At 40.3% G+C, this 924352-nt stretch overlaps 4 protein-coding genes, 1 long non-coding RNA gene and 1 pseudogene across 40 annotated transcripts in view; 3 read left to right on the top strand and 3 right to left on the bottom strand.

Annotated features, from left to right (window-relative positions):
- Positions 1–50739: 50739 nt before the first annotated feature.
- On the bottom strand, positions 50740–50975 carry LOC146397366 (DNA-directed RNA polymerases I, II, and III subunit RPABC4 pseudogene; annotated as a pseudogene).
- Positions 50976–178994: 128019 nt separating this feature from the next.
- CADPS (calcium dependent secretion activator) lies at positions 178995–681615 on the top strand. 26 transcript variants are annotated; one of them, XM_084988845.1, is made up of 32 exons: positions 179078–179828; positions 300630–300743; positions 311119–311451; positions 408361–408441; positions 419561–419794; positions 423810–423931; positions 475061–475172; positions 482842–482981; positions 504241–504307; positions 516132–516240; positions 523117–523329; positions 536450–536586; positions 540001–540188; positions 542545–542703; positions 556833–556934; positions 558459–558522; positions 558937–559060; positions 561416–561484; positions 572580–572672; positions 575778–575884; positions 581096–581116; positions 582328–582484; positions 583602–583743; positions 591676–591822; positions 595192–595347; positions 599183–599330; positions 607311–607385; positions 608290–608373; positions 634255–634287; positions 641208–641315; positions 677041–677145; positions 680388–681608. In XM_084988845.1, exons 1-32 carry the CDS (start codon positions 179385–179387, stop codon positions 680565–680567), a joined length of 4368 nt encoding a protein of 1455 aa, XP_084844971.1. In that variant the 5' UTR covers positions 179078–179384; the 3' UTR covers positions 680568–681608. The 26 variants fall into 26 exon arrangements, 22 of the variants coding, with proteins under 22 accessions (XP_084844959.1, XP_084844956.1, XP_020924809.1 ...); XM_084988833.1 differs by lacking the exons at positions 561416–561484; positions 572580–572672 and adding an exon at positions 562357–562374 and having other exon boundaries at positions 178995–179828; positions 680388–681615; XM_084988830.1 differs by lacking the exon at positions 572580–572672 and having other exon boundaries at positions 178995–179828; positions 680388–681615.
- Positions 681616–703832: 22217 nt separating this feature from the next.
- FEZF2 (FEZ family zinc finger 2) lies at positions 703833–707393 on the top strand. Its single transcript, XM_021069124.2, has 5 exons — positions 703833–704104; positions 704466–705372; positions 705733–705867; positions 706056–706188; positions 707067–707393. Exons 2-5 carry the CDS (start codon positions 704524–704526, stop codon positions 707324–707326), a joined length of 1377 nt encoding a protein of 458 aa, XP_020924783.1. The 5' UTR covers positions 703833–704104; positions 704466–704523; the 3' UTR covers positions 707327–707393.
- A 39489-nt stretch (positions 707394–746882) lies between these two features.
- Positions 746883–763122, bottom strand: CEP15 (centrosomal protein 15). Of its 5 annotated transcripts, none has more exons than XM_001929294.6 (5): positions 763009–763122; positions 760995–761079; positions 759052–759175; positions 749210–749284; positions 746883–747292 (listed from the first exon to the last, which is right to left on the bottom strand). In XM_001929294.6, the coding sequence occupies exons 2-5, from the start codon at positions 761045–761047 to the stop codon at positions 747110–747112; spliced, it is 435 nt and encodes a 144-aa protein (XP_001929329.1). In that variant the 5' UTR covers positions 761048–761079; positions 763009–763122; the 3' UTR covers positions 746883–747109. The 5 variants fall into 5 exon arrangements, with proteins under 5 accessions (XP_001929329.1, XP_005657130.1, XP_005657132.1 ...); XM_005657073.4 differs by having other exon boundaries at positions 760995–761076; XM_005657075.4 differs by having other exon boundaries at positions 760995–761076; positions 763046–763122.
- A 32012-nt stretch (positions 763123–795134) lies between these two features.
- Positions 795135–924352, bottom strand: part of PTPRG (protein tyrosine phosphatase receptor type G) — a 720153-nt gene continuing 590935 nt past the window's right edge. For 2 of the 7 annotated variants that reach the window (XM_021070773.2, XM_084988825.1), the window contains exons 9-29: positions 908103–908287; positions 904934–905042; positions 899506–899555; positions 896480–897242; positions 882716–882848; positions 855775–855866; positions 843668–843759; positions 834451–834547; positions 827021–827103; positions 826695–826829; positions 825144–825278; positions 822948–823120; positions 820723–820858; positions 819827–819973; positions 818159–818252; positions 817203–817279; positions 816582–816710; positions 812802–812948; positions 811806–811948; positions 797152–797287; positions 795135–796011 (exon numbers count right to left, since the gene is read on the bottom strand). In XM_021070773.2, coding sequence (XP_020926432.1) covers positions 795865–796011; positions 797152–797287; positions 811806–811948; positions 812802–812948; positions 816582–816710; positions 817203–817279; positions 818159–818252; positions 819827–819973; positions 820723–820858; positions 822948–823120; positions 825144–825278; positions 826695–826829; positions 827021–827103; positions 834451–834547; positions 843668–843759; positions 855775–855866; positions 882716–882848; positions 896480–897242; positions 899506–899555; positions 904934–905042; positions 908103–908287 — 3203 coding nt within the window. In that variant the 3' untranslated portion in view covers positions 795135–795864. Of the gene's footprint in view, positions 796012–797151; positions 797288–811805; positions 811949–812801; positions 812949–816581; positions 816711–817202; positions 817280–818158; positions 818253–819826; positions 819974–820722; positions 820859–822947; positions 823121–825143; positions 825279–826694; positions 826830–827020; positions 827104–834450; positions 834548–843667; positions 843760–855774; positions 855867–871032; positions 871120–882715; positions 882849–883768; positions 883852–896479; positions 897243–899505; positions 899556–904933; positions 905043–908102; positions 908288–924352 lie in introns of those variants that run through there. The other 5 variants (XM_021070771.2, XM_084988823.1, XM_084988824.1 and 2 more) reach the window with 5 other exon arrangements.
- Positions 798867–810590, top strand: LOC146397365 (uncharacterized). The gene is made up of 3 exons (XR_014823439.1): positions 798867–798956; positions 807458–807663; positions 810491–810590. It is a non-coding gene; the product is annotated as an uncharacterized LOC146397365 (long non-coding RNA).

Below are 924352 nucleotides of genomic sequence, written 5' to 3'. Positions count from 1 at the left end.
TCCTAAAGAGGACCATAGTAAGATGGAGGGTAAAAATCCATGGCCATGCTTGTGGACTGCCTGACACAAGGCATTCCTGACCCCTGTCTCTTGCTATAGGAAACCTGACTCTGTTCAGGTCAGAGTGTTCTCAACTCCAGGTGACAAATCAGAAGGGATGTAAAACAATAACAACACCCCATTATCCTTTGCTAGCGGCTGGGGGTAGACGTGTGACCCAGCTCTGGCAAATGAGATGCAGAGAAAGACTGGAAGGGGGCTTCTCACAAATCTTTGCCTTCCTTAAATAGAGATAAATGGGAAGAAGTGCTCCCTTGAATGACCCCTCTCCTTTCTTACTGAGATGATGAGGACGAAGAAACAATCCAATACACTGAGAATGACAGCAAAAGATAGAGAGATACCATTGTTAAGGCTTTTGAATGAAGCCCCAAAAATCTACCTCCAGATTTCTGAAGCAAACAACCCATGTCCACATGGTTTAAACCTCCATTACTTGTGGCAGGATGTATCCCTAATTGCTCTATGTCCCAACTAAAGAGGCAGCTGCTGTTCAGCTCCCACAGAGTGCTGATCATGGGACTGTGGGCCCACTTCCCTGCCACATCTTCCATTAAGCTAGCAATTAGATTTTTTTTTAAATGTGAAATAATTCACTTTTAAAATACACACAACTAAACAAATTAATCGAACATTGTGGACACCAAATAAACTAAACACCTTCTGGCAATTCTGAGAGCTATAATTCTACAATTCTCAAGAGCTGCATGTACCAAGTTTGTAAACTGTCTTAAATTAACTACCCTTTTTGCTGGCTGGTCTTATAGGAAACCCACAAAAGGACCATCAAAAAGCAATTGTTATGTGAGCACTATATCCTACAGATAGAATAAGCCAGATTTGCCTTCCTAGACTCAAGAAGAAAAGGAACAGCTTCTCCATAGAACTGATCCTGGATTTAAAAAGAAGTTAAATTATTGGGTCATAGAGAGGATTGAATCTGTTGAGACATTTCAATGGATTTTCTTTTTTCCAAATTGATTTGTCATCGTTTCGATAACATCTCAGAAACTGATTGCAGAGTTGCTTGCAGCTCAGGCCTCATGTAACTCTCATCAAAATAGGACAAAATAAAAATCCTTTCTGTGTCAATAATCAAACCAGGGACCTACTGCTAATCTCAGATTTATTGTCTGGCTTCAGATACTGCCCTGGCTGGAATAAAAATAGCAGCAGTGCTAGTAATGGCAACAATAACAGCAATAGCCTCCATCCAGTCTAAGTACTGAACTAGATCTTTGTTGTTTTCATGTTGGGAACTTTCCTCCCCTATCCCATACAACACCAATGGAACTGTAAACCCCAGGGGCTTGCCTGCCTTATACATACAAGGGAAAGTCATGACCCAGACGTGGCCAGTCATCTTCTATTTCCTGACAATAAGATTTAATTCCCAAATCCAACCGGGCCTGACAAATGTTCACCTCTTGGACATTCCAATTAAATAAGCCAATGAACTGCTGGAGAAATTCGCTCCAGAGTCAGAACAAAAAGTAGCAATGTGCTGAGATGATGGAGTAATTAAATAGGAATTACAATTGACTGCCTAAGAAAAGTGGAAGGACAGTTTTAATCCAGAACATTCTCAATGGAAGGACAAGGGGTGTTTATAGGAACCAAAAACCAAACAAATAAGTTATGTACCATATAGAAATGACATATAATAATAATTTTAAAAATTCTGCTCCCAATCCTTAACAAGTGACACCATCTTGATTTTTTTTTTTTTGTCTTCTTTTTACTTCTTTTTTTCCCCATTGCCTCTGAATGAAGTGTGTACTGTGCAAACACAAAGGGTCTGACATCCAGTGCCTGATGAGCTGTGGACAAGCATCTTGCAGGCTAGAGAAAACCTATGTCTGTCTTCAGTCTTGTTCCTTACTGGTTGTCAACAAATTATCTCACTGATAAGGAGGAATGAGTATTTCATTCACTGTGAACCCAGGTGTTAGGGTCAGGTAGTTTCTGTTGGAAATCTCGACTCTGCTCATAACTAGGTGTGATTCTTTGATTAGTTACCTAAATTCTGTGAGTCTTGGTCTTCTCAGCAGTAATAGTGGTTTTCGATGAGCATTACACAAGCATCCAGTGCAATGCCTCGTACACTGTATGAGCTTACATGGAGAAGTGATGGATGCTCGGTACTTTTTTCTCCATTATCTCTTTTTGCCCTTTCAGACCCTCAGTCCCCTGGCTTTCTTTTCCTGTTATTTCTCTCATTATCAAAGTTGCTGTGACCATATTTCTAATGGTTCCCTCCCAGAACAGTTTCATAAGTTCCCTGCCCCAACACATGCCTCGAGCGCCTATGTTCTGTCTTCAACTGCTTCTTCCTTGATGTCTGCACTTAGGTCTCTAATAGGCAACTCAAATTTAATCCAGCTGAATAGATCTCTTGATTTCCTTCATAGCCCCAAGACTGGTCTCCCCTCAGTCTTTCCCATCTGAGGAAATGGCACCATCTACCCAGTACCCAACTGAGTTTGTCCTTCTTCTTCTTCTTTTTTTTTTTTTTTTTTTTTTTTTTGTTGTTGTTGTCTTTTTAGGACCGAACTCAGGTATATGGAGGTTCCCAGGCTAGGGGTCAAATCAGAGCTGTAGCCACCAGCCTACACCAAAGCCACAGCAACTCGGGATCTGAGCCATGTCTGCAACCTACACTGCAGCTCACGGCCACGCCGGATCCTTAACCTACTGAGTGAGGCCAGGGATCGAACATCTGTCCTCATGGATACTTGTTGAGTTTGTTAACCACTGAGCCACAATAGAACTCCTGAGTTTGCCCTTCTATTCATGGTCCATAGCCAAATCAGCAGTGAGTCTTACTGGCCCTACTTCCTAAATACATTATGATCCCCAATTTCCCCATCACTGCAGTCTTTCACCCTTGTTCCTATCACCATCACCTCTTGTCTGATCTAGCATCACACCTAGTCTATTGTTGAGCTCCAAGGTGGCCTAAATCAATTACCATGGGACAATTCTAACAAAGACGGAAGTGATTTCCAACATCTCTTTTTCCCTTGGATACCTTTAAGACCATATGCAACCAAGGAGAATTCACTGCAAGTTAGAAAAGTCAAAACACTGTGTAATGAACTTTCTCAATGCAGGACAAAGGCCAGGAATTGTTGAGAATCAGGAATCATTGCCATGCTGGAAGAACTTGAGCTGACATAACCTGGCACCAAGTCACATATATTCTTTGAAGCTTAGTCATTCTTTCTAGGGTTATTTTCCCACCCTCATCAACACTAAAAAGGAAACATGGCTTCTTAAGCTCTTGAGCAGTTCACAGGAACCTGGTGAATTAATTAGACTCTTATGAAGTTCAGTCACTCACTGCCCAAAGCACTGAATAGAAAAGTAGCAGTTAATGTCAGGCTTCTACCATTCAAACAAAACAAGAGCATCTAGGCTACTGGGTTACTTAGACACAGAATCTTAACCATTATATCTACCTTTAGGAACAATAATATTCAGGTGGGCCATGTGAAATTGCCATCATTGTAGGTCAAAAGATTTGAATAATTATAATTTCTGTTATTTAACAGAATAGTAACTAATATTTATTCATTGTTTATGATGTAGGAAATATAGCAAATGCTTTATATGCATTTTATGAAAGGGCTTAACATAATTAAAGGGATTTATAATTACTGGCATCATTACAGTAGTTAATAATGCATCACTCAATCCCACAATTGTCCTACAGAGTATTAGTACCTCATTTCGTAAATCAGGAAACTGAGAATGAGAGAAGGCTAGGTAACTTGCCTACTGATATGACCTACTGATGTAAATGGCTAAGTCAGAAATAATGACAGGTCTCTCAGAAGTGAAATGCCACACATTAGTGCTATATTGAATACCCACTATGTACTGGGCATGTAAAATACCCTATTTCTGATTTTCCCAAAAGTGCATGAAAGGTAAAAATCATCCCCATTTTCAAAGGAAGGCAACTGAGTCTCCAGGAGGTCAGGTGGTCTAAAACCAGACTCTACATGGCAGAGCTGTGATTTAAACTCCAGGCTGTCCCATTCCAAAGTACTTACCTTTTTCAGTCTGTCACACTCCCTTTCATAGACAGAAGAAACACATGCATACATACACACACACACAGATGAGTATACATAAATACGTGTGCATGTGTGTATGGTATGTTAAGATGAATCAGCTGGATTTATCACAAAATAAACCCATTTCCTTTCACTTCTGGAGACTATATGGTATGTATCATGGTCCCAAGAGGACAGTGACAAGGCTAACCAGTATGACACTCAGGAATAAGAGCAAGGACACTGAGCTCCAAATTTGTTCTGGATAAAAGTGTGCCTGCTAGCTTCCTGTTCCCCAGTGAACTTCCAAGCCCTTCACTCTCACCTGGAAACCTTTCTGCCTCCTCCTGCCTCCCCTCAGGGAACCAACACTAGCAACCTAGCAACGTGTGTGGAATGACTCACTGAAACGTTGTAAAACTGAACCGATCTTTCCGAGGCTGTCAGCCAACACTGAGAAATTTGGTTCAGCCCGTTAACCAAGTGGAACTCAACTCATTTAATATTAGGATGATGGGAATGAGTCAGCTCCCTGGAGCCTCAAACCTTTCATTTCAATTAGTCCCAATAATGTAAAGCCAATGCCTTTAAACCACTAGAATTTAACAGGCTGCCCACATCTTCCCATAAATCCTCCACCTCCACTCTCCTCTGCTTCCCTTTTCACAGACACAAGAGAAGGCTAAAGTCCAAGGACAGCTTTGGACTAGAATCATTTTCTCCCTACTCACGTGTTGCATGGAGTCTAGAGTTGACAGCATTCTCCTCCTGTGAGCCATAAGCTTTTCTACAAGACCACCCCAGGTGAAGAACTCGGAGGATTAGAATTAGGGACCACCCTTGGAAAATAAAAGGATGTTCTTTGGTGTCATAGTTTACATCCTGAATAAACACATGGAATGCCAATGGTTCATTGGCCTCTTTTACAAATGATAATGTTGAAGTGGAGAGCATGACTCTCAGATCAGATAGACTTGGATTCAAATTCTGCCTCTAGCACCTAACCAGCTACATAGACACAGATGGTTTTCTGAAGAGCACCTCATCTCAAGTCTCTCACCTGTCAAGTGGGACCTAATCTTAGTTCCTAGCTCATAGGATATTTATAAAGGTTAAATGAAATATAAATCTTCTTAAGTGATATATGAAGTTTGTTAAGTGTCAAAAATGTTACATAATATCTTTATTAGCACCCAGATATTAGCGATAATCTTCTTGTCATAAGAGAGAGAAATTCAACTTAAGTAGGTGAGAGCAAAAAAAATAATGTAAAATAAAAATAAAAATTACAGACTCACATATTTTACAAGCCTACGAATTAATGGGCTTAAACATAGTTGGATCCAGAAGCTCAAGTTATATCATTAAGGACCTGAGTACTCACTCACAACTTATTTTTACCCTTAGAAATTGAATCCTTTCCCAGTAGGTCCAAAGAAAAACATAGACCTGGCACACGGTGGGCTAAAATTCTTATCTAACCAACTCTAACGTAATTGTTGTGGCTCTTACTGACCATGCCTGAGTCTGGCGTCCAAGCCAGAGGCAGTGGGAGAAAGCAAACCCCACTTGAACTCCACAGTCTGAGAGTTGTGGCGGGGGGGATCAGTCTCCCAAATAAAACTGAGATGCCATTACCAGATGAAGATAGAAAGAGGCCAGAAAAGCAAAGACAGCAGATGACAACTTAAGTCCTCAGGAGTTATCACAGGCTTGAAATGAGAACTTACTGTATAGCATAGGGAATTAGATCCAATCTCCTAGGACAGACTATGATGGAAAAAAATATAAAAATATATATGCTGTACAGCAGAAATTAACACAACATTGTAAATGAACTATACTTCAATAAAAATAAATGAAAAGATGAGGTCTTTGTCATCAGCTTTGGTATCTGGGACAATTTTCTAAAAAGAACTTGTTGGGTGAGTTACAAAACTTGGGGAAATGATGAATGGGGTTAGTAGATTCAAACTATTACATTTAAAATGGATAAGCAATGAGATCCTACTATATAGCACAGGGAGCTATATCCAGTCTCTTGGGAAAGACCATAATGGAAGATAATAAAAGAAAGACAATGTGTGTGTGTGTGTGTGTGTGTGTGTGTATACACATACACATACATATACATATATATGACTGGGTCACTTTGCTGTACAGCAGAAATTGACACAATTATACTTTAATTTTAAAAAGTAAAAGAAAAGAAAACAAGTTTGAGAGGTAAAATCAAGTCAGGCAAATTTATTGTGATTTGTCATATAGAAATCAGAACTTTGAAGATAGCAGGAGCCTCTCTCTCTCTCTTTTTTAATTATAAAAGCCATTCTCCATTTTGAATCCTTTCTTCACATGCTAGGTCAAGTAAATTGTCCTTAGACTATATATTAAAATTTTTTCAAGGCTACTGTAACATGACTAGCCACATGAATGGCATTTCCCAGGCAGTTAAAATCACTTTTAAGTGTATAAAAATTTGGAGATGGCTTCCCTTGTGAAAAGAAAGATTATATCCTGCCTCTCCAGGTAGGTATTATTATCACCGTTTTATAGATGAAGAAACTGGCATTTGGCAACTTTGAGTTGCCAAAGCCATGCAGATATGTTTCTAGTCCAAATTTGTCAGACTCTCAAGTTTACAATTTCCCTGCAATAACTGGCCATCCTGGTTCTCAGCAACAGCCATGAGTACTTCCTTCCCCTTTTGCTTTGTAAAAGAGGTAGCATAATCCTGTATGAATCTGAGCCCCTCACACTTGAGCTGTCTTTTTGTCATCACACCAGATACAGGTTGAAAAGCCATTTCACAATGGCTGAGGATCTGCCACTTCTAAAAATGTCAACCTCCTCAAACTGGAATGTCTCACTCTCCATCTCCTCTCAAGGACAGGTGCTCTTAAAACATCGGAGGAAAATCCTTTCGGCCATTTTGAGTCAGCTAAGTGTGAGAAAGCAGACATTCTTCATGCCACAAGGAGCCCATCCTACGTTTCTTGTATTCCTGTCATTGTGCAAGTTCCATCTCTCACAACAACTAGTTCAACACGGGCAAAGATTATGCTGAAGGGAGATACATTTTGCTGCAAGAATTATTTTGTAGGATTGTTTTTGAAGGAATTTTATATTTGTCTATTTTCTTTTGAGTTGACAAGCAAGGGGGTCATGGGTCGATCACCAGAATTGATGAACAGATGAGGGATAATGCTGGGAAATTTTACGAGTGGGAGGAATTCCCTTTTCAGGAGATGGTTCTTCAGAGATGATAGTTTATCCGAGATGGTAGCTTCCTATGAGATGTACTCAGATTGTTTCATGTTACTTGAGAGGATTCCTGCCACATAATTCCTCACTGACATTTCCCATTAAGATGGAGAAAGCTGGATTTCCTGCCTCCAGAAGAACTAAGAATGTTCTAGGATGTGTCGCTTATCCTGTTAGGCTGAGGCCAGGGACCACCCATCCATCTGTTTATTCACTTTCTTCCTAGAGCTCCTGGCTTCTTGACTGCCCATGACCACTTCTTCGTATGGTGACAGGCTTGGCAAAAAGGCTTCTGGGCATGGTGATCCCAGTGTTTATCTTGATTGCTTCTTTGTCAACATCTTTTCAAAAGTGGAATGGATTGAACCCTGGGGAGTAGGCACGTGGAAGCTGAGATGAGCAAATAACTGTTAGAAATGTTCCATGTATTACCTTCAAAATGTGTGTTAGGTGGTGCAAAGATAAACATGCTCACATACACATCAGATACATAGATTATACACAAAGTTAGAATTAAGAGTAAAGAGGAAAATAGTATCAGCCTATAGATTTATCCCTCAAGCCTACAACTAACATGAGAACTAAGAAGAAATTAAAATTTCCATTCTTTTCATCATTTCAAAGTAACCTGTGAGGTACAGAAATTGACTTTTTAAAATTTGAGGTGCTCAGTGCATAGCTGTATGTATGTGTGCAGCAGTTGCTCAATAAGTAATTGTTAAGTGAGAGAAAGTACAACATACATAGCTGTACAATTCCTTGGCATTTGGTGATTTCTTCCAGTATTTCTTTAATGGGTAAGAAATGTTTAATGTTTAAGATTTTCTTAGTTCCCTTAGCAGCAGTCCACGGGGCAAGGGTTATATAAAATAACTTGGGAGGTGACTCTAAGAAGTACCAGTAAGGAGAAATGAAGTGAAATACAGCCAGATTGGGGTGGGGGGGTGAAGAGAGAGGGAATAGGGGAGACAAGTAAAATGTGCTTTCACAAACAGGTTACCACCCTGAGGAGCTAGAGCTCAGTGCCCCCAGGGGCATTGGGGAAGCAGTGTAGCCAATCAGAAGTGCTTATCCTCCCATCCTTTACTGATTGACTTTTGTTCCTGGAGGCATAAATTACCCAGTGCTCTGGTCTGTACCATCTGTGAGCCAGGATTTCCCTGTGTGGCCACAGAAAGACCTCAGACAGGTGCAGGTTCTTAGGTGGGATGTTGTTGCAGGCACTAGCATGGGGCATGCCATGTGTACCTGCTAATGGCCCCCAAGCTGACTCCCCTGCTGGTGCCCCTCCTGGCATGCACATGCTTCCCTTGGGAATAGTCGGAACCTTATGACTCAACTCTAAGGAATAGAACATGGCAAAAGTGATGGCATACAACTTCTAGGATGGGGTTACCAAAGAACTGTCCTGCTCATCCTAGCTCTCTCTGTCATGGAAAAGTGAGCATCCTTGCCATGAGCCCCTGTGGGGAGGCCCAGGTGACATAGTGAGGGCCTTCAGACCCATAGCCCACAAGGGAGGAAGCCTGGGGACTGAGTTTGGAAGTGGACCCAGTCTTGACATGACTGACAGCTGGTCTACAATCTTGAAGGGAAGGATCCTGGACCAGAGGTCCCCAGCTCAGTCATTCCCAGATTACTAACTACAGAAAACTGTGAGATAATAAATATTTGTTGACTTAAACAGCTAAATCCTGGGGTGATTTGTTGCACAGCAATGTATAACTAATACAGCTGCACTATAAAGTCCAAACCTTTTTTACCACTAATGACAGAGAGCTTCAGAAAAGGTATTAACTTTTTTTTTTAACTACTAAGGCACACTGCCTATAGCTTTCAATCTTTCAAAAGACTTTCAGCGGAAGAGTTTAAACAGTTTAGTTGAGTAGTTGCCCAGCTTTTTTTTTTTATTATTTAATTTGGCCTAACTTACCATTTAGAACAATGATTTACTTATTGGACACAGTAACTGAAGTTATAATCCGAACAGATATATTTGAACTAAAATGCATTACAGCCAAAGGAGAATCAATTAACTTTACACAATTGATTCCTGACTCTTCCATTTATTATGTGTTTGTCACAGCTATTGAGTGAAACCCTGAGCCCTGCTACTCTTATTCTTGAAATAACTAAACCTAGGAAAACAGCCTTGAATTGACATAAAATCTGGTGTGTATAATACCAAAATACAGTTTGGGAAGTTGTTAATTTGAGAACATAGGAATTTGTTTCTTGAGATGGAGCTATTATGTAATACTTCACCTTTGTTTAAAATTTTAACACTCTACCTTGCCTTATTTTTTTATGAATTGTACCTGTTTTAAGTAGCTTCTACTGAGTCCGTTGATGGAGGAATCCCCACCCTAGGGTTATGGGGGTCACCAAAGACGTGACACCCAATACTGGACAGATGAGATTTTCAGTGGTTTACTATTCACCTATGTTTGCAATTTGGGGGAGCAGAACACCGCATGCCACACAGGGCCACATGGGGGCTGTGCTTAGGGACAGAGTGAAGAGTCATGGACCACAGAAGGCAGGCTTTGTGGTATCAAGAAGGTGGGGTGTATAGAAATAACATATGATCCAGCAATCCCACTCCTGGGCACATATCCGGACAAAACCATAATTCAGAAAGATACATGCACCCCTATGTTCATAGCAGCACTATTCACAATAGCCAAAACAGGGAAACAACCTAAATGTCCATCAACAGAAGAATGGATAAAGAAGATGTGGTACAAAGGAATTCTACTCAGCCATAAAAAGTGAAATAATGGCATTTGCAGTAATATGGATGCAACTAGAGATTATCCTACTAAGTGAAGTAAGTCAGAAAGAGAAGAACAAATGCTAAATGGTATCACTTATAAGTGGAATCTAAAATATGGCACAGATAAACCTATCTACAAAACGGAAAAAGATTCATGCAGAGAACAGACTTGTGGTTGCCAAGGGGGAGGAGGAAGGTGTGGGATGAACAGGGAGTTTGAGGTTAGTAGATGCAGACTATTACACACAGAATGGATAAGCAGAGGAGTTCCTGTCATGGTGCAGCGGAAATGAATCCGACTAGGAACCATGAGGTCGCATGTTCTATCCCTGACCTTAATCAGTGGGTTAAGGACCCAGCTTTGCCATGAGCTGTGGAGTAGGTTGCAGATGTGGCTCGGATCTGGCATGGCTGTGGCTGTGGTATAGGCCAGCAGCTTCAGCTCCAATTCGACCCCTAGCCTGGGGACTTCCATATGCCACGGGTGCAGCCCTAAAAGGACAAAAGACAAATAAAAGAGTGGATAAGCAATGGGGTCCTGCTGTATAACACAAAGAACCTTATCCAAAGAACCCTATCCAATCTCCTAGGATAGACCATGGTGGAAAATAATACACAAAAAAGAAGGTAGGCATTTCCATCGTGGCTCAGCAGTTAGCGAACCTGACTGGCATCCATGAGGGCTTGGGTTCTATCCCTGGCCTCACTCAGTGGGTTAAGGATCCAGTGTTGACATGAGCTGTGGTGTAGGTCATAGATGCAGCTCAGATCCCGTGTTGCTGGGGCTGTGGTGTAGGCCGGTGTCTACAGATCTGACTGGACCCATAGATTGGGAACCTCCATATACTGCGGGTACAGCTCTAAAAAGATTTAAAAAAAAGGTATATATATATATGTGTATGTGTGTGTGTGTGTGTGTGTGTGTGTGTATGTATGACTGAGTCACTTTAATGTACAGCAGAAATTGGCACAACATTATAAATCAGGTATAGTAAAAAAAATTTTTTTTAATTACAAAAGAGGATGAAGTGACCCGGTTCCTGTGGGAGGATAAATTTAGCTTATTTGAGTAATTCCATGGGCTGGAAACCTGAAAAAAAAAAAAAAAAGTGAAACCTACTAGTCAAGGAGAATTAGGAACTGCATTTTGTCTATTTGATAAGCTAGGGTGACCTTTCCATGGAGCGAAGTGAAGCCATTAGAGACCCTCCTGATTTCACCAGGTATCTAGGAAGCACATTGTGTTAATTTTAAGTCTCATGTTACAATATTCTTTGGACATGTCCCAGCAAAGGACCCCAGAGTCTCTGTTCATAGTTGCTCATGAGATGTCGATAACAATATAAACTGTTAGATTTGAGCAGGATATAGTAAGATTTATACATGCTTTACTTAAAGATTGGCCAAATATCCAAGGACGTGTATATTCCTTTTACAAATACCCTGTTCACATCTGATTTAGATTTAGACATTTTGCTTGCTTGATTTTATGATTTCCCAAAAGAAGTTCAAAGTCACAAAGTCATACCTCAAGGTTGCAGATAACATTAAAGATTGTCATTTAGTGAAGCCTAGGCCCACAATTTCAGCCCTGTAGGGAACAGGACAGGAGGCTGCATTTGTCTCATGACATTTATAGTCACACCTGCAGAGTTGTAAGCAACCCCTCTGTCATTTGCCCCCAGCAGTGAGACAGCTTGGCTCATCCTGGTGTCCAAGACCAACTGGGAAAATGAAGAAATCAGAAAGAACAGTTCTAGGTATTTTCTGGCTATTGCTAAGGAGTATATTGGTTAAAGAATAAAAGTACAGTAAATTCCTTTGGCAAGTTTCTGTCCCTTCTTAGTCCTGATAAGAAATAGCAGTTACAACCTTGCTCTAAGAAAGGAGGTATTCTCCTTTGGGGTAAAACATCCCTTGATTATATTGTCAAGGAAACAGACCTAGAAGAGTAAGAGTTTCCTGAAGATCCCATGGCTGGTTAATGGCTTGTAAAAGGTCTCTTCTCCAGGACACCCATCAACATGTGAAGAGGAATTGGGCATGAGTGTTGAGTAAATTTCATCTGAGTTTGAATCCCAGCTGTCCTGTCCACCCATAATGCTTCACTGAGCACACGATTTTAAGTCTCTGAGCCTCACTTTCCCCTTGGACATACTGTGCATATAGTCACAGATATACTTGTATTTTTTTTTTTTGTCATTGAGGTAAAATTACAGGCAGAAAAATGCCTGTGGTCAACACAGTTGAGGCAGAATTTGCTGCCTGGTATATGTGACTCTCAATTCCTGAGCTCTTTTCTCTGTGCACACAGTTTCTCATTGAATAACAACTATGCCACAAATCAAACCCCTTAGAATGGTTTGGTGTCTATGAAGTCACGAAGAGACAGCATCACTAGAAAAACATACTAGCTTCACCAGTATGTGAAGGCTTCTTAGGTGAATTCATACCCAGAAAAACTTACCTGGAAAATTATACTTTTTTAACCAGTAATACTGATATTCTCTTTACATCTCATTGAGGAACTCTCCCAAGATGATAACATGAATATTTATTTTGATTGTAAATGCATCTAGAGCTAGAAAGCAAAGATAGGTGGTAGATTATTGGGTAGATTCGTTGAAATAGACTGAAATCATCTGAGTTCAAACATGTTTTGCACCTATAATAGTAGCACTTTATAGTTTGCAATGCCTTTTAATAGAATTTTAAAAATGTATTCCATGAAGAATTATTGCATTTCCACTATGAATATTACATGCCAGTCACTGTTTGAGGTGCCAAGAAATAGCAAAACACAAAATAGGACAAAAGCCCTGCCCTCATTCAGCTTAAATCCCAGTGGACAGGTAAGGAAACTCTAAACAAACAAGGAAATAAATTGCTATCTAACAGATGACAAGTGCTATGTTGGAAACTGAAGGAGGGAAAGAAAAGGGGCCTGAGGGTGGGGGCTGCAACTTAAAATATGGTGATCTAGGAGTTCTCGTTGTGGCTCAGCAGTTAATGAGCCCAACTAGCATCCATGAGGACATGGGTTCGATCCCTGGCCTTACTCGGTGGGTTAAGGATGGGTGTTGCCATGAGCTGTGGTGTAGGTCGCAGATGCGGCTCAGATCCTACATTGCTGTGGCTGTGGCATAGACTGGGGACTACAGCTCCGATTTGACCCGTAGCCTGGGAACCTCCATATGCTGCGGGTACAGCCGTAAAAAGATAAATAAATAAATTAATTAAATAAAATATGGTGATCTAAAAAGGTTGGTCTGAGAAAAAGACATTTGAGCAAAGACTGGAAAGGGTTGAGATCAAGGGTGTTTCTGTTATAGGCAACAGCAAGTGCAAATATCCTGGAGTAGAAGCAAAGCTCTAATTTGGAAGCAGAGCTGTGTTCCAGAAGGAGTGAGGATATCAATGTGGCTGAGGGCAGTGAGCAAAGGAGAGTAGTGGAGGAAGAGATGGAAATCCAGACTTAAAGGCCATGGTGAAGAATTTAACTCCTACCCCATGTGAGATGGGGGGGGGGGCGCTAGGACATGTAAGTAGCATGGTCCAATGTGTGTCTTAAAGGGCCATTCTGGTTGCTAGGTTGGGGATAGCTTGAGGGGTACAGAATAGAAGGAGAGAGAATCAGATAAGGAACCTGTGCAGAATCCAAGTGAGAGATTGTGTTGACTTAGGTCATGAGGAGAAAAGTAGAGCTGGTGAGAATATGTGATTCTAAAAATAACTTAAAGGTAGAACCAACAGAACATGCTGAGATGAGACTAATTAAAGAAGGAGAAGATTTGGGGGTGGCTGGACATTTTGGCTAGAGTAAGGAGAAGGAGCAGGTAACATCTCTCAGCATGACAAGGAAGAGGTGTCCGCCAGGAAGGGCTGGGGAGTTAGGAGTTGGTGAATGTGTTAAGTGTGAAAAGCCTGTTAGATGATGCAGTGGAGGATTTAAGGGGACAGCTAGTATGAGTTTGGATTTGAGAATAGAGGGCCAGACGCAAGATTTCCATTTGAGGACCAGGGCCTGAGCTCTGGAGCTTCCAGTGTTTCTAGGGGTGTGACGGGGAACCAGCACTCACAGCCTCACCCATGTTGTTGAAACTCAGAGACCTCTGTCCACCGGTGCAGAGTAAAAGCACAGAGACTAAGTTCGGGGTGAGCTAGAAATGAGTAGCTTTTATTGCTTTGCCAGGCAAAGGAGGCCATAGCAGGCTAGTACCCTAGAGACTATGCCCTCCCTTGAGAGAGAATAGGAAACAGGTCTAGAGTTTGGGAGTGGAAAATAGGACCACAGATAAGGATCAGGCTAGATGCAAGCTTGCAATCTTTAAAGCTGATGTCAGGCAGTCTGGGATGTGTTCAGATGGTCCTTGAGGCTTGGTACTCTGGCCTTCTTTCTGGAATAAAGAATGCTTCATCGAGTAATTCATATCTTCCAGTTTGGGCGGGGGTGGGGTTGGGGGGGAGGTTAGTTCTACAGAACTCAGAGATACTGTTATGCGTATCTTTTGAGAGACCAGGATCCTGCCCTGAGGCTGCAATATTGTTTCTTGACAGTTCCTCCCTAGTATCTGCATCCCCTCCCATTCTTCCACCCTGGCACTCAGGAGTTGCCTTCTGATGCCTCCCCTCCCGGGTCTTGATAGCAGGAATTCAAAGTTATTCTCAACCGTGTTAGACATGTTAGTAACAGTTTGAACCTACCCTTTGGTTCTCAGGGAAGCTCTAACAGGCTGACTGAAGCCTATTTCCTACAGATAAGAAATGGGGGACACTGAAACTCTTGTGTGCCCAGGAGTCTCCCAGAGCCTAGCTCAATTTCACCTGCATCTTTATGATGCATGGAACTTGTATGCTCACCAAAACGTGTGCTTTCTGAAGCTCCAATTATCTGCAGGAGTCAGAAAAGTCCTGGATGAGAAGCTGGCCTGTGAAGAAGGCTTCTTAGGTGAGACAGAATCAAATTAGCAGGCACTTATGTTAGTGTCCTGCAGCCTATATCCAAGCCACCAAGTACTTAGCTCTGCTTAACTTAGTAGAGCAGAAGGAAAAGCTTTGTTTATTTGGGCTCGGGGACAAGAAGGAAGCAAGCCCCCATGCTCCCACCCCTGCACTCAGGACCGCTGTGGGAAGTGCTGGGTATTTTTCCACAGGAGAAAAGCTTAGAGTGGATGTGGTGATAAAAACTCCTTGAAGATGACTCAGCTGCTCTGGTCTTCTGCCAAAGTCATATTCAGGAGAGTTGAAGGAGGCTCCAGATTGGGAGGGTGGGCCGCCTGCAACAGGAGTGTTTGATGGTGAGAAAGGTCTACATTTTACTCCCTGCCCCCCACCCCAGGGCATCTGTGTAAGCAGTTTCTCCAGTGCATTTTGGGTGGCAGATATTCAAAATGCCATCTTAGAGGTGAGAAAAGATGGCATGGGGAAGTTAGCTAACACAACCTAAGGCCCTTCTGAGCCTGTGCTCTTGAGGACTATGCTTTTGGCCTTGCTGAGCGAAACTGGTGCCTCCTGGTGCCTCCCCTCAGGGGTCTTGATAATAGGAACTCAAAGCTCTTTTCAACCCTGTTAGAGAATAAGAGAGGCTTTTTACTAATGGCTCAGCTGCTAACTCTTTGGTAAGGAAATAAGGTCTCAGGGGTGCAGGTGGGGTGGGGGCAGACAAAACAGACTTCTGAAAAAGTCATTTCGCCTTTGCAAAGCCACCTGTGATGGAGAATAGACTTGGAGCCCCAAACCTGCCTGAGTTTGGAACTCAGAACATTGTTAACATGACATGGCTTATTTTTCTAGAAGAGGAAAACCAAAGTGTTATCTGGAAAATCCCTCTGTTTGGCTTGATACTTGCTTCAGCACTTAATCTCAAAGCCCCAGTGTATATATCTACAACCGGAAATACACAGGTCCTCCCAGGCAAGAGCATCTGTCATCAGAAGCTGCAGGGAATGAAGAGGTCTCTTGGCTGTGTCTCCCCACCTTCTCTGTCCCCACCTGGGCCCTGAGCTGCACTGTTCTACATGCAGAGTAAAGAATGATTTTTTTTTTTGTACCCCAAATGGGAACAATGTTTCTGTATTTATAAATCCAAGAGACTCAGACACATCTGCTCATATTTATACTGATTCTGCGGTGGCTGTAAAATTGCATATGCTATTTTGATGAAACTTTATCTTAATTTCATTACCAGCATAAGTAATCATGTGATGATTGCCTTATTTCCAAGTAACTGGGCAAAAATGATATTTAGGTTTTTTTTTTAAGTTTCTCTTTTTAGACTCATGACTTTAATAAAATGTTATGCTATTTTGCCTTCCTAAATGGAAGTCAAAGTAATATGTTTTCAAGCTGCTGATGTATCTATCTATACTTTGAGGGGAAAATGGTGGACTTTACCTTTAAGAGGGGGGTCACTAATGGTCTTGGTGATGGTCCCATCAAAGTCCACCTGAAGTGAGGAAAGATGCTGTACAAGAAAGAGCTCAAGATTTTGCATCAGATAGATCTGGGGTGGCAGTCAAGCGCCTTCACTAACTATTTAGTCATGTTATCTTAGGCAAATAAATCTTATAACTTCTCTGAGCCTTACTTTACTCACATAGGAAATGGGCTTTAAATAAAAATTCCCACCTTTGGTGAATATTAGAGATTACATATATCAGGTGCTGGGGATAATATCTAGCACATTGTAGGTACTTGATAAATGATAGTTCTTAATATTTTTATTATCACCTTCCAAACAAGTGCATATTCTGTTTTATCCCAACTTCTTGATGTGTTGATGTGAGAGATTTTACTCAGTTCATCTAACTGAGATAAAGCATGGTTTTGCTGAAAGCCCTACACTTCCCTGTTGAAATAGCAAACCAGGACCACCATATTGCCCAACACCACACCAGAGGGTGCCATTCACCTATTAGTCCATATGAGTGGCCTCCCTTCGAGTTAAGCATTGCAAAACCTGGAGGAACTTACACTGGAACTCAGCAAACAACACAGATCTCAATAGAACCCTCTTGCCTTCCAGGCTGATCCTGTCCTGCTGGCAGGTTTTGGGATCCCCAGGGAATCATGATGCTGCTACTCTATGAATTTTAAGTAGCCACTGCCCAGAAACTTCTTGTTGCCACACCTCCCTTGCCATGCTGGGTTCCTTGGAAATGACCTTGGTTAAAATCAGTCTGAGTCTGTTAGAACCCATTGGACATCTTCCTCAAAGCCATCTTTGGTGGAGACAAGTCCCACATCCTACAGACTGATTGACTATCTCTAGCTCCTGTTCTGCCAAGAGTGTTCTACTTTTCAAGTCCAAATATACATTAGAGGCTAAATTGTTGGAACACTTCCTTTGTTTTTATTGTAGGCAAAACTGGGAAATAAGCACCAGGAGTTCTGGTCCTAACTCTCCTACAAATCACTTGTGATTTTAGACAAGGGTTGCAGATTGCAAAATAATCACAAAGTTCTTTGCCTGTGTGCACACTCATTTGTTATTTTGCATCCCATCCCATCTTGTGTTGTGAAGAAGTATCATCTCTTTCTCTAACTGTTGAGGCCAGGCTTGGCTCAGTAATGTGTTTCAGTCAATGAAACATTCACAAATAAATGCAAGCAGAGCTTTGAAAAGTGCTTGGATGCTAGGCCTTGCTCTCTGGTTACCAAGTGTGAAAAAATTCAGGCTTGCCTGCTGGATGATGCTTGAATTTAAGCCTATATCCAGACTGTGAATGAATGACGCCCACTAGACTAATCAGCTTCCAACTGCAGAAATGTGAATGAAATTATACTAGATCATTTAGCCCTAGTCAGTCAACCCAGACCAGAAAACCCATCCAGGCTACTCATAAAATCATGACCAAATACATGATTTTTTTTTGGTGTGTGTGTCTTTTGTCCTTTTTTTAGGGCTGTACTCACGGCATATGGAGGTTCCCAGGCTGGGGGTCTAATCGGAGCTGTAGCTGCTGGCCTACACCAGAGCCACAACAATGCCAGATCCCAGCTGTGTCTGCAACCTACACCACAGCTCACAGAAATGCGGGATCCTTAACCCACTGATCAAGGCCAGGGATCGAACCTGCAACCAAATGGTTCCTAGTCAGGTTTGTTTCTGCTGCGCCACAACGGGAATTCCTGATTGTTTTTTAAGCTGATGATGTTGGGGAAAGGTTGGAAATAAGCTATAGCCAACAGATAGAGTAAGTCAGTTTCCTTCTCATGTCACATCTTGAAAATGAGAATACTGAAATAGATCAATTCTGGTGAATACAAGGCACAGGAACCACCATTCTCCTAAACTAAGACCAGATGAAACATTAAGTGAATAGTACACTTTCTTAATGGACCCAGAAACAGTGACAGACTGCTTCTCATTTCATCCCTCAATTAGTTATACTTGATCCACTGTGTTGGCAGTGAGATGACACCCTTTTGTCACCTGTTGTTCCAAATCAGAATTCTCCACCCTGACCAATCATCATAATCACCCAGGGAGAAGTCTAAAACATCAGACTGCCTGGTTCTCCTTTGTTGAAATCATATTCAGTAGTTTGGGGTCTTCCTGGGACTGTGCGTTGGTTGAAAAGTTTCCAGGTGATTCTAATATGGAGACAGGTTTGGGACCAGTAGACTGAATAACTTATTAGGTGTTCTCCAACTCTATTCTTTTATTTATTTATTTATTTATTTATTTATTTATTTATTTATTTATTTATTTATTGTCTTTTTGCTATTTCTTTGGGCCGCTCCCACGGCATATGGAGGTTCCCAGGCTAGGGGTTGAATCGGAGCTGTAGCCACCAGCCTACGCCAGAGCCACAGCAACGCGGGATCCGAGCCGCGTCTGCAACCTACACCACAGCTCACGGCAATGCCGGATCGTTAACCCACTGAGCAAGGGCAGGGACCGAACCCGCAACCTCATGGTTCCTAGTCGGATTCATTAACCACTGCGCCACGACGGGAACTCCTCTATTCTTTGATTATTCTGAGCAAAGCATTTTCCTTAGTCTTAGATTTGACTATTTAGTAACAATAGCTTCTATCCCTTAGTATTCCCATGAAAATATAGATATGAATCTTCAAATGAATTACCCATATCACTTAGAATAGCATAGGATTCTCCTTTAATATTCTTCTTTCAGTATGCAATAAGCCAGAATGAGAAGACCCTCTGAGGCATTCAGAGGTAGGTGTGAGAGAAAGCTAGAGTCTCAGATTCAGGGAAAGATAATCAACTGGTTTATTCTCTGGAGACATAAACAATGGAACCCTGTCTGGAAGAGTTGACACTTTTGTCAAGAAGGCAATGAATCCATACATGATCTTCCTAACAGTGACCTAGCATTTGAGATAAATGCAGTTACCTGAAAATGAGGATTCAGATTAGAATTTTGAAAGACAACCAAGAACTGCCAGCGATAATAATGACAGCTAATGTTTATTAAGCTTCTCCTGTATGCCAAGCAGTGTCAAGACTTTGTTGCATCATCTCACTGGCTTGTCTCAAGTGCATGAGATGGGTGCTTTTATTATCCCCATTTAATGGATGAAGGAAGTAGATTCCAGAGGAAGAAGTAATTTATTAGGGGTCATGGCGCCAGTGAGTGGCAGAGCCAACCAGACTCCTACACTCCACAATCGCATTCATACATGCTCTTGATGATGTCATGGTTAAAGCAAAAGAAACACAAGCAAATTCCTGAAAGACGTTCTTTTAAAACACAGCCAACAATGACAGAATGCTAAATCAAATTAAAAACGGTGCAAAGAAAATGAAGCTCTGATTCTTTTCCCTTACATTTCCTCATCAGAATTCACAATCCCATTATGTTTATTGCTTCCTTTGTTCCAGTTTCTTTTTTAAAAAATTTTGATGGACAGCTTCTTGGAAGTCACTATAATTTAATCTACTTACCTTCTCTTTAATTATTTTACTTTGTTTCCTCCCTCAACTGTTTCTATACAAAGGGAGAAAAATATCACTTTTCTTTTGCTTTTTCTGCCTTGTTCTATTTAGAAAATCTTGGATGGCTTTGTGTGTTTTCCATATTCCATCATTTCCAGGAAGAAAGTTACATATTTAAGAGGATGAAAAGCAGGGGAGCTTGGCTTCTATTATTTGCTTTTCAAATGAGAATGGAGAACCCACTAAAGGCAACAAATATTCCCACTCACTCGTGGGTTCAACACATACTTATGGATCACGAAGGTCTTGGCCCTCAGATGGGTTTATTGGAACATTTGGTCTGTTGGAGGAGAGAGACTTGAGTTAGATAATCAAGTCGATAAATGTACAGTTGTATTGAGAGTGTGAAGGAGAGCCACTGGATCCAATAAAAATTTCTAATAGGGGGATTTGACCTCATCAGGCAGGCCAGGGAGTTTTCTGAGGTAGAGATATTTGAGCTGAGTCACCTAGAGAAGGAAAAGGCAATGGGCTAGAAAGTACTAGGCAGAGAGAGAGCTCATGCAAGGGCCCTTTGGGGAGAAGGGCTTTCAAGAAGACCAGAGTGTAAAGCTAGGAGGAGAGGGGCGTGCTATGGCTAAAAAAGGAGACAGGGAGACAGACAGCCATGCTGGATATGGAGACTGGGATGTGGATTGTGTATGTTATCTCCAGAACAATAAACACATTGAAGGATGTTAATCCAGGGGATGGTTCCCCTCAGACTAGGATTGTGCAGAGATCACCCTAGCTGTAGTGATGTATAAAACAGTTTCCCATAGAAAAGACCTTGCTCATCATCTTGACTTTTGGTTCACCAAAGCAAGTGTCCAGATCATATTTTTTTTCCCCCAGTAGACAGAGATCTTGGCTTAAGTGGAAGGATCTCAGTAACCTTAGTTCGTAAGATCCTTGCTACTAGGTTGAGCAGTGAAGGAATACCCCCCAAATACTATATCATTAACAAAGAAGACAGCATCCTAAGTTCCCAAGAGCTAAGATGACCTTAGCCTGAATTTGTTTCTCTATTTCCTGCAGTGATCAAGGCCCTTTGAAAATCAGCAGCAGCAGCATCTCCATTTAAACAGCTCTTCCAGCATTTATAACATTACCTAAAATTAATAAAAAATAACTTACACTTGTGAGAACTAATCAGGTATTCCAATTCCCTAATGTAATCCTCACCATATCTTGTGGATAGAGAGGTAACACTTCAGCTTATCTTAGAGATGAGGAATCTGAAGTAAAGAGATGCAGTGAATAACTGGAGGTAACTCAGCTTACAACTGATCAGCCTGGGGCTTGATCCCAAGTCTGCTGACCTCTAGTCTAAACCTTAATGACTGTATGTATAAGCAATTTCTGGACTTATTAAGTCTCACCTTGACCATTTACTAATCATGTGAACTTGGGTAAGTTTTAAATTTTTGAGGTTCAGTTTCCTGAACTATAAATGTGGATAAGAGAACAACTGAACAGTGGGGTAAAAATTAAGCTAATATAACATAGTTCATTTAGAAAAGCTTAATACATAGCAAATATTTGATGAATGCTGTTATTAATTATTATTGGCATTATTATTATTATTATATGTTCCACCCTACTGTGCTATATGGGTGGAACAGGGAAATACTAAAAATTGATTAAAAATTATCCTCAAAATAGCTAGCAGATATTCTTAGTGTGAAGTGTTTATGGTGAGGTAGGCATCATTATTATTCTTTTTTTACTGATGGAGAAAATGAAGCACAGAGGCTAAAAATAGCTTATTCAGAGTCCCTAAGCTAAACTGTGGCTAGCGCCAATACTTGGGGCCAGATTTATCTGACCTCCAAGGCAGCAGTTGTAAAAACCTTACTAGTGTGCCTGAAAACCCCTGGTTCTATTGACAGGACCACTGAAGTGAGAAGGTCCAGGGGGCAAAGGCAGAAAAAGGGAACCAGGAACTGAGATTGGGCAAGGAGGTGAGGGGGAGGGGAGAAACTTGTTGGACAGGGATTTTCCTTCTGGCTAGTTTAGTAACCTGAGAAAGTTTTTAAAGGCTGAGAATTCAGTGAATACAAACATGTTAAGAGAAGAAGAGGATGATTATGATAACCTAAAATGTCTTTGTCAAAAGACAGCTTGCAAAATTCCCAGGCCAAGGATCAAACCTGTGCCATAGCAGTGACCTGAGCCATAGCAATGATCCTCGATCCTAACCCCACTGAGCTACCAGGGAATTCCTAGACCTTTTTAGATGAAATGTACGACAAACTAAAGCTTAGACACCAAGGTTTCCCAGCTAAGAAAACAACAAAATGTTATGATTGAAGGGATTATCCAGTGATTTAATAGGGAATTGATTTTTTTTGCTATAAGGCATAATTTTTATGTTTTCCCTTATAAAACTCTTTCTGGCTATTCATCCTGGTTCACTCCATGCCTCGGGTTAGAAGGTTTAATTATCACTACTTGTTCAATAAGATTGCCTAATTCCCAAGTCTTTATCCAACAAAGCTAGTCCCAGTTTTTTAAATGGATATGTCATATAAAATCTCTCTGAAGAGCAAACAGCATATTCATTTGACTGATGAATGAAATTGTGGTCTCTCAGACTGAGGCCTGGCTGTTCTCTTGGTTTTCTGAAGCTGAGTGGTGGTCTTGTGGCTTCCTTGTCATGCTCCCTCAACTATAGGATTATTTCCATTTTGCTCTCCATGATGCTACCAAATTGAATATTTTGACACAGACATGTGAGTTTCTCTTTCTGGTGGGAAATACCCACTCAGTCAAAACTGAGTAAAAGACTTAAGTGAGAAGCAAGAGAACCACTGGCTCTGATAGGGGAAAAAAGTCTGTATGAGTTTTTAATGCAGTTTGTCCATGTGCTCAAGATTGATTTATTTAAAAAAAATATTTGGGATTGAATGAATACTATATATTATCCCATTTAGAGCTTGCATAAAGACCATATTATATGCTAGCAATATTATATCCCATTCTCTTTATTTGATGACCATAATCATATTTGGCCTTTAAATGTTAGCTTACCTTACTGTGAAGTATAAATAGGAGTACAATAAATAGGCAGGCATTTCATAAAACACCCTAAATAATTCCAAATTATGCTGTTAATATAGCAGAAAATATTGGCTCTTTCAAAAAGATCTTACTGTACCTGTCCATGTTTGAGTATATTTACTATTTTTTTATCAAGTAGAATGTAAGACCATCTTGGTTTTACTTAAAATACATGATCTTTCTTAGATAAAATTAATGACCCATTAGTGAAACTAAGACATGTATGTTGAATTTCCTTCCACCAGTAGTTATAGGTCACAAAAATATTTTTACTTTGTATTAAGGTATACTTTGTATTAAGGTACTTTAATCCATCTAAAAAGTATTTGAACTGCCATGACAAATAGCATAGATTTCAAGATGGTTAAGGGGGCAGAAAATGGTGATAAAGGCTTAATTATCTTCCATGTGAACCCTATCAACAATTCAAAGTGTCAAAATCAAGTTCTGACCTCATTAGAACTCACTAGCTGAGAATAATAATTCTATAGACCAGGACATTTTTGCAATCTAAGAAAAAACCTGGATGTCTCTTCTCCTACCCAGTAATTACGAGTTGCTAAGTTGGGTTGTATGCATGTAAAAATAAGGAATGAATTTGAGTGAGGCTAAATATAGAAGCCAAGATCCAGATTCTATTGTATTAGAATTCCACATGACTCAAACAATTCCCATAGGTTGACAACCAGTCTAATTTTAAAACTAGAGATTTTATAGCTGTAAAAAGTATTTCCTAATTAGGTAATGAACTTCCCTGTCATTCTCTACTCTTGATAGTTATTGTGAGAAGTCATTTACATTTTGAACTGAACATTCAAATAAAAACTCCAAGAGTTTCCAGTTTTGCTCCAAGCCCCATCTGACTTCCAAGAAATGTACCTAATTGTTTTAAATGTGGTGCAATCATTAAGCCATGGTGGGAACTGAGATGGAATTTTCAGTAAGCAGAGATTTAGCTACAATGACAAGACTTAACTGTCACTCATGCTGACCAAATCTCAAGGGCATGATAAATGATAGAACCTCATTTAATTACCATTTGTTCTTTCATAAGAGTAAAAATCATTACAAATTATGCAGATAAGTAATTCATCATAGAGAATGTGCCCCAAAAAAGTCTGTGATATTAAATAATGGTGACTCAAGACTGTGAAAATTGAAATTGTAGAGGAAGAGGATAAAGTTTGCCCTAATACTTAGTACAAATGAAGTTGCTCCTCTTGTTTGAATATTTCTAGTCTTACCTACTCTTCAATCATGGTTCAATTATGCAATGCAAAGAGATACTAAAAATTTCACAAAAATTTACTTTAAACTAATTGATGAGCATTTCTTCAGTGTCTACCATCCACAAATCCTTTCATTAAGCTCTAGTTCATAGGTCCATTTTGGTTTCATTGTAATTCAAGGTTGTGCTGCTAGTCCATTTCTTAGAATGGTAAATAATAACTCTTCCCTTATCCCAACAAAATTTCTCCTAATTTCTTGATATCTCAGCTTTCCAAATTCAGAAGGGTTTATTAACAATTTTAGTTTATCAAAATCTGCAGTTCCGTCTTATGTATGAGTGAATGAGATGTTTGACTTCAAGTTCAGCGAGTTTTCCTTTCTATAAGATGTTTTTTTCTGAAGTTGTACAAATGGAACTGATAATGAAGGCCAACACCTTGACAGATCTTGGAGCCAGGGAACAAGCAAGCTTTGATAAAGAGTAACAAGGCATTCTGTGGGGAGAAAAGCCTAGGTGTGACACTGTTAGGGAGTTAGGTAAGCCAGAGGGAAGCCTAAACAACTGAGATACTCCTTCAAGGAATGAATGCCGAAAAAGTAATGGTGACACCAGTGACTAGTACTGCAAGTATTTTTGAATGCATAATGTCTCAGGAATTGTACTAAGCCTTTTATATGCGATATCTTTCAATATAAGAGCCATTCTCTACTGCTCACTTCTCAGTTGAGAAAACTGAGCCATTGAGAAGTTGATAAACTTGCTGAACCTAAATTGACCTCTAGAGTTCAAATTCTTAACTGCTGCATTCTAGTCCTTCACAAATACAGATTCCAGATTCCACAAATCCAGGGTTGGCAGTGCTTAGATCATGACAGTACAAGGGTGTGGATTTAGTCTCCACTCAGTAAATGGCACTTCAACAGGCCCACGTCAAAACATAGGAGTAATCCCTGGATAACCTTGTTCTATCTTTGACACCCAACTTCCAATCCATCTTGTCAATTGTGTCTCAAATCTGGCCACCATCCTCCTGCTCCACTGTGCTGTCCTCAACACCAGAAGCCACCATCTCTTACCTAGGTTACTATGATGGTCTCTAAATGCTCTCCCTGTTTCACTCTCAACTCTCTACTCATTTTGCACTTAGCAGCCATAGCAATGATTTTTTTTAAGAAAATCTGATTATGACGGTACCCTGTTTAGAATTATCAGTGGCTTCTCATTTCTAATAGAATAAAATCCCAAACTCTTCCCATAGTTTACCAGGTCCTTCAGAATGTGCTCTTTTTCATATTCATCTTCAATAACTCTTTTTTATATGAATATATTCTCTCCAAAGTCACCTCACTTTTTATTTTTTTAAAGTACAGTTGATTTACAATATTGTGTCAATTTCCGCTGTACAGCAAAGTGACCAAGTCTCTCACACATACACACACACACACACACATGCACACACACACATGCACATGCACACACTCCGTTTCTTATTGTCTTCCATCATGATCTAGCCCAGATTGGATATATTCCCCTGTGCTATATAGCAGGACCTCATTGCTTATCCATTCTATCTATAATAGTTTGTATCTATCAACCCCAAACTCCCAAACCATCCCACTCCCTCTCTCCTCCCTCTTGGCAACCACAAGTTTGTTCTCTATGTCTGTGAGTCTTTCTCTGTTGTGTAGATAGGTTCATTTGTGCTATATTTTAAATTTTACTTATAAGTGACATCATATGGTATGTGTATTTCTTTTTTTTTTTTCTTTTTTTTTTTTTTTTTGTCTTTTGTTGTTGTTGTTGTTGCTATTTCTTGGGCCGCTCCCACGGCATATGGAGGTTCCCAGGCTAGGGGTCGAATCGGAGCTGTAGCCACCAGCCTACACCAGAGCCACAGCAACGCGGGATCCGAGCCGCGTCTGCGACCTACACCACAGCTCACGGCAACGCCGGATCGTTAACCCACTGAGCAAGGGCAGGGACCGAACCCACAACCTCATGGTTCCTAGTCGGATTCGTTAACCACTGTGCCACGACGGGAACTCCTGTATTTCTGACTTACTTCACTTAGTGTGAGAATCTAGTTGCATCCATGTTGCTGCAAATGGCATTATTTCATTCTTTTTTATGGCCATCTTCAGTAACTCTTATCCCATCACACTTTAATTCAGTTATATTAGACTTGCTGTTCTTGAAGGCACCAAGATGGATTCCACGCTGGGGCCATTGCTCCTCTCTCTGCTGAGTGCACTTTGTCTCCACATCTTCTCCAGGTTGGCTCTTCTTTGTCACTCAGGTGCCTACTAAAGCATCACTTCCTTCATGAATTCTTCACTGAACCCCTAGTCTTATTACCTGCATCCTCCTAAACACTCTGTTTTTATTTCATCATAGCACTTATCACTGCTGATAGTTTGTCATTTATTGGATATTTATTATCTGCCCCTCCTGAATTCAAATACAATTTCTATGAGAGTAGTGTCCTAGTCAGTCTTCTCCCACCTCAATTTCCAACACTAAGAACATTACCTGGAACATATCAGTTGCTCACAATGTATCAAAGTTTGCATGACTGAATGAATAAATGAATGGAGAAAGTAAGGCTCAGAGAAATTAAATGGTACTTAATCCATAGTTCCTTGGCCAGTACAAGGTGAAACCAGGACCAGCAAGCTAAGGTCCAGAAGATGCTAAGATATTTAAGTGCTAGGGAGCACAAATCTCAAGGGGTCAGGGGAGAGTTGGTATTTGAGTTAGGTCTTAAAGAAAGTAAGATTTTTAATGAAGTCATGAGTGTGGGGCAATCTAAGCAGAGGGTACAGCGTGGGCAAAGGCAGAGAGGTGGAGAAGTTCAGGGCTAGCAAGAAAAAAAATCTTGAGTTGGCTGAGATATGCAAAGAAGGGAAAGAGGTTGGCACACCAGCCTCCCACTCAGCAGCCTCCAAGCTTGTGGGAGAGTTTCTGCAACTGACACTAGAGTTAAGAGGTTCTTAATTGTACCTTTTTTATTTTTTAGCTCATCTGTTGCGATGCCTAGCCTACTTCTGTTCTGCCTCCATAACGAAGCTCTCACACAGCTCAGATTTAATTACCCCCAGGTTGCCTTAGACTCTGACAACACTGTTCCAGTACAACTTGGTGGTGGGTGGGAAGGTGGGGGTGTCAAGAGATGTGGGTCCTTAATTTACCTTGGGACCTTGAGTAAATGTTTTCACCTCTTTATATCCCAGTTTATGCACCTGGTGAGTTCTAGCTGCATATTCAATTTCTACAAGTCCGTTGCTTGGTGTAGAAAATTGCTTAACACTCACTGAGTCCTCAAGTTATTCACTTACCTGTTCATTTATGCAGTGTTTATTGGTTGTTGTCTTTTATGGGGAGTGTATTCCTTTCTTTGGACCGCCATAACACTGTACCCCAAATTGGGTGGCTAAAAACAATAGGAATTTACTTTCTTACAATTCTGGAGACCAGAAGTCTTTAAGTTGTTGATGAGGCCACACATCCTCTAGTGCTGTGAAGGAGAATCCTTTCTTCCCCTTTTCAGCTTTTGATGGCTCCAGGCATTCTGTGGCTTGTTGGAGCAGAACTAAAATCTCTGCCTCCCTCTCCATGTGGCCTTCTTCTCTGTGTCCTTTGAATCTTTGTGGCTCAAAACCTGCTTCTATCACTTCCTCGGTGAACATGGCACTTAAATGTAATCATCTAGGATTGTCCAGAGTATTAAATGAGATATATATATATATATGTATATATATATATTTTATATTTACATATAATATATTAATTTATATATAATGAGATTTGTATACAATATTATATATATATAAACATATATATATAAAATATAGCCCTTTGGTATATGACTAGCAACTACAAAGCAAAGTGAAAGTTATTAACTGGGAAATTAAGACCCAAAAAACTTACCATAGAGAAAATGGGCTAGAAGTACCCAGACTTTACTCTCTGTGTTGATTGCATTTTCCAGATAAATGTTCAGTTGCTGACTTAACATCCAAATAGACAAAGGCAGGATTTAGGGTTCATTCAATACCCTTTTACTTTCTAATGGGCAGTTTCAGGTTCACCCAGTACTCTTGGAATGTAGTTAATACAGTAGATTTCCTGGTGTAAGCATCCTATTATGCTTAAAACAACCATTTTTTATTCCTTGAAATCTTGACAATAGAAACAAGAATCCAATTTGTAGAGATTTTTGCCTTTAAGCCTGCATGGTTTATATACAGAATCTCAAAGAACGCATACCCTGGTTGTGATGGCCTGAGGCTTTCTGTAGCTGAAGCAGCTACAGTTTCCTTCTAAGAGACAGGACTTGGTCTCTGCTTGCTTCTCCAGCCTCCTTATTCATACATGCATTTAATATGTATTCTGGAGCCACAAGGCTGATCTCCTTTATGCCACGCAATCTTTTAGACCCTGAGCCCACTTCCAATAACTCATCAGGTTAATTAGAGATTTTTCTAGAATTTTTGAGTTCTGTCACAGAACCCCAAGGAAACTGACCAGGGCCTCAATAGGATGTTATAGGACAGGCTAGGATCTTTCAAGACACAGGTTAAATGTGACAAAAATGTCTGTCTCTCCTGGAAAATTACACATTCACAATATTGCATCAAGAGGAGGGAGCGTAGGGTGGGGTTGCTGAGAGCAGACTGGAGAAAGCTGGTGTTCTGGAGCTTATCAATTTTCTCCCCAGATGTCTCAGCTTTGTCTGTCATGGTCCATGTTGTAGCCCATCAGATCCTGCCGTTGGAGCAAATGCCTTAATTTATATTACCCCACATCCCTGGTGACCAAGGCTAGAGCACAGCCCTGGTACTTTTCCATCACCTTCATTTGACTTAAAGCTCCGTAATGATGGCAGCCACTGTGTCTGCCTTGTTTATCATCCTGTCTGCCTCCTGGGATACAGTAAGCATTCAGTAAGTGTTCTTTGGGAAAGAAGAAAGTAAAAAAGGAAGGGAGAAAGGGAGAAAAATAAAGAAAGAATGAAGGGATTATATCCAATACTTGTGACTGAGCAATAATCCTTCCTCAAATGTGACTTTCTAGCTCTCTGCCTTGTTGGTTTATCTTTGCCATATAGCTGGCCCTTTCTTATGGTTTTAGATTCCTTCCAGCTATAGCTTACCAAGGTCTACTGCTGTTAGGGCCTTTCTATTTAACCTTACAGCCTTAACTATCACTAATTGCCTCCTTCTTTCTCTGTCTCCCAGTTCAAACTCCCAAAAGATAATCATGCTGGCTCACTTTCTCTTTTCTGTTTTTTAACCCTGTCACCTCACAGGTCACTAGTCATCCACAGCTTGACTCAAGTTATGTCAGATGCTCACCCTTAGGCCAGTCAGCTATGCTTAGAGTTATTAGGCAATTTATAAGATATTTACATTATAAACATTTTTCACAAAGAAATGCAAAGCTTCCAAGAGGAGTCCATTCAATGGCATACCAATTCTTAGCAGCAGTAGCTCATTACCATGTTGACCAATATATTCAAATAAGACAGATACATCTGAGATCAAAATCATCTTATTAGGATAACAATGAAGCCAATAAAACACATCATGAATACAGCTTCAGAGACTAAACCTAACTCCTTCCAAGAAAACTTGCCACTTGGGAGCATCTATTACACCCTTCTGTGTTCTTCTACTCTCCACTCTGCATTATGCCCACATCAGTGAGTTATTTTCACACAGGGAAAGAACCCACATAGGAAATATTTCCAAATGTAAACATGCTTACTTCACTGGCTTCTTTATTTCACAGGGTGCAGTACACCCTTTCTCCTGTTGCTCCAGCCATTGGCACTAGGGGAGAGAAGCCCTCTTGAAACCAACTGTTGCTTTCAAAAGCAGCATTGTCCTTTGCTTGAGTAATAAAAAGGCCTAGTGTTGGGGGAAAGTTGGTGGTGGGGGAGATTTTTTCTACTTTTTAGATGTTGAGATACATATTTAGGTAGAGAATTTGTGACCTTAAGAGATCACCAAAGCTGAAAAGATGCCATGACCATGGTCCTTTTGTAACGATACCAGAATCTGTGCTCAGCACACACAGCACTGCATCCAATGCTCCAAGCTTCCCTGAAGCTTGCAAATGAGATTCATTTATTTTAAATCAATCAAGTGTCCCTAGAGGATTTCACCAGAAACCCAAATATAATTACATAAACACATAGGCTTCTTAACTATGCATGCATGTGTTATGCCAACAGAGAAATACATCTTAAGTGCAATGCAGACAAGGTAAAGGTTTATAAAATGCATTTTTTTTTGGGGGGGGAGCCACATGCATGGCATATGGAAGTTCCCAGGCTAGGGGTCAAATCAGAGCTGTAGCTGCTGGCCTATGTCACAGTCAGAGCAATGCTGGATGCTTAACCCACTGAGCAATGCCAGGGATTGAACCTGCACCCTCATGGTTACTAGTCAGATTCGTTTCCACTGAGCCACAGCAGGAATCCCTATAAAATGCACTTTAATGTATTATGAATAACAGTTTTAGAATTAGAGCCTTCTTGGGGTTGGAATGACCCGAGAGTTGCCTCTCCTCATTTGAATGAAGTTTTACTCTGTTTCATTTAGTCTTCATTTCAGTAACATACTTATTTAAATTCTAGAAAATGGATAACTTCATCAGTGCCAGGCAATGCAAAGGCCCAAGGATATAGCTAGTCTTTTATTTATTCATTAGATTTATATAACATCTCTTTTCCAAAGAGCTCCAGGCACTGGAGAGAATGTTTAACGGATGTTAGACCAAGGTTTCATGAAAATGAGAAGTAAAACTGCCTCTCAGAAGAAGTGGCAAAAGAGAAGAAAAAACATGACAGAAGAGGGCAGGGAAATGGAGAAGCTTGTGATGGGGGGAGGACATAGCCATCTTGAAAATGTGAAAGTAAAAATGTGAAGTCCCAATGCCAACCGATGCTCTGTAGTTAGTTGAGAAAAAAATACAATGATGGAAGTTCTCCATCTGTGAGGCACACATTTGAATCTCTTTCTTAGATTGACAGAAGTAGAGTAAGCTTCCAGGAATCTCTAATTTAATTGTTAAATTCATAAGCTATATACTGATAAAATTCAATGTTCAAATCCAGTAGTATTTATGTTAACATATTTTAATATGTCCTTATCTAATAAATTCCATCCCACTTCTCCTGGGCCTGCTGTGACCAAGTTTTTATCACACCGTTTAGAAGGTCCATGCCATTCAGAAAGTACTGAAAGTCAGAAAGGAGAATGATTGGACAGTGGCAGAGTTAATTTATTAGACTGCAATAGTATGTGGTTAACTGGAAACTCTACTGTGGCATGCTCCTCTCATGTGGCATGTACTTTTCCTGGCCAGGGGGAGGTAGGGGGGACTTGGGGTGAGATTCTTCACATGGAAGAGTTATGGGCACTCTTTCTATCACGTTTAATCTGCAAAACTTAGTGAATTGGACATCTAGCCTGGCTCACACCAATTTCAACACTAACAGTAAAGAGAAAGTAAAGGAGAGGGTTATGATGAAATGATGGGAAATAGAAAGCATTTAAAAAGTGTTACTTGTGAGGAAAACAAGAGATTGAATAGTTTACACATTTTACACCCTTTTTGTTATTAAACGTTACTTATCAAAACACTTATAATCCCTTACTTTAAAAAGTGAACACTGTCATTTCAACAAATTACACATAAATAATTAGGTCTAGTGCTAATGAAGAATCAGAAAGGAGAGAGCCTGCACATTTTTTTTTTTCTTTTTAGGGATGCACCTGTGGAATATGGAGGTTCCCAGGGTAGAGGTCCAGTGGGAGCTACAGATACCAGCCTACATCACAGCCATAGCAATGCAGGATCCGATCCACATCTGCGACCTACAGCAGCTCATGGAAATGCCAGATCCCCAACCCACTGAGTGACGCCAGGAATCAAACCCAAGTCCTCATGGATACTAGTCAAGTTCGTTTTAGCTGAGCCACAGTGGGAACTCTGAGCCTGAGCTTTTTTACCTTAACTTGGAGAGTCTGGCTGGTGGAAGATTAAAAAATATGAGAATAAAGGAAGTACCCACTGTGGCTCAGTGGTAAAGAGCCACATATCCATATATATGGATACGGATTTTCCTGATGGCTTAGCGGTTAAAGCCAGCATTGTCACCACTGTGACACCACTTCAGTCCCTGGCTCAGGAACTTCCACATGCCACGGGCTTGCCCCCACTCAAAAAATATGAGGATGTACTTACACCCAGACACATCTTTCTTTCACTGCATTGGGGAGTCGTGGAGAAATTGGTGCTTTTCTCTTGGACTAACATTTTGAGTCAATTTAATTTAACACAATTCACTATTTGTTGGATGGCTATGTTGTGCCTGGAGCTAAGGCATTTCCCTAGCTCTTATTGCTTAAAATATGAGTGGTACCAGAGAATAGCTTGAAATGCCAAAATATTTAGTTTTTTTTTCTTTTTTGTATTTTCAAACCACATTTGTTAGCAGAACATGTTAAGCAACCAGTAAAATAACAATCTTTGTTATCCATAAGCATTTTTTGAATGGTTGAAAAAATTGTCCAACAAATTTTGATTCCGATTCTTCTAGAAAAGAAATTTCAACTTTAATGGCTCTCTGGAGAAAACTCGTGTTTTACTTCACAGATCAATCCATGAATTCCAAATCAGAAGAATTAAGTAGTAATCATTTATTTATCATCATTTAATAAACACTTTTCCAGTCATTTCCCGCCAACTTATTGACTCAATGAGATAAATGTTTGAAAACATCAAAGGTGAATGAATGCAGGTAACTGAAAATAAGAAACTTTCACTCTTGCCTATTCCTTAAAAACCAAGTCTTTATAACCAAAAGACTTAGAAAGCTAGATTAGGCTAAAGTTGCATCATATTACCTAAACTCAGCTATTTGAGTTCTCTGTTCGAGGTGTTTGAATCTTGAGTTAGTAGCAGAAAAGCAGAAGGAATGACTTATCCCACCAAGTGGCCTGTGACAGCATCTCTCTGCCCCAGCCAGGATGTTGCCCTCCAGGTTTTCTGTGCCCCAAGTCAAGCCCCTGCATCCTTCATATGTTCCACAAACTTCTGATAACCCTCTAGCGCATTTCCTTTTGTTTGGATTAGGATGCCCAGCGTTGGTTTCTGTTGCTTAAACCAGGAGAGTTGGTCAAATATGTGTGAAGTGGTCACCTGACTTTTTGTTGATTTCCGGGTAGTGAGATGTCTAGAAGTAGGGATGCTTTAATTTTGTCAGCTTCCCTCTCCTGCTTCCTGAGGGCATTATCTACCTGGGGTTGTGTAAGTCAGAGGAAAAGAGGAGCTTGTTGATTTCCTGGCGAGTGTTACTCTGGAGAGTAGTTAGTGAAGGGCATGACCCAAGCAGCCATCCTTCCTCTTGGTGATTTCTTATTGGCTTGCTTCTTTCAGTCCAAACTGCACCCAGAAACCAAAGCCAATGATCAAGGCTTAAAGAGACCAGAACTGACTTTGCACAAGCATTTACTTAGCAAAGTTCAAATCCAGGTTATTGTGGATAGAGGATAGATTGAAAACTAAGGAATGGTACATCTTGATTTTGCCCATTAAATTTGAAAAAAAAAAAAGACAGAAGTGACACAATGACAGGACTTAAATATAAACGTGGTGCTTCTGTAATTTTTGACAGTTGAAATGGTATAACTTTACCTTCCTGTGATGTGTGTGGTGGTGGTGGGGTGGGGAAAACAGAATGTCAAATTATATAAGAAATATCTAATTCTAGTAAAATGGTTGGTGTGTGTCTGGGGAACCTGACATTTTACACACTTTTAAAAAAAGCAATTCTGAGACTATTTTCAGGTCATGTGGTGATACAAGTGTTTCAATATTAATGGATTCTATTTTAACTTTTAACTGCTCTTATTCTTCCATTTTTTTTTCTCTTTTTAATTTGTTGTTAGATCCTTTCCCCCCCCCCCTTAACCTAGAGTTCCTCTTGGACTTCTTTTTGAGTAGAGGCAAATTCAAGGGGGAACACTCTTTGCATATTCCTAGGTTGTTCTGTGTTGCCTCTTACCTGCAATTGATCTCAACAGAGGCTTAATTAGCCATTTACAAGCCAAGATGCTAAGATTTCTAATTAATGGTGGCTTGCCTATCAAGTTAATGTCCTTGCAAATTATCTCCTTCTAGAGATTATTACAATTTGCTGATGCAAATCCGTTATTTATTACATAGGGGGCTTAACAGACACTGATTTTAAACATAATGCAGAGGTGTCTCTAACCATGAGAGGGTAAGCTCCAAAGGCAGAATATAAGACAAAAAATGCATATAGTTGAATTTACCCCTTGACAAGCCCTCCAATGGAACTGCATTGGACATCAACATTCTGGCTTCCACCAGGGCCACACACCCACACAGACCGCCCTTTTCTTTTGGACACCAATGCACTGGCATTTAGCAGACATGTTGAATAAAAAATGATTGCTTTTAAACACCAGCATCCAAATAAGCATGGCAAGGTGCCCATCCTGTTAAATAAACATAGCAACAGTGGATTCCCATCACATCTCAAGCTCCGTGCAGTGTAGGCATGCTGACGGAATAGCATATTATTTAAATTGCTCACTTCTGCTATCACCTCCTTCCCACCCACCACTTTTCTCTTTTTTTGCCAAGCCTATACAGATGAATTCAAGTAAGTTAAATTCGTATGGGGTATGACACCACTGGGATATATATTTTTTTAAGCAACAATAGGACTGATAGTTCCATGGCTTAATTTTGGTTCTCAGATGTTTCCCTATTTTTGTATTTGTGTTTCTTTCATTAAAATTTTTTTAATTTAAAAAGAAGTTAATTTATAAATGTTTGTGTCTGCAGATTAAAAAGTTGGCCAGTAAGTAGTTGTGTTGTTGAGAGAGGCAGCATGACAGAAGAAAAGGGGGCAGGGGAAGACAAACAAGTCTCAGGAGATGGTACCACAGGCAGCAGGCAATGTTCTATAATACCTGACTCAGAGTACATCCCTCATCCTGGCCCTATGGTCAGCCAGCACCCTCAAAACCAATAAGGGGAAGCCCCTTGTCTTGAACATGTGCTTACCAAAGCTTAGTGTATCCTCAGACAACCACATTCTCATTTTAAAATCATTTTAATAAAATCAGTATTTCAGTTTTGGCCCCTCCATGGGTTTTTCCCAAGGAGTCCTGGGAGCCATGACCAAATAAAGAAGGTCCAGGACTGCCATGTCTGGGAGGGACTAAATGGCCCAAAAAGGAGGGGCAATCGCCAGAGACCCCAAAATGACACCAGTGAAAGTGACCCTAACCCTATATCCCAAGGCCCCCAGCTTTACCTGAAGAGCCTGCTTACATTTTCTCACAAGTGTACTCTCCTTAATAAACTTTGGCTTATTGCTTTGTTTAAGCGGTACTTGGCTTTGAATTCTTTCTTTGCCAAGTGCAAGAACCAGGCCTCACAAGAACAGTGCCATGAACAGTCTGCCCACAAAGACCATCACGTAGCAGGCAACATCTTCTGAAAGACCAGGCAAAGAGCACACAGGCAGAAAAGAGTGATAAAACAAAAACCCTGTTAAATCATTACTAATAGTGCTGCCTCTGGTTCTTATGTGCCACACATAGAGTGGTCATCCTCACAGCACTCAGTGAGGGAAATGTAACTCTTCCCATTTCTCAGACAGGGAAATGGAATTCAGAGTAGTTGAGTAACTCCCCCCAGGTCATACAGGTGATAAGTGCTGTGGTGGGGCGCACATTCAATCTCATTTTCCCTGACAGCACCACACCCAGGCTATTTCTACCATACTGCCCTCACACTCCTCATAAGCCCACAGATAAATGCTACAGAAAGTATTCAGTCATGAGAAGCAGACTGTTTATTGGAGACGTAGCACTAGGGAAAGAGATTGAGTGTAGTTGTTGGTGTTGAAAGAAAGAGCTAAACATAATACAAGTGCACTCATTCCCTGTGTCCTTGGAGGACTTTTCTGTTTTCACAATATAAAGCACTGGTGAGTGAGAGTGAAGGACCATGAACACATGGGTCCTTGGATATGTATTATGTGCCAGGCCCTGTTCTACACACTCTTATAGGCAGTAACTCATTTCCTCCTTATAGTTAACTCTTTGGAACAGGTACTGAAGCCCAGAATGTTAATATAAACTGTAAGTAAGAGTTGGTATTGGAATAAAAGTAATCTGTCTCCAGGAACTTTGCTCTCAATAGCAGTATGGGTTGGTCTGATGTTTGTTTTTCCCATGCCAAGTCTGCCTTAAAGGGCTGGTGGGGAGATGGGAGAGCACAACATAGGCATTACTGCTTAGAAATGAGCCAAGACTTCCTGAGGATGCTGAGGTGGGAATCAGAAAACCTGGTTCTTGCCATCCTCCATTCTCTAAGCCTCCGTTATTTCATTGGTAAAGGATGGCTGATCACGCCAAACTATACTGCTTCAGTGAGGATGGTCATGCAGGCAAAAACTTAAACACACACACACACACACACACACACACACACACACACACACACACACAAATTTCAGTTGTTCAAACATAGTTGCCCAAATCAGATTGCCTGGATTTGAATCCTGGTTCTATAACATAGTACCTGTGTGACCTTGCATAAGTCACTTAACCTCTCTGTGCCTTGGTTTCCTTATCTTCAAATAGTATCTACCTCATATGGTTGTTTAGAATATTATACATTCAGCGGCTAGGGAGTAGAGAGCAAACAGAAATATAGGTATCGTTATCATTCACTGTTAAGGATTTATACATTTAGAAGTGGAACATCATCATTATTTCATACATCAGTCAAATGTAGATCAACAAGGAGTTCCTGTTGTGGTTCCGCAGGTTAAGGACCCAACTAGTATCCACAGGATTCAGATTCGATCTCTAGACTCTCTTAGTGGGTTAAAGGATCCAGTGTTGCCACAAGCTGTGGTATAGGTTGCATTGCTGTGGCTGTGGCCTAGGCCAGCAGCTGCAGCTCTGATTCAACCCCAAGCTTGGGAACTTCCATATGCCACAGGTACAGCCCTTAAAAAAAAAAATTAAATCAACAATGTAGGCAGTTCGTGTTATTACACAAAGCCCTGTTTTGTTTTGTTTTCCCCAAAAACACTTGAAGCTGAGATAATTCAGAAAAATAGGAGGAGAAGGAATGCAGTATGTGAAGGTCTTGCAGAGGTGGGGGTAGGGAGTGGGGTCTTTCATCTCCTCTCTGCTTTGCTGCCTGAAAGAAAACCGCTTCACACATGTCCTCTACTAGCTGATATCCACTGTTTTGAAAGCCAAGTTTTCATTTCATCTGGCTTATATCAACACATTTTCAGTGTCCCTCCTGGCACAATAAAGAGATGGCAGCCTCGGGGTTCCCCAAATGCACTGAGCTGTTAGAAAACCATTTGGAATATAAGAGCAGTAAGATATTATGAGAAAAGGCAGGAAGGCCAAGAGAGAAGAAAGCTATACAATCATTTCCCCTTTATTTAGAAACAACACCCCAAATTTCTTCAATAAATAATCCCTTCCCTGCTCACAAGTCAGTATGATTTGGGTGAAGTTAACATTACTCACCACTTCTTCTTTGAGGGGAAGGAATTGACCCAGGGCTGGCCAGTCCATATAATTCATCCCCCTGCTGACCAGGATTGAGCCAGAGATAGGCACTTGGGCCAGGTTAGGCCAATGAGAATCAGCTCTGGAGCATTTTTTGATAGAATTAGCAAAGAGAGGTTCTTCTTTCGGCTGAGGTTACTAGCTGGATGAAATAAAAAGCTGGAGAGACTGGTAGCCATCATGCCAGTGGTGGTTGTTTAGGGAAAACCTCATTGAAAATGGCACCAAGAAAGGACAATATGAAACTTGGATTAAGTTAGATTGCCTCATTTGAACCTCTGAATCAACTTCACCTGACCAGCACTACCTCTGGACTTAGTTACAGTATTGGAACATTCTCTTCGGTGCTCTTTCTCTAGCTCTCTCTCTTTCTCTCTCTCTACCTTCCTTCATTTCTCTCCCTCTCTTGGTTGTGGTTGGGATTCTTGTCATAGTGATGTGTGTTCTCAATTTCACCTCATGTCTGGTTCCAGCCTTCCCCAAATTATAGAAAGGCTGCATGTCTCTGTGGGCTCTGAAGCTCTGTTCAATAAATTCAAGCACAAGACATCAGAACGATTGAAAGACTAGCCAACAACTCAAGCATAATCTCATTTTCCTGAGGGAATCAGTTCTCCAAATTAATAAAAATATCCATGTCTACATTGTGGAACACAAACTCATTTTCCCAGGTTTATAAATCTCCAGATAGATACCTGACTCCATTAAAATGCTGATGGCTTTTATGAAGTTAGGCTAAAAAGGGAAAAAACCAATGTCTCTCAATGTGATAAGCTCAGGGGGCCCTTGAGTCCTATTCATCATTTTGGAGGCAACATAAAGAACATTGAGGGTTTTAGAAAGTGAGGGGGACAACATTTTCAAATCAATTCATTGTTCAAACTGAAATAGGAAAACAATAAGCCAAGTCTTTCTTCTGTCTCTCTTTTCACATGGAGAATACAAACCAAATTATATTTGAAAAGTAACTGAGGAGAGAAGAAAATTCCTAGGAGTCAGTGTCCTGTTAAGTGTTCCTCATGAAATAACCATAGCTGTCATACGGAATGCATCATTATTGGATAATATGCATCATTGTGACTTTTGCAGAAGTCCAGTATGATTACTTGTCTTTATAGAATATTTTTTAAGTTCTAGGGTAATTGGCACACCATTGAAAATTTAACAAACGAAAAGAGAAAGGTTCTACTGGAAAATTACTGAACTTGGATTTTCTTCTTTGGCTCAATATCATACATTAATTTCATTTGTTCACTTAATATATATTTATTTCTTGGGCATTTACTGCAGACAAGCATAATTCCAGTAGAGGCCAATACAGTCAAGGCCACTAAATTCACTTTCTAGGGGGTGACATGTCTGAAACAGGAAAGCCTACAAACAATCACAAATGAAAGTAGAAAGTAACTTCAGAGAGTGTAAGGGCTTTGATAAATGGAGTGAGTGTAAAGACAGAGTGACTGGTGGGGGGGGGGTTGGACAGGGGGCATCTTTCCATAGGTAATGAGTTGACGGCTTGCTAGGGAAGAGAGAGGAGGGGGCCGGGCTGAGGAACAGCAAGTAGAAGTGTACAGATTTAGCCAACAAAAATAGAGGATGCCCAGTTAAAATGTGAACTTCAGATAAATAATAAATTTTTTTATGCTTCTGGTAACAAAAGAGATTTTTAAATCTAGCAGCTCTAAAAGAACAAATGCATAGAAGCAGGACTAAGCTTGCTATAATCAAGGATTGGCAGGGCTAGGACGGCTGTGTTTGGGGGGAGGAGGGTTGTGATCTGATGTGAGGTTGAAACACGGAAGTGATCAAGGTGAGAGGCTGGGGTATTAGTGTTAATGGGATGGAAAGCCATTGAAGGGTTTTGTCAGGGCGGATGGCCTAATCTGATTTGCAGTTTTAAGTGATAGCCATGCCCGCCTACCCGGGCAATGGGAGGCTAGCTGCTGATGCTGACGGGTGGTAACATAGAGGCAGAGATCCAGTCAGAAGCTATTGCACTCATTCAGTTGTGAGATGGTGAGTCCTTGGTCCAGGGAAATAGCAGTGGAGCAGTGACCTGTGTCTGTCAGGGGGGTTAGTTGTAAGCACCAGAAACTGACTCCAGCATATTTTGGACCAAAGGGAATTTTGGTGAAATTTTAATTCTTTATGACTGAGTAATGTTCCATTGTATATATCACATTTCTTTATCCATGTGTCTGTTGATGGGACACACTTAGACTGCATCCATCTTGGCTGTTGTAAATAGTGATGCTTTGAACATTGAGGTGAATTAGCATTTTATTCAGCTAAATACCCAGGAATGGAATGACTGCATTGTATCCAATTTAAAAATGGGCAGAAGATCTGAAGAGGTATTTTTCCAAAGAAGATATACAGACGCCAACAGCCACATGAAAAGATGCTTAACCTCATGAATCATCAGGGAATACAAATCAAAACCACAGTCTGATATCTCACACTTTTCATGATGGCGATTTAAACAAAAGCAAACAAAAAAGATATAACAACAGCTGGCAAGGATGTGGAGGAAGGGGAACTCTAGTACACTGTTGGTGGGAATGTAAATTAGTATAGCCACTATGGAACATGGAATGGAAGTTCCTCAAAAAATTAAACATACAGCTATCCAAGTCTTATGTTAAAGGAAGATGATAATAGGCCCAAACTTACAGAGTTATTGTTAGACCTAAGTGAGATAATACATGGAAATTAAGGTCTGCTGCCTAGCATGAGATAAGTGTTCAATAAATGTTGGTTACTGCTTTCACAAAGAATATTTTGCAGCTTCTAATAGTTGTGTCTCAGAATTGGACCCACATAGGCCAAATAATACATATTTATTCAGTTGAAATATCTGCTTATACTTGCTTAGGGAAAGAAAAGGACATTGAAAACAAACACACGCACAAAGAAATCACCCAAATGGTCCAATGTTAATGCATTTCTCATCTCAGTAGAAGGGTCTCTTTGTATTGAAAAGCTACCACTCAAAATTTATTTATTTATCAAAAACATTGTTTCTGTGATGCTACCATAGTTGGTAGAAATTCTACAAACATCCAAACTGGATGTAGCCACAGTCAATGTCAATACTGTACAGCAGCACTGATCTGACTCTGGGTCATACCCCATCTAGTTCTACCTGACCTTTTCAGCTAGATTTCAGCCAGAAATCTAGAACTAAAATAATCATAAGATTCACCATCTACCATTACATGCTCTGCTTGCACCCAGTTTTTTGAGAATTTTAGAGGACAAGATAGAAATTAAGTTGTTAAATTTTCTGCACCAAGGAATATTTTATAGAGAAGAAATGCACCCTCTTACATCAAAATGAGAATATTGACAACAAAATTCATCTTATTCATTCACTGTCATGTATATTCTGCTTCATACTTTATAAAAATATTTCAAATAAACCCTTAACTTTATAAGATTTGGACAATACTTGTCTTATTCATCTTATATATCAATTTTTCATAAAAGAGAAAAATTAATCAGTAAACCAACTGGGGAGGAAGACAGTGGACAACTTTTTCAGCATGGGAGCATCAGGCATTCATGGGAAAAACATGCATTAAATTCTAGTACAAAGCTCCATAAAGTATATACATTTTCCTGAAAAAAAATGTTTTTTAACAAGCCACAAGCAAGGGCATACTTGACTTGGTTCTGTTTTCGGTGGACTATCATCTAAACCATCTTTAATATCAGGTTTCTTTTTATCTCCTCCATTCAGCCAGGGCTTATACTCTTCTCTGCAGGGCACTTTGATGGAGTCAGTAAATTGAATTTCCAGCATCGGTAAGGAATAATCAGAAATCAGATCTAGCAAAGACTATATTCCTCTTGAGCTCAAAGTCAGTGTTACAGTAGGAAGAAGCTTTTTGTTTTGTTTCATTTGTTTTAATGGTTCCAGTGAAAAATATGGCAGTTTACCTGAGTTCAGTTTATCTCTGAACTCTACCTTTTCTGAGTTATTTTGGTCATTGGCTTCTTAATGGTGACTTGTTTTGGCTCTAAATGTAATTAGTTGTCTTTATTCTTTGCTTATTCACTCATTCATTCATATTTAAGGACAAGATGGTGATAGGGAGTATGCTGTATTCTGGGCAGGTATAGAATACACTCTCCCTTCTAGCAGCACTTAAAAAGTAATGTTTTAAAATTAAGCACTCTCCCCATGATTTTATCCCCATATCTGAATATTCTCATTACTTTTGCCACTGAGTGGTTCTGAGTTCTGGGAGTCTGAAGCCAGGTTTTTAGCATTAGATCTGTCATCACTTCCCCCTCGGACCTTGGATAAATCTATGAGCTTATCTAGATGTCAGCAAATTCATCTGTAAAGCAAGTAGGTGGGATGAGAGGTTCTATAAATTCTCTTATACTCTAAAATTTTCAAATCAGTTTGTGTTTCCAGTACAAATCTTTTATAAGACTTGACCTAGCCTTCTCAGCTAGGGGGCAGAAAGGAGAGACTGAAAACTAAGCCTCTGAGATCCATCCATGTTGCAAAAAATGCTGGTATTTCGTTCTTTTTAATGGCTGAGTAATATTCCATTGTGTATATGTACCACATCTTCTGGATCCACTCCTCTGTCGATGGACATTTAGGTTGTTTCCATGTCTTGGCTGTTGTAAATAGTGCTCCAATGAACATTGGAGTACATGTGTCTTTGCAAGTCATGGTTTTCTCTGGATAGATGCCCAGGAGTGAGATTCCTGGATCAAAGGGTAGTTCTATGTTTAGTTTTCTGAGGAATCTCCATACTGCTTTCCACAGTGGTTGCACCAATTTACAATCCCACCAACAGTGTACTAGTGTTTCTTTTTCTCCACACCCTCTCCAGCACTTCTTGTTTATAGACTTTTGGATGATGGCCATTCTGGCTGGTGTAAGGTGGTACCTCATAGTGGTTTTGATTTGCATTTCTCTAATAATGGGTGATGTTGAACATCTTTTCATGTGTTTCTTGGCCATCTGTATGTCTTCTTTGGAGAACTGTCTGTTTAGATCTTCTGCCCATTTTTTGATGGTGTTGTTTGTTTTTTAGGTATGGAGCTGCAGAAGTTGTTTATAAATTTTGGAGATGAATCCCTTGTCAGTCAATTCACTTGCAAAGATTTTCTCCCATTCTGTGGGTTGTCTTTTTGTTTTGTTTAGGGTTTCCTTTGCTGTGCAGAAAATTTGAAGTTTGATGAGATCCCATTTGTTTATTTTTATTTTATTGACAATACTCTAAGAGGTGGATGTTGCTGTCATTTATGTCAGAGAGTGTTTGGCCTATGTTTTCCTCTAGGAGTTTGATAGTGTCTGGTCTTATATCTAGGTCTTTAATCCATTTGGAGTTTATTTTTGTGTATGGTGTTAGGGATACATTCTTTTCCATGTGGCTGTCCAGTTTTCCCAGCACCACTTATTGAACAAGCTGTCCTTTCTCCATTGTATATTCTTGGCTCCTTTGTCATAGATTAGTTGGCTGTAGGTGTGTGGGTTTAATTCTGGGCTTTCTATCCTGTTCCACTGATCTGTATTTCTGTCTTTGTGCCAGTACCATGCAGTTTTGATGACTGTTGCTTTGTAGTTTTTAGTATTTTTTGCAACATGGATGGACCTAGAAACTATCATGCTAGGTGAAGTCAGCCATACAATGAGACACCAACATCAAATGCTTTCACTGACATGTGGAATCTGAAAAAAGGACAGACTCAACTTCTTTGCAGAACAGATGCTGACTAACAGACATTGAAAAACTTGTGGTCTCCAGAGGAGACAGTTTGGGGCATGGGGGGATGTGCCTGTGCTGGGGATGGAAATCCTGTGAAATCAGATTGTTATGATCATTATACAACTACAGATGTGATAAATTCATTTGAGTAATAAAAAATGGAAAAAAAAAAAAGAAAACTAAGCCTCCTGATATTACATACCAGGCCAGAAGCAATATCTTGGTAGAAAACTAGTTAAGTACAGCAACCTGAGTTTTTGTTTTAAAAGATATTCTATTTGCTTGTTTCCTTTTCTTAGTTTTTTGTTTAGCTGAATTAATTGAAAGTATGTAAACACTGTGAATTGGATACAAATATGAATTGTAATATGGCTTCTCTTACGAAAAAAGAATCTAGAAATATTGAGTTACATTCTCATTGTTAATAATTGACAGAAGATGATTAGCAGTGACCCCTTCAAGTCATCTTTCAGTCAAGTTTGCTGTACTCCTCACTACTCCCTACAGTCTTACACAGAGCTTTTTCTCCTTCTTTATGGCACTTGTCTTTAGGTCCATGGATTTTTGAACCCTATACTAAATCATAAGCAGATATATGGGTTTGTGTGTGTGCATGAGTGTGTGGGAGTGAAGAGAAAGGGAATATATTTTCACATAGGATTTACAACTATATTGGAAATAAGAAAAGAACTATGAGGAAAAAAAATACAGGTTTTATCTCCAGCTAAAAAGTAATTAAAGTTTTGGACTTAACATTGTCGAATCAACAGAACAGAAATGGAAATGCCATTCAGAACTTAGTTATCATTTAAATTACTCACCGACATTAGCTTTATAGATATTTCTGCTTTGTTTAATCCAATCCACTAACCACAATACATTTAGAGATACTTTCAGATAAAACCCCTGCTACAAAGATAGAAAGCTTGATCCTGAGAAATGATAGACTTATTGTTTGAGATTGTTTTCTTTCATGTCTGCCTTTGTACAGAGGATCACACAGCTATAGTGATCATTTTCAATCTCCTTAATACTTTAAACTAAGATTTTTCTTGCTATAGGCTCAGGTTGGCTAATTAAAAAAGGAAATAATGAAAGTGTTCTCATCTCATTTTAGTCCTATAATTCTTTTTTTGAAAGTGCAAGGCATTTTCTTTATGGTTTTATTTAGTATTTCATTCCTGGTTGATGTCGGCGTGACTTTGTATTTATTATCTTTCAGTCTTTTATTTTTCTTCTTATCAGTGGAAGAAAAAGTAGTTAATTAAATATTTGTATAAAAAATATGTATTAACAATATAGTAGTGTGTTCAAGAGAAGAAAATAGTTCTCTTCACATTTGAATTTGCTCCCAACTGGACAATTTTCTTCATTGTTGGAATTAAATAGTCATTATTAATTCATCTCATTCTTCTTATATTTTTTGGCCTCTTCCAATAAAAAAATATTTCTAACCTTATTCTTCAGCACCACTACCATGTCCCAGTGATGTTTAGACTTCTTATTTTTGAATACACTAAAGTAATTAAGATTAAATATTATCCATTAGCTTACGTTTTTTGTGTTGAAACAATTTTTATGATGCAAAGAACCAAGGAAAGGCACAAATTGTGGGATGTTCTTTTCTATGTAAGGGAAAAAATTAAGACAAAAATACCCCCCTCTCCATGAGAAGATCAGTCATTTGAATTCAGGGCAGTCTTTCTCAAGATTATGATTTCTACTCTGATGCTGAGAATTTCTACAAATGCTATGCAAGGTCTTAAAATATCCTTGGTCTTTCCTCTGACAGCTTGTTGTTCTGCATCATTTACTGCTTTCAAACAATGTTTTTTAAAGAGATGGCAGTTTTTTAAAGGAAAAGTGACAGTGCATGTAAGACATTTTCCCTTACCCAAAGATAAGAAAGGTATAATTCTGAGATTGAGTTTCTTTCCTCTTGCATCTGAAAGATGAGTTGCCCACACTATGCCATTATGTGGCTCAAGACAAATAGTTTCACATATAGAGCAGATTCAAGCTGACTGGAAAAAAAGATGTTGGTGACATTTCATGAAAAGGTGCGTGATACATAATTTAAGCAATATGAGGACATTGAAAAGAATTCTAGAAAGGATAACTATTTCTATTTAACCTTTGATGAACAATCCTGCCTTCCTTCTATCAATTTGTTCTTCCCTTCACCATAATAAAGAAGAATTTCTGAAGTAGATCAATATCCACTGGCAATGGAAAAAAATGTGTCCTCAGGCTTTTGGGTAGCTTCCATTTCTGTCCATTCTGGTATTTAAATTCAAGAGATGCTTCTTTTCAAAGTAGAATTAAAAAGAAAAGGAAGCAAATTACTAAAACCAAAAGAAAAAAAAATGATCAAGATAGTTGATACAAATACAAAGCATAAGAAAAATAAACAGGACTCCCCATTGCGGCCCACTGGAAACAAATGCTGCTAATGTCCATGAAGATGCAAGTTCAATCCCTGGCCTCACTCAGTGGGTTGGGGATCTGGCATTGTGTGTGCTGTGGTGTAGGTTGCAGATGCAGCTCAGATCCCCAGTTTATGTGGCTGGTGGTGTAGGCCAGCAGCTGCAGCTCCAATTCAACCCCTAGCCTGGGAACTTCCATATGTCACGTGTGTAGCCCTAAAATAAACAAACAAACAAACAGATACACAAAATCAATGTGATTTCCAGCATATTAAGTATCTAGAGGTTTGTTTTTGGGGGGTTTTGTTTTGTTTTGTTGTTGATGCAAAGGCTCTGTGTTTCAGCCTAATTTTTACATGGCATTGCTCCCAATCACTTAATGGTATTAGCTTTTTCACTGTATTATTCAACAAGTTAGATTGCATAAGTGAATATTTATTAAAAGCATGTTTTTTAGTTAAATTCTGACTATCCTTATTGATTCTTTTTCCAAAGTTATCAAATGTTTATAATTTTTTTTGGAAGTGACAATGCGATATTTATGGCAAAGTCTGTATGACTACAAAATGTATTCTTTTAACTATTTAATTTTATGACAAGCTATTTCATCAAGTTGTTTCTTTTTCTAAAGTTCAGGTTTACTGAGGTAAAGTTGATGTAAAAATGGTAAGCTATTTAAAGTGTACATTGTGGTGACAATATTTGTATATATTGTGAAATCTAGTTAATTAACATATCCATCACCTTCCTACCTTATTTATTTATTTATTACTTTGGTTAGTTGAGACCACTTAATTCCATTCTCTTAACTAATTTCAATTGTGCAATACAGTGTTATCAAAACTCTAGTCACTATAGATCCTTAGACCTTATTCATCTTAGAGTGAAAGTTGGCACCCTTTTAACAAACTCTATCTTCCCTACACCAAGGCCCTGGCAACCACTTTTTACCTCTGATTTTCTGTGAGTTTGACTTAAAAAGGAAAAACATTTCCATATATGAGGGATACCAGGCAGTCTTTGTCTTTCTCTCTCTGGCTTATTTAATTCAGCATAATGCTGTGAAGATTCAACCATATTGTCACAAATGGCAAATTTCCTTCTTTCTCATGGCTGAATTTTTATATATATATCTTCTGTATCCATTCCACTGCAAAAGTTTTTTATTTTGGTGGGTATATATTTTACAAATATTTTATTGTCCACAAATAAATATTTGGAAACAGTCAACCCATGTAACTGAGAACCTCCTCTATTCTGGTTGCTTATGTGAATCAGGTACACAAACTACAGGCCAGCCTCCAGCTCCACCCCTGGTACCAGATTTTCTGATGCCTGTGAGTTGTATTCTGTCCACCTGTATTTCTTCCTACCAATATTTATTGAGAACCTATTATAAGCCAGGATGTGAACAAAACAAAATTCTTGCAGTCATGGAACTTATAGTCCAATGGAGAGAGACACGCAAAATAAATAAATATTTGTATGATGGCAAGTAAAATGTGATGTTTTTTTTAAAAAAAAACAGGAGCTCAGTGATAAAGAGTGATAGGAGCTGCTGGTCTAAAAATTTATGGAAGACTTCATCTTTTCTGTGGAAAAAAAAAAGGAAAATAGAGAAAAAAGATGATGGGGAAAAAACTTTTCTCATCTGCATAAAAGTATCAAGATGAGGAGTATATTATATTGTAGATGGTATAAAAGACCACCTCCAAAGCATCTTTTTCATAAACATGGATCCAAGCAAAATTATAAGGGCATATATTCAACATTCATTTAACAAACATAATTAAGAACCTATTTTGTAACAGACACTGTCCAAGGCCTTCGAAACACAGCCATGAACAAAACCAAGCCCTTTGCTTTAGTGCAGAGTTACTGTGTACAGTTGCTCAGGCTGTGTACTGCACAATTTTCAGGGGGCCACTCATATAGACCATGATAGACATTCCCTGGGGTTGTGCACTGCAGCAGCTCTGATCTAATTGTCATGTACATTCTAATAGGGCTTATCCTATTAAATGTTGATATTAAAACAGAGAATTTCTAGTTTAGGGGAAGATGGAATAGCCCCACTCGATCTGGGCTCTCCTTCTTAAAACTAAAAATCCCTGGACATAGTGTAATAAATAGCATAAGAAGACTCTAAAGAGTGGAAAGAAGGAGGCAGACTGCTTAGGAACCTTGAAAATTGGGGAATGACACAGCAGTTAGTTCCCTATACTTCCTTATTGCCTCTTATCTATGCAGAAGGATTCAGCTCTGTACTACCAAAGAGTTCAGACAAAGAAGCTTCAAGAAAAGCCTCTTCTCCCTATACGAGAAGAGGGGGAAAAGAATAGACTAACAACAGCAAACCTTTTTGCTAATGTTCATCCAATGCCAACCAAAAATCAATAAATGCACCCTCCCCAAGCCCACCCTGTCCCAGGACAAGCAAGAGACATTCTGATTCCCCCACTCAAGTGGTGGAGGTGAGGCCAAGTGGGAAGCTATTTTGCCATCCTTCCAATGCCCTGGTGCAAGGAGGCAACTCTCAAATTCTCCTGCCAGGTGGTATCTACAACCCAAGCAGGGAGCCTGGTTCTGATTACTATCACCATGGACTATCTTGGCTGTTCTTGAGCTTCATATACATGGAACCATAAAGTATATATTGTGTCTGGATTATTTTGTGTAGCAAAACATTTTTGAGGTTTGTCTAAGCAGTTGTATTTATTTGTAGTTAACTCTTTGTTATTAGTAAATATTATTTTATTGTATGGATATGCACAGTTTTTTATTCATTCCTCTGTTTATGGACATTTGTTTATAGTTTGGGCTATTATTAGAAGGTATTATGAACATTCTTGCACATTCTTTATATGGAGGTAACTGAGTTTGATTTGATCATATAGATAATAGTCCAGCTATATATCATCTCCTGGATGTTTTCATTTACTTTAACTGTCTCTTTTAACTACAATAATCAGATAATTCTTAAATTTTATATCATTTCATACTATTTAACATCAACCCCAATAGGGAGAAAAACATGGGAGAACTGGTGGTATGAAGCCACAGTGGTTAAAAAATAATTCTAATTATGTAAAATAGAGGTTTATATTTCATTTATCCAACTCACTCACTGAATCTAATTAAGTAGCAACATGTCACAATGAGTGGAGTTCCATTCTTTCTTCTGATATGCTCAAGTTACTTGTTAGTATGAAAGTTAAACTATTTAATTTGAGGGAGTTTGGGAGTTGGGGGACATCTTACTGAATTCTCAGTGTTTGAATATTATTCTTGTATGAAACTTTTCTGAAGTTGGAAGTGATGAAAATTCATGCTGAGCAAGAAAATTGATAAGCTTTTAAGATCAACAAACCAAAGGGAATTATAAAAATTTAAATGGTCTCCATTCTTGGAAAAGCATAAGTTGATGTTATATGATGGGTAGAATATCAATTCATCTTCCTTTATGGGCAATTTCTAAGCTATTCTATTCTCTCCTCTATGAAAGAAAGAAGGAGGGTGGTAAGTAAGTCATTTTTAAAATAGACCCAATGACATAGAGAATCCATTCCTCCTAACAATTTAAAACCTACCATACTTTGCCATAATTTAAAAGCTAATCCTTACAAAAATGTATTTTGTTGTAGAAATTAGAATGCCTAGAAACTGTGATTCAAGGAGAAAAAAAAAACAGTCTTATTAGGGATACAAATCTCATTAATAGCATTATCCCAATTTCTATCTTCATTCACAATTTTTAGTTGTATCCCTGCACCCCACCCCTTCCCTAAGGGCCCATTAAGCTTTCATTATGGCTAATGTACTAGATTCAGATTTTACTTGGCATTTCCCGGAAAGTTTTGGTAGGCATTCCCATCTATGATGCTCTGAAGGCCCTGCAAGAGACAAGGGACCTCCTGCTGAATGCTGCTAAGTGCTAATCACTTTTATTAAGGAAGACATGGTTCAGCCCTAAGAGTCCTGCAGAAAGGAGTGTAAGCACAATGGGTAGCATTTCTAAAGCCTTTAGACTGATTAGGCTGATTCTCAAGGGATCCCTGAAGGAAGAACTTGAATTATCTTGTTTCTGAGAAACTCAGTGGACTAAAGTCCTCATTTGCTTTATCCTGACCTTCACAATAGGCTTTCTATTGATATTATGGAATCTCTGTGTGGTAAATTCACTAGACCTATGATAAAGTCTTGATCACTTAAATTGAAAACAGAGTTTGCTTTCTTTTGCATTCTGCAGATCACCTTTTGTCCATTAGCAAGTAATCGTTGCCCTTTCATTTTTGCATGGCTTTGGAGTTTGGGGGATCTCTCTGGGTGCTCTTTGTACTCTGCTTCTATGTTCTGCTTTTGGACCATCCTCTCCCGATTATTTTTTGTTTCTTGTTTTGGTTAGCTGAACTTATCTTTTAGTTGAACCAAAAAATCTTTATGTAAACTATTAATAGATCACTAAATATAATGTTTTTAAAAAATTAAATCATGATATATAGCTGTATTCATAAAGCACACAACTCAAAATCTATACAATATTAACAGCAAATCCAAATCCAAATGAAGATATTCCTCTGAATTTCATGTTTCTTTGAGCATCAAAACTCACCAATCTTTTAGTCCTTTTCTTATACATTATTCTGTATCCACATTCTCTGCATGAGATGGCATCCCTTTATTTTATTTCATTTTCTATATGACATTCTCCACAGAAACATATCATTGGCTGCTATTTTGGGGTTGAATGTCCTTCTGTGTGTTCATTGTTGTGCCAAAACAGCACAGAGAAACTTCCTTATGCTTCCAAACAGATTCTGTCTTGCCACTGTGTCCATTTTAGCTTAAATTATTATTTAAAACTGAACATGGATGTAGCACTAAACACACACCTACAAGTACAAGATAATTGAAGAAACTCTGAATAAGTTCAATGGATTGTATCAATATCAACATCTTGGTTGGGATAAAATCTTGCAGTATTGCAAAATATTACCACCAGGACGATTGCGTAATATATGTCTGTATTATTTCTTACACATAGCGAGTGACTCTACAGTAGTTGCAATAACAATTTGAGTTTAAAAATAATTCAAGCAGGGATGGGGGGTGACATTGAAGGGGTTTCCTAAGATTGATAAAGTCATTAAAAATGAAGCAACAGGAGTTCCCTTCATGGCTGGTTAACGAATCCAACTAGGAACCATGAGGTTGCAGGCTTGATCCCTGGCCTTGCTCAGTGGGTTAAGGATCTGGTGTTGCCGTGAGTTGTGGTGTGGGTCACAGATGTGGCTCGGATCTGGCATTGCTGTGGCTCTGGCGTAGGCCAGCAGCTACAGCTCCGATTGGACCCCTGGCCTGGGAACCTCCATATGCCTCGGGTGCAGCCCTAGAAAAGGCAAAAAGACAAAAAAAAAAAAAACCCAAAAAAACAAAAATGGAGCAACAGCCATGTGGGATCCTTGATACTTCTTTGGTAGGAGAGAAAATTCTCCTGTTGTCACAGTGGAAAAGATCCCACATCAGACCAGAATATGGATGCCATTTCTTCATGTATAAAACCTTTGAGTACCACCTGGTCACAACATCTTAGAAGCATGACAATCATTTTAAACCATTTAATCAATCATTTTTCATCTACCCATTAAAGAATGGTAGTAAGTTCTCTGAGCACCCAAGCTGGTCACAGATGCTGTAACCAATTCTCCCTTTGAAATCCCACAGACCTATCTCATTTACTGTTTCTAGAGTTAGAACATCCCTTAAACCTTTTTTCTAAGCCAAATGTAGTTTAAAGGCTACTAGCCTGACTTTCAATTTCAGGTGCCAAAGCTAGATACAGCATTTCTAGCATGGAGGAATCTCCTACTGCCTTTTCACCTGTAATATCTAACAACAGATAGGGTGATGCAGACTTAAAACTGCACCTAGAATTCAGAGGGCCCCACAATATTTTGTTGTATTCTGCCTGCTGAGCTTGAGAGCAGGAACTGCATGGCTCCTAAGCACTGAGTCATGACCATGTGCTTGACTCCTGGCTGCAAACTGGGTTCTGTTACAGGCTGCCTCCCCAGATAAATATTCTTTTTACTTTGTTTTGTTTTGTTTGCTTTTTGGTCACACATGTGACATGTGGAAGTTCCCAGGCCAGGGTTCAAACCTGCATCACAGCAGCAACCCAAGCTGCTGCAGTGACAGCCCTGGATCCTTAATCTGCTCTGTCACAGAAGTAACTCCCCATTCTTTTATTTTATGCATACCATGGATCAATTACTACAGAGCCATTTACAAGACTATACTATACCTCTCTTCATCAAGCTTACATTCTGGTAGAAGAGGAAGACTGCAAAAAGATGAATAGCAATTAATCAATATACTTCTGGGTTACAATAGGTGCTATGAGAAAAACAAACAGGAGGATATGATAGAAGAGAGTGTCAGGGCCTCGACTATAGGAAAAGCAATCAGAGAAGATCATGGGTTATTTTGAGGAGAAAATATAAAGACCCACACTGTACAAATAAGTGTTTTATTGTACTACTATATTGAGATAGTCCAATATTTGGGCATTCATCAAACAGTAGGAAACAGATGACACAGTGAAGTGTGGGCATTGGGGAGAGTTTAATGAGAGATTACAGAATTCTGGATGGGATAAAGCTTAATGATGGTCCCCCTACCACATCTAGGTATGAAGGCATAAGGAAAGGGAAGAGTTGGTTGCTATATTTGAAAGAAAGATGTTCAACAGAAACTGTGGCATAAAAAACAACCACACCTGGATCAAGAGCTGGCAGAAATAGAGATCCCAATCACTCTTCTCCTCCTTTTCAACTTTCCCAGTGCCCCATAATTAATGACATCCAGCCAGAAGCCAAAGAGCAGGAGATCCTAGATGGTCCGGTCCATGGAGATCAGCCTCTTGGGGCACAAAGCCAAGTGGAGAAGGATGGAAATGTATATGAAGGGCCAATGGAGAATTAGCATCATGAGGTAGAATGAGCCAGGTTGACGTGGCTAGAGTGTGATCTTACATTGTTGAAATATCAGTTAAAAGAAATAGATAGCAGAAGGATGAAGGAAATCAAGCACAACTAAGTCACCATAAGACTGTTCTAGGAAGTCAGGATGTTCATGGTGTAGGACCACCAAGACTGTCTGCCTTACAAGAAGATACATTAATCTTTGTAACTCAGTAACTAGTGTCTTTTGTGAAGTGTCATTCTACAGCAAATCCTGTTATAATGAGATTGCGCTGTGAAATATTTTGGAAAAATCAAGGCATCTGTCAATTACTATAACAGCAAGCATTCTAAATAAGAGGACACCAACCATTTGAATGACTGTTTGAGATATTCAAGATGACAAGCTTTGGTAGCTTAAGCTCTGGTTTATCCTGGATAAAATGAAAATTGCCTCCTGGCTGGTCTTGCATAAATTTGGATTGCAGGTAATAAGTGACAAGATGAATTTTCCTTTCCAATCAAATCATTTGTCACCCTTCAGTCCACCTTCAATTACTTGTGCTATCTTTAGCATTCAAGAAATATTTCTATTTTTGTACCAAATTATGGGAAACAATTTTGGGGCTAGATAGAGATTTTCTTTTCCTGATCTGTTGAATTTCAAAGTCATACATTTATGATTTATTTCAATTCAAATCAACTCCACGATTTAGTAAATGTCTATTGAATGCCTCGTCTGTTTGGACAAAAAAGATGCTCCAGATTCACTCAATGCATGTCATACTTTTGTGACTTTTGTGTTTATAGCCCTGTATCAGCTTACCTAAATCCTCTTTATTCAGTATTACTCCAATTAATAATTAATACTTAAATTTCTTTCCTTGCGTATGTTAATATAGAAACACCACCTATTTGCCTGACACTTAGATTAGTGTGTTTCACCTCTTGTCACTAGTAGAAACACCTTAGAGTTATCCATACATTTTTTTCCATAGGTTTAGGCCAACACACATTGACTGTGGCTGCCTTACTTTCAAACATATTTAAAATAATGAGTGTAATGGTAGCATTGCAAACAAGCACGGTTGAGATCCTACAAGCTGGACCTGCTTGTGTTATGACTCCACTGTGTTGTGCCAGATATGGTGGAAACACACAGATGAGCCTGTGCAATTCCCAAATTCAAAGAGATCCCACCCTTATGTGGGAGGCATACAGTAGAGAAGAAAGCACTAGAAGTAAGGTAGTGAATCTTAAGCAGAGCAGAGGAAGGAGTTAAATCCAAGGACAATACTAGGGGCTAAAGAGAACAGATGGCATTTGAGCAGGGCCCGAAAAGATAGGTTGGATTTCAAGGTGAATGAGTGGAAGGAAAGGTGAGTCCAGACAGCAAACATAAGCCAACTCTCAGAGCTGGGACAGGGCAGAAGTGTTCAGGGAACATGATGATGCTGGACATCACTACAGCTAGGGTCAAGAGATGGAATGGGTTGCAGAGGAGCAAGAATAAGACCAATAGGATAAAGCCAATCTGGATGTGAAGCCCAGCTCTGCCTCTTATGTGACCTTAGATATTTTACTCACCCTTGTAAGGGCTCCCTGATATCATTTTTTGAATAGGGAAAAGAACTCTCCCTCATAGGATGATTGTGAGGATTAAATGAGCTGAGGTGTTCATTACGTGTTAATACCCTTCCCTCGTATCTCATTTTTCTTCTGAATTCACTGTACCTCCAAAGAAAGCAAAAGGAGAATTTAATCACTGATTTTTAAACTATGTATGATGACAGTCAATGTCTATTGAGTGTTCAATGTATGCCAGACACTGGGCTAATTATTCTGTATGCATCTCCTCTGTGAGTCATGTTCTATTATCATATCCATTTTGCAGATGAGGAAACTGGGGCTTATAGAGGTGAAGTGAATGTCCCAAGATTATTAAGTAGTAGAGCAGGAATTTTGAGCTGGGCAATCTGGTCCAAGTTGTTAAACACCTAATTGACTTCTGTGCTGTTAAATTCCAGCCATTTATTCAACTGAAATCCATTGAAAATATAGTGTATCAGTAAAGCCGAGAGACAAAGATTATGGCTTCACAAACCTCTGGTCTTTATAGAAAGAAGGACAATAAACAAATAAACAATTTGCATAATATTTTGGAAGATGATATGTGCTATGGAGCAAGAAGAAAGCAGGAACAGACAGTAGGGAGTGTAGGAAGGGGTACCATGTTCAAATGTGGCAGTCTTAGGGAAGGTTATAGAGCCACAGTGACACTGAGCAAAGACTTAAAGGAAATAAAGGAGGGCCCTTGAGGATGTCTATGAGACTACAGAAAAGAATCCTGAGGGGTAGGCAGGCTGGGCATGTTGTAGGAAGGGCCAGGAGGTCAGTATGGCTGCAATGGTGTGTCAGAGGAAGACAGTGGTCAGCCAAACTTTGCAAGCTCTTGGAGGCCCTGTAAAGGCTGTTGGCTTTTCTAAGAATGAGCTGGGACCCACGGGTGAGTTGCCAGCAGAGGAATGCTATGATCTCATATTGTAACATCCATCTGCCTGTGCTTTTGAAGCCTGGAGAGCCATTTGCAGGTACTGCAGCCCTCCCCACCCCAGGCAAAATGAAGAAGTAATAGCTGGCAGTAGCAGTGGAACATGCGACAAGGGGGGTCACATGATGGATCATGAAGGTGGAGCCAGTAGGGTTTGCTGATGGGTTAAATGTGGAGTATGAGAGAAAAATGGAGTCTGCCAAAGAAGCCAAGTGCTTTTATTTATTTTTTATCCTCTACGTCCATAGTGACTGCATAGTAGGGAACTGTCACTGCTGTATTGCCCTGAAATAGAACAGACTGTGTCTTCAGCCTCCCTGGTGCACGTAAAGCTATTCAGCCTAAGAGGGAAGTGGGAGCCGCTGATGGACCATAGAAAATCTATCTGGGGAGTTTTGCTACCAGTTTTGAATTAATTATTCTACATTTTTTTTAAAGCTGCAAAAACTATCAAGGCTTACCTACTCAGACCAACTTTTCCTTTGTGTCTGGGAAAAAGCCATCTCCTCACACCTAATCTTTCCTTCCCTACCCACACGCATGCATATTATCCTTGGAGAGAATCCTGGGTTCTGTACACATGAGCATGTGTTCACATAGCCTTAGTACCTACTCAAATTAAATGAGGAATTATGCCATCTTTGGACCAGGTGCTTTCACAAAGATCATTAAATGAGACTGCATATACCACTGACCCTGGGTATCCACAGGGGTGTTTCTTCCAGAAACCCTGCTCCATACCAAAATCCCCAGATGCTCAAGTCTCTTATATGAAAAGGCTAGTACAGTCAGCCCTCCATACCTGCGGTTCCATATCTACTGACATGAAGGGCAACTATATAGTCACTGGCTTTCCTAGTTATCGGATGTTTGCTCTCAGCCTAATTACTTAGCCTAAAAGAATTCGTTTCCTCACTTACATCATGGGGCCATTGAGAATACCAACCTCTTAGGGTTTTCATGAAGAGTGAAATAAAACATGTAAATCTCAACTCAGGACTGGGTACCAAAATACCCTCAATTGTCTTTGCCATTTTATTCTGATTCTGGTTATGTTTATGGTGAACCTTATTAATACACTTATTTAGATGCCTGAAATTAAGTAAATGCTAAATAAAAATCCCCTTTTTCCCCCTCTCTTGACAATATTAGAATCAGAATCTTCTAAAACACGCAGGCCTCTTGAGGCCTAGACTTGGACCTGGCCCACTATTTCTTCTACCACCTTCAATTTGCCAGAGCCAGTCAATGGCAACTACTGGCCATGCAATGGGTATGGATGTGGGGGAGAGAAGGTATGAAGAATTGAGGCCATTTTGCAACTGATTGCAGTTGATTACACATCAACTTATACAAGTCAATGCTTGCATGGAAAGGAGAAGATGTTAGCTCCTGACCCCAGTCTCCTCTTGTGCTCAGCTGGGTTGCTCTGCTACAAAGCTATGATAGATTGAGAGCCAATCATGAGAGTTATTTGTATCCTTTCTAATCAATGAAAGGTGGAGTTTTCAGCTACTTTCAGGTAGGATCCCTCTTCAGCCTTTCCCACAGAGAGCTTCAGTTTGCAGAGGCAATCTTGAAATTTTGCATGCAGATCACACTATTGTAAGTTGATACTGTTTCTCTAGAGCCCTATTATTTTTTTCTCATCATTTCTGATTGATCTTGGCATGATCTGTATCTGTTATCCACTAATCCCCAGATTTCTCTGATCCCAGCCTCTCTGAAAAGCTGATTTATAAGTGATTTGTAGACAACACTTCCATTTGTTGGAGGTGTTGATTTGTAAAGGTGACAAATCCTTGCTTAAGTTATTTGTCTGTTTTGGAAGATAGGATTTGTTTAATTATTTTATTCTATTTTCATTTTTTAAAGTTGTATTGAAGTAGAGTTGATTTACAATGTTGTGATAATTTCTGCTGTACAACAAAGTGATTCAGTTATAAATATACACAGAGCCATTCTTTTTCAGATTCTTTTGGCATATAAACCATCCCAGAATATTGGGTGGAGTCCCTTGGGCTTTACACTAGGATTTTTTAAAAATGGAGGCAGCCCTGGACATATTCATTGGTAAATGTGGAAATCAGAATAACAGCCTGAGTAGTGTTTCCACTGTGGTTTCATCTAGAATCAAAATGTCATCCTTAATCCAACGAACTACTGCTCAGTGAAAGTGACTGATTGAACGGTCCCTTAAGTGGGAAAACAGAAACCACCTTCCAAATAGACTAACTAGGCAGTCTCCTTACAAACTGTAATTTTAGGGCTATGGAAAATTCATCCATCCATCTGCTCAGTGATAGCTGAAACTGACAGCCCGGGGCCTTATTACATAATTAAATAAAGGCTTAAATTGCAAATATCCTTGTTGGCGCTAACCCAGAGACTTGCATTCATATTAATGATATAATAGGATTAAATGGGAAGATACACCAATAGACTGATAGTCTATCCTCTGTTTATTTATTTGTTTATTCACCAAATATATTCTGAACACCTACTGTGTGCTCAGCCCCTTTGTTTCCTCTACATTTTTTCTTGAAAAATATTTTTCTTTCTTGCTCCCTTTCTTCCTTTCTTCTTTCCTTTCATTTGCTTTTCTTGTCAATCTGCAGTGTCATTATGATGTTAGTTCCAAACCTCAGTGCAGAAGTGTCATCATTTAGAAAGGACCAAGTAAGGATGTCATATGGTGAGCTAGTTAGACCTAATGGAGAAAGCATGTCTTTTTATTCTGATGCTTTGACATTTTGAGGCCTTGCTGATCCTGGAAAGAACTGCCCCTCCCAGTTTTTTAATTCCTAGAAAAAGCAAACAACTCCCCCTCCCCCCGCCAACCTGCCGAGTGTACCTTTTATATAGAAAGCAACCATCCTATGCCCATACTTCCCAACTACCTCCTTTATCCAGCCCTTACACTCTAGGCCAATGCCCATCTGTCCTAAATCACCCCAGGCCAAGTAATAGACAGCTAATGTCAGCCCCTATCCCACACGCTCTGCTAAAATTATTCACAGTAGACAGTCCTGAGCCTATTTACCATGACTCACACAGAAACCACAGTAAAGGCTCTTAGCACATTTCCCCCTTGCTCCTCCATTCTGACTAACCTGGTGCTTCCTTGTGTGGCCCTTTGTAGCAGTGATGTGCTTCCTACTTCTATGTATCAGTGAGATTTAAAAACTTCTCCTTCACGACTGTCATTTCTGTGTTTGCCTGTCTCACCAAACCAAATCTCAGCTGTGTTTTTAAAAACCTTAACATTTGTAGTCAAGCAGAAGGTGAGAAATGTCCATTTTTCCAGCTCCTAGATCCTCTTGTCAGGTCCCTGACACATGAGTCAGATCTGACAATGAGAAAAAAAAAAATGAGCCCAAAGGATACCTAGAAGAGACACAAAAAATAGCCAAAGCAAGAGATGCATTGAGAGATGCTTGGTACCCGGCTCCTGAATTGCCTAAGCTTTCCACCCTGGGGAGAGGAAGGTAGCCTGCATTTCATGCCAGGCATAAAGCAGCGATGTGCCAAATGTCAGTTCATATTCTCTCTTCAGTGAAGGGTTTGGCGATAGAGAATTGAACAAGACATGTCCCTGCCTTGAAGGGAATCACCTGCTAGACAGGGAGAAGGGCGGGTACATGAGATAACTCATGTAAGCATATTATAGCTCCACATGGCTCTCAGGGAGGCTGCCAGTACAGGTGGAATTTGCGCTGGATCTTGAAGGATGAGCAGAAGATTACTTGTAGAAGGTCAGGTTGGAGATCTGAGACAGGAGCATTATTTCTTCGCAGGAATAAAAAGTGTGGGAAGGGTAGGTAGAGTTTGTTTTTAGAAATCTAATCGTGTTTCCCTGGTTTTGCATTTTTCCTTAGCTTGTGTTTTCTCCACCAACCACTCTGCCTTGTCAGCACATTGCAAAAGTAGAGCAGAATTGCGGCATTGCAGTGTGTCAGTCTCAGGAGATAAATCATCCCCTGGGATTGTGAGTTGGCAGGTATGGGGGAAGGTCCTCCAGAGCTCAGACCCCGCCCTGTCTCAAGTGTCTGGGGGAGGAGTTAGCCAAGAGGAGAAATCAAGGTGGTTTACATGTGCCTGGCCCTTTAAGAGCCACTTACAATAATACCAAGAAGAGAGAAATGAGCTGGTGGGTTTTTTAGTAGCAGATTTAAACTCCACCATCACCACACTTTATGCTTCAGCAAACTGTTATGTAGCCAACCCAAAATATTAGAGAATGAAGGTGAGAGGGCAGGGGTAGCATTCACAAGATGCCAGCCATTAAGCACAGAAATCCTATTTTTGCAGTGGCCCAGATCTTTGACACTCTCTGATGTTCACCAGTTCCCAAACACCAGAGGTTTGCAAAATGCAGCCCTCTTAACAGATTTAAGGCACTCCATTACTTTCAAATTGCTCTACTCTGTCCAGACCCAAACTGTACTCATTTCCAAAGGAAATGACTCTTGAGAATCTGAAGAGCCTCAATTATTCTAAATCACTCTATAAGGCAAGCACAAAATTAATCGAGGCTTCTGTGTTTGGCGTCAGTCAGGCATGCAGCAAAGAATGCCATAAATAAAAACACTGAGTCTGACTGTTAGCCAGACCTCAGGAAAGTGTTTTCAGCTAGGAAAAAAGAAAGCCAGGCTGACCTTTCCATGCATTCTTCTGTGAGTGCCAAAACTAGAAAGTATCTCAAATAAATATAGGAATCCCTGATTAGTGAAGGAGTTGCCCCTTCACTATTAACAGTAACAGAGATATTTGCTTGTTTTCTTAAAATGTTAAAATAATGATGCTTACTTCCTGCTCTTGGGTCAGCAGTGTTTCCAGATAAACAGTAGTCAAGGTTTAGAGTCTTGTCATGCACATGTCCATTACAGGAGCTAAAAGGCCTTCCATCCTTTGCTGGCACTTGTTTACTTGTTGATGTTTTAGAATCCAAGGATGCTGTAAGTGGAAGAGACCTTAGAGATCTCCTTTGTAGAGGAAAGAAACACACACTTGAAAAAAAAAAACCATTTAGAAGATAAATCATCATTCTATGTATTTACCAAGAATTCATTACATGTGAAACACTCTGATAAAAGCTTTATGTGGCACCTCTTGGATTCTCACAACAACCCTATGAGAGAAAGACTTTTATTAGCCCCAGCTTATATATGGGAAACCAAGAGAGGCTACATAGTCCATCTAGGGTGACACTGCTCAGCAGGGGAGGAGTGGGATTCAAGCCAAGTTCTACTGGCCCAAAGACCTCTGCCCTGTGGTTGTACAGGGCTGGACCACAGTGGGTGATGGGATAGGCGAGGTGATAGAACCAGGAAGAGTGGTAGGCAAGAATGAGGACCCAGTCCTTCCAAACCCCTTTAGTTCTCCTCATACAAGCCTGTCTAGCAGAGTCATAAGACAGTAATATACATCCTTTACTTTCAGCCCAGCCAAGATTCTGAGCTTCTTGGGGGAAGAGACCATGTTCCTTCCAACTGGACACGCAACACCTTTTATATTCAGGCCTTTAGTTATTGAATTCCTTTCATTGAATAAGGAAATGAAGAAACTTAACCAAAAGTCATGTTCTCTTTGAAATGTTTCAAGTTTCAGCAAGCAATACAACAAAGCTCTAGAGACAAATATGCCAGGTAAAACTCAGCTTGAAAAAATATCCATCCATCCACTTAAAAAAAAGTCGTTCTAAACTATCATTAATGTTCCATCCACTCTAACGTGTACATTAGGCAGCCAGTGGGCCGAAGGAGCTCAGAGTATAGTGTTGTCCTGGATGAGATACTTGGATTTAAATAAAACTCAACCCCACTAGGGACAGACTCACCCCCACTAGGGACAGATTCCTGAATTCAGATGTAATTCAGCTGAGTGATAGACGGGCAAGTTGTAACTAAACATACTAAAATAGGAGTTTCCTTCGTGGCTCAGTGGTTAACGAATCTGACTAGCATCCATGAGGATGCAGGTTCGATCCCTGGCCTCACTCAGTGAGTTAAGGATCCAGCGTTGCCGTGAGCTATGGTGTAGGTTGCAGACAGGTCTTGGATCCTGTGTTGCTGTGGCTGTGGCACAGGCCAACTCCCATTTGACCCCTAGCCTGGGAATCTCCATATGCCATGGGTGCAGCCCTAAAGAGCAAAACAACAAAAAACATACTAAAATAACAAAAGAATGTATTTGAAGAAGTTTCTTACTTCTCAAGTAAAACTACATATGAAAATACTGGAGTTCCCGTTGTGGCTCAGTGGAAACCAATCTGACTAGTATCCATGAGGACACAGGTTTGATTCCTGGCCTCGATCAGTGGGTTAAGGATCTGGCATTGTTGTGAGCTGTGATGTAGTTGGCAGATCTGGCATTGCTGTGGCTGTAGCTTAGGCCAGTGGCTATAGTGCCAATTTGACCCCTAACTTCCATATGCCAAGGGTGCGGCCCTAAGAAAAGACAAAAACAACTTAAAATGTAAGTTGATTATTCACTATCTAGCTTTCAAAAATAGTTGAATGATAAGTAGGAGTTCTTATTAATTTTATATACTCAGTCCATTTTGTTTTTTTTCAAAACCATAGCCACTCAATCTCTGAACACACATTATAACAAACCAATTAAGTGTCATTTTCCTTACTCAGTCTTGTAGATTTACTTAGGGCTATTTTTCTGGAAGAAAATGATGGTCGTGGAACAATTAAGAACAGGGTGACTAAAATCAGTCCCCTAAATTCAAATGTTTGCCCTACAACTTACCAACTATGGGACTTGGGCTAGTTGTTTTTTATCTTTTTGCTATTTTCCTTGATTGTAAATGGAGACAATAATAAGAGTACCAAAGTACCCAGTCCCACAGGGATGCTCTAAGGAGTGAACAAAATGATATATGCAGGGCCTACATATCAATCTCTGACCCATGGTAAATTCTTCAGAAAAGTTAAATATCACTATTGATTTCCTGTTATTATTAATTTACTTTATTTCTTTAGATCTCATTTAGAATAATATGAGTTAAGAGAGGCCTACCATTCAAAAGTTAGCTTTGGAGTTCTGTTGTGGCAAAGCGGAAACGAATCCGACTAGGAACCATGAGGTTGCAGGTTTGATCCCTAGCTTTGCTCAGTGGGTTAAGGATCCGGCGTTGCCGTGAGCTGTGGTGTAGGTCACAGATGCGGCTCAGATCTGGTGTTGCTATGGCTCTGGTGTAGGCCAGCAGTTACAGCTCTGATTAGACTGCTAGCCTGGGAACCTCCATATGCCACAGATGTGGCCCTAAAAGGACAAAAGACAAAAAAAAAAAAAAAAAAAACTAGCTTTGATAATAAAGGCATCACCTTATTTACCAGTTTAATCTCATAGAGATGCAAGTACCCTTTTCAAGCCCAGATAAGATGTGATCACCATATGCTCGATATAAATGGACCTGAGTTGTTTGGGACTAAACAAAAGAAAACAAACAAAAATTATCTTACCTAAATAAAGAAAGAATGAAAGAGATCAATTGTAATGACCTACTCTGTATTGGAACTTTAAATAATTTATAATCCGTACCACCTTAAAAGGTAGACATTAGTATCCTCTTTTATAAATGTAAACTCTGAGGGTGGGACAGGATAAGTAATCCGTACCAGGTCATATAGCTGGAAAGTGACAGAGATGGGTTTGGAGTCCTGCTTCTTTTGACGAAAGTCCAAATTATATTACATACACACTCCTCTTTGGCAGTGATTCTCTGTCCTGTCAGTCCTGGGGAGACTTTGAAATTATCAATACTTAGGACCTGCCCCCCAAAACAGAATTATTACCTCAAGGAGTGGAAGGAAAACCCAGGCACCTGTGATATGAAAAGCTTTCTAGGTGGTTCTGCTATGCTGTCAGGACTGAGAAAAACACTTAACTAGACTCTGCTCTCTCCTGAAATGTGTACAGTAAAGATTAACTTAGAGCAGCATCTTTCTCATTATCTATTCCATTAATTAAAGTAGCTTAAATGAAGTCTCCTTTGCATCATTTACTCAATGAACTAATTTTCCCTGCTTAGAAAGTCATCCATCCAAATTTGGATAAATAATTTCACATCACTTTGTTTCTAAATTATGAGCCATACTATAGTTGCTGGTGACTTTGTCATTCAAAAAGTATTTTTAAGAGCCCTCTTTGTGTCCTTATTGTTAATTATGAGAGACATAGAGAAAAATGACCAGTGTTCTTCTCAAGGAGCTGGTGATCATTATTGCAACAAATACCTACAGAGCATTTTATTGATCCTGAGCCATCTGGAATATAGTGACAAACAATGAATGTCCTCTTGGAACTTACAGTCTAGCAGAGAGGTAGGAGATCAACATGTAAACTGGTAAATAAATGTATGATTACACATTATGGTAAATGCTATGAAAGAAATAAAGAGAGTCTTCTTTAGGTTGGGTAGGTAAGCATAGTGTCTATGCAACAGCTTCAAAATTGAGTCTGTCTGAAGGTTGTCTGGTGTATTCATAATAGTTGATTTTATAACAATATCCTATCTTATGTCTGACTTCTTTCCCTCAGCATGTCTTTGAGATGCATCATATTCTTGAGGATATCAACTGTTCATTTCTTTTTATTGTTAGGCAGAATTCGATTGTATGAATATACTCTTAGTGATTTTTATGCACATGAAAGTTTAAGAATCACTGATTGGTGGCTCTTTAAGGGCAGGAACAATGCCTAATATGTTTATTTTACTTTCCAAAAAAAATTTGGCTCATGATATTGCACTTAGTAAGCATTCAATACACATTAGTTGATTGGAAGAATTTTGATGCTCACAGTTAATACCTATTGTTGTTTCCATTGTCCCTATCCACAATATTCATGTGAATCCTTTTTAAAAAATTTAAAGGAGAGCAGAGTTCATGTTGTGGCTCAGAGGGTTAAGAACTGAACATTAGTATCTGTGAGTGTGGGGTTCGATCCCTGGCCTTTCTCAGTGGTTTAAGGATCTGGCATTGCCATGAGCTGTGGTGTAGGTTGTAGATGTGGCCTTGGATCCTTTGTTGCTGTGGCTGTTGTGTAGGCTGGCAGCTGTAGCTCTGATTCGACCCTGGGAACTTCCATATGCTCCAGGTATGGCCCTAAAAAGAAAAAAAAAAAATTAAAGGAGATGTTAATTTGAACCAATGAAAGACAGGAACAACTGAGCATTTTCACATAAGGCAAATGATTCCTTTTGAGGGGAGGGCAAGAAATCACATCAACAGCATTGAATCTGTTTATTCTCAGGATTCTTTAAAATCAAATGTATCTAACACAGGCAGACATTACCTCATTCATAAACATGTCCATGGTTGCTTCTCATTCTTTAGCTGTGATATTCATTAATTACACAAAATTCAAATGCATTGAGAGTGACGACCTTTCTATAAGTACTGTAAGGAAAACGTGCATTACTTTATTCATCTCTGACTCCCCACTACTGCCTCAGTCACAGCCTTTAAGATCTGGTAGTAGGTGCTCGATGAAAGGTTTACTGGAACTGAACTGAATGTAGACAAATGGCTTTAATAGCAAACACAAATGTTTACAATGTGCTTATCCATAATAATTAGTTTGGGACTGCTCAAAGAAACCCTTAGCCAGCCTGCATTTGAATGCAGGGCACATTTCTGAGCTGAGACTGATGTTCTCCATAATGTCTCCCCTGGAACCAGACTAACATTTAAAACAGTTAGTACGCCAGAAACAGTCTGCAAAATGTCAGTACGGTTTTTGATTACGAGCTGGTATAAATGAGGAAAACAAGCTCCCTCTAATAAACTGAGTTTTATACAGGCTGCAGAAACCTATTCGAATGAAGGAAAAGGGCTTGACTAAACTAAAATGCTTGGATATATTATTGCCTATTAAAAATTTATTCATTAATTACAGGCTAAATCCATCAAGAGTGATTCCATTTTGATAGGAGGCAGTTAGAAGATAATTGTAGAGTGTTTGAGCTCTGGAGTCAGAATTAGGTCTGCTGTGTCCTACCTGAGGCCTAGGGCAACCCACATAACCTGTCTGACACCTGACCTATAAAGAAGTGATAATATTAACAATCTCACTGGGTTGTGCTCTGATTGAATCATATAATGCACTGTATAGTGCCTTTTAATAAGATGTGGATGGAAATTCAGCACATCCACCTCATCTAAGAGCTTATTAGAAATCCAGAATCTTAAGTCCAACCCCAGACCTACTGAATCAGAGACTCTCTTGTAACAAAATCTCCAGCTGGCTCAATATGGACATTATAGCATGAAAAATGTGTATCTTAAGTATTTACATATGCTGGGCACACAGTAAATTCTCCATGAATATGAACTATTATTATTGTCTGGAAAATTTTAGAAATATGAGTAAAATATAGTTTCATTGTTCCCCAAAAGACAGTGAGAAGTGTTTCTTTACCATATTGTACATGTCTTCTCATCTTCTGAGAATGGTTTCACCATTGCAAAGATCAATATGCAGCATTTTAATACAGAGCATTCAATGTAAACACTGACTCTCTTAAATGTGATGATCATTCGTAAAACCAGGGTTGAAATAGTAACACCTAAAAAGCAGACTAGATTTCTCTGTGGACTACAAACATACAGCTTTATCAGAATTGGTAGGCTGATGGTAAAATGAAATTGTTAATTGACCTTTCTTCTTCCTCACAGCCAGGCACAGATATATTGGTTTTAAATGGATTCTTCACCCTCTGGCAGCTTGGTTACTGCACTCCACACCCATAGTTGACAGAAAAAGATAAAACATAAGGCGAAAATGGTAAAAACCTAAGTGATCATTTCTAGTTTCTTTGATCCTATTTTAACAAATATTGGAGACAATGTTTTGGGTGGGGGAAAACAATGTTTTCCTCAAGAATTTTTTCCTCTCTGCGTCACTACACTGGGTGTGCTGTCTGCAAACATTTAAGAGAGAGAAGTAGTTCAGCATTTGTCTTTAAGAATCCTTCATCTTGCCTGAGTAGAAGCTGGGCGTAAAGCAAAGACAATGCATTTCTTATGAGCTTCAAATGAAAAGTACAAACCACTGAAAATGTTCAGAGTAGGATGTGGGCCCCACAGCAAACAGACTGAAGATAGTGTGAGGCTGGAAAAAGTTCATCAACTGGAGTCTCTTCTAAAAACAGTCGAGTCACTTTAAATTCTAGTGCAACTTTTCTGCTTTCCTTCCTCAACTCTTAGCTGAACTGTAAACAGAAGAGATGGAAGCATTTACAATGAGAGCTTTACAAAAGGCAAATGAGAATTTTGCCCTCCTAGTTGGAGGCTGACCCGAGCTGTTAGCCCTCTCTGAAGTCACTGAGAATGCTTTCTAATCTCTTAAGAGTTGTACAACCCTCTGCGTGGAGATGAGATCTACTGCACATTGTTTACAAACTGTTATCTTTTTTTTCATTTTTAAAGTTTTATTGAAGTAAAGTTGATTTACAATATTGTGATCATTTATGCTGTTCAACAAAGTGATTCAGTTGTACATATACATACATCCATTCCTTTCAGATTCTTTTCCCATATAATTATCACAGAATGTTGGGTAGCATTCCCTGTGCTATAGAGCAGGTCCCTGTTGGCCAGGCATTGTGGACAGTTATTTGATCATTGAGAAAGTACAATTTGTCTTCAGTGACCACTCCCTGTGCATGTGCACACACACACACACACACACACACACACACACACACGCATGTGTGCACACACTCTCCTTTCTTACTTTCTTAGGTCCTTTCATCCCATGTGTAACTAATTTATTGGGGCCCTCAGCTTGTCCCGAGGAATTCTTTTTAAACATTTTTTTAATTAAAGTATAATGGTGTGGCCCTGAGCTCCTATTATTATAGAGATGATGGATCAAATAATATAATTCAGATAAAAATATCTGTATCTGATTATATTTGGTTTTTTTTTTTTTTTTGGTCTTTTTGCTGTTTCTTGGGCTGCACCATCGGCATATGGAGGTTCCCAGGCTAGGGGTCAAATCGGAGCTGTAGCCTCCGGCCTATGCCAGAGCCACAGCAAAGTGGGATCTGAGCCGTGTCTGCAACCTACACCACAGCTCACGGCAACGCGGGATGGTTAACCCATTGAGCAAGGGCAGGGACCGAACCCGCAACCTCATGGTTCCTAGTCTGATTCGTTAACCATTGCGCCAAGACAGGAACTCCTGATTATATGTGCTTTTAAAAACTTTTTGAAATGTTGAAGACATTTACAAAAGGCACAAAGAACAGAGCTTTTCTACAAAATGACTTCTTCTTTTTTTTTTTTTTATTTTATTTTCCCACTGTACAGCAAGGGGATCAAGTTATCCTTACATGTATACATTACAATTACACTTTTTCCCCCACCCTTTGTTCTGTTGCAACATGAGTATCTAGACATAGTTCTCAATGCTATTCAGCAGGATCTCCTTGTAAATCTATTCTAAGTTGTGTCTGATAAGCCCAAGCTCCCGATCCCTCCCACTCCCTCCCCCTCCCATCAGGCAACCACAAGTCTCTTCTCCAAGTCCATGATTTTCTCTTCTGAGGAGATGTTCATTTGTGCTGGATATTAGATTCCAGTTATAAGTGATATCATATGGTATTTGTCTTTGTCTTTCTGGCTCATTTCACTCAGTGTGAGATTCTCTAGCTCCATCCATGTTGCTGCAAATGGCATGATGTCATCCTTTTTTATGGCTGAGTAGTATTCCATTGTGTATATATACCACCTCTTCCGAATTCAATCATCTGTCGATGGACATTTGGGTTGTTTCCATGTCCTGGCTATTGTGAATAGTGCTGCAATGAACATGCGGGTGCATGTGTCTCTTTTAAGTAGAGTTTTGTCCGGATAGATGCCCAAGAGTGGGATTGCAGGGTCATATGGAAGTTCTATGTATAGATTTCTAAGGTATCTCCAAACTGTTCTCCATAGTGGCTGTACCAGTTTACATTCCCACCAGCAGTGCAGGAGGGTTCCCTTTTTTCCACAGCCCCTCCAGCACTTGTTATTTGTGGATTTATTAATGATGGCCATTCTGACTGGTGTGAGGTGGTATCTCATGGGAGTTTTGATTTGCATTTCTCTTATAATCAGCGATGTTGAGCATTTTTTCATGTGTTTGCTGGCCATCTGTGTATCTTCTTTGGAGAAATGTCTATTCAGGTCTTTTGCCCATTTTTCCATTGGGTTGTTGGTTTTTTTGCTGTTGAGTTGTATAAGTTGCTTATATATTCTAGAGATTAAGCCCTTGTCAGTTGCATCATTTGAAACTATTTTCTCCCATTCTGAAAGTTGTCTTTTTGTTTTCTTTTTGGTTTCCTTTGCTGTGCAAAAGCTTTTCAGTTTGATGATGTCCCATGGGTTTATTTTTGCTCTAATTTCTATTGCTTTGGGAGACTGAACTGAGAAAATATTCATGATGTTGATGTCACAGAGTGTATAAATGAAAAAGGAGAAATCACAACGGATACAGCAGAAATACAAAAAACCATAAGAGAATACTATGAACAACTATATGGCAACAAGTTTGACAATCTGGAAGAAATGGACAATTTTCTAGAATCTTACAGCCTACCAAAACTGAATCAAGCAGAAACAGACCAACTGAACAGACCGATCACTAGAAATGAAATTGAAGAGGTCATAAAATCACTCCCTACAAATAAAAGCCCAGGACCAGATGGCTTCACAGGTGAATTTTATCAAACATATAAAGAGGAATTGGTGCCCATCCTCCTTAAACTCTTTCAAAAGGTTCAAGAAGAAGGAATACTCCCAAAGACATTCTATGATGCCACCATCACCCTCATTCCAAAACCAGGCAGAGATACCACCAAAAAAGAAAACTATCGGCCAATATCATTGATGAATATAGATGCAAAAATTCTCAACAAAATCTTAGCCAACCGAATCCAACAACATACCAAAAAAATTATACACCATGACCAGGTTGGGTTCATCCCAGGTTCACAAGGATGGTTCAACATACGCAAATCAATCAGCATCATACACCACATTAACAGAAGAAAAGTCAAAAATCATATGATCATCTCAATAGACGCAGAAAAAGCATTTGACAAAGTTCAACATCCATTCATGATCAAGACCCTCGCCAAAGTGGGTATAGAGGGAACATTCCTGAATATAATCAAAGCCATTTATGATAAACCCACAGCAAATATAATCCTCAATGGGGAAAAACTGAAAGCCTTCTCACTCAAATCTGGAACAAGACAGGGATGCCCACTCTCACCACTGCTCTTCAACATCGTTTTGGAAGTCTTAGCCACAGCAATTCGACAAACAAAAGAAATCAAAGGCATCCATATAGGAAGAGAAGAGATCAAACTGTCACTGTATGCAGATGACATGATTCTATACCTAGAAAACCCTAAGGACTCAACCCCAAAACTCCTTGAACTGATTAATAAATTCAGCAAAGTGGCAGGATATAAGATTAACATTCAGAAGTCAGTGGCATTTCTGTATACCAGCAATGAAACATTAGAAAAGGAATACAAAAATACAAAATGACTTCTTATCTCACAAAAAATAAATCTGAATTCCCAACATGGTCTTCCCAACCTACAGGAGACTCTTTCTCTGCTCTCAGCTGTCCTGGTCTTCCCCTCTCCACCCAGCCATGCAGCTTCCCTAGGTTAGGACATGGAATAGGAGTACCCAATTCATTCTTTGTTGTCAATGCTCTCCTCCTAAAAATTCATTTGATTCCTTTCCCTGATTTCTTTAGGTCTCTCTGAAATGTCTTCTTATCAGAAAGGCCTTTCCTGACTACCCTGAAAGATGAGCTAAGCTATCTCTCCTTCACCCCAGGGTCAGCATCAAATATATCTTTTTTTATTTTTAATTTTTTTATCACTCAAATGAATTTATCACATCTGTAGTTTTATAAGGATCATAACAATCTGACGTCACAGGATTTCCATCCCACAACCCAAGCACATCCCCCAGGCCCAAAACTGTCTCAGACAGAGACCATAAGTTTTTCAATGTCTGTGAGTTTACATCTATTCTGCAGAGAAGTTCAGTCTGTCCTTTTTTCAGATTCCACATGTCAGTGAGAGCATTTGATGGTGGTATCTCATTGTAAGGCTTACTTCACTTAGCATGATAATTTCTAGGTCTATCCATGTTGCTAAAAATACTGGTATTTCATCTTTTTAATGGCTGAGTAGTATTCCATTGTGTATATGTACCACTTCTTCTGGATCGACTCTTCCGTCAATGGACATTTTGGTTGTTTCCATGTCTTGGATGTTGCAAATAGTGCTCCAATGAACATTGGAGTACATGTGTCTTTGCGAGTCATGGTTTTGTCTGGATAGATGCCCAGGAGTGGGATTCCTGGATCAAAGGGTAGTTCTATGTTTAGTTTTCTGAGGAATCTCCATCCTGTTTTCTACAGTGGTTGCACCAATTTACAATCCCACCAACAGTGTAAGAGGGTTCCTTTTTCTCCACATGCTCTCCAGCACTTTCTGTTTGTCGACTTTTTGAAGATGGCATTCTGGCTGGTGTAAGGTGGTACCTCAGAGTGGTTTTATTTATTTATTTATTTATTTTTGTCTTTTTGTTGTTGTTGTTGTTGCTATTTCTTGGGCTGCTCCCGCAGCATATGGAGATTCCCAGGCTAGGGGTTGAATTGGAGCTGTAGCCACCGGCCTACGCCAGAGCCACAGCAACGCGGGATCCAAGCCGCGTCTGCAACCTACACCACAGCTCACGGCAACGCCGGATCGTTAACCCACTGAGCAAGGGCAGGGACCGAACCCGCAACCTCATGGTTCCTAGTCGGATTCGTTAACCACTGCGCCACGACGGGAACTCCTCAGAGTGGTTTTGATTGGCATTTCTCTAATAATGGGTGATGTTGAACATCTTTGCATGTGATTTTGGCCATCTGTATGTCTTCTTTGGAGAATTGCCTGTTTAGACATTCTGCCCATTTTTTGATGGGGTTGTTTGTTTTTTTGGTATGGAGCTGTAGAAGGTGTTTATAGATTTTGGAGATGAATCCCTTGTCAGTCAATTCACTTGCAATGATTTTCTCCCATTCTGTGGGTTGTCTTTTTCGTTGTTTAGGGTTTCCTTTGCTGTGCAGAAAATTTGAAGTTTGATTAGGTCCCATTTGTTTATTTTTCTTTTTATTGCCAATACTCTGATGGGTGGATCTGAGAAGATGTTGCTGTCATTTATATCAGAGAGTGTTTGGCCTATGTTTTCCTCTAGGAGTTTGATAGTGTCTGGTCTTATATCTAGGTCTTTAATCCATTTGGAGTTTATTTTTGTGTATGGTGTTAGGGATACATTCTTTTCCATGTGGCTGTCCAGTTTTCCCAGCACCACTTATTGAACAAGCTGTCCTTTCTCCATTGTATATTCTTGGCTCCTTTGTCATAGATGAGTTAGCTGTAGGTGTGTGGGTTTCATTCTGGACTTCCTATCCTGTTCCACTGATCTTTATTTCTGTCTTTGTGCCAGCACCATATGGTTTTTTTGTTTTGTTTTGTTTTGTTTTTTGTCTTTTTGCCTATTTCTTGGGCCGCTCCTGCGGCATATGGAGGTTCCCAGGCTAGGGGTCGAATTGGAGCTGTAGAAACCCGCCTACGCCAGAGCCACAGCAATGCGGGATCCGAGCTGCGTCTGCAACCTACACCACAGCTCACGGCCACGCCAGATCGTTAACCCACTGAGCAAGGGCAGGGACCGAACCCGCAACCTCATGGTTCCTAGTTGGATTCGTTAACCACTGCACCACGACGGGAACTCCCCCATATGGTTTTGATGATTGTTGCTTTGAAGTATAGTCTGAAGTCCAGGAGCCTGATTCCTCCAGCTGTCTTTGGCTATTCTGGGTCTTTTGTGCTTCCAAACAAACTTTAAAATATTTTCTTTGAGTTCTGTGAAAAATGTCCTTGACAATTTGATAGGGATTGCATTGAATCTATATATTGCCTTAGGTAGTATAGTCATTTTGATAATATTGACTCTTCCAATCCACAAACATGGTATATCTTTCCATCTATTTATGTCATCTTTGATTTCTTTCATCAGTGTCTTATAGTTTTCAGAGTACAGGTCTTTTGTCTCTTTAGGTAGGTTTACTCCGAGGTATTTTACTCTTTGTGATGTGATGGTGAACGGGATTGCTTCCCTAATTTCTCGTTCTGATCTTTCATTGTTAGTGTATAGAAATGCCGTCAATTTCTGTGTATTCATTTTGTATCCTGCAACTGCCAAATTCCTGGATGAGCTCTAAATGTTTTCTGGTAGAGTCTTTAGGGTTCTCTAGGTATAGTATCATGTCATCTGCAAATAGTGATAGTTTTACCTCTTCCTTTGCAACTTGGATTCCTTTTATTTCTTTTACTTCTCTGATTGCCACGGCTAGGACTTCCAAAACTATGTTGAAAAGTAGTGGAGAGAATGGACATCCTTGTCTTGTTCCTGATCTCAGCAGGAATTCTTTCAGCTTTTCACCATTGAGAATGATTGTTTGCTGTGGGTTTGTCATATATGGCCTTTATTATGTTGAGGTAGGGTCCCTCTATGCCCACTTTCTGAGGGTTTTTATCAGAAATGGGTGTTGGATTTTGCCAAAGGCTTTTTCAACGTCTATTGAGAGGATCATATGGTTTTTATTCTTCAGTTTGTTAATGTGGTGTATCACACTGATGGATTTGTGGATATTGAAGAACCCTTGCATCCCTGGGATAAATCCCACTTGATCATCATGTACAATCCTTTTGATGTATTGTTGGATGCGGTTTGCTAGTATTTGGTTGAGGATTTTTGCATCGATGTTCATCCATGAAATTGGCCTGTAGTTTTCTTTTTGTGTGGTATCTTTGTCTGGCTTTGGTATCAGGGTGATGGTGGCCTCATAGAATGAGTTTGGGAGTATCCCTTCCTCTGCAGTTTTTTGAAATAGTTTCAGAAGCAGAGGTGTTAGCTCTTCCCTAAGTGTTTGATAGAATTTGCCTGTGAAGCCATCTGGTCCTTGACTTTTGTTTGTTGGAAGGTTTTTAATCACAGTTTCAATTTCAGTTCTTGTGATGGGTCCATTCATCTTTTCTATTTCATCTTGCTTTAGTCTTGGAAGATTGTACCTTTCTAAGTATTTGTCCATTTCGTCTAGGTTTTCTGTTTTATTGGCGTATAGTTGCATATAGTAGTCTCTTATGATCCTTTGTATTTCTGTGATGTCCGTTGTTACTTCTTCATTTTCATGTCTAATTTTATTGACTTGAGTCCTCTCTCTTTTTTTCTTGGTAAGTCTGGCTAGGGGTTTATCGATTTTGTTGATCTTTTCAAAGAACCAGCTTTTCATTTCATTGATCTTTTCTATGGTTTTCTTTGTTTATATTTCATTGATTTCTGCCCTGATCTTTATGATTTCTTTCCTTCTACTAACTTTAGTCTTGTCTGTTCTTCTCTCTGGAGCTGCTTTAGAGGTAAAGTTGGCTTGTCTATTTGAGCTTTTTCTTGTTTCCTGAGGTGGGTTTGTATTGCCATAAACTTTCCTCTTAGAACAGCTTTTGCTGCATCCCATAGGTCTTGGAGTGTCGTATCTTTGTTGTCATTTGCTTCTAGATATTTGTTAACTTTCTCTTTGATTTCTTCAGTGATCCATTGGTTGTTTAGTAGCATGTTGTTTAGTCTCCACATGTTTGTGTTTTTTGCAGTTTTTTCCTTGTTGTTGATTTCCAGTTGTATAGCGTTGTGGTCAGAAAAAATATTTGATATTATTTCAATTTTCTTAAAGTTACTGAGGTTGGTTTTGCAGCCCAGAATGTGGTCAATCTCAGAGAATATTCCATGTGCACTTGTGAAGAATGTGTATTCTGATGCTTTTGGATGGAATGTCCTTTAAATATCTATTAAGTCCATCTGGTCTAATGCTTCATTCACGGCCTTTGTTTCCTTTTTGATTTTCTGTCTGAATGATCTGTCCATTGCTGTAAGTGGAGTGTTGAAGTCCCCCATATAATCATATTACTGTCAATTTGTCCTTTTAAGGTTGTTAGCAGTTGCCTTATATATTGCAGTGAACCTAGGTTGGGTGCATAGATATTTAAAGTTGTTGTATCTTCTTCTTGAATTGATCCTTTGATCATTATGTAGTGACCTTCTTTGTCCCTTAAAATATTCTTCACTTTAAAATCTATTTTGTCTGACATGAGTATTGCTACTCCAGCTTTCTTTTGAGTCCCTTTCCCATGGAATATTTTCCTCCATCATCTCACTTTCAATTTATATGTGTCTCTAGAAGTGAAGTGGGTCTCTTGAAGACAGCATATATGTCGATCTTGTTTTTGTACCCATTTAGCTAGTCTATGTCTTTTAGTTGGGGCGTTTATTCCATTAACATTTAAGGTAATTATTGATATGTATGTTCTTATTGCCATTTTATTAATTGCTTAGATTTGTTTTTGTTGCTCTTTTTCTTTCGCTTCTTCTCTTGTTCTCTTCTCTTCTGGTTTGATGACTATTCTTAGTGTTGTATTTGAGTTGATTTTTCTTATTTGTTTGTGTATCAATTGTAGATTTTTGGTTTGCAGTTATTCTGAAGTTTTGATACAAGAGTCTATATCTATATGAGATTGTTTTAAGCTGTTGGTCTCTTAATTGCAAGTGCATCTCCAGTGTCCTGCATTTGTACCCACCTCTTCTCATGATTTCTGATTTGGTGGTATAATTGTGCATGGATGATTTCTTATCTTTACTGTATATATACCTTTACTGGTGAGCCTTGTCATTTGTGGTATTTTTGTTTCCTGTTGCTGTGTTTTCTTTTCTGCCTAAAGAAGTCCCTTTAGTATTTGTTGTAAAGCTGGTTTAGTGTTGCTGAATTCTCTTAGCTTTTGTTTATATGTGAAGCTTTTGATTTCTCCTTCAAATCTGAATGAGAGCCTTTCTGGGTAAAGTAATCTTGGTTGGAGGTTTTTTCCTTTCATCACATTAAGTATATCATTCCACCCCCTTCTGGCCTGAAGAGTTTCTGCTGAATAATCTGCCAATAACCTTATCGGGGCTCCCTTGTAAGTTATTTGTTTCTTTTCCCTAGCTGCTTTCAATATTTTCTCTTCATCTTTAACTTTGGTCAGTTTGATTAGTATGTGTCTCAGGGTGTTCCTCCTTGGGTTTATTTTATATGGTACTCGTTGCCCTTCCTGGCTTTGAGTGAGTGTTTCCCTTCCCATGTTCAGGAAGTTTTCAGCTATTATCTCTTTGAATATTTTTTCTGTCCCCTTCTCTCACTCTTCTCCTTCTGGCACCCCTATAATACAGATATTGGTGCATTTAATGTTGTCTCGGAGTTCTCTGAGAATCTATTCATTTCTTTTCAACCTTTTTTCTCTTTTCTCTTCCACATCCATAATTTCCACTAATCTGTCCTCCATCTTGCTTCTTTTTTCTGCCTCCTGTATTCTGCTGTTAGCTGCTTCTAGTGAATTTTTTATTTCAGTTATTGTATTTTGCATCTCTTCTTGTTTAAATTTTATATCTTGTATCTCTTTGATCGGTGTTTTCTGTAAATTATCCATCTTTGCCTCCAGTTTATTTCCAATGTCTTACATCATCTTCAGCATCAACAGTCTAGAGTCTTGTTCCTGGAGGCTGAGAATCTCCTCATAACTTAGCCAATTTTCTGGGTATTTTCCTTTCTCCCTCATCTGAGTTATAGTCTTCTGTCTTTTCATTTTTATAGGTTTTTGGCATGGTGACCATTTTACAGATAATAGAGTTGTAGCCTCTCTTACTTCTGGTGTCTGTCCCCCTTGTGGCTGAAGTTGGTACAGGGCTTACTGTAGGCTTTCTGATGGGAGGGGCTGATGCCTGCCCACTGGTAGGTGGAGCTGACTCCTATCCCTCTGGTGGGTGGGGCTTTGTCTCTGGATGAGATTAGAGGTGGCTGTGTGACTGAGGGGTCTTTAGGCAGCCTGTTTACTGATGGGCAGGCCTGTGATCCCACCTGGATTGTTGTTTGCCCTGGGGCTTCTCAGCCCTGACTGACAGGTGGGGCCAGATTTTCAGATTTTCCCAAAATGGCCACCTCCAGAGAAAGGCACACTGCTGCATATTCCCAAGAGCTTTGCTTCCAATGACCTTCCCTCACAACAAGCCACATTCACCCCTGTTTTCCCAGGAGGTCCTCCAACAACTGCAGTCAGGTTTGACCCAGATTCCTTTGGAGACTTTGCTTTGCCCTGGGACCCAGTAAACGTGAAAGTCTGTGTGTGCCTTTTAAGAATGGGGTCTCCATTTCCCCCAGTCCCGTGGAGCTCCTGCACACAAGCCCCACTGGCCTTCAATGCCAGATGCTCCAGGGGCTCTTTCTCCCAGTGCCAGATTCTCCACACATGGGAGTTTGATGTGGGACTCAGAACTCTCACTCCTGTAGGTGAGTCTCTGTGAACCAGTTAGTTTCCAGTATGTGGGGCTTCTCACCCGGGAGGTATGGGGTTGTTTATATCATGTAATTGCCCCTCCTACCTCTTGATGTGGGCTCCTCTTTGTCTTCTGGAGTAGGATATCTTTATTTTTTATTTTTTATTTTTTTTTATTTTCCCACTGTACAGCAAGGGGATCAAATTATCCTTACATGTATACATTACAATTACATTTTTCCCCCACCCTTTGTTCTGTTGCAATATGAGTATCTAGACATAGTTCTCAATGCTATTCAGCAGGATCTCCTTGTAAATCTATTCTAAGTTGTGTCTGATAAGCCCAAGCTCCCGATCCCTCCCACTCCCTCCCCCTCCCATCAGGCAACCACAAGTCTCTTCTCCAAGTCCATGATTTTCTCTTCTGAGGAGATGTTCATTTGTGCTGGATATTAGATTCCAGTTATAAGTGATATCATATGGTATTTGTCTTTGTCTTTCTGGCTCATTTCACTCAGTGTGAGATTCTCTAGCTCCATCCATGTTGCTGCAAATGGCATGATGTCATCCTTTTTTATGGCTGAGTAGTATTCCATTGTGTATATATACCACATCTTCCGAATCCAATCATCTGTCGATGGACATTTGGGTTGTTTCCATGTCTTGGCTATTGTGAATAGTGCTGCAATGAACATGCGGGTGCACGTGTCTCTTTTAAGTAGAGTTTTGGAGTAGGATATCTTTTTGAAAGTTTCCAGTCCATTTGGTTGAAGATTGCTCGGCACTTAGTTGTAAATTTTGTTGTTTTTAGGAGAGAAGTTGAGCTCCATCTTAATCCCATCTCCCCTGAAACATCATTTTTTTTTATTTTTTACTTTTTACATTATTATTTTTATTATTTATTATTATTTTTTATTATTTTATTTTTTATTTATTTTTATTTTTAAACATCATTTTTTATGTTATTATACTTAGCTGGTTAGTATTTACTGAAGTTCTTGTGACTATATTCATAAGAGATATTTGTCAGTAATTTTTTTTTTGTGATTGATGTCTTTGTCAGGATTTTGTACCAAGGTTGTACTGGCCTTATATCATAGGTGATATAGTTAGAATGTATTCCTTCCTTTCCATTTTTTCTGAAGAGTTTATGAAGAATTGTATTAATTCTTATTTAAATATTTAGAAGAATCCACTAGTAAATCTATCTTCACCTGGGCTTCTTTTTGAAGGAAGTTTTAAAATACTAACTAAATAGCTTTACTATGTTTCTGTTCAAATTTCCTTTTTTTTTGGTGAGTCTGTTTCAGTAGATTTTACCTTTTGAGGAATTTGTCCATTTCACCAAGTTTATCTGATTTGTTCGCAGACAGTTTTTTAAAAAACTATTTCTTTATAATTTTTTTATTTCTATAAAGATGTTTCCTCTTTCATCTCTGACTTTCACAATTTGAATTATTTCTCTTGGTTAGTTCCCAGTAATTTGATTAGAAAGAGTAGGATCTTTGGTGCTAAACTGATTTAGGTCCAAATTCTATTTTTTTTTAACTATGTGATCCTCCACTCCTTCCCATCAAATCTCAGTTTTTAATCTGTAAAATGGAGATAATTCAATCTGTTCATTCTTTTAAAAAATACATATGAAACACCTATAATGTGCCAGACATTGTTTATGACTGTGAGGTGTAGCAGTGAAAGAAACAAAATCCTTTCCCACCTGGAGCTCACATTTCACTTTTTTTTGTGAAGTTTAAATTGATAATATTATAGAGTTACTGGCATACAGTAAATACTTAGTTAATGATGGCTATTGTAACTGTATCTTTTCCTCTTGGAATCCTGTTGGATGCCAAGTCAGGCTCTCTAGGGACAGGCATTGGATGGCTTATGATACTATCTTGCAGCCTTTTCTTCTCACACCTCATCGTAATCAATTCTGCTCAAAACCAAATATTGCAGCAGCAATTTCCTTTTATGTCTAACTTCTAATTATCTATAAACACATGCTATTATGATATAGTTCTCATCCTTTATGATATCAAACATTTATCTAGTCAAAACTCTACTTGACTACCCTGCTTGCTGCATTGAAATTCAAATAGCATAGAGCTCTAGTAGAATCATCTTCAGACATGTTCATTTGCATAGTTTTTCCATACATTTTTCTTTTCCCTTCCATCAGTCAAGGAGGTAGCCAGGCTTGCTCTCTTGCCTTCGGGAAGTTTAACAGCAAATAAGAAAGAAGAAACAGTTCCCTTTAGATATTTTGATCTCAAAACTCTAAGTCTATTGAATAGATGATGCTAGATTTCTCTCTTGCTAGATTAGCAGGGAGAGAAGGGAGGGGAGGGGGCCTCTAGGATAAACCAGAGTAGAAAGGAAGAACATTTTTTCACTTTGGATTAAAAAGGGGATTTTTGAAGACAGAAGTAAGTGAGTGTGAGTGTGTGTGTGTGTGTGTGTGTTTGTGTACCCTTAAGCAGTAGAAATTTGAGCTGTCCCTGGAAGCAGCCTTGGAAGATGCCCAGCCTACTAAGAGGAATGAATCTGGGAATCACCATAAGCCCCAAGCCTTCCCAAAGGTCCCAGGCTCCAAGCATGACCCTGGGGAAGGAGTATCATCAGAATTTGTGGGGCAGTGTGGGCTGGAGGCAGTGTGGATTCTTGGGAGTAACTAGGACAGATTAATGTTCACGATCAGAGAGGCTTCCCTGAGGTTGTGATGCTACATAGCCTCTAGGATGTCCATCATCTCAAGGAAGGAGTCTCTCTAATAGCTCACCCTCCACTAGATAGCCAAGAGGGGCGGACTGAATTAACCCAGTGGATTTAAGGAAGATCAAGAAACATAGGGATATTTTTTATTTTATTTTGTTTTGCTATGTTGCTTCCTCCCTTTCCTCCTCCTCCTCCTCCCCCCCTCCCCTCCTCCTCATCTTCTTCCTCCTCTTTGCACAGCCAAGCAAATGATCTGAAAGGCATACTTCCTTCCTAGTTTAGCCACAGAGCAGGAACTAGTTAAAACTCATAGTTTCTGGCTCCATCCATTTAGCCCACACTCCTCTTCTGAGAGTCCACAGCTGGGAAGTGCGGAAAATTCTCCAGGTGTTTGATTCTGTGCCCCAGTTCTTTCCTGAGTCAGTTGGCTTTGATAAATACAGACTGATCCAAAATGAGAAAACATGATTCACACACAACCCTGAACAAAAGAGTGGCTGAGTGATTTTCCTGGAACTTATAGGAAGCTGATGAGGCAATGGGGGGGAACATTTACGGTAACACATGACCAGGGGACATTCAGAACTCAAGTATTTCAAATCTACCTTCTAATTTATAAACAAGCTCCCCACCTCCTCCCCCATCCCAGGCTGTGCACTCACTGAGGGCAGGCATTGTCTTTTACTAGTTCCCCCTGTGGCTTGCACAGCGACTTGCCTGGAGGAGGCCTTAATATATGTTAATTAATGAATAAAACATCTCATTGTTGAGAGCCTACTACGTTCTTGAAATTGCTGTGCTAGACACTGGGGAAAAGGTTATCTCATTTAACACCCCACATATTCCTGTGAGGTGAGTTGCTCAGAATCTCAATGTTAGTAAGTGGCAAGATTCCAGTTCTGGCCTGGAATCTTTTTTAAAAAACATATTTGAGTCTTTTGGTATAATTATAGTTATTGTCATAAGTCAATCATTTGGGTTTTAATAGCAGTATTAGGGAATCAATAAGGAAGCATTTCCATTTTCTCCTTAAACATCTTTCAATCATTCATCCACTCAAATATATATATATATATATATAGAGAGAGAGAGAGAGAGAGAGAGAGGGAGAGAGAGAGAGAGAGAGGGAGAGAGAGTTTTACATGCCATATCTTTGCCTTTCAAAATCATTTTGCAACTCAGTAGGAAATTTTAGAGAACTCAGTAGAGTAAGAAAAATAACATTCAAGTTCTAAAAAAAATCTGGTTTTCTCTTGAACTGTTTTCGGAGGCTGTCTGGGCTGGTAGAAAAGTTTTGAGATTTGGAACCTAAGACTGAATTAAAATATTGGGTTAACCATATTCTAGATTACTAGCCAGTTTTGCTTTGGGCAAGTTCATTATTGTCTCTGAGCCTCAATATTTTCATCCATACAATGGGAATAATATCCACATGTGATAAACTTGTGAGGTAATTTATGGTATAGAAATTTATAAACAAAACCTAAACACATGTAATCTCTACTGTAATCATTGTCATCTATACAAAGAGGCTTAAATATATACATTCACACATGATAGATTTACCATGGGAAAAACTGGATTTCAAGGGGGTGGGGGATACAGTCACTTTTGAATTTGATACATGTTGATCAAGGTTGATAAGCCTTAGAAATGTTTTTGCTACTTTTGAGGAGATAGAGAAAGAGATGATGTTAGGAGGACCATGATGTGCACTTTGGGGCTGCACAAAATCACCTGGATTGGAAGACTCAGCAGATGGGCTATAATACAAGACCACCTTTAGTGGGGGTGGGGGGAGGTCTATGTCAGCCCAAAGGAAAAGGTACCCTTTTCTTCCCCTTCTTGTCATTTTTTCACCAGAGAGTTCTCCTGTTTGCACTCACACACATCTGTGGGGACTGTTTTTGCAACTTGCTCAGCATTTTCGCTGAAATTGAATCCTATGACAAGGATGTGGAAATAAGTAGTTTATTTGGGGGGATATCCAGAAAGCACAGTGAAAAAGAGAGTGATACCAGGAGGGGAAAAGCCAATAAAACTTACATTATTAAGCTGCTTTACACTGTTGGCAACTAGAGCTCAATCCCACTGAAGACCTTCCGAGGAAAATTTGCACAAGTTGTCAACCAGAGAATGGGAGACTGGGGCACTCTGACTTTTCACTTCTATTCTCCATGGGTTAAGGATTGCCCCTCAGAAGGAAATTACCCCACATTTGGGAGGCCTTTTGCCTTTTTGAGTGGATAGACTCCGCCAGACGCAGCCTTGAGGTGGGACACTGCCATTATACATGGAACTGTCCATCACAGTGGTTCTGAAATTGGGCGGGCTCAGGGGATGTGTTGCAGGGCACAGTTGTAGGCTGGAAGTTTTTCCAAAGGTGCTCTTTGCAGATGTGAGTTCAAGTAAGTAGCATGATAAAGAGAGGGTCTTAGAGTTTACACAGAACTGGCCAAGAGCTGATCTTCTTCAGCACTTATTTTCATTCCATTTTCCTTCCCCTCAAGTCTCCTTGTGCCCATGAATCACACAGAGCCAGAAATCAACTTCTTCCCCTTTTCCCTTAAATAGCTGTTTGGGCAGCCATGCATATGACTGGATACAGAGGACATTTCAAATGATAACTTGGCTATTCACAGATGAATGTAGACCAGCTGAGTCATCAAACAGCTTAAGTGCCACAGCAAAACAAATTTCCCAGCAATCACGGTCTCCAAGGACTCTAAAGCATTTCTCTTTCTCTCTATTCCTGTCCATCCCAGTTTTATTTCATTAACATGTATTAATGGAGGTGAGATTATAAATCACAATCATAATAAAAATAATCATAATCATTCCTAATTAATAGAGGTATTTATTCATTCAAAAATATTAAATGTGTACTGAGTGCCCACCCCATGCGAAGCTCTAGGCAAGGTACTGAAAACATGGGAGTGAATAAGTTAAAAGGTTTCTGCCTATATTGAGTTTACATTCTAGTGGGGAGTAAATAGAGAATGAGAAGAATATACTGAAGGAAAAAAATAGGGTGATGGGAAACAGAATTCCTGGGATAAAGTGGTCAGGGGAGGCCACTTCAGAGGTGTTAACTGACTTGAGACATGAATGGCAGTAACAATCTGCTTAATTAAGCAGGAATAAATACAAATTAAAAAGCTCTAAGTAGGAGGGAGGGTCTGAATGGAGGCAATGTGTTTTTAAGGCTGCTAGAACAGTGGTTAATTGGATGGGCTCTGGAACAAGGGTTTACCACTTAATAGTTCTATGATCTTGGGCACATCATTTAACTTTTGTGGAGCTTCAGTTTCCTTATCTGTAAAATAGGATGTTGTAAAGATTAAATAAAGTATTGTGTGTTAAGTGCTTATTACCATATCTGCACATAGTAAGAGCTCTAACTCATAACTCCTTTTCCCTCCAAAATTCAACCCAGACAGTAAAGTGAAATGTGTTGTTTCACAAGGCAGACCATTCTAAGGTTAAGCCAAACTTTTAGTGTGATTTGATCTAGAGATTTACAATGGATTCTGGTTCTTCTTCCCTTAATTCTCTTAGTTATACTCTCCAGGTGAATATGAATTTTCATTTGACTTGTTTCCAACATGATAATGACAAAAATGACTGCATCAGCCATAGGCCTTTTTCTGCATATCTTTGAAGGAGTTCTAGGACTCACACAGACACTCCATTCTATCTAGAGAAAGAAAGCTTATGCAAGAACCTTTCTTGTTGAAGTTCTGAGAGTCAATCTAATTGGATTGGCTTAGGTCATAAGGCTACTCTGAAGCAATCACTGCAACTAGAAGGTGGAATGTACTGACTAACTTAACTTTGGTCATGTGCTGGTGGAGCAGAGAATGGAGTTAGACTTTTAAAGATCCTATGGATCTCCAGTGAAAATTGGGAACTACTGGGAAGGGCAAAGGGGAAATGATGCTGGGGATACAGCAATACTTTTAGGGATATTATCTTTTATCATCATCAACTGATAATAGAATACTGGATTATGGTAAATTGAGAACTGTGTCATAATTTTGACCCTTTAAGACTTGCTTTAAGACGTGCATATTCCAATGGCCCACAGAACATCAGTTTCTTCATCTTAAATTTATTTGCTCAAAAAATGTCTAAAACTTCTATTATGGTACAAGACGTTCAGACAGTGGAATTAAGCTGAACCATCACTGTCCTCATCAGGCTAATGTTCTAATCTAGTGGGATTTAAATATGAATTTTATAGTCTCATCAAACAGATGTTCTTAACATCAAGGTGCAATAAAATGTGGTCCAATCTATTTATTTTGCCCTTGTGTCTCAGTTCCTCTATTTTACTTGCATGAGGGCAGAAACTAAAAAGTAGTATCAGAACTGTGAAAAACTTCATTTTAAGCTTCACTGTTTTCTTTTAAGCTTCTCGATCCAAGAGAATTTGGATCCTAGTAGAAATTGTTCTGTCAAGATTTCATTTTAGTGTTTCATTAACTACCAGTTTCTATAAGTATCTATTATGAAAAATGCTAGGGCTTAAAAGTAGAAATAATACCAAAAGGAAATATAATTTATTTGCTGAGAAAGATAAAAAGTACAGTAAAGATTTATGGAATCCCTTGGGAGAAATGTTTGATTTAATAAGAAATTTTTCTAATTAACCAGCAAAAATCAGACATAGAAAAAACATGTAATTCACAGCCTGAAACTCAAATTTTAATTTTTCTAGTTTTCTTTCAGAGCTAACTTCTCTAGTTAGCTCTGGTTTTGTTTACAGAAATGTACTTTTTTTTTTTCCTGCCAAAATTTATTGCTCCTTGTGAGAGCTGAGAATGGTAGTTCATTTTGCTATGAGTTCCCAAGACAGAGATTGTTATTGTCAATAGAAAAGGGCCAACCAATTATGGTGATGAAAATGTCCAAATGTCTCCTTTGGTCACAGACAGTTTTGGGGGAAGATTGATGAATCTTTTCTCATGACTAGTACAAACAACAAACCACATCCAACTTATTTTCCATTTGCTTTGTACCACTTCCTCCCTCTGCCCTTTATGGACCATTGGCTATGGTTGCCAATTCTCCTTTAAAAAAATTCAGTAGGTATATAAGTCTAATTGATCTATAAAAATTTAAGATATTTTAAGTGTATGTTGTGATGATTTGATATATGTATACATAGTGAAAAAACTCTTCCTAGTGAAAAAACTCTTCCCATTTAATTAACACATCTATCCCCTCACAAAATTTACTTTTTTAGAATAAAAATATTCTTGCATCATGAAACTATTTTATCCCATTCTATAAGTTGCCTTTTTGGTTTCTTTTTGGTTTCCTTTACTGTGCAAAAGCTTGTCAGTTTGATGAGATCCCATTGGTTTATTTTTGCTCTTATTTCTGTTGCTTTGGGAGACTGACCTGAGAAAATATTCATATGGTTGATGTCAGAGCATGTTTTGCCTATGTTCTCTTCCAGCAGTTTGATGGTGTCTTGTCTTATATTTAAGGCTTTCAGCCATTTTGAGTTTATTTTCATGCATGGTGTGAAGGTGTGTTCTAGTTTCATTGATTTGCATCCCCCTGTCCAGGTAACCTAGCAATATTTGCTGAAAAGACTGTCTTTTTCCCACTTTATGTTCTTGCCTCCTTTGTCCAAGGTTAATTGACCATAGGTGTCTGGGTTTATTTCTGGGGTCTCTATTCTGTTCCATTGGCCTGTATGTCTGTTTTGGTATCAGTACCACACTGTCTTGATGACTGTGGCTTTGTAATATTGCCTGAGGTCTGGGAGAGTGATGCCTCCTGCTTGGTTTTTGTTCCTCAGGAGTGCTTTGGCAATTCTGGGTCTGTTGTGGTTCCATATAAATTTTTGGATAGTTTGTTCTAGTTCTGTGAAAAATGTCCTGGGTAATTTGATAGGGATTGCATTGAATCTGTAGATTGCTTTGGGTAGTGTGGCCATTTTTATATTATTAATTTTTCCAACTCAGGAGCATGGAATATCTTTCCATTTCTTTACATCTTCTTTTATTTCCTTGATTAATGTTTTATAGTTCTCAGTATATAAGTCCTTAACCTCTTTGGCCAGGTGTATACCCACGTATTTGATTTTTTGGGGTGCAAAAGTTATTGTATTTTTTATTCCTTTTCTAATATTTCACTGTTAGTATACAGAAATGCATCTGATTTATGAATGTTAATCTTATATCCTGCTCCTTTGCTGAATTTATTGACCAATTCAAGTAGTTTTTGGGTTGAGTCCTTAGGGTTTTCTATATATAGTATCATGTCATCTGCATACAGTGACAGTTTTACCTCTTCTCTTCCTATTTGGATGCCTTTTATTTCTTTTGTTTGTCTGATTGCTGTGGCTAGGACTTACAGTATTATGTTGAATAACAGTAGTGAGAGTGGGCATCCTTTACTTGTTCTAGATTTTAGCGGAAAGGCTTTCAGCTTTTCTCCTTTGAGTATTATATATTTGCTGTGGGTTTGTCATAAATGGCTTTTATTATGTTAAGGTATGTTCCCTCTGTACCCACTTTGAACTCTAAAATATACAAGCAACTTATACAACTCAACAGCAAAAAAGCCAATAACCCAATTGAAAAATGGGAAAAAGACCTCAATAGACATTTCTCCAAGGAAGACATATAGATGGCCAACAAGAACATGAAAAAACACTCAACATCCCTGATTATTAGAGAAATGCAAATCAAAACTACCATGAGATTCCACCTCCCACCAGTCAGAACGGCCATTATCAATAAATCCACAAATAAAAAATGCTAAAGAGGGTGTGGAGAAAAGGGAACCCTCCAGCACTGTTGGTGGGAATGTAAGCTGGTACAACCACTATGGAGAACAGTATGGAGGCACCTTAGAAAACTATACATAGAACTACCATATGACCCAGCAATCCCACTCTTGGACATATATCTGGACAAAACTTTCCTTAAAAAAGACACCTGCACCCACATGTTCATTGCACCACTCTTCACAATAGCCAAGACATGGAAACAATCCAAACGTCCATTGACAGATGATTGGACTAGGAAGATGTGGTGTATATATACATAATGGAATACTACTCAGCCACAAAAAAGAATGACATAATGGCATTTGCATCAACATGGAAGGAACTAGAGACTCTCATCCTGAGTGAAGTAAGTCAGAAAGAGAAAGACAAATACCATATGATATCACTTATATCTGGAATCTAATAGATGGCCCAAAGGAACATTTCCACAGAAAAGAAACTCATGGACTTGGAGAATAGATTTGTGGTTGCCAAGAAGGAGAGGGAGGGAGCAGGATGGATTGGGAGCTTGGAGATTAACAGATACAAACTATTGCCTTTGGAATGGATTAGCAATGAGATCCTTCTGTGTAGCATGGGGAACTCTGTCTAGTCCCTTATGATGGATCATGATAATGTGAGAAAAAAATGTATACTTGTTTGTGTAACTGGTTCACCATGCTGTACAGTAAAGAAAAAATTGTCTTGGGGAAATAACAAAAAATATAAAAAATAAATTAAAAAAGAATAAAAATGTTCTTACTGTAAGATAAAAATAAATAAAATTCTCCTTTTAAGTCATATCAAAACTTGAAGCTTTGACCATGGCATCAGCCAGCTAGAGGCAAAACCCATATCCGTTGCCTGATGTTGTCAAAGGACACAGAGAAGCCAACCTGTTTAGATTTTCTTAATAGCAAAAATGGCACTAAGCCAGGGCTCTGAACTTTTCTGGCACTGCTCCAATCTTAGTTGAGTGTATCTGGGTGAAGTTGACTTCACCTCTGGTTCCAGGTATATAACTTTTGACCCCGGCCTATGGCAATTAAGGGCTTGTTCTCCTTGCCTGTGTAAGAAATGGGTACAGCACCAAAGAAGGGCAGAGGTTTAACTAAAGGCATTTCTGGTTAATTCCTGGAGCAGCAGTCACTCTCTCTCCCACTGGACAGAGATAAGGAATCATGTAGTTCTGAAAAGTGTTTACATTTATGTTGAGAACACATGGAGTGAGACTGCTCAAAACAAATTCATATCAAGCAATGAGGAATCAGAGTTAAGAAATGATAAGAGAGAAACTGAGTTCTGGTAATATATTTTTGAGCACCTGGATCAAAGCTTACCTGAAGCCTGTTGAGCTTTTCAATGACATGAACTGGTAAGTATTTTTTAATGTTTCCAGTTTAGATTAGATTTTCTACTGCTTTCAACAAAACGATTTTTAGCTGATATGATACTCTATAAAACAACAACATCCTATCTGTCTTCTGTCTTAAAAAAAGCTTCTCATTTTCTTCAAGATGAATTTAAACTGCTTAGCCTACCACAAGATCTGACCTTTATATTTCTTTCTTTCTTTCTTTCTTCCTGTCTTTCTTTCTTTCTTTCTTTCTTTCTTTCTTTCTTTCTTTCTTTCTTTCTTTCTTTCTTTCTTTCTTTCTTTCTTTCTTTCTTCCTTTCTTTCTGTCTTTCTTTCTTTTTTTTTATCTTTTTGTCTTTTTGCCTTTTCTAGGGTCGCTCCCACGGCACATGGAGGTTCCCAGGCTAGGGGTCTACTTGGAGCTGTAGCTGCCAGCCTATGCGAGGGCCACAGCAACGCGGGATCCAAGCCGCATCTGCCACCCACACCACAGCCCATGGCAATGCCAGATTCCCAACCCACTGAGCGAGGCCAGGGATTGAACCTGCAACCTCATGGCTCTCAGTTGGATTCGTTAACCACTGAGCCACAACGGGAACTCCAGCTTTATATTTCTTATTCTGAGCTTCTTCCCTCTAGGATAACCAATTTCATTGAATTCTTTCAATGCTTCATGCTTTTTCTTACCTAAGTGCTTTGTATACATCACCATAGCATAGATCCAGATCTAGAAAAAAACAATCTCAATTCTATTATCTATAAACTGGGAATAATGACATCAAGCTCCTGGTGGGGTTCTTGCAATGATTCCCATGAGACAGTACGTGCAAACTATTTTTCATATAGTCTCTTCTCAATAAGTACTCATTAAATGAAAAAAATATAAATACAGATTAAAGAAGCAATTCTCTGAGGTCCTGAGTGATTCATATATAAGTGCTTTTTGAGGAATATTTATATTTCCAGACCTCTTCGTCATGCTGGAATTTTTACTAGGAACTCGTCAGAATACACAATTTCTAACTAATTAAACATGCTCTCAGGTTGAAAGAGAAGAGGTGATCCATTGGGTCCCTTAACCCCAGAGGGAATTGCGCCATCTCTTTTTTCTAAGTTGTCCTCTTTGTTCAGAAGGCCCAGGTATTATATCTTTGTAGAATGATTTGTTTCAATAGTACATCTCTTTTGCTTTCACTCAGACTCTACTCAGTGAGTTCATTGAGTTCTTAGTTTAGGCCCTTTCCAAGTGAGCCCTGATCAGTTCATGGGTCTACACAAAGCCCCCGTTAACTCAGCCGAGGAGGGCCCAGAATGCGTGAAACCGCCATGGGTGAGCAACGTATAGAATCCAGTTCTTACTTTTCTAGATTCTATAGACATGGATTTACCGCAGGGTGATATTGCCAGTGTCGTGAGAAAGGAAGCAGAGTGAGTAGTGGTTAGGATGCTTGGGGGGCTGTGTTGTCCAACACTTCAGCTCCAGTTCCCAGGTAATTGACATGTGGCTACAGGAATTGGAGAACTGAATACTTAATTTTATTTACTATCAAATTAAATTTAAGTTATAAAATGGATAACCAGTTATTGGAAACTTTAAGTATGCTTAGAACAATTGGGGCATGTTTAACTTAATGCTTATGTGTAAGTTTTATGAAATATAAATACAGATTAAGTATTTCCACTGGAAATTTAGCATCCAAATGGTGATATGCTCTAAGCACAAAATACACACTGGATTTCAAAACTTGTTAAGTTTAAAAGAAATGTTAAATATCTCAGGAATTCCTGCTGTGGCACAGTGGGTTAAGGATCTGACATTGCCGCAGCTATAGATTACAGCTGTGGATCAGATTTGATCCCTGGCCCAAGAATTTTCATATGCTATAGGTGTGGCCAAAAAAGAAGAAATGATGATGATGATTATTATTATTAAAATGATAATACTTTGGATATACTGGGCTAAGTGGAAAATAGTAAAATTAATTTCACCTGTCTTTTTACTTTTAAATATACTTAGCAGAAATTTTAAAATTGTATTATATGGCTTGCACGATATTTATCTTGCACAACCCTGCTTTGGAGTAGAATCGTCTAGTTCAAATCTTATTCTCTTACAAACTGTGTAACCTTGGACAGGTGGTTTAACCTCTCTAGTGGAGTGAAACTTATAATAGTAATGTTCATCTTCTGTTCTTTATTCTTTTTTAAGGAGACCATAAATTAATACATACCTTCTGCTTCACTCAATGACACATCAGAATATGCAATAAATATTAGCTCTTAATATGTTCAATGTGTATACATTATTACTGCTTTGCATATTAATTATCTATGCTACAATCTTCACTTGGGAAAATACAAAGAAGCTATGAAGCTACTACCATATCCTTGATTCCACTGTGGCCAGGGTTCTCTGGTTTGTTCTAAAGCTGAAGACCAAACATTAAACAAAGCAAGAGGACATTGTGTGGTGTGTTAGAAAGAAGAGCTAGTAGAGTCAACAGTGTCCCTTTTCATTCCTGATCGGCTGTGGCATCTTGTTCCACCCACTTTGTGTCTCTAATCATTGATGTTGGAGTAGATGATACCTCAGCTCCTTTTCAGATATAAAATCCTGGAATTCATTAGAAATGGAAAAGCATGAAGCCATGTGTAAGTTAGAAAGGAACCCCGATGTTCAAATGAAATAGTGAAAGAGGAGTAAAATCTTTCAAAGTATAATTTCCTTTTGTAAGGCTCTCCATTAATTGTTTTTTCTAAATGAGTCCTCCTGAGGTTCAAGGGTCAAACTCCATGGCTGAGTTAACTCAGCTGAGGAGGGCCCAGGATGCTTGAAGTAGTCCTGAGTGAAAGTGTTGTTGGCTTTGATTTTCATTTTCTTGGATTCTGGTAGCATGTTAGTGTAGTATTAAAAGAGGCAGAGTGGAATTGTAGTAGTTATTGAATCCCTAAGGATAATACTAGGTAATGTATAAATCCCTTACTGTGAGCCAGGCACTGTGCCTTCCACTTTATAAACATGAACTCAACTGACACTCACAATCCAGTTTTTATCAAGGAATCTAGTTTCTGATGAGATATGCAGGCAAGAGTATTTTAAAAAGCTGCCCAAAGTCAGACTTCTGCACTGAATTCAAACCCAGAATGTCTGACCCCAGTGCCTTTACATTTAATACTGTGCTGTGTTGTCTTCCGAGTGCCTAGCACCATGCCAAGTGCAAGGGTTACTGAAGAAAAAAGGACATGTGGTTCCTGCCCTCATACAGCTTAGAGCATTTTTGCAGAGATTATATATTTTAAATGCACTAAAAGCTATTGTTTGCTGCATATTCATTTTGTACAAAGTACTGTGTGAAATGCATGTACTCTCAACTTATGTCTTACCACCCCGCTAAAAATGGAGGAAAATCTATAGCATAATATCATAAATCTGGTCACCTTGACCTATTTTAGATACGTGAAGAACATCCAGGAACTTCTTCCTTAAGGAAGAGAAACTGCAGCTGACCCCTTAGGTTGCATAAGAGCTAGACAGCAAAGAGTGTATATGTGTATATGTTTGGTAGATACTAGTGAGAATAATGGGATATATTTATTTGCATGGTTATTTGATTAATATCTGTTTCTCATAAGCCTGTACCATCCATTAGGGCAGGGACCAAGTTTGTATTTGGTCAATGTTATATTTGTAGTGCTCAAAATGTGTTGAATAAATGAATCAAGAGGTATCTCAAAAAGAAAATCATGGACTTGGAGAAGAGACTTGTGGTTGCCTGATGGGAGAGGGAGGGAGTGGGAGGGATCGGGAGCTTGGGCTTATCAGACACAACCTAGAATAGATTTACAAGGAGATCCTGCTGAATAGCATTGAGAACTTTGTCTAGATACTCATGTTGCAACAGAAGAAAGGGTGGGGGAAAAACTGTAATTGCAATGTATACATGTAAGGATAACCTGACCCCCTTGCTGTACAGTGGGAAAATAAAAAAAATAAATAAAAAAAGAGATATCTCAGACTAGTATTTCTACTAGCTTAAAATGATCATGATGAGTTCACATTTATTCCTGAAAGCATACACCACAGATAAAATAAAAATGAATTTTAGAGTAGGGACTATTGTACTCTATGAACAGAGCACACAAAGTTGGCCTCACCTGCCTTTCTAGCAAAGCCTTTACAAATAATCTATATTCACACTCTTTTCTAAGTAATATATATTATGCAAAAGCATACTGACAGGTCCATGAATGAGCTGGTAAAATTGGCAATCTAAAAGTTTCTCTATTCTTTGAAGAAAAATGGGTAACTGTCTTTTAAGAAATAAATTAATGTAGAACTTCTTACATTGTTTCTCCAATTTTTCCAGGTCGTGAATCAATAATTAGTTATAATTAGTGCCTTTTGCTTTCTTTTATGCATGGTTTTCATTTTTATAGTTCTTTTTTTTTAACCTAAAGGGTATTAAGAAGTAATACATTTTGTATTATGCCAAATGAAAAACTAGACAAAGAGTATGTATTTTATTTTGTTTTTGGTGAAGTTCAAAAATAGTCAAAATTAATTATTTGACAGCAAGTGAGTAGTTACTCTTGGGAAGGTAGAGCATGGAGAAGATCTGAGAGGGGTCTTCAGGGCTGAGGAAGTTCTGTTTCTTAATATAGATGCTTGTTCAGCATCTTGGTGGATGTGTCCAATTTGTGAAAATTCATCAGTCCATACAACCATGACTTGTACACTCTTCCTTATACAGGTCGTACTTCAGTGAAGTTTTACAAATTTAGAAATACTAATGAGTGTTTTGAAGCAAGGAATTGACCCTTTAGGGGGGAGATTGCCAATGACTTAGATGGAAGGCCATAGAGTTGAATATTTCAGAAAAATGCTAGCTAGAATCTGAAGCTAGCCCTTCAACTAAGTTAGTTGGATTCTGGTCAGTGTTTCTGAGAAAGAATTCCATGCTGCTCCCCACTGGGGTAGTAGAGTGTGTTGTATGGCCAACTTTAGAAATTCAGGAGAGATTTGGAGGAAGGATGGTAACCCTGGCCGGTTGGCTCCTAAGTCTGACTCCTGACCACTACATTCTGTTGTGGACAATGCCCTGGATCCTCCAACCTGGCTGCCACAGAAGCAGCTGGGAGATTTAAAGAAACTACTGGGGTCCCACCCTTAGGAATTTTCAGATAAAACCCATAAAGGGACAGGGCACTGGGCTTTTTTAAAAACTCCCCTAGTAATTCTGATAGCAAAGTTTGAGAACTGTTCTTTTTGATATGATTATACTAGATTCTATTATACACAGCTATAATACTCTATTCTTTCCTGTTGTGATATGCTATGCTATAGTGTAGTGTATAATGACCTAATGTTATATACTGCTTAGCAGTACATATGTATGTAAGATAAAGAAATGCTTGGAAATGATAATCGACAAACTCAATGTGGTAATTACTTCTGGGAGAGAGGAAGGTGCCTAAAACCAGGAAGGATATATGGATGACTTCAGCACACACATGCATAATTTTTATTTTATTTATATTATATGTATTTATTATTTTTTGAGCTTCATGGTGGACACAGATAAGTAGAAATCATTCATTCGTTAGTTATTCATTGAGTACCTATCATGTCTTTTCTAGATATTGAGAATAGAGCAAGGAAAAAACAGACAAAATCCCTGATTTTCTGGAACTAACATTTTAGTTGGGATAGGCACACAATATATAAGTACACACTAAATATATACTATATGTGGAGTTCCCGTCATGGCACAGAGAAAAGGAATGCAAATAGGAACCATGAGGTTGTGGGTTTGGTTCCTGGCCTTGCTCAGTGGGTTAAGCATCCGGTGTTGCAGTGAGCTGTGGTGTAGGTCGCAGATGTGGCTCAGATCTAGCATGTGGCTGTGGCATAGGCTGGCAGGCTGGCAGCTGCAGCTCCAATTTGACCCCTAGCCTGGGAACCTCCATATGCCATGGGTGTGGCCCTAAAAAAAAATGCTGTATGTGATTGGTGCCAGGAGAAAGACAAAGCAGGATCAAGAGATATGTGATGCTCATCCTGGGCTACAAAACCAACCTCAGTAACTTTAAGAAAATTGAAATAATATCAAATATTTTTTCTGACCACAACGCTATACAACTGGAAATCAACAACAAGGAAAAAACTGCAAAAAACACAAACGTGGAGACTAAACAACATGCTACTAAACAACCAATGGATCACTGAAGAAATCAAAGAGAAAGTTAACAAATATCTAGAAGCAAATGACAACAAAGATACGACACTCCAAGACCTATGGGATGCAGCAAAAGCTGTTCTAAGAGGAAAGTTTATGGCAATACAAACCCACCTCAGGAAACAAGAAAAAGCTCAAATAGACAAGCCAACTTTACCTCTAAAGCAGCTCCAGAGAGAAGAACAGACAAGACTAAAGTTAGTAGAAGGAAAGAAATCATAAAGATCAGGGCAGAAATCAATGAAATATAAACAAAGAAAACCATAGAAAAGATCAATGAAATGAAAAGCTGGTTCTTTGAAAAGATCAACAAAATCGATAAACCCCTAGCCAGACTTACCAAGAAAAAAAGAGAGAGGACTCAAGTCAATAAAATTAGACATGAAAATGAAGAAGTAACAACGGACATCACAGAAATACAAAGGATCATAAGAGACTACTATATGCAACTATACGCCAATAAAACAGAAAACCTAGACGAAATGGACAAATACTTAGAAAGGTACAATCTTCCAAGACTAAAGCAAGATGAAATAGAAAAGATGAATGGACCCATCACAAGAACTGAAATTGAAACTGTGATTAAAAACCTTCCAACAAACAAAAGTCAAGGACCAGATGGCTTCACAGGCAAATTCTATCAAACACTTAGGGAAGAGCTAACACCTCTGCTTCTGAAACTATTTCAAAAAACTGCAGAGGAAGGGATACTCCCAAACTCATTCTATGAGGCCACCATCACCCTGATACCAAAGCCAGACAAAGATACCACACAAAAAGAAAACTACAGGCCAATTTCATGGATGAACATCGATGCAAAAATCCTCAACCAAATACTAGCAAACCGCATCCAACAATACATCAAAAGGATTGTACATGATGATCAAGTGGGATTTATCCCAGGGATGCAAGGGTTCTTCAATATCCACAAATCCATCAGTGTGATACACCACGTTAACAAACTGAAGAATAAAAACCATATGATCCTCTCAATAGACGTTGAAAAAGCCTTTGGCAAAATCCAACACCCATTTCTGATAAAAACCCTCAGAAAGTGGGCATAGAGGGACCCTACCTCAACATAATAAAGGCCATATATGACAAACCCACAGCAAACAATCATTCTCAATGGTGAAAAGCTGAAAGAATTCCTGCTGAGATCAGGAACAAGACAAGGATGTCCATTCTCTCCACTACTTTTCAACATAGTTTTGGAAGTCCTAGCCGTGGCAATCAGAGAAGTAAAAGAAATAAAAGGAATCCAAGTTGCAAAGGAAGAGGTAAAACTATCACTATTTGCAGATGACATGATACTATACCTAGAGAACCCTAAAGACTCTACCAGAAAACATTTAGAGCTCATCCAGGAATTTGGCAGTTGCAGGATACAAAATGAATACACAGAAATTGACGGCATTTCTATACACTAACAATGAAAGATCAGAACGAGAAATTAGGGAAGCAATCCCGTTCACCATCACATCACAAAGAGTAAAATACCTCGGAGTAAACCTACCTAAAGAGACAAAAGACCTGTACTCTGAAAACTATAAGACACTGATGAAAGAAATCAAAGATGACATAAATAGATGGAAAGATATACCATGTTTGTGGATTGGAAGAGTCAATATTATCAAAATGACTATACTACCTAAGGCAATATATAGATTCAATGCAATCCCTATCAAATTATCAAGGACATTTTTCACAGAACTCAAAGAAAATATTTTAAAGTTTGTTTGGAAGCACAAAAGACCCAGAATAGCCAAAGACAGCTGGAGGAATCAGGCTCCTGGACTTCAGACTATACTTCAAAGCAACAATCATCAAAACCATATGGGGGAGTTCCCGTCGTGGTGCAGTGGTTAACGAATCCAACTAGGAACCATGAGGTTGCGGGTTCGGTCCCTGCCCTTGCTCAGTGGGTTAACGATCTGGCGTGGCCGTGAGCTGTGGTGTAGGTTGCAGACGCAGCTCGGATCCCGCATTGCTGTGGCTCTGGCGTAGGCGGGTGGCTACAGCTCCAATTCGACCCCTAGCCTGGGAACCTCCATATGCCGCAGGAGCGGCCCAAGAAATAGGCAAAAAGACAAAAAACAAAACAAAACAAAACAAAAAAACCATATGGTGCTGGCACAAAGACAGAAATAAAGATCAGTGGAACAGGATAGGAAGTCCAGAATGAAACCCACACACCTACAGCTAACTCATCTATGACAAAGGAGCCAAGAATATACAATGGAGAAAGGACAGCTTGTTCAATAAGTGGTGCTGGGAAAACTGGACAGCCACATGGAAAAGAATGTATCCCTAACACCATACACAAAAATAAACTCCAAATGGATTAAAGACCTAGATATAAGACCAGACACTATCAAACTCCTAGAGGAAAACATAGGCCAAACACTCTCTGATATAAATGACAGCAACATCTTCTCAGATCCACCCATCAGAGTATTGGCAATAAAAAGAAAAATAAACAAATGGGACCTAATCAAACTTCAAATTTTCTGCACAGCAAAGGAAACCCTAAACAACGAAAAAGACAACCCACAGAATGGGAGAAAATCATTGCAAGTGAATTGACTGACAAGGGATTCATCTCCAAAATCTATAAACACCTTCTACAGCTCCATACCAAAAAAACAAACAACCCCATCAAAAAATGGGCAGAATGTCTAAACAGGCAATTCTCCAAAGAAGACATACAGATGGCCAAAATCACATGCAAAGATGTTCAACATCACCCATTATTAGAGAAATGCCAATCAAAACCACTCTGAGGTACCACCTTACACCAGCCAGAATGCCATCTTCAAAAAGCCAACAAACAGAAAGTGCTGGAGAGCATGTGGAGAAAAAGGAACCCTCTTACACTGTTGGTGGGATTGTAAATTGGTGCAACCACTGTAGAAAACAGGATGGAGATTCCTCAGAAAACTAAACATAGAACTACCCTTTGATCCAGGAATCCCACTCCTGGGCATCTATCCAGACAAAACCATGACTCGCAAAGACACATGTACTCCAGTGTTCATTGGAGCACTATTTGCAACATCCAAGACATGGAAACAACCAAAATGTCCATTGACAGAAGAGTGGATCCAGAAGAAGTGGTACATATACACAATGGAATATTACTCAGCCATTAAAAGGAACAAATTACCAGCGTTTTTAGCAATATGGATAGACCTAGAAATTATCATGCTAAATGAAGTCAGTCAGACAATGACATACCACCATCAAATGCTCTCACTGACATGTGGAATCTGAAAAAAGGACAGATTGAACCTCCTTGCAGAACAGATACTGACTCATGGACTTTGAAAAACTTATGGCTTCCAAAGGATACAGTGTGGGGGTTGGGGGGGACACGCTGGGGGTGTAGGATGGAAATCCTATAAAATTTGATTGTGATGATGATTGTACATCTATAAATGTAATAAATTCATTGAGTAATAAAAAAAAAAGATGTTTCAAATGAACTTAATCCCAGGAATGAAAGTTTGGTTTAACTGAAAAATCAATATGAAACATTCTATCAATAAAATTAAAATAAAAACAAAAACCACATGATTATCTCATCAAACACTGAAAAGAATTTTTAAAACTCAGCAACTTTTCATAATAAAAATGCACAAAAAATTGAAATGGAAACTTCATCGATGAAAGAAAATCTATAGCTAACATTGTACTTATTGGTGAAAGATTCAATGTTTCCCTCTAAAATGAGGAATGATGCAAAGATAGCCATTCTCATCATTTCTGTTCATTGTTGTAATGAAGAGTCTAGCCAGATCAGTTGGATAAGGAGATGAAATTCAAGGCATTTAGATTGGAAAGGAGTAATTAAAGCTATGTCTCTTGGCAATTGGTACATACAGATAATATCACAAAACCCACTAAAAATTGATTAGAGAAAATAAACTCATCAAGGTCGTAGTATACAAGATCAATTTGCAAAAATCAGCTGTATTTCTATACACTCGTGTTATGGACCAAAAGTTTGTGTTTTCCCAAATTTTATATATTGAAGCATTCACCCTCAATGTGATGCTATTTAGAAGTGGGGCCTTTGGTAAATAATTTAGTTTAGGTAAGGTCATGAAAGTGAGGTTCTCATGATGTGATTAATACCCTGTAAGAAGACGCTAGAGAGTTCCTCTTCTTCCCTCTCTCTCTCTCTCCTCACACACCTCCCTCCCTTCCATATGAAGATATAATGAGAAGGCAGCCAACTACAAGCCACAAAGGATCTTCATCAGAAACTGACCATGCTAGCACTCCGATCTCCAACTTCCCAGCCTCTAGATCTATGGGTTCAGTAAGTCACTCAGTCTATGGTATTTCGTTAAAGCAGTCCAAGCTAAGACAAATAGCAATGAATAATCAAAAGTAAAGTTAAAAAACAATTACTTTAACATTAATTTAAAATTAATTTATGTAATTAATTTAATTATTTAAAATATAACATCTAAAAATCAATGAGTTCCTGCTATGGCTCAAGTGGATCAACCATGTCTCTACAGTGGAAGGGATACAGCTTCCAGCCCCCACCTGGAGCAATGGGTTAAGGACCCGGTGTTGCCACAAATGTGGCATAGGTAGCTACTCCAGCTTGAATTTGATCCCTGGCTCTGGAATTCCATATGCTGCAGGATGGCCAAAAAAGAAAAAATATAATAACATCTAAATGAATAAATCATAAAGTAGGGCAAAATATATTCTCTGGAAACTACAAAACACTGTGAAAGAAATTAGAGAAGACCCAAATTAATGGAAGGACATTTTGTGTTCATGAATCAGGAAACAATACTGTTAAGATGGATGACAATAATCCCCAAATTGATCTACAAATTCCACACAATCCCTATCAAAATCTCAGCTGTCTTCTTTGTAGAAATTGACAAGTTGATGCTAAAAATTTATGCAGAAGTTTAAGAAATCTATAATAGGCAAAACAGTCTTTAAAAAGAAAGAAGACTCACACTTCTCAATTTCAAAGCTTAGTACAAAGTATAGTAATAAGACAGTGTGGTATTCTTGTAGGATAAACATACAGATGGAAGTCCAGAGATAAACTCTCACATTTATACTGAGTTGATTTTTGACAAGAATACTGAGACAATTCAATGGCAGGAGTGAATTGTCTTTTCAACAAATGATGCTGGGAGAACTGGAAATCCACACTCAAAAGAATCAAGTTGGACCCCTTTCTCACACCATCCACAATACTTAACTCAAGCTGGATCACCGACCTAAATGTAGGCAATAAAACTGTAAGACTCTTAAAAGAAAATATAGGAGTAAATTGTTGTGACCATGTTTTAGGCAAAGCCTTCTGAGATATAACAGTAAATATTGAGGATTCTTTGTGGTTGCAAGTGGTGAAGTAAGACTGTGCAACCATTTCCTCCCTGCAAGCATGGCCCATCTTGATGTTTATCAGCTGCCATATACTTGGTGCTGCCCAAAGCTTAGTCTCAGCTTTTCCTGGGACATGTGTACACATGCACACACACACATGTGCGCACACACACACACACACCATTGCGGGATACTGTGTACCTAACTTCATTGAACACAAAATGGTCATTAACAAAATCTCCTAGCTACTTCAAGCACCAGGAAAATGAAAACTGAAGTGAGTTTTAGATCTGGTTATGTACACCCAAGAGGGTGTAACTAAGATGGTGGAAATCTGAATATTGGACTTGGATGGCAAGCAGGGCAACTTTTAGGTACCTCTCTGCCCTATATCACAGGTGGTCTACCGTGATGTGTAATAAAGTGATCCTTGAATTATATTATGGTACATATGGTACATAATTCTACAACACCAAATAATGTGCAGGAAGAGTAGGTTCCAAAAGAACTAAAGAGCTGTGAAGCATGAGAATCATATCAGAATTTAAATCACACACCATTGGTGGTTGAAGGTAGAGAATCTTACAAGCCTGTGGTGGGGATTGAGTCTTGGAGAAGGAGAAAAGCTGAGTTCAATGTAGGGGCCACTGCTGCACACACACATCCTCCACCCAGCTCTCCCTTCAGTGAAGGACCCTTTGCCCTAGCAGCCAGGAGTGATGTCAGCATCCAGCCTTCAGCTGTCTGTCCCTTCAAGGAAGGCCTTGGCTACAGGCATCACCTCCACTTTCTGGGGTGGCCCATATCCAAAGGCCAATATATAAGATTTGGCCAGGAGTATAACAACATGGCTGCCTTAGCCCTACTTGGGACAATTCACTAGGCCTTTCTAGGCATGGAGCTCCTTGAACAGTTGGCAGGAGCTGTTTGAGGGCCTGTGTTCCAGCTCAGTTTCTCTATTCACTTAATCCTGATTTATCCCACCCCCTTCCACAAGTATCCAGCCCAAGAATCTTTAAAGAAAGCTCCTGCATGATGAATTCTATCTCAACAACTACTTCCTGAGAACCCACTGTTTGGCACTGATTTAAATTCTTGTCCCTCAGCCTCATGTAAACCAATGAAACTGGAACATACCCTCACACCATGCATGAAAATAAACTCAAAATGGCTTAAAGACTTAAACATATGACACCATTAAACTCCTAGAAGAGAACATAGGCAAAACATTCTCTGACATCAACCATACAAATGTTTTTTTAGGTCAGACTCTCAAGGCAACAGAAATGAAAGCAAAAATAAACCAATGGGAACTAATCAAACTGACAAGCTTTGGCACAGCAAAGCAAACCATAAAAAGAAAAAATAAATGAAAAGACAACCTATGGAATGGGATGCAAACTGACAAATGATGCAACTGAAAAGGGCTTAATCTCTAAAATATACAAACAACTTAAACAACTCAACAGCAAAAAAAAACCCAACGACCCAGTTGAAAAATGGTCAAAAGACCTGTATAGACATTTCTCTAAAGAAGATATACAGATGGCCAACAGGCACAACATCACTAAGTATTAGAGAAATGCCAATCAAAACTATTATGAGGTACCACCTCACACCTGTCAGGATGGCCATCATTAACAAGTCAACAAATAACAAATGTTGGAGAGGGTGTGGAGAAAAGGGTATCCTCCTACACTGTTGGTGGGAATGTAAATTGGTATTACCACTATGGAAAACAGTATGGAGGTAACTTAGAAAACTAAATATAGAACTACCAGCAGTCCCACTCTTGGGCATATATCTGGACAAAACTTTCCTTAAAAAAGACACCTGCACTCACATGTTTATTGCAGCACTATTCACAATAACCAAGAGATGGAAACAACCTAAGTGTCCATTGACAGATGATTGGATTAGGAAGATGTGGTATATATACACCAAGGAATACTACTCAGCCATAAAAAGAACAAAATAATGCCATTTGGATGAAACTAGAGACTCTCATATTAAGTGAAGTAAGTCAGAAAGAGAAAGACAAATACCATATGATATCACATATCTAGAATCAAATACATGGCACAAATGAACTTTTCCACAGAAAAGAAACTCACGAACTTTGAGAACAGACTTGTGGGTGCCAAGGGGGAAGGGGAGGGAGTGTGATGGACTGGAATTCTGGGGTTAATAGATGCAAACTATGGCCTTTGGAATGGATAAGCAGTGAGATCCTACTGTATAGCACTAGGAACTATATCTAGTCACTTGTGATGGGACATGATGGAGGATAATGTGAGAAAAAGAATGTATATATATATGTGTGAATGGGTCACTTTGCTGTACAGTAGAAACTTGATAGAATATTGTAAACCAACCAGAATGGAAAAAATAAAAATCATTAAAATAACTAACTAAATAATTTTTGTAAAAAAGAAAATAAAATTCTTGTCCCTGACACAACCTCTGATCGCTTTTGTATCTATCTTTGGTATCATCTGTTCACTGACATCTCTAACGTCTAACAAAACTCCAGGTATGGCATTTTACTTGGGATGGGGGAGCAGAAATATATGCTTGACTTAGAGAAGTGTGAGGAATTAGAACTTCAGTTTATTTGTTTCATTAGCTTGTCAGTTCCTCTCTTATACCTAGAGCCTTGTAGGTGAGGAAATGTTTTCCATAACCCTCTAAGTGTTCCTGGGTGGGTCAGAAAGTAAACTGAGAAAGGGAGAAGAGCATACAAATTTATTTTCCATAAGTTTTGCATGGACATGGGAGCCTTCAAAATGAAACAAAGACCGGAGGAAACAGTTAAACATTAGAGTTTTTATGCTAAGTTTGAGGAAGCGTGGATATTTGTGGAGAAATATGATAGGTCAGAGTATGAAGCAAGTGGAGTAAGTAAATTGAGGGAAACTTACCGAGGCATGTTTGTTCTCATTCTTCTTAGTATTCCTCTGTCTCTGCAGATGAGGATGCTCATTTCCTTTGGGTGTAGGGAAGGCACCCCTCAGGTAAGTGTTTTATGACCTACTTCAGCAGGGAGAAAGTCAGAGTGACCTTCCTGCTGCTGCCATCTTCTCAAACCCCTTCAGCTTAGACTTTTCCATAGGCATAGGTACCATATTTTGGAGTAGCATGTGCAGAACCCTATCAACATTAAGGTTCCTTTTTCTTCAAAATCTTTCCAGAATGAAACATTCTGTCATTCACTTTTCCACAAGTGATTACATTCACTGAAGCAGTTTCAGCCCTGTTCCTCCCTCACTGTCCGCGTTTTGCTTATTAGATCTAGATTCATCCAAAATAGGATAGTTATCTTGGAGTTCCCATTGTGGCTCAGCAATAATGAACCGGACTAATATCCATGAGGTTGTGGGTTCAATCCCTGGCCTCGCTCAGTGGGTTAAAGTTCTGATGTTGCTGTGAGCTGTGGTGTAGGTTGTGGAGGCAGCTCAAATCCTGCATTGCTGTGGCTGTGGTGAAGGCTGGCAGCTTTCAGCTCTTATTTGACTCCTAGCCTGGGAACTTCCATATACTGCAGGTGCAGCCCTAAAAAAAGCAAAACAAAACAAAACAAAACAAAAAACCAATAGGATATTTATCTTAATAAGTACACACTTCAGGTATGGGAAAGAGAAACAGCTAAGCTACTAGAGGCTACCAGTGCCTGTGTGGACCCCTTTGGCTTTACCACCTCAGTCTCTCCGACTGGTTCTAGTGGACAGCAGTGGCATCTTTGAGTCAGAAAATAAACAGACATCCCACAGGAGCCCTTAACCAGTTATAAAGTGACAGTCTTTGGTGTATAAAATCACCAGCACCTGCAGCTCTCAGTGGGTTAACTCTGAGGTACATTTCCTACAGCATCTTCCAGAGTTCCCCAGCAGGTTAAACCCCAGGAGCACTCTAGGGGTTATCAGATGCTGCTATCTAGCAATAACGCAAGATGTCACTACCTCTCTTCCCTCTCTTGTTTCCTCACTGCCCTACTGGTTTTCTCACCTCCAGTTAAGCTCCTGACACTCAAATCTTTGCTTCTTAGCAAACAAAATTAAGGCGTACATCCTTCCCAACCATGAAGAATTTATAATCTATAGAAGTTCCCATTGTGGTTCAGCAGTAACGAACCCAACTAGCATCCATGAGGATTCAAGTTTGATCCCTAGCCTCGTTCAGTAGGGTTAAGGATCCAGCATTTCCACGAGCTGTGGTATATGTCACAGATGTGGCTCAGATCCTGCATTGCTGTGGCTGTGACTACAGCTAAGAGCTGCAGCTCTGATTTGACCCATATGCCGCAGGTTCGGCCCTAAAAAGCAAAAAGAATTAAAAAAATGAAAAAGAACTTATAATCTATTAAAGACCCCAAATAAACATAAAGTAACATAAATATGCCTGCAGGTTTCCAGTGACCCAAAGAGAATTTTGAGTTTCTTCTAGCCTTTCTTTGAAATTGAGTAAATAATGAATTAAAGATCCACCTTAGCTCTTGAGCATAATGGCTGGCTGTGGCTACCATAGGGGGTTGTTAACTAATCCCATTAAAGGTTGGCCCTCTTGCTGAGAGAGTACAGCCCCCCTCCTGTCCCTCCACCCTTTCCCACGAGGGACCATGTCATGATTAGCACCTCACTGAAGGCAGATTCAGCAACCAGAGAAACGGAAAGGACTCCTCTGGGAGCCAAGAACCCTGTTCCTGCTTTGGTCTCAGAATCAAAGTGAAGTTTCAATGTCAGAAGCTCTGATTGAATTGATAAACCTTTCTTTTAAAGTTTAAGGAAAAGTGAGTTTTAGCTCTGGTTCTTTCTGAATAGCCAGGAAGGAAACACACAGACACAGACACACACACAGACACACACACACACACAGACACACACACAGACACACACACACACACAAGTTCAAGGAAGTGGTTCATTGTTCAGAAATCTGGAGAATAATAAAAATAATACAAATAATATAATAATAGTTAACCTTTTTTGAGTGTTGTAACTACCACACTGCCTACACCTAACCTAAGCATTAGGCATTTTAATCCCCATTTTATAGAAGAGAAAGCTGAGCCTTAGCGAATATAATAACTTGCTCACATATTGAGGGAGAAAAACAAATACAAGCTCCATGAGAAAAAGGACTGTATCTTGTTCATGACTGTATCCTTTTATCCCATTGTTTAGTGCATAATTAGTGTTAGATCAGTGTTTATTAGATGTTGGATGAATGTTGAAACTGTGTCCTGAGGACCAAGTATTCAGTATCAAGGGAATCATATAGGGTAGAGGCAGTAAACTTTCTCTGTAAAGGGCCAGACAACAAATGTTTTAGGCTTTGTAGGCCATAAACTCTCTGCCATAACTACGTGGCTCTGCCATTGAAGTGGGAAAGCTGCCATAGACAGTACAAAAGCAAATGTGTGTGGCTGTGTACCAGTAAAACTTTATTTATAAAACTGATAGAGGGCCAGACTTGGCCCCCTGGCTGTAATTTGCAGACTGCTCATCTAGGACCTTGCTCCTCAAATGTAGGGTCTGTGGACCAGCAGCATAGACATCACCTGGGCCAGAAATGCAGCTTGTGAGCCCGTCCCAGATCTACTAAATTAGAATCTAAATTCTAAAATTAGTGAGAGCCCCAGGGATTCATATACTCAGTAACATTTGTGAAGCACTGCTTTAAGAGATTTGTGTAGTATTGACTATCAACCAGAATAATTATATGGGTTTTCACATAAACTTTTATTTCCATTCAGTACTGCCTGAGTGTAATTACAGCAGAAATTTGCTTAGCTTGATGCAACCAGGTCCATACTCGTTGTTCTTCCTGATGAGTGGAGAGAGGAATATGAAAACCTTAAGGCTTACAAAACTGGAACAGACCACCACATCTGACAGTTTCGCTCAGGACAGCTCACCAGAAATCACCCACTCCACAGCACCAAGAAGCCCCCGCACACTTTCTTTTCCTTTCCTCTCACAAAATAGAAATAGCTTCTACTGAACTAGAACATCAGCCCTGAATCTGTTTGCTCAGATGTGTGTACAAATAATTTAGGTGTCTTTGCCACCACAGGTCATTAAATGTCCACAAAGTGCACGGCTGTTCTCATAAGTGTCATGTTCAGAGCCTTGAAAAAAAATGAATGCTTCTCTCCAAGGACTGAAATGCCTGCTCGTTAAACTTACTAATCATTTTCTGTTCTGTTGAAGATTTGTCCAAGGTAGAAAAGACAAAGGAGGAAGAGTGTGGGCTTAAGAATACTGTCCTAGTCCAAAATCAACTGGCAAACTGCTCAGCCTCTTACTAACCACAGGAGCTTGAGGAGGCACTTGAGTCCCCAGAACCACAGTATTCTCAATTGGAAAATGGGCATTAAAAGTCTCAGGTCCTATTTTCTCAGTACCTGTAAATATTTTACTGGCTTGTAAGCTCTGACCCAGCAGTTACACTGCTAGGAATACGGTCTATAAAATTTTCATATAAGTATGCAAAGGTTTATACAAATATGTATTCATCCAGTGTTATTTTAATAGTAAATTTGGAAGCAGTTCAACACTAAGTGGGAAATATTCATTCAGTGTTCAGTAAATTGTGGGACAGCTAACTTAAAATATGCAATGGTTTAAAAAGAAGTGGATCCACTTGTGCTGAAGTGAAAATATAACTGTACTGTACTGTTAATTTGAAAAAATAAAATGCAAAACAATGCCATTTTTCATTGATTTAAAAAACGTGTGTTTTTTGCATTGTCACATTATTATAAGATGTCTTATAATTGATGGTGTTTGAGTGTTATAATTGGCCAGGGGAAAGTCTTGATGGTGTTACATAAAATAATGACAGATTGTATAATCAGTGGCATCTTAGATTTAATGCAGTATGCAAAAAAACCCCACATACATATGTGAGTGAATGCGTTCATATATGTTTCTTTTATACTATATATGTATATATGTATAAAAGCATTGAAAAATGTGTAAATATATGAATGCCAAATTAATAGTAATCAGTTTTAAAGAGAACTAAGCAAGTAGGGCTGGGGAATGAGATGAGAATGGTAGTTTTGCTTTTCGGATTTTATACTTTTTATACTTTTTGTACTGTATTGACAGCAAACATGCTTTACTTGTAAAGTTATCCCAAAAGAATGATAATCATAAAATCTTCATTCTTGCCTCAGAAGACTGGAGTGACAAAGGTTATCAAACCAAAGTAACTGCTGCAGAGCTTTGTGGCAGTTCTGCTTTCCTGTCTCATCTAGAGACTAGGCATAAGAGATAGAAATTGGAGACATTTAGTGCTGCCTTTTTCATTTTGCCTCTAGTGCAACATTTTTTCTATGAGAAAATGAGATCGGATGGCCCATGGCAACAGGAAAAGCCAATCTTCGGCTCTTTGGGCTATCACTTCCAATCACAAATGTCTCATGAGGCATTCATTCAAGAGGCAAATCAGCAAGGAAATGTCAAAACATGGGGAAATTGTGAGTAAACAGACTCAGACACTTTGGTGCAAACTTGCTGAGAACAAAGGCTGTGGTTTCCATATGCCCCTACACACTCCACTGGTAGAAGCCCTCATGAATATTAACCACTTATACCTTTTAGGGCGAAGGATGTTGGCACAGCCAAGCATGCTGGGGCAGCTCATGAGGAAGGGCCTAGTCTTTTGGGGGGAGTGAAGGGAGATCAGTCCATTCTGGCAATTAGAACACTTTCCCTGGGAGCTACAGAAACAATGCCCTAAGCTGAGAAATTTTCTCAGAGGGATTTTTCTATCACTTATGATGGAGCTCATGACTGTGCTTTGTAGTTTGTGTGGTACCCTGTTCCTTCTTATAGTGCCGGTAGGTTGTACATCTCAAGATAGTGTCTGTATGTTCAGCTCCCAGGGACCATGTGCTTCACTGTAACCAGGGCTGGGCCCACTATAACAGGCACCAGGCACATTTTCTTTTTTAGACCAGATTAACAGAACAAACTTGCCTCTTTAAAAGTATGGGAGTATTTCAGGTTTGCCCTTGAGGACCTGCAGGGTGAGTTAAACTTAAGAGATCTCCAGAGAAGTCCACATGGAAAACTGGAACCAAAGGACATGAGGAAAAAGTGGATGTAGTTAATGAAACAAGACTGGCATGTATTGATAATGGTCAAAGCTGGATGGTGGGTGTATAGAGCCTTTTCACTATACTTGTGTGTATGTTTGGCTTTTCCTTAATAAAAATTTAAATAAAGGAAAATTAACTAGGGGACTTCTGAAGAGGGTGCTGAATTTCTACATCAGCAGGGAGGGGTACTATGCTAGCAATATTCCTATCATTATATTCTCAGTTTCCTTACCTAAAAAATGGAGATAATATCATCTCATGGTTTTGTGGCAATTGAAGAAATGAATGTAAAATTCCAAGCACTGTGCCTGAAACTATGCCGCTATTACTAAAATAAAATAAAAATATATTTAAAATACCAACTACTGACAATGATTATATTTTAGTGAAGGAAACATTTTTACTTTCTTTTAACTTTATTTTCCATGTTTTCAATATTGAGAATGCCTATCATTATGATTAGGAACAAATGAAATAATCTTTATTTGAAATTGATGTTGGCTCATCTCTGTCCATATACAAGGGAGTTGGACTACAAAACATTCAAAAATGTTCCTAATATTGTAACTTCAATTCCTCCCTTTTGGATGTTTAAAGGCTTTTTGAACAATAACTTTGGTTTAAAGTTCCTTAAAGAACAATGAAAAGAAAAACTGGATTATATAACATACCCATTTTTTCTACCTGTTGGTTCCAAAACAGTATCAAAATTAGCTATTGGCTATTCCTGTGTAAAATTGGTTACTGGCTATTCCTGTGTAAAATTAGCTGCTGGCTATTCCTGTGATGGGATACAGTATCTCACCCTGCAGTTCTCCTGGGATAAACATGAAATATTCTACTACTGTCGAAGAAGCTGAATTGCTGTTGGGGTTTTTGCCTTTAAAAAAGTATATACTGTGTGCCTGTTGCTTCCACATTTATTTGGAGCATAAAATAAATAGAAGACTCTGACTTCTGGGAGTTTTCAATGTTGATGGTGTGATAAAATGGTCTTACATATGATATCAGTTATCTGTTGTCACAGTGATGCTACGTAACTTGGTGAAACTGACACAGCAACATCACTTCCTTGAGAATGATAGAATATTTCATGTTTTCCCCTGGGGTAACTGCAAGGTCAATTACTGTAACCCCCAAACTGTCTATAGATAGAGGAAATTCAGATGGAAAACTCAGTAACCTACAATAATAAGCATTGACTAAGCTCCTGAGTCTGAAGGGTGCCATTGACCAGGCTGGGCTTGGCTGATCTGAGTTGCACTTACTCTCTTTCACATGACTAGGGTTGGCTGGCTGTGGATTGTTTTGGAGTATCCTTGGCAGAAGCAAAAGGGCCAAAGGCTCTGCTTTGTTCCAAATGGTTTTTGTCCTTCTCCAGGCTATCCTAGACATAGTCTCAAGTTGGGAGGAGAGAAAGCACAAGCAAAAAAAATGCCCAAGTGATTTTTTTCCCCTTATAATTTTATTCAAAATAGGTATTATATTTTACCCTAATTTTTTTCCAAGTGCTTTTTAAAGCATCTGTTGTGTCATGTCTGCTAACATCTCCAGGATTAAAGCATGCAACTAAGACAGCCCAGAATCGAAAGTGAGGAAGTAGATTCTGCCTCTTTAGAGAAAGGAATTGGAAAATCATGTGGGAAAACTTGAGGCTACATGAGAGGGTAAAGAATTGAGGCCTTAATGCAATCAATACACCATGTAAAATTACATAATGAGAACTAGCATTTCTCTGAGATGTTGGAAAGCATTGTGATTTATCTTCAAACATCTAAATATATCCCTAAGGACTTGAAGAGGGCTAATTCATTACAGGAAGGAAGCTATAAGTAGTATCAATGTTGGGGAGTTCCCTTTCTGGTATGGCGAAATGAATCTGACTAGAATCCATGAGGATGAGGGTTCAATCCCTGGCCTCACTCAGTGAGTCAGGAATCTGGTGTTGCCGTGAACTGTGGTGTAGGTTGCAGGTATGGCTCAGATCCCACAGTTGCTGTAGCTGTGGTGTAGGCCTGCATCTGTAGCTCCAATTCAACCCTTAGCCTGGGAACTTCCATATGTCGAGGGTGCGGCCCTAAAAAGCAGAAAAAAATAGCAATTTCAAAGTGAAATTTATTTTCACTTTTAGCATCTTATCCCCTAATTTGTACATATATGCTATGATGGTGTGAAGCGAAATTTTTGAGGTCAGTGAATAAAACTGCTTCTTTGCTTTTTGAACACACAGTTTGTAGTTGCCTGATAGATACCTATTCACCTTTCAAAATCTATCTATTACATACTATCCTCGAGGAAGCCTCTCTGGTCTCTCCATATTCAATCAATCCTGATATGTCTTTGTGCCTGTACTTGAGCCTGCTTTCACCCTGATCTATTGGGATGGGATTAAGATGGCAGAATAGAAGGACTGGAGCTCAACTTCTCTCCTAAAAACAACAAAATTTACAACTAAGTGCTGAGCAATCTTCAACCAAATGGACTGGAAACTTTCAAAAAGACATCCTACTCCAGAAAACAAAGAGGAGCCCACATCAAGAGGTAGGAGGGGCAATTACATGATATAAACAACCCCATACCTCCCGGGTGAGAAGCCCCACATACTGGAAACTAACTGGTTCACAGAGACTCACCTACAGGAGTGAGAGTTCTGAGTCCCACATCAAACTCCCATGTGTGGAGAATCTGGCACTGGGAGAAAGAGCCCCTGGAGCATCTGGCATTGAAGGCCAGTGGGGCTTGTGTGCAGGAGCTCCACGGGACTGGGGGAAATGGAGACCCCATTCTTAAAAGGCACACACAGACTTTCACGTTTACTGGGTCCCAGGGCAAAGCAAAGTCTCCAAAGGAATCTGGGTCAAACCTGACTGCAGTTGTTGGAGGACCTCCTGGGAAAACAGGGGTGAATGTGGCTTGTTGTGAGGGAAGGTCATTGGAAGCAAAGCTCTTGGGAATATGCAGCAGTGTGCCTTTCTCTGGAGGTGGCCATTTTGGGAAAATCTGAAAATCTGGCCCCACCTGTCAGTCAGGGCTGAGAAGCCCCAGGGCAAACAACAATCCAGGTGGGATCACAGGCCTGCCCATCAGTAAAGAGGCTGCCTAAAGACCCCCCCAGGCACATAGCTGCCTCTAATCTCAGCTCCACCTACCAGTGGGCAGGCATCAGTCCCTCCCATTGGAAAGCCTACATCAAGCCCTGTACCAACTTCAGCCACAAGGGGGACAGACACCAGAAGTAAGAGAGGCTACAACTCTATTTTCTGTAAAAAGTTCACCACACTAAAAACCTATAAAAATGAAAAGACAGAAGGCTATAACTCAGATGAGGGAGAAAGAAACACCCTGATCTATTGGTTTATGCTGTGATCTGCCTTGCTAGAGCCTGAGCACACTGAGGGTCACAAGTTCTGGAATCAGGCTACCAGAGTTCAAATCCCAGGTCTAACATTTCTTCTATGTGGGACCTTGGAAAACTTGGATGATTTATTCAACTTGGACTAACATGCCTCCTTTTTCTCATCTGTATAATGGGAATAATAATAGTACTTGGGAATTCCTCTTGTAGTTCAGTGGGTTAAGAACTGAGCTAGTGTCCATGAGGGTGCAGGTTTGATCCCTGGCCTTGCTCAGTGGGTTAAAGATCCAGTGTTGCTCAGATCCAGTGGTACTGTGGCTGTGGTGTAGGCCGGCAGCTGCAGCTCTGATTCAACCCCTTGACCAGGAACTTCCATATACTGCAAGTGCAACCCTAAAAAGAAAATAATAATAAAGATATTGAGAGAATCAAATGAGTATTAAACATGTGGTAAAATACCTTACATGAGCTACGAAATAAAGTAAGCTAGTGTTAATTATAGTCATATTATCCTGAATGCTATTTAGTTGACTTTAAACCAACTTGGAGTAAATTTATAACAGTCTATCTAGACTGGCAAAGTACCCTTAAATTCTTGAGTCTTAACAGGGTCTTTTTAGTTTCATTGTTCAGATTAAAATTACAAATAATATTGTAATCCAGAAAAGGGAGCAGAAAATTAAAAGCTGACCAGTGGAACCAGCCTCCCAAGACACTTGGTTCTGATGATTATACTTAATTCCATGAAGATAAGGAAAATATAGGAGGATCAAAATGTACCCAACTAATATTCATCTTTGTAGCTCTCATTTCTAGGTATTGTTTTTCTGTCTCTCTGAGCAGAGGGTTCACTTAAGTCATTTCAATAAGCTCTTTTCACCAAAAACCAAATAATAGGATGATGTAGGGACAATGGGAAATAAAATGAAATGGCATAACCCATCCCTGAGGCTAGAAGAGGCAATGAAACAGAATTACATAAGCCACCCCTAAGTCCTCAATTTGAATGATGCATTTACTTTGAAATGTCTCATCTTCAAAATGGGAGAGCTGAGGATTAGAGGAATTGAACAGATGGCATCTTGATAAATTAATACTCTGCAAATGAGGGAGGAGACACATTATCTACAAAATTCAGAAAGTACTTCTAGATGAATAAAGCATATGCTCTATTTTGATGCATCTGATGATTAATTTAAATGTTTGTGTCATCGTCATTGTTTTCGCATATTTGAGGGGAAAAATGAAATTTTAACAAATGGAAAAATACACTTTAGCATCTATTCACTGTGTCATAGTGCTACCAAGTAGTAAATCGAAAACATGTATTTGGTATGTAAATAATAAATATGCTAGTGCTTATCAAAGAAGTTGACTTTGGAGAATCATATAATTGGGAATTTCAGTAGGTAAAATGTGTACATATAAAAGTAACCTAAATAGTACAAAAGGGTAAAAGTGAAAACTGAATTTCCCTCCTAACCCCCAGTTCTCCATTCTTTAAGGGAAATACTATTACCAGTTTCTTACATATCTTTTCTTTCTTATATATATATTCTAATAACTATTACATCTTGAGAGAACTAAAGGTTTTTTTTTTCAAATATAAACCTTCATTTTGCCAGTATTAAAAAAAAAAAGTAAAACTAAAGTCATTAGCTTAGAGAATTTACATGTCCAATTTACATCTGGACCAGTTGTTTAAGGAATGCGGTAATATCAGTTTAGTTGCATGTGCCCAAAAGAAATCTAGTTTAAGCAAAATAATAATAATAATAATAAAATTATCAGCTCATGGTAATAGATCCAGGGGGTAGATCTAACAGCTTCAAACACAGCTTGAGGTCTTGGCTCTTCATTCCCTCTCTCAGTCTCTCTCTCTCAATTTTTTTGGCTCTGTTCTCCACAGGTTACCTCCAATTTTAGATTCCGTGAAGTGAGAAAATAGTGGTCTGGCAGCCCTAGCCCCACATTCCACATAGCTTCAAATATAGTAAAATGAAAAAGAGCTCTCTTCTCCAGCTATTCACGGAAGTCTGAAGCTTAATCTTTACTCATCCAAATTGTCTCACACCCCTTCCTGAACCAATCATTGTGCCAAGAGGAATGCCCTTTCACCCCGGAAGCACGCAGTCCCTCTTCTTCACCCTTGTACTCACAGAGTACATGTTCTAAGAGTGAGGAAAGCTGCATTCCCAGAGGAAAACTAGGCTGCCACTATTAGAGGAGGAATGAATTGATGGCAGGCAGAGGGAAATCAGAGATTCAAAGCACTTAACCAGTTAGGAGAGAGACAAGAGTAGATAACTCTCACTTTGCAGGGGAAACTAGTTGTCTCAAAGATTGGGTGACTATATCCTCCTCTTATAATACCACATAGTTGTTTATTTTCAAATCTTATTTCTTATTACAGGATAAACTTCAATTGAACAAGGAATATAAGATATCTGTCTAAAAGCCAGTGCAATGTTCTTGTTTTCTACAATACTGACTTGAATTCAATAGTACAATCATTCAGATTTTGGTCACTTTCCGATTGCTTTTAGAATCATGCCCAGCAAACACAGGGTAATAGCTTTATATTTTTTTTCCCTTTCAGAAAATCCATTATTGGAAAGCTTCTTAGCTGCTAAAATGAGCAGTTAAAATTTTCTGTCACCCAGAGAACATAACCATATATACTAGAGGCCATCAGAAATAAAAGTGATGAAAGGAAACAGATGTCTTCTATCAAATTAGGGAAATAACAGGTAGGACTCAAATAGAAGTAATCTAGCTGGTAATACAAGGCAAAATACCTCTTCCTTAAATGTACATTGCAAGTGACATCTAAAACTGCTGTTTACAATCAAAAACTATTCATTAACATTGAAAATGTATTTCAGGAGTTCCCGTCGTGGCTCAGTGGTTAATGAACCCGACTAGCATCCAGGAGGATGTGAGTTCGATCCCTGGCCTCACTCAGTGGGTTAAAGACCTGGCATTGCTGTGAGCTGTGTGTAGAACATTGGCTACAGCTCCAATTGAGCCCCTAGCCTGGGAACCTCCAAATGTTGCTGGTGTGGCTCTAAAAGACAAAAAGACCAAAAAAAAAAAAAAAAAAAAAAAAGCAGCGGGGAGGGAAGAAACTATATTTCATTTAACGCAAGAGTGCCACAGATTCAGGTATGAATAGAGATCACCTAGTCTGGCGATGTGGATGTATGACAGATCAGACCATTGAGAGGGGAATTAACTCAGGTCCCAGCTTAAAATGCAAATTGTTGGGCATGACCAAGATCTAATGAGCTAATGATCTGCATGTGGAAATCTGAGAGGTTGTATATTAAGTAGCTCAATTGGTGATGCTTCTGAAGGCTATGCGTGAAAAAATATTGATGATCTAATCCCTCCATTTTATAAACAGACCCCTTGAGGTGCAAAAAGGAGAAATGACTTGCTGATAAATGGCAGAGCCGGGGCTGAACCTGTGTGTCTTGTACACCACACTCTTATCTTTCTCTTGCTTTCCACCCTTCTGTACATCCATTTCTATAACATCATTGAGAATGAATCTGGCTGACCATATTGTCCAAGCTGGTGTGAAATTGTATTAGAAAAATATCTGCTGGAGAAATTACCATATCAATGGGCTTTAACTCTTCCTTAGAGTATTCAGTTTCCTGACTGTACAAAGCCTCTATATGGTTTAATTTAGTTGGTTCTTAAAGTGTTCCAAATAAGGAACAGTGTTTCCCTTGATCGAAAAGCCATATATTCCAAAGATGCAAGATTGGACTTATTCAAGTTCAGGGTACACTGTACCTGAAATGGGTCCACTTCACAGTACAGTTGATTTGTTTGGTGTTTCTACAATAAAAGTGAAGAGAGACTGAAGAAATTATTATATTAAATCCTTATTATATTTTTTCTGCCTTCCTTAGGTCTTATTTCTCCATGCATAACCTTATACCTGGATAATTTATTTGAACTGATGTCTCAAACCAGAATTAAGCAGCCTCCACGACTTTTCAATTTCCAGTAGATGAGGTTTTCTCTTGCTTTCTTCTACTGTTACTGACTCAACTTTGTATCCTCTGTATCCAGCATAATGCCTAGTACCTAATATCATGACATTATGTAGAGGTTATATGCCACAGCAGTTTAGACAAAGGGACACTGGTATACTGGTGCTTAACAACTGGCTCCCTAGGAGAAAAAAGTGCCTCCCCACCATATGCAGCTTTTGTTTATTTCCATGGTGTAAATAACCAACCATGGCCAAGTTCAACATACCAATGTGATGTCATTGGATGCAGAGCTGCAAAAAGAAATCCCATAACACACCATTATACAGTATTTCCAACATAGAGATTCAATAGAAAAGACTTCAAGAGCAAGGATAGAGTAGAATGTAGTAAATTAATTAGGAAGGGATGATTTTGACTATTTATTACTTTTTATTGCAATTTATTTAATCAAAATTTGTGTGGGACTTCCCTTGTGGCACAGCAGATTAAAGATCTGGCATTGTCACTGCAAGAGCTTGGGTTTCTGCTGTAGTGTGGGTTCGATTCCTGACTCAGGAACTCTCACATTCTGTGAGCATGGCCAAAAAAAGAAAAAAAAAAAAGTTTGTTAAATTTAATTTTTAGTCATGGCTGCATAGAACAACTGGTGCTCAAAATTACTGAACATTTAACCAGTATGATTTGACTTCAGTTGCCTCTGGAAAGGGCTGTTGGGTCAAAATGGTTAAGGTTTTGAGTCATGACTCCTTCAACGATTAGCTCCAAGACTCTGAAAAAATCTCTTTTACCTCCTTGTGCCTCACTTTCCTTACCTATATAGTGGGATAATAATAGTTAAATATCTCATAGGTGTTGTGGAGAATGGATGAGAAAGTACATGTAAAAGTAATGAAATTTGGGGAGTTCCCGTCGTGGCGCAGTGGTTAACGAATCCAACTAGGAACCATGAGGTTGCGGGTTCGGTCCCTGCCCTTGCTCAGTGGGTTAACGATCCGGCGTTGCTGTGAGCTGTGGTGTAGGTCACAGACGCAGCTCGGATCCCGCGTTGCTGTGGCTCTGGCGTAGGCCGGTGGCTACAGCTCCGATTCAACCCCTAGCCTGGGAACCTCCATATGCCGCAGGAGCGGCCCAAGAAATAGCAACAACAACAACAAAAAGACAAAAGACAAAAAAAAAAAAAAAAAAAAAAAAAAAAAAAAAAAAAAGAAATAAAAGTGATGAAAGGAAACAGATGTCTTCTATCAAATTAGGGAAATAACAGGTAGGACTCAAATAGAAGTAATCTAGCTGGTAATACAAGGCAAAATACCTCTTCCTTAAATGTACATTGCAAGTGACATCTAAAACTGCTGTTTACAATCAAAAACTATTCATTAACATTGAAAATGTATTTCAGGAGTTCCCGTCGTGGCTCAGTGGTTAATGAACCCGACTAGCATCCAGGAGGATGTGAGTTCGATCCCTGGCCTCACTCAGTGGGTTAAAGACCTGGCATTGCTGTGAGCTGTGTGTAGAACATTGGCTACAGCTCCAATTGAGCCCCTAGCCTGGGAACCTCCAAATGTTGCTGGTGTGGCTCTAAAAGACAAAAAGACCAAAAAAAAAAAAAAAAAAAAAAAAAAGCAGCGGGGAGGGAAGAAACTATATTTCATTTAACGCAAGAGTGCCACAGATTCAGGTATGAATAGAGATCACCTAGTCTGGCGATGTGGATGTATGACAGATCAGACCATTGAGAGGGGAATTAACTCAGGTCCCAGCTTAAAATGCAAATTGTTGGGCATGACCAAGATCTAATGAGCTAATGATCTGCATGTGGAAATCTGAGAGGTTGTATATTAAGTAGCTCAATTGGTGATGCTTCTGAAGGCTATGCGTGAAAAAATATTGATGATCTAATCCCTCCATTTTATAAACAGACCCCTTGAGGTGCAAAAAGGAGAAATGACTTGCTGATAAATGGCAGAGCCGGGGCTGAACCTGTGTGTCTTGTACACCACACTCTTATCTTTCTCTTGCTTTCCACCCTTCTGTACATCCATTTCTATAACATCATTGAGAATGAATCTGGCTGACCATATTGTCCAAGCTGGTGTGAAATTGTATTAGAAAAATATCTGCTGGAGAAATTACCATATCAATGGGCTTTAACTCTTCCTTAGAGTATTCAGTTTCCTGACTGTACAAAGCCTCTATATGGTTTAATTTAGTTGGTTCTTAAAGTGTTCCAAATAAGGAACAGTGTTTCCCTTGATCGAAAAGCCATATATTCCAAAGATGCAAGATTGGACTTATTCAAGTTCAGGGTACACTGTACCTGAAATGGGTCCACTTCACAGTACAGTTGATTTGTTTGGTGTTTCTACAATAAAAGTGAAGAGAGACTGAAGAAATTATTATATTAAATCCTTATTATATTTTTTCTGCCTTCCTTAGGTCTTATTTCTCCATGCATAACCTTATACCTGGATAATTTATTTGAACTGATGTCTCAAACCAGAATTAAGCAGCCTCCACGACTTTTCAATTTCCAGTAGATGAGGTTTTCTCTTGCTTTCTTCTACTGTTACTGACTCAACTTTGTATCCTCTGTATCCAGCATAATGCCTAGTACCTAATATCATGACATTATGTAGAGGTTATATGCCACAGCAGTTTAGACAAAGGGACACTGGTATACTGGTGCTTAACAACTGGCTCCCTAGGAGAAAAAAGTGCCTCCCCACCATATGCAGCTTTTGTTTATTTCCATGGTGTAAATAACCAACCATGGCCAAGTTCAACATACCAATGTGATGTCATTGGATGCAGAGCTGCAAAAAGAAATCCCATAACACACCATTATACAGTATTTCCAACATAGAGATTCAATAGAAAAGACTTCAAGAGCAAGGATAGAGTAGAATGTAGTAAATTAATTAGGAAGGGATGATTTTGACTATTTATTACTTTTTATTGCAATTTATTTAATCAAAATTTGTGTGGGACTTCCCTTGTGGCACAGCAGATTAAAGATCTGGCATTGTCACTGCAAGAGCTTGGGTTTCTGCTGTAGTGTGGGTTCGATTCCTGACTCAGGAACTCTCACATTCTGTGAGCATGGCCAAAAAAAGAAAAAAAAAAAAGTTTGTTAAATTTAATTTTTAGTCATGGCTGCATAGAACAACTGGTGCTCAAAATTACTGAACATTTAACCAGTATGATTTGACTTCAGTTGCCTCTGGAAAGGGCTGTTGGGTCAAAATGGTTAAGGTTTTGAGTCATGACTCCTTCAACGATTAGCTCCAAGACTCTGAAAAAATCTCTTTTACCTCCTTGTGCCTCACTTTCCTTACCTATATAGTGGGATAATAATAGTTAAATATCTCATAGGTGTTGTGGAGAATGGATGAGAAAGTACATGTAAAAGTAATGAAATTTGGGGAGTTCCCGTCGTGGCGCAGTGGTTAACGAATCCAACTAGGAACCATGAGGTTGCGGGTTCGGTCCCTGCCCTTGCTCAGTGGGTTAACGATCCGGCGTTGCTGTGAGCTGTGGTGTAGGTCACAGACGCAGCTCGGATCCCGCGTTGCTGTGGCTCTGGCGTAGGCCGGTGGCTACAGCTCCGATTCGACCCCTAGCCTGGGAACCTCCATATGCCGCGGGAGCGGCCCAAGAAATGGCAAAAAAAAAAAAAAAAAAGACAAAAACAAACAAACAAACAAAAAAGTAATGAAATTTGGTAAGAATTCAATAAATAATAGTTTTTAGTAATAATAATTATTATTGCAATACTCAGTAAATGCTGACTCAGTGGTGAATGGATGGATGTGTGGATGTATGGATGGACAGATACTTTTCAAGTGGGAGTTAAAAAAGGCTTTTTGAATGCAAAAATATATACGTAAGTAAAACTGAGCTCTGTTCACCCACAAGATGTCTCTGAGGAGGCAATGAAATCCTCCACTCTGAAATGCTGGGTGGATTTAACCAACTCCTCTGACTTCTGTGGAGCTACAGGCCTACAATTACACACGAAGAGACACAACATGACTTGCTATTAGTAGTGTCAGCAGCCACAGAAAAAGTAGAAAAAGAAGCTCCTATTAGTCACTCCTAAATTCCCCTAGGAGCACAAGTGTTAAATCTGCTCCTGCAGACCTCATTTCTGTGTGTCCAGAGAGCCCCTTCTCTTCGGAAAAGGGGCTGAGTCTGTCTTTTTCAACATCACACCTCAGCTAACAGCCAGTGGCACTGTTTCCCCTCCAGCTGCTGGCTCCTCTCCTCAGACCACCTAAGGAAACATCTCTCTCCAGCTCACAGGGGATTGATCCCAGCTCACTTAACAGCTCAACATCAGTTGTCTCTCACTCAGAAGGAAAGTCTGACATACTGAGAACTGTGTTTCCTCTCAGGTTGAGTAAAGCTCTTTTCCTTCAGAACAACCTCTTTCTCCTTGCGCCAGTTAAAGCTTTAGTTTACCTTCACTTGCCTGGAAGGAAAAGAGGGGCCTGACCGCAGTGGTTCCTGAATCTTCCATGCCCTACTGTCTCAGAAAAATCAGAAGTGGAAGCCCAGTTAGTAGAAACTCGATTTTCTAAACATCCAAACACATTCCCACATGGTGGAGCAACAGCAGTGAAAATAAGTGACCTGTAAAGAGCCTCAGTTAGGTTGAGAGCATTGACCTCCTTGCTCTAAGTCTAGAGCTTTTTTTTTTTTCTTTTTTCATTGAAACATGCTGCCTTGTTGAGGGGGTGGATTTCTTCACATAAAAATAATGCTCTTAATTTTTACATCTCTCAAAAGTTAAACACTGAGGTTATCTATGTGTTGGACTGAGGACACAAATCTAGGCCTGCTGTTCAAAATACTTTAAAATGAAGAATGTTTATTTTAGAGTATCTATAACAGGACTGATAAACAAAGAAAAATTTCCATCAAAGGACAATAATAGAATATGGGGATTTGAAATAGAAGGAACATCTTTAATCCAAAAAAGTTTGCCTATTAAAAGCCTAGAGCAAGCCCCACACTTAATGGTGATACATGCCTCTTAAAATCAAGGAAAACCTCACCGTATCCAATATAACTTCTTCTATTATCCTGGCGATTGCATTAATTTGGAGTAAGACAAGAAAAATACATCCCAAGTATAAGGTTTAGAAAGGAGGAAATAATACTGTCATTCACAAATAAACTCAAAATAATCTTCAAATTATTAGAATTAATGAGAGGGTGTAAGAAAGGTAATTGGATATAAAATCAGTACACAAAAATAACTCTATACACCTGCATCAGAGATTTAGAAAATTGATTTAAAAATTCTCCATTTATGACATGTTTGTGATATGGGAAATAAAGCTAAAATATGGCTACCATGTTAACAGATAGGAATATTCTACGTGGTAAATTAGTTGATTCTCTCCACAAGTACCTGTAAAGTAAACTGTATTTATAGTATCTGGATTCTTAGTTTTTTTAACACTGGGAGGAAATGTTTGTCAGATTATCAATTTTTGTGATAATTTTTCCCTTTTGTTTAATATTTTATTAAAATAATATGCTAATTAAAAGCAAAAGTCTGTATCAGGAAGCAGGACTAGAAGCTATGACAGCAGACAGGTGATGAGAAGAATGAGCTTTGGAGTCAGAGCAAACCTGCTATGTGTTCTGGGGCTAGTTACTTTAGCACTCTGAGTCTCTGTTTTCTTGTTCATAAATTGGAGAAAATAGTAACTACTTGTAGATTTCAGGGTTGGGAGAGTAACATGAAATCAAAAGTGTGAAGTGCTACTCTGTGCTTTGTTTATAATGAGCGCTTAATAGCTCTTTGTGTATAATGAGCACTTAATAACAGTCTTAATTACTAATAATACATTATTTTCATGATGAATTGACCCCTATGTTGGACCAATCATTCAATGTGCATAGTTTCACTTAACACTCCCAAGAACCATATAAGTGCTTGCTAAGCCCTTCTCATGGTATGTGTGCTGGGAAACAATGTAGCATGCATACAGGAATGAGAGGGTACATTAAAGTTTGAAGAGACAGGAGTTCCTGTCATGGCGCAGTGGTTAACGAATCCAACTAGGAACCATGAGGTTGCAGGTTCGGTCCCTGCCCTTGCTCAGTGGGTTAACAATCCGGCGTTGCCGTGAGCTGTGGTGTAGGTCGCAGACGCGGCTCGGATCCTGCGTTGCTGTGGCTCTGGCGTAGGCCAGTGGCTACAGCTCCGATTCGACCCCTAGCCTGGGAACCTCCATATGCCGCTGGAGCGGCCCAAAGAAATAGCAAAAAGACAAAATAAATAAATAAATAAAAGTTTGAAGAGACATTAATAAAAGATATTGTTTACAAAGATGAAGGTAAGCCTGAAGCAGCCAGGGGAAGGAAGGAATGGGTCACCAGAAGCTGGAGAGAACTCTAGGAAGAGAGTCCACTCAGAGGAAAGGTGGCCTTTCTGGAGGGCAGCACAGGAGAGAGGGAGCTGGGGAAACCAATGTCCCAACCTCACACTCCTCTTGCCCTCTGGTGTCGTGCTGTTGCTCCCTCCTGTTGAGTAGAATCCTCAGGGGAAGGATGTCCATTGACGTAGTCCATACCAGCCAGTGTTTCAGACACAGAACAGGTAGAAAGGGGGGAGGAAAAGACTTGAGAGGAAGAGATTCTCTCTTGCACACATGGCTGATTATATAATCTTTGCAACATCCCCAAGGGATGTGGACACTATTATCCCACTTCATATGAAGACACTGGAGCCTGGAGAGATTAACTCACCTGCTGAGAGCTGGCATGTGATGGGAGATGGGATCTGTGTTGAGACGGTCCCAGTCATGGGTCATGAAGCTCATGCTAGAGGGAAGTTGATGTCTCCCTCAGATAGACTGTCTTAGGTCAGGTGAAAAGCTGGGCCAATGTCAAAAGAAAGGGCTAGAATTTCCCAGTTCTGCCTGGCTCCAAAGGCCACATTCCACCATGACACTTGATGAGCACCCATGACATAGTGACCTCTGAGAAGTGAACACTTGAGACTTTTCCTTATAACAAAGTGTAGGAGGGAAGACACCAGTAGTACCAAATGAAGTGCTCAACTTGTTATCACCTGAAGCAAGGGAGCAACCAACCATCCTTCGAAGAAGGAACGTGATGGGAAAAGAGCCATGAGTGGACTAGTGTTTGCCAACCTGCATTTTGCAAATCCCCAAGTGTCACTAGAGATATTCTGAGCATTTATATTGTTAAAGATGTTGGGGGTATCTGCATTCATTTTGATTTTTTAAGGCCATACTGTCAAATAATTAGGTAAATTTTTTTCTGTTAAAGAAACAAAACAAAACAGCTGAAGTTTTGGCACTCTTACCAGGGCCACTTTTAAGGTTTGTGGTCACTTTTCACTCAGCTAAATGCTGTTGACCAAAATAGGGGCTTTACATTTACACAGCTTTGTTTGGTTTTTATAAGCATTGTTTAACATATTGCTAAATTTATGCACTTACTGCACAGAATAAAGATAAGCAGGAGAGAAGCAAGAAATTAATGATCATGCGAATGGTAATAAATCTATTATTTCCTCTCAAATTGGTAACTGGTAGATTCATATGTTGATTTATCTGTTCAGAATTTTTAAGCCACACATGTCAGGATGTCTCTATTGCCTTAACATGCCTTGCTCAATAAAGGTATTTCAGTGGTGATTAGAGTTAATTTGGCTTTTGATTTATTGGAGATAATAATAACTACCCATCTGATGGTTTATTTGCAGAGAAGCATTGCAAATAGAAGTCCTGAAATTTTTCATTAACTTTCCATTTGGAAAAAAAAAAAACAAAACAGAAAAACATTAAAAATAAACCCATTAACTTTCAAGTGAAAAATCCAAGCCTTCCAAACAATCGAGTCATGAAGCCATTTTAAAACATCTATTTTTAATGCTATAACACCTGTTAAATCCCAATCTCTATTTTAATAACCATTCAATCCTCAAACTAAATGATATGATATTCTTTTTAAAAGTGTATTTTTGTTCCAGAGTTAGTTCAAAGTAGATTAACTAGTGTCTATCCTTTTTTGTCTCTTTTTTAACGTAAAAAATGATGGCTAATAATGATCACTTACATTTTTATTATACAATACAGATCTAAATTAAAAAAGATAAAGTCATTTCTTTGTGATATTCCATGAAAAAAATAATGAAGTTATTTATTAGTCTGACAAGGAGATTCATGAAGCATCACTGACATTCGTTGATTTTTTTCCATTCAGCATCATTTCCTCTTCTCTGGCAATGTTGCCTGGATTTGCCTTTGGGAATTACTACCTCCCAGTCACATCCACATATGGTTTACGTGACACTGACTTGACTCCCTGCCTTACTGATGGTCACCAAGTAAATCAGGATGTAGAATGTCCCTGGCCAGTGGTTAGTTCAGAATTAGGCCACGACCCCAACTGAACTTGTGTTTCAGTAGAGGAAAGAAGCACTCTTTGGCCAGAGCCACTGAAATGAAAGAACCTAAGACTGGAAATGTCTTATCATTGCGCAAGAAGAAAGCAACATAGAGAAAAAGCAGAGCCAAGTAATAGATGGAGACCCCTAGATCTAGTTGTTACTGAACTCAGTTGGATTTTACTCCTAGACTTCTCAGTTATATCAAGCAATAATTTGGTAGATGAACTTGAGCAAAGCACTTTATTCTCTGGACTCCAATGTCCTCATCAATAAAATAAAGGCATTGGACTAGACAAATGTCTAAGATCTCTTTCAAAGCCTACATCTTTTGATATTGTGATTAACTATGCATTAATGATTCCATTGTATCATTCTTTTTTATTTTAATTTAAAAATTTTTTTCTTATAGGTGATTCACAATTCTGTGCCAATTTCTGCTGTACAGCAAAGTGAGCTGGTCATACAAATATATACATTCCCTTCCTTTTATCTTCAATCATTGCCTACCCCAAGAGATTGGCTATAGTTTCCTGTGCTACACAGTGGGAACTCATTGCTTATATCCATTCTAAATGTAATAGTTTGCACATTGATATAATTCTTAGCTAAACCCGTTTCAATTGACAACATAAATTGTACTGAGTATCTCTGCCCTCTTCGTAAATAAAAAAAGGTAACTTGTACAGTAGTCATCATTGTAGGGGCCTTGAGAAGTCATCTGGTACTTTGCTGAGTCTTCAATCTAAATTGAAAATATACAAAAATTGTTTTATACATGGTCGCTTCATTTTGATGGGGCTCAAAGGCAAATGTCTGAGTTAATCAAAGATGTCATTTACCACCTGTGTCATGATCCTGAGTATATTTGCCCCCATTTTGATGAATAAACCTGGCAGTTATCCATATTACTTTCACAAGTATTTGATAAAATTGTTCTTGTACAATTTAGCAAATGCAATGAAAAAGCCTTTTTATGTAATCCCACATAGTTTAATAATTCTTTGATAGACAGCAGCTGTATCCCCTGCTAATTATTTTCCCTGTAAGGGAGGGTGTTATACTTCCCAGAAGATGTTTTACAGGTAGGAAAGCTTTTGAAAAATATATAATATTTTGACCTTTTGAGATAAGAGCTTTGTTGTGAAACTAGTCGTTTTTATTACCAGGGTGTCATTCAAAATAAAATAATACGTTTAGACATGTTTCAGCAATTTACTTGCTGTTACTCAAATCTTACCCTCTAATTAGAAGGAGAAATATGAAGCCTCATCAGCACATAATTTAACAGACTCGATGCCACGAAATTTTCATATTTTATTCTTGCCTAGCACCAAAATTTGTGGGCATGGAGGGGAAATGTTCACTTCTAAAATGCAAGGTATGACATAACAAAAGAGTACTTGAAAGGTGAGAGTACAGGTTCAGTCTAATCAAAGGCTTTGGATGCTTTCCAAAAGGCAGCTTTTAAAACATTATTCAATCTCCACACCCCATCTGCTTTGGGATGCAGGAGGAAAGGAAATGAAGTCATTGAGAGAGAGAGAAAAAAAAACTCTGAAAAAAAGCAACACTTTTTAAAGCACTGATGGAAATTATAATGCAGCAATGGGAATTCCAGGAAGACATCTCCAGGGAATTAGAATTTCTCTGACAGGTAGAAAAAACACAAACTCATAAAAGTGGCAGAGATCTCCCTGCATTGGAATCCAAGTTTACTTTGCTCTACCATCTCTGTAGCCACTATCTGCTTATACACCCATGTTAGGGTGGGTTAGAGGCTCTACCTGACATCCCTAAAATTCTGTAAGAGAATCAAAGTTGTTTCTCATTCCCATCACAGTCACTTTTGTGGGTTCCTGCTCAGGAAGCTTTCCACTTGGACCATTCCATCTTGTGGCTCCACTCTCCTCTAGGCTCTCAGGGTCCTCTTCAATCTGCCAGCAGTTGAGAAAAGAAGACTTAGAGAAAACACATCCACACCTTAACTACTTTGACTTAGAAAGGACACACATCCTATCTCTACATATCCCATTGGCCAGAACCCAGTCATATGTCTGCATCCAAGTGAAAAGGAGGCAGGGATGTATACCTAACTGTGTGCCAGGAGGAAAAGGAAAAGATGTTGGTGAACATGTCACAGCCCATGCCTCACTCCCTCTCTTCTTCTCTTTCTTGCTTTTTCTCTCCCTCCATCCCTTTGTCATCTTTGCAGAAACAGTATTGCAAAACAGTTAAGAAGGCAGAGTTAAATATGCCCTCCAGTCAGACTACCAGGACTCAAATGGAAGTTCTACTCTTAGTAGCTATGTGATCCTAAGAAATTATGTAGGCTTTCAGTGTTTACTCTTCTGTAAAACAGGAATCAATGAAAGTACTTAATCATAGCACCCTTTTGAATATCAAATAAATTAATGCCCACAAAGAATTTAGAATTGCTAGGAACTAAGTTACTTCTCAGTATCTGTTATTAGTCAGACTTCCAGGTTGCAACAGAGAAAAAAATCTTGCTGATGTAAGCTAAAGAGAATTTATGAAGACCGCAGAAACAGGCTTAGAAAACAAGTCCAAATCAAGCAACTTCTAGAGGGCTGGGCATCTGGAACCAGAGTGGTTGTACCAGTAGGAACAGGTCCATTCAGAGATCCACAGGGCACCTCTGTTGCTGAGGTGATAATTTCCTCCACCCCATCCCCCCCAACCTACAGCACTTGTTCAAATTCCAGGTGCTTTAAAGGACTGTCAGATTGGCCAAGAAAGTCAAATCCCTATTCCTGAACTTGACAAAATGGAAATAAAGGGAACTTGGCCCACTTGCTTTCAGTTCCCAAGAATGCACACAATGATTCATTTCTAAGAGGAGAAAAAGTTGTAATAGTAACAGTATCTTGCCATGATTGGATGCTGGAAAATCAAATAAATAAATAAATAAATAAACAAACATTCATTAGCTAACTATCCAGCCTTCCACCCATCCAGCCAACCACCAGCCCACACATCCACCCACCTATCCAGCCATTCATTCACCCATATCTACCCATCTAGTCATCCATCCATCAACCCAGCCAGCCAGCCAGCCAGCCATCTATCCATCTATTCACACATAGATACATATCTATTTGACAAACACACATCATCAGATTTCAGTCACGTTCTTTATTTCCAAGTGCCCATAAAATATGAGTCTTTCAGAGGAAGCTTTTATGGACCTAATACTCCCCAAGGCTTATGTCTCCCTGAGCAGTAGATGAAAAATATTGTAGACTGAAAAGAATTGACTTGAAAGAATTAGGGCCCCTGCTTAAACGCCTAACATAGTATAAAAGAGTGACTCCAGCCTCAGGGTGAAGGGGATCTTATGTTTCATAAGGAAAGATGTTTGCTACGATGACAGGACAAAATGGCTTCACTCAAATCTTAAATCCAGGCTGTATCTAAAACAAGAATGTCACTTTCAAATTCAGAGCCAAAATTCACATTAAAGGCAGAGTGTTTATGAGTTCTACTTAAAATTCTCTTTACACAACAGGATTAAAGTTGCCATTGATAACAAGCTTCTATTCTATCTGAGCTGTATTTAATGCTGTGAGTAGAGTTTAAGGTTTTCTTCTGGAACTAATAACCTCATTTAATTTGCAATTTCTCTGTTAGAATTGGTGTATTCAAAATAAAGAAAAAATGCATTACTTTCTTCAATGAAATTCTAAATTAGCCCTTGGGATCTCCAACTATGACAGCCTCCACAAAAGATTCTGTGTTTTAAGGGAGTTAATAGTCTTGGCATTTTAATGCCATGTTTTTGAGGAGTTAAACATTTTTTGACTGCATTCTCTCATTTATTTGTTTATTTTTTATTACTCAATGAATTTATTACATTTATAGTTGTACAACGATCATCACAATCCAATATTATAGGATTTCCACCCCACACCCCCAGTGCATCCCCCCACCCCCCAAACTGTCTCCTTTGAAACCATAAATTTTGCAAAGTCTATGAGTAAGTATCTGCTCTTCAAAGAAATTCATTCTGTCCTATTTTCAGATTCCACATGTCAGGGATAGCATTTGATGGTGGTGTTTCATTGTCTGACTGACCTCATTTAGCATGATAATTTCTAGGTCCATCTATGTTGCTAAAAATGCTGATATTTTTTCCTTTTAATGGCTGAGTAATATTCCATTGTGTATAAGTACCACATCTTCTTCATCCACTCCTCTGTCAATGGACATTTTAGTTGTTTCCATGTCTTGGCTGTTGCAAATAGTGCTCCAATGAACATTGGAGTACATGTGTCTTTGCGAGTCATGGTTTTGTCTGGATAGATGCCCAGGAGTGAGATTGCTGGATCAAATGGTAGTTCTATTTTTAGTTTTCTGAGGAATCTCCATCCTGTTTTCTACAGTGGTTGCGCCAATTTACAATCCCACCAACAGTGTAAGAGGGTTCCTTTTTCTCCAAACCCCCTCCAGCACTTATTGTTTGTTGACTTTTTGATGATGGCCATTGTGGCTGGTGTAAGGTGGTACCTCAGAGTGGTTTTGATTGGCATTTCTCTAATAATGGGTGATGTTGAACATCTTTTCATGTGTTTTTTGGCCATCTGTATGTCTTCTTTGGAGAATTGCCTGTTTAGACATTCTGCCCATTTTTTGATGGGGTTGTTTGTTTTTTAGGTATTCAGCTGCAAAAGGTGTTTATAAATTTTGGAGATGAATCCTTTGTCAGTTAATTCACTTGCAAAGATTTTCTCCCATTCTGTGTGTTGTCTTTTTGTTTTGTTTAGGGTTTCCTTTGCTGTGCAGAAACTTTTAAGTTTGATTAGGTCCCATTTGTTTATTTTTGTTTTTACTCTCATTACTCTAAGAGGTGGATCTGGATGTTGCTGTGGTTTCTGTTGGAGAGTGTTTGGCCTGTGTTTTCCTCTAAGAGTTTGATAGTGTCTGGTCTTATATCTAGGTCTTTAATCCATGTTGAGTTTCTTTTTGTGTATGGTATTAGGGAGTGTTCTCATTTCATTCTTTTACATGTGGCTGTTCAGTTTTCCCAGCACCACTGATTGAAGAGGCTGTCTTTTCTCCATTGTATATTCTTGGCTCCTTTGTCATAGATTAGTTGACTGTGAGGAGTTAAAATCCACTCACCAAAATGTGCTGCAATGCCATTGTAATGGAACCCATCTTGTGTCTGCCTCCCACACCATAATGGTTGGGGGCAGGGCAGCATCCTAACATATTTCATAGATCCCTTCATTTAGCTGTCTCAACAACCTATGATATAGCTTTATTGTTTCCATTTTATATATGATGAAATTGAGACTTGCAACATTAAGGAGCTTTTCCAAACTTCACATAGGTATAAATGATGATGCTAGAAACCAAAACCAGTTGTCTGATTCTAGAACCCATGCTCAACCATCCCACTGCCTTGCAGATCCATGTACCTTTCTCTCCCCTTTGCACTGGCTCTTTGGCCACCATGCTTGGCACATGTTGCACCCCCATCTTGATAAATATTTTAGGGTTAGATACCTCATTCAAGAAGGACCAACTGGGGTAATTCTGGAAATATGGATTTGAGGTCAAGACACTGCTGTTTAGTCTGTGTTAGCATCAACAAATGGAAGACATAGAATCTGGGAAGTGTTGGGTGGACAAATCCTCCATATGATGTGGGACTTATTAGCAGGAAAACTTGGATGGCATAGGGCAGAAGAATTAGGAAGATATGCCAAGAGAAGTTTTGATATTTCTTCAACCATTTTTGAATTTGTTTAAGTAGTGAAATGGTGAATCAAAGATTTAATATCAGCTTCAATAATTACAGCAATATTGGAGACATTCCTTTCCAGATTTTTTATAAATAAAATTATTTCAGTACATAAGAAAATCTGTAGAATTTGAAAAATTAGACAGTACTATTGGAGCCTGTACCTTTTATTTGCTTCACTATTATGCTAGTAATTAGCATTTTTCAGCACTTCTCTTAACTCATGTGTGCTGTCCCAAAGGAATCTTTTTGTATGTTATTATTTTGAATAAAGCACTGGTACTTAACTCTTTATTTTCTCTTAGGGTTCTTCCCTTTTCTTGATTGTAGAACTTTTAAATGGCTTCCTAATTTTTATAAATTATGTTTAAATAGTATATGTTTAAATATTACCAACATCATATCAACCAAATACTTACTCATGTTCTTTTTGGCTTTTCAGTAGTTCAAATCCCTCTTACGCCCAGCTGTACCTCTTCCTTGGATTTCTGGAATTTGCCCTCTTATCTGTTAAATGAATTTCCCAGTGTGCTAAGCTAAGATAGCTGGAATTGTTTTCTTTTCCTTTTTTTTTTTTTTTGATCTTTTTAGGTTCTGAATTCTCAGCATATGGATATTCCCAGGTTAGGGGTTGAATTGGAGCTGTAGCCGCCAGCCTATACCACAGCCACAGCAACACGGGATATGGGCCACATCTGCAACCTACACCACAGCTTCCTGCAATGCCAAATCCTTAACCCACTGAGTGAGGCCAGGGATTTAATCCGCATCCTCATGGATGCCAGTCAGGTTTGTTAACCACTGAGCCACAATGGGAACTCCTGGAATTGCTTTCTATTGTTTGCAGCCCCACATGTCCTGATCCACTAAGAATTGGGGAAGGAGTCCTATGTTTATCAAATTCTTACTACTTGCTAGGATATTTCCATTAGTTTACTAATTTAATTTTTATAACAACCCTGGGAGTGTCAAATTCAAAACATTTAACTTATTTCAATAGTCAAGATTTCAGCTGTGGTCTCCAGAATCCAGAGCCCAAGCATTTTCTACATCATGCTGTGACTCACCTCAGAAATAAGAGGGGGAAAAAAATAAAAAGGAAAAACTCAGAAACTCCAAAATTTTACTCAAAATCTAAAATTCAACATCTGTGAATTATGAGGACACAAATAAAATGTGATGACATTTGCTTACTTCTAAAACATACCACTGCCCCCTCTAAAGCAATGAATAGTAAGTGCCTATTTCTTTAAGCGCCTGTGTACCCAGAGATTATAAAAGCCTACACAGTTACTGTCATAAGTTGCACAAAGCAAGAACAAAGAACAAGGCCCAACCTTTTGAGAAATGTAGGCAATGAAGTGGAACGGAACAAAGAATGAAGAAGACAAAACCACAGGAAAACTATCAGGTATATGAAGTTGTACAGTTATATTGCTGTTTACTTTAGCTCTTTGCTCACGAGGAAGAGACTCAATCCAAGTTATAGACAGAAAGTTAATAGCCAATCAGGGAAAGAATGACCTCAAGCAGAAACCTAGGTATGAACTGGCCCTAGAAAAATAAGAAGAAAGACAAAACATCTCAAAGATCTTAGCAGTGAACTTGGGTAGATCTTCCCATCAGGACTCTGTCCGGAAGGTGACGTAACACACTACTCTTTGTTTATCTCTGTGTATTTTGCTTCTCCTCTCACCGCTAGCTAGCTTCCTTGTGCACTGCCATTCTATATTTCTACCTCCTTGCTTTTGTTACTCATGGCTTCCGTTTTCTTGGGACTTCTTCGCACTTTCAGCTTCTTCTGCACATTTAGTTTCATCACAGCCCTGGCGTCTCTACATAGTACCTCTCAACTTTACAGCCTGGTGGGCTCCATGCTTCCCTGTTCAAAGTCCTGGGGCTAGAATCTGAGTGCCCTGAGATCATTTTTTTTTTTTTTTTTTTTTTGCCTGTCCTGAGGCATATGGAAGTTCCTGGGCCAGGGATCAGATTCAAACTGCAGTTGCGATGGATCCTTAACACACTATGCCAGGCTGGGGATTGAAACTGCATCCTAGCACTCCAGAGACACCCCTGATCCTGAGGTGCCATGACAGGAACTCCTACCCGAGCTCATCTTTACTTGGACAGAAAATAAAGGGCTCTCTTGCCAGGCCCTCTCATACAGAGCTATCCCAGGTCATAGATTGGCTGCTATGGTCATCCCTCATCCATGCAACTGTGGTGTGTGTGTGTGTGTGTGTGCACGCGCGTGTGTATAGGTGTATGTAGGTGTGTATCAGGGAGGGTACAAGGAGTGGTAGAGCCAGGACACAGTATAAAAATCATCACGGCATAAGGCCATGCCCTCCTCGGTGGCAGTGTTGGGAAAAGCTGTGACAGCCACCAGGACAGAGGTCCTCAGTCTGGGTTTTGCCTGAAATCTCTGAGTATTACGAAAATAACAGGTAATATGTGTCAGCCCCTTCTGTGTGCTTGGCACTATTCAAAATGCCTTCTGCATACAATCCTGTAAACTGCTAATCATAACTTTACAAAGATGGCCCGCATTTTGAGGTGTCATCCCATTTTAGAGATGAGGAAAGTCAGCCACAGACAGATTATTCTCTTAATCCCTGCCTAGATAAGGAGTCATTAGTGGAGGTACCATTCAGAAAGTGGATCAGGGCAAAGTGATTGCCCACTTGGGTTATTTTTAATTCCTGAGAAGTCATGAATATTTTTCAAGCCCCTAAACAAACAAATGCTCAAAAAGCCAAGAACGGAGGAGGTTCCACAGTTGGTGTGGCAGTGCCCGCAGGACACTCAAGATTAAATAAAGTATCTGACTCTAGGGATAGCCTGGAGACCAGTCTTCTTTCCTAAAGGGGGCTGGGAAAATGGACTCAGAAAAGTCCTTGATTATAAAAGGGGAGCAACAAGAAAAGTCAGTAAAGATTCCACCTGCCCTTAGGATGTGCTCCCCTCTTCCAAGAAGACCTTCTGGATTATTGCCAGAATGTTCATGGCTCTTATTCCATAGCTATGACCATAATATTCTTTACAAAATAAAAAAGGAAGAAATAATTGTGGGTCCAGTGTCTGAGCTATTTTGTGGCAGCTTCAGCTGTGGCAGCAGCAGAGGCCACAGCAGCTGTTGACGTCTTAGCATTAACAATTGGGCAGATGCCCAAAGCCAAATCAGACATGTGTCTGGGGCTTTTTTTAGTCCCTGATGCAGTGGCTGCTGTGTTCTCTGCCTCCTGGTGCTCCCATCGCTCTTTTCTCTTTGGAGGGCCTCGTGCTGGCTTCTGAGGAGGCTGGCAGATCTCTGTGGCCTGGTCAGAGACCATTACTTCTGGGTGAGTCCACTGAGCAATCAGAGGGAAGACAAACCTAGCCATGAAGCAAGCTGCCAAATGAATGGAAACCAAACAGAAGGGCATCACGAGACCGCTGCAGTCACAGTCACCGTGCATGTGGCAATCTACCTATTGAAAAGTGAAGGGTTAAAGGAGATGGCCTCCTGCTCACGCCTCAGCAGATGCCTCCTGCAGGGAAATGGGCTGCCTCCCATCCTCTTGAACACAGTCTGGTGATGGCTTTCAGGCTGCACCAAAGCCTTGATGAAGAGAAATATGCAATTATGTTCACAACCCATCCTCTCTCTCCGCCAGCAAATTGTTACTACTCTATTTCTATCAACTGCAATTCTTCTATCAGGGAAATGCCTAGGAGGCTTTTTTCTCCCTTTTTCTTAAGTTTCGGAGTATTTTTTAATGTATTTGTGTGCCTGTATTTTCAAGGAACAGATTCCCTGCAGAAGCAGTCACACAACTTATCACGTCTGTGCTGAATACCTGTCTATCAGTTATAGAATTGAAAAATGTGAAGTCTTCAACATTGAGTCACTGTGCCTTGTATGTGTGTGTTTTTTATTAAGACAGAATTCTTTTTCTGAGGCAAACTATTTCTGTATTTTAGAGAAGAAACACTGAGATCCAGCAAGTTTTGTTTTGTTTTGTTTTAATTCTCTTTGAAGGAAAAATATTCTTCAGGGTTTTTAAAAATCAGACACCTACATATCTCTTCTTTGCTTAGTTCAGGGCTTCTCGGCCACTGCATGTTGCTGCTTTGGGCCAGATAACTCTGCTGGAGGTATGGTCCTGTGCGTTGTAGGGCATTTAACAGCATCCCAGACAATACTCACTAGATCTCAGTTACTCACTCCTCCCCAACCCCCCAACAACTTGGAACACTGAAACAATATTTCCAGATATTACCAAATGTTCCCAAGGTGACAAAAATCACCTTTGCTTGAGGGCCACTGACTTAGTGTAAAGGCACAGAGATTTTAAATAAGAGGCACCCAATATGGGAATTTCATCCTGAGGAGACAAATGTGTCTCCTTCTGCTCTTGAGGAAAAGGCAGAGCATCTAAACTTGGCCTTTCTGGCTAACCTGCTCCAGCCACAGCTTACCTATGAATTCAGATTAAACCACATATTCCCTGCTTTCTTTGCTCCAACCATAGTCCCCTCTGCCATGGGGCTTAGCACAGAGAAGGACCTTTCCTGGCCTAATTTGCACACCAATTTCCATTTATCCTGCAGAGCTCATGCAAGTAACACTTCCTCAGGGAAATGACCGTAAGGTCCTTCCTCCTCTATTGGATTCTACCTTTTATTACAGCCACTCTTTATACCTCATGTCTCTCCTTCTTAGTTCTTATCTTGAAAGTTTCTATTTTCTGTGGATTTCTGATGTTTTTCTGCCCTGTGAGTCTGTAAGCTCCTGAGGGCAGGGACCAGGACCTGATGTGCTTTGCTCTTTGATTTTCATTTTTTCACCTCTGTCGTCCAGCATCCAGCACATTTCCTGGTTCACCTTGACGTATAAAGTTTTTGAATAAATGAATATATGTTTTGGATTTTTTTGTTTGTTTGTTTTGCTTTTTAGGGCTGCACCCACAGCATATGGAATTTCCCAGACTAGGGGTGGAATCTGAGCTACAGCTGCTGACCTAAACCACAGTCACAGCAATGCAGGATCCGAGCCGCGTCTGTGACCTACACCACAGCTCACGGCAATGCCAGATCCTTAACCTACCGAGTGAGGCCAGAGATCAAACCCGAGTCCTCATGGATACTAGTCTATGATACTAGTCCAAGAGTGGTTCATTACCACCGAGCCACGACAGGAACACCATAAATGAATATATGATTAAATGACTCAAGTCTGTTTCCTAACAGACTATTTCAAATATCTGACTTCCTTGCTCCGGTCGCTAAAGAGATTTGAATTCAAATAGATGCTGATATCAAAAAAAAAAGATGCCCTTTTCATACAGATAGTCAAAAAACACTTGAAAAGATGCTCAACATCACTAATTACTAGGGAAATGCAAATTACAACTACAATGAGTTATTACTTCACATTAGTCAGAATGGCCACCATCAAAATTTCTACAAACAATAAATGGTGGAGAAGGTGTAGAGAAAAAGGAACCCTCCTATGCTATTTATGGGAATGCAAACTGATGTAACTGCTAGGGAAAACAGTAAGGAGGTTCCTTAAAAAACTAAATATAGAACAACCATATGATCCAGCAATCCCACTCCTGGAAATGTATCTGTAGAAAACCTAACTTGAAAAAATACGTGCACCCCAGTGTTCATGGCAGCACTATTTACAATATCCAACACATGGAAGCAACCTAGATGTCCATCATCAACAGAGGACTGGATAAAGAAGATGTAGTGCATATATACAAGCAATCTTACTCAGTCCCAAACAAGAATGAAATAATGTCATTTGCAGCAACATGGATGAACCTAGAGATTATCATACTAAGTGAAGCAAGAAAGAGAAAGACAAATATCACAGGAGATCACTAATATGTGAAATCTAACAAAAAAAAATGATACAAAAGAACTTGTAAAGCAGAAACAAACTAAAAGATTTTGATACCAAATTTGTGGTTACCAAGGGGAAATGTGGGGCAGTAGGGATAAATTAGGGCATTGGTACAGACATATACACACTACTATAAATCAAGTAGATAACATGGACCTACTGTATAGCACAGAGCAATCTACTCAAAACTATGTAATAAACTATATTAAAAGAACATGAAAAAGAATGGATATATGTATATGTGTAACTGATTTACTTTGCTGTACACTTGAGATAACACAACTCTCTATGTCAGCTATACTCCAGTAAAATTTACTTGTTAAAAAAAAAGTCCTTTCATTTTAAAATCTTGAATTAGGTTAGTATATCTAATTGATCCCTCAAAGATGTGGAAAATAGCAAGAATTTGCACATGATAATTTGAATTAGAATTAGTTAAATCAGAAACCCCCAGAGCAGTAGTTCTCAAACTTTAGTACATCAGAATCACCGGGAGGGCTCATGGAACCACATAAAATTGCTGAGCCCCACCTTCAGAGGTTCTTTCAGTAGGTCTGGGGCAGGGCCTAAGAATTTTCATTTCCAACTAGTTACTAGGTGCTACTGAGAATCCTAGTTGGAGTTCCACGTTTTGAGCACTGTCCTAGAATAAGCAGATCTATGTTGGGAATCTGGACTTCTCTTAGCAGTAGCTTTTTTTCTTTCTTTTTTTTTCTTTTGGTCTTTTTAGGGCCACAGAGGCAGCATCTGGAATTTCCCAGGCTAGGGGTCCAATTGGAGCTGTACCTTCCGGCTTATGCCACAGCAGCAGCAACACCAGATCCAAGCCACCTCTGCAACTCACACCACAGCTCACGGCAACGCCAGATCCTTAACCCACTGAGCTAGGCCAGGGATCAAACCCTCAACCTTCAGGATGCTAGTCAGATTCATTACCACTGAGCCACAATGGGAACTCCAGCGGCAGCTTTTCTGATTTTTTTAAAAAATTGTAATAACTATTTCACTGGAAGTTGAGGTTTAGAATGGTGAAATTACTGGCCATGACCACATAGCTAGCTAGTAAGCTTCAGAGTTAAAACACCAATCCATCTTTTGGATCTCAAAGCCAGTGCTGTTTACGCTTGTGCCCATGCGTCTTCAAGTTGCCTAATGGTAAGAACAGCTGAAGGCACTTGCTAAATACATAGGTAAACTCCCGATGAATCAGGTTTGGGAAACACTGCACTGGCTTTCCTTCCTGCCTCCCACTCAGAAACATGCTCTGTGGCTTGGACTTCCCCCAGCACCATCTTCCTCCAGAGCCGCCCCCAGCCTGTCCCATCATTCAGCTCTGACACAAACCAACCTACTTGGTACTTCTTCAGCTGGGATCTCTCCAGAGATAAGCAAAAATGTGTGGGAGTTATGCAAAACTACAAAGTAAAAGAGGCTGTTTTATTTTTTCTAAGCATCAATTTTATTCCTTGGTGAACAATTTAAGACATTAAAAACAGAGCTGTTATAGACCATAAGAGTAAGAGTGTGTGTGTGTGTGTGTGTGTGTGTGTGTGTGTGTGTGTGCGTGCGCGCGTGCACATGCTTATGGTGAATTCATTTGCCATCATGAGACCCTTGTTTTCTGATATTAAGGTCACTTCTTTTCTGCTGTTGGGATAATTTAGTGACAAGTTTGAATGTTTTCTGTCTAAACACATCAGAGGATTTTAGCAGCATCCAGGAAAACGGAGAGGGCACCCAAGGATAATTTAGTCAGGGTTTGTAGGTTACTTTTATTCCTGAAAAGCAGATAAAAAGTAAATCACACATACTACCTAGTACGTTGTAATTTCAAGAAGTTACAGTCCAGTGGGCCTTGGGTTGCTGCATAAAATACAGAAATCCCGGTTAATTTTTAGTGTCAGATAAGTACATCCCATGCAATACTTTGATGTACTAAAAGATTATCAATTTTTTGTTCAAAATTCAAATTTAAGTAGATAAACTGCCACTCTCTACCCACCTCTAGGAATCCTAAGTGGGGCAAGAAAACAAACTCCTATGCAAGTATAATGCAATTCTGATATTGATTAGACAATCAAAATTCCATCAGTAGAACTACAAAGGAAATGGTTTCAAAGGAAGCAGAAGCCACATCTGATTGAGAAACCAAAGGAAAATGATGCAGGGCATGGAACAGGAGCTGAACCTTAAAGAATAAGCAAGATTTGGAAGAAGCAAGATATGGGAGGGTACTCCAAGCAGGAAGAAAAAAGTAGGAGACAGGAAAACATAGAGCAAATTTAGTTCACCAGATTATAGACTTTGTGTCAAACACATAAAGTTGAAAAGGGGTGATGAAGCCAGAGTGCAGAGGTGAAGGCATTTGGGATCAATCAGTTCCATAGGTAAGAGGAGAAATATTAAGGTTTCATAGGATCTGGGCTTCAAAGAAGAAAATTGACAGAACACTGTAAACCAGCTATAATGGAAAAACTGAAAATCATTATAAATGAAAAAAAAAGAAGGTTAATCTTACAAGGGTCTATAGAACGGACTAGAAAGAGAAGATTGATTAAAAGGCAATTTCAATGATCTGTGTCAGCCTTTTTTCTGTGAGTCACAGCTTTTTAGTGGGTTGTGAAATTTAATTGCTCATGACCAGCACTTTTAAAAAAATGAAATAAACAAGCAAACAAACAGAAAAACAGATTAAGAAATATCAGGCAAAAAAGAAATAAATCAGTATTTATCAGTTACTATCACACAAGTGTCACTTTAATAAATGTTTGGGGTGTATGTGTGTGTGTGTGATGGCTCATGATAGAAAAGTGCTTCTTACCGAGTCACAGTCCAAAATTTTTAAAAGCCATTGTTCTATGCAGAGGATGGGTCAGTTGGTTTCTTTATGCTATGTGCACCATCTGCTACAGAACCTGTTCTCTCCCACTGACATTGGCAATGGCCATTTAATGTGCTATATGAGCCCTTACTCAGACTAAGGTGAATATCTGACCCAAGAAGAAACAGTATATATAGACTGAAGCTGAACCAGGCATCCCATCCCAAGGAGCGGTCTTAGGAAACACAACCCTCATTTACATGGAATGTGGGCAGCAGCCATAAGTGCCTGTGACCTGCTAGCTGGTAGCCAGTTTAGACCTTTGACGAACTGAAGCAACAAGTCAAGAGACAGATGAGAAAGTATGAGAGGAACAACCCAGTACTCAAGAGATGAGAAGAGGTGAAACCCAGCAAAGCCACTGGTGGACAGAGAGTAATTTTGTGTTTCAAATTTCCACTTCTGGTCCTATGTGACCAGACAATTATTTAGGACCCTTAGATGTCTATAAGGTTGCCTGATTTTTTTCTGTGTTTTTTAAAATAAATTTTATAGGAGTATAATTGCCTTACAATGTTGAGTTAGTGTACAGCAAAGTAAATCAATTATACACACACACACACACATATATATATGATTGATTTTGCATATAGTAGTGTGTATAGGCCAATTCCCAACCTCCTAATTTATACCTCTCTCCACAGTTTCCCCTTTGGTAATCAAAAGTTTGGTTTGGACAAGCCAAATGCCCATCAAAAGACAATTGGATTAGGAAGATGTGGTATATATACACAGTGGAATACTATTCAGCCATAAAAAAGAACAAAATAATGCCATTTGCAGCAATATGGATGGAACTAGAGACTCTCATCCTGAGTGAAGGAAGTCAGAAAGAGAAAGACAAATATCGTATGATATCTGGAATCTAATATACAGCACAAATGAACCTTTCTACTGAAAAGAAAATCATGGACTTGGAGAATAGACTTGTGGTTGCCAAGGGGGAGGGGGGGGGGAGTGGGGTGGTTGGGGAGCTTGGAGTTAATAGATAACAAACTATTGCCTTTGGAATGGATTAGCAATGGGATCCTGCTGTGTAGCACTGGGAACTCTGTCCAGTCACTTATGATGGAGCATGATAATGTGAGAAAATAGAATGTGTCCATGTATGTGTAACTGGGTCACCATGCTGTACAGTAGAAAAAAAATTGTATAGGGGAAATAACTATTAAAAAGTAATAATTACAAAAAAAAAGTTTGGTTTTGAAATCTTTGAGTGTGTTTTTGTTTGTGAATAAGTTCTTTTGTATCATTTTATTAGATTCCACGTATTAGTGATCCATATAATATTTGCATTTCTCTGTTTCACATACACACTTAGTATGATAATCTCTATGTCCATCCATGTTACTGAAAATGGCATTATTTTGTTCTTTTTTATGGCTGGGTAATATTCCATTGTATACATATACTACATCTTCTTTATCCAGTCCTCTATCAAGGAACATTTAGGTTTCTTACATGTCTTGGCTATTGTAAATAGTATTGCAGTGAACATAGGGGTACATGAGTTTTTTTCAAATTATGGCTTTCTCTAGGTACATGCCCAGGAGTGGGATTGCTAGATCATATTGTAGTTCTATACTTAGTTTTTAAGGAAACTTCATACTGTTTTTCCTAGCAGTTGTACCAATGTACATTCCCACCAACAGTGTAGGAGTGTTCCCTTTTCTTCACACCTTCTCCAGCATTGTTTGTTGATTTTTTTGATGATGGCCATTCTGACTAGTGTGAAGTAACACCTCATTGTAGTTTTGATTTGCATTTCTCTAATAATTAGTGATGTTGAGCATCTTTTGATATGTATTTGAACTTCTATATGTCTTCTTTGGAGAAATGTCTATTTAGATCTTTTGACCATTTTTTAACTGGATTGTTTGGATTTTTTAATATAAAACTGAATTAGATGCTCATGTATTTTAGAGATTAATCCCTTGTCAGTTGCTTCATTGCAAAGATTTTCACCTATTCTGTGGGTTGTCTTTTTTTATGATTTCCTTTGCTGTGAAAAAGCTTTTAATTTTAATTAGGTCCCATTTGTTTGTTTCCCATAACTCTGGGAGATAGATCCAAAAATATGTTGCTGCAATTTATGTCAAAGAATATTCTACCTATATTTTCCTTCAAGAATTTTATAATATCTGGTCTAACATTTAGGATCCATTTTGAGTGTTTTTGTGCCTGGTATAAGAGAATGTTCTGATTTCATTCTTTTACATGTAGCTGTTCAGTTTTCCCAGCACCGCTTATTGAGCAGGTTGTTTTTTCTCCATTGTATATTCTTGCTTCCATTGTCATAGGTTAATTGACCATAGTGTACATGTGTTTATTTCTGGGCTTTCTATCCTGTTCCACTGATCTATATTTCTTTGAGGCAATACCATACTTTTCTGATGACTGTAGCCTTGTGGTGTATTCTGAAGTCAGGAAGCCTGATTCCTTCAGCTCCATTTTTCTCTCTGAAAATTGCTTTGGCTATTCAAAGTCTTTCGTATTTCCATACAAATTTAATTTTTTTTTAATTCTAGTTCTGTGAAAAATACCATTTGTAGTTTGATAGGGATTGCCTTGGGTAAAATAGTCGTTTTGATGATGTTGGTTCTTCCAATCCAAGAACATGGTGGGTTTTTTTTTTTTTTTTGGTTTTTTGGTTTTTTGTTTTTTCATCTGTTTGTGTCATCTTGGATTTCCTTCATTAGTGTCTTAAAATTTTCAGAGTACAGGTCTTTTATTTCTTTAGCTAGGTTTATTCCTAGGTGTTTGATTCTCTTTAACATGTTGGTAAATGAGATATCTATATGTTTTTATTCACAATAATCTCTTTCTTTCTTTCTTTCTTACTTTCTTTTTTTTGAGCAAGCTCAAATAAGTCCAGTTCTTTGTTACTTACTTGTCTGTCACTAAACCTGACTATCTGGACAATGATGATAATGATAGTAAACATTTATTGTGGAAGTAGAGGAAAGGAGATGTGCAAAATTACTAAAGGACCTGACTACTCAATAATAAATAAATAAATAAATAAATAAATAAATAAATAAATAAATAAATAAATACCTATTGGGTGCCTCTGTATGCCCAGAAATAGCAGGATAGATAATCCACCACACATGTATGTGACAATCATAAATGTGAATCTTCAGCACCACACTGCAAGTTCTATACTTTTAGAAATGTAGACATTGAGTCTCCAAGAAGTTATGGAAATATTCCTGGTCATCTCACTAGGAAGTGACAACAAGGAATTGCCTGAGATAATCATCCTCTATTCTTAGTGCTTGACATGATTTGATGTGGCCAGGGAAGGGCAAAGAGAGAATCAGGAGGATAAGATCCACAATCCAGGGGCCATGAAATTAGCCCAAACTCTAGCTGTGTCATTCTTACCCTTTTTGTTTCTTAATCACATTATATGCCAACAGCAGTCAATCAACCTTGCAGCATGAGATTGTTTCGATACAACCCCAAATGAAGTAGAAATGACTGTTGTATGGTTGATTTGATCAACAGTCAAGCAACACAGTTCAGATTTACAAAAAAAAAAAAAAAAAAAAAGCCTTCTTTAGAAGTGATTTGTTTTCTCTGATGGCTAGTTTCAGTTCTGCACTAGCTCCACATGAAAGATTAACACAGCTTCGTTGAGACCACCAGCAGGTTCATAATGATCAAACCCTTCAGCCCTCTCATTGTCTCTTGGTCTGATGAGAAGTATGTCCACCCCCATGCCTTCTGATGAAAATTACAGTAGGACTTAGGGCTGCTATGTACTACCTTCCTGCTCCAAATTTTAATGGCCCTTTTTCCTCCAGGATACAATCCACTTCCTGAGTATGATATTCAGATATCCCCCAGAACCTAAAACTGACCTGAAATGTAAGAACTCTCAACTTACATATAGCCATGCGTGTTATGTATTTATGCATTTGCATTTATTTATTTATTGTGTTCCTATCACATGCCATCCCTATTCTAGCCATTGGGTATTTCAAAACTAATAATAATAATAGTGATCATGATAACTAATGTTTATCAATTGCCTGACACAGGCCAGGTACTAAACAATCTATTTGTACTAACCATTTTTGTGTTTATAAATGTAGGAGGTGGGTGCTATTGAGCTAAGATGCAAACTGAGGTCTTTCTAACTCCAGAATCTAAATGTGGAGCTATTGTTTTTCACTGTATCTCCAAAATGAGATAGAAGTAGAAATAGGTGTGTAAATGTAATTAAATGTAATTAAATGTATTTATCATGATGGGCGCATGGAAAAAGGGGTCAGTCTCATCAAATTGGTTTACTGGTCCCCCCCCCACCAGGGACAAGCAGCAAACTTTTACTCTCTGCCTTTGTTCACTAACTTTCTCCTGCCCATCATCCCCACCCAACTTCTCTCAATTTGTCTAATCATTCTGTTATTTTAGGGCAGGTTACACCTTTCCTTACCTGTAGTAGACATATATAATCAAACACAGAACTCCCTATTTCTCTCAATTTGTCTAATCACTCTTCTATTTTAAAGTAGGTTATATCTTTTCTCATATCTTTTCTCACCCATGGCAGACATAGCTAATCAAACACAGAGCTCTTTTCTGCCTAACTTAGATTTACCTCAGAATTCTCAACACAGTCTTCAGGGAAGCTGTTATTAATTAGCACAGTTGTATAAATGTATTTTGTCTCTCAGCACCGATATACCTTGATTCATATTATAAATGAGGAAGCTGAAGTTTGGAGATCTGGAATAACCAGCCTGGCATCACCCGGTGAGGCAGAGACAGACCTAGGTCTAGAAGCCTGGTATCTCCCCTCCCAATCTCGGACCTGCCTCCTGTCCCATAGCCTCCTTATTCTTAGTCTGCCCATGTCACCTCCTGCCCATCATGAGAAATGATGGTAAGTGAAGTTCAACTAAGCAGAGAGGGAGAAAGAAGTAAATGCCAATTACTCAGTCCTGATAGACGGGGTGCCTGCTTGCAAGTTGCAGAGGAATATACCTACAGAAAACATCTTTTAATTAGAGCCAGATTCTGATGAAAGGTTGGCAGTGTCACTTAAATCCTTGTTTGCATTGAGATGCATGCAGTGCTATGCATTTATATCATTTCCATGCCATATTTGAGCTGAGGAATATTAAATATTTATTCTTTGTCAGTTCCTGAGTAACATGCTGCTCAACTTTCCTATTTACTAACACTCTCTTACTTAGTCCATGGCTGCATTTCCAGTGGGATATTTGAAATATCACTTTCAGCATATTCTTTGGTATTTAAAGAAAATGTAAGCTTTATAAATGAAGGCAAATAAATCCTATACCTGTAAGATAAAGTACAGGCCTACCATGATGTGGTAGTAAGGACCCTCTGCATCAAGAAAAAGGGGCTTATACCAAAAATCTCTTCTTGTCCCTTGAATGACCTTGGACAGGCTAAATAATCTCTCTGATTCTTGTTCCTCATCTATCTCAGAGATGCAAGTTTGGGGCAAGATGAGAAGGATGATATTATATCTGATATTTTAGTTTTTAGTTTTCTTGCTAAAATACTATTTTTTCCTACTTTATGTTAAGTTAATACTAGCCAATTATTACTAAGTACTTACTACATTCCAGGCCGTGGGGATCCCTTCATCATGTGGTCGTTATAAATGCATTTGTTTGGGCTTACTCACTATGGAAGTATCTGGATTCCCAGGGTGAGCATCTTGAAAAAGAGGTGGATAGTGGGGGGCAGGGGGACGGAGCCAGTACTAGGCAAAGTGTCCTGGCCCGGAAGTCACATAGCATCACTTCTACCACAGTTTATTGGTTGGAGCAGTTATGAGCCTACCCAGGTACAAAAGGAGAGAAATAGGCTCCATCATGGAGAGAAGAGTGGCAAAGTTCTATTTATGCAAGAAAATATGGGACCAGAAATAGCACCAAGCCACTTCAGGGAAATCTCATCTTGCTACAGAATGTCAATGTCATGAGGGCAATAAATGCTGGATTTTTTTTGCCTTATGTGGTTCCATTGTTTTGAAGAGAACTGACTCCTAGAAACACAAGGCATTTTTGCCGCATAAATGAGAGAATGCCAGTTTGTAAGACCTGTGACTTGTCAAAAGCCTTATTTTATGGAAAGGTGAAACTGAGACTCACCGAAAAGAATGAATTTGTACAAAGGCAAAGCTCAGTCTAAATCTTAGAGTCCTGCTTCCAGTCTCATGTTCTTTCCACATCCAGAATCCTGCCTCTCTTGGATGAAGTTGCTGGGAAAATCTAAGAGTAAAAAGCATGTTGTGATTCAATGTCTGGCGATAATGACCAATTTTGGAGCTCCTGGAGAGCTTCTGGAAGTAACAACCCTTCTCCCAACAAAATATCAGCACTATAAATTGCTACTTGTTAAGAAACTTGTGGGAGTACACCATATTCATAGAAATAGCTGGAAACTGAGAGAATAATTATTACAGAATTGATCGCCCATGGCTCAACCCAATGAGATTTAAATTGCCCTATATTGTAAGGTGCCAATGGACCAAATGGGATGGTTTAGAAGCACCGTTGATTGCTCTCTGAATAAAATTTGAAGCAATTTGAGCCAAAAAGCAAACCTGCATGGGATTCCTGGTGGAATTTTTTGTAGCTCTGATGCAATATATATTTAGAAAGTAACTGCTAGGCTCATTGAGATGTTCTAGGGTTTGGAATTCAGAAGGCCGCATGGTATTTATGTCAGCCAATTAAACTAGTTTATTAGCAGCTAAGTATTAGGTGATGCTGTTGAATATCATCCAGAGCTCAAAGATCATAAATCAAAGGTCAGAGCAATGCCCACAACATTTCCCTGTTAGAGTATTAATAAGATGAAAGATAAGACAAAAACTTGTGAGAACAGGAGAACAGTGGTTAAACACATCCAGTTTGCTACCAAGTTCCCTAGACTTAAATAGCCATTCCATTACTTATACTAGCTGCTTGAATTTTGCAAGTTGCTTAAGATTCCTATCCCACAGTTTCTGTAATGGAGATAATCATAGCATATGCTGGTATTTGAAGATTATTGAAAATTAGCAAGTATATAACACTTAGGACAGTGTTTGCAATATAACAATTGCTCTATGAATGTTACCTGTTATTTTTATTATGCAAAGAATCCATCCATCTCAACATTTGATCTCTTCCCAACAAAGACTGGAGATGAGGCACAAACTCAAAGCCCTGCACCCAACCTCTATGCCTTAACATCCTCTGTTAAGAAAGCTCTTTTTTTTTTTCCTTTCTAGGGAGCTACATTTTTCAGTTATCATTCGTTGAAAAAGTTATCCTAGTACAATAGACCCTTTTCCATTAGACAGTGGCAGATGAGGAAGAACAGAAGTTGAACTTCCAAGAACCAACATCCAAGGTTTATTGAGCTGACAGTTTACCCTTAAATGAGGCTATGGGGAATAGGATGAGAGCAAGCAGTCCCAGGGACCCCCAGACTGGAAAGAATTAAAGCTTGGCAGGAGGTATGGACCGTTTGCCTTTCTTTAATAAAGAAAAACACTTATGACTCCTGCTTCCATCCCTTGTGTTGGCTGGATTAATGATCTCTTCTGTATCTGCCCCATAATCTCCCAGTACATGAACTGTGAGGGACTGCCTGCCCTGAGTTCTTTGCTAAACCCTCCTTTATGTAGGGAAGCTATTAAGAGTCCAAATATAATTTCCTACCTCTTCCCATAGAATCACTTCTAGAGTAGGGGGAAGGGACATTTAAGCCTTGATACTGACCAGAAATCTGAGTTGTCAGACCCATTTAACTTTACATAAAAATTTACACATAAGAATACCACTCAGCCATAAAAAAAGAATGAATTAATGCCCTTAGCATCAATACGGGTAGACCTAGAGTATACTCTGCCTAGTGAATGAGGTCAGAAAAAGACAAATATTTTATATCACTTAAAAGTAATACAAATGAATGTATATACAAAACAGAAGCAGTTTTACAGATATGGAAAATAAACTTATGGTTACCAAAAGGGAGAGGAAATGGGTGGGGGGGGACAAATTGGGGGTATGGGATTAACAGATACAAACTTCCATATGTAAAATAGATAAGCAACAAAGACTTACTGTATAACACATGAAGTTATACTCAGTATCTCGTAATACCCTATAATGGAAAATAATCTGCCAAAATAGTGACTCACTATGCTATAGACCTAAAACTAACAGAGTATTGTAAATCAACCATACTTCAATTCTAAAAACAGTTTAACATTTTTTAAAAATTGAGCTTTCTCACAGTGCTCTATTATATTCTCTTCACAACCTCATGAAGTTGGTACTATGACTAAACCCATTTCATAGACGAGGAAACAGTGGCTCAAGGAAGTTAAGTAACTTGCCTAAAGTAACACAAGATGATGTTCTGAGTGAGGTCTGCCCAACTCCAAAGCCCATGCTATCAAGATCTAGGTGATACTGTGCCCATAAATCAGAATTCCGATCATAGTCTGCAATGCTCTGCATGCTCTGGGCCCCACTTTCCTCTCTAACCTCCTTCTTCTCCCTTCCTCAGGACATTCAGCCCTACTGGCCACCTGTTTATTCCTTGAAGATGCCAAGCCCAGCCCTGCCTTTGTCCAGGCCTCTAGCTATTCTCTAGCTCAAATGTCCCCCATGTATCTGCTTCCCTCACTCTCTCAAACTAGGTCTTTATTTACATCTCCTCTTTCCTGAGAGTTATTTTGAACTGTTCAAAACTATGAACTGCCTCTTCATCCTCCATAGACCATGACCTCCTTAGCTAGCTCATTTTTTTTTCTCTTTTCCAAACACATACCTTTCTTAAATCCTGTATGATTTACTTATTTTTAGGTTTATTGTTTGATTATTTCTCCCACTAAAATGTAAGTTCAATGAGTGTAATGATCCTGATGGTCCTGTCAACTAAACAATATATACAACATGAAAGTTGAGAGTTATTATTTTATTTGGTGGACAATACTGGGGGCTCTTGAGCCTCAGAGGCAGCATCTCAAGCAATCCTGAGAAAACTGCTTTCAGGATGTGAGTGGGATTCTAGGATATATAGGAGTATTGCAACAAAGGACAGGTAGTAGGACCTAAAGATTACTGTTAATAAAAGAAAACCAGATTTATCAAGTTAAGGAACTTAGTGCTTTTCTATATATGGGAATATGCAAAGGTCTGAGCTGACTGAAATCATTCCTTTGATAAGCACCTCAGCTCTCTGGGGTCAGTATCCTGTGTCTTTACATCCTGAGTTTCCTTAGGGCTCACTTTTGGGAGTGGCTACATTCTGATGGCTGCTACATGGCAGGTGTTGTTTGTTCCTTCCTGAGTTCCTTTAGGGCTCATAGCTTACCCTTTGAGGTGGATGCAGTCTCTGATGACTGTGACACCCTTTGTTTACTGATAATGTCAGGCAATGTTCTATTTCTCAGTCCCAAGCACCTGCCTCAGGACCTGGCACATAGCAGGTGCTCAATGCATAGTTGTTAAATGGAATGAATAGCCCTTCTCTACATGCCTTTCTTCAACCTTTCTCTCTTATTAGAAGTTAGTGCTTCCTTAGACATTTTCACAGGCCTGAATTATGCCCCACACAAATCTTGTTAGTATCTCTGTGTGTTTATCTGGAACTTAAGCACTTTCTATTTACATTTACATGCAGCATTTTCCTTCACAATCTTTGAGGTCTTCTCTCCTCCCTCCTTCCCTCTCTCCTTCCTTCCCTCCATCCCTCCTCCCTCCTTCCTTCTTTCTCCCCTCTTTCCTCCTTCCCTACCTCCTTTCTTCCCTCCTTCCCTCCCTCCTTCCTTCCCTCCTTCATTCCTTCCCTCCTTCCTTCCTTCTTTGATTTGATAAGCTGCCTACTCCATCACTCTATCACTTTCTGGGAATGAGATGATGAAAGCCTCATAATCTTTGACGTCTAGAATGTTGTGGTCCATGCGTGGGTGGGAAAAAGAATTTCCAGACACATAGTGAGGTGAAGAGAAAGAAGAGTTTATTTAGATAAGAAACACTGCTAGCACAGCAGGAAACATTTCTGATAATTGGGAAGAGCCAACCCTGAGCTCAGTGGTCATGTCTGTTTTTATAGTCCAGAGACAAAGGAGAGAAGAGAGGTCTTAGGATTACACTTACTGGTGGGTTGGGTGTGTATATAGCCCCTATAGGAGCAGGGTGAGGATTGGCCCAAATACCTTTCCTAGTAGGGGGCAGGAAGGGGTAGGCCAGGATGTGTAGAAAGGGCTTGAGAACTCAGTAACAGTTGCAATGGGGTAGAATGGCAATAAGGCTCTGGTAATTTTTATCCCAGCCATAGGCTCTTTGAGTTTATCTCTTTGAAGAGGCCTTTAAGACCCACATGGAGGACCACTGACCATCTTAGGTCAGACTCTACAGAAGGGGACCCCAAGACCAGGATTCATGCCAAAATGTCTTTAGTGCTCTTAGGAGAATCCAGTGAAGGGGTAAGGACCTCAGGATAGGGGATGTAGAGGAGGCCAATCACAGGTGCCATTTCAGATGAAATCTCAGCCTCAGTCTGGTCTTGCCAGAAAAGTCTTCACTCTAAATTATTTCTCAGAGTTTGTCCCAACTGGAGGCAGAAGAGCTGGGCTTTAATACCTCACACCAGTTAGTCCTGGGGGTGAAATAAACCATCAGGTACTTCCTCCTCTCTACCTGGTAGCTTCTGGCCAAAGAGAGAAGGTACTGGCTCTCACAGCAGACACAGGAGGAGGTCCAGCCAATGGGGACTCTAGGGGACCTGGGTGAGCACAGCATCCACACCCCTTCATCGTCATTAACATTCAGTTTGGGACCTTGACTGCTTTCACTTTGGTTCTTTATACTGTCTCCCCAAAGATAAATATCCCTCACAAATAATATATTTACCCTTCCTCTCTCTTTTTATTGCAAGCTGTTTAAACAATTAGGAGGATCTCAGTAGTAAATAGCATCCCCCACCATGCTGAGATCCCCCCTATGGCATGTGGCAGAAAAACAGAGGTGCAGCTATTTTGAAAATAGAAACTTAGACTGATAACTGATGCTCATAGAAAGCTAACAGTTTTGTGTCACCTACAGATTTGTTCAATAACAAGTCACTGAGGAAAATGTTGATGGAATCATATTTAAATGACACAGAGACTTCAGGGTTGGCATGTATGTAATTAAAAAGTTCTTATGGATGCAAGTGCCTCATCCACTGCACCTACCTGTACTATTGTCTAGGTTCACTTGTTTCTCTTTTTTGAACTTCATGACAGCATTTGTCACATTGATTTGACACAATCCAGAAGTATTATGTCTGTATTATTCCCCTGACTTTCCAGACTTATGGCCATCATAGAATTTCATGGAAGAAATGCCAACCTTGGATTCAGAAAAACCTTGTTTCAGATCTTGAATCTGTCCCACCTCCCATTATCTGAGCAAAACTCTTTGAATCTCAGTTTTCTTCCAAATAAAACAGGAAGAAGAAATAAAAAATCCACTGGCCAACCTTAGAAGATTTCAGAGAAGGATGGACACATAGGGAAGCAGTATATAATACTTTGGCAAAGTTCCAACAGTCAGACCAAGCTGGGCTGAATCCCTGTTCATCCCACTTACAAGTTGTGTGACTTTGGACAAGTAACCCAAACTCTCTGAACTTAGAATGTATCATCTGTTAAACAAAATACTATAGCATAGTTTCCTTGGGGATTAAACAAAATCATGTACATAAAACGAGTGCTCAGCACAGTGCCTGACATATAGTGTTCAGTTAATGTTAGCTATAGCTGTAACTTCCACCACTCATTCTCTTATTTTAGTAATTAATTCACCTTTACCCTGATACCTTTGTCTGAAGGGAGAAAGTCAAATTCATCAATCCATTCATTGCCTCTTTATTTTGACTACTCTAGTGAGTTATACTAGAGAGAACCTTTGCTTATTTGATTAAAGAGTTATTCAAAATGTCAAGATTTACTAGTTGGGAATGAGAGAAATCAAGTGAGCCTGTATGGTATTATATTTAGTCATCTTGGCTGGTTTAGTCATATTTAATTGGGCTCTAAACACCACTCTAACCATAGCTATTTGGCAAGATTAGTCATGATGATTGATCACCTCCTGAGATTTGAGTCTTTCATGTCACTCCTAATATGAGCAGCCTCTTCCTGAGATAATCTGTTTTTCCTCCCAAAGATTGTCACTTTCAGATGATTAGGGGCACATCAGTGTTCTGAACCCAAGAAGTTTATTAAAAACTTTATAATATACAACACATTTTGTTTAAATCCAGGAAAGAACAAAATGATACAGACTTTCTCATCAGCTAGAATTGGATTGTGTGCTCCACAGGGCCAAGGGACACAAGCATATTATCAAGTAATATATATGCAACAACAGCACAGTGTCTGGGGAGTTCTCATGTGGCTCAGCGGGTTAAGGATCCAGCTTTGTCAGTGCAGCTTGGGTTGCTGGGTTGCTGCTGTGGTGCAGGTTTTGTTCCTGGCCCAGGAAATTCCACATGCTGTGGGTGCAGTCAGAAAACAAAACAACACAAAAACACAGTGTCTGGCATGCAGCAGACCATCAGTTGACATGTGTGGGATGAATGGATGGATGGATGAATGAATGAACCAGATTGCAATAAAACCCAAAGTTTCTAATGAGAGCAATATCAGAAGTCTTAAGCCACTCTGAATCCTTTAAGGATCAAGGCAGGATATTAATTAATTTACTAAAATCCCTAGTTTACGAGGCTAGTGGCTCTCTCAAGAAAAGGAAATCAGATTATATTACAAATACTGTAATTACCTTAATAATCTTCCTCTAGGGATTTCTCCCCCTTTCTAATCTATACTACAAATCGCCTCCAAATTAATCTTCTTGGAATTTAATCCTTTATTAATTTATTCCTAACGCCCCCTATCATTTCTTTCTCTCTCATAGTTCTTCAACACATTCATCAAATACTTCAATTAGTCAGTAATAACATTCTATTTAAGGCTGATATTTCCACTTCAATGGGAGTAGGTAATACCCAAAGTAGAAATGTCTTGGAAATGTACTGTCTCACCAGAAAGATAAATATCCCTCACAAATAATATATTTACCCTTCCTCTCTCTTTTTATTGCAAGCTGTTTAAACAATTAGGAGGATCTCAGTAGTAAATAGCATCCCCCACCACGCTGAGATCCCCCCCTATGGCATGTGGCAGAAAAACAGAGGTGCAGCTATTTTGAAAATAGAAACTTAGACTGATAACTGATGCTCATAGAAAGCTAAACTTTTGCATAAGACTCTTATAGAAGCTTGCTCTACTTTTCAGACCTTATGAAATAATTAGTATCCATTTCCTAGAATATAATTTTATAACAATGATAATCATAACACCTACTGTTTATCAAATACTTATTGCATGTCAGCCACTATGCTAAAGTTCCTATATCTATCTGTTTGTTGAATCCTCGCCTCTCTGTGGAGTTTGTTACTGTTGTTAGCCCAGTTTCATAGATGAAAAAGCTGAAGTTCAGAAATGTTGAGTAATTTGCCCAAGGTCACCCACATAACAATGAGCAGAATAGCATTAAAAAAAAAAAGTTGTCTGGCACTACTCCCTGCTCTCTTAATCCCTGGTGGTATTGACTTCATATATTTTCTCTAAAGGGCAGGAGGTTGTTAGGAGAAATGGCATGAATATTTCAACATTTCTTCTTTGATTCCTTCTATAAATATGGAAAGCCACTGCACTGGGCACTGTTAACCACTCTGATCAATAGATCAATGAGTGTGCACAATGGAGGAGAGACATGAATGCAACCATTTTAGTATCAAACACATATCAGGTCCTGTACTAAGTGCTTTTCAATTTTTTCTTTTAGTCAACACATCAGCACTGCCTTAACACAGTACCTGCCACAGATTAGGTACCCATGAAGTATATATTGAATCCGACAGCCAAACTAATAATTCAAAGTAGAGAGCATCAGGTGACAGATCTGGGGCTACCTAAAAACCTCATTCTTTGTTCTTTTTGATAATACTTGTGGTGACAGAACCTCCCCACCAGAAGAGTGATGAAAATATTCTACAGGTATGTAGACTGTTAGGTGGAAAAACAATAATATAAACGTGTGAATCTATTTTCAGGCTGTAGGTATTGCCTAGGTTTATCTCTGTAAACCACCAGAAACAATGGTCCAAAGTGCGTTCGTTAAAAAATGAAGTATGAGTGGGATCTGCAACAAGGTCCAGAGTCAGATTTAATGGGCTTTTTGTCGAGGCAGGGATACCAGAGTACATAATAGATGGTGGAGTGATCCCCTGGGCACAGAGTGATGAAACAAGCCCCACTCTAGGGAGAAAATTCAAATATGGACACCAGACCTAGCACCTCTCCTCTAACCCAAGGGTAGCAAACATGCAGCAAGCTTCTAGACAGAGATAGAGCAGATCTGCCGACCAGTTCCATCCCATCCTATCCCACCACATCCAACATTAACTGTACAGTGCTCCTCCCACCCACCTGCCAAAGCAGAAGCCCCACCCCTTTCCAGATGCCCATGGGAAGCAAACTTTTGCAAACTCTTGGCTCACATTCCTGCATGCCTCTTACCCTTAACTCTTTCTCTTTATTCTCCAGATACTTGAGAGTGATAGAAGGAGCAAGAGAACCAGAAGCAGCCATCTCTATTTTCAGATTAGTTAATTTCTGGCTAACCCTGGGGGTTATAGAAATAATGACAAAGAGAACAGCTCAGCAAAGAGGAAGGATTTTGAAAGTCAAATCCAGGAGAGAAGCTCTGTCCCCATTTTACAGATGAGAGAATGAAGGCACAGAGGATGGAAGCAACCTGCTTGAGGTCACAGAGTGGGTGGCACATCTGGAATTTGAGATCAGTCAGATCTCTCTCCTCCAAAGTGTATATTCTCATTTAATGTAAAGAGGGTAAATCAGAAAGATTTCTAAAATATACGTTCAGTTTGGAGTTCAAAACAAATCTTATATAGAGGTGGTAAGAAAAATCAAGCAGCAAGATTGATAATAGACATTCTGCTGTGGCAAGGACTCCAGCGTTGAAATAGCTGGAGCTAAAATAACAGGTTGGGTTGTGGATTTTGTGGGGTGGCATTAAACAGATTGTTTAAAGAACCTTGTTAAAGGAAAGTGCTTCCTATTTGTAAACCACTGAAGGTGGAAAGGAAAAAAAAATACCTCTTTCACATAATCTGCCATGATGGTTTAAAACTATTTGAATATTTTGGAAGTGGAGGTTTAAAGTATTTATAAGTTAAACCAGAACTAAGTTCTTGTTTTTTTGATTTATTTATTTTAGTCTAGCAGAAGGAAAATGTCACCAGTCAGAAACATCTTCTTCTTGGTGGTCATGACCTCCTCCAGTCACAAGATTACTATGAAGGGGACAAAACTAGAAACATTATTTGCCTAGTCTTTTGAGTCCTAAGAAACATTTGTCCTTATAAGAGCCACAAAAAATACCACAGGAGAAGGCAGTAATGCAACACCTCAAGTCCAGTTCAAAGGAGTAAACTTTGATAAAATTCTGAGTAGAATGAAATCCTTTCTAAAATAAAGGAAGACAAGAAATTGTCACAGGATGCAGGAAATTTGGGAGCATGACTAGAGATTTGGGAGGTATAATAACAAAAAACAATGGAAATTCCTACATTAGATCCAAGAACAGAAAGAGGACCTTCATGGAAAAACTGGTGAAATCCAAATAAAGTATGGATCTTGGTTAAAAATGAACCAATGTCACACAGTTTCTCAGTTTTGATAACTGTACCACAAAAAAAAAAAAATAGAAAAAAAAAATAGGTGAGGACAGAAGTAAAACTTTGTTACAATACCCTTTAGAACCCACTGCAATAGTTTCACAATGGTCTCCCAATTCATTGTTCTTCTCCCCTATCACCATAGCAACCTGCATCCTATGACTAGTGGTGGGGTTACAAGAGAGGAGGAAGAAGCATGCAAGTAAATGATAGAATGATGTTGGTTCCCAATCAAGGAACTTTGCCAATAGAGGACTCCTCCAGGAAGTTTCTTTTTATTTTTGGTACTTGGTATCTTGGGATATTTAACACCTGCCCACGAACATGGGTAATATTCCAGTTAGTGCTCCTGAGTATCTTGGCATTTAAAGTTATAGCTTAGTTTGTAAGTGTTGTGCCTGGTTTCAAAAATCAACAACCATAAAAATGTTTATAGAACATGAATGTACAGATCCCGCAGAGACAAAGGCTGAACTTTCTAAGAAGTTAGATATGGCAGTCTCAAAAGTTAGAAAACTATTATGGTGTCCAAGTTAGACATCAAAGAGGAAAAAGAAATTACTGGCTAAATTCTAATTCTTGAGGGAAAGGGGGAAAGATGCAAGAAGCTCTCACAATTGGGAAAAACCCCGAAGGCATTCAGGACATCAGATGCTGTTTTCTGATAATTCTATTATTTAATATCAACTAGATACTAAATCTCTTCTATGTGCTCATTTGACTCATGGATATACATGATTCTTTTCACTTAAAGACTGATTAACAGTTTTTAGAAGTGTCTATAATAAACTGCCCAACAGAGACATCTTATTTGCTGAAATGTATGAGATTCCTCCAAATGAGAAATAAAACCAAAAACTAGGATGCAAGCTGAATCAGCATAAACTGAGAAAAGTATGTAAACTTTAGCCTATGATAGACATGTTCCTTTTCATTATAAATGTAATGTGATAGAGAATTTTCTGTGACTTTTCTGGTAATATACCTCAAATAGAAAGGATGCATTCCATCATAATAATACAGTCGTTCTTGTAGACTGGTTCCAGGAGCCCCTTGGCATCCATGGATGCTGAAGTCTCTTATGTAAAATGATGTAATACAGTCAGCCCTCTCTAACAACAGTGTTAAACCCCAGGGCATGAAGGGCAGAATATATGTATTATATATGTATTTTTGCATGTATTTATACACACACATATATATACATACGCATATATACATACACAATTATATGTATACAGATCTACCTCAAGTTATGATGGGGTTATATCCCGATAAACCCATCATAAATTGAAAATACCATACACTGAAAATGTATTTAATACCCTTAACCTACCAAATACCATCTCTTAGCCTAGCTATCTTAATGTGCTTAGAACACTTAAATTAACCTATGGTTGGGCAAAATCATCTAACACAAAGCCTATTTTATTTTATTCTTTTAATTATTTTATTTTATTTTATTTTTAATAAGTTTTATTGGTGTATAGGTGACTTGCAATGTTGTGTGAGTTCCTGGTATACAGCTAAATGAATCAGCCATATCTATGCATATATATACACATTCTTTTTTAGATTCTTTCCTATGTAGGCTATAACAGAGTATTGAATGGATTTCCCTGAGCTATATAGTGGTTCCTTTTTACTGATTGATTTTGTACATGGTAGTGTGTATATGCCAATCTTGACCTCCAGTCCATCCCTCCCCCAGTATTTCTTCTTTGATAACCATAAGTTTGGTTTTGAAATCTTTGAGTGTGTTTCTGTTTTGTGAATAAGTTGTCTTGTATCATTTTTATGAGATTCCACATATTAGTGCTCTCATATGGTATTTGTCCTTCTCTGTCTGACTTACTTCACTTAGTATGATAATCTCTATGTCCATCCATGTTGCTGCAAATGGCATTATGTAGTTCTTTTTATGGCCAAATAATATTCCATTGTATATGTACCACATCTTCTTTATGCAGTCCTCTGTTGATGTACATTTAGGTTGCCTCCATGTCTTGATTATTGTAAATAGTGCTACAGTGAACACTGAGGTGCATGTATCTTTTTGAATTGGTTTTCTCCAGATATGTGCTCAGGAGTGGGATTGGTAGATCACATGGTAGTTCTATATTTAGTTTTTTGAGGAACTTCCTCACTGTTCTCCACAGTGGTTTACCAATGCATAACGCCACCCACAGTGTAGGAAGGTTCTTTTTTTTTTTCCACACCCTCTCTAGCATTTATTGTTTGTAGATTTTTTTGATGATGGCCATTCTGACTGGTGTGAAGTGATACCTCATTGTAATTTTGACTTGCATTTCTCTAATAATTAATGATGTTGAGCATGTTTTCATGTGTGTTCTGCCCATCTCTTTGCCTTCTTTGGAGAAATGCCTATCTGGATCTTCTGACCATTTTTTGATTGGCTTGTGTGTTTGTTTTGATATAAAGCTGTATGAGATGTTTGTACATTTTGGAGATTAATCCCTTGTCAGTTGCTTCAGTTGCAAAGATTTTCTCCCGTTCTGTGGGTTGTCTTTGGGGTTTTTTAATGGTTGCCTTCACTGTGCAAAATCTTTTAAGTTTAATTAGGTCCCATGTGTTTACTTTAAAAAATTTTCAATTACACTTGGAGGTAGATCCAAAAAGATATTGCTGCAATTTATGTTAAAGAATTTTCAGCCTATACTTTCCTTTAAGAGTTTTATAGTTTCTGGCCTTACATTTAGGTCTTGAAGCCATTTTGAGTTTATTTTTGTACACGATGTAAGAGAATGTTCTAATTTTATTCTTTTATACATAGCTGTCCAGTTTTCCCAGCACCACTTACTGAAGAGACTGTCTTTTCTCCATTGTATTTTCTTGCCTCCTTTGTTGTAGATTAATTGACCATAAGTGCATATGTTTATCTGTGGGCTTTCTATTCTCTTCCACTGATACGTATTTCTGGGCTTTTGTTTGTTTGTGTGTGTGTGTGTGTGTGTGTGTGTGTGTCTGTGTGTGTGTGTGAGTGTGTGTACCAGTATCATACGCTTTTGGTGACTGTAGCTTTGTAGTAAAGTCTGAAGTCTGGTAGCCTAATTATTCTGGGAGCTCTGTTTTTCCTGCTCACGATTGCAAATTCAATTTATAATAAAGTGGTGAATATCTAATTGAATACTGCATTGAAAGTGGAAAACACAATGTTTGGGTTGCAGGAGTATCTATTGTTTAACCTGGTGATTGTGAGGCTGCAGTGGCATCTGACATCCAGTATGGCCAGGGAGCATGTAGCTCCCATTGCCAGCCCAGGAAAAGATCAAAATTCAAAGTACAGTTTCTCCAGAAGGCATATTGTGTTGTTAAGCTTGTAAATTTGAAACATTGTAAGCTGAGCCATCATAAGTCAAGACCATCTGTATGTGTGTGGGGTAAGGGGAGGTGGGGGAATGTATCTTACTGTAACTTTTACTGTAAATCAGTGAAAAAATATAATTTAAAGACTAAATAGTCCACTTCTTTACTATAAGCCAAAGAATTGTAAATTAATTTAATATTAACTCAGTTTGAGATATTAAATATTTTTTAAAAGAGAAAGAAAGGGGAGTTCCGGTCATGGCTCAGTGGTTAATGAATCCGATGAAGAACCATGAGGTTGCAGGTTTGATCCCTGGCCTTGCTCAGTGGGTTAACGATCCGGTGTTGCCGTGAGCTGTGGTGTAGGTCACAGACAAGGCTTGGATCCCACATTGCTGTGGCTGTGGTGTACGCCAGCAGCTACAGCTCTGATTAGACCCCTAGCCTGGGAACCTCCATATGCCACGGGTGCGGCCCTAAAAAGACAAAAATAAAAATAAAAGAGAAAGAAGGAAAGAAAACAAGAAAGAGAAAGAGGAGAAGAAGAAGGAAAGAGGCAAGGGAGGGATGTAGGTGTGGAAGAACAGATTTGTTAAAAGCAGATACTGCTAGGGGCTTAATTTAATACACCAGCATTTCTTCTCCCACTCAGAATGCTTAAAAGAGTGTTCCTCTTTCAGAAATACTGAGTTTGAGAAATACTCCCACAGTTATATGATGCTTTCTAAGAAAGCAGAAAAATAATAGATTTTTCTATCTGGTTCTTGTCAGACAGTAACCATTCCACTAGTCTCATTGGAATTACCATCAGCAAGGAGAATTTTAGAAGATGACAGCCCAGCCCCTCCCTTTTCTTGAGGTTTGTTATTATTTTTAGTCATAAGATGCTTGATCTTATGATCAGAAGATTATCAGTAGGACCTGTGCAATCCCCTGAGATAATTCTGGCCAGGAGTGACATGCATGGACAGCTGTTGTCTTAAAGCAACTTCTTCCCCCTTTATTACTGGCTTTATCTTACTGGATTTTTGAAAAAGGATAATATGTACTGATCATAACAAATCACACAAAAGGTAATAATACGCCCTTCCCTCCAAGCATCCCTCCCTATGCCTTTTGGGTAACCACGCCAATTAGGTAGTATTCCACATGGCACCTGTGCTCATTCAATCACGTAAAAATGTATATGCTCACAGATGGGTTTTGGATACAGTATTTTACAAAAGTGAGATCATATCCCTCACTCTACTCTGAAACTTGTTTTTGCATTCAACAATTATATCACAAACATCCGTCTAGGCCAATATGTGCAGATCTTATTTTTTTTTAATTTATATCTATATACTACATCATGATATAAATGTGTCATATTTTAATCAACCAGTCCTCTATTGATGGACCTGGTTTCTTGTTTTGTTTTCTACTATAGCATTGTTACAATAAATATCTGTATTCATCCATATATATATTTATATATTATATATCCATATTTTTATAGAAATAGATATACATAGATGCTTTATATTTGTAAGAAATATAACCCAAAGTGAGATTATTGGCTCAAGAAAGCAACCTACTTTGCCATCCAGGTGTACAGTTATAACTAAAAATAATGATTATTATCTCTCTTTTAATATTTGGGACCCATTGAGGATCATTTATTAACATAAAAAGATAATGATCAACAGAATTCAAAGTGAATTTATTGGCACAAATACCCTTCACATCACAGGACTAAGCAAAAGTACCCCACTGAACTTGATGGAAAGAGCTTTTCACAGAGAATTCACAAAACAGAACAGAGTGTGATGGTGACTTCACTAGGTCCTTCGTCATGGCCCAATGGCCCATTCTCATCACCATGACAACTTTTTTTTTTTTTTTTTTTTTTTTTGCTTTTTAGGGCCAAACCCATGGCATATGGAGGTTCCCAGGCTAGGGGTTGAATCAGAGTTAAAGCTGCCAGCCTAAACCACAGCCACAGCAATGCAGGATGCAAGCTTCCTCTGTGACCTACACCACAGCTCATGGCAACGCCGGATCCTTAGCCCACTGAACGAGGCCAGGGATCAAACCTGCAACCTCATGTTTCCTAGTCGGATTTGTTTCTACCGTGCCATGATGGGAACTCCACCATGACAACTTCATAATAAAGGGAACAGATAAGTCCCTTTCTAATGCTACCTTAGCTAGGGTGCTTGTCTCCTCCTTAAAATACTAAATTTATCCATTGCTAGTTAATTCCTATTTGTGAAGAATAAAAGGACCTTAAATTTTTTGTTTGTTTGTTTGTTTTTGTTTTTGTTTTTAAGGCTGCACCCACGGAATATGGAAGTTCCCAAGCTAGGGGTTGAATCAAAGCGACAGCTGCCATCCTGCACCACAACCACAGCAACATGGGATCCAAACCATGTCTGTGACCTATACCACAGCTTATAGCAACACCAGATCCCTGACCCACTGAGCGAGACCAGGGATTGAACACTCATCCTCATGGATACTGGTCAGATTAGATTCCACTGCACCACAAGGGGAACTCCCTGTTTTTTTGTTTTGTTTTGTTTTAAATGAGACAGTACCCTTTTGAGGGGGCAGGGACTTGGCCAGCCTTTGGAAATAGCAGCAGTTTGTAAACAGTTGGGGCAATACAAACAACAAAGAGAAAGCCATTTTTGTATGTGCAGTGATACAGCACTCTTGGACCTCAAGAAGGCTTACTAAGCAAAGGGGAGAGGTCACTCTCTTAAATTGGAGCCCAGTTGAGAGATGAGATTTCTTATAATGAATAACAATTCCTTAATGATTATTGATATTATACCTCACCAGAAGCCTTGGCACAGAAATAGCTATGAAAATGGATCTTGAGGGCTTTAAAAACCCAGCAGGGAAGATTTTGTACTGTGAAAGCCCTGCCATTTCTGCTCAGTGTCATGGAAACTCTCAGGACTAGAACTAAGGAGATCTAGGTCACACAGAGGAAGTTATGTAAATTCTCTCAGTTTCCATTTCCTTTTGCAAAATGGGTCTAACTAATGCCCTGTCCCCCTGGGCTAATATGTCACTGGGGTCAATGAAATTACATACCTGGAAGAACACTGAAGACAAAGATAGATGTTGTGAATACAGATTCTGTGGTTTCCCCAGTTACTCCTGGATATTCTTGATCGCATTACTTGCCCTCTGAGCTTCAGCTTCCAAAAAGTGGATAATATACCTACTTTTATGACTGATTTATGAATGAAATGGGATCATGCCTTCAAAAGTGCAAGCACCATGCCTGGCACACAATGAAATCGCAATAAATACGAGCTATTGTTTGTCAAGTGCTACTCAAAGGTGATCATTCTTTGAGGAAGATCTAAATTTCCTTTCTGAGGTTACTTAAGCATTTCCTTCCATTCTATAGCTGCTTTTCTTCCTCTTCTGAGCCCTCTGTTCTTGCCAAGACCCAGGGGCCCTCTCTCTGTGAAATAAATAGAGGCCTCCATGCTAGAGTCAAGGCTGTAGAAAAGGGTTGAGAATATGAGATCTAGCTTGTGCTTTGATTAGAAGCCAATGGACAGGAGCCCCTGGGCCCCTCCACAGGCCCTGGTGTGCACGCCACATTAGTACCTGACTGCTCTGCATCCCAGAACAAATCAAGAGATCACGGCCACAGACAGGGCCTGATATAAGTAGAGAAATTTCCTTCCATCCACTTTGAGATGACGTTAAGGAATCAGCAAATGTATTTCCTTGACTTGGCCTTTCACTAGCTGCCATGTCATCTTGCTTGCTACTTGTTTTACCCTCAAGGTCAGGAAGCAGATGTTATTTATCTGAATCAGTCATCTCCAGACAACAATAGAGGCCAACTTGTGTTTGGCTGGGCTGGGAGAGGATCATTTAACACTAGCTCTAGGGTAGGAGATAGCTCTGGCCTTCTGTCATAGGTAAGAAGTTCCTGTTCAAAACCATTCTCATGGAGGTGGTTGGATGGTCCTTGTAGCATAGTGAGAAGTCAGAGGACATGGAGACCTCTCTGGAGGTGCACAATCTACAAACACTCCAAACAATAGTGGTTATTATCCAACATTACCCTTTCCTCTTCTGTTTTATAACTTACTTCCTTAAGTCTGTTAAATGCCACAGCTTGGTCATCCTTATGTTTTGAAGGGCTGAGTGAATAGAACAAAGAGAGAAACACATCACATGATGATAAAATTGACCCATGTTGCCCTAAAAATATAGTCCAAAGCAAAGAAGGAATTAGGGCGTGCCATGAAGCCCTCAAGACAGATTTCAGGATGTCCCCGAAATTACTTGGGGAAGGAATCGTGGTCTACTGGCAGTTGGCTCAGGATATCGTCTTGTTGGTTTTCAACAGAAGGGTGACCCCTGAATACTGGAGACTATGGGTCATCTGGGTTGTGTAATCAACATAATAGTGACCCCAGGTGCCGCCAGTTCTTGGCCACCAGCAGATGCTACATCAAGGATATTAGTGCTGATAGGAGGCAAGTTATTATTAATTCCACTTTACAGGTGAGGATCTGAGGCTCAAGCCGCTTCTCTGTGGTCCTTTTCTAGGTATGTGGTGATCTGGGTTTCAGATCAAGGTCTTTGTGTCTCCAAAGATCAGGCTTTTTAACCCACAGGCAGTATCTTGTAGGATAACAAACCACAGGGGTTTTTTTGTTGTTGTTTTGGTTGGTTTGTTTGTTTCACTTTCTAATGTCATTTAATTTCAATCTCTAATTCCTTTTTTTAATTTTTTAATTGAAGAATACTTGATTTACAGTGTTTTGCCAATTGCTCCTGAACAGCAAAGTGACCCAGTCATGCATATTTACATTCTTTTCCTCATACTATCTTCCATCACCATCTATCCTAAAAGATTATGTATATATATATATGTGTGTGTATGTGTGTGTGTGTATATATATATATATATATATATATATATATATATATATATATATATCTCCAATTTGATATACATATAGCCTATGCTATACAGTAGGGTATCATTGCCCACCCACTGTAAATGCAATAGTTTGCATCTACTAACCCCAAAATCCCAGTCTATCCCACTCCCTCCCTGCTCCCCCTAGGCAACCACAAATCTGTTCTCTATGTCTGTGAATCTATCAAACCAGAGTTTTAAATCCTTCCCCACCTCTGCCAGAGTTCCTTGCCAACAGTGCAGCCAGATTCCCTGCCTTAAATGTCCGAGCAAAACTTGACTTCTGCCTGGTGCGACTGTAGAGATGCCCAGAGCAGACTGTGTGTAATGGAAGAGGGCATGGAGAGGCAGCCAGCACAGTGGGCAGGGGTGCACTGTGGAAAACAGTCAGTTCCAATCTTCATAACAAGATTTGGTGGGAGTTCCCATCGTGGCTCAATGGTAACGAACCCAACTAGTATCCCTTGTGGATGCAGATTTGATCTCTGGCCTCGCTCCTGGGTTAAGGATCCAGCATTGCTATGAGCTATGGTGTAGGTCACAGATGTAGTTGAGATCCCACATTGCTGTTGCTGTGGCACAGACCAGCAGCTGTAGCTCTGTAGCTCTGATTCAGCCCCTGGCCTGGGAACTTCCACATGCCTCAGGTGCAGCCCTAAAAAGCAAAAAAAAAAAGATTAGGAATGACATTTGGAGTTAATCTACTACTTCCACCCAATAAAATTTTCTTGCAAGAATGGAATTGTATAGCAGTAACCTTGTGTGGCTATTGAACACATGAAATCTGACTAGTGAACTGAGGAAAAAAATGTTCATTTCATTTCAATTAATTTTAATATAAATGGCCACATGTGGCCAGTAACACATCAGACAGTACATGTATAGACTGTCTCTCTGATACCCAGCATGGTTCTTTCAGAATTGTGCATCCGGGAGCTGGACCCCCTATTCTGTGTTTACATTCATGAAAATGAATAAAATTTCTAGAAGGGCCTCTGAGGTCAGGTTGTGTGAGACGATCCCAGCTCTTCCACTTACTGCCTATGTAGCCTTTCTGGGCCTCAGTTTCCTCATCTCTAAAGTGAAGATTAAAAATCTCTAATTGCTTTATAGGGTTATTATGAGAATTAAATGATTTAGCGTTGTAAAAGTACTTTACATAGTACCCAGAATAGACTAAAATGGTAAAGATACAGAAATGAACAAGATATATTCCCCACCCTCAAGAAGCTTTTGTGCCACTGCTGTGCCTTTAGAAAATTTTATTTATTCCCCCGCCCCCAATGCAATGAGTCTAAATAGTATGCATAGACCAGCATTATGAATCTAAATAGTTTGATACTAAATAGATCAGCATATTTGCTGTGTGTGTGTGTGTGTGTGTGTGTGTGTGTGTGTAGCACCTGGCACGTGGTAGGCACACGCTAAATAGTAGCACTTTTTCTCCTGCTGAATGAGACGTTGTGATATGCAGAGTTAGAATCTGCCAAACTTTTGCACAATCTCAGCCTCCTGAACATAAACTCTCCAACAGTACAAGCTAGAATAGGACCATGAGAGGGTTTGCTTTTTTGCTTCTCTTCCCTTGGCCATATTTCAGACGCTTCATGAAATTTGGGGTCATAAGGGTACTGGGGGTAGTGGATACCCCCAAATCCAAAAGTCTCTCAGGAGACTCACCAGCATCCTTTGTTTCACCTACTTGAATAATAAGTACTAAGGTGGTTTTTCTTTTTTTCCCTCTGAGATCCAATGATTTTCTTCTGAGGATCAAATGCTTCTTTTCCTTCCCATCATAGTTCACCTCCTTTGGTGGGTGATTCTGACTCTAAGAGGAGGCTTGTGATTTTGGATCATCCAGTCAGAGACTCAGGCCCTTCCTTAGCCGTGGGGATTCAGCATAGGTGGCATTTGGCTCAAAGCAATCCAATGAGGTTCAAGGCAGAACTCTGGGGGGAACTCTTGGGAAGAAAGAACATTTCTTCCCAAAGGACTTTCAAGTGAAAGGACATTGTCCAGAGTTTCTGGAGGACATGACATGGAGAAGGCCTGACCTGGAGGAAAAGCAACACAAAACAAAGCAGAAGTAAAGACACAGGGACTGAATCTGGAAGATGTCTCTTAAACTCTGGGCTAACATTGCTTGAAACTCTATTGCTGGATTTAGGTATATGAGCCAATACACCCCCATTCCTTGTTCCAACCAATGTGAGTTGAGTTTCTGTCCCTTGTAACCAAAGCAGGATATTCCCTTTTCATGTCCTCAGTGAAAGAGGGTTGCTCTTGCAACCCTAGGAATAGAGGTCAGAAGACCCCACCCTCCCTTCCCCGTAGCAGCCTTGTGGCTCTTATAAAAGACAGAATGGCAAAAGCCACTCACATGCTTATGGCAGCAATTTTAAGGTTGTCCTGTGTGAGACTGACCCTAAGAAGGGATTCTAAAAAGGGCCTCACTTATGTAATTTAAATTCTTAAAATAACTGCAAATTGAGTCTGAGAATCCCGCTGGGGCTCCTGACTGCCTAACCTGGGATGGAGGGGTCAGAGATTCTCTGTGAATGAAAAATAGGCTGACAGCAAAATAGGCTAAGAACAAAATCATTGCTTACCCTCGGCAGTGCAGAAGAGTGGGTCAGGGCGGCAAGTGACAAATGCGTGACTTTGCATTTATTTAACGACTTCTCAAAAATACCTCTAGCAGCATAGGAGAGCTGACCCATTTTGATCATTTTGGTCGGGAATCAATAGACCAATACAGTAATCCTTAAAAATAGCTTTCCCTTCTTAAAAAATGTTTCCCATTGAGCAGGACCCACAAGAAAATTTTTTATTTGGACCCTGATTCTTTTTATCCTATGGATTGAAACAAAGTGTGACAGAAGCATTGGTGTATGAGGTGGTTATCTGCCTGGATGCTGTGCACCAGGGTTCCGTTCCTAACTAAAGATTCCAGCCTGGGTTTCCCAGCTTCCCCAGGGTTAGATGCTGCTCCTCCCTCAGGTGGGGAAGGGGGCAGGCCTTAAAGGCTCCCAGTCTTCATTTGCCTAGACGGAGGCATCTGTTTCCATCCAAGTGAAACCTGAGACTCAAGAGTAAGAAGAGTAAGAAGAAGGGCCTGGGGTGCCGAGTATGACATGTTGGAAGAGGGCAGAGAAGTCCTCTGGAGGAGTGGCTGCTTAGGTGATCTCAGAGCTGATTGGAGAGAAGAGAGGGAAGAAACCCATCTTCAGAACCAACTAAACCCTTCAGGAAAAGGGGTGACTTGTGGGCAGTAAGTGTCATTTTCCTGGATTTAGATATTACCTCATTCTGATTCCCTCAGAATAACACTGTAATTAAGACCCCATTCTGAATTCCCCCCCCCAAAAAAAAACACAAGGATTCTCTTTCTTGAATAAGTAGAAGATAATACCTTTCTTTCTTCCATTTCTGTCCAGCACTTCCTATGTAAGTAAAATCTGGGATCTTTCCCATCTCCTCCATCCATGTGTCATAGGAATGGAAATTCCCTAAAAGGAGCATTTCTCAAAGGGCGGACTTGGACCATTTGCACCTATTACTTCCAGGGATCCTGACAAAAACACATACTCCAGAAGCCCACTACAGACCTAATACATCAAAAACTTGGGGGATGTCCATCTTTAAGACTGTTTCCAGCTCACTTTATGCACAAACTTTGAAACCACAGCCCCAGTGGTAAGTTTTGAGTTGCCACAGGCAATACAAAGTAGGGTCTTCTATCACCATACACACTCCAATCTTCAGGGGAAAGTCCCTCTTGAAGGTGTGTTCAAACTTGAAGAGGGGGGAGGTAAAAAAGAAAGAACAAAAGCAGTGTAATCCTGCATTTTCCTTCACACCTCATTGTCAAAGCAATAGGTCCTGTTTCTCCCTCGTTCATGGGGAGACTTACCTCAAAAACTCCAGAAACTCCAAGCTCCTTCATAAATTCAACTCAAAGTCACTTTCTATGAGATCTGTGGTTAAAGCTATTTTATGGGTTTGGATGTTTGGCTGTCCCTCATGCCATCAGAGATGGAAGAGTGCTGTAAAATTATTTTATTACAGACCATAACCTGCACTTTTGGTTATGGGGACAGTGGATATTTTACAGCCATTCCTTCTGAGCTCTGAGGCTGAATAATGGCCATGGCAGGAACAAAGAAAAAATGAAAAACTTGTTTCAAGATTTCTTAATTGGAATTTGGAAAGGACCAGCAGTAGGGACTAGAAGTTGTCAATGGGAAATGAAGTACAAAATTATTAACAGTTGAATCTTGAATCAAAGGGGTTTTCTGGGGAGCAGAAAAAAGAAGGTGAAAGTTGTCTGCAATGGTATTTGAATGGTGTCTCACAGAAGCAAAAAACAAAGGTGCTAAAATGAGGACCTTACAAGATCAAATGTCTTTACTGAGGCGCCTCCATGAAAGTGAGATTAAAGAAGAAGAAGAAGAAGGAGTTGAGCTCTGCTCTTGTTATTAGGAGCTGTGTACATCAGGAGCAGGGAGAAAAAAACTAGGTGATGATTATGATGAAATCTGACAGTTAAACTTCTTGAGCCTTACTTCTTAATCCTTAGAATGATTCTATGAAACACATATCAGAGCCAAGAAAATGTGGGCATCTGTAACATTAAGTAACTTACCCAAGATACATGTTACTTGTCAGGTTACTGTGGTAAAGTATTTAACTCTTAAATCTTTTATTGATGCTCTTTATAATGACTGGAATCCAAACTACAACCAAGAAGCAGTCTTAGAATTTCAAAATTGTTTGCCCTACAGTAGAATACTGAATAGCACAAGTTCAAATCAAGATCATGCGGCACTAGTTTGGGAAAAAAATGAGAGAAAACATATGAAACCCATGGTGTCTGCATATATGAACCCTATACAAGAACATTGTATTCATCATCATTATTATCATCATTAATTACTATGATTATTATCATCATTCCTCAAATAGGACAAATTTTAAAGGTTATATAATCTAAGACTTCTCTAAAGCTAGCAATAAAACCCAATTAAAAATAGAATAACAAAGCAGGTTGTGAGTAGGTTCAACTGCTCTAGGCAATTTTTGCATGGTTCAGTATGAGCTAGAAAGTCACAACAGTCCCTATTTGAACCCAGGCTCTTCTGATTTCAGGATCTGTATAGATCTTTCTGTTTACCATTCTGCTCTTTGCCCTTGAACCTCTGCTCACATAGTTCTCCCTACCCAGAAAACCCCTTTTGTCCACTTCTTTTTAGAAAGTATCACTTTAAAACCTTTCTAACACTATCATAGAGACGTATTTCAAAAAAGAGATTATCCCCAGATCACTGGTCTTTGGTACAATTTCCATCTTTCATACATATTGGACTATAATCTATTGTGAACTTTCTTTTTCTAGTTTCTCATACCATTTCATATGCCAACTTTAGGTGTTCCTCCTAGCTGTTTCCATAATACCTTATATACCTATAGCGCTATCTTTAAAACTTCCAGAGAACATTATCATTTTTCTTTATTGCCTATATTCCCAACTAGACTGTGAGCTCTTTGCAAGCGAAAAGCTAGCCTCATTCAACTTTGTCTTCTCAAGATCTAGCCCAGAATCTGGTATATAATAGGGGGTCAATAAGGGTTATAAATAGGTATGTTCATTAAACCAATGAAAAAAGAATTGAACTCTAAAAGTCAAGGGTTACTTAACAAGCATTACCAGAAGTCCCCATATACCAGCCCTAAATAAATGATAAGGATTAACAAATCCTCTCTTCAGCAAATCTTACTCAAATGACAAGTGATACTGGTCCCAATGATTAAATATACATCTACATTTAAATTAGCAGAATCAAAATGCCTTTGAGGTCCCGGTAATGCATCCAGAACTCTTGGCTCACTGCAAAGTTTCACATGTAATTCTGGTCACTCGGCATCCCCAGTCCTGAAAAATTGGCATGTGCTGAAAGGAATCTCTGGAATAAGAGAAAATCCTGATCCCTTGATATGTTCCAACAGGGACAGAAGGATTGCAGTTTATTTCCTGCCAATTTCTAAATTATGAATATTTTGCTATGATTATAAGAGAAGCCTACCCAGGGAATCAAATAATCTGGGAACACAAAAACATAGATTATCATTTTCCTTTCCTTTTCCTCTCAAGTTGATTTGTTTTGCTGTGGTAAGGAAAATAAGGTCAGGTGGCAGGAAAATTACTTTGGGAAATTTAAATCTACAAAATCATAGTGAGAGGAAATTTGTTCTCTTACTTAGTCACCCCATCCATATGCATAATTCTGCTCTGAGTTGCTTGGAATTGTGGACACATTATTTAATTAGATTAAGCCCACTTTTATCTTTAAAAAAAATCACCTTGCTTAACCCTCCCAATACCTCTCCAGATTGGGTAAACTCTTCAGGAACCACCTCTATGAAATATTCATAGTAAAATATAGACTGTTTTAGAAGAACTCCTACTTCAGAAATAATAGAGGTGAGAACAAACTGCCTTTTAAGTTTCTAGAGTGAAATATAAAAGCTTAGATTTTATGGCATCTTTTTGTAGTAATCTGAAATACGGTTTTGTTATGTTAATGAAACACATTGCTATTTGAGGACTCTAAATTTTCCTTTCATACAAAAGCACTCTCAGAATTCAGACAGATTAGGTCAGGGTAAGGCTACCTTTCCCATCACCATGTTATAAGCAAATCTTCCAACATCTAGCATATGTTAGTTGAATTAATGAGAGCCATAAACAAAGAAACCAAGATTAGCGATGAACACACTCAATGGAAAACTTCATCTTATTCTAAAATCTCCTTTTTGTCATCTGAATGTTATTGCTAAATATAAGATGAGAATGCTTTCTTGTACACTTCCCTTTATGTTTCAGTCTCGTTCACAGACTTTCTGACTCACCCCTATTCATGATCAAACACAAATTTCACAAAAGGTTTAATTGCATCTAGACTTTAATAAATATTCTAGTTGGGAATCTGCAAATAAGACTATAGGAAGGTGGGGGAATCTTTTTGTTATGCAAATACAAACTAATGGAGGCTCTTTCTAAAAGCTATTTAGTTGGGCCCTCAAAGCAATGTTTGAATGGCCTTTTCTTTCTTTTTTTCCTTCCAGGAATGTCCACCTCATTACAAGTCTAGTTATAACATCCTTATTTCGTGATCATTTGGCAAATAAGTTCTTCCTCAGATGAATTTTGATAAAACATGTAATGATAACTTCATATATTTTTATAAGCTATCTCAAATGAAGTTCTTTATTCAGGGATGGAGGGTTAAGATCTTGCTAATAATAATAAAAAAAAAAGTTGTAGAAACTTCTCCAACAGGGCCTGTTCTCTCTTCATCGGTCTCTTTGAGTTTTTCCATTCAATAGGATACAAATTCATGCACAATGTTGACAATATCTTCCATTTCTTGGCCATGTGCCATCCATTGTGCTAAGCATTTAGATGCATGAATTTGATTTGATTTCATAAAATATCTACACACATTGGTACTTTTATTTCCAATTTTAAGGTTGAAGAGCTGAAGATCAAAGAATTATCTTTTTCAGGTCACTGATCTAGTGGAACCAAGATTGGAACCCAAGTCTGTCTGATTTCAAATGTGCAACTCATACCACTCATGCAAAATTTAATGTTTTAGTTTTTGGGTTTTTTTTTTTTTTTTTTTTTTTTTTTGTCTTTTTAGGGCTACACCCATGGCATGTGGAAGTTCCCAGGCTAGGGGTCAATTTGGAGCTTCAGCTGCCAGCCTACACCACAGCCACAGCAATGCCAGATCCAGGCTGTGTCTGTGACCTACACCACAGCTCTCAACAATACAGGATCCTTATCCCACTGAGCAAGGCCAGGAGTTGAATCCACATCCTCATCGATACTAGTCCGGTTCCTTACTGCTGAGCCACAACTGGAACTTGATGTTTTAGATTCTCATTTGAGTTTCTTTTTTCTTTCTAGAAACAACTCAATTAGTAAAACAGTGAATCATGTCTATAACAATATTAAAAATATACAAACCATTGCAACAGCCAAGGTAATTATGAGGACAAAAGAACAAATATTTGACTGTGGAACCATATCAATCGTTGTGGAATGTAAGGTTGATGTGGAGATGTTAGAGGTTTTCTTTTATCACCAAAATGCCAATTGATCAAAGTGAACTTGGGTATAAAAACAAAGTTTTAACAGGCTACAGTTTCCCTTGTTTTTTTTTTTTTTTAAACTAGTTTCTTCTATGAGAGATTAACTTTAAAGTCACATATTGTATGTCATGAATGTGGGCACAATTTGAACATTCATCACTTTCATCACCCAACTAGGAAATTGGCAGAAGGGACTGAAGACCCAGGCACCCTCAGTAACCTTGAATAGGTAATTGAGTGCCAGGATGAAGTTACCTCATGATGAAGCCATCCCCCCTGCCTGTGAAGTTGCCAGAGAGCATACACATGCATGAGTGGGGAAAAAAAATGACAACTTAGTTTAAGGTGATTACTCAACCTATCACCTGAAAGCACCATCACACACATAAGGTTTTCCCTTTTCTACTCATTTTCAGAAGGAATCAAATAGGTTTTGGCCGTTGCATGGTAAATGTGCTGTTTTAATGGCTGACAGTACAGATGACTTGGTGACTCATAGGAGTCACATTTTGTTGTGCTGTATAAATAATAATGGGAGGAGAGATAAGGCCTTATGATTTAGGTCTAAATTTCTGCAATCTCTTCACTGTGAGTTGACTTTGAGTGCAGAATATTCTTTAAACAATTATCACATTTCCTGTGATGACTTCTTTGAAATGGAGATTGATTTTTCACCAGTCCCAGGAAAGTCTGTATACTGGTCTTTTTATAGCAGGAAGTAATGCCCTGCAAGGAAAAAGTAGAAAAGTATTTCTGACAGTTGATGTGCCTGTTCCCATATACTGAGAGTTCCCCTTTGAGTTCGAGCCAGTTCTTCCAGCTTTATGACTTTGCCCTTACCTTTCACTTAGCTCTCTTCCTTAAGCTGGTATTCCGTCTAAAAATGTAAAAGTAGACTAAGATATGAACATGGATGAAGAAGGGGAAGGTATTAAATCTACACTGGAAAAACACAATGCCCACTTCCTTCAAAACCCATGTGGAAGCTCTGATGCTGACCCACAGTTGGCCACAGGTTTCCAATGCTAAGTTGCCTTTCTCTTCAAGGGTAAGAGGTTTCTCACTGGCCTTAGTAAACTGTACCCCTCTTTCCACTTCTAAAAAAATAGGGCCTAGGCTTGCTATTTAGTTTTTGCTCTTTTTTTTTTTTCTTGCAGCATATGGAGGTTCCCAGGTTAAGGGGTCAAATTGGAACTCTAGCTGCTGGTGTACACCACAGTCATAGCAACACAGGGAGTGAGCTGTGTCTGCAACCTCCACCACAGCTCATAGCAAGGCCAGATTCCAAACCCACTGAGTGAGGCCAGGGATCAAACCAGCATCCTCATGGATACTAGTTGGGTTCATTACCGCTGAGCCATGATGGAAACTCCTAGCCTTATTATTTGGAGTGAAAGTTTCACAGTAGTTATCAACAGTATCACCATCTCCATTGGCAGTTATCAGAGGCTTACAATGGGCTATACTTTGTTCTAAGCATAAACATGCATTAGTTCGCTATCTCCTTCAAAGATATTGCCAAGAAAAGTGCCAGAATATCAAATAAATACAACTGATGAAGAGAGACCCACTCTTAACAAACAAGTACAAAGTTCAGCGGGCTTCTTAATTTTGTAGGACAACGAGGAATCTAAGAGTCTGAGCCACTTGGCGAAAGGTAGGAGCTTGAGTTATGATCTTGTAGAGAGAAAGGCAAGCTTCTGAATCTACCTTCTCCTCAAGAAGAGGGCATATTAATCAAATTTATCAGATAATATATTCCATTTGAAGCATGTTTATGAGTGGGCATGTCACTGTGCTTCGAAGAACTGTGGCAGCCACATATAGCTCTTCTATTTTCTTTTTTGATGCTACTGGGATAACTAGATTCAAGGCCTGCAAGAAGGGTTGTCTCTCTCTTTCTCTCATTTTCTCTTCTTATGTAGGCATGCCTAATTGTACCTAATTGTTATTTAATTTTCCAGTATCTTGCGACCACCCAGAAAATGAAAACAGAAAAATATGAATTCTGGATGGTCAAGGTGAAGGCAGAGATTATGCCTAGAAACAAAGTCTAAAATATATGTTTTACTTGAGTATTATAGAGTTCTGTGGGAGGGAGAGGATTACTGAGCCCTGTCCCAGTTTTCATCATAATGGCATTGTGATTTTTATCTGCATTTGTGACTTGTGTATCACTCCCAAGAGCCATACAGGATAAAGGACAATGAAAGAACAGGATTTTTACACTGTTTGTCATATACTAAGCCCTGTCATAATGCAACTCTAGATTCTTATAGAAGTCCATTCCTCTTCATGGCAAATTGTAAATTGTTAGGTACATCTTGCCAGTGAAAAATAACAGCAGGTCCGCATCTTTCTAAATGTTCCTTTGGAACCAGACTGGGCAGAAAGTTCTTACTGATGAAAGAAACAAGAGAAGAGTAATAGCATTCTAATGGACAATGGGGCTGGAATAGTAGACTCTCCTATGGAGGAGTCAGTGTCACTCTGAGAGAGGAGCCTAGGTCTTAATCTATGAATTTCCCTTTTGCTAATGTCATGTAGGTGACTAGACCTGGTTTAAAGCATTTCTTCCAATAGATTAACCTCCTTTGACTTGTGGCCCAAATGATAGTATCTATCCCTTGATCAAGACCTACCCTTAAATTTTCGCTAACTTTCTCTTCATTCATCAAGCCTCTCTTAACCTTGTTTTCTTACTCATTAGCTTCTTCCAAAAGATTAGCCTTCAAAAGACCCATGTAGCATAAATTGAAGGAATTTACCATTTTCAATTTTTTTTAATGAAAAACTTGTTAATATGAAAATACTGTAATGTCAATTAGTCATTATGGTTTACAATCTGTAGAAAGCCTCCCAGACTAAAGCCAGTGCAGATTATGAAACCAATTAAATACAATGAGGCAATCAACTCAGAAAATTACTTTGAGAAGATAAAAATATAATGGTAGCAGCATATACCAGTGTAAGCCAAATTGCAGAATTAGGCTAAAGAGAAATTGTCTACCTACTATCTCATATGGAAAGAGCTATGACAATGTTTTTTCCCCATTCATTTATTGCCTTGTCACCATATCCTAGAGTCAATACAGAAGACTCAGTCCTTCACTTTGTCCATGGAAATACCAGTAAAAATTGCATTTCAGTCTATACCACATCTAGCTCCCACTTCTATTGAAATAATTTGAATACATAAGAAATGTGATTACTTTTGAGAATGGTTGGTTTTCAGAATTCAAGTTAAATATTATAACTTATATTGTTCCATTTTTCTTTATCATTTTCTTAACTAATAAGGTGGTTTTCTAAGACCAATTCCTGTAAATACTGTTATTTATCACTCCAAAACGTTTTGTTTTGTTGCCTGGAGTAAAAGAAAATGGTTTTTTGTGTGGCTTGATTCCATTATTTTTGTCTTAAGATTACCTCTTATTCCATACTAACCTACTCCATTTCACTTGAGCAAGAATTGTTATAGCATAAAGAGTAATGATGAAGAGTAGGTTTTGCAAACAAAATAGACCATTCTCTAAGGATGTGAAAATACTATCTAAACAAGCCAACCAAAAAAATAAATAAGCAAATAATTCTGTTATTTAAGGATCTATTTCTGAATTACGTGATTTTTTTCCTTTTTTCTTCCAGGTTTATTGATATAAGTGACAAGCAGCACTGTCTAAGTATAAGGTGTATAGGAAAATGATTTGCCTTACATCATAAAATGTTTACCACAATAATTTAAGTGAATATCCATCATATCATATAGATAAAAAGTAAAAGAAAAAATGATTTTCCTTATAATAGAACCCTTAGGATTTACTCTAACAACTTTCATATATAACATGCAACAATGTTAATTTTATTTATTGTGTTCTATATTACATCACTAGTACTTATAACTAGAAGTTTGTACCTTTTGACTACTTTTATCTAATTTACCTTCCTCTCATCCCCTTAACCACAAATCTAATCTTTCTTAAAATGAGTTTGTTTTTGAAATATAATTGACCTTCAACACTGTGTTAGTTTCTGGTGCACAAAGTAGTGACTGAATTTTTCTAGACATTACAACCACCTATGACTTTGACTCTGTTTCTGTTTTGTTACATTTGCTCATTTGTTTGGTTTTGTAGATTTTTACGTACGAATGAATTCAAATAGTATTTGTCTTTCTCTGACTTAATTTCACTTAGTGCAATCCCCTCTAGGTCCATTCATGTTGTAGCAAATGGCAAGATTTCTTTCTTTGGTATGGCTGAGTAATATTCCACTGTACATATACACCACATCTTCTCTATCTGTTCATCTGTCAGTGGGGACTTACGTTGCTTCCATATCTTAGCTATTGTAAATAATGCTACAATGAACATAAGGGTACGTACATCTTTTCAAATTAGTGTTTTTGTTTTCTTCAGATAGGAATCCAGGTGTGGAACTGCTGGATGGTATGATAGCTTCATTTTTAATTTTTTTGAAGAACTTCTATAATGTTTCCATAGTGGTTGCACCAATTTACATTTCTACTAACAGTGCACAAGTATTCCCTTTTCTTCTTATCCCATACTTGTTAACTTTTTTTTTGATAATAGACAATAGACAATTCTGAATTATTTGAGATGAAATCTCATGTGATTTTGATTTTGATTCTCTGGTAATTAGTGATGTTCAGTATCTTTTCATGTGCTTGTTTGCCGTCTCTAAGGCTTCTTTGAAAAACTGTCCATGCAGATCTTCTGCCCATTTTTGAATTGGGTGGTTTTTTTTTTTTTTTTGATGTTGAGTTGTATGATATTGTTGTGTAATATTTTGTATATTAACCTCTGACTACACTTATCATTTGCAAATATCTTCTTCCATCCAGTAGGTGGCCTTTTGTGATTTTGCTAGTTTCCTTCTCTGTGCAAATGCTTTTAGTTTCAGAGAGTGTCATCTGTTTATTTTTGCTTTTGTTTCCCTTGCCTGAGGAGACATAACCCCCCAAACATTGCTAAGGTTGATGTCAAAGAGCATACTTCCATGTTTCCTTCTAGGAGTTTTATGGTTTCAGGTCTTATGTTTAATCCATTTTTAGTTTATTTCTGTAGGTAAGGTAAGAAACTTGTGTTATTTGATTTTTTAATGTTGTTTTCCTTCTACTTATGTGTATCCACTTTCTAGCCCCCTTATTTATTACAAATCCTTCTCTACCAGTTGGAAAAAAAATTTTAAACCTAAAATCTGTTGAAAAAATACTTTTTGTTTAGCATCCAATTTAATTTTCTTATCATTCCAAAAGAAGTGAGGACCACTCCCCCTCATTTTATAGAAGAGGAAACTGAGGCTGAGTCCTTGAATATTTTTCTCAGAATAGCTGCTGTTAAATGGCAAAGACAAAACTGCCCAAACAGAGAACCCACACATTTAACTTGACCTTAGGCATCCTACGAGTTTCAAGTTTATCCTTTCTGGTGCTTGTGAGCTATTCTTAAATTAAAAAAAAATAAAAAGCAATATTGATTGGATGAGATGAGTACATCTAGATCATATGAAATTTATTGTGAGATTTAAAAATACATATTTAATCTGGCCAAACACATGGAAAAAACAGTAAAATTGGCATTCAACTCAGTTGTATTTGATTGAAACATGTTATATGAGTGACATAAGGACGTTATTGCTTTTCATCAAGTGTCTATTGATTGCCAACAGGTCAGATATTCCCTCATCCTGTGGCTTTTCACACAATCACAGCAAGTACTTCAGAGGAGAATGAGTATAGAAATAATCTAAGGTCTATCTTATAAAACCTCAGTTTAGCATCTCAGTCATTTCCATTTCCTCTAGACTTTGCTTTAGTGGATAGGATTAAAAAATTCAATGTTGTATCTTCTACCTTCATGATATTGTATCCAGATGGCTGCCTAAAATTTATTCTGTCACCTTAAGATTATTGAAGTTTCCTACAAAGCAGAACTGGAGTTTGGGGGCAAGTATTCAAGCACCTAAAATAGTTTGTTTAAGGGTATAAATACTTACATTTATCAGAATCTATGGTAGAATTGTATTTTTTAAAAAGAAGAACGTGGATGTTAACAAAAGTTTGACAAGTGTTAGCCTCTTGTTAACATCCATGTGTTAACCTTTGGATGTGTTCTAGGGTTACTTTCTTCCTTGTTCATAAAAAGTTGCATCTAAGAAAGAAAGTCACACCTCCTGGTTTAGATGCGTAAGGAGTTCTGATGGCACATCTTATCATCAGCAGTAGTAAAGTGTTATAATATCTCCAAGGACATTGAATTGACTTTCAGCTAAGGTAAAAAATATCTTTGAAAGGATGTACATTTAAAAAGTCACCAATGTACATCTTTTGAAAAAATTACAAAGTATTTCCAGTAAATTTTTTTTTTAAGTCTCTTTGATTAAGGAGTCATGGCTGTATTCTCCTGAGCAGAGGGTTAGAATTATCTAAGTAATGTCATATATAATACCCAAGTCATAGATTTATATGATTAATGAGAGGTAGATACCAAGTTTATGTTTTAATGAATATAACTGCAAAACTCCCACAAAACTCCAGAAAAATTGTAAAAATACTAACCGAAACAAAACTTTCTTACACTGATTGAAAAATTCCAGTTGGTTCTAAAGACAGAACTGGTGCCTACTATGATGATACTTAAATGCCTTATCTTTCTTAAAGAAGCATTATCTAGTTAGTAAATGGCTTTGTCTGGTCTTCAGGAGCAAATCGCCATTCTCCATAGCTAATGATTTGTGATTTGTTTCTTTGTGTCCTAAAAATGACCCTCCCATATGACCAAATGGATTATTTCAACTTTTTTTCCTCCTCACTTTTCCCTTTCCTGCTCCCATACCACACCCCCCATAGCACTCTGTACTTTTGTTGGCCCTTGTCCTGTCACTATGGCTTTGCAAATCACTTTTTCCATTTGTAATATCTTCCCTTTTTACCATTTATTCTTATGTTTCCTATCTTTAAAATTTAACTCTCTTTTTTTGATTCTCTTCTATTCCCAGTTGCTTCATTTGAGCAAGCTTTTAGCAGTTTACTAACTTAAATTTATTGATATATTGCCTTGAAATAAGTGCTGTCAATCTTTTTTATGAGTTTATGTTATATTTCCAAAGGGAGATTATAGACTCTTTAAGAGAATGTCTTCTAAAATTCCCACTTATCCCTAGGACAATAGTCATTTCATAAAAAGATGCTGACTAAAGGTTGATTGATTGAGTGATTGGCCTACTATATTTCCTCTTCTGGGGAAACCAGTACAACATAATTTGAACATCTTTTACTTCTTTAGAAAAATTTAAAAGTGAGAACTGCCAAAGTGTAAAAATTTCCACATTGCTGGGTTACTTATTTTAAATAATACAGAATGTATAATGACCACAGAAGTTTTGCCCTTGAGGTGAGTATGGTGGTGAAGTCAAGTATGAGCCCATGCATATATTACATAATTTTAAAAATTAAACAGATTGTTGGAATTAATGTGGAACTAGATGCTGTTTTAAATTCATTTTTAAGTCTCAGACTAGCTAGAAAGCTTTTCTTGAATATCAAAGCCTACAGTAAAACTCATGGTAAAATTTAAAATACATAAAAACAGATGTGATATAAACTTTAAATTCACACTACACTTTAACAATAACTCCCACGAGTATCTACGAATAATTAGAGCCTTGAAAATACATAAATGTGGGAGATAGGGTGAGGGGAAATGAAGAGAGGTCTCAAGATAGCTTAAGACCCAAGGGTGGATGGTCCTGGTTTATTTTCAATCCATCTGAGGGTCGCTGATTAGATTCAGCACGCTGGCTAGCTCCCCCCGACCGCTGGGTTTATTGGCTTAAGTGAAAGCAGCACGGGGAAGGAAGGCACCATCTGCTGCTTTGAATTAATAGATAACCCAGAGGCAGGAAGGAAAACGGTGCGACAGTCAGCGCATTAGTTGTTGATGCCTGAATTCTTAGGGTGTCTTTATCTGATCCACTCCTCCACCCAGATCTTCCAGCGAGCCAGAATGGAGGAAGGACTAAGCAATCAGAAACCCTTCTATTTCTGTGGTAGGCTCACCTCAGCATAAAGTATTACTAGTTCTCGGAATTGAAAATTGTTCATCATAGCTTTTGCGGGGTAGACAAGGGGAGGGCTGCTACTTAAATAGTTAAGTTGCATGCTCAAATTTGATTCACTTTTATTTTAATGAGAATGTGCGTATGTAAATTGCTGGCATCAGAGTTTACACAGGTGGGACAAACAAGCTGCGCAGCCTCACTGCCCCAGGTATGAATAAAGCTGTGGATTTAAAAAAAAAAAAAAAAAAAAACCAGTTTTTTTTTCCCCTAAGATCTCGCCGACTTCCTCTTAGACCTCTGAATTTAGTGTCTCAAGTAGCCCACTCTTCGCTGACAAGAAGTAATCACAGGATTTGTTTATTTCCTCCTACCCCCCAAAACTTTTTGTCCGCGAAGGGGGGAGAGAGGTCGAAGCCTGGAGAGCTGGGCGTCAAGGAGGAAATTATCCAAGAGGGGATGGGGGTGAGGAGGGCGGGAAAGCATTAGGGTCAGTACGGAAGCTCTGAGACTTTGGGGACGCTCCGCGCTCTCCCCGCTCCAGCCCTCTGCAGCCACCCTTTACGCCGCGGACACGGGAGAGTTAAGCCAATAAACACGTAAGCGCCGCTCCCTCCCCAATCGGCAAGATGCCTCTTCGGCTCTAGGCTGCATCGACAGCTTGCAACACTCGGCATCTTTTCTGGAGGCGCCTCCTTCAGCGGCTGCAGATGGCATCCGGCTGAGGGCTCGGAGCTCGCAACTGACTCTTTCCCTTGCCCACCTCGGGTCCACGGACGCAACTCTCGCTTCCCCTCCTCCCCTCGTGCTCCTGGGTCTGAGCCCAGCTGGCGATCATCAGGCGGAGGAAGCAGTCGAGCGGCGGCCGAGGCTGAGCATCAGCGCGCTCGCTCCCTGATTTGGGGAGAAGCGCCCATCCCGGAGAGCCGACCCCCAGCCGCCTCCAGCGCCCCCCACCTTTTGCACCCCAAGCCAGGGGTTCCAAGGACCCCTCTCCCCAGGCGCCACCATGCTAGACCCTTCTTCCAGCGAAGAGGAATCGGATGAGATCGTGGAAGAGGAAAGCGGCAAGGAGGTGCTTGGCTCGGCCGCGTCCGGGGCTCGCCTGTCTCCCAGTCGCACCAGCGAGGGCTCGGGCGGCGGCGCCGGGCTGGGGAGCGGCGGCGGTGCCGGCGCCGGGGCCGGGGTGGGCGCCGGCGGCGGCGGGGGCAGCGGCGCGAGCAGCGGCGGCGGGGCCGGGGGGCTGCAACCTAGTAGCCGTGCAGGTGTCGGCCGGCCCTCCAGCCCCAGCCCGTCGGTGGTAAGCGAGAAGGAGAAGGAGGAGTTGGAGCGGCTGCAGAAGGAGGAGGAGGAAAGGAAGAAGAGGCTGCAGCTCTATGTGTTCGTGATGCGCTGCATCGCCTACCCCTTCAACGCCAAGCAGCCCACCGACATGGCTCGGAGGCAGCAGAAGGTAGGTGCGCCGGGGAGGCCGAGGGAGCAGCTCCGGGACGTCGCCAGGCGGGCGGGGCGAACAATGGGAGCTGGCGGCGCAGCTGGCGAGTAAGAGACCGCGCCCTGGGGAAGGAGCTAAGAGGGTACCTCCCCGAGGCCGAGCCCCGAGCCTGGAGCAAGCCAGGAGCTGCCCCGGACCAGCAAGGGGCCGGGAGCGCATAGCCTGGGCCCTGCCAGTGAGCGAGGCGAGCAAGTCCGGCTTTGTGACCCCCTAGGCTCGGGGAGTGACTAGCAGCCCCGGCTCCGTGAGAGGCCTGGCTCGCTTGCCCGGCTCCCAGCACTCTTCAGCGGCGGGCGGCTGCGCTCAGCTCCGGGCCCGCCCTCCTGGGCGTGCGCTGGGCAAGCGGGCGGGGGCGCCTGGCAGGTGGGGGCTCCGGTGAGGAGCGAGGAGAGCGCCTCCGAGCCGCGCTCCTGCAAACCCGGGCGGAGAGCAACCGCAGGGGCAGGCGGGAGAAAACGAGCCCGGAAGGCGAAGCTTCCCTTGACTCTGCGAAGGGCACCCTCCTACCTCCGCCCGGGTCAGCTGATTGCCAACTAGGGTTGCCTCGGGGTCCCTGGACCCCGCTTCCCCCTGGCCAGGCTTCGCGCCACTCCCTTGCTCCTGCTCCCGAACCCCAGAGCTGGGGCGCACCCTCTGGTCCTTCAGCCGGGGTCAGCTCCCACTGCCTTCCTCCCTTTGACCCTTTTCTCTTCATCCCAAGGTGACTTCGCCGCCACCTTCTGGCTCTCCGATGCTCTCCAAGCCCTGCCGCTGCTAGCTTGAAAAAGTGCAGCAGCAAAAAGCCTCGCAATTACAAGCATCAAAAGCTTTTTGTGTCTGAAGCTAGGGCAAGGCCGAGGCGGTTTCGGGCTACCTTTCATGGGAACAAAAGTGCATATTTCTATCAGTTGTTCTCCAGCCAGAGAAAGGAGTTGTTAGTTACTGCAGGTTGAGGGCCAGTGGCGGCGAACCGACTAGAAGCGGTCAGTTACCCAGCTGCAGTAAGTTAGTGAAGAAACTGTTCTGTCTCTTTTAGATGAATCCGAAGCAGCTGAAGTATCAGAAACGCTAGTTAAACCCCTAGAGGGGCGGTTAAAGCCAGCGGTAGCCCCATCAAGGTTGGAAGACCAGTTTTTTAAACTAGTGAATTTCTCCGTTGTTGTCATTTAAGGCTGAATTATATGTTGTGTGTAGTAGAGTGTTAGGTTTTCCTATATTTATCCACTCTTATCTTGAGTTAGCACAGATTTCTCTGTTTGTTTTGCTTGTATATATACACACACCGCCCAGAGCTGATGACTCGTTTCAGCTCTCATAAGCTTGCCTATTAGAAATAAAACTCATTTCCTGGTTGAGAAAGCACAGGTGGGCTACACACTTGACTCTTTACCCCCCCCCCCATCAGTGGTCATTTGTTTTTTCAACCTGTATTTTGAGTTTTTTCAACTACAATAGAGCAAAAATATTCTCAGAACAGTAAAAGTTTTTGGATATTGTTTTAAGGATGGGTCTTGGGTCCTGATTCATGTTTCAGATTGGAATTATGCTGTTAATTGTGTCCTTATAGCAGAAGAAACTCATTTCCAAAATCTATTAATAACCACACCCACTAATAATGTTCTGTTATTTTGGCATTGAAAACTATTGCCACTTAAAGAAAAATTTTAAAGCTTTCTTTAATCCATCAAAAGCCTCTACAGCTCTGTCCTTCTAAATATGGCATCGGAATGGGGAAAGAAAGCCATTCTCATGAAGATCCAGTTTTTCTAAACAGAACCTTCAGCCACCTGAGAAAGTTCATCATGAGGCTTGTTTATCTCATCTGGTATGTTTTACCTGGATCCAAAGTTGTGGTTTTGAGGGGCAGTGAGTTCTGTTTTTACACATGACCTTAACATTCAGAGGGACTCTGGGAAAGATTGATAACACTGGCATTTGGTCAAACTATTTTAGTTATTGCAGCAGACTACTGCTAAATACATATCCTAGCAAAGCTGCCTCAGGGATGTTGGCTATATTGGGAAGCTGAATATCTCTTTATTACAAAGAAAACAAGCTCTTCCATAACTATATCTCTAAGTTTAGTGCCTTTCTGTAAAAGGCTATTCTGCTGTTTTTCTCCAAACAGAAAGCTTAGGACTGGATTCTTTTTTTAAAGGAGCAGTTATTGAAAGTATCTAAAAGTTTGCTTAATCATTGTGGTGAAATTTAAAGCCAACAAATAAGATTGATAAACTGAAATTAGTCTTGGAGAAATATCAACTAGTTGTAAAGTAAACATGAATAGAAATGGATGAACTAGAAAAAGACAAAAAATGATGTTGAGAAAGAGAATAGAGTGACGGGGGCAGAGAACAATCTGCCTATGAAAAATGAATTGCTGAACTGGGGGAAAGAAAAAATCATATTGTCAAATCATGCTGAATACTTTATAAAGTTACACAATGCTATACGTCAAGTACATCTCAATAAAGTTGAAAGGAAAGATTATATTGTACAGAGTTTAATAGACTTTATAAAACCAAATAGACCATGTCATAACACTGGCTACCATTTTTCAAGTACCTACTTTGTACAAAGCACTTACCCTAGACCATTTTAAAGAAGAGTTTTAGACTTACTGAAAAATTGAGAAAATAGTACAGAGTTCCCATACACCCTAGACACAGTTTTCCCTATTATCTGAGAGTAGTATAGTACATGTATTACAATTAAAGGACCAATAGTGATACATTATTGTTAAATAACATGTACAGCTTTTTAAAATTTCTTTAGTTTTTAACCTAAATTCCTGTTTCTGATCTTAGAACATTTTAAGTTCTCCTTATAACCTTAGCAATATAGGAATTATCATCCTCATTTTTAGAAGAGAAAACCGAGGCCCAGAGAGTTTTTGTAATTTGCCTAAAGTACTAGGTAGACAGGTGAAAGAATGGGAGTTTAGGCATGGAGCTCTCTGATTTCAAATCCTATCTTATTAATAGGCAACACTCACCAGGAACATTCTAAAATGAAAAACAGCTAGCATCCTGACATGTCTAGTGTACTTATTTACCCAGGGTTATTTCTATTTGAGTTGAGAGAAGCCTGTCTGTCCCCCTTTAGGCACCTATCAAATAGTCAACATGGGCAAAATTAGCATCTGATACTAACTTCATAAAGAATATGAAAGAGAGAGATGGGCTGTCAAGCTGGTAAATCTGAACAGCAGACTGTTGTCAGTCTTTCTATGTAGAGCTGGAAAAAAAAAAGAGTATCTTATCTCAGAGGAACGATTGGGAAGGAGCAGAGAGAAAAGCTACCTTTGCTGGATCACTCTGATAGTTAATTACTTTGCTTTCACTTTTACTGAGAAAGAGAACTCCAAAGATTTCCAACATCTTCCCAGTTAAAAGAAGGGACGTTAAACAGACTTGGTGGAAACATGTTTTGTCAGTTGTAGGTATGTTTTCCTTGCACTACTGTGAATCTAAATATAACCTGCTAGTAATGATAACTTATGATCAAAACTAAAACCTGGTCAACAGGCTGTCACTATGTTTTAGCAGCTGATAAATGACAATTTGAAAAACAGTTCTGAGGTTTCTTCTTAATTTTTGTCAGACTTATAGAGTGAATACCTTGAAGTTGGTGTGGCAGAGCTCTACCATATATTTCTAGATTATGTCTAGATTATGTAGCAGTGGTGATGGGTAGCTACCTCATGTGAACTGGCTACTTACAGATGTTATTGAGGGAATGTTAAAGTAGGCACTGAAAACAATTCTGTGTAATGTTTAGATTAACATGACCAGTTTTTTTTTTAATTCACTGGAAATTATTCATAGTGGCTGGATTGCAAATGTCCAAAATGAACATTATGTGTGCATTTCTAAGTGTGTGTACATGTGCATCTTTATGTATATGAGGAAAGAAAGGGGGCAGTCCTAAAACTGTCTCTTCTATGTGAACTCCTTTTTCATTCAAGAGAACTTTATGACTAGACCAAATGTGTTCTAAGTTCAGGTTACTCATTTCCATGTGATTCAGCTTATATACTGCCCTGAAATGATGGCTATGTTGAGTCATTGTTAGCCACAGAAATTCCATCTTTATTCATTTACTTCTCGGACTTGGTTGTTCCATTATGACTCAAAAGCCCATAACTTTCATAAAATTTAAAATCTAGTGCTAGGTGACTATATTTTTGTGTGTGTGTGTGTGTACTTTAAATCAATAATGGTGATGCATCTTCAGATACGCTTTGAGGCATTGGGGTTAGCTCCACTATTCAAAAATTCATAAGAATTGCTTTGTCAGTGTACCATGATTTGCATTTTAAAAATAAAATAGTCTCACCTTTTGAGAAAACTAAATGACTGTTAAACTAGGATTCCTTCAAAAAGAATAATACATTTTCCTCTTCTTCAGGGAAAGTATTGAATTTCTTAAGTATGCTTTTTGGCATCTCCCACCTCCAATCTTCTTGGTGTGCTGGGCAGGAACTGTTATGCACTGGTACTGGCTGAGACAGTCTGAAGATGCATAATACCAAAAAAGTAATAAGAGAAGTTCTTGCCTCATTACACACTTGAAATAGATTTTGCTCACCTAAAACTGGACTAAAGAACAAAGGAAATTAAATCTTTCATTCCTGAAAAATTATACTGTGTAAAAAGTGTAAAAGTCAGATGATTCCAAGGTCATTCTCCTGCAAAAACAAATTTAAGACATACCATAGGCTATCACCTTGAAATAAAACCAGTGGGGCCAAATTTAAGTTGGAGTGATTAGGAGAGTTCTACTAACTTAGACCTAAGTTCTAAAAAAAAAAAAAAGTTCTCTCCCAGGCTTGGTGGCAGAACCAGAAGACAGTTTTGAGTTACACTTCTGAATTGGTGAGCTTCTGTTCTAATTTGGAAGATAACATACATACATGTCAAATGAGTTGAGAATAAGATAGTGTTTGATTTTAAGATGCTGATTACAAATAGTAAAGTAGGAGAAGGGGAGACAGTGTGTATGCATGCACACATACACACATACTGGATGTAGCAGTAGGGAAAATCTTCATGAATTTGTATGATTTGTGTAAGCCTAAGGAAAGACAGGTATTCTAGTCTGGAGAAGAGCATGAGGTAGCAGGTATGTGGAAAGGAGTCATTGCTTATGGGACTGTTAGTCCATTTCATTGATTCCGAGTGACAGAAACCCAACTGAAGTGGCTACATAAATAGGAAAATAAAGGGAAGGGGAAAGGTTTATTGGCGCACGTAATTGAAAAATCCAGTGTAGGGTCATTGACTGCAGGTATGGTTGGATCTAGGAGTTCAAATGATTTCCTTGTCAGAATAAAGAAAGCTTACTGATGAAGAGAAATACATATTGAGAACTGTGTTTGAATTCAAACTCTACCATTAATAAATTACCCATGGCAGGCAAGTCATCTTCTGTCTCTGGGGTAGTTTTTTCATCTGCCTTATGCAAACGGGATGGGGCAGCCTCAGATTATCTGTACTTTCATCTCTGCATGTAATGGTTAATATTTCTTTCAGGACAATTCGGTTACTTATTATTAAGACATAATTCCATTCAAAATTGCATTTGGTATGTTTTCACATTACAAAATAAGGAATTGTCTTCAAAGAATCTGAGATGGTTAGAGATAAAGTTAGAGTTCGATTTGTCCGACTACCTAAAATTTTAGATGAGTAGGATGAGATCTTAAAAGTTTACAAGGCTGGCGGCTATACAAGAAATTCAGCTTGAGGGATGAAACTGACTCACACGTGTATTTCGTCTACAATGTATTTTTCCAATTTTTGAGTTATTTCCCAACATTTAAAACCTTCAACATATTTCAAGTAAACAAATTTATATTTCTGTCTTCTCTTGTAATTGGAAGATGTAGCAGAGCTCAACCTGAGTTTTTATGAGTCTGCAAAAAGAAATAGAAATGAGACTACTAGCTGTAACTTAAATAATGGAATGCTAATCACTTTTAACTAAAATTATGCCATATATATATATATATATATATATATATATATATGTATATATAGTTGGTAGGACACCAGCTATCTGGTTCTTGTCAACACCTGTCTCTTCTTGCCATTGTTGCACAGATATTGATGGTCTGATCCTGGCCTCTGTAATGTATCCAAGAAAAATAACTGAAATAAGGAACTCTCTGTTCCCTGTCTCTGGCAACAGTGTCTCTCTCAGGATCAGATTTATAGTCTCCACAGAATTGGAGGGCTGACAATTAAAATCACCTTATTATTTTTCTATTTGTCAGTCCAAGCATGTGGCAGAATTACTTTTCTGTTGTTAGCAGGTAAAAAAGGGGATAAACTCAATCAGTGGTTTAAAGTCTGGTCATTGCTGTTGGCATATGATGGCTAGTGAAGGACAGTGGTTAAGAGCATAGACTCTGAAACTTGAATGCCTAGGTTTGCTTTCCTGGACATACCTCAGACTGGCTCTGATTTGGGGCAACTTACTTAAACTCTCTGCTACTCAGTTTACTCATCAATAAAGTGGTGATACTAACGGTACCTCCATCATTGAGTTCTTGTGAAAATTAAGTGAGATAATATAGTGAAGCTATTAGAACAGTGCCTGGCATGTGCTAAGTGGTATGCAAGTGTTCTTATTATTGATAAGTTGATATGTGCGGTTTTGCGTTGTTTTTATCCATGAAACTGTGTGTGAAGTATTGAGCATAGTTAACCTTATATTCATTATGGCTGTCATCATCATGATCATCATTATTATTGACATGATAAATAGACCCAGAAGGTGATGGTTGCCATTATAGCATCATCTACAGGATAAATGGGGTTGAGGGTACAACATATCCCCATTCCTTTTGTGTTGAGACACTTCCTTACTTTTGCAGGCCATCAGTCTCTGGTTCAAATTCCTGGTCAGTTTGGTGACCTAGCAGCTGTGTGCTCTTGGGTGCATTATCCAATCTCTTTAAATCTTAGTTTCCTCATCTGTAAAGTAATCATGAGTCTTACAAGAAAGAAATTATGTTAACTTCTTAACAAATCCTTAATATATGATGAATATTCAACAAATATTACCAGTAATTATAATAACAGTATTCTTGCTTTTTTATCCACCAAATGCCCCCATGCTATTTTAAACTACAATACTTTTGCTCATTCTGTTCCTTATGTTAGAACATCTTTCTGACTTAATTTGCTCTTGTTTATCCCTTCATTAACTCACGTTAGCTCCTTCACGATACCTTACCCAAACCATTGTATCAGGCTGAATGCTCCTGAAATTCCCTAGTCCATTTCTACTTTTCCTCCTATACATTATATTTAAATTGCCTTTTCTATGAGTGCCTGTTTCCCAGTAGGCTGTAGGAATCCCAAAGACTGGGACCATATTTTATTACTCTTTGATTCTCGACCTCCTCAAACAGTGCCTGGAACACAGTAGGTTCTTGTAAAGATTGACTGTTGAAATTCTGCACTGATGCTTTATTTCCTAGGAAGTTTCTAAGGAGAGGTGGTGAAGGAGTTTTTAAATATAGTTTGCCTCTATCATAGAGACAAACTTACATACTTTTATAAAAGATTATCAGTGAAAAACATGGGTAAGCCAATTACCACATGGTTTCAAAATAATTTATGTTGCAGAAACGCACCATAAATCACCTCCCAGTCTGGTTTATTTATACCAAATTTCTAGATCTGTTATAGAGAAAAGTCATCTTTCAAAGACCATAAGCATTTAAGAATTTCTTGCTGTGACTGAATCTCACTTGAACTTGAATCGTGTATGTTTAAGTGACCAAACCTTAAGCTAAGGTGAAAAGTGTATCTCCATATTGGGCATATGTTTTATTTGATTTAGTTCTTTCTGAAGGAAAGAAAACAATAATCAGTCATTGGCACTATAGTAATATTTAGTCTGTTGAAAATATTATCAAATTTCAATGTTGCCAAAGTCATATAATAGAATTAAAGTTCGGCATATTTAGACATAAATAAATATGCTTCTTTTCTCTACTTTTATTCTCAGGAGATTTTGGCACTGTTTTCTCTCTCATTATAAGCTATCTAAAGTCCTTTTAGAATGTAGTTAGGCTATAAATAAATAATGACTATAGTGCTATTGTATATTGGTTGTGATAATAAGAATATAAGATGAGTGTGAAATACCTATAAAATAAAACTGCTTAAGTATGGATTTTTCTGATACCTTTCACTAGTCAAAAGGGAAAATTATCTTAGCTAAGCCATTCTTTTCATTTTAACAAGCCGGGGAAACATTTGAGAGGTTTGAAAAATAAATTGAATTATCAAGCCCTTAAATGTGCAAGCTTCTGGCTACTCTTTCAAAATTTAGAGCTATGGAGCAAACTGATAATGTCTTGATGTCCTCTAGCAGCCTACAGGAGAAAAATCCCAACCTGTCATTTGATGCTGCTTCTCAGGAGCATTTCATGCAGTAGGAAAGTGCTGAGATACTTTTCAGTTAACTTCTTCTTTTAAACCCTAAATTTTCCAGGAGTACCTGCTAGGTTTCAAACCCTCCAGGGGCCATAGCACTTTGAAAAAAAACCAATAGGCTTTTGGCAGATAGGCACAGTGGTATGGAGAATCTACTGTGCTACTTAAGAAAGCAAAGGGAAAACATTGAAAATTCTTGCAAATAATTATGCCTTCTGTTGCCCATACAGAAGAACAGCCTTTTGGTGTGGATGGTAGGCATTGAGTTGTTTAAGCAAATGAGTTAAAATATATCTTGAACATTTCCTTTGGCGATTTTTCTGACAAGTACAGCAACTGTTGTCTATAAGGCAGTGTGTCACAACATACTGTGTTCAAAACATTTCTTGGGGGCTCTTCCATATTCAATTTTTGTTTGTTATACATCATCAGAAAACATTGTTTTGAACCACTTCTACACACAAGAAACTCACTAAAATTCTGTAGGCAAAATATGGAAAGACATTTTAGACAGCTTTCCTGATCTCTAGGAAGCTATCAATCTGGTTGAGAAGTTGAGGTACATGAGCATTGAACAGAGCTCATAGGTCTGGCAGATATAGTGAGCATCTGAATCTTAAATATTGGTTTTTTTCAGGTCTCCATCCTTGACTATCTTCATAGGTTGATCCCCCCCCCATGTACCCCCCCAAATCCATATGTTGAAGTCCTAACCCCCCAATACTCAGAATATGACCTAATTTGGAAATAAAGTCTTCTCAGATGTAATTAGTTAAGATGAGGTCACTAGGGTGGACCCCAATCCTTTATGACTGGTGTCTTTATTAAAGGAGAAATTTAGACACAGAATCAAGTACACAGGGAGAACAGCATGTAAAGAAGGCAGATATTGAAGTGATACTTCTACAGTCAAGGAACACCAAAGATGGCCTGAAGCTAGGGGCAGGCACGGAATGTATTCTGGCTCACATCCCTCAGAAGGAACCAACCCTGCCACCAGATGTAAGACAATCAATTTCTATTGTTTAAGCCACCTAGTTTGTGGTACTTTGTCCCAGGGGTCCTAGCAAACTAATAAATCCCTCTTCTCATCTCTGTCCCACCTCTCAGAAACCTCACCACTGATGATATCTTTAGCTACCAACAGCTCTACATGTCTGCTCTCAAATCCGGAGCTCCAGCGTAAGCCTCTCACCAGACCCCAAATCACACCTCTAGTCATCTACATCAGTGCTGCAGAAGGCATGCTCTAAGACTGGTGAAATCAGTTAATGCTTTGTCATGGGTCTACAACAAGATAAGGATCTTGCACTAAAATGTAAATCTGGTCACTTCCTTCAAAAAAATCTTGCTACAAAAAACGGTCAGTAGAATTGAACAGATTAGTGATGAATTTGATGTAATTTCTAGTGCTAGCACTTTATCTTGGTGCAGACCAGTAACAAGCAGTTCTCAGATGGCACTGGCCTACAAATTACACTTGGAAGAGCTCTGGCCTTCAACCTATCTTCCCTGGGATGTCCTTAGACCACTCAACAGTAGAATGTCTTACCAAGACTCTTTCTACCTCTATATTCTACTCAGTGAAGATAAATGCATTATTTTACAGTTCTGGTAAGTACAATTCTGATGCTACTGTGTAGCCAAGGATTTAGAGGCTGAAGTGCACAACTCACCTTCACATCTTCACTGTTAATCATCCCATCCTTGCCGCCAAGTGATACACACATCCTGTTGATATTCCTCCTGATAAAGTTTTTATCTTTTTCTCCCCCTCTTCATCTGCATCACTGCTGCCTGCTTTGGGCTCTCATGATCACTTGCATGGACTTGTGCAACAACCTTTTAACTATTCTCTCTGATTGCTTTATTGCCCACATTCCATCCAGCTACCAAAGTGATCATTCTGAAGCACAAAACCAATCCTGACCTTTCCCTGATCAGAATGCTTCTGTGAGTTTCTATTGCCAACATAAGACAAACTCTAAACTCTTTTTCATGGCATAACTAGATCATCCCTCCCCATCCAGGCTCAACTCCTGCATTTCTGCACTCAGCTTTGGCTGTAGCCTATAGTAAGCATTTTTTCTCCTTGCATTGCTGCATGCTCTTTCATGCTACAGTGTCTGCCATGCTGTGCCTCCATCTTGAAAAGCCTTTCCCAGCTTGCCCACTGCTCTCGTAGGTAGGCAATGACACCTCATCATTATAAAGAATAGGAGTAAGTCAGTGACAATTTATTGGATGTTTAATCTATTCATTGTTCAAGAAATTTATAAGCTTTTATCTCATCTATTCATTGTAAGACAGGTACTAATCATCTTAACTCTACAGATGATGAAACCAAGTGGCAAAACAGTTAAGAAACTTGTCTTAGGTCATACATTTAGTAAGAGTAGAACTGGGTTGGGGCCCACATAGTCTAACTCTAGCCAGTACTCTTAACCTTGTGCTTTACCAATATCCATTCATGATAAAAACTCTTACCAAAGTGGGTAGAGAGGGAACATTCCTTAATATAATAAAAGCCATTTATGACAAACCCACAGAAAATATATAATACTCAAAGGAGAAAAGCTGAAAGCCTTCCCACTAAAATCTAGAACAAGTAAAGGATGCCCACTCTCACCACTGCTCTTCAACATAGTACTGGAAGTCCTAGCCACAGCAATCAGACAAACAAAAGAAATAAAAGGCATCCAAATAGGAAGAGAAGAGGTAAAACTGTCACTGTATGCAGATGACATGATACTATATATAGAAAACCCTAAGGACTCAACCCAAAAACTACTTGAACTGGTCAATAAATTCAGCAAAGGAGCAGGATATAAGATTCAAAAATCAGTCACATTTCTGTATACTAACAATGAAATATTAGAAAAGGAATACAAAAATACAATACCTTTTAAAATTGCACCCCAAAAAATCAAATACCGGGGAATACACCTGACCAAGGAGGTAAAAGACTTATATGCTGAGAACTATAAAACATTAAGGAAATAAAAGAAGATGTAAAGAAATGGAAAGATATTCCATGCTCCTGAGTTGGAAAAATTAATAATATAAAAATGGCCACACTACCCAAAGCAATTTGCAGATTCAATGCAATCCCTATCAAATTACCCAGGACATTTTTCACAGAACTAGAACAAACTATCCAAAAATTTATATGGAACCACAACAGACCCAGAATTGCCAAAGCACTCCTGAGGAACAAAAACCAAGCAGGAGGCATCACTCTCCCAGACCTCAGGCAATATTACAAAGCCACAGTCATCAAGACAGTGTGGTACTGATACCAAAACAGACATACAGGCCAATGGAACAGAATAGAGACCCCAGAAATAAACCCTGACACCTATGGTCAATTAATCTTGGACAAAGGAGGCAAGAACATAAAATGGGAAAAAGACAGTCTTTTCAGCAAGCATTGCTGGGAAACCTGGACAGAGGCATGCAAATCAATGAAACTAGAACACACCCTCACACCATGCAGGAAAATAAACTCAAAATGGCTGAAAGCCTTAAATATAAGACAAGACACCATCAAACTGCTGGAAGAGAACATAGGCAAAACATTCTCTGACATCAACGTTACGAATGTTTTCTCAGGTCAGTCTCCCAAAGCAACAGAAATAACAGCAGAAATAAACCAGTGGGACCTAATCAAACTGACAAGCTTTTGCATGGCAAAGGAAACAAAAAAGAAACCAAAAAGGCAACTTACAGAATGGGAGAAAATAGTTTCAAATGATGCAACTGACAAGGGCTTAATCTCTAGAATATACAAGCAACCTATACAAAAAAAAAGCCAACGACCCAATTGAAAAATGGGCAAAAGACTTCAATAGACATTTCTCCAAGGAAGATATACAGATGGCCAACAAGGACACGAAGAAATGCTCAACATATTTGATTATAAGAGAAATGCAAATCAAAACTACCATGAGATACCACCTCACACCAGTCAGAATGGCCATCATTAATAAATCCACAAATAACAAGTGCTGGAGGGGCTGTGGAGAAAAGGGAACCCTCCAGCACTGTTGGTGGGAATGTAAGCTGGTACAACCACTATGGAGAACAGTTTGGAGATACCTTAGAAATCTATACATAGAACTACCATATGACCCAGCAATCCTACTCTTGGGCATATATTTGGACAAAAGTTTCCTTAAAAAAGACATACACCCACATGTTCATTGCAGCACTATTCACAATAGCTAAGAAATGGAATCAACCCAAGTGTCCATAGACAGATGATTGGATCAGGAAGATGTGGTATATATACGTAATGGAATACTACTCAGCCATAAAAGAGAACAAAATAATGCCATTTGCAGCAACATGGATGGAACTAGAGATTCTCATACTAGGTGAAATAAGTCAGTACGAGAAAGACAAATACCATATGATATCACTTATATCTGGAATCTAATATACGGCACAAATGAACCTTTCCACAGAAAAGAAAATCAGGGACTTGGAGAATATACTTGTGGTTGCCAAGGGGGGAAGGGAAGGGAATGGGGTAGACTGGGAGCTTGGGGTTAATAGATGCAGACTATTGCCTTTGGAATTGATTAGCAATGAGATCCTGTTGTGTAGCACTGGGAACTCTGTCTAGTCACTTATGATGGAACATGTAATGTGAGAAAAAAGAATGTGTACATGTATGTGTAAATGGGTCACCATGCTGTACAGTAGAAAAAAAAATAAAAGGTTAAAAAAAAAAACCCTTGTGCTTTATTAATTACATTATAGCGTTGAGCACCTATTACTTCAGTGTATACCTATTTCTCTCTCCTAACTCTTCAGAGATGATTTTACTGAGCATCTTATGTGTAGATAGTGCCTGTATCAGTAAATTGTGGATGCATGAGTTTATGATTGCTGAATATTTGATTGTTTAGAGTCATAAATATTCCCTACCATTTATAGTAAGTCCACTGAGATAAACTCATATTTTTCTCCAAAACAACTTTTTTGGGAGTTCCTGTTGTGGCTCAATGGGTTAAAAACTTGACATAGTGTCCATGAAGATACAGGTTTGATCCCTGACCTCACTCAGTGGGTTAAGGATCCGGCATTGCCACAAGTTCCCATGTAGTTTGCAGATGGAGGTTGGGTTTGGTGTTGCCATGGCTATGGTGTCGACTGCAACTGCAGCTCAGATTTGACCCCTCACCCAGGAACTTCCATATGCTGCAGGTGCAGCCCTGAAAAGGTAAAACATTTTTGAGTAGTTATTTTCTTCTTTTCCTCCTCCTCCTCCTTCCTTCTCTTCCTTCTTTCACATCTTTTTTTTTTGGGGGGGGGCACACCTGTGGCATATGGAAGTTCCTAGGCGAGGGGTCAAACCAGAGCTGTAGCTGCCAGCCTACATCACACCCACAGCAGCATGGGATCCAAGCCGCATCTGTAGCCTGCACCACACATCATGGCAATGCCGGATCCTTAACCCTCTGTATGAGGCCAGGTATCGGTTTCGAACCCACATCCTCATGGATACTAGTCAGGTTCATTACCACTGATCCATAACAGGAACTCCCTATAATCTAAATCCTGTTTTGGAGTGGAAATGGGGTCTAGAGAGATGTCTTCCTGGCAGGATGAAACCGTGTGACACCAGCCTGGGTGCCCTAAATGTATCTAGGTCCCTGACATTGCAGAGTTCACTGTAGATTCACAATAAGTATCCAGGACCATTGAAGACTTTGGAAAGTTATGCTAACTCTCATTATTATAAAGCCTCACAGCAAATATATTGTAATGTACCTCACATCCAACACTCACTTATCTTTTTTATCATGGAAAAACTGGAAAGGATGTTTTCAGCATTGCTTTTGAAACTCTTGGTCTATATGATTTGATTAATACATGATTGTGACTTCTCAGGAATCGTGTATATTCATAGGATCCCTTGCAAACTGAAAAAAAAGAATAGTCTCACCTGTTGTTTTTAACTGTAGTGATATTTTATGAGCTCTAAACTTAAAAATTAATGAAGTTAACCTACATTTGGAAGTCGTTTAACCAAACCTTTATTAATTGCGATTTTCCATTTTTATTCTTACATTTTGGAGACAATACATTTCATTTGAGATCCTAGATTTTTTTTAAGACCCCTGGAAAGTTTCAAGACTCTGGTCACCATGCCCTATTGCTTAACAGATAAGAGAGCCTCTGACGAGGCTTGATGGAAGAAGTGGCCTCAAGCTGACTGAGTAGATCAAGGGATGAGGGTGTGATGGATTTGGGAAGAATGAAAGATACTTTAATGTATTCATGATGAAATAATGCAAAGCAAGTCTGAGCACCTCTGAACAAATACTATTGTATAAGATTCCATTATTAGAGGAAAAAATGAATTAGAACAAAGGTTTGTTCATGATTGTGGATGCCTTTCAACCCCAGTGTGATGGGGTTGGGTGGGGCCCGGGGGAACTTATCTTGAAGGCCATGGAGAACCACTGTGAATTCTGAGCCAAGCAATGCCATGACCACGACAGCTCTTTAAGAAGATTAAGCACAGTGTGTGGAGAATATGGAATAGGGGCAGAAGGGAAGAGTCTAAATGTTTTCACAGTGTGAGAAAAGGTCACAGATTAGGCTTGAATGTTTTATCCAGCACAGATGATCTTTATATTTTTGTGGGGAAATTTGTGGAAAATCTCAGAAATGCCTTGAAGTCAAAGTGTCTTAAATCATTAGTTCAAAGGCGTTCTACTAGAACAACTGTCAACCCTTTTCTTCAGGTTATTAGAGTAATTTTTATGTATGTCATCATAGTGTGTGGGGTATGAGTGTTCATTTCTCTTCTTACAAATCTTAAAAATCTGAAGTGAGGTGCTTGTCTTTTAAATTATATTGAATTTTGGTGACCAGTATACTCATACCTTCCCGTGAAGGTGCAGAAACCCTCCTGCATAACACTGGGGAGACTATAATGACACAAATAGAGATAATAGAGCTGGACCTGGCATCATTTCAGGAAACATACATGCAATTCCACTTTAGATTCCAGTTGACCCAAGGGATTAAAATGGAGCTTAATCTGGCCCCATAACAAGCCCAGGTTTATATTAAGCCTACAGGAGGGCAGTGGAGGAGGCTTGGCTTGGGGTATAGCTATAGAATCTGGAGAGAAAATTTCTAAGAGTGCCCCACCAGACTAGGAGAGATGCTTGGATTTGTTCCTATCAGCATGTGATTCTATCCCCAAAACTGACCTAGGTTTGCACAAACATCTTGAGGGTTTAGAGTACAAACTCTCTAACCTTCCTCATTCCTCCTTAAGTGAAAAGATTCTGATCTCAGTGGCAAGATTTCAGAAAAGTTATTGGACTACGTTTGTTAGTGATTTGAGTCACCTACATAAAAAGGGAAGCACAAGTTCCCAAGAGTCTCTCTCTTCCTGCACAGTAGTGGGTACCATCATCTTTTCTACCTTTCATCTGTTGATAGAGATGGTAAAAATCTTGACTGCATAGGAGTAAAGAATGCTTCAGCCAAGTCATCTGAGTTCTAGTAATGAAGAGGGGTTTTATTTCCCATCTGTCATTGTTATCTCTGTTATCTCTGCTGGGAATAAAGGTGACTTCAGTCTAAGATATCCCTAGATCACCAGGTTATGACATAGATCAGATATCCCTAGATCACCAGGTTATGACATCATCTGAAGGGCTTCAGACCACTGCTTTAATTACTGGAGAGTCCTGGAGGGTCCCAGTTGGCTACCTGGAGGAGGTTGCACTGCAGCTGAGGAATAGATAGTATTTGAATATGGGGAGGCAGGAGAATTGCCATTCTATGGACAGCATGAGCAATGACCAGAAGCCTCTCAAAAGTAGACCCAAGAACAAGGTGTAAGATTGGAAAGGTAGGTTGGGACCAGGTTGTGGTAAACAATGAGTATTAGTAAACTTTGCATGTTGTTCTTTATTTGACAGGCAGTCAGGAGTCTTTGAAAATGAGCTATACCCCTGAGTAGCTCCAATGGTGGTACCACTGTACTGAGGCCTAGGGCCCATCACAGATAAGGTAGACATCTGAGTGATTGCCAGATAGGGGGTGATTAGCCTTGACAATGTCTTGACGTGATATGTTTTCCCCTAAGGCAGTTGAAGCTTGAGATTTTCCAAAGAATATTGTCAACACAAGCAGAATGTCTTATTTGCAAAGGACATGATTTGCTCCAGCATTTTCCCCTGGCCAGGTTAGAAACAACTTCCTATGAGCTTTGACAGTGGCCCCACTTTTTAAATTTTTTTATTTTTATTTATTTATTTATTTGGCCAGCTCTCCTGTTTGCCTGGCAATGAAGAAAAGGATTTCTTTCTACTATCTACTTGCCACAGGCAGCCTGTGTACTTCTGTGTGTTATAATTCAGCATTATAGACTTTCAGAGTAAACAGATACTGGTTTGTCCTTGTTTTAATTAGTCAGAAGCACAGTTCCCCACCTCGATCCCATTGAAGCAGCAGTTCTAAACAATCATGAGTCTGCTGTTTGATCCAAAGAGCTTTTCATATTTCCCCCTCCATTTTATGTGCTGAAAGCTCAAAGCTGTCTTAGTCAATATTCAATTAGGATTTGAGTCAGAAGGCTGCCTTGAGCTCTTTACAGAGGGGCAAAGCATAGGCCTTTACTCTCACCTTTTTTTGCCTGAGTGCAGAAAACCATCAGTATTCACAGAAGAGATGTAGGTCTGCTTCAGCATTAAGTTAAATATTATGCCAAATTGAGTGTCTGTTTATTTCTTAAGACCTGGCAATAAGCGACCATGTTAGAAAAGATTTAATGGAAAAGAAAACCAAAGTTTACATTCTACATATTTTATACACCAAAATTTAGGGGGATTTATGATCAAGAACATTTTTATCTTCTCTACTCACAGTGAGAACTCTGTGTATTTCTGTTTTGTGGACTCATCCAAATGCTTTTATTTAAGGATTTCTTTAATCACTATCTTTTGGCATATTCTTTGTTTCTGGAAAAATCTATAACTCAGTATCTCAATATTATCTTGTCAGTGAACTCTGGTTTCAGAACAAAAACAATTCACTAGTAGGCTTTAAAGTCAAAATCTTAACCAAGATTTTTTTTCCACATATGATAGCAACAAAGATATTGAGAGAATGCAGTAATTTATTTTGCTTTTATTTACAACAAATGTACCTCTCTACTTAAAATGCCAGATCTTTGGGGAAAATAGCAATATGAAACATTTGCATTAATTTGGCTGAAAATTTACACTTGTTCCATGATCCCAAATTCATTGAAGCAAAACATATTATTAAAGTGATGTGGATAATCCAAATTATTCAGTAAATTTAATCAGTGTGACCAGTCAGTTGAGGTGATTCAAATGAAACTTTTAATTGTACCTTGAAAATAGGAAAAAAATGTTATTTTTAGTGGACAGTATTGGTTACCTGCCGGTTATCTTGCCTCAATGCTAAACAGAATTAGAATTTTTTGGGGTATTTTTCCTCATCCCCAGCATCAGGAATAGACACAGATTTGTCCAAGCCAATCAACACATGGCAGTGTACCAGAAATGCAATTGGTTTGTGGGTGACCATGTGACCTAAGTTGAGCCAATCAGACTAAAGGGAAAGACTATATTGTATTCCATGCTGGGAGAAAAGTTTTACTCCTCCTCTCTTGGTGGACATATTAAGGAAGCATGCACCCTTGTTGCTACTGGCAGCCATAATAGAACCATGAGGAGACCCAATTTAAACTGAAACCCAGGGTGAAAACAGTAAAGTACTTTAGATATGGAAATAACTTGAGTTTTTGGTGATAGTAATAGGCCACAATATTAAGTCTGATGTGAAGCCTACCTTTCATCTGGGCTTCCAATAGTAATGTACATGCTCTTTTCTGTAGGTAGTTTTGAGTTACAGCCAAAACTAGCCTACCCATGCTGTATTTCTCTTCAAAATAGGAGATCTGGGACTTGAATTTTCAGGCCTTAACCGTCAAATTTATTTTGCATATTTAGATTAATGCATATGCAGAAATACCCTATCAGTTATGTGAGAAGCAAAATAATGATTATTTCCCTCTAATTCCATGTGTATTTTGGCCAAAAATGCAGTTTGTTGATTAAGTATAAATCATGTCTTACCGCAGTGCTAGCTTTTATTATAACTGAAATGATAAAGTGAATTCAATGAAAGTCTTCCTAAGCCCTGCTTAAGTTGACTAGTTTACATATTTTACTGTAAACAAAAGTAAAGCATATTTATTGTAGAAAAATCAAATAATATGGAAATACATAAAGTAGAACTAAAAGTAATCCCACCACCCAAAGATGTCCCCTCTACACATAAGATATATTCATATTATTTACATGAAGACATAGAGAAGGAGATTAATATATATATATTATGTATACAAATAATAGTTCTATATCTAACGTTTTGCAACCTGATTTTTGCAGGATAGTCTGTAAAGAAAATCTTGCCATGTCAGTAAACATAAAAATATGTCTTCTCTTAAATGGTTTGTAGTAATATAGTTTATGGATACACCATAATTTATTCAACAAGTTGTCTATTGATTTCTTTCTTACTACTCTATGTGTTCTACAATGAATATCTTTGTGTACATGTCTTTCTACACTTCTCCAAATGTGTATGCGCTAAATATAAAGGTTGTATTTGTTTCAAATTTGTTACCAGTTTCCAAAACATCTGTAAATATTCACATCCCCATGAATGAGGCACAAGTAGGTCTGACTCCCCACGTTATGGCCAGACATTAGTTCTTTTTCAGCTTTGTCAAACTGATAGGTGATTTTTAAAATTTTATATTTGTATTTCTTTTTTACATGTTGTTGTTTCTTGATATTTCTCCTTTTATAAATTCTCTGTGACGTAACATTCACTTTTCTACTTCTTGACTTGTTTTTAAAGGTTCTTTCCATTTTAATGGTATTAACACTTTGTCATATGTGTGCAATTTATGTTTGGTCATTTGTTGTTAGACCTTATGTTTGTTATGTTAGCCTATTGATGTTTAGGTGAACATAATTGTCTTGTTTTCTTTCTTTCTTTCTTTCTTTGGCCACCCGATTACATATGGAGGTTCCTGGGCCAGAGATCAGATCCAAGCCACAGTTATGACCTGTGCCATAGCTGCAGCAACATTAGATCCTTAACCCACTGTGCTGGACTATGTCAAATCTGCTTCCCAATGCTCCAGAGACAGTGCTCTTGTTGCGCCACAGTGTGAACTCCTAAAAAGAATTTTTTAAAGTACTGAAATCTGTCCACTTTCCCCCTTTATAGTTTCTGGGTTTTATGCACAAAGTACCTTTTATACCCAAAGATTATAAAACTGTTTATGCATATTTTCTTCTACTCCTTTTTGGTTTCACTTTTCTTGCCTTTCTATTTTTAACTCATTTGAAATACATCATGGTGTAATGAAGGAAATGTGAAACCCACTTTTCTAGTCAAACAACTAGCTGATTGCCTCCACATCGTAGATTAAATCATATATTTGCTCACCAGTAGTGTTAAATGCCTCCTTATAAATACACTAAATTCATATTAACATTTGGTTTTATTTTTGAGTTCTAGGTAGAAAAGCATTCCTGTGACTTTCCCTTCCTGCGCTGTAAACACTGTGTTTTCATGACTGTAGCTTCATGATAAGTTTTAGGATATATTAATAGAGAGGTTCCTTTTATTACATTTCTTTAGAATATCCTTGACTCTTCTTGCATTTTTTATCCTTTGGGAAAATATTTTTTAGTGATTCAGAAATAAAAGATCATTTGGATTTTGATTAAAATTCCATTGTATCTTTAATTTAATGTAGGAAAAGCATACATCTTCATGGTAATCCTGTCTAAGAACAAAGAAAATCTTTGCATGAATTCAAGTAACTTGATCTCAGTTTATATTTTTTTACTATTGGTTATTTTTTTTCTTTTCTGGCCACATGCATGGCATATGGACTTTCCCAGGCCAGGGATTAAATCTGAGCCAGAGCTGCGACCTGAACCATAGGCTGCAGCAATGCCAGATTCTTAATCCACTACACCAAGCTGCGGATTGAACCGTCACCTCAGCAGCAACCTGAACAACTGCAGAGACAATGCCTGATCCTTAACACATTGCACCACAGTGGGAACTCCCTGTCTGTTTATTTTTGTAGTTTTCAATGTACATGTTCTAAATATTTACTATAAAATTTATTTCTTTTTCACTTTTGCTTTTTAGGGACATATTTGCAGCATATGGAAGTTCCCAGTCTAGGGGTCAAATCCAAGCTATGGCTTCTGGCCTGTGCCACAGCCACAGCAACATGGGATTCAAGCTGCATCTCTGACCTACACCACAGCTCACAGCAATGCTGGATCCTTAACCCACCAGGTGAGGTCAGTGATGAAACGTGTATCCTCATGGATCCTAGTCGGGTTTGTTACCACTAGCCATGACATGAACTCCTGTACAATTTAGTTCTAATTAAACTATAACATTGGAGTTCCCCAGTGGCTCAGAGGGTTAAGGATCCTGTGTTGTCACTGCTGTGGCTTGGGTCACTGCTGTGGTATTGGTGTGATTCCTGGCCTGGGATGCCATAGGCATGGCCAAAATAAATTAGTAAGTAAACTACAACATTTTTTAGCTGAGTGCTCTTATCAGACTCTGCATTAAGCAAAACTCTCTATTCCCTGTGTAATACAAAGGTGCTCAGGGCTAAGAGGCTCCTCTTAAATATACTTCTGTCCCTATCAACTGAGATATTTGCTCATCAAGACTAATTGTGTTTTCCAAACTTGTTTAGGCTAGTTTCAGTAGTTATTGTAATTCCATAATTTAATTAAATGTCATATATCTTAATGAGATATGAGTACAAAGACAAAAGATAGTCTTTATTTATTTTAACCAAGTTGATTGCTTTGGGAAATTTCAATTACATCTGAAAATGTCATTAAATTGTAGTTGGGAAAAGCTACAGTACCATTTTGGTGGAAAAGTTATGAATATCTAAATGATTTTTTGATCAAATTGCTTTGCAATTTCTTTAACTTTTACTCCTATTTTTTTATTTTTTTTTTATTTTTTGGTCTTTTTAGGCCCTCACTTGTGGCAAATGGAGGTTCCCAGGCTAGGGTTAGAATCGGAGCTATAGCCACTGGCCTATACACAGCCACAGCAGTGCCAGATCTGAGCTGCTTCTGCGACCTACACTGCGGCTCACCACAACGCCAGATCCTTAACCCACTGAGCAATGCCAGGGATCAAACCTGCATCCTCATAGATGCTAGTCAGATTCGTTTCTGCTGACTCATGACAGGAACTCCAATTTTCAGTCCTCTTTAAGAAAATAAGAACTGGAAATCAAAGTCTATATGTTATGCATATTAATGAAAATGTGAAACCCATAAATAAAGGCAAGATTGTAACCCTAGGCCAAAATATCAGCGAATGAACAATGATACATTTTAAGTAAAATTAGATATTACATTAAGTGTTATGATTCTCTACTTTGACTAATTTATTTTTAAATTCACCCACCAAATACTGTCTTGCTTACACTGTACAAGAGAAATTCTACAGCATTTTATGTTTTTGTTGACATGTGCAAAACTTACAAGTTTTTAAAATATTTATTACTTGTGATTCTAAATAGTTATAAGCTAATTTTTGTGTTCCTTGATAATGAATTGTTTAAAATTAAAATAATAATTTTATTTCTTTTCCAATATGTTTATCTTTTCCTGTAATTTATTGGCAACCTTGACTTCTCTGTTACTGCCATACATGGCATGAAAATACTTCCAGGGATATACATTTTGAAAGTCTTAAAATCAAGACAGTTGTTTTTATTAATAGTTATGGTTTTCTTTGAAAATAGTTGGAACTTGAGTCTACTGAAAATTAAGTATGCACCAAGAGAGTCCAGTTAAGATTCTGAGATCTATGTTTTGAATAGGGTTCATTCTAAATACCTAATCCTAGACTAAACATATCAAATGAATATTTTGGATCTTTGAAATAAAAATGTATAAAATATAAGGGACAGCTGAATTTAAAAGGGTTAAAAAACCAGCACTCCATCTCTATTTGAACTTCACTACTATTTTTCTTTTTAATGAATTTATTCACAATAGTAAAGTATTTTCATGCTCAGGGTAGAAGCTTCCTATTCAGAAGTAGTTAAGGAAAACAGAACAACATTTTCTTAAGACTACACAGTCCCATCTAACCAAAAGCAACATATAGTCTTTTATAAACTAGATTTTTCTCCACCTGGTCGTATTCTCATCCATATCCATGAAGGAAAGCAACATATAAAACTCGTTAGATAGCTCTTAATAAGATAGCTTACTGATCCCATATTCTTTGACAGTAGAGCACACACAATCTGAACGGCATTGCCCAGAATCCCCTTTGTCATTAATAAGTGTCCTCTCTCAGAAAGGTGTGATTTGAAGCTTCAAATTATACTCTTCATATATAGAGACTCTGGGATAAAATTCCCCACACCAAAAAAGATGAATGTTCCTGCTACCAGATGCATTGATTGCTTGCCATGACCTTCCCAGGGCAAAACAATGAGAAGACCATGCAGAGAAACGTACTGTTTTAACAGGAAGATTAGTAATTTTATTCTGTCTCTTCCAACCACACAGATTCTATCTCTCAATTCACATAATTAAAGAAGTGTTGAATTCCTGGGTTGGAGTTGTTGACAAGTGAGTCACTTTTAAAGCTTTCTGAGCTGAGAGTTGAGATTTCTGTATTTTTATCATTCCGAATAAATCCTTTTCTTTTTTCTTTTCTTTTTTCCTTTCTTTCTTTCCTTCTTTCTTTCTTTCTTCTTTTTTGTTATGTTTACAAATAGCCTTGAAAATGCTGAAATTCATGCTGTGCAGCAGTAGTAAGGCCGAGCTTAAAATGACACTAAGTAGAGAGGATTTAGTCTCTTCCTTTTACTTATTTTGTCATATATATTTTAGACGCCCTCTCGCAAAATATCACTGTATTCTTGACCCTTGGCTATAAATACTGAACAGCAGTGTGATTGAGTATGATGGAATCCATTCTGACTTGACCTGGTGGAATTGTATTTTATTTTCTGGAGGTTCTTTCTTTTTTTTGAGTCTGCCTATGGAGAGAGGTGATAAAAGTAACACTGATCACAGTGAAGTTTTCCCGTTTGTTCTGCTGTTCATTTCAGAATTCAGTTCATTCCCTTTGTGCAAAGTTACTATGTCAAGTTGGAGATAAAGCATTTGAATCACTGCTTAGGTAGGCTTCCTAGGGCTTGCAGCTCATTTACATATCACTAGGGAATTGGGGAAAAACGATGCCAGAAGATTTTATCAGTCCCATATCTTTTAATAATTTTTTAAAGTAAAAGAATAATTGAATATTGAAAATATCAGTAACATAGCTCTGATTTGAGTTAAGTTTGTGGTTATTTATGTGTTCATTCTGTGTTACATAGATGAGTGGATAAGTAGCTGACATCTGAAATGTTGAGTGAGAAATGCCAGAAGAAAAACAAAGATGGTTCATGGCTTGTGAAAGGAGGAAGTGGCTTCTAATCAGAGTCCTGAAATATTACTGTGATTTCAAAAAGTAGAAATCAGGAATCAGATTAAGCCAAGTTACAAAGGTGGAGAAGTTCAGGACATTTCTAAAGAATTTGAGGTGACTTCATTTGGTTGGAGCATAGAATATCCTTAAGGAAATTCAAAGTAAAATGGAGGCTAACTGGAGCCAGATCATGATGAAACTTAAAAATCAGGTCAGTACATTTGGACTTATTTTGTCTAGAAGGATGGATGAGTTATCAAAGATTTTTAAATAAGGGAAAACTATGCTTCCACGAGTTTTTTGGGATAAGTCATTGGGGTGTTGGTGAGGAGAGATTAGAGAAAAGGGATCAAGTTAAATAGGAAGTGTTAATAATCTCTTCATGTGGCTGTTTAGAATTGAGGAAAAGGAAAGAGCGTGGATATAAAAGTCATCTCAAAGGCAGTGCTGACGGGGTTTTGTCACTGGATGTGGTGAGGCAAGAGTATTTTGTTGTATCAAAAAGCAAAATAGTATTGACAAAGTTAGTGTAGACTACAGGGTCATGTCACAAGGACTCAGGAGCCTAGCAGAGTAGGAGTAGGCTCTGATGGTCCAAAGGGGGCTATTTGACAATTCATAGTGATAATATCTGATATGATTGAGAACACATCAAGTTTATTCAAATCCATAAGTTTATTGTAATACTAAGAAGATATTCACATCTTATTGGGCATTTCTGAAGGATGATAGAAAAGCAATATATTTTTAAAAACTGGGCAAGAGAAAGCATTGGGCATTTTTTTTTTTTTTTTTGCCTTTTTATGTCTGTACCTGCAGCATTTGGAAGTTCCCAGGCTAGGGGTCAAATCGGAGCTGCAGCTGCAGACATACACCACAATCATAGCAGCACCAGATCCAAGCTGCATCTGCAACCTAAGCCACAGCTTATGGCAACACCAGATCCTTAACCCACCGAGTGAGGCCAGGGATCGAACTAGAATCCTCATGGACATTATGTCAGGTTCTTAACCTGCTGAGCCCCAACGGGAACTACAGCATCAAGCATGTATCCTGCTTTTCCTTATGTCTGTACTTTAGACCAATATGATAAAAGAAGATTTTACTTTATAGGGCATATCAAGCAACATAGGAAGAAAGAATGATAGAATTGCAGCCCACAGTGAATTGATGCATCTAGGTAATAATCATAAGTGCTGACAAAATAAAAAAAAAAAGAAATAACTAGATATTATGTGTCTCCTGACGGGAGCACAACACATTGCCTGTGAAATACTCTTGCCAGAAAATTAAACCTGAATCTGATCAGTCATCTAGATTTGACTCACACAGTATGAGAGAGACAGAGAGGAACATGCCCCATGACAAATGGGGATGAAATCAGAAAAGTCTGGGCTATCAGAAACTGCAGAATAAAACACGAGGTCGCTTCAGCAACGACAACAAAATCACAGGAAAAGATGATAGAGCAAGGGTGGAGAAGGTGAGGAAGAGGAAACATTAATAGATTAAAAGAAGTTTAAGAGCCTTATCAACTAGTTACCTCAACTACTTCGGGGCAACAGGGGTTAAATGGAGTTTGGAAATCTAACTTCTCAAAGCCTACTCTTAATAATTACCATGATAGTAACAGCCTTGAAAATCATTATCCCATTAATGTTGATGGAATCAAGCATTTTCCCTTTCTTTCCTGTCAACTGCACGTAAGGCCAATATATTGAATGCTTCTTCTGGGCTTTCTAGTCTAGAGTTGCATGTATAATTTCATGTGATCTTCAAAATGACCCTCTAAAGTATGCATTAACTATCTCCTTTTTGAGGTAAATAGACCTGAGACTCAGAGTTAAAGTAACTTGCTCAGAATCACACATCTGTTAAGTTGTAGATTCCTTGTGAAGGACTACCTTTTTGACTGCCATCATCTGAACATTTCTGTTTGAGGGAACTTGGTACATGGAGCACAATCTTCTACAGCAGAAACTTCAGAGGCTGTCTGACAGGGCCTGAAAATCTGACCAAGGATTGAGCAGTATAATGGGCAAAGGAACAGGAACCATTTAGACTTGACTTCACCCACAGTGATAGCATCCTGTGTCCAGTGGGATACAGGCAGCAGAATTAAAAGCCCCACCCTGTGATGTTGAGGGTCCACAGGTGTTTCCAAGCTGATCTCCTGCTTTTCTCAGTAGCTTATCTTTGGTTCTTGTCTGTTATCCAAACTCCTGCCTTCCTGCAGACCCTGAAGACTACCCATGTTTTCCCAGTAAGTTCCTTTTCCTCTTAAGTTAACTAGAATTAGTTTATCTTGTTTGCATTCAGGGCCCTTGATTAGCTTGGCTAAGAGTTTGACCATAAGTTTGTCTAAAACTGACCCTCTTACTTTGCCATGTAATTACATGAGACTAACAATCAGAGAGTGGTCATCTCTTTGTCTAGTTTATATACTAAAAATTAATTTTCTCATTTGCATCCCTGTTAAATAATCTGCCCTTTGAGATCTGTAAGTCTCTAGTCTTCAGCTACTTCAGAGGCCATGATAACTGTAGATGGTTAGGACTTCCTTAAGTTTCTATTCACACTTAGATTATTTACTCTTCACCTCCAAGCTTGCATGCTGTGTGTGTCCTTGACTTTGACAGGCATGCACTTGGGTACAGGGTGCTCCTCAGTATAGGATAGTGAAAAAGGAAAGTCTGGAAGAATAGGGGAGGGAATCTTTTCATGAATTAAACATTTTTGAAAAAATCTAAAATGGTTCCTAGAAATAGGCAGTTAATGTCAAAAAAGGGTATTATCAATTCGAATCACATTATCCTTTCCTCACACATTCCAGCCTGAATTCTTGCTCTAAACAAGATGGTTTTACTGTTTTATATTTTCCCTCCTGTTAAAGTTTAACCAATTCTAAGACTTTTCTTAGATTTGAGAAGAGACTTGTCAGCCAGTGTTTTAAACTTGATGAACTAAATTTGGTGCTAATAGATGATATACATGCTTGCTAACTTTATCAGAAGTCTGATAAAGATTATTATTATTTTTTAATGAAACGCTTTATGCATTATTAGTATTCTGGGGAGCACAGTTTGGAAAACACCAACATCCATTTTGTAATCCCTATTTGGTCTTTATACTCTTCTTGGCAGGCTTCCTAAGATTCTTTAAAATGGCTTTTTAGAATCAATGATACTTAAAGCTGGAAGGTGTCCTAGAGACCATCAACTCCAACTTTTATTTTATAGACGAGGAAACCAAGGCCCAAGTTGAGGAGGCTAGTTGCTGGCAAAACCAGAACCTGTCTTCAAGTTTCCTGATCTTAAGTCAATGTTACTTTTTCCACATTGAAGAAGTCTAAACTTAAGAGGATGGTTTGGCACTGTTTTTTTTGCCCTATTTTTCTAGACCATGGTGGTAGAGGCTCAATGAAAGACTTTTTTATAAGAGCATAACAATAACATTTGCTCTTATATACAAAATGTCTACATAGCTCTGGGTTATGCAATTTAAATTAGGTTTTAGATGTTATATAGTTGCCAAGGGCCTAGATTTAGAGAAGAGAATATCTACGAAATCCAAGGGTGATGTCTTATTTTAGGAAAAGAGTATTGATCTGTGTACATTTTTAAGCTCTAGTAGAAATTTTTAATTGTCTGTTAACATCCATTCTTCTCTTTTTCCTAATAATGGGGCCTTATTTTTTATCTGGAATATTAAATAAAGATACTTGCCAGCCTTCATATGGTAGTTAGATATTGCATTGGGACTAATTCTGTTAAATGAGATGAAAGCACAGCAGTCTGAGTGATTTTCAGTAAGTGTCATTTTAAAAAGTGTCTCCTCCCTTCTTCCTTTTTCACTCTTCGTAGTGGATAGAAAACAGACCTGATGGCTGGTGCTTGAACAGTCATCTTGTACCATAAGGCAGAAGTTTTGTTTTGAAAATGGTGGAGCAACAAAATGGAAGTTACTGGGGCCCAGATGAGGTTGAGTTCAACTCCGTAAAGCCTTCCTCCAGCTTTAGTTTGCGTGTGTTTGTGTCCCAGCACACACCCCAGCTGCTATTTTGTTTACATCACTATTATTTAGGGATATTTTATAATTCAGTTGTGTTTCTTTTCAAAATACAAACCTGAGATACCATCTGTCTTTAGCATAGAAAGCTCAGATATTTCTGTTTCTTAGCTGTAAGTGTTCATTACTTATTAACATCACTAGTACTGTAAAATACATGTGGTTTTAGCCATAAACAGAGTGAGGAAAGAATGTGGAATTAACTGTTTTCACTTTAATCATGATTATTAGCAATCCCCAAAATGATTATTTGCGTTTAATACCTAGAAGAATAATGCACTTTAACTTTAAACTGCATCATTTGTCTCCTGGGAAAAATCATTCTTGATAGTCACCTGTTAATGTTTTTGCAGTTCAGGGAAAAAAATAGGAAATTAATTATCCATTAGAACATAGATGAAAGAAAATTTCATTATAACAGAGCCTAATGGTTATGTTAAACTTTATAATTAACTATATTTTTTTATTTTAAACATATTTGCCATATGCTTTACAAATACCATGCCTTCTAGTAGCTAGGAAAACCATAAACTTTCAGCCAGGCTCATCAGGTTTTGGTGTAAGAGTACTCAAAGAACCTTGGTTAAGCAGCACAGATGTTTGCACTATACATGTATATATATGGCTAATCTTGTGTATCATGAGGGTGAGTATAAAATGTTCAAATTGCCATAATTCTAAGAAAAGGCTGTGTCTGTTGAGTGAGATGGAGGCTGTGTATCATTATCAGAAGCCATGAAGTCTAGATTCCTGGCTTTCCACCTTTTCGTTTTTGACCTTGTGAAAGACATTTAACTTCTCTGAACATCAATTTCCTTACCTATAAAATGAGGCTAATTTCTGCCTTGGCAGAATTTTTATAAGAAATCAATTAAATGAGATAATCTAGGCAGCATACCTATTATAAAGTTGGGCACATTCTTGACATGAAATAAAAAGTACTTATGGTTATTGTTATTGTTATATTATGATGAAGATGATTAAATGATAACTGAGGCAACCATGCAGAAAATTAAAGATGCAGTCTTGCTGTGGAATTAAAAACAGTATTATCTTGGTCTGTATTTTGGACAGATTTACTGAAGAAAATCCTCACTCCATAGTGAGCATAAGAATACAGACACTGGAACCAGGCTACCCGGGTTCCCATCTCATCTTTACCATTTACCAGCTCTTTGACTTTGGGCAAATTACTTGACTGTCCTGTGCCTCAGTTTCCTCATTATGAAAAATAAGTATGATATTACCTTACCTTGTAGGGTGCTTATGATAATTAGTTGAGGCAGTGTTTGTAAAGCTCTTAGAACAATGGCTTGGCACTGGTAAGTGCTACATGATTGGCATCTCTTGTAATTGCCAAATAGATACATGAGCAACATACTTTCTTGACTGATGATGAACAAGGTTCATATAGATTTAACTTCTCTGTAACCATCCCGGGTGTCTTGGTTTGTTTCACTGAGGATTACTTGCTTCTTGGATGTGGTTTAAATAATTTTATGTTTGGTTTTAATCTGAGGCTATAAGTTGTTTAACTCTACCCTTGTGGCTAAAGTCCATGAATAAGAGAAGAATGGTGGAGACATTTTTAGTAAGTTAACAGTGGCCTTCACTTACAGACCTCCACTTAATCATTTTTCTCCATCTTATTTGTAAGGGGAGAGAACCATAAACCAGAGGGAAATAATTTATTGACTTACTTCTGAGACTTTATAGTCGGCAGACATATTTTCGGAGTACCTTCTGAGGGAAATTCTGGTATTACTATAGAGTTTTTTTATCTTATTCCATTTTTAAAAAAGATTTTTTATTAAAGTATAGTTGATTTATAATGTGTCAATTTCTTCCATATAGCAACGTGGCCCAGTCGTACATATGTATACATTCCTTTTCTCATATTATCTTCTATCAAGTTCTATCACAAGTGATTGGATATAGTTCCCTGTGCTATACAGTAGGACCTCATTGCTTATCATTCTAAATGCAATGGTTTGCGTCTAAAAAAATAGGCAGAAATCACTTAATAAGAAGAGAGACAGCCCAAAATGTCACTTTTATAGGCATTGAGGATTATTCAGAGTAAATTATAGAAAAAGAAAACACTCTTGATTACATGAGCAGAAACTCAGCCATAGCTTTGGAGTCTGTACTCACACTATACATACAATGAGGACAGTATGCTGCTCAAACAGCTGATTTGCTTGTGCGTGTTACTCTGAGGAATGCCCATGAGAATCTGGGCTAGTGGCCTCCCTATGTTTGTTTTGGGATAAATGGTTTTCTTGCTTCTTTTGCTTTGATGATCAGTTTTCCTCTCCCCATTTCAAGTGCTGGTTGGTGCCTAACAGTGGATGTAGATGAGACTCAGAGGAGATATTCAGGGCTTTAAAGAATAGAATGTATTGCAGGGAGGAATTTAGGCATCGTATTTACTGCCTGGAGATGGAGGCTGGTGTAGATCAGGTCCATCTGGCTCAAAAGTGAATGGACTTTTAGATGAATGAACCAGCCTCACTGGTTCTTGCAGTCACCAGTGTCAGTACGACACAACAGGGCTTCAACTGACTGAATCTATGGTGATTTCCTGATTTGGTCCATGTGTCATAAAGGATTGGCAGTAACCCAGAAAATTAGATATACAAACAAGAATCTGCATCATTTGGGACCAAAGGTTCACCAAGTACCTTGGATAATTGCCCATCCTTAATTTCTTTTTTTTTTTTTTGGTCTTTTGGGGCCACATATGGAGGTTCTTAGGTCAGGGATCGAATTGGAGCTGTAGCCACCAGGCTACACCACAGCCACAGCAATGCCAGAACCGAGCCGTGTCTGTGACCTACACCACAGCTCATGGCAACACCGGATCCTTAACCCACTGAGCGAGGCCAGGGATCGAACCTGCAACCTCATGATTCCCAGTCGGATTTGTTTCCACTGTGCCACAATGGAAACTCCCAGTCCTTAATTTTTTTAAGGCTTTTTTTCTTTCATTTTTTAAAAAATTAAAGTGTAGGAGTTCCCGTCATGGCGCAGTGGTTAACGAATCCGACTAGGAACCATGAGGTTGCAGGTTCGGTCCCTGCCCTTGCTCAGTGGGTTAACAATCCGGCGTTGCCATGAGCTGTGGTGTAGGTTGCAGATGCGGCTTGGATCCCGCGTTGCTGTGGCTCTGGTGTAGGCCGGTGGCTACAGCTCCGATTCGACCCCTAGCCTGGGAACCTCCATATGCCGCAGGAACGGCCCAAGAAATAGCAACAACAACAACAACAAAAAGACAAAAGACAAAAAAAAAAAATAAATAAATAAAAATTAAAGTGTAGTTGATTTACAAGTCATGCCAGTTTCTTCTGTGTTGCAATGTGCATTCTTTTTAAAATATTCTTTTTCAACATGGTCTGTCCTAGGATATTGGATATATTTCCCTGTGCTGTACAGTAGGACCTTGTTATTCATTATGCTAAATGTAATAGGTTGCATCTAGTCACCCCAAACTCCCAGTCTATCCCATTCCCTCCTCCCTCCCCCTTGGCAACCACAAGTCTGTTCTCTATGTCTGTGAGTCTTTTTCTTTTTTGTAGATAGGTTCATTTTCCAGTCCTTAATTTTTACTATTGATTCTTTCTAATAGCTAATTCTGTTGGTTAACTATTTATTGTAAAATATTAAAACTTTGTATAAAAATATTACTTCCTCACCTTTAATTTACCAACACCTCCAGGGACTCAGGCTGTTTATGAATTATTTCCCATCTGTTCATGTGAGGGGGTACACACGTTTAGTCACACACACACACATACACATACACACAAAACATAGGTATACAAAAACACACAATATTTTATCTTCTAGGAAAGAATTCTCAACAATAGACCCATGACTGATAGGAAAACTAAGTTCTCACTTATATGATTAAAATTATCATGGTAATCTGGCTGTCATGTTAAACCATGCATTTCAGAGCTATAATTGTCTTCTCATTATTAAATATTGTGGAAATCACGTTGTACACTGTCTCTTCTCTTTGAATTCAATGCCATTTAATAATATTATGTTAGATTTATGTGCCTTTCCCACAAAGGACTTGATGTTTCATAGACAATTTCATTTTGTACCCAAATATCTTATGAGTTAGAAATAATGGGTGGTTATTATCCCCATTGAAGTGATGGAAAATTTAAGGCTGAGAGAGGTTACATAAGAACTTGGGAGGCTCATGCTGTGAGCTAAGGGCAGTGATCATGAGGATAATTAGTTTTTGTAGTTCATGGAGCAATCCATGGGCATTATCTAATTTAATCCTGATTACAGACCTAGTCTGGATTCACTCAATGTGTCTTCCTCAATTTGCTCCAATTTGGTATGTCCCATACTGAGGTCGCCACCCCTGCGCATCACCTCTACACACATGCTTAGCCCCCCTCACTCTCCTAATTTCAGACATTGCAATCACCATGCACCTAGTCATCCAAGCTGGAAACCTCAGTGGCCAGATTTGAATTTGTCTCCCTTGCATCTCATGTGAAATCAGTCACCATGTCACTCCATGTTTATCTCCTCAGTGTTTCCTGTATCTTTCTTGTCTTATCCCATCAGCCACAAACCCAGTTCAGGCTGTAGCCCTGGTTCTTGTCATCCTCCTTTCTGTGTGTGTGTATGTGTGTGCACACACATGCGTGTGTTCAAAACCTCTTATAATGAGTCTTCTTCCCTCCAGGCCTGGCCCTCTCCAACGCATCCTTCACCCCCACTGCCAGATTCACCCCTCTATGTACATTCTATCATGTTCCCCACAGGGCAAGTTTCAGCTCCTCTTCAAGGCATCCAGGCCCTTCATGGCCTCGCTCTACTCTATGGCTCCCTTCTCACCACTTCTTGTTCCATATTTCAGACTCCAAATCCATGAATCAATGGAGGCCCTTCAAACATGCTACAGTATTTCTCAACTCTTGGCCTTTACTAATATCTCTGCTTAAAAGACCCTGACCGTTTCCTCCTTCTCCCCGAAATAACATCTTTGTCGGCAAAGCTTTTTCAGACAGGTGTTGAAGGCCATTCATCCCCACAACTGAATTAGCATCTCCCATCTGTGTCCCCAGCATCCTCTGAGTCTATCTCTGTTATTGAGTTTGCTGGTTTATTTCAATTAGCTATGTTTATTTTGTATCTATTTGCTCATCCCAGACCATGAGTTAGTTCCTGCAGGGAAGGGACACTATCTTACCTTTAGGCTTAGAGGGTCTACCCAGTGCCTGGGGCAAATCATCCCATTTTATATATTGGACACTTGATGTTCAGATTTCTCAAGTGACTTGTTCCTTAATTTTAGGGCAGGGTTTGTCCAGGACCCAGGGACCAGCTGTTCCTTCTATGGCCCAGGGGATGATGATGATTGTTAACGTCCCTTGCCCACATTGGAAAGGGACCTCTCTGCTCCACGTACTTCTCTGAGTGTTTTCTAAACATTAACTCAGTTAATCATCATAACAGGATGGGATAAGTTTTATTGTTATCCCTAGAGAGGTTAAGTTACGTTTTTTTTTTTTTTGGCCTTGTCTGTGGCATGGGGACATTCTGGGGCCAGGGATTGAACCTCCACCACATCAGGAACCTGAACTGCTGCAGTGATAATGGTGGATCCTTAACCTCTATGCCACAAAGAACTCCTAAATGACTTTTATAACAATCAAAAAGTTATAAATCAGGAGAACCAGGATTTGAACACAGAACCTGTGCTCTTAACCCTTTTGAAAGTCCAAAGAACATGAACTTTCTTTCCCCAAAACACACACCCCCACACACTGTTTTGCACACAGTTTTAGGGGCTTCATATGCTCCCTAAGGACCAGATAAGAATCTCTTGTTTGAGAACCTCAGCTAAATGACTTGAACACTGGGTTTTCCTACTGATATATTATCTTAAATCTCTTCGACTGTCTTCAAAGTATGACATAGTTTATACTTACTCCCTCCTGCTTCTTATCATTGACTTTTTATTTTACCTTCTGTAAACCATTCGCTTCCTCTTTATAACACTTTAAATTGTGTTGCCCACCTCTGTCAAATGAGAAGACCAACAGGTTTCTCAGTCCTCTCCAAGATTCCTCATTCCATTACCCACTGGTTAGTGAGGACAGTAATATGTCCAGCAATAAAATGGCCCCTGGGCTGGTCTCGGGGTGTTCCACAATCACTGAGGTTTGCAAGTCTGCGTGGGTGCTGGGCACTCAGAACTCACTCCACAGTAACACACTTAAGGAGCATGTGAATTTCTCACCCACATGGGAGAGGAATATCTGTTTTCCTAAAAGCCAGACCATGCATGTAAACCAGCCCCCCCCCATCTGCCTTAGCAGGTCCCCTTTGGAGGCCATTTCACCAATGCTTAATTAATTTATCTTTAGTCACATCAGAGGAAGGACATCGTACATTTGTTGAAGGCTGACTCTGTGGCAGAAGGTTGACTTTCATGCATTATGTCAAGTCGTCACAATTGTCTGTCTTTTGTAGTTGATGACCCTGAGACCCAAAGAGGATTAAGCCTTTTGCCCAGGTTAGCTCAGTTCCTAAGTCGTGGGACAGAGATTTGTACTTGACGTAGTCTGTTTTCTCTGCTCTGTGATAGCTTGCTCAGTGGTCTTCCCATGATAATAAATAGCTATTACTTGGCTCTACTCTCAGAGTCTGGCACTGAACCAATAGATAATTTATTGTGAAATATGATGTAAGGTAACTCACAAGATCAAAAGGAAACAACTCTCTAAAAAGGTTGCAACAACCAGTAGCCCAAGACACGAATCAGGGGGAGTTCTACATTGCTTCTGAAAGATACTTGCAGCACAAAAAGCTACCTCAGACAAAAATCCTCATTGGCCCACTTGCCTGGATGCTAGTTAGCATTCATTCTGTGTGTAACTGGAAGGAACTGGCCATGCCTTGCTTGTCTTTCTTTATGGATTGATTGTCATGGGGTCCTTGTAAGTGCCCGCAGATTGTTGATGCTGTAGTTCTCTGCACTTACACTTTGCTATGAGTTGGGGAACTAAAAAGCATAAGATGAAAGGGCCCTAACTGTATAGTCAGATGTGAGTTTTTTTAATCCCAGCTCACTTACATGCAAGCTGTGTCATCTTGGGCAAGTAACTTAACATCACTGAGCCTCAGCTTCATCATGTGTAAAATGAGATTAATAATACCACCTTAACAGAGGTTATGATAAAAATGTATGTAATATGTATGTATGTAAATTCCCTGGCATGTTGAATTTGATAGAAATTATTATCATTATTATTGTTATCCTACCTGAAAGAGGAGCTTTGGTCCCTCTAAGATACTGAGAAATGGCATAAAGCATCCCCCTACATCCTGAAAATTTACCTACAACATATTTAATAAATTCTGGCTAACCAGCAAGGTGTCCTCTATGGCCTAAAAATGGATGGGAAATTGTTTACTTTAGACATTCTGGGATGAACAAACATGTCTTTCATCAAAAGATTTCAGGATTCCTTCCTAGTTGAAAGTTCCTCAGAAGTTTCTCCACAGCCTTCAGAATGAAGCTGCAACTCCTGAGCCTGGCAAACAATGATCCTGCTTAATCTGAGTCTAGAATCTCTGGCCTTCCTCCAAATGTTCTTTTTCTTCAGCCCCACTGGGAGACTCAGAGCTTCAAAGATGCACAGCTCTTTCTCATCTTTAACCTTTGCATATGCTGTTCCTTCTGACTAGAATGTCTTGCTGTTTTATATACATATATATACATGTATATGTACACACACATATATATTATATATCTAGGATTTCCCATTGTGGCTCAGAAGAAATGAACCTGACTAGTATCCATTAGGAGGCAGGTTCAATCCCTGACCTCGCTCATTGGGTTAAGGATCCAGAATTGCCATAAATTGTGTTGTATGTCACAGACGTGACTCGGATCTGGCGTTGCTGTGGCTGTGGTATAGGCCAGTGACTATAGCCCTGATTCAACCCCTAGCCTGGGAACTTCCAAATGCCATGGGTACAGCCCTAAAAAGACTATATATATGCGGATATATATATATATATATATATATATAAATAATATATCCAAACATCTACACATATGTATATATACACATGTGCATTGCACACAAATATATTTTATATTCATATATACACATATGCATACACATACATGCTTATGTATGTACATATATATGTGTATGCATATATTACATATTATGTACACACACGCATACATACCTGGGCCAATTGCTACTCAGCCTTAAAAATTCAGGTTGCATTTATCTCTTTAACATGATGTTTCCTTAACGCTGCATCCTGGCTGGTCAAGGGGGCTTTGTTTGGGGAATCCTTTGAATCCAGTGTTTACCTTCATTTTTATGTATTTATTTATTTATTTATTTTTTATTGGCCATGCCCATAGTATATGGAAGTTCTGGGGCCAGGGATTAAACCTTCATCACAGCTGCAACCTGATCCACAGAAGTGACAATGCCGGATGCATAACCCACTGTGGTACCAAGAGAACTCCCCTTCCTTTTTATTTTTGTTGCCCATATCTCCCACCAGACTGTACACTCTTGAGGACGGGACACTGTCTCTGTTGTCTCAGTTTCTTGTATATAATAGATACTCAGTAAATATTTGAAGAAGAAATGAAGGAATAAAGAAAGAAGTGGTGCTAGGAGTAATTAAACTTAATTTTTTATTTATTTGCATCTGAATTTGCCAGATAATTTAGTAAATTCCTGGAGAGCAGGGGAAATGCCTGTCTTATCTTTCAACCCCACGTGCTTATTAGGCCAGTTATTCTTAAGCTTGGATGCATAGTAGATTTACCCAGGGCCTTTGAAAGATCCAAAAGTCCAGGCATCAGTACATTGTAGAGGCTCCCCAGGTGATTCAGTGTGCATCCAAGTGTGATTAACAAGAAGGTGCTCAACAAATGTACAGTGATTGAATCATTCCTTCAAAGGTCTCACCTGGGCACTGTGTCTAAATGGATAAAGGAAGGCAAATGAAGAGGGGAGAGGAAGCCAACAGAGAGCAGAGAATAGGAGTTTTGTCCAATACATATCTGCCTCATTGCTTAGGAACTGAGTTGACTTGGGGTGAAAGACTTCCCCTCTTTGGGTCTCCATGTCTTCAACTGCAAAAATGAAGAGAATTGTGATCACTAGATCTAATGCACTCAATCCCTCATTAGGTGATGTGGTCACTGAATGAGTCTGACACCTTCCCCCGCTTCCAGGAATACAAGCTGGCTTTCAAAAATAATTTAATGTAAACTCTGTTTCCTCTTTCTCTTTCATTTCTAATTCTCTTGGTCCTTGTCAATTGTAGGTTCCAAGTAGGGAAGCTGAATTTCCCCCAAATGTTTTGAGTGTATCTTGATAAACATCAAAGTAAACAGAAGGATGCCTGGCAGTTCTTTTGTCAAGACTACACAGCTCAATTCTGCCTCTTCTATGACTTTTCATGTCCCCGAGGTGAGGTTCACACAGCAGTGCTCTTTCATAATATGACAGCCAGTACTGGCTTGCATAATTCAGGATTATAAGGAATATAAGCATGAAGATAAATGAAAATGATATTTAATTTACATGGCCTGTAGATTCTCATAAAGATTGGAGCACAAACAAAACAGAGACTCAAATGTGAAAAGTAGCAAGGAAGATGTTTGGCTGTCATTTTAAAGACATGATACAAGAAACATGAATTCGGAGACTCTATGACTTGAATCAAAGTAGGTTTTTGGAAAATTCAACCATTGCAGCTCTATTCGCAATAGCCAAGACATGGAAAAAACCCAAATGTCCTCAACAGACAATTGGATTAGGAAGATGTGGTATATAAAAACAATGGAAAACTACTCAGCCATAAAAAAGAACAAAATAATGCCATTTGTAGCCACATGGATGGAACTAAAGATTCTCATACTAAGTGAAGTAAGTCAGAAAGAGAAAGACAAATACCATATGATATCACTTATATCTGGAATCTAACATACAGCACAAAGGAACCTTTCCACAGAAAAGAAACTCATGGACTTGGGGAATAGTCTTATGGTTGCTGAGGGGGATGGGGAGGGAGTGGGATGGATTGGTAGCTTGGGGTTAACGGATGCAAACTATTGCTTTTGGAATGGATTAACAATGAGATCCTGCTGTGTAGCACTTAAAATAAAAGTATTCAGAATATTTATATAAAATATAATGGAAAGAAATACATCAAATATTAATAGTAGAAAAAAAAAGAAAATTCAACTGCAGTGTATGGCATTTAATGTGGCATTTTCTGAATTTGACACAGCAATCTCCTTAACCATTTCTTGATTATTTTAATTTGCTGCAGGGCAACCTGCAAAATCATTTCTTTCTGTTTATATTTCAAGATAGTACATAATGGGGAAAAGTAAATCGACTATCTTGTATATCTTCATTTATTTCCATGAAACTAAAAAAATATGTGCTTTGACTTCCTTTTTCCAATTCAAAAGCTACCACTAGGCTATTGTTTCTTGTCAATCAATATCTATTATTCTCAAAATGGATTGATATTTTGCAAAGAGTTAGAAACATTTCAAGTTAAATTATAAAGGTCTCTGCTTTATCATACTTTACAGTTTATATTTCCAAATGATAAATGTTGCTCCTATCTTCCATATTATCTCCTCTTCCAAACAAATGGAAAATGGAAGTCAAATTCTGTATTTGAACTCTGATGACGGGCAGGATTATGATATGTCTCACTGCTACCCACCTGTATTTGTGTAAGAGAGTTTTCACTGGGAGAACATTGTAGCCTTTGTTTTCTCAAATGCCACAGGAACCCCTTACCTGCCCCATTAGCTCAGCCTCTGCAACTTGGCTGGGCTTACAATCAAATTGAATTTTGATGCTTCCAAAAAGCAGATAGAAGGGAGGAACAAAGGAAATATGATAATAATACTTCTCTACTGGTAAATATTTTGCGAAACCAGGCCAGGTCTGGCCATGTGTTAGCTGACATGCCTGAGATTATTGGATTTGAGCCTCACAGTAACCCTGAACAGTAAGTCATGGTGTTTCAGATGAAGGAGCAGAAGTGTGGAGGAGATGGGTGCCTGTGGCTGCAGCTGGTGGGTAGTCTGACCTCTTAAGTTGATACCCTTAACTACTATGCTTCTGCCTCAGTGGGTCTCTGAAGCAGGGCTAACTATATACGCAGCTGATTTAGAGGAACTCAGAATCTGATTTTCCATCACTACTCGATGGTGGCCTCAGCAGTCACTTCTCTTGCTTTCTCATCTATAAAATGAGGGCATCTGCTCAAATGGGTTAGACTGTTCCCAAGTGTGAATTGCCTGCTGTTGGATATCCCCTCTCCATCCAGTTGGAAATGGCAATTGTCTTAGGGAGGATGGGCAGGACCAGTTTAAAGCTGAGGAATTCCCCCGAGCTGTTGGCCCAAAGTGAATGCTTCCACGTGGGAAACAGGATGTAATCCTCAGCCATGTCTAGGAGAGCATCTCTTCATGTTGTATCAGACTTCACACTGCCAAGGAGTCCTCAAAGGTCCAAATCCATTGAACATGTGAAGACTCCTTTTACATACACATGTGAGTTTTTCTTCTTAACAAAAACCCATGGCAGAGAACTTAGAAACTTAGAAAATACAAATAAGCAAAACAGCAAAGTTATCAATTATCACTAATCACTAGTACCTTTATTCTGTGCATTAGACATGCACATATGCATATTTTTGAAAAATGAGGTTGTACTATATACATGGTTAATGATATGCTTTTTCCCCCAATTATTTTTTTTAGCAATTAAAATAGTTTCCTCAAAAACAATCTTATACGGAACCCTAACAGACACATGAAAATGTAGGAGGGAGTGTGGAAGGAAGTGGGTAAATAAGTTTAGCCCTGCTCCAGCTTCTGTCTCCCTTATGCCCCCTATGAGGGAACCTGAGGCACCACAGAACTTAGATAATGAATATCTTTTCCAGGATAAAAATAGTATTAAAAGGTACTGGAGTTCTCTTGTGGCACAGCGGGTTAAGGATCTAGTGCCGTCACTGCAGTGCCTTGGGTTGTTGCTGTGATGCAGGTTCAGTCTTTGGTCCAGGAACTTCCACATGCCACAGGCGCAGCTAAAAGAGAAAAAAAAAAAATAAGGTACTAGTAGCCAGAATTATTGTTAACTATCATTTGTCAAAAATCTCAGGATAATAGAAAAATCTGTCCTCTCTTCTCCCAGGCTAGAAAAGTACCAGACACTGAAAGCAAACTGGGAACAAAAAGGAGGTACCTTCTGGCTTTCCCACTCTTTCCTAACTTTAGACATTCAAATGTATTTAAAACACTCCCTACCTAAAAGAAGCAATTCCTCCAAAAATGAACAAGAAGAAATGGTTAGTTATTGTTGTTGTTTTAAAGAAGCGGAGGGCCTCTTCCTTCCTTCCAAGCAGGGTTGGGTCCGCAGCCAGAAAAAGCAGATGGCCCCTTCTTCTCTGCCCTTTAGTTGTACGACTGTGAGACTGGGAGCTTTTTTAGCAGTTGTAATAGTTGGTTTCATCCGTCACGCTGGGCGATGCCACCTCAGGGACAGGAGCTTGTCTTTTTTACATTTAGGTTCTATAGATACAGACCAAGCAAAGCTTTGTGTTTTCACATCAGAAACTGATGATGAGCTATGTGGGGAGAGACAGAGTTAAGCAGATTCTTTCCTGACTCTCCATTTCTTAGTCCTGCTGGTAGCACATGTGCTTCTAGCTGGAATTTATGGTTCTGGGTGAAAAGTCTGCTCTGAAATTTATCCTCTACAGTGTCCTCTGGGGAAAGAAACCACCTTCCTGGTGCTATTCGATATGGTCTAAAGTAGCAGGAGCATCTTCATCTCAAAATATTCCCTGAGGTCAAGGCATTGGGTTTCTGGATTCAGTTTTAGCATTTTATGCTGCTGCCTTCGACAAGTAATTTAAGCTCTCTATTTCTCTAAGATAATGCCACATCACTTATCCCTTAAAGCTTAACATAAAGCACTTTAAGAGATTTGCAGAGTTCCCACTGTGGCGCAGTGGATTAAGAATCTGACTGCAGCAGTTCAGGTCTCTGCGGAAGTGCAGGTTTGATCCACACCTCCCCTAAGACACACAAAGTGGGTTAAAGGATCTGGCATTGCCGAAGCTCAAACCTGAAGCTCACCTTCAAACCTTAGCCTGGGAGTTTCTATATGCCACAGGAGCAGATATAAAAATTTTTTTTTTTAAAAAAAGAGATTTGCATGGATTGGTGGCTCTCAACCCTACTTGCACATTAGCTACTTGGGGTATTTTTGAATACCAGTACCAATGATTCTAAAGTGTAGCTAGAATTTAGAAACACTAGTTTTTGACTAATTCATTCAGAATTATACCCAACTTCTTGTGTTTATTCTGTTTTTCTTTTTCTGACTCTTAAGCAACTGGTCTCAATTTTACTGTTCCATGCATGGCTTACCTTCTGGCAATGAACTGTAACTTGCTTGAGGAAAGAGACATGTGCATAATTCATCTTTGTATTCCCATCTTATCTTGACTAGAGGGAATGTGGTTTCAAGAATTAGCTCTAAGACTTGACTGTGCAATCTTAGGCAAGACTTGTAGCTCTTCTGCATCTATTCCCTTACTTGTTTCATGTGGATGAGAGTACAAATACCTCCACTGCACAGTGCTCTTGAGTCTTAGTGAAATTATTCATGTTAGGCTATTGGCACCTAATATGTGGTCAGCTCAGATCAGCTATACAATATATGCTTCCTGAATGTAATGCATTTTATGTAGTGATTTTTCATTTGTCGCATCATTCATTCATTCACTCAACCAAAAAAAAATTTTTTTTTAAGGCTGAAGTCTGCTGCCAGAGATTTATTGTCATTGTTTTAGGTGCAAAATATTTTTTTTTTAATTTTCCCACTGTACAGCAAGGGGGTCAGGTTATCCTTACATGTATACATTACAATTACATTTTTCCCCCAGCCTTTCTTCTGTTGCAATATGAGTATCTAGACAAAGTTCTCAATGCTATTCAGCAGGATCTCCTTGTAAATCTATTCTAAGTTGTGTCTGATAAGCCCAAGCTCCCGATCCCTCCCACTCCCTCCCCCTCCCATCAGGCAGCCACAAGTCTCTTCTCCAAGTCCATGATTTTCTTTTCTAAGGAGATGTTCATTTGTGCTAGATATTAGATTCCAGTTATAAGTGATATCATATGGTATTTGTCTTTGTCTTTCTGGCTCATTTCGCTCAGTATGAGATTCTCTAGCTCCATCCATGTTGCTGCAAATGGCATGATGTCATTCTTTTTTATGGCTGAGTAGTATTCCATTGTGTATATATACCACCTCTTCCGAATCCAATCATCTGTCGATGGACATTTGGGTTGTTTCCATGTCCTGGCTATTGTGAATAGTGCTGCAGTGAACATGCGGGTGCACGTGTCTCTTTTAAGTAGAGTTTTGTCCGGATAGATGCCCAAGAGTGGGATTGCGGGGTCATATGGAAGTTCTATGTATAGATTTCTAAGGTACCTCCAAACTGTTCTCCATAGTGGCTGTACCAGTTGACATTCCCACCAACAGTGCAGCAGGGTTCCCTTTTTTCCACAGCCCCTCCAGCACTTGCTATTTGTGGATTTATTAATGATGGCCATTCTGACTGGTGTGAGGTGGTATCTCATGGTAGTTTTGATTTGCATTTCTCTTATAATCAGCGATGTTGAGCATTTTTTCATGTGTTTGCTGGCCATCTGTATATCTTCTTTGGAGAAATATCTATTCAAGTCTTTTGCTCATTTTTCCATTGATTGATTGGCTTTTTTGCTGTTGAGTTGTATAAGTTGTTTATATATTCTAGAGATCAAGCCCTTGTCGGTTGCATCATTTGAAACTATTTTTTCCCATTCTGTAAGTTGTCTTTTTGTTTTCTTTTGGGTTTCCTTTGCTGTGCAAAAGCTTTTCAGTTTGATTAGATCCCATGGGTTTATTTTTGCTCTAATTTCTATTGCTTTGGGAGACTGACCTGAGGAAATATTCATGATGTTGATGTCAGAGAGTGTTTTGCCTATGTTTTCTTCTAGGATTTTGATGGTGTCCTGTCGTATATTTAAGTCTTTCAGCCATTTGGAGTTTATTTTTGTGCATGGCGTGATCAACCAAAATTTTTTGATCACCTCCTATTATAGTCCTAGGTGTTTGGAAGATGTTCATGGAATTTACATTCTAGAAGATCATATCTGTGACCTTATTTAATTTTTACAAAGGTCTGTATTTTCTTATGCCTGAATCATATGAGTCCCTAAAGATTAAGAGAAATTAGGTGATTGATTTAAGGCGTCACAGTAATTTGGTGATGGAACTAGGCCTGTAATCCAGATTTAAAGACTTGTGCCCAATGCTCATTCCAAATAATGAAACCATCATCCTTATTCCATATTCAGTGACTTTGACCATAGGATTGTTGTCATAGAAGAACCTCATGTAGGTGATAAGATGGTAGCCTGCCTAGGTGTAACTAGTGACTTTGTCACTTATGAGTTGTGTGACTTTGCAAAAGTTATTTTTACCTCTTTGAGTTTCCTCATCTGGAAAGTGAAGATAATGATATTCACGGCAATGAGTTTTTGCAAGGATTAAGTATTTGAAAAGGTCTGCCCACTATATCTCATATAGCACACAATAGATGTTAGCTGTTTTGATGCTTATTATTATGTCTATGGTTAAACGTGAATAGTCTCTATTAAAAAGCTGCCCAGGGAGTTCCTGCTGTGGCACAGTGGGTTAATGATTTGCTGCTGCTATGTAGATTGTAGCTATGGCTCAGATTCAGTCCCTGGCCCTGGAACTTCCATGTGCTGTGCGTGTGGCCGAAAAAATAAAATAAAAAATAAAAAGCTGCCCAGGACTTCAGGAAGCCTTCATGCCCTGCTGCCCTTAAAATGGTGGGATTCTGTTATCAAGCAAACATTTTGGTTATAATCTTTGAAATATATGTACTTGTCTATAGTAGTATGTCTAGGAAATGTAAGGATTCTGACATTTTGCATATGAAGGAATAAATCCTCCCCAGCAAGTTGGAATTGTTCCATGGACAGCAGTTGGTAAAGTCCACCATTTGCATGAGGATACATGAGGATTTATATATCTATTTATAAAAAAAACTGACTGGATAATAGAAATATCCTATGTCATCTCTCCCCTGGACTTGGACAAGATCATCTCTTGTGTTTGTGTTTTTGTAATTTAAGAATAATCTACTTGAATCTCCCACAGAAAATGTGGAGTCTTATCTTGGGAGAGAAATGTCTAGGTCCAGCATACCCTATCAGTCAGTGTAATAGCTTTAACATTCCTGAAAATGCCATGTATTGAAAGATTTCTTAAATCATGTCTGTGTAACTATAGAACCAATTTTCTGTAGGGAGACTTTGTTTATGACCAACTGGGGTTTTGGGGCTTCTAATTAATTTAGCTTCCAGCACTCAGCATAGATATTCTCTTTTTACCTTGTTGTTCCTGTATGTACTCTTCCAGGGAAGAATGAGGAGAAGACAACAGCACAAACATTTCCAGCATTTCTGTCCTTGGTGTATCAATTTGGCTGATAAGCATATTGGAACAGGGTGGTGGGGGGAATGGCTGGCAGATGATAGTGACTAAAGTGGGGTAGGTGAAAGCTTTTAACTCAGGTGGGGGTAAATGTTCTCTTTTATGTTGAAGATGATCCTCATGTGTAAAAATATAACCTAGAGAGGCAACTTTGGTACTTGGTGTGGGCTAGAGAAGAGACAGAATGATTTTCAAAGATAAGCTTGGGTTGGATCTTTCAACAGGACCTACTAGGTGCCAACCTCCACCTGGTACAGGGTCATGTGAAGATGCTTATGGTTTTCTGTAATGGAAAGATTTCATTGTAATGTGATAGGCACCTTAACAGAGCTCAGCACAGGCAGTTAGAGGTGCAAAGAGAGGGTGACCCACCCACCTGGAGGTGGTGGGCAGAAGAAAGGGATAACATTTAAGCAGAGGAGATACCATTGTTTATTGAGAACACGTTGGCCATTGGGCAAGGATAGCTCCCAAATCAAGTGGAGAGTTGAAACAGCACCTCTCGCAACTTTTCTAGTTTTCAACTTGCATGCTTCTCAATTTGAACTACTTTTGGGTCCTCTAGCAAAGAAATTGGCTATCATCATAAGTGAGTACTCATTAATATTGAGTATAAAGCCTAGAGAGCTAATACTAGTTCCAGGAAGTCTCACATTTTTTAACTTGGCCCAGGACCCAAGAACCAAGTGTCTGGTAAATTCTAGGCCCTTGGTAATTAGTCTGTGGATGGGTTGATGCTGTACTTTGGGCTTTATTGAAGTGTTTTCACATTATCCATTCATGTAGTCTTCACAATAACATAGGACATGAGGGAACTTACTACACTAGTCTCGTTTTTTTCCCCTGAGAAACCAAGGTTTCAGAAGGTAAAAAGGTCCATATGTCTTGGTGTGCCATCATTTTCATGAATCCTCAAACATTTTTTCTTGTGTAATTAGCCCTAGACTATGCACATTTACATGGCCGTAAAATTCAGTTGCTACAGGAACTATACAAAGAAGGTAAAAGATTAAAATACACTAGATGAAATACAGTTGGGAGTGGTGAGGATTGTGATGAAATGGAGCTTGTGTATATCAACTAAAGGAAACCAAAACCATGTTCATAATATGAAACACAGGGAGGTCAAAGCAAACGTTCCCATTTAATTGTAGGGTTGGGTTCATAAGCAGCCAATTTGCAACCTCAACAGAGAAATTGAAATATAAAATATGTCTTAAGTGGAATAATAAGTAAAAATCTGTTGGTATGTATGTATATGTTATTAAAGCATAGCTAGGGACTTCCCTGGTGACTCAGCTAGTTAAGGATCTGGCTTTGTCACTGCTGTGGTGTGGGTTTGATCCCCAGCCCGGGAACTCCCACATGCCACAGACATGGACAAAAAAATAAAATTAAGAAATAAAAGAAAAATTAAAGCATACTTAAATGAAGATCTAATTTGGCTTTCCAACTGTAAACATATCATTAAATTAAAATATTAAAAGTTTACCAATATGAGAGGAGTTCCTGTCAAGGTGCAGTGGAAACAAATCCAACTAGGAACCATGAAGTTGCTGGTTTGAATCCTGGCCTTGCTCAGTGGGTTAAGGATCTGGTGTTGCCATGTAGGTCGCAGAGGAGGCTCGAATCTGGTATGGCTATGGCTATGGTGCAGGCCATCAGCTGTAATTCCGATTAGATCCCTATATGCCCTTGGTGCAGCCCTAAAAAGCAAAAACAAACAAAAAAAAAGGTACTGATATGAGAGATAAACCTAGATCTAATCCTTGTCTTAGAAGGCTCTTCTGCATCTATTTGCCCCTTTGGTACAGATTCTGGTATTTATGTTAAAAAAAACCGAAAATCTTTTATGGCAAATGTAGGATTATCTCATTGTCCAACTAGTCATTTGCTTCATTCCTTGGTGATAAGCCTATCTTTCTGCCCAGGAGCTTTAAAATACTCTCCTTGACATGAAGGGAACTGCATTATGGAGACTCCTAACCCTGGCTAGGCTGCTACACACTTGATGACTAGAAATAGGGTAGAAAGAGCCCTGTAATTACCTTCTGGAGACCAGATATGAGCCGCTGCTCCATGGCTTACCAAAGGATGACCCCACACTGATGCCTGCCATATAGCAATGCCTCTCCATAGGGCATGGGGCATTCAACTCCCTTAGGACCCATTTAAAATTGTGGTTGGATGAGGGGGCGGTTGGTTGTGACAATGACTAGTCAGAGTTCTTGGCATTCGGTAGATGAGAGCCCAGGATGTCTACACAGCCTGCAGTATACCAGACGGTTTCACGCAATGAAGCAGTGTCCTGGCCAAAACTTGGAAGTTCCCCCTTTGAGAAACAGTGCCCTGACAATTTGTTTACCCTCTGTTAACTTAATTTTCCTCATTTGTGAAATGTCCTACTGAGCTTATAGGATTATTATGAAGATCAAATGAGATAATATATGTGAAAGTGCTTTGTAAGCCCTAAAGCATTGTATGCATAAGAGGTATTATAATGATTACACTAAGCGGCAAAGAGTGGCAAAGCTCTTTACAACAAATTGTGAGCTGTACACATCTGTAATCCCCCTCTATTTTTTTTTTCACACAGCTTAATCTGAACCATCTGGACCAAAATGATTGTTTCGATCCATTAAATTTCTCTGGTTCACTCTACTCTTGGAAAAACAAACAAACAAAAACACCCCAAACCCTCAGTTACAAGATGTATTTATTTTTGAAAATATCAACCCTGATGGTCATTTACCAATATCTAATTTAATATCAAAGCTACTCAAAAGAATCACCTCCTGATTACAGTCTTAGAAGAATCTATAATTGGAAAAGTCTACCTAGCACACACAGCATAAATGCTATAAGTATGAATTTAGGGTCCAAAGGCATCCAGTTTGAGCGATAACCTGTACAACATCTGCACTGGCTCTGGGATCTCGGCAAGTTAATTTACTTTTGTAATCCTCAACTGTCTGTAAAATAGGGATTAAAATACTTACCTCATAGGTATTGTGAGTGTTAAATGATATGACTTTCGTGTAATTGTTTCTAATAAGAATAAACTTTCATCTTGTCCAGCCCCCAACATTTGCTTGAAAAGTGGCCATCCTGCTTCTGTTTCCACACCTCACCACCAGTGTAAGCATTCATCCTATTTTCAGACTTCCTGGAAAGATATGTTTAGGGAGTATCATGTATTTCCACTTAACAAGGTAGAGAGATTCCTTTGTAGAACCGAAGGGAAAATCAAGGAATAGCCCCCACTTTGCTCTGCAGTATATTGTCTTAAATATTGTCTGCAATCCCCATCTACTGGAAAGCCAGAATGTCATACCAAGCCTCCCATCAAAACCATTAACAGGCAGTCAGTTGATGTGACATTCTTGGTGCCCAGAACAGCTTAGGTGTATTTTAAAATATTCCGTCTGGCAGCTCAGGGGGAAAAAAAAATAAAAGAAGAAGAAAACTGAATAGGCTGCAACCAACAGATTTCTTTCCAACAAAGATTCCCTCCCCACAACATGTCTACCCCTTTCGAGGAAGGACTAGGTTGAGAGATGCTGGACCAAAATAGCAGAGTGGCCATGTTACCTAGCAACCATGCCTAAGGATAGGTGCTAGACAGGCCCACTAATTACCAGATCAAGGAGACCCTCCCTTAGTGTGTGGCTTCAACAGTGAGCGTAAGCATCTGGGTTTCACTGACTCCTATGAAAGAAGAAGATGATATGAGAGCCTCCGTTTCAGCTGCTTGGAAACTACAAGGATTCTAAGGCCCATGAAGGGATGGCATCTAAGGATCTGAAATAGCATAGCCCCAGGCTACTGTGCTCAGATCACTTCCTACCCATCATACATGACACCAATCTCCCCCCCACCCCCCACCAGGTTTATTGAGTTTTGACTGACAAATAGAAATTGGATGTATTTAGGTTGTACAACATAGTTTTTTTTTTTAAGGTATACAATGTGATGATTTGATATGTGCATATGTCATGATATGACAATATGATATGGCAATATAATTTGCCAATACTAATTAACTATAGTCAAGTTAATACCCATAGCCTTATGGTCAATTACCTTGTGTGTGTGTGTGTGTTGAAAACCCCTAAGATCTAATCTCTTAGCAAACTTCAAGTATGAAATACAGTATTATTAAATTATAGTCACCATTAGATCTCTAGAATTTATCCATCTAATATCTGAAAGTTTTTACCCTTTGACCAACATCTTCCCATTTCCCCCACAGCCCCATGACACCATTAAAAAATTTTTTTTTCCTTTTGAGATACTTGTAGAATTGTATATAGTTGTAATAAATTCTCCAGAGAGGTCCTAGATGCCTTTTACCTGGTTCCTTCCAGTGGTAACATCTTGCACAGCAATGGTATGATACCATAACCGTGAAATGAGTAAAACTCATCAACCTTATTCAAATCTCACCAGCTTTACCTGCACTATGACACCAATTTTAAGGAAAATATGAACCTAGTGCAACAACCTCCCCCTTTTAAAAAATCTTTATTGATAACTCTGATCAGTTGAAAGCACAGCTGGAACAAAGTGGTCTTGGAAATGTCTCAGTAGCTTTACCAGAATCTGTCTGACTCTTTCCTCATTCCTCTGTCTCTTCTGTTGCCTAACTTGGAATTCTTGTGGTGGAGTGAAGAACTGTATCTCAAGGTCATCTTAGGATTTAGGATCAGGCACAGCAGGCCATGTTTCAGTTACTTATAAGCCCACAGCCTTATAAGTGTGTAGTTAGAAGGCTAATGTCTGAGTTCTTTGAGCTCAGTAGTACAAAGATCTGGTTATCCCTCTGTGCTGCGCTACTGATGCCCTAAGTCCTGCTCATACCTCTCAGCTCAGGTGTATGATTCCATGTCTGGGGGATTGAGGTCTGAGGATCAAAGAAGGCTTGTGACCATAGGTGTATACAAAGGAAGAACCATTGCTTCACCATCTCTGGAAAGCTGCTTCCTTTCTGGGCAGGGCCAGGAAGAGCTGTTTGCAAAGTCTGAAGCTATTTTCTCTAGCCAACAGGAAATAGATTGAAGGTCACATGAAAAAATTTAAGCTTAGAGATCTAAATTACTGGAGTTTGAATCTTAGCCCCATTGTTGACCAGCTGTGTGACACATGGCCTTATCTCCCTTAGCCTTATTCTCCTTATCTGTAAGAAACTGGAGCTGCACATAATAATCCATCCTTTGTAAGGCAGTCATGAGGTTTAAATGATAGAAAGCAGGGCTTCCCAAACTTGAGCACTCCTTGGAATCACCTGGAGGGCTTGTCCCAAAGGATTGCTGGACCCCACCCCAGGGTTTTGTATTCCAGAGCCTTGGGTATGAGGCCTGCTGAGTACCTTTCCAACAAGTTCCCAGGTGTCACTGCTTCCCCCATGGGGGCACATGTTGGGAAACCCTATGGTCCCCGCGTGATCACACTTTGTGAAGCCCTAATGTGAGACAATGTACCTGATAATATACTTGGCCCTTGGTATTCACCCAATGGTAGCAATTTCTCCTCCAAGCTACTAAGGAATGAAGTGCCCCCCTTCAACATCCCGCAAAAAAAACTTGAGTTCTCTGACTTTCCTGAAACTGACTCCCTGCTAACATCTAAACAGCAGTGTTAAATAAAAAGCTATGAAATTATTAAGCGTCTTAGACAAGCATGCCCCACCAATTGTGATCTTTTCCAGTTGAAAAGTACTTTTCCCACTAAAAGCAAATTGAAGGTTAGAGGTTTTATGCTGGAGGTATTTGCCCATGTATGTGTTTGCAAGCACATACGTACACACACTTCTTGGCTCTGTATGTGCCAGCTTCACCCCCAACACATATTTTCCCCAGGCTGGCCCACCTTACCTGCTATTTTTTGGCATTTATATGTGGGAGAATGAAGACGGAGAAAACAAGTGTTTTTAGAAGAACTGCAAAGAACCTCTCATTAGAAGAATTAAAATATTTCACTCCCTAGGCTGTTGTCTTTACCCCAAATTATATCAGTTCTTGGTAGAGTAAACCGCATGCTATAGAATTATCTTTTTTTTTTTTTAAAGAAAAAGAGAGTACTAATATATTTGCTTGTGCTGTGAGCACTATAAAGAAAATCACTCTCAACGTTATTTTCTTTTGCCACCATGGATTTTTTTTTTTTTTTTTGGAAGAGAGGGAACCCCAGGTGTGAACCTGAGGGTTATTTTAATAATCTCCACTGCCCTAGAATTCCTGCCATTGCATGCAACCCTTCATTTCTTTTTATTAGCTCACCCTCCATACTCCTTACATGTTCCGACTTCCCACACTGTACATGCTCTGACATCCAACATTTGAGAGATTACTTTCACAGCCTGTGAGAGAACTCAGATATATTGCTGTAGCCTCAAACTTGACTTCCAGATTCAAGGTGCTGTTAAACCCAGTGATACCACTTATGGTATAAATAACTCCATTTTTAGCAGATGATAACTGTTGAATATCCATACATTATACAACTTATCAGTCACTTTAGCTTTCTATCACATGTCTGGCTGGGTTTTCAAATATATCACATTGAAAGATACATCAGGTTTTTTGAGGTTTTAGCAACAGGAATCAAAACGCTAGCTGCAAAATGTTTCAGAAGCAGGAGGGTTAGATGGTCATGGCAATCCTAGCCTTGGATGTCAGTTTAGATTTTGTTCTTTGTCCAAGTCCTCCTAATCTGAGATTATTTCAGGTCATTTCCCCCTTGTGTATTATGTAATGTCTGCAGAGAGAGTCAGATAGAGACTACCAGCAGGAGCTATGGCCGAAAAACAGGAGCAGAGTTCCCTTAGGCTTTCTTGAGACTCATAAACCTGCAACCTCCTATGGTCCAGGGAAGATGGAATTGACAGGACTCCTGATCCCCATGACTTCATTCCTAGGAAAGGCAGTCAGCAGGAATTGAAATAGTAATTGCTTTCCTTTAGTCAAAGAAATCATGGATGAAACGATTAAACAGATTAAGGCTTACTTACCTCCTACAGTGCACCAGAATAAATGTCATCAGGCTTTCTGATAGGACTGTAACTGCCAGTCAAAGGATTAGGCCTTTAGGGGGTGGAGAGAGGAGGTGGCCTTAAAATGTATGCAAATTTGCAAACTACAACTGTTTATTTTAATCCTGGAGATTCACATTGATCTTGCCCTTTTTTGATGTCTGCTGTTCTGTTAGCTATAGGCTCTCTGCCCCTGACCACTTTTCTTACATTAAAAGAAAAGGATATTTTAAAAATTCACTTAAAAATCGTATCTCACTGAATCACCTAAAGGGAAAATATAATTAAACATAACCATTTGCATTATCCTTGGTGAGGACAAACTTCAAAAGTATGATCGACTTGGAATATATGTGAGTCTGGTGATTTCATCAGATATACATATCTTAAAATTTTTACCCAACCCATTCTGAATTTTTTTTTTATAAGAGGCTGTTATCCATTCAGCAATTCAGTTGAGGGCTGAGTGTAGGTTTTTCATTTTAGCAACACAAATATGCCTGTTGGTTTATTTTTTATATTTTTATTTTTTTATTACTCAATGAATTTATTACATTTATAGTTGTACAATGATCATCACAATCCAGTTTTAAGGTATTTCCATGTTGGTTTAAATCACATCAGCTGAGTTTGCATGGCTATAAAAGGCACATTCTGTTTTCTCATTAGCTGCCATGATTGTCTGCACCTATTAATTTTTTGAAAAGGTGATAGATATCCCTGGAGAAACCAACAGAAAGTCACAGAATAAATGACAGGCCATTTCTCATGTGGTAACAGAAATTAAGCATTTTCAGGTTTCTGAGTATCTTAAGGTTCTGGGTTCATTACCTCAACCTTGACATCTAGGTTTTTCTTCTGAAAATCCAATTTCTTTCCACCATTTGCCTACCTGAAAACAAAAGTCCTATCAGTCGAGACTGTGTTCCCTGCTGTTGCTGTATCTAGTCAACAGACTGATGCATCAACTGCTATATTGAACTAGAAGAAATTCATCGTCTTCCCATTGTCCTCACCAGCCAGCCAGCCAACCAACCATTCGTTGATAGGTTTATTCAACCAGGGCCCTCTCAGCCTCGTGCTTGGTGCTTAAGACACCAGCTGTGAAAAATAAACATTCATTTCCTACCCTCTCCAATCTTACAGTCCAATATGGAAGACAAATTTTGAATAAGGAATCAGACATTTGAGGAAAGCTGCAAAAGAGACTAACCAGGAGATGTGGGCAGAATTATGAGAGTGACCCCTAGCGACACTCACCCTTGTGTAGTTTCCTCTGCTTTGCATGTGGGTGGAAACTGTGAAGATAACGTCATTATTTTATTTTGATTATATTATATGGCAGAAGGGAAATTATTCTGGTGTTGGTTCTGGGTGGCACAGGTTTGATCCCCAGCCTGGCACTGTGAGTTAAGGACCTAGTGTTGCTGCCCTGTGGTTTAGTTCACAGCTGTGGCTTGGATTTGACCTCCTGGCCCTGGAACTTCCTATGCTGGGGGTGTGGCTGAAAAAAGCATTTTCTCCATCTGGTGGGCAGAAGAGAAAGTCAGAGATTACAATCTGAGAAGGATCAAATGCACCACTCCTGGCTTGAAGAGGAAGGTGGCTGCGTGATAAAGAATACTGATGGACTCTAGAAACTGAGAGCAGCTCCTGGCTGATAGCTAGCAAGGAAAAAGAGCCCTCATTCCTACAACTGCAGGGAACTGTATTCTTCCTGCAATATGAATGAATTTGGAAACGAATTCTTCCTCACAGCTTCCTGATACAAGTCCAGTCCTGTGGACACCTTGAATTCTGCCTTGGGAATGTTGCCCCACATCCTCTCCTATATTTTTCACCTTTTATTTAAAAAAAAAAAAAAATTTTTTTTTGGCTTTTTAGGGCTGCACCCGTGGCATATGCCCAGGCAAGGGGCCAAATCAGAGGTACAGCTGCTGGCCTACACCACAGCCACAGCGATGCCAGATCCGAGCCATGTCTGCGACCTACACCACAGCTCATAGACTGGATCCTTAACCATCTGAGTGAGACCAGCAATGGAACTCCCATCCTCATGGAGAGTAGTCAGGTTTCTTAACTGCTGAGCCACAATGGGAACTCCAGTCACCTGTCTTTTTAATTTTAGCTATTCAGATAGGTGTGTTTGACCTACTTGAAATACTCACATTTCTGACTCACCTATTTGAAATGCTTATTGTAATTTTTTTTTTTTTTTTGTATTTTTATCCTTTAGGGCCACAACTGTGGCATATGGATGTTTCCAGACTAGGCGTCCAATAGGAACTGTAGCTGCCAGCCTAGGCCAGAGCCACAGCAACTCGGGATCCAAGCCTCTTCTGCGACCTACACCACAGCTCATGGCAATGCCAGATCCTTAACCCACTGAGCACCACCAGGGATTGCACTGGTGTCCTCATGGGTCCTAGTCGGGTTCGTTACCACTGAGCCACAAGGAAACTCCTCTTATTGTAATGTAATGTGCATTTTCCTGATGGCCAAGAATGTTGGGCATTTTTCTTCACAAGTTTATAGCGCCACTCTTGCATCCGCATTTGTGAAGTGCCTGCCAGGTCTTGCCTATTTGAAAAGTAGAGTTGTTGACTCTTGATTAGTGAGTGTGGGCGTGCTTCCCTGGCTAAGCATTTCTTGAGATTTTGATGCAGTAGATGGAACCTAGGCTCCAGTATGAGTCTGAAATCCAGACAAATTTGAGGAAGATAGAAATTTGCTAAGATTTTTAACAGTTTTCAGCAACCATAATTTGAGATTTTCCCATCCAGGGGCTGGCTTGGTGATTATTTTAAATTGTCAAGAAAAACATTTGAAAAATGATTCCAAGCATGTTGTTTTCTTCTCACTCTGGACTTGGCACTGAATTTTAATTTCAGCTAGAAAATTCCTAGCTGGGACACAGTCATTTAAACCAAATATGGGTTGTATATAAGTTATTACTTATATATGAACTCTTGAGTCCATTTGTAGTAGATTCTAAATCACATCCTGTTTTTCCTCCCTTGGTGGGAAATGTGGTTCTGTAGACATTTGAACATGGAAACCTATATGCAGCTTGTGTTCATTTATAAGTGAAATTGGTTTGGAAGCCCCTTGAACTTTTTGTTGATATTCCTATCATACCATTCTGTCTAGTAGACAACCTTCTTGACCCAAAATGTGATGCTCCTACTTAATAATTCCTTGAAAATTCATACTGATTGACCAAGTATATTGAAGAATCTACATACTTAAGGACCTCTGTTTACCCTCAGGAGAAAAATATTAACCAATGACTTCCGCCTAATTACTTAATAAACCCTAGGCATTTATTTCTTTAAATGAAACTCCAGATTTGCAAGATGTTTTGACCCTCAGTTCACGGTTCTAGGGAGCTAAAGCGCTGAAGAATCATAGTCAAGGAATCAATAAGGTTCTACAAGCTTAGGCATCTGAAAATGTGCCAGCAGACTATGCCCCTTTTTCAGGAAGGCCTACTGCCTTGATAAGCTCATACAGAGATGACAGATAGATTGCATCTCACATGAAAATGCTGAGAGATGTGGTTTCTTGGAGGGTCATGCTAAGGCCCTTCCTTATACCTTGGGAAAGTGGGTTGCAGTTGATTTGAGCAAGAATGTACCCTTTTCAATACTGTGTACTTAACCTTTCATGATATGAAGTTCTGAAGTTATCCAGAGAGCAAAAGCAAACAAATTATGCAGTGTCTGTCACATATTCTGCCATCCCGAGGTTTAGAAAGGCTCCTCAGTCAACTTTTGATTCTCCATGTAAGTGAGAAGAGGATTTTTAAATCCTAGGGAAGAAGGATGTTCAGATCTTCTGAGACTCCTGATAGTCTTGGCTCCAGGGGCATCACCTGTCTTTGTTTTCATTTCCTGGCCTTGGACACTTTCATGATATCCCATTAGATCATGATTGCGAAAAGGCCAAGAAAAGTCCAGCCCATCCCTCACTTCATTTGCCACTCCAGTTGGAACATTTGGTTAAGGAGAAGGTGGAGGAAATCTATGCTTGGACACCACTTCTCGGTCATTCATAGATTTCCTTGTCACTGCAAACTGGAGATTTGAAAGCTGGAGGGATTAGCACAAGATACGGAATTGGGGAAGGAGTGATGTCTGTGGGTCAGCTCTGTTTGAATTACTCCAAGAGAAACTACATTTTTAAACATCTTCTGTGAAAAAAAATGTGAGGATTTCTAAATGCATAGCTTCATACTAATTCTGTGCTAAAGCAAGTTTTTGCAAAGATAGCAGGGTCATGTTACCCAGTAGTACCGGAAAATTTTCTTTTAGCCATGCCTGATTTTTAGTTTATTTTATTTATTTTAAACTTTCTATCAAGAGGAAATTTCTTCCTTTTTTCTTACCCTGAAGGATTTCATTTGCTCCAAGTGACCATCCTAAGCTATGAATAGATTTTTTTAAAATTATAGTTGATTTACAATATCATGTTAGTTTCAGGTATACAGCAAAGTGATTCAGATAAATGAATAGATATAGATATAAAACATATATATATATATAACATATACAACATTATGTATAAAACATACCTATCTATCTAAGTTTTAGTGTACAAAACACGTCTTTCATCCTTTTGGCCTTATCTAGTCTAAATATACTAAGTATTCATAGCAAGGCAGGGTCAGAGCATCTTTCATGCTGTTAGTAATTTAAAGATTTATAAAAATACATCCATCTCCTGTGATCTTGCTCTGTGAGAGTTAGATGGGTGGAGAAAAATTGATCTCTCTTCCAGCTCAAATTGGAAAATGAAATGAGAAACTGACAAAAAATACTTTGCTCTTCAAGATCCCCACATAATCATGAAAAGATTAATTTGAAGATTTCAGAGACAGTCCATAAATGCAAAATTTTCCTTATTACTAAACTCTTCTTTTTTCAGTGAATTTGCACATCCAAGGGAGACAGAAGGCCCTAGAGAAAGAAAGAGAGGCAAAGAGGTAGAGACAGAGAGAAGACAAAGACAAAGACACACACAGACAAGGGGAAAAAAAGGCCTTTTCTTAAAAGCCATTTCAGTTGTTTTATCTTAGCCTATTTAGAAATTCTAAAAGGCAAATCAAGAGGCAGCATAAAGTTGATTTCAGAGAGACAGTAGTGAGTGATCTTAATTCTTTATTAAGATCTTACTTCTCTGTTCAGGAATTAAATCTGGGCAGCCTGGGTGAAAACCAGGAATCCTAGCCATTAGACTAGATAGAAGCTAAAAGCAGAATTGCCCTGATTCTTGCCCCCTGTAGTAAGCAAGAATGTTTCAAGGAGGCAAAGACTGTAAAAACAAGTACAGACTTTATTGTTAGAAACACAGTACAACATGTGGGAGAGCTTCAGAGAATTAGTCTATTTATCTAAGGCAGAAGCAAAGCAGTAATATACACCCAAAGGAGGAGTGCAGGTGCAGGCATCTCCCTGAATGAGGATCTCACCAGAGAGGTGATTTAAATCACTTATATAGGGCAGTTCTTGCAGGTCTTTGTTTTCCTTTGGCCAATTGTTTTATTTCTTACACCTGATCAGACCCAGATCCCTTCCTGATATACATGCACATCTTTTGGTCAAGATGGATTTCAAAGCAAGGCCTTGTGGGAATGTTAACTAGACTTATTATGATCTGGCATCCTCCCTCTTTCTGACCCAGAGGGATCTTTCTGTACATGTGGAGTTGGGGGTCCCTCTGACCCAGAGGTTAGGAAGTATGTGTCCTCTTGATCTTTCTTCCAAGCAGGGCTTAGCTCCTCTCTGCTTCTGCCATTGCCATTGTTTAGTGTCCACAGAAGACAAATTTCAGTTATTTACCTTGTTCCTGTTGTTATTTCTAGCCTGAAGTATAAACAGGTGGCTGGTTGTAAATGTCTATCCTAGAACCCATCGATTTCCTGCTTCAAATTGATCAATGTTTAATAGAAACACATGTGATAGGAGTGTATGATACCAAGTTTCTAATTTTCTTATGTTCCCAGTGATCTTTATGTAAGTAGTATTTAAGTATAAAGGACATAGAGAAAATCATAAGATCTTACAGGTACACATATGTAACCTACACCCAGATCAAGGTAAATGACGTTACCCGCCCCCTGGCAACTTCGTCCAGTTCCCTCTCAATCACTGCTCCCATGGAGGGTCACCACTATTCTGATTTCTAACACTGTAAGTTAGCTTTGCCTGTTTTTGAACTTCACATAAATGGTATCATAGAGTGTGATTACTCCGGCATCTGGCTTCTTTCGCTCAAATTTTTTGGTGAGTTTCGTCATGTTGTTGCATACTGCGGTAGTTGATTCATTTTCATTCTGTGTCTAATTCATTGACTGTCCCATTGATTTTTCACCCATTCTGCTAACTGTGCCAATTTTGGCTATTTGCAGTTTGAAATTGTTACAGTTTGTGTTACCATGATCAAGTTTGTACATAGCTTTTGGTGAATGTATGCATACGTATTTTGTCTCTATCTTAAGAACTGTAGTCTCCTAGAAATCTAAGAAACAGGAATTTAAGTTTTTTAAAAAACTGTACACATATTCAAGAGAAGGGCAGAACAATTGCAAAGGGATTGATGAGTTCTGCTAAGGGAGGAACCAAAAAGAATTCAAGCAAAATCTGTTTTGTGACATTTGTGTCTCTGCGGAGCCCTCAGAATTGAGTTTGCTTTTAACGTGTGAAAATTTGTTTAGTGATTCATATCATTGACTAATTGCTTTGATCTTTAAAGTAACGCAAACAGTTGGAGGCAGAAGAGAGGGATACTCCCTCTGCTCAGCAGTTTCATAGAGATAATCCCTAACGATTGCAAAGCCCACGCAACACACTTCCAGCCTCATTTGAAACCTGTTCTCTAGGTCACAAATTCACATCTGCATTTTCAGAACATGCCTTGCCAGTTTTTAAGGAATTGTAAATTTGAGGACAACCATAGTTAGGTTTCCCCACGATGTAACTTCTTCCTGAGATTTGATTAGAGAATTTGGAAAGTTAGAAATTTCTGCCATCCATGTAAAATACACATGGGTTTAGAAGAATTGTGAAAGTAAAATAAAAATGTGGCCCTAAAAAGAAAAAACAAAACAAAACAACCCCCCCAAACCCCACAAAAACCGTAACTTTCTATATTGATTACATTTTAAATGATATTATTATAGATAAACTGAATTCAATTTAGTAGTAAAATTATAAAGTACGACCTTCTGTGCGATAAGAGAAAATATATTTTGGTCCTTTCCTCCCCCGATTCTCAGCTTAGAGCTCCAAAATCTTAGTATTGATCTAAATGACAAGAGTGTCATTTGTTCCAATGAGAAGACTTTGAATGGGCTTCTGGATGAGAGTAGGTCATCAGAAAGACTAAACCATGATTGGAAACTTAGAATTTTCAACCCTGCCTCCCATTTTCTTTAGAAGGGAAAAGGGTTGAAAGTGGGGTTAATGATTGGTCATACTTACGTGATGAAGTCTCCATAAAAATCCCCAAAGTATGTGGTTAGGGGAGCCTTAAGGTGGTGCTGGGAGAGTGGGGTGACCCAAAAAGGGTGGAGGCTCCACATCCCTTCCCACACACTTTACCCTAAACATCTCTTCTAGGTGGATGCTCACCTGTATCTTTTATTATATCCTTTTATGATAAAACAGTAAACCATGAGTGTTTCCCTGAATTCTGTGAGCTGCTCTAGCAAATTTATGGAAATCAAGAAAGAGATGATGGGAACCTCTAATTTATAGCCAGTTATTCAGAAGCATGAGTAACAACCTGAACCAGAGATTGGCATGTGAAGGAGCAGGGATGTCTGGTGAGACCAAGCCCTTAACCTGTGGAATCTGACACTGTCTCCAGGTAGTTTCAGAATTAACTCATGGAGAATTGCCTGGTGTGGGATAATCCCCCCAACACACACATACATGTTGGAATTGGGTGTTAACATCAAAATACTCTCTTGAGACACTTTTGACCCGTGCTTTTCTATTCCCATGCCTTCCCCTCCCCAAACACAAGCCTGTTTAATGTCCACCAGGGAGTCAGAGAATCAGAAGGTCACCAGCCAAGAGTGTTTTGGAAGGGGGCGTCTTATGCACAGATGGATTAGTTGCTGGCAAAACCATGCCTTTGGCTAATGCTTTGGGGTGCTGACTCAAGTTGACTGTCTCCACTCAATGTGTTATAATTCAGAAAGGAGTCTAACATCAGTTTCCTAAAAGAACATGTGTGGCTTCTTTCTGATGATGGAGAGTGCCTATTTGGAACCACTCACTTGCTCCTTAATGCCTGGGAACCATCTAGACAACATGTGTGGCCCAAGGCAGCAAATGCCAATTGTTTTCTCTGCTGCCTTTAAAATGAGGTCATGTGCATGTCTGAAGCTGAGAATTCTTATGATTGCATCTTGACATGGATTGTGAAAGACGGCTCTTTGTTACTCATTTCCTTGTGGGAAGGAGTCTTTTCTGAAGAGTGACAGTCTCCAGGTCCAAACTTGGGGTCTAATACTAACTAGCTTATTAAACTTGGGCATATTAGCTAGCCTGTCTGGGCATCACCACCTCACAGTGGAAGGCCAACCTACAGAGAAGGTAAAATGGCTTTTAAAAAGACTTTTCTGATTATACCAGTAAAATGATGCTCATTGTACAAATTCGACTTATGCAGAAGTATATAAAACTATGTTAAAAATCATCTATATTATCACCACCAAAGAAAATTATTTTAACATTTGTGTGCATTTCCTTCCAATTGTTTTTGGATAATATTTTTTTTTCGTCACTGATGTCATATTGTATTTACGTTAAGTATGAATCCTGCCTTTTTCATTTGAAATTATTGTGTAAATATTGTTAGAATGAAATTAAGTAAATTACTGTGTAAAAATGTTTTTAGAATGAAAAAATTTAACATAGCTTTGATTACATATGTAATTTTTCATAGGGTGAACATAGGGAATACATTTGAGGACTTTTAGCTAGTTCAGAGATATTTAAAACCTTGGAAGACATTTAGGTAAATAAAAGACCATTATAAAACTTTAAAGCAAAATTCATATAGTATTTTAAAATTTTAATTCAAACGCCAACATAATGTATCTTTTGATTTCCCCCCCTTGGTTCTCATCACAGTTTTTTTTTATTTTTCAAGTTTTATTGCATTATAGTTGACTTACAATGTTGTGATAATATCTGTTACATAACAAAGTGATTCAGTTGTACATATCAATATACACATAGCCATTTTTTTCAGATTCTTTTCCCATATAGGTTATTACAGAATATTGGATAGTTCCCTGTGCTATACAGTAGGTCCCCAGTGGCCATCCATTCCATGTACAATAGTATGCATATGCCTATCTCAAACCCTGAGTCCACCCCTCTCTCTACCTGTCCCCATTGGTAACCATAAATTTGTTTTTGAAGTCCATGAGTCTGTTTCTATTATGTAAGTTCATTTTTATCATTTTTTTTAGATTCCACATAAAAAGGTGATATAACATGTTTGTCTTTCTCTGATTTATTTCACTTAGTATGATATTCTCTAGGTCCATTCATGTTGCTTCAAATGGCACTATTCTATTCTTTTTATGACTGAGTAATATTTCATTGTATATATGTACCACATCTTTATCCATTTATCTATTGATGGACATATAGTTTGCTTCCATATCTTGGCTATTGTAAATAGTGCTACCATGAACATTGGGGTACATTGAACTCTTTGATATATGTTTTTCTCAAGATATATGCCCAGGAGTGGGATTCCTGGATCATATGGCAGTGCTATTTTCAATTTTTTGAGGAACTTCCACACTGTGTTCCATAGTGGTTGTACCAATGTAAATTCCCACCAAGAGTGTAGGAGAGTTCCCTTTCCTCCACACTTTTGTTATTTGTGGACTTATTAATAATGGCCATTCTGACTGGTGTAAGGTGATACCTCTTTTTGGTTTAGATTTGCTTTTATTTGTGGACTTATTAATAATGGCCATTCTGACTGGTGTAAGGTGATACCTCTTTTTGGTTTAGATTTGCATTTCTCAAATTCTTAGCAATTCTGAGCATCTTTTCATGTGTTTTTGGCTGTCTTTTATTTTATTTTATTTTTTTTTTGTCTTTTTGCTATTTCTTTGGGCCACTCCCGCAGCATATGGAGGTTCCCAGGCTAGGGGTCGAGCTGTAGACACTGGCCTATGCCAGAGCCATAGCGACGCGGGATCCCAGCCGCGTCTGCAACCTACACCACAGCTAACGGCAACGCCGGATTGTTAACCCACTGAGCAAGGGCAGGGACCGAACCCACAACCTCATGGTTCCTAGTCGGATTCGTTAACCACTGCGCCACAACAGGAACTCCCTTGGCTGTCTTCTTTGGAGAAATGTCTATTTAGATCTTCTGCCCATTTTTTAATTGAGTTGTTTGTATTTTTTATACTGAGCTGCATGAGTTGTTTGTATATTTTGGAGCTTAATCCCTTATCCGTTGCTTCATTTGCAAATTTTTCTCCCTTTCTATGAGTCTTTTTGTTTTGTTTATGCTTTCCTTTGCTGTGCAAAAGCTTTTAAGTTTAATTAGATCCAATTTGTTTATTTTTATTTTTGCTGCTCTAGGGGATGGATCCAAAAAGGTATTGCTGTGATTTATGTCAGAGTGTTCTGCCTGTTTTCCTCTAAGTGTTTATAGTATCCAGTCTTACATTTAGGTGTCTAATCCATTTAGAGTTTATTTTTGTTTATGGTGTTAGAGGTGTTCTAATTTCATTCTTTTACATGTAGCTATATAGTTTTCATAGTACCACTTATTGAAGAGATTGTGTTTTATCCATTGTATATTCTTGCCTTTTTTTGTCATAGTTTAGTTGACCATAGATGTGTGGGTTTATTTATGGGCTTTCTATTCTAGTCCATTGATCTATATTTCTGTTTCTGTGCCAGTACCATACTGTTTTCATGACTAGCTTTGTAGTATAATCTGAAATCAGGGAGCCTGATTCCTCCAGCTCCATTTTCCTTTTTCAGGATTGCTTTGGCTATTTAGAGCCTTTTGTGTTTCCATAAAAATTTTAAGTTTTTTTTTTTGTTGTTGTTCTGGTTCTGTGAAAAATGCCATTGATAGGGATTTCATTGAATCTGTGGACTGCCTGGGGTAGTATAGTCATTTTGACATTGTTGATTCTTCCAACTCAAGAACATGGTATATCTTTCCATCTGCTTGTGTCATCTCCCTTCGATTTCTTTCAACATCATCCTAGAGTTTTAAGAGTACAATTATTTTTCCTCCTTAGGTAGATTATTCCTATGTATTTTATTCCTTTTGATCTGATAGCAAATGGGATAGCTTCCTTAATTTCTCTTTCTGATCTTTTGTTGTTAGTGTATGGAAATGCAAGAGATTTCTGTGTATTAATTTCGTATCCTTCAATTTTACCAAATTCATTGATGAGCTCTAGTAGTTTTGATTTTTTTTAAGGTTATAAATTAAATTGCTGAAACTGTGACAGAGAGATAATGAATGCCTTCATTTGGGGGAGAAAGATACTTTCTAACAAAAATTAAGTTAATTACAACTATTTAATAGTCATTAGTCCTTGCCCTGTAGGAAAGAATAGTGAATGATCTGTTACAGTGCTTGAACAAAATCATTAGGTAGCTTTCATGTGAGATAGGGTTTCAGGAAGAGTTGGAGTGCCATAAACTGGACTTTGAAGGATGGAATAGGATTGAAATAAGTCTGAATAGTGCAGAGCTTTTAACAGTCACATGGCATATCCCTTCTACAAATACTGGTTCTTATGATTATTTTAATATAATAAATGTAAATCCTTACTGCCAAATGCATGCATTTTCTCAAAGCTTGAAGTATAGACAGTGCAGACTTCGAAGAGTGGTAAATTCCAAGCAGCTAAGTCTAGTGGTAACTGTGCAATGCACAGCACTAAAGGAAGGGGTGTTTCAAAGGTGTCTCCTAAGATTGGCTGGTGGGAGGAGTAAGCAGGATATGCAGCAGCTAGAGGTGAGAGCAATTAGATGAGAATATTAAACCACTCTCTCAGCTAAATATCAAAGCTATTGTGAAGTGTTTGACTTGATTCACTTCTGCGTGCTTTACATCCAGCTCTTTAATGGAATTTACATTTCTGACTCTTAGCTTTTGTTGAGGTATCAGCCTCCTTGAAAGCTTGAGGAAGGTTAAGGACCAACTCCTCACCCCAGCACACACACACGAACAATTATGTGCATTCACCTCTCAGTGTTCACCTTTTAAATTAGATGTTATGGGTTCTGGGTGAGGAAGTTCTGATTTAGAAACAGAGTATGGTTACATAAACTACTATTCCCCTGCTATGGGTTTGGGGTGGGGGGATTTCCCCTTTCTCATTCCTTGGGTTTTTGAATTGGGCTCATTAGAAATGCAGGGAGACATAATCCCACTCTTGGGCATATATCCAGACAAAACTCTACTTAAAAGAGACAGATGCACCCACATGTTCATTGCAGCACTGTTCACAATAGCCAGGACATGGAAATAACCCAAATGTCCATCAACAGATGATTGGATTAGGAAGAGGTGGTATATATACACAATGGAATACTACTCAGCCATAAAAAAGGATGACATAATGCCATTTGCAGCAACATGGATGGAACTAGAGACTCTCATACTGAGCGAAATGAGCCAGAAAGACAAAGACAAATACCATATGATATCACTTATAACTGGAATCTAATATCCAGCACAAATGAACATCTCCACAGGAAAGAAAATCATGGACTTGGAAAACAGACTTGTGGCTGCCTGATGGGAGAGGGAGGGAGTGGGAGGGATCAGGAGCTTGGGGTTATCAGACACAACTTAGAACAGATTTACAAGGAGATCCTGCTGAATAGCATTGAGAACTTTGTCTAGATACTCATATTGCAACAGAACAAAGGGTGGGGGAAAAATGTATACATGCAAGGATAACTTGATCCCCTTGCTGTACAGTGGGAAAAAAAAAAAAGAAATGCAGGGAGAAAATAAAGCTGGGTTTGACTGTGGACTGCCCTCCCCACCAACCCCAGCTCTGTGCTTAGCATCTAACACATACTGGAGTCCTGAGTCCTCACAATAGACCCAACAGGGTGACATAAGAACTGGGAGTGGAAAGTGGTTATTATTAGATTTAGAAATATTCAGATGGGGTTAAATTAAGGATTCCTAAAACCAGACATGATAAAATTTAATATTTCTAGAAATTGATGAGAAATAACTTCTTCTTGACAAAATTTAGATTTTGTGAAAGTTGACCCAGGAAAATGAGCATTTTTGGTAGCAATAATAGCCAGTGAGGAAACTCACTGTGCCCCCCAAAAAACTTTGAAATCACAGTGAAAAAGATCTGATAAAAGAAGCAAATGTTTATGAAGTTTTTAAAAAAATCATCTCACCCCTGTGAATATCATTTTGATAAAATAAAATGAAAATGGAAAAATTGGAGTTGTGCTAGATAGAAATTTGATTAAGGAATTAAATTGGCTTAATGTCATTTACCCAAGAAACTATTGCCTTGATGAAGATTCTCCAGTTTTGATTTAAATCTGATTAATGTTGGTAATAAAAATATTTGTAGCATTGAAATGGCAGGGTCAAACTTTGGGGTCAAAATGTCTTATTCCCTGATAGGCCCATTTTATGCAATAATGCGCCATGAACACAACAGTCCTGAAAGTGCAAGAATTTCTCTTCCAGAAGTCAAAGGCCCTCTGAAGTAATTTTTTTTTTTTTTTGGTCTTTTTTTTTTTTTTTTTGCCTTTTCTAGGGCCGCTCCTGCGGCATATGGAAATTCCCAGGCTAGGGATCTAATTGGAGCTGCACCAGCTGGCCTACGCCAGAGCCACAGCAACAAGGGATCCAAGCCACGTCTGAGACCTACACCACAGCTCACGGCAATGCCAGATCCTTAACCCACTGAGCAAGGCCAGGGATTGAACCCGCAACCTCATAGTTCCTAGTAGCATTCATTAACCACTGAGCCACGACGGGAACTCCTATTGAAGTAATTCTTAACTTCAAAGCCCTTGATTTGAAAAACTGGTCACTTTGGGGCTGTAGCTTTTGCTATCTCAAGCCTGGAAATGTTAGAGAGGAAATAATGATTCCAGCATCTTATTCAGGAAGAGTTGCAAATTCATTCGCTGAGCAAGGACGATTTCTGCATTAGTGTCATCTGAATTAGTGCCTTTTCGCCTAGAAACAGTTGTAAAATATGTGTTTGTTCTTACACTTTTTAAAAAATATATATATTGGGTTGAAATTGAGGTTAATGTTAGTCCAATTTGATTCTACTTTGATCACTAAATTCAGTAATAGGCTCTGTCACTTCCTGTCTGTATGGCCTTAAACAAGTTACTTAATCTCTCTAATCTTGTTTCCCCAACCATAAATGGGAGCAGTAGCACTGACACCATACAATTATTGTGAAGATTAAGTGAGAGGAAGACTTTAATACTTTGGTTTAAAGGGGATGCTCAGATAGTAGTCTTTAACCATCAGCACTATTATTAGTATATTGCATTTTCTATACTCACAGTGCAATTATCTAGCTGTTGGGTTTGAATGATTTGTCCCCCAATTAGGAAGAACATTTTCCAAGACAAGAGTTAGGCTCTCTTCCTGTATTAGTTCTTTTTATTTCTGCTTACTGGTCATCAGAATCCTGCCGCTGCCCCCCCGCCCCCCGAAAAGATCACCAAAAACAGCTGGATCATCAGACAGGGAGATGGGGTGTGCTAAATGAAGGGGTTATTTAAAGAAAAGTGGACAGAGTAAGGGAAATACATAAGGAAAAAGGCACAGAGATGTCATAGTGCCCATAGCAAAAAAAGGCAGGGAAGGAGGGCCCTCTAATAAGAGCTGTAGGTAAAGTACCAGGCTACGCTTTGACAAAACATAAGCCACTGGAATAAATATCCCAACCTCTCTTTCATCCAACCCTCTGATCTCTTCTTGGTGCCTCTCATTGGCTGAGGCCAACAGAAAGCCAGAAGACAAGGAAGCTGAAGAAGACCATGTGTAGAATTCAATATCCTGGAGTTCCCATCGTGGCTCAGTGGAAATGAATCTGACTCGCATCCATGAGGATGCAGGTTCGATCCCTGGCCTTGCTCATTGGGTGAAGGATCTGGTATTGCAATGAGCTGTGGTGTAGGTTGCAGATTCGGCGTGGATCCTGCATTGCTGTGGTATATGTTGCCATCTGCAGCTCCCATTCAACCCCTAGCCTGGGAACCTCTGCATGCCACGGGTGCAGCCTCCCCCTCCCCCCAAAAAAAATAGAAAAAAGAAATCGACATCCCTAACACAAAGCGGGAGAAGAAAGGTGATGGATGGGACTGGGAAGTACACTGAGAGTAAGCAGCAGAGCCCTCCAGGCTGAAAAGGAAAAGTGATGGAAGGTGGTTCATAAAATTCTGACATTTCATCTTTAATGTAGATGGAGAAAGACTCTTCCCCATAGCATAGTAGTTTGGAAGTAAGGTTTGGTATCCCACCAACCCCAGTGTGAATCATGCCTTTACCCCTTCCTAACTGTAGGATTGAGGGTAGTTACTCTCTGACTTGGCCTTGGGTTTTTCCTTTGAGAGAGAAAGATGAGGTTAAACATCTACATTATAGGTTGCTTTTGAGCAGAAATGAGATGATGTATATAGTACTCCTGGCCCAGAAAAAAAAATGCTGTAAACACCTTAGCAACTGAATTATGAGTACCATGGTTCTCACCTGGGGGCAGTTTTGTCCCTTAGGCGTCACTCCGCAGTATCAAGAGATTCTTTTGGTTGTAACAACTGAGGTGACGCTATTGGAATCTAGTGGTAGAAGCCAAAGATCCTACTACCCCTTTTTCTTTTCCCAAGACGGGCATCCACAACAAAGAATTATCTGACCCAATATGTCAATAGTTCCAAGTCTGAGAAACCCTGGCTTAAAAGGATTTCATCTCTGTATGTCCATCGTTGGGGCTCTCTATTATTTGATACTGTTTTTAAGATCCATGATTCCTAGTCCTTTGTTTATTTTTAGTAAATTTGAGATTTCTGTACTCCTCCTTCCATTAAATGATGAAGTAATATTACACATATAGCCCTTCAACACTCAGTGACTTTGTCCTTCCCTATGTTAAATAGGTAGGTAGGTAGGTAGGTAGATAGATGATGGATAGCTAGATGGATAAATGATGTATTAATTAATTAATTAATGAAAAATAGAAATCAATGTGATATGTTATAAGCCAAACTACAATAACCCAATATTAACTTATGTCAAATTCATGTTATGGACTTGTAAGGCAACAACACCACAGAGCTATTTCTAGGGGCATTTCAAATCACCAGGGAGCCATCTGTTGGAACACGTTGTTATTCCTGAGCTGTAATTTCTGGTGAGGCTCTTTCCTATAGGAAACAAAAAAGTCACAAACTTGTAAACTAATAAATGGGAAATAGGTCAGTGGAATTCAGCATTGACTTAAACAAGGAGCATGTTTACACAGAGTTTGATTGTGTTATTTCTCTCCCCCTTTTCTCTTTCCTTCGGCTCAGTATTATTTTATCCAGAGTTGTTGCCCTGGCAACAGTAGACATTCCCTTTGAGAAAGTTGAGGGTATAAAGGCAGAATACTCCTTAACCTCCAGATGGCTCTGAGGTTTCACTCTGTGTTTCATTTCCTCCAAACTCAAAGGGAGAGTGGTCCTCCCAGAGCTCCTGTTCATTCATTCATAAGTTTTCACTCCAGTCCTTAGTAAAGACAGATCAAGCATATGACCTACTGTGGGACAGAGGCATTAATAAAGTAAGCAAAAAACCCGATAAGTACCAGTTGTGACCAGGACTGTCAGAGAAGCAGGGGCAATGACAGAAAACAAAACCAGTGCCCTCCTTAGACTATCTGATCAATGAAGGGCTCTTGGAGGAGATGACCTGTAAGGGATGGCAAGAAGGAAGAGAAGAAGTTTCTTGCCTGGGAAGGACTGGTCAATGCAGAGGCCTCCAGTCAGGAAAGAGCTAGGTCAGTTTAGAGAATAAACATTGGTGAGAGGATAAGGGACAAGATCAGCTGGCAGTGGGGAGGGGTCTATGCAGAGCTTGAAGTTACTCAGAAAGCAGTGGGGAAATGGAAGTATTTTAAGCTGGGCGGAGACTTAATATTTGTTAACTTTTTGAGTGTGTTATCTATGGAATGAGAGCAAAGTGAGACTGAGGAGTGATGCCTGCAGGATTGTGTCCAACAAAATAAATAACTCTAAAGAGGGGAAAAATCAGGATCCAGGAGAATCTAGAGAGGATAGATGATCAAAACTATCATCTAGTTTTGAAGTAGTAAGACAGTATGGAAAGAACAGAATTCAGAATCACCTGGATTCAAAACTCAGCTTCATGTCCCATGCAACCCTGAAAAAATTGTTTCACGTGTCTAAGCCTGTTTTCTTATCTGTAAAATAGGGTGATGACAGCTGCTTCATTGGATCACTGTGAGGAGTAAAGATGACCTGTAGCAAACACTTGGCACATTGTTGGTGATAAATAAATGGTAGCTTGTATTGTTAGGATCAATATGATAAAGTCGGAATGGCTGGGTTTTAAATACTGAACCACAGACTTTAGAGCTTCCTTGTGTCCATAGAAAAACAGGAAAGTTATATGATGGACAGTGTCAGTGCATAGCATAGAAGTTCCTTGAGCAAGACAAGAATATCTGGGAAGTTAGTCATGAAAGATGTGTTTCACTGAGGCCTTCATTGAGACTTCACTGAGGGGTATAGAAGACAATATCTTTAACATCATTCCTGTGGCAAATAAACATAAAATCTATGCACTTATTTCTTCTTGATTATTTTAGAGTAAGCCAGAGTCATAAAGCCAAAGAGCATTTGTTGACAGGAATTATTTTTAATTCAGCCTTACCTCTGCCAAAATGATTGCACTGGGGGCATTTACTCTGTATATCATCTATTCTTTCCTTGTTTTATAGGTACCCATTTAAGTAGCATTCATGAGCATTATCCCTTGGTTATACCTCCAGGTAAATCTTAGTGGTTATGTGTTGTTATAATGTCCATGCTACCAATAGGGAAGTTAGGACTCACAATCCAAGATTAGTCACAGAGGTGGATCTGAAGCTGATAGCATTTATGGCTTGAACCTAGCCAGAAACCAGATTGGGACTTGAACCCATGTGCCAGGACTTGAACCAAGCCTAAACCCAGATTGGGACTTGAACCAAATTAGAATCATTCACCTGGTATCTGGACTTACTGAGGTTCAGGTTCCTTGTGCCGCCATGCAGAAAGAATTCAGCGAAAGACAAAGTGATAGGCAAGAAATAGATTTATTAAGATAGGACACTTGTGAGAGATGAAAGTGAGCAGGCAAAGAGGCTCTGCCCTGTGAATCAGGTGGGTTATAGTCTTATAATCCAAGGGGAATGAGGGTGGGAAAAGCCTGCCTCTTCCTCTCTCTTCGAGTAGTAGCTCCTCCTTGGTATTCAGTAAGAGAGTATTTGACCCTATACGGTCAAACTAGGACTGTCATGGGGCCTATTCAAACCAGAAGAAGGGTGGTCCTTAAACTCCTGCACCTGGCCTGAACATGAATGCAGGCCTCACTCCATCTTCTACCCAAGGACCTGAGGCATATCTCGCACCTTCACTAGTCAAGCAAGCCTGCCACGTTCTGATGGCCCTCTTGAGCAATTATTAACTTACAGTTATCTCCCAAATTTCCCTAGGTTTTCCTTTCTATGGTCCCTTATTGGGACTTCTACAACCACCTGTGTAACTATTCCATTCCATCCCTATCAGATCTAGGACTCAAACCAATGTCCATTTAACTCATTCAATTCCATCCTAATCCTCTACCTTAGTTTAATACATTAACAAAGATAGCTAGGCTATGTGTTTCCCCTGATAGAGGAAAAACAAACAAACAAAAGAAGGGCTTTGTATAAAAATAGAAGGAAAATTAAACTGGGGGATCTAGGTGTAAAACTGTTTTACTACTAAGACATCAAAGAAGGATGTTTTATAAATGAGCTTTCTGGGGGCAACGTTTTAATCTTTGTTGTTTTTGTTCTGGTTTATTCCAAGATGTTTAACTAATATGACACAGATTAAAAACGATATTCGGAAACACATTCAGCAAGATCACGGCAGTGTAATATATATGCCAGATTGCATGGATGTCTCTGTTGTGAGCTCTTTGTATTCAAAACAAGCAGAATTAAATGAACCTATTTATTTTAACAAGGAAAATGCAAATCCGCAATGTGTAACTTAAAAGTAATTCTATATTTAATCAGTCAGTTTAACTCATGTCCAGGAAAAACACTCAAAGTTAACTGGTATTTAAAATAATTACCCAGTTAATTTAATTTCCATTTACCTACATGATTCTGAGTGAAAATACAATAAATTTTTTATAGTCATATATTAAAAATCAAAGGATTTGTGCTTTCAAAGGGAGTGTTACCCCTGAATCACACAAGGCGTTTCACTTGGGATAAAGACCTTCCTACTTGCTTTGACCATTTTCTTCTCTCAGAAGAATGATGATGAGGAGGATGATTCCCGAGAACTGTAAAGGGTCTGAGATTTTACTCTCCTTGTGAGCTAACCAGTTAACCTGCCAGAGAATCATAGATGCTACCAGATGACACTACCTGTGGCAGTGACGAAGGGCTTTCCTGCTCATGGCACAGCATGGGGCATGCGCTGCCTGCCTATTTACACTGGTTCCCCAGCTTCCCCGTGTCCCATGGGGACCACATGGAAGAGCCCAGGTGGATACTGCATATTCAGTGAGTCTGTGTCATAGCGGAACAAAGTGGAGCTCAGGGAACTTCAGTCTTATATGGTGCTGCCAGTAAACCTGCCTAGTTTTTGTTCTGAAGGGAGATGATCTCTTTAATCCTCATCTGGAAACAAATCTTCTCTCTGCCCTGTAGAGAAATTGTATCTCTATATTACAAAAGTGTTCAACATATAAACAAACTTGAAGGGATAGTGAAGAAAAATTGCCACAAGAATTTTAGCAGTGCCATGGAGAATTATTGCCCAACCATGATGATGATGGTGGTAATTATTGAGCTCACATTTCCCAGACATTGAGTCAAGCCCCATGTCTCATTCAGCACTTAATCTCATTCAATCCTCATTACAGCCCTGGAAGTAAACATTATTATCTAAACTTGTACATAAGCATCATGGAGACTCCAAGAGGTTTAACAAATTTCCCAGGTTCACATACATAGAAAGTGGCAAAGCAAACTCTTGAATGCAGTCTCTTAACGCCATAATCTGTGGAATTAAGGAATCTTGATGTTTTCTTGCTGCTTTACAAAACAGGCTTATATATAAATACGTGCCATAGAGGAAACAAGTTACTATTTAAAACAGAAGGAATTTAGATGGGGTCTGTAAAGATATCTTTTTTCTTATCAGGATGTTAAGAGAGTTTCACAAGTGAACTTATTGGGAGAGTTAAGTAACCGAACCCAGATTTCAGTTTAGGAAGTCTGTCTTCATAGTTGGAGCCCTTTACCATGAGGCTGGATGGTCAACACCAGATGGATACAAAAGCCAAAGTTAACTCTCGGCAACCACCCCCCTTGCTGATGCTTTAACCTTCCCTTTAAGAAAAAGCACAGTCCCTCAGAGCATGAGGGTAAAGTGTTGTCAGTAATTGTCAACTATCTGTGAAGTGCTGCTCTTTTTCTGGAGCAGACGGGCAATTTAGAAACACATGTCCCCCACGGGCTGTCCAGAGATGGACCATTGCAATAGGATGGCAGAAAATGACAAGTAGTTCTCTAGGGTATCACCATCAGTTGGTGAGGTTAATGCCAACATATCTTAGGATGCCTAGGGAGATTCATGGATTCTTCATTAGCACCTGAGTGATTCCGATACTCTAAGAATGAGGACAGATTCATCCATTCATTTATTCAACAAATTCTTAAAGATCTATTATGTGTGAGTTTTGTTTCTAATCTGATATAAATACTGACAAGCAAGACTGATATTAGAATGTACAGTGATATGTCCTATAATGGAGTTATGTAGAATGTCTAATGGGAGGAGACAGGAAAAAGTAACTAACACATCCCAGGTACACTGTGGGGAACACTTGGACTGAGCTTTAAAAAATGAGTAGAAATTTAATATTTCTTTTGATGTTATTTACTTCACTTATCTCAATTTGGAATATTTGATGTATTCAACCCTTACCTGTAGATGGTTTATCTCCTATGTCTGCCTTATGCACAGTCCAAAGAATAGTGTCAGAAACAGGGTGCTCAGTGTTTCTTGATGTGAATGAATGAAGGTTAAACATTTAAGTTTTGCTTGGATTCTTCAAGGTGATGTTCAGAATTACACCTGTGCATTTTGTAGTTTCACAAGATTTTTTGCTAGAAGTAACTTTTAGGAGCCCTTTAAATCTGCCTTCATGGCAATGTCTATCTTCCATACAAAGCAGGAGGCAGTAGAATGAGAGTTGATTGACTGATTCATTCATGAGTCATTAAATGTTTTTTGAGCCTCCACCACATGCAAGGTACTGGATGTTAATCATTCATTTAGAAACTAACAACTCCATCATTAGCTCTGAGGAAATCAAACATAGCCATGGGACATAGTTTGTGGGCACACTGTATAAGAAAGAGAAAAATAAATGGGCATAACTGAAAAAAAAGCAAAAAGAGTACGGAGGTAAAAGCCTTAGATTTTGCCTGCAGTATCTCAAATTTTGATCTTCCGGGAGGAAAACTTTTGGGTTGAATGATATAGATCAACTCTGTACATTATTCATTTCCCCACACTCATCTCCATATTCCTTTTACTTTCTTCTTAGAATAAAGGAAAAATATGCAATTGGTAGAATTATGAATATAAGCATACTTCCAGTTTTAAGAAAAATCATGAGTTATACTATGAAGTATCCTAGGATATATTTAATTAGTAAGTGATTACTAAGTACTAAAGTACTGAGAACTAATGGTTTCATAGCAGTGGGTTCTTTATCCCAAAAATGTCTGTCACAGGTCTTTTTGATTCCAGTATTCCCTACATTTATTCAAATTTTATTGTTTCTCTACAACACTGAAGCAGACTAGTTTATTAAGTAGTCTAGCTTATTTTCAAGTATGCTGATCTTGAGTGGTTATAAATTATTTATGCACATCACTTAAATTGAATCAGAAATGGTTTCCAATCAGAATGAAATCATCTTTTAGTTTAAGCAAATGATGCCAGTATTTAAAAAAAAAAAAAAGATTTGCAATTATGCCCACGCCTAGACTCTCTCTGCTATAGGACTTCTATAGAAAAAAAGAATTTAATGTCTTTTTAACACAGCATTTGTATTCTTATGTAACTCCTTCCTTCCTTATTCTTTCTCTTAAGTTGGCCAAGTGTGAATTTCTGCCCTTTGGAAACTCAAGGAAATTTTGAGATTGCTTTTTAAAAATTCAAATAATTTAATAGCTTCGCTGGAGATTTTACTCTCCTGAATAAAACTCTGAATAACTCCCTTTTGCCTGTAGAATCAAGTTCAAGCTTTTTAGCATAAAATTCATGACCATCCATGACCTATCCCATGCCATCCTTTTCTCACTCCTCACCATCTAATATTTAACTACTTAGAGTTTCACCACCATCATGATTTCTGTACCATTATTCATGCCGTTCCCTCTACCTGGAATGCCTGCTCAGATTTTCATTACTCTACTATCTCCCACTTGTCTTTCTCAAATCAGCTCCTCTTTCATGACCTGCAGAAGGTTTTCCCTTGACTGCACTTGTGTGGCTAAGAGTCCCTCTCTACTCCTTCATACAGAGGTAGCAGATAAAAGCTTCTGTTGAAGTCATGTATACACATTGCCTCACCCAAATAGATGTAAACATTCCACAAAGGCCAGAATGTGTTTTATTCATCTTTGTGTACCAATGTCTGGCACTTTATGGATATTCAATAAACTTTTGTTGAATGAATACATGAAGGAAGGAATGAGAGCTCATAAGGAAGAACCTGAGATGGAAAGTCAATGAGGAAGAAAAGACCTTGAAAATACAATTCTAGAGAGGCAAGAAGACAAGTATAAGAGATACAGCTAATGCAGAGAGGAAGAAATGTATGTGTTTGTTGAATTGATGTTTACTGAGCATCCACGTGCTAATATAGGTGGTGTAGTGATGGACACGATAAATAAGCTACTTTACGGAGCTTACTTCTAGGCATAGGCCTAGATTATTGCCTCCCCCCCCCCAAAAAAAAAACTGCTTCAAGGAAATAAATAAGGGTTAGGTGATAAAAGGGTGGTGGGGAGAGATTTAGATTGGATGGATAGAGCAAGCCTCTTTGAGAAGAAGACTTGGGAAATGACACATAAAAATGGTGAGATGGCAAGCCAGCCCTGCTAAGAGCTGCTCAGAGAGTCTTCTAGTGTGTGCAAAGCCCCTGAGGTGGGACACATTCAAGATTTTGAAGAAGTCCATCATTATGTTGAAGTTGGTTGAAGAATTGGAGGGCCTGAATTCCTAAGGAAGATGGTCAGTAAAAATAAGGGTGGCCTGTGGATGACTTGGAGACAAGGCACTCAGAAGCCTGCAGAAAAAGGACCCCTCAGGGTTCATGAGACGCTGGCAGGGAGACAAGGCTCTGAAGGAGAGCTTCCCACAGGATAGGTACAGGCTCCCACATTCTGTGAGCTGATGTGAATAAAGAGAATGGAGAAATGGGAGTTTGGAAAAGTCTTCACCTAAACTATTGAGACCACAGCACTCATTGGAAAGGACTCTTGGATTCTTTACCACTTGTCCCTACCTTGTAAAAAAACCCCACAGATCATCTAGCCCACAAACATATATCAGAAGGCCCTAGACAGACAGATAATGGCTTCACGAACATTACCAATGATTTCTGCTATATATATATATTTTTTAGGCTGCACCAGTGGCATATGGAAGTTCCCACACCAGGGGCCAAATCAGAGCTACAGCTGCCAGCCTACACCACAGCCACCAGCAATACCAGATCTGAGCCACAGCTTGAGGCAATGCCAGAACCTTAACCTACTGAACAAGACCAGGCATCGAACCCACATTCTCACAGAGTCTATGTCAGTTCCTTAACCCGCTGAGCCATAATGACAACTCATTCTCTATCTTTTATTATTGTCCAGCATAAATACCATAGCAATAACAGTTAATATCAAATTATTTATGCCAGGCAACTCACAGCATGAGGGTTAACGTATGGGCTCTGGAGTCGGACTCTTTGAGTTTAAATACTACGTCTGGCACTTACCAATTCTGTGGCTTTTGGCAAATTACCAAGTGTATGTGCCTTCATTTCCTCATCTGTAAAATGGGTGGAAGAGGAGATGACAAGACATGTCCTGTGGCCCGTGTGAGATGTAATGAGGTAATAGAGGAGAAGTGCTTAGAACAGCACTTCATATGTACTGAGGTAAATGCAAGCTGCCTTCACTAACTTGTTTAATGGAAATCTTATAAAATTGGATTGTGATGATTATTGTATAACTATAAATGTAATAAATTCATTGAGTATTAAAAAAATTTAAAAAAATTGAAAAATTATCACAACCACCTTATCAGGTGGGTAATGTTGCCACCCAGTCTGCATATGGGAAAACTTGAGAGGTTTGGTAATTTGCCAGGGTGTCAGCTACTCAGTGGCAAAACTGGGATTTGAACCCAGGCTGATTTCAGAGTCCAAGTTCTTAATCATTGCTCTATCATGCTTTTTATTTAGAATGATAACCACTCAGCTGGTTTGGAAACTTGCCCATTAATTCCTGATGTCATTTTGGCAGGTTTGTTTGTTTGTTTGTTTTATGTTTTTAGGGTCATACCTGCAGCATTTGGAAGTTCTAGGGCCAGGGGTAGAATTATAGCTGCAGCTGCAAGCCACAGCCACAGCCATAGTCACAGAAACACCGAATCCAAGCCTCATCTGCGACCTACACTGCAGCTTGTGGCAATGCCAGATCCTTAACCCACTGAGTGAAACCAGGGATTGAGCCCACATCCTCATGGACACTATGTCAGATTCTTAACCTGCTGATCCATGATTGGAACTCTCTATTTTGGCAATTTTTAAGTGTAGGTTTAGTTTGTTTGTGGAGTGTTAAGAGAAGAGGTACATGGTGAGCTGAATAGCCAAGAGTCTTGGGTCTTGCTCACACTCCTAGTTTCTAGGGCACCCCAGAGAGTTCCATGGGTCCATATAGCTTCATCTGTGATGTACACCACGGCTCACAGCAACACCAGATCCTTATAGCCCTGAGGGAGGCCAGGGATGGAACCTACATCTTCTTCATGGATACTAGTTGGGTTTTTTGTTTGTTTGTTTGTTTGTAGGGCTTCACCTGTGGCATATGGAAGTTTCCAGGCTAGGGCTTGAATTGGAGCTTCAGCTGTCTGCCTATAGCACAGCCACAGCAACCCCAGATCTGAACCACATATGCAACCTATACCACAGCTTATGGCAATGCTAGATCCTAACCCACTGAGTGAAGCCAGGGATCAAACCCACATCCTCATGGATGCTAGTCAGGTTTGTTCCCACTGTACCATGAAAGGAACTCCTAGTAGTTGGGTTCTTAACCTGCTGAGCCATAACAGGAACTACCCCGATCCATGCGAGACAACCAAGTTCTCTGTAGGGAGAGTCAGGATGATTTGGGGAAAGGGCCCTGGTTATTTAGTGTAGTCATTTTTGAGCAGTGGTTTGAGTCAAAAGGTCTGTGTTCTGGTTTAATAGTCATGCTGGCAAATGAGAAAGGATGCTTAATGGAATGGTCTGCTGCATATATTAGCTCCAACCTCTTTCATAATTTTTAATTCAGTTCATGAATAAATCTGATCAGTAGCACCACTGAAACTGATTCTGTGTAATTCAGGTCTGTGTTGGATTCTTTCCAAGAAAACTCACAGGAAATACCAAAAAGACCATGCTTCCTATAAATGTTTCAACTTCACCTTTAACAATATCGACTCCAAAGAGAACATGAAGAAAATTTTCCAATTAATATACCCTTTCTAAGAAGTCAAATAAACAGTGATGCCGTATTCTATACCATATTAATTGTGTGTATTATGTTTCTCCAACTTTGTAAATGCTTGTTATCACTTGGCATTCATAAGTTCTTCCATCACTGGTTTGAAAACTGAGCAAAGTAGAGATAGAACTACTGTGTGAGGAAGAGTACTTCTAAACACTTCTTAAGTAGCAAACCTTTTTTTTTAAATTTATTTTTATTATTTATTAAAATTTTTTATTGTTATTTCCCCAATACATTTTTTTTCTACTGTACAGCATGGTGACCCAGTTACACATACGTGTATACATTCTTTTTTCTCCCATTATCGTGCTCCATCACAAACCTTTAGGCTTTTTTTTTTTTTTTTTAAGTAACTTGGCTGCTGAGTTGTTTTTTAAGGTGTAGGTATGTTTTTGCTTTTTCTTCCTCTAGTGTCTTACTAGCTTATATTTACTGAGAGTGCACTACTGAGTACTTTATTTTTGAACATTTTTCTAATTGAAGTGCAATTGATTTGCAATGTTGTGTTTCAGGTGTACAGCAGAGTGATTCAGTTATACAAACATATATGTATTAATTTTTTCAATTCATTTCCCTTATAGGTTATTACTAAATATTGAGTATAGTTCTTTGTGCTATACGGTTCTTGTCCTTGCTGGTTATCTGTTTTATATATAGTGGTATGTATCTCTTAATCCCAAACTCCTAATTTATTCCTCATCTTTCCTCTTTGGTAACCATAAGTTTGTTTTCTATGTCTGGTGGGTCTATTTCTACTTTGTGTATAAGTTCATTTGCATCAATTTTTTTTAGATTCCATATATAAGTGATATCATATGATTTTGTCTTCGTCATACTTCACTTAGTATGATTATCTCTAACTCCATCCATGTTGCCACAAATGGCATTATTTCATTTTTATGGCTGAGTAATATTTCCTTGTATATAGCTACCACATCTTCTTCACCCATTCATCTGTCAATAGTCAAGACATGGACACAATCTACTAAGTACCTAAATGTATCATCTCATTTAATCTTTATACTGTCCTGTGAGGTTGTTATTACTGTTATTCCCTTTTGACAGATGAAGAGACTAAGGCACAGGAAAAATTTCCTAATATGATGCAGACCTAGGCTTCCAGTTTAGGTGCTTGTACTCTAGAATCCATGCTCTAAATCTCTATGCTATACTGCCTTCCAAAATAGGTTATCAAAAATAATTACTAAATAAATGAATTATCATATGAGCTTTAGTTGGGAGAAATTACCAAGGTCCTGTGGCAAAGGACATAGCATTTAAAAATTAAAAGTACCGTTCTTTCTTTTCTGCCCAGATGCATCAGTTTATTTTCCTATGGTATTTTACTTAATGAAAAAATGTATCTCTGTACAGAAGATCTATCTGTTCTACCTGCTGAATTTAGGATGAGTAACATTCCCTAAGAAGGCTGTGAGTCAGCATCTTTTCCGCATGGACTAGTTTACATTCTCATCTGCTGCAAAGGTCCATCTAAAGAACTGGTTTGACAATGTGCTTTATCTGCAGCTTTATCTCAAGAGGCTTGATAATTAAAGCAACAGCAACAAGGACCATTTATTGAGCGCTTGCCCTATGCCAGACATGTGCTAAGCACTTAATGTGCATTAACTTGATTAATCTTTACAAATTGTTTCCATTTAAAGATGGGAAACAAAGAAGTAAAATAACTTGCTCAAGATAACACATTTAGGAAGGTGAATTGGGGAAACACTTCGATCCCAAACTCATGCCCTTATCCACCATGCTCTGCTGCCTCATGCCCATTCAGATATGTTCATATTTTCCCTGCTGTGACTAGTTCAATGCCTGGAACCATGGACAGATACTAACATCTACTGAGGATAGATCAGTTTAATTGATTGATGAAATGGAAAGTTGAACAGTTGTCTCTAGAGTGGTGCTTCTCAAATGTTAGTTTGCATATGAATCACTGAGGGATCTTGTTAAAATGCAGTATCTGATTCTATAGGTTTCAAGTAAGGAATGAAATTCTGCATTTCTAATAGACTTCCAGGTAACCCTGTTGCTGCTGGTCCAGAGACCACACTTCATATCGCAAGGCTGGAAACCTGAGCTGTCCAGTGTGGTCGCCACTAGCTATGGTGTAACTCTATAAATGTAAAACAATTACAATTAAATAAAAATTCAGTTTCTCATCCACTAGTCACACTTTTCAAGTGCCACATGGGACTATATCCTCCATATTGGACAAGCAGGTACAGAGATCTTCCATCCTCATGAAAAGTCCTATGGGACTGCACAGCTAGAGAGTGTCCAGTTAGTATAGAAAAAATAATCTTCTTTAAGAATCCCAGGTACATTCATATCTCATTTTATTCCTATGAAAAATTGTCTATTTTCTTGTCGTCTCTTATGTTACCATACCCATGTATTAGATACCCAAATCTTTGATGGGAAATGTATACATTGTACAAAGAATACTGGTAAATATATTTTCACTTTTTGCCTAAGATCCAAAACATGTTCTTCAGGAAAAACACAAAACAAAACAAACAAACAAACAAACAAAAAAACCATTGTTTTTAAAATAACAAACCACAAAATTATCATGGCTCCGAAAGCAACAGAACTTTTATTGAAAATGTTCTAATTAGACTTGGAAAACACATGAAGACGCATCTGCAACATCAGCACTCTTGAGCCCTTTTTAGTCAGTTTTCTCCACAGCTATCTTGTCAAAGACTCATCTTCTATGTCTTAGGGTTTAGAGGTAATTGTCAGCAGAGTAAGGAAAGTCGTTTTTGTTCATTGACAATATCCCATAAAAACTCGTTTTTGTTCAACGCTTTTATTTTACAAATGGGCAAAAAAGAAGATATAATTTTCAGTTTAGTGCTAGATAGAGCTGGTCTTAGAGGCATGGCAATTTGGACAAAGTGATGTGAATCTAGTCTCCATCTCCAACCTTGCTGGGTAATCTGACTTTAACACAATGATCACTAAAGAGCACTTTTTACTTCCCCTTTCTTTTCACTATGTCAAAGATATAAGTGGAGACATTAGATTTGGAAACAATTATCTGGATGGAAATGTCTCTTTGTATTAGTGGTACCTACTCATGATAGGAATTTAAAAACTACAAATATGAAAAAAGAATACAATTTAAATCATCTGAGCAGTTATTTAGAGATATTACTATGAACTAGGTGATTATGTAACCTTATATTTTTCTGTGTGAGGTTTATAAAAATACATATCATACTCTTGCAATATCATGAATATTTTCTGAAATCATTTCATAAGATTATGAATCTTTGCTCATGACCAAAGTAATATTTCATTGTATGGTAATATCAAAATGTATCCATCTGAATCACAATTGTTCAACATTTATATGGTTACTTCCTTTTATTTATTTTAAACCACCCTGTGGTTTATAGGAGTAATTGACATAATTTTCTTTATGAAAAGTTCATAAAAATGGAACTACTAGATCAAATGTTTTTAAAGATTTTAAGCCCTCTGTTGCAGATTTTCAAAGTCCCCTGCAAAAACTTGTATTCATGAATCTAAGAGAAAACATATAAATGTAAACTCCCTGAGGATATGGACTCTGGCTATTTTATTTCAGCCTATCTGCAAAACCTAGATTACTACCTAACAGATAATAGGCCCTCAATAAATATTTATTATCCCAGAGCCCAGCACATAATGATGTTTGATAAATGCTAATTACAGTATTACTTTCTTTCAAGTTATTATTATTTCCATTGCATAGACATTCTCACTGCATGACTATATTTTTATCAGTTTATTTAGAATAATGTCTAAAAATAAACATAAAACTCTTGAAAACTCCAAACTAATCTTTTTTTGTATTCACCTGTGGACTGTTTCCTTTGCTGAATATTTTTGGAACATGTGCAGTGTAGAACTGGTTTCTGCCTCCTTTTTGCCAGCTTATCTATAAAACATCTTCGTGCTGCCACTTGATGTCTACACAATTTCAAAGAATACAACTCACTGGAACACATTAGCCTGAGCAAAATGCTATTGAATACATGAAAAACAAAGGAAATGATCACATGCCATCTCCCATGTAAGTGCTTTGTTGTGTGTGTTTGCCGGTTGGACTCACATAGTCCACCCTTTTTGCGGGGATGGTAGCAGGGTTATCAAAAACATTGGCTTTAGGTTAGAACTTGGGTTTACCATCCTGGTTCTGTGGCTTTGTACAAATTACCTGGTCTCCCTTAGTCTTGCTTTCCTCACTTGTAATAGAGGTGCCTATGTCTCAGAGTTGTCAAGAAGAACCCCCAAGATGGTTCACATAAAGCTCTTAGAACTGAGTGTACGCTGAATGAATACCCAGTAAACAGTGGCCACTGATACTAGAACTTGATTGCCACCAGAGATTGAGCACTGAATATGTGTATAGTTTTATGTTCCCCCAGTTTTACTTTATGCACTTGACACTGGCTTTCAAATTCTGAGATGAGTACATTATATTAGATAGATTAGTACATTAGAATCTTGCAGAAGATTTTTATTGAGCCCATTTTCACCTAAAATAAGACCAAAGTTGCATAGCAAATGCTGCTAGCATGTGAGAGATCTAGAACAATGTTGGAACTGAAACTCTAACCAAAGCATCTCCTTTCTCACTTCCAAGCGTCAGGCAACTTCATGATAATCATGCAAATGGTGCTGGTGATAATAATGGTCATTACAGTGGTGATGAAAGCATGCATAAAATGAGTGCTTTTTTAGCTATGCATGTGTGCATAGATAGTATCATATGTACATAGTATCTCATTTAATCCTCACAAAAACCACACGTACATGCTAGTCTTCCCAGAAGCTGAATTTTTTAATTTGTCTAGAATCAGATAGCTGAGAACTGTAGAGCCGTGACCTGAAATTAGTTCTATCTAGAGTGAAAAATCTGTGTTCTTAGCTACCGCAATCTGCCTTATAAAACCATCCATTTGGAAGCTAGTCCCTGCTCTCAGCAGAAACCAGTGAGGTCATTTTTTCCTGATCCTTGAAAAGAGCGCCAAATCACCAGGATTGAATGTGTAGGCAGATCAATATTAGAACCTAAACTGTTTGCTATTTTCAGTCCTATTTAAGGTCAGTGGAAAATACCCTAAGTCACTAGCCTTTCAAATCCGAAGTTCACTGGAATTTAGTTTTTCAGTCTTCTTGGAAAAATATCTGAGTGAAATCTACTTCCCTTTGTGAGAAGAGAGATTGATTTTGGCTGAATTCATTAGCTCTCTGGTTGAGCACACAGAGAGGAGCAAGGGAGCAGATTATTCAAATAAACAAGTCATCTGATTGAAAACACAGTAATAGCCTCATCATTGAGGGGAAGCCCTGTCTGCTGGAAAGACTCTTAACAACAAGTCGTGTCATTGCATCAGAAGCTAGAACAAGGGCTAAAGGACACATGCAATAGCATTGCAGGATATAAAAATGCAGCTGTGTGGTGGGTCTCCCAGATAATTCTGGTAGATTTTTAAAACACACAGCTTGAAGGCATGGATCTTATTATTTTTTAAGTATAATTGTCCTACAGTATTATATTAGTTCCAGATGCACAACATAGTGATTTGGTGTTTCTATCCATTACAAAGTGATTTCCACGATAGTTTTAGTTACCATCTCTCACCATACAAATTTATTATAACATTATTGGCTATATTCCCCATGCTTATGTTTTATCCCTGTGACATAATTATTTTGTAAGTGGGAACCACCTAGTTGTTCCTAAATCTCTGAGTCTGTTTCTGTTTTGTTACATATGGTATGTTCATTTGCCTTATCTCTCAATTCTGCAAATAAGTGAAATCATATGGTATTTGTCTTTCTCTGTCTTATTTCACTTAGCATAATATCTTCTGAATCATTCCATGTTGTTACGAATGACAAGATTTCATTCTTTTTATGGCTGGATAATATTCCATTTTATATCTTGATGGACACTTAACATTTCTTCTGTATCCTGACTATTGTAAATAATGCTACATGAACATAGGAGTGCATATATATTTTTAAATCAATGTTTTTGTTTTTTGTTTGAAAAAATAGCCAGATATGGAATTGCTGGATCACATGGTAGGTCTACTTTTAATTTTTTTTTTGTCTTTTTGCTATTTCTTTGGGCCGCTCTTGCGGCATATAGAGGTTCCCAGGCTAGGGGTCGAATCAGAGCTGTAGCCACTGGCCTACGCCAGAGCCACAGCAACGCTGGATCTGAGCCGCATCTGCAACCTACACCACAGCTCATGGCAACGCCGGATTGTTAACCCACTGAGCAAGGGCAGGGACCGAACCCACAACCTCATGGTTCCTAGTCGGATTCGTTAACCACTGCACCACAACGGGAACTCCACTTTTAATTTTTTGAGGAAACTTCATAATTATTTTCCATGGTGGCTGCACCAGTTTTCATTCCCACTAACCACATACAAGGGATCTCTTTCCTCCATATCCTCGCCAATACTCATTTTTGTTTGTTTGTTTGTTTGTTTTAATAGCAGCCATTTTGAAGGTATAAGATAAGATCTCATTGTGGTTTTAATTTGAATTTTCTTGCTGATCAGTGATATTAGGCATCTTTTGATGTGGCTGTTGGTATTCTTTATGACTTACTTGAAAAAGTGTCTACTTAGGTCCTCTGCTCATTTTTTAAATTAAATTGAATTTTTTATTTTTATTTTTATTAAATAAATAAATTAAAATTTTTATTTTAATTTTATTGAAGTATAGTTGAATTATAGTGTTCTTTTAGTTTGATTATTTTGCATGTAGCTGTCCAGATTTTCTAGCTTTATTTATTTATGTATTTATGTATGTATGTATTTATTGGTTTTTAGGGCTACACCCATGGCACATGGAGATTCCCAGGCTAGGGGTTGAATCAGAGCTGTAGCCTCTGGCTTACACTACAGCCACAACAATGCAGAATCTGAGCTGCATCTGAAACCTACACCACAGCTCACAGCTATGACAGATTCTTAACCCACTCATGAGGCCAAGGATCAAACCTGCATCCTCGTGGATACCAGTCAGATTCATTTCCACTGAGCCAGGGCAGGAACTGCCCTGTACTGTTTAGTGAAGAAGCTGTCTCTTCCTCTTTGTATATTCTTACCTCCTTTGTCACATATGTTAATTACCATGGAAGAATGTGTTTATTTGGGGGCTCTCAATTCTGTTTGATTGATTTATGGGTTTTCTGGCAATACCATACTTTTTTTGATTATAGTGGCTTTGTAGTATACTTTGAAGTAAGGGAGTTTTTTCTTTCTCGAAATTCTTATGGCTCTTTAGGGTTGTTTGTGTTTCCATACAACTTTTTGAGTTATTTGTCCTACCTCTGTATAAAATGCCATAGGATTTTAATAGGGATCACACTGAAGATTGCCTTGGGGAGTATGGTCATCTTAACAATATTAACAATAGTAACAATATTTAAAAATATTAACTCTTCCAATCCATGAACATGGTATCTTTACATTTTTTGTATTGTCTGCAATTCCTTTTATCAGTGCCTTAGAGTTTTCAGCATTCAGGTCTTTTACCTCCTTTGTTATAATTATTCCTAAACATTTTATTATTTTTAATGCATTTATAAATGGAATTGTTTTCATAATTTCTCTTTCTAATAATTCATTGTTAGTGTATAGAAACATATCTTATTTCTGTATTTAAATCTTGTATTCTTCAGTTGTACTTAATTCATTTATTAGTTCATGTAGCTTTTTGGTAGCAGATTTGGGATTTTCTATTTTTTTATTTTTTTATTTATTTTATTTTATTTTCCCACTGTACAGCAAGGGGATCAAGTTATCCTTGCATGTATACATTTTTCCCCCACCCTTTGTTCTGTTGCAATATGAGTATCTAGACATATTTCTCAATGCTATTCAGCAGGATCTCCTTGTAAATCTATTCTAAGTTGTGTCTGATAACCCCAAGCTCCTGATCCCTTCCACTCCCTCCCTCTCCCATCAGGCAACCACAAGTCTCTTCTCCAAGTCCATGATTTTCTTTTCTAAGGAGATGTTCATTTGTGCTGGATATTAGATTCCAGTTATGAGTGATATCATATGGTATTTGTCTTTGTCTTTCTGGTTCATTTCACTCAGTATGAGATTCTCTAGTTCCATCCATGTTGCTGCAAATGGCATGATGTCATTCTTTTTTATGGCTGAGTAGTATTCCAGTGTGTATATATACCACCTCTTCCGAATCCAATCATCTGTCGATGGACATTTGGGTTGTTTCCATGTCCTGGCTATTGTGAATAGTGCTGCAATGAACATGCGGGTGCACGTGTCTCTTTTAAGTAGAGTTTTGTCCGGATAGATGCCCAAGAGTGGGATTGCGGGGTCATATGGAAGTTCTATGTATAGATTTCTAAGGTATCTCCAAACTGTTCTCCATAGTGGCTGTACCAGTTGACATTCCCACCAACAGTGCAGTGCAGGAGGGTTCCCTTTTCTCCACAGCCCCTCCAGCACTTGTTATTTGTGGACTTATTAATGATGGCCATTCTGACTGGTGTGAGGTGGTATCTCATGGTAGTTTTGATTTGCATTTCTCTTATAATCAGGGATGTTGAGCATTTTTTCATGTGTTTGCTGGCCATCTGTATATCTTCCTTGGAGAACAGTCTATTCAGGTCTTTTGCCCATTTTTCCATTGATTGATTGGCTTTTTTGCTGTTGGGTTGTATAAGTTGTTTATATATTCTAGTGATCAAGCCCTTGTCGGTTGCATCATTTGAAACTATTTTCTCCCATTCTGTAAGTTGTCTTTTTGTTTTCTTTTTGGTTTCCTTTGCTGTGCAAAAGCCTTTCAGTTTGATGAGGTCCCATGGGTTTATTTTTGCTCTAATTTCTATTGCTTTGGGAGACTGACCTGAGGAAATATTCATGATGTTGATGTCAGAGAGTGTTTTGCTTATGTTTTCTTCTAGGAGTTTGATGGTGTCCTGTTGTATATTTAAGTCTTTCAGCCATTTTGAGTTTATTTTTGTGCATGGGGTGAGGGTGTGTTCTAGTTTCATTGCTTTGCATGCCTCTGTCCAGGTTTCCCAGCAATGCTTGCTGAATAGACTTTCTTTTTTCCCATTTTATGTTCTTGCCTCCCTTGTCAAAGATTAATTGACCATAGGTGTCAGGGTTAATTTCTGGATTCTCTATTCTGTTCCATTGGTCTGTCTGTCTGTTTTGATACCAGTACCACACTGTTTTGATGACTGTGGCTTTGTAGTATTTCTTGAAGTCTGGGAGAGTGATGCCTCCTGCTTGGTTTTTGTTCCTCAGGATTGCTTTGGCGATTCTGGGTCTTTTGTGGTTCCATATAAATGTTTGGATTGTTTGTTGCAGTTCTGTGAACAATGTCCTGGGTAATTTGATAGGGATTGCATTGAATCTGTAGATTGCTTTGGGTAGTATGGCCATTTTTACAATATTGATTTTTCCAATCCAGGAACATGGAATATCTTTCCATTTCTTTACATCTTTGATTTCTTTGATTAAAGTTTTATAGTTCTCGGCATATAGGTCCTTTACCTCTTTGGTCAGGTGTATTCTGAGGTATTTGATTTTGTGAGGTGCAATTTTAAAAGGTATCATATTTTTGTATTCCTTTTCTAATATTTCATTGCTGGTATACAGAAATGCAACTGACTTCTGAATGTTAATCTTATATCCTGCTACTTTGCTGAATTTATTAATCAGTTCAAGGAGTTTTGGGGTTGAGTCCTTCGGGTTTTCTATGTATAGGATCATGTCATCTGCATATCGTGACAGTTTTATCTCTTCTCTTCCTATATGGATGCCTTTTATTTCTTTGGTTTGTCTAACTGCTGTGGCTAGGACCTCCAAAACTATGTTGAAGAGCAGTGGTGAGAGTGGGCATCCCTGTCTTGTTCCAGATTTGAGTGAGAAGGCTTTCAGTTTTTCCCCATTGAGTATTATATTTTCTGTGGGTTTCTCATAAATGGCTTTGATTATGTTCAGGAATGTTCCCTCTATACCCACTTTGGCGAGGGTCTTGATCATGAGTGTATGTTGGACTTTGTCAAATGCTTTTTCTGCGTCTATTGAGATGATCATATGATTTTTGACTTTTCTTTTGTTAATGTGGTGTATGATGTTGATTGATTTGCATATGTTGAACCATCCTTGTGAACCTGGGATGAACCCAACCTGGTCATGGTGTATAATTTTTTTGATATGTTGTTGGATTCGGTTGGCTAAGATTTTGTTGAGAATTTTTGCATCTATATTCATCAATGATATTGGGTGATAGTTTTTTTTTTGGTGGTATCTCTGTCTGGTTTTGGAATGAGGGTGATGGTGGTCTCATAGAATGTCTTTGGGAGTATTCCTTCTTCTTCAACCTTTTGAAAGAGTTTAAGGAGGATGGGCACCAATTCCTCTTTATATGTTTGATAGAATTTGCCTGAGAAGTCATCTGGTCCTGGACCTTTATTTGTAGGGAGTGATTTTATGACCTCTTCAATTTCATTTCTAGTGATCGGTCTGTTCAGTTGGTCTGTTTCTGCTTGATTCAGTTTTGGCAGGCTGTAAGATTCTAGAAAATTGTCCATTTCTTCCAGATTGTCAAACTTGTTGCCGTATAGTTGTTCATAGTTTTCTCTTATGGTTTTTTGTATTTCTGCAGTATCCATTGTGATTTCTCCTTTTTCATTTCTAATTTTGTTTATTTGGGTTCTTTCTCTCCTCTTTTTAGTGAGTCTGGCCAGGGGTTTGTCAATTTTGTTTACCTTTTCAAAGAACCAGCTCTTGGTTTTATTAATTTTCTCTATTGTTTTTTGAGTCTCTATTTTATTGATTTCCTCTTTGATCTTTATAATTTCCTTCCTTCTGCTGACTTTAGGTCTTTTTTGTTCTTCTTTTTCTAATTAGTTTAGGTGGAGGGTTAAGTTGTCAATTTGGGATCTTTCTTCTTTTTTGAGAAAGGCGTGTATTGCTATAAATTTCCCTCTGAGTACTGCTTTCACAGCATCCCATAGATTTTGAGAGGTTGTGTCTTCATTATCATTTGTTTCAAGGTAGTTTTTAATTTCCTTCTTGATTTCCTCATTGACCCATTGGTTTTTTAGTAGCATGTTGTTTAGTCTCCATGTAGTAGGTTTTTTCTCTTTGCTTTTCCCATGGTTGATTTCTAATTTCATGGCATTGTGGTCAGAGAAGATACTTGAGATAATTTCTATGCTCCTAAATTTACTGAGGTTAGCTTTGTGTCCCAATATGTGGTCGATTCTTGAGAATGTTCCATGAGCATTTGAGAAGAATGTTTATTCTGATTTTTTTGGATGTAGTGTCCTGAAGATATCAATTAAGTTTAACTTTTCTATTGTTTCCTTTAGGATCTGTTGTTTATTGGTTTTCTGTCTAGAGGATCTGTCCATTGATGTGAGGGGGGTATTAAGGTCTCCTACTATGATTGTATTCTCATCAATATCTCCCTTTATGTCTGTTAATATTTGTTGTGTGTATCTGGGTGCTCCTGTATTTGGGGCATATATGTTGACGATAGTAACATCCTCTCTTTGGATGGATCCCTAAATCATTAAATAGTGTCCTTCTTTGTCTTTCTTTATTTCTTTTATTTTAAAGTCTATTTTGTCTGATATGAGCGTTGTGACTCCTGCTTTTCTGTCATGTCTATAGGCATGAAATATTTTTCCCCACCCTTTCACTTTCAGTATGTATCCTTTGTCCTAAGGTGAGTTTCTTGTAGGCAGCATATTGAAGGTTTTTGCCTTTTTATCCACTCAGCCACTCTGTGTCTTTTGATTGGGGCGTTCAGTCCATTGACATTTAAGGTGATAATTGATAGATGATTATTTATTGCTATTTTGAACCTCATGTTCCAGTTGATTCTATGGTTCTCCATTCTTCCTTTCCTTTTTTTTTTTTTTTTTTTTTGGTTGGATGGTCTCCTGTTATTATCTGCTTGAGTGTTTTTTTTTTTTTTTCATTTTTTGCGAATGCAATATTTGGTTTTGGCTTGTGGTTGCCCTGCTTTTTAAGTATGCTAACCCCTTCCTATAATTGTGTGTTTTAGCCTGATGGTCCTGTAGGTTCAAACACTTCATTACTATATTAAAATTAAGAAGAGAAACATACAAACAAACAAACAAAAAGGGTTATTTATTTCCTAACATTCCTTGCCCACATTTTATGGTTTTGATGACTCTTTTATTTTTTTCTTTTTAATTTTATTTTGTTTGAAGCATGTTCATGATTAAATCTGTATGCTGGCTTATTTGAATGACTGCTCTCTGATTGCGGTTTTCTCAGTCCTAGTTCTTCCTCTTCTTCTTTTTTTTTTTTTCTTTTTTCTTCCCTTTCCTTCCTTTCTTTTTGGTTTAGAGATGCCCTTTCAGTATTTCTTTTAACCTGGGTTTTGTGTTGCTGTATTCTTTTAGTTTTTGTTTGTTGGAAAAAATTTTTATTTCCCCTTCTATTTTAAATGATATTCTTGCTGGATAGAGTATTCTAGGTTGCATATTTTTTCCTTTTAGCATTTTAAATATCTCTTCCCTCCTGGCCTGCAGTGTTTCTGTAGAGAAATAGCTGATAATCTTATGGGGGTTCCCTTGTAGGTAACATTCTGCTTTTCTCTTGCTGCTTTTAGGATCCTCTCTTTATCACTAACTTTTGCCATTTTTATTATGATGTGTCTTGGTGTGGGTCTATTTGGGTTCAATTTGTTTGGGGCCCTCTGTGCTTCCTGTATCTTGAAATCAGTGTCCTTTAGATTTGGGAAGTTTTCAGCGATAATTTCTTCAAATATATTTTCCATTCCCTTATCTTTTTCTATTCCTTCTGGAATTCCTATTATGCATAGATTGGCCCACTTTATATTATCCCATAGGTCTCTTATATTGCTTTCCTGTTTTTTGATTCGGTTTTCTATCTGCTGACTGATTGGGTGATTTCCATTATTCTATCTTCCATATCACTGACTCGTTCTTCTGCATTATTCATTCTGGTTTTTACTGCCCTTAGTTCAGTTTGCATCTCTGCAAATGAATGTTCTAGTTTTTCCTGGCTCTTCCTTATATTTTTTAGTTCCTTTCTTAGGGTATCTGCATTACTGTTCATATCTTCTCTTAATTCCTTCAGTATTTTCACTATTTCTCTTTTGAACTCCAGGTCTGTCAGACTGTAGAGATCTGTTTCATTGTTGACTGTTTTGGGTGAGTTCTCCTGTTGGCTTGACTGGGGGTGGTTTCTCAGCTTCTTCATCTTGCTTGTTGTTTTCTTTTTCCTGAGGGAGTTGTACTCTCCATGAGCAGGCAGTGTTTGCCTTGTCACTGCTGTGGAATGTTTCCTGAGGGCTGGCGTTGTTGGTCCATCTTTTTTGAGGTATTGTGGCTTTTCTGGAGTGTTAATGGGGCTAACAGGGTCTCTTTGAAACAAAGTAGGACTTCCTGAGAGCAAACAGGACTGGGGGGTCCACACCACGATGGTAGCAGATTTCACTTGGTCAGGCAGAGCTTGCTCTGGTGTTTTTAGGCTGTGGGGTTCTTGCAGGGGGTTGGCGGTGTTGGGCAGCTGTTCCTCAGGAGTGTAGCACCCCCCTGAGGACTGGAGAAGCTATCCGGGTCACTGAGAACCCAGGATACTCTTCCCTAGGGCAGCCCAACTAAGAAGGATGGCCTGAGAATGTAGGCAGATCTTTTCCCAGTCTGGCCAAGCTTGTTGTAGCTTTAACAGGCTGCAGGGGGTCCTGCAGAGAGCTAGCAGTCCTTTGGAGCTGTTTCACAAGAGTGTGGCTCCCCCCGAGGGCTGGAGCAGCTAGCTGGGCCACTGAAAACCCAAGAGGCTCCTCCCCAGGGCAGCCCGACTCAGAAAGACCTTCCAAGAATTAGGCAGATCTTTTCACGGCCCGGCCAGGCTTGTTGTAGCTTTTCTGGGCTGCAAGGGGTCCTGCCTCGAGCTGGCAGTCCTATGCAGCTGATCTGCTAGAGCTTGGCACCCCCTCAGGGCTTGGGCGGCTAGCAGGGCCGCTGAAAACCCAAGAGGCTCCTCCCCAGGGCAGCCTGACTCAGAAAGACTGTCCGAGAATTAGGCAGATCTTTTCACACCCTGGCTAGGCTTGTTCTAGGTTTTCTGGGCTGCAGGCCTTTTCTCGGGGGCTGGTGGTGTTTGGTGCTGCTCTGCGGGGGTGTAGCCCCTCCAAAGGGCAAGCAGGCCTGTCAGGGACAGCCCCTGCAGTGGTAGGCTTCAGGGAATTGCTGAGGCCAGCCCTCCTGGATGGCAGGCAGCCCCAGGTCCCTCCAGTGTAGGGGGTGGCAGGGGTGGGAGGAGAGGATGCACTGGGAAGCACAGCCTTCTGCTAGCTAGCGGGCTGGTAAGCTTGCTGTGGCATGGGGAGTATTCTATGGGGACCCACCCTTTCTTCTCTCCCCTCCCCAGCATGGGCGCAGACCAGGCTCTTCTCCCAGGTTCCCTCTGATGCGGCTTTCCACTTCCCCGCCCCTAGAGTATTGCTCCCTTCCTCTGCGACAGCTTTGTTTTCTAGTCTCCCAGGCAGTCTCTGCCCCGTCAAATTTGACAGACCGGTTTCTAGACCTCCCAAGCAGTCTCTGCTCCGCTGTGCCCCCCCAGCCCGTTCTCGGGGACTAACCTCTGGAGCCGAGGTCTCGGTGCCCAGCCCCCACCCAGGCATCTCAATTTTTGGTGACTGTGCCTGTAGTTCAGATGGTCCGTTCAGTTCTCGATCTGCTTTTCAGAACTCCACCTTACTGCTACACTCTTCTCTGCATCTGGAGATTCCTCCGGTTCGTTTGATCTTTCCCCCGAGGAGGTGAGTTTCCAGGGTGCAGGATCCCTTTCTCCTCCTCCGTTCCCTTTTGGGAGCGCCCATCCAGCTCGGATTCACCTTCTCTCACTCTCCTGTTTTTTCTTGTTTTACCTAGTAATGTCACGAACTTCTTGCCATTATTGTAATTTAGGTTCTTCTGCCAGTGATTGGTTGCTGTTCTGTGCAAGTCATTTATCCTGTAGATGTGCTTTTTTTGTTGTGTTTGTGGGAGAGGCCGAGCGTGTCCCCCTACTCTTCTGCCATCTTTTCTTCTCTGGCCAGGATTTTCTATATATAGTATCATCTCTGCAAATAGTGTCAGTTTTATTTTTTCCTTTCTAATTTAAATCCTATTTATTTATTTATTTATTTATTTATTTTTGTCAGATTGCTCTGGGCAGGAATTCCAATACTATGTTGAATAAATATGGCAAGAATTGACATCCTTGTCTTCCTGAATTAGAATGATTTCAGCTTTTCATCACTGATTATGATGTTAACTGTGGGCTTATTATATCTGGCCTTTATGTGTTGAGTTATGCTTCTTCTGTACACATTGTTGAGTTTTTATCATAGATGGATGTTGAATATTGTTAAAAGCTTTTTCTGCTTCTACTGAGGTGATCATATGATTTTTAATCCTCAGTTAGTGTAATGTATCATACTGATTTGCAGATATTGAACCATTCTTACATCCCTAGAAGCAATCTTATTTGATCATGGTATATGATATTTTTAATGTATTGTTGAATTTGGTTTACTAGTATTTTGTTGAGGATTTTTACATCTATGTTTATCAGTGATACTTGTCTGTAATTTTATTTTTTTGTGTGATGTCTTAGTCTAGTCTTGATGCTGCCCTTGTAGAGTGAGTTTGGAAGCATTCCTTCCTCTTCAGGTTTTTGGAAAAGTTTGAGAAGGCTGGGTATTAGCTCCTATTTAAATGCTGGGTAACATTCTCATGTAAAGATACCTGGTCCTGGATTTTTTTTGTTGGGAGGTTTTTTTTTTTTTTTTTATTCAATTTTATTACTGGTAAATAGTCTGTTAATTTTTTTTCATTTATCCCTGATTCAATCTTGGAAGATTCTTTATTTCTAGGAATTTAGTCATTTCTTCTAAGTCATCCATTTTTTTTGGTGTATAGCTGTTCATATTACAGATCAGCCTTCTGATTTTTATATTTCTGCTGTGATGGTTGTAGCTTCTCTTTCATTTCTGGTTTTATTTCTTGGGCACTCTCTTGTTTTTTCTTGATGATTCTGGCTAAAGTTTATCACTTTTGTTTATCTTTTCAAAGAATCTACTCTTAGTTTCATTGATCTTTTCTATAGGTTCTTTTGTATTAATTTTCTATTTCACTTATTTTTGATTTGATCTTTATGTTTTATTTCTTTTTACTAACTTTGATTTTTGTTCTTTTTTTTCCAATTCTGTTACATAAAGATTAGGTTTTTGTCTTTTTTTTTTGAGATTTTTCTTGTTTCTGGCATGAATCATCTAAGTGAACATTGAGAAATGAGTGAATTGCTATGAGTCACCAACTTCCTAGGTATTCCCCCTAGTAAAGTGCATACTTTTTTCAAATTCCTCTTAACTAAGGAAACCCATGGATTCATAAACAATATATAAGGCAGTCACACAAGCAAAACCTGAGGGGAAGTTAGAGAAAGGATATGTATGGCAAAAAGTGCTGAATTGTGCCCTGTCTGCTTTTTTTCCAGGAGTCTCTTATTTTTCATTCATGTACTTTGTAAACAAATTAAGGGGGTAACTAGTGAGGAAAGGTATTGCATTCTCTGCCCTTCAGTTATTTCAGAGTTGACCGTGTGTGTTACATATCATGTCATTCAAAGGAGCCTTGAGGGACACCTGACCTAGTTGAGCAGCCGTGCCTTTAATAAAACTGCCAAAATAAGTTATGGAATTTCTTACACAACTGTGAGGTTCTCTCAAAGACACACTGAAGGTTACTTTAATTTTAATCTTTAGAGCCTAACATGGATAGTAGTGATGAGAGAGCTGGGCTGCATGATGATGATATGATGGCCATGATGATGATGATGATGATGCTAGAACCTAACATTTTGGCATGCTTATCATGTGCCAAAGACAGAGTTACAATTTTGTATATTATTAGCTTATTAAGTCTTTACAAGAGGCATAAAGAAGATACTAAAAATATACCTACTTTATCAATAATCTAAGGCTTAGAAAAGCCAAGCTATTTTCCCAAGACCACATAGCTACTGGGCAGTGGACCTAGAATTCAAACTCAGTCTGCTTCCAAAATGAGTATCTTTAATTACTATATCTGTGACCTCCAAACCCTTTTGGACACACACTCCATCACCAAAACATTTTGATGATATATCCCATTTATATTTATTTAATAACCACTGTACTACTATACTATACACATAATAAAAGTATATATAAAATGTAAACAAAGAATGAGTGAAAGATAAAATATTTGATTTTTCTATGTTTGTTAATGGTATGGAAGTATGTTTGATATCATAAAAATCCAAATATAATAAATGTTTTGATAGAAGTAATAAGCTTGAGTATACTTCAGTATTTTTGAAATTTTTGTTTAATGCTTCCCAAATTAGTAACTCAAAAGGCTCAGTTCTGAATTTTTTTACTACTTGGTCATAACTGAAAATGATGCTTTAGATCCAAATGGAAGTTGAGTCACTGGCTGCACTTTTGAAATCAGGATATCCATATCTCGGTTCCACCCACCAATTATGCAAAGATTTTTGTTGAAGTCCACCTAGTGAATGGTTGTCTTTTCCAATGTCAATCTATTGCTGTTCTATAAATGTTGCATATATATATATATATATATATATATATAATATGTATTTATCTTATGGCCACATAAAATAGCCACAGCCACCACAGATAGAAGTTCCTGGGCCAGAGACTGAACCTGAGCCACAGTTGCAACCTGTACCACAGCTGCAGCAACATGGAATTCTTAACCCACCTCACCACAGGGAAGCTTCCTATGTATATTTAATTTTTTTGTGTGTCATTTTACGGCTGGACCTGTGGCATATGGAGGTTCCCAGGCTAGGGACCTGGCAACTCAGGACCCAAGCTGCGTCTGTGACCTGTACCACAGCTCACAGCAACACTGGATTCTTAACCCACTGAACAAGGTCAGGGATTGAACCTGCATCCTCGTAGATACTAGTTAGATTCTTTTCCACTGAGCCACAATGGGAATTTTTTTTTTTTTATTTACTAAAACTCTGAGTTCAAAACCTCTGAACACTGACTCGTCAGGTTTATATATTTTTTGAGATATTTTAAAGAGATTTTTAGAGATACAACAACTATATGGCTATGCTCTGACATCATGCAATAAATGAATCATTTCCAAAAACAGTATTTGCTTTCAAATTGCTTTCTCCATAATACCAATTTTTTAAGAGTTTTTCTTTTTGTCCTAGATGCTTGGTTTTTATACATCTTGCTAATTGTGATGGATTCAAGCGGTCATTAGCTAATGTCTCAAAGTAGGATGCATGAGGCATAGTTCACTGTTGATGATAATTACCCTTTTGGAAAATATTTTTTTCATAATTTGCGCTGGGGAGGGCTGGCCTCTTGACAACACTCCTAGTAGCATCAAATATCCAGCCAGTTTTCAAGTTCCCTGAGATCTCACAAATATTTTTTAGTTTTGTTCATCCAAATCAGATTCCAGATAAGGTCCCTATGTTAAAATTGATTGGTATGATAGTTGTGTATCCTTCAATCTATGGATTTTCCCTTCTCCTTTTTAAAAAATTATTACTATTAATTTTGCTTGCATTTTTTTTTGTTGTTGTTGATGATACCTGGTCATTTGTCCTAAATCCACTTTTATTATTTAACATGATCATCTACAATCCCCATAAATTGGTAATAGGACCAGTGGATTATCACATTAAGATTTTATCTTTTATAAGACTACTTCAAAAGCAGTATTTGTATTTCCATCAGTAGTCACATAATGACTAATTCTCTCCCTTTGAGATTCTTTTTTTTCCTTCTCATTTATTTCTTTTTTAATTGTTATTTCCCCAATACATTTTTTCTACTGTATAGCATAGTGACCCAATTACACATACATGTACACATTCTATTTTCTCACATTATCATGCTCCATCATAATTGACTTGATATAGTTCCCAGCACTACACAGCAGGATCTCATTACTAATCCATTCTAAAGGCAATATTTTGCATCTATTAACCCCAAGCTCCCCATCCACCCCACTCACTCCCCATCCTCCTTGGCAACCATAAGTCTATTCTCCAAGTCCATGATTTTCTTTTCTGTGGAAAGGTAAGTCAGAAAGAGAAAGATAAATACCATATGATATAACTTATATCTGGAATCTAATAGATGGCACAAATGCACCTCTGGGATTCTTAATAGCCCTCGATGACAACACCTAAGTCTATTATTTTATTGGGGGTTGTGACAGGGTGATAGACTTTCTTTTTTCAGGTATTAGCTGGAACAGGTCTATAAAGAGAAAGTTTCTTTCATCAGTTTTTTGTTTACTCTGAGCCAGATTCACACAAGAAAGGCAAAAAAAAAAAAAAAGCTTGATACTTACTCTTTATTTATATTATCAAAATAACAGGTGGTTCCTTAGCATTCTTGGAAGATAATTATGGTTTTTGTTCTGTGTTGTTTTCTTTGAGTACTCTTATGATTTAAACACAACTTGACATGATGTTCTGGGTAGTCATAATTTTTATTCTCAAATCACATACAGCCAGTGGTAACCTCCTACAATTGGTTCCTGAATCCCTTTAACAAGATCCCAGAAGCCTTTGATAGATTCCTTAATTTCTGCTAAGATAAGGGTCATCATATACATTACATGCTTCAGACAGGGAATCAGCCAAGGAACCCTGGCCAATTTTCGAGGGAAATGGTATTCAGAGATCACAGTCTAGCAATAATTTTCATTTTAAGCTTTGGTTTATCTTCCATGCTTTAAGTATAAGAGTGTGTGTGTAGTGTGTATTTCTCTCCCATTCTCTTAGATAAATGGCACCATACTATACCACACACTTCTCTGCCTATTATTTTTTTCTGTTAATAATGTGTGCCGGAGGTCACTCCATATCAGTATCTGAAACTATTCTTTCCTATAATGATACAATACTCCACTGCATGGTGGTATAATAGTTTATTCAACTAGTCCCCAATAATGGGCATTTGTAATTATACATAATACTTGAGTGAATAGCCTTGCATATATATTTTCTTAAACTTGTCTCACCTAACTTTATAATTATACCTAATAGGCTAAGTACGTTACCTGAAGTCACACAACTGCTAAGTAGTGAGCTAGGATTAAAACCCACCTTGTTGTCTAGCTCCCAAAGCCAGATTTTTATCTGCTGTCTCTCTATTATCCCAGGATACCTCAAACATTGGATCTGGAATTGTATCAATTAAGTGTGGAGGTTAACTGCTGATCAGAAGTTCACAATTTACTTGCTCTTTGATTAATAAAAACAAGTAGAGAAAATACTATTAGGTGATAAATGCAGAGTTTTAGGAGGGAGACAATTTTCAAAACTTGAATTCTTGGAGGAAAACATTGAAATTCTTGATGGTGGGAAAACTTAGGGTGCACCATTCCCAACTGTGCCCAAATCTAAATCAGCCTTTTCCTGGGGTACAAATTAGAAGCACACGCATCCATGAAACTCACTCAAATCTGACTGGTCACACAAGCCATCTTTGTTCAAGGAAAGCCACACCCTGTGTTGTTTATTTTCTTTTTTGGAACCACAGGAATATTCTGGAAGGATGGAAGATGATGCTGTTGGGAAGATAATTGTCTTGATTATATTCAAAACTCCTGGAATGCTGTGCTTAAATACCAAAGACAATTTCTTTGACTATTTTTCCTCCTGTCCAGGGTTACATAATATAACTCTCTATGTCCTTCTAGAGAAAGAAATTTGGCTGTCCTTCGTAGCCACACTTGACCCATTAAGATAATTTTTCCCTGTGGACACCATAAGTCAGAATTTACCTCCTCTTTTATTACACACTAAGTAAAATGCTGGGCATGAACCCATACCATCTATTGGGTATCATGAGGATCAACCAGACTGGTAGTTCCAAAAGGGCAAGGATTTTTGCTTTTTAAAATTACCATTGAATACTCAGTGCTGAGAACAGTGCTTAGCATATAATGATACTCAATAAGTAACTGACTGAATATATGAATAAATGAATGGATAGATGAATGAATTTGAGCTCCAGAAGTTTGGTCAGTGTTGATGTTAAACTTTAAGGATCCCCCCCTTAGTCTGTTTGCCTTGTGTAAAAATTACCAAGGGGTGGGGGAAGCTTTTTTTCCTCTCACTCTTCATTTCTCTCTTTCTCCTGCTTTTGGACACCCTTTCCTTTTTCCAGAGTTTTTCAACTTGTTCCAGAAGGATGCTTCTTTTCACCACTACCCTTACCAAGTATAGATTTCTAAGTAGAGCAGATGTCAACTTAGTATTGATGGGGGTTTGGGGGGACTATAGAAAGGCGAGGAATATTAGCATGCAAATGATTAGAAATTGATATTCAAAAGTTCCCATTGTGGCTCAGTGAGTTAAGGACCATTGTTGTCTCTGTGAAGATTCAAGTTTGATCCCTGGCCTTGCTCAGTGGGGTTAAGGATCCGGCATTGCCATGAACTGTGGTGTAGGTTGCAGATGAGTCTTGGATCCCACTGTTGCTGTGGCATCAGTTGGCAGCTGTAGCTCTGATGTGACCCCTATACTGGGAACTTCCAAATGTGTCAGGTGTGGTAAAAATAAAGCAAATTTTAAAAAGAAATGGAAGAAAAAGAAATTGATACTCAACTTTTCCTTTAAAAAGCCTCTTAGTGGAGTTCCCTTTGTGGCTCAGCAGTAATGAACATGACTAGTATCCACAAGGATGCAGTTTCAGTCCCTGGCCTCACTCAGGGGGTTAAAGATCCAGCATTGCTGTGAGCTGTAGTGTAGGTGACAGATGTGGCTTGGATTCCACATTGCTGTGGCTGTGGTATAGGCCTGCAGCTGTAGCTCCGATTTGACCCCTATCCTGGGAAATTCTATATGCTGCAGGTACAGCCCTAAAAAGCAAAATAAATAGATAAATAAATAAGTAAACAAGCAAGCAAGCAAGCCTCTTGGAACTAGAAGAAACTCAATCTATCAAATATGGGGACCAAAAGGAATTAAGGAATTTCAGTGAAGTAGAGGATGTAGAGCCGGTTTGGTCTCTTTTCAATTTCTAAAATCCAAGAGGCTGACTTCCAGAAGGTGGTCTCTATGTTGCAAAGCTTTTTGCAACTGGTTTCCATGGGACACCTCAGATGGCTCCCACTGCCATCTGCCCCCTATACAAACAAAGCATGTCCTGGCTCCCAGGAGTTTTCTCTGCACTCCAGTCCTTTGTGCCCTCCCAGCAGAATTCACCTTGCTATTTCCAGAAGTGATTTCTTTCCATTTCTGCTTGAGAATTCTTAGCTACCTGTGCTGGGTGTCCAGTGTGTCATTTTCTATTCATCCCTGTGTGTCAGAGGCCTGGGAGGCTGACGCAGCATATCTGCTCATCTCTGAGTTTCCACGCCCAACTTCAAAGCTGTTTGTTGTTTGAAAGGAGGGAGTTTATACAAGAATGACTTCTGTATTTCTAAATGGAAGTGTGTCAATGGAGTGCATGTCCTGACATATCCTCAAGTTTTTCCTACCCTCAGATTCACCACTCTTGTGTTTGGCAGCAGCCAACTCAGCTGCCATGAGGCTGGTGCCTTTGTCTGCTCTGAGCTCAAAGGGCAGTGAATACTAACTACTGAGAGAGATTGTGCAGTTTACCACAGGACAAGCCTCCTGGCTATGGGTTTTGTGACTAAGGAAGTGTGTGTCCTCTCCCCACACAGGAAAGCACATCTCTGGTAACCTAAGGTTGCCTATATCCAGTTGATCTCATTGACATTAGCAGCCAGAATCATACATCAAAGCAAATAGGACCCTAATAAACATCAGCCTAACTTTTTATTCTTATACACTAGAAACTGAATCCTGGAGAAAGATCAGGATTAATACTTATTCCACTGTTATGGTAGTAGCACTTAACAGCCAAGTTCCATGATAAATCTTTATATCTTTTTTATTTTTTTATTTAATTTTTTGTCTTTTTCTAGGGCTGCACCCACAGCATATGGAGGTTCCCAGACTAGGGGTCTAATCAGAGCTAGAGCCGCTAGCCTATGCCAGAGCCACAGCAATGCGGGATCCAAGCCGCGTCTGTGACCTACACCACAGCTCATGGCAATGCCGGATTCTTAACCCAATGACCAAGGCCAGAGATCGAACCCACAACCTCACGGTTCCTAGTCAGATTTATTAACCACTGAGACACGATGGGAACTCCTATATCTTGTCAAAGCACATTTTTCAACATATTGTCAAATTGTATTTTTCAAAAAGTTAAAAACATAACTCACCTGTAAATACGTAGTATATTTATCAAAGGTTTATTTAACTCATTATTAAAAGAACCAGCAGGATGGGAAGCTGGTTCAAAGAGCATTAAAAGACAAGAGATTGATGTAGTCAGCCAGCAAAGGGATGCTTAAATAAGTTTGCTAAGTTATATTCAAAATTGGTTATTGTCCTATAGGTAAATAAATCTGTAACTTTAGAGATGATCTCTTTATATCAGACAGAAATCCATTGCAATTTATCAGTATTCTATTAGTTAATCTCTAGCTTCATAGTGTCTGAGCTCTAATCAGTAGCAATGAGTAAGTCCAACAAAATTGTGATTCTTCTGAGAATGCAGTGACCTCTGGGTAGGCTTGTTAGACACTAGCCTGCAACCGAAAAAGGTGACACAGTCAGCTTGTAGCTTTATTTCCAAGCTTTAGATAGCTTATCTTAATAAATTATTTAATTTAATCACCAACAACCCTGAATGTAAATACCAGTACCTCCATTTTAAGACAAGTTAGGTAAAATGCCCTAAGTCACATAGCTCAAAGAGAGTAGAGCAGGGAAGAATACACAGTCATCTTCATTCTCCACCTAGAGCTTTTAAAAAATCTGTATCCATGGTGTTTAAAACTGATTATTTAAAAATACCAAATATATGATTATCTAACAAATACCAAATCAGTGACGTCTATGTATCAAACACTCTGTTAATGCAGGAAACTGAGTGGAACAGATTCATTCCAAGTCCTATGGCCATATTAGCGTAGGGAAGATGCGCATTCAACAAATAAACACAAAGGTGGTGAGAACTGCAATTTTAAGGAGCCTTAGGAGTATATAGCTGGATGTTCAGAGACAGCTTCCTAGAGGAAGGGACATTTTACTGGAGTTTAGTATTAAAACTGGTGTGAGAAATGGAGAGAATCAGCATGGCAGGCATGAGTAAAGCTCTGCCTGGAGACAATTTGAACCAGAATGAGTATTTCCCAGTGCTTGACTCATATGAGAATTCTAGATTGTAAAGAAGTGAGATGAATTGTTTTAGAGTTTCGGCTTACTTAAATTCTTTCCAGTCAAAAATCATGTAATGATAAAAGATGAGGGATGAAGAGGGAGGGAGAAATGGGGGAAAGGGGGAGAGGAGGATGAAAAGAGGAGGCAGCTTGGCAGAAGTGTGCTGCAACTAGTCTCAAGACCGAATGTTAAATTTTTAGGAATTTTGCCAGCCAGATAAGGTCAGGTTGGTAGCTTGACATCCATTATGGTGGGCATGTTTACATCATGGAAACCAGAAAATGCTAAAAAACAAAACCCCTTCTTCCCCTAAAGATCTGGTTGTAAGACCTTTACCAGCACATCACTGCAGCTCTCCCAGATGGAAATTCATAGCCATGGGTTTATTTATCTTTTTCAGAGAAGATAAGTAATTGCTCCTTGTCCCTGATGATTATACATTTCAAAGATTGGAAAATACCTCTGTAGAATAAAGCACCATGAAGTCAGTGGGCCAGGGGCTATGGGAGCCACATACTTCAACTCTCAGTTCAATGAGAAATCCCCTCTGAACAACCAAATACTTTTGATCGCAAGAAACTGCATCAAAGAGCAACCTAATCCATTTTTTAAAGTCCCATATAAAAGTCTGTCCTCATATTACCCCTAAATCAGTTGCCCTGTACCTGCTACTTAGCCTTAGTTTACTTTTCTGGAACTGTATAGAAAAAAAACGAGTGCCTTTTTCACATGAATTTGCAGAATATTCAACTCACTTCTAAAGAGGGAATAGGAAAATACCTTTAATCCTTTTTTAAAATGCATCAGCATTCAGTTCATTCAGCATTCAATTCATTCTTGCACTGGCTGTGCATGAGAAATGCTCCTTATGTTTCTAAACTTGTGGCATACCTGGCTCTCCACCTCCAGACATTCTGATCAAGTGGGTCTGTGAGGGAGGAGGGGCATAAGCATTGTTATTTTCTACAAACTTCAGGAGCAGTGCTGATACAAATTAGGAGCTCCCAAATGTATTGATCTTTTGGCTGCTACTAAGAACTGGGGTTCAGTGATTTTAAAAAAAGAAGAAAATTCCTTTTCTTAGCAGTCTAGTGGGAAGGATAGACATGAGTTCATGCCTTTATTTTAATATAATAAATGCCATGAGACGGGATGAGGGGATCGAGCTTAGGGACTGGGGGAGCCATTAGAGAGAGGTGACTTTACACATATGTCAATAGACAAGTAAGTTTTAGCCAAGTGAAGATAGTGAAGAGAGAAGACAGTAGCAGAGGCTCTTAAATGGCATTAATACCCCCCAAAAGAACAATGCATCTATGAAGCTGTGAGGACTTATTAAAAAATGAAATTCAAAATTTTTTTTTGCCCAGGGAGGCAATGTTCTAGACACAGCATAGAAGCATGTTGTTCCCCAATTGGAGACAAATTTTATAGTGGGTAAAAAGGGAACTTTCCTTAAAGACATTTTAGTAATATTCCATGCGGTCTACCAATGTGCTTACCAGTGCATGAAATCAACACTGCTTGTCTGTTTTATAGGACAAGTGGCATCACTCAAATTGAAGGAGGTTTACCCTCTCAGCTGCTTCTAAAACGAACCCACATTATTTCTCTGTTGGGTAGAACAATGGTAATTACATCACTGATGCCTTTAAATTATCAGTAACATGAAATCTCAGGGGAGAGAATTGAGCCAATGATAAATAATATTTTAATAAGCCAGAACTCATTTTTGAATGCAGAAGTATCTTCTAAAATCTCTGTCCAGTTCAGCTGGTTCATATTGCCACAAGGCATTTGAACTAGGGAGCTCAAGAGCACTGCTGCTGTTTGACTCTTTCCTGTTCTGAATCTCAGGACAAGCTTGAGTGGGAGGATTTTCTATTCTCCCCCATCAAGGTTCAGGTCTGCATCATCCATGCTGCTATATTTGGGTCCATTTATAGAAAACCTGTACGTGTGTGTGTGGTGTTTAATTAACACAGTTTATTTTTTAGAGCAGCTTTAGGTTTATAGAATAATCGAGTGGAAAGTATAGAGTTCTCACATACTCAGCATCTCCCCTTCCCTCAACACAATCTCCACTATTAGCATCTTGCACTAGTGTGTGACATTCAGTACAACCCGTGAGCCAATATCGATGCAAAAAGATTAAGTCCAATCCTTATATTAGGGTTTGCTAATGTTTTTAAACTAGTGTTTTTAGTATTTCACAATTTCAGAACAGCTTCTAACTTGTTCCCATTTCTTTCCTCTGCCACTTTGGATCAGGAATGGAGAAAAAAAAAAAATCTTCCTCTCCCTCCAGATACCCTAGCAGCTGCCAGTCAAGTGTTCTAGTTATGGACATTCTCTCACTGTCCATAACCAACAGGACAAGGTTCTTACCTACATCAGTGTTGGTGAAGTCCTAGTCCAGGTTTATGAGGTGTCGGAGCTGATACCCTGGCACCAATTAAGTCTTTGAGACAGAGTTTTGGGTGAAGCAGAAAGAACGGCTTTATTGCTTTGCCAGGCAAAGGAGGCCAAAAGAAGCTAAGGCCCTCAAAACAGTGTCCTGCCTTGAGAGGGGGCAGCAAGAGGTCTTATATTAGCTTGGAAAAAAAGCAAACAAACAAACAAACAAAACCAAGGGCTGTTGATAGGGATCACAGTGCCTGCTTTCTTCTCCCTCCATAGATCATTTTGAAGTCACCAGGGCTAGCATCAAGTGTCCAGTGACTTTCTGGTGGTCATCTTGACCTTGTCTCTGTAGTAAGGCTTGCTCACAAAAAGAAGTGTTGGGGAGGTGGTTTCAAAGGAAAACACTAGGCCCTTAGTAAAGATTTACTGAAGTAATCTTTAGTAAAAAGGAAGCAATTAATCAAGGAAGAAGTCATTTGTGAAACGCCATTTAGAGTGAGGGAGTGGGCGAAAACAGGATACAACATAATCGAGACTGCTTTAACTAATTTTTCACTGTAATAATAAGTCCTAATAATTAACTCTTTTTTTTTTTTTTTTTTTTTTTGTCTTTTGTCTTTTCTTAGGTTCGCACCCTCAGCATATGGAGGTTACCAGGCGAAGGGTCTAATCAGAGCTGTAGCCTCTGGCCTAAGCCAGAGTCACAGCAATGCCAGATCCGAGCCGTGTCTGTGACCTACACCACAGCTCACGGCAACACCGGATCGTTAACCCACTGAGCAAGGCCAGGGATCGAACCTGCAACCTCATGATTCCTAGTCAGATTAGTTTCCGCTGTGCCACAACGGGAACTCCCCTAATCATTAACTCTTGAATCTGTCTTTTGAGACTGAGGGGAAGCCTGGGAGGCTAAAGGAAAAGCCTTCATTTCAAAACACAAGGACACAGGGTCTTGTGTAGGATTTCAGTGTTATACTAAAGAAACTTCTATAACCTATACATAAGCTGCAAGCAGTTTTTTTTTCCAACTTTTCTCTGTAAATAATTGCTACTGAGAAGTTCACTATTAAACCTCAAATGACTCAGGATAGTGTTTAGCAATTTCCTGATTTCATATGTTGCTGTGCTGGTGTTTGTAATCTGGGCTCCAGCCAAGTGGAACTATCTGCTGTTCCATTTCCAGTAGGTGGTTGTGACTTTATTTTTGGACTATCCTGTGTACATGCTGGATGCTTACGCTAAGAGCACCTCTTTTTTTTTTTTTTTAAGTCAACACAGTTTAAATTACAAACTGACCTAAGAATTTCTCACTGTGTTCTTCCAAATAGGGCCCACATTTTCTCATCACTCTTTGTTCACTTCTTTTGTACCCCATCTTGGAATGCCCCTTTCACTCATTTTCACACTTTCCATCCCTCTCTCCTCTTCTCCCTGCTGTTCTTATCTCTGCCAGCTGAGATTCTGGACACTCTTCAAGACCCTCTCTCCTTAGATGGCCTAGAGCTTGCATGAGACATTTTCCTGGTTCTTCACTGAACCTGAGAATTCATGACTATTTTCTGATCCTGCATGCTCTCAAATCATGTCGGGTTTGACAGGACATGAAGGAGACACTCCAGTGGTTGTTGCCCATCCTACTTTGAATGAAATCCCAACTCCTCCCTTGGGCACACAAGGCCTTGCCCTATATTCTGTGCCTAGCTTCCCTCTCCAAGATCAGACCCTACCTGACTCCACCTGGTTGCCTTCCTTGCAGCCTTAATAGCTGGTCAAGTTTGGTAATTCACTAGATCACTCTGATCTTTTCTCAAAGTATGGTCCACATATCCTTGGGAGGCTACAAGATTCTCCTAACAATACTAAGACCTATTTGCTTTTTTGCACCAATGTGTTGGCATTTGCACTAATGGTCAAATTTCATTAAAATCTGACCCTGAGGGAGGTCCTGTCATGGCTGAGTGGAAAAGAATCTCACTAGTATCCATGAGGACACAGGTTCGATCCCTGGTCTTTCTCAGTGGGTTAAGGATCTGGCACTTCGGTGGCTGTGGTATTGGCCAGCAGCTACAGCTCCGATTCAACCCCTAGCCTGGAAACTTCCATATACCACCAGTACGGCTGTAAAAAGAAAAAAAAAATCTGACCCTGAGTATACTCTTTCAATATTCTATATAATGAAATAAAATATTTAGGCTACATAACAAAAGGCAATGTTTGTCTTCTGGAAGGGCTTGAATAATTGAGTTGCCAATGATGTAGCCTTTTTTTTTTTTTTTTTTTTTTTTTTTTTTTTTTGCTTTAAATGGAGCATCAATTTTACTTGAAAGAACTGCCAGAAAAACTGAAGTTATTCAAATTTAAGTGTTTAGCCAATGTTTTCTGGAAAATGAATGGCAATAGCCTGTTACTTCCAGAAAAGTGACAGTGTTTTTTTGCCAGTGATAAAATCTGAGATTTCCTCCACCACTGTAGCTTGACAGTTTCCCAACACCTAAATACTATTTTAGTGATGCCAGTGTGATAGTAACATGATTTTTTAATACTGTGTAATGAAATATATCAATATTTAAAATATTTTCAGAAGTAAATGAAGTAATACTTCTCTATAACCAATGTGAGCTATTTTTTAAAAACTGCGTATGGATAAATGATTCATTCAAAGAGAAAGATGGTTTTACCTCTTCTCTTCCTATTTGGATGCCTTTTCTTTCTTTTGTTTGTCTGATTGCTGTGGCTAGAATTCCACTACTATGTTGAATAACAGTGGTGAGAGTGGACATCCTTGTCTTGTTCCAGATTTTAGTGGGAAGGTGTTCAGCTTTTGTCCATTGAGTATTATATTTGCTGTGGGTTTGTCATAAATGGCTTTGATTATGTTAAGGTATGTTCCCTCTATATACCCACTTTGGTAAGAGTTTTGATCATTAATGGATGTTGGACTTTGTCAAATGCTTTCCCTGCATCTATTGAGATCATCATATGGTTTTTGATTTTTCTTTTGTTAATGTGGTGTACGACGTTGATTGATATGTGTATGTTTAACCATCCTTGTGAACCTGGGATGAATCCCACCTGGTCATGGTGTATGATCTTTTTGATATGTTCTTGGATTCAGTTGGCTAAAATTTTGTTGAGAATTTTTGCGTCTATATTCATCAAAAATATTGGCCTCTGGTTTTCTTTTTTGGTGGTATCGTTGTCTGGTTTTGGAACTAGGGTAATGGTGGTGTCATAGGATCTTTGAGAGTGTTCTTTCTTCTTCAACCTTTTGAAAAAGTTTCAGGAGGATGGGTATAAGTTCCTCTTCATATGTCTGGTAGAATTCATCTGTGAAGCCATCTGGTCCTGGACTTTTATTTGTAGAGATTGTTTTTATGATGTATTCAATTTCATTTCTGGTGATCAGTCTGTTCAGTTGATATATTTCTTCTTAATTCAGTTTTAGCAGGCTGTAAGTCTCTAGAAAGTTGTCCATTTCTTCTAGGTTGTCAAATTTGTTAGCATACAATTGTTCATAAAATCCTCTCATGGTTTTTTTTTATTTCTGTAGCATCCATTGTGACTTCTCCCTCTTTATTTCTTATTTTGTTTATTTGGGTTTCTTCTCTCCTCTTCTTGGTGAGTCCAGCCAGAGCTTTGCCAATTTTGTTTACCTTTTCAAAGAACATATTCAGAAAGGAAGAGAGGAGGTAAAACTGTCATGGTATGCAGATGACATGATATTATATATAGAAAACCCTAAGGACTCAACCCAAAAACTACATGAACTGATCAACAAATTCATCAAAGTAGCAGGACATAAGATTAATATTCAGAAATCAGTCACATTTCTGTATACTAACAATGAAAATTAGAAAAGGAATAAAAAATACCTTTTAAAATTGCACCCTGGAGTTCCCGTTGTGGCTCAGTGGTTAGTGAATCTGACTAGGGGGTTCGGTCCCTGGCCTTGCTCAGTGGGTTAAGGATCCAGCATTGCCATGAGCTGTGGTGTAGATTGCAGACACAGCTCGGATCCCACATTGTTGTGGCTCTGGTGTAGGCCGGCAGCTACAGCTCTGATTTGACCCCTAGCCTGGAAACCTCCATATGCCCTAGGAGTGGCCTAAGAAATGGCAAAAAAAAAAAAAAGACAAAAAAATAATAATAACAAAATAAAATAAAATAGCACCCCCCAAAAAATCAAATATGTGGGAATACACCTGACCAAGGAGGTAAAAAACTTATATGCTGAGAACTATAAAACATTAATCAAGGAAATAAAAGAAGATGTAAATGTAAAGATATCCCATGCTCCTGAGTTGGAAAAATTAATAATATAAAAATGGCCATACTACCAAAAGCAATCTACAGATTCAATGCAATCCCTATCAAATTACCCAGGACATTTTTCACAGAACTAGAAAAAACTATCCAAAAATTTATGTGGAACCACAACAGACGCAGAATTGCCAAAGCACTCCTGAGGAACAAAAACCAAGCAGGAGGCATCACTCTCCCAGACTTCAGGCAATGTTACGAACCCACAGTCATTAAGATAGTGTGGTACTGATACCAAAACAGACATACAGGCCAATGGAACAGAATAGAGACCCCAGAAATAAACCCAGACACCTATGGTCAATTAACCTTGGACAAAGGAGGCAAGAACATAAAATGGGAAAAAGACAGTCTTTTCAGCAAGCATTGCTGGGAAACCTGGACAGAGGCATGCAAATCAATGAAACTAGAACACACCCTCACACCATGCACAAAAATAAACTCAAAATGGCTGAAAGCCTTAAGTATAAGGCAAGACACCATCAAACTCCTGGAAGAGAACATAGGCAAAACATTCTCTGACATCAACGTTACGAATGTTTTCTCAGGTCAGTCTCCCAAAGCAACAGAAATAACAGCAGAAATAAACCAGTGGGACCTAATCAAACTGACAAGCTTTTGCATGGCAAAGAAAACAAAAAAGAAACCAAAAAGGCAACTTACAGAATGGGAGAAAATAGTTTCAAATGATGCAACTGATAAGAGCCTAATCTCTAAAATATACAAGCAACCTATACAACTCAACAGCCAAAAAGCCAACGACCCAATTGAAAAATGGGCAAAAGACCTGAATAGACTGTTCTCCAAGGAAGATATACAGATGGCCAGCAAACACATGAAAAAATGCTCAACATCATTGATTATAAGAGAAATGCAAATCAAAACTGCTATGAGATACCATCTCACACCAGTCAGAATGGCCATCATTAATAAGTCCACAAAGAAGAAATGATGGAGGGGGTGTGGAGAAAAGGGAACCCTCCAGCACTGCTGGTGGGAATGTAAGCTGGTACAACCATTATGGATAACAGTATGGTGGTACCTTAGAAAATTATACATGGAGTCTTCAATAAATTTTCAAAGGATAAAGAGACTTGAATCCATAATATTTGAGAACTGCAGCAACCAAAACAACTATGAGGCCTTCAGGTCTAAAGCACCATATTTGACCACTTGTCAGAAGACTCTAGGTGAATACTGCCTGAGTTTTTCCAATTTGGAAAAATATAAAATTATTTTTTTAGAAAATATATTAGTATTGCATTCAAGGGTAGGATATTTGCTCCAACTTTTAAGAGCTTTTCAGTGTGTGTACAGTCTTCCTTCTCTTCCTCCTGTTCTTTTCCTTCACCTGTATCCTTTACTTCCTATTATTTCCTCTTATTACCATGTTTAATCCAGCTATTAGACTCATTCTTTAGATTCACTTTTCCTAATTATTATCTGAGAGAATTTCATCTTAACCAGTGTTGAAATTCTGTTTCCAAGGTCACTTTTCTATGGTCAAGGAATGCTTTCTTCTTTCTCACCTGCCCAAATAGGTCTTTAGGAATAACACAGTTGCTTGGTCCTTCCATTATTTAATAATTTAAAATTTCAGAGTCATTTTATTAAAGGTAGTAATTAACTTAAAAATATTCAGCTGCTGCCCTAATTTTTTTTAAAATAAGAGCAAGAACTTTTATAGATAGATTTGGGTTTTTTTGTTGTTTTTTTTTTGTTTGTTTGTTTGTTTGTTTGTTTTTCCTAAAGAAGCTCTTTTTAAAATGTGGTCAGAGTTCCCTTTGTGGCTCAGCACCCAGCTATGATCATTGAGGATGCGAATTTGATCCCTGGCCTCACTCAGTGTGTTAAGGATCCAGTGTTGCTGTGGTGTAGGTCACAGATGCGGCTCATATCCTGTGTGACTGTGGTATAGGCAGTCAGCTGTAGCTCCAATTCGACCCCTAGCCTGGGAACTTCCATATGCCGCAGATTCGGCCCTAAAAAGCAAAAATATAAAATAAAAAATAAAAAAATAAAATGTGGTAGATGCAAATAAGATAATATTATGTATATATTTTAGCTATTGCTCTAGTACATAAAGCCTGTTGTTTCACAGATAGTACTGCTTAGAATAAGCTTCAGTTAAAAATGAAGTTATTTGAAATATATTCAGGACAAAATTTTAAGTAAATAGTAGTACAGCTGGTATATAGAGAAGGCATACTCATAAAAGCATTACTTGAACAGTTGAATTTTGGGAAATCATGATCCAAAGAAAAATCCAGGGTTACAGCACCATCTTAATATCTTCCATCTTCAATACTTTTGCCCTTTTAACTTCCATTTCAGAATTATTGTCCTATTTTTCCATGATGAAGTCTTTCAAATTTATTTTTTTCCTCAAGTAAAATGAATAACACCTTTGCACAGCATGTGTTATATAAATATAAATAATATAGAAGATAAAAATTTTATGTAAATAAGTAAATATTTGGTTAGGATGTTATGAATTTTATTTTTCCCAAAAGCAAGACTTCATTCAGAGTAGAAAACATTTTAGTCTGGTTGTAAGAAAAGGACTTTTATTGTTATTATTATAGATGATTGACAATGTTCTGTCAATTTCTGCTCTTCAGCAAAGTGATCCAGTCATGCACATATATAGATTCTTTTTCTTGCATTATCCTCCATCATGTTCTATCACCAGTGACTAGATATAGTTCCCTGTGCTACACAGCAAGATCTCATTGCTTATCCACTTCAAATGCAACAAGTTTGCATCTACTAACCCCAAACTCCCAGTCCATCCCACTCCCTCCCGCTGCCCTATGGCAACCACAAGTGTGTTCTCCATGTCCATGAGTTTGTTTCTTTTCTGTAGATAAGTTCAATTGTGCCATATATTAGATTCCAGATATAAGTGATATCATATGGCATTTGTCTTTCTCCTTCTGACTTACCTCACTTAGTATGAGAATCTCTAGTGTCATCCATGTTGCTACAAATGGCATTATTTTGTTTTTATTATGGCTGAGTAGTATTCCATTGTGTATATATACCACATCTTCTTAATCCATCATCTGTTGATGGACATTTATTTAGCTTGTTTCCATGTCTTGGCTATTGTGAATATTGCTACAATGAGCATAGGGGTGCATGTATTTTTTTCAATGAATATTTTGTCTGGACATATGCCCAGGAATGGGATTGCTGGGTCTTATGGTAGTTCTGTATTTATTTTTCTGAGGTACCTCCATACTGTTTTCACAGTGGTGGTACCAATTTACATTCCCACCAACAGTGAAGGGGAGTACCCTTTTCTCTGCACCCTCTTCGGCATTTGTTATTTGTTGACTTTTTAATCATGGCCATTCTTATTGGTGTTTGGTGGTATCTCATTGTAGTTTTGATTTGTATTTCTCTAATAATTAGTGATGTTGAGCATTTTTTCATGTGCCTGCTGCCCATCTGTATATCTTCTTTGGAGAAATGTCTATTCAGGTCATAAGAGAACATTTTTTATGAATAAAATTAATGGACTAATATAAATCTTGATAACCTTCAAGGAAAGATAAGTAAATATTGACTTCATCTCTCTAGACTTACAGCTTTTAAAGCACTTGACATTTTTGCCAGTTTTCTCTAATGAAATAATTTTTTTATAAAAGGAGAAGCATAGCTCATAATAATAGATTGTAATATACAGTGCTGACCTTATACTTTAGAGAAGGGCTTGCTCCACTTGCACGTATAATTGGAACATCTATTAACACCCCCAAACATTTTCTACTACCTTTTCCCTATGTTTAGGATGCTGCCATTTTAGAATCATTCTTTTAGGGTGAGCATTGCTTCTTCCCTCTTTTATAATATAGTTGCTGCTGTCATGTCAGGCATATTAACCAATAAGTGCCTTAGAAGTATGCTTTCTTTCACACCTAGAGAAAGTTACACGTATCCATTAGGAAAGCTTTTGGCTGCAAGTAAGGAAAAACACACAATGACTTGAAAAAATAATGATTCATTTTTTCCCCCTACATAATGAAAAGACCAAAGATGGGTGCAGCTCCTCAAAAATGTAAGTACTAACATGAACCTTCCTTCATGATCACAGTATAAATACCACAGCTCTAAACAGTATGTTTGTATTCTCAGTAGAAGAGGGAGGCAGCAAGAAAGGAAAGAGTTATATTACCAGGTAGGTTCCTTTTATGAGCATTATATTCAAAAGCTTTTCCAGAAGACCCTGATAGCTTTCTGCCAATGTCACATGGCAACTTACAGCTACAAGGATAATGGGAAAAGAGTACTTTCAGCCTATAAAATGGGGAGAATATGAGAGGGTAAATGTAATTTCAAATAACTGAATAAATAGGAAAAATGAGCATTGAAAGAAGATAAACAAGTAATGAAAGGGGGAAAAGAAAAAAATTGTATTGGGAAAATAACAATAAAAAAACCTAAATCCTAAAAATAATACTCCTTTTTTTTTTTTGTTTATTCATTGGGTCCTTTTTCTTTTTACCCTATGCTATATACTATGCTATATGTACCTTACATGCATTATTTCATCAAGTTCTCATAAAAACCCTGTAAGGTAGATAATATTATCTCCTATTTACAGAGGGGGAAAAAATCAAAATTAACTACATGCGTAACAACTTGTATTCAAGCCCTGATTTGACCTGAGCTTGCTTTGACTCTGACATGGTCTCTCCTGAGACCAGCACTTAGAACGTGTGGTTTTCTCTTCACTCTAGATTCCATTTCGCACTTCTCCAGAAGGCTGCAGTCAATTCCAAACTGCCTGAAATGCAGCGGGAATTTTCAGGCCTTGCTTAATGAGGTGGATTGAACCAAGAAAGCTTGAATCATTCTAGCAAATGCTGCTGTAGCACTTTCTTCTGTAATAATTACCTTTCATCATTTCAGGGTTTTCTGCTCTTGAAACTCATTACTTCAATTCTGAATTCTAATCTGATGCACAAGTAGTTTCCATACATATTGAATACTTTTAGATGGACTTCTATTTTAGGAGGATTCTGTCTGTAAGCAGCTAATAGATGCCTGTTTGTCTATTTAGAGTTGTACAGTCAGCTACTCTGGGCCAATTGTCTTGACGTGTTTGTGTAAGGTCACTTTGGGGCTCTTATCCTATCTAGGTCAGTTGCTTTTACCTAGAGATAAATTCTGTCCTGTAGATTGTCTTTTAGCTTATTTATGTGAGCTCCTAAGAGAGATTTTCATTCACTCATGCAATCAGCAAAAGGATGCTAAGGAATCAAAGATGCATAAGATCTCTGACAACACTGTAAGAAAACTGAGATCTAAGATTGTGCCTTGGTCATTCTCTGAATCTCTAAGAGCCTAACACTGTGCCTGGTGTATATTGAACAATCAGTAAGATTATGTATTCATTCAACAGTTATTTGGTTAGTGCTCATTATGTGCCAAGCACTAGAAGCACAGCAATAAACAGGACAGATGTGGTTCTTGTACCAGTGAAGATGCTCTTAGGGGGAGATAGACAATGAAATGTAAGCAGAATTGTAAAATAAATAAACAGGCACAAATGTCCATCAATAGGAGAATGTATAAATAGTGGTTAGGGTCACACCCTGTTATACTAGTGGGCAATGAGGATAAATAAGCTATTGTTGCCCCCAACCATGTGCCTAAAGCCAGAATTTCATAAGGCTTGATTGCACTGGCATCAAGTTCAATAATAGACAAAATCAATGTGTGATGGTAGAAGTCAGGTCTTTTCTGGAGAGGGGCAATGCCTTTGGGGACATGCAAGAGCTTCCAGGGTCCAGGTAATGTTGTATGTCTTGATAAGAGTGTTGGTCCGATGGGAAAGTTCACTTTGTAAAGATTTTTTTTTTTGTGCTTATGGTATATATTTTTCTGCATGCATGTTACAATTCAATAAAATACATTTATCTTAGAAAAAGGTGAATTCTGACTATGATAATGGCTGTGGAGGAAATGCACGGGGTCTAGGGCATCTGGATAATGATTAGTTTGGGGATGACTAAACTTCACAGGATGATCTGTGAAGACCTTCCTGGGAGATGCTGGGTAGGCTGAGTCCTAAGGGTGAGAGGGTGGCAATTACAGAGAGAGGCAGGAAAAGAGCATGGAATATGGCAAGTGCAAAACTCCCATGCAAGAAAAAGTCAGGGTGCATTTGAGGAGAAAAGAGCCCAGCGTGGCCAGAGCAGAGTCAGTGGAGTGCAGAGTGGAAGAAAGAAAGCCAGGAGTGGACAGAGGCCACATCATGCAGTGTCTGGGATTCATTCTTTTGTCTGTGCCATATCATTGGACTCCTTTTTTGTCCCAGACAGTACAATATGATCCTTGGTACATCATCACATTTCCTGTTCATCTTTCCACCAATGCTGGAAATACTTTTTATAATCTCCATCTTATACACAAAGAACCAAGGCTTAGGGAAACTACATTTCCCAAGATCACCCAGCATGGAAATGAGTAGTATCATCAGAATTTGAAACACAGCCCTTTGACCTCAAACCTGCATTCTTAACTCCTCACTCCTGACCCTGCCCTGAGCACTGGTTTTTAAGAACTACTTCACAGTGTGATGCAGATACCCTTAGGGCTGTGAACAAAGTCCTAAGCAAGTGGAAATCTTGGAAGGAACAAATGGACTGGATTTTGAAGATACATGTGGAATTTTTCCAGTGATGCTTCCTCAAGGAAAGAGAAAGGACAGAGGCTCAAAGATAAGATTAACCATCATAGCAGCTGTTTATTGAGCATTCATGCTGTGCCAAGTTCTACAGTGAATAGTTTACTTATCTCAGTTAATCCTGACAACAATCCCATGAGGTCACTACTGGCCCCATTTTGCAATTGAAAAAACTAAGGTGTGGAGAGGTTAGCCATTTGTCCAGTGAGACACAACTCATGAATTGACTAAATAGACACTAGTTTAATTAGCAGTGAGAAAAATAGTGAACATGGACTGGCATATGTCAAGCCCAGATGTAAACTCTGCTACTAGAGTTCATGTTCCTTACTCTCCTGCTTAGAGCCTGGAGTCTCCAGGGAAGTGGGGGATGTTTTGTGGGGCTTCATGGTATGTGTTTTCTGAACTCCACTGAAATGAATGTTCCAACATGTTCTCTCTTTTTGAGTTTTGTATTCTGTAATCTTTCTCCTCCAAAACCCTAAATCATACTTTTGTGCATTTTGGGTATCCTTTTCCCTCCGTCTAGACCCAAGGGTCTTTGAGGACAGTCTCTTATTTCTTTTGATTCCCCAGTGCCTAGCCCTGGCCAGTGAGATGAGAGGTTGAGTGTGTTTTGTGGGCCTCAGGGCCAGAAAGGCAGGAGGTACTCTATAAATCTTTCTTGAATAAATGAGCACTAGGCTTATTTAACAAAAGGATAGAGTGATAATGGATTTGGCCTGGGTAAACAATCTTCATCCTTTGGATGGGGTGCACCTCATTTTATTTCAATTACTTAAGTATTAAGGCAAAAGCATGGTTTGCTGGTCTTCCTCTCTTCCCCTGCCCCATCATATCCCTCCATCCTACCCCCCAGATCATGCAGAGTTGGTATGAATCCAGACTTGGAAGGAATTCTGGCAAGCAATCCTGTGGCCATGTCTCAGGTGGTTCTATCCTGCAGAGATGTGTGACTTAAACCAGTTAAGGCGGGCCTGCTTTAAAGACATTCATGTGATGATGATGTTTTTATGAGCAAATCAATTGCAGCCCAATATTTCAGTGTAAATGATTCCAAGCATATATGAAATAACCATGATTTTCTATACAATTCACCATGGATAACCAATATCTTTGGGCAGAACAGAAAAGGTGAAGCAGCTTAGAAGTGAGTTCATCCCATAGTCAGAACTCTGCTGTCCAGTGTGGCAGCCACTAGCTACATGAGGCTATTGAACACTTGCAGTGGGGTTATTATGTACTTTAGGTGTAAAGTATACAAGATTCAATAAAAAAAGTGTAAAAAAATGCAAAAACATTTCATTAATAATTTCTATATATGTCACTGAAGTGGCTGGGGTGGCTACTCTGGTAGGGGTTCTATTCCTGGCCCGGGAACTTCCACATGTCTTAGACGAACCCCTTGCCCCTGAAAATTTTCTATATATTTACATGTCAAAGTGATAATATTCTTTACATGTTCAGTCCAATTAAAATTCATTTCACCTGCTTTTTACTTTTTTAAATGTGACTAGAAAATGTAAGGTTACTAGAAAATTACACAAGCGGCTGACATTGGACTTTGTATCTAGAACAAAACAACTGTGAATCTGATTTAAAAAACCTAACTCCTCCATATTTGCTTCCCAAGTTCACTATTCCCTGCTTCTCCCAAAGTAGACAAATTAGCAAAAGCACCCTGACTTTTATCTATGTCTGTTCTCAAAGATCTCTTTTGTTTTGATCCATTTCCTGATGGAGTCAAACTGAAGCCAGCCTTCGGTCTCCAATAGCTTTAAACTTTATTTTCTACTAGAAAAATTTGCATTGACTCTAATGATGGAAACACTCTAAATGTATAGAGAGACTCACAATTTTGTAAAGGATCTCATATTATGCTATTGAATAACTATAACTACCCCAAGGTGGCAAGTAATTAGAATTATCACTATTTCCCAAGTGGGAAAACTGAGAATAAGATATCATTTATTTATTTAAACCCGGCCCTATTCCAAAAAGGCTTTTAACTCTGTGGCCATTTCAGAGAATATAAGTGGCTTATCCAAGATGACACAACGGTCAATAGGACTGCAATGATCTTCTCCCTTTTTCTAGCAGAGCAGCAGTGCTCAGACCCAATTATGAAGTGTAACTTTGTATAAATAATGGCTGAAAGAGTAAAGGTTTTAGCTGGCTTTCTTTTTATATAAATGAGAACTGATTAAAGGATTTTTGAAAATAATTTATCTTCCCTACCCTTCATTTATTCATTGAACATGAATGCCTGCCATGTGTTAAAGCACTAAGCTGGCCCTGGGGAAACATCAGTGAATGAAATAGCAAGAAAAGGCAGATCATCTAACAAATTTAACCATAACTAACAAGTTGTAAGAATAAATGAGATGCCCTGGAATTATGTAGCAGGAAGGTGTAGGCTACAGGTTAGCAAGGGCTTCATAAGTTAGTACTGTTTGTGCTGAGACTGAGGGACATTGGGACCCAGCCAGATGAGGGGTAGAAGAAGGAGAATAAATAGGACTCTTTCGGGAATTATTTTCTGGAATGTGGAAGAAAGCTGAGATTGATAAAACACGGGGATTACACATAACCTACTGCCTAAATAATCTATGTCACATCCTGGAAGTGTATCTTGGATATAAATATCACCTTTCATGTGATCATGAATGTAAAAACTATGAAGTTTGAAAACCTCTGTATATTGCCATGTTGCACTTTAGCAGAATATCCCCCCAAGCTTTATTGAGATACTATTGAAGTACTACATACATATGTGTAAGATATACAATGTGACAATGTGATACTTGTATATATTGCAAAATCTTACCACCATAAGGTTAGTTAACACTTATATCCTTTCACAAAACTACCATTTTGCCCCTAAGGTGACAGCATTTAAGATTACTCTTGGCATTCCCGTCATGGCTCAGTGGTTAACGAATCTGACTAGGAACCCTGAGGTTGCAGGTTCGATCCCTGGCCTCACTCAGTGGGTTAAGTTTCCGGTGTTGCCGTGAGCTGTGGTGTAGGTCGCAGATGTAGCTTGGATCCCACGTTGCTGTGGCTCTGGTGTAGGCCAGTGGCCACAGCTCTGATTAGACCCCTAGCCTGGGAACCTTCATATGCCACCGGAGCAGCCCTAGAAAAGGCAAAAAGACAAAAAAAAAAAAATTACTCTCTTCACAACTTTTAAGCATTTAGTAGAGTATTGTTAATGATAGTGACTATGCCATTCATATTAGATCCCAGAACTTTTTCGTCCTAGAGCTAAAAATTTGTACCCTTTGATCCCATTACCCCTCAAGCCCCAATAATCACTATTCTACTCTCTATTCTACTTTTATGAGTTCATATTTTTTAGATTCCACACATAAGTGAGAACATACAGTATTTCTGACTTATCTCACTTAGCATAATGCCCTGAAGGTCCATCCACATTGTTGCAAAAGGCAGGTTTTCCTTTTATATGACAATAATATTCCACTGCATGTCTGTGTGTATGTGTGTGTATGATAATACTCCAGTGTGTGTTTATTATATATGTATAAATATGTATATGTATGTGTATCACATTTTATCCAACTATCCATTGGTGGACAAATAAGTTAGGTTGTTTCCATGTCTGGGCTGTTGTAAATAATATCGCAGTGAATGTGGAGGTGTAGTTACCTCCTTAAGATAGTGATTTTCTTTCCTTGGTATACCGAGAAGTGGGATTGCTAGATCATGTAGTAATTCTCTTTTTAATTTTTTGAGAAACCATAGTGGCTGCACCAATGTACATTCCTACCAACAGCTCGCAGGTTTCCCACACCCTTACCAATACTTCTATCTTGTCTTTTTGATGATAGGTACTCTAGCAGGTGTGAGGTGATAGCTCATTTTTGGTTTGATTGATATTTTCCTCATGATTAGTAAGATTTAGCACATATTCATGTACTTGTTGACCATTTACATGTCTTTGGAAAAATGTCTATTCAAGGCCTCTGCCTATTTTTTAATCTTTTTTTATGTTGTATAAGTTCCTTATGTTTTTGGGGATTTAACTCCTTATCAGATAGATGATTTGCAGGTGTTTTCACCCATTCCATATATTGCATCTTCATTTTGCTGATTTTTTCTTTTGTTTTGCAGAAGACTTTGATGTCATCCTACCTATTCATTTTCACTTTTATTCCTTGTACTTTTGGTGTCATATCCAAAAAAATCATTGCCAAGACCAATATCAAGAAGATTTTAACCTATGTTTTCTTCTAGAAGTTTTACATTTTCAGGTCCTAGGTTTGGGTCTTAAAATCCATTTTGAATAAATTTTTGTGAGTGGTACAAGCTAGAAATTCAGTTTCATTCTCACGATGTAAATATCTAATTTTCCAACATCATTTATTAAAGAGGCTATCCTTTACGCATTGAGTATTCTTAGTTCCTTTGTCAAATATTGGTTGCCCATGTATGTGTGGGTTAATTTCTGGATTCACAATTCTGTTCCATCAATCTATGCGTCTGTTTTTATGCCAGTACTGTACTATTTTGATTATTATATCTTTATCAAGGAATTCATTTCATACCATCTGAACGGCCTGAGCAATGGTGTGTTGAAAAACAACATCTCAGTAAAACAAACAAAAACAAAACAAAACCTCCAACCATGATTTGTGGCATTTGCCAATTTCCATGGTGTAAATAAATATTCCCATCTTGGCTGATATCTAGCTTCCAATAAAACATCATTGAATGCAAAATTAGGAAGAAATGCATGGTATCACCCCATTATGCATCACTTTCATCCTACAAATACAATAGATGTATAAATAACCTCAAAAAAGCAGATAATATGAAATGTGATAAAAATAATCAGGAATCATGAATTTTGAATGTGTACTATCCTTGTCTTTTTTAGTATAATTCAACTGTAATTTATGCTATGTTTTAGCAATGCCTGTGTTCAACATCTGGCTCACAGAATTCATGCAAATATAATATCCAGCTCTCACAGGCCTGCACAAGCCAGTTCCAGGACGCCAATGGGCCTGGCATTTTCAGTGTAATGTTGATCCTTGACTAGAGCAAGTCCTCACAGTCCCCCTCCTTCTCTGTTTCTTGCAGATCAGCAAGCAGCAGCTGCAGACTGTCAAGGACCGGTTTCAGGCTTTCCTCAATGGGGAAACCCAAATCGTGGCTGACGAAGCCTTCATGAATGCTGTCCAGAGTTACTATGAGGTAAGATTCACCAGGCAGAAGAATGGCAACACTACTTAAGCCAGAAGCCCAGAGTTTCTGAGCTACTGATCAGTGAGAATGGTAGCCTTGGCTTGCCACAGGGGCATCCCCCCTGAGGCTAAGGAGTTGGTGATCAGTTACAGTATTAAGCAATAACAGCATTTTCTTTGGGGGAAAACTGTAAAATAGAAGCCACTCTTTACCAACAGACTGTTACACAAGGCAGTGTGCCAAGTGCTTGATACCATTTTTTGTTTAATCTCGACAACAGTCTTTGAGGGAGGTCCTGATACTATTCTCATTTTACTGATGCAGAGACTGAAGCTCAAAGAAGTTAGGTCAGTTACTCAAAGTCAAACAGCTGTTAAAATGCCACAAACTAAGACTTGAACTGAGTCTGAAGCATTCTCCCGCCACTTACACGCTTTCTAAAGGATGATAACACCTCTGAAGGATACTGTCTTTATTAGCTTCCTTGTCCTTTCTATTAAAATAGTGCTGTGAATTCCTTCCTGTAAGTTAGAACATCATCCAAAATGCAGCACTGTTCTCAGGTGAAAACCTATAAATGAGAGAATATATCTTGAGTGTGCATCATGCATAAGTTTTCACCTCTAGACCTCAAAGGTTTATTTACCAGCAAAGTGAATTTGGAATTCCACTAGTATTTTTTGATTTTGTAATTATTCTTCCAAAATACACACATTGGCTATCGATTGTACATCATTCATGAAACGGACATGCCATAACTTCCCTTTGGTAATGTTCACCATATGTACCTATTTTCAAAAATGATTATTTGGTCTTTGAAAGATACCAAACTTGATATTAATCTATTTTCATGTAAACCAGATATTCTCTGTATTTTGAATCCTATGCCTCAAACATCTTCCCTATTGTTAAGGATGGATTAAAACCATTAGCAACCAAACCCTAAGCCTTAAAAAACTGATGGTATCTTGTTAGGTGCAATTCAACATAATAACAATATATTGTAAAGTAAGTGTTAGGAAATCAAAAAAACTTTTGATTTTTTTCACATGAGCTTCCTTTGCTGGTTTTCTTCCTTCCTTTATTTTTTTTTTTCAGTTATTAGGTAGAACATTATTTTAAAACAAAAACATAGGTGCTCCTGTTTCACTGATGCTCTAAGCACATGCTTCTCCTTCCTTTTGGATGTTCCATTTCTCAGTAGATGCTTTAAAAATGTTAGTTGATTGGGTAAAAACTATCCTTCCTATTGCTAAAGTACCTGACTCCTTCTTTTAAGGAGAGAGTGGAGAGAGATTGCAGTAAGAGCTTGTGAAAATATTATTGATTGGTTTGCTAATTAGCATTTAATAGTAAACAGCATTTAACCTCTCTGATGATGTTCGCTGGGTCCACCCACAGACTCAATTCGCACACCATTTCCTCAATGAAATTTTTATTGGGATCTGTTTTAGGTATCAGGTCTAAAATTTGTCTACATTTGTCACATTTAAACTTTTATTTCTCTTCACAAGTAGTATTATCGCCAATAAGGGTCGAGCTTAGTGCTTTATCTGATGAAACACATTTTTCAGTTGGATTTAATGAAGAATGGGAATGAAGTTTGCAATCAGTAGTGTTGCAGTGAATAACCTAAATATATTTAAGAAAGGTTCTGTTTAGAGACTGCCAGGGAATGAAACTATTTTACCCTCTTTTTCACATTCTGAAAGCCAGTCCAGACCAGGCAGATCCTTATCAGTAGTTCCCCGTATTTAGTGTCATTCACCAGTTTGTAAATTTGTAGATTACAAATCTTAATTAGAAAGCTCATTTGACTAATGACACAAATTACAAGAAAGTACCATTTTTATCTATTAATTAAATTTGAAAATTAATAGTCATCAGCTTGTTAATGAGTCTCTGGAAATTACCATTATGTCTATAGTGGTCCTGATATTTTCTTCTATAGTGGCTAGTTTATTTGAAAGAGCTTCTTTTTTCATCTGGTGAGAATACAGACATTAAGAAGTGACTGAATACTTAATATTAAGAGCCAAGTAACAGGGAATAATGTGGGTATTAATTATTTACCTATTCATTAATAAAGCTTTAGAGTCTTGAGATTTACATTTCCTGGGAAGCCTAATCCTCTGAAGCAAAGGTCCCTCACCCAGGGATCAGGATTCATGCTTCATTTGGGAGCTCTCCAAGCTGCTTCCCTGTCTCTTTTTCTCTCTCCCTTCAATATTGGGTAGTGGATGAGCTGAGTTTCTTCCTCTTCCCTCCTCTGGGATCCAGGTGGCTTCTCTGTCAGTCTCTGTTTCAGTCAGGACTCTTTGGCATACAAGTGATAGGCACCTGGGTCAAAGCCAAAAATGAGATTGGTTTGCTGAAGCAACTTAAAAGCAACTTATCTTAAATAGATATGGCTTCATCTGCAGCTGGATCCAGACACCCCAAAGATGCCAGTCAGATGGTGTCATGCTCCACACACCCCAGCTATGTTCTTTCCAGAGTTGGCTGCATTCTTGGATGGGTTCTTCCTATGTGGAAGACCCTGGAAACTCATATCCCACCAACTTAGCAACTCCAGGGGCAAAGAAAGTTCTTCTTTGCTGAAAGTCCCAGCAAAAGGCCCCAGAGTGACTTGGTTGAACCAGCATGGACCATGGGTCCATTCTCAAGCTGATCTAAATAGGGGGGAAGGCTTGAGACAGACTGGTGATTAGGCCTAGGACAGATACCAACTCTGGAGCCAGAATACAGGCTCAGTCCTACCAGAACCATTTATGTTGAAAAATGGTTTATTTCTCATTAAGAAATTGGGCTGCTTTAAAAAAAATTTTTTTTTTTTTTTGTCTTTTTAGGGTCACACACACGGCATATGGAAATTCCCAGGCTAGTTGTTGAATCAGAGCTGTAGTTGCTGGCCTACACCACAGCCACAGCACGGAATCCCAGCCACTTCTGTGACCTACACCACAGCTCACAGTAATGCTGGATCCTTAACCCAATGAGCAGGGCCAGGGATTGAACTGACATCCTAAAGGATACTAGTCAGATTCCTTATGCTGAGCTACAGTGGGAACTCCCTGGGCTGCTTTTTAACAGAAGAAGGGGGAATGTGGGCTCAGCAAGCAAAACCAACAGATATTCTCCTTCTAATTCTCAACAACACCCTCCCTCTCTGTCATGTGCACGTGCACACACACACACACACACACACACACACACACACACTGCACCCTACTATACCAACACATATACATCTCGGTTTACCAGTGATAAAGACGTTTAAAAAAAACCTTTTTCTCCACAGTTCTGAGATTACTATATTTGGAAAAGTCAATTTCAGGCAATGGCATTCTTTTGTTAAGACAATAGTGGTTTGTCAACATGCTAGAGTAGTAAAGAGTAATTTTTTTCATTTTTTTTTAATTTTTATTTTTTTTAAAGAGCAGTCTTTTTTAAATGAAAGGTGTGGGCAGCCACTGTTTTGTTTGTTTGTTTTTCATCTGTTCGCAACCAGCCCAGTCTGAGGCCATTGGACCAGCATTCACTGCCTGCTAGTCAGGCCTAGAACCTGAGCTGGGCCAGGACAAAGGGAGACCAAGGTCCCCTATGGATCTCAAGAGCATGCAGGTTTATTCTGTCCTTCCCCAGTGGCCCTGATTGGCAGAGAGGATGTAGCAGGGCAAGAGATTAATCCTTTAATCTCTTTCATAATGGCTTTGAGGGCTGGGTACTGTAGTGGATGCTCTGAGTTCCAGCCCAGCAACTTCATCCTTAGTCTTTCCTATGACATCAGAGAGCCTACCCCACAGCACCTGCATCTTTTCTAACTCTCAACTTTTTGAAGAAGTGTAAAATGTAAGTTATCTCACCCTCCATCCTCAACCCCATCTCCCATCTCTCTGCGTCATTCTGGTTCCTTCACATTACTGGTCCCGATATCCAAGAGAAGCAGTGAATGAAAAGGTTTTACAGAACCTTCCTCATTGAGACCCTGTCGGGAAGGAAACATGGGGGCTGGAGGGGGGTGGGGATTAGTGGGACATGGGATTGTAGGATGAGTTGGAAGACATATCGACACATTTTAGAATACAGCACCTGATATCTGGCCTTTGACCAGCAACACTGCTATGACTGAGTTTTGCTTGGTGCCATTTTTTGTTTGTTGAGCTACTCTTCTCTAAGAAAGCCCTGGTTGGTTTTTGTCTTATTGCCTTTTCTAGGGCTGCTTCCTGCGGCATAAGGAGATTCCCAGGCTAGGGGTCTAGTCAGAGCTGTAGCCACCGGCCTACGCCAGAGCTATAGCCACTGGCCTACGCCAGAGCCGTAGCAACACGGGATCCGAGCCACATCTGCAACCTACACCACAGCTCATGGCAACGCCAGATCCTTAACCCACTAAGCAAGGCCAGGGATCAAACCCGCAACCTCATGGTTCCTACTTGGATTCATTAACCACTGCACCACAATGGAAACTCCAGATTCACTTTGCATGGTGTCTTAGACCCAATTCTTCAGCTGCTAGCAACAGAAAGTGTAGCTAAATCAAGTCCTCATGATAACAACAACTACAACAATAATAACAGTGACTGTTGTTGTTTTGCTATTAAAGGAAATAACCAAGCTGATGAAAAGAGGGAGGCCAGGGCAGCTTAACCTTGGGAAGGCAGGTAGCAGGATCTAATGCATAGCCCATGACATACTCTCATCTAACCATATTCCGTTCTTAGGCCACCCACTCTGAATCTGAGCCCCAGATGGGGGGTCTGATGGCCAAGCTCAGGTCCCAGCCAACCACTTAGAAAAGGAAGGATAAGGTTCTGCAATTGACCATTCCACTGAAACTATGTGCAGTGACAAAGGCGTTTTCAGAACAAGGTATCCTTTTCAGAAGGGGACAGACAGTTGGCAGGCAAAAACTGAGGGTGTCTTCTGCACAGGGTAACACACGTTGTTTTGTCTTTATGACTGAATTTTAAAATTTTTTTGGCCATACCCAAGTCAAATGGAAGTTTCCAGACTTGGGACTGAATCCGAGCCATAGCTGTGACCTATACCACAGCTGCGGCAATGCCAGATCAAACCTGCACCTCCACAGCAAATGGAGCCACTGTAGTCACATTCTTAACCCACTTCACCACCACAGTATCTAGACATAGTTCTCAATGCTATTCAGCAGGATCTCCTTGTAAATCTATTCTAAGTTGTGTCTGATAAGCCCAAGCTCCTGATCCCTCCCACTCCCTCCCCCTCCCATCAGGCAACCACAAGTCTCTTCTCCAAGTCCATGATTTTCTTTTCTGAGGAGATGTTCATTTGTGCTGGATATTTTTTTTAATCTAAAAGAAGTAGATGTCGGATCTCACCTCGATATTTTTCTGAAATTAAATATTTTCCACTAAGCGAAACTGCTATAGTTCCTCAGTGGCCTTAAAACAGAATTACCCCTAGGGAAAGAGTAATTAGCCATTCTAAAGGCTCTCATTCTTGTAGGAAAAGCCAGGCAAGGAAGGCAGAGGCCATGGCCAAATGGTCAAGCGGGTGAGTTGAGTGTCTGAAAATGGGTTGAATTCTAATTCTGTTGTGCCCTGGCCTTGGGGCCTCAGCCATGTCTGAGCCTCAGCTTCTTCATTTGTAGTAAGACCCTTGCATAATTGTTGTCCAGATTAAATTACACACACACGCACACACACACACACACAAATTTACCATGATCTAAGGACTGGAAAGTGTCATTATGAATATATTAAGGTTATAGAGGAAGAATAGTGATGCAGTATCCACCTACTTCATAGAAATAAATGATCGAAGAGAGTTGAAAGTTATAGAGTTTCCTCCCTAGTTTGCGGCCTGGACATGGGATACAGGAGGTACAAGGTCAAGGCAGGGGAAAAGGGCACAGAAATGGGAGAGGGAACTGTTTTTGTTCTTCACCTACCCTCCACCTACCCAGGTCATTGCTCTAAATGTACTTCTTGAGTTTGCCCAGGAGCCCTTACTTTTTCACAAAGACTATATTTAAGACCCAAAGATGCTTTTTATTTTAAAAATTAACATGTACTTTGTTTCAGTAAAGATAAAATTTGTAATTTTCCGTGCTGAAAGAGACATTTTAAGTGACTATGAAAGTAAAAGATGCCAATTATAAAAATAGACCAAGGAGGGAAAAATATAAATGAAATGGTTAGAAAAATACCTGTAACCAACCCTATCATCTCAGACAACCATGATTAAATTTTGGTATGTGTCTTTCCAAGTATTTTTTGATGTATCTATACAGACAATGATAGTTTTTGAATTTTCACATTAAGATAAAAATAACTAAAAATATTATCAATCCACATGTTTCATTTCACAGTAGTTTTCAATCTTCTTTCTGTATCTGCAAAAGTCATAGATATGATATACCTTCATCAGTGAAAAGTTTTCTTACCTATGATGTTCTTCATCAAGGGTCATGGTCCTATGCCCAACTCAACTTCACCTCTACCATTGGAAGTCTCTGGTTTAGCAACATATCAAGCACATCTTTTGAAGTTAATGAAATATATATTATGTTTAATATTTAAAAATAGTAGCTCACTTTTATTATATTCTTATAGTAGTCACCACACTTACCAGTTGACATATATTGAAGCCTCACTCCAATCCTAGGATTGTTGTGAGTTTCATTTGAAAGATAAGGAGGAGTTCCCACTATGGTTCAGCAATATAAGCAACTAGTATCCATGAGGATGCAGATTTGATCCCTGGCCTCACTCAGTGGGTCAAGATCTGGTGTTGCCACAAGCTGAGGCATAGGTTGCAGATGTGGCTCGGATCTCCTGTTGCCGTGTCTGTGGTGTTGGCTGGTAACTGCAGCTCTCATTTGACCACTAGCCTGGACACTTTCATATACTGCAGGTTTGGCCCTAAAAAAAAAAGAAAAAGAAAAAGAGAAAAAAAGATGAAGAAACTAGAGCCCAGAAAGACTTAACAACTTGCTCAGCTGATAATGCTAGTATCTGGGAGAACCAGGATTTGATCCCAGATCATCTGATGCTCAAGCCTGCTCCTCCCGTTTTCTGATCCCCATTCATTAGTAACAACCACATTGCTGTGGAGGTTTATTATCTTATTTCCTCTCATATCTAGGTATTTTTCTCATATATGTTGAAACTATGTGCTTTTGTAGAGCCAGAAAGGATGCACCTTGTATTGTCAGCCTGTCTATAAAAAGCAGGGGCTGCACCAGCTTCTCCCTGTACCATGTACAGTCATTAACTACCCGTGTGCCTGCATGTCTCTAGAACAACCTTGAGGTTGTTTGGCTCTGGTGATGGAGGGAAGGACTGATGAACTGACTGCCCTTCACCATTCCATGTTTATTTGTTTATCTTCCCTCTCCCATTATGACCTGTCTGGAAGTTGGCAGAGGGATGAGGAGGAATTATGGATATGCTATGCAGAGCTGTGCCTGGGGTAGAAGTCCCTCACAACAGTCATTGAAAAATAAAACAGAAAACAAAACTAAAACTACCAGATAGAGCCCCTAGTAAAGATGAGTTTCAGGGGTTGTTTCAGAGACATGCAAGCCTGTTTCTGGCCCCACTTCCCTTCTGATAGCCTGAGAAGCCAAGGCAGAACCTGTGCCTGGAAAATTCATTTTCTGCTGCTGCCTTCTCTTCCCAGGGCTGTCTTGCCTCCTTCTGGCACTTTGTTGTCTCCCTGCTCTTCCACCTCCTTCCTTGCCATTGTCCACATTCCACTCATCTCCTTTCATTCTGGGGCCTGGCAGTCACAGTCTATCTGTGGACAGAGGGAGACTTCCACTTTCCAGAGCCCTTTCCGTTTGATCTCGTCAAAGAAGACTGGCTGGCTGAACCCTATGTGACAGAGAAGGAGAAGGAGGTTGGTAGAATTAAGTGACTTGTCTGAAGTCATCCACTAGTAGTTCAACAATATTTATCAAGTGGCTACTATGTACAAAGTAAGGGACTGTGTGGAGCAAATGATTTGGGCAGGATCCAGGGGTCCCCAATTACAGATGCCAGCTGGGCCCAATGTACCACTAGCCACATTTCTTACACCTGCTGTTAGGTCCCATGGAAAATGTAGCCTCAGTCAGTTGTGTTAAGAGACCAATATACTGTGTTTGCTGGTTTCTCCTTTCCCTTCTCGCCCCTATCCAGATATAATCTCCATAGGGTCTCTGCTTTGAGATGCCCACTCTATTCCTGTGTTCACTCATGATTCTTTCATTCAATGTAGCTCCATGTCTCAGGTCCTGTCTTAGGCACTCAGAAGAAGTGATAGGAAAAACAGTTTCCTGGGACTTAGAGTCTAGTTGGAGCCAGGTACAAACCAGACACAGACAGATGACAAGTGGCAGCTGTAGAAGGGCTTCAGGAGAAAGGAATATGGCACTGAGAGCTTATAACATGCCTGCTCCAGGTTTGTGGGCCACTGATATGGACAGATAAAGAGTGTGGCTTCCTTGCTGACTGAATGTTTTTGGGTCACCTCTGATGTTCATTAGAGCTGACAAAGCAGAATAAACCCCTTTGCACCCCCACCACCATCATCATTCACCTGTGCTCCTAAGGTGCTGCCTACCTGGCCTTTTGTCTATTCTCTTGGTCCTTTGAGGTCTGTTTTCCATAGTGAAGCCAGAGAATGTGGGTTTGATTATAACACGTCCTAGCTTAAAGCTTTCTAGGGCTTCCCAGTGGCCTTTGAATGAAGACCAATATTCTTAATGTGACTTTTCATGCCCTTGGCCATCTGACCCCTTCTGTCCGTCTTGCAGCCACTCTGGCATCTCCTTGTTTCCTCAGACCCTCAGGGTTTTTACCCTTATTGTTCCTTCTTTCCTTCTCTATTTTCCTAGCCACCTTTCACATATTTCACTCAAAGGAGTATTTGCCTCTAGAAAGGCATACTGGCCCCCATGAATCTGTGCACTTGCCCTTGGTCAGCACTTGTCCTCAATTGTAATGATGTCTGTATGGAGTTATTAGGTCAGTGTCATGGAGGCCTTAGAGCTGGATGTGCATCTCTTCTGCTTGCCTCTGTGTCCCTGGCATGTGGCTTGGGCCTTCCACCATGTAAACGCCCACAGAAAGGGTGAACAGGTTCATGAAGAAGAGTATAAATACAACAGATGAAAAGATAGCCTCAACATCTTATAGTTCACCTCCCTCAGTGTGCAGATAAGAAACCAGAGGATCAGAGAGGAGGTGACATACCCAAGGTCACACAGCAAGGTAGTGGCAGAGCTGACCCGGGACCACAGTTTACAGCTCCTGTCACACAGTTATACTGCTCCTCCACAAACTTCATTTTTTGCTTCCAAACTTTGATTTTCTTTGAGATCTAGACCTATAACTAAGATACAGTGTGTTAGATGAAGAAATTACCTGTGTTAAGCATTGAAGATTTTTAGGTGAATTCCTTTGCTTATTAAGACTTGTAAGGCCTGAGGTTTCATTTGAAACTTTTTTCTTTGTAATTGATTTTTAAACGAACTCTAAGGTCTCAACTGAATACCATTTCCCAGGCACAGTGGAGTAGGCCATGGCCTCTAGCCTGTGAAGCGTACCCTCAGCCTCCTTCCTTCTAAATGAGTTCATTAAATTGACAATAAATGGAGCCCACCTTTCTAAGATCTTTCCTCCCCAAGGAAGGCTTTGTGATGAAGTGGGAGGGAGTGAGATGTCCCCCAAGCAATCGCCTAACAAAGGCATTCTCTGAAATCTGACAGGGGAGCGAACATTTGTTCTGCCTCTGAAAGGATATTTATGCACCTTCTGAAGTGTCACCAGGACACAGCTCTGAAGTGTCAGATGTTTCCTCTCTGTGCATAGCGGGCAGCAGCTTCGCCACCTTGTATGACACCCCAGCATCATGTAGCTTGTGTAAACTCCCAATTGGTGGGCACTGGGGTGAAAGCAAACTGTTCTGAATGATGATCATATATTAACTCATTTAAGCCTCATTGAAAAGTACTTGTGATCTAGAGACTACTATTACCCCCATTTTACAGATGGGAAAGCTGTTACAAAGAGGTTCATTTGCCAAATGAAATACAGCCACTCAATGGCAGAGAAAGACCCCAGGCAGTCTGAGGAGCAGATTCTCTATACCACATGCTACCTCTCGAGATATGACTGTCTTCTTTCATCCTTGCAGCAACCTAGTGAGTACCATTTGGACACAAATGCCAAACATGGAAGTGACTTCTCTGAGTTCACACAGCTAGGAGGTAGTGGGGCAGGATGTGACCTTCCTTGGTACCTCTTGTGACTCTTGTGACTGCCATGGAAGGGTCAGCCCATCACCCAGCCACAGCAAAAGGGCTCCTTCAGGGCCACCTTGCTGATATCTGTCCTGGCCCTGTTCTTGCATTCAGGTCTTCCTGAAGAGTGACCGCGTGGCCCGCATGGTACAGAGTGGGGGCTGCTCTGCCAACGACTCTCGAGAAGTCTTCAAGAAGCACATCGAGAAACGGGTACGCAGCCTGCCTGAGATCGATGGCCTCAGCAAGGAGACAGTGTTGAGCTCCTGGATGGCCAAGTTTGATGCAATCTACCGTGGGGAAGAGGACCCCAGGAAGCAGCAGGCCCGGATGACTGCCAGTGCAGCTTCCGAATTGATTCTGAGCAAAGAGCAGCTCTACGAGATGTTCCAGAACATTCTTGGGATCAAGAAGTTTGAACATCAGCTCCTATACAATGCGTGCCAGGTAAGGTGTCTGTCACCTGGGCCCCAAACTGTGAGTGAACAGGGCCACATGATGACTTCTGTGTGTCCTTGGGATTGTTGCCTTCATGTGCCATTTCTTGATTTAAAACAAAATTTTTAAGTTATGTTTTACAACTGCATTGGTCAAAGTTGAATATAATCCAGGCTAGACTACATTTAGGTTTTTCTTTTGACTTTTAAAAGAAATTAAAACATTCTGTGAGCCCCTAAAAATCTTGTAGGCCCTCAGTGCTGTGTAATGTGTCCAGTGGGTGGGCTGGCCCATGTGTTGAAAGTGCTAAAAAATCAAAATGATGATTTTTTAAAAAAAAAAATATCTTTACCTTTAGACTAGATAGTATTTGCCAGTTGAAGAGCTTGTACTTCATCAGTCGGGGAGACAGTTGGACTTAGCACCTGATCAACAAGAATAATTATTTGAAACAAAAAGCTTCCAGAAGACCTGAGTTTGTCATACCCATATATTAGTCACATCATAAATTTCCAATTGGTTCTGAGGTGTCCAGCTGAGACTCTACTTGGGCTAACTCCAAAATGGGTTTATATTTTCTCCGATTCAAAGTTTGGATGAGTGAAGTATCCTAGATCTTTCCTCATTATATTTCTTTATTCAGCAAATATGTACTGTGTTCCTACTTTGCAGTCTTCACAACCACTCACATTGAGTGTCACTTGGTAGTGTTTTTAAAAGGCACATTTATAGTTCTCAACCCTAGGGACTCTGGTTCTGCATTCTCAGGCTAGGGCCCAGAAATCTGCATTTTAAATTAAACCCTCACTTCTAGTTCATTTTGCTGCCCCTTACTTTTAAGAACTATTACAGAAATTTAGCTGTGCTTTGATTTCCCTACACCAACTCTGCCCCTAAAGAAACTGTAAATGCAGACACTGTAAACTATATTGGCTAAGAGTTGTTCCTTGCTTAGAATGCGACAGACCTAGATAAATCTTAATATGACTCCTCACTAACTTTGAGGTCTTGGGAATTAGTTAATCTCCCTACTTGTGAGGGAGGCAATTTTTGTAAGTATTTATGTGTATACCAGAATTCCTGGTGGTATAGTGGTTAAGGATCCAGGGTTATCACTGCTGTGGCATGGGTTTGATCTCTGATGGAAGAACTTCCACATGCCAGGAGTATAGCCAAAAAAAAAAAAAAAAAAAAAAAAAATCATGTCTATAAAGCTCAGAGCAACATGGGGCACTTTATAAATGGTAACAGTTAAAGTCTACTGCAAGAGGCAAAAAGTCAACAGACAGCCACAGAACAATGCCATTAAATATTTAACATAAGAACTACAGGATTCTAAGGCTTTTTCTTCCTGTCCTCATGACTACCCCCTAATTCAGGATACCAACATCTTTTACCTGGATGACCACATTGTCTCCCTAGCTGGTAACCCTGCCTCTCTTCTTGCCTCATGGTAATAATACACCTAACACACATCAACTAAAGTGATCTCTTTTTTCTGATGTCTTTTTGCCATCTTTAAACAAAATTATTTTATTGAAGGAGTTCCCATCATGGCTCAGTGGTTAACAGATCCAACTAGGAATTATGAGGTTGTTTGAATCCCTGACCTCAATCAGTGGGTTAAGCATCTGGTGTTGCTGTGAGCTGTGGTGTAGGTTGCAGATGCGGCTAGGATTCCGCTACAGCGGGTGCAGCCCTAGAAAATACAAAAAAAAATATTTTATTGAAGTACAGTTGATTTACAATGTTGTGTTAATTTCTATTCTATGGCAAATTTATTCAGTTATACACACACGTGTATACATTCTTATATACATGTATATACATTCTTTTTTATATTCTTTTCTGTTGTGGTTTGTCATAGGATATTGAATATAGCTCCCTTTGCTAAACAGTAGGATATTTTTGTTTGTCCATTCTATCATATAATGGTTTGCATCTGCTAATCCCAAACTCCCAATCCATCCCTCCTTCTTGGCAACAAGTATGTTCTCTCTATGATCTGTTCATGTTTTGTAGTTAAGTTCATTTGTGTCATATTTTAGATTCCACATATAAGGGATGCCACTTGGTATTTGTCTTTCTTTTTCTGACTGACTTCACTCAATACGATAATTTCTAGGTCGGCCCATGTTGCTACAAGTGGCATTATTTCATTCTTTTTATGGCTGAGTGCTATTCCATTTTATATATGTACCACATATTCTTTATCTATTCCCCTGTCAGTGGACATTTAAGTTGTTTCCATGTCTAGGCTATTGTAAATAGTGCTGCCATGAACATTGGAGTGCATGAATGTTTTCGAATTAGGGTTTTCTCCAGATATATGCCCAAGTATGAGATTGCAGGATCATATGATAGTGCTGTTTTCATTTTTTGAGGAACCTCCATATTGTTTTCAGTAGTGACTGTACCAATTTACATTCCCACCAACAGTGTAAGAGGGTTTCTTTTTCTCCACACCCATTCTAGCATTTGCTATTTATAGACTTTTTTGTCTGACTGTTGTGAGGTGGTATATCATTATAGTTTTGATTTGCATTTGTTTATTAATTGGCAATGTTGAACATCTTTTCATGTGCCTATTGGCCATCTGTCTGCCTTCTCTGGAGAAATGTTTAAATCTTCTGCCTGTTTTTTGATTGGGTTGTTTGCTTTTTGTTACTGAGCAGTATGAGTAAAGTGACCTTTTTAAATTGGAAATTGGATCATGCCACTTCTGTGCCAAATACCTTCCAGTGGCATCTCATCATACTTAGAATGACCTCCCAAGTCATCATTAAGGCTGGAGGCAGTACAAGCATCAGCACTGATCATACTGTTCTCCTTGTATGCTTACGCACTGGCCTTTTTTCTGGTTCCCCCACACGTCAAATTGGTTCTGGATCTTTGCATTTGCTCTTCCCTCTTTTAGAATGCTCTTTGCCAAGGCCTTTGCATGCCTGGCACAGCTTAAATGTCAGCTTCTCCAAGAGGTTTTCTAAGACCACTCCATCTAAAGTTCTCTTTTGCCTCACACCTCACTAAGTCACTCTCTTTCCCATTCTTCTGTCCTATTTTTATCAAAGCCTGTACTGCTACTTTCCATTTCTTATTTACCTTTTTTTAAATCTATTTATTATCTGTCTCACCTGCTCTGCCTGCCCTTCACCAAAATGTTGGCTGCACCAGTGTGGCAATTCATCTCTCTGCCTTATTTGGTTATATTTCCAATGTGTGAAATAATTCTTGGCACATAGTGGGTATTCAATAAATGCCTATTGAATTACTAAATGGATGGTGTCAGATTGTTTTAACTGGTAGGTAGCCTGTTGTTATCATCCATTATAGCTTACCTGCAAATTTCTGGATGTTTTAGTTAATAGGAGTCTATTCATAATATCATATATACATTACATTCAAACACGTTCCTGACACCATGTTTTCTTCTCAGCCCACTTCAGTTCAGAGCTCTGATTGCCTCCCTGAAGGTAGGGAGTTTCTCTGATGGGTCAGGTATTTTGAAATTCTCAAATAAATCTCAATATGAAATTAAATGTAATTACTCTTTTTAATTAAAATACTACTGCATCTCATGTGACATTTGTAGAATGGTATAAGCAGGTGACATTACCATCTACCACCACCAGCTTTTTGACCATAAGAAGATGGGTTGTCTTAGCTTCAAAAACATTGATAATCAACCACCTTTATTGGATTATAAATAAGATTCAAAATTATAGAACTAGTCATGGAATTTCCATCATAGCTCAGCAGTAACAAACCTGACTAGGATGCATGAGGACGCAGGTTCGATCCCTGGCCTCACTCAGTGGGTTAAGGATCCGGCTTTGCTGTGAGCTGTGGTGTAGGTCACAGATGTGGCTGGGATCCCGCATTGCTGCTGGCTGTGGTGTAGGCCAGCAGCTGCAGCTCCAATTTGACCCCTAGTCTGGGAACCTCCTTATGCTGTACCCCCTAAAAAGACTATATATAGACAGAGAGACGAGGAGAGGGGGAGGGAGCACTTTTCAAGTGTTGCTAAACCTGCAAGGCATAAAGTAACTACAGGGATGAATTTTTCCTCTTATTGTGACAGCTTACAGTTTTTCTGTTCTTACTCAAACCTCAGCATCATTGGAATGAATCTCCTGCTGTGCCATTTCTTAGCTCAGTGACTTTGAACTTTTTGAAGACGGATGTGTCAAGACCATATTTTACTGTTTCCTCCTAAAAGTGAATTAATTCAACTCATATTTTCAGGATCTTTTCTATGAGTTAATAAAAAATACAATAACATAAAAGGATAATGTCCTTTCTCCCCCAAATGATGATTGTCTCCTTAACTAAAAGAGAATTATAAAAAGTGTAAAGAAAACTTCTTGGGACAGAAATACTTAAGGCATTTAGTATTACATTTTATGCTCACACCTACATCTGATTATTGCTTCAGTGGTTCACCTCAAGAGAAATTAGGACTACTGAGAAATTAGAATATGCAGGTAATTCAGAAAAGAAAAAAATAATTCTAACTATATGATTATTTTTAAGTTCCATGTCTTTAGTAATCTGATTTATACAATTGTAGTGACAAAGTATTTTAAAAGAGATATAACATTGGTAGTAATAGTATATTACAAATGTTATAAAAATGGATGTTCTCATAATTTACTGGTGAACTAATTTAATATTGTAAACTTTCTGTAGAATAATCTGGTAACTTGCAACAAAACACCTTTATAAAGGGCACATCTTTTTACCTAGTGCCTCTCTCTTTAGGAGTTTGTTATAAGTAAATACTCAGAGATTGTATAAGAATATTAAGTCCAAATATATTTATTGAAGCATTTTATATTACAATGAGGAAATGGAAGCAACTTTAATTCTCAGCAGTAAGATTAATTAACTAGATTTTTGATTTAGCCACATGAGATAATACTCTTCAGCTACTCACATAGTTTTTAAAGATGAAAGCTTATCACATTGGAAAGTGTTCATTAGATATTTCTAAGTGAAAAAATCAGGCTATGAACCAGAGATTAAAGACATAATCCCATTTTATGGAAAAAGGATGGATAAGAAATAAAATCTTAAGTATGCTTATCTTTAGGGATAGCATTATGGTTGATATTTATGGTTTCATTTGAGGTTTTCTGTGTTTCCACATTTTCTGCCTTAGTCATGGAAGTATTTTGTAAATAGAAAGAAATAGCATAAATCTCAACAAAGAAACTATCAAAACAATAGGATGAAAAGGAAATTATCTTCAGTATTGTATTCTAGACTTCAGCTATTGATAAACCACTTTTATGATTTGTGCCATTTCCAAGTACTACCTGTATGATTATTTATTTAATATTCCTAATGAAACCAACTTGTAACTCACTTTTTAATCCTCTCTTTATCCTTAGAAGTGATATATGTGAAATCACAGCTTTGAGGACTAGATTTTTTTTTAAATGAAAGTGCGTTAAAGTGAAACGTTAACCATTAAAATAGAAGCTCTTTGGAGTTCCCACTGTAGCACAGCAGGTTAAGAATCTAGAGTGGTCTCTGTAGCAGCTTAGGTTTCTGTTGAGAACTCCCATAGGCTGTGGATATGGCCAAAAATAGAAAGAAAGAAAGAAAGAAAGAAAGAAAGAAAGAAAGAAAGAAAGAAAGAAAGAAAGAAGGGAGGGAGGGAGGGAGGGAGGGAGGGAAGGAAGGAAGGAAGGAAGGAAGGAAGGAAGGAAGGAAGGAAGGAAGGAAGGAAGGAAGAAAGAAAGATAGATGCTCTTCATCCTGCCTCTTACATCATATCATACCACCAGTGATGAGGAGGCCTGGCTGTGGTGACCAGTGCCTTGAGATACTGACATTGATGGGGTAGATCCGTCTGACACCACCCCTGGAAATAGCCCCAGACTGACCAAAACAGATTTCACCTGAAGACTGTACTTCTCATGCCCTACAATCGGGTTTCAGAATTTATAGATTTACTCACTCACTTTATCATAGAATACACTCAGCTCTGCAGAACTCTGTCAGCTCAGAGAAACAAAGATACAGAACTGAAAATCACATGACTTTCATTCTCACCCTGCTTATATTGTCTTCTGTTTTGTTTGCTATTTTTGTGAACTTCCCCTTACAGACAGAGCAGTTCATAGGTACTTCCTAACCCAGAAATGTTTCCTTGAATACTTGTCACATTTTAGGGTAAGCTGTAATCTGATTTCTGGTGCTGCTTCTGATGGTTTCTGTGATCTCTCAATGAGGTGCTGGCAGTAACTGCACTTTGCCTTTCAAATGAGAAATGATATTTACCAAAGAGTGACTGTATTAGTTACATATCAGTTGTCTGCTGTACAATGAACCATGTCTATCAAAACATTTTTTAAAAAGCAGGGAGGCTTAATGAATGTCTCCATATTTAAGCATAGAATTTTTTAAAGTTGATTTTGTTTGAGATTGCATGGTACTATCTCATGGAAGATCTTGTTCATTCTCAGCGTCATCATCCATGTAAAATAATTGGAAATCCTTATTGTGAAATCAGTGTTGTTTTTATTTTCCTAAACTCTTGAGAGGAAGCAGTCAATTATGTAGCTATTTGAGCATTTGAGTTGAATTCTAAACCTAACTCAAAAAAAGTGGATAACCTCTTCGAGAAGGGATGGTATCATCTGAGAAATGAGATTAATGCAGACCCACTTTCTGTTTTCATAAAATGCAGAGATGATGATGATGTGTTTTAAAAATATGAAGCACCATTTTTGCTTTTTCCCTATTGGCCTCCACGTCTGCAGGTGATTTAATCCCAATTGGGTATACCAGATATCTGCAACTTCTAACCCCCCCCCCCTTAACTTGATGAGTTATCCTTAATTGCTTTGTTTCAAAATTAGTGGGCATTTCCCCTTGAAAAACACCGCCGAGGTGTGTTTTAGAAGGCAGCAAATCTACACTTTTATCTATTTTAAAATGAAGATAAATCCTTTTTAAGGAAGCAACCGAGCTAATGTCCAAGGGGATATGGATGAATACAAATTAAGAAACTTAGTTGTTTCTTCCTGTTTCAGTTCTACTCTTTGAGAACAGCATTTCTGGCTATGCCCTTATTTATCCCACCTGAAGCTCCTGGAAACATCAATAGCATGACCCTAAATCTTCTTCTCAGCTGTCATTTCCTGGACAGCAAGAATCACATACAAACTCCAGCTAATGGAAGATGACACTCTTCTCTTCATTTTTCTTCTCTGAATTTCTAGAGATTTTTCACATAATCCAGAAGATTTGACTAGAGACACACGGAATATAATTTTCCAATCTATAAACATCTTTAAATTCCCCAAGATACTGAACTACTAACATACTTAAAATTTCCTTTCCTTTCCTCCAATTCATCATAGATGTGGCCTTTGGTGGTGTGGTTATCTTATTACTAGGCTCTCTTCCTTGGACTTGATTAACACTTGGCAGGTTTTCAAATGGTTTATTAGACTTTGAGGAGAGACTTCAAATTATCAGCTTTCAGCTGTGACCTGGATTATTGGGTTGTATCTGTACCTCATTATAGAGTCTTTCATTGCTATATAAGTACATATCTTTTTTCCTAATCTAGGCATTTCTAGTAATCTGCTGTCAGAATTTACTTCTTGGCCAGACTCTATTTCTTAATCACTTTTCTTGGCCCTCCCCTCTGACAGCAATAAGTTCTTCATATGCAATGGCCTTTCAATAAATACATATTGAAGAAATGTTTTAAAATCTGAGAGGGTGGAAATGGAAGCCTAGTATTAAGTACTTTTATTTAAGCAGTGTACCTTCATTATTCATAAATTCATTCATTCAACAGATATTTTAAGTACCTGCTGTACTAAGCACCACATGGCAGATACTGGGGTAATGCATAGCCTTTCCTATTTTATTATAAATGAACCCATGGTCTACCTCCTGGCCATTTTCCTCCTTCCTCACCAAAATGAAACTCCCCATAACTTTATAGTCTTTTCCTGCTTGGAGTACTGTGTTAGTTTTCATTGTATCGCTTTGTAAAAATTACCACAAATTTAGCGGCTTAATGGAATACGCATGTATCATCTCCTAGTTATTTTAGATCAGAAGTCCAGGAGTCAACTGAGTTCTCTGATCAGGGCCTCATGAGACTGGAATTCAGGACCTGACTGGGCTATGTTCTCATCTATAGGCTCAACAGGGAAGGATCCATTTCTAAGATTCTTCATCTTGCTGATGAATCTCATATCCTTGTAGCTGTAGAGGTCATCAAAGCTAGCAACACAGAGAGAGAAGATCTCGGGTACTTCAAGTCTGTGATTTCTAGATCCTTATTTATTTATTTATTTATTTATTTTTTAGGGCTGCACTGGAGGCACATGGAGGTTCCCAGGCTAGGGGTCTAATCAGAGCTGTAGCTGCCAGCCTACGTCACAGCCATAGCAATGCCAGATCTGAGCCACATCTGCAGCCTGTACCACAGCTCACAGCAATGCTGGATCCTAAACCACTGAGCAAGGCCAGGGATCGAACCCACAATCTCATGGTTCCTTGTTGGATTCATTTCTGCTGTGCCACGATGGGACCTCCTCTAGATCCTCTTTTAAAAGATTGCTTGGTTAAGTTAGCTCCACTCAGAATAATCATCCTTTTCTATTAAAGTCAACTGATTAAGGACTTAAATTATATCTGCAAAATATCTTCACTCTTGTCATATGCTAACTATTAGAAACATGTCACAGAGTCCTTCACCCTTGAGGTAAAGTGACTATAGTAGGGTATGACTCACTGGGGATCATCCTAGGGTTTCTGCCACAAGTGTTCTTCCCCTATACCAGTGTTCTTCTTAGAGGTTCTTTAAGTATCAATTTAAATGTAACCTTTTAAGGTTACATCAATTTAAAAGTAATCTCCTGTATCATTCTGCCTAGAATAAGCTTCTCCTTGTTATGTTTTTTTTCTTTAATAGTACCTTGTTTATTGCCATCATAGAACTTCACACAGTCTGAAATTATTGCATACTGTTCATTCACTTATCTATCTCCCTGTCTTATTATCTCTTTAAGAGCAAGGACCATGTCTACTGCCTTCACCATTATATGGCCAACTTAGCACAATGGTGGGCATAAAATAAATGTTCAAATAAATATTGACTAAATCAGTAAGTGCATATTCCAAGGCAGTTATGGTCTCCTGAGGCTTAAGTGCTCATATTCCACAAAGGTGTGTGTTTGGTTGTTTATTTCTGGTTAGTCAAAGGATAGAAATGGAGCAAGCCTGTCAATCTGAGACCTGAATCTACCTGCCAGTTCTCTGATTTTAGAGTGGGTTTCATCTGAGGTTCATGGTATGTCTCTAGGCATAAACTTTGTCTCTGGTCACACTCAGCCTGTCTCTTCCATCACAGGGTTGCAGAAAGAGTTCAGAAGTTAAATGTTGTCTTTCTGCAGTCACATGCCAACTCTAAGAGCCATTAGATATTTGATGGACAGCTGGTTTTCAGTGGCTTTGCTTGCCAGATAGATTTTAATTTCACCATTTTGGGGATATGGAAAGAAACCAAGATGTGAACACCACATGAGAATGTTCAAGACTGTTAGCAGGAACAAAATTAGAGGGCATGAAAGATACAGAGGGCACAGGGCCAGATAGCAATAACTAATCTCCCTGAGCATCAATTTTCTGATGATCCCCTCATGAGTTTTCATAATGGGCTCACTAGAAAGTTCTGACTTCTCTATCAGTTCTTCCTGGAACACATGGCCAGGTACTTCTACCTGATTGTACCTGCTGTTGTGGAGAGAAAGACTGCAAGGGAAAGTTGAAATTGAGAGGCAGTGGGTATTCTGCATCTGAGGAACAGGGAATTGGGTATTTTCTATGTGGGCCTCAAAAGTGCTGTAGACATTTGAGAAAGCTCTTCCCTTTGTTGCCAAAATGGAATCATAGATATTCTCTTTTATTCCAAGTGCTTTCATAAGCATTGAACCAGAGAATTGTAATCAAAAGTGTTAAAGAGGTATTCAGAAAAGGACATGAAGAAATCACATTTTTTTCTTTTGCCACCTTTCAGCCCATTATGGAAGTTGTTATAAATCTGCTAATACAGCTATGCACATGGAGGTATCTTACAAGCCTGACATATTTCACAAGCCTAGATTCTCCATGGTAATTATTTGAATTTACCTTCTCTTCGTCACTGTTTCAAACCTGCAGTTATCAGAAACTTGGGTAATAGAAACTAGTGCACTGATTAAATTTTGTCATAAACCTTTTTTGTTTTAACCTTTTTTTGAAAACATTCATGAAATATCATAGTTCCCTTTTCTGCTCAGCTTGTGAGTGATTCTGAGTGTCTTTCATGGTGGACTTTGATTCAGGGGAGACCTCTCATCTGTGTTCTGACCTCCAGTTTAAACAGTAATAATGGCACCCAACATGAAGCCTTGACCACGTGCTATGCACTAAGCCTAGTACTTTACATATATTATCATATTTAATCCTCATAATAAGCCTGTAAGCTAGATATTTTTACCTACATTTTAATAAGCAACTTAAAAGAGAGAAAAGTTAAACAGTTTTTCCAAGGTCAAACAGCTAGTCAGTAGCAAAATCAGGATTTGAATTCAAGGTTTTATGACTTTAAAAAATCAGCTCTTTGGGAGTTCTCTGATGGCCTAGTGGGTTGAGGCTCCTGCTTTCTTACCGCTGTGGCTCTGGTTGCTGCTTTGTAGCATAGGTTCGATCTCTGGCTCAGGAATTCCCACATACTGCCTGTGTGGAAAAAAAAAAAAATATGCACAAAAAAAATCCCCAAGAGAGAACCTGAAATATACATTGCAATTCTCATTTTTAAAAAATCAGCTCTTTAACATAATTGCTGAAAATAGTGGTGATTTTCCTTTGTTACAGAAGGTTCTGGAGAGTAGAAATTTCATTGATCCTGCGTATTTCTTGGAAGATGGGTCTATGAGTGTTTTACTTAGCCTTTTAAGAGTCTTTGTGTAGCCTGCTCTTTATTTCCCTAAAATTTGTTGGAGGAAAAAGAAAGGTCAATTGAAGCTCAACTCAGTTCTCTATATTTTCTTATTATGATTCTAATGGGTGTGTCTTTATTCAGTGGTGACTGATTGGGTTTATATTTGTTTTCACTTATTTAGCCTCTACTATGTCAGTACAAATATATCCTGATTTCATTTTCAAAAACATACTTCAAGCCTCGTAGTGATGGCGAATGGTTAAGAACAGAAAACGCTTGCCTTGTCTTGTCTTGTCTTTGCTGGTGTGTGACTGAGCCAATTGGATGACTTGAAAAGGTGACTACTTCATGTCCCCATCATGAGCATCTTCTTCCAGGGCCCAGGAACCCCAGAATTAGAACAAAGTTGTTCTTTGGAGAAAGAACACCACAAAAGTGTGCATAACATTCTTTGTAGAAAGAACACCCACAAAAGTATGCATAAACATTCACAGTACATGGGTTTTAAATGAAGAATTAAACCAGGGGTTGGTAAATATTTTAGGCTTCGTGGGCTCTGCAGCCTGTGTAGCAATGCCTTGATTCTGTCACTGTAGCAACAGCAGCCATAGACAATATGCAAGGAATCATCATGGCTGTCTGTGTTAGTAGTACATCCTTACTTAGAGAATCAGGATGCTGGTGGATCTGACTCAGGGGCTGCAGTGTGTTAACCCCTGAGTTAAATAATGTATCACATCAGAAAGAATTTTTTACTTTCTAAAAAGTTGTCCTATGAATCCAAGATGTTACCTTTTAAACCCAAAAGGATTATTATTTTTTTTTCTTTTTTTTGTCTTTTTGCCTTTCCTTGAGCCATTCCCACGGCATATGGAGTTTCCCAGGCTAGGGGCTGAATTGGAGCTGTAGCCACTGGCCTACACCAAAGCCACAGCAACGTGGGATCTGAGCCGTGACTGCAACACCGGATCCCCAACCTACAGAGCAAGGCCAGGGATCGAACCCACAACCTCATGGTTCCTAGTCAGATTCGTTAACCACTGCACCACGACGGGAACTCCTAAACCCAAAAGGTTTTAGTATAAACCTTAGCTCATCCATTCTACAAACAGTGAGAAATGATGGTGTGTGTTGTTAGATTCTTAACATACCAGACTCATTGCAATCTTTTTTTCTTTTTGATTTTATAAAAGTACATTTTAGTAAACAAAGAAATCAACAGTGACTTTCTGTCACCACTGTACATCTTGACAAGTCACTTAACTTCCTTAAGCCTCAATGTACTCATCTATATAATGGGATTAACACAAAATGTGTTTTACTGCCTTTATTGTGATGCCATGATAACATAATGAAAAAATCACTTAGCACCATGCTTCGTATACATACCTTTTTAAAAGAAAATTTAAACTGTCATTATTTACTATTATCATGAATTATTTATTATTACTGTTGCTCAAGCCAAGGTTTTGTCCATGATTAGGGTTTACCTTTATATAATTTCACAGCTAAAAACCTTCAGTATAGTTATAATTTAATATTGTACAGAAATTAAACATTGAATGCCATCAGTTGTAAAAAATAAAAAAGAGGACTCTAAAGTTACAGAGATTTAGGTTTGCTTTTTTTAATTTTTATTTATTTATTTATTTATTTATTTTATCTTTTTGCCTTTTCTAGGGTCGCTTCCCGTGGCATATGGAGGTTCCCAGGCTAGGGGTCAAATTGGAGCTGTAGTCACCGGCCTACACCAGAGCCAGAGCAACTCGGAGATCCAAGCTGTGTCTGCAACCTACACCACAGCTCACAACAATGCTGGATCCTTAACCCACTGAGCAAGGCCAGGGATCGAACCCTCAACCTCATGGTTCCTAGTCAGATTCGTTAACCACTGCACCACGACGGGAACTCCTAGATTTGCTTTTTGGCTCTGCTCCATACTATGTTGTTCATGAGCCAGTGAATTAACATCTCTCAGCCTCAGCTTTTGCATGAATGAAATGAGAATAATGATAGTATCCAACTAGTAAGATAGTTGATGCTACTTATTATTAGCCACCATTACTGACTCTAATTCCTGCATCTTAGGAAATTTCCATTCTGTTGAATTATGTTTAGTATTGGGCTGGTTCACTGAAATCAGTTCCTGAAATCAAACAACTAATCAAAACATGCTAAGGAAAAATGTGAAGCAGCATAAAAACACAAAGTCCTTGCCTTCAAGCATACATTGTAATTGAAGGAACAAAACTAACATGCAAGCAAAATCTCTTCATAATACAAAGTCAATATTGACAGAGTAGTCAGTTGTAATGTATAGGGGTAGCATGATCTGGTAGAGACACCACATTTATAGACACATCTGGGTATCAATCCAGGTGGAGTTACTACTATCTATTAACCCTTTAGCAAGTTCATTACCATCTCTATAAAGCAGTGATATTGATAGCCACCAGGTAGATGTAAGAGCCTGCCTTGTACTAAAGATTCAGTGAGCACTAGCCTGATTTGATCATGGTAGTTAATGACAATGAGGAACAGTGATGTAAACCTCAACAGCTAGAGGACTTTGGAGATCTCAGATAACAATGGAATTTTGATTGATCAGGAACCACTCTGTAGAGGAGGTACTAGTTGAGTTGAATTTGAATGCTACAGTTTAGACTTGAATGAAGAGAGATTATCTGAGATGTCTACTATCCTTTTTTGTCCAGTGACAGACCAGAGATGTGAAGAAATTGTATCATAAAGGTAACATGTATCTTTTACAAGGAAAGTTTTGTCTGGATATATGCCAAAAAGTGGGATTGCTAGGTCATATGGTAGTTCTGTATTTAGTTTTCTGAGGTACCTCCATGCTGTTTTCCATAGTGGTTGTACCAATTTACACTCCTACCAACAGTTATAGGAGGGTACCCTTTACTCCACACCCTCTCCAGCATTTGTTATTTGTTGACTCCTTAATGATGGCCATTCTCACGGGTGTGAGGTGGTAACTCATAGTAGTTTTGATTTGCATTTCCATAATAATTTGTAGTATTGATCATTTTTTTCATGTGTCTGTTGGCCATCTGTATATCTTCTTTGGAGAAATGTCTATTCAGGTCTTTTTCCCATTTTTCAGTTGGGTTGTTGGTTTTTTTTGCTGTTGAGTTGTGTAGATTGTTTGTATATTTTAGGGATTAAGCCCTTGTCAGTTGCAGCATTTGAAATTACTTTCTCCCATTCTGTAAGTTGTCTTTTTAATTTTTTTATGGTTTCCTTTGTTGTGCAAAAGCTTGCAGTTTGATTAGGTCCCATTGATTTATTTTTGCTTTTCTTTCCATTGCCTTGGGAGAATGACCTAGGAAAACATTTATAAGGTTGATGTCAGAGAATGTTTTGCCTATGTTCTCTTCTAGTAGTTCAGTGGTGTCTTGTCTTATGTTTAAGTCTTTAAGACATTTTGAGTTCATTTTTGTGTATGGTGTGAGGGTGTGTTCCAATTTCATTGATTGACATGTGGCTGTCCAGTTTTCCCAGCACCACTTATTGAAAAGACTGTTTTTTCCCCATTTTATATTCTTTCCTCCTTTGTTGAAGATTAATTGATTGTAGGTGTCTGGATTTATTTCTGGATTCTCTATTCTGTTCCATTGGTCCGTATGTCTGTTTTGGTTCCAGTACCACACTATCTTGATTACGAGGCTTTGTAATGTTGCCTGAAGTCTGGGAGAGTTATGCCTCCTGCTTGGTTTTTGTTCCTCAGGATGGCTTTGGCAATTCTGGGTCTTTTCTGGTTCCATATAAATTTTTGGATTGTTTTTTCTAGTTCTGTGAAAAATGTCATGGGTAATTTGATAGGGGTTGCATTGAAGCTGCAGATTGCTTTGGGTAGTATGGCCATTTTTTTTTTTTTTGTCTTTCTTTTTGTCTTTTTAGGGCAGCACCCGTGGCATATGGAGGTTCTAGGGGTCCAATTGGAGCTGTAGCCTCTGGCCTATGCCAAAGCCACAGAAACACAGGATCTGAGCAATGTCTGTATCCTACACCACAGCTCACAGTAATACCAGATCCTTAACCCACTGAGTGAGGCCGGGAATCGAACCTGCATCCTCATGGATGCTAGTCGGTTTTGTTAACTGCTAAGCCATGATGGGAACTCCAGTATGGCCATTTTTATGATGTTAATTCTTCCATATGACCCAGCAATCCCATTCTCTGGACAAAACTTTCCTTGTCCAGAGCAATACTCATGATAGCCAAGACATGGAAATATCCTAAATGTTCATCAACAGATGAATGGATTAGGAAGATGTGTGTGTGTGTGTGTGTGTGTGTGTGTGTGTATAAAATGGAATACTACTCAGCCATAAAAGAGAACAAAATAATGCCATTTGCAGCAACATGGAGCTAGAGACATACTGAGTGAAGAAAGTCAGAAAGAGAAAGACAAATACCATATGATATCACTTATATCTGGAACCTAATATATGGCACAAATGAACTTTTTCTCAGAAAAGAAACTCATGGACTTAGAGAACAAACTTGTGGTTGTCAAGGGAGAGGGAGAGGGAGTGGCATTGTCTGTGAGTCTGGGGTTATAGATGCAAACTATTGCATTTGGAGTGGATAAGCAATGAGCTCCTGCTGTATAACACAGGGAACTGTATCTAGTCACTTATGATGGACAATGATGGAGATAATGTGAGAAAAAGAATGTGTGTATGTGTGTGTGTGACTGGGTCACTTTGCTGTACAGTAGAAATTGATAGAACACTGTAAATAACTTTAATGGAAAAAATTAAAATCATTAAAAAATATAACATGGATGATTAAATAAATTGTTCTAATTCTTTACTCATCTATATTTAGAATTAAACATCCTGCCATTTTTCATGGGTTTGAGTAAGCATATCCATCTCTTAACTTTAGACCCCACTGTCACATTGAACTTTGTCAACAGGCTGTTAGCAGGGTTGAAGAGCAGAGAACCTGAAATGTCCTTATATATGTGGTTTTGTTGTCATTGCATTTTGGTGATCTTCCAAGAGAAGTACATATTTCAGGTTCACTCCTGAACACTAGTCCAGCCTGGGCCTCACATGGAACCAAACTTAACTAAACTCAGAGTAGAACCCAACCCTGCTAACTCTCAGTCTAATGCAACCCACAATGTAAACTTTATAGCTAAGGCTGGTCTAGATCAGAACCCCTCACAGACCCATGAACATGATAACAAACATTTATTTGTATTAGTTACTGAGTTTGGGAGTGATTTGTCATGCAGCCTTATCAGGGCAATAGCTGACTAATACAAGTGACCTTGAAAAACAAGTGTACTTTATAAGTAGCAGATCTTTAGTAAGATATATACTGTGTAACTGTGTCTTGTAGAATGTCAAGTATAGTGAGGTTCGATATTAACTTCTAAACTTTCCTTATTATTTCAACTCCTTACAGAATCTCCTCTTTTGCCCCTCTCATTTTCTGTTTTCAATCTGAGTTGAACTTTTCAAGACTTTACTGATGTTCTGGCTTTCTGGCATCAATGCTAATGTGTTAACTTTAAGGGACTCCTCCTATGAAAATGGGAAGAAGAAGATTGGTTGGCTGGGGTTTATATTTGAGAAATAAAGCTGCATAGCTTTTCTCATTATCCAAGAGTGAGAGTAGAGTTTGAATAACTTGGGGGAACTGAACAAGTAAACAGAAGTCTGAAATCCCCATTTGTTAAAAAGCCAAACTTAGTTAAGGATGTTACCTTTCAAAGATTGAAACCTGCAAAGCTCTTGTCTTTAAGAGGTGCATTTATTTTACTGTTGCCATGATGCCTGTATCCACTGGCACTTCTGCATAACAACCCTCATACTCAGTGGCTTAAAACAGTGAGCATTTATTACTGCTCACAAGCTTACAAATGAGCTGGGAACCTTCTCCAATTTGGGGTTCACTTATGTGTTTATTGTCAGCTCTACAGCTGGTGGGGAGTTTTGTTCTCTTTAGGGATGAGTTGATAATAGTTGATTAGGATGACTTGGGCTGAGATGACACAGTTATCCTCCATGGACTCCGTGGACTTTTTCCCGAGGCTGCTGGACAGAGTACTGAGCAAGAGGATGGCAGAGTACAAAGCCTCTGGAAGTCTTGGTTCAGAACTGTCACACTGTCACTTCTCTTAGCTAAAGTAAGTCACAAGTTCAGCCAAGGTTCAAGAGAAGGAGAAATAGACTCCATCTCTTGGTGGGAGGATCTTCACAGTCACTTTCCAAATGGTGTGGCCATAATCCAAGTGAAGGGTTGTGGCCACCGTTAAATATACCACAGATATTGTTGACATCATTATTTTTAATCCATGCTAGTGTTGAACCTCTTAAACCAATATATGCCTGACATCCTTTACCTGCTTCTTTTAATGAATAGGCAATAATAATTTTTATTGCTGTAGTAAAAATAATATTTGTATTGCTGTAGTAAAAATAAAAATAAAAACCATGTAACAGGGCATTGAACCTAAAGGTCACTGACCTCTACACATGAAACATGAAGCACAATTTTTAAATGTGGAAGTACTTTGTTCTCAGGAAACCATTGGCAAATATAGGAAGATAAGTTTGAAAATGTTCTCAGTTAGCAGTTGGGAGAGTCATCAGCTTTTTCCCATTATTTCAAATGCCTTTCAGAGAAAAGGACATTTTCTCTTCTGATCCTTTTGTCATTGAGAAGCTCTACCTGCTTCACTATATAGCTCTGAGACAAATAGGCATTGCTTTTCCATCTTAAAATGCTGTCTTAGGACACCATCAAACTCCTAGAAGAAAACATAGGCAAAACACTCTCTGACATCAACATCATGAATATTTTCTCAGGTCAGTCTCCCAAAGCAATAGAAACTAGAGCAAAAATAAACCCATGGGACCTCATCAAACTGAAAAGCTTTTGCACAGCAAAGGAAACCCAAAAGAAAACAAAAAGACAACTTACAGAATGGGAGAAAATAGTTTCAAATGATGCAACTGACAAGGGCTTAATCTCTAGAATATACAAGCAACTTATACAACTCAACAGCAAAAAAACCAATCAATCAATGGAAAAATGGGCAAAAGACCTGAATAGACATTTCTCCAAGGAAGATATACAGATGGCCAACAAACACATGAAAAAATGCTCAACATCGCTGATTATAAGAGAAATGCAAATCAAAACTACCATGAGATACCACCTCACACCAGTCAGAATGGCCATCATTAATAAATCCACAAATAACAAGTGCTGGAGGGGCTGTGGAGAAAAGGGAACCCTCCTGCACTGTTGGTGGGAATGTAAACTGGTACAGCCACTATGGAGAACAGTTTGGAGATACCTTAGAAATCTATACATAGAACTTCCATATGACCCTGCAATCCCACTCTTGGGCATCTATCCGGACAAAGCTCTACTTAAAAGAGACACATGCACCCGCATGTTCATTGCAGCACTATTCACAATAGCCAGGACATGGAAACAATCCAAATGTCCATCGACAGAGGATTGGATTCGGAAGATGTGGTATATATACACGATGGAATACTACTCAGCCATAAAAAAGGATGACATCATGCCATTTGCAGCAACATGGACGGAACTAGAGAATCTCATACTGAGTGAAATGAGCCAGAAAGACAAAGACAAATACCATATGACATCACTTATAACTGGAATCTAATATCCAGCACAAATGAACATCTCCTCAGAAAAGAAAATCAATCATGGACTTGGAGAAGAGACTTGTGGTTGCCTGATGGGAGGGGGAGGGAGTGGGAGGGATCGGGAGCTTGGGCTTATCAGTCACAACGTAGAATAGATTTACAAGGAGATCCCGCTGAATAGCATTGAGAACTATGTCTAGATACTCATGTTGCAACAGAAGAAATGGTGGGGGAAAAACTGTAATTGTAATGTATACATGTAAGGATAACCTGACCCCCTTGCTGTACAGTGGGAAAATAAAATTTAATAAAAAAAAAAAAATGCTGTCTTGATTATAATAAAATCAGCAAAACCTCATAAAATAGTGAGGTGAAAGTGAAGTTAGGTATGTAGGTGTGTATGAAGAAGGAGAAATAGACTCCATCTCTTTGGTGGGAGGATCTGCACACCATTAGTGATGAAACAGTGTTCAATCATGCATTTATTCAACATGAATTGAACCTGTCACATGCAAGATAATGTTCCAGGGACTATGGATACAGATGTGAAAGTGACGGGCCAGATCCCTTGCTTCATGAAGCTGACATTTAATGGGCAAAACAGGGCGGTGTCTATATGCACGTGGTTTAAGCTGTCTCACCAACAACACATTCATTTTAAACCAAATGAGAAGAGGAAGTGTGGTAGGCAAGTTGCTTCTTTTTCTGATGTAACCTGGAAATTGTATTCAGCTTCATTCACATGCCATTGTAAGAGCCTAGTTATATGACCACATGTCTTTACAAAGAAGCCTGACAAGTGTAGTTTTAGCTGGGCATGCATGTGCTCAGCTAAAACTTTGTGGGGAATAAGAGCTTCAAGATCTGGTAAGAAGAAAGTGGCATGGGTACTAAGGCATGCCTAGCAGTCTCCACCACTTTGACAAGTTCTTTCCTTATTATTAGGTAGTATTTAAGACATGTGAAAGGTATGAAATATAATGACATTTATACCTGCATACCTATTACCCAGCTAAAGGTAAATGTCATTAGTAAAATTGAAATCTCAATCTTTCATCCTGCCCCAACCATAGAGTAACCATTCTGTTTCTGTTTATCCTTATGATGCATTTCTTAATACATTCATATATATCCTTCCTTAGTAGGTCTTTAGTAATTTTTTTGGCACTGTTTTTTTGGGCTCATCCTTATATTGAAAGATTCAGTCATAGTGATACATGTAGCTCTATTTGTTCATTTTTCTGGATGACATTCCTTTGTGGATATATTTTTTGTTTACTCAATAAATACATTCCATTTATGGAGTTCCCTAATGGCTCAGTGGGTAAAGGATCCAGCATTGTTGCTGCTGTGGTACAAGTATGATCCCTGGCCCAGGACCTTCTGCATGCCATGGGTGTGGCCAAAAAATAAAAGAATTCCTTTTTTTTTTTTTTTTTTTTGCTGTTATGTTATTCTTACACGTTTCCTTGTACACATGTATAAGAATTTCTCCAAGGAACATACCTAAAGGCATAATTACTGGGATATAAGGTAATTGCTCTTAAAATTATTAGATATTGCAAAATAGTGCTTGAATCAGGTGTACATTCCCTTGGCCAGCACAAAAGTATTACTGTACTCTTTAAAAATATCTGTAATCCAAAAGTAAAATTTTATTTTAATGACAGTACTAGATTTCTTATATGTGCTTTTGGGAGGATAAGATTCAGCATTTCCATCCTTTGGTACATACCCAGAAGAAATTAGTATATTTGCACATTAAAAGATCTTGCCAAGAATATTTATAGAAACTTCATTGCCAGTAGCCAAAAAAGCGGAAACAATCCAAATATCCATCAACAGTAGAATTGATACACAAAACTATAGTATATTTATACAATGTAATACTCAAGCAATTTAAAAAGAAGACTGGTGGTATATTCAACAAAAAGGATAGGTTTCACAGGTATTATTGAGAGAATATATCCAAACCCAAAGAGTATATATTCCACTATTTTCAGTTAGATAAAATTCAAGATCAGGAAATATTCATCTACGTTGATAGAAAGCAGAATAGTAATTGCGTCAGCAGAGTGGGGAGGGGTAACTGAGTAGGTATTGATTCGAAGGTACTGAAATGCTTGAAATGCCCTTTACTATAATATCCAAAATGGCAGCCATCAGCCTCATTAAACAAAATTTTAAATTCAATTCTTCATTCACACTGGCCACATTTCAAGTGCTCAGTAGCCACATATGGCTTGTAATTGTCAAAATGGACAATGCAGACAGAACATTTCCATCATCACACCAAGTTCTTTTGGATAGTACAGTTCCATATATTGAGTTGGGTCATGATTACATGATGCATGTCTATGAATATTAACCAAGCTCTGCACTTTACACTTTACAATATGTATGCCTCATGAATAAAATATGCATCAAAATAAATATTATGCCTCATAAAATAAGAGGGAAAGAGAGCAATAAAGGAAAGAGAAGAAACAAAATTATTAATAAGGGCTTTTTCATTTGAATTTTGAATTGATATATGACATGAACTTGGGAAAAAAAGCACAAGAGCTCTGCCCAAAAACATGGATTTAAGACTTTTTAAATGGAGATTATTTCTCATTGACTTTAATTAGGTTCCTTCAAAGTTTGCAGGTTAACAAATAATCAGACCAAAAATTAAAACCTTAGGTTCAGCTCTCAGGCAAGTTTCGTCAATTTCTGAAGCATCCATGAATGTCTTCTGGCATCATTCCCTTTGTTACATTTCTATGTAACTAATCTATGTTGCTAATTAGATTCAATCATGAAGCATGGTTTCAGTCATTTTCTGTCCAACACCAGCGTCTTTGTTTGTGTAGAGATGGCTGACCCCCAGCCGTGCACACATGCATGCAAAGTAGTGAGTTAGATTAGAGTGGTCTGATATCTGTTTTATGAAAGTTAATTGGAAGTGTAACTTTAATCTTTGTTATGGAAACCTGATTATCTATTGGCTATCTTACATTTGCAACTTTAAAAAAATTGTTTTAACACACTTTAGGATTTAGATTATCAAAAAACATAAAAGAGAAACAGTCTGAGGACTATAAGTCAGAATAGACCTCAAACCATTCTTTAAACTCAGCACCCTGTTTTTTTTTGTTTGTTTTTTTTCCTTTCTGGCGCAAATTGCCATCCATAATTATTTTACTTATCATTACCCCCCCCTCAAGAAGTAAGCTCTCTGAGGGCAGGAACCCAACCTGTCTGATGTCTCCTCTCTAACCAGTGCCTCACACATATTAGGCTTCAATAAATATATGTTGGGAAAAAACCTGTATTATTATTTCCTATTATGATTATTTGCTTTGTAAAATTAGTGCCACTTGGAATCACCATCCTTTGAATAGTTTTCAGGGACTTAGAGCTGTCCCAGGGGAGGGGACTCTGCTGTGCTGAGATTTGAGATTATGCACTCAACAAAGCAAACCATCTTTGGGGTGTCAGTTATTAATACATTGTAGTGACAAGTATAGAGTACCTAATTTGGGAGTTAAGAAAATATTGAGTTGCAATCACACAAATGATAGTGACCTTTATGTTTGGTTTTTGTCACTTCCCTTCCCTTTCTTCCATGCTTCATACCTGGAAAGTGGCTGATACACGCCCTTTGTGCACAGGGCCACCAGACTTTCAAGGACAAGCTAGTTCCATCACCATCATTCACTCAAGAAGCCTTTCCCCCTTCTGATGCGTATTAGAAAAAACTGAATATTTGGGAGTCAGCAGAAGGTCTGGGTTCTGGTCCTGGTACCTACCTTGCCTGTCATTTTTACACCTCTGTCAAATATGATTGCCTCTTTGAAGGAGGTTAATTAATATGCCACCTGAGGCTTTGACCACAGGTATCAGACTGTTAGAAGCTTGGGCCCAAATGAACATCTCATACCTACATCAAATTTCCATTCCTTTCCACTTTTACACTGAAATGTTTAATGAGCCAGACTAGGGATTTTTCTGTAATTTTTCCAGAAGAAGTGAGGCCAGTGTATAACTCATTGGCAACCGTGGCAGCTTTGATAGAGGAACAGAACGAGGTTTCCTCAGAAAAAAGATGGCTGTTTTCTCCTGCAGTGTCTGGACTTCCAGCCTGGCTCAGCCCCAGGGGTACCCTTTGCAAGAATGATTGGCAGAATCCTTGAGGCAGAATGCTTTGGTCCTAGTGTGGCTCAGTGTCGCAGGTAATCGCATATGGTAAGAATGAACATGGTCCCTGTGACATGCATAGGCTGTATGGGTGCATTCTCTGATGATGGGGCTGTATGTGGGGATCGGGTTTAAGAGCATGGGGAGTATGAGGGTCTCGGGGAGGTTCAGTACTAGACTCGAGTACTATTGGTGTTTTTGGCAAGACATTTCATTCTTTTGGGGGATTGTTCTGTGCACTGCAGGATGTTTCCCTCATCCCTGGCCCTAGATGCCTGTAGTACACACACTCTAACATTTATGACAGCTGAAATGTCCCCAGATGCCTCCAAATGTCCCATAGGGGAGGGCAGAAATTACAACCCACTGAAAACCCCTGGACCATCAGTTAGAGATATGGTATGGTCAGAGTTGGCTACATAGGTTGTAATAGCAAATCACCCCAGCATCTCAGGGGCTAAAAAAAGCAAGAATCTGTTTCTTGCTCATGCTATGTGACCATTGTGGAGTGACAGAAGGACTCTGGACTTCAAAGGTACTCAGAGGCTCAGGCTGATGGAACAGCCAACATTTATAATGTCATGGGTGCCATGATAGAATAGAGTACTCTGGTGTGTCTGAAGCAGCAATTCAGTGCTTTATATCACAAGTTTCACAACATTTGCTCCACAACAAACCACCAGTCTCACCAAACCACAAAGAAACAAGAAAGTGTAGCCTTACCATGATCCCAACAGAGAGGAGAACTAGAAATATTTAGCAAGCAGCATTTATAACAACCATGGATGCAAAGGAGGTCTTCTTCCCTATCGACATAGAATGAGAAAGTGTTAAAGGCACATTGTACAAGGTTCCCCAGTATTTCCAGAAAACAACAAGAATAACAGTGATGTAATAATAACAATTTGGATTGTGCTTATGGCATGTCAGATAATCTCATTTTCATGCAACAAGCCAATGAGAGGAGTCCTTCTTTTCATTTTATGTATTGTGAAACTAAGGCACAGAATGCCTAAGTAACCTGCCTAGAATCACACACTAAGTGGCAGGACTGAGATTTGATCCCAGGACTCTCTGACATTAAAGATTGAAAATTTAAACCCCATTTTACACATCAATTTGGTTGTTGTTCAAACCACCTCCTCTCATTATTGGGTTGAATGAATACGTTGTCTCTCCAGTAACCTACTCCGCACCTTTGTGGTTTAAGTTGGAGGCAGGATTGAGGTATGTTTGCAAACTCATTCCACCCATCCATTCCCTGGCAATTTTTCCAAAAGAATCTCACCATTACAGACTATTTAAAAGAGAGGCTTGAGTCACTCCATCATAGGGTGATTATGTTCAGAGAAACAAATAGAAAGATTCCAGACCCTCAAAGACAGCACTGAGCTCCATGTCAATTTAGATACTAAGAAAACAGACTTCTACACTAAGTCATATAGTGGACTCAGTGATGTAAATATTTCGGGATGTTGTAACCACCTGACTCAAAAACACGTGGTGTTTCTATATCCCAGATGCTAAGGCCAGAAGGTTAATTACAAAAGCTAGTAATAATAGCAGTGACTAACATTTATGCTAGGGATGGTTATCAGTATGCATTATCTCTGCAGATAAATACTGTTAATATCATTTTGGAGATAAGAAAACTGAAGTTGAAATAAACTAGCAGGTTGCTGGAGGGACTGCAGATTTGACTCCAAATTTCAAATATTTATCCAATACTAGTGCATGCATGAAGTTGCTTAACATTTTAAACATACACACATATCTTTCTGGTAACTTCCGTGCCCCTAAAGCCAAGCTTACAAAATTTATTTCTAAGAGAAAGGAGAATGAAAAAATATTTATTTCATTTGCTTTTCCCCTTTATCCAAGGGGTTGCCTGAAAGCTGTTACATTCATCATATCTAAATACAAACATTGAGACTTTGCCAAGGAGCCTTCTGAATAAGTTAACTTAGCCATTTACTCACGTTGTTATCATTGAGAGAACTTTAGTTTGAGATCTGAAATTTCACTGGATCCAGAGGTTCGCTCAGTTCAAATTCCAGTTTCCAATGCCACATTTGAGGGGCTGCTGAAGTTCTTTGGTAGTAATTGTTGTTAAGAGAGAAAGTTAAAGGGATGAGGATAGAGGAAGTAAAAGAAAAGCTGAGATGTGATTCTCAATGTCTTCCAAAGAATTAAAATGAATTTATTTAAGGAAAAAGTGAGATGACTGTTAGATTTAAGAAAGACTTTCATAATTAAGTTGGAGACATATTTTTAAAGGTAATAAGGAGTATATAACATCTCCCTTCCTGCAAAAGTCTAAGAGACCAATCCATGCTAGACAGCCAATACAGTAAAGAGAAAGTGACTTTGCAGACAGACACTTCTGGACTTGAATTCCCACCCTGACACTTACTAGCTATGTGACCTTGAGCAGGGCCTTCACCTGACTAATGGCCACTGAAATATTATGTTTTTCAATTACGTAGATAATCCTGCAAGGCCAGAAGAGCACATTTTACTTTATTATTTTTTTTTTTGCAGGTGAGGTAATTGAAAAACATAATATTTCAGTGGCCATTAATAAATCGATAAGAGCTATGCAGGCACAAGTTGGACCAAAATTGAGTTTATGCCATTTCTTAAAACCAACCCCTTCTCCTGAGCTTCTAGAAAAAGAACAAGACCAAAATGTCAGAATGTTCTCACTTTAGTTAAACTCTAGGAACAAGCAAACTCAGTATTGGGGGGAAACCTCATGAGGATTTCCATTTTCTGTATCCACTGTCCACTGCATGAATCACAGGCTCCCAGGACTGAGATAACAACATTCACTGCTAAATGAATGTTAGTCTTGTCCCTCAAGACAATAGCTATAAAGGCCTCCATGGTGTTCTCATTCAAAGTTGTATTAGTATTATTGTTCACAAAACCTTTCCCTAGTGGGAAAACGTGTGGGCAGCGCACGTCTCTAGAGACGCCACTTAAACAGGGTATTGGCCACTTTCCCAGGTAGCTATTGAGAAGGACAATGTCTCTTTTGTTGAAGAAGCTACCCATTTTAGAGTCTGATGATTGCTATGGAGACAACTGTGAAATCAGAGAAAAACTAGGTATTGGGCTTTTTCACATCAACATTTCTCCCGAGATTGCCTGCCAACTGAAATGATTCTTGAGGCTTGATTTTGCCTGTTCTAAACTTCCTATAAATGCAATTATAAAATCTAAATCTATCTATCTGTATATATCTCTCCTCTTGTGGCTCCTTTTTTTTCCTCTCAACTTTACATTTGTAAGATGCATTTTTATTGCCACAGGTGACTAATGATAGAGTTACCAGTGTGTGAATACAGCGTAATTTATCCATTCTACTGTTGGTGAACATTTGGCTTATGTCCACTTTGGAGCTACTATGGATAAAGCTGTTCTAATTACTCTTAGACATGCTATTGGATAGACGTCCGAGTTCATTTTGGCGGGAGGTAGAGGTAAAGGAAGAGGATTTTTGTTTGAGGGTGCCTTGATTGGAAGCAGAAGAGTTAATTACTTTAAGCCAAATATTGTTTTTACTTCCTTTGTCCAGAATCCTGTACTACTTATCAGTCGTCTTTGATCAATACATTTAATGGGTCACTTGAAGATATTGCATAGATATTGCACATCCCCAGAATAACTGGAACCTGAGCAATCTTGGCTCCCTGTAATTAAGGATAAAGCAAATTAGCCTTCCTAGCAGAGTATGTCTTATGTCATAAGATAATTGTGTGTCTCCTCCTGTGAAGGCCAGGTGGATGGTTCCTGCCAGGAGTAGGCAATTCTCCGTCCCCCTGATATTTGTGGCCAAGGCCTGGTCTACTGGGAACCCTAGAATTGTTTTTGTTGAGTCCAAGGAGTATGGCTCTTTCATTTCATCTAGAGCTAGAGTTTTATTTCAAATTTGAATGTGGGAAAGTTAAGAGTTTCTTTTTGGGAAAAGAGGTATAAATGCACTGCTTACACCATGAAGTGCTATGAAGGAAACTGGTGTGACTACTGTGGCAACCAAATGAATTCAAGAGCCCCTCTCTGGACCCAAAGTGGTCATGTCTTCCACTGGCCCCCTACCAGGGTGGATCTATGCCAGGCCACAGTCACTAACCATAGCTGTAGACAGCCACTGTCCAGCAGAAACTTGCTTCTTCTTCAATTATCTTAGGATGGAGCTTAAAAAGTATCCACACATGGCTCCTCCTTCAGCTTGTTTCTCTCCCCTGTCCATTCCCTTCTCTGTGAGTATAATGTGAGGTCCTACCATTTGGCTTGTCTTTGGGAAGGCAATACCTCCAGAGCATTAACTTGGGAGTGAGAACTAGTGTCTTCAGCAGCTAATTCAAACTTAATCATGGAGCCTTGCAGTATGAACTATGTAATAGTAATTGCAAACACTCTAGTGCTTCCTATATGCCAGACGGTGTCTAAGGCTTTTATACCCATTAACTCAACTAATCATCAGCCACCTCTATGAAGTGGGTGCTGTTATGATCCCTGTTTTACAGTTGAGGAAATGGAGGCACAGTGTGTGTTTTTAAAGCTTGTCCAAGGAGATATAGCTAATTAGTGCTAGGTTAGGGTTCAAACCCAGAGGATATGGCCCTGCCACACTCTACTTTCGTTTTGAACATTTGTGGAAGAATCTCTCTAGACTCCAGGCTATTGTTACCTCTGTTCTCACAGGGAACGTTCTATGCCTCCTTGTCCAGAGCACCAGCCATAGCCACATGTCTCTATCTATTTTAACATTAAATTAATTAAAATTTACTAAAAATAAAAATTTGGTTCCTTGGTCACACTAGCCGCACTTCAAGTGCTCACTGGCCATGATAGGGGTTGGGGGTGCTCTTGGCTACCCCTTAGCACAGATAGGGAACATTTCCATCATCCAGGACTGTTCTGTTAGAATAGAGATTAGAATAAAGGAAGCAAGATAGAGAAGTCTACACCAGAGCCACAGCAACACCAAATCCTTAACCCACTGAGCAAGGCCAGGGATCAAACCCGTAACCTCATGGTTCCTAGTCCGGTTTGTTTCTGCTGCGCTATGATGGGACCTCCGGGATTTTTTTTTTTTTTTAACGTCTTTACCTGACAAGACAAAATGTATGTCTGTGCCTCAATTTGTTTTTAAATTACTATTTCCTAGTCCATCAAGTCCCCAGATCTGTGGACTGCAAAGCTAGATGGTTTGGCAGTGATGCTCAGGTGAGAGCCCATGAGTTCTTAAGGGAAGTTTCTGAGCAGATGAGAAAAGCCAGAGTTAAGTGGATGGGAACAAGTGGAGGAGGAGGAATAAAGGGGAGAGAGTGGGCTCCAAAGAGTCTGTGGTTTCTCCCTGAGAGTGACTGGAGCTGGGAAAGCAAGGATGGACCTGATGCCCTGCAGAGGTACCCTCACTTCCACATCACCCCTGTTCCACACGAGCGCTTGGCTGCACACACATCAAGGTGAACTGCATGCAGGGAAACAGTTGGCTCGCATCCCATGGTCCTATGGCATCAGAAAACCATACAACAGAACCTGAGTGAGGCCACCTGATCTTAGATGCCCTCTACCCAGTGCCCTTCCTCTGCCCTAGCCTAGATATGCGGCTCTCAGTGAAACCTGCTCTTCTCTGAGACAGTGGCTACCACAGTGCCTCTCAGACAGAACCTGCAGAGGCAGGAGAGGGTGCTGCCAAGCCCCCAGCATCTAGGCAGCTAGCATTTTAAGCTGCATATGCAAATTAAATTAGCCAGTGTTCCACTTCATCTCCAGAGCAGCTCAGCTGCACTCCCCAATAATTCCCAAGCCAAACTGACCCAGTTTGAAATGAAAATCAGGTTTATTTTTAGAGGAATATATTTTCCACTTGCCTCAGTCTCAGTGGATGCTTTTTCTGTTTGGCCTGATAAACATCTGAGTACATTATCCCCAGACCCGCTGAGCCCTCTGACAGCCACTTGACAGTAAAAAGCCCTGGTGGAGTCTAGCTCATGTATATTCAGATGACAGAGGCAAGCCCTTCACCCCATGCCACTAAAGGGGGGGACTCTGTACACAGTGTCCCTTTTTCTCCACCTGTCTGCCAATTTTAAGGCTGGGTAGCAAGGTCCCTTGAGCTGGGAGGGTTTAAGGTGATTTAGAGCCTGGTCACTGTTGGGCAGAAGCTACTGGCATTCCATGGAGACCTATAACATCTTTTCTTGATAAAAATCTAGTCACTATGAGTTGCTTCTCTGCAGCCAGGTCCAGGAATGTTTTTCGTCCCAACTGAAGGCTCTGTACTTTCCCTTGTAGCATTTTCTACAAGGAAATGTTCACAGAATTATGTGGTCAACATCTGGCTCTTTTCTCAAAACTGGAAGCTCTCTGAAAACCCCAGCCATGTCTGACTTGCCCAGCACCACCGCCAGAGCCTAGTACTGGTACTCATTCTCAGCAGATGAGTGGAATCAGCTGCTGGACCAGTGGTTCTCAGCTGGGGACAATTTTAACACTTTTTCCCTCCCTCCTCTCCCATATATTTTCAATGTTTGGGGACATTTGGGGTTCAGCTGGGGGGAAGTGTGGTATCAGATTCAGGTAGAAGCTGAAGGCTGTGATGCTGCCAAACAGCCACTGGCACAGGACAGCCCCCCACAAAGAATTACCCAGCCCCGAATGTCATTTGTTGAGGGTGAGAAACTTGTGCTGGGTAAATCCACCCACATGTGGTTCTCCCTCAACTGGGCAGACCTGCTTTCTTTGTGGGTAACAGCATGTGGTTTTTGGAACAAGGCAGAGTCAGGCTTCACCTCTCACAAGCAGGCTGACTTTGACCAATTTAAATGACCTCCGTGAATCTAATTTCTGCATCAGTAAACTAAGAATAAAAGCATTACTTCCAGAGTTCCTGTTGTGGCGCAGCAGAAACGAATCCGACTAGTATCCATGAGGTTGCGGGTTTGATCCCTGGCCTCGCTCAGTGGGTTAAGGATCCAGCATTGCCGTTAGTTGTGGTGAAGCTCGCAGATGTGGCTCCGATTCTGTGTTTCTGGGGCTGTGTTGAAGGCCTGCGGCTACAGCTCCAATTCAACCCTAGCCTGGGAACCTCCATATGCCACGAATGTGGCACCAAAAAAAAAAAAAAAAAAAAAAAAAAAAAAAAAAAAAAATTTGCTTCCCTTATACTCTTTTTGTGTGTGAGAGAGAGAGAGAAAGAGAGAAACTGCCATAATATGATTGCTCTAAAGCTCTTAAAACCATACCCTATACATGGTAACTTTTCAATAAATATTTATTATTATCATTAGTATTATTCTGTTCTTGTTACTTTTTAAGCAAAGAAGTCTGGATCCAGCTCTTACATCAGTCAGGATAAGTTCCATTGGGCTGTAGTAAAAAATAGTCCCTAAATCTCAGTGGCTTAGAAGACAAGCGCATGATTTTCTTTTATATTAATATATCCAACAGAGGTGGACAAAGGAGCTCTGCCCATAATAATTACTTATTGATCTAGGTTGATGGTTCGCCCTTGGTTCAAATGATGTTTCCACTGTGCCATAGCAAAAGGAAGTTCTGGTGAGGATGCACCAGCACAAAAAGGTGCTCACCCAAGAAAGGACACACAGCACCTTTGCTCATGACTTCTTGGCAGAACTAGTTCCTCAATCCCACCCAGTCCCAAAGTCATAGGCAGTTGACTCTGACCATGTTAGCTTAGATAAAGAGCTGGGTAAGTTTTGCTACAAGTTCAAATGATCAGCACAGACCTGTAGCGTAATGGTAGGATGAACTCTTTCGCTTGGCGATAGCTGCATTTTTCAGGATGTGTATATATTTTCCAGGGAAGTATCACGCTTATTTACAGATGAGTCAATTATGTTGAACACAGACTTGCTGCAGGTGGGCACTGGGCTAGGCACTGGGGATATAGTGGTAAGCAAAAACAAAATGCTTGCACTCATGTACCTTACAGACTTGGGGGGGAACCAAGATTGAAGATCTCACCAATGAGCTTGTAGTATTAAATTGAGATAAAAACTCTAAAGGAAAAAAACCAGTCTCTTTGGGGAATCTGGTATAGATTAGGAGGTCAGGGATGGCTAGCCTTAACTGATTTTTTAGTTCGATATGTGGAGGAGGAATAGCCTTCACTAAGCAAAGTGGAGGGTGAATGAGAAAGTTGTAGGGCAGGATGAACAGTACATGCAAAGCCCCTGTGCCAGGACAGAGACTAAAAATATGAGGGGTTGAAAACAGCTCTGTTGGCAAGAGTAGGACAGAGGAGAGGCAGGCAGGGGCCAAGCCATGCAGATCCCAGGAGGGGTCTGGTTAGGATCTTTATCTCCACTGTGAATGGAAGCCTTTGAAGGACTTAATGCAAGGGTTGGCATAGGAACCCAGATAATGTGCCTAAGAACTCGGAACTTAGAAAGGAATCCTTGTGTTTGGAAGACCCTTGATTCCTTTCCCTCACCAGCAATGTTCTGAAATATCAGGCCCTTTTACCTACAGCCTTTTAATCAAAGACTCTGAGCCTCTCTCCAAACCTGACTCCCAGAGCCACCTTCTATACAGCTAATGTGTCCTCATTCTATTTGAACTTCTCACACTCCGGGTGGCCTCCCACAGACTGAGAAGGAAAGGCAGTTTCCTCTTCGGAACGTGGGTTGCGCTCAGACTGTCAGACGAGCAGGGTTGGATGTGTCACCTCCTCAGCCTTGGAAGATTAGCGTTCCCAGATCTCCTGCCAAAACTGCTGTTATTCACGGAGCCCACCCAGTCTCACGTCTGTGTCTTTACATGGATGTGAAGAATAGAGCAATGGTTACTCAACCTTGGAAGCATCCAGAATTCTCAAACTAGCTTTCTAGGAATTTCACCTGGCCGTGCTTACCATAGAGGAGGACGAGTGCCTGGCTGTTGCCCTTCAGAGTTGGGCAGAAAAACAGCAAGTGCTCTGGTCATTTTCCTTTTGGGTCGAAAGACACAGTATGGAAACTCTGTAAGAGAGGAAATTGTTTAGCATTTGCACCCTCAGAAAAAATTTATGGTTTTTAGAGTGGGCCCTCAAACATTTGAATGGATGGGCTCTTTATCTTTAAAAAAATTTTTTAACTAAGTTTCTTTTGGTAGTTTAGGTTTTATTCTACATAGTTTTAAAATTGTAATTGATTTACAATGTTATGCCAATTTCTACAATACAGCAAAGTGACCCAGTCATTCATACACACACACACACACACACACACACACACACACACACACACACACACTCCCTTTCTTATATTATCTTCCATCATGGTCTATCCCAGAAGACTGGATCCAGTTCCCTACACCATACAGTAGGACCTCATTGTTTATCTACTCCAAATGCAAAGTTTGCATCTACTCCCAGTAGATGCCACTCCTTCCCCCCTCCCCCTTGGCAACCACAAGTCTCTTCTCCGTGTCTGTGAGTCTGTTCTGTAGACAGATTCATTTGTGCCATATTTTAGATTCCATATACAAGTGACATCATCTGGTATTTGTCTTTCTCTTTGGATGGGCTTTTTAATATGCACTAATTTGTTCATTCAAACAGCCATCATTTATTGAGAACCTTCAATGAGCTCAATACTGTGCTGGGTGGTGGGAATGTGACAGATGTGAACAGAGCAGATGTGTTCTCAGTTCAGTGGAGCTTTCATGCTGATGAAAGAAGATGGACAATAAGCATGTAAATAATTAAGGTAATTGCAGATAGTAAGTGTTATGAATAAAATAAAAGACTATGGGATACAGTGTCAGGGAGGGGAGGACCGTTTTCTTTGGCTGGAGTGGACAGGAGAAAAGTCACTCTAACAAGTGACGTGTGGTCCAAGAACTATATAATCAGAAGGAGGCAACTATGAACTGGGTAGAAGCATGTTTCCAGGTGGAGGGAACAGCAAGGAGAAAATGAATGTGGGGTGTTGTAGGAGCATGGAAAACAGAGAGGAATGTGGGAAATGAGAGAGGCGGACAAGATCCAGCTCTTGTGGTGTCTAGTAGTCCATGATCAGGAACTTGAATTGTTTTATCTGCAACAGGATATGGTTGGTGAATTGTTAAGCAGAGTGGTGATAAGATTTCATGTATGCCTTGAGAATACTCTGGCAGGTTTATGGAAACTAAGCAAAAGGGTGAACAAGAATGTATGCCTTGAGAATACTCTGGCAGGTTTATGGAAACTAAGCAAAAGGCTGGACTTAGGGAAACTGGGGGGTGGGGAAAGGAACTGAGAAGTGGTCAAGGGAGAGATAATGATAGTTTGGAGATGCTGAGAAGCTGTCCGATTCAGCAGAAGGTGCAGATATAGGATGAGTAAGAATTAATGCTAGACTGAATATGGGATGTGAGGAAAAAAAGGATGAGCCCCAGGTTTTTAAATATGAGCAATGTAAGATGTAGGTGTTATTGTCCAAGATGAGAAAAGAGCAGGTTTGGGGGAAGGTGGAGCCAAGTTTTCTCTTTTGTGCAAATTAATGTCGATACTTCTTATAGATAGCTAAGTGGACATGTTTAGGAAGCATACACATAGGTATGGAGTGCCAGGTTTGAGATACAGCGGAGGTATTCAGTTGTGTAATAAATACCAAATACCACAAAACTAATTTGTATCATCACCAGAATATTTGACATTTCTCTGTTCTTTCATTCAACAAATAATGTGTTTACTATGACAGTATGTAAGGTTTTGTAATGAACTCTTGCAAATCCAATCTCATCTTTGTGATGGACAAGTACTATAACTCTTCATTGATTGTTTTATCTGTCTAGTTTTCAGTATAATGGGTCTATTGAAAGAAGAGTGAATAAATGGAAATATTGGCATATAGAAGAAGAAAAGCACAAAATTGATTAGTCTCAATGTATAGACTTCCCATGCCTACTTCTGCAAGAGTACATTGCAGGGCCACTGAGAAGTTCTGAAACAACCTAAGATTAAAGAGCTGTCTTGGATGCCTACACTTTAGACTTCTCCAGTCTTTTTATTGTCTCTTCCTGCCTGGAGTTGATATTATGAGCCATTGATATTTCTAGAATCTGAATTACACCACCAGGAGACTAGAAACATAGAATCATTTGGGACGTGAACATTAGATTTTCTTGTGATGTTTTGACTCCAAAACATCCACTAATTCAGCCAAAAAGTTAATCAAGCTACATGATACAAGTCAGAGAGTCAAAGCAAGTAGATGAGGGACCACTACACTCTTCAACTAATTATTCTGATAACCTGTAAGTCTTATATAAAAAATAAAGATCATGTTATCTCTCTCTGCCCCAATTCTGTCATTTCTAAAGGTTTGATTTTGATAAAATGGTAGAAAATAGCAGTGAAGTCTTCTTGTTTGGGTGACAGTATCTAATGTAATGCCACCTTCAGAAAATGGCAAAGAGCTTTGATCTGTCAGACTATGTAGCATGCAAATGATACAGAATGTTCCAAGTTGGTGTAAAGATCTGGCTCACATTTTAAAAACTATTATTCAAGGACCTGGACCTTAAGCTGTCTGGATTTTTCCAGACGTTCTTCTACCATTCTCTTATTGGATCTAGATTTACAGTGGTATAAATTGAAATGTTGTCCCATGCATCGCAATGTATTGTCTTCTCATCTATGAACAAGAGATACACATGAATTTACATAGTCTGATAGTATTATAAATGCTACACTGAATTTTAAATTACTAAGCAGAATGTCTTAAATCTCATTTTAAAAGACCTTATGTATCTTCAAATAGCATTTAAATTTAATGTGCAAAAAAATAAATGAATAAATAAATTTAATGTGCATGTGTTAATGTGTGGTTCCTAAAATTCAGGAAAACTATTTTGCTGGAATACAGCATGGTTATGGTGTCTCTTGTGACTTAAATGGATGCAGTTTAGTGCTTAATTCTCATATTTATCGAATTCCTTCTTCTTATGGTATTCTGAGGAAAAACAAGCTCCTCAAAACGTATCAAAAACACAATAGGCATTCAGTGAATTTTGAATGGATAAATAGCTCAATTTTTAAAAATATACTATTAATAATTATAATAGTAGTAATTACCACTTGCTCAGTTTTTAGGATATCTCAGGCTCCAAGCTAAGTACCTCATAGAGATTGTCAATTTAATAGTCCTAAAAATGCTATAAGGTGCACTTTATCTTGATTTTAAAGGTGGGAAAATTGAGATATAGAAAGAGTTAAAGTAACTTGTCCAAGGCCCAGGAGCTGAGTAGAAATGAAACTCATGCAAAGGATATTCAGAAACTAGTAAATACTGCAGACATAGGCTAAATCAAAGAAATTAATGTCATCTCACAGATCTATCGTGTATACAGAGTACATGTAATGTTTAGAGAATAGTAATAGGATTTCCCATTGTGGCTCAATGGAAACAAATCTGACTAGTATCTATGAGGACGCAGGTTCAATCCCTGGCCTCGCTCAGTGGGTTAAGGATCCGGCGTTGCTGTGAGCTGTGGAGTAGGTTGCAGATGTGGCTCGGATCTTGCATTGATGGGGCTGTGGCATAGGCCTGTGGCTACTGCTGCAATTCCACCCCTAGCCTGGGAACCTCTATATGCTCTGGGTGCAGCCCTAACAAAAAAGGGAGAGAGAGAGAGAGACAAAAAAAAAAAAAAAAATTAATAAAATGTACCCCTACACCTAACTTAAGAGATACATTTCACCTTTTTTATTTGACTTTTTTTACTATAAAAAAATCTTTCACACGTGTTAAGTAGGCATAGCATAAGGAAACCCTATGAAGATACCATCCACCTTTTATCACCTGCCACACAGTGAGTTATGGTCATTCTTGTTTCATCTTTGTCCCATCTCATCCTCTACCCTTAGATTATTTTGAAACAAGTTTCACACATCTTGTCATCTGTATCTATTTTAGGATGTATCTTTATTTTTTTATTTTTAAAAGTTTTCTTGAAATATAGTTGATTTACAAGGTTGTGATAATTTCTGTGACAATCTGTTTGGGAAAAGAATCAATATATATCTTTAAAAGATAGGGACTCTTTAAAAAATAATTATCGGAGTTCCCGTCGTGGCGCAGTGGTTAACAAATCCGACTAGGAACCATGAGCTTGAGGGTTCTGTCCCTGCCCTTGCTCAGTGGGTTAAGGATCTGGCATTGCTGTGAGCTGTGGTGTAGATTGCAGACGCGGCTCGGATCCTGCGTTGCTCTGGCTCTGGCGTAGGCCAGTGGCTGCAGCTCCGATTCGACCCCTAGCCTGGGAACCTCTATATGCTGCAGGAGCGGCCCAAAGAAATAGCAAAAAAAAAAAAAAAAAAAAAAAAAAAAAGACAAAAAAAATTATCATTACTACAAAACCAATATCACACCTTAAACAAGTTTATAAATATTCCATATCATATCATATTGAATGTAATCACATTTTCCTGTTTTCTTGTGTGTGTACCTAAATTTTTTTTTTTTAACATATTGTTTGAATTGGTCTGTAAATGAGGTTCATATGTTGTGACTGGGCATTTTATCTCTCAAGTCTTTTTTTTTTTTTTGATCAGAAGTAGAAACATTACTTTTTTAAATGAAAGCTTTGCTGACCCCAGGAAAAATCAGTAAGAAGATTTTGCATCAGCAAAAACTTGAAATGACAAAAACATTGTGTTCTTGGGTATCTTCTTTTTAGGGCCCTCACCTAACCATGTCTTATTTATATCTGGGAACTTTGTCAAGTACTGATTTTTTTTCAATTGTTTTCTCTATCCATTTAATTGGTTTCTTTGAACCACTTGATACTTTGCAGGCAGGCTTCTCTTTTTTATCTTAGGAGGCACTTGCTTGGCACAGAACAATCTCCTCCCCTCCCCAATTCTTCCCCTTGCCTTTGGGATCACAGCCCTGCGGGGTTGGACTTCCCAGGATTTCTTCTGGTTTCCAGTCACCACAGCTAAACAGCAGTTCCAAAGCAGGAGGTGGGAAGGCAAAGTTTCCTTTGTGGGAATCCTGAAATTGGCCTAATGGGGAGTCCACTTCCCGAAACAATCTCTCCAAAATTAGGAATTTGTGTAGTACTGGGGATGAAAAAGTAAGCAAAATGGGCAATTAATTAAACATGATATAAAGCTATTTAATACTGTATATTCAATATGTTCATTATGAGGAAGATTTTTAAACTTATCTACCATACTTTGGAACAGAAAAGTTAAACAGAGTTTTTTGGCTTGCTTGCTTTTCCTTTGTACCAACTAACTGTGACCTTGGTTACATGTCAGTATCAAGGAACTTTTTAGGATAGAACAGGTTTTTGATATTTGCTAGCTTCTTAACTTATTAGTTGTGTGAAGCTCAATTACCTCATGTGCACATATGGGACTAGTAAAAGTACACACTTGCTCTGTTGGTTTAAACGAAGGTGGATGTATTAGAAGGAAATGCAGAATTCAGAGAATCAAAGAGATAGGCATAAACTAGGTTCAGAAAAGGCAGGTGGCTATTGGGATCTAAGTAACAGGACCTAATGAAAAGTCTCCACAGGTCATAACCCTTGAGAAGAATCAACTCTAAGAGAAAGTTTTCAAGTCCCTGGAGCGTAGTACTGGTCAGGATTGGGTCACAATGACAAGGATTCTTAATTGACAGGTCCCACCAGGATTGAACAGTGAGGAAGAGGTCACGCCCTCCCCCCAGAGGAAATTGTTGTCTTTTACCAGGAGAAAGAGGGTTAGTGTGGATAGGGCAAAAATTATCAACAATAGCAAAACAAATTCCCATCACATTATCTCACAGAGTTTTAAATGAGGACTAAAGAGGATAACATAAAATTCAGTGTCTGACACTGGTAAAAAAGCTCAATCAACAGTAGCCAGTACTATTATTGTAACATAAAGGAGAAAATGAGCAACGATTCAGTCATGAAGCAAAACTATACAATCATTAGCAATTCCTTCACTGCTAAAAGGTCCTGATGCTTTAACTCTAGAATTCTCGGAATTGGCTTGGTTTGATGTTGGCTCATTTACATCCATTAACTTTATGACCTTGAGTCTTAACCTTTCTGGCCAGTTCTTCCTTGTATGAAATGGTGGTGATAATACTGAGTTCTGTCAGAGGATTTCTGTAGAGCACAATTTCTGAGCAATTTTCAAGGACTCAGGGAAATAGAGAGGGCTAAACAACTCCAGTGAAGTCAAAGAAGAGAACTGAGGCAAATTGCATACAACCATAGCTTTCGTATTTTTAAATATCTTTTTTTTTTTGTCTCTTTCATCTTTTCTAGGGCCGCACTCTCAGCATATGGAGGTTCCCAGGCTAGGGGTCTAATTGGAGCTGTAGCCTCTGGCCTAAGCCATAGCCACAGCAACGCCAGATCCCAGCCGCGTCTGCAACCTATACCACAGCTCACAGCAACACCGGATCCTTAACCCACTGAGCGAGGCCAGGGACCGAACCCGCAACCTCATGGTTCCTAGTCATATTTGTTAACCACCGAGTCATGACAGGAACTCCTTTAAGTATCTTTTATTTAGAGCCCTACCTTCATTCCAAAAAAATGCTTGACTGTTCATATTTTGTATAAATAGAAATGATTCATTTCTTAACTGATCAAGTTAAGGATGCTAATTGGTAAAATGAAATTCAGAGGCAGGCGACAAGACTTCTGTTTTAATTCATCATCTAAGAAACATGTATATAACCCAAACAGGAAAATGAGTAAAGGGCACAATCACTGAATAAATGCAACATACAATTAAGCGTATGAAAAAATGTTTCAGTGTTGCTCTTAAGCATAGAAATGCATTTTTAGCAGCAGTGTCGGAATTTTCACCTATCATATTAGCAGTCATGAAAAATAGAGACTTCCAATACCTAGTGTTGGCAAGGGTGCAGGGGGTTGGCATCCTTGCATATTGCTGTTGGAAATATAAATTGGCACCACCATTCTACAGGACAAATAAGATGATACCTGCCAAATTTTATTCATAAATACCATTTGATCCAATAATTCTACTTCTAGTAATCTGCTTTAGAGAGTATCTGTATAAGGGATCAAATAACTATATACATGAATATGCATTGTTTTGAATAGCTAAAAATTAGAGATAACCCAAATGCTAATATTTGAGGAATGTTTTGCTGTAACCATACAATCGAAAGTGTTTGCAGTTGTTAAAGAATGAAGCCTATCTATCTTCTGAAATAGATTTTTAAAGTTGCAAAAAATTGACAACATCATCCCATTTCATAAATATCTTTTGGGATGTTTTAGAAGGACCGAAAAGCTACATCTCAGGAATATGTTGGGTTTTTTCATTCGCTATCGAGCATCCACTATGGCGCTACTTAGGTCGCAAAAGAAAATAAGACTGAATTCCTTGGTCTTAGACTTTAAGTTGTAATAGGGAAGAAATAATAGGTATTCATGTAGCTATTAGAATATAAAGCAACACTGTGATACATAATATAATAAGTAAATAAATAGCAAACACTATGCAAATCTGGTACAAGTGAAGAGAACAATGGGGTTATTCCAAGCTGCTAGGAGTGTAGACTTGTGGAAAGACTTGGAATCCAGTCTCACTGATCAGCTTTGTAACCCTGAACTGTCACTTCAGTCCCCTGTATCTCAGCTTCCTTGTAGGTAATACGACCAAGCTGGCCCAGCTTATTACCCTTAGGAGCTTTTCTGATCCAGAAAGTCATAATAAGATAAGAATTTGAAACTGTCTCATTCAGGGGATTTAAGAAGACTTCAGGCAGTCTGTGAACTCAAAAGGAAAAAAAAAAACCTACATCTTTATTTTATTTTTACTAGCATTTAGTTGAAACTTAGCATGTAATTCAGGTATAAATGTAGGCAACAAACTATAATGATATCAACAAATGTTGTGTATTATCTTTGTTGTTGCTGCAGGTACCCTGAAATGCTGTTTATACTCATCACTCCATCAAAATTACCACAGATATTAGATTTGTTGCTAGAGCTTGTTAGTTGATGAGTTATTAAACAAGCACATTTATTTTTAATGATGTTTAAAATAATTTTGATGTCTGTTTATCAAGATTATTGCATATCTTATTGTATAAATTTAAAAATATATGATGAGAAGGGGTCCACAGAATTCACCAGTCTGTGCCAAGGTGTTTGTGGTGCAAGAAAGATTAAGAACCTTCACTTTTTTTCTTCTTGTTTGCTTTCCTGCTGCAACTAAAACCAGAGGCTGGCTTGCTGGTATGGGGCACAAACCTCATAAAGGTGGCAATCACAGGGGGATCCCAAGAGCATGAAGGAATAGGCACAGAGGAAATCATAAGTCAGGAATTGCATGGGTAGGCAGCGATGATAAGCTTGGGTTAGATGGAAAGTATTTTCATTTCTTCTTTGCCCTGATAAACTTAAGATTAAAAATTACCCAAAGACAAGTTCGCAAATGTGGTGGGATGAGGCCTAGATGGAAAGTCCACTGGTCTAGAATTCAAATTAGTGATTCTCAAACCTAGCTGTACATGTATGATATCACTTAAGCATGGAATATGGGGGAAGAAAAAAAGGATGCAAATGAACTTATCTCCAGAATAGAAGCAGAATCAGACTTTGACAACAAACTTACAGTTACCAAAAGGGACAGGTGGGGAGGGAGGAATGGACTCAGGGTTTGGGATTGGCATATGCACAGTGTGGTATATGGACTGACTGGCAAATGGGCACCTGTTGTATAGCACAGGGAATGCTACCCAATGTTCTGTGATAACCTATATGGGAAAAGAATCTGAAAAGGAATGGATTTGTAAGTATGTATGGCTGAGTCAGTTTGTTGTACAGCAGAAATTGTCACAACATTGTTAAAAAGGTTTATTGAAGTGTAGTTGATCCACAATGTTGTGACAACTTGTGGATCAACTACACTTCAATAAACCTTTTTAAAAATGGAAAATATAATAAAATAAAATATATTAATGGGAGGGAGTAAAGGTAAGGTGAGGAGAGATGTGAGAAAGCTTCCTAGATGGCTGACAATAATTCATGTCTTGATCTGGTGGTGGTTAAATGGTTGTATCTAATATATGAAAATTCATTGAGCTATCCATTTAAGATTTGTGCACTTGTACCCCAATTTTAAAAAAATGTTAGCGTTCTCAGGCCCCACCAGTGAAAAGTCTTATTTAGCTGATCTGCAGTAGAGGCCAAGGATCAATATTTCTTAAAAAAAACTTCTCCTGTCCTAACCCAGCTGATTCTAACATGTAACCAAGATTGGGAACCACCTAGAAGCTTCGTGGGATAGAATCATTCACTCAGTCATAGGTCCAGAAGGATTCGCCTGCTAATAAGAAGTGAGACTAGGGAGAGAGAGAATCTCTGTTCTCAAGCCTTTTTATGAAGTGAAATCAAGTAATGATTAGTGCTACCGATGTCAGCATGCAACCTACAGGTTCTCCAGCTTCACTGGTATCCTTCAAGTCATCTGGGGAGCATTTTTTTTTTTTTTTGGTCTTTTTGCCTTTTCTTGAGCCACTCCTGCGGCATATGGAGGTTCCCAGGCTAGGGGTCAAATCGGAGCTGTAGCCACTGGCCTACGCCAGAGCCAGAGCAACGCGGGATCCGAGCCACATCTGCAGCCTACACCACAGCTCCTTAACCCACTGAGCAAGGCCAGGGATCAAACCTTCAACCTCATGGTTCCTAGTCAGATTCGTTAACCACTGCGCCACAACGGGAACTCCTGGGGAGCATTTTGAAAATAAGGTTCCAAGGGAGATTCCCACCATGGCTCAGTGGTAATTAACCTGACTAGTATCCATGAGGACGAGGGTGGTTCAATCCCTGGCCCTGCTCAGTGGGTTAAGGATCCAGATGCTGCTAGGATCTGGCGTTGCTGTGGCTGTGATATAGGCCAGTAGCTGCCACTCCAATTCGACCCCTAGCCTGGGAACTTCTGTATGCCTTGTGTGTGGCCCTAGAAAAAAAGAAAAGAAGGTTCCCAGATGGCACCTCAGAGATTCTGATTCAGTAGGTCTGGACTTGGACCTCAGGAATGTGTTTTTAGGAATAATAAGTAATACGTGATTTGGTGCATAGTAGGAGAAAAACAAGTAATTATTGAATATATGGGTTACTGGGCCAAGAACTTCATATACAATTTAATAATAAGCAACAACACTCTGATGATATGCATGAAATAAGACTCAGTTCTACGTGGAAGGAAACTGCAATTTGGAGACAATCTGTTTAAAGTCCAGTAGCTAATAAATTGGGGAATGAGAATTCAAGCACATATCTCTCATAATGACCTCAGTCTGAACGTTTATGAAAAAAATGTCCTGTTGCTTTGTCTCCCTTCCTGGAGGGACTAGTGCTACAAAATGAGGAGGGGCGACCCGATTGATCCCTACTGCTTGGACAGAGCCCCCTGTTTGAGTGGGAGCTGGAGATACCCCCATTAAAGCCATATTAACTGGTGGATGCTGGACACAGGATCTGGAAGCTCTGACTTTGCTCTAGCAAGTACTTTCAAATGCCTTTGCAGTGAAACGGAAGGTGTCCTGATACTGGAGCTCATTTCCTCACATCCCACAGAGCTTTCTTCTGGAGTGGAGCCCTGGCAGAGAGAGGCTGGTAGCTAATTGTTCTGTCTGCACTTGGTTTCTGTTCCACTTCCAGTCCCTTGGGCTTCCCAGAAAGTCGAAAAGCGCTCACTGCGCCCCTGCCCCTTTCTTCGTCCTGTGCGGCTACTGCAGAGGCCACAGCTGCTCAGCTTTCTGCTTTCTCATTGATCCATCAGTGAAGGCAATTATAGCAGGTCACCAGTGACTCAACTGGATTTCGTCTTCATTAGGCCTGATTAGGCTCTGTCCTAATGAAGACGGGGAAGGTGGTTGAATTTTTCTACAGGTTCTACACACCCCAACTCAGCCTTTGGTTCTTTTTAATGCTTTTGCCTTCTTCAAATAGATGGCTCCTTTGTGAAAAGGAAACAGTGTGTGCTTGAGGGAGTGGGCTCTGGGGCCAGGAGGAATGAGTTTAAATCACTGCTCATAGTATCCCTGGCCAAGTGACCTGACCTCCAGTACTTCACTCTTCTCATCTGTGAGATGGAGATTACCATAATAACAATAATACTCACCACATTAAATCGTAAAGATTAAAATAGATTTTACATATAGAATACTTAGCACATTGGTGGATACATAATATATGTACATTCACATGCTCTCTCTCTCTCTCTCTCTCTATATATATATATATATATATATATAATACACACACATACAATATATATACAGACCAATACACACAAATATTATTTTTTCCCAACTTTTTCTCCCTCTATCCACATCAATGCTTTCTCTGTGTTCCAAATTCTCCCTATATCAGTCAAGTCTAATACTAATAAAATGCAAGATATAGATATTATTTTAAAATTTTAGTAGTCACATTAAAATAAAATAAGCAGGTAAAATTAATTTGAATAATATTTTTATTTTATTCAATATAAGCAAAACATTATTTTTTCAATAACATAACAAATATTAAAATTATTCAGAAGTTGTTTTACTCTTTTTTTATGATGTCTTTGAAATCTGGATTGCATTTTGCACTTATAGCACAACTCAGTTTGGACTAGCCATATTTCAGGTGCTCAGTAGCCACGTGGGGCTAGAGACTAAAGTAACTGACAATGAAGCCCTATCCCATCACCCTTCTTTATAGAAAATTACCAATTCAGTGTTTCTGCCTCAGGGCCCATTATCAGCTTTTGATTCTTCCATTCTAGAAGTGTTTATGGAGTGTCTCCCACATGTCAGGCACTGTATTGAGTGTCATGGATGCAAATTATCGTAGTTTCTTGTTACAGAGGGAATTGTATCCCCCCCCCCATACTCATGTTGGAATTCCTAACCTTCAGTGCATGTAACCTTATTTGGAGATGGGGGCTTTACAGAAGTCATCCAGTTACAATGAGGTGGCTGGGGTGGTCCCTGTTGCGGTATGACTGGTGTCCTTATCATCAGAGGAAATCTGAGCAGATGTATAGTGTGAACACCATGTGCAGACAGACATTCCAGTGAAAGCAGAATGGGGTGGAGGCGAGTCGGGGAGGCTCCCTTCTAGGCCTCCCTGATGGGAAATCAGGAACAGCTAAGAGTGAGCTGGGGGAGATGGGTGTTTTTGGAAAAAGGAAGAGAATTCTTCAGTGTGCCCAGATGCCTACAAGGATAAGGATGCTGCCAGAGCAGCTGCGGGGGGAGCCCCACACAACTTCACTCTAGTTCTTACCTTTCCGGAATTAGAGCATGGGAGACCAGTGGTAAAGGGATCCTGCAAAAGCTATCATCCAATTAAGGAGGAAAACACAAAAAAGGAAGATGATTTTATTAATTTTCCCCCAGAGCACCTTTTTTGTCTTAGAGGAATGTTACTTTATTTTTTAAGGGTGGATTTTTTTTAATTAGAATGTAGTTAATTTACAATGATGTGCCATTTTCAAAGTGACCCAGTCATATATATATATATTTCCTTTGTTATGTTATCTCAGGATTATTATTTTTGTCATAGATTATTTTTTACATTTTAAAAATTTTATTATTAAAGTATAGCAGATTTACAATGTTGTACCAATTTATGCTGTTAAAATGGTAATATATACATATTTATCAATAATTACCTTAAATGTCAGTGGACACAATGCTTCAATCAGATATCACAGATTTTTTTTTTTAGTACCAATCTGGAATCGTAAACACCATCAAAGCGCAGATATGCTCAGCTTGGTTAATTTATATGCGGGTTTTCTGTGCTCTGATCCTTCTACTTTGTTGACTCTACTAGCAGTTATTTCCCTATATGGGCTTTCCAGAAATGGTAGAGGGAAAAGAGAAAATGAATCTTTCCAAGCTGTGGTTTGCATATTTATTGAAATGTTGTCAATCTATGAAATACCCACAAGTTCTATTAAAAAAAAAAAAAGACTGGAGTTCCCATTATGTCTCAGTGGTAATGTACCTGACTAGTATCCATGAGGAAGCATGTTTAATCTCTAGCCCCACTCAGTGGGTTAAGGATCTGGCGTTGCTGTGAGCTGTGGTGTAGGTCGCAGACACGACTGGGATCCCACGTTGCTGTGGCTGTGACGTAGGCTGGCAGCTGTAGCTCCAATTCACCCCCGGCCTGGTAACTTACATATGCCTTGGGTGCAGCTCTAAAAAGACACACACAAAAAAGACAGTATCTAGTACTATTTGATACCAGATCCTCCTGTGCCTGCTAAAATTTGAGGCACCCTTTTAGAAGTTCAAGAGTGCCATCTCTGACTGGTATTAGCTTCGTACTAGAGGAGAAAACCATCCTCAGTGATCCCCAGCTCTCGTCAATAATAACTTGAATTTCCATGTAATAAATCCATCATCTTTAGCACTAAGTCCAAGAGCAGGCACATGAAAGAAAGCCTGCCAGATGAAAGAAAGACCAAATTAGAAATTTTAGTTGGAGGCAAAAATATGAAAAACGAAAACAGCAGTTGAAATAAATAGAACCCCAATGGATACCAGCCAATTTCCTTTGGTATCATTAAAGCATATGTGAGTCAAATGGAAAATAGAATGAGTCAAGTCAAAGTGAAATGTACACTCACATAAGTATAGCACAGACAACTATCTCATAGCTACAATTTACCAGGAGTGATTGGTAGAACAAATTCAGAGAGTACAGAAGGAATATTCCCTGAGTGTAAAGACTGGAGTTACTCTTTATCACTTGGGCCAAAAGAAGTCTCTCTATTCAATGACACTCTGGTACCATAACAGCTTATTTTCTGTAGCACAAGCGTAAGGATCTGAAATTGTCTTCTTTGTTTAATTTTCCTGTTTATTGCCTTCTTTCCCCACCAGAATTTTAATTCCAAGTAAGTGGAGAACTCACTTGATTCATTCAGTGCCATGTCCCCAGTACCTAAAATCTTGCCTGATATGTTGTAGGTATTGAATAAATGGGTGAAGTGAATGAATGGAATCAGAGTTCAGATCTACAGCATGGTGACCTACCATCTTTTAGCTAAACATTCTCCATGTTGCCAGAAATTCACCTGAGGACACCCAATTCCAGATAAGGGGACTTGCAAGGGGACGTGCTTTGCTGTAGCAATGGGTCAGTTGGTTGGACATTGTGTTATATGCACCATGGGCTCCTTGGGGGGTCTTAACTCATCTCAAAATTTCACCTATTGTAGCAAAGGGAAAACACAACCTGGTATTTCTTCTCAGTATGATCTGCCTGATTTGTGTCTTGGAGTCACACATTATAAGACCTTGGCAGTCTCCTGTCATTAAGCCACATTACCCTAGGAGCCACTGGTTCAAATCTAGCCTAGAGCCCCTTAATTCATTCTGACTTTTTCCCTGTGGTCTGTCATTTCTAAGATGGCTCTCTTCAAATTGCCATGAATCCCACCGAAGAAAAAACTGTCGTCACAATTCACTTGTGGCTTCCTGGTGGGAGAGGCCAAATGTCAGTAGCCTTAGAGTACTGTAGAAGGATGTTCCCAGGAGCTTTCTCCAATCCATACAACAATCTCCAGCTATGAGTGCTGACCTTCATTCCCTAATGCTGGAAGTCGAAAAATGCCCACTCATTTCCCTTAAATTAACTACAGAACCATCCTCCATCGCCACTGAGAGGGCCCTTCCTAGATTAAGGGACTTCTGGTAGAGAAGTGTTTGGAGTCCTTTGAGCAGTTTACTCCATTTTCAGAATTCATTAAGTAGAGTCACTCAGTTGGAGGTGTGAACTTTCTCAGCAAAGTTCTATAGATTCACCAAAAAGTTGAATCAGGATGTTCACAAATGTATTCATTTAAAAAGTAAGCTGCCTTAATACCTTGTACGTAATTCTACTGTCAAAAATCTCACAAGATTTTAACATGTTTGTTATATATGAGGGGCTTATCTCTACAAAAAGATTTGTCTGAGCAAAATGCCAACATAATTGTAGTGTGAGTTAGAGCATGGGCTCTGGGGCAAGGATGTCTCAGCTCAAATTCCACTTACTGGCTGGGTCATTCTGGTCAAGTGACTTCATTTCTCTGTGCCTCAGTTTCTCTATCCATGGTGAAATGGAGCTAAGGGTGCTACCTCTTCCATAGACTCATTGTGAAAATTAAATGGGACAATTCATTGGAAGTGCTATAAATTTACATTAAGGACATCTAAAATTTTAACTCTTCAGTTGTACTAGCTACATTTCAAGAGTTCTGTAGTTGTATATGACTAGCAGCTACCATATTGAATAATGCAGACAAAATGTTTCCAGCATCATAGAAAATTCTTTGGGACAGAGATTGCTAGAAACAGACTTAAACTCATGCCAGTAACTCCTGTATTTCTTTTGCTTTCATCCAGTCAGTCACCAACTATTCCCAAGTCCATATTTTTCATGTGTGGTCCCTTCTCTATGGTCTCATTGCCACTAGTCCATTTATTTCTTGATGATACAGCGCAACTGGTCTCCACATGTCTGTCCCCCTCTGAATCATCCTCAGGAGCTTTCCCAAGTTGAGCTCCATGGCACTTCATTCCTCCTCTGTCCCGCTCAACCCTTAGCATTATAACAGGCCACATGGGCCTTGCTCTTCATGATCCTTGAAGGCAGAGACCATGTTTTCTTTATTTATGTGTGTCTCACAGTCCCTGGCATGTAGCAGGCATTCACATGTTTGCATGAATGGATGATTTGATGAATAAATAAACAGACCTCCCTCTGCTGGGGGACACAAGGCTATATTCGGTTCTTGGTCATTCTGCAACATACTCTTCTCTGAACCACTTCCATGCCCCAAGGCAGGGCCTGCAGATGGGAGCCTGTAGGTATATTCTGTGAGATCAGATGACAAGCAGGGCATCTCTTCCAAGCATCACTTCACCCTCAGGCTTTTCAGAGAGATGCCACAGTAGTTTCATGGTCTTCTGGAAGAGGCCAGGAGATACACTTCCATCCATATTTTATTCATCCCAGTGCTTTTAAATGGGATAGTTTGGGGCCCCTAGACTGGAATTTTTTAGTCTTGGACCTCCACTCCTTACAACTACCATCGCTAATAATAGTAACTTTTCCCCAAATTAGCTGCCATTTCTTATCCTAGAAGGATAATATGAATGAGACTGCAGTTTCTGGGATCCAACTAAGGATTCCCATGCTGCCTCTACCACTTACCAGCTATGTAGCCTTGGAGACATTACTTAAAAATTCTTTCCCAAGTATAAACTGACAGTCCTTATAGTGTTCCTGTGAGAATAAAGAGAGACAAAGCATATGAAGCACAAGTACAATGCTGGAGGAATGGTAAAAACTGAATAGAGATTATGGTGATAGTCCTAGAATTCCCACTTTAATGACACCAATGAGTCATAAGACTAGCCCCCCAATTCCTTCCTTCAGAATTCAAAAATCATCCCTAATAAGGAGTGAGACATGCTCAGGGATTGAGTTATGATAATTATAATGAGAACTGAGACTTCCAAAGGAACACTTACTATGTAGCAGACACTGTACCAAATGCCTAACCTATATTACCTCATTTAATCCCTGGAAGAATCCAAGAGAGAGAGAGCAACCAAGCTGAAAACCATGATGCCTTTCTATGCCCTCATCTCCAAAGTCACAAACCATCGTTTTGCTGAATTCTCTTCCTTAGAAGTGGGTCATTGAATCCAGCCCACACTCAAGAAAAATTAGGCTCCACCACTAGAAAGGAAGATGACCAAAGAGTTTGTAGACACAATTTTTTCAAACCACCACAGATATACATTCTATTTTACTCTAGAGAGTGGTCTAGAAAGTTTGAAAGTCACTTCTCTAGATTGACCATATTATCTAATTTATCACATAGTAATCATGAACCCATAGAGATCATACAAACCTTTAGAATAAGAGGTTGGCAAACTTATTCTGTAAATATTAGTTAGTAAATATTTTAGGTTTTGGGAGCCATATGATCCCTGTTGCAGCTACTCAACTCTGCTTCAATAGCACCAAAGCAGCCATAGATGATAGGTAAACACAAACAAGGTATCTGGGTTCCAATAAAAGTGTATTTAATAAAAACATTCCATTGGCCAGGTTTGGCCCATGGGCTATAGTTTGTCAACCACTGACCCACACAATATTGGTCAGTCCTGGCCTCACAGTAGACTCAACAGGATTTTTTTTCTTAATGACCAGTGTCTAAACCACAGCTCAGTTCAGTTACATCTGAATCTCTGGGAGTGAGAACCCAGATAGCAGTATTTTTTCCAAAAGCTCTCCAGGTGTTGCCAGAGTATAGGCAGAGTTAAAAAGAACCACTGGCACAGGAGGTGATCTTCCTTCATCCTGTTTCCTTTCCACCTGAGAAAACAGAAGTCCAGGAGGATGAACAGAGGAGCCTTGACTTACAGCCACTGTGGATGGCAGTGCCGGGACTCGCTCATCTGCACCAGGGAAAGGGGCCAAGGAGCTGCATTTGAGCAAGTCTTCACACATCAGAACCTATGTGTGAGACGGTGCCTCTGCAGGACACACCTGGGTAGGCCAGTGGCCTGGCCCCTTGCAGAGGGGCTTCCAGAAGAGCAGTGCTTCCATTGAAAAAGTGTGAAGGGACCCGAGGGTAAAGACAAATGTGAGGCCTGCATTCATCACTTAGTGACTTTGAGCAAGTAAATTCACCTCCCTGCTTCCCTCTGTTTTCATTAATGATGTAAGAGAAAGCATTATTGAACATTTGATTGTATTAGGCAAGGTGCTAAGTGCTTTATGTACTTTCTCCCAATCATTAGCCCCATGAGATGGACAGTGGACTTTCCCATAATGTACACTTGGGAAAAAGAGAAAACTAAGGATCAAGTATTTAAGTAACTTGCCCAGAATTCCATAGCTAGAAAGTGATTGAGCCAAGATCAATCTTGAGCTTTGTGTCTTCAAAGCTCATGTACTTGACTGCCTTGCTGTAGTTCTCAAAGTTCTTACAAAGATTGAATCAGATAATCTATAAATATGTGTTATAAACTGCAAAGCCCTGTCCATAGGTCAGTTTCCACATTCAAGGGTATCTGTGGGAGGTGCTCTGGAAATGCCATCCATCAGAATGTCCTCCTGTGCAGAGAACCCTGTTCTGATTAATCGGCCTCCTGATTGATGTGGATGCCTCTCTGGACCACTACAGAGATAGAGGCAGAGGTGCAGCCCCCTCTCCCTAGTGTGGTACTACTGAGCATAGGTCTTCCTGCCTCTAGCTGGGTCTCTCTTCCCTCTCTTCCTTCTTCGTAGGCAGAACACCTTCACTGTCTGAGAGGGTTTTCACCTCCATCTCTCTGTTGTTTTGGTGGTTTGTTAAATAAGAGAATTTTCTCCCTTTGCCAATAGGCCTTCCTCTTACTCTTCTCAAACTTCCTCCCTAAGCAAGGTTGAGACTTGCTCTATTAGGCTGTGGCAGCACCCACTGCTATCACTCTGTCTGCATGTATTGGCCAGGGCCAGTCAGGAGACAGAAACCAGTTCAGTTATTTGAACAGAGAGGATTTAATATAAAGTATGGTTAACTATTTAAAAAGTTATTAAGCGAGTAACTGCAAAGTTAAAAAGAAAACTGTCAGATGTCGCAGGGGCAGCAATTGCAGGAAGCTGCCACTGTACCTAGAGGTGAGGGGGGAGAAAAGAATGGGCTGGAATTATTCAAATTTAGAAGTTTAAGGAAGAGAGGACCACAGAGCTGAAACCCAGACCTCTGAGGAGGGTGCTGGGCACAGTGCTGGTGCTCTAAGCTCAAAGGCAGGGCCTTGTGAGGCTGGTACCCTCTGAGGTTGGTTCTGCAAGTGATGGAAAGGTTGCATGTGAGATTGAGCTGCTGCTGAGGGAAAACACTGCTGCTTCCAGGAGGTATACATTTGCTTAGGTGCAGCTCACACCAAAAGAAGCAAAAACAGGAAGAGGCAAGTACCTTCTCCATCTTCCACCTTGCAGCCTTCCTTTAGCATCCTCTATTGTCAGAGCCTAACACAGAGCGGCTGGCAAAGCAGGAAAGAAAAAGGTTTGCAGACTCCTAGCCCCAGCATCATACAAATATGTACTAAGAACCTGCTCTGCGCCCATCATGATATTGGGTGCAGGGGATGAAGTTGATAATAATGACAAGTGCTAGTCCTTCTCTGTAATGTGGCTTACTACTCCAAGTGAAAAACAGGCAGTTAAAAAAAAAATGACCACATGAGTGCACAAAGTAATTATGTCTTGTCAGAATGACCAGGAAGGAAATGAATGGATCAATGTGATAAAGAGTAATGGGTGGAAGAAAATGAGCACTGCTTTACACAAAGTGATCAGGAGGACCTCTCTGAGAAATTGAATTTAAGCTGAGACCTGAAGGATGGAGAAGAACCAGCATGGAAGTAGAAAGGGACTTGAATATTCCTGAGAGGGAAGAGAAAGTGTAGGGGTTCTTGACTGGGGAAAAACTTGATGTTCAAGAAATTGGAAAAAACAAAAAGGGTCAATGTTCATCATAACTCATCAGGGAAATGCAAATGAAAACCTCAATGAGCTATTCCCTCACACCCATCAGAACGGCTATCATTAAAGACAACAAATAACAAGTGTTAGTGAGGATATGGAGAAAAGGGAGCCCTCATACACTGTTGGTGGGAATGTGCATTGGTGCAGCTGCTATGGAAAACAATACGGAGGTTCCTCAAAAAAATTAAAAATAGAACTACTATATGATTCAGCAATTTCGCTCCCGGTTATTTATCTGAAGAAAATGAAAACACCAATTAAAAAAGATGTATGTATCCCATTGTTCGTAGCAGCATTTTTTTTTACAATAGCCAGAGTGTGAAACAACCTAAGTATTTATCAACAGAAAAATGGATAAAGAAGATGTGGTGTATATACACACACAATGGGATTTTACTCAGACATAAAAAAAAGATAAAATCTTACTATTTTTGACAACAGAGATAGATTTGGAGGGTCTCAATGAAGTCAGTCAAAAATAAATACTGTATGATTTTACTTAAATGTGGAATCTAAAAACAAAACAAATGAACACATGAAAACAGAAACATACTCACAGATAAGAACAAACTAGTGATTACCAGAGGGAAGAGCAGTAACGGGAAGGGCGAAAGGGGTGAAGGGGATTAAGAGGTACAAACTACCAGTTATAAAGTAAGATGCAAGGATGTAATGTATAGCACAGGAAATGTAAGCAATATTTTATAATAACTTTGCATGGCATGTAATCTATACAAATATTGAGTTACTAGATTGCACGTCTGAAACTAATGTTGTAAGTCAACTATGCTTCAGTAAAAAAAGATAAAAATATCTATATATTTTTTAAAAACCAAAAAGGTCAATGGGGGGAACATCTCAAGATGATATTAGAGAAGTGTGTAGAGGTCAGACAGATCATCTGCTGAGAGGCCATGATTACTCTATAAACAAATGAGAGACACTGATAGTTCTAAGCTTGACCTTGACATAACTTTCTTTATACAGATGTTAACTCTCCCTAAATTAATTTATAAATTCAATACACTTTGGAGTTCCCATCATGGTTCAGTGGGTTAAGAACCTGACTAGTATCCATGAGGACGCAAGTTAGATCCCTGGCCTCACTCAGTGGGTTGAGGATCTGGCATTGCCGTGAGCTGTGGTATAGGTCACAGACACGGCTCAGATTCTGAGTTGCTATGATTATGGTGTAGGCCGACAGCTATAGCTCTGATTTGACTCCTAGCCTGGGAACTTCCATATGCTATGGGCGCAGCCTTAAAAGACAAACAAACAAACAAACAAAAAAGCACCACTCACATTAAAAACACGACCAGATTTTGATATTTAAAACCTCACTTCAGCTCTCTATGGAAACTGTAGTACAAGAGACAGGAATCAAAACTAGGAGACCAGGTAGAATGCTAGTGAACCATCCTGGTGAGCAGTGATGGTGGCTTGGAATAAGATGATGACATGTGACCTTATTCATCTTATAACTGAAAGTTGGTACCCTTTTCCAGCCTCTTCTATTTCCCCACCTCCCTGCCCCTAGCGAGGATATAATGTGTAACATGATGACTGTAATTGATAGTAATGTGTTATATAAATGATATTTACTTAGCTGATCTCAAGTGTTATCAGGAAAAAAAAAGGTATATGTGGTATATATGTGAGGTGATGGGTATGTTAACTAACTTGATGGTGGGAGTTTGTTCACAATGTATACATATATCAGATAATCACATTGTATACTTTACTTTTTTAACAATTTTTTATGTCAATAATACCTCCGTTTAAAAAAAGAGTGGTATCCTATATGGTTATAGGAGTAAGTTAATGTCTGTAATTGGACGACAGGATGTGGGCTTATTAGATCCAACCCACTTCCAGAAGGCTGGAACAATATATAGGGTTTATCTTCCAGACCAGCACATAGATTTTTCTTCTGATCCTACTCTGACTAAATGGCCATTGTGGGGTGATCAAAATTGTGGCTTAGTGGGAAAGAGTGCAGAGATGAGTTAGTGATATTTGCTATGATGCAGGAGAAAAATGTTGCACTAAGTGTGCCAGGTATTTGTCTTCTCTAGATCGGACAGTTCCTTTATACTGAGCAGTACTTATACTTCGTTGAGCATAAGAATTTCCTAGGAAGTAGAACAAAAATGCAAGGACTGGAGCTCCATCCCCTCAAAATCCTGATCCAAAAATTTGGGGTGAGTTCTGAGCATATGTAAATATATTTTTTAACTCTGAGATAATTCTGATGCACACCAGAGTTTGAGGACCTAGTTGAAAATACTAGCATTGACAGGTTTCATAATGACAGTGGGGTTGAGAATTTTAGATGATAGATGTGACCTGACAGTGTTTATAAAAGAAAATCCATGGGTATCTGGACTTTTATGTACATTTCACAAGAGAAGACCACGTTGTCAAAAGGGGTGTACCATCTATTCATTCACTGTCTTAACCCATGGCTTCCAGGAGAGGAAATATCATTACTGGCTACTATTGGAAGAATTATTTTTGAGGTGTGTTTTATACTCTGTGTGCAAGTGAATGTGCATTTAAGAAATTTTGTGACAAGTCCCAAATATCCAAAGGTGGGATATTTTCTCTCTCTCTCTCTCTCTCTCTCTCTCTCTCTCTCTCTCTCTCTCTCTCTCTCTGTCTCTCTCTCTGTCTCTCGTGTGTTTCTGTCTCTTTTGAACTCATGTAGTAATCCAGCCTACTCATGAATTGAGGTTTCCAACCTGAAGACCAAACGTCTGGGGCTCAGCAAGATTGATAGGGATGAGCAGTATTTGGTGGGTGGAGGTTGGCTTACCACAATGCTGCCATGAAAAAAGAGATAGCCCATGTGCTTCCTTTTATTTATCCAGAGAAGATAATGGTACCTGGAGCCACTGTACTTTATTGCCAAGTCGGGCATTGACTTCCCCTGTGGCTCAGTTTCACTCATCTGGTTCATAAAGAGAGGAGCCCACTATTCACCTTGGAGGATCTTTATGAGGGTGATGTAAAGCTCTGTATGGCTGCCATGATGGCAAAGAGGGTCTCCTCCTGTATATAGTCACTCACCTGTTTAACGAGCATTTGCCATGTGCCCCAAGAATGAGCTCTATAGCAATGAAGAGCAGACACTGGTCCTGCTCCCACAGGGCAATAGGAGAATATCCCAAGGAGGATCTGTGGTGGCAGCTAATGTTCATGGTATGTTTACAAATAATGTTCATGGTTAATCATGGAAATCTCCAGGTCCCAGAATCATATCATCAGTAAGATTCACCAACGTCTTCTTAAACAGATACATAGCAGTGAAACTGTTTGGGTAGCAAGCAAATTAAACTGATGCCAGCCAGGTTAAACAACAGTGACAGTAAAGGACCACAGTCAGATGTGGGGACTGATGGGAACAGCACCATTCTGATGGTAACAACTGCAAATGCTACTGAGCATCATCTTCACAGCCATCATTTTATTGACTTAATTCCAAGTTATTTATTCTGTCCTAAAGATTAAGATACTCAGGAGAAGTTTGGATTGGCATTACTAGGTCTTCTGCCCATATGTTAGACTGGGTAGGAGAATGAGGACAGTAGGGAGGGTGGCTCTACCTTGCTTGAGACTTCCATTCCACCATAACAAGATGGAATTAGGGCATAGTAGCTCACTGAAAGAACAGCAGTGCACCATTGCCAGGAGAAAAGAGCAAAGACCAGAATATTTCTACCATAGATGCTCTATTCTGTATCACACAGAGGTGTGACAATGGTTTGAGAAATTCAAGTCGTTGATGTCATAATGACAGATAGGTTTATAAAACAAAAGCCACGCATTCATGCTCAACCCCAAACACGTTTTCTCATTTCAAAAAATACCTATGCATGATTTCAGAATGTCACTGTGACAGTGGGAAGCCTGACTACTCTCTGTGACCACATTCTAGTAAATGGCTGGAATTATTTAAAATACTTCTTGGTGATGCTTTAGTTTCTTTACTTACTCTTCACTTTCTGACTTCTGAGCTTCAGAAACCATGGTGATAAAGCCTTTATGTCATTTAGTTGATAGATTCATTAATATACATCATTCCTCAACTCTCTCCTTTACCTCTCTGAATCTGGCGTCACCTCCCTGGTTTCCTCTAAACTCAGTGGCTCTGCCTCAAGCCACAGACTTGACATCACAGGTCCTTCTTTCTCAAACTTTCCTCCTCCCCACCTCTCATCCTGCTTTGCTCCCTTGGTTTTCCTCCTTTTCTCTGGTTGCTCCTTCTCTGACTCCTTCATGGTCTCCTCATGGCTCCTTGCCATAGATTCAATGTGTCCCCCCCAAAATTCATAAGTTAAAACCCAGTCCCCTGTGTGATGGTATTTGGATGCAGGGACCATAGGAGATAATTAGGTCATGAGTCCTCAGGACTGCGATCAGTACCCCTATAAAAAAGACCCCAGAGAGCTTCCTTGTCCCTCTGCCATGAGGGGACGTGGGGAGATGGTGGCCATCCGTAAGCCAGGGCATGGATCCTCACTAGACAGGGATCTGCCTTGATCTTGGGCTTTCCACAGCCTCCAAGACTATGAGAAATTTCTGTTGTTTATAAGGCATTCAATATATGGTATTTTTTTCATTTTTTACGTTTTATTGAAATGTAGTGGAATTACAATGTTGCAATAATTTCTGCTGTACAGAAAAGTAATTCAGTTATACATGTACAATTTATGGTATTTTTTATAGCATTCTGAGCAGTCTAAGAGATACTAAATGTGGTTCTTCCCATGGTTCTTACATGGACTTCTATTCTCTCTACATACAGTCTCTCAGCCTTCGTGATCTTCCTTCCCATTATATCAATTGCCTTTTCCATTCAAGTGATTCACAATTTCCTGTCCTTTGCTTCAGTCTCTCTGTTATGCCCTCATCTCCTATTTCCAGCTAATCTGCCCAGTATCCTTAAAAACACATATTCAAAATGAGCTCATCGCTCACTTCAACTTACCAGTTCCTTCTCCAAGTTTGCGAATTTCCAATGTCATATGCTCAGGAAGCTAAAGTAAAAACTTCAAAATGTTATCTCCTTCACCCATGCATCTGTTACTGCCCAATCTGTTGCTACTTCTGCTAGTCTCCTTCAGACCCTTTGAACTTGGATTTGTAGTACTATAGCCACGTGCTAATTCTGCTCTGTGTTAGAGCCCTCTTCATTCTTTTCCATCTGGTGTGGTTTCTCATGCCCAAACTGAGGTATGCTTTGGTCATGTTACCCCACCCCCACCCCCACCCTGAAAATCTTTTTAAGTCTTCCTCTGTTTAAACTGCAGGGATCAGAATCTCAGGTGCTGGCAGAGTTAATAGAAATGACAGAAGTGAGTCTGGTGAAAGGACATTCAACTTCTTTTTCATGACCCTCAGTATAAGAACAAAAGACAATACAACTATGCATCTTCTTGGAGATTGTGATTCTTTGGCATTAGAAAAAATTGGCAGTAAGTCACAACTTCCTTTTTTCCTTGGTGTGTTGTGTGTTGGTGGGGACTGTAGCCACCTGGGGAAAAAGAACCTCACCAGAGGCAGCTGATAATTTGCTCCAGCTCTAGCAGCATCATAGGGCCATTATGGCCAGATCTTCCAGATTTTTAAGAGAAGCTAAAAATCCTGATTAAGAAAATAGGAGCTCCCATTGTGACTCAGTGGTTAACGTGACTAGTATCCAGGAGGACACGGGTTCGATCCCTGGCCTCGCTCAGTGGGTTAAGGATCCAGTGTTGCCGTGAGCTGTGGTGTAGGTCTCAGACATGACTTGGATCCCACGTTGCTGTAGCTGTGGTGTAGGCTGGCAGCTATAGCTCAGATTTGACCCCTAACCTGGGAACCTCCATATCCCACAGGTGCAGCCCTAAAAAGGCAAAAAGACTATATATATATATTGCACAGGAAAATCAAAGCACATCTTCACTCCAAATTTGACAGACAAGGTACCTGTTTGGGATTCTTGTCTAGACAAGAATTATACTCTTCCCAGCTAAAGTGCTTGTTATCCTCTTTGACCATTTTTGCCCTGTTGTCAAACCAGACTACTTGTCATGCTTCTAAACTTGCTTTGAGTTTTCCTACCACCATACTTGGCTTATGCTGCTTCCTCCATCTGGAATACACTCTCAGCTCATCTCCCAGTGCTACCTTTTGAAATCCTGCCCTTCCTGCCCATTTTAGGAGATGCTTCTTTCTGGAAGCTCTTCCATTTATTAAAAGGGAAGTGTACCTGCTGGGAAAGATAACCCAAAAAGCTATTAGCACATTTGCATGAATTAATTTACCAACCAGAAGCAGAACCTGAGGCTTTGAAAGACTTGAACAGGGGTCTGATAAATTTTGGCAACTTAGCAGAAAGAAATTCTTTCATGAAAAGTACACTTGTGTCCAAGGGGTTATACAAATACATCACCCAGATTAAAATTAATATGTTGTCTTTTGTTTTATGCCCTATAACCTCCCTCCTGCGAATGATGGAGAATTGACTACATTTTGTAAAGCAGGGATTCTGTTATCACTCAGGCAGCCCTCGAGCACTGACATTCAAGTGAAGGTCTTGGCTAATGTCCAACCTGCATTTCTGGGCATTGGCTTTCTTCTCCTTCTACACTTTTAGAGCAGTTGGAGGTCGTTATCTCAAGATGACATTCTGTCTTCTTGGCATTATCTCTTAATTATGTTTACATTATGATTTTAAAGTTCATTGTGTGCAGTCTCTTTAGAGTCACAATTCCTATTATAGGAAAAGTCTTTATAAGCCATCTGAGGTAATAACAGAAAAAAAGGGAATGGAGGAGTGCATTTTCCTCTAGCTCAGGTGCAGCAGGGAAAAATTAATTGCACTGTTTTGTCTATAGAAAACACTTCACTGCTTGGATGAAATCTAACATTCGCCCTTCCTTATTTGAGATGTAGTCATTGTTAGAACTAGGAAGTTTTTCTACCAAAAAATATCACTAAAACTCTTAAAAGCTGTCAAATCACAGCTTAGTAACAAAGGAAGTCAAAAGATAAATCATTTGTCACACATTTATTCACAGTCTGGAAAATTTCCCCTCCCTTCCCCCCACCCCCGGAACTTAGAGCAAATAGCTGATAACGGTAACCTCTTTTCCCTCTTCTTCTCTTCCCATGTCACCTCTCACTGCTACCATGGACCCCTTAGGGACAGTGGGTTCCAGGATCCCTCATTCCTTCTAATGCTAGCCATTCAGAGGGCTTTGTGAACTGTCGTGTGGGTTGTTCACAAGAAGGGACAGTAGCATGACGCGGAGCCTCTGAGCATGGCAAGTTCTAAAATGTCAACCTGAGAAAAGCCTTTTCAAACCTGTAAGCTTCCTGACAACTTAGGTGAAAGATGATAACAGACTAGGACAGGAAAATGTTTACGGATGGCAGGAGCAAGGACAGGGCAGGTTGGGAGGCTTAGAGGAGTGGCCAGTGGTGAGGCTCAGGGGACACTATAGATAAAAGGAAAGGTCTGGATGTTAAGGTCTGGATCTTCTCCACCTTCTTGTTGGCATGGCACATAGAAGGAACTCTGCAAACATTGGATGACCTGAGAATCAGAACTTCCCATTAATGGTCACTTCCAGTCAATTCATTAGCCACAGTAAGACAGTTATGTAGGGACTATTATACTCATTTTTATTTTTTAAATATTTTTATTTTTTTAAAAATTATTATAACTGATTTACAGTGTTCTGACATTTTCTGCTATACAGCAAAGTGACCCAGTTAATTCTGTTTCTCATATTATCCTTCATCATGTTCCATCAAAAGTGATTAGGTATAGTTCCCTGGGCTATACTGCAGGACCTCATTGCTCATCCACTCCAAATGCAGTAGTTGCATATACTAACCCCAAAGTCCCAGTCCTTCCCCCTCCGTCTTGGCAACCACAGATCTGTTCTCCAAGTCCATGAGTTTGTTTCTTTTCTGTAGATAGGTTCAATTGTGACATATATTAGATTCCACACAAAAGTGATATCACGTGGTATTTGTCTTTCTCTTTCTGACTTCATTTAGTATGAGAATCTCTAGTTGCATCCATGTTGCTGCAAATGGCTTTATTTGTTCTTTTTTATGACTGAATAGTATTCTGTTGTATATATAAGGCACATATTCTTAATCCATCCTTCAAATTCAATTATTTCAGTGCTTCTCAATTGAAGTAACCTCTCCCCCAACCCTCCACACCCAGGGACACTAGCCAATGACACTAGAGACACTTGGTTATCTCAAGTAGGGGAGTAGTGTGCCTGTTTTCTATTGAGTAGAGGCCATAGATGCTGCTAAACATCCTACAATGCACGGCACAGTCTGCCCACAAAAAAAGAACTATTGATTCCAAAATGTTAGTAAGACTGAGAGTGAGAAATCTTGATGATGTGATGGAAATTTTTTATTGAATCCTGAGCCAAGCTCCCAAACACATCTTCCTAACCCTGGTACTTTTCTACCTCACCTCTGTGATGTGGTTGCCCATAGTATAGTGTCTGCTTGCCAAATAGTTGTCAAATAAATGCAGAATGGGATTAGATGAATGGTTTACTTTGGAAATTTTTTTTGACCTTGCTGGGCCTCAATTTCCTCAACTGTGAAATGGGTATGACTTATTTCAGTCCCACCCAACTCACAGCACTGCTACTGCCACCTACTGGACATTTGTTATGAAGAGGAGATGATCTCTTTGTAAATCCTTTTTAAAAGGGATTTTTACCATAGTCATATTAAGGTAGAAGCAAAAAATATGAACCGTAAACAGGAAGGAGCATTAAAAATTCTTAATGTACAACATTGAAATTTAAGGCAAGATTTCAAAATATACAAAAGATAATATTAACCAAAAGGTGAAGTAGTCATGATACTAACCCCTGAAAATTGAAAATGTTCAAGCCAATCCATCCTGGCTCTAAATGCCTGGCACCCTGGGATCTCAGAGGCCTCCTTCTCTGAGAGTGTACCTTCTTGTCATTTAGTTAAAAACAAGAAGAAGTTCCTTTTCTTGACAGCATGTAAGTGCTTTTTTTTTTTCTTAGAACTTATTAACAGTCTCCCAATAAAATGTCCCTGGCTGTTGATTGAAATCATTTCTACTTCAATCAGATGGCACTTTGCAGTATTTCCTGCCCCATTTGGGACTTTTTCACAAATTCCTGGAGGAGGTCAGTGTGAACTTATAAACCTATAAACTGATATTGAGGGCAATGAGCAGAGAATTTTAGCCATTTAAAATTTTTCACTCACATCAGCCTTTTAGAAAAACAAGAACAGATGGAAGAGATTTGCCACCCCCCTCTGGGTCCCCCCTCAACCCTAATCTACACAAACAAGACTGTTGATCCCTCTTTGCCATAAACAAAGCTCCTCGTGCTGTTTTAAGCTGCAAGCCTTTGCCCATAAAGGAAGCAACTCATTCCTGATGGCTGCTCCCAGGCTACAGTGACAGCTGCTGCAGCTGTGCTGCTTGGTGGCAACCCACAGCCATCACCATTATCTCAATTATGTTACTAAGAATTAGCATGAGGCCAGCGCCTTCTGGGTATTGCTGTATGGGGAGAAACCTGAGACCAAAGGGTATCTGTAATGATAACTAATGTCCTAGTCCCTGATGGCTTAAAATACATTCCTGCCTGATTACCCAGTGCATTCTGGGATATTCCCTAAGTGAGAGATGTTATCAAAATGCGTAATGTTAAATAAATGATCATGAGGAGATACACACTAAAACACAAATGAATTGAACTTCATTGAAACAAGGTAGGTGCAACACCATCATGAAATATATTCCATAAACAGTGTTTTCTGAGGCAAACTTGGAAAGAATGGAAATGATAAATCTTCATCAAACCAGGGGATTTTATCTGCCTCTGCTTGTCCACAGACTAATCACTTTTTTTTTCTTACATCACAACTCACAATGTTCATTAACTCCAATGGCAAAAAACAAAAAAAAAACAAAAACCTCAGTAAATCAGGGGAATGCTCTCTTATTTGGGACCAAAGACCTCTTCCTGCCCACCGCCCTCTGATGTCAGCTGATCCATTGATTCCCTCTCACACCTGACTTTCCCAAGTAACTTTGAATAAATATTTTCTTTATTGTTGTTTTCCCTCCATAGGAAGGCACCAGTATTTTATGCTTCTGAAGAGTTACATCAAGAGAAGTAAAATTCCCTTCTGTTTGTCAAGAAAAATGTAGTTTTCTTTTTTTAATTTCATTCACTGGCATGAGTTAACTTATTCTCCTAGCATGGTGCTTCCTTTGTAGTCTTCTTCACTGCCACTTTCTAGAGATGTGAACAAGTCACTTCATGTTCCTGACTTCACTTTACTAAGCTCTAAAACTGAAATGCTAGGATTAGATTGTTTTTAAGTTCCCCTGCTTCTCTTCCAAACACTAAAATCGTTATCACTACTTCTTTGATTTGTGTAGTATATTTTTTAGGATGAAAAACAACTTTATTAGAAATTTTATTAAAAATTTACATAATAGCAAATAGCAATTTTTTTATTCCATGTTTTCCTGGTTTAGAAGGTACATATATCAAAAATGGGTATCTTACTTTGAAAGCCATTAACTGGTCACCAACTGTCATGTGTGATTCTGGGGCATAGCCATCTTTAAATCTGATTCCAGATTTCAAATATATCTCTAAAAGTTATAGCTTATCATTACTTCTGATTTTATCTTCTTGCAGTTAATATCATCAAAATACACTTTTGAAAATTTTTGATGGCTCATAATTTTGAGAGGACAGCCATCCTTGTTCCATAATTGCAAAGCATTTCAGATTTATTAACATAAATTAGAGTGATCAATAGAATTTTTGATATTTATATTATCTATTTTCTTTTATCCACCCTTTGATATATACCTGCCTTATCCACTTAGGACCCATATCAAGCAACATTTTAGTGTATAGTCATCATAAATATAAAAGAATATGGACATTCACCTTTTTAGCAAAACAGAATGGTCTACGTTTTGTGGACAAAACATTGCATAATAAAATTCCTTTATATATATATATATATATCCCTGTGGTGATTTCTTTTTTTTTCTTTTTTTTTCCCCGCTGTACAGCAAGGGGATCAAGTTATCCTTACATGTATACATTTTTTCCCACCCTTTGTTCTGTTGCAATATGAGTGTCTAGACATATTTCTCAATGCTGCTCAACAGGATCTCCTTGTAAATCTATTCTAAGTTGTGTCTGATAAGCCCAAGCTCTCGATCCCTTCCACTCCCTCCCTCTCCCATAGGGCAGCCACAAGTCTCTTCTCCAAGTCCATGATTTTCTTTTCTGAGGAGATGTTCATTTGTGCTGGATATTAGATTCCAGTTATAAGTGATATCATATGGTATTTGTCTTTGTCTTTCTGGCTCATTTCACTCAGTATGAGATTCTCTAGTTCCATCCATGTTGCTGCAAATGGCATGATGTCATTCTTTTTTATGGCTGAGTAGTATTCCATTGTGTATATATACCACATCTTCCTAATCCAATCATCTGTTGAAAGACATTTGGGTTGTTTCCATGCCTTAGCTATTGTGAATAGTGCTGCAATGAACATGCAGGTGCATGTGTCTTTTTGAAGTAGAGTTTTGTCCGGATAGATGCCCAAGAGAGGGATTACGGGGTCATATGGAAGTTCTATGTATAGATTTCTAAGGTATCTCCAAACTGTTCTCCATAGTGGCTGTACCAGTTGACATTCCCACCAACAGTGCAGGAGGGTTCCCTTTTCTCCACAGCCCCTCCAACACTTGTTATTTGTGGACTTATTAATGATGGCCATTCTGACTGGTGTGAGGTGGTATCTCATGGTAGTTTTGATTTGCATTTCTCTTATAATCAGCGATGTTGAGCATTTTTTCATGTGTTTGCTGGCCATCTGTATATCTTCCTTGGAGAACAGTCTATTCAGGTCTTTTGCCCATTTTTCCATTGATTGATTGGCTTTTTTGCTGTTGAGTTGTATAAGTTGCTTATATATTCTGGAGATTGAGCCCCTGTCCGTTGCATCATTTGAAACTATTTTCTCCCATTCTGTAAGTTGTCTTTTTGTTTTCTTTTTGGTTTCCTTTGCTGTGCAAAAGCTTTTCAGTTTGATGAGGTCCCATGGGTTTATTTTTGCTCTAATTTCTATTGCTTTGGGAGATTGACCTGAGAAAATATTCATGATGTTGATGTCAGAGAGTGTTTTGCCTATGTTTTCTTCTAGGAGTTTGATGGTGTCTTGTCTCATATTTAAGTCTTTTAGCCATTTTGAGTTTATTTTTGTGCATGGTGCATAATAAAAATTCTTATTGAGTGACTAACCGATTGAGAACACTGCATTGCCTTTTTGTCCTTGGAAATACAGTGTCCTCACAATGATTCTAGAGTTTGAGAGCATTTGCCTAGGATATTGTCATCTGAAGATTCATAGTCTGAATTAGTCTTTGCATTAATGTTCTCATTTATCGAATAATTATGAAACATCTTCCTCTCTAAGTTTCCTTATTTTTTGCCATTATAGGTAGAAAATAAAAATTACAAATTCTCATCTGTGTTGACTAAAAGATTTTTTTAAACTACAAGGATGGTATCCTCTCTCTTCTCTTAATCCTTGAGAGATGCTATAATACTTGGGGTAAGATAACAGGAAAACAGATGTAATAGGGATGGTTTATTTCATTATTGCATCAAACTTTTAGGCATTTCCATTATTTTTATATTTCACATTCGTGTTCTTTTTTCATTTTTAAAGTTTTATTGAAGTATAGTTGATTTACAACATTGTGATAATTTCTGCTGTACAGTAAAGTGATTCAGTTATACATGTACACACATCCATTCTCTTTCAGATTCTTTTCCCACATAGATTATCATAGATTATTTGGTAGTTATACAGCAGACATTCATGTTTTTTAAAGTTTCACATTAGTGGTTTTTTTAGCATCATTGAGAGTAATTGGTAAGTAATATCAAATAATGCCTAAGGTGATGAATAGCAAACTGTTTTAGGGTCTAGGAAAAATAAAATTGCTAAGATCCCATAATGCATCTTAAATTATGACTATTCAAGATACAATAAGTTTCATTCTGTTTTTTAAAGAGTCTTCTTTCTTTGAAAGACTTCTAAGAAAGGATAAGAGTAATGAAATATTAATTTCTACAATTAAAGCTGCTAAAAAATGAAATTCAAAAGCTAAAATGAAGCCCCATGATCCCTGATTGTTATACAACAGTTAACAGGTATTAGGTACCATGCTAAAAAATGGATGAGGAGTTCCCGTCATGGCTCAGTGGTTAACGAATCTGACTAGGAACCATGAGGTTGCAGGTTTGATCCCTGGCCTCGCTCAGTGGGTTAAGGATCCAGTGTTGCCGTGAGCTGTGGTGTAGGTCACAGACACGGCTTGGATCCCACATTTCTGTGGCTCTGGCGTAGGCTGGTGGCTACAGCTCCGATTCAACCCCTAGCCTGGGAACCTCCACATGCCGTGGGTGCAGCCCTAGAAAAGACAGAAAAACAAAATAAATAAATAAATAAATAAATAAAATAAAAAACGGATGAATGTGACCAGAATCAGTTGATGGATTAAAAAAAAATAGTTTTAGTTTGGGGATGATGCAAAGATTCTAGAGATGGATGGTGGTGATGGTTGCACAAAAATGTGAATGTACTTAATGCTCCTGAATTAAAAATAATTTACTATTAATATATAGTATACTATTAAAAATTATATTTAAAGGTATTTAGATAGTATACACAGTTAGAATTCTCTTGCCAATACCTAACTTGCAAAAATAATCCTTTAGTCAGTTAACACAATCATATGAATTAAAACTGTTCCTTGTTCAAGTGGACAGGAAAGGATTCAGAGGCTAAGTAATTCACTCAACATCCCAACTTGTAAGAGGAAGAGTGGGAGTAAAACCCTGACAGGGGAGTTCCCATAGTGGTGCAGTGGAAATAAATCTGACTAGTATCCATGAGGATGTGGGTTTGATCCCTCGTGATTTATATAGTATTTTTATATTCCACCCAGTTTTTCCATAGAAAGTCTATTTACTGTTTGTTTCTTTGATTATTCATTCCTTCAGACGTGATCACTTGTGTCAGATGTGTGTATGTGTGTGTGCACATGCGCAAGTATATGTTAGCAGGTCAAGTTGGATACCTATAAGTTTGTTAGCTTTATTCTGCTCATAACCACATCATGTCTTGGTGGCCATTTTGCATGCTATTAATTACAAAAACTTAATCATGATGACAAAAAAGTTGCTTCTCCGTTTACATTTTTATAACGTGTTTTTAAAGAAGGGAGATTAAATAGCATGTATATTGCAAAGTAATATTTTTTAAAATCAGAAAAATACAGAGAAGGAAACAAAGGGCCCCTGGAATGTTCTGTTTTAGTTATCTGTCCCTATATAGCAGGCTACTCCAAAATTTTAGTTTAAAAGAGCAATTGTTTTATTATCTCTCAGGATTCTATTTATTGGCTGAGTTCAGAAGGATGGTTCTTCTACTCTCAGTGCTATCAGCTGGGATTGCAGTCACCCACAGCATTCACTGAGCTGGAACATTAATGATGGCTTCCTCAGGTGGCGTGCAATTAATACTGCTGGTCTTTACAGAGTCCTTTAATTCTCTCCTGTGTATTGGGCTTTGCACAGCATGACAACTGGGCACCAAAAGACTGAAACTAGATGCTTCCAGTTCACTTAAGGCTTGAGCTCAGAACTTCCAGAATGTAATGAGCTAAATCCTGCCGATCATAGCCAATGACAAAGCCAGCCAAATTCACAGGGAGAGGAAATAGATTCCACCTCCTGACACCAGGAGCGACACAGCTTAGTAGGAGAAGGAACTTGTTAAAGGCCATATTTGGAGGCTGCTAGTGTTAACATGTTAATATCTGTATGCCCCCCTCTTCTCTATCCTTAGGCATGCATGTGGGTAGCTTTCAGGGCCAAATATAGATTTTTGTAAGTGCCATGCAATTGTTTTTAGCAGCAGAATCCTTTTTTTTTTTTTCAAATGATATGTGACATGGTTTAAAGTCTAGAGATGCTGTTCATGGAATAAGGGTGGAAAGTCTGGAGCCCTACCCTTGACCTTTATACAGTTCTCTTCCGTGGTCCCCAAAGGACCTAGAGGGAACCCCATGACTCAGTAGATCACAATTTATAGGTCACTGACTAAAAGATGGTGTATAAAATACATATAAGGTCATCATTCCCTTCTATAGTCTCTCCAAACTAATAATTAAAAGGGGTGAGGAGAAGAGATAATGACAAAATAATGCAAGTTGGATAATAAATAGGCAAGAAGTAAATGATTTCATAACTCCAAAGAAACATAATTTTTATACCAGCAATAAAGAAATCTGAGTACCCTATGATATATATCCTTAAATGGCTCAGGAATTTGTGCCAATATTTATCTCTGAAAGTGAAGTTTAAGAGGAAGCTAAAAATAAAGATTGGTTAAAAGTCTAAAAAGCATTGCTGTCTTCAGAACTCCAATCATACTCTTCCTAGAAGAGAAGTGACGAGAATAAAACACAGGGTCAGAGTTCCCATTGTGGTGCAGCAGAAGCAAATCTGACTAGTAACCATGAGGTTGCGGGTTTGATCCCTGGCCTCACTCAGTGGGTTAAGGACCTAGCATTGTGGTGAGCCATGGTGTAGTTTGCAGACGCACTCAGATCAAGCATTGCTGTGGTTATGGTGTAGGCCGACAGCTGTAGCTCTGATTCAATCCGTACCCCAGGAACCTCCATATGCCGCGGGTGCAGCCCTAAAAAAACAAAAACAAAAACAAACCGTAACTATTGACAGGGTGCAACTAGCATGGTTGAGAGTATAGATGATATTGTGCAAGGGGATTAAGTGAACAGATGCAAAATGAATGTTGAGATCCTCAGCTTCCCTCTGCTATCCAGCAACCAGATACTGATAGTTAGGCCTTCATCCTCCAAGCAGGATTCTCTGGGGAACCTGACACACTCAATAGGGCACAGCAGGAGATAATGACATTGGGGATTTCCCTCAAATAAAGCACCCAGATCATGTTAAATGAACTCTAAGTCAAAAGCCCCGTTAAGTTCTCAAAGCATCCAAATAGTGTTTGTTCCTCACTCCCTTCTTAAAAATGACCAGAAACCAAAGATTGCCAGACAACTGAAGAACCTCTAATATGGAAGATAGAGTCCAAACAGGAAAATTAGAGACAACTTGGAGAAAACATGGATCATGAGGAAGGAGAAAATGTCAACAGATGTTAACATCCTTGGTAGGATCCAAGAAAATATTGCCACCATGGTATTGCAAGAACAGTGTATTATTTACAAAAAAAAAATAGAGAACAGACAAGTGCTCTTGGAAGCAAAAACTTTGATAGCAGCAATTACAAATTCAATAGGAAGGTTGGAAGATAAATTGAGAAAATGTTTTAGAATATGAAGCGAAGACAAAGATTTTTTTTTTAATGGGAAACATAAGAGAAGGTCCAACATCGGAATGACAGTTTCAGAAATAGAGCCCAGAGAAAATGAAGGTGCGGAAACCCTAACAATCATCACATAGCAATAAAATTTCATGCAACTAAAGGAAACGTGGTCCAGATTGAAGGATCTCCCTAAGTGCCCAGCACAGTGGATGAAAACAGACCCACAGAGAACACTTAGACTCAAACTTTAGGACATCAGGGACAAAGAAGAATTCTCAAGCTTATAGAGAGTGGGACAAGAATAGGTTCAAATAACAAAGAGTAATTTAAGAGATTTTGAGGTTTTTTTCCATTTTTAAAATTTATTAAATTTAGTTGATTAACAATGTTGTAATAATTTATACTTTATACATTATCATTCTTTTTCAGATTCTTTTCCCACATAGATTATCAGAGAATAATGGGTAGAGTTCCCTGTGCTACACAGCAGGTCCCCATATGACCATCCATCCCATATACAATAGTGTGCACATGCCAATCCCAAACCCCCAATCCATCTCTCCCCCCGACCTGTCCCCTTTGATAACCATAAGTTTGTTTTCAAAGTCAAGGAATCTGTTTTTGTTTTGCAAATAAGTTCATTTGTATCATTTTTTAGATTCCACATGTAAGTGATATCACATGATCTTTGTCTTTTTCTGACTTACTTCACTTAGTATGAGAATCTCTATATCCATCCATGTTGCTGCAAATGGCATTATTTCATTCTTTTTATGGCTGAGTAATATTCCATTGTATATGTAGACCTCATCTTCTTTATCCATTCCTCTGTTGATGGACATTTAGGTTGCTTCTGTGTCTTGGCTATTTTAAATACTGCTGCATTGAACATTGGGGTGTATGTCTCTTTTCAAATTATGGTTTTCTTCTGATAGATGCCCAGAAGTGGGATTTCTGGATGATATGGTAGTTCTATTTTTAGTTTTTTGAGAAACTTCCATACTGTTTTCCATAGTGGTTGTGCCAATTTACACTCCCACACACAGTATAGGAAGGTTCCCTTCTCCACACCCTCTCAATAATTTATTGTTTGTAGACTTTTTTGATGATGGCCATTGTGACTGGTGTGAGGTAATACTTCACTGTGGTTTTGATTTGTGTTTCTCTAGTAATTAGAAATGTTGGGCGTCTTTTCATGTGCCTTTTGGCAATCTATGTATCTTCTTTGGAGAAATGTCTGTTTAGGTCCTCTGTCCATTTTTTGATTTGGTTATTTTTATTTTGTTTTGGTTTTATTTTTTTTATATTGAGCTATATGAGTTGTTTGTATACTTTAGAGATTAATCCCTTATTGTTTGCTTCATTTGCAATGATTTTCTCCCATTCCATAGGTTGTCCTTTCATTTTTGTTTGTGGTTTCCTTTGCTGTGCAAAAGTTTTTAGGTATAATTAGGTCCCATTTGTTTATTTTTGTTTATATTTTCATTACTTTAAGAGGAGGGTCCAAAAAGATATTGCTGTGGTTAATGTCAAAGAGAGTTCTGACTAAGTTTTCATCTAAGAGTTTTATAGTATCTAATCATACATTTAGGTCTTTAATGCATTTTTTAGTTCATTTTTATGTATGATTTTAGAGAGTGTTTTAATTTCATTCTTTTTATGTGTAGCTCTCCTGTGTTCCCAGCACCACTTATTGAAGAGATTGTCTTTTCATTGTTGTATGTATCCTTACCTCCTTTGTTGTAGATTAGTTGACTGTGGGTGTGTGGGCTTATTTCTGGGATTTCTATCCTGCTCCACTGATCTTTATGTCTCTTTTTTCACCAGTACCATACTATTGTATGTAGGCTTGTAGTATAGACCAAAGTCAGGTAGCCTATTCCTCTAGTTTCATTTTTCTTTCTCAGGATTGCTTTGGCTATTCAGGGTATTTGGTGTTTCTAAATGAATTTAAATTTTTTTGTTCTAGTTTTGTGAAAAACACCATTGGTAATTTAATAGGAATTGCACTGAATCTATAAATCGCCTTGGGTAATATAATCATTTTGACAGTATTGATTCTTCCAATCCAAGAACATGATATATATCCTTCCATCTTTTTGTGTCATTTTCTGTTTCTTTCAACAATGTCTTATAGTTTTCACAGTACAGGGCTTTTTCCTCCTTAGGCAGGTTTCTTCCTAGGTTTTTTTTTTTTTTTTTTTTTTTTTTTTTTGTGAGATGGTGAATGGGATTGTTTCCTTAATTTCTCTTTCTGATATTTCATTGTTAGTGTATAGAAATGCAAGAGATTTTTGCATATTAATTTTGAATCCTGTAAGTACTGGATTCATTGATGAGCTCTGGTAGTTTTCTGATAGCATCTTTAGGATTTTCTGTGTATAGTATCTTGTTTGCAAATAGTGACAGTTTTACTTTTTCTTTTCCAATTTTGATTCCTTTTATTTCTTTTTCTTCTCTGATTGCCATAGCCAGACTTCCAAAATTATGTTAAATAAAAGTGGTGAGAGGAGTTCCCATTGTGGCTCAGTGGGTTAGAAACCCACCATAGTATCTGTGAGGTTTGATCCCTGGCCTATTTCAGTGGATTAAGGATTTGGTGTTGTCACAAGCTTCAGCATAACTCCCAGATGTGGCTCAGATCCAATGTTGCTCTGGCTGTGGTATAGGCCTGCAGCTGCAGTTCCAGTTCAACCCCTAGCCTGGGAACTTCCACATGCTGCAGGAGGTACAACCACAAAAAGAAAAAAGAAGTTTTGAGAGTGGACATCTTGTCTCTTTCCTGATCTTAATGGAAATTCTTTCAGCTTTTCACCATTGAGAGTGATGTCAACTCTGGGTTTGCCATAATGGCCTCTATTATATTGAGGGAGGTTCCCTCTATGCCCACTTTCTAGAGAGTTTTATTGTAAACTGGTATTGAATTTTGTCAAAAGCTTTTTCTGCATCTACTGAGATGATCATATGATTTTTATTCTTCGATTTGTTAATGTGATGTATTACAATGATTGATTTGCAGAAATCGAAGATTCTTTACATCCCTGGAATAAATCCCACTTGATCATAGGATATGATTCTTTTAATGTATTGTTGTATTTTTCCTTGCTAGTATTTTCAGTTTTTCGGCAGCCACACTGGAGGCTAGAAGACAAGGAAGTGAAGCCATCAAATTTCTAGAAACTTTTATTTCCAGACTAGAAAGTTGTTTACCCAAGCTATCATTCAAGTTTGAGGAAATAAAATGGTATTTTTGGACATGAAATTCCCCTCCCCAAAAAAATATGTTCCCTGTATTGTTTCTCAGAAAGCTACCAAAGGGAGTATTCCACCAAAATATGAAAGTAACCCAAGAAAGAGGAATACTTAAGACAAGGAAAAGGCAATCCAACACAGGTCAGGAGAAAAGTAAAGAGAATCCCCCCTCCTCACATGACTGGGAAAATTCCAGGGTAAAAATCTATGGGCCAGTTGCAGAAAACAACTAGTCCTAATTGGAGGTCAGAAAGTTCAAAGAAAGATGTCCTTAGGAAGGTGAAATTGATGGAATGAGTGATAAATATGAACATTTTGAGAGGAAAGTTAAGATCAGAGAAGAATTTGGGGATTGAATTAGTAAAAATGTCAAGGGGTCCATTAACTTTTTTTTTTAATTATTATTCCTGAGCTTCTTTGGAATGTTCTCCTCTAGCAAGTTCATTAGGAGGCCACATACCTGGGGAGTCTTTGTAAAGCATCCCAGAACTACCCTTTATACCCTTGGCTTTGATTGAAAATGGATGTAAGAAATGGCCTTCATAGGAATGTTCCTGCATTGTTTGTGAAACTACTCTGACTATTACCAACAGTTAGGAAGTTCAGTGTGTGTTTTGCAGATTGTCTGGTGGTAGGTTCCTCCCAAGAGTTCAAAACTAGTACTTTTGAAATTGATTATGAAAACAGAGTAATTCGCCATGTTCCTCATTTTTCCTTTGATGATAAAGAATCAAGAGTGTTGTTTTTGCTCACTTTCAGTAAGTTTTTTGAACTTAGCTTTTGAGTGAAGTGAACATTCTCAGTTTTTTAACTGATTTCTTATCCTATAGAGGTTTATTGCAACCCTGCCTTGTTAGGAAACTACCTAATTCTTTTGTGGAAGCAAAGTAGATGTGTTATAAGTTTAAGTAAATGAATAGGTGAATTAACATCTTTAATTGATAGCATAATTTTCAGCTCTATATCATTTTATGCCCTACTTTGATCATAAACTATTTAGTTCAGGAACAGAGTCTTTGCCCCCTTTGTTTCCTTCACAATGCACAGACGTATCTTGCAATAGTCTCTTCTTACATTTCCATTCACATCCAGCAGGAAGAGAGAGCTTTCCCCCAGCATCTGTCTCAAAAGAGTGAGGAAGTCTCTTGCCCAAAAACCCTCTAGAAAATATTATCTTGTGTCTGATTGGTGCATATATTTTATCCCACATTATCCTGTCCATGAGCCAATCACTGTGGCTGGGTACGTGGGATCTGCTGAACAGCTTAAGACAGAGGGGACCCTCACCTGGAGCTGAGAATAGGCTCAGCTTCCCCCAGAGTACATAGGCCAACCAGGGAAATAGTGGGTTGAAATGAAACTTTCATTTTGAAACGAATATTCTTTTTGAATGAATGAGTATTCTTACAAAGGAGATTGGAGGAAAGGATGTTTGTTTGAATTTTGGCTATGTCTCTACTTTGGCAAGTCATTTATACTGTCTAATCATCAGTGTTATCATATGAATTAAAGAACAAAACCTTTTCTCCCAGCAGCAATGAGCATATCCAATGCTCATAAAAGGAACCGGGGATTCTTGGAAAAATGAATAATTCTAGGGCTGCAGTAGGCAATATGCAAAATGAACCTGGAACATCAAGTAGTGTCAAAAAGTAAAGAGGTGCTTAGAAAAAAACCCACAATAGTGGGTGTATAAATAGGGATATGGGAATAATAGAAAGAACTCCCAGTACCCAGATGTATAACAGAGCAACAGATTAAATGATGCCCTGGATTATTATAATATAAAGCATAAATATTGTTAAGTTCATACAATAATAAATAAATGACTAAATAAATAGATGGAAGAGACAGATCTCCTACACAGAAGATTTCTAAGTGATTTGTTTAGATAATAGTCAAGGATGTGGAGTAAAACTTGCCCACTCAATTTAGATATACCTAGTGACTTGCTTCAAAGAGAGCAAAACCAGGAGAGGGAGAGGAGCTAACTTCACAGTGGGGAAAACATTACCTTAGCCAGGTGATCAGGGTTAATATCAATGATAAGGCCAATATCATGTATGCATATAGCATATGCTATGGTGGAAATGGCTCTTCCCTTCCACGGTTTCATTCTCAAAATCCATAGACTCAGTCTGTCTATGAGAAAAATTTGAATGAAGGACATTCTTTTTTAATCCCTTTATTTAATTTATTTTATTTTTTTTAATTATTTCCCCAATACAATTTTTTTTTTCTACTGTACAGCATAGTGGCCCAGTTACACATACAGGGACATTCTACAAAGTATATAACCACTGCTGAAAATTGTCAAGTTCATCAAAAGCAAGGTACAGGAGTTCCCGTCGTGGCGCAGTGGTTGACGAATCCGACTAGGAACCATGAGGTTGCGGGTTCGGTCCCTGCCCTTGCTCAGTGGGTTAAGGATCCGGCGTTGCCGTGAGCTGTGGTGTAGGTCGCAGACTCGGCTCAGATCCCACGTTGCTGTGGCTCTGGCGTAGGCCGGTGGCTACAGCTCCAATTTGACCCCTAGCCTGGGAACCTCCATATGCCGCGGGAGCGGCCCAAAGAAATAGCAACAACAACAACAACACCAAAAAAAAAAAAAAAAAAAAAAGCAAGGTACATCTAAGAAACTCTCAGTTTAAAGGAGTCTGGTACATAATGGCAAAATGTAATGGAGTAGCCTTGATGGAATATTGGAAAGAGAAATACATTAGGGGACAACTAAGGAATTGCGCATAATTATGGAGTTTAGCTAGTAACAGTGTATTGATACTAGTGTGTATCTTGGTAATGTAAGATATTAATAATAGGTGGTCATGGGTGTAAGGTATATGAGAACTCTCCACTATATTTGCAACTTTCCTATAAATCTAAAATTATTTTAGAATGAAAAGTTTGTTTAAATATTTTTTAAAAATCTTCTCTATGGGATTATAGTCACAAATAAGTTTACATACAGGACAAATCACCTAGCCCCATGTAGGCACTTGGTATTTTCAGTTGACTTGGCCACATCATCAGGGTCTATCCTTAACCATTCCAACCCATTCTCCACATTAACTATATGAAATGCCAGTCTGAGCTGCTCATCCCCCTTCCCCATGTTTCCCATCCTACCTTCCAGCTTTAAACCTTCTAGTGATTTCCTGCTGATTCTAGGATACAGATGAATAACCCTCCCATGACCTACAAGACCCCATGCACAGTCTTTCCTTGACCCCATGACTTAACTCTTGACTATCTCTCTACCCTTATTTGCACAACTCTCTCCCTCACCCTGTCCTTCAGCCACACTGACCTGCTTCCACATTCCCTCCTGCTACTGGCCCTTTACACGTATTTCATCCTTCACTATCCTTCACTGTGCCACAGGAGATTGGTTCTCAGAGCACATGCATATGCCAGAGTCCTCAGATGCTAAGTACCTTTTATAAAATGGCATTCTAGCCTGTTCCACTAATCTATATTTCTATCTTTGTGCTAGTACCATACAATTTTGATGACTGTAGCTTTGTAGTATAGTCTGAAGTCTGGGAGCCTGATTCTCCATCTCCATTTCTCTTTCTCAGGATGGCATAATACAAAGAGTACAGGCAATCCTTTGTATCCACAGATTTCACATCTGCAGATTCAGTCAGTGATGATTGGATACGTGGTTGCCTGGATTCAGTTTGAGAAACCCATGAGTATGAAGGGTTGACTGTACCATGCCTGTCCCAAGTGTGCTTCTTAGTTCTTTGCCAAGTTAATCTCTGTATGTCTTTAGTTCTCAGTTCAGGAGCTTCTAGGTCAGTCTTCTTTCACTGAATCTTGTTCTCATCACTTGAAACAGTTATCTATTTGTCAGTATACATTAATGTGCATGCTTATTTGATTAATGTTGGCATCCTTCCATAAATTATAAATTCCACAAGGGAAGGGCCAGTTAGTTCATTTATGTTCATCACTGTAGACCTAATGGCTAGCACATTGCCTGACACAATCTATGTTTAATAAATATTTGTAGGGAGAAGGAAAGGATGAACTGCCTCTGTCATAATCCTATTTAGAAACTTATTTTCCAGTGGGCCAGATCTCTTAAATAAGAATTTTGAAATATTAAACTAGTTTCCTGACCTCTTGGCTTCCAACTCAGTTGAATAGCAAAGTAAGGGTGATAATGAAAATGGACTAATTTAGAAATCCTATGACTTGGACAGTAGCAGTTTTCAGAGATGATTTTTGAAGCACAATATTTTGAGTGGAAAAAAACACACACACAAAAACAAAGCAGTGCTTGCATAGGAAGTACACCGAGCACTCATGAAGAGCCAACATCTCCAGTACTTGGGATTTCCTTGCAAGGGTTCTCAATTAAGCTCCTTTATGATTTAAGTATCTCACATAACAGACCAAGTGTGTCCATCCTGGCCTTTTCAGGTCTTTTAGTGATTCACTGGCTTCCTAGGGGTACAGTTTCCCTATGCTAAGGCAGAATAAACAGTGAGAAAAATAGCTGCTACACTTATCTTTAATGTAAAAAAAAAAAAAACTGAGTTCTTTCCTTGATTCCAGAAATACTTTTATTGTGGTATCAAGGCACAGTCACAAAATCTATGGACTGTGAAATAGGATTTCAATTATTAAAGAAGGAAGCCTTCCTCTTTCCGAATTGACTTCATCCCTCATGCTGCCAAAAATAGCTCACTGTTGTAACTTCTGATTGTTTTGTTATTGCCTTCAAATTCATTAGTTAATAAGGCAGCCCTGCAATAAATACCTTTTAATCTTCTACAGGTGCGAAGGTGATATGTCTTGATAGGAATTTTTTTCCCAACTAAAGTCCTCTGGAAAAAAAAAAAAAAGCCTAAAGTGTCATCTAAAGTGTCATTCTTGCCTCTGTTTCCTCCACATCCAACATTCCTTGTCCCTCCCTACCTATTGCATAAGTCAGTCTGGAACAGGATTGTTTTAAGAATCACAATTATTTATTTTTATCTTAAAGTATAGTTTATTTACAAGGTTGTACCAATTTCTGCTGTACATCAAAGTGACCTATTCACTTTATATACATTGTTTTTTTAGATTATCTTCCATCACGGGCTATCTCAAAAGGTAGGATAGTGTTCCCTGCGCTGTGCAGGAGGACCTCCTTGCTTCCATTTTAAATATAATAGTTTACATCTATTGACCCCAAACTCCCCATCCATGGCACTCCCTCCCTCTTCCCCCTTTGGAACCACAAGTGTGTTCTCTATGTCTGTGACTCTGTTTCTCTTTTGTAGATAAGTTCATTTGTGCCAAGTTTTAGATTCCACATATAAGTGATATCATATGGTATTTATTTTTTTTAATTTTTCATCTTATTTTATTTATTTTATTTTTTTTTCTTTTTAGAGTCACACTCACAGCATATGGAGGTTCCCAGGCTAGGGGTCAAATTGCAGCTACAGCTGTCAGCCTACACCACAGCCACAACAACACAGGATCCAAGCTGCGTCTATGACCTACACCACAGCTCAGAGCAATGCCAAATCCTTAACCCACTGAGTGAGGCCAGGGATCAAACCTGAAACCTCATGGCTCCTAGTCAGATTCCTTTCCCCTGCACCACTATGGGAAGTCCTCATATGGTATTTAGAGTAAAGCAGAGGAATCTTGGGGATCATGTAAATACATTCAAGCCATTGAGTCGGTGAATGAAGAACCATAGTTCTTCAAAACAAGATTATCTGGGGGTCAGCTTTGAATGAGAAAAATCTAGTGTAGGATTTTGTTCATGTGGGTTCATCAAACAACAATAATCTTGCCCACTTACATAGAAAACCCTAAAGATGCTACCAGAAAACTGCTAGAGCTCATCAATGAATTTGGTAAAGTTGCAGGATACAAAATTAATACAGAGAAATATCTTGCATTCCTATAAACTGACAACAGAACATCAGAGAGAGAAATTAAGGAAACAATCCTATTTACTGCTGCATCAAAAAGAATAAAATACCTAAGAATAAACCTACCTAATGAGGCAAAAGACCTGTACTCTGAAAACTGTAAGACACTGATGAAAGAAATCACAAACAGATGGAAAGATACACCAATATTGTCAAAATGATTATACCATGCAAGACAATGTGTAGATTCAATGCAATCCCTATCAAATTAACAATAGCATTTTTCATAAAACTAGAACAAAGAATTTTAAAATGTGTATGGAAACACAAAAGACCCCAAATAACCAAAGCAATTCTGAGAAAGAAAAATGGAGCTGGAGGAATCAGGCTCCCTGACTTAAGACTATACTATAAAGCTACAGGTATCAAAACAGTATGGTACTGGTACAAAAACTGAAATGTAGATCAATGGAATATGATAGAAAGCTCAGAAATAAACCCACACACCTATGGTCAATTAATCTACAACAAAGGAGGCAAGAATATACAATAGAAAGAATACAGTCTCTTCAATTAGTAGTGCTGAGAAAACTGGACAGCTACATGGAAATCAATGAAACTAGAATATTCTCTAACACCACATGCAAATATCATATGATATCACTTATATGTGGACTCTAATTAAAAATAATACAAATGAACATATTTACAAAAAAAAATAATAATCTTGCCCACTATTTCTTTCTTTCTTCATTGTTCTATTAGAGATCAGGAGAGAAACCAAATATGGTTCCTACCCTCAGAAGTGTCTTGTCTCATAGGAGCATTAGATATGAGCACAAAGGATAATACCAAGTTTTATAGCGGTAAATGCTATGAAGAGGTCACTGGTAGGGCTCCATACAGAGGGTTCATTTCCTTCTTTCTGTCCTCAAGAATTTGATAATCCAGGCTCTGTGCCAATCTCTAAGATTATCTTGTTGAGCAAAAACCATGGGACTTAAAAGCAGACATTAATCAGCAATTATACTAACAGATGCAGTTGTAAACTAACCTGGTTGCTATGATGATAGGTGCATGATTTCATGAGAGCCTTTGGGAAAGGAATCCAAAAGACAGGACATGGTGGGAAACCTGCCCTAGAGAGGAAAAATGGCAGGGATTGGCTTGGCATAGATGACAGTAGAAACATTCTAGACAGGGCAACAGCACATCTGAGGTGGGCTGTGCAGCCTGGGAGAGCTTGGTCATACAGAGATGTGTTTTCATGAGGGAGACCTTCTTCAAAAACTTCCTGTCACCTGACCACACCTCACTTCCTACCCCTGGGGCTCCATTCCAGAGCCACCTGTTGCTGGGGTTCCCTGGTCCAACATCCATCCTCTAGAACAAGATTACATTAAAGTGGCTCTAGCTCAACTTTCTTCTTCTCTATGTACTTGATTCATAAGAAACCCATGCATCTTTGCCCCACCAAATAGTCATAGTAAAAATAGGACATAGGTGCACCCCGCCATCACTCTGCTGTCTTCCTATGGTTCTCTTCATGTTTTAGATCTGCTCAACTAGACCTAGGCCAGCCAATAGGTTGCATGGCAGACATCCAGCAGGAAAATGAGATGCTCTTCTTGCAGGTACCCCAATCTCTCCAAGTTATTTTCTTAAAGGAGAAGCAGCAGGTAGTGCCCCAGAGGGCAGAAAGAAAACCCATCACAGGAGTTCCTGCTGTGGTGCAGTGGGCTAAGAATCTACCTACAGCAGCTTGGGTGGCTGTGGAGGTGAGGGTTTAATCCCCAGCCCAGCACAGTGGGTTAAAGAACCTGTGGTGTTCGTCATAGCTGTGGCTCTGATTCAGTCTCTGACCTGGGAACTTCCATAGGCTTCTGGTGCAACCATTTAAAAAATTAATTAAAAAGTGGGGGGATGAAGGAAAGAAGGAAAGAAAAAGAAAATAAAAGAAATAAAAAGAAGAAAAGCCATCACAGTTGCCCCTAAGACAATATCCCAAGAACCCCAATAGTTCTCTTTCTTTCTGATCTGATCATTCCCTCTCCTCTCGTCTCCTTTCCCAGTCTTCTGCTTCCATAAACACAGGGACAAGGTGGGCGGGGAGGGTGTCGGGAAGATGATCAGGGTAGCCATGTCGGGCTGGACAGCTCTTAATAAGCCCTGGAGGATGTGAATGTTTCCCTGAAGTTTGCGTCTCCATTTCCTGAAAAACAGGAAGAATCCCATTCGATACCTCATGGCAGACATTTCCTTTGGTCAGCATGTTTCTTATGTGCAGCTCTGTTCATGTAGAAATTATATGTTTAAAAAAAAACATGCATTTACACTTAAAGAAAACTTTAACAAGGGAAGGGTGATTATAAGCCTGGGTCCCAGAATCTCAACTTCCCACTCACTGCGAAGCTAATCAGAGAAAGCAAACTGGCTTAAGATGTTCTTGGGTAAAATGAACTCATCGCAAGCCTGTTCTTCTACACATGATTAGTGTGGTTTCTCATTTCAGTGGGAGAATCCCTAGAAACACAGATGTTAGAATCAAGCATTAATTTTTTTTCTTCCTTATGAAATAGTGACATTGGAAAACCTAAATTGAGTGAGGAAGGAGGGCAAAAATCTTTGGCTTGATTAGAAAAGAAGCACGGGGAGTTCCTGTCATGGCTTAGTGATAATGAACCTGACTAGTATCCATGAGGATGCAGGTGCGATCCTTGGCTTCAATCAGTGGGTTAGGGATCTGGTGTTGCCATGAGCTGTGGTGTAGGTGGCAGATACAGCTTGGACCTGGTGTTGATGAGGCTGTGGTGTAGACCAGCAGCTGTAACTCCAATTCAACCCCTAGGCTGGGAACTTCAATATGCTAGGGGTGTGGCCGTAAAAAAAGCCAAAAAAAAAAAAAAGGCAGGGTTTTTCCGCTTTTATTTTAAAATAAGTTAGATTAAAGGGACTGAAGATCACCTACCTAGATCTTATCCTCCTTACCTGTGCTTCCATCCCACCCCAGGTTTTCTACTTTTGGGTTCTCATTCAATTCTAAGATGCATCTCAGGCTTTTCAATCAAGGAGAGGTGGTTATATGTTTGGGTCACCCTTCGCCTCTGAGCAACAGTTCAGGATCCTGGTTTGTGAATATGTAACAATCACCGCACACCCAACAGAATATTAGAGAACGTCATGTGCTTCCAGGGACCCTGCAGAGCCTTCTTCTGGAACAAGGAAGCCTGTGGCAGGGGCGTGCACAGAACCCAGTGGTGCTGATACACTGGGAACACTCTTGTTCACGGTTCCAGTGGTGAATCCCACCTATGTTAAACACACTGAAATGCAATAGCCTCTCAAGCAGGGCTCCTCAAATACCTACCTAGATTATTTTTGCAAGCCTGTCACTGTCTCAGATTTTTTTAGCCACAGTATGAACTGCCCACATTCCCATTCTTATCTTTCTTGCCTCAAATTATTTCAGATTTCAGCCGAGCTATAATACTGGGAAGAGTTTAACAGCTAGAAGATTAACATGATGAAGTTAAGCCTCCCCGTCAGCTGAGCCATATTCTCTTTGCCCCTGTAATCAAATGCTGTCAGGCAAAGAGCTTGCCTGCCTGAGGTCACTGTATATAGCAGGGTTTCTTGACCTCAGCACTGTTGATATTTGGGGCTGGATGGTTCTTCATTGTCGGGGTCATCCTGTACATTGTAGGATGTTTAGCAGCATCCCTGGCTTCTTACACACTAGATACCAGTAGCACACTCTTCTTCAGTTGTGACAACTAAAAATGTCTGTGGGATTTTACCAGATATTCCCTTTGGGAGCAAAATCAGCCCCCCACCACCTCCACCAGGTTAAGAAGCAAATCTAAACCATTTTTAGGGAGAGTGTGGCTAAGGAGAGCTAATTCTTTCATCTTCTAAGTTATGATGAAGCTAACGTCACGGTTTATGTTGAGGATTGTCTCCTGAATTTCTGCAGCCCTGCTTTTCTGATAAGAAACTGAAGATTGTCATGAAATTAATCGCTTCAGAAAGGTTTGCAAAGGGAGGTAGAGCTCTGGTCCTGGCTGTTTCCCAGTGCTGGCCAGTATAAATTGCCAGTGCTTGTTGACTCGGAGATTAATTATTAATGATAGGGAAGCTTATGAATTTTTCACAATTTTTTCCTTGCTGGGTACTGCAGTCTGACTTCCTATCAGCAGCATAGGATCCCCTCCAACTGTCCTACATCAAAGCCACAGGCTGTCACCCAGGGCGTTATCTTGTTCTGTGCAGGCTGGCTGCATATGTTGACTCTAAATTTTTTAATCAGCCATTTTCCAAGTCAACTGCACATGTCAAACTGTAGAGACAGAATCCATTAAGCCCTGTCTGAAACCAGCAGGGGCCTGTGGCACTGTGATTTGATATCACGAAGGCAGAATTTCACAGTAAGAAACTAGAGGAGTACACATTTTGTTAAAAGGTCAGCAGAAAGCCTCTAGGAGTTAAAAGCAGGTAAACCATATAAACAACCACAGTAATAATAATCTCTATACAGTCCCTCCAACTTTTTGATGGATTTTTGTACCTAAGGATCTCATTTTCTCCAAACTCTATACTTTTAGATTTCTCCCTTTCTCTCTCTCTCTCTTTTTTTTTTTTTGTTAACTTTTAAAAAGGTGTTATTTTAGAGAAAACAAAGGAATGGGCTTGTAAAAACATTTTTTATTCCGAGTCATGAAAATGAAATGTTTAAACCATTTTTAATTTAAAAAACTTTACTGAAGTATAGTTGATTTGCAATATTGTGTAAGTTTTAAGTGTTCAACACAGTGATTCATAATTTTTAAAGGTTATACTCCATGTATAGTTATTTTAAAATATTAACTATATTCCCTATGCTGTACAATCTGCCCATTTTTTTATTCAAATAAAATGGCCAGCAGCTGATCCATCCATCTCATAGAGAATATTTTTTTTAATTTAAAAACACATAGATCAGCTTAGAAATGCTGAGGGTTCCCTGTTGCAAGAAGGATAAGGTATTTATAGGCTATCACTTAATAAATATATATTGAACACACATTTTGTGTCAGACACTAGCAGAGTTATTCACCTGGAAATCATTTGGTTTTCCCTTCATGTTAAAACCATTTTTCAGAAATGTATTTTTCCACTCTGCTGCCTTAGAATACAACAAACATCTTCCTGAAAGGCATCGTTTTGCTAATCAATCCTGTCTCCAGGAATGCTAGCACAAAAAGGGCAGGTCATTGACCTGGTACATATATATGCTATTTCTTTTTAAAAACACAGTTCCCATTGTGAATTTTCTCTGCTTGCTCTTTTTAAAAAGGTGATTGAGATCCCTGACTAAATTTGTTTCCTTTGAGATTTTATAGAAATTTGTGAGGTGGGAATGGGGTGGATTTGCTACAATCGCTGGGAAGTTTTCTCTCTGAAGGCCCTAAAAAGCATCCCCTTTGCTAAGAAAGTTCAACTTCGGTGCTTTTGCAAATGTGAAAGGGTAACATCAGCAAATGGATTATCTAATCTTAATAACTGTTTCACAGAGGATTAGTCTTGAAATACAAATAAAATTTCAGGAGACAAGAATTCATCTGTTTTGATGGTGGTCTGCCACTCAAAGTATTCCATAGCCTGGATGATTGTAAGTACATTAGAAATAAATTAGGTTTTGAGCCCCTAAGGCCATCTTGATTTGAACCTCTTCTGTGCCAGAATTGCATATTTCAGTGAAAATTGTTTCAATTTATACTGGTTAAAATACTGTTTATTTGCAAGTTTCTCTCTCAGAGGAGAGTATCTCTTTAATTTCCTTCCACTAAGCCACAGCCATATTTGCCTTTCACAATGCAAATTTAATTGTGTTATACCACGTTCACTTGCATTAATTTGAAATGATGTAGGATTATCCACACAGGTCAGGTCAGAAAATCAAACAATTTCCAGATATTCAAGATAGATTTTATATTATGAGCACTTTAACCAGAATCCATGGTAGCTTTTTCTGGCAGAGACAGTAATGTTCACAAAATATTTTATGTCTTCTTTTATATTTTCTAGATTCCCTTATAGTTAGGTTAGGGCCATGTGACTGGTTCTAGCAAACAGGCTATGACTTGTCCATGCTCTGTGTTCCCCTGTCAGAGTGAGCATATAAGCCACATGTTGAGATGGGGGTCATGAAATGGTTGTGCTTCTATCTGCCTGGGTCCCTGAGTGACTTTGTGGAACAGAGTCCCCTGAAATCCACACTGGCCAAATGGAATAAGCAAGAAATAAACCGTTGATGTCTTAAGCCACTGAGGCTTCAGATTAATTCACTACTGGAATAAATTAGCCTCTCCTGATGAATTTGTTCCCTCTTCAAATTTACTTTTTCAGTATTTACTTATATTTTCATTATGGCAATGTGCCACCTGTGTTAGTAGATGATATCCTGATGCCTTCACTCATCTATAGCCCATAATACAGATTATTCCAAACAGGAAGCTTAAATTTGGGTGGGTTGTTTTTTTTTTTTCATTTCAACAGATGGGAGCATCTGCTGAAAACTTAGAACCGTCCTCTTTTTTAATAGTACCTCTTTCTCTTATGCACAGGTGTTTTTAAAATAACTAATAAAATATATCTCCTTGGTTATGGATTTGATAGCAGGAGCTAACTGTTTCTCTGACAGGTCTTAATCAAGGTGAAACACACCCTTTGTAAATATTTTTGGCTTTGAACAATGGTTTCAACAAGGTAGGCACACTCTTCAGGGCAGGCAAAATGAAATAATGATACATGTGGGTAGACTTATGAATAGACCCACTTCCTCCTGGGGACTTGTATAATGATCAGCCTGGGACTAGAAATTAAGTACGTCTTATATTTGTGACATGCTGCTCAAAGGAAACAGAGGTGCATGTGACAGTTCTCACATATCCTGGAAATTATACTACTTCCCCTCAATTTCAATTGACAGACAGCTCTATGTTTTTTACTACTTGAGGTCTCTGTTGTACATGTGTACACATCTACACACAGACACACACCTTCATGCACATACATATTCATTAAAGACATAAAGGTGGAAAACTTGACTTCATTTTGTCCTTGAGAATAACTTTTATACTGCATTATCAATATTTGAAAATGAAATTCACTTCCTTCTAACATAGTGGGCACTTTTAGCATAAGCATTTGATGTTATTAGTATATAGAGGTATTTTAGATATCAGTGGATCCTTTTTGAATTTCCTGTTGAATGCATTATTTTTGTCAGTTATCACTTGCTTTTCACTGTGATTCAAGGCTGCTGAGATATCAAAATTATGTAACAGCATAAAAAAGCATTTTATGTCCTATCACGTTCATATCACAATCTCCTGTGCTTCTTTTTGGAGAAATGATCATTTTCTATTGCATCAACTGCCTTCATAGAATTTCAGAAATTAGTAAAAACTAATTTAAAACTAATGACAATAAAATAATTTACATTTGTGTAATTGTTTACTAATTGGTTGATAATCCTTCTTTTTTTCTTTTCTTTTTTTTTTTTTTTTTGGTCTTTTTGCTTTTTCTAGGGCTGCTTCCCTCGGCATATGGAGGTTCCCAGGCTAGGGGTCTAATCAGAGATGTAGCTGCCAGCCTACACCACAGCTCACAGCAACGCCGGATTCTTAGCTCATTGAGCAAGGCCAGGGATAGAACCCACAACCTCATGGTTCCTAGTCAGACTCATTAACCACTGCGCCATGACGGGAACTCCATCCTTCTTTTTTACTTTTGAAAGAATTCTAGAAGTTATCTCCAGTGTTGTGACAGCAAGCTGCTTAAAAACATGTGCTCTGGATTCAGACAGATCTGAATTCATATCCTAGCTCTCCCACTTCTTGCAGATGTTACTTTGATTCGTCTGAGTCCCCTTATCTGTAAAGTGGTGTTGATTGAAATAATTATGATCTCAAAGATTAAACAAGACAAAGAATGAAATATTCTGTACAATGCCAGGCCATAGTGTATATTCGGTATTTAAGGTATGTTGACTCTTATGTAGATCAGAAGCTCATAGAAGGCAAGTTCTTTGTTCTGCTTTCACACCTCGTAGAGTGCTTGATATAAAGCAAGTGTTTAATGAATAGTTTTTAAATGATGAGTTAAGTATTAATATTCCCAGTTTCCAGATGAGGAAATTGGCTTCCCAGCACTAAACTGGTTCATACTTCTGACACCACCTTGATCAGTTCATCTGTCCCTTTTCAATTTCAGTTTTATATTCAACAAGGATTTAATAAGTTTAAACCATATGCATTCAGATTTTTATTTAGGTCATGATTTGAGTACCTATTAAGTGTCAGACTCCACACTAAGTGAGCTTACAAACTTGTTTCATTAATTTAGGAAAACATCCCTGCCAGTTCCTGTTATGGCACAGTGGGATTGGTGGTGTCTCTGGAGTCCTGGGATGCAGTTTCGATCCCTGGCCCAGCACAGTGTGTTAGGGATCTGGTGTTGCCACACCTGTGGTGTAGGTCACAACTGCAGCTTGGATCTGATCCCTGGACTGGGAACTCCATACGCTGTGGGGCGGCCAACAAAGAAAAGAAATAAATTTTTAAAAGAAGAGTGTTAAAAAAAAGGAATTGCCAAGTGGACATTATTATCTCCATCTCAAGTTAATTCTAGAAATACTTCTTGCACACCTATCAGGCATCAGTCTATGGAGACTTTTTTTTTTTCTTTTATGGCCATGCCTGCTGAATATCTAAATTCGTGGACCAGGGGTTGAATTTGAGCCTCAGCTGTGAAACCACCAGATCCTTCAGCCCACTGCACCTGGCTGGGGTTTGAACCTATGCCTCAGTAGTAACCCAAGCTGCTGTAGTAGTATTCCGAACCCACAGAACCACAGTGGGAACTCCTGGGGAATTTTTAAAATTTGTTAATTAATTTTTAAAGTTTATTTTATTGAAATATAGTTGATTTACAATGTTGTGTTAATTTCTGTTGTACAGCAAAATGATTCACTTATACACACACACACATATATATATTTATGTTTTTTTCGTATTCTTTTCCATTATGGTTTATTACAGGATATTGAATGGATTCCCCTATCCTATAGAGTAGGACTTTTTGCTTATTCATTCTATATATAATAGTGTGCATCTGCTAATCCCAAGCTCCTGGCCCATCCCTCTCACCTCCCTCCCCACCTGGCAACCAGAAGTCTCTTTTATATTTCTGTGAGTCTCTGTTTTGTAGACAAGTTCATTTGTATCATATTTTAGATTCCACATGTAACTGATATCGTATGATGTTTTTGTTTCTCTGACTTACTTCACTTAGTATGATAATCTCTCTGTCTATCCTGTTGCTGCAAATGGCATTATTGCATTCATTTTTATGGCTAGGTAATATTCCATTGTATATATGTACCACATTTCTTTTTTTTTTTTTTTTGTCTTTTTTTTTTTTTTTTTTTGTCTTTTTGCTATTTCTTTGGGCCGCTCCCACGGCATATGGAGGTTCCCAGGCTAGGGGTTGAATCAGAGCTGTAGCCACTGGCCTATGCCAGAGCCACAGCATTGCGGGATCCGAGCCCCGTCTGCAACCTACGCCACAGCTCGCGGCAACACCAGATCCTTAACCCACTGAGCAAGGCCAGAGACCGAACCCGCAACCTCATGGTTCCTAGTTGGATTCATTAACCACTGCGCCATGATGGGAACTCCTGTACCACATTTCCTTATCCATTCATCTGTTGATGGACATTTAAGTTGTTTCATATCTTGGCTATTGTAAATATAGTGCTTCTATGACCATACAGGTGTATTATCTGTTTTGTCCAGATATATGCCCAGTCTCAGGAGATTTTATAGAGAACTGGACATACAGTGTTCCCATCCTCAGGGCATTTGTAGTCTTGCAGAGAACATGACCTGGAGCAAAAAACTCAAATGTGATGAGAGTTATAAAAGAGGAGGTTCAAGATGTTGTGGGGACCTTGAAGAAATGACCTTAGCTGAGGCTAGGATGGATCTTAAGGAAGAAACATAGAGGCCAGAAGTTGGGTTAATAAGTGCTAGCCAGATGAAGATGGCATAGGAAGGCAGAGTAGTGTGCCTTGGCCTGGGGTATGATGAGTATGTCATGTTTGAGAACCTTGAAGCAGCACAGAATGGCCTGAGCTTGGAGGCAGGACAGAGCAGTGGAAAAAAGGCTGGAAAACTTTGCAGGAGCCAGATGGCAGTGCTTCCTCCACTTTAACAAGGATCTCAGGCTTCTGTTGCCAAGGATAATGGAATATTTTTGCAGGGTCTTAAGCAGGAGAGTAATGTGAGCAAGTGCCTGTGCCCAAAAAATGAGCAGAGAGCACTGCTGAGCATGGATTCCATCCTTGATCTCAGAGTGTGCTTCCCAGCATCACCAAGGAAGGGCAAATTCTTGGTTCTCACCCCAGACCTCCAGAATCAAAACTCTCCAGGGATGAGGCCCATGGCTCAGTGTTTTAGCAAGTTCTCTAGTCAATTCTTAAATACACCATAGTTTGAGAACCACTGACTTTTGGTAAAGGTTCTCAATCTTTTTGCACATTGGAATCATCAGAACAGTTTAAAAAACTGATGCCTGTACCCAACGGTAATGTCTGATTTAGTTGGTCTGGGTGCAGCCTGGATATCATGATTATCTTTCATGTCCCCCAGGTGATTCTAATGTATGGCCAGGTTGAACAACTATGTCTGAGGGGAAGCAGGTAAACAGGTAAGGGATCCACAATGGAGACGGTGACAGCTTGTCCTAGGGAAGTGGATAAACAGAATCGACGGATTCAAGAGATACTGAAGGTGTGACTTCATAGTTAAGAAGGAATAAGCTAACGTAGTCTTATGCATCCTCTCTTCACAAAACCGCCTGTTTTTTCCACACCCTGGGCTTCAGCTGCCATACTCCCACCCTGACAGATGATGCCTGCTTCCTTCTCTGAATAGCTGCAATTTCTTGTGTCTCTGGGTGTGTGCAGGTGAATTGGACCATCTCCCAGTCCCAGCTGTGAAGATCATTAAGATGATCCATAAAAATCACAGCTACATCCTTCATGCTGGATAAAAATTGTGGTCTCTGGCCTCAACGGTACTAAAGAACAGCCTTGACTCTCTGGCCCTGTATCCTATTTGAGGCATCACAATAAGTCCTTAATGGGTATTGTCTTGTTTCCTTCTCATGACAAACCTCTACTGTTGGCATTATTACTATTAGGACTCCCACTTTACAGATGAAGTGGAAGACATAGAGAGTTCAGCATATTGTCCAGTGTCACAGAGCTGATAAGTGTCAGAGCAAAAATTTGAGCTCAGGTCTGACTATTTCCAGTTCCCTGGGTTCCAGACCATTGTGCCCCACAGCTAGTCTGGCAGGAAAGGGAAATCGGAAACATGTGATCTGTAAGAGGTTGAGATACTAGACTGGTTAGAGCTACCTATAGAAGCAGGTTGATACATGACTAAAGTAATCAAGGAGGACTTTCCTAAAGAAGGCAGGTCTCAAATCAGACCCTGGATAAGATGTCAGATTTGAAATGGAAAAAAGTAGAGAGGAGGTCACAGGATGAGAGTAGGACTAGAGAAAGACCAGTTGAGCACTGCAGGATCATAAAGGAATGAATTGGCTTTATGTTTGGGGTATTTTTATGTATTTGTTTGCTGCTCACTCAGAGAATTACTACATTTGGAGCTCTTGGGTTATATTTACTGCATTGCCAGAAGTCAGAGAAGACATAAAACGGGTGACTCAAATGCAGAGGATGTTCTTATTGGCTCACAAACTCTGGGAGCTAAACCTTGCATTTTGCAATCAAGGAGAAGCACATCCTTCAGAATGGAAACTTTGACCTACTCAAGGTCTTCTCTTAGAAAGGAAATAAGGCATCATAGAGATAGACACTAATGATCTGGTTTTAACTCTTCTTCAAGTGCGGCGTTTTCTCTTTGGGTGATTTTTACAAAAACAAAATATAATTGAGTGTGTCCAGGACACCAAACTCCACATTTTCTCTTCAAATAACCTTGGAACTGAGCCCTGGTAAAGATTCACGTCAGAGGCCCAGCTGCAGTTTTCACCAGACTCACTCCCAGTGATAATAATAGAAGTAATAATAAACCTACAATGTGTTAAACCTCTACAGTGTGGAGATGTCTATGATGTCACCATTACAATAGTCCTCTGAGGGTATTATTTAGAGCTCCAGGTACAGATGCTCAAAGAGGTTAAGTACCCTGGCCATGGTCACACCATGAGTATATGACAAAGGCAAGATTTGATCTTAAGTTTTTCTGATTCTAAAATCCATGCCCTGTTTTCTCAGGATTACCCTCTCTGTGCAGGGTTGGCTGTCTCGGAAACTGTCGGCAAACTACCTCATCTTTTGAAGCTTGGTTTCCTACCTGAAAGCAGGGGAAACCTGATCCTCCACTTTAAGTGTTAATAGAATCAGAATTTGTGTAAGGAAGAGGTATACAGCCACGGAATACCAAGTACCAGTAGTGGTTAAGACTTCCTGAAAATGACTGCCTGCCGGTACTCCGCTAAGTGTCAGACACACACAGTGCATCATTTAACCTCTCCTCAGTCCTACCAGGGAGGTATTATTATTCCAGCTGTAGAGCTAAGAGGGTTGAAAAAATAAAAGTTAAGGCTTAGAGAGATCTCATAGCTTGTTCAGTGTTGCTTGGGCTTCAAAGTGGAAAGGCAACAGTGAATCCTGGACAAGAGAGGTCTGACCCTGTTGTGCAGCCTCCACATTAGAGATGGACAGACGGAAGGCAGGCTGGAAGGAAGAGATGGGAAGAAAGGTGTTGGGAGTGGCAGCAGCCAGACATTGAGTGCAAACCTCCATGCATTCTGGAGGCAGGAGCTCAATACCCACATCCCCTCATTGGGAACTGACACTGTCCTGGCTGTAACTTTCCAGACCGCAGTGCACCAGGCAGGCAGCATTCACTGGAGCAGTTTGTCTCTGAAGGCGGATAAAAAATGCAGGGCTGTGGAGGATAGGAGGGCCGTGCCAGTGCTTTATGGGAGGCGCCTCTGCCCTCTCTGCAGTAGCTCTTGGCAGCCTCCTTCTCAGACTGAGTCCCTGGGCGCCCAGGGGCAAGGCTGGAAAATGGAGAGAAAACAAGGGGAACAGATTGAGCTGAACCCAGGTCAGCAGGTGGCTTGCACCACAGCTGCTGACAGGCACACCTGCCTCCATGCCCCATAGTCAAGAATTAAGGATGCTTTATCTGCAGTGAGACTGGTGATAGGCCAGCTAAGTTCAGTCTTGACCTATTTCTGCAGAAAGGGGCGCTTCCCAGGACACAGCCGCCAAGCAGCAAGACATAGAGAACTGAAGGTTAGCAGGTTGGGAACCTGGTCTCAGCTCTCTCGCTGATGATTGTGTGCCTGTGGGTGGGTCCTTTTCCCTCTTTAGGTTGAAGTTAACTCAGTCCTTTGGTTGGCCAGGCATTCATCAGAGCACACTCTCTATTTGGAACCAGGCTAGGAGCCAGGGATGCAGAGCTGACCAAATTTACAGGCACCTTCCCTCACAGAGCTTGCAGTCTGGGAGGTAGAGATCAAATAATCACATGAGTGGTGTGGAATTATAATTGTGATAAATGCTAATAAACAAGAGGTGCACTGTGCCCAAAGAATATATGACAGAAGGGAATCTGGAGGAGTCAGAGAAGAGTTTACTGCACAGATGAAGAATGAAGGAAGTGGTGATCAGTCAAGGAAGGGAGCAAAGGAGAGTGTTCCAGGTGTGGGAGACAGTGCATGCAAAGATCTGGAAGCAGGAGAAAGCAAACCCTTCCAAAGGCCTTGCAGGGGACCCAGTAGAGCAGACTGAGGCAGAGGAGGTGGCACCCAAAAGGCCACAGAGCCCCGCCCCAGCCTGAGGTCACTACCTCCTAAGTGTCCTCCCAGCCACAGTTCTGGATCATGTTGAGTATAGTTCTGAGGACAAACTTTGTCCATTGGCTCTGAGGCTGAGGACCAGAGATGTGTCCAGAAAGCAGAACAGTTAGTCAAACAGTGCACCAAGTAATCTGCTTGCTTCTGTTTAAATTCTCTGCATATTTGAATCACATCCTCTCTTTGCTTGATTGCGGATTGCCTTTAGCAGTAACAGTGAGGACTGTAGAAGAATCCAGAGTTGGACTCTCCTCCACATCATCATGATGCATGAGACCCAGAAGATTCAGGCATCCATAGGAAAAGTGGTACCCAAGGATGTCTTCCGGGCACACCGTCAAGGCCGACCCTCCAGGGCTTCAGGGCTAATGAGGATGCCCAGCAATCTGGTGCAATCTGTATCAGCCAAAAAGGTCAGATGGAGTGTTTTCCTTTCACTGAGATATAGACCTTTTTGCAGAGTGGGGTTGCTTCCTCTCTGCATCCTTCTCTCTCCTCCCAAATTCTGTCCTTGGACATGAGAAAAGTGAAGCTAACAGGAGAATTGCCTAGGTGAGCATGGCCTGAAGTGTGTTGGAGTATTCAAACATATTACCCATGTTGTCAGATAAGTTTGGACCCACGTGAGCTTGCCTTCATGTAGCATTTCTCACTAACATGTCTGGTGGCTTCTCTGGGAAGGGGAGAGAGGAAGCAGACTTTATTTGGCTGCAGAAGTCTTTTTCATAGAGGGTATGCAGGAATGATGTTCTGCGGAATGCAACTTTGAGAAATGTTCATCCTGGCTTTTCAGAGACTCCTGGAACATAATCACCTAGGGTTCATCACTTTTCAGATGAAAGAGTTTTGGACAAAGAGGTTATGACTTTGGCCCCAGATCCCCTGGCTAAGGGCCAGTTGGGGCCAGAATACAGGCACCTACTGTCCATTCCAGGGTTCCCCTGTCTACCCGCCTGGTTTCTTTCATAAATCACAAAGGGCAGGGAGGGGGAGTTAACATCTGATGAGCCTCCACTCTAAAAATTGAAATTGATAATTCAAGAAACTAGTTGCTAAGCTATTGGACCTACTCTATGTCAGCACCATACTAGATGCTATGCATTCATAGTCATCTCTCTCCATCCTTCTATCTACACACTGAAGTAGGTATCTTATCTCATCCCTGGTTTTGCAGACAGTAAAACTGAGGCTTAGAGAGGTTTAGCCACTTGTTCCATGGCTTTGAGTAAGGGAATTGCAGAAATTTGGACCCCAGTTGGCCTGACTTCCCTTGAAGCATGTAGTCTCATTCAATAGCTATACAAAATAAAGATGGTCCCCACCCTGCAGAAACTGAGACTCGAAGAGGTTAATAGATTTGACAGGGTCTTGAAACATGGGAGAGGGATAACTGGGCGCTGTGAGGTCCTCCACCATGTAGTGCTCCTGCCGGTGCAAACCAACCCCAGAGAGCTGCTGGTCTGAGTTCTCCTGTCTGCATTGACTGTAGGGGCAGAGGTGTAAATGGAGAGACTCCCTGACCTTGGGATGGGTTTGAACCAGCATCCTAGATGATACCTGTGTGCACTTACCCAGCACTGAGCTTTGTTCTCCATCACTTTAAAGAAAAGCCCAGAGAAGTAGTTCCCTTTGCTGGGCTGGCAAATCAAAACAACCCACTGCCTCTCTTTGACCTCTGCTAGTAGGAAGATTATTTGGCTAATTAGGTAAAAAGCTTTCATACCCATGTACATATTTTAACCCTAATGAGCTGTCAAAGGGAAAGGTTTGCCCTTGGCCTGGTTTGCCAGTGGATCTATCCTTTGCTCAGTGGAAAAGACCAGCTAGGTAAACAGAACCTCGTTTCCATGGAAGCTCACTCTCTGGCTTTTTCTTTCCAGCACTTGAAAGGTAATTACTTGATTTTTCTTTATTTTGAGGGGTTTCATACAGCAGGGCTGTCAAGCTTTTCCACAGAGGATGGCTTCTCTCTCATGCCAGGCTATTTTAGGGAGCTTTGGTTACATTTCTGTTTTCATCTTCCCTTTGGATCATTAGCTCTCCAGCAGCAATGTTCACCTGCCAGTCACTTCTGCCAATTAAAGTCCAGTGGAGCAAAGGACTTGACCCTGGAGAATGGGGGGATACACTGAGAAGCCAAGGAAGTTCATCCAGAGATGGAAACTCCCATCACCTTCCTTTCCGGGCACAGACTATCAGACCAAGACCCCCATCCACCCAGGGGTGGGACATTAGCCCATCCAACACCTTCTCATCTGAAACTTTGACTCCCCATGTGGCCCATGTCAGAAATATAGCCAGCATGGACTGTTCTGATAACAAAGAGCAGCCATCATTTCCTGAGGGTTTGCTGCATGCCAAGCCCTGGGTTAAATACTTTATGTCTGTGGTCTCAGTGAATCCTCATGACAGCCTTTGGGTAGACTTATTATCTTGATTATTCAGATGAGAAGACCTGAGCACAGAGAGGTTAAGTAACTTGGCCAGCATCACATAACTACTAAATGGCAAAGCCAGGATAAGGATCTGCCCACAGATATCATTTTTTTTTTTTTGTCTTTTTTTAGGGCTGCACCTATAGCATGTGGAGGTTCCCAGGCTAGGGGTTTAATTGGAACTGTAGCCGATGGCCTACACCACAGCCACAGCAACACCAGATCCAAGCCTCCTCTGTGACCTAACCACAGCTCACAGCAAAGCCAAATCCTTAACCCACTGAGCAAGGCCAGGGATCGAACCTCTGTCCTCATGGATGCTAGTTAGATTTCTTTCTGCTGAGCCACAACAGGAACTCCACAGGTATCATTTCTTAGGGAGAGCTCTGGCACTGCTACAGTTTCCCCAAAAGAAATCAGCCGTGACAGGAGATGGAGTGTTAACATTTCTCAGCCCCTCAGTGATGGCCCTATGTGTTCAGTTGAACAAAATAGCTGAGTTAATTGTCAGGGCCAGTGAGAAAACCAAAACAACACAGTAAAGAAGAAAGTCAACAAAAAGCAGAACAAGACAGGTCCAGATTGAAGCAGGGCAGACTCTGTTTCAGATGGCTTATACAACTTTACCACAGTCTTGAAGCTTACAGAGACTCAATTTCCTCACCTGTAAAACGGAGATGATAATGGTGCCGACTTCATAAAGTTATTCCACTTGAGGAATTTGCCAAACTTCTCTGTGGAATACTGGTTTTCAGTGAAATAATTGTGTCAAAGACAAAGTTAAATGCAGTTAAATAGGCTTATTTACTCTAGAATTTTTTATCTTAATTATGCTAATATGTCATAAATTTTCAGGAGGGAGCGGTGTTTCCTGACCCCAGAATCCTTTTCCTGGGAGAATGCCCTTTAACATCTATTTCTTGGGACCCCTTAGAAAAGGCTTCAATATAGATCATATAGTACCTGGTCTTGAAATAGGATGTTCACTACGTGCTAACTCCCTCCCTTGTGTGCCCAAATTGTTCAAACAATGATACTTCTTCTTGTTAGACTCAAGCTCCATGGTAGCAAGAGCTGGGGCTGTCTTGTTCCTTTCTGTATTCCAGTATCTTGCATAGCAAGACATTTCATAAAAAGTTGATGTATGAATGAGTAAGTGAACCAATGAATGAGTGAACCAAGCTTTGTGTAGACCTAACCTGCTCATCTTCATTGCTGGCATTCTCTGCTGTTTCTAGTTGTATTCAATGAAGCCAGTGGGAAAACTCATACACCACTGTGAAGCTTCATAATGGCCATGTTTGTCTTGGGCTGTATTTTTGGTTTTAACCTCTGTGAACACCATATCTTTTGACAGAATTCCCAACTTGAGCCCCAACCAAATCATTTTCCTTCTTCTCTGGGAAGTAGTATGAAGTTTTCTTTACATATGTGTTTTGAATAAGACACTTCTGAGTGTTCCCTATGGGTTTGCATGTGGATATGAAGTCTTGGGCTTCCAAGGGAACAGAATAAAAACAGTTCACTGATATTAAAACCAGCACTAAGAAAACCATGCTTCCCACATGTGGTCATGGATGGACCACTAATCAGTGGTATGACTGCTCTCTGGTGATTCTCTTTATTTATCTAGAATGGGATTTCCAACTCATGTTCACCAGATATGATGCAAAAAATTAAAAAATATATGTTAAATAATAGTTGGGTCAGTCAAAGTCTGACAGATTTCCTTACTGCAGACTTCTCAGAAACTGTTCATGTCAACATAGCATTGCTCACACTTAGATAACCACTCTTTTGGAGCCTTTCTGAACACTTTCTTTTGGAGTATCTAATAAGATTGTTGTTCAGCAGAATATCCTTTAGAAAATGCTACCTTAGAATACATGGCAATGAGTTGCAATCCAAGCTTTATGGAAAAGAGAAGATAAAGCAACTCCTGAACTGGACAGGGTGGTAAATGCACAGAATAAAATCAGATGGATTCTTAGGTGTTTTGTAAAACAAGCCAAAGAGAACTATTCATGATGCTTCAAAAATATGACCATAATTTATCCAGTGTTCTCATTTACATCATCTTAGTAATAACATTTTTATACCATTTCATAGAATAAATAAGATTTTTTAATCATGGAGCTCAGTTTTCATTTTCAAATTCCTGAATAAAAATTTCATACTTTTCAATTTTATAAACAAAAATGGCTTTTAAAAGAAAGGGACTTAGGGAACACATATTTCTTTATCTACTTTTTGTTTTCACTTACTAGTTTCTGAAAAGAAAAATAGAGCACATCTGATTTGAATGTCACTCTTCCCTTCTTAGGAAACTTTTCCGTGAATGAAATAAATTATAAATTATTGAACAAAGCAGACTCTATTACAGTTGGAAAGATAACACAAGGCTTGCTTGGAATTAGAGAACTTCAGTCCACAGGGCAGGGATCAATAACTATGGCCCGTTGCCATCTGTCGTACATAAAATTTTACTGGAACACAGCAGTGCTCATTCCTTTACTTATTGTCTGTGTGTTTTCACACTTCATTGGAAGAGCTGAGTCACTGCAACAGAGATCTTAGGCCTCTCCTAGCCCAGAGTGTTAATAATATGGTCCTTTATAGAAATATTTACCAATATTTTTCATAGATTTATAGAAAGATGTAAAAGGGATGGTGGAGATTGTATAACCAACCCCTTCATTACATAGATGGGGAAACTGACACCAGAGAAGTTAAGTTGTCTACCCATCGGAGGTGATGAAAAGAGACTTCAATTAGGTATCAACACCAACTGAGCAGTAGCAGCCATCTGGAGTATTGAGAAGGTCTCAGGACTCAGAGAGAAGGAATGCTGTAGTTGACTTATGGTTCAGGGGTGGGAGAGCAGCAGGATATATGGCATGTAGACACTATAGATGCTCTATATGTTATTAATAGTTATAGTACCCTCTCCTACCTTGTATGTCTGCCCAATAAACACTTTCTTCATTGGACTCCAAAATAGGAGTGCCACCTCATTAGTGGCACTGCTACCTAGAAGTTTAGATGTGATTCTTATCCAAGTTCATTCAAATGACTTTCTTAGCAATGTCCTGCCTACCACATCACACTCTGCCTGAAAATATTTTTTATGACATTTATTTCTTTTTCCATTGTAGCTGGTTTACAGTATTCTGTCAATTTTCTACTGCACAGCAGAGTGACCCAGTCCACATACATATATACACTGAAAAGATTTAACTTGGGATTTCCTTCAAATTGGATTTTGTCTGTCACATGATTCTTAACTTTTCTTTTTTCTTTTTGGTCACACCCATGGCATAGGGAAGTTCCTGCCACAGCTATAGCATTACTGGACCCTTAGCCCACTGCACCGGGCTGGGAATCAAACCCATGCCTCAGTAGTGACCTGAGCCACTGTAGAGACAATGCCAGAACTTTAACCCACTATGCCACAGCAGGAATGCTACACAGTTCTGACATTTAGTTTAGAACTAACTGTGTTCATGGGAGCACAGATTAGGGGTGTAAAATGGAAAGTCATGAGCATCTTGGTTTTTGTCACCCAGACTGAATGTCTCCATGTTTGTGCTTTTGTGCAGCTGGACAATCCAGATGAGCAAGCAGCCCAGATCAGACGAGAGCTGGATGGACGCCTCCAAATGGCAGACCAAATAGCCAGGGTAAGGAAACTCTGGGGACATTTGCTGGGGGACCAGGCCAGAGTCTCACTCAGGAAGAAAACTGATTATTAAGGACCATGAAAAGATAAAACTGAGAATGAGAGCAGGAGGGAAGGGGGCAGTCACTCTGATTGGGTCCTGAGGCCTCCTTTCTCAGGGCACCTCTCCTGGAGACAGCACACGTATTTTCTATGCCCCAGCCAGTACTCAAGCTCCAGCCTCACTTTTTTTTTTTGGAGTCCCAGACTTAGACTTCCATCTGTCTGTTGAGCATGTCCACTTGGATAGTCCCTGCATTTCAAGTTAGATGTGGTCAGAATCTTACTTCGTATCCTCTTCTTCCCACCAAGTACACATCCCCACATGAACTCCTTTTCCATTGGCCTCTGTCTATTTCCTGTGGGTGAAACCTCCTAGTCAGTGTCGTTTTCTCCTTCCTCCCTACAACAGTTCACACACAGTCTGCCACGGCTCATTGATTCTGCCTCCAAAATGTGGGTCAGATCCCTTTACTCCTTTCCAGTGCCACTGCTAAGGCTCCGATTCAGGCCCTCGTCTTCCACGCCTGGACCTTACATTAGCCTCCTCATGAGTATTCCTGGACCCACTCCCTCCCCACTCCTGGCCGTCCTTTACATAACTGCCTTCTAAACGTCCTCTGTGAACATCTCAAAACAGAGCCTTAGAATCCTTCAACACAATCCTCCCTTGGCCCCAGAACAAAGTCCAACTCCTTTAGCATGATCTTCAAGGCTTTTCGTCCACAGACCATTATGCTTCCTTACCAGCCTCCCCTCCCACAAGGTTCTCACCAGAACTCCCCATTCTAGCTACACAGAATGTCACCCTCTGAATATCCCGGGTCCTTTCCAGCCTTGGTCCCTTTGTACCCACTGCTGGTTCCACTGAGAAGGACATTTCTTCTCTCCTCCCCTTAGCAAGCTGTCTGACTCAGCCTTCAGTCCTCAGCCCAGAACCCCTTCCCCAAGAACTGAGTGAGTGCTCCCCATTTTGTGATTTCTTCACACCACATGTAAACCTTTATTATGACAGTTCATCGAAGAGTGACTATCCATTTACATGTCTGAGTCTCCCGGTAGATAGGATTGCTCTAGGGTTGGGTTTATGTCCTCCTATGATGACTGTGAGCCTACGTATTATCTCCTATTCTTACAGCAGTGCCATGTGTGTTACTGTTAATAGTCTTCCTACTAATGGTATCTGTTGAGTACTAACTCTGTGTCAAGCATGTTAAGTGTTTTATGTGCACCACCTCATCCAATCCTCCAAACAATCCTAGAAGGACATTGCTGTTAGCATTCTTGTTATAGAGATGGGAAAATCTAGGCTGAACAGGATAGGTACTACTTAGGAGGCAACACTGGACCCTTTACACAAGTCTGTCTCAACATCAGGACTGGGTCAGGTACTAAGCTAAGCTAAGGTACAAAATTTCAAAATGGGTGAGGGATGCAGTCATCAACATAAATAATATTTAATTAAATACTTTGAGATCCTGCTGCATAGCACAGGGAACTATATCCAATCACTTGTGATGGAACATGATGGAGAATAATGTGAGAAAAAGAATGTGTGTATCTATATATATACACACATACACATACACACAGAGATATATATGTATAACTGGCTCACTTTGCTGTATAGCAGAAATTGACAGAATATTGTAAATCAACTATAACAGAAACAATAAACATCTTAAAAAATGAAAACTATAATGAATGCAAAAATATCCATGAAGAACAAAATATCAATATTTTACATAATAGGATCCTACTGGTTCCCACGGTGGCCACAAGGTATGTGTTCATGTGAGGGTGGGCCGTGGGAATTGGAAGGGGGGAGAGACACCAAGTAGAGCTTGGCATTCAACCTTCCTCTTTATGGAAAGAAGTGTCTCAGGATGTGTACCCGTGGGAAGGAATTCTCCTGGAAGAGAAACCAAAGAGAGATCCCAAGAAGCAGGAAGATCCCCATCCATGCTCAAGCAGTCTTATTGAAATGTTTTGCATCTTGTTTTTGGACACCTTCAGCGTTTCTAGTAGAGTCAGTCTGGTGGCTAAAAATAGTCTGAAGTTATTTGGCTAAAGGCAGTGTCAAAGGTTCTTATGTTTGAAAATCCTGCTTGATGTGGGAGTAAACATCAATAAGGCTTTAGAATTTACTTCTGTAAACTCCCGGTGTCTCCTTAGCAGATTATCCAGCAAATAGAGGTCCTTTGGTCTATGCCCTGCCCTGAGGCATCTATTCCTTTTCCACCTAATAAGTATTCATGCCACCTAGAGAAAAATTTTACACACACACACACACAAACACACACTTCAAAAACAAGCTCATGGCACCTTTAGTTTTTTGTTTGTTTGTTTGTTTTTACTTTGAGGCATACCATGATATTTTAGGAAACTTGTGTAGTCTGTGGTGAACAGCTGTTGCATAGTGAGCCAAGTTGCTCATTTTTAGACAATAAGTCAGAAAAAACTGTCCCCAGGTCCATGCTGCTAGATAGTCTGATACCAAATAGGATGTTAAAGACAAAACTTAGAACTAGACTTTCTTGGACCATGAAATAGGCAATTAAAGCGAAACTTGGTCATTATTCACAGAGGATGGAGAATAATTTCAAAGTATATAGAGGATATATTTAACATTCAGATTACTGAGGATTTCTATGAGAGTCTGCCCACTGCTCTCTCCCGATCTCCCCAGGAGACAGAAATTGAATGTCTTCTTTTGCAGTATTCATTCATGCCAATGGCTCATTTGCCACAATTACTTGGTCTTGGAAGTGACTTTTACACCTAAGTAGAATTAATCCTGGTTCCAAACCTGTCCTGGCCACAAGTGATTGGTCCAGAAATGGATGCAACTAAACCCATGAATTCCTTCACTGGGACCTGTGGACTGTGGTCCAACAGAACTGTATCTTCTAGTGGTAGAAAGATGTGTGCAGCCATGTTCAATTCTTCCATGTAGGGAAAATTAAAGAATGAAGTCAACATAGATAGCTTCAAGAGAGATAAGAGAGATGGAATATACCGAGATTCTCAGGATGTTCAAACCCCTGGATCTACTTATTCTTGACCCTCAGCTGTATAACTGCTTTCACTCAGTTCAGTTGAAGTCCAAGAAAAGTAAATTCTCTGTTTGCTTAAACCAACTGGGCTACTACTGAAGAAAAGTAAGAAACATCTTACCTACTAAAAATGAAATAAAATATCAGGATCTCATATATGGGCTAGTTCATGAAGAGATATTAACACAAAGCTTATCTTCTTTTAGCATGCCCTGATTTTTCTATTTCTGGCATCACAGTGAATTTTATTGAGGGTGTGCAATTCAACCCATATGGCGGAACATCAGCTCCTATAAATATCATAACCAGAAATTCCTGGAGATAGATGTCATCCATCATACATAATTCACTCTGTTCTCTGAATTAAAAGATGGGCAGAGCATCTTGAATGCAAATTAGAAGCACCAACTGAAGGAAGCTTATGTAAAAGAAAGGACTGATTCTTGGGGTCAGGAGTGTCTCCCAGAGCCCACAGGCAAGGTACAGCCCAAACCAAGGAAGGAAGTAGAACCAGGGGCACCACAGGGACAGAACTTTTCCCCATCTCTTGATTCTGTGTGGCCTATTCATTATTCCTTCCTTTTTTGTAAAGCAGCTTTCTTTTCTTCTCAGGTGGGAGACATGACTGTTGCACAGTTCTCTATGTTTCCAGGATGGCCAGTTAGGAATTCATTCATCCAGTCAACCTCTGTCTCAAATCATTCTCCCTACTTTCTCTTTCCTCTTTTCTCACTACCCCCTTCATATTCACAATTTCAAGAATCAAGCCTCTGATTGGCCCAATTTGGTTCAAGGGCCAACTCCTGCAGCACTCACCCAACCCACCATGGAAAGGGGATGAGAACATGTAGATTCTGGAAATGTATCATAGAGGGTGATTGTGGTACTCACAAGGTAGGGCTGTGGGTTGGGTGGTTGTTATGAATTAGGAGACACTCCAAGATGTGTAAAAAAAAAAAATAACTCTTGCTTATATGGTGTTTACTTTGTGTCTGACTCTCTCCTAAGGATTTTACACTTGATAACCTATCTAACCCTCCAACAACTTTATGAGAAAGGTGCTATCAATATCCCCATCTCATAGACAAGGCTGAAGCAGAGACAGAGGCCTTGTCCAAGGTCACTCAGTGACCAGAATCTGCTCTCTTACCCAGTGTGAACACTACCATTACAAAGTACCTTCCCAAACACAGCCCTCATTTCCCCATCAACCCAATCCAAGCATCCCATATGCCTTTCACCCAGGCCTTCATCTTACCACATCCTAACCTCTCTCTTCTCTCATCACTTCTTCATTAAATGTGTCCAACAGTGGCTGTGAAAGTGATCATAAACTCTCATTTAGACCTCTGACAAACAATCCTGGGAGTTCCCATATTTCTCCCCAGTTTAGCACATGGAAGAGTTTGTGATGTACCAAAATGCACTCAGCTAGTAAGTAGAAAGCTGAGTGCTCTGATTCCAACTTTCACATTCTTTCTTTTGAGTAGTCAGATGACAGGTGGGGAGTTACACCAGGACAAGCCTGCCCCCAGTTCCTTTCTCCCTGATGTTGCCTCTCTAGGAAACTTGCTTTCTCTCTTCCATGGAAATTGGTTGTGCATTCCCTTCAGTGTATGCAGAAGCCCAAACGAAGCAATAGCAGCAGGCAGAATAGGCTCTGGGAGTTCTGAATCCCTTCTAATTTTATTTCCTTGGAATCTGGGACAGAGGTGATAGGGACCTTGGTGGTTCTGCCAAAAGCATGTCCATCACCACATACTTGTGAAAGGCATATGTTTGCCCTTTCTTCTTAGGAGAGAAGTGGGGAAACTGCAAGGTGGTTTTCCTCTACCCACAACCCTAGGCTCTAATCTCTCAGTTCAATCACACCAACATCCAAGGAACCATGAGATAGAGATGGCTGTGTGAGCCCTCACTGTGAACATCAGACACGCTGCCTTAAAAATTCCACAAAGAGATCTGAATGCATTTTTTAAAAATCTGGTAGAAAAGACTTCTTAATCCCTGTTCAAACATACTCCCAAATCCTCTCATGTTGACATTAAAGTGTCCCCAAATTTTACCCAGGAATTAAGTTTCAGTTATTTAAATTGTCTGATCAGAAACTGACATTGAAGCTTAAATGAGAAGATTGTGGCATTAGGGCTGCTGTGATATTTGCCAGTTCTTTTGGCCACATTTTGGGGTAAATTTTGAAATTATTGAGTGAATTATATGACAAATAGTACACCTTTTGTAATATTAGTGACAGAGGTCAAGTGTGCTTCAGCACCCTTGGTTTTTCAAGCTATCATTTAAACATGGGGTTGCCATTTAAACCCCTATTCTTGGAAGTTCCCTTGTGGCACAGCAGGTTAAGGATCCAGCATTGCCACAGCTGTGGCGCAGGGTCAATCCTTGGCTGGAAACTTCCACGGCCAAAAAGATAAATAAATAAATAAACCCCTATTCTCGGCAGAGCACAATTACCATCATACCATGGTCCCATTGCAAACACGGATGATATGCCTAAGTGAGAAATAATATCCAGATATTTCCCTGAAGGAAAAGTGCTGTCCATGCCTTGCCAGAAATCAGATAAAAGTGGAACCCTCTCCTACCAAAAAGTGACAGCACCCCCAGCTTATAAAAGTATCTTGTACCTGGCATCTCCCCTGTGTCATGAAGTAGCAGAGTGTTAGACACATGCTAGAAGCTTTGTTCAGCTTTGCCTGAAAGAATGTGTGTAGGGAGACTCTCCATGACTCTGGCCTTTGTCAGGTAGCAGAACTCAGGGGAATCTGAGTTTAAAGAAAAATCTAAACACCAAGGAGGTTCATTCAGGGGCAGGAAGTCCACCTCATTCATAAAAGCTGAGGAAGTCAGACTACTCCTCTCAAGGACAGCTTTGAGTGAAAGGGCCAGTCCAGGGAATGGAAATACCTGGACCTTCAGTAGCTGTGATGCTGATTTTCACAAATGACTGCCAAGACCTTTCTCTTTTAGCATGGCCACCCGTCCCCGCATCACTCCCTGTACTTCACCCTCCACACTGGTAATGGTGGAGTGGCCACTATTTATGGAGAAGCCATCTGACCCCTGTGAGCCATGCAGAGGTGGTGTTGGGGAACCCCTCTGAGAGGCCCCTCAGGGTTCACCTTGGCCCTGTGGCCACTTGGGGCCAGATAACTCAGCCCTATCACATGGTAGCTAGCAACATGGGCTCCGGGTTTCAAACTCAGTTCTACTGACTCTGGACTTAACCTCTATGCCTCATTTTTGTTAGGAAAATGGGAATAAATAATAGCACCAGCCTCAGCAGGTTGTTGGATTAAATGAAGTAAAGCTCGTAAAGGGCTTTGCTTAGTGCACAGGACAATGAACTTGTAATTGCCAGCTGGCATCATGGTCTTTACTCTCATCACCATCATAATTGTTGGGTCTGTCATTAGAGTGGTGGGAGTAAGTAGCAAGCCACTCAATGTAAATATGTATATGTGTCTATGTATATATGTATGTGTATATATGTATATGGGCATGAGTATATGTGTACATATATGTATGTACTTATTATTCACACTTCACATATAGAAACTACAATTTGGACAGGTAAAGAAAGCTGTTAGTAAATGGCAGGCTCAGGATTCAAAGACGAGTCTACTTCAGCCCTGTGAACCAGTCAGGTACCTTGGTGTTCCTTTGTACCCTGCAAATGCCTCTGTTACTTCATGTGTCACAGGGAGTCTGGTAGTCACTTTCTGGCATTTCCCCCCAACCTTGGACACCTAACTCTTGGCTGACTTTCATCCCCAGTGACAACTGTACCATCTGACACATGATAGGAACCCAGAGAAATGTCTGAGAGATTGTACTGACTATGAGTGACATTGTCCACAAGCACCCCATCTACAGAGTGTCTTTCAGCCACAGCCTCCCTTCTGATCATCCACAACATGTCATTTGAGCCTTTGGGGTTTAAGGAGGCTTTATCTGAGTGGGCGGTAGCCTGGCCAGCTTTTACATGTACCCACCTCACTCTCTTATGGGTAAAAATGCAGACAGAAAAGCAAAGCAAATGACTGACAAAGCTGTTACCACTTTAAAATGCTGTTTTTCAATATATTCCCCAAATCCCTCAGTGTGGCCGAGCATTAGTAACTCTGGTAGGAATTATCCTTGAGGGGCCATCCCCACTATGGAATGTTATCAGCCCAAAACAAAATTCTGGCAGAGAATTTCTTTTGAAGACCTCCTCTGTGCATATGCTAGATCTTTCATAAAGCAATATGAATAAACAGTCTTTTTGTCAAGGCCAATTTCCTTTTATGCTTGGAAAAGTAGCAGTCGAGATGGACGACTCCATTTTCCTTATTTGGCACAACTTCAGCTTTGAAATGTGTTTATAATGGGTTTGCTGCTGAAGACTCCCGTTTAGAACCTCGGCATGGATTGACAGAATGCTATTCCTTCTCAAGGCTTAAGTTCTCAGAACAGAAAAATGGCCTTGTTTTCCCTTGCAGACTTCAGTTTTATGAGCCTCTTTTTATGATGTCGTTAGGAAATATCCAAGGTCTGAGAGGAGTGATTATTCTTTGGATTTTTCCAATACCCTGCTGCAAAACGTTTGTTGGAGGCCAGCTCTGGGCCAGAGTGGTGGTGTCAGTAAGCACTGGGTCTTCTTTCAAAACTTTAAGACTGTGGAGTTAAAAGGCCTTAAGTGAGTCCCAGAGGTGGATATAATGAAGGGAAAACACTTAATAGTAAGTCTCTCCCAGCTGATTGGCAGGAAAGAACCCACTTCACAGACATAATGGTTTTTCTCCACAGCTGCCAGTAAAAATCAAAATCTCATTTACCTGGCACCCCCAGTCTCCCATATAGTTATGAGATTTGGGCCTCAATACAAGGAGGAATGAAATAGGTCAGTATAATGGCCTTCAGACTTTTAGTATGTAACCATTGCTGTTTGGCAGCCTTTGACATGGATTAACTTGCCTCATTCTTCTCCTCATTCTTAAGAAAAGCCATGTTCAAAAAAGATGAGGAAATATTTTGTGACCATGTTCAGTTCTATAGACCTTCTTGGATTCATGGTTGCCTGTTATATTTTTTCATGAAAAAGAGCAAATACAAATGGCCCTGTCTCAGCCAACTCAACCCCTTTGTCAAGCTCATCCTCTTCCTCAGACTCTCAGCTCAAGGGCCACCTCCTCTGGAAAGCCACCCCTGGTTCTCTCAGGAAGAGCTCATTTCTCATCTACCTCAATTATAGCATCCACCTTGATATTTCCCTCAGATCTTTCTCCCCACTAGCTGTAAGCTCCAGGGCAGTCTTTATGATCCCCCTGTGCCTAACACTGTGCCAGACATAGTTTGCATGGTTGTGTTCTCTAAGTAACAGTGTCCTAGAAAACTATAGCCTTTGTCGTAAAGGATACCCATATTCTTGAGGCTCACAATTGAGCTCAAGAATGAAAACACAAGCCTAATGTGCAGAAATTTGAAAGATAAAGGAATTTTGCACTGCATCATTACAAGTTCCTGCCGAGCTCATCAACCTATTTTCTCATTTCTGAAGGACCCATCCTGCTCCTTCTCTCACATTCACTCACAGTGTGTTTAGAAAGCACCACGCAGCGGGCTGAGCCCAATATTAAAAGTGGGAAGTGATTATATCAAGAGATTCTGAAGGAACCAGTAATGAAAGGTTTCTGGGTGGATATCAGACTCCCATACACATTTACCTGGGAAAGCAGAATCTCAGTGTGCTTCCAGAACTTAATTTATCATCCTTCCACCTCCTTCTCATAGGTGAGTTTCAGCTGCATTGATATTTAATATGGACCTTTTGACAAGTCATCCCAACTCATAGGTATTGAATACTACTATGTGCCAAACATTATACTAGACAACAGGAGTTCACCAGGGCTATCAAGATAGGTATGGTCCTGCCTTGTGGTCCGGCAGGAGGAGAAAACATTAAATAAATTTCAAAGTTGTTTCATTAATTATAATTATAATAAGTGTTATCAAAAAGGTGAACTGCGTGTTATAAAAAAGGATAAAAGAGGGATCCAACCCAGTGAAGTGAAGTCCTGAGGCTGAAATATGAAAGATGACAAGATGACTGAGAGTCACCTAGGGAGGCAGGTGGTAAGAGAAACACTTACAGACTCCAGATTGGAAGAAAACTGGTGAAGGGCAAAGGCATCTCCAAGCTCTATACAGAGGACCCACTATGCCAATATCAGTGAAGTTTCTGTGGTGGAAAAGGAAGACATACCTTTCTAGCTGTGGGCTGGGGGAATTATTAAAAGGAAAATTAGAAAATCTCAAGGATCTAAAATGCAGGAGGAACAACTTGGCTTAGAATTGGAAAACCAATAAAAATCAAAGCTCCTTTCTGTAACTCCAGAGCTTCTTCTGCCCCTCCCTTCCTCCTCCTCTCTGTCTCTACTTCCCTCTTTCTATCACTCCACCTCTCTCTCTTTGTCACGTGTCTTGTTCTGCTTTTACCTGTTCCAACATGGACAGTATGGCAGCCACCCAAGAGTCTCTCTGATCTTACTGTTTTAATTCCACCACCGATTGCATTCTCAGTATCTCTCAGTGCAACTGCTTGAGACATTAAATCCAGTTGATTGCCAGCCACTTGGTAGAATTAGTTGGTTGACTTTGAGTCAGGGGCCCATATATTAGACATAGTATTTTTCTACCACCCAGAACTGGCAAACCAATTTATGTTCTGTGTGATCCAGTTGAACTTCTACTCTGAACCCAGGGGTAGAAGAAATAACTCATGTCTAAATAATTCAGTATGACATGCCACTGGCCATGCAAACTGGTTCAGAGTAGGTACATAAATCAGATTTCAGGTGAGGATTCCAAGATAAAAGATGCTCCCTATTCTGTGAGCATTACAAGAAAAGATGTTCACTTTTCCTTTAGATAATATGATGTAATAGTGAGAGCTTCAGATTTTTAGCAAACTTTTCATAACCTTAAGAGGAGCCAGACTGAGTATGAAACCCAACTCAGAGGAACCCAAACCAAGACCTGGAGGAAAAATTTAATTATAATAATATCATCTGAGTCCTGATTATAGCCCAGCCTGAAGCTGGTTCTACTGCAGGACCTTTTCAAACTAATAAATTTCTTTCATTTGTCTGAGCCAGTTCACATTGGATTTTTCTGTCACTTGAAAAAAAAAATGTCAAACTGATTTGGCAGGCCCTTATCTGCTCTGTTATGGAGCTAGACTGAGGAGATCAAGTTCATGAAATGATTCTTTGTAAAGGTGAAGTATCAAAGTATATTCAGGGTGCCTGGACAATATAGACGTATGTAGAAACAGCCCAGCTAAAGCATGTTGCCTTTACAGATGAATTCATAAGAAGGGGAAAAAATAGAGGTCAGTTCTCATACTGAATTACTTTATCTTCCTTTCTAAGGAATTTTAATCAAAGTTTTCATCACTTCATTAATTTTTTTCAATTTTTCTTGAAAACAGTTAACTATTCTTCTTAGAAATAGCCACAGGCAATGTTTAAAACATCTCAAATGAGATTATTCAAATGATTCAAATCCTTTTGAATTATTCATGTGAGAAAATCTCTATAGGTATCCAGAAATAGGGTGTCTTTCTGTCTCCACAATTTAAAAACAACTGGCTGCATTTTGCTAAAAAGAAAAACTCTTTGAACTGAAACCAGATTTGAAAAATATCACCCCATTTTTCTTCCCATAAATCAAATTTCCTGGAGAAAATTGAAAGGGGAGATAGAACTACAGTAAAACATTTGACACTTTGTTACTATATGTTTATATACGTGTTTCTTCCCTGTTAGAGATTATAAATAACTAGAAGGCAGGCAGCTGTCTACTCAACTAGGCTGATCATTTTTCTAGCACAATGCCCCAGTCTCTGGGCAAATTTCATTAGCGCTAGATGTCACCACAAATTCAGGCTGCAAGATGAAAACCTTCTATGTAAATCGGGTCTCCATTTACTCCTCTGCTCATTCCTCTCTCTTTCTTTCCAAGGAACGCAAATTCCCCAAGTTTGTGTCCAAAGAAATGGAAAACATGTACATTGAAGAGCTGAAGTCTTCAGTCAATCTGCTCATGGCCAATTTGGAAAGCATGCCAGTGTCCAAAGGCGGCGAGTTCAAGCTTCAGAAACTCAAACGCAGCCACAACGCTTCCATCATCGACATGGGCGAGGAGAGCGAGAACCAGCTCTCTAAGTCAGATGTCGTGCTGTCTTTCTCCTTGGAGGTAAAAAGCCCTAAACCCTTGAAAGTTTCCTGGCATAGAAGGCAGGACCTGGGTGATTAGATGCATCCCAATCAGCTTGTTTCCCTCTTTATACCCCAGGAGCAGTTATTAAAATAACAGCTTGCAAAGTGCAGGTCAGCTAATCAGCTAGTCATTTCCCATCTCCAGGAGCCCATCCTTTTCCTTAAGAAATGCAGTCTTGAGAACCACCTACTAAATTTCATGTTGCATTACTTTCCATGTCTTAAAAAGCATTGCCAAAGGTGATTTTTAAATGCCTCATGCAAGTTAGAATGTTTGAAATTTTGGCAACCTGTCTTAAAGTTAGGAAAAAAGGGATCTAGCACCATTTTTTGATGTGTGGACAGTTTTCTTTCCCATTGGCTACCCTGTAGAGAGCCCCTTGTTGAGGTGGAGACTTTTTAAATTTATATTATCACCCCAAGAAAGAGTCCCTTTGGGCCAGAACTGTGGCAGGATGCTTAACTTGTCAATATGGCTCTCTATTTTTTACTCACACATTTGTTTTTCACACATATAATCTAAGGAGTGGATCTGATCTAGCTATATCAGGATAATTGAAAACTGGTTCAATATGAAGATTCCTGGCACCATCCAGAACTGTTGACCCAGATTCCTAGAGAATGAGAATATATCATTGTGTAGTCACTTTAGAACATAGTTTGGTGGTTTCTCAAAAAGTTAAATATAAAATGACCATGTGTTCCAACTACTTTACCAGCTCAAGAGAAATGAAAACACATGTCCCCACAAAGACTTGTTTGCGAATGTTTATAGCAGTGTTACTCACTACAGCCCCAAATGGAAACAATTGAAATGTCTATCAAGTGGTGAATGAACAGACAAAATGTGGGACAGCCACATAATGAAATACTCTTCACTGGCTAAAGGAACAAGCTACTGGTACATGCTTTCATCTAGAGGAACCTCAAAAACATTATACTTAGTGAAAGAAGCCAGACACAAGAGGCCACACAATATTTGATTCCATTGATATGAAATGTCCAGAAAAGGAAAATACCCAGAAATGGAAAGTGGATTAGTGTTACATAGGGCAGGAGGTAGAAATGGACATGGAGGACCTTACCGGGGGAGAGAAAAATGTTCTAAGACTTATTTATGATCATGGTTGCACAGCCTAGTAAACTTGTTAAAATTCCTGTATTATATACTTTAAATGATTGAAATATATGCTTGAATTATATGATATGTAAAATATCCCTCAATAAAATTGTCAGGAAAAAAATGTTCTAGGCAGAGGGTAGCCTGTACATTTTAATGAGCCATGCAGGTGCTTCTTACGCATTCCAAAGTTTAAAAACTATTCATAACTTATGAAAGCTCAAAGTCCCACAAGGATTTTATGATAAGCCAAGACCTGGGAAATCCAAGAAAATAGATAAAATGTCTGTAGATTTAATTAGAATTCGTAAAGACTAAATTAATATTCTAGAACATCGTTAAGGCTTGCTGTGAATTAACTGCAGGTAATTTGTTTTACTGCGCTCAGCTCAGGTTGAGATAGTCACATTACAGTGTTTTCAACGTGTATTTTGCAGTTGGAAGAGGTAGTGTTCAATTAAATATAGAGTACTTGGTGTGTGAAAAAATCATCAGTGTAATTTCACAGAAACTTCCTTCCTTTTTTTAAAATACTGCCACCTGAGCTAGTAAATGCTTTTTCTTAGGTGTCTTTGAATTTGATGATTGCCAATTAAAGGTGGCAATTTATTCTCTACTGCCTCTTGTCTTCCTCATAAAAGGGGTGGGGGAGTGTTTGATTGATATTCATGAAGCTTTTAAATCTGTAATTTTCTAATTCTTTATCAGTACTCAATATTATGCAGCTGATTATCCAAAATATACATGTGGGCGAGTCTTTAACCATACTCCCATGTGTACATGATTCAAACAGGCTGTAACTTGTAAGTACAAGTACCAAATGAAATGCAAATACCTTTTAATTAGAACACTAAATTGCACATCTTACTAAAACAGCCAGCAAAAAGCACTGAGTATCTATTTGTGAATGTGTTTGGGGAGACACAGTGAGGGAGGTAAAAAAAAGGGAGCAAGAGGACTGTCATCAGGGCAGTCTAGGTTTGAATTTATGGGCTGGCACAGAACATAATTTTTGTGATTAGAGAATTGCATGGCTGGAAGGGACAGCAGAGTGCTGTTACCTGGAGCAAGAGAACTGAAGTCCAGGATTACAAGTGGCATAGCCTTGGGCAGGGAGAGTGCTCTGATGAAACACAATAGGTATTAGTGGAATGCTATACCATCATTCACTCAGTGAATCCTCACTACAACCTTTCAAGGCATTTGCAGATACAGAAGCAAAGCCTTGGAGTGTTTAAGAATCTTGCAAATCTTTACACAGCTAGTGAAGATGCAAATTCAGGATTTGAACTCAGATCTTTAAAATTCCATAAATTGTACTCTTTCTTCAACACCTCTCATTTCTTTTCATCTGATATTACATTCTACCCAGCATAAAAATGTTCAATTACATACATCATCTCCTGCAATTCTCATACAACAGCCATAAAGAGAGGGAGGACATGTATCATTATCTCCATCTTGCAGATGAGGAAACCTATACTGAAGAGGTTTGAAAGCAAGGTGAAGTGACTTCAAAGTTAAGATTTGCCCAACATTGCATGTGTAGTACACTGGTTCTCAATTCAGGATCAGCAGCATCAATATCCACATTACCAGGGAAATAAAAAGTCTTGGCCTCCACCCTAGATCTACTTATCAGCAACTCTGGGGATGAAGCCCATCAGTATCTGGTTTAAGCAACCTGCCAGTTTATCCTGATTCACTCCAAGTTTGAGATGTCTGGCTATTCATTGCCAGCCTATTGTGCTTCCTTGTATCAAGCCAATTTTAAAAACAAAAAAAGTATATATTTTTACATATCCATATCCTCCTTGTGTAATGCATTCACTCTTTTGGGGTACAATTCAGTGATTTTTTTAAAATATATCTTGCACTTTATAGATCTCTGTTGCCAGTCATTTGTTTCAGATTTTCAAGTCAGTATCTCTGTCCTCTCTTCCTCTCATCTTCCCTCCTTTCCCTTCTGTTCTCTCTGATGAGTGAGAGGGCATAAAGTTACCTGTGAAAATAGCAGGTGATTGAATAGAGTTTAAGGTTAGTGGTGGGAACGCCAGGAGTTATATATGATACAACTAGGTCCACCAAAACACCAGCCTTTTCCCTCAGTCTAAAAAGATAGTGTGCAACTGCAGGCATTTTACAAAAACATCTTAATAATGTTGGCCTGCACAGAGTTTGCATGTTTCATTTCTTCCTTTTAGAAGTACAGTCAAAATTTTAAAGTTGTATTTCTGACTTTGATTCTGATTCAGATTTCCATTTTCTGGTAGGAAAAGTAGAGTATTTGACAACTCTGGACTGGGGTAAAACAAAGCAACAATAGGCTGCAACTGTGTAGCAACTGCTCCCTTTAAATAGGGCTCTCAGTTTGCCATAGTCCCCACTACACCCTCTTGCATCTCTGACTCTAATGCTGAATGGTACTTGTGCTTTATCTTAGCACTTGTGTTATCACTTATTTTATTGTAAATAGAAAAGTTAATCCCTTGGCCTATGTCTCTTCCAAGTTCTAAATTAAAAGCTAGACTATATATTTTTTATTTAAATAGGAGAGATCCTATTTTTTCGTGAAATGAAAAATAATCTTAGGTGTTTAACACAGAAAAGTGTAGCTCTTTTCACATATCCTGTCTGGCCCCTGTGAGCATCAGAATTAGTAAACCTTGTCTTTCCATCTGAGAGGAAATAAGTTACACTGTGAAGAGTTGTATCTCCCTCCCAGACTTGTCCCAGAATAGCTGGTAGAAACCTGATAGAAGCCATCAGATACCTACTGGATTTTTTGTAATTACTCATGTATATTTTCCTCTGGATGGTGCTGTCAATGAGCTTTGGCAATAAGCTCTGCTGTTTGGGATTCTTTTTCCAGGTGGTGATCATGGAAGTCCAGGGCCTCAAATCCTTAGCTCCAAATCGCATTGTATATTGTACAATGGAAGTGGAAGGAGGAGAGAAACTGCAGACTGACCAGGCCGAGGCTTCCAAACCAACGTAAGTTATGTTTCTCCTTGGTTCATCTTCTAGAAAGTTCTTCTCATTGCCACCGTTTTGGCTAACTCCAAGCTAAAAGGTTTGGTTTCTCCAGAAGTTCATGCAAGATGTACTCATGTTTATTTTCCAAACAAAATGACAATTACTTTTTATTTGGCAGCTATAATAAGGATTCCAGTTCCTTCAGAGCAGAGAACAGAATGAAATTTAAGACATAGTCTTCTTTCTGGAGGCTTTATGTATTTACCTTAGAGCGTTTAGTCATAGCCTTCAGCCTTAAGTAAGATGTGCAAGAGAATTTCATAGAAATTTGTCTTAGTATATTCACTAAATAATATTTGGTTTGCAGTATAGGCAATTCTTTCCATTATGTGTCACAGTTATGAATGCATCAGCAAATATGTCACATTAGGCATAGTCAACTAATGTGTTCGGTCAAGGAGTTCCCACTGTGGTGCAACAGGACCCACAGCATCTTGAGATCACTGGGATGAAGGTTCAATCCCCAGCCCAGCACAGTGGGTTAAGGATCTGGCATTGCCGCAATTGTGCTTTAGGTTGCAACTGCAGCTCAGATCTGATCCCTGGCCCAGGAAATCCATGTGCCATAGAGTGGCCAAAAATTTTTTTGTTGTTGTTAGAATTTGTTAGGTCAACGCGTATTTGTCAGTGTATATATACAGGGCACTACTGCGCAGTAGAAAGGAAAATAGTCCCTGTTGTAGCCCTACAGAGCTTACAGTTGAGTGGGGTGTGTGTGTGGGGGAAATAAAAAAAATAATAATAACACAAATATATAATTACAAAGGGTTATAAATGCCAAGAATGAAAGAGTGCTTTTAGAAGGGACCTGAACCAATTTTTGGAAACAGTCTAAGTAGGCCTTCTTGAGCAGTTGTAAGACATTTGGGCTCATATTATATAGGTTGAGCAAAAGGATTGGGAGTAGAAGGAGCATTATAGGCAGAGTCAGCTTGTGCAAAGGCCCTATGGTCAGCAGAGTCCTTGTGGCAAGAAGCTATTGCAAGAAGGCCAGTGAGGCTGGGGTCCAGAGAACAAGGTATTCCGTAAGCTGCCAAGGAGGCAAGAAGGGGCCACACCTTAAAGTACCTCTTGAGACCACGGAGAGGTAAGGATGGGCATATATGATTAGACATGTGTTTTGAAAAGATTACTCTGGCTGCAGTGGAAAGGGCCAGTGCCGATGCAGGAGACCAGTTAGGACTCTAAGGCAGCAGTTCCCAGGAGTGATGATGATTCATTTATTCGGGTCAATAGACTCTTAGTCTTCATGAATTCTGGAGAGATCACTGCTCTCTTCTCTCCCTACCCACTGCCACTCAAAATCCTTTTCTTTCCTATCTCAATTAAACCAGCCTAGGTTAATGAGCATCTTTTTTTATTGCTGTTAATTCAGAGGAAAGTCATAAAAAGGATAACCCCTCACAGCTACTCACTGTCTCTCCTCCCTCAAAGCATTATGAGCTGTTTGGCAGAACATGAATAACTTCCCAGGGTGTTCAAACAAAACAGTTCAAAGAAAACACTGAATATTTCCCTGACTAGAGGAAATCTGAGGTCATTGTATGCCTTCAAGTGCTTCTTTGTGTGAATAGGCAAAAGCTTCAGATGCCCAGATCCGGGTGAAATTAATGAGTGTATGCAAGAGGAAAAGGAAACCAACACACCTTGTCACACACTATCCTTCCTCCCTTTCTTAAAACTTACTTTCATGCTGAAAATGAGTGCACTTTCTTTTTTACCATCATTGATAAACTCCCAATTTTTCACCCATCTGTCACCATGGCCCAATCATAATCAGTGCTGTTATATTGTTGCATTATTTATCTGTGCTTTTAAAAAATAGGTCATAGAGGGGGAATTAAAACCTGTTTGGTGTTGATTCCAGCCTTTTAAGATGTTGAGCCCAATATGGTGTCATATGTTAGAGAAGCAAAGAAAAATCACTGATTATTCTAAGAAGCTGTTGTTTGATATGGACTATTTTAACCTGAAAGGCACTTCATATCAGTTTTTTAGGCTTAAAGGTTCCAGTTGCCAGGGTGAGTGATGAGCTGATTTTCATGTATCTGTGAATGTTTAAGAGAGTTTCACGGGAGTTCCCATCGTGGTGCAGTAGAAACGAATCTGACTAGGAACCATTAGATTCCGGGTTCAATCCCTGGCCTCACTCAGTGGGTTAAGGATCTGGCATTGCCATGAACTGTGGTGTAGGTTGCAGATGCAGCTCGGATCCCGTGTTGCTATGGCTCTGGCATAGGCTGGTAGCTACAGCTCTAATTAGACCCCTAGCCTGGGAACCTCCATATGCCGCGAGTGTGGCCCTAAAAAGAAAAAAAAAAAGTTTCACATTACAAATAAATATGGAGTGCGTTGGTCTTACTACTTGAAATGCTCTTATTTCATGTTTATGTTTACTTTAATCCATACATGAGCATTATTATGTCCATATTAATAAACATTTCACACTGAAGTATTTTGCTTCTCAAGCCAGAAGTATAATTTTTCTATTCCTCCTCAGTTAATGAGTGGGTCTTTACCAAAATCCCTCAGAGGATTTTGTTTGTGTTTTCTTTTTAATTTAATTTTTATTTTATATTAAAGTATAGTTGATTTACAATGTTGTGTTATTTTCAGCTATACAGCAAAGTGATTCAGTTATACGTATAACATATATCCACTCTTTTTCAGATTCTTTTCCCATATAAGTTATTACCAAATACTGAGTAGAATGCCCTGTGCTATACAGTAGGTTTTTGTTGATTGTGTATTTTATATATAGTAGTATATAAATATTAGTCCCTTTCCACCACCTTTCCTCTTTAGTAACCATAAATCCATTTTTGAAGTCTGTGATCTATTTCTGTTTTGCAAATAAGTTAATTTGTATCATTTTTTTAGATTCCACATATAAGTGACACCATGTATTTGTCTTTGATTTACTTCACTTAGTATGATAATTTCTAGGTCCATCCATGTAGCAGCAAATGCCATAATTTCACTCCTTTTTATGGCTGACTCATGTTCTGTTGTATACCACATCTTTATCCATTCCTATGTCAGTGGACATTTAGATTGCTTCCATGTCTTGGATATTGTTAATAGCACTTCAATGAACATTAGGTTGCATGTTATCTTTTCAAGTTATAATTTTCTCTACATATATGCCTAGGAGTGGAATTGCTAGATCATATGGTGGCTCTATTTTTTGTTTTTTTAAGGAATCTCCATACTATTCTCCATATTGGTTGTACCAATTTTACATTCTTACCAACAGTGTAAGAAGGTTCCCTTTCCTTCACACCCTTTTCAGCATTTGTTGTTTGTAGACTTTTTGGTGATGGCCATTCTGGCCAATGTGAGGTGATACCTATTATAATTTTGACTTGTATTTCTCTAATAATTAGCAATGTTAAGCATCTTTTCATGTGCTTTTTTGGCCATCTGTCTGTTTTCATTGGAAAAAGTCTATTTAGATCATCTGCTCATTTTTTGATTAGGCTGTTAATTTTTTGATTTTGAGCTGCATGAGCTGTTTGTATTTTTGTTGTTGTTGTTTTTTAATAGAGTAAGAATGTAACTTTCATAACTAGTGTCAAGTCACATCAGTCGGTAGTAGTTTCCTTGCTGTGTTGAGAAGGGTTCTGAAGCCAAATCTGTATTCATAGGAAAATAGTGCGTGATCATCTTGTAAAGAAAGAGGTATGAGTGTCCTGCATTTGCTATTTCTAGAGTACCTCAAAGAGATATACCCAGAGTTTGAAATCTATCAAAGATCATGTCTCTTCCTCTTTCTTTATCCTTATAAAATCTCCTTATAATCTGTACTCATCTACCTTGTAAAGCTAAAATTATTTATCTACTTCTCTTCTTTACCTTTCTCTTGGTCATAGTTCACTGCTTGTACTTCTCTTCTGCCCCCAGTTTTGTCTGATAGAATGAATGAGCCCCTGTGCAGGTACATTTTCTCCCTCCCTCTCATGTTTGAACTTACTCAGAATCTGCTCCATCATTTCTTTTCTTTGAAGCTTCTGTTTCTTCTCCTTTTCCTCCCTGCTTTTGCTTACAGTTTCTCCCATTATTAGTCTCTGTCATCTCTGCTACTTGATTTTGATTATCCCCATACATACCCTTTGGAGGGTCATCTGTCATCTGTTCTAACAACTCCACTTCATCATCTGACAAGTTTTAGCCCTTTTCCTGCCCTCTTCATCTTCTGATTCGTGTCCTTGACTGTTCCCATTGCCAGCTGATGCCATACCTTATTGATACATTTCAAAAACCAAGTTTCCGTTCAAGCCTGTTTTATTTACTACTTATAAATTCTATTGTTGCTATCACTAAGTATTTTACCCCAAAACTAGAACTCTAATATCTTATCCTGTCATGTGTCTACAAGGAATTTGGCTTTTTCCTTTTTGTTCCAGGTACAGTCACAAATGCAGGAGTGCATTACATAACCTGGTTTGTCCAAGAGTGTTTTTTAGAACTCTAATGTGTAAAATACTCCAAGAAAAACAAGGATAGGGAGACTGGTACCATGGTCAAGTGAGGTTGGAAAATAAAAGACATTACATTTCTTGTGAGTTATTCACGGTGTACATTGGCATTTTAAAAACTCTGAAGATTTACCATAGAAAGTGAACCTTTTTAGCTCTGTTTATCCATGAGTTTCCCAAACATTTTTAAGTTAACACCTATTAGCATCCATTGGAAATGCTGTTCTCTATGGTCCAAACCTACTGATGGAGGGTCCAAGCTCTCTCTCACCTCCTTTCTCAAGGCTACCTCTTTACTTACAACCATGGCTCTGCCCCAAGATGGTTATTTTGAACTAGGTGCATAATATAAGAATGCTGTGTTCATGACTTAAATATACTTTGTGGTTGTAAAAAGGGTACATGTGCATGTGTTTGTGTGTTTGTAGCCCCCTCTCATCCTACCTTTTATCAACCTATTTTCTACACATGGGTTATTTTCAAGCTGACTATATATCCTCTCAATTCTTTTGTCCTCCTCTCATGGGTTTTTAGTGTAGGGAGCCAGAATATATGACCAAAATTTTTCAATAGATATATTTACCTTAAAAATATTGCCTCCATTTATAATATACCATTTCCTTCTCTTTTTTTGAAGGGTGTTAGGATTTGTTTTGTATTTTCATTTATAATGATTTTTATTTTTTCCATAGAAAGGAACAAAATAATGCCATTTGCAGCAACATGGATGGAACTAGAGATTCATACTAAGTGAAATAACTCAGAAAGAGAAAGACAAATACCATATGATATCACTTACATATAGAATCTACTACATGGCACAAATGGACCTTTCCACAGAAAAGAAAATCATGGAGATGGAGAATAGACTTGTGGTTGCCAAGCGGAAGGGGGAGAGAGTAGGATGGATTAGGAATTTGGGGTTAATAGATGCAATATGCCATTTCTTTTTTTTTTTAAATATGATTTTTATTTTTTCCATTATACTTGAATGACAGTGTTCTGTCAATTCTACTGTATAGCAAAGTGACCCAGTCATACATATTCTTTTTCTGACATTATCCTATATCATGTTCTATTGACTAGATATAGTTCCCAGTGCTAAACAGCAGAATCTCATGTGTATACTGCTTCTGATGGGAAACCAGTGAGGGTGCTGAGGCAGGGCAGAAGTACTTGAAATCCCACTTTTCGATGAGCAATCTCAGGAAAGCATAGGAGTGGATAAGGGAAATACTTGGTGGCTTCAAGACCACAGGTGTATTTGTCCATCTCCTGTGAGATAGGGCAGAGGAATTTTCTTGCCATAAAGCAGTGTTTTTCGAAGGATGGCACTCTTACTCTGTTGATAACAGAGATTATGTTAGGTGTTAGCAAGACATAGCATTGAGCAACATTAATTCATGTGAGAAGGAAGTTACTCCTTTTCCATGTGTTGAAAGAACTAAAAAGTTCTTCTGATCCAGTCCAGGACAATGTTTTGGTTGGTTCTGGTGAATCGTTAACACCTCCAAAAGCCTACCTGCTGCAGGCAAGAGCTTCTAATTGGAATTTAATCACATTATTTAGATCTTGTTTACCCAAAAATGTTTTCTATGTACTTGGCCTTGGAATGGATTTAAAGGAAAGAGCATTTTTTTTCTGAATGGCTCCTCTGAAATTTAGATGTCAGAGAATTATATGAAAGGTAGGCATTTCCATTCTCTTAACAAGTATACATGGAATGCGCTCCTTAAGTCCAATGAATGCTGAGGATACAGCCATGAATAGCAGAGGTCAAGCCTTGGCCTCACAAACCATGCAGTGAAGGACACAAACAAATAAACACATAAGAATATAAGAACAGATTGTAATGTAATGTGTAACATTCCCTTCATGGCTTGTGGGGCTGCTTTGTTTTTTGCAGCAGTGACATAAGTTTTCCTTTTTAAAGAACTATATTAGCATTTAGAAAGTGAATTAATTTAAATAACCTGTATTAAATAAATAATAGCACAGGTGGTATTGAGACATGATAAAAGATAATCATGAAAGTGTCTTGGGTTGGTATGTAAAAATGGTGAAGATTGGAAAGATGATATGCAAATTAATTTGGGAGCAATGATGTAAAGAAATCTGATATATTCCGTGAGTACAAGATATACTCCCCAGATGACTGTCTTTGTGGATTTGTACAGAGTATGTTACTCTCCAATGAAGGCATGTCCTGAAGATTAAATATGAGAGAAATTTAGGTAATTTTGCTGAAAAGAAAGGCAGTTTGCGTCAGCAGCCCAATATTGTGCTAACTCATCTGCAATTACATACTGAATTGAAACCAAGAATGCCACTTGGTATTCCATTATTTAACAACTTTCTTATTCCCTGACAAACCATGGGCTTCATGATGTATGGATTTCATTATTATCAGGGATTTGAAAATACAATCAAACCGTCTCCTGCCATCTTCCAAGGAAATAAGAAAATAAAATAGCCTCACTGGTGAATCTTGGTATAGCCCTACCATTTTCTAATGGCATCTTATCTGATAAGACCCTATTTAAAAAATAATAATAGTAATAACAAAACACGCTGACTTTCTACAACATTTTCTTCTATGAAATATATTATTTGTCCTAAGAGTATGATTCAGAGTGGGCTGGGCTTATTATACCCCAATTATTCATAGAAATACAGTTCCATTAAGTCGCCTCCACATTAAGTCATTTACAAAGTCAGAAAAGGAAGTTGCACCCTCCAATTTCTTGCCTCATGTATCATCTTCTTAATGGTACTTCCTTCCTCAATTTAGCTAAAAATGTTTTCTGTGTACTGAACCTTGGAATGGTTTAAATGGAAACAGATTGCATTTCCTGAATGGCCGCTTTGAAATTTAGGTATAAGGGAATGATTTAAAGGGTGGGCTCTTACATTCCCTCAATGGTTGTACACAGGGTGCCCTACTTGTTCCCAGCTAGTACTGGGGCTACACCCATGAATAACGGGTCAAGCCTTGGCCTCATGTAGCATACATTGTAGTATAGGATATTGACAGTAAACAAATGAACACATAAATATAAAAGACGGTAACAGGATGTGATGTGTTTCTGTACGAAATACAGAACACTGTAAACCAGCTATAATGGAAAAAAATAAAAATCATTATATTAAAAAAAATGAACACAGTGCTACAATAAAAAGCAACAAAGACATAGGGTACTGAACTGGCTCAGGAAGCCCACTCAGAGTAGGTAGTATATGAGATGATACTTGAAGGATGAGAAGGATTCAGCCATTAGAAGAGCTAGGAAAAGCATTCCTGACATAGGGAATAGCAAGTGAAAAGGCTTTGCGGTAGGAAGGGGCTTGATATGTTCTCAGACCAAAAAGAAAGCAATAGGACTAGAGATGAGTCAGTGAAGGGGAATGTGCTATAGGAAATAGAGTCCAAAGAGCACAAAGCAGGACCAGACAACTCAGGGCCTTCTAGGCCTCATGAAGGATTTGACTTCATTCCAAGACTATGGAGAAACCAATGGAAGATTTTAAACTGGGGAGGCTCTGATTGGATTTCCATCTCGAGCCCTTGAAACATCTTTAAGGACCAGAGTAACCTTGAAATGACAGGTGTATTGTCAACAAATACAGAGCACATACTGTTTGTCAGATATTAGTGTTAAAGTGAAGGGTAATACAGGCAGACTCTTGGAATTGCAGAGCCCAGAGAAAAGCTGGCTGGAAACAACTTAGTGCCTGGGCACAGGATGATCATTTCTTCAGGAGCCACTATAGCTTTTGAAAACTGCAAAGCCAACACATGGAAAAAGGAGTGAGGCCTCCTGAGAATCAGCTTGTTTGTCATCCTTCTCCAGAGTCCAGCTCAAGGTCACAGTCTAGGAGACGTTTATGTACTACTGAGTGGAAACTTGGGTGCTATTTCTCTCATTTTTCCTTTCTGAGAAAAAAAAAAAAAAAAAGCTTAGCTTCTTTTGGAGTTAATTAAATCATAAATGGTAAAGGCCAATGCTAACCCAGAAATTCAATTTTGCTAGACTCCCTGAAGATATGTGTGTTGGGAGGAAGCAAAATTATAATCATACTTTGGGATGTTCAGAGATGAGTAAGCTTGGTCTCAAAGCCACAACTTTTGTTGAAAACCAGTGTGTGTTTGCTCATGAGCTGGAGGATAAAAATAGTCTGGCTGGTAAAACAACAATCATCAAGGTAGATGATAGAAAAGGACAGGACAGCACACAAGAGAACAAGCTTTGGAAAAGGTACTCCAAGTGCTACATCTGACTCCATCCTCAATTAGCCATCCTCTCTTATGTAGGTCACCAAGTTTCCCAGCTTCCCTATGTTCTGAGAAATGGTATCCCAGACTCCTCCCCCCTCAGTAATGCTATAGTTTTCTGTGGGTTTTTTTTCTTTCTTTCTTTCTTTTTTTTTTTTTTCATCTGGCTGATCCGGAGAAGAGCAGTAATGGTAGACCTTAACATAGAATTTTCAGGAATTACAAGTAACATCGAGTTGGTGACATTCCTAGAGTTAGTGGGAGTTCCATAATTGGATCATCAAGTGATGACTGGAGTCTGGCAGTTAATAGTACTCTATCCAAATGGGAGTCCCCATGAAAGTTCAGATTTCATGAGTAGTGCAGCTTTGGGTAGATATGAAGCAAGGATCTATTTTTAATAGCCCCTTAAGAACCAAGTGACAGTAGGTTCATTTCCTTTCTTGTTCTCTTTGAATACTTAGCCTGAGCTTACTTGCAAATTATATCTGATGCTGATGTAAGCTGAGATCTGGACTGATTGCCCATCACTGTTCAGTGGAAATCCAATTGAATGCATGTCTTCCCAAGCTTAAACAACCACTGTACTTGTTATTTAGTGATTAGAGAGGATATAGGAAGGAATGTTTCACTTACGTGTAATAATGAGATGCAACCCAGAAACCCTAAATTCTCAGTAATAAGAAAACAGGAGTGGTTTCGTTTAGTTTTTTCAGTGCCTAGAAGCACTATAGTGTCTTGGGCACGAGCACAGAATGGGAATCCAGAGTGCTAGGTCCACATCTCAGTTCTGTGACCTTGGCCACGTTACCTAATTCTTTGTGCCTCATTTTTTACATTTTCTGAAAATTAAATGAATTAACATAAAAGACTTAAAACAATGCCTGTCACATAATAATTTTGTTGGCGGTTATCATGGCTTCACTCTTGTTCAGAGGGAGAAGGGAGAGATGGAAAAAAAATGACCTCGGTCTAAAATAGTAATCACTTACATTGACTTAACACTTTCTATGGACCATGTACTATACTAAATATTTCATAATCAATATCTTATTTGATACCATACTAAACTATAATATGGGTATTATTGTTATTTCCACTGTACTGATGGAACTCCTGAGATTTGGAGAGGTTAAGTGACTTGGTCGGACTTTCACAGACCGTAAATAACTCAGCTAGAAGCCAAACCCAAAGTCTGTATTTATAACTCATTCTGCTACCCTACCTTTCTGAAAGAAATCGCTCCTCTGGAAGAAAGTATTTTAATTAGCATTGACTATTCAGCAAAACTATCGAACAGGATTCATTTCCTTTCCACAAACAGTTATTTTGTGGGTTGAATCACTGCCCATGTTTAAATGATGATGAATGTGCTGTCGCACAGGTGTTCCGCCTTGATGCAGACACTCAGCTCAGCAGGCATGATTCTCCCCAAATGCAGCCTCATTGCTGCCTTGCTACATGCCTGAGTCTACAGATGAGCCAGAGGCAGCCCCTGCCCGGGAGATGCTCACAAAATTCCATGAGAGACACTAAAGCTCATGATCATCATCCTTCCTCATGGAGATCATTGTCAATAACAGTTGCTCCTACCATTTATTAAAATATACCAGGCTCCAGGCACTAAACTTCTTGGTACCAAATGGTAGAATCAGAATTGGGTATAAATCCCACCCCTACTACCTTCCTTGGGCAAGTGGATTCTCATAGGTGAGCTTTAGTTTCTTTCCATTTGAAACTGAAACATTAATACATCCTGGCCCATGGAGTTGGTGTTGAAAATGATCTAAGCTAATAGCTGAGTCCAGTGAATGTCATATCATAGCCTCTTAAGAAATACTGCTAGTAGCTGAAAGCCCACTGTAATATCACTGAATCCCACATAGTAGTGTTAAGAAATAGATGTGCACTTCCCCTCTTATATATTATTATAAAGAAAAGAAGCTTTGAAGAGTTAGGAAGCCACCCTAACCAAAAAGCTTACCAATCCCAAACCCAAGCTGTATGATTCTAAGCACACGGAAAGCAAATAGCTATGTCCAACAAGGGAAAAAGGGCACTATTGCCAAAATGCTTTCCAGAGTGAGAGAACACACCCTAAGGCTGGGCTGCTCACTAATACAAGAGCTGGTTCCTGGAGGGGAGAGGAATGGATAAGGGCGGTGTCCTCCTTGGGTCCTCATCCAGAGCCACAGCACACCAAAGCATCTTGCCCCTACAGTGTAGGTCTCCACAAGCCCACTCTAGCTTCTTTCTGGATCCAAGCCTTTGTTCAAGAGAAGCAAAGTGTTGCTGAGATAATACTTTCTACTTGCTCGTAAGCATCCTATCTGTTTAACAGCAAAACCCCCTGTGCTGTGACATACACATCACCTCACTTCAGAGATGCCCGTGAGTATGGGGCCTCTGAGGAAGACAGATGCTTTTCCTGGCATGATACCAGTCATCAGGGTGTTCAGAAACCTTGGGGCTTTGATGCTTGAACTCTAGAATCCTTCAAAGTTCCCTGGGCTCATTGGTAAGGACTTAAAGCTCTCACCCCGCCCCATAGCTTCTGGTTCAGAGGGTTTAGGGTGGAACTGCTATTTTAGAAAGACTTCAGTACATGGAATCTAGTTGGAAACATTTTAGTGATGATATGGAAAATAAGGCCCAGCAGAGGCATGAAAGCAAAAGCTTTGGCTGAGACAATTGTGTCATTGACATTGGTATAGTGGGTAAGTTACTAAATCCTTCTGAATCTCAGTTTCTTTCATCTATAAAATGAAACTAACAACACTTACATCATAGTCTTGTTGGTGAGAATTCAGTTTAACAATATATGCAAAACACTTGGCACAAATGTAAGAGCTATTGTTCTTATCTTTAAAATTTTTGTTGCCATCATCAGAACCAGGATGGAAAAGAAAACAGGTAGCACAGGCCATCAAAGGTGAGTGATGTGAACCAAAGAAGCTTAAGATCCTTTCTCAACTAATTGCCCATTGTAGCTTCCCTGGGAATGTGTTCATTCGTATTATTGGGGAGGGGGAAATTTCCCCCTTGAGTTCTTTGGCTGGTCTAATAATTTAATCGACACAAAACAGATTAACAGAAAAAAAATTACATCTGTACACCCAGGAGGTCTCATTCAAATGGGATCCCTACTTATATATCATTTTTACTTTACTTTTATTTATTTGGGTTTTTTTATTTTTCCCTTTTTTATTGAATTAGAGTTCATTTACAAAATTGTATTAATTTCAGGAGTATAGAAAGTTGAGTCAGTTATACATACATACGTATGCGTTTTTTCAGATTCTTTTCCCTTATACAAAATATTTAGTTTCCTGTGCTATACAGTAGGTCCCTATTCATTATCTGTTTTATAGAGAGTAGTGCATATGTATTAATCCCACACTCCTAATTTATCCCTCCCCCTCATATAATTTTTAGACAAAGAAATAATTATTTCTAAAGATTTAATAAGAAGCTTTGTGCTTTGGGTAGGAAACTAATGAAGGAATAACAGAGTTTGTTTGCATCATTTTCTTAACCTTGAATCCCAGGCTCTGGTAATATGAATGCTTTCTATCCTCCTACTGTAGGGAGGATATTTTTACATAGGAGATTTATTTCCCACTGTCAGGGGGAAAGAGGGAGGTCAGAGTGTTTTTTTAATATCATTTTCTTCTACTAGCTGTTTTCCAAGTAACTTTAAGTCAAAATGATCAATATGCCATTGTGGCACATCTTGGGGCAGCCTGCTGTGAGCCCCAACAATATATAGATGCCTTACTCATACCTAGAAAAATATATATATCCAGCTAATTGTTGTATAATGCCTTACATGCAGTAGATGGTCAATGAATCTTGATTGACTCAGATCCAAGCCTTAATGGCAAATGATGAAGGGCTTTGGGCAAAGCTAAAAAGTGGGTCCATATGGTAGTCCTGAAAACCTCTTTAGAATACTGATAGCCATGATGATAATTGTGATGGAATTTTCTCCACCTGAATAAGTGCTTGATAGTCAAATGAACAGAAAAAAAAATCTGAAAAATAAGCAAACCCATTATGTGAGTTTTTCTTGGCACCAAACCCCTGTCACTTTTCAAGTAATAAACAAAACACACACACACACACATAAACACACACACTGACACCAAGGGATCAGTAGGTATATCACAAATTAAACTAAATCTCCATAAATTGAGGGCGTACATTGACATTTAGCAAATAGGCTGCCAGGCATTCTAGTTAAGGCAGAGTTCTGTGCTTCTGAATTTGTTCTTTCATAAATTTTCTAGAGTGATAAGAATAAAGAGACATCTTGTCTGCCATTACGTCACATATCAAGTAGTACAATAGAGTTACATCACCAATATTTGAGGACCATTAAGAAAAAGGAATTAGAGGCAGGAGCCTCAAGATCTGAAGCCCCAGTTTTGCCCTGCCATGTATTGTCACCTGTATTTCTCCCTGCTGTGTCAAATCGCAGACTGTCTGCTCCAACAACAGAACTCGATGATCTTCCATTGAGCCAAATGAATCAAGATTTAAGACCTGGGAAAATGCTTATCTCTTTTTCACTTTCCTCTTTTAGAGAGACCACAAACAAAACAAATCTCAAAACCAGCCTGGTCTCTGAAAATTGCAGCCTCTGGAAGAACTCATTGTGCTCTTTTGGTTGTTTGTGATCAGAATTCATCCCATAGGCCTGCTGCTTGATGGTCCCACAAATATTTGTCAATCGGAAAGAATCAGATCACACGGAGAGGAGCCCAAGATACATTCACCATATTGCTTTGTTCATTGATTTAGCCCTTCCTTCCTTTCTCTCTTTTATGTGAGTGCTTTCTCTATGCTAAACACTGTGCAAGGTGCTGGGCATATAGCAGTGAACCAAGGAAGCAAAAATCCTGCCCTTATGGCACCCATAATTTAATGGGACAGACAACAGACAAGGTCATTGTAAATCATAGGTAGAGATGCATCCAAGTTTGGCTTTGGCCTTACTATTTAGTCAAAATATATGTAGCTTTGCTTCAGCCTTGCCTTTGGAAGGCCTAATAGTCAAACGATATTTCAAAGTCCTTTCTGGCATCTCTGCACTTGTGCATGGTCAGTGATCATGTAATCATATAGATAATCATCATAGCCAGTGTGATAATATCTGTAATACAACAAGGTATATCATTCTGCTTTATTGTTAATATGTGAATATTCATTTCCAAGTATTAGAGAGCATTCCAAATGCTGTTAGAGTCAGAATCTTTTATATGTGCCTTATATGTTGAAATTCTATCAGTCAGTGTATACACATATACACACACACATATTCATTGTCAAAATGTCAACATAAGGAAAAATTGGCCATTAAAATCTGCTTATTTTATATGGAAAAGCAATGAATATTTTCAAACAGTTAAATAAATAGATGAATGTTTGAAGAATATAACCTGATATCTTTAAGATGAATATCATGCTCCATTTGAGCCAAGAGATCTTTGTAAAATTTAAATAATCATAGAAAGCAGAAAAATAAAGATTAGGCTCTATCATGATTCTAATCTTTGTAGGCCATTGGCTATACCAGCCTTCTTCATGTTGTACAAAATAAGATAATCTGCTATCTGGAAGGAAGGAAAGCTTGATAATTTGCTATCACCGTTAACATTTCCCCACAGCTGGTCCCAGTTATTCCACTTCTTCACCAAGCTCAAGGCAATGTAAACATCTCTTTGGCATCTACCTTTAAATGTGCCATATAGTGGCACCAAGAGGAAGTGTAGTGCTAAGAAATTATTGTTCCCATGCCACAATAACAGAAGTTTAAATTGTGACTATTAAAATTTTAATAGTAAAATTATAATAAAAACTAAATTGTTAATAATTTCATTTGATCTGCGCATTCTCAGGAGCTTATTTTGTGATTTCAGTAATCAGCTTTGGCCGGATATTTGTCACCCTCAGTCCATTTAGCATTCAGCCAAATGTGGATTCAGGTCACCTTCAGCTTTTCTGTGATGGAAAGATGCAGAGTGATTTGATGGAGATTAACCAAGTTGGGAAGAAACAGCTGTTGTTATTAGGTTGGTCAGAAAATGTCCTGAAGAGGTGGCATTTGAACAAGAAGGAGCCAGACAAAGAGCATGCTGGGCAAGGGAATGGAGGATTCAGGGACCCTTAGAAGGAACCTGGCATGTTTGAGGGGCTGGAGCAAAGCCAGGGTTAAAGGAGGATGGAAGTGGATCAGCAAGTTTGGTTGAAGGCAGATCCATAGCGTCTGGAGGCCAAGGTAAGAAGTTTGGATTTTAAGCCTGAAAGTAACCTGATGGTATTTATGTATTTAAAATATCCTTCTGGCTACTGCATGATGATTTCGTGGGTCATCCTGGAAGTAGGGAAGTCAGTTGTGAGGCTGCTGCAGTCATGTGGGAGATAATGGTGGCTGGTGGCAGCAGAGGAACAGGAGTGAAGGAACAGGTTCAAGAAGATATGGTCTGTGTGTAATGGAATATTACTCAGCCATAAAAAGGAAAGAAATAATGCCATTTGCAACAAACTGGATAGACTGAAAGAATATTATGTTTAATGAAATAAGTCTAAGACAAATACCAAATGATATCACTTATATGCGGAATCTGAAAATACAAATGAAGCTATATACAAAACAAAAGCAGATTCACAGACATGGAAAACGAACTATGGTTACCAAAAAGGAGAGGAAGAAATTAGAAGTATGGAATTAACAAATACGAACTACTATGCATAAAAGAGATAAGCAACAAGGATTTTACTGTTTAGCACAGAGAATTATACCAAATATCTTGTAATAACCTAAAATGGAATATAATCTGCAAAAAAAAAAAAACCTGAATCACCATGCCATATACCTGAAGCTAACACAATATTGTAAATCAGCTATACTTCAGTTTTTAAGGAAAAAAAAGAGAGAGAAACACTGGGGCCTCAAACCAAGACACTCCTCCTCATCTCCATTTTCTACTCTTTTCCAAGGGGAGCACTATGCCCTCTGGAGGCTGCATTCTAGCCTGTGCCATCGCTTGGGTCTCTCGTGTTTCTCATTGTTTATTACCCCCCAAACTTTGATTTTCACACATCATTTGCCAATTTCTAAGTTGTGGTTCTGGTGCCTTGGTGAATGACCTTGAGTGAATTGCATCTCTTACAACCTCGTGAGTGTAATGGATGTACAGCTGGGAACTGGGACAGTCGGTTCCCTAGCTGGGTCTTTTATTCTCTGCAAGGATTACTCTACAGCTGTACCACGTTAGCAAAGACACGTCTTTTACAGAATGTTACATGCTGATGTGAGAGTGACATTGACACCAAACCAAAAAAGAAATTTAACGCATTCACTTCCCCTCAAGGTTACATGTCCTACTTAGTTTAAACATCAGATTGCACTGTGCTTGTAGCAGTACTTGCTGCTGGAAGGGAGGTCTTACTGTGAAAGGATTTCAAGATGTAACCTACAATGGCTCCAGTGTCACTGAGCAAGGGAGTGAGTAGCTCTCTACAAATAATGTGGATGTTGGGTACTGGTCTTACATGAAGATCATGTTTAATTATGTTTAAGTAAATCAGGCTTGACTCCAGCCTCACAGTGGAATCTTAGACCTAGGACTATCCTCCCATATGTAGCTGCTGAAAAGTCTGGGCAGGAAATACCTACTTTGGACATATACTTCAAATAATATTTTCTTAGTATCTATATTGTGCAAAGCACTGTGCTTGGTCTTATTGGCTTAGTTGTAAAAATTATATTTGATGTTTCATATAAAAAATTCATATATCTGTTGCCAAAAATTGAAGGAAAGTATAAAGAAAAATTAAATGTTACTCATGTCTCAATACCCATCAATGATGAATATAAAAGTTTTGGTGTCTTTTTCCAGTTTGCTCTTCTGTATCTATGACTGTGTGTACATACCCTCCTACACACACATGTAGGCACATGATAGATAACATAGTATGGAAATCTTTATACTCATCTATGATTGCTTCTTTTGGAGAAATTCCTAGAAAAATGGTTCATAGCTAGTTAGTTCCTATGTATTGATGAGTAGGGTGACCAACTCTCATTTTGCCCAGGACTTACCAGTCTTAGCACTGAAAGACCTGTGTCCTGGGACAACTTGGGATAGTTGGTCACCCTATTCCAGAGAATGCACAGTTTAAACCTCCATCATCCTGTATATACAGTGGTGACGAGAGTGTGTGGCTGACAGTCACTCGCTGAGTTTATTTGTTGGGAGCCCTCAGCTTCCACCATCAGAATGCCATCTTTGTCTCTGGCAGCCTCTGAAAATTCATGACAGCTTTTAAATGTGAGTGTGCTATTAAGATGCGGTTCAGCTGTTTGTACACAAACAACAAACAAGCCATTGTGCTCAGATAAAGGTCATTCTCTGGCCTCACTGAGCAATCTCAATTTGCTCCATTTGTCTGGATACATAAAAAGGCTCACAATTAGAATTATTATATAAACAGCAGAGTGGTACTTCGTTTAACTAAGCAAGCAGATTATGTTGTGGTATTTATACATTGAGGTGAGAACAATTAATTTCTTAGTTATATTTTTTAGGATCTTGAGTGATGGAAGCATCAGGGAAACAAAGTCACAGATTATGTTATATGGGAGAGACAATGCACAGGAAATGAACACAGCTCAGCACTGGAATTTTCCAAGTCTTCTACAATAACTAGTAACAACATAAATTCTTTTTTAAAAAGAGCTTTTTGATTAGTTCCTTCCCATTTTTTTTAACCCACTAGGGATCAGGACATCATATCAACATTGTATGTGTTAAATTCAAGTGAAAATAAGTTTTCCAAACGAGTAGTAGAACAAAGCTTAATAATGCTGGCTTCAATTTATTTTTTTTTTTAGTATTACTTTTTACTGTGTGACTTAAGCTCTAAGAGCCCCTAATTTCTCTTCATTTTAAAAAATCTTGTATTAAAATATAGTTGATTTACAATGTTGTTCCAATTTCTGCTGTACAGCAAAGTGACTCAGTTATACCTACATATCCCAAGAAATCAGATATAGTTCCCTGCGCTGTATAGTAGGACTTTGTGGCTTATCCAATCTAAATGCAATAGTTTGCATCTACTAACGACAAACCCCCATTCCATCCCACTCCCTCCCACCTTCCCCTTGACAAACACAAGTCTGTTCTCTATGTCTGTGAGTCTACTTCTATTTTGTAGATAGGTTCATTTTTGCCATATTTTAGAGTCCACATATAAGTGATATCATGTGGTATTTGTCTTTCTCTTTCTGGCTTACTTCACTTGGTATCATCTCTAGTTGTATCCATGTTGCTGTGAATGGCATTATCACATCTTTTAGGGTTGAATAATGCTCAATTGTATGTATATATATATATATATATATATATATATATATATATATATATACCACATCTTCTTAATCCATTCTTCTGTCAATAGTCATTTAGGTTTCTTGCATGTCTTGGCTGTTGTGAATACTGCTGCAGTGAACATTGGGGTGCATGTATCTTCTTGAATTATAGTTTTTTCTGGATACATATCCAGGAGTGGTATTGCTGGATCACATGGTAGTTCTATTTTTCATTTTCTGAGGAACCTCCATGTTGTTTTCCCATAATGGTCATATCAATTTACATTCCCATGAACAGTGTAGGAGGGTTCCCTTTTCTCCATACCTTTCCCAGCATTTGTTATTTGTAGAGTTATTAGCGATGGACATTCTGATTGGTGTGAGGCGGTACTTCATTGTAGTTTTGATTTGCATTTCTCTAATAACTAACAATGTTTGTTGAGCACTTTTCATGTGCCTTCTGGCCATTTGTATTTTTTGTTTTGTTTTGTTTTGTTTTTTAGAGAAATTTCTATTCTGGTCCTCTGCCCATTTTTCAATTGTGTTGTTTTGTTGTTGTTGAGTTAGATGAGTTGTTTGTATATTTTGGAGATTAAGCCCTGGTTGGTTGCATCACTCACAAATATTTTCTTCCATTCTGAATGTTGTCTTTTCGTTTTGTTTATGGTTTCCTTTGCTGTGCAAAAGCTTGTAAGTTTGATTAGGTCCCATTTGTTTATTTTTGTTTTTATTTCTGTTGCTTAGGAGACTGACCTAAAAAAAATTGTATAATTTATGTCATAGAATGTTTTGCATGTTTTCTTCTAGGAGTTTTATGGTGTCATGCCTTATGTTTAAGTCTTTAAGCCATTTTGAGTTTATTTTTGTGCATGGTGTGAGAGTGTGTTCTAGTTTCATTGATGTATATTGCAGCTGTCCAATTTTCTCAGCACTACACTGAGGAGTCTTTTTCCCATTTTATATTCTTGCCTCCTTTGTTGAAGATTAATTGACAGTAGGAGTCTCAGTTTATTTCTGGGCTCTCTATTCTGTTCCATTGATCTGTATGTCTGTTTTTGTACTAGTACCACACTGTTTTGAGTATTGCAGCTTTGCAGTATTGTCTGAAGTCTGGGAAGTTATGCTTCCTGCTTCATTTTTCAAGATTACTTTGGCAATTCTGAATCTTTTATGGTTCCATATAAATTTTCAGGCTATTTATTCTACTCTATGAAGAATGTCATGGGTAATTTGATAGGGATCACATTAAATCCATAGATTATTTTGGGTAGTATGGCCATTTTAGCAATGTTGTAATTCATCCAATCCGGGAATGCTGGCCAAAAAATATATATATGTAATATAATATATATAATTTCAAAATAATATAAATATTTCAATTTATATAAGCAAAATAATATATAAATTGAGAGAAAATACACACATACACACATATATATAAATCCAAGGAAAGGATTCTTTCTTCCTTTTGGCTTTTATTATTCTTTTTAAAAAGTAAGCTGAGAAAAAGATTTGACCCATATTTGAAATGGAAAATATTCAGGCACTTAAGATGAGAAACCTACATAACCTTGAGGACACTCTAAATAGAGAGGCAGTTAATAGGGCTTAATTCTAAACTTAGGTTGCCAGGGTGACTGAAACCATGGCTCTTGAAATTGACATCAAACACCTTGTTAAAAAGTGGAGATAAATCACATAAAACTCCAAACCAGGAGTATTCACACTGATTCTCTAGACCCAAAGTGCAGCTGATTGGAAGTACATGCTTTCTCCACATAAGGTTAAATCTAGTCAAGGGACAAATGACTAAAATTTCTTCATAGGAGTACTTATTTAAAAAAAAAATCAGAAAATGTAGATCCAAAAATATTATCAACTCAACCAAAAGAAAGATTATGGTTTGGTACATCTCGGGATCCACTGTGCATCCTGATTTACTCTATTTATTCTTTTTGTATTCATACCTGTTTCCTTATTCATTCAACAAAATTGTTTCACTGCTGTCTTAACATATGAATCAGATACTGCTCTAGGAGTAAGGGTACAACAATGAATAAGATGGTCCCCTCCCTATATTCTATGGGAAGAAGACAGACAATAAATATGCAAACAAGTAGGATAATTTAAGACAGCTGAGAGTACTATGAAAATAAAAAACCAAAGGGTAATAGAATAGGGAATGACTGGATAGGGAGAAAATTCCCTTTAGTTTAGCCAGTCAGGATATCCCTCCCCAAAAAGGTGCTATTGGAGTTGGGATTTCAATGTCAAGGCTGCCTTGCAGGTAGGAGTATGACTGGCTGCAAACAGGCACAAATGATCTTTTGGCAGTAATGACTGTATTCTAAAATTAGATTATAACTGGGATTGCACAATGTTGTAAATTTACTTGAATTATGTACTTAAAATAGATGAAGTTTATGGTATGTAAATTTGACCTCAATAATGCTGTTATTTTAAAAACTGTCAGAAGAAAATCATTCCATCTATGTTCTTTTTGAAAAAGAACAGACATTGGGAGAGTAGTGAGGAGCCTGTTGCTGCTGTCCAAGCAAGAGGTGACAGTGGCTTAGACTAGGCTGACAGTTGAGAAAAACAAACCTGTTTTAGAAAATGCTACTAAAAAGCCAGCAGTTAAATTAAATGTGTGCTTGTGTAGAAGTAATGGGGGCAGAGAGGCATCCAGGATAGCATCTAGATTTTGAGTTTGAGCAACCAGATAGCTGTGGTGCCATTTCCTGAGTGGCAGAAGGACAGGTCATTCACTTGTCACCACACCTGATAAGTCACCATCCATACAAAGCCTGGTGCTAGTAATTAGTTACTAAATTTTGCACGTACACAAAAATTGAGTCAAACACAGACAAGGCGAAGCTGTCTCTGTGTTAGCAGCTCTCTGATTGTCTTTGTGTTTTTTAATGCTTCTTTTATTTGTTTACTTATTTTTTGAGTCTAGGAGAAAATGATTGCTTTCTGGCCAGATATGCATGTGGAGTTGCATCTCATCTGCATGCTGCCCTGACTGTGTCATGGCCCCAAGAAGTGAAAACCACTTAGGCAGCATTGTCTGTTGTAGCAGCAGAAGCTATTAGCACTGCACTTTATTCCTCTGTGCATGCGGGCATTGGGGGTGGGGTCTTTCCAGTCTGGTTATGCCCCGGGAGGGAGTCACACAGCAGAACACCTTCCTCATTTGTTTCTTCCTCATTCTTGAATCTGAGCTGAGGAGGAGGGGGAATACTCCACTTCACCGACACTAGAGCAGACCTAAATATTGAGACATTATGAGCACGAAAAATGTTACCTGCAAAAACTTCCTCCAGGCCAGGGTTGCAACAACTGATTTACGAACACATTGCTTACCCTGGGGTTTCTCAATTAGAATTTCATGTGACAGTTTGAGGCTGAATATATTTGAGATCTCAAATCATAATGGTTTACAAGGAAAGAGGGAATCCTATTTCTTCCCACTGGTTTTAAAGGGATTGAGTGACAGTTAAGTGAAGGAGGGAGGGGTCCAAATGCAGGCTTGACTGACCTCCAGTGATCAAAATTAAATTACCAAAAACTCAGAGGTTAGAGCCCTCCATCTCAATAGATTGTTTAAAAATAGCTTAAGTGGTGAACACAAGTAATGTATTTATATACATTTTAAAATTCCATATCTTCATATAATATAAAAGAAAAATATCAAATAATGGTTTGTCTTAAAGATTCTCAGGTTATTCTGAGAACATTCCTGTGTTTAGTCCTTTGTATAGCTATGGCATCGAGATCATTGACATCTTTTTAAAATCCCTTGGTCTGAAATTTTCATTTCCACAAACAGGCCATAAAGTAGGTCTTATTTGCTTTCTAACAAATAAGGCAGAACAGCTTGCCCATGGGGATTTAAATCATAATTTACATTTAGGTTTATTTTTATAGGCAGGCCATAAGTACGATTTGGAAAAGCTGGATAAAACTAAGGCACTAGAAAATTAAAAAGAGTGATTTATTTTTCTCCTTAAAATTGAGCTCAGTTGTAATTCAAAACTAACTGCTTTAATTATACAGAATAATTGGATTAGGCAGAAGTTTGCCTCATTTGTCAGAATCTGAATCTGACAGTTCATGTTTGCTGTAGTGTTCTGTTGAAAGCAGGGTACACACACACACTCACACATGCACTCACAGATACACACACAGAAACCAGTAAGAAGGTAGGATGTAACATGGAAATGATTGAGAGGAATTAAGGACTTAACATTATATAAAAATAAATCCTCGAATATACATATTAATGATGAGATTTCATAGAAAAATCTATTCTAAATTTGGCTTTAAGAAGAATTGGGACATATATCAACTTGTAAGTCACCCTCCCTTTTTCAAATCTGACATTTTTAACATTCACTGCAGTTAAATATGCAGTATCTAGCACTCGCTATATCTTTCTAAAACTGCAGTCACTCCGACCACCCTCACACCACACCTGCATACTACCAGCACTATTACTTGTTTCACATATTTTTAGAAATATATTCCCATTCTTGCACTTAGATTTTAAAGGGGATCTTTTTCTGTCTGATTGTAAATAGAGTCACCATAAAAATAACTTCAGTGGAAACAAAACAATGTTGGTAAATTCTACATTGGTTCTGTTCCCTGAAGAAGGAGGCTCCAAATGTCAACAAAACTGCCACCTCTTGTAAACAAAAGAGGATAAGCATATTTAAGACGTTCTTCTGCCACATCGAGATGGGCTTCCTGAGGCAATCAGAAGGAAGGGAAGAGAATGTCTCGTGTGGCTACTGATTGCCTCATCTTTGTGCCACCTAAAATCACCTCTAGGACAGATCTGCATTTTGAGAATCACAATGCCCAGTGTTTGTTGAAGGGTTTAATTCTACTCTGGATTTCTCAGGTGGTTTTTCCAGAAGCTTCTGGGTTTCTCTTCTGCTGAGTACCATAAGGAAGGAAACATTTGAAATAGGTCCTCACTTTTCTCTGAATTCTATTTTATTTTTTTATCCTTTTAGATTTATTGAATTTTATTTGGATATTCATTAGCTTTTCATTACAGCCTTGAAAAAGATGAGATAACAATTATTAAAGAAGTCCCCAGGGCACAAATAAGTGAATAATTCATGAATTTGATCAATTTCAGTTGAGTATCCAGTGTGTAAAACACTGCTAGAGGCCAAAGATGAATAAATGAAAAGTAAAGACCTTGCCCTTAGGGTGCATGCACGCTCACAGAAAAACAAGTCATGTGTATTCATAACGAATATGAAATAGAAAAGATTCTGTTCTGAGGTGAACTGCAGATTCCTGCTTTTTGGGAAAACCAAAGAATGGTCCCGGAGGAGATGGCTTTTGAAATGCCCTTTGAATTTGGCTATGAAGTGCTTGCAAGTTCAGGACTGTGTCAGGAGCATAGGTTCTAAAAAGGCATAAAAGGGAAAAAAAGAAGAGAATGAAATCTATAAATATAGGTTGAATCAAGGCCAAAAAAACAGTCTTGAAAATTTAACTGATGGAAAAGGACTTAAAGACACAAGGACGTTTAAAAGGGATAGAATGAATAGTAGACAAAGAATGCTCGAGAACTGCCATCAGTGTGACCCAGCAGCAGTGGTTACCTGTTTTTGGGCCTCCCCATTGTAAGTTGCAAACTCTGCAATGAAGGAACCTGATTGGTTCAGCCTGGGTCAGGTGCTCATCCCTGGCTCAGTCATCTGAAGCCCTGGAGGGCAAGGTCACATGCTGCAGACATGGCTCCTGGGGGGTCGGGGTGGGGTGGGGGTGGAACCAGTCCGTGGACAAGGGTCCAGAGAGAAAAGATTTTCCTCATCTGGATTCTAGTGTGCACCCACCTCGGAACAATTCTGTGAAGTATGTTTTATCATCTCCATTTCACAGCTAAGAAAAACTGAGACTCAGTCCCATTTGGGTAACTTGCCCTGCAGAATGTAGAGAAACTTAAATATACAAGGGAAAGAAGTTAAATACATCTGTCTCTGAAAAATTCTAAGTTCTCAGGAAAGCAGGAAGCAAGTTCACCTGAAAAGAGATGGGCAATTTAATCTCTTAGCAAAAGATTTTTTTAGGGGATTCTTGATGGGGTTGGAGAAATTTGGGGATAGTTTCCTATAGATATATAGATATATATATAGATATAGATATATATATAGATATATATATATATAGCTAGCCCTGGTTTAAATAGTTCTTTCCACAGCTGTATACTTAACAGAGAACAAATCATTTGCATTTTTGGATTCCTCTTTCCTGGAGACAGATGGATGGTCTGATGCAATTCTCAAACAGCTGGAGCTGGGAAGGCTATGCACATACACTTGGATGGAGATAAGGAGAAAGAGCGGGAAAGACAGAAATTAAGGAAGCAGACCTTGTCTTCTATGCAGAGACAGCCCTATCAGTCCTCTTTCTGACTTGGGTAACTCCTAGAACTACCTAAAATTTCCACTGAGGGCTAGTGTCTCTCAACCTCAGCACTATTGCTATTTGGGGCCAGTTAATGTTTGGTCACAAGAGGTTTCCCTGTGCATTATACGGTGTTTTTCAGTAACCCTGGACTTTAAAAACTTCTAAAGGGGTCTTAAAGGTTGTAAGGAAGAAAAGAAGAGAAAAAAGTCTATAAATATAAGCTGAAGAAATTGCCAGTAACGTCATCACGCCCAGTTGTGACAACCAAAAAATGTCAACACTGCCAGATGGCACTGGAAAGGGGATGGTAAAATCACCCCCAGCTGAGAACCATTGATATAACCAATCATCTGCTTTATCTGTGATATTAAACCATTTTATTTCCACTGACTGAAATAGTAGTTTAAGAAAATAATTCTTCAGCCGTGGGAACTTATACTCTGTTTTCATTGGCCTCGTGGGCAATATCATCAATGAACAAGTATATCGAAGGGTCTGGTTGCCTTGTGGTTAACACCAAAAAAATGGCCAGTCTGAGATCTAGTCCTCTTCATATTATTGCCAAAGGGGGACCAAGGGACAGCTGGGAGGCAAGGAGACTAGGAAATTATTGTAAATCAACTTAGGGCTTTATTTTTGAGTCATATTATCTTCTTTTGTGCCAAAAATAAGTAGAAATCCATTCCAGTCTAGCCCATTTCCTTACAGTGTCCTAGGATGAAATCTGATTAAAATGATTCTGTCAGAGGACATGGAAGGATTGCGTTTCAGTATTAATTAAATACTCGGGAGTTATTAGCCACCAATAAAGACTAATCTAGTGGCACTTTCCATTCAAAACTGACCACCCTCCCCTTCAGTCTCCCTGATCTAAGTTCAGACTTTTCAAAATATGAGACCCAGAATGGCTGTGCTTTGGCCTGGTGTCTTTGTCTGACAAGATCAGCTCCCGACAAGAGCAGAGCCACGTGGCATAGACATAACCACTGAAGCCCTATCTCCACCCCACATAGAGGAGACTACTCCTCGAGAAGAAGGGGTAAAATTTTCTTGAGATACCTTAACTTTTATATCACTGTGAGGATTTTGTATAAAGCAGATCTGGGCCCTTTTTTGTTTGTTTTAAACGCCCAAGGTGCATTTTTAAATTACACATGACTGTTAACCCATGCAACAGTTGCTCTTAATTATCAATTCCACATGGTTGAATTAACAAGGCAGTTAAGAATGCAGAGGACCTGGTGTGTTCTTGAACATTGCCAAAGCAGCTGAAATATTTCTACAGCAAATGGGAAAGTGCTTGGGAGCACGAGATTAAAAATCCACCACAGCTGAGCATTAGCTATGCCCTCCTTGAAAGTCCACTATCACCAAAATTGGGGAAGCATTCACGGCCTGGGATTGCCATCTAGTGGCTAAATCCTACCATAACTTCCTTTTTTTCTGGGCCTAAGGAATCCTTTACTTGGGTCTCAGTGTCTTATCAGTAACAGGGATAAAATGGGCCAGTGTATCCTCAAAGCCCAGCTCAGGGATAAACAACAAAGAATTATGTAATAATAAGGAAGTAGGATCCCTAAAAATACCAGGATACATGATGTTTGGCCTTTTCACTTACACAACATTTTCGTATTTCTTTCCTTGATCAAGGCTGAGTGTCTACCTTTAACGTCCTAGCTAAAATAGGAAAGCCCACAATTACCACATTCTGGAAAAAAAATCAGATGTGCATAAGCCTCTAGGCATGATTGTTTAGACTTTGGAAGAAGTTCTTGGTCCAGAAAAAAAAAAAAAAAAACTGAAGGTCTGGAGCACAAGTCACAGGGCCACGTCTGTCTTGCGCCTTGTAGCATCTCCACAGCACTGAGTGCTCAACCTGGAACATGGTCGAAATGTCATAAATACATTTTGTAGGGAGTGGGAATCATACAGATTTCAGATACATTCAACTCCAGCTCAGCTCCCTTCCACACCCAGTTCCCTGCGATGTGAGAGGGCCTTCTTAGTCCTGGGCCAGCTTCCCTTGGGATTTTCATCAGCCCCAAAGTAAAACTGACACAAGGGAACCAGTTAAAGAAACTCTGCAAGGTAGAGGACTGCAGGAAGGAGAGGTGGGAGGGCTGGAATGATCAGGAAAGTTGCGTGGGGACAAGTGGGATCAGCACTCTCTTATTTCTATCTTACTGGTGGGGAAAGCAGCCTCAAGAAGAACTTAGAAGCCAGTGGGACTGGGGGGGTGGGGGTTGAAGAGAGGATGAGGTCACCATTAGAAGGGAGGAAAGGGGAGTTCAGGTCATGAAGACTCTGCCAACTCAGCAGGCATTTCTGTGCCTGGAAGGCTGCCATTCTGCTCTGCTTGGGTGGCATCCACAACTCTTGACTTGCCTGTAGCCCCTTTTGGTACTTAATGGCAGCCAGCTTTTGCTCCTCTGCCCCCTGCCTTCCATCTTCCCATCCAAGTAGAGGCCCTCTGGACACAAAAATAGTCCCAGTTAGGTTCCAGAATGTGACATTCAAAGCCCACTTCCCCAAAAAGTAGGCTCCCCCCCACCAGAGATTTGTCTGTATCTTGTATTCACACAGGAGTCACAGAAAAATGTCTAACATCTTGGGCGGAGATTAAATGACAGAAACAAAGACCCTGGACCCAGAAGCGAGTGTTAAGTTCCTCCAACCCAGCCTCCTCTCTGTACTGGTGTAATGAAGGAACAGAGAGGGCATGGAGCATGCTCGGAGTTGCACAGAACTCTAGCAGGGGCTGGAAGCCGAGCCTCTGAACTCTCTGTCCCAGGCTCCTTCTATTATCACTCTGCATCCTGGGATCTGCACAGGGAGTTGGAATTCCTTTCTGCTCAGAGTCAGGAAGGCACTAGTCTGGACACTGCCTGGCAGGTCAAGGGCCAGCATGGATAGGAGAAAGGGCTGCTGGTTTCAAGAGGCAGCACATTAGTGGAATCCCAGTTCCACTTCCCAACATTAGAGTGTGTGGGTTGGCACAGGTTTCTTAAAAACTCACTCTGAAGTCAAGCTGTCTGGGCTGGAACCTCAGCTTCACTCCTCCCTGGTCTGGTGACCTGCAGCAGGTTCTCTAATGTCTTGAGCCTCCATTTCCTTCTCTGAGCAGGGCAATAATGATGGTACCTGCTCTGTGCGGCTGCTGCAGCGATGAAACAAGATACTGGGTTTGAAGCCCTTAAGCACAATGCCTAGCAGAGCAAATGTCCAGTAAACGTTAACTATTATTGTTATTATTCTTTAGTTGAGGAACCTTGATCCAGTTGCTTCAAGACTGTCAATGTCAGTATCAGTAAAATGGGAGTGAAAGCCCCACCTGATGATGACAGTGGTACTGATTCAGTGAGATCCTGAAGGCAGAGTGCTTAGCACAGACCAGGCACATAGTAGGCCCTCAGTCAGTGTCTTTCATGAGTGAGCATTGAACCACCCTCAGTGGTGACAGTCCCTCAATGCTACCAGGCAACCCCACCCTACCAAGAAGAGGGGCTGAGTCTGTCCTGATAAGTGATTCTCCTTTCAAGAGGGTTAAACAAAGCCTGACAATATAATCAGACCCCAGTTCCCCAAGAGTAAAAGACAATCAATAGCACCCAATAAATACTGAGTGCCTTTTTGTGCATCAATACCAATACAGTGTTCCAAACATACAGTACAGTCTTTCTGCTGCCAAACATGCCAAACAAAGGCAGCCAAAAAAATCCATAATCATAACCTCAAACCAAGAAATGCATCCTTAAGCAATCTCTGCCCATAAATAATGTCTAGATGAGTTCCAGCAGAGCACTTCACAGCGAGGTCGCAGGCGAAGGGCATAACACACAGCCTGAGGAATAATATCTAAATGTCCCTTCTCATTAGAAAAACTGTAATGCTTCAAAAGACCTTTAAAAACAGGACACCAAAAAGGACCCTTGTAAATTCTCAATACTCCGAAGAGGCAGAAGGAGCAGCTGCTGGGGCCAGAAATCACCCAGAAGGATTGACCTTTCCTATTGCTGTCGTCTCTTTGATGGGGGCAGAGAGGCTGCAGAAACTAGAGAAAGCCTCCCCTCCCCTAAGCCCCAACTTGAAAAGTCCCACTTTAGAGACATATTAATTTGAATGCAGGCCATGCTTTTCAAGCTGGAACATGCATGGAACCCAAAGTCCCAAAGGTCAGCAGGCAGCATCTTCCTGTCATGTCAACTTCCTGGTAAAATTGGGAACAGTTTTATACTGAAACAACAACAACAACAACAACAAAAAACAGTTATGGGAGAGAATACAAAATGTGGAGGGTTTTTTAAATCAATAACTTTGAATAAATGCTCGCAGAGCAGTATTTCACATAGTGCCACAAGGCTCCTGAAAGTTCAAGTTTGCCCTTTATTTACCTCTACCATTAAAAAGAACTGAACTGGAGTTCCTGTCATGGCTCAGTGGTTAACGAATCCAACCAGGAACCATGAGGTTGCGTGTTCGATCCCTGGCCTCACTCAGTGCATTAAGGATCAGGTGTTGCTATGAGCTGTGGTGTAGGTCAAAGACCTGGCTCTGATTAGGTGTTGCTGTGGCTGTGGTGTAGGCCCACGGCTACAGCTCTGATTCAACCCCTAGCCTGGAAACCTCCATATGCTGCGGGTGCAGGCCTAGAAAAGACAAAAAGACAAAAAAAGAACTGAACTGAAACACCAGATCTGTTGGGATCCCAGTTATGCTGCACATACCTTTGTGAGGAAACAAGGCTTAGACTATAGTTGCTCAAACTTTTTTATGAAGGGCTGTAGGACACATACTTCAGCTTTGTTACAGTTACTCATCTCTGCTTTTCTCCTGTGAAACAGACACACATGATGCATAAATGAATGGGCATGGATGTACCTCAGTAAAATTCTGTTCACAAAATCAGATGGCAGGCCAAGTATGGTGATCCCTGGGTTAGATCATTCCTAGTCATCATTACCTAAGTAAGATTGGATTATTGTACAGTTAATCTAGAGGGCTAGCTCCATGCAAGAACATATATAGCATAGTGCCTAGGCCTGCTAGGAGCCAATAAATGAGTTGAATGAATAGATAAAGGAAGTTTGGAGGGTTCAGACTAATCTGTATTTCATTAAGAATCAATATAACTCAGGGCAAGTAGGTTTGATTAGGAAGAATTCTTGATGTCCAAATAATGGAGTAGTGCTGACGTATTTCAACGAGCAAAATGTCAGACTCTGATCATGAGGCAGTAGGCATCAGAAAGGGAGAGATGCATGAGAAGAAGTAAATGAACAAGGAACAGGCAAGTGAAGAAATATGGGTATGTGGAATTTTACTTTACTTCTTCTTATGTTGCAGTTAATAAAACTCTAACTGGCTTAGGCTGAGAACGGATCTTATCATTTCATTTAACTGAAGAGTTTAGGGCTGCAGGCATGGCTTGATCCAGATTCTCAAGTGATCCAGATGTCATCAAGTATTTCTCCTTCCTTCAGCTCTATGGCTCTGGATTCTTTTCATTCTCAGGCAACTTCGTTTTCATTGAGACAAGTTAGTCGCTGACAGTATTTCCTGGGCTATAGTCTATGCATGTAGTAACGCCCAAAGAAAAAGCATCTTCTTCCCTGTATTTTAGCCAAAGTCTTACAGCTGACTCTTACTGCATCAGTTGAGCCAAGGATCTACTCCTGAACCATCTACCCCTAGCCATCGTGGCCTAGGAAATGTAGTGTCAAGGATGGCCACATCTCAATCCAGGAGTGTGGTCAGCTTCACTCAAACCGTATGAACCAAGGTCAGGGAGGGGTGGTTCCCAAGGAATAATTAGAATGCCATAACTAAAAGCAGGGGCAAAATGTTGAGCAGGAAAGAAAATAAGAGATATTTGTGAACTTCACCTAGTTCAGTGATTTTCTCCGGACCAACTCTGTCTGCTCTGTGATAGCTCATATATCATATCAAACCTAAACATTTTTACCCTTTATCAAGCAGCCTAAGTCAGCCATCCTCTATGACAGCCATTACTTCTCTGTGAAAGTGAAGAACAGACTCCATGTGTGTTAGATGCTATTATATAACTACTGAAAATGCTTCCCCTCTCTCATCCCCGTATTCAATACTCCCCCACATTACATGATCCTTCAGCACATCTACTCTCCCCATGGTAAATATCATCATGCATGCCCTTGTTCCATGTTGGGCTTCTCCACCAGCTTATTAACTCATGAAAGCAAAAAATCATGTTTGTAATAACTCCAAGCATAAGGTGCTTGATAAGTATTTATTGATTGAAGAAATGAACACAGAGTTCGAAATCTATCCTAAGAGCATAAGAAAATACTAAAGGATTTTTCATAACAGTTGCTTTCAATTCCCCCCCCCCGGAATACTCCCTCTGCCCATCCATCTTTTATCCATTCTTATGACCCATTCCAGTTGCTCCCTCCCCCACCTTGATGGACTCCCAGATCACTGCCACCACATCAGTCTCACTCTCCTGTGAATCACAGTAGTCATTACTTCTATTATCCATTTATTAGCTGACTGTATTTTACCTGGGGCATTTCTTGAACTATATTAAACTGTTTAGTTCCTCTGTGCAGTTCTTTAATTGTTGAGGTAATTACTCAGCTCTTCAAATGAACTAGGACAAAAACTGGGAGCCAGACATCTTTGAGCACTTTAGAACTTAACCTTGTGATGGACAAAAAGGAGATTATCAATTAATGTTTTCAGAGAAATTGACCCCACATCTTTCCCCATGGCAACAAGATACCATAAAGTCAAATTTAAGGTATCTATCTTTTTCTGCAGGATTTTATACAAGGTTAGAAGGACATTTGAATTTTAAAAATTATTTCTAATAAAAATGTCCCTAAGTTTACTCACACAACTTTACTAAAATATAGACATAACAATATATAGATAGACTATATATCATGATAAATACCTGTTGAATTAGATGCTCCAAAACTGCCTGCAGCCTTGATGAGTCTCTAGGACACCTTACTTGTGGCACAACCGAAACCAATGTGACTAGTATCCACAGGTTTGACTCCTGGCCTCACTCAGTGGGTTAAGGATCTGGTGTTGCTGTGGCCGCAGTGTAGGCTGGAAGCTGTAGCTCCAGTTCAGCCCCTAGCCTGTGAACTTCTATATGCCATGGGTGTGGCCCTAAAACACACAAAGAAAGAAACCTGTAAAATAGAAGTAGTCATACCTACGTAATAGCGTTGTGGCAAGGATTCAAGCAGGTGATGTCTATACAGTGCTGAGCATTACATCTATGAAATTTTTAGTTAATAAGTGTTGTCAACAGTATACAAAATAGGTGGAACTGCAGGCAAGATGTGCTGTAACATGATCCATTACTACAGATGAAGCAATGACCAGGCAAATGTCCTTATGATAGTTGTATGAGACTTTGGACTTCGAGGGGAGTTTTAGGGACAGCATGAAGGTGTGTCATTCTCACCCTGTGAGAAGGTCTGGAATTTAAGAGGTCTGGGGGCAGAATGCTATAGATTGAATGTTTGTGTCACCCCTCCAAAGTTATACGTTGAAGCCCTAAACCCTAATGTGATATGTATTTGGAGGTTAGGCCTCTGGGAGGTAATTAGGTGATGAGGGTGATGCTGTCATAAATGAAATTAGAATCCTTATAAAAGTGACTCAGGAGAGCTGATCTCTTCTGCCACATGAGGACGCAACCAGGAAGAGGTTTCTCACTGGACACTCAATCTGCTGGTGGTGGAACTTCCAAGCCTCCAGAATAGCAAACAAAATTAATGTTTGTTGTTTAAGTCACCAAGTCTAGGGTATTTGTTAGAGCAGCCCAAGCTGACAAGACAGTAACAGTACACAAAAATGCAAAATTATATATAAGGTATAGTGTAACATGACCCATAATTAAAGATAAAATATTGGCCAAGCCAAGGTCCCTGGACAGGACCATCAAATTGCCATCTAACTCTTCATGGTAAGGTATGACTATGTCAGTCATTAAAACCATCCTGCGGTACCACTCTTGTAGGAAGGGCTAAATCACATGTCAGTCACTCATTTGTGTCACTTAATGCTTTTTTGGCATATTTTCTCACTCTCCCTTGGCACATAGCTCTGCTTTTGCCACCCTCTATGAAGAAGAGAAAGCTTCAACACCCTGAACATCACCAGTATCTGTGCCTGACATAAGGCAGAAGGAGAAGAAAAAAATTCTGTCTGATCCAGACAGCTCTGCATTTTCATGTCAGGCACATGTTGAATTTTTAATGATGCAAATAATTCATAAAAATTTACAAGCAATCATAATGGATAATGAAATTATCACTCCTCCCCCTTAAAGTGATGGAATTAATGACCACAATTCTATAAATTTTCTTGGTTGATTGATGGAGGGAATAAACCTGATTTTATTGTGCTCATAATGAACTGCCAGAGCCTAAGCTACAGATCAGAGGGAGGGAGGGCTTTTGCAGGCAGAGAAAAAAAATAGACACAGATTTCTTTAGGAGGGTGTGCACTGGAGCTTAATTGAAGAGGGGTGTCTTATTGATGTTGCTCTCCTCCCTCAAGGAAAGGGAGGTGAAGCTGTGTGCCTGTATGTACTCAGAAGGTCAGGAAGATGTCTTATTACTTATATGAAGCTGGAAGCTGTGAAGGGAGGGTTTTAAAACAATAATGGATACTGGGAATTCCAATTTTCAGTATGTTTACTTATCACAACATTTTACTCAAAGACAAACGTCTTTCTCCACTTCCTGCTTCCTTCTCCTCCTCTCCTTCCTCTTCCTTCCCCTACCCTCCTCCCATTTCCCCTCCTCCCCCTCCTTTTCTTCTCTTCCCTCTTCCCCTCCCTCTTCCACCCCTCCCCTTTCCCCTCCTCCTTCTCCTCTTCTTCCTCCTCTGCTTCTCTACCTTCTTCCTTTCACCCTGGGTTGGTCTCATATCTATTGGTTGCATACTATTCCCATAATATTCTGCAACCAATCACACTAAGGCCAATTGTTCTTTGTTCAACCCGCTCCATTTTCTAGGAATCAAGTACACATTGGGTCTCACATACTTCATGAATCAAGCCTTCTTGACTTTGGCTGACCTCCCCCAACTCAGCCATGTGACAGTCAACGTGTATTCAACTCAGGTTCAATTCTGAATTTAATGAATGAGATGATTCACGTCAGAGTCCCTAGAACAGTGGTTGGCACATAATCAGCCAGAAGTCAGAGCTTTATTATTATCATCATCGTTTGCTGGGGAGTCACTTATAACTTCCCACTAAGAGTCACTATTACAGTAACTCTTACAAAATCACTGTTCCCAGAGCCACTGTTCCCATTAACAGCTCACAAACTAAAAAAGACAGTTTACGTGTACGTATGGTCAGCATCTGTTATTCTGTCCTTCTACCAAGGGACACCTACTTACTATTGAAGGGAAATCTGTGATTGAGAGACTGAGGCCTGTCTGCATCTTAATCTTCATGAATCTTAAAGTATCTCCTGTAGGCCTGTCTGCTATTTGTCTCGCATGCTGCTGAAAACTCTGGACTCCACAGTAATTTACAAGCATAGCCAAGCAGCAAAATCACCAAGGAAGATATCAAAAATAAATACTCTGGGAAGGCTACTCTTTATACACATTTTTGCATAGTTAGTATTAGAGCCAGGAAATCTCTATTTTAGTACCTCACCCATCTTCCCAACAACAAATGAGGAATATTGAAGCTAAATCAGTAAACCCGCTTCTCATTCCCTGGAAAACTCAGAGTGAGTGGCAAGGGTAGCTGTCCAGTCACTTCCCTGTTGTCCCCAATTTTTGATTATTGCCCCCAGCCCCTATGACTGTGGCCTAGGCCACAAGTGCAGCTCTCATTCAACCCCTGGCCCAGGAACTTCCATATATTGTAAAAATAAAAAGTAAAATAAAATAACATAAATAAAATAAAATAAATAGGGAATTCATCATGGGACCTCAGATTAGAGGAAACTCCCCAAGTCAGCTCCATTATTATCACTATACCTATTATGATTTATAGGTATAAATCAGAGTTTTGTGTCTTGTGGGTGTTACATGTGTTATTTCATTTAGCCTCATGGCAGCTTTGGAATTGAAGGTCCAACGCATTTTCAGATGAGGAAGCTGAGGCCTAAAGAATTTAAGTAGCTTCCCATAATTATACATATATATATATATATATATATATATATATATATATATATATATAGCAAAGATGAGATTCCCACCTGGCCTGCCAATATTCTATTGATAATGAAAGAAAATTATTCTAACATTAGAACTCATCAAGAGCTCTATTTCAGAACTGATTATTTATTCAACAAATACGTGTGGAGTGTCTAAAATGTGTAGGGCTTCAGTCTAGAGAGAGATATGGTAGAGGACAAAGCTGACTAAAACTATTGTCCTCCACAGAAGGTGGCCTCTAGTGGGAGGAGACGAGCAGTAAACAGACAAGAAGGAAAGTGAGATGTGTCAGATGACAGTAAGTGTTAAGGAGAAAACAGAGTAGGGGAGGAGAATAAGGAGCACTGGGAATGCTCCTTTAAGCAAGATGGTCAGAAAAGACTTCACTGATAAAGTGACTTTGGCCAGAGCCTGGAAGAAGCTGAGAGAGTGGCTCATGCATTTCAGACACAGGGAATGGCAACTGCAAAGACCCTGAGATGGAAGCGTGTACAGCGTTTTTGAAGAACAAAGAGATTGGTGTGACTGTAGCTGAGTGGATGACAGTGAAAGTGACAAGCTCAGAGGCAATGAAGGTCCAATTTCAGTAGGGTCTTAGGGGCCATTGACATCTTGGTTAATTATTTTGACTGAGGTAAGAGAGCTTTGGGAGGCTTTGAGCTGAGGAATGATGAGAGCTGACTTAAATTTTAAAGGATCACTCTGACTTCTGGGGGGTGGGGGTTGAGTGTGCAGGGAAAATGTAGAAAAACAAGTCAGAAGGCTATTGTAATAAGTCGGGAGCAAAGACAGCACCTTGGACCAGGGTGGGATCAATGGAATGGTGAGAAGTGGTCAGAGTCTGCTTATGTATTGGAGAAAGGACCAACAGATCTTTTGGGGTCACAGACGACTCCATGCTTTAGGCTGGAAAGACTGGAGGGTTGGAATTGCCCATTGCTGGCCTGCAGAAGACTTCAGGGGGGTTGATTTGAATTTGAGGTGGGGAAAATTAGAAGTTGAGTGTTGAACATATTAAATTGGGGGTGTCTATGAGACATCATTAGTGTGATCAGTGTAGAATCAGGGTTTCTATGCATCATTGATATTTTTTATTACTCAATGAATTTATTACATTTGTAGTTGTACAATGATCATCACAATCCAGTTTTATAGGATTTCCATCCCACAACCCCAGCACATTCCCCTATCCCCCAAACTGTCTCCTTTGGAGACCTTAAGTTTTTCAAAGTCTGTGAGTCAGTATCTGTTCTGCAAAGAAGTTCAGTCTGTCCTTTTTTCAGATTCCACATGTCAGTGAAAGCATTTGATGTTGATGTCTCATTATATGGCTGACTTCACTTAGCATGATAATTTCTAGGTCCATCCATGTTCCTAGAAATGCTGGTATTTCGTTCCTTTTAATAACTAAGTAATATTCCATTGTGTATATGTACCACCTCTTCTTGATCCACTCCTCTGTCGATGGACATTTAGGTTGTTTCCATGTCTTGGCTGTTGCAAATAGTACTGCAATGAATATCGGAGTACATGTGTCTTTGCGAGTCACAGTTTTCTCTGGAAAGATGCCCAGGAGTGGGATTCCTGGATCAAATGGTAGTTCTATGTTTAGTTTTCTGAGGAATCTCCATACTGTTTTCCACAGTGGTTGCACCAATTTACAATCCTACCAACAGTGTAAGAAGGTTCCTTTTTCTCCACACCCTCTCTAGCACTTATTGTTTGTCGACTTTTTGATGATGGCCATTCTGGCTGCTGTAAGGTGGTGCCTCATAGTGGTTTTGATTTGCATTTCTCTGATAGTGATGTTGAACATCTTTTCATGTGTTTTTTGGCCATCCATATGTCTTCTTTAGAGAACTGTCTGTTTAGATCTTCAGCCCATTTTTTGATGGGGTTGTATCTTTTTTGGTATTGAGCTGCAGAAGGTGTTTATAAACTTTGGAGATTAATCCCTTGTCAGTTGATTCATTTGCAAATATTTTCTCTCATTCTATGGGTTGTCTTTTCGTTTTATTTAGGGTTTCCTTTGCTGTGCAGAAACTTTGAAGTTTGATTAGGTCCCATTTGTTTATTTTTGTTTTTACTGTCATTACTCTAAAAGGTGGATCTGAGAAGATGTTGCTGTCATTTATGTCAGAGAGTGTTTGGCCTATGTTTTCCTCTAAGAATTTTAGAGTATCTGTCTTATATGTAGGTCTTTAATCCATGTTGAGTTTATTTTTGTGTATGGTGTTAGGGAGTGTTCTAATTTCATTCTTTTGCATGTGTTGAGCTGGATAATTCTTTGTTGTTGAGATTTGTCCTGCCCATTCTAGGATTTTTAGCAACATCCCTGGCCTCTACCTGCTAGTTGCCAGCAGTAGCATACGGACCCACCATGGTCGTGACAGCCAAAAATGTCTCTAGTCATTGCCAGATGTGTCCTGGGGGGCAGAAAACCACCCCCATTGAGAATTACTGATAGAAACAGAGAAGAGAAGAGGTCGGTAGACTGAGGCCAGCGTGTGAGGTTTAGAGAGAAAATGAGAAAAAGCAGCAAAGGGGACAGAGGAAGCAAGGCCAGTAAGGCAGGAGAAGAACCAGGAGAGGGAACTCATACTTCTCTCACCATTTGAATGATTCTAAGTAGTTATCTTGATTTAAAAACAAAACAAACAAACAACAAAAAAACATCTCTACAAACAAGTCCATCAAGATGCACAGAAGTTAGCAGTACTTGAATGATGGCTGGTCCTAACAACCCGGCCCTGCCAAAGGGAGGTTTTTCATAAGTTTAGTCATGGCCTTCTTTAAGAAAGCCTCCAAATTCAACCCCCTGGATTTCTAAAGATTCTTTTAAATCCCTATCACCTCAAGAAGCCTTTTAATAACAGTGGCTAACATTCATTCAGCCAGGCCATATCTTGTGTTCACTCTGCTAGTGCTTTACCTGCATGATATGATTTCTTTATAACAACCCCAGGAGGTGGGTGTTTTGTTCATCCCCAGTCCCCAGATGAGGATATTGAGGCTGCCAGAGGTAGTGGCTCTTGCCAATAATGACACAGCTCTGAGATTGAAACTAGAAGCTCACATCTCTAAGCATTTCACCCTCAGAGTTCCTCTCTGGCCACCCCTGGCCATAGAGCTCACATCTCTAAGCATTTCACCCTCAGAGTTCCTCTCTGGCCACCCCTGGCTTCATTTTCTGCCTCTCAATTTTCCAAGACATTGAGCTTTAGTGTGGTGCAAGCCTGAAAAAGCAAAACAGATCCCCTGCCAAGCAGGAGTGGAGAAGGGCCCTGAACTGATGGGCTCAGGTGAGTCCATTGCAAGGCTTGTGTCCATCTGTAAAGAGGGAAGAGGAGGATGTGGGCAGGAAGGAAGCAGGCAGTATGGGTAACAAAAAAAGGCCCCCATGTCAAAAGAAAACTAATGTGGGTAAGCCCCTGTGAAGCACTAAAACTTTTTATGGCCTTTATCTATCCAGGGGGCGGGTTTTGTTACTGTCAAATCCATAGACAGTGAGGAAACTTAGTCCAGGGGTGAGTGACTGGCTCTTGCACTGAGCATTTTGGGGACATCTGGCTCAGTTCCCTCCTTTTGGTTTATGTCTGCCCTGGCACTGAGCCAAGGAGAGCCCATGGACCTTGCAGGTAGGAGATAGATGAAAGTATCTGCCTGCTTACCTCCTGGGCACAGGGTAGGAAACTGATTTGTATTGGGAAGATGCACGCAAGTCAGCATTGAGGGAAGTTAAAGTTCATTCTAGCTCTTCTCAATTGGTGAGCCTTTATATTTATTATTTCACAGTGAAAACCAAGAGCCCATCATAGAGTATTAGTTACATCTGGGCCCAAGACATTTCTTGCCAGCATAGCCATCTTACCAGTGAGACTCAAGTAGGTTCCATGCTTGGGGCACATATCTTTTTCAAGACCCTCAAAAACTAGCTAAACGTCAAAGGAAATGTATTAACTCTAAAAGAAAGATATCTGAAAAATCAAAATATTGAGTATCATGCCTCTTCAAGTGAACCTGCATTCACTAGTCAATGGCAGTTTGACTTGCATCTAGTTTTTTATACACTTTTTATAAGATGGCCTAGAGTCCTTTTTGTATGTTTAATGTTATGTGGGTGGGATGTAAATGTAGCTATGTCCTGTGGAGGATGCCAGTGGTTAGCACAAGGTGAGCCAGATTTGACTGGGAACATTGGTGGTATTTTCACTCAGCTAAGATGATGTCACTGTACCATGGACTGGTTGAATCTACAACTGAGATCTGTCACTTTTCAAGAACAGCTCTCTGGCTGCACATTGGGCCAGTGCCATTGCACTTAGCCTTAAGAGCAATTTCCCCAGTGCTCTGAGACCACATCTCAGTCCTTACTGAAGGGCATTTGGCCAGCTGGCCCATTCACCATTTTCCTTTGAGGCTCCTGGCATTCATGGCCACTCCCAATGGTTTCTCACAACAGTGAAACAGAGAGAAAAAAGGAGAAATTCACCAGCCCATCCATGGGGCAAGAGACAAATATGGCTCAAAAGAGTGTCTTCAGGGATCCCTCTCTGTGGGATGATGGGAACCCAGCCCTGGAAAGCAAAACCACCAACAGCTCTCAGAATCCTTTCTAACAAAGGCAACTGGGAGGTCTCCCAGGATGGGCTAGCTGCTTGGAAGGCAGCCAAAGCTCTGAATGGCCATCCCTAAACACCCCCCGCCAAGTGTGTGCCCACCACAGCTTGGCTACCCACTTAAACAGAGCCACCAGTGTTGGGGGCACTCAAGTATTACTGAGGCTGGCTTAATACTCACCACCTTCCATGCAAGAGACTTATTCTGGAACATCTTTGATGTGGTTAGGACTTCCCCTGGGAACACTTGACCACAAGTGGTGTGAGAGACACTGGCTGCCTGCCCTGGCCTTGGGAGGTGTTGACACTCTTGCTTGTTAGGGGACCTAGACAATGCCTGTGGCAGCCTTCACCAGCACAATAAGGCCTTAGTCCAGCTCTTCCACTGTGGAGAGACTGCCTCATTTGACACTGGGAAGCAGAGAGGTGGTTTTATGAGGACGTATGAACTGGGAATGATTTTTTCAAACCAGCAAGATCATTAGGCAGGTGTTTATTGAGTGGCAGCAATAGATTTTTTAATAATATGAAAAGACTATGAGATGTGTTTGAGCTCTCCAGTATGTGCTATTCTAGCTCAGGACTCCAGACCAATCTACAGGACATAGAATAGAACCAAAATTATGTGATCAAGCACCAGATAAAGGCACTGTATTGGCTAGCTATTGCTGTGTAACAAACTGCCCTCAAAACTCAATGGCTAAAACCATAGTCATTTATTCCATTTACTTATCTACAAGTTGTTTGGGAAATAGCTGAATCTTGCCAGGCTCAGCTGGGTGTCTCTGTTTCAGGCTGTGGGCCTCATTGACCTTGGGTCTGCTCCTGGGTTGGGCTCATGCCTGCTCTATATAGTTCTTTGTTGAATCCAGATTGTAGGATTAACGGCTACCTGGAGGATGCTCTGCTCATGGTGATGACAGAAGCTCAGGTGACCAAGCCCAACCATTCAAGCACATTTCATGCCTCTGCTTCCATCACATCTCCTCATAATCCATTGGCCCAAGAAAGTCACAGGAATAATTTCAAAGTCAAGTTGTGGGTTTATAAACTCTACCCAGAAGGAGGTCAAAGCAAGTAGTCATGTGGAAAAACCCAGTACCAATGGGGTAGGAAGAAAAAATTTCTCTAGGAGGAGGCAGAAGATAGTGAATCTCTGAATAAAAACATGATCTACCTCCTAGGACCAAGAGAAAGCCAGAGAAGAAAGATCACCAGGATGGGGTGAGAGGAAGTGTTTCAGGTACTTTAAGAAAAGGAAGTCTTGAGAAAGTGAGAGTGAACTCTCAGCTCTTACTCCTTTGCCATGGCTGCCAAAAACACCAACCCAAATTCAAGCCCTAATTGTATTTTTCCCTGACTGAGGAAACACAAAAGCTATTGCTCATATGGTTTTTAAAACATTTACAAGGTTTGCTCACATCTTGATGTTTGATTCTAGTGATAGCACTTGGACTAAGTTGTTGTGTATCTCTGAAATGCCCTGAGTAATTGGGGAGGGCTTTTTGGTGATCAGGTTGGGTAGCATTTTCTCCTCTAATTCAATCAAGAGAATTCTATGAAGGAAGCACTATTAATATCCCCATTTGACAGGTAAGAAAGCAGAGGATACGAGACATTCAGTCAGCTGTTTAAAGTCACTCAAGTAGAGGGTGGCATGGCTGGGTTTGGAATGCAGGCTGCTCCCAAGCCTGCCCTCTTAATCCTGAACTTCCTGGATAATGCAAGCTGCCCTTTGTTAGGAATGTAAATGATACTCAGTGCTTCTCTCATTTAATTGGGGGACAGGCAGATAGGAAACCCTATAAGGATATTGTTAATGCACCCATTTTATAGACATGAAAACTGAGATCTGAGAAGCTAATAAATTTGTTTGAGATAAGACAACTGTTAAGTGATAGAAATTAAATAGCCTGACTCCAAAATTTGTCCCCACTGCACCAGCCTCCTCATTTGTAAATGAGAGGCACGGCCAACATGATGTAGGGCTCCTGTCCATTCAGAGTCTGTTGCTCTACCATCCCGAGTTGTTTTTCCTCATCTGGTTCATGCTTAGTAGAACTAGCTGGAATGCAAAGGGTTTTGTAGTCCGTTTTGTAATCCCCCTGGGCAGGTTTCCTGACAGCTTTAGCCTCACTGACTGTATACTTGTGAGCCTTCTGGAGGCTGCAAGGTGTCTTGAAGCAGGTTCAGGTTCTAAAGGCACAGTTAACTCTAGTGCCTCCCAGTTTATGAGAATCACAGGTTGCAACCCTAATAACCAGTTCAGGTTACAAGAGCAATGATAGGAAGGAAAACACCAATGTAGGAAATTAAATAGGAGTTGGTTGGCTGAGTCACAGAGAAAAGAAAGTGAATGAACATATTCTTAGCAACCTCCTGAAAGCACTCTTTTAATGTCTGCAAGGCAGCAAACAATTCATCTTCTCTAATGGACCTTAGCAACTTGGAAAAAACAGATGATTAGAGGATTAGGTGATGGAGGTGCCAGGGAACCTCAGACTGGGGAGACAGCCACCGTTTCCAGTAATAAAAATTTACCCCCTTTCACAATGACAGAGAAGACCTTTGGGCCAAGTGGTAACTCCATTCCAGAGGTAACCCTGACACTCAACCCACGTGACATGCTGTCATCTTTGTAATTTGGCCCATGACAACTCCTCCTCACTCCATCCCAACCCCACAAAACCCCAAGACACACAACCCCAGGCCTACCCCACTGCGCCAGCATCACATACTACACCAACCACCCTAATCCCATACCCATTCTATTACTTAGTTCCAACCTTGGCTTTCCCTTTTAAGATTTTTTTTTTTTTTTTGACCATCTATACATTTTCTCATGAGTCAGCTGCCGTAAAGAACACAGTGTAATATCTCACAGCTGGATAGGATTTTGACAGATCCAGGCTCTAATGGATTTCCAGTTTCCAGTCTGGCATGTGAAGAGATTGGAAGTCATGGGTTTTGTCCTCACAACAAGAAAAAGGCCGAACTAACTGAAAATCAGCAGCTCTTAGATCCATCAGAGAATTTAGGTCACAGCGAAAACTGCTGCCCTCGAATGTAGAGAGATGGGCAGATACAGAGAATCAGAGCCTACTGGAATGGAAGGCCAGGAAGAGGAATTGCTGCTAGAGACACACAGGGTTCCATTTAAATGGTACCTCACTTTCAACAAAAATTAGAAGGCGAAGAGACCGAGCAAGCATCAGAACCAGACTCAGATTTGGTCAAGATGTTGGAATTGCCAGACTAGGAATGTAAATCAACTATGATAATATGCTAAGGTTGCTAATGGCAAAAAAAAAAAAAAAAAAAAAAAAAAAAAAGGACAACATACAAGAACAGAAGGGTAATTTTAGCAGAGATGGATACTCTAAGAAGAAATCAAAAGGAAATTCTAGAAACCAAATACCCAGGCTCTTGTCTTTAGGATGACGAAATATATCAGCCTTCCTACTCCCATTATAGAGATAAGCAAATTGAGATTCTGCCAGTGGTTTACCCATGGTCACATAGCTAATGAGAAAATTAGGATTGATACACAGATCTCCTGTGTCTGATCTCTGGCCTTCATGCAAGAAGGATTTATTGAATGTTTCTTATGCACCAGGCAGAGCTAAACATTGGGCTGTAACAGCAATGGGCTTGATCCCTACCCTTAACAAAGTTTAGGGTAGAGAATTTTTCTGTACTTCTTCTTTAACCATCCCAAAGAATGTAAGTCCAGGAGAATTAAGTTTCGCTTTCATCTTGGATCTCATCTTCAAATGTGCACGTATGTGTGTGGAGCAATTCACAACTCATTAAACTCATTCCTTTACTAAATGCCTATCGGTTATGCCAGGCACTGTGCTAGGTGCTGGGCATATTGCACTCCTCAGACTTAGCGGGGAAACAGACACATATCCCTGCCCTTGGGAGTTTACATTCTAGCAGGAAGAGACAAACAAGAAACCAGATAAAGAGGTACCCCTAATGAATGCTTCTCGGTTAAGTTCTAACTGTCCACTCTGTATAAATATTCTCCCCATCTTCTTCCTGGCACTCCCAACCTTTCTTTTCCAAGTGGCTGGCAGTTCCTTTAGGAACAGATTGAGGGGAGAAAGGTTTAGACACATTTGATTTTGGATTCCTGGAGAGGAGATAGTGGAAATGTCAGATAGGCAAGCCGGAGACTCCATCCCTCCTCCTCCGGGATAACCAATTTCTACAAAGCAAATGCCTCATTTATTTAGATAAGAGGTAGGTTAGCTTTTCTAGTACATTAAAGACCCCAGAGCACATCCTATCAATTAGTTTGCGTGAAACACACGGCGACGGCACAATTGATTCACTTGATGTAGGACATCATGCCGTCTGCCTGAAAGGCAGGCCAAAGGATTTTAATGCAGTCGTCTCCAGGCAATTATTAACTTTCCCTCTTAGCAACGGGACCAAGGGACTCTCATTCCCTGAAATGACACGTCTCCCTTGTTAAAGCCCACAGTTAATTTTATGAACCTTACCAATTTAACACCCGGCTCACATGAGCCGTATACCTTGAATAAATGCAAATCCAGTCTCCGTGGCATGAATGATGGCCTTATGCTGAGCATCACCATGGCAACTAATGACATCATCCCCCAACACCAAACTGCACAAAATCCAATTCTCCAAGGGTCCTTATTTGCCTAAAGTGGATGTGTTCTTGGCTTACACACACATTCATAAGTACCACTCTGTTGTCAAAGGTTTGCAGTGGATGTTTACTGTTATTTTGGGAGGTATATTCCCTTTGTGGCAAATGTTTTTTGTTCATGAGGGGGATGGGGAAATTCTAATGAAAATTACTGTGTGTATTTGATTAGCAACATTTGTTGATAACATATGGTCTAAGGAGGCTTCTGCAAATAAGAGGCTTTAAATAGTAAACAGAGATGTGACTGCGATGAAGCAGATGCTCTCCAAACACACAGTAGAAGGTTGCCTTTCCCATAGATTTCTCTCTCCCTCCACCCAAGCACATCCATCTCCTTTATTTTCTTCCCCAGATCAAAGCGTTCACCTTCAAAGCCATGGCCCTATTGAATAGGTTTGGAGAAGTAATGTACTGTGACTTTAAAAGTCATTTCCACCCCCTCCACCCAATGAATTATCTGCTACTCATGTTTATTATTTGATATTAATACTGATGGGGTGTGACTAAAGGAGGCAGCCAGCTCAAGTGGGTCTGCGAGCAGCATTTGGACACCACGTGTCTGAAATGCTGTGATCCAGCACCTCACGTTTTCTAGGACACCAAGAGTTCTAGCAAGCGCTCCATGAAGAATTGAGAACAGCAAATTGAATCACCATGGGGTGAACTGTCCTTGTAAGTGCATGTTGACAGTTTATCTTTGTGGATGTGCTCTGGTGAGCATACTTCTAATCTGCTAATGAAAATCAAAGCGCTCCCATTAGACTGAGCCGGCAGCAATTTAAGTGTGGGTATAGTGGGGGTTGGCAAACATTTTCAGTAAAGGACCAGAAAGTAAATAATTTAGGCTTGTTGGCCATAAGGTCTCCGCCATGACGTCTCACCTCTACGTTTGAAGCATGAAAAACAGCCTAGGTGATTCGTAAATGGATGAGCATAGTGGTGTCCTAATAAAGCTTTATGTATTGATTGGCATTGAAATTTGAATTCATTTAATTTTCATGTGTCCCAATGTTTCTCTTCTTTTGAATATTTTCAGCCACTTAAATATGTAAAAACTCTTCTTAACTCATCAGCCATACTACGTAGGCAGCTGGTCAACCAGACTTGGCACATAGACCTTTACCAACCCCTGGTCTGTAAGTGTAAAATGAAAAATGTACTTTTTGGGGGGCTTTCTCTGTGCTGGATATTGAGTTGAACACTATACATACAACAGCTTATCTCCTTACTTATCTTTCCTTTGGCCCTCTGGGGGCAGTACTATTCTTATCCCTGGTTACAGATGTGAAAGCCAAGGCTCTGACTTGTTATCATTTCTGGACATGAATTCTCCCTAAGGAGAATATAATACCCACAAGGGAAGCACCAACATCTCATTCACCTTTGGATCCACAGCAGTACATAACAGTGAATTGTACATAACAGACATTCAGAAAGAGTTATCCAAATGCAGGGCAAAGTGAAGGTCTTAGCATTGGAAGTCAGAACTATATCCACTACCACTTGTGCACACAGGTTCATCAGCTGGACTGTTCTCTTTATTCTCCACTCTCTTGCAAAAGTTATTTGATTTAGAATGGACATACATGTCTCAATACATATTCCTTCATATTTGGAGATGCCCATAGGTGACTGCATTTTCTGTAGTCTCTGCTTGCATTGCTTCTGGTTGAAAACTAATGACAGTTGTTTATTTTATAACTCAGTAGCACTTTCCAACATTATACCATTGGCATCCACATCACTTCCAGCCCTTGACCTCTTGAGCTAACCCCTCCTTGACCTTCAAAGACCTATGCCCTGCTCCTCCAAGTGCTGTCCTGGCTGCTGTGTCTCCTGGGTCCCTTCTTCATGCTGCCGGCCAGCATGTACCTTCAGAGAGTTTGGTGTGCTCTGAAAAACATTGAGTCCTTAAGGGGATAAAGTCCTCAGTTTGGCTTAAAGGAGACAATCAAATCTCTGAATATCTCCTATGTCACATCTCTCCACAATCACCTGAATCAGGTGACGCCTGAATCTGTCACATCTTCCTAGTCATTAAACAAATGTTTGTTGTGTGTCAGGTCCTGCACTCAGTATAGGAATTTTTTTTTTAAAATCACACCATACTTCTTGCCCCAAGGTGTTCACCATCTAGAGAACCAGATATACACAGATCTTGTCAAATACACTCTAATACTGTGTTATGAGATATGGAGGGGTAGTAAAGTGCTATATCTAATAAATGGACTTTGGGGTCAGCAGCTCTTAGTTGGAAACCCAGCTCTGAGATAGCCTGAAACCCTGGCCCCATTACTTAATCTTTCCAAATCCTACTTTCTCTATTGATAAAGTGGGGATAATAACAGAATATACCTTGCAGAGCTGTCAGAAGGATTAAATGTGGATATCTATGAAAAGCACTCAGCCCAGGGCCTGGCAGACCATATGCATTTGATAATTGGTGGTTATTTTTAGTGCTTTTGTGAGCCAGCTGTACAGTGTGACTATAGTGGCAGATATGATAAGATCACAGAAGTGAGACACCTCACCCACTGGACTTTTTCTACCTTGTGTTCAGAGAGAAGTTAGTAAACCTTCCCAACTGCCGCTGGCAATAAATACTATCAACCTCTGGTCTTTTCAAATCAAAGTGGAATTTTATTTCAGTCCTGGGAAACTTAAGAAGAGGCATTCATCTTAATAGTCAGTCAGTGCACAGCAAAGGAAAAGAAATGTGCAGAGAAGAATGCAGCAATGAGAAATAGATTCATTTACCAATGTGTGCCCCCTCCCCCCAGCAAGGCTATGGTTCCACCACACACTGATTATGTAATGCTCTGTGTAGTATATTAAACATGTGAAATTAATTCAGGGCAGCCCAAAGTCCTGTCCGTTTTGAAACAGAACTCTTCCTTTGAGTTACAAAGGTAATTGATGTTAACTGGATCCAGACGCAGAGGAGCAAGTTGGTGGCCTGTGGGAGGGAGACAACAGAGTGGCCTGGTCAAGATTTTGGGATGTGGAGTCACATACCATTTGCTCCCTGTGTATGATCCTGGACACATTACCAACATCTCTGAGCCTCGGTTTCCTCGTCAGCAGCTATGGAGATGGTAGTTATAAGCATTTGACAGGATGGGCAAGAAGGCTTTAAAAAATGAATGTATGACCATCTAATATTTTTGAGAGAGGAATTTGTGACCAGCACATAGTAAGCACTAAATAAATAGTAGCTGCTTTTATTATAGTCATGTCTTTCCATGGCTGGAAAAAGACAGAGAGTGGCCATTTTCATGATTTTTTTTTCCCAAAGGGGAGAGAGACAGGGAAGAAAGGTATAGATAATTAGGTACCTATGGGGCTCCTAAAAATAGGAAGCATTGACAAAAAGAAGCTGGGAGTGGTTTCCACAGAGTCCTAGGACTATAGCAAGGAGCAAAGATGGGCAGCCAACCTCCTCAGCATGGCCCATCCTCTGGCCACACTAAGTGTCAGAGTCTCACTCATGACCTTGTGAACCCTGAGACTGCCCAGGCCCCAAGCTCAGACCATTTGTTTTCATGCTCTGTATTACTGTCTTGACATTATTAATTATTTTATCTTTGACCTTATGTCAGTTAAGTGGAGTCTGATAGAATAACGGGCATGTGTTGGGGAAGAGGAACGACTTGGAGAAAGGAAGACACTGTGTTTATCTTTAATGGTACATTGCCCTCCTTTTTGAAGAAGGAGCCCCACATTTTCCTTTTGTACTGGGCCCTGAAAAGAACAAAACCGGTCCTAATTAGACTGGGGACTTTCTCTTTTTGTCCACTCCATTGGGCCAGGTCGCCATTTTGAAATCTGGCAGATACATTGGAATTTAGTAGTGACCTAGCAACTTGAGGTGAGCCAAGTGTCATGGTAGGAAGCCAAAAGCACAGCTGTGGGCCTGGTGGGAAGGAAAAGCAAATCACTGTCCAAATGGACAGGGGTTGCTACAACAGCCTCCAGCGGCTTGAACCCCATCCAGATGATGGGGCCTCAGAGACCTTGCCCTGCCCTGCCCCACCATCAGTGTCGTGTTGAATACCTTTTGAACCAGGCACCCTTGGGTAGCAGCATGGGTACAGACAGACTGGGTTCATGCCCACTGATCCTGTCATAGGGATAAAGTGTGGGGCCCCCAGGGTACCGGGACTCAGGCTTCTTTGTAGCTTAGGTTAGAGCATCTCATTCGAGAACTCTCTTGGTTTCCAGCAGGAATCTTCCTTATCTCCATGATCAAGCATGAGAAATGTCCAAAATGATTAAGAGCACAGTTGACCATAAATAGGAAAGCAGTGATCATATTTTTTGCCATAATTGTCAGCCATTAATAATGCTTGCTGTTGATCATCATGACTTTAACAGCAGCAAGAGCTGTAAAATGGTAATTAAGAAATTTGGATTCTAGCCCCACTTGATCACAATTCACTGGAATAAAATGGCCAAGATCTTGAGCTTCTTCTCAGCTTTCTCACCTATGAAATGGGCACAAAATAAACTGTTTTACCTCATCCCTTGTGTAGTAAGAAGGACAATGTCCACCTTGCTTGCCCAGCAAAGAGTCAAATACTTAGTATGTGCTAAATAAATGTGTGTTGAATGCATAACATAAAATGTAAGTGATCATCACTGTTTCTAGAATACATCTTATATATGTCCCTATTTAGGGAAGGGAAGGTGGCCAAAATTGGGGTTGGGCATGACGCTCTTGTCCTGTTCCAAGCCTGCTGCTATTTACTCTTTATAACTACTCTGTGAAATATGATTTTATAGCTGAGGAAACCAGGGTACAGGGATGTTAATTAACTTGCTCCAAGTCCTACAGTTTTAAGCAACTAATCAAATCTTTAGGCCTTGTTACATCTCCTTTGCCAGGACAAAGAATCTTCTATCCTAGGAACTTGCTGCTGTGGCTGATGATCAAAATGAGGATCTTCCTTCTGTACAGCTAACATTTTGCCAGTGTATTAAAAGTGTCACTTCTTGTTCTGTCTCCTATCCTCTTCACATCCCCTCCTTTCTCCCTTGCACCTTCCTCAGTGGTTCTTGCACACCTGGATCCCCATGAAACTGGGTGTCCCTGATCTCCATTGTTCTGGCGCTCTCGTCAACTCTCCAGAGTCCGCAAGTCTTTGAGTTTAGTTAATGGGATTTATTTGATTGGGTGCAACTATGAGACTAGAGCCAGAAGTCCATCTGACCAAAGAAGAAATACAACCAATCAACACAGAGTAAAATAGTCAAGCCTGCTGGTAATCAAAGAAATGCCTGTGAGAATAACCATGACAAAAATAGGCCAGAAGAAGAAGTGACTAGGGACACACAGAGCGGGCAAGAAGCCATGTGGTTTGCACCCTCCTTCCTAGGTGATAGGAAGACAGTCACCAGGTTGGTGGAAAGCATTTTGGAAATAGGTATCCCAAGCTTTGAAAGTGATCACTGGTGAGCACAGTCTGGCAGCACTGTAGGAGCATTGAAATATTTGTTGATAAATGAGTAAAGACACAATCTCCCAGCTAACTCTCTATTTCCAAAGGAAATAAACAGAGGTGACATTAAACAGTAATGTCCAGCCCCATGTCAATAGCAGGACAATGGCTGAATAAATTATGGTGCATCCCTAAGGTATAATATTATAGTCATTAAAGGTGATATTCAGTGGCTATTTTGCAGCATGAAAATTGGACATTATATATGACAAAATGAAAAAACAACAACAGCTCTATATAAAGTTATATCTATTCCTGTTTCCAAGTTCTGTAAAAGAATATATATTTGCACCAACAAATATTTATTGTCTTCTGCATGCTAAGCACTATACTAAGTACTTGGCATGCAATATAAACAGAACACACAGTCTTACAGAAAACTAGAGGATTTAGCTATTAAACACTCATGCAAGTAAATCAATAATTACAAATCCAGTGATTGTTAAGACACAAAATTAAGCAGTGTGTTCAAGGGAGTTTAACACTGGAACTTAATTTAGACTGGGAGATCAAGGGACATGTTCTCTAGAAAAGCGTTGTTTAAGTTGAGCCCTGAAGCAGTAGCCAGGTGAAAGATAGAGGAGAAGCACTGCCATCAAGGGCCTATACAGGTAATAGCCCTGAGGGGCACAATCGGAAGGCCTGTGACACTTGAGTGGATGAGTGGAAAACCATTCCCAGGGGTTGGGATTGCCCCAGTGCAGTGGAACAGGTGCCATGGAAGGATTTAAGTGGGGGCTTCATGCAATTCAGTTGACACTTTGGGAAGATCACATTGATGTCAGGTATAGAGTATGGAGATGGCTCAGTCAGAATCATAATAAGTGAATGAAAAGGTCACACCTGAGGGCCCATCAGGGCTCATGTCAGCCCAGACCAGTGTTCTACCCAGATGCTGGATAAAAGCCACGCACTTCTCAGGGGAGATCTCCCCTGACTCCCAGAGACCAGTGAATGGGGAAGGGCATTTCTCACATCCCATCCTTCCACCTGTCACTCCTCTTCAGCAGAGCTAAGCTCCATCTATTCCTCTATTCATCATCTCTGTAGATGTCAGTGGTGGTGGGACTTCCCACCTCCCTGCTACTACTGAGTCTCGTGGTAGGGTCAGCTGTTGGCTCCTGCCAAATAAAGCCCCATCTCAAAATCTAGAGCAGAAGTTTCTACGAACTGGGGATTCAAAGCCTACAGGGTGTATTAGTGGTTACCCTGGAATAGTTTGAAGGGTTAGCAAATGCATGGACGAAAGTTCTCACCAACTTGATTTCATGCTAATTCCAAGTGATTTCTTACAGCTCTGTGAAGACCCGTGGCAACTTTCTGAGCATCTGTCTTGCATTTGCCTAGCAAGTTAATTAACACTTTTTGTCACTCTGGCAGCTTGGGAGGGGAGGGGAGGAGAGGGGAATGTGACAGCCAGCAATGCCTCGATGCCTCAGGTTAACCGTGCATTCACCCATCCCAAGAAGGAGGTGGCTGAGCTTAGCATTATCAAGGTGGAGGTCTCCATGCTGACCCTTCTGATTCTGTCCACAGCTGGGGCACCCAGGGTGACTTCTCTACGACCCATGCACTGCCCGCTGTGAAGGTGAAGCTGTTCACAGAGAGCACAGGAGTCCTGGCCTTGGAGGACAAGGAGCTGGGACGGGTAAGCACTGCCCATTACAAGGACTCTCCATCACAAGGAGCTCTGGGGAGCATGTGTTCCTGGGTCCCCAGGGGCAGCAGTGACATTGCTGAAAGGCCCAGTTTCGGGGTTGGATTCCCTGGCTTCACTCTTCATTGACCTGTAACCTTAAGAAAGTCCCCCAGCTGTGGAGCCTCAGTTTCCCCTCTTTAAATCCATGCACATAGCAAAAAATAGGTCAGGATCTCTCAGCACCGGGAGACCCAGACACGCCTGAGAGCAGAAACGTGCAGTACCCTTTCCATCTTGAAGCAAAATTATTAGGTAATTGAACAAACCAACACACATAACAATCTTAAAATCATTATAATGGCATAATGTAAATGAGAAATAAAAGAGAAACAACCAGGTGTTCCCGTTGTGACTTAGTGGGTTAAGGACCCAATACAGTCTCTGTAAGGATTTGGTTTTGACCCCTGACCTGGCTCAGTGGGTTAAGGATTCAGCATGGCCACAAGTCACAGCTGTAGCTCTGATTTGACCCCTGGCCTGAGAAGCTGCAGGTGCCACAGGTGAGGCAGTAAAAAGAAAGAAAGAAAAAAGAAAAAAAAAAGAAAGGAATCAACTGATAATAGTTTCAAAATGTAAAAATTCAAGCATGACTGTACTAGAAGATCTAAGGGAGGAACCTTTACTTGTTCCCAGATGGAGAATCACTGTGCAGGTGGCAAAATCCAAGATCTGCGTATCAGTCATTTATTGCAACAGTAAACCAGTCTTGAAAACAAAGCTTCCTTGATTTTGCTGGAAGCATGCCAAAAACATTTAGAATGTATGTGCCAAAAAAGATTTAGGATCTAGATGCAGTTAATTATCAGCAGTTTTTTGTACCTCCATTCATATCTGGTGGAAATACTAAAAAGTCAGGATGCAGGACGATTCCTCATTGGGAAGGAATAGCTCTCTTGTTGCAGAATGATTACTATCCCTGGGCCCTGCCCATTCGATACCAGCAGAGCCCAATACCAGTTATTTTGTTAAATTTCTGAAACATCTCGAGGGGTTATACCAATCCCTTTGAGTACCACTGAGACAATAAAGATGTTTCTTCTTACATCTCAGCTATGGTCTCTGTAGCTAATGGCCAGTATTTTCTTCTTTTTAAAAAATTTTATTGAAGCATAGTTGATTTACAATATTGTGATAATTTCTGTTGTACAACAAAGTGATTTGGTTATATATGTACACATATCTACTCTTTTTCAAATTCTTTTCCCATATATATTATCACAGAATATTGGGTAGAGTTCCCTGTGCTATCCCGTTGTTTTCTTTTCCTTTTTTTTTTAAGTTTTATTGAAATATAGTTGATTTACAGTGTTGTGATAATTTCTGCTCAAATAGCCAGCATTTTCAGAACATAAGTTGGATCAGTCACATGCTAGTTTAAAATGCTCCCATCATTCCACACTGCTCATAATAAAATCTGAACTCTGTAGTACAGGCCACAAAGAATTGCATGATCTGGCTTCTGGCCACCTCCCCAGCCTTGTTTGCTGTCCCCTTTCCCCTCATCCAGTAGACCTCAGCATCACTGGCCAAATTTTAGTCCCTCAAATAAACCAAATTCTTTCCCATCTTGGGAGGATTTCTTTCCACCTGGACCATTTTCCCCACCACCCAACTCTTCCAAAGGCTATTTCCATCTCTACATACATGCCACCTCCTCCTCGGAGATCCCTTTGCTGACTGCCCATCACCCTTCATTAAACTGCCTAAGCCCCCTGTTCACATCCTCCTCTGAACTGATCACTAATGAGAATGTGCAGAAACGTTGGCTTCTATCTCCCCCAGTGGAAGCCCCACGAGAATAGAAACCTAAAGTATTTTTCCTTTTTAAAAAAATTAAACTCAGCAGTTCCCATCATGGCTAGCAGAAACAAATCTATCATCCATGAGGATGCAGGTTCAATCCCTGGCCTCCCTCAGTGGGTTAAGGATCGGCTGTTGCCGAGAGCTGTGGCAGAAGTAACAGACATGGCTTGGATCCTGCATTGCTGTGGATGTGGCGCAGGCCGGCAGCTACTGTTCTAATTCGACCCTTAGCCTGGGAACCTCCATGTGCCTCAGGTGTGTGTGTGGCCCTAAAAAATAAATAAATAAACTGTAGTTAACTTACAATGTTATATTAGTTTCAGATGTGCATCATAGTGACTCAGTGTTTTTATACTTTATACTCTATTTACAGTTGTTATAAAATATTGGCTAGATTCCTTGTACAATATATCCTTGTATCTTGCTTATTTTACATATGGTGGCTCATATCTCTTAATCTCCTACCTATTTTTTTGCCCCTGCCCCCATGCCTTTTCCTGTGGTAGGAGAAATATGGCCACAAAACAAACTATTTTGTTCACCATCCTATATCTGTGCCCAGAGCCCAGCACATAGACTCTTAATAAATTTCCTTTCTACTAGTTGAATGTGTAATCCCTTCTGAAAGCTATGTGACATTTGTCAAAATACTTAACCTCTCTGAGCCTCTAAGATCTATAGAACAATGATAGAATACCGCAAGGCAAGCACACAGATCTTCACACCTAAGAATCCCAGCAAGAACATATTACCCAGGGTTTCTTTTTCATTCCTTTTTTTTTTGTTTTTGTTTTTGTTTTTTGTTTTTTTACAAAACAAAAGCTGATTTTTATCTATAGAGCTGAGCTGGAATCACAGGCATAGTACATAGACCACAGATAGAAGTAAAACAAAAACTAAACAAAACTAATACAAAAAGAATGTCCCCCACAAAAAAGAAACGAGTTGAAAGAAAAGAAGAGGTTTACCTGTTTTCTTTGGAACATGAAAAGTATTCATTTCTGTCCTTAGGGAAAGAGAGACACAAGTAGTAGGGGAAGGAGCCCACCTCTCCTTTTTCTTCAAACTTCTCTTCTTCCACGAAGACTTGAATGAAAAATTGTGAGTGTTTCAGAGACCTAGGATATTAGTGTTAGAAGAGTCAAGTCAACCTGAGCCCACCCCTGAGTCTCAGGAGCCCCTTGAAATTGTTAGAAATGTTGGGGAGAGGGAGATCAGTGCATTTTTCTGGACTTGCTAATCTAAAGAATTCACCAGATTTTCAAAGCTGTTTCCACCGGGAAAAGTTAAAACCACCAGGCTAATCAAACTCTTTGAATTTATACGTGAGAAAACTGATGGCTGTGGGAGGCAGGAAGCCCCCCACCACCACCCCCCTATAAGTAGGGGCCAGTGCATGTTTACCACCGGCCAGGCCATTGTCCTGAGGACTCCATGTGCAGCCCCTCCCTGGTTCCTCACCAGAGCCCTGTGAGGAAGGGACAGTTGTTATTCCTCCTGTACAGACAGCACACTGGGGTCCAGAGACGGTGAATGATTTGCCAGTAATGATGTCACTCCATCTCTAGGGCTATTTTTATTTACTGTACCACATCATCCCTATGCATAAATAAAACTCTCGGCTCTCCTGTTGTGGTGAAGGCCACGAAAATGCCATGGCTTTCACAGCCATTAATCTCTTAATAAATCATGCTCTCCTCCAGTCTCATTACATAGTTCCCCAGATAACTAGTTTATACTTCCTGCCTAAGAACTTGCCAGCTTGCGGAGGAGCTGGCCTGCCCGGCCCTTGTGCTGGTGGGGCAGGCGCCCTCTGCTGGCAGAACCCCCATAGGCCACAGCTGGGTGACAAAAGCTATCTTTTTTTTAAGTGATTCTTTGCACCCCTTGGGAAAGTGTTTCTCTGCGGTGATTCTTCCCAGGTTCAGCAGGACACAGCCACATTCTAAATTCCAGTGCTATGTTCATTCATGCACATTTTTATTAAACTTTGGGACTAAAAAGTAGCTCCTGCATATTGTAAAAAAATAATTAAAATGGATATACAGTGAATACTAATGATGCCACCACCTAACCCTGGTATTCTTTCCCAAAGAAAAACTTTGTTTTTAATTTATTTTTTATTCTTCCCAAAATATTCTATACATACAAAAATAGCATATGGAAGCATATTTGTATATATCCCTCTTTGAAAAAGAAAGAAAGAACACAGTTGGAAGTTACTATATACACACTGCTCCGCCCCTTGCTTGAAATATCAGAATATTTGGAGATTATTCCATATCATTCCCTCTTGTTTTCATGGCTACATATACTGTGTAGAGGTATTATAATTAATTTAGGTTGTTTCCAGTCTTTGGCTGTGTTAACAATGCTTCTGTGAATATCCTTAAGTTTATTTCTTTGCACACACACACACACGTGTGTGTGTGTGTGTGTGTGTGTGTTTATAGGATAAATTTCAAAAAAATCTTGGATGAAATTTGAATTTTGATAGATACTACAAAATTGTCCCCTAAAGAGTATACACCAGGTTATAATTCTACAAAAGGCACGAAGGAGTGCCTGTTTCCCTAAACTCTTGCCAATGCTGCAATGGTTATCACACTTGTATTCATTGAATATGATTGCAGGGACCACTATGTCCAGTCGTTTGTGCTCTACGCAGAGCACACAGGAGTGATGACAGGCAAAAATCCTTTACCTCACAAGACATACAGGATATAGATATAAAATCAGAAATTACAATGCAGTGTGACAAGTACTCTGCTTGAGAAAACACATAGCAAGTGGATATAATCTAGTCTGAGGGGCAGAGATAACTTCCTGGGGGAATGCAGAGGTAAAGAGATATACAGGCTAAGTGATGGAGGGAATCAACCAGGTAAAGCCGACCCCAGCAGGACCTGCCTGCATGCCCAGGTAACTGAGAGAAGCTGGGGTAGGCTGGCATGCAGCCTACCGCATGGGATGGGTTGTGTTCCCACATCAGCATCACCACATCAAAGCACAGCACACATGGGCCTCAGCTGAGATAGCAAAGTGCTCGATTAGCAGCCTGGAATGTCCAGATGAGGTGTCTGGACTGCTTGGGCTCATGTGCCCCCCTCAGGATCCTAATAATTCAGCACGGCCGACGCAAAGGAGTCACCGGCCCGTCGGGCACATGGTAGGTGGGGATGGAAGTGGAGGAGAATTGCAGTGATCTCATCTCTCCAAATACACTGGAGAGGAGGTCTCCACAGGAAGCAACTATGCAGAGCAGGATGTCTTTGTGGAGGGGCCAGTAAAGACTGGCCATTTGCATCAGGAATGGACACCATATTGCTAGTGGGAAACACTCCTAGGATCCATATGGCAGATCTGATTTTGCCAAACGAATGGGAGCAGAAGGAGGCCCTGGGCCTTACCTGCTGTTGTTCTGGCCTTGATAGGGCTTCTCTTACCAGTTCCTCCCTTTCCTTCCTTCTCGGCATGTCACCCCCCAGCCACACTGGCTCAGGGCAAGAGGTCAGCTTCACTGAGATTAGCAGGCCCCGCTCTCTACCTCACAAAGCCTGGAGTCTCAGGATATGGAACATGGTACAGGGTGACACAGAGGGATGGGTATTATCTTGAAGGATAACACGAGGGGTTTCCACAACCCAGTAGCACCCTGACTTACTCATGTATTTCCAGTGTCCTACAGCATAGCGCAGTGTACTAGTGCCAGTTAAAGGAACGGGCACATTTTATGATAGAATTTTAACCAAATTAACCCTCTCAAAATGAGCCAATGACCAAATAAGAGCTATGATTTGAAGATGATACTGATGTTGCAAGCCTGGCAAGCAACATGGTAATAATGGAGCTGACCCCAGTCAGGCTGGCAGGAGTCCTATTATCCATGGCACGGGATAGAAACAGTTCTGGTGTACTCAGAGTGAAGCATCAGTCCAGACATTATGAAATTTCTTACAAGACAACTTGAACCCCAGATTCTCATCCAGTATCATTGATTCTTACCTTACATGTACATGGTACCTTAAAATATAGCTAATAATAGTACAAACTCACCATTGTTAGCAAACTATTTAAAAACAGTTTTTCAGTCTTTTTAAAACATCTAGGTTTGTGTGTGTTTTATGATATATGAAATAATGTAGTATATTAATACATAGTAAATAGACATCCTGTAAAAGATACATGGATATATATTTGACTCATAGCTGTACATTTATATTGATAGTAGTGATCCATTTACGGGTATTTGGCTAATTGCTTAAAAACGTTTTGTTGAAGTAGGGCATGATCAAAAAAAAAAATAAATATATATATATATATATATATATATATAGCAGCCTCCAGTTTGGAAAATCAGGGTTTCTTGCATTTTAATCACATCATTAGATCTTGAGAATGCTCAGATGCTGGGTTAAGCAAGAATGTACAAATTTTCTTTTATTGGAGAGAGGGAATTTACTGGAAACAAGAGGGTTGGGCCAAGAATCAGAAGGGGTCAAAAATCAATGCAAGCAAAGCCTGTTAAAGAGGAAAGAATTCATTATCCTGCCATGTTTTCCTGCTCTACTCAGAGCCTTGTTCCACAGTCACTCTGGAAGCCATGTGTTTCTACCCTCCAAGTTTGAGCCAAGTTCGCATGACATTGGTGAAGTCTGGAAGGCCCGGGTGCCCACCCCAAGCCTCTGCGCCTCTCCCACCCCCTCGCAGAGGTGAAAGGCGCCTGCTTCCCCTGCACTGGAAGAAAGCAGAGGTTTTGAAAACAGACCCCAAATAGCACACAACAAACCAGGGCACGCTGCCATCCCAGAAGCAGATCATAGTGGGCCCAGCTTTTGTTGTGCCCATATTTAGTTCTTCTTCCCTTCATTTTGGGGATTTTCCAGATACTTCACTCCTTGAATGCGCTTTCCTTCAATCCCATGTGATTCCCGAGGGAGAACTCTTTCATTGCATGGTAAAAAGTAGATTTACTGGAGAAGTGGGTCCCCTTCTGGCTTCACTTACAGCCTCTGTGACGATGATGAAAACTGAGGCAAAAGACCCAAGTCATAGCGCCATCTCTGAAGCACCTGGTAAAAGGCATTCCCTAAGAGCCAAGCCTTCTTGGAGTTGTGTCTGCTTCCTTTTCTCCCAGGACAGAGCTGTGTCCTGGGTGATCAAGTGTCAAGTCCAGGTGAAATCAGATTGAAAGTGGGTCTCTAAGCATGTCCCTTCCCATCTCAAGTCTCACATTCCTCATCACATGCGGTCCCTTCCATCTTCTCCTGCAGCCTTGGAGGGAATGGGAAAAAGCAGACAAGAAGTTTCTCTAATCTAGAAGGACATTTCTTCCTTTTATAATTCAAGGATCTGGCATTGCTGTGAGCTGTGATGTAGTTTGCAGATGTGGCTTGGATCTTGTGTGGTTGTGGCTGTGGCTGTGGCCAGCAGCAGCAGCTCTTATTCCACCCCTAGCCTGGGAACCTCCATATGTCCTAAACAAGAATTTTTAAAAGTATAAAAGCAGGATCACAAGCATCATGATCCTTGATTGTACAGAATTAGCCATGGAGGGAGAGAAGAGAACAAAGAATGCCGTTTCTGTCCTCATGCCAGCTGCTCAGCATGAGCCATGAGCCAGCCGCAGTTGGTAAGTGGAGCCTGGGGTCTGAGTTTGAGGCTCAGGCCTCCACTTTGTTTGCCTGTCTTCCCACTGGCTTTGAAACCTGGATGAGATGCTCAGTTCTCAACAGCCAGGTTTCTCATCTGTGGAAACCTGTCCATAACAGTGTTTCTGTCTTCCAGCTAAGATGTTTGTCCTTTTTCCCTGCAGGTTATTCTTCACCCCACCCCAAACAGCCCCAAACAGTCAGAGTGGCACAAAATGACAGTCTCCAAAAACTGCCCCGATCAAGACCTCAAAATCAAACTTGCTGTCCGAATGGATAAGCCTCAAAACATGAAGCATTCTGGGTAAGTGTTCCTTCTCCGAGTGGTGGTTTCAGACACACCTCCATTCATTTTAAAAATCAAAACTGATCTCCCAAGAACTACATGGAAGAAATTACAAAGAAATACATGAGGGATTATTCAAATACATGTCTTTGATATTTACACTAAGTTCCTCAGTTCTCATGATTACCATATTTGCATTGTTGCTAAACTGTCAGGATAGAGTTATTTCTTTATTCTTTTCTAATGGGATTTCCCGTACAATTCAAAACCTTCCTAGAAGCATGCGGGGGCGATTCTGGCATAGGGAGTTTGACTGGTTTCCCATACCTTCTTAGAAACATCCAGGTCTTTGAGAATCCTACACTCACACCTTCGTCAGCAACCACGTCAGGAGGTGTGAGCAGTTGCCGTAGGCGACCTTCAAACAATCAATTCACATTGAATCAGTTTTAGTGTTTAGCGTAGCATTTAAATTAACTGAGAAGTAGAAAATTTATGATTGTCTTCAGTTCTTTAAGGTTTGAGAGGAGTGGCCAATGAAGTAATTTCAAGTAGGATAAAAAGAATAGGTAGAGAGGACAAGATGGCGGAGGAGTAGGGGGACACGCTCGCCCTCTCCCACAAACACAACAAAAAAAGCACATCTACAGAAGAAATGACTCGCACAGAACAACAACCAATCGCTGGCAGAGGAACCTAAACTCCAATAACGGCAAGAAGTTCGTGACATTATTGGGCAGAACGGGAGAAAAGAGGAGAGTGAGAGAAGGTGAATCCGAGCGGGACGGGCGCTCCCGAAAGGGAACTGCGGAGGAGAAAGGGATCCCGCACCCTGGAAAGTCACCTACCGGGCGAAAGATCAAACGAACCGGAGGAATCTCCAGATGCAGAGAAGAGTGTAGCAGTAAGTCGGAGTACGGAAAAACGATCAAGAACCCAACGGACCATCTGAACTACGGGCACAGTCACCAAAAATTGAGACGCCTGGGTGGGGGCTGGGCACCGAATCCTCGGCTCCAGAGGTTAGTCCCCGGGAAAGGGCCGGGGGACGCCTGGGTGGGGGCTGGGCACCGAGACCTCAGCTCTGAAGGTTGGTCCCCGAGAGGGGGCCGGGGGACGCCTGGGTTGGGGCTGGGCACCGAGACCTCGCCTCCGAAGGTTAGTCCCCAAGAAAGGGCCGGGGGACGCCTGGGGGGGGGGGGGGGCTGGGCACCGAGACCTCGGCTCCAGAGATTAGTCCCCGGGCTAGGGGGGCGGGGAAGAGCGGAAACTGCTTGGGAGGTCTCTAAACCATTTGACGGGCAGAGACTGCCTGGGAGACTAGAAAACAAAGCTGTCGCAGAGGAAGGGAGCAATACTCTAGGGGCGGGGAAGTGGAAAGCCGCCTCAGAGGGAACCTGGGAGAAGAGCCTGGTCTGCGCCCGTGCTGGGGAGGGGAGAGAAGAAGGGGTGGGTCCCCATAGAATACCCCCCACGCCACAGCAAGCTTACAGGCCCGCTAGCTAGCAGAAAGCTGTGCTTCCCAGTGCATTCCCTCCCCCCACCCCCGCCACCCCCTACGCTCTCGCCGAACCTGGGGCTGCCTGCCATCCAGGAGGGCTGGCCTCAACAATTGCCTGAAGCCTACCACCGCAGGGGCTCTCCCTGCACAGGCCTGCTTGCCCTTTGGAGGGGCTACACTTCCACAGAGCAGCACCAAACACCACCAGCCCCCTAGAAAAGGCCTGCAGCCCAGAAAAGCTAGAACAAGCCTAGCCAGGCCGTGAATAGATCCACCTAATTCTCCGACGGTTTTTCTGAGACGGGCTCCCCCGGGGAGGAGCCTCTTGAGTCTCCAAGGGCCTTGCTACACGCCCAAGACCCCAGGGGGTGCTAAGACCTAGTGGACCAGCTGCATAGGACTGCCAGCTCCAGGCAGGACCCCCTGCAGCCCAGAAAAGCTGCAACAAGCCTGGCCGACTTGGGAAAAGATCTCAGACGGTCTTTCTGAGTCGGGCTGTCCCGGGGAGGAGCCTCTTGAGCCTCCAAGGGCCCTGCTACCCGCCCAAGACCCCAGGGGGTGCTGAGACCTAGTGGACCAGCTGCATAGGACTGCCAGCTCCAGGCAGGACCCCCTGCAGCCCAGAAAAGCTGCAACAAGCCTGGCCGAATCGGGAAAAGATCTCAAACGGTCTTTCTGAATCGGGCTGCCCTGGGGAGGAGCCTCTTGAGCCTCCAAGGGCCCTGCTACCCGCCCAAGACCCCAAGGGGTGCTGAGACCTAGTGGACCAGCTGCATAGGACTGCCAGCTCCAGGCAGGACCCCCTGCAGCCCAGAAAAGCTGCAACAAGCCTGGCCGACTTGGGAAAAGATCTCAGACGGTCTTTCTGAGTCGGGCTGTCCTGGGGAGGAGCCTCTTGAGCCTCCAAGGGCCCTGCTACCCGCCCAAGACCCCAGGGGGTGCTGAGACCTAGTGGACCAGCTGCATAGGACTGCCAGCTCCAGGCAGGACCCCCTGCAGCCCAGAAAAGCTGCAACAAGCCTGGCCGACTTGGGAAAAGATCTCAGACGGTCTTTCTGAGTCGGGCTGTTCTGGGGAGGAGCCTCTTGAGTCTCCAAAGGCCCTGCTACCCGCCCAAGACCCCAAGGGGTGCTGAGACCTAGTGGACCAGCTGCATAGGACTGCCAGCTCCAGGCAGGACCCCCTGCAGCCCAGAAAAGCTGCAACAAGCCTGGCGGAATCGGGAAAAGATCTCAGACGGTCTTTCTGAGTCGGGCTGCCCTGGGGAGGAACCTCTTGAGTCTCCAAGGGCCCTGCTACCCGCCCAAGACCCCAGGGGGTGCTGAGAACCAAGTGAAATCTGCTACCATCGTGGGGTGGACCTCCCAGTCCTGTCTGCCCTCAGGAAGTCCTCCTTTGCTTCAAAGAAACACTGTTAGTCCCATCAACACTCCAGAAAAGCCACACTGCCTCAAAAAAAGATTGACCAACAACGACAGCCCTCAGGAAATATTCCAGGGCAGTGACAAGGCAAACACTACCCGATAACGGAGAGTACAACTCCCTCAGGAGAAAGAAGACAACAAGCAAGATGAAGAAGCTGAGAAACCACCCCCAGTCAAACCAACAGGAGAACTCACCTAAAACAGTCAACAATGAAACTGATCTCTGCAGTCTGACAGACCTGGAGTTCAAAAGAGAAATAGTGAAAATACTGAAGGAATTAAGAGAAGATATGAACAGCAATGCAGATACCCTCAGAAAGGAGCTAGAAAATATAAGGAGGAGCCAAGAAAAACTAGAACATTCATTTGCAGAGATGCAAACTGAACTAGGGGCAGTAAAAACCAGAATGAATAATGCAGAAGAACGAATCAGTGATATGGAAGATAGAATAATGGAAATCACTCAATCTGGTCAACAGACAGAAAACCGAATCAAAAAACTGGAAAGCAATATAAGAGACCTATGGGATAATATAAAACGGGCCAATCTATGCATAATAGGAATTCCAGAAGGAGTAGAAAAAGATAAAGGAATGGAAAATATATTTGAAGAAATTATCGCTGGAAACTTCCCAAATCTAAAGGATACTGGATTCAAGATACAAGAAGCACAGAGGGCCCCAAACAAACTGAACCCAAACAGACCCACACCAAGACACATCATAATAAAAATGGCAAAAGTTAGTGATAAAGAGAGGATCCTAAAGGCAGCAAGAGAAAAACAGAATGTTACCTACAAGGGAACCCCCATAAGAATATCAGCTGATTTCTCTACAGAAACACTACAGGCCAGGAGGGAATGGCAAGAGATATTTAAAGTGCTCAAAGGAAAAAATATGCAACCTAGAATACTTTATCCAGCAAGAATATCATTTAAAATAGAAGGGGAAATAAAAATTTTTCCCAACAAACAAAAACTTAAAGAATACAGCAACACAAAACCCAGGTTAAAGGAAATATTGAAAGGGCTTCTCTAAACCAAAAAGAAAGGAAGGAAAGGGAAGAAAAAAGAAAAGAAAAAAAAAAAAAGAAGAAGAAGAAGAAGAGGAAGAACTAGGACTGAGGAAGATACAATCAGAGAGCAGTCACTCAAATAAGCCAGCATACAGATTTAATCATGAACATGCTTCAAACAAAATAAAATTAAAAAGAAAAAAATAAAAGAGTCATCAAAACCATAAAATGTGGGCAAGGGATGTTAGGAGGTAAATAATCCTTTTTGTTTGTATGTATGTCTCTCTTCTTAATTTTAATATAATAATGAAGTGTTTGAACTTACAGGACCATCAGGCTAAAACACACAATTATGGGAAGGGGTTAGCATACTTAAAAAACAGGGCAACCACAAGCCAAAACCAAATATTGCATTTGCAAAAAATGAAAAAAAAAATACACTCAAGCAGATAATAACAGGAGACCATCCAACCAAAAAAAAAAAAAAAAAAAAAAAAAAAAAAAAAAAAAAAAAAAAGAAGAATGGAGAACCATAGAATCAACTGGAACACGAGGATCAAATGGCAATAAATAATCATCTATCAATTATCACCTTAAATGTCAATGGACTGAATGCCCCAATCAAAAGACACAGAATGGCTGAGTGGATAAAACGGCAAAAACCTTCAATATGCTGCCTACAAGAAACTCACCTTAGGACAAAAGATACATATAGATTGAAAGTGAAAGGCTGGGGAAAAGTATTTCATGCCAATAGACATGACAGAAAAGCAGGAGTTGCAACGCTCATATCAGACAAAATAGACTTTAAAACAAAAGACATAAAGAAAGACAAAGAAGGACACTATTTAATGATTAAGGGATCCATCCAAGGAGAGGATGTTACTATCATCAACATATATGCCCCAAACATAGGAGCACCCAGATACATACAACAAATATTAACAGACATAAAGGGAGATATTGATGAGAATACAATCATAGTAGGAGACCTAAATACCCCCCTCACATCTATGGACAGATCCTCTAGACAGAAAACCAATAAAGCAACAGAGATCCTAAAGGAAACAATAGAAAAGTTAGACTTAATTGATATCTTCAGGACACTACATCCAAAAAAATCAGAATACACATTCTTCTCAAATGCTCATGGAACATTCTCAAGAATCGACCACATATTGGGACATAAAGCGAATCTCAATAAATTTAGGAGCATAGAAATTATCTCAAGTATCTTCTCTGACCACAATGCCATGAAATTAGAAATCAACCATGGGAAAAGGAAAGAGAAAAAACCTACTCCATGGAGACTAAACAACATGCTACTAAAAAACCAATGGGTCAATGAGGAAATCAAGAAGGAAATTAAAAACTATCTTGAAACAAATGATAATGAAGACACAACCTCTCAAAATCTATGGGATGCTGCGAAAGCAGTGCTCAGAGGGAAATTTATAGCAATCCAGGCCTTTCTCAAAAAAGAAGAAAGATCCCAAATTGACAACTTAACCCTCCACCTAAATGAATTAGGAAAAGAAGATCAAAGAAGTCCTAAAGTCAGCAGAAGGAAGGAAATTGTAAAGATCAAAGAAGAAATCAATAAAATAGAGACTCAAAAAACAATAGAGAAAATTAATAAAACCAAGAGCTGGTTCTTTGAAAAGGTGAACAAAATTGATAAACCCCTGGCCAGACTCACTAAAAAGAGGAGAGAAAGAACCCAAATCACCAAAATTATAAATGAAAAAGGAGAAATCACAACGGATACAGCAGAAATACAAAAAACCATAAGAGAATACTATGAACAACTATATGGCAATAAGTTTGACAATCTGGAAGAAATGGACAATTTTCTAGAATCTTACAGCCTGCCAAAACTGAATCAAGCAGAAACAGACCAACTGAACAGACCAATCACTAGAAATGAAATTGAAGAGGTCATAAAATCACTCCCTACAAATAAAAGCCCAGGACCAGATGGCTTCACAGGTGAATTCTATCAAACATATAAAGAGGAATTGGTGCCCATCCTCCTTAAACTCTTTCAAAAGGTTGAAGAAGAAGGAATACTCCCAAAGACATTCTATGAGGCCACCATCACCCTCATTCCAAAACCAGGCAGAGATACCACCAAAAAAGAAAACTATCGCCCAATATCATTGATGAATATAGATGCAAAACTTCTCAACAAAATCTTAGCCAACCGAATCCAACAACATATCAAAAAAATTATACACCATGACCAGGTTGGGTTCATCCCAGGTTCACAAGGATGGTTCAACATACGCAAATCAATCAACATCATACACCACATTAACAAAAAAAAAGTCAAAAATCATATGATCATCTCAATAGATGCAGAAAAAGCATTTGACAAAGTTCAACATCCATTCATGATCAAGACCCTCGCCAAAGTGGGTATAGAGGGAACATTCCTGAATATAATCAAAGCCATTTATGATAAACCCACAGCAAATATAATCCTCAATGGGGAAAAACTGAAAGCCTTCTCACTCAAATCTGGAACAAGACAGGGATGCCCACTCTCACCACTGCTCTTCAACATAGTTTTGGAAGTCTTAGCCACAGCAATTAGACAAACAAAAGAAATCAAAGGCATCCATATAGGAAGAGAAGAGATCAAACTGTCACTGTATGCAGATGACATGATTCTATACCTAGAAAACCCTAAGGACTCAACCCCAAAACTCCTTGAACTGATTAATAAATTCAGCAAAGTGGCAGGATATAAGATTAACATTCAGAAGTCAGTTGCATTTCTGTATACCAGCAACGAAACATTAGAAAAGGAATACAAAAATACGATACCTTTTAAAATTGTACCTCACAAAATCAAATACCTCGGAATACACCTAACCAAAGAGGTAAAGGACCTATATGCCGAGAACTATAAAACCTTACTCAAAGAAATCAAAGAAGATGTAAAGAAATGGAAAGATATTCCATGCTCCTGGATTGGAAAAATCAATATTGTGAAAATGGCCATCCTACCCAAAGCAATCTACAGATTCAATGCAATCCCTATCAAATTACCCATGACATTTTTCACAGAACTAGAACAAACAATCCAAACATTTATATGGAACAACAAAAGACCCAGAATCGCCAAAGCAATCCTGAGAAACAAAAACCAAGCAGGAGGCATAACTCTCCCAGACTTCAAGAAATACTACAAAGCCACAGTCATCAAAACAGTGTGGTACTGGTATCAAAACAGACAGACAGACCAATGGAACAGAATAGAGAATCTGGAAATTAACCCTGACACCTATGGTCAATTAATCTTTGACAAGGGAGGCAAGAACATCAAATGGGAAAAGGAAAGTCTATTCAGCAAGCATTGCTGGGAAACCTGGACAGCTGTATGCAAAGCAATGAAACTAGAACACACCCTCACACCATGCACAAAAATAAACTCCAAATGGCTGAAAGGCTTAAATATACGACAGGACACCATCAAACTCCTAGAAGAAAACATAGGCAAAACACTCTCTGACATCAACATCATGAATATTTTCTCAGGTCAGTCTCCCAAAGCAATAGAAACTAGAGCAAAAATAAACCCATGGGACCTCATCAAACTGAAAAGCTTTTGCACAGCAAAGGAAACCCAAAAGAAAACAAAAAGACAACTTACAGAATGGGAGAAAATAGTTTCAAATGATGCAACTGACAAGGGCTTAATCTCTAGAATATACAAGCAACTTATACAACTCAACAGCAAAAAAACCAATCAATCAATGGAAAAATGGGCGAAAAGACCTGAATAGACATTTCTCCAAGGAAGATATACAGATGGCCAACAAACACATGAAAAAATGCTCAACATCGCTGATTATAAGAGAAATGCAAATCAAAACTACCATGAGATACCACCTCACACCAGTCAGAATGGCCATCATTAATAAATCCACAAATAACAAGTGCTGGAGGGGCTGTGGAGAAAAGGGAACCCTCCTGCACTGTTGGTGGGAATGTAAACTGGTACAGCCACTATGGAGAACAGTTTGGAGATACCTTAGAAATCTATACATAGAACTTCCATATGACCCTGCAATCCCACTCTTGGGCATCTATCCGGACAAAGCTCTACTTAAAAGAGACACATGCACCCGCATGTTCATTGCAGCACTATTCACAATAGCCAGGACATGGAAACAATCCAAATGTCCATCGACAGAGGATTGGATTCGGAAGATGTGGTATATATACACGATGGAATACTACTCAGCCATAAAAAAGGATGACATCATGCCATTTGCAGCAACATGGATGGAACTAGAGAATCTCATACTGAGTGAAATGAGCCAGAAAGACAAAGACAAATACCATATGACATCACTTATAACTGGAATCTAATATCCAGCACAAATGAACATCTCCTCAGAAAAGAAAATCAATCATGGACTTGGAGAAGAGACTTGTGGTTGCCTGATGAGAGGGGGAGGGAGTGGGAGGGATCGGGAGCTTGGGCTTATCAGTCACAACGTAGAATAGATTTACAAGGAGATCCCGCTGAATAGCATTGAGAACTATGTCTAGATACTCATGTTGCAACAGAAGAAATGGTGGGGGAAAAACTGTAATTGTAATGTATACATGTAAGGATAACCTGACCCCCTTGCTGTACAGTGGGAAAATAAAATTTAAAAAAAAAAAAAAAAAAAAGAATAGGTAGTTTTATTGTACCACTCAAGGCAACGATTTATATAGAAAGTGTTTTTGACAGCTGGGGTCTATGCTGGGCCTTGGCCTATTGAACTAAATTGCTGGGCCCTACCATCACAAAAAATGTGACCACTTAGAAAGGCATTGGGCCTTTTAACTCTGAATGGAGGAATGTTTCACCAATGGAAGGCAATGGATTGTTTTCCAAGGATTCTGCAAGAAACATTTGCCAATCAGCTACATTCTGCTTAACCCCTCCTGTTAGAGAAATGTCTCAATCTCTTTGGGGGTGTTTGTGTTTATAAGAAGGCTAAAAGTGATAAAACTTTCATGAAAATTGAAGCTTGGCTATGTGCTAGAGATTTGGCAAGTTTAGAAACCCTCTACCAGAGACTAGCCCCTGATTAAGACAGGTTTAAACAGAAGCACGTGAGAGGTCCAAGGGGGTGTGATGAGGATGGGGAGCACGCAGCCCAGCAGCTGAGTGGACGGAAGCAGCAGGTGGTCAGAGAGTAAAGGACAGCGCCCTGGCCTTAGAACCTCAGAGTTCTAGGGAGCAAAGAAAGCTCAAGCTTCCAGTGAGAGGTAGATACTTCCCTGTCAGGGCCTTGGAGGGGATCAGGTGTGGAGAACTGCAGAGGAAGCAAAGATCCCCTCCCAAATGGAGGCCAGGTACCTAAATCTGAACTCGGGCTTGGATTTGGAGAATGTTCATGGTGTTGTTTTCAGGCCAAACTATTCGCAGATTTAGGGCAGTCAGCTTCACCTCCATTAAGTTAGCATCTCATGAAATGTTCCTGAAATGTTTCTAAGGTCACCTTTCCCTCCTTTTTTCGGGGGTGGGGGGAGCTGTCCCTGTGGGATGTGGATGTTGCTAGACCAGTGGGTGAACCCACTCCTCAGCAGTGACCCATGCTGCTGCAGTAACAACACAGGATCCTGAACCTGCTGCACCACAGGAGAACTCCTCCTCCTTCTTCTTATATTGCTGGCATATTCCAAAAATGTTTAATGGAATTTCCCCCTAATACCTCTTCCCCCTTCATTGTAAACATCCTAGTTTCAAAACAGAGGGTTTGAGAATTCCATTAGGTTCCTATAGCACACAGGAACAGATTTTGTGTCTTAAGCAATGCTCCGGCTCATAAATACTCAGTAAATACTTGTCAAAGGAATAAGAGCTTGAGTGATCAGGAAGGAGGGAAAGAGGGCAAAATGAGGAGGAAAGAGGGCAAAATAAGGAGGACAGAGCAGACAAAAGAGAAAGAAACAAATGTGAATGAATATATCTGTGCTTAAACTGCTTTAAAAAAAAAAAAAACTTCCTGAAAAAGATGGGTAGCTCAAGCCACTTTCTAAGCCCCTTTGAGGCTCTGTACAAGGAGTTTTACAAACACTCTCCTTCAGTCCTCACGGCAAACTTTTGACATAGGTATCATTTTCCTCATTGGTCACATTCCCATTTCCCACATTCTCATCATTTCTCCAGACAATCTGGATGAAGTAGTTCTTCTGTTGATTCATTATTAGCATATTTCAGGCAAACTTGACCTTGCAAGTAATAGAAGAAATTCATCTAACGGAATCCGCCGCTATTTCATTTTACTAGGCTGACATTTAAAAATCACCCCTGCCAGGAAATACATGAGGGTGGCTTGGAGTAGCTTTAAGAAGTGGACAGTGGATGCCTTACAAACACTGTCAGACCCACTGTGGCCTAAATCAGGGGTGCTTACCCTTAGCTACCCAAGGGATGATTCAAAGAAAATAAAAATGTTTGTGAACTACATTTTTTAAAAATTTAAACCTAAAATAGTTGTACGAAGCCTTATTATATGGGGAAGGAGGGTCGGAATATCAAAACAGCTTCAAGAATGAGAGAGAAAGGAATTTTTAAGAAACACAGCTGAAGAGTTCCCATTGTGGCTCAGCAAGTTAAGGACCCGACTTTGTCTCCGTGAAGATGTGGGTTTGATCCCTGGCCTCACTCAGTGGGTTAAGGATCTGGCGTTGCCACAAGCTGGAGCATAGGTCACAGCTCAGATCCAGTGTTTCCATGGCTGTGGTATAGGCCGGCAGCTGCAGGTCTGATTCAACTCCTGGCCCAGGAACTTCCATATGCCACAGGTGTGGCCATAAAAGGAAAAAAAAAAAAAAGCAGCAGCAGCAGCACAGTTGAGGCTGTAAATTGTATCTACTTTAATGTTTATTAAATCCTAAAGGAACCATCAGACTTCCTGTGAATTACTCCTTGTTGGTGGATTGCGGTTTCTGCAGTGAGCCCCTGGGCCATTCAGAATAACTTTATTGAACAGAAAAGTATGGTATCAGTGAGAACATTAACACTGCCTTTTGGCCTTATGACATGAGTACTGGCAATATGTGGGAATGAGCAGCTCCTCAGTGGCTTTCTAATTTTTCATCATTTTTATCCAGAGGGTGTTGTCAAGTCCAGGAAGTGCATTCACATATATTATCTCATTTAATCCCTGGAACAGCCTCCCAAGGACTAAATATTATAATCCCTTTTTTTTTTTTTTTTTTTTTTTGTCCTTTTAGGGCCCCACCCATGGCATATAGAGGTTCCCAGGCTATAGCTGTAGCTGCTGGCCTACACGACAGCCACAGCAATGCAGGATCTGAGCTTCAACTTCAACCTACACCATAGCTCACAGCCACGCCAGATCCTTAACCCACTGAGCAAAGCCAGGGATCAAACCTGCGTCCTCATGGATACTAGTCAGATTCATTTCCACTGAGCCACAATGGGAACTCCTAATCCCTCCATCTTAATAAATGGCCTCTCCCTTTACTCAGTTGCTCAAACCAAGATCCTTGCAATCATCTTTGACATTTTGCTCTCTCTTACCATTTCATCCATCATCAAGTTCTCTTCTCTCCACCTCCAAGGCAGATCTCAAAGTTCAGCCTCCCATCTCCACCTCCACATGACCATTCAAATCTAGGCCTCCTATACTTCTCCCCTCACTTGTTGCACTTGCCTCATAAGCCTCTCGCTGCTGCCCTTTACCCCCTGTAGTCTCTTTCTCACCCTGAAGCCTGAGTCATTTTTAAAAAATACAAGTCAGATCCTGCAACTCAAATGCTAGAAAGCCTCCAGTGATTCCCCACCTCCTTTGAATAGAAGTGTAATTTCCATGGCAACAAGGTCCTATCTGATAAGTACTCTACTGCCATCCAACCTTGATCACTGCTCCAGCATCTCTGGCCTCCTGGCTCCTCCCCAAAGCCTTCAAGCACGCCCCCATCTCAGTGTCCTGTCCTCACTGTCTCCTTTGATGTGGATGCCCCTTCTTCCTTACCCAGAAGTCCACACAGCTCACCAAGATTTCTGCATGTCTCTGCACCTTATCAGAAGACCTTTCCTGGCCCACCTGTGTCCTCTCTCTGTCTCTTACTTTGCTTTCTTTTCACCAGAGCACTTATAGTCATCTCACACATCTATTTCTTCATTTATTATTTTGTTATCTGTCTTCCCCACTGGACTTCAAGTTCCTTGTCAGCAGGGGCACTTGTCTCTTTTGTTCAAAGAAGCAAGTAGAGAGCCTGACATGTAGTAAAAGTCCAATAAATTAGTTGCTGAGTAAAGGAATGTGATTGAATCTCCACTTTACTAACAGGGAAACTGAGGCTTAGAGTGGTGAACAAACTTGCCCAAGTCAGAGTCAGCATCTGGGCCAGGTCTAGAATTGAGTTCCTCCTTTCAGTATGAAGTGAAAGAAATTAACTTAACTGAGGACCTGAAACTTGAATAATATACAGAGCTTCCCATGGCTCCATTTTGGATTCATTTGGTGAGCCACAGTCCACCAAGCAGGAGTAATTTAAAACAATTCTGATTTTCCATTTATGTTTTAAAAGCCTTAAAGGGAAAACAGCTTATAAGACTTAACCACACTTCTTAAAATCCCCTTCTCTTATCTTCTTAGCCATACCACTCTTCTAGACTTTTTTTTTTTTTTAAGGGTCACACCTGAGGCATATGGAGGTTCCCAGGCTGGGGGTCTCTAATCAGAGCTGTAGCCGCCAGCCTACACCACAGCCACAGCAACGTCAGATCCGAGCCATGTCTGTGACCTACACCACAGCTCACGGCAATGTCGGATCATTAACCCACTGAGCAAGGCCAGGGATCAAACCTACAACCTCATGGTTCCTAGTTGGATTCATTTCCACTGCACCACGATGGGAATTCCTGCTCAAGACTTCTTGTCCTTCAAAACCATCACCCTCCACTCCTCTCTCCATAAGTCTCCATGACACCAGTCATACTGGCACAGACTTTCAGCTGAACCACCTAAACTGACCTAATTGAATATTTTTTTGATTCCATTTTATTCCCCCTGTTGGCTTATTTTCTATCATTAGATCAGTTAGATCAAGTTAGTTGATAGCTAAATTCTTACTGATTTTCTATAAATTACCGGGATAGAGGTGTTGAAATCTGACCATGGTTGTGAATTTATTTGTTTCTGCTTAACATTTCTACTTATCTTTGTATCATGTAATTTGAAGCTCTGTTATTAGATACATAAACATTCAAGATTACTGTATCTTCTTGATGAATTGACTCCTTTATCCTTACAAGATGATCTTCTTTATCCCTGGTATTATTCTTAGCCCTGAAATTTATTTTGCATGACACTAATAAGTACAGCTACTCCAGATTTTTAAAAAATATTAGCATCATAAATCCTTTCCCCTCCTTTCTTTTTTTGCCTATTTATGTCTTTAGATTTAAAGCGCATTACTTGCAGGGAGCATACAATTGGGTGTAGTTTTTTTTAATCCAACCTGAAGATCTCTTCCTTTTAATTGGCCTATTTAGCCTATTTCTATTTAATATAGTCATCAATATGGTTACATTCATGTCATATTGCTATTTGTTTCCTATTTATCCCATCTCATCTTTATTCCCTTTTCCTCTTTTTCTGCTTTTTTTAAAAAAATTAATTGAATAATCTTATGATCCCATTTTTATCTTCTTTGTTCTATTGTTATATTTAAATGTGAATTAGGTCAATTGCCTAGAATGTAATCCTCTCTGGACCTCATTTTGCTCAGCGTAAAATGGGGGTAATGATAATGCTTGCCTCAGAGGATTGTAAGGATTAAATGAGTTGATCAATGTAAATAAAGCATTTGGAACAGGATCTGATACCTGGTAAGAGGCACTGCTACAAAAGAATTGGTAATGATGGTGGTTGTCATCACTGATGTCATTTGCTTTCATGAGTACCTTACACCTTTTCTCAGTCCATGCGTCTTTCTGCCAGGCTGAGGCAAGAACACTGAGGCATCTGCAGCCTTAGCATTCTCCTTGTTCTCTTTCATGCCCCAAGGAAGGGAGGGAAGCATCCTAGTGGGAATAATAGTTTTTGTCTCATTGTGACTGCTCCTCTTAGAAAAAAAATTCTCATGAAAAACTTCTGGCAAAAAGGGGCTCTGCCTCGTTACCGCTTGGTATGGTCTGAGCACATGGTGACACAGGGACACAGGGACACAGAGGAGAACAGTTGCAGCATCCTCGACCCTTAGGGCTGAGCCTCACTCTCCACTTCGACTCAGGCAGCATTGACTTCTCATTTCTAGGCTCTTCATTGACTTCTAGCTAATGGAAGCTCAGCAGCCCTGGTTTCCATGTCCCTCTCAGCCATCTTTACCCCTTTGTAAGGGACAGGTGATTCTGGCAGATGTCCTGAGGGGCCACATACTCAGCTCTCCCTGCACTGGATGCTCATCCCCAGGTACAATAGTGTACACCCTAAGACATACAATAAAATGTCCCCAAGACTAGCTATTGAGTACCCACCATATACACAGCTAGTACTAAGCACAGAAGATACTTACCTAACAGAGCTGAGGTAGTATTTCACATATATTCACAAACACCACATGAAGGAACATGGTCCCGTTTTTTCACACAGATGCCAAGTTACAAGCATCCTGTGTGCCCTTCTGCCAAGTAGTCCCAGGACAACAGGACATAAAGGCACTTGCTTGAGACTCTGGGGAGTGAAGTTGAGCTGAATCCAAGTGTATCTTCATCATCTCTTTGTAGACCTCAGTTCTTTGCTCTGGACTCTCATGTAATTAAAGTGCCACCAGTAAATGATAGAATTGTCAGTGACCCAGAGGCCTGGGTTTTATGAAAATGCTACAAGATTCAAAATATTACCTGATTCTCCAAACCCAAATATGTGTATCTTGCATTATTTCCTAATAGATATATGCCCAAAAGCTGAACCCAAATTGAAATAGCAAATCCAAAGGTGAATCCTTTACCAAGTTGGTAACATGCAATTTCCACTAGGAATACTATTTCTACTAGTAGTCTATTACTAGTACTACTACTGCTACTACTAAGCATAGCAACAAATGAGTGTAATGCCTAAATTTACTGAGCACTTATTCTTTGCCAGTTACTGTGGTAACAATTTGACGTGTATCATGTCCATCAGTCATAACAAAACAACCAAATGGAGTAGAGCCTATGCCATTCCCACTTTACTGATTAAACTGAGGCATGCGGCAGCTAAGCCAAAAGACAGTTAATGGCAAGGCCAGAATTCCCACCTAGGTGTTTTCACCTTGAGTTTGAGATGCAACCCATTGGCTAAACTTCTTCTCACTGCATTAGAATGCCAATTTATCTGTTCGTGAATCCAGCTTCCCATATACCCAGATGGCCTAAAGAGAGAGTTGAGGTCCACTAATTCCCACACAGGTAGATCTGTCTATAGAATGAGAAGCTGGAGTGGGGAGGGGAGCCCCCTATATGTCTCCAGTGGCAGAATTCCATCTCCTTCAGGTATTTTACATTCTGTTTAAGGAGCATGCATCAACCTAAGAAAGTATAGAGCCAAAACTGACTAGCAGAAATGGTACAGTGTAGCCCTCAATTTTTTTTTGGTTTTGGTACCTCCTGATTTGTGCCAAATTAGCAGTGAATGCTGAGGAAAATGTCAGAGAGAAAGCCCCTCCTTCCTGCAAATCAAATGATACTTTCCAAAGGAGAGTTGTTCATTTTTCTCTGTTCCCACTCATCTTTCCCATTCAGTAGCCTTCAACCAGAAATCTTCTCTTTTTGATTAGAATATCCAGTCATGTTCCTAGTTCAATAAAGAAAGCAACATTTGTCATCCATAGTAAGAGGAAGAGTAGCGTGCTGAGGAGGGTGTTCTAGAACCAAACTGTTCTGGGTGTAAGTTCTGGCAATGTCACTCACCGACTTGGAACCCTGGGGAACGTACTTGAACTTTCTGAAGTCAGGTTCCTCAAGAGTCAATAGGAATAATAACATAATGACATACCTAGTAATAAGTGCTTACTTTGTGCCAGATATTGTTCTAAGGACTTTATATTTCATTAGCTGCTTTAATCCTCACAACAACACTTGAAGAAGGTACCATAATCATTATCTCCATTGTAGAAATTAGAAAACTGAAATAGAGATAAGTCCAGTAACTTGGCCAAGGTCGCACAGGAACCTGGGCAGCATGGCTCCAGATTCAAGCTAACCCCTCCAGGTGGGTGTAGTAAATTCATGTAAAGTTCCTGGCACAACACAAAAGACTGATAAGACTTCACCCAGAAGTAACTAATATCTTTATAATGCAGGAAAAAATAATGATTCATAGGAATTATATCCTATGGGTTCAAGTGATCTCTTCTTCCTACTTCCATTCTAATCAGTTAAAACTTAAACACATTAGCTGTAGTAGCTGTGTTTGTTGTTTTGCATCTCTTTATGTGAGTTCAAGTTAGAAGAAAGAAAAAATGGGTAGTAGCTGCCAGAAAGGTATGAGACTGTTAAAATTTTACCAGGCATTACTAAAACTATGAAATCTTCTGCCCATTGTCTTTATTTATCTTTTATTTCATCTATTTGCCCAGGTACTTATATCCAAGGAGATTTCTTGTCACATATTTAGCTTTTATTAACTAGTAGTAATGTTATGCTTTCCCCTAGGATGTTTTATAATAGGCTGAAATTTATTGTGCATCTATTTCCTGCCATTGCTTGTACTCATACCTCACCAGCATCATCCCATTTAACCCCCACAACAACTCTACAAGAGAGGAACCTTTCCCAACTCTGTTTTCCATAGCATCAAGTAGTTTTACATTTTGTCCAACATCTCAGATTAACAAGCAGAAATAGAATGAGAAGACTATGCTTCTTTTTTTTTTTTTTTTTTTTTTTGTATTTTCTAGGGCCACACCCGTGGCATGTGGAGGTTCCCAGGCTAGGGGGTCTAATCAGAGCTGTAGCTACCGGGCTACACTAGAGCCACAGCAACACGGGATCCAAGCCTCATCTGCAATCTACACCACAGCTCATGGCAAGGCAGAATCCTTAACCCACTGAGTGAGGCCAGGGATCGAACCTGCAACCTCATAGTTCTTAGTTGGATTTGTTAACCAATGAGCCACAAAAGGAGCTCCGTATGCTCTTTTTTTGAATTTTTTATTAAAGTATAGTTCATTTATAGTGTTATACCAATTTCTGCTATACAGCAAAGTGACTCAGTCATTCTTATTTTATTTTCTTTTCCATCATGGTCTATCCTAGTAGATTGGATATAGTTCCCTGTGCTATACAGCAGGACCTTACTGCCTATCCATTCTAAATGTCATAGTTTACATCTACTAACCCCAAACTCCTAGCTCCTCCCCCATCCCTTGGCAACCACAAGTTTGTTCTCTGTATCTGTGAGTCTGTTTCTGTTCTATAGATAGGTTCATTTGTGCCATATTTTAGATTGCACATGTAAGTGATATATGGTATTTGTCTTTCTCTTTCGGACATACTTCACTCAGTATAATCTCTAGTTGCATGCATGTTGCTAAAAATGGCATTATTTCATTCTTTTTATGGCTGAGTAGTATTCCATTGTATATATGTGCCACATCTTAATCCATTCATCTGTCAATGAGCATTTCAGTTGTTTTCATGTGTTGGCTATTGTGAATAGCGCTGGTACTATTTGGGTGCATGTTTCTTTTTGAATTATAGTTTTGTCTGGATGTATGCCCAGGAGTGGGATTGCTGGATAATATGGTAGTTCTGTTTTTTGTTTTCTGAGAAACCTCCATACTGTTTTCCATGGTGGTTCTACCAATTTACATTCCCAACAACAGTGAGAAAGATTATACTCCCAATCCATACAGGCCACTAACCCTGTCTCTTCTTAGGCCTGGCTAAGGCTCCCTTTTATGTCCATTTCTGCCATGGATACATAATAGCCTTATTTCAAGAAGGTTAAGAGAACTTGTCTAGCTGATCTGTGTAACCAGAGCCAACCATGCTGGCCTCTGGGCTGATAAATTTACCAACCAGCCAATCATTTCCAGGACCTCAACCTCAGTCCAGCCACCACCCTCTCTCTTGCCTGTACCACTGTAACCATCTCATTAGTGTCCTTGATTTACCTCTTAACCATTCCATCTGCAGTGCATTAACCACTGAGCAGCCACTGGTATCATCTTAAATAGAAACATAATTGTGTCACTCCCCTGCTTAAAACCCATTGATAGTTTCCCATCCTTGTTTAGAATGGGTGTATTCATGATCTGTTTAACCCATTAAAAGATCACTCTGTCTGCTGTGTAATGAATGGAATTAGAGTGAAAGCTGGAAGACCAGATAGGAGCCTGTTGCTGTGGCCCAGGTAGAGTAGATGGAAGCTCAAATGGGGAATAACAGTGAAGACAGAAATAGATAGGATCTATTTGGGATTGTGCAGAGAACAAACTCAAAGAACTTGGCAATGGAGTCTGTGTCTTTATGCAATGTCTGAAACTCATCAGAGGATTTTATAAAGGTTGCTCTGGTTTCCCAAGACCACACAGCACTCAAAACTATCTGAAATATAACAAATGTATATTGACCTGCCATATATCAAAATATATCAATTTAGAAAGAATTTGGGGGGGGGGAAAGAACAAGTTTTCTTCCTTCAAGGAACTCATAGTCCAATAGGAGCAATGAATACGAAAACAAATTATAGCAGGGTGATCATTGTAACTTCCAGCAGAATTATTTGTGGGGCCCAAAAAGGCAATGATGTTAAGTAAGAGTATGAATTTTAACATAAGGATCAGAGAGAAGGTATGCCAGGCACCATAACATGTGCAAACTCATAGGGGTCTGAAACTTTATGATGTGGTCAGAAATTGCAGATAATCTCAGGGTAGAAGCTGAATTTAGAAAGTGAAGCATAGCCAGGAAACAAAGACATTTTTAGACCAGGTCAGGATGCTTCATTTGGTCTCTATTGGTGAAGATTTCCCCAAGTATATTCTTACCACTGATGGTACATGAGATTGTTCAATGATACACAGACAAGCATATATTAGTTAAACAGTTATTTATGTATTTTAATGTATGTTATATAATATGAGTATATCAAAGCTACAATATAAAATTTCCTTTCAAAACAAATTGATTCTATGTTAAATCAATTTAAAGAAAAAAGGTAAGTCAATCATACAATAGATGGACTGATTTGGAATAAATCATGAAAGTACAGGTGAATGGCCAAACATGAGGGCTCCTTTTGTGTAAGCAGGGGAGATTCACTGAAGGAATTTCAGCAGGGAAATTCATGCTAGAATTGCAGATGGTAGGATCAGTCTCACAGCCAGGAGGAGGATGAAAATCATTCTAGTGAAACCCATCAAGAGTTTCATCTTTGGGAGTTCCTTCCCACTGTGGCTCGGGAGGTTACAAACCTAACATTGTTTCTGTGAGGATGCAGCTTTGATCCCTGGCCTCTCTCAGTGGGTCAAGGATCTGGTGCTGCCTCAAGCTGTAATGCAGCTTGCAGATGTAGCTTGGATCTGGCATTGCTTGTGGCTGTGATGTAGACCTCAGATGCAGCTCCAATTCAACCCCTAGCCTGGGAACTTCCATATGATGCAGGTTCGGCCCTAAAAAGGGGGTGGGGGTTGAGTTTCGTCTTGGGTTGTCCATGGCAGTAAGTGTGGTCTGGGACTGAAAGAGTAGAGGTCTGATCAGCATAAGCAACTTCACAGCTGTCCTTGTTGACTGAGGAGTGAGTAAGCCTGAAGAAGCAGAAGGACCCAAGTGACTTGGGTCTCTGGTCCAAAACGGAAGTACTTTAGCTACCAGCCACTCCTAAGAGGCCCTGATATTTGTCAAACAGTGTACACTTTAATTAGGTACATTCTTCATTATATTCCAAAGTGGAAATTATGTATGATTCCAGGTGAAGTGAGGATTTGGAAGTTGTACAGATGGTTTTTGATAGCAGGTAAAGCCAGTGTTGGAACTTGAGGATTAGAAAGGATTTGAGTATGATCAGATCTTTCCTCATTTGATCTAGTAGAGCCTCAAAACCAGCAGCCTCACTTCCTTGATCAATGCCAATTCAACGTGTGTCAATCCACAAGACCAATGGAATAACTGATGAATGAATTAGTAACACTGATCATAAAAGCTTCAGATAGGAGTTCCCGTCATGGTTCAGCAGCAACGAACCCAACTAGTATCCATTAGGATGAGGGTTCTATACCTGGCCTCAATCAGTGGGTTAAGGATCCAACATTGCTGTGAGCTGTGGTGTAGGTTGAAGATGCAGCTTGGATCTGATGTTGCTGTGGCTGTGGTGTAGGCCAGCAGCTGCAGCTCAGATTGGACCCCTAGCCTACGAACTTCCGTATGCCATGGGTGCAACCCTAAAAAGACAAATAAATAAATAAAAACTTCAGATAGCTTTGAAGTGTGGCTTTGTATTTCTTAATCCTCCTTTTAAAAAAATTTTCTCTCAGAGTTCCCACAGTGGAGCAGTGGAAAAGAATCTGACTGGGAACCGTGAGGTTGAGGGTTCCATCCTTGGCCTTGCTCAGTGGGTGAAGGATCTGGCATTGCCGTGAGCTGTGGTGTCAGTCGCAGATGAGGCTCAGATCCTGCACTGATGTGGCTGAGGCATAGGCTGGCAGCTGTAGCTTCCATTAGACCCCTAGCCTGGGAAACTCCATATGCCCCAGGTGGAGCCCTGAAAAGCAAAATAAATAAATAAATTAATTAATTAATTAATTTAAAATCTTTTTAAAAAATTCTCTCTAAAGATTAATTTCCACCAACAGAAGAGCATTTGGGGGAGAGGGAGGGTTGTAAAGAGAACTTTCTATGTCTACTTGAAACTTCCTTTCTGTAGTGTACCTGTGTTTGCCAGAATTACTGAAAAGCAAACGAGGCAAGATTTTCCTGAATGAGACTTGACAAGAGGAGAAAGAGTTGGAGTTGTAAGATTTAGCACTTTTTTTTTCTCTCCTGTGCAACAGCTTTCAGGAGTTTCCCTACCTACAAGACTTCTAGCACATAAACAAATTAAGGCACAAGGTAACATTTTCCAAGGTGCTTTCTGGAATCAGTCAAGGAATCTGTCAAGTCTGATGATGGGCCACATTTCCTTCTATAAGTGAAAGTAAATCGTACCTGCTGTTCCTTATCCTCAACCACACAGCAGCAGAATGTGCTTTCTGTTCCCAAGCCATGCATATGTCCTTGTTTATGAGCACCCAACTTCAAAGTAAAGACAGTTAAACAGCACACTTGCTCAAGCATTAATGCATCTCTGGTCTTTCTTCTTTCCTTTAGGTATTTATGGGCCATCGGTAAGAATGTCTGGAAGAGATGGAAAAAAAGATTTTTTGTACTGGTGCAGGTAACGCTTCAACTTTAATATCAGTCTTAAGAGCCATCATTTTTAAAGATTTGATAGGACTAATTAATGCTTTTAATTGCTATAGTTTACCCACAGTGCACAAAGCTCAAGCATTTAACTAGTGAACTTCTGTATATTATGTCCATGCCACCACCATTCAGAGGGGTATAGAACATTTCCAGTACCCCGAGAGCTCCCTTGTCTTCCTTGTCCTATTTTTACATCACTTTAAAATTCTAAAAATCAATGCATGCTTGTTATTTTTTCATTCTAACAATACAGAAATATGTAAAAGACGTAGGGGCAGTAAACTCCCACCCCTGCTGGTAATGAAGGAGCCCTGGAAGGAAGCAGGCATGTGCCTGGTTATGGCACTAAGGACATTAACACTGGTTTAGAAGAATTTCCTGTTTCTGAACACACTAAGGTAGTCATTTTAAGAAAAGTCAGAATTTACTTGGACTTTTTTACATGTTTTCATTGTTTAACATGTTTGATTTTGAATTACCTGGAGAAGAGCATTCCACTCTTCTTGACGTCTGAGGCTTTCAGACCCTGGTAATTATACTTAACAGTCTAAACATATCTTTCTACATAGACTTTTCCAATAACCAAACTCTTCGTGTTGTTCCTCAACTTCCCTTCCCTTTTTTTTTTTTTTTTTTTTTTTTGAACGCAAATCACTATAGACATTGTTTCATGGATGTTCATGTAACTCAGACTCTAAGACCTGCAGAATTTCCTTTTTGATGTACTTTGGGCTTTCCCAGTTGGGACTGTTTATTAACCATGGAGCAAAGAAGATCTGTGTATATGTAGATCCAGATATTGATATTAATAATACATTGGTAATATAGAAATAGTATTGTTGCTTTCCTGGGAAGTTAAGGAAAAATCCAGAAATGGTAATAAGTGTCCTTGAAAATCTCCCCACTCTTTTTTTTTTTTTTTGGTTTGTTTGCTTTTTGCATCAGGATTTTTCAGTTTACAAAGGAATCTGCCATTGCCTCTTTTTAATTTACAAGCTCCATCAGAGCATGTAAACTATAATTCGATCTGCCAAAAAATAATTTTGCTGTACTCTGAAAGATGTCACAATGTGAGTCATCTTTAATTTCATGACTAAAGGTATTTCCCCAGTTACTGTGCTGTCTATAAGTACTGACTAGTATTTTAAACACTGCCAACTCTGAAAACTCACAATAAAGCAGCCACCTCTTAGGACTACATGGTCCTGAAAGTTCTGCCAACCCTGAGCTTCTAAGGCTAGACCTTCTACAGATCTACTCAAGGCTCGCCTGTACCTCTAAGGCAAACTGCATCCTTCTGGCTGTGAGCAAGAGGTCATCTTTGTTCTCAGGACTGCTGTGGGATACAGAAAAAACTTTAAATGAATTAAAGCAAAATTCTGGAATTATTCCCAGCCATTCCAGTAAGCTACAGTGAAGTGACAGAAGCCACTTTACCCTGACAGACTTTTCCTCAGAGTATCAGCTGAGCATTATCGACTGAGTGCTTATTTTGTGGAGGGCACATTAGTAGGTCTTAGAAAAGAACTAGGAGTCCTGGTTTCTCATGTCCAAAGAGTTTGGCCGGGGGGCGGGGGGGGGGGGGAGGTGGCACTGTGCAAGTATGCGCTTGTGTGTGTGTGTGAATTTTTTCTACTTAATTCCCTTTACTTATCTCACAGTTTTGGAAGTTACATCTTTTGTTTTTATTTAACTTCTCAAGTTTTTGTCCTATCTCAGTAACAAGACTTTAACCCCCTGAAGACAACCCTTTGAAATCTTCTAGTGCCTAGAACAGTTCTCCTTGTGCAATTCTGGATTAGTAGCTGATTTAAGTTTCTATGAGCAGAATTTCATCACAGCTTTCTCCTCTCCCTCCCATCCTGCCTGGAGCTTTTTTTTTTTTTCTTTTCAAAATCTCTTTTTAAAGGATTTTTTTTTAATAACAGTTTTAGGCTTATGACCACTTGAGAAGGATGTACAGAGATTTCCCATATACTCCCTGTTCCCATACCAGCATAGCCACCCCTGTTATCTAAATGTTCTGTAAGAGTTCTTTATAGGCAAACATCAGAAATGGACTCCAGGTATTTAAGGGCTTTTTTTTTTTTAAGTGCATTGGAAGGCTGTTGTATCATAGGATAGTTGAAAAAGCTACTACCAGAGTTCCTATCACGGCTCAGTGGCTAGTGAACCCGACTAGTATCCATGAGGATGCTGGGTTCGGTCCCTGGCCTTGTTCACTGGGTTAAGGATCCAGCATTGCTGTGAGCTGTGGTGTAGGTCACAGACAGGGCTTGGATCTGACGTTGCTGTGGCTGTGATGTAGATGGCAGCTACAGCTCCCATCGGATCCCTAGCCTGGGAACCTCCATATGCCGCAGGTGCAGCCTTAAAAAGACAAAAAACAAAAGGAAAAAAAAAAAAAAAAAAGAAAAAGCTACAACCCAGAGGAGTCCCAGAAATTCAGATAGTGGGAACCATGGCCAGTGTCACTGGTGCGGCTGAAAGACCAGTCAGCTCTGACCATTCTCTATCCCTGCATCTCCTTTTGAGGGTCACATGAGAGAGAGAGTTAGACTGGTCCATCCCTGTCACATACCCAGCTTTCCCAGGGGCGGACCATGGCGCCTTGAATCACGGAGCTGTCTCCAAGACAAAATCAGGATGCCCATTACCAGAAAAAGAAATGGATGCTGAGCAGGCAAAAATGGGTGATATCCACTCTAAAGAGAGCTTTTAAGTGAAGAGACAAGAGACATGAGAAGAGGCAGTGCTATATTATGGAGGATTCTCCCTTTTCCATGCTTCTCACGTAGCCTCATAGCTTTCATAGAACCACTTGTGGGTCTGCCTGGCCTCCCTCCACAGACTCTGTGTTGTTTCAGAGCCAGTTCTGTTTCTGATTCATCTAGCTGTCCTGCCCTCTCCCCACCATACATACACATGCACACATACCCACACACCCACACACACACATACACTCCAGCTCAGTGTCTGGCCTGGCCATTCAGGGGACTCTTGGTGGAAGAAAGAATGAAAAGGAAGACAGCATGAGTCCAGGTGATGCTTCAAGTGGTTTTGAGAAAGGAAAATGGCCTGAAGAGTGGCTGGTGACACCTTCCCAGAGGAAATGGGACAGGTGGCCTTGCCATGTGACAAGATCCTCCCCTCCCACCCTGCAGTAGCCAATTATTAGACATAAGACTTTTCTCTGAGAATCTTTAAAATAACAGAGTACTTGGGAGATGTAACTGACCTCTCACTTTGGAAAATGCTTCTTATCTTGGGGAAATTTTTAGAGAAGAAAAAACTCTACAGGGGGAAAAAAAAATAAGGAATTGTGCTGAAAATACTAGTGAGGCCATGTCTCTACAATATACTGAACCAAAAGGAAAAGAATGATTATTTCAGACAGTACCATTGGAACACAGATATTTCAGTGTCTTCACACTGAACCTTTTACCAGGAAAAGATAAAAATCACTCAGCAGCTACAAAGTAAACTCTGTGCTCACTTCTGAAATCATAAAAGAGCATCCAAACCCCATCCAAAGCTCAGCATCTCTCCTATAAGCATTTCACGAGATGTTTCATATCCATGTGATTCTCGTCCACTTTAAAGAGCCATAGAGGTGCATTGGATAAAGGGATCCTCCAAAATAAACCTTATGATTCAACCTAAATTCAGTTCTCCCCTTCACACCTCCTGTGGCCTGCAGTGGTAATATGACAGCCCCACCATCATAAAGGTAATGGCAGAGCCAGGAGGAGAACTCAGGTATTCTGTTTCCATGTTTATCCTGTTCACCACAACAATGTCTAAGAGAAACTTTGGTGGTCTGCCTCAAAAATACAACATTGGGTTTTGGTTTTTTTCAGTGCGTGTGTGTGTGTTTCTTTTTTTTTTTTTTTTTTTTTTTTCTTTTTCTTTTTAGGGCTGCACCTGCAGCATATGAAAGTTCCCCAGCTGGGGGTCGAATCAGAGCTACAGCTGCTGGTCTATGCCACAACCACAGCAAAACGGGACCTGAGCCACGGCTGCGATCCTTAACACCACAGCTCAAGGCAATGCCAGATCCTTAACCCACTGTGCAAGGCTGGGGACTGAACCTGCATCCTCATGGATCCTAGTCAAATTTGTTTCTGCTGCACCACAACAGGAACTTCACAACGTTGTTTTTTGATTCTTCTCATTTTTCCCTGTTCACTGTTTAAGTGATGACATTTACAGGGGTTAAAAAAAACTTAACGCCTTTGAAACAACCCCAATGTCAACAGAGGTACCGGAGAGAAGTTCATGGCCTTCTATCCTGGCTCAGTTCGGGGAAAGCAGAAATATCCCAAGTTGCTTGAAGAGAAAGATGACAGTTCAAGCAGTGACAATCACTGCCCACAGTTGCCTACAGTGTTGAATTCAGTCTTACATACAAACGATTTTCAGTTTCTTCTTAGCCACCACACCATTCCACAGAAACTCAGAATGCAGAAGCAAAAACAGGAGAGCCAGTCTGGTCAAATCTGGGGAAGGGTGAGGGAGCCGGGGAAGGAAGCAGATTCCCCCAACCCTGTCCCTGCTCCCCAGGAGCCTCAGAGGGATCTCTGTGGAGGACAGTGTCAAACCGCCACACAGGAAGCACTTCTGCCTAAGGTGACTTGCTGATGGCTTGTTCCTGTCCATTTAGATGTTAGGTCTCAGGCAGTGTTTTTATAAAGAGCTGGCAACACATACTTTCCAATCTCTCTGTCTCTGTATCTGTCTCTGTCTCTTTCCCCTCTCCCTGAGTCTTTCCACTTCCTTCCTTCCCTCACTCTTTCTCTCAGTCTCTCTCTCTTACACACACACACAAAATCTGCATGTAGTCTCCATCTTTGTCTGTAATGCAGAAGTATTAAATTCTCTCTTCCAGAGCTACTACTTTGGGAAACAAAAGTTAGATTGTAAACAGGCTTCCCACTAACAAAGAACAAAGGCCACTCCTCGAGGGGTGTTGAGCCAAAGCAGCAGTTCCCGTGTTTAAGGACTAAGGCTGAAATTATGATGGATGTGCCTGGAATCTGCCCTGCCATCTCTGAAGGGAATGAAGCAGCTTCAGAGTGTTTCTATGCCAAAGACTTCAGTGTTCCTCCACATGTGCTCTGAGTAGGTCCAGGCCTGCCTGCACTGAGTGTTGTTTAAAATACAGATGCCCAGGGACCATCCAGAAGTCTCTGATGCAGAGTAGATTCTGAGATGGAGCTCAGGAATCTGCATGCCTAACAAGCAGCCCAAGAGACACTGATGCAGGTGGTCCAGAAACCAGCTTTGGAGAAGCACTGCCTCAGAGGTCAGTCATTGTCCCTTTCACACTGAAGTCTCCCATTCCCTTTAGACCACACCCTCTCATGTTCTCCAAGGACTAGAGCATCAGAGTAGCTAAAAAGATGATTATGATTATGTGTAAATGGCCTGACAAAGCCTCTCACCTGTGTTCCTTGAAATTCCAATATATGCCCTCTGAACATGGCTGCAGATCCTAACAAAGATTGAGGGAAAATGGGTCCCTAGGACCTTGAGTTAAGATATTGCTGGGTAAATTCATTCTAAACCCTCGGGGCCATGCTAAGGACCAAACACACCATTACCATTGTTAGGAACTGCAGCCAAACCATTGCTAGTGATGAAAGCTTTACCTCTAGCATCTTTTTCTCCCATGCCCCAAAGATTCTCATTAAAATCAGTTTTTTGGTTGGTCTTCATCCAAAATATATCCAAGGTATTTTTTTCCCATTTAGCGTTATACAGACCATAGTATCCTCTGGTTCCTCTAATGATGATAAGAACTTCTTGTATTTATATGACGCCTTGGAGTTTACAAAGCGGTCATCAAGCTGATCTTCACAACCCTTCTGTGCTCTAGTGAGGACAAGTTTTATGTCCATTTCTCATTGGAGGAAACTGGGGCAGAGGCTGGTTAAATAACATGTCCAAGGTCAATGGCTCACAGACAGCCAATGTGAAACCTAACACTTGTGTTCTGCTTCTAGGTGTCTTCCATGACTCCAAGTGCTTAGATGGGCCTGTGCTCAAAAAGATTTATGCATATATAATGTCTTAGAACTCATCTTGCTCAGAATCAATGTGGTCACTAAATCCATATCCTATTTCTGATTCCCTAGAGATAATATAAAGCCTAAAAATTCTTTTTCTGCATCAAAAAAATCTAAATCCCAGAGTTCCCTGGTAGCCTAGCAGTGGAGCATTTGTCATTGTCATTGCTGTGGCCTGGGTTCAATCCCTGACCCGGGAACTTCCATATGCCTGTGCATGACCCCCCCCAAAAAAAAAATCTAAATCTGAATGAGATAAGATATTGTCTAATAATATAAAATACCTCATAATACAACAGTTGCCATCCAGAAAATAGTATTAAAATAAGTTAACTCTAAAGGTGAATTGTAAGACATTATAAGTCAGTGAATGATTTGTTAACTCTGGATGAATGTTTATTCTTCTCACTTGACTTCACGGTTGCCCTAAAGGGCATTTATATTTATATTTTGTTTGTAAATGATGACAATCATCCCAAACTAGCTTAAGTTTAGAATAGGAAGATTTATATAGGTTAGTTAATTAAATTATTAACTAAAGAGTTTTCTGGCCTAGCTAGGTCCAGAGCTCAAACAAAGTCACCAAGACTTAGCTTCTCATCTATACAGTCTCTTGATTATGCTTTGCTCTAAGCCAGCTTCATCCTCAAGCAAGTCCCAGGAAGTGACTCTGGAAGGTCAGGACTTAAAACAGTTTAGCACCTGCAGAGGAAAAACAGCTTTTCATGCCCAATAGTTTTAGCAGAAGCCCCGACTAAGCTTTCTTGGCCTGATGTGGTCATGTGCTCATCCCTGAACCAATCACTGCAGCTAAGGAGGTACTGACTGGCCAGGACCACCTGTTCTACCCATTCTGCCTCCAGCTAGAGGCACAATTAGCTTTGGACACACTAAATGGGCTGGCAGTGGAAAAGAGGGTGGTTCCCCAAGGAAAATCAGGCTCTAGTTACCAGAGGGAGATGAATGCTCTACATATAGACATAAAATGTGTCCCACAGATATTATCATCATCTCCAGTTTAAGATAAAACTGAGTCCAGCACAGTTAACTGACCTGCCCAAGATCACACAGCTAGAAAATAACAGATCTAAGGATAAAAATCTTAGTCTTTATAGCTACAAAACTTATTTTCTCTCTGCTCCACCATAAGGCTTTTGTGTCGCTGTTCATCAAGAATATGGAATTTAGACTCTGTGATCCTTCCTTCACAACCACATTACATTAAAAATGGTCACTAGTCCCCAGGGATTGTGCTTCACCTCATAAAATCTTTCTCCAACCTCACATCTTCACTCAGGCAGTCATTGCTCCCTCATGAGAGCCTTCCTGACCACCCAGCTAGACCAAATCCCCAGGCTCTTACAGTACCATACATTTCTTTTTAATACTTAGCATCATTAAAGTTACACATTTCTCAGATAATGTGATTAATGTCTACCTCCCGCTAGACGTGAGGCCAGAAACCATAGCTGGTTTTGTACCTCTTTATATTCCCAGCCACAAAGTATTTGTTGAATGAATGCATGGATGAATCTTCCATAAATTAAGAACTTTTTTCTAAGATGTCTGTATGTGAGCTTTGGACAAGGGTTAGGGACCAGGGTTCAATAAAAATAACAGCTGAGGAGTTCCCGTCGTGGCGCGTGGTTAATGAATCCGACTAGGAACCCTGAGGTTGCGGGTTCGGTCCCTGCCCTTGCTCAGTGGGTTAACGATCCAGCGTTGCCGTGAGCTGTGGTGTAGGTTGCAGACGACAAGGCTCGGATCCCACGTTGCTGTGGCTCTGGCGTAGGCGGGCGGCTGCAGCTCTGATTAGACCCCTAGCCTGGGAACCTCCATATGCCGCGGGAGTGGCCCAAAGAAATAGCAAAAAGACAAAAAAAAAAAAAATAACAGCTGAGTCATTCTCAAAGAACAATTGTAAAAGCAAGGAAGGAGGACTTAGACAAAATGTTTTTTGTGGGGTTTTTTGTCTTTTGTCTTTGTTTTAGGGCCGCACCTGTGGCATATGGAGGTTCCCAGGCTAGGGGTCTAATCGGAGCTGTTGCTGCTGACCTACACCAGAGCCACAGCAACACCAGATTCGAGCCACGTCTGTGACCTACACCACAGCTCATGGCAATGATGGATCCTTAACCCACTGAGCGAGGCTAGGGATGGAACCCGCAACCTCGTGGTTCCTAGTCGGATTCATTTCCGCTGCGCCAAGAAGGGAACTCCAAAATGTATTTATTATTGTGTATCCAAGTGTTTTAGTCTTTCATGCATGGTGGGAGGAAGAAGAGGGGCAAATTAGGGACAAGAAAGGACTGTCCCCTTATCTCATACCCCAACTCTAAATATATTGAAACTCAAGGCAACTTTAAAGTTTTGAGATAGTTCCTGTTTGTTAAAACTGCAGTTCTCAAATTTCAGTATGCATTAAGAAATATTTGAGACAATTATGGAAAATACATATTCCTGAAGCCCACCTGGACCTGAGTTTCCGATTCAGTTGGTCTGACTTAATGAATGTGCATTTGTATAACCTCATCCCCCCTTTACATACACATACTCTACTGAAGATGCCTCAGTCCACTCTTTAGGAAACATTCTTTCAAACCTTTTCCTAGTTTATATTAGTGTTTGGAAATGAGCTGAGGAGTTCCTTGTGTATCTGAGATCCAGCCACCTTTGAAAAAAAAAAAAATCCTCAAAGATTGTCCCCTCTGGAGTTCCCATTATGGTGCAGCAAAAACAAATCCAACTAGGAACCATGAGGTTGCGGTTTGATCCCTGGCTTCACTCAGTGGGTTAAGGATCCAGCATTGCCGTGAGCTGAAGTGTAGGTCGCAGACACGGCTCAGATCTGGCATTGCTGTGGCTCTGGCGTAGGTCAGCAGCAACAGCTCCGATTAGACCCCTAGCCTGGGAGCCTCCATATGCCACGGGTATGGCCCTAAAAAGGACAAAAGACGAAAAAAAAAAAAAAAAAGATTGTACCTTCAGAAGTCCCAACATTCCATCTCACAATTCCAGGAGAAGGTACTAAGCAGCTGAAAATCCCAAAACTGTGAAAACTGGACTCTCGTAAGCTTTTCTCTCCAAAGTGCACTTTCAGGCACCTTCTGGTCATTGAGATCAATGGATTCATTGAGATCACTAGATCTTTCTATTCCATCCTCTCTTCCAGCATGCTTTCAAGGCTCTTCTATGCCATTATTACAACAGTACTTGCTATCTCATTAACTTTTCATCAAAATACCATTTAAATAGAACTATCCTGTGGCAGAGAAACATGCATTTCTTTGGGAGTAGCTTTCAGTGATTGATGCCTTATGGAAGCTCAAAAAAAAAAAAAATGTCAGCAAGCTCTCAAACACTTCAAGTGCTCTAGAAAATCCAACCTTGAAGTAACTAAAAATATTCCAAAATAAATAATTTCTTCTCATCTCATTTTTTCCCCTAAAGTAAGTTAACAAATTCCAAATTTAAATGGTCCTAATAAACCCAAGTTTCTTTGAACCCCGACTTGTCCAGAACAACTTCAACAATATTACCAGAAGGGGGCAGCAGCCTACAGCACTCCAAGAAGCAAGGACCTGAAATAGAAAAGGAAAAATCCAAAAGCCCCAAGCGTGTAGTAATAGTAAATGCCTGAATCTTGAAATAACACCCTTCTGTTGTGATATTTTTCTGATCTCGAGTGAGTGTCTGAAACTCTGTTTGGCTAATCATCACATTAACAAACTATATCATCTCTGTATTGCCAGAGAGGTTAAAAAAAAAATCATTGCGTAGCTGTAGCAATATCTGTGTTCACTGTCATGCCATGTAACCTGGGGGGTCAGCTGTCCAGGGGAATAACGTAAATCTTGTAGAAAGAAAACTTCTTAACTGGATTATACACACTTAACTTTCTAGAACCAGTCAGATTCAAGTAGTGAGTGCCCATTACATGGTAGTATTACTTATGGCAAGGAGAATATAACCATGACATATAACTCTATAACTCTCTTGGCATGCCTTCAAAGGATTTAAAATCTAGTAGCCAAATACACCTACTCAGCTATTTTATTTTAGAATGTTAGTGCCAAATGCAAGGAAACTGCTTATATAAATACATATATTGAATATTTGCTAGGTGAGTGTCACACACAGTGTGATAAGCCCATCAACACTCTATTAATCCTCCAGCCACAGTGAGACACAGGTAAAACACAGATGAGGACTCTGAGGTACATAGATGACAGCTTATGAGGGCTGGGATTGGGACCTGCGCCTATGTGACACCCTGCCTCCAAAACTTGCACTCTTCATCCTTTTTAGAAGATGTTACTGGTCATTCTACTTAGCACAAAGAATACTACATATCCACATATGATGATACTCTTAGTGGCTTTATGTTTCCCTTGAAGCCCATCAAGACCTTGTAATGTAAGTTACTGATCTACAAATTGTGTGCATGAGGAAGAAACCCAAGTTGGGCAGAAAGTTTTTATCAGGACCAACAGAGGGCAGCAACAGATAAATCAATCAGTAAAACATTCTCCCACATACTCCCTTTATCTTGCTACTGGGACCTGCAGGCCCAGGACTGTGTAGAAAATGTGTGCAGGGTTTGAGAGAGACAGTTTCTTACCATTAAAAAAAAGAAAAAGAAAAAAACCTGACCCCTGGAGAAGGAGATTAAAAAAAAAATCCCCTGCAGGGATCAAAGTTCACTCAGTAAATGTCTCTTTTAATAAAAGGAGCTAAGAGATGAGGGATGTGGCACTCCTTTGCCAAGACATGTGACATCCGTGGATGGTAAATATGCCCCTAAGCTTTTAGCTCAAAGCTGGAAGGACGCTTGCTCTCCCCAGGTCTCCTTGCAGACAAGCCAGAAGTAGAAAAGCCAAGTATCCACCCTGGGTCTGGCTGTACCACAGCGACAGGATCCTGAAGGCCGGCCTGCAGCCGCCTAGCACTGGCATGGTGGATACCCATGTAGGCCGTGAGGGCTGCACCAGTGACAACGGCCACGCCATCTGGGGCTGAGGGTAGCTCTACCATGACTGGCACCTAGAGATCAAGCACTCATTGCTTGTGACAGCATGTCACTCCTGCGCTTGTCTGGAGCAGAGACTTTGCAAAACCACAAAAATCACTCCTTCAGTGGGAAGGGGGGCAAGGAGTGAGAGGCGCAGCTCCGCGCCGAGAATTGGCCTGCAAGTGGTAAAATACTAAAGGAAAAGGGGGGCACAAATAAATAAAAGTCTAGTCCCTGACTTCTGTCTGAAAGACCTGGTTTGTGCCTGAGAGCTTGATGGTTTCAGCCAAGTCATATTAGGCAGAACCTATAACATTGCTGCTTGGCAGCAAGTTTTGACCTACAAACCTGACAATTTTGTGTAGCTTAACCCAATAAACAGCAGCAGTAATGATAGCAGCGACCTTCTATCAAGTACCCCCTAAGCATCAGGAAAAGATTCTAAACACATTCCACATGTGCACTCAATCCATCCACATAGTAGGCCAGTAAGAAGATAGGTTCTCAGATATATCCATCTACAGATGAGGTAACAGGACCAGAGAAGCTATGGAACTTGCTCCAAGCCACACAGTCAGGATATGGAGAAACTTAATTTGAAGCTCGCTCCTGAGTGCAGGGCCTCGGGAAAAGTCAGGTTTGAACGGGGAGGGTTTTTTCCCAAGGTAAGTGGGCTCTAGAGAACCAACCTCACAATCAATATTTTTCCTTTTCAGGTGAGTCAGTACACGTTTGCCATGTGCAGTTACCGGGAGAAAAAAGCAGAGCCTCAGGAACTTCTACAACTGGATGGCTACACTGTGGATTACACAGACCCCCAGCCAGGTACCTGCTCACCTGTTAAGCCATGAACCCACGTAACTCCCTGCTTCCCAAGTGAACAGTCAACTAGCATTTGCTGGGTACTTCCAACATGTTGGACACTAAGCCAAGTTACTAGGGTTTCGTAGCTGACCACGACAGCCACGGCCTCCCATCTTATGTAGCTTCCGTCCTGGTTAAGTAAGTGCCATTCTAATCAAGGTCTTTGATTTGACTCAGGGGATCCTCATAAAACCAAAATGAAAACATAATACAATTTCCTTTTCTGTAGCTGTGCCCACATCAAATATATATTCCACCCTAGAATGTTAAAAAGGAATTCCTGAAAAAGAAGTCCTACATATACACCGAGGACCTGTGTGTGTGTGTGTGTGTGTGTGTGTGTGTGTGTGTGTGTGTGTGTGTGTGTGTGTGTGTGTGTGTGTGTATCTTGTTCTCCAGTGGTATGTGGGCTTGGCAAGTATTGCCAAATCTCTGTGTCCAAGTAAACCTGCCCTATACATCCACATGTGCTAACTACAGTTCAAAGTAAGCTGATGATACTTGAAAGTTTTCCCTAAATGCTTTTTTTTCTTAAAAAGACACCAACCCACAGTGTAGACATCCAAGCTCCTCAGCCTTATGTAACTAAGAGAACCACACAAATGCTAGTATTTCTCATAAGTTCTATATTGCATAAGTTCTACATCCTGCCCCCTCACACCTCTCCCCCCACCCATTTTATCTTTTCCCCAGAAAAAAAAATGAATAGAAATCCGCCTCAAGGAACCTTCAAAATGGGGGGGGGGGGTGCGAAATCATTTCAGCATATTAATGAGCAACAGGCACCAGCAGCCCTCTCCCAGAGAAGTTTATTTTTATGCCAAATCTGCACAAGGAAAGCATTTCCAACCATACTGCATTATTTGGCCCAAAACCTTTTTTTCTACTCCCATATTGCTCTTCCACATGCAACAAAATACACATAAAAGAAAAACAGTTTGAGAGAAGATGGGGGTATTAACCTGGAAAGGTGTGGCAGGGAAGGCCTTTGACCCAGCCCACTTAGGAAAATTAGCATCTCAGTGGGATTCAGAATCCCAGCCCTGAGGGCCTTGGACCAGGTCCACCCCCCAGCCCCCCACCCCCACCTCCAGACTTCCATATATAATTAGCATCCTGCAGGAGAGGTACAGAGCTGACCAGGTAAGACTTAAAGGCTCTGCCCTGAAATCCCTGCTAATGAATAGAACGTATGATGAGTTTGAAACAGTTTCATGCAACAGCTCATAGAAAGGATGTGGCTCCTGCATTAAGAAACCAGCCCTCATGTCCTTTCGTGATGGTTTGTGTTCTCAAATCATCGAGTTCCCTTCAAAGAAATAGAATCCCTCTTTCCTAAGACCTCCATTTTAAAGTGGGAGGCCGTGGAGTTCCCTAGTGGCTCAGTGAGTTAAGCATCCTGTGTTGTCACTCCTGCGCGGTGCATGTTCATTCCTGGCCCCAGAACTTCTTCGGCATGTCATGGGCATGGCAGATAAATACACTGGGAGACTAAATGACTAATATGAGAAGGAAGAACAGCACCATCTTATGACTAACTGCTTTTAAGGCAGTTCAGTATTATGTGATTGCATTGGATTTTATCACAATTCACCAAGTAAATCACACCAGGATTGTCATCTCATTCTGCCAAGGAAGAAAAAGAGCTGGGACTTGGGGTCTAAGCCTCTGGCACTTGCAGTAAAACATAGCTATGTGTACAGCTATATAGCAAACCTAGAATTGTTATTTTATCATATAAAAGCAGAATTCTCTTCCTTTAGAAAGGAGAAGAGCAGGAGCCTGGAGAAAGCTCTTCTATCTATAAGCAAAGGAGTAACTGACCATATATATTACAAATACTTCTCTTCTTTTTCACATTGATCCCATGGGATATAATTTATAAATTCCTTTACCAGGGGCGCAAATTGAAAGTAAATTGATTATGTTCTTGAAAATAATAAGCAGCTTCTTCTCTGTCTTTCCATGTGCCAAGACCTAGTTATTTTCTTAGCAATGATTCAATGAAAAGGGAGATTTAAAGATTCCCAAATGTCATGAAAAAAGTCCAACCTGGAATTTCCTAAGAAGTGCTTGTTAAAAGTAGTAGTTCCTGGACCCCAAACCTAACCAAGAACCAGAAGGGAGAGGGCAGAATCCTTTAAATAAGTATGTTAGGGGAGTCTCATGTACAATAAAGTTTGTCCGCTGGAGGTGGAGGTAATGTACAATTTAGCCAGTGTCCTCAGAGATTTGAGGATTCTCCCCAATGCTCCCTGAACAGTGAGTGTGCAAATGAAACAGGACTTATGAGTCCATCTGGCCCCTCCTCATCTTCGCTTGTTCCTGGTTGTCAATAGAACCAACTGATGGAGATGTTTATGGGGCAGGTAGCCTTGTAACATGGATGTCCTTGCTTTTGTATCAACCTGAGATCCAGTCATCATCCAGACACAAGCATTTGCTTTAAATCAGTTCTGCCTGTTTAGGGTCCTTGAAAGATTTATTTGAAGAATTGGTAAATAACTGTAAGTAAGTTTTACATTCAGTCCCTCAATCATACGCTAACAATGAAAGTGCTTCACTTGACCTTTCCCTGAATACGGTATGAAGGGGATACGACAGTCTCTCAATTCCTATTAGGTTGAATAATTAAGTCTTCAAATAAGAGGATAGTCATTCAGAATAATTCAGTGGCACAATTTACTAAATGATTAAATTAAAAGTCTTTGATAACTTTACATCACAAGTAGACTGTGTCCTTTTGTGTTGTTGGAACAGCAATCCCTGGTCAGGGAGCTGGCCAACATTCCTTGCTTGGTCTACCTCCAGCCCTTCCTAGACGTGTCCTCTAGTTCTTGACAGGTCAGTACCTATGGGGTATTCCATGCAGAGCCCAGGCACAGTCACACATTGCATTTTGCAGATTGCATTCCCAGAAATTGTTGCTTTACCTTGGAGCACATGTTGATGTTCATATTGCTTTCCCCTTTGGTTTTGTTTCACCTGGTTGCTCTGCTCTCTCCTGGTTCTTGTTGAAGTGTCTCTGGTCTCCAGTGCTTTCTGAAAAAGTTCCATTGCTCTCTGCTGCTGTCATTATCATTGTTGCTTCAGGTATTTCTCTTTGGCCCACTCACTCCACGATTCACCTTGACCCTGTTAATAACTAATCCTCAGAGAGTGGTTACTAGGCACCAAGTGTGCTATCCAGGCTCTGCAGGAGTCCAGTACTGGTTATTATCATCAGCTCTGGAGTTAAACAGCTGGGGTTACAGCCCCACTTTGTGTTCATGAGCTAGTTTTCACCTTCTCTGTGATTCAATTTCCTCATTGATACAATGAGAATGATACTCCTTAGTTCATGGGACAGTTGAACGGATTAAACACAAATCTGAAAACTTCATAGCATCTTTCCATCTCCACCTCTCTACTTCCTGGGGCAACCCCATGAACTGACTTTCTGGTAGTAGCTCCAAGAAAACAGTGTCACTGTTCCCAGCTGCAGGCCCTGGCAGAGGGGAGGTGGTGGGGCAATGACACCTAGCCTAGAGTTCACCTATAGTGTCATAGTAGCTTATCCCAAAGTTTCCCATGAGACTGGACTACAGAAGCTCTGCTGACCCCACTCTTTTAACTCCCTGGGGCCCACTTTTCGGGCTTAAAGCATCCCTCACAGCTCTTCTTCCTGTCTCACCTTGCAGAATTTTCCTTCTTATGATTCCATCCATTCATTTTATCACGTTTTTCCAGCTTGCTAACTGTACATCATCCTACCCAAATCACACATTTTAAAATGATCCATAAGAAATGAGTCAAACCTTCATAATCATAACCACCAAAAAGTTTTTATTAAAAATGCTGGGAGTTCCCATTATGGCTCAGTGGTTGACAAACCCGACTAGTATCCATGAGGATGCAGGTTTGATCCCTAACCTTGCTCAGTGGGATAAGGATTCTGCATTGCCGTGAGCTGTGGTGTAGGTCGCAGATGCGGCTTGAATCCTGTGTTGCTGTGGTTGTGGTGTAGGTCGCCAGCTACAGCTCTGATTGGACCCCTAGCATGGGAACCTCCATATGCCATGAGTGCGGCCCTAAAAATACAAAATATATATATATATATTTTTTTAAATGCTGTACCACTAGTTGCTTCATATAAAAAATAGCTATTTATTTTTCTAGAAGCCCTGACAATTCTAACTGCAAAACTACCAACATATAATCACTCTCATGTAACAGACATTTGAATTAATATTATCGGCACAATGGAGAAGTCATAACATCACCAGAAATCTTCTCCAATGTAAATGTCAAAGAGGTTAGTGACTGAGCCTTGTTGGAAATTTAGGGATGCTAATCATTCCCCTTATCGTCTTCTCATGTTTAAAATGATAATGGGGAAGGGGAAAATGATGAGGAACTTGGTAAAAATATTGAAGTCTTATTTATGGATAGAGAGTCCCAGAAGACCCCAAATGCAGGCTTTTGGGTTATGTTGACAGACACAGTATAACTCTGGCTTGAGACCAAAACGAGCCTCCTCGAGCCTCCTCCTACTTCTCTCTGAGTTTTAACTTTGAAAACTGCCTATGGGACAAGATGGCTCTATAGAGCAGTCACTCATCCATCAACTAATTGCTGAGCACCTACTCTATGCCACGCACTATTCTAGGTTCTAGGGATGCAGTAGTGAACAAAAAAGACAAAAATTCCCTATCTTTAGAAGTAAAATAAATTATATAATTTGTTAGATGTGGTAAGGGCTATGATGCAAGAAAGGTAAGTAGGAGATGCAGAGGTCAGGGAAGGCCTGAGTAAGCATGTGACATCTGAGCAGAGAAATGAAGGAGGTGAGAATGTGACTCATGCAGCTGTCTGGAGGAAGAGGTCCAGGTACAAGAAATAGCAAGTGCAAATGTCCTGAGGTAAGAACACAGCTGGAGTGTTGAAGGAAGAGCAAGAGGCCAGCATGACCATCATTAATGATCATATATACAGGTGCACATGAGAGAGAGAGTGGTAGGAGAGGTGGATAGAAGTAGTGGAGGGTCAATTCATGTGAGGCCTTGCAGGCCTTGTCAGAACCTAGACTTTTCCTCTGAGTATAATGCAGAGCTACTGGGAGGTTTTGAGCAGAGGAGTGGCATGGCCTGACTCTTGTGCTAAAACAATTGCTCTGGCTCCCATCTTGAGAATCAGCTATGGAGAGTGACGATTAAGACAGATAGATCAAATAGTAGCTTATTTAAAACAATCCAGAGGAGAGATGAGCATGCCTGAATTCAAGGTGGCAGCACTGGAGAAAGAAGAGGGGACATTCTGTTATAACATCCTGAAAGTAGAGCCTTCAGAATGTCATTGGAATGGGCAATGAGAGAAAATAAGGAATCAAAAAGGACCCCAGGGTGGTTGACTTGAGCACTCAGAGGAATGAGCTCAGCTTTACAGAGATGGAGAGGAGGTCTGGGAGAAAGACCAGGAGTTTAGTGTTAGATGGGATAAGTTTGGGGTGTCTGTTATATATCCACATGGAGAAGTCAAGAGAACCACTGGATGTTCAGATCCGATGTTCAGGGTAGAGCTAGAAGTATAGGGACCATGAGCATATTCATGGTATTTGAGTGGATGACAAACCTAGGGGACTGGGTATAGAAGAAGAAGAGAAGAGGTCCAAGGGCAGAAGACCAGATGCTCCCACATTTAAAGATCAGGATAAAGAGGTGGAAGAGGAGGAACCAGCAACCAAAAGTAAGAAGCAGCAGCCATGGGAGGAAGAGAAAATCAGATGACCTGAAGCCAAGTGGAGAAAGCTTTTCAAAGAAAATTGACTGAGGTGATGGATGGAATAAAATGGGACCTTTGAATTGATCATTAGATTCAGCAGTGAGAAAGTCACTGGTGATCTGGACAGGTTTCAGTGGGGCAGCAGCCTGACTGGAGAGACTTTACTTTTTTATTTTTATTTTTTGTCTTTTTTTTTTTTTTTTTTTTTTTTTTTTGCCTTTTCTTGAGCCACTCCCATGGCATATGGAGGCTCCCAGGCCAGGGGTCTAATCGGAGCTGCAGCCACCAGCCTACACCAGAGCCACAGCAACGCCAGATCCAAGCTGTGTCTGCGACCTACACCACAGCTCACAGCAACGCCAGATCCTTAACCCACTGAGCAAGGACAGAGATCAAACCCGCAACCTCATGGTTCCTAGTTGGATTCATTAACCACTGCACCACGACGGGAACTCCCCAGACTGGAGAGACTTTAAAGCAGAATAATAAAACTTACTATTTGAAGCATGATCCTCCAGCCAGCACCATCAGCATCATCTGGGAGCTTGTTAGCAATGCAAGATCTCAGTTTCCAGCCCTAGTTGTACTTAATCGGAAGCTGCATTTTAACAAGATGCCCAGAGGATTCACATGTGCACTAAAATTTGAGAAGACTTGCTAGAGATCTTCCTTGCATTATAAAGAGAAGAACACGAGGGCGATATTGTACTGAAGGGAGAGATGGGGTCAGGAGATGTTGTTGTTTGGTTTGGTTTGTTTGTCTTTAAACATGAGAAAAATAATAGTATGATTTATAGACAGATGTTTACCCAGCCAGTAGGCTACTCAATTGACAGCTCTGCCCCCAACCAAAAAAAGATGGCAGGAGACAAGAGCCAGGTTTCAAAATGCCTGTTGGACATCAAGGCCCTACTTTGTAGCCAAGTGGGTATCTGACTTCCCATCCTATAATCAAATATGTTGCTACTCCTCCTTTTTTCACCCCAAGGGAAAGCACAGAAACAGCCTTTCGCAGAGCTTAGTCCTGCCGAGAACCTTGCAGCTCAACTTAGTAATTTTTCCTCCCTTTTAACCCAGGTTTGGAGGGTGGCCGAGCTTTCTTCAATGCAGTCAAAGAAGGAGACACCGTGATATTTGCAAGTGATGATGAGCAAGATCGAATTCTCTGGGTCCAGGCTATGTATCGGGCTACCGGGCAGTCACACAAGCCTGTGCCCCCAACCCAAGTCCAAAAACTCAACGCCAAGGGAGGGAATGTGCCTCAGCTGGATGCCCCCATCTCCCAATTTTGTAAGTAAATACGCTATTTTTTAAAAATAGCTCTGTAAAGTCAATCTTTTAAAGTTGAATTAGAAAAAAATCTAGTTGCTTTAAGATTAAGGATTCACAAAATCATGTTTGCTGGAAAAAAATAGTGAATTCAGAGGGGAAACTTTGGGACAAAAATGTTAGATAAAAGTAATTTTAAAGTGCAATACTTGACATTTTCCCCCAAGGACTAAACAAAGTAAAATATCTTTTAGGTGCATTTTTAGCTCTTTGTTTTGGAGAAAGTTTGAAATTCACAGCCAAACATGTATTTGTTTGAGTCCGTCAAATATAGTAGATTATGTATATTCTTGCATCATTTCCTCCTATTAAAAGTAATTTTAAAATAGGGCTTGATTTGAAATAAATTTAAATCTGCAACTTAGAACCATTTAAAAATAAATGATGACATTATCACATGCAGTGGGGGAAAAAACAAAACAAAACAAAACACAGTACCTAAAATCCCATTCTGAGCTAAAATACCAGAACCCAAAAATGAAACTGTCTCCTTAAACAGCTCCAGTTCATATTCTAGTCTCTTTCCGTCTTACCTCAGCATCTGTTTTAAGTTCTTACCCCTTTGCCATGCCTACTCGTTACCTAGGATGGATCTTGTGACACTTCAGATAAACAAGGTAAAATGAAAGACAGCATACACTGGAGATGCTTATTGAAACACAGAAAATGGAAACATAATAGCACCAAATGAAACAATTCATTTTAGTTATAAACGTTAACCCTAAGGAGAGATATTCGCCTTACCCTGAATAACAGGTCAGTTAGAGATAGGTCAAGTATACATTTTTAGCAGTAATCATGGTAGGTCCTTACTTTAGCATGGAACTCACTCATTCACTGTTGTTCACTGAGCACCTGTCTAGGTGATGACACATAGTGATGGGGAAGACAGATGAGGTCCCTGCTCTCAAGATACCTACATCCCAATGGGGAAGTCCAGACAGCAAACAAGTGAAAAAATAAGTCAGATAATTTCAGACATTGAGAAATACCATAAAGAATGCCTTGCAATGGTGATTGAGTGGGGAGAGGGCACATAAGACAAATGATTTGAGCTTAGGCCCAAAAGAAAGGGAGTTAACCCCACAAATATCTACAGAAAGGCAATTACAGCAGAAGGGAAAGCAAGTGTGCAAGTCCCACATCAGAAACTTGACCTTAAACATAGTCTCTCCTCTGTTGCTCTTAAACAAAATGTGGATCAAATAATTTAGTAGCTACAGCAACTAAACAGAATTCTCTTTTCAATGAATTCTACTGCCACGTCTGTTTCTGTCTAATAAGACTATGTTCTTAAACAAATACTATCCATCAGGTGCTCCCAGGAATTCCTGTCCAGTACTGATGTTTTTTTAAAGAAAGATGCATTCCCTGTGGAACATTGTAAATAATCACACAATCTCATGGAAAGAATAAGGAAGAAGTTGAGGATGCACAGCTCTTCTGACTATAACCACCACCAAGTTCCCTACTCTCTTCTATCTTTCTCTGTTTTTATTTGTGGCACTTGCATATATTTGAGAGCAAAAAAGAAAGAAAGTAGCATTTCTTTCTAAATGTTTTAGTCATTAGTTGAGATAAAATAGACCCAATATATATATATATTTTTTTTTTTTTGAAAAACCTCTGCAATGGAATCTCTTCTTTCACCTTGCCTGAAGGGCTCCTTTTTGATAAATTTGACACAACACATTCTGTTATATCCCTCTGAGTTGGAATTATCTATGTATCAGGGGAAGTATGCCTAATTTTAACCACCATCCAAATCAACTTCATAAAGTGTGTATCTCAGGTGATATTTGGAAAATCCCAGTCTTATTTCCAAATACTCTCCATTTCTTCTGAAGTCATTTCACCTTACATTCAGTGTCTCTGTTCTATCATCTGCCAGGTTAAGAAATTACTACTTGGTTCATGATTATCCCCACTTTTTTCTCTCTAGTGTAGGAAAGTGGACAGCCTTTCAGGGGTAAAATTAACTGAAGACCAGATACTTTTCAAAAAAAAAAAAGAGATTACTGACGGAGGCTGCTGAAGAGAAGATCTATTGATGTATGTCTCTACATGGATATACACAAGGGCTCTGGATATAGAATTTCCTCTGTGGGTTGGATTCATTTAGCAATGAAATTAGAATCTACTCACTAGGCATCAGCAAGAAGATTCAATAGAGTACATAGAAACTTGATGTATTTTGCCATACTAGTTGACAGAGGGAACTTATATTAAATGGGGCATCCAAAGCAAATTCATAAAGGTTGAAATTTGATTTGAGGCCGGGAGAATTAATCCCTAGGGAGCATGTGAGGTAGGCTGAGAGGTGAATGAGGAGGTCAGATAATTCATGGTTCTTGGATTTATCTCCAGAGAATATGAATATGACTCCAAGGTTCTGTAAGAATGAGGTCATCACTTTTAGCCCTGAAGATTGTGCCCTGCAGGAAGCACTTTTCCCATAGACAAAAATGAGAATGGTGCCTATTGAGTTGTACAGTGCCCTCTGTGTACAGTTGTACACCATGACCCTGTAGTAAATAACAATCTTTTCCTAGAGTTTCAATCCAATAGCGTTAAACTCAATAATCCCATAGTTACTTTACTATCTCTGAAGCAGAAATTTCACCTGCTCCAGAGTCTATCCATTGCTAGGTGAGGCACTTAATAAAATCTGCAGCCAGAGTACCAGAAAGTGAGGCTCTGTGCCCATAATTTAGAAACCAGCATCAGAATCAGTCGGGATTTAATCAACTCAACCTTCTCCATGTGATCATTCACAGTTAGGGGTATATAAAACCCATGAGAAAGATCCAAAAAGGAACCAAGAATTTTACATTCTGTGGTGTCACTGATTAGTTATGCAAAACAACCAAAAAATGGCTGGGAGGTAGAGGGGGTGCTTCTCATCATTTTCAGTGGAGTCTGCCACAGAATGGTGGTTATGTCAACAATTACTTCAGTGCTGCCTTTAAACTGCTAAATTCAAACTGTCTCTCTTAAACAGATCAGGTCTTGTATAACTCAGTCAGACTCACACTGTTTATTCATTCTTAGGGTAACCAGTTCATCCAGATTTGCCTAATATTTGCCTCATTTTATTTTATTTTTGGCCACCCTGTGACATGTGGCAGTTCCTGGGCCAGGGATTAAACCTATGCCACAGCAGTGACCCAAGCCACTGCAGTGACCTTGCCAGAGCCCCAACCTACTGCACCACAGGAGAACTCCAGAATTGCCTCAACTGAGCAATTAAAGTCCTGTGTCATGGAACCCTTTAGTCCTGGGCAAACTGGGACCAGTTGGTCACCTGGTACTACAAAACAAGGTTATAGAAACATGAGAAACAATCACGGCATAGTAATAAACAGCAAACTTTGAGCCTTCACTGCCATTTGATTCTCGGTCTATCCATAGATTTATTTTAATTTTAACATCACAAACATTAAGTCAGTCACAGGTTCTCTAACAAAAAGAGTAAAAACAATCAAGTATTGCATTTTAAAAAGATGTCCTTGAGCTCTAAGCGGTAAGGGTCATTGTTAAATACTTAATTCTGTACACATCTCATCAAATCCCTGTTTTTGAGTATTTGCTCAAAGTATTTGCCATTCTTGCAAATGAAGGATTTTTAAGGGCAACTTTTCAATGAGGTAACTTTGTAATCACTTTGTTAATATTTACATTGCAAAGGGGAGCTACAGAAAAATGGGAGAGATTTTTTTGTATAGAGAAAAATAAACACTCCAGTCTTGTCATGTCGCTGTCTGTTCAAGGGAAACTTGAGAATGGAACATTTTACAGTTTGGAATACTTGGGACTAATTGTGAGTTTATTTGGTTATTCCTAAATTCAGTCTAACAGACTTCTGGGTACAGTTTTTACTTTTTGCAATTTCAAAATGAAAGACACGTCTAGAAAGAGTGGAGTGGAGTATTTGTATAAAATTGGAAAAACTAAAAAAGAAAAAATAGATCCTGCTATTCATTAGTTTGTATGTGACTCTACAATGATTTGGGGAGGGTTCCACCAAACTTTAAAACTTTTTTGTTCTTTTGTGGGTTTTTTGGTGTATGTTGTTGTTGATTTAATTTTTTTCCTTTTCTTATTTTTGGTTAAAACTTGAAAAAAAAATAAGTCAGTGCCTAACTATACAACTTTTTAAAACAAATACTTGCAACCTTCCAATTTTTAAGGCATTGTTGCTTACGTTGGAAATGACGTTCAAATCTATAGTTGAGTGTTGCCATAATTTATTACGCCAAGTGGCCTCTCATTGAATCACCTGATCCCTGTCCAATCTGTGTTAGAGGAACAGTAAAAATCAGTACTTCCGTTGTTCTCATTCAGAGTGGGAGGGGAGGGGGTATTTTAAGCCTTGCTATTTGGTCAATGGTTATTTGATATATCACTTGCAATGAGTCTCATATTAATGTCGATTTCTCAACTAATAACTATTAATCACATGATAGATCCCTAAAGTTGGATGTTTTTGAGAATTGTTCTAATTTTGCTACCACCTGAGCAGTCTTCAAAAGTTAGGGGGATCTTGGTTACTATTGGTTTGGGGGGGGTTGATTTTGGTTTTTTTGTTTTGTTTTGTTTCATTTAAGTTTTCTTGTTCAATCTTTGCTCGAACCCAAGAACTTTAGCTGCTAGGTTAGAACTCCTGTCTGCTTTCCTGAGCCTTGTTGCTAGTCTTTATGTTATTCTGGTTTGTTCCTTCTTACCCTGCTAACTTCTAGCTGGACTGAAGGGTAAGTGTTCCCCTATAGCTAGCACAGCTCAGATAATCAGACTAGATTATCTGACACCTGCAATGTGCTTTTTCCCTCTCCTCTGAAATCTTCCTCATGTCTAGACTTTGTAGTAAAACTTCTCATGTTATTTTCCTGACCTTAGGTTTGAAATGTAAGCTTCCATACCGAAACTAGGATGCATGTGATGTGTGCATAATTGCCTCCTCTCCTTGGCTTTCATATTGGCATCAAATGATCCTCTGAGTAAAGCCAGCCATCAACATCTCCTAATTTTTTTTAATTCCAAGAATATTAACATCACAACAAAATGGGCAAATAATGCCTTTGTTTTGTGGAATTCACAGCTACCTGACTGCTTAATGCCTGAAAACAGATCATTTTGCACTCTGACAATGTGTTGTTGTTGTTTTGTCCTTTCCCATTCCAAAGGTTAGAATGGTCAGAGAACCAATGGTGTGGTAACCATGGATACCTTAACAATAGAAAGGTGGGGTAGGAAACCCAAAGATGTTAGCTGAGCAAGACTCCAAGAAATTACAGAACACAATTAATAAAGTAAATGCTTATTTGAACACGAAAGATTTCATTCTAGCTGGCTTGAGGGTGTGCTCAAAGGCCAAATAGAGGATTCATTTTGAAAAGAGAGCTCTAATACATAGAACTACCATGCACAAAAACAGGAAATGAAGGACGCAATTGAATTCATGGAGCTGATTCACAAAAGCTTCAGATTCAGTCTCACCATGTCCTGGAGGGTTTTGACCTCTGGTCTCAAATCTCTCTGCTGCTCTCCCAAGAACAATTACAACAATAACTTTTCTGACATCATTTGTATTTGCATTAATTTTTCTAAAAAACACCTGTAAGGGAAGAAAAGAAACTTTAAAACTCAGAAAAACTGTTCATTTATTAGTAAAAAAGAGTACACAGTTTCTTTATTCATAGAGGAAAAAGCTGTCCACCAAAAATGTGTTGCGAGAAGGCTCGACATAAGAGGGAGGTAGAAAAATTGGTCAAGAGAGCAGGCAAATATGTACTTGAGTATTCTGAATGCTAACTTAGACGTCGTAGGTCACATCATTCCTCCTGACCATTAAATAATAGTCCTTTCTTCTTTTTGTTTCTTTCTTTATTTTGCTTTATTTACCTCTTTCTTTTTTTTTTCTTTTATTTGGCATAAACGTACCCCTGGCTAGCAGACAGATTTTTTTTCACCCCTTCAAGCAGATAATTAATTTAACTTTCCTTTCCTTTCCATGTCTGATGAGGCATTTTTAAAAGCTTACTAGAGAATGTGAACTTAGTGGGAATTTAGGATTTTGCTCTACTTCTTTTAAAGGATGAAAGAAAGAGTGGATGAATAGATGACTGAATGAATTTCATTTTAGTGAATTTACCTGTATTTGCACAGCAACGCATTGCTCTCATAGTAGATTTCCAAATAGTCATTTGCCTTAATTCCTTTCTATAGTTTTGACTCATGAGATTTTTGCTATATCTTCTTATATTGTCAACTTGCAGTTGCTACATTGCAGGAATGCAACATCAGAGAATTAATTCAGTATTAATTTGCATGACCCAAAACCACACTGTTAATCACTTTCCTTCTCACTGTAAAGTAAATGACTTTTTAAAAGGATAGACTCCTATAATCAGGTCCAAATTTTTCAAAGTACCTTGATAGGATCTCAGTAGACAACTACTTCAGACACATTTAACATACTATTCACTAATCATCTGAGTATTTTCATGACCTACAGTGATTTACAGTAAGATGCAGTATTAGTCAACTGTAGAAAATTTATTTTTGATTATGTGGCAGAAACAAAAACATCATCAGGTACTGTGTAAATTAATTGAAAATGTAATAACTACGGCAGGGAAAATTACAAAGCATTTATTTATTTGTTTTGAGATCATTGACAAAAATCTTTGATAAGATTTCCACTCAAGCATTTGTCTTAGGAAGAATTATAAAAATGAACATTGAAATAAACATCACATGTTTATCCCCTTGGGTATATTGCCAGAGATTTCTGCAAAATGCATTGTGGCCCTTGATAGCTTCTGAAGAAGCCATCCTCTCCTGGCCATGCAAGTTAGCTTGATTTAGTCAAAGGGACCATGAAAGAATTAAGTTGTTCCTCAAGGGCAGCAGGCAGGGGAGGACCAGTCTTTTGCTTGATGTGCAGAGCTCAGGCAGGGCACAACATCCCCTTGTTACTTGATCATGCCAAGAAAAACTCTTCTAGAAAAATCCGTAAACAGCCAGCTGCCATCAATCATTGTCATTTCTTTATTTCATGTCTTCTGATGAGGTTGACTACTGTCATTGTTCGTTATTGTCCAAACCATACATTCACTCTTGTACTGTCAAGCAGATATGACAAGCACACATTTTCCATATAAGAAAGATACAAAGTCACCTTTTAATTCGCAGTTTGAGTTCACAATGACTTTATAGTTGCATTCGCTAGTCTTTTGCCTCTAGCATCCATCAGGAGTAAAAACAGCCGTAACTGTGCTCTACATTTCAGTGATAAAACAGCTACCTCCAGCTTACTATAAAAGGGATTCACTAGAGAAAGGAGCCTCTCTCAGCCAGTTTATTAACAAGACAATTACAGCTATTTTCAACAGCAGAATTTTTCCCCTTACCTATAAAAATTTCCAAAATGTGATATTACAAAATAAAGAGATTTGACCTTTTGTCTTCATTCCCTGCGCTGTTGGAATAATAGGAAAATCTCAATAAAATGAAAATATGAAAGCTATATTATTCACACACCGCCCCCCCCCGCCAAGAAAATCCCATTTGGTAGACCTTATTACAGACTTATCTTTAAAAAATTTTATATGGGAAACAGGATTACAAAAATATGCTTGCTTTTAAGACAAGTGATCAAGAAAAAATATGTTATATGCTTTCCCATTGTGAGGGGGGGAAAGGAAAGGAATATCAAACCTGAAATGAACCCAAGCATCGCGATCAGTTAAAGAAAAATATAAATGGTAGGATGGTCAATTAAACACATCACTTGAGAAGTTCCCGTCGTGGCGCAGTGATTAACGAATCCGACTAGGAAACATGAGGTTGCGGGTTTGAGCCTTGCTCAGTGGGTTAAGCATCTGGAATTGCCGTGAGCTGTGGTGTAGGTCGCAGACGTGGCTCGAATCTGATGTTTCTGTGGCTCTGGCGTAGGCCGGCGGCTACAGCTCTGATTGAACCCCTAGCCTGGGAGCCTCCATATGCCGCGGGAAGCGGCCCTAGAAAAGGAAAAAAAGACCAAAAAAAAAAAAAAAATCATTTGAAATTTAAGTAGATTACATGAGAGAATGAAATCCACATAATCACATTTTAGGAACCATTATTTGCCCAGCATTCCTTAAATGCCAAACTAAAAGTGTTTCAAATGTGGAGTAAAGATTTTAATTCATTTCTACTTGAAAGCATGCCTGCCTTTCATAAATCTGAGTGTCTATCAGCCTGCTTCTGTGTCAGAGGTATCATTGATAGTGCTCTCAGTTTCTAAATGTAGTTTAGGTACCACTATCAACTTTATTGACCTAAATTGAGCCTGAAGTCACTCTCCTATGTCTGTGCTATAGGACTTCAAAATCTTTATGTAATTAAAACCCCAAGTGAAATAAGTAGCATTGTTTGGAAGAGATGTTTGAATTATGCCCTAGCACCAGAACTTCTAAAATTACGTAGCCCATTTTGAATACATTTGAAGCCCTTGCAGGCCATGTAGGACTTAGCAGTTTTTCAGCCAGGTCTGAAAAAGGTAAAGTCAATTCTTAAAATGCAGTCAATCTTTGTTTTTTTTAATTAAAAAAAAAAGAATATACATATTAACAAAAAAGAATACTGGTATGCATCTCCTAAAACAAGAGATACTCTAAACATCATTAGAGTTTTAAACTTCTGCTGTATCCTCTTCATTTTATTTTACTCAGTATTCAAATTCGTTTTCACTTCCTTGACACATGCTAAATATTGGCAAAGAAATTGATCCCAAGGTGTCCTGAATCCAGGAATTAATGTTCTCATCTTTTTGCTCTGAGCTGTTTTCCCCTTGCTAATGTCAACATTGGAGTTTTCTCTTTCTCTAATCAACCAATTCCAATTGTTTGTACAGAGCAAAATGGAATTTCAGGGAGCATTTTTTTTTTTTAATGTTCAGCACTGTAGAACAGACTGGGACAGTGCAAGGATGACTATATGGTGTTGCTTGAGAAGCAGCCACAAGTTCTTTGAAACAGAATTTGGAACAGCTGGACCACTGCAGTGTTTTATTTTAAAATAGACAACATATGTAATGCATATGGTCCTAGACATGTATGGAGACACAGGCAGACAATCTGAATGGTATCCAAAGACACCTGCACCTAGAATTCTGTTTCCTTTTATAAGATTTTCCCCCCTAAGAGCACATGTTCCCACTTTTGGATTTGCAAGATGCCATCTGAATCCCCATGTGTGTGACTCCTTAATAAAGTCAATGGGAAGTTTCCTGGGATGGAGGTGTCAGAATAAGTCAGTTAATAAACACCTCCTAAGGACCTGGCTTCTCTGGGAGCTGGCAGAGGAAATAACAGAGCAGAAAGTCACCCTCAAGGAACATATTATCTACAAAGGGGTTTAATGGTGTGGGTGGGTGGGTGAGTGTGTATTCTGACCACAGAGAAATTGGAACCTCACCCAGCAAAAACCCAGAGCCAGAGAGTAGGAATTGGTTATACAGGGGCAGAACAGAAGGGAAGGACTCCCAGCTCCCTAGAAACAATACGGTTTAAGAGCAACCTATAACATTAGCTGTCAATGTGGATACAGCCTTGGCTCACTAAAAACGTTAAACAAACTGGCTTCGGGAGCAGGAAGAAGCCTGCTTGTTCATTCACGGCGAAGGTTTTTCGAGCACTTAGTGTGTGCTGGGCCTCCCAGATTATCCTCATCAGATGCTCTCCACAGCCCCCTCTGAAGGAGACCCAAACACCATTCTCAACTTACAAAAGAAGAAAATGAGCCTCAGAAACACCCATCACCTTCCCTCACATCTTGCACCCTGTGACAGCAGTGCTGGTCTGGAATCCAATCTTTGCCACCCTTTCAGCCCACCCATTTACCCACTGCTATCCTGGCCCAAGTCAACAGCTCCCATTAAATGTAGTGTATCTACATTCCTTAAAATCAAGAAATAGAAAATCGTTGTTGAGAGGGTGAATTCATTTATTTCGATGAAATAAATTCATTATTTTAACACATATGTTTTGAGTGCCTGCTGTGTACCAGGTACTGTTCTAGATGCTGAGAATATAGCAGAGAACAAAAATATCAAAATCCCTGCTTGGATGGAGCTTCAAAATCACATCCCTTCCCCTGACACCTTAAAATAGCATTCCTGTCCCTACCGCTCCTCTTTTTTTTTTTTTTTTTTCCTGAATATAATAAGCTCAATGAAACTCTCAGAAATTTCATGGGAGCCAGCTACCCTGTTAAGCACTGTTGAGTTGTTGGAACCATTAGATAATGAGCCTAATTCTGAGTAAATGATGATTTTGTGTAAGCAAAATCCAGGGGCTGCTCGTTTCACTTGCTGGAAATTCCCACTGCATTAAGCTCCATCCCACGCACAGGGAAGGTGTGAAGGGATCTTAAAGATGATTAAATGACAGAGACAGCAGAAAGGGAACTGAAAGTTCAGCTCATTTTACACGCAAGGAAACTGAGGCTCAGACAGATCAACAGCTCAGCGGGTATCCCCAGCTCACTCTGGCATCCAGGCCATCTAAGTCAGTCCCAGGCTCATTCTACCTCTGAACTGACAGAGAGGAAAAGAGGAAAAAGGGAAATGGAATTTTTATGTTGAAAGGGCTACTTTTCTAAAAAGGAAGGCAGGCGGATTTTAAGCATATTTTAAAGCCTGCTTTAAAATGTAAGTGAAGATGGGATTGTTCTTTAAATGAACTCTAAGTCAAGAATTAGTGTAGTGAAGCTGTATTGTGATGATGGATTGTGGTGAGGAGGGGTCTGTATCCTGGTCTCCACGGAGGAGCCAAGCTCTCTTTTCAGATCCATTTCCTGAGTGGGCAACCAGGCAAAATAGTTCATCACAAAGTTTTCAAGAGGTTCGACAAATAACAAGTTAAGTCACTTAAAACTTGGGCCATGTTTTCACAGCTACAAAAGAGGCCCCTCCCTTCTAGCTAAATGACCCTTTGCACCATCACAGTGGAGGAGCAATAAAATAGCAGAGCCAAACTGGTGAAGGAAAGGGCCCGACCAGTTTGTCAGCTTGCAGCATCTTCTGAGAAATCTCAGAGCAGGGAGCTAGTGCTAGCTAAAATGTCTCTTCTCTCTGTTAGAATTGGGAAGCCCCGAGTGAGGGAGGCTCTTTATGAGGCTGAAACAAGATGAGCAGTTGGTATACCCCACTTTTAGTTTCACCTGGGACTGACAGAATGGAGGTGGGAGGGCAGGATCTCTCCTAAAGAATGGAGGGGTACCACCTGGATTAGAGGGGGTGCCATCAGGCAGGGGGGACCTAAATTTAGAGCAGGTTGAAGACACTTGCTTTGGGCCAGAGGAGACAAACACATAACACACACAGCCTAGAAGCAGCTAGATTTTTCCCCAGTACCAGCTTCCTGGCCACCTCTCTTTCTGGCCATCCTGAGTCAAAGGAGAAAAGTAGCTTTGAGACCAAATTACCAGACAAAAGAATCCTCCTAGGTATAGCACCTAACCTCAAACTGAAAGTACTTTCCTGAAGACAAGTCCGAAGCAATTAACCCAGCAGAGTCTTTCAGATTCTCTAATATAATTCCTGTTCATGTGCTGTCCCTTCCAAAACCTTGCTTTTTTTCCTCCTCATGGAGCAATTTGGCTACTAAAACTCATATTCTTCAACTTGCCTTCTGGAAACTGTTGCTTCTGTGTGTCTTGGGCATAAACAACACATCCTATTCAAACACTGACCACTTGGGGCTTCTATGAAAGATGACTGGAGATTTAAAAACCTAACAAGAAGAGGGCATCCATCTGACCTGTCACACATTTAGGTTGGAATGATATGCAAAATTAATAATGTGAGGAGAAGTCATTATCTTAACATCACACTGCTACGATAACCCCCATTTCCAGCATACCCCAAGCACGGAGGGAAAAAAAAATGGCTGGGACGAAGGCCAGGTATGAAAATATTATTCAAACACCCTCTCAAGTCAGAAATCCATTTTCCCCGTATCTTGACAGCATCGCTGTCTCTGGCAGGTGCCCGTATTCCAGTAGAATATTGTAAGCAAAGGGGATGCAGAAACTCTTGCTGGATTTCATATAAGATTCTTTTTCTCCGCAATCTGCATTTCAGGAGAGTGAGTAAATATGAAATGGAGTGAGCCGATGCTTTTAATGTCTAGGACCTTCGTTCCTCCCTCTTTGGGATGTACTTGGCCTCACTCAAGTCGAATTCTCTAAGTTATTTTGCTGATGGAATATAGACTATTTTAGTTACACATATGAGATTAATTAGTTAGCCCTTAGGAGGTTTTGCCTACAGCCTTCACCCTGTAAGGAAAAGTGTGAATACATTGAGACTATTAATTCACAATAAATGGCAGATCATAGCCCTTGCTGAGTAAATTTGTCTTTCATAAGCTTTGCTAACTGAGTAAGTAAGCACACTCTAAGGCAATGTCCTTGGCTGTCACAAACTAAATTCCCATTTAACTTATCCTCCAGACTTCAGTGAAAATCTTTTGTTATTATTTTGTTTTAATTTTGGAGGGCGGGGACCCAAACCTTTTGTGCAACCAAATTGGCAATGGGGATTTGGAAGGGGAAGATACGAATATTGTCACTCTGCTGAAAATCAGCATAACCCTTTTTTTCCAGATAATCCCAATAATTGTAGAGAAATTGCTCTAGACATAACCACTGGAATGGCAGAATCTATTAAAAACCTAAGCGCTAACTAGGCTTTTATAAGCAAAGATCCGATCTGCTTTCAGTGTTTGGTGAAACACAGGCGAAGTTATAGTCATGTGCTTAGTTTTTACAGAACAACATAAATGCACTGGAGTTGTGATCATTTGATAAACATGTTGATGCCAATATATTTTTGCCTAAATGCAATAAACTCACCAGTAAGTGATGCAAGTTGACAATGGGAGGTAAAAAGAATATCTTGGGAATGTTGGTGGGAGGCAACGAGGAAACAGCTAGCATTCGTAATGCCTAGTGAATTCCTGTGTATTTGAAATGTCAAAGAAAATGTGATGTGTTTCTCTAAATTGTGTCTCTCTCTACATGTATAAATGAACAGACGCAGATAGAGCTCAAAAACATGGCATGGATGAATTTATCTCTTCCAACCCCTGTAACTTTGACCACGCTTCCCTCTTTGAGATGGTGCAACGTCTTACTTTGGATCACAGACTTAATGATTCCTATTCTTGCCTGGCAAGTATATTCTTTGGTCTACAGCAATTTAAACGTGATAACCTTTTACAAAATAAAATATTTCTCTACCTTTATGTCAAGCTCTTTTCTCCATTGCAGAGCCCCTTTAACAATTATAAATGTATTCTTGATTTCCTGGGTTGAGACAGTTTTACTTACCAAAGAAAGAAGATACAGCGGGAGGAAGTTATCAGTAGAGGCAGATCCAACCCCCCAGCCTCCGTGTCGGAGCTTCCCCCTTTTCAGCTGCTACATGAGAAATATTCTCAAGAGGGTAATCGAGTTTGGCACCTGCTTGTGGGGAACTTGTAAAAATCGCCTCATTTTTCCTAGACTTTAAGATCCCCCTCCCATCTCAAACCAGATGATAAGACTCTGTGTTCTTGTCTCAGAAATGAATGTCTTCTTTGTGTTTATTTTTTTTAAGATCAAAATGATTTATAAGTGAAGTTCACTTCCTTTTTCATAAGCTAAATGGGTTTGGATTTGTTTGGGTGGCTTTTTTTTTTTTTCATAGTTCTAAAAGCATTTTTCACCTTTAGAAGGAATTGTTATATGGTGCTTTAGGCATTTAGAAGTCCAGCTCTCTAGCAAGAACATGAACATTTCTTGAAATCCTGTTTTAAGCCTAGATTTAAATCATTTAAACTTAAATTCAATATTATGTCTGTATTGGATTTCTGAGGATATATTTTGGGCTTTATACTATTACATCCAAAAGCCTAAAAGAGACTTGATTTATTTCCTTCTGCAAACCATAAATTTTTACTTCATTTCAAAGATAAAGGTTATTAATCCCATTTTATAGATGGGAAAGCTGAGAGGAAAGAATAAAATGGCTTTACCCAGTAGAAAAGCCTTATCTCTAACTCCACATACTAAGTATATTATTAATAGTATATAATTAATATTAACATATTATTGATATTAACATAAATATAAGAAAAATCTATTTTTTTCTAAATGACATGGCTATATCTTTATTCTGACTAATTTCTGTTTTAAATTCCTTTTTTTTTTCCTGTGCCGAAGCCAAAATATTAAAAATGGTAGATAAAATAGTCTTAAAAACAGAAGCGGGAGTATATGGAATAAGTTATTAATCTTCGTCTCATAAAAGATTCATTGATTATCTCAGGTTTAGAAGCACTTCATCAGAAGAGTATGCACTCTGCCAAATTGGAAAGAAACACATCATTTTGACTTAAAAAAGAAAAAAAAAAAGCTTACCTTGCATTGCAAGGCAATTTTTCTCAAATGTGCTTCCTACGATTATGTAATTATTCACATAATTATAAATTGCATTTGTGAAACTTGTAAGAATATGCCTCTGAACTTAAATCATTTCCTTTTATGCGTAATTTCTCATCTCTTGAGGAATTTTTTTGAGATGTATTGTTTTCAAGACTTTTTTTCAAATCTTAATTTCTTAAGATGATTTTCTTTTTCCCTAAGAAATTCATCACTAAGGAGAATTAGTGAATGCCCACTAAAAAATTAAACCAGATATGAAATTTTGAAGCTTGCTTCCTTTTAGTCATATATAGGCCTAAAAATCCAAAATTAATTATGAATAGCGTCAAATCATTTCCTTCCCTCTTTGTTTACCTGTATCTATTAATCATCCTCCCAAAATCTCAAAAAGTAACAGCAATTAAAAGGACCTTATCTCCTGCCTCTATATATTCCATTTTCTCATTATTACAATCTTTTTTTTTCAGTTAGTTTTGGAGACCGACCAGCAGGGATACATAAATTTTTCTGTGTCTTCGACTGAGTTCCTAATTGATATTTCTTCAACTCTTTTCAAAGCAGCTATTTTGGCATCTACAAAAGACTTGGTGTCATCTGAGTCGTAGAAAATATATTTTAATCTTTCACAGCAGTGTTGTTTCTAAGATTTAGCATTTGGGGTAGCAGATGGAGTGGCAAAGAAGTTGCCTATAGGGGCAGCCCACTGCCTCGACTACTCTCCCGCCCTCTGCAGTAACTTATAATTTGAAATAGGAAAGATGCCGTCTTTCGTTGGATGCATCGCTGAGCTGCATGTTGTCAATCGAAGACTCCTCAGATCACTAATACAAGATTGGTGTGTGGCAGAGGCCTCCCTTGCTGCACTTCTGTGACCTCTACCTGCCACCCAGTCTTTTGCTCCTTTTGCCTCTTCTCTTTCAAAAGGGAGAGATATTCAAAAGATGACTCAGAGAAGACCCTCCAAGTAAAATTAAATTTAGATTTACAACAATCCTAAATTCCAGGCTTACAAAGTACCACCTAAATTGGACTATTTCCCACTTCAGAAAGGTACCCAAACTGAAAGAAGTGATCTGATTGCAGACTTGTCCCAAGGATGACTTTGAGCAGCAAGTCACATGGCCCTTCTGAGCATCCCTGGAGTGCATGACGGAGGCAGCACTTTCCCATGTATAAAACAGTGATGTTTCTACCCCATCGGACCTCCCAATCTGCTCTGACTTGGAGATTCCACCCAGGTTCTCTTTTAGAGCAGAGCTTTGTGTGGTCCTTCAGCAAGCAAATAAATAATAAGAAAACACATAACTCGGTGGGAGAAAATAAGAAGCTCCTCTCAGTTTAATTGAATCATATATGATTCACAACTTGAAAACTTAGTCATGTTGTTCTCTTTGAAAGTTCTGCTGTTATCTTCATTTTAAAATCTAAAAATTTTTTTTCTTCCAAAACAAAAGGATTTTTGAAGTCCTGGCATGTTTGAAGACCAATCCTAGTATTTGTTAATGCTCCAGAGTACTGAAAAAACAGAAGACTTAGAATAAGACAGAGCTGGATTTGAGTCCTGCCTGTTTTGTATTATTTGTGAGCTCTTATTTCTACTTCCTCATCTATGAAATGGAGATAAAGTGCCCTATCTACTTCACAAGATTGCGGAGGGGGCTCACCTGACAGGCCTTTGTCAAGGAAAAAGCACTACACCAATGGAAGGCATTAATGTTACTATCTTCTCTTATCAGTAACCAAGACTTTGCCCTATCCCCACTCCTTTTAAGGTGTACAATTGAGCCTCATGGGCGAGTCTGTTTCCGGAATCAGGCCCTCTGCTAATTGAATGTCATCACTTACTACTTGTGCGATACTCAGGAAATTCCATGTCCTCCCTGAGCTGAAATTTCCTCCCCATTAAAGAGGGACAGCAGCAGCACCTACCTTTTAGGGCCGTTGTAAGGGTTAAACAAGGTAGCAGGCACAGTGCTGGCCACAGTGGCTGGCACTTAATAAGCAATCAGTAAGTGTTAGTTAGCACTGGCTGTTTTTCAACTTCCCTCTCCAGTGACTCCCCAACTCTAGCAGCTCCCCCCACCCCGCCAAAAAAAAAAAAAAAAAAAAAGAAAAGAAACCTGTATTTAAAAGAAAGTCTCTCCTTTATTCCCCAAACAGGGCTGGTTCAGTCCTGGCCAGGTGTTTGTCCTAGACGAGTACTGCGCCCGAAATGGAGTGCGAGGGTGTCACCGACACCTCTGCTACCTCAGAGACCTGCTTGAACGGGCAGAAAATGGCGCCATGATTGATCCCACGCTCCTTCACTACAGCTTTGCCTTCTGTGCATCCCACGTCCACGGGAACAGGTAAGCACATGTCCAGAGGCATTCCTTTTTAAAAAATTTTAAGGCACTGGCAGTAGTTTATGACTAGTTCTACTTTTAGGGTCATCTCTAACTCTCTATCCATCCCTATTCCTTCAGTAATACAAACACATGCACACACACTTATACACACACACATGCGTGCCAGCCACACAAACAAAAAGAACACACAGATCCTAATTTCTTCTCCTTTCAAGAGACTTAAAAGAAATGGCACAAATTAGCAGAAGTTGGTACAATATTGTAATTCAACTATAATTTAAAAAAAACTTGAAAAAAGAAAAAGAAATGGCAAACAGGAATCCTAGAGTGGTCTCTAATTACTAGAACAATCTAGGTTCAATTCATGACTCCTCTATTTACTAGCCATGACCCTGGGTGGTAATTAAACCCCCTGTGCCACTGTTTTCCCATCTGTAAAACAGGGATGTTAATGTCCCCATAGGGTTCTTGAGAGGATGCAAGTGGATTTAAAGGTCTTAGCATAATGCCTGGAACATGGAAAGGGCTAAATAAATTTTTGCCATTGTTACTCTCATTCATTCCATAAATATTTAATGATTACTTGCTGAGTGTCAGACACTCTGGTACATGGTGAGCAAAAACCAGACACTAAGTGATGTCAGAGTTCCACAGAGATTGGCTCTCTGAGAAAAGGAATACAGTTCCATGGTAGCATTTAATAAAGGAACAGGACTCAGATGTGGTGGCAGGGTGACAGGGAGAGCCTCCTTAAGGAAGCCATGCTTGGACTGAGTACTGTAGTAGGAGTTCCAGGCAAAAGAAATATCATGTACAAATGTTCTGTGGTGGAAATTCAAAAGCTGAGACACACAAAGTGAAGCTGGAAGGCAAAGATAATCATGACACTTAGAGTTTAACCAGAGAGCAGAGAAGAACTTTTCAGAGATCACAGTGTCATCAACCCCCCTTATAGGTTTTGTAGACAAGACCAGAGCATCAGTTCTCCCAACTCTATAGTAAGTACTTACTTTCTTTAGACATTGCCCAGCTCCTGGAGGAAAAGATCCATGTTCTGAATAATGCAAAGCAGCAAATAATTTAAGAACATTACCATTTGGCTCTGAAGACATGGAATAAATTTCCACACTGCCACAGCCAGTTTACTATCCCAGTGTATATAACCTCATATTACTATAAAGACAAGTCTATGTTATCCTAGGAACCCCAGCCAATAACCAGGGAAGGCACACCCAGGGAAAACTAGGTGGCTTCAGAATCTGTCTGTGGTGCTCTAAAAAAAATTCACATGTGGGAGAATCCAGAATTGACTGCATTTTATTTTATTTTATTTTATTTCATTTCATTTTATTCTTTTTTGGCCGCACCACAGCACATAGAGTTCCCGGGCCAGGGATCAGATTCAAGCCACAGTCATGACCTATTCCACAGCTTCATCAATGCCAACGCTGGATCTTTAACTTACTGTACTGTGCGGGGGATCACACCTGTGTCCCAGTGCACCAGCAACACCATTGATCCCTTTGCACCACAATAGGAACTCCACACCGCGTTTTATTTTATATCAGAATTGTGTCAGTCGTCTTTATCTTTGCAAGCTATACAACTCTGAAATATCTAATGGTTGGTTCTGTGCTTTTCCCCTCCCTAGCACTGGTAGGTTTTATGAGATGCAACTTCAACATTTAGAACTAGATAACAATAGCATTGTAAGTTTGAATATTTAACAGGCAACAAGATTTTCATCACCTCCCATTGTTATAAGGTTTGCTAGCCCAGCACATGACCTTTCATTTGGATAAAAGATATTCATGAAAACTCTGATACCTGGGGAGCATATCTGCATAATTCTGCTTTTTATAAATATGTACACTTTGATGACTATCTGTTACAGCCTCTTGGACTGAATTCTTTAGAGAGAGAGAGAAGTTGCATTATATTCTCTGGGTTGTCACACTGTATTCTACATATGTTACTGAATAAGAAAGTGTTATAAAATAATGAAGTGTTTTTGTAAACTCCCTGGTAAACATCATCATGAATTATGATACACATTGTCTGGATTTCATATTGTAAGACTGCCACTTGATTCACAGTTAGGTTTATACATCTTGTCATGGAAACAGTTTTGGATTTCTTATTTTCTTTTCAGTTCTGATTTTCCTTATGCAAGTTTGCATCAGTTTTTTTTTTGTTGTTGTTGTTTGCTTATTATTTTAGTTTGAATGCATTTGCTCTTGCTGTTTGATGCATCCTTCTTTTTCTTTCTTTTGTTTGTGCATGTGTGTGTGCTCTTGATTCTCCTGTGGCTGGCCACACTCTGTGCATGCCCCATGCGACCACCCCCTCTCCAAAGTCAACAAATGCATGTGTACCTTAGTGGGCTGCCACCAAATACAGACCCTGAAGGGAGCAAAACTCCCTCCCCATCTGAACCAGAGGCTAAAAAAGATACCAAAAAGGAATCCAAAAAAAGAAAAAACCCCAAAACCCAGGCAAATACAGAGCCCAAAAGGTAAGCAGTTACATGTGTATTAGCTTGTGTTTGTGATGTCTGTGACCCTCCCCTAACCCCCACTGCCGTCTATGCCAAGACTTTCACCTCAGCAAAAAGCAAGCTTTGTGTATTCCTGGAGTCTCTGTTCAAAAGTACACTTCCTTAAAAAAAATTCTAGCTATGGGAGTTCCTGTCATGGCTCAGTGGTTAACAAATCCGACTAGGAACCATGAGGTTGCAGGTTTGATCCCTGACCTTCTTCAGTGGGTTAAGGATCCAGTGTTGCCATGAGCTGCGGTGTAGGTTGCAGACGTGGCTCAGATCCCGCATTGCTGTGGCTGTGATGCAGGCCGGTAGCTACAGCTCCGATTTGACCCCTAGCCTGGGAACCTCCATATGGTGCAGGAGCAGCCCTAGAAATGGCAGAAAGACCAAATAAATAAATAAAAAATCCTAGCTATGGGCAAAAATACCATGTATTAGGACTGAATTTGAGTCAGGTATTTAGTGACTCTTAAAACATGTTCATGTTGAGGAAAAAAAAACCTAATTGAGCAATATGTAAACAGATTCATGAGTCAGATTGCTTTTTTTTTTCCAGTGGCATCTAGTTAGGAGCCTGGTACCTTACCAAGTCAATCATAATAAACAACCCGCTCTTTTATAATTTTGAAATTATGTTTAAGGAGCAAATAAAATGGACTGGCATGAGATAGATTTATGTTTATAGTAAGTCCATCATTTTCACCAAACACCTTCAGTTTCACGTTTATCTCATGAAAGAAATCCATCTTCAAATAATGATTTATAATGAAGACACAACATGAAGTCTATCACTAAATTAGTAACTTTTACTAGAATCATTCATATGATGAGGTCACCTTGAAAGCACTTTTAAGTTCTAAAATTATGTTTATCTGCTCTTGTTTCCTGTTTCCTTTAGGGATGCTGTCTTTATGAATTGGTAAAATGGCACAATGGTGGCTTTTTCCCTTTTAAAATAGATGAACAGTTATCTCCAGTGTTACCATTATATCCTTTTTTACCATCCCTTCTCACCCAAAATTAACATGGACATTTAAAAATTTTGTTGTTGAGGTTTTGAAACCAATGTTCTGACCCCGGCATTGGCAAACTGCAAAAAGTTCACAAGAAGGTATGCTCTATGCATCGGTATGAATTTGTTCACTTGAATATTTCTAAGTCCTATAAGTCCTACATCCTAATATATAGTTCACTTGTAGGCAGACCAAATGAAAATGCCAATTTTCACTTTCTAGAGAATATAGCAGCCTGTCAATTCAGTGTATGCAGGTCCTATAGTGAAGGTCAAAAAAAGCCTCAATTCCATGTAGACACCCATCTTCTGAACTTGGAGTATATGAGGATGGAGATGGAGTGGGGCTTTTGCGTTTCCCTGTGAGAGTCAGACTACAAGGCAGAAGTAGCTTGCATCCAGCAAACCCATAGAGAATGTTGCAGGTGTCTGAAGGGAGCTTCTCTGGCTGCTGTCCAAGGTTCTGCTTTTGGTATGATCTTCATTGAAGCAGAACAGAGAGTAAATGTCCATGCTTGCAGGAGACTAACTTATTCTCCCTGTGTGGTGAAAAGCTATCCAAAAGGATCTTGAAAGGCATTTTGAGGCTTATGTGTGTGTTCCAGGGTCTGTGTTTGCATTTCACTTTTTAAGGACGAATAAATCATAGTATTAACTATCAGTTGTATGGTATTGTACAGTTTACAAGGTACTTTCATGCATTCTTTCTCATTTGCTATAACATTTTCAGGTTAGATACTTACTTTTACATCCATTTTGCAGGTGATGAAGCTGAATGTCTGTAAATTTAAGTGGCAAACTCAGATATTCTGAGTTCAAAGCTCTTCCTCTTTGCACTACATCAGTGCTGTACACATATCTTAAAGATCTGAGTTTTAGAGCCTGTTCTGTATAAATCTCAGATTATCATATCTCATTTCTGTGCCTCAGTTTTCTCATTGCAAAATGAGCACATACAATCATAGCATTTGCAATATCCAGTTATCCTCTAAAATTATCTTCTGTGGGTTATAATAACAAGTAAAATAGTCCATTGTCAGATTTCATAAAGTTTACTTTAAAAAAGAATAATTGCCACCTTTTAATAAATGTTTGTTGTATACCAGGCACTGTGTGAAGTGCTGTTTACATATATTATGTCATTCTATCCTATTGCATTGCTATGAGATCTGTGCTATTATTACCCTCATCTAACAGATAAGGAGTTTGAGACTCAGATAAATTCAGTCACTTGCTCCATAGCAAATACTTGCGTGGGCCTAATTCAAACATGGATGTACTGGCTTTGGCGCTTGAATTTGTAACCTTTCTGCCATCATTAGTACCTGTGTATGGTGTGAGATGCAAATTCTGCCATTTGGTATGAGTTTCAACATTTCCATGTGAGATACCATTGCAGTCATCTGAATTAAAGACTTTTCCATGTTTGTTCTAAAGATATCCAAAATCAGTTTGGCCCACCTGGTAATTCTGGCCTCATGGAAAAAGCCAGGGTATATCTGGAGTTTTAGACCCCATCAGACAGAGTCTCCTTTGAACACCAATTAACAGCCTTTTGGTACTGAAAAGAGCATTTTCCTACCTCTTTCACCAGGATGAACACTATTCCTATATGGAGATGTTATCTATTCTTTGACCCACAATAAGAAGGAATTCATGACTCTGGAAACAGATTACCCTTTAGCTGAATTTAACTGAACAAGAGAGCTCAATCCTATCATCTCACATCCAATTTAGGTGAAAAGTAGTTGCTTACCTAATTACTAATTTTTTACCTGTTAATAACTCAGCAGCTCCAAAGGCAGAAGCAGAGTCCTGTTCTACTGCAGCTGGAAATCATTACTGACTGTTCAGGTGATGGAGTTTATTTCACCTTTTCTGGAAGCCTATGCCACATCTCTGTGAAACACTGTACCTACTTGAATCTAAAACATCCAATCCAAAGTAGACATTTCTGGCCAATCAGGAAAATGTTTGCTTTTCATAATTCCAAGCAGTAGAAGTTATGGAGCCAGGAGTTCCCATCATGGAGCAGTGGAAACAAATCCGACTAGGAACCATGAGGTTGTGGGTTCGATCCCTGGCCTCGCTCAGCAGGTCAAGGATCTGGCGTTGCCATGATCTGTGGTGTAGGTTGCAGACATGGCTCAGAGCTGGTGTTGTTGTGTCTGTGGTGTAGACCGGTGGCTACAGCTCTGATTAGACCCCTAGCCTGGGAACCTCCATATGCCACAGGTGCGGCCCTAAAAAGCCAAAAAAAAAAAAAAAAAAAAAAAGAAGAAGAAGAAAAAGAACTTATGGAACCATATGTTTGGCATCTTTTAGAGTAGTAATTCCTGACTAGGGGTGACCCCTTCCCCAGGTGACACCTGCCAATGTCTAGAGATATTTCTGGTTGTCACCCTGGGGAAGTATGGTGCTTTTGTCATCTAGTGGGTAGAGGCCTGAGATGTTTCTAAATATCCTACAATGCACAGAACAGCCCCTTGCAAACAACCCTCCCACACACACACAGATCAGACTTCCAGGTGATAGGCTGAAGTTTCTCCTTTTTACTTGGATTGTAGTTTATTTTGCACAAATATATTCTGTGTCCAAAAGTTGCCATCACTGAGTTGCAGCTTGTTCAGGGGTTGTCACACTCTAGCGTGTATTTAAATCACATGAGGAGTTTGTTAAAATGTCAAGTATGAGGTCCCATCCTCAAATAATTTGATTCAGCAAGTCTTCGATGGAGCCAAGTATTTCCACTTTTAGTCAGTTCCTCCTCATGTATTTCTAAGACATTTGGTCTTCAGGTCCTACTTATTCAAGACCTTGGTGGTCAAACTTGCATGCATGCTGGGGTCACGGAGCCTAAAAAAGGCTAATGCATTAGCCCTACCTGCAGAAATTTTGGCTTAGTTAATCTGGGATATGGCCTAAGCATCATGGTTTTAAAATCTCCTCAAATGATTCTTATATGTAGCAACATTTCAGAACCACTGACTGAGGGAAAATGAGTTTAGACCAGCTCTTTAAAACTGAACCCATTTTCTTAAAGACAGAGAGAAAGAAAAGGAAATTGTGAGCATGTTCAGCTGGCTGCACTTGGCGATCATCAAATCCACAGATGTAAATCGCTATATCTTCTAATTTTTAAATCAGCTCCTAAGGCTGCAGTACTTAATTTTCACCATAATATTTTTAGTATTCTTTCTAGATGACATTTAGAATAACATCACTTTGGTCACTGTCCCACAGTGACAAGGCAATCAAACAGCTCCGATGATTGCAAGTTGCGTCAATGTTCCTTGGATCCCTTTATTATTGGGATTCGAAATTTTTCTCATTTACATTATTATTTAACATTTCTTGAATGCCAGTGCTGCTCTTCACATATGGCCTGCGGAGAAAGTACATTGTATCAGCAATTAACAAATCCATAATGCCAACCTCCCCAATCCAAAGTAAGCTGCATAGATTAATGAGTCTGCAAGCAGATGTAAGAGGGCATGAGTCCTAAAATCTCTGAAAATGTATCCAAGGATTCTTTTGGAAGATGTATTTGGAGCCAAGGTGCTAGTTGTGTGCAGAGACCATGCAATCCCTGTGACTTGGATTTGAGTAACTGAACAATCAGATGGAGCTCACTTTTCTTCTCTGTTAACTCCATCAGGTTGCCTAAGTCAGTAAGTGGTTCTATCCAACCAGTTGCCCAAGAAAAAAATTTGGAAGCCATCCTTGCCACCCCCTTCTTCATCACATCACAAGGATTCAGTTCCCATGCCCTGTCAGTGCTCTTAGGTATCTCTCAAGTCCATCCACTTCTCCTTCTCTTCAATGCCACTACCAGAGTTCAAGTCTCTTGTCTTCTGTCCTCTGGACCACAGCCATTGTTGGATTGACAATGCCCTTGTCTCCAGTGTTGTGCCCGCACTCCCAATCCATGTCACATGATGGTTTCCTTTATTTCTTTGGGAATGCCTACCTGGCAGTAAATGAGTCATTTTGCATATATATATTTTTTTCCTTCCACTGCTATCTCCTTTCTCTCCCTCTCTTCTTTCCTTCCTCCCCTCCTACCCCCGTCTCTTTCTTTGCATTATACACATATGCACCCATCATGACATGACATTTGGTGCTTTTTAATTCTCCCTCCCCAAAAGAGAGAGAAAAGACTGTAACAGGGATAGCTCTGCTTTACCAACCTCTCAATCCAGCAGTTTGGTAGCAGGCAGGCATTGGAGGGTGACAGTCACGTCTGCGTTCTTGGTCTCATGTTACACACTAACACAGGCATTATTGCACTTGTGGACAGGAGCACATTGCTGGCTGGCCTCCCAGCTCTGGGCAGGTGGTTTTGGCCTTACATGTGGCTAAGTCATGGTCTTCTAAGTCCCAAAGAACCCACTTCACCTAATTGGAAGTATTTGTAAGAAGGAGAGGGGGAAAAGTCCAAACACATTTCAAGAGAAAATCTACAACCCAGGGAGAAATTATTTTTAGATCTCATATGCTATTAATCCATGTGACCCTCTTCGTAAGAAATATTTGCCCTAGAAGAATAGCAGATTTTCCAACTCAGATACATAAAATCTTATAAAAGGTGCTAAATTACCTATCCCATCAGGGCAGTCTTTCTGGCTTATAAAAACCACCTAAGTCATGGGCATTTTCCTTCTAAAATTCCCACAGTATGTCCTCATACTGTGGTCACTGGATTCACTGATGCAAAAATATATTTTCAGATGTGACACTCTTTTCAATATGGGTATGTTACCAAAAAGCCACACATATTACTGGTCTGACCACTCAGAAGGCTATATATAAGGTCAGAGGGTGTTCAGGGTGGAATTTAAAGCCTAATTATCCATGTTTGTCTAGAAATAAAGAACCTCATCTCTTAGTCCTTAAAAAGAAGTATCTCTGTAGTACAAATTTCGTAAATCAGTCCTCTGGGGAAATAAACATAATATAAATTCCTGCAGTGCATACATTTTACACCATTTCTCTAACCATCTGTGGGCTCTTGCTTCATTCAGTACCTGAGCAGAGCTTGAGACACTTTAATGTCCTTGTGCCAATAGCATCCACATTCTTTAAGACTGTTCAGTAGAGAGAGACTCTCCCATCACCCCCCATTGCTATAAAAGAGTGAAGACACCTTCTGACATTGTTGGGTTATAGCTGCATGTTTAGAAAAATAGAAAACAACTCAGGAAGACCTCACTGTTATACTTTTGCCCTCTCCACCCGCTTTTTCAAATTGACTACAGCCAACCTCAAGTAATTTCAACACACATTTGTAATGTTGTAGAAACTGCTTGTGGTTGCTTCCTATCTTACTCTTTGTGATACAAACACTTTGATATATTTGTTTTAGCAGCGTGTCTGAGCCCCAGGGCATCAGGGCATAATTAGAAAAGGGCAAGGCTGGAGGGAGGGGAGAAAGAAAGGGTAAAGCTAGCCTTTCATAATGAAGCAGTGACTATGGGATGTGAGAGTCCTAATTACAATTTATAATTAACCTAGAGATTATACAAACCATCCAGATGAGCAAGTGAGGATGTCTCCATTTGAGATGATGATGCTTTGGTCCTGTCTTGAATGTGTAGTTTTTAACCACTTGAGAGAGACAAAGGAAAGTATTTCACGCTAGGATTATCATTCTCAAAGTTGTAAAGTTAAAGAACTGCTAGAAAAAGTCAATTTTTAAAAAGAGAGAGTTAAGAGAGTGTGTTTGGTCTAAATGTTCTCTTTAGGGATCGTTGCAAGGAACATCTACTACAGTATTCAATTCCACTCTGACCCTTTCAGCTCTCATCTTTCTGGGCTGGAACAATTTTGTAGCGGGTAGGATTCAGTTATCATGCTTGTTTAAGGACGTTTTCATGGATCCATAATGCGGTCTGCAGGCATGCATCCATTTGGAGAGAGAGAATATATCATGTTTACAGTGCCTGCACCGGCATATGTGGACATTTGCATTTGGAGAGAAAGTATATTCCCACTTCAGCTGGAGTTTTACCCCTTGTTGATAGTGATTGGAGCTTAAAGCTGGCTGTATGCAGAGAGGTGGACTAGACATTCTTTCCTCTTTTGTTGACTTCACACATTTCTTTTTACCCTGGATTCCGCACTTGATCACCAAATCGATGCACTATCAGAACACATCAATCCTTGTATGCTTTGAATTAATTTAGTAACCTGACCTTCTTAAAAAGATACTTTACCTTCCAAACAACGGTTTTGTGGCCCAGCTTTTAATATAATGTGGAGAACCCTGCTAGTAAGATAATTAAATGCTAGGACTCTCTGTGCACACCTGGGTGTGTAGCAACAATTTAACAACCCCGAAGAGATCAATTCACTTTCACAAAACACAAGGTAGCTTTACTTCTTTGGCTCCGTTGTTCACACTTAATTTCAAATATCCAAATGCAATGCTTCACATTAAAAAAGCCTCATGCTTAATCATATTGGATTAATCCTACAATAGACATTAATTAACAAGCTTGTAGCTCAGAAGCATTTGGGGAAGGGGAGATGAATTTGCATAACAAGTCCTAAAGTATGGGCAGCTGGGTTAGGGTCGTTTCAATCTGACAAAAGGAAAAGAAAAACACAACTCTAGATGTATTATTATTTGTGACATGGCTCAAGATGGGAGACTGTGAGGAGAGTGAAGATGACAGAACTGGTGCTAACCACTGTGACAAGAACTTGAAGAGCAGCCGACGTGACATCTTTCCTATCATGCTGCCGAAAATGTCAACTTTGTGAAGGACAGTGAGAAAATGGTTTGCCAAAAACTTGAAAGGTGGATTCCAGAGATGCCTGCTGTGTCAGATGCAATATAGTCTGTTGTGGCCAGAGAGACCCACTTCTGGCTCCAATGATGGCCTGCAGGTGGGAGAGCTTCCAGTCATCCACGGGGCTCCAAAAATGACTGCACTTGACCTGCATATTGTCTCGAGTTTGCAGGATCATGATATACAAGAAGTGAGTGGTTAGCCAGTGTGCAGTTTAGAACCAGCAACCACATTTCCTTGTCTTGTTTGTATGTATCTGTGTGCGTTTCTAAAGCCAGGTTCCAAGGCATCAATGTTTCTGCTGAAGTTGGAAGCATGAGAAAAGAGGGGATATGTACTTGATGAACTTACATCAGTGCAATGTGAGGAACAAAAACTAACTTTGGATAATCTAAGCGAAAGGGAGTTTATTGGGATGGTAAGAGCCTCCAAAAAAGAGAAGGGGAAACTGGAATCAAAATAGCTGTAGAAAAGTAGGAAACAGAGCCAAAGCAGTGGTTCGGCCCTTACCTGCACATTAGAAAGACCCAGGGAGTTTAATATGACAATGTTGGCCCCCCTGCATACATACTAAATCAGTGCTTGAGGGTCAGACCCCTTAAAGTTTCTCTTGGTTCTAATGTTCAGAGATTAAGAGCTGCTAACCTGGGGGTTCTGGCTGGTCAGGGCACAGCTGCTGGGATGAGCAAATCTCACCTATTTCTTCTAATCCTATCATCATTTACTTGACATTAAGGTTCCAGGGAAGGGTGTCCGGTTGGCTGAGTGTAGTTCCTAGTCCAGCTTAGCTGTACAATGACCATGAAATGGAGGAGCTGGCCTGCAGGCAGCCTTCTGCATTGACAATGAGAGAATAGGCACCTCAATTCACCCTCTGCCTCAGCAGTACCCACAGTGCAGCCAAAGTCATTCCTCCCAAGGAAATTTAAGTGCCCTTAGGAAGTGCCAACAGACCCTAAGAAGCACAAAAACATGAACAGAAAATATAGCAGTCAGGATACAAGAGGGCAGAGGATGCAGGCTTCTAGGCACATATGAGTAAAGATACAGCTCAGCCTGGGATTTGCTAGGTAGGAGTTTAAAATCCAACTTTATCCCTCCTCTTCTCTCATTCTTTGTGATTCCTTAAGTGTTAAAAGTATTGAGAAAGGAACAAGATGCAGAGCCAGTTTTATGACAATTATAGAATCACCCCCAAATGTTTCCGGAATAGAGAAACAAAAGCATGGTTTCTGAGAGACACCAATACAGTTCTTCTCTTTATTTTGCAACCAGCGCTGCTTAGAATGGCATCCTGAGAATGGTGCAAAGGCCACTTTCAGAAGGGGTTGTTAGCTTCATAAAGGGACCATGTGCTTTCTAAGGGAGATATTTCGTTCCAAATTCACTCTAATCGAAGGGAAATTGGGAGCCCTGAATCAAAAATGCTCTTTCTTGTGTTCAGCCACCCACCAGATATTTTCCTGTTCTAAGGCAGAGGTTCTCAAGGAAGGTTCCTCACAACCAGCAGTACCAGAGAACTTGTTAGAGATGCCAGTGTTCAGGCCCCACCCAAGATCTCCTGAATCAGACACTCTGGGGTGCCTTAGCAGTCTGAGTTGTCACTAGCTTTCCAGGTGATTCTGAGACAAGTTCAGGTTTGAGAACCACTGCTCTGGGGAAAGCATTTTATTACTTCTGTGAAGATAGTGCTCCCCAAAATACTGATTCTCCAGTTAGTAGATCTATAGAAATCCCCCTAAACCTGTAAAATTAACATGGACTGATTAAAGGGGTCAAGGAAAAAGAACCTGATGTTTGACAGAATTTTCAGTAATAATGATGAGAAACCAAAATATCCATAAAGGTTATTTTTTCTTTATAACTGATACAGTTACAAGCTGTGACCCTGGACAAATGATATGATTCCTGCCCATCTCTTCCTCGGTTTGTAAAATAAGATCCCCTGTTACCAGTACCTTTTCAGAGCAATTCTGACCATTACAAACAAATTTGCACTGGATGTTCAAACTGTGATGTGCTTTATTACCTGTTTTTGTTGCTGAACTCTGTGCCATGTGTCTTACAGACATAAGATGAGTTTGTTTCATTTATTTTAAAACGAAATTATTCACACTGACATAGGCAGTTACAAAGCAACTACAAGAAAGAAGGACAATAATTTTTAGTTGTTAACCTTTTTGGGATAGGGAGATTAACAGTGTTCACAAACTAGTCCAAGGAAACATGGAAGCTGCCATCCAATACCTTTAGTAATTATAAATGTGAATCATCAGAACAGAAGGGGGGACATCATAATCCAAATTTATGTTTGTAATAATACCCCTTGTAGTGAGAATTACACGAAGCCCAGGCACATACTAAATGTTCAGTTTTTATCATCTCAAATACAAACTAAGAGCTATCTTTTAACTGCCTAATGGCCTTGGAAGACTTGTTGGTTAAGAAAGGAATGATTTTCTTCACAGAAAGGTTTATTTCTTAATAATGTCCACACACATCCCTGGGCTCCCTGTGGTAAATGGTTTTCAGACTTTTCCCTGTGATCTATAAACTCCTCTCTGAATTGTACCTTATATTTAAGAGCATTTTTCTCTGGGTTAATTCCCTGCTAAGAAACAAAATACCTAAAATGGCTCCTTTTTCTCCCCAAATCGATTGTATGCCTGCACACACCAATTGTAAGGTTCAGTGCATTAGCAAGTGGAATTTTGTGTCCGCAAAATCCAAAGGCCACAGTTAAAGGAAGTTATAGAGTATAACAAACATGAGCCACTACTGCAGAAAGTGTCACATGTATTTCGTGAGGTCAGTGAACTAATCCTGAGATCTGACTAGAGATTTGTGGGTCTTTTGTGTTTAAAAAAACGTTTTTAATAAACTTCATAAATTAACACTTCAGATATCTTTTTGAAAATAAGGGCACAAGTATAGATTCCAAGAGAACAGCCTACCTGATACCATTTTGCCTGTAAATTCAGGAGGGCGTGAAGAGATGGGCTACACAGGCTTTTACTATTTAGGGATGTTTTCAAGTAGGGCATTTTTAGTACTTAAAAAGAAGGGAAGCTGACCAATAAACCCCTAACAGGAGGTACGCAGCTATCATTTGCCAAGTCTTTTGTGCAGTCAGACTGGTCTGGTATACAGGATTTTCCCAACTTATGCTGGATCCTTGAGAAGGCCTATAAATAAGACCATTTGTTTGGTCTCAAGATGACTTGCATTTGCAAACTGAAGAATGTTCCAATAGAAGTTTCATGGTGACACACCAATCTGCAAACTGGCTCAGCCAGTAGTCAAAACAAGTCACTGCAAGATCTGGGATGCTGAAGACTTTGAATGGGTCAGATTATCCTATGTCTAATTTGGCACAGATAAATTTGGGCTTTAAATATGCAGCCTTCCTTTGTATTTTCTACGTGAATGGGCCAAAGGAAATAAATAAGGAAAATGTGTGTGAACCTAATGGTGATTCAGAAACATGAGAATGCTGTAATTAAGCTGAAATTCCCTTATTTATGCTGGAGTCATTCTTTGTATTAAATGAGCAATAGTTCACTACAATTGAAAAATAGCCTATATGGTTTGTTCTTTTTTCTACCTTTACTAAGATATTGACATACATACGTGTAAGTTTCAGGTGTACAGTGTAATGATTTGGTACAGGTATATATTGAAAAATGATTACTGTAGTAAAAGTAGTTACACCTACATCCCTTTGTGTTGATACATTTAAGATCTACTTTCTTTCTTTTTCTTTTTTTTTTTTTTTTTTGGCTTTTTAAAGCTGCACATGTGGCATATGGAAGTTCCCAGACTGGGGGTCGATTTGGATCTGCAGGTGCCAGCCTATGCCACAGCCATAGCAACACAGGATCTGAGCCATGCCTGTGACCTAACCATAGCTCACAGCAACACCAGATCCCCAACCCACTGAGCGAGGCCAGGGATTGAACCCAGGTCATGGATACTAGTTGGGTTCATTTCCACCGAGCCACAGTAGCAGCTCTGAGATCTACTTTCTTAACAACTTTCAAGTAAATAATGCAATACTGTTATAGTCACTGTAGGGTACATTAGATCCCAGAACTTCTTCTTATAACTGGAAGTTTATACCTTTTGACCAACATTTCCATATTTCGCCCAGGACCTGGCAACCACCATTCTACTCTCTACTTCTATGAGTTCAGCTTCTTAAGATACTACATCTAAGTGGAATTATATAGTCTGATTTATTTCACTTAGCATAATGCCCTTAAGGTCCATCCATGTTGTTGCAAAAGGCAGGATTTCCTTATGTTTTGTGGCTAATACTCTACTGTGTATATATCACATTCTCTTTTCCATTCATCTGTCCATAGATAATATTGTCAACAAAAAACTTTGGTTGTTTCCCTATCTTGGCTATTGTAAATTATGCTGCAGTTAACATAGGGGTGCAGATGTATCTTTAAGATAGTGATTTCCTTTTTCAGACGTCCCCAGAAATAGGATTGCTGGATCATATGGCAGTTTTATTTTTAATTTTTGAGGAACATCTATACCATTTTCTATAGTGTCTGTACCAATTTTCATTCCTACCAACAGTGCACAAAGGGTCATTTTTCTCTACACTAACACTTATTTGTTGTCTTTTTGTTTTGATAACAGCCATTATGACATTGTATGGTAATAAATCATTGCAGTTTTGATTTGTATTTCCTTGATGATTAATGGTGTTGAGCATCTTTTCATGTACCTGTTGACCATTTATATCTCTTCTTTGGAGAGATGTTGTCTATGTCCTCTACCTATTTTCAATGAAATTACTTGGGTTTTTTGCTGTTTTTATGAGTTACTTCTATATTTTGAACATTAACCCCTTATCAGATAGAAGGTTTGCAAATATTTTCCCTCATTCCATAGATTGTCTTTACATTTTGCTGTGCAAAAGCTTTTTAGTTTGCTCTGGTGTCACCTTTTTTTTTTACCTTATCTATTTTGCTTTTGTTGTTTGTTGCTTTTGGTGTAATATCCAAAAAAAGCATTGCTGAGACCAGTGTCAAAGAACTTTTTTTCTACGTTTCTTTCTAGGATATTTAGTTTCAGGATTTAATTTCATGTGTCTTACATGTGTCCTTAAGCCATTTCAAGTTCTTTTTTTGTGAGTGTTCTAAGGGTCCAATTTCATTCCTTTGCTTGTGGATATCCAGTTTTCCCAATGCCATTTATTGAAGAAATTGAACTTTCCTCATTGAGGATTCTTAGCTCCCTTGTCAAATATTAGTTGACCCATATATACGAGGGTTTATTTCTAGACTCTCAGTTCTGTTCCAACGGTCTATATGTTTGTTTTTATGCAAGTACCATATTGTTTTGATTAGTACAGCTTTGTGAGATGGTTTGAATTCAGGAAGTGTGATGCCTCCAAATGTGCTCTTCCTTTTCAGAATTACTTATGTTTCCTTACAAATTTTAGAATTTTTTTCTATTACTGTGAAAAATCCCAATTGGAATTTTGATAGGGATTTCATAGAATTTATAGATGGCTTTGAATAGCATGGACATATTAACAGTGTTACATCTTCTAACCTATGAACACAAGATATTTTTCCAGTTATTTGCGTTTTCTTCATTTTCTTTCACTGAGGTTTTATAATTTCTACAATGTGTTGTAATTTGTTCTTTAGTTAATACTTGAGTGCTTAAATTAATCTGAACATCTGTAATTAGAAGCTTGAAAGCAAGTCATTTAACAACATTTAGCCCTGGGAAAGACAGACATTTACAGGACAGCTGGTTTTCATAGGAGTTTGTGTAACTCAGGAGTCCCAAACCTAACTGCCTACAGGAGAGACAGGTAATGTAACTTAGAGATAGGGACCAGGTGAGTGCCCATCCCAGCTAAGCCATTAATTGCCACTCACCAATTAATGCTAGCTGTTCTAAATCTTCAAGAGGCCATATTATAAAACTTTTCTAATTTAGAAACTGTTGCAAAGCAGTTCAAGATTTTAAGAGGCTTTGAGCCAGACAGAACAGGTCTGGAAGCTGGACTTAACCTGCAAGCCACCACTTTGTACATTTTACCATTTCACAATAAATGAGCGACAGTTCTGCAAATGTCTCTAAAGGATTACCTCAAAATACCCCTTCCCCTCTAGTCACCAGCACTAGAGAGCAGAACTTCTCCTAAGGTCACATCGATCACTGTAGTTGTTCTTCTAAACTAGACAGTTTCCTCCTGCTAGAGATTTGATTTGATGGTGTCAGCATATGAGGTTCCCGTCACCTCATGACATGTCTTCTTTCAGGCCTGATGGAATTGGAACTGTGACTGTTGAAGAAAAGGAACGTTTTGAAGAAATCAAAGAGAGACTCCGAGTCCTGTTGGAAAATCAGATTACACATTTTAGGTAAGGGTCTGGGGTTAATGGACTTTTTAGGAGAATGAGATTGGGAAGAGACAAATTAAGGGCTTGATTTTTCTAAAACGGTAGATCTCTCAGAGACACACTGGATATTTAGAAATAACTGAATGAAAAAGCCGACCAAGACAGTAGCCAGGAGACTTGGAAATCTTAAGTTCATATTATTTCCACTAAAAGAACAAAGACTTCCTTGTTATCATCAGTCTATCTAAAAAATCTACCAAAACATTGAATTTGATGCTTCTTCAAGGTTTCTAAATAAAACAGTGAGAAGTCCTGTGAATCAGTTCTCATGAACAGGGAAGGGAGTGGTAACCAGAAGAGCATCTCTACCTTCTCCTTCTACGTTCTCTGAAAACAGAACTAGGGAGCATCAAAGAGAAGGAAAGAAAATTGCATCCACTTTGACGGTCTGACTTTTCCCTTCATAATAGCCAGCAGGTTTGGCACTTGGGCCTTGCACCGCATAGCCTGATTATCCATATAGAGCAAACTAGACATTTTTAAAGCTGCACTTGTGGCTCTGGACAAGAAATGTCAAATAAGAGCTCATAAATAGTTCCTATTTATTAAATTCTTCCTGTGTACCATAGAGAACTAGAGGCTAGATAAGTATGAAGTCATTTTTTTAATTCTTAGGACAATTGTGTAAGGTAGTTTTGATAGTCCCCATTCAAACAAGTAAACTGAGACTGAGAGAGATTAAGCAACCTGTCCAAGGCCACTCAGCCAGCAAGTGGGAAGTGGCATAGACCTAGGATAGCCTGGTTTTTGGTAGCCCTCCCTACTCCCTGTGTACCAAGAGGAAGAGTGTCCCAAAAGGCTTGTGACAGCCTGAAATAGTCATTAGGATTCTTAGTGGTACCTGACATAATTCTCTCTGTGCCATTACAAACCTCCTGGATGAATCTTTATCAGTCCTACACTCCGTGCAACATAACATTGACAATAAAAAAGATCAAACAACAATGAAAAACTACAATCAAGGAAAGACAGTTAACAGAAGCATGAATTCACTCAGAATACACTCCTTAATTTCTTATCTTAATCCTCTAGGGTTTTAAATAAGTATGTGTGAATTTTAGCCTCTTTCAATGAGTTTTTTTTATTTTTTTGTATGATTATTTTTCTTTTTTAAATTTTTCCATTATAGCTCTCAACAAGTATTTTTAATGCTGGTCTCAATAATACTATAGAGGGTCACATTTGAGCTAAAAAGTGGTTCTCCTTCACAATAGAAATCTAAACAGAGCCTGATGTCATCACTGGAAATATTCTTTTCTCTTGCAGACATTTGCAGAGTCTCTCTTTAGTCATTATTCACACATACACATATATACATTATATACACACATATATGGTGTGAATTCAGATTAACATAACACAATGTGACAAAATAAAAAGCATTCGCCGTTCCTCAGAGAGTCGCTGCAGGAATCAGAATATAGCATATTTCATGCTAAAATGTAATCAGTTTGGGCAACCTGAAAATTCCTCTGTCCTTTTTAGGTATTGCTTTCCATTTGGTCGACCTGAAGGTGCTTTGAAAGCTACTCTCTCACTCTTGGAAAGGGTAAGAGTGAAAGTAAAAGACAAATGATATATACACAGAGACATGAACATAATTGTAATGAAATACTGTGGTCGTATGACCTTGTTTGTAATTTTTAAAGGATTTGTTTGCCATTCATCAGATACCAGAATAAATATGAAGAAAGTACCAAAATTGTAGATATTCTATCCCTGGACTCTCAAACAGTTAGGATATACTGAAGAGATGTTCCTAGCCCTTCTGTGATTCATGGACAGGCTTTGGCATCTTAACCGTGCATTGGAATTTTTCATTCTTTCTTTAACAATAACTCCTGATCAGTACTAAGTTGCAAGGAGGCATTTACACCAATTTTTAAACTGAATTCTTTAAGAAGTATAAATGAATAACACATGTCGCTGAACCATCTTAATAACCTTGTTTTTCCACCTATAGGTTTTGATGAAAGATATTGTAACTCCAGTGCCACAAGAGGAGGTAAAAACAGTCATTCGTAAATGTCTAGAGCAGGCTGCTTTAGTCAACTATTCTCGGCTCTCAGAGTATGCCAAAATTGAAGGTAAGGCCCCCGTCTGCCCCCAGGTTTTAAGTTAAATTTTTGTATGCCTCCCTGGGGAAGTCTCTCTCTTTCCTGATGGGCATCAGAAAACAGTGGCCCATCTCAGAATGTTAAGCTGAAACTTGAAAGCACTTGAATTGTGATAGCTTCCTCAGCTGTGGCCATGTAAATGAATTAAAGAAGAGGGGTTCAGGAACAGTCTTCACAGGGAAGAGTATTGAATATAGGATGTTATCAGATAACTAAGGTCCTTCGAAGAGTCTGTGTTAGCCCTACCTTTGCTCTGTGGCTAACATTTTTCCTGTGAAAGAGTTCCATAGGGTTGCTACCTTCTTTAAATAGAGGAAAACAAAACGGTTTGTTGTCCACTGTTGATAACTTAGGAAGTAAAACGAGAATTGAATAAAGGAACATCAAGATTTTGCTTAACTCTTTCTTGCCCCTTGAAAGTATCTTGTCTTTTGGTAGCTTTTCAAACTTGATGGCAGGCTAGTGTTCGGCCGTCTCTGATGGCTCCTGGTTTGCTTTAGATCTTGTTCCTTCTTATTACCCCAAACCTAGGATGGTTGTTGTCACTGCCCTCTCAAGTTTTAGGGAAGTGGTCACTGATGACCAAGTAATCGCCCTAAGGCACTTTGAGTTCACTCTACTTGCGAAGATATGGTTCTTTGGGACCTGTTCATTTACAAAGGTATTAATCACTTTTCATTGTTACCCTGTTGGCTGCTATAGGGTGATTTGAAAACCACACCCAACTTGACCAGTGGTGTAAGTGTATAAATGTGGAAGTTCTGTGTGCAAAACTCAGTGTGTCCGCATTCTGGAATCTAATGTTCTCTCACATGTGAAACACCCAAGTAAAACCAGAAATGCCCATTGTCTGCCTTCAGGACATGACTGGGGAAAAAAATAAGAGAGACCTAATCAACTACCAAAACCCCATCACTTACCCTGCCAAAATCCTTGTTTCCTTAGAGAATTAGGTTAAGATCATGTCAAATCCACAGTGTTCTGTACATTACATGTCCTCCCTCTCTCAATTTTGTCTGTCTGACAATGCAAATTGTGTACCAGTGGTAATGAATTCATTGTTATGCATCCAGGGAGAAATACTTAAGAATTGGGCACTAAAAGGATGTTTATCAACTCTTGACTTGGTAATGAGTGACAAAAATAGAGGAACAAGAAGATCGTTAAAGGGCTATATTAGCAAATAATTATTCCAGCATTTACTTTCCCAGGACATAATGATTGGTTGTATTTGGTAAAGTCAACTGGGTACCTAATAATTCTAGGCAAGGCCAGAGATGGGATGGGATCAAGAAACTTTCAGTTGCCATGTCTGCTGCCTTGTACGTAGGTCTTGGTCTAGCTATTACCAGTCTTTTGGTAAGATCTGCTCTCTTCTTTCAGATAAATATATCCAAAAACAAACTTTAAGATCTGTAAGTAAAAATGCATTCATTTCCAAAGTAGATCAGCTGGTCTGTAATTTCCTTTTGTGCCTCAATTCTTCTTGGTTGTGTTAATTATCTTTTGCACTGTGACTTTTAGGTCTGGGGATTCTTTGAAGAAACCAATCTTTTTTTTCCAACTCTCTTTTCAGAGAAGTACCTCATTCCACACTACCTGCTCTCTTCCGCTTCTCTCCTTCCTTGTCCGTGATTGGCTCAGCCACTTTTTGACATCACCTCTGCAAAAGTGGCTGTGACACCAATTTCAAAGCATGCTGGGATTGTTAATTCAGACAACCCAACATCCTCTGGCTGCATGTATCAGGTTTTCTTTCATGAACATAGTCCACCATAGGCTGAGACATTGCAGCTTGAAAGATATTACTACCAGACAACTTTCTTTTACAAGGTTATGAGCCTACCTTCAGAAAAGAAATCTTCCATTTTTACATTTGAGCCCCTCTGTGACCATTAACAGCTTAGTTCCCTGAGAATTTTGGAAAGAAGTTGTAGTAATATTGCTGGAGACTATGTTTATGAAGAAATACCTCAAGAGCCTTAGATACTAAAGTCTGAAATCCTTAGTATCTTGGAGCCTTCAGTCAATGAGATTCTGTTTCCCTTTATTCATGATGTTTTTGGTCATTGTACTCTTGCAAATAATTCTGAAGAGACGTGTAAAATCATGGTCACAATCTCTCTCGTGACTCACGGCATGCTGAATGGTTAATCCAGTAGATCTCCAATTTTGAAACTCCTTTTTCTTTTATCCTGTGTTTATCCCAAAATATTCTGTGGCTATTTTCCTTTGAGCTAATGTAACGTTTTTCCTCTAACCTATGACCTTTAACCTCTTTACCTCTGACCTAAGCCTCTTGCATGCCCAAATCCTCTTTTATAGGGAAAAAGAGAGAAATGTATGAGCATCCTGTCTTCTGCTTGGCCTCCCAAGTGATGGATTTAACCATTCGTGAGTACCTACCACCTCCTCGCCATGCTGTCTTCACTCTTTCTGTTTCCATTATTTCAAGAAAATCCAGGTCCAAACCAACTCACTCTCCTTGCTTCAAGTTTTTTAGCATTGGCTTGTCTGTTGATTCTGTTTGTGAAACCCACTGTGAGAAGTCCAGTCACTTTTTATCAGCCTAACACAGGTTAGACAATTAAGCCATTTGTTTGTGATAAACTCAGATTTGTCTGTAAGTTTTTCAGTTATTCTCTGTCTGTGACCTGAATGCATTTTTACTTTGCTTGTGTGTAACCCCAATTTGTAAAGTGCTTGTCACTGGTACACAATCAAAAGGTAGCAGCTAGGCGGGGAGCAATGTGTTAGATGTCAGTTAAAGGACAGTTGGGGCAAAACCATGCCTTCTTTTCCCATGTTTAAGATGTCAAACTATTGCGGGTATAAGATCACACAAGGTGGTCAACTCTCTGTAAAAAATAGATCTTAAATGCCTCCTGTTTGTTCTCTCTCAAGCTTGGAAGCTTTTCCTTGTTCTTTCTGGAGATTTTGACTTGTCCTCATCCTCTAAGCTCTGGCTAGAACATATGACTTAATTGTCACTTGGATAGTTCATGTATGTTTCATAGCTTGATTTCACATTAAACTTAATTTTACTAATTTTCTATTTGTGCAGCATTTTCCACTTCTGTGAAGGAGCCTTTTTTTGCTGGCCCCCACACCTCCGGGCGGTGGGAACCCAGGGGCAACTTTTTCTTTCCAATATCATGTATCACACATAAGTGGGGGGCATTTTGGTTCACTTGCTCATTAATCCTGCATATGTGTTCTTGTTTCTCTCTCTCTTCTCTCCTTATCGTGCTCTCTCTTTCAAATAGAGAATCAAAAGGACGCAGGTGAACCAATTGTCTATGCATTATAAACCTATCAGGACTGTTGAGTTATATTTAGTTTTTGTTTTTGTTTTTCAATAGCTCCTTAAGATATGTACTCCCAAGGACCGATGTGGAGTTGCAATGATACTTAAGGAGTTAATTTGTGCTGTCTAATGATATCTCATGCCCATTAGATGTTGACCTCTATAGAGCAGAATTTCTGTAAAGGCATAAGCTTTGAAGGAACAGAACTCTGGTTTGATGTGGAGTTTCATTTCATCTTTGGTTTCAGGATGCCACGTGATTTGGCCTCACGTGCTTTTTTTTTTTTTTTTAATTACTGAACCAAACTAATCTTCCTTTTTGTTTTTCATTTCTTTTTTTCTGTTTCCTGCCCTCTTGAGAATTTTGTGTTCTTTAATGAATGTGTATCAGCCAAGGCAGAGAGGAGTTGTGTCCGTGTTGTTCTTGTACGTGTCACGTGATGAGGCAGGATACACACACCGGTGGCTGAACAGGAGCCCTTGCTGGAAGTTTCATGAGAGGAAAGTTTTTAAAAGTTCGCTGGCTTTGGAATTTTCTTCCTGTTTGGCCCTCAAACTTCTGAACCTATTTTGAGGAAAGCTCTACCTTAAAATTTTAATAAATCTACAGTATGATCATTGTTTTAAAGCCTAAAGGATTCTCAAAAAATAATGAGCATTTAATCAAAGTTGAATGTATTTCAGATCAATTCAGAAAGGATTTTTGATGGTATGCAATAAGTATTTGAAGATGCGCAAACCTATGTTCAGAACATACAAGCCTTTCTCTCCCTAAAAGGGAAGGTGTTCATTTATTCATTTATTCATTAACTCATTCATTTATTCATTCATTAGACAAGTGCTTAGTGGGAGCCTACTACGTGTCAGGTACAGTGGTAACAGCCAAGGACTATGTAACCAAGAGGAAACAGCTGTTAGCCTTGTAGAGCATATGTGTAAATGGGTGCCTAAGTGCAAATTACAAATTCAATATGCAGTAACACCAGTTGCTACATTTATGTGTCAGAGGGTATTGTCAGAAAACCATGAAAGTCTTCACAAGGATGATAAGTTTGAACTGCATCTTGTAGGATGAAATAGTATCAGTGAAAAGGAGATGGGATTGGAAAGTGGAGAGGCATCCTAGATAAACATAGTAATACATGCAAAATACATAAAAAAGCATACAGTCAATAAAAATAACAAAAGCTTATTCAGTGTGTATCACATGCCAGGTGTGACTCTAAATATTTTATATGTATACAGTCATTAAATCCTCAACTCCCTTATGACGTAGCTACTACTATTATTCCCATTTTAGAGATGAGCAAAGTGAGATATGGAGAGTTTAAATAACTTGCTCCTAGAAGAGTAAGTTAGTAGAGTCAGAATATTTGTCTAGATGCTAGGCCATACTCTTAGCTACTAAGTAATTCAATGTGGTTGCAAAACAGAGTGAAATGACGGCAGGAATGGGTGCTATTGATGGCAACAGAAGCAGGAGGCACGATCTCCTTTACATCCCCAAAAAACACAGAGTTCAGACTGTTTCTCATGGTCCAAATATTCTTCACCTGAAATATATACAAACCCTTATGTGAATACAGATTGTTCACAAGAAAAATCCACGTGTCTTACTTCCAAAGGCTATAGAGAACCATTAAAGGCTCCTTAGGTAAGGGGATGGCTTGGTGGTTTGCATTTCAGAAAAAAACACACTAGCAGGGATGGAGAGAAAAGACTGAGGAGGAGGAGGAAGAAAGTAAAACTGGACCTAGAAGTTAAGGTCAAAGCAGAGTTGCGTTTGAAGCTTAGTATGTCCAAGGGCTCTTCTAGGTAAAATAGAGCTCAATCATAATCACATATTTCCTGACCTTGTGATCCTTTTTCTTAACCTTCCCTCCCTTTTCAATGTCCTTAGAGGAAACAAAGCCTGAATACATGGATAGGTATGCAAAACCAATTGCATGGAGGTGGCAGGGCACAGCTGGAGTTACACGTGCAAATCGGGGTGAAATATGGACGGCCAGGGAGTCCTTTAGTCAGGCTGCGCTTTGAAAGGCTACGGGACTCTGCAGATGGCATTATGGCGGACTTATGCTTTCTGTCTGGTAGCATTATTAGAAATAAATGTTCAGTTTAATTACAGTATCTCAAAAAAAAAAGATGTAAAAGGCTGTTACTCTACAAAAAAAAAAAAAAAAAAAAAGCTGTGACTCCTGCAAATTAATTCTATTATTTTAAATACATTTCCATTAAAACCGTCACACGTTCTGAACCCAGCAAGCTCTGAGAAAGTCTAAACTCCTATTGCTGTTTTGCCTGAAATCTTGGCTAAATACTTACATAATTTTCTGAGCATCAAAGCAGTTTTACTGGAACTCGAAATAAAATTATTTTTCCTTCAAATATGGCAAGAATTTGCAAAATTAGATAAAAAGAGAGAGAGAGATGGACCCTAGCACCATGCTAAGGCCCTGGTATGGAGGACCTGGTTCAGTCTTTCCCTTAGTCCCATAGAGAAGTCTTCATTATTGCCCCTCTTACAGCTGAGAGGGCTGAGATTTGGAAAGCCTATGTGACATTATCAAGCAGGATTTGAATGCAGATTATTTTTTAAAATAATTTTTATTATAGTTGATTTACAATATCCTGTCAACTTATGCTATACAGCAAAGTGACACAGTTGTGTATGTGTGTGTGTGTATACATACATACATATATATATATATACACACACACACATGCATTATTTTTGTCACCTTATCCTCCATCATGTTCCGTCACCAGTGGCTAGATATAGTTCCCCATGCTCTACAGCAGGATCTCATTGTTTATCCACTCCAAATGCAATAGTTTGCATCTCCTTGAACCAGATTTTTTGTTTTGTTTTGCTTTTATCTGGCTGCACCCATGGCATATGGAAGTTCCCAGGCTAGAGGTCAAATTGGAGTGATAGCTGCCAGGCTATGCCACAGCTCACGGCAATGCTGGATCTTTAACCCACTGAGCAAGGCCAGGTATTGAACCCATGTCTTCATGGATGCTAGCTGGATTTGTTTCCACTGAGCCACAATGGGAACGCCCCAACCCAGATCATTTTAAATTCAAATACCTTTTTTTTTTTTTTTTTTTTTTGGGTCTCTCTTCATCATGCAGCTTTTCCAACTAATGTGGCAGGCACTTGGATAATACCCTTTCACTCAATGGCTAAATTCAAAAGTACTTAAAACTTTTAATTCAGGAAGAAAAACAAAGTGGCTCTTTCTGGAACCAGATAATTGCCACCATCTTTTCACTGTGAAGTCTTCCTGAGGTAGCAGAGATTCCTGAGATTACCCAAGAACTGACTTTTTATTATTATTATTATTTCCAAATGGACGGGAACCTTCTAGAGCAAGTCAAATCCATCCAAAGGACGTCCATGCAGATTCTATAGTGTTGAGGTTGTGTATCTTTCCCTGTCTCCATCAAATGTCTCATAGGTCCCAGTCCAGTTGAAGGAGAAAAGAGAGACCAACAAGCTTGTCCCAACACACAGTGTGGAACCACCCACCCAAAAGACCAGTGAGGTCACATCCCATCTCAGCAAGATCCTCAGATAAGGACCATCTTCTGCTTCATGTTTTATACATAAGTGACTGGATGTTTGCCTCTTCATTCTTCTTCTTTTAGTGATATATCAATCAGAGTTTCCAAGCCCAAATTATTCTGTAGGTTAGTTCCTCATCTATACTTTATAAAAAGTGAAGGGGGGCAAGGAGAGACATGTTTCAAACACCATCACCAAGAAGGATCTTGGAAGAAGAGAGGATGTGTTAAAAAAATATATGCCCTGGGAAGTTCCCATTGTGTCTTAATGATAACAAACCCAACTAGTATCCATGAGATCCCTGACCCTGCTTAGTAGCTTAAGGATCTGGCATTGCAATGAGCTGGGGTGTAGGTCACAAACATGGCTCAGATCCTGCCTTGCTGTGGCTGTGGTGTAGCCCAGAAGCTGCAGCTTTGATTTGACCCCTAGCCTGGTAACTCCCATATGCTGTAAGTGCAGCCCTAAAAAACAGACAGACAAAAAAAATGCCATGAGTTGGAGTTCCCCCTGTGGCATAGTGGGTTAAGAATCTGACTGCAGGGGCGCAGGTTCAATCCCTGGCCCTGTACATTGGGTTAAGGGTCTGGCATTGCCACAGCTGTGGCATAGGTCACAACTGCAGCTCAGATTTAAACCCTGGCCTGAGAATTTCCATATGCCATAGCTGCAGTCATTAAAATAGGTGTATATTTTAACGTGTGTGTGTGTGTGTATATATATATATATATGCCATGATCCAATAAACATGAAACTAATATCTCTTCTACCAGAAAAAAAGACATACTACTGCTGCTGATCATGATAACAACTGTCATTTATTGAGAATTTAGTATGTGCTAAGTAGATACTTGCATATCTCATTTAATTTTCGCAATTCTGTAAGTATTTTATTAGCATATTTCATTGACTCTAAAATCCATCAATTATAAGATACACCATTAATTTATGTACTCTTTAAGAATAAAATAATGCTGCCAACTAAACTGTGACACTCCATCAAGTGTAAGATGCATCCAATTTTGGAAATGTTAAAATGTGCCTCTTACACTCCATGAAATAAGAAACCACTCTTTTTGTCTATAGAACTATGGAGAAATAGAAATAGAGTGATAAGTCCCTTCATTTAAAGTCACACAGCTGGTTAGTTGCAGAGACAGAATTTGAATTCAAGGCTAATTCCAAAGCCCGCACTTTCAACTTCCATACTATGAAATACTTGTGTTTTTCGTGATAAAATTATAAGACCAAAACAAGATTTTGAACTTAATTCCAAACCTTCCTTTGACAGATGGGAACATCAAGGCTTAGAGAAAAGGAACTGGTTTCACAATAAGAAAGGCAGTGAATGACTCTAGTCTGGGGTCCTGCAGGCTATTCAGGATTTTCACCTCCACCCCAGCCCACCCCCATCTTCAAGCTGCTTCAACTGAGAGATAATGGCTCCACTTACAATGTATTAAGTGGTCCGAGTTTCCAGTGTGACAGCTGAAGACATCCACCATCCACATGCTGGAATCCTACATGTTCAGCTCCAAGAAAACAGAACCTCAGGAACAGCCTGAGCACTCAGGATTTGTTATACCAAAAATTTAAATCACAATTTTGGCTCCTATTAGTTTTTTAACCTCCTTAAGCCTCACTTTTGTTTTCTGTAAAAGGGGCTCATAGCAGTTCTTCCTCTCAAAGGATTGTTGGAGAGATTAAAACACATATTCCACATAAAGCTCTTAATATGATGCCTGGCATATATAGTAAGCACTTATTATTATATAGCTGAATACCTACCTATGATTTTATAATGTTATTATTATTTAAAAGGAAACCTCTAGGAGTTTCTTTGTGGTGCAGTGGGTTAAGGATCCAGTGTTGTCACTGCTGTGGCCCGGAAACTTTCACATGCCATGGGTGTGACCAAAAAAAAAAAAAAAAAAAAAGAAAGAAAGAAAGAAAGAAAGAAAGAAAGAAATTAAAACAAAACCTCCAAATCCAATTTGCAATATAGACATAATATTTGAGTTCAAAAATGGACTATAAAGCAATGCTTCTCAAAATTTAATGTTTACACAAATCTCTGGGGGCCTTGTTAAAATGTAAATTCTGATTTGGTAGGTATGGGACCAGGCCTGGAGATCTGCATTTCTGACAAACTCCCAGGTGATGCTGAAGCTGCTGATGCAGAGGTTAGGGTGTGGATGTCAGTGGAATATAGGAGGCAGCTGATTTATCTCTTTATCATATATTTCAAAATAAAATGTTGCAATATAGTTCCACATATATTTGTTAAATACCCACTAAGTTCCAGGAACTGTGCCAGGCACCAGGGGAGTGAGCAATGAGGAAACACAGTTGAGGTCCCTACCCTCAGGGAGCTCCCAGTAAGCTGGAGAACACAGGCATAGAATAAGTGGCTGTATTGTAGAAGGGATTGCAGGATGCTGCAGGAATAAGTGCAAGGCAACTTCACCAAGCCTGGGGTCTAGGGAGGAGGGGCATGGGGGTCAGGGTCTGGTTCCCCAAGAAGAAAAGTCTGGGTTGTTCCTAGGCCTTGTTGAAATGTTTTCCTCTACTCATCATCCTTCCAGATGTCCCAAGATCCTGCCCCAGAGACCTTGTGGCCATATATGTGAAAATTTGTTTAGGGACGGGGTGAATATTTAACAGTACTATTAATCAATATTTTTGCTATAGCAAGAGCCCAAACAAACAAACAAACAAAAAACCAATAAAACAACAACAAAACCAACAACCTTAAATAGCTTAAGCAAGAAAAGGTAATTTTTAGCCTGTGTAGCTAGGAAATGCATAGAGGAACTGGATTCAGAAATAAAAATTTATGGTGTGTTTTTATTTCTCCAAGCTGACAGGCTTCTTTAATGTGATTGGAGGTCATGGTAGTGAGGTTGGGAGTAACGTAGCCGTAGATAGCCCCAGCTTTTTATCCTAGCTGATGGCCCTAGAGGAAAGAGCTTTCCTTTTTAAGAAGTGGTATAAAATTCCAGAAAAGTTTCTCATTGGTCGAGCTTGGGTCACATGTTAATTCCTGAGCCAGTCATAATACCCATGGTGGTGTAGGGTGCTATGGTTGGCCTGGCTTGGCTCACATAACTGCCCCTGGAGGATTCATTGCTTGACATTCCCACCTGAGCCACATGGAGTGGAAGAGAGGCAATTCTGAGCAAGGCGACATTGCCTATAAAAATAACAGATGTCCACTACTGTGTCTATCAAGAAGTAAGTTTACTTTTCTTAGGTGCAACAGCCCAGTCTCAAGGACAAAGCCTAATTTTGAGACACAAAGATACCAAATGAGAGGGGGAAATGTCATAATACCATTATTTCTTTCTTGTGGATAGAGTTTGAATTAAATACAAAGAATTATAATTATCTTAAATCATTTTTAATTCCGTTAAGATGCCTGAAGTTCTTCTCTGGTTTGTAAATTTAAGTTATAATGTTTGCTTTTCAGTAATTCAGCTTAATGCATTTGTCAGGTTACCAGGGGGTTGGGTAAGAGATAAAATTTGCTGTACAGTTTTCATGTACATTGCAATCAGAGAGTATTGGATTTTTCCATGAAAACACAGCATTGGGCAGGATTTCCTTCCACCAATATTTGAGGACCTGCCCTGGGCCAGGTACTGTTCTAGCCCCTAAAAATACAGAATTCACAGGGCATAAGGGGAAACAAACATGCATATAATTGTTTGTTATTAAGGGACTATAAGTGCTCAAGTAGAGGTATTAACAGAGGGATTGAGCCTTTGTTATGAAGGCATAACTCTTGTTATTTGGGTGGGGGGTAGTGTCTCTTAAAGGCTTTTGAGGAGAAGTATGACAGGTTCAGATGCATGCTTTATGGAAATCACTATGGATGCCACGTGAACAGTGAACTTCAGGGGAGAGAAGGAACTAAAGGCTGGCTTGGAATCTTTAGCAACAGTTGAGGTGGGGATGATGAGACTTGAGTTGCATATCTACCCCCTTGGCAAGAGTGTGGGCTCATGATCCTGAATAGTGGGACATAAAATGAAGAAACAAGTTAGAGAAAGAGTGGACAGGCCATGCCGCCCATGTTCTTATGGGGAAGAGACAAAGATGGCTGCAATAAAAAGACTAGAGAAAACAATCCATGATTCATCCACTGGTCCTTACTACCACATGCTTTATACCGTCCTAAAGATGGAATCTTCTGAAATGGAGTGATGAAGACTCAGGGAACCAAGTACATATGAGGGCCTTTCCGCATGTTGAATTGTAACCCTGCGCTGAGTGTATGGTCCATGGAGTCATCGTTTTAGGGAGGCAGAGTACTCTGGAAAGCATGTTGTGGCTCTCTACTGAGCTTTCTGTTCCTACTCTAGCTTTTATCCACTGCTACCCTCAAATCCACGTGAATCAGTACAGACTAGTTATTTTCAGTAATAGCATAATACAAACACATAAATAGGTTGGAACTTGGTTGTAAGTGGGCTTTCCATCAACAATATCCATCTCTCATATGATATTTCGGGGACTGGCAATTCGCTTGCTGGAATTAGAGATGGTCAGGTTATTTAAGGGCTAATTGGAGAGTCTCTCACTCCTGGATGCCTCTCTTCCTTGGCTTAGCTGAGCATGCAGAGGAATTCTCTTTTTATTTTTCTGCAGTCACATTTAAACTCCCTCTCTGGAAGCCAAGCAGATTTAATTGTGTAAACATGAGCAATGGTAATTGGGTAAATGAAGTTGGAAACCAAGGTATGATGTTTTTGTTTTGCTCTGTGAGGGAAAAAAATAGGGAGCTTGTTTTTCTATGGTGGCAAACCTCACTGTCAGAATTCTGGACAGGCAGTTGGCAGGAGGGAATCCCTTTACGAATTTTCATCGAGACCCATTGAGCTGAAATATGTAACTGCTGCCTCGCCAGTTATGGATCAGCCTGTGGACATTTCATTGTTTGATAAAGCACCAGGTTGAGTGGTTTATACATGTTCTGTTATCTGGGGAAGAATAAAGGAGGAGTTTTCCTGAGAATTGCACACTCAGGAAACACAGGTTTGCTCAAAGAGCCAGAGCCAGCAGGAGGTGTTCCCAGAGATGAACCCAACTTTCCACACGGCTGTTGGTGGAAAACTGGATTTTAACAAAACATAAAATGTAGAGTCCCTTTTTATAAAGAGATCTGTAGTTGTCTTCCTTTATATAGGTATCGTTTACAACCAATTTTTCTCGATTATTTACACAAATCTTTCCCAAACAAAAGATTTAAGTAAGAGGACCTGGTGAATAAAATTTTTTGTAGTCCTTCATTTAAAACATTGAGGTGGTCCCACAAAAAAAGGATGATGTCAACTTTTGCTTTTAATAGATGGTTTTGCCAGAATAGTATATTTATCCTTATCTCTCATATTTTTAATTATTGTTGCTAGAATTGCATTTCCTATATGCCTACAGTAAAATTCATTTTCCCACTTGAAAATTCAAGCAAATCAAGACGCAAACTTGGCAATGGAGTATGTCCCCCTCACTGTACAGATTGCTTTATAAACAAGAACCATTAGAAAGGGCCAGGTCCAAGGTTAATGAGACACTTATTAAAGAGAGAGAAATGTAGAAGCTGATGGTGCTCTGTGCCTGTATTGAGGAAGAGGCTATTGTTATAGGATGTTTGCTGTGCTGATATTGTAAACCACATGACAGATGGGTCAAGTGCTGATTACGGTATTCTAACATTTGGAATAGCAAGTAACATATTTGATAAGCTGGCAAGTTTTTATATATGATTCAACCCACAATATAAAAGCCATGAGAATTCCAAATTGAAAATAATTAAATGAGCTGGAAACAATCAGATACCACACATTTTTCCCCAAAATGACAGATTTTGACATGTTGAAATTCCACAAAGGGAGCAAGACTATTCCCTAGCTCACTTGAACTAATCACAGCCCTTCATCTGCTTTTGCAAAGCAATTAATTCCTGCCTTCTCACAATGCGGGAGATAACAATAAGCATTCGTAGACCACTGAAACTTTAGAGAGATCTGTCCTGTGCATTGTTTTATTTGCTCTTATCAGCAACCTTGCAAGGTACACAAAAAAAGATGTTAATATTCTCAATTGAGAGAGGAAGAAGCAGAAGCACAGAGAGACTTGGTGGAAGGTCCAAAGTACATAGAAAGTTAGTAGTGTACTGCTGGCAAAAAGCCAGATCCTCTAGCTGCATCTACATCATGTGCTACCTCTGATCCTCTGAAAGTAGGAAGCAGCTATTAGCGTGTAGGTGTTCTTCATTGTACAAAAATTCTATCTTCTTTCGGCCAATGATGCTGCCACCATCATTCATGTGTATCCATCTGGATAAAGGCATCCAGTATTTGCATTCAGCCTCTGAGTGTCTCAGTACGGTGGTGCTGATGACGCTGGTAAGAGTCCCGTCCCTTGTCACATGATGTCACACCTCTGGAATGTTGCAGTCATGCCAGGAAAGCAATAGCTCTCCCTTCGTGTTTGATCATTTTTGCTTGTTTGATTGTTCTTTTTGGAGTTTGTCATCTTATTTGTCACCCTTTGTGATGGTCACTTTGTCTCTTTACTTTTTTACCGTCTCTCTTCACCTACCCGAGCAGCTCCCCCGTCACCTCCTGGGCCTCCTCCACCCACCCAAACGCAGACCAGCATGTTATATCAGAGGCTCAAAGGCATGCCTAGGCCAAAACCAAGTACTGTACACTTCTACCTTTCCTTTATTTGACAGCTTTCTAGTTTAGTTTGCTTTCTGTTCATTTCTCTTGAAATTTTGTTTAGAATACTAACCTGAGGCTCAGACTCTCGAGTTTGACACCATAGGTTTTAAGAGACTCAAAAAGGGAGCATTTATTTCCCAATGTCCACATTTTTTTTTTTTGTCTAGCTATGTCTGACATATGCAACATTTTCAAATCTCAATGTCAGCACAAAATAACATTGTTGCATAACATTTTGCATGACGATTTTCTTTTATATGTTATGAGCTTCAATTCTGTCGTATGAAATGTTTACTAAATATATTGTATTTTTAGTTCCCCTTCTTCAGTGCTCCAGCTAGGACAAGATTGGATGGTAGGAATATTGCAACACCTTTCCAGACAGCAGAAGTGACCCCCCCCCAAAAAAAAGTCATTTCTAAGCACAAATTTCTCCTTGACCTCAGTTGCGGGGAGGGGGAAGTGCTAGATTTTGCACAATGTTTTCTTTAAAGACAACATCTTAGAGCAGTTGCTTTTAGTGCCATTTTTTACAACTTAGCTAGTGCGTTAGGAGTGCAAGTGAAGAGGAGGATAGAGTGGTTCTCTCAATAAAGGAGCTTATCTACAGTTCATGGACTGCAGCTAATTAATAAAAAATGGAAGTCTGACTACTTGGATTCATTCGAAGCTCCAGTGTTCTAGGTGAAAGGCTACATGACCTGCTTACTTTATATGGTTGCATGTTAGAGCAAAATTGCACGAGGTTGTATTAAACATACTGTCTGTATATATACATTAGGCATACACATATCTGCGTGCATGTGTACACACTCATAGAATGACTGTGTGCACACGTACACTTTATGTGTATCTATTGATATATATGGTAGTCAATCTAAGAGCACTGCATATTAAAACAAATCTTCATGTGGTCCTAGCTTACATGTCTTGGATTTCTCCAAACACAAAAATCATTCACAGTTTTGAAATAAAAGCACATAAAAATATTGGTAGGAATGATTTCCATTTCTACATCATGTGTCATTGTCAGCTAGAAGTCCCCTACATTTGGTGAGTGTTCACCCCAAAAGAACATGTTCTCTATTTGGACAGTAAGAGATTTCCAAGATGTGCCCCAGGTGGGATTTCCTGCAGATTTGTATTAATGTGCAGGCTTGTCTGGTTACTAGAAAATGTATGTAAGTGTGTGATGTGTGTATGTGGGTGTATGTGTCAAATGGGTAATACGCATAGGATGAGAAATTTGCAAATTGATGTGTAAATGTGAATACCAACTAACAAAAAAATAGTAGCCCATGCATATTTACTATCAAAATGCAAATACCTCACTCTACACGTATTACCCCAACATATATACACAGTATGTTGTAGAAATGCCTGAAATGAAGTTATGACAGTTCATTTATGAAATTATAAACAGATTGGGTCCCCCAAAAGCACAGAAATCAATCTTATCCCTCATTCTTTCTCCAAGTATTTATTGGTCTGGGCCAGGCAATGAGCTGTCAGCCTCCAAACTCCACACATCTCCTTACTCTGAGGGTTGGATGTTCTCTGCCTAATCTACATATTTACTCCCCTCACCCCAGCTCCCACCTTCATGCCCTAACCTTATATCTAGCCACATTTCCACCCAAGCCTGGCAGAGACAGGGGAACATTCCATTGGCCTGAGTCCAGAAAGCCCATTTTCACACCCATCACCAGGCCTTGCTGGAGTGAAACTTTCAGCACCTCAATAATTCCTACCCAGTCTCATCCATGCCTCTTAGGTCCCATTGGCTGGACTACTTTTTTTGCATAGTGTTTGATGGAATTTTGGTTTTGTGTTATTAAATCCTAAATTACTAATCAGCTGACATAACAAATGCACACAGGAAAAATTATGAGGAGCTGCTTATTTTTTTAATTAGCAATCTCCTACCATTTGTGTACTCCCTACCAACAGCAACAAACCAGTGCTTCCTGTGAAGTACTAAGTAATCTTCTATAGTAAGAAAAATCCTGAAGCCAAAACATATCTACTTCAGATGAAGATATTAAAATAAATTTCTGCGGTCCTTTTGTGCACATATATACCTCCTCATGGAATTGTGCTGAAGGACCTTTATTGCCGTTACACCCCATGGGCTCTAAATGACTCTGAGGCTTCAAGGAGTGAAGGAGTCTAAGCCTGAAAGACAGGTTCCCCTGTGAGTTTAGACTGGTTGAATTCAGGCCATTTCATTAATTATGTTTCAAATATTACTCTTTTCCCCCCACAGGGGGAAAAAAATCATAATTTTTGGTAACATTGCCAGACACTATAAAGGACAGGACAGAAACCAAGGTTCAGTTTGTTCTCCTCAGATAAAAGGCCCCCTTTCAACACAATCAAAACTAAAAGAAAAAAATGGGGAACATTGTTGCCACCTAACTGATCAGTTATGCCAAAGAGTGACACAAACCACTTCCTCCAATAAACTACACCCAACACTCTTTTAATATTTCTATCCCACTTCCTACCTCATAGCCCAGGAATGTTCATTAATTTTCAATATCCTCCCTAGACAACTTAAAACAGCCAGGCCTTTTAACCCATTTTTTAAAAAATGAACATTCCCATACCTGTTATACATGCAGACCTAGAACAAAAAACAATGCTGTAGTATTGAACATTTGTGGACAAATCCAGGAAACAAAAGTAGCAGCAAACAAGACTAATAAGATTTGTTATATCTTCCCACTTCAGGTAGCACCACTGCCTAGAGAGGGATAAAAGATAGTACATTTATGCTGTCTTTAAAGAACGTGTGTACAAAATGTCGCTAAATTTGCAATGGGCTGTCATAGTCTTAATATAGCTTAAGAAGCAAATTTGAAGCTGGAGCACTGCTTTTTCTTAAAATGTATTATATTGATGATGATAATTTTTAAAAATGGCTTTATGGTTTGCTCACTACTAATTATGTGGCACAACATTTGCATGAAACTTCTAAAAACTTGGTAACTATTTGAAATTTATTATCCACTAATTCTAATGGCCACAAAACTAGCCAGACGCTTTCGCTGAATTTTAACACAAATTCTTGTACTACAGAAAATGTAGGCCGGTTAATCACTCCTGCCAAAAAGCTGGAAGACACAATACGTCTTGCTGAACTAGTCATTGAAGTTCTTCAACAGAATGAGGAACACCATGCAGAGGTAAGCAGGTATGGTGGGAAATGCCTCTTGGTGTTTCTTAGGTGAGGTTGTAAAATTGATGCTACCAGCGACTTTGTCAATAAGATGCCTTAACACCTATTTTCTTTTAACTGGCATGGTAAAGAGAATGCAAGTGGAAGTTTTGCAAGGAGAAGCCTTGGGAAGGTTGTTTAAAACAACCAAAAAGGGGTTGCGTGTTGTACGTTTCAGCTTAAGTTTTCAGATGTTTCTAGCAACAAGCCAAAGAGGTGAGTATATTTTCAAGATAATTATTCAAGCATCATATGGTTATTGTCAGGGACACACAAAATACTTTTTGGTCCTTTGTGGTTGTTTCTGTTGCCACCACTGTTGTTCGGATTTATTTTATTTGGTGTGTGGATCGAGAGCCATCTTTTTTAATTTATCTCCGTAACTTAGTCTGCTTGCACTAGTCTTCATTTGTTAATCTTAGATGACCTGGGTTGCTAAATGCGTGACAGAAACAAATTATTCTGTGTTGTTCAACTTGTCGATTCTCCAACATACATCTAAATAAATACAGCTTACTTTTTTAAATAAACCACTGTCAAAATGATTATTTTGATCATTTTAAACCAAGGGATTTCAAGGCTAACTAAATCCCAAATCTGAAAGGACTTAATAACCCAACCCTGCCAAGAAAAGATTCCAAGATTTCATTATGATCAAACTGTTCTCTCACTGCTTATTTCAAAACTGGGATTTAAAATCATCTCTCTTCAAGTAGCCTTTGTGAAAACTGGACTGATTTTCACTCTTCCTCTTCAATCACATCTGTAGCAAAAGGTGGGGGAAAAGGGAACATTCAATAAAACTAATTTCAAAAGCACCTAAAATGATCATTCCCATGACTAAATGAAAATTGATAGTATAGTTCAATAATATATAATACACCGTAAAGCCAATTGTCCCGACTATTGCCTGATTGCATATTTAAATTTCCTCCCTGTTTTTCTACTGTTCCATTCAATCTTGGCTGATCGTGGCAGGGGAAAGAGGTATGTGACTGAAATGAATGAGTCAGCCACCTGCTGTCATAGTTTGTGCATGCCCTTCCGGTACCATGTCTTCTAATGGGACTTTTCCCAGTGCTCCTGCTTCCTAACACTGACCCAAGGAATGTAACAGCAATTTCCAGTGAACTGCTTGTGAAATGGGTGGCCCTCCACAGCAGGGGAAATGTGGGTGATCCTCTTGTGCGTGCATGAAGCAAGTGATAGACTTAACGACTGCAGTTACATCCCAACACATGCCTCCTACCTGCCTTGACTCTGTCCCCGTAGCCTGTCATAGTTCCTATGTCCGTCTGTACTTACCTTTATTCCAACAGATGAGTACTGAACGTAGTCACCCGTAGCTAGCCAGAGTGATACTAATCTTCCTCTACAGCTGTCTGTATGTGAATCATATATACAGTATTTATATATAGAGAGAGTGCCAAAGAATCGTCATTTTCCCCGAAAACCCCCTGAGAAGTGGGTGAAGACTCCTTGAGGCAGATATAATGAACTCCTACAGCACCCAGCAAAGGCACAGCCAAGGCTGAGCAGAGGGGCCAGATCAACACCCTCCAATCATAGAAATCTAAGACTAACCTCCAGACATAAAATTAATTTGGGCTAGAATTTTGTTCAACTTCATACGATGTTCTTTTCAGGTTGGGGGGCATCTGGGGTTCAAGTGATGGTAAGTATATTTTTTCCAGGTACCCACAAAATCGTCTCCAGAGGCATGGAAGGGTCTGGCCAGCCCTCCTCTGATTTGGGTGTTGAGGGTTTTCTCCCCCAGATGTCAGACCAAATTTTTGAAGACACGGATGCAAAGAAGATGGTTTTCCTCCCTCATAGTTATTGTCTATGTGAATGATAGAAGAAAATTGGCATACATGCTTGATTTAATCAAATTGTTTTCCAAGGCTGCTGCATTCTGAGAAAAGAGGATATTTTCCCAAACTATTCACAGAGGTACCACAGAAAAGTTGATATTCCAAAGAAAGCATTTTTTTCACTTTTCTGAACAACCCTTTTCCACTATGTGCTAATCACTGTCTTAAACTGCCCTCATAACCACAAAAATATCTTAAAATATTTTAATCTTACCTATTCAAAAGCCATTCATAAGTAGGGTAGAAATAAATTCAATCCTGTTCTTATTTTCTAACTTTGGGAGTTAGGAATGAAAACTTCAGCATGCTTTGGAATTCAGAGACCCAGTTTGCTTTTAGATGCATGTACAGGATTATATCTCAAATTAGTTGTTTCGCCCAATCACAAAGCCTAATTACTCAATCAGTCAAAAACTACCCCTGAGCACTGAGACAAGAGCAGCTATCTCAGCACTTTTTTGACACACATGAAGGCCTAAGACAGCCTTGGCCTTCAGGTGATAGAATGCTGAATGGTCAGGAGTTCAGGTTTGTGGCTGAATTTGAAGTCCAGTTTTGCCTCTTTCTTGCTTTATGATATCAACCTAGTTACTTAATCTCTCTTAACTTGTAAATTGGAGATAATCATAGAATGTTCCTCAGATGGTCGTTAAGGTGGAAGGCTAGTAATACTGCATCTGGGACTACGCCTGACCCATAGTGAGCACTCAACAAAGCTAGGCTACTGTACTGTTAGGAACACATCGGTAAGGAAGCAAAATGCACCAATATGTAAGCATAAAAAGGACAAAGCCTGTGTGGAACGTACATGAACGAAACAGAACATGTTGGGCTTGTTTCAAGGTAGAGTGGTCCAGAAAGGCACAACCACCTGTTCTCAATGCTCCCGTACAGATTGCAACCACCTGGGAAGATTTTAAAAATTGCTGATGCCCGGTCTCACCCCAGCTCAGTTAGTTGGAATCTCATAGGGAGGGGCCACGTACTGGTAATTTCTAAAGCTGCCCAGCTGATCCCAGGGTAAAGCCAGGTCAAGGGCCTCTAGACTACAACCATAGAAGCAGAATTTGCCCTTATGGACTGAGGATAAGATTCTGCTGCCAGAAGGATGCTGGTGAAGGATGAAATTTTTTTTCTACTGACCAGTACTCACTGCCATATTCTTCAGGTGCTCAATAAACTCTAGAAAACCACAAAATCCTCAACATGGATCTTGGTGCAATCATGCACCAGACAAAAATAACAAGTAGAATTGCCTCCCCACCAAAAATAATAACAGTAATAATAATAATAATCTTTAAAATGCTTTTTAATTCCAATATAATGTAATTAAATGTTTCAGGAGAAAAAAATTCCCACCAGCTAAGAATGTGTCATTTATACATACGTGCAGTATATACTAGCAGTTGTCACACATGTCTAAATTACAGCTTAATTCTGCTCTCAGAGCCTAAGTTATATGTGTGCGCACGCACACACACACGCACACACACACACACATGCACACACACACAGAGGAGTTATGCCTTCATGTACTGTTGCTTCACCTTCGCAATCTCTCTCTATGTATACGTATGTATATGTATATATGTATTGTGGTTCACAGAGGGGTACATATATACATGTAGTTTGTGTACAGACTATATAGTGTGTCCAGTGTGGTTGATTGTAGCCCCTGAGCATACATCTTTGCCTTAAAATGAAAAACACTGGGTAAGTATGTAGAAGCCAAAGTACAACTCCTTCTTGTCTTTGGAAAAGATTTCTGAAGACTTGAGATGCCCGTAAACATTGAGTTAGCTTGTGTACAGAAATAGCATTCATCTGTCTGAGCAAGAATAAAATAAATAAATATAATCGTTGTTTTATTTTAAAGCCTTGCCTTGCCCAACCCAGGCACACAGACTCTGTTCATTAAATTAAAATTATGGTATGGTTTTTTAGTAGTTAGTGCCCTTGCCAGAAACTTTTTCCCCCTTCTCGCAGAGTCGGGTTTATGAGGTTCCGAAAGAATTACCTTGAGTGTATAAACATCAATTTGGACTTTACTTCTCTGATACCCCTCCTCCCCCTATTTAAATTTTCTTTTTTTACTAGAATCCTAAGTTTCCCTGCCAGACTTCAGTGGTGGTAATTCATATCACAGTAGTCATTGTTCTTTGCAGGGCTACCTATCTATGTGATTATTAATGTGACAACTGTGGATAATTGCTCAGTAATTTATCATATTCTAACAAGGGATTAAGTTTTCTGTAGAAAATAGAAATAGGTGGTTCTTATGGCCTCTGGTTTGCAACTTTTCTATAACGCTGGTAAGAAACAGGTGTAAGATTGGGCTGAAAATGTTTTAATTTCAAGCATTCAGGATTAGATTTTTGTTTAGTTTCATTTTGTGTGGGTCTTTTTTTTTTCTCCTGTCATCCTAGAGCACAATTGTAACTGGGAAAGCAATGTAGTCTCCCCAGTAACTCTTTTCTTGGACTAACCCTGAAGATGTAAAGTGAATCAGATAACTAAAGAATAAGTTGGTGTGCCATTGTGAATTGTGCACACACAAATCCTGCATCAGGACTGTTGAGGGCCAGCCCTCCATATAGGATTGGGAGTTGGGAGTGGGGCTCCACCAAGTGTCAACATTTAGAAGGTCCCTGCCTAAAAGAGAGGTGGCCAGGAGAGCTCTGAGGGTGGGGCGGAGGATTTCTTCCTCTGCTGGATTTGGCCAGGTCGTCTGTGGAGCAAGCCCAAACCCCAGGGTTCTCATCCCCAAGTGGTGAAACTACAATAAAACCTCATTGATTCAGACCCAAGTACTTGTAATTTGTGACAATTCAATTGCAGATGTGGCCCCTTTAATTTCTCTTAAGTAAAATGTTGGACTTGAACTCAACTTAGTCTGGAAATTCTAAAGTTTCTTTTTCCAAGTTTCATCCCGGGAGCAAGAAAGTCAAAGCTTCCATCTCTTTGACTTCAATTTATAGGTGAATTTCTCTATTATTATTTGGAGGGTCTTAAAAAAACAAAACTTTTACATTTATGATATGTTTAGGTGATAACTAATGAATACATTTTATTTTGGTGCCCAGGTACAGACTGCATTGGAAAGCAGCACAATAATATTTCTTTTTTAACAAGCCTAATAATTTAGGCTTTTCTGCCGACAGACTTTCATGTCTCTTCTCCTGTTGCTCTGAATTAGTGAGGTTTTACTGTAAATTAAAATGGAAACAGCAGGTGTCTATTTCCAGCCAAGCTGACCTTGCAGAATGGTCCATGACTTGATTTTTTCCATTTAATTTGCAACCCAGCCACATGTTGATAAAGGAGAAGTAAGTAAAATGAAATCTCATGAAAGAAAAGAGGTGAACTCCTATTCTGCCTCCTGGTGGCTGTTAGAATATCCCCAAATAACTGATAGATCACAGAAGAGCTTGGCCATTGAACAAACTCTCATTTATGGGATTATTTCCACAATCATCTTTCATGTTTCCAAATACCGCCCCATCTTTTTTTCGGTGAATGCTCCGGAAAGTGTTTCCCATGTAAATACTTTACAGCATTGGGCAGGGAGGTGGGGGACTAGAAGGGGCTGGTGATTTGTTTTTGTTTTCTTGCTCTCTTCGAAATCAGAAAAAAAAAGGGGGGGGAAGGGGGGGCTTGTTGACACTGCCACTCATTCTGCATGCTCCCTGCCAGAAATGATTAGTCCACATGCATGCATGCCTTTGAATTGCATTCACATCTGACCCATCTGATGTGAATGCCACCTCTGAGACCCTGCACAATGATTTCCAAGGACCCACGTGCATGAAAATGAGTTACTTCACTGATATTTTTGGTTTTCAATGTACATATGTGTCCAACCCTCAGAAAAGTAAGTCTTGATCTTACCGAGTATCTCCTGCCTTAAGCCTGATCTTTCCTAGAGACAGGATGCAAAACCAGAGGCTCCCTGCTTAAAGAGATTTCCACTCAAAAGTTTGGTGGCAATTGCAACAGTGGTTTCCTTCGCCTTGGTATGAAATAGGAGTAACATGTCCAGTGTGTAGGGAAACATGAGTTGCTGAGCTTGTGTGAGACCAGACAATTAAGCCCCAGATGTGTAGACATAAGTAAATAATAATTGCCAATTTTCAAGTTAGACCAGCAGAAAACCCATAAACACAGTGAAGAAACTCCCAAATTCTAATATTTTAGAGCAAAAACTAGCCAACAAGAGCAATAAAGAGCATGACTCAAAACATACTGAGTTATTGTAAATTGAACAGAAGTTCCATGCCTGTCATTTCTACAAGTTGCATTCTCTGACCTGCAGATCAGAATAAAGACTTTCTAAGGCAGGCCTGGAATCATGAAAAGCCAGGACCTTGGGACACATCGAGGCCCAGCTGTATCCCAAAATGCTGTTCTCTTTACAATAAAATTACCAAACCCTGCTGGATGCACAGAGTCTTGAACAGTGAGGGCTGGACTTCACATCTTGGGTCAGAGCAGCAGCTTATCACCTCTTTGTCTATTGTTTTTCTGCCAAATTTCAAAGGCCTTCGCGTGGTGGTCAGATTTGATGGTGGAACATGCAGAGACGTTCCTGTCACTCTTTGCAGTGGACATGGATGCAGCGTTAGAGGTGCAGCCCCCAGACACATGGGACAGTTTTCCACTGTTTCAGCTCCTGAATGATTTTCTGCGGACCGATCGTATGTATCATCCTTGACTGTTTGACTTTCCTAAGTAGTGTGCCCATAACCAGGTTGCTAAAACGTCTTTATCCCTGGCAGACTGCAGGTTGGACACAGGTCTTCATAGCTTTATGATTATTTAAAAAAAAAAAACAAAAACAAAACCTAGAGCTAATGCACATTCCCTTTCTTCCAACAAGTGTCCTGTTGCTCTCTCTTCATGAGACATAAGAGCCCCAGAACAGGGGGAAAGTGATGCCTGTACCTGTGTGTCTCATTTGCTCTTGAACAAGCTACTTAGCTTACCCACTACACATTTTGAGTTTTTCTCAAAAGATGCCTCCTAGACGAAAAGCAGTTTCTGGAGTATCCATTGTGGCTCATTGGTAGTAAACCCGACTAGTATCCATGAGTACGTGGGTTCAATCCCTGGCCACACTCAGTGGGGAAAGGATCCAGCATTGCCATGAGTTGTGGTGTAGGTCACAGATTTGGCTTGGATCTGGCATTGCTGTGTCTGTGGTGTAGGCTGGCAGCTGCAGCTCTGATTCAACCACTGGCCTGGGAACTTACATATGCCCCTGATTCAGCCCTATAAAGATAAACAAAGAAAAAAGAAAAAAAGAAAAGCAATTTCTAGCTCAGTAACACCCCCAAGCATATCAGAGTACCTTACATCAACACATAGTCATGAAATAGACCTTGCTACCCAGGGAGAGTGATAAAGGTAGGGAAGGGTAGAGAATGTTCTTTCTTCCTGGTAACTTAAGAGGGGAAGAAAAGGAAGCAGGTGTGAAGTCTAAAAAACAGTATCAATTGTTGCTTCTGTTGTTCTTTAAGGAAGAATTATTCATTTTTTCCCTTTTAGAAGAGTGTCACAAATGAGTAAAAGGTTTTTGAATTCTGTTTTCCTTCCACAGATTGAAGCATGAGCTTTGATGCTACTGGTACACTTTCTTCTTTTCTTCTCCTTCTCCCTTTCCTCTGCCCCTCCTCCTTCTTCTCCTCTTCTATCTTTTTGTCTTTTTTTAAAAAGCAGTGTATTTAATGTAGAAGACTATCCTCTCTGTGTACATACACTCCATGCTATAAAGCAACTGTGGATTCTTACCACACTTTTGCTTATCTGTTCTAGATAATTTGTGCAATGGAAAATTTCACAAACACCTGCAAGACCTGTTTGCCCCACTTGTGGTTAGATATGTGGATTTGATGGAGTCCTCAATTGCACAATCCATTCACAGGGGCTTTGAGCGGGAGTCATGGGAACCAGTCAAGTAAGGAAACCTCTTTTGATACCATCGGAGTTTGGGTGCAAATGGCTGGAGAGTCATACAGAAATGGATTCGTGGTGTCTTATGGTTTTCACTGTTAACATGGACACAGAGCAAATACCAGACTTACTTCCAGCTATGATTCTCATAGGCTCCTTGTCCAAAGAGGGGAGGAAGGAAAAGTTTGAGGAATGTGTTATGAAATGGAATCTCTGTTTTATTGCACAAGACATAAGCAATACGGGATATAAACCTGGCTGTGATATTTGTACTGTGTATCTTACTCCAGTGGCTTTATCCCTGGGAATTAATGTTTCCCAGTATGTTCCATAGGGGCTAGGCAAGGGGTCAGCAAACTTATTAGGTAAAAGGCCAGAGAGTAAATATTTAGGATTTTCAAGTGATATGATCTCTGTCAACTCTCAACTCTACAATGTAGCACAAAAGCAGCAAAAGACAGTAACTCAAGAAATAAGTGGGACTGTGTTCCCATAAAACTTTATTTTCAGAGGCAGGAAACTGGCCTGTGGGCTCGAGTTTGTCATTTCCTAGTCTGGGCTTTTGAGACACTCCTCAAATAAAGGACTCGGTGGCCAGATATGTGCAGGAAACTCCCTGTACCCCATTCATCCAGCCCACACCCTTGCCTCTTGGAGAGCTGCAGAGCACACCAGTGTATTTCAAACCCTGACAATATAGTAATACAGAAACTTGTTTGACTGTGCTTAATCCAGAGTTTCCTAAATGAATTTGATCACACTGCCATTTTTTTAATGGGCTATCTATCCTGTGGGACTAATAACCGGAAATCCTATAGATTGTGATTTTGGCAATTTCCACAAGTCCTTGGCACATAGATCCTGTTTGGAAGGTCTGGCAGATCCCATGCCATTTGCATTTCCCAGCAAGAAGAAAGGCTGACTTTCAAGACTGCCAGAGGGTCAGTCTTGGACTCTCCTTTCTGGAGAAGTGGAGAATTCCTAGATGGAGAGAATTTTCTAGTATGGTTTGAAAAGTACCAATAAACCCAGATAACAGCTTTATTCAGTTAGATGATCTTGTTTTCCTGTAAGAGAACCGGTTTGTTTTCTCTGGTCCTTTCCATCTGTGGGATGCAGCAACCAGCATGGAGCGGAGTGGGATATGCACAGCATACTTTCAGGCACTCTGGAGCAGATATTTAAGACACTTTTCTCAATTTGGAAGCCTTAACTTGTGCCCTGTCTTTAAGTAGTTTTCTGAATTAAGATCCTCCTTCTAATGTTACATTGAATAAGATTCTGATTAATGACTAAATCAGAGCAAAATAGCTTTTTCAGCCCACACCCCCTCTTTCCACATCTGAGCCACAAGAGAGGTTTCTAGACTTACCCTACTGAGAGCAGGTTAATAGCCAGTAGCTCTTCATTTGCAAGTACCAAAAAGAATCTAAATTTTAGCTTGTTATTCTCAGGTTTATAATGGCCTCTTAATATGGCCTTGCTGCTTTTTAACTCATGAGAATAGAACCAGGACCCTTGATGATGAAGCAATAACAAGTGACTGCATTTTTTTTTTTAATGGCTCACTCTAATCAAGACAGTGTACTGTGCAGAACAGTTGTGAAAAAGGAAAAGGTTAAAATGAGTAATATTTGCATTTTGAAAATAGCAATGGTCTTGAAATAGCTTTTACTTTCTTGGATTTAAATGTGGAGGCTACTACCACCAACACACACACAGGAGGAAATTAGGAGCTTCCTTCATTCACTCTTTCTTAAAAAGCCCTTAAGTTAGGACCTTGTCCTCCGTTTACCAGCCAGAGGGAAAGGGTCTAAACCTCTATAACTGTCTTCTTATCTGTAAAACTAATTTTAAAAAGTCTTGACTCAATGTCTGATAATTGTCATGAAGCTCTATGATAATGTCACTAATGTCATTTTATAACCTGTTAAATTCTTCAGAAACCAAGCCAATGACTGTTCTTCCTTTTGAAGCATTACATATACTTGGTCAGTCAGAAGCAAAAAGAGAAACAAAGTCATTTTCATAATCGGAAGTCTTAGTCTGGAAATATTTTATCTGGATTTTTGTTTTAATGAGTAAAGAAAATGAAGAATGAATTTTTTGATCAGTAATTTAAAGATCTAAAAATTGGCAAAGGATTAATCGTTTGTGACTAGAACCCTGAGAATATTTTATAAGGATGTATTTTTTTTTCTTAAGTAGCTTTTTGCTGTCCCAAACTGTGCTATTGACTCGTGAATATGACTGGTTTGCTTAATTCATGCTAAATAGTACATGCTTTTCAGAGTAGGTAGAGGTACTAGAAGGTGTCAAGTAAAACATAAGTTAAAATCGTTTGAAATTACATACATTTTATTAGCTAATTTGTAAACAGAATGTAGATGCTATGGGACAGATTTGCAGAATGGCCGGCACAAAACAAAGGGTATAAAAAAATTGGGAACACACTTATGTACTAAGGAGAATGACTCTCTCTACTTTTTACCTATAAAGAGGAATGATGAGCTTCTCTCTGAACCTGGATAGCAGGTTGATAAAGAAGCAGAGATTCTTTATTTTTTTTTCCAAGTAAAGAATGATCTTCTTGGAATGTTTTTCATCAAGCTTACTCAGAAATGAGAAGCTGACTTAGATAAATAGATTTGCTTTGCTTTGCCACATGATCCTCTAATACACACTCATACAGCATAGTTTCTCTTAAACAGTTGTTATACTTCAATTGTTCTGTTTTCCACTTTTCAAAAGTCATGATTATAGACACCTGATTATAGGTAAAATGACTGAGAAATGCACTGCAAAGCTTACTTCAAGAAAAACAAGTACAGCTGACCCTTAAACAACATGGGTTTGAATGATGCAGGTCCACTTACATGTGAATTTTTTTCAGTAGCAAATATTACAGTACTACATGGTCATAAGTTGGTTGAATCCATAGATATGGAACTGAGAATAATGTGGAATCACAGATGCAAGGGCTAAATATAATGTATGTGGATTTTCACCTGTGTAGGTTCAGTGCCCCTCCCCCCACCACATTGTTAACAAAATACATTAAATGTTAAAAAAAAAAAAAAAAGAACTCTGACAAAGAAATGCTACCAATATATGGAAGATTCTAAAAACAAATTTTATTCTCTATTCTTCAGATTTTCTTATTTCAAAATATGGCCCATTAAAAGAAAACAGAGATGTAATCATCATTTGGGTTTGATACAACTGAAGTTATTTGCTAGAAAAGGTCAAATGACTAAGTCCTTATTGCTTCTTTCTCTCGAAAGATGGCCTTCCATCTCAGCAAGGAGATAAAAGGGAAACTGTATCTCTGTTTCTGTTAAGCCAGATGAGAGTTGTGATTTGAATTTCTATGCATTGGTGGAAGATGTCATCCCCTAGCTTCTAACCACAGCTGAAGGTAGCCTCTCCCAGACAAGCCCAGACTGGAGCCCATAAGCCTCTCAGGAACATCCATCAGGACAAGTCATGAGTTGTTCGGAACCCTCCAGGCAGCCCTGAATATGAACTTTGGGTCCTCCCTAGCAGATGGACAACATTTCTACCAGCCAAGTCATCCTGGCATTCTCTGTGGAAGAAAACTTAGAAAGCATTTAATCCAAAGCTTTGCAAGTCTAGAAACCCCTCTGCACTATGCTTTCCTTGACAGATCATCTTTCAGTCTCTACTGAAACACTTTCAAGCACAAAGAATCCACACTTCATTGTTACCCATTTCAGGTCAGAATGATTCTGAATTGGAGGACCAAGCACTGCTTCTTGATATGTGCACACTGAAAACTTTGGGTTTCTCATGTCTCAAAATGCACTTTATATCTCTCTGCCTGAGATAGACACATGGAAAGTATTTTATAAATAATCTCTTTTCCAATATTGTCAAAGATGTCACTATATTAATGATAATAAAATGTCAGACCAAAGATACTTTAGCAGCTTGGTATAAAATAGACAAGTACTAGACTAAAAGCCAACTCCTAACTCTGCCAGTAACTTGCTGAGTGACCTTGAGCAAGTCATATGATTTTCCTGAACATCAGCATCTTCCTTTGTAAAAAAAGAACTTTGAATACCCAAGACTTTCCAACACTAACATTCGAGAATATGTGATTTTCCATATTTACCCCATATCCACATTCAATCACCTTTGCCTTCCTAACACCTAGAACAGGGCCTGGGACATAACAGGTGTTCAGTAACTATTTACTGATTAGCTGACTTTAATTAAGGAACCCACACAGGCTGAAAATTGTCAGGCTACCACAGGAAAACTATTTGGGGAGGAACACAGAAAAGAAAATGCAATCCCCTGATTGTGGATTTTAATGTAGTTGGGTCTGAGCAACATGCACACAAGAAAAATGACTTTCAGTATTTACCAATGTACAAGTAATTTAAGGAAGAGTTATGAGGGCAAGAGATAGAAGGGAATGAACCTCCACTGAGGAGTCATAAAGGAAATAGTTTGGAGGGTATCTCAAAAAGGGTAAGGTGTTGGGAAAGAAGATGGGCAGACATAAAATTGGGAGGAAAGTCAGGTAGGCAGCAGAAACAATGAATGTTTGGTTTGGACCAGCATGAATTATAAAGGAGACAAACTATAAGATTGGAGCGGTAGCTGGGAGGTTTTAAAATCCCATGAGGTTTAGAACTTTATTCTCTAGGCCACACATTCTAAACAAGGGCTTTACAGCTCCCAAAGATGGTGGAAATTGGTTATTTTGAGAGGGAGAGGGCAAACAAAAAAATCATACTCATAAATATGTATAAAGCATAGATCTACATACAGTACACAAACAGATGTATAGTATATCGGTGGTATTAAACTTTGATGGGGAAAGCAGTTGAGGGGTCTGGTGGTGATAGTGAAAAAAAGCTTGAGGAACCACTTTTCTAAACTCTAGGAAGATAATAGAGTGCTCCACGCCCCAAAGTAGGAATTAGATGTAAGAGTAAACAAAGAGAGAGGTTTTAGTGTTCAGAGCACCAAAAGAAGACAAAAGGTACCACATAATTCATACAACAAATGGCTCATAAAGAGGAAGGCATTCTGTGTCTTAAATGTAACCCCATCCATAAATCTAAAGCAGAAAACTTGGAGAGATGACTCAACCATCCCCTCTCTGTGCAGAGTCACAACTGTATTAGAATTAATTCTAGAAGTAAGGAGTGACTTTGCCCTCTGTGGAAATGCTGAGATATACACACATTTGTAACATTCATCAGGGTGAGAGAGAGCAGATGAGTATTTTTTAATCCAGGGAGGAGTCTTTTGACATGAATGGGAGCAAATGTTTTTCAGCAGTCCCCAAAATGAATGAGTCTAACTTTTAACATGTATCCATTGTTAGGATTGCAATTTACACCTCTTACACTATCCAGAGATATCCAGTTATGATTTTCACCGAGAAGCATGCTGAACCTGCTTTTAGGTAGTTGCTAAAGGGCCCTCTAAAATAATAATTTTTTATATCCATCAGCAGCTCCAGGAGCCTGGTTTGACCTAAGTGCTACTGGAAAATCCCCCCTTCTCACATGTGTTAGTCATATATAATGCTTGGAATTGTCTCTTTATTAACATAAGTTATTAATATCATTAATAATACACAATATTATTTAGCTAAAAACAGAAATATCAAGCATGTTTCTTCAGCCTTTTACAAGTATATCATAATAATATGTCACAGAAGGAGATGTTTCTATGAGTCCAGTGCAGCCCAGCCAAAGTGTCATATTTTACAAATACAATGTGTTTTCATTAATATAAGCATTTTTTTAATTTTCATGTGCAAAACGAAACTCATTTCTAATATGCGTGCCCACCATCCGCTAATATGTTTAAATTAAGTTGCTTTTGCATACATTTGTATGTTATTCATTCCTAGCTACTTTTAATTTGCTCAGAATTGACATTTTAACTTTCCAGGCTGCCATCTCTAAAGATCTCCTAATTCCTTGATCAATATTCAGTGTGTGTATCATTTAATGATCACATTTGCTTATATAGGCTTACACATGTCTCAGTGGAAATCGCCAACGGTTTCGTTACATAGCAGTGTTTAAGACTGAGAACCACCAGGGACTGAATTCAAAAGCAAATTCCCCAGTTCAACAGAGAAACATGGAAGTGGAAGTTCCATTTTTTTCCCTTCCACTTAATATTCGCTTTAGCTAATCTTCTTTTGAGCGTTCCCGTGAGAGTGCCCTTTCGTCCTGAGTACAAAAGTATAATTGGCTCTCCCCAAACGTGAAGTGTAAAGGACAGTCCTGTGAGTCACCTGTCTCCCTTAAGGAGAAGAATGCCAGGTTGGAACTTTGCATTCTAGGTTTTTCCATCCGGCAGCCGGGGCTGTATTCCCATCATGAAAGGGCAGCTCGTTTCTAGAGAGAGGCAGGTGTCCAGGCTATCTCCAGCGTCCAAAATTTCAGACTTATGAGTAGGCTTGCCCCTCTAAGCAAGCCGAGAGGCAGCTCCAGCCCTTGCAAGATTGTGTTAGTCAAATACAGCTTGCCCGGGGCAGAGCTGCTTTGGCAAAACTTGCACTTCTTCTGCAAGATCCAAAAAGAAAACCTCAACTTCTTTGCCAAAATGCTGTCAACTCCACTTAAACAGGAAGGCTCCTCTCAGATGCAGAGTTAGGCTGGGCTCCACCGTGCCAGTGACTTTGGCTGGATGGAACACCCTTGAAATGCCACTACAGAAGCACACGATGCCAGCTCGTTGAGCAGTATATGACACAGTCCCTCCAAGGAGATATGGTTGATTCGCTCTGGGGTTTTTGTTTTGTTTTATTTTCTCTCTTTACTCATAAAGCCATCCATCTCTCTTTCATCACATCAGTTGATCAATCTTTGTTCAAAAAACAAAAAGCTGATACAAGGTCACAATTTTTAATTGTTGCTTCATTTTTAACATAAATTTTAACTTTTTGCAGAAAATATGAAGCTTCATTAATCTTTTCAAGCCCAACACATCCGTGTCCCAATCATACAGATCAAGAAACGGAATACTCCCTCTCATTCCCTGCCAGCCCCCATCAGCCTTTCTTCTGATCTCTATCTCACTTTTAAGGGTAATTACTTGGGAAAAAAAGCCACATTTTAAATCCACTTATGGCCAAAGAATTTACTCTGAAAGCTGAATCTGAGATTCTTTTCTTTTCCTTTTTTTGAATGTAAACACTTCTCCATTTTAATTGCATTTAGTTCAGGAAGGGATATTTCCATTTTCTTTACATGTTCTATAAAATCATGCAAAGCTAATCATTCTTCTTGATACACTTTCCTTCATCTTTGCCATCAACTCTGATGCTCATGGTACATCCACCTGTCTTCAGAAGTAGTGGTTGGAAAGAATTCCATTTCTGTCCATTACCATTATGCGTGCATTCAAGTGAGTGAATTTCCTGCTACATCTTGTGTCTACTCTCTGACTAAAGAAATGTGCCTCCATCAAAACCAATTTGCAAATAAGGGTAAGAAAATCAAAGTGCTCCACAATTTCTACCCATCTCAACTACTTCACTGCAGCCCTAGCCACAGCAGTGCCAAGAATTCCATGAACTTTTTAAGTTCTTTGTATGAGACAAGGTCTAGACCTTCATGGTAATGGATTTGGAAACAGCCCATCACAAAGGCATTTAAATAAAATGATCATTGTATATAGGTCTCCATGAGTGTCCATGCTTTTAAGTCACTCTGTAGTTAATTGTTTTCTCCATTAACTTTGGTCATTTCTTTCTATATACTGAGCCGCATCACAGCTCCCCATCTGTAAGCTGCTTTTTGAAATGTGTCGCTTAAGTTTTCGCTACTGTCTTGCTGTAGACTTAGCCAATTTATTTACAACTGTTCTGTGCTTCTGCCACATCTGCATTGTCACTGTGATGGTATTTTTTTCTTTCTGTCTGTTTCTTCCACAGGAGTTTAACCAGTAATCTACCCAATGTGAACCTACCTAATGTGAACCTTCCCAAAGTACCAAATCTACCAGTTAACATCCCTCTAGGCATCCCACAAATGCCTACTTTTTCGGCACCGTCATGGATGGCTGCTATATATGATGCTGAGTGTGTATTCAGTTCCCATTAGATCTCATTTAAATTTAAGTGATCTTGGCATGGATATGCATTGTTTATTTCTATACATCCTATATAACAGAGATGGAGATGGATAATTAGACATATTTTGCTGATCATACAGAGACAATATTGTTTATTTCTGGCATGCAGCGTGTTTGTAAGACGTTTGCTATATATACAGCACTAACAATTTGTCTTCCGCCCACTGAACGTTTGAAGACTATGTTTCACGTCCTGAATTCTTTTGCAAAAGGCTTCTTCCCATGTTTGGGGAAAGGTTTTGTTTGTTTTTTTTAATGCAGGTGACATGACTTTAAGAGTTAATCGTCCAAAAATAGTCAAGGAAACCCCTTTCCTGAGCTGGCCAGTCATTTCTGGCTTGATCCAAATCAAAGAGGAAAGCACACCTACTGAGAAGCTGGTTTGGGTTTGGTTTTTGTTTTGTGGGTTTTTTTTTTTTTTTAATAAAAAAATTCCCGGAGACTGTTTAAACCATAAAGCATATTTCTGGTGTCAACAAATGGCAGGATATAGTAACAGTATGTTTGGGACTAAATGAAAATTTCTGAGTGGATCAAGCCTTAGTAATGTAAAAGTGATGTAAGGTTGCATTCCAAGGTCATAATACAATTTGGAGCATTGAGAGGTAGGTAGCAAGATCTCTAAATTTGAGAATGCAAGATTCAAACAACAGATAATTAAATTTGTGGGTAGCTGTGTCATCTGTGGTCTCACTTTCAAGGGCCATTCTCTACCTTCATTCAAAAGCCACCAAGGCATGGGCTTTGTTTTTCTTGAAGTTCAGGTCACTCCTTTAAAGCCAGCAGTTTGGACGGTGGTGATGGAGAAGGCTCTTCTTCCAGCTTAGGAAATGAATCTTCTCTCCTTAGCAAGAAGAAGATCCAGCACCCTGAAATCCTACCTCAGGGAAATTAAACTAGAACCACATGCATGATTTAATAAGTGAAAGAAGGTTTAGAGATTCTATACCCTCCTTTGATCCTTTTCTTAGACCACAGCTAATTATAGGCCAGATAAGCCTTTTTCTTGAAAGAATAAATTGGCACATTTTCAAAGGGAAGTGTTATTATCAAAGGAATAAAAAATGATCTGAAACTGGCAGTGATGTTTTGAATCTTGAAATCACATTCATCAAGATGGCCCTCAACATTTTTATTTCTACACAATCCAGGTAGAGAACAGGACTTCAAAATGATTACTCTACTTGGCTCCTCCAAAGTGGCCTAGTATTTTTAAAAACCCCTCTTTGCTCACAAGTTCACAACAAAATCACCTGGTCAGTGTATCTGATTTTCTTTTAAAGACAAATTAAAACCTCCAAAATGTGTATCTGGGAAAAAAAACTTCTAAAAAATCCCATAAATCATATTCATGCTAAGATGACTATTTGAAAAGTTAGATTAGGTAGTAGCTGTTAAAAATGGAAAGATAAATATCTGAAAGCTTCTCTTACCTCTTTCTGTGCATGCTCTGTGACATTGTTTTTGAAAAGATATGAATCAAGACATTGTAATCAAGCAGATAATGGTCTCCGTTCAATTAATTAAGGCATGAGTGGGAACACATTTTGGTAACTGCTCAACAATCAAAATAATCTTGGTGCTATTGCCTTAACATTAACAGTTTATCTTAAAAATAAAAAGAAAATATTCTTTTCCTCATGTCAAAACTTAATAATAAGCTCTTCAAAGAAAAAAAAAAAAACCCTAGAAGAATTTTTTGAAACTCTGAAACCAGATGGGTGTCAAAATGTTGTTGTAATAAATACCAATTATTGCATTCATATGTACTTAATGATTTAAAACATACAACCGTGCAGTTCCAAAACGGGGTTTAGATAGGAGAAAGTTGGGGTTTCTTTTTCCCAAGCATAGGATGGGATGGGGGAAGGCTGAACTTTCACAGAGAAGCAATGCGTTCCCCCACTTTCAAACAGTGCTTACAGCAGTATCTGAAAAGAAGGTGTAGATTCTCAGTCACCCACCAGGAAATGCCTGATTCTATATCTTTTCATAATTTCAGTTTCCTCCTTTGCCACCTTTCATTTTAAGGACGTGTTTCCATGTTACCTGCTCCGTGTCAGATACATCTATGTACTGACCTCAGACTGGTCTGTCCTTGAAAACTACCCTGTTGGTCCAGGCCGTAGGCTGACTCCTGGCATGTTGGGAGTTTGCCCCCCCCACCTCCCGCAGTAGCTGTGTATGCATTTATGCACTAGCTATATTTCTCTCTCTGAAGCATTAATTCAATGCAGCTGGCATCTGTCACAATAGAAACACCCACTCTCATCTGTTTCTATAGACGATGTCAGAACAAGTGGTAATGCATGGTATGTTGGACATTTTATAAATTGCCGTGTTAGCATTAGTGGTATGCGAGGAAGGGGGTGGGGGATGACTACCCCTCAGAGCTCCAAATGGAATTGTTACAAAAGAGAAAGCCAGCCAGAGAAGGGCAAGAGGGTGAGAGGTGGAGCATTTCCCATACACAGGCTTTCCGTCGATGCCCCAGGTAAAAGTTTCTTAGACATCATTGTACAGAAAGCAATCAAGACCAATTTTTCCATCTGTACAGAGGACTGGGTAAGATGGTGCAATGGTAAAAGAGCTCAGGTTTTGAGCCCTAAAGCTTTGCAAATATCCCTTGTCCACTCACCTCCCCCACCCCACCCCACCTTGTCCTGGGGCTGCCTGTGCCACAGGCTGGTCTGTGAAAATTGGAATAATAACCAAACTGAGCAAGAATCTTGGATTCGAGGTATCCAGGTGTACTCATCTCAATTGGAGTCACCCCAGTTTCTTTCCAGCTCTTCAAGAGAGAAAGTGGGTCCTCGCTCACCACTTTGTTAGCACTGTTCTTTTAAAACTGAAAGTCTTGTGCAGTCTCCAAGAGTTCTCCACTCTGGTGGGGAGCCGGGGCAATGCATGAAACCCTGAATTCTAATAACTGCATGTTGCCATGTAGTTATTATCCGTTGAGACCTACTTCTCCCTCTGGTTTGTGGCCTTCATCTGAATCATCACATGTGTTAATGTGGTTATTGAAAGAAGGCTGATTTTTACCATACACTGTTATAGCTACGGGGCAATACCTTCCTCAGACTTCTCACTGGTCTGGAATAATTGGCCAAACAAAGCCGACTAAGTCTTGTATGGTAAAACTCAAAATCTGCCGATGGAGATGGCCCCCACCTCCACCGCCAAGACACATCGTTTTGTATGTTGAAGCCACTGTTTGCCTTCAGCCTTCTAGACCCCAGCTGTTTTTGTGTCAGCTTTTTTCATAACCCTAGGCCAGTGGGTGACTCTTATTTTCTAATTTTTATCCTGCCAGTAATGGATCAGGCACTTCAGAGGATCTGTTCTGGAAACTTGATGCCCTTCAGACCTTCATTCGGGACTTGCACTGGCCTGAAGAAGAGTTTGGAAAGCACCTGGAACAACGACTGAAGCTGATGGCAAGTGACATGATTGAATCTTGTGTCAAAAGGTGAGCATCAGTGGCTGGACAGGTTCTACACACCTTCCCCACTGTACACTGACTTGGGAAGGCAAAGTAGCCACTCTTACAGCTGGCCATAATTTGGAGTGTTTTGGAGGTGACTGCTGGTCAAAGTGAGCTGGACCAGAGCCACCCAATTCACATGCCCCACATCTGTCCCAAACCCAACAAAGCACAGCTACCAGTTTTTTTCATTTAGCTCCATGAGGAAAGGGTCCTTCCTGTCTCTTTATCCCGGATACCCATAAGTGTCTTGCACAAAATATTTAATTAATAAATATTTGTTAATATATGAGTGTGGTATGGGTGGGTAGCTGGATGTAAAATAGAGAAGCACCTACAGTTCTACAGCATATCCAGTATAGGAACAGATATCTCTTGACTTTCCAGCAGTGTCTACAGGCTCTTCACAACATCATTCACTTTGTATGTCCGACCTGAGCATCTACTATGTGCCACTATTCAGTTGTCTTGCCCCAAATCCAGCTAGATAGCAAAAAGGGGCATGAGACATTAATTGTGCATTTTGACTCTCTGCCCATGTCCATTTTGTCAGCATGGCATATAGGATTGAGGTGGGAATGCTGCACTTGATGTTCCTAGGTAGACTTTCCAGAGAAATGAGAGAAAATGGAGGACAGTACGCATCCATTCAACAAAAAGGGGCTCCTCCTGTCTACTGGGTATGGTGCTAAGTTCTTGGCACATTAGGAAGACTGAAAGGTCACATCCCTTCCCTCACAGAGTATCTCCATCTGAGTATCAGAGACAGAAATGAGATGTGTCTGGTTTGACATCATTATCATCACCCTGTCTATTCCCAGACACACAACCAAATTCCTTTTCCAGTTCATAACGGTTCTATTATTTTTCCTTATGAAAAAAAGGGGCACAAAATCCCCACGCAGCCCAGACTTCTCCAGATCACCAGATGTTATGCAGTTTAGTTGATGGATCACTTGTGTGTGATGGGGGTTGGGTTTGGCTGAGAGTGATCTGAATTCATTATTTTATATCTTGGAAGAAGAAAAGAGAAGTAATAGCATCAAAACTGGAAACCAAAAGGGCAAAAGAACAACACAGTCCCAGGTAGGTGAGCATCTCAGCAGGAACTGGGGGAGGAACCATGTGTTGTGGAGAATCTGGCAGGGGTCCAATGGCACTTCTGGGAACTTAAAGTCCTGGTGATTCAGATTTTGTGTTTTGCTCATTTCTTTCCACTCTTAGAACTAAAGGTAGGCCTATTTCTCAAACCAAAGGTCCAAATCTTTCCTTAAGGTTTTAAATTCCACCATTTCCCTACTTGGTCTCTATCAATTTTAGGGAATACAAGCCTTTCACTAGGGCCCAAAAATTTCACCCAAATCTTCTTGCAGGGCAGATTCCCTGTGGTGAAAAGTTCTCCCTCAATCTGTACTAGTGGTTACCATGCACCAGAATGAACCTTTACTAGCCTCTGATCTGGGCTCGCCCTTGTACAGAAAGACACATCTGCCTTCCTCTAAGAAGCCAGACTTCTGAGTAAGGAATAAGAAGTAGGGAGATGCTGGGAGGAAAAGGGAAGATATATGGCTGTGAAAGGTAGATAATGACTCTGTTTTCTCCCTTACCACATGTCTTTATAGATCAGCTACCTCAAAGATAGTGTATCTTGGTAATTTTGAATCCTCACCACCCCCCGCCCCCACCAGCCCCAGGTCTCAGCCTCATGCCTGGCACATAGTGGCTGTTAAGTAACCTTTTTACGAACAGAAATTAGTCAACTGCACGTGTCCAACCTGGCACTGGACGCATACATGCCCTGATGTCCCTTTGCACTGAGGCCCCCAACAAAAGCAGAAAAGAGCGAGCATAGGGGCAAATACATCCCTGGACCTCCAGATCCAGAGGGTAAAATGTGAAGAAATCCTTGGGTGTTGTAAGACACAGAATCTACATTAGTAAAGCCTAGAACACTGGCTGTCCTCTTTGGCACATAGTAAAAGGGCCTTGTTCTAGAAGGACAAGGACATTATTTTATAGATGTAAATATTCAGTGCCAAAAAGTCAACCAGGCACACCAGATTTCCAAGTTTCTAAGCAATTTAAACCATTTGTTTGATGGACTTGACAGGCTTCTAGTCGAGTCTATATCAGGTCCTGTGTGCCACACAAAATAAGGTGCCCTAACTCTGCCCTCAGAGAGTGAGTGAATTAAGTGACCTCTCCATTTATGGTTCTTCAGTCCAATAGAGCCCTCTCAGTCCATATTAATTTTGCATTCAGCTTCCTCTTTTCATAGCCGCACACTCCAAGGGCTATGAACAGCTCTCCTGTGAAAACAGAAGACGATTACTTCATTGTAAGGGAGTGATTTAGCATTTCCATTTCTCAAATTGGGCCGGAACTGGCACACAAACCTCCGAAGATCAGCACAGGGACCTGTCCAAGTCAGTCCCCATCAGGCCTCCTTTTCACAAAACCAGAAAGTGATGTATTTTCCACGTAGCTTAAAATGATCATCATGATTAGAAAGCTCCTTCAGTGCACCGAGTCTCTAGGAGCCAAGAGAGATTTATCTTTAACATGATCATATAATATATAGGAGTGTTTTAAGGGTTTTTTTTTAAGTTTTTTTTTTTCTTAAGAACTGGGCTTCCAACCTTAGAAATTATACTTGGCTTTCCTGCATGCACCCAGGGTGTGTTAGCAAGTTGGCATCCTTTCCTGAGCTAACTAGCTGTGTGGTCCTCCCTATGCACTGTTAGAAAACTGCTACAAATACCTCTTAAAGCAGTGCCTTCCTGGTGGCTGTATGATCTCCAGAACCTGACAGTGAACAGTGCTGAAAAGATGCTCTGGACGAAAGGAGCTTTAATAAAACCACTTACTAACCACGTGCTTTTCTTTAAAGACTTGTGATGATGTGACCCACTTCTCTGAAACCTTTTAAAATCTAACTGGTCCCCTTTACAAAGTTGATAGCACAGATTAAATCTCACACCTCTATTACCAGCTGGCCACATCGGATTAGGTTTTTCCTGTGCGCAGTTAGCACATTGATGGGATCATAATTTGACCTATGTCAAAATTATGTCACATTAAGTTTCCACAGTTGTACAGTACTTGTGATGGTAAGTATATTATGACATTTTTACTTATAAAAAGAACATATTCTTGTTGCAAAATAATGTATTATATTGCAAAAACATACAAACAGGCAGACATAGTAGAATTCCCCCAGGACCATTCCTAATTTTCCTCATCTCCCCAAAAGTAGCCATCTTATTTTTTTTTTAAGTCTTTAAAGCAATGTAATAAGCTAGTTGGATTTTTTTTTATGTCACTCTCTTTCAAACTAGAAAGAAAAAAAAATAATAAATGTCATTTGAGATATTCCCCACCCCATGAGATATTTTTGAAGATCAGAAGCTGCTTTTTTGTGGGTTTGGGGTTTTTTTGGGGGGGTGGTTAATGAAGTGATTCAAGGTAGTTGCCAATGTGCAAGAACTTATATATGCTCTAATACTGTAATTGGGTTTTTGTTCATTCATTCATTCTCCTGCAATTAGGGTTCTCCATAGCATGTAAACTATAGACTGAAACAGTCCAAGCTACAGGTGTTCCATGTACTGGTGAGAAAGGAAGGGTTTACGTGGCCGTCTCTGTGAATAGGCCTGCCTTAGCTGGGGAAGTCATTTTAAAAGGAACACATGTGAAGTCATTGTTGATTGAAACTGATTACAGCCTTCAATTTTCTTTTTCACTGACCCCTCAGAAAATGTCTCCTCCACCTGCTGCCATCTGAATGCTGAATTGGTCTTTTCCTACTTTGTTTTAATAGAACCAGGATTGCATTTGAAGTTAAGCTGCAAAAAACCAGTCGATCAACAGATTTTCGAGTCCCACAGTCAATATGCACCATGTTTAATGTTATGGTTGATGCCAAAGCTCAATCAACAAAACTTTGCAGCATGGAAATGGGCCAAGAGGTAAAAAAAAAAAAAAAAAAAAAAAAATACAGATTTTTCCCCCCCTCCATTGATCATGTAGAAGAAAACTTCACAGATTCCTTCCATCTACACTAGTCTGCTAGTTTCAGAAATATACTCTAACATTTGTGGATTAAGCCACAGATGAATGTTTAGTATCTGTTTGTTAAGTAAATCTCTAAGGCATGTACTGATGACTCTGTTACACACTTGAAAGTGATTCTTGGCTGGAGTCGGGGTGGTCGTAAAGTTCCTTTAAGTCAGATGAAGTTTGATGACCTTATTTATTAGGCTGGCATCACCAACAGATCTGTTTGCCAGAATACAAGTCATTTTCACATTTGAAGTGTATTTTATCACTTTGAACATCTGGACAGCAGGAGAGCATGCCTCCTACTGTTAAGCAACTTCCAGGATATATAACGCTAGATCACCCTGCTACCTAGTCCCCAGAGAGCAGGCTTGGAATTTCCAAGAAATCACAGACTTTAATTTTCCTTACGACTGAGTTCATTGTGAATCTTCTCTGACCAAAAAGTTTAGTCCTTTGCTAAGTTTCCAATTCTAAAGTGGTATTTAAAAAGTAAAGGAGAAAGAAACAGCAACTTGGGCTTGATTAAAGACTATCATGATCATTTTTCTCTGATGGCCTTAAGCCAGCTAGATATTCATATACCAATTTAGAATTAATTCAGAAACATTTCTGGCAACTCTCATGTTGTTGCCAATTGGCATAAATTGCTCCTAAATCAGATCTTTCGATACCAGCCTTACATGCTCAGAATTTTTACTAAATTGTATTTGCTCCTTATTCGTTATTTATTTTCTCTTTTCAGCACCTTCCATTTTTAAATGTGGGTTGGTGGTATTCTCTTCCTGGCAAGATCAGCTGTAACCTTCTTCCCCCTCCAAATCAGTTTCCCCAGCCATCCCTGTTAGCTTCTGCTCCTGGTTGATTTTCTTTTTAGGGACCTTCCCTAGGGGCTCAGTTCTAGGCCCTGGGGTCAAATGCAGGGTGCCACTGGCTCCATTTGCTTCATGTGAATGACCTAAAGCAGTAGTTCTCAAATCTCTGAGTGTATCAGACTCACCTAGAGAGCTTTTTAAAACCCAGATTGTGAAGTCTCAAGTTTCTGATAGGTCTGGGTTGCAGTCTAAGAATTTGCTTTTCTGATGAATTTCCCGGTGATGCTGATGCAGCTGCCTGGTCTGGAGACCACATTTTGACAACCACTGGTGGAGACTCAGTATCCAAGAAGAGTTAAGGAGAATGGCTGAGGTATAAAGAACAGCCTCCTGAGGAAGGCATAGGTTAGGTGTCCAGACCCTGGGGTGTTTGCCCTGACTGTGCTGCAAACTGTAATCTCCAAGCCTCCTTTTTTTGTGGGGGAGGGAGTGACTGCACTTGTAGCATGCATAAGTTCCTAGGCCTGGGATCAAACCTGAGACAATTTCAAATCCTTAACCACTAGGCCACCAGGGAACTCCTCTCAGCCTCCTTAAACCTCAGTTTCCTCATCTGTAAAATGATACCACTATTTTAGTTTTATTTAGGCTGTTTTTAGCTGCAGAATTGATTCTTCACACCTTACTAAGAAGGCTAGCCCACAAAACAAATAAATGAGAGCTGTTCTGGATGAAATGAGAAGCAGGGGTCAAGGAGGAGTGGGCCCAGAGCACAAGCTACAATATTCCTCTTCACCTTGGCATTTCTTCACCACCCACCAATCACCTACCCTCCCACCCTTCTCTGGGGAACTCTCAACAACCTCATAGGCTTTGCAGAGCCCACTTTAAAAACCCTGTTTTTGGTGATCTTTAAAGTTCATCAAGAACTCTTCAAATTCAAACTTTCCAGAATCTCATCCCTGCTGAACTTTTCTCCCCTTGAACTTTTTTTTTAAGTGAGAAATAATTCACATACTATAGAATTCACCCTTTTTAAGTGGACAATTCAATAGTTCTCGGTATATTCACAAAGCTGTATAACCATCACCACATTCAATTATAGGACATTTTCATCACCCTCAAAAGAAACCTAGACCTGTTAGTAGTAATTTCCCAATCCTCCCTCCCCAACCCTAGGTAACTCTCTTGCTATCTCAAAGGATTTGCCTATTATGAGCATTTTATATCCTGTGTAGCTTTTGGTGACTGGTTTCTTTCAAGTGGCATGATGTTTTCAAGATTTATCTATGTTGTTGCTTCCTTTTATAATATTAAATAATATTCTGTATATGGATATACCACATTTTATCACTTCATCAGTTGATGTACATTTGAGTTGTTGCTACCTTTTAGCTGTTACAGGTAAAGATGCCATGAATACTCCTATACAAGTTTTCATGTGGACCTATGGTTTTCAACTCTCTTGACATGTCATTGCCAGGTCATATGGTTACTCTATGTTTAACTTGTCGAGGGTTAGTCAAACTGTTTTCCAAAGTGGCTGCACCATTTTATGTTCCCATCAACAATGTAAGAGAAACTTCACCAGTGCTTCTTATTATCTCTTTTTAATAGCGATCCTAGTATATGTAAAATGGTATCTCATTATGGTTTTTATATGCAGTGATATTGACCAGCTTTTCATGTGCTTTTGGCCATTTGTATATCTTCTTTGAAGAAATGTCTATTCATTCAAATCCTCTGCTCATTTTTTAAATTGGGATGTCCTTTATTGTTTATTCATAAGAGTTCTTTATATAATCTGGATACTAGACCATTATCATATATGTAATTTGCAACTATTTTCTTGCCTTCTGTTTTGTTTGTTTATTTCACTTTCTTGGTAGTATTCTTTAAAGCACAAGAGTTTTTTTAAGTTTTATGGAGTCCAGTTTATCTGTTTGCCCTTACAACTGCTTGAGAGGTCCATTTTAACTCTTTCACAAGGACGATGTCATTCAGGGTAGGGAAGGGTTGCACTGCCTCCCTTTCCCCTTGGCAGCTTTACACTTCCTCTTCAGATTGTCTCAGTTGTGGTTGTGTTTAGAGAACTCCCACATACCTGGTCGGATGGCTTAATGATTGCTTCAAACAAGCCTAGTCATTCAGATCTTTTGTTTTTGAACTGAGGTTTGAGGAGGATTATAGGAGTTGGGAGGAGATTGATGGAAACCCTACTGAAAATCTGATGAAATGTATGAACCCATTTCCCAGGAAAAAAAATACCTTGACACAATTTCACTATATAATTGTAGGGGACCTGTGGATCTTGTTAGGACAAACTTTAGACCCTGGTTGGAAACAGGTAAGTTAGGACAGACTTTAGACCCTGGTTGGAAATAATAAGCTGGTTTTGTCACAGTGCACCCTGTCTCTTATCTTTACCACTAATCACATTTGTCCTGAAGTAGAATGACCTTGGCTTAACCTTGAAGTCTTGGTCTTCTAGAATAAATTATCTAGCAGCTTAAAAACTATATCAAATGGACTCCACACCTTAGCTGCCAAACTACGTGACCTTGAGCAAATAAGTAAGCAAGTCACTTACTCTCATAACCCAGCTGTCATCATTCATCAAATGAGAGATAATAGCAGACAACACTCAACCTTTGAGAGACATGGAGTTTGTCAAAATTAGGCATAAAGCTTCCTAATTTCTGGCTGTGAGATTAGAAAGTTGTCTTGGATATTCCCCAATAGTAATATTTTTAAGGTTAAGTAGCATTAACTACTTCTTCCTGGACACTGTTGTATTTGATATAACAGAAAAGACATCCATTTATTTACCCCTAAATGACTCAAGTGCTGTTTGTTTGTTTGTTTTTAAAATGAAAACAATAATTGAGACTCGTAAGTGTTTTCCATTTTCCCAGAACTAGTGCACACACACCCAGAGTAAATGATCTTTATTAAGGGCATCCAATTCTGTATTCTAGTCTCTTATTCTTATCCCAAGCCTGTCACTTGCCCAGACCATACTAGCGAGACCTGTTATGCCATTTCCCCATAGTATAGTTGAATCAGAGACACCTAAGTGGCCAGATTGTGAGAAATGAGGCCTCTTCTGACCTTAAAATTCCAAGTGACTGAGAACAGTGAGAATGAAGCCAGACATCATTGTCTATAAATACATACCTCCTCTGAAGGACCTGGCTCTATGGCTGTGACCTTGAGTAGAATTTTAATGGGATGTCTCATGTGAACAGTCTCTTCTTAATTTTTATCTATTTATAAAACAGGGATATTCGCCTCCAAAGTAAAACTAAGTTGTTGAAATGAGATTGGCCAAGGATGGCTGGAAATATCTTGAAACGGGGGGAAGAGAAGTCCAGTGTTTTTAGGTAGCTTCGTTTTGTGATTATTGAATGGTACTCTCACATTATATATAGATCTAGTTACTAATACCTGCTTTCACCTGGATTCCAACTCCCTCAAAGTATTTGGACTAGATACTGACCAGGTGATACAGTATTGTCCAAGTTTAAGATCACTTCCTGAATTTCATCCCTGGGGTAAAGTCTCATTTAAAGGCAGCTGTTGAAACATTTGTTAAGCATACTTTTCCATCTTAAATATTTATTTTTTAATTAAAATTTGTGAAGCACCAATAGAGAGGAAATTGTGTATTAAATAGTTTCTCACTTGGTCTAGTGTGTTTTCATCTCATTTCCAAGGTCAGATGGTCTTAACAGAAAGACAACATACACACAATCTGTTCCATGACAAGGCAAAATGTGCAGCACAGGAAGTCAAGTGGAATAATTTTCACGAAGTGACTGTGAATTTTCAGTAACTTAGCTGATCAGAAGCAGAAGTAAACTCTTCAAACTTTCCATGCCATTGAAGATGATTTGTTCCCTGGTTGCCATCATGACCTAGTGCCCCAAAATGTAACTTAGGAATATTGTTATTATTATTAGGGTCAAGTCAATCTAAGAAGGCCAACAGAGAGGACTGGAAAATGCAAAAATAGTAAGGATACCTATTTATACCCATATTAGGATGAAGAGAGAATTGGAAAGTTCATCTGACTGTAAGAAATTTTGCAACAAGATAATCTATTTGGGGGATGGTAATTAAAAGATGCCCCAGTCATATTTATACCCCTTCCTGGAGCTTCATATCTGCATAGAGGAATATATCTCCCAAGAAAGAGCAGAGTGAAGGCAGAATACTTACTATTTCTCCAGAAAAGCAAGCCCAATCAAATAAGTCTCAGGAGCATCTGGTCAAAGGAATATGTGATTTATAACTACTTGAATTGCTTTGATATGTATCCCTTTGCTACATGATAAGCAGGGTAGATACTATCCTGCTCTAGTCTTTCCCAAAGTAGGTTTTATTTAACTCAAATTATAATTTACATACAATAAGATGTATAGATATTGGATGAGTTTAGAAAAATCTGTACACCCTGCTAGTGAATTAGTAATTGTAGTAATTCTGCCAGATCGCAGAATTCTGAGTTCCTAACCTGTGTTTACAAACATGGTTTCATGAGTTTGTTAGGTGAATGCAATTTCTATATTCACAACAGGAATAAATAATCCTAGCCCCATTGAGGAGATGAGGACCAATGGAAATTGACATACTCACATTCCCTCTGAAATAAGAGGCAGAATAAGCATAGCAAACACATGTTTTCCTAAGTAGAGCAAAAGAAAGGTGCAGAGGAATGGAGACATAATATTCATATGGACAGAAAGGGAAAGACGGTGGTACCACCTGGAGAAAAGTCAGGGCCATGTTCTACATGAAAATATCGGAGGTCGCTTCCCGTAAAGCCACCATGTCTCCATGTACTTTAGCTTAGATTCCTTAGAGAATGAAAAGATTTGAGGTTCTCCCACTTCTGAAGAGAAAGGTTGTTTGTCTTTTGAGAAAGAATTACACTGTTAACTCCTCAGATCTAGAGCCTAAATCTTCCTTGGTGCATGGAGAATGATTTGCTCTTGGCTCTGTTTGCCATTTCAGCCAAGTGTTTCAAGAGATTATTTCTATTCTCAGTGATGTTCTCTGGTTGGTTAGAAGCCCCTCATTTAATGTTTCACATCATATTGTTTTGCCCGCAACTAGCTTTTCTGGGTTAGTTAAACTCATAATTAATTTAATAAATCTGAATCATTTATAGCAATTCCAAAGAAAAGCAAGCAGAGTGAGGCAGTCACATGAGGAGGGAAAGTGAGCGTGTGATTCTGGATCTTATCTCAAGACCTAAAAATGAATTTGGAGCCCTTTCAATACTCTTGAATTCTTTCGCTCTGACATCTTTCTTTGTGTTCCTAGCACAGAATTCTGCAGATAATTTTCACTTTTACCCTCAGGTTTATGCCACTTACTAGTAAATCCTGTCACGAGGCTAGTGGTAGAGCCAACATGCATCCTAATTCATCAGGCCTATACAACATGGGCCATTCACTTTATTATTTTCCTCTAATCAAATACAAGGAAACTAAAATGAGATAGATAATTGAGCAACAAGACTATCTCTCCATACTCTGATCTTCTCCTTGATGACCTTGAACAAATAATCACACTTGAATTGCAATTACAGTTGACAAAATGTCTTTGCATCTAGAACCTCAACTTGATCTTCAAAATAGATTTATGAGTCTGAAAGCAGAACTGCCTAGAAAAGATTTAACCCTGATGTTTAATCATCATCATCATCATCATGTAATGAAGATAATAATAATTTGACAGACCTGCTAAATACTGTTATACAGGTTTGCCTCATTCCCTTTCCAAAATCAGTCATATTTACTGGCATCCCCTTCTTGGTCCTAGGTGGTAGTAGTAGTATCTGTGTTTTTACAGATGAAGAAACTGAGCTATATTTTCTTAGACATCATGACTTCCTAACTTCTTAGTGGGACTTTATCTAGGTCTTCCAATTACAATCAAAATTCACCCATGACCTTAAGTGCATTAACTTAATTCACATCCCTTTGCTCACTTTCAATAATTCTGATTGCCAGTTATCAGAATATCAAACCACATTACTATGCCTTTTTATTTCTGTATGTTTTCATAGCTTTTTGGATGGTTTGTTTAATTTTTATTTTCTTATGTGTCCTTTTGTCCTAATTTTTATTTGCACTGTTCCTTTTTCTTTTCTATTCCTAATTAATCATCCTTCTGAAAGTTTGCTAAAGAGTGGGTAAGTGCATTTTCCTTTCCAAATAGCAATGTTTTGCATTGTTATTTTTTATTAAGGAAATATGGAATAATTCAAATGGATACTAAAATGATCTAATAAATGTCAAGGAGCTGGCATACACTGTCTTCTGTTGAAATCGCTTTTCCTTTTCTCCTGGCATTTGCAGCAGATTTTTGTTTGTGTAGGGGTTTGTTTTTGCATTACTATTTAAGTTTAATTGACAGCGGCAGTTAGAGAAATTGAAAAACTTAGCAGCCATCTCAGGAGAGGCTCTAAACCTGGGTCTGCTTATACACAAATGAAGAAAATGAGTGGCTGCCACAAAGGTCCTGAAAGAAACACTGCCATCACACTGAGTCCACACCTGAGATAGAACTGGGAAGCTCTGAGGCAGGATCCCAACAAATCTGTTGGTTTGAGAACAGTTTTTGCAAAATCATTCAGTGTCTTGGTCAAATTCCTTTCAGAATTTGTGACTCCTGTCACATTGCCCAGCAGTTTCCCAAAGACAATTTTCATCCCCTGTATTAAATGATTCTGGTATCTTGCTTTGTAAGACCCAGATCAACACACTGCCAGGCGAGCCGTTAAGCCATCCATGCATGCTATTTGTAAGTGTATGTGTCCCCACGTATCAAAGCCAGCCAAAGCTTTGAGTCAGGAACGAGGCGCCTGATGATTTTTTAAAGAGGTTCTGATCTTTTTTCATCAAAAGACAGAATCAGAATCTTCCAGCTGCTTCTGGAACTATGGAAATAAACTAGGTCTGCAGGCCAGGCTTTATTTATAAATTGTGTTGTCTAAAAATTACCAACGGATGTGATGCCGTCACCTTCTAACATGCTAATATTTGTCTTTTCTGTGTTCCTTAGCATCAATACCATTCAAAAATAGATGAACTAATTGAAGAAACTGTTAAAGAAATGATAACACTCTTGGTTGCAAAGGTAACCTTCAGCTTCAGGTGAAATGTTTCATTGTGAATATTGCTTTGTTATGTCTGTGTTTCCATTAAAATGTAACACGTTAAAAAAAGTTGCGCTGAGTACTTGTATTTCTCAGGAAATAAGATTGTACGTCACCCAGCCTCAGCTCCGAATGATGTTTCTGATGATTGCGAGCCGTGTGAAGATGAATTGATGAAGTGACATATGTTACCTTAATAAGAATTTGTCCCCAAACGTTGCACTAGGTTATGTGGGAAATATTTGTTTGGTTTTTCAGCACTGACAAAGTTAGATTTAAAAAAAAAAAAAAAAAAAAAAAACCAGAAAGTTAAACGGTAATAAGGAATTCTGCCATCATGAAAACCCCCTTTCCCCTAGTTTCACATGCAGTGAGAGTCATAATAAAACATAAAAGTCAGATAAAGCTATTTCAGTCACCCTCATGAATTATAGAATTTTAACTAAGTAATGCTGAATGGGAAGACATTTATATTTGCCAGTGCTGAACTTCTGTTTCCCCCAAATTACTGATAAAATACAAATAAAAATAGATTGGATTAAATGTAGTGCTAATATGTAACGTAAAAACTGCTTTGCGCAGTTTTGGATTTTGAAAAGTGCATTTAATATTATCGCATGCTATATGCAACTCAATAATATTTTGTCACTTTGCACTTCTGTAACACTCTATATTTGCAATCACATAATAATGAAGAGAAAGCCGAATAAGTCAAATATTTCTATGTAAAGCCAGTCTCTTCCTTTCCCCAAAGATATGAACCAAATAATAGAACTTACAAACGAACGAGGGCTCACTGCTGGTGTCTGGGAGGTGGGGAAATGTTGCTCTTTATTGTGAACAGTCACAGTTTGAAATAATCATGCTTTTTTGCTGTTTTACTAGTTCGTTACAATCCTGGAAGGAGTGCTGGCAAAATTATCCAGATATGACGAGGGGACTTTGTTTTCTTCTTTTTTGTCCTTTACCGTAAGTAAAGAGCTTCTTTCTTTTCAGTTTTCGCTCTAGTTGGGGTTTGAGTTTAGGGAGGGGGGCTGCTGTGTCTTGTTGGGTTTTGGTTTGTGTATGTGTGTGAATTGTGGTCAACCACCAATGTAGAATAATAACAGGAAAAGCCACAGAACATTTCATGACAGTAGGTAATCGAAAATCATTTCATAAAATACATGTGTGTATACGCACGTACACAGACACACCTACATATGTCTTTACATGTGTGTATCCACAGGGAGAGGTGCTGGCCTCTGCCACCTTAGCTGTCCCAGGGAGATCATTTAATGTTTCCAGGCGATCATTTCCTCATCTGCAAATGAGGAAAATTAATTTTAAAGGTTCCATATGGAGATCTACAAGTCAGATAGAGCTTGTAAATAGATTTTATTTGGTCCTCATTGCATTGGGTACACTTTTCTTTACTGAACGATTTGCCCACGCTTAAGAAAATTCAGAGGTGTCACTGTTCCAGGGTTTCTTTGTAAAGTGAACGTTCAGCAGCTCTGGGCTGTGTGTGTGTATAGCAGCCGTCCTCTGGAGCTGAGTCAGGTGGTCCTCACAGTCCAGGATATTTATTTGTCACTTTCCTATAGCCCCTCTTGGCTTTTACTCATTCCCATAACTACCTCGGCTTAGGAACATGAGTTTACAACTTCTGGAGCTGATGATCCAATCTTTATACATTCTGAGAGTCTCTAATTCTGTGCCAGAACTGGGCATAAGCACAGAGGTAAGCTAGGTCATGGGCAAAAGCCAGCCTAATTCTCTGTAAGCAAGTGATCAGTGGAGATGGTCACTATAAATGGACTGCTTGGGGGGACTCAAATGTCCCATTCCTCGTGCTTTCTTGTCATTTCTGAGAGCAAGGTTCTTGCTGGCTCTGAAACCAACTGTTCCCCTCTAGCAACACCATAGGAAAGGCAATCAGTTTAGGACCTACTACTTCTAGGTCTTTAAAACATCTCTTCTAGGAGATGAAGAATCTCCTAGAGAGGCACTGAATGCCAAGACAAGGCCCAATGCAGGTCAGAGAATAGCGCATCATCATCTTTGGAAACCAACAGAACCAAGTTCCAGTCCCATTACCAATATTAACCAGCCGTGTGATCTAGTTATCTCATCCTCTCTGAGCCTCAGATTGGTTTCAGTTTTGGTTTGTAGGAGGGCCATTGAGCCCGTTTGTTTTTGGTTTACGTGTACGTGTGTTAATTGTGGTCAACTACTAATGTTGTGTGGGAGTGGGGCATGGATAATATTTTCCATAACCTGCTGTTGTGAGGATAATAATGTTAAGCGGAAGAGTTCAACATAGTCCTAGCACATAGCAAGCCTCAATAAATGGCAGAGATAACTAATATGATTATTATACAGTGCAGACATACATGATCACAAGTCCTTTCTAAATACACCCTACTTTGGTCTTTCCCTAACCCACACCTTAGATTTCCTGGGAATTAAGGGAAATGTAGATAGAAAACATTTAAAACAATTTTTAGATTATACATATGCACATTATCTATCTACATGTCCAGCTTGTTTTGATATGCAGCTGTGACCTTCCCAAGTAAAAGGACTGAACCCAATCCCAGAATTGTGATGGCCTTGATCCCTGGAATTATTGGCAGAGCTAGGGTAGGAAGAGGATGGTAACAGTAGGAATTCGATCCGATTCACTTCATAGAACCACCCGAAATGTGCCACAGCTGAAAAAGAAATCTATCCAACCAACTCCTTTGACAAACAAACAAAAAAAAAAACCCAAGGCCCAGAGAGAGGGACTAATCTGTCTAAGGTCACACAGCAATGAGAAGAATGGGGACAGGAACCCAGGTCTTCTGCCAGCTTCTCCCCACCCCTGCACGGCTTCCTGGAGAGAGTGGGATTCAGCTGGCAATTGCCTGGCACTAGAAGGCAGATGGGCAAATGAGTGGGGAAGATTCATAAAGAAGGATTCAGGACACATGAGTGGGAAATATTAGATAATCTTTCATTCTTCAGTGAAGTCATGGAAATGGTGAAAAGAGGCAGAATTAAATGCAGCATTTCTGGAAAATGTTCCCCCGACACCCACAAAAGATACCACTTTCTTTGAGGCTTCGTTTTGAGCAACTGTTTTTACTGCACTGGATTTGAACCAAGGGCAAATCAGAAAAGCCCCCGTGCTCTTCGTTGAGCAGAATTCACTCCACCAAGGGCCCCAGCCATGTTACTGCCTTGCCAAGGAAACTAGTGAAAGGTGGTCTGGTGGCAACAACATCAAGGGCACAGGACCAGGGAGATTGTCACGGGAGGATTAGAAACAAAGCCCTAGCATATCCCATGCAGGAGTTTTCAAGCTGAAATTCGCATCCTCTCATCTCCCTTTTCAGAGACATTTTGCAGCCGCGCAGCATGCCTTGTGAAGTCCTCGTAACCACAGAACACTTTGGGGCTGTTGCTGGGCCTGTAACTTCCCTTAGTGACACTTCTCCCACACATTTGGCTACCCCGAGGCCAAAAGCACCCACTTATCATTTGCAGCCCGTGTTCTCATCCCTGCTGGTGTTCCAGGGTTGGAGAAGGCGAGCCGCGCTCAGAGGTGGCAGGAATTTCTCCACACGTGGATTCTGAGCTCCTGCCTGCATTTTAAAGGGCCTTTGAAGACTTCCTGCAGCCCAGTTGTGTTCACAACCCCAGACTGGGGTGTAGGGCCAAGGGTTGAGCAGAGGCAGCAGGTCCCGTGGAAAGAGCCTTGAAATCCAGAATGAGAGAGCCAGCTGTGCGTCCTAGGATCCTGGACAAAGGCACCGAGCTGGTGCTGACACTCTGGCAGGATTTCCTTAACTCCGCTCCCATTTCTGATTCAATTCTTCAAGTATTACTGTGCACTTACCACGTCCCCACCTCAGTGGGACTGCCAAGTCTGAGCCATGTGCTCTGCCCCCCAGAAAGCTGACAAGTACCGACAAATATGCCACCCTTTCCCCCTCTTTCTCCCGCTGAGCGCCTCCTTTCCTGGGTGGGCTTGATTTCATGGTCCAAGCCAGACATTTTGGAAAACGTCTGCAGTGGCACAGAGCAGGCAGGAATATTTATTTCTCGTCTCCATCTGCATTGCTTCCTCTCTTGGAGAGGAGCTGGGGGGTGGGGGGAGGGAGGAGGAGATGTGGCTTCTCTGTGCCAGCCCAAGAGGCGCCCAAGCACGCCCCTCCTCTCCTCCCTCTCCAGCCCCAGCAGCAGTGGCAGCCTGGGATTGATGGAGGCAGGCGCCTTTCGAACTTTTGAAAGATCAGCCCAGTTGGAAGTCGCAATTAGCAACTATCCGCCCATTTCCCCTGACTGCAAGATGTGCTTTTGTGTGGGCTGCCTACTTGGAAGAATCCCTGTCTTGTGGGTAGCCTCGCGCTGTTCTTTTAGGAGGCCAGGAAGGGGGACAAGCAGGTGTCCAGGTCCCCCTGCCAGCAAGTGAAAATCCTTTCTTTGGTCCTATCCAGGTGTTACCACATACTCTGTTGGTGGATCTGTTCGTTCGTTCATTCGTTCATTCATGCATGCAGCTTCTATTTACCGAGCACCTATTTGTCGTGGATTGTGCCAGGTGCTGGAGGCACAGCAGTGAGCAAGGATAACATGTTCCCTATCCTTTCGGAGTTTACATTTAGGAAAGGAGACAGTATTAAAAAGGAAAGAAAATTTTAGAATAGAGCAGTGCTGTACAGGCCACAAACTGGAACGAGAGAGGGAACAGAGAGAAAGGGGGTGCAGGGGGACAATGTTCTTTCAGCTAGGATCATCCCAGCCAGTCTCTCCAAGGAGGAGACATGGGTGCTGAAATTTAAAGGGATAAGTCATGGATCAGGAGGAGGGAGAATCTTCTGGACAGAACAGCAACTACAGTGACCACGTGGCAGAAAAGCAGGAGGCATTTTTGCAGGATATTTTGGAAGGAGCATGAACAGGATTTAGGGATTGGGTGGATGTTGAAGATAAAGATTTAATTGGAGGGGGCAAAGATGAAAAGCCAGAGAACTATGATGTATCAAAGAGCTCAGCTGAGCCGACTGAGTCCTCAGAGTCAGTGGGGTAGAGCAAAAAAAAAAAAAAAAAAAAAAAGACATCATGGAGTGGAGAGACCTGGGCTAGGACCTCAGCCCTACCCCTCACTAAGGAGCGGTGTGACCTGGAACACAAGACCACCCCCGGCTTTGAATTCCTTTCAGTGTAATATGATGGTGGCTATGTGAGATGAATTGGGAAATCCAAAATAGCTGCAAGATCTTCAGCTCCTAGCCTTTAAGCACTTGCTAAGTGCCTGGCACAGGGCTAAGTGCCTTAAATATATTTTTTCTCGAATTCTCTGAACAATCCCACTCCAGTAAGGCTCTTCTGCAGATGATGAAACTGAGGCTCCAAGAGGTTAAGCCCTCCAGCCAGACCAGCCTCCTCTCTCCCTCTAAACTGTAGAGTCTCCAAGGAAAAGTGAAAATGTATTAGGAGCCCAGTCCCACCGCTGGCAGAGGGAACAATGACATCCAATCCCCTGAAGCCCCGTGCATTTCACCCAAGGTCCCCCATCAACCACATCCACTGGATATTGTCACAATATAACATGGAAGCCACTCAAGCCAGGGAGAGTAAAGCACACATTAGGGTTGTTGGGGGCCCTAACCCTACAGTATGTCCAATCTCCTAGATCTCAAATTATCCTCATTCCCCCTTTTCCCCTCTTGCCAGCATTTTAAATTGTTTTGCCACTTAGAAATGAAACAAGGTAGATGTGCTTCTCTCCCGAGACCAGGGCTAATGTTAGTGAAGATCAGCCAGGAGCATGGACTGCTTTAGTGCAGGGCTTTTGATGGTAAGCCAGAGAGCAAGACTGCCACCTTGGTCAAAGGCCAGAACTGGATCAAGGGGATTCCCTTCGGTCCACAGAGTATTTCGGTTAAGGGGCAGTTCCTGTGGCAGCATGGGATGGGTATTGATAGTGGTTTGTTAATATTATCTCTGATGGCATTCCAGTTTTGCTTTAGCTTCAGGGAATAACCAGTGTGGGTTTATATAGTGTGGGCTGGTGATGGCGGTATAGACAAAGAGGTCTTGGTTCACCCTCAGAGAACCTCATGAAATTGTCACATACTGAATTCATATGATTCAAGCCATTTGGCTTCTGTACTTCAGAGTGGAGGGGTCTTCCTTGGACAGAAGTGCCCGCCATGGTTGTAAACCCACACATTTATTGAATATACCATGTGCCAAGCTCTGTGCCAAGTGATTTATGTGCCTTTTCTTATCAGATCCTCAAAATTACCCCATGTCATAGATATGATGATTCTCCCCCATTTTACCGATGAAGGAAGTTGAACAGTATGTTCACAGCGACAGAGCTGCTAAGACTCCGTCTTAGACTTACTCCTTTGTTATCACCACGATGTTATTCCCCATAGAAGCCCAGAAACCCACAGACGCAGTCATTTAGGGATTTTTTCAAGAACCATCCACTCACTGTGATCATTCCCAAGGGAAAGAGTCATCCATTTTTCACATCTTACCAGCAAAAGAAAAAATTTATCATTTACCCACCAGCCAATCAGTCTTGCCATGAAACCGGAGAATTAGACATTCAAAATCTTCCCACTTCCTTTAGGCTCCCCATTTAATCTTTCATTTTAAGCTACTCCTTCATCTAACACATGTTTGTAGTGTTCCTACTATGTGCTGGGTACTGGGAGCTTAGCAATGAGTAAGAACAATGCCTCTTATTGTATATTTCCATGAGGGAGACATATTCTCAAGGGACAATTTGCAAGCATTGGCAGTTATTCAGAGAGAGAGAAGAAGCTGGTGTCACAGCACCATAGCCTAAAGGGACTCTGCCTCATCTGGGAGACCATGGAGGGAAGGCATTTGAGCTGAGATCCAAAAGATAAATAAAATTTTGCCTGGCAAAGAAGAAAACAAAGACTGTCGCTAGGTACAAAGACATGGAGAGGAAAGGGAAAGTCTGGAACATTCTGGAAACTGAAAGTTCACGTGACTCAGGGCGAAACCAGAGCAAAAGGAAGAAAATGACAGGGATGGAGACAGAGTTTTCAGGAGCCTGGTCATGTGGTTATAATTTAAGGGTTTACCTGGGGACATTATGAAAATTGACTCACTTGGAGAAGGGAGCCCATAGAGAGACCAGCCAGCTGCTACAGGCTGGTGTTGGGCTCGTGGTCTTCTAGTCTTGAAGCTTTGACAGCAGAAGGCAAGACTTATTCTGTCTAATGTATTTTGTTCACATGGACCCAACAAAGACACCATGCCCTGAAACGCTCAAAAATTACAAAGCACTTATCTTCCATGTCTTCTATGGACTTCTTTCATCAGCTGCTCTCCAGTGTTTGAGAATTTGACATCCACTTTGGGGTCTGACAGATAATTTTACCACCTAGTAGGACATCATCCCCAATTTCAATTCATGCCTTGAAAACACAGTTGACAATTAACATACCTGCTGTCCAAGGCAGATTTCAGAAGAAAAAAAAATCATCTCAAGTTAACCATTTTCCCTAATATTCTTTAATAAACAGATGAGGATCATTCAAACTGAAGATAGACAGGACAGACACAGTGTTTTCTTCAGACTGTGAGGCGCTGAACTACAGGGTCATAGATGTGTCAGCTCTGAAAGAAATACCGAGCAAACACATGTGTGGCTTCAAACAGGAAATAATTGTTCTGAAATTAAAAGTTAGAGACTCTGACCTGACCGCCAAGCCACATTCAGTGGGAAGCTGATCACCAGAAAGTTAGAGGGAGAGGGGTGATCATGAAGCCAGACTTACAGAAATGGGAGCAAGTTTTTGAACAGGTATGAGTCTCAGTTTCATCTGTAGCTTGGTGCTGATGCCTACTTCAGGGAGTCATTGGGAAAGTTAGATACAAAGTAAGCATCACCCTTCTACAGGCCCTGCACACTGCAGGGGGCCCACAGGCTCACCTTAATCCTGTAGGAATGTTTAAATGACCTTAGTGATTTTAACCAACAATTTTCTCCTGATTCAGTCCTTAGTATGGCAATCATCTCTCCTAAGCAACCTAAACTATCATCCATAACAGGATCAACCAAAACTCTCTTATAACTTCTAGTTCAGCACATTCTCATATTCAAAAATTTGATTCACTAGAGATATTTTCCATTAAGTTTAATGTACTTTTAGCATCTCATGCTTTAAATTCTTTAAGAACTTTTCATTCATACCTGGTCTCTAGAATGCCTCTCTATTAACCAAAATAATTGCTTAACTAGAATTAAATATCCCCTTCTCTGAGCATATGTTAAATCAAATCCGGTTTATTTCAACATACACCAAGGTTACTTGCTTGTCTAGTTCTGCTCCTTACCAGAATATAATCTGGAACAGATTAATTAACTTCTTGCCTTAGTTTACTGTCCTATAAAACGGGATCAACAGTAAGACCTGTATCATGTAGTATTGTTAGAAATAAATAAGAAAAATGTTATATACCTGAAATAGATAGGTATCCATACTTGTAATACTGTTATGATTGTGGTTGTTACTGTGGTTATGTCACTTGAGTACTGAATATTAGAATCGATTACTCAACCTTGTTTTAAATGAGTGCTCTTTGTAAATTATTGAGCAAAACTTGTAGATTGGGAAAGACTTTCTAAAAAAAAAAGATGATCTTATCCCTATTATCTGGAAGTTGCTCTCTAGAGTGCATACAGCAGAAGGAACTTCTGAGAAATTTCTGGTCCAGTGACATGTTCAGTTTCTGCCCGCTGTTGCGAGCCAAGTCTTTGTGAATCTTTTTCATGTCTGTGTTTACCTATGTCTTGTTGGTAGCTTGAAACTGACCAGCGTCAAAGTATTTACACCCAGAAATTGGCGAACACTACTAACCAGGGTTATTTCTCCTCCTCCACTACCTCTTCCTCCTCCTCTTTTTTCTTAGCATGTCACTGAGTGCTTTCCAAACTTATGATATGGACCTCATGGTACATGGTACAAATGATGTTAGATGCTGCAAAACCTCAGTTTTAAATAACAGCAATCAAATTGTGAGAGGGTTATTTCTCTTTAAATTTTATTTTCATCCTTATCCTGCTTTCAAAGAGAAAGTTTCCCTTGAGTGTTTATCTGCCTCTCACAGTCCTCTAAAAGTTCAAATCTTCATGTCTAATGAAGAGAGAGAGAGAAGGAAAGAGCAGACCTCAAGTTCAGCACCCTCAGCAGGCAACCTCGTCTACCTGGAATGTGATAACTTTTATTTATGTTGTATTTATTTTTATGCTTTCCTTCTTTTATTGCAAGTGATATTGAGTTTCCATTTACGGTAGTGACACTCAGCTTCTTTTTATAATTAAGTATTTTAAAAGTGAGCCAATTTAAAGGAGAATATTAAGTAAATAAGTAAATATAATACAGATGGCACATGGGCAGTAGCCCAAATCAGAGAGGTGGTATTGATGCCAGAAATTTGGAAAGTTGTGATACATTCTAGCCACCCCATTTTGCAGTTGTGTAAACTGAGACCAGAGAAGGAAAATGACTTGAACAGCTCATTTAGGCAAAGACCCCAGATTTCCTATCTTATCCATGTATTTGTTCTCCCCACTCTTTACTGAGATGAGGGGGAAAGAAAAGGAAATGAAAAAAACCTCTCTGCTGTGTAGCAGACCCAGGCTAGCTACCAGAAGCAAATTTTCACTTGCAGTGGCTGTGTAAACAATCTCTACCCTTGAGTTCAGACTGAGGCAGTTGCAGGGAGAAGGAGGGGGCAGCAGGGGTGACAGGTGATCCCCTCGTGCAGGAACATTACTCTTCAGTAATGACAGTACAGGACTCATTGGCTCAGGACCAAGGCCATGCAGAAGCAGGAATGCAAATTGTGGCCCTTGCCTGCTTCCAGTTTGCATTCAATTGAGCTTCTTAGCATTTAGAGATGTTTATAAGGCAAAGCAAAACCCAGAAATGCCCAAGGTGGCAAAGGCTCCCCACTTAGAACCAAATAAAAATAAGTCTTTGTGCCTGCTTGGAGATTTTACAAAATTAAAACTTTCCAATTTGCACATCCAAGTTTCTCCTAAGATGAGAGGATACCATGTAAATAAATAGAGGAACAGCTCAGCATTCTTCAGGAGCACAAGCCCTGGAGTCCAACAGACCCAAGTCCATATACCAGCTCCATGATGCCTCCAGCTTTGGGTCTTTTAGGAAGTCACTTAACCCCTCTGAGCCCCAGTCTCCTCATCTGTAAATGATGAAAACCATCATGCCTCTGCTGTGAGGGTTAATTACTAGTAAATCATGCCAGGCAAATAATAACCCTGCAACCACTGTTAAATCACAGCAGCATTAAAAGGGTAGGTTTGGAGGAGCCCTTGAATCTTGCAGAAATCCTCTCTGGGAATAAAGAGTTGGGACAGAAGTGGGGGAGAGTGGAAGGAAAAACAGGTCTCCTTCAATTGGGCATCTGTTCGGAAGCCCCAGGGGGAAGAGAGATGAGAACACATACTTCCTGGACCCAGTCTCAGAGCACAGTACCCCAAGCAACGGGAGACGCGAACAATTCTTCTCGTTAATGAGGCTGCAGCTTCCTAATCAGCGCATGGAACAGAATGCTTTTGCTTAATAGAGATCATTTCCCTGCCTCTTGCCCAACTCCCCAGCAGTGCCAGCAGCTCTTTGTTTAATGAAAGGTGGAGACGGTGGAGTAGTGTGGTGGGATGGGCTGGAGGAGGTATTATTACCCTCATTACTATGATAATAGTTTAATCACAATCAATATTTATGAACATGCACAGAAGCCATGCAATCCACCGGCAGCCCTGCAGCCTGTGCTCTTGCTGAAGAATGCTTTCCAGGAAAGCCTGTGCTCTCTCCCACCTTCTCCCAGCCCCTCTGAAGCTCTACAGTAAGCTTCAGGGGTCATTTCAGACTATCTGTGATGGTTGCATCTATTGTCACATCAATCTTGTTTGTGGTAATAGGTGAATATCATCATCATAATATGACATTTTTTCAAAGTACATCCCAAAGCCATCGTCTATATTTTATATTCAGACTCTGATAAATTATCTTGTGAGAAAGGTAGGGCAGTAAAGGGTGCAACATAATGCATTAGTGAGTTCTTTGAAATCAGATCCACTTGGGTTCAAATCCTAGCTCTGTCCTTTTTTTTTTTTTTGGCTGTGCTCCCTGGGGGAAGAAACTTAACCTCTCTGAGGCACAGTCCCCTCTGTCACTTGTAACATGAGGAGACAAGTTCTTAAAAGAATTGAGTTAGGGAGTTCCCATCGTGGCACAGCAGAAATGAATCTGACTAGGAACCATGAGGTTGCAGGTTTGATCCCTGGCCTCGCTCAGTGAGTTAAGGGTCTGCTGTTGCCATGAGCTATAGTGTAGGTCACAGATGCCTCTCAGATCCTGCGTTGCTGCAGCTGTGGCGTAGGTCGGCAGCTGTAGCTCTGATTTGACCCCTAGCCTGGGAACCTCCATATGCCACAGGTGCAGCCCTAAAAGGAAAAAAAAAAAAAAGGATTGCATTAGGGTAAATTAGGTTTTTGGCCACTGGTAAATGCTCCCGTATTTTTATATTTGACTACATATCAAGTAATGAGTATTTCTCTGTTGTCTATGAGAAAACTAAACAAACTGCTTTTCCAAAGTTCATGTAGCCAACCATTGAAAGAATAATCTTGAGAGTCCAGACTTAGAATCCACTATCTCCTTCTATTATCTGGAAAAAAAAAAAAAATGAACAGTGGTTCCTTTATAGGTAATTTAGAGAAATTTTATTTTAAAACATTTTGATGCTTAACTCTTTTCTTTCACATGTGCATCAGATTTTGAAAGCCAGTTATTATTTTTCTGAGCGATGGCCATCTGATTACCTCCCCATAAAAAAATAAAATAAAAATAAAACCAATAACAACAACAAAAATTCTTGATGTCACAGTTCCCACCTTGGTTAAGATGGCACTGATAAAGGCTGACCCTCTTAAAAGGGAAAGCAAGGGAAGATGGCCTCACCATGAATGTGCATCTGTGCAGCATTTACACAGTGCTGATATGGGCAGAGCACTTTACAGTTGGCCAGAAACACCACTGATCTTCAGCAAACACTGAAGACATTTCAGCCCCTCTGGTGGCAGAGCTCTGGGAACCCATCATACTGTCTAGGATTCCAGATCTTCTTCAAGGGTTGTGTTTTTCTCCAGTGCTCAGAAAGTGTTGGAAGGGGTTTTCACTGTAATTGTCACTTGGCCCCAAGCAGGAGCCACCGAGGTTTGCTCAACTGCTCACCCGCACACATAGTCCCAGTACATCCACCCACTGGCACATTCTGTCTCCCCCAAGCCGTCAGTCCCTCAGTTGGCACTTATAATTCATTCCTCTTCCCAAGATGCACTTAGAGCATCCAGATTATGTATTGGGTGGTGGCGGGGGGGTGGGGTTGCTACATTTTGCTTCTCGGAATCTTGATTCCAATCAACCACAATCCTTGAAGAAGTCACCCTGGAGAAGATACATTCTTCCCGCAGATGCTAGAATGCTGAAAATGCTACCGCTGATTTTGTTCTTTTTGCTCTATATTTATGAAAGAAATGTGTAGTTAAAGTATGAAAGAGTATAAAAAACACTCACAATAATAATTTTTTTTAAAAGCAACAATTCTCTGTCCCTTTCCACCCTCAGTCCTTTACCCCAGAAGGGACCCCTTCAAACAATTTTGCTTTTTTCTTCATAGCTTTCGGTACAATTCTTATATTGCTATTTCTTGATTGCTTGATCATAGAGATTGTTGGCCTCCCTAGCATAGTCCACTAGCATAGTTACTCCCTTCGCTCTCTCTCTACTTCTTCCCCCACCTCCTGTTACTGTTAAACCAGTGTTACCCTTCCTCTCTTGGCATCTTTCTCACTTTCCACAGTACCCATTACCGTTAGTTCTTGTTTCACTCAGAAGATGAGGCTCTTGACACCCACGGCCTCCTCCTTCCCCTGCTTCTTCTCCCCGCTGATCTCTCGTTCTGACATGAGAATTGAATGACACATCTCTTCGTTCTAAAAAATGGAAGAATTTACATTGAAGAATGTCTCTTGAGTTGAAACCAGCCCTGTCCAATGGAACTTTCTTCAGTGTTGGAGATATTCTATATCTGAACTCTTCAATACCGTAGCCTCTAGCCCTATATGACTCATGAGTACTTGAGATGTGGCCAGTACAACTTAAAAAAATGGATTTTTTCATTGCATTTTGTTTTTCTTTTTTTCGTGTGCTTTTCCCCCCACTTTTAAAGTTTTATTGTAGTTGACTTAGAATATTGTGATAATTTCTGCTGTACAACAAAGTGATTCAGTTATACATATACACACACCCATTCGTCTTCAGATTCTTTTCCCACATACACTGTCACAGAATATTGGGTAGAGTTCTCTGTGCTATACAGCAGGTCCCTGCTGGTCAATCATTGCATATACCACAGTGTGCATACACCAATCCCAGACCCCGAGTCCCTCCATCCCCCTACCACCTGTCCCCGTTGGTAACCATAAATTTGTTTTCAAAGTCTGTGAGTCTTATTCTGTTCTGCACATAAATTCATTTGTATCCTTTTGTTAGATTCCACCTATAAGTAATATCATATGATTGTCTTTCACTGTCTAACTTCACTTAGTATGATAATCTCTAGGTCCATCCATGTTGCTGCAAATGGTATTATTTTTTATAGCTGAGTAATATTCAACTGTGTATATGTACCCACATTTTCTTTAATTTATTTAAATTTAAGTAGCCCTTTGGAGCTGTCAGATAGTGCAGGGCCAGACCAAACTTAATACACCAGTTTGACTCCATAGAAAAATCTGATTTTCCAACAGAAATGATAGTAACAGCTGACACATAGTTCTTACCTACTATGCCGCAGGAACTGTTCTAGAAACTCAGTTAATAAACCAGCAACTCTGTGAAGAGTATTATTATCCCATTTTATAGATGAGGAAAGTGAGGCATGGAAAAGTAAATTGTCTAGTAAGCAGTAAAGCTAGAATTTTAAGATTTTTGTTTTTTTCTATTATAATTGATTTACAATGTTCTGTCATTTCTGCTGTATAGCAAAGTAACCCGGTTATACAAATATAGAATTTGGCCCCATACAGTCCATCCCCAGACTCTGAGGTCTCAAGCATTTCCCTCCACTGACTCTAGTCCCTATAACCTTTTTCAAATATTTCCAATCTTCTGATTAATGATATGATCATACTTCTCCCATGTTATTGGCCTGAGCAGTGCTTATCATAGGGGCTGTGTGCATCTAGATATAAACCTGCCCTTTAGATTTTTGTCACCAAAAAAAAAAAAAAAAAAAAAAAAAGAGAGAGAGAGAGCATGAAAACTGGAGGCAGGGGGGAAACATGGGCAAAAGTATGGACTCAGGGAGTTCCCACTGAGGCACAGTAGTTAACGAATCTGACTAGGAACCATGAGGATGCAGGTTCAATCCCTGGCCTTGTTCAGTGGGTTAGGGATTCGGCATTATCATGAGCTGTGGTGTAGGTCGCAAACTCGGCTCAGATCCCGCGTTGCTATGGCTCTGGCGTAGGCCGGCAGCTCTGATTCGACCCCTAGCATGAGAACCTCCATATGCCTCGGGAGCAGCCCTAGAAAAGGCAAAAAGACAAAAAGACCAAAAAAAAAAAAAAAAAAAAAAAGTATGGACTCAGGGCAAATTGGCAGATTTTGCTAATAAAAATAGATGTTGCTAATAGAATAGAAAGGCTGTCCCTTTGGCTTGTAACCCCAACAATAGTAATAGCAGCTAGCATGTACTGTGAACTTGCCATGTCTGTCTGTCTTCCTTTCTTCCTTCCTTTCATTCTTTCAATATTTTTGCCCGCACCCCCAGCATATGGAATTTCCCATGAGGGATTGAATCTGAGCCACACCTGTGATCTATCCTACAGCTGCAGCAATGCAGCATCCTTAACCCACTGCACCAGGCTGGGGATCAAACCTACACCTCCTCAGTGACCCCAGCCACGGCAGTCAGATTCTTAACCCACTGCACCATGGCGGGAACTCTACTATGTCTTTTATTTTGTCCTTTTATGTGTATCATCTTTGTTAGTGCTCACAATAGCCTGAAAAGATGCAGATAAGGAGACTGCATCTCAAAGGTGCTGGAAATATTAAATGAAATGGTTCATAAGAAACACTGGAAACAGTGCCTGGCACAGGGTAAATAAGCAACGCATGCTGCCTATTGCAATCCTGATGCCTCATTGCCAAGTCTACCCACTGCGGCCTGTTACATTGTCTGGTACCTGCGTGAATGGTCTTTATTTATCTCTGATTTTTTTGCCTTTCCCTGTTACTATAGTTTTTCCTGGAGCTTCATTTTCAGAGCTCTTATTAATACTAAAATATTAATAGACATTTTTGTTTTACTGCTAGAATATTTATAACCTTTTCAAGGTGTAGGAAGTGTTTCCTATCCCACACCCTTCATAGAATCTCTCTTGTATACCATTTAAGAGTCATATTTTTGGAAGGAATTAAGAGAAAAGACTTACCTCTGTGTCCTGTTATAATAGATAAGGACATGAGGCTGACAGGTTAGACAAGTAGTCAACTAGTTAGCAGTCACATTAGGATAAGAAATTTATGTTTTATGATTCTTCCCCCAACCCACACTCCACTGGTTTCCACTTAAGCAAGTTCTACTCCAGAGGTCAGAAAATTCCTTCTGGAAAGAGCCAGAGAGTAAATATTTTTGACTTTACAAGTCACACAGTCTCTGTCACAGCTATTCAGTCTCGTAGCAGGAAAGCAGCTGTAAATGAATATAAAATGTAAATATAAAAGATGTAAATGAGTGGGCATGGCTGTGTTCCAGTAAGACTTGTGTGATGGACACTGAAAAGTCAGTTTCTTGTAATTTTCACATGTCAGAACATATAATTATTCTTTTGATTTTTTTTTTTCATTTAAGAAGTTCCCATCGTGGTGCAGCGGAAACCAATCTGACTAGGAATCATTAGGTTGCAGGTACAATCCCTGGCCTCGCTCAGTGGGTTAAGGATCTGGCATTGCCATGAGCTGTGGTGTAGGTCACAGATATGGCTCAGATCCTGTGTTGCTGTGGCTGTGGTGTAGGCCAGCAGCTGTAGCTCCAATTTGACCCCTAGCCTGGGAACCTCCATATGCCTCAAGTGCAGTCCTAAAAAGCAAAAAAAAAAAAAAAAAAAAAAGGAAAAGAATACATTTAAAAATGTGAAAACCAGAGTTCCCATTGTGACTCAGTGGGTTAAGAGCCCAACATATTGTCCATGAGGATGCAGGTTTGATCCCTGGCCTTACTCAGTGAGTTAAGGATCCAGTGTTGCCACAAGCTGCAGTGTAGGTCACAGACAAGGCTCAGATCTGGTGTTCCTGTGGCTGTGGCGTAGGCCGGCAGCTACAGTTCTGATTCAACCTTTAGCCTGGGAACCTCCATATGCTGCAGATGTGGCCCTAAAAAAAAGAAAATAGATACTCATGTTGCAACAGAACAAAGGGTGGGGGAAAAAATGTAATTGTAATGTATACATGTAAGGATAACCTGACCCCCTTGCTGTACAGTGGGAAAATAAAAAAAAAATTTAAAAAAAGAAAATAAAAAATAAAATAAAAATGTGAAAACCATTCTTAGCTCATGAGCCACATAAAAACAGGCAGTGGGCCAGATTTGACCCGCAGGCCAAAGTTTGCCAACCCTTGTTGGTACAGCCCCCTCCCCCTAACTTCAAGTGAGTTAAACCCTAGAAATAGTATTAACTAATGCTTCTTGAGCTCTTACTTTTTACCAAGTATTGTGTTGAGCACTTAGCATGATGTCAACCTATTCAACCTCACAAGAACCTTCTAAAAAAGATACTCATTGTCCTCATTTTGCGTATGAGATTGTAGAATCTGTGGGAGGTTAAACAATTTTCCTAAGCTCATTCAACAAGTAAGTGATGGAGCATAATTCAAGCCAAGATCTGTCTGAGCCGCAGTCCACAAGTAAGTGCCCCTTCTCCTCTCAGAGCCCAGGTGATCATTAGTTAAGAAATAGCTTTAGAATGACTCATCATTTTCAGAGTATCAACAGCTTGATGTTATGAAAGGACTCTGCACTTAATAACCAGACCTGGGCTTGGTCTCCAGCTCTACCACTTTCTGATTCATCTCTTGAGAGTTGCTTAACCTCTCTGAACTTCAGTGTCCTCATCTGTGAAGTGGGGGGTGGTAAAAAGCCTTGTTGTGTTCTACAGGGATGATTAACAGGGTTAGTTATATGTAAGAGGAGTTCCCATTGTGGCACATTGGAAATGAATCCAACTAGTAACCATGTGATTTCAGGTTCAATCCCTGGCCTTGCTCAGTGGTTAAAGATCCGGTATTGCAATGAACTATGGTGTATGTCACAGATGTGGCTCAAATCTAGCGTTGGTGTGGCAATAGCGTAAGCCAGCAGCTGGAGCTCTGATTCAACCCCTAGCCTGAGAATCTGCATATGCCAAGAGTGCAATCCTAAAAACCAAATATATATATGTATATTATACATAAAGGGTCTAGCACAGTGCTCCATATGTATATGCTCAATAAATACCATTGAGGGTCAAGGGAAAAATCAGGCAACTCATTAGTGTTTGTATACCCAGTAGGCCCAGGAATGTTCAAATCCTGTCCTAGACTGACAGCAACCTCGCCATAGCATCCTCCAGGAATGTGAGGAGTAAAGTTGGGAAAATGTGAGACCAGGTAACACCTTCTTGAATATCTTGGTTATCTTTTGCTGCATAACACACTGTAGCATAGTCAGTAGCTTTTTAAAACAGTTTATTTTGGTCACATTTCTATGGGTCAGAAATCTGGGAAAAGCCTGCATAGAAGACTCTTTGGTTCCATGGAGCACTGATAGGGGCCCCTGGCTTGGCTGGGCTGGAGCTGTATGCCTGATAAGTTGAGTGTATCCCTATGCTTTATTTCTTCCCCATCCTACTGAGCCTCTCCATGTCCCCGGGCTTCTGATGACATGGTAGTCTCTGCACAGCTACATTTAGTGGCAGCTGGCTTTCAAGGGTGAAAAAGCAAAGCGGGCATATCAGGCTCAGGACTAATATGGTATCATCTCCATCACTATTCTCTTCATCACTGGAGTAACAGACTCAAGGGGGATGGACTCAGTGGGAGTGGCACACCCACAGGGAACATAACAATTGATGGCAGGCCTCTTTGGCCACAAGATGCCACATTATGAACTGTGTTTAGGGTCCATATTACAATGCAGAGAACTCTACGGAGCCATGCTGGTCTCCCAGGATCTCTTTGTTAAGAGCTTGGGCCTGAGGAGCCAAGGAGAACCAGAATCAGAGAAAGGGTCTAGATCACAACCTGGTACAAGGCCAGCAAAGAAGAGTAGAAGTAAGAGGACCAGGCATCTTACCATAGGATTAATCGTGAGTCTCATGAAGCATTCTAACCATGAAACAGAACTACCACACTTCAGTGTGCAAATATTTCAAGTTGAACAACCCTACCCACCATCAAATTAGCACACCCTGTGCCCTGGAACCTGGACTATCAAATCAGCCCTTTGGACATGAAAGGAAAAGAGAATGTAAAAATAATGGCCAACGTTCATTTAACATGTACATGTGCCATGCCCTCTGCAAAGGTTTTCACAAACATTAAATTACTTAATGCTGGGCACACACTAAATGAATTAATATAAGTCAAATGCTTTGAATAAACACTTAAGAAATCTTTTTTTTTAATTAATAATCTGTACAACCACCCCATAAGGAGGAAATACTGTCATCTCTATTTTCCAAGAAGGAAGCTGATGCTTAGAGAAGTTAATTACCTGGCCCACAGCTGGTGGCTGACAAAACCAGATGCCAACCCACATGTCTGACTCCTGGCCCCCAGCTCTTACCTCTACACTGTCCTGTCCATAGCGGAGGGAAACAAGAGCCCCTGTGCACTCATTTCATTGAAGCAACAATGTCATTTCCTTCTGAATTGGTAGTGCTTGGTTGTAGTTTTCTTAAATGATTCTTTAAGAGTGCTATAGTTTAAAAACTAACTTCAAGAAGGCCTGGTGCATAGCACTAGGAACTATATTCAATATCTTGTAACAACCAATAATGGAAAATAATCTGAAAAAGAATAGATCTATAAATGTATGTGTCTATACACCTGAAACCAACACATTGTAAATCATGTACTTGAATTAAAAAAATAAGAAGGAGTTCCTATTGCAGTTCAGTGGGTTAAGAACCCAACTAGTGCCCATGAGGATGCAGTTTCTATCCCTGGCCTCACTCAATGGATTAAGGATCTCAGATTGCTGCAAGCTGCAGTGTAGGTCACAGATGCAGCTTGGATCCTGCATTGCTGTGGCTGTGTTGTAGGCTGGCAGCTGCTACTCTGATTCGACCCCTGGCCTGGAAACTTCCATATGCCACAGGTGCAGACCTAAAAAGAAAATATACATGTGTGTGTGTGTGTGTGGAGAGAGAGAGAGAGGTTTTTTTGTTTGTTTGTTTGTTTTTGCTATTTCTTGGGCCACTCCTGTGCCATATGGAGGTTCCCAGGCTAGGGGTCTAATCGGAGCCGTAGCCACCAGCCTATGCCAGAGCCACAGCAACACAGGATCTGAGCCATGTCTGCAACCTACACCACAGCTCACGGCAACGCCAGATCATTAACCCACTGAGCAAGGGCAGGGACCGAACCTGCAACCTCATGGTTCCTAGTCAGATTCGTTAACCACTGCGCCACGATGGGAACTCCTCTTTTTTTTTTTTTTTTTTGAGAGTTTTTTAAAGAGGAAAAAAAAGCACTATAAACCTCTAAATACCATGCTCAAAAGTTCATTCTTTCAACACATTTTTATTGAGCCCCTACTATATACCAGTCTGCATAGTGAGGAGAGAAAAAGAAGTTCATATTCCTCATAGAGCCTACATTTTAGACATGAGGATGGTGATAGATGATAAAATTCAACTATTAAAGATAAAATTATTTTATAAGTGGTAGTGGCACTATAGCATATCAACACATTGAACTGCCTCAATGCTCAAAAATGAATAAATAAATAAATAAATAAAATCTGAATCTCTAAGATCATCTGGGTTAGGGAAGTGGAGGAAGGAGTGACATAGCATCATTATCCTTATAGCGGAAATTTTACAAGTCACACACTGAAGTAAACGCGGCTGGCCCCTTGAAAGAGCAGTATGGTCGACAGTGTATGGGCAAAGACAGAGAAATCAGCTCAGAGCTCTTGTGAAGTCAAATGGGCAGGGGTGGAGTCAGCTCGTGCAGAGAATAAATCGTTTCCTTGGTTGATTTTTGCCTTTTTTTTTTTTTTTTAAGAGACCGTGGGGAGAAAGGAGAGCTCAGGCAGTCACTAATGCAGTGATATATGTTCAAACTTCTTTTTACTTCCATCTTTGAGTCTTACCCACCAGATTTCTATTTGCAAAAAGAGCCTAATCCACTTTTTTTTGTCCGTGCATTGATTTAATAGTATCAAACCCTGAGGTCCTCGTGGTCTGCACCTGGGTTGCTTTTTCCCCTAATGAAGCAAGAGAAGTGGTTTAAGCCCCTGCCGTGCTCCCTATCAAAGCTGCACAATGATTAACTCAGGTCCCCTTATTAGGACCAGGCAGAAGAAAATCCCTTAGTCATCAGCATTGTGAAAATCCCGGAATGGTGAGTGTTCAATGAAAAGATTACCTTTGGGCACCTGAAAAATAATGGAGGAGCTCAACAGAGTAACCATTAAGCCTGTCTACACACGCTAAGTCAGGTGGAGGGTCGAGGTAATTAGCTGGGACACTGAAGCCAGAGAAACTGTTTTGGACCTTCTGCCCTGAGTCGGTGTTGATCATTATTCAAATCTCTCAAATATTTTTCCTGAAAAAGCTGTTTTAGGTTGTGTCTACACACACAAAGAAACAAGACTTAAATATGACTAGTTAATAAAAAGTGGTTTGATAGGCTTTTCTTTTTAACTGAATAATGGACAGCTTAGGGGACAGGTTGTCCAAAGCTGTAGCTTATTAGCTGGGTAACTTTAAGCTAAATTGCTTCCTTTTTCTTAGCCTCAGTTTTTTCAACTGTAAAATGGGAATATTAATAGGGCCCTTTTAATCCTAGGTTGTGAGGATTAAATATAACATGTGCAATCCCTTCATTCATCACAGCACTCAAGAGCACTAGCTACGAGTCCTTGGGTAGACATGACTCCTGTGTGTTTGGAGAGATTGCGCGTTTAGACATCATCCAAGGAAGGGACCACGAATCAAGGAGTGATTGCTTTCATCCGAGCCCCTAATGCCATGCCTTGTACCTAAGAATTGTTCTTTGCTGCAAGCCTCAGAAAACATGAACAGGTGGCTCACTGACAGCTGGTCCCCCCACCTTCATCCTTGGTCTCCATCAGCCTCTCCTATTTGTGTCTCTTTTTTGAACATCCCTTCCCAGAACTGGTTCTTTCTGGTCAAGGGGTCAGGCTTGGGGTGGGGTGTTCATGGATCCTGCTAGAGAAAGGGCATTTTTTTGGTCCCACTAGAGTGGGGATGGTGAGAAAGCAGGGGGTCTGGGAAAATAAAGTCAGGCTGAAGTCACAGTTCTAGCCTCTCCCATGAGGGCAGGGAGAGGAAACCCCTGTCTTTCAGCCTGGCCTCCTAGGCCCTGAGGCACATGGCTTTGGAACAGAAAGCAGTAAGGATGCATGATTGAATACCCTGGTTTGGGGAACTGCCCTTTCCCTCATGCCATAGCTCAGCCAGCCTGGGCGGGGAGCAGAGGTCTTTGCTTCTGTCTGTGTTCTGGAGAGGAGTCCAGAGCATACCGTGTTCACAGAATTGGCAGGAAGTTTGCCTGACTGAGAACCAGCTCGCATACCTGCCGCTAACCTGGGGAGATTTCAGCATCCTTTTTATGGCAAGAAATTGCCCGTGGGCTAGGGTGAGCAGTGAAACTCTCACCTTGACCACCAGGACAAGGAGCAGGTGCTTTACACCAGTAAGCCAATATTTCCAGTAAGAGTAGGTACATTTATTAGCTTTCACCATGTTCCCAGCTCTGTTCTACATACTTAGCTGGATTACCTAATTCAATCCCCTCCCTATTCCTTTGAGGAGCATTACAGTAATCTCAGAGGAGTAGGCTCAGAGGTTACATAACTTGGTCAAAGTCACCAAGCTATAATATGGGAAAACCTGACTTCTAATTCTGCCAATTCTCCACCCAACCTTTAGCCATTGCACAAGAAGATTTCTTTTACAGTTAAAAAAGAAAAGGGCAGAAACAGCTCGTTTCTCCCTAGAACTTATTCCCCTTTAAAAATCTAAAAAAGAAAAGGAAATTATACATAAACACACACAAACTTTTGATAACCACTGGTGGGGAAAAAAATGCATACCAACAAAATTTTATAAAATGGTGCTTTTTAAGAAAAATTTTTATGCATCAAAACAATATATACATGTAATAAGAAACAGTCTTGTGTAGATTGTAAGGTGCACTGTTTATTTGATCTGGACACAGTGCCCAGTGTGCACTTGGATTTTCTGACCCTTGGCAATAATTCCAAGTCCCAGGTGGGTTGCAAAAATCTGGTCCTTCCTTTCTATTTAGAGTATAGCTGGCTGAAAAACACAGCCCTCTGAATACGTAAAAGAAATCTGGGAGTTCCCTTGTGGGGCAGTAAGTTAAGGATTATCATTATCACTGCAGCAGCTCAGGTTGTTGCTGGGACACAAGTTTTATCCCCCACCCAGGAACTTCCACGTGCCACAAGTGCAGCCAAAAAGAAAAAAAAAGGAACCATGATACTTAAATGTAGCACTGTTGACATTAGGCAGGAGAGCACCGCACATACCTTCTGCTGGAGCTCCTCCAGCAAGGAGGTCTCAACCACCAGAGATCATCAGTGCCTGGCTGGACTGAGATAGCTGTCTGTCCCTTCTTCTCAGGCCCTGTCGTGTTACCCATTCATCCTGATTCTGTGCTACATGACCAAGTTCAGTCTTCTAATGGAAGGTCCTTGGTTAACTACATGAAGGTTATCATTTCTTTTGCCATTAGCCCTTTCTTTTGCAGGCAAGACAACTTCTCTTTTACTTTTTTTTTGTTGTTGTCTTTTGTTTTTTTAGGGCCACATCTGTGGCATATGGAGGTTCCCAAGCTAGGGGTCAAATCAAAGCTGTTGCTGCTGGCCTACACCAGAGCCACAGCAACGCCAGATCTGAGCCGTGTCTGTGACCTACACCACAGCTCACAGCCACGCCGGATCCTTAACCCTCTGAGCAAGGCCAGGGATCGAACCCGCAACCTCATGGTTCCTAGTTGGATTCGTTTCTGCTACGCCAAGACGGGAACTCCTTTTACTTTCCTTGTAGAAGATACTTCCAGACTGCCCTTTGGCCTCAACCTCTTCCTTAAAGTTCAGTAGCCAGGACCAAAACTGATACACCACATCTTTCTAAATCATAATAGGACCACGTTTTACTCTGAGCTTTTTTTTCCTGTTATTTGGGGATGGGGGGGTCAGGGGGATCAATAAAACTAAGTGTAAGTCAGCACGTGGCAGATTGAAAAAAAAAAAAAAAACCTAACAAATTAGGAGAGGGGATAGTTGTCATCATGAGATAAAGCTCGCCTTATCTTCTACTTGAAAAAAATAAACTTTGGTGTCATTCTTTGGGTTGAAACTGCATGTTGGTGGTAAGTGTAGGCGTGTTTAAAGGTTGATCATTTAAGCTGTAGCAAAACTCCTAACAACTGCCAAGCACTCTGTAGAGCATAGGAGGCAGTTTGTAGCTGATAAGAGTAATTTCATCAGCATTTGCCCTGACCACTGATGCTTGAATTCCCACACTTTCTAACATTGTGAGAAGATCAGAAGTTCAAAAGGAAAAATTGGACTTATGTGAGCCCAGATTTCTCTGCCTTCTGGCTGAGATCATGATCAAATAAATTCTTAAATTCTGTGGGATTTAGTGTCCTCAGTCATAAATAGTGCAGGGTGGCTTAAGGAAGAAACTGTACATGAAGGTGTTTGCAAAGTGAAAAACATCATACAAATGTTACATGTACATGGAGGAGAATTGGAAGGAAAGCCACCTTCTTGTTCAAACAAAATTCTAGATAGAATAGGAATAAAGGGAAAAGATTTGGGGTTGGGTATCATTTGGTAAAATGTTAATTATGCAAACTCTGCAAAGTTTTCCTCATATATCCCCTTAATGGCCCCTAGTGGTTTTCTTCACCCATCAGCCTTTGCAGGCATGTTGGCTTTCAGACTAACTCATGCAGTGGCTTCCTGATCTGGTCTGCTTATTCCTCAACCATCCTGACATTATCACTGGTCACTAGCCTTTTCTTCTTCCTTCCATCTATAAATTTTCCCTCAGTGCCTTGTCTAAGCCAGGTACCAAGTGAGTCACTGGGAAGACAGTCATGGACAAGACATGACATTCAGTGGGAGACAGACATTGCACAAAGATTACTGAATTGCAGTTCCCTGGCCTAGTGGTTAAGAATGCAGTATTGTCACTGCTGTGGCTCAGGTTTGATTCCTGGCCCAGGAACTTCCACATGCCATGGGTGCAGTCAAAAAAAAAAAAGTACCAAATTGGGATTGGGATTGCAACCAGTGCTACAAAGAAAAAAATGTAGGGTTTTAAGAGAATCTGTCACAGGAGACTCTACGAATCATCTTGGGTGCTGGTGATGGTTCCAGAAGGTAGAAAGCATTGCCCTCTCAATAATTAACTAATTGGGGAGTTCCCATCATAGCTCAGTGATAACAAACCCAACTAGTATCCATGAGGATGCAGATTCAATCCCTGGCCTCGCTCAAGGGGTTAAGGATCCAGCATTGCCATGAGCTATGGTGTAGGTCACAGACGCAGCTTGAATCTTGCATTGCTGTGGCTGTGGCATAGGCCAGCAGCTGTAGCTCCATTCAACCCTAGTCTGGGAACCCTAAAAAGCAGAAAAAAAAATTTTTTTTAATTACCTAATCTATATGCGTTCAGCCCTTTAAAGTTTCTGAAACATTTTCTTGCACGTTTCGTCCCTTGATCCGGTTCTCAGTCCTACAAAGTACACGGTATTTTCTCCCTGTTCTAGATATTGAGAAACCTGGCAAAGAGACTCTACAAAGAGAAAATCTGGCAAAGTGATCATACCAAGGTCCACTAGTTCTGTCACATACAGAACCTTTGACTTTAAATCCTGGGCTCTTTCCACCCCACCCATTGGCTCACTGGCTTCACTTTCTTGCATCTTGACAATTTTATAAGTGGCTTTGAGAAAAGAGCATCAGGGAAAAACACTCCCATGGATACTTTCCTGGGAGACCTGTGGGTAGAGATGGTAATTCCTAATACTGGTTTCAGCCAAGTGGCAAGAGGCAGCCCCCCTGAGATGTGAAAGTTATCCTAAGCGCTTGGTGTGCAACACAGTCTTTGTAGTTGCCAACAAAACTGAAAACCCTCTCTGGCCCCCAAATGTAGCCACTCAGTTTTGCCTGTGCCCAGAGGGACATATGTGATTTGTGTCAAAATGAAACACATAGAAAATCAGGCAACCTCCTATTCATTGACTTCTCAAAGAATCTAGAGCCCCCTCCCGCGATCTGCTTGTAAATCCATCACCTTGGCCTGCATTTGTTCCGAGCTCACTGTGTCTGGGGACTCTGCGTGCATTCACCTATGTATCAACCCTCTGCAACAGGTATCTCAGTGTATGTGCATTTTGCAAACGAGGTAATCAAGGCTCAGAGAGATGGAATAACTTGCCAAGGTCACATAGCTTGTAAGTCACAGAGCCAGGATGTGAACCCAGATCTGACTCCAAACTCCATGCTCTCAAACACCATACTCTACTGCACTCCTTCTCCCCAAACCAAAAATAAATGTCCTTCATGGCTCAGCGGTTAACAAATGCAACTAGGATCCATGAAGATGCAGGTTTGATCCCGGGCCTCATGCAGTGGGTTAAGGATCCGGCGTTGCCGTGAGCTGTGGTGTAGGTCACAGACACAGCTCGGATCCTGAGTTGCTATGGCTGTGGTATAGACTGGCAGCTGTAGCTCGGATTCGACCCTTAGCCTGGGAAGTTCCATATGCTGCAGGTGAGGCCCTAAAAAGCAAAAAAAGAAATGTCATACCCACTTCCCTTCTGGGGTTTTTAGTATCTAAAGTCTCAGGATACACAACAGTAGCCTTCAGGTAGTTTTGAAAGGCTCTGGTACCCACCTGACGCCCACCCAGAGACACACACCTCCCTCTGGGTTAAGGGTGCCCACCCAGCACATCCTCTCTTCTTTAAAAGCGTTAGCAGAAACTGAGAACTCAAACAGATTCGATTAGGACAAACCTGCTGCCAAATTACACAAAGACTCCAAGGTAAGGAAGCGACAAGGGCCTTGGTTTCTTATTTCCAGACTGACAATCCCCCCACTCATCACTTTGGATTTAGCTCCAGTCATTTTTCTTCCTTTTAAAGGGAGGGAAGAAAATGCACATTTCCCACCCCAGCTACAGAATCTCAGTCAGTAAAGCTTCCCTTTCTCTCTTCTCTTCTCGCTCCCTCCCTCCCTCTTCTCTCTCTCTCTTTCTCTCCAAAGCAGTGGGTCTGGCTTGCAGGAAAAAAAAAATATAGCAAACAGATTTTATTTTTTTAGTACCTTTCTGTGTTTCCTGGTCAGCTCCGTGTGCCAGCATATTGTTTTAACTCAGATGGTGATACAGCATTGAGCTGTGAACAATAAAACATAAACACCAGCCTCACTCCCATTCTCTTCTTTCCTCCTTAGGTGAAGGCAGCTTCCAAATATGTGGATGTACCTGTGAGTATTTGAAAATTGTTTTGGGTGGGGGGAAGGTTTTGGCTTTCACGAGAATTTTGATGGTGCTCTTCTCATTCGTTGCTGCTAAATTGTATATTCCTGACTCAAATAACCAGAAGAAAGGAAGCCAAGTATATTTCATGGTAAAATTGTTTTGAGATGAGAAGAGGGTAGGGTTCCTTTCAACAGGAAAAGAGATGCTATCTGAGGGGAAAGCCAGTTCACTTTCATTTCAGAGTTCATTGGTTTCCCTGGTAAATTTCATTCTGTTATCATCTGGTCCCCCTCTGCCTCCCTGAATGCCCACCTTGGGAGCAGGGTCTTAGCTAGAAATTTGCACAAGGTGCCAGTATTCTTTTTCTAAACAAATAAATTCCAAATTTGTTCATTTGGGGGTCAGTTCTGCAATTGTTTTAAGGAACCTTACAAAGTTGCTTATAATTAGTGCAGACCTCATTAATGAAGAGAGCTCTCAAAGTTCACAGATAAAGCACTCAAAGTTGCCCAAAATTTACATTTAAATTGAGGTTAAGTACTGCACATGAATGCTGGAGTGTGGGATTACCTGTGATAAATCAGGGTACATTTATAGACAGATTTTGCCCTGCCTATTAGCAAAATAAAATTGGAGAGATTTAACTATATTCCAATAAAGGGGAAAATAAAATGATTCTGTTTCTCCGTTTCTAACAAAAGAGGTGTGAGTCTATTATAAAATATTAAATTTAGAGAGCTTATCTCAACAGCCACCAAGGGTCTTGTACTGAATATTTCTCATTCTGAACGTGGTTAAGTACCCTCCTTGTTCAAATACTTATTTGTTAAAATTTGTTTTTTTCTAAAAGGATTTATATTAACATTTAAATTCATTTCCCCAGGAAGCTAAGTGTGTAATGGTTTATTGGCTTATTTCTCAAAGGATGGCAAAATGGAAAATTGGAGTGAGTTTACCATTAGCATACATTTTGTTTGTTTAATGAAAGAATGTACAATCAATAATTATGCTTTGAATTTATATAATACTTCTCATTGGGGGACCTCCCGATTCCTTTGCGTAGATAGTCTTTATAATGGAAGAGAGAAAAAGCTTACATCCCTGGGGCCAGGACAGAAGTTAAGTAATTTATTTTCTGAAGCCCCCAAGTATAAACTTTCAGTTCACAGGGAGAAAACTGCTCAAATTCTCTAAGCCTGGTTCTCTATCCTTAAAATAGAGATACAATACCCACATCACAGATTTGCGGAGCACATTAAATGACACACATATAGATGACACTCTGCACCTTACCTGGCACTCACTAGGGATTCCAGCAGCAGGAGCAGAGACCTTGGGTTGAGAGAAGGGAGGTGTTCTGCTCTGTTGCACAGAGCATGGGAGGAGGGATGAATTTGGTGACCTCAATCCTGGCCTGCCTTGTTCTTCAGGGGTAGTAGAAATGGAAATTCTAGTCCCCAACCCAAAGATCTGGTATGTCAGGTCTGTTTTCTGTCACACCTCAAAGCAGAAGGGGATCTTACCAGTGAGGTTTCAACAGGCAACCAGTAGGCAAGGGGAAAAAAAATGATCCAGCAGTTGATTCTCTTCACTGAAATTACTGAGGAGGTCAAATGATTTAGTGGAGGTCAAAAAAGTCATGTATTGGCAATTGCATTCAGTTCAGCCTAATTCCAATAACCCAGGTTCAGATTTATTGTAAAGATAGGAACAAAAATGAATCAGCTGAGTTTCCTCCCTCCAGAGATTCAGCATGTTCCAAAATACTACCAATGATAAGAATATTCTAATAACAGCATGTGCACCAAAACCTTATAAAGCCACTGTGTGCCAGGCTCAGTTCTTAGCACTTTGTATTTAACCTTGGCAATACACCCACTTTAAGGATGAGGAAACCACAGCACAGAGAGATTAACTTGCTCAGGATCCCATAGTTGGTAAGTGACAGAGCTGAGATTTAAACCAATGCTCTTAAACACTGTGTCATCTGCAAGATGAAGTCTGATAGTGCATGGACAAACATCTTTATTTGGATAATTGAAAAATGATTTAGTGAGTATTAGAAAAATATGATTGTAAAAACACATTTACAGATGTGTTTATTCACCATGATTTAACCAGATAGTTCAGCTTAGAACAAAGCTAAACTTTAAAATTAAGATAATTAAAGTGGGGTTTTTTGGGATTTTTTGGCTGTGCCCATAGCATGTGTAAGGTCCTGGTCCAGGTATTAAACTCAGCCATAGCACCAACCCAAGATGCTACAGTGACAATGCTGGATCCTCAACCCACTATGCCACAAGGAAATTCCTGATTAAAGTATTTTTGTAGCAAATAATATTATAATAAATGTTTTAATAAACAATGTTCTAAAAATAATAATACATTATACACATGTACTATATATACATTGTTTACTTCTCAAAACAACCCCATGAGGGAAGTAATATGATCATCCTGTTTCACAGCTGAAGAAACTGAGGCATAGGGAGGTTAAGTGGCATGGTCAAGGTCACCTGGCAAGTAAGTGGGACCATGAAGATTCAAGGACTTAGCAGTTCCATATATAAAACCTGACAGCAATGGCTCCCACGAGTTAGTTGTATGCATTTCTTTCCAACTCTGCCTTAGTCACACACATATTGTTAGCTTAAAATCAGGCATGGAGAAACTATTTACACCACGGAAATTGGCAAGCACTACAGATCAAGATTTGTTGTTTTGTTTTGTTGTTTTTGTTTTGAAGAGCCATTTTACCAGCTCACCAGTGACTCACCCATTAAATCAGGGGTCCCCAAACCAGAATATGCAGAGGTAATACTTCCAAGATTTTTTGGTTTGGTTTTTTGGTTTTTTGGGTTTTTTTAAATGGAAAGTTCTAGCCCTTCGCCTCCAGAGATTCTGATTCAGTAGTTCTAGGGTGCAGCCTGAAAGTCTCTTTTTAACAAGTTCTCCACTTGATTCTGATACATAGTGCAACCTTGGGAACAGTGGACTAAATCAATGATTCTCAACTTTGGTCATATATTGGAAACATTTGGGGAGCTTGTATGAGTATTAATGTGAGGTTGCTAGCCAATTTAAAGCAGAATCTCTGGGTATGGGGTCTAGGTATCAATTTTTTTTTTTTTTTAAGCTTCCCATATCCTTCTTATTGCAGCCAGGTTTAAAAACCATTGGGTAAAATCATCTTCCAAGTTGTTTCTAGCTCTGAAGACTCTGAGTTTACTCCTGTTGCCCTTTGAGGGTTTTGGCACATAGTTTGTTGGTTTAGTTCCTTGTGGGGACTAGTAGTTAGTTACCTTAGAGGTTTGTCTCTTAATTAGCTACACTAATAGAGAGAAGCACTATTGCCCATCATTCAAAACATTGTATAATCCCCAAAGCATATCTCTTTGTCTTAGATGTAGTATTCGACCCTTCAAAATGGAGCAGATTTGCATTCCTAATTAGGGCTTGCTTAGGATGCTGAAAATCTGAATTAGTTTTCCCAAGCTCAGAAATATCCTGGGAGGAGCAAGCTACGATTAAAATATCCTATTTTTCCTAAGCCACCAAGTGGCTTCTTCGCAAATTATGTCTTCCATACATGGAAGAAGTTTAACTATACAGAGATTTATATGTTCCTTGTTTAATTATTTTCTAAAATCTACGTCCTATTCCATCAATCTGCCCAAGCCACGTTTAAAAGAAACAATATAATTGTGAGATATTGAAAACCATCACCTGAATATTTTCCTATTGTGTTTAGATAGCAGTGTGGTATAAAACTTAATTTATCTAATAGCATCACTTGTTTAGTCAAGAATATTTTCTATCTATAACTACAGTTAGCTTATTGGTCTGCGAATAGTTTTTTGTTTTTTTTGTTTGTTTGTTTGTTTGTTTTTTTGTCTTTTTGCTATTGCGAATAGTTTTTATATTAACCACTTTGGTCGAAAACCTGCTTAGAATGCATTGCACATTCTTCCCTGTCTTTTTAAATAGGGAACTGGCAATACTTTAACCCTTTCTCTATAACCAAGGATCACCTTTGTGACTTTATCTTCCCCCAGTGGCCACATAGTGACCTGCTCCCCCCTGGGCCTCCCAAAATATAGGAGGCCCTATATCTGCCCCTGATAGTCCCAAATCTCAGGGACTACTGAGTCTACATATCTGGTGCTACAGTTTGGCAGCCTCTTCCCTCAAGCTCAGAGTGTCAAGAAAGGTGATCATTTTACCAGCACACCTGTTTCACATAAGTCCCTTCATTCTCCTTCCTGGTCCACCAAAGGGTGGAAAGCAGACTTGATGGAATTGGTTGTGAGTGGGGACTGAAAAACTCTTATCATGAGATAACGTATTTTCATGCAGAGACGTGGTCATTTTTATTTTGATGATCATTTCTCTGAAGCCCCTTTTTTCTTCTTAGTTCCAAAGTAGATTCCAAAGGTAGATAAGACCATGAAGTGATATAATCTTGGGGGGCTTGGGGGAAAATAATCATTGTGGCTCATGTTTGTATAGCAATTTACAGTCTTTAAGGCATTCTAACTTCCATTTTTTTAGTTAATGATAAAAACAATCCTTTAACGTAAGTAGGGGAGCTATAATCAATCCCATATCACAGATGGTGAAACCAAGGCCTAGAGAAATTGAAGTGATTTTCAGATGTTCCAGTTTGGAGGAGATTCAATGAAAATCTATGTAATGTGACTGAGGAGTTTTAAAAAGGAAGTAGAGGAGCTCCCATTGTGGCTCAGTGGGTTAAAAACCCAACATTGTCTCTGTGATTGTTCAGGTTCAATCCCTGGCCTTGCTCAGTGAATTAAGGATCCGGCATTGCCACAAGCTGAGGTGTAGGTCAAAACTGCAGCTCCAACTCAGTTCCTAGCCTGGGAACTTCCATATGCTACAGGTGCTGCTATAAAAAGAAAAGGGGAGAAAAAAGGAAGCAGAGCAGGGGCTTATTCATTCGTGATTTTTTTCATTCAGCAAATATTTACTGAGCACCTACTATGTGCCAGGCATTATGCAATAGAAAATAGATCAAATGAAGTCCCTGTATTTATGGAGCTTATGTTCTAGTGGGTGAAGACAAAAGACAAATAAATTTATGTCTTTGTAAGACATTGCTAAGTGCTATGAAGAAAAATAAAACTTGGTCAAAACTTAGAGTGTCATGGGTTTTTGGCTTTTCGGGTTTTTTTTTTTTTTTAACTGCCTGGATGAGCTAAACCGCAATGATTTTATTTCTCAAGTTTTTAAAACTTAAATTACATTCCCCTTTGAGGACAGTAATTTAATAAAAACCAAAGGAGTGGTGAAAATCATCATTATTGTAGATCGCTGTTCCTAACATTGTAGTTACAAAGAGGTCTGCTGAGTTTGGCTTTGAATCTTAGCTCTGAGATGGCTGCATGTGTCCAGGAAAAGGCTATATCTGCCACAGGCATCACCAGGGAAGAAATGAAAATAATAATAATAAGTTTCTCAAGTGCCCCAGGTAGGGGTCCCTAGCCCTACTGAGGATGCCCTTTGATGAGTGGCTGCCAAAGGGAGAGGAGGAGAGGTGCCAGTTGAGAACTGATAGCTATCACTTAACATCTCATTGGAGAACCTCTATTGTTTTGTATGGTAAAACTGCAACAATTATAGGACAATCATGCAACCTGCTCAATCCATTTGCTGAAAATTGCTTGAAAGTGTAACAGTTGACTACTGTGGCTTTGGGTTGTCCTCATTGTTTTTCAAATTAATACCTTGTCATTGTTTCAGCAGGTGTTAAGAAATGTTACTAGCATCCCAGGGGCCAAGCATTGGCCCTTTGCTTGATAATTGTTTGCTTTGTATCAGGAAAAAAAAATACAGTCCTACTGTTTCCAAACCTTCCTCATTTTCACCCTGGAAATTACACAGAAGTGTTAACTAACTTCAATTTGCAGTGCCTGACAGTCACGTCTTATAGAGAAATGATACTTTGTGATCTAAGGTAAATCACAGTAATGAAAACTAATCTTTTTAGTTATTAGCCAACATACGTCTCCACTGTGGAAATTTAAGGGGTTGGTGGCAGCTATCCTAATGACCCATATTACAGTGTTTTAATAGGTTTCTTTGGAGATAACTTTGATTGCAACATCTCAAGCACTGTGCATTCTTACTTTTTTTTCTTATGATAAATGATTTTGTAACTCCTGGGTAAACCACCTGCTTACCTTTCCAGAAAATCTAATTTATTTAAAAATCCGATCTTTCCCCCTCCACATCTTGTTTTAATCCCTGGACAGTAAGACAGTGCCGGGAAGCAAAGTCAACTGGTTGAATGCCTCCTCTGAGTAAACTAACTGGGAAACAGTCATTACGTGCTCAGGTTAAACTACCCCCAAAATATGAGCTGGGTAGGAGGGGCTATAGACTGAAATACAGTTTCTTTACTTGGCACTTTCTCAATTTTTCAAGAGGGGATGGGGGAAAACTGAGCCTTTTCTAATACTATGGTAAGCACAGGCAGTGGAAGACAAAGTATATTTGAGTATTTTTCAGCAGAGGTTTCAATCCAAGGAAAAACCAGGGAAGGTCTCTGGGTTCTCCAGTGAAGAGAGTATCTTAGACAGAAAATAATAATAATAATAATAATAATAATAATAATAATAATAATAATAGAAAAATGTTCCATAAAGCTCTGTAATCCCAACTCCCTTCTCAGCTAGGTTAAATTTCTAGGAAGAGCAGGAGGTTTGAGTATCAGCTCTGGATAGCAATCCTGTGTGCTAAGGATAGCTTTCAGCACTGGGGAGCTAGCCTCAGATGCCAGCAAAGGCTCTAGGGTGGGGGGTGGGCAGGTAGAGCTGTGTGAGGTGGGCAGAGCAAAATGCATAGGTAGTGGAGACAAAGTCACTGTCTGAGAATTTCATTTTCATGTTCTCCTGTTTCTTTGCAGAAACCCGGGATGGACGTGGCTGATGCCTATGTGACTTTCGTTCGCCACTCTCAGGATGTCCTCCGTGATAAGGTCAATGAGGAGATGTATATAGAAAGGTTATTTGATGTAAGTAAATGCCTTCTCCTCCTTGAAGGCCAAGGAGGAGACCCTCCAAAATGTGACAAAATAAGAGACAGGAGGATAAGTCACATTTTGAGAAAACGGATTGGTCCTAATGCAAACAAAATCTTTTCCTCTCCCTCTGCCTTAGGCTCCTCTCTGTTGTGTGTCTGTTCCGACCCCACTCTGGTGTGGCCGTGTCTCAGTCCCAATCTGTGTGATACGGAGGACGGCGCACAGCCTAAAGCAGGCAGGCTTCTCCGTGCACAAAGCTTGTGAGGCAGCTTCCTCTAACTGGCAAAGACCTTCCCCGGTCATGGCTCCCCTCCTTGCAGTCTGGCCCCCTTTAGGGAGATATGCCCTGCCAGCTGGGAGGCTGAGGCCAGCTACCTCTCCTGAGGGGCAGACCTCCCTGCCACCAGCTGTGATGTGTGACTTTGCAGTCAATGTTGCATCTTTGATCACGTCAAAGATGATTTTGTTTCCGAAGAACTAGAAATCCTTAGTTAGCCCTGGGCATACATGTATTGTTTATGTTTTGGCAAACATTTATTGTTCATCCCTTGGTCCTTTGCCCTTCTGAACCAAGGTGTCCCTTCCCCACCCACCCACTTGAAGATTCGGGGGAAGCCGCTGATGGACAAAGAGCAGATTCATCAGGCTGCCAGACTGAGTAAACTTCAGAAAAATGCAGGTTTCCGAGGGTTAATCATTATGAAGCAATCTTACTTCCACTGAGACTACATCTGCCCTTCCAAAGCAAGCCACTGAGGCAAAAAGCAAAAAAAAAGGAAAAAAGAAAAAAAAAAATCTGCTTTGGTCTCAAATCGCCTGCCTCTTTCAGGCCAAAGCAGATGGGGCTGCCTAATTTAGCCAGATATTTTCTTTCAAGTTTCCACCGAATTTGCCAGTGTAGACCCGGCCAGAGTGCATGGAAGCTGACATACTTGTCTCCGTGTGGCTCTAATTGTACAGCCTACTTCTGTCTTGTGAAGCGTGAGCTCCTCCTGTCCAGGTTTCCGTATTTTTAGTGCCAGCCCGAACATTAATGTTTTGGTCTACTATGGAATCCGTGTTTCTATATTTTTCCTGTGATTGTGTTCAGCAATTTACATTGAGTTTGTGTGTGTGTGTGTGTGTGTGTTTTTGTTCCATGGCTAAGTGAGCTCATTGTTGGCACTGCTTAAGACTCTGCAGCTCCTGACTTTTATATGCTTTGTCTTCCAGCTCATTTGCTTTCCTCATGTGTTGAAAAGGCTCCTGTCTTTCTTTCTTTCTTTTTTTTTTTTTCTAATCATCCCCTTTCTGTGCTCAAAACCGCTCTTTCCTCTGCATCACCTTTCTTTGAGAAAAACCCTTCTTACTTTTTAATTCCCACCCGTCCTCCCTTGGATTAAAATGGAACTTATCTCTCATGTCAAATGTTTTATCACATTATATCAAGTGGCATGAATTAGAATCAAATAATCTTCCTGTGTACATCTTCTAGCATGGCCCACATCCACTGAGAATGCCTCATACATGCATAAAGCTCACCGGCAGGTCCTCGCCCCTCTCTGCATGTGTGCCTTTATGAAAGTACTGAGCCTAGAATGTCTGGGACACAATCGCCCAGCCAATAGGCATTGAAAGCAGGCAGGCAGCACCCTCGGGTCTGCATTTTGGAGGGTGGACACTCTGCCCATCACCACTAAATGAAATTCCAGGCTACCAATTTTCCAGAAGCCTGTGGGTTGTTCTTTTCAATGCCTAGGTTGACTTGGTTTTTTCCCTTTTGATCAATATCTTCTGATTCTCGGTTTTGTGTGGCCCTCGAGTGTGTGTGTGTGTGTGCTTGTTCCCGTGTGAGGGTGTATATGAAAATCCCTGAGTACTCTAAAACTTTCAAACATCCAGTACTGAATTTGACATTCAATCTGCAGTTCAGCCTACTGCTTCATTGACAAATAACCTACCCTGCTCTCGTTATTGTTTTTAAAATGAAGGATGAGGGGGAATTTTTGTTTAAGGTAGCTTTGTTGAAGGCAGCAAGGCAAAGTGTCCTTTTCTGGGGCTTTTTTTTTTTTTTTTTTAAAGGGAAAGCACAACTGAGTCTTTATTTCAAATAAGAGTGTAGCCTTGGCTAGCACAGATGGTAAAACTGGACTTGCCCGACTGTTTAAGAATGCAGGCAAATTCAAGCCCTCTGGTCATTTATGTGAATCGATAATGGAAAGAAACATCCCTAAGAGTATGCTTTTCAAGCTGCAAATTTCGTTTCAGGTCATTCAAAAATCCACGAGTATGTCAAGTTCTTTTGTGGAATTATACTGACCAGCATAAAATGGCATCAGTAACATTATAAGAATCCCCACAATTGAATCTCATAGTGTCCCAGTTATGTTTTTTCAAAGGAATCTTAATTACTCTTCCCTGAATATCTGCTTGTAAAACTTAACTATTACAATCATTCACCAAGCATCACTCCCACCCCTGTGGAAAAAAATGTTCAGTAGCTTATTTAGCGATAACGAATTTCTTTGCCATTTACTTCCTTACTTTCCAAATAACCTGCTCCCCTAATTTACAGAATATTGGTGCTAGGCAACCTAACTGATGTAGTGCAAAAAAAGTTCTTGAATCTGTCATGGATTTAAAACATTTGTCATTCGCAAAAACCCAGAGCTTCTCAAAAAGCTTCATTACCATGCAGCCCCGGTAATTTAATTCAGTACTTAGTGTTTTTTCTATAATCTAGCAGCAAAACATCAGATTACCAACATGTTTGATTATTTTCGGCTTCTGTTTCCTCAGGCATGGTGTTTATTTCTTTACATATACACGCTCTGCAAGGCGCTCATGTCCACCCCGCTACACGAGGGAATCAGAATATTAAGGCAAAAGGGGCTGCAAAACCTCCCACCCTAAATTTCTTGCTACGCTGAAGTTACTTTTTCATTTCCCTTCTTAACAATAATGGTCCTGGGGCGGGTTTCTAAACAATTGGCAGAAAGCTCTTGAGAAAAACTTGTTGATCTGAGAGGTTTCTCTTCCAAATTGTTGCATTTTGATAAATGGCAAAAATGAATAATAGAAAATTAGCATTCAGAATGAGGAAAAATATATATTTCTCCGAGATTGTTTGCTGTTTGGAGGTTGTTGATTTTGACTGTTGTGTCATTCTCTGGTTTTTAGTTCCTGCTGGCATCTGTCATTCAGACGCATGTTTCTCAGAGTTCCTGTTGTGTTTTTAGCTGTATTTCAAAGTCTTAGTTTTATTTACCTGATAAGTCCTTTAAGTTCTTTCTCTGCAGGAATATTCCCATTTTTTTGTCTTTCTTCATGTATCTCGTGGAAAAGGCTGGATGGCTTTAGTGTGTGTCTGTATCTGAGACTATTTGAACTAATAGTTGGTCATTTAATGAGCACATCTTCTGTTTTAACCAGGCCTGTATTTCAGGACACTTTCTCTCTCTCTGTCTGAGCTGTTTTTTTTTTTTCTTTGCCTCGTCATTGTACTTCTGGCTGGAATTGGGTGCTTGTGGGAGATTATCGGCATAGCATTTGGGGCTCTATATTTAATGTTCTGCATTTTTATCTATTTTATTATGTAACTTAAGAGCAGCTTTCCAAATTCATCTTCACCAAAATTTTTTTTTAAACAGACATTTTCTAGGTGGATTGAAGAAATCCAGGCAGAACATTGCCTCAACCAGGTCTTTTCAGTGCAGTGAAAAATTCTGTGTTTATCAACAATTGCTTTACCTATATCTTCTCTAAAATGCCAGCAACCTTTTTAGTCACACACCTAAGAAAACTTTAGTGCTGGCTGGAAAAAGAATCCCATTTTTCTTGGCATTTCAGATATGCAGCTGTACATTTTTTCATCTGCTTTTTTGTCCATTTTTTTTAGCCCTTGTCAACTGGTTTCAGTTGCTGCAACATCACAGTTTATAACATTTTGAGACAAAAACATTCAGGAGTGTAGGGCAAGAGAATAGTCCAATATGTATAATGACAAGGAATTGAAATTATGTTAAAGATACTGACTGTTTCAAAAGAGAATCCGATTGCTGTCAGACTCAAGTGAGAGCTCAGCCTCTTTGAAAATTATTGCTGACTTTTAAAGAAAAGATAAAACACGGAGCTGAATAATCTCCATATTCCTAAAGCAGCAACTGAAAAGGAAAGCACAGCCCAAGAAATAACTCTCAAAGACAGTGATTTAAAGCTTGAGTGTCCATAAATCATGCAGATGGCTTTTCCCCCCTTCTCTGGTGATTAATTCAACATCTTCCCCGAAACAAAAACATGCTTTTTGAAATTAGAGATCAGATCATCAAGAGAAGCACCTAAGATCTCAAGGTCTAAACAAAAATTAATTTATTTTCTTTCCTCCTTGTACTTCTTGAAGATACAGACTGAGAAGAAAATCGGGATTAAAAGAGATGTGCTTAGGGCGAATTCATCTGCTTAAACCTCACAGGCTCGGAGATGAGTGATTAAAAAGCCATCTCGAACTTGGATGGCATCCACAGTGGGGGTAATGCTGCATCCACACTGCCTTTCTTCAGGCCCCGTATCCCTGTGAACCGGGCCCAGAGAACAGTTGACTGGAGATGATACATGGATTATATAGGTCAATTATACACTTAATCTGCCTTCTGGAGGATTAAGTACTTGCAGATTGACTCTGCATTTGGCTTCTCCGTGGCAGTTATCAGATCAGGAAAGGGCCCCTCACCAAACTGCCTCGTAAGCTCTTAATCAGGCAGCACGATCGGGTTCGGATGGGGCCGCCACTCCGTATCCTTTGCCTTGCATAGATTTTAATTTGCTGTTCCATTATCAAACCGTATATTTGTCCACTTTATGTGTCAGCACAGTAATTGAGTGTGAATGTGTCCCTTTAAAGGGGTAATTTGAAAAATGAAACCTCTGTGCATTAAAATATATTTGCTGTATTTCTATATGAAGCCAGAGAGAACTTTATTTTTAATGACCTGATTAAATTACAAGTGCACTCTCTACATGAACATATATCAATCAGAGTAGGAGCCACCCTGCTCTAGGAAGTAAGCACAGAAAGACTGGCCAGAAGGAAAGCCTTGTTATTGTTGCTATTAGGTGATGCTATAATGTATGTGGCCACCTGTCCAGGTGAGGGAAACTACCTCCAAAAGTACACAAGATTCACCAGTGTGATAGGTTGCAGTTTGAGGGGGGTGATGAGAGAAATCAAGGCATGTGGCATTCAAGACACTAAGATAGTGAGTTAGCTCCTCTCTAAAGCAATAAGCAGGTTCGGCTGTCCCTTCATGGGAGCTCTTAGGTAGTGAGCACGGGCCTTGCTTCTGGAGCCTTCAGACCTCACCCTTAATCCTTACAAGCTGGGTGACTTTGGACAAGGTGTTTAATCTCTCAGAGCTTCAGCTGATTCATCTGTGTAACAGAGATGGTAATAAGCAGAACCTTCTCATGGAATCATTATGAGGGTGATGTGCCGTGAGCTCCTGCAAGCATCGGGCTCCAAGGAAGCATTTGGTAAGTGTCAGCCACCATCATCGTCACATCCTCATCCTCATCATCACTAAATGGAAAGGCTTTTCCCAGGCATCTTTTTTCTTGTTCAACAAAGCTCCATCTTCATTCCAAGATGCTATGAGAATCTTGCTGTCACTTTCAGCCATTAACCCCAAGCTTGCTTAGGATTACATAAATGTACAGCAGCCTGGTACCTTTTTACTTTCGGTAAAATGTAGCACAGAAACAGGCAGAAGAGCCATGGTCAGGACTGGGGCTTTTGAAGTAAGCCAGACAGGAGAAGGGTCCTGGTCTTGTCACTTCTGAGCTGTTTAACTTCAGGTGAATTGTTTAACCTCTCTGAGCCTCATTTTCTTCATCTGTAAAGAAAATGACTTCTTCCCTTTGTTGTGGGGACTAAATAAGTACTGGTGTAGCCTGGCATAGTTAACAATTCAGCAAGTCTTTTATTATCGTCATAATCCTCATTGTCTCACAGAACTATTTGTTCCTTCCAGTGACTTTAAAATGACCTGTCCCTCCTCCCTAAACAAAAGTGCATCGCATTGGCATGTAAATCAGAATTGGCCTTATAACATGAGGAGTTTTTGGGGTGGAGAGGGGAGGAGTTAATACCTTTTATTATGACAGATGGAATAAATGTCCACTGGAGACATTTCGAAAATATAGCTAAGCAAAAATAAGAAAACATTACATGTCCATCAGGCAGAGATTCTTATTTGAGTGTTTATTCTCTGGATCTTTTTATATGTCCTTAGGATACATTAAGTTCTTTTAACCAAAATAAGTGAGTAAAAATTGCTGTTTTTAAGTTAACGGTCTTGATTTTCCATGTCAGTAAGTGTTCATCTGATAGACTGTCCATATTCAAAATTTCCCTCTTGTCCCAAAAATATTCTCTATGGTTGGTTTTTGCAACCCAGGCTCTGATACAGGGATACAGGGCCACATGTTTTATCTGGTTGTGATGTACTTTAAATTTCTTTTTACCAGCACTGGCCCTTTTTTCATGATCCCGACTTGTTAAAGGGACCGCCGTGCCAATTGTTCTGCAGACTGGAGGAGTTTATTACTATCTAAACATAGAACTGATTTGAGGAGGAAAAAAAAAAATATCTAGCTGAATTCAACCAAGTAGCTCTTTTGGACATAATTAGTAACTCAGCATAATTCAACCAGGGTTTAAAAAAAAAAAAAAAACTGTTTTCTGTATGTAGGGAGAATTTCTGAAAGTATTAAAAAAAAAAAAAAAAAGCTAGACAGCAAGAAATCCACAGAGGTCATGGAACAAGCTGGCCATACAAAAAGCTGCAGGGATTTTATTTCATATACTAAGGCACAGATACCTGAGCTATGAGCTAGATGGGTATGTCTGAGGTCCTGGTTCATTTCTTTTTTTTTTTTTTCTTTTTAGGGCCACATTCTCAGCATATGGAAGTTCCTAGGCTACGGTTTGAATCGGAACTACAGCTGCCAGCCTATACCACAGCCACAGCAATGCAGGATCCAAGCCACATCTGTGACATACACCACAGCTCAAGGCAACACCAGATTCCCAACCCACTGAGCGAGGCCAGAGATCAAACCCGCCTCCTCATGGATTCTAGTCGGGTTTGTTTCTGTTGTGCTACAATGGGAACTCCTCCAGTATTTCTTATCTCACTGCTTTGGTAAAAATCTTAGACCAGGAACTTTAACTTCCCTCTGCACCTTAGATCATTCAGAAGGTATCTTGGTTAATTTTCTGAGGATTTTCCTTGCAGTTATCAATGTGAAATTAAGCCCTTCAAATCAGTCTGAAGCTGAGCTTTCGATACTCTTTAGATCAAACTTTAATTGAACTATGACCTTGTCCCTCTCATCCTCAATTATGAGACTAAACAGCTTGTTCTCCAGACTACTAGGATACCCTTTAGATTCTGTGTGGATTTTATATATTGGAACGTAAAAACAAATCCAAAATGAACCAGGAAAGGAGAGACAATGGATTCCCCCCCACACACACATAACTGGGAATACCAAAGTAAATTCTGGCAGTTAAACCATGTCCTGGGCCTTGCATTAGAGCTATAGAGGAATGTCATTTCCCAAGAAGAATATGGGAATTGGACAGAGAGTAAGAGGGAAATGAGAAGTATTAGGCCTGTCCACTTTGATTTGTAATGTTATAAGGAATATATATCCATACACACACACACACATGTGCATGCACACACGCATGCATGCACACATGCACACACACACACACACACACACATATGATTAGGGTATGGGTTCTTGGGTGTGAACCTCAGACTCAGGACCTTTCTAAGCTAGGAGTATAAGACAATCCAAGTTCATCCTCATGACTTTTATCCTCTAGTGCCCTTTAAAGTCCTACTGTCTTCATGATTTCCCTACTTCCCATCATCGAATTCTGCTTTTAGCAGATGTGCTATTTCCTCCTCTATTAAGATGAAGAAGATTTAGTGCTGTCCTTGTTGGAATATTTGCAATTTTAACAAAATATTAAGCCAAAAGAATAAGGCACTCAAAATAGAAGTTTTTGATCTTTAACATGACAGGGGTTGGAAAGAAGTGTTTTGATGCCTCTGCTGCCCTATTGCAATGAAACTCATATGCAAATATACATCTTTTCTTCCCCTATGGCCTTCACAATAACAAGTAAATGATAACAATTCATTATTTTTCTTTTGGAGTCATAAGTATAAAAACACATTTCTAGTCCATATGAATATGGGAAGGCTTCTCTCCATGCCTAGGCAATTTGAGGTTTCACCAACCGTATATGCAGAAAAAATAAGGTAGTTTTAATATATTTGGATTAGTTGTATCAAATGGGTTATTACTATCCCAAAGGAAGTATTTGTTTTCTGTTAGCATCATGCTTACAGATTTATATTTCAGGGACATGTCTTCAAGTAGCTCTTTCTAATCTGGCTAGCTTCATCTAAAGCCATTCACAGAAATCGATCTTGTTGACTTTCAGGCAAACCTTATATAAAAACCAGTCTTGAATTTTTTCTAGCGCCTGTGTGCAAGGAAGAGTTTTGCTAAGTGCCTTTACGAGAACAGCTTTCTGTGTTCCAGGAGACATTTGGTGAATACAGTTAATTTGTTTTCTTTTCCAGCAAAGAATGTTCCAATAATCATTCTAAGAAGCCAGGCTGATTGCTCTGTTACATTAAGGTCACAGTATCCATGCTAATGTGACCCACACAATACTTTTCTATCTTAGAAAAGGTTTGTTTTTTTTCTTATGGCAGACTTAGTGCATGGAGGCAGGAAGTGACAGACCCTTACACATATCACACATGTACTTGAATGCACGCACGTGCAAGCACACACACATACACACACAGTAGCCAAGGCACATTTTGTGGAACAAATATTATCACACTGTGTTGCAAGATAGAGTTCTACTAAGTCCTAGTAATTAACCAAGTAACCCTCTCTCTCCTTACCAGGCTCTGTAGAGGCTACTATTGAAGGATTTCACTGTCTCATCATGTCTAAAGTCATAATCACTTGCCCTAAAATTTTTAATGAATGAATTTAAATATAATCTAGGTTCATATTATTCAAAATGTGGTCCTTGAACCCTCAGCATCAGCTGTCCCTGGGAGTTTTTGTAAGAGGCACAGAATCTCAGCCCTAACCCCAGCCAAAATGAATCTGAAGCTACATTTTCACAAGATCCTCCATTGATTCAAAGGCATATTAAAGTTTGAGAAGTACAGAGTAAGATCAGCAAATCTCTTATTTGCCCATGACTCACAGTAAGAAGCAAATTTTACCAGTATTTATGTATACACACATAACACACAAGCACATGCATGCATACACACATGCAAAATCATTTATGAAACAATATTTACCCTCTATGTGATGCAGTCTGATATTTTCTATTCCATTTTTCAAAAATCTTGGTGGTAATCAGTGAAATGATTTCATCATATGTAGTATAATGTGTAGGTTATTATAGGTCTCTCCCTCCCAAGAGCAGAGTTTCCTGCCCTCTGTAATACTGACATTCTGAGCCAGGCGATTGTTGTGGGCTGCTGGCCTCTGTATTGAAGGATGTTGAGCAGCATCCCTGGCTTCTACTCACTAGGTGCCAGTAGCAAACCCCTCTCAGCAGTCACGACCAAAAATGTCTCCAGACGTGGCCACATGTCCCCTGGGAGGGGGTGGGGGTGTCCAGATCACTCCTGTTTGAGAGCCATTGATCTGGATGAGCAAGAAAAAAGGTTAATGCTGCATGTATACATGGGAGCCCTACCTGGCAGCGTGTCGCATGTCCCTCTGCGTCCACCTTCACACACACTTGATGAGTGTGTATAACATCAACAACAAAGTATCCACTTGTCAAGCCCAGAGTTAGCTTGGGAGCTGTGCAGGACTTGGAAGTAGATTATGTTTGAAGGGCTTCATGCAATGAGAGGACCAGCTTAGGAGACGTCCCAAACTCTTCATCCCCTCACTGTCTCTCTCCAGAGTAGTCAGTCCCTCTCTGAGCCATGGGAGGGATCTGGAGAAGTGTGTTAGATCAGCAGTACGGATTCCCACTTTGGCCTCCCCCAACTGCTTTGCTTTTTATAATTGCACCTGGACCTTGATTTAAAAAAAAAAAAAATTGTTGCTTCTACCATGTGGCTACAACTTATTTTCATGTGTCCAAAAACCTGGAAAGAAGGCTCAACTAGAACACTGCATTCATTCCCAATTGCCAATTCAGAAGAGAATTAGGAGTTCCATCATGGCGCAGTGGTTAACGAATCCGACTAGGAACCATGAGGTTGCAAGTTCGGTCCCTGCCCTTGCTCAGTGGGTTAATGATCCGGCGTTGCCATAAGCTGTGGTGTAGGTTGCAGACACGGCTCAGATCCCGCGTTGCTGTGGCTCTGGCGTAGGCCAGTGGCTACAGCTCCGATTCGACCCCTAGCCTGGGAACCTCCATATGCCATGGGAGCGGCCCAAAGAAATAGCAAAAAGACAAAAAAAATAAAAAAAAATAAATAGAAGAGAATTAACAGCCTCCTGTTCTATTTAACTCCTGCTGAGGTGACTAAAAATCAAGTTAATGGAGTCTAGCGATTCGCCACCAGTATGAATACTCCCAAGTCAGAAGGTTTTATAATGATAACGCCACTTGCCACATTGGGTTACCTTGACTGCCTTTGGCAGAATTCTTCACCCTAACCATCCCTGGACTAATGCCAGTTATACCAGCAAATCTCCAGGTCTTACCCAGGATGGAATTATTATTAATTGTCATATCTTCCTGCTAACCAGGATATGAAAGCCCCACCCATTTTTTGTGTAAAAAAATTTTGGAAAGAACACATAATACATAATATTGCATAAAATAATATGTAAAATAAGCAAAGTTAAATTCATGAGTTTCCTCATGAAATTCTCTAAGTCATTTTTTCTTTCCATTTGCTTTTTTAAAATTTTTTTGGGTCTTTTTTTGGGGGGGGCCACACTCACAGCATATGGAGGTTCCCAGGGTAGGGGTCAAATTGGAGCTGTAGCTGCTGGCCACAGCGATAGCAATGCCAGATCCAACACTACAGCTCACAACAATGCCAGATCCTTAACCCACTGACCAAGACCAGGAATTTAACCTGCATCCTCATGGATATTAGTGGAGTTCATTAACTGCTGAGCCACGACTCCCTAAAACTTTTTATTTTTTATACACTTTTTTTTTTTTTTTTTGTCTTTTTGCTATTTCTTGGGCCGCTCCCATGGCATATGGAGGTTCCCAGGCTAGGGGTCGAATCGGAGCTGTAGCCACTGGCCTACGCCAGAGCCACAGCAACGCGGGATCAGAGCCATGTCTGCAACCTACACCACAGCTCACGGCAACGCCGGATCATTAACCCACTGAGCAAGGGCAGGGACCGAACTTGCAACCTCATGGTTCCTAGTCGGATTCGTTAACCACTGTGCCACGACGGAAACTCCTATTTTTTATACACTTTTTAAAAGTCACTTTCCATTTAATTATTACAAAATATTGGCTATATTCCCCCGTGTTGTACAACACATCCTTGAGCCTACCTCATACCCTTTTGTTCAAAAAAGTTATTATTTGGCCTGGGGGTGGCAGGGAACAGGTGTTTGGTACCTCACTAGTTTGGAGAGTTAAAAGCTCACTGTTTTTTACCTCAAGGTGATTTTTCCCACAGGGACATTCAGCTATGTCTGGAGACATTTCTGGTTGTCACAAATGGAAAGGTACAATTAGCATCTAGTGGGTAGAGGCCAGGGATGCTGTTAAATATCCTTAGATGCACAGGACAGCCCCACAGGAAAGAATTATCCAGCTCAAAATGTCAGTAGTTTAAAAATCCTTTAATGATATGGGCTCTTTAAGTTTAAATTTGGTATAAATGATGAGCATTATCTGTGGATCATTTTCTCACCAAGGGATTCCAGTGACTGTCTCTAAGAAATACTCTACTTGGCAGACGTATCAGAATCTAGTTTCAAAAATCCTTTTTACAGGCTTTATCCAAAGACATCTTTTGAGGTCTAAAAATTAAAAACCGAAGATCATCAATACCTACCTTTCTCAGCTGGAACTTAGCCCTCATCTATGAGTAGTTCCCATGAAACTTCTGTACTTCAGTAAAAACTTCTATCTTGTCCCATTAAATGAATCACTACAGCTTCCTTCTATTAGAAGGTGCCCTTTCCAATTTTTAGGGAACTGTCCCGTTTTTTTTTTTTAAGGCCACACATGCAGCATATGGAAGTTCCCAGGCTAAGGGTCAAATTGAAGCTGAAGCTGCCACCTACACCACAGCAAGTTGTGTCTGTGACCCATACCACAGCTCATGGCAATTCCAGATCCTTAACCCACTGATTGAGGCCAAGGATTGAACCCCCATCTTCCCGGATACTAGTCGGGTTTATAACCTACTGAGCCACAATAGGAACTCCCAGGAACCATCTCCTTTACATCAAGCAGTAAGAGCAGCATAGGTTCTGCAGTAAGACATCCCCAAGGTCAATTTCTGCATCTGCCACTTAATTGCTGTGTGACTTTGGGTAACTTATTTAACCTTATCAAAGCTCACTTTCCTCCTCTGTAAAAAAATAGGGATAAAAACAGTAATGTAGCTCTTTAGGAGAACTAAATGAGGGAATGCCTATACCATGATGGTGCTTGGTGCATAGACATTAGTCACAAATATCTCTTCTTGTTGTTGTGGTCTCCATCAGTAGTGGTAGTAATGCAAAAACCAATGCCCATCCTTACCTAATGCTAAGGCAGGCTTTGCAACAGAGAGAAGAAAAGTAGTGATACATTCCACATCAATAGGATTTGAAAAGCCAGAGATGAAATGGTCAGAGACTATTATAGCAAGTAACAAAAGGCCCAGCTGTGCTGCAGGATCCCCAAAGAAAATCTTTTTTTTTTAATTGAAGTGTAGTTGATTTACAATGCTGTGTTAGTTTCTAGCAAAGTGGTTCTGTTTTACATATATAGTTTCAGATTATTTTCCATTGTGGTTTATTACAAGACATTGAATATAGTTCCCTGTGCCATACAGTAGGACCTTGTTGTTTATCTATTTTATATGTAGTAGTTTGTATCTGCTAATCCCCAACTATTAATTTACCCTCCCCCCCCAACCTTTCCCCTTTGGTAACCATAAGTTTGTTTTCTATGTCCGTGAGTCTATTTTGTAAATAAGTTCATTTGTCTCATTTTTTAGATTCCACATATAAATGATATCATATGATATTTGTCTCTCTCTGACTTACCTCACATAGTATGAGAATACCTAGTTTTATACATGTTGCTGCCAATGGCATTATTTCATTCTTTTTATGGCTGTGTAGTATTCCATTATATATATGTACCACATCTTCTTTATCCAAGCCTCTGTCAATGGACATTTAGGTTATTTCCATACCTTGGCTATTGTGAATAGTGCTGCTATGAATACTGGAGTGTGTGTTTCCTTTGAAATTAGAATTTTCTCTGGATATATATATTCCCAGGAGTGGGATTGCTGGATCTTATGGTAGCTCTATTTTTAGTTTTTTGAGGAACCTCTATAATGTTCTCCACAGTGGCTGCACCCATTTACATCCCCACCAACAGTGTAGGAGCGTTTCCTTAAGAAAATCTGTTTTAAAGTAGAGCAGGTTCCCACTGGGATGGAGCCTCAGACATAGTTCCCCAGAAGAGGCAGCCCTGGGCTGAATCTACAGACATCTAGGATTTGGGAAAGAAAAAGAGGTAGGATTCTGTCCTTGGGCACTAAACAAGGAGACATTACTGCTTCCTCTGGGAGAATCCCTGGTTCACCAACACTGTAGTTTCATCAGTCTTGGCGAGACTTCTCTTTGAAGAGATCTTTCCAGAACTTAAACAAGTGATAGCTTCACCCAGGTTATGATGACTCCAATCTACACATCTGGATGTTTGCTTTGTAGGCATTTAGCTGCTCCAAAATCTTAAGAGCTAAAGTCTTTATATATTAATAGGTATTATTGTATTGTCTTTTAATGTCTGCTTCTTAACCAGGGGTGTACATCAGAATTACTTAATGTATTTTTTGATCCATAGCTTATTCATACTTTTTAGTTTTACCTGATGTTCTTTTTCTGTTCTTAGATCCCATTTATAATATCTCATTATATTTAGTTGGGTCTCATGTTAAGCTCCTCTTTGATCGTCTTGGAAATTTTGAGGAATTTTGGTCAGACATATTGTGGAATACCCCTCTGTTGATGATTGTTTGATGTTTTTTATCATAATTAGATAGGCTTTGGTGTTGGAGGGCTACATATTTTTTTTTATTTTAGAGACATATTCATCCCAGTTCTTTGCCATAGATTCTGAGTTAGTAGATCTAAGATAGAGCTCAGGCATCTGTTTTTTTTTAAACAGGTCCAGGGGTTTGATTCAATTAAGAACCATTGATTGAGAACTGTGTTTCTCCACTATGCATGATTTTGTCCACCCAGGGTTTATTTGGAAATGCCTGGAGACATTTTGACAGTCACAAACAGGGATGAGGGGGAGAAATGCTACTAACAGCTAATGGGTAGATGGTGAACTTTACCCTGCATGGCACAGCAACCCACCCCACCCCCCAACAATAGAAAATTATCTGGCCAAAATTTCAACAGTGGTAAGGTTGAAAAATACTGATTTAGAGGATACAAGATACTGAATGACATGTTTAGCTCTATTATTTCTATTAATGCTTTTCCTGCTCTGTGTCCAACAAAACAACCTTATAACTTTTTCATTTTTATGTCTGTAACAACCATACAAAGAGATAGGAGAAGTACTATTATTTCCATTTTTAAAACAGGAACCTAAAGGTCAAAAAGAATTTCCCAGGACCCCAAGGCCCCAAAGACCTCATCTCTTTCAACTATGGTTTTTCCACCCACCCCTCCAGAGTGGTGATATTATCTATTTTATTCACCATTTTTATCCCCCCTGTTCTGGAATATGTGAACCCTCAATAACTGTGTGTTAAATAGGTATTGATGAATCTCTAGCCTATCTTGTGGACCTTGTGGAAGATAATGTCTATTTCTAATTCCAACTCAAAAAAATAATTAAATCCTTTAAGTATCTTTCTATGGATTTTTGCAATTGTCACCTGATTTGTTTTCAGAACTCTTAAACATGTAGTGTTCTGATTAATTTCATGGGGAAGGAATTATTTTGGCCCATTTGATTTTTTTGTTGTTGTTGCTAACTTGTTAGATTTATTGGAAAACCTTTTCTGTTCCAACCCCTACCTTTGAAACACTTTCTCAAATGTCTGAGTTCTATTTTCCGCCTTACCAAGCATTTGAAACAGAATCTAATTCTCTGGGTCAAGATCTTTCAGGGCCCTGACTTTACCCCACTTAACCCCAAGGGACACTATCCAGTCATGAAGATGTAAAAAGAGTGACTTTTCCAATACTGTACTGCTAATCACTTCCCCAACTCCAAATACATTGTTCCTTCTTTCATACCCCTTGCCTTAGAAGGAAGAAGCTGAAATGTTTACTAGCATACAATTTTCTGAAAGCTGCTCCTTTTTTTTTTTTTTTCAAATTTTTATGGCCACACCCACAGCATATGGAAGTCCTTGGGCCAAGGATTGAATCCAAGCTGTAGCTGTAACCTACACCACCGCTGTGGCCATGCTGGATCCTTTAACCTACTGTGCCAGGCCAGGGATCAAACCTGCACCTCTGCAGGGACCCAAGCCACTGCAGTTAGATTTTTAATCTGCTGTGCCATGGCAAGAACTCCTGAAAGCTGCTCTTATGATTCATTCCCAAAGAGAACTTTTGGAGGGAGGGAAAAGGAGAGCGCTCTCCTAAAAGGCAAATGCAAACAGACAGAAAGATTCCCAACAATTGAGGGGTTTAATAAATGGCTGTTTAATATTAATGATACAATTTATTTAAGCTTTCTTTTAGGTATATTTCCCAACTGTACGTTAGCAATAACCACATCATCTTATCGAAGGTGTTATTTCTTTTAAGTTCTCTTAGCAGTCCTAGGAGGTAGTTACCTAACATCCCTATTGAGGCAGTCAATGCCAGTATTTATTGTGTTCTATCTATGAACCAGGTACTACTCTAAGCACTTAAATGTCATCATTTGTGTAACTATTATAACTTCCTTGTGAGATAGGTATTTACGGAAAAAGAAGTTGAGTCACTGAGAGAGGTACATTTGACTTCATTAAATTCAGAAGCCTGAGAAGTGATCAGTCCTAGAGCAGACTCCTTTCTTTCTGCTGTAGTGTAGACACCCAGCCATAATGTCTTCCTAAACAAACAAACAAACTCTATTCAAACATGTGCCCCCAAACTCCCATTCCCCTGAATGCTCTGCACCCTGCATGCATCCACTGGGGACTGTGCTATAACAGTCACTATTTCCTACATGGTATTACAAGAGTATTTAAGACAGAAATTGAAAATGTAACCCCCAAGTAGAAAGTGGCTTATTAGTCACAGCTTGCCCACTAACAATGATGGGAGTTGCATAGCTAATCAGGCAGATCACTTAATGAAAACTCAACCCTCCCTCCTCCTGACTGTGAGGACCTTGTCACCGGGTTCAAGTTCCACCAACACCAGCAGATCCTATACCTGAAAGTGGGAGATCCCAGGAAGCGATACTGCACCCACTTCAGGGTGAAACCCCATCCTCAGCAGAGAGGGACCACAGCACAGTGGGGAAGCTTGCATACCATATGTGCTGCAAAAACTACTTCTACCTAGGCCCAACTAAGGGGTGGGTTTCAGCTTTCAGTCTGTACCTCCCTCTGTGTTCTGTCTGAGATCTTTTATTCCATAAGAATTACGTTTTGTGGCTTATTTGGGGCAGGGAGAATGATGGTAACACAATACCATTGCATCCCAGACAGTTGATAAATGGTTTAGAGTAGCAGCTTAAGTTCCTTAAGCAAATCTTGACACAGTGGTATAATTCAACAACAATGCCTAAGATTTTCCTATGAGGCACTTTGGACTCTTAACTTATCCACATAGCTACATTTTCAATGGCACTATGAGGTTTCACAGATCAGCAGTGCTTTACAGAAGGGGAAAAGTAATCCAGCATTACAGAATAACATGGTCATACAATCCATGCATAATACAAATGTGGTTGCAATGAAGTCATTACGTGGTTATTATCCAATAATGCCTAAGGTGTGAACGATGTGAAAATTTGTGATTGGGTTTCACCAAAGTCCTTCCTTGACTGAATCCTGGCTAAAGCTTATGTGACAAGGCAATGAAAGAGAAAGGAAGGAAGGAGGAGGGAGGGAAGGAAGAAAAGGAGGGAGGGAGGGGAAGAGAGGAGGGGGAAAAGGGAAGAGGGAATGGGAGGGAGGAATTGTTTTTTAACTCTCAAAGCTTTAAAGAGCTTACCAGATAGATGTCAGCTGTCAGCCAGCCCTTGAACATAGCAAAATCCCTTGGCCACTGAAAAGTTGTCTCTATGCTTTGTTTCTAAAGAGTTTGTTTATTCAAAGTATGTCTACTTTGGGTTTCCTAAATTTCCTAAATGAGTGGGGGCTGCTGGGGTAGAAGCTGAGGTCAGCATTATACACTGTTTACTGAAGCTCACTTCCACCTGTGGTTTCTGGACACCACCTACTAGTGGTGGGGCACGGAAGTATGTGGATGTGGACGTGCTAGAATTCTTTTAAAGACTCCCCCCGCTTGGCTCACAGAGAATTAGAGACACAGAGGCCTGCTTGCCTGTGTTGATGTACTTTAGAAATAAATTTGGGCGTACATTTTAAAGAATCACTAACGGCAAGATGCATAAAGACATGCTATTTTGTGTTTAGCGTAGTCTTTGTAAGTTTGGCCAAGCAAAGGAGTTTATCAAAAGAAATATATAAATAATGCAGCCTGCTTTACAAAGGAAAAGAGAATAAAATTTATCCAAGACATTTTTGACCTAATACTATTTTCTGCCCTCAGCTTTTCTTTTTATAACTTGAGCCATGCAGCCTAAGAGTCCAGCACAAACAATATTGTGCTCAAAAAAAAACACATCCAGGGCATCCTTCCGCCCCTAGGAAAGAACTCCACATCAAGTCATCAGTCTCCCATACAATATTATTAGTAAATCTAACGTGATCATAGCCAAATCCTTGGCTTGGGCATAATCCCCCACCCTGTTCCTTTTGGGGGGGAAGGGGGTAGCATTGGGAGGGGCAGGGGAACCAAGCCAATCAAAGTTAAAATAAAGTCTCTTTCTAGCAAGACTACTGTCTATAACATGTTGTTCCTTATAGAAAGTGGGATATGGTGGCATTTGCTTGATTAACTTGCTCGACAAAAGTGACAGCTGCTGTGGGTGCCTGCGGATAAGCTGCACGGCGCAGTTCCGCCTTTGTACATCTGTCAGCAAAAAGGGAAGAATAAAGAGTGAAAAGAGACAAATTGGTCCCAAAAGACACTCCATTCAACTTAGGAGGTTTGCCCCATTCAGGCACTCGCTGTGCGCCTCAAGTACTGAGAGCTTATTCAATTTCATTCACTCTTTCGAATGAACCCACAAGTGTTTAATTTCTTATTCTGTCGCCTCAAAAAAAGGAAGGGAGGGTGGAGAAGGGGGAGGGAGCCTTGTGGACGGAAAGCATTAATGGCAAGGCAGGGGGATCCAGCCTGCACATATTAACTCATGGCTAATTTACAGTTTAACTCTATGTGCTCAGATCCTGGACCCATCTGAATGCTTCAATGGGGGACCTAATGCAGCCTTCTTCTCTCCTAGCTGGTGGATCCAAAACCATCTGGAGATGTTGAGAGCACCCAGGAGGGTCAAATGTATGTCTTGTGTATGGATGGTGGTCTGGGGGTTTATGCCCTTTCCAGAAATAGGGTGGTGGGCTCCCCCAGGATAAGGTCTGGCTTAGTGATCTGGCAAATGTGAGGGTGGTTTTTTTCCCTCCTAGAAAGATTAAAAAAAAAAAATTAGAGTCATGCTCAGTGACAAGTGGTAAGAGGGGAATGTTGTTTCCAGAGATTAAAAATAAAGCAAGAGGAAAGGGCGCCATTGGGAAGCAGAACCCAGCTGTACATGGTGAAAACACATGTTAACTTTTTAAAAAGCAGCACTTTGTCTTTCTTTTCTTCATCTCTGAGCACCAGGCATCAAAATTTTTCTGTTCTCCTTTATAGGGGCAGTCACCACACACCCCTAAATGTTTCCTCCTAGGAGTTTAAGTCTTGACTGGTCCACCTGCTATCTTTTCTCCCACCTTCATGCCACCACCTTCTCTTTGAAAGCCAGGGCTCTTAAACCAGCACCTGAGTGTTATCCCATTGACTGCTCTCAGGAAACTTAATGTCATCTCTGGCTCCTAAGAAGATGGTATTTTCCTTATGAGAAATCATCCTCCATAGAACGCGGTTGACTAAGTTGACATGGATATAATTTTTACACTGCTTAGAGGACTTTGGAAAAGGGTTCTGTACATATACGTGTATACACACACACACACACACACACACGCATGTGTGTGTGTGTGTGTGTGTGTGTGTGTGTGTGTGTTAGTTGTTGGCTTTTGTTGTGTTGGAATCCTGGGGACTCTGGACTGTGCCTCCTCGATGGTATATTAGTAGCCTGTCATCTTATACTTGGAAACTTTCTGTGTGGTTGGACCCATAGCATCCCATTTACCTGAATGTTTTCCATGGCATAACATAGAAATTATGTGAATGTACAGATCATGGGTTTTTTTCATTATTATTGAGAGTTGGGATTAAAACAACCTTAGCCCAGAAAAACAACGCCCTAAAGTCACTGTGAATTTTCCTGCATAAGAACTTCAGCCTCAACTCACAAAACTCTCATGAGTCATGACTAGAGAAAGTTTAATATGTGCAAATGATGAAATTAGCACTAATGTGATTAACCAACCCCGTTTTCAAAAGACAAAGTTGGCACTCCGCTGTATCTTTCTGTTCCGTACAAGAGTTACAATCCTTATTTTAGAGTATGATTTCTATAATCATTTCTATATGGTATGCAAATTTCTTATTCAGCTGCTTACGTCAATCTGCTTGCGAGTTAATGCTGTTAACTCTCGATGCACTTCCCGTACCTAAGAAGCAATCAGGCAATGGGCGGATGCTGTTTGTGAATAATCTGATTTCAGTTCCAAGGATGCATCTCCCTCCTGCCTCTGAAGTCCTTGTATGCATAGCAGAGAATAGTTTTCAGATAAATTATTCACACTTCTCACATGGATAATAGGTGGTAGGATGTGCCACCAAAACTAGAATTTCATTTTTGACATAATGGAGCTCTAAGTGACTGAAATGACTTGAAAAGTGTGAATTCGGATTGTAACTATACATTTTCTCAAAACAGTAGGTTCCTTTGAGAGGACGAAGGCTAAAGGCATGGGGGTCCATTTTCTCAATGCACAGGGAGGCCCAGGACTAAATCCCCAACGTATCCAGAGAAAAATAGGCCCCAGAAAAAGGTATTGTTAACCATGGTGAGTTTGTTAATATCCAAACTGCACACCTGCCCTAGGCAGCCCAGGTGGCAGACAGGGCCTGGTTAGATGCTGATTGAGGATTAATCACATTGGGCTCATTATTTATATCTCTTGGACAAAGAAATAGTCTAAGAAAATCCAGGTACCTAAGAGAGCTTTTCCCTTTTCCCTTAAATGTCAGTTTTCCAGGTCTGCTTGCCGAAAGCTCGGTATCATCTTCTGACATTTGCTAAAAAAACAAAACCTTGTCTAGTTAACAAGAGTCCCAAACACAAGTATGTCCTGATTTGTTGTGATAGGTCCTGCTGGTCAGCCAGGGGGTATTTGAACAGCTGGTATTGGGCCCATGTTCCATCTTTCATTCAGAGCTTGACCACTAGTTACATTTTTATTCAATTACTGAGGCGTCCAGCAGTTTTAGAAGCCATGTTGTGTACAAGCAAGCACAGATCTAATTTTGATACCTAAATTGGATTCTTTCTTTCGGGACAGCAGGGCTTTGAGGCTAATCAAAAGAGACAGAGGGGAAAGTTATATTTCACTATTTGGGTACCTTTAGTTCAAAGGTGGAAGGATTTTTCAGAGAGTCATGCCTCGGTCCTCATTTAACTGGATATTAAATAGGGCATGGAGTTCTAGAAAAATACATGGTTAGGGAGCCTGTGGGCTTCCAGATCTCTGGAGGACAGGAAAAATAGAATGAACATTACAAGCCAATTTATTACATATGGCTTATTACATTTCCTTGTCTCTCTTCTTCATGGAGAATGAATTCATATAAATATGATATGCTATAGAAATGTAGAGTGGGATTTTAAAAGTAACTATTTCTTGAGGGTTTTAGGAGAACTAAATGAGTTTAATCCATATAAACCCTTTAGAATTGTGCCTGCCAAGAAAAAAGGGCTCACTGTTTATTTTTTTTACCATTGCTGTTGTTCAGTATTATTATTGATGTTACTATAGAATTTCTTTCCAATGTGGGTTCAATAGAACATAAGGACCCTGAAAGAGATTACTAAGTGGCTCATGGAAAGTGGTTCTTGAGTCACATTCATTTGGAAAATATAAAAAAAAAAAATGGAAAATATAAAGCAAAGTTCACAGGGTTTCTCTGTGGTGGGACTTGTCAGGATGTTTAACATATAAATGTAACCCTTGGACTCTGAATAGCCAATAGTATTAAGACAGAGTACACAGTATGCATATATGCATTCACAGATACATTCACAGGCCAGGGGGAAATGCAAAATTGGAAAAGTTTAGGCAATATCACTTATAATTCTTTTGAAAAACACAATTAAATCCCTCTGCATAGTTGTTTTGTCCTATCTGCCTTTAACCCCACTGATATGATAAAATAGCCAGTGTTCCCCAGTCAGAGGCTCCCATTTTCCTCCTCCCAAACTTGGGAGACAGAGAGAGCTAAAGGCCCAAGTGGGGCACACGACTATCCATGCAGCTGGGAGGCCGCTCGTCTTTGATGCACACATGGTCTTTTCTTGTTACCAGGCATTGTTCTGTGTCTTCATCATGTTTTTGAAGGCGTCCCACAGCCTCCAGTCCATAAACTTCAGAAACACCTTGGATTCAAAAGGTGAAAAAGCCTCTACTCCAGACTGCAAAGCAAGTTCTGATCCTGGACAAAGAGAGGAGTAGCCTCCCTCTGGAGCTTTCCAGTCCAAGTATATGTTGCTGTTTAAATCAATAAAAAGACACAAACTCTTTGGATTGGTTCAGCTGGGCTGGGAGCCTTGAGATAAGAGGTCACTGGTGTGAGTTACTATGGTAATTGAGTAGTATCAGCAATAGTTTTGCTCTCATGAGCATTAAAGCACATAATAATAGGCAAACAACAGTGGTTAAAGCAAGCAGGTAGGATTACTATGTTCTTTTGTCAGAAGTATATAATGTCTTGTAGTCAGTTTTAAAGACTTCTCAACCCTCAATTCCACCCCACCGTCACCTGCTGAGTAATTTTGTATGCTTAATCTCCTGCCCTCTCCTCCAAGATCTCTGCTAATTTGAGGCAAATGGGTATTTCTGACATTAAATAGGGCAGCAAGGAAGCTCTGACCTAGAAAACCCGAGTTCTGAAGGACCGAGAAAAATATTCTTTCACCGATTTTGTTCAGACTCTTTTGAATGACCGGGCGGGGGGGGGGGGGGGGAAGCAGAGAAAAAAAATAGCTTTCAGTGCAACGGGAGGTTGCAGCCACCCAAGGAAGGGTTTTTGCAGAACAAGAAAAAAAGAAAAAAGAAAAGAAAAGAAAAGAAAGAAAGAAAAAGGAAAGAAAGAGAAACTTGCCGAGCACCCCCACTCCCAACTTCCCCCATAAAACTTGTCACTTCGCATTGCCATCCGCTACCCCAACAATAATCACTCGGTGCCTATTGCTAATTGCAAGCACAGCTGAGGCCCAGCGGGGGGCCCTTGCACAGTCTCAGGCCTTTATACGAGGCTCAATCTGTTGTATGGCACTTGTTCACACACAAAAAAACTACCAGCAAAGGCAGAAAGAGGCAGAGTCACAGGTTTCTTGTAATCCCTCCGCCTCCCCGCTGACAGCCCAGCCCTAGAAGCATTCCTGGTTTTGTCCTCCGCTTTACAAAATCTGAAGTGACCTTAAGCTACGAGCATGTCAGCTTTTGAATGTTGAGTTGCCGGCTTCTTCAGGTGCATTAAGGAGCAGGGGGGGCTACATCTGGCTTCTGCGTGTCTGTTTGCAGCACCCCTGGGGCGAGCTGTGGCTTCCTGTAACATGTAAAATATGAGTGTGAACTCAGGGTTCATGGCAAGGAACAGGAGGTCATGCCTCCATTCAGTTCTAAGTAAAGAAACTGGGAGTTTGCAGATGTTTTTCTGTATGTGTAATGACACCACCCCCCTCCCCAGCCACCGAGCAACCGAGCGCCGTTTTTTGATAAAATGTGCCACAATCAGTGTGCTACTTGCAGATTTATTCATATCAATTTTTGCAATTTATATATTCAGAGACAAGATTGCTATTTCGGCAACTTTATGTTGGATGTCGTACGTTTGCGTCTAGAGAAAGAGGGAAAGATGTATGGGGCGGGGAGGGTGGGCAGAGAAAGAAAAGAAATTAAGTCTGTTCCTCGGGCCACCAGCTGGGGTGTTGTCAAGGAGACAAAGCGTCCAACGGGAGGGTCTGTGTCCCCCTTTTGCCCAGCGGTCACTTCCTGCCCGGACTTGGAGGTGGGAAATCTGTAGCTTCTGGCCCAGAAGAAGGCCAGTTAGCTTGGCTACTGTGCAGACTGGGATTGGGGGTTTGGGGGTGAAAGTCCCCTCAGTAGATGAGGCCCAGGCCCCTGGAAGAAAGGCTTTCCCATCCTCCTTCTCGGTCAAGGACAGGCCCAAGAAGATCTTTGGCATGGGCCTCTGTGTGGGCCTGGCAGGGAGCACCCAGCCCTTCCTGTCCACCTTGCCACCCTCTAAGACCAGAAGGAAATTAAGCCTCCTGTGAACTTCCCGCTTGCAGAAATTTCTCTTTCCAGCCCAAAGCCTCCTACTGTATTTTCAGCAAAGGAAGACATTGGTGGAGCAAACACAGAGATTAATCCTCCTTAGCCTGGGGAATAAATGCCCCTCAGTGGGGCAGTGTTAATTGCCGAGCTTGGTGCAAAGATCATTTTGAGGCATTTAACAAATACATGATTTTTATTAGTATAACTGTTCCATGTAGGAGTTATTTCTCAGCAAAGGGCAAAAGCTTTGCCTGCCTCGCATTATTAGCCTAATTCTACTTAATTGTTTCCTAAAATAAGGGCTTCCTGAACACACATTCCAAACCTTAATAAGTCTGTCGCAGGGGGAATGATTCTAGATGGGGGAGCAGCTGCCCTTGTGGGCAAAGGGAACTGGGGTCTCGGGGCTGAGTGCCGCTTCATCAAATCTGCTCCTGGAACATCAGGGGGGCCGGGGATGCGGATGGGGGAGTCTCCATGAAAACATATGAGGTGACGTGTCACGAAGTGGGAAAAAAAGGCATCCTTTTTTGTTGTCTAGACCCAGTCCTCTAGGAGGATTCTCAGTTCTCATCTCTGGGCTTCATTTAATTCGATTTCACAGATTTAGAAATGTTGGCCCCGTGGCATGTTTTAAATAAACCCAATAAGTGACTGAGCAAATGCTACCAGATATGTTCTTTGTTCTTCACAGCCGCAGAACTCGGCCTGGAGAAATTGTCTCAGTCCTGGGATTAAAGGAAATGCCCGTGTTCCTCGTGCACATAATTGTTTGGCTTTTTGTGAAACATGGTTGGGTGTTCCAGATTAGAATATGTGCACGGCTGCCTACCTGTACTTTCTAAAGCAAAGTTTATTTTCTGCATGGGTGGCATTTTTTCACTTCTTTCTTTTTGGTTTAATTGTGATAAAAACATGCATAACATAAAACTGATCAGGTTAACCATTTCAAAGGGTACAGTTCAGTAGTGTTAAGTGTATTCACACGGTTGTGCAACCAATCTCTAGAACTCTTTTCATCTTGCAATACTGAAATTCTATATCCATTAAACAATAACTCGCCATTCCTGCCCCACCCAACCCCCCGGCCCCAGCCTCTGGCAACCACCATTCTTTGTTCTATGAATGTAGCTATTCTTGACATGTTATATGAGGGGAATCATACAGTATTTGTCTTTTTTCCCTAGTTCATTAGCAAAATATCCTCAAGGTTCCTCCATGTTATAGCTTGTGACAGGATTTCCTTCCTTTTTAAGGCTGAATAATGCTCCATCATGTATACATACCACCTTTTGTTTATGCATTTATCTGTCACCAGATACCTGAGTTGCTTCTACCTGTTGGCTATTGCAAATAATACTGCTATAAACAGGGGGTATGCCAATATCTCTTCCCCATCCTGCTTTCAGTTTCTCTGCCTCTGTACTCACAAGTGGAATTGCTGGAGCTCCATCTTTTTGTAATAGCACTTACTCAGGATCTGAAATGGTGGAGAGTGGCATTTGGTGTAAGTTGAGATAGCATTCACAGTTCAAAACGCACTTTAGTGCCTCTGCTTTCCTGTCTTATACCTGTCTGTCTTTAGGTAAATAGCTATGAGTTGATCTGGGACTTAGTCTTCTCATTCAGAGATGGTAAACTTTCCAGTAATATCTTAGGAGAATTAGGAAAGCAAGCCTTTTGAATACTCTCACATCTCCTGGCAGGTGACCATCCACCATATTGAGACATAGAGTTGGGCAGGATACAAGGGGATTTGTGACTTGTTGGGTTTCATACAGTCTGCTTGATTCAGAAGTGACAAACTCGTTTCCGGTGTGGCTTTGGGTAGCTTGGATAGCTTACTGAGATTGTCAACAAGTTCATCAAGCCATTAAAACACACACACACACACACACACACACACACACGTGTCTTACAGACAGAGTCCCCGGTATAGCTTGCATAAGCTAAGCTTTAAATTAAACTCTGCTGCTTGATTTGCTTTCGGAAAGGATCCTTCAGGACTCTTACTTCCCTTGTATCTTCTCCCAGGCAATTAATAGTGACAGGACTGACTGGTTAGAAGGCTGTAATGCATTAAGTCAGGACTCCAGGTACAGATCCATCATTTTGATTGTCCATTTGAAATGTCGATGCTAAACACACTTGTTGGATATTTCCCACATTTCAGATTTAGAGTATTGAAATTTGGTTTTGAGCAGATAACTGCTTATTTTAATAAAAGAATATTAAGGTATCACCTAGGGCCTTTCTAAGGAGGTTAAAATAAAATTGCTCCCAAATGTTCAATTCTGCACATGTTCCTAAAGAAGCAAAGTGTTTCAGCAGTAGCAATTTAAATCAAAGCTTTAAAAAAAATGATTATTTCATTCGCACTATCTCTTCCTTAGGAGAAGAAGGTAAAGCAAACAAGTAGCTGGGTGCTCTTGGAACTAGGTTGTAGATAAGGGCGGTCTCTGGAAGCCTGGTTTCAGCAAGTTGCCTCTGACTTCCCATCCATCTGGGACTCTCAGGGGGATGCTATCCAGAGCTTGGAACCCTGAAAAGCCGCAACACTAAGACAGCTTCAGAAAGACTTCAATGAAATGGTTTTTTAGATATTCGGAGAAGTACAGATGTTTAACACAAACCACCCTCAACTAAAAAGGATACTTGGGAAAACCTAGGTGGTCATTCGGATTATCTATAACCTCTGATTTGGGGGTCCAGTTATTTTTGGTGCCTTTGCTTTTAGCTGGGCTTCCTGAAGCTGTGACTGGGAAATACCCTTTTTTAGGAGCAATTACACTGGCAAATCAAATTCTGAATTATAGTAACACTCAATTAAGGCACGAGGTTCCATCTTTCAACTACATACCCATTTTTTTCAAGTACTCGGATGATATGCCCTTTTAGAAAATGTGGGTTCAGCCCTTGGGGAGCTCTACAAATTCTGAAACTTGGGTCCTATCTTCAGTACTTCTCCACTTGGCACAGATGTCTTAAACATGCCAAGGTTTCTTTGTCAAACCCTCTCTGAATCTGGATTAGAACACCAAATACAACTGGATCCCTGGCGATCCTTAGCCCTTAGAAACCCTTGAGGCTGTGGAATTGTGGCCCAGGCCAGTGAAGCTATGGGGACTCTGGTAGAAGGATAGAGAAACCTGGATAAGGGTTTTCACATGCTCTTAAATTACCCAAACTGTAAGGAAGAAATATGCATTGAAAGCTTCAAATATAAAAGATTTCATTACAGTATTTCAATATAGCAATTGAAATAGGTTGTGAGGGTTTTTCCTCCCTCACTAATAATAACCCACTTTTGTTACAAGAAGCAAAATGAAGAACTTAGTCACATGGGTGTGGTCAAAGTATTATCTTCCCCATTGACTCCTTGCCAATACACAGAATGTGCTTTCTTCATTAGACACTTCAGGCAAGGTGCTCAGGCAATTTCTCTGATGTGTTGCATTGGCGAATTGGTACTTTCCAAAGAAAAGATAACAATCCTCCAGCTTTCACTGTGTTTCTTCAATCTGAAATAACAGGTTGGTTACCAAGAGGTTGCAAATTACCTGTCTGCTCAGACCTTTTTAGAAGAACGGATGCTGCTCAGGAGGCTTTGCACACCCCTGAATAGCTTGCACCTAGGGAGATACTGTTTCTTATTCTGGAAGCTGTGTTGGATAGTGTAGCTAAGATAATAACAGCTAACGCTTAGTGTGTGCCCGGCGCTATTGTAAATAGGACACACATATTAACTCATTTAATCCCAACAATAACCCTAAGCGGTTTGTATAATCATCCACATTTAGCAGATGAGAAAACTGAGACACTGGGAGGTTAAGGGATTTGTCAAGATTCAAACATCGGACAGGCTTGACTCAGGTCCATTCTCTTAGCTTCTAGGGGTTGTACTGCCTCTCAGCCTTATGCTCCATCCAGGCTCATCTTCTGCTCGCTGCTGGATGACACCTTGACTCTCTGAGCCTCAGTTTACTCATCTGTGAAGTGAGACTATAGATGGTAATAAAGACTCAACTCTTAAGACTTCAGCCATGAACTGCCCAGGCATTTTGTGCTTTGCCTGCCTGGCATATATATAGTGTGGACATGCCAGTTTCAAAGGAAATGTGTATTTGGAAATGAGCTCAGATCCTTGTGAATTTCTTGCTTAGGATATATTAGATTGAAACACAATTTTTAATCAAAGAAGGTATGTAAATATATGTGTTTGTGTATGGTGTGGTTATTGGTCCTTGGGCCAAATACCACTAATTTCTAAAAGAGCTCATTTTCACCATATTGGGCCAAATATTACCTTTCATGGAACAGCATGTCTTGCTCTGAATACGTATGTGTGTGTGTGTGTGTGTGTGTGTTTTGCTAAAAGTGATGCATACATGTTATACTCCAATAAAATGTTTCTTTAAAGAAAAAGCAACACAGGAAGAACTGGGTTTTTCACTAAATTATTTTCGTTGGGTTTGTGACTCTGCCTAAAATATTGTCTCTCTCTTTTTTTTTTTTTTTTTTTTTTTTTTTTGGTCTTTTTGCCTTTTCTAGGGCAGCTCCCTCAGCATATGGAGGTTCCCAGGCTAGGGGTCGAATCGGAGCTGTAGCTGCCAGCCTACACCAGAGCCACAGCAACGCGGGATCTGAGCCATGTCTGCAACCTATGCAACAGCTCACGGCAACACTGGATCCTTAACCCACTGAACAAGGCCAGGGACCAAACCCGCAACCTCATGGTTCCTAGTTGGATTCGTTAACCACTGCACCACGATGGGAACTCCCTAAAATGTTGTTTCTTAAAGCACTTTCTGATGACGTCTTCTTTAATTTAACATGAAACTGAATTTCCCTAAGACTCTGTCTTCCTCTCCCTCTTCACAGAAAAATTTAAAGCTTATGATGGATCATTTTTCAGAACTGAAATTTTGATCACTGTCATAATTTTGTATATCCAAAACTCTGTTAGGAAAATTCAAGCTGTTGTGACGAAGGCAATTTTCCTGGTTGAATTTCTCATTGAAAACACAAACTGCCCAGTAGCAATTGCTGAGTTACCAACCTAAGAGAAAGTAAGAAGAGGTTAGCTAAGGTACAGGGAGAGGAATTAAAAATACATTGATGCTAGCTAAGAAATGGCATCCTTCCTTCCCATCCAACCTTTTCAAATCATTTCCCTTAAGAGTCAGCAATGACTGTTTCTCATCCATTAGTTCTTTAAGGCTGTTGCGTGGTTTTCCATGGGAAAACCCCTGACTCCCCACACTCTGCTTAGCAACTTTCTAAACTCATAAAAAGTAGAATCTTTTCAACACCAGGCCAAGTTTAAGCTCTGAAGGAGACAAATTCCACAGCATTGTCCTCCCCACACACTTCTCCTTTGAGAAGTTGAGTTGAATGACTGATGAAAAGGCACCTAGAAAGTAGTTGTTTCTATATAAGCAAGCCATTACTTTTTTTAAATGATTGAGCTGAATGTGAAAACTCATACAGATGTAATGGAAAATAAACAACTTGAAGCCTGTCGCCCCATTTACTTGCTGTGGGACCACAGGCTGCTTATTGAACCTACCTATGCCCCTTTTTCTCATCTCCAAAATAGGGCTGTTAATAGTATTGACAGTCTTAAGAGTTCAACTCAATGATGAAATTAAATAATGCTTGTATATTATAAGGACTCAGGGTTCAATGAGTAGGTAGTGATTTTTATTAATTCTGCACGTGCATGTGTATGTGTGTATTAGGAATCCTGTACAAAATAGTACTTTGTTAAAAATGGTAGAATGGTATATACTAATGGCGGGGGTTGCATGAGTTAAGCAGGTACATTACCCTTGTAATTACTGAGTATAGAAACACTTCGAGTAGTTCTATTTCCTTTTCAGCCTCTATTCCTTCTTTCCGTTGCCACTCACTCCTTATGTAGCTGGCTCTGAAAACAAATGAATCACTAACATTGTGAGGACATTGAATTAACATCAAGATAGGGGTGGGAGGGTCAAGAAGTTAGACTCATTGAGGTGGCCTTTGGGAGAGGCACAAAGGCAGTAGCAATCACTGTAATATCACTCCATTCTGCTGACGAGGGATTACCCAAAGCCAAGTGAAAGTCCATTTTTCATGAACCTATATTGTCCAGTGAAGTGTGAATTATTCATCCTCTCTCCCAATCCTGCAGCGCTTCCAGAGGATCAAGTTCCTGAGGGAACAGTGAACCCAAGGACAGGGACTAGGGAGAGGTGAATGAATCACTTCTCTGTTGCAGAATTTAAGGAGGAACCCAAAAATAGAATAATCAAGATCAATATTTTAATATGTTTTTAAAAACCAAAATGAACTCAGAAAATCCATGATGAGCAAAATATTTTAAAAGGCAGCATCCGAGCCTGCACTTGTAACATAACTGCCTCACTGACCTCACCCTACACCTGGCTGTAGTGAACCCCCACATTATAGAAGAGACACACTACGTATAAGAATTTCAGCAAAAAAAAAAAAAAAAAAAAAAAAAAAAAAGAGTTCCATTGTAGCTCAGCAGGAACAAACCAACTAGGATCCATGAGGATGCAGATTTGATCCCTGGCCTCACTCAGTGGGTTAAAGATCTGGTGTTGCGGTGAGCTTCGGTGTAGGCTGAGGACATGGCTTGGATCCCACGTTGCTGTGGCTCTGGCCTAGGCCAGCAGCTGTAGCTCTGATTTGACCCCTAGCCTGGGAACCTCCATATGCCATGGATATGGCCCTAAAAAACAAAAAGAAAAGAAAAGAAAAGAAAGGGAAGGATTTCTCTGCACGAAGTGGGTGTATTTGCCGCACAGAATGTGTGACCTGGGTATATCTGCATGTGAGTTTCTATTAGAAACAGATTGAGAAAATCGTTCTGTATTATACATTGAAAGGATACCTGTGTTACATGTCTGAGAGCAATAGTAACAAGAGTGGCTAAATTTTATTGAGTGCTTACTATGTGACAGTCCCTCTGCTAGGCTCTTTACATAATTATCTCCTTTCACAATAATCCTATAAAGTAAGAACTGGTCTTAACCCTAGAGGAGACTAAGGGTCAGAGAGTTAAGTAGCCTGCTTGAGTTTATCCAGCTAATAAGTAGCCAATCCACACAAGGTTTGAAAAATCACTATTTTGTTTGAATCCTTTCAATCTAATATTTAAATCTAGGTCAGTGTAGTTTTAAAATGTGTATAATGGGAATTCCCATCATGGCTCAGTGGTTGACAAGCTGGACTGCTGTCCATGAAGATGTGGGTTCTATCCCTGGCCTCTCTCAGTGGGTTGGGGATCCGGCGTTGCTGTGAGCTGTGGTGTAGGTCACAGACGCAGCTCGGATCTAGTGTTGCTGTGGCTCTGGCATAGGCCGGTGGCTACAGCTCTAATTCAACCCCTAGCCTGGGAACTTCCATGTGCCCCAGGTGTGGCCCTAAAAAGACAATAAAATAAGGTAAAATGTGTATAATGCACCCAGAATGGTTTTGTAGGTCTGGGTGGTGATCTCACCCAAAATAACTTTCCAGTGGAATTCCTTTCCTAAGAACTAGTCTTGTGTCCTGTAAGACGTGTGCATATGATTCCAGAGATATTCCAGTAAGAATTTTTCTGTCACTGTGTGTCTTTCTATGGTTATTTGCTGTGGCTTTCTTCCTTGTTCTGTGATATTTCCTAGGTTGAGGAAGAGAGAGAAAAAAAGAGGTGAGAGATGATGGTAATGGTGATGATGATGAAGATGTTAGTGGTGATTGGGGGGGGGGCAGAGAGATGGTGGCTGCCAACCTTTATTGAGGCCTTACTATGTGCCAAGTACAAAATACACATTGCACTGTAATGTGAGCTTCATTAGCATCCCTTCATTTCATCATCAAAAAGCCTGTGAGAGGCTGATTCTTCCCCATTTTCTGATCAGGAAACTGAGTCTCTGAGAATATAAGTAACCCAGGTAAAAGACAGGTAAGGCCTGTGCTCTTCAGGCCTATGTTGTAGAAAGAAAGAAAGAAGAATTAAATAGAAAATTATTAGATAAGCCTTCTAGCTTCTCTTAAGCAGAGCTTTCAGATCTGGTTGCAGCTACTCAAGAAGTTCCCAACTTTCCAAGCACCCTATTATCCCGCAGGCCATAGCTGTGATGGGCGTCCTTTTGGTTTCCAACCCTAAAACCGTCACAGAATTATCCCTAGATAACATTCTTTAGAAGTGCCAGGGTCCTGGGGATATTACCTCTCTGGGGCTGTTTTAGAATTAAAGTAACCTCATGTAAGAAGTCTCATATTAATATGCTTGAATTGAGGGAAAGCAGCAAAGGGGTTGTGGTTATAAGTAAATACTTAGTACATGTGTTGTCAGCTCACAGTTTTGATTTCTAAGGGTTGGAGTGCATTTCACTAAAATTTTAGTGCCCAGGTGTCAGGATATCTCTGGAAAAGGCATATCTGAACCAAAGACAAAAAAAGTGGGGGAGAACTTACAACGTTTTATTAATTTCCTCTTTTGAAGAATCATAACAAATCTGCTATATTAGCATCCATCTCAAATAAAGCAACCCTGATTAATAAGCACTGTGAACTGCATGAGGAAAAGAAGGAACAGCCCTTGACACCCAGTAATATGCTGATAAAATGTTTTAACAACCGGCTTTCTGGGAAGGAGAATGCCCTGGTTTGTGGCGTTTGCCAGTTTCCACAGGGTAAAAACTCCCACTGAGGCCCATTTCCAGCTATCAGTGTGATATCCCTGAATGCAGAGTTGGGAAGAGATTACACAAGAGCAATTCTCACGCCCTGCACACTGTTCCCCCCCACCCCTGCTGCTAGGGAGGAGTAATTAGATAATCGGCTCTTCCCCTCCAGTGCCTAATACTGGGCAACTAGCTGTGTGACCCTGGGCAAGTCACTTCACCTCTCTGGGTCTTAGTTTCCTCCTCTACAGAGGATATTATGGAAGATCCCTTTCACCTCTAAGATTTTCAAGTTCTAGAAGGCAGTGACTCTTGCTTTCTTCGACATCCAAGTGCCTTTAAGCGCCTTTCTGGAAAACCAAGTTAGCGCTGTGCTTCATCCAAAAGTGCCTCCAATTTCATCTACTTGAGCATAAGGTTTGGAAAGGAGTTGACTTACTCCCTTTTGCCTCTTTCGATGTGTAGCCAATGGGGCATCATACATTTTTTACACCTCTTTTGCTAGATGTGAGATCCAGGAGGAGAAGCATGGATGTTCCAGGGCTTTCTTGTTCTCCTGGGGTGGGAATCTGTGAGTGTGATGCACTGATCCATCGCTGCATGCATTTCCTACTTCCCTACCCTTTCAGCAGCAGAGTAAGTGTATTGACAGTATTCTCCCTTTTCCTTTCTCCTTTTTACTATCCACAAGCCCTCTTATAAGAACAGGAATTACTTATATAAAATGGGGAGATAGGGGGGCTCGTTATTTTTTTATCCCCTGAAAGGTGGCATGTCTCTCAGCAAAGAGAAAAAGGCATGTTGCACAAGACTTGCTGGCAGTGATAGAAGCCAGCACCGGTTTGCTTGTTGTCACAGCCAAAGCAAAATGCCACCTCTGCCTAGAAGCCAGAGTGTCACATTCTTCTTTTGTGTCCCTGCCGTGCACCCACGGTGGGGCCACGGTGTTGTCGGGCTGGCTAGGAGGTCACCCAGATTCCTCTGAAGGTCATTTTCCAACCCCAGGAGGTGGGGGTCGGGGGCAAGGGGTGTTGCTCATTATTCTCAGAATAGATTATCTGAGCCCCTAGACTGCATGTCAGATGAAGCCAGTAAATGTGGGAGTCGAGGCCTAGGGTAAACACAGGAGAGCCCCCAGTTGCTGAGAGTAAGGTAGGGCTACAGAAACACCCATGACCCAGTCATATTCTGTCCCCAGCCCCTTGCTTCACAAACCCAGATGCAGTGGCAGCTAAAGCTCCAGAACCCCAAGGCACGAGGTGCCAAAAACACCCCCAAATCATCACATTCCCCCCACCAAAGAAAAAGTTTCAGTAAAATGTTCTCTCTCCTAGAGGGGAAAACTTGGCCCTGCCTGAAGCACCTTGACCAGGGCAAAGCCCCTCCTTACCCTACGGGGAGGGAACTGCAGATCTCAAGAAAAAAGTCCCCATCCCTCACCCCGCCTGCTCCCTGGGGGAGGGACAGAAGGTTCCCAAAACTGACAGTTTCGCCTCCATGATCTTTAAAAGAGCAGAAGTTGGCTGTGAGGCTGCAGTGCTGCCTTGATTGGGGTGGTGTGGTCTCTGTTTGCGGCTGGGCTCCAAGAAGAGCCACAATTGGCTCTGAGGAGGAAGGAGCCTAGAGACGAAAGATTGCAAAGAGGGCTTCTGAACGCCATGGCTGAGACTGTGTCGTTTCTTGCAAGGTGAAACTTGGCAGTTCTACCTTGCAAGTAAAAAAAACCCAAATTAATTTTTTTTTTTAAAGAAATTAAGTCAGAAACAAGGCTTCGGAAAAACTGTGAGTGTTAGGCATAAACTGATTTTGGATGATCTTTAGGTGAGAAAGGGTGGAGTTACCATCAGAAACATGTTTTTATTTATGCTTTTCAAATCTCCACTGGTGTGCGTGTGCGTGTATGCGTGTGTATGTGTGCGCGCGTGCGCGCATGTGTGTGTGCTGGTTAGCAGGAGAGTATGCAATGTTTCAATTCTCTAACCACTTTGGTTTTTATATCTTTTCTGTGCACAGTTCATATACACGCCCTATAAATAAATATATAGGTCCATCCACACCTTTTCATTTTATTTGTAAATTGTTTGGTATAAGCGGCAATGCGTAATGAAACCTGGTGAAGTTTAAAAGATTAGATTTTTTTTTTTCGTACTGACACTTCATAACACTGTTCATATGTCTCCGAGTGAGATTTATGAATATATGAGCAGTACTGCAAAATTATACCGCACCAGAGACTCCCTGCACCACAGGGGTGGCAGTCTAAAGTGACACAGCTTCAAGCATTTTTCACAGACAAGAAGCAAAATTTAACCCCCTTAAGGGGAAGTATGATTTCAACAGCTTGAAATGAGCTCATTTGTAGATGGTTTTTTTTTCTCTCATCTTCCATAATTTTTTGGTGTTAAGATTAAAACAGATTGCATAGCCAACGTAAGGCCACATAAGCTGCCCAGAGTGTAATTTGGCCCTTAAAGAGAAACCCTTCTTCATTGTCTTTATCCAAATGCCAAAGGGTAAATGAAGGTAAACTTTGCTCAAAATTCCTAAGGCTCCGAGCCTGATGCCCAGAATTGTCTTAAACAGACAGGCTCTGGATTTGTCACAAGGTGAGTAGCAAGTGGCATCAGTTGTTTCAGTGGAGAAAGAAACCCATATCTTTCTGGGCGCCTGAGAGTCAGTAGCATGAGGAAATACACAGTGACTTAAATCTCAACTGAGTAAAATGAACCAAAGAAAAGAATCAGAAGAGCAAAAGCTGGTCTTTGTGAATTATTATATAAGAGGTGTGTGTTGTGGAAGAGTTCTGTTCTAAAGTCCAAGCTGATCTCTTTTCGGCTGATCTGGTACCTTGTGATTTTGTGTCAGTTACTGTTCCTGATCTCTGTGCTTTCAAATTCTCTTTAACCATTCTGTTTTCCTCTTGGAACAGATCAGGGGGCTCATACATGGCCTGTTCCCTCTCTGCTTTTTCAATGTTCCATGATGTGTTGGCTGGAGAACTTTTGTCTCTTTTTTCAGCAATGGTACAACAGCTCCATGAATGTGATCTGCACCTGGTTGACGGACCGGATGGACTTACAGCTTCACATTTATCAATTGAAAACACTAATTAGGATGGTAAAGGTAAAAGAAAACATCATGATTCTCCTTTGAAAACAGCTCACAGAAATCCATTTCATTGGCAAGCTGCAGAACTTCCTTATCACAAAGAATATTAGTTTACATATAAAACAAGATGATTCTATAAACAGTATCTCAGGCAGGAAAAACTGATGAAATCACTTTGGGATGCATGGTTAATTTATTACTCAGACATCCAAGGCAAATTTAATAAAAAGGAACTGGGTATCTTACCCAGACTGGAAAAATGCTTTATGCATTGGCCACACAAAAATCTTGCAGGGGCCATCCTGCCCATTGCATCACATTTTCAAAAGCTGGCTTTTGGGTACCACTATGGTAATCACATCAATTTCTAATTTCATTTATGGTTTAATTAAATGCAAACTTGCCAAAATTAATTTAATAGAAATATTTACCTCCAGCTATTTCTAAATATGTCCTGTGATCATTATCAGGATGCAAATCAATATTGTTCTTGTAGTTAATTGAAGTAGTTTCTCTTACAATGTGTGTATACAATCTAATGTAAAGGTTCATGAAGGTGAGGTAACATACCCTGAATGTAGCTTTTTCCCCCTGTTCTTATGTGTGTGTGCCTTGGACTAATGATAATTATTTCAGCGTGAAATCTCAGTGGTTTACATGAAATAATAAGATCACAGAAGGGGGTAAATACGGTTTTGATCATTTCAGTTTCCATTTGATGCTTCACCGTGGAGGGTTTTAAAACATTCGTATGCAAAAATCTCAAAGTACAGAGTCTCTTTTAAAATATTTTAACAGTAAAACACAGCTGATTTTCTATTTCTTAACAGATTGCCAAAAGTCCCCCTGCCCCCACTCACCCCACCACCACCGCCCCCATTTCTTAGTCTCTTTCGGATTAGCACCATTGCATTGAAGTTGCCCCTCAACCCCAGTGCTGACTTAAAACCAATTACTGTTCCGTTGAGTGTAATTAAGGAGAATTATTATCATATGCATTTGATCTCACAAAGAGTTCTCCCAGGGAAGGTTACAGACAGCAGTATACTGCAGCTCTTAAAAAAGAAATGTATGCACTCAACCTAATTTTCATATTTTAAATTTTTATTCCCTTAAGGCAAGCTTACTAACCATTGCCTGGCCACTCAAATTCCACTTTCTGGATATAAATACTCTTTAGGGGATTTTTCTCTGTTTGACCCTTATTGGGTAGACTTGAAAAGAAGACATTAATTTTATTATTTTAAAATATCTTCCCATTACTGATAACTGATATTTCCAGATTTTTGTTGTGACAATAGGAATTAGCAATATATTATTAAGAAAAAAATTATATCTGAGAGGAGGTATATTCTTAGCCCTCTGCCAAAATCAACACAGACATGAACCACAGGGAAAGGACACAGAAATGACACGGCCAAAGGAACTCATTCACTTTGGCCCAAAATGGGCCCAGCTGAACTAGAACCACAACACAGAGGGATAAAGCAGAATTCGCCACCTCTTCACTAAGTACATTACCTAGAGGCCTCCTTCTCCAAGGCAAACTTCCAGTGATAACAGGCTTTCTTTCCTGCCTCTCCATCCACTCTGTTTATTCATCCATTCATTTATCATCCAGCAAGCATTTTACCCATCCATCCAACACTGGACAAATATTAGGTGAGCCCCTACTTATATATCACAAGATGGAGTATTTTTTTAAAAAAATGACTCTATGATCCCTGCCCTTAGACATTCAGAGTCTACTTGAGAAACATACTGCTCTGGATTTGAATAGAGAAGAGAATATTCAAGAGATTTCTATCTTTCTTTTTTCCCATCATATTCTGCCAATCAATGCTAAGTGATTGAAAAGTCCAGAAAAATAAAAAAAAAAATCATCTGGCTATCTTGTCTACACCACACCTAGTGTTTACTCAGCCTCTTCCTCTCCCCCCTCCGGGTGAAGACCCAGCTCCTGTAGCTACTTAGGAGAGCCTTGCAGCTCAGTCCTTAGTTAAGATGACCTTTTAATCTAGTGTCGAAAACAGATTACTTTTAAGAGAGAAAGAAAGTGCCACAGATAGTCACACTGGGACAAAGACATAAACTGCACAGGGACCATGTGGTCATCCTATCCATGATCTTTTATTACTGGACTTCACTGAGCTGAACCACATTCTCTAGTTAACTCTGCAGTCATGACCGCCTGTGACCTTCAAGAGTGGGTGCCATTGTGACTGACACTAGGACTGCATCAGATGGACTACCAAAAACCGAAATCACGATGCAAGTGGTGTTGAAGTGTGTTAGTGTTCCTTCTCTTGCCCCTTTAGCAAGTTTCCCCTATCAGGAGGGGAAACAAACAGCAGAATCAGTAGCTGAAATGATATGCAGTGTGATGAGAAGAGTTGTAGTTAGAGAGAGACCTTTTTCAACAAAACGCTTTGTGAAGTAGACAACAGCCAGATGCTTCTGGTCATGTTCAGTTAACGCTAAGGGATTCCTAGAAAAACAGTCCCTGGGATACCTAAGGAAATCCAAGGGAAATCGCCTGAAGGAACAAAGAAAGAACTTGTGGTACAGTAACACCAAACCATTGTTCTTGAAAAAGAGCCAAATTTCTCGCCTGAGACCATGAAGTTGTGAACAGAATAGATACACTTCTTTCCCAAGGAGACGAGAGATGAGTCACATGCCTGCAACATATTGATGAGGCATTAGCGCCCCATCTTCCCCGTAATTGTTGCTGCCTGTAATAAGTTTCATATACCAACATGCATATGTCTGCCTTGTGAAGGAGACAGAGGGATATGCAGTTACAAGCCTCAAAATTACTAAAGACCAGACTGCAACAGAAATCACAAAATACCATAATCACTTGATCCATTATTTATGTGTTGTAGCCCCTCATACTGTCTATCAAACAATATCATGCTAACCTAAGAGAAAGAACCAGACCCAAAAAAAAAAAAAAGAATCAAAACAATTATGGAACAGTTCCCTTTACAGAACTGAATAAATACAAGCTTATGTTCTTTGCTTTGTCTCATCTAATACAGTTTATCCTGTCACAATTTCTCATTTTCTGTCATTCAACAAATCTCAGTTTTCAGTACAAGTGAAATCTGAACATGGTGGCTTTTCACGTGACAGTGCATGAAGTGTGACACTTAGCTCTGGTCAATGTTCTTCACCCCAGCCTTGCTTTGTTACCTCTCCCTCCCTTCATGGCAATGAGATCTCCCTCATCACTGCATCTTTTCCCTCCGTAGAAAACCTATAGAGATTTCCGATTGCAAGGGGTCCTGGACTCAACCTTAAACAGCAAGACCTACGAAACTATCCGGAACCGTCTCACTGTGGAGGAGGCCACCGCCTCTGTGAGCGAGGGTGGGGGCCTGCAGGGGATCAGCATGAAGGACAGTGATGAGGAAGACGAAGAGGATGATTAGAACACTCGGGCCTGGAGTCCACTAGGACAGAGTCTTGTAATCAATGCATGTCCTTAGTCCATTAGTTAACCCATTAGGGAACTTTCTGTCAACTCCCATGCCCATGAGAAGTGTACCAATACAGTTGCCATTTTAGCTATGTGGTACCAAGATTAGCAAACAACCTTTAACTCCACGATTTCCTGAATCCATGTCTATATGTTTACAAGCAATATGGAGCACCATTCTTTAAATACCATTTATGGAGAATACATAGCTCTATTGCTAGGTGTATCCCTGTTATCAGCAGAATTCAATGATGCTTCATTAATGTGCTGTGTGTGCATTGACGGTAAATGGAAGTGAGGGCGAGTACACCGAGTACTTTCTTTGTTTCCCGTATGTGGATGCCAGTTATTTAAATGAGTATAACAAAGTAATTTAACTAAGACACATAGATCTACTTTGTTTTTCGGAAAACAAAAGGCAAGGCTCCAACAGCCAACTTTTGGTTCTTTCTGTTCTCCTAAAACTGCAAAATGAACCCCTGATGTCGTTGTTAGCCCCATCCTTTCACTTATCCAGATAGTTACCCAAAAAAGGATGGCTACATACCAGTGGTTCGATCTTCCTAATTGCCATGGCAAGGGTGATCCTATATAACATCCAGCACAGTTCAGAGCGACTGTCTTCTATCAAAGTTTATCCTATTAAATCTTACATTTGCTTTTATGTTTCGATAACTGTGTATGTAAAAAAAAAAAAAAAAAAGACCTTAATATTTAAATTATGACCCTAGACTATAAATGTGTTTATAATAAGATATGGATCTTTCTTTCAGTAGATTGTAGCCATAATTTAAATTATTTTGTTCCACACTGTTTTTTATATCTGTCATGTACATTGCATTTTGATCTGTAACTGCATGACCCTGGGGTCCTCTGCAGAGCCCTTTCTTTCTGTGTAAAGTAGTGGATCCATCTTGCTTTTGCCTTATATAAAGCCTACAGTTATGAAAGTGTGGAAAACTGTGGCTTCTCAATAAATAACTATTGAAATGTCCCAAGAACACTTTTGAGTCTTTTTTCCGTCTCCTTTGAAAGCCAGAACTGAAACACACAAAGCAGGAAGACATGGGAAAGAGAAGAGGAGAAGAAACGTTCAGAGATTGTTCTCAAAACTGCTGGAGTGGATAGTTTTCAAATGCTTGTCTCCACAAGAGACAGCCTAAAATTCCATTAATTCAGACTCCGCTAATTCAGAATCTGTGGGCATTTGGACATGTTGGGCAGATTACACTTGCATTATAGGATAAATAAGGGTTTGCTAAGCAAGAGAGTAGTGTAAACGAGAGAAATGTTTCTCCTGTATGAAGAGAAGGCCAACAAACTGTTTTTAAGCACCACTTTAACAGCAGTGTTTGCATTCAAACAAAGCGTGTGCCAATTATATAGGATTCTTATATATTTGTTAGAGCATTTTACAAGCTTCTCTAAGATATGGAGTACTCTTCTCACTCCCCAGTCCTTGTCAGCCATATAAGCAGCTAAGTTAAAAAGAAATCGAATATTTTGGTAGCCTTACCTGTTTTATTGTGTCTACTGCTAAATCAAGCTGACCTTTCCTTGGGGCTGACTCAGGTTCTAGAGAGATGACCACTTTTTCTCTAGGACCAGGCAGAATGTTCACTAGTGGATCTCGACAGACCAAGCCCTCTAAATAGCACATCTCACTCTCTTTAATCCTTGAGGTCTGCAGGTGCAAATCACCACTACTCCTTGCCCTTAGTACTTAGAATAACTCCCATCCAGTACTCCCTGCCGTTAGTACTCAGAATAACTCCCATTTATTTAGCAACTATTTTATGCCAGGCCTTCTGCATGTATTACCACATTCAGATCTCACAACAATCGTAAGAGGTGAGGACTAGTATGATCCTCATTATAGACAAGGAAATTGAGATCAGAAAGCTTAAGGGAACTTACCCAGTGGTTACACAACTCCATGCAGAAACGTTAATCTAGAGAGACTAGTAGAGAACTGTTCAGGCAAATGATGAGGCTATAGCATCAGGTGTGAAAAGTCTTTGCTCCCCAACAGCACAGAGTTAAGTCAGTGTGGCAAAGCTAGACTTTCGCAGGATGTAGTTGTACTAATGATATTTTTAGCTGCCAAAACTAAAGCATGTTTCTCGCAACAATTACAAACAACTCAAGAATGCACAAGAGAGCGTGTCTGCCCAGCGTCTAGGAGCTGGAAAAAGAAAGAAACTGCTCAGGAGCCTGGAGGTAAGTGAGTGAGGAAGCCAACTAATCAAAATGCATAAAAAGAAGCAATTTACAAAAGGCCCTAAACCAAGGCTGTTAAAAAAAAAAAAAAAAAAGGAGAATTCACTACAGCCTAGCACCAAGGGTCCTTCCTGTTGAATATCATCCACCAGTGTGGCACCCCTGGAGCAAGGGCTGTGGAGGAGGAAATGGCATCAGAGGAGCTCTGCAAGCTGAAGTCTCAGGTCATCCTTGGCATAAACTGCAAACTGAGATGGAGACAGTTTGGGGACCTTGAGCTTTCTTTTTTATTCCTTTGGAATTCCTTTTATTCCTTTGAGAAATCTGAAGTTTTTGTCTTTTTTTCCATCTTTTGAAATGAAAATACGATATGCATACAAAAGAGTGCACGAATCCTAAGTATACAGCTCAGTGATTTGTGAGAGTGAGCACACTCTTTGAACCACCACCAGGTCAAGCAATAGAACAAAACAAACACCCCCAGATAGACCAGTGCTGTGCCCCTTTACAGTTTCTCTCTGCTTCTTAGGGGTAACCACTATACAAAGGTAACCTCTATCCTGGTTTCTCATTGCATTGGCTAAATTGAAACACTCATGCAGGTAAACTCACAGCACATATTCTTTTTATGTCTGGCTTCTTCTTGCTTTATATTACACTGTTGTTGTAGCTGTGGTTCATTTCTTCCCAGTGCTCTGTAGTATGCCAATGTATGACTAGACTACCATTTATTTATCCATGTTAACATCTTGTTTTCAGTTTGGGGCTCTTATAAATCATACTGCCATGAATTTTTTGGATGTATCTTTTGGTGCAGTTGCTGGGTCATAGGGTAAAGATACACTGTTCATTTTTAGGAAATACTGCCATCTTTCCAGAGCATGAACACAGTTACACTCTGACCAGCAGAGTATAAAAGTCCCTGACAATACTCAGCATTACTAAGTACTAAGTATGGTCACTGTTTTTCATTTTCCTATTCTGATGTGATGTGATGGTTTATAATTGTAGTTCAGTGATTACACAAATGGAGCTGATTGCCTTTTAACATGTATTGGCCATTTGGGTAGCCTCTCTTGTGAAGTGCAGGTTTAAGTTTTTTGGGGTTTTTTTTTTTCCCCTTTTCTTAAAGAGGAAAATTCTAGAGTTATTTGAAGACTGGTAGGGAAGATGCCATAGGAAAATGAGCCAGAAGGATGGTGGGACATCTAAATGTAGAGAGAAATGTTAACCTGATGGAGCATTCACTGTATTAATGACCAGGCCCTAAAGAGTTGAGTCCATACTGACTGGGCACTGCTAGAAATGCTTAGACTGTTTCTCTGATCCATTCCCTCTTATTAGCCAATGGGACCTTTCTAAAAGGTAAGTGTGGTCTTGTCCACCCTCCAGTTAAAAGAATGCAATTGCTCCCCTTGTAGAATTAAGCTCAAATATTGCAAAGTTAGCAGACAAGGCCATGTACAAGCTGATCCTCACCCAACCCTCCAGCCGCCTCTGTTAACTCTACTCCTCTCTCTCTAGGTTACAGCTACCCCTGCCTCTTTCACTTGCTGTGCACCATGGTTCTTCCCACCTGGACCCCTGCCCCTAAACACCTCGTCTCTTCCTTCAAAGCCCAACTAAATCCCCAGGGAGGCCATTGCAAACCCCACCCTCAGTTCAGCATTGATTTCCCTGATGTATATCCGCATGACACTCTCTCCTTCTCTTTCATGGTATTCATCACACTATTCATGAGTGGGTTATTGCATCATTACATGTTTCATGTAGCTCTTCTCCAATTCAGGAGGGTATAATTTGTGACAGCTTTCCTGATTTTCCTTTTTTTTTAAGGCCACACCCATAGCATATGGAAGTTCCCAGACTACGAATCAAATCAGAGCTGTATCTGCTGGCATACACCACAGCTACAGCAATGCCAGATCTGAGCCCTGTCTACAACCTACACCACAGTTCACAGCAACACTGGATCCTTTACCCACTGAGTGAGGCCAGGGATCGAACCTGCATCCTCATGGATGCTACTCAGATTCATTTCCACTGAGCCACAATAGGAACTCTCCTGCTCTTCCTTATTAAATTCACTATATATATGATTAGTAAACAAAGGCTGAAAGTACAAAAAATGTAAATCATCGGATTACTGTTCTCTTAGAACCTTTAGTCTAGGTGAATTGACTCTTCAAAAGACTTACATAGACTAAATACTGTAAGATTCAAAGAAGGGAGAAGGAAAAGGAAAGCTTCCTGAAGGAGGGGGCCTCGAGGAGCCCACAGAGAGGAAAGGAAAACACATAGACCAAAGCTGAGGTAGGTGACAGGATGTGCCATTTGGCTCAAGCTGCTATTTTCTCTGATCTTTGATGTATTCCCAGTGCACATAGTGAGGCCTCAACAAAGACATGTTGACTTAGGCATTAATGAATATGCTTAGTGTGTTAGGAGAGCCTGGCTTCATGGAAAGATTTATGCAAGGGGTTAGGAGAAATTAAGATGGGAAGGGTGGATTAAGATTTCATAGGTGGACATCTAGTTTTGTTTGGGTTTTTGGTATACATGAAAGAGAGCTAACTAGGATTTTTATTTTTTCAAAATATTTAAAGAAATTTTTTAAATTAAAAAAATCAAATAGAACAGAATTATACGAAACAAAAAATTGAAGCCTCTCCCTTCACCAACCCATTTCCCCAAAGTAGCCATTGCTAACAGATGGGCATATATTCTTCCAAATATGTTCAATTTATATATAAGTATATTGGATATATTTATATATATAACATATATATCCAATATCCAGTTGGATATATTTATATTATATATTTTTTTAAATATATTTTCACAAATGGGATTCAGCCTGAGCCTACTGAGATATATCATGTTTTTCATTTACCAGTATAGAATCATTTCCATGTCTGCACATATAGATGTTCTGCATTACTTTTAATGGTTGTGCTGTATTTCAGGAGATTGTCTAATCAAAGGAGAAATAAAAGCAAAATAAGGTAAATTAAAAATCCAGGATAAAATGTAGATGGATCGAACATAATGGTGGAAATGAGCCATCTGTGGAAGTGACCCAGGAGACTGTTAGAAATGTGTGACTTAAGAATTTTCTGGGGAAAAAGAAAAATTTCTGAAACACCCCAAATTCAATCCCAGTCTACTGCACTATATTATAATGATTTTTAATGTGTATGTCTTTCTGCTAGACTGTCAGCTTCTTGAGGTCAGGGACCATGCACCCATTTTTCTGAGCCAGTCTGTTACCTGGAAAATAAATGTTGGTTGAGTTGAATGGGCCGACATCAAGCACACCTGAGTATGATCATGACTAAGACAATATAAACTAAATTTATTACCATATCCTCTGTTTATGAAGAAAGAATGACTCACGATAAAGAATCTCAACAGCTTTAGGAAAACCATCCACCCCACCACTAATGTGACCTGAATTTCTCATGCAGGCATGAATAGTCATGCAGTCATAAACTTGGGCTTCTGTGAGAATTTTAGGAAGTCAATCAACCAGCAAGGGTTGTATCATTATTGTTGCAGCATAAATTTTAATAAGTTCATTTTATTGAAATTTTAAAATCCAAAATAAGTGTGTTCTTTGTGGCCAGTTTCCATCAGCACATGATTAACAAATATGAAATAAAATTATGCACAATTCTGCAATTCTTGTAAACAAATTTTTAAAAATCAATATTCATCTTTTATTCACGGTTGTTTTTGACATACTAAAGTTATCATCTGTTTTCCTTTTTATGAAACTATGCATTTCATCTAAGGTTGTAAATCTGCATTTGTTGTGATTTAGCAAAAGAGAAGAAAAGGGCCAGCAAGAGTGTAATCAGCCAGCAGAGTTCTCTACCCTGACGACAGTACACTGAAGGTCAAAGGAAAACACAGCACAATGAATTAATCAAAAAGCCACCAGCTAACAGAGGGATAAAATTATCACAATTAATATACAGACACATAACTACAAAATAAAAGGAATGCAAAGGCAACAAAAAGCCCAAAGTGCCCAAATAAAATTTTTTCTTATTTCCTAAGAATTGATCATGCGATGGCAAAAAGCAATCGTAAACATGGTTAAGTTGGCATGTTTCCCTCTGTCCGTCAGAAACAAGTTGGCTTGTTTCCTGGGTAGTGAATACAATTGCAAAGAACAAACAAGACTCTGCTTAAATCTCTAAGCAGAAACGTGATTGAAGATAGTAAGGATTGCAGAGAGTGTTGGAAATTTTTGAACACACTTAAAAGAAAACCAAAGGCTACATAAAAAGACAAATACCGCTTAAGTGGAAGCTGTCACTAGGTTTCAGTCACTCTATGAATGTCACTGTATTATTGTGCTGCACTAGGCACCTCACTCCCCAGTCACCTCCTGGAACAGAGTTTTGAGCACAGCAAATTCCTCCACAGTGTTCTTTAGTGCAATTGTTTTCATTCTAAATAAAAATCATCCTTCAAAAAAATTTAAAAAAAACCCAAACAACCAAACATCAAGATTACAGACTAAAAATTCCAGAGCATATGGAGAATACTGACATTGCAATGTATTTGGAAAATTTAAACTCTTGAGAGGATGCTTTAATTAAACAACAATCTCTAGTTTTGTGATAGTGCAAGTTGAACTCCTATGAAGGAAGTAATTTCTGGCAGGGTGACGAAATGTCCATCTCTCTATAAAGCTCAGAATAATTCAGATAAATTAATTCTGGACAGATTAATGTAGACTAATGATCTCATCAATCTCTCTCAAATCAAGGAAATGGGTTTCTTTCTACATTGAAAAGAAGTAAAACCATCTCTGATCCATTTATTCTCCAGCTTTTTGTCAAATTAATTCTTTATTTTTTCCTGCACTTGTGGCATGTGGAAATGCCCCAGGCCAGGGACTAAATCTGAGCTGCAGTTTCCACCTACGCCATAACTGCAGCAACACCAGATCCTTAACTCAGTGTTTTAGGCCAGGAACAAACCTGTGCCTTGGCAGCAACCCAAGCCCCACTGCAGTCTGATTCTTTTTTTTTTTTTGCTTTTTAGGGCTGCACCTGCAGCATACAGAACTTCCCAGGCTAGAGATCGAATCGGAGCTACAGCTAGCTGACAGCCTATATCACAGCCACAGCAAGGGGATCCAAGCCACATCTGCGACCTACACCACAGCTCATGGCAACACCAGATCCCCGACCCACTGAGCGAAGCCAGGGATCGAACCCTCATCCTCATGGAGACTAGACAGATTCATTTCCGCTGCACCATGATGGAAACTCCTGCAGTCAGATTCTTAACCCACCATACCATGGCGAGAGCTTCATCAAATTGTTTCTTATGTTTCATTGATTCTAAGACAAAACTTTTTTTCGATTTTAACGTCTGAAATTGGAAATCATCCTTGCACCTTAAAAAATAAATAAATAAACTCACGCTGTGTCTACCCTCTGCCAGCATACCTCCATAACAACACTGTAGTAGTTGGATAGTCTTGGGTTAATGTTTCTTTGGAGAATGCAAGGAAAGGAAGATTACTGTCCCAGGGAAGAGTGAACTAAGGACAAGAGCAGAATTAGGATGTGACTTAGGAGTTGATGTGAAACAAGTGCCCATCTCTCCCTAATATGTAAGAAAAAGATGATCCTTGAGATAGAGAGGGACCTAGATCCCGTTATTACAGAGGTTCAGGGCTCCAACCACATAAGTTAAATACTGAAGTAAAGGTGAAAGCAGAGGCTGCAGGATCTGTAGACCTTTGGGGAACAGGTATAGCAGGTAGAGATTAAGAGCACAGGTTTGGGTTCTGGAGTTAGGCTGACCTTGGTCCAGATTTCAGACAGTCAGTGGTAATCAGTCTCCATGTGACCTCAGGTGAATTACTTAATTTCCCTAGGCCTCAGTTTTCTTGTCTGTAAAATGGAAATAGCCAGGATAATATCTTAAGCATGACCTTTTGTTAGAAGCTCATTCAGAGAAGGACTCAAAGGCACTGCAGCATTAGAGAATTTTTTTGCAGCTGCGGGTTAGACCAGAGCCATCCAGGGGCAGGACAGTTGCCCAGCAGCAGCAGCAGCAGCTGAAGCAAAGCTTTCCCTGGGCCTTTTCAGCTATGCCTTGCCTCACTTGTCCCTTGGCTCCTGACCAAGCCTATTTCTCCAGCCTTCAGCGGATCTTATGAGCTACTCCAGCAACAACTTTTCTGCTGTCAGTGTCTGTTGCTGGTGACCAAAAGCACTGAGGATTCAGGAGAGATTCGGAAGAAACTGGTAACAATGTTTACCTCTGTGAAAGTGGGCGGCAGACTTGAGATGGAAAGGAGAGGTATTTTTCAGCGCATACTATTTGTATGTTTGATTCTTTTAACCATGTGCATTTTTTACCTTTTCAAATTAAAAAGGAGTGTTGCTTGATTAAATTTACTGTTTACAGTGTCCCAACAGAGCATCATCTGGACAAGAAAACTGTGGAACTGAAGTACAGGATGGAAGGTGCTCAAGTCCTCTTACCAAGGAGAGACTCTGAACCTGGAGTGTTTGGCTAGAATTCAAGAGGTCCATGAACTCAAATTGAAAAAAAAAAAGAAGACAGCAAACCACAGCAGCACATGCATTGCCTGTGATTTTGTCACCAAGAGAAATCACAGAAATTTTCATATCACATTACAGTTGTTGCAATATCTCAAAATATCATTTACACTCATCAGTACTTTCAAATTACCTTCGTTATTACAGCTGCCACTAGATCTTATTTAATGCATTGAAACAAAAGCATATATATCTCTGTGCCACACATTTATCTTTTAAAGATTTTGATCACTGTACAATAATAGAGTTGGCCTCCTTTGGAATTGTACCTATTTTATGCATTTAAAATCATTAATCTGATAGTCTTACCAGACTGTCAAAGGAGTCATGGTTTACATGCTCTACACACACACACACACACACACACACAGGAAAGTTGAAAAGTTTTGCCAAAGCTCCTTATCTTTCATCTCCCCATTTGACTCCTTGCTTTATCCATTATCTCTCTTCCTAATTTCCTTACTTATAAACTGGCAACAGTGTCTTTTCCTTTTTTCCTTTTTTATGCAAACCATGTAAGCTGTTGTTTTTAATTTTCTCTTCTTTTTCCTTTCTTTTTTTTTTTTTTTTTTTTTTTCCTTTTGGCTTTTTAGGGCTGTGCCCTTGGCATATCAAAGCTCCAAGGCTAGGAGTTGAATGGGAGCTGCAGTGCCAGCCTGTATCACAGCCACCATAACACAGGATCCAAGTCAATTCTGTGACCTACACCATAGCTCACGGCAACGCTGAGGCCAGGGATGGAACCCTTGTCTCATGGATACTAGTCCAGTTCATTTGCATTGCGCCACAATGGGAACTCTGAATTGTAATTTCTTGAAAGAAACTCAGACCATCAAACTGGCCAAAATAATTCAACCAATGATAGTCTACAGTTTACTATTGGAGGATATCAGTAAGACATGTTTCTCTGTTTCTAGGTAGGATGAGTTAATGGTTAAGAGCAACGGTATGGGGTCCCATGCTTGCTAGTTATGGGTGTCAATGCTGCCATTCACCTAAACATGTGGCCTTAGGCTAATCACAGCTACCCACTGAGTCTTCTTTACGTCATCTTAAAATGAGGCTAACTGGTCCATTTCCTTCATAGTGTCACACTATGTGTGCAGTAATAACCGAAACTAGAAATAATTATTAAGCTCAAAGGATCCGGCACATAATAAGAAATCATAAGTGGTTGCCTCCTGGGAAAGAGACCAGAGATTTAGGTGGAAGGGAGACTCGGTTTTCATTGCATACTGAATTATGTTGCTGAACTCAGTAAGTGTTAGCAATTATTTTTATTGCCTCCGAGAAGTCATTGAGTCTGGAAACACAAAACTGATCTACTAGTGATCAATATTAATTTATTTACTCCTGTATGTGCTCTCTGTGAAAACTTAATCTAATCTGCAAACAAAAGAGAATTCTTCCCACTCCACTATGTTAAATAAGCATGTGCTCCAATTTAATTTAATGAGAGGGATAGAGATTTTCTTGCTATGGCTCTTCTTTCATTCCACAAGCAAGCTCTTATTTATAGTATGTTAAGTTTCTCCTGTACAGAACTTTGTGCCACCTCCACTTCCACCCCCAGCAGACCTGTGGAGGTGTGGGTGGGAGAGAGCAGGAGTTCTAGAGGAAATCTTTTTTCTGGAATGAAAATAAATACCTTCTCAATATCCAGGGAAAAGTCTGGGAAGGCTTCCTTCTCTTTAGTTAAAAATTAAGTAACTTTGGAGTTCCTGCTGTGGCAAAGTGTGTTAAGAATCTAACCAGAGCAGTTCGGGTGGCTGCAGAGACATGGGTTCGATCCCCCAGCACAGTAGGTTAAGGATCTGGCATTGCTGCAGCTATGGTGTAGGTCACAGTTGCAACTCAGATTCCATCTCTGGCCAAGGAACTTCCATATGCCATGGGTGTGGTCATAAAAATATTTTTTTAATAAAATAAAATAACTATGTAAAAAATCTTAGGGGGATGAAAGCACCAGCATACATTCCAGAATCATAGAGAATGAAAAATTTGGCAGCCTTTGAACTACAGTAGGTAACTCAGAATCTTGATCCGTGTGCAGCATCATTGCAAGACAGTAGAGAAAAAGTCTATTTTTTTGTCTTTTTCGGGGGGGGGTTGTTTTGTTTTGTTTTGTTTTTCTTTTTTTTTTGTCTTTTTGCCTTTTTCTAGGGCCGCTCCCTCGGCATATGGAGGTTCCTAGGCTAGAGGTCTAATCAGAGTTGTTGCCACCAGCCTACACCATAGTCATAACACCACCAGATCCTAGCCACATCTGCGACCTACACCACAGCTCAAGGCCAGATCCTTAACCCACTGAGCAAGGACAGGCATTGAACCCACAACCCGATGGTTCCTAGTTGGATTTGTTTCTGCTGCACCACAACGGGAACTCCAAAAAAGTCTGTTTTTAAAACCAGCATGAAGCCTCTTGTGGGAAAAAATACATGGAGTAACAAATGCAGTGCTGCAACCTGAGTCCAAGGGTTTACATCGCAGAAATGTGAAGAAAAGAGAACATAATTCTTTCAATTATTACATTCATCCAACAATCCAGGTGTGCTTAGTTTCCAGCAGGTTAGTGTGAGTGATGGCAGGAACTGAGAGAGGCCCCTGCCTTCCAGGCACACAGACCAGGGGATTTAGACAGCAAAGATTTACTCTCGAAGGAACATTCGAGAAGGAGTGTCAGTAAGAAGGACAGCATCTTAAGACATGAGTTTTTAAAACTGCCGAAAACGTAGGGATGCTGTCAGTAAAATGCAGACTATGAAAACTCTCTCAAACAATAACAAAAAAAAACGATATTTTTTTCAAGAAATAAATTGTGGGGGGGGGGGAGAGAGATGGAGAGAACTCTACGAATTAAAAGATATTAAAAGGCAATGATAGTGTACGGACCTTATTGAATCATAATTTAAACCAAGGATCACTTAAAATTCTGACACATTAAAAAACTGGAAATTCAGAGTTCCTGTCATGGCTCAGAGGTTAATGAATCCAACTAGCAACCATGAGGTTGCGGATTCGATCCCTGGCTTCGGTCAGTGGGTTAAGGATCCCACGTTGCTGTGGCTGTGGTGTAGGCTGGCAGCTACAGCTCTGATTAGACCCCTAGCCTGGGAACCTCCATATGCCATGGGAGCAGCCCTAAAAAGACAAAAAAAAAAAAAAGACAAAAAATTGGAAATTATGATGTTAAGAAATCATTGTCACAACAATATAAGTCAACTAAACTCCAATGAAATTAAATGTAAAAAATTATTGTCACTATTTTAGGTGATGATACTTAAGTTATTTATGGAGATACTTAAGTTATTTATGGATGACAAAATAGTATGCCTGGAAGTTGCTTTACAATAATATGAAGGGGAGGGTAAATGGGGATGCAGATGAATTAGGACTGGCCATGAAGTGGTCTTATTGGGGCTAGGTATTTATTATCTTATTCTGTATTTTGCTTTTGTTGAAAACTCATATTAATGTTTGGTTTATTTTTTTTTAGTCACTGGTAAAGATGCAGAAATCAAAGGGGTAATGAAAAACATGCAGTTCTCTGGCTGCAGAGAAGCTCAAATCCAGCATGAAAATCTAGCTCGTGGGAGTAAATAATCCTCCTTACACCCTCTCTCTTATTTGCGTGGCAGGGACGGGACCGCTCTTCTCATTTCTACTGCTTCCTTTGCCTGGAGATTCTGATTCTTTTTTCTACGCACGGTGAGAGATTTGAACTGGCCCAGCTGCCTCTGGGAGGGGGACGGATGACCTCCGCCTGATTAGCCCAAGGCTCCCACTCTCAGGGCTGGACCTTCAGCTACAGGTCAGTACCCAGCTGCAGGACCTCAGGGCGAGCTGGCCTGGGAAAGGAAGAAGGATCTAAAGATGTAGAGGGGCAGCAGCCTACTTTCTGACTGGTGGCTTCTGAAGAGCAGGGCATGAGGAGGTTCCTCAGGAAATGCTCAAAACCTAAAGCAGTCTGGAACCATTTGGGTGCCCCAAAATGTGTGACACTGGCCTCCCCCTTTCTCTGAATGGTTCTCTTGCTAGGACATCTTTCCCCATATTTCTTCTTCTGTTCTGTTTCCCAGGTCTGTGACTGCATGTCTACATTCCAGGTTCTCTGTAATTGGGCTTCTGAGTCTACTCTGGGCAAGAACATCTAGGCAGAAATAACAATGAGATACCATTTGGGGAATCTATCAAATTGGTAGGGATCTTTAAAACATCAGGGCCCAGTGTTAGTTACGGTACTGGCCAAGAAGCATCAGACCCCCTCTCTGAAGGGCAATTTGTCACTTAGCATCTAAAGCTTTAAAAATGTGCATATCTTTTGCCACAGTAATTCTACTTCTGGGAATTTGTCCTACAGGATTAACTATGCACAAAATTTATATGTGAGAATGTTCCTGATGGAACCATTGCAAGGAAAAAAAAAAAATATTGTGAACAACCTAAGTATCCAACGACAAAGGACTGTTTAACTCAAGTTAAAGCCAGAGAGTGGAGTACCACAGAGACATTTAAATTGTGTTTTAGTTGTGTATTTAAAATATGGGGGAATATTCATACTATATTAAAAGGAAAAGCTGGAATTCCTGTTATGGCTCAGTGGGTTAAGGATTCAAGGTTGTCCCTGTGAGGATGCGGGTTCGATCCCTGGCTTTGTTTAGTGGGTTAAGGACCTAGTATTGCCATGGCTGTGGCATAGGTCAAAGATAGGGCTCAGATTCGACCCCTGGCCTAGGAACTTCCACATGCTACAAGTGTGGCCATAAAAAGGAAAAGCGAATTATAAAACAGTATGTATCATAGGATGTCACCTTGTAAATGCAGAGAAAGAATATATGCCAAAGAATTGTGTGTGACTTCTGAGTAGTATTATGATGCTCAATTTTAATATGCTTTTTTGTAATTCCCTACTTTTCCCAATATTTCTCTACTGCTTAATTTTTAAACCAGAAAAAAAAAACACCTCAATTTATTTACAGAAAGAAGAATAACAGGAGTTCCCATCTTGGCCCAGCAGTAATGAACCTGACTAGTATTCATGAGGATCCCTAGTTGCTGTGGCTGTGGGTGGGCCTGTGGCTGCAGCTCTGATTCAACCCCTAGCCGGGACCTTCCACATGCCACAGATGTGGCCCTTAAAAAAAAGAAGAAGAAGAAGAAAATAAGTAAAAAGCAAAGTCAGAAAGTGTGTTGCTCTCTTCTACTATCTCTTCGGCAATCAGACTGAAGGACCATATTTATGAATAACAACAATTGTTGAAATAACTGTAGCAAACATTCTATAAGGGCTTTCCTTTGGCCAGTCATGGCTGCTGAGCCAAAGCTGTGTGTTTTCTCATTTAGCCCTTATCACCCTCCGCCCAGCAGGTGTTCCCCTCCCATCCAAGGTGGGCCACTGAGGCTTGCAGAGTTTAGTAACCTATCTGTGAACCCACAGCTCATAGACGAGCCAGGCTTCTAACTTGATCTGATTCCAGAACCAACTCTGGTTCAAAGACATTCAGCCCTACAAAGACCAGGAAGGAGTTTCATGGTGTGTCTTAATATCCTAAGAGATGCCATGCTCCATCCAGACCAGAATCCTATCTCTAGCAAAAAACACTAGACAATAAGCTGCCAAAGGAGGAGTCATAGAAATGCCTCCAGAAACCTGGTATTTATGAGTTCAGCCCATGGCTTCTGTTTGAGTGAGAACTTTTTTGGGGGTCGGGGGGCGAGGGGAAGATTTTTAGGGCCGCACCTGCAGCATATGGAAGTTCCCAGGCTGTGTCTGCGACCTCCACCACAGCTCACGGCAATGCTGGATCCTTGACCCACTGAGAGATGCCAGGGATTGAACCCAAGTCCTTATGGATACTAGTTGGGCTCGTTACCACAGAGCCACGATGGAAACTCCCAGAGTGAGCACTTTTTAAATTTTTTAACTTCACTGTCAGAGTTCTTTGGGTATGGTTTTTGTTTGTTTTTTTTGAATTCTTCCCTCTAATTCTGCCCTTTTTGAGAATCTTAGACCACCCAAGCCATACCATTGTCTTTTCTCCATTTCTGGGCAGGCAGGTACACATACATGCGCCTCAGTTGAATGAAGCAATGTAAGTGGCATAAGGGTAGGGATTGTGTCTCTTTTGGTTAAGCATTGACATCTAGATGGTGGGTACCCAGCAGAGAAAGTTTTAAGCTAGGTGTATTGGCTAAATAGTGAATGCATTATATCACCTTGAGTCTTATCTGTCTTTCTCTTTCAGGACCAGAGAATTTTCTTTTTAGTCTGGCTAAATGAGAGCACCAGCCGTTACCTCCTCACCTCCACCTTAATTGCTTTAGTTGTGGGTTCTTGATCTCTTAAAGTGCTGAGATCAGATTTACAACCATTGCCACTGGAAGAATTCACCTTGGCTTTGCACTAAGGGATTGTCAAGTATTTGATGTCCGTATCCCAAGACTTATTCCTGCTAAAATAACACTTCCCCATCCTCCTCTAAAGCAAAACTGCTAGTTTGGCTAACTGGCTGGGTCACTTGCCAGAGAGCCAAGATTCTTTTTTCCCCTGGTCTTGTCTAGGGCCAAGACCCAGGGAGTTGAGCTCTAAGGACTTGCCAAAGCTTCCTATTAACACCAATTGCTATAAACATACTGAACCCTATCTTCCCACATTCACCTAGATCTCTGCCGCCCAGAACAACCTGCCAGATTGTGTCTCTGCAAAGACTGAGGCAGTTCCTGAAGGGAGGTTCCTTACCTGCTTCACTTGCAGCAAAGGGTACAGCTCCAAGTTCAAAGCTCTGTTGAGGTCTTGGGTGAGAAAAATGTTCCAGATGAGTTACCCTGATTAAGCATTCTTGAGCCCATTGCAGCTTCTCTGAGAAGCTGGTTCAACTCCACAGGCTCCAAAGCAACTCTGCTGGAAGTCTGAATGCATCTGTTTTTAGGTCTAAATGAGATGCCAGTTCATTGATGTGGCTGTCTAGTGAAGAGAAGCAAATTCAAGGTGCATTACTCAAGACACAGGTAAGGAGAAGTATCTCTTTGGGAAGCTGGAGGGTGGAAGTGTCAGACAAATTCAGACTGATTAGTCACTACTTTAACAGATAGATATTAAAATCAGTACATTAAAATGTGAACAAATAAGTGTACTTAACAAATATATAGAAGAACAATAGACATACAGAAAAATATTCAAATAATAAATATACACAGTTCAATGAATATTTACCAACCAGAATCCAGATCAAGAGACAAACGCTTATCAGCAACCCAGGAGTGCCCCTGCCCCAGGTTCCCAAATTTTGCCCCTTTTGGACTTTAAATGAAATCATGCAATGTATAGTCTTTCGGCTCTGGCTGCTTTGGTCGATAGTATGTTTGTGAAACTCATTGATGCTGTTTAGTGTAGCAGTGGCTTTTTGATTCTTATTGATGTATATAGTATTTCATTTTGTGAACATACCACTCTATTTTTGTATGGACTCCACCCAATGGTTATTCAGAAAATTTCCAATTACAAATAGTACTGCTATGAACATTTGGGTGCACGTCTTTTGATTAACTTAAGTACATTAACATTTCTGTTGCATATATACTTAGGAGTGGCATTGCTAGGTAATAAGAAATGTTAATATTCAACTTTAATTGATACTGCCAACCAGTTTTCCCAAGTGTTTGTCCCAATTTACACTCCACCATCCAGTTCAGGCTAATTGTTTAGCTGGGGGGTTTTCATGGTTCTTAAGAGTACAGGTTCTGAAACCACCTCTCACCTGTTATGTGACCTTGGACATGATATCTGACCTTGAAGGGTCTCAATTTTCAAATCTCTATAATGAGCACACTGATGATATACACTGACTTCATAGGACAGAACTGAGAACTAACTAAAGCAGGTATTTAGCTAGTACTGTGCCTGGCATATAAGTGGCCCTCAGTAATAAGTTAACATCTACTAATTGCTACCCTAGCTAAACCCCCAAGAGGGAGGGACTGTGTGTGTTAGGGAGACAGTGATGGTGGCAGAGATTGATTCACTGTTGACGGAGCTCTACCCAGCATTTTTTGCAGTTCCCATTTGGTCTTTACCTAAGCCAAACTGCAAACTCCAGGGGTGAACACTCAGACAAAATTCTTTAGGTGAGGAGAAGATGGGATTTGGCTGAACATGGGAGAACTCAAGAAACCTGGGCAAGAAAGAACTTTTCCATTCTCACCCACACCTGGGAAGTTCCTAGCAAAGCCAAACTAAACCAAACCAACCAATCAACCAACCAACCAAATAAAACAGAACGGAGAGATGTGTTTGTAAAGCCACAACAGCGTTTGAGGTTCTTATACAATAGGTCACCCAACTCAGACCTACCCTGCCCAGCAAACTTCCAGAAGTTTGGCGGAAACCTGGAATCAGTTGCTCTCACCCCTTTGGCCCTTCCAGTTCCTCCTTTTCACTGCCGGCTTAACTCCAGCTCTTAGCACTTAATGCTAATACCTTTGGGCAGGCTCCACAGCGGAGTTTAACTAGCTGCCAAGTTAAATAACGCGGAGGATCCTAAGCCATCTTCCCAGGAAGTCAGAAATCAACAGCGCCCGAACTACATCGGGCTTGTCACTCACCAAAATGCCTTTTATTTCAATATATATATTTCATATATATATATATATACATACAAATGTACATGGTTGTAAAATCTATCATAATTGTTGTTTGTAAACTATTGTTTCTTTGGGTTGCACTTCAAAATCGCGTGTCAAGAAGAAAAGGCGTTCGCGAGGTGTCTGCCTCCCGCTGCTACGTCTGGCCTCCGCAAACAACACGTCCACTGGCAAATTTCTGGGTGCAGGTATTGGAAGAATCCTAATCAAACGGCATTTTTAAGTTAAGGGTTATTGATAGCGAATATATATATATACATATCCACACAATACGCACACATATCTATATATATACATGGGTGGTTATATGTGCATCTAAAGCGGAGGACAGCATCCAAACTTGCGCGTGTAGAGACTGCAGATCTGCTCTTTGGGGAGATTCCCTCTGGCCTAGGAGCACGCACATTGCCCAGATTTCCGAAGACGCAGTGAAAGTCCTCTGATGTGAGCGCAGAGGGGGTTGGGAGGGTTCTGGAAATCGTGATAGGTTTGCACCACCGTCCTCCTCCACGCCTGGCTGCAAAGCCGACTGCCCTTGATTTATAGGCGCCTCTCCTGTTCGAGGGTGAAAACCAGCTTGTGGGTGCATTGCGATTTGCAAACCAGTCCCCTAATGCGAGGGGCGCTGCGAAACAGCCCGGTGCAGTGGGACGGGCTCTCCGCCACCCTGCCTGTGGGCGCCGCAGCATCCCCTAGAACGCAGGCAGATGCAGACGGCTCTGGCCCATCTGTCCCTGGAGGCCCCTGCCCAAGACTGTGCTCGCGTTCTTCTCGCCGGTACCCGGAACCCCGGAGCTCTCCGGGCGCGCCGGGCCTCGTCTGGCCGGGGTATCCGTGGCTCTTTGTCTCCCAGCTGCACTAATCCTGCAAACCCCGCGCACCGAAGGTGGAGGCCCCTGCGCCTTGGACAAGCTCGCCACTGGCAAGCCAGTTCGAATGTTTTCAATAAAATTTGGGCACGGGGGGGGGGAGGATAGCAGAAGAATTTCTCTTCAGAAGTTAATCTGTTTTCAGCGATTAAGCGCAGCACGATGTAAATCAGATGCTAAAAGTCCCTTTAAAAAGAAGGAAAGAAGGGAGAAAGACCCCAAAACCATACAGTTTGTTTGGTTTGAGTTTGTTGGTTTTGTTTTTGTTTTTCCAAACGAGTTATGGAGCCATGGGGAGAAATAACATCAAATCTGCCCAGTGAGTTTTTTCCTAAACTCAGCAGCCTCAAGGCTGTCTTCCTCCAAGCTGCTTAACTCCCTGGGGAGATGGCACAAGAAGATAGATTATGTATTGCAACCTAACAATCAGGTGATAAAATAATAATAATAGCAATAGTAGTAGTATTTAAAATAGCAGTGACTCTTGTCATCTCGAAGCAAGAGATGCAAGCCACAAGAGCTGGAATACTTTTTGGAGCAGAAATGCCTGACTTTACCCTCTGTGATCCCAGAAGGGGTGCAAATGTGTGAGCTTTTGCTCCAGAAAGGGATTTTCCTCTGAAGTTGTCTACTCTCCTGGAAGGCGTCCCTTAGTAATTTGTTCTTAAGTGAGGGCGATTTCTGGCATTAAAAAAAAAATTCAAATAAAAGTCATCCTTACAGTGTTCTGGTTAGTGACCATAAAAAGGCCTGAGGGAGGGGGCAGAGGAGTGGACTCTAGCCGTTCCAGTCATATTTAATATGCTTCCCACAAAAGAAGCCTCTGCAAAATCAATAGACAGCTGCCAGCTGTGCTTAAACCTGCAGTTTCAATTAAAACATTAGGCTCCAGTCCTTAGTTGAGCCTGGATCCCCAATCAGTGGTGTGCGAGAGGCTTGGCCTGTATGGCATCCCACAGCCGTAGATCCCCAAGGTCGCAGTCCAGGTCAGGCCCAGCGGAGCTGCAGGGCACTGGGCTTTGGCACCCTGCTCTGCAGCGTGGGAAGAGCACAGGCTGAGGAGGGGCGTCAGGCTTAAATCTGGCAGCGTTTCCCCACCGCCGGCCGAGGTGTGGAGGTCCAAGCATGGGCCAGATGGGCCTAGGGGAAAGCGTCTGGCTTTCGGCTGAGGCACCCAGAAGGAGGTGGACCCAAAGCTGAGGCCACAGGGCGGACGGGGACACCAGGGTGGGTCTAGAGCTCAGAGGCGGAGCACGATGCGCTGCAGCCCGACCATCCACTGAGACTGGCAGCCACAGCCCTGGGTGTGCTGAAATTGTGCGCGCCCAGGCTCAGAATCCAGTCCGTGGGGCAGAGCTTGCGCTGAGTAAGGCCTAGTGGGCTTGGCTTGAGCTGGGGCCGAGGACCTCCAAGTCCGGTGCCTCGCTTCAGTCATGCTGGCAACTGACTTCAAGGCCCCGGCACCTCCGTAGTGGAGCTTGAGAGTTGGGACTTCTAATCTATCACGATGGTCTCTGCTCACCTCTATAGGAAAACCATTGCTTTAAAGGATAGGATTTCTTTTTCTCTTTTTGGCTGCACCCAACCCCTATGTGGAAGTTCCCAGGCCAAGGATCCAACTGCCACAGGAGCGACCCAAGCTGCTGCAGTGACAAGCTGGATCCCTAACCCTCTGCACCACACTAGAACTCCCAGGACAGGATTTCTTTAGAGTGGGAGGTTGTGGAAAACTTTACCATGAATGGATCCACATCTCTGAAATCTGTGTATCTCTGGAGACTCCTTTTACCCTTCATGTGGAGTTATTTCAGATTTTCCCCCCTCTTTAAAATGTGCACGTAGAAAACATGTTACCCTTATCCTCGCAGAACCCCTCCAACAACTCCCAAAATTTGTCAAAATGTAATACTGTCTCCCTTTTTAAAAAGCACTTCAGCCTCAGGGGAAAAAAAGATGCTGCAGTTGAGCATGAATTTGAAGGGTTGGGGGACAGCAAATGGAAGTCTCTACACTCCCTCCACATAGTCCTTTATTATTCTGCCTGAAATCATCTCGTTTACAGAAAATATTTGTTTGCACTATTAGTTGGTACTGGAGTTAATTACTCAATGTGTTAACGTGAAGTAATATGTATAAAAGTAGGATCAGTGTTTATTGTGTGGGTGAGCTGTTGAGCGGTGCTTGAATAAACTGCAATTAGGGTTAGATAGAGATTAATTAACATGTGAGTGGCAAGGTGTAAAATAGTTTCCAACCCTCCACTTCAATATAATCTGCAGGCGAGGGAAGGAGAAGTTTGTGAAAGCTAATTAAATACTTTAATAAAAGCCAATGTATTCATCCAACATTTGGAAAGAGAGGCACATTAGGGGCAACTTGTTTTTACCCAAATGTTTTCTTTCTGTGGAGGTAGCACTCCTTTGTGATGCCGGAGAGAGAGATGGCTTATGCAGCTACAAAAAGCGCTAGGGATGGCAAGGCAGGTTCACGGGAAGCCTTTGGAAGCCTTTCAGCCTGATGGAGCTTTCAAACCAGCAGATCTTTCGAGCTGCTGCCGAGATCAACAATTACCCAATTTGGAAAGGGGGTTGGGGTGCAGTGCTGATGGCTGAATGGGATCCACAGGAAAGTCGGGATAGAAATTCGGGGTTTGAGACCCTGCGGGTGTACTGATACTGTTTCAATGTCAGGGTGAGTCGTTGATTTGTTTCCTGTTCGGTGGTGGTTTGGTGGTTGGTGGGGGGGGGAGGGGAGGTAGAGTTCATCTGTGTTCTTGTTTTCACATTAACATAGGGATGGGGGTATATTAAGTCTGGAAACATGCCTCTCTAAACATCTAAATTAAATGGGCTGTATGAAAATGTTCTCCAGAGGAGCTAGCCTCCTTTTTGTTTTGAAATCTGAAAGTTGGGGTGGCGGTGGAGGGGGGGTTAGGGAACAGATTCAAGACTGCTGAATTTAGGGGTAGTTTCCAAGCTTGGCAGAGTGGAAAAATTAACCCAGGACAGTTACCATCCAGGCCACTTTCCCCCTGAGATCTCTCTCTCTCTTTGTTCCCTCTCCTCCCTTTCCAAGGACACTATCCCTTTCCTATACCTGCCACGTCAATATGCTGTCTGCAATAAAACGTCAGAGGGGGAGTGGGTAGGAGAAAGAAGTTCTGAAAGGGAAAAAGGAGTGGTTTGTCTGAATTTAAACCTAGACTTATCTTTTTCCCTGGTGGTTTTCCTGGGACGTTTTGCTGCAGGGAAGCCTGAGATGGGGTACTTAGCCTCATAAGACCTGTTCTTGAGTAAAAAAGGAGAGGGTTTTTTGTCTCCCTCCCACCCCCACCCCAGCACTTTCTTGGGCCCCACAAGATCGTTTGTCTTTGGAGATGGAATTCACTATCAAACTCTCAACCCTGTTTGCTCATATTATACCCACCTTAATCCTCTGAAACTGTAGTCGCAGCTACAAAGCTCGTGGTCTTGCAAAAGCTGGCTGGCAAGATATAATTGTCCCGCAAACAAAACCGTCCAAAAGTTTAAAAAAAAAAACTGTACCCCCCTCCTCCTTTCCTAAACCTAATTCTCTTCCTCTCTTTCTTGCTAGCCACCCCCCCCCCCATCCCATAAGAACCCTCAGCCTCGATCACTTTTGTTGTCGCCAAGAGCACCCGGCCTGTTGAAAGTGCTGGAGCGTCTTTGAGCAGTTTGTTGTGATACGCAGGTGGAATGGTCTGCAAACAGATGAATTCAGCCCCTCCAAACCGAGCGCGGAGAGCGCTGCTTTTGTGCGCGAGGCACAGAACGCTGAATTCCTCCGAACTTACTTGGGGCCTGTCTAGAAAAGGGCCTTTTCTTCCCTCTGTGTGTACCTCTGGCCACACTAAGTCTCTGCCCGCCCCCCTTCAGTCCTCCTCCCTCTCCCCTCTGATAATCCTTCTCTTTATTTTAGAAAAACACAAAACCCGGTTCCACGCGGTGCTTTAGTGGCTAAAAGTGAAAGAGCTGCCTTGGCAGAATTCAGCTCTATGAATCACTTCGGAAAATTGGTTCGACTGAATGGCCTTAGGAGGAAAAACGTTTTAATAGGATCCAGGGGAGGTTCTGCTGTTTCAATCTGCGCCTTAAACAGGTGGAGATTGGACCTTCTCAATTATACAAACAGTAAGTACCCATCAGCGGGGAGAGCTGCCCTCCGAATTCTCCCCGCACACAGCCCTAAACCAGCAGCAGAGCCGGGCTGTGCCTCAGAAACCCGATCACAAATCAGCGATTCTGATCGATTAGGGTCTCAAACAGCCCTCCAGCTCGCGGTGCAGTCTCCCGCAGCCGCAGGGGAGAGAGGGCGGGTAAGGAGGAGGCGCACCCGCCAGGCACGGAAGCCCTTGGGATCTGGGCGCGCGGCCTTGCTCTTCCGGACGCTACCGGGTCGTGCTTAGGCGGTGGGAGCTCTCTCCCGACCTCCGACGCCAGCCAAGGCGGGCTCGTTGTTTTTGCATAAATTAATATTTCCCCATTAACAAGTTCTCCCCTCCAAACGCGGCGCCCGCGTCCATGCGCCACATCCTAATGAGGTAATTATCATTTGCGCGTGTTCGGGGCTGGCGCCGGCTCCGTGGGTAAATGGCAGTTTATTAGCACGATGCCCAGCTCGGCTGCAGAGGGCTAAGGGATACTTCGGCAACTAGACGGACACCTTCGGAGCCCTTTAGGGCAGCGCATCCAGAACACTCCTGCCCTCCCCGCATCCCCCAAACCTGTAGGCCCCCAAAGTTGTGAATCACGCACGGAACTCTGCCTGGGTTTGGGCTCCCCCCGCCTTTTTTTTTTTTCCACCGGCAAAACCATCACGATTCCTCCCCCTCCCCCTCCCGTCTCTTCCCTCCTTCCCGATTCGCGAACCGATCGCACTTTCCCGAGGGGAGCGCGGGCGCCAGTTGCCTCCTTTTAAAGTTTGAGGGGCGGTGGCGGCGGCGGCCGGCAGGCGCGGTGGAACACAGGGGCCGCTACAGGAGCCGCGCCGCCGCCCATGTCATTCCACTTCAAGTGACTTCATGTGATGTCAGCTGAATGTAAAAGACAGTGATCTCACGCGGAGGGGAAGATGTTTGCCATCAAAATGTGACAGAGGAGACACGCTGCATGGCTCGGAACGCATCTCCTTGGCGGTGGGGGAAAGAGGTAAATGCGAGGTGGCTCTCCTGGTCCTCTTTAACTTTGCCCCTTCACTGTCCAGCTCCCAGCACGAGTGGCGGAGGCCAGGGTCCAGGGAGCGGCTCAGGGGGGTTAATTTGAGGCTCTTTCTTTCTTTTTTTTCTCTCTCTTTTTCCTCTGTAACCCCCCCCCCCCCGCTTTTTCCCTTTCAAAGTCCCAGGGCAGGGGCTGGTGGGTTCCTTTGCGGGCCGGGTTAATGGGCGGTAATTTGGTACCCTTGGGTGCACTTTGTTCTGCCCCTGTTCATTCGAATGCAAATGGGTGACCTGGACCCGACAAGGTGCTTATTAAATTGCGGTTTCCCTCCCTGCCTTTTCTGGGAATGCAGACTTAGAGGAGAGAGGCTGCCCCCTGGCCCAGTCCGGCACGGCTCGGCTACGCGCGCCATGGCAAGCTCGGCTTCCCTGGAGACCATGGTGCCCCCGGCCTGCCCACGCTCTGGAGCGTCGCCGGCCACTTCCAAGACGCTGGCCTTCTCTATCGAGCGCATCATGGCTAAGACGTCGGAACCCCGTGCGCCCTTTGAGCCCCGGCCGGGGGCGCTGGAGGCAGACGGTGGCCAGGGCAAGAAATTGCTCAACCTCTGCTCGCCGCTGCCCTGTATGATCCCCCTCCAGCCCCTAGGCTACGAGGTGCCGTCCAAGACGCTGCTCAGTTACTCCGAGCTCTGGAAAAGCAGCCTCCGGGCGGGCAGCGGCGGTGGCGGTGGTGGTGGAGGAGGAGGAGGAGGCGGTGGCGGCGGGGGGGCCCCAGTGTGCGGCGCCAGCGGCTTGTGCAAAACCAACTGTGGCGTGTGCTGCAAGGCCGAGCTGGGCCTGGCGCCGTCTGCGCTGCCCGCGGGCAGGGTCATCAAGCCGCAGGTCATCAACCAGGCAGTGGGGCTTCCGGCCAGTGGCTCGCTCTACTACTTCAACTACCTGGACTCTGCTGCGTACCAGCCATCTGAGCTCCTCTTCCCGTCTGGCCTCCTCAATGCACAGGCCCCCGCCGCCCTGGCTGCCCACCCCAAGCTCTTTTTGCTGGAGAACGCCAAGTTAGCTGGCCTGGCCGCGGACAAGTTCCCCCATCCGGCCCCCTATGCCCATAAGGAGCGCTTGCCCGCGCCGCTAGAGCAGGTGCTGAAGGAGAACTCAGCCCTGACCGCTGAGCGCAGTGGCGTCAAGGGCCACAGCAAGCTGCCCGGGGGCTCTGCGGACGGCAAGCCCAAAAACTTCACCTGCGAGGTGTGCGGCAAGGTGAGGCCCAGGGTTTGCGGGAGGGGGGTGGTGGGGTTGGAGTAGAGAGGATGGGGGAAGGATGAGCTGAGGCGGCTGTTTTGCTGGGGCAGCCTGGGCTTCCCCTTTCTCAATTTAGAGCTTCCCCATAGCTGTAGGCACAGTTGGGCCTCAGTTTCCTATTCTGGAAAATGGGGATGCCTTTGTCAGTGGCTACACAGGACTGGCATGAGCAGTGGGTTGGGAAGCTTTTTGTAAAATGTAAAAGGGCTCTGGTTTCTAAGAGGGGTTTTGGCTGGGAAGGTGGGTAGGCTGTGCCTTCCCCAGGCTGACTCTGGACTCAGACAGATGCCCACAAGGCCGCCTTGTGTGCTTCCATAGGTATTTAACGCTCACTATAACCTCACCCGCCACATGCCGGTCCACACCGGAGCCAGACCGTTCGTGTGCAAAGTCTGCGGCAAAGGCTTCCGCCAGGCCAGCACGCTCTGCAGACACAAAATTATCCACACGCAGGTACGTGGCCCCGGGATCCCGCCCCACCCAAACCCAACACCCGGCGCCCGAGCAAGTCGTTGGGGAGAGGATGATCAAGGGTTCCCCTCATCCCCCCTACCAGAGGCACCTGTCCCTTCAAGGTGCCCCTGAGGTGGCCTCTCCCAGGACCGGCCTCCGCCTTACAGTGAGCGCGCCCTTTTCTGCAGGAAAAGCCGCATAAATGCAACCAGTGCGGTAAAGCCTTCAACCGCAGCTCCACGCTCAACACGCACATCCGCATCCACGCGGGCTACAAGCCCTTCGTCTGCGAATTTTGTGGCAAAGGCTTTCACCAAAAAGGTAATGTGCGGGTCAAGGCCCTCTCCTCACCTCACCTCGGGACTCAGCGGGTCACTGTTATTGGGAAGGCAAAGAAGGATCCGGAGAGAGGGAGCGCGAGAGCCTCAGGCTCTGGCTCAGCATTTCTTTGGAATCGGGTTGTGCAGGGTTTGGGTGGAAGCTCTTCGAGCCAGGTTAGTAGACCTCGCTGGACTCAGGCTGGTTGCACCGCGAGACTCCTAATTTGGGAGGTGAAAAGGAAGGGGCAGAAGGGAAGGAAGTAGGAGAAAATCATGGTATTTGCCCTATAGAAAAAGCTTCCCTTTGTAGCCGGGACTCTCCTTTGAAAGGGAAAAAAAAAAAAAAAAAATCAAGGCAAAGTCCACCTCCTGGGAAAAGCCTAGACTGGGGGAAACCTCTACTGTCCCCAGCATCCCGCCTGGATTTTCCAGGGCACTTTCGGATCTCCAAGTGGTAGTTAGGGGACCAGAGGGAGTAACTTTAAACATGAGAAGAAAAATAATAATAATAAGGGACGAAGCCCGGGTTCGTGCGAATTTCTTCGAGCGAGGCAACAGCCGGGAGAAGGACCCGATGTGTCTCCCGGCCACGCAAAAGTTTCCAGGCCGGCGGAGCACAGCGGGAGGGACGCTGCGCGGGCCTGGCCCCTGCGGGGCTGGGAAGCGGGGCGGCTGCGCGGGACTCTACCCTCCACCCGGTTGTGAGAGCCCCGGGCTTGATGCGTACGAAGTTTGACAACTTCTTCACTCGGAGAGGTCGCGCCCGCCTAACCAAGCGTCGCCTTCTTTGCGCGGGCACCTGAGCCAACCCCAAGAACACCCCCCACCCAATCCCACTTCATCCCCCACCCCTCCTTTTTTGTTTTTGGTCTCCTGTAGGGAACTACAAGAACCATAAACTGACTCACAGCGGCGAGAAGCAGTACAAATGCACCATCTGCAACAAGGCCTTCCACCAGGTCTACAACCTGACCTTCCACATGCACACCCACAACGACAAGAAGCCTTTCACGTGCGCCACTTGCGGCAAAGGGTTTTGCAGAAACTTTGACTTAAAGAAACACGTGCGCAAACTCCACGACAGCGTGGGCCCCGCTGCCCCCTCCACAAAGGACCTGACTCGGACAGTGCAGAGCTGAGAGCTACTGCCTCGCCCTCCCTTCCAGCCCCATCCAACCCCCAAACAGATCACACGTATAAACTTATTTCTAAAATTAAAAGAAAGGAAAAAAAAAAAGCTATAGCAGAGAGGCTAAAATCTATTTATCGAAACCAGCATATTTTTGGAAAGCTAAACGTTTCCTCGATGACTGGCAGCAATCGCCCGGCTCCCACCTTTGTATATTTGGGAAACTTATTTAAACCTAGTGCGCAGAAACGTATTTAATTCCAGGCCTTGGCTTCTCCTCAGGCTTCGGGTTTTAACCCCAGCCTATCACGTGAACGTCCCGGAAGAGCGCGGCGCCCCCAGCCATCTTTATACAGCCATGTAAATCCTCCTGTACAAGCGAACACGGAATATATACATATATAACTCAATAAACAGAATCATTAGTGCGTCTTTTATTCCCCTCCCCCACAACTCGCCACGAATCGGCTCAGCAACCCCAAAGAACGAAAAGGAAATAGGTGTTTATAGTATTTCCCGCCCAAATGCGACTTCCTCTGGGGCACTGGGACCTAGGTGAGGCCAAACCAGAGCTCCTGCGGCGTTAAGCCAGTTCGGATGCCCCCCTTCCCGCCCCCGCTCCAGGCGCAAAGGCCTACGGCGGCCCCCACGTGGTACCAAGTTTTTATTTGGAGCCTGTTCTGACCAAGGGATTCTGGGTGTTGCCTTATTTGGGTGAGAAAATTAAAATAAGAAGGGGTTAAAAGTGGCTGGATGTAGGAGAGCAGGTTTTAGATGCGTGTCTGGAGAAAAGCGCTGCGCCGCACGAAAGTGAACTGCCAGGGGCACTGCTCCACCGGGGCGCTTCTGGGTAAGTCCCTTCCCTGGGTGATCTAACGGGAGCCACTGTTCCGCCCAGTGGTTTCTGGAGGCCAGTGGTCGCACCTAGCCTGAGCACTGTGGCTCCCGGCCCATACTGCGGTCTGGGGCTGGGCTCCGGGTGCCGCGCGCCCTGCCGCGGGAGGGCGCACCCGGGCTCCCGCAGCTCCAAGCCGCCGCCTTCCGCGTCTGATTACCGCGCAGTTAGCCCATTTCCTGAATAGCTATCTCCGCCGCCGAGCACGCTGATGAAATGATCTCACGCTTGCTTTCTAAGTAATGACCCAAATTAAGAGAGAAAACAGAGACCCTTCAAACAGCATTACATTAATCATCTAATCATTCCCAGGAGGGGGCCGGCCGCCGCCGCCCCGTTTGATCCGAATCTGGATAATCAAGAGCTCGGATTACTGCCTCGGCGCGCTAGGCCTTCTCCTCCGCCGCCCCCCCCGCCCCCGCTCCTAATATTCGCGCCGCGATTCAGCCCACGTTTTCTGGAACAATGTTCCCCAGTGCCGGTAGGAAATGTGGCGCGGGGCCGGGGACCGCGCTTCCACGCAGCCTCACCATTGCAAAGGCTAGGGCCGCGGCGTCTGTGTGCTAATCTCAAGCGAATTCTACTGCAGGTGGAGGCTGTTTGAAGAGAAAGATGGTTAGTGCAAAAGGAACCCCCTAAGTAACTCTGAAAGTGATTTGAGTGAGGACTATCCCAATGGGCGGTATACAGTAGGCGCTCAGTGCTGCTTGCGCCAGGAGCTCCCACAATCAAATAACCTTACATTTCCCGAGCGCTTGCTCCACTCCAGGCACGTTCTTTCGAATGGTCACAGCTCGCAAGCTGGCAATGATTATTCCCACCTTGTGGACTGACGAAGAAATTGAAGCAGATAAAAGCTAAATGACATGCCTAGGGTCATAGAACTAGGAAGTTTCAGAATTCGAAGTCTAGGCTTCTCAAAAACCCAAACTGCCTCCAGTCCTCGTCGGTAGAGGAGGAATATCTCGGTTGGGACCCGGGAAGAAACGTTCGGCTGCTGGGTGGAAGCTCTGTCCAGGTCCCAGCCAAAGGTTGGGTCCCCACCCCCTCACCATCGCAGACCCATTGCGCGGGGAAGGAGAATTGTCGATTTTGTTTGCACAGAGGACAGCGACAGCTTCCTCAGGCTGTCGCGGGGGTATTTTTAGTATCTCCGATTCAGAAATAGGAACGTGTACATTAGAATTCCATTTCCTGAAAGGAGAGCGTCCTCGTTTTTGTGTGTGTGTGTGTGTGTGTGTGTGTGTGTGTGTGTGTATTCCTCCTCCCTCCCTCCCCCCCCCCCAAGTCTGGGAAGACGCAGCCAGGGGAGGGAGAACGAGGAAGCGAGGAGGAATTTAAATGTTAGCTCGATCTGGCTGCATTTCGCAGAGGGGAGATTGGGACCCAGAGGGATATGCAGATTTAACTCCGAAATCTCCGTGGTTGCCACAAACCCCAGGAAACCCCACAATGGGCGAGGAGGACTTGGCGGCTAAAGATATGGAAATAACGACTTGCTCCTCCCAGACTTCTATCCCCAGGGGGCTTGCGGGCTGGTTTTGGGGAGTCTGCTCCTTTCCTGGTATCCTTCTAGGTTTTATTAGCCCCGCCTCGTAGACACACCCCCTCCCCCGTATCTGGGAGCTCTTGGGTGCCCTCAGACAGCGGCCTTAACCACAAATCGTTTACTTCTTGCGCCCCTGTAAGGATACTTGGCAGATGGGCTTCTTGGAGACCAGACACCGGATCAGGGCGAGCCCACCTTCTTCCTAAATAGTTCCAGAATTTGGGGCAAGGGGTAGACACCATAAAATTTAGGGCAAAAGCATCATTTTAGAGCACTCTTAGAGAACTGGGTTTAAAAGTTTAAAGTTATGGGAATCGTGATTGAGTTGTCCTCTTTCCCTTTAAGAAGGAAGATAAATTTTTTTAAAAAGATAGGACACCTCCATCCAGGGAAATAACTTTCTAACCATCAACTGAGAGAACTTTCTTCGAGGAAATTCTGGAATGGTTTCATGGGGGAAAGATCAAAAGGGTTGCCCATCTCATAAAAAGGAGAAATTTGTTTCCGGGTGACAGTTCTGAAGAGGGATGAAGATCTTGTGCTTGCAAACCAGACAGCAAATGAAATAAAGGGTGGAGGAGGAGGCCTTTCTCTCTTAGCTCATCTCTGCTGACAGGGAGAGGCAAGTGACTATGGAGCTGGGATAAGCCTGAGCAGAATTACAGGAATACTCCAACTTCCTTGAGGTAGTTTCCTCATAATCTGCTCCTTACTTAACCTCCACATCAGCTCCTGTCAATCGCTCTCACCGGAGAAGGTGCTATTTCACATCTGGCGGTAACTGTACATAAACAGAGCTCTTCTGTACTATAGCGCTTACGTAGGCTTAGCTTGCCTTTCCTCAGGTTTGAAGTCACGCCTCCCAGGTTTAAGATGTCTGCTTCCCTCAGGTGTAGAATTCAAGAAAGGATTCCTTCACCAGAAAACAGTGTGAAGAGAAAAGGAAACTTCTGTCTGAATTACTCAATACCTTTCACAGCCAGTGCAGGTTCTGATGCCAACACTGAGCCCTTTCAGGAACCATCCTAACTGGGATCCTTCTTAGTTATTCCCCATGCATTGGAATTGATGGGTAAAAGGTCTGTTTTCTGATTTCTTTCCCCCACTCTTAATATTAAACTGTTTGCATGACTTGCAGTTCATATTATTAATAAATGACTGAAACAAGGTAGTCATCAGCTCCATATTAATATTCTAACCTTGATTAAATTGAAGAGGCCGCCCTTAAAAAATATTTTTAAAAAAATCAAATTGCGGGGGAGGGGAATCCTGTCACAGACACAAAAAAGACTCCAATTATCTTTTCCCCTACAAGATGTTTGTTCTGTCCATGACTGCTCACACTTCAGCAATCTTGCCAGCAAGACTCAAAAAAAAAAAAAAAAAAAAAAACCCAAAAAAAACCCCCTCCTTCTTCCAAAGCCACAGCCTTATACATAACAGATTGTACAGTCCTATTGCCTTAGGCGGGTAAGAGGTTCCTCTCTGCAAAGAACGACACAGAGAAGTTGCCAGCATCCAGACGCATTTTGGGGGGCACTGTACTTACTCTTGCCTTGGCTGCAGAAGTGAGTCTATAAGATCCTCATTTTACTGTTTGGCTCACAAGAGGATAGGGAGCCGCCTGAACCAGGCCCAAGAGTCACAGCAAGAAGGCATCCAGGTGTGCTGGTGGTGAATGAATTGGGGGAGCAGAGGGGTAAATAACAGTGAGGGTTGGGTGGGGGGGTTGCTGCCAAAGAGAGGACAGGAGTCTTGAGAAAACGCTGGGAAATAAACAACCTCAAGGCAGCTGCGTTGCCCTTTTCCCTGCACTTCCCTCTCAAACGTCTGAGCAACCAGTTTGCTCCTAGAAACATGTTAATTGCCAACGGAGCTCATTAAGGCATGCACATGCAAAACACAGCAAGAAAGATTAAATGGACAAAAGCGCAATAATGAACTGTCAACAATCGGGCCCATCTACGCGACCAGGATCACTCAAGAATGAGGCATTTAGAGGCAACAAAGGATTGTCTGGGACAGGAAGAAAAGACGACCTAGACTTTTGTTTAGTCAACACAATTGATTACAAATGAGAGATTAACAGGATAGCTTCAGATTTTTTTAAAAAGAGGCAGAAAAGAAAAGTCCAATTAAGTCCACCGAATGTTAACTACATTGCGTTCCATGCCTAGCCCCAAAGAAATTCTCATTAAACCATCCCTGGCGATCCCTTTTGGAAAGTAATTTGTCTCCCTGATGGAGCAGAGAAAGAGAATCGTGTAAAAGAAAGCGTTAGTTCTTGGCACAATGAGCTTAGGAGACACACTAGAAAGAGCCAAAGGGGGAGTTAATGAGCATCTGACAAACTGCTTGGATTCAGGCCTAGAGAACAGCGATGAAAAGATGAAATTGGCCAACAACTATTCTTTATATCAAACATAAAAAGGCCAATCTGAAATGGGGCTGCTCAAAACTGGTTGAAAGTACACAGCCCAAGAAAAGGGAGCCACGGCCAGGCCTCTTGGTGGACACTGGACAGACAGGGACAGAGCTCAACTGGCCAAGAGCTAGAAAATAAGCTGAACGGTGGGCTCGCCATCACAGAGCAAACTCCAGCCACCTGCCTCATGCCTTCGAAGGAGCTGATCTGAAGCTCTTCGTGCCCACCGTCTACCCTCTGGATGCTTCTCTCAGGAGTGAAAAATGTATCAGGCTAGCCTTTGAGGATTCCCCTAGAAGTTCTGGTAATCTAGTCATTAGCACCAAGCATGCCTCAACCTATTCTCTCTTCTCTCTTCTGAAGCCAGAGCGCCCACCCCCCCAGTTGGGGTATCACATGCCACTCATTCACCCTCAGTTCTACTTTCCCTCCTAGTGGCCAGTCAAAACTCTCATCCCCAGCTGACTGCCTTCAGAAATCTCTATGGAGCAGAGGTAGCAGGGAAATGAAGACACTCATCATGCACATGGTTTTGTGGACCAGGTGATGGAGGATTTAAATCATTTCCTTCTCTTTCGCTCTCTCTCCTTTTTTTTTTTTTTTTTTTTTTTTTTTTTTTTGCTTTTTAGGGCCTCACTTGTGGCATATGGAAGTTCCCAGGCTAAGGGTGGAATCAAAGCTGCAGCTGCCAGCCTACACTACAGCCACAGCAATGCCAGATCCAAGCCACATCTGTGACCTATACCACAGCTCACAGCAATGCCAGATCCTTAACCCACTGAGGGAGGCCAGGGATCGAACTCACGTCCCCACGGATCCTACTTGGGTTTGTAACCCGCTGAGCCACAATGGGAACTCTCTAAATCATTTCTTACAGTTCATCTGGATTTGAGACCACCTCCTTTTAATGTTTCATTTTGAACAAAGTCGGTCAATGTGAGCCACAATATTACATCTTAATTAAACATAAGTGTCCAGGCATCCTGACAGCAGAAGCATTTGGGCTTCTTTTACATTCAGTGTCCAGTAAAGCCAGGGAAAGAGAATCTCATGGTTGTGATGGGGTTTTCAACTTAGTCCACCAGCTAAGGAAACCAGAACAAATTCTGTGGTTTCTTAATGCCTTATTTATTCCATCTTTGATGTGGGACTGGTGCCATTTCTGATACTAGAGTGCAGCATTGACATCTTGATTCTAGGTTTTGTATTCTTACTCTCAAATCCTTGGTAACAGCTATCACATTTCTGAGGGCTTGGCTTGCACTTCAGGCTTCGCTCATGCTTCATGGAAAAAATACATTGGTGCCTAGAAGTAAAGAATGGGGAAGAAAAAGTATACCCATTCAAAATAAAAACAGTCATCTAAGATTAAAGACTAGTTCTGGTTTTCAAAGCACAGAGGTGTTAGACAACCTAGAAAGGTATATTTCAGGAAAGAGGGGAGAAAATGAGACTTTTCTGTTGCTGATCAGAGTCTGATATAATTTGGGTTTTTTGGTTTGTTTTATGGAGGCAGCTCATCAAGGTCACATGACCTAGCTAGCCATTGTTTCTCTCTTTTCTTCACTGTTTTTCATTTTTGGTGCTCTTTTTCTTCAGAGTTTCAATGACCTCATTTTGTTCTCTCCCCACCCCCCAAGTGGGTGGGAGTGAATTGCCTTGGGAAGGATAATAGATCTATATAAGGAGAAAGTCAAATGAGTTGGGGCCCCAGGGTGGGGCGTGGCATGGGGGGGGGGGGTCTTGTACCAGAACTGAGTTCAGATCCTAGCTCAGGCACTTATCAGGGAAAATTACTTTGCCTCTGCTTCTTTATCTGAAAAAAAAAAAAAAAAAAAAAAAAAGGAACAGTTCCTATCACATCTGAAACTAATGTAATGTTGTATATCAATTATACCTCAAAAAAACCCCACAAAAAAACACAAAATACCTATCTCCCAGGGTTGTCATGAGGCTTAAATGAGTTAACACATATAATTAGAACTTAGAATAGCACCTGGCACATAGGATGTATTCCAGAAGTCAGCAGTGGTTATTAGAAAAACTCAAGTAGTAAAACGTGAACTTTATGAAGAAATTTGGCATTGTCTTGTCGACTCCTCATTCCATATTCAGGAGATAAGCTTTCTTGACCCATTTTAAAGAGAGGCAAACCAAGTTGCTGACAGTGTATGACTCCCTTTAGTTCATACAACTGGAAGGCAGTGAAGTGGGGACTCAGATGCTTCTGTCTGACTGTAGGGCTATGGTTCTAACAGGAAGGTGTTCAAGAATCACAGAATGTTTTTGCTAAAAATGCACCTGAGGTCTGTTTACTGAGATGCTGGGTCAATGGATCTGTTCTGTAGCCCAAGAATCTGCATTTTAACGTGAAGCAGTTGGTTGTTTCCCCAGACTACACGTGAAGAAACACTGATTTAACATCTGTCCTTTCCATCTCACCGTGATGCTGCCTTTGAAAAATGAAATAACACTATCAGCTTTTCATAAACTAATGCATTTGATCATTCATCCAACAAATATGATGTGAACATCTCTAATGTATCAGACACTATGCTGGGTGCTGGAGTTGCAAGGGAGAAAAGAACATAGCTTCTGCCCAGCAGTTTATAGTATAGTAGGGAAGAAAATCACATCCAACAGAAGTTCCCACATACTTGTTTTTTTGGGTTTGTTTGTTTTGTTTTTCCTAGGGCCACACGCACCTGTGGCATATGGAAGTTTCCAGGCTAGGGGTTCAATCATAGCTGCAGCTGCTGGCCTACACCACAGTCACACCAGATCCAGGCCTTGGCTTCCACATATATCACAGTTCGAAAGCAAGGCAATGCTAGATCCTGTACCCACATCCTCATGGATACTAGTTGTGTTGGTAACCCCATTGAGCCACAAGGGAAACCGCCCCCCATATACTTGGTTATAAGAGTGAAATTGGACATTCAATCCAGTCTAGGGTAGGGGGTGTAGTGGACATCTGCTTTTTTTGACTGCTGATCATCATTCTCCCTCTGGTAACAATATTCAACATTCCTTTGGAGACACCACCCCTCCCCCATTCTCAGTCCTTAAGGTTAATCTGGGACTGGTCCCGCCCTCATTGGTAGGCATGTGACCAGGCTTGGCCAATCAGAGCACAGCATCTTCCTGGCCACAGTGAATGGCTCAGGCCTGCGCACCTGACCCAGATGGGGTAATAAAAACAGAACTGAGGCCAGAGTAGAAGCTCCTTTACCTTGGATTCATAAGCCTGTTTAGTGTTAGTCTGGGGATCTAGTGTATGCATGTTTGTTATAATGTTAGGGAAGACCTTCCTGTACTGACAGTATCAGAGGTGGAGAGGGAGAGGACTTAAAAGCGCCCTTTGGCCTCTAGTGTCATTGAAGCCTGATGCACACGTGGATTTCATAGCTATATGCTCTAACATGGGGTTTCTCTGCTCTTGCCCTGAGACTCCTAACTGAGGCTGAGCAGAAGAAAAGGAGGTCTGAGGTGCCTCTCCAGAGGAAGTCATGCCGGATTTGAGTGGTTGAAGAGCAGGAGGTGTTAGCAACGAAGAAATGGAGGAAGAGCTATCTGAAACGGCCTCAATGAAAGCCCAGAGGTAAAAGATGCAACTGGGTGGGGTTTGGTATGGCTGGGTTTGATACCAAATAGGTGTAACTGAAACTTTGCTCTGCTTCTGAGGAGACTCTGTCTTGCTTTCTCTAAACCTCAGATTTCTCCTCCGCAAAATGGGCACAGCAATAACATGCAAGACATGGGACTGTTATGATTCGGTGCATTGGGGCAAGTCAAACACCTGATTCATTGCAGACATTCAGGTAAGTGTTTGTAATTATCATCACCGGAAGGTGAGGCATCTTAAATGTCTTGCATGGCCCAATGGAGTGGTCTGTTGGAGGCTAGAGATGTTTTAGAGCAGAGATTGTACCCTAGTACTCTTATTAGCATCTGTCTGGCTACTGAAGCCTGCTTGTTTCTGAGTAATCCAGGGAATATAGACGAAATATTTGTTACAGACTTTGGAGTCCCATTGACCAGCTGATTCCAGTACTCACCAGCTGTGTGACTGTGCGTGCTGCTGCTTAATGCTGAGACCCAGCTGCCCATTTTAAAATTCTTTAACATTAACAAGGTTGTTAGAAGGACTTAAATTAGATAATATGTGTAAAGTGCCTGGCACATAGTTAACATGCAATAAATTAGAGCCATTTACTCTGACTACATACTGATTACCACTCCTACAGTTATTACCCTTCAAATTTCGAGCTCCTTGGTGCAGCATTCTTTAGCAAAGTGTGTGTGTGCTATATGCATTTACAAGGGCAAGGATTCACTGTCACAAGGTTCACTGCCATGTACCCAAGCCTTGGCACATAATGGGTATGCTAAATTTAAGAGCTGGAATCTGATTCCTCTCCTCCCCATGGGCAGGGAGGTTACCCCGCTCAGTCTTCTGGGGAGCCACTGCCATCCTCATTTTGTAGCAATTCAGGTGTAAAACAAATATTTATTGGAGGCCTGCTATGTGCCAGGCATTGTGATGGGGATACAACTGTAAATAAGACAGACTTTGTGGTTCTTAGCATCATGAAGGTGGGACATAAGTGATGAACAAGACAAGAAACAGGAAACAACTTCAGATTATAATCAAAACCAGGAAAGGAAGGAAATCAAAGAGAGTGGTGACCTGATAGGACATGTGTGGGAGAAGACTGCTTGAAATAAGTCATTGATATCAGTCTCAGTACAGTTCAATCCTTTTTGCGCTCAAGAACTGAGAGAAGCATCAACACATTTCAAGTTGGCCCTGGAATCAATCCGTTTGGACCTAATCACAAAGCCACTCCTCTTCCAAAGCTTCTAACTGCCCATTGGTTGGTCCCGCTCAAATCTCTTTGGGACTCATAAAAAGTGTTTTCCCATGTATACTACAGAAAAGGAAAAGCACCCCTGGGCAGTGGATGCTACAGGCCATTGACCCACATAACATTTTCCCACTGAATGGCATGGTAATTGATCAAAGTAAAAAAAATTTATAGAAAGAGATACTGCTGCCATGTTTTTTAAGCATGCGATTCCCAGCCAAGTCTCCAGATGGAATCACCGAAGCAACACATCCTTGACTTAAATGTGACTGTTTAACAGTTATATTGGGTAGGCCATATTTTTCCACAAGGAGGTGGTTGCTTGTCTTAGGAACTTGAGACTCTTAACAGACTTTTGGGTGAGAGCTTTCCAGGATACCACTCTTTTTCTCTCACTTCCTGAAGTCACAGAAGTCAGAGACCTAGCTGTGGTGTCTGGAGAGAGGAGTAATAGAGTGAACTGTTACCCAGCTAATGGAATGATGAGGTTTGTGGGATGTCTTAATGCCAATGACTGCCACTAATGAGCAGTCCATAAGCAAGTGTAAGGTTGGTTCTGTTTGTTTTTGCCTGACTCTTGTCCAGTTTCCCTTCTGATTATCAACATTCTGATTTTGCACAGAGGGAGCTGCCCTTCCCCTCTGAGTATAGATCATTTGGATTTGTGAAGAAGCCCCCCCCACCACCAAATGACATGTCCACCAGCCAAGGGACAGGCATGGAGCATAAGCTAGATCACAGAGATGCTTTCTTTGGAATTCAGCCCTTCAGCAGAGGAATAAAACTACAAATGACTGAAACTCATTCATTCTGAGGAGACTGTGGATCAGCTTGTTGCTTTCATATCCTGAGTTGCCCTAATTCCTTCCCTTCCAAACCTGCTGTCACAACCTTCCCTTTGTTCTCTCTCTCTCTCTTTTTTTTTTTTGGTCTTTTTAGGGCCAAACCCACAGCATAGGAAGTTCCCAGGCTGGGGTAGAATCAGAGCTGTAGCCGCTGGCCTATGCCACAGCCACACGATGCCAGTTCAAGCCACATCTGCGACCTAAACCGCAGCTCACAGCAACACTGGATCCTTAACCCACTAAGCAAGGCCAGGGATTGAACTGCATCCTCATGGATACTAGTCAGATTCATTTCCCCTGAGCTACAAAGGGAACCCCCTTCCATTTGTTCTCTCAGCTGCCCCATAATGTTCCAATGAATTAATTTTCCACATAAATTGGCCAGAGATTTTTCCGATAACCCAAAGATACTGATAACCCATAACCCATCTTCTTGTAATCCTTAGAAACAGAACATCAGAAGTTCAAAATTGGATTGTCCTCCCCCTTCATTTTTATTGCCTACATAAGTATCTTCATTTACTTCTGAGAGTCTTTCAAGTATACATGGTCTACTCCCAAGGCCATGACATGAAAAATTTTTAGAGGAAGAAAATTCTATAATCATATCCACACCTCACATTTATATTCAGCATAAAAATGTCTTCAGAGGTGGGGTTGAGGCTGAGCCAAGCACCTCAAGGAAGGGAAAAGTTAAAAATATAGCACTCCTAGAGTTCCCATCGTGACTCAATGGTAACAAACCTGACTAGTATCTATAAGGACTCAAGGTCGATCCCTGGCCTCACTCAGTGGGTTAAGGAACTGGTGTTGCCATGAGCTGTGGTGTAGGTTGCAGACATGGCTTGGACCCCACATTGTTGTGGCTGTGGTGTAAGCCAGCAGCTGCAGCTCTGATTTGACCCCTAGCCTGGGAACCTCCATATGCCATGGGTGTGGCCCTAAAAAGACAAAAAAGAATATATATAAAATATATACATGTGTGTATCTGCATATATATATATATATATGTATATATACACACACACACATACATATATATATAGCCCTCCCATGAGGAGACTGAGGATGGTTTTGCTTAGAACTCTGAGGGAGGGAAATGGGGAGATGTTGGTCAAAGAGGACAAACTTTCCATTAGAAGTGTAATAAGCTTTGGGTGGGGGGTCTAATATACAGCATTGCTAATATAGTTAACATTACTGAATTTTATACTTGAAAGTTGTTGAGAGTATATCTTAAATATCTGCACTGCCAAAAAAAGGTAATTATGTGAATTATGTGATGTGATAGAGGTGTTAGCTAGCATGATAATGGTGATCATTTCACAATATATGTGTATCAAATCAACATACTGTGCACCTTAAAGTGACACACTGTTACTCATCAACTACATTTTCAAAAGGCTGGTGGGGGGGGAGGAGGAGCCCAAAATAAAAAAGAGCAAGCTCTCAGAATAGAATCTGGTTAATTTTTTCCAGCAATCCCTTGATGTAGGAACAACTAAAGTCTACTGAAAAAGAGGGTCTCAGCATAGACTTCAGAAAGATATTGGCTGAGATCGAGCAGTGCATTGAGAGAAGGCTGGCTTTCCTTCCTGGGGGTCTGAGCCTAGAAATCTGTGCTTTGTTTATTGAAGGACACAGATCCTAAAACCTGGTGCACATATGGGCCAAAAAGCATTATGTGTCTATCATTTGTCTCTTTCCAAAAATCAGTTGGTATAATTTCACCCCAAACCTCATATATTCAATAAAAAGAGAAAATCAAGGTTAAAAAAATAGGAGGCAAATACACTAGCTACTAGGGTTACTGAGAGAAGATTGGCTGTGATGGACACAGGGTATCCTGGTAGCTAAAGGGAAGGACAATGGGTTATGTTATGCTGATATTCTTCATGAGATGGCAGAAAACAGGACAGCTTCCTTGATCAGATTTTTCTTAAAGATGTCCAGTTACCTCTTTAACCTTGAATATTGTAAGTCTGTGCACATAAGCCCACCTGAAGGCTAGTACCAGCTGGGGGGTGTAGGAATAACTGGAAGGTGCCAGCCAATTTCCATCATGGCACAGAGGTCACAGAAGAAGAAATGTAGCAAAACACAGCCCTCTGACACTTGTAGCTTCCTCATGAAAATGCATGGCTTTTAGATACATTGTCCTTTTGGCCACATTTTTCTCTCCTATAAATTCCTCTCATGTTATACATCTATGATAAGATGTGCAGGTGTTCTCTGGGGAAGAGGGCAGAGTGGAGATGCATGTCTTGAGTAAGCCAGAGTAAATGTGGGATTTGAACTGTAGGCCTAAGATTAATTTGAAGAAGGTGCAGCGTCTCTATGGTTTTTCTCTCAAATCTATAAAATTGACATAAGACCATTGACTGTCTTCTGCAAAGGAAGATTGCGTTGGAGAAAGAATGCACTGATGTTTGCAGTTGCCTCCCTCGAGGGGCACTTTGTAGAACTCGCAAGTGGAAGCTCTACGCTTAAAGTACTCCTCACATTGCTTCTACTTAGATCATGGGAAATCAATAGCTTTGGAAGCCAGTGTTATACATTCCATCCTCTGGGGAAATAAATGCCAAAGTGTCTGCTAGAGAGAAGAGATTTTCCTTTCCCCATGAGTTTCTTGTTTGTTTGTTTTATAATGATTTTTTTTTTCATGTTAACTGTTTTACAGTGTTCTGTCAATTTTCTACTGTACAGCAAGGTGACTCAGTCACACATACATGTATACATTCTTTTTTCTCACATTATCATGCTCCATCATAAGTGACTAGATACAGTTCCCAGTGCTACACAGTTCTCATTGCTAATCCATTCCAAAGGCAATTGTTGGCATCTATTAACCCCAAAGTACCACCTCACACCAATCAGAATGGCCATCATTAATAAGTCCACAAATAACAAGTACTGAAGAGGGTGTGGAGAAAAGGGAACGCCCCTGCACTGCTGGTGGGAATATAAATTGGTACAACCATTATGGAAAACTGTAAGGAGGTACCTTAGAAAACTATACATAGAACTACCATATGACCCAGCAATCCTACTCTTGTTTGTCTTTTAATGGTGGCTGATTTCCTGCTCTATTTGAGTTTTTCCTGGTATTTTGCACCTGCTGTTCCCTTTCTCAGCCTATAGAGTGGCCGTCCTTTTCCCTCACTTTTCTTGTGGCTGGCTCCTGCTCATCCTTGGAGTGTAGCATGTTTTGGAAAGATCTGTCCTGGAAAGGAAGGTGTTAACAGGTTACAGACCCCGTAATAGCACTTGGAGTGGGATTGGCCTACAAAGAGTCTGATACTTGCCAAAAGCCTATAGCTGCCCTGACTCCACCTCATTACCCTAGATGTGTTTCCTTTCTCTCCCCCGCCTTCCACACTTCTTCCCTTCTTTTCCTTTGTAGTACTTTGTACAGGTTATATATTTACTTGTTCCATTCTTATTGGCTGCACAAATATACTGAAAGGACTACAGTGTGGGGTCATATTGTCACCAGTGTGTGCGGTGCTCAGCTCCAGGCCTGGCACCTCATAGGCGCACATCACATCTACATCTGAATAAAGGTAGGTACTTCCTCCTTGGAAAGAATAGGCAACATTCAGATGGTCATTGTCACTGTCTCCATGATCTCTCTCAAACGGGGTGGGAGGGAGGGGGCAAAAACTCAGGTCAACAGCATTTCTATCCTATCATGAAAATAAGCACTTATTTGGTATTTACTATGCACAAGGAATTTTATGAGCACTATATATTTTGGGGTTTTTTATTTTTTGCCTTTTTAGGGCTGCACCTGCAGCATATAAAATTTCCCAGGCTAGGGGTCGAATCGGAGCTGTAGTTGCCGGCCTACACCCACAACTACAGCACTGAGGGATCCGAGCCACATCAGCAACCCGCACCACAGTTCATGGTAATGCCAGATCCTTAACCCACTGAGCAAGGCTAGGGATCAAACCTGTGTCCTCATAGATACTAACTGGGATCATTACCACTGAGCCACAATGGGAACAGCTCTGAACATTGTTTTTACTTCTCTTAAACCTTCAAGACACATGTCCTTTGATTTGGGGGAAAAGGAAGCTCCCCAAGATCACGTTTGGTCCGGCTGTTATGGGCTGAGTAGGCATTTGATAGTAGGGCCACCTCCCTTTGTGCCCTTTCCACCTTATCAAGAAGTCTTCTCCCCTCCTGGACCTGGCTGAATTTTATGCCCCCTCGAACTTAGTTCAACAAGCTTCCTTCCTCATTCAAAATGTTCACAGCTCTTATCTATAGGTCTCATATGATGTCTCCTATTTTTATGCATTGGGTCACCAATTTCTTCTTAAGATCTCTTTCCAGGACTCAACCATCCAGCCTACTCTGCCCTCAGCCTACTCAACAAGCCCATCCTGTGTCCCACTCTCCTTCATACTTTGGGGATTAGCTGTACTGATATCTTTCTGTCCTTGCAACAGCCACATCCTTTCATAACTTGGGTCCCTGAGGATGCTGTTCCCACTGCCTGATGCAGTCTTTTCCCCAATCTTATGTTTAGCCCTCTGCCTCACTGAAGTCTCACCTCCAGTATGGCCTATGAGAAGGGAACACCCACACCTGTTCCCTTCACCCCATCTAGCATTATGCAAGGACCTTGATTTCGTTTTCAGTGTTATCACAACTAGTAATAATTTTTGTAAGCTGGTTTGCTAGCTTTTCTTTATTTCCTGCTTCAATCTCAGCTCCATGTGAGTAGGAATGATGTCTGCCATGTTCATTGTGCATCTCCAGTGCCCACGTGTCTGGCTCAACACTGTACTTGGCCCATAGTAGATGCTCAGTAACTATTTGTTGGAAAACACTGGGTCATGTCAGTCCTCTGCTCAAAACCATTTATCATTTACCACTCAGAGTAAAAGCATTTCTCTGGCTTTTAAAGTCCCCTTCCTCCTGCTTTCATCCTCTGGACCTGGCATCTCTGAGCTCATCCCCTCCCTCATTCTTCCCCTCACTCACTCCATTCCAGCTCCACTGGCCTTCTTGATGTTTCCTGAACATGCCAAGCAAGCTCCTGCCTCAGGACCTTTGTACCTGCTGTGCCTACCTCTGGGAGCCTTTTTTGCCCATGGATTATCTCTCTCCCTTGAAGTCTTTGCTCACATCTTGTTCTTTGAGGCCAGGCCTTCCCCTATCCATCCATTTGAAATGGGAAACTTTCCCATACACACCCTCAGTCACACACTCAGACTGACTCCCACTCATTCCTTCTTCCCCTTCCCTTCTTAATTTATTGTCTGTCTGCTTCTACTAGAGTGCAGGCTCCATTAAGGCAGGGATCTTTATATATTTTCTTCACTGCTGCGTTCCTTAGATCCCAGAATCACTACCTAACTCATAATAGGTGTTCAGCAGATATGGAATGAATGGATATCTTGGCCCTTCTGATCTGCCTCATTATTCTTCATGGCCCTGGGAGTTACAGCACACTTTCACTAAATATCACTTCAGAGAATGAATTAATTTGTCACCTAGATGCTAAATATGGTCCCTTCAAAGAGTATACCAGACATTTCGATAAACTACAGATCTTCCACAACCCCTTGAAAAGACTTTCAGAGAAATAATACAGCAATAGTACTGCAAAGCCTTAGCTTTCTGTTATCACTGGTGATTCTGGCTAATCATTAATAAAACAAAATGATGTCTTTTCTTGCCATTATTTTTTTTCTCTTCTCCCTGACCTCTCTCCTAGCTTCCCCTTTGCAGACTCACACTGTAGACCCTCTCTGGGCTGAGGAGCTGGCTTCTAAGGATGGGATAGTTCTAGCAATCCTTGGGATGTATAAGCTTTTGGTTAAGCTCTCCTCTTCAAAGAGAAGACAAAAAAGTATTCAGGGAGTTCCCATTGTGGCTCAGTGGTAACGAACCTGACTAATAACCATGAGGATGTAGGTTCAATCCCCGGCTTCGCTCAGTGGGTTAAGAGTTGTGGTGTAGTCACAGATACCACTTGGATCCCGTGTTGCTGTGACTGTGGTGCAGCTGCAGCTCCGATTCAACCCCTAGCCTGGGAACTTCCATATGCCAAGGGTGGGGCCCTAAAAAGACCAAAAAAAAAAAAAAAAAAAGGCATTCAGGAAGTGTTGAGGAGGTTAGATTTATGAAGCGTTTTTATACCCTTATTTGTCCAAAGCTAAAAGCTGCAGTTCAAAGATTACCTTAACTGGTATAGCTTTCTTTTTATTATTTTTTTTTTCATTGAGGTATAGTTGAATTACATTGTTGTTGTATGACTTTCTCATCACTTCAGGGCACAAGGTATGGGATGAGCTGGGCTCTGTGAATCTTAGGAACCATGTGAAACAAAATTGTCTGAGTGTTTAGTATTTGTTTTAAGAAATAGACCTTCTTGGAGTTCCCGTTGTGGCTCAGTGGAAACGAATCTGACTGGGAACCATGACATTGCAGGTTAGATCTCTGGCCTTGCTCAGTGGGTTAAGGATCTGGCGTAGGCTGTGAGCCGTGGTGTAGGTCGCAGATGTGGCTTGGATCTGGTATTGCTATGGCTCTGGCATAGGCCAGTGGCTACAGTTCCAATTGGACCCCTAGTCTGGGAACCTCCATGTGCCGCAGGAGCAGCCCTGAAAAGACAAAAAGACAAAAAAAAAAAAAAAAAAAAAAAAAAAAAAGAAAAAGAAAGAAAGAAATAGACCTTCCTTTTAGGGTATACAGCATTTTTCCTTTTGCAGAGAGCTTGAGGTACTTTCCTACCTGCCTTCTTTTTCCCCTGGGTTCACTTTCCTCCCTGGCTTCTTGCTTTCTGCTCTGCCAGCATCTCAAGCTGTCTGCCGCTAGAGCACATAGCAGCCTCTTCTTCGTGCACCTGTTTCTTCACCTCTACCCACCCTCATTTACAACCTTCTTGAGCACAGAGATAGTAGGGGTTCCCAAACAGGTTCACTGGAAAAAATTAATAGAAATTCTCTTCTTTTCATCAGCAATTTGGATTGCTACCTTTAAAAACAAATTGTATTTGATTGAAGTGTGGTTAATTTGCAATGTTGTGTTAATTTCTGCTGTACAGCAAAGTGATCCAGTTATACACATATATTCTTTATCATATTCTTTTCTCCTATGGTTTTTCACAGGGTATTGAATAGCGTTCCCAAGTAGGACCTTGTTTGCTTTTCCTTATCCCAAACTCCCATTCCTCCCCCCTCCCCACTTTGGCAACCACAAGTCTGTTCTCTATATCCATGAGTCTGTTTCATCTATGGATTGGATTTCCGAATTGGTAACTTTTATTTGACCTAAATGTGAGTCACATCCTAACTACTCTTCTCAGACACCTGATGAAGAAAAAAAAGTCTCATTTTAACTTTTTAGGAAATTTAGGTGAAAATACTTGCAGAATCTGTACTTATCACTTTGACTTAAAAACATAATATATCAGGAGTTCCCGTCATGGCTCCGTGGTTAATGAATCCGACCAGGAACCATGAGGTTGGGGGTTCGATCCCTGGCCTTGCTCAGTGGGTTAAGGATCTGGCGTTGCCGTGAGCTGTGGTGCTCGGGGGCTCGGATCCCACATTGCTGTGGCTCTGGTGTAGGCCGGTGGCTACAGCTCCGATTCGACCCCTAGCCTGGGAATCTCCATATGCCGTGGGAGCGGCCCAAGAAATGGCAAAAAGACACACACATACACACACACACACACACACACAAAAATATATATATATATATATGTATATGTATATGTATAGTATCAGATTTCCCTTATGACACAGTGTGTTAAAGGTCTCAGGTCGCTGCTGAGGCACAGGTTTGATCCTTGGTCTTGGAACCTCTACATGCCACGAGTGTGGCCAAAAATTTTTAAATTAAAAAATAAAAACAGGTATATCTTGGCACAGTTTAAATGCTTCTGAGGGAAGTGTGGTTGGAAATCCCTTCTTTAGCATATTTTACAAAGTATGAGAACATTTTAAGGGTTTAAAAGCCATGAATTTTCGTAAAAAACTCATCTTTTGTTAATCACAAATGCCCCTTAAGCCAAATAGTTTCTAAATCCTGCTTCAGAATTTGCTTCTGTGCTGTAGCTCTTAGATTGATCAATTTTCAGAAGTTGTAGGAGAGAAAAAAATTCTCTCTCCAAATGATGTTTATAATCTCAAATCTAAATTAAAACATGTCGATTCCACAGCAATAGTCACTATGGAAATAGAAACATATAGGCCTCGATTCTAAATCAAGAGAGTGTTTAGCTGGGTGGTATATATTTTCCATCATGTTTTTGAAAAATCTGTTACAGTGTATGCATTTTCAGAGGCTTGGATTTGATAAGCTTCTAAGAAATAGTATATGTGTGGGTCAGATTAGAATTAAATGTACACTTTTCAAATATGGTTTATAATGTTCTGTCCCTGTTAATGAAAATCCTGTTGAATTATTAAACTTATTTTATGGGATTTTAAATAGCAATAAAGAAATATATTTGAAATCCATGGAAGCTTCTGTAGCAGGCAGATATGCCTACACAAATCCATTCGAATTTTTCTAAAATTCAAATGTCGTATTAAGAATACTTGTAAGTGCAGAATGGATTTTAAAGAGTTTAAATAGAATTGCCACTCACTTCTCAATTTACACCTAATTATCAAGCTTTATATAGTTTTAGAAACTGTTTAAAAATATATTTGCTAGTTTCAAAAATTGTCAGCTTTTTAAAAACCCCAAAGGTAATAATAGAAATAATTTATTCTCAAGGTATATTATGCCAAAAAGGGACTTTACGCTTATTTAGAAGTTTTAGAAGTTAAAAAAGCTTGTTCCCCCATGTTCAGCTGAATGAGTGTTCATAATTTTAAACTTTTTCTACTAATTAGTCAACAGATAATCCTTCGCCCAGTATCTGTATGCCTACTATGTGCTAGGCAGTGTTCTAAAATTGAATGTCATTTCTCAAATAATCTAAAACAAACATACCATGATCACTTTGCTTTAAATAGCATAGCCAAGCATATAACTCTTTTATATAAACTATATACTTCTTCTCATTTAAAAATTGCATCATTCCTTTCTTTCAAGGATCTCAAGGTGTTTTTAGCATCAAAACAATTATCTTAAGATTACCCTCCTAAATGTAATGAAACTAAATCCTACCTACCTTCGTTTGCACCAGGCATGACTTTCTAAACATTACAAACACAAGGAGACATTATACAACACCTTGAGAGTGATATAGCACTTCTGCCCGTGTCTTGCCCAGTAAGCTCTCATCAGTTGCAGAATGAGGGTGGCCTAGCGTGCTCTTTCCCACAAAAAGATCTCTTGTTAAAATTTAGTCAGTCTTCTAATTTTCTCTCTCTTTCTCTCTCCAAATCTTTGGCATCTCCCCCTCTGCTGACACTTAACATCAAAAATCACCTGCTTATATACACTGCGCAGTACCGTGTAATGAAATAGGTCAGCCAATCTTGTGTCTGTGTTCAGAATTTGAACCATTTGGATGTCTTTTTAAGTGTACAGCTTGTCTCAACTTCCTCAGTAGCAACTAACACCTTGTATCATGCCTCCAAACTTATTAGGGTTGATGATATGTGAAATCTAGATGTGTAAGAGTTTTTACCCCAATGTTCTAATAGGCTTAGTGGAGGCACCCAACTTTTTTTCCTTTCCACTGGCATGTGGAAGTTCCCGGGTCAGGGACTGAATCCACGCCACAGCAGCTACCTGGGCTGCTGCAATGACAATGCCAGATCCTTAACCCGCTTTGCCTCTAGGGACCTCTGGCATCAATTTTCCTGTCAACATTTCCTGCTTTCTATCCAACCTCTCCCTGTTTCTCAGACATGTGTACCATTAGTGTTTTTCTCTGATTCCATATCAACTCATAAACTTACTTTGCTTTTGAGCTAAAATGACCAGCTGTTTTGGAGTCACAGATCCTCCACTCTTAGTTTAGGCTCACTAAGTACTTAATGAATAATAGATGGGAAGTTTAGTCTAAACTTGTAAAATGCTGATGTGTCACTTTTAGAACTCTTAGCTGCAAGCAACATGCAAGAGGCTTGAGTGATGAGGAAACTGATCATTTCATGTTGTAAGAAACTTGCAAGTAGGAGCTCAGGTGTGTTGCTGTGTGATTGTCTTAGATTGGCCCCCTTCTAGGTGAAGTCTTCCTGGAGGCTTGTAGAAAGATGCTGCGGGAACCCAGCCTCATGTGCAGCTCTGACATTGTCCAAATGAACATTCTTCTGTCTCTGAGGAGCAGGAGGACCTTTTCCAGAATCCCTCCTGGCTGGCCAGGATTTTTATCTTGTTTATTCCTAAACCAATCAATGGGAGAAGGGAATTAGCATGACTGGTTTAGATAAAATGGAGTGTTTCACCCAGAAATACCAAGCAGGGTGGGGCAGCTGCCCTGAAGTGCTTAAGGCTTGCAAAAAGGTGACATCTGAATAAAATCAAGTTGCAGTTAAGAAGGGGGCAGAGGAAGCAGTGATGTAAATGTTAGATAGCCAGCCAAATTCAGGAAGTCAGGGTCCTTGTAGAACTGATGGATGATTTTTCCCAGGTTAGCAAAAGGAAGGCTGAGTGTGATGTGATCATCTTTTGGTTCATAGGGCTTTTTAGTTCCATGTCTCAGTATAATAAAAACACCAAGGATAGACAAATGTATTCAATGTTGGAAACTCCCACTTAATACAAAAATAGAATTTGCCTTTTAAAAAAAATTAGCAGTCTATCCAATCAACTTGCCTTGTAAGTTAGCAATTACAACTAACAACAGAAATAAAGCAGTTAATAACCTCTGTGTCCAAAGTTCAAAATATTATCAATGGAGAGAATTAATTAGCTGAAGGCATCTGAATACATTTTGTAATTTGTTTTCCTCTAATTTGATTTGACATTTATATTAAACCCAGATTTTGAAAAAAAAATGTTTTTGATGCTCCTTGGCATATCTTTGTACTACATTATGTGTTGCTGTAGAATTTACAAGATCAACATTTAGATGTCACCAGAGAGACATACATCCTTGTACTGTGATAGACATTATCAGGCGCTCCCAAAGTAGCAGCAGCTATTTACATTGAACTTAAATAGACAACTATGGAAATGTCAGGATGCATTACATTTTTGGAAATTGGAAGCATTGAAGAGAATTAGGCTTTTCGTTTTTTGATTTGCATTCAAGTGACCAGAAAGAGTCTTTTGTTTTAGAGTGATTCTGTATGGGCAACGGAAAGCCAGGTAGCTAGAAGTCTCTGACCATGCATCACCAACCTTTAGAGCATCATGAAATCAATTTAGGGGTCATTCCACCATCCTTTTTACCTTCTATTATTTAGTTTAAAAAAGAAAACAGGAAAATTGAAAGAGCATTATGCAGATTTAGGGTAAGAGTAGTTCAGTTCATGTGAACTTATTTTTTTTTTAATTATGAAAAAGTTCAAGCATATATGAACGTAGAGAGAATAATATAATAAACCCACATATGTTCATTACCCAGATCCAACAGTTATCAAGATTTGTGCCATACCAGTTTCATTTCTTTTTTAGTCGATTATATTTTAAAGTGAATCCCAGACATTACTTCATTTCACTCTCATATATTTCAGGATGTGTATATATATTTTAAGTATATGCATTTTCTTACATAACCACAATGTAATTGTTAACAATCCTAATGAAATTAACAGTTGATGTCATGTAATAGCCAATCTCCAAAATACTCAAATATTCTCTTCAGTGAACTCTTTTGAAAAATCTCTTTACCATTGGCTTAATTGAAACAGGAAACTTTTATTTATGTGTCTGTATGTTGGTGGGAAGTCACAGCTTGACATAGATTTCTTAATGTGGGTTGCAGCAAACATTGTGGATGGTATTGCTGAAGGCATTGACAGATTTTCTTTGGGAACTCAGGGGTAAACTCTTCTTGTAGATAAGCAGTTTCTGTAGATGTCCAAAAGTAGCATAAAGTAAAAATTTCAGCCATCAATTGCTTGTTTCTTCTGTTTCCAAAGCTATGGAAATGCTTTGACTCTTTTTTCTTTTTCCCAAATGAGGTATCAGAATTTTCTTAATATATGAATATACAAGCTATTCATTCTAAGAGGCTATTGATTTGACTCTTTGTGGTACTTAAGTAAGTCACACTAAAGGAGAAGCAGCCTCAGGTTTACAATCTCATCCTCAAACAATGGAGCCTTCTCTGCCACTAAAAAAAGCATTATTCAGGGCAAGATGGCAAGACCAAGTGTTTAATTATGTGATGTAGTCATATTCTCTTCATCTTTCTCTAGGTCAGCCAACTAGGAAACAGCAAAAAACAACAAAAAAAATTATTTCTGTATTCTCAAAGGTCTGTTGAAATATTAGCATTCTAGGGAGTTCCCATTGTGGGGCAGTGGAAACAAATCTGACTGGCATCCAAGGATGCTGGTTCGACCCCTGGACTCGTTCAGTGGGTCGAGGATCCAGCTTGAGCTGTGGTATATATAGATCACAGACACCAGCTCAGATTCCACATTGCTGTGGCTGTGGCTGCGGTGTAGGCGAGCAGCTGTAGCTCCAATTCAGCCCCTAGCCTGGGAACTTCCATATGCTGTGGGTAAGGCCCTAAGAAACAAACAACCCCCCCCCAAAAAAAACCACAAATGTTAGCATTCTGCCTTTCCAGCCACAGGACCTTTGCCTATGCTGTGCCATTTATCAAGAGGAATTAACTTTATTACCCCCTGCTGCTTCTTCTAATTTTTTCTTTTCTTCATTTAAATCTCAGTTTCCCCTTCCCCAGAAAAAACCTTCTGTGACCTTAAGACATTCCTCCATACTATTTAAACCACCATGGGCCATTCCCTTGTAGAATTTATCCATGTTGCATCTTTACTTTTGTCCGTGGTGGTAATCCGTCTAACATCTCATTCCATTTCTAGCCTGTGAACTCCATGAGAGTGGGGATTGTCCTTGCTCATTGTTGTAGCCTGAGTATCTAACACAGTTGAGCCCAATGTAAGTTTGATAGGCAAATGACATGCTGACTAATGGGCTGAGTGCTGTCACCATAAAGCACCTAATTATGCAGGCTGAAAACGTCTTAATAATTAAGCATCTTTGTCTTTGTTTAGAGTAAGTATTTTTTTGTGGAATTTCAAAGAGATAGGGCGGGGGTAATTTATTAGGTGCTGTAGTCAGCCTCTGTGGTTTTTATGATGTCTAAAAGAATATAACGATTTTAGCAGGAGAGTTTTTGTAAATTGTGAAATAGTCTTTAGACAATGACTGTTTTGCAAGGCTGCAGGAGAAATTTAATGATTTAAGAGAATCCATTTTTAAAATATGTAAGGTCAATATCAATTATTGAGAAATTTCCCGCAGTCATCAAAGCTACGAATTATACTAGAGACAACAATATATACCTATTCTTAAAATATGCCACATGATTTCCAGGTTTTCTGCTGTTAGTTCTGATCTGAAACCATCCCTAACCCAATTCACTCAGATAATTTCCTTATACTTTGAAAATGTATATATTCTTTTTTTTCAAAGATGTTTGGAAATTCCAGGCCCAGAGATTGAACCCATACCCAAGCCACTGCAGTCAGATTCTTAACCTACTGCACCACAGTGGGAACTCCTAAAATGTATATACTCTTTACATAAATTAATGTGAAATATTAAAGTGTTAACTATAAAATGAGGTCTCCTTGGACAATTTACTTGATTTTGTGCCCTTTGTTACACAAAAACATTATTTCCTTGTGAAACATGTAGTGATCCTCTGTGTATACATTTGTAATAGAAATGATAAAGTGAATAATTCTGCACATTACCTTGTTCACTTAAAAATGTGTCTTTGAGGGGTTCCCACTGTGGCACAATGGGTTAATGATCTGGCTTGTCTCTGTGGCATTGCCTGATCAATTCCTGGTGCCCTGAGTTAAGGATCCAGTGTTGCTGCAGCTGTGGCCTAGGTGATAGGTATGGCTCGGATTTGATCCCTGGCCTGGGAACTTCCACATGCTGTGGGTGTGTGGCCAAAAAGGGGGGGGGGAGTGTGTCTTGAAGAGAGATCCTGTTATGTAGATCTGTCCCTGCCTTTGAACATTGATTGTATGTTAGTTATCCCATTATATGAATAGACAAGCTTTTCTCTATCTCTTCTAAGGATACCAAGTTGTTGCTAAAATTTTTAATACTATTAACTACGCTTCAGTCACCATTCCTGAAATGCCTCATTGTCCAACTGTATAGTTCTCTAGAATATAAATGGTAATATTAGGTCATAGGGTATGCGAATTTGGAGGTTTTATAGATACTACAAAATTGCCCTACAAAGAGGCTACACCTATTTTACAGTCACAGTGTAGGAGGGGACATTTTCCCCATATTTTTACCTATGCTTAATGATATCGAACTTTGTTAATTTTTCCAGTCTGATGACTGGAAATGGGTAAGAAATGGTGTCTTGGTTTAATTCACATTTCCTGGGTTCTAGTTGAGACAGCATTATTTCCGACCATGGGTGGCAGGTTGTCATTCCCTCTTCTGTGCATCTTTGATTTCTGGCTGCCCTGTTGAGCTGCAGCTTGTTCCGGCCCTGGTTCACTGCCTTGACTTCTCAGCGTCCCTGCTGTTTCTGGCTCTTTATTGGTTTTTCCTCTTGTTCCTGAGCAGGGTTATATAGGCATTAACTTCTTTCTCTTTCAACTTATTCAAATGATATTTCTCAAGTGCCTGCCAGGTGCCGGGCACTGCAGTAGGGGCTGATGTGTGTCATGCACTGTGAAGATGAGGCAGACAAGGTGGATGGAAACTGTGGGCATAAGAGAGGGAGAGCCTTATTTGGAGAAGGTAATCAGGAAGGCCTTTCCCAAGAGGTGGGATTTGAGCAAAGACTTCAATGAATTAAGGGAAAAAAGAGCCTTCCCAGGAGGTACATCAGCAAGTGCAAAGGCCCTGAGGTGAGAGTGAGGAATGGGAGCTCGGGAGTCAAGGGGCAGAGTGTAGGAAATGTTGAAATGGTAGTTAGGATCCAGATCATGAAGGACTTTGGAGTCCTCAGTAAAGGTTCTCTGACTTCATTTCCAGAGTAAGGGTAAGCCTTGGAGGTTTGTGGCCAGGACAATGTCATTTCAATGACTCTGGTTGTGAAAAGAGGGGCAAGTGTGGAAGTATGAAGAACAGTCAAGTGGATACTGCAGTGGTCCAGGCCAAGGTGTGTGGGATCATGGTGATGGAGGTAATGGGGAGTAGTCAGATATGAGACTTACTTTGAAGGTGGAGCCAGTGTGACTTGCTAATGGATTATGTATGGTAACGGGGGAAATGCAAGAGTTAGGGTTGACTCTAAAATTTTGACCTGACCTACAAAGATGGAGAAGACTGTGGGAAGAATGGGCTTGAGGGGAGAAATCTAGAGCTCTGTTTGGATGTGTTATTAAGTAGCCAATTTGAGATACTTATTAGGTACCCAAGTGTCCAGTGGCATTAAAATCAATTAAAAAAAAGAGAGAACTGAGAATATATATTTGGCTATTGCCCCCTTAGGGGGAGTATATTTAATACCACAGACTGGATGATATCACTGAAGGAATAGCTAGAGAGCAGAATAGGGTTAACGACAGAGCTGAGGGCCACTCCGTTATCTAGGAAGCAGGGACTAGGAAGGAGAAACCAGTAGATGGGCTTGTCAGGGCTCTGGAAACCAAAAGAAGCATCTCAAGAACGAGGGAGATGCTTGTATTTGCTATGTCAAATGCTATTAAAGGTTTGGGGAAGATGTGTATTTAGGACAAACCCTGGACGTAGTAAAAATGGAGACTTCTACTTAAAAATTCTCAGTAGAGAAAGCTGGGGAGAAAATCAGAGATGAGGAAAAGGTTAGGTATAGCGAGAGAGCTGTTGCCATTGCTTCTCTGCCATCTTAAAGTTGGAAGTGTCCTGGCTGATTTCTACTCTTCTCAGAGCTGTTTAGAAAGTAGCCTTGGGGAGTTCCCACTGTGGCTCAGTGGTAATGAACCAAATTAGTATCCATGCGGACATGTGTTCAATTCCTGGCCTCACTCAGTGGGTTAAGGATCCAGAATTTCTGTGAGCTGTGGAGTATGTTGCAGATGCGGCTCGGATCCTGTGTTGTTTTGGCTGCAGGGTAGTCGAGTGGGTACAGCTCCCATTCAACCCCTAGCCTGGGAACCTCCGTATGCTGCAGGTGTGGTCCTTAAAAAAAAAAAAAAAAAAGAATGTAGCCCTGGTTTCTTTCTCCCAACTCCCTTTACTTCCCCACCTATCATCCCTATTTCCCAGACTGTTAGAAGTCCTACCTTGGTCTTCTTACAACGCTCTGCTTTACCTGTCTCTGCACCTGACTCTCCCATAGACAAGAGTTCCTGGGGCAGCCACATTGTTGATCTCTACCCATAAACCCTAGGCTATTCTGGGTCTCACTAATCGATATTTTTGGGATTTTACTTCCAACACCTTTTTTAAAGGGAGGCTGAGACAAAAGGAAATTTCGTCCTGGTTAGAGGAGTGTTAATATGATGAGCATTGTAGGGGAGTGGATAAAGAAAGTTCCTCCAGATGAAGAGGAAACTACGTAGTTGATAAAATATCACCATTCCTCAGGACAGCAGAATAGGACACTGTGAGGACCTGGTGTATCTGGGTTTGTTTTTTAAAAAGTTAATTTTAAATGAAGGTTAATACAAAGGTCTTTGTTCCAAGCCTTTCACTAGTGAGTGGCAATGATGTTAAGAGGGTTTTGGACTCAGCCTATTAAGTTTATGGAGTTAAAATTCATGCTCTGTAAAAGCAGTGTTTCCTTTCAACCTAATCTTAACAGGTAATTGCTTTGCTGTGGTTCCTCTGGAGAACCAGTAGGTGTGGTGTGGGAATAGGGGGAAAGGAAGCAGAGGACTGAATCCCCAGGTATAATAAGAAAGGAACCCCTGGTGTGACTGAGACAGTGACTGAATGTCACAGTGCTTCCACTTCACCATCGATAATTTGATGATTAATAGTATTTGTCTGTAATGTACTTTTCCTATAAAAGATGCTAAGTATTAGCCTTGCTTCCAATGATTTCTAAGGTGTTCTGAGGAAAAACAAACCTTTGATTTCACTACACCACTTCTTTTTATCTTGTACTGTAAGAAAACCAATGCTGCATTGTTTTATCTGGATGGCAGCCTCGTGTTGTTTCATCTTTAATAAATGCTCTTATCAAATGTACCTTAATTAAGAGTTTGGTCAAAATGCAAGTCCTAGTTTGAATATTGATGCAAAATATTTACTGAGCATCTATCTAATGTATCCTAGGCTTAAATTGTGCTTAGATTTGAGATTCTAAAAATGAATCCACATCTAAATACAGCTCTGAGGGTAAAACAATATTCTCCTCTGCTCCTAAAAATTTTCACTTACAAAAAAAAAAAATTTTAAAAAAAGGGAGTTCCCGTCATGGCGCAGTGGTTAATGAATCCGACTAGGAACCAGGAGGTTGCGGGTTCGATCCCTGCCCTTGCTCAGTGGGTTAACGATCCGGCATTACCGTGAGCTTTGGTGTAGGCTGCAGACGCAGCTTGGATCCCACGTTGCTGTGGCTCTGGCGTAGGCTGGCAGCTACAGCTCCAATTAGACCCCTAGCCTGGGAACATCCCCCCGCTGGGGGAGCGGCCCAAGAAATGGCAAAAAAAAAAAAAAAAAATTTCACTTACCTTCTGACGTATTGTGTTGGAAGTAAAATATGAAATGTCAATTAACTATTTAAGTTTTCCCCCCAATTCAATAATTACTGTCTTCTTTGTTAAATATGAGAATGGGTTCTTTAAAATGCTTCTAGAGTTATTAATTCAAGGAACTGTCAAGTTGAATGCTCTTCAGTAAACTATAAAGCAGCTACTTTAGAAAAAAGTAAAAATGAAAAAGTGAAATTAATTTTAATAATCTATTTAACCCACTATGTGAAAAATAACATTTCCCTGTCATCAATTCAAAAATTATTAACAAGCTACATTTTTTATTTCACAGTCTTTGAAATCCAGTGTGTATTTTACACTTTATCACACACCTTCATTTGAATGCTAAAATTTCATTGGAAATACTTGATTTCTATTTAGATTTCATAAAACTTACAACTGAAAGTTGTTATACATAAAATTTTTTCCAATCATTGAAATTAACTAAAAATGTAGATTCTGGAGTTCCTGTCATGGTTCAGCAAAAACAAATCTGACTGGCATCCATGAGGACACAGGTTTGATGCCTTGTCTTGCTCAGTGGGTTAAGGATCCGATGTTGCTGTGAGCTGTGGTGTAGGTCACAGATGTGGCTTGGATCCATTGTTGCTGTGGCTGTGGCGTAGGCCAGCAGCTACAGCTCCGATTTGACCCCTAGCCCAGGAACCTCCATATGCCTTGGATGGCGGCCCTAAAAAGACAAAAGACCCACATGCAAAAATGTAGATTGTTAGTGGCACTAGCTCCACTTTAAATGCTCTATAGCCACATGTGCAAGCTTAGACATTCCCACTATTGCAGAAAGCTCTGCTGTACCACACAGATCTAATTCAACCCACTGAGGAAATTGAGTAGCAGTTAGTGGCTGCCCTGAGACGAATGTTGTTGGTAAGGAGTTTGACAGACATAAAATCCCTACTGGGAACACCAGCCTTTCAGAAGGCAGGTGGTCAAATGAATTTAAACACATGGAGAATAATGCAGTGTTTAACAGTTGATAGGGAAGGTATCTAGGAGGAGTTAACCTACTTATGTACACTTGGTTGTCACAAATCACAACAAATAGCTTGAACAAAGGAAGTATGCAGGTTATGTTTAGTGAGGATTTGTTTTTATTGTGGCAACATATACCTAATACAAAATTTACCGTTTTAACCTTTTTTTTTTTTTAATGGGCATTTGGGTGGCATTAAGCACATTTACATTGCTACGAAACTGTTACCACCATCTATCTCCAGAACTTTTTCATCTTCCCAAACTAGAACTCTGTGCCCTTTAAACACTAACTTCCCATCCCTTGGCAACCACCATTCCATGTTACATCTTTGTGAATTTGATGACTCTAGGTATCTCCTGTAAGTAGGCTCATCCCACGTTTGACCTTTTCTTTCTGGCTTATTTCACGTAACATAATGTCTTCAAGGTTCATCCATGTTGTAGCATGTGTCCTTTCTGAAGTAAAGCAAACGAGGGAAGATGGGCAAAGCCTGAGTGTGAACTAGGGAGACAGGAGAGCAAGCCATACATGTGTTTATGAAGAGTGCCCCAGGTGGAGGGACAGCTCCAAGACCCTGATGTGGAAGACTGCTTGGTTCATCTAAGGTAGACCGGAGATACATAGGACCTGGTTAGGCATTGTAGGGACTTGGACTTTGCATAAAATGAGAAAATAATGGATGCTTTCAGGCAGGGAGAGACATTATCTGAGTGAATGGACTAGGAGCTAGACTGCCTTGATTGAGTCTTGCCTCCCTGACTTATTAGCTGGATGACTTCAGGCAAGTTATTTTTTTTTCTGTTTTCTTACCTGAAAATAGGATGATCATGGCAATTGCAACATGAGGTTAGAATAAGGATCAAAATAATATCGGTAACATGCTTTGAATGGTTCCTGGCACATACTAAATGCTATAGAAATGTGTTCTATGTGAATAATGGTATTTTGAAAAGTAAAAAAAAAAAAAAAATTCCTTTATGACTAATACTCCATTTTATGGTTGAACCACATTTCAAAATTCAGATGTGATTGACATATAACATTGTGAAGTTTAAGGTGTACATGTTGAGTTGATGCATTTCTATATTGCCTTCTGAGTACCACTGTAGCTTGAGGTAACACCTTTGTCACATAACTATCACTTCTTTTTTTGTGGTGAGAACATTTGAGTTATAAGCTCTTGCAATGTTGAAGTATATAATTCTGTGCTGGGGACTATAATCACAATGCTGTGCATTAGGTATCTAGAACTCATTTATCTTCTATTTGCAAGTTTGTACTCTTACCATTTCCCCAGTTCCTCCACTCCCCCTGCCTCTGGTAACCACCATATTTTACTCTTTGTTTCTATGAGTTTGGCTGTTAGAAGATTCCATATATAAGTGGTGTCATGCAATATTTGTCCTTGTCTGGCTTATCTCGCTAATTATAAGGACTTCAAGGTCCATCATATTGTCACAAATGGCATCACTGCATTCTTTTTTAATGGCCGAGTCATAGTCCATTGTGTATATACATGTAAATGTATACCAAATATTCTTTGTCCATTCATCCATCTGTTGATGGGCAACTAGGTTTTTTCCCATATCTTGGTTATTATGAATAATGCTGCAATGAACATGGGAGTGTAGATAGCTTTTTGATAATTCTGTTTTCATTTCCTTTGAGTATATACCCAGAAGTGGGATTGGTGGATCCTATAGTGGTTGTGTTTTTAATTTGAGGAATCTTCATACTGTTTTCCATAGTGGCTGAACCAACTTATATTCCAACCAACAATCTACAAGGGGGTCCCTTTTTTCCACATTCTTCTCAACACTTGTTTTTTCTTGTTTTCTTGATAGTAGCCCTTCTAACAAGTGTGCTGTGATATCTCATTTTTGGTTTTGGTTCTCTGGTGACTAGTGATATTGTGTGCCTTTTCAGGTACTTGTTGGCTATTGGGATATTTTCTTCAGAAAGACGTCTGTTCAATTCCTAAGTTCATTTTTTAAATAGCATTTCTTATATTTGTTTTGGTGTCATTGTTATTGAGTTGTATGAGTTCTTTATACATTTTGGATATTAACCGCATATCCATCATATGATCGGCAAATATTTTTTCCCATTCCGTAAGTTGCTTTTTCTTTTTGTTTGTTGTCTCTTTTGTTGTGCAGAAACTTTTTAATTTGATGTAGTAACACTTATTTTTTGGCTTTTGTTGCTTGCACCTTTGGTGTTGTATCCAAAAAATTATTGCCAAGACCTATGTCAAAGAGATTTTTCCTTATGTCTTCTTCTAGGAGTTCTGCTGTAACAGGTTTTACATTTAGATCCTTTTTTTTTTTTTTTTTTTTTTGGCCATGGAAGTTTCTGGGCCAGAATCCAATCTGAGCCACAGCTGCTACCTACACCATTGCTGAGGCAATGACGGATCCTTGACCTGATGCGCCACAATGGGAACTCCATGTTTAGGTCTTTAAAACATTTAGAGTTAAATTTTGTGAGTGGTGTACGATTGAGGTCCAGTTTTATTTTTATGCATGTGGTTTTCCCAGCACCATTTATTGAAAAGACTATCCTTTGGCCATTGGTTGTCTTGGCTCACTTATCAAATATTAGTTGACTTTACAGCAGTCTCTTATGTTCCCATGTATTTCTGTGATGTCCATTTTAATGTCTACTCTTTCATTTTTGTTATTTTTTTAGCTACTTGGGTATTTACTTATTTATTTGAGCCTTTTCTCTTTTGTTTTAATGAGTCTAGATAAAGATTTGTCAATTTTGTTTATCTTGGTTTAATTGAAATTTTTTTCAGGGTTTTTTTTTTTTGGCCTCTTTTATTTATTTTTCACTCTAATAATTGGTATTTCCTTCCTCCAATAACTTTGGGCTTTGTTCTTCTTTTTCTAGTTTCTTGAGATGTAAAGTTAGGTTTTTTCTTTGAAGTCTTTATACTTTCTAAATATTTTCATTTATTGCTGCATTCTTCAGCATCTCAGAGGTTTGGGTGTGTTGTTTCTGTTTTCTTTTGTTCTGAGATTTTTCTCATTTCTCTGTTGATTTCTTCTTTGACCCTTTGGTTGTTCAAGAGTGTGTTTAGTGTCTAGGAAGGAACATTAGAAGTGTAATAGGGAGTTCCCATCGTGGCGTAGTGGTTAACGAATCCGACTAGGAACCATGAGGTTGCGGGTTCGGTCCCTGCCCTTGCTCAGTGGGTTAACGATCCGGCGTTGCCGTGAGCTGTGGTGTAGGTTGCAGACGTGGCTCGGATCCCGCGTTGCTGTGGCTCTGGCGTAGGCCAGTGGCTACAGCTCCGATTTGACCCCTAGCCTGGGAACCTCCATATGCCGTGGGAGTGGCCCAAAGAAATAGCAAAAAAAAAAAAAAAAAAAAAAAAGTGTAATAAATGTGGGGAAGTCTTTAATCAATCATTAAATCTAAGCAGACAGGAAAATCCATACTGTAGGGAAACCTTACAAGTGTAAAGAATGTGGTAAAGGAGTTCATGCTGTAGTGCAGTGGATTAATGGTCTGGCTTGTCTCTGTGGAGGTGCTAGTTAAATCCTTGGCCCAGTGCAGTGGTTTAAGGATCTGGTGTTGCCGAAGCTGTGGCACAGGTCAGAGCTCTAGCTTGAATTCCATCCCTGGCCCAGGAACTTCCATATGCCATGGGTGTGGCCCAAAAAAGGAAAAAAAAAAAAAAAAAAGAATGTGGTAAAGCCTTTAAATGGTTCTCAAGACTTTCTAGACATAAGGTAATTCAAACTGCCAAGAAACCATACAAAAGCAAAGAATGTGGCAAAGCCTTTAACAAATGTATATGCTTGTAAATTGTCCAGCTTTCTTCTTGTTGTTGATTTCTAATTTTATCCCATTATGATTGGAAAATATACTTGTATGGTTTGATCTTCTTAAATTTGTTTTGACTTTTGTGGCCTGTCATATGATCTTTCATAGAGAATGTTCTGTGTACCCTTGAAAAGAATATGTATTCTGATGCTGTTTGATAGAATATTCTATAAATATGTCTTAAATTCATTTGGTCTGATGTATGTTTTAAGTCCAATGTTTCTGTATTCATTTTCTGTCTGGATGATCTATCCATTGCTGAAAGCAGGGTATTGAAGTCCCCAACTATTATTGTGGTTTTGTCTATTTCTCCCTTCAGATCTGTTAGTATTCGCTTAATATATTTAGGTGCTCCACTGTTGGGTGCATACATTTTTATGATTGATATATCTTCTTGATGAATGGACCCCTTTACTGTTACATAATGCCCTTCTTTGTCTCTTGTTATTGTTTTTGGCTTAAAGTCTATTTTGCCTGATAGAAGTATAACTACCCTCCACTTTCTTTTGTATACCACATTTTGTTTATTCCTTGAACCAGTAGTGGACATCTGGTTTGTTGCCACCTTTCAGCTATTAGAAATAATGCTGCTATGAACACTGATATACAAATGTCTGTTGAGACCTATAGACAGAAGACAGACTTGTGGTTGCCAAGGGAGAGGGTGGAGGGTGTAGGATGGACTGGGAGTTTGAGGTTAGTAGATGTGAACTATTACATTTAACATGGATAAGCAATGAGGTCCCACTGTATAGCACAGGGAACTATAGCCAATCTCTTAGGGTAGACCATGATGGAAGATAACATAGGAAAAGGAGGAGTTCCCGTCATGGCTCAGTGGTTAACGAATCCGACTAGGAACCATGAGGTTGCAGGTTCAATCCCTGGCCTTGCTCAGTGAGTTAAGGATCCAGCGTTGCCGTGAGTTGTGGTGTAGATTGCAGACACAACTGGAATCCCGAGTTGCTGTGGTTCTGGTGTAGGCTGGCAGCCACAGCTCCAATTAGACCCCTAGCCTGGGAACCTCCATATGCCGCAGGTGCGGCCCTAGAAAAGGCAAAAAGACGAAAAAAGAAAGAAAAGGAATGTGTATATATGTATGATGGGGTCACTTTGCTATACAGCAGAAATTAGCACAATATTGTGAATCAACTACACTTTAATAAAAAAATTTTTTTAAATTCAGTCTAGATGCCAAAAAAAAAGGTCTGTTGAAATAATGAGAATTTTTTGCATTCTTTATCATAAACCTGTCCATTAAACTTATACATTTTCCAAGTTAGTAGCAGTGGCAGTGTTGCTTTGCTAGACAACCCCAACCCAAGATCTGTGAATAGAGAAGAAAATATCTATTGGAGTCATATTTTCTGAGAAGCTATGAAATCTGCCTAGTTTTCTTCCATTGAGAAGACATTTTAGATGTTTATGCTATATTAGGCATTATTAGCATCTAAAGATTGTGTGTTCTTTTTTTGTTTGTTTCATCACCTTCAACTCTGCCCACCACCACTCCCTCCAGAATATAAATTCCATGAGGATAGGTTTTTGCTTTTTTGTTTTTTTGGCCATTTAGTTTAGTTCTGTATTCTTGGTGCTTAAAACTTTGTCTTCTACATAGTTGGCAGTCAGTAAGTTCTCTCGAATGAATGAATGAATGAGTGAGGTTCAAATGTTATCTACCTTTGTGTTTACTGGTTATCATTTTAAAAGCCTCTAGATTTGGCTTCTTTTGAATAACTCAGTAATTGTTTTCCTGGGGTAGAGCAAGTATATGTTGAATGAATGTTATAGGCCTTATAAATGGTTGGAGATACAGTATAAAAATAATTATTTTGTATTGGAAGATGAAAGAAGACAGAAATGGACTAGACAAAATTACAAATGGAGTTTCATCTCCTTGTTTATATTATCTCTGACATGGTATTGTGTAAAACATCAGAAAATGTCTACGCTGGCAACCTAGACTTAAGATGGAAAAATTTAAAAATCCTTTAACCTTAATGCTGGAGATTAAATGACGCAGTTATAATCAAAATGAGAGAAACAAACTAAATCATCTCTACTTCCTCAGATAAGAACACTTCATTGTTTCACTTATGTAACTGTACTGGTTTGTACTTTAGCTGAGTCTCAGTCTCCGTCTTTGAGACACAAATTTGAGTTCTTAAAGTAGCAAAAACTTGGTTTCCCTTGTGGTGCAGCGGGTTAAGGACCTGGCATTCTCATTGCTATGGTACAGGTTTGATCCCTGGCCTTAGAACTTTCACATGCTGCAGGCACAACCACAAAATAAATAAATAGCAAGAACTATAAAAAATTATTACAATGCAGAGGACCCAGTCCAGTTTCTTAAAAGCAAGGAAACTTGACTCTGAGAGGTAAGATGATGTCTGGAAGCATTTTTTCGCCTGTCTTTGTTGGACTTGTTTTCTTTGTCTTGGATGTTAGGATATAATCTCAGTTCCAGTTAGAAAGGGACATCACAATGCCTGGTGTCAAACCCACAAATCAGTCCTCCTTAACTGCTGAAGTTTGACATGTCCCCATGTTTGTCTCAGAAAACTCTAAACGTTCTCTTATTATCAATAGGGAATTAAACTTCCTATGTAGACAAATTAACTTCTAAGTTATAGAAACAGAAAGACCACCAGTGAGAGAGAGAGACTTTCTTGTTCCACCTTGAAACTTCATCCAACTAATTTCTCTCCTTTGCTCCTTCTCCATATTTTCCAGAGCTTATTTTACTGTTTGAATTCACCATCTGGTTATTACTGTCTCTTAAGAGTAGACTTTAGTCAAAAACTCTTAAAAAAAAAAGATAGTATCCTAATTAAAGTGAAAGAGGTCAAAATAGACTACTGAAGTGAAGAGTGTTGTAAGCCATGTAGCTATTCTGTTTGAGAATTCTTGAAAAGGGGTGGGGGAAGCTCTTCAGGGAGATTAGAAACTTTATTTTTATTTTTATTTCTTTGGCCTTTTTTAGGGCTGCACCCATGGCATATGTAAGTTCGCTAGGCTAGGGATCAAATCAGAGCTGCAGCTGCCAGCCTACATCACAGCCACAGCAATGTGGAATCCGAGTGTGTGTGTGACCTACACTACAGCTCATGGCAATGCCGGATCTTTGACCCACTGAGTGGGGCCAGGGATTAAACCCGAGTCCTCATGTATACTAGTTGGGGTCATTACCACTGAGCCACAGTGGGAACTCCTATTTTGTTTTAAATAAGTCTTTCTTAAAAAAAAAAAAAAAGCAAAAGGGGGAGTTCCCATTGTGGCACAGCAGAAGCGAATCTGAATAGTATCCATGAGGATGCAGTTTCAATCCCTGGCCTCCATCAGGAGATCCAGCATTGCCATGAGTTGTGAGCTGTGGTATAGATCGCAAATATGGCTCAGATCCCGCATCACTGTGGCTGTGGCATAGGCCTGCAGCTGTAGCTTTGATTCAACCCCTAGCCTGGAAATTTCCATATGCCACAAAAAGAAAAAAAAAAAAAAGAAGAAAAAAGTGAATTGGCTTAGACTAAAAAGACAGTAAGCTAAGGAAGGAAAATAATGTGTTTTGTAGATAAGCCAAATTCATGGCCTTGCACATTACATTTTATACAATAAAACCCACATCACAGTGGGTTTTAGTTTAATATCTTCCTCCTGTATAAAATGGGTGATTGCAAACCTTGGTTTTTCACATACCCCCTCTCCACCTCACTCCCAATCTATCTCCAGTTGTCTCAAGTGACAAAGTAATCTCCAAATAAATGTAATTTTGAATCAAAAATAAATATACCCACACATCTCTCTCTCTCTCTTTTGATGGAAAAGGGAGGGTGAGGCAGGAAAGACAAGATGGTAAAAACCATAAAGATTATTCTAATTCTCATCTAAATCTGAAGCTAACAAGTTAAAACACCTTGTACAGAAGGCAGAGAAAAATTATCCATTGGACATCACTTTCATTCACACTGCTCCCTACGCAGGGGAAAGACCAGATGTCTGGTTTCTAGAGTATCAGCCCTTTTCCTAACTACTTAGTAAAATTCATATTTTGAAGTTCAGAGAAAAATTGCAGCCCCTTCTGATCTTTAGCATTTTCTAGTTTAATAACATCCTGTATTAGATGTGTTTCAGCAAAGCATGAGGTTTGAATATTTATGCATGTGCAACAAACCGGGAAAGGCTATGAAAAATTTTTGGAGTGAGCTTTATTTTGAAAACCCTACTCTTCTTTTTTTTTAAAAAAATAAAAAATTCATAGTTTTTATAAAGAATAGTGGGTGCAATGTAGGGTATGGTAGAAGTGCTGAATCAGAGAGGGAAAAGTATGAGTAGATGACATTTCTTTATCCTTGAATGAGTCCTACTAATTGTGTACAAAATATGCATCAGATATGGAATTTCTCTGCACCATACAGAAAACAATACTTGTAAAGCTAATTTGCCATGAGGAATATAAAGCCCTTTAATGGGGTATCCAGGTCCCTTTGGGAATTTTTTTTTTTTTTTAAACATACACCATGTGGTGCAATCTGTTCCATTCTACAAGGAGGGGAGGGGAGTAAAGCTTTGTAGGGGCCAGGGAGTTTTTGAGGTATTAACTAGAAATCAGGGAAATGGCACCACTGAAACCTTCCCTGATGCCTTAAGTCATAAGCCAGGGTACATTAAATTTACACTCTTGTTAAAAACTATTTAGCAACTTAGTCCATGTAAGGCAGAAAAAACCTGAACCTTTGCTGAGATGGCTAAATTGCTATTCATTTTGTATTGTAATCGAACCTACTGGTGATTTAATTTACAGAACTCCAAGGAAGCGCACGTGCAAATATTTGAGGACGTTCACGTTATCAACCACTGTTTAATTTTGGAATGTGCCTACTTGCTTGACACAATATTTTCCCATCTCAACAAATGTTTAGCCTTTTTTTTCACTTGACTAAAGAGAAATAAGTTTCACATTGCTTCATTCACCTTCTTATGTGCATATGCTAGGAAAGATTGGATGTTAAAAAAAAAAAAAAAAAACAACTTCCTCATGTTCTCTCTACTCCATCTAAATCTGTTTACCAATTCAAAGCTGCTAAAAAGCCCTGCATTCTCCTGCTAAATCAACTGGATGGCTAGAAACCAAACTGTAATGTAACAGGAAAAAAAAAAAAGATATCAATTTATTTTTGTGACAGAACCTTCTTGAGAAGGTATAAAATTGCTCTGGTCTCTATGCCAGTTTTCTTTTTTTCTTCTTTCTGTGACTTCCTTGTTAAAGGGCTTTTGGCTTTTTAAAGTCGATACTTTTTATAGTTATATAACAGTTCTAATATTTTGTGACATTTTGTATTGTGACACTATAGATGAAATTGTCATCGGACTGACACTCTGTGCTGTTTATTCCTTAATTACAACTGTTAACACTGTAGAGAAGTGTGCTCATCTGCCAGCGCATATTATGAAAACAACATAATTGTTACCCACACCAACACCCACTCAACCGGATATTTCCAAGATGGTAGCTTCAAGCAACTTATCAGCACAATGGACTCATTTTCTTTTGGAGCTTGTCCTATTGTTATCTTTTAAAATTGCACACCAGTTTGAAATGGAAAATCATTCATGGCAGTGTAGTCTCCCTTGACTAAACAGGAGCTACTTGTATAATTAGAAAAATGGAATTTTTAAAAAATTTTTATTATCATTTTTTTTTTTAGCACTCCAGCAGTGGTGGATTGAGGAGTCTCAGAGCTGTTTAGGGTTGTGACCCAAAGCTTTCTGACTGACAGTCGTTGGAGAAATAACAAAAATAGACAGGAGAGAGAGGGAAGGGCAGATTGCAAGAGGAAAAGATGAGAGAGAGGAGTGACTTGCATTCATAGGGTTGGCAGTCTTTAAGTAACCAAGTCAAAGTCTAATAACCAAGCCCCTCTTAAGAGGTGTCCTTTTTCAGAATGTAGTCTGAGCCCTCCTGAAACTGGCTATATATGGAATGCTCTTTGGTTCAGTTCTTTCTTTCAGAATTTTTACCAGTTTGATTATCTATGAAGGACAAATCCTATGAATCGATTTCCTGATCAATAGCATTATGCTAAAGCTGTTGTCACTGTCTTTGCATTTGTTAAAAAACTACAATAGTAGTGAGCAAACAACTACTTTGATCCTGTGCCTTATCTCCATAGTAAAATAACCAAAAAGTAAAGATTCTGGAAAATGTCAAGTCAGAACTAGTGACTGGTATTCGCTGTTTGGATTAGAATGGCAGTAAATGATTTTAAAAAAACCCAGGGGAGTTGTTTTGTGGTACAGCGGGTTAAGGATCCAGCATTGTCACTGCAGTGGCTTGGGTTGCTGCCATGGCTTGGGTTTGCTCTCTGGCCCAGCAACTTCCACATACCACAGGGGTGGCCAAAAACAAAACAAAACAAAATGAAAACAACACAACACTTACCTAGCAATTTATTTAATCAACATTCCACCTTTCAATCACAGTTTTTAATACTACCATGGATTTGGTGGAAAGCCATGACATTGAAATAAGTTTCTAAGTCTCTAAGTGACAAGCTGAAAGTTGCCAGTGGATTCTCAAATCTTCCTTGCTGTGGAAAGGTAATGAGACCATGTGAACATATTTGATTCCTAAAGTTCCTGTGGCGACCTGCACATTCTTTAATGCTCAGCTTTACTAGACAGGTTTTTTGAAACAGTGTGCGAAGAAGCTATTGCTGCTTTATTTTGAATGGTATTTTCTGCTTCAATTTGATTTTCAACACCAATGGGATATGGTGCTCTTCCTAAAAGAAACTGTTCCCATTTGGGAATATATTCTTCTACTGATGCCCAGTAAAGAGTCTGGAAAAAAAAAAAATTCAAAAGTAAAAAAGCGTATCAAGCAATTGAACTTGGCTCTTCATAATAGTCTAAATGTTTATTCACTTAAGTGTGTGTGTGTGCGTGTACACACACATACACTCACACATATACGTGGAATGCACTTCCTCTACAGAATATTTTATGTTAATTTTAGAAAAAAAATCTGGCTACTTACTAGTGTTAATTTTCAAATTTCTCAGTAAAACCAGAGCCTGGCAGTATTACAGGTTTTAGAATTTTTATTGTGATTTTACACGCCCTCTTGTGGCCAATCTTGTGATTACTATCAGTAGTATCATTTATGGCTACAGGATCGTGAAGTTTTCAAAGTTCCCAATGCCATACCTAAAAATTCCCCCAAGCTGAAGTTATCACAATGAAATGGTTCAACAGGAACATCTGCTTTAGCGTTCACAGAAAAAAAAAAAAATCTGACCTGGTATGAGGTCAGGAAGTGAAAGAGAAGGAGTAGGTAAGAGGATTCAGATGAACTGACTCAATTGTATGTGGGAAAAACACTGCATCTGCGCTGTCTTTTAGAAGGGCACTTGATATGGCACCTTGTAACTTCCTCCCCAGTTTTGGGGTAGAATGAGAAAATAATATCAACTAACTATTTTTAATTCAAGTAACGTGGCAGTTGAGATGTTGTGTTATAGCCCTGACTGTAGCAGCCTACAAGCGATAAAAGCTCACACCACATTGCTATATTGCATCTATGAACGTGGATGGTTTCCTGGGTGAGTGCTCTAAGGAGGCCAGAGAACAGTAAACTACCAAAAGCCCTGTGTCTTAGGAGAGCATTTTATATGAGATCATTACCATCAACTTCATTTTGGGAAATTCAGCCCAAGAGTTAGATAGCACTGGGGACACATAATTACTCACTCTGGGTATTAAAAAGGGCTGGGGATCCTGAACATTGAAAATGGTGAGGGATTCTGTGTATCTGTGCATCTATGCATGTGGTCTGAGAAATAGCCTCACATACTTAAAATAAAGGTCATCCTGCTGTGCAAGACTAGCTAAGAAAAATACCAACCAAGGCCTGTGGTTTGGAGTTTCATCGCCATTCATGGCTGGATTAACCCCTATTGTGTGGGCCCCTTAAGGGCCAGAGGAAGGTATTGGAAAATTCAACAAAGAAAAAGACATGCCCAAGGCACAACTTTGGATGGGAGTTTTTCTATCCTTGATCACTGCCTTTTTTAAAAATGTATTTATTACTCTAGATGACACAGAAAATTGGGGGGCAAATTCTCAGCCTTTAATTGTGAGCCTATTTATATCCCTGGTTAAGCAGCAAGCAAAACTGTATTTTAAAAAGGTCATTAAAAATATGAAATCAAAGTATTCTATATGTAGCAAATTCTCTTTCAGCACAAAGACATTCATATACCAAATAGGGTTTATTTTTGCCAACCAGCTTCCCAATCTGTTCTTGAACTGAGCAAAATAAAACAGACAAAAGCCACACTATACTGCATGATAATATGCATTTAAATAGCATTGGTTGCATTTTTGGTGAAGAGACTGAACTGCTACTTCTAACACCAGCCAACAGGAAAAGCATTTTGGTTAGGCATGCTGGCATCTTTAGATTTAGTGCATATTGTCTGTTAGGATTTAACAAGATAGTTGTTTTTAAGTGACTTTGTGAAAAGACACACGATCCTGATGAAATTTTCCCTTCATATAAATTTAAAAAACCAAGATACATAGGGATTATCTACTAGGTACAAAGCATGGTGCTGTGGACATAGATCAATCAGACACCTCTTGTTTATTTTATTGAATGAAGAAATCTGGGAAACACACACAAACACTAGTTAATTTACAATACACTACTAACAGAAAAGGGTCTCTCCTTTGACATTTGCTTCTTAAGGTTCTCACCTCAAGAGAAACCACCTCAGGTGGTGGAAGTGCATGAATTCGGGTCTGTAGAGACTCCTCTGCCGCTTCAATATCCTGTAACAGATATCAGCATTTTAAAGACAAAATGTATTGATACAACACACACAAATGGCACCTGTAATAGTAGTATCTATATCCCAGATCTCTTACTTCAGCTCTGCTCTGGATACAGGGTTTGAACTGATGGAGGCAGCACCATTGGAGAACTGATCATTGCTTAATTAACCAGTTTCAAACAGAGAACGCAGGGTTTCTTATTTTAAAATAAAAGGCAGGGGGTGGGGGTGGTACTTCTAAGTTCTGCCTTTTTCATTTTAAGTAGTTAGTAAATGCCAATAATTCTTGGAAAAAGAACTTCCTCTAAAACTGCTCAGGGTACTAACTTAGCTTTTAAAATCCTTTAAAAACAGCCAGATGGATAAAATAGTCAAATATTCAGATACTAAAAACAATCAGATACTCAGACCCACGCCAAGTTAACCTTCAAAGTGAAGAGTTCTAATCTGTCCAGACCATGCAAGTGGCACATTAGTGACACACATATCACTTGGTTCAAGATTCTGTTTTTAAATTTTACACCAAGGCAAATCCACCCCCCACGCCCATATTTAAAAGGTCAATGACATCCCAGCATACTCTGCAATAAGAGCCTTTCAAGATTTCAACTGTATTATCTATATTAGAGCCTTCCAACTATATTATCTATATTTCTAAGCTCATTTCAAGGGAAAGTTTTATTGATAGGTAGTATATATTTTAGCTGATTGCATTCAAGCATCGTGCATTACTTTATAGTTATATTTATAGATGTTTGTATTTTCTCTTAGGGTTGTAGAAACACAAGAATATTTAAGGTTAATTTATACCCAGGTAAAGATTTTACATAGATCTGTACAAAAAGTGCATATTCAGAAAGTTAAGACTTTGCAAGTTGTTAGGGAAACATTTGAGCCCTGTTTCATTAACACTCCCCTGTTCAGCACCTCTGTTGTCTTGTGCTCCCTTCCATTTGCCAAGTTCAGGGGCACTGGTTGTAAGTTGTGTCCCTCCTCTCAGCTTAGTGAGTTGATAGAAAAGAGAAAGTTCTCCGATCCCTGTACAAGCACTGGAGTGATCTAAGTACAGGGCTGTTGGACAGACGGAGAGCGATGGAAAAGGGCGTGGGAGTGGGGTGTGAAGAAGCCAAAGCCGAACAGGAGAAAAGAGAGAGCAGATGGCAGCGGCGGGAGCAAGGAATGGGTGTGAAATGGAAAAGGGAAAAACAGGAAATTCCCTAAAGGGACTCCCCAAAGTTGCACAACCACAAATGCACCTGCTGTCTAGAGGAAGGTGATTTGAAGGGGAAAAACAACAATTTAGGGAGAAAAAGCCATCTCTTAGCATGTCTACCCCAGACCAGAAGTTGAATGCTGAGACACACACTAAAGACGCATTTACTGCCAATGATACAACAGAGCCGGGAGACCAACTCTGCTGATTACACTGAGATGTGACAAGGTCTTGGAAAAACCACTTTTTGCTTTTAGAAATCAGATGAAAAATCATAACCCCACCTTTACCATTACTCTGAGAAAAGTTACAAAGTTATCTTGAGATCTAACAGCTATTGGCAAGATTAAAAAACATTTTTCCTAAGGATCAGAAAATAAGGTAGTGAGTAGCTCTTAGAGAAGAGCAGACTGGCCTCAGAAGGGGCAGGAGAAGGGAAGCATGGCCTGGAAAGCAGGCCTACAGTTACCAACCCAGCTGTCATCTCTGCACCATTTCGACAAGGGATTATTACCCCTGCCAATAAATTCTTCCTTAGCTTAAGTCATATTTCACTTTCTTAGATGTTTGGCTTACCCCTCGGACTCCTCCTCCTCTTTGGCTGGTTCCTTTTTCTCTTGTTAATCCTCAGTGGAGCTTTCTTAAGATTTGTGACATCTGTCCCCATCTTTTTACTTTTTACTTTTTCTCCCTCCAAGATTGTCTCTTATCCAGCTTCAATTACTACTGGAAAAGGATGGCTAAGTTTCTTCCCAGCCCTATTTTCTCAACCTGATAAAACTAAGCCCATCTTCTCCTCCTGAATGCATGAGAGTTAGAGTTCCATCCACCCAGATACCTAGGCTGTATCCTCTTCTCACTCCTGTCATTTAATAATTCAAAGCTCCATGCATTGTGCTTTCCGGATGTTTCCCATAGCCTTTCCATGCCATTCTCAATGCCGTGGCCTTGTAATTACACTTACTCATTCAACAAGTACTCAGTACTCTCTTGGACTCATGCCTAGACTCATTTTGCTTCAGTCCACAGCTAACATGGAATTGATGGGTTTTGCTAAAAAACTGCTTCGACTATGTCTTCCTCTAGATTAAAAAAAAAAAAAAAAAAAAAAAACCAGAAAAACAATCAGCACCAGCAACACAGAGGATCAAGCATGAGTTCATAGCCTGACTCAAAATCTCAGCAATGTGACCCGCACCTTCTAAAGCACAGGGTATGTACTAGGTACTACATAGTCATTATATAAATACAGACTGAGGTGTCCAAGTTTCCCGAGTATAAACCAAACATTTATTTTTTGGCTTCTCTTTTTTTTTGTTGTTTTTGTGTCTTGTCTTTTTTTTAGGGCTGCACTGGCAGCATATAGAGGTTCCCAGGCTAGGGGTCCCATTGGAACTGTAGCCACCAGGCTATACCAGAGCCACAGCAACGTGGGATCTGAGCCGTCTTTGACCTACACCACAACTTATGGCAACACTGGATCCTTAACCCACTGAGTGAGGCCGGGGATCAAAACTGCGTCCTCATGGATTCTAGTAGGTTTTACTAACCGCTGAGCCACAAAAGGAACTCCTCCCAAAATTTATTTATTTTTTTAAAGAAAAAGGGCGCCCAAGTGGAAAAGAGGAGAAAAGAAAGGAAGAGAGGCTAGCTGCTCAGCTTTCTCTGACTATACTTTGTTGTCTTGTGTATAGACTTGTCACTAGACCATTTAGAATTTTTTACAGTGATAGAACAAGTGAAAAACTGATCCCTACAAATTGAAAATGAAAAGAAACAAATCTAACTGCTATCTGGTTGGTGGTATAACCACATGGAGAAGTACATCAAATGGTCTTAGAAAACAATATTTTGACTGAGCATCTTTAGGGAAAAATACCCTAAGGGCAAAAAGGCTTGTAAAAAGTATCTTACTGAAAACCATTCTCAGTAATCACATTAGTGGTAACAGTGCTGTTTGTATGACAGGATAAAGTAAATAAGTAGTTATGTTGGTGTTGGAAAATTCTTTGGGAACAGATTTTTGGCTTGAGAAAAAAAGTTAGAGGTACAAGATCCATGATTTTAAGTTAAAAGTCTTGCAAACTGGAATTCTGGAGTTTCTGATATGAACTCTTGGTGTCTTTTATCTTTTTTTTTTTTTTTTTTTTTTTTTTTCTTTTTTAAAAAGGCAATAGACACCACTAGTGCCTAAACTGGGGGCTCTAAACATATTTCCTATCAAAAGGATCCAGGGCTCCTTGGAACAACAATTCCACTCAAAGCAGCAAATGCACTTTAAGCCTAGAAGATTTCATCAGACCAGAAAGAAAGGAAATTGTTAGACTGTTAAGATCCCATCAGAAGCATTCAAAGAGTACCCGTGTGTTGCAGCGGAACGAATCTGACTAGGAACCATGAGGTTCTGAATTCGATCCCTGGCCTCGCTCACTGGGTTAAGGATCCGGCATTGCTGTGAGCTGTAGGTCACAGACGTGGCTTGGATCTACTGTTCCCTGTGGCTGTGGCATAGGCCGGTGGCTACAGCTCTGATTAGATCCCTAGCTTGGGAACCTCCATATGCCATGGGTGTGGCCCTAAAAAGACAAAAGACCAAAAAAAAAAAAAAAAAAAAAAAAAGAAGAAGATGAAGAAGCATTCAGGAGCTAAACTGAAGAGGCTCCCTCTTGGACAAGGGGACAATTGAGAATAAATTGGAATAAAAATGGAAACAGTTGAAGCATTTCAAATATCTATCACATACCTCAAAAACGAACCCAATCCAAACCAACAATACCTAATTGGTCACTTTTTGAGGATACTAGAGAACCAATCTATTGTTTTGAAAACTAAAAAAGAGAGAACCGGGCACTCCTCATGCTTTTTCCTCTGCGAAGTATACTTCAGTGTTACCAAATAATGGATGAGGGGAAGTTTCTCTTAATATAAATGAGAAGGAATGGGAAAGGATAAAAGAATTCGAATATGCTTTTTGCAACCCCTAATGAATGTATTCAGGCAGTGATCATCAATGACTGCTAACATTCCACAAAAAGAGAGACAACCAGGCGTTATGGAAGTGTTCTTCCTCAAAACATACAACCTGAATCTGATGGGGCCTCTCTTACCAGCAGTTAATGTAGCATTCCTTAGCCTTATGTGGCTGCTGAGCACTTGAAATGTAAAACTGAACTAAGATGTGCTGTGCTGTAAGCATAAAATACACATTGAAGAATGAAAGGCTAGTAAGAAAAAATCATATAAAATATTTACTAACTTTTATAGCCATTACATTTGAAATAGCTTATATGATTGAAACTTTCATAATATATTCTCTGTTTCTTTTGAGGTTTTTAAAAGTGTTTGCTAGGAGTTGCCTGATGGCCTAGTGGGTTAAGAATCTGGTGTTGTCACTGCTGTGGCTAGGATCAGTGCTGTGGCATGGGTTTGATCCCTGGCCCAAGAACTTTGGCATGCAGCATGCTATGTGTGCAGCCAAAAAAAAAGTGGTTACTAGAAAATCTAAAATTATGTGGCTTGAATTGTATTTCTTTTGCATATCACAACTTAGATCTGTTAATTAAAGGAATTAGGGGGAACACAGGGACATGTTAAATGGGTACCTCAGTGATGGAATTAGCAACATCCAGAAACTCTATAGTACCAACACCCAATTCCTTCATCAGATATATTCAAGGGGTGGGGGGAGGGGCAGGGGACAATTTTAGAAATGCAGGAGACCTATCAGGCAATTACAGATTGGATTTCATTTGGAACCTGATTGGATATTTGAGGCTTTATTGTTAATTTCTTAGGTTGATACTGATATTTCAATTTTGCTTCGAATAGTGCCTATCTTTCAGTGATAAACAGTGAAATACAGAAAGAGACATACTAAAATATTTACAGATGAAACAAAGCAGTGTCTGAGGATTAGCTTCAAAATGATCTTGGGTGGGGGGTGGAGATGAAGAGTGCAGACAAAACAAGATAGTCTGTGTTCTGATAAGGATTGAATCTGGGTGAGAAGGGCCTGGAAAAACATTCTTCTGTTCCTCTTTCTCTAGGTATGAAATTGTTCACAACAATTAAAAAAACAACTTTCCAGTGTGGATGATGGTATAAATGCTACTCTGGCATGATTCAGGAGCCTTTATGAATGAGTTGATTCCTGATTAGGAAAAAGATAAGAACACAAAAAGTCTTATCCCAAGATTTCTCTCTTTCCTCCTCCCTACATGGATCTGTCCCTCCCAACCCAGGGAGGCCTGGGCTGGGTTTAATCTTTTAATCTGTTGGAGCAGCACCTTCTGGGACAGAAAAAAATAAGATACTAAAGCATGAAGTGTGGGATCAGGGTACAAATGATAGAAAAAAGAAATGTGAGGAGGAAAGAGGAGAAACACTGGCTGGGAAGTCACTGGCCATCCTGGGAGGCAGTGTGTTGAATGTTCTGCCAGCTCCCCCATGGAGGCTTCCAGGCTGTTGCTGAAGGGAAGCACTTGCTGTATCTCTAATCTGCTGTAGGATGCTCCCATCTTCCTCACAAGAGGATGTTGGTAACCACAAAATCGCCTTTTTTGGGGTTAAACCAAATTTTATGGAGGGAAAGGTGGGAGAGATGATAGTTCACATCACAGAAGTATTTGTGGAAATAAAATGCTCTCTGTCTTCTCAATGTAATATTTCATTTTATTAATACTAATAGAAAAAAATAATTGAGACTGTTTTCAAAGCCACTATCTTCTATAATTCTTATTGACTAAATCCTCACTATAAGTTTCCTTCACTACTTACTCCTATTCATTCTCTTACTAATATGTTTGATTCTTTGATGGGATTAGTCTCTTCTGTTCCCCTTTTAAAATCATTCTTGGATATTCTTGCTAATATATTTTGTTTTCAAATGCAAGTAGAGAATTTTTTTGTTGTTGTTGGGATTGTATTAAATCTGAAAATAACTTTGCGGAGTTCGCACTGTGGCACAGAGGGTTAAGGATCTGGCATTGTTGCCACAGCTATGATGTAGGTTGCATCTGTGGCTCATATTCCCTCTCCGGCCTGAGAACTTTCATATGCCGTGCGTAGCCAAAAGAAAAAAAGAAAAAAAAAAAACACTATGTGACAACTAACTTAGAAAAGTAATAGGCTCCTCAATCAGGGTTAAAGCCTATGTCTCCATTTAAGTTTTCACTTAAAGCTGCCACTAAATTGTTATTACTGTTACTATCTTCATACCAGTCATGCCTATCCCTTGTCAAGAGAATTCCCAAGTTATTGCTAATGTGAGTGTGATCTCTATTCTCCAGCTGTGTATATAGGATTATGATTGATTTTTATATGCTTAAGTTTTATCCATTAATTTTACTCAACTCATACTAGTTTTAAAACAATTTTGGCTGCTCTGAGTATAAACCTGTATCATGGAAAGATGCTAGAGTTAGTATCTTTCCAGAAATTAAAGCTTATGCCCTTTTTGTGTTTATGATACTGTTCAGAATATGTGAATAAAGTCAAATAATGAACAGCGATAAGGGCATCCTTATTTTGTTACTATCTTTATAACAGGAATGCTGCCAAGTTTCAATGGCACCCTTTTTTTTTTTTTTTTTTTTGTCTTTTAGGGCCGCTCCTGTGGCATATGGAGGTCCCCAGATGAGGGGTCAAAATCAGAGCTGTAGCCACTGGACTACACCACAGCCACAGCAACACCAGATCAGAGCCACGTCTTTGATCTACACCACAGCTCATGGCAACACAGGATCCTTAACCCACTGAGTGAGGCCAGGGATCGAACCTGTGTCCTCATGGATACTACTCATATTCATTTCAGCTGAGCCATGATAGGAATTTATCAATGGCACCATTTTAAAGTGCATTCTGTACTTAAGCATCCGTTATCCTGACATAACTTAACCTGGCCTTGAGAAGGAGGATTAGGAGTAGTTACCTGATGGTTTCCTCATCTCTAATTTAAGGGATTACCCAGGATCAGTGGTTTTTACAGTTCCTTAGAACCATAGCAGTACAGGCCAGGAAGGGCTGAATGCATATGGCTTTGGGCCAAAGCAGGTCCACTTCTATCTATTTTACAGCTTGGAAAAAGTTTTTATGCTAAAAAAGAAAACCTTTTGATGAGACTCTAATCTGTATGCTTTTAAAAGTCTCTCCCAGGAGTTCCCATCAATGGATCAGTACTAACGAACCCCACTAGGATCCATGAGAACATGAGGTTTGATCCCTGGCCTCGCTTAGTGGGTTGCCGTGAGCTGTGGTGTAGGTCACAGACGTGACTTGGATCCTGTGTTGCTGTGGCTGTGGTGTAGGCTGTCGGCTACGCTCCGATTTGACCCCTAGCCTGAGAATATGCCGTGGGTATTACCATAAAAAAAAAAAAAGACCAAAAAAAAGTCTCTCCCAACTCAAATTCTGTAATCAAGTCCTATTTATTTTACTTTCACAATAACTTCTATTGTAGAGCCACTAAAATTATATCTGAAGTTTAAAAAATATGAGGGGGGAAAAAGGGACAAAAAATGCATATCCAATTATCCAAAGTATGTTTAAAAAATAGGGGAAAAAACTGCATTTCTAACAGCAAGTACTGTATCTGAGTGCTTGGAAATAGATATTTGGAAAATGTTCATAAAAAGACTGAAAGGAAATTTACCATCCTGGATGGACAGGATGATTTGGAAAGAAGGTATGCTTTTTCATCTTTGCCCTTTCAAGTTTTTTATGGTGATACTATATTAGTTGATAATTATGGTAAAAAATACTGTACCAAACTGGTTTCTCATGACTCTGAAACTAGGTTATCTTCCTCCTGGATATGACAATGATTTCTTAGCTCCCTTCCTTAAATCCAATCTCTCCATTATTGAAATCACTTTGCATCTAAAAAGCAAATAAATCTTTCTTGAAGACCCACTCATATGTTTCTTTTTTTTTAATTTTTTATTTAATTTTATTGGAGTAGAGTTTACTTATGCAATGTTGTATTACTTTCAGGTGTATAGTAAAGTGAATCTAAGACCCATTCATATGTTTCTTATATAAGTCTCTCTCTCTCTCTCTTTTTTTTTTTTTTTTTTGGCTTACTTTCAGTACTATGTTATCTCTACATATCAAAATTCAACTTCATCATTTGATCACATGATGCATAGTCAACCTTGTTTCCTGTGACTTTGCAAGCTAGTTAACTCAGGATCCCGTAAACATTAGCAAGACCATTTATTCTTTTGGTCTTGGCTCTTCCTTAAGAATCCAATGGAATGACTTTCCAATCTGCCTATTGGAACACAGCTCCAGCTTAGCTTCCTCTCTAAGACCTTATAGAATATTCTAGCTCTCAGAGTTTTTACACTTACTCCTAAAGCACTGAGTAGTCTACATAATTAATGTCTGATCAAATAAGGTCTCTATTTTGTGCCTGACAACCTTATGTCATCAACTGAACCTGTAAGCTACCTGATCTAAAGAACTCTAATTTATTCTTATTTTGTTATCCTCAATTTCTGCCCAGAACTAGCAAGAACCCTCCAGGCATTCATCAAATACTTGCTCATTAAAAGAAAGACACTTAATATTACCTGCACTTGCTGTAGGAAAGTAGCAATCAAGCCTTCAAGACTTCTGATTTAGTTTTTCTGACTTTTCAGAGCAAATTCTAGATTATCCTATATATTTCCATTTAAAAATAAATATTGCAAACACCATTGGGCAAGTAAGACATATGGCAATATAGAATGCTTTGGTAGCACTATGGCTGTGACTTAAATTACTGTGGATCAAACTGCCAGAAGCTGAGAAGATAACTGAATTTTCCTCTTCCTTTATCCTCTAGTGAGGACAGAAGATAACTACATCATGCCTATCGATGAAAATATTTAACAATAAAAAACTGAAAACACTGCTTTATAACTTAAATAATATAGCCTTACTACCAAATGTTTTAGTCATAGGATCTCTTGGAAGCTTGAATGGAAGCAAACTTTAGGGTTTTAATTATGGATGAAGCCATACAATTCTGGAAGCAAAGTATAGCAAGCAGCCAAAAATGTTACACATATGATTTTACTCCAAATGGGCACACTGGCCAAATGGTTGAGGCCCTGCGCAATTACATGCTTTGACCACCTCCTCCATCACCATCAAAAAGATCTGAGAAATCTGTTATCTTATGTAGGAATTCTGTATGTTGACCGTGGCTGTAGCAGGGCAAAATCAAATTGTTCTCAATATGTGATAGTTACTTTATCCTGTTTCAGGATCTTCTTACAAATAGAAGATACAAGCTACGTCTTGTATTGATTACTTCTTGCACAAAGATGACCTTAAAATTCCTCCGATTTTTCTGGTTGATTAAAATCATTTAGCATAAGCAAACTTCAAGTTTTCAGTTTAAAAAATGAGAACCCATATACCATTTGTCCAGTTAACATAGGTTGTGCATCATTAATTCTATTTGTTATTCAAAACCAAGAAATTATAGAAATCAAAATTATGAAATTCACTTAAAACCTTTTTGCAAAAGTGGGGAAAATCTCTATGCTTAAGTCAGAGAATCTTACCTTTAAAAGACTAAGGTTCCTTTTAAAAGCATTCTCAGCTGCTTGCCTCTGAGATGCCTTTTCCTTATTTTGATCTCCAAGTTTATTCTCCATTTGTTGAAGTAACATTAATCTTTGTGATACTCTAGAGAAAATGAAGATGATATAAAATTAAATGAGGAAACATTTTATTGATGACCAATATAAGTAATTCATTTCATAATTGCCTCTCACTTCAAGTTCAACCTATTTTGAAAGCCAGTTACTACGTCAGTTACTAAAACTGAAAAACTTAGTAGTTCAATAAGTCTTAAGTCTGGGTAAAATTATTTTTATTTTCATATTTATGCCGTAAGTACATGCTTCTGTTTTTTTTTTTAAACCTTTATGGTCTTTTAAAATTATTTTTGAGTGTTGAAAAATATTTAGTGAAAATGCAAACTGTAACACATATCCCTTTGTACACATACTTATATATACCTCCCCTCACACATACATTGATATAACTTGCTATACGAAACCTTCTGCTTAACACTTCAGTACCCCTGAATCTTATGTTACACATTTAGAATTGTGCTAAACTTCCATATGTTTGAAGAAGCAATAAAAATATTTTTTTCCCTCCTTTTCCAAGTGAAAGATGATGGTTCCATATATGAGTGAGAGGCTGTGTGTACTCATGCATACTCACAAGGTAAAGCAGTGACTGAAGAAACATGTAGAATGTTGTAAATTATCAAACTACCTTGCCATTCTCATTTTACAAGTTTATGATCAGATGAGAAAAAATACACAAATGGTACACAAGTCTAGCCATTTCCCAAATAATGGAGATTCTCAAGAAACATTGTGTTGCAAAGGGCTGTTCTTGAGGGGAGAACTAAAAACCCAGGTTTTTGAACAGTCTTTTTCATAAGAAGAATACCTTAGAAGGTCACAGAAAAGAGCCTGGTAATTAGAGGAAAGGAAAACATGAGAGCCCACAAAGAGAGGTTAGAGAAGGGTTAATACTAAATAGACGTACAGGACTATCCAGCTAATTTACAGGGTCCAGTGCAAAATAAAAATTGGGGGCCCTTGTTTAAAAAATTATTGGGAATTGAAAGACATTGACATCAGAGTGCTAAAGGAGGTGCAGAGCCTGTGCCTGTGCAGGGTACATGCCCATGAATGCCAGCCAGTAAGAGGCTTAGACAAGTTCATTAAAAACCAGTGTGGAAAAAAAAGGGGGGGGGCGTTTCCGTGGTGGTGCAGAGGAAACAAATCTGACTAGAAACCATGAGGTTGCATGTTCGATCCCTAGCCTTCCTCAATGGGTTAAGGATCTGGCGTTGTGGTGAGCTGTAGTGTAGGCCGGCAGCTATAACTCCGATACGACCCCAGCCTGGGAACCTCCATGTGCCACTGGCACCGCTCTAAAAAAGCAAAAAAAAAAAAAAAAAAAAAAAAAAACCAGTCTGGAGCCTAGAAAGGGTGAGAGGAAGAATGAATTTATCTAGATATTAGTAACAAGAAGTAAAAACACTTAAAACATGATTATATTAAAAAATTTTTTTTCTCGTCTTAAGGGCCGAACACGTGGCATATGGAGGTTCCCTGGCCAAGGGTTCAATCGGACCTATAGCTGTCAGCCTACATCACAGCCACAGCAACAAAGGATCCATGCCATGTCTTCAACCTACACCACAGATCATGGCACCCCCGGATCCTTAACCCGCTGAGCAAGGCCAGGGATCAAACCCACAGCCTCGTGGTTTCTAGTCAGATTTGTTCCCGCTGCGTCATGACAGGAACTCCAAAACTTTTGTTATTCTTGAGGGACAATGACATTCCCTAACACCAAAATCTCGCAAGTGTCAGAAAATTAATACCTTTTCAGATTTTTAAGTCTTCCTGTGCACATAGTTTCACTAATAAAGACAGTAAAATTTACACACTGAGATTAGACTTCTTAAAAAACTTACATTTCTTCATGTCTTTTAGAAAGGCAAATTTCCTCAGCAAACAGGGATGTCATCTTTAATCAAAGCTGCTTTTATAAGCTTTCTGCTAAATAATAAGAACATTTAAAGATACTTATACCACATGTCCTCAGCTTTGCAACATTTGATGATTCAGCACCTCAACCTATTGGTTCTCTCAGAAGGGAAAAAATCCAGCCTGAGGTGTAATAATGTATAAAGTGAAAGATGCATTTAAAAACATTTTTACTCACAGTGCATAATTTTACATATGCCAGATGTGTCCCAGAACACTAGAACATAGGTAAATGCAACACATTTCCCCTCTTTTTGTCCATACTTTAACTTTAATCAGAATTCATTTTTAAAATTTTTTTATTTTATTTTTTTGTCTTTTTGCCATTTCTTGGGCCGCTCCTGCAGCATATGGAGGTTCCCAGGCTTGGGGTCAGATTGGAGCCATAGCCGCCAGCCTACGCCACAGCCACAGCAACACGGGATCCAAGCCATGTCTTCAACCTTCACCACAGATCCCAGCAACGCTGGATCCTTAACCCATGGAGCAAGGCCAGGGATTGAACCTGCCACCTCATGGTTCCTAGTCGGATTCGTTAACCACTGAGCCACGACGGGAACTCCCCTTAATCAGAATTCAAAACAAACAAGCAGCTGGTACTAAGACTAGTAAACATTTTATTTAATCAACAAAGAGAAAATAAAATCAGGTCTGTAAAATTTAACACAGGGAACACCTTCTCTCAGACACAGAGAGAGGGAGAGAAGTATGAGAAACTCATGGTCTCTCCTTTACTGGAAGACTGACCAGTTCTACCATCTCACGTTTGCTGAAGCACCTGGGCCAATACAGAGAGAAGTCTAGCCAACTACTTTAAGGGCTGTGTGTCTGAAGGCAGATCATCTGGTGGGGTGGATGCAAGAGCTAAAGGTGCCTGCCCAAAGGGAGAATGCAATTTGAGCTGTTATAATTTAATAAATGTAAAATAAAATAAATATAAAATTAATAACATTCTTGGAATGAAGCACTGGTTTTCCTACTTTTATTCTGATTGCTCATTGCTGGAGTGTCCAGCATTGATTATTTCTTAAAGTTATAGTTTATTTACAATGTTGTGCCAGCTTCTGCTGTACAGCATAGTGACCCAGTTATACATATATATCCCAGGAGACTGAATCTAGTTCATGTTATGCAGTAGGGCCTTGGTGTTTATTCATTCTAAATGTCATAGTTTGCATCTGCCCACTCCAACCTCCCACTCCATCCTTTTCTCAAAACTCTTTTGGCAAGCATAAGTCTTGTTCTCCTTGTCTGTGAATCTGTTTCTGTTTTGTTGTTGTTGTTGGGGGCGGGGGAGCATACTCATGGCATATGGAAAATCCCAGGCTAGGGGGCAAATCCTTTAACCCACTGAGTGAGGCCAGGGATCAAACCTGAGTCCTCATGGATATTAGTTGGGTTCATTACCAATGAGCCACAACAGGAACTCCTTGATTATTATTATAATTATTAGTAATAGTACTTTTTTAAAAATTGAGCCTTCCCCTCAGTGACGCACATTGAGTGTAGGACACTGACTCAGCCAAGGGAAACAGAAACACCGCCCTGCCCTCAACGGGTTTCCTCCTCAAGGCACAGCTCTGTTTTCAGCACCGTGGACAGCTCGCCCGGAAGGGATCCAGTTACAGATATTTTTCAATGAAATCACTGCAGGCCAATCCTCGCCGCCTTCCTCCCCCTTTCGAAAGCAGCGTCAAGGAAATTCCGGGAAGTGAGTGCATGGTAACTTCTTTTCTGTTGCGGCTGCCATCAGCACTTCAGACAAACCCCAAAACTGCCTGCCTTGTGAACCGAAGATTCGTAGCTTCTCGGAGTCCTCAGCTCACCCACCGCTCCAACTCCCGCTTCCCAGGACTCAGGAACTTTCTTCATCACCCTCCCTCTTCCTGCTTCGCAGCATCCTCCCCACCACCTGCCCTTCGGACACTCTCAGGCACTTACCTGCAGTGGAACCTCACTCTCCGAACCCCGCACTGACCTTTCCCGGAAGGCACCAGAGACCCTGTGGATGTTAGGTTTCAGCGCGGGCCTGGGCGTGGTCACACCGCCATGTCTGCGCAAGCGCGACGTGAGGGGATGTCATCACGTTGTTATAAAAGGAGGGCGTCCGGCACCAAATGCGGGTAAAGTGACGCTGCTCTGAGGAAGTGAGGGCTGGAAAAAAGGACGTTGCTAACGCCGTGGGAAAAATTCCATTTGGTGGTAGATTAATTTCTAGCCCTTTTAAAACGTGATCTGCATGTGTTCAAAAGGTTTCAGAGAGTGAAAATGGTTTCTTAGAAGCCAGAACATCACAATAGACTGGAAGGGAAAAAAACTTCTAAATCGTCCTAAGTATTTAAGTGAACTTTACAGTCAGTTCCACAAATGCCTGTGGAGCTTCAAAGAGCTTTTCCCTGGGAGTCTGATGCTGAGTCTGCCAGCAGAGCTCTGCCCGCTTGTAGGGCACCCCCCATAGGGACCATAGTACTGATATTTCATTTCTGGAGTAATTTGTGTGTCGTGGCTCTGTTTGGAATATCTCATTCAATGAATCCCCACAAGGCCTAGTGATAGATGCTATTCTTTTTAAATTTTTTTCCACCCACACCAGAGCCACAGCAACCAGATACGAGCCGCCTCTGCGACCTATACCACAGCTCACAGCAATGCCGGGTCCTCAACCCACTGAGCGAGGCCAGGGATCGAAAGTGCAACCTCATGGTTCCTAATCGGATTTGTTTCTGCTGCGCCACTATGGGAATTCCAGATAGATGCTATTCTTCTTATTCGATAGATGCTATTCTCCTCATTTGACATCTTTTTTTCTCCTTGAAGTAACTTTTTTTTTTTTTGTCTTTTTGCCTTTTCTAGGGCTGCTTCCCGGGGCATATGGAGGTTCCCAGGCTAGGGGTCTAATCAGAGCCTAGCCACCAGCCTACGCCAGAGCCACAGCAACGCGGGATCCGAGCTGCGTCTGCAACCTACACCACAGCGGGATCTGAGCTGCGTCTGCAACCTACACCACAGCTCACAGCAAGGTGGGATCCTTAACCCACTGAGCAAGGCCAGGGATGGAACCCACAACCTCATGGTTCCTAGTCGGATTCGTTAACTACTGCGCCACGATGGGAACTCCTCCTTGGAATAACTTTTGAGTTATGTGCTGCTGTCCTTATTTGGAGAAACAAATTGAAGCTCCAGAAAGGTAATGTTTTCTTCGTAAAGGTTACTGAGTTGGTAAAGGGCAAAGAGCTAGAACTCCAAGCTAAGGTGTTTAATTTTTTTTTTTTTTAACTTCCCAGATACCTACAGAAAACTTAGCTCTTGCTTCAGCAACATGCCAGATCTGAACTACGCCTTGAACCTACATTGCAGTTCATGGCAGTGCCGTGGGATCCTTGACCCACTGAGCTAGACTAGAGATCAAACCCACATCCTCATGGATACTAGTCCAGTTTGTTTCCTGTTGGGAACTCCAGGACTACTGCACTTTTGTTTTCTTTGCTTTAAAATTAAAGCCCCTTCCCAGGTAACTGACTTAGACTCAGTTTCTCACTTTCATTGCTACTTCCTCAGTGAAGCATTCCCTGAAACCCTAGTATAAGATCCCAAGTCCATCTCTTCACTGCTTATGCTCCTTCTCCTGGTTTACTTTTCTCCAGAACACAACAGTCCACATATTTTCTAATCACTTACTCATTTGTTTACCAGTACACCTCGGCTAGAATTGGAAACTCCTTTTAATTGTCTCCTTTATTGCTGAGCAACAGGAACTGCCTGACTATAGGTATTCAGTAAATTTTTTGAATGAATGGATAAAATAATCCCCCCCTTGTTGAAATTCCATCATAATGTAAGACCTCTGTCTTCAGTTCCTAGAATTTTGATTTAGCTCTTACACAGCCTGATTTAGTAAAGATAAAAAATAGAACCCTGACTGGTCCTGTGTTCTAGGAATGAAATGGAGCTATTGCTTGGTTACAAGCCATTCTTATTTATCTTTCATGGAATTTAAATAAGGATTTTTCCTAACTTGGTAATGGATTGCATGAAGTAGAGAACTGGGAGATGGTACATTAAAGCATTGGTATATTGCTTAAGACAAACTTTGCTCACTTCCCTTCTTTGTGTGAGTTTGCATAGTGATGCAATGGGGACAGACCCAGCTCTTTCAGCTTTGAGGCCAGCTATTTTAGGTCATTACCTGCCATAGCAGTAAACTCAGGAACACCTTGGAACTATTCTTGCAATTTTTAGGAGATCAGTGATCAGGGATATATCAAAAACACTTAGAGGTTCTCTAGACAGACTGTGATAATTATAGTGTCCTTTAAAAGTATTTACTCCTTACCTAAAGATCTGCTTTGATAGCTCCCCTCTTTCTGACATAATGGTGGATCCTTTCTGTGACATACCTGGCTGGGGAGGAAGAATGTCTGGCAGTTGCACAATGCTATTAATGTACAACTTCTGTATTTATTAGAAAGTTTAGGTACTTTCTGGAGTGAGATATTCATGGTCTGCTGTGCAGATTATTGTAACCTACAAATTAACATCTGGCCCATAATGAGGCCTTCTCTAAATATGTAATGAAGTTATTATTTCCTAACCCTAGACTTGTCCTGTGCACTAGCATGCTATAATTTTCCCCTGAGCCTTATCATTTAGAAACTATTATGACATTTAGTCATAAAGATGTATTTATTAAACATCTATAAGATATAATCTGTGCCCTCAAGAGCCTAGACTCTGGCTAGGCTCTTAGGGTATATGCAGAAAGCTGGAGAATGATGATTCACAACATAAAAATGGCTGGTATTGATGGAGTGCTTGTTTTGTACTAGGCACTTTGCATGAACTACCTCTTCTAATCCTCCTAACAACCTTATGAGCACAGGTGCTGAACTTGTACTATCCTCATTTTCATAACTGAGAAAACTGAGGCATAGAGAAATGACTGACTTGGGATCAATAAATGAACTCCAGCTTGTTCAGTGTTAGTATTCTAAGTAATTAGATACATTATATTGAGGATGTGGAATTAAAATGTATCATGCTGATTATGAGAGTGCTAGAAAAGATGGAAGAGACCACTAAGAGTTGGGATAGTCTACATAGCATTTTGGAAGACTGAGGAAGAGTTTGGAAAACAGGTGGATTTAGAGGTCTGTTTTTGTGATTGGGTGGATATATCAGGTGGCAGGTCAGTGGGATATAAAGCCCTCTATGTCAAGTATGCAGTGGGCACAGTAGTATCTGCTTAAGAACACATCTGGGGTGAGAACCAGCAGAAAGGAAGGACTGAGAATAATGTTATGGAATTCCCTGGTGGTTCAGTGGGTTAAGGATGTGGTGTTGTCACTGCTGTGGTTCTGGTTCAATTCCTGGCCTAGGGACTTCAGTGCATGGCCAAAAAGAAAAAAGAGAGAGAAGAGTATTTTCTCCTTGTTTCCCCCCATTTTGAAGATTTCACTTCTATGCCAGAGAATATAAAATAAAGCTTTGATAGGAGTAAAGAGAAGGAATTACTGGAGATGAGACTAGTAAGTAGAGAACAGAAATGAGGTCAGAAGAGGAAGACTTGAGGATGAAAAAGGGAGGATGAACTTTAAAGAGTAAGAATTAACTAGAAGAACTGCAGAATCCTTGACAATTTCATAGGCTGCAAATTACTAACAGTAAATTGTGTTATGGTTTATATAGAGGCTAACTTTTTAGATTTCTTTGGGATTTATCCTGTGTAGTCATATATTAAGAAAATAAAGACCTCATGCCTGAAATGAAGTTAGTTTTTCTTCCTATTTCGGGAAATTGCAGGTGAAATTTGGTAAAGTCAGTCCACTTTCCTCTATTTCTGCTTTTCTTCACTTGGAAATAATATCATTAGAATTTTACCTTTTTCCATAGTTGTAGACTGTCCATTTTGCTATGGAAAAATATTCTATACTTCAAATATATCTGAAATGCTTTAAATAGGCCCCTGATGGGTTTGGGCCAGAGATAATTTACTGCTAGGTAACTCTCGGTGATCTTTGGTCATTGACTCAGCTACCAATCTAGGTCCAGTCAGATAAAACTCTGCAAATTGATAAATCATTATCACAGCTAGTGCCTGCATTGTATAGACATTCTGGGCTGAGAGAATAAGGCCATGCTCACAAACTAGGCTCAATTCTGAGATATCCAGTGAACTTTTGCATATACCTTTTCTTTCTAGTGGGACAAATGAAAATCCTCACCAGTTCTAAAATCACTTGAGGAAGCACTAGAATTTTATTTTTTTTTAGTATTAGAATTTTAAAGATTACAACTCTTATAATTCTTAGCCAATCATTTGTATGTCTTGTATATAAAAATGTGTATACTTGTTACTTCTCAAGTTTTGGTAATTTAAAGCTTATGTAATTCTTCTGTCTTGAACTGACATGCTTGCAGCTGTGTATAATTTATAAAGGCCTGCCCTGCCCCCCAACCACCCCTATCCTGTCTTGATTTTCCAGTGGCTTTTAGTTCATTCACTAGTCTTACTGAACTCTTTAACTCAGGTATTTTGTTTTTTTGGGTTTTTTTTTGGTATATTATTCCTGGCTTTATTTATTTATTTATTTATTTATTTATTTATTTATTTATTTAGATAAGGATTGTGTTTTTATTTTTTTCCCAGTGGAGACTATTGAAAAAAATTTTAATGATTTTTATTTTTTCCATTATATTTGGTTTACAGTGTTCTATCAATTTCTTCTGTACAGCAAAGTGACCCAGTCTCATACACACTCTTTTTCTCACATTATCCTCCATCATGTTCTGTCACAACTGACTAGATATATTTTCCTGTGCTATTACAGCAGGATCTCACTGCTTATCCATTCAAAGTGCAATAGTTTCCATCTATTAACCCCAGACTCCCAGTCCATCCCACTCCCTCCCCCTCCCCCTGGGCAACCATAAGTCTTTTCTCCAAGTCCATGCATTTCTTTTCTGTGGAAAGGTTCATTTATGCCATATATTAGATTCCAGTTATAAGTGAAATCATAAGGTATTTGTCTTTCTCTTTCTGACTTCACTCAGTATGAGAGTCTCTAGTTCCATCCATGTTGCTGCAAATGTCATTATTTCATTCTTTTTATGGCTGAGTAGTATTTCATTGTGTATATATACCACATATTCTTAATCCATTCATCTGTCATTGGACATTTAGGTTCTTTCCATGTCTTGGCTATTGTGAATAGTGCTGCAATGAGCATACAGGTGCATGTATCTTTTTCAAGGAAACTTTTGTCCGGATATATGCCCACGAATAGAATTGCTGGGTCATATGATAGTTCTATATTTAGTTTTCTGAGCTACCTCCATAACTGTTTTCCATAGTGGTTGTACCAATTTACATTCCCACCAACAGTGTAGGAGGGTACCCTTTTCTCCACACTCTCTCCAGCATTTGTTATTTGTTGACTTGTTAATCATGGCCATTCTGACAGGTGTGAGGTGGTACCTCATAGCAGTTTTGATTTGCATTTCTCTAATAATTAGTGATGTTGGGCATTTTTTCACATGCCTGTTGGCCATCCATATATCTTCTTTGAGGAAATGTCTATTCCGGTCTTTTGCCCATTTTTCAATTGGGTTGTTGGTTTTTTGCTGTTGAGTTGTACAAGTTGTTTTTATATTTTAGAGATTAAGCCCTTGTTGGTTGCATCGTTTGAAACTAATTTCTCCCATTCTGTAAGTTGTTTTTTTGTTTTTTTTGCTGTTTAGGGCCACACCCTCAGCATATGGAGATTTCCCAGACTAGGGGTCAAATCAAAGCTACACCTGCCAGCCTCCACCACAGCCGCAGCAATTCAGGATCTGAGCTGCATCTGCGACCTACACCACAGCTCACAGCAACACTGGACCCTTAACCCACTGAGCGAGGCCAGGAATCGAACTCAGAACCTCATGCTCTCATGCTTCCTAGTCAGATTTGTTTCCACTGCACCATGATGGCAACTCCTTTTTTTTTTTTTTTTTTTTTTTTATGGTTTCCTTTGCTGCACAAAACTTGTCAATTTGATTAGGTCCCATTGATTTATTTTTGTTTTTATTTCTGTTGCCTTGGGAGTCTGACCTAAGAAAACATTTGCATGGTTGAGGTCAGAGGATGTTTTGCCTATGTTCTCTTCCAGGAATTTGTGTCTTGTTTACATTTAAGTCTTTAATCTGTTTTTAGTTTAGTATTGTGCTTGGTGTGAGGGTGAGTTCCAGTTACATTGATTTATATGAGGCTGTCCAGTTATTCCAGAACCACATGCTGAAAAGACCATATTTTTCCCATTTTATAGTCTTGCCTCCTTTGTCGAAGATTAATTGACCATAGGAGTCTGGGCTTATTTTTGGGTTCTTTATTCTATTCCATTGGTCTGTATGTCTGTTTTGGTACCAGTACCACACTGTCTTGATGACTGTGGCTTTGTAATATTGCTTGAAGTCTGGTAGGGTTATGCCTCCTGCTTGGTTTTTGTTCCCTCTGGATTGCTTTGGCAATTCTGGGCCTTTTATGGTTCCATATAAATTTTTGGATTGTTTGTTCTAGTTCTGTGAAAAAAAGTCATGGGTAATTTGACAGGGATTGCATTGAATCTGCAGATTGCTTTGGGTGGTATGGCCATTTTTAGGACACTAATTCTTCCAACCTAGGAGGATGGAAGTTCTTTGAATCTTCTTTAATTCCTTTGTTTAATGTTTTATTATTCTCAGTGTGTAAGTCTTTCACATCCTTCGTCAGGCTTATTCCTAGGTATTTAATTTTTGGTGGTGTGATTTTAAAAGATACTGTATATTGTATTCCTTTTCTAATATTTCATTGTTAGTATACAGAAATGCAACTGATTTTTGAATGTTAATCTTGTATCCTCCTACTTTGTTGAGTTCATTGATCAGTTCAAGCAGCTTTTGTGTGGAGTCCTTAGGGTTTTCTATATATAGTATGTCATCTGCATACAGTGATAATTTTACTTCTTCTCTTCCAATTTAGATATCTTTCATTTCTTTTGTTTGTCCGATTGCTGAGGCTAGGATTTCCAGTACTATGTTGAGTAAAAGTGGTGAGAATGGGCAACCTTGTCTTGTTTCACATTTTAGTGGGAAGTCTTTCAGTTTTTCTCCATCAATTATTATATTTGCTGTGAGTTTGTCATAAATGGCTTTTATTATGTTAAGGTATGTTCCCTCTATACCCACTTTGGTAAGAATTTTATCATGAATGGATGTTCGACTTTGTCAAATGCTTTTTCTGAATCTATTAAGATGATCATGTGGTTTTGACTTTTTTTTTGTTAATGTGGTATATGACATTGATTGATTTGCATATGTTGAACCATCTTTGTGATTCACTTGGTCGTGGTGTATGACCTTTTTTGTATGTTGTTGGATTCGATTGGCTAAAATTTTGTGGAGAATTTTTGCGTCTATATTCATCAAAGGTATTGGCCTATAACTTTCTTTTTTGGTGGTATCTTTGCCTGGCTTTGGGATTAGGGTGATGGTGGCATCATAGAATGTCCTTGGGAGTGTTCCTTCTTCTTCAACCTTTTGGAAAAGCTTAAGAAGAATGGGTATAAGTTCCTCTTTGTATGCTTGGTAGAATTAGCCTATGAAGCCATCTGGTCCTGGACCTTTGTTTGTAGGGGGTGTTTTTATTATGTATTTAATGTCATTTCTAGTGATCCATCTGTTTAGTTGATCTATTTCTTCTTGATTCAGTTTTGGCAGGCTGTAAGTGTCGAGAAAGTTGTCCATTTCTTCTAGGTTATTATCAAATTTGTTGGCATATAATTGTTCATAGTATTCTCTTGTGTTTTTTTTTTAAATTTATTTCTGCAGTATCCATTGTGATTTCTCCTTTTTCATTTCTTATTTTGTTTACTTGGGTTTTTTTCTCTTGGTGAGTCTGACCAGAGGTTTGTCAATTTTGTTTACCTTTTCAAAGAGCCAGCTCTCTGTTTTATTGATTTTTTCCTATTTTTTAAATCTCTATTGTATTGATTTCCTCTCTGATCTTTATGATTTCCTTCCTTCTGCTGACTTTAGGTTTTGTTTGTTCTTCTCTTTCTAATTCATTTAGGTGGTGCGTTAAGTTGTCAATTTGAGATTTTTCTTCTTTTTTGTGGAGGGCCTGTATTGCTATGAATTTCCCGCTAACCACTGCTTTTGAGGCATCCCATAGATTTTGAATGACTGTGTCTTCATTATCATTTGTCTCGAGGTATTTTTTAATTTCCTTTTTGATTTCCTCATTGACCCATTGGTTTTTTAGTAGCATGTCATTTAGTCTCCATGTAGTCATTTTTTTCTCATTTCTTTTCCTGTGGTTGATTTCTAGTTTCATGCCATTGTGGTCAGAGAAGATACTTGAAGTAACTTCGATATTCTTAAATTTGTTGAGGTTAGTTTTGTGCCCTAGTATGTGGTCAATCTTTGAGGATATTTCATGTGGTCTTGAAAAGAATGTGTATTCTGATTTTATTTTCATGTAGTGTCCTGAAAATGTCAATGGAGTCTAACTTTTCTATTGTGTCATTTAGAATCTCTGTTGACTTATTGATTTGCTGTGTGGAGGATCTGTCCATTGATGTGAGTGGGGTATTAAAGTCTCCTACTATGATTGTATTCCCATCAATTTCTCCTTTTATATCTGTTAGTATTTGTTGTATATATCTGGGTGCTCCTATATTAGGGGTGTAATATTGACAATTGTAATATCCTCTTCTTGAATGGATCCTGTTATGATTAAATAGTGTCCTTCTTTGTCTTTCCTCATGGACTTCATTTTAAAGTCTATTTTGTCTGATATGAGTATTGCAACTCCTGCTTTCCTGCCTTTTTCATTGGCACGAAATAGCTTTTCCAAACCCCTCACTTTCAATCTATATGTGTCCTTTGACCTAAAGTCAGTCTCTTGTAGACAACATATTGTAGACTCTAGCTTTTTTATCTGCTCTGCCACTCTGTGTCTTTTGATTGGAGCAGTCAGTCCATTGACATTTAAGGTAATTATTGATAAATATGCATTTATTGTCATTTTAAACCTTGTTTTTCAGTTGATTCTGTTTCTCCTTTGTTCCTTTCTTTTTTTGGTTGGATGATTTCCTTTTATTTTATGCTTATGTCCTTTTCTTTTTAGTTTTTATGAATGTAATATTTGGTTTAGATTTGCGGTTGCCCTGTTTTTCAAGTATGTTCACCTCTTTCTATATCTGCTTGCTTTAGCCTGATAGTCATATAGGCTCAAACACATTATTAAAAAAGAGCCTAGATATTCTTACTTTCCTTCCCCACATTCTTTGATTTTGAAGTCCTCTTTTAACATCTTCATGTTTGTCTTTTTGCTGTTCCTTGTGTTTATCATCACTTTTTCAACAGGTTTTTTTCCCCCCTTTTAGATCTGTGTACTGGCTTATTTAAGTGATTGCTTTCCAATTGTGATTTCCTCCATCCTATTTCTTCTTACTTCTTTTTTATTTACAGAGCGGTTTCACTGTTTCTTTTAGAATGGGTTTAGTACTGCTGTACTCTTAGCTTTTGTTTGTTGGAGAAATTCTTTATTTCTTCTTCTATTTTAAATGATATTCTTGCTGGGTAGAGTATTCTAGGCTGCATATTTTTCCCTTTTAGAGCTTTGAATATATCTTGCCACTCTCTTCTGGCCTGTAGTATTTCTGTAGAGAAATCATCTGATAGCCTTATGGGGGTTCCTTTATAATTAATGCATTTTGTTTCTCTTGCTACCTTTAGAATCCTCTCTTTATCTTTAACTTTTGCCTTTTTTTTTTTTATAATAGGTCTTTGTGTGTGCCTGTTTGGAAACATCTGTGCTTCCTGTATCTTAATATCTGTTTCCTTTAGATTTGGAAAGTTTTCAGACATAATTTCTTCAAGTATATTTTCAATCCTTTTTTCTTTTTCTTCTTCTGGAATTCCTATTGTACATAGATTGGCATGCTTTATATTATTCCATAGATCTCTTATATTGCTTTCATGTTTTTTCATTTGGTTTTCTGTCTGCTATCCTGATTGGGTGATTTCCATTATTCTACTTTTCAAGTCACTAATTTGTTCCTCTGCATTATTCATTCTGCTCTTTTGTGCCTTTAGCTTAGTTTGAGTCTCTGCAAATGGATTTTCTAATTTTTCTTGGATCCTCGTATTTTCTAGTTCCTTTCTAAAGTAATCTGCATTACTGTTTATTTCAACTCTTAATTCCTTCATACTCACTCTTAATTCCTTTAGTATCTTCACTATCTCCCTTTTGAACTCAGTGTCTGTTGGACTGCAGAGGTCTGTTTCATTGTTTGCTGCTTTAGGTGAAATCTGTTCTTTTAACTGGGAATGTAAAAATGCCCCTTGGTATCTTGTGGGGGGGGGGGGTTACTATTTATTTTGGGCATGGGAATTTGGATATTTGCTGTCTCTTCCTTTGGTGTGAGTAGGCTGTTAGCCCCTTAAATGTGTTTCCAGGGAGAAGGAGGCAATGGGCAAGGGTAGTAGTCAGTGTCTGGTTGCTGAGCTCTTGACAGTAGCAGGAACCTGCAGGAAGATGGCACAGGCTACTCCTGGTTGTAGGGCCCCTAGAAGGGGTAATGAGCCTCAGACAGATTTAGATGGTGCCCGGAGCATTTGCCAGTGGCAGCGGAAGGGTGTGTGAGTTCCCAAGGGGGGAGAGAGCAACAACCAGTGGTGTTCAGTCACAGTGCCCTCCTCTGTGATGCCTTCAGAGGTGATTGGGGCCACAAGTGGTGCCTTTTCAAGGACACCTAGTGATGGTAGGTCATGTCTACCTCTGGAATCAGAGAAAACTGGTGGTTTGCACTGAGCACCTGTGGACCATGCACGATGTACCCCATCCCACTTAGTCCACACAGGAGTTGCTGCACAGGCTACTCCTATTTGCAGAGTCCTAGGGAATGACAGTGATCAGGCATGCATGGGTGCTGCCTCAAGTATTTGGCAGTGGCAGCAGCAGGGCGGGTGTGTTCCCAGGGGAGCAAGACCAAAACGGGTGGTGCTCAGTTGCAGTGCCCTCTTTTTTGCCAACCTCTGAGGTGACTGGGGCTGCAAGTGAAGCCTGTTGACAGACCCCTAGTAGTGGCGGGCCATGCCTCCCTCTGGTTTCTCTAATGACTGCTGTGGTTTGCCCCTGCCACCTGTAGATCATGCAAGAGGTGTGGCAGCTCGCTTAGCCACCTCCACTACCCCGCTGCCCTTAGCCCACACAAGAGGTGCCCAGTTTCCTATAGCCTGAGCAAGTGCCTTCTCGCCACCTGTAGCCTGCGCCAGAGGTGTCCCACCCTCTGAGAGCCCTGGCGTGTGCATGGAAATAGATTCCTATGGCAGTCCTCCCCTCCTCCTCTCGCCCTCCCCAACAATGGCACCTTGCTTCTCCTGCTGGCCCAGACCTCCTCCCAGGGTTTCTTCGGCTGTAGTATTCTTCTCTCCAGCCTGTGGCACACTGCTCCCTAGCCCCTCAGGCTGTCTCCACACAGCCAAACTTAGTTCACTCCTCGGAACTGACCACTGGAGCCTGAGTCTCAGTGCCCAGCCCCCACCCAAGCGTCTCATGCTGTGGTGTCCATGGTGGTACAGATGATCTGTGCAGCTCTTGCTGTTCTTTGCCCTCCTCAGTCCAGCTGCTGCACTTTCCTTGGCAACTTTGAGGTCCCTCCGTCTTGGCTGATCTCCCCATTGGTTAAGTGGCTTCCCAGGGTGTGGGTTCCTTTCAACTTTAATAGCTCCCTCTCAGGAATGCTAGTCCCATCCTGATTTCCTTTCTCTCTCTCTTTTTTCTTTTGTTCTACCCAGTTATGTAGAGGGTTTCTTGCCCTTTTTGGAGGTTTAAATTCTCCTGCCAGTGTTCAGTAGATGTTCTGTGTGAGTCGTTTTACATGTAGTTGTGTTTTTTTCATGTGTTTGTGGGAGAAGGTGAGAACAATGTCTTACTCTTCTGCAGTCTTGATCCTTCCCCTCAGGTTTTTCTTTTCTTTTTCTTTTTTTTTTTTTTTTTTTTTTTCTTTTTAGGACGGCACTCTTGGCGTAGGAGGTTCTCAGGCTTGGGTCAAACCAGAGCTACAATTCTGGCCTATGCCACAGCCACAGCAATGCCAGATCTGAGCTGCTTCCACTACCTACAACACAGCTACAACACTGGATCCTTAACCCACTCAGTGAGGCCAGGGATTGAACCTCCATCCTCAGGTATACTAGTTGGGTTCATTTCCACAGCACCACAACAGGAACTCCCCAACTCAGGTTTTTCTTGTTCTTTTTTTTTTTTTTTTTTTTTTTCCCTGTATTTTTGCCTTTTCTAGGGCCTCTCCCGCAGCATATGGAGGTTCCCAGGCTAGGGGTCTAATTAGAGCTGTAGCCACCAGCCTACACCAGAGCCACAGCAGGATCCAAGCCACGTCTGCGATCTACACCACAGCTCATGGCACCACCGGATCCTTAACCCACTGAGCAAGGCCAGGGATCGAACCTGCAACCTCATGGTTCATAGTCAGATTTGTTAACCACTGTGCTACGATGGGAACTCCTTGTTCTTTTCTTTTTTAAAAATTATTTTTATTGTTATTTCCCCAATACTACTTTTTTATCCTACTGTACTTGAAGAAGGAATTTTCCCTTTCATAGCCTTCCTACCTGTTTATTTTCTCTCTTGTTTCCCTGGTATGGGTTTCATAAATCCTGTAACAGCTTTATCATTAGTCCACTATTAAGCAATTAAAAATTTTCTTAAGGAATTCCCATTGTGGCACAATGGAAATGAATCTGACTAGGAACCACGAAGTTGTGGGTTCAATCCCTGGCCTCAATCAGTGGGTTAAGGATCCAGTGTTGCCATGAGCTGTGGTGTAGGTTGCAGATGTGGCTTGGATCTGGCGTTGCTCTGCCTGTGGCATAGGCCAGAAGCTGTATCTCTGATTAGACCCCCTAGCCTGGGAACCTGCATATACTGCAGGTGCTGTAGGGGTGTGGAAAAAGGGAATAGGGAGCTTGACAAGAGCAAAGCCATCTTGCTGCCACTGTCCATCTTGCTGAACTTAAGGTGACTCATATGAGGGCTCTGAGAAAAACAAAGTCATTAATACTTGAAAAACTCTGGACCCAATTGTTCTCAGGATATTCGAAAATAGCTAGATTGTACTTGAGGTTAATCATTGAAGTAACAGTGTAAGACATTCTGCACAGCTGTACATCTTTCTGTATCCTGCATGTAACTAAAAGTTAATGTAGCGTGTTAGACACATAAGCAAGCACTATAAATGTATCTCTCCCCTTCTCTTCAGGGTCCATGATTGGGAAGCGATTCCCCTAGGACCCGTGGCATAATAAGGTGGTTCTCCATCTTCCTTGAGTGTCCTCTGAGGTGATTTCTGGGAATTCTACAACAGTACGGCCCTAAAAAAGATAAAAAGACAAAAAACAAACAAACAAACAAAAACTTTCTTAAACGCATACTGGACTACTTGGTAAGTGTTGTATTCAGACAGTACCTTCATTTTGTAATGCTAGGAACTGTTTATTGCAATCATTCAAGGCTCTTTGAGCCAGCCAACTAGTTTTTCATCATTGTTTAATGTATGCATCCACTTGAAAAGTTTTGTGTACTTCACTATGAAAAAAGAAGAAGTGAAACCTTACTGCTTTGCATCTTCCTAGTTTTGGAATCTAGTGATATGTAAAAATATTGTCAGAAGGCTGTTGTGGTTTAATGTGCTTGGTATACAGATACCAAGCACATTATATGAGAGCAGCATGAGAAAAGGTTTTACCTAGTTTTTTTTTTTTTTTTGTCTTTTGTTGTTGTTGTTTTTGTTGTTGTTGTTGCTATTTCTTGGGCTGCTCCCCCGGCATATGGAGGTTCCCAGGCTAGGGGTTGAATCGGAGCTGTAGCCACCGGCCTACGCCAGAGCCACAGCAACGCGGGATCCGAGCCGCGTCTGCAACCTACACCACAGCTCACGGCAACGCCGGATCATTAACCCACTGAGCAAGGGCAGGGACCGAACCCGCACCCTCATGGTTCCTAGTCGGATTTGTTAACCACTGTGCCACGACGGGAACTCCAGTTTTTTTGTTTTTAATTATTTTATGTGAATACACTTCTCCTTGTGTTACAGTATTGTCTTATTTTCAAATCTGATTTTATTTTTCTTTTAATTATTCCTTTGGTATTGCTTTCAGTAATGACTTTTAAATTGAAAGCAAGGGTTTACTGATAGTTTATTCTTACAAACCTTCTCTTCAGACTTGAATACAAATGCCACCTTAAACATAAGAATATTAATAACACTGATTCGTTAAATATACACTTGGGATTTGGCTAATTTTCATAATCAAATTTTTCAGTTATAAAAAAATGATTCCTGAACATGTTTATACACAGTCTGCATTTCTTGGGCTCTGAAAAATATACAAAGAGGAGGCCATTGAAATAGACTGAAATTAATTTTCTTTAAAGTTTTAATGTATTTCGCCAAGTCCAAATGTGTACTACTCATTGATTTGTTTATACATTCAAAAATAATGTTTTAATTAGATTAAATGTGACCCTCACTTTGGAGTTAACCTAAAATATTTGCAGCTGGTAGGAATGTTAACAGTACTTTGAGAAATTGGATAGTTATCCTTTTATAATTCTGTTGTCTGAAGAATATTTGTTTGATATGAAATAGGGGTTAAACTTGTTGGCTCATAGGCCTAACATTTTGAAGAGTGGTAGAGGAGAAAAAGAAATGGATTCATTTTAACTCTAGATGGCAGTTAAACACAGCTAACAAAGGCCAACTTGTTTGAAATACAGAAATACAAAAATAGTAAAATACACACACATTCTGTTCTACCATCCAGTTAATTATGTTCTCAAAATGATGTCTTGGATTGATATTACTAAACAAACATGTACAAAATGTAATTACACACAAATGTAATAAATAGTATAGTCCTGTAATTGCAAGATTTTTTTCTCAGCTAGTAATATGGCGTACACCTGTGCAATGGTATAGTGCCTATATTTTATTTTGCCATTTTTACTAACATTTAACCCAGTGTAATTTAGCTTCATGTAGTTATTTACCAGTATCAATTCAAACCATATGCTATGGGGAAAACAATAACATATTTAACATCTTGGAAACTTTTAATATAAGCAAAACCTATTTTCATAAAAAATTTGTTCCATAAAAGTCCACTCCAAAATGTGGCTCAAATATTCAAGCATGTTCATTTGAGACCAATTTTATTTTGTGCCTTTAAAAATATATTATTTTGGAGTTCCTGTTGTGGCTCAGCAGTAACGAACCTGACTAGTATATACTAGTACTCACGAGGACTCGGGTTGAATCCCTGGCCTTACTCAGTGGGTTAAGGGTCCGGCATTGCTGGGAGCTGTGGTGTAGGTTGCAGATGCAGCTCGGATCCTGAATTGCCGTGGCTGTGGTGTAGGCCAGCAGCTGCAGCTCCAATTTGACACCTAGCGTGGGAACTTCCATATGCTGGAGGTGTGGCCCTTTAAACAAAAAAAATAAATAAATAAATAAAAACTTTTTTTTTAAAGACTTTTTTTTTACAAGTGTTTAATTCACAGTGTTAGTTTATTTCTTTTAAGGTACTAAAATTATGGTTCTGAGAGTATTTATAAAGGAAAGGAATAGCTTCTCAGATCATACTTTGTTCTCATCTCTTGATCTCAGCTCTTTGAGTAGATATCTTTCTGTAGACATAAAATGCACCTCAATCACCTCTGGTTTACAACTTCTGTACATTGATGTGGTGTTTAGCAAATAGAACAAAAAGGACTTAAAGTAGACCTGATCAGTCTCAGCTGATTTGTCAGGTGGCTTAGTGAAGGAGATGATGTGATCTCTTTAAAAAATCTTATTGATTGCAGATTTTATCTGAAATAACTAAATCCTTTTGGTTTGGTTGACTTTCATTTCCTGTGTGCGGCAATTTATGTCCTGAGTTTCTTTCCAGACAGTGGATCAAGGCCTAGGTGGTAGCCGATGCCCAGGGCAAAGGGCCTGCCTGTGAACCTTCAAAGCCTTGAAGGCCTTGCCCTCAGGGCATAGGTGAGGTTCTGCCTTTCAGCCACAAAGGTGTGGAAGTCCAGAGTAGCCTCCTGGATGCTAGATCTTGAACATTTCAAGCACCTGCCTTTTAAGTTGGTAGAATAAATGATAAGTAGGCTCTGTAATAAGAGTTGTGATCCTACTGTAGAGGGTTCCTCTGCCCTCTACAGTGTTATTTCCCTAGACTCCAAACGCCTAATAGCAGGTGTTGGTTTATAATAGTTTCTTGATAAAGGCTTGTTGAATATAACTTGGCAACACAATAAATGCTTTGTTTCTTTTCCTTTTCTTTTTGTATAAGTAACATAAAAACAGTCCAACAACTGAAGTAAAATGGTTTATCCATTTGTTTTAGAAAAGTTTCTGCAAGAATTTTATAGTGATTGTTGTACTTGCTACTCATCTCTAATAAATTGTTTCCTTGCATGAATATAAGGTTGCCAGACCTGATTTTTTCAAGTCAAGAAACTTCAGAAATTCAGATTTCCATGTGAAATCTTTACATTTTTTTCAGTGTTAGCATCTAATTTGAATAAAAACAGAAAAACATACATACATGTGCACACACTCACACACACATACACACACACACACTAGTGGGCTGATGGTTTGTAACCTTCAGTGTGTACAGCTAATTTTGTAAGCTAATTTTAAAAATTTTATTTATTTATTTTGCTTTTTAGGGTAACACCTGCGGCATATGGAATTTCTCAGGCTAGGGGTCAAATCAGAGCTGCAGCTGCCTGCCTATGACATTGCCACAGCAATGCCAGACCCAAGCTATGTCTGCAACCTACAACACAACTCACAGCAACGCTGGATCCTTAACCCACTGAGCAAGGCCAGAGATTGAAACCACATCCTCGTGGATATTAATCGGGTTTGTTACCACTGAGCCACAATGGGAATTCCTGCTCAAATTGATTAATTTAGATCTTTATTTATGGTTGTCATCTAATCATACTTTTTTTGAGCTTCCATTTTAGTTCTCTTAAAATTAGCTTTTGGGATTTTTCTAAAAGTCTTCAATTTCATTTTCACTGTCATTCTCTTGAGTAAAGAGAATGCTCCCATTCTTTGCCTTTTGATTGTTCCTAAGTTCATTTTCAGAGAATAACCTTAAACTAAATTTTGGAAGCAACTTGCCATGGGTAGCATGTGTCACCCAGTTTAGATCCAAAAAATGCAGGTAGTAAAGGCTTGTGCATGACAGCTTCCTCTCACACACAAGTCTTTCTTCTATTTTTTTCCTTTCTACAATCTCTACAGTCGGAGTGATTTTTTTTTTTCAAAACATAAATCAGAATTTATAGCTTTCCTTCAAACCCTGAAGTGGTTTCTCATTGCCCTTCAAGGAAAATTCATGCTCCTTTCCATGGCTCTGCCTGGTCAGGCACTGCTTATCAGTGTTCTCATCTCTCACCAGGTCCTCCCTTATTCACTTGGATCTTGCTCATGCCCACCAAACTCAATCCTGTCTCAAGAACTTTTGCCCTCAGTGCTCCCCCTGCCTGGAACATCTACTACAGAGCCTGTCTGCCTGCCTGCCTGCCTCTTTCCTTTCCTTTCCTTTCCTTTCCTTTCCCTTTCTTTTTTCTTTTTTTTCTTTTCTTTTCTTTCTTTCTTTCTTTCTTTTTTCTTTCTCTTTCTTTCTTTCTTTCTTTCTTTCTTTCTTTCTTTCTCTTTCTCTCTCACTCTCTCTTTCTCTCTCCTTTCTTTCTCTCTCTCTCTCTCTCTTTCTTTCTCTGTCTCTCCCTCCCTCTCTCTCTTTCTGTCTTTTTCCTGGCTTCTTTTTTTTTAATTGAAGTATAGTTGATTTAACAGTGTTGTTTTAATTCTGCTGTACAGAAAAATGATTCAGTTATACATATATATACATTCTTTTCAGAAAATATTCTTTTCCCATATGGTTTATCCAGAACATTGAGCATAGTTCTCTGTGCTGTACAGTAGGATCCCGTTGTTTATCCCCTCTGTGTATAATAGATTACATCTGGTAACCACAACCTCCCACTCCATCCCTCCCCTAACTCCCTACCCCTTGGCAACCACAAGTCTGTTCTCCTTGCCCATAAATCTGTTTCTGTTTTGTAGTTAGGTTCATTCATGTCATATTTTAGATTCTACATATAAGTGATATCATATGGTATTTGTCTTTCTCTTTCTGATTTAAATTCACTTAGTATGATAATCTCTAGTTGCATCAATGTTGTTTCAAATGGCATGATTTCATTTTTATGGTTGAGTAATATTCCATTGTATGTATGTACCACATCTTCTGTATCCATTCCTCTACTGATGGACATTCACAGACCTTTTCATGTTATTCACATGTCATACCTTGAGAGAGTCCTTTCTTGCCCACCTTGTCAAAAATAACCCCTTTCACCATCATTTTCTATCCTCTTATTAGTTTTATGCTACATACTTCATCCTGATACATATTCACATACACAAATACACATGTGTACAAATATATATTGGATAATATTTGCATAGTTGTTTATTGTCTTACTCACTAGAATATAAATTTCATGAGGACAGGATCCTTATCTATCTTGCTGAATGCTATATCTTCAATGCCTAGAATACCACCTAGCCCTATTCTGCAAAATAGAATTGTCAAATAAATGAATAAATAAGATCCAAGTAGGAGTTCTATGGCCCAGCAAGTTAAGGATCCAGCATTGTCTCTGTGATAGCACAAGCTTGATCCCTGGCCTGGCACAGTGGGTTAAGGATTTGGCATTGCAGGTGTGGCATAGGTCACAGCTGTGTCTAGGATTCGATCCCTGGCCCAGGAACTTCTGTATGCTATGGATGTGGCCCAAAAAGGAAAAAAAAAGAAAGATCTAAGTAGCTAATACTGTAGTAGTGAGTGATAGAAGAGAGACCTCCAGTTTGGAAAGAGATGCAGAAGCAGTTAGGAAGACAGAGCAAGTTATAACTCCAGTATCTCCATGCTATAATTTGATATATTTGCCCATCATTGTAGCTAATGGCCCCAATAGGGTTTTTAGTTTTTTCAGTTTTATAAATTTGACTTTCTATATTGTATGATAGAATTAAAAATGGTATGTTAAACATCCTTTGTACAGCTCCCTTCTTATGACTTAGTAAATTTGTGGTGTGATGTTGCATGTGGAGTACTACAGTAACATAAAATCTATTAGAAAGCCCTTCTGAACCTGTACTCTCATGTTAGCATTTCACATTCACAGTAAAATCCTGAGGATATGTTTCATAGTAATACTTTGCATTGCTGTCAGATCACTAAGGATTCAGAGAAATAAGGTTAAATAATTAATTATATAGTATTTTATTTGTTTTGTGTATCAGTGTATGTGAGTTTTTGGTAGAGAAGTAATTCACAGTAGACACAACATAGAAAATATGTTCAGTTGTTAAAGTATCTCGACTGCTAAAATCAAGATTTTCTTATAGTTTTTGGTATAATCTTACTTTTGCACATGAACTTCTTTTTTTTTTTTTTTTTTTTTTTTTGTCTTTTTGTCTTTTGTCTTTTTGTTGTTGTTGTTGTTGCTATTTCTTGGGCCGCTCCCGCGGCATATGGAGGTTCCCAGGCTAGGGGTTGAATCGGAGCTGTAGCCACCGGCCTACGCCAGAGCCACAGCAACGCGGGATCCGAGCCGCGTCTGCAACCTACACCACAGCTCACGGCAACGCCGGATTGTTAACCCACTGAGCAAGGGCAGGGACCGAACCTGGAACCTCGGTTCCTAGTCGGATTCGTTAACCACTGCGCCACGACGGGGACTCCAACTTTTTTTTGAATAAAAATATTTGTACATTTATTTATGTGCAAATAAATGTGTATTTTTGAAAATAAATCTTAAAGTGGTATCTTTAGCTATTTATTCTTTTTATGGCTACACCCGTGGCCTATGGAAGCTCTTGGGTCAGGGATGGAATTCAAGCTGCAGCTATAACCTATGCCTCAGCTGTGGGAACACCAGATCCTTAACCTAGTGTGCCACAAAGTTATTATTTTTATTTCTTTTTTTCTTTCCTTTTTTTTTTTTCCAGCAACACATGTGCCCTGTGGAAATTCCTGGGCTAGGGGTCAAATTGTAGCTGTAGCTGCAGGCCTATGCCATAGCTACAGCAGCACTAGATCCCAGCTGCCTCTGTGACCTACACTGCAGCTTGCAGCAACTCACCGAGTTAGGCCAGGGATTGAACCCCCATTCTCACAAACACTATATTGGGTTCTTAACTGCTGAGCCACAGTGGGAACTCTCCAGCTTTTTATTTTTCATTAGGCTTTGTGAACTAATTTTTCCATGTTTTTTAGATACAATAGAACTGAGTATCTACTTTTCATCCTGAAACTTAAAATTACTGCGAAGTAAATAATCTAAACTTAATTTTAAAGTGTTTTCAAACCTACATAGTAAAGTTTCTCTGGAGAGTAGAATTAACAAATCTATTGGAATTTGAGGTATTTCTTTGATTCTCATATGATTGACAAATACTGTTTATTTCTGATTTACTGTTTAAAAAGAGAGGTGTACTATTTGTATTTAAATTTTGCAATCATTCCTAAGGACCCCTTGAAATACCATGAGCCTTATCCAAAGCTTTGCAGGAAAATTCTGATCTACCTCTGAGAAGAGGTATGTTTTTATGAAAAAATTGAGAAAACTGACTCAATTCAGACTGTCTGTTTCATTGTCTTTCTTTGGCAGTAACGTTATTGATGTACCCATATCCTTAATGACTCTCACCTTTAGACTCCGTCCAAACTGCTTATCTTGATATTTAAGGTCTTCCATGGTATAACCTTCGTGCTGTTTTTCCAAGTTCTAATTTTTTAAGATGAAAATTTTGTTTATGCAAGATTTTCCCCAACGTTTACATAAACAGAATATCATTCATTACCTATCTGGTCACTCAAAATCTATTCATCTTTAAAGGTACAACTGGCATAGCATTTCCTTCTTGAACTTTTGCTGTGGACTCCTATGACATTTATGTTAACAATACTAATCTACTTGGGACCTAATGATAAACTGTCATGTGTACTTATTTAACTTTTCAGGTCTGTATATGTTCATATATATTCTACCTGTGGCCTTATAGTGTTAAAGGGATGCCCCTCCACCAAAGGCTTTTTGGGGATGTTGGCTGTTGTTTTTTTTAATGCTGATTTTTCCTTATATGGTAACATACACCTCATGGCCTCATTCTTCACTCCCACCTTTAATTTCTCAGGAGCAAGTCTGGCTTAACAAGATATAGAAGAGATTTGGGATAAGCTGTCACATTAAGAGTATATGAACCAAGTAGTTCTGCTTCCTATTAAAAGTTATAGGTTAACTAGTCAGAAAAAGTTTCCAGGAGAAAGCCATCATCTGCTCATTGGGTAGGAGTAATGTGAGAGGAGTGGCAGGGATAAGTGTGTGAGTGTAGGAATGAAATAGTCTATGGATCAGTGAGTGAAGAGATTGAATTTGGCTAGAACAAAGGTGTGAATTAAAGATATGAAATACAATATCAGATAAAGGTAGGACCCAGGGGAGGAATGATGACATCTTTAAAGTCTAGAGTTAACATTTGATGTGATTTAGGAAAAACTATTAGGACTTCCCATTGTGGCTCAGAGATAACAAACCCAGTTAGTATCTATGAGAAGGTGGGTTCAATCCCTGGCCTTGCTCAGTGTGTTAACGATCCAGCATTGCTGTGGCTGTGGTGTAGGCTGGCAGATGCAGCTCTGATTCGACCCCTGACCTGGGAACTTGCATATGCTGCAGAGTGCAGCCATTAAAAACAAAACAAAACAAAACAAAACAAAACAAAACAAAACAAATTTAACCTTGTCAGTCCTCCTTACAACACACAATAGTTCCTTTTTTTTTGATAGGCAAGAAATAGATTTATTAGGATATGATGCTTGTGAGAGATGCAAGTGGGCAGGCAAGGAAGCTCTGCCCTCGTCCTTTTTTTTCAGGGCTGCACCTGCAGCATGTGGAGGTTCCCATGCTGGGGCTCAAATGGGAGATATAGCTACTGGCCTACACCACAGCCACAGCAACAGCAGCAACAACACAGGATCTGAGGTGTGTCTGCTACCTGTACCACAGCTCATGGCAACGTCAGTCCCTAACCCACTGATCGGGGCCAGGGTTCGAACCCACATCCTCATGGACACTTTTCAGGTTCATAACCTGCTGAGCCACAATGGGAACTCCTGGTTGTGTTTTTAAAAATATTTTTTATTGATGTATAGTTGATTTACAATGTTGAGTTAATTTCTACTGTATAGTAAAATGACTTGGTTATATACATATATACATCCATTTTTATACTTTTTTCCATTATGGTCTATCCAATGATACTGAATATAGTTCTCTGTGATAGACAGTAGAACCTTGCTGTTTATCCATTCTAAATGTAATTGTTTGCATCTACTAACCCTAAACTCCCAGTCCATCCCCTTACCTCCCCTTGGCAACCACAAGTCTGTTCTCTATGTCTGTGAGTCTGTTTCTGTTTTGTAGATAGTTTCATTTGTGCCATATTTTTGATTCTACGTGTAAGTGATATCATATGGTATTTATCTTTCTGACTTCACTTAGAATGATAATCTTTAGTTAAATCTGTGTTGTTTCAAATGGCATTATTTCATTCTTATGGCTGAGTAGCATTCCATTGTATATATACACCACATTTTCTTAATTCATTCATCTGTCAATGGGCATTTAGGTTGTTTCAATATCTTGGCTATTGTGAATAGAGCTGCTATGAACATAGGGGTGCATCGATCTTTTTGAATTATAGTTTTCTCTGGATATTTACCCAGGAGTGGGATTGCTGGATCATATGGTTATTCTATATTTAATTATCTGAGGAACCTCCATAGTAGATGTACCAGTTTACATTCCCACTAACAGTGTAAGAGGATTCCTTTTTCTTCACTATTCTAGCACTTGTTATTTGTAGACTTATTAATGATGGCCATTCTGATTGGTGTGAGGTGGTACCTCATTGTAGTTTTATTTGCATTTCTCTAATAATTAGTAATGTTGAGCATCTCTTCATGTGCCCGTTGGCAAAATGTATGTTTTCTTTGGAGAAATGCCTCTTTAGGTTTTCTGCCCATTTTTTCATTGAGTTATTTTGCTGTTGTTGTTTTGGAGACTAAGAACTGTTGGTGCATTATTTGCAACTCTTTTCTCCCATTCTGTAGTTGTCTTGTCATTTTTTTTTAATGGTTTCCTTTACTTTAAAAAAGCTTATAATTTTGATTAGGTCCCATTGGTTTATTTTTGTTTTATTTTTCTGTTGCTTTGGGAGACTAACCTAAGAAAACATTTGTACAGTTGATGTCAGAGAATGTTTTGCCTATGTTCTCTTCTAGGAAATTTATGATGTCTTATTTTATGTTTAAGTTTTTAAGCCATTTTGAGTTTATTTTTGTGCATGGTGTGAGGGTGTGTTTTAGTTTCGTTGATTTACATGCAGCTGAAGAGACTGTCTTTTTCCCATTTTGTCAAAGATTAATTGACTGTAGGTGTCTGGTTTAATTTCTGGGCTCTCTATTCTGTTCCATTGGTCTGTATGTATGTCTGTTTTTGTAAAAGTACCACCCTGTATTGATTACTGTAGCTTTGTAATCTTGTCTGAAGTCTGGGAGAGTTATGCCTCCTGCTTGGTTTTTGTTCCTCAAGATTGCTTTGGCAATTCTGGATCTTCTATGGTTCCATATAAATTTTTGGATTGTTTGTTCTAGTTCTATGAAAAAAGTCATGGGTAATTTGATAGGGATTGCATTAAATCTGTAGATTGTTTTTTTGGGTAGTATGACTATTTTAACAACATTAATTCTTTCAATTCAGGAGCATGAGATATCTTTCCATTTCTTTGAATCCTCTTTAATTTCCTTAATTAATGTTTTATAATTCTCAGTGTATAAATCTTCTACCTCCTTAGTCAGGTTTATTCCTCAGTATTTAATTTTTTGTGGTCTTATTTTAAAAACTATTGTTTTGGACATTCATTTTCTAATATTTCATTCTTAGTATACAGAAATGCAACCAATTTCTGAATGTTAATTTTATATCCTGCTACTTTGCTGAGTTCGTAATTTTTGTGTGAAGTCCTTAGAGCTTTCTATATAAAGCATCATGTCATCTGCATATAGTGACAATTTTACCTCTTCTTTTCCAATTTGGATACCTTTTTTTTTTTTAATTTGTATTATGATCCATTTTATTTTTCCTTTCTCTCTCTTTTTTTTAAATATTTTTTTTTATTTTCCCACTGTACAGCAGGGGGGTCAGGTTATCCTTACATGTATACATTACAATTACATTTTTCCCCCACCCTTTCTTCTGTTGCAACATGAGTATCTAGACAAAGTTCTCAATGCTATTCAGCAGGATCTCCTTGTAAGTTGTGTCTGATAAGCCCAAGCTCCCGATCCCTCCCACTCCCTCCCCCTCCCATCAGGCAGCCACAAGTCTCTTCTCCAAGTCCATGATTTTCTTTTCTGAGGAGATGTTCATTTGTGCTGGATATTAGATTCCAGTTATGAGTGATATCATGTGGTATTTGTCTTTGTCTTTCTGGCTCATTTCACTCAGGATGAGATTCTCTAGTTCCATCCATGTTGCTGCAAATGGCATTATGTCATTCTTTTTTATGGCTGAGTAGTATTCCATTGTGTATATATACCACATCTTCTGAATCCAATCATCTGTCGATGGACATTTAGGTTGTTTCCATGTCCTGGCTATTGTGAATAGTGCTGCAATGAACATGCGGATGCATGTGTCTCTTTTAAGTAGAGTTTTGCAATTTGGATACCTTTTATTTCTTTTGTTTGTCTTATTGCTGTGGCTGGGACTTCCAATACTGTGTTGAATAATAGTGTTGAGAGTGGGTAAAATGATAAGGATTCCATTGAATTAAACCATTGTTTGTAATCCCATCTCCGAATCCAGGCATGGTTAGTAATGATACATTCTTAAATCTTAGTGATCTCAACAGTCTGAATTAACTGTTAGAAAATGGGGTTTTGGGGAGTTCCCATTGTGGTTCAGTGGTAATATACTGACTAGTATCCAAAAGGATACAGGTTTAATCCCTGGCCTTACTTAGGGGATTAAGGATCTGGAGTTGCCATGAGCTGTGGTGTAGGTTGCAGGTGTGGCTCAGATCTGGCATTGCTGTGCCTGTGTAGTAGGCCAGCAGCTGTAGCTCCTATTTGACCCCTTGCTTGGGAACTTCCAGTTGCCACAGGTGCGGCCTTAAAAAAGCAAAGAAAGGAAAAGAAAAAATGAAAGAAAGAAAGAAAAGGGAAGGGAGGGAAGAAGGAAGGAAGGGAGGGAAGAAGAAAGAAAATGGGATTTTGGATTAGTGGCTTTTTGCACTCTTCCTGTCTTTGCTGCATTCTTGGTAGCAGAATTAAAATTTCCTTGTCTACAGTTACATCCTGGATAGTAAAAGCCATGGAATAGAGAACTGATTTGTTACTTTTTTTGAACAGTCATAACTGCTGTTTCATGGAGCCATTTGGGTGGACTTAGAAGCTTTTGGATGTGTGGGAACCCCATTGCCCCATGCTGGCTTCTTAGGATTTTAATGCTGCTTTTGGTTGATGGCTTAGCAGCCTGAGATGGAAGATGGTCTCAAAATTCATAGGCATCTGCTTATAGCATCTGGCAAGTTAGGCTGATGAAGGGTAGACCTAATGTAATGGAATAGATGTAGACTCTGGTGAACTGGAGAGTACATGAATCACCTAAAAGAGACAACAGCTACTCCTCTCCTGCTTGTTATGATCATGTGAGAACATGAGCTTTGTGCTGTAACAGAACCCCAATTTTTTCTTATTATAGTTGATTTACAATATTGTTCCACTTTCTGCTGTGCATCCAAGTGACTCAGTTATACATGTATATACACATATATATCTTTTTTATATTCTTTTCCATCATGATCTATCCCAGGAGATTAGATATACAGTAGGACCTCATTGCTTATCCATTCTAAATGTTATAATTTGCATCTACTAACCCCAAACTCCCGGTCCATCCCTCATCTAACTCCTTATCCCTTGGCAACCACAAGTCTGTTCTCTATGTCTGTGAGTCTGTTTCTGTTTGTTTTTGTGTTTTTTTTTTTTTTTGTCTTTTCTAGGGCTGCACCTAAGGCATATGGAGGTTCCCAGGTTAGGGGTCTAATCAGAGCTGTAGCTCTGGCCTACGCCAGAGCCACAGCAACACGGATCCAAGAGGCATCTGCGATCTACACCACAGCTCACGGCAATGCCAGATCCTTAAACTGCTGTGCAAGGCCAGGGATTGAATCTGCAACCTCATGGTTCCTTGTTGGATTCATTAACCACTGAGCCACAACGGAAACTCCTGTTTCTGTTTTGTAGTTAGGCTCATTTGTGCCATGTTTTAGATACCACATATAAGTGATATCATATGGTATTTGTCTTTCTCTTTCTGACTTCCCTTAGTATGATAATCTCTAGTGGCATCCATGTTGTTACAAACAGCATTATTTCATTCTTTTTTATGGCTGAGTAATATCCTACTATATCTATGTAGCACATTTTCTTTATTCCTCTGCTGATGGACATTTGGGTTGTTTCAATGTTTTGGCAATTGTGAATAGAGCTGCTATGAACATAGGGATACATGTATCTTTCTGAATTATGGTTTTGTCCAGTTATACGCTCAGGATTGGGATTGATGGATTATAGGGTCATTCTATTTTTGATTTTCTGAGGAAACTCCATACTGTTTTCCATAGTGGTTGTACCAATTTATATTCCCACCAGTGGTGTTGGAGGGTTCCCTTTCCTCCACATTCTCTCCAGCACTTGTTATTTGCAGATTTTTAACAATAGCCATTCTGACTAAAAACCACCCAGATTTTTGAAAAAGAGCTTGAAATCTGAATCTTAAAGTTTTCATATTTTAGATGTTGGAAAATACTGAGTTTAAAAATTATGACCTAAATATATTTGTAGAGTGAATATGATCTACAGGTCAGCAATTTGAGATCTCTTGTGTACTCAATGATACAGAGTATTCAGTCCCCTTGAGTATAATTGGAGGAAGAGGAGGGTTGTATCACTAGAGATTCATTCTTTTGTGTTGGATTGATCCTCCTTCTAGATACCACTGGAAAAGATTAATATACTGCTCCTTAAATTCCTAGTTAACTTTTGCAGAATGAACTACCGTTCTTCAGCTCTGTGGAAAAGACAAATTGGAGCCCTAGTGGGAAGAGATTTATTCCTAATGCAGAGCAGAGAGAATGGTGGACCTAAGCTGCCAAGTCTGGGACTCCTGTTTGGAAATGGCAACATTCCTTATAAGTAGAAGTAGTATTATATATATTCATGTCATAGATTCTCCCAAAGTCTTATCTGGATAAACCTTTCATCCTACACAGTAAACATGAAGAGGGAGAAGTCACTATAAATCTAATTGATATGCTAGAGAAAATAATTCTACTTATAACTTAGCAGCAGACTCATAAAGTGAATAAAGTTTAAATCAATATGCAGGGGAAACTTTGTCACTATGTAGTCTTTAAAAGGGGAAGAATTCAGAGAAGACATTTCTTTTGGTTTTCTGCCTGTGTATAGATGACTCCTAATAATCATTATTATTATTTGTCTTTTCTAGGGCCATATCTATGGCATATGGAGGTTCCCAGGCTAGGGGTCTAATCAGAGCTGTAGCTGCCAGCCTTTGCCAGAGCCACAGCAACGTGGGATCCGAGCTGCATCTGCGACCTACACCACAGCTCACGGCAACGCCGGATCCCCAACCCCAAGGCCAGGGATTGAACCCCTGACCTCATGGTTCCTAGTCGGATTTGTTAACCACTGAGCCATGACGGGAACTCCCGTTTTATTATTTTATTATTATTATTGCTTTTTAGGGCTGCATGTGCTGCATATGGAAGTTCCCAAGCTAGGGGTCAAATCAGAGCTGCAGCTGCTGGCCTACACCACAGCCCCAGCAATGTGGGATCAAACTGAGTCTGTGACCTATACCATAGCTTGTGGCAGTGCTGGATCTTTGACCCACTGAGCAAAGTCAGAGATCAAACTTGGGTCCTCATGGATCCTAGTTGGATTCGTAACTGCTGAGCCACAATGGGAACTCCCTATAAATCATTTTATTATCATGAAAACTTAAGACTAAGGGCCTGTGGGTATACATGTGATCTGTTAAGAGAAATGAGTAATTTGATTTTACTGAATGTAGATATTTTCATAGAAATGCTCATCACGAATGAATACATCAAAAACCATACTTTATTTTATGTATAGCAATACAATTTACATATTAAATAACACTATAATAGAATGATTTGATATAGTTTTAAACAGAAGAAAAAAGGGAAAAATCTCAGGTTACAAAACCCCTCCCCCTGAACAAATTAAAAAAACAACACTTTTTCCAAATGGGTCAATGCAATGAATGTATTCAGTGACTAATTATGTCTAATTCCTATTGCACAAATGGTCAATGAAACTAAAAAAGAAATCCCAACTTTCACAATCACTGCCTCAAAGAAATAACACATGTTGGATTCTTTTGGAATGCAAAGATGGTTCTTGCTACTTCAATACACAGAAAGTTGAATTCACATATCCACCACAAAGGAAGAAAAAAAAAAACTATGACAGAGTTGAAACTAGAAAAAAATTAGCTTTATATGAAAATATAAAATTCTATGATTATATACCATAGATACAAAGTTCTCAGGAGATGCTTATCCAAGCAACAAAATATTTACAGTTTTAATGACTTTTAGCTATTTCAAAATGAAGTGAAAGAAACATGAATCAACACGAAGGCTGAGTTTTCTTTTTTTCTTTTTTTTTTTTAGAAACAATGGCTGCTTACTAGTTTCAAATGTCCTAACAAAAAAGGAGTCACTACCCCAAATGTTGGAGAGTTGCGACATTTTATAAAATCGGCTGTCTCCTTTTCTGGAGATGTTTATTTCTTAAAACTCAAGATATTTTTCTTGAAATTAATTATCCTCTGTAGAAAATGCTTCCCTTTGCAAATATTTAACAAAAATACTAAAAACAGTTTAACAGCTAAGACAAAGTAGAGGCCAAATATCATTATTACAATTCCTTCCTATTTGTAGCATGCCTTCTTTCTAGAGATAAGTAAAGCCAATATTGTGTGTTAAATGGCAACTAAGGGCAAGCGCAAAGGGGTAAGTGAAATTAGAGCTGTTAAAAAAAAAAAAGGAAAAAAAAAGCAGGCATTTTCCCTTCATATAAAAATTCACTGGCACCATCTGAACATAAACTTTAGGACATAGGAATTGAAAATGCACTTTCCAGTATAACTGCTAAATTCTTATGACAAACTACATTTGGATTATTATTTCTTAAATTATGATGAGTTTGGGTTTCTTTCTTAAATTTTTTGCTTAGAATTAGTAATATGTATCTTTGGTAAATTGGTATCTATATTTTAAATTTTAAATACAGTATTTATGCATTTAAGAAAAAATTCATAACAAGGCAGTTGTGCTGTGTCATTATAAAATAATTAAGGTTATTTGTTGGTTTCAGTATGTCACTCTGGGCTAAAAACTCTGACAGCTAGACCTTAAATATCATAAACTTCTCTGACTTTGCTGGACTTGACAACTTGAAATAGACTCTAAAAGTGCCACACATAAAAATTAGGAAAACCTATTCACTTAATCCTAATCATCTCGAATTTTCAGAAGTTAACTTTTTTCTTTAATATAAAAGACGAAATTGTGGCTTTTGGATGCAAGAACGTGTTCTCTTGATGGCAAATAAGGTGTGTTTCTTCTGATGTACAGCATGGCCACTGGTTCTGATTTTCGAAATTCGGTTTTGAGTGATGTGTGCATTCTGCTTACCTAAAGCTAAATTCATATACCCCCAAAGCTTATTTTTATAAAATAGGACACATTGATTTGCAATAGCTATTTCCTTTCCTCCTGAGTACAAGTGGTTAATAGCCTTGTTATGTAGTTAAGCAATGTGCTTACATCTCAAAAGAAAACACTACCTCTGAAACTCTTGGCCTCTGGAAAAATGCAATAAAAAATGAAGAATAATAGTAAGGATACACTGTGTGGTGAAAGTGAGGAACTGCTAAATATAACTATCTTCTGTGAAGTGTGTTTGCACCACTTTGGCAAGATGGGCAAATAGCAATTGCTCAAATTTCATTGGGTCATGATTTTGAAGACTTTGGTTCCAGCCTGCTATAGACACACCATTGCTCCCAGAGAACTGCTGAGCCACCCCTGTAATATTTCCATGTGTTTACTAGCTCTCCCTCTATTTTATAATGATTCTGATACTGATGTAAGAGCTGGTTACAGAATTGGAGGGTATACATTTTCATGACCTGAGTCCTCTATAACAGCACAGAAGGGAATACTTGCCACGTGTCTTGTAACCAGTGTTTACTTTTGTTAAGAAAAAATTATGGAGGGACCATGAACCCCACCTCAAATGTTACTTCTGGAAGTCAAGTCCACTGTGCCCTCTACTGAGAAGAGCTAACTCATATCAATACTCTATACAACTAAACTAACCTACTTAATTGGCTAAAAGGATCTACTCCTTGCTATGATGTGAAACCTTTCCCTTCATGATTTCTTTCACCATCCAGCAGTTGTAGTATTCCTGTGTTAAAGTTTTTTTTTCTTAAGTGTTAGGCAGAGCTTCCTTGTGTCACCTCTGATGGCAACAGAGGGGAGGCAGAGGTGTCAAGTGTCCCCTAGCACATACAAATTAGGAAACTTGGCCACTTGTACATCTTTTCTCAACGTAGTTTGCACAGTTTGTGAATAGTGGACCTTTCTGTGTGGCTGAATCTATGTGATGAGAAGGTGAGATGAACCCTGGCATGTTACGTAGCTCCGTTGAACTATGCTTTAGAACCCTGGGTGGGGCCTGTAGCCCCTCTCTCCTAACAGCTTTGTTCCTTCAGCTCCACTTTGACCAACTTCACAGAAAGCCAACTCAAGATTAGCAGAATGTCAGTGCTGATTATCATGAAAGTTTCCAGGCCTATCCAGATAGGATGATAGTAGCCAGGGTAGACTTTTTTGTAGAAGTTTATTTACATTTAAAAAAATAACCCAAACCCTTTTCTTCTTAACAGGCCGAGTTCTGGTGATGGTTTCACTTCTGAACGAAGTTGTCCATCAAAAGCAAATACGCAGTAGAAGAAACAGATCTCAGTAAGTAGCTTATTTTTCTAACTAGCTGAACTGAAATTCTTTGTTGATGCTCTTCATCTTCTCGTCATGTACTGCAGGGTGAATAGGGCTCCAAGAAATAATTTCCCTGGGCTCTGTGTTACAATGAGCAGCCTCTTTTACTGAAGTGTATCTGCTCTGGCAGCTAAAGGACGTAACAGAAAGCTGTCTTCTGCTTCTAAAAACTATTTGAAAATGTCACACCTTTTACTTAAGATTCTCGTTTTCTCTCTCCAAATCAGATTTATCCATGTGTGGGCATCTAGAGAGTCCCAGGACTTTTGCTAACACAATATTTTCAGTTTAATCCTAAATAGAAGAATCTTTGTAATTAGGAGATTTATCATGAAATATTTGGCAAAAAAGAAAGAAAAGAATGTTAACTATATAGGTAGTAGAGTAGATTTCTATAGGAGTAACAGGAATATTTTAGAGGCAAGATGGGCAATTAGCAATTGCTCAAAGTTCAATAGCAATTGCTCAGAAGTGTAGTTTCAAAATTACACACTTGCAAAGATTTTCATTTTTCCACCTGCTGTGAGGTATGGTATTATAAATCATGAAGCACGGATAGAGATTCACTCAAGGGTTTTGAAAGTGAGTTCAGTAAAATATCGCCATCTCTCCCTTGCAAAAGATGGCCCTGATTTTTGGGGTCTATCTGTTGCAGAGAGTCAAAATGGAAATAACACACACTGTCCACAGAGCTACCGTGAAAACTGTCATACAGAGATATCCTTTATTTGGACACAATTGGGCATTTTTTTAAGCTATGAATATAACTTGGTAACTAATAAGTGATGTTCACATGAAGTAACTCTTAAACTTTCTAATTCCTTAATGGATATCTTCACCATCATAAATGGAACTCTTTCAAGGCCATGAGCTTGACAGACCTTCTTAGTAGCTCCCCCAAACCTGCTGTTCTTTAAAAGGAAACAGTGCTCATCCACTCCACTAGAATACAGAAGGCATACAGTATTGAACAGTGCCTTAAAAAAACAGGAGAGGAGATAGGAAAAGTACAGCATTGCCTGCTAGTAGACTGCAACTGCTTTAGCAATAATAATAATAATTAAAAGAAATCAAGATTCACTGTCAAAACAAAGACCTTCACTGTACTGAATTAAAAAGTAGCATGTGTGTTGTCATGGAATGTCACCTCAGGGTTTGCTTTAGTATTAGATTATAGGCAGTAACACTGATCCGATAGTGCAAACTAGGTAAAGTTGCGTTTCACTGTGTGAAATGAACAGAGGTGCAAATGCTCAGTAGGATACCATTAAGACATAAAATGGCAAAAAATAAATATCAAAACTTTTATCAGTGTAAAAAAGTAACTGGGTTATTGTATAACCTAGAGTCTGGCAAAAAAGGCCTCAAAAAAGTCCTCAGTCTTCAGAAGTTTTACAAAGTAAGTGCCCTTTCTGGATTCCCATCACACTAGAGATTCCATGCTCTCGGCAGGGTCTGATTCATCTGCAATGAGAACAGCACCATTTTTGTCCACTGTCATGGGACCATTTCCATTTTCTTTAGTGCTGACCAAGCTGAGCATTGCTTTATAGACAAACTGGTATTGTTCCTGCAAAACAAGAGGAAGACCATTTGAGCCAAAGAACAGCTTAATCATTTCATCTCAGGTGGAAATACATATTGTGAAAATACATATTGTTTTCATACACTAGAAAAACAGGAATATGTGTCTAAGAAACTTAAAAAATAATCCTCTGGGAGTTCCCATCGTGGCTCAGTGGTTAATGAATCCGACTAGGAACCATGAGGTTGCAGGTGCAATCCTTGGCCTTGCTCAGTAGGTTAAGGATCCAGCGTTGCCGTGAGCTGTGGTGTAGGTCGCAGACGCCACTCGGATCCCGCGTTGCTGTGGCTCTGTCGCAGGCCGGTGGCTACAGCTCTGATTCGACCCCTAGCCTGGGAACCTCCACATGCAGCGGGAGCAGCCCAAGAAATGGCAAAAAGACCAAAAAAAAAAAAAAAAAAAAAGAAATAGTAATAATAATCCTCTGGAATCCTTTATAATCAAGACCTATGCCTTCTTTGTGTCCTTTTGATCTCTGTTCTCTGGAATGAATTCTCAGTGTTGATAGTTCACTATAGATAATAGGATATGTTTTTTTGGTTTTTGGTTTTGGTTTTTTTTGGTCTTTTTAGGGCCGCACCTGTGGCCTATGGAAGTTCCTGGGCGAGGGGTTGAATTGGAGCTGCAGCTGCCAGCCTATGCCACAGCCACAGCCCATAGCAACATAGGATCCGACCCACATCCATGACCTAAGCTGCGGCTTGCAGCAATGCCAGATGCTTAACCCACTGAGCGAGGCCAGAGATGAACCCACATCCTCTTGGATACTAGTCGGGTTCTTAACCTGCTGAGCCACAATGGGAACTCCAGGATATATATATGTATTTTATAACCAGAGAATACTATCCTCTAGAAATGAGAGTTTATCAACCTCAGCACTTTGGACACTTGGGCTGGATAATTCTTTCCTTCCGAGGGGCCATCTTAGGCATTGCAGGATGCTGAGCGGCATCCCCAGGCTCTACTCACTTCATTCTATCCCCAGTTGTAACAAAAAAAAAGTCTCCAACAGTGCCCAATATCACCTGGGGCAACATCATTCCCAGTTAAGAACCACTGTTCTAAAGGATGAGTCTGAGTTTCAATTGATGCTGTACAGGTTTCGCCCATAAGCAAAGTACTTACAATGTCTGTGAATACTCCAGGCCTCATAAGATTGATCATTTTTGCAACCTGGAAAACATCCACAGCATTTTCGTTCTCCAGTTGCTGGGACAAGGTGGTAAGGGCACACAACATTCCTGCAGAAACTGCGCCGTATCTTGGAAAGGGGAGAAAAAGCTCTTTCAGATTCACAACAGGATTGAATATATTGGAATGAAATTGCCATCATGTATTTCCATAGAAGCTAAGGAGACTGCATTAATACCTATCCTAGAATACAAAAATGAATGAAATGCAGGACAAGGGGAGAGATTGAGAGGTTAGCATAAAGGTGACATTTGTTGATGAACATGAAATCTCTCACATTGGCTTTACCAGATGTTTTGCTCACTATCTGATATGCAGTGAGAGGTTCAGAATTAGACCTGGGAAGGCTGTAGAAGATTTGATGTTAGGGACAAGTTGGATGATCTAATAGGAAAAAATAATTTGAGAATTTTAACTAGAGGCCATTGGATAAGGCAAAAGTGGTGAAAGGCTCTGGAAAAAGACTTTTAATGATCCTGAACAGCTAAATTGAACTTCCAGAATATGAATAAAAATGGAAATATATGGTTCAAAATGCAATCAGAGAATTTTCAAAATGAGTTTCATATTTGGTAATTATTTCTGGCACTGCAGTGAAACTTTCCAAGTATAAGCACCTTCTATAAAAATTTTGGAAAAATATGGTTATCTTTGCTTTACACACATGCATAGAAATGGCTTAGAAGGGCAGCAGACTTTTTCATCAGGCCAGGCTATTGTCTTCATTTTACAGGAACCTGTGATGGCACAGAACTTCCATGTGAGTGATGAGAAAACAGATGGATTAAATGAATTGTTTGAGGTGGTGTTGCCATTTGATGGTAGAAATGAGACTAGAATTTTGATGCCTGGGTGCCCACTGTTCTGTCAAAAAGTATTAAATAGGCAGTTTCTAAATTTATTCTTACACGAAATTAAAACATTAGAGATATTTCCTCACCTCTGTAATACAAATTAGGCCAACGTCTCCCTAACTACCACCCCAACTTCAGAGGGAATCTAAAGGAAAAAGTGTTGTACTTTGGGGTACAGCCTTCCCAAATTTAGGGATATCAGTACATGTCAATCCAGCTCATTATTTCATTTGCATGCAGACTGGACTTCCTCATTTCCCCGTAAATGCTCATCTGGCTGTTTGTACCTCACACACACAATTACAGCAGTACAGATTAGCACCTTACCAAGAGAAGAACAAGGACACAGGTATGCCCATTTACAGTTTTAAAGACACAGGTGAATTTCTCTCCCAAGTAGTTGTTACCTGTCTGTACTCCTCTAAGCAAGAGAATACTTCTTCCCCCTCATGATTTTATTTTGTTTTAGTCTTTTTAGGGCTGCATCTGTGGCATACGGAGGTTCCCAGGCTAGGGGTTGAATCGGAGCTGTAACTGCTGGCCTACACCACAGTAATGTCAGATCCGAGCTGCATCTTGCGACCTACACCACAGCTTTGTGAAGTGCTGGATCCTTAACCCACTGAGTGAGGCCAAGGATCAAATCTGTGTCCTCATGGATGCTTGTCAGATTTGTTTCACTGAGCTACGACAGGAACTCCATCCTCATCATTTTAAAGTTTAGCTTTTGCCAATCTGATGGGTGAAAAATTGGATCTTACTTGTTGCTTTAATTTGCATTTCCTTGATTACCAGGGGAGCTGAATTCCTTGCTGTGTTTATTGAACACCAGTGATTTCCTCTTCTGAAATGCCCTATTAATCTACCTGACCCTTCCTCTACTAGGTATGTCTCTTTCAAATGAGTTTTTTAAAATGGGAATTATTTTATATTATGTGTAGTATATGCTGCAAGTATGTTTTCTAGTTTCTCTTAACATTGTTTGTGGTCATTTCTATTATGCTGAAATGTAGTTTAGATGTAATCAAATTTATCAGTCTTTTATTGTTGGCTTTTTTGGAATCTTGTTTGAGAATGCTTTCCTTTTTAAAAAAATTTTTTTGAAGTATAGTTGACATACAATGTTGTGTTAGTTTCAGGTGTACAGCAAAGTGAATCAGTTTTATGTATATATTTTATATACACATTTTATATACACATGCATCCATCCCTTTTCAAATACTTCTCCCATATAGGTTATTAGAGTGTACTGAATAAATTTCCCTGTGCTATACAGTAGGTCCTTGTTACCTTATCTACAAGTAACTTGGGCTTTTTGGCCATCTGTCTGTCTTTAGATAAATGTCTATATTTAGATCTTCTGACCTTTTTTTTTGACTGGGTGGGCTGTTTGTTTGGTAAAGCTGCATGAGATGTTTTTATATTTTGGAGATTAATCCCTTGTCGGTTGCTTCTTTTGCAAAGATTTTCTCCCATTCTGTGGGCTGTCTTTTCATTTCTTAAACGGTTTCTTTTGCTGTGCAATAGCTTTTTAAGTTTAATTAGGTCTCATTTATTTTTGCTTTTATTTTCATTACTCTAGGAGGTTGATCTGAAAAGGTAACTGTTGCAGTTTATGCCAAAGAATGGTCTGCCTATATTTTCCTCTAAGTTTCATAGTATCTGGTCTTGTATTTAGGTCTTTAGTTCATTTTGAGTTCATTTTTGTGTATGCTATTAGTTCATTTTTGTGTATGCTGTTCTAATTTCATTCTTCTACATGTAGCTGTCCAGTTTCCCCAGCACCACTTATTGAAGAGACTGTCTTTTCTTCATTGTATGTTCTTGCCTCCTTTGTCGTAGATTCGTTGACCATAGATGCATGGGTTTATTTCTGGGCTTTGTATCCCATTCCAGTGATCTATGTGTCTGTTTTTGTGCCAGTGCCATACTGTTTTTATGACTGTAGCTTTGTAGTATTGTCTTAAGCTGGGGAGGCTGACTCTTCCAGCTCCTTTTTTCTTAAGACTGTTTTAGTTATTCGGGGTCTTTTGTGTTTCCAGACAAATTTTTAAAATTTTGTTCTACTTCCATGAAAAATGCCATTGGTAATTTGTTTGTGTGTGTGTGTTTTCTTTTCTTTTAGGGCTGCACCCATTGCATATGGAGGTTCCTAGGCCAGAGGCTGAATAGGAGCTATAGCCACCGGCCTTCACTACAGCCACAATGCCAGATCCGAGGCACATCTGCAATCTACACCACAGCTCCTGGCAATGCTAGATCCTTAACCCACTGAGTGAGGCCAGGGATCACACCTGTATCCTCATGGATTCTAGTCAGATTCTTTTCTGCTGAGCCACTATGGGAACTCTGCCATTGGTAATTTAAGAGGGGTTGTAGTGAATCTGTAGATTGACTTTGACAATATTGATTCCTCCAATCCAAGAACATAATATATCTTTCCATCTATTTGTATCATCTTTGACTTCCTTCATCCATGTCTTCAAGTTTTTAGAATAAGGGTCCTTTGCCTCTTTAGGGAGGTTTATTCCTAGGTATTTTATTCTCTTTGATGTGATGGTAAATGGGATTGTTTCCTTAATTCCTCTTTCTGCTCTTTTGTTGTTAATGTATAGGAATGCAAGAGATTTCTGTGAATTAATTTTGTTCTGCAACTTTACCAGACTCATTGGCGAATTCTAGTAGTTTTCTTTTTTCTTTTTTTGTCTTTGAGGGCCACACCCATGCCATATGGAGGTTCCCAGGCTAGGGGTCGAATTGGAGCTACAGCTGCCGGCCTACATCAGAGCCACAGCAATGCCAGATCTGAGCCACATCTGTGACCTACACCACAGCTCATGGCGATGCTGGATCCTCAACCCACTGAGTGAGCCCAGGGATCAAACTCGCAACCTCATGTTTCCTAGTTGGATTCATTTCTGCTGCACCACAATGGGAACTCCAATCCTAGCAGTTTTCTGATGGTATCTTTAGGGTTTTCTATGTATTGTATCATGTCATCTACAAACAGTGATAGTTTTACTTTTTTTCCGATTTGGATTCCTTTTATTTCTTTTTCTTCTTTGATTGCCATAGCTAGGATTTCCAAAACTATGTTGAATAAGGGTGGAGAGAGCAGACATCTTTGTCTTGTTTCTGATCTTAATGGAAGTGCTTTCAGCTTTTCACCATTGAGAATGATGTCAGCTGTGGGTCTGTCATATATGGCCTTTATTATGTTGAGGTAGGTTCCCTCTATGCCCACCTTCTTTTTTTTTTTTTTTTTTTTTTTTATTTTCCCACTGTACAGCAAGGGGATCAGGTTATCCTTACATGTATACATTACAATTACATTTTTCCCCCACCCTTTCTTCTGTTGCAACATGAGTATCTAGACAAAGTTCTCAATGCTATTCAGCAGGATCTCCTTGTAAATCTATTCTAAGTTGTGTCTGATAAGCCCAAGCTCCCGATCCCTCCCACTCCCTCCCTCTCCCATCAGGCAGCCACAAGTCTCTTCTCCAAGTCCATGATTTTCTTTTCTAAGGAGATGTTCATTTGTGCTAGATATTAGATTCCAGTTATAAGTGATATCATATGGTATTTGTCTTTGTCTTTCTGGCTCATTTCACTCAGGATGAGATTCTCTAGCTCCATCCATGTTGCTGCAAATATATGCCCACCTTCTGAAGCATAAAGTGCTTTCTGGAATACTTTATCAGAAATGGGCGTTAAATTTTGTCAAAAGCTTTTTCTGAATCTATTGAGATGATCATATGGTTTTTATTCTCCAGTTTGTTGATGTGGTGTATCACATTGATTGATGTGCAGATACTGAAGAATCCTTGAATAGATACCGAAATATCCCAGGGATATTGAATTTATCTCTGGGATAAATCCCACTTGATCATGTGTATGATCCTTTTAATGTATTGTTGTATTTCATTTGCAAATCATTCGTTGAGGATTTTTGTGTCTATGTTCACCAATGATATTAATCTGTAATTTTCTTTTTTGTGTGTAGTATCTTTGTCTGATTTTGGCATTAGGGTGATGGTTGCCTCATAGAATGTGCTTGGGAGTGTTTCTTGCTCTGTAACTTTCTCGGAAAGTTTCAGAATAGTTGTTAACTCCTCTCTGAATGTTTGATAGAATTAGACTGTGAAGCCATGTAGTCCTGGACATTTGTTTGTTGGAAGTTTTTAAATCAAAGTTTCAATTTCAGTATTTGTGATTGGTCTGCTCATATTTTCTGTTTCTTTCTGGCTCAGTGTTGGAAGGTTGTACCTTTCTAAGAATTTGTCTATTTCTTCTAGGGTGTCCATTTTTTGGCATATAGTTGCTTATGTATTTTGTGATCCTTTGTATTTCTGGGGTGTCTTTCTCCTTTTTCATTTCTAATATTATTGATTTGAGCCCTCTCTCTTTTCTTCTTGATGAGTCTGACTAAAGCTATTCTGTCTCTGTGTCTCTTCTCCAAGCCTCTTGCTCCGGCACTCAGCTCCTACCCATGGACGTGTCCCAGGCTGGGGTGCTGCACAGGGTGTTTGCATGGACCATTTGTGTATGTCTCATTCTGTTCTGCCTGCCACAGACTGGCTGTTATGCTCTCCTCTAAGCCTCCGAAGAACCTTTCCTGTGCCGGCTGGTCTCCGCACTGGTGAGGGGACTCCCCAGGTGTGGCACCTTCTTCTTTCCTTCAGCTCCCTCACTGGGCCACAGGTTCCAACCTGCTTCTGTCTCTTTTCATGTATTTTTTTCCCCCTCTTTTGTCCTACCCAGTGACAAAGAAATCCCTCTTGTCCTCTCAGGTGTTTGAGTTCCTCTGCCAGTGTTTAGCAGATGTCCTGTGTGGACTATTCCCTCTGAAAATGTGTTCTTGATATACTGGTGGGAAGAAGTGAACTCCACATCCTCCTACTCTGCTGCCTTCATCTCTCTCCTCTGAGAAGGCACTTTTTAACCCACTATTTTAAAAATACTCTCCTACATTTTTCTATTTTATTTTTTACGCTTAATTGTTCAATTCATTGGAATCTTATTCTTGCTTTGATGTAAGGTAGGGATCTGATTTTAGTTATTTTTTCAATCAATAACCACTTGTCCCAACATTTTTTATTTTTTATTTTTATTTTTTGCTTTTTAGGGATGCACTCATGGCACATGGAAGCTCCCAAGCTAGGGGTCAAATCAGAGCTATAGCCGTTGGCCTATACCACAGCCACAACAACACAGGATCCAAGCCACATCTGCGACCTACACCACAGCTCACAGCAATGCCAGATCCCTAACCCACTGAGCAAGTCCAGGGATTGAACCTGAGTCCTCTTAGATACTAGTCAGATTCATTTCTACTGAGCCACAGTGGGAACTCCCCAACATTTTATTGAATAGTCTTATCTTTCCTCATTGATTTGAGCTGCCTTTTTAAAAATTATATACTAAATTCTTATATATGCAGGCCTGTTTCTGAACTCTCTGTTGTGGCTATTTAATCTGCTTGTCTGCTTTTTACACTGTATTTCCCCACATTTGTTTAAATTCCCATAGCATTTTAGTAAGACTTGATATCTGATAAGGCATGTCTACAGGATAGTGCTTCAAACAAATATTTTTTACTTGTATACTCCTTTCCATAAAGCTTTACCTTTCCATCCCATCCCATTCTGGTTTCATACTGAAATTGATCCTGAACAGTTAAGGAACCCAAAAAGTTTTGTTGGGATTGATTAGGTTGCATTGAATAGACAGATCTGAGGAAATGAACATCTTTTTGAATCTTCCTGTTCATGAACACGATGCCTTGTCTTCATTTGCTCAGGTCTTTTACTGTTTTCAATTATATTTTATAGTGTTCTACACAGTCTTTTCCAATTTCACTTTAGGGCAGTTCCTTGATACGTTAGAGTTCCTGTTACTCTGAAGAATGGTCTCCTTTTAAGATATTACTGTTTGGTTTCAGTTGATGTATAGAGAAGTTACTGATCTGCACCTGGTGAACTTGTATCCAGCTGTATGTAGAGAACTCTTTTTAAGTCCTAATAATTTGTGGATTCTCCAGGAAGTTGGCTACATCTTTATCTGCCAATAATGTTGTTTTTGTCTCTTTCTTTGATAGTTGTTAAATCTTTTGCTTTTACTGCCTTGGCTAGGATATCAATAGTTTTGCATTCTAACACCGTGAAGAGGTATCATATTGTGTTCCTTAATGTTAAAACCTCCAAGTTTTTAATATTAAATAAAAATATTTGCTATAGGCTTCTGAGAAGTAACATTTATCAAGCTAAAAAAGATACTTTTGACTTACAGTTTGCTAAGAGTGTTTTCTTTGGGGGAAGGAAATTATGAATGGGTGTAACTGTATGCTTGCTGACATCTACTGAATTTTTTTTTAAGAAATTCTTTTAATAATGTCCAGAATTCACAGAGAAATTTCTGGTAGCATTTAACTAGTTCTATATTCCTAGGATAAGTCTCTTCCATGATGGGTTTTACTTGACAGTATTTTATTTAGACCCTACTACCCATATTCAAAAAAGTTAACATTGGCCTATACTGTCCCATTCTGGTGCTAGCCTTGTTTTTCTTAATCGAGGTCATGTTAAATCTTCTCTCTGTATGCTACTGTTCCAAAGTAGCCTGGTCAAAACTTACTGGGCCCTAGTGGTCTGAAAATTCTGTGTGTCTGGCTTTCTTATAGGTATTTTACATGTGCTGACTTAATCCTCAGAAGAAGCCAATGCTACAGGGACTATTATTATCCCCATTTTGATGTTGAAGAAACAAGGAATATTCAGGGGAACTAACTGAATATTCAAGGCATCATAGTTTGGGATGCTAGAGCTTCTATTTGGGCTGATACATGTCAGTGGCTCAGAACAGATACTAGTACAGACCATGTGTTCACTAAATATCTAATGATTTGGTAGGCTTAAAAATTTATTCACATAGAGTTTAAAGGGTTTTAAATGTTTACTTCACTACCTTTAAAATATTTCTATTACTTTTAATCTGTCATTAAAGGAAATAACACATATACAAGGTATAGTAACCCTCATGCTGCTGTCACTCAATTAAAACTCTCATCAGCTCACAGACGGTCTTGTTTCATGTCTACTTCCTGCCCATGTATTTTGAAACAAACCCCAGGTATTTTACTCATTAATAACTGAGTATAAAACTCTAAAAGATAGGATTTTAAAAAATAAACATATTATCACACATAAGCAAATTAATAATTTTTAAAATATTTGAGAACTGTAAATGGATGGTAGATTTTCCTTTCCAATATAAATTATGCCTTCTCTATTTTTTTTTGTAACTTTTGTTAGATTTATTGCTTAAATTTGACTTTCTTCTCCTTGCCCTCATTTCATTGCTATTTGCTTTTATCTCTTAATTCCTTGTACTTTTGGTGGATTTATCTGGTCCTTTTTTTGGCTTCTTGAGATGAAAGCTTAGTTTATTTTTAATATTTATTTCAAAATATGTAGCCTAGGCTATACATTGTTTTTCTCTGAGAGTAGTCTGGTTACTTCCTACCAGGTTTTGAAATGTAGTGCCTTCATTGTCATTTAGTTTTAAGATTCCATATTTTCTATTTTCACTACCTCTTTAACCAATGAATTACCTCTAATTCTAGATATAAGGACTCTAGTGTCTGGGTATATGGATTTGAGGTCTCGTTTCATGGTTAGTTTCAAATTTAATGCACTGCAGTCAGTGGCTTTGTATGGGATCAGTTGTCTGGGAATGTGTTCAAATTCCATTTATGGTCAATTTTTTGTTGTTGTTGTCTTTTGTTGTTTTAGGGCCATACCCACGGCATATGGAGGTTCCCAGGCTAGGGGTCTAACCCGACCTATAGCTGCTGGCCTACACCAGAGCCATAGCAATGCCAGATCCGAGCCATGTCTGCGACCTACACCACAGCTCACGCCAACACCGGATCCTTAACCCATTGAACATGGCCAGGGATGGAACCTGCAACCTCATGGTTCCTAGTGGGATTCGTTTCCGCTGCACCACCACAGTAACTCCGGTCAATTTTTATAAATAAAACATTTGTCTCTGAAGAGACAATGCAGCTTTCCATACAGTCTCTCCTGGGAACGTACTTTCACAGGTCACTATTGCATCAGCCTTGTTAATTATGGTATTCACATCTCTCTGAGTGTATCAGTTTATCCTGATCATTCCTTTTAAGAATTCATCCCTTTATTCAGTTCTTAGAGAATCTCAGCCATTATTTTTTCCTCTTTCATCTCTTCTATGGATGACCCCTTAGACAGGTTTTAGAACTTCTAGATCTAGCTTTGATTTAACTGAGTCTGATTTCAGTTTTGTCCATTCTACTACTAGCCTCTTATTTTTCCATTTCTTAGCCTTAAATTTGTTCCTGCTTCATAATACATGTTTTTAATTCATCACAGTCTTCCTCTGGATCTCTGAGCATATTATTAGATAGCATATTATTTAAATATGCTATTATACAGACTGCTTTATTTACCCTGATTCACTGTATTTTTTTTTGTTTGTTCACCATGTTGTTTTTTCTTCAGATTTTAAATTGAACTGAGTTTACCTTCTTCATTTTAGCATATCTCAGAGGTCCCAACCCCCCTGCCCCAAATCATTTGTATCGATTTTTTTTAATAGTGGAAGAATTTAACCTTTGCTTTAATCTGTTCTGGTGAAACTGTCAGGATTTTTTTTTTTCTTTTTCCACTTCAAGCTAACAAAGCCATTTGGATAGGAAAGTCAGGTATTATGTATTTTATTATGCAGTGGATGCTCTATGTGGGATTACTCTGGCCTTTCCTATACTTAGGCATTCTTAAATAAGTACCTAAATTAAAAGGAAGTACCTACACAATAAGACTTTAAACATGATTAGAAAATCAATCAAATGCACAGATCCTTTAAAGTATCAGTCTTTAAAGACTGAAAAAATAAAGGCCATTCTCTTTTAGAAGTTGAGGAATTAAGTAGGATTAAAGGACGTTTGTCAAGTTTCATGCATTTGCGCTTAAAATTACAGGGACTTGGTGGAAAAAATGATTCAAGTAATTTATAACTTAGCTAAAACAGGAATAGTATATAAATTTACGGATTTTTGGTAGTTTGTTTGCCACTTTCTCAAAAGGCCCTGTTGAGAGCAATACTTACCTAACTAGTGCTGTGAAAATGTCATCTTCCCTTGTTTATGCCTCAAAGAAATGAAAGTACTTTAAGTTCCCAAAATGTAGTAATATTTTTAAGGGACTCTGTGTATATTCATTTTAAAACACATTGATACTCTTTGTATCATCAATATGTATAAAACCTACAGACATTTAATTATACTTTTACTATTTCATATAATTACAATTATTGTTGTTTTGCTTCTATGATGTTGCTTTAAAAAGCGTAACCAAGAATACAATGCAGAATTTAACCCTGTCACTATGAAGGAAGTGAAGCTTCCCTATGAAATCAGTAGAAAGCTTGAATATGCATCAATCCTGGGGAATAATGGCAACGTAAAATCACAGAACTTGAAGAAGTTAGACTTTGAACGTGGATGAGAAAATAAAGCACAGAAAAAAAAACATAGTCTAAAGACACAAGAGAGGTAAGTGCAGGATTACTTGCTGTGAAAACTATTGGAAGGCAGTGTTAACCAATGAGATTAGATGGATCTGGATTTGACCAAGGCAGGTACAAACTTTCTGGCTTGACCCCTACCCGGCTGTTGCCCAGGGCCTTGTTCTTTGATGGGGCCCCTACTCAGGAAGTTCCTGCACTTAATTTAATGCTCTGATGTTGCCATCTAGAAATCCTGAATTTTTAATAATTTTGGAGCACGGATTCCTGCATTTTCATTTTTCACTGGGCCCCACACATTATGTAACTGGTCCTGGGTCTGTACACTAATGTGTACACAGGCCCTATTACTTACTTTTGCAGCCCCTATTTCCTCATACATGAAGCAAGAATCCTAAAATTACCCCCATAGTGGGGTGATTCTGAGGATTAAATGAAGGACTGAATTAATTCTAATTTGAGGGGGTCTTTGCAGCAGTTGATACAGAAAGCAATCCATCTATTTCAGCATTTCTTGTGGACTGTCCCATGGCAAAATTCAAATGAACATTTATTGAAGAGTCCCAAAGAGCTTTTGCTTATTTGGGCTATATCTATCAATAATTACTATAGGAGACATTAGAACTGAGAAAATGTTAAAACACAAAACCATGCCAGCACATATTCCATTGGCTGTCAGCGTGGGGATATCACTCCACTGTACACTAAAGAAAAGAATAAGAGTGAACAAGGCAATCATTATCTTCATATTACTATAAAATAGTTGTCCTGGAAGGGCCTTGGAGCACCCCCCCCAACCCGCCTGCTTCCAAACTAAGTATCCTCAGATCACACCCAGAGAACTGTTAAATGAAATTATCCCAATATGGTATCCAGTAAGGTGACAGACACAGCTTCAGAGTGAATAATTAACATTAAGTATTTGCACAAGAAACTGGCCTCTGTTTTGTGAGTGAAGGTCTATCTACTCTTATCTCACAAAACTGTGTAAAAACCATGGCTATGTTCCAAACTTCTGTAGGAACACAGGCTCTGTGTTTAAAATTTGACAGTAATGATACAGATCAGCCTCCGGATAGAACTGTCTTGAGCAGATGAATATAGGATGCTATGAATAAAGCAGTTTGCCTTTAAACTGTGCCTGTGCCTAAGCAGAATCAGTTTACTTTTTGTTGAGAAAGTTTATCCTTACATCATTTTATCTAGAAACTGATACACAGCTGTGAAGACCAGATAGACATCACACAGTTTGTGTACTAGACCTTCTTTCCAAGCCTGCCCACTTCTATTTTGACAGAGCTTAAAAAACCTTATCCTCTGATTAGACCCCTAGCCTGGGAAACTCCATATGCTGTGGGAGCAGCCCCAGAAAAAGGCAAGAAATAATAATAATAAAAAAAACCCCTTGTCAGTTGGTGTTATAGTTCACAGGTGAATGTCAGCAAGTACAATAACAGTAAACAAAAGATGAAGCAAGGCTATCTGGGGCAAGTTCATAGAGGAGTTCATATCCTTAGCTGGGTAAGTCATCCTAACTTGAAACATAGTACCCATGCATACCACCATTTATCCACCAGCCACTATGTTTCTGGCATTGGGCTTCACCCTATGGAGACAGGGATAAAGAAGTTACCATTGCTGGTCTCAGCAATGTGGGGATGACAGCCCTGAACAAGTAGTTACAATATGATAAACGGGAATGGGATTCGTAAGGATGTGAGGTTTGTGGACTATCCTCACCTCTGGGATGAGTCAGAGATAGTTAGTTTCTTTCTTTCTCTCTCTCTCTTTCTTTTTTTTTTGCTTTTTTAAGGGCCGCACCCACGGCATATGAAGCTTCCCAGGATAGGGGTTGAATAGAAGCTACAGCGGCCAGCCTACACCATAGCCACAGCAAAGCTGGATCCGAGCCGCGTCTGTGACCTATATCACAGCTCACGGCAATGGCGGATCCTCAACCCACTGAGCGAGGCCAGGGATCAAACCCGAAACCTCATGGTTCCTAGTTGGATTCATTTCTGCTGTGCCATGATGGGAACTCCAGAGACAGTTTAAAAAAGAGTGACTTTTGAAGTGTGTATGAGTCAAAGAGCACTTAGAATAGTATTTGTGGGGGCATGGTAGGCTGCAGGAAGGAAGTCAGCTGAGGATTAGGATGATAGCTGGAGAAGTAAACTTGGACCAGATTGTAAAAGAATTAGAACAGGGTACTGAGAGGATGGGTAGCATTGACAAGACCTATGGCCAGTTAGATGTGGAAGTGAGGGGTACAAAAAAGGCCTTGGATATGTTTCTGCTTTGTACAACCAAGTGGGTGGGAGCAGGCTGGGAATGTAAGCTTGGGTTTATCTATGCTGGATTTGAGATGTTTGTAGGCCACAGGGAAGGGATATTTAAAGGTGCAAAGAGTAGGTAAGATGGAAACTGGAAGGTAAGAGGCATTCAGAGTATTGCACTAGAGTTGGAAACTATTTAAAATGTGTTTGAGTAATGTTGAAAAATCATGTTAATGGATTCACTTATCTCTTAAAGATGGTGGATAAATAAATGAACACATATCTTTAGGTGGCTTTTAATCCAGTTCACCTATATAATACGTGAAGATTCACTGGTTTAGGATTAATTTGCTCTTTTCTTATTTTGGCCTAAGAACATGCAACAGTGATTAATTCCAGAGGTGACATGTTCGGCATGTAGCATAAAATAAAAATCACTGACTAAGACAGTCTATCCCAAAGCTGAATATAGCTAAATGTATCAAACAGTTTATAAACAGTTCTGTTTAAATTGTTTCACTGGTTGTTGCTGTTTTTTTTTTTTTTTCGTTCCCTCTTCTTTTACCCTGAAAATCTAAGATTAGCTGAACTACTGACTTCAGGAGAGACCCTTGAAGTATTTATCATAGAACTGGGCAGCGACATCAGAATTTGATCTGCATTGATAAAAACAGGTAAAATTCAGGAGGTATCTTATCTGAAAAGTGAACCCAGATTAGTGGGGGGAAAATATCTAGAAGCAGCCCTGACTTTATGCTGTATCTGCGTATCCTAATGTTTCGTTGACTAGTAGCAACTACCCAGTTATTTTGGAGGTTGTCTGTGTTCTTTAAACACTACTGCTGGTTGTCACATTTCTAGGTATCTTACTTAGGGTGTTTTATTATTCTTAATTCTTAATCTAATTAAGAGTCAAGTCAACAGTTTGAAATACTCACTACCCCATCAAACTCTTTGGAAGGAGCCAGTCATATGGCTCGCTTCAAATAGTAGCATACTGTGGATGTGAGGTGAAGGTGCTGACCTTGGCTGAAAGTCTTTGTTCACTTCCTCTCAGAGCACTTACATACACAAAAGGCTTTACTCTGAAATTTGTTACTATCTGTGCTGCCAGAGTAGCTGGTAATGACCAGAATGGATGCCCTGACAAGTTGCTAATCAAGGGAGCTACCTTAGAGCCAGATCAGAGATTAGGATATATGGTTGGGGCCAGTGGCTAAAGGTTGGTAAGATTCTAAACAATTTGCAACTGACCTGCAGGTCGACTCCAGGTACGAAGTTTGACTTCAGCTATTTGTATAGCATAAGGTATATCTATGACCTTTTCCTGCTCATTAAAGAGAAAGTGGGCTGGGTTTCAACTCCATTCGGACACTTAGAAGCTCTGAGCCAGAAGCAAGTTATGTGTTCTCTTTGAGATTCATATGCTTTACCTTTCAACCCCAAAGATAGTGCTGTAAGCTTCAAAACACTGTAAACTGTAAATATTACCATTAATAAAAGTAACTTTTTCACTACCAAATCCACAATGATATTTTAAAAAATTTCTTCCCTAATCATGTTTGCTGAAATGCAGTGTAAGGGTTTAAAAATAATTAATATAAACTGTTTAATTTGTATGACTGAACCAGGAACCTCAGAACGCATGCCAATGTATTTTGGTAGGCCAAGATAGAGTACCTTCACCTTCCCAGGAGCTACACTCCAGGAGAGCCTGAAGCCTTGGAAGGGTTTGACACGTTAAAAAACAAAGAGAACTACAACATCTTGCGCATGGACACATTAGAAATAACCTAGAATTGTCACAAGCTGAGAGAGGGAGTAGGTTTTTAAAAATCTGTTTTCCCTTCCCCCAGTGTACAATGAAACAAGAAATGAAGAAACAGATACGTACTCATCATGAACAATGGTGGGGCCATCCCTTGTTAAGGCCTCTTCCTTGATGACATTGATCAGTTCAAAAGTACTGCTTATGGGGGCATCTGGGTTGGGCCATTTGGGACACTGGAAATGCCGAACTTCTAGGACATAGTCATCCTGCAGCCAATACAACACGAGTCATAGCCCATCCTTTCCTTTCCAGGTTAAATGTCTGTAACCTAATGACTAGAACTTGTTCTTGACCAAGTATATGCTATAGAGTACTGAACAGTGCCAGGTTAACCCAACTGCTGTAAGAAGGAAAACACTAGGGGAGGTCTGCCTGACATTAACAAATGAGGTCATGATCGTGAAACAGAGTCCTGTTCAGGCAGAAATTTTAAGGGACAACAAATTATAAGATTCTATATGAGAAAAAGAATGTGCATATATATATATATATATGCTATATATATATTTGTGTGACTATGCACTTTGCTGTACAGTAGAAAATTGACAAAACACTGTAAACCAGCTATGATGGAAAAAATAAAAATCATTAAAAAAAAAGAAAAAAAAACAAGGAAGTTACAAGTAAGGAGATCATTATTGAAACTACTAATATAGGATACCTTCCCTTATCTATCCCATAAAGAAGGTAGTTAATTGTGCATCAAAATGTTGCTTACTAAAAAAGTCTTAATACTATCATCTCTGCAACATATTGCAAGGCTTACATTTCTGATGGCAAAGAAAATAACTGAGCTCTAGTGTATTGTTTTTATAATTAGGTCAACAGGCCTATTTGTATGCATGCTCAATCAGAGGAACTGCTACATTTCATCTTTCCAGCTGGAAAAAGCAAGTATTTGAAGGAAGCAAAAAAGGAAGTATACATATTTAAAATTAAGTTACCCTCAAAATGCCTGCCCGGGCATGTCTTACGGGTGGTAAATTACTTCATTATTACTTAGAGGGATAATCCAGGGCCCAAGTATGGCTACTACTGAGGAAGTGAGGTTTAGGTTACCTGTGTAGCTTCAAGGATAAAGTCATGGATGATAATTTGTTCTTCATTAGAGAGGCACAGTCTGTCTTTGCTGATAAGGGTGACGGTAAAGGCCTCACAGTTCATGGATTCTTCTCGACTTGGCCAGTACACAAATTCATCTTCAGCCTATGGGAACCAAAAGAAAAAAGTTCCTCCGCAGGGCTGTCAACCATTTGTTTTTTAATATTCTTGCAAAATGATTTCACATGTTTGCCATTTCCCATACCTCTCACATCATCTTTTAAATTGGGTTCATTGAATTATATCCCTGTCTAATCATGCTGACTTTAGTGGTTATTATTCTCTTGTAAATGTTACTCTAACAACCGAAAAGGCTCCCTCTAAAGGGGACATATTTAGCCCTAGCTAAGAAATGCTCTGTAATATAATTGTCACAGTAAAAGAGGAGATAGGATCCAGGTCAGTTAATTTTTATTTATTATTTCACAATGGCTTAAGCAACTAAGGTAAGCTAATTGTTGCTTCCCATGGGTTTTTAAAAATGTTCTATTGAAGTATAGTTGATTCACAAAGTTGTGATAATTTCTGCTGCCCAACAAAATGATTCACTTATACACGTATGCATTCTTTCTCAGATTCTTTTCCCCTATAGGTTATCACAAAATATTGGGTAGAGTTCTCTATGCTAGACATTAGCAGGTTCTCCCCTATAGATGTTATTACTAGTTTTATAGTTGATTAGCATTTTGTAAAGGACTTTTAAAAGCATTATCTTTTTTTTTTTTTGGCCAGCCCACAGCATATGGAGTTCCTGGGCCAAGGATCAGATCCGAGTCACAGTTGCAACCTCCACTGTAGCTGTGGTAACAATGCATCCTTTAACTTACTGTGTTAGGCTGGACACTGAACCTTTGTCCTGGGGCTGCAGAGACGCCACTGATCCTGCCACAGCGGGAACTCCTAATATACATTATCTTATTTAATTTTCAGTACTAGTGAGGTAAGGGATTTTTTATCATCTATCTTTATAGATGGAAACACTAGGCTAAGATGGGTCCATAAATAAGCACATTGGCTCTAATATAAGGTGCTTTTTTAAAAAGGAAAGTTAATCTGCTGCCTTAGCACAGCAGGCAGCACGTCAATCTCATAAAAGGAAAGTTAATCTATCAATGTTCGATTTCACAAGATGGTAACAGAAAGTCTTTCAGCCTTGAATCAGGTAAGCTTTAAACATTCCTCTATTTTAAGATTAAAAAGAGATATCCAGTGACAGAAACTATTATACATAAAATAGATAAGTAATCAAGATATACTGTATAGCATAGGGAACTATATTCAACATCTTATAATAACCTATAATGGAAAATAATCTGAAAATATAACTGACTCACTTAGCTGTATACCTAAAACAAACAAAATTTTGTAAATCAACTATAATTCAATCAAAAAAGTAAAAACAGATATTCAGACTTGATATTTAAATTCTATCCCTGAAAACTATCGAGGCCGAAGAAAAAGATAACTGTTGCCTAGGCTGGAGACTGTGAGAAAGGCAATGATTTTGATGAGCCCTCCCTGCCTCTTTTTCTAATCAGTTCAAGTGGCAAATTACAGTTTGCCTGTAATATATAGATTTCTCTGGGCATTTTCCTTAAAATGCTTAGATACTACTACTAAAGTCAGAAATAATTCTGAATAATGTTCAAAACAAAGAACGTTTTGTTTAATCTTACATTGTTGCATTAGAAATGAGCCAACAGTCCAATAAGACTTATCACCCTTTCAAGTTTCAATATAGCTTATTGCCAAGTACATTTTTATTTTTAAAGCTCAGCATAAGGGGAAACAGATTAGCAATTGGGTTTAGTCTATACAAAAGAAGTCTGTAACTGTCTTGGGTTTTAATACATTTTGTCCAAGGAAATGGAATTAGGGTCCTTTTAACAGATATTAAAGACACAGTGATGAACAAGGCCTCTAAAATGTAAGCCATATACACAGATTGAACATAGGATTGGACGTGATCCCAAATAAATTAATCTATCTAAGCCTTAATTTCCATATCTGAAAAGTGGGAATAAGAAAACTATACATACCTCAAAAAACTATTATGATGATGAACACGAATTGGAAATTATCTAAATGTCCAAAGCACTTTTAGTAATGATAAAGGAAAGGCAGAGAAACCTTTTGAACACAGATCATAAACTAGGGACTAACCTATTAGCTTGACCAACTATGAAAAAGAAATGCTACTTCTTAATTCAGGAGGAGCTCTGGTCTCATGGTCATTTTGCTTACAGATAGGACAAGGATGCCTAGGCCTCAGTGACATTGTGGCTAGTCACAGAACCATGGTCTTGGAAGGTTAGAGTTGTGATAAAAGATAAAGCAAACAAAAAAAATCTGTAGGAAAAAACCACGCACTACTGAATCTGACTTTTGACCCCAAAGCTATGAGTGATTCCAGCATAGCCTCCTTAGGCCTCAGGGAGACACTGAGATGCCAGGGCCAGTCCTGTATCTTCACTGTCCACAGCCTACTTGGTCCAGCCTCCCCCGGGCCTCCCCATACAAATGAGTTCTTGGGTAGATGCTTTTGGTGACCGTCCGCTGTTAAGTGAGGCTAACAAAACCCTGACTCATCCAACAAATGCAGGTTTTAACAACCCTAAATGCCTCCAATTTCCATATGCCAAACAGAATAGACCCCTATTGCCAGCTAATTTGAAAATTTACACTCCAGTTTTGAGCTTCAGATTCTCAACGTCGTTGCCATTCTATCGCACAGAAGCAGTCTTGGGATCTGAAGCTGGAGCAGAAAGCGACAAAGTCAAGTTCTACTGACTGGGCACACAGTCAAATGCATGTCATCAAGACTAGGGGTTCAATCACATGCTGTTCTTTCTTGATTAAAAAACTCACTACTCTGACACTCGTGGAGGCAGATCCTTTTTGTTTTTGTTTTTCTTTGTGGGCTTCATGTCCTCATAGTAACTTCTGAAGATCTAACTAACTCCAAAGTTAAGAATGCAATGAAAGCTCAGTGCAAACACTTATTTTGATCAGCTTCCTCACCCTTCTCCTCTAGAGTCTCGAGACCTCAATAAGGGGGAACTAAAGGGAGGAGAAAGAGGCACAGTCTGAAAAAGCAACATTAAGTTTGAACAAAAAAGCCTTATCTCCTTGCTTGTAATAGATGTGATGGGTCTATGCAATGGGGGAAAATGATGATGCATTATTTGTACTTTTAATACTTTTTTGGGGGGTGGTGCTGGGAAACATTTCTATGATGTGGGGTGGGACATATACAATAGCAAAATGAGACAGGTGACTCGGGTTCAAATCAAGGCTGCAATTATTTGTATAGGCTGCTGGGCAAGCTACTTCCCTCAGTTTTCTCAGCTACTAAAGGAGATGGTGACAATACCTATGCCATAGAGTTTCAGAAAGGATTAAATGAGTTAATACACAAAAAAGCACAGTTACAGACTCAATACATGTTAATTACTGTTATTATCCATTTACTTTTCAATACCAACAATATAGCAACTAAGTGACACATAGCAACTAAGAGACTGGCTTAAGGTGAGGTTACTAAAAGAACCTTTTTCAAAACCTCCTATGGTGCTGCCGTGTACAGTAAAATTGAGGGGTGATATCATGGTGCAGAGTTCAAAGACAGGAAGTCTAAATTCCCTCCTAGCACGTACAGACACTAACTCCCTGTCGCAAGGTAATTTATGCTTATGGCCTCACGGGCTCATTAATATATAGCAGATGTGCTTTACTTACCAAGCTCTGGTTGTCTGGCAGCATGACAATAATCTGTGCATTGTGATCCCAAATCATTCGCCAGAAGTCTTTCGTAGTGTGTGGCAGAGGGTGCTGGGTTATAATAAATTCATTGCTCCTATAATAGCCCTTCAGTTAGGAAGACGAAAAACCAGTGACTGTGAGTATTTTATTCTAATTCTGTGGTAGGAAAATACATTCATGAAATAAGAGCCACACTGTTCTGACCTCACTAACATCACTGAAAAAGGCATTCAGTACATTTGGCTAATTTTTAGATGTACTTCTGCAAACACGTATAGATAGTTTTCTCTCCCCATCCAATTCACTTCCAGTTACCCCTGCTGTTTTTACTTAACAGTAATTTCAACATTTATTCCAAGACTTGATGGGTGAAATTATGATAAAATTAATTTCTTAACAAGCACTTTTCTTAATTTAAGCATTTCTGTATCCTCACTGATGAAGTATCTTTTGTTAGAGGTTTCTATACAGAAATCCCTGCAATTTTGATGTTACACATCGAGAGAAATTATTTGAAGAAAGAAAGTCACATGGGTGGTATCTGCTCTTGAGCACCTTTCAGTTTAACTGACTTTATAATTAGCTGTTGACGCTCACCATGATGTAAGAAGCGTTAATGTAGTCTGTTCCTTTCATTCCAGGCAACGGGGCAAGACCCACTCGAGCACGCTCAGCTATCATATGGAAAAAACAAAAACACCACGTTTGCCTTATGACACACACAGAACCAACAGTGCTTTCTGAGGTTTACTTGGTGAGTAATAGATCCCCTTGGCTCCCTTTCTTTTCAAGACTTACCTATATATTTTTAAGCAACCAAAGTGTATCAGATAAGGCAGAATGTAAAATGAACTTGAATGCACATTCCCAGGACACAGCATTATAGGAAAAACACTTCCCTGTGGGAGAGCCTTTCCCAGCAGATCACTAAGGGAACACTCTGTGCAGAGATGACAGAGCAATTCAGGTCATTTTTGACCCTGGTTTAATATTCCTACAATTACTGCACTTGGCACTTTTGCCATTCCCTTACTCATATCTTCTTTATCCTTGGGAAAGGCTTAGAAAATACTGGCCTTTTTCAGTAGAGATAATCGCTCTAGTGATCACCCATGCCTGTCTCTACAGCATACATACACTATCCTCTGCTGTGTCCTGAGTTCTGTACACAATGGCCACCACCTATCAACAATAGTAATTTGGTCTCAGTAGCCAAAATAATTTAATACTGTAGTGCAGTTGTACAGATTAATTCGGGACTCTGTTTTAAAGGGACATTCATGCCACAGTGATAGTAACTTTGCTTTAAAAAAAATAAAGGTAGACATGGCAGAAATAGTCTAACTCTTGTATTTTGAGGTGAACTGAAGCCAGATTTCATGTCACATGGATGCAGCAAGTTGCTGGTGTAACAGTCACCCCTTCCATTTTGACCAAACTGCTTTAGTTGGCCTGAGCATAACTTTTCCCCTTGTGGCTGCCTCTTTACATAAATACATAAAGTCTATTGAAAAAATGAACACAATCAGGCTGAACTGATCTTAAGATCTTACATGGCACGACTGAAGAGTTTCTGTTCTTTTCTTTGTTACACTCTTTCTGGGCACTAAAGCACTCCACGTATTTTGCATTGCATTGTGTGACCAACTGAAAGAAAAGCAATATTTTAGTCTTCATTCAAAGGATTTTAATTGTGTATGTGTTAACTAACCTACTGTGATAATCATTTCTCAGTATACACATAAACATCAAATCATTATGTTGTATGCCCTAAATTTACACAATGCTATATGTAGGTCAGTTCTCTCTCAGTAAAGTTGGAAAAAACAACAAAACAAAAACAAAAGTATAATTTACAGCATTTTCTTGATGACCTGGCAGAATGACCAATAATCAGATTACTAATGAATTTAAAACATTTCTGTGCCCTAAAGAACACTTTTTTTGTGTTTTACTAGTGGTATGTTTCTCAATGATCTTGGTTGCATGCATGCTTATCTTATTTACTGTTAGGCCTTAGGCTCCTTGATGACAGGCACTGTGTAAGCAGTATTTATTGCATTAATGTGGATTTTCCTGTGGATGATGTCATTACTCTTGTGAATTTATTTTTTTTTTTGGTAATTCCTCAGAGGTCCATGAGACTGAGGTGGGTCACCTCTAGAATAAAGACTGCTTCATAGTAATAAGAGTGAGTCATGATTCTTGAGGATAAAGAATTTACTGGGTTCTCAATAAATATTGGTACTTAATATTTTTGAAAAATTTTAAACATTCAAAATGTGACACTATGTCCTCACTATAATTACTTCAAATGATTTTTAGAGTACTTAGGATGTTATAAAAGGACAACCAGAAATTTAAAATTGTTATGACTGAACTTGGTGAAATTAATTTATTTTTCACTTCCTACTACTTGCTATCCTTTATTTGACAGTCTCATTTCTTCAGCTAAGATCCAAGGGGAGATTTCAGTGTCTATGGAAAGTTTGACCATAAAAACTAAAACTGCAGAGCTTCATTTCATTCTTTCCATCTTGACACAAAATGAGAAATTACATATAAAACAATTTGCCAAAAAAGCCAGATTTTTAAAGTCTAATGAGAGACCAATACATAGGGAAGCACTTGGTACTCTAAGATGGGTGAGCTTTTCTGATCTTAATTACTTGAATAGTCCTTATAATCTCTTTTTTCACTCAATTCCATATATACCTTAACTGCCTTTATACTTCAGCCCCTATTAAAGAAAAAGAACAACCACTTAGGAATAGTTAACTTTTCTCTAGTATTCTTTAGTAACTCTTTTTTAGGTTTCTATATTATCTTCTAGGAAAATCTTTCAAAGAGCTTTGCTTTTAGGCTCATATGTCAACAAATAGCCATTCTTCATAAGGGTAAGAGATTAGTTCAGGAAAAAATACCGAGGATAACATTTTGGACTGCAGTGACTGACTCAAATATTTGTCCCAGGCCACGATGACGTATACTTTATGTTCAGATAAAGTCATAAACGGCACAGAAAAAAATAAAGCACTGCACCATCTGCTTGGATACCAACAATTCATACATAGGCTGAAACTTTATTTTCCCAGGTATTACATTTGAGGAGTAATCCATTTTCATCTATACATTCATGCAAAAAAGACATGACCTCCCAACTCAAAGCACTTCTTTTACTTCCTTGCTTTTCTGCCAAAGAAATTTATTCAAAGCACTACCTTGAACTGTTTCTCCAGTCGTGTCTTGCCTCCCACTCCTGGTATGAGAATGCTGTTAACATAGCTATGCAGCTGATTTGAAGATACTTCGGTCTCCTTTCCAAGAATGGCTTCCAACAAGGCATCATGGATGAAAATGTACTGCTCCTAAAAGGTACATTACATGGTAGTCTCTGCGGGAGGCTGGGACAGAATAGCCTCTCTGTCCCATGCATGACATGTACGTTTGATCCACTCTTCTTCCCCTAACCGAGACCTCCCGGTGAACACCTTCCTGCATTTAAAGCCAGGCATTTGCTCCAGTCAACACTTACTTGCTTATTCATCAGAAGTTATTTTAGGGTGGAGACTGTTGAGTTTAGTTCTGTATGCCATACCATGCCCCAAAACAAGCAATGGGGGAAGAAATGTGTGTTCAGTGAAGGGCTTGAGAGCCATTCTCATATATATTTTACATATGAGATAATATATTTTCATATTTTACATATATATGTAAATATACACTATATATGAGTATATATGATATATTACATATGATACATACGATAATGTATACATTATATATATAATGTACGTGTATTTATGTCTGTGTGTATGTGTGTGTGTGTGTATGTATATCAGGCCAGACAACATGTTTAATTCCCCAGAGCATGACCACAGCATTAGAAACAACTGTAACTGCTTTCTTTAAGATCCACACAGAAACAGGAAACTGTAACCCAAAGAGTATCCTGGTCAGGACATGTTTTAATACAAACCTGTAAATTCCTTCTAGCCCAAAGAGAAGGCATCTGTCTCCTCAATATCATTCAACTTTCCATTAAAGCCTGTGCTAGAATCACACGAGAGCACTGGCAGCCGCCCACCCCCCACCCACACCCACCACTGCCCCTTACCTCAGTCTGGACGAGGTAGTTGCGCTGTGTCCTGATATGCTTCAGGAATCCCAGGACATTAACTGTGCTTTTGTCTTTTATCTGTTGCAGCATGCTGTCTATCACAATGTAGGTGCCTGTCCTGCCCACACCAGCGCTGGAAGACACACAGACCCTCCACTAGTACACCTTCCGTTCTACCACATCATGAACCAGGGATTTGAAAAACTGTCATCTGTATCTCAAAAGCACTTAGCAATGACCCTGTTGTTTAGAGAACCTAGTGTAGTTGACATACGTTATGACATATGGAGAGCATCCAGAAACCCATAGAATATTTCTGCCTTCATGAGTCTTGATGGGGAGGGAAGATTGCCTTCATACCATATTTAAAAAATATATATATATTTATATGATATTCTATCTATATCTACATCTATATCTATATGGTATGTGTGTGTGTATATATGTGAATATAAGTATGTATAAATATATATAAATATAAGTACATAAAAAAATACATGTAGTTACATATTTGCTTTCTCAGCCTCCCTTGTAGCCCAGGCAGAGGATTCAACTCTGTGATGCCAGGGGTGGAGAGAGGTCTCTCCTTGCACAGCAGCCTATCTCTATACCAGAACCAGACCTGCTGAGGCAGTGCCTAGTTCTCCTGCTCCCCTAGGGATTCCAGGAGAAGTCATTTTCCTTTCCAGTAAACCTCCTTTCTGCACAACTCCCCCAGTGTGTGCAGAAAGGGGGTTCCTATTTAAATGGACACTTTAGTAATCCAGGTGTCGAATAAGAAGAGTCCATCTGGAAAAGTTGGCTTCTTTTATTCCCATTTCCTAATTGTTATTCAAGAAAAAGCAGGAGTTCCTGCTATGGCACAGTGGTTAAGGAATCCGACTGAAGTGGCTCAGGTCGCTGTGGAGGTACAGGTTGGATTCCTTGGCCTGGTACAGTGGGTTAAAGGATCCAGCATTGCTGCAGCTGTGGCATGGACCATGGCTGTGGCTCAGAGTCAGTCTCTGGCCCGGGATCTTCCATGTGCCATGGGTGCAGCCATAAAATAAAAAGGGAGAGAGGAAGGAAGGAAGAGGCAAAACAACTCAGGCGGACTCAAATTCTGCAGTGCTACAAGAAGCTTCTTTTAGTAGAACCCCATCCCCCAAACAAGGAGGTTCCCCATTTCACACAAGTCTGTTGATACCCAAACTCTGTGATAGCATTCACCTGTATTTTTGTGATTCTAAGTGGGTTAGCAAAAATGTAGTGTTCTCATGGGACTTTAAAGAGAAGATAGGCAAAGGACTTGCCCTGTGGAAGCGTATCATGAGAACAGCCCAAAAGAAATGCTGAGAAGAGGCTGTGCAGCTTTGTAACATACCTCACAAAATAAGCAACATCTATTTGAATACCAAAGTGAAAAAAGCCAAGCAATCCAAATGAAACCCAAGAAAGGCATTTTTAAGCAATCGACTACTGTTACTTAAGGTAGCTTAAGGAGGGAAAACATGCATTATCTGTGCTTTATAATAGGTATTTTATATAGCATGTATAAGCTGAAATCCTTTCATATATAAATATTATTTGGAGGAACCCTCCAGAAAAGCCAAAACTCAAAATCTCTATTGTGGAAAAGTTCTAAACTTGTATTTAAGGTTATTTTTTATATATTTGGAACCGCCAACAATTTCCCTATAAACACTGGGGATTTCATCAATAATAAACTGGTGTTATAAAAACTGGAGATTCATCCTCTAAGAGCAGATTTCTTTTTTTTCTTTCTTTTTTTTTTTTTTTTGCTTTTTAGGGCCACACCCATGGCATATGGAGGTTCCCAGGCTAGGGGTCAAATTGGAACTGCAGCTGCCAGCCTACACCACAGCCACAGCAACGCCAAGATCTGAGCAGCATCTGCAACCTACACCACAGCTCACAGCAACACCCGATCCTTAACCCACTGAGCGAGGCCAGGGATGGAACCTGTAACCTCATGGTTCCTACTCAGATTTGTTTCTGCTGGACCATGACGGGAACTCCAAGTAGCAGATTTCTTAATGTGAGCAGAATATGGTTGCCTTCTAGAATCCTAACAGGTCTCTGTGGTCCTAGTTTTCAGCAGAGACTAGTTTCTAAATCAAAGCAATAGCAGGGCCACTGTGGTCCATCACAAGGCCACATCCCATGCTCGGCCTGATTCAAATGCTGGCTCCCAGGCAGAAGAAAGAGGAGGTCGGGCCTACCTGCAGTGCACCAACACAGGGCCCATTTCTGGCGTCCGGGCTGCTGAGGACCTCCTGACGAAGGTCAGGACCGGGAGGGCATACTCAGGAACTCCCATGTCTGGCCACTGCGTGTAGTGATACTGGATCACCATCCTTTCGTTCTGACGTCCCTTGGGGTTTCCCTTCTGGCCCTATGAGAAAGGTGGGAGAAGATGCCTTTAAACCAAGAGTAGGCATTCTAGATAACAGTAATGTGGGGATATCAGGAAACGTGGGGTCTATTCTCCATTGGCCCTAAGGGCTGATCCTGGGCGTGGTCCCTTCCTCCCTGTGGCCTTCTCATGTCATCAATGGAGATGTGACCTGGCTGGATGGGAAGGATCAGACACCCCTTAGAAGGGAAAATGGTTTAGGACTACCAAGAACAAAGGTTAGGTATCGGTTTTCTGGATTTAGAAGCACCCAAAGCATTTTGTAATTTGCACAAGGCCTCCATTTCCTGACTTCCTGCCCCGACTCATCTGACCCTGGTCCAGGTCTCCCACTCTTTCTCTGCAGTGCAGGTCGGGCCTTCAGGAGCTGGGAGGCAGGGGATGCCATACCTCCAGGCAGTTGGGGGAAGATCCTGAGTGACAGATGATTCTCAACCTCTAGAGGCAAAGGCAACTATCAATTTACGTGTCACTTTCGTAACTGAATTTTTTAGTGTAGTTTTCATTTACGTGGCTGCAATTTTTACCTTTTAACCACTGTGGATGAAAAATGTCCCCAAATAGATCTCTTGCTGTGATTTTTTTTTAATTACCAATACCTCTAAAATTAATTTTTTTTCATTCTGAGCAGCATTTTTTTTTTCAATGACTCAGAATGACCTTTTTTCAATGACTCAGAATGACTCAGAATGGTCTTAAATCCATTGACACTGAAGCTTGTAGGGTGTTTGCCCTAGTGTTACAAAGGCCTTGGGTGGCTTTGGCTTCTTAATTCTTCTGTTACCTCTCATTTTCCTATTTGTTCCTCATTTTCAGTTAATAATTTTTCCTCTCATCAGTGTGCCAAACACCTTAAGTTCCTATCTGACTTCTCCCTCTGACTTAAGCTGTATCTAAAATAAGAGGAAGTGGGCCATGTTTAAATAGCTGAGGTGTTTCCTTGAGTAATGAACTTTATACTCTATGAGTATAAACTGGTTATGGGTTAGCTTGAGCCAGCTAACAGAGCTATGATAGAGAACACAGACAAAAACAGTGCTACTGATTTTTATATACTTCTGCCATTCTTGGAAAAAAGGCTCTCCATAGATGGGACTGTTAACCTAGGATTGCAAGTGGGCTTCAGAGCCACTGAAATTGTGTATAAAAGTTTGAGTAAATGTAAATTCTTCTGGGGCAAGAGGGTAACAGTTTGATCACATTCTCAAAGATGTCCAGGAATCTAAAAAAATAAATTAGGAACCACTGCCACAAACAACTGTCACATCTAAGCCTCCAGAGAGTAATACTTTACATTTTCCTAAGGAGCATCTGTCTTGAGCTCACAGTACCGTTACAGTGATCTGTACGTCTCAGTGGGATGGTGGTTTTCCAACAAGAGAAACTGAGATAACTCGAAAGCAGCATTTCCACAAGGTGTGAATCTCAGGATATTAACAGTTCCATAGAAAAAGGTTTTGTTGTTAAGTTACATGAGGAAACACTCAAGGTTCTATCAGTTTCTTAAGTCTAGCACTCTGACTCCTTGTGTTCATTGTAAATGTCTAAGGGGGAACATATATCATTCATTTTCCATACGTGTTGAATCCCTGAATGTGATTTTTTGCAAGCATCCTGCAGGGCTAGTATTCCTTGGGACATGCTTTGGGAAACAAGGCTTTAAGGCTGTCAGAAAACTGGAATTAAAAAGCTAAATCTGCAAACAGATGCTGCCATATTTGCTGGTTAGCAAAATCTCAGAGGTCTTTTTCTTTTTTTTTCAAATGAAGCCTCCTTCCTGAAGAGATTAAAGAGCTCCATCAGGCCAGTTAAATTCTATTATGGGCTTTGCCAATATCTTTCACACCATACATTGATGTCAATCAAAGGAGTTGTGAAAAAATGTTTCAAGAATACTTTTTTTAAAACTACATGGGTTACGAGAGTTGGCCTTGGTCGTACAGTAATTTTCATACTAGTTTAAAAAGAGATTCCACGGCAGCCCACCCCATACCCTCAATACCTTCTTCACTTTTGTATTTCTGACTGAAAAACGACGAATAGTATAGCAGGCGTGAACTTTTGTGCTCTTCAGTGTGACGATAATGTTTCCGTACTCCTCACTGTTCTCTGTTGGCCAATACTGATCACACTTTCGCTGCAAGAGAAAAAAATTGTGAATTACAGTCGCAATTTATGGGAGGGAGGGGTGCACTGGGCGTTTGGGATGGAAATGTTCTAAAATTAGGGTGATAATGGCTGTACAACTACAAATGTAATAACATTCATTGAATTATATATTAAAAAAGATAATTGTAATTTATGCCACAGTTCCACTGCTGATAATGTGACTTCAAATGACAATGTTAAAACATAGGTAATATCACCACGTTGCTGACTAAAGAAGGAATACATGGGCTGACATCCTTGCTGGCAGGTGTGACCCCTGAAGGGATTAATCTTGGGGCATGTTTGGGCAGGACTATGCAAGAAATGAGCCTAGTGTTCATGATCATCTTTTCACACATCATGTACTTTATGAAGCTCCCAGAAAAATCCTGTATGTTTGACCTATAAGAAATGTGGGTAGGATGTATGCTATAAAGGGACTTTAAGTGTCTTTAGGGAGGCTGGGCTGCATTCACGGTTAAAAGAAAGTCTCTTGTAACTGTCAGAGCCTTCATGGTAAAAAATTCGGTCACCATGGAGTTCCCATCGTCGCTCAGTGGTTAACAAACCTGACTAGTATCCATGAGGACGCGGGTTCGATCCCTGGCCTTGCCCAGTGGGTTGGGGATCCAGCGTTGCTGTGAACTGTGGCATAGGTCACAGAACAGCTTGGATTCTGAGTTGCTGTGGCTGTATAGGCAAGCAGGTATAGCTCCAATTCGACCCCTAGCCTGGAAACCTCCATATGCCACAGGTGTAGCCCTAAAAAAGACAAAAGACAAAAGACCAAAAAAAAAAAAAAAAATTGGGTCACCAAAGGCAAAACAGGGACTCCACAGTCAAAGTGAGGCATTTGTGATTCTGAATAGTGAACCTGAGCTTGATCCTTGTTCCAGCTTAAATTAACATCTAATGGAAAGTCATAATCCAATAACTTAAATATGAATTATCATCTTTAATAAAATGTCCTCTTAGTGATGGTCAAGGTGTTTAAGCAGTCTTCACTCCACCCAATTTGAACTTTTAGTAGTTCCTTGACTATAATGTTTCTTCCAATGTCCCTGCTTCTGTTCTGTCTACCCCTATACTTGGGATGTCCTTCCCTCTCTTTTCAAGCCTGTGTACTCTTCCTCCTCCTCCATCATTCAAGTCTCATCTCAAATATTAGCTCTTTAAAATAAAAAGTCTCTGGACTCAAGGAAGCGCTCACGTGTTCTGTAGCATCTCTCTAATTAATACCGTATTCATCCTGATCATTGTGTTTAATCCAAGCTCACATTCCTGGCAGGGAGGACACATTATTTCTCTAACTCTTTAGGCCTTGTCAAGTTTCTATCCTATACTCCATAAATATATATATATATTTTTTGAATGAAGGTACATAATTAAGCCAAGAAGCTCTTACTCTTCCTTTTTCCACAAGGTTCGTAATCATGACAATGATTCCAGTGTTCTGCTCCCAAATCATCCTCCAGAAATCTTCAAATGTAGACTTTAAAGGTCCCTGGGTGGCAATGTAGGCCTTTGCTTTGTTGTAACCCTTCAAAGATGACACAGCACAAAGTAAGATGAAAGCAGTTATCACAGACCAGTTAATAATTCAAGTGCCTTACATACGGAATAGGCTTGCGCTTTTCAAAAAAGCTGTGTGCAGTATTACAACACATTCAATAGTCTCTGTGGTAATCTTCATTTATCAGAAACAGGTTTATAAAAACATTTCTGACTTACATCGACATAGTTTGCATTAATGTAGTCGCTGTGCTTAGAGTCTTTTCCTGGTAAAGGTCTTAACTTCACCCTACTGTGATCATCTACAGAGGATAAGAAAAAAAAAAGGCAAAAACAAAATGTATAATTTAAAAACTAGCAGCATTCTAAAGTACAAAACAAGGCAAAGAGGCTATGTGGCATCTCCCAGAGTGCCCCGAGAAAGCTTTCGGCAGAAGAACAACTAAAAATTCAAAGGTACAGCATTCAAACCCATCTCTAAACCACAGGGACACTCTTACCTCATGTTTTGACCTGTGAGTGCCAATAGGCAAGAAATGTAAAATGAGGTCTTTATGAGTTCATGTAAAGTAATTAAAGTGGCAACCCTCCAAAATTTCCTTGTCCTACACTTTAAAACCAACTTCCAAGGCCTTTGATTACCATGCCCATCCCCTCCCCATTGATACAAATATAGAATGGTGATTATTCTATCAATTCCAGAACATCTATTTCCAGGAGATAACACTGCTAAATTCACTGGACTCCCCAACACCCCAACAGACCTTATGTAAATGAGGGAACCAGAGCTTGCTCCTAAGCGTCATCTCATCACAGAAATCTGAAATCCATGATCAAATTTAAGATCCACTTAACCTTTGCCTCTGAACAAAAGGTGAGCAATGATATGTTCCTCTAGTTGCCCAACAGAATGTGTTTGTATTTACAGGATAAAAAAAAAAAAAAAAAGGAAGCTGAGGTCATACTTCCATTTTTCCCTAGCTAGAAAGAGAATGGGCAAAAGCTGATTTACATTTCTATTTATAGTCTCGATCACAAAAGGCTAGTTCAAAAAGAAGTCCAAAGAGTGGATTAGTTTAGACATTACTGACCTCACACTATATCAAGCACTTTTGGAAAGCCCTCCACATTCTTGAAACTGTGAATTGCTTTTGTTGTGCTGACAATCTCTTAGACTGCAGTGGATGTGAACAAAGGCTGCTTGATATAAGTGGACCCAAATGAAAATATTCCTCTAAGGCATCTGGATCCAAACTCTTATGCCTTAGTAGCATTATATTGCTATTTCTCATACTGACAAATAAGAACACATACTTCTCAAGTTGCAAAATTCATCTTTAATCTAAAAGGTAATAGACTGGCTAAAAAGATCAATAAAGGAGGTGACATCCACATATACCTTGAAAGCTGGATGGCTTCATGAGAGAAGAGTCTTCCTATACTGTATTTCTGGCACATTCACAGGGCTAGTATTTCTTACTTGTTCCATGACATTTCCATCTTATTCTTTGTTATGAAAATGTATTAATATAAGGGTAGACCAAGGGGATAGTGATGGGCCCAGGAGCTGACCAACTGGCCAACAGAACACCAAAACTCAACTCCCTGAACCTATGAAAACAAGCATCTCATTTAAATTTGTGAAAGTAAATTCTCAAACGAATTTGTGAGAGTATAAATACATCTAACTAGAAAAGGTGGTTTTCTAGCAAAATATAATGACCCTTGGGCCCGTCATACAGAAGTTGCTTTGATGTCCTCCTTCTTTGTCACATAATTTTAGCTGAGGAAGTGAGGTCACCAGAAGTAAAGGCTGCTGTGATACAGAGAATGATGTGTGTGGACATATGCAAAGCACATATATGTGCGTATCTCTGATTCATATGGTTAGAAATGAGGTATAGAGTTGGATAGGTCCTCACAGTCTCAGGAAGGTGAGTCTTGAGTGGGTTGGTCAACGAATACTGCCAGAGTTAATCCATCCAAAGACGGACAAGAAAATAAAAGTCTGACTCTTCTTCCTTGTTCTCCTTTTTTCCCTTTCTCCTTATCCTCTCAGATAAGTGAAACAAATACTCTTATCCAAAAATGACTTTTGGTTCTTTAAAAACTTTTTGTAGAAGAAGCAAAACTACATTCATAGATGACATGATCTTCTACTTAGAAATCCTAAGGTCATATATGTGAAGTCCACAGCTAACATCATACTCAATGATGACAAGCTGAAAGCTTTTCCTCTAACATTGGGAACAGGATAGGGACGTCCACTCTTGCTATTTTTATTTGTCATAGTATTAGAAGTCCTAGCTTGAGTATTTAGGCAAGAAAAAGAAATAAAAAGTATCTAAATTAGGAAGAAATAAAACTATCATGATTTGCAGATGACATAATATCATATAGAGAAAACCCTAAAGATTCTGTCAAAAACTGTTATAACTAATAAATGAATTTAGTAAAGTTGTAGGATACAAAGTCAACACACAAAAATCTGCTGAATTTCTCTACACTAATATAGAACTGTCAGAAATAGAGAAAAACATGGAGTTCCCATTGTGGCACAGTGGTTAACGAATCCAACTAGGAACCGTGAGGTTGCGGGTTCGGTCCCTGGCCTTGCTCAGTGGGTTAAAGGATCCGGAGTTGCCGTGAGCTGTGGTGTAGGCTGCAGACTTGGCTTGGATTCTGAGTTGCTGTGGCTGTGGTGTAGGCCGGAGGCTATAGCTCCAATTCAACCCCTAGCCTGGGAACTTCATATGCCGCAGGAGTGGCCCTAAAAAAGGCAAAAAGACAAAAAAAAAAAAAAAAAAAAAAAAAAAGAGAGAGGAGAGAAAACAATCCCATTTATAATTGTATCAAAAAGAAGAAAACATCTAGGAATAAATTTCACCAAGGAAGTGAAAGACCTGTATGTTGACAACTCTAACACATTAATAAAAGAAACTGAAGAAGATACAAATAAATGGAAAACTATTCCATGCTCATGGAGCAGAAGAATTAATATAGTTAACATGTCCATACTACCCAAAGCAATCTGAAGATTCAATACAATCCCTATCAAAATTCCAATGGCATTTTTTACAGAAATAGAAAAAATAATCCTAAAATGTATATGGAACCATACAAGACCTCAAACAGCCAAAGCGATCTTGAGAAAGGAGGACTAAGCTGGAAGCATCACACACCCTAATTTCAAATTATATTACAAAGATAAAACAATTAAAACAGTATGGTAATGGCATAAAAACAGACACAGAGATCAGTGGGGGACAAGAGAGGACCAGAAATAAACCCAGGCAAATAGAGTCAACTGATTTATGACAAAGGAGCCAAGAATATACAATGGGGAAAGAACAGACTCTTCAATAAATATCATTGGGAAAACTGGACAGCCACATGTGAAAGGATTTGACTGTATTACCATCTTACACTATACGTAAAAATTAACTCAAAATGGATTAAAACCTTGACTTTGAGACTCGATATGAAACTCCTAGAAAAGAAGAGAAAAAAGGGTCCTTGACATAGGTCTTGGCAGTGATTTTTTTTCAATCTGATAGTGCAACAAGAGCAAAAATAAACAAGTGGGATGACATTAAACTGAAAAGCTTCTACACAGCAAAAGAAACCATCAACAAAATAAGGCACCTTACTGAATGGGAGAAAACATTTGCAAATCATATATCTGAAGAAGGATTTATATTCAAAATATACTAAGAATTCATAGAGCTAGCAAAACAAGTAATTAGTTAAAACTGGACAGAGGACCTAAATATACATTTTTCCAAAAAAGACATATGGATGGCCAATGGGTACATGAAAAGGTGCTCAACTTCATTAATCTTCAGGGAAATGCAAATCAAAACCACAAAGAAGTATCACCTCACACCCATTAGAATGCTATTACCAAAAAGATAAGAAATAACAAGTATCATACACCTATTAAAACTAATAAATGAATTCAGTCCAGATGGTAAGATACATCAACAATCAAAAATCAATTGTATTTCTATTCACTAGCAATTAACAATCTGAAAATATCTGAGTAAACATTCCATTTGCAACATCATCCAAAAGAATGAAATAGTTAGAAATAAATTTAACAAAAGCACAACACTTGTAAAATGCAGACTCCAAGACAATGCTGAAATAAATAAAAGATGACCTAAGTACATGGAAAGATGGGCTCATCTTCATAAACTGGAAGACCTCGTTTTTTTAAGATGACAATGCTCCCCCTATTAATCTAGGGTTCAACATAATCTGTATTAAAATTCCAGCTATACTTTTTTTTTTGCAGTAACAGACAAGGTGATCCTGAAATTCATATGAAAACATAAGGGATAGAGAACAGCCAAAGCAATCTTGAAAAAGAACAAAGCTGGAGGACTTACAGTTTCCATTTTCAAAATATATTACAGGAGTTCCCGTCGTGGCGCAGTGGTTAACAAATCCGACTAGGAACCATGAGGTTGAGGGTTCTATCCCTGCCCTTGCTCAGTGGGTTGACGATCCGGCGTTGCCGTGAGCTGTGGTGTAGGTTGCAGACGCGGCTCGGATCCCGCGTTGCTGTGGCTCTGGCGTAGGCCGGTGGCTGCAGCTCCGATTCGACCCCTAGCCTCCATATGCCGCAGGAGCGGCCCAAGAAATAGCAACAATAACAACAACAACAACAACAAAAAAGACAAAAAGACAAAAAAAAAAAAAAAATATATATATATATATATATATATATATATATATATATATATATAAACAAAGCTACAGTCCCTAAATCAAGACAGTGAGGTACTGATATAAGAACAGACCTACAGATTAATGGAATAGAATTGAAAGTCTGGGAATAAACCCTTACAGTTATGGTGAGTTGATTTTCACGGGATGCTAAAACAATTTAATGCAGGAAAGAACAGTCTTTTCAACAAATGGTGTTGGAGCAACTGGGTATCAAGAACATGCAAAGAAGTGAAAGTGCACCCCTACCTCACATCATATACAAAAATTAAATAGACCAAAGACCTAAATGGAAAAACCAAGACCAGGAAAACTCTAACAACAACAACAACAACAACAAAAAACAGGTGTAAATATTCATAATCTTGGATTTGGCAGTAGTTTGTTAGATATGACATCAAAAGCACAAGCAACAAAAGAAAAAATAAACTGGATTTCACCAAAATTTTAAGTTTGTGCTTCAAAGGACATCATCAAGAAAGTGAAAAGACACAGTACTGAATAGAGAAAAAAAAATTGCTGCCTATACACCTGATAAGGGATTTGTATCTAGACTATATAAAGAACTGTTATAACTCAACAATAGAAAAAGAAGTAATCCATTTAAAAAATGGGCAAAAGATCTGAATAGACATACAGGTGGCCAATGAATACATGAAAAGATGTTCAACATCACTAATTATTAGGCAAATGCAAGTCAAAACCACAGTGAGATACCACTTCATAGTCATTAGGATGGCTATTAGCAAAAAACCAAAGTAACAAGTGTTGGCAAAGGTCTGCTGCTCCTGGAAATGTAAAATGGTGCAGCCACTTTGGAAAATAGTTTGGTAGTTCTTCAAACTGTTAAACATAAAGTTACCACATGATCTAGCCATTCTATTCTAAAGATATACCCAGGAGAATTAAAAATATATCTATAAAAAACATTGTACACAAATGTTCATAGCAGCATTACTCCCAAAAGTCAAAAAGTAAAGAATAACCCAAATGTACATCAAATGAGAAATGAATAAACCAAGTGTGGTATATTCATACCATGGAGTATTATTTAGTCACAGAAAGGAATGAAATACTGATGTAAGGTATACCACAGGTACATCTTAAAGATATGCCACGTTGGAGCTTCCATTGTGGCTCAGTGCTAACAAATCCAACTAGTATCCATGAGGACACAGATTCAATCACTGGCCTTGCTCAGTGGGTTAAGGACCTGGCGTTGCTGTGAGCTGTGGTGTAGGTCACAGACTCGGCTTGGATCTGGCATTGCTGTGGCTGTGGTACAGGCTGGCAGCTACAACTCTGATGTGACCCCTTGCCCAGGAACTTCTATATGCCACAGGTGTGGCCCTAAAAACACAAAAATAGAAAAAAACAAAACAAAACAAAACATGCCAAGTAGAAGAAGCAAGACACAAAAGGCCATATATTATATGATTCCATTTCTATGGGATATCCAGAATAGGCAAATTCATAAAGACAGAAAGTAGGTAATTGGTTTCTAGGGACTTGGGAGAGGGAGGAATTGGGAGTGACTGCTACTGGGTAAGGGGTTTTCTGTTGGGGTGCTGAAAGTGTTCTAAATTGTTTGGAGGCTGTACCTGCAGCAATATGGAAATTCCCGGGCTAGGGATCAAACCCATGCGACAGCAGTGACTTGAGCCAAAACACTAGCAATAGCTGGATCCTTAAACCCCTGAGCTGCCAGGGAATTCCTGCTATAAATTTATGTTGTGGTGATGGATGTACAACTCTGTGCATATGATAAAAACCACTGAAATTCACTTCAAACTTAAATTCAAATTAACGGAAATTCCCATCATGGCTCAGTGGTTAACGAATCCAACTAGGAACCATGAGGTTGCGGGTTTGATCCCTGGCCTTGCTCAGTGGGTTAAGGATCCAGTATTGCTGTGAGCTGCGGTGTAGGTTGCAGATGCATCTCAGATCCCATGTTGCTGTGGCTCTGGTGAAGGCCAGTGGCTACAGCTCCAATTGGACCCCTAGCCTGGGAACCTCCAAATGCCGCCAGTGCGGCCCTAGAAAACACAAAAAGACCAAAAAAAAAAAAAAAAAAAAAAAAAAACCCACCAAAAACCTCAAATTAACGTTGAAATGGATGAATTTTATATTGTATGTGAATTATATCTCACTAAAGTATTATTCAAAGTCTACAGTACTATGCAAATTTAGTCCAATTTAAATGTGTTACTATATAAAATTATATGTACTATGCTCCTGACCATAGCGTATTTTGGCCACAAACATCTCTGCCACTGCCCTTAATACTGAAGCATATATTTTCTGCCAGTGACCCAAGCCCCAGTGTCTATGAAAAGTTGCATTCTAGCTGTAGCAGTAGTCTGCTCTCCTAGGGTATTCCGTGAGACTCTATAAGAGGAACATTTATTTGAGTCTTAAACCTCCAAGGTATTCTTGACCCTGGAAATGTATTAGACAGGACTAAGGACAGGGTCTGCAAGGACTGGTATAAACCAGTTACCTAATCTTACACTGCTTTGAAATTCAGCTTCCTTGATTTAATTCTCAGTATCTCTCTTTGTATTAAAAGACTTGGCTCTCACTGGTTAACAATAATGCCAAGATAGCCACATGACATTAAACTTTGGTTCCCAGCAATGGATATGAAAACAATTCATGTGAGAACGGTAAAGCTTGGAAACATTTCCTTCAATAACCTGATGGTTAAGCAGAGATCAGACAGCTTAATGAAAGACTAAGGGGGCAGAAAATGTCCCCACTTCTTGTACACCACTGAAGATGGGCTAATGGGAGGTTAACTTGCAAGTGTGACTTTCTCTTGGCATTCTGATTCTGATTGCTTGCCTTTTGGCTGATAACCAGCAAGAAGATTTGATTTCCCTGCAGTTGAAGACAGTATAAAGTTTATTACTCACATGCTAAAATGTTGATGTATCTGTTTTTGTGCTTGTTATCTGGATGATTGGAATGTTCTGCAGTGATGTTCATGTCAGCCGTACAGCGCTGGACTTCCTAGTAAAGAAGACAAACATTGAGATTTCAAAGATTTTTAGACACGCTTTAGACGTTTAACAATAAGGTCATAGAAAGAAAGGAACTATTTACATCCAAATGCATAGAGTGTTTACTCACTCCCTAGCTACCGGCCACCACGACCTCCCCAGATCAACTACGGAAATAATTACTGACATATTCCCTACAAATGTAGGAAGGATGGGAACAAGATAAGAGGATTTAATTCTTTACTAATTCATCAATCACCTATTTATTCCTGTATTTAGCCTAGGCATGGGGATTACAACACACTATCTCTGAGTACGTTGCAGTTGGATGGGTAAGAAAAACATGCAAAAAGGTGATGACGATCAAATGTGATTGATTACAGTAGGAAAGAAGCCTGAAGAAACCGTGATGGGAACACAGAAGAGGGCTTTAGACAGGAGATGATTCACCCGGGTCTGAACAGGATGAACAGGAACATTTCAGGCAGAAGAATAATCTCCACCATGATCTGCAATATGTTAATAGTCCTTATGGCCTTGTTTTATAACTAACAGGCTATGAAATGACTGTAAAGACTCAATCCTGAAATGATACTAATACAGAACCCAGGCAGTTGTCACATCTGACTCAAATATATATGGTTCTGAGGCATTGTTGGTTAACTCCAATTTTATTTATGTTATCCTCCTTTAGAAAAATAGCAGTGGGAGAAGCAAATCTTTCTCTGGTTACCTTTGCTGTGGATAGAAATATGACCCATTAGCCTAATACAAGATTGTTAAACAGCCACATTTTTCTATGCCGTATGCTTCAAACCCAAGAAAGTACTAGAGCTAACTAATAAGGGAAGTAATTAGCAGTGCACAGCTGTAACAAAGAGCAGGAACAAAGTGACACAAGATTATCTGGAGAAATGTTTTACATGTAACAGATGTAACAGAGTTTACAAGTATGCCGACTTTTCTTCACAAAGGAATTGCATAGCAATTACGGATGATTTCCACAGCCTCTACATCACGCATAATGAAATCAGGAACTGGCAGTCTTTTATACCCACAGAGTCCTGAGGAGGAACTCACCACCATCAAAGACCTTAACTAAGGTATAAAAACAAAGGGTCACTATCTGTTCAAAGAAACCATATTCATGGACACCAGATTCTTAGAGGCTGGATGTTGAATTTTTTATAATTGTAGACATTCCCAGTTGAAGGAAGGAAGGGAGGGAGGAAGAGCACCACAGTCATTAATTCAACACATCTCTGGGGAAAGTTTGTTTCATGACAATTCTTTATCTTTTTTTTTTTTTTTTACTCAAGGTGATCAACTCTGATGTTTGCTATTCCATCTATAACAGTTTATAACTTAACACTTTGGCAAATGCTAGCTCAAAGGGCCTTAAGGCTGCCTTTGGCTCTTTCCTCTAAAATAATAAATAAAAAAATAAAAAAATAAATAGTAAAGCATGAGCACAATATTACAAGTCTGATACCTTAACGTCTCTAAGAACAGAAGCAATGCTGGCCACACTCAGAATATTTGGGGGACCTGCCTTTTAAAACTGGTTTGAAAGCCTGAGGCATCTCTTTTGCATAGTTTCAGGGGCAGAAAACCTTTGACAATGGATTTGTATTCTGGTAGACATTCATTCAGTCTGTACCCAAATCCCTGAACTAAGCTGACATGCTTTTGTTTCTGGGTTTTGAAGGTCATACCTTTGGCAAGTACCTCTTCAGGGCTGTTGCTCAGGTATCTTGGGCTGAGATTTCAGCTTTTTGAACTTTAGTTTGAGACACCCTTTGTTGATTTTTTTTCCCCCATTGCATGGATCTGACCACACACTATGGACTGAGGTGGGGCTTCTATTAGAGTATAATGCAATTGACCAAGACTGTTTGGGAGCAGCTGTCTGCACCGTTCAAAGCAATCATTCAATATGGCCAATCAAACTCTGGGTTATCTAAAAACCCTGGTCTGATCCGTTGCCTCTATTTCACTTTTCCAATTATGTGAATGACAGAAAACAAAGAATAGTCATAAATAATGTTAAATCTGATTTTATTAGAACCCAAGAGGTTTGCCTAAGGCCTTCTGATTTTGTCTTGCAGATAATAATGTCATCAGTAATTCCTTGCAGTACTGCCTGGCTCATTTAGATGCTGATAACATCATCTGATCCCGGAGTGGCTTTTCTCCATCACAACTGGCATTTCAAAGTTAATGTGATTTTAATAGGTGCTAAAACCCTCTGAAGTGACACTGGCTGATAGAGTGTGTAGAGTTAAGTTACCTATTCAGCACTCTGAGAAATAGTTCAAGATTTGAGCTTGTTTGTATTTTACTGTCTCTATAGCAGAGCTGGGATTCTCAAAATGAATATTCTGAGTATGAACAGGCATGCTACCACAGAAAAGGGCCAGCCAGAAATAACAGATTTAAAATAAAATATAACTTCCACAGAAAAGAAAATCATGGACATGGAGAACAGACTTGTGGTTGCCAAGGGGGAGGCAGAAGGAGTGGGATGGATTGAGAATTTGGGGGTAATAGATGCAAACTATTGCATTTGGAGTGGATAAGCAATGAGATCCTGCTGTAGAGCACTGGGAACTATATCTAGTCACTCATGATGGAGCATGATAATGTGAGAAAAAAGGAATGTATATGCATATGTGTGGCTGGGTTCACCTTACTGTATAGTAGAAAATTGACAGAACACTGTAAACCAGCTATAATGAAAAAAAATTATTAATAATAAAATACAATTTAAAAAATGAAGAGACAAAACCCCTCAAAGTTGAGGGCCACAGGCTATGTCACTCCTGCCTAAGGCTGTGGATGTGCACAGCTGTTCCAAGGGCACACGGAGACCTACTGTCCTCCCATTCAGTAGCTCAATTTGGAAAGACAATTCAACCAAAAAAATGGATCTCAAAATCTCTCAGATGACTCAGCTTCACAGCAAAGCAAGCTGAGAAGGAAATATTTCGGACCTGGTAACTATGTGTTAGTTGGAGAATGTGTAATTTCCTCAGTGTCTGCATTCAGGAAGCCCACAGCTGAGTTCAGGGGACTGTTTTACAGAAGACTGATGAGTTCAGGTCATGACCACAGCTTTGTGTTTGCTTCATGTCACACAGAGAGCTGGTCCTTGCCCGGTCCTGCTTCCAGTGTCCTCTGCTCAGGGTATCTGCTGCCACACTGATTTTCTTCAACTGCTGCTTTGACTTCATGATTCTCTTATTCAGAAACCTCTAGAGAGATTCCATATCCCTCAGCCAGGCTTTCAAGGTTGCTTCCTCTTTTCCACCCACTCCCTTCCCAGTGCCAGAGAGTTAGAACTCTGTGTTCCTTGAAGAGACTGTGTAACCGCCTGCTTTTTGCCTCATTGCCATCTTCCTCGCTAAATATGCCTGTCCTTAAGTCCAGATCCAAGTTTTTATCTAAAATGACTGCCTTACCCTCCAGGAAAACCATCTTTGGAGAGGAAATCAGTGTCTATCATCCTGCAGCTGGTCTATAAGATACAGTTATTTTTCATGTAGGATTTGTGAAATTTGGCTAATGCATTTTTCTCATGCTTCATAACCTCAACCTAACCACAATTTTTTTTTTCAAGTTAAAGGTTTGAAATGTTTTCCTCTAGAACTTTTAAGACTCAACTGGCATTTTGTCACAGAGGCTCAGGAACAGGGTCATTTTTTGCCCTCTGCAGGCAGCATTATTTTGCAGCCTTTGCCTCTGTCCAGGAATTCCCCAGTATGTATCATCGGCAACCCGAGTACTCCGCATCTTACATAACCCCACTGTGGCCACTGGTCCCTTGGCGCATGGGCTCAGGTGGACAAAGCTTTGTTCTCTTGATTTAAGATGAGCAACCAGCCCAAATTTAGCTCAACTGGAGTTAAGTGAAATAGCCCTGATCCCCCAGTGGATTCTTGTCCAGGTGTACTGGACCTCTGGCTTCATCTCTGCATTCAGCTTTTATTTATTTATTTTTGGCTTTTTAAGGCTTCACATGCGGCATATGCAAGTTCCCAGGCTAGGGGTCCAATCAGAACTGCAGCTGCCAGCCACAGCCACAGCAACAGCAACACAGGATCCGAGTTGCATTTGTGATCTACACCATAGCTCGTGGCAACGACGGATCCTTAAGCCACTAAGCAAGACCAGGGATCAAATCCACATCCTTATGGATATTAGTCAGTTCCTTTCCACTGAGCCACAAAAGAAACTCCTCTGCACTAGATGTTAAACCTGTGATGCTTCTGACCCCTGTGATTAAATCTGTTGACCCCCGGGGCCTTGGAGCACCCCCTTTTCTGAAACTTCACAGCTGGCATCGTACCTCTGGAAGCCTCCTGGATTATGACTGGGGAGACCTAGGAAGAGTGAGGTTGCAGTCAGCTAGGGTAGCCAAGGGAATAGTCACTGAATGCTATCCTGAGACAAGGACTGATGTTATTTCCAGCGACTGCAAAATCCAGTAGAGGTGTAATGTCCCCAGCTTCCAAAATTTATCTGACAAGGACAAAACACTGGCTTTCCCCATCACCTCTAGACAAAGACTCAAAATTACCAGTGAATCATTTTTCTCATTCTCCTCCAAGCAGCAAAGTTCTGAACATAGTAGAGCTATTCACCAAGTTGTTTCTTTTTTTCACTTCCATCCAAGATTTTTAAATAAGAGGGGGCAAAGAGACTTTATTTGGAAATACCCAATCAAAATCCATAGAAGCCTTTCTCTGGAGCTCCCATCATGGTGCAGCAGAAACAAATACGACTAGGAACCATGAGGTTGAGGGTTCAATCCCTGGCCTTGCTTAGTGGGTTAAGGATCTGGCGTTGCCGTGAGCTGTGGTGTAGGTCACAGATGCAGCTCGGATCCCACGTTGCTGTGGCTCTGGTGTACGCCGGCGGCTACAGCTCCGATTCGACCCCTAGCCTGGGAACCTCCATATGCCAGGGTGTGGCCCTAAAAAGACAAAAAGACAAAAACCAAAACAAAACAAAAAAAACCCCAAAACATAGAAGACTTTCTCCTCTGCACTTATCCAGAACTTCACTTCTGTTACAGCATTTATTTTGCTTTGCCATCTCTCTTCTCAGGCTGTGTGCTCTCTGGTCTTCTCCCATCCCCACCAGACGGAACTCCCTGAGGACAAGGTCTCTGTCCAAGTGATCTTTGTACCTTATGCTCTGGCGAGAGAATAGCAGGTATTCAGAAACTGCAAAATGAGTTGCTTTATCTCCTCTTACTGGCCAAATAGTAACCGGGTAAGTGGTTTTCCCTATAATCTTTTTTTTTTTTTTTTTCATTTCCTTTTCTTAGGGCCACGCCTGCAGCATGTGGAGGTTCCCAGGCTAGGGACAGAGTTGGAGCTGTACCTGTCAGCCTACAGCTTAGTCACAACACGACCAGATTTGAGCCACATTTTGACCTACAGCACAGCTCATGGCAATGCAGGATCCTTAATCTGCTCAGCAAGGCCAGGGATGGAACCTGCAACCTCATGGTTTCTAGTCAGATTTATTTCCGCTGCGCCACAACAGGAACTCCTTTTTTTTTTTTTTGGTTTTCTCTATAATCTTAAAATTAGTTCTTGGACAAACTTCAGGCCTCTATTCTGAGGATATATAAGGTTTTTAACAGTCAGATTCTTAGCAATCTGGGAAGGCCTGAAACCATGAAGATCATGTACAGGCTCCTAGTACTCTTAGTGGGAGGCTCCTTATTTTGACTGCTCTCCCCTCTCCTTTTTTTTTTTTTTTTTTTTCCCAAGGAACTCACTGGCCCATCAGCTGTATGACCAGTTTTAGATAATCACTGATAATCTTGGTTATTTCTCCTTTGACTTCAGCTCATTATAGGATACTACTTACTCTAATGAAAGTATAGAAGGTGGAGTTCCTGTTGCGGCTCAGCAGGTTAAGAACAGGACATGGAGGTTTGATCCTTGGCCTCCCTCAGTGGGTTAAGGATCTGGTGTTGCCATGAGCTGTGGTGTAGGCGTGCAGCTGTAGCTCCAGGTCAACCCCAGCCTAAGAACTTCCATGTACCACAGGTGTGGCCCTAAAGAAAAAAAAAATTACACAAAGTATGGAAGGCATCAAGGTTAAATATGTGGGCTTGAGTCAGAAAGCTTGGCTTTAAACCCTACTACTGCCATTTCATAACTGAACCTCCCAATGCCTCAGTTTTCTCATGGATAAGTTTCCTGATTTGCAAAATGGGAACAATAAATACCTCATGGGGGCATTTCTGAGGAATGAGTGAAATAGTCCAGGCAATAATGCTAAGGAGATGCCAGCTGTCATGATTCCACATAAAAGGATCTGGAAATCTGGGGTTGAGGTTATTACCCTCTCAACATGATAAGGGTTTTGTTTTACTGTTGTTAAATTATACAAAATCTCTTGTGCCTTCTTTTTATAGCCTATTACTATCTCTCATTTATATATAAAGAAAAACCTTGATAGTGTGTTATACAGCCTGTTACCATTTTCCTTTTCAGTAGAGCTACCAAAAAGGAATACTACTGTTTTAAAATACTTAAAATTTCCCCTAAATGAGACGACAGTATGTGAGCGAGCTTTTCTACTCTCTTATTTCCCCCTTTACATTGTTGTCTTACTCTTCTCTGCAGGAGAAAGGATGTTCTTCCTAGCCTGAACAGCTCTGATGTGAAACCTTTCCAACCAGGACAGAGTGCAATAGTGAGAGTAGAACAGTGGTCCCTTCCTCCCGGCCCTGCCCTTTCCAATCCCCAAACTACCAGCTAATAATATTTCAGCCACAGATTTCAACAGAGGTGATGAAAGCTCCTAGCCATGGCTTTTTTTTTTTTTTTTTTTTTTAAGCATGTAAACTGGGTACAGATGCCCAGGATTTGTTAACAGGCGTGATTTTGATGCAGTGGAGCCCATTTTAAGTCAGATCAAGTTTACAGAGGTGTAGCTGATTATTTTGAATAATTAAATGGTGTCAAAACCAGCTGTGATGAATAGCACTGGGGTCTCAAATCATAAATAATTGAGAAACTGGAGCTGCATTTGATCATCCTGATCAAATTCTGTTCTCTAGAGGATAAATGTTTGTCCTGAATACCATCAACATTGTTAAATGCCTCAATATTCTTGCTCAGTCATCCAGCCAACAGTCAATTGAACTAAATCACTTTAGCACCACACACATTTGCTGTTCTCATGAATACAAAATGTTTGACTTTAAACCACGTTCTTTGTAGTTGGATAGGCACTTTTTTTTTTTTTTTTTTTGCTTGTTTTGGTCAGCATCTAATAGCTGCATTAAACAATGGACGCGTTTTTGCTTGTTTCATGAAATGTATGACTTTGCAGAATAAATCAGAGCGGTCCTTCTCTTAACCACCTTTGCTTTGATTCTGCTCAAGAAATAAAAACAAACAAAAAAAGCTAGGAGAAAGCCTTCATTTAGAACAAGTTGTCAATATAGAAGTTCCTGTTGTAGCTCAGTGGAAATGAATCTGACTAGCATCCCTGAGGATGCAGGTTCGATCCCTGGCCTTGCTCAGTGGGTTAAGGATCCGGCGTTGCGGTGAGCTGTGGTGTAAGTCACAGATGTATCTTGGATCTCATGTTGCTGTGGCTGTGGCATATGCCATAGGCTACAGCTCTGACTTGACCCCTAGCATGGGAACTTCCCTATGCCATGGGTGCGGCCCTAAAAATATGAAAAAAAAATTGTTTTTAAATAAAAAAAATAAAACGAGTTGCCAACATAAGTGCCTTTGGGGACTCTAAATTTGCATAGCAATAGGGGCTTCTCGTCCTCTTTTTATTTTTACTTCTCCATGCAAAGTCACTGCACTACCAGCTGCATGCCTCCTAGCTGATCTCAAAGTGCTCACCTTCCACTGATTCCTGGAGGCAATTTTGTGAAAAGAGATGGGCAGGTGAGCGCCACCATCCTCACTTCCCTTTTTCAAGTTGAAATGAAACAGAGAAAGGAACCGACTTACCCACAAAGCTAGAAGACAGCTGAGCTGCCATGAAAACTTGGCCTCCTCGGCACAACTCTTGCTGCCAGAGATGTGCCTGAGTTAAGCGCCTCAGTGAAGAAAAGGGCAGTCTGTTTAATAGCTCCTCATTGACACCCTGTCACTGCCGAACTGGCACGGAACCCAGAGCTGGCAGGGGGTGCGCGCTGCTCTCTACCTTGTTTCTTGCATGCCAGCTCTTAAAATCGGAAGGCTGTGTTAACCCGTGTCTCCTCTCCAAGGACCAATAATTCCCCAGGGGTTACTAATCACAAAACCACAATGACTGACCATCGCATGGGCTTCACAGTTAATACGGCACTTTCAAAGATGTTCACCATTTGTGTTTTCCAACAACTTTGAGGTTGGAGGTGACATCAGTGTCATTTTTACCAAAGAGGAAACTGGTGATCAGAGAGGACAGCATTGGCTCGAGGATGAAGAAGATCAGCACCAGTGGAGCCAGCATCCGAGTCCTTAGGCTTCAGATCTGCTGCCTCCACCGTACCTTGCAAGTCCCAGAAATGATGTGGTGTTGGGAGCCCTGTCCTTTGCATTCTAACTGTTGTCCCAGAGAGAATGAAGACAAAGAGGGAATGTGAGTTAACCTTCTTCCTCCCACTGAGTAAGTTTTTAACAGAGCTGCATGTTCAGGAAGAGTGCCAGCAGCCCCCTTCCACCTTACTCTTACCAGGCAAAAAAGGCCTGTTAAAACTCTAGGTGCAAAGAAATAAGACTCCGTCCCCACTTTCCTCTGTTATTTTATTTTTTTTTTTTCTTTTTAGGGCCGCACCTTCGGCATATGAAGGTTCCCAGGCTAGGGGTCTAATCGGAGCTACAGCCGCCGTCCTACACCATAGGCACAGCAACGCCGGATCCTCAACCACTGAATGAGGCCGGGGATGGAACCCAAAACCTCATAGTTCCTAGTCAGATTCATTTCCACTGCACCCTGACAGGAACTCCTTTTTAATGATTTTTATTTTTTCCATTATAGTTGATTTACTAGTTATTGTTTTGTTATGCTTGCAATACATTCATTTCAAGGTGACAAAAACCCATGTAAAATAAGACGTAGTTTTGTGGACATGAACTTCAGTTTTGAAACCTACCTCAAAATCCTCGGAGAAGCCATGCTGGTTATTAGAATAGAGCTCACCAATGTGTTTAACAAACTGTTTGACAGGAATGGCTTCCATGTCATCTGTAGGAACAAAATAATATTTGGAGTCACACAGAACACTTCTATAAAACAAGTAGCACAGATAAGAAATGACTGAAGACAAATATTTGATTTTTGCAAAGAGTGACACAATTCTATCACCTGAGCAGGATATCTTCAAGAAAAGTCTCTGGATTTATTTTACATTAAGGTCGCATTATGATTCTGAATGCCTAAAAGCTAGGTTAAAAAAGGTTTGTTTTTTTTTTTTTTTAAAAAAAGGTCTGTCAAGAATTACCTCTATGTTTTATATTCAAGGCAGTTTACTTATGTAAATCACCACATCATAGTCTCAACTAAAATCTTGAACTTACCTGGAATACTTATTTGTTAAGAAATTTTATCACAACCTTGGTTTTTAAAAGAATTGCTATTCAACGGGGTCCAGCTTGAAGTTGGAACAGTTTAGTTCCATTCCCCATCTTTGAAGTCTAAGCAATTTTTATACACAATTACAGATAGGTGCCACTGTACCAGCTGGCCTCGGATACAATGTCATCTATGTTTAGGTGCTCGAATTTGTAGTTGGAGACAGCTGTGTCTACACAATGCCAAATAACCAATTTGACGGAATTAACCGGATTTTTGGGGTGTTGACAGACTAGGTAGAGATTCAGGAAGATTTCACATTCCAATTTCTTTGCAGTGTTGTCACTTCAAAAGGACATTTTCAGTTTGGGAGCCCAAAGTGTGTTTTAAGCCAACTGACCCGGATCCTCTCTGCTACTCGAGTAGCGCCGGAAAACAACCACACCCCTCTAACTGGAGCTCCCCAACCTCCTCCTTCCCTTCTTCCCTCGACCCTCCCCCGCAAATATTTCCTTTTAAAAATACTCTGCCGAATTTGAGATAAACAACAGACATGACATTTACTTTATTCAGAGTGAAAGATCTTTGGCAAACGCACAAACATCTAAACTGCCACAGATGCTTTTCTTAGCAAAGGGTATGAAGATCTGTATGTGTAAATGAGGTCCTACTTTGGCAAGAATGTTATAGATCCAGGCCTGACAATCTGATTTCTCTTCATCTGGTGACAGTTAACATTGACTATGTCATTCCTTCTCTACTTTCTTCCGAGAGAGCAAAGCTCTAGGGTGGCTTTTTGCATCTATTGACATTTTCAAACTTGAATCATTCTTAAGTGGAAAAAAGCATCTCTTATATACTTTGTTTAAGGAAGGTGACTGATATGTGTTCATAATTCAAATTGCTCAGCAGAGAAATGTTACTTATCAAATAGGTGGTGCTCTGCAAGCACCAATTCTTTCTGTGTGAACAATTAAAGACCTAATCATTTTAATAGGCCACCTTATGAAAAAAAATTGCCAAGTTATTTACAAATATTTCAGGATTGAAGATGTTCATGAATATTCAATCGTTTTGCACGCCTAAGAAGTCTATAGCTCCCATAATGATGTAACCAGCATTAACAAAGTAAGCCAGCCAAAATGTTTCCCCAGAATATTTAGCAGAATGCACAGTTCAAGAAAAATTTCTCAAATTATCTGATCACTAAAATGTCTAGAAGTAAGCAGATACTATAATAATGATCAAGTGGCAAAGAAAAGATCCTAAGTTGAGAAAAAGATTGATATGTACAAAATTGGAGCTCTCCAAAAGATTAACCCAAGAATAAACTCATCTTTGGACAAGAGGTAAAACAAATGAGATGGGACAAAACCTAGCCCCATAAGCACTCCAGCATATGGACTGCAGGCAGCCCTTTTCTCCTATTTTGAAAGGAAAGACACAACACTGTTTCTAAGAGCAGAGTGACTTGATTAATAGCGTAACAGGTTGAGGGCAACATGTACTCCATAACTACAGTTTAGGATTGGAGATGCCCAATAAACATATGGCGCCATGACTAAGCACATGCACTTGAGTTCAAAGTAAGAAAAAAACCAGTCAGCTCTAGAGCTATTTTACCCCACAAGGCACACAGTACAGTGTTTTAAAAGTCAGAGCCCACCTCAAATCATTTGAAAAATACTTTCAGGTTAACAATTTTTTATTTTATTTTATTTATTTTTTTGCTTTTTAGGGCCATACCCATGGCATATGGAAGTTCCCAGGCAGGGTGCTGAATCGGAGCTGCAGCTGCAGGTCTACACCAGAGCCACAGCAACACAGGATCTGAGCCTCGTCTTTGGCTCACACCATAGCTCACGGTAATGCTGGATCCTTAACCCACTGAGCAAGGCCAGGGATCGAACACACATCCTCATGGATCCTAGCTGGGTTCATTAACCATTGCACGAAGGGAACTTCCCAATTTATTATATTATTGTATTTTTTTCCTGCTAAAAGCCAACTGTACTATCCAAGTTAATGCCATACATGTGCAGAATTCAGCTGGCCTGCTCCCCATGGCTAGATGCAGCAAAATCCAGCAGAGCTCAATATGATAATCATGGAAATATACAGCTCCCTAGTCTCTCCAATTTGCTTCCTTATCCAAGCAAATCTAACCACACCCCTCTGCATTTCCAGGCACCACCAATAATGTCATAAAATACTATGGACATGCCTGCATGCTACACTGACCACTGTCTGCTACCTAGATAATATATTATTTGTCTTTCAATCAAGATAAATGAAACTGAGAGATCATAAATCTTTTCCCCCAATATTAAGATGAATGTAAAGCTACGGCTAATTATAAATCCTAAGAGTTTTCCCTCTTTTGTAGTTTTTGTATTAAAATTTTCTCAACATGAGTCAGATAATTATAAAATTACTATAAGTAGCAGAAGGCCAAGCAATTAGGACAACATCATAGACCTGATCTGCTCAATTTTTATCTGGAGAGACCCTATGTTATAAGAAGATCTCCATCTGGAAGGTGCATATCCACTTATACCTCTGAGTTTCATTAACAAATGGTAAGACTATTCACAGCACTAACTGTGGACCAGGCACTTTTGGTATCTTTTACATATGTTAACATGTATCCATTCCTCTCAACAGCTCTAAGAGACATGTACTCTTTTCATAAACATCTTACAGTTGAGAACACAAGTTCAGAAAATTCACTGAAGCCCAGAGTTTGGTGGTATAGGTTCACCTCATACCCAAGGTAAAGAACACCTGATTCAGAGAGAACAGCTGTGAGCTGGGTCAGAATGCATGGAAAACCACTGCATGAGACATTTACTGAGCACCTAGGACTTAGCCAAATATTAGGGGGATGGTGTCTGCCCAAGGGCAACATTTGTTATAATAAACCTAAGAAAGTGAGAGCAAAAACAGGGTGCTATAAAAGGGATAGATTTGATGACAAAGGTGAAAAATGTCACTGGGGCAGTGGTGATGGGGAGAAACATACAGGAAAGAAAAGGTGAGCTGGAATCAAAGTAAAGATGTTTGCACTGACTACACATTAGAAGCTAGATTATTATGATAAAATAAAACAGTTTAATGACAGAGTTGATATAAATGAGAACCACCAAATTACCAAGCCTTTACTGACTGCCAGGGACTGTGCTCCATCCTTATCACACCTTCATCTTCACAAGAACTAGGTAAAGAGAATGTTATCATCTTATCACAATAAGGAAATGGAGGCAAACTTGCCCAAAGAGACAATTCCTTAGTGGCAGAGCTAGGACGTGAATCCTGATGTGTTCATCCCAGTCTGTGCTCTCATGTGATGGGACACTCTGCCTTCATTCTCAGAGCACAGTTTCAAGGGAAAGTGAGGAATGAGAGCATCTTAGTTAATCTGATCAAATGTAACAGTATAATTTTGTGCCAATAGTTTTACTTATAGTATTTTCAGATACCAGAGGTTTAAATTAGGCAAAAATTGGATTACTACTGTTATCACTAAGTCACCCCACTATAAAATGTTTCATAGAGTCAGTTGAGAATCAGCTCTGAAAAGTGGTGTGTTGTTATTAAGTGATATTATTTACACTTTGTCCCAAGATTTTGGCTTTTTGTGGTAGGAGTGAAATTCAGTATGGACGAGGTCTTTTATTTTGGTCAGCCCACAACAAAATATCCTAAGGTACCATTTCTGATGAAGCTTAGAAATAGTCACTGATTTGTAGGGAGCAAAAGCAAAGCATTACTGAGAAGAAAGTACTAACGTGAGAGAGTCCGAGGAGGAAAAAATAGCTGGTTAATGTTGACCTCAAAAGCAAAACTTCAGAAAATATAGAAAAATGCATTTGAAAATAAAGAAAAGTTGCTTCCAAGTCAGTGGTTATGTCTCTGTTGTACTCTGTATCTTCAGAGTCAGAAGAGGGAAATCACCCATGCATTGGTCTACACTTATAACCAACTCACATATGCTCAACTTGCTACTCTTCATCTTAAAGAACAACAGATAAATAAGCAAAGAGTGAAAAACTCAGCTTTCCTGTTGGAAATGTTTAGTTTGATACTCCAAAGGAAAAAAATCTGCACCAGAGGCTGTCTGCGAACATCCACCACAGGGAGGCGCTGCAGAGGCTCAGCCGCTTTTAGCCTGTGATTCAGTAAAACTGGGTAGCTGTTATTCATATCAGCCACCACTGACCGACTGCCTCTTGTGTACCAGGTGAGGCAGTGGTGACAGAGGAAAAAGCCAGAGGAAAAAGTCGTTGCCTGGTGGTGCGACTTCTTTCCCTCTCCTCATCTCTCAAAGGGGAATAGTAACAACCTCATTCAGAGAGTGTTATGCAGAGTCAACTAGATAACCTAAGTGCTTCTAAGAGCGCCTGGCATCTCGTAAATGCATAAAACTATCATTTACTATTAGGTGCTCATCGCTTTACACGCGCAATCCTATGACCTACAGGCTGTCATTGCCCCCGTTTTATGGATGGGGAAACTGTGGCTAAGAGAACCAAAGAACTTAGTCATGATTTACCGTCATTATTGAATGGGGACCAGACTGACTCCTAAGCTGGCCTCTTCCACTTTATATGACCTCTCTAGACCTGAAATTGAACATACATGGTTTGAGAGGGCAGAGAACCATATCATATATTTTGAAGAAACTCTCTAACAAAAAAGGGCGGTGGGGGGGAAGGGGCTGAAATAAACTGCTTTGACTTTAAGAGTAAACTTTAGTTACCTGGAAAATTCACACTGTTGTTCTGATCACCTTAATGATGCCAGGTAGATAAAGTGTCATAGTATTTACCTTCCTGCTTATTAGCTGTGGAGGTAATTGGCTTAAGGTCTAAGAAAATAGCCCTGGCAGACTATAGGTAAATATATCATTACCATTAAGATTCCAGAGGACCTCGAGTCACTTACTGAGATGAATCTCTGTAAAGTTCATTTAACCCTTAGCAGTTTCCTCAACCCTATTCCAAATCCCAACCAAATCTATCTGAGTTCAGGGAGAACCGATAAAAGCTCAGCACAGTACTTGGGTTAAGTCAGTTGTGCTCAGACCTCCCAAGTCCTACGACTGGGCTGTTACCAGGGATGACCAGCCACCCCTCTAGTGCAGAGATTTCAACACTGGGAGCTCAGTTCCTTTCTTGTCTGCCCCCTCCCCTCCTCAGAGACAAAGTTCAGGCCTCTCTCTGTGCTTGGCAATACCTGCGTCAACCTAGGAAGATAAAGTACATAGGAAATAAACGAAGATGATGGCGTTTTTTAGTTCCTGAGTTAGGGCACAACAAAGAGATTTTTGTCTAAATCAGACTTTTAGGATGCAAGGAGTGTTGTGGAGATTGGAACATTTTATTTCCTGCCATAAAAAGAAATCTCTTTTCATTTATGACACAATGAAGTCAATAAGGAAAGGGCTTCATTATAGTCAAAAGACCAATGAATCTCCTTTGGAGATAATCTCTGTATAAATAAAATATGCCAACAAGGTTGGTTTAATCCCAAGGGTTTTAAACTGCATGTTTAAAATCCCTTTATATGCTGGCACCCTGCTGAAGCCAGTGACCTTCAAATTATTAAGATGTATTTTAACTGCGGGGAAGGCATGAATCATTTCTGGATTTCTAAGCTACTGGTTAGCAGCAACATTTTGTTTTGTAATGCTCTTATTAGAAAGTTAGATTTTCTAATTTCCAGAGAAAAGCATTTAAAAGGACATTTTTGCTTAACAGTATGCATATTTGGAAAAGCCCTTTCAACATGCTCTAAATTTCATAAGCTGTGTTCTGATTTTAAAAAGCTATACATAATGAGAGTATAAAAGAATAAGTATTTTAATACAGTGAATATAATTTGTAGACAACATATTGTCTGTAATGCTTCCTTAATAACTACAGCAAAAATATAATTCAAGGTTATTATTTCAAAAGAATATCCCAAAGTTGGAAATACTAGATTTTTAAAAGTACTTGTAGATGTTAAGAATAATACGGATCTTAAAGAACAGAAATTTGAGACTACTTCAATATCTTAGAAGACAGAAAGCTCTAAGGTGACTGACGGCTAGGTTATTAAGTTCATTCATGCTTCACCCTCCCAGAGGAACAATGGGAGACCAGTAACCATGGAACGTTTGTTTCTGAAAAACCATTAGTAAAAAATACTAAGAGTCAAAGCCCCTTTCATTCTCCTGCAGAAATCACAATTTAACTTACCTGGAAGAAAATCCCCCACTTTTCCCATGCATCGTACATGAAGCAGGTACAATAGTTCAAGAATTTCCTGATTAAAGAACTGACATCACTTCTCCAGTGATCAGAATGTAACCTCAAAAGCACCTCACTCTTGCATGAGTAATATTCTTGCATGAGTTCTTTCTTAACCTAAGCCACCATACTGGCTTTGTCATTTCCACATTTTACATAGATATAAGTGAGATCAGGGGGAAAAAAACTTCATTCTTACAAGTCTGTCTTTGTCAATTAAACCAGGACACTCTGAAGATTCTAAATTCCTAAATTTTAGTTACAGTTAGTAAAATTGATACCTCTAAATTTCTCAAAAATTCCTATCAACTGCTGTCTCCAAAAGATGAGTACCAAGAAGTTAGCAAAGCTTTCCTTAATCTTTTGCCTCTTTTATAATACTTTTTAAAATTCAGTGTAACTCACTGATTCTACTTATGCTTTGGGATTTTAAGAATAGAGCTGTTTATGTGAATTCAAACCATGGCAGAATCATCCCAAAGTTGCTGATTTGGTGTCTGAATGTATTCAGTATGTTTGTGAATTGTTCCCCAAGTCATTTAAATCACCCAGACCTACTTTTGCCCAGGGCATGGAGGTATTGGTGGGGTGAGTCTTTTTCTTAGGAAGTAAGAGAATAAAAACGACTAGGAAACAAAGGTACTAGGAGAGAATTTTTTGATACAGAGGAAACTTCAACTTAAGAGTGATGAAACAAACTCTAGGGGGATGGAAGAGAACTGAGGGGAAAAGCAAGAGGATCAATGCTAGAGAAAGATCAACAACTCAGAAAAAAAATTAAAGAGAATATTCCCATGTATTTGAAAATGCCTTGATTTAATGAAGCAAAATCCAAAAGAGAAGGCTGAAGACTTGAGATATCAGAACTGTCAGAATAGCGTGCCAAGAGGTGGCAGAGCCATTTCTAAGCATCTGTGCTCTGAAGTCACACAGAATTGCAATGCTAGCTCCACTGTTTATCCATGTAACCTCGAGCAATTAAATGATGCCTCAGAGCCTCAGTTTCTTCATCTGTGAAATGGGAATACTGATTGTACCCGTTTCCCCAGGGTTTGTAGTGAAAATAAACAGAAAGCACGTAGTTTGATCAATAAACGCTCAATAAATATTAGGTGATGCTGTTTCTGAAAAAGATTAATTGTAAAATAAGTCCTATTGAATATCAGACATTTTACAAAGATGACCTAGGAACTTTATTTTACACTAGTTTTGTACCTTAATTTTCGATCGCACCCTGCTGCCCACATTTTTAATCAATATAATGGTTCAGTGTACTGGTCTGGAAATATCTTTTTTAAACAATCAGTGACAATAAAAGAAGGGTTAAAGTGATGAGAAGTTGATACATTTTGGGCCCAACGGTCTTCTCATTAGGTTTTGAACAAAGATAGACTCTAAGTGAGATCCAGTATTCCATATGAGCTCTGTAAATATCCTGCTCTTTTTAGAAATAAAAACAATTAGATAATTCCTAATATAAATTCTTTAAAATGATCCCAAAGAGAGCTCCCTTAGAGAAAAATTGTGCCAAAAGCTTTAACAGAATGGAAACCCACCCAAAAAAAAACCCTCATGATTAAAAAAACAAACTATGTTTTCCTTACATTGATTTTTCTTATGCAAGACACAGTTATACTGTAAAACTGAAGAAATCTTAAGAATAAAGTACAACCATGGATTGTTAAATTAAAATTACAAAATATTTTACAAGTGTTAACTGTTAAATACGACTGTGGGGTTTTGCTTAAGAAAAACAAGAGGAGTTCTTGTTGTGGCACAGTGGTTAACGAATCCGACTAGGAACCATGAGGTGGTGGGTTTGATCCCTGCCCTTGCTCAGTGGGTTAACGATCCGGCGTTGCCATGAGCTGTGGTGTAGGTTGCAGACGAGGCTCGGATCCTGCATTGCTGTGGCTGTGGTGTAGGCTGGCAGCTATAGCTCCGATTCGACCCCTAGCCTGAGAACCTCCATATGCCGTGGGAGCGGCCCAAGAAATGGCAAAAAGACAAAAAAAAAAAAAAAAAAAAAAAAAAAGGAAAGAAAGAAAAAAAAAAAAGCAAAACAAGAGAATGTGATCAAGGTGAAAGATTTTGAAAGAAAGGTCATGTGGGGTAACTTCTTCCCAGTAAGGGTGAATAAGTTTTCTTTCCAGGCATGCCCCCAGTAAAGGCTACTGCTACCTGTAAAAATCTGAGGAAATAGCGCAAGAGTCATCTCACTTTTGGTTTCACCAGGTTAAGTCCTTTAGTGCCACACTACACTGCAGCATTTAAAGTAATTCATTTATTTTCTTTCTTTCTTCCTTCCTCCTTCCCCACACCTTCCTTCCTTCTTTTCTTTGTTTTCATCTTTTTAGGGCCACACCTATGGCATATGGAGGTTCCCAGGCTAGGGGTTGAATCAGAGCTGTAGCTGCTGGCCTACGCCACAGCCACAGCAATGTGGGATTGGAGCCATGTCTGCAACCTACACCACAGCTCATGGCAACGCCAGATCCTTAACCCACTGAGCGAGGCCAGGGATCAAACCTGTGTCCTCCTGGATGCTAGTTAGGTTCATTTCCACTGAGCCACGATGGGAACTCCTAGAGTAATTCATTTTCTGTACAGTACAGTACAACAAACATGTTACAACTCATCAAGGGTTCATCTACTATCCCATAGGAAGTAAAAGTGCCTACCGTGGATTTCTCAGTCAGTGGAGAATTTGAAGACATTTTTCCTTCCACATGTACTTATACCTCCAGTGAGTAAGAATCAAGAGAAAATCAAGGTGTTTAAAGAAAATCCTGGAGTTCCTGTCATGGCTCATCAGTATGGAGCCCAACTAGTATCCGTGAGGATGTGGGTTCGATCCCTGGCCTCGCTCAGTGGATTAAGGATCAGGCATGACCGTGAGCTGTGGTGTAGGTCGCAGAGGTGGCTCAGATCCTATGTTGCTGTGGCTGTGGCACAGGCCAGCAGCTGCAGCTCTGATTTGACCCCTAGCCTGGGAACTTCCATGTGCTGCAGGTATGGCCCTCAAAAGACAAAAAAAAATTCAAAAGCATTTCTGGTTTAAGACACCTAACTCAGAGGTGTGATAAGGCAGGCGTGACTGATAGCATTTTCTGAGGATTCCTGGGAACTGAAAGTTCTACAGTTCAAGCCCAAGAGCACTGCAAGGCTAGTTACATCCAGTGCATGTGGTGCAGTGTTCGGGACAGCCTTGTAAATGCTTGCTCTCTAGGGAACCATGGAAATGCTTGCTCTCTAGGGCTAGGTACCATGTAAATGTTTGCTCTCTAGGGTTGGGTACCATGTAAATGCTTGCTCTCTAGGGCTGCTGGGATGAACAGGGTCAGGACTTGGGAAGGAAAGCTTCTGCAGCCGACACATCTGGCTTACGTTATGGTTTCCAAAGTGCTTTGACACACACCATCTCAAGTGATCTTTAATACCACCTCATTTACAAGTGAAGCAGACAGCCTGCTCACTCTGCAGATTCTGGAAACTAAAGCTCAGAGAGGTCAGGACACTGACCAAAGGTTTCACGGTGGAGGCAGAGCAAGATCCTTGGGGTTCTGATTCCACATCCAGTGGGAAAAGAAACTACCAACTGAGACAGCCCAAGAAGTATCTCACCATTTAACCTTTTAAAATGGATTTCGACTGCACAGCGACCCAACAATTGACCCAATCAATTCAGATGAGAGAGCCTCCCAGGCATTTTCCAGAGGTCAACACATATTCTAGGCGATGCAAGAGGAAAATGATTACATACACACTGCTGCACAAATCTGGTAGATTCAACGGAACTTATTTCATGTTGGACGGAGGACTGGTTCCTGTCTATAAGAACGAAATCTCCTCCACCGACAGTCAAGAGCAAGGGTTAGTAGAGAAGAACAGAGGTAATACAGAATCTATCCCAAGTGTTCAGGAATCATTTAGCAGCCACAAAACGATCCAGTAGGCTGCTTAACCAGAGACTTTTCTGCTACTGCTCTTGTTTCTGTGTGACAAGCTTTAGTGAGAGAAGCCAACCAGAATGGAGGGAACATGGCCAATTCCAGTAATATCTAATGACCTAACATATGCAGAAATAGGGCCAATTAAGTCCCCGACCATAACCGCATCTAGAGAAGATGTGCAAACAAGAGAATCATTCCTTCTTTGTACTCAGGGGAGGACTGCACCCCTGAGCTCACAGCTTCGGCCTTTTAAGAACCTTAAGGAGGATATGCTGGTATTTATCATTCATTCAGAGAGTTCCAGAATGCCTGCTACTTGCCAGGTATTATTCTAGCACTAAGGAGACAACCATTTGGCTTTAGGAAGCTCTCGTTCTAGTGGGGGGAGACTACAAACAAACAAGTAAAACATATGGTACAGTAGATAACAAAGAAAACCGTTTTGGAGAAAGAGGCAGACAAGTGGGATGGGGGGGTCTGAAGGTGTGTGGGAGGTGGCATTTATTTAAAGTAGTGCCTCAGCAAAAAGAAGGGAGTTCCCATCGTGGCTCTGCAGTAACAAACCCAATTAGTATCTATGAGGACGTGGGTTCAATCTCTGGTCTCGATCAGTGGGTTAAGGATCCAGCATTGCCATGAGCTGTGGTGTAGGTTGCAGACATGGCTTGGACCCCATATTGCTGTGGCTGTGGAGTAGGCCAGAAGCTGCAGCTGCAATTCTACCCCTAGCCTGAGAACCTCCACATGCCATGGGTGCGGCCCTAAAAAGACACACACACACACAAAAGTAGTGCTGCAGTTTACAAAAGAATAGTGTCAAGAGGATGGATGTATAAGATATCTGAAGATAGCTATTTGCAAATGCAGAATGCAACCCTGAGGAAAGTTCAATTCTGGCTAAATAAAAATGGTGGACACCATCACTAAATACCTCATGCTATCTATCTGTCACAGCTCACACGCTGGTGAATTTCTATTGTCTATGGAATTTAAGTGGATTTACTAGTCCACTCCACCTACAGCCACCAAGTGTTTCTGGTTTGTACCAAGGACAAATGAAATCAATACCAGACCAAGAGTAGCTCCCTGTTTGTGGGAAACAAACAGCCTAAGCACCAAAACTTCTAACCCTAAGATAATTCCCACAAACAGCCGAAGCACCAAAACTTCTAACCCTAAGATAATTATTTTCAGAGTAAGGAATCTTAAGAGAAAACTTAAAAAAAAAATACAGTATTTCAAATTATGTTTTTTTTTTTTTTAAAGCAAGCACAATTGCCTATCAGAATGACGATCTCATTAAATTACCCTTCATGAAGGCTTATATTAGGCAAGCTTTAAAAGGCTAGAAAAGTAGTATTTTGTCATGACTGTCACATAACATGGAGAACAAAAGAGAAAAACAATTAGCCCACTGGAAACAGGAGTTGTGTCTTACTTACCCGGAATAGGAATGATAGGAATACTTTCATTGGGGACCACCCGAGGTGAACTGCTATCTTCCACATAGAAATGAGCTGTCTGAAAACATTTTCTGTGCAGAAAAGAGAAAAACATGCAAACGATGAGAGAAGAGAAATACACTTTGAGTTCATCATCTCCCAATCCTTCTTTCACAGATTCTCCCAGCTTTATATTTCACACAGCCCTGAGTACAGAGCCCTGGGAAAGTAACAAGATACAAGAAGGACAGTATCCAGCCTCCTGAAAGATCCCCAAATAGCTGAAGAATATCCATTGTTCAGTCCACCATACCCATCCTGAGAGTAAAAAGGGAGAAGCTTGGTAATGAACCACTCAGACACATGAAAAGTTGGCATGGACTGAGGAAACTTGCCACACAAAGCGTGAGGATTAGCCCATGAGATTCCTAAATTCGCCCTGTTCCAGAGGAAAAATGTACTCTTCTAAGCCTTCAGCACCAAGTTCAGAACCCAGCGCGAACTCTCCCAAATGCAGTCATCAGATGGCCTGAGCCCACAATAGCAGCACATTGTTGGTGCTCGGTGAAGGCCCCCAGAGCCCCAGACAGCTCCTGAAGGAGGTCAGAGGGCTTCCAGGGGGCAAGCACTCAATGTCCCAGGCCCTGGCTGGACGAGACCAGAGGTAAGGACCTAAAGCCCTCGAGTGTCATCTGCTTGTCCCGGGGTTCTGTTTTGTTTTTACCTGGACTTCAGACAAAGCAGGGAGCAAACACTGGTCATCACAGGGCAGGCGGTGAAGGAAAAAGCCATCGGCAGCTCACTCAGCCTCTGCCTACAGCTGCCGGCGGCCCTCAGCTTTCCCGCAGCCGCGTCACTGCTCATCGCGGCCCTAATGAGCTGCCGGATGCACAGGCTGAATATTTAATGAGGCTGCTCAGCGTGAATGGCTATTGTGACCAGAGGAGGGTCCGTGTTCATCTGGCAGAGGGGCTTCACAATAGCTGGCTCCGCTGCTGGGTCTTTTAGCCGAGCAGGCGGCATCCTTCTGGTGCTGAGTGTCCCCGGGACCCATCCCAAGCCCGTGACATCTCACGGAGCCCCACATACAAACATTATAGCTTCACTTTCTCGGGAGGCCAGATTCCTACCACTGGAGTAAGCCAACTTTTCTTTGGAGTTGTCTTTGCTCATCTAAAGGAAGGTGCTGTGGGGTGATTCTGTTGGGTGCACTGTGTTTCTATGACACCAAACAAAAGGGGGTTGGCAGGGGTTGGGGGGATGTGTGGAAAAATCAGGGAACTCCAGAGAGCACAAGAGATCTCAGTAGGAATGGAGACCTCTAGGTTCTAGAGATTATTCCCCCTTAGGTTTATATGCACCTGTTATACACGCAATTGGAAATGATCTCACGTCACTGTGTAGAGTTTTCCTTGCAGGTGGAAAGCAGCTCGGACCAATTGGACGTTCAGGCTCTCTCTAAGAAGCAGTCTGGATAGCTGTTTCCTCCCGTTAGGGGGTCCTGAACATAAATCACTCCCCTTCCTGGCACACGTCTCATGGGATTGCTCGTGCAATGCACTGAACAATGATTTTTTTCCTATGAATTGCCTGTCACTTATAGTATGAATAATAGAATAAGTTCCATCACTCATCGTCTGGCTGCCTATCCCTAAATTTGGAAGGAGCAGCCCGTCAGTCAGTCTGACCTATGCTATGTGGATATGAAATGCACAATGTATTTTAGGGCACTGGTGCTAACAGGATCTTCCAGTGCATGTGAAATGATGCACATCCATGTGAAAAAAAAAAAGAAAAAAAAAAAAGGACATGATTTTATTGTGTGAGGTAAAAATTTCTGTTTCTATACTAGTCGTCAAGTTTTCTACTCTTGGATTCCTCCCCACACTCCTGCCCTCAATGTGCACAACTCTCCAGCATGTAACCTTAGAGTTAAAACACATAGGATACGGACCTCACAGACTCACCAGAACCTACACCACCCAGCATCACAGCTGAGGGAAATCGACTTTTGTTAAGATGTTAGACCGCTGAAGTATTTAGCAGCCCAAAGAAGTGCTAAGTAACACTGGATCGAACAGCACATGATTTACCAGGACAGACATTAATGAGGAAGGGTGGAGGGAAGTGCAAAAAAAAAGACACCCCACAACAACAAAGAAATAACTATTCTATTTTAAGATGATAATTACTTATTAAATGTCTAAAAGATAAAGCATTAGTAAGAAGAATCAGCATTTGCCAAGTTACTGTTAATGTCAAGTGACTTATGAAGGATTAATGACACAGTAGGTTCTCTGGATAAGGACAGAGAGTTTGCCTAGACTCTCAGTTACATGTGAAGCGAGAGGCTCTACAATCTCTTTTTTGAAAAAAGCAGTGTGTATTGAAGCAAATCCCACTCTAGTGCCCCATGTGCTGCTATTTATAATGGATTTTCCCTGGAGCCAAAGAACTGTGTGATTGCCAGAGAAGAGCACAGCACTGGGATGAAGGTCAGAAACCCAGGGACAGACAGCTCCTTACTTCTGCATTTTGATGCAGGTTATATGGGCTTCCCCCTGCTCCATGAGGACTCAGGTGGGCACCCAACTACAGAGCTTTGGGGGACATGTCTTCCCTTAGAATAAAGTTTCAATGGATCCAGCCAACATTTCTTGTGTACCCACTGCACCCCAAGGAACATGCAGATAACACATTCTCTGAACTTCTTGGACACCTTAACAACATTTCCTTCAGCCTGGTTAAGCATTTGAGTGATATTTTGTGACATTCTGTGGTATATATATGCTTCCACACTTTTCCTCATTTATTGATTTCTCCTTGATCATCGACAGTGAGGGGCTGGGAGCAGAACAATAAGCAAAACAGACAGGATCCCTGACCTCATGGCACTTCTGTTCTCTTAGGGAAATCCACAACAAGAAGTAAACATTGGTTTATTTTTGCTCTTATTTCTGTTGCCTTGGGAGACTGACCTGAGAAAATATTCATGATGTTGATGTCAGAGAGTGTTTTGCCTATGTTCTCTTCCAGGAGTTTGATGGTGTCTTGTCTTATATTTAAGTCTTTCAGCCATTTTGAGTTTATTTTTGTGCATGGTGTGAGGGTGTGTTCTAATTTCATTGCTTTGCATGCAGCTGTCCAGGTTTCCCAGCAATGCTTGCTGAATAGACTTTCTTTTTCCCATATTATGCTCTTGCCTCCTTTGTCAAAGATTAATTGACCATAGGTGTCAGGGCTTATTTCTGGGTTCTCTATTCTGTTCCATTGGTCTGTCTGTCTGTTTTGATACCAGCACCATACTGTTTTGATGACTGTGGCTTTGTAATAGTGCTTGAAGTCTGGGAGAGTTATGCCTCCTGCTCTGTCTCCCAAGGCAATAGAAATAAGCAAAAATAAACCAATGGGACCTAATCAAACTGAAAAGCTTTTGCGCAGCAAAGGAAACCAAAAAGAAACCAAAAAGACAACTTAAAGAATGAGAAAATAGTTTCAAACAATGCAACAGACAAGGGCTTAATCTCTAGAATATACAAGCAACTTATACAACTCAACAGCAAAAAAGCCAATCACCCAATGGAAAAATGGGCAAAAGACCTGAATAGACTGTTCTTCAAGGAAGATATACAGATAGCCATCAAGCACATGGATAAAATCTCAACATCTCTGATTATAATAGAAATGCAAATCAAAACTACCATGAGATACCACCTCACACCAGTCAAAATGGCCATAATTAATAAGTCCACAAATAACAAGTGCTGGAGGGGTTGTGGAGAAAAGGGAACCCTCCTGTACTGCTGGTGGGAATGTAAGCTGGTATAGCCACTATGGAGAACAGTTTGGAGATACCTTAGAAATCTATACATAGAACTACCATATGACCCAGCCATCCCACTCTTGGACATATATCCCAGGGACAAAACTTGCCCTGAAAAAGACACATGCACCCGCATGTTCACTGCTACACTATTCACAATAGCCAAGACATGGAAACAACACAAATGTCCATCGACAGATGATTGAATTAGGAAGATGTAGTATATATATGCACAATGGAATACTACTCAGCCATAAAAAAGAACGACATAATGCCATTTACAGCAACATGGATGGAACTAGAGACTCTCATACTGAGTGAAATAAGTCAGAAAGAGAAAGACAAATACCATATTATATCACTTATAACTGGAATCTAATATACAGCACAAATGAACATTTCCACAGAAAAGAAAATCATGGACTTGGAGAATAGACTTGTGGTTGCCCGGAGGGAGAGAGAGGGAGTGGGAGGGATCGGGAGCATGGGGTTATTGGATGCAAACTATTGCTCTTGGAATGGATTTACAATGAGACCCTGCTGTGTAGCATTGAGAATTATGTCTAGATACTTATATTGCAACAGAACAAAGGGAGGAAAAAAATGTATATATGTAAGTGTAACTTGGTCTCCATGCTGTACAGTGGAAAAAATAACTTAAAAAAAATAAAAAAAGAAGTAAACAAATAATTTCAAATAGTCACCAGTAATAAAGAAACTAAAACAGGGTAAGGTGGTGATAAGTGATGGGAGAGGTGAATGAAGGGACCTTGCTGAGGAGGCGGCATCGGAACTGAGAGCTGCAGGAGGAGGACCAGCCATGGGAGGGTGTAGGGGCGATATTCTAGGCAGATCCAGGATCTGCTTAAAGAGCCTTAACAGAACAAGCTCACATACTGTAAGAACTGAAAGGAAGCTGGACTTCAGAGCCAGGAAAGACGTGGACCCAGAGAAGTGGGCAAGGGGCAGGTCATGCCAAATCTAAAGCTACAGATTTCACTGGTGTCTGGGAGCAAACTCAAGAGCCATCCACGGACTGGAATGGTCTGACTCATCTCCTTTGAAGTGCTCATTTTCGCTGCTCTGGGATGAATGGTGTACAGAGCAGCAAGAAGGGGGCGAGGAGATCCATCAGGGGCTACTCTGCTAATCTCACCCAAATACACACAGGCAGATAGTTTTGTTTGCAACAAAATGAGATCATACTATACATATCTGCTTGATAAGAAATATGAACTGACATCCTCAAAGTAATGTTTGCTTAACCTTCCCCTTCATGGATGCACCACATTGTTAAATACTTCATTTATTATTCTATTACTATTCTAGAATAACTACTGATTGGGGGTCTACTTTGGGTCCAGTCCTAGGTTGTGGTCCACTTTTCCCTACCACTGACCACAGAGGACAAACCCTCCTCTGTAGGTATAAATTCTACATTGTGGGTTTTAATAGCTAAGAAAAGTAGCTGGTTCACAGTCAATATCACATGGCATTTTATTCAACTTATCATTTCAGAGAAGTCTCATGAGAGTTTTTTTGTTTGTTTTTTGCCTTGGTTTTTTTTTTTTTTTTTTTTTTTTTTGACCTTCAGTAGTTTTCAGGAAGAAAAAAGTAAAGGCAGTGATTTTGGAGGAGAGGAAAAGAAAATCCAAGTGTTAATGTTTCTAAATGTCTCAGTTGTGATGTATTTTGAAGAGGCAGTATTGTCTCTAATTCTGAGCTCAGGAAAATGGAGATAAAATTTCTGAAAATGCCCAAGTGTGTCACCGAGCGTGCAATTTCAATGTCCTATTTAGGTCTGATTTTTCTTTCAGGTTGCTGACTCTAAAATCCCTCCTTGAATGAAACAGATTCTATGATCATCAAGAGCCATTTTCTAAAATTATTTCTTCACAGTGAGCATTTGTTTATGCCAGTGCTTTAAAAAGGGAAAACACCAAAGTAGATATGTTTGGAATAAAAAAAACACATTTACAAGTTTAACTTGTAAATTTATAGTCCAATGAATCCTCGCCACAGATTTTGTTTTCACCCCTCCCCTTTCCTTCTTTCCTCTTTCGCTGCCCAATAGCAACCCCCGCACTACATGTCCCTGTTAAGGAGCTGCAAACAGAGCTTTTTTTTTTTTTTTTTTTTGACCCTGACTGGCTTAGTAATGATCCACATTTGTTTATCTTTTACTTCCCCTCATCTACCTTTCAGCATGTATTTTCCTGATACTCTTGAGTTTTTCCAATTTAGGAATTTAGGTTCACGTTAGTTTTGGAGGGTCCTAGAGTCAGTCAGTCAGCTCCTCTCTCTCTCTCTCTCTCTCTCTCTCTCTCACACAAACACACACACCCACTGAAGTTTCAATTAAGTGGTGGTTATCAACCAGAAGCATGCATCTATTTGGTATTTAAAACCCAATAGCTTTTAAAATACTCTGCTGGATAAGCCCTACTCCTAGTGATTCCAGCTAAGTGGGCCCAGGGTGGAGCACAGGCCTGTGTGTACTGGAAAAACATCCCCACAGACTCTGATGTAACTGTCTCTGGTAAAGGAACACTATAAGAGAAAAAGGGTTCCCGAGAGTGTCCAGTACTCTAAGAAAGCTCTAAGGAAATAAAACAATCTTCAATAGAAGGCACCTTAAAAATGCCCATGGAAGACTCTAGAATTTAAAGTGTCCCCTGTGAGATAAAAAATAGTTTTAAGAACCCAAGGATGGAAGTTCCCATTGTGGCTCAGCAGGTTAAGAACCCTACTAGTATCCATAAGGATGCGGGTTTGATCCCTGGCCTTGCTCAGTGAATTAAGGATCTGGCATTGCTACAAGCTGCAGTGTAGGTCACAGATGCTGCTCAGATTCAGTGTTGCTGTGGCTGTGGTATAGGCCGGCGGCTGCGGCTCTGATTTGACCCCAGCCTGGGAACTTCCATATGCTGCAGATGAGGCCCTACAAAGAAAAAGAAAAAAAAAAAAAATCAAGGACGTTAACATACTCATTTCAAAAACAGAAAGAAAAGCTGTATTGCACATACTTGAATAGAAACAGGAAGGCCTTCTGCTTTGTTTCTGTTAGAATCTAAGTTCTCTAAAATAGGACGTAATTCTCTAAGTTGGAGCCAAGTGTTCTGCACTATATCAAGTAAGCTTTTTCTCAAAGCACAGGCAAAACTCAGATTTCTCAAATGAAAGTGTTTTACCCTAAATCTTCTTTTTAAGCCACCTCTGTGGCCTGCTTTACTTGTCTCCCAGCAAAATAAATTTTACTTTCTATGAAACTGAAGTTGTTGATTCTAAGTTCAATATTAAGTTGATGTTCTAAAATCCTGAATTCCCAGTGTCCTGTCCCTTGAACAAATTTGAAAACCACTGAGTTAGATGACTTTCAAAAACCCACCCCTGTGAAGAAAATACCACGAGTGAGTTACATTCACAGAATGCTCCCAGACAGGTGCACCTCGGCAGGGATCTGGGCCAGAATGAAAAGAAAAAAGGAGTCTATGGATCCCACTTTCCCTGCATCTCTCACAGAGTAAGCGTCTCTCACACTGAATGAACCTGCTGTTTAAAGATATGCACGTTTCACCCAACACAGCCCCTCAAGGCAAGGCAAGGCAAATGCTTCCGGTTCTTGACCAAAGGTGCTCAACTAGGTGCATCTTATGGAAAGTTCTAAGCAGCAGAATGGAAACAAGCTTTCTGTATCATGCTCCATTCATTCATCCCCGTTTAGAAAACCAAAGTGGGGAGTTCCTGTCATGGCTCAGTGGTTAACGAATCCAACTAGGAACCATAAGGTTGTGGGTTTGATCCCTGGCCTGCAGCATGCTGAGCAACCCGAGCCACAGCCATTTGATCCTTAACCCACTGAGCCACCAGGGGATTCCGCTATTAAAAAAAAAAAAAAAGAAAAGAAAGAAAGAAAGAAAAAGAAAACCAAAGTGGGCCCATATATTTCAAGATTTCTAAGAAAGGCTTGACTGGAAGTTAAGAAGATAGTGTGCCATATCTTCTCCAGTAGCCCATCAGACTCAAGAGGATCCTCGCTGGCAGCTCAAGACCACACCTACAACCTGTGGTCCAGACTCATCCAGTGTCGGAAAGCCTTGTGGCAGGACTGTGCATGTACAGATCAGCCTGGGATCTAAAAACCTGCGGACACTCTAGGTTTACAGTCATTAACAATAGGTCTCAGATGAAAATTTCTAAAAACAACATTTCTTTCTTTCTTTTCTTCTTTTTTGCCTTTTTAGGGCTGCACATGTGGCATATGAAAGTTTCCAGGCCAGGGGTCAAATGGGAGCTGCAGCTGCCGGCCTACATCACAGCCACACCAATGCAGGATCCAAGCTGCATCTGCAACCTACACCGCTGCTCATGGCAACACTGGATCCTTAACAAGGCCAGGGATTGAACTCACATTCTCATGGATACTAGTTGGGTTTGTTATCACTGAACCACAACAGGAACTCCTAAAAATAACTTTCCATTGTTTTGAACAAGGCATATATTTTGAAGAGAGACGTCTTCAAAAATAAAAAAAAAAAAATTCTATACTTGAGAAAGCACAGCCCATGTCAAAGTACATCTTCTAATCAGGATGCAGTAGATATTGAACGAGACCAGTAAGCCATCAATGCCAATCCCTGGAGCTCCCCACGGAAATACACACGCTGCCAGCACAGGACGCCGGTGCGTTTAATTGGCCCTCTTGACTAATGAAACATACACACACACACACACACACACACACACACACACACACACACAGACTCCCAGCTGCTCTGGCAGTGCTTTCTAACTGTTAATAAATACTCAAGTTACAGAGGCTTCCTGTTCAAACAAAATGCAGCAGACTACAAAGGTAAGCAGGAACCCTCTAGACTCTGCATCATCACCTTCTCATTTCTTTCCAAGACTCATCTTAAGTCAGAGTGACCAGACTTCTTGCAGAAAGGCTTTCCTTTCTGCTAATTGTCTTTTCCCAAATATCTGCTTAGACAACCTCTGATATGCCCTAACCATTTTCTTACTTAGATCTCTTTCTTCCCCTTCCAGCAGGAAGCTGGGAATAATTTATGTGACTCAGACTTTTCCAAAGCAAAGTGCTGGAAGACCAAATATTGGCAATATCTGGAATTCCACCCAGCACTGCTCCTCTAAAGGCAGGTGCCCAGACCTGCTTTACAGGGACTGCTTCTAAGGACTCCAGACACCCAGGTCAAAACGCACATCCCTTTGGTAAGCCTGCAGTGTCACTCAGTCCTCATCCAGGGCCCTGGGCTTACAGCAACACTGCCTTCAGCACTGCTGTGAGAGTTGGGGTACAGGTGAGAGCAGAGTCACAGCACAATGTCTAGACTCCTATGAAAAACCTGGGGTTACAAAATAACCAAATATTGATATACAGGGATTAGAAACCAAGCCACTGTCTTCAAATTAAGCTCAATGGTTTTATAATCACAGTGGAGTGACAAGGAGTTTGTCAGTGGCATGCAGCTCAAAATGCTAATTGCAGGCTAGAACGGGCAGTTGGCTGCACTGCTGTTGCATATTAATTAAGTCATCTTAGCTGATTTATATATTGCCCTCATTTAAATGTACAGTGGCGCGCCTGCTAATAATCCCGTTTATTCTCATGCTGTCGAGTACAGAAATCACGTTAATATTTACTTTTGTAAATGGAGCTGTTGTAGTAAACCATGTGTGAATAAGAGCCACTTATGAATAGAAAGTGGGGACACATCCCCATGCCTTTAAGGAAGATGATTGAGGGCTGTGTTAAAAAGACATGGATTGATTTATTAGGGCAAAATGTTTCAAGAAATTGAAGTGACAAAGACAACAATAGAAGGAGGAGGCCATGGGCAATGAAGGGCTTTTCCTCAAAGAGGGGCATCTGCTAGAAATAATGTAGGGGTCCCACTTGGAAAAGAGCCCAGTGTAAATTCTGAGTTGAGATGTTTCATATGCAACCACTCACTTGCGGTTGTTTCTTTTACTGCATGTTAAATCACTCTGTTTGCAAAATTCAGTTTATATTCACAGTATCTTTTCAGGAAGGGATCATCTAGAAAAAAAGAGTTCAGAGTTGTGCTTCTCATTTGCATATTCTCCAAACCATCAAAGGGACATGGACCTTTCAAAGACCCATGTCCTTGTGGGGATACTAATGGCATAATTCATATCAGGGCTATTCTGGAAATCCTGGGACAGATGGTTGTCATACTGTGGATCGGTGGGGCTTGTCAGGTGTGAGGAAGAGGTGACAGGAGGAAGGGAACAGAAAGGGGAGCAAATCATGTTGAGGATGGGTGAGGTGTGACAGAGCAAAGAGGTATCAAATGAGGAGAAAATGTTTTAAAATATTTGGGGTCTCACATGGGTAGGAGAGATGTCCCATTCAACTTTTGTTACATTTGGAAGTAAAAAAAATCTGACTTGTGCAGTGAGGATTTCATTGGAGGATGCAACCTGCCTATAATTAGTATCTTAGGAAGATAGGAGAGAATTAACCAACTATGTCCACATAGGTGGTCTCAAGGCAACATACTTCCTGGCTACACCTTAAGTTTGCCAAGAAAGCCCTGCAGACACCCCCAAGTACAGGTAACACTTTCTAGGTGGTGAGAGAGGAAAAGGCCATTTCATAAACCACATTTTGATGAGACCAAGAACCTGAACAGGGCAGTTTTTACGTTCCAGCTGGCTTTAAGGAAGTTAGTTAGGAACAGTCTGCCCCAGTGCTCCCAGCTGCTCCCCAGAAAGAAGGCTTGAAGTCGGCTCACACTTAGTAGGACCCTGGCTTGCAATGTTCTCAATTTCTGTACTCTGGGAGCATTCTACCCTATCTTGCCACTATTTTAAGGCACTGACACAGTTCCCTATGGACTGGGGAGGTTTATAGGCACAGGGTGATCCAACTCATTTAGGGCAGGAGCTAGGAAATGGAAATCCACATTTTATTTACTGCGCATATGATTCAGTATCGGTATCATAAAATGGTCTGGTAAAAACCTTTGGCAACTACTTATTTCATTAACATACTGACTGAACTAAGTCAGACTTTTGCTGTAAGAGTGTTATTTTAAGGATCTAGAGAGGTATTATGTGCCTCTTCACTCAACAGCCCCAGATTGTCATACTTTTTAAATACTTGGGACCATCTGGGGGAAAAAAAGTAGATTAAGACATCACACTATCAACCAGGTTAAAATTCCAAATGATTTAAGAATTTCATATTAAAATTTGAAGCCATAAAATTACTTTAAAAAAAGTAACCTCAGAATAAAGATTTTCTAATGATAACTCAAAACTCAGAAGCCCAAAAAGAAATTTATGGATAAATCTGATTATATAAACACCAGAGAGGCAGCATAAACACAGTCAAAAGGCAAACCACAGATTAGGGAGAAAACGTTTGCAACCCATATTGCTGACAAGAGATCTCTTTCTTGATGAGAAAAAGACCAACAATGCAAAGGAAGAATGAACAAAAGATACACAATTTCTAGTTAAAGGAATACAACTGGCAACAACATATGAAAAATGTTCAACCTTATTTATAATAATAGAAAACGCATTAAAACTGCATTAAGACACCATTCTTTTCCCCTCTGAGGGTATCAAAAATGCTGAAGTCTGACAATGCACTATACTGGAGAAGCTGTAGGGAAACGTGCATGCTCACGCATTGCTGGTAGAAACCCACCTTGATACCCCGTGGCAAGGGCAATATGGCACCATCTATCAAAATTACAAGTGCACTGGAGTTCTCGTTGTCGTGGCACAGTGGAAACAAATCCTACTAGGAACCATGAAGTTACAGGTTCGATCCCTGGCCTCGCTTAGTGTGTTAAAGGATCTGGAGGTTGCCTTGAGCTGTGGTGTAGTTCACAGACACGGCATGGATCTGGTGTTGCTGTGGCTCTGGCGTAGGCTGGCAGCTGTAGCTCCGATTGGACCCCTAGCCTGGGAACCTCCACATGCTGTGGATGCAGCCCTAAAAATACAAAAACAAACAAACAAAAATTACAAGTGCATGGAGCTCATGATACAATTTCCTGAATTTATCCTACAAACAGACTTATCCACTTGCAAAATTAACACAAAGTTATTCAACACACTATTGTCTGTCATAACAAAAGACTTGAAAACAACCAAAATGACAGCCACAGGGGACTGGTTAAATAAATCACAATACAATTAATTTTTAAAAATTGTGCTTTTTGTTAAAAAAAATAATGAGAAAACTACACATGCATAGAGAAAAATCACGTTATAGGAACAAAGCAACGTTTAAGATAGTGTATGCGGTATTCTATTCTGTAAAAGGAGACAAGGTGATAGAGATACGTACAGATGCATATACACACTCAGAGAACAATCTCTAAGAAAAGACAACTAACTAGTAATCATGGTTATCTGTTTTCGGGGGTGGGGGAAGTAGGGTGGGTGGTTGACAGGATGGAGATCAGGGGTATGTATAACTTCAAACTTTTTGATTATTGAACCACGTCAAGTATTACCTCTTTAAAATGTAAATCTACGACTTTTTTGAAAAATTAAATACTTGGGTCTGATTTTTATTGGTTTTTCATCCTCCTTCTGGGGAGATCATCAGCAATCATTTCTTAACGGCTGTCATCTTTGCTATTCTGTCAACTCTCAGAGGGCACAGCCCCCTCCCTCCTTCCAGGGGAGGGGCTTGTTAAGACCAGTGGGGTTAGACAAAAGGGCAAAGGCGGGAGGTGGAGGGGTTGATGGAAGCAAAGCCTCCCACAGCAGCCTGGGAGGAGGGGGGCCCCGTTCCCTAGAACGCTTTTTATAGAGCAGCAGAGGATGGAATTGGGTCAGTCTCCATGAAAGCTCATGGGGACAGAGTGGTTGCGGGGGAGGAAGGGAGAGTGGGCTGGCTGGAGGGTCCTCAGGACACAGAACCCTCAGGAGGAATGAGGAATAGCAGGCTCTGGAGGAAAAGAGTATGGCAGGGCAGCCAGAAGAAGGAAGAGCAGAGACTTGAGGAAAGGGTATCTGTCTGGCTTCTGTTTGCATCCTGGACTGGTCAGCACAGCACAGGATGGGTCGGGGGTGGAGCAGTGAGGAGACAAAGCACTGCTCAGGACTTAGACCACAGCAGGGAAGTCCCCTCTAGGCTACCTGAGCAGGGTGGCCCTAGCACAAGAGTCTCAGTTTCCTCACTTTCTAATGGGGTGACAAACTTCACACACTAAGCATTTCGCATACACCACCTCACTGAATCTTCAAAACAACCACACACAAAAAGCAACTATCATTAGACCCATTTTTCTAGCTAAGTTGAGGAGGCTCAGGTCACCTTGAGTAACTTACAAAGCTCCCTGAGCTTCAGTCAGAACCCACAACTCCCTGAACCAAAATGTCTTTTTTAGGTGCTATACAATTAAAAAAAAAAAAAAAAGTAAAGGAAAAGATATGGTTCACAAGTAACTGAATATAAATACTTGTAGTTTCCCAAGATAGTTCTCAACTTCCAGACCTACATAAAACTGTGCTTCCCCCCAGCTTCTGGCACTCAGAAGTAGAGAAGATACTGGAGGGATGGAGTGCTTTATAACAAAACATAGCCTCGCGGGATCTAAAATGTATTTTAGATCGAACCCACTCCCACATTTGGGGCCAAGCAAAAAATTAGAGTTACTAACAGCCCACCTGGCTATGGCATCATTTCTGGACTTAGAAACTGGAAGAGCATTTATTTTTGTGCCATCCGTGAGGTAATGCTGGCTTTTAAGAGTGTTACAGTCAAAACCACATAATGGGAGAGATCCCGTTGTGGCTCAGCAGGTTAACTAGCATCCATAACGATGTGAGAGTGATCCCTGGCCTCGCTCAGAGGGTTAAAGGATCCAGTGCTGCCGTGAGCGCTGCTGTGGCTGTGGCATAAGCCAGCAGCTGCAGCTCTGATTCAACCTCTAGCCTGGGAACTTCCATATGCCATGAGTGTGGCCCTAAACCAAAAAAACCCCACAAAAAAATCCCCCTGCCCCCGAAACACAAAAAGCCACATTACGTTTATAATGGACTGGGCATGAATGTTAGGCATTTAAGTGATGTTCAAAGTCTCTCTCTCTTTTTTTTAAGGGCTGCACGCAAGGCATATGCAAGTTCCCAGGTTAGGAGTCTAATTGGAGCTACAGCTGCAGGCCTACACCTCAGCCACAGCAACGCCGGATCCTTAACCTGCTGAGTAAGGCCAGAGACAGAACCTGCAACCTCATGGTTCCTAGTCGGATTTGTTTCCACTGTGCCATAGAGAGAACTCCAAGGTCTCTCTCTTAAAATTAGATCTTTAAAGACAAAGCTATCTAGAGGGGTTTCTATTTCAGTTTTTACCCTTGGAGTTTTGCAAATGGGATTCCAAATTGAAGATTTCCATAAGTAAAAAGAGATCATAGAAAGAATAATTACATTACCAGTGTCAGCAGTCACTGCCTTTCCCTACAAGGCCAAAATTGCACCGTTCAGCTTAAAAGGAGATAGATTGCAGAATTTTTCATTTATCTTCCACAATTCTTATACTACAACTTCTTAGGTCTCACAGCCACCCCTGATTATAGTGAGTGGATATCTACAATTTCATCTAATAATTTGATTTACCCATAGCCAATGGTGACAAAAAATTCCCTGTAAAAATGCTAAGTCAATTCAACAAAATGGTTCATTGAAATTAATGAAACGACTCACAAAAAATATTGATTAGTGAACTATCATAATTGGCCATTTAATATTAAAGTATTGATTATTATCTTCTGTGAAGGTTGCCTAGACAAGCCTTACAGAAATACTGTCCAAGGCTCATGTATGGTGACTAAGATTACATAATCCTAACTTCTAAAGGTCTATTATAAATCTTTCCAGGGTAATAATTTTTTCAAGTATTCAAGCTATTTAAAATTTTTATTCATTTAAAAAATTTTACCCTTCTTACAGAAGAACACATAAGGTGTGCCCATTTATGTCTCTCTTCCCTTTCTACTCTTTAACTCATCTATAAATTTAGGTTTCTAAAAGATATTTTTCACTCATAAGGCTAACTGCATGCATAAAGTGTTTCTTTTAAAGCTCTCAAACATGCAAGTATCTGAAATCTCAGATAGAAAATGGATGCAACAGACATACAGACACACAAACATAGAATACTCCCCGATCCTAGAAATAAAAACCTCCCCGCAAATGGCAAAATCAGGCAAAGCAAGCACACACAGGACATACTTTAATGCTACCAGCTACCCGCAAGCTGCATTGGTAATCGCAAGTCTTACTTTTTGGGAGCTGGGGTAGGACAGGTGAGTTTCAGCGCTGTGCTGTCTAGAGGACTTCAATGCCCGTGGCAACAGAACAGAAATCCGGCAAGCCAGTCCCGGCCAAAGAGACCTCCCACCTTAAGCTTGACTGCCCCTCACCTGCTCCCCTTCTCTCCTCTCTCCCCAGAAGAAGGCACTTCACGGAAACGTCTGGGAAAGCCCTTGGACTTTATTTTGTTACACCCTCTAAATGGACAAAAAACAAAAGAGAACAGGTGTAGAGACAGTACTTTCAATTGGCCACCAAGAGTTCCACCAACACCCTCCCCCACCACCTAACGCAGACATACCCCACCAACAGGCCTCCCTGGGGCCAAGTTCCAAAGAGGAAGCTGACACACAGATGCCTGGGTTTATTAAGGTTTTTTACACTGAGGGTTAAGAAATGTGAAACAGATGCTTTGCTCTTAAAAAGCTGTCTTTACATATTAGAAACCTGCATAACCCCCCTGGTGCTAACAGAAGGTAAGGATATCACAAACCCAATGATGACCTGTGATCCTTCCACTTTTGATATGCTCCCCTGGCAAAGAGGATGGCTTCAAATACCACTGGAATAAATGGAATTTGGTAGCAACCTATTGGGTACCACAAATTTCTCTGAGTTGGGTTAGACCAATCTGGGGTTTTGTCTTTTGCCCATGCATTCCTCTCATCTCTGGACAAATGCTTTCCTCATTTATAATGCAGATGGGGGAAATTCATACAAGGGCATCTCAGGGTAGGGGTAGCAGCTAGTGGGTTCTTACTATATACTAATTTTCCCTTAAAAGTTAAATAACCAGAGTATCAGAGACTTGGCTCTAGCATTTGAAAGAGGCACTCTTGTCACACTGGGCTATGTGATTTCACACTGGAAGGATTCCTATGCTTTCTGAACTCTGTTGACAGGTAAAGACAACTTGGATACAGGAAGGTTCTTTTTTTGGAAGGTCTACTGAATCCCACACGGAAATTTGAATTCAGGTATGTGACTCCAAAGAACATTTGTGAACTTCTGGTTTACTTGGTGGCTTTCTAGGAATGGACATCCTCTAATTCTCAACTATTACATTTTTCTTCTCTCTCACTACAGGTTTTTATTTATTTTTGATAATTATTAGACTCCATCATATTGGGTCAGTGTGTTTGGCACAGAAACCAAATTTGGGATGAGTCAAAACTTTTAAATGATTAAAGTGTTGCGGGGGGAAAGTGGGGAGGGTGCTGTAGTTCAGAACTTCCTGTCTCCCTCTATGGAGTACATTCTGGAATAACAACTGTCCTCAAAACCTCACAGACATAACTCAGTGTGGCTACCAACATCAATTTGAAGAAATCACGAGTGTGTTGGAGTGTTTTTGCAAATTTTCATAAGAACTTGAAATTTGCAGCTTCCTAAAATATTTAGACTTCTTCTCAACCCTTAGCCCTACTCTGAATTCTGCCAGATTCACTCTTTCGGGAATTTTGGAGCCGAGCCGGATATCTCCGCAGTTTTTCCTCACACACAATCACAGGCGCTTAAAACTACCACCCTGTAAACTGACAACACTTCACTGAGAAGCAAATGCCATAAAACTAATATCTCAAATAATCGAGGGGGCTACCTGAGAACCGGACAGGACAGTCCAGAGCAGCCCTGGGGCAGAGGACACTTCTGAGAAATCCAAAGAAAGGCATTGCTCATGTGGCAGAGACTGAAGGTTATAAGGGAACATTTTCCCTTTCCTGAAAAGTGAGCTTGGTTTAAAAATGTATCCATTCACTTCACAGTTCATAACAGAGTCAGTCAGGTCTTTTAAGTATTATAGATGTGTTTAAATGACAACCTTGAGCTGTGAATCTCTCCCTACTTTTGTCTAAATGACTACGTGTTCATCTGGTTCCGAGAGCGTCGACTGGCATCTCAGGGCCAACTCGACAGCAGGGGGCTGGTTACTATAACAACTGACAGTTCTTGCAAATTCTGAAAGGCCCCTGAGTAGCCACTTGGGAAACAGTTATTGAGGAAAAAGTTGCCTGGGACCAGTCTATTAGCTGCCATGTGACCCAGATCCTCCTGCACACAGCTGCACAGAGAGGGAAAAAAAATAGGGACCCATCCTCAGGAACAGCTGGGGTCTCTGAGGGCTCCCCACCCCCATGCCTTTTAGCAGCTCAGAGCAAGACAGTTTAACACCACAGTGTCATCAGAAACTCAACCCTCTGAGGCTTGGCATCGTGAAATGTGCTTTCTTCTCCCCACTGGCTCCACACATTGTCAGTCTTTGAAGAGCTGGATTGTAGCAATTATTCCTAATGAATAAATTAAAAAAAAAAAAAAAACTTCTTGAACTATGGCCACACATACAGGTTCCAGAAAGAGATGAGAGACTTGGGCAATCACCAGTTTATGAAAGAAAAAACGATGTCTAGCATACAAGTGGTCCCTCGAGTGGTCTGTCTTCAGAAAAGATAAAGGTGATCATACCAAGCCTCCAAAACATTACGACTTGGAAGCCTGGCTTTTTCTAGACTGGAGCAAAGTTGCCTATAAACCTCTCTTGTGATTCTCCTTCCCTCCCTTACACGAGATGCAGAAGAGCAGCTTTGGTACATGCCCTGAATCGCTTCCAAAAGAGTCTGTTCCTAGCAATGAAAATGGACTTCATTTTACATAGAGAAAGGGCAGGTTGAGGGTGTTTTTCCCCCATGGACTACCGAACCTGCCATGACCACGTGCCTCTCCATCAGCTCTGACAGTTCCCTCCACCTAGAGCATCTGTCTCTCTTCTATGCTCTGTGAAAATCACAGCCCAGCACCCTCTCCTCTAAGAAGCCTTTCCTGACTCCCTCCTGCCCAACTTGGGTGATGGTCGGTCAAGCCGCTCCCAGAGCACGGTCTCCCTTCTGAAGCACTGGCTTTGGGATTGTGCCAAGCAGGGGAGGGCAGAGATGGGCAGACTGGCGAGCAGGGGCCACAGTCAGCTCTGTTCAGCCCACCAGTGCTACAAGGGAAAGTGAGAACACCGGTGTCAGATCTCCCTGTTTATCATGAGAACCCAGATGGCTGGGGTTTAAAGCAAAATCTTCCTATTTTCAAAATAATTCAGATTTTTTAAAAAACATGTGAGCTACATAAAACAGAAGGCCACTAGCTTTTGATCCTATCTGGGATAACCTTTGTTTACCTGCTCGTTTCCTCATTAACCTACAAGCTCCCGGAGGCAGGAACTCCATCTCCTTGCTGCATCTCCAGTGCCTGACACAAACTAGATGCTTAAGAAATGTCTTTGAACAAATGAAGGAAGGACGATACATGTCAGCTGTAAGGGTCTTAGGTCAGTAAAACAAAATAAAGCCCTAGGTGTGAGTACAGCTGACCCTTGAACAACATGGGGTTAGGGTGATGACCTTTTCCACAGTCAAAAGTCCACATATAACGGAGTTGGCTCTCGGCATCTGCAGTTCCTCTGTGTCTGTGATTCCGTGGAGTCAAAAAAAGGCAGATGGTGTAGTATTGTAGTATTGGCTATTGAAGAAAATCCGAGGATAAGTTGACCCCTGCAGTTCAAACCTGCATTGTTCAAAGGTCAACTACACTTCCAAACATACTAGCTTTGTGATCCTGGGTAAGTCCATTCCACTTCTGGACACTATTTCCTCCCTTGGGAAAAAGGTGATGCAGTCCCTGACACCTTGGTCACCACCCATGCCTGCTAGGAGCATTAACAGCATAAGGTAATGTTTGCTTTGTGTTAATTCACCATTATTGGCTTTAGTGATCGGCAGTGTTCCCCCCCCCCGCCCCTGCTGTGTGCTCGCAATCAAGTGCATGGGAGAAATCATTGCTATTGCACTTGTCTCCTTTGTGCATTTCCTGCGGACAAAGGGGGTGGGATGAGAGGAATGTCTAAACCAAATTCAGTCACCAGAGAGCACACGTGGAAGCGCCTGCTGCGAGAGCAGATGGGCAGAGGGCGTGTGCCCAGCTCACAGCAGCTCTGTGGAATCCGAGTTCCACTGTGCACACACACGTGGTCACCCATTCCTCCAGCAAGGAGGGTGTTAGCACATGCCCACACTTGACCTCACATGCATCTGTTTGTCAGAGGTTCTGTTACCCCCCTCAACCCCCCCCCCACATTTGCCATTCATATTTATTATACTGTCTCCCTCTGAACATCCGGGGGGGGGGGGAAATACCATATCAATAAAACACACTTGCTTTCATAAACAGTGTTATTAATGAAGAGGCACCAACACCGGGCAAAACTTCTGAAAGTCTAAAGATGAGAATAAAAGAGAGACCTTTTTCTATCTGCTGATGAAGCTAAACTGGTATGGACTGATCTAGCAGAGAATTTACAGATGGCTCGGTCATGTGCTGAAGGACAGTGATCTCTCAGATCAGAATGTGAAATCCTTCTAATACCAAACTGGTTTTTTTGGCCATGGCATGAAATGGCTTGATGTGGGATCTTGGTTCCCAAACCAGGGACTGAACTGTACCACAGCGGTGAAAGCACCAAATCCTAGCCACCAGACCACCAGGGAACTCCCCCTCTAACCCAACTTTAACAAACGTGGGTTAGATGTTACAACTCGTACTTAAGAGTTTCCAGTTTTCTATTCTGGAGACCGTGTAGCTAGCTCAGCCCTATCTGAACCTGAGAAGTAAAGCTGTTCCAGACTTTCGGAAATTCTTTTATAAGCTAGAATTATGATCACTCAGATGCTCAATTTGTCCACAAGGTAAGACAGCACTGATGAGCTGGGACTCAGAACAGAACTGATAGGTGATATTATTCAACATCAAAATCTACTCAGCTTCAGAAACACCTGGTAATATGGTTGGCCCTTAAGTTTTCTTCTCTGTGCTTTTGGCAAATACAAATGATGGGATCTTTACAACACACAAACATGTGCTAGAGAAACAGGCTGTGGAAGGAAGTAAATGCCTCCAGACATGCTATTCCTTATCTAGGCAAAATAAAGTAAAGATTAACACAGCAGGCAATAAAGTCAAATTGGCTGGGTTCAAATCCAGGATCCAGCAAAGATGAGCACTGTGAGTCTTACCAAGCCTCAGTTTTCTGATCTGCAAAATGGATGTAGTAATTCCTAGGATTGGAATGCTAACTGGGTGGCAGTGTAATTCCCTTAGCACATGTATGGTATGGTGCATGCTCAATAAAATGTTCTGGCTATATAGGCCTAAAGCTATCAGAAGCTATTTCAGGGTAAGCCTTTCTTTGCTCATCAGAGAGAGGAGAGCCGCCTTCAAAGCAATTTCCCTCAAGACTGCAGAAAAGGAATTAAAATACCTTCACAGAACTCCTAATTCTATGTGGACGCTAATGTCTTGCTCACGGTTGTTAAGCTCTTCTATGGAACAACTTAATAAATAAAAAAGATGCATGCCTTAGCACATGGCCTGGACACCCTGTGTAGAGCTCTTCTCTCCGCATCTACCTTAAATTATGCAAATCGCAAAGAAACCTTCTCCAAAATTTCCTCTTCTGAGCGGCAGCAGCTGTGCTGCTCCAAGTCTTTTCAGGAATGTCAGCACATTGATGCCACGTAAACAGCTTGTCTTGGTAAGACGGGGGATGGGTGGGGGGAGCTCTTGGAACACACTTTCTGAGGGTAGTCATTCAAAAGGTATGTTTTGGTACCATCTTTAGGAATAAGGCCAAAGCAGCACACTTTAAGAAGTACTGATTTCTCCCTCATTTCAATAAAAACATTTTCAGCTCTGCACCCCTACATGATGCCATTTAAAAACAAAAAATAAAATAAAATTTTTAAAAAAGGAGTTCCCGTTGTGGCACAGTGCAAATGAATCCGACTAGGAACGAGGTTGCAGGTTTGATCCTGTGCCCTGCTCAGTGGGTTAAGGATCCAGCGCTGCTGTGAGCTGTGGTGTAGGTCCCAGATGCGGTTCAGATCTGGGGTTGCTTTGGCTGTGGTGTAGGCCTGCAGCTGTAGCTCTGCCCCGACCCCTAGCCTGGGAACTTCCATATGCCCCAGGTGCGGCCCAAAAAAGCAAAAAATAAAAAATAAAAAAATAAAAATAAAAATGGAAGCAAGCGGTGTCAGTTGATATTTTCCTTAATTTTATCTTTTTTAGCTGCCCCACCACCCTGATCCTTGTCCCCAAGCACTCTCCAAGTTTCTTCCTAGCTTGACAGCAATGTCTACAGTGTTATGGATATGACTATATCTCTTCAAAGCAGACCTTTGCAAAGGAGCATTCAAAAAAGAACTACCAGTAACATCTCAGCCAACCATATTTCAAAAGAAATTGCTCCCACAAATCCATGTTGCTACTGGGAAAAATGCTGCTCAAATAGCCCCCAAGAGACCTCTGTGTACCTTTCAGCTGACCAAAATATGTATGAGCTCGCCACCTATATTTTTAATTTTATTTTTAAAATGATTTTTATTTTTTCATTTTGGCCAAATGTGATATACGAGACTAATGACTGGCCTCCAATGGTGTCCTTTGCAGGAAACACACTCTTAACCCAGTGATGCCAATGGGCCTATATATTTAAGGATACTTCTCGCCATGCTTCTCAAATACCAGTGTGACCCTCAATTCTTATATGTCCTTGGGGTGTGTGACCACTTCTGACCAACAGGGAGCAACCTGGAGAGAAGAATTACACTTCTGGGCCATGAAGGGGAAAGCAAGATGCCTCATCAATTTTTCTATCAAGTTTCCTCCACCACAGGTGAGAAAGGGCTGCCCAAGCTCCTCAGACTTCACAAGGTGAGAAGTCCACTTTATGTCCTTAGGTCACTGGGTGCTGGGGGTATCTGCACCCTATCTCTGTCCTGCCCACACTGACCACTGGGCTTCAAAGTTGTTTTGGGAGGGACGGGGGGTGTGGGTGGGGTCTTGTCTTTAATGACTTGGGGGTAGGCGCCTCTGCAATTGCCTCTAAGCCCATTAGGAGCATCATCCAAGTCAATTTCATTAGCTTTACAGTCAGTCACCCTTGCCTTTTTTTGGTCCAAAGTGGTTCTGCTCAGTAGGTTCACCTAAATTTATACTATGTTTAGCTCCAAACAGGTAACTTTCTTTCTTTCTTTTTTGCTTTTTAGGGCCATACCTGAGGCATATGGAGGTTCTCCGGATAAGGGTCAAATCAGCACCACAGCTGCCGGCCTACACCATAGCTCATGGCAACATTGGATCCCTGACTCACTGAGCGAGGCCAGGGATTGAACTCGTATCCTCATGGATACTAGTTGGATTCATTTCTGCTGCGCCACAGTGGGAACTCCAAAACAGTTAACTTTCAAGCCATGTCTAGGATAAGTACTTTGCACAACTGAAATCACGCCAAGGAATGAATTCTAGAAGGAAACTCCACACGTTATTTTCAAGTAATGATTCAAGCCTTGGACATATGACTAGGGAGTGTGTGTAGTTCTACACTATGATTACATTTCTGGGACAACATTCATTTAGATCTGTAAATCTCATTTTCTTTATTCAAGAACAACAGCTTCGTTTTAGGCACAGCAGGACCCAGAATTAAATTTGTATTTTTCCCTAAAGTCAGAGATCTGATATTTACCACGTACCAGGCACTGAGATGACATTTCCCGGAGCTCAGACCCAATCCTCACGTGAACCCATGGGCACATTTCTTGACTTTATTTTGCAGAGGAGGACGTGGAAGATAGTGGAGGAGTATTATCTAAGACACTCCCTAATGGGTCTTCATAGACATTTTTTTCCTATTCACATCCTCCCAATGAAATTTTAATATCAGTGACAAACTATATCTGTGTATGTACTATATCTATATCTATATATAGATATATATCTGCCCTTGATACACAAAAAAGATTTTTCACCTCCTTCAAACCCATTTTCACCCCTTTGGGGACAATCATACTCCTGTTAGGAATATATGCTCTAAGTTGACATAGATAGTGAGTGACCAATGGGGCTTGGCCCCAAATCCAGGCTGTCTGATTCTGGCCCAGTGTTGCCTCTTTCTTATCTTGCCTTCCTGCAGCTTTAGCCCTTCATGTCTTTCCATCATGCTCAGGCAGTGGCATCTGGGCCTTCAAGGTCTAGGCCCTCCAGTCTTCATGCTTTATTCCAGCAACATTGAACTACAGGTACCTGCTTCTGATAGCCTGAGTTCTCTCCCTCTGGCTTCACTGGCTTTGGGCTATTTGCTTCAAGGCCCAGCTTGGGCACCAGATCCTCCAGAGAGCTTTCCTTGACCAACCCCCACTTCCCAGGCCGACTCCAAGTCCCGCCTACGTGCTGCCATAGCAACCTGAATTTTCTCCTCCCCACACACTCATCATACTCTACTCTATTCATCACCTGTGGGCCCCTAGGGGGGCAGGTAGTGGTGGGGGTGGCGGCAGCCTTTCTGTGAAGGCCTTGAGGGAAGAGACCTCAGCTCTGGATCACCAGGCCCAGCACAGTAGGAGGCATCAACTCTGTAAGCACCACATGAATAGTTCCCACATGGGATCTGAGGCCCATGTAATTGTAAAATAGCTTTATTATTTCTCAAATAGCGAACACCTAGCTGAACCTTCTAAACACCTAAATGCACTCTCCAACTGTTCTGGAGTTGAGATGATATTGAAAGCAGACTCCCTTTTTCCAGGGCATGGCACACACCTGGTGACACTAGAGTCCTATTGAAAACCCAAGGCTGGCCACGCTGAGCTCATACACCTGCCATGTTTATTTTCCACTATTTTCGGGTTTATTCCCCCTGCTATCCATGTTCTAATTCTCAGTGGAAACCCCTCCCCTCCTTAATTCCAACTTCCTAGCTTTCAGAGGGGACACTGCCTGCTTCTGTCTGCCTGGCACCTGCATCCAGTCAGTCATCTCTCTGGGTCTTGATGGTCCTTTGGGAAAACATCTGTTGTCCAGCTTCAACGCACATGGTTTCTGTGGCAATGACCTCATTTATGAGTTCCAGAGTTACATATGAGACCCATGCACAACAAGTCTTCATCCCCTTGGCTGCCAGAGGGCTCTGGGGATGGACAAAAGACCTGAGTCAGTCCTAAGAAATGTCATCTTGGGACTTCACTGGCACTGATGGAGGAGAAAGAGTCCCTTTCCACTGGAATCAGGAGATTCAAGTCCAAAGTCAAATAGGGGCCAGAGGCCACTATGTAAAGATAGCAGAGGGCCTGCCCAAGAGAAAGGGCCATACAGTGAAAGAGAGAGAGAGAGACAGCAGATCCCAGAGACAGAACCACAAAACATGCCAAGCTGTCTTCCTTGTTCCGTCTCCTGAAAGTACTGGGCCTGATGCTCCTGAGCATGCAGCGTCATGACTCTGTTTTTGCTGTGCTTAAGGTGTGGTTGGAACAGGCATGGTTCTGACCAGCAGTGGATGAGAAGAGCACACATTGCTTAGCCCATGGTGGGCATCTTCACAAATGTCAGTTCCCTTTGCCTCCCCTGGTTAAAGCAGGCAGGCGAGTCTGACCACGAGGCCCTGGCGCAACAGGCCCAATAACCCCGACTCCATCTGACTTGGCTGAACATCCATCATGCTCAGCTTTCACAGCACTGGGTACAGCACTGGGTATATATCTCGGTGGTTAAGGAAGCTTATGGGTTCCAGACTGAAGACATCTTGCGCTCAAAACTAGAGTCTCCCACTTATTGCAGGACCCTGGGCAAGTCAATTCCCCAAGCTTGTAGTCCCTTCCTTTACAAACACAGATGGTAACAATCCTCACCATATACACTTGTTTTAAGAATTACATCAAGAGCTCCCTTCATGGCTCAGTAGTTAATGAACCCAACTAGTATCCATGAGGATGTGTATTTGATCCCTGGCCTCGCTCAGTGGGTTAAGGATCCAGCATTGCCGTGAACTATGGTGTAGGTCACAGATGTGGCTTGAATCCTGTGTTACTGTGGCTGTGGCACAGGCCAGCAGCTGAAGCTCCAATTTGACCCCTAGCCTGGGAACCTCCACGTGCCATAAGAGAAGCCCTAAAAAGCAAAAAAAAAAAAAAAAAAAAAGGAATCACGTGAGATGGTACCTGCCAAGGGCTTGGCACAGCAGCTAGTGCCAAAATAGGACCATGTAAACTTTAGCAAACACCAACATCTTACAGCAGGGCACTAGTGGAGAAAAGCTCCAGAAGGTTTTGATCTGCCTCAGCACTCTTCCTCATGTCAAGTCTGTTTGCCCATCATCTATTCTCAAAGAGCCTCAAAAGGCAGGCGAGAAGCACTACTGTTCTAGCTTCAAAACTGCATCTCCAGAGGAAATATATGTCTCTGCTGTGTTACCCATTTCCTACGTGAGCTCCCCAATTCTCCCTTACTTCACATTATTAACTATGAAAAAAATTGGACAGAAAATAGGTCCTTGTCTCCTCTAGGCTGTTCTCATGCTTAGCTAACTCACCCATCCTAATGCTAATGCAACTTTGCTTTGCTTGTTCTATAAGAACTTTCTTCTTCATGCTCACTTTTGTATACTAGTGTTAGGAGTTTGGTAAAAGCTCACAGGCAGAATCTACTAGAAGAAGTTTAAAGCTCCGATTATTTTAAAACAAGCTGTGAATATAAACATATATTATTCATATACATGTACATACATATATATACACACATAATGTATTATATATATATACACATATATATGTATACATATGTGTGTGTGTATATATATACATAGGAGTTCCTGCTGTGGCACAACAAGATCTACAGTGTCTTGGGAGCACTTGGACACAGGTTCAATCCTTAACCTGGTGGGTTAAGGATCTGGCATTGCTGCAGCTGTGGCTTAGTTTGCAACTGTGGCACGGATCTGATCCCTGGCCTGGGAACTCCATATGCTGTGGGGCAGTCAAAATAAATAAAAACCAAAGAAAGAGCAAGGGAGGGATAGAAACATGACACCTGTTCACAACTGATGAAGCTTGTTAGGGGGCAGGAACTTCTTCTCTTAGTCTGAGCAGTGAAGGCAGCCAGGCCAACCCAGTGGGCAGCCTGCCTCACTCAGTTAAACTAAATGAGAGTGTATCACTGAAAAAAAAAAAAAAACACAGACGTTTCAAATAGAAGCTGCAAGCAGGCTTCCCGTGGGAGGCAGTAAGAACCAGTTCAAGGAGGATGATAATATAAATAAGGAGGGCTTTCCATCAGCCATTTTTAGCTCATGTGTATTAAATACCATACAACATGACAAAAACTTTCCTATCACTGAATTTTCAGCAAAAGGCTATGAAAAAAATTTAAGGTCAGGAGGAGCAATTGTGTGGCTATGACAAAGGGGAGCACGGTCTCAGGGAAACGGGAAATGCTATGAAACTGATTAACTCACTGTGCAGGTTTAGTAACTAAAGCTCAAAGTGGAAATGGGGTTTGTGGCCAGCAAATAGCAGGGCTGGGATTTGAACCTGGATCTCCCTGATTCCTAGCCAAAAATCTCTTTGGCATTAAATCCTAGGAGCTCATCTTAAGTGCCTTAATCCCAATAGTGGCTCTACCCCACTGATTTCCTGCAGACTCTCAGGTTGGTGGTACTAGAAACACTCCTGCTACCTAATCTTTCTTCTTTCTTCTTCTTTTTTTTTAATTTAATTTTATTGGTGTATAGTTGATTTGCAATGTTATGTGAGTTTCAGGTGTACAGCTAAGTGAATCAGTCATTACCTTACTTTCTGAATGAAGAGGCCCCACGGGTTTCCCTCCCCTTGGGCCAGCCCTCACCCCCTCCACCGACAAGGGCAGCGTAGTTACAGCAGAATCCAGCCCCCACATCACCCTGTCAGGGCTGCCTGGCTGACTCACCTCCAGTAAACGAGCACAGCAATGAGAAGGATGAGGCACACAAAGGTCAAGGCTGATACCACAATCAGAGGGATGATCCACTCCATCCTCCCTGGAGAGGAGCGGCTCATCATTCCAGAGGTGTTCTTCTCTGCTGCAAAGAGAAACCATGTCAGTTAGCGGATGGAGGTTAGCCGAGAAAAGGAGCCAGGGAGCCAGAGTGTGATGGAGAATTGGGCTGCGGTTTTGGGTGGTTTTTGGAGAACTGGGCTGCCCAAAGATGAGAGGGGTGATCTATGGCCCACACCGTCTCCTCCTGAGTCCCAACGCAAACCGGGCCTTCTCTGTAGGCTGCGCCTTTTAACCACCAGTGGGATGGACTTGCAGACAGAGTTCAAGATGTTTGTAAAAAGAGCTGCACAGGAGACAGACACCCAGCCTCACTCCAAGAAAGTAACTGACCCTGAGCGGCCTTGGGATACACCTAAGAAATGTGCCCAAGTCCCAACGTAGCCCCGAACTTGCCTCTGAAAAGAGGCAGGTGAGCCTCGCAGGTGGGGCAGCAGGGTTTTACTAAGATGACTGGCTGTGACTACAATGGGGATTGTTTTGTTGGCTTAGCGCCCATTACCCCTTCCTCTGGAAACGGCACCCCAATTCTGCTTTGGGAAACCATGCGGTCTCCCTAACAGACAGTCCTGATGGGACAACTGTCCACATCTCATGGCCAAGGGTGAGAGGAGGACACAAGCTAGGGCAATAGTGCTCTCCCCCAGAATCTCAGCCAGCCACTCAATACAACAGCAATCCCATCAGGTGCACCCAGACCCCTCTGTGCGTCGGTTCCCACCCCCCAGGTCACCAGAGATCCTCAAATTTAATTCAAAAGCTTTTTCTCTGATCCCATTTCCTACCTGCCTCCCACCCCACCCTTCTAACAGCTCTAAGATGAGCAGCCATGCCTTGCACAGCTCCCAGCACACGTCAGCCTCTCAACAGGAGCCAGTCTAGGGGTTAAGAGGGGAAGCTTGTGAAATGGTCCAGGATTCTCTCTGGTCAACCAGCGCCTCTTACCCCAGCAGCTCCTTGTTCTGCCTCTCTCAGGCCCCCAGGATCTTCACAAGTTCCCGGCGGCCTCACACCAAAAACTTAGCCTCCTGTGCTGTGGGGCAGACGCCTGGAAATCTCCAGGTGGCCCAGATGAAGGTCAGGTGAAGCGTGGGGCTGGAAGGAGCACAGGTGCACAGAGACAGTCACGAGAGGCAGGGGGCAAGAAAGCAAAGGTTCACTGTGGGGAGGGAGAAGCCCAAGGAAACATCCAAAGGCAGCAGCTGGCTGGCTTGTGCTCAGCAAGGACTCCTCCAGCTCTGCTAAAATGAGGCCAGTGTTCAGCCAGCCCCGAGCGTCCTCCACAGGATGGACTAAATGCAGGGCTAATCAGGCTGGGTTTGCAAGAGAGAGAAGGTGGGCTAAACAGGAAAGAGATAATTGGCCCTGGGAGCAGACTGTTAAAGAGGCAAGGCCTGGGAATGAAGAAGTGGGTTATAGAGCTTTTACCAGGTTTCCTTGAAGGCAGTGCGCCTTGATCACCTCTTTTGTGACATGCACAGGCAGGGCCAGATTTAGGCCCAGCTCACAGGTAAAAAGACAGGGACAGGCAAGTGAGGCACTCTGATAAAAAACCACAGCAGGACAATGGGTGCTTTATAACGTGCCTTCCTAACTGCCAGCCCAGTTCTCAGGATCCCTTGCTCCACAGCTTTCCATCAGGCAGCTATTTTCCAAGCCCTGAGTGAGTGCCAGGCATGGTACTAGCGGATGGGGATACAGCAGCACATCAGACAAGAATAACCCTGTGCCCGCAGGGCAGGAATTTAAATGGGGAGGAGCAGACATGTGAACAAGCAATTGGAATCAAATGAATGTGGCGCCAGGGGAAGCACAAGGGGTTGAGGAGAACAGCTGTTCTCACCCAGGGATTCTGGAGGGGCTTTCTGACCTTAGGGCGGGACCTGAAGCCTGAAGGGGAGTTAGCCAAGGCAAATGCAAGGGCAGGTGGGTTCCCCAGAGAGGGCATCCTCCATCAGAGAGGGTGAGGGTAGAAGAAGGAGGGGGAGAGGGGCTGAGAGGGAGGGTTAGAAGCCACATCAGCAAGGGTTGTAGGCTGAATTAAGGGAACTGGTTTGGGGCCTCAGAACTTGCCACTGCAAGATTGTAAGCTGAGGCAGACAAGCATCAGATGTGCAACCTCTCCCTTGACATAATGCTTTAATCACCAAGCTCTGGTTACGGACCGCTGGGTTAACCAATTGCAAATGAGAATAAGCTTGCCGAGCTCCAGCAGCAGGCAGCCCAGCCAGGTAATTATCTGGCTGGTGGCAGGGAATCTCAAAGCCCAAATGGTCCTGCAAATGGAAAACAGGGCAGGAGGGCTGATGTTACAGGCCAAACGTCCAGTGAACTCGGTGTCCAGCGCAGGAAGCCTTTGCACACCCAACGTCGTCTTTCTTTCCTTGCCTTCTTAGAGAAAAGGATTCCTGCCTGGGCAGGTGTGTGGAGGAGTCAGGATACAAATTCCTACTCATCCTCTATCACTGAAAAGGACCCTTGGCCAAAACTGCCCCTCACCCAAGGCCTCTACACAGTTCCTAGAGATACTGCCTCTGTGGTATTTCTGCGATCCTAGCCAGTAAACAGTGACCACTCCAGAATTTCTAGACCTTATGGGGGACTAGGGAAAGACGGTCGGCTTGTGAGAGTCAGTGGCACATTACATCATCTCTGAAACCCCATGTGTTGGTGATTCTGCCTGTCCCTCCTGTCTCCCTCACAAAGCAAGGGTTAGATTTTCATCTGACTCTCAGCTCCAGGATCCAGAGAAGACTGTGAGCCATCAACACAGCCTCCTCACTGTCAGGGGAGAGAACACAGGCCTGCACAGTGGGGAGGAGGCCTCAGTAGGCTGGCTCCCACCCAGGTTTCATGACTGAGCCATTTCTCTTTCTAAAACCTCATGAGGGAGTTCCTGTCGTGGCGCAGTGGTTAACGAATCCGACTAGGAACCATGAGGTTGCGGGTTCGGTCCCTGCCCTTGCTCAGTGGGTTAACGATCCGGCGTTGCCGTGAGCTGTGGTGTAGGTTGCAGACGCGGCTCGGATCCAGCATTGCTGTGGCTCTGGTGTAGGCCGGTGGCTATAGCTCCGATTGGACCCCTAGCCTGGGAACCTCCATATGCCGAGGGAGTGGCCTAAGAAATAGCAAAAGGCAAACAACAACAACAACAAAAAAAAACCTCATGACACCTGTGTAGGTTTTTTTTTTTTTCTGAGGGGATGAGGGAGAGAACAATATCCAAAATATCTGTAATCTGAAATACGGCACAAAGGAAACTTTCCACAGAAAAGAAAATCATGGACTTGGAGAACAGACTTGTGGTTGCCAAGGGGGAAAGGGAGGGAGTGGGGTGGATTTGGAGCTTGGGGTTCATAGATGCAAACTACTGCCTTTGGAATGGATTAGCAATGAGATCCTGCTGTGTAGCACTGGGAACTATGTCTAGTCACTTATGATGGAGCATGATAATGTGAGAAAAAAGAATGTGTACATGTATGTGTAACTGGGTCACCTTGCTGTTCAGTAGGAAAAAAAACTGTATTGGGGAAATAACAATTAAAAAAAAAAACCCTCTCAGAACAGCCCCCAAATGGCAGTTTCTATGGAGCAGAATTTAGACCGGCAACAGCCTGCAGTGTGAGACCTAAGGAAATGATTCTGACGGTAGTTTGAGCTTGGCTTTGACCAATGGCAGGCAGCTGGGTTTGCACAGGTCTCCTACATAAAAGTCAGGCAAAACTGTGAGTGCTGCTGGACTTCCATGTGGGGATGATAAAGCTGATTTCGTGTTACAATTCCCAGCCCTGCCTTGTCTTCATGGTACCAGGAGCCAATTTTATCCCTTGGCCGCACAATCACGTGAAATTTGGTCCTGTCACTCTACTGAGGGATTCAGCAGCGCCCTTGGGGACAGCAAGAACCTTCATGAGGGTGCCTGCCCTTCAAGAGTCAGGCAGACCTAACTACAATTTCTAGCTCAGGCCTTTCTAGCTGTGTGACCTTGGGTAAGTGACTGCCTGTCTCTGAGCCTCTGGTTGCTCCTCTCTCAAAGGGAAACAGATGATAATGCACCCTTCTTAGGGGACTTAGAAGGATTAAATGAGATCATCCATGCAAAGCAGATTGTGTCAGATCCAAAATGTTCAAAAATGATTAAAGGGTTTCATGATGGCGAGAGCAGAACACGAAGGCAAGCACAGGGCCTTCTGAGGACAGGCCTGTGTGATTGCATGGGCTGTATCCTTGGAAAGCCAGACCTGAGCAGTCTAGCATTAAGCACCGTGCCTGACACAAAGGAGGTGTCCAGAGGATGTTTATTCTTTTCCTTTCAATGGAACCAAGCAACAGTGCAGACAGTTGGATGCTCCCAACTGTTAGGAGCAGTTCACTTTTGTTCAGAGCTTCACTTATAACTAGCTGCCTCCTGAAAGCTCCAGCAGAGCTTGGCTGCCCAGTTCCTGGAAGATTCTCCTCTCTCTGTAACACCCAAGTCCTGACACCAGGACAAGGGAAGGACCCCTGAGTTGATGCAGCTCCTTCTCGCCTCCATCTCTGATTCGTCAGCCAGTTTGGTTTCCCAGTAGGACAAACCCTTCCACTCCTGCCTGTCATGGGTTGTGTGAACTGGCAGCCCACAGATGTGTCTGGCATGGCATCTCTCCCTTGGGACTTATTAACTAAATTGTGAGTTAGCTGCCAACACTTAATAAGCAATTGAGTTAAAAACAACAACAAAAAATCAAAATCAAAAATCAAAATTAAAAAAATAGAAGCTTCTGGAAATATTCAAGATTGTCAACACAGGCCCACATTCCCACATGTAAAACGTCAGCTGGAACCAAGCAGCATGCTCTCTAAGACAGGATGTGGTTCATTAGTTTGCCACAGTCCTCACTGCTCCCTAATGTCACACACCAGACCTGCTTTCTTCACCCTGACTTCTGCTGCCAGCTCCCTCTAGCCAGTCTAATTTCAGGCTTCAGAATGGTACTTTGACCCACAAGGGACTAGCAGAACAACACATACTTGGGGCTTTTATAAAGGCCTTATGATCAAAAGTAAAAATCATGGTTTAATAAACTCCTGACCAGGATTCTGAAATCACTATCTTGGCTCAAGAGAAGAGACTGTTTCTGTACCAGGCAGCTCTCCCAATGCAATATTTATTTTCAAAGAGATTTTATTTTCCAACCAATTAGAAACGAATCAGACTGCTGCTCCATCTATACAATGTGGGCCACTCCCCTCTGTGAACCTGGACCTTCTTCATACTCTTTCCGGGGCTGCATCTTGCTAATCTGCGTGTAAGAGGATGAAAACGGAAAGGGAATATCAACGTATATCTACCTACCCTTCCATGGTTGTGATGTGAGATGAAGGGCTGCCAGGTCAGACAGAAGAAGGGAGGCCAGAGCTGGGACTTAGCAAATGAGCCTGTTTCAGAAACATTGTCCAAAGGAGACTAAGAGCAAAATGCTATCTAATATCTAATCCTCGCCGAGCATTTGCAGGAGGGAGGTGAGGTTGAATGACCTGTCCATAGCCTGCCCCCCTCCCAGCTTTTATTTAAGCATCCACCAGAAGCTCAGTAAAGTGCCTCCATTCTGCTTTTTAAAAAAAATTAAAAAAAAAGAGAAAAACAGTTTTCAGTGGCATATGTCATCACTGAATTAATGCTGTTTGCCTTTTACTGGCTTGGCTCTCATCCCAGTAGAAGCAAATAAAAACGGAGTACAATGTACTATAAATGCTACAGGCAGTAAGACATCAGATGGACCCATCTAAAGCGCTTCCCACCCCATGGTAAAGGCCCCCTTTCTGCTTCAGGACCAAGAATGTGGTCAAGACTACAATGAACTTGATCCAAGAGGCCACTATCAGGAATTGAGGAGAGCTGGATTCCTTCACTTTTCACGAACGATAAAGAGCAGGACCACCTGCACACTCAGAAATCCAGAGCCTGATTCAGTCATGCAGCTGGGTTGCATTTGTTCTGGTAATGCCACTCCTTAAACACTACCCACAGCTTTGAATTAAGGCACTGCTTGTATTTTTTGGCCGCACCTGCAGCAGTGGAAGTTCCTGGGACAGGGATCAAACATGCGCCACTGCAGTGACAATGCCAGATCCTTAACCTGCTAAGCCACGAGGGAACTCCTAAGGGGCCACTTAAAAAAATGGTGATAAAACACACATGAAAGTTACCAATACTGCCTTAACCATCTCTAAGAGTACAGTTCAGCAGGACTAAGTCCATTACAATGTTCATGCTACTGACTTCCAGAATCTCTTTTTCATCTGCAAAACAGAAACTCTGTACCTATTAAACAATTCCCCATCACCACCACCCCATCCCTTGCAACCAACATCCTACTTTCTGCCTCTATGACCTGGCTACTCTAGATACCTCATATAAGTGGAATCACATATATCTGTGTCTTTTCGTGACTGTCTTACTTCACTAAGCATGATGTCCTCAAGGTTCATCCACACTGTAGCATGCGACAGGACTGCCTTCCTTTTAAAGGCTGAATAATATTCTACTATACGTATATACCCCATTTTGTTTTATCAATGCATCTGTCATTGGGTACTTGGGTTGTTCCCACCCCTTGGCTACTATAAACTATGTTGCTATGAACATGAATGTACAAATATCTCTTTAAGACCCTGCTTTCAATTCTTTTGGGTAAATACCCAGAGTTGGGATTGCTAGATCCTATGGTAGTTCTATTTTTTTAATTTTTTGAGGACTCTCCATACTGGTTCCCAAGTGGCTGCACCATTTTACGTTGCCACCAACAATGTACAAGAGTTCCAATTTCTCCACATCCTCACCAACACTTGTTATTTGTGTGTATGTGTGTGTGTGTATGATAGCTCCTATAACAGGTGTGCAGTAAAAAAAGGAGCTGCTTTTTAACAGGGCCACAAAATTTGTCTTCATTTTTCTGAAGGTCCTGGCATTAGCTAATCCACTGTTGCAGAGACATGACTATGGGTAACAAATGCATATATTCTCCTGCAACCAGACACTGGTTCCATGTGTCCATTACCAAGTCTGAGCAGGATTTAGAACATCATGTGTTTCCATTTATATCACCACCAGGGGTCTCCTGAATAAGCTCTCCTGACAATTTCACACAGAGTTCACTTCCTCAAACAAACAACAATCTGCCTTACGTATTTCAATTAGGGGTTGGAAAATTGAGGGTGTCTGAGAAATCCCAATTTAATTCCAAGTCACATAAATATGGCACGTCCTGACCTACCAAAAATTGCCACCACAGACACGCCATTGCAATACCAGTGGTTCTGCCATCCGTGGGGACTCCTGTCAAACACTCTACCCCCTACAACCTGAATCCTGACTACAGCCTCCCAGCAAACCTCCTTGTTTTCAGGGGGGTCTGGTTTCTTACACTAGGAGATATACAATGTGTCCTAGTTCAAAGATCACTCCGTGGGGGACAGAAACTTCCAAGGACCCAGGCACTTTCTGGAAGGAAAAGAAACTACCTTGGTGCCAAATAACTCCTCCAGGCTGCCCAAAGTTCTTTCCAACACTCCCAGGAAGATCACAGCCAAGAACAAAAAGAATTACATAGGAAATGCATCTCCCCCAAAGGAACCTGACCAAGTAAACTAGCCTGGGCTGAAAACTACTATGGTAGTCCATATAAGAGCCTGTTCTATTTTATACTATTTGGGGGGGGGGGGGACTCCCTGAGGCATATGGACTTCCTAGGCCAGGAATCCAATCCAAGCTGCAGTGGCTACCTACGCTGCAGCTGTGGCAACGCTGCCTCCTTTAACTCACTGTGCCCAGCCGGGGATTGAAAGTGTGACCTGGTGCTGCAGAGATGCCTCTGGTCCCAGTATGCCACAGCGGGAACTCTGGTTCTAATTTATTTTAAATAAAATATATATTTCCACATACTCCAGGTGAGGTTCACATTCATGACATCTACTCTATCTTCATGAGCCTGTATTGCTACTTTTTTTTTGACCTTAAATTAACCATTTTTTTTTCCCTCAAGTAAACTTCTTTGAAAAGGAAACTTTATGTTAATACTAGGAATCAGAGCTTTTCCACCATGGCACGCTTGACATTTTGAACCAGGTAACTGCTGTGGGGCTGGTCTGTGCCCTGCAAGGTGTTTAGCAGCATCCCTGGTCTCAACCCACGAGATGCCAGGAGCAGCCCTCTCCTCGGTCATAATAACCAAAAAAGTTAAAAACGTTTCCAAATGTTGCCCAATATCCTTGCAGGGGAGGGGCACAAAACCATCTCTGGTTAAGAACCTCTGCCATAAGTGAAAAATGGTATCTTTTAAAAAGTACACAATTACTCATTGAATAACTAATAACTCATCTGAAACCATATTGTGTTGCCCCAAAACCAGGAGGCAAGCAGCACTACAGTGGAGTCAGGTCAGGGCCCATGTCTGACCCCCTTCTTGCCACATCCTGGTTCTGCCCAGGGTTATGTTCCTTAATCTTTAGAGCACATGCCTCTAGGGGGTGCTGCAGGACAAGTGACATCACAGCTTGGCTTTTAGCATAGACAACACCAGCACGGAACATGTGTAATTATTTCTAAAACCAAAGGTTTTCAAGCTGGGTTCCTTGGTGCGTGAAAGTTCCAAAGAGGTACCTCAGGGTTTTCTCAAAGGAGTGGGGTGGTTGGAGTGCAGCACCCTGGACCCTGGCTCAAAGCAGCCTCAGATCTCTGACCAAGTTGGTCCATTCCTAGCTCAAGGGCAGGACAAGAGCTGGCCATGGGCTTTCCTGAGCCATGAACTGGACAACCCCTTCAATACTTGGCTCGGGTGCTGACTCAGAGGAGGTAATCCCCAAGCTTTCAGTGAGTGTTTACATAATGGGATTCTGAGCAAGATTCAGTCTGAAAGAGGAACGTCCCTGACTGAAGCAAATAAAAATGGAAAGCACCAGCATTAAATAATGAGTTTGCAGGAGTTCCCACTGTGGTGCCATGCAGCTGGTGGTGTCTCTGGAGCAGTGGCACACAGGTTCATCCTGGGCCCTGCACATTGGGTTAAGGATCTGGCACTGCCACAGCTGTGGAGTAGGTTGCAACTGTGGCTCAAATCTGATCCCTGGCAGGGTCTCCATATGCTACAGGGCGTCCAAAAAAGGAAAAAAAAAAAAAAAAAAAAAAAAAGAATTAAAAAAAAATGATGAGTTTGCAGACAGTTCCTACCCTGAAATGCTTTTGCTGGGGCCTGCTGTCCTGCATACCACCCCACGAACATTTTATTGCAGCCACTGGCATCTGGGGGTGTCTATACCACATCAAGGCTGTGGCTCTGAGGGAGGGAGCATGGCTCTTACCTGCCTGATTGCTCTCTGAGTTTGCTGCTTCTTCTAAAGAAGGATTCCCCTCTTCTCCTTCCCTGCAAGTTAATACTAAAAGCTACTGCTCACAGAACCTAAAAAGATATTGTCAAGCATCAAGGGAAATTAAACAAGCCTTTTGGAGAGGCTGGTAAAAATGTAACACAGTTTGTAATTGTAAATGTTATGCTTTTTTTCGAAGACTAAATATTGATTGAAATAATTGTTTCAATGCAAAGAAAAAATAAACGTGGAACAGAGTGTACATTCAAAGTCTTTAAAAGAAGTCACCACTAACATTAAAATGATGGTGATTTTGTTTAAAAAAGAAACACCAAGCTGAAAGCAGATGGGGATAAGGACTAGACGGATGGAGGTGAGGTGAGACCTCAGGGGTCGCGGACTGATGCGGTGGGGTTTGTGGGTTTTACCCTCAAGCACCTCACATCTTTTATTAGCCCATGGACACACACACATATTTCTGCTTCAATCAGAGAGAGATGCCTGGTTTCAATAAAACCTACAGCCCTTAAAGCTGAACATGTCTGCTTTCTAGCCGTTTGCAGAAAAAGTTTTTTTATCTCTGGCTTCACCAATCATCACCAGCACTCTCAAACTGGAACTGCCTGAAATTCTAAAGGAAGATCGATTTTTGCTTTGTGAAGAGGTGAGATGAAGGCGGCAAGGGCGATGTTCTGATTTACCAGTGCTGGGGATGGACTGGAGTTCCTGGAGGTGTTTTTTTTTTTTTTTTTAACTTGGTCACATCTAGGGTATATGGAAGTTCCTGGACCAAGGATCAAATCTGACCTATACCAAAGCTGTGGCAATGCCAGATCCTTAATCCACTGCACTACAGCAGGAACTTCCTGAAGGTAATTTTTTTTTTTTTTCTTTTTTGTCTTTTTGCTATTTCTTGGGCCACTTCCGAGGCATATGGAGATTCCCAGGCTAGGGGTCCAATCGGAGCTGTAGCCACCGGCCTACACCAGAGCCACAGCAACGCGGGATCCGAGCCGCGTCTGCAACCTACACCACAGCTCACGGCAACGCCAGATCGTTAACCCACTGAGCAAGGGCAGGGACCGAACCCGCCACCTCATGGTTCCTAGTCGGATTTGTTAACCACTGCGCCACGACAGGAACTCCTGAAGGTAATTTCTAATGCCAGCTCACTGAAGATCACAGTCTCCACAGGCACATTTATGTCCAGGGACGACTGCAGAAGAATGACCTACAAGGGGCCTCCTCCTAGTCGCCACTGCCATGGTGTGGCTCTCAGGGGGTAGAAAGCTCCTCCTTCCTTGTCACTGACCAAAACGGGGACTCCATTTATCTATACCTCCTTCGGCATTAAGGGCTTTAGTCATCCCTTTTTTATAGGCAAGGCTGCTGAGCAAAGATTGGCTTGAGGACCCTGCATGATTAAGGGGCAGAGTCTACTGGGAAGATGTGACGATGCTGGCAAGGCTGAAGCCCATACATGGAGGTGGCAACCCCCAAGGTTTACACCATGCTTTTCATCTCCCCTTTCCTTGGAAGCTGGAACTGGACTCCAAGTGCAATGTCTCATGTCCATTCACCTGGACCAGGCGCTGGGCCCCCATTCTCACCAGTCCCTAGCTGTCAACACTCCAACCCAAGCTCTTAGCAGCCATACTTTCCAGGAATGTGGACAAAAAAAAATGTTTAAGAGAACCAGGCTTAGAAGGCTACTCTGCTACAGCCCCTAATGCAGAGGCAGAGCCACTCAACCAGGTCTACCACCTGTTTTTGGAGAAACCACACTGGTCCAAGCCACCATTGCCATCACGTCCTAACTTGATTTCCTGTATTTATTCTTGCCTCCCCAAATGTCCACAGAGAGGCCTAAAAGATCTTCTGAAAAAGTTCATCAAATGCATAATTCTCCTGGTGAAATCCCTCAATTGTTTTCCATATCAGTTAGAATCAAATCCTCAGCCAAGCTGAGTCCCATCCTGATCTGAGCTCTGCCCATCTTCAAACTCATGCTGTATCCCTCACCACTGTGGTCCAGACACCCTGGCCTTCTGATGGCTCCTTGACTGATCCAAACTAGACCTGTTGCTTCTATAGCCTAGAACGTTCCTCCACAGATCACAGCATAACTAGCTCTTACTCATTGCTGGGTCTCCACTCAAATGCCATTCCTTGACCACTTAATGCTATACTGTCCCTGACTCCAGCACTTGCCATTATGAATTTGTTCACTGCAATATTCTCAAGCTTCCCCCATTAGAACAGGAAAAGAGAGAGCAGACACCTGGTTTGATCTACGGTCTATTCCCAATGCCTAGTCCAGTGCCTGCCACACAGTGGGTACCCCATAAATATTTCTCTAATATCTTCAAATGCAAGAAATCCAACTATTTCGTAGCAATTCCTGGAGGGACCATCACTGCTCATGAAGGAATAGCTTCAAACAGCTTCACAAATAGATATTTCTTTCACTCAATTCAGAGGCTACTCTGCACCTTTCCCTAAAACTAGGACAAACTGAGCAACGCCCAGAGGAAACCCACACTTCAAAAAATGAGTCCATACCAGCTTTAGGGAAGAACGTAATTCAAAACATGAAAATTTATTCTAAGTTGTATCTTAACATACGAGGTCTCAGCTTTAGATGAATTTTAATGTTTACAAGTGCAAAAGCAAATAAATATTTACCAGTTGCTTTTTTTTTGCACTCTTATAACTCCACAACAGCTTAGATGCAAAAAAAATTGTTGCTAAACATCTTGTAGTCTGGCAAAAGAAAGAATTTCTTATTAAGAAAACCCCTCACAACAATAACAACCGCTCAGGCTCAGGGCTCCCTTGCAGAAACTATCGGGATGTTCATTAAGATTGGAGCGTATGACAGAGCCACACACTTGTCACCGCTCAGGGTGATGGGGATCACACACCTTCCCAGGGGTGGCCAGACCAGCCGTGCCCTGGTCTCAGCATCTACAAAGTGGATAATTCACAGAGCAAATGGGGCTCTGAGATCGAGAGCCCTGTTTCTTGGGCCAGGATCATGGGGTAACCACGCTGGAGCCTCTCACCTTTTTAGTTTTAATGTAAACCTCACTTCCCCACAGTGGCCTTAACTTAGCTACCTCCCCTCGCCCTGATTATTTTCTTTGACAGCACCCCATTTATTTCCGCTCTCATTTTCATTTCGCAATCTCCTAGTTAGTTTTCTGGCTTGCCGGTGAACCTGCTTGCTTGCTTTCTAACATGCCTGCTTCCTCACTTTGCCATGTGTGCGAGGGCCAGCTGCCTTCAATGCGGTCTTCTCCTAATTTACACTCTTGAGCTCCAAGAGGCAGGGACAGGTGCTCACCTGGGTTAGCACCCAGCCCAGGGCTGGGCACCAAATAGGCAATCCATAAATACAGGTGTTAAAGAAGTGAATAAGGAATGCAAGCTTAATGAATCCACTTTTTCAGATATATGCCTTTATATTTTTATTTCTATTTTTTAAATTTTTATTATTATTGTTATTTTGCTTTTCAGGGCCAAACCATGGCATATGGAAGTTCCCAGCCTAGGGGTTGAATTGTAGCTGCAGCTGCCAGCCTATACCACAGCCACAGCAACGCAGGATCCAACAAGCTGTGTCTGTGACCTACACCACAGTTCACAGCAAAACCGGATCCTTAACCCACTGAGCAAGGCCAGGGATGAAACCAGCATCCTCATGGATACTAGTTGGGTTCATAACCCACTGATCCACAATGGGAACTCCTCAATGCCTTTTTTTTTTTGTCTTTTTGTCTTTTTAGGGCCACACCCATGGTGGCATATGGAGGTTCCCAGGCTAGGGGTCTAATTGGAGCTGTTGCTGCCGGCCTACGCCAGAGCCACAGCAACACCAGATCCAAGCCGCGTCTTCGACCTCCACCATAGCTCATGGCAATGCCGGATCCTTAACCCACTGATTGAGGCCAGGGATTGAACCCATAACCTCATGGTTCCTAGTTGGATTCGTTTCCACTGCTCCACTATGGGAACTCCCCTCAATGCCTTTTTAATTCATTTACTTCATTGCGTGATTGACGTGTTTAGAGTTATTCTGAGGCAAACAAATAATATGAAGGCAAGACTTATTCCAGCAAGGATAAGAGAGTAGGTTATTCTTAAAAGAATAAGCATAAAATAGAGACATATTTTTATTCCAGGGACGCACAATTCCAGGAATATTAAGCACTTTCTGGATCTTCTTCCCCTACCAGCAAATATTTTCTACAGGGTGAGGCTGTTGGCGGCAGTGTAGAGCCCTCAGTGAGTGAGCAGCAGGTCACTTACCTGGATTAACAGTGATAAACTTGCTATCCTCCGAAAATCGGTCCCCTCGGTACACAGGCTTCTTAGACGGCGTGATTGGCTTCTTGGGATCACTCTTTTCTTCATGCTCCTCTGTGACTGTGGGGGGCACTTGGGTGGAGGTGACCGGGCGGGGGTCCTGGGCCTCCTCGGGCCGGGCGGTGGGGGAGGCAGCGTGGTCCCGCTGGCGCCCAGCTATAGTCTGATGCCCACCCTCCTGGGCTGCGGTACCGGGAGCCGAGGGCGCAGGGGTGGGCTCGGTGGGGTTGCGTGCGCGGGCGGCGTGGGTCACCCCACTCCTCTCCTTCTTCTCGGAGTCCTTCTCGCCCTCCTCCTCATGCTCCCGCTCGCCGTCCTCACTCTCACTTTTCTCATCCTTCTCCCCCTCTTCAGCACCCTCGCTGTCCTTGGTTGGCGCCGCATCGCCATCGGGGCTCGGAGCAGCCAGGGCTTCGGTCGTAGCCAGGACGGGCCGGACGGCCTGTTTGCTGGCCGAGGCGGCTGTGGGCAGCCGCGTGGGCCACACGGTGCTGGGGAAGGAGGAGATGCCGCCACCACTGAAGCCCAGGCCGGCGAGGAGCGTGCTGGTGACCACGGAGGCCACGGTTGCCTGGCTGCCGCTGGATGACGGGCCCATCCCAGTTGCCATGGAAACAAATGAGAAGGGGATGCCAGAGGATGTCCAGGTAGAAGACCCCGAGCTGATGGGGGCCATGTCGGCTGAAGAGGCAGGAGATGCTGTGGGCTTAAAAGGGTCAAGAGAGAGGTTGGGGGAAGGCACAGGGGAAGAGAAAGCAGAGTATCAGCCACTGGAATTGAGAATGAGGCCTGTATGACCCCCAGGGGTCTTAGTAGTCTTTTTTATTTTACTCATGGGATTTTCCAAAGCAGGGTGCCAAAGCTGACATTAGGTGATCCCTGGCTGACCATCTCTCCTCTAAATGGCTTTACAATTACTCAACTATCTTAACCAGCACATGAAACACAACTTATCTCTGATGCTACTCAGAAGGAGACTGAGTGCAAGAAAGTAAGCAGCATTCACGTTGTTTGAAAGACAAACATCAAATAAGCAATAATTTGGTACTATCAGATGGTCACCTGTTTGCTGGGTGACAGTGGAAGAGGCAGAAGCCTTTGTTTTTTTATATACCCCTAGCAATTGTGGAGAATACAGAGCCCTTAGGGCTAGAAAAGCACCCCCCCCCAACTCCCACCGCCACCGGATCTGGTTCGGCATCTTAAAGTGAGGAAGTAGGAAGTGCAGTGGCCCGCCCACGCCTTCAGTGGCAGGGTCAGAAGCAGGGGCCATGCTCTATCCTGCAAGCTTTGAGAGCTGGTTTACAGCTGGCATCACCATGTTGGGTCCTGAACATCTGCCGTACCTTTAAGAGTCTCTGGATTTATCCATGGCATAATCTATGCTTGTTACATAGGTAAGAGTAAGACTTCCATTTAGCAAGCACCAGCAAGGTGCAAGGGTTTTCCACACTACCTTGGGGACACACATAATCATCACCTCATTTTACAGGTGAGGAAAATGAGGTGCAGAGAATTTAAGAGGCAGAGATAAGGCTGCCTCTGTCCAAACTTCAGCTCATGATTCCCACCATACTAATTGGGGCTCAGTGGTGAGATTTTATCTGCACGTGGTATCTGAGGAAAATAAAAAGTGTTGCTCTGAGTTATTAGTTTAATTTTGGTTCTTATAACCTAGTGTGTAGTATCCATAATTCTATCCCATCCTTTATACAGTTCAAAACAGTACATACAGCCAGAACAACTTAGATTTCATCACTTTATCCACAAGTTTTAATTTGAAGACTTAGTTTAAGGATGATCAAGCTGGAAAATGTTGAGTTCTACAGTTGGCTAATGAAATGGCAGATATAAGATAAGGCATTGAAGGGAGTTGCCATCATCGCTCAGTGGAAAAGAATATGACTAGCATCCATGATGATGCGGGTTTGATCCCTGATCTCGATCAGTGGGTTAAGGATCTGGTGTTGTCGTGAGCTGTGGTGTAGGTCACAGATGCGGCTCTGATCTGGTGGTATTGTGGCATAGGCCAGCAGTTATAGATCTGATTTGACCCCTAGCCTGGGAACTTCCATATGCTGTAAGTGTGGCCCTAAAAAAAACAAAGATAAAATTAAAAAATAAGGCACTGGAGACAGAGCAGTCCAACAGGCTTGAGTCCACGATCCCACACTTGTTCTCTGGGAAATGCTGGGCACATTACTATAACTCTGCCTGGATATTGGGCTCTATTATTCTTGGGTTTATACATCTTTTCTCTAAGAAGAAAGACAAAATCCATTCTAGGTACCTAGGTATCAACTAAGAAAAAAAGCACAGAGTTTTTGGAATTCTTGAGCAAGCCTCTTGTCCCAGGGCTCCCAGTTCAGGCCATGTCCCCTCCCTGCTCTATAAACTCTCCCTTCTCCACCTCTAAGCCTTGGTTTCCTCATGTGTAAAATGGGAGCAACAGTAACACCAATCTTGTGAGATGCTGTGAAGAGTAAATAGAATAATAATCTATGCCTGAAACATAGGAAAAGCTTATTAAGTTCTAGACTTTTATTGTTATCGCCAACATTGTAATTAATACTAGAATTATTAGTTGCACTAGAAAGGGGTAAACTTAGTGAGGCTCCAGAAATGTGCAAATCCATGTAACTTTGGGCAAATGACAATCTTTCAATTTTAAACATCTCTACTCCTTCGCAGTCTTACATCCTATGATCTCACAAATAAATAATTAAAAGTATGGCGAATTTTTATCTTGACAAAATTATACAGTATAACACTATTGGTTTAACTCTATTGCACAGCTTATTTTTATAATGCATTGAATTACAAAGAGTGAATAATGCAAGTTTTTCTGTATTTTAATGATTCACATAGAGCAGTTTTGACAACACCATGCTGCCACCTAGTGTTGACAGTTTTAACTGCATGCAAATTACCAACCAGCCAGTGACAAAGTGATTACATTCTCTACTTACCACTCCTGTTTTGACAATTCTGGTCCCTTGGAATATTCGAGTCGTATTAGCTGAGAAACAAAGAAATTATACTGTAAACAATATAGGTTTGTTGTTGTTCCAACAAAACTGTACTTACCTATACAAATCTGAAATACATGACTTTCCATGTAATAAAATAAATATTCCTCTTAGATTTTTTTCCAACTACTTAAAAACATAAAATCCTTCTTAGCTTGTAAGTCATTAAGCAATATGCAGAGAGTCAAATTTGGCCTGGAGGCCATAGTTCGCTGACTCTTGTCTTAAGCTATTAGTTTAAAACTTAAAAAAAAAGTAATCATTTTCTGTTTTATTGAAGTAAAACATATGGTAAAATGCACAAATCTTAAGTGCAGAGTCCAATTAATATTTGCCTTTGTAAACACCAGTGTAAATACCGCCCCCCAATATTAAGACACAGGCATTCTCCAGCACCCCAGCAGGACTGCATGTCTCTCATATCCACCCAGTGTATCCTCCAGACCTTTCCCTAAGGTAACAACAGCCCTGACCCCGTCAGCATTTTATCTATTTTTGAACTGCATCTAAATGAATCATGGTATTCCATTGTTCTTCTCTGCTGTCTTTTTGGTTATAATTTCTTATATTATCCTTTCAGTGATTATAAGATGCATGCTAAACTTACTACAGTTTACCTGAAATTAGTACTTTTACTTCTCCTTACTCACCTTTTGTGTATGGTCTTATACTTTATTTCTACTTAAGTTTTGAAACCCTATATAACCTGTTGCCATTGTTGCTATAAAATGGTCAAATTCTTTCATGTGAACTACAGATTACTCTTTCTGATGCTTCTTCCTTCTTGCAGTTCTGTTCACCCATGTGTTATTATTAAACAAAATGTTGAATTGTGGTAAAATACACATAAGACAAATCTTAAACACTTAAAGTGTACAGCTCAGTAGTGTTGTGTATTCAAATCATTGTGCCTCAGATCTCCAGAACTTTTCCATTCAGAAAACTGCAACTCTGTACCCTTTGAACAGTTTCCCCCTCCCACCAGCTCCTGGCTACCATCTCTCTGCTTTCTGTAAGTTTCACCACTCCAGAGAGCGCATATAAATGGAATCATATATATTTATTTGTCTTTTTTATACCTGGCTTATTTCACTTAACATAATGTCTTCAAAGTTCATCTGTGAATTTCCTTCCCTTTTTTAGATTGAATAACATTCTTCTATATGTACATACTGTGTTTTATTTACCCCTTCATTATGGATGGACATCTGGATTTCTTCCACCTTTTCTCTATTGTGAATACTGCTAAACTGCATAACTTAAAAAATATTTCCAAGTCCCTCTTTGAGCTTACCTCAAACAAAACAAAACAAAACAAAACAAAAACAACAACAAAACACAAAAAAACAGTGCCATATAAACTAAAAGTGTGCTTCCTACATGTACCTGGCACTGAAAAATTAGCAAAAAAAAGAAAAAAAGAAAAAAGAAAAAAACCCCTGCTAAGTCCCCAAATAAGTAACATTTGTACCTGCTGGAGTTTTTTTCTCTAAACCAGAAGTGGGGCAAGTACTCAACATATTTTGTTTTGTTTTGCTTTCCCTGGAAGCTTTTTTAAACAATGAATTTGCTGCAAACATCATAAATAGCTTTCACCTAAAAATCCCAATTTCCTGCTTATCCTGAAAAACCACAATATTTAGCAAAACTGAGCTCACCTTCCCTGAGGGCAACATCTGGCCAGGGCTAAGTGTCTGTCACCCCCTTTGGATGGGCACACATCTCAGATTTCCTGCTGATGGCCCTCCCCTCATTTGTCCATGTTTCCTGCTGGCTGGGGACACCTGCATTTGCAACCCCCAACTTAACAATATATTCATTTGGCTCAGTTGGAAAGTGAAATGTGTGAAGACACAAATGTGGAGAACAGACCGATCTAGATGTCAATACAACCAGGTCAAATAAGGCAGCCTAGGAGGCAAACAGCTCTTGCCTGGCACTAAATATAACCTGCTACCATCAGTGAGTTGCTTCAGGATCAATACTGCACCGCCTTAGACAGGTATACACACTTTCCTTTGTTAAGACAGAAAAAAAGACTTCCTAAGAGACCTGCTTTCCCTGCACTTTACAAAGGGCTTAATTTAAGGCCAACAAACTCAGCAGCCACTCCACCAACAGACCTGCTTTTTATTGATCTTGAACAGTTTCCATCAGGGTCAGTTCTAGCCGTGGTGACTAGGAAGTTTCTATAGGACCTTTCAGATCAGGAGTCCACCAGCCTGGTGGGATTCAGGGACAGGGTAAAAAAATGACACCAGAATCCCACGAAGCCGTCACGGAGACGCATCCTTTCTTTTTACGAGGGATGCAGGCCTCAGATTTCACCTGTGTTATCAGGACCATCCTGTGACTGTGTCTCTGATTGAAATGCTCTATTTTCCTCCTGCCTTAGAGCTGATGTAGCTATTTCAGAATATCATTTACGTTCATCACCACTCAGAAATCACAGTCGCTTACAGACCTGCCCCTTGTCATTTAATACTTTGAATAAAAGAAGCACATAGATGACTACGTTCCAAATTTGTTTGTTTAAAATGTTGCGACAGCTGTATTTGAATGTAATTGGTTTCCCTTCCGATGTATTTTACTTGTTTATTTTCAGCCACTCCGAGAGGGGATCCATTGGCTTGGCCAAGCTGCCGAATGGGTCTCAAAGGAAAAGCTGAAGAGACCTTATTTCCCATGACCGTTGAGAATTGCAAAAAAAGGCTTTTGAACACTTAGTAATCAATCTCTTTAGCTGTTCGTTAAAGATGGGGGATACAGGGTAACATTTATGCTTTATGGGTGCTCTGCTGCTGTGTATAAAGGACTGGGCTTTTGGAATAAGAAATCAGACTACGCTTTGTAGCCGAGTGATTATTATTATTACTATTTTTTTTGTAAGTTACTCAACTGTCCCAAGCATCATTTCTCCCTCCGTAAAGTAACACCTGCATCACAAACTGCCATGAGGTCAGATGAAATAACTTACAGGCAAGCACTCTATAACTGGGGGCTACTCTACAGCTACTGCTTACCATTATTATTATCATTTTTACCACCGTCAGGTAAGTATGACATATGTGTTACCTTTTGTAGAACATAATTGCTTTACATATTATAATAATGTAAGTATCCCATGTGGCTTCCTCATGCTTGCAAACTAGATGTCAACTTTATCCCTGGGAAATCTAATTATTTTCAACAAGATGTCCCTGAAACTCCCTAAGCTTTTGTTCTTTCTCTTTTAAAAGTTAGGTCCTAATAGCTGATCAGTTTTATACACTGGCCTCTGCTGCTCATAAACTCCTAGCTGATTCATCAGAAAAAATGTGCTAGCTGACCTAAGAATTCATTTCTACCCTGCCCACTGGATGTGGCAGGGAAGATGCTAAAGCCACTGTGGGGAGGTGTAAAGGACCCGCGTGTCCATGTCATCATGCAGGGACAAAGGCCAGCACAGAAAAGGAGTAAATGCATGGCCACCTCTGGGCAAAGAAAGTCTGTAGACCAAGGAGACACTGGCCCTCTTCAAGTCGGTGTGATTGGATGTTTTAAGTATTCCGTGCTTGGAATTTATCGCTGACGAGGCTTTTTTGGAATTGCATTACGTTACAAACATTTAATTTTTCAAAGTCTGTGCAGAAGCCAGCGAGCTCAGGGGTCTATTAATCAGGAAAGGCAGTTCTGCAAATCCCAGGCTCCTGGTTGGAGCACATGGGAGGTCTAATCATGATTTATGGGCCCAAAGTTCGGGGCTCCGGCCTCGGCAAGCTTCCACCCTGGCTTCCCATGCTTCCCCCTGCCTCGCCCCCACCCTGGGCTGGCATAGACCTGGCCTCGGCTCTCAGACCCTCCTCAACACAGCACACGGGCCAATACATTCAGGGCACAGGTGGACAAGTGAGTGTGACTTATTTGTGAAAAAAATACAGCCATGATCATTTCAATTAGTTTAAATGGAAGGATGAGCTAATGAGAACATTAGCAAAGAATATTTCAATACTCGATGCAAAATTGTAAAGCTGGAAAGGACCTACGGAGGGAATCTCAGCCGAAGGGCTGCTCACCCTGGTTTCATCACTTACTATTTTTTTATATTAAGCCTACTAATAAGGGGATATTTATAGTTGGTACCAGCCACTGTGCTAAAGACATAACATGCATCATCCCCTGTCAGCTACAAGGACCCTGTGAGGTCGCTACTCTCACGAGGACCACTTTTGGACTGAAACTGCAGCTTAGAGAAGTTAATAAACATTCTCAGAGTCACAGAAACACTAAGTGGCAGCCAGGAGACTCAAACTTGGGGCTCTCATTCCAGGGCCCAGGCTCTAAACCAGCACTTCTCAATCTAGAATGGGCACATCTGGTGAAAAATCAGATTCCTGGCTCCCATTCTCTGAGTCTCTGAGGCAACTGGTCTAGGAGGGACCTGTGAATGTGCATTTCTCACAGGCTTCTGGAAAACACAGCTGGTCCACGGCCTACAGGCTTTACGGGACTCCTGAAGCTCTAATATGCACAATTCTGGCATTTTCTAGAGAAGCTGCCAAAGCCTTCATCAGAGACATGACTCACAAAAGTTAAGTACCCCTGGCCTGGTGTGTAGGTTTCTCTGACACTGAGGATCGAGGAAGTGTAGAACCTTATCAGGGAGACGGCAGACTGGCAGAGCAAAGCTCAACTCCCTGGTCCCTCCCTCCATGCTGGTCCTAGTGGGCCTCACGAAATCAGGTCCCCAAACTAGAGCCCACAGGCTGGCTGCCAATTTTTGCCAATAAAGTTCTATTGGAACCAGGACTGGGATCTGGTGGGGGCCATAAGACAGAGTAAATCCTGTCTTTTTGTTAATTTTTGTTATTTTGCTCTTGGATATTTTGCACTGATTTTGCTTTTAACAAATATACCGCTGATATAGAACAGATCCTGATGATGAAGTTTTGAAGAGCTCCTTGCAACTCTGCACCAGAGTGAACGCTCCTCTTGCCCACCCTAGGGCTGGTCTGGACCTTTCCACCAGACCCTAAATCAGCTAGCTGAGTCATGCTAGACACCCAAAGACAATACTCCTCCACACGACTAGGAGGTGATTCTGTGATCTGACGCTGTTAGACAAATACCCGGCTCCCCGAGGTTGGAAAATAAGAATTTAAAAAACCATCAACGTTGTGCTCTTCTTGCCCTCTTCCAGCCTGGGAAGGCCCCAACCTAAAAGGTGGGCCTAAATTCCTGAGACTTTTCAGGTGCAATTACAAACCCCACACTGATTCTTAGGCCAGGCTCGTGTTCTTGTGTCCAAGCACCTGAATGGGAAAGAAGACAAAGCACAGAGGGGACAGGCTCCGGGATGCAGGGCAGACAACAAGGGCAGCCTCCTCACCTTGGAAGAGCATGGTCTGGCTGAAGTCACTCCTCATGTCATTCCGACACACGGCCTGGACACGGAACAGGTAGAGACTGTCGGGTGAGACGTGGCTAATGGTGGCTTTCTGCAGGGGAGGAAAAATCAGGCAGTGAGCTGGCTTTGGAAGCCAGTGCACACTTGACATCCTAAAGCCAAACCTCAAATGATGTAGGTTTCTGGGTACCAAAGCAAAGTCTGACAGACACAATGCTTCCTCAGGATGTTTTCTTTCTCAAAAGGCTCACCTGGAAAGGAACGAGCGTTCAGAAGTAACCTTGTCTGGGAATCTGTTCTCAACCTAGAAATGTGTTGGGTGGAGAAAAAAAACCAGTTCCGGCTCTGACTCTTGACTCTGGCTTGGAACATGCCTTCAATCCTCTCGATATCCACCAGGCTTGGGTTTCTATTAAAACTACCCTACCTTGTAAGTGGTAATAATTAATCCTATAAAACCTCTAGAATTATCAACTATACTGAATTTCAAGGACCATGCTGAGCTTAGAACAGCCATAACAAAACCCCTGCGTGTCTGTTTCTTCGCAGTTTAAAGGTCCCCTTGTACCTCGACCTTGGAGTAATATAGGGCATGGTGCTAGAAGGTCACCTGCTTAGAAGCTAGACAACAGGAGATGTACCTAAGTCTCACCACTCCCTACTTGTGTGGTTCTGAGTCACTTGTTCAATGTCTTTTGGTCTCTGCTCCCTTGAACTGCTAAGTGGGGAGAGCAGTATTCACCCACCACACCCCCTCCCCAGGGTCTTTGGGAGTGCTGCACAAAATAGGTCAGTCAAACCTTGTTTACAGGTAGTCCACACCATGCAATGGAAAGAATGCCTTTGGCATGACATGGGGTTGGCAAGTGAGAGCCACAGCCCAAATCCAGCCCACTGTCTGCTTTTTTGTACATAAAGTTTTATTGGTACATGGTCACGCTATTCATGTACTCGTTGTCTATGGCAGCTTTCACTCTATGACAGCAGACTCAAGTAGTTGCCTAGAGAAGCCATAGAGCCCTTCAAGTCTTAAATCTTAACTATCTGACCCTTTCTAGTAAAAAGTCTGCCAATCCTTGGTCCAGCGTCACCAGCCAAATCCAGATCCCCATCCCTCAGAACTTTATTCCAAGAGCCTTCAAAAATCAGAGAACGAAAAATACCTAAAAAGCTGGCAGGGCCTGCCTTCTGAAGAAACAAACAACAAAAGCAACTTATTTTCAAAGACTCCCTAATGCATGAAATGTCTTGTCATTGAATTGTGAGTTCTGGGCCAAATACAGAAAGCAGCTCTGGGAGCTTAAGCACTGAGTGGGTTTTCCTCCAACGTAGCTATTGAAAACCTCTGAAGAGGCATTAAAATGTTATTGTGGCCACAGCTGCTGCCTTGCAAACAGATTCCAGGTGAGAGCAGTAGGCTGGGGTCAAGTTATTTAACTTTCAGCTTCCTTTCTCTCTTTTGGCAGAAGGAGGCAATGAGACAGGTCCCACAGGTCTGCAGTGAGGGTGGGAGAGAGAAAGGGATGCTGGGAAATTCCGGGAACATGTGCAGTAGGACTTGTAGGTTTCTGGGCCATCGGAACAGCGAAGTTGGAGGATAGCTTTGCTGACCCAAAGCCTGTGCTCTCGACTTCTTGAGGCATTAAGAAAATTAATTTTGTGTGTCCCCAAAGAAAATAATCACCCCTAGAAATTCTTACAAAAAAAGAACTTGCTGTCAAAGCATGTTTTTCTCTACATCTCCCTCTTTCTCTGATACTAATTTGTGCCTTGTTCTCTAAACCTCTGACCCCATTTTCTGTTCAGAGCAAAATCTTTGCTCCATCTATGCAGGGATTTATTAGAATTCACTCCAAGGTGGTATCTATTCATCTTTGCATGTTTAATTATTTTCCACTTAGAATAAGAAACCGAATAAGCACCTAGATAGTTTCTGCTGATTAATGCAAGCCATCTTTACTTCAGAAAGAGAAACATCCCTCACGGACTTCCAGTCTTGATGAGAGAAAGGTTAAAACACATCATAACCTTGGGTGCCTTTCAATAGATTCCTCTCCGATTTCATGAAGCTCATCATTCCCTAATGTGACCCAGATAACAATGTCTAGTGGGGAAATTGAAAATATAAATGGAAATGAAGTAAAAGAATCTTCATCTAAAGGAATACGCAAAGTATTATTCTCTAACTCACTGAATGGGCCCTGGGGAGTCTGTATTGGGAGAAAAAAAACGTGATAACCGCCATTAAGGATCCCACTCAGTGCTATTACATTTGTCATGTGCATGTAAAGCATGGGCTTCGTTATTCCAAAGAATTGTTTTGATTAACAATAAACGCAAGGCTTTCAAACCTGAACGTGTCACTTTGAGTTTCTATGCAAAGATGTAAAGACCAGAGAATGCTTTTCCAGAGGAAGGAGAAGGCTTCTGCAAACATCTGCTCTGTGGGTCCTTGTTGGGGGCTGGCCACTACTGATGCGCATTTAAGATGAAAAGTTGAATTGGGCATGTGTAGCTTCAAGTGAGGTGGGGCTTTCAGTGTCTGAGAGTCTGTGAACAGTGGTTACAAATTATGTGGTCACTGGGGTCTAGCAGGTAGGAATGTACAAGGCGAATCGAATGTGACAGAAGGGAGTGGTGGGGTCTGCGGGCAGCTGCATGGTGGGGTGACAGCAGTGGGAGTGGGGAGGAGGAAGAGGGGGAGGAACAGTTGTAGTACTAATAATGGCTGGTATTTACAGAGTGTTTACTTACTAGGTGCCAGGCCCAGTGGCACACCTGTGTCACTCGTTTAACCTTTATAACAGTTGCTATTAGACGACAAGGATTTCAGGGAAGCTTTTTTTTCTTTTTTTTTCTTTTTAAATAATGAAAGAAAAAGTGGTCCATGTTGAAAGGCCCAACTACAAAGAAATGAACTCGCTTCTCCTGGTGGTGCAATGGCCAAGTGAAAGGGCAGGGTGGAGCCCAGGCAGGCTCAGCCCCAGGTCACAGGGGCATCAGCTGAGTGGCAGAATGGCCCGTGGTGGTTCCTGCCTGCAGGGGGCATCATGGAGCTGGGATGACAGACAAAGCACCCCAAAGAGCGGCACAGGGCCCTTCTCCTAGCTGCCAGGGCAGCAGGTCCCTGAGTCAGAACAAGCAGTTTTACCAAGTCCTTGTCGCTGTCCTTTGTGAACGTCTTCTCCTTCTCATCCTCGTTCTTGGTCCAACTGTAGGAGATGATGTAGTTCATGATGGGCGGGTGGTAGATGGTCTCCGGTTTACTCCAGGACACCTGCAGCGCTGTCTGGTTCAGGGGCTGCACCTTCATGTGGATGGGCGGAGAGCTGCAGACTGAAACACACATGACCAAGCTCAGGGCTGCCCTGCTTCTCAGGACAGAGACCTTGAAAGGGTGGCAGGGTAGGACATACCCACACTCCCGTCACACTGTGCCACATCTGCTCTCCCTCCCTCTCTCTACAAACACCCCTCTCTCTCCCTCTCTCTCTCTTTCTCGTTCTCCTGCTAAGTCAGGGAAAGCAAGCTGCAGATATCCTGTACTTCACTGGTCTGGGGGTTCCTGTTGTGGCTCAGCGGTAATAAACCAGACTAGTATCCATGCGGATGTGGGTTCAATCCCTGGCCTTGCTTGGTGGGTTAAGGATCCGGTATTGCTGTGATCTGTGGTATAGGTCACAGACATGGCTCGGACCTGGCATTGCTGTGGCTGTGGCGTTGGCCGGTAGCTACAGCTCTGATTTGACCTCTCGCCTGGGAACTTCCATATGTTGTGGGTGCAGCCCTAAAAAGACCTTAAAAAAAAAAAGAAAAAAACAAAAACAAAAACAAACCCCTCTGGTCTGTATCTCCTAAGAACAAGGACATTCCCCTCTCTAAAGGCAATGGTCTGAGTATCGGTGTGCCCCTCAAACTCATTATCTTGAAACCTAATCTCCAATTGGATGGTATTAGGAGAGGGGTCTTCAGGAGGCAATTAGATCACAAGGGTGGAGCCCTCATCAACGGGATCAGCATCCTGATATGAGACCCCAGAGAACTCCCTCCCCCATTCCACCATGTGAGGACAAAATGAGAAGTGTGGGCCTTCACCAGACATGAGTCTACCAGTGCCTTGACCTTGGCCTTCCCAGACTCCAGACTGTGCGAAAGAAATTCTGTTGTTTGTAAGCCACCCAATTTGTTAGAGCAGTCTAAGCTGACTGAGACCATAACCATAATACCCCAATCACACCAAAGAAAATAAACACAAACTCAACAACACTATCTGATACATTGTCCCTATTTAAATTTCCCCAACTGTTTCTAAAAGATTGTTTATAGCCCTCTCCCCCACAACCTCATGTGTTCCATTCAGTTATCATAACGCTTTAACCTCTATTAATTGTGCATAGTCATCTGGACTTTTCTTGCACAATGAAGGTTTTTTAGAAGCCAGGCCATTTGGCTTATGTTATGCCTCAACTAACTAAAATTGTAGATGAAATTTTACTGTAAAAGATAAAAGTGGAAAAAAACATACAATTTAGAATTAGGCTTTAAATAATTTTAAAGCAAAAGCACACACACAAAAAGGGCTCTGGGGAGTTCCCACTGTGGTTCAGTGGGTTAAGGGTCTGGCACTGCTGCAGCTGTAGCATAAATTACAGCTATGGCTTGGATTCGATCCTTGGCTTGGGAACCCCCAGATGCCACAGGTACGGCCATTTAAAAGGGGGGGGGGGGCTGGACCAGCAGGTCCCTGAGTAATTATCCTGTTGCGGGAAAAGCAAGGTTAAGTTTCCTGTTTATTCTTTGTAGTTGTCAGGTCTGAAGGGATATGGTGGTTGTCCACCCACCTAAGAACAAATCCATAAGGGCTGAGAGCACCAAGCTGGCCTTTAACATATTTGGGACCTCCAATGTGCTCTTTCTCAGGGGCCAGAGTTCCTGGCTCCATAGGGCTTCCAGTCTGGTCAACCTCAGCACCAGTGGCCTGTTGGGCCAGATGATTCTTTGCTCTTGGGGGCTGTTGTATGCCTTGTAGCAGCATTCCTGGCCTCTACCCACTAGACACCAGTAACACTCCCCATAAGTTAAAACAGCCCACAATATCCCCAGGTGGATACTGCCAAATGTCCCTAGGGGGGGCCAGTCACCCCTGGCTCAGAACCACTGGTCTAACGGAGGAGAGGGGAATTCTCCAAAGACTAGCATATATGAAGCTGCTTACCACACACCAGGATGGGGGGTGGGGGCTGGAGGGAGGAGAGGTATATGGTATTTTCCAAACAAATTATAGGAGGATGTGACTCAGGCCATGGGGGGTGGGGGGAAGACTCCTTTGAGGAAGGCACATCCAACTGGGAACTGAGTGGAGATTCACCATATTGGAGTCAGGGCATGAGGGGAGGGCAAGCCAAGGGGCCACAGATGGGAGGAGGCTTGTGGAACTGAAAGGAAGGCAATGGGGCTGGATTAGGCATAGGAAACAAGCTGGGAGGCCTTGCAGGCCTAAATGAACAATGCAAGCAGGTCTGTACTTTACAAAGCTCCCTGGAGCTTCAACTGAGGGTAAAGGAACCCAGAGCAGCTATTGAGGAGGGAAGCCTGCAGGAAGGTAGTGTAGAGGGCCGGGTGCTTGTCAAACAGAACAGCAGGTTCTAGAACTTGCAGAGGGAAAACCCAGAGGCCTGGGGAGGTGCTGGACTAGGAGCATGAGGGTGAAGGAAGCAGCAAGGACGACGCTGGGGTCTGGAGAGCAGGATGGGAGCAGCCTTGGAAGGGATGGGCCAGAGGTCCTAGGCTTGGTTCTGGCTTCTCCCAGGAGCGCAGCTACATGCTGGGCAGCCCACCACAAGCCGGAGTCCCCTATTTGCTCCTCAAGAGCTCCAAGCCCAAGGCAGCCCTGGGGACGGTGGCTTTCCTGCCAGAGAAGCACGGACCCAGCTTTAAGGAGCTGGCTGCTGGAGAAAAGCGGAGATTGGTTTTGACAGGGAGGCATCCTTTTGCTCTTCAACTGCCAAACCCCCTCTTCAGTCGGACAGATTCGCTTTGTGCGACTGAGACAGGAAGGAAGGGATAAATTAATGAGGCATTCCCACTGCCCTGCAGAACCCCGGGAGGCATTTCGCTGCCTGCTGCGCAAATGCCACCAGAGCAGGGACATCAAACAAAGACTGTGATGGTAGGTTCCCACCGAGATGAGGGTGAAATGACAGCATGTTGACACTAGGTGGCGCTAACACACCATTTAAAAATACACCACCGTCTAAGGGGTTTAGTTTCTCAAGAGGGTGCAGAGGGGGAATCAGGAAAAGATCTACATTCCCATCTTTCCAAATACTAATGATGAACCAAGGAGATTTATATATTGAGAAGCTTCTATTCCTCACAATAATAACCATCTCAGATTTTCTGACTTCTACATCTTTTCTCACCCCCTTCCTTGCTCTTTGCTCATTTATTCTGAAGCCATCACTCTCCTGCTCTAATTGGGGGTGAGCTGTATGGGGATGCATGCATCTCTAACCATTACATCATAACCACATAAATAATTCTATCACCCACATGCGGATGCAACCATTCTCATTCTTTAAAATTAAAATAGCTGGCTCTTTGCTGATTAAGATGATTCACGTGGATGTTTTTAAAAATAATCTCAAGTTGTCCAAAAAAGTAAGAAAAAGAAAGTTAAAAAAAAAAAATCCAAAATCCTAGTATCCAAACTTAACCACTATTAACATTCTGAGGATCCAACATCTAGATACATGTGCAAAAACACAGTGGTTTTTTTTTTTTTTTTTTTTTGCTTTCTAGGGCCACCCCTGCAGCATATGGAAGTTCCCAGGCTAGAGGCTGAATTGGAGCTTCATCTACAACCTACACTACAGCTCACAGTAATGCCGGATCCTTAACCCACTGAGGAAGACCAAGGGTCAAACCTGTGTCCTCACGGAGACTAGCTGAGCTTGTTATTGCTGAGCCACAACGGGAACTCCCACATTGGTACAATTTGATGTTGAATGGGTTATTATGCATTATGGCTCTGGGAGTGATTTTGTTGTTGCTGCTATATTTTACTCAGTAAGTCGTGGAAATATTTTCTTATCAAAAAGCACTTGGTATCACTATTTTGAATGACGGTACCAAGTCCCACTATCCCAATGGACGGGAAAATACTGGTTTAAGCTCATGAAGGTGGCGGGTCTGGCCTCACTCTAATGGGACCACCTGCTGAGGGGAGATGGATTCAATAACTGAGAGGCTTCCAAAGGGCCACACTTGCGGCAGGCGACACGGAACACCAGGGCCAGGGGCTGGCAGGCTGAGGACCCCCATCCCAGCCTATGGGAAGAGGAGGTGGAGCAGAAATTTCTCTTCTGCTCTCTGTCTACCTGAGAGGGTGGGTTTTCTGGGCCAGATTTGGAGGAAGCATTTGCAGATTATCAGGAGGACCAAGAACAGGGGGTGGCATACTTCTGTAAAGGACCAGAGAGTGAGCATTTCTGGCTCCCCTGTCCATATGGTCTTTGTCACCACTACTCAGCTCTGCTTGTGAAGCACAGAAGCAGCGAAGGTCACATCTGCAGAGTAGTAGGGGTGCTTTGATGATGTTGCTTATGGACCCTGCATTTCTAGTTCATACAGTTTTCATGGGTCAGGAAAGCTTGTGATTTTTTTCCAACTGTGTAACACACAAACACCAGTCTGAGCTCTTGGCTGTACAAAAAGTGCTGGTGGGAGAGTTTTGGCTTAGGGGTCAGTGGTTGGCTGATTCCAGATGCAGAAGATCAAGGCAGGCCAAACTTCTGAAACATGTTTACCAACTGCATTTGTGCTCTTCACAGACACTGCCCCTCGCCCAGCTGGAGAAGCCCCTCCTCTGCAGGGCCCAGAGACTCCTGGGCTCAGGAGGACTTAGTGTTGCACTGTGGACCTCATGGACAGTCTGTAAGGGGTATTCGCATGCCCTCTTCCCCCAATGGAATATAAGCTCCCTGAGGCTGTGCCCTTTCTGTCATTTGCAACGTCATCCTTTGTGCTAAACTGGTGCCTGCCAGGCAGTGGGTTTCCTATAAATATTTCAGGTTGAATAAATGGCATGATGGGTGAATGGAATCCGCCATTTGGCCCTCCCTTGGCCCAAAGTTCCCAGTGACGTGCCCCCCCTCCACACCAGTGATGTCCCAGCATGTCTCCAGCCTTGTATCCCCATGGATCTCAGTCTTGTCACAGCCGGTTACCTTGTTGCAACATAGTAAATCAACTACACTTCAATAAAACTTTAAAAAATGAAAAAAAGAAAAACAAACAAAAATAAGTCCAACACCCTTGACAACGGCCATCACAACCACACTCAACACAGGGAGTGGGCCACTTGTCTTGATATGTTCTTCTGCACAAAATCAAAGCCTTTTAACCATGTGGGAGGCTCCACACCCAGCTCTCTAAATATCCCCTGTGAGGTGCTGCTGTCATCAGCCTCCCCTTCTCGGGGCCTGATTACCTCCTCACCAGTGTCTGATTGCCGGTCATAGGCATCTCGGAGGACGCTTGGTGCTAGCTCCAACAAATTCCTGCCTTCCTTCTGAACCACCTTTAATTACCATCCCAGCCTTCATTAAATAATGAAGAGGCTTCTAGCAGAGCACGCAAGGTCCTTGGCTTCTCAATCAACATCAAGGGCATTTTCTCAGTGGTTCCACAAGTATGTGATAGATTCCCCTACCCCCACCCCTCTTCATATGGGGCGCTTCCCGATAAACTGATGGGATACATTCTTTGTCAGTGTACCTTCCGAGTGCCTGAAACTATCTGGATTTGAAATCCTCCCTGGGCCTGCTCCCATCACTGGATCCCTTCAAGTTTCACACCTGAGCCAACGTGCCACTTATTGATCAGGGATCAGACAGACAGCACTGCTCAAGCCTGGCAATTTGGTGCCATCCGATCTGCTCTCTCACAAAGCTTGTCAACAGAAAGGAAATTGCTGCCTCCTCTGGGGTTGGGGGTGGAGGTGTGACATCACACAGCAGCCCCACCCTGCGGAGGACCACGGGTGAGGGGGGTAGACAGATGCCTCTTGGCCAAGGACCTACCTGTCTGGCTGGGAGGGAGAGGAGGGGTGTTACCTCCTCTTAAAGCAGAAGGAAACATTTCAGGTGCACAGAGCCGCCAGCCGAGCCTCAGACAGCTTAAATGTCCATCATTTCCTTATCACCTGGCTTAGCTCAAGAACCCTTGAATGCAGCATCATTTAGGGGAAATTTCCAAAGAAATGGCCTCAGGGATGGATCTCTCTTTCTGAAGGGCAGTATCAAAAAGGTCTGGGTAAACATGAAATCCCCCAAAGCCGACATGTAGGACTTCAAACCTGGCATTTTGGTGCTCCAGGGTGTCACCTCCCCCTGCCACCACCACTGAGAGCTCATGAAAGGCAAACTGCATGGCCAAAGGTGCTAGAACCCGGAGAGAGTGCCAGAACCCAGTTAAAGCAAGACCTCAGCTTTGGCATTTTCAGGATTTACCACATTAAAACTCCATCTAGTTGGAGCTGTCAGTGGCCAAGCACATGTCATGATGGGCCAGGTTCTGTGCCTTCACCTCAGGTGGTCCACAGAGGCATCCTCTCCACTAAAGATGAATGACGACCCTGGGGTCCACAGAGACCCAGTCACTGGGCTGAGCCAAAGACCCAGAGTGGGAAGAGGGCTCCAGACTGGAACCGGGTCTGTGGTACTGGACATCAGCGGGGGCGGGACATCACGTGCCTTTTCTCCACAAACATCTCCCACATCTGTTTTCCTATCTGCAGGGTGGTAATAAAGAGGTTGGGAGGGTTACTCAAAGCACTTAAAAGGTGAAAACTGACTCACACCAGCACAGGGCATCACTACTTTAGCCCCAGGTCTGTGCTTCCTCTGTGAGTTAACAATACTTCGTGCAAACAGCTTCCTTCCTGCTCCCTCTCCCTTCCTGGTTTCCTTTGTTCTCTGTGACAGATGAGAGTGTGGATCTCCTAACCACTTCCCTAGCAGCCTCCGATTCCTCTGAGGCCCTCTGAAACTGGGTGCCTCCCAATTACTGTTCTCCCCTATCAGAAACACAGACTAAGCTCATGGTCCCTCAAGCCATCACAGGGTGGCTGGAAATAAGTATGGTGGTATAGGGTGCTCAGTCCAGGGCCTCTACATGTGCTGTTCTGCAGTGATACTGCAATAGGTACAAGTACTATCTAAGTAGGCCGACTTTGGGCTGAGATAGTATGTTTCACAAACTACGTCATCAAATCCCCAGTGTCATTCTGTGGGGCTTCCAGCTCCATCATTACCTCTGTTTTAGAGTCTGAGATCCAAGAGGGTCTTTCATTCGCTGCCTGAATGGAGTCAGACTACTTTGGTTCTGGCCATACCAGCAGTGTGGTCTTGGATAAAGCTCGGGTAAAAGCTTCAGGGATAAATGCCTGAAATGCACAAGCTCACGCTGGCTGATGGGTAGGAAGGATGCTTTAAGGAGTAGCTATTGTTAAATACTTACTGAGTGTCTACTATATGGCAGGACCACGACTAGGAACTAGGGATAAATGTGAACACAAGTAGACATGGTCCCTGACCTCCTGGAGATTACAACCCAGAGGGCAAACAGCCATTAATTGCTTTATTGGAGCAATTAATTTTAAGCTAAAGCATATCTCTCAAACTGAGGATCCTTAGGGGCTCTGGATAGAATCCACAGAAATTTGTGCACTTGGGAAAAAACACACTTTGATTTTCACTAATCTCTAACTAAAATTTAGCATTTCCTTATGTTTCAAATGTTAGAAACTAACTGCAGTAATGTTGGCAGAACCCGTGTGACATCACCAATAGAAATCATAGACAGATTCCTATTTGATTACAGTTATTGCCAGTATCTCAAAATTTCCTTCATGCTCATTATTTCAAAATTATAATAGTTATTAGACCAGCTGCTCAACTTTATAATTTAATGCCTTCATCAAGAAGCAGATCAATTTTTATATTACAATGAAAACTATTTTTATAATATCTGAGGATAATTGGCTTCTTTGGTAATCTATTTTATTTTATGCATCTAAAATCAATGGTATGAGAAGAAGTCTATGGGATTCACCAGATGACTAAAAGGGCCCATGGCACCAAAAAGGTTAAATACTCCCAGCATTAAGGATCATGTGATTACATGTTTTTAAGGAAAATATTATAGTAGTTCTGTAAAAAGGTTTAATAAAGGATCCTGACCTAGACTTGAGGGACTGGTCAGGAAAGGCTTACTGAACACACTGATGTCTGTACTAAAATATGAACAATGGTTAATTGTTCATAAAATGAGCAGGGAGGAAAGAGGCTTAGATATGGCAGACAGAAATTCAGGTTGTGCAAAGGACCTGGGGTGGGAAAACTGGAAAGAAAACTAGCATGGCTTGGCAAGCAGAGAATGAGAAGGAGGAGGATGGTTGAGATCAGGTCTTAAAAGCAGTGTCTGGAGCTGGGTTCATTCCTGGGCAGCTCTGACTTGAAGCCAGAGCCTTGCTGGAGGACCACCTTCCATGATGTTGGAGACCGCAAGTGCCACCAATCCCTGAGACAACTGCTTTCAAGTTTTAAATCTATGAGGTCTTAAATAATGCAAACTCTGCTACGAGACAAAAGAAAATATATATATTGGTCTCTGCCCCAAGTACCTGGCACAGAGCTCCTCAAACCCTTGTAATTTCCCAAGTGGTAAGAGTACTGGAAGTATTGCTTACTCTTTTAAAAATTTCCTGTCGTGGCACAGTAGAAACAAATCTGACTAGGAACCATGAGATTGTGGATTTGATCCCTGGCCTCCCTCAGTGGGTTAAGGATCTGGCGTTGCCGTGAGCTGTGGTGTAGGTTGCAGACGCGGCTCGGATCTGGCGTTGCTGTGGCTGTGGCTGTGGCCAGCGGCTACAGCTCTAATTAGACCCCTAGCCTGGGAACCTCCATTTGCCACAGGTGCAGCCCTAAAAAGACAAAAGACCCCCCAAAAAAACTTCTTTTAGAAATTATTCAATCTAACCTAGGAAACAAACAATCAAAAAACCAATTCACTGCTTTCTCCCACCCAGGAGGCAGAGAACCAGGCGGCTTCCTACTTAGGAGAAAGAACTAAGTTTTCCTTACACACCTGTGGAGTTCTTTTCTATACCACCCAACAGCACCCCTTCCAATACCATGAATAAGCCTTAGTGTGCAGTTCAGTTTCTCAGCCAAATAATTGAGAAGCTCTATATGGCAATTACCCTGGAAGACGGCAAGTTGAAAACATTTTTTTTTTTCCTTTTGCTTTTTAGGGTCGTACCCAAGGCATATGGAAGTTCCCAGGCTAGGGGTCAAATCAGAGCTGCTGTTACAAGCCTATACCACAGCCACAGCAACGCCAGATCCGAGCCTTGTCTGCAACCTACACCACAGCTCACGCCGAATACCTGAGCCACTAGGCAAGGCCAGGAATCGAACATGCATCCTCATGGATGCTAGTTGGATTCATTTCCACTGCACCACAACAGGAACTCCCGGGAAAACCTTATCCCATCATCTATCTCCTCTGTGCATATGCTACAGCCACATGCTCAAAGTGCAATAGCAGCAGTCAGCGCCCAGGAAGGCAAACGGAAATTCAATTCTCCAGTCCACCAAGCATGAGGTTTTGACTTTCCCACATTATGCTATTCCTGACCTCTCCTACTTCCTTGGAGTCTTTTTCCTATGTGATATCCCTCTTCCTCTGAGAGCGGAGGGCCAGGGGAGGTGTCTCTGTCCTATACAAGAAAAAGCATTGTTCAGCTCAGTGCTAAGGAAGCTGGTGAAGTTCAGAGCAATGCACCATCCCAGCCCTGCTTGAGAACAGCTGCTTCTCAGACACTGAGAAGGCTGGAGTCCATGTGCCCCAAACATCCCTCCCTTCCAACTTTAACATGTTGCAATTTCCCGCCAAAAGGGCATAATGCACCTATCTCACTTCAGTTGAGGACAGCATCCTTGCTATGTGGTACATCTTAACATCCCCCTTCTCCTGCTTTCTTGCTCTCAACCTGGGCCCCAACTGAGCGTTAGGACCAGAAACCAGAGTGCAGATCTGAGTGCCCTTATAGTGAAGCTGGGCTTTTTCTCAGTCTCCTATTTCCCATGGCTGAGATAACGTCATGGCCTCGTTTATCGGCAAGAGACACCTGGGACATTTAGAGTCCTAGAGCTGACCTTGGCAATGAGAAACTGTTTTGTAAACACCATCCAAGACCTAAGATCCCATGAACTACCTTTTTAAGTGATCCCAATGACCATGTCAAGAGATCAACAGACGAGTGATCCATACTGCTGGGTTTAGCCGGGCTTTTATTTAAATCCTTGATTCTAGATGACTATCATCCAACTGGTCAAGGTGCCCTCCTTCTTTGTTCAACTTGGTCCTTAAAATAACTTTTCTCTTAGAATTAGGGAGCACCTAGGTACCTACCATATTTAAAAGAAGTGTTCTCCTTTTAATGTCCTCCAGCATTCACCTTATCCACTTTGAATCTGATTCTTCCTTGGCACCTGCCTCTTACTTGTTCTGATTCAAGGAGGCCACTGAATGAGCTCCATTGTTTGAATTCCAACATTGTTTCAACCCCGAGATGTGCCACCTGCACCAAAAGGCCATTTGCTAAGGATGGACCTCTCTAGTATGGTTCCAGGAGCTTACACATCTGGGGACTGCCTTAAAGCACCCCCTCCCTGGCCTGGTCAAGAGAACCCAAGAGATCAAAGAGCCTGCCACTCAAATTGGAGAGACCAGGCTGTGAGCAAGCCGTGATCCCTAGTGACCCCAGTGGGAACACATTTGTGCAGAGCTTGGGAAGGAAGGAGCTGCTTCTACCTCCTGGCTGCCCCCAGCATGCATGCAGATTCACATGCTCTAAGGAGCTGGGCTTCTAAGTGGCTGGTGAAAACCAACCATTTGAGATGCTCAGAACACTCCTCACTTAGAAGGCTCTTCTCTTCTGGGAATCCTCTGCAGGGAAATCAGAGGATTCCATGCACTAGACAAATCATACCTCTTAGCACTCAGTGTCAGATATACCAATGTCACCTTGTCTACAAAGGCACAGATGTGACACGGGACAGCCACGACACTCATCTTGGTCCAACCCAGTGCTTTGGAATCAGAAGACAGTCTGGAGAGGGCCCAGGAGTGAAGTCAGCAACTGTGATGACCTCTAGGTGTGCGTAGAGGGAAAGAGAAAAAGATGACTCCAGAGGTGCTCTTTGCCTTTTCAGACAGTCTCAAGGCTGGGGGTGGGGCGGTAAGAGCACTGCTTAGGCCCCGAGGGGGCCAAGGAACAGTTGGGTCCATGTTCCTAGCACCTCAACTAGCTCGTATTGGTTTGTGGGATAATGAATGGGAAGAATGGGGAGAAGAAATGGTCTGTCTCCCAGGCATCTTCCTCCAGAGACTCCAGGAGACACACACAAACATCTTGGAGCCTCCTGCTTCACGGAGAAGCCTCCTGCTTACTTAGCAAGAGAAAGGGGAAGGGTGTCACCCTGGGAGGAAGGATGCTGGTGGCTTTTTATTAATTTTCAGTTTGCGGTTCACAAGCACCAGGCGCCTGCACAGACTAACCCAAATTCAAGGAAGACTCCTCTAGAGATCAGAGAAAATCTGGAGTCACAGGAGGGTAGCTAAGTTGGCCCTGAAGATCACACTCTGCCTACCTGCCTGGAGACAGAGGAGCAAGTAATTAGTGATACTTATAAAGTGTGAAAATGACAGACAGCCCCTGGTGTCTGTTACCAAGATCAGCTCAACAGCTCCCAAGCCATGGAGCAGTTCTGTGTGGGAGTGATCTGACCCAGCACCTGCCACATTCAGTGCCTCCTTTCTCTACTCTTAGGTATAGTAGAGTGGCTGTTCCTTGGGACAGAAAAGAAAGCCTCCTCTTCATGGTTTTTTGATATAAACTCTTCTATCCTAGTGACTTATGGTCAAGATGGAAGATGGATTCCCAAATCCTAGGAGACTCTCCAATTCTAGGAATTGGGAGTGGTGTGGAATTCTACTCCAAAGGCCGGGTTATGCTCCCATTAGAGCCGCTAGCCTGGCCAGGTCATAAATACCTCGAATGTGCCAACTCTTGTGGCAAGAATCTTTTTACTTTTGGCCACCTGCATATGTGGATTAGCTTCGTCCATCCATTAACCCATGCATGCATGCATGCATCCATCCATCCAGTCCAATATTTATTGAAGAGCCAACAATGAGCACTGCACCCTCTCTCCAACAACAACAAAAAAGAAACAAGAAACAGTTTTGCCCACTATGGAGCTTATAAGGAAGTGGGAGGGCTAGGTATTAGGAGAAAAAAAAAAAAATAAAATAAAAAGGCATATGCATGTAAAATTCCAATGCTGAGAAGTGCTACAAAAGGAAGGTACTGGTGCCCTGACAGTGTCTGGGTCCAGGTAGCCAGGGAACTTCATGGGGAAGGACCTCTGAGTTGAGCCTTGAAGGCTGACCAGGGACAAATGATGCGCAGAGTGGGGCCAGGGCCTTCCAGGGAAGAGTCTGCTGGGACTGCAGTGTGGCTGGTGGACTGAATTGCAGGGTGCAAAGGGAAGTGAGGTGCGAGGTGGGGCTGGGGAGTGGGACAGGACGTGTGGACCATCTTAGGACTGTGGGAGTCATTAGGAAAATTTTAACTATTTCAGACAACCTGGCTTTGCACTTCTACCAGCAAGAGAACATGGCCCTCTTATTCTGAAATGTGTTCTCTGGCAATTCTGTCGTTGTAACAGGTTGTTCTGAACATACTAAGAAGGACTGCTGACCTATTGACAAGAAAGTACAATTATCTGTAGAGTATTCTCTGTGTCCTGGGCTCTGTACTGTTTGTTCCCTACATTGTTTCATTTTGAAGGCCACAGCCAAGGAGGGGGGTGTGTTTATTATCTCCATTTTACAGAAAGGAAACCGAGGCTTAGGTATTAACTAGAGCAAGGACATGGAGGAGTAAAATGGTTGGCCTGGAATCTGAGTCCAGGTTTGCTTGACTTCAAAATTATATTCTTGCCTACTGCCCTTATATTATCTCCCCATTCATTCACTCAGTGAGTCAATGAACAATGACCATCCTTCTATGTTTTAGGTACTGGGTTAGGTCCTGTTTGTTCAAGGATGCACAAGATCCTTAGCCTAGGAAATCCCACCATCCAGGTCAAGTGGATGCACTGACCCTACCAGGGACGAACCCTGTGATTGAGGCCTCAGCAACCTCTGCCCTGAGGATCCAGGACAACTTGCCAAAAGCAAACCAAGCACATCAGGACCAGCCCTGTCTCCTCTCAGGAAGATAAACTGATGTTTAGGAAGAGCATCTGATTGCCCCCAGGATCTTGAGTTTTAAAGCTCCTTCTTTCAGAGAAAGAGTGATAAACTGTGGCTCAAGCCACTTGATGACATTTAAAACAGAGGCTACCACTGCCTATGGATTCATAGGGAAGTCGGCAGTCCCTTGGGAAAGAGAAAGAATAATGCCGTTTGGACAGACGATCTCAGTTCACATCTCAGCTCTAACACTTCCTGGCTGAAAGGCTCTGGGGGACCATTTGCTCGCTTGGAATCTCAGACCCTTTGTTTATTAAAAAGAAATAATAACACTGCATTTCCCTCATTGTTCGCCCTCACCAAACCATTAGTAAATCTCAGAAGCTCTATTCCAAAATCCATTCCTAATGGGTCACTTCTTTCTCCATCAGATCACCCTCACCTAACCTCCCCAGTGGGGTCCCACTGGGAGTATTTCCAGCAGGCTTCTGCTGGCCTTGCCAAAGGCCAGGTCTTCTACAAACCTTCTTCACAATGCTGTCAGTGTAATGGTTTTAAAACCCTGTTCACATCTGCTTAGAACCCTCAAAGGCTCCCCACTGTCAAGAATACAGTGTTAACACCTTATCAAGAAAAGTGGGAGTTCCCATTGTGGCTCAGTGGTTAACGAACCCAACTAGTATCCATGAGGATGTAGGTTCAATCCCTGGACTCACTCAGTGGGCTGAGAACCCATGTTGACGTGAGCTGTGGTATATGTCACAGACCAGAAGCGGCTTGGATCCTGCATGGCTGTGGCTGTGGCGCAGGCTGGTGGCTATAGCTCTGATTGGACCCCCAGCCTTATCACCTCCATATGCCCCGAAAAGAAAGTGTTTTCAGACTTCACCCTCCTGGTTCCTGTGCCTCACGGCCTTTGCAAATGACATTTCCCTCTAAGTACTCTGCAGGGTCAGCTCCTTAATCAGACCACCCCACACTACCCAGGGAGGCTCTGTGTCTTACCACACCGCCACTTTTAGCAAACCACCCTATTTGATCTGCAGAACAACACTGAGGCTTCATCAATGGTTAATTTGTTTGTTTCTTCCTCTTCCCACCTAAGACTCCCCTCAAGCTCCATAAGAGATGCTTCTCCCTTGTTTATTTTTACTTTTGGTGCCTAAAATCCGTAGATACTCAGCAAATATTTGATAAATGCAAAGTGAATTGTGGCAGAGGTTGCTTTGAAGATTAAATAAAACATATATGAACAGAAAAGGCTGGCATACCATCTGGCCCACAAACATCCCTATGCAGCCTTTTTACCCACAGCTACACCAGGCATAGCTCTGACAGAAAGCTCTTAACTGTGGATGAAGACGCCTGACACATGAAAAGAAACTCACAAAACTACGAATATGAGCCAAAAGTAGTTAATGCTACAATAAGTGTCTATGATGTATCAACTTTATGTCAGCCAATCAAAGGCAACTTATACCAACTCTTTGTTTACATAGAATTAGTCGTTATGGGAAATCTGAGCATGTAAAAAATGTGTGCTAGAAGACAGCATGATCTTTAAAACTATGAAAACCCAGGCTGTTGGAGAGTCTTAAAAAATAGCTCTACTTTTGGACTTTGTTCTTAATCAATCCCAAGGTTAAAAAGTAGTAGTAATAGTTTTTTTTTTTTTTTGGTTTTTTTGTTTTGTTTTTTCTTCTTTGGCCGCATATGGAGTTCCCCGGCCAGATGAGATCTGAGCCACAGCTGCGGCAATGCCAGACCCTTAACCCACTGTGCTGGGTCAGGGATCAGGAGACACGCTGATCCCTTTGCACCACAGCAGGAACTCCAGCAGGAACTCTTTTATTTTTAAAAGAAGGGGATCAAAAACACTCCAAGGGGGGCTCCATCAAAATGTGTTCTCCCGGAGTTCCTGTTGCTGCTCAGTGGGTTTAGAATCCAGCATAGTATCTGTGAGGATGAAGGTTTGATCCCTGGCCTCTATCAGTGGTTAAGGATCCAGTGTTGCCACAAGCAGCAGTGTGGTGTGCAGTGTAGTGTGCAGATGCAGCTTGAGTCCTGCGTTCCTGTGGCTATGGTGTAGGCTGGCAGCTGTAGCTCCCATTTGATCTCTAGCCCAGGAACTTCCATATGCTTCGAGTGAGGCCCTAAAAAAAACCCAAAAAAACAAAAAAAACAAAACAAAAAAAAACTGTTCTCCTTAGCACTTTGCTGTACTGAAAGTTTCTAGAAGTACCAAGATAACTTTTTGGCAGAGTTTTTGGGAGGGCAGCTGCCTCAAAGGAATTAAGGGCTCATATCAGAGTTTCTTTTATTAAGATAAAGTAATTCAAGCTCATTAATCCAGTGAGTGAAAATGATGAAACTGAAAATAGAGCAACAGTACTATTTTCTCCCCAAATAGCAGGAAACCATGATTTCAATGTCACACACTCTTTTTAAAAGCAATCATGGATTTACTTCTTTGTTTGCTAATTTGGGTAGAAAACGTGATGATCCTTTTCAATGTGTTCTGATTTAAAATAGGCTAGTTATTTAGGCATTCTCACACACACTGGTACATGTCCTTAAAAACTGCTTTTAACCAAGGCAAGAAAGAAATCTTTAGCACTGAAAAGGTAGCTAACAAAGAGAGTCCTCCAAAAAAACAGAGCTTTGGCTTAGGAGACTGGAGGGTACACAGGCAGCCTTGTGTCCTCTTCATTTCTTTTGCTTTTTATTACATTATACAGTGTCACTTTAATTAAGCCATCAAATCAAATTATCAGATCAAGTGGTTTTGATTCCACTGTGGCTTGAACAGGTTTCGTTAAATTAATAAACCATATGTTTCATGTTGTTGGAAGGAAAGTTATTTTTCTCTGTTCACTGTTCCAAAAGTCTCCACAATAGACAGTATTCAGCACTTAATCACCGGAATGCTCTTCCATGTGCCCGGGATGTGTTGCAGAATAACTAAAATGACAGCCCATTAAATCCTAAACTCTGTCCAAGTTATTTACCGACAAAGGGCAGAGTGGTGAATTGGATGTCCCTTGAACAATCCACCAAGACTACATATTG

The sequence above is a fragment of the Sus scrofa genome, chromosome 13 (genome assembly GCF_054392235.1).
Source record: "Sus scrofa isolate SSC_HxYL_T2T_F1_AM1 chromosome 13, Sscrofa_HxYL_maternal_Yorkshire_Landrace_v2.0, whole genome shotgun sequence".
Taxonomy (NCBI): domain Eukaryota; kingdom Metazoa; phylum Chordata; class Mammalia; order Artiodactyla; family Suidae; genus Sus; species Sus scrofa.
This window is presented reverse-complemented; position numbering and strand designations above follow the sequence as displayed.

What these genes read in the sequence shown, in the direction of transcription:
- CADPS (XM_084988845.1), top strand. Translation starts at nt 179,385, where the DNA reads ATGCTAGACCCTTCTTCCAGCGAAGAGGAATCGGATGAGATCGTGGAA. An exon ending in CTTCTTTTTTGTCCTTTACC is followed by an intron (nt 608,374 to 634,254) that starts GTAAGTAAAGAG and finishes TTTCCTCCTTAG; the next exon opens with GTGAAGGCAGCTTCCAAATA. An exon ending in ATATAGAAAGGTTATTTGAT is followed by an intron (nt 641,316 to 677,040) that starts GTAAGTAAATGC and finishes CTCTTTTTTCAG; the next exon opens with CAATGGTACAACAGCTCCAT.
- FEZF2 (XM_021069124.2), top strand. Translation starts at nt 704,524, where the DNA reads ATGGCAAGCTCGGCTTCCCTGGAGACCATGGTGCCCCCGGCCTGCCCA. An exon ending in ACAAAATTATCCACACGCAG is followed by an intron (nt 705,868 to 706,055) that starts GTACGTGGCCCC and finishes CCTTTTCTGCAG; the next exon opens with GAAAAGCCGCATAAATGCAA. An exon ending in CAAAGGCTTTCACCAAAAAG is followed by an intron (nt 706,189 to 707,066) that starts GTAATGTGCGGG and finishes GGTCTCCTGTAG; the next exon opens with GGAACTACAAGAACCATAAA.
- CEP15 (XM_001929294.6), bottom strand. Translation starts at nt 761,047, where the DNA reads ATGACATCCCTGTTTGCTGAGGAAATTTGCCTTTCTAAAAGACATGAA. An exon ending in TCTAAAAGACATGAAGAAAT is followed by an intron (nt 759,176 to 760,994) that starts GTAAGTTTTTTA and finishes CATTTTCTCTAG; the next exon opens with AGTATCACAAAGATTAATGT. An exon ending in GGAACCTTAGTCTTTTAAAG is followed by an intron (nt 749,285 to 759,051) that starts GTAAGATTCTCT and finishes TATCTGTTACAG; the next exon opens with GATATTGAAGCGGCAGAGGA.